The sequence below is a fragment of the Myotis yumanensis genome, unplaced genomic scaffold (assembly GCF_028538775.1).
Source record: "Myotis yumanensis isolate MYYU_CA2020_CCGP unplaced genomic scaffold, mMyoYum1.0.hap1 SCAF_9, whole genome shotgun sequence".
Lineage (NCBI taxonomy): Eukaryota > Metazoa > Chordata > Mammalia > Chiroptera > Vespertilionidae > Myotis > Myotis yumanensis.
The window spans coordinates 54,718,595-55,751,180 of NW_027223760.1; the positions used below are offsets into that span (position 1 = coordinate 54,718,595).

General features: G+C 37.0%; 2 protein-coding genes and 1 pseudogene across 12 annotated transcripts; all 3 read right to left on the bottom strand.

Annotated features, from left to right (window-relative positions):
• Nucleotides 1–160,089: 160,089 nt before the first annotated feature.
• Nucleotides 160,090–246,691, bottom strand: ETV1 (ETS variant transcription factor 1). Of its 8 annotated transcripts, none has more exons than XM_070424366.1 (13): nucleotides 246,285–246,690; nucleotides 245,713–245,844; nucleotides 244,836–244,923; nucleotides 243,405–243,452; nucleotides 234,196–234,249; nucleotides 203,150–203,279; nucleotides 200,364–200,552; nucleotides 195,572–195,819; nucleotides 178,173–178,241; nucleotides 176,284–176,352; nucleotides 172,865–173,034; nucleotides 167,917–168,018; nucleotides 160,090–162,778 (listed from the first exon to the last, which is right to left on the bottom strand). In XM_070424366.1, the coding sequence occupies exons 2-13, from the start codon at nucleotides 245,755–245,757 to the stop codon at nucleotides 162,557–162,559; spliced, it is 1,434 nt and encodes a 477-aa protein (XP_070280467.1). In that variant the 5' UTR covers nucleotides 245,758–245,844; nucleotides 246,285–246,690; the 3' UTR covers nucleotides 160,090–162,556. The 8 variants fall into 8 exon arrangements, with proteins under 8 accessions (XP_070280467.1, XP_070280466.1, XP_070280468.1 ...); XM_070424365.1 differs by having other exon boundaries at nucleotides 245,713–245,871; XM_070424367.1 differs by lacking the exon at nucleotides 246,285–246,690 and adding an exon at nucleotides 245,989–246,007 and having other exon boundaries at nucleotides 245,713–245,871.
• Nucleotides 246,692–332,400: 85,709 nt separating this feature from the next.
• DGKB (diacylglycerol kinase beta) lies at nucleotides 332,401–858,970 on the bottom strand. 4 transcript variants are annotated; one of them, XM_070424374.1, is made up of 26 exons: nucleotides 858,852–858,970; nucleotides 797,902–798,141; nucleotides 746,686–746,762; nucleotides 742,977–742,997; nucleotides 731,025–731,178; nucleotides 723,841–723,981; nucleotides 711,929–711,978; nucleotides 707,470–707,544; nucleotides 703,872–703,991; nucleotides 694,148–694,265; nucleotides 691,600–691,688; nucleotides 691,393–691,509; nucleotides 683,724–683,822; nucleotides 661,810–661,842; nucleotides 653,700–653,813; nucleotides 644,782–644,855; nucleotides 641,438–641,512; nucleotides 632,379–632,464; nucleotides 627,301–627,390; nucleotides 625,974–626,134; nucleotides 563,959–564,023; nucleotides 476,085–476,175; nucleotides 467,563–467,758; nucleotides 361,992–362,112; nucleotides 361,017–361,077; nucleotides 332,401–336,185 (listed from the first exon to the last, which is right to left on the bottom strand). In XM_070424374.1, the coding sequence occupies exons 2-26, from the start codon at nucleotides 797,969–797,971 to the stop codon at nucleotides 336,078–336,080; spliced, it is 2,406 nt and encodes an 801-aa protein (XP_070280475.1). In that variant the 5' UTR covers nucleotides 797,972–798,141; nucleotides 858,852–858,970; the 3' UTR covers nucleotides 332,401–336,077. The 4 variants fall into 4 exon arrangements, with proteins under 4 accessions (XP_070280475.1, XP_070280476.1, XP_070280474.1 ...); XM_070424375.1 differs by lacking the exon at nucleotides 858,852–858,970 and adding an exon at nucleotides 858,782–858,844; XM_070424373.1 differs by lacking the exon at nucleotides 858,852–858,970 and adding an exon at nucleotides 858,347–858,481.
• On the bottom strand, nucleotides 387,242–433,189 carry LOC139016644 (NFATC2-interacting protein-like; annotated as a pseudogene).
• Nucleotides 858,971–1,032,586: the final 173,616 nt, after the last annotated feature.

Genomic DNA, 1,032,586 nt, shown 5'->3' on the forward strand with positions numbered 1-1,032,586 from the left:
AATGTCCAAAGCATGGGAAAAATAATAATGTTATTGAAATTAGGTTTGTTTCCTTACATTCTTTGTGAAGAGCGGTACTTCAGAAGGATATTTTGTGCTTAGGAAAATGATACCTTCCAGAGTGATTGTGCATAGATGTGGAAGTGCTTAAAACTGAAAAAATATGAGCTGTAGGAACAAGATTCATTTTGGATGTAAGTGTTCTATTCCCTATAATATTGGCAATCGTGTGTTAGCTGAGGTTCCCAAAAAAACTGAGCCTGAGGCAAAATTCACATGCTAACGTTTTATTAGGAAGTTGTAATCTCGGGAACATAAGGATGGGGGTAAAGGGCAATGAGGTAAGGCAACAACAAAAATACAGCCTTACGGAATTGACCACAGTTTCCACAAAAAAGAACAGTTGGTTGTTCCACCACAAAAAGAACAGTCTGGTGAGGTAGAGTGGAAAAGCTGTTTCTCAGAATATTCTGTTAGGGAGAGACTAGGGCAGTATGCAAGACACATTCCCATTACTGGTTTCTCATTGGTCAAAGTGATCACAAGGCTGTTAACCTCCCCCCAACACATGTGCGAGTGCGCACACACAGCACTACATTACCTAGCCTCTTTGTGCCATGAAATCAACATCCCCTGGCAACATCAGTGCCATTTTCTTTGCTGTGAGTCATAAAGGTGCAGGGTGAGCCAGCAGATGGCCATAAGACAATACCACTACGAGCCTACCTGAAGCCTGTGGTTTGATCCAATAGAAAAGCAGCAAGGCCATAGGCAAGGCACTCTGAGGTCACTACCCAGGAACCTGGAGCAGCTGCTGTATCAGGCCCCACAGACTGAGCAGGCAGGATACTGCCATCTATCACCTCTGTGGAGATAGTGATGCTGCAATGAACTTCTTAACAAAGATCAATACCTCCTCTCTATGGAGTGCCCAAAAGTGACTTATCCCAGGTGACCTTCCTAGAAGGCCATGAAAGAATTATTAAACATGGGAATAAAAAAATCTAGAGGGTGTTTGGGGAAAGACTTAAGAAAAAAATTCCTTTGACCATCCTACAAAATTACCTGTTGGCTTGCCACCCTCCACTGTCATCCGGCATTCCTAATCCTCTTTTCTTAGCTTCTCTTTTTCCATGACACTTACTACTTTTGATTGCACTATAATATTAAGCATAATTATTGTTTATTGCCTGTCTGCCCCACTATGCTGTAAAGTTCACAAGGGCATAGTATTTTGTCTGTTTTGTTCACTGAACAATATGAGAAATTAGAATGGTCCCTTTAACATAGCACACATTCAATAAGCATTTACTAATGAATGAATTAATGGGGAGAAGAAAAATGTTATATTAAACTCAGATATTTTCTACTGAAAATTGAAGAAAACCCTATCTAGAAGCTTATGTAAAATGGGGACTCGTTTGCTTACAGGACTGAAAAATCCAAATTAGGTCTTATTTCATGTACAGCTTTGAGAAGAACTTGAAAAGCTGCCACAGGGCTCTGTTTTCTCCAGAGTTTTAATCTCCCCTCTTCTCTATTTTTCATGGTCCTGAGATGGTGACAGTAGCCCCTCACAACTTCCCAGATCCAACTCTGCTGTGAAAGAGAAAATGCTTTTTCCATAATGCTCCAAAGCCCTAGGATTAGCTGTGACTGAGCTCAATCCAGTCCCTTGGGGCCAGAGCAGTGTAGTGGGTCTACTGGCAGAGGCCTTGGCCACATGCCCCGAATGGCAGCATCACCAGAAATGCATTGTTAAGAGTGGTGCATTAGAGACTTGTATATTTCAAATGTTTTAAATAAAATCATGATGAGAACCTAACAATATAGGAAAGGCCTCTCTAGTTAAACTACAAATTATTTGAGAGATTGAGCAGAAATACCAGATAGGTGTGGAAATAGGGAAGCCTCAACCAGCCTCAATATCCCCTACCCTGAAGTCTCACATTTAATCCATAGTGTCATCTCATATATGTGTCTATAAAAGCATTATGCAAAAGAAATTGTGGAAGTGCCTAGGACTAGCAATTATAAAGAAAAAAAAAGATAAAGAAAAATTCTATCCAGCTCAGTATTCTAAGTATAAAAATAAGAAAAAATTGTTTACTTTCCAAAGTATAAATATATACTTTTAAATATGCAGACTAATATTTATTGCCATCAACCTATAAACCTTTTTATCATTTGTTAATCGAGTGTTCATTAAAAAAAAACCTCTAATTTTAAAATATGTTAAATTCTTACTAAAAAAATATAAATGATGAATGAGATAAACTTTCCCCAATTCATATGAAGTTCATTTACTATATTTACCTTTTCCTAATAAGAAGCCTTAAACTATTTTTAAAATAAATCAAGATTAAACAAATAGCATGCATAATACTTCATTTTCTGGTATGATTCCCAATTTTTTTTAAGATTTTGCATGCATATTTGGAATTTCACCTTATGGTGTTCTATTTTAAGGCTACATAACCAGGAACAGATTATTTCTAATTATAGAGAATAGCTTTATTATCTTTATTTTAGTTTTAAAACTATCATTCAAATTAGAATTATAAATCAATTTACTTATTCTAAAGTAATATATGTCAACTAAATAGTTTTTCCTCTATAATTATCACATTATAATCATTCAAATGAGTATTAATTATTTTGGCATTATCTCCCACAGTGAATTCTTTTTTTTTTAAGAAGTGAAATCATCTTTATTTACAATGTTATCATGTACACAAAAAATTCAAATGCATTTAATATAACTATTAGAACTAATAAAAGGAATAAGCCAGTTCACAAGAAACAGGGTCAGTGTACAAAAAAAATTATACTTCTAAGTCACTGTGTTAAAAAACATTTGTTTTAAAAATTATATTTTTCTAGTTTCAAAATTAAGTGACATAAAATATGTGGTCATATATTATTTCTTTTTTTAATATATTTTATTGATTTTTTTACAGAGAGGAAGGGAGAGGGATAGAGAGCTAGAAAAATCGATGAGAGAGAAACATTGATCAGCTGCCTTCTGCACACTCCCTACTGGGGATGTGCCCACAACCAAGGTACATGCCCTTGACCAGAATCGAACCTGGGACCCTTCAGTCCACAGGCTGACGCTCTATCCCCTGAGCCAAACTGGTTAGGGCATATTAATTATTTAAAGAAGTAAAAGCATTCACTTTCTTCTTGGACTAACTTACTTGAGAACCAAATTTTTAAAAAAATTGTTTCAATTGAAGAATACAGAAAGGTATATACATTATAAGTATTTATCTCAGTGAATTTTCACCAAGGGAATATAGCTGAACAACTAGAACCTTGATCAAGAAATAGAATATCACCAGCACCCAGGAAGATGCCTCATGTCTCTTCCAGGTCATTACCCCCACCCCCACCCCCACTCCGAGTTGGTGATCACTATCTTGACTTTTAACACGATTTATTAGTTTGCCTATTTATTTTTACTATTCTTTACTATACACAAATAAATTTACATAATAGGTACTCCTTTGTTTCTGGCTTTTTTCAATAAAGATTACCTTTGTGTTATTTACTGTGTAGTATTCCACCATATGCATACACCACAATGTATTCATTTTACTGTTGGTGAACTTGTTAATTGTTCTCAGCTTTTGGATATAGCAATAGTTCTGTTGGTTATATAGTTAGGGCTGTGTATGCTTGGTTTTACAAACACTATGGGTTGTGTCATAAAGTTGTGAATTCTTGGTTTTCCAAGTGGCTGTACCAGTTTAAACTCCATTTAGCAATATATGAGAGTCTTGATTACGCCATACCCTCACCATGAATTATTGATATTTTCCTGGCTTCTAAGTTTTATCCATTCTGCTACATTTAAAGTTGTGGATAATCATGGTGAATTTGGTTTTGTTTTGTTTTATTGGAGAACTACTTTTTTTTTCATTTAAAACACAGAATACAGTACATCAAGGCAAACATTTGCATGTCCTATAAAAACCAAGAATCTGAAATTACATAATAATTATGGAAAAAGTGTTCTGAATAGGGTGATGATATAACTTATCATTCAAATAGTGATAGTAGATAATAAACTAAGATAGTCCCTGACATTTATTACCTATATCCTCAAACTATATCTTTTCTTAGAATACCTTACAACAAAGTTATTGCCATGAATTTGGGAAATGTTAATATGTAAATCAACCTTGAAGATTAATGAAATTTCCTTAGAGAACATAGCAGTTAATTTTAGAATTGGCAGTGCTGCTTCTTGGATCAATATCAATATTGTTTTCAAAACCAATTGATCTGTATTTTTCAAATAAATGTACTTCAATTTTGACTGTAATGTGCATATCCCTGATGACAAATGAAATTCAGCATCTTTTCATGTTGATTGGTCATTTGGATATTCTTTTATGGAATGATAGTTCAAGTCTTTTAAATTTGAACAGGCAAAATCTAATGCATTTACACCTATTTCATTGATTTATAGGGGTTCTTTATGTTTTATCTGTATGCATTATCAACTATACGCATCACAAATCCCCCCCGCCTTGTAGTATGTTGTTTCACTCTTCTAGTAGTATTTTGGTAAACAAAGGTTGCTATTTTATTATAGGCCAATTTATCATTGTTTTTCTTTGTGGTTCACCCTGTTTCTGATCTCAAACATCTGTCCATATTCAAATGTCAGATATCTTTTTTTTCTCCTAAAACCCTTATTGTTTGACCTTTTTACTTTATATTTTCATCTAAAATTGATTTTTGTTTATGGTATGGGGTAGAACTTAGGGTTCCTTTTTTTGGTATGTGCTTATCCAATTCACACAGCAGCATTTCTTAAACAGACCATTTTTACTCTCTATTTTTTCTTATCTCAATTAAGAGATATTTAAAGTTTAGATCCATTTCTGTTTCATTAATTTAGTTGTCTAATTTTACGCTATTCTCCATTTTCTTCATTATTACAGTTCCATATAAACTTTTATAGCTGACAGTACATAGTCTCCACTTTTCTTTGTTTTCATGAGTTTATTAGTGCTTTTTATTTACAGAACTACCTCCTACCAAACTGAGCCACACTGGCCAGGGCTCAGTTCTAAAGTTTAAAATTACCTTGATCACTTGAAAACAAAAACCTTAATCACCATGACAATGTGAAGGAAAAAAAACTGGATAAAATCTTTGTCAGGATTGTATTGAAGCTAGCAATTTGTTTATATATAAAGTACATGTTGACAATATTGAACTGGCAATCCATGAAAATGATATTTTGTGACATTTATTTGTATCATCTTTAATTTCCCTCAATATGTTTTTTAGATCTCTTGTAAATATTCTACTAAATTTTATTAGAGGTATTTAGTATCTTTGTGATTATTATAAACGCTATTTTAAAATTTTATATTCTACCCATTTGTGAACTGGAAGATAAAATGTTTTATATGTATCTGCTAAATGAGCATTTAATTTTCAAAATTTGTATATAGGATCTTTTGAACTTCTTACTTACAAAGTCACATTCATCTGTGAAGAATGGTGATTGTACTTGTTCCTCCCCGTCCCTTTTCATGGTTTTTCTTGCCCAGGAGTAGCTGTGATCCCCAGTGCAACGCTGAATACAAGAAGCAGGACAGGCCATCTTCATCTTGTCTCCAGTTTTAGTAGACGTTTGTTTGTTGTTTTTCAAAATGTCAGTATTAACTATGGTGTTTTCTGTAGAAATTTTGTAGATATGTATTTTTCAGATTAAAATGTTTCCCTTCTTATCCTGGTTAGCTAAGAATTTTCATCATAAATGGGAGCTTTATCAAATGATGTTGTTTATATTAACTGTATGCTTTTTCCCCTTTGTTCTTCAAGCATAATAAGTTAGACTGATTTTTTCAGATGTTAAACCTGCCTGACATTTCTAAAACAGAGTGCTGTACCACACTTTTTATCAATTACTGGACTCAAATAGTTATTTTGGAGGAGGGCACCGTGAGAGAAATTGGCAAGCACGGCATTTCCCATCGCAAGCTAATTTAATATTAAGTGCATATTTCTTAAACATTTCTTGGGTTCTATAAGAAGACTATCAGTCAACTGGTTTGCTTCTGTGATAAAAATGCTCTCTTAAAGGAATAAAAAGGCCTTTTAGCAACCCCCTAGTTACTCTCGCAAGCATAACAAGGTTATAAACATGGAAACACTCCTGTTACTCGGGCAATAATAGTTATTTAGACTCTTAGATACACTTCTACTTTCCTCTGCAGATGGTTTAACTAAGTGCATTAAAATATTGAGGCATAATAGCAGGTAGAATTGTGTAAGGTTATTTTGCAAAACATTTGGTATACAACATTTTTAAAAGCTAATTATAAAGAGGAAGAGCTCTGAAAGTGAAAACTTTATAGAGAAGATTGATATACAATTTTTCACTAGAAATTGTTTAAAATGTTCTTGTGACTTAAGAAGAAACACCAGAACAAATGTCAAAGGCAAATTACACACTGGAGTATTTCCAGCATCTGTAACAGAGGAGAGGTAAATATTACTCCTAAGGAATAAACAACTTTACAGATACATTTAAATTAATCATACAAGTAGAAAAATGAACAGCTGAAATAAATCAGTAAGACACAACATATGAAATTAAATAGCCGATATATGTATGAAATATATTTTTCACAATCAAAGGAATATAAGCCAAGGAAAAGAAACACCACTTTTCAGCTATCATATTGCAAAAATTGTCACACAGTTGACAAGTAGAAAACAGAAATTAACATGTTCAATTGCTTTGTTCAAATGCTTCTGATAGAGATATAAACTATGAGGACATTTTTTGATTCATGCTGGAAGTTTGAATAGAAAACCTTAAAATTCTAATGCATTTACCGATACCCAGTAATTTTACTTAAACTGATAAAAGCAAATCTCTTTTAAACTTATAAAGAATGGCTTGAAACAATGATGCTTCCATAGCAGAATTATATGTATTAAGGTGGATAAACTACAAATGCTTATTATCACATTAAAAAATAAGATATCTGCCCTGACCCGTTTGGCTCAGTGGATAGAGCATCGGCCTGTGGACTGAAGGGTCCCAGGTTCAATTCCAATAAAGGGCATATACCTTGGTTGAGGGCACATCCCCAGTAGGGGGTGTGCAGGAGGCAGCTGATTGATGTTTCTCTCTCATCGATGTTTCTAACTCTCTATCCCTCTCCCTTCCTCTCTGTAAAAAATCAATAAAATATATATTTTTTAAAAATGAATAAAAAATAAGATATCATTTTCATTTTCTATTGCTGGGTAACAAATACCACAATTTTATCCGCTTAAAACAGCATCCAGTTTTAGCTCAGTTCTGTAAGTCGGAAGTCTGGCATGGCATAACTGGATTCTCGGCTTAAGGTTATCACAATTCTGATACCAATGTGTTTGCTGGAGGTTCTGGGGAAATATCTACTTCCAAACATATTTTTATTCATAGCCAAGTTCAGTTCCATGTGACAGCTGTAGAGTTCTCTGTTGCCTGTTGTCTATCAGCTAGAGAGTGGGGGACATTCTCAGCTCCTCTAAGGCACCGCCTCCACACTCTAGCCCACAATGGTCTCTCAGATCCGCCTCATGCTTTCCATTTCTGACTTCTACCTCTGACCTCTAGATTCAGAGAGATTTAAAGGGCTGAGAAGATGATGGTAAACTTACTAAAGATCAACTGATATAGGATCTTAATTATATCTGCAAATCCCTTCACAGCAATAGATGAATTGGGATTTGATTGAACCTAAGAGGTACATATACCAACGGCAGAAATTTTGATAACTACCCTAGAATTCTGCCTACCAGATCCAAGACAGAATGTTTTGGACCCCCATTTAACTATAAACGAAGGAATTCCACCTACATACATACTTTCTGTAAAGGCAGACTTAACATTGTTTACATATGTGTATATGAGATGATTTTAGATGTGATTTCAATATTCACCTTCTAATTATCAGCTTAGAAGTTTTTATAAAACATTCTTTTTTTTAAAGAAGTAAACATTTTTTAAATCTTTATTGTTAAAAGTATTCCATATATCCCTCTTTTCCCCCCAGTGACTCCTCCTCCACCCCCACCCCCACCCCACCTCCTCCCACCCCAGGCCTTCACCATCCTATTGTCTGTGTCCATGGGTTATGCATATATGCATACAAGGTCTTTGGTTAATCTCTTCCCTCTGAGATTCCACAATCTGTTCCATGCTTCTATATCTCTGGATCTATTTTTTTCATTAGATTCCACATATGAGTGAGATCATCTGATACTTGTCTTTCTCAAGTATTTCACTTAGCATAATACTAAAAAAAGAAACATTTTTGAGCATGTCTAGAAATTCATTTTTACACAAATAAGAGAATCTTTTTTGAACAAATTATTTATCAAATGGTGTTACCAATGTTATGCTTCCAAACCAGAGATTATATTGACAGGATCAGAGCAAGCTTATGGAGAGGCACAAAAATACACTTAGAAATTTTGCAGTGACTTTGAGCAGTTAAAATCCCATTTTGATGCATGCTCAATTGAGAATTAAAAGTTCAAATATTGCTTTGCATAGGAAATTAGCAATTAAGTACCCATATAATTAACTTGCACCTGCCAATTGATGCACCAATTAAGTTGGCAGATACCTTAAAAGAAATTTCTTGAAAATAAAGTTTCTGATAGTTTTTGACAATAATTTGTTGTAGATGTTTAAAGGTATAGAAATAACAGAAATCTACCTGTGGAGAGGATTATATAGTTTTTATCCTTCATTTTGTTAATATAGTCTATCACAGTGATTGATTTGCAGATATTAAAACTTCATTGCACCCATGAAATAAATCCCACTTGACCATTGTGTATGATCCTTTCAGTGTATTGTTTAATTCAGTTTGCTACCATTTTGTAGAGGATTTTTGCCTTTGTGTTCATCAGGAATATTGGCCTATAATTTTCTTTTCCTGTAGCATTTTGTCTAATTTTGGCAACAAGGTAATGCTAGCCTCACAGAATGAGTGTGGAAGTTCCATTCTCTTTTTGGAAGAGTTTGAGAAGGAATGGTATTAACTCTTCTGTGAATGTTTTGTAGAAACACTGGCTTCTTCAGAAATTATCTTTGGTTTTCTAATACCTAGGTTAGTGCAGATGGGGGAATGTGTGTGTTTGACTTATCCTTCTTAGCATTCTCTGTGCTGTGGATTGGTGTCTTAACATTAATTCTGAAAAATTTTCCGTTTTTATTGTATGATTTCCTTTCTCTTATCCATCTGCATTCTCTTTACATGTGTGTTATACCTTTTTGTAGTTACCTAACAGTCTTTGGATATTCTGTTCTCTTTGCTTTTCAAATTCTGGAGACTTTTATTGATTTATCTTCAAATTCAGAAAATTGTTAGCCATGTCCTCTATTGCTAAGCCCATCAAAGGCATTCTTTGTGTCTTTTACAGAGTCTGTTACAGAGTTTTTGATCTCCAGTATTTCTTTATGGTTCTTTCTTAGGATTTTCATCTCTCTGCTTAAATTGCCCATCTGTTCTTGCATGCTATCTACTTTATTCATTAGAGACCTAAGCACAGTAATCATAGTTGTTTTAAATTATTCATCTTATAATTCCAACATCCCTTCCATGTCTGGTTCTCACACTTGCTCTGTCTCTTCCAATTTTGTTTTTTTGCCTTTTGGTACGCCTTGTAATTTTCACATGATAGCCAGACGTGATGTAATGGGTAACAGGAATTGCTATAAACAGGCCTTTACTAATGTTTTGGTAAGGTGTGGAGGGAAGGGCAACATGCTCTAGTTCTAAGATTAGTGAGTAGTGTTTTAGTGATCCTATGCCACTGGATGTGAACGTCACAAGAATTTCTCAATCATTTTCTGCCACCTTAGGTGGGACAGGACAGCACAAATGGGTTGCAGTTGGGTATCTCCCTTCTTCCAGGTATATTAAAGACTGAAAATACTCCATCAACTTAGGCTGATGAACCGGTTTCTCCTTGTCAAAAGGGGTCCTCTGGTGTATTTGAAAATGGTTCTTTTTCCCTTTCCCCTGCTGGAAGCGTGAGAGGATTTATCTTTTATATTTACTGTGAAAATCAGTTTGAGTTCCTGGAGATAAATCTCACAATAATATGAAGCTCCCCACCCCCCCCCCCCCCCCATGATTGCATCCCCCTAAAGTTTTTAACTCTCAAACTTGTCTGCACCGAGAATCTTACAATTCCTCAACTACGTTCAAGTTTTCTTACACTGGCACTGGTTCCATGAAAAGTTTCCACTGGTAAGTCGCTGTTCTGTAAGCCACAACTCCTAGAATTTGTCTGTCTCTCTAATCTTGGGAACTGCAACTTATCCTGTGTCCTCCCCTCTCTTATGGATCCAAGAAGTAGTTGATTTTTCAGCCTGTTTACTTTTTTACTTGCTAGGATGATTGAGTCCCACATCTCTTACGTGTGGAACCAAAAGCTGGAAGTCCTGATGCTTATTTAGAATTTTACAACTTTCAAAGCTTCAGTGCAATAGACTTCACACTGGTTTCCCATCCCACCTCCATAATCTTTCAGGAAACTGTTTAAAAGACACCTGACAATATTTCTTCCTAGTTTAAAATATCTTCATTCTTCATTGCCCTCAAATGACGTCCAATACATTTATGATGGCATAAAAGAGCCTTCAAAACTTAATTGCAGATGATATAATCTTCCACCATAAAACTCTTTTCTATGCACATTATAATCCAAGTTCTCTGAAAGAACTGTGAATTTTAATATCTCCGGCTGTTTTATATGCCTAAAAATCTCATCCCATTTTTCATTGTTAACATCTTCCCAACTTAAAAGACCCCAGTGGAATATTTCTCCTCAGATCAGTTTTCTGTAATCCCATAGCCCTTTGTAAGCATCTGCGCCAAGAGATACTTTTCGTGTATTATTCTCTCCCTATGTGTCTATCTGTTCCACTAGGGCTTGAGTGTTTTAAGGTGAGTCATTTTGTTTTCACATCTTTTGTATCACTACTCAAACATGCTTAATGAATGGATGATGCACGATTTAGACTTTGAAGTTTAAGAGGGAACACGACTTGGTTTCTCATCCATACAACTCCATGAAGTGAAAGGGCAGAGGCTACCCGAGTGTGTGTCAAGTAGCTGCCTAGGAGAAGCCTTGTGAAACACTGATAACTTGCATGCTCCTGATTTGGGAAGTAATGACAGGAGGGATAATGATTGGCCTTGGATTATGACTTTCTAAATATCCAGGCATTCTTTGGTTTTAAGGGAAGCAAATACTCTTTGGAAGTAGAATTTCCTACTGAATTATTGGAGCTAGCCATGACGACCAATACCATTTGAAAATAAATACAAGAATAACAGTTCTCAAGTATTCTTGGAGCAGGAGATACTCTGATAGGCCATCTGTCTTTACCTATTTGCCATCAAAACTGTAAGACAACTCTAATGGAAATCCTTCTCTGTCCACCCTGGGCTGAGTTAAGTGATCTTGAGTCACTATGTAATTATGATATTTCATTCACATTGCTATCACTACACTTACTACTTTGTATTACATAATTATTGTTTATATGTTGTGAAATTCTCAAATGCGGCTGTGTCTAGTCATCATTTATTCCTAGTTTCTAACACAGCTTCCGGCAAATTATCAGGTGTTAGATGAAAGCATCAATTAATTGGTATTATAAAATCTACTAAGTTATTTGAAACTTTATGAAAAATGTGTTATATCCTGTTCCCAAGTTCAGGATTTTAAAAAATAGAATTCCCAAATGTAAGAGTTAAAATTTCTATCTTCAGCCTATACAGGTATATTATTTATTGTCCCCATGCATTGGCTAAGAGTGCTTAAAGAAGGTAAGATATTCTGTTATTATGAAAGAAAATATTCAAAATGACAATGTATCAAATGCATAGAGGAAAACAAATAACTCTCTTCAAAAGTTGAGAAAAGTCACCAGCCCAAAAATATTTTCACAATATGTTGCATTTTTGAATATTTGGTGCGCAGTTTAGTTTATATTTTAATTTCTAAGTTTTCTTTAGTTTATATTTTAATTTCTAAGTTTTGTGTTTTTTGCTTTTTACTGTGTTCTTCAACAACTATAATAATCTTTGGAGTTGTTCATATACCACATTTTGATTCTATAAAAAACCTTTGTTATGACAAAGAGGCTAAAATTACATTTGGAGAAAAAGAATCTTATAATAGATAAGCAGTTTTCTATGAAAGACTAGAAATACTTCTTTTTATAACTTCAGTTTCTCTGAAAGTGACTATAGATTTGATACCAATATTTTTCAGACAGACCCAATAAAATAATGAAAGAAGTTCTTGTATAATCCTGTTGAAAGCGTTATCCACTCCCCAAAATTGAGTCCTTTCTGCCTGCGTACACTGGCCTCAATAAATGCATGAGCAGGAGTTTGCAGTGGAGGAAGGAAATAATTTATTACAGGATTGGCGGCAATCCAGAGAATGGGTGAGCTAATGCGCTACAAGACCAGACTCCCTGATGGTGTGTAGGTTACATATACAGAGCATGGTTAGTGGTTCTGGGTCCTGGAAGGAGCTGATTGGTTAGAGGTGAGCTAAGGGTGATACATCATTTATTTAGGTCTTTAGGATAGCTCTGAGGTTTTTTTCTTATGTCCTTCTGATTGATTTCAGGGAAAAGTAGCCAAGAGGTCATTCCACCTTCGGAGATGAAACCTAACTTAGGTCAAGATGTTTTTAGCCCTCCAGAGGTCCAGCCTTCCGACCATTAGTCAGGTCTGGGCTAGTGTGTGTTGCTGCCTCAGGTGTTTCTGATTATCCAGGGGAGAGTCTAGGTCTATGAATGTAGAGAGAGGAGGGAAAAAAAAATGACTTCTAAAGCTGTAGTCACGAATTAAATCAACATCGTGAGGACCTTCCGTTTCAAAAGGTACTAAAAAGGTAGGGATCTACAACCCAAAGATATGAGTGTAGGACCACAGAAATAGTGTGTGCTGTACTATTGATATAAAAAATGTGGGTGTTTTGAGTCCAAGTTCTTGTCTCGGGAAAATCGAAGAATGAAGTCACGGACAAAATGAGTAACGGAATCCCAAGTTTATTGGGGAAGCCAGTCGTGGAAAAGGTGCAGCTAGACGCCTTCCAGGAGCAGGCCGGTGTCTAGCGCTCTCTTTCCATGCTACAGTCAGGAGTAGTTCAGCCTCCAAGCTAATTACAGTCTACTAGTCCATGTGTGGAGGCCCACGAGCCTAGTGGGCGCTAGGGGTTGGGCTCCCCTGCAACAGTAACGTCAGGTATCCACTGTGCGCAGCTGGGGGGGGGGGGGGGGGGGGGGGGGGGCTAGGAGGCAAAGTGGAAGCCCGCATGCTTTTAATGTAGAGGGTGGAAACAGCCTTGCTAGCTCCTGATTGGTTATCTGCACACTGTGTGTCTTAGCAATAGCCATACATTTTAAAGTGCGCCGCTCTTCCTTCCCTGCCCAGTTGGGGTGTCTCAGTAACTCCGGCTAGTTGGGTTACTTCCTTTCCTGTGGCCCCACCCCTATTTACCTAGCTTCTTGGGTCTCACTGTGAAAATAAGATTTCATTGTTCTTGGTAGTTTACGACCGGGATATACAGAATAATAGGCAGCCTTCTTTCAGACATCTGAAAGAGGCGTTGTTCCTCTTAGGGCATTTTTGAGCTCCCTGATAACCATGACAGTAAATTTGTGCTTATGAGATACATAGACCAGTTCTCACCCGCCCTTTTCCCCTCAGGCTATTATCTAGGAGAAAAGGGGAGGGGCTTATTTCCTCTTTGAGGTTTAGTGCTCTGTGCTCTATTTCAGTCAACCCCCCTCCAGATGTAGTTACACCCATGCTTTATAGAACAGTGAAGGCTCAACTTGGCTATTTTTATAGCAAAAAGGATTTGGGTTCAGAATTTTAAAAATTTGAGCTGGATTACTTTCAGGCAGTTGGAATAAAAGCTACTGTATTGTTAGCAAGTTGAACTAAAATTCTTGAACTATTTCTTTAATAGACATACTATAATGGTGAAATGAATAACATAAGAAAAAAAGTTAGATTCTTGTTATGGTTGATAAGAAGGCGTGTGTGACTAACTTGGAACTTAGAGCAAAAATACAATTCCTGCAGGAGAGCCCTCTAGAAATGGAGCCGAGAGGTCTGCACGCCTTGAGAGGTATTTGGTTTGCTTTCTGTAGGACCCAGTAATCACTTGTGACTCTGGTTTACTCTGACATGAATTTGGAAGCTGCCACTCTCGGTCTTAAAGTAGATGTGAAGTACAGAGATGAATGGTTCCTTTAGTACTGAGTGGTTCTAAAGATATCTTTGTACAGGATAAACTTATCAGAGTGGCAAGTAATAAATGAGAGTTATTAAAAATTAGGAATCTTTTACTTAACCCTAATTGATGGCTCTCAGAAGAGGATTCGTAACTTTTTTGCAAGTTGCTCTTTCCTTTCTTCAGTGTCTAAAGACTTAAAATGGCAGAGCGTTTGGAGGGGGTTTTGTAAAGTTAATTAATGTTAATTGGGTCATGAATTACTTTAAGGAGTCTGTTGAGTGATGGACCCAGTGAAGGGGGTCGATACCATTTAATGTTCAAGAGGGGATAATGCTGGTCTTTGGCACCGTTTTCCGAACATTAGGGCCGTGCACGAGCTTGTCAGGAACAGCACTAAAGATCAGTTGCTCATGGCAATTAAAACAATTGAAAATGACCTTGCATTACATTATACATGATGCAATACTGCTCCCCGTATGAACAAACTTTCATTCCATTAGTGATTTTCAATTTTATACAAAGCACTGCAATTTATTTTTCTTAGTTACCTTACTATGGCTGTCTATGTACTTCTAACAGGATATTATTAATATTTATCCTATTATCTCATACAACATTTTATGGTTAAAGCACTTTGCAATCTTAACTAATTAATCTTCATATCCTGCCTTAAAGGATGGTAAATACCCTTTTAGAGTTAGGGAAACTGAGTTGGGAATAGTTAGGAACTGGCCATCAAGAAAATAATCTGAGGGTAAGGGGAGGGGTGGGATGAGTAATAGTGTCAACAATAAATTTAGAAAATAAGCTGATAAATTCCAGAGTCTTGGTTTAAGACTCCCCACCCCCCTGGCACTAAAATTAATAACTTTGGTCCTGAAGGTCATACTCTGAAATCTGGATAACTCTCCCTACACCCCCATAAGAACGGTAAGTGGAATTATTTTTAAATGAGAACACAAAGTTTAGTGATTTTTTAAAAAATGTTAAAGCTATTTAGTTAGCGAAATGAGTGAACTAAATTTTACTGAAAGCACATGAAAAAGTGTGCATATTTTTTAAAAAGATGTTTCAGAGGAAAGGATAATATAAACATGACTAAATGGGTAGTGATGTCAGGTACTTTACAAATATGATCAACCTATTGTAAATAGGTTGGCATTTTGTTATTCACACAAATTTACTGATAAAACACAGTTTTGAGTAATTTGCTGATGAGCATATAGTTAAAAAAAGACAAGACCAAAATCTGACTCCTCAGTTTTTACACTAGAAAAAGAGCTAGTAATTAAGTAAATAGAAATGGATCTCCAGTTAACAAATCCCATCCTTGATCAACAATAATCTAGTCATTCTAATCCACTAAAATGCTAGCCACATTACTGAAGCCCTCTCTAGATGCCCTGAATTCAGTCCACAAGAGTGATTATCTCCGGACAGCAACACATCAAAACATAAAACCACTGAGTGAGTCTAGTAAAGTAGTGCTCCAATAACTATTAGAGTCTTGGACTACTATTGAAATCCTGAAGAAGCATGCTCGTGACACTTATGTGTTTACACTTTTATGATAAATTCAAGAAAAATTAAAATATTTAAATGTATTTTTAGCTTGGGCTAATTAAGGCAGAGATCCAAATGTTAGAATCAAGCCCATATACTTTCTGTGGGAAAATATACGTGTATAATTATATCTGTGCCCATTTAAGTGTTAAGAGGAATTAATGAGTCTGATATGAATGGCAGATATGCAACTATGTTTTGGATTTGCATTGACTCTTTCTAGTTTTAGGCTTGGGTAGCAAATACGTGCCATTGCATTCTAAAAGCTGTGATAAAATATCCCAGAGTACTACACAGATGAGTCCTGTTTAAAAAAAAAAAAAAAAAAAAAGTGCATTGCTGTCTTAGAGTAACCATGTGAAGAGGTGATTTTTGGCTTAGTTTACTTCTTTAGAGAGTAGTCAATGTTTACAAATGTGATGGCCTAAGATACTTATAATTGAACCTGAACTATTAAATCTAACACACCATATTATACCTCCTACTAGTGAGGATGGGTTTGGACATTGTTTTCCTTAGACACTCTTGACTTGCATGAAAAGACAAGTACTAGAGCCATAGCTGTCATCTAGCATGTATACAATGCAAATGGTCTTTAAGCCTTTTGACAACAGCAAATATCTAGCTAGCTAAAGAAAAAGAAGATAAATCCCAACAAGTTAGTTTTTTCCCAAAATCTTCCAGTTAATATTAAATATTATTCTCATATTTGTTATCATTACCTCCTTATTCAAATTTATTTTGTAATTCATGTTCAAAACCCAATGGTGTCTAATATATGGATTTATATTTGATATCCTAGAGTGTACTAAAATAGTAATTTTCTACTATGAGATGTTGTTTCTGTAAAGCCCTGCTTCCTTACAGAGAGAAACAAGTAACTTTTAAGATTACACCACAGAACATGCAAATTACTCAAAACAGAATGGAGCTCGTCTTCTGAGGGAATTTGGAGCTGCCCATTTGTTCCTTCAGTAATACCTAGTAATGCACAAACAGCTCTGTATTAGATTATTTGTCAATGTTATTTTATGAAGAAATTTAATAAAATTTACTACTCTGCAATCCATTGAGCACTTCCTAACTTAATTGTCATATTCTGCATTTCCTGAGATTTACAATTAAAATTGTGATGAGCCAGACATACAAACTATTCCTAGTGTGACAAGACAGGCTATTTGTATTTTACCAAAATTATCTGAAATATATGGTTTACCAAAAAATTGGTTCCACTTATCCATAAGTACTTATATGTGATGTAAGTCTGAATATTTTTTTCAGCCCAATTTTCTCTTAATGTCCACCACCACCAAAAAAACAAAAAACCATAGTTCAATTTACTATTTATGCCCATGCCAGATCCAGTTAATAAAAAATAATGGCTCTGACATTTTATGTTTTCCAAGGATGATCAAATAAGGAATAGTTTCCAGACCAGAATAAACATTTATTTTCATTAAGACATGTTTAGTCTTCCTTATGTTATTGTCACCAATATTACTTCCTAAATTTTAAGACTGCATAATGCAATGTATTAACTTACAATATTTTGTGCCATTGTTTTTTTAAGCCTAAGTTTAATCGGTACAAAGACCAATAATAATATATTACCAGTATGATTCCAATTTTGTGTGGTAATTGTGTGCTTTGAAAATAGGCAGCAGTATAGAACTAAAAATCAAGTAGTTTTACTATATAATTTTGAAAACAAATTATCTTTAAATACTATATCAACTTCCAATGGCTAGTACTGTAAACTAAGAAATTTGAGAGAGGCCAATTGCAAGTAACACTCAAAGTTCCATTTTAGAAATAATTTGACTAGTTTTGGACTTGCTTAGAGAAATTTAGGACACATTTGAATATCTTTATGCGAATATTCTTTGCTTATTTGACTTGAAAACTTAAACTCTTTGAGAGTCAGCATCCTAAATATAAAATAGAATCAGTAAAATAGTACTGATGAGGAAAAACAAGCACATACACGGTGGGGCAAAATTAATGAACAATAATACCAGAACAAACTGTTTCTGTTTCATGTACTCACAACTGTAAACCTACTTTTGCCCCACCCTGTAGATAATATATAAGAAGGTGCTTTGTCAACAACACAAACACATAAATGTTAAGACATTTAACTTGAAATATACAAAGGGCTTATGAAACTCCATGGTACAGGACTATACATTTATATATTTCAATTGTAAAACAAAAAATTTTTTAAAGAAATCTTAGGAGAAATTAATCTCTCCTACCCCCAAAAAAGGAGCAGAAACCACAGAATCTTAATAAGAAAAAGATATATGAAGAGTGAGGTGGCATCAAGATGTAAATGAGAAATAGAACAGTGTATTCATGGAGCCAGAGACACCAAACTTACCCAAGATCAGGTCCAGGATGGAAAATTGCAACCTCAAGGACAGGTGTGAAGGTGTTCTCTTATATTGAAGAGGTTGTGTTCAGCAGAATATTCATGAGGAAAGATTAAAAAATTCAGGTGGAATAAGAGATGTTGTTTTGCTTTTATCTCTAATGTACTCCCTCTATCCTTCATAATTGCCATGAGAATTTGAGAGGGGGAACGTTCTAATGGATGCTTCTTGTTTCTCATGCCTCAGAGTTAGAGAACCATGTCCATAGAGAGAGGAAAAGAAGCAATATGGGACTTAAGCAGATGTTTACTCTAGGCTTATATTAGTCTGTTCTGGCTGCCATAATAAAATACCACAGGCTGGGTATCTTAAACAACAGAAACATATTTTCTCACAGTTCTGGAGGCTAGAAGTCCAATGTTAAGGTGTCCTTAGGTTTGGTTTCTGATGAGACCACTCTCCCTGAACTGTAGAAGGCTACCTGTCCTTGTTTCCTCATCTGGCCTTTGTGTGCTCACAGAAATAAAGATCTCTGGTGTCCTTGTATGAACACCAATCCTACTGGATTAGGGCCTCACCTTTAGGTGCTCATTTAACCTTAATTACCGCCCCCCCAAAGGACCTATTTTCAAATACAGTCTCATTGAAGGTTGGTGCTTCAGCATATGAATTTTTGGGGAACACAGTTCATTCCATAACAAGACTTGAGATTATCAAGGTCTAATGAATTGGTAAGCAATGATTGATGAAAGTTGTTCTCATCCAACATCTAGGATAGTGGTTACCAAATAGCATTGAATCAGTAGTAAAAATACGTCTATGTAAAGAAAGCAATTCAAAATAAGATGTTTAACTAGCATTTCTTCCGTGGTTTGTCTTTGACTTTCCCACCTGTCCTCTACATAGCTATAAGTTACCTTCCTAAAATTTAAGTCAGACCTTTTAACACCTCTCTTGAAAAACCTTCAATGACTCCCACTACTTAATGAGTAAAATCTTTTAATTATTCATTCAGCTCCCAAAAGCCCAGATCCAACATGTATTTTCAGTCTCATCAAGTTCTCTATTCTTTAGACACAGAGGATTATTCAGTGCTACTTGGACTGTTCTTGCTTTTTAATGACACTATGCCAGTGCTAACTCAGCCCAAAACGCCCTCTCTTCTCCAGCTCACTTCTAAATTCTAGAATCTAGAGCTTCAGCAAAGCCTTCTCTGATCTTAGTGAAAAGAAATCAATCCCAAAACTCTTTCAGTATAAGTTAGTTGTTATATGTCTTTTTCCCAAAATACTCGAGGCTTGTTAGAACAGAGAATGTTTTATTCATATTTTAACCAGCATAGTTTTTAAAAATCTTACATACCTATCATATAAAAAGTGAGTAATTGCTCAATAAATGAAGCGATGGTGAGGAATTGGGGACGCTATGCAGAATATTTATTACAAATGTCTAGTAAGTAGAGAAAGGTAAAAAATAGAAAAGATTCTTAAGAAATACATGAGTTGGCAGTTCCTCTTCATTTTGCAAAAAGAAGCTAAGGAGCTATTAACATGTTTCCTATGACCATCTATATGAAATTACCCCATCAATGAAGGACAACCACACTGTAATTCACTAGGCATTACAAAATACAGCCTACCTGAAAAGGGTGCATAGATCCATTTTCCTTTTACAACCAGAACAACCACAAAAGAAGTAGATATAAGGGCAAAACACTTAAAATATTGCCTAACTTCATTGACCACATAAAGTAAAAATCTCTATACCTCTCTTTATAACCCAGGGAAGAGGGTAAAGTATTCCTTGGACAAAGTCTGTTGTCATAAAAAAAAAAGTCTTGTTCAGAGTTCACACGGAGTATCTTTTCATAAGAAATTATACAGCAGCACAATTAAAATGAAATACTAATTGTAACAAGAAAAGATGGTGGCTGCAGCATATAATTCAACCTTAATAGATTTTCTAATGCCTTTCTTTATATCAAAGGGGAGTAGCCCTTTAGCCAATAAAGTAAATTTTCTGATCACCAAATGGGTACTTTATCCTCATTCGGGCTGATATTGCAGCAACATCATGAATTTCTCAGACAGCTTTGTGAATCAGCAGAGTATTTCAGAGGAGAGCATTGACTGCTAAAAGCAAAGTCGTTATTTTTAAACAGCCTTTAAACTAGTAGATGAAACACTTCATTTGGGGGCAAGGATGTATTTGCTCTGGCAACCTGGAAGAGCAGAGAGGGCTGAACCATTTGGGAAGTAATAGAATAATGTTACTATATCAGCCAGACCTCACATTATACAGTTTTGTAGGTCAAACTTTTTTGACTTTGTCTTTTTAATATCCCTGTCTATAATTCTTATTTCCAAGGAGCTTAAACATTAATATTCCATGAACTATCACCCTATACTTCCAAATAATCTTTATAAAGGCATTAACCAACTTGCTCATATTAAACTTTGAGATCTAGAAAAGAACTGATTTTCTTTCTATTTAAATAACCTCAAAGAAAGAAAATTGTTGCAAAAAAAAAAAATCTGTGTCCTAACACATCCATTCAAAGAATGTTCTGAATGCTACCTTTTCCCAGGCTGTGTTAGATGCTTGGAATACTGAAGCAATTAGACCCCTTTCCTGGCTCCTAGTACTACTGAGAAGAATGGCTCATACAACAATATACAGTGTTCAAAGGCCAAGGGAACTGAACTTAAGATATCCCCACACCTCTCTCTCTCTTTGTATCAGTGCAGTCATGAGTGTTTTTTATTATCTTCAGGGGGTAAAATTCAGATTTATGTCTGCCTCATAGCTTCTTTCTTTACACAGCAAACATTATATTTTAATTATTTAGACATAAAAGGTATGATACTTTCTAAATAACCTGGTATCAAAATGCATTTTCAGAGGCCACTTTTGAATCCTTCACAAGCACACACTACTCTAGTTCTTTTGACCAAACTTTTCCTCTATAACTGTTTCTTTCGTTTCCAAAAGTAAGCCTACTTTTCATTAATTTATGATACACAACAGCTATTACATTTCAAAAAAGAGACCGCTGTCCACCCTCCGTTTTTACTACCTCATATGCCATCCTTAGTGAAATTCTCATTCTCTCAGTGCCCTAGCCTGCACTGTTTCATGAGCATCTGCTAAAGTTATCCTTTCTTAGTCTTCCCAACAGAGGCCCTCAGTCATACCAGCAAATCTAGAGAAGGAGCCATGGCCACAAAAAGCTTGATAATTTTAGGTAACCATTTTATATCTATACTCTACTACTCCCTAGGCTCTAAATTATAACATATTAGATCATAAAATTATTGCACTCGTTTTCTCAGGTTATATAGATCTGAATAAACCTCACTTAAATAAGTAGTTCCTTTCATATTAGTGATCCCTTCCCTAGATCATCATGGCGACAAATGAAAAGCATGTGATGAAAACATACCATCAATAGATTTCAAACTTCTATTGCAAATCATTAATAATAGTGTATTGTTTTCAAGAAACCACAAATGATTGAGTAAAAACAAATATGAGACTATTCCACAGATGTCCTTCCTTTGACACACAGCGTTCTCATGAGTTTTAAACAGTTAGTTTTAACTTCTAATTCTCCCTGGAATTTTACATCTGAGGTTGTTCATAGTCTTAAATTGCTTAATAGAGATTTACTTTAATTCAACCTTTGGATATATTTTATTTTCCACTTTTTTATTGATGTAAAATATCTTCATTGGTTGCTCTTTATTCATCAAGCAATAGCTTTAAAATGTATTGCATATAGAATATACATAGGATATTTATTTTTAAAAACCTAATGCTGAAATTGTGTGGTAAGGGAAAACATTTCTTACAGAGAATTTTTCTATGTTACGAGCAAGTACATTAACTGATTAATTGCTATGGCTATGTGTATCCTTCAGTCTTTTTTTTTTCTTTTTTTTTTACAGAGAGGAAGGGAGAGGGCTAGAGAGTTAGAAACATCGATGAGAGAGAAACATCGATCAGCTGCCTCCTGTACACCCCTCACTGGGGATGTGCCCGCAGCCAAGGTGCATGCCCTTAACCAGACTCGAACCTGGGACCCTTGAGTCCGCAGGCCAACGCTCTATCTACTGAGCCAAACCGGTCAGGGCTATCCTTCAGTCTTTATGTGTGTATTCTTGTGTCTTTTCTCTCACATGTTTATGTATGTATCCAGTATAAATAGTTTAAACCATAGATTTCCTATGGCCACAGAGAAATCTGCCTTTAAATCATTATTCTGTGCTTTTACTGTTGCCAACCTTTTAAACTAATATAAATAAAAAGGGCTTATACTAGAATATTTATTCTGAAAATAGGTTTCTCAATTTAATTTTATTCATAATTTTCAAATCTAGGTATCATTTGTATCATTATTTATATATTTTCAACTCACATTTTATCCTTAAATACATTTAGTCTTATCCACACAATAATAAATTGCAATCACTTTGATATTATACATGTACACACACACATATCCTGTTAAGCAATAAAATTATTACCATAAATATGTGCCATTTAAGCCAAGGATCAACAATATTTTTTCTATAAAGAGCCAGGAAACAAATTATTTAGGTTTTGCAGGACATAGAATCTGGGTCTCAACTACTCTGCTGTTCCAGTGCACCAGCAGCCATAGACAACAAAGGGGCATGGTTGGGTTCCAATAGATATGTGCATGTATGCACATACTTTTTTGTTTCATCTGATGAAAAAACTATGGACTAAAAATAAGATAGAGAATGTATTCCTAGTCATTAAAACAGCATTTATATATTTTAATGTCATATTTGATAAAGAGTAGACCTTCAGTTGTAAAATATTACTAGAAGCAAGTGGTCAGAAAATAGAGTATTGGAAATAATAATAATATTTATTATCTAGAAATGCCAAAAACTCTAAAAATTAAATAGGGCAAATGGATTACATTATTTTTTTTAAAAAAGTGAAAAAATTTAAAATAACAATGATAAAGACATTTCCAAATGAGGAAGATATACTATAATTATTAAATACTCATAATATTAAGTATATCAATACTTATACATATAATGTACTTTCTAGTTTTAAAAATATAGTTATATGTAATCACTATAAGACTATTTCAGGACTAATGAACAGAGTATCTTTTTTTTAAGTGAGCAATATATTCACTTGCTGGGCAGCACAATTAGAGATAGTTTTTCTTACTTATTTTTAATATATTATGTGCCAAAATATTGGACAACCTGGATAAAATGGATAAATTCTGAGAAACATACAATCCTTCAAGTCTAAACATGGAAGAAACAGAAAACCTCAAAAGACCAATCACTAGCAAAATAAATTAATTAATTAAGTAAGTAAAGCAGTAATCAAAAACCTCCCAAGAAACAAAAGTCCTGGGAAAAGATAGACAAGAATATCAAGAGGCATTAAAGGGACACTAGCTGAGCTAAGCCGTAAGTGCACCATGAGAATATGCACTACCAAACCAGGATCTCCCTACCAGTGTTAACATCCCTAGTGCCACTAGTGCTAAGCCTACATGTCTCTCCACTCCATGGCCAGTTCTTATGTGTGCTTTTAAATGCTACTGTAAGAGCCAGCAAGCTCTGATAGGAAGTTAGCTCATACACAGGCCATGAGAATGGAATTCCTGCTGTTTGCAGCATGGATAGACTTTGAGGACATTGTGCTAAGTGAAATAAGTTAGACAAAGACATACTATATAATATCACTTAAATGTAGAATCTAAAAAAGCCAAGTTTGCAAAAACAGAGAATGATGGCTACAAGGAGTGTGAGGGAATTGGGGATATATTGCAACCAGTGAAAAACTAGTTTGGGAAACCTAATGCACAGTATAGTGATCATAGACAATACGGTATTGCAAACTTCACACCTACTAAGAGGAAGATCTAAATTGTACCCAGCACAAAAAGAAATAATTATGTGACACGATAGTGATAATCATATTGAAATATTAGAAATGTCTGAAATCAGCAGGTTGTACACTTTAAATTTATAATATGTTATATTTCAATTATTTTAAAATTTGTATTAGTTTTAACATTAGACAAAACTATATAGCATAAAGTTATTTAATTTTGTATAATCATAAATCAAAAGGAAAGATTTACTGAGCACCTAAGACTATTTACCTCTAGCCATTTGGCATGGATGCATTATTATGTTCTTCAACTTAGCATGAATATAGAGCATTTGATGGTAGAATCAATATATTATAGAAGGCTACCCCTAGAGCACAATCTCAGTATAATCTGACACACATACACACACAAAGAAGTGAACTCTCATAAGCACCTGAACACAGCACACAAAGAGTCAAGAATACACAGCCATCAAATAAATAAATACAATTGCTATTAATACAAAAAATAGTTGATAGTTTAATAGTTTCTTTAATACCAGATACTTTCTATAGATCCCCTATAATGAGCCTTTATTTCTATTATATATTCAAAGTTTTGATTTGAAATTACTTCTATATTAAGCTATTTAAGATGATTGAATATCATTCCTACAATGTTAATAGTTAATGAACTCATAATTTCTCATTTAGAAACTTTAAAATATGGAATTATTTTATTAACGGAGAAATTAATATAAGTAGAAAGAAGAAAAAATGAGAAAATATTCTTTTAAGTTTATAAAATAAATCTTTCCATCATTTGGATAGTGGCTCACTTTTTCCTACCTATCATTGAATGAAGAAGTTGAACCAACTTTAAATATATATATTTGTATTTATTTCAGAGAGGAAGGGTAAGAGAGAGAGAGAGATAGAAATATCAATGATGAGAGAGAATCATTGATTGACTGCCTCTTGTATGCTCCCTACTGGGGATGAAGCCTACAACCAGGGCAGGTGCCCTGACCAGGAATCAAACCATGACCTCCTGGTTCATAGGTCAACCACTGAGCCACACTGGCCGAACTGAACCAACTTTTTGTTATAAATTTAACTCAAGTTGAATTTAGTTTGACTGAAGGACTATAAATATAACAAAAGTATTGTATTTGACTTTCAATTATGAAGTATGTCTTTACCAACTAACCAGATATGAAGCTGGTAAATGTATTACAATCAGCTCTCTGGAAAGACAGGGAACCCTCAGTTGCAGTTTTGCTCATTTCCATGGTATAAATACTCCCATTATGGCCTATGTATTGTACAAAATATTGGCAAGAGATGCTCACAGTCAGATCCAATAAAAGTCAGCTCTGCTATTTACCAAACTACTGGCCAGTGACACACACACACAACAACAACAACAACAACAACAACAACAACTTTAAAAAGCTTAAGTTTTTAAGGAAGAAAAACTTAAAAATCAACTTTTGTATACATAAAAAATATTTGACATCAGAATAATTGTATAATGCTTTTCATAGAATTCAGGTCTTAACATAATGAAAATATATTAGATTACTCTAAAAGGCAATTTATATTCTCTAAAACCAAGTATCACAGTAGCTTTCAATTTACATATTTCCTCCCTTTCCTTTCTTGTAGGCTCAAGTTATTTATAACTTCAAAAGTTCTTTACATTAAATATATTCTAGTTCCCATTTAACCTGCTTGCTTTTGCTTTGATGTTGCTTAGTTGATTAAAAGCATTTAGAATCTCAAATGCTATGAAATCTGATTAGTAGTGTCATATTTCTTAAGCTTATTTTGTCAACACTTTGCACATTGAATTTTGATCAAGTAATAGATAACATTATCTTGTTTGCAAATCTGTCTATGATAATTGTCATAAAAATATAGCTCTAGTTTAAATTAATAATTGATCTAGCAACTGAAGAAATAGCAAATCATTTTACCTAATTATATCCTTTCCAAAGAGCTGATGTGGAGAAATTAAAATATGCTGCTTCATACTGTAGGAAATAATAAGGTACTTTAAACTTCACCAATTGATTTGTTACTAGATGGGTAGATTGGGGGAAGGTAGGTTTAAAGTAAAAATTCTAAGCAAGAGATCTGTTGTCACTAGGTTACTGCAGCTTAAGATTGGTTACCTCTGTCAAATCCATGTTTCCCTTCAAAAATAAATAAAATTGTAAATAATTTGACAGTTAATATTATTAAAATTACCTAAATTGGTTTGTTCCACAAGACAGCCCAAGGCACTGCCAGTAAAAATGCACTCTCCGAATCACAATCTCAATTGTGTGCCTATGAAAATGTTAATTAAGAACTGAGAAGAATTTCAAAGATGTGCCTCTTTGAAACTTTCTTCTAGACAACAGGCTTCTAAGTCCAAGGTGGAGAAGGGCCTTTTTTCAAATAAGTTTCTGTCTCTTTTGTCTAATAGAATGAACTGTATTTTGATACTAAGGCAGCCCACAAAGCTTCTACAAGGGACAATTACAATTCAGAATTAAAAGACAATTTTGAGACCCCCCAACTGCCAGCAAGCCGGACACAGCCTGAGAAAGCTACTCCCATGTGGGTGCCCTGAGGAGTGGTGAGAGTATTTTGCATGTAGGATAAATTTAAATAATTTGTAGCTAGACTTAAGATGGCCAAATACTTTTCATGGCTGATCCCATCAACATGTGGAGTTCACTCCCCTTCCCTCTTGAATCTGGGTTGGTCCTGTGACAGCTTAACAAACAGAATGCAGTGACAGTGCCCCAGTCACAGACGTACTCTTGAAGAGAATTTACAGCATCTATTTCCTCCCTCTAGGATTTCTCATTCTTGGAACACTTCCTGGAACTCAGCCACAATGCTATACAAAGCCCAAACCACATGCACAGGACACATGTTGATGTCTCAATTGACAGTCTCAGATGAACTCGCAGCCACTAGCCAGGACCAAATGCCAGCCATGTGAACAGGCTATCTTGGCTGTCCACCACATCTGAGCCACAGGTGATGCAGCCAAAGATGATATCATATAAAGTAAGAAAGCCAGGCATCCTAGCCCAGTCAACACCAAGACTGAGAAATAATAACAAAATAGTTGTTGTTTTAAGCCACTAAATTTTGGAATTGTTTGTTATGCAACAGTAAATAACTGAAGTAGGAGTCTTACCAGTGTTGGGTGGTAATGAGACTGTATAAGAATGAATGAGACTTAATAGGCAAGTTCGTGACATAAAAGAATAGAGGCTTAGAAAAGAATCCTGAGAACTCCAAAATTGCTAGACAGAGGAACAGAAACCAGTAACAAAGTCTGTGAAATAGGTTCATAAAGGTAGAAGGAAATCAGTGACCTGTAAGCCAATGCAAGGGAGTAGGGCCATGAAGGTGAGTGCTAATGAGCGATCAAATAAGATACAGCTGATAATTGCTTGCTACATTTAATGACAGGGAAGTCAAAGGTCACCTTAGCAAAAATAGATTTGCATACTGACAAAAGAAGCCAGATTGGTAGAGGTAGTTGAAGAATGGACAGTAACAGAGTGTAGATTCAATTGAAGAGTCAGAAAAGATGACAGGAAGAAGCTGGTATGTGTGACAGAGAAAGAGAGAGAGAGAGATTTAAAAGCTTTTTCCTTCTCACCAGCATTAAAAGTAATTTAAAAGTATCAAAGTTAGGGGAAGAGAAAAATGTAAGTGAGTAATATTTTACTCTTTCCAGAAAGGATCCTCAAACCACAAAACATCCATTTAGGCACTATCTATGTCCATTGTCTATACACACAGTAACCTCAAAGTAACATTTGCTACAGAGCAGTCTTTGTAATAATTTAGCTGTATCATGAATCCAGAGGAAATTATTCATTGATATATCAGAATGACCTTGCTAAAATGCCTGGAATAGAATCTATGGTGGAAATTTAATCTTAAGATTTTATAGCTCAAAAACTATCTTTTTAAATTCTAGGCAAATTCTTTCTTCTAATGTCAACAGTGACATTTTATCCCTTGCGGAGACCATTCCTTATTTTGGGAAGAACTGCTGGAGCACTATTCAGAAGCTAAAAAAAAAATAGCTACTTACAGGTATGAGAAAGAGTTTACAAAAGATTTGCTTGACAGGCTTCTGAAGTAGATTGTGGGTAAAGTTAGATATTGCTCTTCCCAAATGTACGTCTGTTGGTCCGTGAATTTACACACATACAGAAGAGTCTACTGGGAGGAAGCCGATAACAGTACCATGGTTCTTTCTCTAGGTATTTCAAACAGTGGCAGCATGACTGATAGCTGCTGTGCTATATTCAACTAAGATCAAAAAGTTGCAAAGAAAAAAATGGCACTGGAAGAGCTAAATGGAACAGAAGATTCTAGACTACTGACTTGGGACCCACACTAAATTAGGGCACCGAGAGAACTATCTGAGTACAGCACGCAGCTTGGTGCAATAAGACTCCTGACCCATACTCATACCTGGTACTGTGGGGATGGAGGTTTGGAAAAGTACTATGTTACACTAAAGACCTGTAAGTCATTCTTTGGGATGAAGGCAGTTTTCCTAGAAAAATCCCGAAAGGAAAAAGATTCATTCTCTCATGCTCCTCAAAATTCTTTGCAGCCTGAGAGTCATGATGCCTGAACTTGGGTGAGTCAGGCCACCAGCCAACTTTTATTTGTTTATCCCTCCCCTGTTCTGCCTGCCTAAGTTCCACTTCCCTTGGTCAGATTTTTTTATTTTTTATTTTTTGCCAACTTATTTTCTGCTTTATTCTTTAAAAAAAAATAGCAAAACAGGATTTTCATCAGACCACAAAGAATTCTGCTTTATATTATTCTTTAAAAAAAATAGCAAAACAGGATTTTTATCAGACCACAAAGAATTAGATAAGTAAAATTCTCTGACTAGTTAACAAGAGCATCTATAAATTAAAAGCATAATATAGCTAATTAGATTGGACAGCCGAACAACCTTCTGGACGAAGCTGTGGTGGTGGGGGCCAAGGCAGAGGTGGTTAGGGGCAAAGAGGCAGGCAGGCGAGCAGTTAGGACCCAGCGGTCCCAGATTGAAGAATCAGGCCTATACAGGCTGTCAGACATCCCCTGAGGGGTCCTGGGTTGTGAGGGGGTGCAGGCTGGGCCAGGGGATGCCCTCCCTCCCTGCTCCCCTCTACCGCCCTCCCCATGCATGAACTTCATGGACTGGGCCTCTAGTAGAAGATAATTTGTGTCCTTTCTTTTTTTTTAAACCCTCACTCAAGGATATGTTTTTATTGATTTTTTTTTTTTTTAGAAGAGAGAAACATCTATCGGTTGCCTCCCATATGTGCCTTGACCAGGATGGAACCCACAACCTAGGTATGTGCTCTGATTGGAAATCAAACCTGCAATCTTTTGGTCTATCAGACAACTTAAACCAACTGAGCCACCAGGCCAGCACAATAATTTGTTTCTAAAATAATCTTATGAGCCCTAGCCAGTTTTGCTCAGTGGATAGAGTGTCAGCCTGCGGACTGAAGAGTTCCAGGTTCAATTCTGGCCAAGGGCACATGCCCGGGTTTTGGGCTCGATCCCCAGTGGAGGGCGTGCAGGAGGCAGCCAATCAATGATTCTCTCTCATCATTGATGTTTCTATCTCTCTCTACCTCTTCCTTCCTCTCTGAAATCAATAAAGAAATATATATATAAATAAATAAATAAAATAAAATAATCTTATGAGGCAAAAGCACAAACCAGAGCAAAATTATTCTTAATGCATAAGCAATACCTTCTACCCGCTTCAACTGAAGAAAAGTAAGCAAAGGGAACATGGGCAGAGTAATTCTTTCAAGCAATAAAATAAAATTAATTTATAGCCCAGGTAGAGCAAATCAGCACATTTTCATAAGCTCAATGAATCTCCAAAATTTGCTTTTGTGATGGCTCAACTGCTGCCAAGTATCACACTCCCTAAGTATCATCGGTATTTTGACAATAATTAAGTGCTTGCAAAGTTAAATGTGTGCATCAAAAATATGTACAACATAGCTATACTTGAACAGTTTTCACTGGGCTAACTAATTTTTGATTTGTGTCCTACTTATTAACGTGAATCAGACACAATAAACAAAAATGCACCAAATCACCAATAATGAGGAAAAAAAACTTCAAACTATATTAACCAAATGCCCTCAAATTAAAATGAATCCAATCAATTTCCAAATTGTAGAAGATGTATAATCAGTCATTCTCAACTGGGAGGTGTTTTTCTCCCCATGGAACACTTGGCAGTATCTGAAAACATTGTCACAACCAGAATGGTAGAGACAAGGAATTATTCTAAAACACCCTCCAATAAATAGGCCCACCCCCTCAAAAAAATTATTGGCTCAAACATCAATGCCAGATTTAGGAATCTTGAGTTAGAATTATCATAAAGTTCATAGCATAGACATGTAGACAGAAATGTATCTTCCAGTCCATTATGGTTTTCAGGGGATGGAGAGAATTACTATTGTCATATCTGAAAACCATACCAGGTCATTAAGGATTTAAGGGAAAAGACAGTGCCCAAGGCACTGACCTCTTTGTACAACTGGATCTTTTAGGCATGCCTTGAAATACTGATAAATTCTCTGGTATCCTCAGTTTACAATGAGCTTTCTAGAATTATAAGCATGTACCTTGCTCATGCAAATGAAAAGCAAGACATTAAGGTACTTTGAAACACACTGACTCCAGATTTCTCTTTAGGAGTCCAATATTACAACGATTGGTTAACGGTCTAAAGAATTAATAAGGGAGATTACAGTAAAAGACATACCATTTCAATTAATTCAGTTAAACATTATTAATGGTACCCACTTCCATTAATTTTATTTTTCCAACCATTTGGACTTAGATGCTAGTCTTCAGAGGCAACAAAGAAGGAGAAAAGGATATAGAAATTCTTCACATTGATTCTGTGGCAATGATCTCAAAAAGCCTAGTGGGAACAAGCAATTTAAGGAGGTAAGGAAGCAAATTGACTCCATGGGAACTTTATTAGGTAAGAGGCAGAGAGGCTTAAAAAAATGGCTCAGTCTCTGAAGAGAAGGAAAAGCTTCCCTGGCAACATCTTTTGCTTTCCAAGCATTTCATTTAAAGGAAATGTCATGCTGAAATCTTGGAGACAAAGTCTGTAACCTATATGTTTTATCATTTGTTGACAACTACCTTAAGTATGAAATAATAGGCTAAGGGTTAATCGATACTGGGCTTTAGCAAGGTGTAACTGGATTACAAAATTCAATTTTCTTTATAATTATAAATTTTAATTCTACAGTGGATAGAGTAATCATTTTGGAATTTATGAAACCCTCCATTAATAGAGATACATTTATTCTTGTCAAAGTCCTATTATTTCAATGTCAAATTAAAGTAAAAATACTCCAGAATGTCTACCGCATTGTTCTTCTAACACCATTAAATTAAAATAACTTGAATTAATTTACCCAATCAGGTCTAGTAGCACATTCCTAATTTAGAGAGGGGAGGGTAATAGATTTTTAAATTAGGATGATGATTGACCCAAAAGTTCCTTTTCTAAAGGGGATTTTTTTTTTAAATTAAATCTTTATTGTTCAGATTATTACAGTTGTTCCTCTTTTTCCCTCATAGCTCCCCTCCACCCGGTTTCCACCCCACCCTCTGCCCTTACCCCCCCCCCCTCCCCCCACACACTGTCCTCATCCATAGGTGTACGATTTTAGAACACTACTTTCTTAAGTTGCAAAATGGAGGGAAAATAGTTCCTAAGAAGTTTGGAACACACTGCTTATGATAACTCAGAGATTCACAGTCCATATTAGAAGAATAAAGCCCTTGAGAAACCTAATTAACAGTTTGCAGCAAGCGGACAAATATTTGTTCAATTATCCAGTGTGGTCTGTAACACCAGTTAATATACGTCAGCATTAATATCCTGAGTAAAATTTGGGAAATAGATGTCTGTGTCATGGATAATAGTGTTGGATGTATTAGTTATCCATTGCTATGTAACAAACTTTATTATATCCTGATTTCCATGGGTAAGAAGTCAAGGACAACTTAGGTAGGTACTATCCAGGGTCTCATACAGTTGTACTCGGGGGTTGGGTCATGTCTGAAAATCAGGATAATCTTTCAAGGTTATGAGGTTTTTTAAATAACTCATTTCCTTAGAGCTGTAGGGCTCACAGTGGCTTTTTCTGGGCTAGCAGAAGTCATAGGATATCTGCTGCTTCAAGTCTCTGATCTGAGTCCCTCCTAAAAGGGTTACCTAATTAGATCAGGCCTAACAAGAATCATCTCCTTTCTGATTAACTTAAAACTACTGCTTAGGAAGCTTAATTGTATCTGCAAAATCCCTTCACCTTTGCCATAACACATAATCTCATAATTCCCTGGAATGAGGTCCCTTACATTAACAGGTCCCACCCATACTCAAGGGGAGAGGAGGTGGGAATCACTGGGCCACCTGGTGATTCAATCTACCACTTGGGGGAACTTTAAGGAAAGCAACAAACATAGTAGGGAGCTTAAAAGAGAGGACAAGAAATTATAAAATGGTCTTGGACTCACAATTAGTTATGTACCAAAGACCCTTCCATAGCCAGTGTCCCAATCTACACTAACAAAAGAGAAACATGGTAATTGGCGTACGACCGCTACCCTTTTCATTGGCTAATCAGTGAGTATATGCAAATTAACTGTCAGCCAAGATGGCGGCCGGCAGCCAGGCAGCTGGAAGCGAACATGAGGCTTGCTTGCTCCAGTGACTGCAGACTCCAACGTTCCCCACCTGACTTGCCGGCCTCTGAGCCGGCAGTTTGAAACTTTGTAACAAATATAGAAGATAAACAAAACCCCAGAAACCAGCTTTCAGATCTCAGAGCTGGAGTTATACATTGTTTCGATTATAGAATGCTCAGCAGCGGAAGCCTCAGAGCTAGAGCCAGAGCTAAAGCTGGCCCAGAATAAAATTAAATAAAGAGAAAAAATAGGAGCGGTTGGGAGCTTCAGTCAACAACCACCAGCCTGAAAGCAGCCCTCAGCCCCTCACCCAGACTGGCCAGGCACCCCAGTGGGGACCCCCACCCTGATCCAGGACACCCTTCAGGGCAAACCAGCCGGCCCCCAGGCCTCTATCCTATATAGTAAAAGGGTAATATGCCTCTCAGCACCAGGATCAGCGGAGCCACGAGGCCTCCTGGCACCAGATCAGCGTGACAGGGGGCAGCGCCCAAACCCCCTGATCGCCCTGCAGCTCTGTGAGTGACAGGGGGTGGGGCCACAACCTCCCTATCCGCCCTGCTCTGTTCGTGACAGGGGAAGGTGCCCCAACCCCCTGATCAGCCCTGCTCTGTGCCTGATAGGGGGGAGCTCCCCAATCCCCTGATCGCCTTGCGGCTCTGTGTTTGATAGGGTGCGGCGTCTCAACCCCCTGATTGGCCCTGCTCTGTGTGTGATAGGGTGCGGCGCCCCAAACCACCCCCCCCACAGGCCATGCCTCTGTGTGTGACAGGGTGGAGCCATAACCTCCCCATCGGCCCTGCCCTGAGTGTGACAGTGGCTGCGCCCCAACCCCCTGATCGGCCCTGCTCTGTGTGTGACAGGGGGCGGTGCCCTAACTCCCCTATTGGCCCTACTCTGTGTGTGACAGGGGGGAGCTCCCCAACCCCCTGATGGGCCCTGCTCTGTGCATGACAGGGGGCAGCGCCCAATCCCCTGATGGGCCCTGCTCTGTGCGTGACAGGGGGTGGCGCTGCAACCTCCCCATCGACCCTGCCTTGAGTGTGACAGGGGGCGGTGCCCCAATCCCCCAATCGGCCCTGCCCTGAGTGTGACTGAGGGTGGCATCACAACCTCCTGATCCGCCCTGCTCTGTGCATGACAGGGGGCGGCGCCCCACTCCCCAATCAGCCCTGCTCTGAGCCCGACCAGGGGCTGCACCTAGGGATTGAGCGTGCCCTCTGCCACCCAGGAGCAGGCCTAAGCCAGCAGGTCATTATCTCCCGAGGAGTCCCAGACTGCGAGAGGGCACAGGCCGGGCTGTGGGACCCCCTCCCCCGCCCCCCGAGTGCACAAATTTTTGTGCACCGGGCCTCTAGTCTACACTAATAAAAGAGAAACATGGTAATTAGCATACGACCGCTACCCTTTTCATTGGCTAATCAGTGAGTATATGCAAATTAACTGTCAGCCAAGATGGCGGCAGGCAGCCAGGCAGCTGAGAACAGGATGCTTGGTTGCTCCAGCAATAGAGGAAACCAAGGTTCCCGCCTGCAGCTGCGGGGCTCTGAGCTCCTGAAGCAACAGCTCCAAAAGATACAATGTTTCAATTATAGAAGCTAAAAGATGACGGTTAATCTGCATACTCAGGCTCCAAGCGGTAGAGCGAAGCCAAACAGCCCTGAAGCCACAGAGCAGAGAAGCCTCACTGCCCAGGGATCAGCAGAGCCGAGAGGCCTCCTGGCCTGGGATCAGCGGAGCCTGATGGAAGCCCTGTGTGTTTATGCACCCTGGGGGTTCAGAGGTCCTGTCCTAGGCAGAGGCCTATGGCGAAATTTTCGACTCTGAGAAGCAGTCTATGGGCTGGAAGGCGGCTCCTCTGACCTCAGTGCTGGAGAAGACCATTAAGCAGAAAACTAAAGAAACAGATTTTACATCATTTCCCAGGTGGAGAACAGTTGTCATGTAAGCCCCTGACCAGTGCCCAGCCTCTCCTCTGTCAGTCTATCTCACTCTTAGGTACCATGTTCTTTGTTCTGTCTTAACTGCAACTCATTTTTAAACTAGATTGCTTTTAAAAGAAGACTAAATAAAGTTTCCCTTAAGTTATTTAGGTGGTGCTGGGGCTGCTGGGGCTGCTGGGGCTGCTGGGGGCCTGATAGAAGACATAAACACGCAACGGGGGGCCTGTACCCAGCAGCCCCAAGGCCCGCCACCTTGGTGCTGGGGCTGCTGGGGGTATCAGAGACACAAACCCGCAGGCCCGGCACCCAGCAGACCCAAGGCCTTCGTGGCAGCACTAAGGAGCAGCAAGCCAAGCAGTAGGAAGCAGCAAGCAGGTGGGCAGTAACAAGGGAGGGGTCCCAGACTGTAAGAGGGCACATGCTGGGCTAAGGGACCCCCCACCCATTATTTCTAGTAGAAATAATAATGATGTCAAAGACTGTCTTTTAAGTGAAGCAACCTGAAATATGCAAAGTAGTTAAGACCAATGGAAAACAGACCATGTGTGTTCTCTTGTAACTATTGCTAAAACTTTTAAATCAGGCCTGAATAGAAGAAAATAGCATATTGGAAAACTCGAGAAGGTGACAGAAAATATTTGCTATCATTTTATTCTACACAAAGAAGGAAAAATATATTGTAGCAAGGCTATTTTGTAATTAAACAAACTATCATTCTTTTCTTAAGAAGTGGAAATTAGATAAATAGGTAGTTCATAATATAACTAAAAAGCTCAATAGAATTTTTTAGAAATTCTAGTGACTTGAATCTAGATTTTAAAAGTCATATTTTATCAAACTTACCTTCATTAATGGCTGTAAGGTTTTTCTGATTATAATCACCATTTAGACTATTTTACTATCTTGGCATTTATGAAATAATTGTTTTAAAATAATCTGTCTAACCTTTACATTATATTCAAACTTAAGAGGAAGAAAGGGATCAGTAGAAAAAGGAGGTAAAATAATTTTTATCATAATTAACTCTCTTAAATAAATTTACAATTTAAATTCAGAAACACAAACCATAGAAAATAACATAGACCTAAGTCTATTACTGCCTTTGTTGTTTTATTAAATCATGCATAATATACTTTTTAAATGAAAGTAAAGTCTCATTCCTGTATTTACAATCATGGTTTTTAGCCTATTGATTTAAAAAATACTGTGCTTCTCTTCTCAACAGGAAATATGAGATCACTGATAAAGCTTAAGCCCATATGTCTTGATAGAGCACTATTCTTTGTACCGGTTATACTCTGTACTTATTGCATATTTTTAATTATTTATATTTCAGAGGAAAGGGTTAGCTAGCTGATTTACGTACTAGTTGTAAATCCCAGTCCGCAAAACTAGCTGTACAGAAGACAACTGAAGCTTACTTGTGGATATTACAGGTGGTTCTAAAATTAGGGTAATCATGTAATTCTGAAGAATCACAGTGAAAAACAAAACAAAACAAAATTTTCTTTTGGAGAAATAAATTAAGAAAAAAGAGATCCAAGTTCAAATCCCCCTGGACTAGGACATACATCAAGGAGAAAGATATAATTTCATATAGAGCCAGTTCTCTATTAGAAAGGGGATGTGGGCTCTGGGAAGCATGCACTTAATTCTGACTTATGCACACCACATTGTTGTCCATAGAATTGTACAAATCACCCCGTGAAAAAGGTTAATCAAATGTGTAGCGTGACTTAGGATAGAATGCCTGGGATGGCTGACCAATTCGATGCATATGTCCTGGTGGGGATCCATAATGTCTCAATTCTTAATTATCTAGTCTTTTGTGCATTAAAAAAATGGCCAATAAAATGTCAGCCGAGAAACACACTGTTCATTCCTTTCAGGTTTATTTTAAACCTATTGCACTTAGGCTAGAGCTAAATCAATTTTTCATGAATATCTACCCCGGTAGATTGCACCTCTAGCCAGTTCAGATCCCCAGAGAATTTTAAAAAAGAGATTTATCAAGTAACAAGTAACACCTCAGGAAAAAGAAACAGGGTTTTTAATTGCTTTATGCGCTCCATAATTGAAGGCAGGCACCTTCTTGAGGCACTGGCTGCCAGGCGGAGTGAGACTCCAGTTGGCCCTGCCTAATTAATCCTGTGATACAAACCTTCTGGCTTCAATTTTCACATTTCTGTCTCTTTTTAGAGGTGATAATAAAACTAAAAATTTATGTTGGTTACTGTATGACTATAACTGTGCCAGCAGAACACAAATAAAACCATATGGGCTAAAGAGACCTTGTCTCCACATTCCTGGTTTCCCTGTGGTCGGAGGCACAGGGGCAAGCTTTGTGCAAACAAGAAAAGGTAGGGAAAATTCAGTGGCGGGTGGAAGTACAGGTCAACTCCTTCCTGCCAGTTTACTCTGTTAAGATGACTCATTGAAGTATATGCTTTTTTATTGAGAAAAAAATTCTCAAAATAGAATTGTACGCTCTGAAAGTTCAACAGCTCAGTGACTACAAATCACAAAACTGCAGTAGAGCTTTTAATGAAAGACAAATTGGGCAGCTTAGCCTTTTAAAAAAGCTGTCAGAGTGACAAGTGTGGGGTCTTGTACCTTAATAGCTTACATATGAAAACTGGTGTAAAATATCCTTCAATACATTTTCTGTGATACAAGCAATGTCGTGAGGCATAAGCATCCCACATCAAGAGCTAACTCCATTGTTGACACAGGTCAAAATTACCTCGCTTGTATGAAGAACCTTGATTTGTAATGGGATATTATTTTTAAATGTCCTGTGGGATGATACTTATATAAAGAGGTGGTATATTAAAGATGTCGTATCAATAATACATAGTTAGTCCCAGGGAAAATTTTATAAGCACAAAAGCATATGGATTTGTCCTTAAATTAATGAAATATGATATTTATATTGCTTAAGTCATAGTATGAAAACGCTAAAGTTGTTCTATTATATGATATTTTGAGCCGTTTTTTTTTTCTACAGAATATTTATTCTTCCATCTTGAAATACCAGTAGCATGGTATTTTGAAAAACTGGAGTAAAAAACTGAAAGGTACATCAGATCATGCTGTTCATTTATACTTCACACATTTTTTGGGAGAGCAATTTTTCCTGTGCTATGTCACTCTCTTTAACTTTATCCCTTTTAAATCTACATTTATTTTTAATAAAATTTCCACTATTATTGCTGAATTTTTAAAAATATGGGAGCTATCTGGTGGTCAGCAATTATATTTTTTTCTTAAAAATAAAAACAATTTTGTGTCTATTGCAAAATAAAATGTTCTATTTTAAAATTTGGCAGGTATTTTTCTTTCTTTTTGAGCAGAAGCATCTTAATACAGGCACTAATTCTCCACTCCCATACACCTAGTTAAATAGATACTAACTTTTAAAATACTATTTTCACTAGATAAACCACCCAATTTTTATAAAAATCAAATGGTCTATTCTTTTCATGTATTTACAGAGAGGTGCTTTAAATTTTGTAGATCTAGACAAATACAAATATGTTCGTAAAAAGCTTTATAACATGTGGACTTTCATACTTTATAAACAATTGAATTGTGTATAATATTCTTCATATTATAGAATATTCTTCATAAAGGGGAAGCTTTGGGAACCTGGTTCAGGATTCCATACATATAAACAGATATGAACAATTTTAAAAAGGAAAAGTTGCAATGTAAAAACTATAAAGGTTCAAAGTATGGCCAGTGATATCAAAGACATCACAACAGAGCTGACATTAATAGCAGTTGTTGAAATTCTACAAGGCTTTTTCATACAGATTTGAAATAAGCTGTTCAACCTTTTAATGTTGAATATATAAATGCATGCACATATATATTATATAAGTATACATGTACACACATATTATAAAATGAGGCCATATACTAATATATGACAATTTTACTCTGATTTCTACTTTATGATTTCTACCTTATAATTAAAATATAGAGGTCTTTTTGTTAACCATTGTTGGTTAATTGTTTTTACTATTAAAACGAACTGAGTATTTACTATATGGCAGCTTTTGACTAAAAGCTTTTTATATGATCTTATTGAATCAATGTAAATTCCTACTTCAGTGGCACTATTATTCTCACATTTAACTAGTGAGTCATATGGGGCTCACAGAAGTAATGAAACCTCAGTAAACGTGAGTGGCCTTGGCTTAACCTCAATTCTAACTCCAAACTCTATACTTTTATCATTCAAAATTAAAATGACAGCTACACACCTAATTACTTGTAGTTTTCCTATGTTTTCAACAAAACTATGTCTCCAATCAACTTTGAATCAGCAGGTAAGGTACGAACCTCATAAGCCAATTCTGTTACTTATCTACCAAGTGATGTGGGAAGTAAATTAGTATGAAAAGTCAAAGGATGGCTGTGAACTGTCACCTGCTGTTTTAGTTCATCAGGCACTCTTTCTTCTTCCTCCTGGGGAACCAACTCATCCAATTCCTTCCAGGCTCAACTCTCCCCTTGTCCCACCTCTGGATTTGGGGGGAGGGTGTCAACCCTAGTAGTCAGGGGATTAGGCATGTAACCCAGGCCTGGACACAGAGACACATCCAGGAGAGGGTAGGGAGTTCAAGCCAGTACAAACAGAGGCATTCCCTGGAAAATTCTACCTTTGGCCTGGGTGTAAGGATGAGTGCTCTTTCCTGTCAGACCCCCAAACTGAGATAATATAGTATAGGCATGAACTTGTACTCAGCCTGGGCCCCTTGCCAGTCCCCTGATGCACACGCATTCCTCAATACTTGGAGGAATAGAAGAGAAGAAGGGCAACACAGGAGGAAATACAGAAGAAGGAGAAAAGCAGAAAGCCTAGAGACAAAAGCTGTTTGTCTATTCTGAAGAGGGCTAGGGCTAGGGGTAAGGGTTAGGGTTAGAATTTAGGGTTAGGGTTAGGGTCAGAAGTTAGGGTTAGGGAAAGGGTTAGGTTTAGAATTTAGGGTTAGGGTTAGGGTTAGAATTTAGGGTTAGGGTTAGAATTTAGGGTTAGGGTTAGGGTTAGAAGTTAGGGTTAGGGTTAGGGTTAGGGTTAGAAATTTAGGGTTAGGGTTAGGGTTAGGATTTTAGGTTAGGGTTAGGGTTAGAATTTAGGGTTAGCGTTAGGGTTAGGGTTAGGGTTAGGGTTAGAAGTTAGGGTTAGGTTTAGGTTTAGAATTTAGGGTTAGGGTTAGGGTTAGAATTTAGGGTTAGGGTTAGGGTTAGAATTTTGGGTTAGGGTTAGGGTTAGTGTTAGGATTTAGGTTTAGGGTTAGGGTTAGGGTTAGAATTTAGTGTTACAGTTAGGATTAGGGTAAGAATTTCGAGTTAGGGTTAGGGTTAGGGTTACAATATAGGCTTAGGATTAGGGTTAGGGATAGGGTTAGGGTTATAATTTAGGGTTAGGGTTAGGGTTAGAATTTAGGGTTAGGGTTAGAATTAAGGGTTAGGGTTAGGGTTAGAAGTTAGGGTTAGGTTTAGGGTTAGAATTTAGGGTTAGGGTTAGAATTTAGGGTTAGGGTTAGGCTTAAGGTTTGTGTTATGGTTATAATTTAGGGTTAGGGTTAGGGTTAGGGTTAGAATTTAGGGTTAGGGTTAGGGTTAGAATTTTGGGTTAGGGTTAGGGTTAGTGTTAGGATTTAGGTTTAGGGTTAGGGTTAGGGTTAGAATTTAGTGTTACAGTTAGGATTAGGGTAAGAATTTCGAGTTAGGGTTAGGGTTAGGGTTACAATATAGGCTTAGGATTAGGGTTAGGGATAGGGTTAGGGTTATAATTTAGGGTTAGGGTTAGGGTTAGGTTTAGGGTTAGGGTTAGAATTTAGGGTTAGGGTTAGGGTTAGAATTTAGAATTTACGGTTAGGATTAGGGTTAGGGTTAGAATTTAGGGTTAGGGTTAGGGTTAGTGTTAGGGTTAGAGTTATAATTTAGGGTTAGGGTTAGGGTTACGGTTGGGGTTAAGGTTAGGCTTAGGGTTTGTGTTAGGCTTATAATTTAGGATTAGGGTTACGGTTAGGGTTAGAATTTAGCGTTATGGTTAGGGTTAGAGTTAGCGTTAGGGTTAGAAGTTAGGGTTAGGGATAGGTTAGGGTTAGGGTTAGGGCTATTGTTAGGGTTAGGGTTAGGGTTAGAGTTAGGGTTATAATTTAGGGTTAGGGTTAGGGTTAGGATTAGGGTTAGGGTTGGAATTTAGGGTTAGTGTTAGGGTTAGGATTAGGGTTAGAATTTAGTGTCAGGGTTAGGGTTCGGATTAGGGTATGGTAGGGTTTGAATTTAGTGTTAGAATTTAGTTTTAGGGTTAGGGTTAGGGTTTGAATTTAGGGTTAGGGTTAGGGTTAGGGTTGGGGTTAGGGTTATAATTTAGGGTTAGGGTTAGGGGTAGGGTTAGGGTTAAAATTTAGGGTTAGGGTTAGGGTTAGGGTTACAATATAGGGTTAGGGTTAGGCTTAGGGTTTGTGTTAGGGTTATAATTTAGGGTTAGGGTTAGGGTTAGGGTTAGAATTTAGTGTTAGGGATAGAGTTAGGGTTATGGTTAGGGTTAGGGTTAGGGTTAGAATTTAGGGTTACGGTTAGGGTTAGGGTTATAATTTAGAGTTAGGGTTAGGGTTAGGGTTAGGGTTAGAATTTAGGGCTAGTGTTATGGTTAGGTTTATGGTTAAAATTATGGTTAGGGTTAGGCTTAGGGTTAGGGTTAGAATTTAGGGTTAGGTTTTGGAGTGGCATGGTAAAAGTTTAGAACAATTGGCTTTTACACTTTGCTTGTTGCAGTGAGGTCAATAGTAAGCCACTTCTGTTTGTTGAGGCCAGGGCTTTCCCTGCTTAAAGTTTCCCTCCCTAGGGGGTATTAAATTTTTATCAACATCAGTCTTGAAGCAGCATTCACTTACCCGATGCTTTCCTCTCCTGCATCTTGTCCAGGTTGCTTCTTTCCACTCCCTGTAGCCTTTTGACTTCCATTTCTTGCATTACTTCTTTAGCAAAATGCTCTAGTTTAGCACAGTTGACATCCCCCTTTCCTATTCTGCTGACCAGTGTGCAACATCTCCTTTAATGTGGCAGCTAATACCATTCCCCGAATGTAGGCTCATCCAGTATCAGCACAAACACGGATAAAATGCTTCCATCTCCAGGTGAGAGACAAGCCTCTGGGACAATATTAAGCCTCTGGCAACCTTCCAGTATTAGTTCCCCTGCCACATACACTTATTTCAATTTGCTAATTTAAATCAGTCTGAAATAAGTTTTATTGTCTATCTTTATTTGTCCTAGGGTGTGGACAGTAAATGACACTAATTGGATTTCTGCTATCAGTCTTTTTGAGTATATAGACATAAGCTTTGGTTAGGGAGGCAAAATGCAAATTATTTACTTTTAAGTGTCCTTGGTTTAGGGAAGATAATATTTACTAAATGGCTCCTAACTGTTTGGCATTTTTTTTTTTAGATGGTTGCAAACTGCTCTTACATGTGAGCCACGAAATTGGAAAATTGACTCTGTAGGTCTTCGCATACACTTAATAAAAACTTTCCTAGGATTCCTAAGTATATGGAATAAATTTGTCATTTCTCCCATAGAGATTTTTAGATAAGGTTTTAACTAACATCCTTTAAAAGTCATTTATGGTCTTGAGGCAATTCTTTCGTATTTCTACCTTTTGAGGCCTAATACGTTGATTTTTAAGTACAGTTCCTAGGTATTTGAAGGGCATTGCCCATTGTATTTTTTCCTAGAGCAATCTCTAAGTCACATTTAGAGAGTTTCTTTTAAAACCTTTTACTTTCTTTTAAACATAACATTCAACTTGGCTGCTTTTCAGAAAAACTAAGAGAGAAACATGCTGGCCAATACTGCAATACATACATCTCAAAGAAAAGTAACTTTTTCTTTATAGTGTGTCATTAATGGTGAGATTTAATGCCCAAATAATAACTTTTGGTTTACTTTGTAAAAGTAGTGGAAGAGATTTTAAAATTTCTCCTTTTTAAATTTCCTTTTAAACAGTATTCTTTTGCAAATTTTACTGTGGACTTTGTTAGAACCAATTGCTTATATGTATTTAAACAGAACACAGTTATTAATTTTTATTTGATAAAGCTTTCTATGTGATTTTGAGTATATTAGATCAGCCTAATTTAGTTTAAAATATTTCTTTTAAGAGGAGAGAATAAGTTCTTGAATCATTCCAGGGCCCTTGAAACGTCCCAAAGCTATCTCTCAGTTAAAGTCTTGAAATTTAACTTGAAAAGACTATCAAATATACATAACCCAAGGATTATTGTTGTAAATGTTTCCCTCCACATCCTGCGTGGTTCAGGGTTCAGGGCCTGGAAGAGGAGCCGCACACAAATGAAAGAGAAAAGACACGAGATAATTTGGAAATACTGGGGGACCAGGCGGGCAAGTCCAACTCAGGGAGAAGGACTTCCACTGGTGCTCAGGCCTCCCTGAGCTTTTATAGTCAGAGGTAAACAAGGTAGTGGTTACCATAGTTACACAGTTCTTGTGAGTTTCACTTGTTTTGACCATAGTTACACTTCCTGCACTTTCCTGAGCCCATTAGCTTCCCAGATAAGATCTGGGGAGTGTTATAAGGTCAAGCCTAATTATGCTAAGAGGACTGTGCCCTCTAAGCTGGGACTTGTTTGTGACTTTGCCAACAGGTCAGTCGAGGCTTAACCCTATGTCAGTTCCCCACATCTCAGCCAGAGTTGGGCATCACTCGAGTAATATTATTACTCACGTTATTCATGATCAATAATGCAATTGTAAAACCGGATGTAAACATGTACATTGGTGTTGCATAGCAAAGATACATAGTGAAAACATCCAAGATACATTGTTCCAATAATGATATTAATATAAAAAGGTTAAGAATTGCACTATAAAGAGATTAATCTTTACTCATGACATTTTATTTTTACTCGAGTGACAAAATGCCCAATTCTGGAAATGGCCTCGTTTTTGTCAATATGTGCCTCGGGTAAGCTTCCCATGTTGTTCAGGTGCATTTGGCAAACAGACGCACTTGATCGCATGTTTGTTAGGAGACAGGAGTGAGAGAGTTAGAAAAAAAAGATATACAGTGCAACAGTGCTCAATGAGACATTCTGCGTGTTGGATAACTGATTACAGCACCATGCATTTGTTGGTTATACATACTATCTTTGAATTGTTTTGCACCAGGAGTCAGTGCAACAACACTGCAAAAAGTTAATAGGTAAGAAACCTATCAACCTTTTATAAAAAATACCGTGATTTATATTTATTTATTTTTGCAGCCTTGTGATGGAAAATCAAAAAAAAAAAAATAAAGAAGCAAGATTGAATGATAAAGGAAGTGGAAGTAGCAGTAGCCGACTCTTTCAAGACATATGGACCAAGATGTACGGGATTGTCGACAGAAACAACAGATCATTGTGCATACTGTGTAATGAAACGGTAGTAAGCAGAACGTGAAATGTAAAGAGACATTTTGAAACTAATCATCGTCAGCTCTTGAAAAAAAGTATCAATGAAAGGAAGGAATACATTTCTAGGCAGCTACACCTCTATAAAAGTCAATCAAATTCCATCATTAAATTTGTAAGAAGCTCTACAAATTTAACATCAGCAAGTTACTGTATTGCTCACTCCATAGCTCAACATGGAAAAGCCCTCAGTGACAGAGAATTTATTAAGGAAACATTTCTAAGATATGCACCAGCTCTATTTCACGATATGAAAAATAAAGATGATATTATTAAAAGAATTTCTGAGTTACCACTCAGTAAAAATGCTATCAAAGACAGAATAATAGATCTTAACAAAAATGTACAACATCAATTAAAAAAAAGACTTAAATAGTTGTAAATATTTTTCGATTTCTCTTGCTAAAACTACTGATATCACATCAAATGCTCGGTTGGCCATTATTGCTAGATATTCTGATGGTCTCACAATGAGAGAAGAGTTGATAAAGTTAGAATAAGTGCCAATAAGTACATCAGGAAACAAAATATGTAAGGTTGTTACAAAAACATTCAGTGACCTAAACATTGATATCTCTAAAATTGTGTCAGTCACGACAGATGGGGCACCAAATACGGTGGGAAAAAATGTGGGATTCCTGAAATTGTTTATGGAAGCTATTAGACATCCACTTGTACCTTTTCATTGCATTATCCATCAGGAGGTGTTGTGTGCCAGATCGGGATTCTCAGAATTGAATGATTTAATGTCAGTTGGAACAAAAATTGTGAATTTTATAGCTTCTCGACCCCTTCACAAGTGAGAATTTTCTGCACTTTTACAGGAAGTTGATTCAACCTACAGTGGACTACTGATGTTCAATAATGTGAGATGGCTGAGTCGAGGTAAAGTACTTGAGCGATTTGTGGAGTGCTTTGAAGAAATTACTGTATTTATTGAGAAGAAGGATCTGGCAAACTTTTCTCAGATCAATGATCATAAGTGGGTCAGCAATTTGATGTTTTTTACAGATCTCTCTGTTCATATGAATGAACTGAACTTAAAATTACAAGGTTTTGGCAAAAGTATTGACATTATGTTTGGATACATCAAATCTTTTGAAAGTAGACTTAAAATTTTCAAGCGAGATATTGAAACTAAAACTTATAAGTATTTTCCTCAGATAAAAAAGTATTTCGAGAAGGCCACTACAACGAGTGAATGGAGTTCCTACTTATGTACCAGAATATAGTAAACTCATTATTTGAGCAGTTCAGCAAAAGATTCAACCAGTTTAGAAGCCTAGAAAAGACCATTAAAATAATTAGGTATCCGGATATAGTTGTTTACAATACTTTGGAATTAAAGGATTTCCAATGGATGCAAATTGATGATTTAGAAATGCAACTTGCAGATTTTCAAGGTAGCATTTGGACTCATGTGTTTGTCAACTTAAGGTCGAAACTTGAAAATCTGAAACAAAATCGTTTGAATAATGAAGAAGAGTGCAACTACGAACAAGAAATTTTGAGTGCTTGGAACAGAGTACCTGACACTTTTTAGCGACATAAAAAATCTAGCAATGGCTTTGCTAACAATTTTTTCATCAACATATTTTTGTGAGACTTTGTTCTCAGCATTAAATAATATTAAAACGAACAAACGAAACCGGATAACAGATGAAGTTAGTGGCATTTGCTTGGCCTTGAAGTGCACCAAGTATGAACCTGCAATCGAAGAATTAGCATACAAACATCAGCACCAAAAAAGTCACTAATTTCTAGTTTTCGTACCATTTGATTATCATTGTTTTTATTATTTTTTCCTAAATGTACATTGTTTTTCTGTTTTTGTTCATTTTATACATATTTTTGGTTGATTTTTCTTTGTTAAATGGCATTTAAATATATAAAATAAATATCAAAAATATAAATTTTTTTACTATGGTTGCAAATATAAAAAAATTATGAATATTTCTATATGTGACATGACACCAGAGTTAAGTTAGGGTTTTTCAAAATTTTGACATGCCGAGTTCAAAAGGTTCGCCATCACTGCCCTAAACACTTACCCTAACACTAACCTTAACCCTAACACTAAACTCTTACACTAAACCTAACCCTAAACCCTAACCCTAACCCTTAACCCAAACCATAAGCCTAAAACATAACCCTAACAGTAAAACCAAACCATATCCTTAAACCCTAACACTAACCCTAAGCCTTTACCCTAACCCTAAACCATGACCCTAACCCTAACTCTAACCCTAACCCAACCCTAACCCCCAAACCCTAAATCTAACCCTAATCCTAAACTCTAAACCTAACCCTAACCCTAAACCCTTACCCTAACCCTAACCTTAAACTTAACCCTAAACCCTAACCCTAATCCTAAACCCTAAACCTAAACCAGCAGTCAGACAACCCCTGAGGGGTCCCAGATTGGAGAGGGTGCATGCCTGGCTGAGGGACACACACCCCCTCCCCCTGCCATGCATGGATTTTGTGCTCCAGGCCTCTAGTTGTACAATAATAATCTAATATTAGATTCTGGATGGCAGAAAACAGGGATAACCACTGTTTAGCCAATAGTGTCTTCTGAGTGTGATTTAAAATAAACAATTTCCCCAGGAAAAGAGCCAATGGGCCTGCATATGGCAGGGAAGTGTGACACAAAGCAGCAGACTGGCTGTAGCAAACACATGAAAGAGCCAATTTCCAAACGCTCAACAGTTTTAAGCCCTACAAGCATCTCATTTTTGTTTTTATCTCACCCTTACATGTGTAAAACCAGACTCAAAGTTTGCTCACTTAAAACCACACACATAGATGTACACAGCCCTTCCGGATTTTCACATGACCAAATTAAAAGTCATTCTTAGAATTCTACCTTCATAGTCTACTAAAAAGTGACAGATGTACTGGAAAGAATGGTAAAGTTGGATAAAGTGTAAACAAACAGCTATTGTGACTAGACGAAATAAGGATGAAATAAGCTAAAAATCATATGCTTTCAACTTTAGCTTAGTATCTCAGCTTTGCCATTTATCAGTTATGTTGGTTGATTAGTGTTTCTAAATGTCCATTTTCTTTTCAATACAAGAGAGGAATATCAAAGTCAATTTCAATAATGGAAACAAGCTATGAAAAGAACCTAAAAATAGATGCTCAATAAATTGAAGGTTATAGCTATTATTTTTATTATTATTATTGATTTTTACAGAGAGGAAGGGAGAGGGATAGATAGTTAGAAACATTGATGAGAGAGAAACATCGATCAGCTGCCTCCTGCACACTCCCCACTGGGGATGTGCCCGCAACCAAGGTACATGCCTTTGACAGGAATCGAACCCAGGACCCTTGAGTCCGCAGACTGATGCTCTATCCACTGAGCTGCCGGGAGCCGATCCATCCTTGCTGCTTGACACAGTCGCTGGCTGGAGACTTGGTGACCATGGGACTACAACTGAGGTAGCAGATACCTGGTAGGGGTGGCTGTAGAGTCCCAGGTGTTATCTGAGGGCACCCTAGGTGGAGGTGAGGCTGGGCTCCCAGTTACAACAGCTCTCCCCTTCAAAGAGGCAAGGCCTCTGAGGAAGATCCAGCCTCCCGGGACTGTTTGCAATGGTAGCGGAGGCTACCTAGTTGGGCGAGTCTGGTTAGCCTGCCCCTGAAGGTCTTGTGGGATCTAACTCACACACGCAAACACACACACCCCACACGACCACACACTCTTTTGTTCCCTCACTCACGCTCTCTCCCTCACTGCCACCTTCTTCCTGCCTCTGTAGTTGGGTCTGGGATGTTATTGACCCATTTGTGGATGGAGTTTCCTCTCCGGGTGTCTGGTTATGTGGCTCGCTCTCCAGCACATTGGCCAGACAGGATAAAATTTACCTCGACAAGACATGACACAAAGGGAACAAAGCAGGAATGTACTCACAACACCAATAACCCCAATATAAGTGACCACCTGAGAAAAGAGAATTAGGGGAGAGAAAAGAGAGCACAAATGATATTGAAGAGAGAAAAAAAGATGAGAAAAGAAAAAGGAGAATATATATATGGAGAAAACACCACAGAAGCAATAGATAAACCAAAAAAATACAAACACCAAACACCCAGCAAAGAAGGTGGGGACAGAATCTGTAGAGGCTGAGCTTATGTATAGAAAATAAGGTTAAAAATTGGATGAATATGGGGAGGACCTCAATTCAGTATGGAGGAAGTAGAAAGGGGATGAGTGGATAAGAATAAAGAGAACAAGAAGAAAATAATAATAATAATAGTAATAAAAAATTTACCAAAAAAAATTGATTCAAAAATGCTATAAAAAAAGAAAATAGCAAATAAAAATAAAATAGAATGATAGAAAAATAATGCAAAAAGAAATAGAAAATAAAGCAATGAACAAAAAAAAGAAGAAAGAGATAAGAAAATAATAAAAAAAAAAATGAAAAAGTGAAGTGTCATTCCTTTGGCTGGCTTAAGATCCCAGTCTTCGGTATTGTCTGTGGTTTCTCAGTTTCCTGTTGCTGGGACTGAAGGCCTCTCTTCAGGCCAGACACTGTGGACTCTCAGGGACTATTCAGATTTTTTTTAATCCTTTGTACCATTCAGGGTGGAATCTGGGTGTGGCTTTATTGGTTGCCTAGAGACTGGAGGGAGGGGCTATCTCTTCAGGAGAAGATGGCTGCCCAGGTATGGGCTCAGGTATGACTCAGTGCCAGACTCGCTGTCACTTCTCCTGGATCCCCTCCTCTCTCCAGACTCCACAAGTCCGCACCTTCTCTCACACCTCAGCACAGGTGTCTGTATCCAAAAGGTCCTATGAACTAGGTTCAGTGAAGAAAAGCACAGGCCACAGAGAAGGGAAAGGCTGCATGTGTGTGCTCCTCTCCTGCTGGCACTGCGCGGTCTGGTCAGCCCTTCAGGCTTTCCCCTCTGGGCTCAGTCTTTCGTGATTGTGGACCCAGATCTAGAATCCCCTGCCTCCAGCAGTCCTGCGGACCTTCCATAGTCAGATGCTGTGTCTGTCCCCAGGGACATGGCTTGGTGCTGTGAGGATTCCCTCTGACCCTCTGGGCTCAGAGGTCTGACACACTCTCTTGCCACGATCCTTGATTTTACCTTTCTCCAGGGTTCCTCTGCCCTTCCCAGCTGCAAATTGTCTCACCAGCTGAGTCTCCTTCGCCAATTCAGGTTGGATGTTATTCGTTTCAGCAGCTCATTCTATTTGCTCCGGGTCAAGACTCGGGACACATCTGTCTATTCCGCCGCCGTTTTGTCTCCCCCGACTGTGATTTTAAAAGTGTTCATGAAAAATTCCTTGAAGTCCTTTATTAGAGAAGCCCTACCTTAGTTTATTGAAATCAGTACCAGCTACTCCCAAACTTACTGTTGTTTTGTGGGGGTTTTTTGTTTGTTTTTTTCCCACTTGCGGTAGATTTCGCTTAGTTCAGGCTTTGAAAAAAAAATGAGTTATGAAGGTATCCAAAGCTATTCTTGCCTACAGGAAGTTGTGAAAGACATGCATAAATTATCGGAGGTAGAATAATAGTTTACTTCTTTGCCCTCATTACGTCTCACTCTTTCCCAGCAAAGATAGAGGAAACCAAAGTCATATGACATCTGAACTCTGTCCAAACTTCAGTTGTATTTCAAAATTTCAGGTTAGAATGAATAATACATTAATGCTATACAACTTTTATTGTGCTCACTTTAAAATTTATATTAAGTAGATTGCTACATTATGGTAATGTACTAAATTACCTAAAGCAAAGTAATACAATGATTAACTGACTATAAACATTGGTTTATGGTCAGATTATAAAGTATTACAATGATTAACATTATGCATTTTCATAACAGAAAATTGCAGCATGAAATATCTGTGGATTGACTCAGTGCCATTAGGAATAATAAAACAGTGGTATAACTCAGTCTCAAGTTACATCTTGAGAGTAAACTTAGTTTTAAATCTCCTGTCAAGTGGTTGAGAAATTCATTAATTTAAAATGCCCAAGGCTTGCCAAACACAAGGTAGAGAATGCAAGTATTCATCCAAATTTATGATATTAAGAAAAGTAGTGCTTTACAGCTTTTAAAAGTCTTGATCTCCAATACTTGGCTACTTGAAATAGGTTACAATGTTTACAAAAATACACTCCTTGCTTTAGAAAAACCTAGTCCATCAGTCCTACAACAATGTGACAGATCAATTCTTTGTGGAAAAGCAGCCCCAACACAGAGATAAAGACCTGGAGAAATCATGGGTCTTTCTCTTCCAAGGAAAAAGGTTGGGAAGCAGTTAGGCACCAATCCAAAGATTTGGACATCAGGGAGGAAGTCTATAGAAAAATCACAGTGATGGACTAATGCTATAGAATACTGTTGCAACACTGTCTCTGCTTGTTCTCATGTTGCTACATAACTGCTGTATAATCTTAGATAAATCACCTTAATTTCATCATCTGTAAAATGTGCATATCTCTCAGTCATTGAATGGATTACATAAAAGTTGCAGTGAGTAGCCAACAATAGACAGTCAAGAAATCAGAGTTATTTTATTAACATTATAATTATTACTAGTTCTTCACAAGTTGATTATTATTATATTCTAATGATCAGGAATAATCCCAACAGGAAAAGAAGGCAAAATTGGGAAGGCTGGTGCAATCAAAGATTCTCTCTCATCGTTGATGTTTCTCTCTCTCTCTCCCTCTCCTTTCCTCTCTATTATTAAATATATATATATTTTTAAAAGAATACTGGCTGATGAAAACTGGCCAGTTTAAGAATAGAAGCTTGGGAAGTTAGATTAAAACCTAAAATACATATGTTGACCAATATATATATGTCATTGTGGAAGTCAGAGGCTCTGCAATATATCTGCCTAGTCCTTGGAGAGGATGTGAAACATTTTGACTCTTTTCTGAAACATAACTTTCATTATAAATACCGTTTCTTCAATGGTTCATATCCAGCAGACTTCAATGTTTGTCCATTTTCCCTAGATAATGAACAATTTCACACTCAGGGTCATATATTCCATAATCCTAGCTCCCAGCACAGTTATAGACTTATAATCAATGCTCAATAAAAATACTAGTTTGAATTAACAAGTAAATTAATGATTGACCCAGGAAAAATAAACATTTTCAAAATAATAAATTTTAATGTTGGTCTATATTTAATTAATATTTTAACTTCCATTGGCATCCATATTTCCATTTAGCTGCTCATTTGAAAACCACTTTCCTGCTGTCTATGATCTCACATATTAAAGCAAATATTAACTAAACAGTACAATCACCAATTTCCATGCTGTATTTCTGAGTATTATTAGACTTTTCAACATGGCCACTCTAACACAATGTTCTAGAAAATAATATAAGTAAAACTCATTGGCTCTAACTGCCTTCAAAAATATGCCAATGTAATGTTCTGGGTTTGGGTACATTGTGTGACAGGAAAAATTACACTGAAGTCATTTTATATCCAGAGATAAAAAGAAAATTTTAATGTTCCTTTAAAAAAAATAAAGCTATACAAGGAAAATGTTTAGAATTTTTTAGTTCCATGCCTCTCTACATGTTATCTCAATGCCTCTTGCTGACCTTAATTTTGTTCCATTTTTCTTACCCTAAAAACAACGGTAGAGAACATATTTTTATACCATTATTAGTATGTAAACTTATACTAATGCAAAACTCTCTCAAAATCTGGTTTGTAACCTATTTTTTATTATTGGTCTGGAAAGAGATAAGTACAGACATTTTAATCACCCACACCACACTTGCAATGAGCAATGTGTCCAGGCTTCTGTGACTCTTTCCTCTCTCCCTACATTATGCTTGTTCTGATTATATTTATGGAAATGCAATGTTATGTCTCTTGAATCTAATAATACAAAAATTGAGACTCATATTGCATATATATATATAATGTATTTTATGTTTATTTTCTAAGTAATTCATCTGTATTGCATTTCATAAAAGTGTCAGTCTATGACAGATTGAGGAAAAAAAAAAGAAGAAAATAGTCCTCTACCACAGATTGTTTGAGAAGTACTGTCCTAGAATATTATGAATATTATGGCCTTTTCTTCATGTTACATATTTCCTTTTTTAAAAATCTATTTGAAACTTATTAATTTTCTATGCTGATTTTATCTCCTCTCGGTGCTGCATCCCACTTGTTATTTATGGGGTTGCAAAGTAGATATTACTTTAACAAAGCATAAAGTTATCAAAACTGAGTTTAATAACTATAACAAAAGTCTGAATATTGAAGAAGTTACAATGAAGAGCACAAAAATCAGCACAAATCTCTCTAAAGATACCATTAAAATTCCAATATAAAATGGGATTGTACATTATATATGACATAACTAAATTAAATAAAACTCATCTGTCAAATAGAAATAGACCATAAGAAAATAAGTAAATATGTCAATTTAGGCAAGAATGTAGATTTTTTTTCTCTCTGGTAGTATGCACATGTCATCTCTGCATATTACCTTAATGTGAAAAAATTTCAGTTCTTTATCCTAACCAATTTACCAAGGTTCAGCTCTCGAAAAAATGAGACAATCAGCAAATATGTATCCCTTTCTCCCAGAGAAGGCACAAATTCTGTGGTTGAAGTCATAAGACTTCAAAAGACTCTGGTGTCATCAAAATAAAATAAGCATACTATCCTATCCTATATAATAAAAGGCTAATATGCAATCGACTGAACAGCAGAATGAACAGTTGCTCTGATGTACACAGACCACCAGGGGGCAGACACTCAATGCAGGAGCTGCCCCTGGTGGTCAGTGAGCTCCCAAAGGGGGAGCGCCACTCAGCCAGGAGCAAGGCTCACGGCTGGCGAGCTCAGCGGCCGTGGCAGGAGCCTCTCCTGCCTCCACAGAAGCACTAAGGATGTTAGAATGATGGCTTAGGCCCACTCCCCACAGACATCCTCTGAGGGCTCCCAAACTGTGAGAGGTCACAGGCCGGGCTGAGGGATACCCCCCACTCCGAGTGCACAAATTCCGTGCACCAGACCTCTAGTCTATATAATAAAAGCCTAAGAGACTATTATGGCAGAACGACCAGAATGACCAGTCACTATGATGTGCACTGACCACTGAGGGCAGACACTCAACACAGGAGCTGTCCCTAGGTGGTCAGTGCACTCCAATAGGGAGAGCACCACTCATCCAGAAGCTGGGCTCACGGCTGGTGAGTGCAACAGAGGTGGTGGGAGCCTCTCCCACTGCTGCAAGAGTGCTAAGGAGCAGCAAGATGAGCAGTAAGGAGCAGCGAGCAGGCGGGTGGTAAGGAACTAGGGGTCTCACACTGCAAGGGGGATGTCTGCCTGCCAGCTTAGGCCCACTCCCCGAGGGTGTGCAGAGATCCCCCCAACCTCTAATAGTGGCATGAAACTGTTTAGTTGTAATATATATATATATATATATATATATATATATATATAAATACACACACACACTAGAAGCCCGGTGCACAAAAGTTTGTGCACTCGGGGGGGAGGGGGGTTTCCCTCAGCCCAGCCTGTGCCCTCTCGCAGTCTGGGACCCCTCAGGGGATGACCACCTGCTGGCTTAGGCCCGCTCCCCGGGGGATTGGGCCTAAGATGGCAATCAGACATCCCTCTGGCAGCCCAGCAGCCCTCGGGTGATGTCCACTTGCCAGCGGGGAGCAGGCCTAAACTGCAGTCGGACATCCTTAGTGCTGCTGAGGAGGCAGGAGAGGCTCCCATCACCACCGCTGTACTGGCAGCCATCACCCTGGCTTGTGGCTGAGCAGACCTTCTCTCATGTGAGAGCACCCTGACCACCAGAGGGCAGCTCCTGCATTGAGTGTCTGCCCCCTGGTGGTCAGTGTGTGTCATAGTGACCAGTCATTCCCAGTCTCTCTGCTGTTAGGGTCAATTTGCATATTATCACTTTAACTATATAGGATATATATATATATATCCTATATAGTAAAAGTGGTAATATGCAAACTGACCATCATGCCCTCACAAAATGGCCACCACAAGATGACTGGCAGGGGATGGCATTTGGGGGGGACCAGGCCATCAGGGGAGGGCAGTTTGGGTGACCAGGCCTGCAGGGAAGGACAGTGTGAGTGACCATGCCTTCAGGTGAGGGCAGTTGGGGGTGACCAGGCTGGCAGGGGTGGGCAGTTGGGGGCAACTGGGCTGGCAGGGGAGCAGTTAGATGTCAATCAGGCTTGCAGGGGAGTGTTAGGGGGTGATCAGGCTGGCAGGCAGAAGCAGTTAGGGGCAATCAGGCAGGCAGGCGAGAGGTTGGGAGCCACCAGTTCCAGATTGTGAGAGGGATGTCCCAGATTGGAGAAGGTGCAGGCTAGGCTGAGGGATACCCTCCAGTGCATGAATTTCATGCACCAGGCCTCTGATAGACACACACACACACACACACACACACACACACACACACTGAGTGGCCAGGTTATTATGACCACCTGAAATTTGTAGGCAAATTAGCTATAATTTCGTGCTGAAGTTGCTAGAGGGACAGACAATTATAAATAGGGAAGCAGGTTGTTTACCACGACAGTAGAAGTGATTTTTTCTGATAATATGGGTAAACAATGTGATTTAACAGCATTTGAATGTGGGATATATTTGAACGTGAGTGGCCAGATTATTATGACCACCCCATCAGTACTTGGTTGGGCTACCTTTTGCCTTCAATACTGCGGTGATTCTTCTCGGCAGTGACTCCATGAGATGTTGAAAGATGATGCTATGAATTTGACACCATGCCTGATGAATAGCACTGTCCAGTTCTGTGAAATTTGATGGTTGTGGAACCAGCTGCCCAATGGCTCTTTTAACTTTGTCCCGCAAATGCTCAGTTGGATTGAGATCTGGTGATTGTGGGGGCCACCGAAGCATGATAAAGCCTCCCTCATGTTCTTGAAACCACTTCTGCACAACATGAGCACCGTGGCATGGCGCATTGTCTTGTTGGAAGAAGCCATCTCCATTGGGATACGCCATCAACGTGATAGGATGAACCTTATCTAAGATACTTAGGTATGTTGTGCTATTCAGACGTTGTTCCACACGAATTAAAGGCCCCAAATCATGCCAGGAAAACATGCCCCAAACTATAACACTGCCCCCACTAGCTTGAAGGGTTGTACTCATGCATGTGGGGTGCATGCTTTCATGCTGTTTCCACCAAATTCTTACTCTGCCATCTGCATGATGCAACTGGAAACGTGATTCATCAGACCACATGACTTTTTTCCAGTGCTCGACTGTTCAATCCTTGTGTTCCTGTGTAAATTGGAGATATTTTACCTTGGTAACTGCAGACAGCAAAGGTGTTTGAACAGGCCTTCGGCTTCCATATCCCATACGATGCAGTGTATGGTTAATTGGCTACAAACATCAGGTGGTCATAATAATTTGGTCACTCACATTCAAATCTATCCCACGTTCAAAGGCTGTTAAATTGTGTTGTTTACCCATATCTTAAGGAAAAAAATCACTTCTACTGTCGTGGTAAACAACCTTCTTCCCTATTTATAATGGTCTGGCCCTCTAGCAACTTCAGCACGAAATTATAGCTAATTTGCCTACAGACATCAGGTGGTCATAATAATCTGGCCACTCAGTGTGTATGTGTGTCTGTGTGTGTGTATCCTATATAATAAAAGAGAAACATGTAAATTGACCATCTCTTTGCTATGCTCATCAGCCAATCAGGGTGAATATGCAAATTAACCCAACTAAGATGGCGGGTTAATTTGCGTACACAGGCACCAAGCAGAGAGCAGAAGTGGGAGAGCTGGCAGCTTCGGGGGATGTGGCTCCCTTGGTCACTCCCTTAGGGGGATGTGGCTCCCTCAGTCACTGAGCGGAGAGCAGAGCAGGAGAACTGGAGGCTTGGGAGGCTGTGGCTTTCTCGGTTGCTCCCAGCATGGGGAGCACCAGGCATTCTGGGAATACTAGTTCTGATGGCAACCCCAGGACTGGAAGCTGAAGCCCAGAGAACGAGAATGCTGGGAATTGTAGTTCTGGTGGCAGATGGATCTCCTAGACCAGTGATGGAGAACCTTTTGAGCTCGGATTGTCAGCATTTTGAAAATCCCTAACATAACTCTGGTGCCGTGTCACATATAGAAATTTTTTGATATTTGCAACCATAGTAAAACAAAGATTTATATTTTTGATATTTATTTTATATATTTAAATGCCATTTAAAAAAGAAAAATCAACCAAAAAAATGAGTTCGCATGTCACCTCTGACACGCGTGTCATAGGTTCGCCATCACTGTCCTAGACACTAGAGCAGTGGTTCTCAACCTGTGGGTCATGACCCCTTTGGCGGTCGAACGACCCTTTCACAGGGGTCGCCTAAGACCATCCTGCATATCAGATATTTACATTACGATTCATAACAGTAGCAACATTACAGTTATGAAATAGTAACGAAAATAATTTTATGGTTGGGTCACAACATGAGGAACTGTATTTAAAGGGCCAGAGGTTGAGACTCACTTCACTAGAGCAAAGTGATCCTGGAGCAAGTTACTGTTGCAGTGGGGGATGGAGGGAAAGCAAAGATGAGAGACATAAGTAAAATATCCTAAAACTTCCAGGAAATTTCCACCAATGAAGCAAAGAAAAAAAAATGCCTCTACTATTCTGTGAGCAACAAACCAAATTGGGTTGGGGGTCTCAGACAATTCATTCATATGATTGCAAAGACAGACAGAAACTCCTGGATTGGAGAGGGCTCCCCTGAGGGCTCCCAGATTGGAGAGGGTTCAGGTCAGGCTGAGGGGACCCTCCCACCCCACCCCTGTGCACAAATCTTCATGCACCGGGCCTCTAGAGTGAGTGAGTGTGTGTGTGTGTGTGTGTGTGTGTGTGTGTGTAGTATATATATATACACTAGAGGCCCAGTACATGAAATTCGTGCATGGTCGGGGGGAGGGTGTGTCCCTCAGCCCAGCCTGAACCCTCTCCAATCTGGGACATCACTCTCACAATCCAGGACTGTTGGCTCCCAACCGCTCGCCTGCCTGCCTGCCTGATTGCCCCTAACCGCTTCTTTCTTCCAGCCTGGTCACCCCTTAACCACTCCCCTATCAGCCTGATCGATGCCCAACTGCTCCCCTGCCAACCCGATTGCCCCTAATTGCCCTCCCCTGCAGGCCTGGTCACTCCTAACTTCCCTCCCCTGCCAGCCTGGTCACCTCCAACTGCCCTCCCCTGCAGGCCTGGTCCCCCCAACTGTCCTCCCCTGCAGGCCTGATCACCCTCAACTGCCCTCCCTTGCAGTCCTGGTCCCTCCCAACTGCCCTCCCCTGCTGGCCATCTTTGATCACATGGGGTTTCCATCTTGTGTGTTGGAGTGATGGTCAATTTGCATATTACCTCTTTATTATATAGGATACACACACACACACACACACACTAAAGGCCCAGTTTCATGCCACTATTAGGTGTGTGGACTTTGGGGGGAAAAAGCAAGTTACATAGATTTTAAATGTTGTTTTAAACCAGTGAGTGTGTATAAATTTATTGAAGTTGGGATGGTAACATAATTACCCAGATCTTGACAAAATTATCTGGGTCAGGAATTTTCAGCATTGAGTTTAAACCCATGAATCTAATACCAAACAACTTAAATAATTTTGTCCATTTTTTTAAACCAAGGAATTTTTTTCATGTCATCAAAATCAGGGAAAAAAACACCAAAAAACCTAATTTTTGCAAAGCTTAAAATGAGCTAACTCTGTCTCAAGCATTTAGTATTTCTGAATTTATTTTTTACAAATCACATTCTATTTTTTAAAACCTTTGTAGAAAATTTTATTTTTAAAAAGCCCCAACTTTTTTTTTCTGAATAAGTTGAGCTGCTAATCAGTGGTATCTTCATTGACATATTACTCTCCATGTAGTTGTTTATAACTTAATGAAATAACATTTGAACAATAAATAATATATCAAATGCTTCTCTTCTGATACCACAAACCTTAAAGTATACCACCTTGGAAAGTCCAAGTGAGATTTAAGGTGACTCCCAGATATTTTAATGCCATGATATAAATGAATGGCTTCAGCAAATATTCTTATGTTACATTTGTCCTTACAGGCATTTTTTCAACAGTTGATGAGTCCTAACCAGAGCTGATATTAAAATCATGCTCTGGAGTAACATAATTTCAACCTGTCAACTGGTTCAGATTCTTAAGATAAAATAAGAATTTTATTTAAGGCAATAAAATTTACTGCAAAAACCAAAACTTTGCAGAAATTATATGATATTCACTCTAAGTCTTGTGTCAGGATGCCTTTAGCATAAAGGGTCTGCATTACCCCTTCCTTTTCTGTCTGCTCCAGTCCTTACCCACAATCCATGGATGGGCTTCCCATCAGGTAGGTGTCTCAGTATTTTCACTCCTATGATGCTTGTCTCAACAAACAAAGGAAAGCATTTGAGAGTTTTTTTTATTTTAATGAACAGATAACAAATATGAACCGTTATTCAGCAAGTATGTTGTAATTTCAATACCAACCAATAAAGAATCATATGATTTCACGCATATGTGGGATACAAAACTGAAAGGAACAAACAAGAATAACAAACAAGAACTCAGACCCTGACAAGAGTATGGTGGTTACCAGAGGGAAGGGGGATGGGTGGGAGGAAAGGATAAAGATGGTCAACTATAGGGTGACGGAAGAAGATTTGACTTTGAGTGGTGGGCATACAATGCAATATACCAGCAGTCGGACATCCCCCGAGGGGTCCCAGATTGGAGAGGGTGCAGGCTGGACTGAGGGACACCCCCCCTCCCCCCAGTGCACAAATTCATTATATGATGTATTATATAAATGTACACTTCAAACCTATATAATCTTATTCACCAACATCACCCCAATAAATTTAATTTTTGGAAAAAGAATTTACATATGTCTCTTGCTGCTGTGGGTTAGCTCATTTTTAAAAGAGGTGTCTCTACTGCTTTAGATATTATTTGCTAAAGTATTGCTTGTACAGTATTGCTGGTTGGTTGGTTGGTTGGTTAGTTGTTTTTAGTAGTGCTACTGGGAAGGTAACTGAGATTTCTTATTTTCAGAACTTCCTACCTCTTTAAAGCCTCTGGGTATTTTGGTCCCATCAGGACTCAAATTATAGTGGGAAATGGGGGGACAAAAAGAAAAAGGGGGGTGGGTGGGTGAGTGAGCTCCATCTACTTTATCATAGTTATCCCATACCTTTCTCTGGAATTTGACTCCTGTTTGAACTTAGAGCAATTAAAATGCAATCCTGCCCCAACTCTCAGCCCAAGCCAAATGCTTTATATTTTTCTATTACAGGAATGTTTGTCTCTTAAGCCAACATTCCAGCTACTGTTTGTCCCTAAGCTAGACAGGCTCTTCATTTACCCAGTTGTTTAGATGAAGCGGAGATAACAGAATGGAGTCCTGACCTCTCACTACCCACCCCCATCCTGCGCATATGCCCTCACACATTCACACACACACACACACACACACACACGTACGGCAGTCCGTAGAGCACCTCTGTGAAACTTCAGGACTTTGTGCAGCACAGTGTGAAAACCACGAGTCTAGAATGGTCTTGCAGAGTTCTTCTAGGCCCTAAATCCTTGGATTCTGTATAACCCAATATTATTGTTTTCTTTGGGTAACACACGTCCTTCCTCAGTTATTTAGGATTTTAGTATGGTCCCTCATATTCAATTATATGAGGGGTTACATTAGGGACCGAGTTTTTAATACATTCACCATGATTTGGGGGCACAACACAGAACAGATTATGATACTAGATCGATAATCCATCAAAAATGCCAAAATGTTTTTACCTCCCTAGGGATGGGGTAATAAAAGATTATAGTAATAGGTGAATATAGGTAAGCTGCAGGAAAGGAAGTTTAAAGGCATTTATCTGCTGAATATACTAGCAAACCTCCACATTCTTTTAGATTAAGATGAAGGCACACACACACCACCACTGATGTACACAGGGCCTGCTACCTCAGTGTAGAGCTAGTGAACACTTAGCTCTAATCCTGTAACTGGAAGGACAGCGTATTTGTCTGGAGCTGATACTGCCCTCTGGCTGCCAATTTGAATTAAATCCTTACAGAAACAGGTCTATCGTTTGTGAAGCACTTAGGAACTAAAATTCTCTTTGCTGAAATTCTGAGAGTCAGTCCTTACATTTGAGTCATGAAGTCAATCCTCCCTCATACTCTCCTAACAGTATAGCACTGCTAAAGGCCTCATATTAGGTCTCTCTGTTTTGAGTATTCAGTGTTTCCAATGAGAGGAAGTTGGGTGATTTCTTTAAATCGCGTTCCCTAAAAATAAAATAAGCTTCATAGAGAAATCACAATGAGACAAATTCTCTTACCAGCCTCTCTGAGATGGCTTTCACATGTTTTTGCATAATGAAAGGGCTAATATAACATAACAAATCCTAAACTGTTTTCACAAGGAGTGGAAAAAAGATGTGTAAAAGTATGCTCTGTCTTGCTTCCTTCTGTTCACAATGTATCTAAATAAAACAAATGGTGTGCTTGCTCTTTCTGTCTGTTTCCCAATCTGTTTGGATAGTAGCCACCGTTCCACAGCCAACCATAATATCTGACACTTCCTGACATCATGAAAGCCACCATCTGTCTGTCACCAAAGCCCTGTACATTTTAAAGACTACTGGCTTGCTCCTTTAATGAGGCTTCATGTTGAATGCACTGATCAGTTTAGAGGGAATACAGGGAATAACCGACACAAGGAATCTGTATAAAATCACATTTCATTACATTCAGTCGGAAAACACAAAATGAAATATTCAGGTCCCTCTGCAGGCAGAGAAAAAAGAACTTCGTTTAGTTTCAATTGTGTTTCATTTCCGATTTGCCTGTGAAAGTTTAGACAGGGTTGAATACCAAGAATAAACCTAAACTAAAACCTAAGCTTTAAATCCAATATTTTCAGTCTTGTAAAATTAAACAGTTAGACATGACTTTGCAGTGTGTATATTTGAGCTCTGGAAAAAGAAGAAAACCCATCCTTGCTTTTCCAAGGCTTGGGAAAATCATGCCATTTAAAATGGAATCAACTTCTTCTCTAACACCTGAGCGATTGTCCAGGAAATAAAAGGAGGCTCTGTATGTCTTCACTTGCAAATGTCACAGGTGAACACAAACAACTGAGCGCTGGCAACGTCAAGTCCCTCTTTGTTTTATTAAGCTATTGTACCTCTATTACATGTGCAACAAGGGAATACGTTAACAAGGGAGACCGAGCAAGAATATTTTCCAGGATGATATTAAGTTCTTGCAGAAAAAGTAAAGCTTTCCAGGAAGAAGACAGAATAATGTTTCACATACAAATTTCATTACTACACTGCACTGTTGGGTTTATACGATATGTTGATTTTCTACCAATCTCCTTTTTTTCTCCTCTTATCCCAATATTATCACCATGCTGTTCTTTTAACAATCTTATAAATCCAAGTTTTGTGAAGTCATGTAATTTTCTCTAGCAGGCAAAAGAAAAAAAGTAGATAGATGGATAAATAAATACATAGGCGATAGTTATTTGTATATATGTATATGTAAACATATAAAAACAGAGACAGGGACAGACAAAAAGAGAAAGAGAATATGCCAGTACTGTCTTGAACAATCTAAATTTTAATTTTAAACTGGGAAAGCTACTTGTAGAGTTCTATATGGGAGTTGAAGTTTCATGTCTCCAGAAAATATCTTAGTAAAATAAAATTTAAGTGCTTACTCTATGCCAGGTACAAGGTCAAGAAATTCCTAAGTTTGATTCCATTTGATTCTGTGTGTTGCGCACTATTATCCCATTTTATTGAAGACAAAGTTGAGGCTTAGAGAGGGTAGCTAACTCACCCAAGATCCCACAGCTAATAAGTGCTAGTTCTAAGATACAAATCAAGGTGGCTTGATTCAAAGTCTGTGCTCTCTCCTACCATCATCCTACATTACCTCTTAGTTAGACTGCATACCCTGATGTGTTTCAGGTGTGAGATGATAAATCTTGGGGCAGTCAGTGGTGGGAGGGGTGCAGAAAAAAGTGTATATCAGAATCTCTTCATCCACACGAGTGACAACCTTTAAAAGCCTCACTGTGAATGACCAAACACTTTTTCCTGCAAGGATGCTGATGCTCTGGAAAGGCAAGTGACTCTCAGGCAAGTTGTGGGCCTTAAAAGAAAAGATCTCATTGTGCTTTGCCCACACTGAATATATAGAAAGATCCCCGAGTTCATTACAAAGCAGCCTCGTTGCTATTCTTCGCCTGTCCCACTCTACATCCGTGTTTTCAGATGGAAAGTGAAGAATGAATTATCCACTTGAAGTAATAGTGAGGGACGCAGAGTCATTCACTTGAGTAGATAGCCTGTCATAACACTAGACTTACTCCACTCAAACAGGGACTTACAACCAACAGATGCTCAGGGGAACGATATTCAACGTTATTCAAGGCCCTTCCCAACTTGTCCTGGATACAGCCATGTTCTGAACAAACTCGGAATAAACCATGTGTCGTCATATCACTGCATCGTTTTCTTTTTGCTTCTCACCTTTCCTCTTAAAAAAATAAAAGTGAAAATATCCAGCCTTGAGCTGAAGCAGCAAAACAAACAGATAGTCCATTCATTGTGTGTGCGTACTGAGTAGTGTGGTAGTGCTGGGACTCTCTATACCATTTAGCTTTACCCTTCAGTTTAATAACATGTCATTCCCTCTCATTTGTTACATACGAACACATATTTATTTCATGTCACACTTCCCTGTGCTAGGGAATTCAGATTCGTATTTCACAACCTGGAGATGGGGCATTGTAGCTTTTAGAATAGAAATAACACATAAGGTAAAAATGAAAGCAGGTTGCTTAAGTAAAAAGTGAATAATTATCCCAATCAGCTGTCTGGATTTGGAAAGGACTTTTCCATGTTGATTAAAACCTCTTAATTTGTTGTGTGCTTCTGCGAAAGAGCAGGGTATGGGACCAGAATGCTATTGTCTGCTGAAAGTATCTGGTCCACCCTGAATAGATACGGTCACCTCAATACATCTTAATCTTTCAAATGTGAGAAAAACAGCTCTTCATAATGAAGAACATGTTTACTTTAAAAAGATTCAGGGTGTTATGAAAGGTTGTGTTTGATATTTTAAAAGGGTGGAAAAGTTCCAGGGACTACAATATGTAGACCTATAATAATTTTTAAATCCCATGAGAAAACAGAAAGAGACAAAGAGACAGAGGTGGGACAGGTTTGTTCATTGTTCCTCCTTCATAACCTGTGAAAGGCCTTCTATGGTGGGAATCAGTAAATTTAAAAAAGTATTCTCCTCTCCATACAAAGGCCCTCACTCTTTAAATCTCATCTTAATTTTTTTCTACATTTTTATTATGTTTTGATTCATATTAATTATAGCCTACAAATAGGAGAATTAGATTAAGAGATTCTCATTTATATATGTGATACCATAAACTGACCTTCTTTATAGCCTTTTTAAAAATATTCATATAATGGATGATCTCTAAGTAAAATCTCTCCTGTAAGCAATGAATCTCTTCTGACACTGAATTACTATGAAATTATTACTCATGATACATGAGATTTTTCAAATACTTGTTTCATAATTTTTTAAAACTTGAAAAGTAGAATTATTTGTTAACCTTTTGATGAAAACAATATTACAATTCACATTGTAGTGATTACTGTGAATTTTTGGTTTTGCAACTTTTTTGATGGTATTAATATGACTCAATGATAAAATAAAAACTTTGATTTTTCCACCGAGACATCCCAGAAGGATCCTTGCACCTAATATTCCTGTTTGGAGGAAGCCACTGGAAAAAACATCTGTCATCAACCCACCAGGGTGGGTTCTTTTCCAGTAAGATGTACAAATGCCATTTATTGGGTATGCAGGCAATTATAACAGTGCCTACAGTGTAATTGTGGGCTAGAAAGAGAAAGAAAGAAAACAGCATTCATAATTTATAAATAATATTCAACATAAATAGCCCCAAAGATATTTGTAGAAATACCTAGAGTATAGGGAGTTGTGTTGTAGGATGTTTGTCTTTCATTAGTAATGCAAATTTATCAAGCCAAGTTATATGAAAAAAAAAAGCCTACATTAAGTAAGAATGTTTATACAATTTAAAAATAAAACCCAAGCTTTGATATAGTATGTTTTAGGCTTCTTTATTTATTAACCACATGCAGCAAATTGCAACACAGCTATTTTGTAACAAAATTATAGATGCTGATGTTGCTGCCTTCATATAACCAAATACACATAACATTAAAGGCAAAAGGTGAAAAAAGGTATAAAACACTGACATTTATATTACTATTACCATTTGATTTAATTAAATAGAAATAATTATCATTGTTAAGAAGAGGATTTAGATTTATTAATATATTAAAATATCAAATGGCAAGGGAAATACTTGTGAATATTAAGTGAAAAGCAAAATGCTATACCTGAAATTTTTAAAAGAATATACAATAAAAGGAAAGACTAGATTATAAAGCAGAATACAAAATAAATATTCAAAAATTGGTTGCATATTGATACACCAATAATAAACTCAGAGAGCAAACTAAGAAAATAATCCTATTCACAACTGCATCAAAAAATAAATAAAATACTTAGGAATAAATTTAACCAAGGAGGTAAAAGATCTGTACTTAGAAGACGGGAAGACCCTGAAGAAAGAAACTGAAGATACAAATAAATGGAAGCATGTACCATGCTCATGGATAGGAAGAAATAACATCATTAAAATGTCCATACTTTCCAAAGCAATCTATAGATTGAGCACAATTCCTATTAAAATAGCAATGGTGTATTTCACAGAACTAGAAGACATAATCAAAAATTTAAATGGAACCACAAAGGATCCTCAATAGCCACAGCAATCTTGAGAAAGAAAAAATTAGAGGTTTCATGCTACCTGATATCAAACTCTACTAGAAGGCCATAGTAATCAAAACAGCATGGCCCTGGCATAAAAGCATACATATAGATCAATAGAACAGACTAGAGAACTCAGAAATAAATCCACACTTACTTTGTTAATAATCAATCACAAAGGAAGCAATAATATACAGTGGGGTAAAAACAGTCTATTCAGTAAATGGTGTTGAGAAAATTGGAAAGATACATATAAAATAAAGAAAAAAGAAACCAGACCACCTTCTTACACCATATATAAGAATAAACTCAAATAGATTAAAGACTTAAATGTAAGACTTGAAACTATAAAAGTCCTAGAAGAAAACAGGTAGTTAAATCTCTGACATTTTTCTTAGCAGTATTTTTTCTGGTATATCTCCTTGGGCAAGGGAAACAAAATAAAAAATAAACAAATGGGACAATATCAAGCTAAAAAAAATGCACATCAAAGGAAACTAGCAATAAAATGAAGAGACAATCTACTGAATGGGAGAGATATTCACCAACGATACATCTGATTAGGGGTTAATATGCAAAATTTATAAAAAACTCATACAACTCAACACCCCCCCCCCCAAAACACACACACACACACACACACACACACACACACACACCCAATTTAAAAATGGGCAGAGAACCTGAAGAGGCACTTCTCTAAAGAGGACATACAGGTAGACAATGGACATACAAAAAAATGCTTACTGCCACTAATCATCAGAGAAATGCAAATTAAAAGCACACTGAGATATCACCTCAAACAAGGCTATCATCAATAAACCCACAAACAAGTGTTGGAGAGGATGAGGAGAAAAGGAAATCCTTGTGCATTACTGGTGGGAATGCAGATTGATGTAGCCACTATGGAAAAGAATAAAGACTAAAATCTTAGTAGTGTTTATTTATGAATGAAGAGTCAATATTAAATGTCTGTATTATTCTTTCTAGATTGTATATTGCCCAAATTGCCTACTGTATACCTACACATGTATTTACTTATATACCCACAATATACATGTATACATATATACATACATACAGGGTGGTGCAAAAGTAGGTTTACAGCTGTGAGTACACAAAACACAGTTTATTCTTGTATTTTCTATATGAACTGTAAACCTATTTTTTTCTCCACTGAGTGTGTGTGTGTGTATACATATATATACATATATATCTTTCATAAAAAATTTACTTACTATTTTATTTTCACAGGGGACCTTTATCATATCAGACTTAGGCTACTGGTCAGCAATGTCAAGTTAATTTCTTGACTATTGTCCTTTCTTCCAAACTTGATTTCACTCAAAATTACTTTTCTTTATTTGCAAAGTTTTCTTTCTTTGGTTGAAAAGATGCTTGTTATGAAGATAAGTAAAACCAGCGTTTTGCATCAAGTAGGGGCATTGCTGATGTCAAGATACCAATTTCAGGTTTATTATTCCCCAATTCATTTCATCCTTTCTCATTTTCACATTAAGGTCTACTTGCCCATGGAATGACTAATTACTACTTGTAATTTAAGTCTGCTTTGTATTTTTGTGTTTATTTTTTAATAAAATGTAAAGTTTTGTTGTTGTTTTTATAGCCAAAGCAATTATGAAGTTAACATTGTGTGGTTTTACAGAGAAGTAACTACATTTCATCTCATAGCTTAGTTCTGTTATGCAAAGCCTCCTTGACTTTTTTCACTCTTATTTTAATGCTCTTTATCCAGTGCTATACATAATCAACAGTTTAAAAAAAACAAAACACAAATTTTCAAAGGCATTAGGGCGTTATGGTGTCCCAAAATAAAATAATTCTAAAAGATACAAGAACAATCAAATTATTCTTTTGATCCTCCCTTACTAACCTTATCCTATATAATCCTATATAATAAAAGGATAATATGCAAATCGACCAAATGGTCGAAGGACCTATCGCTATGATGCACACTAACCACCAGGGGGCAGGCGCTCAATGCAGGAGCTGCCCCCTGGTGGTAGGTGCACTCTCTGAGCCGGGCTCACAGCTGGCGTGCGCAGTGGCAGTGGTGGGAGCCTCTCCCGCCTCCGCGGCAGCTCTAAGGATGTCCAACTGACGGCTTTGGCCCTCTCCCCCATAGGGAGCAGGCCTAAGCCGTCAGTCAGACATCCCACAAGGGCTCCTGGACTGTGAGAGGGTATAGGCCAGGCTGAGGGACCCTCTCCTCTGGGTGCACAAATTTCGTGCACTGGGCCCTCTAGTGTTATTATAAGTTTTATAAACTTTTGAATTGACTTCACAACTTTCTTACCAATGAGTTTCTAAGAATAACTAAATACCTTTCCCATAGAAATCTCTTGTTATTTTAACCCCAACAACTCAATAACTTTTTACTTCTACAAAATAAATAATATTTAATGACATAATGATGATATTTACAAAATATGGTATGTTAATTATAGAATATTATTTGGAACTTCTATTTCACTTTAGTTCTAAAAAATTTAATATAGGAACTGGCATACTTTTTTTTAAAAAAGAATTCAACTCAAACATAGTCAAATATTAAACATATAAATATGTGCATGAATACATATATGTAATTTTGAAATTGATTTTTTTTAATCTTCTATCAAGTAGATTGGATATCAATGTTTTTCTATACATGTATATGCAACAGGTATTTGTGTTTTCAATATGTAGCTATTATTCTTAGAGATAAAAAATATTATTGTAGTGCTATAACTGAAAACGCTGCATAAGTGTCTACAATGTTTTATATTACTTTATCTAATCTATGTAAGCAGCAAAATACAAAAAGAAGCTTCCTACCCAAATTTTACATCTCCCATGTTTTTTTCTTCCTTCCTCTAATATTGTTTCATTTTACAAATCAAAACAATGCAATGTGGACATCTGCATGCAGACACTCTCATTTGCAAGAAACTACATTTACAAAAACAAAACACCAGGAAATGTGAGAGGGAACAGAGCTGCCACCCAGAATCCTGTAGCTAAGCAACTGGATGTCTTCTTTTCAGTAACCACATTATCCAACCACCCCCTGTGGGCTCCAGAGCTCCACAGGATTTCCATCACTTTGCTCTAACTTAAGCCACTTCTGGGCTTTTTCACCTCAATCAATGCTATCCTGTCAAGCTTATGAGATAGGGATTTCCATCCCAGATTGGTCACAACAGTCCAATTGGATGTTCTACTCTGACACACTGTCCCTCGGAATACTTGTTAAAACTGATAAAAATAACACGAATAACAAACATGATTATCCATGAAAGAACAGCTGCACTGAATAGGGATTATTTACACATAAGATGAGTTACTATTAGTTCTAAATCTCAATGAATTGTTTCCACACACAAATTTCTCAATGTCAAAAATAAAAAAGAATTTTTTTTTCTCCCCCAAATTATATATTAGTGACAGAACTGCCTGTCATGACCCCACAAGTGGAACTATTCTCTAGGAGAAAACACTGTGAGCTAAGCTCCCTGGATTTTTTTTTATTATTATTATTCTGGAAAATACCTTTAGAAATGTATACACATGCCAGACACCTAGGACTTCTGGAACCTGACAAACCACGTTTTTAAAAAAAAAATTTTTTTAAAGGAACAATGCCATCTTAACAGATGGGTGTTAGTGTAGGCATGCCAGGGAATCAAATGTACATCACATTCCACTACAAGGGGGAGAATCTCATCCAGAACTGTCCGTCTGTGCCACTGGCTGAAGGAATATTCCACTTCAACTCCACCTCTGAGCCAGATTACTTAAAACAATAACTTCTCAAGCCACAAAAATGTTTTTTCGTTGTTGTTGTTGTTTTGACTTTTGAGTGTAAGAATTCACACTGCACAGAGGTACATATGACAGGAGCCATTGCAAGGAAATCTTAAGCCCCAAAACTATTATGGTTCATTTAATTTTTTTTGACTGATTGGCTTACCTCAACAGAAAAATTATTTTGTGGAAGCCAGCATATAATTTTTGTTAAGTAGCACCCCAGAGATTCTTTCTGACTTAAGAATTGTTTTGAAATAGTTTCCCCTTTTGGAACCTATGAAAAGCTATCTTAAGTTGTGAATTACGACCTAGCAGAGCTGTATTCATGGTCATAATTGAACATATGGTTGAGGATTATCCTCTGGTTCAAGGATGTTCACCAACTGTAGTATTAAATAAAGGTGCTATCCACAGATTCTCTAGCTTTGACCAGAGTATGAGAGACATTCCTACTGAAAGTTTCAGGGGGATTACTTGGTAAAGTATATGACTGTCTAACCACTATGCAGTACACCTGAAATCAATATAAAATAATATTGAATGTAAATGGTGATTTAAAAAAATGATTTTCAATTGCTATAAATTTTATTGTATATTTAAAAAAACACAAACAAACCCAGACCCCTGAACTGTCTTGGACGCCTTAAAAAATTCATTTTCCCATTAATGTTATCCTTCCATTGTATCAGCAAATATTTTATTTTAAAAGGCTATTCAGTCTTTTATTTCTGCATTTTCAAAGTATTGTACAATTCTGCCTGTCAATTTGAAGATAATACTGTCATGTTCAACCATCTTTTATAAATAAAAGCCTGAAACAAAAAAAGAAGACATTCCTGAAAGCATGAAAATTTTGAGCCGTTATAATTTAGGTGCCTTGTCTCCCTTGAATTTATGACTTTGTAACACCTACCAAAGCTATCTTGCATTGATATCATACTAAATCACTCATGTGTGACGGGTTTAATGCTGATCATGCCGCAAAAAATACAGGTTTGGTTGTGTTTGACAATAGGAGCTAGTATCAATTACAGAGACAATATTTCTTAATTAGGCCTAAAAATAATTTCATTTTAAAATTTGTACTGCTCATATAGATATTTTTGTCCCTACAAGTCATATTATGCCAGTTACTAGGATGTTAAATTTTACTAGATATGAAATGTGACTATTTTCAATAAATTATTTTAAGAGGTCATTAATTAACATACATTTCATAATCACTGTTAAGATAAACACATTTTTTAATTTAAGTATAGTAAATTAAAGCCTTTTGGAGACACGAGGTCACAGAATACCAAGGAGCACTGTAATTTTATATCCATAATCACTTCACACAGCCTTAATGTGACTTCTTTTTTCATTTTTTAATTTTTTCACTTCTGCTAGGTTTTATACCTTTGTTAATAAAGAACAATATTCCTTATTATAAACATAGCAACAAAGTTCAAGTAAAACAAATTCACCAGGTAGCAGTAATATAGTGCTCTCTTGAAACCATTATAACAAATATACTTGGTACATGTTGTAATACTACATTTACAAGTTCAAGGCAAAATGATATTCAAAATTAAGATACATGGAGATTCTTTGGTTTTTAAATTAAGAGCAAATCAGAGAATGTTGATGAAGCTCCCAAAACTATTACCTTTCTCATCAACCTAATTATCAATTAAATATATTGAAGAATTTTTTAGAGTGACATATTAAGTTGTATAAACTATATAAAGGTATTATTCTTTTTTTTTAGATACACATATCCCAACTAAATTTCTTTTACAACATGAACCATAAAAGTCACCTTGTGATTAATAGCTATAAAACAAGGCATAAGTTTTTCACCATTTTCCAAATATATTACTCCTTTTGGTAAACTACTATTAAAAAAAAATGCAGCTGTCACAAACACAAAGCTATCTCCCATTGGCTATGAGAATTATCTAAATGTTACTTGCTTTCATTTGCTCTTTTCATTTGCAAATGTGCCAAGTTGACTAGCCTTTCTACTGAAATAAAGACTACCTTAGCCAAAGTAGAAATTGGACAGATTCTCAGTTTTGTCTGCAAACATGAAGAGCAAAAAATACACTAATGGAAGCAGCATGATTCTTCATTATGGACCCCTCCAGGTCTTGAAAATCATCCAAGGAGCTATCTCATCAACAGTTGAAAATCTTCCAAGGATCCCTTCTCGCACACCCTTTTTAAGTGGTGAGTTCTGATCAAAGATTTTCTCCATTGAAAGAGGCTTCTGGAATGATTTCCATTTCTGGATCTTGTGCAAGTTCTAAGCACAGAAAAAGAGGGGGTTCAATATACCACATTTTATTTGTTAAGGATGGAATACCTCCAAGGAAGAAGTGACCTATCACCATGATTTCCAAGGACATGTCTTCTCTATCGTTTGGTGGTGGAAATTGTCCAGTGGAGTCTGTCTTTGCTTCTAAATGTATATCTCCCTTCAGTACCAAGGAAGAACTCTTTCAGTCAAGAATTTTCTCATAGTTACATACACATCACAGACATTTGCCTTTTTTACTACTAAAATATTTCCAACTAAGAGCCTGCCAGTTATGAAAATTTTTGCTAATGAAAACTCATTTTCAACCATATTGTTTTTATATTGAAGTAGTATTCATGTTTCAAGTACTCTAATTTTAAATATATAATGAAAATATATAGCATTTATCCATGTATAGCTGATTATCAGTAATCCATTATAATCTTTATATTTGTTTAAAAGTTTTATTTAACATCTTTCTATTCTAAATTATGTATATATCAACAAATACAATTGGAAGACAAAATGGAAATTATCAGATTTTATTACCAAATAAGAAGCTGATTTTTAAAAATATATTTTTATTGATTTCAGAGAGGAAGGGAGAGGGAGAGAGATAGAAACATCAATGATGAAAGAGAATCATTGATTGGCTGCCTTCTGCATGCCCCCTACTGGGGATTGAGCCTGCAACCCAGGCATGTGCCCTTGACCAGAATCGAACCCCAGACCCTTCAGCCCACAGGCCAAAGCTCTGTCCACTTAGCCACTTGGGATATAATTTCTGGGTACAAAAAGGGGATATTTGCAGGTGTTGGAAGATAAAAGTCAGGCTCCAGGAAAACCCAAAAGTGATACTGGTGACAATGTCAGAATACAAATACTCAAAGAGAAAGAAAAGGCATGACTGCTTTCTTCAGGTTAATTCCAGAACCACAGTGTGCCTTTTGATTCAATGACCCTTTGCAGTGCTACCTCTAATGTGCACATGTTCTTTCTGTCACCAACTCTTCCTATGTGAAGGTGTCAAGGTAACAAGTTTTGAACAGGGCTTTAAGGCACTCTTCTGGATACAGGTAAATTTACTTTTGTCATCTAATAATTTTTTTGATGGAGTCTTTAGGGTTTTCTATGTACAGTATCATGTCACCTGCAAATAATGAGTTTTGTGTCTTTTCCAATTTGAATACCTTTTATTTCTTCTTCTTGTCTAATTGCTATGGCTAGCACTTCCATTAGTATGTTGAACAGGAAGGTGAAAGTGGGCATCCCTGTCTTATTCCTGTTCTTAGGTGAAATGGTTTTAGTTTTTTCCCATTGAGTATGATGTTGGCTGTAGGTTTGTCATATAAGGCTTTTATTATGTTAAGTTATGATCCCTCTATTCCCACTTTGCTGAGGGTTTTTATCAAGCAATGTAGCAGGATACAAAATTAACACCCAGAAATCTATGGAATTTTTATACACTAATAGTGAATTTACAGAAAGAGAGATTTGAGAAACAAACCCATTTACCATTGCAACAAAAAAATTAAGATACCTAGGGATAAACTTAACTAAGGAAGTAAAAGACCCGTATTCAGAAAACTACAGGACACTGAAAAAAGAAATAGAGGAAGACATAAACAGATGGAAGAACATAATGGGCTCATGGACTGGTAGAATCAACATCATTAAAATGTCCATACTACTCAAAGCAATCTATAGATTCAATGCACCCCCCATTAAAATACCAACAGCATATTTCACAAACCTAGAACGAACTCTCCAAAAATTCATCTGGAATTAAAAAAGACCCCGAATAGCTGCAGCAATCCTGAGAAAGAAGAACAAAGTAGGAGGGATCTCAATATCAGATATCAAGCTGTATTACAAAGCCACTGTTCTCAAAACTGCCTGGTACTGGCACAAGAACAGACATATAGACCAATGGAATAAAATAGAGAATCCAGAAATCGACCCAAACCACTATGCTTAATTAATATTTGACAAAGGAGGCAAGAACATACAATGGAGTCAAGACAGTCTCTTCAATAAATGGTGTTGGGAAAATTGGACAGATACATGCAAAAAAATGAAACTAGACCACCAACTTACACCATACACAAAAATAAACTCGCCGAAACCGGTTTGGCTCAGTGGATAGAGCGTCGGTCTGCGGACTGAAAGGTCCCAGGTTAGATTCCGGTCAAGGGCATGTACCTGGGTTGCGGGCACATCCCCAGTAGGAGATGTGCAGGAGGCAGTTGATCGATGTTTCTCTCTCATCGATGTTTCTAACTCTCTATCTCTCTCCCTTCCTCTCTGTAAAAAATCAATAATATATATTTTTTTAAAAAAATAATCTCAAAATGGATAAAGGACTTAAATATAAGACAGGAAACCATAAAAAATACTAGAGGAATCCACAGGCAGCAAAATCTCAGACATATGCCGAAGCGATTTCTTCATTAATACTGCTCCTAGGGCAATGGAAACTAAGAAGAAAATAAACAAATGGGACTCCATCAAAATAAAAAGCTTCTGCACAGCAAAATAAACCATCAACAAAACAACAAGAAAGCCCACTGCATGGGAGAACATATTTGCCAATATTATCTCTGATAAGGGTTTAATCTCCAACATTAACAGGGAACTCATACAACTTAACAAAAGAAAGATTAACAACCCAATCAAAAAATGGACATTGGACCTAAATACATACTTTTCGAAAGAGGACATACAGAAGGCCAAGAGACATATGAAAACATGCTCAAAGTCACTAATTATATGAGAGATGCAAATCAAAACGACAATGCAGTACCATCTCACACCTGTCAGAATGGCTTTCAACAAATCAACAAAAGACATGTGCTGGAGAGGACGCGGAGAAAAAGGAACCCTCGTGCACTGCTGGTGAGAATGCAGACTACTGCAGCCACTGTGGAGAACAATATGGAGTTTCCTCAAAAAAACTAAAAATGGCCCTGACCGGTTTTGCTCAGTGGATAGAGCATCGGCCTGCAGACTCAAAGGTCCCAGGTTCGATTCTGGTCAAGGGCATGTACCTTGGTTGCAGGCCCATCCCCAGTAGGGACTATGCAGGAAGCAGCTGCTCGATGTTTCTCTCTCATCCATGATTCTAACTATCCCTGGTGGTCAGCACACCTCATAGTGAGCGATCGAACTCCTGGTCTTCCGGTCAAACTCCCTAGGGGACAATTTGCATATTAGTCTTTTATTATATAGGACTAGAGGCCCGGTACACAAAAATCTGTGCATTGGCCGGGGGGGGGGGGGGGGGGGGGCGGTGTCCCTCAGCCCCACTTGTGCCCTCTCACAGTCTGGGAACCCCTCAGGAGATAACGACCTGCTGGCTTAGGCCCACTCCCAGGTGGCGGAGGGCAGGCCCAATCCCTAGGTGCCTGCCCTGCAGCTCCTGGTCGGGTTCAGAGCAGGGCCGATTGGGGAGTTGGGGCGCCGGCCCCTGTCATGCACAGAGCAGGGCGGATCAGGAGATTGTGATGCCACCCTCAGTCATGCTCAGGGTAGGGCCGATTGGGGGGTTGGGGAGCTCCCCCCTGTCACGCACAGGGCAGGGCAGATCGGGAGGTTGCGATGCCACCCTCAGTCATGCTCAGGGTAGGGCCGATTGGGGGGTTGGGGCGCCGCCCGCTGTCACACTCAAGGCAGAGTCAATGGGGAGGTTGGGGCGCCGCCCCCTGTAACTCACAGAGCAGGGCCGATCAGTGGGTTGGGGCACTCCCCCATCACACTCAGGGCAGGGCCAATGGGGAGGTTGTGGCTCCACCCCGTCACACACAGAGCAGGGCCCATGGCGGGGTTGGGGCACCACACCCTGTCACACACAGAGCAGGGACGATCAGGGGGTTGGGGTGCTCCCCCTTATCAGGCACAGAGCAGGGCCAATCAGAGGGTTGGGGCACCTTCCCCTTTCACGAACAGAGCAGGGCAGATAGGGAGGTTGTGGCCCCGCCCCCGTCACACACAGAGCCGCAGGGCGATCAGGGGGTTTGGGCGCTGCCCCGTTACGCTGCTCCAGGGGCCAGGAGGCCTCGTGGCTCCGCTGATCCCAGTGCTAGGAGGCCTCGCAGCTCCGCTGATCCCGGTGCTGGGAGGCATATTACCTTTTACTATATAGGATAGAGGCCTGGTGCATGGGGGGGGGGGGGGGGGGGGTGCGGCTGGTTTGCCCTGAAGGGTGTTCTGGATCAGGGTGGGGGTCCCGCTTGGGTGCCTGGTCAGCCTGGGTGAGGGGATGATGGCTGTTTGCAGCTGGTCACACCCCCTTCAGGGTGGGGGTCCCCACTGGGGTGCCTGGCCAGTCTGGGTGAGGGGCTAAGGGCCGTTTTCAGGCTGGCGGGTGACTGAAGCTCCCAACCTCTCCTTTTTTCTTTTTTTTTATTCTGGGATTTATTTACCTTCTATGGCTGTCACTGGAGCTGAGAGCCGGCTTTAGTTGTGAGAGCTCGGCTGCTGAAAGCAGGTTTCTGGGCTTTGTTTACCTTCTGTATTTAAAACTTTGTTGCGACTCCAGCTCTGAGATCCCGGCTGACTGAAAGCAGGTTTCTGGGGATTGTTTGCCTTCTATATTTGTTACAATGTTTCTTAGAGAGCAGCTCAGAGCCCAGCAGCGGCAGGTGGGGAACCTTGGCTTCCTGCATCACTGGAGCAAGCAAGCCTCCTGTTCGCGTCAGTTGCCTGGCTGTCGGCCGCCATCTTGGTTGGCAGTTAATTTGCATATCTCCCTGATTAGCCAATGGCAAGGGTAGCGAAGTTACAGCTAATTACCATGTTTCCCTTTTATTAGATAGGATTCTACAAATTGAGCCATAAATTAAGACACTGTGGTAAAGTAAATTGCCCAGCATTACACATCTATTACCTTGTGATGCTAGGATTCAATACAGACATTTTGACTCCAGAACACATGAAAGTTAAATACATCATTATAATTTTACTCAATATACAATAGAAATTTGTTGACTAATACACTTATATTTGAAATAATCTACAAAAATATAACAAACAGAAAACATTATGTACACATTCAGAGAGACAATGAGAGAAAACAAAAATGTTAGAAATTAGCAGATGTTGACACTAATTTTGAGTCAAAGCCAATGTTATATTTTTTTTCCAATTACTCAACTGTTTGTGCTTATCTCACATCCCTGCAAAGCAACTACCATAGGTAGCACTGTGAAAGGTGTTATCCAAATGCATAACACTCTCAGTGTTTACTTAAGTATTTGATTCCATAATTACAATCTCCCCTGTTAATATTTCACCTTTAGTGTTCTTTATAGGGGTGAATTTATTGCTTGAGTACTTCTGAAGCTTGTTAGAAAAATATATATTACATGTACATTAAAGTGTTTTCCACTGTGCATACTGTTTCAGAAACATCCAATGCTGTATATGCCAAAATGGAACACACCTGGGATTTGTTGACAGTTCATTTTGTTCAGGTAACTGCAATCGTATAAGTGGTCTATTTAATATTCTTGTTGATAGACTCTGTAAGGCTAAAATATGTTTCATTTATAACATGTTTAAATGAATGAATATGATCTTTGTGTATTTTCTAATGGAATCAACCAAACAAGTACAAATAAAGGAGCAAAGACAATAAATGTTTTAATGTTTGCAATTGAGTGATAAAATAATCCACTATTATTAAAATAAAGTACAAAGAAAAATATTTTTTATCTCTAATATTTGTGTTGGTGACTTAATGATTAACCCCAAATTTCTGAATACATAAGCGGTATTTACTCTTGGGTTTTTCTTTTCTTTTGTTTCTAAGTTTCCTAGTAATCTACACATAGGCAACAGTCAATTGGAAAATATTTAATAGTCAAAGAGAGTTGCCAGAATTGAGCTAACTAGAGCATGGTAGATGGATTGAGTCATGTACCTGGTCTGTGGAGTCCAACTTTCATAGTAGAGATTATCTAAAATAAAGTCTTTAGAGCATTCTTGCTAGTGATAGTATAAGACATGACTCTGATAAACCTTTGGAATCATATTTTTGGCCTTGGAGATACACAATTATAACAAATTGAGCAAGTTACCTAATTTTTAAAATCCTCAGGATTTCAATTTTATCTTTTTTAGTTTTCTCATCTATATAATGGCAATAAACTTGAAGGGTGGGTATAACAACTAAATGACATCAAACATATTAAACATGTAGCACATATCTTAGAAATTAGAACATATTATAGTGAAGACCTCAAACCTGTCTTCCACTGTTTGAGCCTAAATTCTAGCTGCAACCTGAAGACTCTATAGAACTTAAACCAGTGCTAAGATTGACACTCAAGATGTCATGACTTCTTCACATTCTATTCATTATCAAAAATCCTATTCAACTTAGATTATTATCCTTTCCCTGCTCTCTCTCCATCTCTTCCTTTCCTCTCCCTTCCCAGAACAAAATATATAAGCCTTATCCCTCCTGAAATAGTACAACTTTGACAGTTGTGCCTCATTAGCAGAAGTTGTGCAATTTTAATCTCTTCCATTTAGTTCTAACTAACCAGATGTTTTATTTGCCGTCATCACTGGACAGATCAACTGAAAACAAGAAATGCAATCCAAACTTATTGCCCAAGGGTCATCGTGTGACTTTCAATTAGCAAGGTTAGCAATGGGAAAAGTAATGCTAGGTTATAAATGGTTAACTATGGAATACTAGTTGACAATGTAGTTTTAAAACAAATCTTTCCAAAATCTATTCACTTTAGCTTCAGATTTCATTGTTCAAAGCCAATTATTTCCACAGACAACCTTATAAAAGAAAAGAGCAACATAATCTATTTACTTAGAGAAGTTAAATGATGCACGTACCATCTCGGTTACACAGCACACAACAGTGACTGACATCAGCCCTTAAATCACACGTGGCTCTCACTCTGACTGCAGAGAGGTCTATTCTTTTTTATATCAATTTACATCAGATAATGCCCCTCAGTTTTCAACTAACACTGAAAAATAAACACTCTCTGGTTAAACAAGAAAAAAATCAAATCAAAATTTCCAAGTTAGCCAATCACCAAAGCAAGAGTTAGTCCACAAATGTACAGTAGTACATGTGTTTACAGAAAACAAGGCGTAAAATAGTGGCTTCTGGATTTTTCCATTACTTTCCCTCCTTCCTTCATACTCAGTGACAAAAGTTTAAGTTTTTTACTCAGTTTACAGGTACAAATCCCATCTCTATTACTTAATAAAGTTTTAGTCTTTGACAAAATACATTTCTCAGTACCTGCAATTCTTCACCTATAAAATGGAAATGACAATTATAGCAATATCTTGAGAGACTTGTTGAGATAATTAAATGAGATAATACACTTAAAGCTCTTTAAACAATGATTAGGATACAATGAGTGCTTAATAGATGGCAGTTATTAATACTCTCAATAACATTATCCTAAAAACTTCATGCAGTCACCATGGAGACATTTCTAGCTGATAAGAGTAAGAGGAGAATAATTTATTAAATCACCTAATTATTAGACTCTCCTTACATAGAGCCAGATTTTAGGTTTGTAGCCTGAAGTTGCAACAGAAGGTCAGGAATCAAACATGTGACTCAGAAAGATCCCTCTGGCAGTAAACTACGAACTGAAATAAGCCCAGATGTGAGATTATGGCAATAACGGTTCTCAACCTGTGGATCGCGACCCCTTTGGCGGTCGAACGACCCTTTCACAGGGGTCACCTAAGACCATCCTGCATATCAGATATTTACATTACTATTCATAACAGTAGCAACATTACAGTTATGAAGTAGCAACGAAAATAATTTTATGGTTGGGTCACAACATGAGGAAATGTATTTAAAGGGCCAGAAGGTTGAGAACCATTGGAAGGAAAAATTTGTTGATGATCTTAGATCCAGGCAATGGCAGCTTCTGTGCAAAGAATGGGAGACACATGAGATGTTTAAAAGAGACAGAAAATATAAAAGTATATCACTGAAGCAATATGGGTGGTATCAAATAAATCAGACCATATCAAGTTCTATTTTTTACTTTCTAGAACAGGGCTGCATCTTACTTTTTATGGTATGTACTTCAGATATAACAATTATTACCAACTCAAATTTTATCTTGGTTCTCTCATTTTAAAAATAATTTTAATGTCTCACTGTCAAAGATAGAATGTTTACAGTTGGTAAAATATTATTAGCTTCATTAGTATATCAGCTAACCTATCCACATATTAATTAATATATTTGTGTTAATTGATAATTTTCATGTCTCACAACCAAGGTGCAAACTGGCATCATCTGACCTTCACAAGGCACATATGACACCAGTGATGCTTTTTTTTCCTTCTTACCAAGTTTGCAACTGCTAAAATTAATTGCACCCCAGGGCTGTTATATTATGCATGGATTGTCACCCAAATAAATGACAATTTTTGAGAAGGAGTGAAAGGACAGGGATTTAGATATGTTCTCAGTGAATGATGCCAGCTACATGACAACTGACATGATACCAAATACAAGACCACTAACTAATTAAGGCTATCAAACAAGTCCATACATTTTTGACATTGGCTTTTGAATTTTCTTTCAGTAAATAGGGGAAAAACCCTTTCAGTATAGTTTTCACTAGATTTCTGAAACTAGGATTTATCATTTAATAAATCATAAAGCATGGTAATTTTTTCTGTGTCCATTTTTAACATGAAATGAAATAGCAACAATATGCTTATATGTTCTTTTTCCTATCTTGGAACTCAAAAGGAGCTAAGAAAGTCATGTTTACAATAAACAGGTAGAACTTTTGTATGAGTCAAGGTTAAGTTGCTAGACTGTTTTATCTATAAGATGTTTAATGTAAGTTTCCTGGTAACCAAAAAGCAAAAGCCTAAAGTTGATTCACAAAAGATAAAGACCGGGGAATTAGAACATACTACTACAGAAAGTCACCAATTCACAAGGGCAATGGGGGAAAAGAGAAGACACAATGGAAATACAAAATAGCCAGAAAGCAATCATAAAATGTTATTAGAAAGTCCTTACATATCAATAACTACTCTAAGTGTATAGATTGAATTCACTAATCAAAAAGCACAGGGTGGCCCAGCCTTTTTTTTTTTTTTTTTTTTTTTTTGCTCAATGGTTGCACCCGATCCCCAGTAGGGGGCGTTCAGGAGACAGCCGATCCATGTTGCTGTTTCTCTCTCATCAATGTTTCTCGTTCTCTCTCCCTCTCCCTTCCTCTCTCTAAAAGCAATAAAAACCTTTTCTTCTTCTTCTTCCTTCTTCTTCCTTCTTCTTCCTTCTTCTTCCTTCTTCTTCCTTCTTCTTCCTTCTTCCTCCTCCTCCTCCTCCTCCTCCTCCTCCTCCACCGGGTTACTGGTTGAATTTAAAAGCGACTCAACTAGATGCTGCCTACAAGGGACTCAAGCTTTAAAAATGCACAGACTCAAATTGAGGAATGAAATAAAAAAGATATTTAATGCAAGTGAAACCCAAAAAAGCAGAGGTAGCTATACTTGTATCAGACAAAATAGAGTTTAAGAGCAAAATGGTAACGAGAAATAAGGGGGTCATTATATATGACTAGAGCCCAGTGCATGGATGGGGTTCCTCAGCCTGGCCTGTGCCCTCTCGAAACCGGCAGTGTCGAAGCGGCAGGAGGCCAGGAAGGAGCCCCAGCGGGGCGGGCGCAGCTCTGCTGCTGCTCATTCTGGCCCCACTGCACCTGCCACCACCATCGCTGCGCTCGCCAGCCTTTGAGCCTGGCTTCTGGTTGAAGGACACTCCCACTGTGGGAGAGCACTGACCATCAGGGGGCAGCTCCTGCATTGAGTGTCTGTCCCCTGGTGGTCAGTGCACATCATAGTGACTGGTTATTCCGGTCGTAACAGTAGCTTAGGCTTTTATATATATAGATAAGTGAGTCAATTTATCAAGTAATATAACAAACATAAGTATATATGCACTCAACATTGTAACACTAGCTATATTAAGCAAATATTAACAGTTCTGAGGGAGAGATAGAAAACAATGCAATAACAGGGGACTTAAGTAATCTACTTTCAGCAATGGATACACATCCAGACCAAAAATCAATAAGGAAACACAGGACTTAAACTACACATTAGATCAGATGGACTTCACAGGCATTTACAGAAAATTCTATCCAACAGTAGCAGAACACACATTCTTCATAAGTGCACAGGGAACATTCTCCAGGATAGACCATATGATAGGTCACAACATAATTCTTAGCAAATGAAATCATACCAAGTACCATTTCTAACCATAATAGTATGAAACAAATCAACAAGAGAAAGCTGTAAAACTTACAAGCTTGTAAAAACTAAAAAACATATTGCAAAAAAGCGAAAAGATCAAAGAAGAAATCAAAAAAAGGGAGAAACTTGTCTCAAAACTAATGAAAATGGAAACACAACACATGAAAACCTATGGGATGCTACAACAAGCAGTTCTAACAAAAGTTTATGGCAATAAATGCTTGCTTTAAGAAACAAGAAAGATCCCAAATAACCTAACTTTGCATCTCAAAGAGCTTGGTAAATAAGAACAAACTAAGCCCAAAGTGAGTAAAAGGAAGGAAAAAACAATGACCAAACTGGAAAGGAATATAATAGATACCAGAAATATAAACAAAAAAATCAACAGAACTAAGAGCTGGTGTTTTGAAAAGATACACAAAATTAACAAAATGAAAACCACAATAAAATATCTATCACTTCTCACCTGTTAGAATGGCTATCATCAAAAACACAAAAGATAATAAATGCTGGCAAGGGTGTGGAAAAAATGGAACGCTCTTGGTGGGAATGTAAATTGGCTCAGTCACTATGGAAAACAGCATGGAGGTTCCTCAAGAAATTAATAATAGATCTACCATATGATCCAACAATCCCACTTCTGAGTATATATACAAAGAAAATGGAAACAGGATAATAAAAATGATCTGTATTCCATGTTCATTGCAGCATTATTCACAATAGCCAAAATATGAAAACAATCTAAGTGTCTGGCAATGGATGAATGGGTAAAGAAGATGGGGTATACACACACACACACACAGAGAGAGAGAGAGAGAGAGAGAGAGAGAGAGAGAGAGAGAGAGAATATCATTCAGTCATGAGGAAGGAAGGACATGGTGAACCTTGAAGACATTATGTGTGAGAGAAGTCAAACAAAAACAAAAACATATAATGACATCATTTTCAGAATTTAAAAAATGTCGAACACACACAAATAGAAAGGCAAATGGTGGTTACCAGGGGCTAAGCTGGGAAAATTAGGGAGATGTTTAGGGAACATCTGGAAATCTAATGCATCGCATATTGATTATAGTCAATAATACTGTTATAAATTTCAAAGTTGCTAAGAGACTAGATCTTAATTGCTCTAAGAAAAAAACAAGAATTATGTGGGAATCATATTGCAATAGATAAATGTATCAAATCAACACACCCTACATCTTAAGTTTACTATTATATTTAAATCATATCTCAATAAAAAAGTATTATTCTGGATTTTATTGGAGAGCAATCATGCCTACCTCTAGGATTAAATTTCATGATTAGGGAGATCAAATCTAATTTGTACTTTCACTTATTAAAAATTGGGTGTTTTTTTTCTGAATCAATGCCATACTTCTTAAAATAGAGACGTATGCCCTGGCTGGTGTGGCTCAGTTGGTTGGAGCCTCCTCCCCTACAGGGGAAAGTCGTAGGTTTGATTAGTGATCAGGGCACAAATCTAGGTTTCAGGTTCAATTCCTGGTCAGGATGTATACAAGAGCCAACAGACTGATATATCCGTCACATCGATGTTTCTCCCTCTCTGTCCATCTCCCACCCACTCTTCTTACCTCCCTCCCTAAAATCAATTTTTAAAATGGAGCTCTATGATTATTCAATACAATGCAATTGATATATTCTTAGTGGAATGCTAGTTCATTTCCCAGGCCAAGCTCCTTAAATTAGGAGTGGAGGATGACAGGGCATAAAGAGAAGAGCAAAAGATAGAAAAGGAATAAAAAGGATAAAGACTGCCAGGGAAGCCGTGAACACCTTAAAACAGAGACCTGATTAACAACAGTTGTCTACCAATGATGTGGAAGCAATGCTGCTGTTGATGGTTGGATACATGCCTTGTCCTCCTAATAGAAATCCCTGTTTGGTGCCTTCGCATCCAGCTCACTGTAGAAAACAGCCATCCTGCTCCAGACTAGACTATCTGCCGAGCTGACCCACAAAACGAGAAATAATAAATGTCTATTGTACGCCACTGAGTTTGGGGATGCCTGGTGAGAACTGATACATGACATTCATCCACTGAGATTGTTAAATTGATTCAGCAGCCAGGTTTTCTTTGGCTGAAAAATAGGACCAATAACACAACTAACACAGCAGAGTGCCACCGCCCCTTGGTTGAGAAATACTGGCCTTGATGACAGGAGATCCAATTCTGTAGCTGAAGGTGCTGTTGGTAGAATTTAATGTCAGTGGCATTAAAACTATTTTGTGGGTGCCCTGGTTTTTAGAAACAGCTTCAAAGGCTGTGTTGAAAGAAAGGCCAACATTCTGCTCTGCTTCTACTGGCCTACATGTGTTAAATATAGCTCTTTCCTTTCAGGAAAACTTTCATTTCAAAAAGAGGCCCACCTGAAAATAAAGTTTTATAAAGACGGGAATATCATTAATTTTGTCCAACTGCATTAAGTATTTTTAAGCCAAGACCCAGAGAAGTAGGGTGGTTTGTTTAAGTTCGTGTGAGTGAAAGTCAGAGGAGGAATCCAAACTCCCTTCTCTAGCACCGGCCCCGGGGCTTTGCCTCCGACAACATCCTGAGACTTGACTTGGAGGTCGACAATGGCTTCTGAAACTCCAAAGCGCTAGCACTCCATGAACCAAGTGACTAAGCATCTGCAGTTTGATATTTTTTTCACTTAATCAAGTATTTATTAAGCAACCATCATTGTCACCCACAAGTAGGTCCTATTCTGTGCATGTACCGTTTTAAAGGAGGAAGCCAATCTAAATGTATAAAATAGTAGGACTGAGGTAGCATTTTTACCAATCTCTAAGTCTCAATTACCACTCTGTGTTTAGTAAGGTAAGCAAAAATCCATTCCTCCTCCTCTTCCTTTTTAAAAAATATTCAGTACTTTCTGCATATTTTATACATATCTTTTAATATTGAGTGTTTGGTTTTTTAAATATTTTTTATTGATTTCAGAGAGGAAGGCAGAGGCAGAGAGAGATAGAAACATCAATGATGTGAGAGGATCATTGATTGGCTGCCTCCTGCACACCCCACACTGGGGATTGAGCCCGCAACCCTCATGTGCCCTGACTAGGAATCGAACCTGTGACCTCCTGGTTCATAGGTCGATGCTCAACCACTGAGCCATGCCAGCCGGGCAAGTGTTTGTTTTTAATGTCATCAAATAGAAAGAGTGGGAACTTTACCCCAATACTAAGCCATCATTTTATTGAATTGCCCACACACGAGCGTACAATTTGAGTATTGTAAATGAGCTCTATTAATTTTGCAAACGGAGAGCAAGTCAATAGTGCTTGCTCACAAGGTCAAGGCTAATGAGTGCACTTTATTTTTCCTTTCTACTCTGCAGTAAGCAATGAACTCTCAGATGAAATAGGTTCAAAGATAACTATTGAATAGATGGTAAAATGATATATCAAAACGAAAACCCCTTTTTCTTTGATAAGGAGCCTCCTGTGTCATGGCAAAGTCCATTATCTGGTTTGCCAAAGGTGAATCTTTATCAAACAGCCTTCATTAAAAGTGAATGTGCAACCTTTTTACTCACCCTTCTATTTCAAATGTTGATCTCATCCAGAAACTCCCTCACAGATACACTCCCAAATTTTGTTTAACCAAATACGTGGGTATTCTGTGACCCAGTCAGGTTGACATGAAATTAATCATCACAATTAGATTAATCAAGTTAAAGATAGGGAGATGTATGTGTTCTTACTTTTTTGAAATTTCCACTTTTCCATTGATTCAACAAACATTTGTTGAACACCTCTAGTTACCAGGTACTGTTCTGCATAATAGAGACAGAAGAGTAAACATAAACAAGACTTCTGCTGTCGATGGGGCTTACATCCTAGCTAGGAGCAGATGACACATGCCCCTAAACATCTGTAGTGCAGATAATTAAATAGGCAGATTAGCAGAGCATGACAGGTGGATCCCAAATTGAATGCATGGCCAGGGAAGCTCCTCTAAGAAGCTGACATTTGGGCTGAGATCTGAGTGACAAGAAATGGATGTATGTGTTCCTCATATGACATTCTCCATGTCCAGAGTATCCTGAGGACTTTCAAGCTCTGGGATATTGGCTTAAAAGTTCTGAAACTGTAAAATGTCCAAAGTGATTTATCAACTTTGCTCCAAGTTGACTTTTATCAAATTATTACTCTAAATAGTAGTAATTTTTATGTATATATCAGTAACATCGGATTAAGTAATTTATCAATTTTATCCATCAAGTTTACATCACTTTGGTTCTCAGCTTTCTTTTACATCCCAGACACATAGAATCTAAAAAGGCACAACTATTTTTCTAAAGAATTTTTCAAAAAGTGTATAGGATCAAGTTATAAAGCAAACCACTAGCTTTGTATGAGTATATGTTTACCTGGGAATGGTGGGACACCATGGGGAAATTGATGATGTATGAATGAAAAAACATGAAAATAAATCCAAATTGTGCAACTTAAAAAAAAAGTGAACATGCCCATTTCCCTACACAGGGTAAATGAATATGCACACGAATAACAACTTTACACATAAGTAACCACACTGATCAGTTCAAAAAGACATTTTGAAAAGGCTTACCAGAAACCATCAAAGATAGAGCAAACCTTTAAGAGTCATACCCTTAAGCCCCTTGGCTACTTCAGAACTGTTAATAAGGAACTTGCTACATGTTAGATAAATATGGACAGTATGCTTCTCTCTGGTACCCATAGAGACATCTTCACACATTTCAAACGCAATACAATTGATGCAAACCTTTCTTTATATCACAAGTAAGAATTGATCTCATTCCTGAATTGGAAAAAGATGTAGAAAATTCCTTAGATTCAGCTTCAGCTACAATTTTGGAGCTCAAATGCCACTTTTACTACATTTGGACATTTAAGCCTGAGCAGGCTGATAAGGCAAAAATGACTATCACCTCCTTTCCACAGATAAGTAGAGCAACCTTACAGATACTACCTGTAGTTGCTAGAGTAATGCCTCCCATCCCCCCAAAAGAGATATCCACGTCCTACTCATTAAAACCTGTGGCGGAGGGGAGTTAAGATGGCAGATAGAATTAAAGTTGCTAATCAACTGACCTTAAAATAGGTAAATTATCCTGAGTTAATTAAAGTGGGTCCAATGTAATCACAGGGTTCTTAACAGAGGAAGGGGGAGGCAGAAGATGTGAGTCAGAGGGAGATTAGAAGATGTGGAGACGCTGGCCTTGAAGATGGAGGAAGACAAGTCAAGGTGAATAGCGGCCTTTAGAGACTGTAAAGGGCCATATTCTCTTCTAAAACCTCCAGAAAGGAACACAGCCCTGCCAACACCTTGATTTTAGATGCCATATGTGTGGTATTTCCAACCCACAGAATGATCAGAAAATAAGTCTGTGATGTTATAAGACACTACATTGGGGTTAATTTGTGACAGCAGAAATAGAAAGTCATGTACCACCATAACCGAGTGACAAGTTCCACATCCCCAAGTGCTCCTGATATGATGCGCTGAGGAGGGCATCCCAACATCACTGTGATATTCTACCCAAAACTTATCCCCGCAGTGTAATCATGAGAAGACAACAGATGCATCCAAATGAAGGAGCAATACTTAAGTAGTACTCAAGGGCATGAAAAATAAGAAGCTGCCACCAACCCGAGGACAGTGCAAATAAATGCATTGTTGTGTGTTTGACCGGGTCTTGGAACAGAAAAAGAAAATTAATCAGTGGGGAAACTGATTAAACATGAATAAAGTCTCTAGTCTAGTGCAGTGGTCAGCAAACTTCGGCCCCTTGAGTGTGGCTCTTCCACAAAATACCACGTGCGGGCGCGCATGTTACAGTGCGATTGAAACTTCGTGGCCACACTCAAGGGGCCAAAGAGCTGCATGTGGCTCACGAGCCGCGGTTTGCTGACTACGGGTCTAGTGTATAGTACTGTGGCAATGTCGATTTCTGAGTTTTGGCAAATGTACCATGCTTATGTTAACATTGGGATAAGCCGGGTGAAGAGGCGCTGAAAACTCTGTTCTAATTATTCAGTAAATAAAAAAATTATTCCAAAAAAAGTTTATTAAAATGTATAATTATTCATATATGTTATGTACTTATGTATGAGTACATATATTTCAATCATAAATGTTTATATACCATATAACATATGGATATGTAGTATATTATATATATCATGTGTATTATCTATATATATAAAAGCTTAAGTGGCTGGTTCAACTGACCATTAGCTATGACGCACACTGACCACCAGGGGACAGACACTCGGACTGGTAGGTTAGTTTGCTGCTGGGGTCCAGCCAATTGAGACTGGGTGAGATAGACTGGACATGTCCTGGAGCCCTGCCATAGTCCCTCCCAGGCCCCTGATCGTGCACCAGTGCGAGGGACCCCACTAGTGCATGAATCCGTGCACTGGGCCTCTAGTATTATATAATATATACCATATATATTACATAAATAACATAAACACATGGCTGAGGAGTCAAGAACCCACATCTATTTCTATGTTCTATTTCCTCCCCAGTTTATTGTTCAGTCCTTAATGTCATAATCTGCCCAGATTGACCTTGCCTGATCTATCCATACCAACAATTCAATTAAAGACAAGATTATCTAGAATAAAGAATAAGGTACATTACTTGCTTAAAACTACCAAGTGAACGTTTCTTAATCTTAGAAGTTTGTGGATTAAGTAACACTTTATAACTACTTCTCTTTTTCTCAAATTCAGTTTTTTTCCTGCTTAGTCACATCTGTCCTTATGGAATTCTATTCTAAATCAGGAATAATCTGCCTACAATAGTTTCTGGTGTTGCTATTGACCTCAAACTCTAAGGGTTCTGGAGCAAGTGCTGTTATTAAAACAGCTTATCAGATCATATAAGGTTAAATGATTATAGTAAGTGATCATAATTATCATATGAGTTATGAGTTATAACTATAATAATTAACATTCATTGAACTTGCCATGATCTAGGCACTATTCTCAGCCTTTTCCATGTATGTATCTTATTTAATCCACAAAATAACCTCGTGATGTGAGAACAACCATCTTTACTCATTTCCCAAAGAAAAAACTTGAGACAGGGAAGCCAAGCACTTGTTACATGGACAGTAAGAGGTGGAGGAGACTAAACCTCATCAGTCTGATTCCAGGATTTAGTACCTGACCACAATTATAAAGCATTTGGATCAAAAGTATGATTCGGTACCACTTTATTTAAAACGATACGAATAGTCAACATTTACTAGGAAATTATCTCATTTAAACCTCACAACCATCCCTATGAGGTCTGTACTGTCACAGATCAGGATCCCTGGTCAGTTCTGAGATAGAGATTAGAATGCAGGAAGTGTATCGGGAAATGCGCCCAGGGCTGACGCCTATAGGGAAGAGCAAGAAGTGTGATTGGGCAGATAGAAGCAGGAGTTGGGCTGCTGTGCAGCCACAACTCGGGTGCCAGCCATTTTCCCAGGGAGCTCAGGAGCCGAGATGGCCCTGCAGAGTTGTACAAATTGGGGCAAATGAAGCCAAGTGTTTATAGCTCCTCAGCAACCAATCACTGGATGTGAGCTGCCCCTGGGAAGGTGAGGCTTGAGTGAGGATAACCTCCAGAAGGGTTTCAGCTGTGGGTCGTCAGCTCCAACACCCCTCAGCAGCTGGAGAAGAAACAATTCAGTCCTGAAGTGTAGGTGGAGTGCTAGGTGGATTCTGGGTGATGTGCCAGGTATTAACAGATGAAAAAAGTGGGAAATAAATAAAAATGAGGTATGACTCTAAATCTGCTGGACTCTGGTATGAGCACTAACCTGAGTGCTGTGCTGCCTGGAGGTATGTAAGAATTACTGGGGACCAAAGAAAAGGTTAGCCAGAGTGTGGTGGGAACAATACATCAAGACAACTACAGAAGCAGCTACCTAATTCTGTCCAGGATCTCACAGGGCAAGGTCAAGTGCTCCTTGAGAAGTGACAGAAAAAGCAGAATACATACATTTTTATTTTAGTTTTGTCCCTGGAAAGGGACCCAGCCCAGAGAGTCTGCCTCAGGCCGGCCTGTAGTATGTGGGTTCTTGACTTCATGCGGGAAAGATTTCACAAGATGAGTCCAAGTGATTTTGATTGTGTTTATTAAAGTTGGGGACACTGAAGGGCTCGGGTAGAAGTATCAGGAGAGAGCCTAGGCAGTGCTCAGCTTTGGCTCCCTAGAAATGTTATAGGAAAGTGAGCCAAGACAGGCTGCTGTTAGCTCACTGGGAAGCCAGAGAAAAGGGGGACTCAGAGACAGGCTCAGGGGTACACCCAGGACAAGCAGCTGATGACCGCTGCTCCCTTAATTTGCAAGTCTCATGGGGACCCTTAGAGATTAGGAAAAAGAAAGTAAAAAGTTCATACCTGAGAAAAGGCATGGGTGTGCTCCAAAGACAGTCCCTGCTGGCATCCTTTGTCTCTTCTGTTGGGCAGAACCTCAGGGGAGCGTTTCAGCAGAATACTCATCCGTTTTCCAGGTGTGTTTTTAATATGCTGATGGCATCAAAATGAGCAGAGAGAGTTTGGGATTATTATCTGGTCAACTTTACCATTTTATTTTTATCTTGGGTCTGTCTGGTTCTAATCAATTTCTGTTGTTTGTTCCCCTGACTTCACACCCTTAGGTGTGGCTGGCACAAATGGCATTAACTGGGCCTCTTTCCTCTGCCTCCCTGACCAGGCGATTTAAGATATGTGTTCTCTGGTGAGGGAGGAGAGGTATAAACCACTTGCTCTCAAGGGCCCTTGGTTAGGGAAGATGGGGTCTTGCAATTTATTAGCTGACTCTAAGTTGTTCAGATTATCTTGTCTCAGTTTCCACTGGCCCAGGAGTTTTCCTCGTGTCTTACTATCCTGCCTCAGTTATAGCAAATTAATTATCTTTTAAAAATGAAGATACAATATATCTTTCTTAAAATAACAAGAAATTAAAATATTTTTTTAAAGTTTGCATTTAAAAAAACGTGAAAGATTAAAAACGGAAGCTCAGTTCAGAAGCATTAGTCGCATAAGAATAGAACTCCCAGGCCAGTAACCTCCGACTTTCTGGTAGATTAAGCTTTCTTCAACTTGAACTCACATTCCTGTAATTAACTCTGCCCATGGAGGGCAAGGGAATAGAATTCTGTGTGGAAACATTTTTGTGAAAATTGATATGCAATACATCTTTATATATTTACTCTAGCTGAAATTATTTAACATTCAACTATCATAAATAATCCCAGAATGTGTTTTCCTTTTTTTCTGGTAAATTGAACAGCAATGGAATGAACTGTAAAGCTCTTCCCACCCCCCCCGCCCCCCAGAATTACAGAAATTGTCTTATCATGTCTTTGAAAGGCTCTAATTTCCAATACATCAAAGGGTGAATCAAATTCTTCCCATTCTGTATCTAAAAATGTGAGCTACTTGGGAAGATCTGAAGGGAGGTAATCCCAAAAAAGGGTTATGTGGGAGTATGAAGAAGAGAATTAATCTCCAACATTTACAGGGAACTCATACAACTTAACAAAAGGAAGATAAACAACCCAATCAAAAAAATGGGCAATGGACCTAAATAGATACTTTTCGAAAGAGGACATAAGGAAGGCCAAGAGACATATGAAAACATGCCCAAAGTCACTAATCATTCGAGAGATGCAAATCAAAACAACAATGCAGTGCCATCTCACACCTGTCAGAATGGCTATCATCAACAAATCAGCAAACAACAAGTGCAAGTGAGGATGCAGAGAAAAAGGAACCCTCGTGCACTGCTGGTGGGAATGCAGACTGGTGCAGCCACTGTGGAGAACAGTATGGAGTTTCCTCAAAAAACTAGAAATGGAACTCCCATTTGACCCTGTGATCCCACTTCTAGGAGTATACCCCAAGAAACTAGAAACACCAATCAGAAAGGATATATGTACCCCTATGTTCATAGCAGCACAATTTACAATAGCTAAGATTTGGAAACAGCCTAAGTGCCCATCAGCAGATGAGTGGATTAAAAAACTATAGTACATCTACACAATGGAATACTAAGCTGCTATAAAAAGGAAGGAACTCCTCCCATTTGCAACAGCATGGATGGAACTGGATAGCATTATGCTAAGCGAAATAAGTCAGAGAAAGAAATATCACACGAACTCACTCATTTGTGGAATATAATGAACAACATAAACTGATGAACAAAAACAGATCCAGAGACAGAGAAGCATCGATCAGGCTGTCAAACCTCAGAGGGAAGGTAGGGGAATGTGGGGGTAAGGGGGAGAGATCAACCAAAGGACGTGTATGCATGCATATAAGCCTAACCAATGGACATAGGCACCAGGGGGATAAGGGCATGAGTCGGGGGGGGGGGGGGGGGCAATGAGAGGGAAAGAGAGGAAGGGGGATAAGGACACATATGTAATACCTTAATCAATAAAGAAAAAAAAGAAAACAAAAAAGAAAAGAGAGAGAAGTAGAAGGAGGTAGAGAAAGAGGAGGCAGAGATGGAGATTGAGATTACACTGTAGGAACATTAAATAGCTATAAGGTGATTAGAAATGAAGATTTTAGAAACTTTGTATTCCAGTGCTATTTCTAATTCCTACATCTCTGCAAAGCTGCTAACAAATCCCACTCTCCCAATAGTTATAATTTCATCTTATCTTTAAAAATAAGCACGAGAAACTGTCAAATGCCATCTTCTTTCCAAAATCAAGCTATATGTCTATAGTAGAGCATTCCCCAGATTTTCTAGTCCAGTAAACACTGCCTAAAAAGGAATGACTCTGGTCTGGCATTAATTCCTAGAAAATTTATCCTATGACCACTGCATTCTTTTCTAAAGATTCACGAAGTGACTATTTAATAATGCATTTGAGAACTTGACCAGGGGATGATGTCATGCTTGCACATCAACCCTAGTTTGGAATTATCCCATTCTTTGATATTTCAATCTTTGACACCAGGTTGTTAATGACTTCCCATTGGTAAACAATCCCAATGGCAAAGGCCATAAAAACTATTTCTGCATGAATTTTTCACTGTTTTGCAATATGAAGATTATTTTCTTAGTATGAAAAGGTATTTTCAAAACAGCAGAACTCCCATCCACATAAAACATTGGGTGCTTCCAAGTCAGGGAATTAAGTCCTGCTGCTTTCTTTTTGTCACCCACGGATTTCACAGACCTTCCAATGGAGTGCTACCCCTACTGCACAAATGTAATGAATGTACTCGTTCAACAAATGGTTACTGGGAAAAAAGTTCTTACTTGATTACTATGTACTAAATACCGAGCTGAACACTGAGGAGACAAAAGAGGCAAAATCTGAGCCAACGAATTTTAATCTATTGAAAGAAGTTTTCTAAGAAATTGTAAATCCATAGGTTAGAACCAAAGTATAATGTTCATTATTAACAGTAACACAAAGGATCACATATTCCACTACAGGACTTCTCAGAGCCTTGAATATGCTAATATCCAAATTTACATGGCCAGGGATTCCCCTTTTGCCCTTGAGAACTCTGTTATCACTGAGCTACTCAAAAAGAAATTCTAAGGCAAGCAATGAATAGGTGCAAGAGTAAACAATGCAGATCATATGCACAAGAGAACCAACATAAGGATCTTACAGGAAAAAGAGAAATTTATCTTTATTCTAATGTGAGTAACTTCAGAATATATTCTCTCTCTCTCTCTCTCTCTCTCTCTCTCTATATATATATATATATATATTGATTCCCAAATTTAAGAATCCTGTATACAAAACTGAATGGAGAATTTTCGCATCACTCAGATTTTTTCTTTTAGTACATTATTTTAAACTCTTCAAATAAAACCCAATTCTATCCCCTAAACAAGGATTCTCAACCTCTAGTCTAGAGAGCACTTATATAGAAACTCTTAGAATGTTCATTAAAAATGACACATTTCTTTTTTTAATATATTTTTATTGATTTCAGAGAGGGAGAGAGGGAGAGACTGAAACATCAATGATGAGAGAGAATCATTGATCGGCTGCCTCTTGCATGCCCCCTATTGGTGATCAAGTCAGAAACCCTGCCATGTGCCCTGACCAGGGATTGAACTGTGACCTCCTGGTTCATTGGTCCACGCTCAACCATTGAGTCGCAATGGCCAGGCAAAAAAAATGTAAATTTCTTAACATTCAATCAGAATCTCTGGTAGTGATATCCATAAAACTGCATATTTTTAACAATTCTTCTAGTGATTCATATGCACAACAAAATAGGAGAGGCACTGAACTAGAGTCCAATCAGTCCTACACGTGTTCCCTTATTTTAAGAAACATTTTCCTATGGTGCATTATTTTGAATTTCCCGGGCAATGGGATAAAATGGTACTAGAACTAATAGGAATTCACAGGTGACTGAGAAGCACTATTGTGTCAAATGTGGCAACCTTATTAAAATTCAAACCTTGTAATGGGGGGGCGGAGATAAGCAATAACAAAGATGGCTAGTTTGGGATTAATTTCCATCTCATTATTGCAAATTGGAAGAGCTAAGAAGTCAGAGGAAGGAAGATAATGAGCTTGAACATAATGAGATAATATATTTCTAAGCATCTTTAATACATATTTATTCCTTAAGAAGTTAAAAATTAGTTTCTGGAATGCAAAGAAGATTCTGGGAAAATGGCATCCTGAACTTAAATTCCTGGATCCCTTGTCCTTCTCTCAGCTCCTTGTTAAAGAGACTTAACTGTGGAGAGCAGCTACAGTATTTGGACAGGTTCAAGCCTCGGACTAATGAGAGGGCACAGTCCTCTTATGGCCACGTACAAGTCCCAGCTTGGAAGGCAGAGCCCTCCTAGCACAATTATAGCCAACAGCTATAGTTGTAAGCTTGAACCTATGGTCGGAACACGTGGTCCCACGTGTCTGAGTGATAGGGGCTTGATAGAGTTCAGGTGCATGTAATTGAGTAGGATTGAAACCCATGAGAATGTTATAAACATCTTGACCACACCCTTACTTTGCCTTGTGGAATCTGGCTATAAAATAAAGACACGGCTTATAGTCCATGGCGCTATCTCTCCATCAGAGAGGGCAGCGTCCCACTCAGACCCAGCTTTATTCTCCACTTTTCTAAATCCTTCACCACCCCCACTCAGGGTCACCCTTGGGCATGCCAGCGTGGCACACTTAACAAATTAATCTGGATGGTAAAAGCACAGTTAGGTATTTCACTGTTGATAATGTCCAAGGAGAACCATTGTTATCAACAAAACTTAGGGTTAAGGCTACTGAGATGTTAGGTGGCAGACACTGGTAGACTCTGTTTTAGGGGTTGGGAAACAGATATCTACTCTGATTTCTTTTGAGGGTGGCCCATTTAATCAATTAAAATAAATCCAGAAGACAGTATACTCACAAACTGAGTCACCTGTGGCCCATTGATCAAAATGGGCCATTTCTCTTTTGCTTGGTGCTAAACAGACCTAAACAAAGAACATCTCCCGGTTTCCCAGGAGAATACTCGCAGTTTTCTGCCTTCCCACCTGCAGAAAGTTCCCAGGATTGCCACAAAGAAGTCAGCAGATCTGTGTGTTGCGTGCTGAGGTTTCTTATACCTCAGGGGCAGGAAATTAAAAATTACAAATCACCAATGTAAACACCATAAAGACATTGACTATAAGAAAAAAAGTGAAGTTACCCAAAAGAAAACATAGTCAAGGGACGTGAAAAAAACAATACAGAAACACCCACTTAATAAAACCTCTAGCATGTGCGTACAGACATGTACAGAAATATGCATTTCATTACTACCAAAAAATGAAAGTAACCCATTTTTTAAATTATTGCTTATTCATGTAGTTAATATGGAATGAAACTGAATTAAATAGAAACATGAATCAATATGGATAAATCTCAACAACCTAATATTACATGAGAAAAAGCAAAGATGGATTATAAATGCACTATGATGCTATGTTCATAATTTTATAAACCATATAATACCATACAGGGTGGGGCAAAAGTAGGTTTACAGTTGTTCATATGGAAAATACAGTAATTAATAATAATACAAGAATAAACTGTTTTTGCATAGTCTCAAGTGTAAAACCACATTGGCCCCACCTTATATTTATGCATTTAAATAGAGAAAATCTGCATAGAAATAACAAACAACAAATTGAGTATTATGATTATCTCTGAAAAAGGAGCCAAGAAAATATGACCAGAGAACTTAGTGATTTCAGAGACTCACTACTGAAGCTCTAATGTTTTATTTTTACAAAACAAACCATAATAGGGGGTAAGGGAAAGAAAATAAGGAAAAATTATGATTTCAGTAATGTGTTCAAAGATGTTTATTATATAAAAATTTTTTTCTATATGCTTAACATGTATTATTTCATTCAAGGAGAATATAAGAGACCTTAGTTTAGCAGAGTAACAACTCAAACTTTCAATTAGGAAGAAACTCACCAAATCTCCATTTTGATAAATGAAAAAGTCCCATCTAGATCAGCTAATGAAATAACTGTACGCTAAAGCTAAAGACAAAATTTACAAGCTTTGAGACAGAAAGAACACACTAAAGCAAAGATAGACTAGAAACAGATTTCTAAACTTTGACCCTGGACAGCAAAATATATCATTTATAACCTGTTTTGAGGAAAAGAAGTGTTGATTTCAAAATTCTACTCTTGGCAAAGATATAATTATTATCTGAAAGCCAAAGACTTCTGGCTTCCTGTTCCACAAATAGAGAGCTTGAAAGATGCCAGTCCATCCTAATAATAAGTGAAAAGTTGAACAAACTGAAAAAGCAACACCCTTGCTTGGATGCGTCAGAGTGGGGAGGTCCCATGGCAAAAGTCTGACCCAAGAATCGAGAGGAGAAACCAATACTGGGCGTCCTGGCTCCTGGAGCAGAGAGATGCACCAGCAGAAACCACACAAGAATCCCAGCAGGCGGGGAGGTGGGGGCAATGACACTGAGTTAAAAACTCTGGGGGGGCCCTAACCGGTTTGGCTCAGTGGATAGAGCGTCGGCCTTCGGACTCAAGGTTCTCAGGTTCGATTCCGGTCAAGGGCATGTACCTTGGTTGCGGGCACATCCCCAGTAGGGGGAGTGCAGGAGGCAGCTGATCAATGTTTCTCTGTCATCGATGTTTCTAACTCTCTATCCCTCTCCCTTCCTCTCTGTAAAAAAATCAATAAAATATATTTTAAATAAAAAAAAAACGAAACAAAAAAAAAAAAACTCTGGGGGGACACATTCAGAGGGGGCCCCACAATATTGTGAAATGTACCTCCAGCACTGACCAGATCCCCACAGCAGAGAGGGGAGAAAATGCTCCTCCAGCGTCTGGCCAGGGCGGTGGGGGAAACCACCTTTAAATAGGTTGTTTTCTTAACAAGGCCTGAGCACAGGGGGAACGAGTTCACCGGAGCCTACAGCCGCCTCCCGGTGCAGGCACAATCAGAGCCTGCCTGAGCTGGGGGAGGGAACACCAACCCCAGCCCCTTAGCCTTCCAGGCGGGAGAAGGAAAACACCCAGCTCCAGACCTCTCTCGCTGAGGAAAAGGGCAAAAGGAAAAGAGCTGAGAAGCGCTGATGAAGTTCGCAGCTGAGGCACAGGGGCTCACTGAGAGTTTGACTCAGTGGGTAGAGCCTTGGCCTGCAGACTGGAGGGTTCCTGGTTCAATTCTGGTCAAGGGCCGCGTATTTTTTTCTCTCCCTCTCCTTTCCACTTTCTCTCTCAAAAAAAAAATTAATGGAAAAATATCCTCGGGTGAGGATTATATTTAAAAAATTAAATAGAGTGATACCTAATGATATGACTAGATGTGGGTAAACAAAATTCAGTAACAGTGATATACACTGAGTGGCCAGATTATTATGACCACCTGATGTCTGTAGGCAAATTAGCTATAATTTCGCGCTGAAGTTGCTAGAGGGCTAGACCATTATAAATAGGGAAGCAGGTTGTTTACCACGACAGTAGAAGTGATTTTTTCCTGAAGATATAGTTAAACAGCGCAATTTAACAGCCTTTGAACGTGGGATATATATTATTATGAGTGGCCAGATTATTATGACCACCTGACGTTTGTAGGCAAATTAGCCGTACACTGTATCATATGGGATATGGAAGCCGAAGGCCTGTTCGAACACCTTTGCTGTCTGCAGTTACCAAGATAAAACGTCTCCAATTCGCACAGGAACACAAGCATTGAACAGTCAAGCATTGGAAAAAAGTCATGTGGTCCAATGAATCACGTTTCCAGTTGCATCATGCAAATGGCAGAGTGAGAATTTGGTGGAAACAGCATGAAAGTATGCACCCCACATGCATGAGTATAATCCTTCAAGCTGGTGGGGCAGTGCTATGGTTTGGGGCATGTTTTCCTGACATGATCTGGGCCCTTTAATACGTGTGGAACAATATCTGAATAGCACAACATACCTAAGTATCGTTGCTGATCAGGTTCATCCTATCATGTTGATGGCGTATCCCAATGGAGATGGCTTCTTCCAACAAGACAATGTGCCATGACTCGGTGCTCATATTGTGCAGGAGTGGTTTCAACACATCGAACAGACTGTCAAACTACAGTGGGAAGGCAGGGGAGAGTTTGGGGTTGGTGGGTAAGAGATCAACTGAAAAACTTGTATGCATGCATATAAGCATAACCAATGGACACAAGACACTGGGGGTTATGGGAGGCTAGGGGAAGGTCAAGGGGAGAAAAAAAAGGAGACATATATAATACTCTTTGTAATACTTCAAGCAATAAAACAATTAAAAAAAAGAACATGAGGGAGACTTTACCTTGCTTAGATGGCCCCCACAATCACCAGATCTCAATCAAATTGAGCATTTGTGTTGCCGAACCGGTTTGGCTCAGTGGATAGAGCGTCGGCCTGCGGACTGAAAGGTCCCAGGTTCGATTCCGGTCAAGGGCATGTACCTGGGTTACCGGCACATCCCCAGTAGGAGATGTGCAAGAGGCAGCTGATCGATGTTTCTCTCTCATCGATGTTTCTAACTCTCTATCTCTCTCCCTTCCTCTCTGTAAAAAATCAATAAAATATATTTTTAAAAAAAAATTGAGCATTTGTGGGACGAAGTTAAAAGAGCCATCAGGCAGCTGGTTCCACAACCATCAAATCTCACAAAACTGGACAGTGCTATTCATCAGGCATGGTGACAGATTCCTCGCTTCACCTTTCAACATCTCGTGGAGTCAATGCCAAGAAGAATTGCCACAGTATTGAAGACAAAAGGTGGCCCAACGAAGTACTGATTGGGTGGTCATAATAATCTGGCCACTCAGTATATATATATATATATATATATATATATATATATATTCAAAGTTATATGGTTGGAAATTATAATAAAAGTATTAAGTAATGATTCTCAAAATATAAAATTACTAAATTCAGAAATAAATATTCCAAACTACTAAACTTCAGGAACTGGGGCAGTAAATGCATTGCAAACATCTTCCTTTGTAGAGATTTGGGAACTCAGTCATGGGAACTGTTCTGTACAGGTTTAGTAATTATTTAATGTTGCTTTGATGGTAGATATACAGAGTGAGGCAAAAGTAGTTACCTGTATGGAAAATAATACAATAGTTAATGAATAATAATATAAGAACAAACTTGTGTTTCACAGAGTCATAACTCTAAACCTACTTTTGCCCCAACCTGTATGTGTAGATAGGTGGTTACAATGGGAACGTAAGCAGTAACAGAATGAGAAATGCAATAATATTTTTAATTTAAAGTAGACAGCAAAAGAGAAAGAAACAAATCAACGTAAGAAAACACTTTAGAACTGGACAAAAAAGAAAGCAAAACACAGTCAATAATTGACAAAAATATATCGGAAATAGCATTAAGCACAATACGTAATGGATTGAACATATACGAAGGCAAATTGTATCCGATTGAATAAAATAATGAACTCTAGCGACATGCCATTTGCAAGTGATTCGTGGAAAACCACGTTATTAAAGACAATTTGAAAACAAAGAAATGAACAAATCATAGAATTACAAACAAAAAGAGGCAGAGTGATTATTAACATCAGGTAGTGTGCAATTCAAGGGGAAAAGAAGGAAAAGGGATTAATGATACCTAAAACTTACTGCACACTTGCTATTTAAATTGAATAGCATGGCCCAGCTGGCATAACTCAGTGGTTGAGCTTCAACCTATAAACCAGGAGGTCACAGTTCCATTCCAATCAAGGCATGCAGGAGACAACCGATCAATGATTCTCTCTCATCATTGAAGTTTGTATCTCTCCTCAATTCCTCTCTGAAATCAATAAAAATATATTAAAAAAAAAAAAAGATAAATTGAATAACATAAAATTGTCATTTTAGGTAAAAAAATAGTCATATATTTGCAATATCAAAAGTGTCAACATATATAACTATTAAAAGTCTTTACAAAGTAAATCAAACACATGACTATATTATAATTCTAGTAAAGCAAAGATTATTCAACAGTGGGAAATGTTTGACATTATAAAAAAAACAAAAGAAATTTGTAAAATTATATTAATAGATGCCAAAACACATTTACTGAAATTCATCAACCATTTATAACAAAACTTTCAAGAAAAGCAGAACTGGGGGGTGAGAGAGGGGAGACACTAAGCTACAGAAAATATTTATACAATTTAATATCAAATATTTGTTAAACTATGAAATAATAAAGACAGACCAAAGAAAATTAGAAATATATGAGATTACCACTATCACCATATTCATTCAAATTTCTTTAACTAGATAAAATAGGAACAATTTTTTAAAAGCAGCATAAATATACAAAATTGAGACAAAACAATATTTTTATTGCCTGATTTTATGATTGGTTTGGTAAAAGAAAATCAAAAAGTTTCTTCTGAAAATTTAAAAACTTAATAAAGAGAGAATTGCACTGAAGCTGAATAAATTTGCAAATATTAAAGTCACCTTAATGTAAAGGTTACTTCTAATCCTATTAATCTATGGCTGTTAATGGTTTTCTATCTCAATCAAAATTGTAAAATCCTTAAGACAAAATTGAATGATGAGTACAATACATATAGAAACCTCTATAATATTTCATAAAAAAATTGTGTGGGATCATGCAAAATAATTAAAATATGTTCTTTTCTAATTATTTCACAAATTTAATGCAGTTCTAATAAAAATTCTTAGAGAATTTGGTGGGGAGAATAGATTCTAAAAATTGATTTTAAGTTTCTTATAAATAAGTATATCAGTAAAAGTTGATTTTAAAGTGTTAAAAAAATGAGGAGTTATTAACTCTACATATAGTTAAGATTAGTATATCTCTATTCAAAGCTGTGTGAAATTGACCCAAGAATAAATAGCTAAATTAGTAAATGAACTAGAGAGTCTAGAAATAGATTTAATTGTACTTGGGAGGTTAATAAGTTCTAAATGTGGCATTTTAAATGAATAAGAAAAAGATCTTTAATTTGCTATATTGTTCTTGTGCAGTAGCTATCCACCCCAATATAAACCAAATAGATCACTGCTTCACAATATTCAGTAACATATTCTAGATGAAATAAAGTTGTAGGTGCTCCCCAAAAAAACAGTTTGTTTAAAAATAAAGAAATTTAGGAAAATATTCTTGTAAACTGTTACCAGGCCAGAAACTCAAAACTAGAAAAGGGAAAAATTACATATTTGACAACTTTTTAAAAAAAATTGTATTTAAAAAAGATATAATTATTAAAAGAGAGACTGGGAGAAAATTATGGCAACATGTGAAAACAAAAAACTTAATCTTCATAATAAGATGAAGAGAAGACAACCCAACAGAAAAATAAACACAGGATATGAGCAGACATTTTTAGAAGAAACATGGCAAATGGCCAATAAATCTGAAAGAATGCTTACTGTAGTCATCAGGGAAATGCAGTGAGATACCATTTTGCACACATCAAATCTGTAGACATAGAAAGAAAACACTCAATAGACCACCTGTGAAAGTAGGCACTCCTTCAGTGGGTAAGATTCTAAACCTCCACAACTTTTTGAAATCTAAGTTAAAAAGACATACACTTTAAACAAGCAAATCTCCTTTTGAGGATTTACCACACAGGTACAAATGTACAAGTTTATAAGTGATTTTCAGTTGTATTTAGAGTAATGCTATATATTTACAGTATATTTTTATGTATTCCATATCCCTTCCCACTTGGAAAAAAAATAGAGACACAAACGGGACAGTCATCTAATGATGAACAGCTGACCACATTCTGATACATTTTAAAGACTATCAGAAAGCTATTAAAGGGGAGGAAAATGTCTCTACTATCGTAGGGTCCCTGACTAGCCCCAATATTTAAATTGACTTAACATGGAGAAACAGGAGAAAAGCATGCCATTTCTTAAAATTTGTACATGTACTAGTTCATGGGAGCCTTCACAAAATAAGGAAGAGCCAAAGATGTGACCAGTACATAAAGCTTTATACCTTTAGATAAAGAAACAATAAATTTGTGAATTGACAAGACTAAGGGGTTTGGGCTAGGGGTAGTAAGTGGAATATAAAGATTCGTTTAATAAAATTTGCTTTTGCAAATATCTTGGCCCCACATTTCCCATCTTTGGGGATAAGACTAACTCCCTTCCTCCTGATTTGGAGAGAGTACCTTTCACATGAAGTTTTACCTTCTGTTTTCAGGAAGAAAAACACACCACTTTCATAATAACTACTTTCATGTTGGTTATTTATTAATTCTAAATAACCAATATGTCAAAATGACTTAATTGGGGTGGAAGATTTTGGGTTCTTTCATTATTTAAAAAAAATTATGGAGGTTCATGTGCATTGATAAGAAGCTATATTTGGATTTAAGTGGTAAAGGATTGCAGTATAATTTTTACCCAATGATTACATTAAAAATAAAAGAGAGGAAACAAATAAATTTGAATATTTGTTTGTGAAAGTTCATTTAAGCTTAAATCAAAATGTGAAAAAACTCACACAGCAGTATCATTGTTTTCCTAGGATATAGCAGGGGTGTCAAAGAGAATTGAGGCAAAGGGCGTGTCTTGGGTTTTTCCTTCTAATACAGGGGTGGGCAAACTTTTTGACTCGAGGGCCACAATGGGTTCTTAAACTGGACCGGAGGGCCGGAACAAAAGCATGGATGGAGTGTTTGTGTGAACTAATATAAATTCAAAGTAAACATCATTACATAAAAGGGTACGGTCTTTTTTTTTTTTTTAGTTTTATTCATTTCAAACGGGCTGGATCCGGCCCGCGGGCCATAGTTTGCCCACGGCTCTTCTAATACATCCTTTGTGTAGGTATCCGGGGTGATTGTTCTACTGACTAATCTGCCTTTATGCATAAACAGAGGCCTGGTGCACGGATTTGTACACTGGTGGGGTCCCTCAGCCTGGCCTGTAGGGATTGGACCAAAACCAGCTTTCCAACATCCTCTGAGGGGTGCTGGATTGTGAGAGGGTTCAGGCCAGACCAAGGGACCCCACCAGTGCATGATCGGGACCGCGGGAGGGCTCCAGGGCATGTTGGGCCCATCTCGCCCAGTCCCAAACAGGACCCCAGAAACATGCTAACCTAACGTCGTAGCATCTATCCCCTGGTGGTCAGTGCATGTCATAGCAACTGGTCCAATGGTTGAACAAACAGTCAGACACTTAGCATATTGGGCTTTTATTATATAGGATTCTTTTTACCTCCATATTCCTGCTTTCTCCCACATGGAATGCTTCCCTCTTTCCTATCAACATACAGAAATGCAGTATATTCACAAGGACTGGCTCACATTTCTCTCTCACTTAAAGCTTGTTCTGACTAAGTCAGAATATATTTCCTCCTGTTAGCAAATTATTGTTCTATTTCTGCATCATCAATGCCAGTTTTGTCTCTTAATCAGGATGCAAGTTGCCAGGGATCAGGCCCTGTTTTCTTTCTTTTGTGTCTCTCTAAACACATAGCACATGCACAGTGTCTAAGAAGAACCTTGAATCAATTGAATGATGTAAACCATGACAATTTATTTGACAGAACAATGTAAAAAAAAGTTATAACCCAAAGCAAACATGTCTTTTTTATTTTTAATAATTTGTGCAATATTGCAAAACAGCCCAATTTTAAATAAAAAGCAATAGACTATTCATTATTTACTCAATACATTTGAAAGTATCACAGTAAAATGGATTTTTATATATTTAAATCATATTTTCTGCCCCAGAGGTACTAGTTCAAACTGTCTAAAATTCAAGTGTTTCAAGAAGGCTCTTCCTTTATATTTGAAGACACCTAACAACTAGCCATTGTGTTTCAATTGTAATAAATGATACACGATGGGGAAATGTAGGAATTCAAGAAATGCCATGGAAGAAAGAAAACAAGGGAAATTTTTCATTAAGAGACTCTATGCTAAATGTTTCTTATATTTTAGATATTCCCAGGAGTGCTAGAGGGGAGAATTAGCCATCAGCGATATTCCATGAACATGATGACCTGGGAAATTCATATCAGAGCATATTGACATGAATGTTATATAACAGTTCTGAAAATTTTTCCAGATGGATTTATGTATTTGAGAACAGATGTTTCTTCTTCTTAATTTTTTTCTTGTCAGCATTGAAAAACTGACTTTGAAATTTTAGATCAATTTATAGATTTCCCACAACGTTAATTCACTTTCTATAATGTCCTATTTGAAGTAAAAATAATCTTTATTTTTATGGCAATGGAAAAAAATCCTTTTGGAAAATAAAATTGGATAGTCAGTATATTAAGGGAGATAGTTAAATAGTACATTTTTCTTAGGGACAATCTGTTTTGTTTGATTTCTTAGAGAAAAAAAGAAAAGAGTCAATTAGTAAAAATTATATTGTAAAACCAGTGCTAATTTAAAATTCTTTTTGATATCAAAAGAACTAAAAATTTTAAATAAATACATAAAAGTAATTATTTCTTTTTTTCAAAAAAATTGTTTTTAGCTCTAGCCAGGTTGCTCAGTTGGTTGGAGCATTGTCCCATACACCAAAAGGTTATAGGTTTGATTCTCAGTCAGGGAACATACCTAGGTTGTGGATTGGATCCCTGTTGCAGAGCATAAGGAAGACATAACCAATCGATGTTTCTCTCTCCCCTGCTCTCTAAAATCAATCTTTAAAAAAGTAATATATCCTTAGATGAGGGTAAAAAAAGTGTTTTTTATTTTTTCATCAAGTTTCTAGAACTCTTCTAATATAGCTATGCTTAAATTATTTTTAGAATCATTTTTCATAACTGTGCCTCTGAACTTAGGTTTAATGGTTCAAAGATTGTGATAATTACAACTAACAATTTTTTTAATAAATACAATATTTGAAAACAAACACGAGTGAAAAAGAAAAAAAGGAAATGATGTAGAAAATCAATGCAAATGAAATTGTACCACAAAGTGGAAAACACCCAAATTGAATTACAAAACATGGATAGGACAAATCCATGGTTTTACTGGTTCTAGTGAAGAGTATACATATACTAGAGGCCCGATGCATGAAATTCATGCAAGAGTAGGTCTTCCTTCTGCCCTAACCAGTTTGACTCAGTGGATAGAGTGTCGGCCTGTGGACTGAAAGGTCCCAGATTCAATTCTGGTCAAGGGCACATCCCCAGTAGAAGGTGTGCAGGAAGCAGCTGATCAATGTTTCTCTCACATCAATGTTTTTAACTCTCTATCCCTCTCTCTTCCTCTCTGTAAAAAATCAATAACATATATTTTTTTTAAAAAAAGAATAGACCTTCCTTCTCCTGGCTGCCGGCACCAGCTTCCCTCTGGCACCCGGGACCTGGGCTTCCCTCGAAGCCCTGGCTTGATCTGGAAGGTCATCCGGAAGGACATCTGGTCTAATTAGCATATTATGCTTTTATTGTTATACTAGAGGCCTGGTGCACAAAAATTTGTGCACTCGGGGGAGGGGGGTCCCTCAGCCCGGCCTGTGCCCTCTGGCAGTCCGGAACCCCTCGGGGGGGATAACCACCTGCTGGCTTAGGCCCCTTCCCAAGGGGGTTGGGTCTAAGTTGGCAGTAAAACATCCCTCCGGCAGCCCGGGATGCCCATTTGCCAGTGGGGAGCAGGCCTAAGCTGCAGTCAGACATCCTTAGCACTGCTGAGGAGGTGGGAGAGGCTCCCACGACCACCACTGTGCTGGCAGTCGTCAGCCTGGCTTGTGGCTGAGCAGAGCTCCCCCTGTGGGAGCGCACTGATCACCAGGGGAAAGCTCCTGCATTGAGCATCTGCCCCCTGGTGGTCAGTGTGTGTCATAATGACCAGTCATTCCCAGTCATTCTATTGTTAGGGTCAATTTGCATATTACCCTTTTATTATATAGGATATATCAACACAAGTGAGCATTTTACTTAAGTAAGGGTTTTCCTAATAAAGTACTAGATGTACAGCACAACCTGTAGTAAGTAAGTTTTGTTCCTTTTCTACAATAGGCCTTCTCCTTCTTTACTTAGTATTATGTTAATTAAAACTTAGGTTTGACACTTTCTGTGGCTCATTTTTAGATATAAAATTCTATAACTATATTCACTATGTTTTACTCCCAAAAGGGAAATCAATTTTGTTGATTATTCCTCATTTTTCATAAGATAAATACCATTATAACCATCAATCACTTATTGCTTATATATTTTTTCAAATATACATTTTTTTTTTTTTAGAGAGGAAGGGAGATGGAGAGAGAGATAGAAATATTAATGATGAGAAAGAATCATTGACTGGCTGCCTCTGCCATGCCCCACCCCGGGGACTGGGGATTGAGCCCACAAACCCGGCACATGCTCTGATTGGGAATCAAATCGTGACCTCCTGGTTCATAGGTAGATGCTCAAACACTGAGCCATGCCAGTCAGGAAAGGATATTTATAAGATTTTCATTCATTTAATGATCACTCAAATCACATTTTAGTTAACAAATTTTAAAAGTTAAAGATAAATCAATTGTAGCTTTTAGAATTTTTATAATAAATATAATTAATTTTCCTTAATACTTCTATTTTCCTATTTACTTTTTTTCTTTTAGCAATATATATTTAATTATGCAAAGGTAGTTCCAAATGATACCAGGAAGGTGGAAATCTATGCCAGTTCTAACCACCATTTAATATTTAAAATCCAGGAATTCATGAGACCATGTTCTTCCTGATTAAACAGCTTCCACCTTTGGCTGCTAATTGATCGCAATGTAAGCAAGAGCAGAGTAAAGATCAATTATCACACTGTGGTACCCATAACATAAGACTAACTGCAATTAGGAGCCTTAAAACCCAGATTCAGTCAGTGTATGTTTTCCTTCTCTTCAATGACTAAGGACAAAATCTTTCTACTCAAACCATGTTTAATTAGCCTAAAAAAGTGACTTACAAGAGGCGAGGCATATAGCCTTTAGAATCTAAAACTTACTTTATTTTATTGCTAAATTCCTTGATCCTTTAGAAACTTTAGTTCTCTTTTTAATGGCATAATCAAACCCATAACCAACCTTGGAGATATATTAGAGAGAAGATATTTCTCAAATAAATTGTTCTTACTATGTACCAGATTGTGACCTCTGATAACTATTCCCTCAATCAAAGCCCAATAATTCAATCTAGTGAGCAATTATACTGTTAAAATAAACTTTACCAGGGGAACCCTAAAGTGTGGCACAGGAACTCTAATTTACCCAAAAGAAAAGATATATAATGCTCCTGTCACAGCTCTTTATTTTTACTTCAGAAAATGTCCTTACTGAAATGTATTTCTTTATATTAAGACTAGAGGCCCAATGCACAAAATTCATGCAAGGACCTTGGCCCTGGCCTCCGCTCACAGCCGGGGTCCTCTGCCACCTCTGCCTTGGCCCCCACCTGCTGCGGCTTTGTCCAGAAGGAAGGATGTCTGGAAGGATACCTGGTCTAATTAGCATATTACCTTTTTATTATTATAGAAAGGTCTAACTCAAATTCTCACCTTTACATATAGATAAACACAGAGAACATTACAATTTAATTATATCCAAAGTTTGTGTCAAATCTAAGAATTTATTATAATAAGCACTAAAGTACTTTATGAAAAGTTTAATAGAGATAGATGCTCACATGCATTTTTTAATTTAAAAGAGTAAGCATTAAAAAAAATTTTTTCCCATACCCTTTGTAATACTTTAAGCAATAAAAAAATCAATAAATAAAATTAGAAAAAAAAATAAAAAATAAAAATAAAAAATAAAATTATATATATAAAAAAAATTTTTTTAATGGAAAAAATATAAAAGTTGACCCTGGCCAGGTGATCAGTTGGTTAAAGTGTCATTCCAATATGCCATGCTTGAGGGTTCCATCCCTGATCAAGGCACATACAAAAATCAACCAATGAAAGTATAAATAAGTGGAACAACAAATAGATGTTTATCTCTCTCCCTTTCTCTCTTTCTCTCTAAAATATTTTTTTTAACTTTAAAGAAAACAGAAATGACCTAGGCAAGATAAACTTTTCATAGAAATAAACATGTTTCTGGTGGCCTATTACTCCCATTTTCCAAATTGTAGAAATATAAAATATTACACACACTTCCAGGTCTGCAGACCAAGCTTAGGTTATGGATTGATAAGGAGAAAGGGCAAGTGTCTTGAGTTTAGCCAAAGCAGAGGCATTGGTCATATGTAATGATACAGGAAGGAAAGGAGTAGTCAAAATAGGAGGGAAATGTATTATTCAGTATGTCCATGCAGGTGGGTACAGCGGTCAAAAGATCAAAGAGTGAACATCTGACATCTGATTCTATTTCCTTCTTGGAGTGGGCATTCCTATGCCTAAAAGTATTCCACATGGCAGACACTGGTCAGAAATCTTCAGTTCAACCTTGCCCCTTTCTGAGGCAGGGTAATGATAAATAGATTCATTTAGCATTCATCCAACAATTATTTAATGAACATTCATTGCCTATGTGCCTGGTACTCTGTGGGGTACAATGTATACAATGAAGGGCAAAGCACTTTTGATTCCTGCCTTCAAGAATATAATGATCTATACCAGTCTGCTATCTTGTATTATTTTCTTTAGCTACACTGTACTACCCAGGTACAGTACTAACTGTACTGCTGGTACAGATAGAGGGTCAATTAATCTTAACCCAAGTTAATGATTTGGCTGGATGCAATGAATAGGCAAAGGTGCAAGAGAGTTAGGTCACTGGTGACAGAGTTATTGAAATAGAATAGAATGCAAACTGGACCAAGAGGTAATAAAGAAAGGATGGGGTTACAAGTTTGGACAGAGTGAGGCATTAACAGACTCGAGCTACTGACTGGGAAGCATAGAGAGTTTTCTTACCTGCTGTGTAGAGTTAGTTCAGTTGTTGTAATTGTGAAATTATCCAAATTAAATAAATCAAATTTAACAACAATAAATCCATGGAAGAATACATAAAGGAAATTAAAGATACTTTTACACAGGAGGAAAAGTCTGGTTATCCACTATCAGTGTAGACTTGGTTCAACAATGTAATGCAATGGTACTCAAAGCAAATTCGTCCCTGAGAAGGTGGGCCGAAAAGTACTGTGTGCTAATTAGGTATCAGTTAGCCAATGTGCTCATCATTAGCACTATGCTGTACATTCCTCATTGCAACACTAAAACAGATTTTTAAAAAATTGGAAAACCACTAGAGACATACCAAAAAACAGTCAAAGTTCATCTTGAACTGTGCCAGGGGATGAATTGTGAGGCCATGGTGAACTCACTGTTTGATCTGCAGGATAAGTGCTTCAGTTCTTCATTTTTTAATGTTATACACACAGACTTTTGGGTCTTGTGTACATTTTGAAGTCCTTGAATTCCACCACTCTCAAATAAATGGAAACAAGAGTGGAATCAGAAAGAGAAATCTGCAGTGCATTCCCTGGAATTGATTGGAATAGCCTGACAGGCTGCCCCAATTGGCGATGTTGGATGTTGGCGTAATGAAAAAGGCAGCTGTGTAGACCAGGGTACAGATCAAAGGTTAGAATGCCTATTTTTATTTTAATGTTGTGAAAAATTCCCTGGTCCAAGAACCACAGAGATTTTTGACATAAAGGCTCCATAGAGAGAAGTCAAAGGCCTTCAGTTCAGAAATCCCTTGGAAGAATCACATATTAGTGAATGGGTGGAAATGAAAGGGCTCAGATTTTTCTTTTAAATTATGTAAAATTGCAACATGAATTTTGGAAGTCTAAAAATACCCTTAATGCAAGCAGAACAGATTTTAAAAGTTTCCATACTAAACTTTTACCTCTGAAAATAAACAACATGCTGTATATAGCAACAGTGGGTTGTTGTTCTGTGTTTCTTAGAAGTGATTATAAATGTATCCAGACTACATTTAGGGTTCCAGAAGCAGAGTTGATCTATTGCTGGGTTTAGAGTGCCTCTACATTAATTCTAGTTACGAACAAATAAAGTAGAAAAATATGGTAAGGCTGTGACCTGTGCTACTAAAAAAAATCTTGCTTTACAAAAGGGGACAGAGCTGCACTAACCACTTCATGTCCCTTTTCCCTAATATGACATCACATCTTCTCTTCCCACTGCCTTTTGCCTCAAAATATATGTTCAATGGGGAAAAAAGGAGACATAATACTTTCAACAATAAAGATTTAAATATATAATCTTCTTAAAGCCAAAAAATGCTGTAAAATTATTTCTGATGACCAGACACCTAATTATTTAAATCCACCCTATGATAACCTCCTGCAATTATATAAGCCCCCATAGTCCAATACCCTTTTCTGGCTGTTGAGCTTGTATTGAATTATATTACCATATAGGCTGGGGTCAACACTGGCAGGAAGAACCTCCAGCAACTGAACACAATAGAACTTTCCAGAGCTTTTGAGGGGGGTGGCCAAATGTTGAGAGACTTCACCTGAGTAGCTTTCTGTCTCATTTATTTTTATAGGTTCCTCACTTTTAGCAGAATTTGGCAGGGGGAGGGGGAGGGGTGATTTAGATTCCAAGTGAGAGTCAGTTCTCAAAAATATCTGTTAAAATGTAAAACAGTGCAGGAAGGGCAATGAATTCTTTTAAATAGTTTCTAAAAATGTCCTTTATTTTTTCTGTAATCTATGAGTTATTTAGGGAAGTCATCATAACATTTTGAGGGTATCCACATACTAATGGGGGTGGACCTTTCATGCATTAGAGTCATATGTCTTAGCAACTTGAGTATATACTATGCCTTTAAACTGACATGTGTATTATAAAAGCAATTTGCTTTTAATTTGAATACATTACTACCAAAGCAATGTATAGTTAAGAGTTTTATCTATAGTTAATTATTTAGCTCAGGGCTTAAAGCTGTGTGGTAAATGGGTTTCTCATTTTCTTAACAGAAGGTTGGTTCAGGCTTTTAAACGCTATCACAAGTTGGCAGCCGGGAGATCTCTAGTTGCCTCCATTCTTTCAATTTGTTCTGTGCTACCTGCTATCAGCTTCAATATCCAGGTTTGCCAGCTGCTCTCAAGTATTCTGGGTAGCATCATGCAACGCAGCTATTATCTACAATTACACACCATTCCCAACCACTTAAATCTCACATTACCCCTGAACAACAGAGGCAAATAGGTTCAAACCTACCCCACTCTGTGAGCGTACCAATGTGTCAAATGACTTTAATAAAGGTTTATGTCAAATTGATTAGGTAATTGTGAGAAAGATAATATGTGACCCTGTCTAAAATCAGAATGTCTCTCTCTCACTGTGTGAATTTGAATATTCTACTGAAAATGAGGGTAGCTGTTGCTCTCTGTTACTCCTGTTTTCCAGGCCTGGAACAGATGGTGCACCACCTGACTCAGAATAGTCTAATGTAAGATTCATTGTGCTTCACAGGAAATCAAAGATCAAGCAACATTACAGAAGGTGACGCAGCACCTCAGCAACCAATAGCCCAGTATGATACAGTCAAGTGGAGAAGGGAAGGGAGGAGGGCAAGAAATTAAGAGAAAAAAAGAAAATAGACAAAGAAAAAAAAAGAGAGAGAGTGCAATCAGTACACCTACTTGGAAAATAAAACCTCGGCCCTTGAAGGCTAATATTTGAAAATATTATCAACCTCTATCATCAACATTTAGCCCAAGACAGCAAAAGCTGTCTCACCAAAGGATTTTAGTTATCTGATTGTTGTCAACACTAAAAGATTGTTCTGAGGTCCTTTAAGAAATGTCTTAAATTCAAATCACCTTTAAGGAATAATAGTGGAGGATGACAGTGAAATGTGCATTAAATTTGTAACTTTATCAAAGCTATGGGACAGAATAATTTGGATTACGTGGGCTAAGGGCTCCTCCCTGCTTTTTTGTTGTTGTTGTTTTGTTAATTTTCATCTGAGGATATTTTTCCATTAATTTTTAGGGAAAGTGGAAGAGAGAGGGAAAGACAGAGAGAAACATCACTGTGAGAGAAACACAGATTGGTTGCCTCCTGCAGGAGCCATTACCAGGGCCTGGGCCGGGAAGGAGCCTGCAACCAACGTACGTGCCCTGGTCCGGAATCGAACGTGGGACCCTTTGGTCTGCAGGCCAATGCTCTATCCACTGAACCAAACCAGCTAGGGCCTCACTGCTCTTAAAAAAAGATAATAAGCACAGTAGTGCAAGCATCTGCAAAGCCCTCATCACTTAACCTAGAAATGGAGATGGCAAACTACAACCTGTGCACCAAATTTGGCCCACTACCTGTTTTCTCTAAATAAAGTTTTACTGGAACATAGCAATTCTCATTTATCTCTTTATTGTCCATGATATTGCACATCAGCAGAGATTAAGTAGTTACGACAGAAAACTTACAGTCCACAAAGCCTGAATTATCTACCATCTGACTCTGGACAGAGGTTTGCTCAGCCCTGGCCTGGAACATCTTTTCTTCTTATAATCTGCACATGAACACAAATTGTCTCCAAAGCCAAGCAGCCCATGAAAACTCCTATAACAAGAGTATCATATATACTTGACTCACTTTCTTTATCTTTTAGAAAGAAAGTAGTTCCCATGAGAATAAATCCTTTGTCACTTGGCAGTGATATTGTTTCTCAGGCTTTTCCACCCACCCCCACCAGGCGTTCAAGTCCACATTAGCAGAAAGGAAAGGTTGTAAAGGTGGATTCTTCATGCCTCAATGTCAGCTTCTGCCTTCCTCATTATATATATATATATATATATATATATATATATATATATATATATGGGAGAGAGAGAGATATGATGCCTTATGGCAACTATATGCTAATTTGTAGCCTCCCTACCCTTAGGCTGCTAAAGCTTGTTGAATAATTTTTCCTGTGAAGCTGTCACAACAACAAAAAAGTTTTAGTTTTTAGACAAATACCACTGAGCATGTATTCCTAACCTTGTTATCTCTGTAACTGGTTGTCACACAGACTCTCCCCCAGAGACAGAGTGGCATTAAAGTGCAGTCAAGACATTTACAAATAAATTACAGCCTGAAAAAAAATCATAATAAGTGAAACAGCATTTCATCCACAAAGAGCACACTTGAAAATTTGTTTTCAAAGTCAATTTGCTATTTCCACCCTACATTAGCCTAATACAATGCACACAAGGCACGGTCGGTGGTGTTCCAGCACAGGCTCTCCAAAAAATAAGCCTTAAAAGATTTCCAAATATCTGAGAAACTGCATTACTGGTCAAGATAATGGCATTTTTACAACAAATGAAACATAGCAGCTGAAATGCACAAGGGCATGAGGTTGGGCATGAACAATCTGGTTCCAATACAATCCCATCATCTGCCACTCCAGGCATCATTCAACGCTTTACCTATTTTATGTTTTAAATCAGTATTAGCTAGAAGGATGACCATGAGACACAGGGATGCCTTTTTTTGCCATCTTTCTCCCATATTGCATTGATAATGAGAATACCACCTTCTAGGCTGACAACCATTCTTCCCCCCAAACCCAAGTCATTTTCTCCTAGAACCGTGGTTGGCAAACTGCGGCTCGCAAGCCACATATGGCTCTTTGGCCCCTTGAGTGTGGCTCTTCCTAAGCCTTAGGAGTACCCTAATTAAGTTAATAACAATGTACCTACCTATATAGTTTAAGTTTAAAAAATTTGGCTCTCAAAAGAAATTTCAGTCGTTGTACTGTTGCTATTTGGCTCTGTTGACTAATGAGTTTGCCGACCACTGTCCTAGAAGAATAAAATAGTGATGAACAGGTAGGTAACTAGTTGGAGTTACTGAGGACAATTTTGTTTTACAGAAAACCTAATACACATGAGGGGGAAAAAGTTTTAAAAATAATTAATTGAATCACTTGCAGTACATGTATTTCACTCTGCCAATTCAGCATTTACTCATATTAGGTAGTAAGAACATCAAACAGCATTGCAGAAATGGCGAATCTCCCTGTTTCTCTCTTTGAGCCTTTCAGCAGGTCCAGTAAATCTAAGTGAGTCACTATACTGTCTTTGTGAAATGAAGACGGGTACTAAAGGAGTTTTCTTGCCAGTAAGGATCACCCTGTCATGGATGATCACTTTAATAACATGCTCCATAACATAAATACACACATAAATACAAAAAAATGCATTCGTTCGTGTATCAAATATTTCATAATAAAATAGGGGGAAAGGAAAATTTTAACAGTTTTTAAAAGGCAATGATTTGACTCTTTTAACTCACTGACCTAATTACAATGGCAGAAACAAATCTGAGACAATTTCTTCAGCATCACTATCCTTGCTGAAATGGGCACAGAATCTAAAAAGATGTTTGCTTTTCTTCTTAAAAGAATCATAATCTATACATTGTTCGTTCTATAAGACCCAAGACCTTTAAGGATATAATCCAAAGAACAAACTTTTTAATAAGTTAAGTCAAAGCTCAAATGCCCCATCAATATTGTCCTCTATAGTAAGAAGATAAACTGCTGAACCTATCAATGTAATTAGGGACAAATGAAAAGTCACCAGTGTCTCTGTATACACTACCTCAATGACACATTCATAGCTTCATTTCAAGATTAAGCCTACTAAATGGCTCTTGCTTTTCCCAGCAAAACTAAGGAACCAACTGTTGAGATTACAGCTTTTAGCAACAAATTCATCTTTGATTCCTTAAATTTAAACAAATGTATATATTTAATTTGTATCTTTTGGAATTTTATACAAATATTTTCTATTTATTCAAATAATAGCACAGAAAGCTAACTTATGATGCTATAAAGAGAAACTAATTATCAAAGGTTGGAAAAAATTATTCCAAGGAGAGAAGAGAGTTCAGTCTCTCTTTCAAAGCCCCACATGAAATAAATCAATGCAGGAATACTAATGTCACATTGACCTGAAAAATATTAGTATTAGTAGTTCTAATATCATGTCGGTATGTTTTTGGATTGTCTATGACTTAGATCAACAAAACGAAGTGGAGTAATTCATTCAGCAAATATTTACTGAATACTTGCTCTGTCCTGTGGGGAACAGGAGATAGTTTGCAATAAAAAGCTTCTGGAAGAAAGGGGCACCTAAGTGAGTTTTCAGAATTAGCAAGGTCAAGGGTAGAAAAGAAGAGGGTCTTCTCAATAGTAAGAGCAAAGACACAGAGCAGAGGGACTAACTGGTGTCTACAAAAATGCAAGCAGTGTGGCTTTGCTAAATAAAAAAGGGCAAAACAGTGGGTAGCTAGAGGTGTGACTGGAGGTATAGGCAAGGACTAAAGGAGAGAGCTTTTGTCCTCAATTAAGAAGCTTCGGCTGTAGCTCTTAAATTATAAGAAGAAACTGAAAGTCTTTAAGCAGAGAGTCTTATATTTTTTAATCTGCATTTCTGAAGGATCATCTAGTAGCTGGGATGAAGATGGATTTGATTGGTATAAGAATGGTGAAATGAGACCAATTAAGAATCTAATAAAGAGAAAGCAGCCAGATTAAAGATAATGAGGGTGTGGACCCAGGGGATGGCCATAGGGATGGATTAGAGAGGACAGATTGAGATTTTAAAAATCAGCAGTGCTCTATAATTAATTATATATAAATGGTGGGTAAAGGGAAGGAGTAAGTTACAAATTTCTATCCAAGTAACCTGACAGATCTAGAAAGTATAGGATGCCCTGACCAGTTTGGCTCAGTGGATAAAGCGTCAGCCTGCGGACTCAAGGGTCCCAGGTTTGATTCCGGTCAAGGGCATGTACTTTGGTTTTGGGCACATCCTCAGTGGGGAGTGTGCAGGAGGCAGCTGATCAATGTTTCTCTCTCGTCGATGTTTCTAACTCTCTGTCTCCCTTCCTCTCTGTAAAAAATCAATAAAATATATTTTTTAAAAAAGAAAGTATAGGATGAGGAGAGAAATTTGGTACAGGGAGGCAAATTTACTTTCTGACATATTACAAGTCAGTTTTCTAAGAGGCAATCACTTAGAGGTGCCCAGTAGGCTATGGGATATGTAAGTCTAGGGGGAGGTTTGAACTTCAGTTTGGGAGATGAATCTATGTGAGTAGATGAGATACTCCAACAAGCATGAGAAACTGAGGTGAAAGAGGAGATGAATAAGAAGACAAAGAAGCAGCAGTTAGAAAGATAGAGAAAACCCAGGATAAATGCCGAATCACAAAAGCCAAACAAATAGGCAATAGAAACATCATAATGGCAAAAATAACAGATAGGATCAAAACATAAACAGTAGGAAAGGCTTCAGTTAATAAGTAGGAATAATTAGAAGTCATATCATAGTGGATCAATGATTAAACAGGAGGTAAACATGGAGCACTACTATGATTAGGCAAATTCTCAGATATCAGTAAAAAGAAAATAACCCCAACATCATTTTTAGTTATTTTTGTCAGAGACCATGGTCTGTGTGATACCTCTGCTAACAGGTATTATGTTGTACTTTTCCCAAACCTCTGACTCTATGCTTAATGCATCGTTGGGTACAAGAAAAGGAATTTTGGATGACAGAGAGATAACAACATTAGGAGGGAGATAATCTTGCTACTTAGAAGAGATGGCATCTAAGACAATGGGAGTAAAAAGGAAAACTGAGCAAGGTAGATCAGGGCTTGGAGGGTGGTTAATGTCCACATTATTATTCTCGAGTCCTTTGGAAACACCCCTCCATGAGGACATTCTCATAAAGGGCCAGTTTCTGTTCATCCTCCACATTAGCAGGAAGTGCTTATTTCTAAACTAGGTCAAGGCCAGCACACTGCTTGCATTGGGGACATGTGGCATTCTGAATGAAAAGGGCAACAGTTATCAAGCCACATTATGTTCTAAACAAAAATGTCCTCTAAAATGTGACCGTACATTATGAGTCACCATACATTCTCCCATTTCTATATTTTATCAAAGAATAATAGAAGACAATAATAGTTTAAAATCTAATTCGTAGGCAAAAATAGCTTCTTTCTAAAAGAACCAATTTCACAAAGCCACTGATGAAGTTCAGATGATTCAATCACCAACTCAAACCTTACTGTGAAACTCATACTTTTCCCCTCACTTTGCCCAGAATAGATTACTACTGCAAAGCAATTTGCACTTTGCAATTTTAAAGTGAGCCGAAAGGACTAGACTTGCCAGAAGGCACTTGCGCGATTGTCACAGGCAGATTGTTTATTCTACCTAGAAGTTTATTATTATTTTCATAGTATTCTGCAAAGATCAAGCAAAAGTGCTAACAGGCTCTGGTAGGTTTTTTAAAAGGTGGCATTTAAAGTATTAGAAAGCAATAAACCATCAAGTTGCTTGGAAGATCATACACATAGATAGTTCATGTATCAGCAGGAAATACACTTAATTGTCATTCATTCCAGAACCCTGTGGCCCAGCCCACAGAACAATCTGCAGGGATTTTCTTAAACTTTTCCCCAGATTTTTGGGAGAGCCGTGCAAGTGATTCAGTGCTGAGCTGTGGTAAACCAATAACATCTGAAACAGGAATCAATATTGACACTAGAAATCATGATTCTGTCCTTTTTCAACTTCAAATAAATTGGTAAGGATAGGAAAAGTTCACTAATGAAAACAGCAGTCTCAGAACTCAAGAAAGAGAAAAAACAGGAGCTTCTTTCTTCATGACACATAATGAGACAAAATCAAGTTCATGTTTCTCACTAGAAAATAAAATTGCTCAAACTAGGAACCTGAGAAGCATCTATATTAGTTTCCCGCGGCTGCTGTAACAAAGTACCACAAACTGGGTTGTTTAAGCCACCCAGAAATTTATTCTGTCACAGCCCTGGAGCTAGAAGTCTAAAATCAAAGTGTTAGAAGGGCTGGCTCCTATTGAAGGCATGTGGAAAAATCTACTCCAGGCCTCTCTGCCAGCTTTAGGTGGTTTGTTGCCAGTCTTTGGTTGTCCATTGGCTTGTAGACAAATCACCTTGCTCTCTGCCTTCACGTTCACATGGCGTTCTCCCTGCGTGCATGTGTCCAAATTTGTCCTTTTCATAAGGACACCAATCATATTGGATTAGATGTCCACCCTACTCCCGTCTGACCTCATTTTAACTATTTCCAAGCAAGAGCACATTCTTAGGTTACTGCAGTTAGGATTTCAACAGATTAATTTGGAAGGGGTACAATTCAACTCATAACAGCATCCTAGATGTCTCTATCCTCCCACATATGATTGTCTCAATGTACAGTTCACCCACCTTCAGTCTTTCGCAGAGAAGATTAACTCATTTTTCTCCAGCTCTGCTGTTGCCCTTGTTGTATTGTATTTCATCCTCATCGAACTGCGATTCCATTAAGGCAGGGCCCCTGGCCACGATTCTCCTCCATAGATGCACAGTGACTATTGTGCGCTGGCTTGCTCTTAAAATAATATATTTAATGAGTTTCAAGTGAAAGACTTGTCATTGATTTTTTAAAATTTATTTCTCATTAGATTTCCTGGTTTTTAAACTTACTCCCCACTTCAACCCGTTCCCTTCACTGCTAACAGAAACATCTTTGAAATCGTTTTACCATGCTCCAAAATTTTCAATGGTTCCTCATGATTTACAAGATCAAAATCGAAACTCCATAGCGGCACATGAGGAATTTAATCCTTGCTTCAGTTTACCCCTTCAGTCTTATTTCCTCAAATTCCTCTTCTACCCCTTATCCAATAAAAGCAACAATTGTAGCTCTTTGAAAACCATATACTCTCTTAGGCCTCCAAGGAGAAAATTTGTAAATCATCTTTGCCTAGAATATGTTCCTGATCCCATCGGCTCAAAAACAACCTCCTGTGTGAATTCTTCATCACACCTTCTAGTATACCTATATGTACATTTATGTTAGAATGATTTATGTATTGTCCACTTAAATACTTTAGTGTCTTACTTTCCACAACACTCTGAATTCCTTTTGCTTCTTGAGGACCAGATACAAGGCATTGTTTTCATCACTGTATTCTTAACATATAACACAGGGTAAGGGCAGGCACTGAATAAACATTTGCAGAAAAAATAAACACAAATGCTTAGCAGAAAACCTCTATGTGTCCAGTGTTCATTTATAGAGCTTACGTGGGACCCTTTTGTTGGAAATAGGATATGAAAGTGATTGTAGCTCTTCCAAATCAGGAGCCAGAGTCAATAGAACACACGCTTCACCAATGACCTCAATGTTAGCATTCTACCTGCCATACCCAGCCAGGCAAGCCAGCAAAGGGAGAGCAGCTTAGAAGTCCCCTTTGTTCCTAATACTTTGCAAATGTTTCCTGAGACTGAGGCAGGGGAAAAAGCTCAATATTTGGCTTATAATCTAGGAATGTCGAATAGAGACCATGACTCAAAAAAATAATATGGAGATGTGGGCTATATTCGCTTTTTCTTTCTTAAGCCAGATTAATTGAGTCAGTAATTACTGATTCTTGACTTGAATAATAAAACCAAATTAAAACTACTAAAATTAGCAATAGAGAGGAAAGTTTTCAGTGTGTGTGTGTGTAGAAGTAGTCTGATCATGGGCCATAGAAGTTTTTCTGTTTCGTACCAATCTTCAGATGTAGACGTTTGAGTTTACTAAGGAATACAGTGGACTTCCTTACATGTAAAGGAAGCAATGACATTAGCAAAACATTTCAAGGGGGTGGAGAATCTGGAGGTGTGTAGCTATGAAGCACAGGAAATTGCTACCATGGACGTTTAGCCTTCTATTTCTAGCTTGTGTCATTCAGGCATCATTTAATTATGGGAACTGGTGGATTAATTTTTCATACTTCTCTGTGGTATATACAAGATGATATGGTAGCCATTGCAAATGAAAAGATGCCTTCCCTCCTCAAGAAGATCACAACCTATTGAGGAAGGCATATCTTCAAATAAATAATTATGACCAAACATGAAAAACTTTTGCAGAAAGTATATTGTAATCTCAGAACAAGAAGTAAGTGATGTTATCTCCACTGTACATACAAAAAATCAGAATTCCATGAACATCCCTTATTTCTGCACTGTATCACTGGCCACCTTCCACAGTGTCGGAGAGAAGGGACTGGGCAGAGTAAACAGGTGCTGCTTCTGTCTGATATTGATCCAGCTGCTTGATCAGTGAATAGTGGACAGTGGGAGACTGAAGAGCAGAAGGAAGACAAAAGCCCACTTATCTCAGTCCTTCTCTCACTGACCTGCATGACTTCTTCAGCAGTGACTATGTCTCCCCCGCAGCTCCACACAGGCCATGTAATCCTGCCATGTTTTCTAAATTCCACATTTCCTGGCCCTCCTGCTGGTACTGTTCTCTGGTTAAGGAAAATATTTGGCTTCTTAGCTCATCCATCAGCTATGTAAATTATTCTGTATATTTAATTTTCTTTTTAAAAAATACTGTGTGATTTCTACTTGTTTCTGCACTCAGATCGATGTTTCTCTCTCCTTCCCCCTTCCTCTCTCTCTCTCTCTCTCTTTCAACAACAACAAAAAATCAATAAAATGCATCATGATTTCTACTTTTCTGTTGAACTTTGGTTGATATACATAAAACAAAACAAACGAAAATCAGAATGGAAAATGTGTACTTCTTTCTTCAAGTCTGGGATCTTCTATGTACAAAGAATTGAATAGTCAAAAAGGTTACTAATAATTATCTTATTTCACACTTATATACTTTAGGATCAGCTTTTGATACCAAATTACTAATATAGTTTGTGAAAAATCAATGCCAGAAAATTTGAGTATTTAAAAAATATGGGATGGTACAAATCAGTAAAAAAAATGGGATTCAAAGGCTATGTGCAAAATGTAGCACAATATCACCACAGAAATAAACAACAATCTAGTCTTCATTAATAAAAAATGCTAAAAATTTACCTGCTAATTTCAAATTTTGCTATAACTTTGATATTAATAATAATCACCAAGTTACCCTAAGAAGAGGTACTGAATTATCTTTATTATCCCAATTTAATAACAATAATAGAAATAATATGCAACAAAAGTATAATACTAAGATCAACAATAAAAAATAATGACTAAAACCCACTTATGTCATTAACAATAGCAGTACAAAACAAATATTTATGAGTTACTTTTTATGCTAAACATTTACCTTTAAACAGTCGGCAAACGCATCACTCTTTGTGCCTCAGTTTTCTCATAGGGAAACTGAAGGATTTGGATGAGACTAGTTTGGCTCAACCATCGATTGGTTCACAGGTCTAACAGGTTGCTATCATTAAATATGATATTGATCTCTATTGCAATTCTTATTACTTTAATAAAAATACAATAATTATTTGAGAAATGTTTTCTTTAAAAAGAAGTAGTTTAAGACCCTCCATGTGTCCTCAAGTGAGCATATTTGGTGCTCAGTGGAGGTCAGATGAGCTGGCTCATGATTCAGTCACTTAATTTCTTACTCAGTTGGTAATCCTAGCTGGTACATTGGTTTTAAACAGCACATTGCTTTTAAAAATCCTCAAATATTGTTTAATTTATGTCCATAATTGACTATTTGTTAAAGGTAGGAAGCACAAGGAACACTGATGTGAAATGCAATAGGAAACTAGGATCATAATGATATAATTCTGCAAGTTTTGTTCAATTTTTTCTTCATCAGATCAAAATTTGTGTGCATGTTTGGTACTTCAAAAATCAATTGTAAAAGCATAAACTAATCTAATGATATTAAAATATGGCTTATAATTATGGGAAATAAAGATTACACTGCATACAACATGTTATTTAGACTTTTCAAAGAACAGCTTGAAACTCCTCTCTTATAATCCAGTTAGAAACAAAAAGTAAAAGATATTTTAAAAGTCAATTATTTTGTAAAGTAAATAATTCTACATATATGATCACAGCTATATTTTTTTCATATTATAACATGCATTTTAAATATATTTTTATATTTATTCACAAAACCAAATGTGATACATTATTAAATTTTTAAATTTATTTTTCAACAAATGATGATGTTTAAAATGAAATTTAAATTAAAAACATTTACTTTTACTAAAAAGATTAAAATTTATTTTTTAAATATTATTTCTCCTCTTAAGAGTATATTAAAATATTTTATATTGTGGGGTAATGTATGAATCCAAAACTGTGTGTGTGTGTGTGTGTGTGTGTGTGTGTGTGTGTGTAAACAGAAAAAATAAGAACCTTATGATTTCATTCATATGTGGGATATAAAACTGAAAGCAACAAATGAACAGACAAGAAAAACAAACAAACCAAAACCTTATAGACACAGAGAACACTATGATGGTTACTAGAGGGAAGGGGGTAGGAGGGTATTAAAGGGTAAAGGGGATGAAATATATTGTGATAGAAGATGATTTGACTTTGGGTGGTGGGCACACAATGCAATATACAGATCATGTATCATAGAAATGTACAATTGAAATCAATATAATCTTATTAACCAATGTCACCCCAATAGATTTAATGAAAAGAAAAGAACATACATTTTTCAAATTAAAAAAATAAATAAAATAATTCATTTGTAAAGGAACCAACCATTGAAAATCCCTGCTTCTCCTTTTTTTTTCTCTCACTGTGCTGCCTTTCTGGGCTGTGTGATCAAGTTTTATACAGCCTGACACAGTCTTATGAAAACATTCATGTCATCCAACTTTTTTTTACAGAAACTTATTTTTTTCACATTCAGAAGATAAGAAGGATTTTTGTTTGAGATATTTGAGAATCTGGTACTTGTTATTTACGATGGCCATTTGCTCATTTTCACTTTCATTTCTAATTGTGCAGAGACCAAAGGAAACTGAGCCCTAATCCTTAATCACAATGGACTGAACTAGAGGATGGTCTATATCAGAGGTTCTCAACCTGTGGGTCGTGACCCCTTTGGGGGTCAAACGACCCTTTCACAGGGGTTGCCGAAGACCATCGGAAAACACATATATAATTACATATTGTTTTTGTGATTAATCACTATGCTTTAATTATGTTCAATTTGTAACAATGAAATTGGGGGTCACCACAACATGAGGAACTGTATTAAAGGGTCACGGCATTAGGAAGATTGAGAACCACTGGTCTATATAGAAAGATGTTAAATGTTCTTGACTTGAATGTTTATATGGAATTCATTTACATGAAAAAAAAAGGAGATAATTCTCACAAGCAACATGCTCACTCTTTGGATTTCAATCATTGTGTGTTAATTAGAGGAAAAATATCAATAAATATATAATCGAAAATTTTCTGCTTGCTAATACCATTCATCTATTCATCCTGAAAAAAATTAAAATGAAATTTTCTAATATTGTGCTTCTAATGCTGATGACCCTTGTACCTTGAGATCACAGTTTAAATCATGACTCTAATGTAAAATTGTCACCCTTAGAGTTGAGTGGAGATTTGCTCTGTCACCTTCTTGGAGAATGACAGGAAAGCAGCTGTGTACCAGAAATATTACCCATGTAGTTGAGACAGTAGTTTGGTTTTACATTTTTGCATTTAACATGTTTTACATGTAATAATCATTACAGCATCTAATCTGCAGCCTTTATTTTTTAGTAAATGGAAATTAGGGCAATATGTGCTTCAAGAGATGGCTGGAGATGTCTGTGTTATCCCCAAAATTATGTATTGAAGTCTAATCCCCAGGGTGATGGTAGTTGGAGCGGAGTTGCTAGGAAGTTATTAGGTTTTGATGAGGTCATAAGGGTGGAACCCAAATGATGGGATCAGTGGCTTTCTGAGAAGAGGATGAAACCAGAGCTCTCTCTCTCAGCCATGTGAGAACACAACCAGAAGGCATCCAACAGAATCAAGGACCAGGGTTCTTTCCAGAACCTGGCCATCTGGCACTCGGATATTGGACTTCTCAGCCTCCAAAACTGTGAAAAAAATATATATGTTGGTTATGCCATACAATCTATGGTATTTTGTTATAGCAGCCCAAACAAAGACAGGCTACATAGAGATGAATTATTCTTTGAAAACGGGTCTCTGCTCAAAACATATTAACATTCTTCTGATGAATCTTAGTGAGATTTCAAAATGTATAAAAATACTGACACTGTATAAGGGTATAGGACCTTCTTGTTATGCAAATACCAAGAAGAGAGCATCCATTCCACTAATGAGGAAGTGACATCAAAGTATCTGGGAGAAATAAAATGCAGTTAATGCTGATGCTATATTGAACCGCTTCTAAAACTTGCAGGTCCCAGAGTCATCATGAGTATATATAGTACCACTCTACTGATTTACAGAATTTATTGTATTTGTTACATCCTATATTCGTCATAAAGAGGATCTTTTGTAGTAATTATTTGATTAGTTCAATACTAAGTAATCCACATATAGCTATACTTGGAAATAATAGATCAGGCAAATACTGTAATATAGGCAATATTTTTGTAGAGATATAATTCTTTGGATATTTGAAATCCCTACATTCCTTCAATCTTTATACTTTAGCTTTACCTAACATTTAATGTATACCTATTTATCCTAAACTAGACAAAGCCATGAATTGATGTTTATATAAACATCATTTAATTTATTCTTCATAACACTCATAGAGCAGGAACCATAACAATTTTTTTTCAGAAAGCTTAATACTTAGGAGGAAAGCGATAAACGTTCTCTGAAGTTCTAGCCTTATGTTGTTCTTACTGCTGGAAATTTTCTAGAAAGGAGTGTATTTTCCCAAGTGTTCCCTCTGATTTTCCAGATATAACTCGAATCACTTTGTTTGAGTACTTATATCCATTCCTGAACCATTTGCTGTTGGAGAGGATACACTCTTCCCTAGATGAGCCTAGGCTAGGTCTTTTACTCCTGCTTCGAACTGGAGGAGGGGAGGGGATTGCCAGTCTACATAAACTCCATGGGCTAAGAAGAGGAAAGGGGTTTTCCCCACAGAGATTCTGGGCAGCAGACAGAAATAAAAATATGTCTTCATTATGTTCTGCTCCTTGATTGTCAACATCTATGCATGTTACTATCCTAAAATAAACACTCAAAGTTATCTGGCCCTCCCTGATACAACTACCCCATATATGACCAAGAGAGTCTCACTCTATCCCACCAGGAGAAAACTCAAAATTGTCCAGTTATTACATTCTGATATCTCATGAACAAACCATGAAAATGATTAATTTAACCACCCCCAGCCTAATCAATATACCATGGTGGAAGGTAAATAGGGTATCTTTGTTAACAACCATCTTGGAAGGGGAAATGAGGAAACCATAATTACAAGTCCAAAGTGTAGGCTATAACTTGGGCATGGGAGAGCAATGATTCTTTGTCCTGACAATGAATAAGTTGCTCAATTAATTGGGTTTCTCAAAATTCTGTTCCCTGGTAAAATCTCCCGTGACCTAGGTTTTTCTTGACCAAATATAAGCTGTTTATTGGAGAAAGATTTTCTTTTTGGAGGTTGGACTAGATCCTATTGAGCTTTGTTTAAATACAGAGCAATAACATGCTTTGCTTGTCAGTTTTGGGATTTTTTTCACAATATAATCTCGTTAACTTCTTAACTCTTTAATTGCTTATTTTCAAATTCCTTATAAGTGCTATTTATTTAAGCTTATTCAATAGGATCAATCACACATGCTAAGTCTATATAGTGCATTACATATAAGAACACATAAATATTTCTAGCCACAAATATTTAATCTTGTTCAAATACTGTTTAGTTTTTCTATCTATACTAATATCAATATTGCCTAATCCAAGTTGCTAAATGTTACTTTTTAAAATGTGAGATCTATGAATAGAAAGTGTTACTTCTCATTATACTTTGTATAAAATGTAAGATTTATGAATGGAAAGTATTACTTTCCACTATACTTTGTGCTATCAGCTGATTATATCCATAAGTTCAGCTATTTTTATTATCATATTATTTCTCTCCATTCTTGCTCTTTCATTGTCACCAATAAAACATGCTCTTCAATATGTCTTAGAAAAACTGCTGTTTTTGAAATATTAACACTACTGATTTTTTTTTAAAGAAATAAATCAGCAAATTTGAATTGACATCTCCTTAGTAACTGGAAGGAAGCTCCAAGGTTCCTAAAAGATGGCATTCCTCATCAAAACTAACTTCTAGAATGAGCCTGTTGAAAACAATAGTGAGAAAAGAAACAAAATGTCTAAGAACAAGAATTCATCTACAGGGACTAGCTTTTTAAAAATAAGAATAAAAAGCTGTAAAGACCAGCTGGTGTGGCTCAATGGTTGAGCATCATTGACACATGAACCAAGAGGTCACTAGTTCGATTCCTGGTCAGGGCACAGGCCTGGGTTGAGGACTTGATCCTCAGCATGGGGCGTGCATGAGGCAGCTGATCTGATTTTCTCTCTCATCAGTGTTTCTATCTCTCTATCCCTCTCCTTTCCCCTCTCTCTAATATCAATAAAAACACATTTTTAAAAAGAAAAGCTTTTAAAAGTCTAATATGCCAAGAAGTTTACCCCTTAGAAGGATAATTTAAACATCTTTTCTATTTAAAAGTAGGCCATGTTCATGAAGTGATTAACTTGTACTTCTAAACCCTATTATGTCTTTCCCTGGCCTTCGTTTTTCTTTATTGTCTCATTCTTCATCCTGGACTTGTAAACATTCTACAATGAGCTTTAAAACTTCATTTTTGGCATCAAAGCACAATGTTCTCTCCTATACCTGAAACTGTTGTCTTTGTGAGAAGGTGCTGAGGGAGAGCTCAGCCCAGAAAAAGACAGAACAACCTCAAGCTGGCCAGAGACCCTGACTCCCACAGAGCCACTGGGGTGTACAGTCAGACAGGGGACTCTACTGTGGTTTCCCAACAGCAGGATGTTATTTATAAGGTTTTCAACTTAATCTGTTTATCGCATATATGATTTTTCACGTATTAGTCAATGAAACGTCAGCTGTATGATCATATTGCCTCCCTTAAGCTCCCACTCCATTCTACTTGCTCTGGCTTTTCTCACTGAAATTCCCTGTTTACAGGGACACAAAGAGCTGTTTTAAATAGGAAGCCAACATTCGGGTGCCAGACAGCATGCTGGTGCCACATAGCACGCATTCCGTAGTGAAACTGCAAACCAAGACCTTTCTGTACTAAATGGCACCGTATCTCCCATCCTACTTCATTAGAGTAGATTTCCTTCACGGTGCCAGCTGCTTTTCTGGCACCAGACATGAAGACTCGGGCTAAATGATCCCACTCAAACTACTGCCGGTGCCCTGGTGCCAGACGCGCCGCTCCGACCTGCCTTCCACCAGGCTATGTTGGAAGGCACATCTCCTCCAGGCCTGGATTTTTTCTAGATTTCCCTGGATTTTGTACTTTTGCATCCTTTTTGTGGGCGCCGGGTTAGATAAACGTGATGATTGCTGTTTTGATTGCTGTTACTCACCAAAGTATTTCACAGCTCTTCATGCAGAGACTTGCTGCCTTTTCTTCCCGACTTTCCCCATAATGAGAATGCTATTGTTCAAAGAATCACAAAGAAATAGGGAATTCATAGTTTCCATTCAAGGTGAGATCAAAGTCGTCGTGTTGCAGGGAATCTAGCTCTTTGCAAGGGCGTAGCTCTATGAATGATTTTGAACCAGTCTTCAGTGTAAATTACGGGTATACTGAGGTTACTTGAACTGTTTTGAGAGTATCTTATAACCCATTTCCCACAGGTGGAAGTATTTCATCATGTTCACTTTTTTAAATTTCAGCGTTATTGATGTATAATTGACAAATAATAGTAATGTTTACTTCTTTACCCAACTTAAAAATGTAATCCCTTCACTGTTCCACAATGGTAAGATAATGGCAAAGAGTAAATAAGAATGACCATTCATCACCAAAGTTGGACACAGGAAAGAGTACAGGCTCCATGATGGCAAAAGAGGGAGAAAAGACCACACTACATCTAAAAACCAGTCATCACCTAAAAACTCTTTATTTTGAGATAGAAAATTAAAATTAAAATGACTTAAGCAAAAAAAAAAAAAAGAATCCACTGATTTATATACGTGGATTTATATACGTGGAGAGGTAGTGGACAGAGCTCAAGGAGATCATTAAGACACTTCCTTTTCCCTATTGCTGCCCCAACTTCCTTCGTGTCCTTATTCAAAGACCATCTAAATCACTGCCACAGTTCCCTTCCCAAACCCATTGCCACATATCATACCATCCAGAAAGACAGAAAGAGGTGCAGCCAACCCATCCTCAGTCACTAATCAACATCCATCATGTTTTGTTGGCCCAGATCACCTATTCCTAACCCAGTTTCATTGACACATGGATATCTCTGGAAGCTAGACTTAAAACAGAGCTCTCTGAAACCATCAGCGTGGCAGAAGGGAGGACATTTTCATGATGGGATCAATAAGAGCACAGGTATAGGTAGGATGCAAAAGAGAGGCCTCCACCCCACTCCAATTCTTTGCTCCTCTATCAGTGGAGAATTATGGGAGGGGAACATGAGACAATTGCAAGCTTAATACTTCTAGCAACTACTAACAACACATCTTCTTCCCTAGAATCCTTTTCAGGGCTGCTTTGTGGGAATGTGTTTGACCTAAAGACTATGCAAATCCTACTTTTAGCAGTGAGCTCTCTCAGAACTGAGGAAACTGAGCTTCTGTTCCATACTCAGAGCATTTTTGAAATGGAATCACAAATTATCTTTAAATATTTTGTTACCTTTAATGTACACAAGATCTCTTAAACAAGTTGACAAACACAAAATTCCCTATTTGAGGAACTATCTTGAGCCAAGACATATAAAAAGAAATTTATCTACATATATATACACACATATATGCACTCACACATACATATACACTCATATCCACATATATGCATGTATCTACACTAATAAAAGACAAGCATGCAAATTGACCATACCTTCACTACACCTTAAGCCATGCCCACCAGCCAATCAGAGCGACTATATGCAAATTAACCCAACCAAGATGGCGACCAGCAGCCACGGAGCTGGAGCGAGCAGGAGGCTTGGGTTGCCCCTGGCAATGGAGGAAGCCAAGCTTTCCACCCGCCCTGGCCAGCTCTGAGCTCCACTCAAGGCTACAAAGTTTCAATTATAGAAGGTAAATAAATCCCAGAATTTAAAAAAATGAAAAAAAGGAGAGGATGGGAGCTTCTGTCGCTAGGGGGCTTGGCCAGCCTGAAAACAGCCCTCAGCCCCTCACCCAGGCTGGCCAGGCACCCCAGTGGGGACCCCTACCCTGAAGGGGGTGTGACCAGCTGCAAACACCCATCAGCCCCTCACCCAGGCTGGCCAGGCACCCCAGTGGGACCCCCACCCTGATCCAGGACACCCTTCAGGGCAAACCAGCCACCCCCCACCCGTGCACCAGACCTCTATCCTATATAATAAAAGGGTAATATGCAAATTGACCCTAACAGCAGAACAATTGGGAATGACTGGTCACTATGACACACACTGACCACCAGGGGGCAGACGTTCAATGCAGGAGCTGCTCCCTGGTGGTCAGTGCGCTCCCACAGGGGGAGCTCTGCTCAGCCACAAGCCAGGCTGATGGCTGCTAGCACAGCGGTGGTGGCGGGAGCCTCTCCTGCCTCCTCAGCAGCACTAAGGATGTCCGACTGCAGCTTAGGTCTGCTCCCTGCTGGTAAGTGGACATCCCCCAAGGGCTGCCGGGCTGCCAGAGGGATGTCTGACTGCCAGCTTGGGCCCGACATCCCAGGGAGCGGGCCTAAGCCAGCAGGTGGACATCCCCCGAGGGGTCCCAGACTGCAAAAGGGCATAAGGCTGGGCTGAGGGACCCCCCTTCCCCGAGTGCACATATTTTTGTGCGTCTGGCCTCTAGTAAGTAGATAAATGCAGATATGAGTATATATGTGACAATGCATATGTAAAATCACATATGTGTGTATATAGATATATACATGCATACCTATACACTTTATTCATTAGCTACATTTGTCTTTATTTATAAAGAAATAAATCTTAAAAGTCTCCTTTAACTATTGTGACTCTCAATAAATTATTGTTTCAGTGCAAGTATCCATCAGAGATTATCAACTGAATGTGCCCCACAAAAATGGCCTGTTTGATGCCTATCTAGGCAAGTCAGCCTTTCTCTTTGATCAAAGGCCACAACTCCCTGCCTTCCACCTGGCCCAATTCACAATTTACTGTTAATCCAGCTGCTACAGATGTTAGCCTTTATCCATTAGAGTTGGGATCAAGATGTGGTCACAGCCTGTCTTAACATGGGTATCAAAGTTAGATTAATAGTCAGGCACCTCCTTGGTAAGCAAGAAAAAAGAAATAGGATTGAGTGTTCAGGCCAAAATGAGGAAATTCAAAACTAACAGATATTTTTGTTGTCACCCTACTTTTTTAAGTGCTCTTATAATGACAGACTTTTTTATTTTTAACAGATATGGTCAAATAAAATTGAGTATGTGATAGCTTTAGCCATGCTAAGACAGTCACTCAATAACCCAGTCATGGAAATTTGTTGTTAGGTGTTTCTTGTCACGGATTATTACTTTAGATCAGTTATTTCTATAGCTGAATGATCTCAGTTGTTTCATGATTATTGTGTCTAATTTCATTCTCAGAGGGAAACTTTAATTCCAAGAGCCCAGATTACCTAGCTGTTACCTCCAAGGTACTCACTACAATTTTCACTATGGGTGTTAAAGTCAAGATTTAAAATATTGGTTCAGTATCACGACATGATATTAAATTGATACTGAATTCTTTTCACTCTGTTAAACATTTTCCTAGTTTTTTTTCTCTCTGTAGGGTCATGTTTACTCTTCAGATGAAGTATGATAACATTTTTAGAATTTCCATGCATCATACTGTGTCTGACAGCCTTGGCATTAAAACAATCAGCATTGGGTACATGCAGCATTTGAATACTGCCTCACTTGCAATGCTACATTCAGGGGTATGACAAAGTGCAAAAATCTATATACCTTTATCAGTTAAATGATGGCATGAAGTTTTGTGGGCCAAAAAGGACTGAACTACATTTCTTCATGACACTTTCTTATTCAACTTTTTATTCTCAGTACCTAGGACAATGTTTGGCACATACAAAGGGTTTGATAAATACTTTTGAATTAATTAATCAACCACAAAGGTTGGAAAACAAGCTCAAAGAAAATATATTTTTCTGCTAAGTTACTTAACATGCAGGGAGATTTCTTATAGAATATCTTACCCAAGATGAAGATACAGATCCCAGCAAAACAATGAAGTAACAACTGTTTCCTCTATTTGAACTGATACTTCCAAATTATTATTTAATGACTAATACTACTTTTCAAAATTCACAGTAGAAATACTTGTTTTCTATAATTTGTCCTAAAACAAAGTTAAATATTTTTTGTTTAAGGAATCCACATTGTTAGGATAAGCTTTTTGTGAACTTAGCCACTAAAATATTTTTCTTCTTATAGACTATCTTCTTAAGAGAAGGGAGCTCAGTGATGAAAGTAAAACATATTTCTGAAAATAGAGATTGACATTGAAATGTCCCAAGATTTACCCATGCAGTTATTAAGTTCTTTAGATTTCTTTTGCTGTGGCATACATGTGGGAGATGACATTTTACTCTACAAACTTTAAGCATACTCTTAAATACATGGGGAAATTAAAATCAAAGCTAATAATATTAGCTATTACATGATTCGATTATCTAGGATTTTGGTCCATACACCTGTTTCAACTCAAAGAGATTATAAAAATCCAGTAAATCTTTTTTCAGGGTAATGAAAGTTAGTTGAACAATAATTGGATCAGAGCAACATGACAAAATAGATGGCAGGCCAACACCAATACCACCTGTAACTTTCCTGGGTGTAAGCAATGCAACTTTATTTTACTTCTAATAATACAACTTTATTTTACTTCTAATTCCAGCTTGAATCAAAGCATCTACTACCCCAAGCATCAATGCTCTTCAATATCTAATTTCACAGTTTTCTTAACACGTATCTCATGTTATTTATTATAGTCAGAGGAATCCCAACACCTTTGACTATCCTTGTTACCTTTTAAATGGCTTCTCTGGCAAACCATCAATCACAAATCATGAAACATTTTAACTCAAGGAAGATCAGTTAAGAAAGAAAACAAGGCTTGTATAGCCTAATTGGAAACATGACTCACATCAATAAGTGATAAATGCTTGTTCTGAGGAAGAATAGTCCCCCCCTCAGATCTGTCTGTAATGTACAATATGGACAAGATTCTCTAATCACCTTCTAACTTGAGGCCATAAAGATATTGATAAAAACAATCCAAAGTTTTGTAAAGATAAAAGTTTCAAAAACTCAATTTCAGGTTCAGAAGATTGCTTATGTTACCTAACAAGTGAGAATATGTATTTTGTTTATGATTCATTACCTGGTTAAAATTAGAGCTCAAAAACAACTTGAAAAAATTGCTCCATCAATATACGCAAATGTTTTAGTTATGTTACCAAAGCCTTGATAAATTGGCTTTATCCTGCATGTCATGGGCTAGAAATTTTCAATAATCTCTTATTTGATATCTAAACTATTCATGTAAGTTTTATTAATGATATTATAAAATGTCTAATTCAAATTTTTAAAATATTACATATAATATTTTTGTATCTTGTGGAGGAGGTATTAAATATGTCCAAGTAAACATTCTCAAAATAGAAAAAGGCATATCGTTTCTTTTATAAAATTTTAATTTAAAGAACATAGATGAGCTCACTTATTCCATGAGGTCACTTGCACTACCACAACCACAGTAACCAGGTGATGTTCATTTCACTTTCCAGGTAATTTATTATAACTGCAGCACTGTCACAGGGATGGTTCACACAAATGATTTAACTTAGGTAAATACCATTTTCCAGTAATGATAGGACAAAACAAACTTTGGAAGCGTTTATGAACAGTAACATCTTATTCTCAGTACACATTTGCCCACTGATCTCTGTTGTTTGCAAATGAATTAACGATGGGTTGGAAAATCATTAGAGCCATCTGCTTTGAGGGTAAGGAAGAACTGCTGCGATCATGTTAATATAGGAGGAGAGGCTAGGTATTATTTTGGCATGCTTTCAGCATCATTTACTCTAAATTTCACATACAATATAAAAAAATTACCAGGATTAGCCATTCTTAGTGAGGCTCCTTATAAATCCATTTACTGAGAAACCACTTTTTTTCATAAATGTTGAACATGGGAAATATCTTTTCTCCCCCTATTAAAATCAATCATTATGGTTACCAAAAGGCTTGACTTTCCATATATTTTAATCCCTCAAGTAAGCACTGATGAAAGGAATCAAAATCAGATTAACAAATTAGTTCCTCTGGTTGTTTTGAGTCAATGGATTCAAAAGGTACTTTTGTTCAATGTATTTGCTTGTGCAAACAACTTATATGAATGTTACTTTCGATGCTACCAACATTTGAATACATTTCACTTGCTTGAAAAGCATCTATCTATCTTTACTTTCCTATGGATATTTGATTCAGGAAGATGTTTGTAATGTAACTTTGAGTATTTGCTTGTGTTTGTCAGGTCTATAAACACAATGGGAATCACATGTCCATACACACATATAAATTAAACCCATTATTGTGTATGTGACTCTCAAGGAAACATGTATTTTTCAAAAGAAAGAAGAAAGTAAGAACAAAGGTGGGGTTAGAGAGAGGGAAGGAAGGAGGGAAAGAGAAAAAGTTCACTGATGTTTATCCCAGATGGAAATCTTGCAATAACCACCAAGTTTAAATCATGTTTGATGCATAATATTAAGATACATGCTTTATCTTAAGAATCTTTTTTCTTCTCTTAGGGTGGCAGTGGTAGAGAGATGACTGTAAAGGAGGACCTGCCCATTTTTAAGTGCACTTAAATTCAGTAGACATTCAATAACTAAATATATGTTGAACAAATGATGGATGGATGGATAGATGGAAGGATACATCAAATGGTATACTATCTAAAGCACAATTAAAAGTTAGAGGGAATTGTTTATTGCTTGCCATAAAAAAAAGTTAGAGGGAAAAATCTGCCTATGTACTAAGAAGCAGTTCTCTTCAACATAGAAGAGCATCTTTTCCCATCTGTGTCTGCATTAAGAAGGGGACAAATAAATATATGGCCATAATTCATCAGATTTGCGGATTCAAGACTGAATCTGTGGGGTGAGAAATACTCTGAATATATCTTCATCATAACTTCATTTAGAATTGTCTTTTTCAGTAGGATATAAAAACTGGTAAACAGGTAAATTACACAAGTTTCTCATGATCCTAAAAGTAGATAACAAAATAGCAGATATACTTGATTAAGAGAGTGAATATTAAAGCATCTACCCTTAAAACTTAGGTTTTTTTATTCAAATTGTAATTTCACAATCTGGTAACTGACTATTTTTTTCTCTTTTTACATTATTGAGAAAGCCAGCATTACACTACAGTGGAGGTTTAAGTCAGTGAAGCCAAGGGCTGGCCATAGACTGGTAGTAACTGTCTGGCTTCTTCCTCTCACTGGACAAACAATGACAGTGAGAGCAAGAGAGGAGGCCCAAGATGGGAGCCACTGTCTTTTCACAACCTAATTTTGGAAGTAACACCCCATTACTTCTGGGATATTCATTAGAAGCTAGACACTAGGTCCTGCCCATACTCAAAGGAAGGAAATAACTCAAGGGAGTATCAGGAGATGAAGATTACTGGGGGCCATTTTAGAAGCTGGCTACCCTAGCTCCTTAAATCATAGTCAGCCCCTTCATTGGTTCATTCCAAGGTAACACTCATTTTAAAATTGGAATCATTTATTTTAAATCCAAACCTGATGCCAATTAACCTAACTAGAGATAAGCCATCCCTTCATCTTTTTCCTAGATCTTAGAAAAAGATCTTATCCTATTCACCCTATAGGATTATTGAAAATATGAACTATGATAAGGAATAAATCATCGGCTAGAGCAACTATGATATATAGTAGCACTTACTTGGCTATCTTCCCTCCCGCTACATTATTGCTCAATATTAATTTCTAAGCCTCTATTCTGGATCCTATTTCTACAAGTTCTTTCAACCCCTCTGTGAATGAATGGTGATAAAGAAACCAATGACTACTAGTACTACTTGGTGCCAAGGACTTTAGTCATGCTAAGACACCAGAAATTTTATCCACCATTGTTTGTGTATCATAAATGAAGTTTTCAATGCAGTGAAAATAAGTGAATAGCCCTATTACTGTTATTTAAATTTTTTTTTTACTTCCTGAAAGTATCTCAGGGATTACCCCCATCACCCTAAGGACTCTACAGACAATGCTTAGCAAATAGCCAATCTAAGTGTTGTGTCTGCAAACCTCATGCCCCTATTTTTACACTCACTGTCCTCCCCCATTTGAACAGTTATGATGGTGGAGTTGCCAGAATGGTGAGAAAAGCAATACAGAGTTGCCTAATTACAGTAGATAGAGGTAAAGGTTAGTAAAGAGAAATAAAGATCCAGAAAGATTAAACATTATTTGTTTAATCAAAGGTGTAGACAAAAAAAAAAAGGTGCTTAATGAATCTAACAAATGTAACCGCACAGGGAGATCCGTTCATAAATTCCTAACTGGGCAGGTCATGGTAGCTAATCAGGCCCCACATATATAATTTCTTTAGTAAAAGGTTTATCTTTACCATAAGCAAGGCCTGTCTATTGTTTCTGTGCATCTAGGTTAGCAGGCCTATGAAACCCTATTTTTAAGAGTAATCACCTGCCCTGGCTGGTATGTCTCAGGTGGTTGGAATTTTAGCCCAAACAAAGGGTTGCAGTTTTGATCATCAATCTGGGTACTTATGAGAGCCAACCAATTAATGTGATGTTTCTCTCTCTCTCTCTCCAACAATAAGTAAATAAATACATAAATAAATAAGTGAGTAAAACAAAGGCTATATAAGAAGAGATAAAGAAGCACCCAGCAATATCCATTTCTGGGTATTTATCTGAAGAAACCCAAAACACTAATTCAAAAAGGCATGCATCACTTAGTTCATTGCAACATTATTTACAAAAGCCAAGATATGGAAGCAACCTAAGTGTCCATCAATATATAAATGGATAAAGAAAAAGTGATACATATACACAATGGAATATTACTCGGCCATAAAGAAAGAATTCTTGCCATCTGCAACAACATGGATAGACCTAGAGTAGCAGTTCTCAACCTGTGGCTTGCAACCCCTTTGGAGGTCAAACAACCCTTTCACAGGGATCGCCTGTAAAAACACATATATAATTACATATTGTTTTTGTGATTAATCACTATGTTTTAATTATGTTCAATTTGTAACAATGAAAATACATCTTGCATATCAGATATTTACATTATGATTCATAACAGTGGCAAAATTACAGTTATGAAGTAGCAATGAAAATAATTTTATGATTGGGGGTCACCACAACATGAGGAACTGTATTAAAGGGTTGCGGCATTAGGAAGGTTGAGAACCACTGACCTAGAGGATATGTTAAGTGAAATAAGTCACACAGAGAAAAGACAAGTACGATATGATTTCATGTATGTGGGGAATCTAAAATATATTTTTAAAAAAACAAACAAAACAGAAACAAACTCAAAGATACATTTTGATGGTCCACAAATGGGAAGGAAGTTGCGGGGATATGCAAAAAATGGGAATTAATTAGTCGTGGGGATGTAAAGTACAGCATAGAAAATATAGTCAATAATATTGTGATCATTATACATGGTGTCAGAAAACTAGATTTGTTGGGGTGATCACTCTGTAAGTTATACAAATGTCTAATCATCCTATATAATAATAGCCTAATATGCTAAATGTCCAGTCAACAGGTTGACCATTCAACCAATCAAAGCATAATATGCTAATGATATGCTAAGGTCGCTCAACCACCCACTATGACGTGCACTGACCACCAGGGGGTAGACGCTCCGACCAGTTGATTAGCTTGCTGCTGGGGTCTGCCTGATCAGGACTGAGCAAGACAGGGCAGAAGTGCTCTGGAGCCCTCCCGCAGCCCCTCCTCAGCTGGCCAACCTCCCATGTCCCTCCCCGGCCAGCTGGCCCTGATCAGCCCTGATTGGGACTGGGCAAGATGGGCTGAAATGCCCTGGAGCCCTCCTGTGGTCCCTCTTGCAATCCTTCCCCAGCCACCAGCCCTGATTGGCCCCAATCAGGACTGGGAAAGATGGTGCTGACTGGCCCAGATTGCCAGCCAGGCGGAAGAACCCCACCCATGCACAAATTTTGTGCACCAGGCCTCTAGTACTATATAATAAAACCCTAATATGCAAATAGACCAAACAGTGGAATAACCAGTCACTATGATGCGCACTACCAGGGGGCAGACACTCAACACAGGAGCTGCCCCTGGTAGTCAGTGTGCTCCCTCAGGGGGAGCACTGCTCAGCCAGAAGCCGGGCTCACAGCTGGTGAGCACAGCTGGTGAGAGCCTCTCCCACCTCCACAGCAGTGCTAAGGACTCCTCGGGGGATGTCCGACTGCCGGCTTTGTAAGAGGGTGCAGGCCGGGCTGAGGGACCCCCCCATCCAGTGCACAAATATTGTGCACTGGGCCTCTAGTTATGTTATACACTTGAAACTAATATAATATTGTATGTCAACTACAACTGAATAATAAAATCATTCCAAATGTATAAAAAAACCTATAAAACTGTCACTCTCCAGAGCATTTGAGATCTTGCTTCCCAGCACTTGTCCTCAGTTTGACTCAAATAAACTTCTACAGGTTTGGGTGTTACTTAATTGACACAGGATGCAAAAGCAAACAAACAAAAAACAAAACCTTGTGAAAAAATCAAAGTCAGGAAGCAATGTTCAGTGGCATTTGACATTGACTCTTGCCAATCTTAAACACATACAACACATATACACACACTCACGCACACACAAATACACACTAACATACTCTCACACATATTCAAGCATCTCTAATATTCCTCAGGATATTTAACTGAGGCTTTGTGTGTCACAACCACACCTGGTCTCTACTGACATTTCCTATGGGGAATTCCTATGTGCAAGATGATCCATGGAGTATGGGTAGAAAAAGATAAAACATAGATTTATACCTGAATTTTCTCAATAATGAGAAGGTTAATAAAGCACCTATTGTATAGGGTTGCTTCCAAGCATATATAAGTTAATTCACAAAAAGCACTAAGAATTACTTGGGAGAAAGTCCCTTGGTCAAAAAATGATAGCACTTATTGTTGTAACCGTTATTGTTGTTGTTGATTTTTTATTGAATTTACTGGGGTGACATTGATTATTAAAATTATTTGGGATTCAGGGGTATAATTTTATAATACATCATCTGTATACTGTATTGTGTGTTCAGCATCCCAAGTGAAATCTCCTTCCATCATCATTTATCCCTCCTTTACTCTCTTCTAATTCCCTTCAGCCCTCTTTCCCTCTGGTAACCACCATACTGTTGTCTGTCTATGAGGGTTTTTTTTTTGTTTGTGTTTTGCTTACTCCCTTCACCAGTTTCACATAAGCTGAGCTATACCTATTTACAGAATGGGACAATAGTGATAACGACAAAAGTACATATATTTGGATGTTCATATTCCAAAATATTTACTGATGGGTTTCACAATAAAATTTTTGGAGATTATTGACATACAGAAAGAAGACCAAACAAAATCTCACCTCTATCCAAAATGTGCCTAAATTCAGCCAACTTGACAAGGTGTTACATGAGAACAAAGCATACACACACAAATCTAAAGGGCAAATCTACCTACTGTATTTGGTATGTACTTACATTATATTTTTGTCTTCTATAGTATATAGGTATGTGTATCCTATCTAATAAAAGAGAAACATGGTAATTAGCCGTACATCCGTTACCCTTCCCATTGGCTAATCAGGGCGATATGCAAATTAACTGCCAGCCAAGATGGCAGCCGGCAGCCATGCACTGAAGCAAACAAGGAGGCTTGCTTGCTCCAGTGACAATGGACTCCAACGTTCCCCGCCTGACTTGCCGGCCTCTCAGTTGCAACTCTAAGCAACTATGTTGAAAATATAGAAGCTAAACAAAACCCCAGAAACCTGCGTTAGTCAGCCGGGCATCAGCCAGCCGGACAGCAACATTGTATCAAATACAGAAGGTAAACAAAGACCAGAAACCTGCTTTCAGTAGCCGAGGCCTCAGAGCTAAAGCTGGCCCAGAATAAAAAAAGAAAAAAGAAAAAAAGGAGTGGTTGGGAGCTTCAGTCACCCACCAGCCTGAAAATGGCCCTCAGCCCCTCAGCCAGACTGGCCAGGCACCCCAGTGGGGACCCCTACCCTGATCCAGGACACCCTTCAGGGCAAACCAGCTGGCCCCCACCCGTGCACCAGGCCTCTATTCTATATAGTAAAAGGGTAATATGCCTCCCAGCACCGGGATCAGCGTGACAGGGGACAGAGCTCAAACCCCCTGATTGCCCTGCGGCTCTGTGTGTGACAGGGTGCACCGCCCTAACCCCCTGATCGGCCCTGCTCTGTGTGTGACAGGGGGGCGGTGCCCCAACTCCCCTATCGGCCCTATTCTGTGAGTGACAGGGGGGAGCTCCCCAACCCCCTGATCGGCCCTGCTCTGTGTGTGACAGGATACAGAGCCCCAACCCCCCTGATCGTCCCTGCTCTGTGCGTGACAGGGGGTGATGCCGAAACTTCCCTATCGACCCTGCCTTGAGTGTGACAGGGGGCGGTGCCCCAACCCCCCAATTGGCTCTACCCTGAGCGTGACTAGGGGTGGCATCACAAACTCCCGATCCGCCCTGCTCTGTGCATGACAGGGGGCAGCTCCCCAACTCCCCAATCGGCCCTGCTCTGAGCCCGACCAGGGGCTGCACCTAGGGATTGGGCCTGCCCTCTGCCACCCGGGAGCAGGCCTAAGCCAGCAGCTCATTATCTCCTGAGGGGTCCCAGACTGCAAGAGGGCACAAGTGGGGCTGAGGGACTCCCCCTCCCCCCTGAGTGCACAAATTTGTGCACCGGGCCTCTAGTATTATATATATTTATTTACTCTCTTTAGTTTTATTTATTTATTTAGTTAGTTAGTTAGTTAGTTAGTTAGATGTTACTCCCAGATCTTAGATTATTAAAATCTGGTCAGAGATTGATTTCCTAATACCCATCTTCCTGGAGATAAAGACCTTGCTTTTCCTTCACTTCTGCCTGACTTTGATGTCTAAGCAAGATGCTCAAACTGCTAACCTGGCTAAGGATCCTAGGAAGGTCACATGGTGGTGGTGGGGGTGGGGTATAGATATACTTTACAGTCATAGGAAAACCTCAGTTTGTATGTTGGCTCTACTACTTGGGAAAATTTGTCCTTCCTTTATTTCACTATTTTAAAAGGAAATTATAGCCCTGGCCAGTGTGTCTCAGTTGGTTGGAACATCATCCAATACACATGAAAGATTGTGGGTTTGATTCCCAGGCACATATCTAGGTTGCAGGTTTGATCCTCAGTTGGGGCAAGTATGAGAGGCAACTGATTGATGTTTCTCACATCAATGTTTTTCATCTCTCTCTCTCCCCCCTTCCTCTCTCTAAAGTCAATTTAAAAATATCTCTGAGTAATGGTTGAAAAAAAAGAAAGAAAATTATAAAGTTTAACCCATAGCTTGCTTTAAATTTTCTTTTTTCTTTTAAGAATTTAACATCCCAGGCACACTACCTGGCATAGGTTAGTTTCCTTATACACTGGAGATATCAGACACCCTGAAATACAATCACTCTCTCCTAAAATGGAACTTTTAAATTGTTTTTCATGTTAAATGATTACCTCATGTCTTTAATATAGTGATCTCCTTGATGACAGACTCAACCTCTTCCTCCTCTTTATTATTTTTCAATGCTAACCCTGGGACAGAGCTTGCTGAATCAATATTTGTTCCTTGAATTGAACTGAGCTGGGTGGTAAGATTTTCCTCCCGTTTTGGTTATTTTCAACGTGTGCTAATGTAAGTTGGAGTCTGGATGATCCATTCCCTCAAATATACAGTACATGTGCCCTTGCTCAGCCTGCCAGGCTGTGATCACCAGCCAATTTTCAGTTGCAAGACCACATTTTTTTTTTATTCTGGGAAGTTATAAAAATAACAATTCTGCCATCACTTTCTAATTCACAGAGTGACTTGAGTCCCTGCTTTCTAATTCTTTTCATTCTCCTTTATAGGGCTGCCAGGAGCCTTGGCCTTTGCTGGCCTCACACACTTAATCAGAGTAACCAATGCTGATGATTTTTACAGGGAATTAAGTTTGATTTGTTTTGAAACATTTATTTATTCCATATGGCATTTGAAGTGACTGAATTATTTTTGGTGTTGGAATGAGGTTGCATGAACTAGATTAGAATGTTCTAAAAAGAAAAAGAAAAGGGGGGGAAAAAACACACAACCCCAAAGCCCAGGAATTTTGTAGAAAACATCCTCTGTAAAAGAAATTAACATACTATACAGGGATCAGATCAGGGATGTGGCAAAATCACAAAGGTAATTTGGCACAACCTAAATCCCCAACATCAAATCTCAGGCCGAGGCCTGGTCCCACAGTACAGAGAGCACTGTGGACAGGCCCTGGGAGCACCCTGCCGGTCCCTGCTGCTGTCCTCTGCAATGCCAGTGGCCCTGGCAGTGACGCTCTCTTAGCTCTGAGGGTGAGGGGCGAGAGCCAAGTAGCCCAGTCCAGTCAGTGCAGTGTCTTCGTTCTTACGCAGCTTCAGGAGAGTCAGGGGTCCAGGCCTAAGCCCCAGCATTGTGCACAGCGACTGATGGTTGGGTCGGACTTCGGGATGTGACCTAATTTTGTCCAATCAGCAAAGCCTGGTATTTTTATTCAATGCTCGGGTAAAGATAAACACTATTATTACAGATCCTGAGGTTAGAAGACGGGCATCCCAACGCTCCTGCAGCCATTGTCCTACCAGGACCCGACCAACTTAGAAAAATGAAAGAAGCAGGGTCCGAGCCTGATCTTCAAGCACTGCCTAGAGTTCACTAACCTGGATGGGGACCAAAATAGTGTCTTTGTTGTTCAAGCCAATGTGACTTGACTTCTTTGTTTGCGTTTCCAAAACAATAAACAATCCTGACGTCCAAGTAGAGATGCAGACTAATCCATGCATAGTTCGTAAGTCCTTGTGCTGGGGTTCTTCTGCCGGGGGCCAGGAAAACATGGTGTGTTATTTTACACATTCCCAACTGAGGGAGGCAAGACTGCCCTTCAGCCCGTCGCCGTGCTCCAGGGGAAAGGCTGTGCTGGGAAGACCACCGTTCCTAATGTATGCTACAGGGTGATGCTAACAAGCATTTTAAACCAGTTACGTGCATCACTGCTGTTTCCCTTGGTTTGCAGTTAGAGGTGTGAGTCATGCTTCCTGTTAAACCCAAGGACAGTGCCTCTGTTTGAGGTTTTATTATTTGGTAACAAAATGGAAAGCACACTGGGGCTGTGTCAGTGAGCTGGAAGCAATCAACATTGACTGGGCTTACGCACATGAAAAATGCAAATATGTTCATTTGCAGGGCTATGGGTTGGTGGCTAGACTCAAACAGTTTACACCCCCAGGAAAAAGGAAGTTAAACCACAGGCTTAATCCTTGACTAAATCTTGAGGCATTTCGAACCACAAATTAGAAAATTAAAACCAAAATGTGTTCTGCCATTCCAAAGCTGAAGAGCTAAGCTCTTGCTTTAGAGGCTGGTAAACCCCACCACCTTGGCCCATTTCACTGGATTCTTACCCATGGGTTTACTTTATGGTCTACTGCCGGCCTCTGTAACACAGAGCTATGGAACCATCACTCTCAGCTACGGTACCAGAGGCTGGGTTGCAAGTAGGCCTGAGAGGTCACCAAAAGCTTCCAGTGAGACTCGCTGAATTTCTAAGGTCAGGTACAGGAGGTCTCAGGGCTATCTTGAAAAAAAAGTACTTTAACCCGAGCAATTGGATTTCCAGAGCTGAGGAGTTCCTAAAATGCATATTAAAAACCCTCTAGAGCAGAGTTTGGGGGACTTTTTCTGTAAAAGACCAGATAATACGTATTTTCAGCTTTAGGAGCTTAATGGTCTCCATCACAACTCTTTGACTTTGCCACTGCAATGCAAAAGAAGCCAGGAATGATATGTACACACAGGGGCATGGGTGTGTGCCAGTTAAAGCTTATTTCCAAAAACAGGAGTCAGTCAGATTTGGCCGACAGGATGTAGTTGACTGACCCCGACTCCTTTAACTGCTGTGGCAAATGATTTGTTCAGTCACGAAAACCTGGCATTTAAACCACACCACCTCTGTCCTCTACGCTTAACCCCTGTAAAACTGCTAGATGTTACTAATCAGCACTGATTTGTTTCACTTAGTGACTTAGTCCCTTTTGCTAGAATCAGATGCTCGATGTGAATTTTCCACAGTAAATTTTTGCACCTCCTCGGTTGCACCTGTTCATCGCCTGCATGCTGCTGGCCTACATTTCCCTCGTCTTTTCCTCCACCTGCACTGGCCCATCTCCTTTTCCCCTTTACTTCTAAGCTAACTTCTACTTATGTTTCTGCACTTAACAGTTTTTCTTTAAATCCATGACTTTATTTTTCCATTTATGTCTCTTCTCCCTGTATAAAGACACCATGTAAATTCCATAAAGACGAAATGATTAGAGAATTAGCACCGAGTGGGGGCAGCTTAAGAGTTCAATGTTATTCAAAAGTTTGTGTTAATATAGCCTTAAGGCTGAGAAAGAAATACATGATGAAACAAACAAAAAATAATCTAAAGTGAAAGTAAACTCATCACATTCCTTAAAGAGACTCTACTACAGCTGAAAGGGACATGACTGTCTCCACCACATTCTAAAACAAAAACACTGAAATCAAGAAATTTAGAGAAATTTATTGAGCTGGTAACAGAGTTTATCGAGGAGCTGACTCTTCAACCCAAGTCTTCTAATTCACCATCTAGGCTTCGTTCTAGTTACATAAGACCTGAAGAGGTGAAGAGAGAAAAAGCACTTCTGAAATGTTCCTCCTTGCACTGATCTAACCTATTGCATCATTATTCCTGGTTCCAGTTCCTCAGGGAGAGTGACTGAGGCTCCTTCCCTCACCTACAAAGATAAAGGTCAAAGTTGGTTACATCTTTTTTTTCTTAAGACTTGCTACTTTCTATTTATTTTCTTTTTGTCAACCCTCAGTTGAGGATATTATTCCATTGATTTTTAGAGAGAGTGGAAGGAAGAGGAAGAGTCAGAAAGAGAGAGAAACATCGTTTGGCTGCCTCCTACAAACACCCCGACCAGGGTCAGCATCAAGTCTGCAACCGAGGTTCATCCCCTTGTCCAGAATTGAACCTGGGGCCTTTCCGTCTGCGAGCCGACACTCTATCTACTGAACCAAACCGGCTAGACCAGAGTTGGTTGTATCTTTAAAGAAAGTTCAGTTTGAAATCCTCATTGCAAATCAAGCATCCATCTCTCCTTTCTTGATGACTTCCACCTGCAATTCCAGGGCATGGGAGATCTGTCCTTCATCACTATCAGTATTCCTATCCATGAGGTGAAGTTTTATAAAAGCACAATTCTGAAATGGCCGCTCTCCTGCTCACTCAAAATGCGTTCAGAGGCTCCTCACTGTTTCCTCACACTGCAATACCTTCTTAATCTTTGAGTTTTGTTTTGCTTTTTCCTTCACCTAAAACCAACCAAAACAACAATCTCTTTGTCTCATCACTACTATTCTTGTCAAACCGCTAGTATTAGTTTGCCAGGACTGTCAGAACAAAGTACCACAGACTGGGTGGCTTAAATGTCTTCTCACAGTTTTGGAGGCTAGAAGTCCGAAATCAAGGTTAGCAAATTTGCATAAGTCTATAGACATACCTCATAGGCATTGTGGGTTGGGTTCCAGACCACTGTAATACAGGGAGTATCCTAATAAAGCAAGTCACCATGTGGGAGGTGCTGCCTTTAATTTGTAAGAAACGCAACACCTTGAAGCGGCAAGAAAGCAAAGCGCAATAAAATGAGGTAGGCCTGTATTTGGACAGTTTGCTTGCTGCTGGGGGCTGCGAGGGACAATCGGTTTGACAATCTCTCTCCTGGATCCTGGTGGTTTGCTGGCAATTGTTAGCATTCCTTGGCTGTGGAGCATAAATCCAATTTTCACATGGAGTTCTCCCTGTGTCTCCCGTGTCCCAATTCTCCCTTTTTATAAAGTCACCAATCATATTAAACCAGGGCCCACCCGATTGACCTCATCTTAACTTGGCTACATCCGCAAAAACCCTTTTTCCAAATAAGGTCACATTGTGAGGTAACTGGGGACTTTAACCTATGAATTGGAAGAGGAGACCCAATTAAACCCTTAACAACCCCAGTTATGTTTCCAGGCCTTAAGCAAAACTATCTACTAAACATTTTCCTACTTCCGGGCTGAGTCCCTTAGTGACAATTCCGTCCCCCTACTTTATGGCAAATTTCTTAATTTCTTGAAATCAGGGATTGTTTTTTTCTCAACTTGCTACTTTATCCCCAAAATCTGTCATGCTGCATGACCTAAAATAGAACTTCCCCCCCCCAAAAAAAAATGTTTGCTGAACTGAGGAGATGGTTTGTACCCATAGGGTGACAGGAATGTGTCTGTAGTTGGGAGCCAAGCAAAGGTTTTACATCTTCTACCACACATTTACCCCGGTGCTGAGACAGCACAGCATTGTGGGTAAGAAGATGGACTCAGTTCAAATACCGACTTTGTCCCCTTTGTTTGTATGTAACCTAATAGTGTTAACATTTTGCAAATTTCCCTCAGATTTCCACATTTCGAAAACATGACCTATATTCCATACCTTGAAAGATTTGACTGAAAGTCAAGAGCATACGTGCAAACCTCCTAAACAGTGGCAGCTAATAATACTGCTGTGTAGGCCGCCTGCAAGCTTAAAGTGCTGACACATTTTAAAGACTGCAAGCAGTTTTTAAAGAATTTAAAGAATGTAGCATGACTATAGTTCACATACACTCATCGGAACACTTTTTGAGCCAGATTCATGAAGAGGAAAAAAAAAAAAGTGCCACTTTGTACAATATTAAGGAAACAGTGGTCACTACTAGTCAAGGAGAACAGACAGTAATTGTGCCGAATAAAGCTATAGATCCTACCTTTGACTTTTCTTCACACCACACAACCAGAAGAGCCATTTTCAAATATCAAGGGCAATACAAACAGAGTTCTTCTCATCACTCACTCTTCAAAGCAGTGACCTTTACTTTGGGCTAGTTTCTTTGGCAAGGAAGTCTGGCACGAAGCTGCTACAGTAACCTTAAAGAGCAGAAATCTATTCTTGTAACTACGCTCCTTAATGGCAGTTTAACAAAAAACACCTAACGTCAGGCTCCGTGGTCAAAATACTTAAGATAACTCACCTGAGACCCTCAGGCAGCCTATTTATCAAAACAAGTTAAAGTCACCTTCTGAGTAATTGCTCTGGAGGTCTTTGAACACAGCACACAGGCACATTTTCTGTGGGTTGAGCAATTGATCACTAAGTTCTAGGAACAGGTGCATCTTGCTGCTAGGGCCCTGAAACATGACAGCCCGGAGAAAGGCTGTTAAAATCACTTTGCTAACAAAGAAAAATCAATTGTTCTCCACAAGGAGGTGTCTGTCGGCACAATCGATGTACAATAGTACAGTGCTGGGCGGTAAAGAATGTGAACAGATTTAAGCTTTTGATTAGGTGAAAGGTATAAAGGGTAGCTGTTTTTCGTCTCCCCGATGGACTAAGACAGATAAATGCTGCAAGTGCCATTCCGTTTTTCTTCAGTTGATCCGCTTGGTAAGAAGACAGTTTTGGGGATTTTTTTTTCTGTCTTTTTAGTGCATTTTTTAAAAAATTTTTTTACTTGTTTTTAGTACATAGTATTTGGGAGAGCATCAGAGTCAGTGAGAGATATACCCAAGTCTGAGACAAATCCAAGAGTAAAGATGGAGAGACAAATGGGAACAGTGACACTCTCAATTCCATTGCCAAAAGCTCTAGTTAAAAAAGGACATATTTGTGATTTTTTTTCTGCTAAATGTAAGAGATAGATGAGTTGAGGTGTCAGTAAGGTTTTGGTACTTTTTGTGCATTTTTTTCTACCAACAAATTAAAGATCATTTATCAACAGTAGAAAATGGCATTTTCAACCTCCGTGTATTTTCATAAAGCTTTACCCAGGTGCCAACAATCTTTGAAGCAGGTACAAAACTCAAAATAAAACTCAATTCAGGCTTTTCAGATGGTGGAAGCATATTCACAATAACAAAAGAACTTTATTCTGAGAACATGAAGTGCTTTTTACTCAAAGGGATGCGACAGTTGAATAGTGCAGACAAAACCCATGGAACGATTGTCAGGAACTTTTTATACTTAGAGTGTGTATATGTTAACAGATTTGAAATTTAATGTCAAAAATGTTAAATGGTCTTGATTTTATAAAATCAGCAACATAGTTCAGTATTTTCATAAAAAATTATATGCACTGATTGAGCCTAAAACAAAAATGTTGTCATTTAGCTAGTGTTGGGAATTATGCATTATAGAGGGTAATTTTTGTTCAACATTTATCAGCTTATAAGTATCGTACACTAAAACTTTCAACCTCACGAGTTTGAGTTTAAGCAGGTTAACTCTTGTTTATCTCTCTGGGAGGCTGTTTAGCCCTAGAGAAGTCAAGTAGATGGCCAGACAGAAAACCACGTGGTTCTCAGTCTGTGAATCCAAAGTCAAGACCTGGAAGTTTGACAGGTAGTGTTAGGAAATGAGGCCAAAATGGAAAGACAGCAGAGAGCTGTGGCCTCAAACACCAGGAGCGGCCTGTGGGAGTATGTGCTCCAACAGCCACATGGATCACTGCTGCCAACTTTCAGCCGGAATGAACCCAGTGGTAGGCAAACTGCGGCTCTCGAGCCACATGCGGCTCTTTGGCCCCTTGAGTGTGGCTCTTCCTAAGCCTTAGGAGTACCCTAATTAAGTTAATAACAATGTACCTACCTATATAGTTTACGTTTGAAAAATTTGGCTCTCAAAAGAAATTTCAATCGTTGTACTGTTGCTATTTGGCTCTGTTGACTAATGAGTTTGCTGACCACTGATTACTAGACAGAGCTATGAAGTATCCCTGAGCTGCATCTCCAGAGGAAAGCTGGATTCATCCCGGAGCAGATACTCCCATTGTTCACATTCAAACATCCTCAGTTGTTTCAATGTCTTTAACCAGGTTTCCAAACTTGGAAATTTAGGTTCCTCTTTTCTTCCCATGCCCATTCTGACCCTATACTTACTGTGCCTGTGCACCATAACAGACTATTTACCTTCTGTCTCCTTTGTCTTGTTGCCTGCTGTTACTTTCTTCTCCTTCCTTCTCTGTGTTGCCTCCATGAGATCAAAGGAGGGTGTCCCCTCCTTTCTCCTGCTGTCCAATAGCCACGCCACTGTGTTTATCCCCTTCTGATACCAATAGTTATGCCCAGCAAGTACTTTGGAATTCTATGATTCTATGGACATGAGATGTTATTCATCCTAAGAATTTTTTTTCTTTATAAGTAGAAAGAAGACAATGCCCTCAAATCTTTATCAATATTCCTAAGTTCAGAGTATGTTCACCTCTTCCTATAGCTAGAAAGAAGTCAACTATGCTAATATTTAATAAACCACCCTGAACTTCCAGTCACTTACCTTAACTGAAAAAAGTTCATTGATTTGTTTTTGCATGGTTACCTTTTGCTCAGGAATATGGCTTTGTTATTTTCTCTAAAATGACCTTGGTGTGATTTTTCTGCCGGTTGATTAAACTTCAGCAAAAGTTAAAACAATGGCACAAAAGCATATCCTGTGACCCAGCACTTTCACTTCTAACTATGTAGCAATAATAAGACAAATTCTGTAAGATAAAACTACAAAGATAAATCTAGCTGAAATTTATAATAATGCAAAACAAACAACTAGAAGCAACTAAATGTCTAAATTGGGAAAGTAAGTTTTGCATTAGGTTGTTTGTTTTACCACTGTCCTTTGGTTGGATAGCTAGAGCTGAAGTGATGGGTTAAAGAGGAGGAATATAAACTGTATACACTACTGAGACAGTCTGGTCCTTCCACTGAGAGTGGTAAGGTCCTGAGTGGAATCTCTGTGGCAAGCACAGAAGCTGAATTAGGGAAGCTCTGAATCTGACAGTCAAGTGGTCATGAGGAAGCTAGTCTTAAAAATGTATAGTTTTATGGAAAGGTCTTAAATATATAAGACACTGTATCAAGACTGACAATATTCTCTCTTCCTCTCACCTGCCCGTCCTTATTATTGGCCTCAAGTTGTCTACCAAATTTATATGCAAGGGTCATCTATTATTTTATCTATAAAGATGTCTCCATATCCACATTCAAACATGATTAACTGCTCTTATAACTGTACTCAGCTATGTGTCAGATATTCATAATACAAAATTTCACAGGCTGAATTATAGTCAGTGATCTGTGTCTTTCTTGCATACTAGCCTAAGCTCCTTAAGAGCAGGGACGGTATCTTCCTTATTTTTGTCATCTCCAGAGGTAGTTCAATAAATATTGAAGTAATTAAGAATCACACATTTTATAAACACAAAAACACAAAGATCTCAGTAACAGTAATAGGGAAGTCAGTGAGACAAGTTCTAGTGCTGTAATTTTGACCCTCTCTTCTCCAGACAACTCTATATGGCCAGATGCAAAGCAGTTATGTTCCATGTTTTCCTAATGTTTTTATTCTGAATGTCAGCGTAGTGATCATAACTTCCATTAAGTGGTACCATTTCCACTTTGGGAAACTTTGTGATGAATTTCAATATGCTGTTCCTTGAAATTCAAAAAGACTATTAAATGACAAAGTGAGTTTATTTATTCATATTAAATGCCGCTCCCTGCAGAAAGGTTACACATGCCCACTCTCTGAAACTTGAGTGGCAGATTGCATTCTGAGCCAATGACAATGAACAGAAGCAACAGAAACAGCTCCAAGAGCCAGCAGACAGATACCATGTCCTTTTTCCCTATGTCATTATGACCATCAGCGTTCTGGCTTGAGAGTGTACCATCAGAACAGAGTCTGAAGCAGGAGTGTAGCTGACTCATGGCAGATATGTAGAGAGATAAATAAACTTTTTTGTAAGCCACTTAGTATAATCTTGTGTATCCTGATACAAGGCTCTCGTGACATGGGACTGTTGAACAAGCATAGGTGTCTTAGAATTCCCAAGCTGGTGTGACAATTAGCCTGATTATGGAAACCTTAACTATTGAGCTGATTTTGATGAGTATGTTTACAATTTCTCCACCCCCCGTACCGCCCCCCCCCCCCCCCCGCCCCAAGCTTATCTTGAGATAGGGGATGCCCTTAGGAGCACTTAGAAAAGTGTGTATGGTATTATACATCCTGGAAGATGTGCTGGCATGTAGTGTCTGGGGGCTACAGATGCTATACAAGCACAGAGAGTCTTGTTCAAGAATCATCCGGCCTACATGCCCGCTGCTCTGGTGGAGAGACACTGGACCACAGCAACCACTTGAAAACAGGTGGGTTAATTATATCTCAAAAAAAAAAAAAGAAAAAGAGGAAGAAGAGAGAAAAAGAGAGATGGAGAACGTGCAGATTCAATAGTTATATTTATAATGAACATATGAAAAGTATATATTGGGATTTGAATTTTTATTCAAATAAGTTATTGAATCAGTCAGTTTGTCAAGATTATTCTTGGAAAGTACTTGTTCAGAAAGCCATCACATTTCTAATTTTAAGGCATATTTTTGAGTCAATTCTTTAATCAAAGGGTGAAATTTGAAGACTCATTCTCAGATGTATACTCTCCCCCTCCCAGGATGTTAATTTTTACTGTGGGTATAAATTCATTCATTCTCAGTTTTTCCAGTTAAGTGTTTTTCCTGCACTTTAGAAAATATTATCTGTTGCTTCTTACCTTAACAGGTGTTACACATCTGCAGACTAACTTTATAGTCTCTTTCCCTTTTAATAATACTTTGATCTTTCTTCATGAGCTGAACCTGCCACTTCATAATCATTCCTTGTTGCTATGCTCTGATTTCTCTCTGTATCTTTTCATTTTTCTAGAAAAGGATGTTTCCAAAGAGAATTATCTCAAGTCTTCCAGAAGGGACATAATCAGTATATTCTGAAATTAATAAATCGTTTTCAACTCATCTAATAGATTAAACATCCTGTTAGGTCTCTTGGGTGATAGCTGACATTGCAAACTCATATACGAGTTGTGGTTTTCTGCCACTGTCACCTTGTTGCATCCTATGGCGTGACTGCTGAATGCTTTTCTCCTTTCCAAGTTACTCTCGTGCTTTTCATTCCAGATATGCATTTCTCAGTTGTGCCAGCGTTCTATCATTTTACTGGCCTCCCTAATTTTAGCAGAACCTCACAATTTAGTGTTAACTGTGAAATTTGTCATAATGCTTCTACCCTTTCCTATTTATTGAATTAGGTATATTTAACTTGCCCCTTGAGGACAGTGTCTAACATGAAGTCCACACACTGTAGTAGAATTCAAGTTTCCTAAACATGAAAAAGTCAGGCCACCAAGAGAGCTTGTGCTACTTTCTTCAGGAATCGCTAGCATAAGGCCAGGTAGATTGGGGCACTTAAAGAATTGGCTTGTTATCTGACACAGAAAAAGACCAAATAACAGCAGCATGACAGACTCTTAGAGCATTAAATGAATTAAATGATGCAGTGGCAGAAGTAACTATTTGCAAAATCATCAAAAATGTTTGAGGCCAAATCTATTTTCTTCTTCCTCTAAATCTGAATGGACTGTATAGAATGTCTGAAATCATGGGATGCATTCTGAATCCTTTATTCCATTTATTTTATCAAGTCTGAGAAAGCTGTGTGAATGTTAATATGTGCTGAATAAATCCTGTGATCACTGTAGCACCTTATAATGATGTGTTCCCAAGCTGCCATATCACGGTTGATTATTACTTCTTTTTCTTTGCAATCCTTCATTTAATTTCCATTCCTCACCCTGGTGTTAATATTCCTGACGATTTGAATTCATTTTAGAGTTCATGAGATGCTGTATCAAATGTTTTGCTAAAATCCAAATGTATTACATCTCCCACATTGCATTCATCCACTAATCTTGTAATTCAATAAAAAAAGCAATCAGATTTGTTTGGCATGATTTGTTCTGTGTAAACCCATGCTGCTTATTGCTCAATGGTGCTTAAAAGATAAGTAGTGCTCAATGCAAATTTCCTCATCTAACTTCTCATTTAAGCTCAGAAAAGTCTATAATGTTTTTGTTCATAGATTTTCTTCTGGCGCATAGCTAGCTTCTGGTCCTAAAAACCAGAGAACAGAAAGAACACACTAGTTTTTTTTTTTTTTTTATGATAACATTTTTCTCTTTCTGCTTTTGTATTACTTGTTTTTCCCATTTATTACCCATACATTTTTAAATTTAGATTTTCATTAAATTTATTATGGGTTTAATCCCTTTATTCCTATTTTCCTAGTTAATTGATGGAGAGACAAGAAGACTATGAGAATAAAATTTATTTCAAACATCACTATTGAGAATATAGGGCAATTCCTTCTCCACATTAGTTATCTATATATATAAAAGCCTAATATGCAAAGTATCCCCTTGGGAGTTCGACCGACCAGGAGTTCGATAGCTTGCTATGACATGTGCTGACCACCAAGGGGCAGCACAGAATGAAGGCCCCGGCCGGCAGCCAGCAGCCGGCAGTTGCTAGGGACCCTACCCATGCACAAATTTCATGCACTTGGCCTCTAGTATAATATAATAAAGAAATAGTTATAATTTACCTCTTACATCTGAATCTCTCATGTAACAGATGAGACATCTCATTTTAATAGGTTCTTTCACTTTCATATGATCATAATATAAACTCCTCACCCCAAACATATATGTAGAGTGTCTTAACTGCAGCACCTCAGAATGAGACCTTATTTGGAGAAAGGATCTTTACCGAGGTAAGTTAACACGAGGTCATTAGAGTGAGCCCTAATCCAATGAGTCTGGTGTTATCCTGAAAAGAGAAATTGGATACAGAGGCAGATACAGTGGGAAGAGGATATAAAAAGATAAGAGGAAAAGAAGGCTAACAATAAACTAAGGAGAGAGGCCTGGAATCAATCCAGCTCTTAGAAGGTACCAGCCCTGTCAACACCTTGATTTTGGACTTCTAGTCTCCAAATTTGAGATAATAAATTCTGCTGTTCAACCACCATGTTCAACTTCATGAGGACATATCTAAAGTTCATAAACCTTAAAGTCTAGCCACTTCAGCCTCATAAAAACCCAGATAGATGCCTATGTCCTTTATAAGTGTCCACCATTCCTTGGGTGATAAAATATGATACAGGAATATATAAAATAAAATGTATGAAAAATATTGTGGGCCACCACAGATGTAGAGGAGGCAGGAACGGCTAATTGTATGAGGTCTAGAAAATTTTCCCTCTCAAGGATATCTGTCCTGAAGGGAAGTTTTGATGTTTCCATTTGGAAAAGCTATCATTCGAGGCAAACTGAGGAGAGCATTTTAACCAGGTTTTCTTATCTAGGGTGCAGGTAAAGAATGAATTTATTTTTCAAACATTGAGAGTAAAATTGGGCACAGTTAATAATATGCAGAGACAAAATAGGTGAATTGGCTAAGGCTATCCCATGCAAACTGGAATACTTAGGCAAGTATAAACGTATGAGCTTCCTGCTGTAAGAGGCACAACAATAGACTGTTGAGAGGGATGGGTCGAGAACTGGAATAACTCAGAAGTATCCTGTAACGTCTATTGCCCTATTTGAACACCATTAGGAGGTTTGCAACAGAGGTGCAGTTGTTAGGGTGTGTACCAAGGGTAGCTATAGCATCTACAAAATGGGGCCCCTTTGGCTTTGAAAGTCTTCTAACCAGTTGGTTATTGTTGCTTGGAACCATCAAACACTAATACAATGTTCCTTTCATAATACAGTGAGGAATCCCAGTATGTATACTAGTACATACATAGCAAGTGGGTGTTTGATAAATGTTTTCACTCAAGATGCTCAGAATCAAGGCAGTCTAGGAGTTACTGACTGGGTAGTCTGCCATGCCTTGATTTTTAGCTAAATTTTTAACATCCTCCTGTATGTATTATGGGCCACATAGACATATGCTTCACTTTATAGTACATGGTTGAAGTGAAACAATCATCATATTTGAATAAAAGTATCCCTGCTTTCCACTGTCACTAGCATTCTTAAGGCTACATGTTTACCATATTTCTTTTGCATAGAGTCTATGTACTATATGATAAAATATTGCAGCTTAATAAATATACCACATTATATAGTTCTCTAAGTATGTGTTAAATTCACAATGGCTAGTCTACCTATTGGGAGGGAGAATAATTAAATGCAGAACATATATAATCAACTGATTTTAAAGCAGTATTTAATAACAATTTGTAGAAGACTCATATATGGGGATTTTAAAAGGTTAAATCAGTGAATTTCCCAACATAAAACAAATGAATAATCCAAAGTCTATCTACTATGAATGACTTAATAAATCTATGTGGAGTGTATTTCTTCTTTGGGAATCTAAGTTATCATAATATTTATTTTCATATTTTTCCTTGTTTTAGTTTTAGAAACACTGCCTCAGGGTTTCTACATAATCACAATTTTTGGTGAAAATAAACAGTAAATTCTGGTGAAGTCTGTTTTTCAATTGATTCTATTTCCTAATATTCTTGATACTGAATTTCAGAGGTAAGCATGTGAAATAATTAAAATGACAATTTTATGGGTTATTTGTAACATTTCCTATTTACACCTGCAAAACCAGCTCCTCTTGAGGCAAACATGTAAAAAGCCAACAAATAAATTTGGAATGTATCACATTTGGGCCTGGTATTTCTATCTAAAAAAAATTAAGTAATAGAAACTTACTTCTTCAGATGCTGCCTTTTTAATAACAAATCATAATTTACTCTGTAAAATGATTCTTACAAAAGGCACCTTAATCTATATGTGATTAAGTACCATCTTTCAAGGAACAAACTTTGAAAGGAACCTATAAGAGACTTGAAAAGTCACAAAAAATATTTGGTTTATTTTAATCTAGCAAGTTCTTAGACTAAACATATGGGAGGGGGTGGTGGAGAGTTGCCCGATTTATCTTGATAGACTAATTTCACATTAATTAAATACTTTTATTAAAACTAGCATGTTTCTGTTTGGGAATTTTTGCCATAAACATATCTGAAATTACCACCGTGTTAAAGAATTTAAGCATAGCTTCAGTATGCTTGTGTCTTTATGGCACATTAACCAAATTCCTCAATTCAAACTAAAGAAACAGGAGTGCAAAAGATCAGTTCACTGTTTCATGAAGCTTGTTTTAAGGGGCTATTTTTATTTTTTAATACATTTAAATAACTGAGTTATTTTAAAAGCATCCAATAAGGTGGTTACCTAAATGAACTTTTTCCCCTGCAACAATCATTGGGGCTTTGTAGAAATAGTGCTTATACATAATGTTTATTTTTCTTAAATAAAATTGTTAAACTCCACTATAAAATTAAGGCCAACCATTAATAAAGAAACCACAAGTAATGTAAATTATTAGAAAGTATAGTTACCTTTTTTACATTTCTAATTCTAATATACTTCAGTATCTCCTGTAGTATTTTTAATAACACTTTAAGAATAAAAGAATCTAAATGTGTTAGAAGTAGTGGCCATAGTTGTACAACATTGTGAATATAATTAACTAGAGGCCTGGTGCATGAATTCGTGCACAGGTGGGGTCTGCTGGCCTGCCCCAATCGAGGCTGATCAGACTGGGCCAGCCAGGTGGGGGGCTGAGGGTGGTTAGCAGGGGTGGGGGGAACCGATCAGGGGCGGGGCTGGACAGAGGAAGGGGCTGCAGGCAGTTGGCTGGCCAGCCCCACTCCCTGGTTGAACTCTCAGTGGAATTCCCAGTTGAGGGGACAATTTGCATATATATTAGCCTTTTATTATATAGGATGCCACTGAACTATACACTTAAAATGACTTAAATGGCAAATTTTAAGTTATATATATTTTACTATATTTTAAAATAGAAAACATGTAAACAATTTTATTAGGAGTATTTTTAAGTATAAAGTAAAATATTTCTGTAGTGTTAAAAGGACAGAATTTTTCAGTTTCAAAATTAGTGCCACATGCATTATCATCTTTCTTCTGCCAATTAAATTTACATTAAACTTTCTATAGGACAAATAGTTTTACTGGCTATACAGGAAATTAAAACGATGTACAAGATGTCACGTTCCCTTTGCAGCAATGTGACAAGTTTTAAAAATTAAAATTTCATTATAAAATAGTTTCTAGGTTTTCAGTTCTACTTTCTACTTTGAAAATCTATTTGTTACTCCTTCCGAATCACATGACTTAGAATCTACTATGCTTTAAACATTTTCTTGGAAATCTATTCCAAGGGTAGTGTTTACAACTTTCCAAAGAATTTGATCAGGACATCTGTCTTTTGGGAAACCACTAAGTTATATCCCTCCCCAAGAGAAAAACAAAGTGGACTTCAATCCTTTTCACTTCTAGATTCTGAAATGCTCAAAGTAACTACATACACAGATACTTACTATGGTTTGACTTTGGTGTTAAGTAGCACTTCAGTTCTTTTTCAGATTTTTCTATAGACTATTCAAAAATGGTCAAAAAATAAATTTTAAGTAAGACTTTGTTTAAGCAAAATGTGAGTCATTGTTACATACATTTTAAGTCATTAAAAACCTACAATAAGAACGTAGCAAGGTCCAGGTTACACAAAAGAGTAAGGTTCATGAGTTTGCTGGTGATCACATGACATCAACACAATGACATTTTGGTGTTGCCATTTGCCTCAGCTTCTCAGACTAAGCCAGTTCAAGTGATGGGGGTGGAAGCATATGTCATGTTGGCTGGCACATGGGAGTTAGTGACATAATTTAGATAGTTCCTTCAACGAAATTTCTTCCTGACACAGTTACCAAAGAGATTCATTTTCTCAGAAAAGTTTAAAGGATTAGATCATAGAACTAAAACAAGTTTTATCAGGTGTCCTGGGACCTGTTACCAGAAAGAGAATAATACCTGGGAATTGATAGGATTAAAGACATTACTTAAGTGCCTTGATCGTAAATTAATTGATTAAGATCTTTTAGATAATTAGAAGCAAGTCAAAATCAGACTACATTTATCAGTTTTAAAATGTGCCACATTCCAGAGTGATCACGATAGTCCAATATTTTCCGTTTCTGGGCTTTTATTTTAGATTTAAGCTTTGAGCATATTTATTTTGCTATAATTACATAAACTTCATAGCATGTTTCTCAAACCATAAGTATAATTTTAATACATCCAAGTGAATTAAAAATCTTTTCCATGAAAACATAAATATATTTTTAGAATGGAAGTAAATAAGAATATTAGAGCCTATATGCCAAAAAGCCTACCTTACATATGAATTCATAAACCATAGCTATTGTAGGTATCTTTTTAATTGAACACTCTAAAATTATCAATATTTCTATAAAGGCATCACTACTCTCATCAAATTCTCTCTTCTTAAACTATATTCTTCCATAAACTGATTTTTTTTTGTAAATAAATATTTATTTTAAAAAAACTTAAAAAAAAAATCAAGTCCTAAATGCACCAATTGCATTGAGTAAACTGGGCCACATTTTCCAGTGTTAGGCGCCACACTGATACCTCATGGAAACTTAGCTATTATGCAATTCTTATCACAATTGCTCAGTGTGTCCATCTGCCTTCTTTAACTTCCTTCTATTATTTTTATCCAAATTCTATTTTCTTTACACCTCTGTTTTTCCCCTCCTTCAAATCAATCTGCAACTGGAAAATAGCTCACACTCACTTCTTATTTTTAAATTTTAGTTTTTCTCTTTTAAGATGCCAGGTAAGAAACATTCAAATGGTCTTCTCTGTAATGTTTTGTCATTATAAGCTCTGAAAATGCAAATAGACAATGACTCATTTTTGTAACTACTATGATCTAGCCAAATGGTATATTATTGAGTAATATATTTCTACCTTATCATATAATGATAAGTTGACTCATATTTCAGAATTGTTATCTTAGTAACAGAGATATTCTATAGTAGAGGCCTGGTGCATGGATCCGTGCACCATGGGGTCCCTCAGCATGGCCTGCAGGGATTGGACCCATACTGGCAGTCCAACGCTGCCTGCCGCAGCCGGTCGCACTCACCCAGGCCCAGCTGCGCCTGCTGCAGGCTGATGCCATCAGTTCCCACTGGGAAAGGCTCGCACCGCCTGTGTCTGGCGCCTGTTGGTCAGCTGAGCAGTGTTCCTGCTGTGGGAGCACAATGACCACTAGGGGGCAGCTTCTATGTTGAGCATCTACCAGTCACTGGTGGTCAGTGTGCAACATAGTGACTGGTCATTCGGTTTTTTAGGCTTTTATATATATATAGATATCAGTCAGACCTAATAGTTAGTTGCAGATATTATGATTGCATAGTAACAACTCAACCTAGCACCAAAATAAATTTATTTTTAAAAATACCTGGCTTGGACAACAGAATTGTGCTACTACACTGTAATTATCATGAAGGGGAATTAAATAATCTAAAAGCTTGCTTCAATTATCATTTACTTTGACAGAAGAGGTGAATTTTAATAAAGAAGGCTTTCAGTATTATTTATGCAGAGTAAAGTGAGACTATCTCAATGGTGATCAAAAATGTTCTTTAATAACTTCTAATCATAGCTCATTCAGTAAAACATATTTGTCCATCGCTAAGTCAATCAGTATTTTTACTATACAGTGTCTTCATCTGGGTGGTAAGCAACCCCCCTCCCCTCCATTTCCATGTTCTGATCACAGGAACCTGTGACTGATAACTGATCTGGCAGAAGGGACTTTGAAGAGGTGATTAAAGATTTTGAGATGGGGAGATGACCCAGGTTTATCTGGGTGGACCCTAAATGTAATCATCAGTGTCCTTATAAGAGGGAGGCAGAGCAAGATTTGTCTGTAGTAAAGGAGAAAGGAATATGGCCACAGAAGTAGAGATTGAAGTGATGGAGCCAGAAGCCAGGAAGGTCAGCCGTCTCTAAAAGTGGAAGATGCTAAGATGGAGTTCACCCCAGGAGCCTCCGGAAGAAACAAGCCAGGTGGACATCTTAATTTTAGCCCCTTTAGACTTATTTTTGACTTCTGATCTCCAGAATGATCATAGGATAAATTTGTCTTGCGGCCAATGAATTTGTGGTAATATGTTACAGCATCTATAGGAAACTAATACTGGCATACCTCAGAGATATTGCAGGTTCCATTCCAGACCACCGTAATAAAGCCAGTATCTCAATAAAGCGAGGTGTAATCTTTGTGCTGGTGGAGGGTCCTGCCTTCAGTTTGTAAGAAATGCAACACCTGTGAAGCACAACAAAGCGAAGCCCAATAAAACGAGGTGTGCCTGCACAATCTTTAAAAAGGTTTAATTAAATAATCTCTGAGGTCCTCTATGACTTGAGAAAACTGATCTGCACTGTCAGCCTTATGAATTTTTATTTTGAGCTTTTTTAATAGGCATAACTTAAGAAAAAATATTTTTCATTAACTATTTGGGACGTAACGTTCTTTGCTATAATTAGTCTGTTGGGTTTCAGCATGTCATCAACAAGAGGCAGCAAACACTAGGGGAGATATTTCTTTTATTTACTCTTACTAAGTTGAAGGAAAATGTTATATGACTGATTTTTATGTTTGAGTAGCCAATTCTGTTAGAAATTAAGAACACAAATCTTACAGAAATCAGCTGCCAGATTTATTAATCTATCTGAAAATAAAAATACAACCAAACAAAATTAGAATAAGAACAGAACTTAAAAATAAAACTTTAGATTCATTTCCCAAAAGTTCATAATGCAATGTTTTAAATCCTTCCATATTAGAAATATCCTTAATGTTGGCCAATTACTTATTTCATTCAGTGAGTCACTACCTTAAACAGCAAAATATATAGTTTGTCCTTAAATAGTATATAATTAAAACCAATTCTTCCATTGATTCCTTAAGATAACTCATAGCCCAATCCTCCCCACTGGCAAACTATAGAATTTTACAAAGAAAAAAATGAAAAATAAAAAGAGAAATTAAAAGAAACAATCCTTAATACAATTTTCATTTACATCATATTTTAAAGATCCATTTTCAATTTTTCCAAATATGTCAATTCTCTTTCCAATAAAACTTTAGCTGAGTATTTTAAAATCTGTTTTTATTAAATGGCGGGGGGGAGGGAGGTTTCTGATTTTTAAGGCATACTTATTAGCCCACAACGGGTCTAACGATATATAATGTATGTGTAGAATAATCATTGAAATCACAGGTTACATACATATGTTGAAATTAGAATTTTTTGTAGGATTAAATGTAAATAATATTGACTCAGAGATGTGTGGGAAAATGGGTAGCCAGGAGATGATCTTTCCCAATCTTTCCTGTGCTCGGCAAAATGCTTTCAGAGATTATTTTGGATTTGTGTGTAAGAATTTTTTTTAACATTTTGATATAGACTCTAAAAAGGTTGTTCCCCTGGGATATGGATGGATTGAACAAAATTTATGTTTCTTGATTGAATTGTTTAGCAAGCTATTCAGAGATGATATAAAACCATTTACTTATGGTTTTTTTCAAGGTGAATGGTACAACACCACCTGCTTTAAATATTTTCCCCAAATGCAAAAACAAAAACAAAACAAAAACCTTTGGAACTTTAAATCTTTAAATCTTCTTTCAAATAATCCAATCACATTTACACAAGTGTCCAAAACAAGAGGAGGGACAGATATCAGTGCCAGCACTATGTCATACAGCAACTTCCTCAGATACGTTTTGACAGTTTGTAAATCATATTCCATTTCACCAAAGTTACAAAAGTTTCCACAGTTTCCCTTAGCAAGCTGAAGCTTACTCTTCATTTGTCAATGTGCATAAAAGCTGCTTATAGCATAGCATGGCATAAGCTATTTTTTAAGCAATAAATGGTTTGAGTCATCTATTTTGTCCTGAAATGCTATCTGTAGTTAACTGCATTGCTTATAAATGGTCATAGTAAATTCAGCATGAAAGAGAATATTACAGAAAAGACAGCAGCAGAAGCATTAGCATTATCTAATATTTATATATGTTATCAACATAACACAGCAGTAAAAGGTTTAAATGCATATCAATGGGTACCATCTCTAAAAATTACTATAGTACCTATTTAGTGTACTGGATATTTTTCTTAAGGAGTGCCTGCCGTATCTAGAACAGCATAATAAGTGATTTAGTACAGTTAATTCTTACTGATTAAATAATGTTTTCATGTACTAAAATAAGTGAAAAGACAGATTTTTTTTTTTTTTTGCTTCATTGTGATCCCAGATTTAACATTTAAATGCAAGTCCCAAGGCCCGCGATGGATCATCATTTAACTGAAGTGGGCTTCAACATATTGGAACAACAGTATGATTTGTATCTAAATAGCAAGGTGGCACCAGATACACGTAATGCTACTGGCCTGGGACTCGGGTTGGAGCCAGAGTCCAAAATTGTTCCCCTCACTTACAGTCATGGTGATTGCTCAACTGCAGAGAGAATTACCCATATTATGGTCACCCTCTGGGTGTCCTCTATAAAGCAAAACAAAGCGAAACAACAGCAAACGCAATCTCTACACACCTTTCTACAAGAGGTGCAAATACAGTCATTTCTAACATGAAACTGCCATGTACAGTAGATTTGTTTGTACACCTTGCAGAGACTCCGAAATGATAGGGGAAGATGCCCAAGGCAAATAGTCTCCAAGTGGATATTTACACAATGCGAATTAACTGTACCATAGATACCCAGAGAAAATGAACATCCTCTTACGTTGTTATCAAAGGAACATGATGTAGTTTCATCAAACTTAAAACCTGTAGGACCCCCTCCCGAGCCTAAGTAAAAAGTAATTCCCCGCTCCCCCCGCCCATTCACCCTCTGTCTTCCTGTTACACAGAACAAGTGTTTAGATCACTCCCACCCACCCACAAATAAAGTGCGCAGTCCATGACAGACCATAGAATAATGCAACAGGAAAAGCCCCTTTTTGTGTATTATTATTTAAAAATAAAATACAAACAACAAAAATCGAACAAAGACTGGAGAGAATGCAGAGATTCTCTGCATCTTCCAAAGAGAGGGCCAGTGCGAGAAGGCCCTGCTGGACTGTCCCATGTGCTAGTTAGTACACATAGCCTTCGTTGTAGGGGTGGGGGTTGCAGCAGCCCCCTTCGGGCATGTAGGCCATGCTCTCGTCAAAGTGGGACAGGGGCACCGTGTCCTCCTCGTTGATGTGACGTTCCATGTCCGTCTTCAGCAGCGGGCGCTGGTTATCTGGGAAGGCCATGGAGAAGAGGGCTTCTGGATCACACACAAATTTGTAGACATATCTCTCGCCGGCCACCTGATGAGAACATGGAAGAGAAACACCCAACCTTATGTATGTGGTACCGAATATTAACCAGATTTACTGTGGTGACTGCACAATATTTACCAATATCGAATCTTTGTGTTGTATCCCTGAGACTAATATAATACTAAATGTCAATTATATCTCAATAAACACACACACACACACACACACACACACACATCTTCACTATCCCAGATGGAGGACAGGGAAGGAAAAGAAAGAAACATGGTTTCATACATACATCAGAATGGATGTATAACAAAAGGAAAAGCCACCAAGTATTCGTAGATACACATAAAAGACCAAAAAAAGTTTTTACTTGGAGGGATAAATTATAGTTCGATCAGAAGAAATGCAAAGCGTTGACCCTAAATAATATTTGCATTTATTCCGGATATAGCTAGAAAGCTGAGCTGGTTTTAATATAAAGGTAAGCTTATATTGTCATTTAGAGGTAAAAAAAAATCAGTGATTGCATGCAGGCATCTCACATTAAGGGTGTTTTTTCTGTTTTAAAAAGTAATATCTCTAATTGTAACTTAACTGGACCTTTAAGGTGCAATGTCTCCCTCTTAATACCACATTTGTGAAACTGCAGAGAAAGTAAACTTCCAAACCTAAGAAAAATGTGTTGTGTTCCTAATAAGACCAGACTAGTAATTCACTGATTCACAGGGTGAACTGTGGTGGGTTTTTTTGTTTGTTTGTTTGTTTTCTCCCTGCTGTGTATTCTCGTTGAAAAAGAAAAAAAAAAGACACATAGCCTTATTTAAATGAAAGATGGATCAGGAGGACAGCATTATCCTGGGTACATCACTTTAAAAAATGAAGGCGAGATGCATTAGACAGAAGTTAAGGATGTGTGTAAAGTGTCAGATTGAAGCAGGAGGTGTAAAAAAGTGAAAGGAATTTAAAATACACAATGCATAAGGAGGAAATGAGAGCAAGAAATGTGACAGCTGCTTGAAATAAAGGAGCAGCATAATTTGTCGGGAATGAAATGTCCCAAACTTAAATTCTGAAGAGTGATGCTTCTCTAGGAAATTATAAACAATTGAGTGAAACAAATATGGCCCTCCACCTCCTTCCGCTATTAATAAAGAATGCCAAGGTTCTCAAAACCGGGGTGATGGGTGGTGTAGAGATCAATACAGTTCATTACATGAACTTTAGTAGTAACTTTCTGTGTGTGTATCCAGAGTTCAGTAATTTTCAAAAGGTGAAAATTAATTGCCTCTGGGTTTCTATGCATCGGAAAGGCACTGATGGTTGCTTTGTGATCTGGGGAACGGTGAGTTCATGGTTTGTGAACTATCTATATGTTTGGAAATAAAGAACTAACTAAGCAGAGAGAAATGCTGTTCTGGACCCAGATTTAGAATAATTTTGCCCTGTTTTTTTGTCTTGTAAGGAAAAACTTTGCAGTGGTTCTCAACCTTCTGGCCCTTTAAATACAGTTCCTCATGTTGTGACTCAACCATAAAATTATTTTCGTTGCTACTTCATAACTGTAATGTTGCTTCTGTTAAGAATCGTAATGTAAATATGTGATATGCAGGATGGTGCTAGGTGACCCCTGTGAAAGGGTCGTTCGACCGCCAAAGGGGTCACGACCCACAGGTTGAGAACCACTGCTTTAGAGAGTTCTAATAATCTGAATATTCTTAGGTTTGAAAAGGGTCAATGCTCAATTTGTATGAATTTGGATACATTTCTTAAATGGCTCTCAGCTCCCCCTTTTTGGGTGTAAATGGAGGGAGTCAGTTGTATGTAAAATTAAGGTGGAGGTCTGTGGGACCCAGCAAGGCAAACTGAGGAGCCTGGCATAAATGCATTCACTTTAGTCCTTTATGAAAAGGAAATTACGTTCATAAAAGTGAAACTGTACAAATAAAATAGGCAATATCAGAAACAAAGCTAAGATACTAAGTCCTGTTGTTGTTGTTATTTTTGTTCAAAGAATTTTGAGTAAAAAAAAAAAAGTAAAATAAATGGCTTTCATATCTCCGAGTGTTTTGTCACCCCCTTTGTTTTGTTTGGGGCCGTGGAGAAAAAGGTCTCTGCTTTTGGCTACTAGAGCTCTTTTATCCAACCTGTTGCTATTGGTTATAATTAGAAATAACATAAATCAATGTGGGAAATTAAACTGTATAACATGCAATCAAGATTATAAAATCTGTTAAGGACTTTGCCTTGATTCACTACTCCTTCTAGTTTTCTTTTGAATACACATTTCTAGAGCTAGTACTATATTTATTAGACGACGTTAAGTGCGCAGAGCTTACAATAAGGGCTGATAACCAATGTAAGGAAATTATACTTTCCATTACTAGTAATACAATTACAATATGGAAATTGCTATACTTTAAGTGTACTCAAATTGTAATGCTGAGATAAATAAAACATGGATTTTGCAGGAGAGATCAATCAGAATTAAATAGAAAGTTCCTTTGTAACGGTGCTTTTTTTGGAAGACTAGATATTTAAATTATGTGTTAACTTAAAATTTCAGAAATAACACAGGGATCCTGGAGGAAAATTAAAAAGGATAGATTAAACCAAAAGAAATAATGATCTATCATTTATATCATCCAGAAGTAACCACTGTTAAAACATTTGTATATACTTTTCTAGGCATTTCTAAATGTTGAAATAGAAGTATATACATATACTCTCTGGGGTACAATCATCATTACTCCACTGTTTCTTATTTCTTTCATAACTACTGAAATAATCAGTTAATTTTTACCTGTTTACATCCACTTGGTTATTTTTATTTTCAAATCTTTCAAAACTATATGTCTATATGGGAAATATAGACATATAGTTTTAAGTTTAAACAAGTTTGGTCATATAAGAATTTTCCTATACATTGAAATACACAATTCTACATCATAGTTTTTTTTTTTTTAAAGAACAGCATAATTTTCCTCTGAATAACTATGCTAAAATGTGCTTACCCATTAGAATGGTACATATTTTAATACATCAAGAGGAGAAGGCAGGACATTCTAAAAAGTGGGAGCAAAAGTGGAGCAGTGAGGGAGTCACAAGGGTGAGAAGAGTGTCAAGTAGGATGGCTCAACACGTGTGAGGAAGAGTAAATTCAGAAGAACTGTAAAAAGCCTCAATTGTGCTGATTACAAGTACACATTGACTTTTGCATGCTTCATCATTAAATGCCCTGCCCTTCCTTACATTATACAATGACACCCCAAAAGGCCTGTCATACTTGCCACTTGCTATCTCATATTAGCTGATGAATAAAGAGTTGCAAATAATTTTCTCTGGCAACTACAGCCTAAAAGGGGGAAATGTGAGGAGCAATGTTTTTATCTGTATTTCAGCACCTATGCCAGTGTTTGATTACTTGATAGCATATCGCCCTTATTAATTTATTAAAATAAAATACGGGATATGGATAACTGGATGAATAAATATGAACATGGAAGTGCTTATAACAGCAATAAGCTTAAGTTTGAACACCGTTGAGAATATTTAAGACCAGGCACGACAGCCTGCCAAATACTGTGTCTAAAAGCTGAGGTGTGATGAGAGATCTTACAATACGTTTTGGCTCTCTGTGAATGCTCCCTTTAACAAGGGGCACAGGGATCAAGACACAAAACCCAGATATGCCCTGGATCACACTGGCTTCCGGGTGAGAGATGCATTCAGAGCTACATGTGTTGACAACTTTCATTGTGCCAGGTACAATGCCAGTGTCTCAGATCATTAATTTTCATTTAAAAACTGTGCTGAGTCTATGAGGTCAGAGTGCACCATTTAGTAGGAGAACCTAGCAAACCTAGATCATGACCGCGTTTTCTTTTACTGCTGAGCAACACTGCCCAGGGGAACTGCTAAGCACCTCTGTGCAGCCCACCACATGTGCAGGAACTGGGAAGATGGTGATGAAAATGAAAGGAATGCAATGTATCTGAAAGGATGTGGCTGTAAATGGGAGTGGTGAGTAAAAGGCAGGAATTAAAAATGAACTGAGGGTTGTGATCAAATAAAAGGAACAGGTAGTAAATGGTTATACATTCTGAAGGTGAGGTTCAGGGACAGAGGAAGCAATGGAGAATCTAATTCAGCCTTATCTTTTAAGGATCTTGGAAGTTTAACTTCTAAGCTGGCAAACTCTGGAGCCCTGACTTGCTTTTGTCCAGCAACTCCATGATGTTGTTCCTCTCTCTTCTAGTAAGTTTCATGCAGCAACTGGCCTAGCTTTTCTTGGCATAACTACGGTGACATAAACATATGCCACAATCTGTAATAAATAACTATGTTCATGTCCTCCCAAAGCATGCATAATAAAACTGCAATGTTCACAATGGATAAATTGTAAACTTAGTTCAGTCAAGACAATTAAATTGAATACACATGTGAGGCTGAAAATGTAATAATAGCAAATATCCAAATATTTTATCTTTATTTGCTCATGTATTCATTTCCTTCTTCAAAAATTTTATATCATGTTCTAAATGTAATTTATTTGTTTTATCTCATTCTTTTTTTTTAAAAAGCTACTTTCAAATATTAAGGGAAACTCATTTGAAATAAAATAAATTTAATTTCATTCTACCAATAAGTAAGATCAAATACTTATTTTTAATAAGTGGTTTAGGATGCTAAGCTGTCTGATAATGAAAGCAGGCGAGGTTTCAGGCAAGAAAAAAAATGTTTTCCAGAATGAGAACAAGAAATATCCTGAATGCTTTAAGAATCAGAATAAGGAATAAAAGTAAGAATTGGGTTAGTATTAGAATCTAAAAGCAAGGGGATTCAAATTTATATAATTCTTGAGACTATAGTTGAATATCAACAACTTTTCGGGATGTATACATGCAATATTAGTGTACAAGAAACAACCTTTTTACCAAACACAGTGAAATAGAAACTTCCAGAAAGTCTACTATTTTCTACATGATATTATTACATATTTGTCTATGATGCCCATAAATTTATACATAGAAAGTCTTATAATACCAAAACCAAGAACTACGCATATGTTAAAGTGAGTGAAAACCCTGCTTCAGCAATGCAATGTGTGGCTTTAAAAGTGTGACAATGCACATTTTATGTGCAACATTTCAATGAATCTTAATGTTCTATTAACTACTCACCTTTTGCATGATACCTTTCTCATAATAATAGCGGAGTGAACGGCTAAGTTTATCATAGTTCATAGCTGGCCTGTTTTTCTGAATGCCCCAACGTCGGGCCACCTGCCACCAAAACAGAATTACATTGTAGTGTTTAGGTATTAACTTATCAAAATATTTCACTAAAAACATAGCTAATTCATTAATTACTTCCAACCCCTCCAAAACACATACAAATGAAAGAGGCAAAAGCCACTGTCATCTGCATTTCCTGTGTCCTGGTTTGGTTTTTAAACCAGGCGTGCAGTAAGCCTGAGACATCACAATAGAATTCTTTGTCACCATTGTTTTGGATACAAAATTAAATGGAAATATGGGGATGTGTTTACAACTGGAATGAACAGGCTGCAATTCACTGAAATGAGGCAAGTTTCCCATTCTGAGAGACACTGTGGTTTTTTTCTTCTCCGTTTCCAGATAAACACTATAGATTAGGAGCAGCTTAGTGATCTCTTTGTGAAGGTGTCTTCTGAGGTTATGGTGCACCAAAGGAAAAAAGATATCCTGTGATCAAAAGATATCCTACTCTTTTAAAGAAAAAAGCCTGAACAAGTGGCACTGTGTGTGTGTAGCAGAGGAAACAGTATACAAATTAATAATCTGGACTGCAAATAATTTTTATTGCCTGAAGCAGCATCACAATAAAATTGTAGCCAGTTCTAACTGGGGAATTAAACATTCATTTAGAGAACAGTAATTGGATGCTCAAAATAAAAAGGAAGTGGAAAAGGTCAGCATGTATATCAGTTCACAAACAAAAATCTCTAAAGCAGAATGTCCACTTTGTTGTCCAGTGAAAAATCATCACAGCTCTTTATAATGTGGCCTTGGAGGAGCAACTTCTCCGGCAAAGACAGCCTCAAGTGGAGCTTTAAGAAAACCCCCTTCCTCAATGTGTAGGCATCCCCCACTGCACCCCCAACCTGGGCTAGCTAAAGCATTATGCAGAACAGTGCCGCCAAAGTCACGTTCTCATTAATTTCTAGTAATTTTTTACTAGTCTGGGCAGAAACTACAGCTGCCATTCATACTTCGCCAACCCCAAGAGAGTATTATGTAATGGGGACAGTGTTTTCTTTCGTGGCCATGAAATTCCAAGTTGTTGCCATGTCACATATACTAAAATGCAATACTTTCTAGAGAGATCGTTCTGTCTCTGCACTTCATTAGATTAACCGTACTCCAGGGTGTTCTGTTTTTTTCTTTTCTTTTCTTTTTAAAATACTGGTCCTTGCTAATTTCCCTCTCACCAATTTGTATTCGCTGAGGAAGATATGATGTAATCTAGTCGCATGCATCAGTATACTTTTCTTAAGGCACAGGACTGTGATGTAACAGGGACAGGACTATATATCCAAGCAGACAGTCACAGTGGCAGGTACATCTTAATTTTCCAAAGAGAAACTTCATATTGATGTAAATGTTCTGAGCAATAGTGGAATGGGAAGGTGGCAATAAGAAATTAAAGCAATACTTTCTAAACAGAATGTGTTTTAAGAACCTAACAATGGGCATCTGTACATTTTTAAAAGGCAAGGCAACTCAACTGCATGCAAACCTGGACGAGATGTGGAAATAAAGTACTAACATGTCGTTAAATTAAACTAAAATTTCTGGATATTTATTCATTTATAAATTATTCCTTTCTAGAACTCAGCAGGATGCACCTGGAAAGTAAAGTATTTGCAGCAACAAACTTTAAGATGATATTGTGGGAGAGAAAGATAATTTTGTTGTTGTTAATCCTCACCTGAGGATATTTCCCCCCCATTGGTTTTCAGAGAGTGGAAGGGAGGGAGAAACACACAGACAGAGAGAAATATCGATGTGAGAGAGACCCATCAATTGGTTGCCTGACTGGGTGGGGATCCGGGCAGGTATTCAGCCTGCAACTGAGGTATGTGTCCCTGACTAGAATCAAACCCAAGAGCCTTCATTCCAAGTGCTGACACTCTAACCACTGAGCAAAACCAGCTAGGGCAAAGATGACTATTTTTTTTAATGCTATAATCAGAGTTTAATTTTTAGGATACCAATTAAGTCTCAGCACTGTGGGTATTAGTAAACCACATTCATCATAGTGCTGAGGGAAATGGGACATATCAATATGCCTATGTGATACAGACAAGTTCTAGAAGCCTACTGTACAACACATTGACCAGAATCGAACCTGGGACCCTTCAGCCTGCAGGCTGATGCTCTATCCACTGAGCAACAGCAGCTAGGGTCAATATCATTTTAAACTGCAAGAAGAAATATAAAGAAATGGAACCCCTGAGTACTTCCAACAAGGATGGCTTCACAGCCACCTTTCATAAGTGTGCTGACACAGACTGCCCAAGATCTGCTGTGTAACAGAGGGAGGAGGGTGATCACAGGCCACACAGGCTGAACAAATTTCACAAACACTTTCCAAAGAAATTTAAACATAAACAGTAAAGTCATGGCCTGATGGAAGCAATTGCAAAAGTGAACAATATAGCAATCAGAAACGGGATGTTTCGTTCTGAACAAAGGCCTTAGGACACATTTAGTGCTTATTGCACAACTGCCATTCAGTTGCTTACTATTTGGACACGGCCTACTGGCTCTGAATTACCCAGCCCCTTTTGACTTTATGCATCTGCTACAAACAAGGAGTCTAAATGCCGGTTTGCTGTATGGAACACATGTAACTGTATTGCTTCCTTGTGTTTAAAAAAACACACAGAAATTCAGAGTTTAATGGAACTTGATGGTCTTCTGGTCAAGTCTTCTACTTAATTTAAAGCTGATTATCATAACAGTCAACAGCTGCTATATAAAGAAAGTAACACTTGCCTATGAAGTTTTACTTTCCTGAATAGATGAATAATTACTGACATAATTCAACAATTCTCCTAACTTAACAAATATATAGAAAGAAATTTAATAACCTGTTTCTCCTCAACTTTGTTTTAATTTCACATGGTGGGGAATAACTGATATAAATTCCTATTGAACATATTCAGTTGTAATATGAACCAACTCTTACAATTATTATTAACATCTTTCATGAGGTGGAGAACACATATTCCCATCAAGTTAATGGGCTTTCAGATTCCTTTAGGTTAAGTGTTCTCAGTCTCGGTTTGTTTCACATTTTTATAATTCTTATTATCATTTAAGCATGTCTACATAAAAACTAATTTCCTTTGACAAATTTAGCTTTAGACACATTACAAACTTCAAACACCCAAACATCTAGCCCATACTACATAATGGGCACTTTCACATTGTGATGTTGAGCCCTCTGTCTGAGTGTGTAGGGTGTGGGCAAAGATAATGTTGCCAAGCTAACACTCTAGTGTCACTACTTATGACTTGGAGTAGACTTAGTTGTGCTAACCAACTCCTCTGTTTCATACTTCTCTTAATACATATTTGAATCAGATAATCTCCTAAATCTTAATGTGTGAACTTATCTCCTGGCTAACAAGTTAGAGCATGTTATCTTATTATGACTGAGTACATGATATCCTAGCATAGAAATTTTAAGATCTATAGACGCATTAGTCTAGATTATAGATGTCCAGTCTATATGAAACTAATCACTTTAGGTGTAAAACCAGCTGGATATCTTACTGAATTTTTTTACCTTTCTGAGGTGTTCAACATACTATAGTCAAATGATCAGTCACAGATAGGTATGTTAGCTACAAGTCTTCTATTGCTTTCTTGGCTAATGTAAACCAAAGTCAGTTTTTTTAAAAAAATATATTTTTTTATTTATTTCAGAGAGGAAGAGAGAGAGAGATAGAAACATCAATGATGAGAATCATTGATCAGCTGCCTCCTGCACGCCCCCTACTGGGGAGAGCCTGCAACCCGGGCATGTGCCCTTGACCGGAATCAAACCCGGGACCCTTCAGTCTGCAGGCCGACGCTCTATCCACTGAGCAAAACTGGCTAGGGCCCAAAGTCAGTTTTAATGGTAGCAGAGCAAGCAACTTTAATAAGACAAACATTTCATAGAACAGTCACCTTTCCGTACCGGGTCCAAAATGCTATTGCTGAGTTACACTGTAGTAACAACAGTAACCTTCAGCCTAAATCTAGAGCTGGGAAGGAGGCGGGGGGAGGGGTGTGTGTGTGTGGAATTAACTGAGAAGTTCTTCAGGAAAATACTCCATTTGTATAGGGGTGGGGACCAGTGGGGAACAGTGACAGCTGAACAGTTAGTTGAATGTGTTTTGCATTTATTCATATTATCTCTATCCAGAGTCCTCGCATTTTGTTAATTTCTATGCATTATGGTGAGTTTTAAACTTCATCCCTAACTTCCAATGGAGTGTGCCCAGGCCCAGCTGACTTGAAACAAATGTCACCAACAATCAAAGGGAAATAATGTTCCTACCAGGCCTGTGTCTCCTAAGAAACATTTAAGAAGTGACAATGCCCCACTGTGGCCCTTGCGTATGGCTATCTCCCACTGCTGTTTTTCCTCCATCCCCTATTGCAGACACTTTGGTCTCTACATATTCCTCGCCAACACCCTTCACAACATCAAGACTGTACAAATCATAATTGCCAATTAGCAACAACAATTCCTCCTACTCAAAACTAGTTGAGCCTCACAGATATCCCCTCTCTGCCCTAAGACCATCCAACACTCCACACTTAGATGCTCCGTTAGAGATTCCTAAAACCCTGCGTCCACGAATAAACACTTATGCTAATGATGCTCTGGGTGATTTTCTTCACCATCCACATGCTAGGATGGTATTCACCTGGAACAGTCATGCAACATGTTTTATCTTAGATGTACACCTGCTTCCCCCCATACTTTATAATTTGGAAGGATTCCCTAAATTTTAAAAGTTTAAAAAACCTCAAATCTGGCATATCAATCACATATGTTTCTTTATATTATCAGATCTACTAAACCCACCTCTTCGGGCTCAATCAGTTTGAATTCCATGCCTCGCCCAGTCCAGGCAATGAAATGGGAATTGGAGGGGTCATCCAGAAGAGCTACCAAAAACTGCCAGAGCTGAAGGGATCCCCGCCGCTGGTACGTGGGTCCTTCCCGATACATTCCTGGTTCTTGCTTGATGTCTCCTAAATTAAAAGGAAATTAAGTGTCTATTATTAGCAATATGATATTTGCATACATTTACATTAAACCAGTGTTCAATGGTTAAACCACAGACACTTTATGGGTTTCTATGACATGTGTTACCATTAAATAGGGCTTTAAAATACTTAGGGGACTGAATGTAAACCACAAATCTATCCAAACTTACAGACAAATGTATATAACACATAAGGGTCAAAATAACTGCATATAGGTGTGGAATAAACGTATGGATGTCATTTACTTATAAAAAATGTGTATTGCTATTTTTTTCATTGATTTCTTTAAAAACCGTAGCATCTCATCACACTTCTTTGCTTTTATTGTTAATATCATTACTCACTGCTCTAAGCAACACTGAAGATGGAGGAATCAATTTTAAGCTTTGGGCTTTTTATTTGTAGAAATTAAATCCTGCAAAGTACAATTTATAAATATCTCATTGACCTGGACATGACGAACTTGCATATTTTAATGCAAACATGTCAAAGCAAATTTAATAGCATCTTAAACTCGAGTTAAGTAATCTGCACTTTATACAATTAGGCAAATCTCAGGGGCAATTAAGGGCAAGCTGGTTACCATCATAGCATCTTTCGTCCACCTCTTCCTACAGGCACTAACACTTTTGCAACTGGCAACAAATGAAAATTCTTTCTCATTTTTCTTTTTTACTTGCGTTTCACTCACTTAAATTTAGCTTGCTTCTCTTTTTGTAAAAGTCCAACTTAAAAATGTCTATACCAGAGCTTTCAGTAAATTTATATTTTTAAGCAAGAAAGGTTTGTTACGTTTATTTGGCAGTCATACACAGTGCAATAACCAATGAAGCAGATTACAGCAATAACAATGTTATTATTGAAATGCATCTGGTATAAGATCAGTTGTCTTGGTTTTAGCAAAAAAACAAAAACAAAGTAAAAACAAATAAAAAACTACTGATTATTTACTTCTATCTCCAGCCAACTGTCTTTAAAATATATAGAATAGGTCACACTGGAGGTTTAATGCCTAATGCCCCACGAGTATATCATTGTTAATGGACGAATTTCTCTTCTCCACTAAAGGAACAATTTAGACAGAATATATTCCAGCTGATCTACTCACACTAAGTGTGAATTATAAAACCGACCAAATCACAAGCTTTTAAAAAAAACTTTCCTTTGATCAGTAAACAGAGATACACCTCTTAAAATAATTACAGAAAGAACACCACTTTAAAAACCTAAACCAAAGTCAAATGGTTGTCAGTAGCTGCTAAAAATCATTATGTTGTCTCGGTCTAAGCTAGGAAATATAGGAGTGCCACTCTCTTCATATTGATTCCATGACAGTTTTATTTATCTTTTTTTTCCTTCTGAGATTTACAAATTGTTCACGGGGGCAACTGAGCAATTATGCAGACAGAGTGAAAAACTGTCAAATTTTATAATCTCTAGATTGCTTCTGCCTATAAATGTGACTGACTGTCCTGGCCTGGTACAATGAAAAATAAACAACCTCTTGTTATTCTTTCTTCTTGTTCTCTACTTCCTATAAAATGTAAGACTCTTACTATCTTCCAGAAAATATTTTCTACTATAAAATTGACTAATATTTAAAAGTCAAAGGGAATAATCAAGACAGACAGCTGCCCTGAACATTAGTCTGATATTGGCCTGTTGGATTATATCATAATCCTGTCCATAGTTTTGAGCTATTTTTCTTCCTTATATTCCCACACTGACTACCAATATTTCTTAAAATGTTAAGCTTGCTAATACTGAACAAAACTGTAAAGGTCATTCCAAGAAGGAAAGGATTCTCAAGGGAAAAAGTTGTATTTTAAGAATGGTGATGCTCTACTAAATGGTTAAAAATAACACAGATCATGCCTCTGAGACTCAATGCTTAAAACAAACACCTATCATAAAATAAAGCCAAAAAAGTGACCCCATTAGAGTTTTAACCCTGTGACCTTGAATGAACTTAACAATTTAAAGGAAGGCAAAGGAAACAGACCTTCTCAAGACTTGGCCTCCCATCCCTTCTGAGAGGCGTAAGAGTAGCAGAAACCTTGAGAACAGAGGAGTCTACAGGCAACTAATTAGAGATTGAGAAGCAATCTGAGCATGACTTTGCTGTTTAAATAATGACAATTAAAAACTTCTGAGAGCTACCAAGTCATTATGGCCACGATCCCCAAAGTTTGTGCAATCAGCTAATCAGAGGGCCCCTGCTCGTTTCCTGTTAAACAATCCAAGCAGGAAACATGGAGACCACTCTGAAGAACCACTAAGTCAATTAAGTGTTCAATTTTTACCCAAGCTTCCTCTGGATCAGTGGTTCTCAACCTTGGCTGCACATTAGAATCACCTGGGAATCTTTTTAAACTCCTGATTTCTGGGCCTCATCCTCCGGAAATTGTTTCTTTGTTACTAATGTTGTGGGCCCACCCCATAACAAAGAAACAGAATTTCTGGAGGATGAGGCCCAGAAATCAGGATTCTTAAAAGATTCCCTGGTGATTCTAATGTGCAGCCAAGGTTGAGAACCACTGCTCTAGATGCTGACTTCTGCCACACTTGTCAAGAAAAGAAGATTCTATCTAACTGGCCCTCCTTTCTAACACCTGGAACCTTCTCCTGGCAGCAGTGAATGATGTTAAAAAGGTAATGCTTTCCCAACTTCCTTTCAAGCAATTACAAAGTAATGCCACTAGTAATGAACATCTTCCCAGAAAAAAAAAAAAAAAAAAAAAAACACCAAAAAGGAAGGACTAGCAATCACTAACCAAATGGGCAGCAATGCTGGTCCCATGTTCCATAATGCATCTTTTCATGAACAATAAAAGGAAAGAGGCCGCATTAGTCATCTGTGCATCCACAGTAGCATGCTTTCTGTTCTGCTTTGTTAATTACGGGATCAGCTTTCAATAAATCTCCAACAACAAGCTGCATGTGCTCAGCAGGGCAATGGAAAGCCCCTCTTACTCTACGCAGAGCTTAGCAAGAAAGGCACTCTGGCTATAGCTCTAAGAATGAGATCTCTTATGGGACAAAAGAAAAAAGCCTCTTAATGGAGACAGGAAAGAGAACTTATAAAAGGTAAAAGTTTAGCAAGAATTGAGTGCATCATAAATGACGCGTTCAGAAAGGTTTACATAGGGATGTTGACTGTTTTCAAGAGAAGCTAGAGTGATCTCTAGACTCCCACTACAAAAAGCAAAACTTGAAGCACAATGAGAAACCTACCATCGAATTTCTCAGGGACAACACAGGTGTCATCATAAAACTGCCTGGGGCCCTTTTCAAACATACAGCCTGTGGGAGAAAATGAGACACATTTAATCATGATAGAAATGAAGCTCACAACCAATTTAAAATAGAACCATGAACACAGTAACTGAGGTGGAACATAACTGCCATTTTTCAGCTCTGTGACCTTGGGCACATTATTTAACTCACGGGCCTTAGTTTCCTCATCTATAAAATGAGAATAAGAAACCATCTGTCTTTTAGGTATTTTGGGAAGATTAAATGATTTAAAATATACAAGTTGAGACTAGTGTGTAACACACGGTGATATATGAGAATTAGCTATTGATGATATTACTAACCCAAGCATAGCGCTCCCATAAACACTGGGGAACCTAGGGTTTATAACCTATCATCTCCTTTCCCATTTTCTTCCGAATTTTGTTACTCAACGAGACGACAGGGAAATCAAAATAAGTTACTGATATTTGCTTTGCATTAATGCCCTAATGAACTAGTCCGAGAGTCTAGCCTAGATATTTCCTTCTGTGGAGAAATATCTAGGCCAGTCTCTTCATGTTTTCATCTTTAATAGCCAAGGTAGTTAAATAAAATTTTTTAAACTTTCCTTTTTTGCTGTAAGTCCACACACACACACACACAAAAAGTGCAAACTAAAGTGACAGCTTTTCACAATCATTTTGTCCTCCAAATAGTCTTAACTGTGGACCTTTATTTAATTGTTATATTTAATCACCAGGAAGAGATTTCACATAGTCATGGTTTTATTTCCAAAATGTATTAGTCTCTATTGTGGATACATAAGATTAACAACAGTAGCAACAATAATTTCATTGCATTTGTGAGGACTTTTGTTCTCAAATATTTTGGACTTACTAGCTCATTAAACTACCTTCTAAACACAGGAATTTACTTCTATTGATATAATTTATATTAAACAACCAATATTAGACCAAACCTAGCAGGATACACCTGCATCATGTCACTGAAAATACATATACTGTTACATCAAGAACCATGCACCTATTTCCATAAATATTTTAATGTGAATGATATCCAGATAAAATCATTTTTATTCTTTCTGTTGCCAATATCAAAGTCCTTTATTTTTTTTAAATATGTTTTATTGATTTTTTTACAGAGAGGAAGGGAGAGGGATAGAGAGTTAGAAACATCGATGAGAGAGAAACATCAATCAGCTGCCTCCTGCACACCCCCTACTGGGGATGTGCCCGCAACCAAGGTACATGCCCTTGACCGGAATCGAACCTGGGACCCTTCAGTCCACAGGCCGACGTTCTATCCACTGAGCCAAACCGGTTAGGGCTCAAAGTCCTTTAGATCAAAGCTTTTCCACCATGGTTACCATAAACACATCCACGATAAAAACTCCATCTCTAGTCCTCTTATGTGAATTTCTATTCTTAATAACTTGTCCAAAAATGTAAAATCCCAGATTTTTAAAAGTAAATACCGTATTTTATTTTTAAGAGATTAACTTAGGTCTGTAAAGCAAAACTGAAAATTCCTCGAAGATTCATTTCAGTAGAGAGCAGCAAGGCGGGGTAATCTATAAAGCACATGTTCTGTTTAAAAAGGATGTGGTTGTTGGCAAAAAAAGAACACAGAAATCCACGTTTCAGCTGTTTATGTGCACATGACTCATGTTAACAACCAAATGCAGGATATTTTGACCTGAAAAATCATTCTTTTACTTTAAAAAGATAAAGTTGAAAAGTAATGGTTTAGGGAACATCAGTTATTTTCCCTGTAAAACATCATGATTAATTAAGTGACTGCATCCTTGGGATGTCTGATGATTTTGACAGGTATTTGCCAGGAATTTCAGTAAATGGAAAACTTAACTTCTGTTCTGCTGGGATGAGCCAGGAAGCCTTCTTGCCTCATATAAATGGAGTGGCAGCTAGGCACTTCTGAAAGAGGAAACAACATCAGTCAGGGAGCAGTCTGGAGCTGAAACCTGCTGTTATTAGTGGACACAGTGCAGATAAGAAAGTAACAGGAATTGACACGAGTCTCCATGAGGGGAGCTTGTCAACACAGTTAACATTTCAGGCAGGCCACACACAAGAAATGGGAGAAGCACGTTGAACCAATTCCCTTGAACACATATGGGAATTCCGAGTTTTATCCACGTTAATCTTGCTAAAGGCTGGCTCTACCTGCAAGTCCCCACATGAATGTGATGGTGTCCCTGAATCAGTGCTGTGAATTAAAATAAGTGTCAGGCTCTTTATGGAATACATGTATATATCCCATGGCAGGCACAGCAAAAATCAACAAAAACTAATTCATAGCTTATTTCATGAACACTGGATAGAACTTACTATGACAAGATGAAAGTGCTACATCTCCTAAAGTTACTCCATCCCTTTAAGGTAACTGCTATTTTTTCTCCCCAGATAAAAGCATGACTGGCTTTTCATTTTGTTAAGCGCACAGGTCATATTCAAAACCAATGAGGCTATAAAACAGACATCCAAAAATTTCATAGCAAGCACTATTATTACCCAAAGAGTGAAGCCTTTACTATGCGACCAAGTTAACTCATCACCAAATTTGGTTAATGGTTAAACTTGAATCATACTGTGTATTTAATATGTTAAGTAGCTTAGACAGGGAGAAAAGGAAAGAAATGTGGATTATAAGACAGATTAAAATTCCAAGTCCTTCATTTACTACTAATTAAGCTACATACTTTAGACACACCATTTTGTGCTTGTATTTATATAAAATAAAGGGTTGGGTCAGATGTTATCTAAACTCTATTACAGTCCCAAGTTCTCTGATTCTGAATATAGAAGTTCACTTACATAACCAGAGGGGGATTCAGGTGAAACCAGTGAAGTTTAAACTGTAGGACCCTGTACTTTCAAATGTCTTCTGAGCCCTGAACCTAATGTTTGTCTATGCAGTTTCATTTTCTTTTCCTTTAAGAAGATTCACCAAAATTTTTAAGTTTTAGTTCCCACAAACCTGAGCCCAATGCTGCATATAATATGTATATATATATAGTTTTTATAAGAAGGTATAAATGTATGTGATCAAATTAATTCTATCTTCTGTATGCATTACTAAAGTGTTTTAAAACAACATATACAAAAGTAAATTTAGAAAATGCACACAAGTGTGCTATTTCATATAATAATATGTCCTCTTTTCTTCCACTTGCAGTAGGCACATCACCTAACAAGTAATAAAGAACATTTAAATGAATTGGAATCTAAGGAACATATCTCCTTTTAACTATCCATCTATAGACTTTCATGTGATAGATAAGTAGCACTACATGGCCCAAATGTTATCATTGGCCTGGAATGTTCCATTTTTAAAGTCTATCTGATTTATTTTTAAATCGTTGTGGTGATGAATGGTAACTAAAATACGAGGCATTTTTTTTTTTCACAGAAAAAAGTTTATTGTATATGGTCTCAGTAAAATATATTTTAATGGCAACCCATCATAGCAATCTATAATAATGAAAGCATAATATGCTAATTAGACTGGACAGCCTTCCGGAAGAAGTCATGGTGGCGGGGGCTGAGTCAGAGGCAGCCGCATGGCGGTGGGGGGCCGAGCCCCTGGCACGAATTTCGTGCATCGGGCCTCTAGTAACATATATAAGTATGTAGGAGTCAATAGCTTACAAGTTGAAAACAGCAAGAAACTCCTTATCAAACATCTTATTACACCATGCCTTCTTTATATAAAGTATTACATGATATACGATTCTGATCCTACAAAAGAGAGTTAACCTTGTTCCCTGCTATCAGATTTATAACAGGGTGGCGATGTAGTTGATCTTTGGGTTGCCAAATTCAGCAATACATTTTATTCCAACTTTTTAACCAATGGAGCCTGAATGTACTAGTAATTTTTAACATTATTTTGATTTATTGCCAGGTATAACGTCCCTCCAAGCAGCTGGGCCTGGAGGGGATGGTGTTAGAGACTCTGCCATCAGCTCAGCAGCTGCTTGGAGGCCAGCATTTTGTCCTACCAATGTTGACACCCGGCCACAAAATACTTTTACTGACGCTGCCCAGCTGGAGTGTGGTTGCTAAAACAGCTGGCTGGCTCTGGAGGCAGCGAGAGGAAAACATATAGGCCAACTCTATTACATATAAGTGCGTGACTAAATGCAGGCTTTCCCCCCACCCCAGCGGAGGAAAACAGAGTGAGAGAGGAAAAACACAAGCATTTCTAAGAAAACTACTATTCATAGTCAAAGGAACATCTTACGAAAGTGCTCTAAAATAATACAAAATAAGCATAATCCTTGAAAACTAGACACTTAACATCAAAGATAGTATTTGATAGAAAATTTCATAATACTCATGTATCTACTGAATTGGCTGCTTTCATTTTTTTAAAAAATTCTTTATTATTTAAAGTATTACATATGTCTTCTTTTCCCCCCATTGACCTGTTCCCACCCCCCAGCACATGCCCTCACCCCCCTACTGTCTGTGTCCATGGGTTATGCTCATATGCATGCATACAAGTCCTTTGGTTGATCTCTTACTCCCTCCTCCCTGCCTTTCCTCTGAGGTTGGACATCTGTTCCATGCTTCTTTCTTGATTCTGTTGTTATTATTCTGCAATATTTATTAATCTTTGATATTTAAAGTATTCTGACTTAAAATATAATAAATTAATGACATAATAAAGGTAATGCCAGGCCCTCTGTTACATTTCAAAAGACCCAACTTGTGATGTAATTTCTAAGGGGGAAAGAAAACAGCTCTGAATGGCAATTTAGAAAAAAAAATTCATATGAGAATATAATTGTGTTTTTGTCAGTCCTTAATACTATTTATTATACCCTAGAGTGAATAAAATTAGCATCTAGCTCTTAAAATTCAGACACTTGGCTAGCACTGTTTAAATCCAATCTATCTTTAAAATCGGTGTTCTTTATATGGTCCAGGGAAGCCTGAAAAAGCTAAGAGTAGTTTATTCCCCTAAAGTAACTAAAGTCATGTTATCCTAAAGTGATATCAGTTAATTTATGACTGTCAGAGTAGGTCAGACTCTAATCAAATTGTAGAAACATTTCCAAAGTGATTATTCAATCAAATGACTAACATGGTTAATTAGGAGCCATAAACATTGCTCTGAAGTTCATCAAAGTAATGACTTGCCCAGAAAAATTACTGCTAATTAAATTGCCTGCTGCTTTCATTTCTACCTTATCTAATAAAAAATCCAGCCAATGAAGTTTGGCATTACATTTTAACTTCTGCTAAATGCTCATCTAAGATCTCAACTAGCTAAGCGGTGACTTCAAAGGCAAATGTTTCGTGGCAGGAAGAGAGGCATTGCATATACATTCACTTGTGTTTTTCTATGAAATAAAAGTTACAAAATTCAGCAATAATAATGAGCTGTCGTTTAAGCTATGTACAAATGTTAAGATGACAGCATTTTTACACTGTCCTTGTCCATAGATTATACTTTTAAGATTGGTACAGCACAGTGATTACAAACATGTACCTTGTCACCTAATAGAACTGGTTTTGAATCTTAGTTCTGACATTTCAGGGTAGTATGACATTTTATTAGTTCTTTAGTATGTCTAACTCTCAACCTCTACATCTGTAAAATGGGAATAATAGTGCTATCACCAAAGGGTTGTTGGGAAGATCATATGGGGTAATTTTGGGGCAACATTTCACCCAATATCTGCAAAAGGTGAGGATTCAATATATAGTACTTATTACTAATAAAATAATCAATTTTTAAGTGAACCTCACAAGTATGTAAACTGAGTGAACTACAGTACCTGAAACTAGAATTATGTATCAAAACAGTTTATATCTTAATTTGCTATGCTTAAATCATATATCTATTGAAATAGTTGGTTTGTTGCTTATTAGTGTACTTATTCTGTAATAGTCTTCACAAATCTATCTAGTAACCTATGATATTTAAAATATATTGATTATAAATTCACTATAAATTTATTATTTATAAGGTTTAGGTGAGAATTCCCAATACATTTGAAAACTATTTAGAGGAACCTCGTTTGAACTTCTTTTTACAGTAATACCTCTTGATATCGGGTACTAAATAACTTTGGCTTTAAAGTTTTCAATTCAATATGTAAACTGAATTATGCAAATTTAACTTAAGACAAAGGATTTTTTTTTATTACTTAGAAACTTATGTATCAAAGAGCTCTACAACATGGCATTAGTACTGGGCCAAATCAGCTTGCAGAAACTAAATTGCCTGTAATTTGTCACTGATGAGTTCATGGTGATGAAAGCTGATCTAACATGCTGCAAACATTCAAAGCAGAAAAAACACTGCTGTCAGTTGAATGCACTCATCAGTGGAGGTGAAATCAAGAAGAACAGTAAACTAACACTCCAAATGGCCCGTTTTGATTATTCTGCATCTGTAGTGACTTTGTTAAAATTCTCTTTAAATTAAGATGTGCAGGTATGAAACGAAAAAGTTGTTTTCTCTGTCTCTTGACTTGCATTGTAAGGCTGTTTTGTGAACCATAATACTGCTCTGGGAAGCTGCCCCAAGTGTTTGGCCACAATGTGTAGTTTTGAATTCGCACACGTATTATTATTAGGTACTGTTCTGGTTCGCTTATTTGCTGTCCAGTAGTTCAGAATGAAGGATTCCCTTCAGGGCACGGTTTGCTTAAAGTTTCTAGGAGCAAATCAGGCCAGATCAGAGAGAAAATATTTGTCACAACCACCTGAGCTATGCCTGTAATCTGTTGAAATTTCTTATTATACAAACCTGGAAATACTCCAGATTGTAAACTCAGAAAAAGGGGGAAAAACACCTCTTTCATTTGATTTTTCTGCTTACATTCCTGTAGCAATAATCGGTGTGATAACTTAAGAGTAAGTCTGCTGTAAACTGTAACTGAAAAATAAAATTGTAAATAAATAAATAAATGAATGAATAAATAAAATTTAAAAAAAGAGTAAGTCTGTGAAAGTGAATGAGAACCCCCAGCAAAACAGGAATAAGTGTAATGTATTTTAATGAGATTTTGCTTTCATATGTGTGTGAAAAGCAAAGATAGATGGAGTATACACTTGACTAACTCTTTGAGGTGACAAAATCAATACCTAAACTTGTGTTTTGTACATTGGTGGTGGAGGAAAACTTTGCACATTAAATGCCCAGAGGCAAAATGTGTGTGTTGACATATACCTAAATTATCGGGTACTTGGTGAAAAATGAGTGTATGTGCATGTGTGCATGTGTGTGTGTATTTTGATGTATATATAGGAGTTTTAACAAGTTTTTCAAAAACATATCTATTACCTAAAGAAATATTAAGTTGCATCTAGAACTAATTAATGACACCAATCTCATTCAAGATGGGCATTATGGCATAATGTGCCAAAGTTTTATTTGTTAAACTTTATACTTCACAGTTTTGTTTTTCTCATTTCCTGGTAATCTCACAGCTTACTGTTCAAAATCCAAAGGTTTTCTAGAGTACATAAATAACATGAGCTTTATGAAGATAAGTTTCAATGAAACGCATTCGTAGACATTCTGGTATAGCAAGCATCCTTTTACTCTGCATTTCTACTTGCCACGGGAGTAGATTTCATGTAGCTAATCGAGAGGACTTTATTTTATAATGTTTCCTGAAAAGGATGCTAATGGGAGGTAATTTTCTATACCATATGATCCCTCTATTATAAAAATCCAACTAAAAGGAAATAACCCTACAAATAAGGCCCAGTATTACATGTCTGGTTTTGCTTGAGAAATAAAACAAGTGTGACACCAAAAATGTCTAATTTTATGAGGCCTATGTGTTGTCAGTCACAAACACATTATGTGAATATAATAGTTTATCTCACGGGCAGAAGCCAAAAAGTTGGAGTGGGCTGAAATCTCAAGAGAGTGATGAATATAGTATTACCTCATTCACACTTAGATGAGATGGTTCTCATTAGGATTTTCAGTAAACTGTGAATATAGATATGTAAAATCTGGAGAGATATCACTTCCACCACAGCTCACATGTACTGACTCTACCATTGATAGACCAGAGGACAGGAAGAGAACTACAATAGTCTATGTATGCCTCGCATAGCTTTTGCAAAATCTAAAAAAAGAAAAAGGAATGCATCTGCAATTCAGATGCTTTTAAAACTTCAAGATTACCTAACGTGAAATAAGTGTAGAATTTTATTTACAAAACTGCAAGTTTTTGTAAGGATCTGGGTTCTTATCCAAATAATGACCAGATTCAAGTAAGATTAGTTTATATGATCTAATAGGCTCACAGTTTTACAAGTTTGACATGCTTGTGAAGGTTTTATTAAGTTAGAGTTAAAAATAAAGTTGAAGTGGTAGGAAACATAAGCACAACTGTTATGCTGACTATTTATTAGATATTGGTGTACTCTGAGAATTAACATGAGTTTCAAATAAAATATAAGGAAAGATGCTATGAGCTGCCAAAATAGGCCACAAAAAAAAAAATTAAAGAGAAGGAAGTTTTAATGTTGAGCTTTAATACTAAATTGTTCACTTTCTAGAATCTACATGATTTGAGACAACTATATCATGGATTGCTCTGTCTTCTCACTCATCTCTCCTTGGATCATCACAATATTCTACTTGCTTCCTACATGAATAATACCAGCAAGAAGTTCAGTAGTAGTACAAGATCTTGTTTGCCTTGCACAATGATTGTTCTTACGTTAAGAATATGTCTCTTATTTTGCCTTATCTCCTTTAGTCCCCCACCCCCAAACGTGTTTGTAAATATTAGTTGTAAGAATGGCATCTTATTTAAGGACTAGCAATCTGAGGATATCTCTAGAAATCGAAATAAATCATAACAGAAATCCTTTATTATTGCCTCTATCCCTAACACTATATTAGTAACTTTACAAACATATTTAATCATATTTAAGTCATAGTTAATCCTTACAGAAACAGAAAAGTAGGAGAATTACTTGGCCCTTTTCATAAATAAGGACACTGAGGACAAAAGAGGTAACAAAACATGCCCACTATGACCCAGGAAACAGACGGCAGGCCCATTCTGTTATTGCCCAGTATAATATTGCCAGTGTCATTCAAAGTGGGTGGTTTTATTTTTTAATGCTAAGAATAACAAAAACATGTGGATAAGGCAGTATAATGGTGCCAGCCCACTGAATGGAGCATTCAGAGATACTTTCCCAAATTTGAGAGAACAAGAGAATAGTAAATAAATCACAATAATACATGCTTGTCAGTCTTTCGGTTTTGTTTTGTTTTTCACGTGTGTGTGTGTGTGTGTGTGTGTGTGTGTGTGTGTATAGTTTTCCAGAATTAGAAACATTTAACTGGAAAATTCACATACACGCAAACAACACATGATAAAAACAATATCTATTTAACAAAAATTGCTTGAAAAAGGTTTAAGTTTTTCATATGTAAGGTTAAAGTATGTTATTAAATAAAGTCTCCCTTTTTCTCTAAACTATTAAGTAGTTAACTCAAGTAGAGAAATAGTTTAAGTGTAGAAAATTCTATAACAATTTTCTAAATCTGAAATATATCCTTTTAAAAAATAAATAATATTTATCTCTCCACTCCTGTTCACATTCAACACACACACACACACACACACACACACACACACAGGAAAAGATCCAAATACGCACCCTTAAACTGTTTTATTTCATTTCAAATCTTACTTGCACATATGAAAACAGTTGTATGCGCATTTGATCCATGAGCAATAAACAGTTCTGGGCCTAAGCATCCGAGTCGTTTTCTTTAAAAAGAAACTAAAATTCTCACACTATAAAGTACACTCCCTTCCCCCTTCTAATTCCCTTTTTTTCAAGCCAGTACAACTCACAAGCAGATTAGCCCCCCTTCCCCCTTTCCTGCCTGTAAAATCCAAGTTAGACAAACACTGGGCGGCTGAAATGACATATTTGAATGGAATTCAGACCCACCAGTTCCTGTTTATGTTTCTGATTTGAGAATGTTGTCTTCTCATTCACTATACATTAGGAACCCTGCAAGGCCATAAATAGTGTCGGGTTACATGCAGGCAGGGCCAATGAGCATTAATCATTACTTCCAGTCAACTGGCAAAAGCAGCAGCTGACGGAACACTACACCCTTCAGCTCTGTATAAATGAACATTCCAGAGAAAGAGAGTGAGTGAGTGTGTGTTTCCTTTCAGTCTCCATTTTATGAATGAAACTCCAGGCTCTATAGAGTCCATTCATGTAAGAGAAATGCTTACAGGGCTCTGCCCCTAGGGATCAATCCGTCATGGGTAAAACTGATGTGATTGGTTTAAGACAGCCCTCAGCCTTCCATTACTGACTTAAATGCAGTCCCTGTCCATTTGACCTGTGTTAATGCATAAAGAGTAAATCCAGACCGTAGTCTCAATTCTCAAATCAAATCACTAGCCAATGCCACTTACTGTAACTGTAGATTTAGAGCATATTTAAGTATTTCTTAGAAAAAAAAACTGATATAGTAGACCAGAGTACTGTTTGGGGATATTTGCTATTTTAACTCAAAAAAAAAGAATAAGGAAAACCCGTCTGAGATAGGCTGAGCAAAAAAAAACAAAAGTTAAATTGTAAGGCCAATCCATGGCCTCTATTACCATAATAAAATCAATTAGGAATACATCACTATCACTTTTTACAATTGAAGCACCTAAAAATCAGAGATTAAGTGATCTGCTAGTCCACAATCACTGGCTGAGTAAAAGAAAATTATCTTTAGATGTTAGAGAAATAGATAAGATGTTAACATTTTCTGAAGGATCAATTCCTTTAAATTCCCAAGTGATCTTCCACTTGGCTTTCTTGAAGCAACAGTTGTAAAGTTAGAAGAGAGAAAAATGAGCTGCCATGTTTCAGGAGAAAATGTGTCCATAAGCAAATGACGCTTAGTAATTTAATGAAACGAGGCCAGGGCTCAGCACTTGAGAATGCTATATACCAGGTACAAAGAGCCACAGTTCACGGAAACATAACCATGACTGTCTCAGAAATTACTAATATCTAGAGTTTTGAGGAGTGAAAAATGCTATTTCTGAGCAATTATGAGAATGATTTGTGGAGAGTGATATAATAAGTGTTATCAGCCATCTGTAACTTGATCCTTGACTACAGAGGAAAGAAAAGACTTCTCTTCCAGTGACCTGAAGCCTTATGGGAAAACAGATGCAGTAAAAATCCCAGTGTATATCTCTGTCTACACTGTTTCTCATGGGATCTTTACCATGCCCACAGCAAAAGGAATGAAGAGAAACATGAAAAATGCCTGGGTTTTTGGTTTTAAACCTGTGAAGGATTGTCTACAATGGTGTTATGGCAATTTAACCTTTTCTTCCAGTTTCTAATATCTGGTAAATAAAATGGCAGAGCATAAAGTTACCATCATATTTTGCTTTTGTTCAAAGTTAAAACGTTTGACCCAGCCAGGTGGGGAGATGGTAAGGAATCCAAGACTCTAGTATCCAGAGAAGATATGGAACTGAGCAAGACCACTGAAGAGTGAACATATATTGGATTAGTAATTCCCAAATGCTATTCCTTTCTCAAGGCTTAAGAAAAACTTCAGTATTCTTTTAGGGGTTCCTTTTGTAAGGCAGTTCGAAGACATGTAGTAAAAAATGATAAGGCAGAATGTTTTCAAATATAATATTTCATATTTTTAAAATTATTATGTTCAATTATTGGGGCCTTCCATTTTGAAATGTATAAGCTGTTAGTTATTACAGACCTCACATTAAAAATAAATATCAGTAGCCTCTACTTCTACTCCCTTTGTTCCATCTGGCTTTAATTAGCATTTTTTAACAGTTGCCTTTTGTAATCACTGCATTCCTTGTGCTTCTTGAACAGTATTTTTGGTTGATTATGCATGTATAACTCAATTGTTCAGAAAGGATGTAAGAAAATATATTAGAAAATATATATAATTTACCTACAATATATCTCTTCATAAATTAATAAGTAGAAATCATTTTTAAACATAATATACCCCGATGACAGAATTTCTGAGCTATTACATAGTAATAGTAACTAACTATCATAATAGTTTAGAGATTAACTACTGGGTGATTTCAACCTTCTGAATTTTGTTGTATGTTTTAATTTTGTGCAAGCTGAGTCAGCTGCATGAGGCCCTAATAAATCATCCCCAAACACATAAAGCACTACTTATTCATATTCCTGTGTGGCTAATTCCTATGTGAATAATCATGTTCTTCTTGCTCTGTCATCCACTGATCACATCCTAAAACTTTCACTTTAAAACCATATTATAAACCCTATAAGGAGAATCCCAGGCAATGCTTACTAGAAGCAACATTAGAAATTACTTCCTGGCGCTCCCTACTATATGCCTAAGGTGAGGAACTTACAAAAAGTTCCTCTCTTGCCATTCTAGAAAGCCACGGCTATGTAACTCTCTTGACTAAAGTGCCAGCTTGGGCCTATGTGAGTACCGGATACAGTAGTGAAGAATAAATTAATTTAAAAATGGAGGATAGGAAAGGCCCATCTTATTCTTCCAATTGTAAAAATTTCTTCCTTTTCTTTTATATACTGCAGTCCCTCTTAAGCTTTCTGGTGAAAAAATGGACTTGCTGACAAATGTTTGAAAATGACTGCTCCAGTTTAAATTTTAAGCCATCAAACTTAAAGACTGAAGTCCCATAGAAGGCTCAGACAAACTCAAAGTTCATTTCATCACAGAATTTTAGGGCTGGATGCCATTAATTTGCCACTTTTCCTTCCAATTATTAATTCGGACTTTTCCAGAAGAACTATTGGGAAAAGTCACTTCCTTAACAATCTCACCTCTTATGCAGATTTTTTTTAAAAAAAAGAAATAGAATGTATTCTAAGCCTAAATATCATCTGAGGTCCTATATTTTCTTATCTCACATCAGTGAACACCTAACAGGATAAATTTGAGGAATACTAATGTGAAATATACACCTCCAGATTAGAAAAAGCATACCTCTGGTCATAATACAAACACTTGTATTTCCCTGAATAATGTAGAGCTTTTAAACCTCATAGAAACGTATTTAGTCCAAAAATTAGAGAAAAGGATCAATGATATATGTGGCTAATTATGGATTAAAGTGTTTATTTTGCACAATTACCTAGAAAGATACACTGTTGAACGTGCACTGAACTAAGAAGAAAACATTGGTTCTAATTTTGGCTGCTTCAGAAATCATCTGGGTAACTGACCAGTGACCTCGGATGAGCCTTGGACAGATGACAGGTTCAACTGGGACGTGGCGAAGGAATCTGAATGAGGTGATCTCCAAGAGCTCATAAGTGTAAATATTTATAATTCTATGAAACAGCTACTTGTGTCAATTTCCAAGTCTAAAATTGTGCTGACAACATTTGCCATCACATAAATGTTACAGGCCTTCAAATTGAAAGAAGACCTCATCAGTACCAGCAGGAGTGGCTCAGAAAGCACACTTTAAAAAAATACAAAAAACATTTTCTTCTGGAAAAATATGTCAACTTTTTTCCCCACACCCTCCACTTTATCCTCCTCCCCTAGAGCTCAAGCTACGTCCTTTCCTGTACCTTCTCATTTCAGCCACTTTCTTCATGTCCCTGAAAGTTCTCCTTCCTTATCTTCAACCCCAGCTCTTACATTATAACTCTAATCAGTTAGAAAGATGCCACCCCTTAAAAGTACTACCCTAGGCTAATAAAAGAATAAGAAATGAAACAAAAACCCAAACAATCAACTAAAACAACTCTAACAAAATGTTGTGATGAAATATCTAAAATATCTGTCTCAGTGGGTATTCGAACCAGCAAAGCCTCATAGATAAGCATGAAAATGGGAAAATAACTCTGATTCTATGAAAATGGGTACTGCATAAGCCACGCCAAATGAGGCACTCAGTATATATTCCACTATTTGGCTATAGAGGAAGAAAGAGAAAATCATGTATGATTCAGAAAAAACCAACCAACCAACCAACCGACCAACCAACCAACCAACCATAAGCTTGTATATTGCTTTGTGCAGCACCATTCAAATAGAGATTATGAGAAGGAAAACAATAATAGATGTAATCGGACTACTTAGAATTTAATATAATATAATCATGATTACATTGTACTGGTTCACCAAATTGGCCCTAAATATCAATTGCTTATCCCCTCAGTGTCTTCTGCTCCAAGCTTTTCTCTTTTCTCCTGAATAAAAATTTCTACTCTACTATTGTGCATTTTTTAGCTTAAATACTCTGCCGTTGAAATTGCGCTCCTGTAATTACAATTATAACTAATAGACCTTCCATTTCCCATGTCATAATTAATGTCAGGCTTTATTAGAAGTATAATCATGCAGCCTTTTCACTTGTAAAGCTTACTTTATATTCACAACATTTACGTTATTTTGAATTAAGCAATAAAGAGTTCTAGAGGCCTTCTGAAAAGATATCCTTTGATCACCTACCCTGAGTAAATTGACTATGAAACATTTTTTACATTGTTTGTAAATCACATAAAATATTTTCTAATGTGTATGTGTTCACCATCAGTAAGTGGACCAAGAAATCAATAGTTCAGGGATAAATACGTTAGATTTCCTATAAAGGTCATTTAATGTGTTCTCTGCAAGGACAGAAGAACTACTGACAACAAAACAAATATCTGGACATCATACTTATTGACTGTAATGTATGAAATATACAGATGTGTCAACTTACTTGCAGCAATTCCATAGCCAGTGGAATACTTTGATGCCCACTGATTAATTTTTCATCGGCTCTGGTTACACTGCTGCTACAGTTCTTTTTAGAGCATATCCAGAAGATAAACCCTTGCTAGTCAATGCTTCAAGCCAAACACAACTGTATCCTATTGGCAATGTTGCAATTAGAATTTAAAGGTGTTGTAGCTTAGCAATTGGAAATGTAACTTAGAGGGGAGAAAGTAACATAAATTAACTGCTTCTCAAATATTAAACAGATATTTTACCTGTAATTTACTAGGTGTATGGTCTACTTACAAGAGATACCCTAGGTATCTTTAAAATAGGATACTGTTATGGACTGAATTATTGTGTCCTCCACAATCCTATCTAATAAAAGAGAAACATGGTAATTAGCTGTACATCCGCTACCCTTCCTATTGGCTAATCAGTGAGATATGCAAATTAACTGCCAACCAAGATGGCGGCCGGCAGCCATGTACTGAAGCGAACAGGAGGCTTGCTTGCTTCAGTGATGGAGGAAGCCAGGTTCCCCACCTGCCTTGCCGGCCTCTCAGCTGCAACTCTAAGCAACTATGTTGCAAATATAGAAGCTAAACAAAACCCAAGAAACCTGCTTTATTCCGCCGGGCTTCAGCCAGCCGGACCGCAACATTGTTTCAAATACAGAAGGTAAACAAAGGCCAGAAACCTGCTTTCAGCAGCTGAGGCCTCAGAGCTGGAGCCAAGCCTCAGAGCTAAAGCTGGCCCAGAATAAAAAAAAGAAAAAAAGGAGCGGTTGGGAGCTTCAGTCATCCGCCAGCCTGAAAACGGCCCTCAGCCCCTCACCCAGACTGGCCAGGCACCCCAGTGGGGACCCCCACCCTGAAGGGGGTGTGACCAGCTGCAAACACCCATCATCCTCTCATCCAGGCTGACCAGGCACCCCAGTGGGGACCCCGACCCTGAAGGGGGTGTGACCAGCTGCAAACAGCCATCATCCCCTCATCCAGGCTGGCCAGGCACCCCAGTGGGGACCCCGACCCTGATCCAGGACACCCTTCAGGGCAAACCAGCCGGCCCCAACCCGTGCACCAGGCCTCTATCCTATATAGTAAAAGGGTGATATGCCTCCCAGCACCGGGATCAGCAGAGCAGCGAAGCCTCCCGGCACCAGGATCAGCGTGACAGGGGGCAGTGACCAAGACCCCTGATCGCCCTGCGGCTCTGTGTGTGACAGGGGGCGGGGCCACAACCTCCCTATCTGCCCTACTCTGTTCATGACAGGGGAAGGCGCCCCAACCCCCTAATCAGCCCTGCTCTGTGCCTGATAGGGGGGAGCTCCCCAAACCCCTGATCACCCTGCGGCTCTGTGTGTGACAAGGTGCGGCACCCCAACCCCCCCATGGGCCTGCTCTGTGTGTGATGGGGTAGAGCCATAACCTCCCTATTGGCTCTGCCGTGAGTGTGACAGTGGCGGCGCCCCAACCCCCTGATCAGCCCTGCTCTGTATGTGACGGGGGCGGTGCCCCAACTCCCCTATTGGTCCTACTCTGTGAGTGACAGGGGAGAGCTCCTCAACCCCCTGATCGGCTCTGCTCTGTGCATGACAGGGGGCAGCGCCCCAACCCCCTGATTGGCCCTGCTTTGTGCGTGACAGGGGGTGGTGCCGCAACCTCCCTATCGACCCTGCCTTGAGTGTGACAGGGGGCGGTGCCCCAACCCCCCAATCGGCCCTACCCTGAGTGTGACTAGGGGTGGCATTGCAACCTCCCGATCCGCCCTGCTCTGTGCATGACCAGGGGCTGCACCTAGGGATTGGGCCTGCCCTCTGCCACCCGGGAGCGGGCCTAAGCCAGCAAGTCGTTATCTCCCGAGGGGCCCCAGACTGTGAGAGGGCACAGGCCGGGCTGAGGGACCCCCTCTCTCCCCCGAGTGCACAAATTTTTGTGCATCGGGCCTCTAGTCCATTATAAAAGCCATAGTGCCCCATGGGTAGTATTTTGAGGTGTGGCCAACGGAAGGTAATTAGTTACATTAGCTCTTCAGGTAGGTGCCCATGGTGGGACTGGTGTTCTTACAAGAAGAGGAAGAGAGACCAGCGCTCACTCACTGTCTCTCTTCGCCATGTGAGGACACAGTGAGAAAGCGGCCATCTGCAAGCCAGGAAGAGGGCCCTCACCAGGAACCAAATCTGCTGGCATCTTGACCTTGCACTTCCCAGCCTGCAGAACTGTGAGAAATAGATGTCTGTTGTTTAAGCTTCCCAGTTGATGGCATTTTATTTAGTATAACAATCTGAGCTAAGGCATGGACTATGCTTTTTAGATTATAAGTGACTAAATCTGTGCTTTGAGAGTCAGACAGTGACTAACTCTGAAGTTCATATTATGTATGGCCCATAAGTAATGCAATTAAATCTTATAGTACCAGCTCCTATTTTTGCCCTCTTTGGATTATTTAAATTATTTCCTTGTTTGGTTCACATCTTCTCAACACCATGTTACATATACTATATATAACCTCCACAAAATCAAGAAAATTGTTTCAGTGTTAACCTTGCTAGGATTATACAAAAAAACAACAACACCACAATCTATAACACACAAAGAAACTTTTCAATGTTATGCTCTACAGTGCTTTTGAACCATTTATTTGAGCTATTTTATATGATTTCCAAGTAAAATTTCTGGAAACCATGGTGAATTCAAAAACTATGCAGCAAATTAAAATGTCATTTGGAATAAAGATAACATCAGTTAACAGGATTTGAAATTTACAGAGAAAAATGAATCCTATCTGTAATAAAGTCCATTGTATCGCAGAGTTCTTAATTATGGACATAAAGCATGGACAAATAAGAAAGGTTCTAAACTGAACACATTATGGTACATTTCGGGATATTCTCCAAATTATAAGGTCTGGGCAAGAATTCAAATAAAAGCCTTCCCACCATATGTTTAATTTTTTAAAATAACTGAACCAAATAAACTGATAAGTAATTAAGCGTATTTATCTCCTCTCATTCCTTGAAAATATATGGCCATTACAACCTGGAAAGCTAGGTTAAAACTGAAACTTGGGAAAATGTCTAAGATTAGCCCTAGAATAGGATGATTTGGAGCCAGCTTCCAGTCTTCAGACCCCCAACTCACCCCACTTCTTGCTTCTCTTCCTATTCCTCAAGCCCACATTTTGCAAAAAACACCATGGGGCCTCACATGTAAACATAAGGGCTAACCCAAGCTCCATCTTCATCCCCCTACAAACAGCTGTCTTTTGGCCACCTCCTTAGACTCAGGGCTACACACAGGAGCACTGTGCTCTGCTTTCAGAAAACTAGGCCTGGGAGGGCTGATGGGCAGAGAATTCATGGGTCTTAGGTAGCTGGTGCACTGCCGGGAAATGGAGGCATGGCCTCTGAGTGGGCAGTTCCTCTTGTTAAGTTTCTTTTTGAGTTTCTTGCTCAATGAGGAATGGTGGCCAGAGGCCAGGGGGAGATTCTCAGTTATAGGGCTCCTTCTTGCCAAGCTTTTAGGGTAGTTTATAACAAAGCAAGTGGTGTTATGCAAGTTGGAAACTCAAGACTCAGACACAATGTTCTTTCCTTGAACAGAACTGAGAAAAACTCAGCAATTATTCCTAGAGAAGCAATCGTTCCTTCATAAAGAACCTCCATAATTTAGCATCCTAACAAAAGAAAATTATTTTGTTTTCAAACATTTCCAAGTCCACAACCATCTAATGACCACGTTTCAATGTTAATAATATCTTGCAAATTCATATAAGCAAAGGCCTTTATTTTATACGTTTTTAAAAAAGTTCCTGGGATGTCTGAAAAGCAGATGTCCTGATTTCGAGGAGAAACTACACACAAATGAGTTAAGTAATTCTTCTAAAGTCTCAAGGTCAAATTTAGTGGTTAACATCTGCAAAAGATTTAAAAGCTCCTTATTTTTAGGAAAACCCCTTCCCTAGCTTGATATACTACTTTGTAGGGTCTTTCTGCTTCAGGAAGACTAAAGCTAAACTCTATGAGTAAATCAGAAATCTGTATTTCTGTATTCCTCTCCTAGCATGTAAGAATCTTTCATTCTGGACCCTTGGAATCTTGCCACCAATAAAGGAAAAAAAACAAACAAAAAGCTATAAGCAATAAGTGACCCAGTGCAAAACATTACTCTCGGTAAACACTGTTAACTAGATAGTGCTTTAGTAGCAAACAGAAAAGAAGCCCAGAATCCAGAAAAGAATTACAAGGTTACTTACTCTCTTGAGCTGAGAATGTGTCTAATTTTACAAATTGTACTCTTCTTCGTACTGGTTTCACATCTAGACACTATTTCAACCATCAGTTCATGACAAAATGGTTTGATAGCCCCATCCTTCACATATAAAGATTCAAAGAAGTGGTAAAATCAGGAAGATCCCACCCAGAATAGTCAGGAGCCACCCAGTCTGATGCCAACACTACTCCAAGGAGCAAGCCAGTGAAAATATGTCTTAAATGTAACGTAAAACATGGGCCTACCTGAATCATATGCGAAATCTCTGGGTTCCTGTTTAATCATCAGAGGTGGGGGGAAGCTTTGGCTGGGCGCGCCACCAACCATGGTGTTGTGTTCATACACTGGGTCGTGGTACTCCTGCTTAAAGCCTTGAGGTGGGAAGGGGATGTTGGGCTCAGACATCTGCCGTTGGTACATAGGACGTCCTTCCCTTGGCATTGTTGGCAAAGGAGGAAAGGAATTACAGGGTTCAGAAAGCTGGCGGCGAAACCTGGGAAATCAGAGAGCATGTTTCAAATAAAACAATAAGAAGAAATACTCTTTAAAATATTGCACAATTTTTTAACTGTATAATGAACATGATACCAACTGATCCAAGGCTTAGATGTTTAATAATTACTTCATTTCTCTTTCCTGGGTCAGTAGCACTGTGCTTTTTAATCTTAATATGTCAGGTGTTCCCCTTCTAATTAGTCACTAGCAGCATCATTTTGGTACAATACAATACGTTAAAGGTGTGCTTTGAGTAGGTCTAGGAGAACAGTGTATTACTTTGAGAAAATACATACCCTTAGAGTAAAAATACCCAATCCTAAATCAATTGGATCATTTACCAAATTTTCATATTAAGAGGGCCTCAAATAATTATATACTAGGGAAAAAACAGGAAAATTTTAAAGAATCTGATCTCAAACTACCTCCTCTACCTTTTAATTCTGTTACCTAACTAATCCACAAACAAACAAAAGCAACCAAATAAAAAGCTACCTACTGGGTTTCCTTCCTCCTCCCTCAGTTACTGAGGAAGCAAAAGAGGAATGACTGTCTTCTCAAGTGGGCAGGGCTCTTAAATCTTCAACTATGTCCTAAAGAACACTATATCTACTGGTAAATAAAACTAGACCATGTAGAGACTAAACCAAGCTTATTTTTAAAAGACCATCTCTTTACTATCAAACAGTAACACAACACATTGGCTTCTAATAACTTCTAATGAAATCTCAAGTTGATCAAGATAAGCATACAATATACAGCAGAGCTCCAAAGACAGAAATAGCGTGGTGCATTGCATAGTTTGAGGACCGGTTGTGCTGTTAGACCCTGAAGAAGTTTGGAGGTCTTAGAAGGAGGCTGAGAGTGAGTCTCCACTCCTTCCTGCTTGGTAAACTCTATAACGATTGGCTAATCTTGTGCTCGGTCAGTTCCGTGTATCTCATCCATAATATCATTGACCCACCACAAAGATGTGGATTAATTAAAGATTTAAAAGTGCTCTAAAAATGCCCAGGAGTGCTTAAAAATAACCTACCCAACATTACTATGAGCAAATAGAAGCCTATTAAATAACTCCCTTCTTCCCCCCTCACTCCACTAAAAGCATTTTAGAGACTTTAATTTGGAAAGTTAACATTTAATTTTGGTAACGTTAAATGAAAATAAGGTAAAAGCTAAAGAATTACAAAGCAGTTGCTTTAGCATTTCTAAGAAGCCTGAACCCTGGTAAGTACCAGAATCCCACCTACACCTACAGAAAATAAACTGAGAAACTCCGATATTGCAAAAACCATGAGGCTGACTGGCAATGCACTCATTTCCCTTTCCTTGCTTATTTCATTAGTCAAAAAAAAAAAGAAGAAAGAAAAGAAAAGAAACAGAAATTATCATTAAGAACTGTCAAGAAGTGAATCAGAAAATTGTAACTTGAAGTTAAAATAAGAACCCAGCTCACCCGGGAAGCCTTGAAAGGAAGTTAATAACACTTGTGCTAAAAGCTTTGTAAGGAATCAAGCCATTTATTTTTGGGAATGAACCTGATTCCCAGGTTCATTCCGAGGACCACGTCTTCTATCACACACATGCTTCATAGGGAGCTAGCTACCAGTTAGTGGTGCCTGGGGATGCAAAGGAGCCACATGCTAACTGACTAGCTCAGGGAAGGTCTGCATGCAGGTCGTGCAAACTCAGAGCCCTAAAGGGTGGCCTGGAAAGAAAACTTTTTAAACTAAAAGCAGTTTATGGTGGGTAGTCATGTCATAAGTCGGTATCTTCCCTGACAAAAGTCAATCTTTACCTTAACTAAGCCTGTCTATTGTCTTTTGCATATATGATAACATTCCTTGGGAATGTCAGGGTAACTCTCCTTTTCCAGACCCCTCAGGGCACAACCAATACACCAGGGCCAAGACCATAAATTATCTTTGTTTTATCATGTTCATTGTTGACTTAACTATTCTGTACCCATCTATGTAAAAGATGTATTGTCTATCATTTTACTTTTCATCCAATTCCACTCTCCCCCTCTGCGTTGCTTCCTCCCACCTCCCTGGTCTATCACCAGTGGATTTGACATAACTCACTTGCATCATCTTTTTTGATTGCAATGTAAAAAATAAGGTGTAAAACTGCCACTCTCCAAGCATGATCTCAGAGATTTCACTTCCTGGCAATTGTGGACAGTTTGGCTCAAACTCACAAAAACCCTTCACAGGTTCGAATGTTTCTTACGTTGACATGGCATTCTTATGAGCAGCTGACCTACTATAAAGAGAAGGTGACAAGAAGCTTCTGGAAGAGTGTTAACAGGTAAGGGCAACATGGTGAGGAACTCTTGGATAAAGGAAAACAGTCTATAACGGGTGGGAAAGAGCGAGAAGAGAGACCAGGCTCCTTCGCAGCGGGTTCAGAAAAAAGAGCCAAAGGGCTGACCTGAAGAGCCGAATGAGCCATGCAAAGAACGCGGGGGGCAGCCGAGAGTGAGGCGAGGTGCCCAGGCTGGAGGGGGCTATTTGGGGAAAGGATCTGTTCCCAGAGAAAAGTTGCCATTTATAACTGAGGGACTGTCATTTGTTGGCTCGAGCCCTCCAAGAAATCCTCCTCAGAAACATACGGCTTCAGAGATTTTCCTGGGATTGGCCAGCTGGTACTGTCCTCAAAACACGATGGGGGGCAGTGGGAAAAGACCCTGAGCTTCCCTCTGGTAGTTCCGGACCGGCTGTTCTCAGTCTCAGGTATTTGACTTCAAGTAGAGAAACTCAAATGGATTTGGCTAAAGCATTTCAAGTTAGGTCACCTGAAAACAGGCACACTGCTTGTTCACCAGTCACCTTCCATAGAAATAGCTTTTCTGCACAAAGAGCCAACTCTACAACCTAGAATTCTGGCACTCGTTTGGAGCGCGAGAGACTCAGGTATGAAGAATTCTGGGAAGACATCAGAAGTGGACAAAATACAACTGGCTTCTTTTTCCCTCTTAGCCCTGCACAATGTGCATCTGTTTAATGGCCCACCCTGCAGTGGGATTTCTTTCATCTGTATTTACGCAACTGTTTACACAGATGCACATACCACTGCGCTCTGACGAGGTCTCAAGTCTATCGGGTGAGAAGGCAAAGATCACCGGGAGCATTTGGTAACTAAAGCAAGAGAGGGCTGCGTGATGGAAACAAAGGTAGAAACGATGCGGCTTAGTTTCGCATTGGAAAGAATGCTTTCATCTTAGCCCTTCACACCAACAGAGTGTGACTGAATGTGAGACTGAGTTGGTTTAAATAACCTAGAAAAAGCAGATCTGAGTATTCCCTTCTTTTCAGCGCGTTGCACATCTGCTGATACAGAGGATGACTTTGGCTGAGTTATTTTCCTAATGGTGTCAGAGCCTTTTTGTCCTGGCTTATTATTACATTTTCAGAAATTCTGTAAGTCAATTGTTAAAGACAGCCATTATGAAGTAAATGATGTAAATTTATATTTTTTAAAAAATTACATTACAAACAAAAGCTATTAATTAATATTCAAACCTCATCACTCCCTAATTAAAAGTATTACTATTAATTTTGTTCTTGAGGTTATGACTAGAGTATCTATATAGTAGAAATACTATAAAATGGAGTGCTACTGCGCCTCTCTTTCCAATTCTACAGTCAAGGTTATCACATTGATAGCTTGCAGTCAGCCATGGGGGAATATTTGTATCAACTGCCTACAAATCAGGTCTTTTGGGTTTTCTCCCATAGAGCCTGTTGTTCAATATTTACTAGCATACCACTGGCTCTAAACAAGTACAAGGTAGAAGGGGAAGGAAAAATGAGGTACATAATCAACCTGTGTTTTAAGTTGTATTAAGACCTTTAAAAGTCTCCTAACATTTTATTCAAATGTAAATTGACTCATCTCTAGGAGCCAGGAATAATCTGCCATAGCATTCTTCCGAGTTCCATGCTCTGGTCCTTGCTTTCTCCTTTCTAAGTAATAATAATTTGACCTCTATCTCTTTAACTTTACATTCTCAGTGTCCAGGGTCTTGTGTCTACTGGCATTAAATATTCATAACATGGAAAGTATGGAAAATGATTTAATCAAATAAGTTCTGCTCTGCAAAACTGTGTACAGCTACGCTATCCAAACTAAGGTAAAGAACCTAATTCCATAAGCCACCTACTAAAATTAGTCTCCTAACTTTATAGAACAAGTACACACATATGCTCATAAAAAAAAAATGCCATGATCTGATTTAAAGTGTAAGTGAAGCAATTTAATTCAGGCAAAGCAAAGGGGAGGTGTTCAAATGTCAGTACATAGATTAATTTTCCATTTTAGCAACAAATTTAAATATTTATAAAAGGACTCTTTATAAGTGACCTTCTTCACAAATTATTTATAACTATAGAGAGGCAAGCTCTTTCTAAAAATATTTTGCCCAGATGCGCACAATTAATATGTTCACCCTAAATCTACTATAGGTCTTAGGAATTGGTAACAGAGGCTCTTCCACGAATACTAAAAACAATTTTGACAAAAACAGTGTTTGCAATATACCTGTGATCCATGGGGTATCTGCTGTCTTGCATGGACTGTGATGGAGGGAGGTGAGCTGGGAAGGCGTGGTCAGGTTTCGGAGTGTGAGTTGAGTTTGGAGATGCATGATGTAGTGGGGACACTGGAGTGCTGGATGGGGTCGGGGGGTTGGAGGGCCTCATTCCCACTTGTGGCTTCTGATCATAGGCACTACCCAAGGCATAAGAAAAAAAAAGAGAGAATATTTGTTTCTTTGGAGAAATTTTTAAAAAAATTCTAACCTAAGGAAACAACAAAACGTTTTAGGCGTAAGTCATAAAGGAGTTAGTATTTCATGTCTTTTGGTGTTTGTAATTCTAGAACATGTAATCTTCAAAACTGGAACACACTTTAACAGAAAACAGAATAAGTAATAAATTGGTAACAGCATACATATAAAATGTATATGTTTAATATATATACAAACAACTTAATATGAGGAAAAGCACTATCTATGAAAGCAGTGGCATAATTTCCATCTATTCTTGATATGTCTCTTGGAGCAAGTTTCATAGATCTTTTCTACTTCATTAAATTACCCTGATATTATAATTCTTCTATATTACATTAGATTTCAGAACAAGAACATCAGTTTAATAAGATGGAGACCATACCTGGCTTGACTTTATTTGTGGTAGAATTTTAAGAAGGCAATGCTTTGGCTTATTTTCATTTTTTATATAAAATAAATGATGCTTGCTATTAACTTCCTCATATGGGATAATAAAGATTAATGGAGCAAATTAAAATCTCTCTGATATATTTAAACTTTCTTAGAGTATAAAAACAAAATGACGTTCTTAGGAATAACATTCTATTGTCATAATCTAACTTCTAAACACTTGCAAAGGAATAAAATGAGTAAGCTTGTTTATGAATTTCAGTTGATTTTCCTATGTATGCCTTTAAAGGATATGATCTAACTAATGTTTGTTATCTAAAAAATATTTTACTAAAAACAAATTTTACTTATATTTCCAAATTAAGAAGATATTTCCAGGTTAAAATACTGTATTTCCTTGTAACAAAAAGAATTTATCAATACATATTTTTATTTTAAAACAAAAACATTTCTTTTAGCATTGATTTATGAAATAATTTGTTCTGTTGCTTCATCTATACAAGAGAATTACATCCAAATGTAAAAATACTTTTCAGAAGCGAAGTAGTATATGCTGTTTAAGTCTGTACATGCCTTAAAGTACAGCTAATGGTACTCATTATGTTCGGTTCTACTTGTTTTCTTTACCAATATTTCTAAATGGGAATCTACTTTTATAAAATGGTTCACCTAAATCTTTCCCATGTAAAAAGAAAAAATGATATATCCTTTGTTCTAGGATATTACTTTTCCCCCCATGAAATGTTATATTTACAGTTTGTATATAGAAGGAAGTACCAGAATTTAATCCATAGATCCCTGTGGGAATTATTGGTCCCCAGGAAGAACCTCAAAATAGTCAGGCAATTCCTCTACTGCTGATTTATGGATATTAGATATACCATATTAAGCAGTGGTTATTTCATAGACACACTTCTGATCAATGCTGAAATTCAATGACAATTCTATATCTTTTTGGCTCATTAATTAAACATTCTTCAATATGTTAAATAATTATTCTGTGATTACATAACACTCTTGAAAAAATATAAACACGAGAAACGCTATAAAATGAAACTTGGATCAATATTGTTTTATCTAAACTGAGTATGCTTTAATAGTTAGCTTCAACAGGACATCTTTTTTATAACAGCTTTGTAGTTTTAATTGAACTGGTTCATAATTTCAGGCTCTGGTAACTCTCCTAGAAAAGCAGATATAAAAGACAAGTTTGAGTGTGCAAGCATAAATAGTAATAGAATATGTAAGCATTGGTCAGCTGCTGAGCGATTACACAAATCTAAGTTTCTTGAATCTTATATATCCTGGTATAGAGTCTAAGTAGTAAACATATAAGAAAATGTAAGATCCATTTAGATCATAACGTATTATGAACTTGAATCAACCTAACTTATAAAACTGCAAATATTTATAATCATTTTTTTAAGTTTCCAGCCTAACTCCTTTTAAGAACCAAGTTTCTACTATAATTGAGAGTAATAATACTCAATACACAGAGCCAACTTCTTCCTTATGCAATTAGAGGCCAATATGAAAAGTAGCAGAATGCAATTTACTGTGAAGGGTTTTTAATGAACATGTATGTTATCAAATTTTCTAACAAATGAACAATGTACTTTTATTGCTCCACCCTTTATTATCAACAGAAGGAACAACTGGCTTTTTAATAGATAATAGCCTCTGCTAAGCCTTATAAAATTCTAACTTTATTACAATTGTCCATAAACACATCTTATAGATCATCTGCAAAGCCTGTCAGATAACTAATGTACTGCTGAGACATGCCAAATGTTTCTTTTTTTTTCTACAAACTCTATCTAAAGTGCATAATGCACTCATTCTAATAACAACTTTCAATAGCTGCTTAGGCCAAGTAAGACCCTCTTTTCCCACCCAGGATACATCACTGAGTAGGAAAAGCAACCAATAATGTGGATGAAAATTATTGCTTTAAAATTATTCTAAAAGTGTGTGACTGGATGGTAAATGTTTTTTTTGTTTGGCGTTCTTCTAAACACATTACCTAATTAGCTTGCTATATGCTGACGAGATGACTCATAAAAGTTGACTTGAGATTTTATATTAGGTTCTGGGCTTTTTGTTTCGCTAAGAACCACCATCCTATATGTACACCTGATTGCTTTACCTGACACTGTACAGGCACTTTTCTCCATAGCTGAATTTAAAGGGGTGTTCTTGACTGCAGGCTGAGCCGAGTTCTGAACATGGACTGTGGGGTTCTTTCTTGATTTTCAGTGGTAGGCCATGAAAAGCCACTAGAAAACAAAACAAAACAAAAATACAAAAATGAAATGCAGTTAAGAATTAAGTGTATTAACCTGCTCTACTTCTCTTGGTTAAAATGTCACTAACATTACATATTAACTGCCCTAGAAAAGAAAAATCACATTTCATTAATTTTACCGAAGAAGATTCTGGAGAATCTCTGTATCCTCCTTTTCTGTTTATTGTCTAACAAAATCCATGCTTGAACTCTCCTCACTTTAAGGGAATCACTTGTAATTTGCTTAGCTGATATTAATTTAAAAAGCTCTGCTTTCAGAAAGTATGTTTTGAAAACAGTTCAGGAAGGTTTCCAAGGATTAAAACAGAAAAAAAAAATAGGAAGGAATTAACTGAAGACTGGAACATAAAAAATACAAAAGAATTAACTGAAGACTGAAACATAATTTTAAGCATTATTGAAAGGAAAATAGCTCAAATCCATCATTAGTAATGGTTTAGTAGAATGGCAACTATGAGAAAGAAAATTTAGGTGCAGGTCCACTGGAAATGGGTGATAATTGGGGCAAAAATCTCCACATCTTTGAAGGGAATGCTCATCTGTAAAATAGAGATAAAGTGTCTGCCTATCTACTTACCAGAATTGTGAGGATGACATATGAAAAATATGTGACAGTTATTTGTCATTTGTAATCCACCATAAAACAATTATTCCCTATCACGTTTTCTCTTTCTTCATATGACAACATATGGCGATACTTATATTCATTGTTTTATACAAATACAAAGATCACATAAAATATGAAGGCTAGCAGACATGTATATTTGAAGGAAACCATAGCTTTAAAAACAATTCTTAACACTACATATTTTTTATTCTTTTATATGAAATATTAAAATTACCTATGAGAGATCCTGTCAGACAACTGAAGTTTTACTATACATGGAAAATTGGTAAAAAGAGAAAAAATAGACATGAGAACGGAAAGGGCACCTGTTACAGTGCTGGAAGTATTTTATATCTTGCTCTGTATGGTGCTTATTTGATAATATACATCTGCAAAATTACAATAAATGCATATCTCAACAAAAATCTTAAAAATGTGAGGGGAGTTAAGCAATGCTATACAAATGAAGCTATTTCAATGCACCTGGCTTCCTGTTTCAGCAGACACCTGAGAATGTGCTTCAATGAACAGGATAAATAATTCCTGATGAGGAAGGTGAGGAATGACAAGTTTGGGGCACCATCAGGAGTGGTTGCTAGCATGACAGTAGCCTCCTATCAAAATGCCCAATAGTATCAAACTAGAAGCATCTTGGTGATGATCATCCCACTGTCTTGTCTTGAGCTCTAGGGCTTTCAGAAGCTTTCAGGCACCTCCTGAATTGACTTTAGAAGAAAGGATATAAGGATTCCCCTCCCGCCCCCTCCCACCCCCCTCCGCCACCACCAAGTGCTCTCAGAGGCAAGTTGATACATACACTCAGAATCCCAAATCTGGCCAACAATCTAATTACCCAGGTAACACACACAAAAAACAAATAACGCAAAACAAAGATTTCCAGACTCCATATTATAGGTTGAATTGTATTCCCCTAAAAATTCATATACTGAAGTCCTAACCCTAGTACCTCACCTGTGCCCTTATTCGGTAGATAAATGAAGATGAGGTCATTAGGGTGAGATCTAATCCAATACGATCAATGTCCTTACAAGAAGGGGGAATTAGGATACAGACACACACACAGGAGGACACCATATGAAGATGAAGGCAGAGTTCAGAGATTGATGCTTCTCCAAGCCAAGGAATGCCAAGAGATTGCCAGCAAACCACCACAAGCTAGGAGAAAGGTCCAGAATAGACTCTCTCACAGCACCCAGGACCCTGCCCACACCTCCACCTCAGACTTCTCGCCTCTAGAACTCTGAAACAATACACGGGCGTTGTTTGAGCCACCCAGTTGATGGTAGTTTGTTATGGCAGCCCTAGCAAACTAATGTACCATTCCCAGAAGTTCTGATTCACCGAGGCTGGGATATATATCAGGCTTCTGTATGTTACAAAATTTCTAGGCGATTGTCATAACTGGGTTAATTTCAAACCCGCTGTGATACTCGACACCACCTGGATCCAGTGTGAGCGGCACTGAAATGGGTCCAGTACTTGAAAAGACTTAAACAAAAACAAAAACAATGTCTTCCTTTTCGTTAGATGCCAACACTCAAGAATTCTCACAGGTTCTCTCCTTCCGGAACTTGAGGGTTTCCCTACCCTCTGGATAACACATTCAATGTGTGTGGGCCTCTTAATCATTGTGGGCTCTTGGAACTGTGATTCTATTTTTCTAATCGTAAGCCAAAGAAGTAATCCAATGAATTTGAGTTGGCTAGGATTTTTTTTTTTAATTGCTGCGTGTGAGAAAAACAAAGAGAAGCCACCCTAAAGAACTTCAACATTTTACACAAGGACCACACGCTACTTTACTGTCCTCATTGTCACTTTCCTGCTCCCTGGAGAGTCTATATCACAAAAGTGACTTATTTATTCTTAAATAAGCGTAGTATAGAGACTCCCACGAAAGGCGGCCGAGCTGAGCGTGTGTTGGGTATTGCATCACGGGACTGAGAGCCTGAGCGTCTGCTAACAGGCAGTTTTCCAGCTCACTGGCACGGGCACAAGGCAAAGCAGCACATTCATTTTGTGCAATTTGCTTTACCTTCCCACATGGAGTTGGTGCATGTAAAAGGCTGTTAAGTACTAAATTATTCCTTATCAAATCACCATCATCTGGAGTCATGATCAACACTAATTAAATTAACTTGCGCTGAACACGGCTCCAGCCTGCTGCCGAGGCTGCTAGACATTTCATTTCGCTTACTGTACCGTCCGTGCTGGGTCTGGAACACAGAGCTCCCGGCATCTGCATTGTTTGTAGTCTTAATTAAAGTGAATCTTTCCTCCTTCAAGTGTATCAAATCAAGGGAGTTAACTCCTTCATTTCATTTATAAAGAAGTGACGGTTCAAAGGGATGTTCCATTACGTCTGGATCCCTGACTTCAGACTGTTCAGATCATTTATCTAGGCAGCCTTCCTCAGGCATCCCTCAAACATGTTTCCAAGCAAACTTGAATGACCCACAACTCCTCTGGCCAGTAAGATCTTTACGAGAAAGAAGCAGAAAGAGCACTGGAGAGCTGCCTCTTGCATTTCCCTTTGATGGCTGCTGGACCTTTAAAACCACATCTTAAGGCTGACTAGTGATGACTGTGTTCTCCTAATGGTTAAATCTAAGAGCGCCAGAATACCAGGGCTTTTAAAAATGCACTTCCAAAATAAACTTAACCACTTCTTAATTCAAAACATTTACTTGGGGTTATGGTATTCATCGCAAACTGTTTGTTAAATCAGTAACTGTTTCGGTTTTAGATTTGTGAACTATGAGGCATCATCTTGCTCCCATTTATTTCCGCTGACATTTTAGGACGGAGGCACAATCCTGTCCTCATTCCCCTGGAGCAGAGACATGCCCTGCGCTTTCCAAGCGCAATAATGCTGGTATAGGACCACATCTTTGGTTGCGGGTAGACAGATATTAAATCACATTTAAACACCTAAAAAGACAGATGAAGATCATGTATTTTTAAATTTGCACATAGCAAAATAATTTCCTAAACAAACATGGCGCAAGAGCATTTTTTCGTACCATTACCATTAGAATGAAAACAGACCATGTTTGTTATAGCTGACTGGTTCATGTTTAGCCCAAAGACTAAACAATGAAATCTATGAATCAAATTTTGGTTTATATTTCTTACTGTATTTTTTTTTTTTTTTTAGAGAGAGAGAGAGAGAGGAAGGGAGAGGGACAGAGAGAGAAACATCAATGATAGAGAAACATCATCGATTGGCTGCCTCCTACACGCCCCCTACTGGGAATCGAACCTGCAACCTGGGCATGGGCCCTGACGTGGAATCAACCCCATGACCTCTTGGTTCCTGGGGTCTATGCTCAACCACTAGGCAACACCGGCTCGGCTCAGTTTATATTTCTATAGTGAAGATGATGGATGTCTTGTAAATTTAAGGAAGATAGTATGTCTAACTATGGGTGTTGACTTAATGAATTGTGGTTGAGTTTGGAACTGTGATAGAAAGCAGTGGCTATAATGCTTTAAAAAGAAAAAAAAACCCTCAAATTTACATAGTATTATAACATTTTCAATCATCATTACCTATTGCATTTTATTCTCATCATTTAAAACAAGGATATTTATTTTCATCTCCTCATTTTGCAAATATCATTAAAGCATTAAGAAACTAAGCTTCATGTCAAACCAAAGACCTAGAACTTACAATAGGTTAAGAATTAAGAGCTCTGAGCTTTTGGCTGCAACTCTTGAACCCTTAGCATATAATTCAAATAAACAACCTTATGATTTATTTCTTGCATGAACACCACTATAACATTATATCAGAGGTTTCTTTATCCATCCTTTTCTTCATTAATCCATGCATTTGCTATGGCCCAGATACTGTGCCAGGTGCTAGAGGGGGCGGGGAGTGAATATGGAACTACAGAGAGAACATGTAAAGATATAGTCTTACCATCAAGAGCTCACAGAAGTTCAGAGTTTTACTTAGGTTTTTTTTAAAAAGAGGTTTCCTCTAATAAACATAGAGGCAAGTCTTCTTTAAGTTTGATTAATTTTTATGTATGAATGCATATTTCTGTATACACGACCTTAATAATACATCCTTGGCACCTGTATCTAAATGCAAACAACTTCGCAGAGCATTTGTTCTTGCTTTTAGGCATTCTGCCTTCTTTCAATTTGTCACTGTGACCAACAACATTTAAAAATTCACACCAGACAGATTCCACTGAAGGAAATTTGTGGCTATCCAGCATCTACAGCCTCCTCTGGACTCTGGTACCTAAATGTCACAAGTGAGGGCCCCTTTCTACATGTGGACAGTGAATGTAAATACAATGATAAGTTGTCTTAGGGCTGACCTTTCACTCTGCTTTCAACTCATCATAAAATTGAAATAGAGTAGCAATCTCTGTGAGTATAAAACAATTATCCAGGGATGAGAAACATACCACGTTTTTAATTGCCTCTCTAAACAGAACCAGGTCTCTGAATCAAATCTGTAGGTTTTGTATGTTTTTTAAAGTAAAACTAGCTAGGAATACAGAACCTTGCTGGCAGTCTCCTGATTTTGACGTTGAGATGTCTGGTCTGCTTAAAAATTCTGTTTTAGAATAGTCTACTGTACAAGGTTCTAGAACGGAGGTTGGCAAATTACAGCTCAGGGCCAAATCCGGCTTCCCACCCCTCTTGGTAAATGAAGTTTTATTGGAACACTGCCCACCCATTTGTTTGAGGATAGTCTTGGGGCTCTTTGAGTATCGATGGAGGATATGTGACAGAAACTCTGTGCCAGCAATGCCTAAAATACTTATTATCTGACCCTTTGCCCAAGAAACTTTGCTGATCCTTATAGGTTGTGGTCTAGAATGAAAAAGGAGGAAAAAAACACTGAAGTGGAGGCATGGTACAGTGACATCTGCTAGTGACAGGGCACAGCTACATTCACTAACAAAGGCCATTTAATTGTGCTTTATTAACTCTTTATTCTGACTCTCAAAAGCTAGTGTGTGGCCTTGTGTAGCCAGTTTACGAGGATATACACAAAAAAGATGATGAGAAACATACACAATATTGAGGCTCTAAAATATTACAAGTGTATGTGCTTTGAGGAATTTCGAGGCATGTACTTAGAACATGGTTATGTATAATGTGGAGAATTTTTTACACTTGTCTGCAAACTATAACTAAGAAAGTCAAAACAAATCATTCTGTGGACACTGAAGTGCTTATAAAAAATTTTTCTCTTGGCTAAAGCAGTGAATTTTTTTAAAAAAAATCTCTGTAAAAAGATATAAAAGTAAATGGTATACATAAATTAGATTATTTAAGACCAGATACAAGCATGGCATGAAAAATGCATGCAGCCTTCCATGTAAATATATGTTGTCAGGAATACACTCTCTAGATGAAAGGCACTCACTTTACGTTAATATCACTTCCATTTCAGGTGATAAATGGAGAGCCATGACCTCAATTAGTACTCAGTCAAATTCCAGAAGCAAAGGGGAAGGCTTGTTTACAAATAAGGACAATCGTGTCACATCCTCTTCCAAGACACACAAAAAGCAGCCCGCACGGCTGCTGCCTCTATCAGAGCCGCTCACAGGTCCTTTCCCAGTACATTTACCTCTTCCAAGCCTCCCCACCCCCGCTGCACACACACCACATGCACACACCCAACATCCATTACTAAAGGGCCTAATCTCAGCCATCAGCAGAGTGCCTTTATGGGGCCATTAAACCATTTCTCTTGTTTACAGTGCCTGAAGAAAGATGTGAATTATGTCTGTGACAAAACAAGCGATAACATTTCTAAACTGCTATCAAAATGCAAACTGAAACACATGGAAGGCCAGAGACCCTGATTCAAGTTTTCGCGATTTCCCATTATTTGAAGCATCTGGAAATACATTCGCCTATACTATTTCCGAGACAAATGTAGACCCTAGCACCGCAAGTCGATACTTATTTTTTTCCTTAAATAATATTATGCAAGTAGGGCATTTAGAATATAATCATGTTTTTAAGGGACTATTATCAGTTGGGATGAATACCATGCCTGGTTTGCCCTTTGATGTTATGCTGGCAACACATAATAGGCAGTCATCGCAAAGGCTGAGTAAGGGAGACTGAATTTTTGCATTGAAGAGGACATTAGAAATGAACAAGTTTTAGGGGCTGAGTTAGGTACTCAGAAACCTTTGTACTAAAGGAGTTAAAAGTGAAAGCCTGAAGGCTAAAAAGATAGAAAGGAAGAGCTACTTTTATCAGAAGGGAGTCATCGACCCACCCCTATACCTTGCTCCCGAAAGTAAACACTCAGCATCTGTAAGGAACTTCCTGGGCTGTTTAGAAACCAAAACCGAGTGTTGGAGAAATCATGCATTTCTCAGAAGAGGATACCATTTTTTTTTTTTTTTCTGATGCCAAATTCCTATCAGTAATAGCAGATGCACACTCTATACGGGGACTCCTGAACAGTCTTGCCAGGGGCATGCCTGAATGAAGGCGGCGGTGGGGAGGAGGGAGCTTGAAAAAGTCCCAGAGGTGAGCCCACGCGGCACAGCCCCATTCAGGACCAGGTGTCCCCAGACTGGGATGCCAGAGTGAAGGACACACTGAAATCAGAAGCCAGGACTCCTTACAGTCCACAGAGTCAAGCCTTCTGATTAAGTTACAGCCTCACAAGACAGTTATTTCTTAAAAGTACATGTAATAATTCAACTTTCTCTACACTGCAAAGGACCATGATGCCCCCTTAATAGGGCAGAATGGACCAGGAAGACAAAGGTTGGGCCTTTCTTCTCTTTAAAAATAGTGGTGATAACAACAGTTTGCCAATGTCTCTGATTGGTTCACAGTGTGGTTTGAAATTATTGGTTCAAATGGTTTTAATTAGTTATGATGATTTAACAATCAGCTCTGAAACACTTTTCTGGTTTTAAAAAATCTAAACTTCCGGTTTCTCTAGAAAAATGCAGCAGCACTGCGTCCATTTTCCAGACTGAAAAGCAAGGCAGCGGTTGGCTGAGCCCAGTCCATGATCAGCTACCTCTTTGGTCAGGGCCTGTGTTTTCCTGTTTGCCATAGCCTCCACCATCCCCAGTTCATGCCTCATTATCTCCTGCAATAAATTCACTTCTCTCGTGTATGTGCTTGGGATGAGTGTTAACTCCTCATCTAACACAGCTAAGAAATCATTAGGAGTGTGTTTCCACATGTGAACATGCATGTTTGCAGTAGGGGGTATGTACACGCACACACATACAATCTCTAGTCAGCAAAAATAAATGTTACCAAACTCACATTACACTGTGGTTCAGATACTCGAGTACTCATTCTTGGGCAACAAGGCATAGTGGCAAAGCTGGCAGGCACTTAGATCAGCCTGGTTTCTCATCTTTCTACTGCCACTCACCAGCTGTAAGACTGGGCGAGCCACTCAACCTCTCTCTGCGTTTCCGTTTCATCTATAAACTGAGGTTGATAACAGCTCCTGCCTCCTGAAAGGATTAAATGAGACACTATTGTGTGGTATGTAGTAAGTGCTCATAAATGTAGCTCTTGGTTACCACTCAAACCCAGAATCTTCAGGCTTTACAGCTAAAGAGAGCAGGTAGATCATCCAGAAAAGAGAGTAGACAAGAGCATGGATACCGAATCTTGACTCTGCTACTTGCTAGCTAAAGGACTTCTGGTAAACTAGGTCACTGCTGTGGTTTAGTTTTTCCCATGTAATATGAGGCTTATCACCCAGATCTTCCTCATGCGGTTTGTGTGAGAATTAAATAAGGTAATTCACATCAGAACTTAGAATAGTCCCTGGCACATGGTAAGTACTCAGTAAATGTTAGTTATTACCATTATTCATCCAACCACATCCTTTCACAAAAGGTAAACTGAGACTCAAGGAAGTAAAGTGACTTATGATAGTAGCAGGACTTCCAGCCATCAGACTGTTAGTTCACGCCTGTGTTTATTTCATCTTGCTCTCAATATATCTTTATGTCTGTTAACTACACATTAAGAGCAAAAAATTTACCCTAGCCTGTTTGGCTCAGGGAGAGAGCGTCGGCCTGCGGACTAAAGAGTCCCAGTTCAACACTGGTCAAGGGCATATACGTTGGTTGCAGACTCCTCTCCGGCCCAGGCCCTGGTCAGGGCTCTTGTAGGAGGCAACCAATCGATGTATTTCCCTCACATCAATATTTCTGTCTTTCCCTCTCTCTTCCACTCAGTCTAAAAATCAATAGAAAAATATCCTCAGGTGAGGATTAAAAAAAAATTACACAAGGAGAAAAATATGTAGGTAAACAGTGCTGTCTGGTAGAATGACCACTGGATTGGGAGTAAATTAACCTTTACCTAGTTCCTACCCCAGCCCTAACTAGCTGTGTGACCATGGGCAAGCAGTGCAACCTCTCTGGGCTACCATCCCTAATCTACCAAATGAAGGCATTAGACTAAGCAATCTTCCCTTGTAGCTCTAAAATGTAATGTCTGGATCTAAGTACCAGCCAACTTACTAGTATGTCAGAGAGGAGAAAAGTAGAAAGAGATAATATAAAAATTTATAGGGCATAACATTCTGAGGCCATACTGAGCTCTACACCTCTCAATAACAGCAGAGGGCATTACTGCATTCTAGCAAACAGTGGTCGCTGAAATTTACAATAATGAGCCTTAATCATCATGAAAAAGCAAAATTGGGTATAAGCTACTGTATTCAGGAAGGGAGGGTACCTAATGCACATTAGAAAGGTGTACATGCAATATGGTGAACATTTAAACACATTTGGTGCAATGAAGGTGTTCCAGGGACCACCTACTTCCCAGCTGATGGCAGAAAGTAATGTTCTAGCAATAAAACAAAAAGCAGAATGAAAGAGAGTTATTTCCTCATTTTAAAAGCATCACACAAACTCTTAATTGAAAAATAAAGAAACCAAGGACAGAACGTGTTGATTCATTCCTCTAAATTTTAAAGCCCCATCCTACTATCATAGTACTTCAGCATTTGTGGTACTAAACGATCTTCGTCTTCACAGTCTAATTGCTAGGAGAAAGTGCTCTGGGAGGAAACTGGTTCTTCCATCTGGAAAAGGTTAAGAACAGGGAAAGAAAGGCCTAATGTATGAACAATCCAAATCTAATCAGTTTTGCATTTTGCATTGGCTTCAAATCAGATCTTCCTACCCCTACTGGTCCAGTAGATGGAAAGCAGCACGACACTGTTTTTTTGGAAACGAATTCTGTACAGTGAGCCCAAACATACAGTACTTCATATCCAACTGGCAGGAATAAGCCCTGAACAAGCTGCAGCTATGTGGGAAACAGACCTAGTAAATCGAAATGAAGTTCTGAGTCAAGATGCCCACCCAAACCTACACCTTTCAAAAACTGCTCTACTTAATAAATTACCTACTTGTGACTTTTATGAATATGGAAAACACCTTTTCTGCAGAAGTTATTCCACTTCGCTTTAATATAAATAGACTTTGTAACTCTATAAAATTACAAAAATAAATATTGCTTCCCTGCCTAGTGATTCTGTTAATTTCTTTCAAATAATGGACAACACTTTTTGGAAAAGACTTCAAAGTAACTATTATTATTCCCAGCTGAGGAGGGGCTGGAAGATCCCATCACTATCTGGTGTTTCTCAGTCTAACTCGAAGAAGTTCTGAGGAATGCTATGATGGGGGGGCGGGGGGGGGGCACAGAATACTCAGACACCAAGGTGCTCAGTCCACGCTACTGTGTCACCGTGTAGACAGTCCTTTCCACAGTTGGAACATGCTAAAGGTGGGCTTCCCCTGCCTCCTCCAACTGTCTAGAACAAACCCAAGAGCTCTATCCTCTCTACACATCTGTATGGATCGCTAACAAATGGTTCAGAAAAATAAGTGGTAAAAATATTATTTGAAATCCCCTGACATAAGAAAAGAAGGCAGATAATAGACCACAGAGAAGAGTCAATGATATTTTGGTTATAAGCAGTAAACAATAAATGTGACCTTTAATTTTCCTTCTTTCTTGAATCTCAAACACAGGAGCTCCAACCTAAAGTTTTACATTAGTTACTCTATAGGCCATAGTAAGATTAAAAAATAAATAAGTAAAACATGAAACCAAGATAATATTTCATTGCCAAAGAAGAATGCCGCTTTGGAAAAATAATTACTAAAAGGACCAGCAGTTCCTATGATGTATAAATTTAGTCACCAAGAGCAAGTAGGCAAATACATAAGATTTTATGAAATAAAGTATAATCATTTTCTCCAGTATTTTTTAAAGCAATGAGCTTTAAAATAAGAAATGTAGATATTTAAGTTTATTTATTCCTGTGATCTTCAGAATTAGAGCAGTATAATTTGAAATTGAGACTGCAGCGCAATGCATTAGCATGATTTTGAAAAGTCTTTAAATAAGCCCAGACATAAGAGAATGATTGATACATGGCCTACAGAGTCAATACCACTTCCAAGACAACTAAAACTCCAAACCTACATACCACACTCACAAGTCTAACAAAACCCTATTGTTCCATTTCTTTAAATGTTTATGCTTTGCTTGTTTTAATATTTACCCCTGAATAGGATTGTTCAGTGTTGATTTAGTGAATCTGTACTGCTTGAAAAATTCTTATTTTCTTCAAATCAGCGAATCCTGACTTTTGATTCAACATGTCAACATACCTTTTTTTCTAGCCTGTATTTGAAAAGAGCCTATAATTTGCATGGTCTTAAATTGATCACTTTAGCACCAAAATGACACCTAAGATCATTAGGAAGCAACACCTGCACGGCTGGAGTCACCTGTAGCATTCCAGGTCACTCTACTGAAGACACGATTGAGCCAATCCAGACATTATTAGCATCTTGGCTCCTCGTTCAAAAAGAAGCCATTGGTAGACAATCAAAGTTGAAAATATGTTCTTAATACCAGAGCTAGAAAAGTTTGCCCCAAAAAAGAAAGCCAGCTGGCTAGGCAAAAAAAAAAAGAAAAAAGTGCCTTTCAGTAAATGCCAATAAAACTTTACATGCTGCCAAAATAACAAAGACAGAGTAATTACAAAGGAAACTTTGAAATTTTCCTGACAATAAACACCTTCTTAAAAAGAAATTATCTGTCACCTGGCCTCAATTGTTATAGCTGTTAAAACTAGCTAGGGTAAATGCTGCAGACACATTTTATTGAAACCAACTACTAATCTGACATAAAATTTTTATAATTTCTTCCCCAAAATAAATGTATAGATTTTTCTTTAAAAATGCCTTGTAATCTTTCATTTAATGTACTTTAGAGCAGTTTCCATGAGGAATTACTGCTCTAACAGAAAAACTTTTAGCCAAAGTATTTTGCTTGTCTTGAAAAATAGTCATCTAACTCTATTAGATTAAAAATCCCCTCAAAGGAAAAGGGACATGCATGAGATATAAAAGTAAGACAAAACAAAACAAAAAAACCCACTATGACTTGCGAGCCACATTTTTAATCCCAAAATAGACTTTGTGGAGAAAAAAAAAGTCATCGTTATTATGTGGAAACATTTTTAAAAGTGCACTATTCTTCATACAGCAGACAATATTGATGTTGGCCAAAATCTCTTATGAAAATCCACGAGCCTTTCTTAAAAAGTAAGAATCAGCCCTGACCGGTTTGGCTTGGTGGATAGAGCGTCGGCCTGCGGACTGAAGGGTCCCAGGTTCGATTCAGGTCAAGGGCACATCCCCAGTAGGGGGTGTGCAGGAGGCGGCTGATCGATGTTTCTCTCTCATCAATGTTTCTAACTCTCTATCCCTCTCCTTTCCTCACTGTAAAAAATCAATAAAATATATATTTTTTTTAAAAGTAAGAATCATAGCTAAGTAACAATGTTTGCTTCCTAAATTGTTACAATACCACCAACACACTGCCAGATACAAGCCAACCGTTCTGTCATTTCTTAACAATAAACACTGACTTAAAAACATCGATAGCACAAGAGTATCAGAATGATGAAGCATAAAAAGTCTCTTCTGACACAAGCCCAGCCTTCACCAATAAAACAAGAAGCAAACAAGCTGAACACTGACAACGAAAACCAGTCAAAAAGCCCTGGACAGGCTTAACCAAGGCCATGAAATAAACAGTCAAGAGATACCATGTCAGATACATTACAGAAGGAACTGATTTTCCTGTGTGTGTCCTAGGAAGCCAATGTAAATGATCAGTGTGTACATATCACATTTCCATAGCTAAAAGACACAATCCCAAGGAAACTTATTAGAACTAAGAGTTCTAGAATTATATTCGCATTTTTAAAGTAATTGTATAATTTCTTAACATATCCATGTTTAATAAATTATTTCCTTTATAAACCTTTTTTTTTTTTTAATGTGTACTCTGTTAGATTAAAATGTACTTTTTTCCTACAGGAACACATCTTCAATTTTTCATTGGCATAACAGTGGGAGTTATGAATAGCAAATGAACCAAGTCAGATTGCAGCGTTTCATAAGGAGTTGAAGAGATTATTCTTGTCTACCGTTACAACCTTTTACAACGAGCAGCTATTGAGAAGGACTTTAATCATGGAAGTACAACCTGTTAAATCTGACTTCTAGACCCTGCAGCCCGAATTGTTTTAAGACATTCAAACAAAGTTACAATTCTATCTGACCTAGTTGATATGATATAGGGATATATAATTGTCAGAATATCTGAAAAGAAAGAAAAATCAAGTATGATGCAAGTATTCATTAGTTATATACACTTGTAAACTCAGGCATTTTCTCCATTTTCATCTTAATTACAATATTCCAGAAGGGCTTCTTAAATGTGTAGAAAATTATCCTTAAATTTTAATTATGCATTACAGTTCTGATGAAACATCCTAGCTGCTAGTTCAAAGGATGTCTGTTTGTTTTTTTGTTTTGTTTTGTTTTGTTTTTTCCTACTCCAGAGCCTTCCTACTGCACTGTTCCACCAGGGCATCCTAGAAACTACATTACAGGGAAAAGCTCCATAGTAAGATCATTCTGCTCCTCCAGGAACCAGGCGGGCCCTGCCTGCTAGGAACCAAGACACTCACCAGTTACTAAATTTGGCTCCACAGCAATAGTGTCATGGCAACATTCCAATGTATATTTTTTTACTTCAACTTGCTAACTGCAAATAAGGGGAGATTAGATTACCACATTAAACATAAAATGTAGAGCACAACTAGATAGCAGTGTTGTACAGGTGTTATTGGAAATAGAAAATTGCAGCACAGAGGCAATAATATTTGAAGTTATATTTTTTTTTACGTCTATCTTAGGCAGAGCATTTCGTGGTAACATCAAAATACAAATCAAATCATACTAACTAATCATAACTAACCAATAAAAGTGTTTAATGAATTCTTTCCTTCCCCTTCCCAGGCCTTCCCAGCACTATTGTCTTTCCATGGGCTATGCATTTATGCATACAAGTCCATTGATTAATCTCTTCCTGCACACCCCCCACCTCCTTTCCTCTGAAATACGGCATTCCATTGCATGCTTCAATATCTCTGGATCTTTTTTGTTCTTCAGTTTATTTTGTTCATTAGATTCACATATAAGTGAGATCATGTGATACATTTACTTCTATGTCAATCTAAAGTATATATTTAAATTTAATCTCTTGAGACTCTTGGATGTTAACAGCATGTCCATATAAATGCACAGATATTACAATGGCTGTTATAAATTACAGATTATACAGGAATAATCATTTATCTATAACTTCGTGATCAAAGAGGCTGATACACAATGATGCCAAACAGCATTGTTTCAAGCCCCTTAATGGCTTACCAACACAACACACTGTAGGAAACTCGGCTGTAAAAAGGATTTCTTTTTCCTATTTCCATTTTATTTTATAGTCTAAAATATAATCTAATTCTTTAGAACACAGAGCTCTGCCAATGCATTACCTGTAACTCCAGGTGTAAGGTGACTACTAGGTGTGTCAAATACTGTAGCTAGCTGATCTATTCAGCAGCTTAGATTAGCACTTCAACAGACAAAGAAGATTTATACAGACCTCCTTTGTAACTGATAGTTCCAAGAAACTAGAAAAATGTGAAGATAAAAGAGTACTTTGCTCTCCTTCCATGTGTGCAAATAGAAAAGATAAGCTTTGTAGAAACACATGGATACCACCTGCAAAACAACTGTATGAGCACAAACATCATAGATCTGGTGTGATGATACTCCTTGCCCCTTTGAAGTTAATAGGAGCTTTGTAAATTGAGGGTGTGGATAGGGATAAACATTGTCAGATAAAGCTTGATTCTCCTTCCCTTACAATGCATACGCAAGTTCTTAGCCAGTGTACATTTCTTTGAATTGCCACATTAGATTCCACTGACATAATTATAATGTCTGATGGATATGCATTATTTAATGTCTGTTTTAAATATGGTTTAGTACAGTTTGGCTATGTGCTAAAATACCTTTACAAATAATATGCTATGACCTTTTGTTTTTTCTCTCTACTGTCTCTTCTTCAATAACATGCGATCTGATTTTTCACACTGAGCAATTTCTAGGCTGGGGCATTTATTCTTGGGAATAAACCCCAAATATATCTGTTTGACTTTTGCAGGGTCACAAAATTTGACTGATTTTAACCTTTCAAACTTCATCTCTAGCACTAGCCAATGCACACCTCTATCTCCAAACACTGCCTCTACCTGTGGACAGGAAATAAATCCTCATGCTCTCTTCAGAGGAATTAACAGCTGGTCTTCATCTCAAACCACACTGATCTTAAAGAGACAACCGAGTGTAGTTAACAGAGGTACTGACCATTAGGTACCAAGAAAGATTAAGTTCCACTTCTGTCATTACAGTACCTGTCACGTTGGCAAACCTGTTTTGCCCCGACCACCTTTCTTAGCACATAGCTCTACCTAAAACAGTGTAGAATCGTGGTTAAAGTGTAAAATCCAGATTCAGATCTGCAACTTGGTCACTGCATGACCAGAAACAATCCATTTAGCTGCTCCGTGTCTCAATTTTCTCATCTGACAAAGGGAGATAACAGTACCCACTACACAAGTTTGTTGCGAAGACTGGATACATAAAGGCATGAAGTGCTTAAAGGAGTGCTTAGCACCCTGTGAACACTATGCAAGTATCAGTTATTACTGTGCATTAAGGGTAGATCATCTCTAGGTTCATTTCATTTCTAATTATTTCATGAGCCGGGGTTTCTAGTTCCAGATTAGATTTCATTTTCTTCATGAGGCCATTCTCAACTATTCCAATCTATATTGACCTCTTAATTAAAAAAACAAAAAACAAAACCAACAACTATAAACTTTACTGTCTGTAACATTCATCTAAGTTGTAGTCATATAATATTTTTATTGTCAATATTATGAAAGTAATGGTGTTAATAATTACGGCCCTGGCTGATTTTATCCTTGTTCCACACCTATGACATCCTCATTATTGGGAGTCCCTTGTAAGCTGAAAAAATGGAAGTATTGGAAAATTAAGTGACTTACCAAGGTCACCCCCTAAAAAGCAGTAGATAGGGGCATGTGCCTAACTAGTGGAAGCTGTTCTCTGGGCTGCTATGCTAACTCCTCAATCTACTGTAGCTTAACTGTCCTCAGCATGGTCTCCCCTTCTCTTCCAAACTTCACAGTGTGCTTTTTGAAAACAGGGATGGTGGGTCTCTTTTTAAAAACAAAAAAAACAAAAACACACACATAATTTTATGCATGCAAACTTTATCCTATATAAATACTTAAATATTTGTCTATATTTATCTTGACATTATAACTATGCAAGTAATACAATTCCTAAAATAAAATGACTCTAAGCCATGAGTTTCCCCCGTAGCTGGCCGCCTCCCCCCCCACCCCCCCAACCCCATAGGCCTTGATCGCCGGCCAGGCCGAGGAACACCACCTGTGCATGAATTCGTGCACCGGGCCTCTAGTATTAAACAGATACTGACAATTTCTTACTTCTATAGAGCTACTGAGTTATTAAATACTAAACTGTGTGACAAAATCTTGACATAAAATATCTTATTTAATCGTTACATCAACCCATTTACTCTCTCCCTCTACTTGCAAGTATTAAAGACACTAGAGAATTAGTTCAAGATCACAAATATGGCAATTGGAGGAACTAAGATTTGAACTTACACATATTGGGCTCTAAAGCTGACATGTTGCCTTGTAATGTTATAGCTACTTTAAGATCTTTACTTCAGTGCTGAACAAGCCTCTGATGCTAGTAATACTAGTTTTATGGTGTTGTTGTTGTTTTAGGGACAATTAGAATCTACTTTTCTTAAATGTAGCATGCAGAGTCCAATTGTTGGGTTAAACATATCTGGTGTGGTAGAAGCTCAGGCACTGTCTAATAATTCATTCATTGGAGTAGTAGCTATTTTATAAGGATGATCTTAGGTCATTCACAATTTAAGCAGCCAATTACTTTTAAATGAGCTTCCAGAGTCCATCTCTAAAGCGGAATACAATTTCATTGCAAGTAGTGTTACAGCAAAGGTCCCATCGATTAATTTTTATTATTTAAATAAGAGATGAACATAAAATTAGCACCCTTCTACTATAGTTCTCATCTTGATTATTGCTATTTAGTGAAAATTTTTCTTCAGGCGGAGTGAACACTGTAATCATTATTGCTTTCCATTGTAAAGGTTGCATCTTAGTTAAAAAATCAACACGTTTCGCCTTTGAGTGAATACATCAGCTTCAAAATCAACAAAAACATTGAAGATGCAGGCAATTTTGCTAGAACCACAAATTCAGGTGTCCTTGATCAACCAGAATTCATAACCCGTAATCTTAAACATAAGATGTTAACTGATTCTGTAACCAGGCCTGTACTTCAACTTCCAAATATTTTCAGCTCAACTTTCTGTTCATGAATCCTTCTTGTCAAAAATGACAGTTGGTTTGAACAAATAACACTTCTGAGTGTCTTCTGACAGTATTACTAAGGACGTGCAACAAACTGCTTAGCGTTGTCAACAGTGAAAGGTCAAATTAGTCAAACTATTTTACTGTATGTGTAGAAACAGCCTATAAGTTGATACCTACAGATATAACTTCTGTGCATGGAAAAAAAATACACCACAGAAAGTTAAGGTGATCAAAATGAATGCATTTATTACACATTATATAAATTTATTTATTTTATACATTTCATGCATATTTGTGTACACATAGAATAAAAGTTTATATATAATGCTTTCTATGTGCCAGACATATATGTATATTTCATATAAATATACACAAGTTACCTTAATACTTAAATTGCTCTAGAGCAGCGATTTTCAACCTTTTCATCTCATGGCACATATAAACTAATTACTAAAATTCTGTGGCACACCAAAAAATATATATTTTGCAAATCTGACAAAAATAGGTATAATTTTGATTGATTTACAAAAAAATAATAGTAATTACCTACCCTTTTTGCTCCAAATTGACTTTAAAAAATCATGTGCCTATACTTGTATATAAGGACTTCTGGTACCAAGAATTAACCAATCAGACATAACCTTATTATGTGACATGACCAATAAGATGCAACTCTATTATATGACCCATATATTTCTGGTTCAAGACAGGGCATTCATACCACAAAGCTATTGTTATGTTGGCTGTTGTCATTTTTTTTATTTGACAATCTAAGGGAAAAGAAGTCATTGCCCCTGACTAAATAAACACCAGTTGAAAATCACTGCCCTAGAGGAAGGTAGCATTATTATTCCTGTCTTAAGCAAGAGGAAACCGAGGCACAATTACCTTAACTTGCTTATACACGGTTACACACCTAATAAACAACAGAAATTTGAATTCAGCTGTCCTTGTCCAATGACTTGCTCTTATGTACTACACTGACTATTCAGTCCCCCGAAAGAATCACATCATGTTTATATTATATGGCTTTAGTTTTTGCAGCATTAATACCACAAAATAGCATGGATATTTAAAAAGTAGCTTCAGTCAAAATGCCAAAGGCGATGTTCAATCAATCTCAGTATAATCTTAGCAAATGTTTCTGGTCAAATTATACAATGCCCAAAGCTAAAGGGTCCCAAACCAAAATTTAAAAATCTTCTCTTGAGAGCATTATTTTTTTTTACATAAACATTCAGGATTCCTGAAGCTCAAAGCATGAAGATTTTCATAGACTAATAGGGAACTTACAGGGCTTTCTACTCCAACCTTACTTTATATATGTGTTATTTTGAACAATATATTATAAATTAGAAAAATGTTAATAATAAATATTATTAAATAATAAATATTTTGATGTTTTCCATTTTTCCTTGATTTATTATCTATCTATATAAAAGCCTAGCGACCAGAACGGCAGAATGACCAGAATGACCAGAACAACCAGAACAACCAGTGGCTATGAATATGCACTACAGCAGCCAACCAGCCTGATCCTGGCCCTGATCGGCCCTCCTCCCCAACTGACCCGGCCCCCAATTGACCCCCCTGCCTCCATTGGGGGAGGGGCCCACCGGCCAACTGCCCATGGCCCTTGCCCCCTGCCAGCCCAGCCCAATGTGTCCCCATCGGGGCGAGCCGGCTGGACCCCACCAGTGTACGAACTCATGCACCAGGCCTCTAATATTCTATAAACATACAAACTTATGTATGTGTATAGGCAGGTGGCCAAAATACTTAAATGTTAGCCTTAACATGACCGATGGGCACATTTTGTTGCGATGTAAACAAGAGGAAATGTTACAAGCTGAATCTTGATTCTGCCATTCACTACCTGCCTGTGAAACTTTGAGAATCTCAATAAACCTATATGAGCCTTGACATCTCAGGGTCACTATGAGAAGTAAATGAGATGTGGGACGTGAAAATGAACTCTGAATTCCAAATTGCTAAACAAATATAAGGGATTAGTATTATCACGAATATTGTTTTTATCATCTAGTATAATGCCTGGAACTATGCATGCTTGTTAACTAAACTTATTTTTCATTATGGAAAAAAAAAATTCATTGTAGGCATTTAACCAAAAGAGCAAACTACGTTTTTCCAAAATAAAAATGCCCATCTTCCGAGTCTAAAACTATTATGCATTTTACTATAAAGTTAATATGAAAATAAGAGCAGTTTTTTTTCTGATTTCATAATCACAGCATTTGCGTTTATTTTTCACTAAGTTTACAATTATTGAAATTTTATATTAGGCATTTAGGAGGCATTTAATACCAGTCCTAACAAAAAAGGTTTTAAGTATTTCGAGAGAAAGGGATTTGCTGATGATTAGAAACTGACAAAAATGTTAAATGAGAAAACATTATTTTATAGAAAATAGAGACGAAGCCATTTGTATGTATGGATCTGCTTCTGTATACATCACACACATAAATTCCTACGACTACCTCTAAATGTACATTAGAGGCCAGGTCTATACATTCCATAAGCACATTATCCAAACCTTCAGAAACTGCCATTTAAAAGCTAAGGGCCTAAATTTCCACTTTGATCAATGGTACAGCTGTATCACAAGATGGGATGACTGAAGTTTATTGATTAGCTGATAACCTTCTAATGCACCAGCCTTTAATCTACAATAAAACGGTGAGTGGAAGTAGAGCTTTCAGAAAGGCAAACGGGGCTTGATTATCCTAGAAGAAAACAAGAACGTGGAGAGGCTCAGGAGAGCAATGACATCCAGTTACTTGGCTTCCCCTGCAGCCCCGTGAGTGGAGATAACTGTCACCTGACATTCCAGCCCCAGTGCCAAGGACTAGACTAGAGAGTCACATCCAATCAGCATAATGAGGCTGTTGTGTCCGGGAGGACGAAGGAAAACAACCTGGAACAGCAGTACAAGTTCATTTCGCAGCATGACTGCCATTTCAAAGGAAAAGCTAACGCTATTTAAGGGTTTACGTCAACATTATCCATACATCTTGATAGGAATGAGTTGCTTTTAACCACGGCCAGTGGCCTTGATAGCATCTGACAGAACTTTTGCTGACAACTCTGTGGCTGGAAGAAAATCTAAGAGCATCTTATGGTTAAGGACTAAAGTCAGTGTTGAAAAGTTCAGGGGGAAAAGCAGCCAAAGTGGGTATACATGTCTCTCTGGTCAACATGTAGCCAGAATTTTGCACTGATTTATAAAACTGGATCATACTTAATCTGAAAAGATGAAATCACGGTACACTAAGAATTACGTAGAGATACACTAAAATTGGTAAAGTAGATAAACAAAAGCCTGGCATAAAGATGTGTCAAACTGAACTTATTCCTTCACCCAGCAAATATGCATTTATGCTAGTGAGGTGGCAAGGTTTAAAAGCACTTCTTTAATGAGAATATGGTTGAAAAATTATTTCTTATTCTGGTGTTACAAATAGGGATTAGATAAAAGGTCACTAGTAAGTGCAATTATCAAGGTTCATATCATTCTTATTTGCTCGTTTCCCAACACACATACAATCTGCCCTAACCAGTTTGGCTCAGTGCATAGAGCGTCGGCCTGCGGACTGAAAGGTCCCAGGTTCGATTCCAGTCAAGGGCATGTACCTTGGTTGCAGGCACATCCCCAGCAGGAGGTGTGCAGGAGGCAGCTGATCGATGTTTCTCTCTCATCGATGTTTCTAACTCTCTATCCCTCTCCTTTCCTCTCCGTGAAAAATCCATAAAATATATTTTTTAAAAAAAAAAGTACATACAATCTTTCTTTGAAAATCAGAGAGCCCAGTAACCATTATGAATTTAACTTTTTCATTTTAAAAATAAAAGTTTTGGTGTTATTAATCTACAATGTCTCTTCAAACTGCAGCTTTGGGATTTCCATGAATACTTACTACTATTGAGGAATTCCATGATATTACTGCTTTAAATAGCAACTAGTACTCTACTAACTTCTGCTGCTACAACTATTACTGTCTTTATCACCCAAACAGATCTTCCCTCAGTGAGGAAAATGTGCCATGCCTGAAACATTTCTGAGGTCAAAGACTGCACATAAACAACATGCAAATATACAGTGTGGTCATAAATCTCTCAATCCCGGATAAGATAAAATAGTTGAGACAATGTAGCCTAGACGAGAGTTGGCATAGTTCCCAAGTTCTCCCCTTTTGCTTTTCTACAACTACTATCTTGAACAAGTCCACAAAACATCTCTTTTCAGACAAACACCTAGTCATCTGATTATGTTATGTCCTAGATTTCTCTCTATATAAATGGGAACAACACCAAGCTATCTCAGAGTAGTTGTATTAAATAGAGATTACCGAGACATGTACTGTGAATCTCAAATAATATTTATTAGAGAACCCTAATCTGATAACTGATACTAAGCTCTAATGTTACATAAATGCAAACAGTTTTCCATTACCCTTCGAAAAAAAATGAAACATGGGGAAATAAAAGCACATATGTGAATTAGATTTCAGACAACTTAAACCATGTGTGCATGAATAAGTGTTGTTATTTTTTAAAGATTCTAAAAACCCAATAAACTATTCATTCAATCCAATTCAATTCAATATTCACTGAATACCTACAACATGTGAATTATACAAGCATGAGTAGGACATGATCCATCCTCTACAAGCCAATTTGAATAGAATTAAAATTGAGATGTGTATAAAGCACTTATGGGCACACTAAGAATTATGTAAAATTAATTCTGACCAAAATAATCAAGGAGTAATAACATGGCTCACGAGCATTCCAGGTTTTTTTTGTTTGTTTGTTTGTTTGATTTGAATCCTCACCTGAGCATAGGTTTGTTGATGAGAGAGAGAGAGAGAGAGAGAGAGAGAGATCAATGTGAGAGAGAAACATGGATCAGTTGCCTCTCCTACGTGCCCTGACCAGGGACTGAACCTGCAACCTTTTAGTGTATGGATGACACTCCAACCAGCTGAGCTACCTAGCCAGGGTATTCCAGTTTTGTAAACAGAAATATAAATATAAGATTTCCCTGCAATAAGACATAAATAAAGGAACAATCACAAGTTAAGCCTCTCTTCCTGGATCTAAAAATCACTCCTAAGAGGACTGTAAAGCCAAAACGAGGAGTAATTGTGAAACCTCTGAATGATTTAACAATGTGCATCTATAGCGAAATGGACTTCTTTGCTAAGCCTTAGATTTAAATAACATTCGAATAAGATTGCATACAAAATGATTACACAAACTTATTTTTAAAGTTTAATCAGACATTAAACTCAATTATTGACAATTTATCCATGATAAATTGAGACTATGGTTGAGAAGGTAACATCGCCCTCAGCTAATGTCAAATGCTAGTAATTGTTGAGGAATAATTTATTAGATTTAAAAAAAACAACCACATTAAACCAACCATTTTTACTTAGTAAGACACAGCATAAGCTCTCATTAGGAGAAAATTCAATAACAGACAGAAGCAAATATGTCCTGTCCATATTAAGTACATGTTCAATGTTATAAAAGAAAAAATGGGAAAAGACTTATCTAAAAACTCCTAAAAACACTAAACATACAATCATGACATAAAGATTCAGTTTAGCTCAGATTTTTTCTTCTTTACATTTGATTTCATGAAATTTACATATTCTATGAAATGGTGTCCCCAAAAGGTACTTATTTTCATGACTGCTGTGGCTTTATTTGCAAAAACTAACAAATGTTGTGTTTGCTTTTTTTATTCATCACTATACGTAAGTGTATATATTAAAAATACTTGGTTCTGCAAATAATGTTCTACCTTCATCCCTTAGCAAATTTTCCAAAAAACACCGTTTGGCTATTAGACTAATGAGTCCAGTTACTGCATAACAACATGCTTATTTAATATTGAGTAAAGTTCAACCAAAGATGGCACAGATCACTTTTCTCAAAATAATTTGTTACTAATTATAGGCAGGGTGAGTGGAAAGTATTTGTTGACTTACTTCCTTTGAGCATGTTTCTGGAGTCAATTTGTAGGATTATTTGTTTTGCTAACGGCAACATTAAAGAGGGTAAAAAAAATAGGAAAGAATAAGCTAAAAACTTAGGTGAGATATATATCATTTTAGCTTTCAGCTTTAAATGGACCAACCAAGCCCAGCTTTGCAGGAAGGTTTAGTTTGGCTTTGTTGTTGTTTTGTTTGTTTTGGTGTTCACTTGGCAATTACATCTGAACTATCTATCTGAGGAAGAATGAGCTAGTAAAACCAAAAAATCTGACAGGCTCTACTAAAGCAGACTTCCTTAAAATTGATGTAATTTTCTAGCTGTAAGTATCTTGTCATTTATAATCATTTCTATTTCCCCATTATGTGTTTTTTTCTAAAGTCCACTTTTAAATTCGAGCGAGTATTCACCATAATTAGAGGTTATCCTTTTTGTGTGTTTTTTGTCAGAGTGTTGAAAAAGTGTCCTGGGAAATCATAATGAGTCTTGAGCCTGAGAGATGATTTCCTTGTCACCAATAAAGGAAGGATAACTGACATGCCCAAGGTATAGGCGTCAGACTTGGTTTCTTCTCTTTAAGTGATCGATTTCAGAGAGGTGGCCTAAAACAAAATTTCTTGCAAGATGTAGCTTTTCCCCCACTGAGTTTCTACTTTGATTTGAAAAATATGTCGCTTGTGAAACAAGCAAGTGCAACCTAAAATGTCTGTTTTGTTGAAAAGGTGGCCGCTGGACTCGGTGACAGGCCCAAGGCAGATGTGTACCAACCGCAGGAGAGCCAACTATCTGATGACAAGACTCCCTGCTGGATGCCCCTGGAATAGGGTGGGGCACCCAGGGCTTGAGTCTAACCCACATCGACAAGAGTCACAGTTTCCTAGGTGTCCTTCTAAACTCGAATTGATTCTGGCTGGGCAGAAGCAACAGGCTGCAGTGACCTTCTCATAGCTGCTTGTCAGAGAACACAAGCAGGAAAACAGTCTGTGCAAGTGGAAAATACAAATAACTCTAGCAGAGGCGCCCAAAACAGAGAAACTATGTTTATATGAACTTCATTTTTAATTCTCTGGTATATTTAAGTAGTAAAATGACAACGTATTACTTATAGAAAAATTTCAGAAAATCTATTGCATAATGAATTGTAAATAACAGCGTCCATCCTACCAATTCATTGCAAAAGAGTGACAGCGCCATCTTTATTCTACAAATGAGTACATAGCAGGCTAGGCAAAATGCCTAACCCTGTGCTCCACGGAAGGCCAGCATCAGAACCACCTCCCAGCGCCTTAGACATCCCGAGGCCAATTCCAGACCCGAAAAGTCAAACTCTCACAGGATCGGGAACGTGAAGCTGCATCCGAACAAGCCCCCCAGGTGTTCTTCATTCATACTCAAGTGTGAGTAAGAGTACAATGACACAGATGATTTCTTTCAGAAAAATCATGAAAACCTATCCAAAATGCATCCCTCTGAAAAGAGCAACAGACAACATCTAAAACTGACAAATCAAGAAGTTGTAGCTCAAACGTATTGTTTAGTATAAGAGATAAAAGGGAGAAAAAGTGGCTGTGTCTAGAGAACAGGGCTGTATGGATTGGAAATGATCTGTGTGTTTTCTGACTCTATGAATGTATTGCTTTAATAAATTATTTAAACTGCAGAAAAGAAAAAAAATACATACCAAGCATCAAACAAACCAAAAACCACCAAAACGATAATAAAAAGCATATAAAAAGACACAGAACCTTCAAGAGCTAACTGTTGCTTGAATCTCAGGTGTACTACCTCAGATGAGGAAGGCGGCAGACAGTTTATCCTTGAATAAATTTGTGTCTGACCACATTGACATGTCTAAATACGCCTCAATTTTTTTTAAAAAAACAAAGGAATCAAAACACAGTAACAAATTTATGTTCTCAAATCCCAGAAATGGACTTCCTCTTTCAATGTGTGCTCCACTTCTGGTAAATACAATCAGAGAACTAAAAGACCAAGTCTTTCTAGCCAGTCCTGTCTATAAATTTAATCAGGCGAGAAAGGTTTCCAAATCAGTATTGAAAAGTAAACTTTTGCAAGGTACTCAGATGTGCAGAGAGGAGCAGAGGGCAGGAAGGTGGGTTAGTAGAAAGTCAGAAAACTAAGAAACACATCAGAAATGGAACTTTTCTCTCTCGGGCAAGTACATGTTACCATAACAGAAATCGTTCAGTCAGGGTCCGCATAGACCTGTCTGATTTTCAGCTTTTGAAGGAGATTTGTAACAGTAACCTAACATATTTTCCCCCACTTCACTGCTAAAAAAAGACCCAAAATACGATTCTTTTGTAAAACTTAGTGCCTAATAAAATAAAGCATAGAAATAACATATATTTCCTTGGACAAAGTACCACCGGGTAATAGTGGCTTTAAACATTTGAGTCCCCACACCCCAATTTGTCTTGATTATTTTCAGATGGGTCACTAGGATTGCATTACAAAGTTCAGTTCAAGTACAGAAATTTGCAAACTTTTTAAATATTTAATTTCATAAACATATCAGAGCCAAGGTTATTACTCCTTTAATGACATTCTCATTGACTTGCATTCCCGTGTTCTATCTTGATTTTAAGAGAAAGGAGAAAAGTTACACGGATCTATCCTGCTGGGCATTTTGCAAAACCCTGGCTCTACCTCTGGGATGCACTGTGTGAATCATGGTAAACATTGAAAAGTATAAATGGGAATAAACTAGTTAGAAAAATCATAACACATAACTTTGTAATGAAGAAATGAGAGGTGGGAGATTGAAAAACAGTAGTGATATAATTAAATTTAAAGTATATCATTTAAAATATGAACTTATTGGTGTATCAAATTTAAAACAAGATTTAGAAAAAATCAGTTTGTATATAAATCTGTATCAACTTAGGAAAAACAATGCTCATGTTATGTTCTAAATACTTTTTAAATTCTCTTTTCTGAAGATATATAACTTTACTTCCTCTGGACTAAAGCATATCCTGAAGTAATTCTTTATTTTTCTGCAGAGTGTCTGAGTTCTGAAAAGATTTGTTTGTCAAGAAACTATTTGCCAGAGCCACTTAATTGTCTCTCTTAACCTTCACTCATATCCTAGGATACACTTATAGGGAGTTTTTTGTTTGCTTGTTTTCAAGTCTCTGTATGTGCTTTAAAAGTCCACGTCTTTCAAAGGTTAGCAAGCTACAGTATACATCCTTAAATTCTAGATTTCCAGTTGATATATTTTTTCAATAAAAATAAAGAATGCTTGGGAATGTTTTTAGAGGGTACCCAACTTTCGTGGCTTAATCTCACTTTCACAATTTCTGAATGCTCTATTCTCTACTTTGCTACACATACTTATCCATGTTAAAGTCAAATGGATGTTCTATAATCCAGTATTGAGCAGAATTTTGCAGTTCATTCTCCTAACCTACATTTTACCAAAGGGCTAAAGCAATAAAAGCCAAAACAGAAGCATTTTATTTGATTGAGGTATGTAAGGAAATCTGATTATTCAGGTTTGAAAAGATAGACCCATGGAATTTATAGACAGGCCACACAGGAGGGATGGAGTTACTTTCTATTCCTAGAGATAGGATCCCTCTGCCCCACTAAGCATTCCCAGACGAGAATTAAACATTTGTAAAGGGTATTTAGGAGACAATATAAGCTTTCAGTTCCAATATTTGATAACCTTCTCCATCCAGAAATCCTCCTTAGAATCTAATCCATATACCCTATTCTCTTTTTAGACCATTTCCCTCTTGTTCCGTCCGGAATGAAGACTGAAACTACTGGTCACCATCATCAGAACAATAGTCCTTTATGTCAGCAAAAACTTGAAATAAAACCTCCACTTTCTTTTCATTAAACTATTTCAGATTTCTTTTTACCTTTGTTTATAAGTTGCCGTTAAATTGAGGTGTTATATTCACAGTCCCAGAGCCTTATTTGTTAAACTGTAAATATCCACTAATTGAAGTAAAATAAAATTTCAGCATCCTGAAAATGTTTGGCTAAACATTCATGGCTTCAGCATATTTTTTCCGGAATGAGAATATATGTATATGTGTGTGTGTGTGTATATATACATATATATAGTGCTTTAAAGCAAGGTCATATGTTTCTACCTTAAGAAGGGAATTAGGACTTTGAAAATACCTCAGAGAAGCTGATCGTGACTATGATGACAATTTTACTTATCGTGCTTTTAGAACAAGCAAGGCATGACTACGACACACTACTGATCCTTAAGCGTTCACAGTCTTATTGAAGAAAAACAAGTATCTAAAATATTATAATATAACAAACACAAGAGACGAGATGTTAGAGTCTAATTCAGCAGGGTAAGGATGGCAAAGAAGAGATCAAGAAAGATTTCAATGAGATGAAGTCTACACTGAGTCGGGAGTAGGAGTAGGCGGCTCACCAGACTGCAAAGCAAAAGTAAAAACTGCTACAGCAAAATGAGCATGTGCAAAGGCAAAGAGGCATCAAAGAGCTCACTGTGCGGAACTGAGAGATTGGAAGGGCTCAAGCTCAGAGAATGGGGAGGGACAGGGTGCTGGGATGGCAGGGGTTAAACTGAAACAGTCAGTAGTCCAGGGCTCAGGTTATGGAAGGATGTTCTGGACAGCTCAAGCATTAGGACTTTGCACTGAAGGAAGTTGCAGGGGGGAAGTAACAAGGTCAGGTGGCTGTGTGTTGATGCCTCTGCAGGGAGTGGACTGAATGGAGGGGAAACTGAAGGCAAGGATGCCAAGCAAATGGCTGGTTCACCAGTTCCTCTGAGGCAGAATGTGGGTGTGAACTAAGGAAGTAAATAGGGATGAACAAAGCCACGAAATCAAGATAATTTTAAAAGGTAGAATTGGCAACTTGGTAAGCAATTTGAAGTTAATGGTAAAGAACTGGGAGGACTGGGGATAAATCAAACGTTTTTTTCACTTGGGTGATGATGCCATCAACTTAGAAAGGCAAGAGGAGTAGGAGAGAAAGGCAAGAGGAGTAGGAGAGAAAAACAATGATGTCAGCACTGGTCTTACTGAACGTCAACTGTCTGTGGGCCACCACACTGAAGACCGGGGTTGCTGTGTAAATGCTATTTAATGCCGACAATCAGCTGAGGGCTGAGGGGGTGAGTCCAGAGGGGCCGCATTTTTCTAATTGCATAAGGACCCAGTGGTGTGTGAGGGAAGAAGTCCAGCAGACAGGGCCGAGGGGAGACCCCAGCTAGAATCACAACGTTGGAGATCTAGCTATACAGAACTGCACTGGCCACCACAGTAGCCAATAGCTACATGTCTATATAAAGTCACAATAATTAAATTTAAAAATCCATTTCGTTAGCCACAGTTATGTGCTCAGTGACCAATGTGATCAGCGGCTCCTATATCAAATGTACATACAGATTTTCCCTTCATCACGGAACGTTCTATGGGATCGTGTTGCCTTAACACATGGAAGATAAGAGGAAAGGTTTGGGGACAGGACCTCAGGAAAGAGAAAGTGAGGAAGATGAGTGGAGCGAGAGGGAGGATTCAAAGGCGTATAAAGACAAAGGGAGAATCATACCACTGTGACCAAGAGAAGATACTTCAAGGAGACGAATAGTGAAGAATAAGAAAAACTAAAAAGAGATCAATTAAGAAAAGGAGCAAAAAAATGACGTTAGGGTAGCTATTTTACCCTGGCATTTGGCATAGTGTGTTGGAATCATTACCAATTTTTCAGATGTGAAATGACTCAATGAGAGGAATTCTCCCACTCAGATGACACGTTTAGCTTTTAGAAAAAAAAAAAACTCAGAAGCCCAGAGGAAGGGAAATGTTGGAAATATGACCATTCTCTTCCCTCACTTTAATGAAGGGGAGGCTTTCCTTGCTTAGCCATCATCCAGCTATCATCCTTCTGGGAGTTTCTAAGAGTCTCTAATTAAGGTCTACAACATTGCCGTATAGGTTTCTTGAAATAGAATATCTAATAATTATACTCAGACATCAAGCAACACAATTCTCTTTTCATATCAAAAAACCATGCTGATAGAACAGCAGTTACCAGGGGCTGTGGGCAGACTTTTCTTTGGGAAGCTATTTTTTTTAGTAAGTACGGAGCTTCCTTATGGGATGGTGAGAAAGTTCTGGAGATGGGCAGTGTTGATGTTTGCACAGCAATGGGAGTGCCGCTGAACTGCACACTTAACGATGGTTAAAATGGCAAATTTTCTGTTACATAGATTTTACCACCACAGGAGAGAGATTTTTAGTGAAGCTGGACCAAAACGTAATATGGGAGAGAATCTGGAAGAAACCTCTTACAACTCTTGACCCATGGGACAGTGAAGATACCAAACATAAAAGCTGAAAACAATGCTCGCAAACCCCTGTTACTTGGAGTAACGTGGGGATTGGCGTTAGATTTGTGATATTAGGTGGGAAAACATGGGTTTGTAGGTTGTAAGGTATTAAGCATACGTGGTTGCTGTGGATGACACAGCCTCCCGTGGAAATGTCAATGGTCTGGAAAAATGAAAGTTGGAGCTTTAAAGGGTGCTAACAAAATAACAATGTATTAGGTCAGTTTCCTCAGCAAGATGGCATTTATACCCCTTTCTTTACTATTTGCACCTCAGGTCAAGGCAAAGCATAAATATCAGAGGTAAATCCCAAGGCAACCATGTTTGCACAGGCGAAATGCTCACTCTGCAGTCATAGGAGGGAGAAGAACCGAGAATCACTCGCCACGCAGCCTCTGACAGTCCGGCCTTGCAGCAAGACTCCCGGAAAGAAACACTGAAGGGATCCTAACACAAACTATCAGGTGCTCCCATTTCTGTTACTGCAACCAGGGACAGACTGTGAGGCTAAAAATTCAATCCAAGCAGGTCAAAGTTCATGAGTGCAAAAACTACAATAAGCCAATGAATGTTTGGCCCAGAATTTTTATAAGTTATATAATAATCGTCTCATGGATTTTCACTACTGACTGTCTTCCATCAGCATCCAGACTTGTCTTGGTGAAGATATTGAAAGACTGGAAGTAAACACTTGCATGTCCTGGGTCTCCCCATTCCTTCACCCAGGATATTTACCAAACATAGAGAACAGGACCATCTTTTAATCCAATCAGTTTTCCTGAGCTACTATTCGGAGCTCTGCACAAATCACACGGGGGATTCTGCTGATGCCACAACGTGACAAATCACATCACCTCGGGACTGCAAGCTAAAAAGGCATTGACACAATGCAAGAACAGACACTGGAAGTGGAAACAAACCAAAGAGAAAGAATGGAAGAAGGAAGGAAGACAGAGAAAAATTTAAGAGACGAGTCAAACTATACTTACAACTTTCAGCCTGATAGTCTGGCACAAACTGCTCATCATTGTCAGGTACCTGAGCTGAAGGGAAAAAAGAAAATTAAAAAAAATAATTAAGAGAAAAACTGCCAAGACTTAAGGAATGTCAAGTAAGATCTTCCATGCCAGATATTTTTAGGCTGGGATAAAATTTATGATTATTTGCCAATTAGCTTCTATTTAAAGTGGCATTGGCAGCAATACTTGAGAGGGGAAATTTCAGCAGCATCATTGTTGTCAACCAGAAAACATGTATGTCAGAAATATAATGGTGGCAGTCCCTCTGAATTTCACCTGCCAGATGGAAATAAAAGAGACATGCAAAGTAAAGGAAGCCATAGGATTTCTATTAGCTGCAGTGTTTCTTTATGCAAGTAAGAGATATGCTTTTGGAGTAAAGTGTATTTCAATTTACCCACTGTCAGTGCTTAAGCAGCCCATTTGAAGTAACCACATAATTCTTTCAAATAATGTGCAGTTATTACATCTCTCAGGGATTCTGCTTTCTAGAAATCGTCTGATTTTGGTAAGTTCCATCTATTGCAAATTAGACTACCATAATTGAAAATGTTTGCCCTAAATGTGGCCAAAATATGCAACAAAGTTTCTTAAATTATTGTCATCTATCTTGGCCCTATATTATAAAATGTTACAATTCAATGACTGTGGTCATAATAATGCAAATAAACTCCATCTTTTCATGCAAAATATTTTCCTGGTTACTAGTTAGTATTAACAAAAAGAACATCATTATTTCATCAGTCTTAATGTCAAACAACTTCCCTATTTTTAGTAAGGGAAAAATTACCGAATAGCAAGGACTTTATGCATTCGGCAACAATTAAAACACAAGTAAACTTTTTCAGTTCTATAATATTTTCATCATGGCTGATTGAGACATAAAAATAGGCTGCTCCAAATTGACAGAATATTACAAAAACAAGTTTTCACATGCACACTAATGTGCACACTCACACATATGTAACTGCCTAAAATAGAAGTTAGGTTTCTTTTAATTTGGTAAAAATGTAATGAACTATCATCCTAATTAACATTAGTTGTGATCTGATTAGCTAGTATTACTTTACTAATATTATGTAATACTGAACCTTTTTACCCAATCAAGTCATATTTAAACAGATGTCAAATGATTTTTTTAAAAAAAAGAGCCTATTCTGTATGGGGGAATGCTTACTAAAATAATCAGTCTGTTGAAAAAGTTTTGTGTTGGTAATTCAATTAAGTTAAGAAAAATTAAACATAAAAAATAAATTCTATATTTAAAAAGTCTAATAAAAGAGGCTTACAACATACATATAATTAAAGGCTCTTTTTACCAGCTTATTCAATAATATTTTTAAAAACAGAATTATTTGGTTAAATAAAATTTATATTATTAAGAACAGAACCAATGGTAATTTTGCCTATTATCAAAATATATGGAGTCTGACACCCATTTTATAACAACTTTCTTCTGGACACCAATATTTAAACTTATTAAAAACAAACCCCATTCTCTACTACAAAATGAAACCAAACAAATTAAGAGCATTTTCCAGATTATAACTGATGCCTATTTCTTCAGTCTATATTTGAAGAAGGGTATTCTCTTCATATTCCACTAATATCTGACACCTAACTAACAAAAGTCGTACAAACTTCAAATCACAGTTCTATGACTTGCTAGCAATGTAAACTGTGTAACATTATTTAACCTGAGTGAACTCCATTTTACTCACCAGTTTCATAGCGATAATAGAGATTTCTGGTGAGGATTAAATGAAGTAGTCTAAATAAAATGCCAGACAATGCCAGATACTCAAGAAATGCTGTTTTCATCTTTCCACCACCCAATCATTTTTTTTCATTTCACTCACAATAAAACTGCTTCAATCATTACAATACAGATTTAATATCTTGACTTCTAATGAATTATATTAGACATGGAAAAAATTAACAGCTGAAATTTGTACATTGGCATTCTCTTAGCTACATTTTTCTTGCATTGTAGGAAGTTTGGGTTTTCTTATAGACTTACAAATTATAACTAGAAGAGTACCCTTTAAAATAAGTCTCCACACTAAAAAATTACAAGAATGTTTTTAATATCTATTTAATAACTAACAGCAGGTAGACAGAATCAAATCCTACATATTTTTCCAATCATATCCACATGTTTTGGTTTTCCTTCTAAATTAACAGCTAAATAGACATAACTATTGAGATGCAAAAATTATCAACCACAACAATTATTATGCTTTTAAAAAGCCTACACTTACAAGAATTTAATAAAAATGTAGTATCGCTTTACAGGAATACTAGTTAAAAAGTATATTTGCAACTGAATATGCTGGTATGAATGTCCTAAAGGCCAGACTTTTTTTTTTTTTACTATGATAAGACAAAGTTGCAACTCCATGATATGTATCACTTCAAGAAAGGCACAAAAATCTCTGATGAATGTGAGTTGTGTGATGGGAAATGTATGCAAAGAAAAAGGCAAAACTTTAGGAGCAGAAGAAACTAGAAGTATACAGAAAATAGCTGCATACTAGTAATTTGTAAAAAGAATAAAACTTGCTATTTCTGTTCTAACTTTTTAACATACTGAATAAATACTTCACACTTATGCTTGAACATATTACAGAATTTTAACAAAAAACATATGACTCACATATTTCACAGAAGCTAATCTTCAGAAACTGAATGGACCCAATGAAACAGCAGGCTACTTAAATAGACAAAGGCTTAAGTCTACCTCTAATATGAAGTTAGAGTAAAAGGAAAGCAGTTAACGAAAAACACAAGTTGGATCTGGACAAGGAAAATATGACAAAGTATTGCCACACTCGTAGAATACATTTCCTTTCTTCCCCTCAATTCACGGGAATTCGGTGAAGCAGCAAACTATAGCTGCCTAAAAATTCGTGACAAGTCATACTAACTCCAAAGTGGAAAGTTAACAACAGAGGCCAACCTAAAAAATTTTTTTAAGAAGGGGTATTTTTTCCCAACTATCTATTATAACTATGCTTGGAATAATCACCTTCGAGGAATGAAAATGTTTCCACACACTCAGTAATTAAAGAGGAAGGGGCAGAGTAGGACATAAGGGGAAAGTATATACCCAAAGACCAATAAAAGGCTTTCAAGAAAATTGAGCATGTGGATTTTATTGGTAATAGCTGCAGCGGCTCTATCAGATCATTGCACGTTAATAGACAAGTTGCCATCAAGTCTCAGGACTTCTCCTTTCAAAGGAGAGTATCTGCACCCTCAGCTATTCGCTTTACCTCGATTATTATCCAAAGGTGCGTTTCTCTCTCTCTCTCTCTCTCTCTCTCTCTCTCTCTCTCTCTCTCTCCTACATAGCAACACATATCATGCTAAAGAAACTGATGAAAACAGTCATGATGCCACAGAATCACTAACCCTAATGCTTAATTTTAATATATTTTCTTAACATTTCCCGGGGAGGATGGGGGGCAGGGCAGTTTTTAGTTTGCCTTTATTTTATGCATATTTTAACCTTGCAAATGGAATAATAATCATTACTTAAGAAAAGGTGAGCATTTACATATTTTCCAAGGTTGGCTGCAGGCAAGGAAAAAAAAGGCCACACCTTTTGCTGACAAACTAGGAGCCTGTAGGGTTTCTCTTAAAGCGAGAGAGAAAAGTGGAAACACTACAAATGAAATAAATGTCAAGTATCAAAGGGGTTAATATTTAATTAAAACCAGTTCTATCCACTGTAACAATGACCTGGAGCCAAACAAGGCGGAAGATGTATGAGTCATTCTTTCTGCCCGTGAATGAGACAGCTGATCTCCTCAGCAATTCCTCCAGACAAGCAGGCAGAGCTGGAGTTCTGCCTCCATTCACAAAAACACAGTCCAGCATGAGCCATGCGGCCCAACCACAATCTTTTCATGTCACACCCTTCTTCGGGGCGAAAGCTAGTCAACTTGAACTTGCAGTATAAACACTGTTTTCTAGCTCTGTCTCCAATACAGTGCAGATCCAGGAAGGTACACGTTTAAAGAAATGACAAGTTTAAAACATGAATCCCATAGATTTATTCTCCCTACTTCATAGGGAACTTGCCACAGATACGTAAATGTACAAAACTAAAAAGCAAGGAAGGAAAGAGGCAAAGGAAAAAAAGGACGAAAGGAGGGAAGGAGAGAGAAAAACCATTTTGAAAAATGCCTCTTTTTTTTTTTTTTTTTTTTTTTTTGCCTGTTATTCAAAGTTTCTCTATCCTAAGATTTTAACAGAGTGCTGCTAACTTTGTAGCGTTTCACTTTGAACAAAGGGTTAAAAACAACTTTCTCCAAAGAAAGTGAAATTCTAAGTAAAAGCAAAACAACAAGAAAATCAGCCTTCGCACAGTGGTATTCTGTTAAATGCTAAAATGAAGCTTCAGGCCATGGAATAAAATAATCATGAGGCCACTAAGCCTGGCTTTACACCACATCCGCTTTTAACATTAAAATGATTGCACCAGTGTATAAGCATTAATTAATGCAGAAGTATAAACATATTCAAACAGATAAATAAAGGGGCTACTTCCCCAGGATAGAAACATCATTCATACTTGCTAAAGACATTCTGTATGTTCTAAAAGAAAGAAAACAGTAAGTTTTAGTTGTCTTTAGTCTAAAATTAGCTTCAATTTCTAACTCTAAATTGACCTGTAGTGACTTAAAAACTTAAGGAGAGCTCAGAGCTGTTTCTTGCCAAATATTTTCTCTACAGAGGTCTGATGGTGATGATGATGGTGATGATGATGATGGTGATGATTTTCTCAACTACAAGTTTATACACAGGTCAAATGGAATCAAGTCATATTATAAACTCTAAGAAATTACACATTTTCAGTAACTGAACTGGAAAAGCTTAGCTATATTTCATAAACATTTACTACAGCCCTCTGGAAAACTATATTATGCTACAACATATCCAAATTCTACTCTTGAAAAACATTATTTTGCAAGTAGACCTTAGATGAAAGGTATTTATTTAATTCCAAAGAATACTTAAAAATATAATCCATTACTCTACCTGCTCTACCTGCTCTCTTTTAATCAAGTACAAAAGATAAATCTTTCTTTCACATTTTAGAGAATTTCCTGGTACAATGCAAAGAGGAGTGGTAGCCCTCCTAAAAACAAACAAAACAAAAAAAACTCTTGTTCAATTATAATAAATAATATAGACTTCCATGCTTTAATGCTTAAATTCTCAATTCCTTTTTTTTTGTAAACCTCATAAAAATAATGCCATTTTAAAGCTTTTACTTCTTACTGCCTCACCTGAAAACAAAAAATATTCAAGAGCACATCCAATTTGTTCCATTTTAAAAAGTTACAGTATAATTTTTTAAAAATGAAAATGAGTATATTATGATGGAATATTATTGCATGACAATATGTATAACATATTATTTAAGAAACTTCGTAATAAATGTCTCTACTTTTAAGTCAACCTGATTATTTGAAGGTCAAGTAGTAATCAAAAGAAAAGAAAGAAAAAGAAAACAGCCTTATCTGCATGATGTAAGGACCTCTGGTGTAGAAAGGTTGTTCTTGAAGATAAAACTCTGACTCAAGTGTGGGGGCAGTATGAAACCTGACTTACTACAATACCACTGGAAAACATTTTACCCTGATGGCAGCGAATCACTGTTGACTTTTTTCCTTAATATTACTGATGAAAGGGAATCTCAAGAACATCTAACAGCAAAAGTAACATTCAAAAGTTGCTATGTATTTACATTTAATATGCATGAAGTGTATGACGTCTTTCTGGTGTGCTAGTAGGTAAGCTTTAATAACAAACTTTAGAGGAATGCAACCCTTTTAAAACTCAGTTTTACATCCTTCTCTTTCTGTCAACCCCTCACTCCCCCCCGCCCCCCCCCCCCACACACAAAAGGGTCCATTTAACTATGAATTTCTAGGACACCATTCACTGAAGCACCACTTAAAGCAGGTTGTTAAGAATAAGACATGACCATGATGTTGACAGGATTGATATTTGAACTCATTATTTCATGGGATCAAATAATTGAAATTGCCTTTCTGTCAGTAGCAATCTAATTCAAAAGACAAAGAATCAATAAAGAATTGTACATAGTTACAATTACAATATAAAGTAGCTATAGCAAAATTTAAAAGTAGGCACATTCTTTTTTTAACTGTTACTGTGTCACTGGAAACACTGCCTTTTCAGTTTTTTTCAGAGTGAAATGTGATTATTTTAAATCGTGGGATATATGTTAAAAGTCTTTCAACTGTAGTGTTAACTGCAGTGTTAGTACTTTGAAAGTGATACTAATATAAAGTTATAGTCTTCACAAAAATATTTTTGATCTCTGGAAATGAATTTATTTGAGAATGGAATTCTATTTTTAGAGATAACTTTAGTGAATTGAAAACAACTGGTTCCAACCCCACCCTCAAATAGTCCTGCCTTATCCCAATTTCTCCTTAGACATAAAACACATTTCTTACTCCATAATAATTTACCTATGACTAAGCCATATGTTGCACTTTGAGTCTAATTTAGAAAATTCTTACAGGGAAAAACAAACATGTTAGGATATATCATCTTCCAAGTATTTTGGGGCTTTGATAATTTCTTGACATGATTTTCATATGACACATGACAACTAACTTGACTCTCAGGTCCAATAAGATTTTTGGACCTGTTTAACTTCCCAGTGGGATTCTAACTCATGGAAGAAACTGGTTAATTGCCAATGATCTTTTTTAAAAGGGTCAAGATGCTTTAAAATTCCATGGTCAGTTTCTTGGCTACAAAGCATTATAAAAAGAAATATGTAAATGGTTCATGTCAGCCAATTTGGCAATGTTTTAATTTCTGGATGTCCAGAGGGACATAAATGGACAAATCCAGCTATGAAAAAACTAGTGTAATTTTGAGAATCTCTTCTTAGCTAATATTTTTCAAGATGCCAATAAATCAAGTTAAAATGTTAATGCAAATGTAATTTTATATATGTAATTGTATATATATATATTTGTTAAAAATAAAAATATGCAGTCTACTAACGAATAGTGTTAAAAAAATATATCTCCTCACTATTGTATTCAATAAATCAGATTAACCACTTTTTTGCTTATATCATGATAGTGTAAATTAATGTGAACTACTTTGAAAAAACTGTACCCATAGTTTGTTAATAGAAGCCCACCTTGGTATTCAATACAACAGTCTGAGGACTAATTCCTGAACTTCCTTAACCTTATGAATTCTTTTCTAAGTAAAAGTCCATGTTCCTCCAAATACATGAGTCATTTTCTAGGTTTATTTTATATAAAGCTATATCTTCAGATTCGATTTACAGGTATGTGAATAACTGAGTAAGAATAGTCAGTGAAAAGATAAACTCAGATAAATTATGCAAATTACTTATTGAGTGACAAACAAACAAAACAAGTTGAAAGGAAAAAACTGTACTGAAACTGATTATAAAATGGTAGGAGTCTGTCACAGATTCCACATTTTAAAATTCCAGGAACAGAGTTGCTATGCACGCACATTCAAAATCAGCCAGCAAGTGCACTGACTTGGAATCAATGAGACTTAAACATCTTAAAGAACAAACCTACCTTCCCGGACAATTTAAATGGATATTTTTAATTATTTTGGATAAGTGAATAAATTCCTTCATAAATATAATGGTCTTGCAAGCTTCAACTTTGCAAACTAACAGTAAAAAGTTAATATAAGAACCTCTGTGCAATCTTTTCTTTAAAAAGTTACATTGAAATATATGGCTTATGTTGCAATAATAAGTAGTCTATTGCAATAAGTTTCATTTACAGAGACAAGCAGAATGACCTTTAAATATAACTAAAACTCTTATCAATACTTACCTTTCATTAATATACAAATACAATCACCCTTTTGGATGGGCTACCAGGAAAGCTATTTAACTTAAAAGGTTAAAAAATATAGCAAAAAGCTCTTTGGAGAACTAGAATATCAGCAAAACAAAGAAACTTATTTTACATGCTAACAGCAACTTGATCAACTGAAAGCAAGACCACTGATAAAACACAGCAGTCAGCCCCAAATAGCAACAGAAAGACTCGGCTTCCACTTAAAGAGACCCTCTCTCTTCTTTTAACCATCCTAAAAATCTGTTCCAAAAAGTGCATGTATCCCATATAATGTAAAGACAGAAAAAAAATTTAAAAAACACAATTATACACAATACTTAAGAACTATAATTGTCTTTGTTTCCCACCAAATAGATCACAGGATAAACTTAGTATTTCACAAAGCCAAAAGAAAAATTTCAAATTATGAATACCAGCAAAAAATCCCTCAACATTAGGCATTTCTCAAGTTGTATCAAGCTGTACTGAAGCACTATCTCACTGTTCCTATAAAGTTTACACAATAAAAGGTACAACAGATTGCAACAAAGATTTTTAGCAAAAAGTAATAAAAAATAAAAGTCATGCCTTTAAAGGGCCCCTTGCTATCTTAAATAAATCCTCATAAAAGTAACAGAACAACAAAGGTCAATTTCAACAAACATCACATAACAGTAACAAATAGAAAACAGTTTAAAATTCCTCAAAGCCACAAAGATTTATTTTAAAGCCATAGATTTCCTCAGTATTGGATACACACCTATCGTTCTGTGTTGTGAACAAGGTGGGAAGAAGACACTTGCACTTAAATCCTGAAGCATCCCGTCCTGATGAACCCAGAGAAACTAATTTCTGCCATCAGAAAAGTCCTCCACCAGAACACCAAATAATGACATGCGCTGCTCTAAAGGAAACAGCTAGCCGGGTTCTGGCTCTAGGAGGTCTCTGGAGGTACAAGAATATAAACCTGATCAATTGCAATTAAAATCTGAACAGAGGCTGAGAACTTGAAGTCTTGGTGCATTAGTTCTTGCCAAAAGCAGATGTGATTGTGAGCTGGAAGCAATTTCTCCTGGTAATTTGTGATGACACTGGGTAGTGCAGCCCCAGATTCCCCAAAGACAAACTCATCAGAGGCTCTAATGTATGCATGACACATGAGGTGGCTCTTTTAGAGCTCAATTAATTGGGCTGAACATTAAGACAGCAAGTTCAGGTCTCCCCCCCCCCACCTTCTAGAGGTGCATTCCCCCTCCTTTGAAAGCATTTTCTTTATTTTTTACTTACCTTCTGCAAGCCATGTTTCCTGTAATTGACTTAGGTCTTGAAAGAGTTCTAAAAAAAAAGTCAAAGAAATAAACAAAAGATTTGCAAACCTTTAGGTTTCATTAAATGGAAATGTTTGTCATAAAACTTTCATATATCAACTTAATTTGGGGAGGGGGTCAATAAAAAAATATAATTCATAACTTACAGATCTCAATAATCCTGCTCATTTTGGTGGTTATTAAGCAATACTTCTTTAAAAAATTCTTCTGGTCAACTACATAATAAAGTCAGTACCTCCCCCCCCCCCTTTTTTTTTTAACAAAAAGCTTAAAAAGCTCAGTAACACCAAATAGCATATATACAATAGGATTAAAAAAAAAGCTTAGGTAAAGGTATGGCCACAGAAACCTTTTCTAAATATATTCAACTTTTGTAAAATAGGGATAAGTTTAGAAAGACTGAAAAGTATTGTATTTATATCTTCTGAATTTTATATCAGAGATATCACAACACATGGTATAAATCTCAAAGTACTGTATGTTTTCAGGTTCAATGCCTCCAAGAAAAAAGGAACAACTTTTAAATGCAAGTGTTTAGAGGAAAGTTTCTCTATTAATAGGTTTACAAAAGTCAAAGAAAGATAATTCCCTGGCACCTGTTTATTATCAAGTCCAAAATTTTGTATTCTGTCACAGTGGGGAGAGAGGTGTCCTATAAGTATGAGGATTTGAGGACGTTTCAGAATTCAATATACTTTATCTAAATGGCCAACTGAATTTTTTAAATTAAATCTAAGCATATTAAGTCTATTATTAATGCTCCCATATGGCTGGAATAATTTATAATCGATTGACTTCCTATGAACAGTTCATAAAAAGAATCTGGAACCTAATTTTCCAAATAAGTATTATAATTATTAATTAGGCCTTAATTATAATTCAGTGAACACTTTAAGACCTATAGAACAAGATATAGGACCTCACAATGGAGTCATCAAAATCATCCATGAAAAGTTTTATAACTTGATATGGTTTTCGTCTAAAGGGGATGGAAAAAATTAAATAATCATCTACATTGTTTAACTTCTAGTGAAGAAAGTAGAAATGAAGCACTTTGCATAGTTGCTTAATTTGTCCCACTGGGTTGGATTTTTAAAATTGTTGCCCTAGTGTGTGGGCTACTGATATGCCATATGAACAAGAGTTTTTAAACATAAAAGGTTGCCTCTGTTAACTTTTTATTTTCTTCTTTCATTCGTTTGTGACAGGGCCACAAAATATCCTCCAGTGCAAACTGTCACACTATGTTAAATGCTCAAAGTAAAAGTCTTAGTTAAATACAGTAATTTGAATTTTTGTTATTTTTAAGCTAAGAATGAACTGCTGCTCTTCTTTATGAGGGTAGGGAATATAGGTAAAGAGAGGGATTCACCCCCAAATCAAACCTCACCTTCTGAATCATGAGCCAGATCTCTGTTAATGAATTTTCTTTTCCTGACATTGGTTGGTTTCTCGTTACAAGTTCTCCCACGCTGATTCTACAAAGGGAAAGACAACATCCTTTAAAAGAAGGTAAACCTCAAAAGTCACACACAAAAATACACATGCATACATACATTTGTGAGGATCCTCTCTCTACGTAAAAAAAGTAAAGCCTATGGTATCAATTCTAATATTCATTTTCTACATTCATTTCACAGTGAAAGGTTATGCTGAAAATTCGACAGCCAGGAAGAGTAGCTTCCCAGTGCCGATCCTAGCATACTATTTGCTAGTCATATATTCATGGTATCTCAGCATCAAAACAACATGAAGCAGTTATATTTAAAGACGATTTTAGGCTGGATCAAAGCTAGATTAAAATACAATGGATTTTATTCTGATACTCCCCACTGGAAACCAAAGAAGAAGAAGAAGAAGAGTGGAGAAATAAAAAATATCAGAGAAAATGAGAGGGGGGAGGAGAAACAAAAACACCCCATGTAAACAAAAAGTGTCAGCATTTGTCTCAACTTCATTCTTTTCAATGTGGCAGACAAACCCAGCCAAAAACTTTGAGTGCAGCAGCTGCTGCTGCGCTCCATCTCCTCTTCCACTCATCTTGAGCCCTTTTATCAGAAAAGGAGGTCTTAAAAACAAAACTATGCCTTATCCAAATCACTGAAAGGTAAGCTCATTTTGACGACTGGGCTTCGAGAAGCAGAGTCGCCCTACAGTGGCAACAAAGCAGATAAAGTATCTGCAATCCCAACCTCCTTACCCCCTCCTTCTCCCCCCCCCCCCCCCCATCAAGTTTATAAACAGCAACTCTCGAACTGATCACTCACATTGGTGACCATGTAAGGCACTTGCTGGTCATAAAATCCATCCATTCTGCTGCTCTTCGCAAATCTCAGCCCAGTGTTTTATATTTTGAGCATTTAGCTGCAGATTTCCTCGGGATCTGGACGTCTATCAACCTAGAGGGGAACAAGATGGCTTTTAGGCTAAAAGAAAAAAAAAAAAAAAAAAAACCATGAATGAAGCTCTTGAATTTGCATAGCTAATTACCCTCCGACTGTCCCATTCACAAAAATAACCCTCGGTACACCAGCCTCCTTCACCTGGATCAAAAAAGAGCCTAGAGAGTTCACAATGTACATATTTTCGGCTGTAGCAAAAATCCGAACTAGAGGAGATGTATTTATTTACACTCTCGCTGTTTCCCTTCGCGGTCGGTTGCACCCCGGGCAGCTCTGATTCGCAAACGTGTGCAAAACTAGCAATGGCGATCAACGAGACTAGCTTTGCACCTAACGGGACTAAAGAGACGGAGACACCTCTTTCATAAGGATAGTTTTTGCAACCCACAACCATGCAATTATCTGGAGAGAGAGAAAAAGTTGCTGGAAAGACCCACCTGAAGGCCACGCTGGGCGAACTGCGGCAAAAAATTCCCTCCAAATTTAATAAAAACATTAATTATTGCCCAGCACTTCCCCTTGGAAGCCGAAAGCGCCTCTGACAGAGCTCAATTCGGTGGTTTTTCCTCTACTTCTCCTCCAGGGGCCTCCAAGCCAAACTGATGGATCGCTGCCTCCCATTGGCTCCGCGTCTCTTTCACAAGATCAGATTTCGGGCTGTCAATCAGGCGGCTGGCTGCCCCTTCTCGGGGATCTCCCGCGCCCCTCTGCCCGGGCGGGTGCTCGGAGGGCTGGCGCAGGGTCCACAGCCTGGAAACGCCACACAGGAAACCGGCCGCCTTCCTAACCCGCTGCTTATTGTTCAGGCGCCCGGGGAATGAATCCATGTGTACCCGGTCGCCGGTTCTCCTTACGGGTGTGTTAGGTCCATTCTTGGGCTGATTTCCTAAAGCACGTTTTATTCGGTTCAGGTAGATTCCTTGAAGCGTGATCCACTAAACCCTTGCCTCCTTAAACTCCCCCCCCCCACACACACACCCCTCCCCAATATCGCCAGCCTCCTACCCCCCACTTTTAACCCGATAGGGAGCCCACTAGCTCTATAGCTTCGTTCCCGCTAAGTTTTTGGCCCAAATTCTTTTGCCGTGTTTTTTGTGTTTTGTTTTTTTTTTTTAACACCCACCACCATAATTATGGTTTATCAAAAACAGTTTTTAACGGCCTTGCTCAAGTAAGACAAGATCCACCTCCTTCATGGGACAGTAAAATAAAGAATCTATGGGGTCAGTGCCTGAGGAAAGCAGAGAAATTGCTTGTTAGGAGGGGAATTGGGAGGACGACGGGGCAATCTAGGTGAGAAAGAGTATAAAAGTCAGCTTTATCCCAAGTGCACACTGGGACAAGGTGCTTCCAGTCCACCTTGCAGGTGGGGCGGAGCAGGGAGGGGTGTGTGGGCTCAGATATCCTAGGGACCCGCACATTTCCTGAGCTTTTGTTATGTATACACGGAGACAGAGGGTGTCACTTACTGTACTTGATGCTTCCACTTCCTCTTCTGCTTTTACACAGCCACAGCCCAGAGTTGGGGAGCGAGCGAAGAGGATGCTCGAGTTTCAAGGACAATGACTGAGGCTTTAAAAAGTGAGGGCTGCAGCTCTGAAACCACTTACCCTGACCCTCCTGTGGGGCTTGGAGCTGTAGGGTCACTTAAGAAGCCTCGGCCCAACAGGATATGGGAGGCCGCGGGGATGGGACCAGGGACCCCGAAGTGCTGAAACTCACTGGTGATCCTTATGGCGACCAGAGCTAGAGACCAAAGGATCCGAGCTAGAGACCAAAGGACGCTTCCGGCAGCTGTTGCTTCAGTTCTCAATTTCTATTTGGAAGTTTCCTTCCTTAAATGGAACGGTATGGAGACGCATTAAACGGGAGTGTGAGCACACAAGACTCCACAGCAACCAGAAGGAGAAAGATCAATGTTTAAATTTTTTTTTCTTAAATAAGTTTTAGAAAAACGTATTACTAGAGAAATCATTGTAGACAGCAAGGACCTAAGTGCAGTCTCTGAAACTCGTAAATCAGAGTAGCTGGTGCTAACGCGCACCTACAAGCATTTTGAGCGGGAACTGCACTTTAACCCCAGCCAGGGAGGCTGCAGGGCGCAGCCCGGACCTGGAGGCTGGGATAGTGAGGCTCCTGGGGACTTTCTGGGGGTGCAATCAGGCGGAGAGCCAATAGCAAGGGTGTCCCGCCGCCCAGCACTCCGGGGATAACCCAGCCTCTGTAATCTGAGCAACAGTTTCCAAAGACCTTCTCTGCAGCTGGAGCCTGACAGGTATCCAGGGTAACCGGGAAGGGGCGGAGCTTAGGCTCAGCCAGCGCTCCCCCCAACCCTGGGGTCCTCGCCTCAGCCAATTACACGCCGTTTGTTCCCAACCCATTGTTGTTTATTGCTGACCCCGCAGCGCTCCGCTAAGAGATTGGCCACTTTAAGGAAGGAGGCGGAGCCTCCCCCGCCCCTGCAGCCCCCTTTCAGCTCCATTCACAAAATTCCGGCCTCTCCTGGTCACGTGGTTGGGGGAGTGGCGGGCAGGGGAAATGACACAACAAAGGCCCAAGTTTCCCAAACCACAAAACTTTTTTTCTGACTTGCAACCTTTTCTCCGTCCTGTCCCAGAACAAATTCTAGAAGATGAGAAAAAGGAGCCTTAGGTCTGGGAGCAACAAGAAAGGGAAGAAAATCGAAATTAAAGGAAGGGTCACAAAAGGGGGATAATTCCAGGGTGCACTGCATACGAGAAAAGCTGCGAAAGGAGCAAGGAAGAGAATTAAGGAGAGCGGGGCGAAAGCCTTAAGAACAAACCAGTTAACTTCTAATTCATGCTTTTGGACGCGCAAACAATAGATTGGGTTTCTATTTTTCTCATTTAATGTTTTCTAGTCTTCAGTTCTACCTTTGATTTATCCCACAGGTCCTTGTTAACTTTTCAAAGCTTTTAGGAATAGTGCAGGTTCGCTGGCTGACAGTTTTAGTTTCCATTTCCCAAACCCACACACACACAGGCCTCAGAACACTCCTCCTCCCCACCAACTGGCAAACCGCAGCAGTGCACCAAACCTCCGATTTACTACGTATTGCAGGGGCTCCATATTCCCCTTTGGATCCACTCAGCCTTTAACTATTTGATCTTAACAGTAATAGAAAATTATGTTATATGAATTACCAGACAGCCAGTCTCACTGCAGCTCAGTTTTGTTCAAACAGCGTGAAATTTTGAGACAAATGCGCCCTTCTAGCAAGTAAACTATTGGACTAAGCCCTCCTCTCTCTTCCACTTTCTCTTCTGTCTTCTATTTTTGTCCTGTTTGTACCGTGATACATACTGAGACACTAACTTTTAGTTTGGTTGTTGCTTATCTTCTATGCTTGGCACTGGGAAAACCAATAGATCTAGAGAGGATGGGCTGAAAATTCATTTTTCAGAAAACGTTGCCATTGTGAAAAAATCTCTACAGAAGAGGCTGTCTGTCCACTCAGAGGGACATCAAAAGTTGTACAAAGTTTCCACTACTTTTGAAAGTGAGTCCCTAAAAAAGCAGCTTAGTAAATGCCAGTTCATCTTGAATGGAAAATTTCTTTTTGGCAGGATTTCAGGCCTAGAATGGCAGAGCAGAGGCCAAGAGGCTTTGACATTTATTTACTTGTATTTTGAAATCCCATTTGGGTTTTGAAATAAGAGCTCTTGAGAGAAAGGTTCCCCCCACCCTCCAAAAAAATCATTTCTGAGTTTGGAAAGTTTTAACTTTGCATATAAAGCTATTTAACTCTTTATAGTTCCTTTGCTGTTATGCAATAAAGTAAAATAAAATTCATTAGTGGCTTTTCTGCAGTTAATTTGTATTGAAACACTATATTAAAAATGTATGTGTCAAACCGATCAAATTTCTAAAAGCTGCAAAAAAAGGGGAAGAAACCTAAAGTTAAAGTAGTATTATTTGTTTAAATGGTTAATATGATTAAAATTTAATAAAATTCATTCAGATTGGATTAATTATTAAGTAAAGTAGTAACTTTTATAATCTATATATTTTAAAAATACTATGGAAAGCAAATTGCTAATGGCCTAGTTTGCACTGAACTACATCAAATAGATAAGGAAAAGGTAGACTATTAAATAGCCAAATGGGTAAAGGAAATGAACAGGTGAATATAACTCCAAAGGAGAAGTTAGAGGCCTGCCAGAATGGTAAGGAATAATTAATGGTTTCAGGGAGTTCCCTTTGGGAAGAGAAGCAGAGATTTGAGAGGAGGATAGAGCTTAAGAAAAAGGTAAGGATACCAAGGAAACTGACACTATGCCGGTATTGGCTCCCACTTTCAAGCCTGCCATTGTCAGCTGGGGAACACCCACAAATTCCCAAGGAGAGGAAATGCAAACATGTGATTAAAAAAAGAAAAAAAATTCTTAACTGCACTAGAAGTCAAGATATACGTTAAAAAAAATAAAGAAAGAACATTTTTATAGCATCGGGTTGGAAAAACATTTTTAATACCCAGGATTGCCAGTGCTGTGATAAGGGCACTCAGAAACTGCTGGTTAGAATGTGACTTTCTGCTACTTTTTAAAGTAAGTTTACAATATCAGCTTGATTTCTTGACCATGATTAAAACAATTTCCTAACATTCCAACTAGATGGGAATTAATTCCTGGTCCCCAGTACCTATCCTGCTCAGGCAGGGGACTGACACTGGTGATCAGCTGGCTTGATGCCTGACACAACCAGCCAATTTATCTTGCAGTTAAAATCTCCCTACTAAGTTCAAAAAATTACCAGAGGGAATGGGGTGGAAGGCAGTAAAGGGTAAAGAGAGCCAAATATATGGTGACAGAAGATGATTTGACTTTGGGTAGTAGGCACACATGTGATAGACCGACCATGAATCATATACATCCACATAAACTTACATAATCTTATTAACCAATGTCAGCCCAATAAATTTAATTTAAAAATTTTTAAAAAATAAGTAAATAAAGGTAAAAAGGAAAAAAAAGTCTAGCATAGCCATTCAAGGAGAAGAGAAAATGGTGTTTGAGGAGAATGCCCAACAGATAAATTAGTCTCAAGAAAGTGAAGCAGAATAATGGTCCAAAACAGCAGTTTCTGAAAAGGGGGCAAAAAAAATGGCCTCACATCCATCACTTCTGTAAGAGCCAGAGCATCTTCCCTGAATGAGGGTCACCAAAGCTACTTAAGTCAGTTTCTTGGTATTTGAAGAAAAATATGTCTTTGAACTTTGTAATAGTGATTTCACTTCTTTGTGATCTTCCTGAGGTCCCTTTTATATTTAAAATGTTCCTTTTGTCCCGGAATTTCTTCTCAACTTTAAAAATAACCATTTGACTACAAGCATTTCATGTGAGCACATCAAAGAAAGCTACAAATCTTTGTATCTGCATGACACATCCTAAATAAAACTCAGGTTTTCATTCTTGGTTCCCTTTTGTAATCTAAATTAAAATTACTCCCTGTTTCTATTGTATTAAATAATATTAATGATGATTGGTTTGTCAAATATATTCGGGAGCAACATAGTCTGACCAGAAAATAAATTATTTATGAATGAGTTTTAACCTTTGTTATGAAAGCATTGTATCTCACACTCCTGACTAGAAAGCCATTCCGGAAGACCTCCATTGCTACAGATATGTGTAGGGCTGAGACCTAAAATAATCTTTGCATTTAGAGTTAAAGATATCCTTTCCTATTTATACACCCATATTCTCACACCCACTCCTACTGAAATCTACTCAGAATTCTTAAAATAATAAGCATTATCGTTAAAATAGAGGAAAAGGCCATGACATTCATTATAAATAGCTTGTTATTTGAATCATTTATGAGGTAATGGGAGATATCAGTGCTTAGATTCTGGATAACTTCATCTTACAGCAGGAAGAGGCATCAATAGTTCATCTACTTTGTTATCAATGCCTTAACTACTCTTCTTATTTTCTACCACATGGAGCCATACTTAATAAGACTTGTCAATTCTTAATTAAGCTTTCAATATCTAACCATTGATCAAGAATACTCTAGATCATTGTTTCTCAAACTATCTGCAGTGAACAATGTAATGGAACAGCTTAAATCATTCCACATGTATTATCTCACTGCTTCAGTTAATCAAGCATCTAGGAGCACCCTGGCCAGTTTCTCTCAGTGGTTAGTGTGTTGGCCTGCAGACCAAAGGAGCATGGGTTAGATTCCAGGTCAAAGGCATATACCTCAGTTGAGGGTTCCATCTCCCTCCGGTTGGGGTTCATGCAGGAGGCAACCAAGTGGTGTGTCTCTCTAAAAACCAAATATTTTTGCAGCCCAGCCAATATAATGGTATGTCAGAAACATTTTAGTAAAATTTCGTAACTGAATTTTTACAATAGCCTGTTTTACATAATTATTAATAACGAGCTACAACGTTCGCTAATGACTGATTACTATAATCGTGTTGCATTCATTTCCCTTACCCGCAGTACACACAGGCACACCATTTCTCTCCACTAATACCAGCAGCGAATATTTCAGCAGCCAATTGCCACGTCATTCATCTTGGACTGACTTGTTTGGGGTGCGCAACAGGAAATATTTTGCTTTCAGAAAACAGGAAAAATAAGTTTATTTGTGTTATGCTTATTAATCTGTGCGGTTATTCAGTGTCTGGTAAGTTAATGTTCAAGAAAAAAATAGTAATTTTTATTAAAATGTTCTACTATTTTATGTTAATGGTTACTCATTTATTTCAGCTCTTTGTATTCAGCATGTCTCTATCTAAATAAACCTACGTTTCTATTAAAATTGAAGCTTTCTTTTGCAGCCCACATGAACTTAAAGCTTGTGTATTTGGCCGTGTTAGCCTTTGAGTTTGACATGCTTGCTCGCCGTGGTCGGCAAACTGCGGCTCAAGAGCCACATGTGGCTCTTTGGCCCCTTGAGTGTGGCTCTTCCTAAGCCTTAGGAGTACCCTAATTAAGTTAACAACAATGTACCTACCTATATAGTTTAAGTTTAAAAAATTTGGCTCTCAAAAGAAATTTCAATCGTTGTACTGTTGATATTTGGCTCTGTTGACTAATGAGTTTGCCGACCACTGCTAGAGCAGTGGTTCTCAACCTTCTTAATGCCGAGACCCTTTAATACAGTTCCTCATGTTGTAGTGACCCCCAACCATAAAAGTATTTTCTTTGCTACTTCATAACTGGAATTTTGCTACTGTTATGAATCGTAATGTAAATATCTGATATGCAGGATGTATTTTCATTGTTACAAATTGAACATAATTAAAGCATAGTGATTAATCACAAAAACAATATGTAATTATATGTGTGTTTTCCGATGGTCTTAGGCGACCCCTGTGAAAGGGTCATTCAACCCCCAAAGGGGTCTCGACCCACAGGTTAAGAACCGCTGCTCTAGAGGTTTTACTCAAGCTGCAAGCGAGAGCTGCAGTCATCCGGAGCTGGAAAATCTCCCTTGGGGCCCACTCATATGGTGGTTGGCTATCTCAGTTCCTTGTGGTCACTGGTCATAGTGCCTTATTTTTTACCATATGGTTTCTCCAAAGGGCTTTCCAGTGCATATAATCCAAAGGGACAGAGCCCAAGATGGAGGCCACAGTCTCTTATAATCTAACCCCAGAAGTGGCAAACCATCAATTCCACCATATACTATTGTTCCCAAAGACCAATATAATGTGTTAGAAAAAGATGTGAATACAAGGAGGCTGGGATCAGTAAGTCCATTTTAGAGACTGAATATAAGAATTTTTTAAATGTCCATCACAGATTGCACCGATTTGCCATTCTAATTTATGCAAAATGGCTCCCACAATTCAACCTAAGGCTTCAGGAGAACAGAGACTATATCAGTGGTTGTATCCCCATCACCTAGCTGAATGATAACCATTGAAGGAATTAGTTAATGTACCCAATATTTAAAGCTGCTATAAAGAAAGTGTTATGAACTGAGTGTGCTCTCCCCGCCCCCAGCCCCACCAAATTCATATGTTGAAGCCCTACTCTCCAATGTGATGGTATTGAGAGATGACACCTTTGGGAAGTCATTAGGGTTAATTTAGGGTCCTGAGGGTGGGGCTCTCATGATAGGTTTTGTGGCCTTACAAGAAGAAGAAGGAGGAGGAGGAAGAGGAGCAGAAAGAAAAGGAAGAAGAGGAGGAGGAGGAGGAGGAGGAGGAGGAGGAGGAGGAGGAGGAGAAGGGATCTTCCTCCACACCCACCCCTCCTCTGTCTCTCTGTCTCCTTCTCCTCTCTCTCTCCATCATGAATGCCATGTGAACACACAGGGAAAAGCCAGGGTGGGAAGAGAGCTCTCACCAGAACATGGCCTTGCTGGCACCCCGATCTTGAATTTCCAATCTTCCACACGAATATATTTCAGTTGTATAAGTCGCCCAGTCTGTGATATTTTGTTATGGCAGCCAAAGCAGACTAAGACACAAAGAAAATCCAGAACTTTAAGTTAAAAAACCATTTAGGGATTTAACACTTCAGGATTGCTATGTGTTTAGTAATAACTAAACTAAATTCCTTATGTCGAAATTTAAATTATTTTCTCATATTAAATTATCAATTCCTCATTCATCATCAAAGTGTACCAGGCATTGTGTTATGTTAGGGGCACACAAATAATACAGTACCCCCTACAAAATGAAAAGCATAAACTACAAGTAGAGATATAATCACAGTAAAACACCCTGTTAGAAGGGCCTTCCATGACCATCCCCTAACTCTCTCTCTCTAGCATATTAATTGGTTTTATTTTCATCATAGTGTTAACATAAAAACATTCAAACCTGTAAAGAATTTTTGTGAGTTTATTTGAGCCAATCTGTCAACAATTGCTGGGAAGTAGAATTTCAATGGATTGGGATAATGCTCAGGAGAATGGCAGTTACATCTATATTTATACATTGCAATCAAAGGAAGGGACATCTGTGGGCTACATGAAATCCATTGGTGATATACCAGAGGGGCGGGGGAAAGCAAAGTCAGAGGGGGACGGGGGTTGGAATGACCCCTGGGATTGTATAAAAAGCAAAATGATAGACACATACTTAGGTGGGTGCAGGAACAATTAACATGATAACAATGAAGGAATTTGTGGTATCTGTCCTGGCACCCAGGCATATTAAGGTGTGCCCCAAGGGGTCCAGAAAAAGGGAAGTTACAAGTTACTCAGACATTTCAAGGGTATGTTATTATAGATGCAAAAAGACAGATAGGCTCAGTTAAGGTAAAGGTTCACCTTGTCAGTGAAGATACCAGTCTAGGATGTAACTACCCCCCATAACTGCGTTTAGTTAAAGCTTAATTTCAGCCCATCCTTCGTGGTTACTTTAGGTCTCAGAGTTTGCAAGACCATCATGCAGGCCTTCTCTGAGCTTGTCAGGTTACCAGTGGTCGGCAAACTTATTAGTCAACAGAGCCAAATATCAAAAGTACAACGATTAAAATTTATTTTGAGAGTCAAATTTTTTAAATTTAAACTATATAGGTAGGTACATTGTTATTAACTTAATTAGGGTACTCCTAAGGCTTAGGAAGAGCCACACTCAAGGGGCCAAAGAGCTGCATGTGGCTCTTGAGCTGCAGTTTGCCAACCATGGGTAGCCTGTGGCCCCTTTTCTCCACAATAGGTTTTAACTTGTTTAAACTTTTCTTGTTTACATATATGCCCCTGGTTTTTTATCATTTCCTGACCCTTTCTTCCTCCTCTTACCCCACTATAAACATAAGCTCTAGGAATATAGAGTTGATCCTGGTGGTCTTATTCATTATTTAATTTACAAGCCTACATAGAACTGAACTTGGCTCCAACTAAGCATTCACCAATTACACATAGAATGAATACAGTTAACTAAAGGTATGTTCATGGCAAGATGGAACCTATTGTCCTAACCAGTTTGGCTCAGTGGATAGAGCGTTGGTCTTCAGACTGAAAGGTCCCAGGTTTGATTCTGGTCAAGGGTATGTCCCTTGGTTGCGGGCACATCCCCTGTAGGAGGTGGGCAGGAAGCAGTTGATTGATGTGTCTCTCTCATCAGTGTTTCTAACACTCTCTTCCTCTCTGTAAAAAAATCAATAAAATATATTTTTTTAAAAAAAGATGGAACCTATTACTCTTTTCAATAAATCCTGTCTCAGACTATCCTGAAGTTCCACTTTTTCATTTATGCTTTCATTGAAGGTCTTGCCTTTCAACTGTTTTGATCAAATTTTTTTTTTTGTTCCTCCACTGAATTCTCTTCTCCCAGCTTTATAAGCCGTGGAGCTACAACATGAGCACAGTATTCTTGTACCTGTTCAGTGGTCCTGCTTTTATCCTTTACATTATCTAATTTAGTTTGGAACTAAGTGATGTCGATGGGAGTTTTGCATGAACGAGGACTGCAAACACATCTGTTCAAATTAAATGAAAATTAAAGAGACACTTTCAAGGACATTTGCTCTAAAAATTGATCTGCTTTGCAATTAGACTCATGTAAAGTTATTTTTCAGTAGCCATGGAAATCGCAGGTAGCCCACAATCCCAAGATGAGTAAAATAGATCATTTCTTCAGAATTTATTAAAAACTTGAATGGAAAAAAAAATTTAATTAGATTTTTAAAAATATTTAACTATTTACTTGTAAAATGCAGAGGGGAGGGACGGCTGAGAAAAAAAAAAATCATTTATTGAGTTTTCTGTGCCAAGCTGTGCACTGGGCCCTTAAGCAGCCTGGATGCTCTGATTTGGATCTTTAGAACAACATTGCAGCAGCAGTCCTGGTGTGGGGGAAACGGATACTCAAGAAAGGGGAAGTATTCACCTTCACCCAAAGTCAGAGAGCCAGTGAGTGGAGGAACAGCCAAGAACCTCACTGCATTTGACTCCACTTCTCCGCAACACCATGAATAATTGCTAATCGCTCAAGTCTGATTTTAAGCACTTTCTGATGTGTAGTCTGAACAACTGTGGTTGCATAATAATAAACAACAGCAACAATAGTTTCCCAAAGTTAGTCCTGATGGAAGGACATGAATACTAAGAGGTGTTATCCTGGAAAAGAAATAGAAAATGTTACCAGGGTAGGCTTAAAAGTTTGAGAAATGCTGAGTCGAACTGAACACAATAAAATCAATTTAAAACAAAACAAAAAAAATAACTGTTGGCCGTTATCAGAGGCTCTCATGTGCTAATGTTCCCTAACAATTAAATCGAGGTGGAGGTGGTTTAGTGCCTCCTAGAGATGGGGATAATGAGAGGGTTGCTGAGAGAGTACACTAAATTTTCCAATAATATTTGATCATCTAACATTTTTCCCCCCCGGTAGAGTATTTTGTAGTAGTAAAACTCTATGGATTATAGGTTGTGAAATACTTTTGAAAATTATTAGAGCAAAATCAAAACAGCAATTTGAAGCAGTTTATTACTAGGGCTGCTAATTATACTGATTCAATATTACCATGTGGACATAAAAGATGTTCTTCCCTAAGAAAAGGTTGTAGTAAGGACAGTAGAAAATGCTATCAATTAATATTATCTGAAGTCATAGTTGGAGGGGCCCACCCCCTGCCTTTTCCCCATCTCCATTTCTGTTTTTCTTCTGTGCTATCCTAAGTCTATCAAGCAACTATCTATAGCCTTGATGAGCTCACCTAGGAAAATGGGGAAATTGTTTCATTGTTTCTCACTTAAACATGGCAGATGGATCACGAGAATTTCCCTGTTTTCATATTACACAGTGTTTTACAAAGTATCATACTTTAAAAAGATATTAGCTTGTAAAAACATGTAATAAATAACTTCAAAATGCAATGGGTATTTAATTTTAAGGCATGCCTTTAACATTTATGTAAAACGTTTTTTGTACTCATTCAATAGAAACTCATCTGGCCACTGGGTACAGCTAGCAATAAAACTACTCGTCCGCAGTGTGTTAAAATACCAGGGAATGTCCTTTATAGAGATTTGATGTGTGTTTTCTTTTATTTATTGGTTTTTAGAGAGAAAGGGAAGGAAAGGAGAGAAGGAGAGAGAGAGAAACATTGATTGTTACACTTATTTATTCATTCATTGGTTGATTCTTGCTTGTGCCTGACCAGAGATTGACCCACAACCTTGGTGAATTAGGACAACACTGCAATCAACTGCCATCTTCCCTCCCCAAGATTTGATAGTTCTGGAGTAGCTCCTCAGATTTTGAAATGATAAAATTAAAAAAACAACAACCACCTATTTAAGCTAATAGCTCTTTATCTTGCCAGACAAGAACACAAAAACAACAACAAAGGCAGGGTGCAGTAGGTGTGGTTGTCAGGGGGGATATAATGAGAAGACCACATATAGGGGAGTCATATGCCTATGAATTGCCTACCCCCTCCCTTCTTGGTTCAGGATGACAAATGTACCTCATTTTGCCGCGCTGTCTTTGGAATGTTCATGCTTATGTGAATTCCCTGTGCTTACCTATTAAAATTTGATTTTCTCCTGTAAATATGCTGTATGTTGTTTGAATAATTCGACCCTAAGAACTAAAGTCATAGGGAAAAATTTCTTAGCCCCCAAAAGTTTTTCACCTTCACATATTCCCTTCTATTCCCCCACACTTTGGAGAAAAAAAGAGGTGGAATGTATACCTATACTTGGTATTTGTAATCTCATTCTAATGGTTGGTTTTATTCACAAAAAGTTCCTAGTTTAATGAAGCAGCCTATCTCTAATGGAAGAATAACAAAGAAGTGTTTGGTAAAGTGAATACAACATACGGAATTTAGTAAGTGGCTGCTAATATTATAAGCAGGTGGGTTATATAATATTACAAAATATTTGCTTTCCAACTGAAGTTCTATAAATGGTCTTAATTTGGGGTCTATTAAGGAAAGAGTTGAGAGTTTAAAAACATGGTTACTTTAGGGTGTGTGCATACATATAAATATAAAAACATTTTTTAAATATAGAGGGGGGAGAGAAAAACATGTATGACATTATTTGTTCATATAAGATTTCCTTACAGTTTGACTGCTTAGCTTATTTTATACTAGGGGCCTGGTGCACGAAATTTGTGCATGCAGGGGGGTGGGGGGGGTGTCTCTCAGCCCGACCTGCACCCTCTCCAATTTGGGAGCCCTCAGGGGAGCCCTCTCCAATCTGGGAGTTTCTGTCTGTCTTTGCAATCATATGAGCAAATTGTCTGAGAACACCCAACCCAGTTTGGTTGGTGCTCACAGAATAATAGAAGTCTTTTTTTCTTCTTTGCTCCATTGGTGGAAATTTCCTAGAAGATACAGGATATCTTCCTTTTAATTTTTCTTCGACACTCTGACTTTACTTATGTCTCTCACCTTTGCTTTCCCCCATCCCCCACCTGCAACAGTAACTTGCTCCAGGCTCACTTTGCTCTAGTGTCTAGGAGATCCCACAATGCGTCTGCCACCAGAACTACGATTCCCAGCATTCCTGGTGTTCCCCATGCTCTGGGCTTCCACTTCTGGTCCAGGGGCTGCCACCTGAACTACGATTCCCAGAATTCCTGGTGCTCCCCATGCTCTTGGTTTCTGCTTCTGGTACAGGGGCTACAGAAACCAAAAGGACTGGGAACTTCAGCTGCCCCCAGGCCAGGCTGATAGGACCCGATACTCTACTGACCACAGAGAGCTGTCTGACCAATGGCTGATTCTGGCTGATTCTGTGGGGGTGGGACTTCCTCCTCCCTGCTGTCAGTCTCCACAGCAGCAATGAGGAAGCTGGGGTAACTGAGGGAGCCAAGCCCCTCAAGCTGCCTGCTCTCTACCCGCTCTCCAACTCTGCTCTCCATCTGGTGGCTTGGGGGGCTTGGCTCACTCGGTTGCTGGGAGCGGTCGAGGGATCCAAGCCTCCCAAGCCACCTTCTTTCTGTCCGCCCCATCCCACCCCATCCCTGGCTGCTTGGTGCCTGCATGCATGTGTGCTGCCCACAGGCCCGCCATCTTTGTTGGGTTAATTTGCATACTCACTCCTGATTGGCTGTGGGTGTCACAGAGGGACAGTCAATTTACATATTTGTCTATTATTTGTCTAGATGGTTAAGAAAACCAAAGATATGATTTCTTTGGTGATTACATGTAAAAATTTCATAGATATTTCATAAGACAGGCTATATCCACACCTTACTGTATTATCTATTTTGTGTCTATTATTTCTTTAGAAGTGGGCATGAACTTGCTATATTGGTTAAATATTCTTGCCCTTAAGTAAGTACAAAATACAGAGAGACATTTTACTGAGATAATGAATTTATCTGATTTTACCTATTTTCATCAAATGAAAGATAATTGGCTTCAGATTCTTTATGTTCTAGACTTAACATTACTACTTCATGACTTTGTGCAAGTCAGTTAATGATATTCCTGCTTCAGTTTTCTTAAATATAAAATGGAATTATTACCTTTCTCTTTCATTTCTGCCCTTAAATCCTGAGACAAAGTCCAAGTAATCCAACTTCAAATGAATGCCTTTAATTTAGTCCCATTAAAATATTGCTAACAATTCCTAATGATGAAGGCTATTGTACAAAACATTTCTATGCATGCTGAAATTGTACAGTTACTGAACTGATTTCCAGCAAACATTCCAGATCTTTAAATTCAAAAGCATGCTGGCACTTTGATATTCTGGTTAGCAGTGAGCACATGTCTAACAGATGTCTCTAAAAAAGGGATCTTCTTTAAGAAAATCATAAATAAGACAAACATACATTCCCTGTGTTCAGTGAATGAATACAATATATAGACTAAAGGATGATGCTTATTTCAAAGACACTGCCATTGTGTGAAACACTTTCAGATCTCATCCTTTGTAGCTGGCATCAATGCTGGCAGCATATTCTTATTGAATAATTTTAATATAAGGGAGTCTTTGTGGATTTTCTTTGAAACAAACCATTTGGAGAGCATCCTGTGAATAAAACAAGGTAGTTAATGTTGCCTTTGTTCAAATATTGGTGTAAGTTTAATGTAGTAGTACTGAACTTACTTTGTTGTGTAATTCAAATGGACTCTGAAGACAATAAGAACAGGAAACCATTATAGTAACTTCTCCATCATCTAAGTATATGAATGACAATAAATATGGCAGTTCATAGGATATTTGACTAGAGCCCAGGGAAATAAAGTATTTGCAAAATCCTATATAATAAAACCCTAATTTGCAAATAGACTAAACGGCAGAATGAACGGTCGCTATGATGCGCACTGACCACCAGGGGGCAGACACTCAATGCAGGAGCTTCCCCTGGTTGGGGCAGCTTCTGTGTTGAGCATCTGCCCCCTGCCAAGAGGGAGGTGACTGGCAGTGGCGGCGGGGGGGGGGGGGGGGGGGGAGGGCGGGGGGAGGGAAGAGTCAGAGCTGACCAGTGGGCAGCACCAGGCCACCAGCCAAGGCGGGTTCCAGTGGGGACCCCCCAATCACCCGGCCCACTGGTCGCCCCACAGATGGCCCTGATCGCCAGCCAGGCCTAGGGACCCTACCCTATATATTGGGAACAGTCTCTTTGATTTAAAAATTAAAACCTGGCAAGGCTACTCTAACACTGAAAAAACAGGATGATTCAGCAATGACATGCATGGACTCTGGTTTGCACATTTTGTGGTCAGCCCTGATTCTGACACGTATAACTGTGTGACAAAATCAATTACTTAACTTCTCTCTGCTTCAGTTTTTCCACCCATAAGATGGGGAAAATGGTACTACTGCCTCAGAAGGATCATGTTATGTACTACTTTTTATAATCAGGGCAAAAAAATGTAGCTGCCCATACAACAGCAAGAAGCCACCTGTATGAAAATTATGGTCACTGGTGCATGCAGTGTCCCAGATTGCGAGAGGGATGTCCGACTGCCAGTTTAGGCCCGACGTTCCCCAAGGAGCCCCGGATTGTGAGAGGACACAGGCTGGGCTGAGGGACACCTCCCCCCTCCCACCCCCGGGTGCATGAATTTTGTGCACCAGGCCTCTAGTTATGAATTCAAGTTGGCTGAAACTTTGGAATCTCTTATTACAACCTTTTAAATTTATAAATGATACCATTGAGTTAAGCAATTTAACCCAGTGCACAGAATGGAGAAGGTCAGAAATTGGGACTCGAGTCAGGATGCTTAACACACAGTACAATGTTTTCCCATCACTATATCATAAATGGTGACAAGTTCACTGGGCTGTCTTTTGAAATAACTAAGCTTTATAGAGGCAAATCTCTGGAATGTGTAGTGATGTACAGAAATAAGTGGTAAAGAATGCTGTACTTTGTTTTAAATTTAGGTTTTATCCCTTGTGTTTATAAAAGCAAATCTGAGAGCTTTAATTTTTTTTGTGCATTGAAAAATTCTGAGAATTTTTATCTACAATGATGCATTCTAACATACTGCACACTATTTTAACTGTATTGCAACATATACATACATTTGACATACATACTTTGAACTACACAAAAATGTTTATAGAAGAAAATAATTCTAACTTAATTGTTCAAAATTCTGTTCATAGTTCATTTGCAGAAGAATTTTTATTGCTCAATACTTGCTGCCATTATAATTGTCTGTTCCTAAACACACAAGCAAGAAATGTCACATTATCTTTCTTGTCATCAAATTCAACTAGACCTAACTAAAAGCCTCTTCTTGCTTGGCTGATTAAGAAATTCAACTTCAGTCATTTTGGCACCATTCATCTGCCTCTCTAGGACCACACAGGAAGCCAGAAGTTTTATGGGATGACTGGGAAATGGGGGAAGCCTCAGTTCTTCAGCCAAGTATGATGCTGATGCTATGCTATGCCCACTAAACCTAAACCAATCTTCTTGAAGATAGGTAGTGCCAGTCAAAGGGATCTTTGTCAAGTCTTCCTAGATCATCCTTCCTAGAAGAGCCATGGACTCAACCATCCTCCCCCAGGTTCTTTCTTACTCTTGGGGGTTCAGTGAGGACTAAAGCATGGATTCCTGCTAATCATGGGTCCAGCCAGCCCTTCATCCCCTCCCTACTTAAGACAACCTCCTCTCTCTACTTCAAGGCTTCTGCATCCCTGCATCTTCCCACACTCCTCTGCCTTTCTCTTCAGCCTCCAGCATAACCCCTGAATAAATGGGGGCTTTTATAAAAAACAAAATCTAGGAAGAGATTTTATCTGTAGGTAACAAAAGGAATACAAATTCTGACTACTTTTTGGACTGAGGAAAGGAATGAGATAGAGATGGCAAAAGTAAGTAGCTCTTGTTTTTCTAATTCTTTCATAGCAATGAAAACAAAACATAAATTAACATCTCAATAAATATCCTGACCCATGCTCTATTACTTGAGACTGTCATCAATTTACTCTGTATTTTCATCATTATGAATACTGGTATATAAAAATAATGACTAAGTACAATCCTTTATTACTATAATATCCTATTATCAGAGGGGACCTGGAAACTGATGCAGTACCATTCTTCATTCTGTAGGATGTTAAATTTAAATACTTTTCCTTGTAAATAGGAATGAATAATTCTAAGAAAAGCCAACGATTTTTAAAGCACTAATATCACCAAAGTTGACAACAGTCTCAGAGTAATTTGTACATAGCTCTTGTATGATACAGATCTGAACCCTAGTTAAAATCAATCAATAAAACATTGAGTAATTATATGAACAACTTATTTTCATTGCAAATCATTTTAAATTAGAACATTCTTCCCACCTCTCCACTCCACCTAATAGAGACGGCAGAAAATCAAAATGTTAAGACAGGAATAAATGACTATTGGTGTTTCTTCTTGAATGACATAATGATAGCTTTGGTGGCCCATTTCCCTATGGGATCTCTCTTACCTCTGCTCCACCCATGGCAACTGCAGGCAAATAACATACTTCATGGGTCACCCACTTCAGGACTTCTGGGAAAAAGAGAGAGAACCAGTGGTTATTAGGCTGTATTTTATAAAAGAAAAACAAAGTCACAAAGTGGGCTAAGGATTTTGATAGCCAGGACAAACAGATATAAAACAGCAGAGATCATTCAAGAGGGAATCATTCAATCACTACAATAATACACTTTAACATACTCTTCATTTTGAATTTTCAGACCTGAGCTCTTATATGACCTTTTTACAACAGTTACTAGTTGCATATTCATTTTCAAGAAAGAAAGAAAAACAAAGAAATAGTTAAGCTCTAAATTTTGCTTTTTATTTTGAGCTTCCTAAAATGGTTCCATCTTGTATATAAGGGGATTGAAAGGAATTTAAGGGTTTGACCCTTCTAGTGTTATTAACAATAAGTAGAGCTAAATGTCTAGTTATAGATTTTATTAAGTATCATGGTGAGTAGTCGCTCTATCCACTGAGCCTAACCAGCTAGGGCAGTAGTGAACTTTTTGAAATAAGATTGCATAATGTAGCCTAACACAGTGTTCTTATATAATATTTTGCATAGACTATGACAGTTCCTGGCAAACACTGAGAGAGGCAAAGATTTGGTAAATTAATAAACATTGAATATTCTGCTTAATAATGCCATTTTCACATGGAAGTCAATTTAAATACATGTGTTCCAGAAAGTTTTCATTAAGGAGCTTTTTTCAGAAACTGATTTTGGGCAACAGGCATCAGAGTCAACCATTGATATTGTTAAAAGTTCAGATCTTCTGCAATTTTCTTATGAATTTTATTACAGCAGATTAAGCAGATTAAATGTTATACATTTTCATTCTTCTGTGTGGTTCAAATAGAAAACAAAATCCAAATCATTTAATATTTTTAAACATAGTTTTACTCATTAAAATTACTAGCATGGGTAAAATCATTGTAATTTCTTACACTAGTAGAACATGAGTATTAAAGAGTAATTAGCATAGATCACTCATAAACATTTTGTTAAATCTGAAGATAAAATTGAATATATATTTTTCCAGTTTTATAATGATGATATAGAAACTAAAATTCTACATTGGTTAATTTACACTTATTTTCTTACAAGTTGTACTTGTTATAAGAAATATCTATAATTATATCTTTATAAATTAATTATTCTGACATATGTTCATATTTCAAATATAAATGTAAACATAATAAAAACTAATTATAGTCACATATTGTAGGTAGATCATTGTTCTCAATTCTTTACATTTTTTTTACACATTTATGCACTTTGCCATGTGACTTTGAAGTCCCCCTATTAGAAGCATTGATATTGGGCCTGGCCAATAGAATGTGAGCAGAAATGATAGTGACAGTCAGTTTATTTCTTGAGGTCCAGTGACATACCAAGAGGAAAAAAACAACAACAACTCCCCAGTTAGCTGCTGCCCCTATTAGTTTGGCCCCAGAAAGAAAACACATGAAGAAAACCTGAATCCAACTGTGTTGCTAAGCCCAGCTGGCCCAAAGCAGTACTGAACATAGTTCAGCTGAAGCACAAAGACAGTCTCCTAAGCATGAAGATCAATGCTTCTTGTTTTATGCCAGTGGAACTATGTGGTTGTTAATTATACAAGAGTGTTGAGGCAATAGAATAAAGTTATATAAGTTTATACAATATGCTTATCCAAATGTGAGGAATAAACACACTTAATTCATAATGAAATAAATGTATAAATCATTTGGACAGAGAATTAGTCCAGCATACTTCTGGACCTATGTCATCCTTAACAGTATGATTTGGGCAAGTCATTGTGATTCTCAGATTGCCCAACTGTAGGGCTAATGTTGGATGGGGTGGTTTCTAAGATCCAAATACATTCCATAAAGTAAGAAGAGCTTTGAATTCCAAGAACAATTACAAGGACCAAAAGAGAAATAGTTCATAAGTTGAGTGTCTCTAAAAACCATTATTGCAACTTACATGTTACTATCATTTATTCACGTAGGGGTTACTATAAAATAATAATCTTGAGTCCAGATTTTATGCCAGGCACTATAAGGGACGAAGATGAGATGGTATTTTGTAGGAAATGAAAAATCTAGTAGGGGTCATAACACAAAAAGAAAAATCTAAGTGTTGTAAAAATGTGACTAAGGGCTTTAAGAAGGTAATCTCTTCCAGCTGGAGAGATTAGGAAAAGCTCTTGGGAGGAAGTGGCCTTCAAACTGGATCGTGGAAGAAACGTAAAGTCATTTGTTGACTAAAGGAAGGACATTGAAGCAGGGCAGAGCTAGTTATTTGAAATGGTGAATTTTGCTCTTTCAGGGGAGTTTACTGTGTCAGGGACAGAATGGAGATAAGGCTAGAAAGAGTTAGGGGCCTATTTTTGAACATAGGTTACTATGTTCAGGAACTTAGAATTTATTATTATGTAGAGAATGATTAAAAACTAAAAAAAAAAAAAAAAAATGAAAACAAGAGTATATAATGAGCTTTAGAAAGATCCAACAGGTAATCCTCAAGGGAGAAAAGAGATAGAGAAGATTCAAAGAAAGCTGGAGGCAGTTTTGAAGGGTCCTGAGCTAAGTAGGGTGGGAGAGGGCATGGCTACTTTAAATACAAACCCCAGCAGAGTGCATTCATTTTGAGCATACTGATAAGATAAAATGATGGAGTGAAGACTGATTTAACTGCCAGATGATAAGAAAGTAGCCTTTTTAAAAAGCGAAATTTAAGTATTTAAGGAATGTTCTGAAATTTTCAATGTATATAAACATCACCTAAAGTTCTAGTGAGATATACAGATTTCTCAGCTTCAACCCTAGAGAACTTGAAACAGTTGGTGCTGAGAGAGACCCAGAATTTGTGTTTTAGTAAGTGCCTCAGTGATCTTGATACAGGTGGCTGGCAAATCATTCTTTGACACTGGTTGAAAAATATTTTTTAGATTACAATTATTGTTAGCTTTAGTTTAGGATAAGAGTTAGGGTGAGCTTTAGTTTTAGGGATAGGGTTTGGGTTGAAGTTACAGTTAGGGTTAGGGTTGGAAAACAGCAACAATATAAGGAAATATTTATTGGCCACTTCCCATGTGAGAAACTTGGCTAAAGGCATGCATACAGTATCCTTTTTCAAACCCATCATAAGCTTAAAATATTGCTATTAATATTATTTTCCAACTTACAGAAAACCAAGAATTAGAGGGGTTCCACAGCACTTTGAAAATCATAGAGCCAGTGAGTGATGAATTCAGAATATAAATGAAAGACCATCTTATTTTAGAACTCATATTGGAGAAGTTGATGATATTAAAGGTTTTTGCTTTTGTCTTTATTCCTTTACTTTCCCTTTTCAAAACTTTCATTGAATTGGGACCAGTGCCACATTTAACAAGATTGTCTGATTAAATTTACACCAGTAAAAAATTTCATTCCTAAGTAGAGAAAGACCAGCTGGAACATAATCAGTCATCACAGTGGGGTGCCCTAGATATGAAGATGCCCATCCTACCAAGAATAATACATATGCACATAGCCGTAATTTTAAAATAAATATAGAAAATTTCTACAGCATGTGTTATTATAACCATTTAAGTAGACTCACAAGAACTTTAAATTGGGACAATATCATTGCCTTGAATATTTTCCCGTCTTAAACTGACATTTCAAAATAAAATTTATGATCTTAAAGGTTAAGCATTAATTGTCTAAAGGACTAGTCTATAATAAAACATGAAGATCATATTTAACTTTATTCTTCTTAACTATCTTTTAGTTCAAGCTATTTTATTTTTTATATTGAAGGACTAGTCACTTATTTACATTTCCTATGACAATGGAAGCAGTGGTAGCTTATGTTGCTTCAAGAAAAGGAAATGAGTCAAATATGTTATGGGCCATATTCAAAGTCCAATTATCCCAGCACAGATATTAATCCTCCCCACTTTGAGAAACAGGCCTAAAGAGGGAACAATTAATAGGTTTTCTTCTCTCCTAAAACTTAAGGACAAATGCACAAAAACAACTTCTAGAGTTGGAACAGCAATTATAGGTCATGAGTGGTAATTTTTCAGTTTTAAACTCTGTTCATTGTTATTTGTTCTTGAAGATGTTGACTGAGCAAGAGGTGATGGTATTATGCTGTCACTTTAAACTGATAGCAGAGTTTTTATTTGCTTTTTTTAATCAGTGACATTCTTTCACATAATGACTTTTCTCCTTTGCTCCTAGAAGATGATAATGTTAGAAAAAGTTCCTTTTAATTTCAGAGTTCATAGTCAAAGTCAATTTACAAAGCTTTAATTATTATTTTCGAGGCCTTTATGAAGTGGCTTTTATTTCAAGTTTATTCAGAACTGACTGCATCCAAGACACTATGCTAAACTATATGCAGGGCACCAGTAGGTACTGATTTCTCTGCTTTTCTTTCCTTATGAATACACCTTGCTGTATATCTTCTTATGTCCTCAAGGAACTTATTACCCGTTAAAGGAAAAATATAAAAACCTACTCAGTACCATTAGCAGAAAGTTGGATGTATGATAAAGAATATATACTTCGCCGAAACCGGTTTGGCTCAGTGGATAGAGTGTCAGCCTGCAGACTGAAGGGTCCCGGGTTCGATTCTGGTCAGGGGCATGTACCTTGGTTGCGGGCACATCCCCAGTAGGAGGTGTGCAGGAGGCAGCTGATCGATGTTTCTCTTTCATCTATGTTTCTGACTCTCTCTCTCCCATCCTCTCTATAAAAAATCAATAAAATATATTTTTAAAAAAATAAAAAAAATAATATATACTTCAAATGAGAGTTGCATAATTTCTATAATTCCCTTGAAAGAATCATTTATCACAGATGCTAGGCACTTGGCCCTGAGAGGAGATGCATCAGATAACCCTTTAAGGTCACATTTCACATATGTCCTCTGGTCTCCACTTCAGAATAAACTTTTTGACTGCTTGATAGAGTGGAGAGAGCCAGGGAGTTGTCTATAGAAATGGGGGACCGAAGAGTGTGCAACAATTATTTATTTAGGATATGGTTATTTATTGGGACACCAAAGAGAATCAACTGAAACTATTTAAAGCCAATGTATAAATACAAAATGTATAAACAAAATAAATCCATCTAAATCAATAATAATCTTGCATTTAATAAAAATACTTTGAGAATATCCCACTCCTAATAAAAATAAAAAATAAAATATGCAGTAATAAACTTTAAAAAATGGACAGAACTTGTATAAAAAAACTATAGAAAATTAGTATCTTTTTATATAACTAGTTTGCATAAATGGAGAGATAACAGATGTGAATACTCAATATTGCAAGGATGTCGATTCATTCCAAGTAAATCTATAAATTTAGCACAATTCCACTCAATATCCCAATTAGATTTTTCTTATAAGAATATGTCCAAATTTTGTGTGTGAAGAAGAGCATTTGAGGTAAAATTTAAAACGCATTTTATATTATTAATTAATACATCACCATATGAACACACACAACCTAACATATATAGTAACTCAATTTACTGAAGTATTACTTGAAGTAGAAGAAAATATAATAAAATATTTGGTATTGAGATAATTGACTAATCATTTAGAAAAGCATATATCAATAGTTCCCAATCTCATGCCTTATACAAAATAAATATAGATTAAATAAAATCAAATCAATATATAACAACTATTTTTTTCTATTAATAAAATTTGACAAAAAAATAGAAGAGATGGCAAATATGAATTGGTTGAAAATTTTGAGTAAGGACTTTAGTGACATGTATCAAAAACTTTAAATCACACACAGAAACTAATAATTCAATTTTTAAGAATTTACGTCAAGGTAAGAATGATAGGTGTTATATATGTAAATGGATGCCCAGTGTGGTGTCATTAGGAGGTGAGGTCTTTGTGAGGTGCTTAGGTGATGAGGGTGGAGCCCTCATAAATGGGATTATTGCTCTTATAAAAGAGAGCCTAAGAGTCCCAAAGCCCCTTCCGCCAGGTGAGGATACAAGAAGAAGCAAGCAGTCTGCAACTCTAAACCAGTCACAGGAACCTGACTATGCTGGCACCCTGACTTTGACTTCCAGATTCCAGAACTCTGTGCAATACATTTTTTCTGTTTATAACCAGTCTATGCTATTTTTAAAAAAACAATTTCTTTTGGGGAAAGAGAGGGAGAGGGACAGGGATATATATATATATATATATATATATATATATATATATATATATATATATATAAATTTATTGTTCCACTTATTCATTGGTTCGTTCTTGCATATTCCCTGACCGGGGATTGAACCCAAAACCTTGACGTATTGGGGTGATGCTCTAACCAACTGAGCGACTCAGCCAGGACCCAGTCTTTGCTATTTTGTTAGAGCAGCCTGAAAGAATTAAAACTCTTCTTGCTTATGTCATGATTCCCCTACAACCATTCCCCATGCGGCAAGAGTAATCCTTTTAAAATGTTAAGTCATAACTCCTCTCCCTGAAATTTTCTAATAGCCTTCCATCTCATCTAGAAAGAAGAACCGTAATCATAATGACCTAGAAGATCTCAAATGTTTTCATATCAACTTCCCAGGAATCCCTTAGCCTAAATTCAGTAGCATGTTTAGTCTTGTTGCTGAGAGTGAGGTATGTAACATATTACCATTAATGTACAGGATTGTGCATGATGAAGAATGTCTGAGGAGTCAAATAGAGTTGACTTTGTGAACAAAAGCATTCTAGTTTCAATTTCATCAGTAGATAGAAGTGCATCTCAACTATCCTAGATCTTGTTCATTACTTAAGACAAGAATGTTGTGGTGGCTGCAATGGACAGAATGATCAGAAGAGAAATGCTATGTAAAGAGTCAAAGTAGAAATTCAGATAGAAAACAAAACACTTTTAAGGCTAGACATAAAAAGAAAACAACAACAACAAGAAAAAAAACTACTGTAAAAGTTAACTAAATTGAGCTTCACCTGAACTTAAAGGGAAAGCTATAGACAACTAGGAAAATGTTTATAAATGAAGTGAAATGGTACATTTATGGGTAAAATGTACCATTAATATGAAAGCAAGGCCAGAAATACGGCCCTAAATTGTGACTGTAAATCAATATACACAATCAATCTGTTTTGATGGAACAGTGATATAAGTAAAGAAATTCTAAAGGACAAAAATAGTATAAAAAGAAGTCCATTTTAAAAAAATAGTTGCTTTTGCACTCCCAGATCTTTCACTTTCATTAGACATTTCTTCCTAAGGTTGGCTATGTTAGCATGCACTCCTTCACACAAAGAGCAGTTCACTTTATAGACACCTTGTAACAAATGATCCATTTCAGCTCAGGGAACAATGATAGGGTCTTCAAGAACAGCACTAATTTTTCTGACCATTATACAGGCGTTGGCAAAGGTATGTTTACAGTTGTTCATATGGAAAAATATACAATACAAGAATAAATAGTGATGCAAGAATAAACTCTGTTTTTTTTAACTCACAACTGCAAACCTACTTTTGCCAACCCCTGTATCATACACAGATAAGTGGATTTTTTAAAAAAACTACTGACTACTATGTTTATTTAGAGTATTTTTCATTAATATACTGTCTCCCACATTTAAGCTCATTTAATGTAAAAATCATCTTTTCTACTTAAATATCAAGATAAAATTTGAGTGTTATAATTACTAATATAAGTCATCAAACACTAAGAAAGAATATTTAAAAAAAAAAGTAATTTTACCATATTATTGAAAGGTCCAGACCTTTTAAAATTCTTATTATGTAAAACTTATACTCTAAGTTAGATTACTAAGGCAAACATTCCCAATTGCTATATAGTGCATAAATAGTAAGGTTTTTAATATTATATATTAATAGGAAGGAAATCATGGCTTTGATTAAATGTATTTAATACTTACTAATCATATCTGGAGTTCTCTTTACCTAACATTGTTTACCTGACATTTAAAAATTAAATAGGAAGAAATGCATCTAAACCTATGCTACACATTCGAAATGGTTAGTTTATATTTGGTATAAAAGGGATAAAATTTATAGTCCTGAGTGACAATTTTATGTAACAAGGCATGAGAATGTAAAATTCCATTCAAATTCCTTTCTTATCACTATTCATGAAAACGGCATTTCTCAGCTGGGAAAGCTAACAGTGATATTACATGGTGACATTATTTCAGAAGAGTTGTCTACGATGCAGAATATCTAATTTTTTCACACATGAGCAAGGACTATGCAAAATTTAGCATTTAATTTGCATTCTATACGCAATATTTTAAAGGGCAAGATTAGGTATTTTTTGAAATATTATAATAACCTCAACTTAATCTAAAACCAAAAATTTTATATTTATATACCTCTTTGATCCCAAGTGTTTCCAAATAGTTCCACCCCCCCCCAAAAAAAGAGTATATTTTGATATACTAAGATACAAATGCTATTATTGCTGCTTTAGTAAAAAGGAAACTGGAGCATGAAATTGCATAAATGATTTTCCTAAGGCAACCCAAATAAAGTAGAGAAGTAGAGAAATCATAACATAGCCACAGATTCAGTATTCCTCATTTTAGTGCTTGACACTGTTCTTTTGAATATTAAAACTAGTGGAACAGCCTAATAATAGTATGTGCAAGGGACCAAACTGTTAACTGCACTGTTTTCACAACCTTATAGAATCACAGTCCATGCAAGACCATGCAATTTAATCACCTGTCTTTATGGACAAGGAAACTTAAATCTAGAGGGATTGTGACTTGCCCACGGCCATAGAGTGTATTAATAGCAAGATGACTCAAATTGAGGTGTCCTTTAGTCCCTGCAGAGTGTTGTGTCCACAATGATTAAAGTGAATGAAGATAATCAGGTTGCCAGATACTTTGATTCTTTATGTAAGTAGATTAATGATATAACAAGTTTAGCCCATGTATGAATTTTGACTTTAATATGTTTCAAATATGACCTGTAAATAAGGCATTGTTTTTACTTGCCTTTTATACTTAACAGGCAACATAATCTTTTTTACTTAATTCAGAAATAAAGATAAAATGTTTGCTACTCTTCACATATGATTCTCCGCTTATTTATTTTTAACGAAATAGCCATTAACTCTTATATCTCTGCAGCTTAGCCATCTAAAGCAGATGTCAGTGAACATTTTATGTAAAAGACCAGGTAGTACCTGTATATTAATAGGAAGAAAATCTGGCTTTGATTAAATGTACATGTAACTCCACAATTCCAGTGTAACTAACAGTGTTTGTAGCACCCAAGCAGCCACAGACAATAAGTGAGTGAATGGAAGTGTCTGTGTTCCAATAAAACTTTGTTTACAAAAACAGGTAATTGACACATGGTCTCTCATTTGTTGATCTTGATCTAAATCACAGTGACTGCAGATGAAGGCCCAAGATAATGACATACTGTGGCATTTCAGTTCATGAATATTTCAGTTTTGTAATAAAAATCAAAGTTTTAGTTTTTCTAAGTGATATCTATAGACCTGCTGAGTGGCCATATCTCTTTAAAAATAAAACTTATCTCAACCTTTCTCAGACTTCTTTCTTGCTTTTTAAAAAATGTTGTCTTGCCCTAACTGGTTTGGCTCAGTGGATAGAGCGTCGGCCTGCGGACTCAAGGCTCCCAGGTTCGATTCTGGTCAAGGGCATGTACCTTGGTTGCGGGCACATACCCAGTGGGGAGTGTGCAGGAGGCAGCTGATCAATGTTTCTCTCTCATCGATGTTTCTAACTCTTTGTCCTTCTCCCTTCCTCTCTGTAAAAAATCAATAAAATATATTTTAAAAAAATGTTGTCTTAGTGTTATCATTGGCATCATTCTTTTTTAGGAAAGAAAATTGAAGAATTAGACAATATATCCAGTTTAAAGAGCATGCACGTTATATGCTTTCTTAATGTAAACACAAATACTTCCATAACTTTGACCCCCACATCCATTTGTCTCATTGCTTATTTTTGTCTCTTGAGAATCCCGCTGATATGCCAATAAAGGAATTTAAAAAGGTATAAACCCACAAGATTGCGAGAAAACTGGAGAAGAGAAATCGATGGGCTAGAATTCTTAGCCCATGTTTGGAGGATAGGAAGCAGGAGTGGAGGTAACCCACTAGATTAGTGGAGGAGACTAAGTGTTTATGTATCTGCTGAAGATGGCACAGATACCGATCCAAACTGCAAACTGTAAAATCCGGGGGAGACTCAGCTCTTGAAGTTAATAAGGAAGTTAAGATGTGAGGCATGGGAGTGAAGATAGGAATATTGATTTAAAGTCTGCACAAAAAATGTGTAGCTGTCTCCTCCCCATCCAGGATTTCCAACTCTCTAACAGCCCTGCATCCCTTCAATGCCTCCATAATCAGTACGACCGGAAGTTTACTCTAAAGAAACTGTGCTAGAGAAGTTCAGGGCTTGGGGTCACCCAGTCCGATGGGGAGCTGGAGAGAGGAATGAATGGAAAGCAAGACCAAGTTCCAGTCAGCACACTAGGCTTTGTCTCCTACCTTGCTCCCAGAACACCAGCCATAAAGCCATGAGAGATTTCTCTTTGAGAATCCAACAGTCCTGGAGAAAAAATAGAAAACACAGAAACACTATGTACTGATGGATGAGGCTCCCAATTAGTCAACTTAAGCACTCAGACTTCTTTCTCCCTGCCTCTACTCGCCAAACTAACTACCATTTGTTTGGGATGTGGCAGAAGGGATCTGTGTACAGAATGACTGAAGGCTACATGGCCTTTTCTGTTTCTTCTAGTGCTGGACCCCCAGGAATCTTTACAATTTGTAGGAAGTGTAAGAGAGCAATTGGGACTAGATATTGTATTTGAGAGTAGCCTGTGAAGAAATGACTCAACCTCAGTAAGTTTATGAACAGGGAGAAGAGTAAAAGAGAGGAGCAACAGAACCCAGGGAGACACGGAAACCCCAGGGGAGGAAAAAGAAGCAGTGCCAAGGAAAGAAAACAAGTATCAGAATCATTGATTTACGTAGTATGTCGCCTCCGCATTTATCTCCACATGTACAATTTTGTATTGTATTCAGAATATCTTTTTCATCTTATGCCTCTCTGATACATGTCTTTTTCATCTGAAATTCCTATTTGTAAAGTTATTACTTGGTTTCAGAGTTATTCAGGCTCAGATGGCTCCCATCCCTCAGAGTTTTCAATTTGTAACAGCAACCTAACTAGTATATCTTTCCTGGGAGAATAAATTATTGTAGCTGTGGGTTTAAAATCTATGGTTACCTTCCAACCTCCTGCATTTTTAACTGAGTTTATATATCTGACTCTTCAGAGAGAAATATGAGTAAACAACCAGGAGAAGTTTGCATTACCTAATTCAATTGCACATTAGTGGCAGGATAAAGATGAACTCAAGGCCCCATAAGCAAGGTAGACAATTTCCTGGAGACTATTGTGTCTCCTGCTTTTCTATTTAGCTTTTACCTGGGACCAACTCGAGTATAATAATGGTGACAGTTACTAATAGAGAGATATCCCATTTTTATAAAATGTGGATACCCTACTAATATAGTAACAATGTTTGTATTATAAATTTAGTAGATGGAAGACCACAAAAAGAATAAAAACAAAACTACCAATAGAAGATGAATTGTAAGGAAGCATTTTTCAAATGGAATCATGAAGCCTGCAGGTAAATCAGGTTAATGTAAAAAAGATGACTTTAGTATAAGAAACATTATGAGCAAACAACTTCTGAATGGGGTGCCTACTACAATCAGATTATTCCTTGGATATTGTGTCACTTAACTGAGGTGGGTTGAGCAAGGAGGAGGGAACTGCTGGGGCTTGGGAAGAATGCTTGGCTTAGTCCCATGTGTCACTTTAGCTTTACTGGAGACGAGGCCATGACATAGTGTGCATGCCTGCCTGCCTGCCTGCCTTGGTTTCCCTACATAGAAATCACCTACTTGACACAACTGGCAATTATTTCCTTGAGAAAGTTCTAATAATGCAGAAATATGTCATAATATATCCAATACTAATATTTTTCTATATTCTCCAACCTGGACACTGTCTAATGTATTTACAGTCTTCTGAATTCTATGGCAATCTTTTGTGACAAGGTAACCCATTCAGTGCTCTTTTCCATGAACTTTTTAAGTGAATCTGTAAGATAAGAATTTATATATAGATTAATCAGATTTTATTTGTATATTACATATTATTTTTTTTAAATATATTTTATTGATTTTTACAGAGAGGAAGGGAGAGGGATAGAGAGTTAGAAACATCGATGAGCGAGAAACATCGATCAGCTGCCTCCTGCACACCCCCCACTGGGGAAGTGCCCGCAACCAAGGTACATGCCCTTGACTGGAATCGAACCCGGGACCCTTCAGTCTGCAGGCCGACGCTCTATCCACTGAGCCAAACCGGTCAGGGCTTACATATTATTTTTGTATAAAAATTGATGTAGATATGTAAGCATTTGGCTATATAATCACACACACACACACACACACACACACACATTTCTAATTTATTTTTCTACTTTAGGAGGTTTTGGAAAATCATTTCCTTCCTGGCTGCTTTTGCCTTTGGCATTTGCCTCAGTAGCCAATAGTCAAAATGCCCAGCAATTTTTTCATGTTAACAATACAGACAAAATATTAGAATTAAAGTAAGATGATGATATTTCAATAACTCCCCCTGCCGATGTATGCATTTTTTCCAACACTTGAGCAAGCCATGCTTGAATACTTATGCATATTTTTCAGAATCAGCAAGCATACTTCTCACTTATTTGAGAAGCCACTAATTATTATTTTTGTTTGTCCATGTTTTAATGTATCATTACTTAAGGTGAACAACTATTCACCTTCCAAATTTTAGAAAAATATATCAAGTGAAAAGTAAAAATTCCCTACATTCTTCTTCTAACTCCAAGCATTAAAGACAATCAGTTAACTATTTCATGTCTACCATAATTTCCAACCCCCACCACTGTTTTCTACCCCTCCCATTAACTGGCATTATTCAATATATTTTGAGTTTGATAACTTTATATCACTGACATTATTCCAGATCAACATAAATAAACGATTCTATCTCATTATTTTTAATATTTAATAGCTTACAAAAGATTCCCCTATTTTATTTATTTATTGATAGACTTGTATACTTTTAATATTATTAATAGAACTTACTTGTGTTTATTATTTTCATCCTTTATGATATCCCTGGTTATGTCTTGTTTCCAAATTGTTTTTTTTTTCTTTTTTATTCAGCTTTTATAATTTATTCTTTTTTAATCTTCCTTATTGGAAGATTATATGTTTCATTAGTTTTTTCCCAAAGGATAAAACTAATGAAATATATAAAAGAAATAGTTTTTTGTTGAGCCTCCTTTGCACCTCTTGCTTTTATTTCAATAAGTTCTGCTTGTATCTTAGTATGGTATTTCTGCTTTGTTACTTAGTTTTTATCTGCTTTTTAAATAAATTTATTCCTGGTATATTTTATAATAAAGTTTTTAAAAAATTTTTATCAATAAATTTTATGATTTCTGAATTGTGTGTTTTTTAAAGGAAGCTGTTTCACACACCCAAGGTAATAAAAGTTTCATCAAATATTTTCTTCCACTACTTTTATCATTTATCTGTTGTTGCTACTCATGTATTAAATCACTTGGCATTGACTTTTGTTATGGTGTGTGTTATTTTTTTTTTCTAAATTGTTAGTGAATTGTCCCAACATGTGATAGTAAATGTTTTCAATCCTCTTTTGAAAACCATATATTAAATTCCCACCTCTATCTGGATTTATTTCTGGATCCTTTTCCCATTCCACCCAGCTAGTTATCAATTTGTCTTATGATACTACACTGTTTTAATTACAGTAGCTTTATAGATTTTAATATTTTATAACACAAGTCTCTTCCCATTATTCTTGTCATTTTACTACAATTTTCTTAGCTATATTCACACACTTACTTTTTGATGAGTTTTATTTCTTTTAAGATTTGATAAAATGTGCATATATTCAACATTTACAAAAGGAAAAACAAAGAAAAGTAAGTTTCTTTGTAAACTGCTCCCCCAGCTCCTTAAACATCTGACAACTCCTTTTATCAGAGACATTCTATGCCATAACAAAACAAATATATTTTCCTTTTATTCTCATGAAATAATATCATTTATTATGTGCTTTGCCTTATTTCACTTGCTATCTTGGGCATTTTGTCAACATCAGACATAAGGAGTTATACCTGATGAACTTTAGAAATAATATGGCAAATTTTCAACAAAGTCTATATCATTGAAAATTCAAACATATGACCAAATGCCATTTTCAAATGTTGTTTCTAGCAACTTAAGTCATCACATTGTATTGAGGATATGCTCATTTTAAAATACCTTTTCCCCCATAAACTTGGGCAAAGTTCTTATTTCCTCTCAGCTTCAGTTCCTCACCTTTAAAGGCAGTTTTGAATGAAATAACTGAGATCACTTTTAGTTCTTTAAAAAGTCTACTATTTTATTATATTCTCAAAGTAATTATATTTTTTGAATTGATTTTTAGTGAGAGAGGAAAATAAAAAGAAAGGGAGAGAGAGAAGGGGGAGAAAGAGAAACATATACGTGATAGAGAAACACGTCAATTGCCTCCTGCAAATACTCTCAGTTGTGATCAAACCCACAACCTGGGTATGTGCCCTGACCAGGAATCAAACCTGCCACCTTTGTGTGTGCAGGATTTTGCTCCAACCAACTAAGCCACCCGGCCAGGGCCCAAAGTAATTCTTTCTTGTTAACCCAAACATGAAAGACAATGTATTGGAAGGATCAGGTAATATAGCTTTGACTTCCTAGAAGAAGTGAGTAATTGATACTTAAAAAATTTTGTGATTATGGAAGCTTCAGTGGCCTCAGCCCTAGCCAGCCATGAGTGCTCTACAAAGTATTGCCATTAATATGATTCAAGCCTCTAAACTTCCCTTTTCCACGTCTCAGGCTTCAAAATCCTATGTTTTGGACTGACTTGACTTGAATCTCCAGCCACCTCTGGAACAAGGTAGCAAGATATATAGTATAGCTCCCATTGCTGAAGTACTTCACTGTGAAGTAAGACACCATTGTCATGACCTTAGCAGCTATACCAAGAGGTGTTTATTCATCCAATATGAAGGGTACTCTGAGTATAATTCAGCATACTGAGCATATTCCAATTGTATTACATTAGGGAAGAAAGTACTGGACACAGTTATTAAGAAAACATGTCGATTTCACAAAGGGAATTTGGTAAACTAAATTTGCAGATATATATATATATTTATATATATACAGAAGTCTTGATTTTTTTTTTTAATTTATCTCTTTCTTGTTTTGCTGTGGGATTACTGCCAAATGTACGTTTGATTCCTTAAAAGGATATTGGAGTAAGTAGTATTGATTTCACTAGGAACTCAAAACATATAATTTCTAAGATAACACACTTATGTTTGTTATACAACTATTTATTTAATGGATATGGCATTGGGATTGAAAATCATGGCAATGTTCTTTATGTATGAATGCGGACTAGTAATGTTGACCTATGAAAAGAGAGACTGTGAGGATTGAAGTAATGTATTTAGAGGAATTTAGGAATAAAAAAATGTTAAAAATCTGACATTGTAAAAATTTATTCATGGTCTAGCTTTTTGTTAATAGTTTTACCAGATAATTACTAGGCTGTGAGCTCCCTATGGACATGCATTGAATGCTATCACTTGTTATCCATGAGAAATTGTGGCAAATGATCAAAGCCTGTGTATTTGACAGAAGGAAAGTGTCTTAGGGCCCGGGGGGGGGGGGGGGCGGGGGGGGGGGAGAGAAATGGAATTACAATACAAAATATACTTACAACGAGACTAATAAAACCATAATTGTAAAGGTGACCTGGCATAGAACCCGACCAGGAATGCACACACAGAGGAAACAGTTGGGAATATGGATGTCAGAGCCGGGCTGACCCAGATAACAGGCACTTGGAGAAAGACTTGACTAGCCCTCAAACTCCACAACCCAGGCCCTCTCTGTCTTTCTCTTGTTCTTGTGCCAGCCTGTCACTCTCCTCTGATTCTTTGAGACCATGTAGAGCCTACAACAGGCCAAAGAATATTTCTTTTTCATGGCCTTGAATCTTTAAATCATATTCGGTTGATATTTGACATACTTGTCGACAGCCTAAATGGATTTTTTAATAGTGTAGCTTAGATAAATCTTTCTTCTGTTGTAGGGCAGCCAAAAATGTTTTTATGGCTAACTCTAGCTTAATAAGCAGCCAGAGTTTTAAAAAACTGCAACCATTTAATTTTTAATATGGATTGGTTCCTTTTGGTAATTAAAAACAAACATTTTGTAAAACTGCCAACACGTTAATCAAAATTATATAGGGTTATGTGCGTCAGGCACTTAAACATGTTTTAAACCTTTCTGAGACAGAATCATGAAGTAAAATTAAAACAGACTGGAACAATGTTCTTTATGGCTTATGTCTGGTATAGACCAAAGGTCATAAATAAAGTTCAGCTAGGGCCATATTAAATTTCAGTAGATTCTAAGGTTTACTTGGTAATACATGATCTAAATGTGTGTGTGTGTGTGTGTATGTGTGTGTGTGTATGTGTGTGACTATACTAACACGTAGTACCAAGAAATAAAAGGCGTATGTATCACCTTGGTTATGTAGGCCTCAAAGTTTTTGCCACTGGTCAAGTTTGGTCAATAATGATTGAAATCTTTTGTGCTTTTCACATTAGTAACAACACTAATATGCTGCTCTTCAGTCAGGATAATAATGTAGCTAGACCTTTCTTGGCAACTTAGAGAGAAAATGTCTATCTTTTATCCAGAGAGCAAATAAAAGAGCCCAAAAGGTGAAATTTCTTTCTTTTATGCCTAGATGGGTATGTTGTTAGTAAGCCCCCAGACAAAGGGTTATCTCTCATTTCAAGGCCCTTGAAGTGGTTATACTTTGCACAGTTCCCTGCAGTATGCTGGCATTTCATTCAGTTCTATTATTTTTGTAAAGCCTGGGATATTCCAGAATTTCTTTTACCATCTTAGCCATTATATTTGTAAAACAAAAATTAAATACTAGTTATCTTATATTGGTTTGTAATAAAAAAATCAATATATTGACATTTAATATTAAACATATATTTTACCCTTTTAATACTAACTTATTAATTTTCCAACATCAACTTCTAATACATAAATATACAGGATGTCCCAAGAAATGTATACACACCTTAACAGGTGATAGCTCAATTTTGAAAATCAAATGTATTTTATTAAATACTGTCTTTATAATTATTCTAAGTGTGTATACTTTTGGACACCATGTGTTTGTGTGTGTGTTATTAAGCCACCCCGGTAGCTCTTTGTTTAATTAGAATCTTAGAGTGTAAGGACATTAAGAATGATCACACATTGTACAGAACTACTGAAGATTCCAAACAGCCAAAGCAATCTTGAGAAAGAAGTAAAAGCAGGAGGCATCACACTTTCTGATTTCAAAGTATATTTAAAGATATAGTAATCAAAATAGGATGCTCTTATCATAAAACAGACAGGTAATCAATAGAACAGAATATAGGGCCCAGAAAGAAATCTACACTTATATGGCCAGTTGATTTTCCACAAAAGAACCCAGGATATACAATGGGGAAAGAATAGTCTCTTCAGTAAATAGTGTTGGGAAAACTAGATAGCCAAATGGAAAAGAATAAAACTGGATCCTCATCTTACTCCAAAACAAAAATAAACTCAAAATGTTTGACTAAAGACTTGAACATAAAGCCTAAAACTGTAAAACTCCTAGAAGAAAACTGCAGATAAGCTCCTTGATGTTGGTCTGGGAATGATTCTCTGAATTTGACACCTAAATCAAAGGCAACCCAAAGGAAAAATAAACAAGTGGTACTATATCAAATTAAATACTTTCTGTACAGCAAAGGAAACTGTGATAGTCATTTTCAGAAAAAAAAAAAATAGTCAATGTCAAAAAAACCAAACAACTCAATTACAAAAATAGACAAAGGGCCTGAATAGATCTTTGTCTGAAGAAGATATGAAAAGGCTCAACAGGTACATGAAAAGGTGGTCTACATCACTAATCATCAGGGAAATGCCAGTCAAAACCACAATGAGATATCACCTCACACCTGTCATAATGGCTTCATCCATAAATTAACAAACATGTTAGAGAAGATATAGAAAAAAAAGGAACCCTGGTACACTGTTGGTGGGGATGTAAACTAGTACAGCCACTATAGAAAACAGTGTAGAGGTTCCTCAAGATATTAAAAATAAGAACTATTATATGATCTAGCAATCTCACTTCTGGATATATATCCACAGAAATTACAATCACTATCTTAAAGAAATGTTTCTACTCCATGTTTATTTCAGGCAAGATATGGAAACAACCCAAGTTTCCGTCCACAGATCAATGGGTAAAGAAAATGTGATATATTATTCAGCCTTTAAAAAAGAAGGAAAGAAAAGATAAAATAAATAACAAAGAAGGAAAGCCTACCATTTGCAACAACATGAATGAAACAGGTTATTATGCTAAGTAAAAAAGCCAGCCAGAGAAAGACAATACTGTATGGTATCATTTATATTTGGAATCTTTAAAAAAAAAAAAAGTCACACTTATAGAAACAGAGAGTAGAATGATGATTGCCAGGGGATGGGGTGTAGAGAAATAAGGAGAGGCTCATAAAAACTTTTAAGATGAATTAGACAAGAGGATCTAATATATAATATGGGGATTATAGTTGATAACACTTTACTGTATAACTGAAATTTGCTAAAAGCTTAAGACTTCTCCTACATTAAAAGGAAAGTTAACCATGTCAGGTGATGTGTTAATTTGTTGGTGGAAACCCTTTCACAATGTATATAAATAGCAAATCACCATGTTGTGCATGAAATATACAATGATTTTGTCAATTGTACCCACATAAAGCTGAAAAAAAAGAAGAATGAGACAATTCTGACTACGTCAATCTCATGCTTTCAAAAGTTTAAGCGGAGAATGTAATAAAGTTCTTGATTCTGAACTTAATTTTCCTCAATAAGTAAAAACTAGTTTAATAATATTACATGACGATCACCCAGGAAATAATGAACTCAGTGAAGTTAGTTTAGCAAACTGAACTGAAAAGGACATTCCCTCTGCTCAAAGACAATGCAGTGTCATTCATTTTGAGAGAAGAAATCCGTTCCAAGTGTTAATAGTTTGGCCCACATAACACTTAGAAGTTTAAAGCACTTTGAAATGTGAAAGTGTATGTGGAGATGGACTTGGTCTGAAACTTGAACTACCGTATAGATCTGTCTGCTTCCTCCGATTGTTAGTTTTTCCATGTATTTTTGCAGGGGTATGAAGGTGAAGATCACTAGACTCTCATTTTCTTTATGTTGATGGAGCCACTGAAAGCCCCAAACTACCACAAAGCCAGGAAATGCAGAGTGTGGTCACTTTCCACAACCTATTATGAAACAGAATTGCTTAGTATTCTTGCGTTATGAGAGGTTTCAGTTATTGATCCAGAGCAGAGATCATCAACAGCGAATGTGGCTGTCTTTCCCCCCTTTATTCTCTATAAAGAATCAGCCTGATATTGTAGCCAACCACAAACTTCTCGCCCCCCCTAAAGATTAGTGTACATGCATTATGAAAAGCAACAATTAATGTGTTTTTTATTATTGTATATTATTAATGTGTAGTTTATTTTGGTGATGAGAGTCTAAAATTACTTTTGAAAAAATGGTTTCCTGTAGCTCTGTGTTTGGAAAATAAAAGTAGCAACATAAAGAAATGCTTCAGCTAAAATAGAATGTACTGAGTTTTTGGCCTTTAGAGTAGAAGGCTAAAATGACTTACATTTTGCCTATTAATGCAGCTTTCCAAGTAAAAATTATGTCCTGTATCAACTACTAGATGATAAACCTGTCGAAGTCAGGATCTACGTTTCTTAGCTCCCCACAGCCCAACACAGTGAATAAATTCAACCCCATCATGTTGTGTTCAGTGTCATCATCAGCATCACCATCATCATCATTACCATGTCAATAACATTTATACAGCTACCATTTATTGATCACCTACTACCTTGCCAGTAGCTGAGAAAGGTACATGCCATATATTATCTCATTTAATATTCTCAAGACCTGTGCCAAATAGATATTCACCTATTTAAAGATAATAAAATGGCTGCTGAAAGAGAAGAGCAGATTATTAAAGTTCCCACAGTTGGTGGGAGAGGGGAATTAAACACATCTCTTTGTGTCTGCAGTTAGAGCCTCGATGATAATGTAAATGTTCTTTTGTAAAGCTTTTCTAATTTGTAGCTGCTATACATTCCAGGATCTCATCTATGTTCGGAGTTATCCAAAATGCCCTTACACTTTTCTGTGGGAACTCTGTTATCCTATTATATGTTTAGTGATTAGATTAGTAATACTGATCTCTCTCTCTTTTCCTCCCTTTCTCCTTTCACCTCTTCACACCCTCTCCCCTTCTCCACTCCTCTCTCTTAATCTCCTGGCTCTCCTGGTGATTTAAGGTTAGGTGAAATGAAATTACTACTTTTTCAATACTATGTAAAATTAAACTTTCAAAAATAAATGTTCATGAATTGGATGATTTATGCATTAGCTATTTTTATAATTTCCAGAACAAAATAAGGGCTCCCTTAGAAACCATCGGGGCAACCCTGACTTCCTTTCAGTCTCAACTATGAACTAAAGCTGCTCTGTCATTGTTTTCTCAGAAAATGCTCCTTTTATTCCCCACACTAAATCATTGTTCACTTTATATATTGGAGTAGTACCATGCCCTTAATCTTTTGTAGCAGTTATTATTAATTTTTTGAAAACTAGTTTCTATGACTCTCCATTACTCTGTAAATGTCATGAAGGTATTACAACTTCAACTTTTATGTTCACTACTGTGTCCCTGGTGACTAGTTCAATGCCTGGTAGGTAAGTATTATTCTAAAAATTGAATAAATGGATGAACAAATGACCGTACGTGCACTGTCCCTCACTTCTTTCAACCTTCATTCTCTTTGGACTCTGTATAATTTGAGCAATTGAAATCACATTGAACAATCTCATAGATTTCAAAGTCTGTGTGAACTTGTAGGAGAAAAAAAATCTTTATTTTCATCAGCCTCCAACTGAAATTAAGTATTTTCTTCTTTTAAAAGCTATCTTTATTGTCAAAAGTATTACAGATGCCCCCTCCTCCCTTCCTTTTGACCCGTCCACCTTGTACCCCTCCCTCCAGCATTTTCTTTAATTAGGAATATAGGCAACAGTAGTGGTAGCACTACCAATAATTTAATCACAAGAAGAAATCAGAGACATTTTAAAATCACATTACAGTTGTTGGTAACATCACAGACTATTGTTAACATTTATTGCTGCTTTGATAGTTATTTTACATATTGCTAGGTCCTGTTATTTAATGTGTTACTAGAGTCACACCATTGAATAACTGCATTTTGACATAATTGGTTATATTTATAAGACTATCTGTTTTGTTTTGTGCATTTTAAAATATCATTCTGAAAACTTAATCAACTACCAAAAAGGACCGTGGCACAAAAAAAGAAGAAGAATCTCTCATAGGTTGATATTTTGTATTAAATTAGTATTATATGCTAAGATCTGTCTATTAAACCAATTAAAGGACAAAATGAAGATAACTATTAGAATAACCATTTTCTTAAAATCATAAAAATGTGTACTGCAGTCAATATAAAAAAGCAATATTGCTAAGGATATAAATTAAACTTAGAAATTTATATATTACAAAATGGTGAAAGGGTCACTCTCTCTCAATAAGGTATACCAATATAATCCCGAAAACTGAACCTGCACCAAAAAGGAAAACTTTATGACTTCTCTCAAGCAATTTCTGTATGAATATTTCCCTTCCAGAGAACAGCAAGCATTCTATTCACTTGACATAGGCCTTAAAGTTACATGTGTAAAAATTATCTAATGGATGATTAGATATTTTTGTATGTTTAACATCAATGCCTATAAGATTTGTACATGTTTGTTAAAACATTTTCTGGACAATATTGCCCTTGTTACAGGTTTTCTTTTATAAATTAAAAAAGGTTTAATTTTAACACTGGATGTGGAGCACTATAAATAGGATTTCTATCAATCTCTATTTTTAGGGCCATCTCTACTTCTAGAAAGAGATAACTCAGATTTTTTCATTTTCCTTTTTAATTTCTGAAGAATTATTATGTTATTGTTTCTTTTCCTGAGTTTTGCTTTTTAAAGTGGAGGTAAAATGTGCTTTATGTTACCATTTTATTTATTTATTTATTTATTTATTTATTTATTTATTTATTTTAACCTTGCCTTTTAAAAAGCTCTCTAGGCAGTGAGAAATCACCAGATTGGTTCTGAAGATGAAAAGAAAGCATATTGACAAGCAAATATAAGCCCCAACATCAATAACAGAAGTGATTGATAGGTCAAGTAGTTACTAAGCTAATTAAAAAAACACACATACTGACTTAAAAATAGGGTTAATAAATATTATTTATTTTAGAAAAGTCATACTGTGTTACTAAGTGATTGCTTATTAGTTATTATTTGTACATGAATGTGACCCCAAGGTCCTCATTTCTTGTTTTCTACATTGATCTTTCTTGAACTTGTGGGGTGGAATGAGGGCTGAGGAGAACTGATGATGAGATATTTTAAAAGGTCTCTTGGCTCTTACTTGAAAAGTTTAGGAAACAGTGGACAGCATCTCTTTTAACCTTAATTGATATACCAAAATAGGTATTATGATAACCTTTCATCTCTCCCTAGGGATTTTTAAGAAGTACCTTTTATGGGAGGTCAAACTTGAAATAAATATTCCCTTTTAAATAATAGGGTAAATATATTTAGAAATTATACAACGAAAGTCACATGTTTTAAATAACCATCTAGACTATATTTATTTCTCCACTTTGGTAAACAACACATGAACTATAATATGATAAAATTCATAGAGTTCACCAATATGGGTTACTATCTATGCAAAGTGAAAAAAGATGTCACTTTTTGAAGTGTTAGTAGTTAACTCTTTTTCACTATATCTCTTATTACCAAATAGAAAGAAGTCTTAATGTTGAATGCTACCCAGTATTCCAAAAATAACTGATTTACAACTTAAAGAATTCTTTTAGAACTTTTTTAGTTGGTCCTTCAATCTAAGAGAAAAGCATATTTAAACAGTAAAGTTACAAAACAGAAAGATTAGACCTTGACTGCAAAAATAGTTAGTCTTTCTCCATTTTTTATGATCACAAAGTCTTTTCTCTATCTCACCTAAGTGGAAATTTAACTTCTTGTTCATTAACTTGTTAATCATTCTCTGTTTGAGGACACCTGGCAAATTCTAACACAAATAAGACTGGAACTGTACCTTTTGCGTTTCTTACTTCCTCTTAAACACTTCAAGGTAAAAATACTAGGCATCTGTATAGTTCTTTAGCAAATTTAAGCTCTGCTTCCTACACTTTTTTATTCAACCCTTACTAAAGTGTAGGATTAGTTATAGTGCTATCTTAGAGGTAGCTTGCTTCAGCTTCTATTACATTTTCAGAAATAAGTTGAATAAAATGAAATATTAAGTAATATAAATGTATCAATACATAAATTGTATTAGATGCAAAGGTACTCAAGACTCATCCTTTTCTAATTACTTTACCATAAATTCTATCACTCTTTCTCTCTCCACTAAGTAGCTAATATTGCCCTAAATTTACTAAGGAGAAATGAAACCTTAAAGAATGGAGGAAATAAATGACTTAGTTATCATGGTAGGGACTAGAATGGGGCCTCTAACTCATATCTACTCTCTCTTTTTTTGTCAGATACATAGTCAACACACATTGAGTACCTACAATGTGAAAGCCATCATAACTGGAAATTTACAGTCAAAACCTAACACCTTCATCTCCATCCTCACTCTCAGCTGATGACTTTGCTCTCTATTCCACAAAGAAAACAGAAACTCTCAGAACTTTCTCAAGCTCCCTCAACTATACTGGATCATCTTTTTCACATCTGCCCCTCATCTTAGGCAATTTATTAGTATCTGTTAGTGTAGATTGTTCTTCTTTGAAACCCTTTCTTCTCTGGGATTCCAGGATATCACCGTGGGCTAGTTTTCCTCACCAACTTTCTGATGCCTCATCTCATTTACTTTCCTTCTCATCTCACTGGCCTCTAAATAGGGGATCCCATCATGTCTCATGGCTCTATAATCTTTCCATCTGTCTATTTATTTGTCTTTCTGACAATCTCTCACATGTATATATCACCATCCCAGAAATTTCCAGATCTCAGTCTCTCTTTCTCTGACCTGCTTGAAATTTCTGCTTAGAATTCTAATAAGCATCTCAAATTCAACATGTCTTAAGCTTAAAACTGAGCCTTTACCTAATCCTACATCAGCTCCTCCCACAGTCTTCCCATTTCATGCCCCAAATATGAATTCCTGACTTTTACTCACTCCCCAAATTCATCTAAAAGCAAATTTTTTCATGGAAAATTATTTTAATAAATTTTAAAATTTATTATTTTAAAAATGCATAATTTGATTGTTTCTCCACACCACCAGTGCCACCACCCTAGTCTAAAGCAATCATTCACTTTCTACTTCCAATACAGTAATAGCGTCTTAACTCATCTTCCTTCTCTTCCTTTAGGCACTTGTAGTCTGTTACCAACATTGTAACCAGAGTGATCCTAATAAAACTTGTTGTAACATGACACTTCTTTGCTCAGAACCTCTCAATGGCAACCCATCTCATTTAGAAAAGAAGCCAAAATCTGTGCTATGCCTTGAAAAGGCTCATCCTGCTCTGTACCTCCTCATCTCACCTTGGCTCTCTGACCTCCTATCCCAATCTTTCACCTTGTTCTTTAAACATACCTGTTCTTCTTTCCCAACAGTGGGCCTCTGTGTTTGTTTTCCCCTCTACCTAGAATTTTCCAAGTATGCTTATCGTAATGCTCTTATTTTCCTAAAGTCTTAATTCAAAAGCAACCGTGTCCCTGTGACCTTCCCTGGCCATCTTACAAAAAATTCAACCCTCCTTTCCCCCTTCATTATTTCATATCGCTTTAATTTTTTCAATTCCCTTTTCTTTTTAGTATTACTATTGTATAGGTATGTTTAATGTATTCATCTTCTTTATGGCATCTCTATTAGATAAGTTTCAGGAGACCAGAAACTTGTTTTTGTTCAGCATCCTATCCTACGACCTAGAAGGGTGCCCAATGCATAGCCATTGCTAAATAAGTATTTGCTGAATAAAAGATTAAATGACAAGGTAAAAATATGGAAATTGGAACACTGAACCATCTAGTTAGTCTGATATTGGTATAAGGAAAGGAAATCTAGCCACGCTTCTCCAAGTTATGAGGAAGTGATTATGAATACATACACCTAGGAGAGCAGGAATTTTGAGGTTTATTACCAGGTAATTCCAGGTCAGTTAATTATAATTTTGTTTGGAAAGAAATTGCTTTTTTTCTAACCAAGAACAAAAATTCCAAACTTATACCAAAGTAAAGAGTAATATCATAAATCATTGTGTTTCTAATATTCACTTCAACAATGATCAACACATGTCCCAACTTGTTTCACCATAGTCCCACTTACTTTCCTTTCAGTGCCCAGGTTATACTGAAGCAAATCCCAATCAATATATATTTTAACCTGTAAATATTTTAGCAAGTATATCTGATTCTGGGGTGCTGTATTTTATCTTGTGTTTTATATTTTGTTTCTGTTGTACTTTCAGTGTTGGTTGTGTAGGGTCATCCTTTGGCTCTCTGTCCTGCTTGTGGCCCAGAACATATAATCCCTCAGTCACCTTGTAACCATGGTCCTCTCTCCTAGAATACCACCTCCACACTCTGTGTGCCTGCCCACCAACCTGTGCTCTGGACAGTTGTCTCCTACAGCCAACCCCATGAACACTGAGCATTCCAGAACTTGCAGTAGTACTCTGACCCTCTGTACACCTGCCCAGGTGTTTGTGCACCTGTAAGGTTTATTTCCATGGGCCCTCTTTACATGTACACCACAAGCTCCAGTTCTCCAGTGAAAGCCCCAGCCCTGTACATACTCGCTTAGGAACTTGGCTAGCTGTAACCTTAATTCCTGCTTAGCTAGCCACTGTAGACTAGCTCTGACCTAAGTAGCCAAGCAAAGTTATTGGGGGACGCAACCACACCTTTCCTAACAAGGTCTAAAGCCCACCTTGGAATCCCCCTTCCAGCCATGTCTTTCATTGCATACTTTCCCTCAGCCTTGAGTAATCTGTAAAGTTCTCTTCACATCCTTATGATTGATCTCTTATCATAATTTAATAATTTTATACTAAAATTTTCCTGTTCAAATTGATGTCACTTCTTTGTCCTAATAGAACTTGGATGGTTATAAACTATTTATAATAAATTCCATTTCTCTGGGACTAACTTGAATAAATTTATTCTTGTGAGCACAAGATCTGGATTCAAACAGCGAGGACACACCAAGTGATTTTTCTCTCCATTTGAGATTTAGATGTTTCTGCCCTTGTCCTTTGACTTCCATGAATTTTCATGAAACTGACCTCAAGGTTTAGATCTGACTGCCCATGCCAAGGTGCAGTACACTTAGGTCAGTTTTGATGGACACAAGGTTTGACATATTTGTCAATAGCACCAGGAATAGTTTCCATACTATAATATTTAATAACCACAGGAGAAGGGCAAACCAATATAATTAAGGTTAAGGGTATGTGGAATAACCAACTCAGAAAAGCTTAATGTGTCCCTATTTCTATTTTAACTCTATTCAAGTTCATGAATCAATGAGCCAGAGCAAAGATATATAAAAAGAGTAGATATCCTAAGTTTCCCCAAATGGATTGTTAGTCATTCAGGTTAATTTTTCCTTTGAGAAAGCATGTAATTTTCCCGATATACCCATATGCTTTGGGGCTGCTAGTCAATACTCTCCTTTAAGAAAAAAAAATCACAAAATATCTTCAATGGTTATTTAATGATTGCTTTCATTAAGATATGTGCCCAACAGATTTCTGGAAGATTAGATTTATCGATGTTGGTCCAGTTTGGTACAGAAAACTAAAAAAAAAAAAAAAGGACAATAGAAATGAGGCTACTATAATATCTCAACCCATTCTGTATTTAAATGTGTTAGCCATTAATTACATCACTATTAGGCTACAAATTGGCTATACAATCTCCATGTGTGTTTTTTGATAAGCATTGATATAAAAATATTGAGTAGAATTAGAAAAAAAAGGTAATGAATAGAATGCAATAGATTTCTGGAATTTTAATATAAGTATTTTTTTAATTGTCTATATTAACAAGAGGGGATTAAAAGTAGTCTGATGATCAATAATTATGCTTAATGCTGGAGAAAGCAAAGTACAATGATTTTCAGTATAGCTGACTCTTTAATTACAGATACACCATCTTATAGAAAATGAAAAGAAGCATTCTGCTTAGGAAAGCTGATTAAACATTAGTGTGCAATCAATATGGTATTTTCAGATCATCAAAAATTAGTAACTAAATATTAACCTCTCAAAGAAAATTATGGCTAGGTCATGACACATCAGAGAGGGTCACTGAAAGAGGGCATAAAAAATATCCTCCTGAATTATTTATTGTTGTAGTTGAAAATTATAAGATTAAAAAATAAATTCCACATTGAAAACAAAAGAAAATCAAATTTAATTTTGTGCACACAAGAACCCCACATACATGAGAGGCTCAGAGAAAGAAAAGGGGCTTGAGGTACATAAGACATCCTGAGCTAGGGATGAGCAAGGTGCCTTGGGGGTGGGGAGCATCGAGCAGATATTTAGTAAATAGATTGAAAGAATTTCTCTCTGATAATCTCTTATGGGCAAGGCCCCTGATTGAAGTTCTTCCAGGTAGTTTAAAAGGAGGGGCAGAAGTTTCTCTTGAGCCTGAAGCTAAAATTGCCTTTAGCTCAAAGTTATCCACAGACCACTGAGGCACATCTTGGGGTGGCTCATTTCCACAGGGGGAAGGGAAACCAGCAAAGTGTTTAAGAACCGTAATCTTAAGTTATGGATTGATACTTGAAGGATTCCAAATGCCTGGCCAGTTTACATTTTGGGATATTTGCTGACTTGGGTGGGGTGGGCACCTGGGACTGGGCTGGAAGCATTGTCAAGGTAGAGTGAAATAGTCTGTGGCTTTGTGGTACTTAACGTTCTGCTAGGGACTGCTTCAAAGTCATGGTCATCTCTGAATCAAGACATATGTCATATTTTAGGTCTCAAGGGTTTGAAGGTTAAAAAGCTAAGCTGAAAACCTATTAATGGTGGAAATTAATCCCCAGAGTGTTCAGGGCTAAAAAAGCAGAGATCTGCCAGGCTCTCAATCAAAACCCAGATGAAGGTGTGGCTGAAACACAAGCTTACCCAGACTCACTTTAAAAAAAATTATATATATTGAATTCAGAGAAGAAGGGAGAGGGAGATAGAAACATCAATGATGAGAATCATTGAATGGCTGCCTCTTGCACGCCCCACACGGGGGACCGAGCCCACAACCCAGGCAGGTGCACTCGACTGGAATTGAACCTGGGAACCTTCAGTCCACAGGCTGATACTCTATCCACTCTATCCACTGAGCCAAACCAGCTAGGGCCAGATTCACTTTTTTTTTAATACTTTTTTTTTAAATCCTTACCAGAGGATATTTTTCCATTGATCTTTAGAGAGAGTGAAAGGGAGGATTGGGGGGGGGGGGGAGTTGAAGAGAAAGAGAAGTGGAGAGAGAGAGCGAGAAACATCAATGTGTCTGACACATGGACTGGTTGCCTCCCACATGTGTCCCCACTGAGGATGGGGAGTGAACTCACAACCGATGTACATGGCCTTAACTGGGAATCGAACCTCAACCTTATGGTCCACTGGCTGATGCTCTAACCACTGAACAACTGGCCAGGGCTCAACATTCTTTGCTTACTAGAGTGGTTTCTGAATAGAAATCTAAGGTAATTCATGTCATGTACCTATACAGGTAAGCAATATTTTTCTTTCTGTCTTCTTTCAAGATTTTCTTTTTCCCCCCTCTTCATTAAGGTATTACATGTGTATCCTTATCCCCCCATTGGCCCCCACCCCCACTCATGCCCTCACCCTCCTGGTGTCTGTGTCCATTGGTTAGGCTTATATGCATGTATACAAGTACTTTGGTTGATCTCACCCCCTTACCCCCATTCTTTCAAGATTTTCTGTTTGTCCTTGGTTTCCACAGTGTGAATATGATATGATTAAATTTTCTTTTTCATTTACACTTGACTTCCCAGTTGTAATAAGAAGGATGGTGTCAATTTTATTTTCATTTTTTTTTGAAGGTAGTACATGCTATTTATTTTTACAAAGACTTTAGAACTTCCTTCTTATCTTTATACTTTTTTAACCTTAACAGTAAGTATGTATATAAATACATAAATATATTTTTCTTATATTCCAATTTTGTCTTTGATATTTCCATTTTATGTTGAGACTTAAGTCTTTCTTCAGCCCATGAAATATTATTTAGTCTTTCACTCTCAATCCTTTCTTTCTTCCGTTAAAAAATTTCTTCCTTTGTATTCTTCCTCTTGCCATCGTCTGGGGATAAGATGCTGGAGTTTCTGAAAAGATTAGGTCTTTCAACTTGACAACTATAATTTTTTGGGGGGGCCTTTACTCTAAAAATATCTTTGCCTTTACCTTCAATAGTAATGATTTGTTCTTCATCTACTTATTCTATGATTTCACTCGAGTAAATTTTTACATTGGCATTGATATTGTAACTCTCCTTTATTTATACATTGATTCTTTTCTTTATCCCATCTTTTCTTTTTAATTTTATAGTTCCAGTAACTTCTCAAATGACTATGAAAATATAATCCTTGAATTTTTATTTCTCAAATTAGATCTGAACTTATGAGCTTAATTGTTTTATTTAGGCATCTTGTTCCTTCTCTTTCCTGTTGCTGATGTTTCATAAAAATAATCTTAATCATCTATATATTTTTGCATAAGCAACACATGGAATACCTTGACTTTCAAAAATGGAATGTCTAGGAGTGATTAAGCATGCTAAAACAAGAACTCTCCCTACCATTTCTAAACTCCATTTTCTTATAGTTTTTTTAATTTTCAAGCAATAATCCTTTACTAGAGAGATTCCACAACAATTCCAGGCTAATATAATACCACCTGCAAAACTCCAGCTTGACTTTTGAAAACTTCAGCAAATGCCCCAGAAAATAATCTGCTTAGCCTAATTTAGATCACATGCCATTTTCGAAGAATTACCAAGGAAATACATGTTAATTATAACACATTTCAATCTTAAATCAAACATACTTTTTAAAAATAGACCTCACACTCTTATTTCAAATTATAAGATATATTTTTTCACAGTTTTGGGTTGTATGATGTCAATCATTTCTTTCCAATGAGATTTAAAAACAATTCTTTTAAAATTGCTGTCACTCTTTCTCATGTAACTAAAGACTTTAGAATTCTGCCTTTTGAAATATTATAAAGTTATAAGGAAGCTTTTAATCTTATTAGAATAAACATCAAGAGGTGACACAGCTATCTTGGTGAACACAGATAAAAGGGCACCACCCTGTGAAAATACGGGGTGATAGTGTTTATTTACATCTTCTAAATCTGAGTTCATTTTTGAACATATATGAAACATTAGAGCAAATATAGAATGAATGAAATTGTAAGAAATAGTTATTTTTTTTTACTACAATTGGTTTGTAAGCTCACATTTATCATAGGGATTAGTTTGAGACCTATACATTTAAAAAAATTACTTATGACCACAAAGAAAAGCTATTTTGCATGATCTAATCCACATACTACCAAATTTATAAATTACCCAAAGTTCAAGACACCAATACAGTTATAGATTAAATTGTATTGATAGAGCATGGGAGGACTAGCCTACTGGCAAGAGAAATATTTTCAGTACAAAGACATCACTACTAACCAGTGAGAAGGAGAAGAAAGAACCTTGAAGATCAGCATGAATCTGGGACAATTGTGTAAGAATTTGGAGAGAAGACCTGTAACTTAGAGATAAAAGAAAAAGAGCCTGTTTTAGAAAAGGATCAAAGCCCTAACAACAGAGAGAAAAAATGCAAAAGAAAAATTGTTGGAGGTGATCATAGGAATAAGCTCTCTTTTTTGGGGAATGAATTTAGCTGAAATTTTGTTGCATCATTTTAAAAAAGACTTTGAATACATCACTGAAGTGTTTCTTCAGAGACTCTCACAGCTAAAAGTTCCTTAGTTGCAAGAGGCAGAAGTAAGGGTTTTGTTATGTAATGTGCCACGCTTGATTTAGAACACTTTGCAGGCCTTGAGATGTCTATTGTGCATATACACAGGCTAGAAAAGGTCCACAGAAACACACACTGTCATCAAATAATACTAAGTCAGTTTCCACCTGTGAGATTCTGAGGTGCGGGATAGAAGATGGAAATAGTAAGGTTACAGGATACTCTTAATATGACTGATTTAACACACGGCTTTTGATGATTTCTGAGACATGTTGTACACCTACATTACACAGCAATATGGAGTTTTGCTAGTTGTGATACGGAGCGACTCACAGCACAGTGCTCGAGGGTAGGAATGGGCTTTAGGGAGTGAGATGACCACCGAGCATTCACATTTCACTGTGGCTTTGTGTTCTGTCTCACATTTATAGCAGATAAAATCCTAGCAAAGTGCTACAAAACTATGTTTCTTTCTAAAAAATGGCTTTGGAAAGAAATCCAGCTGCTAGTGGTAGAGAGTCATTAAAAGTATTAACGTTTTTATCCAGAAATTACACTTTGGATAAATTAAAAATGGATTGTCAAATTATATGTTGGCTTGGAAATTTGAAGTTGTCAAGCCCACCATGAGTTCTATGTGAAGACAAGAAAAAGTGATTTGTGAATCTGATTCAGCAAATGTTCTAAATAGTCCAAAATTTGTTCTTATTGTGAAAGATAAAACTTTAGTAAAATCTGCAAAAGCAATTAACTTGTAGAATGAAACATGTAACGTTAGAAGGAAATGTGCTTTTGGAGGCATTTATCGTAATGGCTGCATAAATAAACCAAAGTCCCATATTATAGATGCATTAAAAGACTGAAGGTGTCATTGGCATTTTTCAGTTATACTTTATTGCATTTGAAAGAACAAAATATGTGCTTACAGCTGTATTCTTGAATTTGAGAAGTTCTCAGAAAAATACTTTACCACAATATAAAGGCTCTACTATAGTTCACTTAGAATTCTCAGGAAGGTTTCCTGATGTAATAGAAATAGAAAAATGATTAGAATCTAACAAATCTGGAATCTAGCCTTGATTTTAGAACCAGATAGATGTGTGATTTTGTTCAGGGCATTTGATCTTTCCAGTGTTTGGGTCCTTTCTCTTTTAACTTCAGGGGGTGAGGGGTAGATTAATAAATCCAGGTGTGCCCCTTCTAACTCTAAGCTGCCCTGTTTCCTCTGATGTTCTTTGTCCACAAGAAATATCAATATCCCAAAGTGCCTGCAGATAATTATACGTCACTTCAGCTGCTCCTACTTTATATGTTGGCAGCACTACAATTCAAAAGACTTTCTGCCATGAGATGAGTAAGAGATTGGGATCCATCTACTCTTTGAGCAGACTGGCTTCTCTCCGCCACATGTCCTCGGAGTGAGTGAGATGTCACTGCCAAGCCAAACCTGATGACACTGTGGATTTGCACATTAGGCTAAACTATAGAAAAAGTTAAATGCTATTACAACTGTCTATGGTTTCACGTACCCTTCAATTAAATATTCACTGATCTGGCTGTGCCATTTATACACATTTTCGCATTCAAGTATTTCTGTAGCTTTTCCTCCTCGTCGTTTTATCTGTGAGAATAACACTTGTGGCATTTTATCTGTGAAGAAATGTAAGAAGGGGGAAATGATGGGTTTGTTCATACAAAAATCACTTATGTGCTGTATTCACCTGTGACTTTTGTTAGAATTAAAGAAGAGTAAGGCATCCAAAGCTCGTGTGAACTCTGTGTCTCCAGCTAAAATCATGAGAGAGTGGTTAAGATGAAGTTCCATTATAAATTTCATTTTATTTTATTTTATTTTTAAATATATTTTATTGATTTTTTACAGAGAGGAAGGGAGAGATAGAGAGTTAGAAACATCGATGAGAGAGAAACATCTATCAGCTGCCTCCTGCACATCTCCCACTGGGGATATGCCCGCAACCCAGGTACATGCCCTTGACCGGAATCGAACCTGGGACCTTTCAGTCTGCAGGCCGACGCTCTATTCACTGAGCCAAACCGGTTTTGGCATAAATTTCATTTTAAAAGGCAGACATGTTTATCATACTTCTTGATAGATGAGATGTTAATTACTGAAATAGGCCGGGGTTTTCAGTCAGGCTTCAAGGTGTATTCAGTTCTGCCTCACTCTATGAGCTTGGCCTGCCTCCATTGAATGGACCCTTCAGCTCTTTGCCCTCTGCTCTCTCTCTCTCTCTCTCTCTCTCTCTCTCTCTCTCTCTGTAGTCCGTGTGGCACATATACATCCTAGCAGTCATCCATCACTTTTTAATGCAATCTACTTCTTACATGTCTGCAAATATGATAGATCAGTCTTTGAGGACAGACTTGTTCACTTTTTCTACATTAGATACTAGAAGCTACCAAACACATAGTAGGTAACTTAATAAATGCTTGTTGAATAAATGTGTGAGTTATGTTCCCCAGATTCTACTTGTATGCTCTGAAATTTCTTTGCCAGAAGTTTTGCAATAGGCCATGGTGGAACTCTGCTCAATAAATTAATTGCCAAATTTTAAAAGTTGTCATTTCGAAAATTAGAGAAAAAGATTTTCTTCTAGCTAATGTTTATTCCAGTTAATATTTAGACAGAGCTTAATTCATGCCACGCTCTGTCCTAAATTCCTTACAGACTAATTTAATCCTTACTCAACAATATGTGAAAGATATTATTATTATTCCCATTTTACAGGTGAAGAAACAGAGGCACAGATTGCTAAGTAAGTCCATCAAAGTCCTACAGACACTGGCAGAGCCAGGATTCAAAGCCAAGCAGGATTGAGGCAATGCTCATCTTAACTATTATATTATTGTTCCTTGGAACCATAATTTAAAGACACACACAAAAAAGCTGATTTAATTAATTAGGATTGCACGATATCATCCAGAGGAATCTTTAATCAGCTGTACTAGTAAAAATATTCTCTCTGGTCTTATTTTTATAATTTTTAAAAGTAATTAGCTCTGTAAGATAAATGTAAAGGATTGCCCCATTTAAAAAGGTGATGGGTTTAAAAAAACTTTTTTGACACTGACTTTGTTTACTAAGTCTGAGTAAGTGTGCTACTCGGCTCTCCAACACAGATCTATTGCAGCTAAATTTGTTGAGAGACAATAAGCAACTCAAGGAAACTTTACAAATTCTCATATGGCTGACCAGTGTAAATTTTGATTTCTACATTGCCTCACTGACCTCCCAAAACTGTATGATAATGTACGCATGTATCTCTGTATGTAAAGTATAATGATGCAGATTTTTGTGGTACTGGAATTGAAAATAACCTGGAGTCTGATTATCTTTTCTTTTCTTTTTAAGAGAGAGGGAAGAAGAGGGAGAGAAGCCTCAGCTGCCTCCTGCATGCTCCCCACTGGGTATTGAGCCCAAAACCCTGGCATGTGCCCTGACTGGGAATCAAACTTGCAACCTCTCAGTGCATGGGATGACGCTCAACTAACTGAGCCACACCAGCCAGGGATGGACGGTCTTAATTGAGAGCTAGTATCTGGGCTTCCCTGTGACACACACAAGCAGATTGCCGCACTGCGACTCAGCAGTGGGATAAATATATTATAGGGAGAAAGGCAAAAAGTAGATGTACTTGGCATCAGGTTCTTCATTGTAAAACACATTTTGAATGTGCTGTGTCCAGAAGTCTTACGGTACTGAACAAATAATGAATATGCATTTGTGTTGTAATTTTTGTTTGGGAAGGAAAAGTAGTGTAAATAAAGCTGGAAGACTTGAGAGAGACATTTCCTAAATTGTCAGAGGATTTCTGATTTCTTCGACTTCTCTTTGGTAAATTCTGATTATTGTTAACCAGTTCATGAGGGCTTGACTGAATCAATAGTAGTTTAAAGCCAAATTCCTTCTGGTTAATAAGTTCTATTTTCTTTACTTTGAGTGGTACTTTTGTTGTAGTTTTTGAAAAAATATAATCACTTAAGGTGTGTTTATTATATTATAATGATTGTGTTTTATTAGGAAATGAAAATTTATATTACTAACCCAGAAAGTTTTATACTAATTTTTCAAAGACACTACATTCTATATAGAAGCTGTGTGAGGACCGTCTGTGGTATATTATCGTAGTTTATAAATGATTGGTGAGTATTTAGAATATACTTCAAACATTTGAACTAATATCTGTACTACAAATGCCATTTGCAGAGGTTAATATATTAGTTTTTAAGCTAGTATAACTAAACATACTATCTAATAGTACTGTTATTTCATTTACTATACTGATACAAACAATACGCACCCCTATGTTCATAGCAGCACAATTTACCATAACTAAGATTTGGAAACAGCCTAAGTGCCCATCAGCAGATGAGTGGATTAAAAAACTGTGATACATCTACATGATGGAATACTACACTACTGTAAAAAGAACAATTCTTACCATTTGCAACAGCATGGATGGAACTGGAGAGCATTATGCTAAATGAAATAAGCCAGTCAGAGAAAGATAAATATCACATGATCTCACTCATTTGTGGAATATAATGAACAACATAAACTGATGAACAAAAACAGATCCAGAGACAGAGAAGCATCGATCAGACCGTCAAACCTCAGAGGGAAGTTAGGGGAGGGTGGAGGGAAGGGGGAGAGACCAACCGAAGGACTTGTATGCATGCATATAAGCCTAACCAATGGACACAGACACCAAGTGGGTGAGGGCATGAGCGGGGGTGGGGTGGGGTGGGGAGGGCAATGCGGGGATAAGGACACATATGTAATACCTTAATCAATAAAGAAAAAAAAAATGGGCAAAAGAAGATAAAAAAACAGTATTTTAAAAATAGATTATGCACTCAGTAGTGAAATTAAGGTATACCTGAGTATACTAGAACGACTTACCGAAAAAAAAAAATCTAGTAGGGTTTTATTTCAGAAATTTCTACGTAATTACCGAAGTAGGCAATACTTGTGTCTCATGTCGTACAAACTGACACTTTTGAATCTTCTTTCCTATTTAGCTGTCATCGTCTTTTCACCCTACTGATTTCTCTCTCCTTCTTGCAGTATGACTCTTATTACACAAGTCTCTTATTTCTCTGGCTGCTTCTTCTGTCATTTTTGCCTTCCCCTTCCACATAAATCATAAGTATGATGTTCTTCTATATCTATAGCCCACACATCTCTCCCAAACTTCTTTGCAGATATTTAACTCCACATCTCCACCCACATTTGAGTGACTAATTTATCCTTTCCTCCTTCAAAAACAAAAACAGACCATAATATCTATGCTCCTTAGGCAATGTTCCCTATATGTGATGATTATACCAATAGCCATTCCATTGCTTAAATCAGAAATAAGAAAGTCATACTTTTTTTGTTCTTACCTCTTACAACCAATCACCAATAATTCTATATTCTATCTTTTAAATATTTCACATCTGTCTTATTTTAAAAACTTTCCTCCGTGTTCTCTACTCATGCTAGGAGCAGCTTAAAGAATCCAGGAGAATACTAAGAGTATTACTTTCATACAATCCTATAATTGTACCATACTTTCTATCTCTAATAACCCCATTCACACAAGATGTCGGATCTTCCAGGTTATTCATTATAATTCTAGCCCATATCCATATGACTGTAGGCGTCTACTAATCTGACCATAGCACCCACACACCCTTCCTTACAAACCCTCCCACAGCAACTGCTAGATCACATACTCTATTATCAGAAAAATCCCCAGTATTTTACCTGTTCTTGGAATATTCTCTCATCCTTCCCCTAAATGAAACCCAGATAACTAAAGAAGTAACTTTTTCCTTTTCTTAACGTCAGGTTGTTTCATTTATCACTCATCACTGTGTATAGATATATTACTTAGAATTTCTTACTTAACATGATTTCTTACAATCCATTTACTTCAAACCACATTTTTTAGATTCATTTCTGTGAATAAATTACGTTATTATTCTCATTCAGGCTGTCATCTAACAATCTTTGTTTTCAGGCAGCTCATTCACTGATGGCTAGAATTTACAGCTAATATTTTTGTTCCCTAGTCATGTCATTTTCTTTATTACTTTGATATGTACAAATTCTGCCCCCTGTCCTTTCAGATTTCTCCTTTTTAATGACCTTTTTATCATTCTATTACTGCCATTCTTATGATAATATACATAAGACCTGTTATCACCAAAATCTTTTAAAATAGAGATTTAAAGCAATTCTCCCTGAGATAAACAACTTTATTTTTATACCTTTTCTATCAAATATTTTTATGGCTGCATATACCCGACTTCACTGAGATCCCTTTGTGCTAACTCCAATACCCATCTCAATATTCATCTGCTTCCTAGATCACTCCCCAGATCAGCCTTGTTTCTCTGGACCATAAATAACATTTCTCTTTTGAAAATATTTTCAGTTAGTTGCTTAACTCTCCCTCTATTTTACTCACTTAGGAAAATAGTAGGGCTGGGTAAACCCTACCATCTCTCTTTTCTGTGTCTAAACTAAGCTGCAGAGTAACTATGGAGGAAATAACCCAACTGAGTCAAAGAGTTTTTGCTCTAGATTTTTGATCAGTACATTGACATTATTAATTTTAAAATTTTTTATTTGCACTCAGTGTGGCCCAACAATCATATTACATTTCCAATAGGCCGGTTTCCACACTACCTGAAATCATTTTAAGCAGTTGTCTTGAATGCAGAAACTGCTTAGCTTCTCTCCAAATAGTTTCCTGTTTCAGCTGGACTTACAAAAGCTGATTGTATTTCCCAGCTTCTTTTGCAGTTAGATCCAGACAAATTCCTGAGTTCTGCCCAATCAAATGTAGGCAAAAGTTATATCTGTCACTTTCATACCTACCCCATAAAAAAAAATCTACACACAATCCTCCTCTTCCTTGGTCTTCTGGTTGAATAGAAAACCACTAGGAGGACCCAGAAAATGGTAAAGCCACCAGTTGGAAAGAACGTGGCTCATGAGTGACTATAAGATGGTAACTTTCTCCTCCTCTGCCTATGAGTTCCGTTCTCAATGGATTGGATGAAGCCCATCCACATTGGTGAAGGTAGATCTTACTTACTCAATCTATTGATTCAAGTGCACTCTCACAGATGCACGCAGACATAATGTTTTACCAGAACCTGGATAGATCTTAGCCTAGTCAAGTTGACAGGTAAAATTAATCATCACAGGGTGTGATGAGATCCATGCTTTTTCCCTTTACTCTGCTATAGAGTCCTATACTTTTACTGTTCCCAGTTTACTGATCTAGGTTATGATTGCCTGTTTGACTACTACTTGTAAGTTTTATTGTGGGTTTTACTATATAAAGAGACAACAGATAGGTTTTATAAGGAATTTCTCAGATGCATGTCCTTCCTACCTTCTCCATGTAATCACAATCCTGAATTTTTTTGATTTTCATTATGGTTATTGCATATACTATTACATATGTATCTGAATATAATTGTATAATTACATACATACTCTGTCTTTCTCTCTCATGTATATGTATATATACCTATGTGTATATATACACACACACACATACATACATATGCATATATATATACACACTTTTTTTTTTTATCCTTAGAAGACAAAACTCAGTTGGTTTCTCTACTTGAAGTCTCCAAAGTTTTGAGATTGTTTTCTTGTACAAATAAAATCCATGCCATCCTCAGGAAGTTTTTTACAGTATATTAAGCATCATATATATATATATATATATATATATATATATATATATATATATAACCTAATAATAGACAAACATGGTAATTGACCATACCTTCGCTACACCTCCCATTGGCTAATCAGCGAGATATTCAAATTAACTGCTAACAAAGATGGCGGCCGGCAGCTACGGAGCTGGAGCGAGTAGGAGGCTTGCTTGCTCCAGTGATGGAGGAAGCCAAGGTTCCCCGCCTGCCGCAGCCTGCTCTAAGCTACACTCAAAGCAACAAAGTTTCAATTATAGAAGGTAAATAAACCCCAGATACCTGCTTTCAGCAGGCTGTGGCCACGGAGCTGGAGTAAGCAGGAGGCTTGCTTGCTCCAGTGATGAAGGAAGCCAGCCTGCCACCGGCTCTGAGCTCCACTCAAAAAGCAACAAAGTTTCAATTATAGAAGGTAAATAAGCCCCAGACACCTGCTTTCAGCTGGCTGTGGCCACGGAGCTGGAGAGAGCAGGAGGCTTGCTTTCCCTTGCAATGGAAGAATATAGGAGGTAAATAAACCCCAGATACCTGCTTCCAGTCACCATTGCCATGGAGCTGGAGCGAATAAAAAAAAAAAAAAAAAAAAGGAAAGACTGGGAGCTTGTCGCCAGGGGGCTTGGTCAGTCTGAAAAGAGCCATCACCTCCTCACCCAGGCTGGCCAGGCACCCCAGCAGGACCCCCACCCTGATCCAGGACACCCTTCGGGGCAAACCAGCCGGCCCCCAACCCGTGCACCAGGCCTCTATTCTATATAATAAAAAGGTAATATGCAAATTGACCCTAACAGCAGAATGAGTGGGAATGACTGGTCACTATGACACACACTGACCACCAGGGGGCAGATGCTAAATGCAGGAGCTTCCCCCTGGTGGTCACTGCACTCCCACAGGGGGAGCTCTGCTCAGCCACAAGCCAAGCTGATGGTTGCCAGTACAGCGGTGGTGGTGGGAGCCTCTCCTGCCTCCTCAGCAGCACTAAGGATGTCTGACTGCAGCTTAGGCCTGCTCCCCGCTGGCAAGTGGATATTCCCCGAGGGCTGCCGGGCTGCCAGAGGGATGTCTGACTGCCAGCTTGGGCCCGATCCCCCAGGGATCGGGCCTAAGCCAGCAGGTGGACATCCTCCAAGGGGTCCCAGACTGCGAGAGGGCATAGGCCGATCTGAGGGACCCCCCCTCCCCCAGTGCACAAATTTTTGTGCACTGGGCCTCTAGTATATATATATATATATATATATATATATATATATATATATATATATTTAATTTCTGTTTTTTTGTTAATCCTCACCTGAGGATATTTTACCATTGATCTTTTTAGAGAGAGTAGAAGGAGGGAGGGAAAGAAACATCCATGTGAGAGAGAAACACATTGATTGGTTGCCTCCTGCACATACCCTGATCAGGACCCAGGCAGAGGAGGAGCCTGCAACCTAGATACATGCCCTTGATCGGAATCAATCCCAGACCCTTTGGTATGCAGGCTGATGCTCTATCCACTGAGCAAAACCGGCCAGGGCTATATATTTAATGGGCATTTGATCCTCAACACTCAGGAGCATGAAGTACCATATTATTAAGATTTAACTTCAAGTTAAGGTTGACTGATATTCCCAACCATGAGAAGTTTGGATCTCTCTGTTGCTCTACTGCAGACTCTTTGACGTTTACAAGGTGCGTGGAACACAGGAGGGTTTCCTCCTTAAACCATGGTAAATCCCATCATACTGTCTTTCCTTGCAATACACAGGCACTGAACACCCTCTCTTCCTATTGCTCACATGCTCTGGTGCCTCTGAGAGGTTCAGACTAAACCTCTCTCAGAGCAGGCATCGCCATAGAAAAACATTTCTGTTCTTGTCAAGGGCTCGCGTTTAGGAGCTAGGGTTCATGGGCATCACACCTCCACCTCCCCCTCCCCTCAGGCCTGCTGAGAATAAACAGGAGCTGTATGTCACCAATGAAGGAACTACACCATCCCACAAACCCTCATCCCTTCTAGGCTCAGGTAAGAATAAGAGTGCTGCCTTTCAGGCCCACCACCTATGTGAGTCTAGTAGCATCTGTATACATCTCTCCACTTTCTACACACACATAAGTTATATATGTTTAACCTAAATGAAGGAGAATTGCTGTCACAGAAGTTAAATATTTCCTCAGTGGGTCCTAGAAAGACAAAACCATTGACCCCCCTTAAGAAAGAGCATAAAATAAAGACAAAAACACACCTTTCATTCCTTCCATCTCTTTCTGTGGTGAGATCAACAGCTGAAGGAGGCGTCTATGTAAACATGATAGTCTTACCAGAATCCCTCTTGTATTTCTCCCTAGTTTTGTGCTATTGACCAGTCCACCTTTGTGTCTCTCCGTGCCAATGTTCCATGGCAGTATATTTCTGCAAGTGCTCAGACCTGTCACCTATATTTCTATGGTTCCAGCTGCTCTGGACACTATTGGATTAGTGACACCATCCACTCCTTCATCGTGTACTCTGCTAAAAATTCTCCTGGCTTTTACCCTTGGGAAGTATAAGATCCTCTCTCCTTGTCTGCCTGTGTCTTTACTTTGAATTTTTTTCTTTGCTCTCTTCTATCCTCTTCTTCTACTCAGAAAAAAGAAAAAAAAAGGGAGGAATAGTATGGTGTGACCTGCCTTTTAGATGAAAGAAAGTAGCTTTCAGGTTGACTTTGACCCTAAGTCTCCTTTCACACTTCTTGAATTGCCATATCAAAAAGCATCTCTGTTCTCCACTCTACTTTAAATGGTACAAACTTTCCAGCATAACTATTTTCTGCTCACTTTGCTGTCGGCTACATCAGTAGGTCCTAGCGTCCTTCCATATTCTGCAAAATCTTGAAAAAAATTTAATTAGAAATTTACAATCATCAAGAAAAGCTTCCATTTTTATTATCTGGCCCTGTTCTCTTTGTGAAAAACAAATGAAAAACAATGTTTTCGGTTAGCGATGGACTCAGCTCTTAGTCTGACAAAACTCAGGTAGGGCTTCTCTGGTCTTTATTGTATCATCTATTCTTAGGTTTTTCATTGTTCTATGTTAGAGAAAGGTCTGAGGAGGGAAAAAGCAATGGCATTTAGATCCTGGTGTTTTAGAAATTATCTAAAAATTGAAAATTGTTTTTATGCTAGAATAATTTTCTGGGTGCCTAAATTATCATTTAATTCTCGCATTATTTTCTTCTGAAGAATTTTTATACTATCTAAAATCTGCCTTCTGGCAAATGCTTAATATTAAACTCAGTGATAGTTTCCTATCAATAGTTTGTTCTAGCCCTCTGCTCCAAGAGACTACAACTCTTTTATTCTTTAGAAACATTTGAGTGAACCTCTGCAATTTCTTCACGACCCTCTTAAAATCTAGATTCATAAAAAGGAGGATGAGTCTAAAAATCAATTATCTGTGGTAATTTACTTTCCATAAGTCACAAAATTATTACATTAAACCATCTAATATGATGATGTACTATGCTGTAACAAAGTTTGCACTGCTTTCATGCTTACAGGCCATTCTTATTTTTATAAATTGCATAGAATAAATACAGACAAATATGTTGCTTTTCAGCAATTGGAATTCTTAAACATTCCACTTAAAATGTTTCCCAATGCAAATTGGGATGATAATATCTACTTTATAATTAAACCATGGGGAAATGACTCAGCTGTCTGGATGTACACTACACATAGACATTCCAGGGTAATATCTTTCTGTTACTTCTTATTCTATTAGCATTATTTTTGAAGTTTCTGATCTTCACTGTCAAAGTTCTCTTGAAACCAGTCTTTGATCCATGTGCACTAAAATTCAGGAGGAAAGTGCAGCTGATCTTGGCTAAATATTTCAGCTTTCTAATCACATTTACAAGAATTCAAGTATAAAATATGTTAATAATACATATTGTAATTATAAAGAATGACTGTATTATATACTTCTTTAAATAGCTAGGCTATTATATTCTCTGAGCTTCTGAAGTAATATTTTTTTCTTTGCTCTGTTTTGTTACATAAAGAGAATGACTCTCTCAATATCCGCTTCTGCCCACTATATAATTTTACCCCCTTATCTAAAAAAATCTGACATGACATCATCTCTTTGCATAAGATAAAAATGTGTCCCATTGTTACAGAGAGGTTCAAGAAGCTAGCCACACTGTATAAGATTTTGGTTTTTATTGCATAACAAATGCCACAACCTGTATTGACAGCACAGTCCCATCTCTGCCCTGCAGAAGGAAAATGAGAGAACTGGAACTCGCTGTGCTAACTGCTGAGATCACCATCATACATTATTAATTAAAATAAATAAGAAATAAAAGAAAAAAATGACTTTTGCTCCTGCTGTTTGAAAGGTCTATAGTGCATTATCTAGTTACCAATTCAATTTCTTTTACCACATCATGCATCCAGGCTTAAACTATGTGGCTGAGAAAGTTCTCTCGATGCCCTTGTCACTTGACGTTTTCATAAATTCCCCCCACCCATTACCCTTCTTGTATTCACTGGAAACTCACTTCCCTGAACCTTATGGGCATGATCACAAAACTTAGAATAAAAGTAAAGCTGCTGTCATGGATGGGTTATTTCAAAAGAACTGAAAATACTGTGAGTGAATCTGTCACTTGGAAAACTTAGACTGAATTCTACATTTTGGTAGGTGACCTAGGCAGAAATATCTGGGCTGTATGAAATATTAAGACTGTATCTACTAGATTTCAAAGCAGATAACTGAGAGGGTCAATTGATCAAAAGAGCAGATTTTTTAAAGGAAGAGGAGGAGGATTAAGAGGGAGACAGAAAGAAGGAAGGAAGGAAGGAAGGAAGGAAGGAAGGAAGGAAGGCAGGCTAATTATGTTTTAGTGAATTTACCAGCTAGTATACTAAAATAGTCTTTTAAGTAAAAAAAAATAGGAAAATCATAATCTCCTATGTATATTTGGTGATTTAAAAATATTTCTGCAAACTCACTGACATTCTTTTCTTTAAAAGGAGGAGCCAAATTTCCTGCCGTTGACTGTTAGCTGGACTTGTGAACCATTTTTAATAAACAAAATGTGGCGAAAATCAAGGATAGGCCAGACAAAGGATACCTGGCCCTACCTCTTTTATATCCCTTTTAGTAGAAGCCAGTTGCCATAATATGATTACACTCAAGGAGCCCTGTGAAAGGTTCATGTGGGGAGCTGAGGCCTTTTGACAACAGGCGACATCATCATGCCTGCCATGTAAGTGAGCCACCTTGGAATGAAAAAATTCAGCTCCAGCCCAGAATTCAGATGACCAGGTTTGACCAATATCTGACTGTAACATCATGAAAAACCTCAAGCCAGAATTGCTCATTCAAGCTGTTCCTGAATTCATGACCCATCATAGAAACTCTAAGAAATTAAAAATATGTATTGACCTTTTGGGACAAAGTTTTGGAGTAACCAGAAACGGACACTACAAGAAAAGAAAACTACAGGATAATATAGTTGATGAACATAGATGCAAAAATCCTCAACAAAGTATTAAACTGAATTCAACACTACATCAAAAGGATCATACACCACAACCAAGTGGGATTTATTTCATGGATGCCAGCGTGGGTCAACATCCACAAATCAATCAGTGTGATACACCATATTAATAAAATGAAGGCTAGAAAGCATATATAATGATCTAAATAGATACAGAAAAAGCACTTTACAAAATCTGGCATTATTTCATGATAAAAACTCTTAACAAATAGGGAGGGAATAGAGGGAACGTACCTCCCCATATTAAAGGCTATATGTGACAAGGCTGCGGCTAACATCATACTCAATGGTAAAAGCTGAAACCTTTTCCTCTAAGAAACAAGGCAATGACCACTCTCAACATGTTTATTCAACATAGCACTGAAAGTCCTAGCAACAGCAATGACCATTAATGCTTAGTCATGATAACATTTTTATTCTTGAGCATCTACACTTTGAGTTAACAATAGAGATAAATTTCTATTTTATATGTATTCTATTACAAACTTGGTTCTTCTCTTTCTCTGCTTAAATTGCAAAAGAAAGACTGTAATTGAAACAAATAGGAGTTAATATGAAAGATGGCTTTTGTATACGGTGGAGTAAGCAGTCTCAAGAATAGTGCTTTTTTTTTTTTTTTTTTAATCTTTATTGTTCAGATTATTACATTTGTTCCTCTTTTTTCCCCCCATAACTCCCCTCCTTCCAGCTCCCACCCCACCCTCCACCCTCACTCCCCACCCACTGTCCTCATCCATAGGTGCATGATTTTTGTCCAGTCACTTCCCGCATCTCCCCACACCCCTTTTCCCCCCAAGAATAGTTAGTCCATTCCCTTTCTATGTCCCTGATTCTATTATAATCACCAGTTCATTCTGTACATCAGGTTATTTATTCACTTGATTCTTAGATTCATTTGTTGATAGATGCATATTTGTTGTTCATAATTTGTATCTTTACCTTTTTCTTCTTCTTCCTCTTCTTAAAGGATACCTTTCAGCATTTCATATAATACTGGTTTGGCGGTGGTGAACTCCTTTAGCTTTTCCTTATCTGTGAAGCTCTTTATCTGACCTTCAATTCTGAATGATAGCTTTGCTGGATAAAGTAATCTTGGTTGTAGGTTCTTGGTATTCAGCACTTTGAATATTTCTTGCCATTCCCTTCTGGCCTGCAAAGTTTCTGTTGAGAAATCAGCTGACAGTCGTATGGGTATTCCCTTGTAGGTAATTGAGTCTCTTTCTCTTGCTGCTTTTAAGATTTTCTCTTTGTCTTTTGCTCTTGGCATTTTAATGATGATGATATGTCTTGGTGTGGTCCTCTTTGGATTCCTTTTGTTTGGGGTTCTCTGCGCTTCTTGGACCTGTAAGTCCATTTCTTTCTCCAGATGGGGGAAGTTTTCTGCCATTATTTCTTGAAATAGGTTTTCAATATCTTGCTGTCTCTCATCTTCTGGCACTCCAATAATTCTGATATTAGACCGCTTAAAGCTGTCCCAGAGGCTCCTTACACTATCTTCACACTTTCGGATTCTTTTTTCATTTTGCTTTTCCAATTGGGTGTTTTTTGTCGAATCTTTGGTTTGATTCTTGAGCTCCTCTGGTCTGCTATTGAGTATAATATTCTTTATTTCAGTCCGTGTATGCTTACTTTCTAATTTCTTTATCGTAGCATCAAGGGTCTCATTAGTTTTCGTGAGGCTCTGCACAAATTTATGGCAAGCCCTCAAAATTGCGATTCTTAGCTCCATATCCTCCATTTCTGTCATGTTTTTTTTGTCTCCGCATCTTTTATGCTTTCTTGGTGCACCCCCTTGTGGTCTCTGTGCCAGTCTTGTTCTAGCCAAGCCTTAATTGTTGTAGTTAACACTAGAGGGATTTGACCACCAGGCCGACTGGCTGTAGGAATCAGCTGTGCGGAAAACGTCTGTCTTCTGGGGAGGCGCTAATCCAGCCTTTGCCTGAGGCGATCGGCAAATGGCTGTGCGCAGGGCTTGGGCAGGCAGGATCAACAGGGCTGGGGGAGGGAGCCGCTATGGCCGCTCTCAGTCCGTCCCCAGGGGTTCTGCCTCTCTGTCCCAGCAACCGCTGCAAACCTCGGAGGGGCCGTAGCCAGACAGTCCCGCTTCTCCCGTTTGAGTCTGGGTCCCTAGAGACTCGCCCGGATCTGTAGCCCAGAGTCTGAGACTCACTCCTGATTGAAAACGACAACCGCGCCCTCAGCCGCCAGCCCGCTTTGCGCGTGCACCACCTCACCACCACACCACCGTACCTTTAAATTTTCCACACTACGCCTCCTCTGAGCGTCGGAATGCTGTTGTTTTTGCTTCTAGTTGAAGAGTCTCTCCTCAGCCAGCCTTCCTGTGGTTCTGGTTGATGTCCGTTCCGACTTTTAGTTGTATTTTTGAAGTGGTTGTTTACGGCGGCAATCTCCGGTGTTTACCTATGCCGCCATCTTCGATCTCCTCTGCTTTTTTTTTTTTTTTTTTTTTAAACAAAATTATTCATTCAACAGACATTAATTAAAGGACATCTCTGTGCCAGGTACTGGGGATCTAGCAGTGAATACAATGGACATTATGGAGTTTACAGAGAAGTTAATCTATATTAGTAGTTAATTTAAGAAGAACTTGGAGTGATGAAGCATGTTCACATTGTAGCAAGCAGAGAGGCCCTCTGCACTTAATCTCTTAGCCTGTGCTACTCAAAGTTCTTGTTCATGAGGAGGTCCATGAGTGTGCCTGAATGCAAATCAACACTGCTGCCTTCTTTGAAAAAACTCAGCTTCAATTCTTCAGGAAGCTTGGCCAGATCAGTGTAAGAGTAGAATAGAAAGAAGACAGAATCTCTCAACTCACATAATAATAAAACATCTATTTCTGGCACTCCAAGAGTAGTAATGGTTGCATCATTCTCATTAATTTAACATTAGATAGTCAGCAAGCATTACCTCATCATATAGGTTCAGTTGCTATAGAATTATCAGTTCAACTGTGTTCTAATCAATTTAAATGTATTTTTTTGAGCAGAAACAATGGTGAAACCCAAGTAATTTGTAGATGTATAATGTAATTTTAAGGTTGGAGAAAAAAAGCCACATGATTAATTTAATATGATTGATTAGGCTAAATTTCATTACTCTCAGGGAGTTAGTTTTGTTCTTGTTAACAAATATGAATAAAATTAGTAAAACAATTTGATCAACATTGAACAATAAAAACACAAAATCATATAAAGTTAAAAATAACCTAGCCCAGCATTTAACACAATAATGTCCCCTTCAATTTGAATAGCAGGTGGTCATCGATCAGCACTCAGCAAACTTTTTTTTCTGTAAGGAGCCCAATAGTAAATGTTTTAGATCTGAGGGCCACACACTCTTCCACAAGTACTTAAATTTGCTTTTGTAGTGTGAAGACAGCCATACACAATACCTAAATTAATGAGCATGTCTTTGTTCCAACATAACTTTATTTATAAAAACAGGCAGCTACCTGGTGTTTACCCATGAGCCATAATAAGTGTTCTGACCTCCGATTTAGACTATGGATCAGATACAGCAATCCAGACCTACTGTGAACAAGACAGTAGTTTTCTTTGATTAGTACTGAAGCCATGTTTTCAAAGGATGAAATGCATTAAACAGGTTCTTGGAAACACAACCACCTTAGACTTTGTTTCAAAATCAGTCTGCTTTGAAACAATAGTGTTTGCTATACACGTCCAAATGCACTTGAGTCCAACTCATATTTGGCTCGAATGCCTTCTATGCTTGGTATCTCAGTATTTCGCAAGGTAACTCATTAACTGATTGACTATATTTAAAGTAGAGGCCTGGTGCACGAAATTGGTGCACGAAATTTCGTGTGTCCCTCAGCCCGGCCTGCACCCTCTTTAATCCGGGACATCCCTCTCGTAATCCAGGACCACTGGTTCTTAACCACTCAATGCCTGCCTGCCTAACGCCCCCAACTGCCCTCCCCTGCTGGCCTAGTCACCCCCAACAGCCCTCCTTTGCAGTCCTGGTTGCCCCCAACTGCCCTCCCCTGCAGGCCTGGTCACCCTTAACTGCCCTCCCCTGCCAGCCCAATTGCCCCTAATTGCCTCTGCCTCAGCCCCCACCATTATGGCTTTGCCTGGAAGGAAGTCGAACGTCCGGAAGATGGCCGGTTGAGCCTGTCTAATTAGCGTATTACCCTTTTATTAGTATAGATGAATTAATCACCACATTCTCTATTTATATTACCTTATCACATGTTAATTTTATAGGTATTAAAGTACATAATACAGTATTGTTAATTATAATCACCATTCTGTACATTAGATCCCCAGAATTTACTGATCTTATAACTAGAAGTTTGTACCCTTTGGCCAACAAGAGCTAAAACTGGTTAAAACAGCCAGTGCCCTCTTTTAGGGTCCTCATCTATTTTTGACTTAAATTCAGGCTGGCAAATGAGTTTGTCAGATGCTACTGGGACTCCTCTGGAATACAAATGAAGTAAGATTCATTCATCTGTAACACATATAACTGACAGAAGATTACTTTTCAGGATATGTAAAAATAATGTCTACAGATCCATAAAAAAGAACTAACAATCAGATTGACTATAAGATTTTAATGATGATGACTATAAAATTCACAGAAGAGGAAATCTGCATGGTCAATAAACCTTAGTGAGAAGGCAAGCCCTGTGACACTGATGTGGGCATACATAGTCACTTACGGCAACATTTCACGTTCATCTTATTTCTCACTTCCTAGGTATTTGTGTGTAAGAACCTCATACTAAGATTTGTGTTCCTGACAATCTTTTGAGTTATTTCTATAATAGTTACTCTGTGTTTTTCTTTCTTCTGTGTCTTTTTTTCCCCTGTGAATTTTTACTCCAGCCATCAACTTTTAATTTTTTTCTAATTACATATACAATTTCTAATTTCTCATTTCTGTATTTTCCTTCTAACCCTCCATTTTTCCCCAACAAAAAAGTCTGAAAGCATCAACAGTGCCCACATCCCAATGTTTAATCATTAAGAGATGTAAGATGTTCTTTTCTGAAAACATTCCGGCCTTCAGGATTGTGGAAATACAATAAATATTTTTCAAAATCAAATATACACTATATACATTTTATCTTCACATGATATTACAAAAGGAGATAGCAGCAAGTGTACACAGGGATAGAGAACACTTTCCTACTACCTATCCTTGGCCTCTTGAGGACCCTTCATCCGTGGGTATTTTACGAAGTTCTCTAATTAATGAGAATCTTTCACCGCTACCATAACCTAGGAGTCAAGCTTCTCACTTGGATTCCCCTTCTTCCTAAGGTTGAGATGGCTGTTTTCACAAATTACTAGTTGGATCTTACTCAGTGCCAGGTATTGTCCTCAGCTCTTTACATTAATATTTTATTTCTTATAATGTAAGAACTATTATGATTCTCATTTCATAGATTTAACAAAACCACGGGTACTAAGAATTTAGAAGTCCAGTGTCAAACTGTTAGTAAGTGGAGGAGCTGGGGTTCAAAAGAGAAGTAAGTGTGAGGAGGTACCAAAGAAATGAAATCCTTTATTCATCTTACTCTTCCCACCCACAGCCCTCTAGCCATGAGTCCCATCAGGTGGACTACAGAGCCGTCCTCCGGAGGGCATGGTGTGGACAATAGGAGAATTTGGCCACAGAGGACAAGTCCATAAATGTTATCACTTATTTTTTAACCTTTTGGTTCTATTAATACATTCTCTTCAATTACAGAGTCTTCAGATTTCCAAGGAGGGAAAGCCTTAGGTTTCTTGAGAATGGAATCTGTTGGATTCTGTATATTTCCTGAGGTGTTTCAACAAACAGCGAGCTTCTGTTTGATACCAGTGTGAAAACATTCATGTATGCTCCCAGAATCGTGCGCACCTAATCATCTCAAACATTACTCAGAGCCTGTGCCAGGGAGGCGGTCCTATGAGACTGCCTCACGTAGGATGCACTTTGGAAGGGGAGAGGTATTTTACCAACTTTGTTTTTTTCATTTCGTTCACTCTCCTGACGAACTTGCTTTTCCGAATGTTCTCTAAGGACAGGAGAAATTAATAGTAATGAGCTCATTGGGAAAGAAATGGGCTCCTGATCATTCTGGCTGTGTTCACTCCGCTGCAACGGCTCCTGCTTGTTTTATTTTAAGGGATTCTGCTTAGGCAAGGATGCTGAGTGCAGTAAGGAGGTGTTCACTAAAATAAACTTATTGAATTTTGGTGAGTCTCTGGGACAAAAAAGGAAAGACAATTGCCTATAAAACTCGGAACTGTTATCTTTTGGCAAAGATCAGTAGGTGTAGGCAGCCTCTAAGTAATAAACATGTGCGCTTCTAACTTCACTTGTACACCTGCCAAGTCTCCCCAGCAGCTGTCTTCCTTACAGCCATCTGAGTGCTAACAGAACAAGTCCCAATTTCCCAAACAACATGCACCATAAGTAAAATTTTAAAAGGTTTTTATGTCATCAGCTGGAAGGTTTCTGACGGTATGTATAGTAAATTTGAGGGTGTAAAGTTTGTGGAGATTTTTATTCCTTTTGTTTTACATAAACACTATGGTTTCAAAGGAGAGCAGGTTTAATCAATGAGAATAAAAATGGCAACAGCTTTTCTCATGTAATGGAGTATCTGTTATTAGTAACACTATCTTGATCTAACAGTCTAAGAAAATGATCCAATCATATCACAGGTTCCTATTTTTGATGCACACAGCTCTGAGTACCTGCTTCCTTGTTTTCTTGTAGGGAAAAGTTGAGGAACATGGAAGGCAGAAAATATTCCGTTTCTTGTGGGGATTCTTCAAGGTGATGATCCTAGGCTCACGTTGGACTAGCTCAGGGGTATGCTTAGCCAATGGAAGCATTAAAAGGTAGAACGTGGAAAGATCCTTACTGGGGAGGCAATCCTACCGGTTGTCATCCTGGATCCTATCCTAACTCCATTTCTTTGTGTATTTCACTTTACCTCTGAGTTTGCCCATTTGAAATATGGATGACGGCCAGCATCTATTGCATACAGTTATTAGAACTGTTAATATAGTTAATATAGTTAGATAATACAGTCTGTGCAAAGTGCTTAGCATATCACCTGACACATATTGCTAAATGAAGGAATTAATCAGCTCACTCATGTGAAAACTGAAGAAATTTTTTCTTCAATTGATTCTCAGTGTTTGAAAATTAGGACTCATATGAGTAGGTCTTAACAAAAGGACTGAGAAAGTGTCCTTAAAAGGGACTTGGTAGGAAATCTGGCCATGTTGCTTAGTGAGGTGTGATTCTTACTTATCATAGAAGGAAAGCTCTAGCCCAGGGGTCCTCAAACTACGGCCTGCGGGCCACATGCAAATACAAATATTGTATTTGTTCCTGTTTTGTTTTTTTACTTCAAAATAAGATATGTGCAGTGTGCATAGGAATTTCTTCATAATTTTTTTTTTAAAACTATAGTCCGGCCCTCCAACGGTCTGAGGGACAGTAAGCTGGCCCCCTGTTTAAAAAGTTTGAGGACCCCTGCCTAGCCTCTCAAGAAGGAAATGAGGTAGATGGATCCATGTGTGTGTGTGTGTGTGTGTGTGTGTGTGTGTGTGTATATGTGGTATAGTGTGGTGTAGTGTAGTGTAGTGTTTGAATCTGGCATTTGACTGGGGGAAAGGGAATACAAAATTATGCAAAGGTATAACAGCCAGAAACTCTAAAGCCCTAAGTCCTACTTCATAATGTATAGTCCAGCAAAGTTGGGAACAACAGTTAGAAAATGATTCTCAGTCTGTTGTTCACTGATGTCACATGACATATTGGGGTTAAGTTGTATGTGAATTAAACAAAACTTGTTTTTCTACCAGAAGAGTAAGTAAAACAGTCCCTCCTATTTTTTATTTTTAAAGTTGCATGAGCTTTTGGATTTTGAAGTTACCTGATAGACTAGAAAAAGTATGGACTTCTAATGCAGCCAAGTTCAAATTTAGCTCTCATATTGCTAAGGAGTTTTAGTCAAGTCACTGGCTTTGAATTGAGTTTCCAAGCTTAGACAATGGGGTGGGAGGTTGGGGGTTAATATATCCCTGAGAGGATTCTTATGAGAATCAAAGTGAACAATATATGAAATACCTATGACAGTGCTTGCCTTATTCCAGGTGTTTGAGATATGTCTTTCTCCCTTTAATAACAGAGTTATCAATGTTAACTAGGGAGATGTGGCAGCCAAAACATTTATGGAACCGAACAAGACATTTCATGTAGCCCTGACCAGTGTCACCCAAGCACCTGAAGATTGCAGGTTCAATTCCAGATCAAAGGCACCGACCTGGGTTGCAGGTTTCATCCCAGGCCTGGTAGGGGCAACTGCGGGAGGCAACCAACCAATGTGTCACTCTTACATCAATGTTTCTCTCTGTCTCTTCCCCTCCCTCCCTTTCACTCTCTCTAAATACACTTTAGATTCATTTATCTAATTAAATTATTCAGATTACCTATAATTTCCTCTTAAGATTTCTCTTCATGATCCTTCTATATTTTTCACAAATCTTATTCATTTAGCTTTAGAACAACTTACTTTCCTTTTCTCTTAAAAAATGCATCTCCATACCTCATGCCTTCTATTACCAAAACCATATACTTTCTTTCCAATTAGTTAGAATTTTTAACTTTTTAAAAAACCTTAAATTTTAGGTGGCAAGTAAGTACTTAATATTTTTTCAAATTAGCAATACACTCACATTTTAAGAAATATATTTCAGATAAAATACAAGACATATTCATTAACAGATTCAAATCTATTCTCTAGATTCTCTGTATTAGGAAGCCCAAAGTAGACAAACTCAGATTAATTAATATTTCAGTATCATGTTACTTCAAAATACCTAGATATTTAATAATTTTACTATTTAACCCAGCAAACTCCAAAGTTTTAAATGACCAAAGACTTTGGAAAACTATGTTTAGGCATATATAATTATCACTGAAAAGCTTTATCAGAAATCCTTCATTTTAGTTATATTTATTTTGCCTAAACAATTTCAAGATTTTAAAGCCAATTATCATTACCCAAGGCATTCTCTTGACAAATTCTGTAACAGATATAACTCACCGACCTTCCGTGGCTTTAATGTGAAAGTACTATTTTCTTTTCTTTTTCCTTACAAAAACGGGAGTGGCCCCCACTGCTATTTCTGCAGCCTGCTGGAGGGCACTTCTGCAGATCCGGTCCTCCAGGATAAAGTTTTGGGGACTTAAAAGGTTTTATTTCCCATATTTTTCTTTCTGAGTAGACTATAACAATGTGAAATCTTGCATATAAGAGATCTTAAAAACAGAAACGACAACAACAAATCCTACAGTATGTAAATGAGTACTCTCAAAAGGAGGGACTGGGAAGTTATCCTTAGACTCTTACCTCACACTAACCCAGCACAGCAAATGACCTTTGGCTCTGAGTGGCACAAAACTCACACAGCAGAGACAGAGGATTCTGTGTTCATGAATCGGTGAAGAGCAAGTCTCCAAACGATAGAAAGCAAGCAAAGAACATCGGTGACCAAAGGTACATTACGGGCAGACAAGAACTTCACTAGCTAAGAGTTCCCAGTGGCTGATGCCTTGACAGGAAGAGCGGGAAGGGTCCCCAAGATTAAGAAAGTTTGGCAGCTGCTGGGAAGTTCCTGCAATCCCTGCCACAGGTTCAGCCTGCCACAAGCAGCTGGGCCCCCAGCAAAGTGGGATGTGCCCCATCTTTAAATAAATTAAACCAGACAACAAAGAGACACAAGACAACGATCAACAGAGACACCCTTACATACAATATTTACAGCTGCACACCAACTCCAGACAAGAACTTCACAGCAAGCTCCTTGTCTGTCCAGCCACAGACACCACAGAATGCCCTGCATAAAAACACCCACCGAAGCAGGGCAAGGCCTCACATCCCAGAGTGGATCAGACTAAGGGCTCGGAGACCAGGCCAAGGACCACTGGAGGTCTCTTGCCATCCGGAGCTGATCAGGCTCGCCCAGAGGAGAGGCAGTAAAATGCCTCCCACGCCATACACAGTACATGGTTCCTTATGAAGAAGCCCAGACAAAAGCAGCACATGCTTCTCGTGCCATACAAACATGCTTGGTTCCTCCTCCTGTGGTACAAAAATGCTTGATTCAACTTAGGTCTCAGGTGAGACGACGGGGATTGCTGAGGCTGCAGCTGGGACTCAAAAAAGGAAAATTCCTGGCAGCGCTGCAAATAAGAATCCAGGCCTCAGTTCCAGGAACCCCCAGTGCAGACAGCAAGTGGAATCCTTGGTACTCACCTCAGGAGAGTCCCTCACTTATTTCGTGGCGGCCAGAATATGTGACTGAACAATCAATGGGTCCATGCTGCCTGTCACGACTTGAGCCAGTTAAGCAGAGACAAGGATTGAATAATATATGAGAATTTATTTCAATACTCCACAATCAATTCTTATTGGAATTTGATTTATTTTTCTACCACCTGACAAAATAAGGCTTAGACTTGGCATACCCATTATAAGAAGACTTTTGTTTAAAATTAGAGGGCAAGAGGACTGGTCTCAGATTTTGGTTGTATGAAGGAAACATGAACAAATGAAATAAATGTGATTTGGAGCTTTCTAGCACCTAATGGCCTAGTTCACTCTAAATAAGTTATGGCACAAAAACAGACACTTGGTAAATAACAGGAAAGGGATAGAAATCAAATGCAGATTGTGGTATTTGCTCACTCTAATATTGAGTTAGCAAAACTCACACCTGGTGACTATTTGTTCTGAATTACTTCCCAAAGAATAGTTATATTTTTGATGGAAAAAGTAAATCAGGTCATTAACAAATGTCTAAAAAAATTTCACAAGGAAAACAAAAATAATCTTTCTGATCTGATGTTAAACCCAATTGTAGAACGCTGCCAAGAATCTGAAAATCTTTTTTCTTAGAACTGATGAATATTTGATAAATAGCCAGTCTTATTTCAGTGTAAGTTAATATAATGTGTTTGTAAAATGAAATATACTACTACCAGATCAGTAAATAATACAGGAAATTTGGAAATCTATGTATGTATATAAATTATTAAATATCTAAGTAAATAAATATATATGCATATGTGTATATGTATGTATATATACATATAAATTTGAGAAAGCTACTGACACACACAAAAAAGAAAAGAAAATCAAACACTGTGTAAACTGCCATGAATTACAGTCCATCTATTCCAAACCAAATTGGAGTTACAGAAAATTTGAACTCCTGAAATACCTCTTTCATTTAATGCATGTCAATCTCCTTTATGATATGCAAATATTCTTATTTTTAGGCATTTTCTTGTAGTATTCAAGGGATTCTCTTTTCTTTTTATTTACATTGATCTCTACTCCTGGATTGAACCTCAGACACCATGAGCTTGAATCCCAAGGATCTGGGCAGCGTCCTTTTTCATGGAAGGAAACGGTCATAGATGATGATTCATTCTATTGCATTCAGCAGTGAACCCTTTCATTGACATCCACTCCATTTGCTTTATTTGCTATGTAACTGACAGATTTACTTTGTATAAAGGATGAAGTCATAAAAATTTTTTTCCCTAGGATTTTCCTTAATGTTTCACTATGCATACTTTCCTAAAAATTTAGTATTCATTATTTATACATCTCAAGTTCATGGCAAACTCCCTTTAAATATAAATACCACATCATTCATTTCAGTTTCCAAGTGGTAGAATCCAAAAATAATAGTAACTAGAGCATAAGTTCACCTTTTACTTCTTTTCTCATTCATCATAGCACATTTATTGTTACCGCTTTTCCTTCTCTCATTATTTTCTTTTTCTCAGGATTTTGGAATTGGGTCAGGTTGACCAGAAACCCAGTGAGCTTTCTGCTACCTAAGTGCTCAAAGAAAGCATTTGGTAAAAACAAAATCTATAACAAAATTATAATAATCTATATAAAAAATTATAATGTATATAAAAAATCTAGTTACAAATATTTTGTTTAATCATTATCAATTTCTTGATCCCAAGACAATAAGATCTGTTTCAATGGAAGACATTAGGCATTTTTGATAGAATGCAACCATTTATAATTGGCATTGGCAAGGAAACCCTGGAAGAAGATGAGAAACACTGAAGGAAGCTAAGCTTTGTTGAATTTTCACTTTGACCAAGGTCAGAGCAGTATATATCTACTGGTTTAAAAGGTACTTGATCAGGCAGGTTGTATGTACATGTGCGTTCTCCAAGAAAGGCTGCAGCAAGTAGACACACACATTATGGAATGTGTAGGGGAGATGCTGAGAAGGACAGAAAACCTGCAAAAGTACCTCCTGTGACCTCCTCATGCCTTATTTTCTGAGGTTGTTGCTCTTCCTCACTGGTCACAGGTAATAAGAATAATGCCACTGGCATAAGAGTGGGAGATTGCACAGAAACCTCAACCCCTTGAGATTTAAAGGTAAAGGGACCAGGGTAGAAGAGATGTTTTTATGAAGATCTACTGACAGGGCAAGGAAACCTGGCTCCTAAAAATAAATACCATTGAGAGAAAGTAGAGTCTACCAGTAGTTCACAACCTGTGGGTCGCGACTCCTTTGGGGGTCGAACGACCCTTTCACACGGGTTGCCTAAGACCATCGGAAAACACATATCTAATTACATATTGTTTTTGTGATTAATCACTATGCTTTAATTATGCTCAATTTGTAACAATGAAATTGGGGGTCACCACAACATGAGGAACTGTATTAAAGGGTCGCGGCATTAGGAAGGTTGAGAACCATTGGGCTAGTGTTTAGACTTAAGACATAGGTCTAAGCCAGTGATGGCGAACCTATGACATGCGTGTCAGAGGTGACATGCGAACTCATTTTTTGGGTTGATTTTTCTTTGTTAAATGGCATTTAAATATATAAAATAATATCAAAAATATAAGTCTTTGTTTTACTATGGTTGCAAATATAAAAAAATTTCTATATGTGACACGGCACCAAAGTTAGGGTTTTTCAAAATGCTGACACGCTGAGCTCAAAAGATTCGCCATCACTGGTCTAAGCAGTAATGAAGGAAGGTTGTGGTGAGCACAGCATTCACCTGAAGGAGAAAACCCATCCCAAATACAGCATACTGTTATATTTTTTTGGGGGCGGGGAAGGGAATGACAAAACACTGTGTGTGAAGAAAGAGAAATATAACTTTAGAACCTATGTTTCGGGTGCGGTTAACACTACAGCATCCACAGGAGTCTGAACCAGCATAGGCATTACCACTAGCTTGTTGACAACTTTTAATGATGTCATCACGTGGCCACATCATACAATGGCACAGCTGTATGTGTCAAGATTAATTTTGCTGCCAGGTGTGTTCTGGAAATATCAGAGAGGATGTTTGTAAAGTCTATGATTGTCTAACCACTGTGCTGTGAACCTAAAACTAATACAAAATATTGAATGTAAACTATAATTAAAATTTTTTAAAGATGTATATACTTCAAAACACACAAAAAGATTAATTTTGGTCTCTTTCTGCACCTTCCCCCTACATCCCGCTTCTTCTCATACTACAGTGTCCTGGTGATTGATTCCTGCATCAGAAGATATCAGTTAGTTTCTGTGCCAACAGCAACTGTGAAATCATGAGCAATCAATTGTAAAAATAAATATGTGACTATATTTGAATCATGAGTTGATGGAGAAGGTCAAAGATTAAACACATACCCATTTTCTTCCCCATCTGCCATAAGACTCTGTTAGTCCACTGAGAGCACACTAGCAAGTAGTCCAGACACTGTGAGCAGAAGAAAAGAGTAGGACCATATAGAGCATAGGCAATGATGTAATAGAAAATGTGTATCTTTCTGTCATTTCTATGCAAAACCAAAGGTTGAAAAAGAGTCTTGTGATGGCTTTTTACTATAATTTAAATTCCACGTGAAGTTGGTAGAAAAAAGCTAGAAGTGAGTGAATATATTCAAAACATATGAGATATTTTACTCTTTAAGTAAACGAAGGAGCTCTGTATTATTGCTAAAATTGCTCAAATCCATCTATATATATAAAAGCCAAGCAATCCAAATGCTGGAATGCTGGAACAACCAATTGGGGGCAGGACCAGCCAACCTCCCATGGCCCCTCCCCCTAGCTGGTCTAGCCCTGATCGGCCCCCATTGGGGCGGCTGGCTGGACCCCACCTGTGCACAAATTTGTGCACTAGGCCTCTAGTTTTTAAATAAGTAAACTTGTTTTTCTATTAAAATAAAGTATTATCCTTCTTATCTAAAATTAAATTGTAATACAACTTTAGCCACTTTTTCAGATCACTGTGGCTAGATAACATTATACCTGGCTATACTGTTTCTTAACCAAGGTTTCTAAACCAAAAGACCTTGAAGGAACCTGAGAGCCTTAACTTTTAAAATACTATTTCAATAGTGAATATGTGTGTACATGATTAGGTTTCTTATTATTTTTAAATATTTTGATTTGAACTTTGAATTACCTACATGATTTGCAGTTTTGCATTTTACTCAAGGCATGTATTATTATAATTCTAGAAAACTTGCTAACTCCTGTTAACCCCACTCCTCAATTATCTCTATTATCATCAGGCATTGTTTCTTTAGGAGAAGCAAAGTAATTTTAATATTTGCCTAATAAAACACAATTATGGAAATTCCCTCTAAAATTAAATGTTCTCTAAAACCAAATATTGTGGAAATAACTATTCTATCATACATATGCTTTTTATTGGATAATTCAGATTTGATGATAATTTTTTTATTTTAATCTCATAGTATTATTTTTATTTATTTATTTTTTACCAGTTTGAACTACTTATGGAGCAGGCATGGTGCTGGAGTATCTGGGTGGTCTAATTCTAGTTGACTGTGAGAATGTGGATAAAGAGCTTAAGCTACGCAGGCATAATTTTTCAAAATATATATTTAATGAGGAGTTCTTTAAAGCTCTAATAAATATTTATTCAAAGTGTTACTGGACTAATTTAGAGAAATTAAAAACAACATAGAAAATAAATAATACTTTTGTTCAGATATAAAGATACCAGAGAATGAGGATCATCTTCAGATATTTGAAATATATATTTCCAAGATATAGAAAAGGAATACATAACTTAAAAATTAAAATGGGATATTGTAATTAAATGTTCCCATTTGAAAAAGTCAAATTTGTAATAGCTCTAAAATGAAAGGGAAATTCCAATATTTTAAAAATAGTTACAAAATCAGAGGTTATTATGCTTTTCAAAAAAATAAATTAAAAACCACATGAATGAGAAACAAATGAAAGATTGAGCTCTAGGAAGGAGCATTGCTATTATTTTCTATTTTCAAATTTCATTGGTCTTTTTCTAAATTTGACAGGGAGGGTTAGTTAAGCACTTATAAACTAGGAGAATAAAATCAACATATGATCAAAGACCTAAGAATTCACAAATTTAAACTTATAATTTCACTCTTATAAAAAGCTAATATTATGTGTTTGGCAGCAAATATAAAAGGTATTTGAAATCAAAGGATCAATTAGAAACTGTAATTGGTGCATTTATTAAGCAGGAAAACATTTTTAACTAAGGGTCACCATCCTTCAGCAACATGAATAAATAGGAACCTCTACTTTGCCTTTGTGTTTTCTTATATGAAAATAAAATAATATATAAATTAACAATCAAATGAGCAGTTTAAATAATATTTTAAATTCCTTTCCATAATATATATTGTAATGCCTTAAAATTAATACAGGCTATATGTTACTCTTCTATCCTTCAAAAAGTTTATTTTGCCAAATTGTATGTGATGTGTCATGTGTGATGTGAATAAATGAGAGACAAAAATTGTATTTTTCTCTAACACATGTCTAAGATAGAATACACATGCTAAGAAGAAAACATATCTATGATGTAAAAAACTTTAAAAGAAATGTCAGATATTAGAACTACATATATTAAAGTAATGTAAAATATCACAAGCCAAAATCCAACTAATTCTTCATGGATGTGAAAATAGTACTCACAGCATGTAATTACTAGAGAGCACAGACAAAATTACAAATATGTACACATATTTTGAAAATATTTCTTAGCCCATCTGCAGAGCTTTATAGATGCTAAGTGCTTCAATGCCTATTTTATCCCTTATTATTTACATCAAACTTTAATGACTGGATAAAGTGAAACAACCTTTGAATGAACAAGTTCTCCACTAACCAATGTGATATTAAAAGCCATGTATTTTTGAAGATTGCAAAGATATTAGAGGGTAAAGGAAATAGGAGGGCTGTGGCCTTGGAATTCCTTGAAGTGCTCTGAGTTGTTCTGTAAGTCTTCAAGGTCAATATCATTCAATACCTTTCTTTACTGATGTGGTGGATAAGGCCCACGCAGCATCATCACACAGCTAACTTGATGCTGGACTGTGGTTTGGATAAAATATTGTTGGTGTGTGTTTCTATTATTCTTGTCCTTTCTTCTCTCACTCAAAATAGCAAAATTTTAATGCAAGAGAGTAAAGGCATTATCACAAAAGTTTTGAAGCCATTCACATTTACACAAAAAATTAATATTTTACCTTATTCAGTCTTTGATCATTTTTAGAATGTATTAAGATTAATAGTAAATTAGTAATATATTTGCATTTTAGAAAAATTTCTTATATCATGTGGTAGGATCAACTGAAATCAGTACAAACTGAGAGCAGATAGATCATTTAAGTTATTATTGGAAAAGTTCAAATGAGAGAGAAAAAAACAAATATTAGAAAATAGCAGTGGGGACAGAAGTAGAAGATGAATGAAAAATACAGTGGGGCCTTGACTTACGAGTGTCCCGACTAACGAGTTTTTCGAGATACGAGCTGTCTCTCGGCCGATTTTTTGCTTTGAGTTGCAAGCTAAAATTCGGGTTACAAGCCAGCTTCAGATACCCCACCACTAGTTGGTGCAGTGAATGTCACAGTGATTTGACATACGAGTAATTTGAGTTACAAGCTCTGTCACGGAACGAATTAAACTCGTAAGTCAAGGCCCCACTGTATATGAAATAAATTGAATGGAAAAGTGGTGGTGACCCATCTATATATATAAAAGCTTAAGCGACTGGAACGACTGGTCATTATGATGCGCACTGACCACCAGGGGGCAGATGCTCAACACAGGAGCTGCCCCCTGGTGGTCAGTGCACTCCCACAACTAACCTCTCCCCGCTGGCCGACCTCCTGCAGTCCCTTCCCCCAGATTTGGGCCAGGCCCTGGCCTGGGACAGGGAACCGGGGGTGGTGGCGGATGCGGCCCATTTCCCAGGGGGGCCAAGGGCCGGCTCCCTCCTCAGGGCTGGTGGCCAACCTCTTGCGCCCCGTCCCTCCACCCAGCTAGCAGGCCCTGATTGGCCCTGATCGCCGGCCAGGCCTAGGGATCCTACCTGTGCACAAATTTCGTGCACCGGGCCTCTAGTTTTCTATAAAAGACTGGGTTATGCCTCATTACATGAAAAGCAGATAACAGACAAGAGAGCAGGTTGTCATGTGAGAATGTGAATGAGTGGAGTTTCAGGCACATAGGACCCATGATGCAGATAGATACCAGTGGGCAGTTAGACACAGGTCTGCAGCTTAGAAATGAGATCAAGGCTGTTGGTAAAGATTGGAGTGTGGGGCAATGCTTTTTCCAAAGCACCTTCCAATGTGCCGATTGCATAAACCTGGGAGCTTGGGCAAACATTTTGTGAGCTACGGCAAATCTGAGGTTTCACTTTAATGTTTGAGTACTTTTACGTAGACATATATATGGATTTGTGTTGGATTTTACATAAAATGTATTTTTTCCAAATTGTAGATAAATATGGGGATCCAAGAAGATATTCTGACTGTTACCTAACCCAACCCCCCATTAAGAGACACACATGCAGTGGGTAGTGAAAAGTATTTTGTAGAAGGTAAGCCTCTATGCAATCCCTAGTATTTAGCTCTGCAACCCTGAGATTATTCTCAGCTCCACTATTAACGAAGGCATCAACATATAATATAAATAAGCCATCTACCACTTTTAATCCATTTCCTTTTAGTACATGGTAGTAAAAGTTCTGAGTAAGTCAATGAAATTTGATAAAGAAAATTAAGAAGAGAGCAAAGAATAAAAAAAATTCCAGACCTAATACTATAATATGAAAGTGATTTCTTCTGCTGTAAAAAGGCTTGACTGTAAGCTTCCCAAGTATAGAATAGCCCCATGAATGTCTTGGATTGTAAGTTTCAGATATTCCCTTTAAATGGCTTACAGAGATGGTTTAATGATGACATCAGCTAGAATAATACCCACCTGAGGACAATGGACTTTGCTTTATTCATGGATGTTTTCTGAGCTCCTAAGCATTTAACAAACACGTACTAAATTTGTTAAAGGAATCAATAAGAGATAAACAACATTTTTGTCCCTTCAGTGTTCTGGCACAATCTCAATTGAAATAATTCACAATAACTATTATTTCTAACCAGGGGAATGGAGGATGATAAGGCAGTAGTGCACTTTATCATTGTCAGACTGTCTTTTACAGAGGAAAAAGTTTCTCAATGAAAGATGGTGAGAACTTCGGGCCCACTGGCTGGATGAAATTTATAGAAGTGCTCTTGCTTGTTTGTTAGACACAGTACTTTAAAGTTAAAAGACTTCATATGAAAATCTTAGTTTGCCACTTCTCTTGAGGAGTGGAAGAAATGACATATCAGTAACTTTCTCATGTAGCAGCACGTGGTTTGCCCTGGGTAGTCACAGACCTCTACACACCAGGTAGGCGTGAGTTAGCTAGTCCAAACATAGTTCTCACCATCATCTAATCGTCATTTATGATGTTTACCCTGTGGGTTATCCTTGTTAAAAAAAACAAAACAAAACACACACACCACCAAAAACTAACATTAAATAAAAAGTAGCAAATGACATCATAAGGAAGACTTTATTGAAGGAGGGACTATTGTGATAAATTATAGGGACCACCACAGTGGAATTTTGCAGTAGGGGAGAAAGGTTGGGCTCAACTTAAATACAGCTAAAGAGCAGGAGAGTGGTCAGTGGATGAAAAATTACTAAGAGGAAACCATCGGGGCAAGAGGGGATTCTTGCTGAAGGCAGATCCGGGGAATCAGACATCACCTGGGCGGTGGTGGAAGGTGAGAAGTCAGATTAGATACTGAGGGTGATCAGATATGCAGAGTGGGGGGGGAGTTCTGGCTAACCTGATTGAGCAGGATTCTTGCTAAAAATGTAACAATGCAGAGAGAAACACGAAGTCCAAAATGAAGGCTTATTTGATAAACAGTTCAGAGGAGACTGAGTAGAGTGTAGTTGAGGAGAGAATCTTTGTCACTAAACTGTACCAAACAAACCACTGAATCGATTAATTTCTCCCGTGTGTGTGAAAGACAATGGAGTCTCTGGTAGCAACATAAACTCGGTTACAAGAGTGAAGGCTCTAGAATAGGAAAAGGACTCAAGTTATAGGCAGACATGCTCATTTTTCATGTGACTGGCAACCTTCCTTGGACTCGGGAAATTCTGATCTGAAAACCAAAAAGTCTTTACACTCTAAAGTATCTCCGAAGTACTTTGATTTTCCCTTTCAAGCACCTAGTAATTGAAACATAAACCAGTTTAAATCCATTTGCATTTTCAAAGCACACTCTGGTTCAAGAACTTCAAATTGGGATAGCGAACCAAAGGCAGGCAGGGCTCTGACCCAGCAGGTATGGGCCTCTTCATTAGCTTCCTCTGTTCAGCTATTGCTCCAGCTCAGCTAAACTTATAAAGCAAATGTGTGGGGAAATGTGGGCAGATATAAATAAAATTAACTTAAGAGGCGTATTCAAAACCTCTCCTGCACTGTCACCTTTTATTATTCTCTTAACCCTACAGGCCAAAATAGAAAGTGTTTCAAGAAAGGAAAACAAGCATTATTATTTTGCAAATTTCCAAATAACTAAAACCAGGATTAAATATATCACTTGAAAAATGTTATTGAGATCATTGTCTCCCATGAAATAGGTTTTATCATAACAAACGCTTCTATTTTTTTTTCTTTTTAAAGTGATATCAATCAAAAATGAATGAACTAGGAAATAACCTCTCCCCCTTCCCCCATCAATTTATCAACATTAGGGTGAGGATATGTATACTGGATTTGAGGAATCCACATGCTTTTTAATGAAGATTAAGCAATTCAAATGCATTAAGGTTTAAAGAGAGGACTTTTGGTCTATTTTTTAATCCTCACCCAAGGATATTTTCCATTAATTTTTAGAGAGAGTAGAAGAGGTAGGAAAAGACAGATAGTGATGTGAGAGAAACACATTGGTTGGTTGCCTCCTGGGAGCCCAACCAGGGCCTGGGCCTGGGAGGAGCCTCCAAGCTTTGGTCTGCAGGCTAATGCTCTATCCACTGAGCCAAACTGGCTAGGGCCTTTTGCTCTATTTTAAAAGGCATCTAAGTGCAGCCACAGGTCCGAATGTGGATATTCCACCTTCCTACCCACCTATATTTGCTTCCTATTCCTGCCTGAACAAATTACCACTCATTTAGTCACTTAAAACAACAGAAATTTCTTATAGTGCCATGGGTCAGGAGTCCACAATGGGTCTCAGTGGGCTAAAACCAAAATGGTGTGTTCCTGCTGGAGACAATGTTCCCTTACCTTTCACAATATCCAGAGGCCCCGAGTCTGTGGCCTGTGGCCTCCCTTCCACCATCTTCCGAGGCAGCAGCAAAGCACTTCCACACTCCCTCCGACTCTGACCACCTGTTCCGCCTCCCTCCTTCATTTTAAAGACCCTTGAGATGACATTGGGCCCACCTGGATAACCCAGGCTACTTGTTTAAAGCCCCCTAATTAGCATCCTTAATCTATCAGCAGTCTTAATTCCCTGCTGCCAGGTAACACAAACTACTTACAGGTGTCAAAGTTTAGTGTGTACAGCTTTGGGGGGGCAGGCGTTATTCTACCTACCATCTCACCAGCATTCCTTAGAGATTAGAAGACACGTGACCACGTATCCACTACCCCCAGTCCCTTTGGAAATGTAGACCCTGTGCTGGACCGACCATAGCCTTGAGTTGAGTTTTAAACAACATTTCTGTGCCTCAGTTTTATCGTGAGTGAATTGAGCATGGCCTTGTTAATTATAGGACTCAAATGAGTTATTCATTTATGTATAGAACTAGAGGCCCAGTGCACAAAATTTGTGCACTGTGTGTGTGTGTGTGTGTGTGTGTCTGTGTCCCTCAGCCCAGCCTGCACCCTCTCCAATCTGGGATGCCTCAAGGGATGTCCTACTGGGATCAGGCCTAAACAGCCAGTCAGACATCCGTCTCACAATCCAGGACTGCTGGCTCCCAACTGCTCACCTGCCTGCCTGCCTGATTGCCCCTAACCACTCTCTTGCCAACCTGATCACCCCTAACTGCCCTCCCCTGCCAGCCTGGTCACCTCTAACTGTCCTCCCCTGCAGGCTTTGTCACCCCCAACTGCCCTCCCCTGCTGGCCCAGTCATCCCTAACTTCCCTCCCTTGCCAGCCTGGTTGCCCCTAAATGCCCTCCCTTGCTCGCCTGGTCACCCCCAACTGCCCTCCCTGCTGGCCCAGTCACCCCTAACTGCCCTCTCTTACCAGCCTGGTCACCCCTAAATGCCCTCCCCTGCTAGCCTGGTCGCCCCCAACTGCCCTTCCCTGCAGGCCTGGTTGCCCCTAACTGTCCTCCCCTGCAGGCCTGGTCGCACCCAACTGCCCTCCCCTGCAGGCCATCTTGTGGTGGCCATCTTTGACCACATGGGGGTGGCCATCTTGTGTGTTGGAGTTATGGTCAATTTGCATATTACTCTTATTAGGTAGGATTGTGTATGAAACAGAGCAAGCACCATATAAGCATTGGTTCCTGCTTTTATTAATAAAATTAACATTGTTAATGGCTGTGATGGAGCAGGTTTTGCTCGGTTTTAACAAACTCGTTCACTTAAATGGAGTGGCAATTCATAGGAGAGTGGCAAGTATGCCTTAATTGCATACTGCTCCATGGGCCTTCTCTGTCCCCTGCAGCCTCTGTTCCATACCTTGTTGACTGTGCTTACACCACCTGTGCTTATACCGCCTGTGCTTATACCACAAGAAGCAAGCTATGGAATGCCTCTCATTATTGCCCACACACACCTGCTTTTCCAGCCCCTTTCCTTCTTTCTTGTAGACTAAAATCCATGAAGTCCATAGATTCTGCAGTGTCGACCATGGTCCCTGAGAGGGCAACACTAGGGGAGTGTTTGCTGGCAGGGTGGGATCTACTGACCCCTCTACTGGTGTCTGGCCAGAGGTTAGAAGGGTAGGTGCCAGTGTGTGAGAGCCATGGAGGTGTAATGCTGGTAGACACTAGCTCTACTCCCAGTGGTTCTCCTCCAGGGGCTGCCAGACCCGGATGGTATACTAGGAACAAGGGGAGCTCCTTGTGGTTGCACGCCCTGTGGTTGGGTAGCTGTAGGACTGTCAAAAGTAATGATTATTACAACAGGCTTTAGGATCTGACAGCCAGGAGCACCAATCAGTGCTATAGGTCCTGAGGTTCTCTAAAGAGAGAAGGGTCAGAATGGATGCCAGAGGTAGTATGTGTATTCAGTGCAGAATTTGAGTGCTGACAATGAAATTTGGATAATGTTGATTCGAGTTTGAGGTGTGGTGGGTGGGATAGAGAGAAAAGCACAGAGAATATAATGTGGAAATTAGTAGACTTCATTCTTTTTATGACTGATTAATATTCCATTGTATATATGTACCACCATTTTTTTTAAAAGATCATTTGTGACAGCATGGATGGATCTAGAGGGTATTATACTCAGTGAAATAAGTCAGTCAAAGACAAATACCATATGATTTCACTTATATGTGGAAGCTAAAAAACAAAATATGCTCTATACCTGAAACTAATGTAAAATTATATTGAAAGTAAACTGTAATTAAAAATTAGTTAATAAAATTCCAAGAATACCTGTGAATTGTTTATTCTTTCCTCTCTTCCAGAATGAGAACTTAATTCTTATAGTCAATCCTAAGTTTGGTGTTTGCCTTATTTCTCACTCACGCCCTCCCTCATTACATCTTTTCTCTGCCCCTCTCTCCTTCTCTTCTCTTGCTTTTTTCCCCTAATAATTTTAAGAACCACCACCAAAATATCTAATTTGTAAATTGTCTAACCTTTTATGAGATGAAGCAATGAAACATCCAGGACTTGATTTCTCTCTCCATGTCCTCACCTTCTTTTATTCAGGAATTCCTTCATTCTACTTCTCCATGTAAAATTCTAGCTACCCTGAAAAGCCATTTGCAGATTTATAATTTTTAGAGGCATTTATGAATTCCTCCCACCAAAGTATCTTTGGTCATTTGAATATGTATCACATTTTGCTTACCGTGGTTCTTGCCTTACTCCATCATGTAATATGGCCATTCTTTTACTTAACTCTTCTAATACTTAGAAAGACTTTTAGAAAAGAGATACCTCACTTGAAAAAAATTCCTTAATTGCTGCAGCCTCTTCATAAAATATCTTGTACCTATCAGTGCCCATGAGATATTTGTTGAAGTCTGTTACACAAAATAAAATTAGAAATTGTTTTAATCCAGAAAATTTTACCTAAGTCCTCACAGACCCCCTGATGTAGTCATTCAATCCCCATCCTGGAATCTCTGAAATTGCTAGAATAATGTTCATAGCAGCAACTTGGGCCAAAGTACCACAAAGTAGAATGATCTGGCTCTTAACAACACAGACTTCAGCCCCCAAATACTCATACTCCTTCCTCCCCAACAAAAAGCAGGGTTTCCGGCTGGCCTGGTGGATATTCTTTAAATGCTTGAAAAGTTTATATATGGACAGAATATGACCAAAATGGCAGTAAGGAATGACACTTATATGAGCAGTTAACATTTTTATTTCAAAAACAGAATACTATATATAACACTTTCTGAGAAAATAAGGTATTATAATTAAATGAATAGCACATTCTTAAACACAATAAGGATGTACAGAATCCTTCCAATGTGAGTTTATCCAAAGTTTATTTAAATAGAATGCAATTTAACTGGGGGATTTAAGAAGTGATTGCTGCCTTTCACAAAATAAAAGCTCTTTTGCAGATTTCTGTTTGCTTTGTTTATTTAAACTTTACATTTCAATATATAAGGGCTCAATCTTTTTAAATTTAGAATATATGTACTGGATTTGAATAAGTATTTGGGGCTATATGTACCATGAAAATTACATTTTTCTTTTTGTAAGTAATAAGCAGCGGAACTAACTTTGACACAAAAAATGAATGGAGCCATTTAAAAGTTTTGTCTCATTCAAGTACAATATAGTCCAAGATTAAAAACAGATTCTTTCTTGAAAATTGCAATTGCTTCCCATCCCACTAAAGAAAGGGGAAAACTAACAAGATACAGAACCATAAACATGATTTATTAATTCTCATTGGATTTCAATTTCTGCCTATGGTAGGGGTCGCTAAACATCTGAGCCTTTTGCTTTATTCTGGTTATAGTCACGATAACCTGTTTAAAAAATAAAATTTTTAAATGTTATTTTTTCTCTTCCCACCCTATATCTTCTTCCTCCATAATAAGCTGACATGCACTTTTTGAATCAAATACACATGATATATATATCTAAGTAGAAAAATACATCCTTTAAAATTTCTGGCTCGACATAGAGACCTCATTCCCATTAGAAGCATGGCCATTCAGGTTTATTTTGGAATCTCTTTCTCTGTTTATCAGCTAACTGTATGACAATGCTTCGCAAAGTGCATATCTCTTTTTCCCTTTTCCTTCAACCCTTATAAACTCAGGGTTTACTTAAGAGCTTCATCCACTTAAAACTTTATACCACTATGTCTACCCAACAACTCAAACAGTCACCCACACACACAAGAAAAAAATGTATCTTGTAAAGCTAACATTCATTATTCAATATTTTAATATACCATAGAACTTTCTGTTTAGAAATATTCTTTAAGTAAACATTCTTCCCTTGAAGCTTTCATAAAAATGGGAAGAATATTTTAAAACCATCAAAGTGGGCTTTTATAAACTGCTTCCCACAGCCCAGGAGTAGTGTACTTGAGGGGCAAGCAAATGAGTACCTTTAGAAAATGAGTTTCGAAATGATAAATTTGATCGCTATTTGAATATCTATTATTGATACCAGTGCTTCCCATTGACTGAAAATGTAACTACTAGTAACAGTGATTATAGTTGTGTAGCTACATTGAAGTAAATCTGCATCCCATTATTTCAATTATTGAAGTCTTATGGGCCGGTTGTTTGATTTATCTCATCCCACTGTCTTTTCAACAGCTTTCCACTGCACAGATTGTTAAGAATGATTCACAAAGTGTTGCTGCCTTCAACTATATACTCTAAAACGTGGCCAGGAAATAATTGCATGTTGTACTGAACATAAAATAATTTGTGGCTTCAGAATATGTATTTGACACAAAGCTTGCCTGACCATTGTACACAATTTTCTCAGTTTATGTGAAAATATTTATTACCTGCAACCGTAGATACTACACACAAAATGTGTGTGTTATGTAACATTGTATCAGTAATGCATTTTTTACTGTTTTGAAATTTCTTTTGGTGTAATTTACTGTTCTGCCAAATACCATTTAAAAATATATGTACTTGGGAAAGGGATTTCTGTGCTACATTTGCAATTGTAATAATAATTTTCCTGGGAATGCTAAATTATGTATTAATTTTATTCAAAAGCTTTTATTTTCAAAGCAATTAAACTTATTGTTGATTGATATTTACCACCTAATGTTCCTGGGACACAAAAAAGAATATGTTTTATACATAATCTTCCATCACAACACAGTGCTTGAGACTAGCTATTTCATACAACAGCATTCACATGAGTTTTCAAACCAAAGAACGAAAAATTATAGCAATTTTACTTGAAATCCATAAATCCATGCACAGGATTGTGTTCAACAGAATCACTAAATGCTATTTGTTATGCAAAGATGAATGAATCAATAAAAAAACAGAACTGATAAATCATTAGTACTTTAATGCCGAGCGTTGAGAGAAACTAATAAATCATGCATTTCAAGCACTTGTTTTTCTTATGGCATGTTTGAAAACATAACACATGCAAAGATGAGACGCAGGTCAATATGAATGAACAACACTGAACTGCTCAGAATAGCATTTCACTTTATATCATAGGTTAAATGAAACACTAAGAAAGTACTATTCCAGAATTTCCTTAGACACTCAGAAAATCCGACAATGCCATGAGTATATTAAACAACAATCTAGACCGTTATTTCCAAACACACATTTAAAACGTCATAGAGATGGGTGTGGAGTAGGTGAGGAGGCTAAAGGCATGCATGTTTTCTTCAGTGAGCTCAATATTATTACAGGTATCAATTTATATTAGAAAGAAACTGATACAACCATATATTTTCTCAAATGGACTTCACTGATCCATGAAAAATTACAGACACTTATACTTACAAAGGACCCAAAAAAGCAAGAAATCAGCTTTTTGTATATAACTTCTGTTAAGTTAATAATATTGAGCTTTGATTATGTTGTATGTCCCACTGTCTCTGAACGGTGAGAATTTTAATTATAATTAATGGGTAATTCACTCTCTTCCACAGTTTTACTCATCACAAAATTAATCATAAGAACCATAAATTTTCTCCACAATTAATTATTAAAACATTTCTCTCAGGCATCGTTTTGTGAATCTTTGGTGGGAAACACAGCTTGTTAGGCACATAGTTTAAAACACCTATTTGGTTACTGATGTGGTTATGAATAATCTCCTAGATTCACATGCAGAAAGGAATAAGGCTTGTCATATTACCACACTTTACTGCCAAGTAATATGTTTTCACTTATTTCTGGAATAAAAAACAAAATTAAACAAAATAAAAAACCACTTTCTCTTTTCAGCACAAGAAAATTTTATGCCTGACATTTTAAATTCCACTCAGAAGCATTAAAAGTTAAAGAAAAAATAGATACAGCAGGTATCATATACCACTATTTAATAAAATCCTTCAATGAAAAGTTTCTTCTCAAGTCATAGGTCAAAGACTATTGGTACACTGATTCTAAAAGGGAAAAACTAGAGCAATCTGCAACTTTGATCAGTGTAGCTTTACTGATCAGTACTTATTGATAACCGAAATCACACTGAGAGTCACATTTTCTATGATATTTCCTTTTTTATGTTTAAACGTGTTTTTGTTGTTGTTGTTTTTTTAAAATCACAGATTAAGAAATAGAACTTGAGGAGGAATGGATGGTAGACATAAAAATCTATGGGAATGCATGCAACAAAAATATGCAGTATCACTTCACGTAAACTTCTGCTTTCTTCATGCAATGATGCCCATAAAAACTGAGACAAATTTTCTAATAGATGAATTTTACATGAACTCAGTAACAGAAACCGTTAAACCAATTCCATGAGTTTGCATGAGTAGGAGACTTGAAAGGATTCGAAGATTTCCAGCATAAGTTTTCCATGGCCCCATTATGATAATTAGATCTCTAAGAATGAAACGACACAGGGATTACTCCTTGCTTCGGTTTCTTGTTCTCTGGACGAGGGAGCAGAACAACCCAGTTTTTGGAGGAGGGCCCATCAGCATTGGGGCTTGGTTCTTGTGTGTAATTTTTATCTAGGAAAAAAGAAAGAAAGAAAGAGAGTAAACTCCAGATATCATATCATAGTATTCTCAGTTTCTGAGAATCTGAAACGAATTACTAAAACACCACAAGTATAAAAATGTAGTTTCTGAGTTTCTATTATTTTAAAAAATATTTCTAAGAGAGATTAAGCTATGCATTTGAACCATATTCCAATGCTCAAGGTATAAACAAAACATTAAAGTTAACTGAGAATTCCTTTTAATTATCACCTTACTTCTAACCTCGCTTGTAATGATAATCCCAAATCCCTTGTTTAGGTTACATGATTATCTAGTATAATTTATTAACCACTAGTTATGTATCATTTATTTAAGGCAGAAAAGGATGCATGATTATAGTGTTCGGAGTCCCAACTATAGCCAAACATCAAGATGCACTTGGTATCAAGGCAAGCTTTATTTATCTTACTAATCAGATTGTTTCTCTCTTTCAACACGAACTGCAAGGCTTAATTTCCAAACAATCATTAGAACTGAAAGTCACAGGCTAACATGCATAAAAGGTCAGGAATGATGAACTACTTTTCTAATTTGTTAATTAATTGGTAATAGAATAAAATCAAATATTGAAAAGCCTGCTTAAAACACTTTGCGGAACTGTTCTAAAGCTGCTCGTTTTGATTTCTTTGATATAAAACTACGAATCACCTTAAATGAGACAAGCTTAAAGTAGATTATGTCTGCAATTTTCTCTAATTCAAGTCTAAATTAGAGAAGACATTTTGTGAATATACGCTATGCTCAAAGCTAATTGAAAGCAATTATCAAAGTGGCATTTTGTCTGTGACTTTAAGATACATTGGGAGATAATAAATGATTATCATTATGTAATAAAAAGGTCACATCTTGCCTTTGGGCTAGTGATGCTAAGAGTTTTTCAAAAGCAATCTGAGACATTTTCTTTAGAGAACTGTGACTCATACAAGAGCCATCGCTTATTAAATATCAGTTGTCACACCTGCACAGCACCTACATCAGAGATGAGTATTTCTTTCAAAAAGAAACACCACCTCATTAAAAGCTGCAAAAATATATCTCCTAAAGTGCATACCTGACATTTTCAAGTTAAAATGAATATCCTTCACTTGTCATTCACTAATAGCGATGAAATAAAAAAAAAAAATGTATGTCACGTGGACAGGATCATTAAAATCAGCACAGGGGCTTTTGGGAAATAGAGATTTACTTCACAGTCTCCAAAGACAGAAATATGTCAAAACCCTGGAAAAATGAACAACTTTATTTAACTCTGTTGGAATCAGGTTATTCTGGGAAGATTCAATGTTCTTCTCTTCACTGTAAAAATAAATTGCACCTGTTAAAGGCCACCAGGCTAACCCAGCCCCGAACTCTCTGGATATACAATTTTACTTTATTTTTATCTTATGAACTGGGAAGTTGATAACCATATAGTTAAAATGTAAGAGTGCACTTATATATGTAGGTTCCAAGAGATCTCTATCAGATTTTCTCTTAATTATTCAGCTTTGGATTACCATATGCATTGATTTCATTTTATTTAAAATGTTTTTATTTGTTTGTTTATATATTTTTTTGAGCGAGAGGAAGGGAGAGGAAGAGAGAGATAGAAACAGTGATAGAGAGAAACATCAGTTGGCTGCCTCCTGCACACCCGCTACTGGGGATCAAGCTCGCAGCCCGAGCATGTGCCCTGATTGGGAATTGAACCAGGGACCTCTTGGTTCATGGGTTGATGCTCAACCACTGAGCAACATTGGCTGGGCATGCTACTGATTTTAAACTCCTCTGAATCTTAGCTTTATACAGTATCTAATACTACATCATTCATTCATTTACTCATTTCACAAAGTTGTTTGAGCCCCTACTATGCTTCAGGGACTTAAAAAAAATACACAATACACATTCTCTGCCCTCAAGAAGTTACAGTCAAGTAGGAAAGAGAAATTTAACAAGCACAGCAATAATGATATAGATGCTGAAATAGGAGGCTAAGCAATTTCTTAATGTTGAACTTGAACATGAATCTTTTTTACACAAAAATGTCATGTTTTAGATAAGTTCCTTGGGAAGAAGTTGTCACGTATTACTTCTATAATAACCTTCGCTTCCAATAGAACATTAGCAGTTAAAGTAAGAAGGTATACCTTCTGATTCACAGTTGCTGTCCTAAATCCTTTTGAGGGTACAATGGTATTAGGACATGTTGGAAACAAGATCATTATTATCAATGGAAGAAATATACCGTCGTAGTCAAAGCATAGCCAAAATACCACAAATGATTGTATGCAAGGTTTTGTTTTGTTTTTAGGTATTTGAATTTTGTTTGATTATGGCTATCTTTACATTGGCAAGCCTTTTGAAAGGAATCATAAGGTGTTCTGCCTTCAAAAATAGCACAGTATCTCATTCAGTGCTCTTGACACAGTGGGACACAGTCCATGTTACTGATGAATAGGGAGTTCTAGTTTTTGTTTCTAAGCAGGAGAGCACCAGTCCTATTTTTAAAATTATCTATAACCTGTCCTCTTTGTTGTTGAATCAATCCTATGGTCAAAGTGCACAACCCTTTCTTTTTATTTCTGTAAAAAATTAAATTTCCACCCTTTATGTCTGTTATTTATGGAAATGAGAAACAATTGGTTGTTGCTTAGGGGAGTAACATGGAGGAAACTAGCATCCGTGAAGTGTCTATTATGTATCCGGGCTCTTTGCATATGATACTGCATTGCAAAACTACATGTCTTTTCTATTTGGGCAGAAGGAAACACCACTCCATTAAGGTGACAATCATTCCAGTCCAGGTGAACTGTTGCTGTGGTAATCACAGAGCGTCCAGGTGTAGGCTTCAGAAAACTGTAGGGACTTATGTGCAACTTCAGGTTGGGGGAAAACCTAGTTAAGGGGGCCTCAGCAAGCTGGAAGAATGACTCGGATGCCTGTTTTGTATATATTCCATACTTTCCATACTCTTGTTTGTTTTGTTTTGTTTTGTTTTGGTTTTGTTGTTTTTTTTGTGTTTTTTTTGTTTGTTTGTTTGTTTTTTGGGAACGTGCTATCTACTAGAAAAGCAACAGGTAAGGAGCAGATTCCAAAGACTTCAGAATGTATTGTTTCAGCAATCTGAAGACCTGAACCGATCATCAGGCTACCTTTGAGCACTTCGTTCTTTTAAGATTCAGGTAGTTACTTCTTAGTTGTTCCTCAATACACCAGATATTTATTGGGCACCAGCTATGAGCAAGGCATTTTGCAACTTGATTTTGATGATTGAGTTTGGAAGAGAATCTGAGATGATAAATGAGAGAGAACTGCAGGCAAACATGAGCAACGGTGATGGGGCGCCTAGAAGCTGAGTGACTGCGTGGAGGTAGAAAAGCATTGCTGAGAAGAGCCAAGGCAAATATTGTCAGTAACAGAATGGTGTCCTCATATCAAACAACTCTCCATCGCTACATGTCACCCACTCCCTTGAAAAGCTACAGCGGCAGAAGAGAGTCACTTCTGTCCCACGACTCTTTCTAATTCCATCTTCTTACGTCTAATTAAGATGAGCACATCAAAAACTGTAAACATGCAAACATTTAATTTCAGTTTTATAATTAGTCAATATGAAATAAAGGCGTATAAGCATAAACCAGATCAAGAAGCAGTTTTCCCGTTTCTATTATATTGTCAGGGTTGCATACTTTGATGGTTCCACCTCATAATTATAATGTTAATAATAATGACATGAATAAAAATAACAAGCTTTGGCTCTGACTGTGGGCTGACCATTATGCTACTAGTAAGTGTTTTACACCTGTTATCCAGAGGCTGCCTGTTTCAGCCATTTCTCTGAGTGGCTCTCAGCAAAAGTCTACTCCCATAAAAGTATTCTTACCAGAGTGTAGAAGTGAAGTATCATTTCATAAAATAGATTGAAGAGAGGATTTATGTCTGGCACCAGACAGTGTCTATTCCCATCAGGCATGTAGGTGGTCTCCAAAGACCTTCTTTAGCTCAAATAAAATCGAGGGAAGAGAAGTGGGCCTTCCCTGATTCATATTCCAGGCAGGTTTGGCTCAACTCATTTTCTTTTTAAAAAATGTATCTTTATTGCTGAAAGTATTACAGATGTCCCCTTTGTTTGGGTGTTTTTTTCCTCATTGACCCCCTCTACCTTGCACCGACCCCTCCCAAGCCTTCACCACACTATTGTCTGTGTCCATGGGCTATGCATATATGCATAGAAGTTCCCCGGTTAATCACTGGTATTCCCTTTCCTAGCCCCCTGTTTCCCAGCATTGAATATTCCCACCACCCTTTATTGTTAAGGGCAGCGTGTCTCTCCCTCAGGTTATCAGAGGGAGAGACACAGCTCAATGTCCGGTCCCTAGAGACCACCTCTACCCACCTAAGGGCCTAGCAAAGCATTCTGATAAGATTAAAATAGAGGGCGGAGCTATTCTCTCTTCAGGGAGTTCTACCAGCTTCCAAAAGAATAATTTTCCCATTTTTAAATTTTTATTTCATCTAATTTTATTCTCCCAACAACTCTGGGAGGTAGGTGTCAACATCTTTAATTTTCAATATAAGACAGAACGTACACAGGTTCTGTAACCTGCCATCACACAGCACAAGTTGGTAAGTTCTAGAAGAGGCCCGAGAGCTGACTCAGATCTCCTTGTTTCCCACCCAGGTGCCAGTTATTGTCCTGGAGAACAGTCACCCTCTTTTCTGCCAATCAAACTTCTGTCTGGCCCAGCTCAAGTCACACATTACTGTGAAATTTCAAAGCTCGAGGATACAAAGAAGATTCTAAATGCCCTCGAAAAGGAAAAACAGGTCATTTACAGAAAAAATAAAAATCAGCGTGGCACCAGGCTTCTCAAAAACATTAGAGCTAAAAGAATATGGAGAAACACCTTCAAACCCCAGAGGCAAAGTTAATTTTATCCCAGACTTCTATACTTAGTCAGTGTATTGATTAGATGCAAGGGTACAATGAAGGCATTTTCAGTCAGAAAAGGATCTAGAGAGTTTACCTTTTCTATGCCCTTTAAAACACGTCTGGGGGTATTCTCCAGCAAAACAAATGAGTGAGCTAAGAAAGAGATTCAAAAACCACAGGGCCACACTGAAACACCAAAGGCTGGTGAGGCTGTAGAGCAACAGTCCTACACACTGCTGGTAGAAATGCCAAATGACACACACAGCCACTTTGGAAGACAGTTTGGACCAATGGCTATAACATGTGCAATGAACGCTACAATGTGCTACAGAGATTTTCTCAGGGTGCAATGGGAGCACAAAGCATGACATTCAGATCACGGTGGAAGGACAGGGCAGAATTAAACCTGATTTTTAGCGACATCACTCTGGAAGCATAGATGAGGGGCTGGGTGCCATGCCAGAGGCAGGAGAGCAGATGGAAAGCTAATAAAACCCAGAAAAGCCTGCAGTGGACTTCAGTTATGGCGGTGGAAGAGTGGAGAGTTCCTAGGGAGGCATAATTTACAGGACATGGTCCTACTTGATGGGCTCTGTGGAGTATGGGAAAAGGAAACAGTTCTGGTATGCTTTTCATGCTTTCAGCTTTATTTGTGATGTGTGTGTTAATAATCTTACTAGAAAGAGATGCATTTTTGGCAGGGGTAGGAGCCAGGAAGGCGGTGAACGCAGTGTTGAGAGTGACTCAGTGCTGGTGAAGGAGCTGTTCAGTCTAGGTCTGGTGTTCGTTCAGAAGGGAGAACAAGTCTTGAGGCAGGTTTAGGTGTGTGATGAGCTTATAATGATATCCACTGAGAAGAGACTACTGGGCAGTGTGGCAAATCCACCTCTCAGAGGTTAGACTGAAACCGAGGAAACAGGCATTTTAGGGGGAAGTGGGGAATGATGTCCTGTGAAGGAATCTAAGCACCAGGAGCCCGAGAGGTGGGAGAAAAGCTAGAAGGAAGCACCAGCATATAAACCTTGCAAATCAGTCCTCACTGTGGCTATGCCTCTTCTATTAATGAGGCTGAAACCATCAAATTGCATGTGTACAAGTTAGATGTGCCTCAATTTGCCACAATGTTTGGCAGAAAAGTGATTAAGTTACTGAATTTCTTACACCATTTCTAAATATAGGAATCATTATATCTGAGAGACATATATTACAGGATGGTTAAGTAGTTGCTCATGTAATTCAGAGGTTGCCAAGCATTTTCTGTAAATGGTAGATATTTGGGCTTTCTGGGCCAGAGGGTCTCTGTAACTACTCAACTTTGCCACTGTGGCAGGAAGTATCCACAGACTATATATAAGTGACTGGGAGTGGCTGTGCTCTAGTACAACTATGGATGGCATCTACAATTTGAATTTTAGCATTCTTATTTTGACATTTTCAGCCACTTAAAATGTAAAAATAAATTCTTAACTCTTTGGTTATACACAAACAGGCAGCTGTTCAGATTTGGCCCAAAGAACATAACTTGCTGATCCCTGATGTAATTACAGTCAAATACTGAAAATTACATCTGAAATTATTAGGCATATGGCGGAAGCAATACATTTTAATTTAAAATTACAACCTAGTAGGTCAGTAGTTAAAAAATGGGTGAAAGTGCGAGTAATTTCATTTGCTATGCTGAGTGCCACCATTCAGAATTCATTCGGTGAAAATTCTGAATTGGAATATATACTAGCTTCCCCAGTTTTGGTAATGACTGCATCAACTGATCAAATTTGGCTTAAAGGCATAATCTCTTTATTGCTTTGCACCAGGGTGGGCTTAATAATATTGTAGTTCTTAGAAAGCACCTCAGCAGGTAGCATTTTTCTTTTTAAATATTCTCCCTGAATCTAGCCAATATTTTTTCCCTTGCTTCATCTCTCTTTAAGAGTTCATTATCACCGGATTTATTCAGCTACCTTAAAAATGAATGGGATTTTCAGAGCAAAATAAATGCCATAAAATATCTGTGGGAGAGCTTAATTTAGCAATTATCTGGAACATTAACAGTTACCTAGCTTGATTCTGGAATAAGATTATCTCCTTCCAATAATGGAAACCATTTTGAATTCATGCGTGTAGCTGAGCCATATGACAGTGGGAATAAAGAGCATGCTAAATTTTTCAGGTCCACAACTGCCAAAAAGCAAAGCAATGAAACATAACAATTTTCTAAAACTTCGGTGCCAGCTTCTTTATGATTCCAGCCATTATTTTCTGAAATGATAGTAATTTCCAAGTTTAATGTTATAGACTTTGATCTAACATCAAATCCAGAAAAATCGTTGAGAAGAATTTACGATAAATGTTTAAAATATGGGTTTGAGAGGTTTACTTGCTGATGAAATTCACAGGAATTTTAAATATGAATCGTAATGAGAAAAGAGAAACTTTTCCCTAAAAGTGAAGGGCTATTTGGCCACATTGCAGAGGAAATACTAGTATTCATACCTGGATCTGAAATCTCTTTAAAGATAAAAATTTGGTTCTCCCTTCCAAAATATTTTATGTTGTAAGTTGGTTGCTAGGGAAGGTCAACATTTTTTAAAAACTACTTTTTTATAATGCCCATGTCTCTGCAGAAAAATTTAACCCACAACTTTAACCCAGGCATTGTTTTTCTTTTCCTAGGCCTTCCCAAAAAACAAAACAAAACAAACAAACAAACAAAAACACAAAAAACAAAACAAAAACAAAACACATACACACACAAAAACAAACAAAAAAACAAATCCAAAATACCACAAAGAAATTCTCATCCTTGACTATAACTGGAGAATATTCACAATATTTACTACTTGCAATTCTACTTTTCTTACTGAATGATATTACAGACATTTTTTGCTTTATGGGGTTAAGGTCATGAACTTGAGAGATGAGGCAAGGGTTTGAGTGCCAGCTTGGCCATTGGACAAAGTAGCTCGCATTTTTGAGCCTCACTCTCTATTTACTAAAGGAAGATAACAATGCACCTACTTTATAGGACTACTGCAAGTACCAAATGAGACTATGTATGTTGCCTACTATTTTTAGTGGAATTATGTTTAGTCCAGTGGAGAGCACATTTTGCTCACCCCTCTCCTAGCTGAGACAACCAGGATTTCAGGATTCCTTGGGTGACATTGGGAGATGGCTTATTACGGCCATCTGCCTTCTCTCTGAGGAGGCCAGAAGCACCTGGTAGCATTCCAGCCACAGGCCTGGTTCCACCTCTACCCAAATAAAACAGTAGAAAATAGACCCATATGCGATATTTACTAACTCACAGAAAGAATGAGTTTTTAAAAGCAATGGAGACCAATAAGCACATACTGACATATTATGAAAAGAAAGTTCCTTAATGAGCCAATTGCTAGACTCAGCTATACCCTTGGCTGTTTGGAACAGCATATCACTGATCTTAAAGATATTCTATCAATGTTAAAGTATTTAATGGTAATCCAGTAAACATTTTACATGCTATCCATAAAAAATTGCCATCACATAGTGTAGTCATGATTGACTTTCGTAACAATATGCCTAAGACATCGATCAGGGAACATAATTTAGTTGGGTTAAATTAGAAGGGAGAAAAAAATAACCTACATATTATCCAGATTCTCCTCTTCCAAAGAATTGTTCCATCACTTATTCAATTGTTCAAGTTAGAAATCTGGATCATCCTTGGCACATCCTCCTTACCTCACATAAACAATCTAGCAATTTTATCCTTCAAATATTTTCCGTATCTCTTGTTTTTGATTTTTTTTTTGTCTTTCTACTACTACCATTCTAAAGCCTCAACAAATTTACAAAAATCCTAAACCTTCAACTCATTTGAATTTAAGATCATTCTTGCCAGCTAGGGAAATGTAATCTATTCACATCAAATCATTGACTGTGCATTGTGTTTATTCATTAAAGTGATCATTCAGTGGAAATACATTTTAAAAATATATTAAATAGTAAAAGTGATGGGTTCTAAAAGAAAAAAAAGGAGACTCCTAAATGGTTTAATCCATTCCCCACCAGGAATGATTTTATCATCATGCAAATCTGATCACATCACCCTCCCTCCTTCTTAAACTCTCTTTAGTCCCATATGCCTCTTAAACTAAAGCTAAAAATCCTTCTGTGAGCTTCCAGGCCCTGCAGCTCTGATACCCACTAAATCACCTGCCTTACCCCACTCCTCCTGTCCTTCTGGTCCATATCTATCACGTCAGCTTTCAGATCCTTGTGCACACCATGCCCCTCCCCTCCTCATGTCGTTCCCTTTGCATAGGACAGTCTTCCCTCCCTTGGGTTCTCAGGTCTGTTTTGAGTTCCTTTGAAAGTATTCTTAGACTTCCTTTGAGGTAGTCAAATTCCTGTATCACACCCTTTCATGGTACCACAGAACCATATTACCACAGTGCCACAGTGTCTCAGTACCATGAACATATGTTCACAGAACTTATATCATTACTGGAATTTTATATTTGTGTGACTCTGGGGAATGTATATCTTCACCGAGTTCAGAGGGCACAACTGTTTTTGCTTTGTTTCCATCTAGCACTGTAAGGCAAAATGTCAGCACCTTTGTCGAGCAGGAATTCAGTAAGTTTTTGTTGAAGGAATGACGACATGAATCTGGCATTCTTGACTTAACTTGGATAACGCAGTTGTATTCTATTCTTAATTTTTACCTATGGACTTAAAAATCATGTCAAATGATATTTATTTTGTTCACCCCATGGAACTATCATGTGGATAAAACAATGTGATATGTAAAATTCTTCAAACTTTTTGTCTCCTCAAATGAAATATGTGCAAATATGTTCCGGATATTCCAGGAAATAAAAACAATGAATGACTAAATTCTATTCAGTGTATTTTTATTAATAGTTTTTTAATTCAAAATTTTATTTGAAGTTGGTAACTCACCCTGGGAATCTCTCTATGAAAACACCGAACCCTGTTCTCTGCTGGTGGGTAAGAACGCTTATTCTTTAAGACTTTCAACAACCCAGGTTGTTGCCCTTTGAGGAAAAGCTTAGAATGTGTCAGCCATATTTTCTTATTTTAATCCACAAAATCGGATGAAATGACAAACTAGATAAAGTATGACCACAAGGCAAATGTGGAAAGAAAGTCAGGCTCAGGTCTTGTCATTCTATAGTTTTCATCCCAGGAGAGAGGACTCTAACTGCTCTGGAAGGAAAGACATCAAATCTACTGCTATTAGTCTGATGGGGCCCATAGACTAGGAGACCACCCATTCTAGAGCAATATATTCCTTTTTGAACTAGGTATACATATTTTTTAAATTGCTCTTTTAGAAAGCTAATGACACAATTCTGTTAAGTGCATACAATTTTAGCACATTTAGAATGTGTGACAGTCCTGGATCAAATCAATATAAATGCATAAAATATTACATACTTGGTATACTTTTCATTTCAATTTTTGCCCTTTTGTATTTTGGGACATTCTGTTCAGTTTGGGTTAGGAGTCCCTATCAAAGAATACTAAGATGAGACACACTATTATATTTTAGCTGACATGAGACAAACTTTTCTAAATTAAAACTAATGACTAAATTATTTTGATTTTCAAAATGGATAAAAGAACAATTTAGATTGAATTTGCGGTATTTAAATAGAATGTATTAAAGAAAAGAATGATACAAAGGTAAGTCTATCTGAAAACATAACAAGTTTGGATTAACTTTTTTCAATATAGTATGTTAAAAAGATTTTAAAAACGTTTTTTTTTGTGTGCAAAATGCAATCAAATTTAATCAGTTTGGCATTAATTAAGCTCTAATAATGTACTTCAGTGTTTTTCCTAAGTAGTGTGATCCGTTTCCCCATCATCCAGGTCGATTTGTGCACATTATGGTGTCATCATAATTTTAAAACATACTGAGAAAATGACAGAGCTGCAGAATTAAAGTAAATGATTAATGGTATTTTTTTTTCATGTTTTGTACTAATAGGTATTACTGAGCCTTTAAATTAATAGAGCTGTCAAGCTCACGGGTGTTACAGATCCAGCAATGAACCAAAATGGAAATTATATATTCCACAGACACCTAAAGATGACACTTCGGAATATTTTAAATTTTAATTAGTAGGTGCAATTGTTTTGTTCCCCACAACCAGTGCAAATTAATTGGAAATTAGTCACAACCAATCCCTTTTGTAACAGTCTGAAATGAAAGAGATTGGTGCTTTATACCTTAACATACTTGTTTGGGGGCCAGAAAGCACACATGCAGTAAATTGCATTGTCAATTACAAAACAACAACTGTTGTGAAATTAGGAAAAATTATGCACAGGTAAACAAAACTAATTAATGCATAAGTAACTGGGGAACACACGAAATAATGTCCAACTAAACACTAAAGTGCCAGTCTTTGAAAAAAAATGATGGCTTTAGAAATGCAAATTTATGCACAGCATTTACCAATAAAGTCTTAGGTAAAAGGATGCTTTTAGTTTATGTTTTATTTAACTGCTTTTGGAGTCTCACTACCACTCACACTTTAAAAAATATACCCATCAGAACAGCAGTCTGCTTATTCAAATATGTGTCAAGATGGCAAAAGACTGTTAATTTTCTATTCCTCAAATATCAAGATAAGACTCATTGAATAACAAATGATGGTATTTTCTTCTTTAAGATATATCCTTATTCTTTATTTAAATAGTAGGCAAAACGCAATTTCTACGCACATCAGGAAAATATTTATTATCTACACAAAGCATTTTCCAACTGAATAATTTTTGGTTACTCTTTGTCTTTCATCACTAAAAATACAAATGTTCCTTTGCTGGAACATTGGTATGGCTTAAGATTACTTGAAAATGGTATGCCTACAAAGGTAGCAAGTGCCAAGTTAAAATAGCTGTGTAACTTCTAATGAGAAAATAATATTCGCATCAAATTTTCAAAACAAGACCAATTTCCAGGAAATCAGCCAAGTGTATTCAATATTATTTCATACTATTTAAAGGTAATCGATTTAATGAAAGGATCTTGGGAAATTCAAGAGATAGATACACCTGCAGATAACTTTCACAGCACTGCTATTTCCTTTGCATAGTAATTTTCCTAAGCTGTTTTTCCCTCCCTCTTCATGAAAATGCCATAAAACGTGGCTTTTATGGAGTGAAAAATATTTTAACTTCAGACTATATTGAATGTTTACAAAAGTGCTAAAGATGTTGACTATGTCACAAAAAGCTGATATACGGAAGTTTTAATAAATTGGTTGAGATTTTATAACAGTTGTAAGGCTGTGTAATTTCTAATCTGTTTTCAATTCCCCGGTCTGTGATCAGTTAATTTAGGTAATAAGTATAGGAATGCCCACCTATCACATACATAAGCAAATTCCAACTATTTTCTTACTTCTCAAATTCACACTATTCTCCCCATAAATCTTTCCATGGACTATTTATGTTTAGGTTTGGGTAGCTTCTTGTCAGGAAACATAGTTCTCTTCACAATTTCCCTTTAAGAGTGTATCGTATCTTTAGTAATCAAGAGAGATATAAACATATATACTATGAAAAAAATCCATCTGACACCTTTGCAGTTTCTAACATAATATTATGTGAAATGTTCATTTAAATGATATACCTGAGTTGAAAGGATTCTCATGGTAGTTAACTCTATAAGTGTGTTGAAAGGGGCATTAAAACAATCTCAGTTTATTTTGATTCTCAACTGTAAGTGCCCTATACTGGGTGTGCTCTGGTTAGATCTGCTAAAGTGCCAAGAGGTCTCATTGGCCTGGCTACTTGTTTTACATTTTTGCTCCTGTACTTAATACTGTGCATCACAGAAAGCTTCAGTCATTGTATTTTGCCCTCTGAACTTTTATCTGTAAGAAAACAAGCTTAATGGAGAGATGGCATGTTTGGGAGTAGAAAAACAAGTTAGGACCAGTTAAAGTCTTATAACTTTTTTGCTTCATGACCTTGGACATTCATTTAAAGTCACTGCCACAGTCTAAAAGCCTCCCCTATGACTATGTACCTCACTTGCAAAGTCTTAAAATATGTTTGCTTATAGACAAAGTAATCCAAAAAACAAACTCATGTGGTCATCCGTGTCATTACTGGTCTAGAGAAATAGCTGAAACTTAACATTATCCTCATAGGTGAGCAGAAAAGCTATGCCTTTTTGGTTAATTATTTTCATTCAAACAAAAAGGTAAATGTTGTCTCAACTGCTTAAATGAAGGACACAAGAATGGGGAAAAAATTTAAAGAAGTTATCTCAAAATGTATAAGATGTAAGATTCAAGGTTTAGGGCAGTGGTCGGCAAACTGTGGCTCGAGAGCCACATGCGGCTCTTTGGCCCCTTGAGTGTGGCCATGAAGTTTCAATCGCACTGTACATGCACGTGGTATTTTGTGGAAGAGCCACACTCAAGGGGCCGCAGTTTGCCAACCACTGGTTTAGGCCATTTCTAAGACTTATTTAGTACTAGAGGCCCGGTGAACGAAAATTTGTGCACTCGGATGGGGAGGGTCCCTCAGCCCCGCTGGCACCCTCTCTCAGTCTGGGACCCCTCAGGGGATGTCCACCTGCTGGCTTAGGCGCACTCCCCAGGGGATTTGGCCTAAGCTGGCAGTCAGACATCCCTCTGGCAGCCCCGGAGCCCTCGGGGGATGTCTGACTGTGGGGCATGGGCCTAAGTCATGAGCCAGACATCCTTAGTGCTGCTGAGCAGGTGGGAGAGGCTCCCACCACTGCTGGTGCACTTGCAGCTGTCAGCCCGGCTTGTGGCTGAGCAGAGCTCCCCCTGTGGGAGTGCACTGACCACCAGGGGGCAGCTCCTGCATTAAGCGTCTGCCCCCTGGTGGTCAGTTTGTGTCATAGCAACAAGTTGTTCCAGTTGTTCCACTCTTAGGGTCAATTTGCATATTGCCCTTTTATTACATAGGATTTTTAAAAAATATATTTTATTGATTTTTTACAGAAAAGAAGGGAGAGGGATAGAGAGTTAGAAATATCGATGAGAGAGAAACATCGATCAGCTGCCTCCTGCACACTCCCCACTGGGGATGTGCCCACAACCAAGGTACATGCCTTTGACCAGAATCAAACCTGGGACCCTTCAGTCCTCAGGCTGATGCTCTATCCACTGAGCCAAACTGGCCAGGGCTATTATATAGGATTTTTGTAAGAGATATGAAAATGCGGACTATACAGTGAAGTCTCGAAGTTGGCAGATAAGCAATTCTGGCTAAAAACATGCCAACTCAATGGGGACAATTCAGACAGATCTCAAAATAGCCACACACAACAAAACTGAGGATAGTGGTGATGTTTTCAGTTCTGGTTGAAAAGAAGTAAGTGCATTCCACCTGGTCCTTCACACTGAAAGCAACCACAAAGCCTGCACATGGAGCAGCTAGGATGCTGAAAAGAGATGCAGGCAGACTGGGGAAGGAAACCAGTCCAAGAAGTACCACTGAACCAGTGATGCATTTCATAGGTTTCTCCCATCTCGTATTTCCTAGCCTGACTTAAATGCAGCCCAAACCTGGAACTGCACACCAAGTACAGAGAGTTCTACAAAAAGCCTGGTCTTTCTGTTTCAAGGGGTAGAAAATTATAGCCCCAAAGGTCAGAGAGAGTGGGAACATATCTTGTCCTATTTAGTCTACCAATCTCTCCCATCAGAGTCCCCTGCAATTCCTTAGTAGTAGGTTCCTCCAATTACAATGAAGGAAAGCCTTTCTCTCTGATCAGTGCAACTATGGTCCCAAAAGCATGGGTGAATGGCTGATAATTTTTCTTTCTCTATCTGCTTTCTAGATGGCCCTGGAGGCAGGTGCTATATCAGGAAGTACAGGGAAACTAAGGCCTTAGATTTCTAGCCAACAGAGCAATATGAAAGCCTTGGGAGGCAAACAAATAAACAAACAACAACAACAAAACACACACAAAAATACTTCCAGGAGATTCTGGAGTGAAGGGAGACATAAGAAAGCTATCTCTAAAGTTGTATATGATCTCCTCAGTATATCTCTGAGCCTGATATGCATAGGTTTGACCTTGAGAAGCAAACTAAAAATTTAGAGAACTGAATTAGGGGTTAGCCCACAACCCAGGTTCCAGACAGGTCTATGGATCATGTATATGTAAGATAAATCTGATAAACATTGCAAAGACTTTGGAAACTGAACTGATATCAGAACCACAACTCACAGGAAGCAGATCAGAATTTGTGGTCTGAACCCGACTGGGTCAATTACCTGCTGAAAGAACAGCAACAAGAAGAAATCAACATTCCCTACAAGAATTAAAAAGCACCCAGAGTAAATGTGATATTTAATATATTCAGGATATAATCTAAAATGTCTCCGCATGTGCTGATCCAGGAAAATCTCAAACACTCCTAAGGGGAAAGATAGCCACTGATGTGACCCCTGAGATGACACACGTGTTGAAATTATCAGACAAGGATTTTACAACAGCAATGATAACCAAGCTCCAAAAAATATGGCAGACCCTCTTGAAAGAAAAGATAGAGACCATTGGCTGAGAAATAGAGGATTTAAAAATGGAACCAATGAAATATTTTACAACTAAAAAATACAATGAAAATTTTAAAAAAGGACTGGCCCAGCCTATGTGGCTCAGTGGTTGAGCATCGATCTGTGAACCAGGAGGTCATGGTTCATTTCCCGGTCAGGGCACATGCCCGGGTTGTGAGCTCAATCCTCCATGTGGAGCGTGCATGAGGCAGCCAATGAATGATTCTCTCTCATCACTGATGTTTATATATCTCTCTCCCTCTCCCTTCCTCTCTAAAGTCAATAATATTGATATATTAAAGGACTGGATGAGCTCAAGAACAGAATGGAAATGACAGAGAAAAAAAGTCAGTGAACTTGAATATAGATGAAGATATTATCCAATTTGAACAATAGAAAGAGAAAAGAGGGGAAAATTAATAAAGACTCAGATCTATGAGATAATACTCAAAATATCTAAAATATCATCAGAGTTTTAAAAGGAATGGAGAATGAGTGTAATGCTTAAATAAACAGTTGAAGAAATAATGTATGGAAACTTCACAATTTGGCAAAACATAAACCAACATATTCATGAAGCTCAGAGAAACTAAAACAAAATAAGCTCAAAGAAATTCATGCCAAGACTCATCAAAATCAAGTGACTGAGCACTAAAGACAAAGAGAAAATCTTGAAAGCAGCCTGAGAAAAGTGATGCATTACATATTGTGGAGCAAAGATTCAAATGACTGGATTTCTCATCAGAAACCACATTATGTAAGACACTATGCAAGGTATGAAGGGGAATTAAGGATGACTCTTAAGATGCTTACAATGAAGTTAGAAGAGCTGGATGCATACATGCATAGCCAAAACACAGGGCCATGCGTTGGGATGCCATTAAGACAATATCAACAGAGAGTTACAGGAGTACAAAGGACCAGGCAAATATTTCAGACAGATGGAGAGTTAAAAAGACTTCATGAGGAAATTGCTGCTAAGCTTAGCATTGAAGGAAGGGATTTCATTTTATTTTTAGTATATATGTATTTATATCCCATAGTCTTTCAGAAAGATTTTGAAGTCACTTACAATATATATAGGGTGTGAAATGAGTTTTGAGTCCTAGCCAGTTTGGCTCAGTGGCTAGAGAGTCATCTGAAGGGTCCTGGGTTCAATTCCAGTCAAGGGTACTTACTTCAGTTATAGGCTCCTCACTGGCCCAGGCCCTGGTTGGGGCTCCTGCAGGAGGCAACCAGTTGATGTGTTTTTCTCACATCAATATTTCTCTCTGTCTTTCCCTCTCTCTTCCACTCTCTCTAAAAACCAATGGACGGTTTGGCTCAGTGGATAGAATGTCAGCCTGTGGACTGAAGGGTCCCAGGTTTGATTCCAGGCAAAGGCATGTACCTTGGTTGCGGGCACATCCCCAGTAGGGGGTGTGCAAGAGGCCGCTGATCGATGTTTCTCTCTCATCGATGTTTCTAACTCTCTATCCCTCTACCTTCCTCTCTGTAAAAAAATCAATAAAATATATTTAGAAAAATGGAAAAATACCTTCTGGTGAGGATTTAAAAATAAATAACATCAGGGAGTAAGATAATCATAGTTGTGTTACTCATAAATAATTCTGGCAGTAGTGTGATGGATGGCTTTGGGAAGCAAAAAATAATGTATTAAAGAGGAAAATAAATGTCTTTTGGCCACCTGTATATCTTTTTTGGAGAAGTGTCTATTCATATCTTCTGATCATCACTAATCATCAGAGAAACCACAATGATATACTATTTCACACTTGTCAGAATTACTATCATCAATAAATCAATAAACGACAAGTGTTGGCAAGGATGAGAAGGAAAGGGAACCCTCGGGCACTGTTGGGGAAATGCAGATTGGTGCAGCCACTATGGAAAACAGTGAGGAGGTTCATAAAAAAATTAAATAATGGAAGTGCCTTATGACCCAGCATTTCCTCTTCCGGAATATATCTAATGAAACCTAAAACACTAATTCGAAAAAGTATATGCATTCCCAAGATATGGAAGCAACCCAAGTGCTCATCAATAGATGAGTGGATAAAAAAGCTGTACTAAAAGGAACACTACTTGGCCATTAAAAAGAATGAAACCTTACCTTTTATGACAACGTGGATGGACCTAGAGGGTATTATGCTAAGTGAAATATGTCAGGCAGAGAAAGACAAATACCATATTATTCCTCTTAGTATGGAATCTAAAACACAAAGCAAAACAAACAAAAAAAGAAACAGACTTATAAATAAGAGAACAGACTGTCAGTTGACAGAAAGGAGGGGGGTTCAGGGACTAGATGAAAATGGTGAAGGGATTAATAAGTATAAATTGGTAGTTAACAGAATTGTCACAGATGTAAGTGATAGCATAGGGAATATAATGAATAATATTGTAATAATTATGTATGGGGCCAGGTGGGTACTGGAGAGTATATGATTTTCTAACCACTACACTGTACATCTGAAACTAATGCAGAATAATATTTAATGTAAACTGTAGTTAAAAATAAAAACTAAAAAAGTTGCTCCCTTATAATACCTTGCTATAGAAATCAATCAACCTTTCCCTTTTTGACATGTCTATACCTCCAAAAAAAGAGTAATATATAAATACACTTAAAAATAAATTATGTTATAAAAGTTGTAATTAATCACTAACATTAGAGGTACAATAGAAGCCCTGAGGAGTGACTGAATGAGGCAGTAACGCATTATAATTAAGAGAAAGGCATTAGAGCCCCTGTCTGCTCTAGCTCTGAGTGGCCTTGCCAAGTTGCTACATTTACCTGGCTTCAGTTTTTAGTTATTTATTTTAAAAAATGTATGATATGTGGATTATAATAACTTCACTGACCTCTTAGGGCTGGTTGTTGTAAGGATTCAATAAATAATGAATATGAATACACAGTACAGAAACTGGTACATGGTAAACCCTCAATAAACAATCGGCATTATTACCATGGTTTCCTCCAAACATCTCCAGGACATACCAATGTCTTGAAAATTCAACCAGCCTTCATTTAGATAACACTAAATATCTGGGACTGAAAATATTTAATTTTTTTTCATTTTCTGTGTCAATGGCATGAGATTAATTTGTAATTAGCAAATGATTAAATATTAACTTACACTTTAAATTTATGATTACTTAAAATACAATAACAACAAACACATGTCAACATTTAATAGGACTCAGAACACTATTCCTCTTCATAAAGAATTTGCATTTCAAAGTTGTGCTGGAAATCCTCTTTGCAAAAACAATTGTCAAAATGAAGTTAACTCTAGATAATGACAGTGTCTTTGGGCAATGAGAAAAAGATCCGGTCTTCACAGGAGAGGGTACAAGCAAAGGTGAGGCAAGTAGCCAGTGTCTGAGTCCAGAGGATGCTAGTGCCAAGGAAGTAACCTGGCATTCAAGTCAGAAAATAACATGTTAGAGAATGGCCCACACAGTGGAAATGGGTATAGCAGGAGACAGGTACTCTCAGGGCAGGGAATGATCAAGTCTCTGCCATTGAAATACCAGGGATCAAGCATAAGGCAGCAAGACAGCCAGTACCAGGCATTGGCTCAGTACCAGGTCAGACCACAGTTGCATGTTCAAGGTATTTAATGTTGGAAGCTAAGAATGGGCAAACAGATTCAGGGTCCTGAAAGGAATTGTACCAAGGAAGTTATAAAAAAGGCAAAGCTCATGTATATGCTTTCCAGAAGTTGCCTTGACATCAGTTATATGTAATATAGTTAGCTATTTGATATGGCTATGAAGTACCCAGGCTGAACTATTGGACTAATTGAGGTCAGGAAGGAGGTGGAAGAGTGGAGAAAATGATGCTCAGTTATGGAGGGAGGGGCGCATGAAATGAGTCTCAAAAGATAAGTTGTGTTACTCAACTAGAGAATAAAGTTTATTTGGAGAAGAGGAAAGTGCATGACGAAATGCAAAAGAAGTAAGAGAATGTATTGGTGAAACAGGAATTATATTGGTGTTTTGAGTTATATTTTATCAGATTGAAAAAGTAAATGATTTTCAGTAGAAGGGTGTCATGGTGCAATTAGTATTTTATGTGATCATTCTGGCAGAAAAGTGAAAGATGAATTTAGATTAAAAATTGAGATAGGGAAGGTTGATGTGGTTATTGTTAGGAATGAGAAAGAAGTAAAATGGGAATGAGGGAGAAATAAAATCCAGAATAGTGGTATTTGGGATGAAAAAAACGAAAAGGTTTCAGAAATATGTCATATCACTAGGTAGGCATGGTCATTGAATGTGAGGCTATGGAGAAGAATACTGACTCTGAGATTTTTAGCTTAGGGAACATTGTATACCTAAAGGTAGCTAATTCAATATGGTAAAGGGAGGAGCAGAAGTTTGGGGGGAGGAGGTACAGGGAGGTAGGTGATGAGTCCAGTTTGGTTATACTGAACTTGAGGTTTAGTGTGGTCATTCTCACTTAACAAAACTTTACCAGGCACCCATCACTTGTAATATTGGGGGTGAAAGGGCCGCATATGCATTTGCTAAATAAAATCTGACCTTGTTTATGACCTCTTATATCTTACTGTCACCCGCTCTTCCCAAAGCTGCTCTTTCCACCCCCCGGCCATGAAAGAAACATATTGACAACAGAGTCAGTATGTTGATGTACTCAGGAGAAAGGATTGTGAAGGAAGAAGAGAGAGAGGGGAAAATAGTTAGGCTCTGGAGTCCAGCCTAAAGAAAGGCTCTTGAATTATTTCAGTATGTAGTCTTCTAGAATTACATGGCCAAAATTTATTGTCTGTTAACTCAATAACTACTAGAAAAACAATATACACCAGAATACTTAACACATTTCTTGGCTACTTTAATGTAAAATAATTTAAAAGATCATAAAAATTATGCTAAGCAAAATAAACCAGTCAGATAAAGACAACTAGCACATGATCTCACTCATTTGTGGAATCTAATGAACAAAATAGATCTAGAGACATAGACACATGGAACAGACTATCAAATCTCAGAGGGAAGATGGAGGTGGGTGGGTGGGTGGGTGGGTGGAAAGAGACCAACCAAAGAACTTGTATGCATAACCCATGGTCATAGACAATAGTGCGGTGAAGGTCTGGGGTGGGGGGCTGGGGCAGGCTAAAAGGGGTCAATGGGGAAAAGGAGGTGACATATATAATACTTTCAACAATAAAGATTAAAAAATACAAAGTATCTATTTGAAGAGTTAATTTTAAGTTTTTTGATTTTTGCTTTTTCTGATATTTGAACTCAGGATTTATGAAATTTGTAAGTAAATATTACCTCAAATTTTTTAAGGTACTTTTTTATTGTGATAAAATATAAGTAACACAATTTTCTATTTTAACTATAAGCACACAGATCAATGGCATAAAGTACATTCACATTGCTGGACAAACATCACTGCCATCAATCTCCAAAACTTAGGATACTTTGATTTTTTAAGGTATTAATTGTTATAAAAATCAAGACCCATTTATCACCTGTCTTTCCATTTTACATACTCCATTTAAAGAAAAATGGAATTTCTGCTGTGCTCTAAAATTATATCTAGAGCAATTCCTGCATAAATTGAAGATCAGCTTACGGATATTTAAATTCGGCAAAGAATTTTAACATTCTACCAATTCTTATGTTCTATAAGAAAAATACTGTCTTATTGAATCGAAGCAAAGAACACTTTCTATTTAAACCATGCCAATGTTATGAATGCTAAACATTCTCATCAGTTGAAGTGAAATTTAAAGTTCAGAACTCCATGTGGTTCTAGGAAAAGTAGAGTATGCCAGAATGTGAAATAACAATAATAAGCCATAGTCTAATATACTTCTTGGCCCTCTGTAGACTGTAATAAATGTTTTATATGAATAAAAGTATTTATAAGGAGAGAAAATTAAATACGTTATACAAAATGTATTATTAATTCAACAATTGTATAGATCATGATAATTAATAGGTGAAATGAATGTCCAATTACTAATTGAAAGGAAACAACAAATGTATTACAAGTACTCGTGTGAAATAAGCTTAAGTTATTCTAAAACATTAATTAGATTTTAATAGACATAGACTTTTAAAAGCTGGAGCAAAGCAGGTGGTTTCCAAAGGTCACCCTGGAGGGACTGTGTCCTGAGGATGGACTGGGGCCTTTCCAGGTTGAGAGCCACAGGGGGGAGTAGCTGCAGCGAGTGCAGACAGTGGAGCCAGGCCACCTGTGTTTCAGTCTCTACTTTGCCATTTGTTATCTGCGTGGAACAAGGCAAACTATTTAACCTTAGTCTGCCTCAATTGCTTTATCCATAAAATGAAACCAATCATAAGTTTTGTGAGCATTAAGTGTGTCAATACAGTCCAAGTGTCTAAAACTGTACATAGAACAAATTAAAAACTTAATAATTATTATATATTATTATTGCCATTGATCCTGCATGATTTAAAACAGCACAAAAGCTAAATTTCCCTTCTCCCTGAGAAGAGTCCAAAGTCATACAGAGTACTAATGGAAGGTGTTTCTTTTCATGGTCTTTTATTTATTCTCTTGTTACTCAGGCTGATGAAAAGTGACCTTTTATGCAAGACAAGAATAATGCTATTACCACCACCACTACCATCCTGTATTACAAACACCATCGCCTCGAGCATTGCAACCACCATCACCGTTGTCACTGACAGCATCTTCCTAGCTCTTCATGACCACCCTCGTTGCCACCACCACCATCATGATTGTCACAACTGTCATCATCACCATAACCAAAGTTTCTCCACAATTTCCATCATCACAATCATGAGCACTGTTACTCCAACGCCATAATCCTAACCATCGCCACCATTGCCACTACCACTACCACCACCACCATTGCCACCATCACTGCCACCAACACCACCACCACCATCACCACCATTGCCACTACCATTACCATCGCCACCACCACCACCACCACCATTGCCACTACCACTACCACCACCATCACCACCACCACCACCACCACCACCACCACCATCACCACCATTGCCACTACCACTACCACCACCACCACTACCATCACCACCACCACCATCACCACCACCACCACTCTACCACTCGCAACAGCACCAACACCTTTAACCTCCATATGAGTATAAATGTAAACTTAAAAATGTCATTGGTAAATGAACAATAACAGACAAGATCTAAGTGTATATATGCTGGTAAAGGGAGAGGAACAGGAAGTTCAGAGGGAGGGAGGGAAGGAGGGAGAGAGAGAGAGAGAAAGAGAGAGAGGAAGAGAGAGAGAGAAAGTGCAAGAGAAAGAGAGAGAGAAACATTAATGTGAGAGTTACATAGATTGGTTGCCTCCCATACGCCCAGACCAGGGATGGAACCCACAACCTAGGCATGTGCCCTGACTGGGAATTGACCCTGTTACCTTCTGGAATATGGGACTATGCTCAAACCGACTGAGCCACACCAGCAGCCAGGGCAGGAACAGGAAAATTTTAAAAGGGTGTTTGGTCCCATGTACAGAGATAGTAAAAGGCATAAGAAGTAGCCAGTCTAGAGTAATTTTTCATATGTTTGTTTTACACCATTATTACAGAACTAATGTATTTCACAAACTTGGGGTTCAAGTAGCTAAAAGGAATATATTAGGAATAAACAAAGAGTCATATGTATGTGCTGTAAACAAAGACTGAGCCAATAATTTCCAAGTAAAACCACTAGAGAGGTATGATTAAAACTTTCCTCTTTTATGCTAAGTTATATTGTTTGGAATCTGTAGCTAAAATTGTTCAAACTAGTGGTTAAGAGAACAGGCTTTAATCAAAAGAAACCTGGATTTGAGTTCCATATCTGCTTCATATCTGACCTTGAGTAGATTATTTAACCTTCCAAAGCATCAGTTTTCTCCATCTGAAAAGTGGTGATAACCATTATTTAGAGTTTGTGTAAATATTTAATAAATACTAATATAATGTACTATGTCAATTATTCCTCAATTAAAAAAAAAACATGCACTACCAGCACTTAGCAAAATGCTAATACTAACCTAATATTAAGACCTCCCTGATCACTCTCTAAACAGGGTTGCACCCAATCTTAAGGCAAGAGTGAACATCGATTCATTTCTTTCTCTCATCCCTTATCCCTCACCCCAAGGGAACTCATTAGCAAATTCTTTCTGCTTCAGTTCCAGGAGGTAGCTCAAATCCATCCACTTCCCTGCCACTATCCTTGCTCAGCCCCAGACTACTTTGATAGATCCTGTCTCCCAGCTGCAAGTCAGAACAATCTATTCTCCACGTAGCAGCTAAGGTGAACTTTAAACATATCAATCAGATGATGCTCAAAGCCTCATGAGTTTCCTATTATACTTACAATCAGATGCTAACACTTTACCATCATTTTTCTACCTGACCTGACCCCTGTCCATCTTTTACTTTACCTCTCACCACTTGCCTCCTACTTCTAGAAGCTTTGGTCATACCATCCTCCTTACCGTTTCTTTAACACACTGAGCTTCGACTCTTCTTTCAAAGAAGCCTCCCAGATCCACCCATACAGTAGTATTCTCCATACTTTACCCAGTTCCTCTTCATTATTTTGCCTTGTTTTTTCATAACTCTTGTAATCTGAAGTTATGTTATATGTCTATTTACATTTATTCAATCTCATATTATCAGAAGTAAGTTCCTTGAAGACAATTAAATTATTGATCATGGTCTATTCTGTTTCATTATTTCAATGTTCTGTAATTGATCATGATTATGTTCTTAGGGCCAACAGCAGTGCCTAACATGTTTTTGAAATGTAACAAAATGTTCACTATTCAGATGTAAATAGAAATTTTGGGGGGTATAAATGTCTGACTTAACTAATATCTCATTATGGAAAAAAGTATAGGGGGAGTTTTTCTATAGAGAAGGGAGCCCTCAAATCCCCAAATGGAGGCAAAAGAACAGATGGGAGACTTTTGTCTGAAGGTCTCATATATAATTTCCTCATAAGCTAATCTGAAGTACGTTTAAGAAAGGTACAAGAAAGTTTATCGATTTTGTTTAGTCTCAGAGTATATAATTGATCTGTGGGGTTTAAAGGTTATACCTAGGCTAACACAAACATTCCAAAGCTAAATCACTGTAAAGGGAATATAATGCTTAAAACCTGAATGCAATTGCTTTACCACATAACTAAGAAAATAAATGGTACGTCTTAGATATTATGATTATTTAGTTGTAGACATATGTGATTAGTTAGTTATAGGAGGATATAATACCTAGTAAGCAGAAATGAAAGTGACTAGAATTTCAAGTACTCTACTCACTGTGCATGGGGTCTGCATCCATGGCTCCCCATCGATCTGCATTGGCAAAGACTTGCTAGTCCTGGAAGAAAATATTTCCTTTTAAGTATACTACTGAAATACCTTACCTAACAGACTACATATGTAAGACATAAGCGAATGAGACAGGAAATGCAAATATGGTAACAGCTGGGCTCTAAAGGTATCTATTTTAAAAGGGACTTAAACTCTTGCTTATTAATGAATATCTTAAAGGTTCCTTGATAGGGATGTTGCGCTTTCTGGTAAATGTGGTGATATAAACAAAAACTCTGATGCAAAAAAAAAAAAATAGGGTATATATTTAATGGAAAAATCAGAATTTCTACAGCCAGAAGTTCCTTGTTTTCATTGCAAACCTGGAATAAAAGTGTTTGTCATCTCAGACTTTCCAGCATAAACACTTTCATGTAAAGAACACCACTTATTTCTGTGCTGTAATCCATGCTTTTACCTTAGTATCCAATACACCTTTTTTTATAGGTAAAAATTTTGGGGAAAAAAGTTTATTGACAAGGTTCAAATTTAATTCATATATAAAATCTTATTAATTCACAATAATTAATTATTTAATTGTATAGAAAAATGTGTGCACTTTAGTCCATGAAAGAATTTACATTAACAATGCTTCAACAGTGTTTTCATTGGGTAATTTGCCCAGCAGATACCTCGATGCTTTAGTAAACTAAACTGAGCTTCAGTACACTAAACTGAGTGCAACCCAGGTTGGAGGGGATAAAATGTGTATGTTAGAATTGTATCCATGGTCTCAATAAAAGATTATTGAACTTGATAAGTAATAGCTAAGCAATTTTCATTATGTTGAAATATATCAGTATTAACTATTGATAACTTGAGATACAAATAAGACAAATGTTATCAGAGTCCTGCATACTTTTAATTAGTTTATAGTGATGCCAGGTCAACCCCCATTTCCAATTAGAGAGCTAGAACTACCTGATGACCACAGAGGAGCACTGCGCCAGCCGCCGCCCAGCACTCTTCAGTCCTGTGTATATTTGCCCCATCTCCATGGCTCCTTCCAAGCCAACCACCTCCAGCAGCTGATCACTCAGATCTGAAAGGAAACAGAAGCCTTGTAAGTAAGAGTGCACAGGCATGTGTGTACAATGTAATGACATTAGATATGGAGCTGGAAAATAAAAGCTACTTCACAAAGAAAGCTTCCCTGTCTTGGATACTGTAAGTAATGAAAAGATGGCCTATTTAAGACATTCTCAGTTTAACTAAACCTTGAGGTGCTGTGGGAAAAGATTTGCTGTCAGCTTATTCTAAAACAAAATGGGAAGAAGGGATCGCGAGCCAAATAATGCCAAAAAATATACCAGTCGTTTTTAACATCAACAAACTTAATGTTATTCCACATGTATATGTGGAACATTATACATCCCACATCAGACACTTGGCAGCAAACACACATTTCAGCACTATAAATAAAGTATGAGGATATGCTGTCAAATATGATTTTGTTAACTTACTCCAACAAAAGACCTAAGAGATCATGCAATTACAGTTCTCATTTTAGACAAAAGAAGACTGAGTCTCTAAATCACTGAGAGACTTGTCCAGAGTCATAGGTAACTCTGTGCAGAAGCTCAAGAAACAACATTAATTTCTTGCAATGCTTTCCTGATAATAGGGATATGCTGCAGAAGTAGACTAGATAATTAGCACAGTGCAATCATTTTGTTTAACAGAAGACAGCAGAGAGAGTCCAATGGTAATAGGCATTGCTTGTTGAGTGTTTACAAAGTGCCTGCCACTGGACTAACCTCTTTCTATATATCATCTCATTTATTCTGCCTGAAAACCACTTTAAGGCAAATATGATTATCCTCATTTTTAGACAGAGAAACTGAAAATTAGAGAACTAATTTATTCATATCCACATACCTAGGAAGTGACAAAGCCAAAGTTTAAACCCAACTACATTTTGTTGCATAACCGCTATGTTATATTTGACAAATCAGCCATATCAAAAAGACTTTAAAAATTACAGAAATGTTTCTTACATAGGAAGAGAGGTTTTTTCTTACATAGGAAGAGAGGTTGGGAGGGACTTTAAAAATATGTATATTTTTATTGTTTTCAGAGAGGAAGGGAGAGGGAGAGAGAGTTAGGAACATCAATGATGAGAGAGAATCATTGATTGCCTGCCTCCTACATGCCCTCAACTGGGGATCGAGCCCAAAGCCAGGGCATGTGCCCTGACCAGGAATCGAACTGTGACTTCCTGGTTCATAGGTCCATGCTCAACCATTGAGCCACACTGGCCAGGTGGGAGGCGCTTTTTACTCAGCCAGAAAACAAAAAGTGCACTCACTTCAGTAGAATCCTGTAGAACTAGCTCTGACACATAACCTAGCAGCTTTCCTATTAAGCAAAGAATGCTTGAACCTTTGATTTGGGGGTGAAACTCTAGGTGCATATATATGGTCCTTTTATTTTAATACTAGAGGCTCAGTGCACGGATTCGCAACCTGGGACCCCTTGGGTGATGTTGGAGAGCCGGTTTCGGCCTGATCCCCGCAGGCCAGGCCGAGGGACCCTACTGGTGCACAAATATGGGCACTGGGCCTCTAGTATGCATATAAGATCTTTGGTTAATCTCTTCCCACCTTCCCCGCTTCCCTTTGAGATTCATTAGTCTGTTCCATGTTTCCATGCCTGTGTGTTGAGCATCTGCCCCCGGTGGTCAGTCTGTGTCATAGCTACTGGCTGGTTGGCCCGTCGCTTAGGCTTTTATAGATATAGATTCTCATGAGTTTTCAAGTGTAAATAGTTTAATATTGTTTTAGTAGCAGACAATGCTGGAGGTTGTATCAGATTGGGAGGTATGATGATTATAAAAGGTAATCATGTAATAGCTGGTCATAGCTAAAGTTCTATTTGAAGAAAAACAAGCAAATGTGTTTCATATGGACTCCACTTTGTATGGAAAACCTTTATTCTCTGCTAATAAATCAATTTGAGCATGCAGTTCAGAGATGTAGATGATACATTTCCAGTACAGTTCAAGTGTGTGGCAAATAACACTTTGAAATCCCCAAGTTTGTTAGGCTTGTGATCACTGGCAAATTTAATAACCTTTGAAACAGGAAGTGTGACAAAGTATTTCTTAAGTGAACTGATAAAAAAACACTATATTTTCAAACTTGAAGCTATAGCTGCAGCATGTTTTTATTCTCAAAATAAAAACAACCTCCCAGCCACAAAGTCAAATGTTAACAAGTCATAATAATTTAGAACATTCACCTTGCTGTTCTAAACCCTAGTTAGACTTATTTTTCATGAAACTTACTCTGTTTCTAGTTTAAACTTATGTCGCCAAGAACAGATGGACAAGGAATGGAAACATATTCTTTCAGCTGTAGCCTGCACTAAAATGTGGTTGGCTCTATCGCCTGGGTGTTATACACATTTCTTAGATATGTCAACCAGAAAACTACACTGTGGCAAGCACTAAAACCCCAGATGTGTGTCTGGTATATTTATAAAACAACCACTACCACAACAAGACTGAAATTCATATTTAGTATTATACATTTTGCACTGCCTGGTTCGTAAACAGGTGCAATTTTATACCAATTTTTGTAATGATCTGGTTAATAGGAACTATGCTACAAGAATTGAAACACTTTCTCACAAGATTTAATCTGTGAGCCCTAACTTTTCCATGAATCACAGGGATTTTCTACACCCACGCCATACTGCCACTGTCTACCACTCTCCTTCTCATTTTCCCTTCTTTAAATTTGTCTTTGTTTTTATCCCAGAAAAAAAATGCCCTGATACTCAATTTTACCATTAATCATCATTAATGAAGCTTTTTCTAATAGATTTAGATTGGGAAGGTATGATAATTATATAAGTTAATAATGTAATAGCTGGTCATAGCTAAAGTTCTATTTGAAGAGAAACAAGCAAATCTGTTTCATATGGACACTTTCAAATTTCATGTTCTTGCTAACACAAAAAACTGAGTAGAAATACTGGAAAATTTACAAACTCTGGTAAAGGTAAATTAATACATATTCCTTTTAATTAGGTGTACACAAAAATAAAATAAAAAAGAAACACTAAATTTGTGCTGCACAAATTTGCTTCCATAACACACTGACATTATTTGACACAATAGTCTGCAATGTCTGTGTACAACTGATGCCTCTTACACAGTGTCTTTGAGATCAGGGTCCTGATTGATTTCAGACTAAGATAGTTTCTGTCTTATATAACCCTGAACTGTTCCTATATGTGGTAACATCTAAAAATATAAAAGACTTGTTGCTTCCCATTCTAGTTAAAATTTCTTTTAAGTGCAAGACCCCTTGGGATGTCATAACCAACCAGACGAACGTACTTAATTGGTTTGCTACCTGGCTATTGATTTCATACTTAACAGTAGGAGTAGCAAACTACAGCCTACGAATAAAATCTGGCTCAACACCTATTTCTATATGGCTTGTGAACTAAAAATGGTTTTTACATGTTTACAAAGGGGAAAAAATTTTTAAAGATTAATATATTGTGACATCTGAGGATTACATCAAATTCCAAATTCAGTGTTCATAAGTTAGTTTTTATTGGAACTCAGCTATACTCATTCACTTAGGTGTTGTCTATGTTTGCTTTCACACTATAATAGCAGAGTAGTTGCAACAGAGACCAAATGGCCCTGCAAAGCCTGAAACATTGATTACCTGGATCTTTAGAGAAAAGTTGTCAAAGTCTGCTTAAGAGAAACATGAACTCTTCCAAGTCAATGAGGTTTTCACTTTAGTACTGCCACTACGACTATTAAGTGGCATTAAGGTGGCCAGGAAGTCCAAATTCCTCAGTGTATGTCTCTCGGCATAGAATAGCTGTTCTCAACCATGGAGTCTTCTCACCACACGCATATGCCGTGAGGTTTCTCACTATTAGTTTGTTATTAATCATGAAATACCCAAGTTTCCATAAACTTTGTGACAAAAGAAATTAGAGCAGCTTCACATTTAATATTCAGCTCAGTCATTGCATCTGGTTAGCTCTCTTGAGTGTGCAAAGAAGTAGAGTCATAGGTAGGAAGGCAGAAGTTGCATCCAGACCTGAACATCTAGGTAAGAGTCAGCTGCATCTGTGCACTACCTACCAAATATTGAGAAATCCAACATCTCGATATTCTGAAGTATTTGTCTACCTCTCTGAAGACACTGCTTTTGTTCAGGGAAAATAGTGCATTTCTGAAAGAGTTAACATGTCTTTCCCAATGGCTCCATGGGGTAACAGAGGCAAGAGAATCTGCCAAATTTGATATTTTCATATTTAAAATATGAATGTCTAGAATAAGTGCTTCTGAAGGAAGAAACTTCAGGAAATAACCCAAGTTAGATCATATTAGAGCAAGAGTCTCAACACAGTATCAGTGACTCTGAATGCAGGAAAACACAATTTTTTAAAATATAGTTTTATTGATTTCAGAGAGGAAGGGAGAGGAAGGGAGAAATAGAAACATCAATGATGAGAGAGAATTATTGATTGGCTGCCTCCTGCCCGCACCACACTGGGGATTGAGCTTGCAACCTGGGCATGTGCCCTGACCAGTAATCTAACATTGACCTCCTGGTCCATAAGTCCATGCTCAACCACTGAGCCATGCTGCCAGGAAAACAAAATTTTATTCATACCAACATGTAATTGAAGATAAGCACTTCTTTCAAGTACAAATTTAGGGAAGAAACCATCATTGTAGTAAAAATACCCATGTTTTTCTCACTGACAGATATCACAGATATTTCCTTATCACAGCGATTTTCAACCTTTTTCATCTCATGGCACATATAAACTAATTACTGAAATTCTGCAGCACATAAAAATATATATTTGCTGATTTGACAAAAAATAGGTATTATTTATATTGATTTACGAAAAAAGAAAAATAGTAATTACCTACCTTTTTTTTTTTTTGCTCCAAAGTGACTTTAAAAAAACAACAACACACAAACAAACTTAGGTGCCTATACTAGTATACAAGGATTTCTGGTACCAAGAATTAACCAATCAGACACAACCTTATTATGTGACGTGACCAATAAGATGCAACTCTATTATATGACCTACATATTTATAGTTCACAGGGCATCCACACAGAAAGGCTATTGTTGTGTTGGCTACTGTCATTTTCTTCATTTGACAATCAAGGGGAAAGAGTAAGTGGCCCTGACTAAAGAGTCAGGTATTGCATGCTTTGAAAGTTCTTGCTGTAGTTGTGGTAGTGTTTCCAAATGCAATTTTTACTAATTATTACTTTTAAACCTTAACACTTATTGATGCTCTGTTAATTTTTTTTTTGCCTTACATTTCAGAAGTTTATTTTATCTTATTTTTGCAATTTGCAAATTGTCCTCCCAAGGCCACGTGGACCACCAACATCTCTTTTTTTTTTTAAATTTTGTTTTATTGCTTAAAATATTACAAAGAGTAGTACATATGTCTCCTTTTTTCCCCCCTTGACCTTCCCCCGGCCTCCCCTACCCCCCCGTGTCTTGTGTCCATTGGTTATGCTTATATGCATGCATACAAGTCCTTCGGTTGATCTCTTACCCACCCACGCCCCCCAACCCTCCCCGGCCTGTTAAATTTTTAAGTTAATTTATTAATAAAGAAGCTCATATATTACTAAATCAAAATTTTAACAGCATTTCAATACAATTGGTTTTTTAACCAGTAAAACTGTTAGTCTGTGTATATTTTTATGAATTTTAAAATATTGCTCCCCGAAGTGTCTGTAGATTTTGCCAGATTTGCAAAAGAGGACTTTAGCACAAAAATGTTAAGAAACCCTACCTTAGAGTTGAATTTGCCTTTGACATTGTAAATCTTTCTTGAATGTTGTTCGTGCCGCATTACTTTGTATACACAGATAATCGGAGATATGAATGTAAAAATCTGAAAGTCAGGCGTAAGGGATAGATTCGAGAGCACAGGAGCAGCACAGCTAATAAGCGGGTAGTATTTATTCAGAGCTTAATCTCATTGTTTTGACAGTTATGCCCTGTTAATATGTCTCATTATGTAATTGGTTCAGACTGCCATATGTGAGGGAACAGAAGAGGATGCTTTACAAACACAGCCCGCCTGTGGGCTGAAGCATTTCAGCATTGCATGGAATAGAGTGTGCACTGAACTGAGAGGTAGGGGGCAGGGCAGGACATGCTCCTTTGCGCCTGGTGTCCAGCAACATGCCACGACACTGTGGGAGGCTGTGTCCTGGAGTCCACTCTTTGACTCAGGGGGACACTTTGTAATAACTATACATTGCTAATTACCTAGCAATTCATCTAGTCCTTAGTTGGCAGCATGAGACCGAGCTAGCTATGGAGCTGTACCTTCAAGTGTGGGTAGACTGTCTGCCTTCCAGTGCTGTTTCACTTATCTAGCGACCTTGGAAACACGCTTAAGGATCTAGAATAAACTTTTAAGAAGCCAAGGTATATATGAAATCCACCCACCAAAGTGAATGCTTCTAGGATTCTTCCTTAACATGTCCATTTATTGCCCTTGATTTAGAGGATTTCCCACAAACATCAATAGCTGTCTGTTTTCCTGGACTTCCATAAACTAGAAAAGGGAGTGAGTGGAGAGAGCTAAAGCAAAATTTTATTAATATGGAATCTATGTTTCACAGTACATGTATGCAAATATTAATACAGACTCTTAATACCTTAAGTAACATATTATGCAATTATAGGTATCTCAAGAAAATGGGAAGGGTATATATATATATATATATATATATATATATATATACCTTGTAAATGCCTGATATATATACTTACAGGTATTTTTACATTTAAGGCTCATTACAATCATTTAAGCCTGGTATTAATCTCCTCTTTTTATTAACGAGAAGACTATGTTACTTATCCAAGTCTTGACATATAGTTGAAAATCTGGTTTTCCAACTAGGTATGCTTGACTCCAAATTCTGTGCAACTATATATACAGACAATAACAAGAACTAACCAATTAAATGTTATCAGTGATGAAAGAGAAAAGAACACTACAAAGAAATGTATATACAACACCTTGAAATGATAGCACTAATTATCCTACCACCAAATAGTTTCAGATGTCACCAAATTAAAATATAGTATAAAACTCTCTTTTACAATGTCTACTGAGATCATGTATGAATTATACTCTGAAGAATCTCTATAAGACGGCTATGAAAAGCAAAATACTTTTTGGAAAAATTTCCATCCCAAATGGTCTGGAACAAAAATGGATTAACTAGAGTTATTTGGAAAATGTAGCAGTGCGAAATATCCCACTTCCTGTTGAAATCTAAAAGATAAGGGGTTAAGGTACATACACAGAATATATATATATATATATATATATATATATATATATATATATATATCAGAATCACATGCCTGCCTTTAAAAATAACTTTTAAAGAATGGATTTGATCATCTCTTTTAAAGCCATCTGGTTTATGAAAACAACCAGCTAGTTCATTCTAAAAATTCTGAACTTCCTTAAATGAATCCAAAAAAACATAAAGACCAGAAATGACAGTATGGCATACTGTCAGCAACCTCCCTCATTGTGACCAAAGTGATTCAGGGCCTTCAAGTCACTTTGTTACCGTGTGCTTGCAGAGTGAGCGTCATCCTGGGAACACACAGCCCCAGGAGCAGGAGCATTTCATTCACAAGGCTCAGCGAGAACCAGCTTAAAGACCCCTGCAGCCACGACTGCTGCACCTGGCAGTGCGTGTGAAGGTAAATGCAAGCAGAGTTGACGAGCACAGGCTAGCAGTGAATCTGAACACTGCCACTTCTGGATGCTTGAGTCCGTTTGTTCTCGTTAGCTTTGTGGAGGGACTGAAGGCTGTCGCTTGTTTTCTGTGTGAATGAGCTATCAGTGTGTGTAGGGATGTTTTCACAAATCAAGCCATTCCTGTCCTCTTCCAAAAACCAAACTATTTCCCTCATCTCCTCATATCACAGTTACTAAACAAAACAAGTGCTCATGAACGATGGCCATGTCAGCAAATCCTGAATAGCTGCTGAAAGGGCACCCTGCACCCCAACACTGATGCCTGCTAAGAGGGTGAAGTGCCCATGGAGATCAGCTACCCTTATTCTTCAAAGAATTAAGTAGCTTCAACAATAAAATACAACGACGCCTAAATTAAACTAGGCAGTTTATTAGGGAGCAGTGCCATATTACTTTATGTATGACTAGGTAGTCTTTACATTCAGTTTTCAGAAACACTGTGACAATTAGTTTAAAATACAGTATAAAACTATGTTTTTTTATATAATGACCCATTTTACTGTCCCCTTATTTTGGTTTCAATGAAATATGAAACACACTTGTGAAAAAACAATAACATTGTTTTTGGTAATGGATTTAAACTCATGGTAATGTATTTAAACCCATTTATAAACATAATGCTAAAAATTAAAGGACAACATAATGATAAAGAATAGTGATTTACACTAAAAATTTCCTTGTTTAACAGATCTGGTTTTTATATCCCGTTTGTCCTGGTAACATAAATATTGTGTTCCTAGCAAGAGATGGAGCATTTCTAGATTGGGGTTACTGTGCTTTCTCAGACCTCTTGCATAAAAACACACTGCTGGTGGGAAGTCAGTCTCTCTCTCCCGGCAGTATGTCTTCAGAAAAGAGGCTACATGACTAAATCGAGTTAAATTCCCAGTAACCTTCATTTAGAACTTTTTGGTATCAGTAAAATCTAGAGTTATATCCCGAAACCTGGTGTCTTGCCAGAGAACCCTTGAAAACCTGCTGAGTTCAAGGCTTTTGCACAGCAGGAATGCTGACTTCCGGTTAGGACAGTGTGTGGGTTTAAGGAGTTTGCCATAACGAAGGACTGAGGACCCCCATGAACAGAAAACAGGACACGAGAACAGAACTGAGACAGGAATGATTATTGTCTCAAGCACCAAGGACACAATTTCATTATTGCTTCATCGTTAAAAGATGAGCGGTTTGTGAATGAATCATCAATGCCTCTAGGAAAAAATTATTCAAGTTGAAGAAGGCTCTGCTTAATGTGTTTTTCCATTTTTTCCCCCAGCTAATAATACATTGTAGACAGATGGACCGTCATACCTAATAGGCTAATGCTAACAAGTTAGTACAGCTTAATATACACCTGGATGCTTCTATTTTGCGTGTCCCCTGCCTTTTTTGCCTTTCTTTTGCGGTAAGATAATTTTATTTTATGACTTTATGGCCACAGAAAAAGAATTATATTACATTTTGGATTACTAAATTGAATTAATGTTGACATAAGTAGTTTTATTTGGATGGGATTTTAAATTAATCCCATTTGTAAATACTTATAAGAAATACAATATCCTTTGTCATGCCAATTACAAAGTTAGCAGACAAACCCATTCAACACATGAAATCACTTAGAGGAGAGAACTTGCAACCTACGGCTGTAGCGGAGATTTTCAGTATCTATTCACCTCATGGTGCTTATTAATCATGTACTGACAAGTTTCCAAAGAGCTTGGATTTTTTTTTTTTAAATAAAGAATAAGCCCTTGTATATAGACATGTTGAGGGATTCAGATAAGCACAAAAGGTCTCTGTGAAAGTTTTCCTTTACATTTTGAAAAGCATGTCATTTTATCTTTATAAAAGAACTGCCCTGATATTAATCCAGCTTTTAGAAAATACAGAAACATTCATGAATGACAGTAATGTGAAAAGTAGGAATAGGACATTCAAAGCGCCTTCGTCCCTAACAACCCTGGTGAACACGTGAAGTTCAATGCAAACTTTCAGATTTCCAACACCGAGAAACCAAGCATTTATCTTCCCTTTCAAGAAGTTGCTTTGGGGATTGGGGGAGCCAAAACCTCTTTTATAGCACAAACTTTACTAATATAGCTCATTCTTCTCCTACCTCCTCTTAGAAGAGATCTATCCTTTTCAAAGCTAGTTTATAATACTTCCACATTGATACTCTTGGTACAAAGAAAAATTATTCTATTTAGCCGTATTCTTTTAAAATTTATTTGTTTAAAAGGGCTTCACTGTATTGGACTTGTAGCCCTTCATACAACAGAACAAAAGCAGTTCTATGAAAGAAGTCTAAACTTGGACAAACCGTAAAAAAAAAAAAAAAAAGCAAAGTTCCTCTCTGTTTTTATCAAATTTGATTGCTGCAGCTGTTCCCAGTTTCTGTATTTTAAAAATAGCCTTATTCAGTGCCTTGTTGGCTAAAGGCCAGAGTGCCATTAGAACATGCTGTACGGAAAACCTCTATTCAGTTACAGATACAGAAATATACTTAAGATCAGTGGGGGTCATCTGCAGCAAACAGTTGTAAAGGAAAATAGAATTTTAATGTGTTTGGACCGATCGCCACTTTTACCAGACAGTTTAAAGTTCCTGTGCAGAGCCTTCCTATTAACTTTTCTCTCTTAGGTGAAAATGCAGAATGGCTATCAATTTCTTTGGAAAAATATTGTTAGAAAGGTTTGTTTCTCCAATAGCAGTGGTTTAACGGAGATAACACATTTCAAAGAATACCTACCAGTGGTTTCTGTTAGACAAGTTCACAGGTATACATCCATCCACTGAGCAAATGAAATCACATATTCTATCTGATATGGGACACCTAACTAAGGTCATCAGATGTGAAATAGACCAATGTGCCCAGGGAAAATGAGTTGAAGGACTCATTTTGGTCCCTATATAGACTTTGAAATGTCCAACTCAGCTATACAACTGCTATTTGAGAAACACTGATAAATTCATACCTTTGGACTTGACATGTGTGGGTATAGGTCAAATAATTAAATTTTTCTAGTACAGTCTCAGAGTTGTACTCGACATCAGTTCTTTCCTTTTTCCTTGACACAGGGTTATAATGAGCATTTGGGACTAAACGGATTTACAAAGAAATGCTAATTTGAGTTGCAAGTTGAAAAAAAGCCTGTTTTGCATGGATCATCAATAAAAAGAAAAGGAATCTGAAGCCAGGAAATGCGAACAGTGAGGAAGAATCAGAAAGCAGGGGCCTAGGGAAACCCTAGGTGAGAAGAGTTTGGCTTATGGACACTTGCATTGTTGTTAAGAAGTGAAGCATCTGAGATTTTACCTTTCTTGAAAGCTAACAAGGCAGCCTCCACAGTTTTGGGGAGGTTGGCAGAAGACATGAATCTCTGGAGTCGGAGATCCGAGATTTTATTACCCACAGCATTTATGTCAGTCCGACAAACCCCAGTTTCCGTAGGATGAAGCAAAGAGCATTTCTACCATGGAATTCAAGGGGACTAGTAGGTCAGGACTCTGTAGGCTTCTTGAGACAGGATTGGGCTCCTTGTGAAGTAAAGACAGAAATAAGACCCCGATAGGTCTTCTTTCCACAAGGAAATGGGATGAAGAGAAGATGCCCAGGTGTCCTAGGCCCAAGGTGTAGTAGAACCGAAAGTTCAGTGGGACTGAATTGGTAAGAGAAACAAAACTGCTCTAGAACCAGGGCTGGTGGCAGCACACTGCAAGGAGGTTTCTTTTTTAAAAATTAGGCTGTTAAATTAATACAATTAGTTTACTAGGTTATTACTTAACAATTTTGGAAATAATAGTGAAAATCTCTCCTCGCTCTCTCTCTCTCTCTCTCTCTCTCCCTTCCTCTTTTCTAAACATATCCTCTAGTGAGGATTAAGAAACAGTGATGTAGTATAATTAGTGCTACAATAGACATCTATTCAAAATATATATTGCCAAAAATGGAAAGTGCATAATTCTATGAATGACAGTTGGGGGGTGGGGACTTGGGGTGGGAAGAATTTAGGGAAAGTCTTTCTGTAACTGATGATATTGAAGGCAAATTAGGTAATGAGGACTCAGTCATAAAGGGCCTTATAAACCTTGTTTAGGAGTTTGGATTTTCCCTGTAGTTGACAAGATGGGGCAGGGAGGTTGTGGTGGGAGAGGCAGTTAAGATTTCTAAGCTTAAGTAGAGAAGTGATTAGATTGCATTTTAAAAAGAACATTTATCGAGTAGTGTGGAAGATGGATTATAAGGAAATGAGTTTAGAAGGAGGGTGATCAATTAGAGAAGCACAGAAATAATCTAGTGAGAAATGACAAGGAGTTAAAGTAATGCAGTGACCATGTGCGTAAAAGGAAGAGTTGTTTAAGAGGTAGAACTAATGGGATCATGACCTGGGGGGTGGGGAGTGTTAGAAGGCACAATGATGCCCAGAGTTAGACTTGGGAAAAAAGCTGATGGCAATGCCACCAATATAAGCAAAATAGAGGGAAAAACAAGTGAAGAGGCAGAGAACATGGGGCATTTGGTGTAGGATATATTGATATGTGCTCATTCACAGAGCATGTTGAAAGTCCACATAGTGAATAACTTGGAGAAACCTTACCTATGGATACGAATATTACTTTCAAATTAATGTACAATGTTTGTGGGTAAGAAACTTATGTCATGTTGCTTTGATGTTTGTTTTGTTTTTAGATTCCCAAATGCACTACCTGGCACAGAACAGATAATCAATAAGTATATGTTGAATTAGTAATAATGCACTATATTAAGTACACTTGAAATATTCCTGATAGCCTTATATAATTGTCTCAGAAAGAAAGACAGACTCACCTTTGAATTTGTTTTACAATGAGTAATAGCTGGGGGGGTGGGGGGAGAAAGGCTCATTATTTCAGAGGAAACTTCTTGAAGTGACAAAGGTATTCCTTTCATTAAACGTAAGCATTGGCCCTTGCCGGGTTTGCTCAGTGGTTAGAAGGTTGGCCCTTGGACTGAAGGGTCACAGGTTTGATTCCAGTCAAGGACATAGTCCTTGGTTGCAGGCTTGATACCCGGCCATTGTCCCATCATGGTCAGGGTGCATGTGGGAGGCAACCAATCAATGTGTCTCTCTCACATGGATGTTCCTTTCTCTCTGTCTCCTCCCATCCCTTCTACTTTCTCTAAAAATCAATGAGGAAAAATATATTTGTGTGAGGACTAACAACAAAGTAAACATTAATAGATTATCTTTTATATAAGAATTATCCTATATAATAAAGAGCTAATATGCTAATTAGACTGAACAGCAGAACGACCATCCAGATGACCTTCCAGATAAAGCTGGGGCTGCGAGGAGCTGTGAGGGCCGAGCCCCTTGCATGAATTTCGTGCATCAGGCCTCTAGTTTTTTATATTTTTCTGGCACTATTTACTCATAGTACTTAAGAACTATGCTTAAGCCATTATTAAATGGCTTTTTAAAAAACTTGCATCTCAAAGCGTACTTTCCTGATACAATTTTACAGATGGGGATAAGAAGTCAGACAAGATAATTTTTGTGTCCACAGTTATCCAGCGAGTGTCTAGAGCTTTATTCTCACAATAGCACCATTCCTCCCTGCATTGCAAGGACACTGATGGAAAGATTCGTAGATAATTGTCATTAAACAATAATATCTCGCCAAGGTGGTTTTCAAAGGCAAATGATGTTGTTTAGTCATTTTGTTTGTTGGAAACTCCTTTGTCATAATTAATTCTTCTCAATCTCATAATAATTTAAGAATATTGATAACTTCATTGTTTTTACTGAGTGATCTAAAGATTGAAATCAATTCACCACATTCGTTTATATCTTTTAAATAGCATAAACAAGTTTGAAGTATGTAGCAATATAATATAGCTGCCTGCTTAAGTGCTTTGTTTTCAAATGTTTCCAAAGGTGATTAAAATCTGATAGCATTTTTAAAATTTAAAAGTTTTTTCTTTAAATCAGAAATAGCCAGGTGCTCTGTGTCATTGTAAAATGCTAATTGTATCATAACACTGTTAGTTGTTAGAAGTATTTTATGAATTTTAAATCCTATTAAATGATGATTTACTTTTTCCAGATAAGTCACCATGCAAGAGGCACTTACTTATTACACATGTTTTTCAGCATATGTTGCAAGTTTATTTTAATGCTGAAGAGGCATATTATGATCAAAGCCGAATTCTGCCCAATTTAAACTGTTCCAAGCTATTTTCATACATTCACTCATGTAATACTGTAAGATTTACATTAAAATGAACACTCCTCTACAATTAAGTGATTCAGTCAACATTAAAAAAAAAAGGTGCAAATGTGTGCACCATGAAAAAAAAAATCAACAGATGTGCGAATAATCTCTGCATGGGGGCCAGTATCAGAAAGAATAGTAGCCGGGGGGGGGGGGGGGGGGGGGGGGGATCAACTTTTATTCTTCCTATACTCTAACGTCTTTCTGTACCCATGTTAAAGAAAATATACAAAACAATCATAAGATTTTCCCTGGTGATGATAATGGATTAGCCAATAATAAATTAGAGTAAGAAACAAAAAAGTAAACTATAAAATCAACAAGAGCCCTTAGAGATGGATGGATATATAGCTTGATTTTGCCTCATTCTTGTAGTTCTCAATTTGAATAATGAAAATATACCAAGGGCAGCAAATGTTCTCCCATGTTTACAGAAGGTTTCTATTTACAAGCCAGAATATTTAGCATAAAAGCACTTACATGGAAATTAGTCAACTAGGATCCAACAATGACAAGAAAAGCTTCTTTTCCTCATGGTCCCTGAGCCTGCAGGCCAAAGCATGGCGTGGCACAGGTCGTATGCGTAACACGTAACTCTTGGGTCACTATTCACATCTAAGTGAAGCAAATGGCATCTCCTCAAATTTTACACAGCACATACTGTACAAACATATACATGGGGGCCTAGAAAACACCACTAGGTTATTTAGTTGAAAAACATGAGATCAAAACGCTTCACACACCGTCATTTCTATTTCTATGAGGCATATATTATGACTATGGTGGTAGGCCAAAGAAAAACTTAATGTATCAATGGGCAATCTGAAATCTATACTAATAAAAGGGTAATATGCTATTTAGATGGGGAGACCTTCTGGACAAAGCCATGGTGGTGAGGCCAAGGCAGAGGAAGTTAGGGGTGATCAGGCTGGCAGGGGAGGGGAGTTGGGGGCAATCAGGCTGGCAGGGGGGAAGTTAGGGGTGATTAGGCCAGTGGGGGGGCAGTTGGGGGCAAGCAGACCAGTGGGAGGCACTTCGGGGAGAGCACGCCAGCAGGGGTGCACTTGGGGGCAAGCCAGCTGGCGGGGGGTGGCAGTTGGGGGCGATCAGGCTGGCAGGGGGGCAGTTAGGGGTGATCAGGCCGGAAGGGGGGGCAGTTGGGGGCAATCAGGCTGGTATGCAAAGTGGTTAGGGGCGATCAGGCAGGCAGGCAGGTGAGCATTTAGGAGCCACCAGTCATAAATTGTGAGAGGGATCAGGCCTAAACTGGCAGTTAGACATCCCCTGAGGGGTCCCAGATTGCAGAGGGTGCAGGCCAGGCTGAGGGACACCCCCCGCCCCACATGAATTTCATGCACCAGGCCACTAGTATTTAGATAATCGGTAACTTCTGATAAAATAACACTAACAACAGGCATTTCAGTGTTGTTCCTATTCCCTCCTTCCCAGGGATCAGCAGGATATTTGTGCTCCTGTCATTTTACCTGAGCTTCCCTGCGCCATCACATGAGTGGGGAAATGGTGCTCATTGGCATGCATACTTCTAAATAGGAGGAAAATGAGTTAATGTCATTGTACCTAAATATTAACCATTAATGAACATTTCTAGAAGCTGTTGACATATATTAAGCCCCATACTTTAAAATGAGGACAGTACTTTGTTTAGAAAAGCCAACATGCTCTGCGATAGTAGATGGAATTTTAACACGTGGACACTTGTATACTGTGGTCTAATATATGCATTCATGTTAAACTCTGAGATGGACCCAAAGCTTTAGTTGTTTTGATATAGCCTATGCCTTCTACACATTTCTATAAGTATCCTTGGTGAACCCAACCTTCTAAGTGTGTTTATATATGTGTCTATCTAGATAAATATGAGTGAGAAAATGATTAGCCTAAGCTCTCTGGTTAAGTCACTGACCATCCTTCAATCCTTACATGAGATCACTGCTCCCTCCCTCCTCTTTAAATTGAGAAATGGAAAACTTCTGAGAAAACATAGAGTTTATGATTTGGTGAGGAGTTCATATTACCAACATTATCTCACAAAGAATCTTCATCAGCTCTTTTCCCATGAGAACTAAAAGATTCAAGTTCTTAGTCAACTGGCTGAAAAGAAGTTAGAGTGTTTGGGAACACTGTGAAACAGCCAAGACTCCTATTGTAACAACACAACAATAATTATTTTCCACACAAGAAAGAATATTGAATGCAGGGTCATGGGTATGGGATTGAAACATGTGCTCAAGTGGATTAACTCAAGGAGAGAAAAAAGTATTACTATGAATATTTTCTGTTCTTTTTTTTTTTTTAATATATTTTATTGATTTTTCACAGAGAGGAAGGGAGAGAGACAGAGAGTCAGAAACATCGATGAGAGAGAAACATCAATCAGCCGCCTCCTGCACACCCCCCACCGGGGATGTGCCCGCAACCCAGGCACACACCCTCGACCGGAATCGAACCTGGGACCCTTCAGTCCGCAGGCCGACGCTCCATCCACTGAGCCAAACCGGTTTCGGCTATTTTCTGTTCTTTATCTCAGTTATTTTCATGCAATTCTTTAAAATAAGGGGATATGCTTTTATTTAGAGAAACTTGAAGCATTTGAATAAGCTGTGTGTGTGTGTGTGTGTGTGTGTGCATGTGGTGTGTACCAGCCAAATCATTAGGTGTTCAAAAATATTTTTATCTCCTGTTAATCAACTTTATTCTGCCTCCATGTTCCCAATACTCCAGCTTATCAGCAAATTAGATCTCAGCTATGTTACAGGCTGACTTCCTTTCTAAAGATTGTATAAGACCCAGGAAAATTTGAAAACAGCCTCTCATTCTTAGTGTGCCATTGCTACTGTTATTCTTGTTATATAAGCTTGCATTCTGATACTATGCACTTGTGGGACTGAGGAAACTTGTCAAGATTTGTCCTATGGTCTGGCCAATGTGGCCCAGTGGTTGAGCATCAACCTATGAAGCAGGAGGTCATGGTTCAATTCCAGGTCAGGGCACATGCTGGGGTTGCATGCTCAATCTCCACTGGGGAGCTTGCAGGAAGCAGCCAATCAATGATAATCTCTCATCACTGATGTTTCTGTGTCTCTCTCTGAAATCAATAAAAATATATTTTAAAAAAAGATTTGCCCTGGGGCTGCTACCAGCTCTTCTGCCATCTGAGGGTCTTACCAACAGGACTCTTCCACGGAGACAGTTGTGGTTGTCCGCTGTTCTGGGAACCCAGCCATAGCAGACCTTTCCCCTGCCACCCCAGCAGAAACTCTTCTTTTTCTGACCTGACCCCTATATAAGCTTCACTTTCTTTGGAACATCTCATATCATCACTCCAGAGAGCAAAAGTCACAAATTGTTGGCCAGAGGGCTGAATCTGGTCCACAGAACAATTTGGCTCACACCATATTTTATTATAGAGATACAGACAGATCGATGGATGGATAAATGTAAGCAAGAACATCTATAGACTTTGAATAGATCATTTCTGATATGTAATACTAACCAGGTGATAATTTACTAATGCACATGTTCAAAAGAAAAAAAAAATGTATCCTAACTATAAGCTCTCAAGTTCTTAAAGAGTTCCTGTTACTGAGATAAATCAGAAAGACGTGTCCTCAGAGAAATTCCCGTCTAATAAAGAGAGGAGGTGGTGTGTGGAATCAACAGAGGCCAATATTAACTCACCAACTGAAAAAAAGGGGGTAGAAGTTATAACTGGGGTAAATAAAAGGTGCTAGGTCATTTGTAGGAAGGGAAATTAAACCAACTTTATGGAAAATTTTCTGAGTATGTCATGTGTCAGCAACAACCTGAGGAATCTGTCTCAGCCAGGTGAACAGGCAGCCATGGTGGTTTCAGGCAGAGAAACAGTATGTGCAAAGGCACAACAAAAAAAGGGATAAATCCTGATGCTTACACTGACTTAGGAGTTGTTCGAAATGGCTGTCGTATGGATTTTCAGGGGGTAAGGAAAGGGCAGAGTAGGCTCAAAAAAAGTAAACAAGTGCATGAATATATAATTTTATAAAACATGAAAGAGTTTAGACTTACCTGAAGGGCTGTTTCCCCTCCCCCCACAATTGAAATCTTTTATTGTGGACAACATAATCAGATTTTTGGTGTTGAGAAATCACATGACCCTTATGAAATCTAGTTTCTTTATCTATAAAGCAGAAATAATGTAACATTTCGCTTTTTTTTCTTTGGAGTATTGTGAAGATCAAATAATAGATATTAAAGTTAAGCAAACTCTAAGACACAAGGAAACTTTATATTGGATAAAATTCATTTAATGTTTCAACTACTCTTATAGGTGAGTGATCAGGATCTCTGATAAGTAAATCAATTTTATTATATAAGGCAATAGTAGCAAAATACAACATATACCAGTTACTAGCAAATATTCAATTAAGAGAAAGATAAATATGATATAGAAAACAAGTGTTAGTGTAAAAATATGAAATGGAGGCTATAGGTGTTGAAAATAACTTTCAGTTAACCTTTTTTAAAAAATTGTATTATTTATCTTTTTGGGTGTTAAAGACACATGTCATGTTTTCTTGCGGCCCAGTACGTTTGAAGCCACCTTCCTATGTTTCAGGAATATAAATTCTGCCTTTAGCAGAAGGCAGAACTCACTCCTCCTGCCCGCCTTGGGGTCAGCATGTGATCTATCAGAATATGGTCCATCAGTGTGTGACCTATCAGAGGGTGATCCACCAGCATGTGACTAGGCTTCACCAATCAGGTGCACCAATGTGAGACTTCAGTTTGGAAAGCTTCAGTTTGGAGACTTCAGCTTGAAAAAGAAGGTGACAGACAGAGACAATTCTTGCCAGGACAGCATGAAGACATTCTATTCTCTAGAGATGTAGTGTCAGGGGTTCTAGGGGTAGCATCCTGTGTCCAGTTTCCCTACAGTAGGTTCTATACTCATGCACAGAAGCAATGGCGGTCAAGTTGCCTGTGGAAAAGTCAGGTGATGGACTTTGCATGACTCCTGCCTTCATAGATTTTAAGCCTGATTCTTTATCCTTTGGAGAGACGCTAAGGCTACTAATATCATTAAGCAAACTACTTTTTTTCTTATACCATGAGGCTGGATCCTGTTGTTTGCAACTAAAATTTCTGACTGATAAATGTGTCAAAATAAAACTATGCTTTTTATCCTGAGAGGGCAACCTTTTTAGTTCCATTCTTTACTGTACTTGGGAAGTAGGGCATTTAAACAGTGACGGTGAGAGAGTAAATGTAGAACAAAAGAGGAGAAATAAATGGCTCCGATACTATATCCTCAAAGAAAAGTAAAATCGACTTTTAAAAATTAACAACCCCAAAACATAAATATGACTTATCAACATAATCGATCCTTAAGTTTTGTTTGTAAATTTCTGTTTTACTCCACGATACTCTCAGCAAACTTTTGTTGCAATAAAATATACAGGCTTATGATAGGAGTCTGGGTCCAGATAGTTGCTCCTTAAGTTATCAATTGTGTAACCTTGAAAAAATAATCTTTGTGAGCACCTGTCCCTTCCTCTATACAATGAAATACAAATGCCTAGTGAGAGAATATATTCAACACATCATAGTACTTAGCACAGGGCAGGAACTCAATAGTTGCTGCTAATATAATAAACAGTAAAAACTTTCTGCCTGGTTGGTGTGGTGTGGGTGTTGAGCATGGACCCATGAACCAGGAGGTCACAGTTAGACTACTAGTCAGGGCACATGTCCAGGTTGCGGGCTTGATCCCCAGTAGGGGACGTGCAGGAGGCAGCCATTCAATGATTTTCTCATATTATTGATGTTTCTATCCTTCTTCCCCTCTCCTTTCCTGTCTCTGAAATCAATAAAAAAAAACAACAAAAAAAAAACAGAAAAAAAAACAAACAAACAAAGAAGCATTCTGTTGAACTAGAAATAGAAAGTATTCTAAGAATGAGAAGTGGAATAGTGGGTACCAATATGCTGGATTCTTGAGCTGTGGCAGGAGTGCAGTATTAGAAGGCCTTAAAAACTCAAAAAGAACAAAGACTAGTCTAGGATAAAATATATTCTATTTAATCCTCACATTTGAAGTAGGAGGCAGGAAGGGTTAATGAGGGTTCAAGTTCTACTTCAATAGCCCCCATCCATTTTCTTGGATGCCAGCAATTGTACATGTTCTCCTTCTCTCTTTCTTCAAAGTTATGGACTAATGTTTCTTCGTGTCTGTATATATACCTATACTTGTATTTGTTTATTTATTCAGCAACAGAGTCAAAAATGAAAATAGTTGCATTAATTTTAGGTTATTTAAAGAAACTGCCTTTTCTTGGCTTCTTTATTTTTCTGTGTTCTTGCTTTATGTCTTTACTTTCAGAATATAGGAGTACATACTAGGTAGCCTCTGCAGTTAGCTTTCCTCTTTAACTATTCAATGAACACACTGCTAGTGTTTGTTCAGCCCTATCCTGGTGCTGGAAGAGTTGTCAGAAATCAACAAAAGGACATTCACAGCCTCCTGGATATTTCTTCGCTTATCCTCTTTGCTTGTTCTTTCTTCCTTTTGGATTCTATTCTTCCCCTAATTAGCTGGCTTCATGGTAGTCTCTAATTCTATACAATGAATTACTAAATTTCTGGACTAATATTGATATAATGGCACACATTGTTTCTCTTTTCTCTATGGGATGCATGTATAAATCTCCAACAGAATACAATTGTGGCTATCTGCAGAGTGGGAAATAAGCAGGACATTGAGTTTAAACCTGGGAAACTATTACTACTGATGAGAAAAAAGAACTTTACAAACCATCACCACTCATCAATTTTTAAAATGTAGCTCATGTTTAAACATTTATTTGTTTCAAATGAATAATGAAAGGCAGTTCTATCTCCCCCAAACAAAAATTAAGTAGCACTGAAATTCCTTTTCATAGAGAGATGTATTTCAAAATTAGTATTTGGAAAGATACAGGCACTGCTTGCAACGATAAAAACAAGATGGAAACATTTTGATGCCCTTTCCCCACTTCAGTAGGACAGCCACTACACAAGGCTATTCTCTAGAGTAATGATCTTGCCTCCCTAGCAAGGCTTTTTCATCCCAGATGCAGGAGGTCATACCCAGTCTACAGCTGCACAGAGCTCCACTCCTATTAATTTAAAATGGGGTTTCAGAGGTTCACACACAGGGAAATCTGCTCCTTAAGAGGTAAGCTCTACCAAAATCCTATTTGGAGAATATAGCTTTGCGAAAAATAATCTACTTATATAACCCATCTTCTTCACTAATAAAAAAAATAAAGAAAAGCTCAGAACAGAAGTTAATAAAATATATTTTGCTCAACATAGTTCAGGTTATCTCCATGTATCAGGAACAGTATTTTTTAAATCTGGTATTGTTGTTTTTATCATCATCATCATCATTTTGTTAAGCTATCTGGCAGACACAAAAGGTTATTCACCCTGTAGCTGTGTCGTTTTTTAGAAAAATGTTGAGCATTCATTGAAGAGAATGAAAGAAATCTGGTTGAAGATGCAGGTGCACTAATAAATGGGTGATCTTTGGATTACAGTATTTATGTGTACGATGGCAAAGCTAAACAGAAACCTAAATGTTGTACAGACGAAGTGGTACAACAAGAACATCTGTGTTGGGGGGATTGAACTGGCATGGCTAACACCTCCAGTGCCAGGTGCAAAGGAAATTTCAATACAGCTTGAGTAATCTTGACTGCTAGCATCTGCCTGCATCAGATTATCTCCTATGTTGCTAGTCCACCACTATCCATTAGAATATTTATATGATACATCTGGTGATGCAATGGCCAAACAAGAGACAGCAATGCCTCCATTACTGGGGGCAAATGCCTGACTCTTTTACTCAATACAAAGGCAAATAGGAATTCTTTTCAAGCCCAGGGCAGCCAGCCAACTCTATGAGACCGAGTAGCAGATAGCACTCTAGCAAGATGGCTGCTTTGTCCTTTCCAATTAGATCCATACCCATGTGCATAATCTGGAGGAGGCGAACTCTTCAGTTTAAATTCTTTCTATAAATTTCATTGCCAGAAAAATCACTAATTTTTAATGTGTTTCAAGAATCGTCACAGAGTTCCAATGTGAATTGGCTTGATCTAAAGTCTCAACATACATCTGATTTTCAGAATCAATCAGTGCAGTAGGTGAGGATGGTGGAGATCTCCATCCTAATTCTATGCAATGAATTACTAAATTACTGGACTAATATTGATATAATTAATGTATTTAACCCTCACATTTGAAGTAGGAGGCAGGAAGGGTTACTCTCCATAACATGAAGCTTCACAGATCACTTCCCTTTCTTCTCATCTCCCTTGCCCTCCACAAATGACAATGCCACCCGGTGCAGAGAAACTAGAAGTCACCCACTTCAATATCCCACCATCTGGGAAGCTACACAAACCAGCACCGGTCCTTTTCCCTTTGCTTCTGCTTCCTGATACAATAGATCGGAGGGCTCTTTATCTTTATAAAGCAAGCCCATCTCCTCCTGCTTTACTAGTATAGCCTCACATTTTCTTGAGGTTTCATGCCCTCTTCCTCTCCATTGGATCCTTGCCATCCAAATTTCACTAATAAAAAAATAAAGATTTTTTTTTAATTAAAGAGAATCAGGATTCTCTCCTTAAAAGAAAGCCTTGACAGATGCTGTGTTCTCTTACAATGGACACCTTCACCATTGTCCTCTTTCAACAAAACATCTTTTGTTCATCTCTGATACCACTGTCAGTCCAACAGAACTGGAAATAGCTTCCTAAACGGTCATCCCGCATCTACTCAGGCTCTCTCAAATGCTGATCTGATCACATCATTCCCTGTTTAAACATACGCAGTATTTCTGATTATCCCTGGGAGAAAACGCCAAATCCTTCACAGGATCTACATGGCTGCATTATCTCGTCCCTGCTCACCTCTCCATCTCTATCTGTTGCTGTTCTTTTCTTCATTCCCTACAGTAAACATCGCCTTTCACTTTTTTGACTATGTCATACTCTTCTTTTAGGGATGTTTATTCATTTATAAACACAAATTCCATGTGTCATTTCAAATTCTTGTTTTCAAAGAAATTCATTATGATTTAATGTTTTGAAAATAATTTTTGAAAAATCCATATGTTTTGATTGTACATTTCAACACAAATAAAAGAAAAAGTATAGTAAGAAAATATATGGCAATGTTACACAGCAGTTATGGGATGCATACATATTTCTCATTACAGTTACTTTAATTTTCCATATTTTCCCCTTTTCTGCAAGAAACATTTTATGTTTTTAGTTAGAATTGTTTTTCTAAGAAAGTTGCCTTTTTGTCTCTATTATGTTCTCCTCTATCACATAATTATAACAAAACATACAATGAAGTTTCAAATGTAGGGCCTGATACTACCTACAGGAAGGTAGGCAATTTTGAAAACACCAAGAGAAGATTAAGTACATGAACTGCTTCTTTGTCCTCACCTAAACCAACTTCAAATCAGTAAAAACTAAGAAAATATGTCACTGAGCTGAGAGGAAATTTAGTTGACTGTTTCACAGGTTTTAGTCACACAGTACTGTCTAGACTTCCATTTGTCTCCCTCCTTCTCCCCACCTTTTGCTCCTCCTCACACTCTACACTTAATTAGCACTAGCTGTATGCCAGGATGTCGCTAGGAGAATTGAACGAGTTCATGGTGACATGAAGGAGTTGATCTACCCTCATCATAAATGCAAATGATAAGACAAAACATGAGGCAATGGTAGCATTTGAGTAGAGTCTTGAAAATGTGAACAATTGCTTGGTGATTGAGGGAACAGTGAGTTGAATTTTTTGAATCAGGGAAAACAAGAAGAATATTGAAAGTTAGGGCAAATATAAACAATTCCACAAGAAAGGAATCTACTGTAGCTATGCATGTGTGACAAGATGGTTAACGACAACCTGGGAGAAAATTAGTTTTTCAGCCTCATTTTTCTCAAGGGTAATACAATGAAACTATATTAAAAGCACCTCACAAAGTGAAGGCCCCACGATAAACACAGATATCAGTCATTCTCCCTCTCCCACCTCTTATATGCACATACCCTTTCTCTCAAATTTCAGAAGAGTCTATGCATGCAGATGAGTGCAGAATAAAAATAAAGACAGTAACAACAAAGTAATAATCACTAATACTTTCAACTTTCAATAAGTGCAGTTGGTACACAGGTGTTTTATCTCTAATCCTCAACAGTCCCATACGATGGCTACTAGTGTTATTTCCATTTTATTTTATTTTATATTATTTATTTATTTATTTATTTATTTATTACATAAGAAGGATATTCACACGTACAGCACTGCGTTTTACAAGGACACACTCATATTCAAAGACTTGTAATCCCATCGTAGAGTGGATGCGTATGGGAGAGGGTGGCGTGGAGGGGAGAGAAGCCATGAAACCGGGGCCTTGATGGACTAGGACCTGAGATCCAAAAGGCCTCCTGTGCTCAGTTGTGCCCTCCACAATGTGCGCCTCCGGACGGGGCTCTACAGGCCCTGGGTGAGGGGGCCTCCAAGGCCGAGAGCCTTCAATGAGCGGCCCCATCTGCCTAAGCGTAAGCTCCTGCCTGCGTGAGCTCGATCATTTCTTTTCCTGCGTCCGTGCCTCCAGAAGACCTCACCCCCTATCCCCCAAAAGGCCACGGCTGTCCTAGATGGGGCGTCAACCCCAGGGCTGGAATCCCATTCTCAACCCCCATTTATTCCCACTCCCCCTTCAAACATGAGCAGTTCAGTGAAGGCAAGGGTGATGGTGGAAGTGAAAGGTGGGGGTGGGGAATGGCCCAGGGGGTCGCAGAGCTCAGCACACCATGTGAATGGAGCCACAGTCCACCCCCGGCAGCCATGACAAACACAACTAACCAGGGCACTAACAGTTTGAAGCTAAAGTGAGCGGGAGAGGGTCAAATACCATGCCTTGATTTGGCTTCAGCTTGAAGATAAGTTCCACCTCAGCTTTGGCTAGCCCTTCGGGGCCAAAGGGGACAGCTGTTCTCCACGTCCGGTAGTGGGGGTCCCATGAGGGTCTCCCAACAGAGAGTGGGGTTTCAGCTCCAGACCTCAATGAGGTCCCCGGATTCCATGCCCAGATCAGCCGGCAGCTCCTTGCCCGAAAGCTGTGTCCCGTCAAAGAAGAAGGAGAGCTTGAGGCCGGACAGTCCCATGGCCTCGGTGTAGTGGGACATGAGGGTCTTGGGGGAGAATCCCGGGACAGCGGGCCTTGCAGCGCCCGGTGCTCCTCCTTCCCCTGCAGGCGCAGCTGGAGCCTGGGAGGCTTCTGCCTCCCCGGGGGCGCTCGCCAGCACCACGCAGCCAATGATGCAGCCGCTCCAAGCTGCAGGGTCCTGGGGGTGGCAGAGGGGACAGCTCTGTCTCTCCAAAGAGCAAGAGGATCCTGCCTGGGGACACCCCGAGAAGGGTGGCCATGGGGCCCACCACACCCTGTAGGGCTCCGACATTGGGACGGGCAATCTGATGGGGCCAGCACGGCGCCAGACTGGGAGCTGGAGGAGCTGAGGGCTCCTGGGAGAATGGGCCCCTCCGCAAGGGCCGCCTCCTCATCTCGGCTCAGGTGGCCTGGCTCTGGCGCTGCTTGGGACTCGGGCAGGAACGAAGGTGCTGGAGGCGCGTGCTCACCTTCCTGACCTTCTGGATGGAGAGAGCCCATGTGTTTTCTCCTCTCGGTCCCTGGCAGAGGCGAGGGCTAAGGAGAGGTGTCCTGAGACAGAGACACCGCCTTGCTCCTCAGCTGCTGCTTCCAGGGAGGGCCTGGGCCGGGCGGTCCCCAGCGTGGGCGCTGCCAGAGTCCCCGTGTCCCCTCTGCCCCAGCCCCCGGGGGCAGAGTTTCAGGAGGGGCAGGTGATCTGGGATGAGCTGGCGGCTGCTCTTGACCTTCTCGGGGTGCACCCGCCGGTGCCTCCCCTGGGCCTGGCAAGGGTCAGAGGGGCTCCAGCCTCGGTGCGTCCGCCCCGTGGCTGTCACTGTCGCTGTCGTCCTGGTTGGGGGGGTGGGGGGAGGCGACCCGCAAGGGGGACTCCGGGAGCGGGACTTGGACCCGGTCCGCTGAGCCCTCCTAGATTTCCTCATCGCTGTCGCTGACCAAGTCCACAAGCACCGACTCCACTGAGCGCCGGGCTGGACAGCAATGGGCGCCAGGTCTCCACGGCACTGACCCCACCACTGAAGTCCTATTATTTCCATCTTAAAGATGAAGACACTGAGACACAGAGTTAACTGGCCTAATTCATTGTGAAGCTAGAATTTGCAAGCAACCATTATGATTTAGGATTTGAGTTCTCATCTAATAAGATTATGTAAGATTATGACAAAGTTACTTCTTTTTTAAAAAAAATGTATTTTTATTGATTTCAGAGAGGAAGAGGAGGAGAGAGAGAGAGAGAGGAGAGGGAATCATGGACTGGCTGCCTCCTGCACACCCCCTACTGGGATGGAGCCCGCAACGCGGGCATGTGCCCTTGGCCGGGAATGAAACCTGGGACCCTTCAGTACGCAGGCCGGTGCTCTATCCACTGAGCCAAACCGGCTAGGGTGACAATGTTACTTCGTTGTTCACTGAAATCATATGTATATGAAAAGACTCAAAAGGCACGCACCTTATTCACAAAAGTCACACATTTTTACATGTATTTGTTTATATGATGTAAAGTTTGGGTCCTTTTATACGTGTCCCACTGTGTACATATGGTCTGTATACTATTTCTTTAAGCAAATTGATTTGCAGATTCACTGACAAATAGTTACCAAGCTCTTACAATGTGTCACTAGGACTTTAAAGGGTTGAGCAAGTAGATACCATTCTCACCTTCTTGGGGTTTAGTGGCTAATGAGGATAACTGGTTTAAAACAAAAATTAAGATACAAAACTGCAAATTATAATGAAATCTATGAAAGAAAAGAAAAATATGTTATGATGAAAAAGAATAAAAAGAGCTAATTTATATATGTATAATTTATATATATATAAAATTTATATATGTATAATAATATATATATATTATTTTTCCCTCCCTATATATATATATATATCCCACGTTCAAAGGTTGTTAAATCGCGTTGTTTACCCATATCTTCAGAAAAAAATCACTTCTACTGTCGTGGTAAACAACCTGCTTCCCTATTTATAATGGTCTGGCCCTCTAGCAACTTCAGCGCGAAATTATAGCTAATTTGCCTACAAAGGTCAGGTGGTCATAATAATGTGGATATATATATATATATATATATATATATATATATATATATAATCTTTTAAAATTCGTCAGAAACTAGAAGTAAGGAATGTGTGTTTTTTAAAATATAAATTTAATGGGTAACCCTACCCAGTTTGGCTCAGAGTGTCGGCCTGCGGACCAAAGGGTCCTGGGTTTGATTCTGGTCACGGTCACGTAACTCAGTTGCAGGCTCCCTGGCCCGGGCCCTGGTTGGGGCTCCTGCAGGAGGCAACCAATCAATGTGTTTTCTCACATTGATATTTCTCTATGTTTTTCCCTCTTCCACTCTCTCTAAAAACCAATGGGAAAGTATCCCCAGGTGAGGATTAAAAAAAAATAATAAAAATGGTAAAATATGGGTGAGTATTATTTAAATATCAGCCATGCCTAAATTTGTTTTGGTTTTCTTTCTTCTTCTTCTTATTTATTTATTTATTTTACTTATTAAAGCCACACTAGTATATTGCTGTCATGAGTAATAAATTTGGTGTAAAATAGTATTACAAACCCAAACTATAGAATAAAAAATGTGCCTTTGACAGCAAGTTATGCTCCTCTCAAGGCAGCTGAATCTCCACCCCTCTCCCTTTATTCCACTTCCTTTTTCCTCCCTTCATTCATGAGATCCAGGTGTGACAAGTCCATTGTATAGCCCCCCTCCACCCCATCCTGCCCCTACTTTTGTAATGAGTCCCTTTGTAAATAAATGCTTCTCAAGTTACCCTAACTTGAGGGTTTAATCTGTTTCCTATTAGGACTTTTATTTAAATGTTAAATTTCTTTTGGCTTTGAAATAAACTAAGTTTTTTTTAGTAGGATAGATTCATGTAAACACAGATACACCCACCAGACATAGCTTTGTGTTCATGATACTGCAGTCTTCAAAAAGAATTTGAGCAAAAAATTATTTGCTCAATAATATGAAGTATTCTAATATTAATCTGTTCAAAATAGAGAACAGAAAAAGAAATGTACTGGTTTACTCAGAGGAAATGGAGAAGGAATTTTAAATCTTTTCCAAATAGATAATAAATTTGAGCTGTAGCCTAACTTGGCCATGACACTTGAAGTTATATTTACAAGGGCATGGTTTAAAACAGAGTTATAAATCTTGATCAAGATTACTCTATGTGGCTCAACATAAAAACATCTTGAAAAGGCACTTAATAGTTAAATAAAAATATCACTCTAATAAAAAAATAATAAAAACCACAATTGTATTTGCTCAACTTCATAGGTGAATTTGTTGGTGGTCTGAAGACCTTGCCAACAAAAGCTCTTTTTTTATGCTGTGAATTGTCCAAAGGCCAAATGCTAATGGGAATTAAGACCTCATCTGCTTTGGAAGTGGCTCTTGCCCATAATGAATAAGAGATGGCTGGAAGGAAGATAAGGGAAAGCTAATCATACTTTTGTCCATTTATGGACTTTCTAGACTAAAATATTATATTATAATGTATGAGGAAGAAGCTAACCCACCATTCCTGGGACAAAGATTTTTTTATAGCTTTATAAAAATATGATTCATATGCCATATATTTCACCCATTTAAAGTGTACCACTCAAGGTTTTTCAGTATATTCATAGACATGTACACCATCACCACAGTAAATTTCAGAACATTTTCTTTCCCTCCATAAGATACTTGATATCCTTTATTTATTTATTTATTTTTTAAAAAATACATTTTATTGATTTTTTTACAGAGAAGAAGGGAGAGGGATAGAGAGTTAGAAACATTAATGAGAGAGATCGACCAGCTGCTTCCTGCACGCCCCCCAGTGGGGATGTGCTCGCAACCAAGGTACATGCCCCTGACCGGAATTGAACCCGGGACCCTTGAGTCCACAGGCCGACACTCTATCCACGGAGCCAAATCGGTTTGGCTTGATATCCTTTAGATATTGTGCTCTCATTAGTCCTCAATCCTCTAATCCTCCAGTCCTACTGTCTTCATAGCAACTACTCATCTACTTCTCATACCTATAAATTTACCTATTCTGGATATTTCATATGAATAGAATTATATAATACTAGAGGCCTGGTGCATAAAAATCGTGCACTTGGGTGGGGGCATCCCTCAGCCCAGCCTGAGCCTTTGCGCAGTCTGGGAGCCCTTGGGGGATGTCCAACTGATGGCTCCGGCCACCACCACTGCACTCGCCAGCTGTGAGCCCAGCTGCACTCCCCCTGTGGGAGTGCACTGACCACCAGGGGGCAGCTCCTGGGTTGAGCATCTGCCCCCTGGTGGTCAGTGCGCATCATAGTGACCGGTCATTCTGCCGTTCAGTTGATTTGCATATTAGCCTTTTATTACATAGGATGTGGCCTTTTGTGACTTGCTTCTTTCACCTAAGGTAATGCTTTTAGGGTTCATCCATGTTGTAGCATGTTATTAATACTTTATTCTTTTTGATGGCTTAATCATATTCATTGTATAAACATACTATATTTTGTTTGTCTATTCACCCATTTATGGAAATTTTGGTTCACACCATTTGATTATTATAAATGATGTTTCTATAAACATTAATGTACAAGTCTTTGTGTTGACATGTGTTTCCATTTCCCTTGGACATTTACCTAGGTGTGGAATTGCTGGGTCATATGCAAACTCTATGCTTAACCGTTTGAGAAACTGCCAGACTGTTTTCCAAAGACATAGTACCATTTTCCAGTCCAACCAGAAGGGCGTAAGGGTTAGGATTTTTCTATATTCTCATCAACACTTACCTGGCTTTTTGATTCTAACTATCCTAGTGGGTGTGGAGTGGCATTTGCATTTTCTTGATGAGTAATGATTTCAAGTACCTCTGCATGTGCTTAATGGCTATTTGTATTTTTTCCTTGGAGTAATATCCTTTTAGAAATTTGCCCATTGTTGAATTGAGTTATTTATCTTTCTGTTATTGAGATGTAAGAGTTCTTTATATATTGTAGATATGAGTCCCTTATCAGATATATGATTCACAATTATTTCCTCTCATCTGTGTGCTGTTTCTTCATTTTCTTGATATGTCTGCTGAAGCACATTTTTAATTTTGATGAAGTCCAATTTATACACACACACACACACACACACACACACACACACGCACACTAGAGGCCTAGTGCATGAAATTTGTGCATGGGGGCAGGAGGGGGTGTCCTTCAGCCAGCCTGCACCCTCTCGCAATCCAGGACTGCTGGCTCCTAACTGCTTACGTGCCTGCCTGATTGCCCCTAACCCCTCTGCCTGCCTTCCTGATTGCCCCTAACCACCTCTGCCTGCTTGCCTGATGTCCCTAACTGCTCTCTTGCTGGCCTGACTGTTCCTAACCGCTCTCCCCTGCTGGCCTGATCGCCCCTAACCGCTCTCCCCTGCCTACCTGATCGCCTATAACCTCTCTCCCCTGCTGGTCTGATCGCCCCTAACTGCCTCTTCCTCGACCCCCGCCACCATGGCGTGGTCCAGAAGGGCGTCCGGTCTATCCAGTCTAATTAGCATACTTCACTTTTATTAGTATAGATACTTGTGTCTCATGTTATTGATGCCATATATAAAAATCCAGCACTGAATTGAGTAATCAAGATTCACTTCTAGCCCGAGCTGGTTTGGCTCAGTAGATAGAGTGTCAGCCTGCAGACCTAGGCTGAAGAGTCCCAGTTTGATTCTGGTCAAGGGCATGTACCTCACAGTTGGTTGGGGCACCTGCAGGAGGCAACCAATCAATGTGGTTATACAATTAATTTTTATGTTAATCTTTCATTTGATAAGCATGATGAATGCATTGATCAGTTATAATACTAATTTAAGGGATTCCTTAAGATTCCTATATACAAGATTATGCTATATGAGAATAGAGAGATTTTTACCTCCTTTCCAATTTGAGTGACTTTTATTTATTTTTGTTTTTTAATTGTCCTAGCAGAAACATCCAGTACAATATTGAATAACACCTATATTACTTAAAGGGTTATACTCTATTTTATAGATTAGATGCAATCAAGGCCACAGAACCCAAAAAACATTTTATACAGACATTAAAAAGACAGTGAGCCTGGCTGGCATCACTCAGTGGTTGAGCATTGACTTATGTGCCAGGAGGTCAAGGTTCAATTCCTTGTCAGGGCATATGCAGTGTGGGACGTGCAGGAAGCAGTCAATCAATGATTCTCTCTCATCATTGATGTATCTATCTCTCCCTCCCTCTCCCTTCCTCTTTAAAATCAATAAAAATATATTTTTAAAAATGTAAAAAAAAACAGTGAACAGTATATTGTGATGAATTAGTTTGGATCAGATTAGCTAATGACATGTAATCTAAAAGGAGGAATGGATAGAAATGAAGACAATAAAAATGAGTGGACTAACTAAGAGTATAAATTTTTGCATTTCTAAAATACAAAGGCCGAAATTTATTCTATAAAGTCAGCCAGATTTATGCATATGCAATGTGCTATTGGTATATAAAGGGAATTTATGTTTTATATTAGCAGACGAATTCAGGTTATTCAATCTCATAATTAGTGTCTGTAAAATGAATTATAAAAAGATTATTCTTTTTCATAGTTAATCGAATTTTAATTTATTTTTCCCTCCCTATAAGTCATTGATTTTTTAGTTCCTAGACTCGTTACTAAGTTTCAGTTTGAAATATCTGAATGTCAAATTATTACCTGGCTATAGGGTTCCAAAGATTGAGAAAATGTCTAATCACATCATAAATAAGCTTTCAGAATTCCAATAAGGTATAAGAGAAATGAAATAAGAAAAATAAATCCACATCCACAGACAGAAACATATCAAAATTATTACAAATGGTTGCATTTCAGAGAAAAATACTATTACAAATATGTAACCCCTAGTTACTCATTTTTCCCCAGATTCTTAGATTGAAAGCCAGATTCCTTCATCATTTCTGACCTGATATGAAACACCATCTGGCATGTACATGTTAAGAGGATTACATAGCAAAATAGATATTTTCTCTCTTTCTGACTTTAAGACTTTTCAAAGCATGCACGTTATTTATGTTTAAAATGTGGATTATAACCAAACTGAGAAAGAGAAAGGATGGTTTTTAGTATTTATTTTTTAAATTAAGGAAATTATACATTTAACTATTTTTACTGGCATTCTGTAGTTTCTGTGTTAAATTTTAGCCTCAGGACTATTCCTTGAAGAAAGATTTTAAAGAGACTTTATAAAGGAAATGTTTTCATAATTGAAAGGGCCGGCGGGGCACGTGGCCCCGCAGGCATCCGGCAGGGAAGATGACGGGCAGCCATGGCCGAGGCAGCGCCTGACCAGATAGGCGCAGGCCCGCGGACGCCCAGAAGGACCCGGGCCGCCCTCCTCGGCCTCCGAGTCACTTTCGGGCTAAGCAGCGGGCGACCCAAGGGCCAGGTGGGGTGGTGGGCGGCCCGCCTCCCGGTGACGCCCATGGCGGCAGGCCTTGCATGGGAGCCGAGTGGCTGGCTTCCCATCCATTAAGGGACCTCCATTTTGTATGGAACCATGTGCTCAGCGAAGGCTCCTTCCCCCTCGGAAGGAGCCTCTGCTAGCCACACCCACCATTTCTCTGGACTAACCAATGGTAATCAAGGGAAGTGCATGCCATCGCTATGACCACATCCTGTGTAATGGGTCACCAGCTCGCACCTGGCCAATCGGCGGGGGGGCACAGCCCCCTCTCCCGCCCCTACTCCAACCCTCTATGAAACCCCTGGTTCGAGCAGACTGCTCTCTCTTTGCCACCTGCTGCTGCGTCAGTAAGGAAGGTAGAGGAGCTAAGCCCGGGCTTAAAATAAAAGACTCTTTGCTTTTGCATCGGATTGGATGGCTCCCTGGTGGCTTCTTGGGAATCTTGAAATCTGGGCATAACAATAATTAGGATATATGCACATGTCAACCTGAATTGCATAGTTCACCAAATCTATGTTGTCCAAATTTTCCAGATAACTAGCAAATATTTATCAATATTCAGTATAAGTTGTTTTACTACATGAAATACTACATGAAATGAATCATATATGAAAAATATAATATGGTATTGGTATCAAAGTCTATGATCACTTTTTTTTCACATTTACTGGTTTATTATAAAGGATACAGCTGAAGAAGTACATAGGAGGAGGTCTGGAGGGGTCTCCCATCCTGTGGAGTTGGGGGACAGTACCCTCCTACTACATGGATCTGTTCACCAATCAGAAACTCTCTGAATCTTATTGTTTTGAGGTTTTTATGGAAGTTTCATTACATATACACAGTTGTTTAATTGGCCATTGGTGATTAGACTCAAGTCCCTGGTTCCTCTCCCTCACCGAAGATTAGAGGATGGGGCTGAAAGTTCCAAGCTTTTAATCAGACACTTGGTCTTTATGGAGATCAGCCCCCTGAAGCTATTTAGGGGCACCCAGCCATCAGTCCTCTCATTACCATACAAAAGACACTCATCACTCCAGAGATTCCAAGGGTTATTATAGGAGCAATGTGCTAAGAACTGGGGACAAAGACCAAATATTTTTTTATCATATCACAACCACCATCAGGAAATTACAAGGAAAGTGTTACATGATTAGGAGAAAAGGAAGATCAGATGCATTTTTTCAGATCTCATATTGTGATATCACAGCATAACTTAATGTGGAAGAACTTGGATTCTGGAATCTGGATTTGACTTTTGGGGAAAGTCTCATAGCCATTCCCCTGCCTCTTTATTGGTATCTTCAATCACAAAATAGAACAATGTCAATCCTCCTGGAAAGAGTGTGAATTAACTCAGATCTCTCACAGGACAGGGACTTCTTGCTGTACAGTGTTGTTTTGTTTGCTTGTCTGTTTAGTACTTTATAGAACTTAATTATGTTGCCTTTCTACCCCCTGCACGCCAGAAAGCACAATAAGATGAGGAGATTACTGCTTGAAACCTGCAATCCCATTATCTGTCAGCCTATAAAAGATAGAAAGTGTCACTAGTGTATCCAGAAAGTCAGTTTTCAGTAGCCATAGGTGACAATAATTACATTTCTTTACTAGGACTCTTTTTTTTTAAATTGTTTTATTGCTTAAAGTATTACAAAGAGTATTATATATGTCTCCTTTTTTTTCCTCCCCTTGACCTTCTCCTAGCCTCCCGTACCCCCCAATGTCTTGTGTCCATTGGTTATGCTTATATGCATGCATACAAGTCCTTTGGTTGATCTCTTACCCACCCCCGAAACCCTCCCCAGCCTTCCTGCTGTAGTTTGACAGTCTGTTCGAGGCTGCTCTGACTCTGTATCTATTTTTGTTCAAAAGTTTATAAAGGTCTTAATTATCCATAAATGAGTGAGATCATGTGGTATTTTTCTTTCATTGACTGGCTTATTTCACTTAGCATAATGCTTTCCAGTTCCATCTATGCTGTTGCAATGGTAAGAATTCCTTCTTTTTTACAGCAGCATAGTATTCCATTGTGTAGATGTAACACATTTTCTAATCCATTCATCTACTGATGGGCACTTAGGCTGTTTCCAGATCTTAGCTATGGTAAATTGTGCTGCTATGAACACAGGGGTGCATATATCCTTTCTGATTGTTGTTTCTGGTTTCTTGGGATATATTCCTAGAAGTGGGATCACTGAGTCAAATGGGAGTTCCATTTTTAACTTTTTGAGGAAACTCCATATTGTCTTCCATAGTGGCTGCACAAGTCTGCATTCCCACCAGCAGTGCATGAGTGTTCCTTTTTCTCCACATCCTCTCCAGCACTTGTTGTTTGTTGATTTGTTGATGATAGCCATTCTGACAGGTGTGAGATGGTACCTCATTGTTGTTTTGATTTGCATTTCTCCGATGATTAGTGACTTTGAGCATGTTTTCATATGTCTCTTGGCTTTCTGAATGCCCTCTTTTGAAAAGTGTCTATTTAGGTCCTTTGCCCATTTTTGGATTGGATTGTTTATCTTCCTTTTGTTAAGTTGTATGAGTTCCCTATAAATGTTGGAGATTAGGCCCTTATCAGATATAATGTTGGCAAATATGTTCTCCCATGCAGTGGACTTTCTTGTTGTTTTGTTGATGGTTTCTTTTGCTGCGCAGAAGCTTTTTATTTTGATGTAGTCCCATTTGTTTATTTTCTCTTTAGTTTCCAATGCTCTAGGAGCTGTATGGGTGAAGAAATTGCTTCGGCATATGTCTGAGAGTTTGTTGCCTTTGGATTCCTCTAGTATTTTTATGGTTTCCTGTCTTACATTTAAGTCCTTTATCCATTTTGAGTTTATTTTTGTGTATGGTGTAAGTTGGTGGTCTAGTTTCATTGTTTTGCATGTATCTGTCCAATTTTCCCAATACCATTTATTGAAGAGACTGTCTTGACTCCATTGTATGTTCTTGCCTCCTTTGTCAAATACTAATTGAGCATATTGGTATGATCACTTTTTTAGATAAGGAGTTTCTGCTGTTTTTTAATACTTATTTAGAATTATAGCTAATAGGCCATGTGGTTAAAATTTTTTTTTCATTTTATATATAAGAAAGTTGAGGTAAAAAAAAGGTTATATAACATATCTATGGACCTATAGCTAGTTATTGAGAAGTCCAGGGTTAGACTGCAGGTTGCCAAAGTCTTGATCCATTCTACTTTGGAACCTACTGTGCTTCTTTCATAATCCGATGAACTTCTCTCTAGAAAAATCTCACTTTGGAGAGTTTGTCCACTACACTGGACACTGAAACTAGATTAACATTTTGGAAAGTTCCTTTTTGTTAAATTTTTACTCAAACGATCATAGTGGCTAAGTGTTTGAGTTTCAAAATACTCCCAAATGTGCAAGTTATAGAGAAATCTGTGAGCAAATAGCCCGACAAAATTAGCCGATGCAATTAAAAAGAATAAACCATCATAAATAAAACCAAAAAGCATTGTCTAAGGTCAATTACCAGGAAATAAGAATCAACTAAATTTCCATTTCCAATATGGAATTACTAAGGCTCATTGGGTTCTATATTGACAAAATTATACAAGAAGGGAGGGAGAGAAATAAGGAGGTACAGAAGAGGAAAAGAATAAGTGAACTTGTTTATTGATCAAATCCTTTACACTGAAATATATGAAAAAAGAAAATGTGCAAATACTAAAAGTATGGGACAAAGATATATAATTATATATACATTTCACATATATCTATGTTACATTTACCTATCATTCCATTAAAACAAAAAGAAAAAGCACAGCAGGAAAAATAATAAGACACTTAAAACTTGAAGTTCTGTTAAAGTTTGATCTGCTCTCTTTCATCTCTTGCACACAAAGTCACATCTGTCTCCAGAATTCTGGATGACTATGTGTGCCACTGGAAAATATGAAATAAAACCGTTTAGCAAAGGTCATTTGTTGTTGTTAGGTTGTGCCTGCCAAAAATATGATCAATTAAGCATTTATTAAGCCAGTGTTTATGCTGAACTAGCTACTGAACAGAGTGGTTTAACCCCTCTTATTCTTTAGGCTCAGAGAACTCGATTTCAGCATCATAGAGAATTTCTGGCTTTGAAGACAAAGGTTATTATGTCATTAGCTTCTGTGGCTCATTAATTCCAGTGAAGACAGGATTCTTTGTAATTTATTTTAATTTTACAACTGATGCTATTTGCCTTATAGACCACAGAATAGAAACAGCTGCAATGCATGCTATTGATTATTTCCTCAATTTGAAGGAAATAGAAGTTGATAACACTGAAGGACAAAGATTAAGTCGCTGCTGGACATACTCTCACATAGAGGCCACTTCCCATTGTAATCTTCTGAAGTGGATGGTCCGTTGTGATAGGGAGTTCTACCTCATTATTGTTTTTGTAAAAACAAAGACTCTATTTGGAAAAGACACTGAGTAGTCCAAAAACATCTACAGGGTCACGTTGATAGGACAAGAAAGAAAGGAACAGTTGAAATATTTAAAATAATGACTGAGAATTTTCCTAAATTAATATTAGACATCAAACCACAAATCCAGGAACCTCAGAGAACATCGAGAAGAATAAGAGCCAAAAACAATATGCCCAGGTATTTTCATATTACAGAAAATCAAAGACAAAGAAAAAATGTGAAAGAAGGCAGAAGAAAAGAACATCTTACCTATAGAGTAACTAAGGTTTAAGTATTACATCCAACTTTTTTCTCAGAAGCCATGCTAGCAAAAAGATACTGGATACAACATTTAAAGTGTTGAGAGAAGAAACCCACTAACCTAGAATTTTGTACCCTGCAAAGTTACCATTCAAAAGTGAAGGGGAACTAAGGATTTATTTGGACAAATAAAAATGGAAAGAATTTGTTGCCAATACAACTGCCTTGCAAGACATATCTTTAAAAAAGTATTTATAGAGAAGGAAAATAATATGTCAGAAACTTAGAACTACATAAAGAAAAACCACTGAAGAAGGAATAAAGGAAAGTGACAGCAAACTTTTAGTTTTCTAATTCTTACTTGATCTAAAAGATAATAGTTTATTCAAAATAATAATAGGAATACTGTATTTAATTATGTATGCTTAAGAATATATCATATACACACAGTTACACTACCTGTGAGTCATTTGACAGTGCACTTTTAGCAAGCACTAAATATTACATTTTAAAAGAAGTCTAACTAATACACTAAGAAATGAGAGAAAATGTAAAATGCTCAATTAAAACCACAAAAGGCAGAAAGAGTAGAAGACAAAAATAGGAACATAGATCAACCAAAGAGCTTATATGCATGTATGTATAACCTATGGAGACAGACAATAGTGTGGTGAAGGCCTGGGGTGGGTTAGAAGGGAAAATGGGGGGGGGGGGGTGGACAGTGGGGGACATATGCAATACTTTCAACAATAAAGATTAAAAAAATAGGAACAAAGAATAAGAGCAAGTAGAAAACAGTAATGACTATGGTAGATGTTAACCTAAATATCATTAATCACTTTAAATGTCAAGGATCTAAATGCACTAATTAAAACACAAAGAACACTAGCTGGCTTGGCTCAGTGGATAGAGTGTCGACCTGCAAAAGGTCCCGGGTTCAATTCCTGGTCAAGGGCATGTACCTCAGTTGCAGACTCCTCTCCAGCCCAGGGTCTGGTTGGGACACATGCATGAGGCAACCAATAGATGTGTTTCTCTCACATCGACATTTCTCTCTGTCTTCCACTCTATAAATCATTGGAAATATCCTCAGATGAGAATTAAACAAAAAATAAAACAGATTGTCAGAGTGAATAAAAAAACCACAACGCAACTATATGTTGTCTATAAGAAATCCACTTTAAATATGAAGACACATTTAGATTACTAGTAAATGGATAGAGAAAAATATACTATCCAAACACTAATCAAAAGAGTAGCTATATTGAAATCAGAGTAGACTTCAAAACAAGAAAAGTTTTCAGGGATAAAGTGCATCACACAATGATAAAGGGATCAATTTCCCATGAAGACATAATGAATTGTAATGTGTGTGCATGTAACAACAGAGCATCAAACTACACGAGGCAAAAACTGATGGAAACTGCATGCAGAAATAGATGAATCCACTATCATAGTTGAAAACTTTAATCTCTCTCTCCCAGAAGTGAGCAGATCCAGTGAGCAGAAATTCAGCAAAAATATAGTTAAACTGAACAATTTCATTAATCAACTGGATATAATTGGCATCTCTAGAGGACTTCATTGAGCAATAGGATAATCCATATTTTCCTCAAGCTTACATACAATATTCACCAAGATGAAAATTTGGTGCAATAAAACACAGCTTAAAAAAATCTTAATAATATAATTTCTGCTCTCAGGTCCCAATGAAATTAAACCAAAAACCACTAACAGAAAGACAAGTGATATGTTCCAAAATAAATGAAAATTAAAAACTACACTTCTAAATAACATGTGGGACTAAGAAAAACTAAACTGAAAGGAAATCACAACTTATAATTTGTGGAATTCAGCAAAAGTTATATTTAGTTAGAGATTTATAGCATCAAAAGCATGAATTACAAAAGAAAGATGTAAAAATCAATAATATGAGTTTCCACCTTAACCAACTAGGAAAAGAAGAGCAAGTTAAATCAAAGTAAGTCAAAGAAAATAAATAATAAAAATTAGAGCAGAAATCAATGAAATTAAAAACAGCAAATCAAATAAAGAAAAATCAATGAAACCAAAAGCTGGTTCTTTGAAAAGATCAATAAAATCAATAAACCTCTAGTCAGGCTAACAAAGGGAAAAAGAGAGAGGTTACACATTACTAATATGAGTGAATGAAAGAGTGTACATCACTGCAGGTGGCATATAAATTGAAAGAATACTATCAACAAGTCTGTGTCCACACATTTGATGAAATAAACCAATTCTTGAAAAACAGAACACTTAAATCTACCAAAAATTTAAGAGAGAAGTTTTACTAATTCTCTACAATTTCTTTCAAAGGATAGAAGCAGAGGGAATACTTCCTCACTCATTTGATGAGAACAAGATTACTCTAATACCCAAACTAGACAAAGACATTAAAATAAGACTATGGACCACTATCTCTCATAAACTCTGGTGAACAAATCCTCAACAAAGTATAAGCAAATTGAATAAAACAAAAAACACCTATGGAAAGAATTATACACCATGACCAAGTGGGATTTATCTAACTTATGCAATACTGGTTTAACATCCGAAAATCAACAATATACTCCATCACATCAACATACAAATAAATGTCACATGATGATATTAATAGATGCAGAAAAATAATATTATGAAACTCAACACCTACTCTTGATAAAAATTCTCAGTAAACTAGGAATAGAGGAAAATTTTCGCACCTTGATGAAGACAATGTACAAAAACCTATAGCTAATATCATACTTAATGGTGAGAAACCCACAACTTTCCCACTAAGATTAGGTACAAGGCAAGGATGTCTTCTCACCACTCCTTATCAACATCATACTGAAAGTGGAGACAATAGTTTTGTTAGAGGAGAAGGGTTAGAGGGGAGCGGGGGATGAATAGATGGAGCACATGGTATTTTGGGGGCCATGAAAATACTTTGTATGGTGCTATAATGGAGGACATATGTCACTATACATTTGTTGAAACACATAGAATACACAATACCAAGACAAAACTTAATGTAGCCCTAGCTGGTTTGGCTCAGTGGATAGAGCGTTGCCTGCGGACTGAAGGGTCCCAGGTTCGATTCTGGTCAAGGACACATGCCCAGGTTGCGGGCTCGATCCCCAGTGCGGGGCATGCAGGAGGCAGCTGATCAATGATTCTCTCTCATCATTGATGTTTCTATCTCTCCCTTCCTCTCTGAAATCAATAAAAATATATTTTAAAAATACTTAATGTAAACTATGGACTTTGGGTAATTATGCTGTGTCAGTGTAAGTTCATCACTTATATCAGATGTACCAATCTGGTGGGGGATATTGATAATGGGAGAGGTTCTGCATGTGTGTTGGTCTCAGGGGACATGGAAAATTTCTGTATCTCCTCCTCACTTTTGTTGTAAACATAACACTGCACTAATAATATTTAAAAAAATAAGGTAATAGACCAAGAGCCAGGACAAAACAAATGTTTAACACAAGACTGCTTAGAAACAGGAGGATTAGATTAAAGTGCTATAAAAAAGTACTCCTCTTTAATCCCTCACTTGGCAAATTCACACTATTCAAAGTTATTTCATATGACTTATTTTATTAGAAAATGTGACTTCCCATAAATTGGTGAATGCATTTTTGCTTAAAACAGTAATGTCAATATAATACTTCTTATGGTCTAGACACTGAGTGTATTTTTGGGGAAAAAGTCATTTCACTGGGAGAAAAAGAAATCTTGTCTGAAAAAAAAAAGTATGTATTTTCAAAAGCTGTTCTGATGAAAAGTCATTATAGGAGAATTATTATGTGAGGTAATCTGTAAAGTCAAAAATCCTTCATAAAAGAAAAAGGATTGGAAATTAATGACATCAAGATAAGATGGGGCAATAACTAAACTACGTCCAGTGAAAAAATGGCATAACCAGAGAATTACTGTAACATTAACAACTTTGCCACATTTTATTAAAGCAATACAGGTTCAAAAGTATTTAAATATGTTACATTTCAGATTAAACTCGCTAGATCAGCAGATTACCCTCATGAGTTTTATCTCTTTTTATTCTCTTTGCTGTTTACTTTCCTATTCTCACACATGCTATTTTATCTGTCTGGAAAACTGCCCTCTTCCTATATTCTTCTAAGATCAAATACCTCAGTGCAGTCTTTCTTCCTCTACTACCAGATGAGTTATGTCCCTGACATCTAGGTCTGTTATACATTTCTTCACAGCAGTTAACTAATTGCTATATAATTATTTGTATCTTCATCTGTAATAATAAAAGTATAATATGCTAATTAGACCAGAGGTCCTTCCGGATGTCCTTCTGGGATGAAGCCAGGGCTGCAGCCACGGGATTGAGGCAGCCTTGAGGTAGCCGCTGCGGTTGCAAGGGAGGGATCCAGGCAGCCGTGGCTGCGAAGGCCTACTCTTGCACGAATTTCATGCATCAGGCCTCTAGTTATTACTATAATCCTTCTGGAGGTTAAGTGTGGAGTCTGTTGGTCATTTTTAGTTGACAAACTGGATAAAGCAAGAATCTACTTTTAAATGACTATTCAGATGATGCTGTATTTTTTCATAATATTCTTTAAAGTTATTCAATATTAAAGTAATCTATTAACACATTGAAGAACTGACTATATCAGCAATTCATGAAAGATCTGTAAAAAATAGGCTATTGTAAAATTAAATTTTAGGTGTTTGTGTGTAGATTTCTGTAAATATGTATGTTGGTATGGAATAGAAGGTAATTTTCTTCTATCCAGGGAAAACATTGCTTAGAACAAACTACTGTCTTATATTCCCTCCTAATGCCTGAAGTTTCACTATATGGTGATTGTAATTAAAGATAATTATGTTCATAATTTTCAAAGAGAAAAAAGAAAAGTCTAGTGATGTCCAATTTTGACATTTCTAAGAAAAACATAGTGTTGGCAGCATATCAATAATATTATTCAAATATCCCAAACTTATCAAGTATGTCTAACAATGTTCAATTTGGCCTATGCCCCAACCTAAGGATTTGAGAGAAATTGATGAGTTTTATTGAAATGTTTTGCTAGGACTTCTGAAAATTCCTAGGGATGCTTTCATGGCACACAATTCTGCCTGGTGCTTATCACCTGCAGACCACATTCTTCTACTGGTCCACCCCAGCCAGCTCAGGATCACTTCAGATTGTGTACTCCTGCATCTTTCTGCTTTTCTGTTAATTCCCCTCCCATATGACAAAATTAAATATTTAAGAGAATGGAAATAAATGAAGAAAAATAAAAGGTTAAAGTGGATATAAGGTGTCCCTCCTCTAGAAGCCATAGCCAACACTCTTCATCCTCAGTCCTTCAATGCTTTGGTGTTTCCGAAACCATGTGTCTTCTGTAGACAAATGACTTCTCAAAATTCCCTCCCTTCAAGGTGCAGAGAAAGTTTGAGAGAAAGAGAAAACAACAACAATTTAATCCTCTTTGGGTATCCAGGGTTGACTTATTTTTACTTGAACTTGGATGATTGGCAGTGAGATCATGCATTTTCTTCCAGAGAAAACTCCTATTCCATTATATAGAGTGATCCAGACCCTGGAGACAAAGGCAAGGGCATCTTTAAAGCAGACCAAATGCTTCTTCTCAGTATCTGTGTGAGTCAGTCTTACCCTACCTGGCATTAACATGCACCAAGAGAGAACCTCCTCAAAACTCTAATTTGAAAAGCAAGCAACTAACTTCTTCAAGGGCATAGTCCAGCCAAGGAAGCACTCAAAATACATAACTAAATAGAACAGTTAATATTTAAGGTACATTCTCTGATTATTTCATGAGTTCAAGGTTTATCTCAAAGCCAGGAAGAGGTACTTGTAAGACTAAAAAGTGCTCACTAAAGGACAACTCCCAGAATGATGGGTGTGCCTGCTTTAAGGACAAATTCCAGGCTCCACCTTAGAAGCAAACATTCTTTACAAGCCCTAGGGTGTCAGTTTCTAAGCTCCAACATTTTTAAGATCTAGACCACATCCAGAGCAACAGGACTAATCGGCTGGCCACTTTAAAATAGCATTTTGTCTTGGTTGCACAAAGACCACTCACGCTTGTTATCCATGCTTGATATTTTGCCTGTATGGTTGCAAAAAGGAGAAATCATTTCTTGAGGTGTCTTGGCTACAGTGGAAGACAGAGGGAAACACATGAAGCCCTTGAGACACTGCAAACTTATGTATCCAAAGAGGCTTGCCTTAAGCTATGTGCAGGAAAGAGAAAAGAAAAGGCACATGGAAAGGAAGTAGTGGGGACATGATATTTTTCAGACAATTCTCCACACTAGTCTGGTTAGCTGAGGACAAGTGGGACCATCTGAAGGGGCTGAGTGAAAAGAAATGTAAAAGTCTCTCTGTCTTTCTTTTTCTTTGTAATTCCTAGCTTAGCCAAGGGAGGATGTTCCTATTTTGTAAAGCCCGAATTTATGCCAATGCCCTTTTTTCTTTCCCCTTGAGTCTCAGAATTTTCTTTTTGATGTCCCTTTGAGCCGCAGGCCTCATTTTTCATTGCTCTGAGTGGCAAACTTAGTGAGATAAAAGCTCTTACTTGCTCCTTTTGTTTTCTTAGCTATGAGAGGGTGTGATTAGAGAAAGTCCTCCCCCATCAAAGGTCCCTACAGCTCAGTAATGACTACTCTCTTAGTCAGAGGTGCTGTGATTAATTTCCTGCTGTAATAAAGTAGGAATGCATTTGTATCTATTGAAATGAATACTCTATACACCTGTATAAACTTAAAGATGATGATGATCTAAGAATATGACATATAAGCTATGCAGAGGTGAGGGGGAAGGGCAGATAGTCCTGAGGAAAATGATCTAAATGTCAAGAATTTGGAACTAGAGAAGGGAGAGTGAGTAGGGCACATCCACAGGTAGAGATGGAGAGGAAAGTGCCGATCCCTCTCCATGTTCTGCCCACTCATACCCCCAGGAAGGGAAAGAAAACCGAAAAGAAGGCTCTTTCAACTCCCCAGATCACAACGGAACTCAACTGTGATCCTTCGGTTGAGAAGTGCACCTATTTTGGGTTCAACACAAGAAACTCAAAATGCTAGAAAGCATGGCATCTTCATGATACTCCTTGCTAGGCAAGTAGCAATCATTTTTTTTTTTTTCAAAATATATTTTATTGATTTTTTACAGAGATGAAGGGAGAGAGATAGAGAGTCAGAAACATCGATAAGAGAGAAACATCGATCAGCTGCCTCCTGCACATCTCCTACTGGGGATGTGCCCGCAACCCAGGTACATGCCCTTGACCGGAATCGAACCTGGGACCTTTCAGTCCACAGGCCGACGCTCAATCCACTGAGCCAAACCGGTTTTGGCGAGTAGCAATCATTTTACTAAGAGTTTGTCCTTCTGTCTCTCCTTGGGATGAAACTGTCCAACGTGAAGAAAAAGTCAGGAGTCTTGTGATGGAACTGGAAATTCCACACACTACATACACATTAATTAAAGAAAATAAGGACCTCCACCTCACCTCACAAATACCTTTACATACGCCCTTGTCATGCTAACTGATTGGCTAATGAAGGATTAGGCATTAACTACAAATTTAAAAGGAAAAAGCATGGCTGGTGTGGCTCAGTGGTTGAGCATGGACCTATGAACCAGGAAGTCATGGTTTGATTCCCGGTCTGGGCACATGCTCAGGTTGCGGGCTGGATCCCCAATGAGGGTCGTGGAGGAGGCAGCAGATCACTGCAGGAGGCAGCTGTTCAATGATTCTCTCTCATCATTGATGTTTCTATGTCTCTCTACCTTTCCTCTCTAAAATCAATAAAAAAATATTAAAAATAAAAATAAAAGGAAAAAGAAATTTTATATACTAGTTACCAAAAGTAAGTGGGATTTATGAATATTGCAAATACACATATACATTGTTTTGGTTCTTAAAGTTCTTGTCCCTACCTTAGCAATATCTCCTCTATACAATATCCCTCTTCTGAAAAACATGAACCACACAATATTAAGAGAAATACTTATTACAAATATTGTTTTCAGTGACTTAAGTGCTCCAAATGCCAAGTTAATTGTTAGGAAAAATGATGATCTTTTTGAAAATAGTATCATGTGAATGGATTGTTTATGCAAACATAGATTTAATCATCTGAATTCAAACAATAAAAATCAGTCCAAAGAATACTCATAATATATCATCCTAAACAGTTTTTATCCAATCTATGCCCTTGAAGAGTTGCTTCTTATTAATACTTTTCCATTAACAACAATAAAATTCCAAGGGATTTAGAAAAGGTGATAGAGCGGGTGTATTACCAATCGTATATCATTGCAGTATTCACTTTAAAGCAAAGTAATCCTTTTCTGTTTCTGCCCCAACATTTCATAATTATGTCATTTTACAAGAATTGTGTAATTTACATAACCACCTAAATTGTCATAATTACTAGAAAGTGCTGAAAAAGCATACGTTAGGCGTTTCAGATTCATTTCTGCTCTGTTTTAAACTCATTTGAAATGCTTTTTGCATAAAAATTCTTTTGGTCAACAAAAAAGTAACTTTGATTTTGAAGGAACCCTCTTTCCTCCCGCTCAGACTGACTTTTCCTCCAGGAAGCTTCTCCCAGGTGGATGCTGAGGTTCTCCTGGGTACTGGTGGGCCACCAGGTAAACAAGTCCCCCCTCTTCACTTTACAGGAGAGGAAACTGAGACCCACAGAGGTCAACGACTGGATCTGAGGCCATCTCCACAGAGTCAAGGGGAGAACTCCCTTTTTTGACTTGCATGTTTTGTTCATTGTCCCATACCTTTATCTACTGCATTTAGAAAGAGGAAACAGGAAAGAAGAAAGAATGGAATGGTCTCTCCACAGTTTTCTCAGCATGCCATTTCCATTATAATTATCTTAACCATCTGTTTTACTTGGAACAGGCAAGAGAATTTGATATTAAGAAACTAAACTGTTATTCTGTACAACGGAGAAGGGCTTCAGAAATCAGGATTGGGAACTTATTTTATATCAATTTTATTAGGATTTCATCAGCATCAGTGAATTTGAATGCTAATATATGGTCATTATTTTGGAAAATAATACTGTCTTGTAATTTTATGACCATAAATCATTGCAGCATACTATAAATGAAATTGTTAAAAGCGTGATCAGAAAACATGTGAATTAAAGAACAACTAGAGTTAAGTGTATTTGAAAATGCCAAACAATTTTCTTTAACTCTACTTCCATTTCTCTTCTAAAAAGCTAATCTACCTTGCATACTTAAAAGACAATATATTAATGTTTAGCTTTCTGTAGCTAATTTGGCTGTTATGTGAAGCTATAAAATTTTGTGGCAATGTAAATGATATGCATGAATAGCAAACCCCATTTCTGCAGTGTTTACCTCTTGCATGTGCACCCATATACTATATGGTCACACACTGCAGACAACACACACACACAATTTATGATACTAATAATTCAGGCTAGATTTTGAAATGACATTTAAAAATGAGTTTATTCACTTATTTGGTAATTTTTGTAAAAAATTTTAATCCTGATTTAAATATATAATTTAAAGAGTGGTGTATGTATTTTGCAGCTGTAGACTTTTCAAATTATAATTATAATTTGAAAGAACCAATAATACTTCATATTCATAATTTAAAATGAATTATAATTGTTTAACTTGAACCAAGCATGAGAAGAAGTAATTATCAACAGAAAAATCAAATTATCACTTCTCAAATAAGCCTGAACAATTTTCCTAGGAAAACTGAAGAGAGTATCCAACTCAATTAAAGAAAAAGAGAAATAATATAATTATTATTTCTGCCAAAATTTTTGGAAAATATTAGCAAAGCCAAGAGGAACCAGCGATCCTTTCAATAAATAATTTATTCCCAAACTTAGAATTTATCATAATGACACTGAAGAAAAAAGGAAAAAGAAATTAAATAATATACATATTCAGAATTTAATATTAAGTCCTTTTTTCCCCTTTTGGCCTCTTTTAATTTTTTTCTTTCTTAAGTCTTATTGTAATATTTACTCAAAATTTTTCTTAAATTTTTGGCAGTGTGGTAGAAGACCAATAAACCAATCTGGAGCATTTACTAAACCCAGTAATAAATTTAGAGTATGAGAAACATCTTTCAGAGATTTTTTCCCGTTTATACTTTTCTTGTAAACAAGGTTCATTTTAAAGTCACAGGTAATACCCTGCAGCTCAGCATTACATTTGCCTAATGCTCTTTATATTAATCACTCATAATAACCAGTTACTCTGTTAAGTAAATATATATACAGAATAGTCACATATATTACTTAGTGTATAAATATAAAATGAAATTGAAATGGACTCCACAGAAATGAACAGAACAACATAGCTATGAATGGTATGCTCAATTTATTCATACATTACTTCTCCCTCCTTCTTCCCTCCCTCCCTTTCTAAAATTGTTTTATTACTTTCTGGTTTATGTATTGCTTCCCCCACACCTTTCAAGAAGCTGGCTGTGAAATTGCTAATAAATGAGGCGTTTATTCTTTAATGTAGTATGCTCAACCTATTAATGTGACAGTGTAGCCACCAAATAGCCAATAGTATGAGAAAATATTGACTTTAATAAGTGTAATAAATATATATACTTTATTTTTTCCTAATACTTGACAATTATTCAAGATAATTTTAATGCCATTTGAATATTAATTCATAGAACATTTATGCAACTTATCCAAGCCCTAGCCAGTTTGGCTCAGTGGATAGAGCATTGGCCCATGGACTAAAGGGTCCTAGGTTCGATTCCCATCAAGGGCATGTACCTGGGTTGCAGTCTCAATCCCCTGCCCTGGTATGGGTGCATGTGGGAGGCAACCAATTGATGTGTCACTCTCATAACAATATTTTTCTGTCTCTGTGTCTCTCCCCCTCCTTTCCACTCTCTCTAAAAATCAATGGGAAAATATCCTCAGCTGAGGATTAAAAAAACAATAACAAAGCCAAGATGTTTTCAATAAGAATCAGAAATGAGTCTGATAGCAACAAAATTGTTTCTGTGGAGGAATAAATCATACAATAATCTGAGATATGAAAATATGCATTACTAATTTGGCAACAAATATTAAAAATTATCATTTTAAATTTACCTACTTAAGATGATATAAACAATAAGTTTTTTTCTTTCCACCTATATATTATAATCTTTGCAGTGCTCAGTGAATGTTATTCATTCAATACTAATTTGAACATAAAACATAATAATTCTGTAGTCTCCAGTACAATTTATAATTATTGAAAGCACTTTTATTACTATATATGTCACTGAAACCTGAGTCATTTTCATGTTAACACATTTAAAAAATTTTTTTTTAGCAGTTTCCATGTGAGGCCCTATTCTTTTTTTTTCCCCTCTAAAAAAATTGATTTCAGAGAGGGAGGAATGGGGGAGGAGAGAGAGAGAGAGAAAAAGAGAGAGGGAGAGGAGAGGAGAGGAGAGGAGAGGAGAGGAGAGGAGAGGAGGAGAGGGGAGGGGAGGCGAGGGAAGGGAAGGGAAGGGAAGGAAACATTGACCAAGAATCGAACCTGAGACCCTCTGGTGCAGACAACGCTCTAACTAACTGAGCCACACTGGCCAGGGCAATGTTAACACATTTTGAACATGTCTATTAAGTTGGTTGTAGTCTCTCTATATAGAACCATACAATAAAGATCTGTCAGAAGTTGGTGAAAGTAACATGTTTTTCTTAAACCCATGAACTTCCTTTTATAAAAAGTAAGAAGTAATGAAAAGTTATTTTTTTTTGCCTTGCTTTCCACTAATCCCAGGGCTAAATATTTGACTCTACTAAAATATTCTGTTTTTAAAGTATATTTTCTGATTTAATAAGAATGAAACTCATGAATGCTTATAGCAAATACTCATTCTCAAAATAGTACAGGACAGAGGGTTAAAGCTTTTATCTTCTGTGGGGAACAGAGAAGTAGAGATGAAATTTCTAGGCAGGGAAGTTTCTGGCAGTATTCTTTATGTTGGATGTCTGTGGGGTAGTGGGTCCTCCCCTAGCTTCTCAGCCCAATTTCCCTGGATCAGGCTGGTGGGCAGGAATATTCTTGGCATCTTTGCTACTGGCCCAGAAGTGCCAGTGCATTACAAGACCTGTGCCAACCCTACTGATTTTAAACCGGGCTAGACCACTGTCCCCACCTGCCAAACCCAACTGAGTTATAAGAAGACGAGGATGGTGTACCCACACCTGTGAATCTTCCATATGTGTGGCTATACAGAAGCACCCAAAGTCATTTAACTTTACATTAATATCACTCTGAATTTTTGAAATTAGATTCATCACATCATGGTGCAAGCTTACAGAATTTTTCCTTATTCTCAACTCTACTGTTTTAACTGTTCACTTTGATCTCTTTATTCCTACTTAAAAGATTTTAAATTGTATTACACCTGTGTCTTTTATTGTAAAGCTTGAAAATCTTATATTAACAGTTATAGTCTAAATTCAGGTATTATGAGGACTCTAAAACTCAAACTAATCAACTAGTCAAAGATCTTATTGTAGATGAAAAAGAGAAAAATCTATGTTAACTGCACATGATATTCAGTAAATGATAAACATATCTATTACTCAGAATAAAATCAGAATTGTACAGATTTATGAAAAATTAAATAAAGAATAGGTGAATTCAGTTAACCAATTCAGGTAATTCATAGTAAGAACATAATCCAAGTAGCAGTTTTGCACTATTTGAAGAAAGTATTAGTTGATATGCTACATTTTTTATGTATATACACATGGTAATCAATTTCCAGATGCCTGTTGAAGTATCATAGGAGTACAGCTTATAAAAGTTAGCATGCTTTGCTTAAGGTCTTAACATTTTTTAATTTCTTTTTTTTTTAACTGTCAAAAGGAGATAGACACATAAAGCAATGATTATATTATAGTGAAGAGAGATTTTGTCATGTCAGCAATAGAGCATCTTCCAAGGGAGATGAATGCCCACTCCCAATGCCTAACTTTGTAACTGCTTCTGCTGTTTGTTTCCTCTCATTCATTTTGCATCCGTGTTAGGCTTGCATCTGTTTATGTGCTTGTCTATTATTCATCTACAGGATAACTGCTCAGCAGTCGTTACTTCCTTTCATATCTTTTCTGCATCTTTTGTTTCCATGCGTTGTTTTGACAATAAAACCAAGAAAAGGGTACAAAGCTTATAAAAAAGTGCAGTTGGAACATCATGTTTTTATAGCTCTAGGAACATTAGTGCTGATTTTGAAAAGTTTTAAAAAATGTTAAAATGTATTCGGCAAAGTTTAAAGCTCAAAGGTAAGATATATTTGAAAATTTGAGAAAGCGGAATTTAAAAAGTGTTTCCTAAAACAGCTCACTACTGTTTGACTGCCTTGTGCAGTTTTCTGTAGACTGTACCTTTTAATACCAAAGTCTCAAGCAACACAGTCACAGTAATTCCTTACATTTATATAGCACTTCATAATTTTATTATGGGTTTACTCATTCATTATGTCCTATGATCTTTCTAGGTAGATAATTAGCATCATCATTTTATGAATTTAAAAAAAAGAGTAACTATGTTAAATGATGTGCTAAGGTCAAAAGGTCAATGAGTCTGTGAGCCTAGACTAGAATCTACATTTACCTGACACCCACCCTGCTTGGTGTGGGCCAGAAGAATCTTCATAATATATAGCTGCCTCAGACATCCTGTGTGAGGAAAGGGTAAAACAGAATTTGGACTCTTAGATTATACAAGCACTAGTGACCTGGTGCACGGATTCATGCACATTGAAAGGAAATTAATTAGAAGGTGGCTGGCAGAGCAGGACTGGGTGAGACAGGCTGGACATGCCCTGGAGCCAACCTCCCACTGTCCCTCCCTAGCTGGTTGCACCTGGGGTGGAGCCGTGGCTCAAAAGGTGTCTGTGGAATGAGCAGGGTCCCTCCGGCAGGTGGGATCCCTCGGCCTGGCCTGTGGGAATTGGGCTGAAACCAGTTCTCTGACATCCCCGAGGGGTCCTGGAGTGTGAGAGGGCACTCTGCAAAGTTGCTGTCACACAGGGTGTGGAACACAAATGCAAGTGTGCAGTAAACCAGATTTAGGGCTGACAGGGCCCCTGCAACAACATAGCACATGGCCGAGGTGGAATCGCGCAGCCCTGTGAGGAATCTGGCTCTCTCCTCTCTGGTTTCGGGGTGGTTCACCCGAGAACCATCCCTGCCAAGTCACTGCAGCTCAGCAGTTCCTGCATTGAGCGTCTTCCACCTGGTGGTCAGTGCGTATCATAGAGACTGGACGGAGGGAGGGACACTTAGCAAATTAGCCTTTTATATATATAGATTACCCTAAGTGTGATTTTAAATTATTTTTGTGTTTTCAAATCCATTAAGTCTCTACTTGTAATTAAGGTCCATTACCATAGAACACAAAAAAATCTATCTTCTGTACAATAGAGCTCATGGGTTCTCTGAAGTCCTTCCATTCACTCCAGAATGAAAACTTCTATTCTGTATGATTAATTTGGTTTCCTCAAGCTATATTGTTTCTAAATATGTGATTCAACATGCTAGGTTGGGCTCCAAGTGTAATTCTTAGGTTATTTTTGGCAAAAAAAACCCAAAAAACAAAAAACCCTAAATGTACATACAGCTAATTCTAAGAATCAAAAGCAGGACACTTGTATAAGCTTATGTATTCAGAATATGCTTATACTTGTTTCTTTGTGAAATCTTCATATATTTACATAAGATACTTTGTACATTATTAGGAATAATTGCACTTTCCTTAGACATTTGTTAAGTTTTGCAATGTCTTCATAACTATGAAAAATATAAACCAAAGGCAACTGCAATGTAATTCATTAAAATGTAAGGCCCATTAATCATGAAAAAGTAAAATTCCTTAAGTTGTGATAAGCACAATAAAAGAAGCAATCAAAATCATAATGAAGTCCTGCACTATTTAGGCTTGGTTAAGTTGAAATTGACATGCAGGGCAGGGATTTTTATCTGAATAACAAAACTATTCCAGTTTTGGAAGCCTAAGGAACTTCTCAGATTTAAAGCTGCACTAATTCTGTCATTAAATGTACTTGAGCCTATTAAGATAGGTTACGATTCCCAAAATAAGGCTGAGTTGGGGTCATTGTTGATGAGACCATCCCTCTAGCTGGTCTGATTTTTTTGGTACTGAAGATTAGTTGGTATATATAGGGGATTAATATGGGATTGGAGTATAGAGATATATGTATTTTGTCATAGTAATATTTACAGACACTAGGGAACTCATTTTGGGTCTAAATGTAGACAAGTAGTTATAATTAAAAAATAATTTGTTCCTGTAACCTTACCAGCCATCATACATAAGTTTCGTTTAAAACATTAATGGAGAGGAAAAAGTAAAGAAATGTAGAAGATACTACAGCAGTGGTCACCTTTGTCCTATAGCCTCCCTCTCTAACTACATATTGACAATATAGTGCCAATAACTAGAAAATATGTTTCTCCTAAAGTGATTTTATTATGAACTCTCCTTGTTAGGTTATCTTAACAGCCTCTATCCCATAGTTGTGAAAGAATAACAAAGCTATCCTCCAAAACCTATGTTCCACTTAAAAGAAAATGTATTTGGTCATTATAAAAAATACTTGTGAAAAAAACAAATAATTTCCACAAGCCATTTGTATTGTACCCAAAATAATCAAGAAGTAATCATGTTGGGAACTCATACAATGTAACAGAAGGAAGATAATACAATAAAAAATTGGACATTGGACCTAAATAGACACTTTTTGAAATAGGACATACAGAAGGCCAAGAGACATATGAAAACATGCTCAAAGTCACTAATCATCTGAGAGATGCAAATCAAAACAAGAATGAGGTACCATCTCACACCTGTCAGAATGGCTATTATCAACAAATCAACAAATGACAAGTGCTGGCGAGGATGTGGAGAAAAAGGAACCCTCCTGGCACTGCTGGTGGGAATGCAGACTGGTGCAGCCACTGTGGAGAACAGTATGACGTACCTCAAAAAACTAAAAGTGGAACTTCTATTTGACCCAGTAATCCCACTTCTAGGAATATTTCCCAAGAAACAGAAACACCAATCAGAAAGGATATATGCACCCCTATGTTCATAGCACCACAATTTACAATAGCCAAGATTTGGAAACAGCCTAAGTGCCCATCAGCAGATGAGTGGATTAGAAAACTGTGGTACATCTACACAATGGAATACTATACTGTGGTAAAAAAGAAGGAATTCTTACCATCTGTAACAGCATGGATGGAACTGGAGAGCACTATCCTAAGCGAAATAAGCAGGTCGGAGAAAGATAAATATCACATGACCTCACTCATTTGTGGAATATAATGAATAACATAAACTGAGGAACAAAAATAGAACCAGAGTCATAGAAGCATAGAACAGATTGTCCAGCTTATGAAGGAAGGCAGGGGGGTGAAGGGGTAAGAGAACAACCGAGGACTTATATGCATGCATATGAGCATAACCAATGGACACAGACAGGGTGGGGATGAGGGCATGTGCTGGGGGATGGGGGCGGCCAGGGAGAGGTCAATGGGGGAAAAAGGAGACTTATATGATATATTACATAATAAAGAATTTAAATTAAAAAAATAAAAATGGGGAAGTTTCATGTACAAATCCAAATTTCCATCTCCTATTGAAAAACCAGAATTTCTAAAAAAAAAAAAAAAAAAAGGAAAGAGAAGTAATCATGCTGAAACGATTGCTTAATTATTTTAAAATGTATTATCTTTGGAGTGCTTAAGCTATCGTTAAGAGATAAATGGCAAAATGATTTTATTTTGGCCCAGGACATCCAGGATTCTCCTAAGAAACCTACATTCCTGCTTCCTTGTCATTCTCAGAGCTGTCACTGTGGCATAAAATGACTCAGAGGGAAAAATAAACTCTCTCCCTCTTTCAATCTCCTCAACCAGAAATGTCAGAAAGCGCCCCTTACCTTTTGTTCCCTCCTCAAAGGAAGATACTTGGGGAAAGCACCTAGCTCCTGCCATTTGGCTCTCCTATGTACTCAGCAATGAAGAGAGAAAAGCTCCCAGCCAGAAGCTGCCTCCCTGCTGTGTCTCGTTCCTCATTGTCTTTCAGTCACAGAGTAATCAACTCTTAAGAAGCCCAGTGACTTCTTCAGTAAATGGTTACAGTTTAAAAGGATTAACAGAAGGTACTATTAAAACATTTTAATAAGCCACAGGGGTCTCCGAAAGTTTGTATATGTGCTTCTTATTGAATCTGCAGAATCTGAGTTAGCCACTTCACACACCTTTGTGGGAGGGTCTTCCCATGTCTCTTTTAGTTGTTATGGTCATAGATATGGACTTAATGTCTATGTGACCTTTGTCCTCCTCTTTTTGTTGTTGTTGTTAATCCTCACTGGAGGATATTTTCCCATTATATTTTTCCATTGATCTTTTAGAGAGAGTGGAAGAGAGAGGGAAAGACAGAGAGGAACATTGATGTGAGAGAAACACATAGATTGGTTGCCTCCTGCATGTGCCCTGACCATGGTCCAGACTGGGGAGGAGCCTACAACCAAGGTACATGCAGTTGACCGGAATTGAACCTGGGACCCTTTGGTCTTCAGACCGACGCTCTATCCATTGAGCCAAACCGGCTAGGGCACCTGTGTCCTCTTTTTTTTACTCTCAGTCATAAATGCCTACTAGTGGCTAGACCTCAGGCACCACCAAGAAATGGTCCCAAGTGACTTAATTGTTCTAACATAGACTAAGTCTTGCAGAACATTAATTAAATGCATGCTGCATTCTTCTTTTAACCTAACACCATGGGAATCTAATTAAAGTAAGTGCTCATTATTATTATTAAAAATTATATTAATAACTTCTATACATAATGTATACAGTATAAAAGTATAATATACAATTATAACAATATCATAAAACAATGTAAAATATAATATAATAAAAACAATTGGTAGCTTTTCATTTAGTAGTTCAAACACATGATTTCTCCTATCTAATATTTTTACGTTAGCATTTTCTTCTATGGAGATTCATAATTCTATAAAGATTATCAAAATTCTGCATACATTGATCATGTGAAGAAGGATCCAACATAATACTAATGTAATAAAATTAAATATGTGGTTGTTATGTTACTAAACCCAACTCACATGGCTTTCGAAAAATGATATAAGTAATATCCTATTGCACTTATACATGTCTTAAATTTGTTATTAAGAAATAAACTGACAAAAGGCTTTTAAAATTTTAATTAAATCTGAAAATGTTTTGTTTTAACTAGTTGACTTTTACCTAAGAGTAGGAAAGCAAAGTAAAATGAATGACTAAAAGTGATTTGCCTGAATTCCAGGGAATGTTTAAATACATCATGGGCACATGTATGTACACCTAAGAACAGAAAAGAGAAGAATGCTAGAGATATAATTTGCCAAGTGCAGTGGAAAATATTATAAACAAATGAACAATTTTACACTTATAAAATCACTGCAAATTAAAGGTTAAATAATAAAGCATAAACAAAACTCCTTGCAATAAATTATTTTTAGAAGCAATGAATATAAAATAACTACTTGGGATAATAGGGAAAATTGCATTAGGTTACTGACCTGCAGTAATTCATATATTTCAACACATCTATATAACCAGGCTAATGGGAAGCAAATCAACATTTTTAATCCATGTTTATTACACAAATGATGACCCTAAATTCAAAATACTAAGCAGATTTCATCTGATGCCCTCAGTCCCTGACCTGCCTGCAGGCTGACATAATTTTCCTTCACAGAAACCAGTCTCCGGGGGCTCCCAGTCTTGATCTCATCCAGTGTCGGATGAGTTGTCTTTGAATTACGGGAGCAGGGCATATGCTCGGACGGATAAATCAGCCGACAGAAAGGCCTACCAGGGCAAAGAAGCAGGAGGGCACCTGTCCTCGCATTGTCCTGGAAGTGACCTCTGAAGTGACTTTCCTTGAGGTAAGAGGTAATTCTGTCTGTTTTGGCTTAGCTTCTATCACTCACAGTGAAGGTCACAAAATCGTGACAGCTTTCTGTGCTTGAGGATCAGATTTCTGTTTGTCTGAGAGGGAGCGGAGAGCAGTGGGCCTGCTTGTCTTAGGAATCTAGGTCAGGACTCATCCAAGTAATGCTACCCAGGCCTTTCAAAGCAACTTCTTACATTGTGGAAATACCTTGAGAAAATCCTGACGGTCGTTCATGAATTATATTACAACCCGAAGGGAGAAAAAGTTATGCTGTCCTTTCTGTGACTCCAGTTTTTCATAAGGTAAGTCATAACATCTGATTAGTGACCTCAGAGAAAGGTCAGAGTTCTTCAATTCAACTATATCCTTTATAACTTTCAAGTCAATCATCACTGAAGATGATGTTAGTGCTTCTAAATTCAATAGAAGTGTCAGCAGCAGTAAATATACAAGGAGAAAATCCAAATATATGGGAGTTTAACACATGAAGCTTTCTGGGTATCCCTGAGATACTGCAAATAATTTGGAGTTCATGCAAATCAGAAGCTTTTGCACATTCCTTAAGAGAGGTGGGCAGCATGAAAATTAGAGATTGGAAGAGGGTATGACAATGGGAGAGAATTACAGTAACAGAATAATAGTTTATTTTATTTACTTTTTAAAATATATTTTTATTTATCTCAGAGGAAGGGTGAGGGAGAGAGAAATAGAAACACCAATGATGAAAGAGATCACTAATTGGCTGCCTCCTACTGGGGATTGAGCCTGGGACCTGGGTGTGTGCCCTGACCAGGAATTGAATCATGACCTCCTGGTTCATAGGTCAATGCTTAACCACTGAGCCATGCTGGCCAGGCAAATAATCTTTCTTTTAAAAATTTTTTATAGACATGCAATGTAAATAAATGAGAAGGGCCATAAGCAAGAGCATTAAGCCTCTTTTTAGAAGATTTACATTTTATGAGACAAAAAAAGAAAGAAAAAATAAAATGGAAAAGGAAAGACAAAGAAAAATTTGCTTATTGCTCTAAGTTTATATAATAATGTTTCTGAAATTATACCCAGTGCTGACGAAAGTGTGGGAAACAGCACTGGCGCTTAAAGTGTTGAGGAAAGTCTGGAAGCCTGTTGCCGGTGTGAATGGCACTGAACTTCTAGCTTCCTTAAGAGGCAGGCAAATCAAAGGTGAATAAGTAATAAAAATTGGTGGTGAGAAAAAATCAGTGCTGAGACATTTTAAAATTCCTAGAACCAGATGGATGCTAATATATTAGTTTTCAATATTAACTAACTCAAATATCCTAATTTTTATCTTTAAAAGTCAAGGTCATATGCTGAAACCACCAACGTTTGGTCCATCTGAGACACTATTCGAAATACAGGAACTGCACTTTTAGACCCCAGTAAGACATTTCCGTTTCCAAAACAAATGTATCAAGGAATGTCTTTTGAAGCATTGGGATATCAAAGCACACTGCTTTTCAAATATTTTATTCACAGATAAAATGTCCAAGTTGGATTATTTCCTTAGCATGCTTTATCTGATAAGTAAAACCTCTCTTCTTAATATTATCACTATTCTCTCAATAAAGTTGTTTCTACAGTCACCTTTGACTGTAGCCTCTTCCTCAAATTAGTCTACGATATTGATAACTCTTCCTTTACAATAATTCTCACTCTTTTTATTTTTATAGCCCTTGCTATAATTTGAAACTAAACATGGACCCATGATACCCAAATTTCATAAGGTAATATGGGAGTTGTTTGTGTGTGTGTGTGTGTGTGTGTGTGTGAGAGAGAGAGAGAGAAAGAGAATGTGTGTTGTTTGTGTGTGGGGAAGGTTTACCTACAAAAGAGTTATGTCTGGGAAAATGAGAAAGATCAGGGAAGACATAAAGAGAAGATAGAACTTGACCCAGGCTTTGAATTATAAGAAGAATGTTTAAAAGTTAGAGGAGAGGGGAGTAAAAATGAATTTTCCCACCATCATTGTTTTTGTTAACAGTTTTATAAAAATTCATTATTTTTATAATTCCTTCCAGCACAAATTCACTAAATATCAGCCACCTTTTTATATATATATATATATATATATATATATATATATATATATATATATATATATTTATTGATTTCAGAGAGGGAGAGGCAGAGAGAGAAATATCAATGATAAGAATCATTGATTGGCTGCCTCCTGCACGCCCTCTAATGGGGATCGAGCCTGCAACCTGGGCATGTGCCCTTGACTGGAATTGAACCTTGGACCCTTTAGTCCGCAGGCTGAGGCTCTATCCACTGAGCCAGACCAGCTAGGGCAATATCATACTCTTATCATACCACAACTCTTATTGTTTTTACTTTCTGTATCTCATTTGTGGAAAGAGAGACATATACAGAGTGATTTTTGAATGGAAGGAGGAATACAATTCATGGAGATTTCATAGAGGACTGAGTAAGCAGAAACATAGAAATCATTACATGCTTAATTACATTACACTCTGTTGGGAAAACGACCCAGGGACTGAAAAAAAAAGAGTTGAGTTAGCCAGGTAAGGAAAGGAAAAGGGAAATCCTAGAGGTAGGTGCTGGCCAAGGGGTGAGGAGCCTGTCCAAGTGGCTTCTAACATTCAAACACTGTGGTTTTCATGCACCTTCAGCTATTTTGACTAAGGGACAAGTTTACCAACAAAAATTATAATAATTTTACCCTCCATTTAACATGTCTTCATGAAGAAAATGTGCTGGCTAGATCAACATGAAAGCAGATTTACTTGACAATTATATCTTACGGCAAGTAAGAACTGACATTCTGATTATAAATGGGCTTTCTACAGAGAAAGACTTCGTAAGGGACAATTAGCTGGTTTGTCTGCAATGTTTATGAAGGTTACAATCAAGCCCAGGGCTCTATAGATCACATTCCTTGACTTTTTGTATATCAGTGTATAATTAAAAATGAAACCTAAATATAATGGCTAATATTTACTGGGTGGTGATTATTTGCCAGCTGCTGCTCTAAGTGCTGCTTCACATGTAATCTCGACAATCACTTTATGCTATGCATTAAAAAATTAATCCCATCTTATGGGTGAGGAGACTGAGGAATGGAAATATCAAGTACCTTGTTTAATATCACACAGTTAGAAAAGGGAGGAGCCCGGAACCAGAAGCTGATCATCTAGGCTCTGCAGCCACATTCTTAACCAACGTGCCATAGTGCCTGTCAGATTGTGTTGAAAATGCATACATCCATCCGCATGGTAAGAATGGCATATGGTTCTCTAAAACCCATACAACAAATTATAATTCTAAAGAGTGCACCCAGTAGCTTTTGAAATCAAGTTCTGTGTCTTATTATTTTTTAGCTTAGTCCCTGGGAATAGCACAGAGATTAGTTCCCTGAGCTGAGTTCTGGGTCTATTTCCTCCTCTGGGTCCCCAGCTGTGCAGCCCCAATCATCCAGCACTGGATTTTTCTAACATTTCCTTGAGGGCTCTTCCTACCACCTATTCTTAATAATTGATTATTAACCACTGAAATGGCTCCAGCTCCCTGTTTCTCTGTCCTTAATGTTCTTATTTCTGAAGTCTCTTTGGCAACCAATTTTTTTTGTCTCCTGTGTGATTAGAGTTTTGAATACTGTTATGAGGATGAAAATTTTAAATACGTCAATAAAGCATTTTTCTGCTTGAAATTGGAAATTTAAATGACTCCTCTCTTCTTTGTTCTTCTCTCAGAAATATGTACCTACTCCGTGGATGCAATCTCATTCTGGTACTCATGACTCAACTTCTCTCACTCTCTGCCTTTCCTTCTTCCCTCCCCTCCCTCTCAAAGAAAAGATCCACTTGGGTAAATTAGCTCCTGAAGTGGACACGTCCTTGTGTTCGGCTGCTTCCACAGCCCACTGGTCTTTCAAACACACAGTGTACAGATGTGTGCCTTGGGTTTAAATGCTAATGCTCGTCCCATATAAATTATGATCAATTTAATAGGATCACATGAAAAAAAAAGGTATTTTATACTCAGAAAACAAAGTGTGGCTGCTAAACTGATGAGGATTATGGGTAAAAAGTTCTTGAATTATGGACTAGCCAGTATAACTATTAAACACTTCTCTAACAATAAGCTATTTAGACTCAATAACATGTGGGTTTCACTTTCATTTATGTAAACTCATGAAGAAGGAGGAGGAGGAGGAGGAGGAGGAGGAGGAAATGAACAATCTCAACTACTACTGCATTTTATAGATGCAATATCTGAAATACAGAGAGAAGGAATAACTTTTCTGAGGCTACGGAACTAACAAGGAGCAGAACCATGATATGAACTAAAAACATGATGCTTGCCTTGTACTATCATGCTGAGTCCCAGATGAGATCTCAGGTTCTTTTCACTAGGACTTCTTAACACTCTTGTGCTTCTCTATATTCTCTCTCTCAATAGTACATATATTTCAATTATTAGTATTTTAAGCTACTTTTAGATATTTAAACACTTTTTCTAAATGTCAAAATTTGTGTCTCTTTCTTTGCTTCCATGGCTTTTTTTCCAGGGCAAATACAACAGCATGTTATCAAGTTTATCCTAAAAATAAATAACAAATTAAAAATAAAACTCAACTGAGTCCTCCCCTTTTTTTAACCCTATCTCAAACCCGTTAGACCTCTTGAAGATTTCTTCCTTCCCTGGGTATTCAGAGATACCGATGATCTCCCTAGTGTGATCAATGTTCTTTAGCACTGAGCATGGTGAATGATAGGGCTTCTCTCTTCTACTTGGTAAGGCAGCCAATAAAAGCTGGAGGAAGTCTCACATTCAATTTTATTGCATTAACCTAACATGAAAAATTCTCAGTTTTTTTAAAGCAAAGAATGAGTTATGGCAGGAAAGAGTGTTACAAAAAAACAACAGACAAATATGGAGGTCAATGTGATGAAGTCTAAGTGTGGTATCAACCCTATTAAGTTAAGCCTTCTCTCAAAACTATTTCTCCCTTGCCTGACCAAGAATGATTTGCAATCAACAAACTTGAAAAGCCTTATTGAGAGATAGATGTAAATGTTGCAAGAAAAATGAGAACATTCCCATATTAAGCTTTGGAAAAAAGAAAATAAATTACTTAGAAGTGTTTTAATGATTAAAATATTTTAATATTAATCACCCACCTATTGCTACTACACATAATGCAATCAGCAGAGACAATATGTGGATACTCTTATGATGATAAAGACCAAGCCACAGAATTCAATTAAAGACATTTCACTCTACTCAAAGTGTCTCCCTTGGCCCCTAATTAAGTGGGAAGAAAGAAAAAAGTATAAAGACTTCTTGAAAAAGTTTTAAAGAACTCTAAACAGAAAGCGCATATAGAGGTTACTAGGAGATCTTTATGCTGTTGCAGGTGAGAGTGCAAAGCAAGACTAACATAATGAAAGCCCTTGCCAAAGACTTGCACACACACAAAGAAAGGCTATGGGTACCTATTCCCATCAATTACCTCTCTCTCCCCATGATTCCTGTAGTTTGTGAACAAAGCCTTTCATCTTTATTGTACTGTCCTTCCAGTTTTTTTGTCTTCTCTTCCTTTCACACCTAAGCTTTTCTGTCACATTGATGTTTCTGTCTGTCTTTCTCTCTCTCTTCCACTCTCTCTAAAAAAAAAAAAATCAATGGAAAAATATTGTCAGGTGAGGATTAAATTTTTTTTAAGTGGGAGAGTGAAGTGATCGGCTGTATGTATTTTAAAGATTACTCTATTTTTTGTGGTGATATTGGCTGGAATATGGTCAAAGTGGAAGTTGGGAGACAAATTGCAGGTTATTACAGTAGATCATTTGGGAGAGAATGATAGTCTCATTAGGATATTCATGGTAGAGATAAAGAAAGGGTAAACCAATATAAAATATACCTTGAAGGTAATATGTGTTTTCATGACAAACATTAAGAAAAAAGAGTGAGTGAAGGATGACCAAGGGTCAGGAGCAAACAGCTTCTATCTGATTTCTCTATATGTACCTCTTCTAATTAAATAATGAGAATGACTCATTCGGTCTAGGCTTTAAGGTATCTGAGCCCTAACAGTACTCAGGATTTCCACATTTAACAAAAACATAGATATGATATTTTTAGTTAACTTAGTACTCAGATTTTCAAATGAGGTCAATACACAATAATGAAATTCTTTATCTGGAAGTGTCTCTGAGGAGGATAAACAAATGAACCAAAGGGCTATGTTGAGTAAAGTAGGCAAACATAATAGTAAAAATCTTTCTTTTAACTGTGAAAAGGCTAAATATAAATCCTGTTCACCATTCACTTTTTTTGGTAAACCAATAGGATTTTGTGATACCATTTGTTCAATATATTAGCCTTTAATGGGCCAGGCACTTGGTTTTTAATGGGCACACAGAATAAGACCTTGTGTGTGTTAGGAGCAGGAAGAACTGTGCTTGGGGAAAGTCCTTTGGATGAGAAATGAAATACAGATTCTTTCTGTTGGTGCATTAAGATTTTTTTGCACAGTCAAGAATGAATAATAGTCTGACTATTACAAATACATTTTGGATTCGCTGCCTGGAGGAATAACTAAAGATACATTTTCAAAGACTACAGATAAAATTGACAGACAGCTGAAATTAGGGTGAAATACAACAGGACCTTCTCTGTCGCTTTGTCCTATAGCTCCTTGCATCACCCAAGAACATTTAATCAGTTCAAATTTGCCTGAATGGAAGAGAACAAAAATTGCTGGAGGGTGAAAGGGATGGGAGGGAACAAGCCAGGCATGGCAACTGCAGCTGTAGCTCTCCAGTGGCAACAAGTGTTATGGAAATACCCACACACACAATCAAGTCTATGTGCAGCAGGGACTTGGTCTTTGGTGCAAAGAGGAACAAACTTTTCACAGTTGATTTAATTTGCCCATGTTACAAAGTGGAATAATGACTTTGGAAGGAAATTTAAAAAATCCATAGCTCTAGGGTAAGTGTGTTGCCTCAAATAGGGCCTGCTCCTTAAAAAAAAAAAAAAATCTCATGAAAATCTGCAGTTTTAAAATTACTAAGTTACTATTGGGAGACATTTATTTTAAACCAATGTAATTTAGATTCTTAAAGCCTGGTTCATGTCCTGCTCTAATTTGTAATGTCTATGTCTGATGTATTTGTCTATGAAACATGTTCAATAGGTTTAATGCAACTAACCTATAGCACAACATTTTTTAAAAAAAACTCTACACAATTCCCTGTTGAACGTGGTTTTAAAAAATCACTCTGATACCTCTTTTTTTTTTTACCTGGATTCACTAATATGCACTGACTGTTTCTGTCCTACATAATGATTTTTTTTTTCTTTTTGTAGAAAGACAAGAGTTAAACACAAACTTAAAAGAGATAAGTATAACTATGTCCAATAATATTTGACATCTAAGGGCCATTGTATATATTTACCCATAAGAATTATTCTTTAAAAAAATGCAACACTGGCAATGTAACAAGGTCTATTAAATTAACGTCAATGAGAATTTTTGCATTTCAAAATATAATAGATGTTCCTCCAGTGAAGTGAGTATATTTAAAATGTTCGCTGTCATTGGAGTTGTCTTATAATTATGGGCTATAAGGGATTGCCAGTGGCTAGATATGGATTCCTCTTTTTTCCTAAGTAACAGGAAAATGTCTCATAGTGTCACTGAAATTAAATTACAGAAATTTTTCATTGCATTTCCTCTCATTTCTCTTTTCACCTTTGATCTAATGTTAAATGGCATTTCTTAATTTTACAAGCATCTTATTATGTAAAATAAACATAATTCAAATTGTTAAGCTCTTCTGTCTTCTAGGTTTTTAATTATGCACGTCCTGACTTCAAAACTTTATTGCAGATTAAAAACATATTAAAATGTGTGTGCACACGTGTGTGTGTGTGTGTGTGTGTGTGCACGCACACACACACACCTTAAATTTGCTTAGGAAATAAATTCATCAAAATAAATAATTCATGTTGGGATGGACTGAAATCTAGTCTTTTAGGAGGTGCCAACAGATGGTTTACATTTATAGAATGCACACTTGCTGACTTCCAAACAGAAATTAAAATTCATAAAGTGTATCATTAGTACTCCTATAAGCAGCATTATGTTTCTGATATGAATTTGGATTTTCCCAGGTGAACAGTTTTCTATCATAATTTGACTAAGAAAACAAGTGAGACAAATTGCTCTCCAGTTACTATTCTGTGTTAGCAAGTTTAAAATTAAACACTGCTGATGGTCACCCAGAAACAAAAGCCAATGGGCTCAGTGCTAGATGAGCTTTGTGTTGATGTTCAAGCTTTTATAAGATTTCTTAGACATTTGCCAGCATTAGTCCAATAGGCATTGTCATAACGAATAAAATAAGGCAGCTTGCCTAACTTATAGTTCTTATGACATCAGTTAGGTTAGGAATACTCAACCAATATAATTAAGAGTAAGACTTCAGCTTATTAAAGGTCAGCTAACTAAGCCATTTTTAGTTAATTTTAGCAAATCTTTGGCTGAAGCGTGGCTACTTAATACCATGAAATTACAGTAACATTTCATTTTTAGTGAACCTTGCTACTAACTAAAATGTTAACATTCAACTCGGGTAAGGTTATGATTAAAACTTGCTTTAAGCCCACAAAAAGAGATAAGTTATTGCTCATTAAGATTTTGTCTACACAGTAGAAAGGGTAATATTGTCAATTAGATCCTTAATGCAATCAGAAAGTCAAGAAAACCATTTTCAAAAATAAGCCCAGGACCTTACTCACTGAATGTTGGTAGTGGGTTACTTGATTAAATTAGCCAATAAATGGCAAAGCCTCTTCAGAATGGCTGTATTTCTAAATGTAGGCTTTAAGAAAATTAACTAAATGAACTGGTCAATTGCTTGATGCCCTTAATCATGTCTTAACTGCCTTAAATTATACAGGCAATTGTTTTCCTTGTCTTCTTCTATGTTTGCTAAAATAATGTAGACAAACATTACAATGGCAGAAATTTGTCATTTCGGCAAAAAAGTCAAATATAAATATTTTGGTATCATAAAAATAAAACAACCAGTGCTTAGGTTGGATTTGTTGCTTTTCAAGCAATAGTTTTAATAACATGTGGATAGTTCTTCCACATTTGTATGCATAAATACTAAGTGCTGGCATGAATCATTCCAGGGCAAACATAACATTCTCCGTCTGTAAACTTTAAATACCATACACCCTGTGGTGAAGGATGAGGGATAAAAGTTTTGTACATATCTGTGCAAGAATATATAGAGTTAAGTGGATACTTTTGCCTTTTCAGTGATTAACTTGATGTGCTAAATTAGGGGTGAAAAGAAACATTATATTTTGATTCAACAACTCAAAATTTCCCTTCCCATCATGAGATGGTTTAGGCCATACTCCTCTCACCACACAAGAACTCCGAGGGGTTCTTGCACGAATTGTGTTAGAATGACTGAGCATTATGGCAAGAGATTCGTTAACTGTCTTAACAAGCACATTTTAAAATAGATAAGACTATACTTTGTTTTTCTCCCCTGCTATTCAGCAGATGGTGGTAAATTAGACTCAATTAATTATTGATAAAATAAGCTTAAATGTTTTCTACATACCTGAGTAAACTGTGAGTGAGTTTGCAACCCTACAAAACAAATAGTGTTATGACTATTACGTTCTTTATTGTGTGATATCCTAAATTACATCCAGGTGAAGGAGGAAAAACAACTTTTTAGTTCATACACATTTTGTAAGAAATTTCTCTGAAATAGCCAATACCACACATTCTCGAGTTGGCCGTGATTTCTACATTAAATAAACCCAAAGATAGCCCTAGCTGGTTTGGCTCGGTGAATAGGGCATTGGCCTGCGCACCAAAGTGTCCTGGGTTCCATTCTGGTCAAGGGCACGTACCTTGGTTTCAGGCCCTGGCCGGGGCTCCTGCAGGAAGCAACCAATCGATGTGTGTTTCCTCTCACATCGATGTTTCTCTCTCTGTCTTTCCCTCTCTCTTCCACTCTCCCTAAAAACCAATGGAAAAATATCCTAAGAGTGAGGATTAACAATAAATATATAAATAAACAAACAAACAAACAAATAAATAAATAAATACAAAAGAAACCCAAAGGTAAAGGAAAACACCTGCTTCTAGGGACCTCAGTCACCTGATTAAGGGGCATCTAGAAATGCCCCATTGCTTTGTTTCTAGGCAGGGATCCTAAAGGGATGCTCCTAAGTCCTGATCATAATTAAGGATCTCACTCAGAGTATAGGCTCAACTTTCATGAGTGATAGAGAACATCAATAAGTAGCACTTAAACCTTAAGAAGGCCAAGTAGCTACTGAGTTGGCACTTTTTGGAACCCTGAGTCGCCAAGAATTATGGCTATTCTCCTGGAGTGATGTTTAGAGAGGTCATGTGGAGTACCAGAGTCTGAGACTACATGGAAAGATAGGCCACACCGTCCACATGTCCCTGTGAGTGAGCCATCTTGGGTGTGTCAGTCCGTTTGGGCACCCAGATGCTCACAGCCCCAGCTAACATCGCTAGGAGCAGAAAACTGCCATGCTGAGCCCAGTACATTCACACAATCATGAGAGAGAATGGTCATTGTTCTTTTAAGCCAGTAAAGTTTGGAATGGTTTTTTTCATTCAGCAATAAGTAACTTAACACCAAAACTTTACCAGAAGTAAGGTTTGGCTGTAACATAAACCCAAAACACGTGGCGTTAGCATTGTGATGGAGGCTGGGCAGGATCTAGACTTTGAGGCGACAGTGAAAACTGGGAAAGGCTTCCTTTTTCAGTTTTTACCCTCTGCTTAGATTTCTGCAAGAGCCTATTGATCTTCCTGTTTCCAATTCATTTTTTCTAAGTCAGACAGAGATCATTTTAAAATTGAATCTGGTCAAGTCAGATTTTTTAAAAAAAACCTTCAAAGACACTCTACTAAGCATTGATTTTTTTTTTTTAAGTTTTCATACTCGGGGCTTTGTGATCTGGTTTGTGCTTACTTGTCTGGTCCTAATAATTAACATACACTTTTGGCTTCAGGAGTATTTCTCTATGTTTAGAATGCTAACCTTTCTGCTGCATTCTCTTTTCAACTTTTTTTTTTTTTTTGCTTAGTAAGATCAGTTCAGATGATCACTTCAACCTCCATACTCTTCTACTACCCTCCACAATACCATACTAATTGCTCCAACTAATGTATTTTTTCTAATCTCCTGACATTTTCATATTCTTTTCCTTTTATTATGCCTTCTACATCCTTTTTGGGCCAAGCTAATTCCCAAATGTCCTTTTTTAAAAAAAATTATTTTATTGTTTAAAGTATTAAAAATAGTAGTACATATTCTCCTTTTTTCCCCCCCATTGACCTTCCCCTGGCCTCCCCTACCCCCCAGTGTCTTGTGTCCATTGGTTATGCTTATATTCATGCATACAAGTCCTTCTATTGATCTCTGCACTACTTTTAAAAAATCTCTCCCCACTTTTTCAAGACTGAGGTACCCCTTCCTTGTACCAGAAACTTTATTTTTCCAATTGTGTTATGTCTATCTCTCCCCTTAAATTCTCAGTATGTTAAAGACAGGAGAAATAGCTATTTCTCTTTATTGTCAGGGTTGAGAATAGCGCCTTGCACACAGTAGGCTCTTTATAATTTTATTCTGAATTAATAAATTACTAAAAAATAAATAAATGATTGGGCCAAGTACTTTTGTACTTTTCCCCAAATACAATTTTCATCCAGAAAAAGTAAAATTACATAGAACCATCTCCCAGTGTGTGGTATTTATGTGAATTTTAGTTTGCTTCTTGCTTTTATTGTGAGAATACATAGAAATGGTGGTAAAATAGAGCAGATTGGGTTGTTGTTGAAGTACCCTCTTGCCCTTAGTCCAGACTAAATAGATAAATGCTATTAAGTATATGTTAGTACTACATAAAAGGCAACCTTTTCTATAGTGGTCTATTCTCTGTGCTCGGTAAATTGTTATTTTTAAAAGGCAAATAGCTACTAGTGTACAGAGAGGCCATCAAGCTCTTAGAGACAGTTTTAAAGAACTGTTTTTAGTTTGTATGCCTTCAAATTGCGCCTAAATAACACAGTTATTTTTGACTGATTGATTCTAAGAATTTTGCTATTACAGCCAAACTATGGCATTTTGCATCATATATTTTTAGCATTTTTAAAGAATGAAATGCTTTTCTATTTTTTAAAATGATTTTTCATTTTGAGTTTCAGCCAAATATCTCAAAAATCCATAGCTCCTAGAACTCAGAGAAAATTAGCAAGGCCCAATAAAATATATGTGGCTCGCTGCTGCAGCTGTATATTTTGAAGAAAGCTTATATATCGACTAATTCTTAGAAGAGCATCCATAAATTGCCATCTTTGAAAAATGTTTGTAGCTATAAAGGCTAGAGATGATGTCATTTGCTGCTACAGGTAAAGAAGCTTTTGTGTGTATGACCTTTTAAGTATTTCTATTGAGATTCTAAATACCAATGTACCAAAATATATCCACCATTATTTACCCAACAAAGCTCAACATAAAATGAAAATGTTTCACTGTATCAATTTATATCCTTATATATTTTTACCCTCTGATTATTTTAATGGTTCAGTTGCTTTTCAATACACAAAGAAATATATATTGGTTTAACTAAATGAACAATGTTGCTTATTTTAATAAAACCTAGTATTTTAAATTATTATTGTCTAATAAATTTCCTTGATCTTGATCATCACTGGCATTAAAATACATTAATACCAAGCAAGATGATGGGCTTCAGTATAACCCTTTTTTTAAAAAAATTTACTCGTCATGTGAACATTACCTTATATTTTGAAACCAATTTCATTTGAAATATAGATGATAAATAACTTAGTTTCCCTCTAGAGATGCCTGTGATATAAGAGACACATTTGTGTATAAGTGTGTGTCTTTGTGTGTCTTCCAGGGTGGCAAATGAAAGATTCCACAAATTCTTTGATGCTTTTTCAATCAAATCTTAGAAAGTTCTATCTTAACCAGAAGACAATGGAAGTGATAATGTGCCAATTTCTGAGCCAGCCCTTAGGAGAGACTAGCAGCTTCCACTTCCTGGCTCATGGATCTACATGGAGAAGTGGATGGATCCAGACCACACCAGCGTTCCAGGCCTCCATGCGAAGGTGTCAAGCTGAACACCACCAAGTGACCCCAGTCGTGCCACATGGAGCAGAAGAACTACTCACCAAATACTGACCCATAGAACCATGAGTTGCAATCATTGTTTGCGGTTTTAAGCCACTATGTTTTGTGTGATTTGTTATATAACGGATAACCAGAATATAGATAAATAGACTCTCTGGGCTGACACTCACGTTGTGATTCACTTTCATCAAACTATTTCAGAACCATCCTAGTAACTAGGCTACAACAGGACAAGTATCTAAATATCAGAAAGTGACTCACAAGGTATATGGAAATATTGATACTACTCAGTCTGAGGGGAAAATAATCAGGGTTGGCAGCCACATATCACCTGATTTTTATATTTGTTTTGGAGATAAGGCAAGTCTGTTAGCTTCTAGACCACTGATCTAACCACTTAACAGCATTGACTTTTCGATTTTAAACATCTATCTTAAACATTAAAATAACTCTCTCTCTCTCTCTCTCTCTCTCTCTCTCTCTGTACTTACTTTGCATCACCAGATTATAAAATGCTTTAAAAACATTTTATAAAGATTCTGGGAAACAAGCAGTAAATTCACCCACCACCCACAGGCAGCTGCTTTTGGGTAGAAATTAAACTACAACAGCAATAAATAAATAAAACAAAAATGGAATGAAAAACAACATATGCATTTCAGTATCCATATATATGTACATAAATACTCAGATACTTCAAACATATTCACTTAGAATTCAGCACAAAAAATTCTCAGAATAACAATGTAAAGCACATAAGAAATTCTTCTTCTATTTCATTTCTTATAAAATTTAAAATTGAAACTAGTACAATTTCAAAAATGAATTAAATATATTAGAGGATGCAGTACATTTGGGGATTCCTAGGATTATTAATCAGTTTTGAAGAAAGTTAATTTTGCTTCTCCTTTAAGAAAAGTATGTTAATCTTTGTTAGTTATATAATTTAATCCATTTAACCCCTACAAAGCATTCATACATGGAACATTTTGAGAATATTATTTTATGTTTCAATTCTGGTAAGAAAGGGGTTATTGAAAAATAATTTGAATATTAGAACATTGGGAAATAACTTTCACTTTGACAGTGTCACTGTAGGAGTAAGGGCAGTGCATTAGTGATCTATTATGGGTTAGAAACTACCTTCAAACTCAGCAGCTTGAAACAGCAAACATATGTGATATCACAGTTTCAGTAGGTGAGGAATTTGGGAGCAGCTTAACAGGATGAATCTGGTCTAGAGTCTCTCAGGAGGCTGCAGCTAAGTTGTCACTAAGCATCTGAAGGCTTACCTGGGGCTGAAGGGCTTTTGTGATGGCTCACTCACATGGCTATTGGCTGGATGCCTCAGCTTCTCACTGGTGTTAGCAAAGGCCTTAGTTTCTTGCTCTGCAGATTTCAACATAGGGCTACTTGAGTGCGCTCAAGAGAGTGAGGGATCAGAGAAATAAGAGGATATTGCAAGGCCTTTTATGACCTACTAGAGGCCTGGTACACGAATTAGTACACAGGTGGGGTCTCTGGGTGGCCTGCAGGGATCGGACCAAAACCTGAAGTCCAATGCCATCTGCAGCTCCTACCTGCTGCTCTTGCTCATCGCAGCCCTGCTGTGCCTGGCCCGGGCTCAAGCCCAATCAGTCCCACAGCTGTGCTCACCAGCCATGGGCCCTGCATCTGGTGCCCTCCCAAGGGGAGTGGCCTGCGGGATCTGGCTGAAACTAGCTCTCTGACATCCCCGAGGGGTCCCAGATTGCAAGAGGGCACAGGCCAGGCTGAAGGACCCCACCGGTGCATGATCAGGCCGGGGAGGGACCACAGGCTCCAGGGCATGTCTGGCCTATCTTGCTGAGTCCCAATTGGTCAGACCCCAGCAGCAAGCTAACTTACCAGTCGGAGCATCTGCCCCCTGGTGGTCAGTGCACATCATAGCGAGCGGTTGAGCTGCCTTAGCATATCATTAGTATGTTATGCTTTGATTGGTTGTTCAGTTGTTCTGCCATTCAGTGTATTTGCATATTACCCTTTTATTATATAGGATTCTCTGCAATCGCATTCCATCATTTTCACTTTATTTTATCCATTAAAAGTGAGTCCATCACACACTCTACAGGAGGGAAACTGGGCTCCACCTCTAAATGAAAGCAATATCAAAGAATTCCTGGACATATTTTAAAATGACCAATGGCTGGCTCACTCACCAACAATCCACTTCACTGGTTTATTTGGTCCTAAATTAGAGGTGATAATCTAACTAGCACACATTTCGCACCTGTGGGCCATAGAGTATATCTCTGAAGACTATATTTTTTTAGGGCTTTCTTTGAATTCATCATTTCTCCAACACCACCTCTGAGTCTCACAAAAATCAAAGACATCTTCTCAAAAATGCAACGTCATATTCTGGCAGTATACGAGCATCCAGGTTAAAGTGCTAGCCACAGTAGGTTGGAGGAAACAGTTCAAGGCTGCCAACAACCAGCTCTGGATTGAAGTTCCTGGATTTAGAAAGCTCCTATTTTGATGCACTCCATTTGTCTTCTTTATTTTATTTGTGAGGGGAATTTAGTTTTCACTCCTGAGAAATAACATGATTTGAATCCAAAATAAATCTTAAAATCAACTACATAGATAGTACTTTACAGCATTTCTTTAAATAGGTGGCAACTATTGAATTATCTGTACTAAAAACATAACACTACATAAGATGGAGAATTAATAGGCAGGCATTGTGGAAAGGTGGAAATATACTGACTGACCTCTCTGAATCAGGGGTCATAGGTTCCCATGCCTTTCACTACGTTTATTATAAGGCTTCTATTGTTGTTACAAGAGAAGGCTATTCCCCTCTTTACCTCCTGGGAAGGGGGTTTCATTTTCAAGATGCCTGCAGATAGTAGTGGAAACAGAAAAGTAAAGTTATCAATAGTGACCTGGCTCTAGTTTCAGAATACACACGCTTCTTTCTCACAGACTGCATACTCTGTCATGTGTTTCCACATTTTACTGCACTGATGCTACATATGTCTCCCCTAACCAGGTTCCTCTGCCACTCACAGTGTCTACTCATCACAACTTTTGCTGGCATTGACTTATTGGAGCTTCTCCCACCCTCTGTACAACAGCCTTTTGGCCTCTAAGTCACTGGTCAGCCTATGTTCTATCACATGTAATTTGGGTGGGGGTGGGGTCCCGCCCATCCCTTAACTGAGCAGCTCTGGCTGAGGCAGACAGGGGCACAGAGATCACAAAATACTGCCAGTTCAGGAAGGGCTGTGGCACATTTGTTCCTCTCTGAAGGGGGTTGTTGGGAGTAGAGGAATTCTGAGTCCTTGCCTGAGTAGTACAATGTTAAATAAACAGGTGACTAAAAGGAACAAAATATTTTAGTCCTATGTCTTCCACTGATTTCCTATATGACCTGGAGAAAATATTTTTATATGTACATTTTCTTAGCTGTCTGTCAAAGAGAAATTCATTTTGTTAATTTACTAAATAGACATATTAAAAGAATCTTTCTGGGAAACCATGTGTTAGAACTTGTGGGCTCTTGAAAGATGCTTAAGAAGTTTCTTTACTTTCAAAAGCTTTTAGTGATTAACAGGAGGTATGAAGCATATGGGCAAGTAAGTAAAATATGAGTGATTTTAAAAAGCAGGGAGAGTTTAGACATATAGCTTTGGGGTTCAGATTAGAATTAAGCATATCAGAGATAATATCTTCCTTAATTACCTTATAAAAATGATAATATGTTAACTGATATAATCTGGGTACAAACTTTAAAGGGAAAAGCTTATAGAAACAAGTTTTGAAAAGAATAGAGTCCTGTAGGAACACAGGCTCTCTTACAAGTAAGCAATAACTTAGGAATTGATGACTGATCAATTTTTTTTAAAGCTGCCACAAATTATTTAAAAATATTTTATGAGACTCAGACCTTTGTTCAAAAAAGTCTGTGGCCAAATTTAAATTCATTTTCTTTAATATTTAATAGACATCAAAAGGTTGATTCAAAGAGAGATAATATGTGAAACAGAATATGCTGTGGTCCAAGATATATTGCTTTCTGTTTTTCTGTTCTTGTGCAAGCCTTTTAATTTCTAAGACTTTAGTCTTCTTTGAAAAAGGAAGTCATCACAAGATGACTAAACCAAAGAATTTGAAGATCCTTGTAGCTCTGTGATTCTATTGAGTCTGGTCCAATTAGTCACACAGTTACCTGCCATTACAGAGGCTGTGGTATATACACATTTTAGCACCAAACCACAATTTAATAACAGGGTGCAGAAGCCGCAAGCCTCCTATTCTGTTCCATTACTAATTTATCAGGGGCTAAAAGCAACCGAATTGAGGATCCCAGGCAGACAATGGTGCCTTTGATGGGCAAGGGGAGCATCATTTAAAGGGAAAACATTACCATCCTAAAATAATGGCAGAGCACAGGGCCTGCATGCTTTGAAAGAGAGCACTGCAGACAAGGTATTCGTGCTCAAAGGCCCCAAACACAAATGCTTTAGTTGGGACTTTTAAGGGAAAAAAGAAAATAGCTCCCAATAAATTGGTTCCACCAGATCCTTTTGTGTGTGTGCTGGTGCTTAGGGAATTTGATGTTGTTGTTGGTGGTGGTGGTAGTGCTGGTGGTGGTGATGGTGGGCATGGTGGTGGGGGGGTGGTAGTGGTGGAGGTGCTGGAGGTGGTGGTGGTGGTAGTGCTGGTGGAGGTGGTGGTGGTGGTGGGTATGGTGGTGGTGGGGTGGTGGTGGTGGTGGAGGTGGTGGTGGTGGTGGTGGTAGTGCTGGTGGTGGTGATGGTGGGCATGGTGGTGGGGGGGTGGTAGTGGTGGAGGTGCTGGAGGTGGTGGTGGTGGTAGTGCTGGTGGAGGTGGTGGTGCTGGTGGAGGTGGTGGTGGTGGTGGGTATGGTGGTGGTGGGGTGGTGGTGGTGGTGGAGGTGGTGGTGGTGGTGGTGGTAGTGCTGGTGGAGGTGATGGTGGGCATGGTGGTGGTGAGGTGGTAGTGGTGGTGGTGGTGCTGGTGCTGGTGGTGGTGATGGTGGGCATGGTGGTGGAGGTGGTGGTAGTGGAGGTGGTGGAGGTGGTGGTGGTGGTAGTGCTGGTGGAGGTGATGGTGGGCATGGTGGGGGGGGGTGGTAGTGCTGGTGGTAGTACAGGTAATGGTGGGCATGGTGGTGGTGGTAGTGGTGGTGGTGGAGGTGGTGGAGGTGGTGGTAGTGCTGGTGGAGGTGGTGGTGGTGCTGGTGGAGGTGACGGTGAAGGCAAACTATGATTTTCCAGAATCTAACAATATTATGCTTTTTATTTAGAACAAAATCCCAACATTTTGCTAATAAGCTAAAGAAAGCAAAAGAGACATCCTTATGCTCTTGCCAATTTTAGTTATTGAAAGATCGTGATACCACCATCTTTGTTCAGGGTGTTAGCAATATAGTTACATATATTTTTTGCCCTCTATTTTCCTTGATATTCAGATTTAAAACAAGTAAATATGCATACAGTACATATGTGATTTAATTTAATCTAACTTGAAGGGCAACAATGAGACTAAAAACCAAATAACTTGCTAATTAATCATGCCATCTACATATTATCTCTCATAACGACACATGATATTATGTTTTATTTGGAGAATTAAATAAATTAATGATTGCTAACTTAAAGAAATAGGGAAGACAGAGGTGAAAGCAATGTTTCAGTGTCCCAATCAGGTTGACAAGGCATTTGTGCACAGGTTCTCAGCACTTAAGATGTTTAATTGTGAAAAAGTTCTATTTAAATGCCAGGGATAACTATTACCATGCACTTATACATAAATTATAAGTTGGAAGAAAAATATCATATGATAAAAAATGAGTGTGTTTCCTAATTAACTTTAGATGACCATAACTATGAAAGAACTTTAAAGATTTAGATCAGAAAAACATATTTCCCCATCATTTTTCTATTGAGACCTTTGTCTTTGAATCAGCTTTGTACACAATTATTTGATGATGGCATTATCTGCCATATCAATAGAACCTCCTTAACTTTGTTGTCATTCTATTTTTGTTGTTTAAACCAGATGTCATCCATGACTGAAAACATTTTCTCTATGCCCATTATTGTCTCCATATAATAAAATAAATTCTAGAAGGACCAGGAAATGTTTGTAGTGCTCATTGTGGAGTTCTAACTATTTAACTGTTTCACTTATCTTGCAGGAATGGCTATTGCTCTAGCATCCTTAAATGAAAGACATACCATTCCAACTGCAAATCCCTTCTGAAAAATCAAAGTTTTAAAAGGCAAAGAAGGATATAAAGTTTGTAGCTATAATATTGAGAATAAGGAGCCTATTTTGGGGGGCAGATGGAACAGTTGAATGAAAGGAGGTTTCTGATAATAGTGAGGCTATCTGGCACAGCAGAACCAGAATATGCAATAATGTAACCCAATATGATTGTCTTAGTATTAGTTTTAAATTCACAGAAAGGATCATGGTTTTTCTCAATAAAACATGTGATGATGTGTTTGGCAATCTCATTATTTTTTTTTAAATTTCACCCAAGGATATTTTTTTCCATTGATTTTTAGATATAGTGGAAGGGAGAGGGAGAGACAGAGAGAAACACCAATGTGAGAGAGACACATTGATTGGGTGCCTCCCACATGGCCCTGACCAGTTTTGGGAGCCTGCAACTGAGGTATATGCCCTTGACTGAAATCGAACCCAGGACCCTTCAGTCCACAGGCCAATGCTCTATCCACTGAGCCAAACCAGCTAGGGCTGGCAATCTCATTATGGATGTGACAATAGAGTAAGGACATGAAACTGATGTCACATGTAGTTTATGGATTTGGGTTGATTACTTTATACTCATAGCCAATATGTTCGTATCAAGCACTGTGGGTTCTCTGGTTTATCATATTATTGCAATGAAAACAAGGCTGGAGTGCTGTGTTATGGATGATTTAGGATCTCAATGTTCTGGTTAGCATAGCTTAATGGTGTATCTTCATGCGGTATGGCTTGGAGAACAGATTTTAATTGAATGCAACTCTGCATACAAATGCTGAGTATAGCTCCACTGGCTAAGAGCATTTCTCATGGTTTGAAAAGACATGCTGTAAAACAGACATGCTATCACTCAGTAGTTACTAGTAAGTGGTTTTAATTTAATTTTCTTTCTCTCATCTATTCATATTGAGGAAAGTATATGCGTGTACAAAAATATATCTGCATATTAGCAATATCTCATTGCACCCACAGATAGTCAGTGTTAGCATCTAGAATTAATTACTTTAAAATGTTACTGCCCAGTGATGTGGCTCAGTGGTTGAGCATTGACCTTAAGAACCAGGAGGTCACTGTTCAATTCCCGGTCAGGGCACATGCGCAGGTTACAGGCACAAGTCCCAGTGTGGGGTGTGTAGGAGGCAGCAAATCAATGATTCTCTCTCATCACTGATGTTTCTATCTCTCTCTCCCTCTCCCTTCTTCTCTGAAATTAATAAAAATATATTTTAATTTTTTTTACTTAAGAATGATCTTCAAAGAGATTCAAATTATTGGATGCATAGTTGTACTTTAATGTTTTATGGAAGAATGCCCTAGACTTGAGCAGCCATACCCTTCTTGATGGGCTTGAGCAATGTACTTTGGAGGTGGGCTTAGGTTAACATGAGAGTAGCGAGACTTTTATCTTCACTCCAGGAATTGAGGTAGAAGGTAACTAACTACCTATGCGGTCACTGACTGCCTGCTTGCTCAGTAGCTCCCCAAACAATGTCATAGCCCCTTGCTTTACATTCTTTCTTTGGATTTGGGCACCATATGCAGGAGGTTCCTACATAAAGTTCATATTGTCACCATGCTAACATGTGAAGCTTTATTGTTTCTTAAGTTTTCCCAGTTTCTTAAAAATATATATATATATATTTTATTTCAGAGCAGAAGGGAGAGGGAGAAAGAGATAGAAACATCAATGATCAGAGAGAATCATTGATCAGCTGCCTCCTGCACACCCCCTGCTGAGGATTGAGCCCACAACTTGGGCATGTGCCCTGACCAGGAATCGAACCATGACCTCCTGGTTCATAGGTCTATGCTCAACCACTGAGCCACTCCAGCCAGGCCTGCCTTTTTTTCTTTAAACAACTTTTATTGATTTGAGAGAGGAAGGTGGGGAGGACAGGGCGGGGGGGTGGGGGAGAGAGAAAGAGAGAGAGAGAGAGAGAGAGAGAGATCTAGATTTTGAAAAGTGAAATAATAATGAGAAAGTATTATGTGAGCACTAATGTCTTGCATAAGAGGATATGAGAGCAACCAAAATTTGGAATCGGATTTCAGAATCTCTTAGTCTTTAAAAGTAGGGGGAAGATATCTGATTTGGGAATTGGGTAAATGTTCATATAATGAAAAGCTTGCTTACAATGGACTTAGTCACTGATATGTTTCATTGCCTTAAATTCTCATTTTTGTAGTCCTTTAAGCATGTTTTAAAACACTTTGTTTTTTTCAGATCTTTCTGGATAGGAAATATTTATGATTTAACTGAACATTAAATGTCAGAGATTCCAGACTGTGTTTCAATAACTGAAGTTATAAATACATAAGTATATGATATCATAGCATTTTAGTTATTATTCTAATTATAAAATATGTGCCAAGAACCAAAGATAATGTCTGAAAAATGCTTCAATAAGCAAAATGGCATCAACGGCATAAAATTTTCTTTACCTGCAACCAACATATTAGACACTTATAGATATATATTACTTTCCCCACAGGTAAATCTTCACATATAAAGTGATACATACACATATGGACATTAACAAAAATGTGGGTTTGTTTTTTTTTTGTATATGTGTGGAGGTGGGGAAGAGTAGGACCATGTGATCTCTACCATCTCTTACAACATTGAAATTATGAGGTAACTATGATTTAACATATATTACATTTGTCCACTAAAAAACAGATTTGTTAATTTTTTACTATGGTGGGATGTATTTCCCAGAACCTACAGAGTCTAAAATTCCAATGTGGCTTAGAATGCTAATTAGCTTTTGAGTGTGCTGAATATGTGACAAAATAAAAAAGGAATCAATCAGTTTTAAGGTTATATTGGCTTCTCTCTCATGTGTCATTCTAAGATGTTTTACAGGTTTATTGCGTTCTACATTTTAGCATTTATCTTCCGTTAAGGTCAGTTTTAACTCAAAGAAGTAGGGTTTGTAGTGTCACTTTTTTCTATATCCAGAATTTTTAATGGAAACTTACAGAAACTTCAGTCATTCTAAATCCCTGCCACCATGGTTGGAATTCATTACATACATAATTAAAATGTGCTGAATCCATACTCATTCATTTACCTATCTCTGTTGCATGCCTTACATAATGGGAAAATAAATGGATTCACTGTTAACACGTGGTGAATGTCCATAGTTAATGTGGTATTAATGTTCAACAAGAATGGATTGGCAACTGCTAGACTTCATTTAAAGTTTTTAAGTGAAACATCTTTTAAAGCTAGGAGGTGTAGTAGTGAGATTGGCTCAGAGGAATGGGAATGTATAGATTTCTGAACACATGGGCCCTGACATAGAACCTTCTAGAAGTTGGGGTCAAAATGTTGTTTCATATTTCATTAATATACTTAGGTCTGAAGGCACCTTAATAATTTTAATTTAACAGAAGCTGCTGTGTAGTATATCTGAAATGTGATAATTTTACGCATAGTTTTATCCCATGGCATTGCCCCATATCCACATTGGTCCAATTAGGATACACTGGAGCATGCAATGGGAAGGAAATGGCCGAGACAGCTCGGGCTATGCTACTTCAGGGATAATAGGTTTCTTTGCAAGAAGTTTTCTTAAGATTCTTATAATTCTTATATTATTAGGATAAAAAATAGAAGACATAGAGCCATGAAGACCATGTTTGTTGGAGCCAAAAAATGATGTTTGAGAGCACATAAAAATCTTACCTTGAACTTCCTGAACTGGCTGGGGAGAAATTGAGGGTGTTGGAATTCTGGACATTTTGTAAATGAGGCCTATCTTTGAGTTTTTACTGTTTTGGCCCTAGACTGCTATGACCTGAGAGGAAAAGATGATGATCTATTTATTTTGTAGTCATTTTTAGTGCCATGCCTATCGTTCATTTCGTACACTGAGTTCATATACTGAATTCAAATTCCTAATTTGAAAAGTAAATACCAGCAATTCATAATTAGGCCTAACTACTAAAATAATATCCTTGCACTGATTGCAAGGATATATTTTAGTAGTTAGGCTTAATTGATAATTGCTGCCATTTACTTCTGACCAATTAGATATTCTCAGGAATAAAGCACCCCTTGCACTTTTTAAAAATATATATATTTTATTGATTTTTTTACAGAGAGGAAGGGAGAGGGATAGAGAGTTAGAAACATTGATGAGAGAGAAACATCGATCAGCTGCCTCCTGCACATCTCCTACTGGGGATGTGCCTGCAACCAAGGTACATGCCCTTGACCAGAATCAAACCTGGGACCCCCTCAGTCCGCAGGCTAACGCTTTATCCACTGAGCCAAACCAGATAGGGCACCCCTTGCACTTTTAGTTGTTACCCAACTCCTATTTTCTCCCTTGCAACTTCTTTCCTGCTTTCCTGATTCCCTTACACCACCCACCTTATTCACACCCTTCTTCCTACTCTCCTTTGCCTTCATCCTTTTGTCCTTGTAGAGTAGCCAAGGAAGCCATTGCTTGCTAGTCAGACTCCATGGGCATTTCCCTCAATGTTTTCATTGTTTACATGAGAACAGGCAATGTATAGCAAATAGACCAGCTGGAATCTCCCCACAGACAGACGCATCCAGACAGGAGGCTTCTCGATGTGTTGTGGGGGGTCAGTCTGGTTCTGCTACCAGAAAGAACAGCCCACACCCATATGCACTGTTGCTCCTGAATGCAAGGCTTGCGATAGCACCCACATGGGCTGGGCCTCAGCCAACACGGAGGCCTTAGCACATACACTGATACAGAAGGATGTGGCAGCAGCAGAGTTTTGGAATATTGTTTGTAGCATGCTGTTCTTTGGCATAGTTTTTTCAGAATCTAAGAACAGATTTATCCTAATTTTCCCAAGACACATTGTTTATTATAGAATCTGGCTTTTTACATGATGATAGATTTGAAGGCAACTGATACATTTAATAGGAAACTCAATATTTATTGCAGATATTTTGGAAATTGTTTTTGAAATGTTGCAACCGAGACTCATGTTTTAAAAAAGCACCTAATTTTTAGAGTTGTTTTTTAGTGGTGGGAGAGGAACATTAGGAATGAGACAAATACAGTGATCCTTGACTAACTGAAGAAATGCATTGAAGATTTGCAATAAAGGTAAAATGATTAAAATCTGAAGCAAGTATATTTGAAAAACATTCACAAACATAGGAAGTTTGTGAACAAAAATAACATATCTATGTAAATATGCATTTATATTACACACCATACTAAAATCCTGTTGCAATTTGATAGGACAATGTAGTGAGAGCAACATATCTTTAGTGTCTTCTAAGCAAGTGCCTTGATGAAAGACAAGTAGGAACTGGCAACTCTAATACAATTGTTATCAAGAAAAGTACAGCTGTTTTTTTTTTCTCTCCTTTATGTTTGTTACTCTAAGTTGGTCAACCTGAAATATAAACTCATTAATGGACACTAAAGAAATGTACAAAATCAAATGGTATATCCCAGGTGTCGGCAAACTGCGGCTCGCGAGCCACATGCGGCTCTTTGGGCCCTTGAGTGTGGTTCTTCCACAAGATATCGACTTCTGCGCATGGGCCACGAAGTTTCAATCGCACTGTACATGCGCACCTGCACGTGGTATTTTGTGGAAGAGCCACACTCAAGGGGCCAAAGAGCCACATGTGGCTCGCAAGCTGCAGTTTGCCGACCACTGGTATATCCCCATTTAAGCATATGTAGTACTTTCATAAATTTGGCATACATCTCCACCAACGTGGAACCATCAGCACGGAAGTTTCAGAACTACCTCTTCCTGTGTCATGCTCACAGGCAGAAAAGGGAGGGAGGCCCTAGCCCAGTGATGGCGAACCTTTAGAGCTCGGTGTGTCAGCATTTTGAAAAACCCTAACTTAACTCTGGTGCTGTGTCACATATAGGAATTTTTTGATATTTGCAACCATAGTAAAACAAAGATGTATATTTTTGATATTTATTTTACATATTTAAATGCCATTTAACAAAGAAAAATCAACCAAAAAAATGAGTTCGAGTGTCACCTCTGACACATGTGTCATAGGTTCACCATCACTGCCTAGCCTGACCTCAAAGCCCAACATTGGCTCTGGATGCAAAGCTGATGCCTTATTCCAAGCACCTCTGATTTTCAAACCATCGCATTCCAAGAGTTTTGGAAAACAGAAGAGTAAAAATTACATCTCTTATCCCTCTCTGTGAAAGACATAAACTTGAACTCTAGAGACTGACTGATTGAAAGTTAATTCGTCACTCTTTTGTAATTTGAACATCTAGTATAAAGGTGACTCCTTAGACTTTACTCCTTCCTATAAACTATGGTCAAGAACGGCTTGGTTATCTTATTTCACAAGGAAGGCAACATTTAGGTGGCTTACAAACATAAAGTTTCATTCTTTATTCATGCTACATGTCCAGAATAAGTTGTAAGTTGGCTGCCTGTTTCCTTCCATCTATCTGAAACATTGCTAGTTGCTGTGAAAGCGGCGAAAAAGGAACACACCAACTACAGACTGGCTTAAAGGAGATGCCAACTATTTCTGCTCGCATGCTATTGGCCGAAGAGAGTCTCATGCCACACTGCAGGTTAACAGGTTAGAAGAGAAAATGCAACCCCTTCTCCTATCATTGAAAGTCTTCGTGAAAAATAGAGTTTGCTACAGAGAGTATCAGCCAACATAATTTTCAGGAGTAAGGTAGAGTAACTGTCTGCTACTGTGGACTGAAATAGTATTAGACTAATAGGCACTTGGATGGACTGTGACTTTATGGTCAAGCAAAATGACCATAAATAATAGGCCCACTGGGGCATGCCTTATCTATTCAATAGAAAGTACCAAAATATTATGCTACCTAAAAGCAGACAAATGCTGTTCATTATTAAGCATAGAGTTTATAAACATTAAGCAATTTCTTAACTTGTAAACTTAAGAAAGTGCTTTATTACTGTCCCAGATAGAGAAAACATTTCATTTGTTTCAAGTAACCACAACCTTAAAGTGAAATGGGTCCTAAAATGTCTTCTCAGATTATGTCCCTTTCCTCTGTATTTCTAAATTTGGTTTTGTTCAGGAATCTTCAATCCTCCTCGGAGTGAATTCTCCAATCAGTCTTATAAGGAATCTGTAGTTCTAAGGACCTGAAGATATAGGCCTAATTGTATTGATAAGAAAAATTTTCAATGCAATCACTTTCATGGGACTCAGCAAAAACCCCAATTTCAAAATTTTATCCTCAGAAACTTTATATAGATTTTTAAATAGGAAATATCAGGAATACATCCTGGCAAACTATTCAATGTAAACTAAACATCTTGCCATTACTAGAGAAAATCACAAACCCAATAAGTAGACAACAAATATCTTGTCATCCTAAACATTTTGCTTCTCCAAGCAGTAGACCATAATGTCATTGAGACAACAATGCAAACATGAGTCAAGAGCTTTTCTCAGGAGTTTCAGATACAGTAACTTCTAGAAACTGTTAGCATATGCTATCTACCTCCTTTTCAATTTCTTCGCAAATGAGCAGCCTCTCTGAGGGACAAATGCTCTCTTTTGAAGTTCGAATGTTACATGTATCCGTGCCATGGAAGGCAGTGGGAATTACAACAACTTATTTGTTCTGTTTGTGGAAAGTCATTTCGTGCTAATATTTTTGGTTTTAAAGACATAATTGTAAATGTGTTTTGGGAAGATACTAATTATAAGGTTTAAATCAAGAGTCCTTATCTATGGTGGATATGACATGACTCATTTACCTGGTCTTTTCTCCTGGATGTGGTGGGGCTGTCTTCCTTCCAGTATTTTCAGGGCATTCAAGTTGCGAGAAGAGTCAGAGCAATACTCCTGTTCTGTATCAGCTGAAGTCTATTTGTTCATATTCTAATATCCGGGTTGACTAGAGGTCAAACTTGGTTATTTTTTAAAAATAAGTTGCCACAAAATAAAAGGGATATTGCAGCAGTGCTTTGGAAGCCCTGAATAGGAAACCAGTTTTTAGACCGATCTACACCATCCCCTCTTGGGGAGTATCAGTCTTTAAGCCGGCAGGTGAGAGTGCATTTTATTAAATGGCTCATTCTAATTCAGGCCCTGGGTGGACTGACTTAAGGCTGGATAGTGCTGCCATCCCAGGAAGAACATGGAAACCCTCTGCACTCAGAGAGTGCCTCCGCGTACCTGCTATCCTATTCAAATCATGCAATGAGAGGCTTCTGGTTGAGAAATCACGTCTGTCTGAGGTTCTGGTTTCGACGGTGGCTACCACTTTATTAAAGAAAGAACACCATAAACACACAGAGCTTTGGTTGCTACTGGTTTCACCTTAAGCCATCTCTACGTGACGCAAAATGCCTGACCAAAAGGAGTCAGCCAACGTTCGGGGCTTTTTCTGTATGGCCAAATCCAAGTCTGGGAAAACTCAAGTGACTGTGTGTAAAGTAATCTTAGGATGAGAGAAAGAAACGAAACAAAACTTCTGGAGACATTTATTGAAATGTCCTCTGAGTATATGTTTAAAATAATTGTCTTTAAACTTTGATTAGCTATTTCCATTTTACTGAATACACACAATATTGGTTTAATAATACATTATGCTTAGCAAAATAGCAATTATTGAATAATCTGGAAGTAAAGCTTCTTTTATAAATTCTCTTACATAAAAAACCTCAGAAATTATGTCAAGAAAAAAACAGTTTACCTCAGTTTGCAGGTGCACACTATAAATATCTTAGTGCCTAACTTATATTTGTACCTGCCAAGATAAAGGCAAAACTGTGTGATCTTCCCATGGTTTCTGTGCTTCTTTACATTTTGAGTCACTCATTGTTTCCTTTCTTTCTAGGATAGGAAATAATATTTTATATCTGTAGTTGATTTATTCTCCATAGGTATGCCATTTATTGGTTTGTTTGTTTTTTAAATTTCCATGTGAAATGTGTCCAACAAGGAAACTTGTAAAACAGAACAGAAAAAAAGAAAACAGATAAATCATCTGTCATGTTACCACCCAAAATAGCTAATGGCAACATATGGCTTGGCCTTCCGGTATTTTGTTCTATATCGATTCCTCATCTCTTCCTGGGCTCCCTTCTCTTTTCTATCTGCATGCTTGTACTAGGTGACATCCTCCGGGCATGCCTACAACCCACCCTCCACAGAGCAGACGGAGTTTACTTTAGCAAACTCTTCCGTTTGAAACCACCCGTGCCTCCCTACTGCACTCAGAATGCATTTCGAAGCCCTTATGCGGTTCTTGCTGCATCTTTACAACGTGCCTGTCTGACTCTGTATAGTCTGGGTTTCCTATTCTCCTTCCCTTTACTTGCTTCCTGTTGCTGAAACAAATTAGTGCAACCTTCGTGACTTACAACACAATTTTTTTTTTTTTAAATCATGCAGTTCTAGAGGGCGAAAGTCCAAGATGGGTCTCATTGAGCTGAAATCAAAGCGTTGGCAGGCTGTGCGTCTCTTGGGAGGCTCTGGGGGAGAACCACTCCCTCGCCTTTTCCAGTTTCTAGACACCATCTGCATTGTTTGGCTCGTGGTCCCCTTCAGAGCCAGCAATGTTGGGTTGAGTCTTTTTCAGGCTGTCATCTCTCTGGTGTTTCCTCTCCTACCTCCCTCTTCCAATTTCAAGGACCCTTGGGATTACATTGGGCCCATCCAGGTAACAGAGGTTAATCTCTAAGTCAGTTGATCAGCAACCTTAATGTTACTTCCAAGCTTAATTCTCCTTTGCTACCTCACAACATATTCACAGATTCCAAAGATTAGGATGTGCACAACCTAGGTAGAGAAGGCATTATTCTGTTTATTACACTCCCAAGCTTCCGATCCTTAATATCTCCTCTTTTTTTTTTTTTTTTTTTTTTTTTTTTTTTACCTGAGTTCTGGGCTAGGAGACCTGCAATTTCAGTTATTTTTTTTTTTTTTTCTGGATGAGGTTTTCTGGGATATTTTATTTTCAATTCTCTCTTAAAGCTAGCCTATTCTAACTTCTCAGTAAAGAAGTATTGCAATCTCCAATGCTCCCTCTATCTTGATGTTATTTTTCTATAATACGAACTAATTTTCATAACTGTATTTCATATCTATGCAATGATAGTGGAGGGTTGGCTGTGAAAGTGGAGTACTGGAGGAAAGGTAGGTAGCAGCGGATAGAAAAAGTAAAGGCTTGTTTTATAACAGTTCTAGGCTGGCCACGATATACCGTTTCGAGGGAGAAAAGTAACCCTAACCCTAACCCTTGACAGGGACTCAAACCTGGCACCCTTCAGGTCCTTGGGCACACTCTAACCACTGGGAATACCAGCCAGGGCTGTTTCCTTATTCTTGAACCTCAAATTAATTTTAGCTTTCTCAGAAACCCATTCCTTGGCCATTCATTCTAAATTGAAAATCACCCACCAATTGTTCTACATCACCTTGTTTATTTTCTTCATATTAGAATGTACTATATGATGAAATTATAAGTTTTCTTATATATCTTTTTTTATCTTTTACTTAATGTAAAATCTTTGGTATAATTTTAGGTATACTTTTGGCCTTTATTCTCTGCACTGAATGAATCACTGGCCAAGAAAAATTATTTCAGAAGGAACTTTGTACAAATTCTAAAGATTATATACTATGGATGGTAGAAGAAGCCCAAGATCTAATTATGTAAAGTGGTTATTATAACTATGCCACTAGGCAAGAAGAATGTTTATTTACTCCAGCTATCTGGAATTATCTCTGATCGATTTTTATATACATCCAGTGCCATTTTTAAAAGACTGTTTTCTTAAACACCTAAGGAAAGTACTTCTTCAGGAGACATTAGTAAAAAAGAAAAGGAAATGCCTTCCTTTAGGTAGTGATGGCAAAGTTGTAGGTTTTTCTTTTAATTACAAAGTTTATTTGCAATTTAATATAATGTAATGACAAACAGTACTGCATTTTTTTTTGAATTCCCTATGTTCTTTAAGAAAATTTGCTTTGGTCATTATGACTATTTTTTTTTTTCTCTAAGTTAAGCCTTTTATTTTAGGAAGAATGTTTTTTTTTTTTTTTAAATATATTTTATTGATCCCTTACAGAGAGGAAGGGAGAGAGATAGAGAGTCAGAAACATCGATGAGAGAGAAACATCGACCAGCCGCACCTGCACATCTCCCACTGGGGATGTGCCCGCAACCCAGGCACATGCCCTTAGACCGGAATCGAACCTGGGACCTTTTAGTCCGCAGGCCGACGCTCTATCCACTGAGCCAAACCGGTTTCGGCAGGAAGAATGTTTTACATAAAAACATATTCACCCTTCTAGAATAATACATGAATATTAGCCCTGAATTGAGAAACTATGTTTTCTTACTGATTAATGAATTTTCTGACACTGTGTCTATTTCTACTTCATTACATAAAATAACTTACCTGCCATACCTACTATAGGAACACTGGTTTACTTTCACACTTAATTTTTCCTTCTTTGCTCTTTGATGTTTCTTTGCTCAGACCAAACCTGGTCTTGCTCCAGCTGCACTGTGCTTGTGTTAAGTTCAAATACAGCCACGGCATCAGGGCGGCACTCTCCATTAACTCACAAGCATCAAAGAAAGTCAGCCAGAACAGGGACAGAAATTCCAAAGGTCAATTACCACTTACGCTGGAGCACTAGCTGCAGGTAAACACTCAGTCATTTCTTTAGTTATCAAGTGCAGTGCGGCCCAGGAGCCTTCACTGTGCAGGTGACCTCGTGCTTGCTGCAGAATGCTCATGCATCTTGCCTGAGATTTTCATGCGCCTTTTTGCCACCATGAAAGTCACTGAGGAAGGAAACATCTATCATGATTAGCGGGGGGCAGCTATCACATACTCAGATAATCTAATGCTTTAATGAAACCCTGGATTATCAATTAGAAAATGGGCTTCTTCACTCTCTTCTATTTTTTAAAAATAAATTTTTATTGATTTAAGAGAAGAAGGAAGTGGAGAGAGATGGAAACATCAATGATGAGAGAGAATCACTGATTGGCTGCCTTCTCCATGCCCCACACTGGGGATTGAGCCCGCACCTGAGCACGCGCTTTGACCAGGAATCGAACCATGACCTCCTGGTTCATAGGTCGATGTTCAACCACTGACTCACACCGGCCGGGCTCTTTTCTATTTTTTTATGTTATCTATCTGCTGGTCTACACAGCTTCCTCTTGTAGAACTAACATCAACAACACAACACTTCATACACACATGCACTGCACGCAAAGAAGGAGATTATAAATTTTTTTTGAGAAATAACCAATTAACCTGCAATTCTCCATGTTAAAGGTAAGGTTTATGTATTTCCTTTCAGTTAAAGTGACTACCTTTCAGACAAATTATCTTTTTATTTTTTTTTTGAGACCTGCCTAGGCTGTCAGTGTTCTACATTTAGCATCATTACACTCAGTTAATGTAAGACAGCTTACCTTTGTAGAGTGATGTTTATAGATTGTTTTATTGTACCACTAAGAGCATTTTGATTTCTGCCATATTCCCAGATTTTCTTGTCATAATATACAACATTCCACAGTTCCACTTTGTGCTAAGCCTCATAGCATTCACTTACATCCACTTTTCTGCCTCAGAAGGCCAGGTAATGAAATGAGCTTCAGAAAAAGAAATTGCTGGATTAGTTAGTTTTTTGTTTTATTTCCTTTCCCCTTTAAAAAAAAAAAAATTACATTAGAACCCAACCAAGTAGATTGCTTGCTGTTCAATTGCTAGCCAAAGCTCAGTTCCCAGACATCGGCCCTGGCAAATATTCATTGTCAGTTCAGTGTGTAGTAGTAGGGCTTACAGTGCATAAATGTCATTAAAAAGAAATTTTTAAGCTGAAAAATAAAATACTTTTTTAGTCTTATCTGAATTTTTATGAAAATTTTTTTAGAATTTCCAACTTCTTGATAAAGCAGTTATTTGTCCATTTATGATGTAGTAGTCCTATTTAAAGCTTATGATATTTACTAAGGAATTTACACGATTAATGTTTATTAGTTTTGGTAATTAGGGTAAAAACAGAAGAATTAAAGGAGGAATTAATAATGCTACATTTAATTTATAAGAAATAGATGTTAATGTTGCAAGAATTAGGCTAGGGTTTTAAACACTGATTTTTTATTTGTTTGTGTGTGTGTGGTGGTGGTGGTATTTTTTATCCTCAACCAAGGATATGTTTATTGATTTTTAGAGAGAGAGGTAGGGGGAGAGAGAGGGAGAGAATATCTATGTGAAGGAGAAATATCAATCCATTGCTTCCTATACCTGCCCTGACTGCAGGTTAAATCAGCCACCTGGGTATGTTTCCAGACGTGGGAATCGCACCTGGAAGGCTTTGGTGTATGGGATGATGTTCCAACCAATTGAGCCATCGGCCAGAGCAAACACTAATTGTTCTTAATTCCTGTAACTCCACATCATAAACATGCTCAGATATTATTAATATCAATAAAATTGATACAGGTAGGATATTAGCTCATAAATGACTATTTTATCTTCATCTCAGGGTTTCAGCAAGTGACGTGAACGTTTTTCAGAATTTGGGGATAGCTCAGTTGATAGAGTAGAGAACTGAAGGGAAATGTTCCCTGATCTTTTGGCTCCATGCATCAAAACTAGGCCTATGCTCTTCCTTTCTACAGTCAACATGTATTTTGGAAACTACATTGGCTTTGAATAGAAGTGAATTGTTACTCTCATTTTCCTATATACCCACTTTTTGAGTTTTAGCACTGTTTTGAAAGCTGAGTCAGTTTCATCAACTATAAAAGGTCGATTTTTATGAAGATCAGCATTCAGATATCTCTGTGATGGGCCCAAAGTTTCTCTTCAGCCTCATGTCTTTCCAGTCCTCCCCCATTTTTTTTCACAAATAATCATTTGGCTACTACTGTGTGCCAGGACCCCAGCTTAATCTTGGGAATAAAGGAGGAAGCAAAATAGATATGTTTCCTGACCTCATGGTGTTCACAGTTCGGTAGAAGATAAAAAAACAAAAGCCATGTAATAAGGCACTTAAAGAGTCAATTCCACTGTAATTTTATACCGAGATGCCTTTGACTCTTCAAATGTGCCCTGTTATTCTACCAGAAACCTGGAAAAATATGACTATTTTTCTCCCTCTTTGCGTACTTCACTCATTCTCATTCTTTGAGTCTCAGCTAAATACCATGTGTTTTTTAACTTCCCTAATATCTTCAACAAGATTTGGTACTCTTAGTATGTATTTCTGTAGCAATAGTACTTTCCCATCATAGCACTGTCCAGATTTTATTTTATTTTTTAAATATATTTTTATTGATTTTTTTACAGAGAGGAAGGGAGAGAGATAGAGAGTCAGAAACATCGATGAGAGAGAAACATCGATCAGCCGCCTCCTGCACATCTCCTACCGGGGATGTGCCCGCAACCCAGGTACATGCCCTTGACCGGGATCGAACCTGGGACCTTTCAGTCTGCAGGCCGACGCTCTATCCACTGAGCCAAACCGGTTCCGGCCAGATTTTATTATAAATACTGGATTAACTTATTTTTCACTTTCTTTCTATTAAATCTACAACATTGCCTGGTCCATAGTATTAGTACAATAATATTGTGGAAAATGGATAAAGAACTGAGTAATATGCTTAATTCTATATTAGGGTTATAATAAAATTGAATACTTAAAAACTATTAACATTATCTCAAACTATACCTCTCTCTAATATATAAAACAGGAGAATTTTAATAATATAAAAATGCTTATTGTCATTTAATATTTTCAGACTTTAATTAATTAAAGTCTTCCATAGAAAGGATGTGGTGTTATAAGTTTTCATCCAAGAAATTTAATTCTAGTTTTAACATATTTCTAATGTATGACTGGGCATATTAATTGAATAGTGAAATACCAGTAAAAGGTTAAAGATTAGAGGATGTTCTTTTTTTTAAATTTATTTTTATTTATTTATTTATTTATTTTTTAAATATATTTTATTGATTTTTTTACAGAGAGGAAGGGAGAGAGATAGAGAGTTAGAAACATCAACGAGAGAGAAACATCGATCAGCTGCCTCCTGCACATCTCCTACTGGGGATGTGCCCGCAACCCAGGTACATGCCCTTGACCGGAATCGAACCTGGGACCCTTCAGTCCGCAGGCCGACGCTCTATCCACTGAGCCAAACCGGTTTCGGCTAGAGGATGTTCTAAATGAATGAGGAGCAGTTGGCTGCTATATATACATATAAGAAAAGAACAGCTGGAACTTTCTTGGAATTAAAGAAATGTACCCATATGTGCACAAATAAAATACAAATATTTACTATGTACAGTACCGAATGCCAACTTACTAGTATAAATGAGCTAATCTGTGGAGGAAAATTCAATATCAGTAGTTATATAACAGTAATGTTAAAAGATGTAAAGCAAGTAATTGTTTCACTAATACATTGGTAACAAACTATAGCCACTGTGCTCTTCCCTGAAGGTCATATTGCATGAATGACTTTGGTTTTCTTTTTCTTTAAATCATAATATCTTACTCAAAATTTTATGTAAGATGATATCTTTTTTCCAAATCACTCAAATATTTCCATGTTGACATCCATAAATTATATGGAAATTTTCTTAATTTCAGCTCATATGCATCAATAATTTTAATGATTCTACTGGCTTAGGCATTCAGGAAAAATATCAGAAAGAATTTCTTTAAATAAAATGTTTTGAAATAGCACATTTTCCTGATTTGAAGTGTAATATAAACTAATTTTGACAAATTTCAGTTAAAAAGATGTAAAGCATGATCTATTATCTAATTTTTTGAAATAATCACTTTTTAAATACCTCATATACATGTATATACAAAAATATAATAATAATTCTACTTAAGTAATTTTATCCCAGGCTTTCTTCCTGTTTATTCCACATCATAAACATTCTCAGATATTATTAAAATTCAATTATATTGCTATATATAAACATATTAAACAATATGTTGTACACTTCAAACTTATACAGTGTTATATATTAATTATTTCTTAATACATAAATAAAATAAAATCATAAATGTAAATAAAGCAAAACAATATTTCAACCCATAATTTTTAATGGCTATGTCATGATTAACCCAATAATTCCCCTAAATTTGGACATTTACATAATTTCTCATTATGCAATAAATACAGTGTGCAGAAAAAGTTGGTTTACAGTTGTTTGTATGGAAAATAATATAATGATTAATAAATAATAATACAAGTTGACTCTGTGTTTCATGTACTCACAACTGTAAGCCTACTTTTGCCCCAAGCTGTATGTTTAGATATAAAGCATTTCTATATTTATGAACTTATAATAGATTAATTTAACAATGATTACTAAATTAAAAGACAAACTTTTTTCTTACATAATATTTCTAATATTATTATACTATTTAATTGTATAAAAATATATATTCAAAAGGAGAGTCAAATTTTCTTTTAGCCACAGGTATCTTTGACAAATCTTATATCTTATAGCCACAGAAAAAGTAATATTGAGGTATAAACATACTTATGATGTTGAATGATGAGGTTAGGATATAAAATTAGTTACAAGACCACATAGATTAAACAATAGTTAATAATCTGATAGGTAGCCTTAGCCAGTTTTATTCAGTGGCTAGAGCATTGGCCCACAGACTGAAGGGTTGCAGGTTCGATTTTGGTCAAAGGCAAGTATCTCAGTTGCAGGCTCAATCCCTGGCCCAGTCGGGGCAAGAAGCAACCAACTGATATGTCTCTCTTCTCTCTCACTTTGATCTCTCTCTCGCGCGCTCTCTCTCTCTTTCTCTCTCTCTCTCTCTCTCTCTCTTCCCCCTCCCTCCCTTCCACTCTGTCTAAACATCAATGGAAAAGATATCAGCTAATGTGGCAGGGTCTGTCTTCTCATTTGGAGGAGGAATAGTGAGGAAATTTGAAGAATGCAATATTCTCAAAGGATGGCATGTAGTAAAGAAAAAGAAAGGAAGACAGAAAGGGAGGAAGTTCATTCTTCCTTTACCTATTTCCATCTTTTCCCCTTGGGATAATGGGATAATGATTTTTAGTTTAGTGAACACTTTTTTTTTCTTACACTCTCGTCTGCTATTAAAATACCCTTCCTTCCTGCTAAAGCAATGCTTTGCTTTCCTAGTATTCTGACTGGGAATTTCAGAATAATATGTGTTCAAGGGATGCTTTCCTTCCATGCAGTATTCTGCCACCTGCATGCCCATTATCCTTTTCCCCTGAATGAAGTCAATGTATATGCACACAGACTCAGACACAAACTGCCCCTACATATACATGGCCGAGGTGTTTGTCTTACATGCTAGAAATACCCCAACTTATTAAAGTCTACTAGAGAGGTTTCAAATGTCAGACTTGTTTTTTGTTTTTTTTTTTAGTTGAAATCAACTTAATGGCTAGATTAATGCATTCATTTCATTTTTGTTTGTTTATAATTTTTAGAGAACTGGATATTTTCCTTGACAAGCAAAGGAAGCTCAATTCCATTATCTGCTGTAACCAGCACATTCATTCCCTCAAGGATAAAAACACTGTTATAGTTCCTTGTTAATTACTAACTTCTGCATGAAATTTGAATAAAAAGTGATATTTGCAATTGTAACATAAAAAATATTCAGAAATCAAACTGCAAAATGAAAACAAAAGAAAAAGCAATGAAAATCCAAAATAGCCCATCTTAAAACAATTAAAACAAATACCGTAAAGTAGCCCTTTAAAGAAATACATTTCATTAATAAAAAGAACAGACGATATATTCACGAAGAATTTAAAAATAATGCCTAACTACAAAAATGTAAAAAATCTCCAACTCAGAATAGCACAGTTAGATACTTTTAAAATGAGACATGCAGATTAATTCTCTTTTTATCTGAGTTCTTCAAATCCTAGACACATTTAAAATTCCTATTTAAATTTGATGTAATTACTGCCTTTTAAAAATCAAATAGCATCTTCCATAATTTGTTTTGTTAATCCTCATCAGAGGACATGCTTATTTGAAAGAGAGAGAGAGAGAGAGAGAGAGAAAGAAAGAGAGAGAGAGCGAGATATTATTCGGTTGCCTTCCTGTACGTGCCCCCACCAGGGATTAAATCTGCAACATAGGCATGTGCCCTGATCAGGAATCGAACCCACAACATTTTGTTGTATAGAATGACACTCCAACCAACTGAGGCACTCTGGCCAGAGCATCTGTCATAATTTCATACTGGGTAAAAGATGTGTAGACTCCTTGCTTTCACTAGGTTCACTAGATATCCTGTTACTTCACTCTTAGTGAGCTGGCCAGGGTGATGTAAGAAAAGGCTACAATATAAGGACTCTTAGGGAAGAAACTTTTTATCGTCAAGTATAGAAAGCTTGGCAAAAGCATCAGTGATTAGTCCATTATTTCATTATTGCTCAATTACTCACAAGAGAGATATAAGGCATAAGGTATTACTTGCATGTGACCTTGGATAGCTTATTACACAGTACCAACTGTTCAAATATACAGTGACGTGTCTTGGACCTGTTTTCTTCAAAGTCACGTTTTTATGCACATGACTTTTTAAATGTTGAAATACATTTACTCACAAACTCCATGAACCTTCCTTACAGTAAATATAAAACTGAAATGTTCTTTGATATTGGTTGATTTTCTCTTATTATTTTTCTAACAAGATACTCTGAAAATGTGGATGCCACACTCAGTGAGAAAATATGCTTTATATAATTTTTTGGATAGAGAAGTACATTTTCTCAAGCATCAATAGGGAAAGATGTCAATATGCTAATGGCTTTAACTATCAGAAGAGACATGAATTTAAATCATTATGCATAAAAAAATTCTTACTTGGTTATTCAATATATTTTGAAAATATTGTTATGTTTGTTTCATTCACTAAAATTAAATTCTACAAATAGCAGCTGATTCTTTCATTTAATTAGAATCAAATGACTAGTTTCGGTATTAATGGTTAGATTTGACATGTTTAAAAAGTGTAGAAGGGACTTAATAGACCTGTCTTCCATCCTAAAATGAACAACTCTTCAGGGAAATGAAATTGTTCAAAGACACATTTTCTTTCTGCGAATCTGTGAAATATAATATAATTATTCTCTTTTAATGAATTTCTCCACGAGGAACAATCTTTCAGAGCTTGAACAGGTAAAATATAATGATAATTGGAGCAGCTTTGTAAATAAAAGGATGAAGGAGATTGCTAACATGTCCCATATTATGGGATAATTAGAATAACAGTGTGGCATTCATCAGGCATTTAAACTTTCTCAAAAAAGCTCCCTAGGGCTTATTTAAATTAGTCATATTTATCCATGGAGATTTTCAGTCTTATTTCAAATGACTGTCACCTATAACATTCAGGCCTCAACCTTTAGCTTATTCCGATTAACAGTTGTACTTTACAACAGCCAATAGACACTACCTAAGACAAAACAAAACAAAAATCCCTGAGTTTGTAAATCCACTGTTTATCAAAAGAAGAGCAATAAAAATGTTTTTATTAAGCCAGGAAAATAATTATTCAATGTGGAGGAAATGATGAACTTTAAAAACAGAGTTGGCTGGATACTGTCCAAGAAGCTACCACTTATTTGTTAACTAGCTCTCTCTCTCTCTCTCTTTCTCTCTCTCTCTCTCTCTCTCTCTCTCTCTCTCTCATATATATACAGTGTATACAGTGGGGCCTTGACTTATGAGTTTAATTCATTCCGAGACCGAGCTCATTAAGGAGCTCGCTAAGGAGCTCGTTAACTCAAATTACTCTATCAACTCAATGCAAAAAATCGGCCGAGAGACAGCTGGTGTCCCAAAAAACTCGTTAGTCGGGACACTCGTAAGTCAAGGCCCCACTGTATGTAACATTCATGGCAATGGAACTACAGTCTTTAGTTGCCTTGGTTAACTCAAATTCATACAGCTCAAAGATAATTTACTAGATCACGGGATTTGGCTCTTTCAATAAACAGGTCTCCTTGCTCTCTACTGGACCCCCTGTCACTCTCTGGTAGTTAGACAAATGTGTGCAAAGAGAACCAGTTACCAGTTTGTAGTGGTTTCTTTGCATGTATTAAGGTAACCAGCAGAAAACAAAAACAAAACACACCTAAAAAGTAGATATAGAATAAAAGTTTAATGTCTCTCCTGGTAGGACATGAAATCTCTAAATGCCATTCCACAAGATGGTACAATTGAAGTTTAATTCTCAGTGAAATTATAGTGTTTCTTTTGTATTATTTCCTATCTTGAGGAAAGGAAAACAGCTTTTAGTACCAACAGAAAAATAAAAAATAAAACCATGACCTATGCTTAACAACTTATGTAGTTATTTCATGTCTTTTTAAAAAAAATATATTTTATTGATTTTAGAGAGGAAGGAAGAGGGAGAGAGAGAGATAGAAACATCAATGATAAGGGAGAATCATTGATCAGCTGCCTCCTGCATGCTCCACACTGGGTATTGAGCCTGAAACCTGGGCATGTGCCTTTGACCAGAATTGAACCCGGGACTCTTCAGTCTGCAGGCCAACGCTCTATCCACTGGGCCAAACCAGCTAGGGCGATTTCAAGTCTTTTTAATAGTTCTTTAATGTTTACTATTTTTTTAAAATCCTCCCTAATTTTTTTGTCACATGTTCTGATTTTAGGAGGAGACAGAAGAAAACTGGGTAGACAAGGGAGGGACCATGAGAAGAAGAAGTAGAACCTGGCAACCCAGGTAGGCAGAAGCTGCTAAGGCAATCCATAAAATATATGGAAGTTGCTAAAACAGGAAACTTGCAAATAACTAATCAAAGGCAAGGAGGCATATAAATCAATCCCAAGAATGTGGATGAGGCAAAATTCTTTGAAAGGACCAATCATGAGCTTACAAGGCTGTACCTCCCCCTTCCTCCCCCCAGACAAAAAGAGCATGCTCCCTCTCCTTATTCTCTTCTCTCTCTAGTGTGCAGTGGGTTCCTGATGCTCCTGTGGCAGGGGAACACATCCCTGAGCTCACATGGCTTATGGCCATGTGGGCCTACACACATAGACTAACAGACTTGAATTAGCTTGGATGCGAAACACCCGGCCATAACATGGACACCATCCTGCTCCTGGAACCTCAGCTGCACCCTTTATTCTCAATAAACTTTGCTCCTGCTAATCATTTTTGTCTGCAGATCCATTCTTTGGTTTTTTGAGACAATGAACTTGGACTCAATACCACCACATTTTGGTTTAAGTAGGACAAATTATTTTAAGTTCCCTGGGACACATCTCTTACATGAGCTTCAAAACATTACACTCAAATGGCAAGGTTATGATAGGGTTTTATATTTAGGACACTTCTATGCATAGTCTCATATTTGGAAACTTTATGTGACAACTATTTGAAAGCATGCTTTATGGGTGTTATTTAATTAGTTGAAGCTTGTATAATCAGCCAATATTTATTTAACTTAAAAATACATTTTATATTTTCACCACTGCATAAGTTAAATTTACTTAAAATTATAATGCAGCCTTGGTCTGGGTAGATGATCTACCATTATTTTCAACAGACTCAGGATTGAATATTATGTCAAAGAAACAAATTATAAGATGGTTATTTTATCACTGATAGTGGACATCAACATTGTAGAGAAAATGACCTGTTAAAGCATTTATATTTTTCATCCTTCCCTGATGTTACAACTAAAATCAATAGTAGAAATATAGAAGTTCTCAAAACAGCCTTGTGAAAATAAGAGGGTATTTGCTTCAGATGTCAGAGAAGATAATAGCTGAGCCTTAATTTAAAACCTCAAGTAAACAAATTTCTTTTCTTCTTCCCTTGCAACTATTAAATTGATTGCCAAATCATATATTTTTCAATCTGTGACTGCTACTAAAAACTCATTTTTCTCAATCTTTCCCACATTCACTGGGTGAAAGCAAGTTGCTCCTTGTTCTGCCATTCCTACCTACCTGTTCTTCAGATTTTCCCTGCTTTTCTAATTTCAATTTGTTTTTAAGAATAAGCCCTTAGCTCTTGGTGCTTTTTCTCAGTGGTTAGAGCATCAGCCCACAGACTGAAGAGTCACAGGTTCAGTTACTGGTCAAGGGCATGTACCTAGGTTGCAGGCTCAATCCCTGGTACCGGTCAGGGTGCATGTGGGAGGCAATCAATTGATGTGTCTTTCTCCCATCAATGTTTCTCTCTCCTTCTCCTCCCTCCCTTCCATTCTCTCTCTCTCTCTCTCTAAAAATCATATGGAAAAATATCCTTGGGTGTGGATAAAAAAAAGTATAAGCCCTTAATAACAACAATCTCATTTATGATATTAGAGAATACTATTTTCTTGTTTAAATGAATACTTATATGCTATATTACATCCAAAATAATTTTGTGGCCTTACTAATTTTACTATAAGTTTTCTACCATTATTCTGCATGTCAGATTTTGAAAATTTGACTGCTGACCATGGGAACAAGGAAAAATAATGCTAGCTACAAAAATGTATTTTATATAGCTCCAGAAGGAATATAAAAATATTCCAAAGATCATTTAGTGTTTTAATTGTTCTTAAAATATTAATTTATTCAATTTATGCTTTCTCCTTTCCAAATTTCTAGGAGGCTAGCAGTTTCTATGAAGTTTTTATAGTGTCATGACAAATAAATTTCATAAATGCTTCTCCATAATATACATGCTTTTATAGGATAGCTAGGCCAAAGATAAGAACACATGGTCTTATATTTTGAAATATAGTTCTAATGTTATATACAGGAAATATGTCTTATATTCTCTAATTTTGTTTTATTACTGTTTATAAACTTTAGAAGCATGACTTTTATTTTTAAAAAAGTCACAACATTAAGACATCCGGGGTAATGATGCAATCTTTAATTGGGAACACATTTTTACATTTTGATAGCTTTTATTAAGTTTGTGCTATTGTATGTGTTACGTACTGCTGGAAAACTTCAAGGGAGGTGGTTTAAAAACATACAATTAGGAACTCATTTTGAGACATCTCCTTAAAGGCTACTAGCTAGCAAATGTTTGGATCTATCTCTTTTCAACCAATTATCACGATATTAGTATGTCCATCTATTTTTGTGAAATGCAACATCTCAAGTGCCATGATCTTTTTTCAACAATTTTACTACCCAGGCAAAATAATGCAGCATGAAATCCTTTTCTTGTTTCTAAACTTAATTGATTTAATCACTGACTATAAATGCTTGGAAATTATTCTGCTTGCCAAACACATCATCTACAGTTCTAACATGTTGCAGTTATATTTAGATAACTTAAAACACTGCCATCTAAATTACCCTAAATCATCCATAGAAATGTGCAGAAAAATTGATAATGGATGACAAATGCCCATTGCCATCAAATTTCAGAAAAGTATAACTTTTCCAAGGTATAGAAAGTGTTGGGGTCTAGCTATTTCAATGCTCCTTATGCAGTCATCCAGGCAATACGACATACAGCGCCCATACATCAATCTCAGCTCCTCCAGAACGCATCATCCCCATTTTAAAGATGAAGACATCAGAGCCAATAACCTTATTTATCTTCTGAGGCAAAAAAAAAAAATTCAAGTTTTGCCAAGCGTTCATGGACATCAACTCATTTATTCTCTTTGATAAATTTGTTTTAAACTGACCTCTTTCTCCCTACTTCTTCAGAGGTTTCAAAATAATATATTAATAAAGTCATTTGATGAAGAGAGATTCCTTGACAGCCAATCAGATACACAGTCTCGCTTCTCTGGGCCCTAGGAAGAATCAGGGTTTTAGTCTTCTCTAGCACCGTGCACAGACAGCAAATAAGGCAGGGTGGGGGCGTGTACAGTGTAAAGTACATGGAAGAGCTTATTCTTGGGAAACTGGTACATAGTACATTTTACACAAGATGATGAAGAATAAAAATATTGTTTATACTAAGTATTCAAAACTGGGGCTGTGCAAATTATACAAAGTGGTGGGAGCTGAAGTATTTGCCTGGTGCAATTTGCCACACTGTAGTATTTTTTGTTCTACCTTCAATTTTTGCCGTGCCCATGTACCTCCAATATTACTGCTTAGTTTTGGTTTTTACTTAAGTAAATTTATTTTAAAAATTAAATTTATATTACAATTATGCTTTTAAAAGTATCCCTTACTATAAAGAGAAAACACCTGTAATAGTAAACTTTTACACTTTAAAATATTCATCTGTAACTGCTTAAACCATCTCCAATTTCCATCAGTTGAATGCATGCTACACTTTGGGAAATTCTGTCCAAATAAGAGAATTAACATTGGTAAATGGGAATTAAATTATTGAAAGTTTCATAGAGACATCGTATGTTAATTAGTTTTAATAATATACCTGGCTAACTGTATCCATAGGTGGGGTAGATAGTCACCCAGTTAATGAGGATTTAAGCAGGAAATCCAGCTGCTCCCGAAAGTACCTCCCATTAGCTTCTGGCAAATGTTTGAAACTATGGCTTAAATATAATTACTTTTGCTCAGTGGTTTTCAAGTTTTTTTAAAGCAATCAACCTCTTTTTTTTTTAAAGGAGCAATTTTTTAGAAACCAGTAAATAAAAGAGAAACTTAGAATGTTAATTGTAAAAATACATTGTAAATGCTTAAATTGTTACCACTTTAATGCAGCAAATCTATGAAAATAACGAAGTTATTTCATGAAGACAGTTGCAGTGTCACAGGCATCCTATTTTTCATTGATTTCTGTATTTTGTTTTGGGTGTGTCATGTTGGGAATATCCTGACCCTGACAAATAAGTAACTGTAAATGGTACACATTTTGTACATCTCACTTGGCTATCTTGTATCATTCTGATTTCAGTGCTGGAGAGTGGAATAGCTGGGCTTATCATCTTCAGAATTGAAACCATTTGAATAACTAAAAACTGCTCACATTACCTGAGAGACCCTCACTGTCCGGTTAAAAAATACTTCCAAAAGGTGTCTTTTTAATACCTTTTTTAAAAAAACGTTTTCAGTACAAGTGTATGATATGATGTTACTTGCTCTCTGGTTCAGATGTTCACTTGAAGTTTCAATTGGTCAAATTTATTTCATTCTGAATGCTTAGCTGAAATGTGTTTCAATTTCATTGCTGGCTCTTTATTTGCAGTGGTGAACATGTTTATATCACAAATCTGTGATAAAATGCACTTGATATACAAACTAGTATAAGACTTATTATTTTGGGGAGTGAGCTTACTAGTGCAATTTCTTTATAAGCAAAAATTTTCCAAACAGTGGTGACCATTTAATTTTAAAATATTAGCATGGTCACCTGTTTTCATGTCCATTGATTGTTATGCTGTTTGTTGACTATGTCAAACAAAAGTACCTGAGCTTTTGGGCCTTTTAATTCTATTTAATTAACATGTGCTATGGTGGCAATGTACCCATTTGTATAATTATCCTCATTCAATATGCAAAGATATATTTTTAGATGACTATTGCAGAGCTACAGATTCTCCAGTTAATGTGACTGTTATTGATTACTAATTTACATCTGTTTATGTATATACATATGAACATATATATATATACATATACATATATATATATACATACATGTATACATGTGGATATGTAAATCTATCTACTGTTATTGATAAATTGAGAAGAAGAGGAGGAAGAGATGCAGAAGAAGAGGAAGTTGTTTTTTGTCTGATAACACAATTTAAAGATTTGAAAGTCATTAATATGAAAAAATTATTTTATAGAAACACTTTAGGGTGTTTTTATTATAGTTTTTATTGTTTCAAAATATGGCGATAATGAATTTGAACCGCTGAAGAATTTTAGAGCACCTCTGAAGAATTGGAGTTATAACTCAGTTTGAAAAATAATGGTTTAGCTGAAGGCCTTTATTTCTTTTAAAATGCAAATATCTCTACTTTCATGCAATCAGTCATTTATACATTAATGTGCATAAATTTATTAGACATCTTGCTGATGCTTAGAATTAATTCAGAAGAGGGGGCAACAAAGATGAACTCAGTAACTGATACAAATGGGAATGATTGACTCTTAAGGCTCAGAGCACTGGAGATGTACCCGCCTACCTCACAGCTTTGCTCAAATACCTGCTGTCTATATATTATACACTCGTTTATATTTCAAAAAAGAAAGAAGAGAGAGAGAAAAAACCAATAAAAGAAAAACCCACTAAGGAAATGTTCACTGAATTAGATGAGTGTGAGTGTGAATCTGATTCAGAATTGCATCCAACTGTTATAGAATATTTTTCTGGAACAACAATGTAATTAAATGAATTACTTATAATTTTCATCAACTTGAATGAAAACAACCCCAAAATTTCCAACCAGTGAATTTCTTAACTGAAGATACTCTAATCTTATACTGTGAGTGCCCTCAAATATTGCAAGCAAATATTGTGCAGGACTTCCAGATCATGTACAGCACAATATAAATGAGAATTTAATGCTCAAAACCTAATCCTGTACCTTTGGTCTATGACACTTTTTTAAATTTAATCTTTATTTTTGAAAGTATTACAAATGTTTCTTTACCACCCCCCTGCCCCCTCCATGGACCCCTTCTAGTCTGCACCCTCTTCCCCAGGCCTTCTCCTCACTATTGTCTGTGTCCATGGGTTATGCATATTCATATAAATTCATTGGTTCATCTCTTTCCACCCGCCCAACCACCCACCCCCACCTTTCCTCTGAGATTGGACAGTCTGTTCCATGCTTCTATGTCTCTGGATCTATTTTGTTCATCAGTTTATTTTGTTCTTTAGTTTCCACATGTGAGTGAGGTCATGTGATGCTTCTCTTAATCTGACTGGCTTATTTTTGCTTAGCATAATATTCTCCAGGTCCCTCTATGCTACCTCAAAGGGTAACAGATAATTCGTTTTTTTATAGCTACATAGTATTCCACAGTGTAAATGTACCACAGCTTTTTTATCCACTCATCTACTGGTGGCCATTTGGGCTTTTTCCAGTTCTTAGCTATCATAAACAGAGGTGCTATATACATAGGGGTGCATGTATTCTTTCTGATTGGTGTTTTGGGCTTCTTAGGATATATTCCTAGAAGTAGGATCACTGGTTATGACAAATTTTTTAATTAAAAAGAAAACTTGAAAACTTTTTTCTTAATATATTAGTATATCCTTCTACTAAATAAAATAATTTACCTTTATTACCAAAAATCTAATTCTGCATAATTCCCCAAGTCCACCACCCACATCAGCAAAAGCTTTCTAAGATTTATGGAAACAAGAATCCATTACAATATAGTAAACATTTATTTTAAACTTTAGTGTTTTATGGAAGCATATCAGGAAAATTGTTAGTTAATATTTTGAGAAAATGCTCCTGATAAAGAAGTTACACTATTCAATTTTTCACTTTCTTACTAATATAGTAAAATACATTAATTTGAATCTGGGTTAAAGAAATATGTTGAACTAGAATTATATTTTCCACATTTCATTCTAAAGTCTATATCTGCAATCATTTTGTGTCTATTTAAAAACATATTTAGATTTAAAATGCTCATTGACCCTCACATTAATATCATTGCTGTTTTTGTGAAACTGAAAACACAATGAAATGATTGAATAATATACCATTTAGGAAAGGGATTCATAAAGATATTTTAAGTATTAAATTTCACTCCTCACTATCAAGCATAACATTTAATAATTAATAAAATAAATTTGAAATTAAAACATCAAAGCTTGAAGATACTTAAAAAGAAGAGTTATTTTCCACTATTCTGTTGCAAAATATATAAAAATAAAACATTTTCTTGGGAAATTTAATTAAAAGCAAAAAGTAATTAATATATACTAGTCTACTTTTTACATTTAGCTGATAAAGTCATTTTTATCAGTGAAATTATACTTATTTTGAAATAAAACTAAACCCTGTAAGCATAGATTAGTAAGAGGGGGAACAAAAAAATTGAGCCAATTTAGTTACAAACATTCTTCTGTTATTGTTCACCCAATGAGCTTCAAAAATTCTAATTTCTACTGTTTTTCTCAATTTTGTACTGAGAATAAGTATCCCTAAATCATAAACCTTATAAATTTCCATTTTCTCCTTTCCCAAGTTTATGAAAATTAGGTCCTGATTGTTTTACACAGCAAGAAGGTAAAATGGGAAGAGATTCCTATAGTTATGAGCACTGATAGTCCATGAGAATAGTTCTTGCTGATATCTGTGCTTTATTCCAAATGTGTATTATTGAGAAAAGCATACAGAGAAGAAGAGTGAGGCCAATAAACAGTATGTCTGCAGTAGCTCCATAGAGGGTGTACACACTTGCCTTGGTAAAAAATACCTATGAGTCTTAAGAGTTTTAACAGCTCAGTGGGTGAACGTAGTTGGCAGATGAGCATTGAGAATCAATTCAGATATATAACTGTAATATCTACAGGCAAAGGACATGGTAAGTATTGGTATGTAGTGACCAACTATAAAAATAACCCTGAAAATTATATATATATAATTATATATATATAATTAATTATATATATAATTTATTTTATTTTATTTATTTTATTAATTATATATATAATTTATATATATACATTTATTTTATTTATTAAAAAATATACTCATTATTTTATTGGGTTCATAATAACCCTATAACAACTTCACATTTTGTCTTTGCACTGGGCTGAGCCAATATGTTTTCTTAGACATCTGAACGTCATTAATAGAATTAGGTAGATTCTAAAAGGTAAAGAAATAGTATGGATAATACACATAAATTATTTGGACATGATAAATTAGTAGAATGCTACCAATTTATCTTTGCTTATAAAATCTATAAACAGGAGTTAGTTGTCAAGTCCCAATGTGATTTTTATTACAATGTCCTTGAAAATTCTGATCCACAACTATTCTATCCTATTTTGTTCATCCTTTGCCCCCCTGTTCGCCAGGTTTCCTAATTGTTGTTATTAAATTTCTGAAATAATATCAGATAATTGAAATTTATTGTGGGATATTTAAACATGCAATTATATATGGTACTTAGAACAAGAGCTTAATATAAGGTACTTCAATATCACAGCCTGACTGAGCAAAGCCACGAATAAAAAATCTTGCAGCACAACCTTAGAAAGGCTTTAACCAGCCCTTGTTAGAGCAACTGGAACACCCTGAGCAAGACCATCACATTCCAGAATTTAATGTACAATATACACTATATTATTATACTCTAAATATCCAGATGTATTTGTTGTCTATAAGATGTTATATACCCAAAGGAGAATAAAGGAGTAAAAAAGAAAAATACAGTCAGTGTACACATGATTGTAGAATCTATTATGATATAATGTAATTACACATGCATATCTGATTATGAAAAAAACAACTTATAAATATATAGACAATAGTGATGGGATATTCTTTAATTTTAATGTAGCCTCTAAAATCAGATTAAAATAAATTTAGCAAATAATGTGAGAAAACTTACCTTGACTTGCAAACTTCAACTCTTTGGCATCTGTGAGTGTGGTCCTTTTGTCAGATCCTTTCTTCTCTATCCGACGATGGCTTCTTCTTTTCTTAGACTCTCCCCAAAGATTGGATCCTCCATGCATGCTTGGTATATTCAAGATAGCAATTCCTTCCAGAGAGATGTTTATTAAATCTATCTGAACTCCATCACACTGATCAGTAAAAAGAAAAGAACAGAAAGATATTTTGTCTTTCTTTCCTTGATTTCTCCTTTTGTATTTCTTTATCTTTTAATAAGAACTTTAAAATCCATAACTTTGTCATTTCTAAATAAGCTTTTCAAGAACACTTCAATAGTTACCCTAAATGTCAATATAAAATATAAAACAGATAATAACATTAACCTGTTATTCAGACTCTTTAAAAATGATCAAATTGAATCATCAGTTTCTTTTTGTTTATAGAAAACCTTTGGGAAAGAGACACGTTAGTATCTGCATGTATAACAAGTTATAAATTTCCAATGTGTTACAAAAAGCTATATTCTGGGAAGTTTGATAAAATTTTAGGTGGAAATTTTAATGATTGCCTCCTTCTTTGAACACACTTCAAGGCACTATTAAGAGAAAGTGAATAAGAACAGACTTTTGAAAAAAGAAAAGTACAAAACAGAATTTGCAAGAGCTCTGAATTATATTAAAGTGGCCAATGATGGTTTTTTGTTTTTCTTTCTAGATTAAGTTCCAAATACAGTGTTAAAGGCAATGAGACACATAATTGTCTAAATGAATATGGAGGACTAGGCAGGCTGAGTGAGGGAAATGCCAAGAGTAGCAGTAAATGTAATCACTAACCCATCATTACTTTATAGCTGCTGTAACAATGAATTAAAAAATAAAAACCATTAATTAGGCAGGTTTTTTTTCTGTTTGTCTGAAAAATACAAAACTTGCTAACAGACACAATGGTAAATTTTAAAATATTTTGAATTCTCTCTTCATTTCCACCGATGGACATGTGTAGAGAATGACAGGCTATACTGTATTTTTGGAGTCACTCATTTCTTTTGAGTTTTCTAAAATGGTAATAATCCTATATAATAAAAGGCTAATATGCAAATTGATCAAACTGTGGAACGACAAGTCACTATAATGCACACTGACCACCAGTTCAATGCAGAAGCTGCCCCCTGGTGGTCAGTGTGGGAGGGCTGCTCAGCTATATGCCTGGCTCTTGGCTGGTGAGTGCAGCGGCGGTAGTGGTGGGAGCCTCTTCCACCTCCGAGGCAGCACTAAGGATGTCCAACTGCCAACTTAGGCTCGATCCCCATGAAAAGCGGGCCTAAGCTGTCAGTCAGACATGCCCTGAGGGCTCCCGAACTGGGAGAGGGTGCAGGCTAGGCTGAGGGACCTCCCCCAACCCCCAAGTGCATGATTTTTGTGCACCAGGCCTCTAGTCACAAATAAAACCCAGACATTGTTCTCGCATGTTCAATTATGAGTCAATATGAGACGAGAGATATAAATACATAAGCTCAGTTTACAAAAAACTTTGTTGGGAATATGTATTTCAGAACTTGAAGGATATCTGCAGTGGGATTGTTTTATGTACCATGTCAAAGTCTAGGAAAAAGACATTGAGAGTAATCATCATTTTCTTTCTCATGGCAATCATGATTTCTGAACCTAGAAGAGCTAATGCTATGTTAACACGATAAAAACAAAAACTAAACAAATAGAAAATCTTTATCTTTTTCCACTTCTGCCTCATCATACTGAACCTCATACTGCATCTTAGTCACTAAAATGTAAACACTGTGAAATAAAGCATCACATCTTGAGCCTACTTGGCAGGGCTAGGAACAAATTCTAGAGAAGGTGCCAAGTTTTCATTCAAATTGCTTCAATGAGGGTGAAACCAAGGTCTGGATGATGTCTTCTCCTCCCCCCCACCCCTCACCCCAGAAACAAGTGATTTTTTTTCTTCCTTTTCATGTATTAAATTAAGATGATTTCTTTTTACTAAAGAATTCTACTCATGTGTATACTCACTTACTGCTATATATTCTAGATAAACAGATATTAATTTCATAATTAAAAGTAATCTTGTGTAAATACCCTGCAGGCCTCAATGAATCAAACACATACTGTGTGTCAGGCCTCCCACTGTCTTCAAGTGGAATGTACTGGCTGGATAATTAGATAGTACATATTTTTTAACCTTATTTGCATGCATATTATATCTTTTGCACACTGACAAGCAGCAGTAACAACAAAAGTCAGATTACCACAGGGAATTCCCACAAAGAAGTCTTCATTCCTTATAATTTGCAGCCTAAATTAAAATAATTTGATCTTTGACAAGGATGAAATGTCAAGCAGAAGGGGGTCCCCTACAAGCCATGGCCTGTGGCTTCTGAAATCTGCCTAATTTATGTCAGTCACTTCTTAATACATATTTAAGTATTACACGAAAAAGATGATAAATATGCAATCTGACACCTTTGGTATTTCCCTGCTGTTAATTTATAAAGGTCTGGTTTCCCCCAAACCGACTAAAATCACTTAAATAACAGAAGAATTGAAAAATAAACTGAAGTTGGGGCCTGGCTTCCATTTTCACTCAATATTGAACACAGCAGGTAGGACACTAAGACAATTATGTGACTAGGCCTTAGAACCCCACTGTGACAAGTTACTTTCAGAATTACTGAAGAAGTCTTCCTTTGTTCTTATGCCTAAAAGAAAAGCACATTGGCAAATAGGCTTAAAAATAATGAACTGGGGAAGCTACATGTGACAATTGAAAAATATCAGTATATACCATTATTCATGTTTTCAATCTCCAGCGTCTGGTCACATGTAGTTTTAAGGAAACAGAGTAAGTAGCTCTTTAACAAAGTTAAAAAAAAAATCATTGAGTCCCAGTAAAGGACTTATGAAGAACACTGAGGTTCCCATGAGAGGAGGACAGTGTACTTACAAAAATTGCTATTTATTAATGATTTGTTTCCACTAGTTCTTGACCCCAGACTACCTTCCTCTGTTTGCTTTAACATTTTGTTCATTAGTCAGGAAACTTTCAGTGCTCATTCTGATGGAGACCAGGAATTGTCTGGTGTGCACCAGCGGAGTGCATGGAAATAAAAGCTGAGGTGAGAGCTATGAAATATAAACAAGTTATAATATTGTGTCAGATAATATTTTCATCCGTTTCAAAGATTTATGATTTTCAAAAAGGTAGCTACAGAGGAAAAGAATGTAAAAGCTTAAAAGCTAACAGCCTCGGTTAGTCAATAAATCCTGAATATTTTTATTATGTAGAGAAAAGGTCGTTAGCATATAGTACTATATAGTACTATGGGAGCTATTTGCAAAGTGCAAAGCTGGGATGCCATTGTCTACCCTTTTCGGTTTTAAAGGGAAGATCTTATTCCATAGAAATTTACCTAAAAGAAAAGAAGATGTTTTAAAAAATTTTTTTCGCAATGCATTTGAATCCTGGTTTACTAATATACCCTGCACCATACTATACAAAGGTGTTAAGGAAAAGCTTTTATATGTGAATTTAGTGATTTAGATTCAATTAATTTGACAAGAAAATTCAAAACATGTGAGCTGCAAATGTAGATAATAAATTTGATAAGATAAAATTAATGATAAACTGTAAATATTTTTTTTCATACTGAGTCTAATTTTATGCTGAGGTCAGATAAAAATCATTCATATTTTGCTCAATAAAACATAAGACCCTTAGGTGCCTTTCCCAAATAATGTAATACAAACTTTGCTTTTAATATATTAAAATTTTAAAACTTTTAATTTTTCATTTATCTTTGGTAACAAAGTTAGAAGATAACTGATATTCTGAAAATTAAAAATTTCAACTTCGTTAATCTCTCTCTCACCATACACATTATACGTCATCAGTTTATACACATATACACACATATTAGTATGTATAAAATCTACAATTTATTTGTTTCCTTAGATTTAAAACCTTTGGCAGCAACACAATTCTTATTTCTCTTAAATTATTAAAGAAAATGTTCATCTGTTCAATTCTGCAATGGAAACATAAAATCTCTTTAACTCATAGGATTTTGAGGGAGACTAAATCAAATAATGTGTTTGCATTGCTTAGCACCAAGCATGAGGTTTAATTAATAATAGATAAAACTTAGCTATCTATAATAATAAAAGCCTAATATGCTAATAAGACTGGACAGCCAACCTTAAGGACGTCATTCCAGATGTCCTTCTGGACGAAGCTACGGTGGCAGGGGCCAAGGCAGAGGTGGTTAGGGATGATCAGGCAGGCAGGTGAGCAGTTAGGGGTGATCAGGCAGGCATGCAGAGTGGTTGGGGGCAATCAGGCAGGCAGGCAGGCGAGTAGTTAGGGGTGATTAGGCAGGCAGGCAAGTGGTTAAGGGTGATCAGGCAGGCAGACAGAGGTGGTTAGGGGTGATCAGGCAAGCAAGCGAGCAGTTAGGAGTGATCAGGCAGGCAGGCGAACAGTTAGGGGCACCAGGCAGGCAGGCAGAGTGGATAGGGGCGATCAGGCAGGCAGGCAGGCAGGCAAGCAGGGGAAATCAGGCAGGCAGGCAGGAGAGGGGTTAGGGGCAATAAGGCAAGCAAGCAGAGTGGTTAGGGGTGATCAGGCAGGCAGGCAGGCAGGTGAACAGTTAGGAGCCAGCATCCCGGATTGCGAGAGGGATGTCTGACTGCCAGTTTAGGTCTGATCCCTGAGTGATCTCTGTGCAATCGGGCCTAAATTGGCAGTCCAACATCCCCCAAGAGATCTCAAATGCGAGAGGGTGCAGGCCGGGCTGAGGGAAACCCCCCCCCCCCCACCCCGTGCATGAATTTCATGCACCAGGCCTCTAGTATCATTATAAACTAGTATCTCATGATATTCATATTATTATAAATATTCAACCCTTTTGGAAAAAGCTTCCTGTATGAAAGAGAAATGTGAAATGAAGGGTCGTGAGGTCAATGTGTTTTGAAGAGGATGCTTATAAAATATATATACCCATTACATGAGGCACTCTTGTACTAGAGTGGTTTTAGTCTCTGGTATATATTTTCAAACCATAGTTGGTATAATTTTAGGCCAAATAGGAAGCAACAGGAAACAGAATCGAATTTCCAAATTGCTGTTTTTGTTATATTTAATTATGAAGTAACCTTGAGGGTAGAAAGGAATATTCTACTAATATGATAGACTGGATTCATTAAAAAGTAGAGAAGCAGATTTTATATTGCCATTCATATACACACGCACACACACACACGCACAAACCCCACATTTTAGAATTAAGATGAATACATAAAATTATAACAGTATTTTAAGATTTGCAAAAATAGAATGGAAAGTGCATGGCTCTGGTTCTGATTTATAAATGTTACTGTAGTGGTTTCCAGAACAAGCCAGTCAATGCAGAGATGGTAAGTCAGACGTGGAGGGCATGTAGAAACACAGCCTAAGATAAATAATTTAGTTCTATTGCCCATATTTTTGGGGGGAACATTCTAAATAGTTATTCTATAAGATGTCAATGTTTTCCACATTGATTTTCATTCAAATATCTTTTTCTATATGATACAACCTTTTTCTTGAACATTTTCTATTCTGTGACACACAAATACATAATTATGTGAATATATGCTACTGAAGAACCCCTTGTTTGTTTCCAAGTTTTGGTAATTATTAATTAAGCTTTTATAAATTTCCATGTACAGGTTTGTGCACGGACATATGTTTTCAATTCCTTTTGGTTTTCAACTCTAATGAGCATAATTGATGGATCATATGGTAAGAGTATATTTAGTTTTGTAAGAAAGTGCCAAACTGTTTTCCAAAGTAGCTCTGTCATTTTGCATTCCCACCTGCAATGAACGAGACTTCCTCTTTCTCCACATCCACACCTGCATTTGATGTTTTCAGGCTTCTAATAGGCGGGTAGTGGTAGGTCATTGTTTTAATTTTCATTGGAGTATCGTTTCTTTGCCTTTTGTGGATATTTTTTGGTGAAATGTCTGTTAAAATCTCCATCCCATTTTTCAATGGGATTATTTACTTTCTTAATGTTGAGTTTTAAGAGTTCTTTGTATATTTTGGATCAGAGTCCTTTATCAGATATGTCCTTTGCAAATATTTTCTCTCCATTGGTGGCTTGCTTCCTCATTTTCTTGACATTGTCTTTCACAGAGCAGTTTTTAATTTCAACAAAGTCCAGTTCATCAATTGTTTCCTCGTATCTTTGGAATGTATCTAAAAAGGCATCACCATATCCAAGGCCATCTAAGTTTTTTTCCTACATTATCTTCTGAAAGTCTTATAAGTTTGCATTTTACATTTAGGACTTTTGATCTATTTTGAGTTAATTTTTGTTAAGAGTGAAGGTCAGAGGGAAGGTAGGGGAAGATAGGGGTAAGGGGGAAAGATCAACCAAAAGACTTATATGCATGCATATAAGCCTAACCAATGGGCACAGACAACAGGAGGTGAGGGCATGAGTGGAGGGAAGGGAGCAATGGGGTGATAAGGACACATATGTAATACCTTAATCAATAAGGAAAAAAATTTAAAAAAATATAAATCAGTATCCCTTTAAAAAAAAGAGTGAAAATCTATGTCTAGATTTTTTTTTTTTTTTTTTTTTTTTTTGCTTGTGGATGCCCAGTTGTTTTAGAACAATTTGTTTAAAAGCCCTTATTTTCCTATTATATTATATTCCCTCCTTTGTCAAAGATCAGTATTTATGGAGGTCTGTCTCTGGGATCTCGAGCCTGTTCCATTGATTTATTGGTCTATTCCTTCACCAATATCACGCTGTTTTAAGTACAGTAGCTTACACTAAGTCTTGAAGTTAGGTAGTGTCAGTCTCCATTTCTGTTCTTTTTCAATTTGTTCTGGGTCTTTAACTCTCTATATAAACTTTAGAATCAGTTGTCAATATTACAAAATAATGCTGGGGTGTTGATTGGGATTGTAGTGAATATAGAAATTAAATTGGAAAAACTGACAACTTGAGTTTTCCTACACATAAACAAGGAGTATCTCTCCTAGATCATTTTTTTTTTCAATCTGTGTTCAGTAGTAAGATAAGTCAAGGAAAGGTAGAGCATGTACCCTACATTCAACAAGAAGACATACTTATAATTTTTTTTTCATTTTTGCCTTCTTCTACAGATTTTATTTGAACATTCTGAGGGCAAGACATGTTCAATATCCACTAAATAATGGATTTTTAAAAATAACATTTCAGGAGGGGAAGGGAGATTTAGGTATTACTAATAAATATATGTGCATATGCACATATACAACAGTATAAATATATAACACTATATATATATATAATCTTTATGAACAATAATCACAGAAGGTTGATGTTGGGCCCAAACCCTCCACCTTTTTGTGATTATATTCCTTTCAGGGTTATCATTTAATTCAGTAATGAAGGACATTTTCCATTTTGTGACCATCAATTCTCCGAATACTTCACTATACTCATCAATATAATGAAATTAAAGGCCAAAAAAGTTACATTCTGAAATAATACCTGAAATTTGCTGTTTTTTCCTTTAACAGTAAATTAGAAAGGTAGGATAATAAGGAACCAAGCTGGCCATTATGATTCTATGTGGTCCATAACTACGTTTGTTTACCAAACTTACTACCTGAGTATATGCCACTAATGATTTAGGCCTTAGAAGACAAGTTATGCATTTATTTTTTTATTCACATTTCTCAATTGATATCAGCTAATCATTAAATGTTCTTGCTTCATAATTCTGTTCCTATGGTTTGTCTTCAACACTTATCAAAAGTTAGCTGTTCCTTTTTCTTTAACCCCTAAAATCTCTCAATAAAACTAAGTCAATTTCTATTGTAACCCATTCCCAGAACTTTTATTTCTAGTGTCTATATATTTTGGTAGACCTATTTGTTACAAATCTTTTTCAAATATATCTTTCCTTGCTATCTTTGCTCTCTGTCTTGGCTTTTCCACTTGCTATAAATGTAACGGGGAAACGGCAACCCCAGGAACTGAGAAAATCTAGCTAATGAATGGAATGGAATGGAAAAGTAGACTTTTTAACCCGCATTCATGAAAGTAAGTACAATTTTCGTGAACTGTGTTTTAAAGGTTATAAGATACTGAGACCTGAAAATAATAAGTTTTTTTTAATGTATCTTGCAACTTTTCTCTTCTCTTCAAGTACTTTCTTTCATCTTACTTTTTTTTTTGTATCCACACTATGTTCAGTAACTTCTCCATTGGTTTCTAAAGTTGTGTTCTAACTCCCCTTTTATATTGTATTAAAATAACTCATACTCAAACTTAACTTTATACTAATATTTCAGATAGTACTAGATTCCCAATGACTGACAGAAGTGAAATTTTAGAATCATGGATAAAGCTATATGGATTGCTCAAAACATAATTCCTTCCATGGACTACCAAAAACATATTAATAACCAAACTCAGGCCATTTCATAGTATTATACAAGAGAATTCGTTTTTCTTACTTCTATTTCCACAGATTCATGTAGCTTCTTGCAGGTTGCTGAGAAAGTTTCAGATGTTCCAAACTCAAAATACCAAAATTTGTTCTTCATTCTGAAAAAGAAAAGAACAAGCCATTTGCGCAATTATGAATAACAGAAAGGAATCTTTATATGAGGTAGCCCTGTCTTGTGTTATAAGTGTTAGAAGAGGTTTGAGGACATGTATCACCCATACTGTAATAGATGGCCACATAATTTTCAAAGCTTAAATGTTGGTGTCAAATTGTATGATTGTCCCTGAGGGAATTACAAGAATGTATTGATCTGACAGATTCAAGTATATCTTTGACTTTTCTATATATTAGTTGCTCAGATTTTAATATATTATTTTAGTGCTTATTATTCTTAGCTTGTTCGTGGATGACTTCATTTTAGACCAGCCACTCATAAAGAGAAAAATGTCTTGGCTTTTCATGGGGGAAAAAAGAAACTAAGTAAAAATGTTGAGATTTTTCTAGATGGCTATGTATTCAAAAATTGACATAATTGGATAGCATATTAAAATGGTAATTATCTATAATGATAAAATTTATATTGGAAGATTAACCATTCATTATTTCATTAAGACAGTGTCCTCTTTTATACGAACAGTAGTGGGAAATTATGATACAGCATAGAAGAGCTAAAGATACATTTTATCAATATAACAAAGTTTCAAAGAAAATATAGTTTAAAACATTTCAGTAATTAATATGGAAGTAAGATATTCAAAATGTATTTTCTCCCATGACCCATTGAGTATATCTTTATTTCTTTGTGACAGTTAATTCAATTTATGATCATTTAATATAATTTTACAAAAGTTGACTAGATTTTTATGTTACCAAGTATTGGATTCAAAAATTTAATCTCATGACAAAATGCAGTTTTTAATCATACATATCCTAATGAGGTATGAATATTAGAAGAAAATAGGTAAAATGAGATACATGCTTTCACACATAGAAACAAACAGAAAGAAATTATGTTATAATATTTAAGTATGCCCCTCCCATTAAATTATTCTTTTTGGCATAAATATTGCTATGTACTTTACACATTACCATGTAAAACATTTCAACAATTAAAAATACCTTTGGCAAGGACCTTACTACTTAATTAAATACTATTTTATTTATGGAAAGTGACATAAAACCTAATACAGTGCTTATTATTATGCTATATTGAATATAGATCTCTGATATGACATCACAAATTATGAAAGTAATCTCATCCATATAGATGTAGTACTCAAATTTAGCCTCATACAAAGTTCTATTAATTTAATAAAACACTTCATTAGCTCTTGTATTAATCACATATTCAGACCAATAATGAAGACCAATATAGGTTTCAGTGGATTTTAACACTAGGAATCCTTATTCTTTTCTAGAGAATATTTTTTTTGGAGGGAGGTGGGGTTATGGCCTGATTTCATATATCTGAGTTACATAAAAATAGATGTTGGTAGTTAGATAGAACTGGAATAAACATTTAACACCAAGATCTGTGTGCCTGGACCCACATGCAAATTTATATGAAAATTAATTCAAATACATACTTTATAGTTGCACTTCTACAAATTTGTACAATGGCTAAAGTTATGTAAAACTAAAAATATTTTCCTAATGAGCCATCATTCTAATGAAAATTATATCACTCAGTATATTGAGAGGAAAAGAGTGGTCTGTATGAGGTGGTCTCATGACAACCTTAGAATAATAATTAGTAGACGTTTCATGACTGTTTAGAACAGTTTTCTACATTCCGTAAGTTTTCTAACAACATTTTTTATATGGCAGTTTTACCCAGACCTTTCTGGATTCATTTATTCATACATTCATTCATTTAACAAATGTTTAGTGAGAACATTCACCTCCATATGCTACTGTGTTTAGCGTTATAGATACAAATATAAATGCAATTTTTTTAGTCTACAAGGAGTTCAGAATGTTGTAAGATTATGGGCATATAAGATAATTTAAAATTTAATCTCCATGTGACATATGAGCAACATACTGTGAGAAAATACTTCAATAAACCAGCTACTTTTACCTCAGGGAGGCCAGAGTTTTAGAAGAGAAGGTGACAATTTAATAGCTAAGTAAAAGAAGGCCAACAGGGGGAAGAGGTGACAAGTTCTGAGCATTTTCAGAGCATGCGGACTGCAAGCTAACAAGGGTGTGCTTCAGAAACATGTAGGCCAAGTTAAGGTGTTTGGGCTTGAAATTTTTAAGAATATATTTTGATTGATTTCAGAGAGGAAGGGAGAGGGAGAGAAAGAGATAGAAATATCAATGATGAGAGAGAATCACTGATAGGCTGCCTCCTGCATGCCCCCCCACCCCCAATGGGGATCAAGCCCGCAACCCGGGGAATGTGCCTTTGACTGGAATCGAACCTGGGACCTTTCAGTCCGCAGGCGGAAGCTCTATCCACTGAGCCAAACCGGCTAGGGCTGGGCTTGAAATTATTGATTAACAGGATGCTCACAGAAGTCCATTGGCAGAGGAGTCGCGTGGCCAGCTTTGTTATATGGGCAAATCAGTCTAGCAGAAATGAATAAGTGGGCTGGAATGTTGGAATGCTGGCATTGCGGACAGAAACATGGTTGCTGGAATAGTACACATGTACTATAATTAAAGGTCTAAACCAAGTTGCAAGGGAAATAGAGAAGAGGGGATCATACCAAGAAAAATAAATGAAATGGAATCGATAGGAACTGGTGATTTTAGCTTAGACTGATTTCTGCCAGACCTAGGTTATCTCTGGAAGCACGTGGAACTGCAGAGCACCACCCAACAAAAGGGCGGTGAGCTTATATTTCGACGTGTTCTGTGACCTAATGTATATTGTATTGCAGCTTGAAAATTAAATATAAATACATGAAGCTTCTGATAGCAGATAAATGATCACTCCTTATTTGTTTTCCATTCTGTCCATCAACGTTCCTTATAGCTTAATTGGGATGATGAGGAGCTTATATCAGCTCACCAACATACACCTTCGTAAACACAAGAAACAGACATTCTGAGAATTTACATTCAGTTTTTATTCACCGTATGAGTTAGCATTACTGCTCATGTGCAAAAGCTGCTTTAAATTCTCCATTATTACAACCATTTTATGCTTCACTTAGATAAATATATGGAGGTAATAAAAAGCACATAGAATCAGATTCCACATGACAAATTAAAAGCTGTTAAATTTTATTTTTTTTTCCAGCCCAACTGGTCTTTGTGTTGTAGAAATGCAACAAAACCCCACCACATTTAAGCATGTATGCTATTTATTTTTACGGCTCACATTAGAAAATGGCAGAAATAATTCAAACTCAAATTTGTTAGAGAAAACATAAAGCTTTGGACTTTAAAAATAAGAAAACTGGACATTTAACCCACTGTGAAATGTTCAAACCAAAGTCTTATTTACTGCATTCACAGACAGAATTTGTGTTTGCAAGCATGATGAGAAACAGCCTACCAAAAAGAGTTATTTATACTATTATAATTTAATTCATCAATATATTAAAACCTATTTCAGTTAATTTAATTGTAAGTCTATAGGTTTCAGGCTAATATTTAAAGTGCTTGCCTACCAGAAGTTCAGGTAAAAATGAATAAATTAACTCAAATTTGCCAGGCATTTTCGTAAACAGGGGAATAAAGGAACTATTGGAACTTCCTACTCAAGTAAAAAAGCATTCTTGTCATAATGAAAGTTAACTAATATTTAGTTCTCCAAGTTCTAAACTTTCAAAGAAGTAATTTAATTTCTAGCAAAGTATTTTTCTTAGAGTTTTTCTTCCTGGTTTGCATGGGGTTGTGCTGGTTTGTTTTGTTTTGGCTTTTGTCTGCTAAGTAATTTTAATGCAGCAGACATAAAACAAAACAAACAAAACATGAATTGGTAGTGCATTTCCCAAAAAGAACCTAATTAGTTATGAAGCTCATTTCTAACAAACAGGGGTGAAATTGCTTCATTTATCTTACAGTACAAAGCCCAAAAGTCATAAACACAGAAATCTTTATTTCAGTGAAATTACTTTTTTAAAAAAATATATATTTTATTGATTTTTCACAGAGAGGAAGGGAGAGGGACAGAGAGCCAGAAACATCAATGAGAGAGAAACATCCATCAGCTGCCTCCTGCACCACCCCCACTGGTGATGTGCCCGCAACCAAGATACATGCCCTTGACTGGAATCGAACCCGGGACCCTTGAGTCCGCAGGCCACCGCTCTATCTACTGAGTCAAAACGGTTCTGGCTGTGAAATTACTCTTAAAGGTCAATTTTCTCATAGGTGTTTTTCTTCTATTATTTTATATATATAGTGACAATATAGGAAGGCCATTTAATATGGATAGTAAAAAATCTTCTATTAGGTTCCTAAATCCATTTTCAAGAATTCTTAACTTAGCGATTCTATCTACACTGTATGGATAACATGCTCATTAAATAAAGTCCTTTTCAATCTTTGCTTTTGAAACAAAAGCAAAAAAATAATGTCCTAAGTAGATTAGTTACAATGGATTTAAATGATTTTTTTTTTTACTCATTAAGGATGTTTCAAAAACCTCATCTTTTTAAAAAATATATATATATATTCTTATTGGTTTCAGAGATGAAGGGAGAGAGAGAAACATCAATGATGAGGGAGACTCATTGATCAGCTGCCTCCTGCACGCCCCACACTGGGGATCAAGCCTGCAACACGGATATGTGCCCTTGACAGGAATCAAACCCATGACCCTAAAGTTGGCAGGCTGACGCTCTATCCACTGAACAAAACTGGCTATGGTCCTTATCTTTTTTCATTAGCTTTCTTTCACATCTGCCCTATTCTGAAAGCATTTCAACCGCCATTTCAAATCTGGTATTAAAAATCATTTTCTCATGGAGAATAATGTTCCTAACAATTCAAGAACTTAATTTTAATAATAAAATATAGTTTGAAAATTTGATGGAATACCCTTGAAACATAGCCAGAGTTCTAAACTTAGCTAATAATATTGGTGATGAGAGAGATGGTACTGTTGACTTACATGGGGTAAGTCGGTGATTTTCAACAGGTGTGCCACAAGAATTTTTAAAATATGCAATACCTGTCTATTTAGTTGGAAGCATTAAACCCTTTTCCTTAGACTATCAAATAAAAAAAGGACAACAGCCAACACAACCATAGCTGTCCAGCATAAATGAGTCGAAATTATATCTAGTTTTTGTCAGATCGGCAAAAAATATATTTTTGGTGTGCCGCAGATTTTTAGTAATTAGTTTATGTGTGCAATGACACGAGAAAAGGTTGAAAGTAGCTGGGGTGTTTAAAGTGGTACATTTATGTCATAGGATCCATCCAGTTTGATTTGCTTTTCATTGCCAAGAGACATTACACTAAACCTTAATTACAGGGTTACTCATGTATCCCTAAACGTAGTGAGGCATTACTTTTAAAAAACATACCGCAAATCAAATGGAAGGCCTGGGTGGGACCTGATTCCACCAGTGGATGAGCTGAGCCTGAAATCTGTAGCTCAAAGCAGCAGCATCCCGGGGTCTCGGAATGTTGGCAGGGCAGCAGGGCCTTGGCATTGCCACACCCAGAGGTTAGTACAGGAGTGAAGGTGGGGGCACTTGTGCTTTACATTTTGGTCGCCTCTTGAAGTCTCCTTTAAAGTAAATACCATGTGTATGGACTATAGGAATAGGTATTTAAAAAATGTATTTTTTTTTGTTGCTTTCAGAGAGTAAGGGAGAGGGAGAGAGAAAAACATCAATGATGAGAGAGAACCATTGATCGGCTGCTTCCTGCACACCCCACACTGGGGATCGAGCCCGCAACCTGAGCATGTGTCCTGACCAGGAATTGAATCATGACCTCCTGGTTCATAGGTCAATGCTCAACCACTGAGCAACGCCGGCTGGGCAGAATAGGCATTGTTAAAGAATAAGCCCCACACCTAACTCGAATGCAATCAGCAATTCGATACTGATTGGTAACTATAAATTGTCCAATAAATTGTTATGAAAAAGATTGTTCAAGTTTGAGTATTGGAATAAATAGGAAGTTTTACTACAATTTATAAAAATTATAGCATAAAGCATTTAAGTATATAAAATTATGTATTTGCTTGTAGAAATCAGAAACTACAATTTCATGACAATTACTATCCCTATGAACATTCTAGATGCAGAAGTAACCCAAATTCTATATCATATTTTTAAAAAGAACTACATTTTACTGAAACCCTCAAACCCATGTTTTATTTTAAAATAGCTATTTATACTTCTCTCATAGCAAGAGAATTATGTTAATATTATTTCATAAGAAAGAAACATGGCTCTAATTACTATAGTGGGGACATTTTATAAAAGAACACACATTTTTCATGTCTCCAAACAATAAGATATAATTTTTTAATGACATATAAAAATGCCTGTATCTAATGCTCATTCATAAGATATGCTTGTTAAGTCCCAGGAGGCAATGAAACAAGTCAGAGAAACTTCAGACAGAATCACATAATACTCTGTCTTAGTTTGTGAAAAAAGATGGATATTCTAAAAATACAATTTTTAACCTGAATTGCTTTTACAAGAGCAAAGAAAGTTTCTCCTATGTAAGTATATGAAAAGATGCTCCCAAAGTCAAATATTTTAGTACATTTTTTTCAAATATTTTCCAATTCTCTTTTAAAAAGTAAATAAATATGTGGCTCTATGAGTGATTTTTTTGCCTATAAAAACTTTGTAGCATAATACAAATGAATTATTTTTTCTAAATGTTTCTTTCTCTGCTTGTTATTGCACACTAGAAATAATTAGGAGAGTTGAAATGGAAAGTATAAAAGCAGTAGTGATACCACATTGCAGTGTCCATGCTAAAGAAGAATATACATACTAAGCACCCAAAGAGCAATAATAAATTACTAATGACAGCAAATGCAAAACTAAACCTACAAAATAGCTAAACAATGTCTAAGCATGTTTAGAACTCAATAGCTTTAAATAATAATTAGATATTTACTATTTAAATAACTTATAATAATTAAAGTTTCCCTAAGAAAACTATCAGGAAGATTAATTGAAGTTTGTGATAGCAACCATTGCTATTGTTACTGAGCATGGCCACAGGTAAACTCAATGAGATTTAGTTTACAAGTCACACTCCCAATATCACATGGTCTAAGACTGTACATAATGAACTGAGTAGCAGGATTTCCTAAAGCAGAAACTTGGTCATGGTTTCCAAAGACTCTACGTAACAGTTTCTCAACCTATCCTCATTCCTTTTCTTTAATTGCATAGTTGCCAAGCAATATGGGGGTTAATTTGACTTTCCATGGATTTTGAGATTATGAATATGATGTTTTGAATTCTGAAATTGTTTTAATCCCTGAAAAGGAAACACCACCACCTTCTCTCTATTTTTTTTAATTTATCTGTATTGTTGACAGTATTAGAGTTTGTTTGTTTTTTTCCCATTGACCCCACACCCACCCCTCCCAAGGCTTCACCACTCTATAGTCTGTGTCCAGGGGCTATGCATATATGCATACAAGGCCCCCAGTTAATCACAACCCCCCCTTCCCCTCTGAAATAAGTGGTATATAATTTGTATTATTTGGTAAACTTAAGCAAGTGAATTAAGAGCTTGATCATTTGGGGTGCCATAATACAATTATGTTTTTGCATTTACCAAAATGAGGATAGATTGGACTATGACTACATACTCAAGATACTGCCCACTAGGAGGCCTGCTGGAAAGCCAAAATAGGCTTTGTAGATAGCAGGGACAACTAGCTGAATAACACAGATTTAATATGTTGAGCTAGACAGTAAAAGAATTGCTTGCCATACTCCCTCTCTATTACTTACCAATTGAATTTCTTTATCTTCCTCCCCTCCCCTCCCCTCCCCTCCCCTCCCCTCCCCTCCCCTCCCCTCCCCTCCCCTCCCCTCCCCTTCCTTCCTTCCTTCCTTCCTTCCTTCCTTCCTTCCTTCCTTCCTTCCTATCCTATTTATTTGCTTTTACTGAATGTACAATGCTAATCAACTATTTAAACACCAAAGATAAGACTATAAAGTTGTTTTTTTAATGTTAATATAGTTCAATAGGTATATAAGGAGCACCTATTTAATTTCAGGGAAGTTAACTAAATGCAGGAGTTTCACTAAATTTAATGCTAAAGAAAAATCCTGATTTTCTGTCCTGACTCATGGACAACTGCTTACAACTAAAATATAAATTGACTGGTAACTCTGTCCAGCGAATATGAGGAGTCAACAATATAAATAACATCTGAAATCACTAAACAAAGCAGTTTCAAAATACAACCTAAGTTCAACATATTAAAAAAAAAAAAGATTACACAAATATTTTTGAAAAACATTTACTTTTAGCACTGAAAGTGTCAATTTTTCAGTTACTATCTTTAGTGCCATAGAATAATTTTAAATCAATAATTATGTACCATTAGAACAAATCATACCTTGCTATGTCTCCTAACCAATTTTAGATGCTATATTTTATAAAACTTGTAAAAATAAAGGAAAAACTGACATCTCTATAGTTCCTTCATACATCATTTCCCTTACCTATATTCTGTGAAGACAATCATGCTTCACAACTTAAAAAAAAAAAAAGGTTTTACTAAAACTTGCTTATATTCTCTGAAAATTAGTTAGGTGTTTTACCTTTTGTTTTTCTTCACACATCAGCAATCCGTTTCTGCTTCTGTAACAAGAAGCAAAACTTTGCATTTTCAAAATGCTGTTCACCTTAAAACTTCTCTCACACTAGAACTAAAAATGGGGCAATTCTGCTTTTTCCAGTGCTATAGGGGAGTGGCTTTACTAACACATTCATTATCTGGTATAAAAATGATACGGATGGGAATCAGACTACTTGAGTTATATTGAAAATATTGATATTTTAATCAAATTGAAGAATTATATAGTCTAACACATGAATCAGTAAATCCATTATTATTTAGATTGCATTTTTTGGCACTGATATATATCTTGAGGGACGCAGATGACTCCCTGGAATATCATGATCTGTTTTTGTTTCCAGCCAAGATGCTGTAATTTATATAAAATATTCAGGCTGACTTGTGTATAAACTAATTGACAGATGCAGGCATTATCATTTGGGGTTATTCATTGTGCTGGTGCATTCAAGTACATGGAAGATAATTCAAAGATGGATGGTAAAAGAAATATTTCCTCTCCAGTATTATTACTGCTTTATTTTTACAATACGCCTAGCTCATATGCTATTTTCTCATGTTTGAAATTATGCCCATATAAGCAGATAATACATGGAGATGAATTCCAGTTGGAAAGACTTTTATAAGATAAAACTACTTTCAATTTGCATCACCATCAACAAACCACCACTTTTTTTCTATGTTAAAATAGTTAGCAACATGTTTCATTGGTTTCCAGAATTTAAATAAGTCATCTGTATTTTTCATTGTGAAAGAACAAAGTGATCTGCTTGTCCACAAAATAATACTACAATCTCAACCTAGCTACAGTATCAAAGTCACCACATCCTGAATATTAATAAAAGTTTATAGTCACTTATTTAGGTTAATGACTTATAGATTTTTCCCATTCTGAACAGATTATAGAGATTGGAGAGAGTAAATCATTCTCATTTTGTATCTATCAATACAAAAACAAAATCTCTCAAGGGCTCTTTTTCAGTGAGTGGTCAAATTTTCATAAAATACTCATAAGATTATTCCTACTTACATAATATGTTTTTGTGTCATTTAATCTTGCCAGAGTTCATTATTATGGATTCATGGAATCACATATGTGAGCAAGAACTCTACTTCCCATTCAGCTAGTTCCCTAACCATTTAGAACTTAATCATTTGAGACAGATGAAAACAAAAAGCAATATGAAAGAGAAAGACCAAAGAAAGAAATGTCTTTCTTTCTCCTATTCATTCACAAATATTTATTGAATCCTTTTATGTGTCAGGCTGTGTTCTAGTTGCTGAAAATTCATCAGTTTCTGCTCTCATGTTGCGGAGTCATTATTTCTCTAAATATAAGATTAGAGAATCTATTCTCTACAATTAAAGAATAATCTATATATATAAAAGCCTAAGTTACCGTTAAGACCAGTCAACCGAATGACTGGTCGACCGGTCACTACGATGCGCACTAACCACCAGGGGGAGATGCCCAATGCAGGAGCTGCCCCCTGGTGGTCAGTGCACTCCCACAGTCAACCTCCTGCGGCCAGCCAACCTGCAACAGTCCCTCCCCTCGGCCAGCCCCAATCGGCCCTGATCAGGAGTGGGAGAGACAGCCCTATCAGCCCCAATTGCTGGCCAGGCTTGAGGAACCCCACCTGTGCATGAATTTGTGCACCAGGCTTCTAGTTTTATTCATAATTAATTAAAGTATTATTGATCACAAGGGTAGATTTTTTAATGGGCACCGATTTTTCCCAATCCTATATGCATGGCCCTGTGTAGTGGGACTATGGCAATTCTCCCTTCCAGAGGTAAATTCCTTTCTGCACCCCATAAATCTGGACTAGCCTTGGTGACCTGGTTTGGCTAACAGCGTGTGGCAGAGGTGATGTTGTACAAGTTCCAGAGTCTAGGCCTCAGGAGGCTTGTAAATGCCACTTTCCCACACTTGGAGCATTGTCCTGGAGCTCCATATTGTTATGAAGCCCAGAATGGAGATGACATTAAGAGGAAGATCCAGTATCCTAGCTGAGCCCAGCCCTCACCTCATCCACCAGCTTCCTGTAGCTGAAGAGCTGTCTGGCCAGTACACAAAAATATGAGAAATAATAAATTGAGGTTATTTTAAGCTATTAACTTTTGGTTTTGATGTACTATGGGTAAATGGGTAAAACATACAGAATATTTATGATATTTGTCACACTGTGCTAAGCACAGCATATACAAAAGTCAGCAAAAATTCTATAAGCTCTGCCTATAATCTCTGCCCTACAGTATAGTAGGAAAGGTAATAATTCCTCAAATGCTCACACTAACATTGTGAAAGTGCTACGTTAATAAGGGAAGGAAGGAAAATAAAAATATTTCATGAGAGGTTATAATTACTAGAAAGAAAGCCCTTTATGGCACAGGTGACTGTAAGCACAAAGGCTTCTGTTATTCAAAACAACTGAGAATAGGCAAAAGACCCAGAGTAGAGAAATTGTTAGCTCATTGCAAGATTGTGATGGTAGATTAGGGCCAACTATTTAGCTTCATAGCAAATCTGTCCTGTGATGAATGCTGTTAGTAGCAGTGCTGATAAAGAATTTGTATTTCTTTGTGTGTGTGTTTTATCTTTTTGATGCAATTATTTGGTGCACGTGCATCAGGAAATGACAGCAATAGATGTTCCTAAGAGATCAGCAGAGCAGGGTTTGAATTTCATTGTTAAAACTCCTTGCATATTCAAACCCTCAGAGTTGAAGCTAAGTAACCTAAATAAACGTAATAATGGAAATGAATTAGAGAGAAAAGAACTCTGGTAATTGTGGTGGTATTTGTCTTTCAATTGAACAATTAGACTTTGACATAGAAGAAAAGGAATATGATAGGGCAATTAACTGTAGTAATAACCAAACAAATCAACAAGTTTCTATTGTACACAGGCTGACTCTACTGTGTGGGCAACTTTATTAGTCAGTATAATGTAAAGAAAGAGTGTACAAAAATCTGAATGGGCTATGACATTTCTCATTCCCTTTTATTGTTCGAGTAAAAGAAAAGATCAAGTAAAAGAATAAGTCAATTATTTCCAATCAGATAAAACTAGTGAAATATTTCTGTTGGAAACAAAGTCTTGCTTTCCTCTGAGCTCAAAAAATCTAGACACAGCAATGAACAATCCTAGAGTTCCCTTGTCTACTAGACTCACATAATATTGCCCAGAAGTACTGGAAAGTGACAGAATGAGGAGGTATTCGGGGTGGGGGAGGATTATTGTTTTAAACAATAACCTCTTAAAGCAAGGCAAGAAAAAAAGAAAAAGAAAAATTTGAAAAATTTTTTTTTTGTTATATTCAATCACCACAATAGAGTAATTTTCTCTCATCATCCATAAATCTATCATCTTGCTAATACTTTGGTAAAGTCGTTTCATTGTAGCACATAATATATATTAATAAGCTACTAGACTTTTTCTAATAATCTACTTTCCTTTCCACTTTAGATTTAACAATCACATAATAATCACTGTTCTGCTTGGGAATGAATCATATGCAATAGTAAGGAAATAGCTAAGAGGGAGATGCAGCCCATGAGAGATTTAATCATAGGAAATGGCTGACTTTTTATTTCCAATAACCATCTGCCCTCGTGGTAAATCAGGTGCTAATGAAGCTCAGACCCAGACTGCACAGGAGCATAAATCTCAAGAACCAAAAGTTGTGGAGCAACAGACTTCAGAAAAACAGAGTTTTCTAAGGAAATGCACCGAGATTATCATATAGAAGGTCACCATCTGCACATGTGTCACAAAAATGAATACATTTGGTAGTCCTAATGCCACTGGCTGTAACCTTTCTTGGGAAATTCAGCACTTGAAATATTCTGATCTTCTATGATTTCCTCCTAGACAGTCAACATCTTGAGGGCAGGGGCTCTTCATGCCATTTTAATCACCTACATTGTGCCTTCAATTTATAAGTACTCAATATTTAGAGAATAACTGATTGGAATAACATTTTAATTGTGGCCCTAGCTGATTTGGCTCAGTGGATAGAGTATCGGCCTGCAGACTGAAGGGTCCTGGCTTCGATTCCAGTCAAGGACATATCTAGGTTTCAGGCTCGATCCCTGCCCCTGGTTGGGGCACATGCGGGAGGCAACCAATCGATGTCTCTCTCTCTCATATCGATGTTTCTCTCTGTCTTTCCCTCTCTCTTCCAGTCTCTCTAACAAATCAATGGAAAAATACCCTCAGGTGAGGATTAACAACAATTAAAAAAATTTAATTGTAGAACCCCACTTTTCAATCAGGAAAGTACTGTAGAAATTTTTCTTATTCTTTTTTCCAGCAGACAAGGCAGCTGAGTCTAAATTGTGTGGGATTTGTGCCAGACATGAGATTAGACTCAAGTCTTCTGAGAATCAATCAATATGACTATGTCTTCTAAGACTTTTGTATCTATCATCATATCATCCTAATACTTAATTTTGTATTTCACCGAATCATTATTGGGATGATACCCACAGTATGAATCAGGACATTTTCTTATCTCATTAAAAAGTAGAAGGACAAGGGACCACCCAGAACCTACAGTATAATTAAATTCTGCATCACAAAAAAAGGATTCAAGGTTGAGGACTTGACAAAATATTGACTCTTTTCTACATGGTAGTGTAAAACATAGACCCATATCTCCATAATAATTAATTATTATATTTTAACCATTTGCAAATAATACGGTACAAAAACAAGGTCCTAGAATCACAGGTAAAGATGACATGAGAGATTTCTATTAATACTTGACTCAACCTGAATTCCCCAGTACCCAGCTTAACTTGGCTTCATCATTCTCCACATTCTACAATATAAGCAGAAATCTTATTGCAGCACAAAAAGTCTTCTCTCTAGGTCTTGTAAAAATAAATTTAGAAATCTATATGCTAGAGGCAATTAGTCTGTAAACAGATATGTGAATTACATAAGGCGATACTTAGAGCAGTGGTTCTTAATTTTCTGTGTGCCTGGAATACATTGAGAATATTATGAGAGTCATGAACCATCTTTCCTGAAATATACACATAATGCACATGTAAAGGATGATGCCTAAAATTTCAGGAGTTTTACACTTTTCTTGAAAACTATTCATAGTGCCCAGAACTATGGTCAACAAAAATCCTAGGTGGTATGCATCATAAAGGACAGATTTTGAATGTAAATTATTTTTTATTCAAAGCTATTTGGTACCAGCATTTATTGTTTTAAATTACAAATATATTTTTCAAACTCTTTCCATATATTTACATGAAACCCATGTGAAATAGTTTGCACCTAAAATAGATAAGACAGACATGTGGTATTACTTAATATATATTTGAGAACATGGTATGTCAAGGTGTAGTTGTGTACTCTTATGCCCTTCTAATAAGAATTCACAAAATTAGAGTTGATTACATTTTATGAGTGGATTTTTAATCCTCAGTCCATACTCCACCTCTGGCAAATTTACATTGCTATATCCTAAACACAGTAGCATTTGACTTATTAGCACCTAACTTACTGTTAGAGGGAGAAGGATGTGTGTAGAGATATGGATATATATGTATATATATCCTGTAATATATTTTCACCTTTACTATCGTTTCTTTCATTTATCTTAATACGGAGCAAAAAATTGACCGATGTTTTTTCCACAATGCAAATTATTATTCCTGAAGCCAACCCCTTATCTATGCACAATTCCACAAGTAACATGGATTTCAAAGATATTTTATAATATCTAATATTGTTATTAGGTATATTTTAAAATAAAGAATTATTATTAAAGATAGGTACTAGTAAAAGCTAAATAGGAGATTTGAACTTAAATTTTTCTTCAAAGATTTCCTCTAGAACTGTGGTTCTCAACCTTCTGGCCCTTTAAATACAGTTCCTCATGTTGTGACCCTACCATAAAATTATTTTTGTTGCTACTTCATAGCTGTAATGTTACTACTGTTATGAATCGTAATGTAAACATCTGATATGCAGGATGGTCTTAGGCGACCCCTGTGAAAGGGTCGTTCGACCGCCAAAGGGGTCTCGACCCACAGGTTGAGAACCGCTGCTCTAGAAAGACATGCACTTTCATAATGGTATCCCTCATTATGTTAAAAACAAAATGTGTGGGGGGCTGTCCTGTGCATCGTCGGATGATCAGAAGCATCTCTGGTCTCTCCTTTCCATATGCCAATAGCACTGTCCGGGGCGGCAACCAAAATGTCTCCGGGCATGGCCAGTGTCCTCTCAAGAGGGGACAAATGGTCCACGTGTTGCCTTAGAAACTTTACGTGATAGACTCCCTCTGCCTAAAAGTTTCTTTTTCTCGTTCTTCTCCTAGAAAATCCTTATTCACCTTTAGCCCCGGATGACCAAAACTAAGTCAGTTCTTCTAGTTATAAAGCCTCCCAAACTTTCCTTTCCTTTGTGACTAAACAGGTTTTTAAACATCTCCCCTTCCTCTTGCCACACACCAAGGCAAGAAGAACAAAATCAGACCATTGGTAATATCAGTGAAGGCTGAGGAAGAGTCTTCCATGCAGTGTAACAGTGTTCATTTTCTTCTAAATAGGCAATAGGCTGAATCCAAAACCTTCTCTGACATTTCCTTTGAGAGTAGAACACATGAAGCTGAGTGATAACAATGAGCTAACACTTAATGAAGATATGCTAGGCGCCTTGCATAAATGACACATCCAATCCTCACAATGAATTTGCTACTGATATTACCTTAATTTACAAAAGACAAAAATGAGACAGAGAGAATTATGAGTTCAAGTTCCTTTCATTGTTGAGTTTTCAATCAGGCCAAGCACAGGCCTCTCTCCACTCTTAATACTTGCCATTCAGCCAAACCGGTTTGGCTCAGTGGATAGAGCGTCGGCCTGCGGACTGAAGGGTCCCAGGTTCGATTCCGGTCAAGGGCATGTACCTTGGTTGCGGGCACATCCCCAATAGGAGGTGTGCAGGAGGCAGCTGGTCGATGTTTCTCTCTCATCGATGTTTCTAACTCTCTATCCCTCTCCCTTCCTCTCTGTAAAAAAATCAATAAAATATATATTTAAAAAAAAAAATACTTGCCATTCTTTCTGCCTAGAATTTCCGGGTCTCTGTTCAAACGCCACCTTTGTCTGACCTTCCATGCCTTCCATTTCTTCTGTACAACTTCCTGCCTTCTGTCATACTGATGTTTTACTTGCCAATTGTCTCCCCCCAAGACTATAAGTTCCTTGAGGACAATGATTTTATTTCATGGCTATATCCCTAGTGCCAATAACAGGCCTCACATTTTCTAAGTTCTCTGTAAACATTTGTTATATAAATGACTATATTTCCAACTTCAACATGAGGGTCTTAGTATTTGAACCAGATCAGAGCACATAGAGACCTGGTTTGATATCTTGACTCAACGTTGTTTCAAGAATTACTTCATTTTAATTTTCTACAGATGAGGATACCAGCTGTACACATGTTATACAGAGATCCAACATATGAGAGACTAGAAGAGCAAGGCTCCATTGAAGGTAGCCGGTGAACCCCCACCTGGCACGTGCAAAAGGCTGGTCTAAGTAGGCACAGAACATCCACGGTAACTGTGGCTGAAATCAGAGGCGGGTGAAAGGCTTCTTCCAAGACAACGGCTGTAAGCTGCCATAGTAACCTTTTATATTTCCCAAAGCTCTCCTTAATTTCATGAGTAACTTAATCCATCATGTAATATTTTCAATCATTCCTGTCACAAAGATTATGAAAACATGCATGCTCTCATCACACAAATAACTTTACATGAGATGAAAATTTTACCAAACCCCATTCAAAAAAATTTAACAAAGTTACTAACTATGCCATTTTTCATTTGAAATTAAATCATAGAATAATTTTCTCTCTCTCCCTAAACCCATTAAAAGTCTGGTACTTTATAGCAGAGATGACATTGAATGATTCACACATTAATGAAACCCTGGTTATAATGTTCTAAACTTTAGGGGAGAGAATTATAAAAGCCTTATAAAACATGTACCCCCACCTCCTTGCCCTGTTACTTCAGAAGCACCTGTGTTGCTTAAATTTAAACACTAAACCTATATAAAGCCATTTTATGAACACTTTTGTGCTAAATAATTTTCTAAGGCAGGGGTCCTCAAACTACGGCCGCACGGGCCACATGCAAATACAAATATTGTATTTGATCCCATTTTGTTTTTTTACTTCAAAATAAGATATGTGCAGTGTGCATAGGAATTTGTTCATAGTTTTTTTTTAAATTATAGCCCGGCCCTCCAACGGTCTGAGGGACAGTGAACTGGCCCCCTGTTTAAAAAGTTTGAGGACCCCTGTTCTAAGGTGAGTAAGAAGTACTCCGATATTTCCAGGCAATCAGATTGGTGGAAGAATGACAAAACATTCAAATTGTCACGTTCCTGGAAGCACAAGTGGGCTCTCTGTAAATGAGCAAACTGGAAGAGACATGTTGCAGATGGTGACTTTGGGGCTCCTTCCTGGCCTTTGGAACTAAGCTGATATTTAGGAAGCATAAGTTTTGCAGATTCAAGTAGTGATGTTACAGCACCCGGGTTACAGGATAGGGGATCTAAACCATGAGAATCCTACTTTGTTGTGTCATGGTAGTCTGAGGTCTGTCCCAGTGGATTTATCTTCTGACCCATTGTGCAGAATTGTTTCCAGATTGGGCTGTTTCAAAAGTAAAAGAGATAGAAGTAGGGCCGAGTAGCCAGCCAGCCAAATGTACCTTTTATAAATCTATCTCTACACTGGTAGAGAACTCTAACAATGGTTTCATTAATTTGGCAATCACTCAATGCCATATCTGTTATAATGTACTAAGCTCTTAAGAGAGAAAGAAAAAAAGAAAATTGTTTTATTCCCATGATTTAATTTAAAATGAAAAATTGCACTGATGGTAGTCTTGTTAAACTTTTTGATTTGCTTTATGAGTTAAAGTATAGACTTTCTTTTCTCGAAGGCCATGCTTTTGTCTTCTATTTTAAACCTCCAAGTGAACATTCTTATTTTTCTAGGACAGGTATGAAAGCACTTCGTTCATTTTAGTAAAAACTGGCAATATGTACTTAAAACTTGGTAACAAATGCAGCCCCAGAAGATGTGTATTAAAAGAGTGTATAGCAAAACAATACACTAGCCAGGACTCCATGCTACTTATCCAACAAAGCCTCCTGTCTCCCATCATTAACCCTGTATCTTTAAAAATATATATATATATTTTTTAAAATATATTTTATTGATTTTTTACAGAGAGGAAGGGAGAGGGATAGAGAGTTAGAAACATCAATGAGAGAGAAACATCGATCAGCTGCCCCCTGCAAACCTCCACTGGGGATGTGCCCACAACCAAGGCACATGCCCCTGACTGGAATCGAACTCGGGACCCTTGAGTCCGCAGGCTGACGCTCTATCCACTGAGCCAAAACGGCCAGGGCTCAAAAAAATATTTTTATTGATTTCAGAGGGGAAGGGAGAGGGAGAAAGAGATAGAAACTTCAATGATGAAAGAGAATAATTGATCGGCTGCCTCCAGCACACCCTACACTGGGGAATGAGCCCATAACCAGGGCATATAGCCAGACAGGAAATCAAATCAAGACCTCCTGGTTCATAGGTCAATGCTAGACCACTGAGACATGCTGGCTGGCCCAGTAACCACGTATCTTGCATTGGCTGGGTCTTTCTCCTGGATCCCTGCAATCTTCCAGGGATTCTTGATAGTTACAGTTCCCAGCTCCCCAGAGAGCAGCATTGGGGTGGACATGGTACTGTGCTCCCCATGGCTTTGTGCAGAATTGTTCACAGCCAGGGGCTGGGATTTTCCCTCTGAAGTGGCTTTCTAGGCCCCTTCCTCAGAGTGCTCCTAAAGTATTTGAAGGCCTAAAGCATTTGTGTAATTCACGAAGGGTTTTTGTAGAATGGGAATTTCTTGGATCTACCAGCCTTCTAAGTGCTTCCTATGATTCTGCAGTGTAGTTGAAGAATCCCACAGGTACTCAGTTATACATTCTTTAGACAGTTGAGACTTTTCCCAGGATGGCCCATCCCACATGGTGCATATTACATGGCTGCACAGGATAAAGGCTTCCACTGAAAGCAAAAACGAACAGAAGACAAAGGAATTTGGTTCTAGGCTCATGAGGGCCCTTTTCCGACCTACTAATTTTGAAGCTGGCCTCTTAATGCACACTGATTCTCTTTGGGAATTCAGTCATTTCTAGGGGCAGAGAAGATGGCATTCTAAGCCATTTGCCCATATAGCCAGTCAAAAATATAGTACTGTTAATTTCTTAGTTTTGAAAGTTCACTTCTCAGCATCATGTATCATGATTATGTAAGATGCTCACTTTAGGGGAAACTGTGCAAAAGGTATGTAGAAATTTTCTATATCATTTATGCAACCTTTCTGTAAATTTAAAATTAATCCAAACTATAAATTTTATTTAAAAATTAGTAGTAGAGGGGAATCTCTACTAATTCAAAGAGTCAAATATACCCTAGAGAATGATATAATCAGTCTTTATAAATAACAGAAATTTATCTAATAAGTATCCTGGATACATTGACTATTTTCACTAGAGACTACCATCAAATGCCTCAACCAATTTTTAAAAATTTTATTGAATTTAATGGGGTGGCATTGGTAATAAAATTATATAGGTTTCAATTGTACAATTTGATAATACATTATCTATGTATTGTATGGTGTGTTCATCACCCCAAGTCAAGTCTCCTTCCATCACTATTTATCACTCACTTCTACCTTCCCCCAGGCTCAACCCATGTTTTCTGTACAAAACACTCACAGATTTAAGTGAGTTCATGTGATAGGATATATACTGAAACTTTAATAGCTCAAAGGGACCAAAAATATGCATTATTTTAAATAAATTATGTTCTTGAAACCATCTAACTATTTTCTTATGAACCCTCCCCCTGCCCTTTTACTAGGTGATTAAGCAAACAGAATTAAGAAGGGAAGAAAACAATCTATGTTTGCTCTTATTTTTGCAAAATACTTACACATTTTAGTGAAGTAGGAAAGTGGTTATTAGCAAAACTGACTTGGAAGGATAGAACATTTTGATTAAAAATCATGTAAGTCATAAATGAGATTTGGGAAAATGTCAGCTGAGGAAAAATTATTTTTTTTTTAGTTTTTATGAACATTCTTTATTGAGAGCACTGCATACAATTATGCCACATATACATTTTAAGATTTTTCCCATTACAGTAGATCTCTTAATTTTCTAATTTTCTTATTTGTAAATGGAATTCATTTATCTGGGTTCATTTTCTTATCTCATTATGCTGAAGTCAGCAAGCCTTTGTTTTGAAACCTTCCTTAAATAAGAGCACCCATTTCTTTCATCATCTGTAACTATGTACAAAATCAGTTCTATTGAACCAACTTTCCTGTTCACACACTCCTGCTATGAGAAATTCTATGATGAAATCCATCTTAAGGTGCCCCAAAGATATCATGGAGTTATCCTCCCCCGCCCTCCTGCCACACACACTTTCTGTTTCTTGCCTGTACTTGAGAAATTGGATGATTCAGAAAAAGAGGAAAGAGGGTGGGGGGAGACAGGATTGATGTCAAGTGTCTGGCTACTTGAGGACTTCAGTTGGCTTTCAACAACTGCTGTTAATACAATAGTTCCCCTTTTAATTTTTGCCCAAATAGAGCCATGTAGACTTCTAGAGCTTGAGCAGTCCTCCTTCCTGATGGCAGGATGTGCTCCAGGCCCAAGGGCTGGCCAAGGGGCTGCAATGTGCAGGAGTGATGTGCAGACTGGGGGCTCCTGTAGGTGACAGTGAAACTCCCCACAATGCATGATGGAGCTGAGGTGGGAAAATCAGTTGCTGAGGAAAGTCCATTGCTGAGAGCAGGGCCAGAGGCTAATTTCTTCTGTGCTGTCATCCCAGGATGAGAAATTCTAGTTAGAACTTGGCCTTCTATGTTGTTGTGCCAGAGTGATCATATTTAACATCAATAAGCAAGTTGGATAGATTGATCTAAAACTTTTAAGTATTTATCTATATGGTATGTGGACCTCCATTTGTACTTTTGCTCCAGGAACTGAAAACCTCAGGTGCAACCCTGTGGATAATAACTTCAGTGGCTAGACTTTATTGAGTGGCTTCTATGTCAGATGCTATTTAAAAAGCTTTGCATGTGCCTGGCCAGAGGGGCTCAGTTGGCTGAGTGTCGTCCTGTGCATGGAAAGGTTGTGGTTCAATCCCAGCCAGGACACATATAGAAGCAACTAATCGCTCTCTCTCTCTCTCTCTCTCTCTCTCTCTCTCTTCCTCCCTTCCTCCTTTCCTCCTTCCTTCCCTCCCTGACCTGTGGTGAAGATTAAAAAATTAATAAAATAAATAAAAAGCCTTTGAGGTAGGAAACATTCATATAAACGTTTTAGAGATGAGAACATGGAAATGAAAGGACTAGAAAGAGTGATCTTACTAACAGATTCTCTTTCAGTCACATGCAGTTTTCAGGAACGCTTCTTTGGCATCCAGGAAGTAGGCATCCGCCCCTTCCTGGCTTTAGCAATGGCCTAGTCACAAACCTTTTCCTAAATTGCACTCGTCTCAGCAAAATGGTGACGGTGTTTGCCACAGTTTCTGTTTCCATCTGTGCTAAAGTGAAACAGCACCCAAACTTTGCAATCCTTAGCTTTGGTTATTAATATTACCAACTCTTAGAATTCCTGAGGTATGCATTTCACATGGGTTCAAATTCAACTATCTTTTTCGCCATCTTAGTTTTACAAGGCAACTCAGTCTTTTTTTTTTTTATTTATTTTTTATTTTTCGCTTAAAGTATTACAAAGGGTATTACATAAGTGTCCTTTTTTCCCCCCCGCCCTTGACAAACCCCTACCCTCCCTTACCCCCCAGTGTCTTATGTCCATTAGTTATGCTTATATGCATGCATACAAGTCCTTCGGAGGGGAGTAAGAGATCAAGGCAACTCAGTCTTAAGGCTGCAAATAGTTTTCATCTCCGATTTCACCACCCATAGGCTGGGCAGCAGCTGCCTTAATGGTTCTGCTAAGAACATGGGTTACATGTGGGTGCAGTAGGAAAGAGCAGCTTAGAAAAGGGAGTGGGAGTGTGACTTCTATTAATGTTTTATCCACAATTAATAGAGCACTTGCACAGATACTCAAAAAGTAGCATTTTTGTCCACCGCAGTGTTATTCAATGAGGCACGTACAATGTATAGAGGGGAACATGCCTCTGTTGATTCAAATATTACTTTCCTTTTGCATTTCTCCTCATCTATTCCCAGTGAACCTTTTAGTGCATGCACTCATGTACACACATACACATATATCCAAGTTTATGAAACTTAAAGTATATGTGGCCTTATAAAAGGAAAAGGCTTGATTCTACTCTCAAGAGTAATCTCTATACATCCCACTGACAGGAATGGCAAGTTAAGAAAACTTACTAAGGTAGTATTTAAAGGAGAATAGGACCTCTCAGGAAAACAAACATTTCAGTGGAGTCTTTACAATATGACGGACCAAAAAGCTTATGAGTTTTTTTATTGCTAGTAACTTCCCCCTGTAGCTATAGATCAAGAAGGAATAACAGAAGGTGCTGGGCATGAACATGAAGACTTGGCTAGTATGTCTCTGAGTCTGTGAACGGCCAGCGGTGGTGACTCCCAGCTGGGTGGACTGTGCAGTAGCCACATGGGCAGTGACAGTGGAAAACAGGGGGAGGAAGAGCCACGAGGGATCCTTTAGGACAATGTGCTGCTGGTCTGGCAAGAAACTGAATAATCTCTTTCCTGTTCTGATTGCCATTTTGGTAATATTTCCATAGTTCTGAGCAAGAACTTCCTTCCCCTCTTCTTTTAGAGTGGACTGAAAAGCAAGATCTGGGGTACAAACAAGATTCAACAGGAACGTTTCCCTCCAGTAATAGTTTCTACTTATATTGGCTTCACTCACTCTCAGGGAACATCTGAGGAGAACACAGGGTCTCATTGCTTGTCTCCCACTTTTTTCCTTTTGGGACTGATGTCTTGATTATTTATCTGAGGTATTCCAGTTGCCGAAGCAATACTTAGGAAGTCAGGGTTTCAGATGATCATCAAATGAGTATTATTATTATCTTTTTCAAACATATGACTAATCTAATCAATTGTCATTCGATTTTACAGCACATACCATGAGATCCAAAACCACCTTAGCCAAAAGAAGATAGGAGTTTATTCATGTGTCATTGAGAAGCCACCAGGAGGTATGCAGTCCTGTGTGTTGGCTTCTCAGTGTCACCAGGGATCCATGTTCTGCTCTGCCCACCTCACTGGGTGGTTTCTATGCTCATAGGTCAAAAGGGCTCTCGTTGTTCCAGCCCTCATATCAATGTCAAGGCCAGCAGAATGAAGAAGCAAAGGTGAGCAAAGGAGGCTCTTTCTTGCGTCAACTTTTTAAAGCATTTTTTTTTCTGAATATCTCACACACCATTTCTGTATTTGTTTCATAACTTACCCACACAGCCACATTGGAATGGAAATCTTAAGAATCTGGGACAGGTGGTCTTTTAGCTGAATCCATTATCACCCTGAATTAAACCTGGAATTCAAAATCTAAGGAAGAAGGGGACCCTGGCTATGGAATGGTGTCATTTGCCATAGTCTGTTGGTACAGGACATTTTAATTGGCATTCATACTGGTGTTTTAATAAAGCGTATAGCTTGTTTAGAAGAACCAAGATTGACTACACTTTGTGGCTGCCTTCGGTCCTCATTAATCAAGGACTAAGAGGCTTTTAAAGATGAGGCATGCACTGCCTACCATTTCTGTAACAACCCACTTAGTCATTTCCCCTTTAATTTCAGGCAAAAGATACCGAAATGTTAACAAATCTGTGATGAATAGGCCAAGCTGATTCATTCATCTATGTAAACAAACTTTTAGATAAGAGACAGTGCCAATTCTGGATATTAATATGGTTTAAGGATTACTTAAATGTACATCAAATACACGAAATAACTTCTTAGAGAGCACCTCTCCTTTTTTTTAGACCTAAAATTAACAGACAGTCTGTAAGACAAGTGCTGGCAAAAATCATGCACGGGACAGCTGCCCGTTATAAAGAACTATCTGGCCTGAAATGTCAATAGTACTAACCTTGAGAAAACCTCTGGCAAGTGAGAACTCCTCAGGCCTGAAGAGTTGGTTGGCAACAACCAATCACTTTTCTCGAAAGGAAAGTGTCTTCTATCTCAGCAGTAGAAGCTTTGCCATATTCCCTGATTATTTTTTCTCTCTCAATGAAACTATGATTTTCACCTGCACTATGTAGTAGCTCAAAGTTTCCCACTAACCACTTAACATGGACTGACACAATATTTCACAGATATGTGTCCATGCTCAATGCAAGCTCCTAAGTTCTATTCTGAAAGAGAAAAGGATCCCATGGCCAAAAGAACTGGGGGAAGGGCACATCATATCACCAGCCTTGAGGTTCATTGTGGACAGGGTATGAATGGTTCTGAGAAGTCTGGGGTGAAGAAGCCTGTGAACTCTGGGCATGAGGATCCTTCCTGTGGAGGCCGCTGGTTTTAAACAGAGTAATAGAGACAACGCAGCAGAGCAGAGAAGCGAAGCTAAAGCCAGAATATTCTACACAGATGACTTATTCCTTGCAGAAGCGAAGCTAAAGCCAGAATATTCTACACAGATGACTTATTCCTTGCATGATCATCAGTGGGAAAAAGGAAAGGATTCCTAAGTAAAGAAGTGTGGAGATGGTTGGATAGAGTTAAATTAGTTTATTCATAGCAACGGTTTTTGAACCACTATTTGTGTGACAGTCATAGATCTCTTCTCAGAATAATGCTATTTTAATAGGTAAACATAAATGGATAGGGTTTCAAGGGGAAATGAATTTTATTGAAGTGTAATTATCAAAATATAAAAATAAATGTCTTCCATATTAATGCAAGTATTAAATAATAAGTAGTATGTCTAATAACTACCCTAATTTTCAAATACAGGTATACTCCCAAAAATGTATACACACTTTAGTAGCTGATAACTCACATTTGAAAATGAAATGTATTTTAATAAATATTGCCTTTACAATTATTCAAAGTGTGTGTATACATTTTTGGTACACCCTATAGCAATGAATATGAACAATATTTCATAACATGAAGCGTGACTTCTGTTGAGTACAAAGTTTCGGTTACTGCTAATATTATTGGAGCTTGTCTTCACTCAAACTGAAGGAAGTAAGTTCAGAGAGCCTTTAACATGTTGAATGTGAATTTCCAAGAGGGTTGTAGGACTTAATCTGAACTTGTTTGAATATGGGAACTATTAATTTATTGCAGAACCACAGTCCCACATGGCATGTGGGAAATTCTGCTCTGCACTCACTCTTCGGGCCTGGGAGCTTCGAATGTCATGGCGCGGTACTGCACTTGTAGTCACTGTTTTAAGCTAGCATTTTCCAATCCAGTTCAGCGCCATGATAACAGCTGTTGTTTTCTTCACTGATCTATTTCACTCAGAAATGATTAAAAAAAAAAAAACTTCTTCGAGCTTCATACTTGTTCTGAACAAGTATCTCCATTTAAATTCCCAGGATGAAAGGAAAAATGAGTTGTCTCACACCTCTATACTTAGGGAATATAGGCTGATTGTGACTTTTGCCCAAACACATGACTTTGTATCAAATAGTACCCCCTTATAATTAACTAACCTCATTCATCAAGATAGAGCTGTGGTTATACATAATTTTTTTTTCACAAGAACCATGACATAGCCATGTACCAGTAGCTGAAATAGTTGCACATTTTTAGTGAAAAGCAAGAGATAAGTGAGAAACAAAGTGGAAATTGTCAGCTCATAAATTATCGCTGCCCTTGGTCTACAGTAATTACAGCAAAGCTGGAGCTCGCTGTCCCTCCGGTGAGCTCCAGCAAACATGGTCTCTCACGCTTATCACACATACGTGTACAGCTTCTCTCCCAGGAGGCGTGGCCTCTTCTAAATGAGCAAATATTTTGATGGGAAAAGTAAAGGATAAAAGAGGGGGAAGTAAACAAAAAAGATGATTAACATTAATTTTTCATGTTTTATTTTTAAAAGGCCTATCTAATAGGGCCCTTTATTCTTTGGTTCCTCCAAGGATAATTAACAGACATAACAGAAGCAGTCAGGGAGCTAAATTTTATACCGTAAAAGTAAAATACTTGAAAGACTCGTGCAAACGCTTCTCAACTACAAACTAAAATGACTGATCATCATGGCTTTTTTTTCCTTCTTTACATTTTGTCCTCTCAAAAAAAAAAAAAAAAATCACATGAGCGAGGTGCTTTAAAGTATTATTTCCATTTTACAGGTTAGTATTGTCAGTTGAGAAGTGTCATGTCTAAGTTCCCTCTACTAGGAACCAGTGGTATCACAATATGAAGGAAGATTCTCTTTCGAGGATTATGTAAAATGCTCCTGGAATGTTAAGGGAAGTGATATGCAGTTCTGATTTTATAAAAAATATTAAACACATTTACATAAATACCTGAGAAAAAATTAAAAAAAAACTAAAAGAAAAAATACTACAAAGAAAACAGTGCTTATTGTAGGCTGAAGGCTTTATGGGTTATCATTGTACTATTTAAAATTTGATATATTATTGAAATTTTCTGCAATACTTAACTGTGGTGTTATTGTCAGGAAGAAAAATACTAGAAAAGAAATATGACTGTATATCTTTCAAAATTTTAAGAATAAGGAGGTTTGATGAATGCAAAGGTTAAACATTGATTATATTTGAAATTATACTTTAAAAATATTTTTAGTAAAGTAAAGAAAAAAAAAAGAGTATTGACCACTTTCTTTAACAGCACCATTTCAGAAACTTTACAAGACGTGGATGTGGTGATGACAACTGAGGAAAGAGCACAGAGATGAAATCAGAAGCTTCTTGAGCTCCCTTCTCCCTCTCCTGCCAACACAGAATAGAGAGCTTTTATACAGAATTTCAAGTGCTATCCTTTACCCCTTTGTTAACTTGCTCTAAACATGAAGCGAGCACTCTTGGAAAGATCATTTAAAACACTAACTGCCCTTTCATTACAGCCTTCTCACACCTTATCTGCTTGAACACTAAATCACAAGTCATTTTTGTTGTTGTGATTATTGAAGCATATCTTTCAATATTATCACTATTTTAAGAGTTGATGTCTTTTTAAAAGTCAGACTAACGTGGTGGCAAAGGGGGTGAGCCCTCTTTTTTGTGTCTGTTTCATTCCTTTGTTGGAGTTCCACAATTTCTCTGTATGGGATTGAGGATTCATGGAAAATTGCCACTTGTGTGATAAATTACTGTTTTCACCCATCAAACATCGAAAACGCGCCATATGAGCCTTGCACACCATTATGTTGTCCCATCTAAGACCCTTCGAAAGTCAGCAGGGTGCATCTGGCTGAAGTTCAGTCAGGCGATTAAATTTATTCAAGCTTGGTGAACTTGAGAGCTTTCAAAAGGAGAGGAGCTGAAGGGGTGAGATTATAGTCCTGACGGGGCCCTGGAAAGGTGTCTGACATCTGACTGCTCGAGTGAGGCATGATACTTATTCCCATTGATTTGCAACAAAGTCTTTCTCAATAAGTATTTCCACTTAACATTTCCTCTCAGGGAACCTGTGCAGTTGAAGATATTTACGAGTTGCTTTCAGCTTAAAAATAAATCACCTCTAATTCCTCTAAGCGAAATCAATCAAAAACCTGTAAAAAATGGACTGGTTGTTTGGTCGATTCTGGCAGAAAAGTAAACAGCACTTCAGCTTCCCTCTGCCATTAAGGCCTAAATGGCCTAGAAAGTAAATCAATATCTCCAGTCAGCCTTCTGGCTATTGTTTAGCCAGTAGATATGGATTTGCTCTGGCTTACTGCACTCCTTCGGGACCAACCTGCAATCCTCTGAGAGGAATAATAAGTTCGTTATCTAGTTCAGCTCTCTGTTGTACATTTAAATGGACCACATCCATCAGCGGCCCTTGTTAAAGTTAAAGGATGAGGGCATCCCATTCAAGCCCCTTCATAGTGAAACACTTCCAAACATTGTGAGGGGGCCATTCTAACTCAAAGTTGTGCTGATTGCCAAGTGGCCTACGAACTCTACATGGGGGTACAAGCCGTAATTTAAGTGTGAGGAGGCATACATCACTGCTCTTTCAAGATAGGAAATGCTATTACCCATTTCTGAATAAAGTGTGATCTTCATAAAGCTACATGCTACCGAATCTTTCTTTATTCCTACTAATCCTTCTCAGATATTTCTATTTAAATACAGGTGTGATTCCAAGCAGTAAAAGCCAGTCTCCAGTGCTGCTCCAAACCAAAATGCCTCCCTGTCTCCTTGTCAGCAAGTAGAAATCTCTCATACTCTTATTAATTTTACTATAATAATTTGCTATCATAACTTGATGATAAAGTTCTTGAGACTCTGGAAGAGAATCTTGGGAAAAAGATAATTCCTTGAAGGAATTAGTTTTCATTTGCCTTCTCAACTGATGAACAGATATTCTCTTTTAAGCGCCATGTTTCCAGGCTTAATATGAAGAGATTATAATGAAGGAATTATTTATCTTTGAACTATTTTATACACTTTATTCTTATGTCATTTTATTGATTTTCTGATAAAAACCACAAAGAGATGAATTGTGATCATTTGAAACATCAAAATTTAGATATTTATAGTGCACAAGACATTTCTTCAACAAAATGGCGACAGATAGAATAAATTTGGGGTTATTTTTCATGCATCCAAGAGTCACAGGTCTTATTATAACTTGGCCTATCTTTCATTCAGATATTTTTAAAAAATATATTTTAACTGATTTCAGAGAGAAAGGGAGAGGAAGAGATAGAAACATCAATGATGCCTCCTGCATGCCTCATACTGGGAATAGAGCCCTCAGTGTGGGTATGTGCCCTGACTGGGAATTGAACTGTGACATCCTGGCTCATAAGTCGAAACTCAACCACTGAGTCACACCAGCCAGGCTCATTCAGAGATTTTTTTTTCATACTTTTATTTAAGTAAAATTATCACATCAGACTTGGAAAGGATGAATAGAATTGAGTAGAATACCACAACAGAATTTAGAAGGTGGAATCTATATGCAAAATATATTAACAAGAAAGAACATGATTTAATTGACTGATATTGATTTAGAGTAGGTGAAATGACTTGTTCTGTGGAGAGATTTTTGCTGTGTCATTCTTTAATGACTTAACTCTTCAATTTCTGGAAAGTATATTTCAGCTTCAAAAAATTCGATATTAAGTTAGAGAACATTTAAATTCTTTAGAACTTTTTCACAGGGAAAAATTAAAGAAAAGTCAACATAAATCCAGTACTCATTTTGACAATGTATTATCTCTACTTGCTAATTAAAGGCATTTTTGATTAAAATAATTAATTTAGTAAAAATATCATATTAATTCATTTTTAAGAATTCAATTAAAATTAATTATGTGTAAATGCATAATTTTATATATTTTATTTTGCTGCATTTGGAGTAAGTCTATGAGTCAGACCTCGGCATTTGCAAGCCAAGCCAACTATCTCTACCCTAGATTTTTCATATTCTTCATCCTACCTGAGGGGTGAGGTTCTACTAGAATAGGAGAAGGTAACTTAAAAGGTATTATAACAGGCCGGCACGCATGGCTCAGTGGTTGAGCATCTACCTATGAACAAGGAGGTCACTGATTCCTGGTCAGGGCACATGCCCAGGTGGTGGGCTCGACCCCCAGTGTGGGCGTGCAGGAGGCAGGCAATGAATTATTTTAGTTTTTGTCTTTCAAAAATGATATATGGACACTTGAAATTCATATTTCTAATTCTTTAGTAATGATTGCAAAATGCTAACTATATTCTCATAACATTGGATGAGTAATATATACTATTCTTAGACTCTATTAATCAGAAACTTGAGAATCACACAGAAATAACTGAATTTATTTATAAAAACTGAGTTGATTTTTATCTTTGATTATACTTGAATATCTTTGTTAAAAGTAAGTTTTACTTAAATTGTTTGAAAATTTACATAAGAGCAATAATTCTTAGTACATATGTAATTTAAATTCATGAATTTTCCAAAAGAATATTTTTTTGAATAGCCTAAGAGGACAACAAATAGTACCTGACCATTTCTCATTTGTCAAGAAACTTTTATCTTATGCATTTGATATTGTCTGATTTGGAAATTTTAATCTATGCAAAATTTCTGCTTTTTATTTGCTTCATAATGAAAAACACTAATTTATATCGAGAATACTATTATATCAATAGAGTTGATTTTGCCACTCAAAACCCTTAGGACAATAAGATTATAGCCTTTACCTGTGAATTGTCACTACTAGATAACATTGCTAAAAGCAGTTAGCAAGAGTCTAGTTTACTTTGCTATCCAGTTTAGATCATGATATCATCATCTAAGAAAATCATTCATCACATATTTCTGTATCCTAATAATTACCCATGAATGGAACATAGTGTGCATGAATGTATAAATAAATTAATGAGTATATGAATGTATACAACTATAAATGAAAACTATTTCTTTTTTTTCTGTAGAAGCTTAAACCATTATCAATGGCTCTCTCAGGTCTCACCAGGGCATTGAGAAGCATCATCAGAGTGAAGTTGTGAGTAAAGCAGATTTGGTGCTGTTGTCTACACTCGAGGAGTGGAGAGTGGTGGCAAATAAATGATTTTGGTCAAATCCTAGTGAAAGTTCCAAATCCTTTTGGCAAAATGGATCTGATACACAATTACAATGAATAAAACAAGCATTCGAGGGGTTTTGATCAGTCACATTTAATGGACTAGAGAAACTATTCTATACAACCAAATAACTATCCTAATATTCTCCCACACTGGAGATAAAACTTCTACAAAAATAGCTCTGGCCAGGCCAGTGTGGCTCAGTGGTTGAGCGTCGACCTATTGACTAGGAGGACACAGTTTGATTCCTGGTCAGGGCATATGCCCAGATTGCGGTCTCGCCTCCTGTTTCTGTGCAGGAGGCAGCCAAGCAATTATTCTCTCTCATCTTTGATGTTTCTATCTCTCTCTCCTTCTCCCTTCTTCTCTGAAATTAATAAAAATGTATTAAAAAAAAGAAAATAGCTCAATCCTAGGTCAAAGTATGTTAGGAAAATGATAGGCAAACAATGGCTTACAGGGCCAAACATGCCTGTTTATGTAGATGCTGCACATTTACAACTCATTTCATGATAAGGAACACCAACTGGGAACCCAATTCAGCAAAATGACAACTCTCTCAAAACAGAAATCCATTCTTCTTATTAGTAAACTTTTATTACAAAACTAAGCACTGAATTCATATTATATATTTAATGTAATCAATGAAATGTATGCAAATGTGTTTTCTTAGTATATAATAATTTATATAATATCCTTAATTTTGCATCTTGTTCTGCAAATCTAAATATTTACTATTTGGTCTCTCTAGATAGTTTGCTCCTCCCTCCCCCCTCAACCCCCACTACCCTTTCATAGGATATTGCATTAATTTCTAAAGATTATAAAAATACAAAAGCTCTACATTGCTTATTTAGCTGATACAACATTTTTGGGCCTTTATCTTCTTCCCTTTACCATTTATTCCACTATCTTATTGGCCCACCAGTTGCTTATGGAGCAGCCAAGGACAATGTTTTTATAGTTTCCAATGAAATACTTGTTTTTAAGTCAGGACAAGAAACTCAGTTCTAAACTATTTAGTTTAGAACTGATTTTTAATACAAAGATGATGAACACCACTCTTTAGAGCATATAACTAAGAACAATATGAGTCAGATGACAGGCAAAAAGAGAAAAGAGACTGTAGACACAGATGTATGCTAAATAAATAAAAAAAGTAAGTACTTATAAGTTCAGTTCTTTTTATCTTAAATAGAAAAAAATTGACCTTTTTAAATTTAATTCATAGTAGTATCTAGAAATCAGTGATGGCAAAGAAGATCAATTAGGTCATTTAGTCCCTTTCCAAGGTTCCAATTTTCTCATTCAGCATAATAACTTTGCCCTGTCCAAATTTAAGTGACTGAAGAGATGGGTTTCCACAACTTAACTTGGGAGATATTTCTAAATCAAATTCATCTGTACCAAAGCATCATTAAAGACTTTGCTATTAGAATTATACTAAATTGTTCCCTGCTTAATTGCACCTCATTTGTCCTTTATCCCCCTTGGCTAGCCAAAGCAAACTTTTTTTTTCCTTTGACTAGATTTATCTTAGACCAGCTAGTCCACATATATTATTGATAAAGAATATATCATTAATGGCTTCTGTTTATTGGCTGTGCTGCTGCTTAAACATTTGTTTTCCTTTGCTAAGACTACTGTAGAAAGAAGACTCATTTGTAATAAATATGACCACATTTATAGAAAGTTTCCTTATATTCTGCAAGGATTCCAGGGGCTTATGTACAACCCTCTCTAGCTTCATTTATCAACACATTGAACCATTAACATCCATATAACTTGCTGTAATATGTACACTTTCTCACTGCTGACCATTTCCCCATCAATGCTCATATTTTGATTTTCTGAAACCTCAATCACATTAAGCTTTACTTTTTCTGCAATAAAACATGGCTCCCATGCCCCTCATTGATTAAATCTAGCTCCAGAAATTCTGAGGATGCTAGTTTCAACAGCATATTGTTCTCTTCTTCCTGCCCAATTGATGGATATCCTGTAACACAATCTTGAATCCCAAAATGAGCTGATTAAAGAAGTATTAAGAAAAATCCATATATATGACTAAGTCAATCCATCAGTGTTTTGCTCAGTAGAGTCAACTTTTTCTGCGTGTAGAAAATACCACTGCCAGGAGATAGTAATGAACTACGACCTCTGAAAGTGTTGCCACAGGAACTAACAAGGAGGAAACGTTTGCTATTAGAGCAAATAGACTCCTAATCAACATATTATCGATCCTTCATTTTTGTCAAGGTCATTTTGTGCTTTAAAAAATGATCCTACAGTAAGACTTTAATAGGAAAAGTGGACTAATTTGATTTAAAGAGTAAATGCTATTAATTATGAAAGACAGTCAATAAAATGCTTGTTCTTCCAAACATAAAGGCAAATTTTACAGTGTCTTTGATTTATGGTAATGACTACAATGATAAAATATTTTCACTATTATCTCTTACTATCATCCCAACTTTTGCTCTTGCCTTGCTCACACATCAGAAAAATTCTTAAAATAACCTTTGTCATTTAAAGTAAATTTTGGCACAAAATATTTCTTTTTAGTTTTACTATGTTTTTAATTTTCAGTACATAAAAATATCTTTACATTATTTTGGGAAAAAAATGTAAGAAAACAAAAAAAATCCATTTTATACAGAAAGATCTAGGTAAAAATATTAAAATAGCTTATTAGAAATTATTTCCATTCAAATAATATATAGTAATGAGATTTAAAAAATAATTTTAGCATTCTGAAATCCAGATAAGTGAAAACATTTTAGAGAATCACCATGTCTAAATAATATCCTACCATATGTACAAATATACACAAACACCAAATATTTCCAATTCTGGAACCTATTAAAGTCATTTTTATGTTCAATTAATTTATCATTTACATTAATTTAAAAGGAAAAAAAACATACATTATTTAATTTATAATAAAATATTTTTAAAACGATGGCCTGTTTTTATTTTAAAACCTGTATTGTTGAAAATATTACATATGTTCCCTTGTTTTCCCCATTGACCCCTTCTAGACTGCCCTCATAATAAAATAGCAGTTAACATAAGTAAAATCCTCGAACTCATATGCATAACCTATTGAATTCCTAGTTTCTCTAAGAAAGAAAGGTATTTTCCCCTTATAAAATGACTTCAGCATAAGCAATGCAGGCTACTCCATATATCACTTCAATAACATAAAATTTCTTGGTTATAAAATATGCATTTGAAGAACTGCCTTCAATATAAGTTTTACCAGTGTGAGTCATCAATATGTGAACTAAAGTTTGCTCTTCCTGACTGCAATTATGTGACCATGTCACTGGAGAATGGCAGAGTAGGTCAGCCTTACATGTCTGGGAAAATGCTATTTTCTTATTTTTATGAAAAAGTAAGTTAGGAAATAATATATTTTAAATATAGTAAGTAACTGTATATAAATGCCAAGTCTCAAAGTTTAGTTTGTTGACAAATTGTTAACTGAGAATACCCAAATATTATTTTAAATTTTACTGAAGATTTATTTATTTTGAAAACAATAACAATTAGTGGCAAGGTGAAAACACAGTATATCTTATAGGAAACAAGGGACACAGTATAGCTTCGCATGGTTATTAAATGATCAAAACCTTACATGAAATGGACATTTTAGGCCACGAATCTAAATTATGAAATGATTATTTTCTAGAAAAATAAAGCATGGTGGCTTATCATAAGAATCCCATCAATTACAGATTTGTAGGCATTATTAGTTAAAACTGACATACTGGAATTTATATGCCAAGATGATATCCAAGCTCAAACCAAAGCAGGAGGAACCCCAGCTCTTTGTGGCTATGGACCAAAGGCTATTATGAACTTTTGTTTCCTTTTTTAAAAATATATTTTTATTGATTTCAGAGAGGAAGGAAGAGGGAGAGAAAGAAACATCAATGCTAAGAAAGAATCATTGATCAGCTGCCTCCTGCCCACCCTACATTGGGGATCGAGCCTGCAACCCGGGCATATCCCCTGACTGGGAATCTAACCGTGACATCCTGGTTCATAGGTGGACGCTCAACCACAGAGCCACACCGGCCAGGCAATGAACTTTTATTTCTTGATGGGGCTTCCTCACATAGCATAATATTCAACAACCTTGGATGACATGTAGCTCAAAGCAGAAAGCATATTTAAAAAGAATCAGCATTTTATTTAAAAAATGCAATAAGCACTGTGTTTTGGAGTGCTTCTGGTTGTATTTCATACTACAAGGTGACGATATGCTCCAATCCACACCCAGTTCTCCCATAGCTAAAGCTGCCTTGCTATGCAAATACCTACTAAGTGGCTTGAGTAATGAAACTCTAAAGACCAGGGCCAGAAGGAAAACATACAGATTGTTTACTGAATAAAAGACCCAGAATATGTCGTCCTATTCTTCACATCTGACTGATTCAGAGGAGAGAGAATTCCCAACTCTAAAATGGGTTGAAAGGTCACCTACTAATGAACTTACATGCCTTATTTCAAAAATTATGTCATGTGGAAATATTGAGGGGATAAAATGCAGGGTGGGAGAAAGGTAGGGTTACAGTTGTGAGTACATGAAACACAGAGTTTACTCTTGTATTATTTATTGATTATTGTATTATTTTCCATATGAATAACTGTATAACCCTGCTTTTGCTCCACCTTGTATTCTGGAAACGGAAGTTTTCAAATTTTCTGAGATAGTTCTTTAACTTACTCACACACACTGAGACATGGACATCTCTATAAGAGATATGTTTTCCTGCAATCTTTACATAGGTAGACATGACATGACTTAAACTTTCTTGATGATAAGAAGACTGCGTTGTTACCATTAACAGTTGTGCTGCAGTATACAAAGATCTGGCGTTATAAATGTCATTTTTATTGGTACAGAACTAAATAGTGGCTAGGAACTGTCAGGGCACTGAGCTGTGGATGTTTGCTGCCCTTAGACTGTTTAACCATAGTGGTTGGCCTACTTTTAACACTACGGTGTCGGGTGAATTTCCCGCCAAAATATAAGATGGCGGTTCGCATACGCAGGTAGGTATCTTTGTGAACGGCAAACAAACAAATATTTGGTAATACGCAGTTACAATCGGCCCGAGTTTACACGTTTCCCGCACTCCACCGCAAATCTATATGAACGGAGTTAAGACGGCTCCCGCGGAGTACGCGCAATTCACGCGAGCCGACTTAACTCGTTTCCCCCACTCCAAGTGTTAACATGCAAACTCTTTGTGGGTCTAGTTATCAGTGCATATTTATCTTTCCCCTTTCCATTAGCCAGTCATCAGAACTATTCTATGAGTGTACCTTCAGGTTCTATAGTGTGGTTAGTTGGCTCTTTGCTTCTTTTCTCCTTTTAAGGTAGTGACAATCACCTCTGTTTACATTTACACAGGTTTTGGAGACCAGAACCCCTGTGTCCTTCTACCAGCAAAGCTGCTTTTCATATTGTGCCTCTTCATTATTCATTGTCTTTAGCTTTGCAGTCTCATTCACCACTTCTGTCACTACTGTTGACCTGCATCATCACCATGGACCAATGGGCCCTTCTTTGCTGTGTAGCTCTTTTCATTATATACTTTCACATTTGTTTGGCTATGTTTTGTTAACTGTAGCTTCTTGTATGTATCTTAGCTTTCATATGACAAAAGGGGCTTGTTGCCCAGCCAGTGTTGCTCAGTGTTTGAGCATCGACCCATGAACTAGGAGGTCACCATTCAATTCCCTGTCAGGGCACATGCGTGGGTTGCGGGCTTGATCTCCAGTAGGGGGTGTGCAGGAGGCAGCCCAATCAATGATTCTCGCTCATCACTGGTGTTTCTATCTCTCTCCTCCTCTCCTCTCCTCTCCTCTCCTCTCCTCTCCTCTCCTCTCCTCTCCTCTCCTCTCCTCTCCTCTCCCTCATCTTTCCTCTCCTCTCCTCTCCTCTTCTTTCCTCTCCTCTCTGTGAAACCAATAAACATACATTTCTTTTTTAAAAAGGGAGGTTGTTCTTATCAGCTAAACAGAATTTATTATTTGGCTGCTTCCTTATATAAAATGTAATCTTTGGGTCTTCCCTTCTCTTAGATACATTATTGTTCCTGGGTGCCCTAAAATTAGCCTTTGTGTTCCAGAAATTGTGACCCTTCTTTTGTGTCTATATTCCTTCAAGATGATTAGGGGGGCAAGAAGTCTGATTTCAGATAGCCAGAATTTTATTGCAATGGCTGGACACAGTACTGATATAAACATTGGATTCACTTCAAAGAATGCTTTATGCATTGGAGAAAATGTGACATAGGCACCATAAACGCTCACCTACTGCAGCTACCTAAATATCTACTTTGATCTCATTCTCTTGAATGATTTTGATCAATGATAATGACCGGTTGAAAAGATTAAAGATGGGAAAAATAAAGAAATGCCAAGTTCTATAGTACCCATTGTAAAACATTATGCTAAACCACATTTACCAATAAGTAAATAGTCTCCTACGTTTCCTATGACCCGAGGACTTTAAAAATGTCCTTGTGAATACAGAATGAGTAATTAGGAAAATAGAAAGAAATACCTTATCATGGGCATCAGTAAAATTGCTGTAAGGTACTAAAGGCATAATTCATTCAGGTGGCTGAGCAGCTGACAGTCAATGCTTTGCACACAAATTCCTATGATGACTTCAAAAAATTCACACTGTCATTTTGAAAATAAACAGTGAGGCAAAGCTACAAACACTTTTATGGGGGGAAAGAACCAACTGGCATGTGTGAAGGCAAAATCTTAAACTCTGTTTTTATTAGCGTTTTGTTCTTTGCAAATGAGAAAATCATCTAGAGCAGGAAAGGACTTAGCATTAATTTCTCTCTGGTGGGTTAGAATGAGGGTGTAGCCAGAATAGTGGTTAGAAACACATCATGGGGATGGAACCAGAGTGAAGAGTGGCTGACATTTATTACCTGGAGTCATCTATGAAGTAATGTGAGCTCAGCTTCTAACTCTTACTCTCTGATAGAAAAAACAGAGGAACAAAAGTGAAGCAAAGTATTGGTCTGCGGAAGACCATGATTTTGAAAGTCATTAGGTTTCCAAGTTGGTTGTCAGTGGTGGGCCCAGTCTGATGGCAGAGAAGAAGGCCAAGGGGCTACTTGAGCACAACTTGAGCAAGTCATCTTGAGATGAAATAGGCCTACAAATCCTACACATTGGGAATGCTACTCACATTTACACCTGGCGAACACAAGGAAAGGTATGGTGAAATGAAAAAGAAATTTAGACTCAAGAGATACAAGTCTATGAGTTTTCTCTGAAATTTATAAAACATCAAATCTGAATAAACCATTTAACTTCCTTATACCTCATTTTCTCACTGGCAAAATGGATGTTCCACTATTATTATCACAGTTACTACTCCTTAAATAAAAGTGGACTCAAACTTTTGAGAATATATTGAGACTATATTTTAAAACACTTTAGTACATAATATAATATACTAGTACCTATTATTTTATTAAAAAGAATACTTTAATATCAACAACCTTTTTGGATATGGAACTAATTTTGAAAAAATAAAATTACCATCTAAACCCAAGTATTCAGTTCTTCAGTTATTATCTATACCTCAATTTAGTGCCATAAACTTAAATACTATGAGGCAAAAGTATTTAATTTATCTGATATTAAATTCAGAATAATTATATTTTATTATCAATATAAGATTAATACCTTAAATTCTGAAAGAATTCCATAATAGAAACAAAGATGACATTCTGAATCCATATTGAAGCACCTTACAATATTTAGCTAATTTAATAACTAAGTACTAAGGTTTGAAAGAAAAAGTAAATTGATTACCATGTATAGTGATTATCCTATATATTTACTTCCATTAAAAAAGTGAGGTTTAATTTTGGCCCAGGAAAAAGAAAACTTAGAGTTATCATGCTTTAATTGAGTCAGACTATGGGATGAAATCCAAATTATGTTTCTAGAATGGCAAAAAAAAGTGTGCTTCAACAGGGTGTTCTTTGAAAAGGCCTTTCTCTTGAAGTTCTAATAAAGAGACAGAACAGGGAACAGACTATTTTGAAGCCTTTGAATCTAATAAAATGAATTTTTAAAAAACTGCCAGATTTTTTCCCTTTTGATAAGAGAGATACATGAAGACAATATTAACAAAAAATTTTGGGTTATAATGAAAACCAACATGAATTCTGGCAAGAAAAATAGAATTTATTTTCAAAGTATCTTAAGGGGAATTGTACATAAGTATTTAACAGACTATCAAAAAACATTTGTACACTAAAGTATGTGTAAAAATAGTTTTCTAAGAATCTGTTTTAAAGTGCCATATAAATCTCTTCAATTAAATTGCAAATTCTGAGATGAAAATCCCTTTATGGTCTCCCTTATAGTCGGGACCATGATTTTACTTTCTTCTGACTGGAAGGAATACCAAACAATTCATATTTAGTAAATAATAAAAATAACCCACACATTTACTTGCATTATGTTTAACAATTTGTAACTCTCAGAGAGGTTAAGCAGTGATTCCTTAGATAAATCACCCAAATAATTCAATCAGAATTAGAATATTTCAGGCATCTTCTGCTATTTCTACACTGGCCAAGTACAAGCATATACTCTGGCATTTGGACAAATCCTGGTGCCTGTACAGAAAGCACCATATTCTCTGGAGATCTGGCAAGTAACAGACTTCATCTTGCCAGTGTAGAAATAGCATGAGAGCAAGACTAATTGCTGGAAAGCCTGTTCAGAAAGATTTGTCATTCAGGAGGGTAAAAATAATCTCACTTTTCAGAGTACATTCAAACTTTTTTTTTTATTTTCCAGTATTTAATAGAGATCAAAACATTTCCATTTCCACAAGTGAATGCATTTTATGTAATACAGCTATTTCCTTTGATTGGAGTTCAAGCAGGGAAGCTAAAATGAAAAAAAAAAAATCTGTCTAGACGTACCATGCTTGTCCCTTGTGTAAGATGAAATTTATTAAACTGAAATGTGACTTAAGGAAGTATTCATGTGTTCCATAAATATCTTATTGAAAAGTAGCAATGCCAAGAGGGAGAGACCTCTTAGATATGCACTTGACAATGCAGTAGAGAAGGAGCGATTATACTCTAATGTTGAGTCTAGAGATTTTGGAGCAGAGGGAGAGTTTCAGGGAACCTATGTGCCAAGGTATGCTATCAGCTTCCTAGCTCAATTCACTGCCCTATGGTAGATGTGATGTCTTTTACATGCAAAAATTACCATCAAAATGGCTGCTTATAGCAGTAGCAGCCAGCAAACCTCATGACTTCATAACCTGATTCTGCCAGTGACAGCATCTCTAATAAAATCCATTACCTCTGATTATTTTAATTTGGGGCTCAAAGAGTGTTCTCGCCTACAGTTATTATCACAACAAAAAATGTCTTCCACATGGCCACAGTCTTATCTAACCAAAGTCCAGATTAAGCCAGTATCTTCGCTGTCAATTATTAACGGTAATGTGAACATAGTTGTGGGATTTCCGGCATCTAGTTTCCTTATCTATCATCCCACGAGCCTCCAAAAGCATATCTGTCATTTTTAACACAAGACAGCCAACATAACCACAGTAAATAAAAGAGAAACATGTGATGATGTTAAGCCATGTGCACTGTTTGGCTTTCATTCAGTTCACTGTAGCTGAAAGAATAACTGTGAGGCTCCATATCCCATTAGCACAGTGTTAATTATTGTCATTGTCTCATCAGCGGTTTGTTTATGACAGCTCTGGCTGACAGGAGTAGTGGGATGTTCTGTCAAGGCCATCACCTGATGAGATTTTTATTGGCAAAGATCTTTCTTTCCTTTACTCAACTGTGTTAGGGGAATCAGTGCTTCATTAACTCCAAACATAATCACTTTTATTAGGTTGGTTTTTAAATGTTTCACATGATAGATATAGCAGTCCCTTTCGAGCAGTATAGCTAACTAAATCACTCTCTAAAAATGAGAGAGACTCTTCAATGTTTCTTAGCTCGAACGAATTCCTCTCAATGACAGTGAAAGGGAAACAATGCCCTACCAGGGAGGACTTTTTAATACTGAGAAGATTTTTAATTCCCTTTTGTATGTCACCTGTGAATTAACAGTGATTCCACTTGGGAAAAATCTATGTCGAGAAAAAAAGACACAACACAAAAATGTGTACATACGTACACACACACTCACATACTATTTAACTAATATGAACCTCTGCTCTTCTAAGTTATGGGGAAAAGTATCTCAGTGGAAGGAGCACTTCAGATTTTTTGGCAAGAACTGATAACGATGGCTATCTCTTTAATTCTCTCATTTTCTATCTAGACATTGATTACATAAGAGAAGTAGTTCTATTTCATTCCTTGCATGGTTTTAATGCTTATTTTTCAAAAGAGAAAAAAAAGACATTATCATTCTTACCATCAAAATTGGTATACTTTACCTACTTCTATGAAGTGAAAATATTTCAAGTTGAAGTTACTTATAATTTCAAATTCATAGGATAACTGTAATTTAATGATAAAGATGACATGACATGACACTGCTACCATCCTCAAATAACGGCTAATTTTAACTCTAACTAACGTAGTTTTTTCTTACTGACCACTAATAAAATTCTTTATGATACTTGATGTGGACTTCATCTAAAATGTAAGATTTATAAGTTTTTAATCATTCTGTCTCCTCATTTGTGTTATTGGAGTTCAATTTGATACCTTCTTGACTTGCAATACAGTTGTGAGAATATGAAATTTCTGACTATGACAGTGTGTGATACAGTTATTATCCATAGCACAGACCTAGGCCATAAGTAGGTAAGGTAAATGTGATGGTTAATTTGATGTGTCAAGTTGGCTATAGTGCCTACTCAAACATCACCCTACATGCTGCTCTGATGTAATTTTTAGATGTGATTAACATTTAAATCAGTAAACTCTGAATAAAGCAGATAGCCCTCCATAAAGTGGGTGGGCCTCATCCAATCAGTTGACGGTCTTTAAAAAAAGAGACGTAAGTCCCTGTAGAGGAAGGAATTCTGCTCTCCAGGTTGAAACACAGAAATCCTGCCTTGAGTTTCCGGCCCTTGGACTCATAACTGCAGCAATAACTGTAATCTTCCAGCTTGCCCTGTGGATTTCAGTTGTGCTGGCCCTCAGTTCCTTAAAATAAATCTCTCATCTCTCCAAACAAACAAATATATGTGTATATATGTGTGTCTATACATATGTATTATACACAAACATATACACACATATATATGTATATATATGTGTGTCTATATATACGTATTATACACACATATATACACATATATATGTATATATATATTTATTTATAGCACATATAATGGATATATATGTTTTACATATACTTATATAATATGTACTTTGTGATACATATTTTTTACATATATATTATATACATCTATTCTTTTGGTTCTTTTTCTCTGAAGCACACTAATACAGTAAATGATTTTAGGAAGAAATTATATAAATTCACATACCCTTCTCATAAACTGAATTCAGAATCTCTCCCTTCATAACCAAATGCCTGACATTCTGGAATTAGGTCTCTCATTGTGTCGTAATTATTTGCAGCTCCTAGAGAGCAGTAAGTTTCTGCCAATTGATACCACCTCCTCCTTCCTCTAGCCTCATGCAAGCATGAAAGTAATTAATTCTCATGCTTACTTCAGTTTGGTTTGGCTTTGGCACAGCATGCATTCCCTAGCAAACCATAATTGATTCTGAATAATTGATCAGTGACGAACATTCAATTTTCTTTATCTTCTCTTCCTCTCATTCTCTTATGATATATGTTTTCATTGGGGAACCATTTTCCACTTAAAAAAAAAGCCCGAAATGCAAGGCCTTTTAGTGATCAAATCAATGTATGCTGCTTTCTGCCAATTCACATAAACTCCAATGACACTCCTTTTGGAGAACTCTTAGAGAATGCTAATTAGTGTCCCACAGTATCCATTAGGTTTCAATAAGGAAGTAAACTTCTCATGTAAAGACCTCGGAAACTATTTACATACGACTGCTATGCCATCTATCTAACCACCACTCTGACTTGCTCTTTTCAAATATCCTTTGATAAGGATTGTTATCGAACCTATATGACTAAATCCTATATGAATCACGGAATCTGGCAGAACAAAGACACTTCAAATCAGGACTTGCGATAGTCACCTAACCTTTGTAATTTGTCTAATAGCTCACAAGTCCCAGGAACTACATCCTCTACTGAAGAAGTCAGAACACACTTCAGGAAATACAGTTGTGAAGAAAAACTATGGTGCTTTTTGACAAAGTAAGCATATCCTTCTCCCAGGGTCTAGTGGTCAGTTACTCAGATGAAGTTTTGGAATATGAAGGCGTAACAGTTAAAGTAACCATGATTGGGACGTCCCAGAGCTTGGCATTAAATACGCTCCAGGTGTCAGAAGCATTCAGGGACAGGTTTATCATCACAGGTTTTTATCTTGGGATGAGTAGGTATAGCAACAAAGAACATTTTAAAATCAATAAGCAAACAATTATATATTTATTTACTACCATGTACCCAGTATGGCTTACTTACAATGGGGAATATGAAGGACTATAGGACAAAGCATTTATTTTCACAGGGTATATTAGAGTGAAATTGACCACATTATTTATGTTACTAAGCTTGTGGGTAAACAGGAAATGCTTGAATAATTTATTATAGTGAGGTGAGGGCAAAATACCTTTGGGAGATGCATCCAATAACCTTCCAGATTCATGAAACAATTGCCATTTCTAACATTTTATAATCCTATTTTTCTAGTTCACTGATTTTGTTTTTTAATCCTCACCCAAGGATATTTTTTCATTGATTTTTACAGAGAGTAGAAGAGAGAGGGAAAGACAGAGAGAAATATCCATGTGAGAAAAACACATCGATAGGTTGCCTCCTGCATGCGCCCTGACCAGGGCCCAGGCCGGGGAGGACCCTGAAATCGAGGTATATGCCCTTCACCAGAATCAAACCCATAGGTTCGCAGGCTGATGCCCTTATCCACTAAGCAAACTGGCTAGGGCTCACTGATTTTTTTTATTTCTTTATTTTTGACAATTATAACAATAATCATTAGATTTTAACAAAGCACTGTGATACCACAATTAACAAAATCACTATCCTAATGCAAATCTCTTATTCTTCCATCCATTTTTCTGACCTATTTATCACACCAAGCTTGTTTACATCAATAATATATATATATACCCTTTAAAAAAAATAACCTTTCAGCAGAAGCTTTTAACATATTTTAAAATTTAGAATATAGTTATATATTTTTATAAAGTCTGGTTCTGGGTAACTTTCTATTCATTTTGCTCCAAATTCGTATCATGTATACATTCATTCTATTTCCAAACCTTTTGCTATTCCTATCTCTAAGACATTTTTATTCAGCAAGACACATTTAAAATAGATTTCATCAGCATTCACTTATATAATAAACCATATTTATAATTTATATTTCCAAGCACATTTCTTTCAAGAATTATTTAACCTTTACTCATCATTAAAATGTTTTCAAAATTCAAATCTTGAATATGTAAAAGCTTAAGGCCCTGAATTATTTGGTTATGCAAAAGTAAAAATGACTACAACATGAAAAGTATATACACAAGTGCACAAACATGCCCCATTAAATATTAAAATAAAACTGACAAAAATTGGAAAAAATTTTCAATATATAATGTGCACAGTTAATGTCCTTAATATGGAAAGAGCTCTGATGACTAAATTATATTAAAAATTATGTAAGTAAAAGATGATAAAATGATTAAAACTAGACAACTCACAGAAAAATACAAATCTACTATAACCTATGTTCAAACATATAATAACATATTAATATGAGTTTCTATATCTTTAGTTGGCAAAACATTTTCCTTACTAACAATAATGATGATGATAATGATAGTGAAGATATTGGCATAGATATGGAAGTACAGAAGTATAGATTAATATAAAATACCAAGAGGGCATTTGACAATAAACATTAATAAATTTAAAACAAGTATAGTCTATTATTAACAAGTTTTATTATAGTCAGACAGTCTAGCACTAAAATTGTTGGCCTTCTGTGGTTGAGCATCAACCTATGAACTAGGAAGTCATGGTTGGATTCCAGGTTGGGGCATATCCCCAGGTTGCAGGCTCAATCCCCAGTGTGGGGTTTGCAGGAGGCAGCCAGTCAACATTTCTCTCTCATAATTGATGTTTTTATCTTTTTCTCCCTCTCCCTTCCTCTCTGAAATCAATAAAAAATAAATATTAAAAAAGGAAAATAAATAAAATTGTTGGTGAGATACTTGCTTATTTTATAATCTCAGTAATTTATTTTGTGCTGTGACTATTAGCTTACCTTTCTGTATAATGAGGATCATAATAACCATTTTACAGAGTGATTGTATACTTGTAGATTTAGCACATTTTCTGACAAATTATAATTGCTCTTCAAATAAAAACTACTAGTATCTCATCATTCTTCTCTACCTCCTTATTTGCCTCTGGCATGAATTATATATAAGCAAAGCTTAATATAAAAAAATGTTAACCAAGGTATATCTCTAACAGGAAAGAGGGCACTGATTTAACTCATCTTGTCACATTAAATATAGTGGAATAATATGTAGCCATTTAAGCACTGGTATAGAAAAAAGTAATAAAATTATTTAGTAAAAATAGTCAGGTCATATTGATATAAAAAGAAAATCGATGGTAACAATGTATGTGTTTGATTATCACAAACAGTTTATATATATGTATAGGGAGTATGTGCAAGCGCAGGTATTCATGTGTATAAGTCATGAGTGAGAATGATATGATGTGTATGCATGTGTAATGATGTCTATGCATGAGTAAACAGAAAGACCAGAAGTCTATAAATATTCATTTATTCCAAAATATATAATGAATTTCTTCTATCAAGCAGATACCATTCTAACTTCTGGTGACAAAACTCTCAGAAAAGACAAACACAAAACACAAACTTCTATAGAGAACAGTATTTGGAGAAAGAGATATTATTAGAATAATCTTGCAAATAGATTTGAAATTGCAACTAGAATAATGCTACACAGGGAAGATGCATGGGAAAGCATGCAATCGAGGCATTGACTTCTAAAAGGAAGTTTGGTCAGACTTTCCTACTAAAGCACAATTGAATTGAAATCTGCAGGAAGAGTAGAAGATACATGGAAAAAAAAATAGAGGGAAGATAGATAGCTCAGTGAGGCTGGAGAGTCAGGTGGGTGACAGATCCCACAGGGTTTGTAAGGCACTCTTAAGGAGATTTAAGGAGGTAGTCATATAGGTGAAATGATAAGAGATCTGTTTGAAAAACATCACTCTGGCCACAGACTGAAGGTGAGCAAAAGTCGATGAAGAGAACTGTGAAGCTTTTTGAGAAAAGCAAGTTGAGAGATTCCAGGAGCATAGATCAGGAAGAAGTTGGGAGAAATGGAATGAGGTGATGATTCTAGGAGCTACTTAAGAGACAAAACTGAAATGACATAGTAATGGATTGGATATAGAGAGTACAATGTGGGATAATATCTAACTCATGTGGTTATGAGAATTAAAAAACAATAAGTTCATGACACAGACAATAGGGTGGTGAAGGCCTGAGGCAGGGGTGGGGGGGGGGTGGGGGCAGGATAGAAGAGGTCAATACTTTCAACAATAAAGATTTTAAAAATAAAAAAAATAAAATAACCACAACAATAAGTCATTTAAATACTCGGTACAGGACTAGACACAGGAGGGAAATGACAGAAGGAAAGAGCCAATGAGGTGGTCTAGAGACAGTATCTTGCATAATGAGATGGATAATGTTGCCATTCATGAGATGGGAAATGTTGGAACAGCATCAAGTTTGAAAAGGAAAATAATAAATCCAGTTTTGCATGTCCTGACCTTGTAATACCTTCAAAATATGAAAGAGGGGATGTCAATCAGGTAGTTGGAAAAATTAGCCTGGATTTGAGAAGAGTTATGAAAATTTAGGATTTACATAAGGAATCAAAAAAGTTTACAGTAAAAGGGCCTTTTAATAAATCTTAAGCTATTCCAGATAAAGAAGAATAATGCTGAAGGGAAGGATAGAGAAAGAGTGGCCAGATATATGGTATTATAGAAGCTATGTGAAAAAAAAATCATTTTAAGAAGTATCCAACTATTAAGGAATTCTGCAGGGCATTTATGGTAGATGTGGTTAAAAGGAGTGAGATAAAGATTACTGGTACCCACATCAAGAATCATCGATGCGTAGACAAGATTGGATCAGACTTGATTAGTGAAAATAGAAAAAAATTAAAAAAACTTCAGTAGTTTGTCTACAAAGAAGAAGGTCAATGAAGGGTATTAAGTAAAAGGGTATGAGTGAAGCAAATGAAAGTAGAATTTGTTTGGAGAGATTTGAGCACATTAATAGTAAAGACTTACTCTTAGAACTTAAAAGGCTACATCTACATTAAGCCTTATATTCAATATTTTTAAAAAGTCTACTGTTTATTTTCAAAAGTATTCATACTGTTTTTCATAGATTGTACTTATTTTACGTTTGCAGGGTGACAATCTTTCACAGGTAATTCAAGAAAAAGAAAGTAAATAGATTCTAGTAAAGGTTGGGAAGTTTCCATATGTAGCAATAACATCATGAAATGCATTGCAGATGAAAAGGGGCTGTCATAAATCTAACTGAAAGTAACATCACAGGGTAATTTGATCATACATTCCTAACTGCCAGGCTAAAGTGGCATATCACTTCTTTAGTCTCTCTTTGCCTTAAGCAAATCATGTCCATTGTTTCTGTGCATCTACCTTAACACACTTTTGAAATGCCCTTTCTTCAGACCCCTCAGAAGCAGAACCACCCCCAAGAGAGCACATAATCTTGATAAATCCTCTAATCCAATCCCCACCTCCCCACCTTGTTGCTTTCTCCTACTTTCAGGTAATATTCCTTACTTTATCTCCTTAATTCCCAAATGCATGAAACGCGCACACACACGCACCACCACCACCACCACCACCACCACCACCACCGCAAACTGTCATTCTGGGAAACATTATTTTTTCCAGTCTGTTGAGATCTTACTTTCAGGTGGATCCTCTGTTTGCTTAAATAAACTCAAATTAACTCATAAAAATTATCTACAGGTTTGGGCATTTCTTACATCACTAAGATGAATTAGTGACTAATGTGTAGAGCTTGGAAAGTGAAAATTTATTGGAAGAGAATGGGAGACGACAGGTCAGAGATAACAATTAAAAATAAGAGAGATTTTAAAAAAATGAGAGAGATGAAAAGAATCCCATGATATGAAGGAGGCCATTGAATGACTATGAGACACAAATTGTTCTGGCAACGGGAAGGTTGAAAACCTCTTCCCTAGAAGTCAGGTACAGGGTTTGCCCTTGTCTTTGCCAGTTACAAAGAGGAGTAACTTAAATAATTTAATGAATCCAGACCTTACTTTCTTAACTTGTGTAATTAAATAATTTCTCTATATTATTTACAAGTGTCTTTCAACACTAATTTTCTTATTTCTATTAACAATATACACTGAGTGGCCAGATTATTATGACACCTGATGTTTGTAGGCAAATTAGCTATAATTTCGAGCTGAGGTTGCTAGAGGAACAGACCATTATAAATAGGGAAGCAAGTTTTTTACCACGACAGTAGAAGTAATTTTTTTTCTGAAGATATGGGTAAACAATGCAATTTAATAGCCTTTGAACATGGGATATATTAGAATGTGAGTGGCCAAATTATTATGACCACCTGATGTTTGTTGGCAAATTAGCCATACACTGTATCATATGGGATATGGAAGCCGACACCTTTGCTGTCTGCAGTTACCAAGATAAAATGTCTAAAATTCGCACAGGAACACAAGGATTGGACAGTCGAGCATTGGAAAAAAGTCATGTGGTCCGATGCATCACGTTTCCAGTTGCATCATGCAGATGGCAGAGTGAGAATTTGGCGGAAACAGCATGAAAGCATGCACCCCACATGCATGAGTACAACCCTTAAGCTGGTGGGGGCAGTGTTATGGTTTGGGGCATGTTTTCCTGGCATGATTTGGGCCCTTTAATTCATGTGGAACAACTTCTGAATAGCACAACATACTTAAGTATCGTTGCTGATAAAATTCATCCTATTATGTTGATGGCTTATCCCAATGGAGATGGCTTCTTCCAACAAGACAATGTGCCATGCCACGGTGCTCGTATTGTGCAGGAGTGGTTTCAAGAACATGAGGGAGACTTTACCTTGCTTAGGTGGCCCCCACAATCACCAGATCTCAATCTAATTGAGCATTTGTGGGATGAAGTTAAAAGAGTCATCAGGCAGCTGGTTCCACAACCATCAAATCTCACAGAACTGGACAGTACTATTCATCAGGCATGGTGTCAGATTCCTCGCATCACCTTTCAACATCTCGTGGAGTCAATGCCAAGAAGAATTGCCACAGTACTGAAGGCAAAAGGTGGCCCAACGAAGTACTGATGGGGTGGTCATAATAATCTGGCCACTCAGCGTATGTGGATATATATATATATATATATATATATATATATATATATATATATATATATCTCCCACATTCAAAGGCTGTTAAATCGTGTTGTTTACCCATATCTTCAGAAAAAAATCACTTCTACTGATTATATATATCTGTGTATGCGTGTATATATATATGCATATATATATATATATAAAATTTGATGTAACCTTAAGCATCTGTATAGTATAATATTATCAGAATGTTTCTGTAAGTCCTGATGTAAATGGGGATAAAAGCTCTGCACATTCCTTGACTTAATTCTAAATAGGTTGGCAGTGGTGTGAAATGACATTCTCCAGCCTGAGGGATGTGTGAAGGGCACTTAACATTCTGACAAGCTGAGTCATTTGACATTATTCCCTGTGTAACTTATCCATTAAAATCCTAATACCTCGTGCACATAATTTTTTAACAACTACATAAAATTTAAATATACTGAATAAGGCAGCTAGCTAGTCATTTTGAGATGTTTTGATATGAACTATGTTTAAACCAAAAAATACCTATAATAGAGTATTAGTAGAGAATAAATGTAAAAGTTAAAATGTTTGTCTAGAAGTAAACATTTACAATAAGCATTTAAATTAATGAATATATAACATGTTTTATATATATATATATATATATATATACATATGTATATGTATATATATATAGAGAGTGGTTACATGTTAACATATATATTCCTTTTTGGAATTTGCATTTTCTATTGAATATTAAAAGTGGTTTGTCTTTATGCATCAAATCAATGTTTAACTAAGTCAATTGATACTCAGGTGGCTTACAAATATGGCTTTGCTTTGATTTGATGCATAAAGCTGCTAAATGAAAATAAAGCCTCTAAAAATGATTTCATTGGGGAAATTAAATATTATTAATCTATATTAAAGATACATTTAGCTAGCAATATTTTCATTGTGCTATGGCTGAAAACTATATTTTGGATTGTGTGAGAAATCCTTTTCTCACTGATCTTCATTCTTTAAAGAAAATCTGCAGGAGATTTTCAGATTTGTTTCAATTCATTTGCCAATAAAAGTTGTAGAAAATTATAGAAATTCTGGGTAAAAGGTCACTCTGGTTACTATAAAATCAGTGAACTAACTTTTGGGGTTGCTATCCTGTAGCTGAAAAAAGGGTTCTATGGAAAGTAACCTCACACAGTGATCTTATCATAAATTCATAAATGGACAGGTCATGGTGGGTTGTCATGGCCCATGCATATAACTTCTATAGCAAAATGTTTATCTTTGTCCATTTTTCTTGTTCCTCTAGGTTCACATACCTTGGAAATGCAGGGTAATCCTCTTCATCAGACCTCTGGGAGGCATAACCTCACTCCAGATAGCACATAATCTTGTTAACTGTCCTGTAATCCATTCCCTGCCTTTCTCCCACTTTCATTTAGTCATCTTCCTTCACCTCCTTAATTCCAAAAATGCATAAAATAAACTGCAAACTGTCCCTCTAGGAAGCATTTTCACTCAAGAGAGATCTTGTTTCCAGGAGTACCCTTTGTCTGGCTCAAAGAAGTTTTTGTGAAAATTTTCTACAGGTTTGGATGTTCTTATAAATGGGATTGATATTGATACAAATCCCATTTATCTCAATATAGCTTTCAGAATCTGTTCTCCCCCCACCCCATACTTCTGAACTGGAAAATGAATCATCACCATAGATTTGAATGTGAAAGTGACTGCACTGTCCTTAATCTTCTACCCCATTCATGACATAAACTCAAAAGCCTCAGTTTACCCATAAATTCTTGAAAGCATTGACTCTGCATTCAGTTTCATTTACCTTAAACTTCAAATTTAAGTTATAATTATACATGACTAAGATGCTATTTTAATTCAACTATTAACTAAATTTTTATATAGCTGATGAGAAATAAACAAATTGCTCATAGGTTACAAATATATGCTCATTTAATTTTCGACATAAATTCTTAGAATTCATTTGTTCAGTTATTGAAAAGTCCGAGAGAATTTTGGAAAAATTCATGCAACTCCAAAGAATAAAGACTTTGATGCTCAAAAGATTTTAAATAGTAAAGTCTTGTATCTGTCATTTACCAAAGAACGTCAGGTAGATAAAAGGATGGATCATGATAATTATAAAAGGAACATATCTCACAGAATTGTGCTCAGGCTTAAACAAAATTATTTTCAAAGTACTTGGTAAACTGCATAGTAAATTACCAGTTGTTATTATTCATTTTTTCCAGTCAAGGTAAAAAGTAGATAATATTTATTCTAACATAAACTATTGAAATGTCTTGAGTCAAAAAAGGGAACATTTTGCCTCTCAACCTTTATCAATGGAAAACATTGCACTCAATCTAAAAAGATAATTTCCACAGATATTTTATTGAGTAGAATACATTTTACAAGCTCTAAAATAAGAATATGGCAGTAATGGAAAACAATATTTAGTATCAACATTGAATAGGCACAAAGAGCAATCCTGTAATTAGACATATTTAGACATGTAGCTAAAGAAAATACACTTCTGGGAGAAACTCTAACTGCTGTTACTATTTTCAAACAAATATGGAACTAAAAAGTACCTAATTCAGTGCTGATATTTAACGTCTCACCATGTTTCCATTATAAACTCTTCTTTTAGGAGTTTATAACTGGACCATAAAATTCACTTCAAGTACTCCTTAGCATCCAAAAAAAGCTATTACAGCCTCCTGGGAAAATAATAGGCATATTTATAGAATGCATATATAGAAATATTGATATATTGCGTTTAACTATTTTTAAAAATGCACTTGTGAAAACTGACCTCCTTTATCAATTTGCTGAATCATATTATATTCTTCAGTTCCATTAACGTAAAAGGAAAAAATAAAATTAAATTCAGTGACCTTTCAATTGTTTCTAAATATGATTAATCTAGTGTCAACTAAAGTATCACTATATTTCAGAATTTGTTTACTGGCATCCAAAGAAATTGAGAAGGGCCAATTCTCTTAATGGGAATGAACTCATCTTTATATTTCTGAAGTTTGTTCCCTGTTGTGTGTGAGTGTGTTGTTATTGCTGAAAATTGCTATTGCAAAAATTGTGTGCAATCTGCTATTATATTAAAGAAAGTAAGAGACTTAAGAAATACATGAGTTGTTTGGGTGATATCTTTAGAATCAGAAAAGCATGAAATCCATGAAAATTTATTTTATTCAGGTAAAAGATCATCCAATTTTTCCAGTTCTGCACATACAGCACGCCGAGGAAACACAAAGAACTCCCAGACTATATTTATTACAAATATCAAAGAACCCTCTGAAAAAGAAAATGCCTTTGTTGTATTTTATTTGATGGTTTAATCTTAAGATTCTATTTCTCTCACAGGATATTTTAAATTGTAACTGCTAAAAAGTTCTCCCCATTAAGATAGTTTAGGTGCTTAATCATGTGGTGTTTGTGAGTAAGTGTTGATCATTAAAAGTGTTATAGATATGCCCTGGCTGGTTTGACTCAGTGGTAAAAGCCAACCAATCCACATGTGTGAGGCAACCAATTGATGTGTCTCTCTCACATTGATATTTCTCTCTCTTTCTTACTCCCCTCCACAGTCCCTTATACTTTATTTGAAAATCAATGGAAAAAAAATATCCTCGAGTGAGGATTTAAAAAATCTATATGTTATATAGATATAACATATTCTATAAGATATAATAAAAATAATAATAATTTAGTAATAACAATACAAGAAGTACTAATAGCAAGTGCCCTTTATAGACTACTTATTTAACTACTTTCTATATCTCTAGTAAGGTGTATTTATTTGTATTATCTCATTAAATTCCCCAAATAACTATGAGATCAATGCTTACTTTGATGGAAAAATTAGGCCCTAAAAAACAAAATGGCTCTAGCCAGTTTGGCTCAGTGGATACAGTGTCAGCCTGCAGACCAAAGGGTCCTGGGTTCGATTCTGGTCAAGGGCATACACCTCAGTTGCAGGCTCCTCTCCAGCCTGGAACTTGGTCGGGGCTTGTGCAGGAGGCAACCAATGGATGTTTTTCTCTCTGTCTTTTCTTCTCTAAAAAAAATCAATGGGAAAATACCCTCAGGTGAGGATTAAAAAAGAAAAGATTGATAAAATATTATACAGCTACCCAATTGGTAGTGCTGGGACTCAAATTTTATTCTGAGGATAAAGCTATGTTTCATAATCATGTCCTACCTAACTTCCTACTCTAGAAGAACACCATTATGATCTGGTAACTAAATGTTCTTACAAAAGGAACAGTAAAGCTGACCCAATTAATAGATGGCAAGATAGCCAGATAACTAGACATTAAATAAAATAATAGAATAATTCCAGGTGTGTGTGTTTTTTAAGTAAGACTATATTTACCATGATAGACACTAGACTTAAACCTACTACATACCTTGATATTCTAGGCAGAAATGTAAGATAAAAAAATGCTTATCTTTAAAATAATTGTCAAAAAGAATAATGATGTTTACCTTTTGAAATAAGCAATGGAATATTAATTACACAAAAAATAATAAAATTATCTGACATTTAGTAAGTTTTAAATGGCTTCATAACTCTTACCAGTATACTTTTAGTCTTTAACAAATTGGTGTTCAAATATCATCTGGTCCATAATTAGTATATAAAAGCTAATGAACCTAGTTATGCATAAATTTTTTATATAACTGTGTAATTGCTCCTTAGTAGTTCATAAAATTGATTTGGAAATATTTTGAAAGGCTTAGCAATTTCTTTGCTTCTTTAAATTCATGAGACTGTGATTCCATATAAAGTTTGACTAAAATTCAGAAAGAAGAAATAAAAAAAATGAAGTTAAGTGAAATCATTGACATTTCACACAATGATGATTATATTAAGACCACTGACATCCATTTAACATTTATAACTGTTTCAATCTTGGATTTTGGTACATGGAAATGAGTAGAAAATAAAACTCTTGATCTCCTCTTCATTAATGTGCCTCTCCGATAATTGTCTCCTCTTTATAAATGGTATCTCTGCTCTTTTAGTTGCTCGGGCCCAAATTTTAAATGTATTACTCATTTCACTTCCATATCCCATCCCCTTCACTCAGCACCACCCCCTTAGTCCGACCAATGTCACTCCCTGCCTGAACTTAGGCAACAGTCTCCTAACCAGTCTTGCACTTAAATCCTTATTTGCAAGTCAATCTTCCACACAGAGATCAGTTGTCCCTATACAACTTGCCAAACCGAAACATCCAGTAAAACCTAATCCTCATCACTGTCTGGTTATGAGGCCACACATGGCCTGGGCCTCTGTCTGATCTTTTCTCCTCACTCCCTATCCTTATTTTTCCTTCTGCTCATTCTGCTCCTACCAGATTGTCTCCTTGTCTTGAATAAACCAAGCCTGGATTTGTTCCTGGGCCTTCATGCCAGCTCTTCTCCCTCCTCAAATACACTCTTCCTCCAGGTTTCTGCAAGTCACACTCTGTCCTTTCCTAAGTCTCTGCTCAACTGTCATTTAGCAAAAAGTCTTCTCTGACCACCCTTCAATGTACTCTGTTAATGTATAATGTATGCTATCTCATAATCTTCAAAACAATTCTAAGAAATAGGTTTTATTTTTCTTGTTTGTACTGAAGGATGGAGAACTTAAATAACTTATTAAAACTCACAATGGATGAAAGACTTAAATATAAGACCCAAAACTCCTAGAAGAAAACATAGGCAGCAAATTTTTGACATTGATCTTACTAATTAATCAGAGAAATGCAAATTAAAACCACAATGAGATTTTACCTGTGAGAATGGCTATCATAAATAAATCAGCAAAAAACAAGCACTGGCAAGGATGTGGAGAAAAGGGAACCCTCATTTACTTGTTAGTGGGATTACAAATTGGTGCAACTACTATAGAAAACTGTACAGATATTCCTCAAAAAATTAAAAATGGAACTGCCTTATGACCCAGTGATCTCTCTTCTGGGAATTTATCTGAAGAAAACCAAAACACTAAATCAAAAAGATATATGCATCTCCATGTTCATTTCAGCATTATTTATAATAGCTGAGATATTGAAGCAACCTAAATATCCACCAATAGATGACTGGATAAAAAAAAAATTGGTACATACATACATATAATGGACTATTAGCCATAAAAAAAAAATGAAATCTTACAGAGAAAGACAAATACCACATGATTTTACTTACATGTGGAATACTGGAATACTAAAAAACATACACACAAAATAAATGAACAAACAAAACAGAAATTGATTCATAGATACAAAGAACAAACTGGTAGTTGACCAATGGGAGGAGGTTAGGGCGTGGTGGTGAATATGGTGAAGGTATTAAGAAGTACAAATGACCAGTTATAAAATAGCTACAGGGAAATGAGTACAGCAAAGGGGATATCTTCTATAATAATAAAAGCATAATATGCTAATTAACCGAACAGACGAACAACCTTCCGGATGTCTTTCCAGACGAAGCCGGGACTGTGAGGGCCTAGGCAAGCCACCGCGGCTGCGAGGGCCAAGCCCCTTGCACAAATTTCATGCATCAGGCCTCTAGTAGTCAATAATATTGTAGTAACTATATATGGTGCTAGATGGGTACTAGACTTATCAGGGGGATCACTTTATAAGTTACTAGTATATGAATGTATAACCACTATGCTATATACCTGAAACTAACACAATTGAATGTCAATTGTAATGAAACAATAAAAAAAAGAAAGCCTTGCGTCATAATAGTTAACGGAGCTGAGAGGGAAATAATGTCTTTGCAAACTCACTGAACTAAAACATCTTTAACCTTACCCCATGATCTCTCAGCCCTACCTCAGATTTAAATGATTCCTTTTTTTTTTTTAATCCTCACTGAAGGATATTTTTCCATTGATTTTTAGAGAGAGTGGAAGAGAGAAAGACAGAGAGAAACATGGATGTGAAAGAAACACATCGATTGGTTGCCTCCTGCACACCCCAGACAGGGGCCTGGGCCAGGGAGGAGCCTGCAGCCAAGGCACATGCCCTTGACCGGAATAGAACCTGGGACCCTTCAGTATGGAGGCCAACGCTCTATACACTGAATCAAACTGGCTAGGGCTTAAATGATTTCTTGATAATGAAGTATTCTACTTATCTTGCTAAAATTATGAGTAAAGAGAAACTATTAAACCGGTTATAGATTCTCATGAAAGTTACTATAGAGCCTTGAGATTAACTTCATTTACATTTACTAAGGACAGTCATAACCCTATCTCCATTTACTTCATCATTGGTGTATTAATAAGTGAAAATGTAACTGTTATTTTTTAAGTGATTTAAAATAAGTCTACCTGCAGATGTAAGAATACAAACCCTGAAATATTATTTTTTTTACATCACTAAATTGTATTATTTAAGAGTTTTTCCAACTTAAAGGATTTAAGCCATTTCCTTGTTTTCTATATTTTTACTTTATTTTTCTAAATTAATATGTTCAAGTTTCAATTAACTTGTATTTGTTTCCTCTTTAATGCAATTGTACAATATTTTATTTCTATTTGATTGTTCAGTTTGAATAACTCACATTTCTCCAATTTGAAAATTGAAATTGACCATAATGTTCATACAAATGGTAAACCAATGGTAATATAAATGGATGACCACTTTGTTGTTTCTAATGATAAAGATGTCATTGTAAATTATGCTATTATGCATATTTATGTGAATCTTGATGTCCTAGATCCAATTCTTCTCAAATAAAGATTAAGTGCATCTACATAAGACAAAGGGGCTTAGTATTCTGGTTTCTCAAAAGCATTTTATCTGAATGTTCTTGAAGTCTCTCTATGAAAACTTTACTGATTTGCTTATGATTTCAAGTAAAATTTTAAGATAAACTAAATAAGTAATTATAGTAATTGCATTTTATGTATTAAATATATTTTACCTTTATTGCTTTATACTCTATTTTTATACACTTCAAATCCACATAATATAGCATGAAATGGTTTTCTGTTGGTCATTTCATTGAAATCTGTCTTTGAACATATTTGACTTTATAAAACTATATATTCAAGTCTAATTGATTTCTGGAAAAATTTCTTGAAATATATATGTATATTATTATTATTACTATTTTGTATTTGTGCAATTGTCTTCTTCCAAAACATCAATTTGTATAGGATGATTCATTTGTTCAACTGGACATCATCAATAATAGTCAATACTTAATACTTAATGCTATTATGCACTATTCTAAGCTCTATGCTTTATAACTTGTTCTGCCTCACACAAATAATTTGTCTCTGTAAGCTTATTGTTCCACTTATATTTCATTTCAATTGCTTTGCTTACTTTATCAGTTCTGTTCTCTGCATGCTTTACTCTTTCCCAGTGCCTTTTGTACTGCTCTCATTTTGACTGTTATCCTAGATAACAAAAGGCTAATATGCAAATAGACCTAATGGCAGAACAACTGAACACCAGAACAACCGGTTGCTATGACATGTGCTGACCACCAGGGGGGCGCATGCAGAACATGGTGGGCATCGGCAGCAGGTGGCTGAGTGTGGAACATGGCAGGCGTCGGCCGTGGTGATGGGATGGTGCAGCAGGTGAGCAGAGGCACCAGTCGCTGTCATCGGGGCGAGCCTCTGGTGGTTACTGAAAATTCTTTGCTCCCACACACCGCAGTCTCACCTGGCACTCACACCTGCTGCAGGCGCTGGAGCCGCTGCTCGCACCTGCTGCCAGCACCCAGTGCCAGCCCCAAACGCTCAGAGCCGTCAGTGAGTGCAAGCGGTGGCTGCCAGCCCCGATTGCCCCTCACTGCTTCTCCAACCCCCCTGCTTCTGAGGGGCTGGCAGCCACCTCTCACACCTGCTGCCAGCATCAAAGCCGCCGCTCGCACCCTCTGCCGGTGCCGGCACCACTCACACCCGCAGTCGGTGCCAGAATCACCAATCTCATCCGCTGCCACCGCCCGGTGCCAGTCCTGATCGTGCAAGCGGGGCCTTCACAGTCAGCATGTGGGAGTTCAGAGGAGGGGGGAGCGGGGCCGTGGTGGGAGGGGCCAGGCAGGGGCATGGAGGATGGGCCAAGTCCCACATCTGTGCCCACCGCAGCCTCAAGGCCCACAGTTTCTTTGAAGGTGAACAAATTTGTGCACTGGGCCCCTAGTTTTATATTTATCCTCCACATCTCTTTTAATCTCTCTCTCTCTCTCTCTCTCTCTCTCTCTCTCTCTCTTTGTTGTTAATCCTCACCAGAGGATATTTTTCCATTGATTTTTTTAGGGAGAGTGGAAGAGAGAGGGAAAGACAGAGAGAAACATTGATGTGAGAGAAACACATTGATTGGTTGCCTCCTGTGTGCATCCCGATCAGGGCCTGGACCAGAGGAGCCTGCAACCAAGGTACACGCGCTTGACTGGAATGGAACCTGGGACCTTTGGTCTGCAGGCCAATGCTCTACTATCCACTGAGCCAAACCAGCTAGGGCTAGTCTCTCTCTTTTGGTTCAGGTTGTATCTTGTCTCCTACATTCTGAGGTATTGGGCTTTTGCTTTAATCTCTTGCACTTAGGTTTTGGGAGGCACCTGGGGAAGAGGGTGGTTCATGATAAGACAGTTGTGATTACTTTCTGCTCATGGAAATGTTTTTCTGGTGGTTTTCTCAGCCTCCTGCTTTTTCTTTTTCTTTTTCTACCTTTTGTCTCCCTGTATCACTTTACAGAGTCGCACTCATTAATTTTCTTCATTATTCCTCTTAAATGAAATTAAGTACATTTTAGACCATGTTGGTGAGTTTGGAATGCTAGGGCAAGAGAGTTGAGAATTTTCCCGATTTAGAGAATGCTTGTTATGACAGTATTAGATGTTTGTGTGAATGTGTGCACCTACTTAATGTTTGTTTATTACACTGTTAACCCCTCCTCTAATCTTCACAGTTACCGATTCAGCTTAAGAAAAGATCTGAGAGAAAAGGAAATTGAACGCTGTAGTCAGATGCTTTCATTGAATTTCCACCAGGGCAGTTATCTGGAGAAGAAAAAAATTCCATTTTGAGGGAGGAAACAAAAATTTTTGTATTATTGGTAATACAATACTCAATTATAAATGTTTGGGGATGTCTTTGGTCCTTGTAGTCACCTGAAAGATATATCTTAAAGAGTCTGGTCTTCATTTCACCCATTATACTTTCTGATGGGTTCTAGAGTACATATAAAAATTTATTTGTGGGAAATTCCCACAAGCCTACAAGGTATGGTGCATTGGACCCACAACCAATCAACTGAGCCACACCTGCCAGGGGTATACTTATTTCTATCATAAAATTCATCCAAGATAGTCTAGCCTTAGGTCAAATTCCAGGAGCCTGGGGTCTTTGTTTTAATGAAAGAGTTTGCAGTATTATACAGTATTATATTATTAAAAATACTGAAACTCCCCAAAAGCTAGCCTCATACTTGAAAATAGTTTAATTAACCTCAATAAAATTATATAAGTGAACTGTTAAAAACTATGTCATTGTGAAAAAGTTTTCATAGTATTTACTAATTAAGATAACTATTTTCACATTCTTAATGAACTTAACTTAATTGGCATTTGGGCTCTCCTTTCTCTTTTTTTTGGTTTCCTTTTTGCTTATTTATATATTTTTGCAGTAAAGAGTTGCAACCTCAGCAAACCATAAATTTTATTTTTAATACACAAAACATTATTCTGGAAAACAAGACTTAATGATTTATGGAGATGCATTTCATTTGCAAATATATATAAAAAAGCTGGAACAATGACAATGACAACAGGAAAAAAAACACACCTTTATTACAGACCCAGAAAAAGTGATTGTAATTAAAAATTAAGCCAGAGTTGACTAACTCAGTGACCAATTCTATCAGAATAGAGATTGAATTTTTACATTATTCAGTAATGCAGAATTTTCATAAAATGACTTTAATAATTATAAAACTACTAGGGGCCTGGTGCATGAAATTCATGCATGGGGTGGGGGGGAGGTGGGTCCCTCAGCCTAACCTGGACCCTCTCCAATCTGGGAGCCATCAAGGAATGTCCTACTGACAGCTTAGGCCTGCTCCCTGTGGTTCTCTGCTCTCTGTGTACCTGCCCGCTTGATGCCACTGCAGGCCCTGGTGTCTGCTCTCTGTGGGGTCCCTGCGGGGGACAGCTTGCCCCTCGCTGCCATGGCCAGGAAAAACCAGGGTTCTGCTGTCTGCTCGCTCACTGCGGGGCACTGCTTGCCCCTTGAACCCATGGCCAGGGGCAAGCAGGGCCGTGCTGTCTGCTCGCTCCCTGTGAGGGACGTTCCCGCCCCACCCCTGGTCGCTTGCCCGTGCCGGCTCAGAGTGCCTGGGTCCCAGGGATGTTCCCACACCACCCCCGGCTGCTTGGCACCTGCGAGCGTAGGCCCAGAGTAGTTGGGGGCGTTCTGGGACCCTGGCCGCTCTGGGCCTACGCGTGGGCCTACAAGCTCAGAGTAGCCTGGGTCCCGAGGATGCCCGTCCCTGGGACCCAGGCTGCTTGGCACCAGCATGCATGCAAGCAGCCGCCCTGCCCCTAGCCGCTCAGCACCTGCACATGAAAATTAACCCACTATCTTTGCCGGGTTACTTTGCATACTCACTCCTGATTGGCTGGTGGGCATCATGGAGGGATGGTCAATTTGCATCTTTCTCTTTTATTAGTATAGATTCATGCTTTCATATTTATTTTGAGTTCCCTACTCATTTATTGATTAGTTTATTAGCTACTTGGTTAGAAAAATAAAATTAGTCTAAGCTGAAGAGCAGTACTGAGTCTATGGAAAATAAGCTCCACTTTTGAAAATATGCTAAACATATATTTTAAAGTTTCTCATTACAGATTATTAACTTACCAAATGCTATTGCATGGGCCAGCTTTATTTTTCTAATTTACTGCTTTGATTGCATTCCTCCTAAAGGTTTTCAACTAAGATAATTGTATTAATTTTCATCTTTAAAGAGAACTGTCTTTAAGGTAATTTCCAGAGAGTTCAGAAAATATTTTCAATCTTGCCATGAGATTTTAAAAAATTAATTTCCCACTGACTCTCTAACACCCCAAATTAGTATTTCCCCCTCAGTATAGGAAAGATGAAATTATTTAAAAAATTTGTTGAAAGATTACAAAATGACAAAAACCAGTAATACAACATAGTTTCCACACAAGATTCCCCCCCCCCCCCCCCCCCCCCGCACAAGTATCTACCTAAATCTAACAGAAACCTGGGGATACTAGGGCAAATTAATACCAGCTTGACAAAGTGCTGATCCAATGTCGGTGTAACAGGAGAATAGCCAGGATTAAGGAAACGGAGCTCAGCCTCAGCCTTGTTAGCAGGTTGTGTCCTGCCACTGCTTCTTAGTGAGGCTGATGGAGTCATATTAGTAGGTCAAGAGAGCAAGACCAGTCATTAAAAAAACAACAGTCAGAATAGAAAACAAGTGACATTTGAAGGAGGACTCGGTAAAGAAACATGAAAAAACATTTGTTATATTTATATACTCATGTTCTAAAAAGAAAGGAAATGCAGACTCTCTTATTAAAGGGGTATTGTCAAGCCAGACTTTCATTATGTGTTTCAGAACAATTTACTGCCCAAACCCTCTATATAGTTAACATAATAATTTAGGTAAAAACAGAGAAAAGTGCAATGAATCTTGCTTCCTGGAGTGACGGAGGTTGGAGCATGGGTGAGATTTCAATGAACTACACTTATGAGTGGCCATGAATTATAGATGACAGTATAGTTAGATGCATTATTTTGTCTCAAATTAGAGCTGACATTGTGAAGCAAAATGTCCTTCTCACAATGTTAGTAAGTGTTGGCAGCAAGAAAAGGTTCCCGTTCAGCAATATATTTCTTAAAGAAACAGACGATTACATACCACCTAATTATCTTCTCCATACCTTTTGAAAGGTTAACACTTCCCTATTTTAAAATTCAAGGAATAAGAAAAACATATATAGTGACTGAATATACTCTCTAACCTTTAGCAATTTCTAAGATTTCTTTAACATTTGAAGTACTATAATAATGGGGAAAGCCTTATTATTATTAAATTTTTAAGCCATGCTCATTCCAAGGCAAGAGTGCCTTATATTCCATTGGAAATAGCCAGATAAAACATCTCTAATTAAAGTGTGTTTAAGGAAAACAAACAAGCATGAAAGGGTTGTAGTCTTCTTAAAGGTTTGCCTTTATTACAAATACTTACATCCAAACTGCACCTTTACATTTTTTCTTCACATTCATTCCTTATATACGCCAATGTATTGTCAAAATTCTATTTCATTAGAGAAGAAAATGAGATATTTTATGACATTTGTGAATGTTTGTCTAAGAAATTCAATATGAAAGGAATACAATATTTTCATTTCTTTTTTGTTGTTGCTTTTTGTTAATCCTCACCCAAGGATAGTTTTTCTATTGATTTTTAGAGAGTGTAAAGGAGGGAGGGATGGGGAGTGAGAAGTAAACACTGATGTTGAGAAAAACATCAACTGGTTGCCTCCTGCACACACCCCGACTGAGGCTGAGAAGAACCTGCAACCCAGGTATGTGCCCTTGACCAGAAATTAAACCCAAGACACTTGGTGCCCCAGCTGATGTTTTAACCACTGAGCAACAACTGCCAGGGCTTATTTCTTTTTAAATAATATTAAAAGATTTTACTTTTAAAATATATATTTTTATTGATTTGAGAGAGAGAGGAAGGGGGGAGACAAAGAGAGAGAGAAACATCACTGTGAGAGAGAAAAGTCAATGGGTTGCCTTCCATAGGTGTACTGACCAGGATCACACCCACAACCCAGTATGTGCCTTAAACAGGAATTGAACCTGAACCGCCAACGCCTTGGTGCACAGGATGATGCTCAACCAGCTGAGCCACTCCAGCCAGGCACGAAAAAGATTTTAGATATGCAAAGATGAATTAAAAAATACAAGAAAATACCTCAGTTCCAGTCTGGCTGGTGCGGGTCAATGGTTGAGCATGGATTCGTGCACCAAGAGGTTACTGGTTCGATTCCTGGTCAGGGCACATGCCTGGGTTGTGGGCTCAAACCCCAGTAGGGTTCATGCAGAAGGTAGCCAACCAATGTTTCTCTTTCATGAATGTTTCTATCTCTCTCTCCCTCTCGTTTCCTCTCTCTAAAAATCAATAAAATAAATATTAAATGACCTCTGTTCCATTCACATATTGAAGAAATACAATTTAAGTGCATTTCCCATGACATCCTCTTCATTCACTATGCAATCATCACAGATAACCCTTTCTTCAGTTTGACATTTATCATTTCCATTTATTTATGCTTTCTATATAAATGTATATATCTCTAAAACATAAAAATTTTGCATGTTTTAACTTCATAAAATAGACATGTATTCTGTACTTTGCTCTTTTAAAATATAACATTTAGATTTCTGAGTTATATTCAGGTTAACAGATTTAACTCAAATTCCTTCATTATTGCTGAGTGATATTCCATTGATTGAATTTGCTGCTACAGCTTATTTATTGATCCATTGTTGATGGCATTGTAGGTTGATTCTAATTTATTTTCTAAGTATAAACAATGCAAAGTGTTTATACACGTATCATGACACACATATGTGACAATTTCTCTAAAATACATACCTAGGAATAAAAGTGCTGGGTCTCAGCATATGGAAATTATTAAATTTAGACCATTGTTAAGTTACTTTCAAAATGTTTCTATTATGATATACATGACTGGCCCAATGCATGTCAACACTTGGTATTGTCAAACTTTTAATTTTTCTGATAAATTTGAAATAATAGCTTTTTAAAATTTGCTTTTTCCTATTTCAAACCAGTTGACTAGCTTTTCTTGTGTTTTTTGAGCATCCTTTTTTTCCTCTTTATATCATAGAAGCCCTTTTCATATTTTAAATAATAATTCTTTGTCAATTATAAACATTACACTTTTCTTCTCCCTGGAGGCAGTTTATCTTTTGTTTTGCTGTTTGGTGTACAGAAAATTCCAATTTTTACAAAATCATACTTTTAAAACTTTAAAAAAATGTTTTTAAATTGTGTTACATTTACATATTCAATGCAGTAGCAGTAAGAATTATTTTGTGTATGTGTATGGTATAAAATAGAGATCCAATTTAAATTTTTTTTTCCAAATAGATAACTAATGTCACAATACAAGGTTTTGGTGTTGTTAAGTCTCACCTTAAGACTTTTTTCCATTGCATTTCAGAGAGAGAATAGAAAGGAGGGAGGGAGGGGAGGAGGGAAGAAGAGACAGAGAGAGACAGGCATCAAAGGAAAAAAAGGAGACATATGTACTACTCTTTGTAATACTTTAAGCAATAAAACAAAATTTTTAAAAAAGGGGTCAAAGGGATGCCTCTCACATGTGCTCGGACCTGGGGTGGGGGAGAACAAGCAATCCCGTTATGTACCCTTGATGGGGGAATCAAACCCACGACCCTTCGGTGCGCTCTAACCACCAAGTCCCACCAGCCAGGGCTCACAATACAATTGTAATAATGGTATTTTCCTGTACTTGCATTCATACCGCATTCAACATTATCATGCCATTATAATATTGATATTTTTAAGGTATACTCTCATACTTTCTTTTGATTATGACTAAACATTTGCCATCCCAGACCATACATTTTAAAGATAAGTTTCTCTACTTCCTTTAAAAAAGTACTATTTTAAAATTATGAATGGAATTAAAAATTGAGGAGAACTGATACATTTATGATACTTAGTCTTCTTATAAATAGGATTTTGCTCTCCACTTATTTAATTTTACTTTAATGTTTTCTGTAAATGCATTATTTTTGTCCTTGAAGGTCTTGTACAACTTTGTTAAATACATTCCAATGTAATTTGTATTTTCTGACATATTTGTAAATAGGACCAACTTTGTCTTTTCAATTACGTTTTATAACTACATATTAAATATCAGATGGCTCATATTATTTCTAATAACTTCAATGTAGACTATTTAGTGTTTTCCATGTAATCATGGTAATGACATATAAATGCAATCTGGTTACTTCCTTCCCAATCATTATGAATTTTAATTTAGTTTATTTCATTACATTTCATGTTTTTGAATTACTAATTTGGTGATAACTTCCAGTACAGTATTCTACAAAAATGATGATTGTGAGCATTGTAATATCATTCCCGAATAAAACCAAACAATACAAAACAAAACCTTCCCATTTTCATTATTACATATCAGGTTTGTTAGAGTTGGTTTTGTTTGTGTGTTTGTTTGTTTGTTTAATAGTCAAACTTTGTCTTTCATTCCTAGAATACTGGGACCTTCTTTATTGTCTTCTCTTTCTGATATGCTGTAGTTTTACTAAGATGAATTTGGAAGTTTTGTTGGTTTACTTATTTTTGTGTTGTTATCCAGCATAGGATTTATTACAATTCCTGAATTCAGAATTTATGTTCTTTTTTAATTCATAAAAAAATTTTATGTACTGTCATTTGCATTATTAGCTCTTGCATGCACCTTCTTTTTATTATTATTTACTATGTAATGCAATCACTGCTTCTCACCTTAACATTTCTTTTCCCCTCATTTTAAAATCTCCTTTCCTCATGTGTTGCTCCATCTTCCACTTCACTAACAGTTTTCAGCTGTGTACTAATATGGCTCAGTGGTTGAGTGTCAACCTATGAACCAGGAGGTCAGAGTTCAATTCCCAGTCAGGGGAACACGCCCGGGTTGCTGGCTTGGCTCCCAGTAGGAGGTGCACAGGAGGCAACCTATCAATGATTCTCTCTCATCATTGATGTTTCTATCTCCCTCTGCCTCTTCCTTCCTCTCTGAAATCAATAAAAATATACTTATTTTTTTTTTATTTGAAAGGTTGATATACAGAACCACATATCCTAAGAATTTAAATATTAAAACATAATATTGTTTTAGGCACTTGGTCAGACATGAGCAGAGCAAGGGTGCTGGGCCAGGTACAGAAGGTCACCAGGGCAGAACACCTGGACACCTAATAACCAGAAAGAACTGGTGGAGCAGATATTGAGATATTCCATCCAAGGCCTTGTCCCTATGGCCTCTCTCCACCCTAGAATGCCTCTGGTTATGCAGGTGGGATTCTCCTGGCTTTGCTCCTCTGGCATGTGGTTAGTCATGTGGTAGAGCCCCACTCATAGAGGAGAACAAGGAGGGGGTGCTGGAAGAAAGCCCCATCTAACTTCCATGCAAGGACAGAAGGCGACAGGACAGGCCCTGATAGGCTAGCTTGAAGAAGAAGGCAGTTCCTCCTCCTCCGAGGGTTTAAAAGGAACCCTAGCCCACGCCCCAGGGCTGCTGTTTGAGCAGCAGCTCGACATTACTTTGAGTGTGCTTTCTCTTTGCTTGCTCAAAATAAATCTTCTCTAGAGAGTTTGGGTCTTGGCTCTGAATTCTTTCCTCAGCCAGAACTCAAGTACCAACGTTGCTGAACCCAGGTTTGGTCTGATCCCAACAGACAGATACCTGGTGCCATTCCCACCACCTACAACAATATCATAGAAAATAAAATCAACTACCAACGGTTGTTCAAAATGTCAATCTCTGAATGATTCCTTAAGTTCATAGTATCATACAAGGTACATTGAATTTTCACAAGAGGGTTATTTGTACGGAACTGTTCAAAGATAAATGAGCATTTCAATGTATTATGGCCAAATTAACAACAGAAATTGATTAAACGTTCACATGAAAAATTTCTGAGGGCAAATTTTAGCAGATGACTATTGTGCAGAGACATTTAATGGAAAAGTAAGTTGAGGAAAAGGCCCACTTTTACTCACAACTCTGTTTAAAGTCAAAACAACTCTTTAAATACTTTTAAAACATTTCAGAGAAAACAGCTATAAAAATTTGAACTAACCTTTTCCCTAGCTTGTTTTTTTATGTTGTTGTTGTTGTTGTTGTTGTGTGTGTGTGTGTGTGTGTGTGTGTGTTTTAATTTTCACTGTTTCTTTTCTTTGTGGTTTCTTATCATGTGTACCTTCAAGTATATGACACACACCTTCTAAAATGACAAACACTGAAGGGAAGTAAAGGAATAGAGCCTCGGGTCTCCTTATTTTCTTCATTTCCACTATTTTGGATCTATCTTTTCAGATTGCCCAATGTCCTTTGCATTATTATGTGAAAAGTAAACCCAGCAATCATTATCAAGCATAATTTGACCAATGCTGAGAAAAAATCCAAACAGAAATATACCACAAAGTTTATACAAGTCTTTAGTCTAATTTGTCAACTATATGTCTTTTCAGTTTTACAAATGATTTTTAAATGTTTTGCTAGGACACAGAAAATTTAGAAATGTAGTTTAATAAGTAGAACTAACAAAAGGAAGATAATCGAGAAAAGGTATTAACAATGGAGCCCAAAATGAAGCTAAAATGCATAACATGAGCTTTGGTTTTAATGATCAGTAATTATAAGATTAATTGAACCAGTTCTACTCTTAACAGGTAGAAACTGTTTACAAGGATCATAAAGAAAAAAATGTTATATACTAAAGTGTCCCTAGTCTCATACATATATTAACACTGCCACACGTTTCATGTTTCTTATAAACAGGGCATCTATTAGAATGCTCTTTATTTTTTCTACAACTATGATGTTTCCCAAAACAAGTCCTTTGGTACTGCATTCTGTGAAACAACTATTTTTACTGCAGGATTTTCCTAGATTCAAAGTTCTACCAGAAAAGGATGTCTATACTGCATTGTTCCAGGGCATTTTTTTACTTCTAAGTTAAATTTCAATCAATGTAATTTGTAACACGACGAAAAGCCATGTTTCATTGACTTCCTCAGCATTTTATTCTCTCTTTCTTACATATAACAATCCAAATGTTCTTCAAACACTTCTTACAATTGCCTCTTTAGTCAGTGTATAGTGTCTCCCCATACTTCATGAAAGAATTCCCTTTGAAGTCAATTTGCACTCTAAAAGGCATGGAGAAAATCCTGTTATTAGTAGGCCCAAGAGCCATGCAAACGTTTTGTGCTTTGAAAAGCAGCTACTTAACTGATGTATTTTTCCAACACAATGTGTTCTTTTCTAGGATAGTTATTTGCACATCCTTAAATACCCTTCTAAGATCCTTATTAAACCTTTCTGAGAACTTCGGTAAATGGGTTAACTTAATATTTTTTTTATCAATTACTCCATTAACACCTAAAGAGTGGTAGAATAGGATAAACAAGTTTAGTTTTCTTTAACAGAAACTTGCCTTCTTCGCTTTTACATACTCTATGCTGTACTTTGCACATGGCATACAGCCAGAAACGGAGTGTTATTATGATTAACAATTTAAAAAATAGTTCATGATCAAATCTTGAATAATATATATTCAACAAAATATAATAAAACATCCATTCTATGCTATATGTTCTGAGAGCTCTCTAAATTTTTTTTCATATCCAGCTCACCATTTGCTCAGTTTGTATCTAAAGACCTGTTTAAAGTACAGAGTCCAGGGTTCTGGGCAAGTGTTTTGTCCATGGAAACATAGAAGCTCATTAAAACCAGCTGATAAATTTGGCCTCATTAATATCATGCTCTATTCCAATACCTTCCAAAATGTGGATCATGAATAGGGTAATCAATATATTATGATGGATCTATAAATTCACATATGTAGGAAAATAACAAAATTTTTTTTTGTATTTACATACCATGATAATTTTTAAAGGCATTGGTTTTTGAAATACATCATAAAATTATCTTACTTGTTTTAAAGCATTGGTATATTTATGTGACTTTGTATCATTTTATATTTTTTCCGTCACTGGGTACTAAAGGTACAACTACCAACCCGTCCAGATCTCAGGCTTGAACAATTGAGAACCCTCCTTTTACATACCAAGAGACCTATGCTACTAGCCACACAATGGCGAGCTCCACTCCAACCACCTTTATCATAGCACATCTGGTTACTGGGCAATTATAGCTCATCAGCTGTTTATAAGCTCCTATACATATTAGAACATATCTTTAATTTTGGCCATCTCAGGAAGCATCAATTCTATGCTTCCGTTTAGAATTATAGACTAGTTATCTGATTTTTAGAGGGCTCTCGGCCAATGTGAAACTACCTAAAACCTGACAGAGTGACAATGAAATGTCAAGAACTGTAGACCCTTCAATCTCTTGAAATAAATACCTTTGTTGAAAACACCAGTTGATGCATGCATTCATTTATCTGCTCATGAACCATATACTTATTAAGCTCCTTTTTGTGTGCAAAGACATATGTGGACTGCTGGTAACATGCTCTCTAAGAATTGAGCAATTTAGTTGGAGAGATTTTATGAAGGTTACAGAATTTTAAAAACATAATGTTGTTATGCAAGTGGCTTAGGCTATTAGTGTTGGAGGAATTTAAAAGGGAAGATATGTAGGAGGAGGGCGAAAAAAAAGAAAAAATTGTGTGGAAGGTGGAATTAAAGGAGTTGTGCATGATCGAATATATAACTTGGCAGTGGAGATGAGTGTGGTAGTGAAATGTTGATCAGCATCCTAGTTTGAGGGAAGCTAGAGGTAAAAGATGCAAGCAAGAAAGGACAAAAGAGATGGAATACTGGTTGAGTAGAATGCTTGCCTCTGGAAACAAGGTTGGGTAAAACTTGAACGTGGGAGGCAGATGGTGGAGAAGACCTTGAGTGCCTGACCAAGAATTCTGACCTTTCTGTTATGCAATGAGGAGATGTAAAGTTTCTGCAGCATGATCATGACCTTTATCCAACACTATTGTATACCTGCAATGTACCCAGTATTGTTGAAATATTTTGGAAATAATAACGAATTTACTTTTCATCACAGGTTTCTAACACAGGTAGAAACCATAATAGTATGATTTCTCCTAACCCAGGGAATTTTATTTTCCAAGTATTTTATATTTGGAGAGCTAAGCAACTTAGAAGATAAGTTGCCCAAGGTCACAACTAGAAAGTGGCAGGACTGGGATTCCAAGGTGGGAAGTCTGTTTCCAGATTCCGTGTTCTTACACATGACACTATAAAGTGAATTAACAAAACTAATTTTTAAGAAAAATAAATCTGAAAGCAACATATAATGTGCTCAAAGAACTGGGAAGACTGAGAAAGGAATTCAATTTTGAGAATTTTCATCAGTATGAACATGAGGTAATGCTATCTATAGCTCTAAGAAATGGATGGATGGGGATAGATTCAAGAGTCCTTATGAATTAAAAACTGAATATAATGATCACATAATAAGTTAAACCATGTCATTTCCACAGAATCTATGCCTGCCAAATATATATAGAAAATATTAGAGGCTAATAATATCTTTAAATGCTTGATAAAATCAGTTCTTTCAAAAACACAGATTCAAAAGCAGTTTTAGTAAGACTTCTCCTAATTAGGAAATTATTATTTTTTGTTGGCAAGCAATAGCAAAGTGTTAAAAGTGAAAATATTAACCATGTTGGCTCCGTTCTATTTTGTACAGTGTTAACTTTCTATTTGTATAACTTTGCATTTTACTGATTCCTTACAGACGAAATTGTGCCTTTGTGAATCGTCTGGAAGCTTTCTGAGATATAAATTCCAGGTTATTTTGAAGTTATGACTGTTTGTATCATTCGCCCACTCAAGACATCACACATTCTTCCAACCACCCCCTCCACTTGGAACAGGCACTCAATTAATATACGCCAGGCAGGCCACCTTGCTCTTCTCCTTCAAAAACTCCTAAAAAACCATCTGCTCTGGGAGGCGTTCCAGCTACAATAACCACCTACTACTTTCAATTGCCTGTAATATCTACATCTACTTTCTTGAGCCTTGATGACATATTTTACCATAAAAAAAAACCCTAAGACAAGATATCTTCTAAATATCTTGCACTGGCATTTAACCTCTCCTCAAACATCGACATTCCTTTAAGGTAACAACATATTCTTGCAAGCTTTTCTTTCATGACAGATTAGGGAAATACCAGCTTCAAAAGAGTCAGAGAATTAACATTTAATTTGTGCATGACTCTTGGATCAAAATGTTTAGCCAACCCAGTTAGTTATTCTGGTTTGGGTTTTGTGCCAAACTCACATGGGAGAATGTTCAATGAAACTATCTAATTGGATAGTTTATGAACTTACTATAGTATGCAAAGCAAACAATGTAGTGAATTGCTTTCAAATTAGTGGAGTTGTGATTTTTAAAGTTCATTATAGATTATTTTCTACATAACAACAACAACTAATTCCGATCTTGTGATATTTTCGACAAACTGTTCCAGGGAGTAAAAAAAAATTAAAAAATGATAAGAACACATTGTATCATTATGTAAAATAGATATAACAGAAACTATTTTTGAAATATTAAATCCATGCATTGGTATGCTGGTTAATACCGAAATCCTGAATGCTTCTGACTCCTGTACTAATTTTGTCAACAACATGCATATCTTCTTTGGGATGGCTTTATCCAGGTAATAAGATGAAGACACACATGTTTAACTTTTGCAAAAGTCAGGCCTTGCTGAAAGATATAGGCCGTTCTTTATTTCCACAACAGGGATGTATAGATCCAGTGACAGGTACCAGAAGACTAAGGAGTAGAAGAACTAATACTCAGAAGCTAAGGACATTCAGAGGGGCTTTATGTCAAATTAGAAGGGCATGGCCCTGCAGTTGGTGGGTGGGGTGGCAAGATGAAAACCAAAATGTTGGAAATAAAAAAGACAAAAGGTTAGATATATGTTGGCCCCTTATTCTTTAGGCCAACCAACCCCTTTGAATGGAAAAGAAAAATATCCACATAGGGCAGGGCAAAGAATCCCAGGAGTAGCCTTGGGAGACCCTACCTGTGACTGGGAAGAACAATGGTGTTTTCACAATTCTGCGCCCTGTCTGGCATGGGGGCAGCACAGTAGCAATGGCTGAAGAAGGTGTTCAGTCAAGCGGAGTTTCAGGGTCACACAGATTTTATTAGAGTGAAATAAAAAGAACCTTAAGATTGTGAGATTCTCTCCACAATGTGGAATCAAAAGTGCTAAGAAGATGAAATCGGAGGAGGCACAGGTTCAGGAAAAGTAGACGGTGAGCATGGGACATGGAGAATATAGGTAACTACACTGTCCACATTCATCAAAACCAGGTATCGGTCACATGCCCGGAGTGGTGGATACCAGTGGAAGATGCCCAGTGACCTCCTACATTCTGCTACACTTGATAGAGACACAGGCTGCCTGAGGGACAGCAGAGACAGTCTTCTCTATGTCCACAGGAAATGTAACATGCCCTTTATGCCCAAAATTGCTCTGTGAAGGGGGAAGAAAGGACAAAACCAGTGCCTAGAGAAAGACAGGGGAGGAAAAACTGGGTAGTTACATGAAAGAGAAAAAGTGTTAACTCAGAAAAGTGAAGTATTTTGATAAAACCAAATGCTTATTACATCAGGGAGAAGGGTGACTCAAACAAGATGAGATCAATCAGAGAAATTAAACAAAGGCATTCTTTTGCGCAGTTAGTATTAATGTGGTTATTGAAGAGATTAGTAACTTTTAGATAATAATGGAAGATTAACTTAACTACCCTTAGCATTAACCCTATCCCACAAACTTCTAGATACAAACAGAAAGGCCTCCATTAAAAAGAACAAAATTAGTCGAAAATACATATAATTTAAAGTATATAAAATGCCCTACTGTTTGGTAGGCACTTGGTAAGCAATGAAGATACAAAGATGAATAAAGCAAGATTCTTATCTTTAAAAATATAATACTATGATGTTATTTCTAACAATATTCTTAATCTAAAACCTTTCAAGACAATTCCTACTTATTTTTTGAATGCTTTTTGTAGTCACTGAACAAGTTTGTTTTGAAATTTTTATTTGGCTTTATTTGGAAAGGTACACCTGTTTTTCGACTGTTTAGAAAATATTAATTATCACCATCAATATGCTTGCAATATTTCCTGCCAAAAATAAAAGAGCACGCATGGCATACATCTCTGAGCTTAAACATCTCAAGATCAAATAAAATACAGAAATGCATATGAAAGCAAATTTTAAACTGTAAGTCGCTATGCACATGTATTTTATTATTTAAACAATGAGGGTAAAAAATCTTAGAACACAAAAACAACAAGGTAATTACCTATGAAATGTTAACAAATTTATTCTCATATGGTACCAAACTATTCAACTATATATTTTAAAACAATATTTATTTTGAAATTAAGCAAAAAACCTATGACCTTAGAATTCAAAGTTTGTCCTCTAGTACGAAAGCACTTATGTTTCATTTCATCTGTCAAGGCCCCAAATAAATACTTATATAGCATCTTACATTTGGATAACTATTGTTTGCAAGTCATTTTATAACAAAATTTCTTGCCTGAAATTATCAGATACGATTCCATTAGTCTAAACAGATATATTTACATGAAGGTAAATTTAAATCAGTGCCCTATAAGGACAAAAAAATGGGGGATTAAATGAGACTGACCAAATTCACACTATGCACTGAAAAACATTGGCAATATATCTAAACGAAATAGCTAATCTATGCATGAGCATGGAAATGGCAATAGCAAGGGCTTACTTAGTAGTAGTGATTACTACTCAGGCCACGTTGAGTTTTACGTGTATTAACTCTAAAGGGTAGGAACTATTGCTGTACTTTTTTACAGAGGAGGCAACTCAGGAACAGAGGGGACCGATCTGCTGGCCAAGGGTCACCCAGTTGGTAATCAAAAGAGCCTGGAACTGGATTTAGGTTGTAAGGTTCCAGAATGTGTGCTTGTCACCACTCCAGCCATTTCAAAGATCAAATAATATGGCTCTGCCAGGTCTTGCTTTTCCCACCAAACAGGTAAGGAGAGCTGACGTAGATATAGCACAGTCTACTCCGAAGTCTCACGTATTGTCTTAGTTCACTCTCTGAGCAGCGCATATGGATTTGAACGAGAATGAAGGACATTTTGCAGATAATCTGTTCCTCCACAATTGCTTAAAATTCACACACTACTGAAGATTAGGAGGCCACTTAAATTCCTCCTCCTCTGTATTTCTCCAGTGTCTCTCTTGCATAGGACCTTCTATTTCAGAATTTGAGGTTTCCAACCATTTCATGTGCTCTGAAATATATCCACACTTTTTTGACCACTCTTTCTCAGTTTTTATTCTGTTGTGGGGGAAGAGGGGTAAACTTTTCCTGTGAAGGCCAGATAGTAAATACTTTAGGGCACAGGCAAGTCTGAGGGATGCCCCCCACCCCCCTGCTCCAGTACACAAATTTTGTGCACCAGGCATCTAGTTTCTTAATAAGGACCAGGAAAACTTGCTTGTATCATCTGATAGTGAACTTAAAAACCACACAAAAAAACTTTAATGTGAGTTTTACTACTTGCTTAAGTGGAACATTCTGAATGACATTAAAATGCATTTCACTGGTATGGAATTATGAACATTTGTCAAAATTGTTTTGTACAAAACTCCCTAGGTTTTCACAGCTGTATAAAAGCTCCTCAAAGAAATAACTGCAGAATGAATAACTGATGTAGCATTTTTGCATATTATCAACAAAAATCTTTTTTTTTTTATTTTGCCCGTGTCCTGCCATTACTTCATTTATGTCATAACTCAGTGTTTAACATGTGCAAAGAAAGTACATGACATTCGCAGTACATTTAATGGTCTTCAATAAGGTTTTATGGTTTCTATATTTCTCTAGAGATTACCTTTCCACAGGAACGAATTTTATGTTTTCTAACTAAAACCCACCCTTTCATGCTGTGCACTCAAAGCTACACCAAACATTCTCCACTCTATTAAAAGTAATTGAGTCTGAACATAAAGGTATTTTAAATGAATGTGCACTGAACACTCTCCCACTTGGTTCAGGAAATAGATTCAGGGAAGTGTTTAATACTCTGCAGACTTTGAGAAGAGGAAATTACCTCTGGTTATTTAAAGCTAGAGAGGATTGGGCTCTAGAACTTTAAGACAACATGCTACTGTCAACTCCAAGGCAGGGAAAGAGTCTTTAAAAAAAAGTCTGAGTGTCTTGTTTTAATAAATTGTGTTTTCACTGTTGAAAATTCAAACATCATATAGTATTTAAGCACTTAGGATGTGATATCTAGTTAATTTCTGTGTAATATAATGCTAAAATTGAAATATAATCACTTCTAGTATCTAATAATTTGAGCTCTCAACAACATTCGAAATTGAGAGCATTAATATACATGCACAAAATGATTCTATGTGACTTTTGAAAGATTAAATTGTACAGAGGAAAAATTAAATCAGGATATGAATGAGTTCTATTTTATTAAGTAGATGTTCTACAAAGCCTAATACCATTGCTTTACTTAAAAAGTTAATCACTTCTTATATGATTTTTCCAATTGGTAACGTTCCAGAGAGTCATGCTAGCTAAAAATTAACATCCTATATTAGCTGTATTTGCCTAAAAGTTCACAGAGAAAAATATTTTACAACTTTTTATTGTTCCAATTTTATATAAGGGATTACATTTATTTTAAGTATCTACAAAAGTGACATGATTATTTTATTCTAATCTGAAACCTAATTATCACCTTCTTATGTACGACAAGGGGCAACTTTAGAGGCAAAATTAATGTATCCCACCAGTGGGGCAGTTTGTCACTCTATTAAATAATCATCTTGGCAAACAAGATTGTTATAAGCTGCATAGAATGAAGAAAAGAGAAGGGGCCCTCTCATACTATAACCCATTAAAATGAACTTCCCACAGGTTTTAAGCTGTTTACTACACTTCCACTGTGTTAGATCATAAAGTAGGAAGGACAGCATTAACTTCTCTTTAAAACATAAGAAGTAAATATGTTTCAGATCATCTTTTAAATGTAAACAGATTTCAGACACTACACAGATATATATTTCATTGTACACAAGCTTTAAAAAAAGTATGTTGCATGTTATAGTAACAAGAAATCCTGGTATACTAGTAAAGAGTATATGTAAAAGATCTTTCATTATTAAAAAAAAACTACCTAAAATATGCAGTTGCCAATAATTTCTACACATTGAAGAGCTTAAATGTGCTTTAACAATCAATGTTTTCCTTATTTGATTATCTACAGAAGAAATACAAGAAAAATTATAAAAATATTATAAAACATAAGATTTGCTAGAATGCTTTTAAAAGAAATATAGTATTACTTGCATATAAAATTATATTTTTGCAATATCATTAAATATTTCTAAACCAAAGAGGTATGTGGAAAAAAATTCTCATAAACAAAATAATCTATGTATTAAGCTGGAATAATGCTATTCCTAAATTTAATTACCTAAGGTTTTTTAAATAAGAATTTCTTTTTAGAATGCACTCAGTTCCAATTAGAAAATTGTTTAAGGAACTTTGGCATTTATTTAGCTAGTAATGCTATAATTAAGAAAGAGTATCAACACTTTGACTTTCAGTTTGACTGAAGTAAAATCCCTTGCATATCAGTTTAAAACTGGTCTTGTTCATTAAATATAATCAAATTAGCAGGATAAGGAACACAGATGGCCTTTGACCTCTACCACAGATAGATCAGATTTTGGCATTTTCTAACTGATTCTCAAGTCTGCTGGCTGGCATTTAAATACAACTCAAATTATACTTCACTAAAAGAGATGCATACTTTCACAAGAGAAGGACGGGCTACTGGTATAAATATTTAAGTTTGGCTTTAACACAACACTCAGCAAAAATATTACTTTGCCAGTGAGCTTATTAAGAAAGGACTGTTTCTTGTTCATAAGGTTTGCTGCAATGATTGAGTGAATGAGGGCCAGCGCCCTCTGCTGGCTGATTCTCTTTCTTCCTTTTTTTTTTTTTTTTTTTTTTTTTTTAGTACAATACTTAAGAGAATTTTTTAAAGCTTTGCCTAGAAGGTGCATGCCCTGGCTTCTTTCTTTTTTTATATAAGAATTTGGATTTTAAACTGAATTCTAGGCATTCAACAAAATGAGATTTTCTGTGAGAATAATGATAAAGTTATATTTTTAATTTGCTTATCCTAAAAACTAAAGAAACAATTTAATGTTATGCCTAAATTATAAATAAATGCTTCTGATAAAATAGCTTAAATAAATAAAATAATTTACATAAATGACTGACAAAACTAGCAATTAATAATTACATAATTACATGTTAGTATAATTCTAAAAATATAACTCGCCAGTGATTTTAAGTCAGTCTCCTCAAAAGTCGTAACTACAATTTATTATATCAAGCATATTTCAAATAACCAAATGCAGTCAAATGACTCAGTTATCATGACTTTGGATTTACCAGTTAAAAGATGATGGAGCAAGAATGGTGTCTTTATTGTAATGATTCCTCATCTCCATCCAAGACATCCCACCTAATTCCAGGCCAGTAAATAATTTATTGCCTGTGAAATTAACCTGGATATCCCACAGATGTCTCACATTCAACAAGCAAAGAACCAACTAATACCCACCACCTCTTCTTCCTACATAAACCTCTTGCTTAGTAAAGTCACCATTCTGCCTTCATCCACACATTCACTCATCATTTCCTTTACATCCATATTCATACCCATATGAGTTACCAAGTTTGGTAACAGTAAACCAATTTTTCCTTCTACAAATCCATTTCCTTAGTCTTATGTCTTTGTTTAAAGCCCTATAATTGTTTCATATTACCTTAAGGATAAAGTCCAAGTTTCCAATGGGACTACCAATGTTTTTGTAATCTGAGTAAAATGAACAAATCCTCTTAGATCTTATATTTCAAACTTTTATCTATCTACATATATGGAACTATTTATCCTCCCATCACAGGACAATAAGTTTTATGTTACTTTAACCCACCACATGATATTGAAGCCCTTATTCATATAGAACCATGTCCAAATATTGTTTTCTACAAAGCCTTCCAAACACCACTACTCCATCACCACCACAGAATTATTTTCTCATTTTCATTTGGATGTATGATACTTTGATTCCTGCATTCATCTCACAGAACTGTATATTTGCATGTATCTTTTCCCAAATAAGCCATAAACTCGGTATCAAATTCACCTTCTACTCTCAACAAAAAAATATTTTCTGGCTAGTAAATAAGAACACTGGACATAGGTAGGAGACGAATATCTTTGGGGGACGATGCTGTGAGCAGTACACTTGGGTATGAGAAGAATACCATTGGAGGGGATGTCTTCTCTCCTTCTTAACTCAGTCAAATATAGACACATCCTCCTGGCAGCACTTTGCACTCAATTTTGCACTTAACTTCAGTGATAGTCTTTACCACATTTAATTTTGGTTTTTCTTTCCCACTCACCTGCAGGCATTTCAAGGGCAGGGAGGATATTTAATTATTAACTTTATTTATTTTGCAAGCACTTTCATATTATAGACGTGTAATAAATATTTCTTGTGTCACACATTAAAAAAAATAGAATGAAATAATGTTAAGGGCATTTGTGTTAAAGTTGTGGAATGTTGTTTTTTTTGGTTTATTTTAGTAAAATTAATAAAAATATGTAAATATTTAATTCTTTACTGAATAAATGATGTGCGGGTATTCTTGTAATATGAGGACATTGTAAGAATGACTGATGATTAATAGAAGTAGAACATATTGTAAGGTATAAAAATGTCAAATCACTGTATTGTACACCTGAAAATAATTTATTATCATATGCCAACTATACTTAATTAAAAATTTTTTTAAAAGATTATGAATAAAAACAGAGTGGCAGAACATAGAGAAATATTTTCTGGAAATATCCTTAAAAGGTTATTTTATTATAAATAATTTATAATAAAAGGCACAGTTTATTTCTGACTGTACACACATAGAGACACACACACACATGACTTAAAAGAATGAGCTTTGGTTCTGCTACTATGAGTTCTTATGTGGATGGTATCCAACTCTGTACAATGAAAATAGCAGTAGTTACAGAGTAAACTTACTTTGAAGATGAAAAATAAACACACACATCGTGTGATAAAAACAACTTAATGGCTTGGAAGAGTCGGTCCTAAATAAATAGTAGCCTTTCTAATCATTGTATGTTGTGATATCCTTCCCATTAAACTTGGTATTATTCAATGTTGAAACTCCTGTTGAAACTCCTCCCTTTGAAAAGTGGTGTCTATGGCCTCTGCATTTGAATCTGAGGGAGCGTCTGAGCACTTCAATCACAAAGACACAGTGAACGTGAAACCATGCACTGCCAAAACTAAGTCAAGTAAAGGACAAACAGTTCCTGTTTTCTTGGGGTACTCTTGTTTGGAGGACTCAGCTACCATTTCAGAAATCTGGTAATCCCGGGCCACCACAGTGATTAAGCCCAGATCACCTGGAGAAATCGTGTGCACGTGCTTGTGATGGTTAGTTTTATGTGTCAACTAGAGTAGCTACGGGGTGCCCAGATTAACGTTATTTCTGGGTTTGTCTTTGAGCTTGTTTTTGGATGATATCAGCACTTGACTTGGTGGGCTCAGTAAAGCAGATTATCCTTTCCAATGTGAACCTAACTGGTTCAGTTCCTCTAATGAATCGTGACCAATACAGTGCTCCAAGGAAGGTCTCACCCAACAACCAGGATCAGACAGCAGGCCTGAGAGTAACCATGCCTCCAGCTGATTCCATCCCCTACCTGTCAAATCTCTCCCGACCATTGAGTCTTCCCAGTTGAAGGCCCAGACATGAGAAAGCAGTGACTAGCCATCCTGCTCTGCCCTGTTTGAGTCACTGGCCCACAGAAGCTATGCACATAATAAAGTGGCTGTTTTATACTGCAACACTTTCGAGTAGTTTGCTGTGTAGTAATAGCATACAGAAGAGATTCTGACATGTGGAATGGAGTGCTGTGATACCGAAAACTAGAAAATATGTGACGTTTGCTTTGGAACTGAAGGGACAGGAGGGCACTGGCAAACCTATGGAAACTGTTAGTGGGGTCTTAGACAATATGGGGACAATGTTACTGGAAAGGGGAGGAAATTGAACCCTTATCCTTTTGATGGCTAACAGTTTATAACTGGGATACCTTGGCAAATCTTAGCAAATTTTGATGTTTTATAAGTGCTTGCCAAATGAAATCTTTTTAAAAAGCCATAAAGTACCCTGACTGGTTTGGCTCAGTGGATAGAGCATTGGCCTGTGGACTCAAGGGTCCCAGGTTCGATTCCGGTCAAGGGCATGTACCTCAGTAGTGGGCACATCCCCGGTGGGGGGTGTGCAGGAGGTAGCTGATCGATGTTTCTCTCTCATCAATGTTTCTAACTCTCTATCCTTCTCCCTTCCTCTCTGTAAAAAAAAAAAAAAATCAATACAATATATTTTTTTAAAAGCCATAAAGTTATGGCATTTCTGGCATTTGTTTATTTATTTATTTATTTATTTATTTATTTATTTATTTATTTAGCTAAGCCTTAAGTTGCAAGGGAAGATTTCTGAGAAATTAGAATAAAAATTTCACATAAATCAAGATTTTTGTAATTTCTAACTCTCCTGAGAATCTTTACCTAATAAGGAAATATTTTCTTCATATTTTAGAGCTGGTTCATATTAGCACATATATATAGAGGAATTGGGTTGCTTAAGTCAAATTTTCTATGTTGTGAAAACACTGCACATGGAGAAACATAAAACATAAAATACAATCTTAAAAATGTTACCTATGAGAGAATACCATTTTTTTCTCTTAAAAAATATTTGTGAGGAAACCCATTCTTAAAAAAAAAGCCAATCAGCCATTCAAGGTTAATATTTTAGAATTACTTATATTCAGTAAGAAAAGAATGCTCAACATAGCCTTATATGAACATGTATTCCAAAAGGAAAGGCATTAGCTACTAATGCTTGGGTGGAGCAAGAAACAATGGAGAGCATCTAATTAGTTCCAATTAGCCATGCCAGGGGATTACCTTCTAGGTAAAATTACCTTATAATGATGTGATTAACCCCTTTGGAAAAAATTCAAGATAGAGTAAATTGGTACTTGATATGTCCTATAAAGAAAAGGTATTAACAGGGTCCTCAAAATTATTCCCAGGGATAATTTCTACCAAGAATCAATTGATTTTATTCAAGAAGAACAAAAAACACTTTTATTATATTACTGACAGTGTGAAGTCTTAAAGCATCTGGCTATTATACATTAGGTATTTAAACTTCATATGAAATTAACTAACTTATATGGCACTAACTTTATCCTAAAAAATATAGCAACCAAAACCTAATCAATTCCAAATTCTACCCTATAGATTATCTCAGAACATCAAAGGGGAAAAAAAATGTTTGTCATTGACATTGATCAATGTCACAGACTCATTCCCCAAAGTCAGCTGTCCATTGTCTAATTAGTTTAGTGGATCCCTTCAGTCCCCAGAACACAACTGGTTCTTGTTATAGTGAGAGAGACTAATGCTGCTCAAGGGAGAGGCCTGAACACAAAGGAAACAAGAGCTTCAATGTTTTTCACAGAAAATGCTTGGCAAATTAGGGGGAGGGCTTTTAGAAACGGTAGTTTTTACTGCTGGCTAAGTTCATCTCTGGTTTTTCCTTTAAAATGGATTCTTTATATGAATTAGTCAAAATTACATGAATTCATATGTAACATAATATATATTATACATATGTATTTGCTCTCAAATATTTCCTGAAAGTCTTCATGTAGATATAGAATCTGTAGTAAAAAAATAGCATTTTTTTTTCTTAAGATGTTTTGTTAGTTTATTACTCTTCCCCGTGGTAAAATACTCTATCTTGGATTCTTCGGTTGTGATTCTGTGGAAATCTCTGATTAACTAATGTTACCTCATAAATCTTGCTTCTTAATCTGCTATCCTAGGAAGTGAGTGTGTGCATGTGTGTGTATGTGTTTCTATGTGTATAAAGTCTTTGCATAAAACACAGGCAAATTCATGTAAAGCAAAAACACAAATCCTAGGAATAGAAAGGCAAAAGCAAGGAGGAAAATTGTATTGAGAAGATTTGCATAGAATGATCCTAATAAAATATAAGTATCTTGCAAATAGAAACTAGAAATAAAAGTTTCTTCTTCAGCTACCTCAGAGAATATATAAGCAACCCTTCCTTCGACATACATCTTTAAGAGCTCAATGGTCACCTTAACTTGGGAGCCCAGGAAATGTCCTTCACTAGGTACTGCTGCAACATAGCCTTTTCTTCTAGTTTATATTTATCTACAGAACCTATTACTAGCTAAGCTTAAATTAATTTTATTCATATCCCTTAGGTTTCAAAAGATTCTATTCTAGCTAGATGCCCATTATATAAAAGGGGCTCTTATTAAATGTCTATAGAATAAATAGTCAACCAAATGAATAGCAGATAATCAATATTTCACCCAAACTTTAGGACCTTGATTAGAAGACAAAGAAATCACTCAATAATAAATAATTTAGGAGATAAACGTAGCAAATATATATTGAGTGTTAAATATGTTCCATGTGCTATGTAGATACTAAAATCCCAGAAAGAGCCCCATTCCATGATCTCATAAGGCCTACTGTCAGAAAATCAAGAATCATTTCACAGAATCAGTACAATTTTAAAGCATATCACACTTTCTAAATTCATGTATGCTATTTATTCCTTGGGTAATTTGGAAAGCACTAGTTCTTTTAAAAATTAAAGTTTATTAATATAATAGTACCAAATGATCAGTCTACTACATTTCTTCTCTTCACACACTTGGGAGGCAATACCCCCTGACATATCTGATAACAAACCACTATGTTGATTGAGTTGCATTGCCTTACTTAAATTCACACACATATTTCAGCTTTTCAGTTGTATGCTTCTTAATAAAAAGCAGCAATTAGTACAGAAGGGAAGTACATACTTCTGAACCATGGTGGGGGTGGGTGGCAGTGGGGCTAAGAAAATGAATCTTGTCTCATTCAGGGAGTTACAGACCATATATTTTAAAATAAACTGTGGAATTAATAAAATAGCATCTTTGTGGAGTATTGCAGGCCATTAGTGTTTACTAGCAAATGTTCTTAAGAATTTGGTAGAGGACTGAATAAAGAAGTGGTACATACACGCAATGGAATACAACTCAGCCATACAAAAGGATGAAATGCTACCATTTGCGACAATATGGATGAACCTTCAGAATATTATGCTAAGTGAAATAAATCAGGCAGACAAAGCTAAGAACCATATGATTTCACTCATATGTGGGATATAAAATTGGAACTTGTGAACACAAGCAGCATTGTGGTGGCTGCCAGAGGGAAGGGGGTGGAGGGGCTGGGTGAAGGGGGCCTAATATATTGTGACAGAGATGATTTGACTTTGGGTGGTGGGCACCCAGTGAGATAGATAGATCTTATAACATACAAGTCCACACCTAAAACCTATATGATCCTATTAACCAATGTCACCCCAATAAATTTAATTAAAAAAGAATTTGAACTGGTTCCTTGACAACAAGCTATGACCACAATATTAAAACTTTTTTGTTAGACCACCAATACTTTTTCTATAGCTAGTTCCATTGTGCGTCTTACTTGTAAGTCTTTGTCAAGGTGGCATGTTTTACTTATGAAATATCCCAAAAAATATTATAAGCCTTTATATTTATCATTTTAATGGATACATATTTTAATGGGCACATAATTGTTAATATCAATATTTATCAAAAGCAGGAATTAAATTGCTCTACCTAAGTAGAACCAGGAGAGATGTAATGTATGTGAATTATAAGAATGTAAGTATAATGGTACATAGTAATAGTCAAATTATAGAAATAATTTAAATACCAATATTATGTACTAAATGGTTTTAAATAGATGCATAAATTCTTTAATGATTGTTTTGTTTTGAGTCTAAGAGGATGTAAACATTTATTTAAATTTAGTTTGATTGAAGAATATCTTAAAGTTTAGAAAGTTACACAGCATACTTCCTTTTAACAATACCTTAGATTTACACAGAAATTTTTAAAAGAATACGAGATAAAGCTCTCGACCAGCACTTTCTTAAGCACCGGAAAAATCATTATCTTTCCCAGTTCTTTCCATTTCTGTCATAAGAAGCATAGAGAGCAGAACTATATATTTTGGTAATTAATTTCCTTAAGATAATGTTAGAAACATCATGTTCTTTGAAATATAAATGAATTTCAAGGTGAGCATGCTAGAGGATAATATTAATGGCATATGATTTATTGTAACAAGAGATCTGATCTGAAACGCCATTATTAGGAGTACTTAAAAGAGTCCATTTGCAAATTCCTGAAAATATGAAAGAGTGCTATGGCTGAACCTGTCTCAATGCTGAAATCTGAAAATCTGTCCTTGTAAGAAAGAAACTGCTCTGTACTATAACTGGCATGCCTTCATCATAGAAATTTAGAAAATTTTCATATCCAAAATATGCTGCATTACAGTTTAGGAATTATCTAATGCTTCTAATTCTAAATGAAGACAACTTACAAAAGTGTGGATCAAAATGCATATGCCTAACTAACTTGGTAATATATGTAGTTTTAGAGCTGATTGTAATTTTAATATATTGTTAGCCAATAGTACATTGAGCACCTACTATATCCCTGGCATTCTTTGAACACACATTAGACACATGTGACCTACATCAATCTAGAAGGCATTTTCTATGTTACTATTGTTCCAAATGAAATATTCCCTTTAAATTATATAAGGAAGATTTGCCCATATGTCAAATTTACAAATAAGTTGCAACAAGATGTAGTTTTACATTTTATAAGCACATCACATCAGACTGTACAAATATATGGTTGGAAATGACATCTAACCACATATTGGGCAGTGAGAATGTCATAAAGTAGTATTGCAATTGATAATAAAAAATTAAGTGAATACATGTGAATAATATGTTTTTATCATTAGAAGAATGAAAATTATTATAGGGAATAAAATTCATTAGCCTCTGACATGAGGGAAGATCAGAAATATTGGCATTCTTATATATTTGCTGTCAAAATTTTAGGTTTCACATATATATATTGATACACCTCTCTATACTTTTAATTCTACTTTCTCCCTCCTCCCTACCCCATCTCTCTCTGTTTTTGTCTCTATCTCTGCTGAATAGCTTTTATGCAAAATTGCCTTACACATCATTTAACTTTTATTCCCATGTGTATTCCTTAAAGCTGTTAATGGGCTATTAAATTGTGAAAATCCTGAAGATGTACACTGCATGCTGCATTTTCCAAACAGCATTTATTTTGCTTGAAACCTATTTTAATGTATGAATATTGACACATGAACACTTTATAGGATGGCACTGGATAAGCATAGGCAAGTCGATTCGATCATATGGTTTTATGTACATCAATAAATACGTTCATTTAGAGAACATTCAAGTTTTATTACTAAATGCTAAAATCTACTATATTTTCATCTCTTTTATGAAATAAAATTAAATCTTATAAAATAAAAATATTCTAGAACTGAATCTTATAGGTGAAAATGTGCAATTAGATTACTTTCTACTTGAACTTATAATATGCATGGCACAAATTCAAACAGTACACAAAAACAGAGAATAAACTCTCAATCTCCGCCCAACGACTTGGTTCCCTTTTCCAGAAGTAACCGGTGTTAAACGTTTTCTATTGATTCCTCTAAAGACATTATGTAAACATGCACACATGTACACTTTTTACATTTTCTTAGAAACAAAACTTATAGCTATCTGAGCTAGGAGAGAAAAAGCAAACCCTAACTCCATGATTTATGATTGGTAGTATAAGAAAGAACTCAAGGCAAAACATAAAATAGCTATTAGAAATAAGTTGTTGCTTTTTTTTTTAAATCCTCACCTGAGGACATGCCTTTATTGATTTGAGAGAGAGAGAGAGAGAGAGAGAGAGAGAAAGAGAAATATTGATGTGAGAGTTAAACATCGATTGGTTGCCTTCCCCACATACCCTAACCATGAACAGAAGCTGAAACCTACGCATGTGCCCTGACCATGAATAGTACCCACAAATTTTGGTAGACAGCACAATGCTCTAACCAACTGAGCTCCAGCAGCCAGGGCAGAAATAAGTTTCTATATGTTTTTCTAAAACATTTAAATAGATAAGTTTAATAAAAAATTAGAAAGGATCTCACTAATCATGAAACTAATTACTACGATGGTTCTCATATACAGTAATACACTGAAGTCTAGAGTTAAAAAAATCTAAACTAATTTTGACATTTTAACAATATTTTTTATGAACCTACATGTAAGAAAATTATGTCAATATACTGGTGACATTAAAATAAATATAAGGATTTTCAGAGGCAGTTGTCTAATAATTGGTCTTGTATGCATGCATATAAGCATAAGTGATGGATGTGGAGAACAGAAGGTGAGGGTGAGGGCAGGATTGGGGGGATGAGGGGACATTGGGGGGATAAGAACACATTTGTAATATCTTAACCAATAAAGGGGAAAAAAATATCTGAAGGGCTACTATATGAAAGAAAGGACAAACTTATCCTGAACTCTTCCAGGGACCAAAGCTAAGAATAATGAGTAGAAATTTTAGAAAAAAGTTTCTTTGGACTTAATAAAACAAAAAAATATTATAGCAGTTTAAAATTTTAATTCGTTGCCTCATGAAATAAAAAGCCTTCCATAAAAAACAAATAAAAATAAATAAAAAATAAAATTCATGACACAATATCAACCAAACCAAATACAGAGACCATAGAGTCCTTGGCTCTGAACATTAATATATGTGACTCTGATTATGAATTTGTAACTTCATGAAATGAACAGTAGAAATGGGTATAACTGAAGCCAAAGATAATTCACTTCCTCTGCCCCATTTTTCCGGGAGAGTAGCAATAGCCATATTTCCTTCTAGAAATGAGAGGATGCCAAGCCAAAGCTTTTCCTATTTCCTTGAATATCAGAAAAAGTGTCGATGTCTACATGTTAGAGAGGAAAATATCACATATCATATAGTGGCTAGACTAATTTTGGTCATCAAAGTTCTTCCACTTGAAGGAAAAGTTTTTAAAGGCCTGGGGTAGTGGGTGGGGGGGAGGAGTGGACTGGAAGGGGTCAATGGGGGAAAATAGGGGACATGATTTAAACAATAAAGATTTAAAAAAAAGAATAAGGTACTTCATTAGCATTGATATTTCTCTGGTTCACTTTCCACTTAGTTGAGGCCAATATTGGACACACAATATAAGGATTAGAGTCCCACCATGATATTTATGTAACACACAGTTACGCAGCATTATCAAATCAGAGGCCCATGTTTTTCCTTTGGGACTTGGGAGGATCAAACCTTCCTATCAGCGATGTAAAGACTTCAGTACATCTTAAGAAAATATTATCTTCACCTTATACTCAAAATCTTTCTTTTCAGCTCATGACAATGGACTATAGATGAACACGTTGCATTTCCCATTATGACCACATTAAAACCTAAGGGGAAAGTTTGAACTCATTTACACATTGGTCTTTATGCTTACACACCAAGCCTTATTCAGTTATTATATGTGAAATATTTTACACCATATGGTGATCCATTTTATGACATAATTTATTAACAGCAACCATAACTATAAATTTTTTCATTTGTATCTTACCTACTGTTGAATTTCTCTGGGTGTTTTTCTCTCATGATGTGGAATCTGTGTGCAATGGAGGCATCCTAAGGAGAGAAACAGAAAAGAAGAGCAGGACATTTTAGGATCCTATTGTCTTATGGAAACAAAGATAAAAACGTTCATGAATAATATTTTGTTTTGGATTTTTTTGTTTGTTAATCCTCACCGGCAGATATTTTCCCATTGATTTTTAGAGAGAGTGGGAGGGAGGGGGAGAGACACAGAGAGAGAAACATCAATGTGACAGAGACACATGGTTTGGTTGCCTCCCGCGTGCACCCGGCCCTGGAGCCTGCAACCAAGGTACATGACCTTGACTGGAATCAAACCTAGGACTCTTCAGTCCATGGGCCAAAGCTCTATCCTTGGAGTCAATCTGCAGTGATGGTGAACCTTTTGAGCTCAGGGTGTCAGCATTTTGAAAAACCCTAACTTAACTCTGGTGCCGTGTAACATATAGAAATTTTTTGATATTTGCAACCATAGTAAAACAAAGACTTATATTTTTTATATTTATTTTATATATTTAAATGCCATTTAACAAAGAAAAATCAACGAAAAAAATGAGTTCATGTGTCACCTCTGACACGCATGTCATAGGTTCGCTATCACTAGGCTAGGGGATGAATAACATTTTTAAATTAACTGCTTCTTAACAATAGCATTGCCAAGAAGATGTTGTGAAATTAGGCAAAAATATGTAATTTACATTTCTGTACAAGACTGATTTATGTCACCATTTCACCATTGGTCACTTGTCATATTTACTTCTAGGAATCGATTTCTACTTCACTTATATATCCCCTTTAATAACTGGCTATGGCCTCATGCTCCAAGTATGTTTAAGATAGAGCATATGAACATAAATGTTAAAAATTAGTTGAAAATATTGTTATTCCAGAGCCGGAAGGATGGCCTAAGTGAAGAAATGATGAGGTAGAAAAGCTCTTAGTCCTTTGAAAGTAATTATGATAAAGAGATAGTATGAGGATGCCTATCTAGTCAAGGCAAATATACTACATGACTTCAAAGTTTGCTAAGAGTATTTTGGATGTGTCATTATTAGTTTTTTGTTCCACAAGCAACTTTCTGACATATATATCTTACCTTGCTCAAGAAAAATCAACAAATAGAAAAATTTCATTTTGGAGAATTGGTGACAAGTGTAACTAGGCTCTAAGACCCCAAATTCATGAGTGCTGAATTCTAATAGATGTTTCTTCCTTTTAGGAAGTCCATTCAGAGTTTCTTTATTTTTTTTTAATTTTGAAAAATCAGAGTTTCTATGAGACAGAATTGCACTGAGTGTGAGAGATTGGTGGATTACTGTGATTCAAGCTTTTCAAGTACAAACCATTCTTGCTGACTTTTAACAGTAGTCCCTCTTATTCCAAAGGAGATATTTTCCCATTCTTCATCTACACATGATTAATCACTTCAATGAGAAACTAATATATTTAGCAGCCATCTCAATAGAAACGGGGCTATTGTTGTGATTAACTGTTAATTCTGTTTCATAGTGGAGATAAAAAAGAAAAACCAAACACAAAGGCAGTAAAGAAGTTATGTATTTGAGAGAATTTTGAAAACACTAATCAAGGACTAAAAGTCTAATGAATGAAATGAAAAGGCTAATGTGCTTATTCATGCATAACAAAGCACGAGGCACAACAAGAGAGGGACCAATGCCCACTGCAGATGGCAGAGCATTGCTTTTCCCTACAAGATAGAGCCATGACAGAAATGCAATCTTTTATGTAAACTTTAGCGTCTAAAAGTTATTGAGTAATTGAATTAATCCACAAGTGAAAAGAATACAAAGGTATGGATAAGTACAAATAAAAGTTACCAAAATAACCCTCTATTTTTTGATGTTCTAAGATATAACTTTGTTATGTATACATGGTCAACTTCCTGGTTTGCTATGAAGCAGGAAAATCAAGATGGTTCACTATTATTGGTCCAATAGTATGAAATTATAGAAAAAATCTTGGCTTGGCTATTTATGATATGTTATGCAACATTATCATTCATTGATTTTAAAAAATAATTTATTTTGACTTTAACACTAATCTGGTCCAAAATCAATTTAGAATACCTCATAATTAAAAGGATACATCCAGCAGAACAATAAAACAAAAGCAAAGGAATATGAATCAAGTACCAAGAATGAATGATCAATATTGGTTATCCATAGGGAGACTATCATTGAATTTACTTCTGTTTGAATTATTTGTTTCTGCAAATTTAGAGAACTCAGACTTTTAAAAATAGATTGTATAGCATAATTTGCTTTATAAGCATATATTTTTTTCAATAACAAAGCTCTTCCTTTGCAAAGGAAGATAAACAGGGATGGAGGGCGGGGGGTGGGGGGAGAGAAGAGTATCAAAAAAAGACCATTTAAGTAGACTGGACTATAACTGAGCAAACTCCTAAAAACCCACTATTAAATAGCCAAGATAAACCTAATCTTAGCTCTACCTCCAACATACTTAGGCAATGGGTCATGCAGTAAATAGAGGGAAAATGAAAGACGACTGAGGAACACTGGCATGCCTTTTCCTTGTATTGAATGGGTTCCACCACAAAAAGAGAGCTGGCATTGCTGACTCCAGAATGGATAATGAACAATGACAGCAGGTGTTCATTTGGATAAGAATTCAGACCAAATTCTCATGGGGGCCTGTCCCTTTGGCATAATCCCAAGAGGCTTGAAAGAGAACTGCCAAATGCTATAAACTTATCCAGCAGCCATGTTTTGGATTCTCCAAAAAGAGAACAAATAAGAAAAAGCTAAAATAGTGTCGTTGCTTTCTTTCATATAAAGTTTGCTCATTCTGTCTCCATGTACTGCAATTCTTAGGAAACAAATTAAATTAGCATCTCTTACACACCCTAAAATGGACAAACTGTGAATTCAGACAGAGTTCACTTCCAAGACTGGTGACTTTGAGCAAATTGTGAGTCACAGCTTTGTTATCTTTACAAGGGAATGAATACTGGTACCGCTTTATAGTATTGTAGTGGATATTATTCTGTATAGCAAATGGAATAGTGTTCCTAATGTGATGGAAACTTTAGATCCTACTAAGAATCATATGAGAAAACATAATTAAGTAGGAAAATACATCTTTTTAAAAGATAGGACAAGCTATTAAAAATATTCCAATACTTCCAAAATTTATGTATCAAGTCATATGTAATCCAAATACCAAAAGATTTGGCCAGGTACTTAAAGAAACTTGAATAAAAAACGATATTAAAAATGTATAAAAAACAAATAAAAATGATATTTATTTATCTAAAACTATTAAACTTCTAAATAACCATTAAATTTTTTAAAAAGAGTAAAATAATTAAGGAAGGTGTCTCCAGTTCAATAAGATATGAAAATGTGTTATAAAACTAGAATAATTAAAATAGTTTGTCCTTATGTCTTTCATCAAAGAGGGAATATAAATGACATACGCCAATAGTATTTTCTGTGATCTATTTAGGTTTTCTGTCTGTACATAAATTAAGATAGTAATTTTCATTTATTAATCTGTAGTGGGCTCAAGCCCTCTATTTTAGTTGGCCAATAGTGGGGCATATTAGACATTCTCATTCTTTCACACATATGTAGGTGGCCTCATATGCCAGACACACACACGAAGCTAACCAAAGGAACTTTCCAACATCCTGCTGTCATCAAACCTAACATGTTACTGTTTCCAAACATACCATCTCTTCTGTTATAATAGAAGTTTCCTTCCTCCATCCTAACCCAATTCCCTGGGCTTGTGCTGGGATCCTATCCCTTCTCAGTCTCTTAGAAACCACAATTCATCAAGAATTTATATCCTTCGTCTTCTGTACTTCATCCTCTCCCTCTCTATGGGCTCTTTTCCCTTAACATTCAAATTGCTTAGGTATTAATAATGTAAACAAAAATCCCTTAACCTCTTGTGCCTGCAAATTCTGGCACCCAGACTTCTTAAAGATCCTGACTAGAATGTCTGATTTCACTTCCTTTGTCTTCCTAACACACTGCAGTGGGCCTTTCTATTTCACTACTTAAAATTACTGACTGTGACTTCTAACTTTGCCTCTACTACTATCGTAATGCTGTGTGTAGTGTAACTAATCACTCTATTATAAATTATATCCTTGACCTCTTGGCAATTTTTACCCAATTTCTTTTCATTTCTTCCTTTATTACTTCCTCCCTTTTCTCCTTTCTCCCTTTCTCAATGTTCTCTTACCTTGACTCGAATCAGAACAGTTCCTGGTTTTCCTCCTACTTTCCAGTTCAGTCTATCTCACTTTACTTGGCCAGCTACTCCTCTTCTACCTGTCTCTTCAGTAACGGTCTTCCTTGAGATTCTGCTCTCGCATGCTTTTTTTTTCTAACTCTACACAACGGAGAGAAAAGGCCTGTAATCATGTTAGGGAGTTGATACTAGATTCTAAAAATAAGAAATCATGGAAATGGTTTAAACAGGGCATCATATTTGCAGTTTGGAGCAGTCACTTGGATACTGTATAGATGATTTATTTGGTGGGCTCAATATTGAGGAAACATAAAATAACTGCTGAATTAGACCAGTAGTAGTATGTATTTATGGAGAAGAAGGTACTCATTCATGAGGTAGTTAATAGATAAATACTGGCCTTAATGATTGATTGAGCATTGATTGAGTGCTAAGAGGAAAGGAAAGGATCAGAAATGACCTGCTGGTGTGTTTGGTTTGGGTAAATGGATTGATATTGTGCCTCCTGCTGTGATAGAAAAATGAATAGGAAGTTCAGCAGAGATGACAAGGTCTTCTTTGGTCACATTGAAGCTTTTTACCTAACTTTTTGTTGAAATTTAAAATCTAGTTTTAAAAAGTGCACACAAAGATTATATGGACACAACTGTGTTACCCACATTCAGATTTAAAAATTAGCGCATTTGATGATCTGTTAAATACAGTCTCTATAATGAGAAGCTGAGTTTTAGTCCTTTAACACTTCCTATGTGGTCTTGACTTTGACTCAAAGATTATTAATGAACAGTATACACAGCCTGGTTGGCATGGCTCAATGGCTGAGCGTCGACCTATGAACCAGGAGGTCACGGCACATGATCAGGTTGCGGGCTCCATCTCCAGTGTGGGGTGTGCAGGAGGCAGCCGATCAATGATTTGTTCTCATCATTGGCATTTCTATCTCCCTCTCCCTCTCCTTTCCTCTCTGAAATCAATGAAACATATATTTTTAAAAAAGTAGAAACACACATACACAAAGAATAGCAGCTGCTCTCAAATAATATGGTAAAATATGTCTGTTGACTACAGTTATTGCCTATGTCTTTGAAAGGCTGAATGGCTAAAAGCCTGCTTAAAATTACTTATGGAATCCATGAACTTACATGATTATAATTATGTGATGTTGTGTGTCAATAACTTTCAAATAAGTAAGCCAGTAGTGGAATAGATTGATGGTTAAAGAGAATATTAGGGGACACTGTGTTAACCAGAAAATATTAAGAATATTAGAATCTCAAATAAAAACTTATATGATATGTTGCTATAATATGAACAAAGTCATTTCTTTCCAGAACTTATCTTCCCTTTCAAAATAGCCAATAATAATCAATATTTAGATACAAATTTTAAATTAAATATATGAACACATTTATGTAATGTTTATGATGATGAGTAATTTTTATTTTGGTACTTCAATAGTCCAATGTTAGTTTTTATTTTATCTGATATAGGTTAAATAAACAACCAGTTAATTTTTCATAGGGAAACTACCAAAGAAACTAGCAATATGGAATAAAATAGTTCTTATTCTAATAAGGACTATTTCTCTGTCACTTGCTAGAAGTAGGATCCTATGAAAACTGTTTCCCCTGTCTGAGGTTATGGTAAGAAATAAGGAAGGAAATAGTTTCATAAATAAGTCAAACTAATACCTACAATATAGAGGATATTCAATATCAGTGATGATTATTTCCTTTTCATTATATTTGGATATGCTAACGTAAAACTTGTCTCTGGAAATTTATTATAAGTGTCAGATTTCTGATTTTATGTTATGAGATTTTTAAAATACTTACATGTATTATCTTTTAAACATAACAGTGAAAAACAGTCTTCACTAGCAAGTTGCATATGAGTTTAAAAAAAACACTTCCTAATTTTTCTTCAGTAATTTTGTTCATGAAAATTTGATACAATTGTTGGTTTTATCCTTGGATTTTCCTTATCTTTCCAGCAATTTTTAAAATAAGTATTTAAAAATATGCTATATATTTCTCTGAAGACCTTTGTTGAGTGATACTGGGGCCTATTTCATTGACAGTTTTGATGAGAGACCAAAGTTATTAAAAACTTCACAGCATGAGCCCAGCTGGTGTGGCTCAAGCAGTTGAACATCGACGTAGGAACCAAGAGGTCACTGGTTCGATTCCTAGTCAGGGCACATGCCTGGGTTACAGTTCCCAATAGGGGACATGCAGGAGGCAGCCATAGATGTTGACACTTCTCTCTCATGGATGTTTCTATCTATCTCTCCCTTATTCTCTCTCTAAAAAGTCAATAAAAACATATTTTAAAAAATATAAAAAAAATTTACAGCATGAGAAAATGATCCCAAATCACTAAACACCAAAGCCTTTCACAGGATTGTTCTCTTGACCCCTGGAACATTCAGCACTGCCCACCATTTTCTCCAAACTCAGTCTTAAATTTGCCCTATCTTTGCTTACACTCTCCCTTTAAAAGAAAAATGATTTGAGAGAGGAAGAGGGAGAGAGAAAGAGAGAGAGACAGATGGTAGGGAAACATTGACCAGCCGCCTCCCACACATCCCCTACTGGGGATCCAGCCCAAAACCTTGGCATATGCCCTGATCAGGAATGGATTCTTTGACCCTTAGGTACACAGGATGGTGCTCAACCAACTGAGCCACATAGGCCAGGGCTGATTACATTCTCTTTTCAAGTTTTCAACTATTCTGATAAAATCTAATTCAATATCTTCAGCCTTGACTGCTCTCTTCATATTCAGTTTGATGTGTCCAAACCCATGTTTTATATTGCCATGAACGCAATATGATGAAAATTCAAATTCAACATTATCTTTTCCCCCAAAGTGGATCCTTTTCTCAAAACCGTTATTTGCATCAGTGATGCCATTGTCCAACTCCTACCTCCTCAGGTTCAGAATTCAGGTTATTTATGATTTTTCCCTTTTTTCCTACATTTAGTCAATAACCACCCTGTCAATCTACTTGTTATCCATTTCTATTGTCCTTGTCTTAGTCCAGAATTGATCACATCTCAATCTAAACTACTACAGGGATGCACCAAATGGTTTTTCCTTAGAATAATACAACACAATAATAGAACCCATCCTAAGTACTATTACTTATTTAAATGTAATAATTACTGGTGCCATCAAAGTTCCAAATTAGAGCTTAGCTATTAAGCCCTTCCATCTCTGACCACTCTACCATTCAAAACCTATTTATCTATAAGACTCTATTCAGATATTTGCACATATTTAGATCTACTTGATTTATTTCTACTCCCACAATTCATCTGTTTCTAATTAACAAATATTTTAATCCCCTATGCCATTATAAAGTAATTTCACAAACACAAAACTGTTGTGAATACCTCATGTTATTACTGATTCTGTACACTTAAGACATGTGTCACCTCAAAAAGTAAGACGTCAAGCAACTTAAGTCATTTTGGTATTTCACATTCAATAGTAAGAAAAATCACAATAATATTACATATTTATGATACCTGGAAATAAGATAGCTAAACTTGAAGAGTTAAAATAATAAAAATATTTTAATTATACTATTTGTATATTGCAACAAATAATAATAACCACAGTCAAATTCTGCAAAAGGTAAAACTATTCAATGTTATATAGACTTAACCATTGCCAATACATCTATTTTGAATGTTAATCAATGCACACTCTGATAGAGACATAATTGCCTATGTTGCTATTTCTGATAAAATAGTTTTATATACATGTTTTTAGCAAACTGGTTCTATGATTAGGGAAATATAAATTTTCAATTATGTTTATTTAAGTAAATTATGGGTAAAAAATGGAGTTTCATGTTCCCATTGCTATTTGCAACCTTAAAAGAAGAGACAGTAACTCTTGCTAATCCATGGGTATGAATAGTATAATGTCTTCTAGGATTTAGTACTTACCATAAAAAATTATCCCATATAAAATTATTACTATTCACTCTAAGAAGAGAAAAAATAATCATCACATAAATACATGTCATGGCTATGTACACATCAGAGCAATTAAAGAGAACTGTGATCTTAATCAAATGCCAAATCCAACATAAGACCTAATATAGGTACATAGCTGCTCAAAAATTCTATATTATTTTGGCACCAACATATTGGTTTCAAGCTTTTAAGGGCTGTGAAGATTTAAAATGTAGGAAAATGTTACTTTATAATATAAAATTATAAAGTCCCTTTGCTTAGAGCAGCTGTATAACTAAGGTGTGTTGTCTTATGGAAGTTTTCCTTAAAAGAGTATATTTTTATATTACATTAATTTAGAGTTTTAGCCCATTTACCACTCTATATATTAACTAGAGGCCCAGCGCATGAATTTGTGCACAGGTGGGGTCCCTTGGCCTTGGGCAGCAATCAGAGCCAATTGGAGCTGTCTCACCCAGTCCTGATCGGGGCTAATGGGGGCCGGCCAGCTGGGGAGGGACTGTGGGAGGGCTCCAGAGTGTCCGGCCCATCTTATCCAGTCCCAATCAGCCAGACCCCAGCAGCAAGCTAACCTACCAGTCAGAGTGTCTGCCCCCTGGTGGTCAGTGCACGTCATAGTGACTGGTCAAGCAGTCAACCAAAGGTCGAGAGATCGGTCAGACACTTAGCATATTAGGCTTTTATATATACCGATATAATATTTTCATTTATTTAGTGTTTTATAAAATGACCAAATTTTATTTTATAAATATATTTTTACTGATTTCAGAGAGGAAAGGAGAAGGAGAGAGAGAGATAGAAACATGATTGATGATAGAGAATCATTGATCAGCTGCCTCCTGCATGCCCACAACCCAGACTTATGCCCTGACTTGGAATTGAACCATGACCTCCTGGTTCAAAAGTCAATGCTCAACCACTGAGCTATGCTGGCTGGGCTAAAATGACCAAATTTTAGATGCCTAACTCCAATGTGTCAACAGCTTGAGATGATCTATATTTAATACTTTTAATGGATTTTTTTGGTTTTAATTGAGGAGCCCACTACCCAAAAAGGATTTTTTTAAGAAGTACTCAGTTTTGCAAATCTAAGAGTATAAATTTAATCTAAACTTTAGTTCATATCTCTTTTTCAAATAAGTGACATTTATAAAAATGGTTTTCACTTACGAATTACAAGCACATAAATTATTCTCACAAACAAAATATTATGTGCCACCTTGGAGCGAAATGTTTTGCTAGGCAAAACATCACTGACTGTCTGACATCAAATATGCAAAGTGAATAAAAGGATGAAAGCGCCCATGATATTCAAAATTATACATTTGTAAAGTACTACTTTGCTTCCATGGTTTAGTTAAATCATTTTATGTATGTCAAATTATAAGCCACTCTTTTGCTCTCATGTGAAATGAAAATACAGACACTAAATCACTATGTAGTGCTACCAGTGTTTGCAAGCTTAGTGGATGTGGGTGTTAGGGCTTCATGATATAGCCATCCTACTGGTTAAAAAAAAAAAAGCTCTTGAGAAAGGCAAAGGTATTAAGGCAGGGGTGGGCAAACTTTTTGACTAGAGGGCCACAATGGGTTCTTAAACTGGACCAGAGGGCCGGAACAAAAGCATGGATGGAGTGTTTGTGTGAACTAATATAAATTCAAAGTAAACATCATTACATAAAAGGGTATGATTTTTTTTTTTTTTTTTTTTTTAGTTTTATTCATTTCAAACGGGCCGGATCTGGCCCGCGGGCTGTAGTTTGCCCACGGCTGTATTAAGGGGTCCTTTATGTCAGATTTGATAGTATTATTGATTTCTATCACAATCAAATTATTTACTTTTGTCGTTTAAATGAAAAGACCAGATATATATATATATTTTTTATATTTCAGGTTGATGCATGAGTCTTTAAAAGTAGTTGTCACTAATTAGTGACACCATACAATCAGAGACAAATCCTTTCTGATACACACAATGGAAAAGAATTTAATAAACGAATACCTAAGAATCTATAATACCTTTACACAAAGAGAACTATAATAATGGTCAACAAATGGCTTTTTAAAACTGCACCATTTGTCACTAAATACACTGCCATTACAATAAGAAACCTTTTGTGCTTTAAAAGGGTATGTTTCTCTCAGTAAAATATTTATGCTTTTAGCAATTACCAGACTATATAGCTCATGCACAACAATTTCACTGTTATTGCATAAAATTGTAAATTATTTCTTTTAAATTATTAATGCAATAGAAAAGAAAGAATTTTTTTCAGGCTAAAGTCTTTTGAAAGGACAGCAAAATAGATGAAACAAAACCAAGATGACAATTTCAGCATTTAAAACCTACACATGATAATTCAAACAAATGTTATGACATTTAAGATAATGAAACCCTTCATTTATTCTACTATCTGGTATGAGTTTTATTTCACATATAAGGAGTCAGAACAGATGTCCAAATATTATAATGCCAAAAGAAAGTTAGGACATATCTTGATTAATACCCTAGGAGCAGCCTGTAGTGTCTCTTTAAAACTGGCACACAGTACCTTAAAACAACTATTCAAAATCTGTTCTAGGAAATATAGCTAAATAAAGCATCCCCAAGACAAAAAGAAAACAATAAAACTCAGTATAACCCTTTTAGCAATGTAAGTTGCATATTATTGACAGACCATTCATTGCAATCAGCAAATGATTAATTGCAAATTTGTTGCTAAGTTGACAAAAAGAAAAAAAAGGCAAGCTTCAGGCTACTGTTAAAGAGGAAAAACTTATGTTAAAAATGACTGGAGACTTTCTGTAGTGAATTAATGCTAATCAATATGCTTGTTGACTACACATTGGAATAATGACTTCCTTAAATAGCAGAGGTCCCCATTATTGTAGACATTCAAATTAATATTTAACCTACTGACTTGCACTTTAAAAATTTATGGAAGCAGGATTTTCCCCCTTACCTTAAGGAAAAGAAAATAGTGCATGTTTTATCAAACATGAGCATGAGATCTGGTTTTCAATTTCAAATGTAGGTTGCAGGATAATGCCCATATGGTCAAACTTATAGTCACTGCCTGAAGCAATTTGCTCTTGGAGTTTTAAAGATAAACCTCAGTGACATATTAAAAATATAAAAGGTGATAAGACAGTAAGATGGATGGGAATTGGTTTCTTAATTACAAGTGGCTATTTCTTTGCAAACAGCAACTTTTCAGATTCTTTTACTCTGATCAGAGCAATTTGAGTAAAAAAAAAAAGTGCTGTGGTATGTATTACAATGCTTTGTTCAAAATGAACATTTTCATCAAAGTAGTTTTCAAAGCCATTTTTTAAAATATTTTTAAAATTTATTTCAAAAAGGGAGAAGGAGCCAAAGCCGGTTTGGCTCAGTGGATAGAGCATCGGCCTGCGGACTGAAAGGTCCCAGGTTCGATTCCGGTCAAGGGCATGTACCTGGGTTGCGGGCGCATCCCCAGTGGGGGATGTGCAGGAGGCAGCTGATCGATGTTTCTCTGTCATCGATGTTTCTAACTCTCTGTCTCTCTCCCTTCCTCTCTGTAAATAATCAATAAAATATATTTTTTAAAAAAAAGGGAGAAGGAGAGAGAGAGAGAGAAACATCAATGATGAGAAAGAATAATTGATCGGCTGCCTCCTGCATGCCCTACACTGGAGATCGAGTCCACAATCCGGGTATTTGCCCTGACCAGGAATTGAACTGTGACCTCCTGGTTCATAGGTCGTCACTTAAACATTGAGCCATGCCGGCCAGGCTTCAGTCATTTCTTGAATATATATTTATTGAGCACCTACTATGTGTCAAACATTGTGCTAGATTCCAAGTTGACTAAATTAAATCTTAGTTCTGTGCTTAGGAAAATCAAATATTTATAAATCTCTTCTGCCCTGTCTTATTTTCTTTAAAGCTTAATGGGGATGTATCAGTGGTGAAGAAGCAGGAACCATACGCTGTAGTTCTTGAAAACAGCAGAAACAATATCTTTGCAGAAAACAGAAAGGAGATTATCCTTCAGCTATTATAGTAACTTAATTACTACTAAAATTATGTTGGTAATTATGTGGTCCCATTTTTTGGCAACATATCAAAAAATCAATATACCTAATAGTAATATATCTCTAAAAATATGTGAGGGTACTTCAAGGTGTAGATTGTATAAGGTGGGAGAGTGGTAAGAAGAGTGAGCATGTTTAGGTTTTCAACACAAATCCTCCAAACTGACACTGCATTATACTTGTGGGAAAACTACACCAAATTCTGCACTCCATTCTCCACATCACAGTGAATATCTTCCATGGTCAAATATACGCTCCTGGGATCTTCAACAGGGCACGGAACGGAATGTGTCATAGTCCTCAGTACACATCCAGTCAAATGACCCAGTGCTAGAAGACAAGAATTGAAACTTGGCTGGATCACCCGGAAGAACAGTAACTTACTGAAGTTACTGAAAGACTGGATATTACTCTACATAGAGTTGAGCAAACTGAGGTGCAACAATGTTAGGTAGATTGTACAATACTGCAAAACCAATGTATGGTTTCAGCTTATATTCAAATCCAGTTCAATTGCCTGTCTCTGCTCCAGGAGATGGCTGGGTATCTTATATATGCAATATCACCAACATGGAAAGAAATGCCATCTATCACCCAGTGCCACTTAAGTAAGGATGACAGATATCCTAATACTACTAAAACCACAGTAAGAGTTTTGTTGTGCATTTAAATTTATTAATAAAACCATACATTTAATATGTCTTTACTTAGTTTAGATTTTTATGCCCCACTTGCATTGATTACATTCTTATACTTTTAAAATATATGAAGAAGTGATCATGATTTATTCTCTCTGAAGGCTTTAAATCCAGTTTAGGACTATGTTCCATTTCAAAAGGTATATAATTTATATCTCCTCCTCCTTAATTTGTTAAAAATATATTTTAAAGCAAATAAACGTTACCTTAGTGAAGCAAATTTGCCACCTTACATATTCTCCTTAATCACTTTTGTTGAAGATGCTTACCTTGCTTAATTTAAATCTCATTAAAATACATTCACAAACTTAAGTGCTCCGTTTTCAAAAATTGCTCCCCTAAGGATACATTGATATAACCAACTTAATTAGCACACAATATTATAAACTCATAGCAATAGAAATTTAAAAGAAACAGTATATGTAACAAGCTATGGAATTTTTTTAAAAATTGAACTTTTTTTAGGATAGTCGAGCTTAGAGATTCAGACTTAAATAACTTGTCTAAATGTTCGACCAGGAGTCAAAGTCTTCCCAATGAAAATGCAGGCATCGTTCTTATTTTAAGATAAATCATATAAATACAGGTCTATAGGAAGTATTCCCAGGGAATTGCCATTTTTGCTTCAAAATGTGTACTATTCTGTCAGTGAGACCTAGAATTCATTCATAAGCACTTGTCAGCTTTTTGCCAGAAAGGACGAATAGGACTCAACTAATTCAGACTGCACAATAAGAAAATATTCATTAAAACAGTATGAAAATGTCAGAACTGCTAATCACTTCATACAGTAATATGCTAGTTTACTTACCTTAAAGTTACTAATTGTTGCAATATGGGAAATAAATAATAATTGCTAGGAAAAAGGAGGACTCACTTAGAAATGGAGCTAGAAGAGGAAGAAAAGACATTGGGTTTAAACATGGGGTAAAGGTTTTAATTTGATTTGATTGACACTGGAGTACTCATCCCAAGCTCTTGAAGGGAGGGAAGAAAATGGAATTTCTTAGATAGGCCTCATTGTAAAAAGAGCTTACATTATTACTACATAAAAAAAAGCTTTTACATGGATTTCTGAAATGGTAACATGTAGCAAATAATGCCTCAATCTAGTTATACTTAAACTTATTTGCTGTTCTTATTGCTGGTTTTTGAGCAGAATTATAACTTACTTTATTCTGGGATGGCCTATAGAAATTGTTTGAGGCAGAGACTTAGCTTTGGTGGGAAGCAAGTTTTTATTTCATTTAAAAATATATATGGATTCATTTTTCAGTATGTTTTACACGTTTGAAACTTTCAAAAGGAGGTTTGAAGCTACCATAATCTATATAGAAATCATTTTTATTGACTATCAATGTCACTTCCAAAGGACCCATTTTGGTGTGACTCTTCTATCTTATGATTCAAGTCTTTTTGAATATCAAAAGTGAAAATGAAGGCATCCTTGAATTAGGGATAGACAAACGTAATCACCAAACCATAAATTTAGACTCTCATAGATCATCTTGTTTGAAAAGTCCTTTTACAAGCAAGCAAATGAGAGAAACACCATGTATGGGATGATTTGTAAGGAGTTAATGAGTGGGGGCAGAGCTGTGTCTCTTAATTCTTGGTGTACGCTCTTTACACCACATAATATAACTTTAATACCAAGCAATAAAGAAATGCCTCTGGAAAGTGAATGGCAGCAGTTGGCCTAGTGTAGTCAGATATAGGCTGGAATAATTATATATTTTTCCACCTACTGAACACAAAAAGCTTAAGAACAGTCAGACCATGGCTCACCCAAGAATTTTCTCTCTGGCAGTGACAATGAGAGGAGGACAATTTCTTCTCCCAAGGTTAACCTCAAAGGTTAGAAAGCTGAATTAGGAGTATAACTCAACAGTTTACCTTTGTAGAGGTATTATTCATAAATTTGTTGTGGATATTGAATATTTAATACATCTTTCTGTTTCCCAATTGTATGCGATCCATAAAAATATTCTTAAGTATTTCTGACTTTTTATTTGGTGTAAATCAATATTAATTTCTAGGAATCAAACAGTGAACCTTATTCTTGCTTTTCATTTAATTAACGTATTTGCCCTTCATAATTTTATTGACCTAGTCAGTGGTCGGCAAACTGCGGCTTGCAAGCCACATGGGGCTCTTTGGCCCCTTGAGTGTGGCTCTTCCACAAAATACCGACTTCTGCGCATGGGCCACAAAGTTTCAATCGCACTGTACATTCACGCCCGCACATGGTATTTTGTGGAAGAGCCACATTCAAGGGGCCAAAGAGCTGCATGTGGCTCGCAAGCCGCAGTTTGCCGACCACTGACTAGACTACATTTTACTTTAAGTTTTATTTTTAAAATAAAAATGTTCATAAAGCCTTAGTCAGTTTGGCTCAGTGGATAGAATGTTGGCCTGCAGACTGAAGGATCCAAGGTTTGATTTTGGTCGAGGGCATGTACCTTGGTTGCAGGTTCCTCCCTGGCCTGGGCCCTGGTCAGGGCTCGTGCAGGAGGCAACCAAGTGATGTGTTTCTCTCACACTGATATTTCTCTCTGTCTTTACCTCGTTCTTCCACTCTCCCTAAAAACCAATGGAAAAATATCCTCGGTGAGGATTAAAAAAATGTTCAAAAATTTTTCATATTTTTATTGACCAGTCTTTCAAGTGAAATTATTTGATCTTTCTCTGCACTTAAAAAGTGCTCATTTTTTTTACTATTAATTAATTTATCATTAAATCCATAATATATGTTTGGTACTGAAGTCAGGGCTTGGGATAAAATAATGGACATTACTAAAAGTTCCTTGCTTTCCTGTTGATATCAAAACCTTCCTAAATTGAAATTATAAAAGTATAAGTAGTAACTCTAATAGCATTTGTAATGCATTTTACACTTTGTAAAATCTCACTTCCACCCTTTTAATTTCACTATCATTATTAACAATAATAAAAATAAAGTGTAAATGATATATACTGCTCCTAAACTTAAGCTACCTGGCGGTATTGTAAGCATGGTGACCGGAAGAGTTGTTTTGGGGACTACATTGTTCCATTTTGTTACATGAAAGATAGAAATGGTACCTAATGAACTCATGATACCATCCTACATTTTTTAAAAATTCCTAGGCAAAATGTTGAAAAGTATCACTTATATCTCCTAGTTGCTCATAAAAAAATGAGAGAGAGAAATAAGGAAGGAACTTAAGTTTACAAGCAAAACTTAGAAAGAATATTAATGAGCCAGGACTTGATGTGTTTGTCATCCTCAGTCCATCCTATTAAAATTCTCAAGAAATGACTTCAGGGAGAAGATAAAATCCAGGCACCACCAATGGCTCAAGACCACAAGGTTATAACTAAGATTCTTTATTAAAAATTAAAAAATATTTAACGTCCCACCTCGTAGGACTTCTAAGGCTCTTAAGTATATGTTTTATAGACTCTTTCAGTTAATAGAGTATTTAAGGATCTTAAGGACATCAGCATCTAAGGCAACCCAAGTTAGAGAAAAGTCTATGCAAGGAGATATACAGGGATGGCTTTTGTCCAATTAAGTGGATTTGTAATTTGGCACATAGCAAGCACACAGTTTTCAAAGAAACTCTTCTAGTTGGGCTGAAAGGAAGAGAAACAATTCAAAATGACAAGATGTTGTTGAAGCCCCAGCCTACTTTGGGAAGGTAGGAGGCTGAGAAAACTGCTTAACAGAAAACATGCACTATCTTTTTTTTTCCTGGAAAATACATAGAGACTCAGATAGCAGAACTAAGAACTCAGAGAATCATCTCCATAGATGAACCCCGTACCTCTAGACAAGAAACTGGCAATATGTGCTCTGCTGGATTTCAGAATCGCCATGAAACCCCGACTGCTATGTATTTTGGATTTCTCAGCTTTTTGAAAGGGAGTGTCTATGCTGTTATCCTATGCCGTTTTATGTTTGGTGTGTGCATGGGAGGTAGATAACTTGTCTCTTTGGTTTTCAGGTCTCTATCTCAAGATGAATCATGCTCAAGGAGCTGTACCTGAGGAAGTACACATACAAACCTCATCTACTAGGTATACCTGGACCTGATTGAAATAAGTTCTGGACTTTGAGCTGATGCCATAGTTGGGTAAGACTCCTGGGAGTCTTGAGCGATTGTGAGGATATTTTGCATATGGGATGCCATAAATCTGGGAGAGGAGCAACAGGTTGGATGCTGTATGTTGTCTCAGCAGTGGCTGTCATTGACACTACCCTTATCTGATTATGCATGTCATACCCCAGGGGAAGATAGAGTATTTCAATCTCCTTGAATCTGGATTTCACTAAAAGACTGAAATGAAAATGATATTCAAGGCCTGGAAAATTCCACCCGGGGCTCTTGGAAAGCTTGCATTTGAAATGTTTGCGTTGGCGGTGGGGGGGTGGGTGGGGGGTGTGTGTGTGGACCAGCCTCCTTGTAAGAATCCCAACTAACTTGAGACCTTCATGCTGTGAGAATAGAGAGAGCTTCTTTCACATCCTGGAGGGAAAAAGAAAAGACAAGCAGAACTAAGGTACCAGTCATGTGATTGAAGAAACTATTTTGGAGTTAGATCCTTCAGGCCCAGCTGCCAGAACTAATGTCACTGAATCAGAGATAAATCACCCACTGATCACTCTCCAAATTCCTGCCCTTCAAAACCATGAGCAAAATAAAACGGTTGTTTTAAGTCATTACATTTTGAAGTGCTTTGTTATACAGCAATAGATAACTCTTTTTTATGAACAATATATATTTATTGATTGACTTTAGAGAGAGAGGAAGGGAGAGAAAAAGAAACACTCATTTGTTGTTCTACTTATTTCTGCGTTCATTGGCTGACTTGTGTATGTGCTCTAACCAACTGAGCCATCTGGCCAGGGCCAATAGATAACTCTTACTAGTGAGTAAGCCAAACACACCTATACTCTCATTTCAGTATTCATTTTTAATTCTCAGATACTTTTGATAATAGTTATTTTTTGGTACTAAAATGCAATTTATAAAAAATGGGGTCTTAAATAGAGTTGACAGAATTGTAAGGATCACAAATTTTGATATTAAATTGACAAATTAGATTTAGGTTATCTGGGTTTTATAATTCCAGTTAAAATGTCCCATCACAGTGCATCCCAACTGCAAAATCCCTCTTGCCACTTGCACTAACCATTCAAAACTCAGCACAATCCCTACCATCTTTGGAAAAACTCACGCAGTATTCTGACTCTCAGACTTCCTTCCTCCTTCACCTAAGAGTACTACCCTCAGCGTGAACTCTTTCCAATCTTCCCTTCAAGAATCATTTTACTTATAGAAAACATTTGAGAAGCCTCGCTCTGCCCTTCCTTGACTTTTTACTTTCACTCCAATAATTATGTTTTTGTCTTTTTCCCCTCCTGTGATCATATGCCTCTCCAGGACCTAATTTATGTAAGTGACTATACAAGGTGGGACAAAGGTAGGCTTACAGTTGTTGTATGGAAAGTAATATAATAATTAATAAACAATAATACAAAAATAAACTGTTTCATGTACTCACAACTGTAAACCTAATTTTACCCAGTCTGTGTGTAGTTGTGAGTCTTTGCTTTAGAAATGTCTGCATGCCTGTACCTCTACCTTTTTTATTACTCAATTTCTCAAAAACAAAACAAAACAAAACTTCTTATGTATTTCAATATCTGTATAAGACCTATTGTTGAGGCTTCCTAATATTAATTGTTCTAATAAAGCGACATGTTTGGTAAGACACGCTTCTTAAAATTCTTTCCCAAAATTCACTCCATATTTGTGACTATCTTCTACAGTAACTGATCAATCCTTCTCTATTACACTATCCTGAGAAGGAGATTGGGGTTTTTAACTGCTTTCTCTCTCCTATAACAATGTATGAATGATGTACATAATCTGAATTTCCACAATTTGAAACTTATATCATAAACTATATTTGACTCAACTTTTTAAAAAATATGTTTTTATAGATTTCAGAGAGAGATAGAAATATCGATGAGAATCATCAATCAGCCTCCTCCTACACACCACCTACTGGGGATCAAGCCTGCAATCCAGGCATGCGCCCTGACTGGGAATCGAACCATCATGACCTCCTGGTTCATGGGACGATGCTCAACCAACTGAGCCTCACCAGCAGGCTTGACTCATCTTTATGTAAAAAAGTGTTAACCATTTTATTAGATTGCGAATACACTCAAGGCAAAAATTAGATTTCAACCTAATGGTAAAGCTGCCCAATGCTCTTGTTATATGAAAGCGGTTTTCAAAGGTTAGTATTAATAAGATTAACTCAGACTTATTTAGTGGGTCTGGAATAGGGCAAAAATCTGTATTCCAGTTGCCTCTGGGGCAGATGGCGAGAAACTATACTATAAGATATTACTTTATGCAACAAGGATGAGATTCAAGACAATTTTCTAGTGGTAATACAAGGTGGTGAGAGAGTAGAGGGCCAACTCCAGTTAGAAACCTTTATAGAAGTGCAGAGGTGAGCCAACACAGGCCTGACCTCCACAGGCACTGGGGGAAAAAGGAGGGGACAGATGGAAGGTTAGCTCTTAAGTTCTGAAAACTGTTTTCTATTAAAGCTGCCTTAAAAAAATGAAAATGCACTGTTGTAAGCACTAAAACAAACACAACCAAAAAGATGTTTTCTTAACTGGGAAATTATGATGCGCAGTTATGTTTGGTATCTAAATGCAAATTTTGTATGAAGGCTGCATTTATGGAAGAACCGAAAACAACCATAATATACTATATCATAGTAGAAACACAACAAACTAGCTGTACTTGGCATAGTAATGATAAGCCCTTTAAATTAAATCTTTATGCAGATTCTATTTTATACTCCAAACTTTTCATGGAGCCTTGTGTAATTCTGATGTGTAAACCAACAAATAGATATGCTCTGTGTATTGAGTAGCCTGTTTGGGTACCAGCTGGCTTGGCTGCATGCCTTTCTAATGGTAATGAAGTCACACAGCTGCTAGGACAATCAGCTGGAGTTCAGATTATCACTTGCTAAATGGATATCCATTGACTAGCTTCTTATCCGGACTCATTAAAGTTCAGTATTGACAAATGAAGAGTGCTAGAGGTTTATAGCTAAGAGGCATCTAGAAATGAACTTGTTGCCTTTTTCCCCCCTCATAGCTTTTCCTTGTGATTCACAGACCATCATTCATCTATTTGAGATGTGTGATTACTAATGCACTGTAAAATTTTAAGCACTCTTCCATTTACCGTTTTTAAAGTGAGTGAATGTTCTAAAGCAAGTAATCACATACATCAATTAAGTTGCAGTATATAAAAACCAAAAAATATTGTGTGTTGTTTTTTTTAAATATATTCTTATTGATTTCAGAGAGGAAGGAAGAGGAAGAGAGAGATATAAACATCAATGATGAGAGAGAATCACTAATTGGCTGCTTCCTGCACGCCCAACACTGGGGATCAAGCCTGCAACCCAGGCATGTGCCCTGACCTGAATCAAACTGCCTGTTTCAGAGGTTGACACTCAACCACTGAACCACACTGGCCAGGGTGTTGTTTTTCTTTAACCCAAATAGAAAAAGACATAATACCCACAAAAATGTACAGTTGATTTGAGATTTTTACGTTGCAGACTCTTACTTGCAGGTATTTAGTGTATAATTTTTAAGATTTGACTCCTCAAAACAAATATGTCACTGCAAACTAAATTATTTCTCTCAGCCTAACAAATTAGGTAAAGTGTGATCAAGATAACTTAGTTAATTCTATCAACACTGACATGTTAAAACTTTTCCAATTCCTCACGATAACAGAGAGTGACTCAACACATTACTCTCCAGAGGTCAGAAGCAGAGAACAAACCTTCACGTTATGGCAAAGCTGCCCCATTGCTCTTCCTCTACCCCATGCTGCAGTTAGGGCACAGAGCTCAGATAAAAGGCCCCATTTTCTTCCATTCATATCCTACTCATTCCATGTAATTAATTCTTTTTTTCATTTTGTTTCAAGATCGCCTAGCCTTATTTCCCAAACTCATCCAAATCTTCCCTCATCTCAAAAACTACCTTCTACTTGTCCCAAGTTTACTGCCTTGTGAAGATTTTTAAAATGTTTAGTCCATGTTATCCAATTTTGCCTCCAAAAATCCATTTAAAATTGCCTCCTACCCATATGTGTGTATAATTATTTGCCTTAGACTTTGATGAAAGTAGACTCACCTCTAGAAACAAAAAACACACTTTAGCCGACTTTCCTCAAGATGCAGAAGTAGAAAGTGCTGTGGCAGAATGAATGTGAATGACCCTCAAATACCCAGGTTATTTGCTTCTTCACAGTGTTCTTGTGTAAATTATCTGCCCTCTCTCTTGATCTTCAGTGCACATATTTAATTTCCAGGTCTCTTTACTGCAGATTCTAAATACAGACCCATATTGTTTCTCTACTAGATATGCCCAGATATTTCTGTAGGTCATTCCTAATATTTTTAAGTGTAAATGCTACAAAGCAGAACTTATTGCATTATTAAATGTATATTCTCTAGCTCACAGTGTATGCTACACTATGACTAACCACATTTCCTGGTAACTCCGAATAAAGCTTTTGGCAGAATCTTCTTATTAGAAAAGAACAAAATTCCAGGCCTCCTACAAACCAATAAATGTAAACTCACCCACATGAAGGATACTGTTCTGACTCCAGAGAGCATGCTCAGAGCAAGTCCAGACTTTCGCGTAAAGTACATTTTTGGGGGAGGCAAAATGGTACACTCCTACAAAGTAGTCAAAAACTACTTCTTAATCATTACTTCGTCCTAAATGGAATAATTGAATTGTTTAGCTTCAAATCATTTATACAAAAAAAAAAAAAAAAGGTAGACAGTATACCCTCAAATTGCACAGAATTGCACCAGGAGTCAGAAGATCTAGCTAACTCTGGGAATATTTGAGAGTCATTTAATCTCTTTTTTGATAAGTAAAATAGGAGATTTGTTTTCATTCATTCATTTATCCATTCACAAAATGAAGGTGCACTGTACATGGTGTAGGTCCTGGGACTCAGAATTAGAAAGCCATATGCATACTTCAGAAGTGATCATACCTAGATTCCCTAGGGTCCCCGGCAATCCAAGACTCTATACATTGGTAAATAGGATATCATTACTCCCTTGAATTTTCCATACAAAACAAAAAATTTTACTGTGGACTTTCTCTGCTATAGCAGAGGCCTCTGCTAATCCCTGATACTCTGTGCAATGCTCTATTTCCCAGCAGGTGGACCACTGACTAGCTCTGGCCAGTAGATTGGAAGTGGAGGTATAGGAGATAGGAATAATAGGTGTCACTTCCAGCCATGACCAGTTATGTGTCCAATATATAACTTTTTTGCTCTCTTTCCACCTATAGGCTGGATGATGCCAAGGTGACACTTTACTTACAAAATGGCAGAGTTACTAGCTGCAAGTGCCTGGTTCCTGGGTTACTTAAAAGACATCTATCTATGTGACCCATGGACAAGATATAACTTCTTCTGTGGTAAACCATACCGTTCTGGAGGCTTATTTGTTGTTGCAGCATAACCTAGCATAGTGTGCTTAATTCAGCAACTATGTAAATCTCACTCACTGGCATAAAAAATTAAGATCAAGATATTTTTCAATGCTTTTCATAACAACTACAAATCATAATTCCATTTTTCTTGAAAGATATTAAAATGCTAAGAAATAGGCTTACTCTTAAAGTTTAACTTAAGCATTCCCTGACCCTCAAAATTTAAGAGTAGCATTTAAGCTCTGAAATTTTCTCCAAGGAATATCGCCAACTTTAATGAACTACTTAACTCCCTGGAGCATACTATCAGGAATGCTCCTGAAATATTAAATATGCCATGTAAAAACCTTGGTCTCTCAATCAAAATTTTGTTGAGTAAACCACATATGATTTAATGTTAAGTATGTGAAGCCATTTGGTATGTGAGGATGTTTTCATTTTGTACTTTGCAGAGGTTTCACAGTATTCTTATTTTTCTTGCCATTTGGGAGTGTCTGCGGATTCCATGTCTTTCTTCACCCTTTCTCCTCAGATATCCACAGAAGGTCTTATGCTGAACCAATGTGGCGTCCCCTGAAGCAGGTTTCCTCTTTAAAATGCTACATTTTGCAGCATCCTATGTTCCATCCATCGGCATTCCATTATGTTGGCACAGGTCTGACCAACTTGCAAGCAGGCATAATGCCAAACACACAGATGGCATGAGGGAAAGAGCCAAAAAAAACATGTGAATCAACTGTGGGTATTGATGGCAGAGTTCCCAGACATGGAGGTCCAAACACTTGTCCATCCTGAGCTTATAGTACATACTTATAGATACACAGATTTGTCAACAACAATCTAGCACTGACAGATTAATTAAAAAAAACCCCTCAAAGCCACCTTTGGAGGATAACTACAGTGTAATGATTCTACAAAACCTGGTGTTCAGTCTTTAGTCTTTACCTAGGTGACTCTTCAAAAGAAAAGCAGGCAGCACATCTAAAAAAAAATTATTTCTAATAAAATAGTTCTGAATAAAGGAGAAAAGTGTTTCTTGGGTTTATTCATATATACTGCACGATAAAAACAGAAGACAAATGTCAATAAAGTATGCACTAGGATCAAAGGTTGTTTTGTACACGAGGCTTAGAATTGTGGCTCTATTAAATATTCATCTTTGACTCTTCTGCTTGTGTGATAAAAAATATATTGTTTTATAAACTAATAAAATTTAGTATCAGGATTAGGCCTGTGAGCACATAAAATGGACAGTACAAGATTTGAGGATCTTTATTTTATTTTTTTTAAATATTTTTTTATTGATTTCAGAAAGAGGAAGGAAGAGGAAGAGAGAGATAGAAACATCAATGATAAGAGAGAATTATTGATTGGTAGCCTCCTGCCCCTCCCCCCACTGGGGATAGAGCCAGCAACCCTAGCATGTGCCCTTACTGAGAGTGGAGCTATGACTTTCTGGTTCATAGGTCCATGCTCAACCATTGAGCCAAACCAGCCAGACAGATTGGAGGATTTTTAAATGGAACATCCATTTAAAGAACCCCTTACCTGCTATTTTGTCAGTTTGCCTAAAATGTCTTAAATCATTGCCACTTAATTAGATTAAGCTATTGTATCTCCTGAAGGTTTCTAATAAAAGTAAAGAATTTCATTAGGGATAGAACAAGAAATAGATTTTGAATTATTGGGAAGTATGAGGTGGAATTACTGCAGCAAATGCCCTGTGGATCTATTGGGAAAGACGCCCCAGAATCTTTTGCCATACTCATAAGTTGACTAAGAACAATTCCTATTAAATTGGTTTTAGAAAGAGTATCTATTAGAAAAGTTGACCGTAAACTTTTCAAGGATGAAAATATTTGGAGGGTTAATTTGGGACCTAGATAATCTATTTAATATGTTCAAAGTGACTTAGTGAGTCTTACATTTAACCCAGGTTTCCTGACCCCAAATCCAGTGCTATTGTTATTATCTGAGCTTCAGCCACTTCACAGAGTTGAACTAGTTCATTTACATAACTTTTATAGTTTAAGATGTGAGTAGCAATATCCCATGCCATTTTTCAAGGCAGCATTTAGTATAGAATTACTGATATGTAAACTGGGGATTTCAATCTAGCATGGAGAAAATAACTAGCCCTTTATAAGTGGGTAGTTAAATCCTGTTACATTTCCTTAATTTACTTAAAGTCCATATGTGTATCTCGTTTACTGAAGGCTGAATGAGTACTTCCTAAACAACACATTCATGTTTGCAGAAAATCAAACACAGTCACAGAAACTGGTGTTTCAGAAGTTCATTGTATCCCCATTTTCTTACAATGTTTGGCTTTACTTGATAATCAAGGAGGATTTTAATAAGTAACATATATTCAAAGACTACTCAGAGAGTAAAGTTTTCTCTATCATAACTGTTTTTCTTGAAACATACTAAAATGTTAAAAAAATAGGCTTCCTTTTACAGTTTAACTTGAACATAAGATAGGATTAGAGTTGCCTTGGCTAGCTTGAAACTTCTTTCTAAAATCTCATCCTGAAAACCCAATCTACCCTTTATTTTTAATTTGTCTTAAACTATTCATATATTTAGCTTAGGTATTAGTGGCTGGCTTCAAGCCGTTCCCAAAACAAAGAAGCTAGTATAGGACAATATGGTTTTCTCAAAATATAATTAACATAAAAACTCAGTTTCATCATTTTTCCCTACAAAATGTAATTAAGAAGCTGTCTGTTAATATACTATAGAACTAAATTATAACATCATCAGTTTTGAAACACCATAATACAAATTTCCCTGACAGCAAAAGTTCACACACCGAAACCTGAAACAACTTATTTGAACTAAACAAAGAAATTCTGCTTTGTGGCAATTCACATATTCTCTTTTCCATTCCCTCCTTCATTCAATCATATGGTGGTTATTCATTCACCAAGTAATTGTTGAGCATTTACTACAATTCAAGAACCAGGGTAGATACAAATGCGAAATGACATGTAGTCAAAAGAAAATTCCTTTGGTACAAGATTCAGAATTCAAAAGACTATATCACTTCGGCAATGAATACATGAAAAGAGATGAGGTTTTCATTCAAGGTAGAAAATGACATCTATTATAAAAGTGCTATTATTAATAATAGCTCTTTAATATTTAATAGAGCAAAGTGATTAAGACAGAATCCATACTTTATTATTCTATCTTCTACATCTATTAAGTACGTTTGACCACATTTGGGGGTATCACATATAATTAAAAATAAAACTAAAAAGTTTTGTTTTAAAAAAGTCCATATGGAACATAATATATGGTTGTGTCTATTTAAAGCAATTATATTTATGTCAACAGCTTGTTCTGCTTTTATCAAATGCAAACTTGTTGTGTAATTACCACGTTCTTACCAAAAAAATTTTTTAAATGAATTAGATATGTTAACACAATGAGGGGAGGATATTTGAGAGTTTATTCACTTGACTCAAAGACAGTTGAACTTGGTCCAGTTCTGGAAGCTAGCAAGACTCAGCAAATTACTACTTATATTCATAGTATGCAAATAATTTTATTAAAATAATATTTTTCATTGCATATACCGAAGTTTAAGCACTATAATTGAGAGCCAATGTTATATTTTTAGTGTTTTCAAAATTTTATATTGAAATATAATTTAAATAATAGTGACCCTTGAATAACATGGGTTTGAATTGTGTAGGTCCACTTATACAGCGATTTTTTCCCATAAGCAATGTAAATTTATTTTCTCTTGCTAATGATTATCTTAATAACATTTTGTTTTCTCCAGCTTACTTTATTGTAAGAACACAGTGTCTAATACATATAACATACAAAAGTTACACAACTGTCTAAGTTATCAGTAAGGCTTCTAGTCAACAGTAGGCTATTAGTAGTTACATTTTTCAGGAGTCAAAAGTTATACATGGGCCGGAACCGGTTTGGCTCTGTGGATAGAGCGTCGGCCTGCAGACTGAAAGGTCCCAGGTTCGATTCTGGTCAAGGGCATGTACCTAGGTTGCGGGCACATCCCCAGTAGAAGATGTGCAGGAGGCAGCTGATCGATGTTTCTCTCTCATCCATGTTTCTAACTCTCTATCTCACTCCCTTCCTCTCTGTAAAAAATCAATAAAATATATTTTTTTTAAAAAAGTTACACATGGATTTTTGACTGCAGAGGAAGGTTTGCCTCCCCTAACTTTCAGATTGTTCAAGAGTAAACTGTATATTTTACTAGACTGTACATGATTTATAGGTAGAACTATTTGTTACTCATCTTTATATACTCCAAGGATCTAGCATAATGTTTTATTAAGTGAAAGGATAATAGAATGCAATTAAAATGATGAGCATTTGGATGGTTTTCAAAATATAAAAATGTTCTATGTAGATAATATGTTATCCTGGTTGTTAGTGGTTAAAATGTTCCACCTGCTATTTTGTACCTAAATTTACTAGTGTTGCTTTTGGTCTTCAGATATTTCTAGGCAGTTAATTACCAGAAAAGTAATCTGAATCTCTTTTTAAAGATCTTTCTTTTTAATGCAAATTAAAATTTTTAAATCCATGAGACATATGATAAGTGTTAAACATGCATAAAATGCCAATGAAATTTCTACTAATTAACTTGAGAACTAATTATATTTGTAGTACTGTTTAAAATACAAGGCTATCATAGTTCTGGCCAATGAAATTCTTTCTATATCTTTCTAAATTATAATGTAAATAATAAATCAAACTTCAATTTTTTTGATTCCAGAGAGGAAGGTAGAGGGAGAGAGAGATACAAACATCAATAATGAGAAAGAATCATTGATTGGTTGCCTCCTGCAAGCCCCTTACTGGGGATTGAGCCCAAAACCCGGGCATGTGTCCTTGACCAGAATCAAACCTGGGACTCTTCAGTCTGCAGGTCGACTCTCTATCCACTGAGCCAAACTGGCTAGAGCAAATTTCAATTTTCTTATGAATAATACAGGTAATTGCCCCTTCATGTACAAAGAAATGAGTAAAAGTTGTATTCCAAAATTTTAAAATTTTAGTTCACAACCAACAAATGAAAACATATGAGGGCCATACTCACATCTAGAGTAAATTTTAAGAAGCAGAATATTAACTTAATTTTCTTAAAAGCTACATACAAGCAGAACACTGCACTTATTTTAAAAAAATATGTGGGTACTTCAAACTATTATTTGCACTCCATAACATTTGATTATAACTTAAAAAATATTTTATTTAATTATGTGAATATAAAATATATTATGGAATGGTGATCTAATAATAAAACAATTGATTAAATATTTCTGTTATTAGTCAAGCAGATGCTCATCAGAATCACAGATATAATCTAACATGTATTTTTACTCTTACCCTCTATCAAATATAGAAAAGAAATTAATGTTCTCAATTTTTACCAAACTTTATAAGAAAGGTACTATTAATTTCCCATTTTAAAGATAAATAACCTGTGGTTAGTGATTTCATGATTCCCCAGTCAGCACTGGGGCATTCCCTCGACAATGAACACTTGGAGTGCGGGTGAATTTCCCGCCAAAATATAAGATGGCTCTGTCTTTTGGTTTTGTTCCATCCACCAAAAGGGTGGATTACAAACAAATATTTGGTAATACGCAGTTACAATCGGCCCGAGTTTACACGTTTCCCGCACTCCACCGCAAATCTATATGAACCGAGTTAAGACGGCTCCCGCGGAGTACGCGCAATTCACGCGAGCCGACTTAACTCGTTTCCCGCACTCCAAGTGTGAATATTTACTATCTAACAATTTCCATGTTTGGAGCACTAGAAAAGTCAGTTAACAAATATTAAAATGAAATAAAAATAAAATTGGAAACACTTATCGTGACATAAATGTATGGTTTTATTTTTTCTGTTCCCTTAGCAATTGCAGAAACATTACTCAAGATCTTTGAGTAAACTGATGAGAGCAGAATCTGGGATTATTTGCCAGAAAAAAGAGTGTAATCAGTGATGGCAATGTCCAGGGTCCCATAGTAAGGAAAGAAGTTGTTAGTTGTGAGATGGATTGTTTCTTGGGTGTTCCTGACAGGCAGTCTAAACACTTTCTCCCCTATAATTATGAACAAATCAGAAACTGATTCAAACAATCTAACATGTTTAATAATTAAAATTTAGTAAACGATCTTTTCATTAACTATTAACTTGCACAGCAACTGGTTTCAAAAGAATTTAAACTTTTCATCCAAAACGGAATGAATCATAAAGAGGAAAGCAAATCAATAAATTTCCCATTTCAAGTGTCTAATATCAAAGAATCCACACAGCATTGCTACAATATGGTCAATATATTCAACCCTATACCTTTTATTCTAGAAATAAAAACATTATCATTAAATTACTTGAATCCCCTTGGCGATTTTTCCTAAAGCTACTTGGATTTTAAATAAATGACACTTTTACTATAGAGATATAAGACTACTCATTCCAAATTGCTAGCTGAGAAGTTAAGATTTTTTATAAAAAGAAAACAATTGTTTCACAACACAAATAAGCACGATAATCTATCACTCCAGGAATGACTAAACTATTGTTGGAATTCCAAGCACATGAAAAAGAAAAGTAAATTAAAAATAAATACATAATTGGAACAAAGTCATTGAACTAATTAAAATATGGCTATAAAATCAAACTGTGCACACTCTTTCACAGAACTATTATATAATACTATTTTAAACATACTTTCTTGCATATTTGAAGAATTCAATGTACTTTCCAAAACCTGCAATTTACATTCAAATAGTTTGGGGTTACATTGAAGATTAAGAATAAGCAAATCATTAGATTCCACATATGAGTGAGATCATGGGTTACTTGTCTTTCTCTGACTGGCTTATTTTGCTTAGCATAAACTGATGAGTAAAATAGATCCAGAGACATATAAGCAAGGAAAAGACTGATGAATCTCAGAGGGAAGGCAGGGGTGGGTGGGGAGAGATAAAACAAAGAACTTATATGCATAACCCATGGACAGACAATACTGTGGTGAAGGTCTGGGGGTTGGGGGGCAAGGTTAATGAGGGAAAAAGAGGGCATCTGTAATACTTTTAACAATAAAGATAAAAATTTTTAAAAAGAGTAAGCAAATCAGATCCAGAGGACCATATAAGGCAGTGAGATGAATGAAGAAATCTCTGTGGGACAGAGGCACACTGAAGAGCCCATGGTCTCTCCAGGGTCACCCTCAGGCTGCTCCAGCTCAGTACAGCCATGTAAAGAAGACAAGAAGAATAGAATCTCATTTTGTGATTTTTCAAGACAAGTGTGAACTTCAGAATTTTATATATACTACTTCTATTTATATATTTGCCTATTTGCTATTTAAAAATATTTTTAAGTATTTGGCTTGTGGGAACTTAATAGAAGTGAGCTTTTGCTCAAAATGAAAACCATGCTACTATAGACATTTGAAGGTGTTTGGCTCACAAATCTTAGCATGTACCAGAATCCACTAGAAGCCTCATTAAAATACAGATTGCTATTTTGAACTACTTGCCCAGCATTTCCTTTTTTTTAAAAAAATATTTTTTATTAGTTTCCGAGAGGTAGGGAGAGGGAGTTGGAGAGCAAGATAGAAACATCAATGATGAGAGACAGTCATCGATCAGTTGCCTCCTGCATGCCCCACATTGGGGATCAAGCCCACAACCCAGGCATGTGCCCTGACCAGGAATTGAACTGTGACCTCCTGGTTCATAGGTCGAAACTCAACCACTGAGCCATGCCACGCTGGCCAGGCCCAGTATTTCTAATGTAGTAGATCTGGGGTGAGGTCTTAGAATTTGCATTTCCAACAAATTCCCAGGTAATGCTGCTGCTTATGCTCCAATGACCTACATATGAGGTCTTGTTTTAATGAAAAGAAACAAATCATGAGCCTCTACTAGCTTCTTAAACATTACTAAAGTATAATATACGTACAAATATTTGCATGTACACACATTTTTTATTTCTCTTGAGTCTATTTCCAGGTGTGGAATTAGCTTTCTAAGAAACTACCAAACTGTTATCTACAGTGACTGTTTCACTTTACTTCCCAGAAATTAACAAGGTTTCTAGGTTTTTCACATCCTCTCCATCACTTAGTGTTATCTGGCTGGTGATTTATTATAGCATTCCTAGTGGGAACATGGTGCTATCTCATAATTTTAATTTACATTTCCCTAGTGATTAATAATGTTGTGTTCTTCATGTTTTTATTAACATTTTACAAGTATTTTCTTTGGTGAACTTTGGTTCCAGTCATTTGCCCATGTTTAAAATTCAGCTGTTTTTTTTTTTATAGTATTCTTGATTAATAAGAATTCTTTATGTAATCTAAAAAAAAGTCATTTACCAGATATATGATTTGCAAATATTTTCTCCACTCTAGCTTATTATTTTTCATTTCCTAAGGACATCTTCTAAATGATAGACATTTTAAATGTTATTGGATTCCAATTTATCAATTTTTAATTTATGGGTCATGCATTTACTATTATGTCTAACTAAGCACATTTTCATCTTATCAAAGAACAAATCCTTGGTTGATTTTCTCTATTACTTTTCTATTTTATATTTCATTGATTTATGCTCTAATATTTAGGATTTGATTCCTTCTGTTTGCTTTGAATTTAGTTTGCTGGTCTCTTTCTGGTTAAAAGTTAAGCTGCCAGCCAATGTGGCTCAGTTGGTTGAGGGCTTTTCTGTGCACCGAAAGGTTGCTGGTTCGGTTGTTCGATTCCCCATCAGTGCACATGCCTGGGTTTTGGGGTCATTCCCCAGTGGGGTTGCATATGACAGGTAATCAATTGATGTTCGCTCTTTCTCTCTTCCCATTCTTCTTTCTAAGCAAGTCCTCAGCTGAGTTGATTAAGAAAAAAACAACTTGTTATTTATTTCTTCTTTTTTCTAATACAGGCATTCAGATACAATTGTTACATACAAAAATCTATGCAAATAATTACATCATAAGATAGCAAATTGCTGTTGAATTGTAGTAGGAAGAGCTTAAGTTTTGGAGTTAGACACTTCAGTGTTGCAATCCCAGATCAACTACTTGTTAGCTGTGTGACTTAGCCTCTCTCTGTTTTAGATTCCTCATCTCATTAATGAGGACTCCAATATCTTCTATACTGCGTTGCTGTAATAAGTAAATGACATACTATTTTATTACAGTATGTGATATAGACTAGTATTATTAATAAGTACTCATCTTTCTGCTTTCCCTAGTTCTGGATGGAGGCATGCAGGCATACAAACTAAAATGATTGTTCTGTACCTCCTCAAATGGCTACTCTAGACATGTTTAATATCAATTTAATGAGAGCTGATAAACTGATTATCAAATAAATTTCTGTATTTTATATTTATTGTTTTATATATCCAAAACATAAGTAATATTTCATATTCTAAAAGTTTCTCAGAAGTTACTATAACAGTTTAAATTTAAACTTCAAAAAATTCAATATTCCTGGAAAATAGCATTTATTGCCAGTGAATTGGTTATACTTCCTTTCTCTGAGTTTAAGTAGCTGCTCCCAGTCTTGATTGAATTCAGGAAGCGGGAGCAGCAAAAGCAACACACTTTCCCCAGATCTGAGCCAGGCTACTGAACTATCCACCCCTTGTCACTTATGGAATCCCCAAACCCTATCTACTTTTTCCAAAATAAAATTCATTTATTAAACTCTATTTTATTTATTATGTTTTAATCCTCACCCGAGGATATTTTCCCATTGATTTTTTTTAGAGAGAGCGAAAGAGAAAGGAAAGACTGAGAGAAATATAGATGTGAGCGAAATACATTCATTGGTTGCCTCCTGCTCACACCCCTGCCAGTGCCAGGCTGGGGAGGAGCCTGCAACTGAGGCATGTGCCCTTGATCAGAATCAAACCCGGGATCCTCCATTCCACAGGCCGATGCTCTATCAACTGAACCAAACAATCTAGGACTGTTAAACTCTAAATGATCCCAATTTAAATGTGCTGTTTCTTATTGAAATTGTGAAAATATTAATGAATTGTTGTTAATTTTGTTGATATGATCAAAGCATGGTAGCTGTATCTATAAATAAAAACCTAAGCAACCAAATGACTGGTTGACCGGTTGCTATGACGCACACTGACCACCAGGGGGCAGATGCTCAATGCAAGAGCTGCACTCTGGTGGTCAGTGCACTCCCACAGCCAACCTCCCATGGCCAGCCAACCTCCCACAGCCAGCCAACCTCCTGCGGTCCCTCCCCCACGCTGGCCACCCCGATCGCCGGCAGGCTGAGGGACCCCAACCATGCACAAATTCATGCACAGGGCCTTTAGCAATAAATAAAAAGCATTTAGCAGTTAGAGATACATACTATAATATTTATTGGTAAAATGAATATTGGCAAGATGTTGATAAGTATTCAAGCTGCTTGATAATTAACTCACCTTCTTTATACCCTTCTCTCCATTTCATGGTATGGTTGAAGGTTTCCATAGTAAAAAGTTAATTTTTTTACTATTGCTATTTTGTATTACTAAGTTATTTTTAATTATAATATCTGGCTTGGTGGCTCTGCCATGAATACAAATAGAACAACCATTTCTAAGACAAAAAGGTAAGTATTTCCTCTGTTGTCCATTCTGTAGCCCTAACCTTGGTAACATTCTCCCATTCCAGTTAAAAACTTATTTATGTATAATCCAATGTTCATCTTCATTTGCTCCAGGGTAGCTCTAAGGTGCCTATGTGACCATAGTCCCAGATGAAAAAGAAGACATTCTGAATGGTATAAGTTAGACTCTTTTGGAAACAAGAAAGAGTGTTCTGGAAATTATACTCTTTTGCTACATTTATACCATGTCCTGAAAAGTGTTATCAAGTTGTCTCCATTAAGCAGCAGAGGAAAAATCATTCTGCCCAACAAGGAATCCTCTCTCATTCAGCTAATGATTGGGTACATGTCCTTGGTAGGTCACGAAGTGACTTGGTCTAGTGACCTTTAAATTAGAGTCATAACATTGCTGGTAGTAGGCAAGATGTAAAGATCCAATTGCTGTTAAGGATGTAGAGAAACTGACAATTCAAAAGAAATAATCAGTAGGCAGAGTAAAATTGTTATTATATGTACAATAGAAAAATCCTATATACTAAAAGGTAATATGCAAATTGACCCTAACAGCAGAACGACTGTGAATGACTGGTCACTATGACACACACTGACCACCAGGGGCAGACACTCAATGCAGGAGCTGCCCCCTGGTGGTCAGTGCTCTCACACATGGGGAGCTATGCTCAGCCACAAGCCAGGCTGATGGCTGCCAGCACAGCGGTGGTGGCGGGAGCCTCTCCCGCCTCCTCAGCAGCGCTAAGGATGTCCGACTGCAGTTTAGGCCTGCTCCCCGCTGGCAAGTGGACATCCCCCGAGGGCTCCTGGGTTGCCAGAGGGATGTCTGACTGCCAGCTTAGGCCCAATCCCCTGGGGAGTGAGCCTAATCCAGCAGGTGGACATCCCCTGAGGGGTCCCAAGCTGGAGAGGGCACAGGCCTGGATGAGGGACCCCCCTGAGTGCACAAATTTTTGTGCACTGGGCCTCTAGTATTTTATATTACTTAATAATCTAACTATTATGTTCAACATGTTTTCTAGGGCTCATTAACCTGTATTAACAGCATCACAACAATTAGGCCCACAGTTAAGTTATGAAATAAAGGAACGATATTTAAAGAAAAAATAGTATTAAAAAGAAAAAATTTTAAAAGTGTTGTCATTAAGAATAATGACCTAATGTGGATTTTTATTTATGCTGAAAATTATGTGTCCACTCCCCAAAATGTTAGGCAGCCTAAATTTTATTTTATGTCTTATGTAATACTAGAGGCCTGGTGCATAAATTCATGCATGGGTGGGGTCCCTTGGCCTGGCTGGCAATCGGGGCCAATCAGGGATGGGGGGGGGGGCGGGGCAGCTGGCCAGGGGAGGTTGGCTGTGGGAGCGAACAGACCACCAGGGGGCAGCTCCAGTGTTAAGCGTATGCCCCCCAGTGGTCAGTGCACATCACAGCAACTGGTCAACCAGTCTCAGTCATTTGGTCGCTTAGACTTTTATATATATAGATAGAGTATTTTCAAACAAAATTATTTGTAAAATTTTTTGCTTCATTTGTGTATGTTTTAAATAAATTTGAGGCAAAACAAACATTCTGTTAAAACTCCATATTATTTTCTTATAAACTATTAAAGTCAATGTATGCTCATTCCTTTAAAGCAGGGTTTTTCAACCTCATTACTATGGAATTTGGGATGGGCAATTTGGTGGAGGGCTGTACTGTGTATTATAGGATATTTACCAGATCTCTGGTCTCTACTTAATAGAAGTCAGTAATACCATCCCTACCATATTGTGACAATCAAACCTATCCCCAAACATTGCCAGATGTCACTCACTGGAGAGGCAAACTTACCCCTTTTGTGAACCAGAGCTGTAAAGTCAGTTTTCTTTTGACTCCCAAATCACTCCCAAAGGATCATAACTTAAACAATGGGAAGAGCCAAACAAAAATAAATTAGGAACTTGAGGGAAGCATTGTTATTAGAAATAGCTTTTAAATTAAAAACATTTCTAAACTGAATAACTTCAAGTCATGTGTGATGAATGTGAGGATTTTCAAGAGCACCACAATGAGCTGCTGTTTAAAGACTCAAGTTGCAAATAAAGGTCAGGCAAATGGTAGGATGGTAAGCAATGTATTTTTCATCAAAGTGCTTTGAACTTTTTTCATGTGGACTAATTCATCATGGAAAAGAACAAATTTTAAACCTTCATACATATGGACCAAAATTGGGCAGATGTAAATGCACACAAACACGCACTTTGAGTAAATACTATTTTTTACTTAATTAACAGTTTACCTATTTTTCCCAACCTCCTTTTATTTTTAGATCATAGGGTAAAGTTAAGTATGGTTGCTTAAAGAGCTATAGACCTTACTCTATGTGCTTACAAAGCCTATCTAATAATATACAGAATGGGGCAAAAGTAGGTTTATGGTTGTTCAATAAACAGATTCGCATACTCACAACTGTAAACCTACTTTTGCTCTGCCCTGTATTTAATTCATTTATTTAGTTTTCAAGGACCTTTATCTTGTTCCAAATGTTGTCAGCTTTTATGTGGCAAGATGGTCTTGAACTACCTTGAACTTGCTAGCATATCTTAGCATTGATGGCTGGGTTGATTTATTTCATCTCTACAACTGCATAGGAAGCTCATTTGCTTTGCATCGTCCACTGTATACAGAAAAGCATTGGGGATAGAATAAAACCTGAATAAATATTTGAAGGCTTAAATGGAGGGATTTTTTTCTGCTGTTTTGTGGTTATCTTATCTTTTAGCATCTCCATCACAGATAAGCCGAAATTTAAAAATTAGAAAAGTAAACAGGTAAATTGCTAGTAGACTAGTAACTATGCAAGTTTTGGCACTAAAGAAGGTACTGAGAGAATTAAAGTTAAAATCAATTTCAACTCAAAATTTTTCCAAATATTCCTTTATATGTTTAACTATATCTAAATCATTTTTAAGTGTCAAAGAAAGTGTAGGACAATATTACCATAAGGTGTTATACATTTCATTGTTAAGATATGTATTTTCCATGTTAACACAGATAATGCTAGCTTCTTTTAATAAAATTTGATTGTAGTAAAAAATAAGACATTATAGAATTAAATGAATTACATACTTTGGTAGGAAAATACAACCATGTACTAGTATTTTTAAAGAAACATTTCTTTAAACTCTCAGCGGAAAATTATCAATTCCTGCCATGCAGCAACTCAATAAAAAGAAAATGTGCTAAGTATGATCTTTTGCTGAGATGCCAGGTGCTGGCACTTAAAACTTCTTGCTATATGGAAGTGAGATGGAAATTTTTAGTTTGTGAACCTTGCACTATGTAATTTAAAATGGTAGAGAGAGAGAGAGAGAGAGAGAGAGAGAGAGAGAGAGAGGAAGAGAGAAGCATCTTTGGATAAAGTGAAAAGAAATATACTGGTGAAAATGACTTGACTTGACAAACTTCAAAAAACTTCAAAAATCAGCATAAACTCTGCATTTTCGCTTTCTGTACATATTTTGTATCAGCCATGCCAAAAAATCATCCAAAGCAGTCACCACCACTTTCCTGTGCCAGGCCTCTGCACTGCATTGCTCTCACCTTTACAAAATGCTCTCCTCTCAGGCAGATTTTCCCCAATCCAGCCTGCGGTGACCTTTCTGTGCCTGAGTCAGAAATCCCTAAACATAGGGGATGAAATCACTGACAGGGTCTTACATACGGTGGTGTGAATGCGCCATGATAATTGCTCTGTAATTACATGGTAATCACTGGCCATTTGAGTACATTTAAGAACAGGGTGAGCACTATGCAATCAAAGACTAATTATCTGATTATTTCTGTCTTTTAAACGGCAGGCTTACAAGATACATGGTGATTAGTCACTGAACTGCATGGTAACTTGGAGGATAATTATGAAGTATAAGGTAGAAATTGTATTTGTATTGTGATTCTCCTGAACAGTAATTGCAGAGTAGTATGTTGTAATACACATTTTATAAAGGGATAACAGAAAAAAATCATCAATATATTATATTCATAGAGCCTAAATACATTAACCAAAATATTAGACAACTCAAAATAATTAATGGGGATATATATTTGCAAGACATGTCATCAGCATTTGCTATTGTTCACCTAGAAAACACGTAAGTGCTACTGTATCTCTTCACAGTCTTGTGTAATTTTCCCTGCAATACTTCTTAAAAAAAATGTGATAGGGTGAGTAATCAAGGCAGAGTAACTGAGAAATGGAATTAATACTCAAAGATCAAAAGATGTGGAGTTCAGAAATTGATCAACTGCACTGGAATTTAGTGGCTGAATCCAGACCAAGAGTATAGCTTACCTCCATTGCTAACTAGTGCATACCAAGTTGGAGCCACTCACACAACTTCACTATCTTTCTCCTGAAATTACTAAGTGACGTGAGAACTGCCCGAGTAACTATTTACAATGATACTGAAACACACTAACAACATTTACTTAAATTATTTTCAAAGCTTCTACTACTTTAAGTTTGAAAAGGGAACAATTAAATATCCTCCCCTAAAAATTTATCTGATATAGTGTGAGTGTAGAAACAAATACAGACATTGTAGATTGGTGAGGATGAGAAGGAGGAAATAGAGGAAATATGGTTTATACATGTTTGTTATAAAAGGTGAAGATCAACTATTTTGTTGATCAGTGGTGCTGAAAATTAATAATCTGTGAAGTCTACTTAGGTAACTATTTTTCCTTTGGTAACATGAGTGAAAACACCAATAACATGAGCACTGAAATAAAGATAATATTGATCCCATCACAAAATAATTATAGTAAGAGTTTCTATGTAATGTTGGCATGGAGCTCTCCCTGAAAGATAACCTTAAGTGAAAACATTCCTTGCCTATGGGAAAAGGGTGATTTGACAGCACTTAAAGAAATTATAAAACTATCATAGTTGAATGTGGTTACTTTCAAAATATTTGTTATATTTTTCAACATAACCTTAATGTAGGCGTTTTTAGTGTTTGTCTACTTTCTCCCACAGTTCCATGAAACACAGTATACCTTTAAGTATTTTTGCCTGGTTTATTTTGATTAAGCATTGATTTATATTGTCTTGTCTTCTATGTTCCTTCTCCAAGGAATTCTACACAACAATAAATTGCAATCTGAAGTACTTTCAAATATTGTCTTGTACAATTAGCTAGATACAAAAGCATACTCAAGTGAAATGCTATTAGTAGTCACTTACGAACTTGTTAATCTTTTGACCTGAGCCGCTACTCATAAAGTAAAATCCAAAATGCACTGGAGTAGATTTATTTGATCAGCATTGATTAATTCATGTATCATTACTGAACTATTTCCTTTGATTGAGATCTCATTAAAGGTTTCTACCTTATATAAAAATGTCAATATTCCTTCTAAGACAGGAATGCCATTTTATTAAGGCTATATTTTCTATCATAGTAACTAAAAATTATTTACAATTGCTTTTCCAAAAATGAACCTTTACATTTTTATTTTTTTAAGATAAATGACTATACACTGTTTATATGAAGCATTAAAAATTGGAGGTAATAAGCAAAGATCATGGGTTGAATAATGCCTTTGGTCAACCCAAGGAAACGAGTTAGCAAGTAATTAACATTGCTTGCCATTTGGTATATACAATAACTCATCTCAAGTTGCTTCCTCCATTGATCACTTCTCAGCTGATATAGCCTACAGTTTGAATTCCTTTATAGAGGGGTGAAAGTTGAAAAGTAGATGGCATATATAAAACATGAAAAGATGCTTTAACTGAGTTTAGCATACAATATTGGGTGCTCCAAGCAAACATAGATGAGATCAAGCTATCCATTATATTAAGTTCTTAAGGATAAATACGCCTTCATACAAGATATAGCAAAATGACTTCTTAACAATCTCACCATGAATCATTTATGTAATTTACCATTAGACTAAATCTCGCCTTTGTCTTCCTTTGCCCATACTAATTCACTGTTCTTGCATAGCATGACATTTCTCATAAAATAAAGAAGTAAGCAGAACATTTCACAAGTGGGTACAAACCAAGTTTCTTAGTTCATTTTTATCTGGGTTGTTTTCTCTATAAAGTAACTTAAGAAAATATAGAGTATAGTTAAATTATCTAAATCCAAAGCAAAATATATAAAAAGCTGTTATACAATATGGAATAAAAAAGAAAGTGATTTTAGTCTGTTTAATCACATTACTAAATATTGTCACAAATATTTTACAATTATCTCTACATGTCTATATAGGCAAATGCATAGGAAGGCTTGTCCCTGAAAGACTAAATGCTTTTTTTCTAAGACTGTGAACAAGGAAGGTACACCTGCTCCCTGGTAACTAACCAGGGGCATCAGGCAAGGACATGAAAATGATGGGAAAGAGATTTGGTGGCTGCCTGATGTTGAAAGCAGGAGCAGGGACTGACTGTAAAGAGCATGAGGGAAATTTTGAGATGTCAGGAATGGTTTAAAAATGTTCTAGTGCAATGGTGCCAGGGCTGACCAGCAGACCCTGAGCAACGGATGAATGATTACTCTAACACACGTGTCTGTGAAAGAGAGGGCTAAGGCACCACTTGGCTATGGCCGCCAAGTAGCTCTGTTCACCTGCCTCCTTTGGATTTTATTGTCATAACAGCTTGAACTAAAATTAACCTCTAGATACAATCAGCAGGGTAAGAATCCTTGAGAAAGTATATGCTTCTACAAGGTCGGGTCTTTAAACACTAAACACAGAGATTCTAGCAAAACACCCGGGGGATCAGACTTGTTTGGAAAAGTCAAGGCAGGGGCTGCCACCTTCGGCAAGGCCCCCTGAGAGGCGCCCTGACCTTTCAGAGAATCCTCCTTACAGACATTCCAAGTCCCGTGCTTCCCCACACAATGGTTGCATAATTTACAAATTTACTAAATAGTGAACGGTATCCTTATGATGGAAAAATTCTCTGGTATGTAAATTCTGAATCCTAAAACAGGTTTAAAAAGATTGCTAAGATATGAACCTCCAGCAAGTTACTGACAACTTTTCTCTGCAAGAATTTTTAAATGTTTCATTTCAAATACTCATGCAAATGCATATTTTTATTGACAGCCATGGTAATTCAGTAATAAAAAAACATAATCCTAGAGTTACTATCCAGCTCCTCAAGCAGCACATGAAGAAGGGTTATACTTAGTACATGTCCTTTGCTCACCTTCATATTATTGATTTGTTTCAATACTTAATTTAGTTAGATGCAGAGGTGTATATTTGACCACTAACCAAATAGTCATAGTATGTGGATTGTCTTTCAGGGGTAACCACTTCCGGGTGTAATACTCGGGCTCCTTCTTTACTAATTTCAACATACCTTTCTCATTCTCCATAATAAATTGCAAAATAATTTTGATAATCTCCTATAGCAGGAATTTTTATGTGATAAACAGAGCAATAGCATTAAGCCTGTTTTCCTCATTTATGGACCACCCATTTGTGGACTTGTATCACATCAGTGATTTTACTTAAACAAAATGTTTGTTAGCATGCACAGACCTTGTATTTGCTTCCCCAAGATATAAGCTAATGCTAATATGTCAGAATCAACAGTATCCTATATAATAAAAGCGTAATATGAAATCAACTGAATGGTGGAACTCCTGGTCAGCGGAGGGTGGGGCTGGCGAGCAGGAGGCACCAGGAGAGCCAAGGTGTGTGCCAGCAGGCAGAGGGACAGGATGGAGATCAGGGGGTGGTGGCCACCAGTAGTGGCAGAGGGGCGATGGGGGGCAGGGCCAGCCGCTTGCCGGCCAGCGCTGTCCCCTGATTGGCCCACCCAGTCACCTCCTGCCCTATCACAGAGGGAGGCCACCAGCAGTAGCAGTGGCAGCCAGCAAGAGGAGGCAGGGCTGGCTGCTCACCAGCGGGCGCCATCCCCTGATTGACCTGCCTGGTTGCCACTGGCAGAGCGAGGCCAGACTGCAGCTTAGGCCCATCAGTCCGACATCCCATGAAGGCTCCTGGGCTGTGAGAGAGCAAACGCTGGGCTGAGGGACAACCCCCCACCCCCACCTCCGCCCCAAGTGCATGAATTTTCATGCACTAGGCCTCTAGTCATTTGATAAAGGAATATTTTCATAGGTCATTTTGGGGGGTTAATATTTATTATAACTTTGCAGTTGTTATAACACTCTCAGAGACCATGTGATATATTTACTATGAAAATGTAACTTTAATGTTGCCTTTGAAGTGCTGGCCTCTTCCCTGCCCTTGGCAAAAATAATAGTAATCGATTTTATTAACAGCACAGTTCTAAAATAACTCAATTGGCTTACCAGAGAAGTTATTGTACTTTGTTTGAAAATTAAGCGAACGTTCATGCCCCAAGTTGGCAGAGATATCTAACCTAAAAAGCTCTAGGGTAAAGTAAAAAAAATCATCAATCCAATAAAACCTAATTTTAAAAGATTGTTATCTTCATAATTCCTTTCATATCATTTTGTTTTTCCTGCCTGAGCAGTCATCATACTTATTTATCCACTACTCTGAGGATATATAGTTTAACCTTCTGCACTTATAGCATGATTCACAAATTGGGTTACAAATTCATGATTTTATCATTCTATTCACATTCTAATAGTTTATTTCAAGGCTTTGGTTCACTTCTAATAAATTTTGAATAAAATTCAACATAATATTAACAATAGCTAATGCATATTTAAAACACACAAGCAATAAATGGAAAAATGTGAACATATTGAGAGGAAATTTAGCCTGTTTCTGTACATGTTTTGAGACAAATTATAAACATTGTCTTTTTAGCATGGATATAATCTTTAAAAGGCAAGGATTATTAATAATATAATAGAGTATCTATGAAAATAGTAATTAATCTTATTTTAAAATTTGTGCAATATATGGGAACAAAACTACTTCATTGTAGTTTCATCTAAAGTCACCAGACAGTTTGTTGACATTTGACAAACTATAAAGATCCACCTGTGACCAATGGTTTACACCTTGAGAAATGCTGTATTGAAAGTGTTATTCCCTTTTTTACAAAGAAAATTTTCCCTGATGCCCTCATATGAAAAGTGATGTCCTGTTCAAATACCTGTGGGATTCCTTCACTCCTGGGAGCAGAGAACAACTCAATTAATGATGGTAATTTTCAAAATGAAAATGAAAATCATTCACAAACGTAGGTGAGTTATGCTGCCACTTCACCTGTGAGGACAGCAAAGTACTACTAACCAGGATGAAAAGATCTGGCAATGCGTTAGATCTACTCTCAATTTTCATCAACACACCCTCTCTTCCGAGTTGCAGACCTCAATTTCCAACTTGACATCAGGAAGTCACAATTTTCAACTTGACATCAGGAAGTCTGAGAAATTTTCTGAAATCGTAACCTTTTTAGTAGATATGTCAACCTCAGCACAAATCTATTACCAAATTATCTTAATTGTTCTGTCCTTAGCAAAGTTCAATTTCTAATATTACCATCCTAACAATCCTGCCACATTTCATTATATCTACCTTATACCCTGGAACCATGCTACCTTTTGAGGCTGTTGTCACCCTTCCTGCCTCCATTTTTAAATACCTTTTCTTGGCTGCAGTCAGATTATTCTCACTAAAACACCATTCCTTTCAAAGGATCAACTGTTTCTCCAAAATCTTCCAATGGTTCCTTGGAGACTACATCTTAACCTCCAAACTTCTTAAACTTTTCAAGGTGCACCACACTGGTGTTCTCAAGCTCTCTCAGGGTCACCTGCTTCTCCCGGACAAGAACCTCTGTGGAGCCACAGTGCTCACTCTTCTCCAACATAGTTTGTCCTATCTGGATTCTCTATTTCATAATTTGTTCACATCATTCTTCATCCTTTCTTATCCAGAAAACACTTGCATATGCTATTTTCCTACCTAGTTCCTTTGCTTCTTAAATGACGCTGGAGGAAAAGATTTTCCGTATAATTTTACCAGTCTTGCATTTCGCTTTCCACTATTTTGCCTGGTCATCTGAACCAACTTGTAGCTGCCTCTCTCTTGAAGAGGCAAACGATCCAGACATTCAAATGTGGATATAACACGCCTGCCTGCCAGTGGTCCAAGTACACAATGTGAGGGTTCTCGGTTGGGAATATTATGAATGGGAATATCTTCCAAAGATGTTAACCATGCCTCCCTTCTCACAGCCAAACACCAGCTCAATTATCATTGTGGCAAGAGGACTTCCGGGTACTTTGGTGCACAAAAAAAATACCTTATCTCTACTGCCATACTGCTCCCAAATCTATGTTTATGGAGACTCTAGAGAGTTGTGTTTATAGCTGAATTTGCTAAATGACTGTTAAAATAGTAAATAAATCCATTGGGACTACTTAAGAATTTTGAGATATAAAGTTATTGGTACAGTTTCACACTATGGGCTGAAACACATTACTAATCTATGTCATGTCTTATTGTCTTAAAAATGTGAGAAATTAAAATAATTTTCTATATACACAAAGCTGGACAAATTTCCATTTTATCAATGGCAAAGTGTGTAAAAATATATTTACAATGTTATAACTAATTATAATGCAGTTGGATGACCTGCTCAAAGTATGAAATAAAACCCTGCATTTTGATATCGCCCTTCCCCTCATCAGTTAAATAAACATGGGAAAATTAACCCCCATGAACCTGTTCCTCATCAGTGGAATGAGACAAGAATAGTAATGACCGATTCACAATGTGAGATAATAAGATGAAATAATATTTTTAAAGCAGCCAGAACAAAGTAGCTCTCACATGTAGTAGAATCTCAATAAATAATAGCTCATTGCATGGCCATGAATTTAAATTCAAGACACTGCTAGCTCAGAAGGTTCTGATTGGTTATAAAAATTTGAGAAGAAGAACGACAAATCCTTTCTGGACTTCTGCATATTCCTCAGGGATTTCAAAGGAACAAAAAGGAAAATTTTAAATTATTGGATATCATGTACATTAAAAATAATTTTATTTTGACAAAGAAAAATATATTAGCTAAAGCTTTTTTTGTGTATCATTAAAGATATTATACTGCTTTTGGGGTGTATTTTCATTTATCTATAATCCAGTGTTTAATAAAAACATTTCAAATTATCTCGAAATAATTAAACTATTCCTTTATTTACAGTTATAACACACCATCATGTATGTAAAAATCACACATGTTTAGGGAGTTTCAGCAGAACATCAGAAGAAAGCCTTGCGATGGTGCAATTTATAATAATAAAAGAAAGATTTCTCACTAGTTAGTTCCTTAAAACTAAATTAGATGCAATCACTGAGAATACTAATTGACTAAAGTCATATAAAAATTACACAATATAATGATTTTGTCTTTGTAAATGTTTAGTTGGTGGGAATATAAATTATTATATTTATATTCCAGACACGATGGAAAATAAAATGGAGATTCCTAAAGAAATTAAAAATAGAACTACTATAGGATTAAGCAATATCACTTTTGAGTATATATTCAAAATCTGGATCTTGAAGAGATATCTGCACTCCCACAATCATTGCAGCTTTAAAAGGCAAGATAAGAAACAACCTAAATATTCATCTATGGATGAGTGGATAAAGAAGATAAGGCATATATGTATACCATGGGATATTACTAAACCATGAGAAATAAGGACACCCTGCTGTTGGTAACAACATGGATGGACCTTGGTGGTGTAATGCTAACTAAAACATGTAAAAGGAAGACAAAGTATTATATGATACTAGAGGCCTGGTACACGGATTTATGCACCAGTGGGGTCCCTTGGCCTGGCCTGCAGATTGGGCTGAAATCGGCTCTCCAACATCCCTGAGGGGTCCCAGATTGTGAGAGGGTGCAGGCCAGGCCGAGGGACCCCACTGTTGCATGATCAGGGCCTGGGAGGGACACAGGAGGTTGGTCAGCCAGGGAGGAACTGTGGGAGAGCTCCAGGGAGTGTCGGGCCAATCTCGCTCAATACTGATCAGTTGGACCCCAGCAGCAAGCTAACCTACTGGTTGGAGCATCTGCCCCCTAGTGGTCAGTGCATGTTATAGTGACTGGTTGACTGCCCCCTGGTGATCAGTGCATGCCACAGCAAGCAGTTGAGCGGCCTTAGCATATCATTAACATATTATGCTTTGATTGGTTGAATAGATGACCAGACGATTGGACACTTAGCATATTAGGCTTTTATTATATAGGATCACTTATATTAGAATCTAAAAGTGCTCAACTTATAGAAATAGAGACTAGAACGGTCATTACCAGGGGCTGGTGTGAAAAATGGGGAGACATTTGTCAAAGAGAGCAAACTTCTAGTGATAAGATAAATAAATTGGGATCTAATATGGCACATAGTGTTTATAGTTAATGCTGCATTATATACTTGAAAGTTGCTTAAGGTGTAGATCTCAAATTATATCACCACAATAAAGAAATAGTAATTATATGACATGTGCAGGTATTAGCTAATGCTATGGTGATTGTTTTTTGCAATATATAAGAGTATCAAATCAAAGTGTACCCAAGTGTATCAAATTAAGGTGTACTCTGTACGCCTTAAACTTATAAAGTGTTATATGTCAATTGTACCTTAATAAAGCTGGAAACCTTTCTGTGGTTTTTTTATTTGTAAATGTTTTGTAGGATAGCAGTGGACTTCATCACACTTGAAGGTATTTACCATATAGAACAAAGTGAATCATTCTAAAATACAGAATCATTAAAATAATGGAAAACCTGAATAACAGGAATTTTAAAATTGTTAACATATTTAGAGATTCACTCATTTTTGTATAGGTAAATGTCAATAACATGTTTATTCCCATGGGTCTCTAACATTACTAACATGTCTGTCAAAATTTGGTGTCTAAAGGAAAAGAATTCAGGTTATTATATTTCAAAGAGTATATAAATTAAAAAGGGGATTTATTATATTGATTACATGGATAATCAAAAGTACCAGAGCCCGAATAGTAATGATTAAAACTTCCCATTCTGTTTTTTGACAGGAAAATGCTTCTAGTACAGGGTGTTTAATTCCTTAGTAGTGCTGTTTTCTTTTACTGAAATTCATTTTTGCTTTTCAGGCCCATCACACTGTTTTCCCCCTGTAAGTCAGTTCTTTCTCTTTCTCCGTTTCTAGGCTTGCTACCAAATGTCAATTTTCCCCCTCATTCACTCCCACTTGTATTTCTACAGTCAGATGCTTCTTCATGTCAATGCCAAAATATATTTTTTTAACTCAGCTTTTGAAAATTCTCCCATTTCCTTTATACATGCTACTATTTCATCCTGTCTAAAACCATCATTTCCACCTGAAGCTAACTGCTAAAAGTTTTATCTGTCAGATTTAAAAAAAAAATTGTTGTTTACTTTTTCTACTTCTCTCTATGCTCAAGGCTAAGATAGTCATTAGGGCTGTTTCACTATTTTTCAATTCTCCACTTTTTGGGACTGGCAGAAATTAGGACTGGCCATGTGATTTGCTTTATTAATGAAAAAAAGTGAAACAAATTCATATATGTCACTATCAGTCCAATGCCTTGAAGAGTCAGTGGGTGATTCACTATCTCTTTTCTGCTGCCAAAGCAGCCATCAACTTTCTAAGTTGAGATAACAACCTCCAGCTGGTTCTATGAATGAGGATGACATGGATCAGAGAATTCTGGCAACACATGCTGGACACAGAGCTTGAATGAAACATAAAACTGTTTCTAAAGAGACTTGTGGTGTTTTTATCACATTGTAACAGAAATTGCTACTTTTCAGAAAGTGCTGTTATTATTTAAAAAACAAGAAAATATAGGACATTGGCTTAGCAGTTAGGCACAGGATGGTGCACAGTGAAGAAACTCTTATCAGAAGTAATAGGAAAGCCCTAGCTGGTTTGGCTCAGTGGATAGAAGGTTGGCCTGCGGACTGAATGGTCCCAGGTTCGATTCTGGTCAAGGGCACATGCCTGGGTTGCAGGCTCAATCCCCAGTGCGAGGTGTGCAGGAGGCAGCCAATCAATGATTCTCTCTCATCATTGATATTTCTATCTTTCTCTCCCTCTGCCTTCCTCTCTGAAATCAATAAAAAATATAACAAAAAAAGAAGTAATAGGAAAGAAGGTAATGAGCCATGGCTTACCATGACAAAACAAGAGTATCGATCATGTGCTTAAATATCTTAAGCTCCAGGAGAACATAGACTTTAAATGTAAGCAATGTGCACTGGCTGCCAACGGTGGTATTACAAGAAAGAGGTGAGCCCAGAAAAGAATTAGAGACTTTGCAATAAGGAATAAAAGAATAGAGAGAGAATTCATTAGGACCGGAAGAGGAAATGTCTCCTCATCCCATACGGTACAAGATAAAACCGAGACAGCTGAAGAGAACAAATGTAGGTTAAAAACTCAACTTTTGTAAGGAACAAAAGTGAAGTCATACCTATTCGTAAAAACTTTGAAGTTATTAAACTGCCTCTGGGCAAGGATGTGATTCAAGTTATGGCCTTCAGTCTCATTGCTGGAACCTCTGAAAGATTAAGATGCGCTGAGAAAGAGTTAGGCTAATGTGTGCGGCACAGAGAAATTCTTTTCAATTGCAAAAGATGGCTCAGGGGGAAAAATTAAGGGTCTCCCAGTGAGTATATATAATTAAACTATTCTAGAGTAAAAGGAATTACAGATGTAGGTATTGGACCATGTTGCTGACTGGAATACAATGTTGGGTTTTGGCCAGGTGAATTCCAGACAGTTCTAACCAAAGCACATTTTATTTCTGTGCTGAGTTTTATTTGATTTCCTACTTCCCTAGAATACTCTTGAATCTTATAGAAAAGCGCCAGAGTTAGCATATAATAAGCTCTTTACTGGTTAACTAATATCTATATTGATCACTGAATGTCTGAACTTATTACAGATTCAGTGTTCAATATGGAATGATCTGGTTATGGGTTTGAAAGGTAAAAAAAATCCCTTACTCTATTTCCTTCAGTTTTTCTTACTAACAGACACTCAATGTAGGTTGAATGGTTTGCATTAATATTTATTATATACACCTCCACAATCATAGCAATTGAAAATAAACCCGTTGGAACCAGTGCCAGCAAGAACTAATCTAATCACAATAAAATAAAACTTTATATTCAATTATTCATTTCTGTACATTCAGTGTAAAGAATACACATACACTTCTGCCTTTCAAACAGAAACGTTGAGTGTAATACAATAAAATGTATGACAATTACATTATGATAATATGACTAAAATATTAACATGAATTGTTAATCATTACTTAGCAAATTACAACTTTACTATGGAGAAAATAATACCTTACATATATAATGATCATATTACACTTGGACTAATACGGTGGTAAGTTAATTACACACTACACAGCTAATTCAGTTTCATTTACCTAAGGAGCTGTTCTGACCCCATTGCAGATTAATTACATCTTCAGGAATACACTCTCATTTATCACTGTCACTTGCAGTGTTAGAGCTCTTAGCAAAAGTATAGGGCTTTTTTTATGTTAAAAAAAATTCCTTAGCTGTGATACATTTTACAAGTTTAGTCATTAAGGATGCATGACAGCTAAGCCCAGGTAAGATTAAATTAGCTATGGAACATTAGGAAAGTTCATGTCCCAAAAATTAAATGACTGTAAGGAAATCAAAATTCTGTTAAAATCATTCAAATCAGACAAAAGCCTCTCTCCTATGTTATATAGCATTTTTAGAAGATCCCATGTTTTGAAATACATGTATAGAGAATGTGTTGCACGTTATGAATTCCTTTGTGCACATCAGGCAGTTTTTTAATAATCCGATAAACTAAAACTGTAAGAAATACTCAAAAGAATAACATACTGAAATACACATACAGATTTGTTTAAATTATGATGGGGATTTTATCCTATTTGCTTTCCTCTGACAATGAGAATGTCCTTAAATATGAGCAAGATAAAGAAACACAGAGTTCAGCTGTAGCTTGGGAGAGAGTGGAACATGTATTCATTCATAGCTAACTGATCATTTAATATTGACCCAGAATGGCTGTGTGCTAATGCATGTGCAAAAAGTAAGGATACTTGAATAACTTACATTCCTGATCTCAAGGAGCTCAGATTCCATGAAAAGAAAAAGAAACAGATGATTACAAAAACAACATGGGAATGTGATTAATGCTAACTAAAGATGTGTGGAAAAGGAGTGGAAAACCCAATCTGATAGCTCAGGAAAGACATGTGGATATAATGAGGGCTTGACATGATGACCCAAATATAGTCAGGAGCTAATCTAATTGCTTGAAAATGAGGAAAGTGTGGGCATATTAGGGGATATTAAAAGAGGGGGGCGAAGGTAGCCAGTTCCATCCAGACAGAGTTGATGGCATCAGCAAAGCCAACAGAATCAACAAAGACATTTTGAAAACTACAGGCACTGCCCAAAAGGGACTAGAGGCTGAAGAGGAGAGAGGACCAGTACAAGATAAGGGAGAGTGGAATTCATCTGTTTGCAATAGCAGCCACGAGAAGCATGGTGGGCTAGGTGGAGCATTGGTCCCAGCAACAGAGAGAGCAATGGGGAGACAGTGTAACAGAGGTGGTAAGAGTCTAAATCAGTTAGGGGCTGGAAAAATATTTAGAGAGATTAAAATCAACAGAGTTCATTGGTTAGTTGTGTTGGTTTATGAAAATCCAGGAAGAAACCTGGATGTGTGAAATAGAAAATGCTGCCATCTGCATAGAAAATAATTGAAACCATGAGAAGAAATGAAACAACCCTGGAAGCTGTGCAGAGAAAAGAGCAAAACAGAAAACACAATTCTGATGATCATCAGTGATCAAAGGGCAGAGGAACTTAGAGGCCATGAAAGGTGACACAGATCCCGCAACACAATCAGAGAAGTATCAGATTCGAGAGGGTATGGGGCTGAGGTGGCCCAAGAAAGTAAGAAAAGAACTTCAAGGAAAAAAGAAGAATGTGAAGGTTAAGTGCAGAAAAAACTGAGAAAGATATTGCTACTGGACTTGTAAGTTTTGAAATCAAAGGTGAAAATAGCCAGAAAAGTTTTATAAAAGCTTCTGCACAGTAAAAGAAACCACCAGCAAAACAACAAGAGAGCCCACTGCATGGGAGAACAGATTTGCCAATGTTATATCCAATAAGGGTTTAATCTCCAAAACTTATAGGGAACTCATACAATTTAACAAAAGGAAGATAAATAATCCAATAAAAAAAAATGGGCAAAGGACCTAAATAGGCACTTTTCTAAAGAGGACATACAGAAAGCCAAGAAACATGAAAACATGCTCAAAGTAACTAATTCGAGAGATGCAAATCAAAACAACAATGAGGTACCATCTCACACCTGTCAGAATGGCTATCAATAAATCAACAAACGACAAGTGCTGGCGAGGATGCGGAGAAAAAGGAACCCTCGTGCACTGCTGGTGGGAATGCAGACTGGTGCAGCCACTGTGGAGAACAGTATGTCGTTTCCTCAAAAAAACTAAAAATGGAACTCCCATTGGACCCAGTGATCCCATTTCTAGGAATATATCCCCAGAAACTAGAAATACCAATCAGAAAGGATATATGCACCCCTATGTTCATAGCAGCACAATTTACAATAGATAAGATTTGGAAACAACCTAAGTGCCCATCAGCATATGAGTGGATTAAAAAAACTGTGGCACATCTACACAATGGAATACTATGCTGCTGTAAAAAGGAAGGAATTATTACCATTTGTAACAGCATGGATGGAACTGGAGAGCATTATGCTAGGCAAAATAAGCCAGTTGGAAAAAATACATATACCATGATCTCACTCATTTATGGAATATTCTGAACAACATAAACTGATAAAGGCCGGGGTGGGGGGAGGGGTAAGAGATTAACCAAAGGACTTGCATGCATGCATATGGGCATAACCCATTGTCACAAACAGTAGGGGGCTGAGGGCATGTGGTGGTGGTGGGGAATGGCCAGGGAGAGGTCAATAGGGGGAAAAGGAGACATATGTAATAGTTTAAACAATAAATAAGTTAAATTAAAAGAAAGTGGTATGGGAGAGAGTAAATAGCAGAGCCAATCTGTATTGGTTCTGGTATTGGATGAAGTAGTGGCAACAAAAATAATTGTTTTAGACTTCCAAATTACCTAGGAGTAAAGATTTCCTTTATTATAATTGATGTTTTATACATTTTCTTCTTTCCCCAAGTATTTTGTAGACTTATTTTAAATATCATGACTCACTGCATTTTATCTTCTTTAGAGCACAGAACTGTTTGTCAATAATCAAAACGCATTGTTTCTTGGGTGATGAAGAAAGTGCAGAAAAATAACTTGTAAAAATATTTAAGTTTGAATATTTTTCAAAAACTAAACATTTATCTGGCTGAGAAAAAAACAATTAAAAATATAGCAATCAGTTTCTTAGTGAAAGAGCAATTTTTGCAATCTTACTGATAAAATATAAATAAAATCTTGTTTTAGCCTTCTGATACACTGTTCTAGTTAAGATTTCAGTTTTGGCACTGAAATAAAATTATAATATGCATGATTGGTTTTTATATGTTGGGTATATTTTGAAATTTTCCAGTTCTATTTGATGCTTAATGAATATATTTTTCATAATTCATTACAAAATATGTTACTCATTTTTCAAAAGAGTATGTGACTTAGTTAATAAAAGAGAAATATGCCGAAACCGGTTTGGCTCAGGGGATAGAGCGTCAGCCTGCGGACTGGGGGGTCCCGGGTTCGATTCCGGTCAAGGGCATGTACCTGGGTTGCGGGCACATCCCCAGTGGGAGATGTGCAGGAGGCGGCTGATCGATGTTTCTCTCCCATCGATGTTTCTAACTCTCTGTCTCTCTCCCTTCCTCTCTGTAAAAAAATCAATAAAATATATTAAAAAAAAAATTAAAAAAAAATAAAAGAGAAATATTATATAATTGTAAGAAAATGATTTGAATTAAATTTCTAATAAAATTTTGTAAGTAAAATAAACTGATTTGAGATAATTGTCAAGTATATGAGATTAGTGGTCTTTTTATGATTGACAATTTACTCAAATTATGCAAATCTTTCTTGAGATAAATAATCATTTCAGGAGCAAATGTCCTATGAAAGAGTATCCTCCAACAAAAAAATATGAAGTTGACTTTCCAACATTTTATACCCGTATAGCATTAATGTCACTATAAATTTCTTCTTGTCATAAAATAAGAAAAAAAAATATGTTTTAAAACAATGTCCTCCTATGATGAAAATTATAGTTTTCATTTGATTAACTGCTTTAGTTTCTCAAATATAGAATCACAGATCCTCATTTAGAATCACATAAAAAGTATTGTTGTCAATGTAACAACAGAATTGCCTTTAGACCAATAGAATTTGGCCAAAATAAACTTAAGTAAAAAACGGTGATAATTTAAAATTATATTTATAATAAATAGTTAGATGCAGTAATTAAACCAAAGAAAAGGAGATTTTGATCATGTTGAGAGCCCAATTTTGTTGACTTCAAGGTCAAGGGGATGGGGGGGGACCCCTCTATATTCTTAATCAGTCTGGGATCCAAAAGGGACATTTGTAGAACTTTCAACAATAAAGATAACTTTTTTGAAAAGATATCTCCTTTGCATTTTCAGTAAAGGTATAAAAGAATATGTAAGAAAAGGCTGATGACCAAAGGAATTCTTATTGGTAACTATTCCACTAACTTGAAATTTATGGTTATGAGAATTAAGTAGTCATATTTTTCCTACACTGGCGGAATAAGAGGCTCTTAGTGACTGACGAAGGCTGAAGGCTATTAAATCATAACCATGCAAATATCTATTTGATAGGACATTTGGGCGGTAATATATATGGTGCACTAAAAGTCCACTTGTCTTTGTCAGATTTCTTCCAGACTTGGAGAGTAATGCTACAGTGAGCAAAGACTTATGTCCAATTTCAGAAGTACTCACGTGGATAAGGTTTTCATTTTCATATTGGCTTTCGCTTTTTACACAGCGTGTGATGCTAATTTGTTTCTGGATATGTTCTACAAAAACTGGAGGACCTTTCCAGAAGCCTTTGAAATTCTTATTGCCTTACTTGTTTCTGCTCACAGTGCTGACTTCTGTGTTGAAGAGTGTCCAAATTGGAACTTACTGGGATGATTAACAGCTGCTACAAAATCAATACTCTATAGAGAGAAAACAGAATTGGGCTAAGATGGTCTTACATGAGCACTATTCTGTGGCTGAATATCTTTCGATGTCAGCAAGCCAAATATAATTTATGTTGGTGGGAGCATTTCCATGAATATAATCCATGGGATTTTCAGATTGGGCCTCAAAGATCTAGGGGGTGGAGAAGATAATTCATAGGTGTTAATTATGCATAGTTATGCATATTCTCAGTTGTAAGGATAACTGTTCCACTTAGTGAGAAATGGGTTTGCTTAAATCTTTCATTATTTTAACATTTTTTATGCTTGAAACACTAAGTCATACTATTATTGTTACTGCAATCTGCCTCAAAAAGAGTTTTAAAATTTTTTCTCCACAAATTAAATTGAAAGGTAATATAGATGTTTGTGTATTTGGTTTTTATACTCTAATGCGCAATTATAGAACACTAAGGTAGTTGCTGACATATGGCCTAAAAATCCATTATATCTATTTTTACAGGGCTACATACTCTTTACAATAACATGCTTTACAATAACGTGTTATAACAACTTTACAATAACGAGATAAATATGCTAACAGTTTAAAAGGAAATAAATTAATTCCCTGAATCATTACCTATTTGTCCTTCTTCCAACTACATTCAAGAGAAGATGCATGTGGTAATGTTTTACCTCCTATATATTGGAATTCACATTTCTTTTTGGCACAGTGTTCATCTTTGTATCTACTATAATGCTTATCCCAGGAATTTGAGGAGGCACTCAATAAGTATTTGTGGAATCAACTAATAAGCAACTCCTTTGTAGCTAAAATACTAATCAGCATGAGGGCACCAAATGACCATAGTAACTCGGTATTTTAGAATTTTTCACTAATATAACTACAGCATAAACCATAAGGAAAAGTTAAGAGACCTTAGTCAACAACACCATTTATAAATCCCAGGAAATGGCCCACAGAAGGAATATTTTGCAGAACCTGCTCAACTGAATCCTCCACTAGGAATATCTCTGGGTAGCAACAGTCCTCCCTCCCTGAAACTACATGCAATACACTTATGATAGTAATATGGCACATGTTGCTTCAATGAATATATCACAGGAAAGGAAAAAAATAATGTTATAGGGACTTAAATAATTTTTCCTTGTGTGTGAGCAGCTGCCATTAATTTGAACTACACCCTTTCACACTGAGTATGTAAACACTCATCCTTTCTGTGCTGTTAGAAAAAGTGAATGCTTTTGAACAGGGAGTTAACATGGAGTATGGAGTCTAGTATAGTCCCCAGATGTATGCACTTCCTATCAGCATTTTATCCAGATATTGACTCTCCAGCTCAAAGCCACAGGACAAAAACAGGACCAGGTAGGATCAGTATTGTAATGGATTAGGGAAGTCACTGCTATCAACAAATGCAGAAATCTGGAAAATAATACTGAGGGCCTTGAGGCCTTTAGAATACAGAAAGTCTAATCCCCACAGGGGAGATAGCTGAAGAGAATGTGGAGTTTTAAGAAGCAAATGGAAAAAACAACATGTGAAATAGAGGCTATACCGTGGTCTTGAATAGGCAGCTCAGCACAGCTGAATTCATTATGCAAAATGTATCAAATAACGTAGGGAAAAAAAAGATTTCTCATCCAGCAGTGAAATAAAGACTCTATGCAACATGCATTGTCATTTCGCAGTACAGTAGTCCCCCCCTTATCCATGAGGGACATGTTCCAAGACCCCCAGTGGATGCTTGAAACCATGTATAATACCAAACTCTACACCCACACACACTGTTTTTTTTCTATACATATATACATTTATGACTTCATCACTACCCTTTTACTTTGGGGCCATTATTAAGTAAAATAAGGGTTACTTGGGCTCCAGCAATGCAGTGGCAGTCGGTCTGATAACCCAGGCAGCCACTAATATTTGGCACTGCAGGTTGATTTAAGTTTTATTTTAGTTGATGCCATGTTTACCTTATATGTGATCATATCACATTCAAATAGTGATCATATATCTTTTCAATATTTATATGGCTTATTAAACTTTTTTTTTAATTACCTCACTTTGTAAAAGTATTAACTGAAATTGGTGACATAAAAATCCCCGTATTCTTCCTCATTTTATGTGGAATGTCTCTCCTATGCCAGTATTATTCTGATATTAACTACTGATTTGTTTTTTAAATGGTGTACATATGTTTATTACATTTTAATCATAAAAACAGAAAACCTGGTTTTCATTTAAATTAAACAATTATGCTAACATTGCCCCATTTTGATGTTCTTGAAATAAACTCTACTTGGTCAATAGGTTTTAGTACTTAAATATATTATTTTAACTTATTTGCTAATTTTGTTGTTTGCAGCAGTTCATTTATATTCATGTGCGTATTTTCTTTTTTGGGAGATGTTTATGAGGCATTCATATTGAGGTTTACTGGCAATGTAAAGTGAATGGGATTTTGCATTTTAATTTATATTCTGGGATATTTTTTTGTAAACATAAGAATTACTTGTGCTGAGAAAGACAATTTGAAATGGCAACAGTTTTAGTAGTTCTTTTACTACAGTTTTACTTTTTCTCTTTTGTTATATGCTTAGAACAGTGGTTCTAAAACTATGAACCCAGAAAAGCAATATTGGTATCACCTGGGAGCTCTTTAGAACATTAAATAGCTGGATCCCGTCTCAGACGATGGAAATAGAAAACCTGGGGATGAGAATCATGAATCTGCATCATAACAAGCCCTCAGGTGATTGTGACATAGGCTTACGTTTGAGAACTGCTAGCTTAGATTGGCTACTCCTTTCTCTTGAACAAATTTTAGCTATGTATTCAAACAAAAAAAATTCTATTTCATCTACATGATAAAGCTTATTGGCATAAAGATGCAAGTGATATACATATTTAATCATTTAAATATTTTCCATAGCTGTGGCTATATCTTCAAACTTATTGCCTGTGTATTTATTTCCATCAAAAATATTCTTGGAAAGTGATGTCAGCAAGATAATGAAATAGGAGTTTTCATCCATAATCCCCTCCAGACAACATGAATTCTGACAGCCCCTCACCCATGAGAGTACCTTTGTGGTAGTCGGAGTCCAGTAGAGAAGTCCCAACATACGGCTGGAGCAACAAAAAATATCCGAGCATAGATGCATTGAAGAGAGTAAGAGAGCGCTTTCACTTTGCATGGGGCACCCCTTCCCCAAGGTGGCACAGCTCAGTGCCCAGAGAGACCCCCTCAGCCAGAGATTTCTGCAACCTGAGAGGGTGAGAGTATCCTGAGGGAGCGATCACGTTCCCAAACCTTGCAGGACTGGCCTAAGAGGCGGCTATTTCTAGCCTTGGCCAGAATGCTGCAGGTGGGGCCCATACAGCTCAATGGTTAGGAGAGACTGGGAGCGGGTTGGAGAGGCCAGGACTCTCAGCCCTAAAGGCCTGGAACTCTCTGAAGGGAAGTGCATTGTCCAGATCCCTCCACAGACCCATGAGGAGGCCCATCCACAAGCTGCTTGGCACGCCTCAACTAGGACCCTGCCTCAACTGGCCCAAGAGGACCCCAATGATTTGAGCGCCTCATCCCACTCCCACACCAGGGCAGGCTCCCGGTGCCTGCCCCATGTGTGTCCTCCTGAGTGGGCGAGCATGTGCAGCCAGCTGGCTCCACTCGGGGGGATTGTAGGGAGGCCCCAACATTTAAGCATTTCAGGCACCGCCTTAGGCAAAACACACGGGAGACAATCAGCATCCAGCCAGGTTTTGCAGGATCTAGAGAAGGAATACAGATGATTCCTTTTATTTCATTGTTTTTTGGGTTTACTGATCGGGGTAGACCAGTGGTTCTCAACCTTGGCTGCACATTAGAATCACCTGGGAATCTTTTTAAAATCCTGATTTCTGGGCCTCCTCCTCTGGAAATTCTGTTTCTTTGTTACTAATGTTGTGGCCCCACCCCATAACAAAGAAACAGAATTTCCAGAGGAGGAGGCCCAGAAATCAGGATTTTAAAAAGATTCCCAGGTGATTCTAATGTGCAGCCAAGGTTGAGAACCACTGGGGTAGAGGAATACAAGTTGCTAAGTAGAAGGTGGCCTTGCTGAGTAAAGACAAAGCTTGAAATCTCTGTAAGGTTTATTGCAATGACTGTGACCTTGAGTGCTGAGCCTGTGTCCTACTGAGGCACAGGCAACAATTTCAGAGAAATATGCTCTTCACATGTTACTCAGTGAAGGAGGCGCCAAGATAAATGAAATAGGACCCAAAATCTACCTTATTTCATTAGTTTTGTTCTACCTCAAAGCCATAAATATATTCTACTACATATTATTTTATTAGGTCCTAAACTTTGCATTTTAAATTTAGTACTTAAATATATCTAGTAATTGCCTATGTAATGTAGAGAGAGTTCTAACACAATTTTCTCCTCCTAAGAAGCTAGTTTTTAAACACAATTAGTTAGCAATTTGTCATTTCTCTAATGAGTTCTGCTACTCCTATTCTGAGTTTCAATATGTGTCCCTCTACTTTTCCACTGACTCTTTCATTTATCCTTTCATAGTACCTTCTATAATAATAAAAGGGTAATATGCTACTTAGACTGGACATCTTCTGGATGTCATTCCGGATGTCATTCCGGACGTCTTTCCTGACTAAACCAGGGCCCAAGGGATGCCAGCCCTCGGCCCAAGGGAAGCCAGCCTGGGTCCCGGGTGCCTGCGGGTGGCCGGAGGAGGGAAGCAGCCTGAGTCCTGGGTACCGGAGGGAAGCCGGTGCTGGTAGCTGGGGGAAGGAAGGCCTACTCTTGCAAGAATTTTTGTGCATTGAGCCTCTAGTTCTATTATAATAATCCAATCTACTGGTAGCATGTCTAATTTGGTAAAACAATTCTTATTTTTCTTTATTAAAGTCAATGTACCTATTTTGTCATATATCTTTTGGAATAAGTTTTTCATAAAATTAATATCTAATCTTGATTAATTATAGATTGCATGTATACATTAATTTGCACATTAAGCTAGCCCACCTTAAAATAAAGAGGCTCAATGTATTCTGATATTTTATGTCTTTCTAGAAATTTTTAACATTTTCTATATGTAAGTCTTGTGTATTCTTTATTAATTCCTATATACTTTTAACTTTTGTTGTTTTTTCAATTCATTGCTGATATAATGGAATAGCATTGAATATTTAAGCTGATATTACATTTCTCAACTTTGGTACACTCCCATATTTAGTCCTCATATACTTTCAGTTGAGATATTACTTTTTTATGTTTATGGGTTTGTTTTCTTATTTTTGTATTTCACTCTTTATTGTTTAATTGCAATTCTCTGTGCAATATTTTTATAAAATTAATTTTGCACAACATCTGATTAACTCTTTTCAATGATCCAGTTTTGAGTTTCACTGAGATTCTCAGTTTTTTGTTGTTGTTATTGTTATTCTCTGCTATATTTCCTGTTTTATTTTTATTATACCTTTGCTTTACACTTCTTTGGGTTTTTCGCTGTTTCTCCTTCAGTTTTTCATTTAATTTTTCTCTTTATTGATGTCAGGGGATCTTAACCTCAGCACTTTTGACAATTTGAGCTGTAATATTCTCTCTTGTGTATTTTTGGGACTTTCCCTATGAACCCGGATTACATAGCAGCTCCCCTAGTTTCTATCCATTAATTGTCAGAAGCAATCCCCTCTCAGTCATGACAATCAAATGTGTGTCCAAATATTGCCAAATGTCTCTTGTGGTGGTGGAGAAATTATCCTATTTTGAGCACCACAACAGAAATTCCTAAATTAACCAAAGGCATATAACAAATTACTCAGCGAAGCTCACTTCATTTGGAGTGCAAGCAAAAAATATTCCATGGCCCAAAGAGTGATCTAGAACAGTAAAGACTTCGGTATCAAATGAACAAGAAGACCAGTGTCAGAGCTCAACTATGTTTGAAAAACTAATTAGGGCAAGCCACTAACCAGCCAAATAGCCAGAAATTCAGCAGGAGATCTTAGAATGAGACAGCCCTAATGGGCCTTGATAAATTTCCACAAATCCCTGGCTGTCTAAAAGACCATATGCAAGGGTGGCTGCATTAATGTTCATGGAAGACCAAAGAGGGCCCTTTTATTTACATTTATTTGGCTAAATGAGAGACGGTGTATATTAAAAGAAGAGACAAAAGAAGGGCGAGGAGATATTAAAAGCTGAATCAAATTAATAAGTGCCTGGAGTTTTTTCGTGCTTCCCAAGAACACACAGATCCAATGGCAAAGGGATAAAAACTCACTGGCTCTACGTTTTTCAATACAAACTCTGGTTAATCATGCTGACACAGGAGTGATTTCTAGGAAGCCAGAATTAAAATAAGAGCAAAAATTAAACAACAATAGCAACAACACACAAAACACGGAGGCATCCATATCCATCACCATAGGAAGAAAGTTGCTACATAATTAGTGCAGGCAAGTCATTAAATAAACTCAGGAACAACTAGAACCTCTATGGAAGGATCCAGTTCCAGAGTTGCACAATATCCTATATAAAATAAAATCTCTCGTTTCCAGCAAAACCTGTCAGACATGCAGAGGAATAGCAGCATGACATGTACTTTGGAAAAAATAAAACAATGTCACTGATGGGGCCAAAATGTTATCAAATACTCTAATAGTGTCCATATATTGGGCTTACCAGACAAAGACTTCAAAACAGCTATTATAAACATGTCATAAGAACTAAAGTAAACCGCATTTAAAAAACAAAGGAAAACATCACAAAGGTGACCTCAAATATAAAATATTTCCTGGAGATAAAAAAATTATAAGAAGAGAATCAAATGGAAGTTCTGGAGTTAAAAAGTACTGTAGCAAAAACAAAAAAATTCACTAAAAGGACTCAAAAGAATGGTATTATTCATAATATACAAAGACTGGAAACACTTCACATGTTCATCAACTGGTAAGTGTATAAGCCATATGTGAAATACCCATACAGTGGGATACTGCCCAGCAACAAAAAGGAAAACAGTATTCATGCAGTTCATACTGGCAAACCTCAAAAACATGACATGAAAGATGCCAGATGCAAAAGGCTATATTGTATAATTTCTTCTATATAACATATCCATGTAAGGCAAATCTTAGAGGCAGAAGGAATATTTATTGCTTGGAGCTGGGGAAAGGAAACAGAATTGACTGCAAATAAGCATAGAAATTCTTGTTTTAATGATAAAAATGCTCTAAAAACTGATAGACTTATTAAAATAATTAAAAGGTTTACTTAAAGTGAGTAAACCTTATTACTTTCAATAAGTTAAAAATTTTTATATTGGTATCAAATATAAAGCTGTTAAAATATTTTTATATTAATATCAAATATAAGTAGGAGGACTTTTATGGATCAAGATGCATTACATTTTTCTCACAAGTATGAAGAATCATTTATAATATTAGTAATGCTTGCATATTTAGCCTTTATTAATCATCATTTGAGGCTTTTAAATACATCATCATTATTTATAACTGAGATGGAAAAAAAACATTATGATACAGATAAATGAATGATACACAGAATATAAATATTTGCTAAAGCCCTGGGTGGTGTTGCTCAGTGGTTAAGTGTCAACCTATGAACCAGGAGGTCTCGGTTCAATTCCTGGTCAGTTCACATACCCAGGTTGCTGGCTGGATCCGCAGTAGGGGATTCTCTCTCATCTTTGATGTTTCTATCTCTCCCTCTCCCTTCTTCTCTGAAATCTATAAAAATACTAAATATATATTTAATATATATTTGCTAAAGAACTCTTATCCAAATGGCTTTACTCTTAATTCAATAGACTCAACCAATGCTTTGTATAGTCTACTAGTAGAGTGTGTATGTGTGTTCACATGCTCATGCACATGCCTATGTCATAAGATAATATTGCATAACATATTAAATGAAATGGAATGCTGTAGACAATATACATTTTAGAATTCATAATTATTTGAAATCACTGTTACATTCCTTAAGAATTAAAATTTTAATAACTCAAATGCCAAATGATATTTTACTTTCAGTTTAAGGTTTTCAAGTAATTAAATAAAAAGTTAATCTCTTAACTTATTAAACACTTGACAATAGTAGAAACATTTTTTTTTTTTAGATTTCAGACCTAACAATAAATGAAACATAATGTCTTTAGTAGGTTATGGTATTATAATGCAGACCTGAAAATAAGATGCAACTTGATGAATTGTTTTCATATTTTCACTAAATATATTCTAAAACAGAACTAAAACTTATATCTAAACCCTTGTCATAAACCACTCTAACCTACATTTTACTAACACAAATGGTCAAACCAATTACAAAATAATAGTTTCTTTTCTTTAGCACATGAAACATTTATCTATTGCTATACTCTAACTTTAAATAAATTCATAATCTTTATTATTGCCCATTAGAAGAGGTGTTTTGCTGACACTAAGATAAAATAAATTCTTTATAATCAGTAAAACCTTCATAATGTAAGGTTTACATACAGTGATTATCCAGGATTGGTACAAAAAATAGCATTTAATGGAAAACTTACCACGCCAATGGAAAAGTAGTTATTGATGATACTGTAAGGCACTGGGTCTCCTTTCTCATCTTTGTCATTAGGTATGACCTCAAACATCCACCTGTCTAGCATGATTTCTGTGCTGTTCTCAATGTCTTTTAGGATTTTCATCAGATTTTCACCTTCATAACCTATTTGAAAACATTATATTGAGGAAAAAATTCAAAAGCTGTATTTATGCGTTTGAGTATGTATCGTTCATAAGCTAAATACAATTCTTCTCAAATTTTGCTGTAAATCAGAGTTACTTCGGGAGTTTGTTTAAAAAGAAAATCATCTGTCTAGGTCCCACCCCCAGAGATTTCTATTCAGCATATTTGGGGTGAGGAAAGGTCACTATATTTTTAACAAGATCCCCATGGGTTTCTGATTCCTGCTGTCTTAGTAGACACTTTTCAAACATCTCTGTGTTTAAGATGCTAAACTTAGTATTCAATTCTTGCTGCTTTAGCAAAATCTGGTTTACTTTGGTATCATCAGTTAATTATAGCCTATTCATGACACTTGAAAACATTTTAAGACTTCACCTTGAAATATTCTCCCCTTATTCACACTGTTCCACACGTATTATTTCACTTAGAGTTCCGGAAATATGTCAAGTGGCTTTATATTTCTCTGGTCCTTTGACCTTGATGGTCCTTTGCCTAAAAGGTCCATTCCCAGGTCTATATGGTTCTGTCATTATCCCTCCATGACAATTCTCCCTATGTCATCTTGTCAGTGCAGGGATGAGTCCTTTCATTATGTTGGTTATCTGTTTACATATGACATGACGCGCCACTAGAATTTAAGACCCTTTTGAATACAGCCTTTATTTTCTATTCTTGACCCTGAATCCCAGTACAGAACCCACTGCCTGCTGTAAAGTGGGTTTCAAAATATATGTTCCTTCCTGGACTAGTCATTCATTAGCCTTTAGATGTTTTTCTTTGTTTGTCCTTTTAGCACACAACTCAGAAATTAAAAATCTGTATATTACTTTAGAGTTAATTCATGCCTATCTTGTTTCTTACATTAGAAACCCCCACGCCACAGAGGTCAGGAAGTCTGCATGCCCACTGAAGTCTAGAAATAGTATCACATTAAAGCCCAACACTTACAGTCTAACTCTTGGTCCACTATTTGTTTTTCTACTCCAGACGATTGCTCAAAATCATATACTACATATCTGACATATATTTGGTAAAATCACATGGCAGTTGTCACGCAATCAAGAAAGGCTGGCTATGGAATGGGGCGTGTTCTGTACTATATTTCTGTTTTACTAAGATTTTCATTGTTGTTAAGGCTGTTTTACCTCCTCCCCATCGCAGGCATCTTGCTAGATCATTACCGGTCCCGAGGGGCAGAATGGCAACTGGAGGATGCTTGGCTACATTAGCTTTTTCTGTGGAATGGGAAAAGTAAAACAAATTAAAATGTTGATCACAGATAGAACAACAGTAAAAAAGATAGGTTGGCATGAAATGAAAGCATTTCACTAGGTACTTATAAGCAGAGAAAGTTATATTTTATAGACTTATACAGTTATAAATTATGATTAATCTCTATGAATTTGTAGCAATTTATAAAACACACAAAAATAACATTATCCACAAAGTGACAGGAATTTTCAAGTCTAATGCATGAGGAAAGCTTTGTAAATATCCTAATCCAGTTAAAAATTGTGGTTTAAGTTGAGTTTAACTCCATTGAAATAAGTTAGATGAAAACAAATGCCATATGATTTCACTTAAATATGGAATATAAAGAACAAAATAAATAAACAAATTAAACAGAAACAGATTCATAGATACAGAGAACAAACTGATAGTTGCCAAATAGGAGGAGGTTGGGGGACTAGGTTGAAAAGGTTATTAAAAAGTACAGATTGGTAGCTATAAATAAACTCGGGAATGTAAAATATAGCTTAGGAAACACAGTCAATAATATTGTAATATATATGTATTGTGCCAGGAGGGCACTAGACTTACTAGGGTGATCACTTCATAAATTATATGAATGCGTAACCACTATGCTATACACCTAAAACAAATGTGAAATAGTATTGAATGTCAACTATAATTGAAAAAGGTAATAAAATATTTCAATTTTTAAAAAAAATTCTCAGGTATGCATATATAGTGTAGGAATATACATGCGGGGTGCCACCAGAGTAGAGGGATAGGGTCCTATATAAAGTCCTTTTGCAACATCAATTCAATGTACATTTTACTTTAAGGAATAAAATATTTTGAAAACAGTTGAATTATAAAAGCTAGTAAAGTGCCAGCAATGCCCATGTGGTGCCCACCCATGGGGCTGCTTTGTGGCAGAGTAAACAACATAGGAGCATCATAAACCTTGAGATCTCTGCCAGTGAAAGTCCATATATATATTGTCTGAATCATCATATGCTTTGAATGAATCTCACAATCACATACTACTTTACTTTTTCTCTCTTCTCAGCCACTCAAAGTCAGCACACAGTGTGTAAGAATAGGGAGGAAATAGATTATTTAGGGATGCACCACAGTTTATAGCTAAAGCTTAGATTTTGAGGGTTAAAACAAACCAATAATATACTACTCTTTTCACTCTACAATTCTTACAAGTTCTCAAAAACTATTCGAGCACCTCTTTAATTTTTACAATTACTGAATCCTGGCTTTCTCCATAAATATGATGTGTTAATACTAGTTACTGCTTTTTTAAAACTGTTACTAGATTAAAGTTGTTAGATGCTTACCAAATGTGTACTGACAACTTGTATTCATTTTTAATTTAAGTATTTCCACATGTATAAAAAGGTAGAACAGTCTCACCTGCACTGATTTATAAAAGTTTGCTTCGATTCATACATATAGTTACATTCATTTGAATCAATTCTTTCCTTTGGGTGAAAGGACCTATCTACACTAACAAAAGAAAAGATGCTAATTGACTATACTTCGCTATGCCCTAAGCCACGCCCACCAGCCAATCAGAGTGACTATATGCAAATTAATGTAACCACGATGACGGCTGGCAGCCATGGAGCTGCAGCAAGCAGGAGGCTTGGTTGCCCGGGTGATGGAGGAAGCCAAGCTTCCCGCCTGCCCTGGCCGGCTGTGGCCTCTGCTCATGGCAACAAAGTTTCAATTATAAAAGATAAATAAATCCCAGATACCTGCTTCCAGTCAGCCTCCACTGGGAGCTTGGGTAGCTGGGGGTTGTGGCCAGCCTGAAAACGGTCCTCAGCCCCTCACCCAGACTGGCCAAGCACCCCAGCAGGACCCCCCACCCTGAAGGAGCTGTGGCCAGCCTATAAACGGCCCTCAGCCCCTCATCCAGGATGGCCAGGCACCCCAGTGGGGACCCCCATACTGAAGGGGCTGTGGCCAGCCTGCAAACAGCCATCAGTCCCTCACACAGGCTGGCCAGGCACTCCTATATGAAAAAAAAGGGTAATATGCAAATTGACCCTAACAGCAGAAGGACTGGGAATGACTGGTCACCATGACACACACTGACCACCAGGGGGCAGATGCTCAATGCAGGAGCTGACCCCTGGTGGTCAGTGTGCTCCCACAGGGGGAGCTCTGCTCAGCCACAAGCCAGGCTGATGGCTGCCAGTACAGCGGTGGTGGTGGGAGCCTCTCCCGCCTCCTCAGCAGCGCTAAGGATGTCCGACTGCAGCTTAGGCCTGCTCCGCGCTGACAAGTGGACATCCCCCAAGGGCTCCCGGGCTGCCAGAAGGATGTCTGACTGCCAGCTTAGGCCCAATCCCTCAGGGAGTGGGCCAAAGCCAGCAGGTGTTCATCCCCTGAGGGGTCCCAGACTAGGAGAGGGCACAGGCCGGGCTGAGGGACCCCCCCCCCCCCACCAGTGCACAAATTTTTGTGCACCGGGCCTCTAGTTTTTAATAAAAGAATCGGTCATGCAGTAACTGAAATGCAAAATATGAAGTGAATATTTGTATTAAATTTATCTTCCCATAAAGGCCAGTTCATGATCTATTTTACTGAGCAGTAATCAGTTCTGACAGCTGACTGTCTATCCAAAATACATATTTTTTTCTGAATATAGCAAGCTTTTCTCAATCATGTATCTCATTTGTTTGCTTATGAAAATCAAGCTTTTTAAATTTGAAAAGGGATACAATCTATAATAATAAAAGCGTAATATGCTAATTAGACCAAAAGTCCTTCCAGAAGTCTTTCCTTCCAGACAAAGCTGCAGCATGGGGGGGCTGAGGCAAAGGTGGCAGAGGCCCCAGGACACAGAGGCAGCAGGCGGGGGCCGGGGCCAAGGCCCTTGCGTGAATTTCGTGCCTTGGGCCTCTAGAATAAAATGTTTGAAGTGTGGGTTCTATCCCAGTTCTGTCAGTTCACAGTTAAAAGACTTTGCTCAATGTTTTAACTTTATTGCTTATTAGATAGTACATGATAAATTAAAAGTAGCTATTTTTTAGATAATAACTAGTGGCCCAGTGCATGGATTTGTGCACATTGAAAAAAAATTAATTAGAAGAAATATTTTAATATCGCTATTCACCATTTCTCTATAATAGAAGTGTCAGAGATGAAAGAAAATTAGTAAAATGTATCTGAAAATAAGATATAAATTAACAATAGAAACATAATATAAGAACAACAGATATTATATAAAAACACAAAAGGTGATATAAAAACAACATTGACAAAAACAAAGACTGATAAATTGATTAAACTTATTCTAATATTGCTCTGTACACCACATTAAGAGTAAAAACACTTTCAGAGTGCTTGGCTAATTTCCCTTGTGATGAAGTATTTACAGCTTTAACTTTAACATCATACCCTCTTTGAACTCAAGAGAAAACAACATGTAACTGAGCATGTCTAAAAATGGGTTCAGGTAGGAGTATGCCTACTCTGTCTAGAGTTTGTCCTGGTGATTTATTAATAGTCATCGCAAATGCTGACATCATGGGAAACTGTCTTCAAATTAATTTAAATGGGAGGCACAAAAACAACCAAATTCACGATCAACAATGACAGATGGAAACATACACTTGTAATTGGCTCCATCGAGTTTCATATGTATCATGCATGCGCTAGTCTACGTTTACTTTTAAATTGCCAGTGTGCATCATATATACCAGCTGGTCAGTCAGTCAGGCAGTTGGACAGACGTACGATCGGTCACTTAGCCTTTTATTTAGATAGACTAGGGGCTCAGTGCATGAATTTGTGCACCTTGAAAGAAACTGTGGGCCACAAGGCTGTGGTGGGCACAGGCGTGGGTCTCGGCCCATGCTCCGCGCCTCTTCCTGCCCCTCCCACTATGGCCCCTGGCCCCCTGTCTGCCGGCAGCCCCACTCCACCGCCGCCACTCCCACGTGCTGACAGCACCGGCCCTGCTCGCACCCGCTGACAGTGCGGAGCAATTGGGGCCTGATGGCATGGAGCGACTGGGGCCAGTGTCAGCAGCGGGTGGGAGCAGGTTCGGCACTGTCAGCAGGTGTGAGCGGCAGGCACTGGCTCCAAGTAATTGGGACTGGTGCTGGGCACCGGCAGTGGGTGCAAGCAGTGGCTCCAGCGCCAGCAGTAGGTGTGAGCGGGGCCATCACTAGCAGCAGTTGCAAGAGGCAGCTGCCAGCTCCGATCACCCCTCAGGAGTAGGGGGAGGTGGAGAAACCCTGCTGATGGCACCAAACGACCCAGGCCTGTGCTGGGCACTGGCAGTGGGTGCAAGCAGGGCCAGTGCTGGCAGCAGGTGCGAGTGCCAGGTGGGACCAAAGCATGGGAGCAAAGAATTTTCATTAACTACCAGAGGCTGGCCCTAATGACAGCAACCGGCGATCCGCCTTGGTCTGGCGCCCCTACTCACCTGCTTCACCATCCCACCATGACCGACACCTGCCATGTTCTGCGTGCGCCCCCTGGTGGTCAGCGCACATCATAGTGACCAGTTGTTTGGTTGTTCTGCCATTCAGTTTATTTGCATATTAGGGTTTTATATAGAGAGATGATGGATGATGAATGTGTACAGAGGGTAAGGTTTTGAGTTTTTATGTTTATACCAAATAAGTACATCTATTTGACATAGACTTGATAAAAAATGCTAAAATCCTCTTTGGCTCCCTTTCTAGGACAAAGGAACAAATGGAGCCTCATTTAAAAAATAACTCTGAAGGTTTAGTCAATTTCATGAGAAATGGATTAGAAAGGGAATATTTCCATATACTTGTAAGTTATTCTGTCAATTAAAATTTTATAATATAGTATAATAAATTAAACCAGTAAATAGTATGCAATTATATCTCTGCAGCATCCAAACATATCAATGCATTGATAAAATAAATCAATAAAATACACAGAACTTAAGGTTACCACTCTCACCCCAGCCACATTAAATATGGGTCTTCATTACCTATGCAGTCCAAGATCCACCCCACGGTTCCATCTCCGCCGCAGGCTAACACTCTGAAGTCAGAAACATCACGGAAAAAGTTCAACCTGAAAAATAAGCATGTCATTGCACATGATTGATATTTGAAAACTAGGACTTTTGTGCCCTTAGAATTTCATCTCATAAAAGTATTTTTATTTTTTGAAAACTGTAAAATCTCAATTATTTTATTGAAAAATATTAAATTATTATCTAGAATACAATTCTAAAAGTATTAACAGGTCTTAATTTAAATATAATTTGATTACATATACTAGATTTTATAATATATATTCTTTTTAAATTAACTCTAAAGTTTAAAAAATTAGAAATGACAATTTTTATTAAGATACCTCCCAGATGTGATCTGCAGTTTACATAATCCAAAATAACATATACTACAGTATTTCATGTCATAATATTTATTAACCAAAAATTCTCTTGAATAATTACATAAATGTGACTAATTTGTCAGTGAATATGTCTCTGAGAAGATTCTGTCTTCTCCATTACTAGGAGACACTCAACAGGCTGCTTTTGAGGTTCTAGCCAACTATTTCAGTGTTTCCTTCTGACTTACAATCTGCAAATAGGAGGCAAGTGTCTTCTTTTCTTTTTTTTTATTTTTATTATTTTACAGATGCCTCCCATTCCACCCACCCCAACTTTTGCCACCCTCCATCCTGCCCCTGTGTAAGCATTCACCACATTATTGTCTGTGTCTTTGGGCTATGCATATATGAATGCATATATATTCTTTGGCTGATCTTAACCTGGCCTACCATGTTTGGTTTCCAGAAACACTCAAGCCTAATTGCTGGGTCAGCTATAATAAATGCCACTGCTTCTGCTGCTACTGCATGAAGCATGCCATTAACGCAACCTGCTTTGGGGGAGTTAACGAGGGCAAGTAATGCAGCCAGTTATTTAATCATATATGTCATTTTCTTGCAATAAGAGAATTGAAACAGGACATAAATATTTGGAATGTGTCTCTGTACTTCCCTTGTCCCAGAGATAACCACTTTTTAGAATAGAATAGAATAGAATAGAATAGAATAGAATAGAATAGAATAGAATATTTATGTGTATTTATTTACATATAAATGCACATATAAATCATATTATATGCATATTTTAACATGAATGGGATTAACCTATATGTCTTGTTAATTTATTTGTGTGCATTTTTTTTCCTTAAAAAATTCCAAAACATCTTTCGGTGTCAGTACACAGTGTTGCCTCATGATTAATAATAAGAGAATATATTATGTAGGTAGTACATTCCGTGACTTAAATCATCTTTCTTTATGTGCTTTTAAACTACCTCTTTCTACTGTTTCACTATTACAAAGAAAGTAAGTATTGTAGCTAACATTTTAAGCACATTTATATGAAAATGTGAATGTTTTGAAGGCTATTCTTCTAGAAAGGGAAAGTTCATATGAACCTCTAAATGGCTCCCATTATAGATGTAAGTGTCCATCTCTTGTAAGTCAGAAACATGGCATATAAACAAGTTTGTGACATTTCTGTAATAACAGCAAAAGAGAAGATCATTCTAATGACTGTAAAATCACACATCCCTCTTTACTAATGGGTTGAGTATATTTTTGTAGGTTTAATAGATGTGACTTATTCAGTGAACTTCATCTTCAAAGTCTTGTGCCTTTTCCATTGAGTTCTCATTCATCATCCTACTATTTAGACTTAAATTAGGATCAATAAAAACATTTTTACAGTAATACAAATAATGCATAAAAAGAAATCTATAAAAATTAAATATTTGATAAGAACCATGAATATTTAGAACATAAAATTTTCATGTATTTCCTTATTTATTATACTGTAAAAATTTACCTTTTGTTAGATATGTTGCAGTATTTTCTTCCAGTCTATTACCAATTGGTTTTCTTGTATTACATAATATGTATTTTGTGTAATATAAACACCTATATTATGTATAATATACATACCTATATTATAATATAAACAGAAATTGCCCACCCCAAAGGTGGAACATTTTGGTAATTTACATATAGCTCTATGCTCATTTCCTATAGCACCCCACCTTCTCATTCACAAATATGAGCACTATTCATAAATATGGCTTATCATGTGCATGCCATGAACAACATATTGTTTGCATTTTGATTTATCTACTAAGCATTGTTAATAAAATTTATTTAGGTGGAAGATCTCTCCATATGCAGTTCAAATTATTTGATTTCTACTGCTAAATGCAGTTTCTGTGAATATGCTTTTTTAAAAGTGGTTAGTTTTATGTTCTTATAAAAAACTGCATTATTGGACATGCCTTCTACTGGTCATGGGCAATGGGTTCCTTCAAATAGAATTAACATATATGCAACTTTTGTTTCCAAGAGAAGTTGTACCAGTGCATATGTTCATTAGCAACATAAAGATTAGACAGAGCCTATATTCTCTAACACTTATATTACTAGAGGCCCAGTGCACAAAATTCATGTATGGGGTGGGGGAGAGGTCCTCAGCCCAGCCTGCACCCTCTCGCAATCTGGGACCCCTCGGGGGATGTCCAAGGGCCAATTTAGACCACTGGCTCCTAACCACTCATCTAACTGCCCACCTGATCCCCCCTAACCACTCTGCCTGCCTGCCTGATCACCCCTAACCACCTCACCTCTGTGTGCCTGCCTGATCACCCCTAACCCCTCTGCCTGCCTGATGCCTCTAACTGCTCCTCTGTTGCCTGAACTCTCCTAACTGCTCTCCCCTGCTGGCCTGATTGCCCCTAACTGCTCTCCCCTGTCAGCCTGATTGCTCGTAACTGCCTCTGCCTGCCAGCCTGATCACCCTAACTGCCTCTGCCAGTCTGCCTGATGCCCCTAACTGCTCTCCCCTGCTGGCCTGATCACCCCTAACTGCTCTCCCCTGCCGGCCTGATTGCCCCTATAACTGCTCTCCCTTGCCAGCCTGATCGCCCTTAATCGCTCTGCCTGCCTGCCTGATCACCTTTAACACCTCTGCCTTGGCCTCCACCACGGTGGCTTTGTCCAGAAGGAAATGAGGTCTATCTGGTCTAATTAGCATATTACCCTTTTATTAGTATAGATAGTATTCCATTGTATATATGTACCACAGCTTTTTAATCCATTCATCTGCTGAATGGCTATCATCAACAAATCAACAAACAACAAGTTTTGGTAAGAATGTGGAGAAAAGGGAATGCAAACTAGTATAGCCACTGTTGAAAACAGTTTGGAGGTTCCTCAAAAAATTAAAAACAGAAAATTTGACCCAGTGATCCCACTTCTAGGAATATATCCCAAGAAACCAGAAATACCCATCAGAAAGAATATATACACCCCTATGTTTATAGCAGCGCAATTTACAATAGCTAAGATTTGGAAACAGCCTAAGTGTCAATGATGATATTTTAAAATTAATTTTAATGTTTTTGTTGCTGGTGTATACAAATATATTTGACTTTTATATTTTTTAATCTTTATTTAATCTGTTAAACAGGCACATTATTCCTGTTTTGTATATTGCCTGTACTTTGTTTATAAATTCATTTGGATTTCTATGTAAACAACAGTTTCATATGCTAATAACAATGGTCCTATTAGTGATCTCTAATTGTTATAATTTTTATTTCTATCCTTGTATTGTGTTGTCTGGAGCACCAATATATTATTGAATTGGTGTATTCATAGGTAACCACCATATCTTGTTCCTGAATTTAAAGGGGATACTTCCAGGATTTCCCTGTCAGGGTGATATTTGCTGTAGGGATTTTCTTTTTCATCTTTGAATGACTCATTTTATAAGGTTAATAAAGCTTTCTTCTATTCTTGCTTTGGAACTTTTATTATGAATTACTGTGGATTTTTTCTGCATATTTTGAGATGGATGATCCCATTTAATCAGTAAAATTATATATTTCTGCATTCTCATTATTCTTTCATGTACTAAATTGGGTATTGTTTATTAATAATTTTATAGGGAATTGGAGCTGGTTTTGATAATTTGCTTAGAAGTTTTGCATCTAATTTTATGAATATAATAGACCATTTTTGTTCTTGATACCATCTCTAATTTTTATCACAATTATATCTCATGAACTAAATTGCAGTGTATGCCTTCATTTTCTACTTTTGGAAGCATTTTTAGAATTTTGAAAGTTCCATAAAATAAGTAGCACTTGTATATTGACTATTCTGGTGAGTCTTTGATTTCCTTTTTTGTTTTTTTAAATATGAAGATCTTAATTGTATAATATCTTTAATAATTATTGAACAAAATTTTGTTTCTAATTTTCCTAAATCATTTTTGCAAGTTAAATTTCAGTATGAATTTATCAGTCTCCTTTAATAATTACTGAAAAATATCATATTTTCTAATTCTTCCTAAACCAGTCATATTTCTGCATCAATTTGTCTATCTCCTAAGTTTTCAAATATTCTGTCATTGAAGCCTATAAAAACTTTCAAAATATGCCAGTGACTGAGAAGTTTACCATAGGGCTCATTGTTTCTGGTGAAAGCCTAACTGTCCATTTGACTCACCATTGTTCTTCTATTCCATGATGATGTGTCATCTCTTATTCATTCTTGTTTTCTTTAAAAATTGTCATCATTGGTTCTTCAGCAGCATCCTACCCCCAAACATAAATCCCATGTGACTGTCAGACCAGCTTACTCTTGGTAAATTGATTGCTAAATGGGTTGGAAAATTGATCTCTCTATCTCACCCTCTTAATCCACTCAATGTTTTCTCTACATTCATTCATTCCTTAGGTTTTTTTTTTTAATTCATTAAATAGTAGCCTTGGAGAATTATTTACTCATTCTGAGCATGTTTTTTTTTAGCTATAAAATGAAATTAACATCTCCTTCATTCGACTGTTAAAGATATAAACAAAACGTATATGCAAATAAATTACACTGTACTATTCACAGATAAAAGGATAGGGCAAAAGTAGGTTTACGGTTGTGAGTGCATGCAACAGTTTATTTTTGTATCATTTATTAAGTATTATATTATTTTCCATATGAACAACTATAAACCTACTTTCACCCTACTCTGTATTACTAATGTAATTATTTTTTCCTTTATTGACGTAGTATATATGTTTGCTACTCCTCCATTTTCCTAACTCCCCCACATAAAAATTATATCTAATACTTTTTTGGCATGTCTACACTCAGGGAGTTCTTCCCGGCTGGGCCTATTAAAAAAAATACACAGAATACTCACTGCCAGTTCTCACTAAGTTCACCTTCTCTATGACATAACATATATTTCATTAGTTTAATTTGCCTTCCTCTACTAAAACATAAGCGCAGGAGGGCAGAAAGAGTCACTTTTGCTCAATGTGCTTTGAGAATGCTAAAACTTGTTAGGGGCATCTGGTAGTTGTTTGAATAAATATACACTGAATATACATTACCCTTGCTGTTATTGTTAAGAAGCTATCTTTACCCATTTTACTTAGTTGTTGCATAAATATTCTATTTTAGTGTGGACTACACTATAAACTATTATTCTTTCTAATTAAATTATAGGAATGGGTTACTACATCATCATTCTTAAAGGATTCTGAAATAATAATCTACTATCAGTTTACCTATTTTGGCTCATTGTCATTGAACTGCCTGTCACATTGGACAAAGATAGAAATTGCTAAAGATCGCCAATTTAAAGGAGGTTGTGGAAAATCAGCATTCTACACTGCTGCTAGGATTGTAATTTAGGACATACTTTTTGTATAGCACTTCGGCAGAACTTTATATAATTAAAAATTTGTCAAATTTGAAAATATTGTCAAACAATTTTACCTATATCAGCCTATTCAATGAATATATTTGAATATACTTTTTTAAAAACATACCTAATTTGATAGATATTAACTTAACATGGTTTACAGTAATTTAAAAGTATAGGCATTCTAAATGTTTATCAATAATACAATGCTTAGCCTGGCCAGCATGGCTCGATGGTTGAGTGTACACCTATGAACCAGGAGTTCACATTTCAATTCCCGGTGGGGGCACATGCATGATGAACCGGTTGCAACTCGATCCCCAGTAATGGTGGCAGCCAATTGGTGACTCTCTTTCATCATTGGTGTTTCTATGTCTCTCTCTCTCTCCCTTTCTCACTAAATTCAATAAAAATATACTTAAAAAGTAATAATAGAATGCCTAACAAAAATATAGAATATTGTGTAGCTTTAAAAAATAATGTAACTGGTATTTAGCATAAGCTTTTGAATATAATAAAAGAACTATTCCACCTGGGCTCAGTGACTGAGCATCAACCTATGAACCAGGAGGTTGTGATTTGATTCCTGGTCAAGGCACATGCCTAGGTTGTGGGCTTCATCCCCAGTGAAAGAGTGTGCAGGAGGCAGCAGATCAACGATTCTCTCTCATCACTGATGTTTCTCTCTCTCTTCCTCTCCCTTCCACTATGAAAATAATAAAACTATTTAAAAAGAACTACTCCAAGTAATATTAAAAAATCTATCTTGACAACATATATGTCTAATATGAATGTATTATATATGAATATATTATATGTGAATACATTACATACATACATTACATTTTATGAAAAAGTTCTGGGAGTATACATACAAACAATTCACAGTAGTAATCCCTAAGGAGTGGTAGTGCCTCTAGGTTACTTTCTAAATAATATTTATTGTAGTATGGGTTTTTACAAGTACATATATTACTTTATTTTTTTCAATCTATAATAATAAAAGCATAATATGCTAATTAGACCAGACGCCCTTCTGCACAACCGTCCAGATGAAGCCAGGACTATTAGGGAAGCCCGGGTCCCAGCTGTCTGCCAGCGGCCAGAGGGAAGCCAGGGTCCCGGGTGCCAGAGGCAAGCCGGTGCTGGCAGCCAGGGGAAGGAAGGCCTACTCTTGCACAAATTTCATGCATCGGGACTCTAGTATTAAAATAAAGTGGAGGATAATAGGATGCCTAAAATTAAAAGAGTGAAAGGGAACATGTAGTATATATTTAGAGTAAGTAAAAAATAAAATGAGTAATCGAAGCTAAAAGCAATGTTATGGCAATATATTTACATAGAGCTAAAAAGTGGTCATGTTGCCCGGCCAGTGTTGCTCAGTGTTTGAGCGCCAACCTATAAATCAGGAGGTCACGGTTCGATTCCCAGTCAGGGCACATCCATGGGTTGTGGGCTTAATCCGCAGTAGGGGGCCTGCAGGAGGCAGCTGATCAATGATTCTCTCTCATTATTGATGTTTCTATCTTTACCTTCTTCTCAGAAATCAATATATACATACATATACTTAAAAAAATGGTCATGTTAATTCCTACAAGTAGTATTGATAATAAATAACGTGAATTGAGGACATATTATGTGATACTCACATTTTTTAAAAATATATTTTATTGATTTTTTACAGAGAGGAAGGGAGAGGGATAGAGAGTTAGAAACATCGATGAGAGAGAAGCATCGATCAGCTGCCTCCTGCACACCCCTCACTGGGGATGTGCCTGCAACCAAGGTACATGCCCTTGACCAGAATCGAACCTGGGACCCTTCAGTCCGCAGGCCGACGCTCCATCCAGTGAGCCAAACTAGCTAGGACGATACTCACATTTTATAGGCATCATCCAATTTAACTTCAGAACTATCCTATAAGGCAGCTACTATTTTTCTCTTACAACCAAGATAATAAAGACACGGAGAGTTTAAGTTATAAGGCTCGTGATTAGCAGAGTCAGTAGGCATCACATTCAACTATGAAACACAGGGCAAATCCTGGATGTATGCAGTCTAGGTGGAGTGACAGAGATCTTGGAACGACTACATTTTTGATTGCACAATTTCTTAATTCCGCAGAATAAGACCTACTTCCTTTAAGTTCAGAGACTATTGATAAAGGAGAAAAATAGCCATCCTGCCTGAGCTTATTTGTTAATATCAAGACTTTAACTTTTGTTTGTTGTTATCTAGATAAGGACTTCCTGTGTGTGGCTCACCTACCCAATCATCTGATCATGATCCTTGGACTCTGGAGTCTGGAGCTTGACAATGGCAGTGTTCTGAACTAAATGCTCCTGGTGAACCTTTTAAAGCAAGTCCCTTCCGCAGATCACTGCTCTGCATTTGAACAGGGGCCCTGGTCAGTAGCAGGGAGTGCAAGAAGGAGATAAGTGTAATTGTGGGAACCTGTGCTAATGATCGCATTGCACCAATATTTATTTAACAGACACATTAGTACACATTTTACTCTGAGCACTTTAAACAGTACAATTTCAATATTTGATTTCTAGTTTGTGAGAATAACGGCGGAGACGTATTTCAATCATTCTACCTGTTTGTAAAAAAGAAGCTTGTGTAAGGTTATACAGAGCTTCTCTCCCCTCGTCGGGTCTAATGTTTACTTTCAGGGTGAAAGAGAGAAAGCAGGTCAGTGGAAGATGATGGCATTAATTAGTTAACGAGGCCAAATTAAGGACAATTTATTTCAGTGCATATTTGTGACATCAAAAGTATATGATTTCTGTTGTGAAAATGATTTTATTTTTCTATATCTTACCTATTAACAACAAAATATCTAGTAAGAGATGATACTCATTAGATTTTGAAAGTGCTAAGTTAATAAAATCATATTATGATTTTGTTTCTTTGTTAACTAGCCTTTTCTTCATTCTTTAGATTTATATGCTATATTTTCTAGGGGAGTAGTTTTTCAAACAGATGGTTTAGAAGTTGAAGCACCCAGCTAGTGTGTGTGTATGCATTTGTATGTGAAATTATTATTATTAGCACTAGTATTAATATTACCTCACAATATTTAGAAGGGAGGAAAATATATTTGAAGCAGGCTATTTTGAAAACCAGCATCTGCATTGCTTTCTTTTATGTAGTTGATATTCTATGTTGTTGTTATTTTTGATACAGTGATCTAGCTGCTGTATTCAAATAACATTATTTTTAGGTATGTCAGGCGTATTTAATTTATTTATTAAATGAGTCAATGGTTATGACATTATCCTTGAACTTACCCTGGCATTGGTCCATTTCCAGCAAGACTGTAAACCTGACGAGGATTTAGTAGATATTGGAATTTTCTGTAAATTCTATACAGATAAAAAATATGGAAGAAAAAAAATTAGTGGTACATCAACATTTTAAATAAATAGCACCTCTCAATGTTATAATTACATATATGGGTATAATTATATACATTTGATAAATTTTGTGTTAATACTATTAAAAATATAAAAGCTTAATAGAAACTAGTGGTTCTTTTAGGAAAAGCAGCTTAGTAGTCATTTATAAAGCAATCTATACATATAAAAAGCCAGCAACTGGAACACCATAAAGATCACAACGACCGGTCGCTATGACGCCCCCTGCAGCCAGCGAACCTGCCTAATCGGGTGGTGGGGCCGGCTGGCCAACCTCCCATGGCCCCTCCCTCCAGACGTCCCCACCCCTAATTGGCCACTCCCACCCCAATGGGGGGCAGAGTGGCTGGCCAACCAACCCGCTGCCCTTTCCCCTGGCTGGCCCGGCCCCCAATCGGCCTGCCCCACCCCGATCAGCCCGCAGCCTCTCCCCCTGGCTGGCCCCACCCTTGATAGCCCCCGCCTATCCTAATTAGGGGTTGGGGCCAGCTGGCCAACCAACTGCAGCCCCACCCCCAGCCAGCTTCACCCCCCGATCAGCCCCCACACCCCATTCGGGGACAGGGCAGACTGAAACACAGCCCATACCCCCTCCCAACAGTGGACCCATCCACAATAGGCCCCCCCAACCCCAATCAGGGGTGGAACCCCTGGCCAATTGCCCACAGCCCCTCCCCCCAGCCGTCCCAGCCCTGATGGGCTCCAAACAGGGTGGGCCAGCCGGCCAACCTCCTGCCATCTCCTCCTCCCAACAGACCCAGGCCCGATCTGCCCTGATTGGGCCACTAGTATAGTTTATAAATAGAAATAATGATATTTGTATTCTATATAGTCATTTAGAACATTATTCTCTGTTTAAATATTATTTAGCTAATTAAATTTTAAATAAATATTTTGAAATTATCAGTAGACAATTACTTAGTTTCTCTTAACAGATCCCTATGAAAGTTATAGGATACTGAGCCAACTTAACAGAGTTGAACACTATCTATTCCATTTATAAAATCAGATTATGCATGTGTATGTATGCAAGCAAAGAAAGTGACCACAACTGCCTAATTATTTTACATAAACAACCATTCAGGTCTTAAAATTGATAAACATTTCAATAGCACATATTAAAAAATTCATTTTTTTCTGAAAGAAATCAACCTTTTTACAACAAATGCAACAGAAATGTTTCTAAGCACATATATTGCCCATATGCTTGGAAGTCTTAGACAAAAAAAAGAGAGAAAATTTAGTGTTTTTACATTAATTTGATATTCATGTACAATATTACTATATACAAGGGTGGGGGAAAGTGGGTTTACAGTTGTTCATATGGAGAATAATACAATAATTAATAAATAATAATAATAATAATACAAGAAAAAAAACTCTGATTTGCATACTCACACTATAAACCTACTTTTGCCAACCCATGTATTTTTACAAACACATTCCTATAATGTTTGCTAGCAGAAACTCTCTAAATTCACTATGTAATGTCTGCTTTATCCCCACTCCCCAACTCCCAAATCTGCTAGAACCCTAACATTCTAAATATTGATTAATCAGATCATCTAGTTTCTCAAGAAAGATCTTAGAGTCATTCTCCTTTTTCCCAGCACCTGAACCTGGTTGTGGACAATCCTATACCTAAGTAATATTTATAATAATAAAAGTGTAATATGCTAATTAGACTGGACATCCTTCCAGGTGACCTTCCAGACAAAGCTGGGGCTGCAAGGGAAGCCTGGGTCCCTGGTGCCTGCCGGCAGCTGGAGGGAAGCCCGGGTCCTGGGTGCCAGAGGGAAGCCGGTGCCAGCAGCTGGGGGAAGGACGGCCTACTCTTGCACGAATTTTGTGCATCGGGCCTCTAGTCTATCAGACTTGGCTGGGCCATCTCATGCTTTAATTCAGGCTTTCACTGAACAGGCTCTCACCTGTTCTATAAAAGTCATGCCTCGCTAGCCCTCTTCTATATTGCTATTTAAGTACAGTTATGTTATTTCCAAGATGAAAGGTTAGAGTGAATTTATTCACAATATAAAATGTTTTATTATATTTGGAATAGTTTATGTCTCATCTTATCTCTCCTCTCCCTTAATTTTTAACCTCAATGACTATCTCCTGGTTCCTTGAAAAATGCCACGCCATTTCACAAATCTTTCTTCTTTTACTGGCAAACATTTACTTATATAAAAACCAATTCAAAAGCTAGTTCTTTTCCAAAAACTTATCAGTCTTAAGAAATAGTCATTTCACCTCTGAACTTTCCTAGCACCTTTATTAGAAACATTTTCAGTTTAGCATTTATCATGTGGCATTGAAATGTATCTGAATATTGATAAAAGGAAAAAAAACTTTTAAACAGAAATAGTATCTTGTTGATTAAAAAGTGAAGAATATTCTTCATTTCATTGAAATACAGCTGGAAGTTAAATAGTAGGAAAGAAATTGCTTTACAAAATTTTGGTTCGTGGAAATATTTCAACTTCATTATTTGGTAACCTCAAAGGTAATTTCTGTTTTATTATCATAATATTTGTGTTAATGTTTTTAATATTATTGCTCCTTATTTGGTTGAGAGTAGTAAAAACTTCTAGAAATTATTAAGGCAGATACAACCACATATTTGTTTATAACTATCCTTTTTAGAAGGATATAAGATTTGTTTCCCAATGTGGTGATTTTCAAATTTTTATTAAATATTATGAATTAATTATTACTTCCATTCAAAAATGACATTTTTGTGTTGTTGGCCCAAATACTGAGATACCTGATATGCAGCTCATCATTACTCATATTAAATGTGTTTCCCGTATGTGTTTCCTTGGGAAATATGGCATCATGTTCTACTAAATGCACACACGGGAAATCTTTATACTCTTTGTCTAGAAGCTGTGTTCAATTGTGTTCCTCAGTACTGGGTAATGGCTTACTGAAATCACCTATTGCCAATCAAGGGTTAGGGGTGATAGGTATGGTAGAGAAAATTCAGATATCTGAGCTATGATAAAAATGTTTATAAAAGGGCATTATTATTTTCAAATTCCAAGTGTAAAATTAAGGAGAGGTCATACCAACATACTACAGATAGATGCTAGCATTACTTGTTTCACATCAAAATTAGTCAACCATGAGAAATAATGCTTTTAAATATTGTACACCACAATTTTAATTAATCTATTTACATAGATATGACATAGAAATATGACTTAAAAAAAACATACCGTTCTCCTTGCTTCCCACCACTTTTGGGGTTTACAAAAACTAAAAGCGGGTGAGTGCCAGGAACAGGAGTAATCTAGGAGAAAAAAAAATTATATAGACAAATTACTGTTAGTTCTACATCATGGAATACCAATTAGCAAATTAAAAATGTGGCTCTTTCATTCTTAACTGTGGATACCTAGATACACCGATCTATTTAGTTAGTCAGTTAATCACTGTGCTTTCGATACATACATATCAATAGGAATGCTCACTCCACAAAGAGTGGTAGGATCTAGATAGGTAGGTAGGTACAGGACAGAAAGAAAAGCAGCTCTGAGAAGGGAATAAGTGTGAACAACTATGAGATGAAAACAAAGGTGCAATTTGTGGGACAATGAGTAAACCAGCAAGAATACAGTAGAGTATACTGGGGAAAATCTATATATATAAAAGCCTAAGCTACTGGCCGACCGTTTGACCGGTAGCTATGACACACACTGACCACCAGGGGGCAGATGCTCAATTCACAGTCATGGAAACATGGAACAGACTGGTGACTCTCAGAGGGAATGGGGGAGGGGAGGGAAGGAAGAAATTAACTAAAGATCTTACAGGCATCATAGAGGCCCGGTACACGGATCCCTCGGCCTGGCGTGCAGGTATCAGGCCAAAACAGCAGTCCGATATCCTCCAAGGAGTCCTGGATTGTCAGAGGGCACAGGCCAGGCCGAGGGACCCCACCAGTGCATGAATCCTTGCACTGGGCCTCTAGTATTAGAATAAAAATAATCATATTATAGTGTGCCCTCCTTTTATGGAAGACCTGCACTTTGGGGCATGTGTGGAATCCATCTTCCCAACCATTTGTGAATAAGATGGTTTGAGGCTCCTATCAGCCTAAAAGTCCCATTTCACATAATGTTTCCGCAGAGCTTTGTTTTCCTGCTTGGAGGCTACAGGTGCAGGTATTCTGGACTATTTGGTAATCTGGAGTCCGTTAAATTGGCCATGTCCCTACAGTATGCCCTGCACTGCTTTCTTCACTCTCATTTCTCAGTGGAACAGAAAAAGGGCCTGTCCTACTGGATTTTATGTTCTAGTGGAGAAACAGACAATAAACAAACAGACAGACAAGCATATTTAGGAGTGAAATATCCCACGAAGAGAAATAATGCAGGTAAGGTGATAGCACTTTATTGGTGGTGGGGGGGTAACATTATTTTTGATGCTATGGTAAAGGAGAACTCTTGTATTTTACATGACTTCAATGTTAAGAAGCCCCTACCAATATAGCTCCCATTTAAATACAGTTTGTCAAAACAGTATTTTAATAATAAACATTTGCAACTAATGGAATCCTCTACATATTAAGATGAAAAGTTTTAGGTCATTTACATTTTCAAAATAGATACAAAGTGTCCTTTGTTTTTATTTCTACCCTAGAAAGTATCCTTAAATATTTAATATGACAAAACAACCATGGTATGTCCTTCCTTCCTGTTGGATTAAACAATCTAAGATGAAAAATTCTGCCAACACATTTCGCTCCCATTCTTAAGTGAAATGGAGTTTTTTCTAATGACCACGGGCAAGGTAAAAATGTTACAATCTTCACATTGCTGTATGAGAAGGCTGTGTAAGATATTCATAGTTGCTCTACTGTTATCAAACTAGTTTTCATTACAATTTATTCTGTTTCTGTTTTATTTTCCTTTGAAAAGAGGACAAGGCTTTTTGTTCCTGAGTTGTTTCTAAGTCAGTAAGAAGATGAGATGAATGAGCTGGATCTGTAGTAACTGGATCTGTAGATCCAGTTTGTCTCCCTGAGCTACTAGTAAATGCGCTTATTCAATTAACAAATAGAAGTGCCTGCAGGTCAAGCCATGGTGCTACTAGAATGTCACACATACCTTTCTTCTCTGACTAAAAGCCAAAATAATGAAAAACTGAACACACCTTTATTTCTCCTCCTGTTATAAAATCAGATGCCACTCCTAAAGTTTACACAGGCAAAATAGCAATGCTACCAGATGTGGGTTTTAGTTGATTTCTGCATTTAATCTGAATTCTCACTCCTTATTTTTAAGTAGAGGTGAGAAACTCAAGGTAAAGAAACAAATTTTGAGAAAATCATTAAATCTAAACCCAAATACACATTGCGATGATCCTCCACAAACTCCACATTCAGCTTACCATTATAAGAGACTACTAGAGGCCCAGTGTATGACATTCCTGCACTGGGGAGGAGGGATAGGGGGGCTCAGTCCAGCCTGTGCCCTCTCACAGTCCTGGACCCTTCAGGCCTAAACCGGCAGGTGGACATCCCCCGAGGTGTCCTTAGTGCTGCTGTGGAGGTGGGAGAGGCTCCTGCCACCACTGCTGCGCTCACCAGTCATGAGCCCGGCTTCTGGCTGAGCAGCACTCCCTGTGTGGGAGTGCACTGACCACCAAGGGGCAGCTCCTGCATTGAGCATCTGCCCTCTGGTGGTCAGTGCATATCATAGCGACCAGTCATTGCACTATTCAGTTGATTTGCATATTAGGATTTTATTATATAAGGATATTAAATTCACACTGGGTTGAATATTTGGAATGTATTTGAAAATATGTTTCAGAAAACCTTTCAAAAATATTTATTTATTGAAATATGTAAATTAAATATGTAAATCATTATTTTTTATCAAATAAGTATCACACTAGAATAAATTACAATATGAGATAACCTCAAAATACAAAAAATAATTATCTCATTTTTATGAGTGGATAAATGGATAAATAGATCAAGTAGTTCATAATTCAGATAAAGAAAACATTTGAAAGAATGGTGCTACTCTACAAGATACAATAGTCAAATACCCAAAATGGAAATATAGGAATAATAAAACCAATAACAACCTTTTCCTTATATATCCCCTTATAAGAAATTAGGTTTCAACATAAAACTATATCAAGATAAAACATCACAAACTTAAGGTATTTATTTGTAAGTTCTCAGGCACTGTGGAATACTCCCCTTTTGATAATGATGTAAACAGATAAAACACCTGATCTAATGTAACCTGTATTTAAGAAGTGATAGGTGATTAAAATATCAGCACCATTAAGACTGGTATTAAGGGATCATTTAATGGTGTTATACTAGAAATGTCAAGGTTCCAGGCAGATATGGCATCTCTTTAAATGCTCATTGAGAAAGCTTTAAAATTCTGTAAACTTTGTGACAATAAAAAAATGCCAATCCAGCAGAGTGAATTTAGGCACCAGTAGACCAAAGGCAGCGTTCTTAGGTTGGAGACCCAAAGAGCTCCAGTATTATTGAGCCATTTTCAATTCTGACAAGTTAAAAATAAACAACTACTGTGTTCATTAATAATTCTATATAATAAAAGGCTAATAAGCAAATGGACCAGACAACAACCGAACAACCAAGCAACTGGTCCCTATGACATGTGCTGACCACCAGGGGGCGTGCACAGACCATAATGAGCATCCGCCATGGCATGATGGTAGAGCAGGTAAGCAGGGATGCCAGACCAAGGTGGGGCATCGGTCGCTGTCTTCGGGGCGAGCCTCTGGTGGTTAATGAAAATTCTTTGCTCCTGCATGCCATGGTCCCACACGGCACTCACACCTGCTACCAGTGCCAGCCCAGCTTGCACCTGCAGCCGGCCCTGGAGCTGCCACTCGCACCCACTGCTGGCACCGGACGCCAGTCCTGATAGCCCCTGAGGGCTTCTCCACCTTCCCCTGCTCCTGAGGGTTGATCGGGGCAGCAGCCACTGCTCACACCCGCTGCTGGCACCAACCCCAATCGCTCCGTACCATCAGCGGGTGCGAGCAGGGCCAGTGACATCAGCCAGCGTGTGGGAGCAGTGGTGATGGGAGGAGGGCTGCTGGCAGACAGGGACAGGGGACCAGGGGCCACAGCTGGAGGGGCCGGGCAGGGCCGAGACCTGCCCTTGTGCCTACCGCAGCCTCTTGGCCCCTAGTCCTGAAATAAGAATTAGTATCTTAGTAGCAGAGTATCTGCTATTGCTATTTAGTTCTTATATTCCTCTTCATCCTTAATAAAAGAATACTGGGCAAAAGGTAAATTTGTAAGGTCACCCCCTCTAATCACAGCTTTCATCTATAAACCAAGAGAAGAGGCCTCAGAATGTACATGCCAGCACCTTGACCTTTAACTTTCCAGCTTCTTGCCAGCACCTTGACCTTTAACTTTCCAGCCTCTAGAACTGTGAGAAGTAAATGCCTGTTGTTTAAGCCACCCAGCCTATGGCATTCTGTTATAGCAGCCCGAGCTGACCAGTACAGAAGTGTCCTATGGAAACTCGATATATGCTCTTTACAAAGGAAGAGTGAGAGCTTCTAGCCACCTTTCTCAGGATGCCAGCATGGAATTTGATATCATGAGGACCAGCAGCCATCACTGAGAAGGAGGTGACCTTGAAGATATCATAGGTGGAGGTTGGAAATGACAGAACCAGACCTGGTGAAAATGTGGAGCTGCCTTATTAGCCCTGCTTCTAAAGGTCCTACTTCTGGACTTCATTCACAGGAGAGAGAAAAAAAAAATTATTTTGTCTGCACCACTGTTATATTTTGTTTATTCCTTCTCTACCCCCCCCCCTTAATTTCTGCAGAACCTAACTGTAATTTATGTGAAAATAAACAAGATCCAAAGGAGAAAAGACCTGCATACAGATGGAACCAGGCAGAGAAACTTCATCCTTCATCAAATTTGTAATTATTTCTAGTCCCTGAGAGAATAACAAGAGAAACTTGATTTCAGAGGGTATGGATAGCCTCTGTATTTCATGTTATCTTATTCTCATTATCTTATTTTCTCATTATTAAATGTTGGCACTTTTCAGTTAATCCTTCTGTAATGTAAAATAATAGTCTGAGAGATAAGGGGAAACATAGGTATTATTAGATGTGATATTTCAATTAGTATAATCAATATATTTGATTCCAGATCTTGTTTTCCAGAGCTGTCTAAATCAGTTAAGAACTAACTTCTAGAATTCAGTCTAAGGGTGGTCATTTGTATTGTGATGCAAATCTTATATACTTAAAGGAATTTAAGTAGACTAAAGAAATACAGTTTTCTTAGTTTTTGAAAGTGAGTATATCTGATTTCCATGAATTATGTTTTATGGAAATATCTTACAATAATCTTTTTATGTTTTGTTTTATATTTTGAAACAATTTCAAATTTGCAGAAAATTTGCAAACATGGTAGGAACTTTTTTCATGAACAATTACAGAGTATGTTGCCCAAATGATTTTTCATCACTTTTGCTTACTTTAGGATTGCCAACAAACAACAACATTTTCTTACATAAATATAATACAACTTCAAAATCAAGATAATAACATGATTCTAGACTAGCTTCTTTTGTTATAAAAGCCGTTACTGAGACAATTGGTGAAACTTGAATGGAATTAGGATTAGACAACACTAATATGTCAGGTTTATATTCAACTTTACCAATTCTTTTTTGAACTAACTACATTTTATATACGCTTTAACATAAAAAAGTTGATTTTTTATATTCTAACAATAATTCATTTTTCCTTTCAAAAAATTATGTTTCATGTGTTTAACTTTTTTTCTCTGTATTGAATTTTTTTTGGTGACATTGGTTAATGAAATTATACAAGTTTCAGGAGCACAATTTTACAACACATTATTTGTGGTCTATGTCCATGAGTGTTTTCTCTTTTTTGCTCAATAATTGTGAAATAAGATGTACAACTCAGTTATTTTGAAAACTGATTTATTGCCATCTTAAAATATCACATTTGTTTTGTTAAATATTTTGGTAGAATAAGAGGGTGAAAACAAAATATGAATATATTAAAAATTGGTTATCCTAAAACTATTTGATCTTGGAAGTAAATATTTATATAGCATTTGAAATAATTTTAAGTGGAAGATTATATAAAACATATGAAAGGTGAGTTACTCTGTCTAAAGTTTAAAAAAATTACCCTGAACTCTCAGTCTCACAGTACCTACCACTGGACTTGAGGCATCCTACAGAATCTGATGCTTCTCAAAACAGTTTTTAAGAAACATTAGGATTGGGTAATGCAGAGGAATCTAGAAAATACTAATAACAGGAAAAAGTATTCAAGGAATATTTTAGAGCATGTGTGGTACTTAAAATCTTGAAGAATAATTATAAATTAGGTGTGAAAAGAATTCACAAGGAAACATTTTATACTAGATTATTCTCTATAGAGAATAGAACTAATCAGATAAAGTCATATTCACTCACATAGAGAGGCAATTTCATACAGTAAATATTAAAGGACATGGCTTTAGGAGCAGGCTGACTTGGAATCCCAGGTCAACCACTGCTCTCTATATAATCTCCTTCCCTTAGTGATCTCATTTCAAATGATGGCTTTAAGTTCCATCAAAATGCCTTTCACTTCCAAATTCATATCTGTCTTCTGTCCTAAATTGTAGATTCACAAATCTGTCTGCCTACTTGACACCTCCATTTAGATGTCTAACGGCATCAGAAATTTCTCTCCAAACCTTACTCACGGAGATCCTTCTCCATCTTTTCAATTGCACGAGTCAATCATTTTTGAGGTGTCCCTGAAGTCTCACTTCTAATCTAGCCATCTTACATAAAATTATAGACAACCCCAACCCTCTGTCCTGGCACTCCTTACCCTTTTTCTCTCCATTGTCCCGTATCACTTATAAACGAGTGCATTATATGTATGGAGACAGGGACTCACTTTAAAAGTTGTTGTAATGCTCAAATTATCTTGGCCAGAGAGGGAGTTAAAATGACAATGAGGGACTGATTATGAAATAATCAACAGGCTTGAGCCCAAAGCGGGAAAAAGACAATGGACACACACACACACACACACACACACACACACACACACCAATCAAAGAAAGGGAATTAATTGTTATACATACACCATATAGTTGTGTATAGTGCATAGGTGTTGTACAGTTTAGTCTTGTGCTGATTTTAAGAAGGAGATACTGCAAATAAGAAAGAGTAGGAAGAGGGAGAAGCAATTGTGGTGGGGACAACACTGGTTTACTTTTAGGTATCTCAGTATAAAGTTCCTTTCTTCGTCTTGTGTTAAGAATATTACAAACTACATTTTTTTTGTCTTCAAGTGATCCTTTTTTGAAAAGTTTTCTCAAAGAATAATTAGGGACAAGGTACCTTTTGTTTAATACACTTTAAACAATTGTTCTGTTTTTCTACTTATTGGTTCACATGGGAATAGTCACCTGTATCTTCACAGCTCCTGCATGCTAAGAAGTTGCAGTTTCACTTAAACTTGATCATATGCACTAAAAGTAAACCTCTTGTGCGGGTGATGACAAAGACAGAGTGCCTAACCACCTCTATTTGAAGTCCCCTAGGACTCGGGTTAATTAATGAGACTCATCCTAAGGTTATACATGATCTATTACTTCCTCTAATTAGAAATAATAATCCTGATCATTATGCTGGTTAGCTGGAAAGAAGTAAGATGAATGTGCTTAACTATGATTAATAGTCTTCTTTAAGCAGTGTAGATCTCTTCTGTCACTGAGTTATATGCAAACTGGAAAGCAACTCAATATTTTTAATGATATAATTTTTTTAAACTCACAAAAAGTAATTTTCTTGTACATCTATTTACCTTTTCTGATAAACAAATATTTTATTACTTTAAAATTGATTACCACACGAAAATGAATTATTTTTACCATTTTGCATGAAATAGTTATCCAAGATTTAAGTATTTTACCTTTTTAAATGTTATCCCCCAAATTCTGTTAATACCTATGTGTATTATGTTTTACTACATTCTACTGATGTGAAACAGTCTATTTTACTTAATTATGAACTAATACTCTCAAATTCAAAACATTATAATGATGATAGCATTAAGTTATATTTATTTGCCACTGTTTTATGAGGGCCGATGTCTATACTTTGCTTCTTGACAACTTTCCCTGATATTTTTATATGCCACAGAAAGCGTGAAAAGTTATTGTCTGGCTAGTGGGATGAAACTCATAGACATAAAACGTTAATCGCCTACTGTATTTAATGTGACTTATTTAGTTGGAATAAGATTGAATATTTACAATAATTTTGAATAAAAAATGCAACTTATACTGACATGTCAGTGTAAAGCTTCTAAAATACTGCACACACATTTAATTTTAGTTTAAAGCCTGGGTAAAGCATGGTCTGATTATTCAAATCTTAGGAAACTGAGAGGAAAAAAGGTGTCATTCTAGTACATGTATGATTTTTATTTAAATCCGCAAAAGTAAATGGAAGAAAAAGGTGGTCAGGAATTTAGTATTTATATGCCTGTTAAAAGGCTGTAGCCAACAAGACGGGGCACCTTAGAGTTAAAACACATAATAAATTCAGATGATCCTCATTCAAAACTCAGTTTTACCAATGACTAACTGTGAGGCCCTGAACATAATTTGACTTCTGAACACCAATATGCTCATTTCAAAAGTATTAAATAATTATGATATTTATCATATTATTATTGAGGAAAATTAAGAATAACATTTATCTTATATGTTATAAAGCAAATTCACTTACTACACCTAAAATATTACTATAGTGCCTAGCATAAACTGTTTAAAAAACAATGTATATTTTCCTTTCCTGTTGAGACATGCCTAGCCAAGTGTGAAACATACTTAGATGAACATAACATCATAAATGATTAATCTGACCAGAATGTCACTCTGTTAATCAGCTATAAAACTGATGTGTTGATAAATTAATAAAGATTTTTCAGAAGACATCTTCAGAGCTATTTTGCACATTAAATAAATGCGTTAATACCTTGACATATGCCCCTCTAAGAAGAGCACAGCAGTAACAAATATGAAAGATACTAAAATTTATACTTTAAAAAATCATACCTGCAGGCCTTGTCCATCCACAGTGACCGAGTTGGCTCTTTGCATTTTGTTCTTGTCAGTCACTTTGTTTGGCTGCTGACCAACCTTTTCCTTTTTCACTGTTGCTTGTCTTTCCTGTAATAAAAAAAAAACTATTTAAAAAATGTTGAATCATTTTACTAGAAGGGGCAACATATAGATTTTCATGGTTACAAATTTGGGCCCAAATTACTAGTGACTAATACAAAAGCAGTTACTTTCAACTGGCTCAATATACTAGTAAATGAGAGATGCATGATCAAAACATCAGTTAAAGAAAGAATGTGAAAGAAAACCAAATTGTATTATCTCTATGGGCCCACTTGTGACTATCAATAGTTATTCAGGAACACTAAAGCTGATTTTTTCATAAACAATGATAAAGATATAAATAATATAGGGTTATGAATTAAATATTCAGTAACAAGCTCTAAACATAATGCTTATAAATAAAGGCAACATTGAAAATGAATTCATGATAGACTTTTAAGCTACTATGAAGTTACTATCAAGAATGGCATAAAACTCGTATTCCATCCCATTGAATCTCTTTGTTCACCATAATAAAAAAAGTTTGTTGTAGTTATCTGCTTCTCTTTCTATTTCCTCTCCTCTTATTCTCTTTTCAACTCACCTCAATAAGTGCTATCATCATTAATTTACAAATCAGCTTATAGCAAAATTATCAATGGCCTTCTCATCACCATACCTGTTTATCAATCTTCATCTTCTCAACCTTTAAGCAGCAATGGACAGAGCTATCATCTTTCCTATTAAAAGCTTGTCTCACTGGGCTTCCAGGTCATCTCTCTCTTAGCTCTCTTCGTACTTCACCCACTGTGCCCTCATAGTCTCTTTTGCTGGTTCCTCCTTCAGCGTGGCAGTCCTTAACACTTAACCTCATCTACACTCACTCCCTAGGTTAGCCTCATTGAATCCAAGGCTTTCGATTTCAATTCTATCGTGAAGACTTCCAAATTTGTTTTTCCTGTTCAGATTTCTCTCTTGAACCTTAACACCTACACACAAATGCCCTTTCTATTTGTCCACATGGATGTCTAAAATCCATGTCAATCCCCAAACGGTCCGAAAGTATATATTTTTAAAAATTTTCTGTCTAGCCCCCTGAAAATAAGTCACCACCTCCATCATTATAGGAGTTAAGCCATCATTACGCTATTTGCCTATTGTAATCATAACCGAATGGATCAATTCAATTTCAACTTTGCCTCCATACAATCAATTCTCTATACAACAGCCACACTCATCCCTTCCACTCCAGCTACACTCACTTCAGTGTGCCTTGGCCACAAGATCATGCTCTTAATTCAGGGCTCTTGCAATCATTTTGCACTGTACTAGAAAGCTCTTATTTGTGTATTTGTTGAACTTGCTCCTCAATTACTTTGGGTTTCTTGTCAAATGTCAGATATGGTTCTCTATTCCCTTTAGCCTCCTTGTGAGTGTCATTTAATACAACCTGAAATGTTATCAATTTCATTCATTTAATTCCGGTCTTCCTCTGCTTGATAAAAGCTTCATGAGAGAAAGGACTTCGTGTGTTTCACTTTTCTACAATAGAGCCTAGATCAGTACCTGCCAAAAGTCAGGATAAATGGGAAAAATACATGAATTTTAACATCAAAACAAAAATAAATTAAGTGCGTTAAGCATGATATTGAGAAAGATACTTCGGCCATGTCTAGGCTCAAAAAAAAAATTGTCCTGATCAATTAGTAATGTTTTCCATGTGTGCCTAAATGATTGAATGCCACTTTCTTATCACTTATTCAGATATATATTTCCTAGTTTCTGTATTTATTTTTAGAGTACTATTTCAGTTCTGTAATTTAGGAAAATGTTTGTAAGTGGACTTAAAGGTAAAACTTTTAAAAATGTACCAGGGACAGAAGACTTAGAAAACTTTTTGAACCAAAATAAATGCTAATCAGGATAGATCATTTACTTTGCAATTTCATGGTGCACAGACACTACATATATATTTTTGTGTGTGGCTGAAAATGTATGTTACAATAGGATGCTTGAAATTCAAATTCTTTGGAAAATGATGTACTTATATATAAGCATAATTTCTGGCAAAAATATTGACATTATAAAGATTGATCATGCTTTATAAGATTATAAATTACAATTTTGTCAATAAATAGTCAAGAGTATAATGCATAGAAAGAGTTAATTATAGGATGAAGTTTGGACTAAAAAAGCCTGAGATGAATCCCATTAATGCTACTTAAATATTGTGCAACCTTAGAGAACTTATTCTTCCTATTTCTCAGAGTGTGTAAGGATTAGTAGAAAATGTATAACGTCCTAATGCTCTGCCTGTATTATGAATAATGTAAAATGAGCATGGTTCTGCCTTTAATGTGTTCATCAATATTACCATTATGCAAAGTGTTTGTTATATTTCCAAATGTGTGTGTATACATGTGTGCACATGCGCACGCGCGCGCACACACACACACACACATGTGTATATATATATGTGTGTGTATATATATATATACATATATATATAGTTACATTAGCATCAGTTTATGTAAGTTAAGCTCAATGTTTATATTTGAAAATCTACAGGTTATGCTAAAAGTTCAAAAATGGAATACTATGAGTAAATATGGGAATAGCTTCTTCCCAGGTTCTTACATACAGGTTAATAAAACACGATAACAAATACTATATAAATATCTATAATTTAAAAGATATACTTAAGTATCTTATATTCTAGCATACCTTTATAACTTATATTTTGCCATATAACCCAGCAATTGTCATTTAATTTCTAAAGTACTTAGGTTATGGGAATTAAATATAATTTGAGTTGGCTTGTCTCATTGGAAGTAGATATTTGTGACCCTGCTATTTATATATGTAGTTCTGGAAAGTTAAGACATGTAAGTCTGTAAAGAGCTACCGTACCATCTATTAGCATTATTTTATCCTTGGCTATGCATAGAGTTAGGGGAATTTCTTCGTGGTAAGAATCTCCAACTAGCACATAGCAGTTGATTAAGTGGCTTGATGTCTCTCCAGGGCATCATCCCACTGAGTAAACTGTGGCTAAGACTAAACAAATGCTTTGTTGCAACAATTATAAAATACAGGGTGGGGCAAAAGCAGGTTTATAGTTGTTTCCAAAGAAATTAATGCAAAAATAAATAATACCAGAATAAACTCTGTTTCATATACTCACAACTGTAAACCTACTTTTGCTCCCACAATGTATATGAACAAATTTTAAAAAACCTAAATTAAATTTCAATCAATAAAATTTCATTTTTGCGATCTACAATTACAAGAAAGAGAAATATAACAAGTTTAAAAAATTTTCAGTGTGTCATCTAGACCAGTGGTCGGCAAACTCATTAGTCAACAGAGCCAAATATCAACAATACAACGATTGAAATTTTTTTTGAGAGCCAAATTTTTTAAACTATATAGGTAGGTACATTGTTATTAACTTAATTAGGGTACTCCTAAGGCTTAGGAAGAGCCACACTCAAGGGGCCAAAGAGCTGCAGTTTGCCGACCACCGATCTAGACAATACTAAAGTGGTAAACATTTGTTTACTCACATACATACTCAGAAAACCAAGTGGTTTCTTTGTTTGGGGAAAAATGCTTACTGCATTGAATTTGTGGAATTAATCAAGCTGAAAATTTTACAACAGAAGAGACTCAGAACCATTTAATTTTCCCCAGGGCTTTCTTTTTATTATACTTATTTATTTTATGTTTATTTCCAAATTTTGTAGAACTCTCTCTGAGATATTCGGTATATTTTATTTAAGCAGCATAAACTAACAGGAGGGTAGTTGGATACTTTTCATATTTCCACTGAGAAAATATTTACTTCTGTCTTATTTTATATGAGGGGCAGGAAAGGGTGGGGAAAGGCATGTTTCAAAATCTGTTGTCCACAAACATCTCACTGGTCTGTTTTGAGGGTTAGTTAACCCTGGCTCTCAGAGCTCTATTGGGATATCTGAGTTACACCCACTGTTGCAGTTATTAAAAACTGTCAGGAAGAGCTCACGAACATTATTGTGCATCATTGTTCAGAATAAAATAGCTCTCTGATAACAGAGGGCAGTGTTCATCACTCCACCTTCAGGATTTTGTTTTCAGTTTTGGGGCCTTAAATAACAAAATAAATTGGTTATAATTAAGACAAATTTTGTTGTGCCAGATAAATTATCCCAGATATAAAAAGAGCTGGACAATTATTGCTGTAATCGATAGAAGTTATTCAAACACTGAAAAGAGCCACTCTAACCCCCAAAATATGAAGGAATATAGAATGTATAACTACATATAAAACACAGCTATTGATATTTCAGCATTTTCAAATATCAATCATTTGTGTTTGCTATGTAGGCGTTATAAATACAAAATTCAATGTTTTGTGATCCTTGGACTCTACAAGTAGCACAAGAGATCTTAACTGGGGAATTTATTGTATTAGAACTCCGAAGAATAATCACCATAATGCACGCAGAAGAAAAGCTACAAAGACCATTCACAGAGAACAGAAGGATGAAACAAATGAGATTTTTTTAAAAAAGACCTCACTTTAAATATGTGCTCTAAAAAAATCTTTGTCTGTCTCATGCTGATTCTCAGATGTTTTTCGGATTTGTTCATGGCCGAAAACTGCTTTCACAAAAGGGATGTTTACCACTATCAGCCTGCTGGGATCGATCATTCACAAGCTGCAAGCAGCAAATGATGATTACCTGGAGCACAGGGTTTTCTTCTTTTTGTCCAATCTCAGCATGAGCGACAGGCAGCAGCAAAGCACCTCCATTGGTACAAAGCCACAGAGAAGGGGAGGGGCTGCTTGGCTGCCAACAGCCTCCTTCAAAGAAATCCTGCAACTCACTTTCTCTGCTGTTGCACCACTTGACTGAATGGAGACTCAGCCCTTTCGGCCACTAGAGCTGGGCCGCAAGAATTTCCCAGAAACTCTAGAATTTTCACCCAAGGTGACCCTTGGGTAGTCATAATATAAAAATCTCCCCAAAACAGAAGTGTCACCATGTCATTGGGACTTATAAGGGTTATGATCTCCAAGAAACCAGCTTACTGACAGTGGCCAAGCTGTACCTTTGATTACTGTGACCCTTCTGTGGGATTTGAACATTTCTCTGCCCAGAGAAACGATTTCATTTGGAAAATGGCAAATTCTCTGAATCCTGGGGCAAGTTATTTACTTTCTCTAACTCACCATTTAACACATCTATAAAATGAAAAGTTACATGTGATGATAAACTGAGAAAATGTGAAGTACTGGCATAAAATTGGCAGTCGATACATGGCAGTCATTTTTCAAATATAAAACATAGTGTTATATGTCATCAGTAAGTTTAAAACAGGTATGCTGCTTGGGCCATAATAGATAAAAATGGGCTCTGTGAAGGCCGATGCCAAAATCATGTAATTTGGGCTGCTTACTGACAAATGGTAGTGCCATTATAAAACGAAGTGTGTGTATGTGCCTGAAATTCACTCACACTCATTCCCTTTGTAACCATACTAATGGAAGCCACAGTAAGCCGAAGGTTAAAAGCAAGGGGGCAGGACTCTTCTCTCTGTACACTCATCATCTCTATCAGTTGAGTTAAATGGTCAACATAGTCATTCCTGAGTATTAACCAATCTGTTTATTTCAGCTCCAAGTAGATGTTATCTTGTCATTGTAACTGTATAACTTAATTATTACTCAAGCCATTGAATTGTGTGTATAAAATGGGTTGGTCTATGAAAATAACTCGTATGCTTTGAAAAGACAGACTAAGGAGGGGTGTGTGTGTGTGTGTGTGTGTGTATGTGTGTGTATTAGTCAAGTTGGGTTTGGGCACAATGACTGTGAAAGCATGGAGAATTACTAATCAACATTAAGGTTGTTATTTACTACAAATTGATCCACAGATATCCTTGACTTTTTGTTATACTCTAAAACAAGTGAAAGAAATTGAAAACAATTGCTTTCATTAATATTTGAATATCTTTAAACAAAATAGGAGCACTTTTGTTTTACTTTAGAAAAGAAAGACTCATGACACAGACAGTAGCATGGTGATGCTAGAGGGAGAGCGGGAACAGGGAGATAGAAAAGGGTAAAGGAGGGATGCATGGTGATGGAAGGAGACTTGATTTAGAGTGATAAACACACAACCCAATATACAGATGATGTATTATAGAATTGTACACCTGAAACCTATATAATTTTATTAACTAATAAATTCAATAAAAATTTTAATTGATAATTGAAACTTATGGGTGTGAAGACTGTGATAAATGCAAGAAAAACCATGCCATTTTCCAAACAGTGGCTATGCCCTCATAGGTTGTCAAAAGTGTAGCCAATGAATATTTATTTACATATTATAAGTAAAATGTTAAAGGTATGTATATATCTTTCTGTATAAACTTTAAACACATTTTCAGTTAACCTATAAGCAATTAAGCAATTGTTCCTGATAGTACATTAGGCTTTCTCTCTCTCTCTCTCTCTCTTTATTTCTGTGAAAATATGTTAAAAGAAAAAGAAAGCCATGTGTGAAGATTTTTAAAAACTTTATAGCAGAAAACTTTTTAAACAATTTTTTTAAAAGCCTATTATGAAAACAGCAATTCTGGTTCATTTATTCAAACTATATTATATACATTATATGGTTGAATGAGAGGCTTTGGAAATTAACAAATCTAAAGAAAAAACTTTAAATTTTAAATACAGTGCCTATGTTCACTTGATAGGCTACAATAGGGGCAAAAGCAAACTCTAGGACCTAAACAGATAAAATTAATTCTTTTATGCTTAAATAATTAGACCACAAGATACATTTTTCTAATACCTTTGTTACTTGAGTATGTAGTTTAACATATCTCTTTTATAACAATTATCATAATGGTATCAACTAACTTAAACAACTTAAAGCAGTTTCATATTTCCTGTAGATCAGAAACATATTTCAAGCATATCTCCAAGTATATTTTCAAGTAATATCTCTAGTTAGAAAATGAGATTTTTTAAAGTCTCCATGAGGACATCTCCACCTTTCAGAATACTTTTTAGGGAGGAGTAAAAAGAGTTTATTACATTTTTGTGTGCAATTATGTTATTTTCTAAATAAATTCATACTCTAATATGTTATCCTCACATGCAATAACTAATACTTTCCTAAGAAGCGGATGGAAACTGTAATTGTATGGAAACAATACCATTCGAGCATATCCTTCAGAGATAGTAACAACTGAACAGGATTTTGTCACAGAACACGTGGCGGCTTTGCTGCATTAATGCAAAGGCAAAGCTAGCACTTCACTGAAAATAAATGTGGCAATGCCTGCACTTATTTTCAAAACAAGTCATTTATTCTGTGACTATATTTTATTAGCATGGCTTTCCATGCGATGTCACATGCTAAATAATTCATGCAGGTGTACTGTTTTAAAGGGATGAGCACGTCTTTTTCCCCCCTTTTTTCTTTTGATCAACCCCTCCACCCCAACCCCCCACCCAAAAAAAAGGAGAGAGAACTCAAAGATATAGACAACAGTGTAGTGGAGGGGGCAGGGAGAAGAAGGCATTGAGGGAATGAATGGTGTTGCCAAAAACTAAATAAAATAATTTTACAAAATAAAGGGATGGGCACTGCAAATGAACAAGTTTCTCAACACGTTATCATTGAAATCTGTGTTTTAATGGCTCGGAGGATTTGCATTAGGTTTTCTGCAAGGTATTTATGTTTTAATTGGACAAATAAGAATCCCGCTACTTTTATACCTTGGTCAAAATTCTTTGCAACATGACCTTTCTTTTTCTCTGTATACTATACTTTGTTTCACATAACTACTTGCTTATCTAATGTTTGTCACAAATGTAGATTGAAAATGCTTCCTGTCTATCCCATCATGAAAATCTAAAGACCCCTGAGGATATGAGAAAAAAATGAAATATATAAATTAATATTAATAGGTCACTGACACAAGCCACAATCTTTTTAACAATACAAGGTGTATGAAAGACCTCTAACTGCAAGTGTGAAAACCTTTTTTGCTTACTCACCTCAGGGACTGAAACTCCTGACGTGGGCAGATTCTGTTGAAAAGAGAAATTCATATTAAAGCTGGAACAAAAGTCAAACTGAAAACAAACATCAATGACGGTTCTTATACAGCTATTCTCCTGTGGAAAAAAAAATAATAAACATGAAATATATTTGTTGTCATAATCTGTCTGATTATATTCATTCACTAAATAAATTATCTTTTCACAAAATAAGGAATGCTCTAATACAGAGTCAGATTGTAGAATCACTTATCCCAAATAGAATTTCATCCGCTCAAAGTAGACTGACCAACATCGTTGGCCAGCTTCACCAACTTCTCTGCAACAACACTGATGTATTTTAGAATAAGAACTCATCTCTGGTTCCATTATCTTTTATAAACAATCCCAACTCATTCTTGAAGTTGCCTGTTTACCCAGACCCCTTTTCCATTTTCCACTCCAACTCTCATTCCTTCCTAAAAATACTCAGCGTCTTTTTTATGTAGATATAGTTTATGCTGTTGTTTTGATTTTGTAATTCTCTGGAAGTAAGAAAATATTATTAATCAGTAAAAACAAAAATATAATCAGTAAAATAAGAAGCAAGATTTTTCTTGAGAGTAATTTTTTTTAATGAGGTTGAATACACGGAAGCTAGTTTTCATGAGAGTGTATCCTCAATGACCACCACCCCTCCTTTTCTGAATCACATTGGAAAGGTTTGCTTCTGGCAAGAAACAGACCAAAGGTTACTGAATTCCAAAAGCATGTGTCCTATGGGACTTAGAACAAAATTGGAAGAATAGACACTCATAATATGAGATAAAGGTTTCCAATAGTGCGTGTGGTGGGGGGTGGGGTGGGAGAGTAGGAAACTTGGATTAGAAGCTAGGAGTTCTGCCCGGCTGTGATGGCTCAGTGGTTGAGCATCAATCTATGAACCAGAAGGTCACGGTTTGATTCCTGGTCAGGACACAAGCCCGGGTTGCTGGCTCGATCCCCACCCAGTGTGGGGCATTCAGGAGGCAGTTGCTTGATTCTTTCTCATCATTGATGTTTCTATTCTCTCTCTACCTCTCCCTTTCTCTCTAAAATCAATAAAAAATATATTTATTTTTAAAAAGCCAAGTGACCCTAAAAAAGAGGGAGTGGAGAGTATATTCCATTTTCCTCCCCAGGACCAACAAGCTATGTGAGGAGGACTTTGAATAGAGCCCCAAAATAGATCTGAAAAATCTCAGTACACAGTTATCAGTTGATATTCTTACCAGATAGAGCTTCAGAGCAACAGCAAGAACCAAAAGAATAAATAGGTATCTCTGATGTAAATGAGGCCTTACAGGGCTTCACAGCTGCTCAGTATATGGATGGATTAGAAGGATCCAATGCACCCAAAAGTGGAACAGAAGGAGAAAGGGTCTAGGACCGTCCTAGAGAACATTAAGGTGTCCAGGAATACAAAAGAAGGATCAACTGGAGGACAAACTTGGTTTAACTATTCCATTAACAAGAGAACCCTGTGGATGTGACTGTTGTTATTTCTCAAAAGTTTTGAAAGAACTTTCATTGAAAGCTTTCTGATTTGAGTAATATTCTTGACTTAAGGAGTCCAAGTCCATCTACATACACATCGGGCAATGGGTGGTGGGGAAAATATTTGTCCTAGTTTCAACTTGTCAGCCTGCTACTCTCCTTTCTCAGCTTTTGGTTGAAGCTTAGATCTGAATAAACACTTTTAAGACATGAATGCATACTCCCATCTCTATTATAATATATAAATGTTTGTTGTCCTTCAAATCCACATTAATTGCCTTAGCCTATGAGTCCTTACCTATCCAATGCCATGGACCAGGAAGAGTCCTGGAGACTCTCAAGCAACCAAACTAAGACACCCATCAAGTGACCTTCAGGGCGTAAGTCACAGATGCATGCCACCTTGGGAAGAGTCTATATTAACTATACATATGTCTGCACAGAACAAGGCAAGGAAAAAGCACGGGAAAAGATTATAGTTGTCAAATAACCACCAAGTGCAATGCAAGAATTTCAAATAGACTTTATCCACCCACCTCTATTACCAACCCTCCCCCCCAAAAAACTATGAAAGACATTTTAAAGATAAAGCAAAGACTATGCCATGTTGGATGATAAAATTTTCATTTTAAGGCATCACCACCCTCCCAAAATACACCAAAGGATGAAATTGAGCCCTAGTTGCCACTTTCCCAGCACTTGTGTAGAGAATTGGCAATTTACAGATATTCATGTGAGCAGGCTTCTTCCTTCTAGAGCAGTGGTTCTCAACCTTCTGGCCTTTTAAATACAGTTCCTCATGTTGTGAGCCAACCATTAAATTATTTTTGTTGCTACTTCATAACTGTAATGTTGCTACTGTTATGAATCGTAATGTAAATATCTGATATGCAGGATGGTCTTAGGTGACCCCTGTGAAAGGGACGTTCGACCGCCAAAGGGGTCGCGACCCACAGGTTGAGAACCGCTGTTCTAGAGCAATGGGAATGTGGGTTATCTACTGAGAGCAAATGAGGCTGGCAGAGAGAGGAGAGAGATGAAGAAAGTAGTAAAATAGTAAAGAGTTTGTCACTACTTCTCTGAGAATGGGAAAGCAGTTGGCTAAGGATGAGTAACAAGATCAAGCAAAACTGAGGGCTCAGCCTGGCTAGAAGTCAAAAATAAGTCAGACAGAAAGCCACCAGCTTTGAGAAGTTTCTTTAGCAACACTCAGACTCTGTTTGACAGCAACACTAGAAATCCACTCCAAGAATAAGGGTGATGAAACTCTATTTGAGCTCACTTGCAATTACGATCTATGCGCAATGGGTATATATTAAATTACATGCCCACCACTCTCTTCTCCCTGAGTTACAGTAAGAAAACCATGATATCTAGGTAAATTGAAAAAGAAGCAACTTGTTAGAAAACTAATTCAGCTATTATATTACTTCATTTTTATTCTTCTGTATATGATTTTTAAATATCAAGATGAGCAGAGTAAATGTTTTAGTTTTTTTAAAATTACCATGAGTGTATAATTCTAAATGTAATATATTTTTAATCAGAATTAATACAGGAACTGTATGTTTGTATTTAATCAAATGTGAGGTGTGACTAGAGAGGAATGTGATTGATTTTATTTAATCAGTATCATTTTAATATTAAATAGAATACACAGTACAGATAATTAGTTTAAAAGATGCATTTGCCTTCAGGGCACTTGTTAAGTTCAACCTAATATCCAAGAATTTTTAAAAATCCTATTATTCTAAAGTATTGAGATATCTCTTGTCTTCATATTTTCTAACATGTAATCATTTTAAATTGACAATTTAATCCAAATTGTCACAGGACAAAGAAAAATCTTTGCTGGAGAGATTATTAAGCTTTGACTTAGTTAAAAATATAATAAGAGAATAGTTCTCACATTAAAAGGGTCATCAGTTATTTCAAGACTAAAGTAAAATTAACAGAATTATATCTCATACCTTTATAAGAATGTTCCTATTTTTAACAAATTTGCTTTCAGGTTTTTTATTTCATTTAATTCTTCCACTAAACTGATATTTACTCCATTTCTCAGAATAGGAAACTAAGAATGAGAAAGATTAGATGACTAACCTCAGAAGACAAAGTTAGTGACAGAATCCAAACAGAGTGCTTTTTAAATCCCAGGCTTTATTTAATTCAAACAACAGCAGGTTCAACAACAATAAAAATGCTTAAGTCTGTTTGTGAGGCTTCCTCCTGAACAGATCCATCATTTCCCTTGTATTCCTGTGTCTCTATTTTTTAAGTGATTTGGAAAGTAAATAATTTAAAAAGTGTAGAACACAGCAAAGCATGCAGTAACCACAATGTCTCTCTGTAATGCCTGAAAGAATTAGCTTGATATCAATATGGAATAATTGAAGAGAATAACTTCAGTACAGTGGTATGTTAAATAGGCCAAAAAAACAACAACACCCTATTTTCAATAGTTTCTTTTTCTTACATACAATCAGGTACCTCTGGCATCAAAGAAGAGAGAGACAGGGAGAATAACAGGTTCGGGAAAAGAACAACCGCCTTCTTACAATGGGATACTCCTCAGCCTCAGGCCAAATTGTTCTTTGCTCGCAGATGATAATAAAATGTATCAAGGACGATGCTGAGATATAGAAACCAAACACGTTTTTTATTTCTATGAACTTTACTTCCACATCCCAGCTTTGCAAGTTGTTTAACCTTTTCTGATTTTGCAGATCCGGAAGTGTGTTCACTCACACATATGCATACAACACAAATTTTAAAAACAAGTGAAATCAAAATAATTGTACTACCACTGTCACTGTCTTTATTAACATCTTTAATCAATGATTATTTCAGTGTATGGCATACAGCTCACTTAGAAAAATTACAAAATGTTTTACTTTTCCAGTGGCACTTTGACATATCTAATCAAGTATAACCAACAAAAATAAAATATTTTAGAAAATACACATGTTATAATCTTATCGAGGAGCCCTTGCCTAACCACTTCTTGCTGGAGCCCAGTTTTTAAGCTCGCACCCACTTAAATTGAATGGTAAAAAGATTTGTGCCTGAGATGACTTTACTACCCTTGTACTCGCTCAGAAAAATATTCTATTCTTACTTCTGTAAATGTGGCGATTTGTGCGTGTTTGCAGAGTTTGGGTCAGGGGATGTGGAAGAGGAGGGAGAGCGAGGCTCCCTCCTGACCGGCTCCCTCAGGACGTGTGCAGGGCTGTGTCCAGAAGGGAGCACACAGAGCCTGCAGGGAGGTGCACCCGGGCGACGGACATTGGGAAACTTTAGGGGCAGCAAATGTTTTCAGTGAAAATGTTAAAACTGTCTCTTTATGGAGCTATCCAAATGATTCCAAACAGAGATTTCTACATATAAAAGCCATCAGCCAGAGTCACTAAAATCCTCTCTGTTACTCTGTACTGTTTTACCTACTGAATAGCTAGTGAAATTAAGCCATTAGAAATGTTATCCTAACATCATCAGAAGCCAAGATGATTGAAAAAAGCTTCTTCAATTTGCTTTTTTTTTTTTTAGCTCTGCTCCGGGATAGGAATGTGTGTGTATTTACATAGTTCTAAATAATTTCACAAAGAAGACTTACCCTGTGTGCCCCACTCTCTGATATATTCTATTCTCCCCTCTCTTCACTTCTAATCTACTTTTACTCCATTGTTTTTCTTCCCATTCTTCTTTGAAATATGGTCTAGGTCCCCTAAATGTATTTTACCCAATTGTTGGGGACTGCGGCATAAATATTAGAAATAGGTTTAGAACATGGGATTTGGGGTAAGGCAGATATCGCTTCAGTCACTTGCATGTTATGTGACTTTAGGTAAATTTCTTAATCTCTGTAAATTTCACTTTCATCAAGTGTACAGTGAGTATCATAACTATACCAACCTTGGGATTAAAAGGATGCCTGGCATATTTAAATTCTTAATAACATGGTAACTTACTAACTGTAGAACCAAAATGATCCCCTTAGTTCCACTGGGTGCTTAGAGCTCAGCCAGAAAACACTGATTGCACTTTCTTCATCTGGAACTATTTTTATTGCTAAGGAGGAGATGGGAACCAACAGACGTATATTTTCAAATGAACTATCTGTGCTACGGCGATCAGAATAGAGTGGAAGAAGGGAAGATGCAAGAGGGGAGAGAAGAGACAGAAGAGAGAAAGCAATGGAGAAGAAGGGAGAGGGAGGCTTAGAAGAAAAGAAGGAATAGAAAATCCTCCATTGTTCTCCATCCTGAAGACTCTTTCCAAGATCTGAGCAAAGAGAACGATGGCATTGAGCAAGGGAGGGATGGAGCTGATGTTTAGTACGCGGCTTCAGTTTGATGTTTGATGCCTTGCAAATTTCTTAAACATCAGATTCAAACTTTTTCAAAGCACATTTCAAAGTGAAATGCACATGCTTACTGGCTTATTCTTTTCTAATTAGTCTTTAGCACTCATAGTTTACATACAGATGATTAATAGATGTCTATTTATGAGTTATGCATATGTACATTTGAATGTATTTGTGAATGTTTGAGACAGAGGTCTGAGTGGAGTCAGTGGTTTGAAATTTTTTTTAAAATCACCCTGGAAAAAAAACCTAGTATAATAGATTGATACCTCCTGAATTTTAATTTCATAAAATTAATCAACAATACTTCCTGGTAGGGATATTCTTGCACTCAAGAAGTACATGAACCCATTCTAGAAATGTATTGTTGTATCCTTAGTGTGCTGCTGCTTTCCAAAATCACTGTAGGTAATGAGATAATATTGATACTAATATTTAGAATTAAATCATTAGGCTGCTAAATTTTCATTTTCATCAATCTTGGAAAAGACCTTAAATTAAAAAAAAACAAATAAGTGAAAATGAAATTTGTTCTCATCCTTTGTCCCTCTAAATATCCACTGATCGCACACCGAAGCACTTTCTAACCAGGTTAAAGTCCAATTCTGTACTCACATTAGGCTAAGATTCAATTGACTTAAAATTTTACACTAACCGCCAGTCAACCTTATCATGAACTTTCATTATGTGCATGTAATTAATTGGGTCCAACAAACAATATCAGGACTGTGTTATAGACTCTTTTCCCCTGACCATATAATTAGAATATAATTACCCACAGGATATCAGAATGATGCAAAACCTTTCCTCTAAATGCGCCCTCATTAGGAAACAAGTCTCAATGTACATTTATTCAATCATGTGAATTAATTAAAATGTTACTGAAATAAAGGAGGGCAGCAATAAAAAGTATCTGATGTTTATTAAGAGACTACCACTTGAGATCGCCAGGCACAGTTTATATTTAAACCCATTAAACCCATGTAAGAATTTGACCATGTAATGTTATGCACATCCAATATACGTGAAAATCTGGGTGAATGAATTATTGTGTGTCACTGTGTTTTAAAGGAACATAGTACTTTAAATGTATGCAAAACGTAAAGAATCTGCAGAGGATTTTAGAGGCCCCATTATTTCCTGATGAATCCGAAAGGATGTTTTCATGACACAGCAGTGGGCAGAAATCACTTTTAACTCAAAGCACCCAGGGAAATACTTGTTCATCCCACACCTTCCTATTGCAAATCTGACATATGTATTCTGCTATGAGTCAGGAGACAATGGTCTGAACAGCCTAGACTTACCAAAGCTCTAATCATTGTTGTTGTTTAAATAAAGAAAAAGAGTCTCAATTACTTAAGGTAGCTCAAGTTATTTCAATAGCATATTTTCTTTAAGCAGACATTCATATGTACCTAATAATATGTTCTTATAAGAGGATGAATAATATACCACACATTCTTATTATCTAAAACATGAAAGAATGATAAATGTAGAAAGAAGCTGAGGAATATACGATGTATATCCCACAAGAAGCTGCTGATTCATACAGAAACATTCTTCCTTAAAACTATTTATCTTGGTTTCTCTAGTGCCTGCAATATTGTCATATGCAGTAAAATTTATATATTAAATTAATCAATAAATAACTCTAAAACAAAGGAATACACACAGCATTTTTAAGAATATCATAAATAGTAGAAAAACTTAAAAAGGTGTATGTAATATTTCAAATAAGATACTCAGACATTTTCTATATTATCAGATAATTCTTTAGAGAATTTTAGCTTTGTATATAGGTTTTATAAAACTTATTTCTGGTAATTACAATTTGACATTAATCTTACAAATATACATGTACCACTTTAAAATGGAAATTTCAAATGAGCACCAAGATAAATGAGGCTACGTACAAATTGCAGCTTTTAATATGCCATTTTAAGAGCAAACTAACCAATTTTTAAACTGTTGCTTTTTTAAATAAATTTTTTACTCCATAATATATTTTTATATGTTTGAAATATGTGTTATATTTACAAAATAGTGTAAAGTTTCATTCAGATATTGGACTGCTCTTGGTAGAAACCAAAAATGAAAGAAATAATGGACGCACTCTTGCTAAGTAATAAGGGAGATGTTCTCACACAGGCTGGCTTAATTTTTAGCATAAATGCTTCAGTCGAATTTTGTAACAAAGATGTGCAGTTAACAGTCGATTACTAAAAAAGCTGTGACTTAAGTAACATTAACTAAAGTAACATTAACTAAAGTAACATAAACTAATTGTAATTGCCACACAAAAATAACAAACAAACCCTACAATAAACTCCTACTAATAGAATATGAACAATGTTAAAGTTCCATTTAATAATGAACACTGATGTTCATGTTTGGAACTAAACTAGGAGTGAATTTGATGATATTTTGACATGGACTGCTGTATTGTTTAAGCTATACTTTTAAAAAATAACATTTAAATATAATTTGATAACCAGAGGAAAATTCTTTGATCCTATTCAGAATTCTGAAATGTTCCCTGTAAGGTCTCTACTACTTTACTTGGAATATTAGGCATTTCACAGTACCATCTATTGGATATTTTATATAACTACAACAGTGTAACCATCACTAGGTTTTTTAAATTTTAGTAATGACTACAAAATACTTCAAGTGCCACTTCAGAAATTAGGCACAATGCTAACTGGACACCCACTAATGCTACCTCATCATCATCTACTTTAAATCTAAAGTTTATTAGCTTATAACAATAAAATTCAATTATCATAGGATATTGATGATTTTTTAAAATAAGCTTCTGTCACTTGTTCATTGTAATTTTTATTTGATATTTGTCACTGTCTGATGTATTTCTTTTCAACAGGAAAAAGTGATAATGGATGAGATTCAAAAGAGCTGACTGAATGTTATTCATTAATTCAGTAAACATTGCTGAGCATCTATTCTGTGTCCAATTGAATTAGATACTAGAGACAAAGATTAAATGATTTTAGTGTGAGTGTCAGGAACGATGATGGTGCTATGGACTGAGCATAGGGAACTGTTGTACAAGAAATGATGTCTCATGTATGGACCAGAGGCTTCCGTGGGACATCTAAGGGGAAATTGACCACATGAAGCAGAATATTTGGGTTTAGAAGGGTGAGGGAGAACACACAGAATGGACATATTTCAAAGTGGTAGTTGTAGTCACAGAACTGGATGAGACCCCTTACAGAGAGCATAACATTAAGAGGCAGATAAAGATCACATCCATATACAAGTTCAGAAAATAACATTACACCCGAGAACAAACAGCTCCTTCTCTGGTATGGGTTCTAGGGCACACACACAACTAAGGATGAAAAATGAGAAGTTCAAGTGCTGGACTCGAATCATGAGTTCTACCAAATATAAGCATGTTGGATTACGCTGTGTTTGAGTTTTTCCTTTGTAAATCAGCATGTCAATAGTGTATTATTACAGGTCATGAGAAATGCCATGGGAGGACAAAAATGAGTTCTGAGAGAATCAGAAAATGCTAGAAGGAAAGAAATTAAGAGAAATATAGTCATTAGAAGACTCAAGGATATTGGAGAAATGGTAACCAAAGAAAAATATTTGAACATTCTTTTTGTGGTTGGGATGAAATCAAAGTAATGTAATAATGAATAGAACACTAGGTGGTATGCTGTATTCCTTCAGGATTTGGGTTTCCTTTGACAAATAAAGCTGAATTGATTAAAGCTCCCATAAATATTAGCAACCAAATTTGAAATGATAAGTTTTATCATCAAATTGAATAGCAAAGGGTAAGCTTGGAGGTCTCAACAGAACTAAACCATCCTATTCCATATGAAGGGGACATATAGGTTTAACTAAGGAACAGACAGAGTCAACAATCATTGCATATATTGTATACGTGAAGTTGATGTATAGGCAGACCTCAATTTATTGTGCTTTGCTTAATTATGCTTCACAGGTGTTATGTTTTTCACAAATGGAAGACCCTCCACCAGCAAAAAAATTATGCTTTATTGTGATACTTGCTTTATTACAATAATATGGAACCCGAGACCACAATAAGTCCAAGATATACCAGTAACTCGCTTTATTTCAGAGTTCTGGAACCAAACCTGCAATATCTCTGAGGTATGACTGTATGGACCAAAAGTTATATGTGAATCTATGTTGCTTTGGTTCTAAGTGAAGTTGAGAATAGACAAGTTATCTATATATATAAGCATAAGTGACTGTCTCACCGTCCAACCGGTAGCTATGATGCGCACTGATCACCAGGGAGCAGGTGCACAACGCTCTGGCATGGAAACATGGAACAGACTAATGAATCTCAGAGGGAAGGGGAGAGGGGGGAGGGCTGGAAGAGATTAACCAATGATCTTATATGCATACTAGAGGCCCGTTTCGGGTCCCTTGGCCTGGCCTGTGGGGAATCAGGTCAAAACCGGCAGTCCAACATCCCCCGAGGGGTCCTGGATTGCGAGAGGGCACAGGCCAGGCCAAGGGACCCCACTGGTGCACAAATCCATGCACCAGGCCTCTAGTATCTAATAAAACTAAGGAAGCATGTATATGAATATTTTATGATCACCACCACCATTTCATTAAAACCAACATGTTACCTTTGCAAGGTGAAATTTATCCTTAAATATCTAGTGATGAAAAGATTCAAATTTTTATTGCACTTAAAATTTAAAGTTAGAAGATGGAAATGATATAAAGCATTTATTTCCACTGAAATTCAATTAGACCTGTATATCTGACCTGCCCTAACCTTGATCTTCCTATAGAGGGCATAAGTAGAAACACCAACCTAGAGGTTCAAATATTTGGGAGCTTTTATGCCAGTTTGTGGCAATTTAATCTAACTAATATTTAATGAGAATGGCCAATTTTTCATATCTTTGACAACAGTATTTTCTAAAAAGGTTAGGAAAAGTGTATCTCATTCTTTTAATTTGCATTTCTTGATTATTCATAAGATTTACATTTTTAAAATATTTTTTAATTTTTTGTATTACATTTACAAAATGGTTTTCTTTATTATGCCTAAGTTTACCTGGATTTATACATTTTGATATTTACAGTTTTTTAAAGAAATTTTGATTTTTCAAATCTGTCAACATTTTCTTTTATCTTTCCCATTTCAGGAAAGGTAAAAGGGCCTTCTACAAGGCAAAAATTAAATATTTAACCCATGAATGATTTGTTTTGGATAGGTATAAAGTAGAAATTATATTACTTTAGTTTCCATCTGATTATACAGTAATCTCAACACCACTGATCCCTACCATTCCCTGCCAGATTGGATACGCAATCTATATCATATACATTATTACATAGAGTTCAATATGGTTTAAACTTTAGACCTTCTATCAGTTCTGTATATCTTCTAGAGACACTATTGCATTATTTTGATCACTGTATCTTGAATAAACAAATGCTTGAGATTTGTTAAAACAGGTCTTTCCTTATTACTCTTCTGTCTCAGAATTATAATGTATTTGTGTAACATTTATTCTTCCTAGAAAACTTTGGAATCATGTTGACAAGCACAAAATATTGCATGGAAATTACATTAAGTAATTTGTAAATTTGAAGAAATGTACGTTCTTTGTAGTTAAATTTGATTTTCTTCAGTATAATTGACCTCATAACTTAGTTTTAATTTTTTGTTTAGGGATAGTATGATCTCTTTCCACTTTGGTCTGATTCTTTTTTGTACTATGGATTGTTTTCATCCTCTCCTGAAAATTATTGATTCAGTTCGCCTCCATGTTGATTTTCCCCCCTATGCAGATACTGAGATATTTTAGTTTCTGATAGGCATTATTTTTTCTCTACATATTTTTTGACCTTTGGGTTTTCCCTTTTAAGTCAGTATATTATAAAATAGGTGCTTTCCTCAGTATTCTTGATTATGTAAAACAATTGCTAGTAACCTTTGCCTCTGCTCAATGCAATAAATCTTTATTCATGACACGCCCCTAACTTTTAACTACTATGCTTGTTTCTTGTCTTGTTGCAAAATTATTACTATTTTACTTTGGCAGCAGGCAGACTTATTTATACTAATATGCACTTTGGCCATAAGCCATCAGTCTGCATTGATAGTTGTTGCCAAAAGGCAAAACCAAAGGAAACAAACACTACTGCATCGAGTTCAGCATTATTGTTGAGGTGTAGTTCCCTACCAACACCATTTCACGTGGAAGAAATTAATCTCTGATCTCAATTACAACAGTAACAATAAAAGTGTTTTCTCTAAGTGAATGGTTTATTTTTATGCCTATATTTCCTCCTTTTTCTAAGGTTCCTAAGAAACTCAGGGACAAATTTGCAAACCACCTCAATCAACTTTGTAGATTACTGTGACATGAATTTCTAAGTCTAACTTAATTTTGGCAAAACAGTATGTTTCCTATTATTGCTTACTGCATATTTACATAAACTGCCTTGAATATTGTTGGTAATAAGTTGTAGGATAATTTAATTCATTAAAACATGAACCCATATCCTCACTTTTGAATCAGGCGCATTATATTCTTTGTTTTGTTTGAATCTATCTCACCGATTTTACATTTTGAATATTTTAGTCCTTCTTAAGGCAATGTTCATTCTTTGGCTACAGATTTTAGATTTTCATGAGATTTTAAAGTAATTGAACTTCCCATTATGTCATATCAGCTTTTGGTTTCTGATATTCTATAAATCAGAACAAAACCAAAGAGGCAAAAGTTGGTTTCCCTAAAATATATTATAACTTGTTCTAGATACAACTATATTTTAGGCATACACTATCATAGAAATGTATAGGAATGTTTTAGAAAATTAACTAAAAATAGTATTTTAGTCCTAAAAATAGAAATCTACCATATTCATTTAGGTAAACACAAATAGAATTAGCCATAATAGATTAACTTTTTCTCTAGAATAGACTGTTTATTAGTATATGCATTCTACATAATAGGTGAACATAAAGATGGGTTCTTCAGAAAACAATAAAAGGAATCTAACTAAAACAATGCAACATAAATGGTTCATCTCACAATGTATGATAGAATCAACACTTAGTTTTGATGGATCATTTTCCCATTTCTTATACTATGTGCCTTTAACGTATATGTGCATGAATGCTGTGTGCAACCAAACTAAGTATACACATTTTATAAACATTAAAGCTCTCCAGTGCTTAAGGTGTTCCTTATTAGAATTTAAAGCAGAAAACAGCCAAACTGGTTTGGCTCAGTGGATAGAGTGTCGGCCTGCGGACTCAAGGGTCCTGGGTTCGATTCCGGTCAAGGGCATGTACCCTGGTTGCGGGCACATCCCCAGTGGGGGGCGTGCAGGAGGCAGCTGATCAATCTCTCTCATCGATGTTTCTAACTCTCTATCCCTCTCCCTTCTTCTCTGTAAAAAATCAATAAAATATATTTTTAAAAAAATAAAGCAGAAAACAATTGGCCAAAAAAAGGAACATACAGAATTTAATTTTATACATTAAAAAAATTAAAAAATACTTAAAAGCTGCTATCCTTTACAAACAATGCCATGAAGTTGAGTCTGAGTTAGATTTCCAAAATATAAAAAAATGACATTCCTTTTTGCCTATCATTACTGTGATGACAATTATGAATTGATCTATAATGAATATTAATTAAATGAATATTAAGAAATGACATTGATGAAACATTTATTGAGCACTGCCAATGTGCTGTGTCCCACTCTTTAGACAAAAGAGAAAATTGCAAAGGCACAAACCCATGGTACATTACATAAAGAATCTCAAGAAAATTGATGACTTCAGTAACTGTGGTTAAAGGTTAAAGAGGTAAATGGAAAAGAATGGGGAAGCAGCTGAAAGGGTGTTAATGAAAACTAAAGTTCAGTGCAGCAAGTCTCCTCCTTATCCAACTGTTCACACCTTCCCATCAGACTCGACACTTCTAAATATGTAACTAGGAGAGGCAATAAGGTTACAGAGAATCCAAAATCCAAATTTCAGAGGCACAGGGAATTCAAATATCTCCTTCCCTCCTTTAATTGTACGATGTTTAGTTTTGAATTAGTCACTTGTTGCTGTTTAGAGATAAGTGGCCAAACAGAAAGAACCCATAATACTTGGACTATTAGAAAGAAACACACACTAAACATTGCTGAGTTGCAATGACTTGGTGAAACACATGTTCTAAGGAAAGCTTTAACAAACTTTATGCTATTTAAGACCCAACCACCATACCTACAACGCATACTTCTGTGGAATTCTTATCATCGTGGAAGTGCAAGCAAGATCGGAAGAAGAGAATATAGACATATGGTTCTCCGAGGGTGTTATACATAGAGATAAGGAGACTGCTGCTTCAGCAACACAAGTTGGCCGAGTTTACAGTCACAATGAAGAAAGAAGAGAAGCAGAACTGGAACCATTTGAATCAAATCTAAAGAATACGTTTAAAATGTATATTTTCCAAATAGTTTTGTTTTCCTTTGTCTGAGCTAATGAGCTTTGTTATTTATCTTGTTGGCAATCTTAAAGGTTAATTTTAAGTAAATTAGGATATTATAACAGAAGAAAATATTCCAGGAGGCGCACACCACTATCTGTCCAAAGGACATGATGATAAACATATTCTTTGTTTTATGTCATATCACTTCCTGTCAATGAATATTACTTTTACTATATATTCTGATATTGTATGTTTAAAAGTAAGATAAAATAATTACCTAAAGTTAATTTTTAAATGTTTAAAGAATCAATAGTTTATTCTAAAATGAATTTTTGGTTTTAGCAAGCAATCACACTCACTACGTTCCTGATTTGAAAATGTGTTTGCAGTTCTGGAAGAACTAAACTGACATCTGATTCACCTGCAGAACAAAATAATACAGTGTAGGAAAAATGATACTTTGGAATATTAATTAGAGAGTAACCAGGAGTAGCCACTCTTCATAAAGATGTTCACAAAAATGTTATTTACAATAACAAAATAAATAAGTGAAGCATGCTAGATATACTGTTTCAACTAAATATGATATTTTCACATGAGACAATAAACAGCCAATAATAGTGATGTTCTGTAGTATACAGAAATAAATATTCAATGATATAAGTTTAAGTGTAAAAATAGGAAGTCACATGATATATTAAGTTTAATTACAAAATGTACACCTAAAAATCAAGAGGAAAACTTCAATAGTTGTTCTATTTATATATAATTAATCATTCTTATATAACTGGTTACAGATTTTTAAATGTTTTCTCATTTTACATTGTATTTATAACTTTTACTCATAATAATATTACTTAACAGTAATTATAAAAAATGACTAAGTAATTAACTCCTTAAAGTACAGAATAGGGAATATTGTAATAATTTTGTATGGTGCCAAGTGGATACTAGATTTATTGGGGTGATCATTACATAAATTATATAAATGTCTAACTACTGTACAGTACACATAAAATATAATATTGAATGTCAACTGTAATTGAAAAAAATTAAAATAAGTAATTAACACCTTATTGAAATAATAAGAACTTAGGTTTTAAATAATAATGTACACTAATCCTTTTATGTATAGAGAAAACTAAATTAAATCATGGTGTGTTAAGTTGTTAGAGCATTGGCCTGTGAACTGAAGTGTCCTGGGTTCAACTCCCGGTCAAGGGTATGTACCTGAGTTACAGGTTTGATCCCTGACCCCGTCGGGACGCGTGCAAGAGGCAATAAATGTGACTCTCTCCCATTGATGTTTCTCTGTCTCTTCTTCCCTCTTACTGTCCCTGCATCACTCCCTTTCGTCTCTCTATAAATAAATGGAAAAAAATAACCTGGGGTGAGGATGAAGAAAACAACAAACAAAAAGACATTTATGATAATCTGCTTCATATTACTGTTCAAACATAAAGTTTAAAATGCTATTCCTCATGAGACATCTCAAATCCTCTTTTGTTAATAGAGACACAAAAAATTGACTACTTTCTTCAAACTGAAGGATCATTATAAAAACATGTATACTCCTAGAGACCCAGTTTGCCTGATCATAAAATATATATAACTTGGCAAGGATGTAAGATAAAACCATCATTCTATAGAAGTCTACGAATCAAGGGGACTTTATCTAGCCTTTTCACTGATTTTTGTGACCTAACCAATTTACATGCTATCAAAAATAACTTTATATTACTAAATGAGGCCATTATAGTGAAGGAAGATTTATGGATAAGATAGTGATAAAGTTATAGATTAAGACATAGAAGTAAAGAATATTTATACCAACAACATAGTCTACTGTGGGTATAAATTTCACTCTATGCTTTCTACAGATAGAGGATAAAATGTGACAGTAATAAGACTCATAGGTCCAAAAAATAATAAACCATGATACACAGCCAACAGGGATTTGTTAGGTAATGAAGGATCTCTAACAATATATCCTTTTTTTGTCAATAGATTGCCTCATGAGATTAATAAAAACAACAACCTTTTAATGCAGGTTAATAACATAAAGGTGAGCAAATTTAATGAAAGCAAATTTGTAAGGGACCAAAACAAATTGAGCCAAATATGTCTTATGTTGAGGTAAAATTTAGAACATAACGAGTGAGTGGACTGCACACTAGTCAGGCCATGTTCCCAATGGAATTATTACAGTTTTTTTTTTGTATTGATCTTCGAATGGGATTAGACAGCAGAGGTTTCTGAATGTGATCTAGAAAAAGAACCAAGAATGCCTTTTTTAATGAAGTCCATGAAACAAAGAACATCTGTTTTGGCAATCAGTTGGTAAGGATTCATAGTCTTTTATAGAAATTAAGTGGCTTATTAAGAACCTAACTGAATACATTGAAATCACTTTTTATTTGTTTGGAGGAGGGATGAGGGAAGACCTTCAGGAAATCTACCTTTGTACACAGTGCTGAATGCGCTTTCACATAGCAGTAATCCAACTGTGCTTGTAATCAATTTTGCTGAAAGTGTTTCCAAAGAAAGCATTATAAGTACCCGCACACATAAAAAAGTCATAAAAATCTTGATAAAATTCCGACACTACATAAATTTTAAGCAAAGTAGTTTTATGACAGTATCCTCAAAATATGCTAGATGCCAAGTGCAAACCCAGAAAACAGTGATTATATCTGATGTATGGAATCACTGATGATTACATTTTTATTTCCATTTCAGAGTAGTTGGTTTTAGTCCATTTTTATGGCAATAGGCACCATCAAGAGCAATTGTCTGTGGAAGCCATTTGTAGTGCATGCTTATAAAAGCATGTCATCGGTGCAGAAAAGATGCTTACCTTAATAATTTCCATAACAGGAGAATGCACATATATGGTTAATAACAAGTATTAAAGTTAATAACAAGTATTAGGGAGAAATTGAAAGGCTGAGAAGGGTATTACAGAAATGTTGAAAATATGATGTCTTAAAACCTGAGAAGATGTCCTAAAATATCACAAGACAGCTTGACCTGGAAATATATCATTAAGATGCCTCAATTATGAGTTAGGGGTATATAGTGAGTTTATATCGCTCATTCAATAACCAATTCCTGACCACAGAGCCAAAGCAAAGGAAAAAAACAAACAAACAAACACCGCAACAAAACTAGATAGCTTAAGTCTTCATTCTATATTTTCTAGAATGTGACAGATATATTTATTGCCATTTGCAATAACTGAGTCTGAACCTCACCTGCTTTTCTTAGAGAACATTAGCATGACAAACTAATAATTTTTAAGAAAGAAATTGTTACTAAAGAATAAAAAACAAAACAAGTTGTATTATTTGTGAGTACTAATAATGTTCTTTAAACAAAAGATTAAAAATTTACAGCAGTGATGGGGTATGAATCATTCCTGGAATATTAATGAGAGTTTACAAACTGAAGAGCCTCTGAGGCCATCACTCAAGAGAAGATTAAGCAATTTTGTGGACAGAACAACTTTATTAATTTGTCTAATTTATTAGTATTTAAACTGTTAATGGGTTTAATGGTTAATGTAATTATTCCATGATAAGAAAGAAAACTTTGATTTCTACTTTACCAGGTGGGGAAATTTTAAAGCAACGTTTAGGCTGATTAATTAACATATACAAAATCCCAAAGGTTTTATAGAGCAGGTGTACTTAGAGAATTATAAGTAGTTCAAACTATTCTTGATATCTAGTATGTAAGGTGATATGTAAGGATTGGGTGGGTTGCTCTAGTTCGAGCTTTGTTTACCATTCCGGAGAGTTTGGATTTCAAACAAGGAATCACTGAAAATGTTTACTTTAATACAGCTAAGCAGAAAAATATTTTGTTGCATTTTTGAAAGTGGGTACAGGAAGCAGAATGGAGGGTCCATGGAAAGGAGGCAATTAGGAAGCATGCTACTAGGACAATCCAGGGGAGCAGTTTGTGAGGGTGACCTTTTAGGTGTCACGGTTGGGCTGAAGGAAAGAAAAGGATTAACAACATTAATATGGGCCACCTAATGATGAATTTGATATTCAGGATGAGGCAGCATTAATGATGAGCCTTAGGTTTCTGGCTTGGGAAAATAGGGGTTTTAAGATTCTATTCACAGAGATGAGACATATAGGAGAAAGTCCCTTTAGGAATTAGAGAAAGGGTGGGAATGATCAGCTCAGTGCACAAGTTCTAGAGTGGCACTTCCTGGGTTCCAATCCTGAATTGCTACTGCATAGCCATGTGACACGGGAAATGCACTTAACCTCTGTGTCTCAGTTTCCTCATATGTAAAATGAGAATAGTCATAATATTAATCTTATGATATCACTGTGAGGATTAAATTAATTCATATATAATATTACTGATAGCTGCAACACCTTCATAATGTCAATTGCCACCTCACCCACTCTCATAACCTGACACCAACAACCTTGATTCCAATAATCTTTGGTTCAATTGTAATCCACAGTTTATTATTCCTAATATTCATTACCATACCTCACTCTTCTGCTCTAATTCCCTCCTCTCCCAGCTTATATTTCTTGGTCAGTCCTTATAATCACTCTCATGCATACCCTCAACTCCCTGGCTACACTCTCCTTCTATTAGATTTGATGAAACATAGTCTCTCTAAGGCTGTATTATGCCTATTCTACTCCTGGAACTGGAATGTGGATGGAGAAATGTGACTGAATATGACCATAAATATACTCAACCAAGCTTACTGGTCTTGTTCTAAATTTATAATCATTAACAAGTTACTTCCCCTCAACCAATGATATTTCCTTGATACATTAAGCTGCCATTCTCCTAGGTGAATGTTGTGTACCTTCTTCCTAATTCAGAAACTTTTCATCTCTCATGGCCATCTTTGCTCTAAGCAATGACCCAGTCCCTATTCTCTCTGAGAAAACTGTAATGTCATATATTTTTCCCATTGTTGCTTCTTCAACACAGAGGTAAGTTATTCTTTTTAAATGTAACTCAAAATCTTCTATTAGCTTCCAACTTCATTCTGAGTAAATACCAATAATCTTACCATGACCTAAACTACTCTACAGTAGATAAAAATCTGACATCTTTGACCTCCTCTTCTACTATTCTTTCCACTGCTCGCTCAGGCCCCAATCTCCTTGATGCCCTTCAGATATTTCAGGTTTCTCTTACCTCTGTGTCTTTCCAAGTCTTTCCTTGGAGAGCTCTCTGTCTCTGAAGTTCTCTCCCCACAGAGCCATATGGGTGACCCCCTCACATTCCTCAACTCTTCACTCAACTATCTCCTTGCTGAACTCTTTCTTGACAACCTTTTTTTTTTTTATCATAGCCCCAGCATTTCTTCTCCCCTTCTCCTGCTTTAATTTTCTTCTTTACATTTAAAATACAATCAGTATTTTAATATAACTAGGTACTAAATAATTTATTTATTGCATTGTTTATTTTCAATTTCACCCCATTGGAATGAAAACTCTATGAAGGTAAATGTTTTATTTAACCTTTTACTATTTCCCCCATCTATAATACTTTTGGCACATAATAGACACTCAATAAATACATGTTTAATGAATGAATAAAAGTTTGGTACAGTAGCTGGTATAGTACATGTGCTCAGTAAATAAGTTATTTTGATTACGTTAAGTAAAAATAATACATTGGGCACATAAAACATCATGGCCCTATAGGTTTCAGGTATGAGATTCAGAAAAGGAGGATGAACTAAATATAAATTAAGTGGGTAATGAAACAAATAAACAGGACCCCACTGGGAAGAAGTTAGGGGTGGAAAGCTTGTGACATGCAAGGGCAGAGCACAGAAATGCACCAATATAGGGCAGGTTGAGGTCATGAAAGCCAGAAAAGGTACTAAAATGCAGCATCCAGAGAAACACAAGAAGGAGCAGGAGAGTGTTGTATAAATGAAAGTCAGTGAAAGGTAGAATTTAAAGATGTAACCGTCAATAGTGCCCAATACTTCAGAGGAGAGAGTACCAAGAAAATGATAAAACAGCAAATAATCATACATATCATGATTAAAACTGCAGTAAGATTCTGTGCCTAAAAATAAATCTTCAGAATCAACTGAACAAAAAGCAATAAAAGGGTTTGCAAGATTAATAGAAGAATATTCACAGGACACACATTCTTTACCTTTAATTCTCTCAAAGAAAGAAAGGACAGAGTAACAGAAAGAGTCTATCTCATGTTCGGCTTTATGTGACCAGAAGTTGGTGTTAAGTGGGCCAAAGAAGTAGTCCTCCTCTGGCTCACACAATAGAACTCACAAAGGCAGCTGGGTGACAGGATGACATAATATATTAGTTTTCAGAGATAAATTCTGAGACCAAGAATGCATCTAAACTAGCAAATTACTCCACTTTTTAAAGAGCAAAAATGTAGGAAAACTCTACAAGTCTTTTCTCTTTAAGAAAATACTATAAAAGTATACAAACAACACCCACATTCATCTAAAATAAAAACTATTTTTACACGGCTCTCATTAATTTTAATTAATCTTTTTTACTACAGGATGTCTAATAAATTTTACATGAAGAAAGGAAAGTTAGAATTAGTTATTGCTAGTCTCAGCAATGTGGAGGTATTTTCCTTTGCTTTATATTTGCAGTTTGAGAAAATGACAAGTTTTTAGTAATTTTTTTAAAGGACATTTAAAATACAACCAGTATTTTACAGATAATTACAAAATGAATCATAAGTGGGTACAAATTGAGTAATTTGATTAATTTCTAAGTTGACCTTTAGAAAAGTATTTGTCTAACGTTTCTTAGTTGTATTTTTATTATATCCAACTGAAGTTGCAGCTACTTAATTTTCATGTGATTTTAAAAAATGAAAACTGCATTGTAGATATAAAATCATTTGTTTTGTAAAATAACTGTTTCGCTTCAGAAACAATTTGGGTTTTGATTTGTATTATGAACATTCTCATTGACTATTTGCTTCTCTTTCTATCAAGGCTTGTTCTTTTCAGAGTTCCTTTATCTTCCTTATCCATTTTTCACTTGTAAATTTAATGCATTAAGTAGTTACTTTTCTGGTAGTTCAATGTATTGTTCACTAATAAAAAATAAAATACTCCTGATGGCAATGCATAGCTTTCTTCAAGGTATGTATCCTCATGCTAGGTAGCCTCTGACCCAGATGAGAGACCTCCACATTGCAGATATATAATGTGCATCCCCAGCAAAATTGTCCATAAGAATAAATTCATTATTCTGGGAAGCTGGATCTATAAACCATGTAAAATGTAGAGGAGTTCTGCCTATACAATTTCTGGTAAGTACAGCATGACTCAGTGTTAAAAGCTGAGTCAGCTTCAGGTAGACACACCTCACTAAAATGTTTATTGCGCCATGAAGGAGAAAGGAAATACAGCGGGAAAAGGTATCTTCTCTAAAGCAATAAGTGTTTTATATCCGTAAAGTTCTGCCTTGATCAATGGACAATTAGCTCTGGAAGCGTTTAGCGGTAAGGTCTCCGAGTCAGTCATAGCAACCCCAAGTTATAGCAACATGATGAGAAGCGAAACTCACCAGTACCACTGGACAGATTGTTGTGGGTGGTAGAATATGGTCCTTCAAAGGCCCGCAGTCACATTCAGGTTTTAGATGAGAAGCACATTTATTATGCAGCTGGGAAAGGAGAGAGAGGACACTCTCACATTTTGCATGACAACAGCAAACATAGGACAGATTGTATTTCAACTCAAAAACAGTAAATACTTTAAAGGTACCTTAAAAGAATTATAAGAACAAACAAGCAGGGTCATAATCAGATGCATATTACATTTGCCCTTATATATCTACTGTAAATAAACCATGCAGCAACTTTTACAACACAGCCTATATATTTCCTAATTCTCAGAAATGTTTATATTAAAAATGTGCTTTAGGTTTTATACCAAAAGAAACCTGATTTCTTCGACAAACACACATTATTGTCCATTAAAGTTCTTCCTTAGCATAATCTTGCAACCACTGTGCACTGTAGATGCTTTTTTTTTTTTTTGTGACCCTCCTGTTTTCTCAAAGTCATTCCAAAGTGCACAGCTCAGTATGGGGCATAATTGATCCCATCATTAGTTTTAACTTTGTAATTCAATATGTAAATGTAACCAGAGATTCATCTCAGTAGGAGCAGGATATAAATATAAGAAGATGATTATCATTATAAAAATGTACCTTTATACTGTATTTATCAGCTCTACATCAATCTAGTGCATAATCATACAATGTATTACTTACTTTTCAACATATATAAACCTAAACATATACTTGAATCGATGTTGGCCATACATTTAAATTGAGATGTTATAACATAGTACATTAAATAGTGATTATGTTAAAAAATTGAGGTGGTAGGTTTTATTGGAATCATACAGATTTGCTAAAGTAACAGTTGTTTACTTAAATGCTTATAGGGACTTCTCCTGCCCCATTCCATATCAATTTAATGTGAAATATAATTTTAAAAATTATACATGTTAAAAATGATTTAAAAAATAAATAATATCTCTTATTTAAAACAAAAAAAAGGAACTATGTACATCTTGTTGCAGTTTTGACTCAAAAGCTCCCCCTTTTAAGTCTCGGTTAAATTAAATTTTACAATAAACTTACCTCTGTAACAGTTACTTGGCAACCAAGGATAGGAGTGTACAGAGTGCTGATTTACTGTGGGTGATGGCACTCTATGGAAGGGGGTATTTCTACTGTCCTTCAACCTAGAAAGTCTTCTATGCTAACTCCCTGCCTTGGATTTGGAGTTAAGGCTACTTGTACTATAGCCATGCACATGTGGCTGCATTATCTGAAATAAAAGCACCTTTACACATTCATCCATAATTAGCAGCTCTGCTTGTCAGCAGCATGTTAACTTCTTATAAAAAAAAGTGGCTTAATCTAATCAGGAACTGCTGATCTTTGTCAAGAGGCAGGAGATGTTGAAAATAAAGAAGCAGTTGAAGCCACAGGAAAAAAAAAACAGAGCTAATTAAATGAACACTGATTTGGGAAATGCATATTTTCTTCAAAATAAAATTAGTGACTAGCTTAAATGTATTATTAACTTATTGTACTTAATCAATTTTCTTAGACTAAATCGTGGCCCTGGAATTTGGGATTTAGAGATAATGGATTACCAAGTGTTATGCGTTGAATTAGACCCCCCCCCCAGATTAGATATGTTGAAATCCTCACTCCGGGTAGCTATGAATGTGTTTAAGTTCAGATGAAGTTACACTGGAATAGTTTGAGCCCTAATCCAATGACTGGTATCCTTATAGAAAAAGAGAAATCTGGACACAGAGAGACAGACATGGAGGGAAGAAGGCCATGTGTGACAACAGAGATCAGGATTTGGTGATGAAGCTGAAAGTTGAGGAATAACAAGGATTGCCATCAACCACCAAAACTAGTAAGAAAGAGGCAAGGAAGAGTTCTACCCTACAGCCTTCAGAGGGAGCATGGTCCAGTTGACATCTGATTTGGATTTCTAGCCTCCAGAACAATGAGAGAGTGAGGCTACATCACGCATTTTGTAATATTTTGGTATGGTAGTCTTAGGAAACAAGCATGCCAATCAGTGTGAAAACTGAACCAAAACCAAGGACAGACTATGTGTCTTCAGGCTCTTAAGTACCAGGGTTTCCCAGAGAAAAAGCTTTAGCTTTCTGAACCTGTACAACCTCTCTAAAACTGAGAATGCAGACTCTAAGAAGCCCTTATAAATAGCAGGATCCAAGATAAAAATTCTTGTGTGCACAGGATGAGAAAGTACTTGATTTTTAATCTTGGCTGCAGTTTCCAGTGACTCTGAAGGACAGAGGGGCAGGGCCTTTTGAACATCTTGCCAGCATTGACCACACATGACCTGTTATAACAGGATTTTTGTGTTTTTAATTTCCTTAACTGGTTAGATTTACTGAAGATAGAATTTAGTTCAAAGAGCCTATCTTTATAACTACAAGATGGCAAAATAGAATAACATCAAGAAATCAGAGGTACGTACTTAAAGGAGGTGTTAAAATGGGTTTATAACTTCAAAAATTTATCTGAACTTACTTGCATAGCTGATGTATATTTGAATATTGCAAGATTTTTTTAAAAACTGAATTTAAGTCACATATGTAAAATATACATTTATAGTAGGAAGAGTAGTATATCAGTCATTAAATTTAACTTAGAGAGGACCTTCTCTAAATTAAGCATTCCATCAAGAACTTTGGGTGGATTAGGGAAATAGCGTGTATATTGGACCAGAGCTGGATCAGATGGCAGTCTAGCAGTGTAGACAATGTCAGCATGCAGACATACAACCACTGGAGAGCATCCAGCCTTTCCTTTTGGTGTGGATTAAAAGTACAGAAAGTATTCAGAAAAAAAGAAATAGTATGTCAAGGAAATGTTTAAGAAAGTTATGGAATTTAATATGTTCTTGAGATGTAGTAAACATTTAAAATGTGTCCACTGAAGGGATTAGAGTAAGCACAATATCAGGTAGCAGGGGAGCATGGCCTTCCCAAGGGACTGTCCACCAATATGGGGAGCTACATAAGGGCACATAGAAGGGAACAGTATATACGCCATGTGCCTTAGCTTAGGGTCTGATATTTGAGGAACTGGAAAGCAGGCCAGGAGAGGAGGTGAGGGTTGCATTTATTATCACAGGACTATCAGAGGTTGCTGAAGGTGGCATATGATAATAAACTAGTATTTTCAGAAAATGATTCTGGAGGTGATAAGTAGCCTGCATTATAGGAAAAGTACCTTCTGTTAAGGAGATAAGCCAAGAGATTCAGATCTAATCTAGTTAAGAGGTGCTAAGAGCTTGCACTTGGGCTGTGAATGATGGAGACAAAAACTGAAATCTGAGAATGAGAGAGAGAGAGAGAGAGAGAGAGAGAGAGAGAGAGAGAGAGAGAGAGGTATTTTAAGGAGAAAATTTCAAGTCTCAGTGATGGGTTGGCTATAGGAGATAAAGGTGAACAACAAGAATAAAATAAGTAGACTTCTAACTCTATTTCCAATTACTAGAAGCATGATGATACCAAGTCTGATAGAGTTAGAATAGTTGCTATCAGCTTCACCTAAGATTTTGTGAGAATCAGTATCACATGGTCCTGGATGTTTTCAGAACTGCAACTGCTGTTCCAACTTTGACTGGGCAGCCACCAATCCCTCCAGAGGGGAGAGAGAAATGGCATGAGTAATATTCATGGAGTGTCTTCTGAGAGCCAGGAGTTGGGTTTTGTGACCCTACATAATATGTTACCTAGGTTTCACTATGATAATAATTGTCAATTACTGAGCACCTACTATGTATGAGGTTCTGTCCTAAACACATCTACTTATTGAATTATTATTAATAATCCTACAATACAGATATCATTAACTCTATTTTACAAATTAGGAAATGACCCAATACCTGGCCCAAGATTACACAGCTACTATCTTATTAGTTGGAGAATGACCATTTTAATAATCTAATCAATCTGACTTCTAAGACTGGAGCCATGTCCAAAGGTAATATATAAAAGGAAGTAATAGCATTTGGAGAAGCCTGAAATGAAGTCAACTTCTAGTCTCTGTTTCTCTCTGGACTCTATTCCTCCTGGACTTCATTCAGATAGGCTTTCTAAAAGCTCCACATCAATGGTGCCATATTCCATCAATGCCACAACTTCTGCTAACTCTTTTCTACATGAATAGCACTTTCTGGGATGTATATGAAGACTTAAGAAAGAAGATTCCGTTTGTTTAAAGGCAATCAGTAGTCGTCGGTGAGCATCGGTCAAGAACAAATCAACTTGACACTAAAATCTGCACACCATGGTTAAAGAAGAAAGTATGAATTATACTAAATATATAAATGGTCTTAGTAAATTATTCTGTTTAACCGAAACACAAAATCAATATATTAATTAGTTTTTATAATTGCTTAAAATAAAAAATCCAAATGTACTCAGAGGCTAGAGTTACTTTTGATAAGGTTATATATTTTTCTGAATATATGAGAACTCTCTTATTTTTTGTGTGATTCTTGTTTCACAACCCAAATACCCATGGGACCCTGGAGACCATGGTTTACAGCAAATAAGCTTGAGGTGGGCCGGAAGCCTCAGGATGGAAACAACTCAGGCTGTAAGAGGACAGCCATTTTTTCTGACTCTGCCTTAACTCATGGTTGGCTTATTTTCTGAGTAGAACTGAGGGATATAAAGACATTTACAGTTTAGACCAAGCATGTCAAACTCACGGCCCACGGTCTGCATGCGGCCCACAATGAATATTTTTGCAGCCCAGGCAATATAACAGTATGTAAGAAATGTTTTAATAGAAATTTTATAACTTAATTTTTATAATATCCTGTTATACATAATTATTAATAATGAACTACAATGTTTGCTAATGACTGATTACTATCATCGTGTTGCACATTTCCCTTATGTGCAGATGCACTATTTCTCTCCACTAATACCAGCAGCGAATATTTTAGCAGCTGATTGCCACATCATTAGTCTTGGACTGACTTGTTTGGTGTGTGCAACAGGAAATATTTTGCTTTCAGAGAACAAGGAAAATTGGTTTATTTGCATTACGCTTATTAACCTGTGCAGTTATTCAGTGTCTGGTAAGTTAATGTTCAAGAAAAAATATTAATTTTTATTAAAATGTTCTATTATTTTATGTTAATGATTACTCATTTATTCCAGCCCTTTGTATTCAGCATATCTCCATCAAAATAAACCTATGTTTCTATGAAAATTGAAGCTTTTGTTTTTTGCGGCCCACATAGACTTAAACCTTGTTTATTTGGCCCCTGTTAGCCTTTGAGTTTCACATGCTTGGTTTAGACTGTGTTCTGCCATAGTGAACAAATAGAATTATCTTCATGTACACATTGATCTTTAGTTAAAATGTTAGGGCCTGTTGTCTGAACTTATTTAAACATAAAAATCCATAGATTTTTAAAAAGTAAAGCTTATTCAGAAGTGGAACTCTTCTGTCTTGTAAAAAAGAAGGACCTAATTTCTTGCAAGGCTGGGGCCAGGATCAAGACCAAATATAAATGTCCAACTGGTAAATGGTTGAGCTAGAAATGTAGATTTTGGAGTCATTGATGAAAGAAATTACTAACACAAAAGAAATAAAATGAGAAAAACAAAATGGAATACAAAACGAAAATAATTTCAAAATGCCATATCAGTAGGGAACCACTAGTAATGGGAACTTTGTGGAGAGTGATTCCCATAGAATGGAAAGGGTGGTAGACATACTTCATAAAGATTAAATGCAGATGGGAGGAGAGGTGTCAAATAAAGAAAATTCTGAAAGCTCTAAAGCTTTGCTATTAGGAGAGGTAGCAATGCATATTTTTAGTGTTCAAGCTGAGTACACATTTAAAACACATTTTTTTTCGGGAAAAGAAAAAGAATAAACCTAAGACAAGACATTTGAAACCTATGAAGAATGAGAAAATAACTTGAAATAAAAAGAAGAAATAAATTCTAATATTCTCTAGTTTCAGTTTCTGTTAAAAATGTAACTAGGAAAAAAGTAACTAGTGAAAGATGCAGTATATAGAAAAAATAAGAGGAGCAGGCTCCTACAAAATCTATATATTTCATAGAGGTACAAGAAAAAAATAACCATTTTTAATATGCATAAATTTTTAAAAAAATAAAAATCCTGGTTTTCTTAAAACTGAGGACTCAGCATATTTGAGTAATTCTTTTTAAAAAATATATATTTTATTGATTTTTTACAGAGAGGAAGGGAGAGGGATAGAGAGTTAGAAACATCGATGAGAGAGAAACATTGATCAGCTGCCTCTTGCACACCTCCCACTGGGGATGTGCCCACAACCAAGGTACATACCCTTGGCCGGAATCGAAACTGGGACCCTTCAGTCCGCAGGCTGATGCTCTATCCACTGAGCAAAACCGGCTAGGGCTGAATAATTCTTATGTGTAATTTAAATCATTGTTGGACACCCTATTATAATAACTAAACACTTCAAAAATAAAACTGTTTTTCATAATCGAGGAAGTTTCAAATGTAAATACAATTTAATATCTGAAAACCATTGAAGAAAATGTGTTCACTTTAGAAAGTATTTAATTTTATTTTTGAAAAGCAAGTCACAGTTTGTTTCATTATCCTATGTGTATGTGTGTGTTTAAGAAAAATTTTTAAATGGGGTGGAGGGAGTGAAGGATACTACAAAGAAACTCATTTGCTTAACTGAGAGCTCCTACCTGTTTCATTCCCACAAAAGCAAGAACAATTTGTCCTACAACAAGAGAACTCAAACACTAGCTAGAAGCAAAACAAAACAAAACCAATTGGCAAAAAAAACACACACCCAGTCCTATAAATAAATTTTTATTATGTTGTCAAAAATGGCTATTCTTGAAAATGTCCATTCTAATTATTCCCCAGAAAATAAAGATGAAACACTAGTGGTACCACCTAACAACTGCATTTATTCCAGAGGTTATTTGAAGTGGGCTTTAACAATTATGCAAACCAGGTGAAGTCCTAAAGTTTTCCAGGAAAGACCAATTTGCCTCTTCTTTTTCTATTGTCAATACCATAAATGAAGTTACCTCTACATCTCTTATCTTTCATTTTATGATTGAACTAAGGGAACAACGTAACAACATGTTGTAAAGAAGGGATAAGTGAATTCTGAGAAGCATCAATAACTAAATATGAACCCACTTGCCTCTCTACTTAGCCATGTGGTCAAGGTCAATTTGCTTAGCTTTCCTTGACCTTAGTATCTTTACTATATAATTAAGCTTTGCACCACATTGTTCACTCTTCTACCCTTTTCAAGTCCAGAGATTATGAGATTAAAATGAATTTACATATGTAAAACAGAAAACTCAACCAAAATAGGGTTGTGGAGGGGAGAGGAGATGAACTCTATCCAATCAGGATCCCATGCTCATTGCCCACACCTGGCTGTGGCTCCAAGTTGCAAAGTGTGTGAGAGTATTGCCTCTGAGGTTGTCACTAGCTCTAAAATTCTGGATTCTATGAGGACAAATCTGACTCCAACCTTCTCCCTTTGGGAGCCAGATGACATAATGCTTAGTCTGAATTCAGAGTGCTCTCCCAGGGTTGGACTCGGAGAGTTTGGATACAGCCTTCAAAGTGAATGGATTCTAGAGATTTGCTTTCCAATGTTACTCACTGTGATATGACACCAAACACAATGCAGTCCTGTCAGGCCCTGGTAACATTTGACAGTTTTATGGCACTTATCACACTTGGTTGGGCAGTTGCCTTCAACCCAATAATGGTGCATGACCTAGAACAGAACAAGAAAGTGATGGTAAGAGGAGACTTCTATGAACTATGAAAGACCACCCTCAGGAAGCCAGCCCGGCCACACACTTACATCAGTGTTCTTCTTGGACTTCACATAGGTCTTGATGCAAGAAGGAGGCGCTCTAGCCACACAGCGCTCATGCACTGTGTACTTACAAACTGCAAGGAAATATGGACACACATTCAGAGCTCACCCTGGTCCTGGTTGCCGTTTCACAGGGAAAGAATGACATTAACAGAATCTCATTTCATATCCACTGCTCCCTAATCAATCCAATCAGCCACATCAAGGAAAAGTCCAAGTCGACTGTTTTTACCATGGAATACAAAAGACCAATTAGCACAGGAAATATTATGCATGTGAAAAACCAAGACTCCTCTATCATGGCATAGCAGGAAATGCTTAATGAAATCAGAACTCCCTCAAATTTTTCACAATAACTTCCAGATGACAAAAAAAAAATATATTAAAGGCAAATTGATGACTGCCAAATGTCTTGGTGTCATTTGCTAGAAAAAGAGATCTATATTTTACGAAGTATAGGCATGAGAGCAGCTGGCAGTCATGAGAATACAAGTCCATGAGTTTATGCTATTTGGTCTATTGATTTATCTAAACCTTAAATGGCTGATTAGTCTATTTCCAGACAATAGATTTCATCATACAAAGCCAGGCCTTTAGAGACAGTCCATCCCTCCTCGTTTGTCCTCATGGCATTGTTTGTCCAAAAGGAACAGCCTTCGTGAGGCAGCTTGTTATAAAAACACACAAATGCAAAGAAAATTTATATTTATAAGCCAATATGCATCTATACACATAAAACATATCTACATATCTATGTAAATTGTGACATAAGACCAAGACATATATTTCATTGACATCTTCAAACTATTTCATGGCTTGGTTATGAAAATAACTTAGGACTATATACAGATATTCTTTTAATAACAGAACAATTTAGAGTTCTAGATGTATTAATGTATGGAATAAAAATTAAATAGAAAACAACCATGTAGCCCTCTTAACAAAACAAACAAAAACTACCCACTGCATAAAATTTAAACAAAAAAAGTCTAATCCACAAAATATTTATAAAGTAAAACTTTTCCATTTTATCCACATTTGCAACACTGAGGAAGAAAACACACGTTCTCTCTTTTTTTTAGAGGGCTACATGGTTGTCTTTTATTTAATTTTTATTCCATACATTTATTCCATACAACTAGTTGCAGTAGGCAGGTTTGTCCATTTGTCTTCTATATGGACAATTATATGAAGACTACTGCATTTACCACACTAATCACTTAAAATTTGTGAGCAAAAATTCTCACCTTAACACCTCTCACCTTATTTGAAAGTTATTGTGTTTCCTATGCTCCCATCAATGAAATCTACCATGAGAAATAATTTTCCTTACAAATACTAGAACTTTAAAACAAAGTACTTCCCCTGTACATGGAGAATGTTCTAGTGAAATGAGCCTTTCAAGTGGAACCACCATTTAGAAGCTGAAGTCAACACCTAACGATTTCATGTAACTTATTAAAATCCTTAAACAAGAAAACACTTAAATGTGGCCCTGAAACATGTTTTTTAATGAGCTAACACATCTGAGAGAAAGTCAATTCTCAAATATACTACCAAAGAAACTACTTGCTAAAAATAATACCCGAAATGACATATTGTATGAAAGCCAAGTAAGAGATTAGATTTAATATAAATACACAAAAACGGCATGTGTTTAATAAACTTGACAGTTCCATAACCGACAAGGGTGTAGATGGACAAATCACCTGACCAAGACAACTTCACACTTAGGTGAGGAGGACACAATATACCCTCTGTTTTAAAAGAGGCATCAGGGGATGTAAAAGTTTCTCAGACATACATGGTGCAGATTTAAAAACTCTTAGGTGACTTACAAATTAATTTTAAAGTAAACTATTAGAAAATTCTATTGGGCATGACTCACTTAATAGAATACAATGAAAATTGCAAAAATAAATGCACTGAACTGAAAATAACACCCACAACTCGTGAACTGGCAAGGCTTTGGGTTCCAATAAACATTTAATCACATAGAAATTTTCCTCACAATAGCATTAAAAATAATGTGCCTATGTTGTAAGATTAGTGCATATTTCTTGTGATTTCTTAATTTGAATGCAAAGTGAGTCAATTAATTTACCTGTTTTTTAAAGGCCTGAAGGAGGTGACTCCTGAGAAATCAGTGTAAATAAGGTGGCTAACTTAGAAAGAAAAGAAACAAAAAGAAGAGAAAAGAAAAGGATACATCTGAAATAGATATAAATAGGAGAAACTCTTGGAAATTTTTATAACAATCTCAGTAGAAATGGAAACAATGAATAAATTAAACTCCAGTGAAAAGAAAATGGCTAATGAACTGGAAAATCTCCTTAGCTTTTTTCTAAAACTGAAGAAAGTTAAAAAGAGAGTGGCTTCCACATTCAGAAGTATACCACAGGGAAGTATAAATCATAGTTACAGGCAGGGTCAGGATCATTCCCTAAGTCTCCATCTACAAGTGGGACATTTCCATAAATCTCCCCCTCTCCTGGCTGGAGGTGATGACGTGCAGGCAGAACAGCATACTCACAGGAGCAGCAGAGGCCCTGCTTGCCCACCCCGATCAGCATGTTCAGGCAGAGGTTGCAGTAGGCAGGTTTGTTAAAGTGCTTGAGCCTCCACACATGCTGGCCATCATCTTTCACGTTCTGCACGGGACGTAAGAGAAACAGATTGCACTTAATGAAATAAACAGTGGAATATGCAACTGCCAATAACATTCAGAGCTGGACTGAAGCACTTGAAGACAATCTGTTATTTCATCCCTGACTTTCTCCAAGGTCGCCACAGAGTCTAGAAAACCACATGTGAGCTGGTGGAATGAGACCCTGCTAACAAATCTCGGATGCTATAGCAACCCACATGTCTTTGTCTAATGTCAGCGGTTCAACGGCATGTCCCAAACTGTCATGATGACCTACCAAACGGAGGGACGTGTCTGCCTCGACTTTGAATACCTTCTCCTTAGTACAATCCCATAAACAGATACATGAATAAACAAAGAGAGAAGAGTGAAAGCGCCTCACAGCTGACAGCCTGGAAAGAAAATGTTAACCCTTGCTTAGTAGTCGGAATAGGCAAATTTTATGTCGGTGGTTAGATCTTGTCAGAAGGCTGAAGAATGGGGTAAGGAGTAACACTTAAAGGTCAGTTTTTTGTGCTAGTCTAAGGCTATTCTAAGGAATTCCCTATATGTTATAGTTTATATTAATATATTTTTGTATGTCTCCAAGAGTAAAATTTTTTAAAATTAACTTTTTAAAGACCTAAATTACATAATCATGATTTCCTCTTTTTTTTAATGAAATATGAATAATTGCAATCTCATAGGAAGGTAGTAAAATATTAAAACTGTATTACTGTATTTACTTACAATAATCACTATGGTTATTTGCCACAATAAAGCCTTAAATTTATATTAATTCACATTTTAGCAAAACAACTGCAATTATTATTTATTCTTCTAAGTAAAACACTATATAATATCATAATAGCCACTTCACTTAATAGGTATTTAATCACATCTGCATTGTTCAAGATTAAAGTAACATGAAATGATGATGCTTATGAATGTCCTGAACTCCTTATGAGAAGTTTACATGTCTAAGTAAAGTTATTACATATCATTACTTTTGTTAACATTACTTTCTCATTAATATCTAGTCTTTATGTATCACCCACCCAATTGTATCAAATTCCACTAATTTCAGATATCATGTATTGGTATTATGTCAAAACCTTTATAGGTCATAAATGGCCAAGTTATAGCAAATGAATATTAACAAATAAATTAACCTAACAAATTTTTGAGCACTTACTCTGTGCTGGGGCACATACTCTCTAACAGTGGAATAATATAAACCTGCCCAGACCATCTCGTTTCTCTTGATTAAAATATATTAATTATGTTTCCTAGCCACTTTTTTTTTATTTCCAGTGAAGAGATACACCACCAAATTTACTGAACCAGATTAGATCCATAATAATTAGTTCTTACATTAGAACCAGAAATGTCAAATTTGCATCAGAATATGAAACATTAGAGGAACTGCTTCCTGGGAGGTGGTGCTCCATGGGCCTCTGAAATGCCTGTACATTTTGTAAGCACAAGAACTGTCTTTTTTTCCCAGACTATCTTTTCAAAGGTGTGTGAGTAACAAACAGCTTTAAACAATGGAGTTGTGTGTCACCTCCAGAGGAGAGGGTGGGTTAAAATAAAATTAAAAGCTCATCCATCTCAGCAAAGTTTAAGCAGGTTTATTTCCTGCACAATATAAAAAACTTAGTTTCCCTAAGCCGTGGTTCCACGCTCTGATGGTCTGCGGGGGAATTAGTTGGGCCGGACTCTATCACCCTTCTGTGATTCTTGGGTCCAGAGGACTGGCTCAGGCCTGAAGCTCCTGCTTGCTTCGCTGTGAGCTAAACATCCTTAGTCTCTGACCCAGGAGTTTCATGTCCTCTGTTACCATCCAGAATGACACTGGAAAGCTTACTTGTTCCCTTGTAAGGAGGCTAAACCTTTCAGAACCCTCCCAGTTCTTGACAATGCTGATTCACGGTTCCAACAAAGAAGACGCGAGCTCTCAACAGAAGCACTTATGCAGAAGGTGTCACGGAGGAGGCTTCAGAAAACATAAGTGTTTTAATTTTCTTCCAAAACATATGAAATGGGCTCAGTAGCAATTTCTGGACCCAGCTCTGGTTTGCTTGAGTCATAAGATTTCTAGTATGTTTATCATATATGAACAGAATGCTTTATATAACTGTTCAACTTTGCTATATTTTCCAAACTGTTTATGTTTTTAAATTTCTGTTCCTTCTAATAAGAATAAAACACCCTGATGTGAAAAGTTTAAGTATGAGGTTGTTAATTTTTCAAAAACATATTGGTAAAGCTAATGGTTTAATGTTTAAAAAACATTTTAAGTGAAAAGAAGAAAGGAAAAATCCAATTTTCATATGCACTGCTGTTCTTATCATCCTTGTCTTTTTATTTTTAAATGATTGTCCATTACATGGGAATTAGCCTCATCCTGCTGAAGAGCACATATGGACTAAGTTAGCTGGCATTTTCCTTATCAAAAATAAACAAGTCTGAGCGTGGGTGTTCTGTCAATCAGAACACTTAGCCATGTTACAGGCTGCACGTGATGTACAAATCCATTACCCAGACATAAAATGCTTTACCAAAAAACAAATTAAATAGCTTTATAGCTCTTAGCCGGATATATTGCCAAAATATGCAAAAGATGAAATATGTATGTGACTTCAAGAGGAGAAATTGAAACTAGGAGCCAACTGCTTCTCAGCAGTGCAAATTACACTCCAACTCTGTATTTTCATGTCTTGTCTTGTTTGTCTTATTAAGATTATAAACTTGTGGGGGGGGGGAGAATCTGTCCCTTGATATATTCTATCAGCCAGTTGAGCATGTTCCTATTAGTACTTCTGTTGCAAATAAATATTTATTTTCATAGAAAGGAATTACTTTTGTAAGAAAGAAAAGGGGAGGAAACGTGGAAGGCTTGATTCCTGGCCTCCTCTGAAAACGTGGATAAGCCATTTCACCCTTCTTGCCTTCCTCTCTACTAAAATGAAAGTACCCACTCTCCTCTCCCAGGCCATGGTGTGGGCTTTCATGATACAACACCTGTGAAGGCAATTTAGCTCCTCAGAAGCTTGGTGTTATATCAACGGCAAATATGATCAATGTTATTGGCCTGAGCTTTGTAACATTCTAATGTTTCAGCCAAAAGTTTTCAGAAGTATGTCTGTAGGTTTACCATACTTTATTTCATAAAAGTCTTGTTCTTATAGAAATGCCTTTCTAATGTTTATAAAATACTGTACTTTATAAAGAAGCAGCTCAGTGATGTGGTTGTGACAGAGACATGCTCGATCAAAGGGAGGCAAGTTCATAAGAAGCGCCAGGTCTTCCTCTCTTTTTCATCCCCTGGAAGTCAAACAGAGGTTTCAAAGGAAAAATGCCCTTTGGGACTTTTGAAATGTTTTTCATTATCAACAGTAATGTCTAAAGTTTTTGTTATTTTCCCTGAATACATACATTCAAGATCACATATAGTGTTCAGCTATACCAGGACTATTATAAATAACTAGAGGCCCGGTGCACAAAAATTTGTGCACTCAGGGGGGCGGGGAGGGTCCCTCAGCCCGGCCTGGGACCCCTCAGGGGATTACCACCTGCTTGCTTAGGCCTGCTCCCCGGGGGATTGGGCCTAAGATGGCAATCAGACATCCCTCTGACTGCCTGGCAGCCCTCGGGGGATGTCTACTTGCCAGCGGGGAGCAGGCCTAAACTGCAGTCGGACATCCTTAGCACTGCTGAGGAGGCAGGAGAGGCTCCCACAACCACTGCTGTACTGGCAGCCATCAGCCTGGCTTGTGGCTGAGCAGAGCTCCTCCCATGTGAGAGCGCGCTGACCACCAGAGAACAGCTCCTGCATTGAGCATCTGCCCCCTGGTGGTCAGTGTGTGTCATAGTGACCAGTCATTCCCAGTCTTTCTGCTGTTAGGGTCAGTTTGCATATCACCCTTTTACTATATAGGATAGAGGCCTGGTGCACAGGTGGGGGCCGGCTGGTTTGCCCTGAAGGGTGTCCCGGATCAGAGTGGGGGTCCCACTTGGGTGCCTGACCAGCCTGGGTGAGGGGCTGATGGCTGTTTTCAGCTGGTCACACCCCCTACAGGGTGGGGGTCCCGCTTGGGTGCCTGGCCAGCCTGGATGAGGGGATGATGGCTGTTTGCAGCTGGTCACATCCCCTTCAGGGTGGGGGTCCCCACTGGGGTGCCTGGCCAGTCTGAGTGAGGGGTTGAGGGCTGTTTTCAGGCTGGTGGGTGACTGAAACTCCCAACCTCTCCTTTTTTATCTTTTTTTTTTTTTTATTCTGGGATTGATTTACCTTCTATGGCTGTCACTGGAACTGAGAGCTGGCTTTAGCTCTGAGGCTCTGCTCCAGCTCTGAGGCCCAGCTGGCTGAAAGCAGGTTTCTGGGGTTTGTTTAGCTTCTATAATTGAAACACTGTTGCAGCTCCAGCTCTGAGGCCCGGCTGGTTGAAAGCAGGTTTCTGGGGTTTGTTTAGCTTCTATAATTGCAACATTGTTTCTTAGAGTGCAGCTCAGAGGCCGGCAGTGGCAGGCGGGGAACCTTGGCTTCCTCCATCATTGAAGCAAGCAAGCCTCCTGTTCGCTTCAGCTGCCTGGCTGCAGGCCGCCATCTTGGTTGGCAGTTAATTTGCATATCGCCCTGATTAGCCAATGGGAAGCATGTTGGAGGTACGGTTAATTATCATGTTTGTCTATTATTAGCTAGGATAACAGGTTTTCAAAAGACCTGCAAGAGAAATTCCACCGATGTTCCCGCAGAAATGCCCCTACTCCCCACACCTAGCCAGGTATCGTTTCAACTGACTTCAGGTATAACATAGAGAAGAGCTAACATTGAAAATTAATTCTAACTCATTAAATAATAAGTGCTATTAAATTACCTCACGTTTCTAGAAATATGAAAGAAACTTCTGTTTTAGATTAAATGATGAGCTCTATCAGGCCTGAGCAAAGGGAATGCAGGGAAAGGTTTTAAAATTCTGCCTGGAGTTGCAATCAGCTCCTTATCTCCAGATCACACTTCCTGAAGACAGGCTCAGACCCTGCCATCCTTGGGGTTCCAATGCAAACTCAACAGTGAGAACATCACCGTCATTCTCCTTGAATGACCTAATCTGGAATCTCAAGAACTGTTGAATTTATCCAGTTTCACAGCTTTCTAGATTGAGCCATGTAGGAACAAAACGACAACTCAAACAAATTAAATTTTACCAAATAAAGCAGTGGTTCTCAACCTTCTGGCCCTATAAATACAGTTCCTCATGTTGTGACCCCAACCATAAAATTATTTTCGTTGTTACTTCATAACTGTAATTTTGCTACTGTTATGAATCATAATGTAAATATCTGATATGCAGGATGGTCTTAGGCGACCCCTGTGAAAAGGTCATTCGACCCCCAAAGGGGTCGCGACCCACAGGTTGAGAACCGCTGAAATAAAGTGTGGAAGGTTAGTTTTCTGAACACAGCTTAATCTATGAATACACCATCTCTTCCTCTCCATTGTACTCAAAACTTTTCTCAGGGATCTCACTTCATCATCAATCAGGAGGCAAACCAAAGGATTCCTTTTACTTTATTGAGTCAGGCCAAGAAAAAAAGTGTCCTAAAGCAGTCCAATCAATGGCAAAGTATTAACTACCTATAGGGATTAAAGAGCAGGATTCTGTGAGCACATATAGCGAAATCATTATATATATATATATATATATATATATATATATATATATATATATATAATGTTAAAATCATACAGGTCAGATGTGAGTACAAAAATTCAAGATTAAGAACTCAAGGTAGCCCTAACCATTTTGGCTCAGTAGATAGAGCGTCGGCCTGTGGACTGAAGGGTCCCAGGTTTGATTCTGGTCAAGGGCATGTACCTTGGTAGCGGGCACATCCCCAGTAGGGGGCATGCAGGAGGCAGCTGATCGATGTTTCTCTCTCATCGATGTTTCGAACTCTCTATCCCTCTCCCTTCCTCTCTGTAAAAAAACCAATAAAATATACTAACAAAAAAAACAAAAGAACTCAAGGTAGCAGTGTTACAAGCAAAGCTCCAATTTAAATGTGTATTTCTACTTATATAATAATATAAATTTAGGAATTTTCCTTGAAAAATCTAGTAAAGATCTAAGATTGCAGATTTCAGGAATTTATGCATTATTAATTATCTTGTTTTTCCAGGAAAAGGAATGTCTGTACTGAAAGAATATTAGAAGGAAAGGGATATCCTTGACTAACTTCTTTGTATGTCCAGAAAGGATGACAGGCAGGCAAAAAAAAAAAAAAAAAAAAAAAATGACCTAGTTAATAACAGAGCCAGGGTGGAGACCGATTTGATGATGTTCATGGTTTCTGTGCACTTTTTTCATTAGTTCCCATGGCTTGCTGGGGTTTTCTAATTGAGATAAATAAAAAGTACTACATTTCTTTCTCCTAAGTGACTAAAAACAAAATTTAAAATCTTTATGTTTGAAGACTGGTACAGCCATTATGGAAAACAGTGTAGAGTTTCCTCCAAAAATTAAAAATAGAACTGCCATTTGACTCAGTGATCCCACTCCTAGGAATATATTCTAAGACGCCCGAAACACCAAGCAGAAAGACTCTATGTACCCCATGTTCATAGCAGTGTTATTTACAATAGCTAAGCTCTGGAAACAGCCCAAGTGCCCATCAGTAGATGAGTTGATAAAAAAGCTGTGGTACATTTACACTATGGAATAGTATGCAGCTTTAAAAAACGAGCTCTTATACTTTGAGACAATATGAAGGGACCTGGAGAGTATTATGCTAAGCAAAATGAGCCAGTCAGAGAAAGACAAGTATCACATGATCTCACTCATATGCAGAATTTAATGAACAAAATAAACTGACAAACAAAATAGATCCAGAAGCATAGAAGCATGAGACAGACTGACGATTCTCAGAGAGAAAGTGGGTGGTGGAGTGGAAAGAGATTAACCAAATAGCTTATAATGCCTATATGCATAACCCTTGGACACAGATAATAATGCAATGAAGACCTGGGGAGGGGGTGGGAGGAAGGAGGAGAGGGATGGGGGGAAAGACGGGCACTTATAATACTTTTAACAACAAAGATAAATTTTTAAAATTTAAAAGAAAAGAAAATCTTTATGTTTGTAACATGACAGATTAATGATAGAATAAATCAAGGGTTAGCAAACTATGGCCCTTGGGTCAAAACTAGCCATCAACCTGTTTTTGAAAGTAGTTCACTAAACCAGTCATGTTGTTTCATTTATGGAGTGTCAGTGCTTGCTTTTGCTCTAAACTGTACAGTTGAGTAGACGCAACCTACGCCCCACAAAGCCTAAATTATGAACTAACTGCCCCTTTGTAACGTTTGCCAAACACTGGAGCAGAGTTTCTTACAAAATACTGTCTTGTCGTTGTTTTTAAATTAATTCAAAATTGAGATATTTTTGAACAAGACATACTAGAGAAAGAATAAGTCTCAGGTATAAATTTTTAATGTAATCAAAATCACATATGCCATGCAAACTCTCTATTTTCCATCAGATCTAAGAGACTGGACCATTTCATGGGGAATATCATAAAGTTTGAGGAACTTCTTCTAAGAGAAAAGAAATGACTGTTACTCTCAATCATTTGATATAGGCATGTTCTGATAAACAGTATGTTTGGCCCAGCTATGATTTAAAATAGAGTAGCTTTTAAAATTTGGTTAATGGAGAAAAATAAATGACAAAAAAAATCACAGCTGCTCTGCCTTATATTAGAAGTGAGGATTGCTCTCCCAGGGCAATATTCGTGTCTGTGTAATTTGGCTAGGACACCACAGTCACTTTCAAATACACTGTGGGACTTCACATGCAATGTCAATTAGAATCTACTCCCTGAACTCATAATTGACAACAGACACGGCTATATAGGACAACATAACAAGACTGGCCCCACACTAAGTGGCTGAGTTCAACCCAAAGCTTGAGAGTTCCAATTTGATAAGCAAAAGTGTACAGGGGCGGGGGAGGGAGAGGGATGGCCTAGAGGGAAATGACACCATGAATCAAATTCTCTACAGGTAATAACATAACACATTAACTGCCTGCAGAAAAGGAAATAAATCTCAATTCCAAAAAAAAAAAAAAAAAAAAAAGCCCTCCTTACTGTGCCATTCCTGCTTTGTAAGAACACCATGCCTTGGGATTAAAAAGCAGTCCCTAACAAATAGATGCTCTGTGTTGCAATCATAATTACATAGCTTATGAATTTTTATTGAATAAAAATTTAAAGGATTGCTGGCTTGTTGTTTTTTAAAAAAACTAGAGGAGAAAGGATGTTCTTAGAATTGTTCAGTTCACGGGAAAATCTAATCTCAGTGGTTGAACATAAATTTTAAACTATGTAGCCCTGCCACCCAGTGGCCATTACTGGGATTACAGCTTTGAGCACATTTGATTACTTTGAAACCCTAAATTGCTTTCTCCTATTAAGCTCCCAAAACAGGTCTTTTGACTAAAAATAAAAAATATCAATTTAATAACATGATTATAAAGTAAATTATGTATCACCACTATCCTGATGAACATTTATTGCAAATAAATTTACTGCTATACTAGAAACTGATGAGGTATTGTATACTTGTTTAAAATACTTTCAGGTAAATCCATATAGATTGTGGACTATATTTAACCACGCTATTTTCATAACTGCACAAATACCTATATTTATGAATCAAATTATAACGAGTGGTTTTCAAAGAAAAACATCATTTCAAAATCTTTCTTGATAATTAAAATATAGATGACTTAGTCTTCATTTATGTACTTTCCTATCCAACCCACCAACTACCAAATGGTTTACGTACTCATTCCTTCATCTTCTCTCATTCGCTCATACTAGAATTTTCATCAAAGTTTAGAATAAGCAAAACTTTAGCTTTAAAAATAAAGAAATTCCCTCCAGGGAACCATTACCATTAGAACTTCATGACTAGTCACTTGACAGCTATACACTAAAACTTAAACTGTTAACATTTTGTCGAATTTTTTGTTTTCTCCCAATAGTCTTATTTCATATTTTTTGATCATTTTTATTCCCCTAAACCAGTGTTTAATTACTACTGGAGGCATGATATGAGAAAACTTTTGACAGGCTTGGAACAAAAACCTGGCTGATCTGCTCATATGTAAGAAAAAAAGTGTGTGTGTGTGCGCGTGTGTGCGCACGCACGCGCACAAGCATGTATCCTCTTGATCACCTTGACATATAATTATCTCCTGCAAGTATGATTTATTAACTAAGTAGATTATCCTCCTGGGGAGGGGGAGGGGATGTATGGTGTGGGATGAAGAACCACAGAATGCAGTAATATCGGGGTTTCTTGCGAGATAGTCAATAACGTTTGTGAACCAGATTACACTTTAAACAGAGGAAAAAAAGAGAAGTTAAGCATTATGACAAGTATTCTCCACAGGAGTTACTGTTCAATTGCACTGGGGCATATGTATTGGAAGGTCCAGGCACCTCCTACATGCTCAGTGGTAAAAAATAAATAAAAAATAGCCAGATCACTTCATTACCAAATTATGCAAGAACTCCAGACTTGGCACCAAGGCACCCGCTCTGCGAACATGCTTACGTTTTCCAAGCCTAGGAGCACAAGGAGTGGGATTGTGGTCATTCCTCCTTGGATCCATTCCTCCAAAGAAACGGTCCCATCATGATCGTAGTCAATTTCTTCCATCATTTCATGAAGGATCTGAAGCAGAGTAGAGGAAAACCTTGCAATAAATCGATAAAATACATTTCAGATGATACAACAAAACGCTACATCGGACTGCTCATAACTGTGACTAGCAGTTTAGCGGAGAGTTGAGATATGGTAACTATCTAGGCAATGTTTTACAATATTAATCCTATTACTGAGAATATAGTGGCTTTGTTATGATTTCCAGAACCTGACTACTTTCACTGATCAACTTTTAAAAAGAATTGCTCAACTTTTTAATATGCCATCACTGAATGGTACAGCTAAAACAAGACGGTATCTTTAATTTAAAAGTAAAAATGAAATTGCTTTCTCTCAATTACTTTTTAAATTCAAATATATGCTAGATAATGTCTGAACAAATTAACTTCATGGCAAAGAGCTGAAAGTATTCTTTGCTAAGTGATAAAAGGTGGGGAAATGAAGTTGCATCTAATTGCCTATCAGATCTGAATAGAGCCAAGAAGTTAAACAATCAAGTCATTTTTTATTAGATTTTTTTCTAAAGATGACTGGTACAAAGTGTCCCAAAATGCTCTCCGCAGTCTGTATCAGTAATAACCTTGGTTGTGTAACAGTAATAACAGTATTAGATTCAAAGTTTGTTACAAGGATTAAATACAAGTATCTTCAAAGAGCATCTAGCATAAATATTAAGTGTGATATAGCATTATTAGTGTAATATTTGCAGAAATTATATGTGAGCACCAAATATTACCACTGGCTCTGGGTACTCAAAGTATTTCTCATCTAAGATGTCTTCCTGCAGAAAGTACATGGAAATCAGATTATTTTCATTCAGAATGAACTAATAGTTATTGGGGAAAAAACTTTTTTTGGAATAAAATGATGGTGAACTAATTATCTCATTATTCTCAAAATGAAACTCAGCAGAAAGTATTTAACATTTGGCAAATGGCATAAGATCTTGTTAAAATGCCCTGTCCCGCCCTGGACGGTGTTGCTCAGTGGGGAGAAAGTCCACCTGAGCTTGATTCTCTGTCAAGGGCATTACCTGGGTTGCAGGTTCAATCCCCAGGCCACATTCAGGAGGCAAACAATCATTGTGTCTCTCACATCAATGTTTCTCTCTGTCTCTCTGTCTTCCCTCCCCCCATCCCCCGCACTGTCTCTCTAAAAGTCAATAGAAAAAAAATATCCTTGGGTTAGAATTAAAATATATATATATATAGATAGATAGATAGATAGATATATAGATATATAGATACATAGATATATATATATATATATCCTGCCTCTGGAAGGCACTCTTGTGAACTAGGAGAAATGAATAAATGAGAAGAGAACTAAAATACGGAGCATTTGATTCACATGCCTAACGCTTTCATTTTCTACCTAATACACTGAATGCTAAAATCAGGGTTAAGTTTTGTTTTTTCCATTCCTTCCAAAGACATCTCAGTCTTCCCTACTACCTGCCATAGACCGCAGATGTTTATTTTTCTTTATTCATATACACACACTTATCAGGGGTCTGACAATGTGCACAGGAGCGCACACCTTTAAAATGGGGAGAGCAGAAAAAATAAAATAAAAATAAAATGGGGAGAGCTGTTAAGTCATCACAGAGGATGAGGCAGCACCTTGACTTTCTACTATTTGTACCAGCCAGAGAAATGACAGATTATCTAGGTGTGCCACAAAAGACAAATAATGCTATATAGCTTATTAACTGTATTTTCCTGTAGGTATTTATCATGTCAGAGTGCCTAGGCACCAACTGTTTCCTTCCTTAGAACATCTACGTTCCCCTTTTCTCAAATCCGTGCCTCTCCCCAGAATTATTTTGTTTGGAGGTGGTGGAGCCCACTTCTGCTTTGAAAACTGATAGAAAATAACCCCCCTTCCCTCTACCACCCCAGCGTGACCAGAGGCTTGACTGATAGATAAATCATGTTCACAGGTGTGAAGGCAAGTGGGATGGGGAAAGTTGTGTTAGATTAACATAACCACAAAGGACAACCGAATGCCCAAGTCCCTAGGGTCAGTGTAAGTAGTGTTAAGATGAATCAAGCAGAATTCTTAGAATTAGATACATGTTACCGTAAACTTCAGTCTTCCATATACAAACTACAACATTGTTATGTCTCTGAATTCACTGTGCAGGGAATGTGCATTTCCACATCCCCAAAGAGAAAAACATCAGTTGAGTTAAAACTTGAGAAGCCGTGTGCAGCAAGAATGGTGCCCTCCTTGGTACATGACATTGCACGTGACCTTGGTGTACTTCACTGGCAGGAGTTTGCAAAGCAAGGAAATGCTATCTCGGCTCTCACATCCTATCCTCATGCTATTATCATGCCATTAACTGCATGAATGTGAATAGAGTTTGAAGAATAGGCCTTTTGAATTCAAATAAACTGTAAGTCATTTAAATACAATTGGTTTGTACTTGCTTAAATCGTGTACATGTTGCTTAACTTAGTTGGTTTCAAAAATAAACGAAAAATCAGTAACACTTATTAACTCTCCCCAAAATATTACTTTTGGCTAAAGGCAGTTTCTAATTAAGTATGTTTTAATATACATTTGAATTATGTTGTAACTTTGGTATAAACCTATTAAAAATAATAAGTTTTTTATATGCTATAAGCATTGATACTATTTCTTTAAATGATTTGATTAAAATCCTAGCTCTGACTGAAGAGCTTTGTACAAGTAACTTTAACATTTTGGAATCTCAATTTCTTCATCTGTGCAATGAATAAAATATTAGTATCTTCTTCAGAGGGTTGCAAGCATTAAATAACACATATACAAAAGATAGTACAATACGCTGTGCACAGTAAGTTATCACCACCGTCATCTTCTTTTTTTAATTTTTTAAAAGATTTTTAATTGATTTTTACAGAGAGAGGGAGGGAGAGGAGAGATAGAGGGTGAAACATCCACGTGAGAGTGAAACAGTGACAGGCTGCCTCCTGCATGCCTCCTATTGGGAACAGAGCCTGCAACCCGGGCACGTGCCCTGCCTGGGAATCGAACCAGGAATCAAACCAGCAACGCCCTGGTGCACAGGATGATGCCTATCAACTGAGCCACAGCAGCCAGGGCCATCATCTCAATCACCATCCTTTTCATCCTCTTTTATAACAACTACTTTACCAATTTCCACATATCAATTCTGGCTGTTTGGTGGCATGGCATGACAGTGGCAGTGTCTGCCAGCATCTTCTATTTATCTACACATCTGTAAGACCACCATTCACATTAATTTCCACAAGGAAAAAAAGTTAAGAGGTTCAGAACATATACCCTCTTTTTTCAGGATCCACTTTGACTACTAATTAGAAATTATATCTTAGAGTGACCAAGAAAAATCAAATGACAGTAATGTATCAGGGTTCCAAAAAGAGAGAGAGAGAGAGAGAGAGAGAGAGAGAGAGAGAGAGAGAGAGAAAGGCACCTTCTAGAATTTAGCCAACAGTTAAATCATTCGTATACCTACTGGATTAAGTTCAGTGACGTCCCATTCAAGGTACTCTGCCACATGCATCATCTGGCTGATGATGTTTTCTAGTTCCTGGAACAGAGAGAGAGGGACAAAGAGAAAGGGAGTAAGAATGCAAAGACTTACTAAATTCGTTAACTTTGACGTAGGGCAGTGGTCAGCAAACTGAGGCTCGCGAGCCACATGCGGCTCTTTGGCCCCTTGAGTGTGGCCACAAAGTTTCAATCGCACTGTACGTGCGCGCCCGCACGTGGTATTTTGTGGAAGAGCCGCACTCAAGGGGCCGCAGTTTGCCGACCACTGACTTAGGGGAATTACTGGTTCAACCTGTTCCTCAAAAACTAAGAGTCATATAATAAATTATATAAATATTTTAAAGGTCTGATTATACATAAAAGAGATCTTAAATATAAACTCATTTTGTACTTTGTCTAGAAATCTTCACCAGGAGAGGGCACAATTATACAAAGAAAGAGTTTCTGCCAGTAAAAAAAAAAAAAAAAAAAAAAAAATTAACAGAAACACTCTATGGGCAGGAGCATCTGAGGAAAGTAGGAGCGTGCATATTTCCACAAGATGTGACTTTTAAATCAGCGAGTAACCTGATCTTTTGGCTTGAAAGCAGGTGTGGAAGGAAGTGTGTGAGGCAAAGGAGAGGTTTATTTTTATTCTGAGAAACTGAGAATGCATACTGACTGCTCTAGCCATTTATTAGAATAATTTGCTCTATTAGAAGAGTCTTCAGGGTCAAGATTGGGAGGCTAAGTATGTGTAGAGTTTATTTTATGAGGGGATAGAATTTTAGTTTGAATTTTCACATTATTCTTCTCAAATGTCCACTCTTTGAAGAACTGCTAGTAAATACATATGGCTTTGCTAAAAAAATTAAAACATTTTATACCCATTTATTTAATGTTTTAATTTATTCTTATCTCCAGAAAAGATTAAAGGTACATTATAATGCTAGTAATTCTTAATGTATTCAATGACATAATTAAAAGTGGTGTTATATAGTCTGACAATGTAAACTATAAGTATAAAAGAACAATGCTTAAAGTATATTAATCAAAGATCGTTCTACTGAAATTTCTGATCTAATGTATGCAGTTAATATTCATAGAATCAGGACAGAAATATGGTAGAGAGGTTTTCCTTTGGAGGGCCATGAATCCCTCTGATAAAAGCTATACTCTCACCAGAAAAGATGTAATCATGAAAATGCTATTTATGTAACAAAGGTCACCCCAGAAACAATACAAATATACATGTGTTTATTTACTACAGATAAAAATATTTGAAACACACATCCCTTGGAATTAGAGGCTATGATTTTGTATGTGTTACTATCTTTCACTTAAAACATTTTTTTGTTTATGTATGCCTGAATGGTTTGGAATGGTTAAAATCGCTGGACATGTTTTTAAGAATGGAAACTATTTGTGGTGGACTATTATGTAGGTTTGTGGCATTAGCTAAGTCATTTAACCTCTCTTAGACTCAGTTTCTTTCTTTTTTTTAATCTTCAACCAAGGATATTTTCGCATTGCTTTTTAGAGAGAGTGGAAGAGAGAGGGAAAGACAGAGAGAAATATCAATGTGATAGAAACACATCGAGTGTTTGTCTCTTGCATGAGCCCCAACCAGGGCCCGGGCTGGGGAGGGGCCTGAAACCAAGGGACTTGCCCTTGACGGAATCGAACCCAGGACCTTTTGATCTTCAGGCTGATACTCTATCTACTGAGCCAAAATAGCTAGGGCTAGACTCAGTTTCCTAATCAGTAAAAACATTATTGCTGTAATTCTAATCTTACCTATTTATAGAATTGCTACAAAAATTAAACATGCTATTACATTAAATGTACTTGTCTTGTCTGACATATTGCAAGTGATCAATAAACATTAACTAGTATTAGTTAGACATAGTAGTCATTTTTCAAAGTGTCAATTTTCCTCTGTTTTGCCTTCAATATGCAAACTGCTATACCTATAATTTCTAAGGAAAATTTCATCAGAAGATGCAATTTCATACTAATATTGAAGGAAATATACCAGGGCAGTAAATGTTGTGGAGGAAACCATAGAAATTAAAACCATATTTTTAGCCGAGACTGGTTTGGCTCAGCGAATAGAGCGTCGGCCTGCGGACTGAAAGGTCCCAGGTTCGATTCCGGTCAAGGGCATGTACCTGGGTTGCGGGCACATCCCCAGTAGGCGATGTGCAGGAGGCAGCTGATCGATGTTTCTAACTATCTCTCTCCCTTCCTCTCTGTGAAAAATCAATAAAATATATTTTTTAAAAAAGAAAGAAATTAAAACCATATTTTTTAATTACAAAAGAAACAAACAAACAAAAAACACTAGTTTTATCAAAAACAAATTAAATAACTCATTGTTTAATATTGTAAATATAGCCACAATTATTGCTGGTAATTTGCTATATTTTAAAAAAAATGGCAGAGATCAAAAAAAGTATTTGATTAATTTTTTAAATCAGCTGCCAACCCATGGCTAAAAGCCTACTGAAGAAACATTCTTATAACTTAATTAAAAAGAAACATTAAATAAAACAGAGCAGCAGTAAAAATGTAATTTGCGTTAGTGTAATTAGAAGTGCTACAATAAGCATATTGAAATATCTATAAAAAATATCTAAACTCTTAGCTGTGAAATGCCACCAGAAAATGAGCAAATGCATCATGTAGCTTAATATTCCCAAATAGAAAAATGAACACCACTAGGCACATAACAGTAGGAGCATTTAAAAATATAGAGACACTTCAACATAAGCTATCCTGCAGTCATAACATCAATTCAGATTGGTGTTCATTTCCTAGAGTAGAACACGATATTTTTATCGCTCTCAGGAGAAACTAATGGACCATTGTCCTACTGAGTGTTACAGAAGTATGTTTCCAACTTCACTGCTTTGGGTGTAAAAAAGCCTGTTTGAACCGTGGCGTAGGGAGGACCCCAGATGATGAGAGATACTCATTATCTGAAATATTGTCTATTTTCATTGGTATTAATTATATCAAATTTTTTGTCTTTCAAAGTGCCTGTGTACCCATGGAGGGACCTAGAGAATATTATGCTAAACAAAATAAGCCAGTCAGAGAAAGATAGCTATCACATGCTCTCACTTATCTGTGGAAGCTAATGAACAAAATTAATTGACAAAATAGGTCCAGAGACATGGAAGCATGAAACACTAATGAATCTCAAAGGGAAAGAGGGACTGGGGGGGGGGAGGGAGAAGATGGCAGGAAGAGATTAACCGAAGAACTTATATGCATATTTGCATAACCCATGTTCACAGACAATAGTGTGGTGAAGGCTAGGGGAGGGGACAGAAGGGGCAGTGGTGGGAGGAGGGGGTCAATGGGAGTAGGGAACATTTATAATACTTTCAACAATAAAGATAATTTTTTTTAAAAGTTCCATAGTCTGACATTCTTTTATTAATATTCTTATATTTCTTTATATAACAGGAAATAATGCAATATATAAAATGTTAATAGCAAATATAAAATATATTATTGGATGGAACCTGAGATAGATAAACAGATGAGTCCCTGACTTGAGCAGTAGAACTGAGCCTAACTTCTCTTTTGGAAACTATTAATAATTTGCATGTATTAAGTGTAAAATAAACACTTAATTATTTCTTTCAGTTAAATCATACCTAGATGGTATTTTTCTTCTATTGCTTTTATATCTAAACTACAGAGTATGCAAGTTTCATTTAAAATTGAATGAGACATTTAAAAAAGGGAAGTTGGTCAAAGCAATTTGTAAATACATTTAGCTATTTCAAAAGCATAAATGATTAAGAATACTTTTAAAAAATAGGAAAATAGCCCGGCCAGTGTGGCTCATTGCTTGAGCACTGACCTATGAACTAGGAGGTCACAGTTCCATTCCCAGCCTGGGTGGTGGGCTCCATCCCTAGTAGGGGGCATGCCTGAGGCAGCTGATCAGTGATTCTCTCTTATCATTGATGTTTTTATCTCTCTCCTTCTCCCTTCCTCTCTGAAATCAATAAAAACACATTTTAAATAAAATAAAAAGTAGAAAAATAATAAAGTGATTAAATTGACTTTATAATTCCTTTAAATTCTACTTGTATTCTCAATACTTTCACTAGTGTCAAATCTCACTTTTTTCTTCCTAGATCAATGAGCCATAACTTTCTCATGTTTTATTCAAATAAGTTAGTCTTTTTTAAATCTTTTGGTGCATAACATTTATGTAGTAAAATTATTCAATAGATAAATTGTGATCCTAAGTTTTCTCAGACCACTCTTTTTCAAAAGTCACATGATAAAAATACTGTGCAAGTGCATGAAAATTATATTAAGCATGTCTTCTGTGGTAACAGCTATAAATTCATTCATTGCATTTTTTTCTGAACCAACTACTTTAAAATTTTCACAGAATATTTGAAGAAAAACATTACCGAGCTGTCCAAGAAGCCATTCCCGTCCGTGTCATAGAGGCGGAACATAACTAGAAATAAAAGAGATGTTGAAAAATAAGATTATAGGTGAGTAAGATCAATGTTATTATAAGGCATATTCTTCAAAACTTTATTTTCTATTGAACGCAAATACTAAATCCCTCCCTTATTCAAAGCAATTAATCAGTGAGATCATTTCTCAACTGAAATTGAAAATGAATTAGTCAATTAAAAATACTATCTATCAGATATAAATTCTATCAATGTTTGTTATATATTTAGAAAATACTATTGTTTGTTCAAATTCTTTATTACAAGGTCACTAACTGGAAACTCAAAAGTAACAAAAGAGAAGGAATTTAGACATTCAGAGTCTGGATATTAAAATATAACTGACTCAGAGGATTGGAAATCAATTATAATTTGGGATCTACCATCCACTATTATGTGAACTTATATGGGCTTCTCAAACACTGTTTTCCTCTCTGCAAAAAAGAACACTCACCCAGTCATAAGACACACATTTGCTGTGAAATGATGCACACAAATGCCTATCAAAACCCAGAGGTCACTACACAAATATAAGCCATTATTTTGATTGATCCCCAAGCAATATGGGAAAGCAAGGAATGTTGCAAAATCAGAAAATGTTTCTGAAGGAGGATGACAATAGATAAAATGCATTATTATCATGGCTATAACATTGTGTTTAAGTCTGAGATAGAGTTTTTAGAGTAGCCACTCTTTGAACTGGTCAAGTAAAGAGATGGTGTGTTGGCTTTGAGGCAGTGAACTCAGGAAAGCAGGGTGGCAGAGTCCGTGACTGGCCTCAGGAGTCCCTTGTATAACTCACACGCCACCAGGAGCCCACAGAAGTGGCTGCAGGTGCCGTAATGAGATCAACAAAGAAAATGACACAGCTGAAAAAATAGACAAGTGGAAGTGAAGGTTTGTGTTGGGTTTGCATAATTTCCTGTGGAATCTTGATGTCTGAGGTCTATAGTATCGAATGAAGACATTGATCACTAGGAAGCATAGTTACACAATGATCTTGATCATATATTTGTAACTAATTTTCATTTTTGTATTTAAAGTCATTATTATGTCTCACAAATTCTAAGATATGAGCATTTATCAAATGCAAACTAGTCTGCATATCACTAAAAGGAAAAAATGCTGCCAATCTATCATGCAAGCAGTCTTTAAAGATGTTAAAATGCAAGGGAAACATGTGTACCTATTGAATTACTGAAAATAGTAAGCTAGCTAAAAGACGTAAATGTCTTTTAGCCATTTGTGCAAACCATGATGATTATTCTCTCTCATCTATACTAATAATAGGGTAATATGCTAATTAGACCAGGAGACCTTCCGGGAGACCGAATGTCCTTCCAACAAAGCCATAGTGGTGGGGCTGAGGCAGAGGTGGTTAGGGGCAAGCAGGCCGGGGCGGGGGGGGGGGGGGGGGGGGGGGAGGGAGGGCAGTTGGGGGTGATCAGGCCAGCAGACAGAGTGGTTAGGGGCAATCAGGCAGGCAGGCAGTTGAGTGGTTAGGAGCCAGCACTCCCAGATTGCGAGAGGGATGTCCAACTGCCGTTTTAGGCCCAATTCCTAAACTGGCAGTCAGATATCCCCTGAGGGGTCCCAGGTTGGAGAGTGTGCAAGCTGGGCTGAGGGGACCTCCTCCTCGTGCACAAATTTAATGCACCAGGCTACTAGTATATTCAATAAGTGAGAATAAAATTCAAGAGGGAAAAAAACACTTATCACCACAAGGCTACTAAGCATTTCAAGATTTTCTAGTACAGCAGAAAATGGTAAAAATATATCTTTGTGAATGGCAAGATTTCACACACCACTCAGAGAATGGGTTAACTACCAGGAACAAGTCCAGGACTTGGAAAAGCCTGACTATATTTTAGAATGAAAGACACTTGTAACTCTGCTAAACTATTGGTAAATGACTGCTAAACCAGTTCATACAGTTCAGATATATGGAAACCCTATGCCTGTTGACAAACCTTGTTGGAAACATGAGCTCAAAGACATACACACAAATGGGAGAAATGTGCTGGTCACCATCATTCATTTCCAGCAGCATCTGAACCTTCCTGCTATGTCCTGAGAGTCACATCTTACAAAGCACCATCACAGCTGAAATGCCAGGCACCTTTTCTTTGCTAGCTTGACTTGAAGGTAGACTGTACACATGACCCAGGCTCTACCAATCAAAGCACAAGCCAAAATGATCAATTAGATGCTAGTAACCCAAGAAAAAGGAGCTGCTCAGAATCTATTCTGGTTTGGGGGTCAGCAGCAGCAGTAACAGACACTGAGGAGAGAGCATCAGGGTCCTGGATGGGTCAGAGGTGCTGGCATTGAAATGTGCACTGTCCGAGCTCAGAGAGGCAGCAATGGATTTCCCTCCAGTCCAGTTTATACTTCATATGGTCACTGTTCCTAAAGAAGTTGCACCCTAATCTAGTTTTCTGCCTCTCCTAATGATTCAGTGTGTTCCTCAGTATCATTTAAAAAATGAGAACCTGCTTTATTAAACATAAACTTAATTTAAAACTATTCTGTTTCTCTAGCTCCCTCTGTGATACTATGAATTAAAAATTTGTTTTTAAAATAAACACATTATTATTGCCCAGCTGATGTGGCTCATTGGTTGAGTGCTGGCCTATGAACCAGGAGGTCAAGGTTCAATTCCTGGTCAGGGCACATTTCTGGGTTGGGGGCTAAATCCCCAATAGGGAGCATGCAAGAGGCAGCCAGTCAATGAATCTCTCATTGATGTTTCTATCTCTCTATCCCTTCCCCTTCTTCTCTATAAAATCAATAAAAATATATTTTAAAAATAGACACATTATTGAAGTATTATAGATTAAATATAACATTTAATAAATAATCTAAGTGAATACACCAATGTTACTAATTATTCAAGTCAAGGAATAGAAGTATTATTAACACAGCAGAAATCCTCTTATGCTCCCCCATCTTTATTTCTTCTCCCCTTTACAAAGTTAACCACTATCTTGGACTTTTATGTGCATTCTTTTGATTTCAGCATCACTTACTGAATATCATGCCACTGATGTTCATCTGTATTGCTGTGTATAGCATTAACTCATTCATTTTCTTTTCTATCTATTTATCCAATGTATAAAAGCATCACCGTTTTTTTTTCACTCTAAACTTAAGATATATTTAAGTTGTCCCAGTTTGCTATTTCTAATAAGGCTACTTCAAAAAATTCTGCTAGAAATTTTCTCTTAAATGGTGCTTGTGCTTAGATGAATATTTGCCAGTTAGTTACAAACCAGTAAAAGATTTGCCTGGGTCTTAGGATTTGCAAATATTTACTTTTAGTAGCATCGCCAAACATTTCAAAAGTGATCTGACCAAACTAGATTTTAAACAGCAGTCAATAAGGGTTTGAGTTGCTCCATATCCTCACAGCACTGGGTGTTGCCACTCTAACCTAAGCCATTCTGATGAAGGTATAGTGCGTGGTATGCACTGAGGTTTCCATTTCCATTTCCCTGATTACTAGTGATATTGAGTTAATTTTCTTTCATTTAGTTTCCAGAAAAGCTGGAACTTTCTTAGGATATGCCATACTCTAATCATTCCAGTTCTAGCCTGCCTGGTGGCAATTACATGAGAGATTTATAGTGAGAACTGCCCAATTAAGCTTTTTCCAGACACAAAAAATGAGAGATAATAAACTGAATTCTGTTGTCTTAAACCATTAAGCTTTGGTGGTAATATGTTGCAGTAGAAAAAGGAAGTGTATGGACATTCAATTATGCAAGTACTCTTACTGGAAATCTAATCTTTACTTGCGCTGCAGTGCCAACATTGTCATAATCAATGTAACCCTGTAAGTTTGGGTCAATTTCCAAATTCCCTATTTTGTTCCATTGACTTGTCTATCATTGCATCAATATCGCACTGTCTTAGTTACTGAAGCTTTTAAAAAATACCTTGATGTGCAATCAAACATATCCTCTAACTTTGTTCAACTTCAGCTTTGTTTCAGAAATTCACGTGTTGATTTTAAACTTTATATCAACTAAAAAAAGACTAAGAATGCCCAAAACAACCTTAAAAAGGAAAAATGAATTTGGAAGATTTACATTACCTGACTTAAGAGTCGCTAAAAACCAAGGATAATCAAGAGAGTGAAGTCTAGCTAAAGGAGAGACAAATAAAATAATGGGAGAGTCAGTGGAAGAGGATATAGTGGGGATAAATGGTGATAAAAAATTAAATAATGGAAGAAAATAGAGTCCAGCTATAGAACCACACACATATGGTGAACAAAATACCAAAACAGTTCAATGAGATAAAAAAGGTGTTTTGTTTTTTTTAAAAAAATGACAGTGGAACAACTAGACAGATATCTGTATATTTAAAAAAGAACCTTACACTTTAAAAAAATGAACTCTAATTTTAACATTAAAGCTAAACTATAAAGCTTCTAGAAAATACCTTCACAACCTTGATCATCCATCATGAACCATCAATGACAAATAAAAATAATAGGTAAATTAAGCTTCATGAAAATTAGAACTCTGTTCATCAAAAAAAAAAAAAAAAAAATAGAAAATAAATAAGCCAGCCACCAACTTGAAAAGTTTTCAGAGCACACACATATACTGACAAAGAATTTGTTTCCAGAATATATGAACAAATCCTAAAGTTCAGTAATAAAATGAATTCATTGAGAAAGAGGCAAAAAATTGAGCAGATACTTCAAAAAAGGAAGATGTATGAATGGCCAATCAAAACACACTGCTCAGTATCATCAATCTTAAAGAAAATGAAATGTGAAGCCACAATTAGAAACAACCATATACCTATTAAAAAGAATCTGGAACTCAAGTTTTTCCCCTAAGTCCAGTCTACCAAAACTACTCAGCCCCTTAGCCTCATAGTTATAATTTTAAGAGTTTATAATTTAAAAACAGTGACAAAAACCAGTCTCCCCTCTCCCAGAAATTTAATCCACAAACACAACTTGTCTTGATAATTCCCCGAAAGTTTCAGATCAAACATAAATAAATAAAAACCTGTCTCCAAATTTTCTAGTTGTTTCCAGTAGGAAACTTAGTCTAAAAACACTTAGTTCACTACTGTCTGAATTTCTAAACACATTAATAGTAGTTAATGGCATTCTAGGAATTTTAATTCATGAAGGAAGTTGGAGAACTTTTGTTTTAGTTAATAATAATAGCAATAATGAAAATAGCATACATATACTGAGCATTGAGTATCATATACTCTAAAGCTCACCAGGTCTAAATCAAGGATAAATGTTTTCTCTGCTTCTGGATAAGAAAGAAAAATTTAGGATTTTAATTTTCAGAAATAAGTCTTCTTTATTGTAGTGTAGTCATGCAAAATATCAAGTATTGAACACACATGTTAAACTTGGCTTTTTTTGGAAGTGCCACTCGAGTTAGGTATTAACGAGACATAAATCTACAAGCACACACAAAAAATGTGAGAAGAGAACCACCAAATTGTAGATGCTCTGAAATACATGGAAAGTGCCTTAGAAATAATTAAGCTGGTAATGCAGAGGAGGTAAAGACTTGCACAGAGAAGGTAATGAGTTGGACAGGTAGTTAATAATCTTCATGGAAAGAAGTTAGACTCTCAAATATATACCCCTGAGGGTATGACAGCTCTGTCCCCGCAGAAGACTGGATCTTTGAGCTCTAAATCAATCCAACCACAGGAATGCTGAGTAACTTAGGAATTCTAATGTTCGGGTACTATTCCAAAGGCAGGGTAATTATGTGACAGTCTCTATATTGGATCTGAGAGCATAAGTCCCCTTCCTCATGTCCAATGAGTCAGACTTAAACCTCAACCACCCCCATCCACCTACCCACCACCACCAAGGAGTCCTTTCAAAACAAAATAATTTGCAAAAAACATTATAAAAAAGAGGAAAGTTTTAATACACAGAATAAGAATAGAAGCACATAGAATTATGCTGAGAACAAAATTGCTTCTCTGTGAAGTTAAAAGTATATTAGAAAAAGTGAATGGAAGAGTCATCATAGATGGAGATGTCCCCGATATTGAAGGAAAGACATGAGAAAAGAAATTGGAAAATAGGGAAATACAGGAAAAATAATAATTCAGAGTTCTGTCATGGAGTTTAAACATCCCAAAATAGTGATTCCAAAGGACTGAATAAGTAAAATCAAGCAGGAGGTAAGTAGCAAAGAAAAGATTAAAGAACAGATGAACAACTTCCAAAACAAAAATTTATGGTGAAGGATTGGGGAATTAATTAGCTATACACAAATAGAGAAACTCATTAGATAAGGGAAAAGTCAATTATTAAAACTATGGAAAATAAAAATTGATTTGATAATCATATAGAACCTTTCCCTTTTAAAATAATATTGATAAAATTAATACCTACCATCAAATATTGTAAAATTATTCCTTTGTAATATTTAAAAGTAAATTTAGGCCCAGAGTCAAGTGAATCATTGAATGAATATATCTTATTTTTAAAACTAACATAATAAGGATATAGATTTTTAGGTGCAAAAATGATTGAAGCCCAATATTAAAATTATTCTGTCAGCGTGATAGCTTTCAAAGGTGGGCACCTATTACAAAGTTACAAGCTACTTTTTAACCCACTTTTTTTTCTATTTTTATGCTCATGTAATTGTACTTTATATAGAAACAATTATGTGCTCACACATGAATTTGGTCTAAAGATCAGAGCAAAGACATATTATGCCATATAAGGGCAATTCTTTAGCTCTAGAATTTTCCTTCTTCCAGGAAAGAAAGCAGGGTTTTATCTAGCTTTTCCTTGAATATCATTTCAGTATACTCTGCTTTTTTGTACTTTGCATTGTTATTGATATGAAAATACAAACATCAAATTTGTTATTAAATATTAGAAAGTATGTATTTTTAAAAGGATTTAAACTTGAATTTCTTTAATTCATTTACTTTTTTTTTGTTTTTTTTTTACCATTTTATATATTTCAAGACCTGTTTTCTAAACCTTAAGGGCAGAGGTGAAAAAATTAGCTGTTTGGAGTATCTGAAGTAATGGAGTAATATTTTTTTCCACAAGAGAAACAATAATAAAAACAATGCAACAAATCTTTTCAGGATAAAAAGAGCACTTACAACTAGGTCAGAAATCATGAGTTTTAGTCGCAACTAGATAAACTGTTGGTATAATGAATGCCTAGTCTCTGGGCTTTGTTCATTGACACTATAGAAAAGTTGGCTGCAAGATCATAACAGTCTCTTGTCAAACTACAGCAGGAAGGCTGGGGAGGGTGGGGGGGGGGGGGTGGGGAGGGGAAGAGATCAACCAAAGAACTTGTATGCATGCATATAAGCATAACCAATGGACATAAGACACTGGGGGGTAGGGGAGGCCAGGGGATTGTCAAGGGTGGGGGAAAAAAGGAGAACTATGTAATACTCTTTGTAATAATTTAAGCAATAAAAAAATATATTTAAAAAAAAAAAGATCATAACAGTCTCCTCAATGTTAAATTTCAGTGATTCTGAGATTAATATACACATAGTGCATATTAACATGCAGGTTAGTCTTCATCATCTGTATATCAATTATTGAATTTCTGGTTATTTTCCTATTAGTTTCTCTTTAGTGATATCTTTTCAGTAAATGTAAGCTAACTTACATTCTAGTTAAGTAATGAATATATATATATATATACATATACATATACATATACATATACATATATATATATATATATATCCCCATATATATAAAAGGCTAATATGCAAAGTGTCCCCTTGGGAGTTCGATCACTCGCTATGACATGCACTGACCACCAGGGGGCGGCACGGAATGAAGAAAGGCCCTGGCCTCAGTCAGCAGCCAGGGGAAGGAGACCCCGGCCAGCAGCCAGAAGGCCCCAATCGGTCCTGATTGTTGGCCAGACCTAGGGACCCTACCCATGCACTAATTTCATGCCCTGGGCCTCTAGTAATGTATAAACACTAACCAAAAAATGATTACCATGTATTTAAAAGTTACAGTATAAATGAATTTAGTATTATACCTTTCACAAGCACCCATTTAACTTAGATACAATTCCATTAAACTATTATTTTCTGAGCATTGATCTGTTGAAACATATGCATGCACATGCAAACATACACACGCAAGTGGTAGGTACTAAGGTGGGAAGTTCCACAAAGTGCAAGGGCACGAAGAAAGAGCACAATAAATCCAATTAGAAAATGGAAAGAGGACTCATGATATGAGCAAGGCCTAGATCTGATATACATTGGGAATGAACACCCCCAACAAATGCACATTATAAGGTGGAAAAGTTCAGGGTTTGTCTGATGACTAAAAAGTAAGTCCAATGACTGGGATATCATTTGTGGATGTGCGGGCAAGTCAAAGCCAAATGCAAGACTGGCAAAGTAGGTTGTGGTCAAATTGTGTAGCCCAATCAGTTTATGGATGCCAAGTTAAGGGTTAGTTTTGTGTATTGTTCAGTAGGGAGCTATAAAAGGACATTTATAAATTCCGAGTCAGAACAGAAAGAGGAAAGACTAGGTCTAGATGCTGACAGATTTTAGGTGACATGAGAGGAGGTTATAAGAATTTAAATATTTTATGTGGGAAGATGATTAAATAGGTGGGAAAAACAAAGCACCTGGGTTAACCTTTAACTAAAAGAAATTGATGAACACAGGAACACTGGAGAACAGTTGAGGTGAATCCAATAGAATCATATTTAGGTAATGTGACAGCTCTGCCACCCCAGTATATGAGCAAATATATTGGGTGCCAGAAATTAAGTATGAAACAATGATTGACATCATGGGTTATGAGGTCAGTCTATCTGGGATGAGAGGCCAAAAACCCACAGGTAAATTTAGGAGAAAGTGAAATAGTTTAGGGGAAAAAATTGTGAACTTACTTTTATTTTACTTCACAAAAAATTATGTAAACTAAAAAGTGTGAAGGAATTTATGTGAGCAATTTTCATTTAAAGATGATTTTTACTATTGATTTTTTAGAAAGAAGGAGAAACATCAACGTGAGAGTGAAACATCAATTGACTGCCCCCTGCACACACTCTACCAGGAACTGAGCTGGAAATCTAGGCATGAGCCTTAACTGGGAACAGAACTGGAAACCTTTTGGTGCCAGAGACGATGCCCAACCAAATAAACCACACGGGCTAGGGAAATATTAGTTCATTTAATCCTTATAGCAAACATGAGAGACATTATTATGATCCAAATTCTACAGTTTGGAAAAAGGAGGCATAAAGAGGTTTTTTAAAATGTGTCCGGGTCACAGACAGTAAGTTTTGAATGCATTTAAAATTAGGAAAATCAAAATCCAAAATAAGCATGCAGCTGCAAAAGTTAACTATTTTAGGTGCTTCATCATATCTATGTATGTGATAATTTTAAGTATTTTTTTCTTTTCTTTTCTCTAGCTTACATTGTGTTTAATAAGTCATAAATAACTATTTGGGGAATAAGTATCTATTAAATTAATAACCATTACATTTCTCTAAAGTCTTCCTGAAATTTTTTTTCAAAATTCTATAACTATAAATAGAATAAGTGACTATTAGAAAATTATAAATTTGCAATTGTAGAAGGATAAAAATGTATGGTACTACACAGCACTAAGAAAGTGGGTGAGAAGAATGAATTCTGACTTAATTGATGTAGGAAGGGGGCAAGCATTGGTCCTTAAAAACAAATGCAAGCTCCAGGTGATGAAGGACCAGGTTAAGGTCTTCCAAATCAGAGGGAAGTAGAGAAGAGATCTAGCGCATCGGTGTACCTTAATGTGCTTCTGAACTTGCAATTCTTTAACTTTGAAGATTCTGATGAAAATCACAACAATAGTGCCAGGCCATACCAACTCTGCCTATGAGTCTGAAAAATGTTTAAAAAGAAAGGCCAATACAACTCAATCTGGTGTAAGCTTAAAAAAGGGGCTGGAAAATACAAAGAACAGAGAGAAAGGGGTGGGTAACACTGAAGAGAGGTAAGTGGAAGGTCAGGTTTGACGTGATTCATCAAGTGTTTTTGAATGATTTGTGGGTCAACTTCTGTCTGTCATTGTGGACAAAGACTGTTGACTCATAGACTCAAATTGAGAACTTAAAAGCATGCCTCAGAGGAATTCTACCTTAGTCTTTTTTTAAAAAAGACTTCCAGTTGACCTAAAAATAATTAAACTGCAGCACAAAGACCGTATTTGGGGAGGCATGATGGTGCCTTTATTCAGTCTCGAAAGTGGGGTTAAATGGCTTTGTATTTTTAAAACCATCACTAACATGGTCCTCATAACACCTGCGCAAACTTTTTCTCTGGCTGTAACTTCAATAGAAACCCACTGAACATTAATATTTATTTTGGAAGAAGAGAGGTTTCTGTAAGTTCTTAAGAATACAAATAAATCTTGAAATGCAAATGTTAAACATTTAGGAATAAGAAATATTTATTTAAAGAATAATGTTAATATAGCTTATTCATAAGCAGAAGTGACTCAAATAATCATATTATTGTAAATTAATTACTAGTAAGAGAAATAATATCAATAACTTACTATTAAATTTAATTAAACATACTGTATTTCTTAATCATAATTCTGAGACATCGCAATGTTCTATATTGCATTGGCTTTGGAAATGTCAAAATTAGGATTCATTATCTTCGCTCTCATTTCAGTAGCAAAAGTTTTTAATTCCTTTTCATAATATCCAATATAATCAAGTGAATTAGATTATTGAACAAACCACCAGCTCTATATTTAGCAAGAGCTTTGGGGACATAATAGATTTACTAAATAAATGATCGCCTAAGCTTAGAGTTAATGTTTAAAAATGTGTTCTTGCATTGCAATGAGTAGAATTTGCCACCAGAGAGAGCTCAAACACTATCTTTTATTAGAGAGCAATTATTTCCTTTCAATTAGAGAGAAATCCTCTGTCTCAGTGGTTCTCAACCTTTCTAATGCCACAACCCTTTAATACAGTTCCTTAGGTTGTGGTGACCCCCAACCATAAAATTATTTTCGTTGCTAATTCATAACTGTAATTTTGCTACTGTTATGAATCGTCATGTAAATATCTGGTATGCAGGATGTATTTTCATTGTTACAAACTGAACATAATTAAAGCATAGTGATTCATCACAAAAACAATATGTAATTATATATGTGTTTTCTGATGGTCTTAGGCGACCCCTGTGAAAGGGTCGTTCGACCCCCAAAGGGGTCGCGACCCACAGGTTGAGAACCGCTGCTCTATCTGAATTACCTGCTACTTTGTAGATGAAATAAACAGTCACTATTGTTTAATTATCAATAATATACAGAGTCAGCTTCCATGAATGAAGCTCTCACGTTTGGCATTTGAGAAATCATTTGTTCCTAGCAAAGAAAGCGTTGGGGCTAAAGCTTTTAAGAAAGATTTCTCAGGGAGACAGCTCTAGCTGCATGTCTGCTGTGAATGACCCCTCACACTGACCAGTAGGAAGACCTCTTCATATACTAGAAATAAATGCGTTGTTTTCTTTTTCAAAACAACCTCAGTAGACACTTTCCAATATCATCTTGGTATCAAAATGAGCAACATTCATAATAAAAAAAAGTCATTCAATAGACAAACAAGATCAAGGAATACTCAGTAATAAATGAAACTTGATAAATAACCTAAAATTGATCAATTATCACTATACTTTGATTTTCAATTAAAGGGATTTTTATTATTCATCAACATCACTGTACTTAACCAAAATTTATATAGCCACAGTCTCTGCAATTTGTAGTTGATCAGTATTCAGCCCCTTTCCCTATACCCCAACGGCGACAAGTAAACTAATGAAGAAACACATACACTCGAGTTTATCCTCAGGTCTTCCTCTTTCCAGGAGAGACAGGTAACAGACAATGTCCTTCAGATGGATTACTTCTGGGGAACACGTGTTTGCAGGTGAAGTGCGAGGAGGGGTGATGGCACCTTTATTCATTCTCAGGCCTGAAAAAAATATATATATTTGTTTTTATATTCTTAAAAATATTCACAGCGCTCTGAAACAAAAAAGCAACCAAGAAGATATGGGGTTAGAGCATGGACCAGGTAGAGAGCTATACATTTCCACGCATAGGGTAACCATTCTCTCTGGAACTCCAGACATATTCTGTGACTGCTGTAAACAATGGAGTTGCTTGGGATTTGGGGACGCAGAGACCATACTAGCTGCCTAATGGAGGGTTTTAAAGACAGGACCCTATTTTCTAGGGGGAGATGGTGGACAGATTTGAATGTACCAGGAAAAATGTTCCTATTCCAGATCTCTGCTTTAGTCAGTGATAGCTATAAATCAGCTGGGAAGATACATAAAATTGGTTGTTTAAAAAAACAAAATAAGAAAAAAATGTCGTTCTGTCACAATATGATTTATTATCATCAGGAATCATTCATTCATAGAAGTATTTATGGCAAATATTTGCCAGCACCACGAAGAAGGCATCCTTTTTGCCACTGAGGAATCTGCCCATAAGAGAGAAAAGGAACATAAAAATTTGGATAAACCTGACAAATACTCCATTAGAGAGGCAATAACATGACTGTAGTTTGATTTTTAAAGGCCCATACTTAATTTCTGAAACCCATTCACCATGCCTATTCCAAGACCAGGGTGGAGAACTGTAATGCCTGTTCACAACAGATGATGATTGCAGATTACCTGGTTGGTGATCATCAAACTGAAACTCATTCACAATAAATGGTTAGTTCCATCCTACACAGAAGCCTCTGAAACCAGATCACATGGACGGGAGGAAACCCCAATCACCCTTTGAGGTACATTTGGCAACATAACAGGTGTTTGGGTGAGATGACTAATGGGCTAAAGAGCTACTGTGTTCCTAGCCAACCAGGAGTTATTGCAATAGAGGGAATAATCCCAACCAAAGATAGTTCTACAAGCCAGCCCTCCCTTAGTGCAGGTCCCCCTGATCACATCTCTCTCTGTTCTAGTTCCTTTGATGTGTGACTTTGACTCAATACCTAGCATCTCCTCCAGCCATCTCAAGATGGCCAGAATATAATTTAATGCATTTATAAATTAGTTTTATCATCTGCAATGCTATTACTAATAAAAGGTACCATTTATCGAGTGATTAATATATGGCAGGAACCATGCTGAGGGCTTTACCATGTATCATCTCACTTAATTCTCACATAAACCCTGTGAGGTTGATTGTATTACTCCCATGTTACAGATTAGAAACAAGCTTACAGTGACTATTTTCCCAGAGTTACATAGCTAGCAAATCTATCCTCTTTTTTTCTACATGAATGGTTTACAGACTATTGTTGGTTCAATACCAATAGTAAGAAGAAGAAGAAAAATATTACATCTCAATCCAGGATGATCCTTTATACACACACACACACACACACACACACACACACACACTTCATTAATTGGTAGGTTTCACAACTGGCCTAATATTTTCCTTTCTGTATTATCCTATTCTCTTTTCTCCTATTCCATTTCATACTTAAAATTTTATCAAAAGACCCTCTAAGTTGAAGTCATTATCCACTAATGTGCCCCCGACCCACAGTTTGAAAAATACTGCTTTATCTTTCCTTCATTTTCTTTACCAAAGTCTTACTTATGTCAGAAACATATCTATGCTCCACATTAATTCTACTTGTTTATAGTTACTGAAATATATATGTACACTTAATAAATTGATTTTCCTCCCTAACAGAAGTATCACTGTATACCTAATGCAAACGAACACAGATATTTTATAAGCCAAAAAAAAGGCAAAGAATTGAAGACAATATTAAGTTTTAAAAATATTACCTTACTTACTATTTCTAATTGACTAACTAAAACTTCTCCAGCTGCAGGAATAAGCAATTTCAAACTAGTATAAAAGACATTTTGGCGCTGACAGTTGACAGGACCATAACTTCCAGCCTCGGAGAACAGAGTCCTTGAATTATGGTCGGCTAAATCATGACCTAACTCATCCTGCCTGATGAGCTAATCCTCTCTTCTTAGCTTCCCCTTATGGTACTGAAATGATTTAATCAGCCTGATCTAAACCTTTTATACAAAAACTCAGAACAAAACAAGAAAGCATAAAAAGAATATGTGACATTCAATTGAAAGAATGCCACACTTATTATACATTTCACTTATGTAGAACACCTTATGATCATTTGTCTGAACTTATAAAACTAAGGTACATGGTATACCATTATCAGCTTTCATAATACTGAATATAAACAATTAGAGAATGTGAAACATTCAGAAAGAATAATAAAAGCAACCTGAATAATCCAGTCCAATATATTCAAAACAATTTAATAATTAAAGGGGAAATTATGGGGCTTTTCCTTTACTGACAGCAATTTTATCATAAATGGGTACTTGAAGTTGTGGGGTTTTCTCTGGTTATGTAAAAGGTTTTCAGGGTTTCACAATGGAATATATATTGGAGTAAAATAATTTGTGAATAAATACTACTACTAATAATAATTTGGGACTATAGGAGCATAAGAAATGCACTATATTAATGTCAATATTAATAAATGCTAATTAGCTAATATAAATTCTTTTCTATTTCTACAGCATTTTTATGTAGGTATGTAAGCTATATAGACTCTATAGAATCATTATTATCAACAGTAAAAGTACATCAACATTAATAAATGTATAAATCCATTTTAAGTGCTAGCTGTGTGCTAAGAACCTTCCTACCTCATAGTCACATAGCCTTGACTCTGTCCACTATGTATTTCTAAGGTCTTTGCCCTTTTTAGCATTGTGGAAACTGAAGTAGCTTATTATACACAATGGACCTATAAAGCCACCCACAGTAAAAAAAATGTACACACAGAAATACATACACAATTTTTAATATCCTCAAGACAGCCCTGATAAGACTAATAGTTTCTTCTCAGCACAACTAATGAAGTGTGTCTTTTGGCAAGAACATTCACTAAAGTCATTTGGCAAAAGAAATTTTCCCAAAGGTTCAAGTACCTCATTTTCTTTGGGCAATTTTCTGTTCTTAATTTGATTAACTTTCTTAAGGACAAAAAGAAATTGGTTCTACTTTTCTCCATAAAAGAAGTTCTTGGTGTTGTCATGCTCTGGTTTTATGGCTAAACTCCGCTATTGATATTGTAGCTCAATAGCACAAATCCAGTGTCCTTTGCCACCTGGAATGGACAATGAGAGGGGACCAAAGAAAAAGTACCTTTACTTTTTATTATTGGTATTATTCTCAACCCTAAATATCTTCTGGATAGAGTACAGTTCTGGGTTGAGTAGGGAATAATTGAGCCTATTTTTTTTTGTATGACGTAAAAAAAAAGTCATCTGTTGAGAATGAGGGGAAATATTTGAGTAAAACTAAAAAGCTTTGAAAACTTTAACCTAATTGATCTAGCAAAAAATATCATGAATAGATCCATTTTACAACTGATGTTTTTAAAAACTGAAGAGGTGTTAAGGCCATGTTAATGCAGAATCAGTAGTGGCAACAATCAGAAAAATTATGAGATTTCCCTCTGGTGATTGTCAAGGTTCAAGTTGTAGGAATCGAAATATGAGATTACCATAATGATTCCTAGTTGAAGATTTAGAAGCCACTTTCAGAAAAACAAAGGGTCCAAATGATTGAAAAATTCTGTAAAGAGAATAGTTCAAGTGATAGATTTTAGGGATGACATGAAGATCTGAAGCTGGTCATTGGTGAGGGATGAGGGACCTGGCATTTACAATGAAGTAGAAGAGACTATGACAAAGTTGGAAAGTGAGTGCACCAAGAACGCCTTCAAAAATGAAAAGTCCAACATGGGAACAGTGGAAATAATCATCTTACATTTAAATAGGTGATTAAAAGCAGTCACATTGCAACTAGATGTTCCCTAAGAAAATAAATCATTCACTACACAAAATGCCAGATGAATCATTAGGTGTTAAAGTTCAATAAAACAAAACTGCACACACAACCTCTATACCCATTTGCAATTAAGTAAAGATATGTCGTTATATAATAACTATTTTTTATTTTACCCTATCTTCTATAGTTGATTATTGTCCATTAACAAGAACAACATTGTTTTCCTTTTTTAATTTTTTTCTTTTCATTGAGAAGTCCTTATCGTTCAGTTGATATATAGTCAAGAATAGCTACCATATTCCTGATGGTATTGTGGTAATAAAATATTGAGAATTCTAAGCAGGGATACACAAAGTAGATTATAGCACCTCTCATCTCAAAAATAATTTGTGATGTTTTTAACCACAAATACATCTTGGGTAGATAACATATTATTGCAAAACAAAGTTCTAGAAATAAAAATATATTTATTTTTTAGTTTTAGATTCAAGGATAACCAGGCCTTGAAAATTTTAATATCTTGTGTTCTTTATTTCCCCAAAAAAATGTATCAAAGTCTGACAATTATATAGGGTTTAAAACAGTCCCACAAAGAACACTGCACTCTTATGTTTCGAAAGGGCGAGGCCTGCTTTGAAAAGGAATCACCGTTTATTTTTGCTGCATGAGGGGTACACAGTCTCTCTTTTAATTCCTTTCAAGCAGGTCCTTACAGAATATGTGAATGCCCCAAATGAAGTACCAGCTATTATTCCTTTGTTTCCATTTTGAGACCTGACTTGATTTCTATTCCTTTTAAATTTGGCATCTTCTATGTAGTACTTATTGCATGATTTTTTTAAAAAAGAGGTTTTGAGATTTGAATGTCTGCAACATGACCTAAGTAATTTATGTTCTCTATCCTATCTGACAGTTACTCAGACAGAAAAAATTAAACATGTTCCCGCTTCTCCTTTCTCAAAACCAAGAACAGTGTTGCTTCATGTAAGTTAAATAAGGAAAATGTTATTATTGTACTGTGCCTAAGGTAGGTGAAATCCATATGAAGCATGGAATGGAGAAATGGGAAGTATTAATTTTGAGATCAAAGTAAGCAATTGTCCCATTTTAAAATGTTCAGCCTGGAATACTCGTAAGCTCCGGCTCCATACCTTAAGGACAGACCAAATGAACTGATTCCTAGAAAAACAGCATTGTGAGTCCTCCTCTCAACTCATAATAGAAGGGGAATTATTTTAGGGACTAAAAATATTTGATGGGTAGTTGAAGGTTAGGATATACATTAATGTTTATATATGTTAAAGGGACCATAATATATCACTTGGAAGGTATATGCTTGTTTTTACAGAGCTTGGACCAAAAATGCTCTAGGAAAAACATATTACTTTGTTAACAGAAGGGGACACAGCACAACATAAGGCTTAATAGTGTGGACTCTGTGTCAAGTTGCCCAAGTTTTCTTTATGGCCGAATCACCTATTTCCTAATTATAGGTGTGTGTTTTGTTGTGTTTTTTTTTTTTTTTTTTTTTATCTGAGTGTCAATTATTAAACTTGTCCTCTTTACTCACATGTCCATATGCTACTTGGTGGTACTTGGGCTGGAACTCCCTGGACCAGTGGCTTCCTTGGGACTCCCTGGGCCCCTTTCAGGGGATGTGTAAGGTCAAAACAATTTCAATAGTGATTCTGAGATGGCATTTGCTGTTTTCACTCTCATTCTCTCATGAGGATACTGTGGTATTTCCAAGAGGCTACATAAGATAGATATGGCAACAGAGATGCAAGTATGGTTACCGGTATTTAGCTTCCAGCTGGGAAGCCAAATGTTAAAGGCAATGCACCAATGTAAAATATGCCACTTCTCCATATTTTTAAGTCTTTTTATAACCATATGTAATTTTTATTAGCATGTGATGGGCTACTCATAGTTATTTTTAAAGCGTCTCATCTTTAATGTGGTAACAGCAAAAGGTGTCACCCACATAACATAGGTCCTTTAGAGTCCTCAATAATTTTTAAGGACCCAAAAGAGACATAAAATCAATGAGCGTGAGAAAAGCAGCAGTAGACCACATTTCTCCATTGCCAGTGAGAAACCAGCTGGGTTCACAGGGCGCACTACAGAGAGTAGGAAGCAGGAAGGAGAAGGGGCAGCTCCGGCTGGTCTACCTGCACTTCCGGTGAGATGGCTCCAGCATGTCACTCGTACAGCGTGCGGTTCCATTAGCCATGGGCTCTAGTCTCTGCTTATTCCCACTCCACCAAAAGCACAGTGAGCTCTCTCTACAGACCTGCACAGACCATCATGACGCTCCTAAGGGGTCTGACACCCAGGGCTACAGCTCCTCCTTGAGCTCCTGAGCTATCAAAGCCAGCGAGGACCTATCCTCTCCACAGAAGTGCATCCAGCTCAGAGGGCCTTCCTTCCAGCTTCTGGGATGTGATTACTCCAACCTCGGGGCAGCGTGAGGTTCTACCACCGCCTCACCTCAGGGTTCCTCCTTGCTCTCTCAAACCTTCAATACTGTTTAGCCAGTTTCCTACTTCACATTCTCTAGAGTTACACAGTGAGATTTGGGTTTTCCCAACTGGATGGAGAATGAGATAATTAGCAAATGGTATTATTGTATTAGATATCTTTAAAAAGCTATACATAATGAAAGAATCATCTCTATGGTGACAAAAATTTAAGTATCTAAGAGAAAAATCAACTCTTCTCTGAAATTACAAATATAACAATGTAAAAGTATACTGGTAATCTGCATACTTTTAAATTAAATATTATGATTTCTACACAACTGGCTTGTGACTTCCTTTATGTATAAAACATCTAAAAGAGAATTTTTCCACATTTGATGAATTATCTCTTAAAATTACTACCTAGACATACACTGTTATGATACTGAATGATAAGTGATGGATAATGATAAAGTATATTTTTCTAATGGACAGTTATTATCATTTTGGAAACATTTTAAATATTGTGCACAATATTACAATGAGAGTATAAACCCTACAATGAAGGTAATTTTTAAGCAAATCATCTCTTCTGTTATGGAGAACTTTGATACTCATTTTTCTCTTCAAGTTTTATTGTTTTTTTTACTGTATATACATTTTTCAAGTAAAGAATTACACTTACCACCTGAAAGGAGAGCAGGCTTACTTTTGACCATGGGGCTGGCATGAGGAAACCTGTTGCTAAATGACATGAAAAGGTGTGCTGTGAAGTCATCGGGAAGTTCAGCCTCCAGGAATGTCTTCATAAATAGCTTGAAACCTTCAAAATCTATTGTCTGAAAAAAATTAAATATATATTTTCAGTCAGCCAATGTCAGGATTTTATGCTTTGTTCAAGATCATTAATAATAGAAATGACCTTATTTCAGAACTATGTCGGGCAGTCCTGGCTAACATGGGGATTAAGCGGATATGACTTACCTGCAGCAGTGTAGCAGGAAAAGGGGGAGCTGTCCAGCAGACATATTCACAGTTTCTGTATGACCTTAAAAATCGACTTCGAATCTTAGTTTCCTGCTCTGTAAACTGGGATTAATAGTCCCAGTTCCACAGAGCTGTTGCAATGATTAAATCAGGCCACTAAAGTGAACGTACCAATGCAGATTCATGAGTACTTCAAAGGAATGTCTCATCTCCTAGTCATGTCTCTAATGGCGAATATTGTTTTTAACAATTAGAAAAAGTGGTTAACCTTATAATTGCACCCTAACACCAAAACCACTAGATACAAAATTCCAAAGAGAAATTCTAAAACTCTCTCTGCAGACTTTCAAAGTAGCCTATTTCAAGGTCCTTGCCCGCCCTTACTCACTGCAGGGCTATCAAAAAGTACACATTTCTTAGAGACAATCATTACTGCATTGAGAGGCTCTGGGTCCACTTGGGGAAATAGTGATGGAAGCCACTTTCCATTATCAAATTAATAAGAGAACGTTACAGGAGCTACCCAGAGAGCTGGCTTTCTCCAAGCAGAGGGCAGTGGGCCAAGGTCTGACTCCTGCCTGGGAAATTGAGGGCAAAGGTAAGTAAATGGTACTATATTAGGCTCAGCCAGCAATCCCATGACTGCGGGCACAGGGATGAATAACTGTTTCCTCTGAAAGAGAGGTAGCCAACATGGAACAGAAGAGCAGTGAAGCTGTGCTGGGTCCTGTCCAGTAGGCCATTTGGAGAGACAAGGAGACCTACAAAGAACCTGGACTCAAGCCATGTCTATCAGATCAAGAGAGTGCAAGGACTATAGGCCTCATAGGAAGCCCTTGAAGGGTATTTTTTCATTACTCAGTTTAATGTGACTGAAATGAATCTAAAAATAGGGGCAAAAATAAAATTTGGCAGACTGATGTTCATAATTTTACTCCAAATCCTGGAAGATGAGAATAAAAGTAATTCCTTAAACTGATATTTTGGATAGAAAAAAGGCTATTTTTCCTATGTAATAATATTAAGGTAAGGTCATAGAGAATAACCAATTTTATTATTATACTAGAGGCCCAGTGCACAAAATTTGTGCACAAGGGGGGAGGGAATGTGTTTCTCAGTCCAGCCTGCACCCTCTCCAATCTGGGACCCCTTGAGGGATGTCCAACTGCCCTCTCACAATCCGGGACTGCTGGCTCCCTACCGCTTGCCTGCCTGCCTGCCTGATTGCCCCTAACCGCTTCTGCCTGCCAGCCAGATCACCCTCTAACCACTCCCCTGCCAGCCTGATTGACACCTAACTGTTCCCCTGCCAGCCTGATTGCCCCTAAATGCCCTCCCCTGCTGGCCTGGTCGCCCCTAACTGCCCTCCCCTGGCAGCCCGGTTGCCCCTAACTGCACTCCCCTGTGGGCCTGGTTGCCCCTAACTGCCCTCCCCTGCAGGCCCGGTCACCCCTAACTGCCCTCCCCTAACTGCACTCCCCTACGGGCCCAGTTGTCCCTAACTGCCTCCCCTGCAGGTCTGGTAGTCCCCAACTGCCCTCCCCTGCAGGCCTGGTCATCCTCAACTATCCTCCCCTGCAGGCCTGGTTGCCCTTAACTGTCCTCCCCTGCTGGCCCAGTCATCCCTAACTTCCTTCCTTTGCTAGCCTGGTCGCCCCTAACTGCCCACCCCTGCAGGCCTGATCGCCCCCAACTGCCCTCCCTTTCAGGCGTGGTCCCTCCCAACTGCCCTCCCCTGCTGGCCTGATTGCCTCCAACTGCCTTCCCCTGCCGGCCATCTTTGACCATATGGGGGCAGCCATCTTGTGTGTTGGAGTGATGGTCAATTTGCATATTACATCTTTTATTATATAGGATTCATTTGAATAAGCCTAAAATGGAATATGGCATGCAGGGATATCATTAGAGAAAGGTCACTTTTTGTTGATTAGATCATGTGCAAATGTAGTATATATACTATGTATGTTTTTGTCCCTAATATAATCTCAAACCAGTAAAAAACAAAAAAAAAAAAACAAAGTCCAAAACTTCACTTTGTTTACTAATGGTTCTAAGACATTAATGTGAACTTGTAGTTTAGTTTAGTCTATTTTGCTTATTCATTCTCAAAAGGGCACTTCAGACATGTATATTTGTGGCAGGAAAAAGACTTGATTTTTGTCCGTTTTTAATAAATCACCCCTACCACAAATTTGTGTAAATTCCACTAGTAGACTGACCACATAACTAAAAACTATGAATCATATAGCAGGCTCAAGTAACAGAAGGATTTTTTAAAAAGCAATTTGCCATAATGAATAAGGCCAACATTTTAACATACACAGATGAAGCCAACGGCCAGACCACTGTGTATAAATACATTCTCTTGGGTGGGGGCCCCTATTTCTACTAACAGGGATTCTGAGAGGTGGCCTATGGAAAGAGGATTAATCCACTTCCCATTGGATGAGAGGCAACCCTCACCATGTATGAAGACCCATGGAAAACAAAGAGTTCATTTTATTGCAAAATTAAAGAAAGTTTGTGTGAGCAACATATTCCTAGGCATGGTGGTTAGAAGTAATGATGTTTACAGTTGCTCTTCCTTCTGCATCCTAAGCCTTTTGTGGTCAGTAATGTGTTGAAGTCAGACTACCTGTATCAACTCTGCTGATGGTGGGTCATGGACGGCACCTCTCATAGTAAGCAAAACATTACTTCTCAGGCCTTTGATTTTTTCAGGTATTAGGAAAGCTTTCTGAACTCTCTCAAGTGTTGCAGCTCCGCCTTGCTCAGCAAGCAAAAAATAGCTCCTTAATTTTATTCTCTGACAGCGTTGAGCCTTAATTTTCTGCATATAATGTCAACCATTCAGGGTTGTTGCCTAAATGTAATAAATCAATATAAATTCATGCAAAGGGTATTTATTCACCCTAGGGCACATAGTATGTAAAAAAATTAAATTAAATTAAAAAATAGAAGGAAGCATTGGTTTATAGTAAGATGGATTTTTTATTGTCTTAATTTGCCCTCCTCTTTATTTTTCAAAAAAACTGGAAAATTTACTATATCTATCTTCCCACATCAAACCTGCAAGTATTTATATCTTAGACATTTTACCAAAACTATTCCATATCAGATAGTGTTGGCAAATTACTGCTTTCAGAAAGCAATAATTTAAAAACAGATTATCTTACTTTAAAAAGTAAAAGCCTATTACAGAAATAATAATGGAACATAAATTTCCTCATTTCTTAAATGATTTCTATGAGATGATGCCATCCTATTTATTACTCAAGTTTTACTCCTAATGTAAATTTCTTTCTTCAAAATCTTTACAGTGTCAGAGGGGGCAAATTTCCTTCTTACATTTCCTATCATTACATACAACTACCAATGTTGCAAAGCCAAAACTTCTTTAAAGCAAAAAAAAAATATTAACTGCTTTGGTATTTCCTGGTTCACCCATCTTCTTTTTACTTTATTAGTAAAAGATTTTCAAATCTCTCCTAAAATTTTATGTCATCCAAGATGTCAAACATTTCTGTATGTGGATAGATACTCCTCAATCTATACATTTTCTTTACCTTATGATTTGGCAGAACATTCCCAAATTTAGGTATTGTGTATTATAAGGCTGACAGATAGCAGGATTAGAATTTGTTGTTGAAGACTGTGACCTTTATACAGAACGAGATCATTTAAGTGCCTATCAATGGAAACACTAATGAAAAAAAAAAGTTGGGACACACTTAATTGAATTGGATGTAAGCTCAGAAACACACACATCAAACAATGTTTAAAATTTTGAATGGCTTTTTTAGTTTTTCCCCTAAGGAGCATCCACAGACTCTTTAGGGAGATGATATAGAGAATCTGTAAAGAATGCAGGCTGAGGAAGCAGCGCAGATGTTGCTGCCAAATTGGCACGCATTTAAAACACATTTCTATCTGCCTTTCGTTATTGTATCTGACCATCTGGGTCCTTTGTTTTTAAATCCCTGTTAATACAAAAGAAATAACACTACTACTCATCCAAGCAGATTCAAAGTGGATGAAAATAAATGTTGTCATTCTATCGTTACTTTAATTTATCCTGGCAGTTTCAGGATGGAGAGTCTGTCATATTCAGCAAGTGTTCACTGTGCACCCACTTTGCACTGGATTCTGCTCTAGGTGTTGGGTTAATGATGTTACTAGAATATGTAAAAATCCTTCCATCAAGGGCTTATCTTCTAATGAATGGAATAAGGAAAGAACAAAATATATCAGCTAAAGGTACAATGTCTGATGGTACTGCATTCCGTTTGTTATAGAAAAAATATAGATGACAAAGGTTTCTATATTTGGGAAGGGAGTACTTACAGTTTTAAATCTGATGATCAGAAAATGAGAAGTTGTTCTTTGAATAAAGATTTAAAGGCAATAAAGGAGAGAGCTTTGCATGTATTTGAAGAAAGAACATTCCAGATTGACAAAACAGTACAAATGCCCTAAGGCAGCAGTTCTCAACCCGTGGGTCGAGACCCCTTTGGCGGTTGAAGGACCCTTTCACAGGGGTCGCCTAAGACCATCCTGCGTATCAGATATTTACATAACAGTAGCAACATTATAGTTATGAAGTAGCAACGAAAATAATTTTATGGTTGGGTCACAACATGAGGAACTGTATTTAAAGGGCCAGAAGGTTGAGAACCACTGCCCTAACGTATAAAAGTGCTCCTGCTGAAAGGAATTTCTACAGGAACCAGTGAGGAGGAGCAGGAGACTGGATAAGGGGTGGGGGAGCACTAGAATAGTAGGAGATAAGGTTAAAGTATGATCTTTGGTGGTGAGTGACCTGGCCTAATCAAGCAAGATCTCAGACCACCATGCCCAGCCAGCATGGCTCAGTGGTCTATCTATGAACCAGAAGATCATGGTTCAATTCCTCGACAGGATACATGCCTGGGTTGCAGGAGGCAGCCGATCAATGTTTCTCTCTTTCTCTCTCTCTCTTTGTCTCTCTCTGAATTCAATAAAAATATATTAATAAAAAAAGATATCAACCTTATGGCTTCAAGGTAGAGGGAGAGGAATAGTTATTAGAGCATTTATAGCAGGAAATCACATGATCTGACATACTTATTGATTAGTTGTGCATACAAGTTTGCTAGGAAATGTGAAAATTGAATATGGACTAATTTTTGTCTGAAATAAAGGAGTGTTATTATAGTCATATGATCCTGTTAATTAATAAATGATCTTTAAAAGATAAAAATGAACCATTTAACTATCTCTTTAACTCATTTTTCAACATGTATTGTATACCATCCTATGTTAGCTACTGGGAAAAGAACTCTAATCAAACAAGGTAGACAATAACTTAACTTAGCCAGAGGTTTGCTTTCACCATTTCCACATCAATATAATTAACTAATTATGTTAAATAAATAAAAATAATGTAGTCCTGGCCAGTGAGGTTCAGTTGGTTGGGCATACTCCCATGTACCGAAAGGCTGCTGGTTCAATTCCAGGTCAGGGCACATGCCCGGGTTGCTGGCAAGATTCCCTTGTAGGGGGAAGTCAATCAATGTTTTGCTCTCACATTAATGTTTCTCTCTCTCCTTCTCCCTTCCCTCTCTAAAAATCAATTTTAAAAAATTATGTAAAGGCCACTGAGCCAAAGTGTATATATAAATTAACATATAGCATGGCTAACTTCCTGAGATTTCAAATTCACATTTTTAATATTAAAATACTTTCAGAAAAAAAGTACATATTAGATGTCTCACTTCTTATGCTTATCTGTACTATAGTGGGTTATTCATTACTTGAAATATCAGAGAGCTGCTTAATAGTCCTCTAAAACTGCCATGGAGGAACTTCCTTTATAAAGAAAGAGTGAAAAGTGTGGACACCTGGAATTTTTTAAAATTAGTTTTGGCAAATGAAAACTTTTTTATCACCTCCGAGGCACATAATCAATGAATTGTAGCTTTACTTAAGACTAACAACTATTAAGGCTCAGTAGAAAGAAAATTAGAAATGTATTTTATTGTAAAGGATTACAAGTAGCAATAAAAACAAACAACGCTATTCCAGGTTATTTTCGTGGGTAATTACAAAATGCAATTAAAGAATTAGACGAATTTCAGCAGAATGTTTTTAATCCTGCTTTTTGTATAACTTGTAATTAAGGGTCTGTATCCAACTAAGTTGTATTCAACTAAGTTTTGTGCTTCAGTTGGGATCCATTTTAACGAAGTGTGACACTGTCTTATCTACTGTTCAGGGTTGTCAATAGGACGGGTGTGAGTTGTTAGCGGAGCACACACACACACACATACTCTCAAGGTGTTTTCTCCTCAAAAAATAAAGCCCAGTAGGAATTTCTTGAACAACTATGAATGTATAACGTTAGTTGTTAACGACTGCTTACTTGTATATTCACCTTTAAAGAAAATGTCAAGATGGGAGTGCTCTGAATGAAGATACGTGTGCAGGCACATTGACAAGCTTATCTTCTTTCCTGCTGGACTACAAGATCTGACAACTTTGTATCTCATAATGTCTTTTATATTGTAGAGCCCCGTAATATATATAGTTGAGGTATGGACACTGCAATTGCAAAAATAACACAATTTCATTCGCCTGTCTCTTTTGAGGCAGTCTAGCAAGGAAAAATTTTTATTTAGATGGGGAAAGAATTTATAAGATAGAGTAAATATAAAAAATGTTTCACAGCAGGAATATATTCTTTTACTTAATAAATCTCAAATAACATGATTTTAAAGTGTAATAGTGTATAGATCTATATTTAATATTGAAGCAGATTAAAACAAAATCAATAAAACTACTGATAAAATAATCAAGACTTTGATGAAATGATTTAAAATATATGCTATCCCATAGATTCTATTCTTTTTAATCTATCTAGGCCCAAATCTCCCAAGGTCAGTAGTGTGAGAAACATCAAGTTGAGAAGGATTAGAAGACCAGGGAATAGCCCATGTGGAAGGGTGAGAGACTGAGATTTTACAAGGAGGACAGGAAACCCACTCGTTACCTTAAAGGCTTATGAATTCCCTGAATTGAAGCATTCTGTCAGCAATCTGTAAAATAGATTTATTAGTTTTACCCTCCCTGCTAGCAAAGATTATCTTGACCACTTGTATTTCTCCCAAAGGACCAAACACAACATCTAGTGTATGTTATACATGCATTTGGGATATTAGCTTCTTTTTGTCCCAAATGCTTTGCTCACTTTCTGTACGTGTATCTCTCATAGGCGATTGTTCTATGCCAAACTCCTCCTTAGAGCTTCATCTCTCCTTATCATCTTTATAGTCTGCGATACACTCCACTCCCACTATCCATAATAAGAAGATGAGATTAGACATTTGATTAAAATGTCCCATGCATGTAATGGAAACAATATCTAAATGTCACTGTTCTAGGAACTATGCTAAATTTGTTATGTGTATACTATACTTTAGTCCTCACAGTAACCCAGTAAATAGATGCTATTATCACTCCTATATAACTGAGGCTGAGAAAGTTAAATAAATCGCCAAGGCCTAAAAACTATTAGTACCAAGGACATAAATATTTCTAACTTCAAAATCCACTATGTGATAGTTGACCAAAGGACAATTTTATGGACAGATTTTCCAATATTCACACATAATACAAGATACTTTGCCACTTGTTTATCTCTATCAAATGCATTGACCAAACTATCACCATTTTGGAATAAAAAATTATATAAAATAAAAGTAATGATCACTTCATAAGGTATATAAATATCTAATCACTATGTTGTACACCTGATATAGTATGTCAACAATAATTGGGAGATAAATATACAAATAAAAGCTTTAGACAAAATAATAAATAAAATGATATTATTATCTACTTGTTTACACAATCTTGAGCTAACTATAACTCTTTTCCTATCCTTTGACATTCTAAGCATAACCTATTACTTTTGACCACATATCAAAAATGTGTTCTAAATCGGCTCCAGCCTCCATTATAATCCTACTGCTATCCCAGTTTTCATCACTTAATTATACTGCTTCAATAACTCATACCTGGTCTACTCTTCTACTCAAATCTACTGTTCACATTGTTTTTGTGCGTATTTTTCTAGATGGGAATGGTAGCATGATCTAATATTCTAATTTGCTTTACCTATTAAAAACCTGAAGACTTCTTTCTACCCAAATCTCTACTTTTATTTTCCCTAGTATATTTTATATTTCTACTCAAAAGAGCTATTTGTAATGATGAAAATGCACAAACGAAAACAACAGACAAATCTAAAAATAAACTTTAGGTGTGACACATATCTAAAGTGTTTGTTGTACTTCTCCGTGGAAAAATGCAAAAAAAGATCACCTGAAAATCCCAGTATCACTTTTGTTCTCTAAACTGGATTTTAACTCCTATATAAATTATTTAATAAATGTTATAAAATAACAATATGCATAGTGTTTTTTTAAATATATTTTATTGATTTTTTTACAGAGAGGAAGGGAGAGGGATAGAGAGTTAGAAACATCGATGAGAGAGAAACATCGATCAGCTGCCTCCTGAACACTCCCTACTGGGGGTGTGCCCGCAACCAAGGTACATGCCCTTGACCAGAATTGAACCTGGGACCCTTCAGTCCGCAAGCTGATGCTCTATCCACTGAGCCAAATTGGTTAGGGCTGCATAGTGTGTTTAAATTCCACATTTCTAAGTAGGCTGTTATTAAAACTATAGAGTTATTAATTTATTTTCCAAATTACTTAAGCTTGTTTTTAGAACTCATTTTTAGAGAAAACAATTGAAAGCAATTAATAGTATGTTAAATACTTATTTTTAAATTTCTGCATGTTTAGTATAGAAGTTTAAGGGAGAAATAGATTAATTGTAATCAGGTTTTCATTATCTAGCCACATGAAGCAGTCAAATTCAGTTAAGCTTTTAATTTAGCACAAAATGTAGCAGATGATCCATTCTCAAAAATCTAAATGTTTCCATGGATATAAGATAGTGCATTTTTTATAAATGTTGAGATTTGATTCTCAGTGCAATTATTAGAAACCTGTAATAAACTATTCAAATTAATTTGTTTATTTATAACATAAGAAATTATTCTCATGGTTTTATGTAAATATCTTTTCAAATTATTGGGCATAATTTCATTCTAAACTACCATTATATTCTGAATATCAAGATTTAAAATTAAGGTCACATATTGAAATGAAAGATACTATATATCTCAACAATGATTAGTGCATAGTCAAAATCAGATTAATACAGAATTCTAGTAGGTATTTTATTATTGAATTTGTTGGCGTGTTTTCAAAACTGGCTGTAATTTTGATAAGAAGAGGAAGATGACTGAAATTGTGTTGATAGCAATAGAAAAGAAAAACAGAAACATTCCTTAACATGTTATTGCCATTCCTTGCTAACTGTCCTGGCATTTCTGCAGTTGTGGTATGTGGAGCAAACACAACAGACACAATAGCTCTTCTACAAGGACATCATTCTGGATTGTGGTCTGGCTTGGCAGGCAAAGCACATCACATGTCATGTATTCCTCTCATCCCTCACAGTAGAAAGACATTAGAGTAGGAAAAGGCATCGAGTTATATTTTTTCACTTTATAGATGAGAAAAATGAAACTAAGAAAAATCAAGGTTATAGGATTGGTTGGGGTGTATCTCAAATATTCTTACTTTCACCTTTCATACATACTCTAGAACTTTTGTTATGAGATCCAATTGATCACTAAAATGTGACCAAGAGCCACTGCCTCTAAATATCAATGGAACAGCTGTATGTCAGACATGAAGCTAATTATTTCACATAGAATTTAACCCTTTTAACAAATCAATAAGGCAGACACTCTTCTTTTTATAAGTAAACACACTGAAGCTAGGAGAGATTAAATAACTTGTTCAAGACCTGCTAATATGTGGCAGATGTGGAATTTGAACTCAGTTCAGTTGAACTCCTAAAACCACAATTTCTGTTATACTTTCCAGATGCTTTCTTTAATGGGAAAGGTTGCTTTGGTCCTGGAAGGACAATTATAGCTTACAATAAAAGGGTGTTTATATCACTGCTAATAATTGTATCAGTGTCAATATCCTTGTTAAAGACATTTAAAATATCACAGTAGGCAGCAGCAGTACAAAATGTAGGTTCTGAATTCCCAGATTACTTATGAAGGGATTGAAGCCACTTACTTGTCTGAATGTAAAGGGTATATATAGTAACAAAACTATAGTACACAATAGCAAGTGCAAAGATAAGGGAAGCTCGGGGAGCTATGAAAACATAACTCAGCCTTGGGCCAAGGATCATCTACTGACAGGAAATATAAAGAGAAAACCCTACACCAGGATACTGACAAAGAACACATACAGAGCAACAAATACACATGCCCTCATTCTATATTTCTCTTTGGCTACCCCGAGTTTCTCCTATTATTTATATTCTGCAACTGGAATTACCTGCCTAAGTAACTGTACACAGAACAAAGCCTGAGCAGGGGGGGTCGGGGCGAGAAACTCACTCTGTTGACGCCAATAAGAGGCAGAACTAACTCTGACACCAGTTTTCATGCAGCTTCTAGTGGGCGTGCAAGTTGTGCAGAAAGGTGTGTTTGTTGACGGGGTGCTCAACAAATCCCTATAATAGCTAAAGCCTGCTTCAGAAAGCACCTATTTACTCTGAGGAGTTGCCTCTGACTACCATAAAGCCCATAGAGTCCGTCTTTGGAGGAGCTGGTAGGTTTCCACAAAGTTCAGGGATGACGTTCAGGAAAGGCCCTCCTCTGAGAGAGGCTAGTAAAAGGCATTATAGTCAATGAGTTGCCATTTCAGTTGTGCCTTATTCTAGGAGACTAACATGTGGGACCTCTATCTAAGTCAGGCAAGAACATTCTGATGTAATCAGTTGGACTGTAATATGTTCGGGATGAAATCATAGTGTCATTTAAACCATAGGGAACCTTGTGAATAAGAAGCTGCCAGTACCTTTCTAATACTGTCCAAGGAGACAATATTATGGTTTTAGACAACACCATATATTCCTAGTATGATAGAAAAATCCATTTCGAGAACCTAAAAATTGTGTTGTGATTCTCTGTACCCAAATAAACTATGGACCTAAGACTTGTTTGCAAAATGGATTTTACTTGGAGAGAATGGTGAGAGTAACATGTAGGTTACTCTTTTCCCCAGAAGAGCAAAATTCAATATTTTAGTTATATTTCCCTCTCAGATTCTAACAGTACTAGTGACCAAATTTGAAAAATCCTTGTTGTATTTAAATACAATTTTAAACCTCCCATTAATAAATTAATTAAGGCTTTCATAAGTAAATTATTCTACCAGAGCCTGATTATGTTCAGTGAAATTAGAAAATTAAATTCAAATATTGTAAAATTAAAGCCCACACACAGGATTTTCAGATTCCATAATTAATGTATCAGTCCCTCCATGACTTTGATTTGAACAAATATCAGTAAAATTATAACATCCCAAGTATTATAGGTAAACTTGTATATCCTGTAAGTATTGTTGGTTATAGAAGTATAGCTCAGTGGTAAGGATCTGAGATCCTTATTCATAGCTCACACCAGAGAAAAGAAAGACAGATTTGAATAGAAAAGAAAATGTCTTACTTGGTTAAGAATGTCTTGTTTCTGTGCATGCAGGGAAAGAAAGAATACATGTATTAATGTAAGATCATTTATATTCATTATTTCGTTATCACTGATCATTTAAAAGAAAGATTGATTTTAAAACATGCCCTAGATCCATGGGCCACAAAATGTGCCTTCAAAGCAGCAGCATCAGAGCCAACTGGGAAACTGATAGAAATACCAATTTTTAAACCCCACCCCAGGGACACAGAAACCAAGGGGAGGACTGAGGGGACTGGCAAAAATCTGTGTCTTATAAGACACCTCCAGGTGATTCTGATGCAAGCGAAAGTTTGAGAATCACGAACTGGATCTAGCTTTGATGTAATAAGCAAGCAGTTCTAATTGGCATGCGATAAATACAATGAATAACACACACAGTATAATTAAAACCTTCTGGAGAAGATTATGAAAATAACAGCATGTGTAAAGATATATTAATGAGTACTTAGTTCCCTACTCATAATGTTTCCTTCTAGTAGAATAACATGCCTAGCCTCTTTCCATGTCTTTAAAGATAAATGACTTTTCATTTATAGGCCACTACTTCATGTCTTCCCATCATTTTATTTTTTTAATATATTTTTATTGATTTCTGAGAGAAAGGGAAAGCGGGGGGGAGGGGGAGGGAGAGAAAGAAACAGAGAAACATCAATGATGAGAGAGAGTCCTTGATTGGCTGCCTCCTGCATGCTTCCTATTGGGGATCTAGCCCACAACCTGATCATGTGCCCTTGACTGGAATCAAACCCAGGACCCTTCAGTCCACAGGCCGATGCTCTATCCACTGAGCCAAACTGGCTAGGGCTCTTTCCATCATTTTAGATGTCAATGGAACAATTTGAAATGGAATTTGAAATCCAGGCCAAATTTAGATAGATGATAGATATAGATAGAGAGATGATAGATAGATAGATAGATAGATAGATAGATAGATAGATAGATAGATGCATCCAATGCCAAATTCTAACCCCACCCCTGAACACAGATCTCTCAAGTTTTATGGCCTAATTATTGTAGTGAAGAGTAAAGGGCACCATTCTTAAATTGAGTTTCTAGATAATTAGGTTTTATTATGATTAATGTCATGAACTTAGCTTAGCTAGTTAACTTTTGGGAATTAATTTTACTTTTCTTAAAACAAGTTTCTTTATTTAAAAATTCTAAAATCATATTTGGAAATCTCAAAACTTTGAACTCCTATGCTTACAGAATCTTTAAAGCAATTGTTTAGACTTCATGTTTTATCATTCTTTTTTTTTAATTTTGTCAAAGAATGATCATCAAATGATCTTTAAAAGATTGGAATTAAAAATAAATCAATCATCCATATATTATACTTACTATATCTTCTATATTAAAATAGATTTAAACAGGTCATATTTTCATTAGATTATTAAGTTTTTAGATACAGTTCTTTTTATTAATTCAGTAATATAAGTGAACAATAATAAACATAAAAACTCTAACATAAGCAGCTTTACTTTTAAGGGAAGAAGTAATTTTAGAAATACTTATGTAGTTCTCTCTTTGTAAATACATTTTATGTAGATGACATGACTATGTTCATGTTAGAAAACAAAAGATTAGTTACTTATACTAATGGCAGATTAATAACTTTTATAATTTTTCTTCTATAATTGACCATTAAGTATCATCTATGCCAAGCAATTCTGTTCAACTTGTCCAGTCAATATGTGAACTGACAGTATGCATTCTTCATGAATTCTTTCATATGGTTAGAATGACCTTTTATAAACTGGACTGAGTCATATTCTGAAGAGAACCTAAGGCCTTAAATATTTTTTATGCAACATTGAATATTCCTAATTACTTCCTATTGGCTCTTGTGAAATACATATTAGTGTTTCAAAATCATATAAACTTAAAAGAAATTTTCTCCTGAAGGGAAAATGCATACTAGCATTAACATTAGAAAGTGATTCCACTCTTAAATTAGAATTACTTTTGGATCATAATGAGATCTAACTTTTATATTTTTCAAATGTTCATTATTTTAATAACACATTTTAAGAACAGATCAATGCATTATGGAGAGGTGTTGCATTACTGAAAAGGCTGACATCACATGTGTGTCCAATACTGAACCTAGCAATTACCTCAATAAATCCAGTGTACAGTGACTGATAATCCTCATTTAATATATATTATCAGTAAGATAAGTCTTGAGAATCCTTTAAATAAGAAATCACTGAAGTAAAAAAACTACTATGTGAACATCACATTTCAGTTGAATTTAGAGCCAGCAGCTATGTTTAGCGATAAAAAGCAGTTTCATATCTCTATATAGATTAGGTAACATGCATGTTTTTAAGTATAGTTGGTAATGTCAATATTAATGACATTTTTGGGTCTTATAGTTTTGCAGTAAAGCTGACATGTTTAACTTTCCCACTTTGCATTCTTGGTCTTTGGGATCTTCAATTTGACAAATTTATCTGCCAACACTTTTCTCTCTATAGCATCTTGGAAAATAAAATGTGAGGAAATGTAGGTCAGATATCTGCTTCTTTTCTGATAATAGGAAAATGGGAACAGCTTTAAATTGCCTAATTTTCCCCATACTTTGTAGGCACTAAATGTCAACTTTATTTTTCAAAAGAAAATAACTCATAAATTAAAGATTTTTAAAGGATTTAGACAGCATAAAATGTGGCATGAAAATAGCTAATTACTAGAAGTCAATAGAAAATTATAAAACAATATGAAAGCTTTAAGGTTGGAATTTAGACATTGGGTTTTGACTAACATTAAGTTCTATAAAAATCCCAGAGAAGTACAATGTTGAAAGACAGCCAGGAGCTCTGCTCCTCTAAACATTCAAAACCACAATGACAATAACAAAAGACAAACCACATTTTAATCAGCAAAATAAATCCATCTAGATGGCTAGATAACACATAACATTTCAGGCAAAAGGGTCCTTTGCAAAAGGCAGTGTGTTTTAACTGCCATAAACCCTACTATGACTTGATGAAGCTGTAAAAGCACTCACAGACCTGATGATCAAATATTTAAAATGTAACACCTCTCAGCTGGCATTAAATGGAAGGTTATCTAACCATTAATTAGGAAGGGAAAGGAATTCATTCAACCATGGTGTTCAAAAGCAATCAACAGGACATTAAGTTTTTATAAGGAAAGAATTTCAGGGACTGGTAATAGGTAAAAGCAAGATAGGGGGAAGGAAGTCCCCTCTTTTTGTCCCCGCTGGCTCTTTAAAGTATTAGATTAGTTATATCAATCAAAAATCTTTCTCCAGTTAAGGGAATAATTCCCTGAAAAGAGTAACCCCCTGCTCTACACTAGTGTTCATCTGGGGTTTAATCGTCTAGATCATAGAGAGTCAGACACCCTTTCGGTCCTCTTCTATCTAATACTGTTTCCTGACTTCCAGAAAAAGGACCTAAAAACTATTTTGTAGATTATCTATATCTTTCAAGGACAGACTATAAAAATGTTATTTACACTTGCAAAATATTTTTGTATTAAAAAGATAGTAAGTACAACATTTAATGTATCTCCCAGGGTACATTTCATTATAAATTTCACTTTCTTTATGTTATGGTATATGGTATACAGCATATGTATTTTTAAGAACTATTCATTAAGATATTCTTCCTCCATGCGCTTAAATGAAACCAAAAAAAGAAAAAAGAAGTTTTACCCCTTCCGGATTATACTTTGCAAGCACACCATTACCATGGAATTCTTCAAGAACATCTTTTAATTTCTTTGTAGAATCTATAAGAAACAGAAAATACAAACATTGTTTATACATGCCTACTGTGGTTATGAAACCCCATCCAGAAACAAAGACCTCTTAAAATATAAGCACCGATAAATTAAAACTTAAAGTGAACGTGTAAAATGTTCTTTACCATTTTTGAAAGACTATTTAATTGAAAAAGGAAATCACAAATAAAGGAAGGAACAAAAAAAGTTAGTTTTGCCCAAGTGTAATACCCAAGAATGGTACCACTGCCTATGAAGTATATAAACTGATGAGCAAATAAATAAGTAGGCAGTATGTTTTCTCCTTTATCTTGGTAATATAACATCTAAATGAATGAAATTAGTTTTAAAAATAGAAAACGTAAGTATTTGTTAAACTTTATAATTTACACAGTACATTTTTCATATATTACTACATTAACTAAATAATAACCCTGGTGAATAAACAAGAAAGATAAAATGTGTAGTTAAGCCTCAGTGGTGAATCCATTCAGAGGCAAGCTACAGATTTTAGCATTTTGCAGGTCTTTTCAGAGAAAATTTTCTAAATATACATAAAGCTCAACATTAAAGCTTATTTTAATTCAATTATTAAACAAAGTTTAGATACATTACCACATTTTTCCTATTTTTAAAATAAATTTTAGGACTTTAATCATATTTATAAATATTTCATTTTGTGGACATAGCACTTTTTGTTTATCCATTCATTAGCTGCTATAAATGAGTTATTTCCAAAATTTGGCTATTATGAATAGTGCTGCTCTGAACATTCAAGCATACATATTTCCATGCCAATGTTTCAATTCTCTTGGGTATATACCTAAGAGGAAAATTGCTGTGTCATATGGTTAACTCAATGTTTAACATTCTGAGGAATTGCCAAAAACAAATTTTTCACAGGACTATACTATTTTACATTCCTACTGGCAGTGCATGAGGATTTCAATTTCTCAGTAATTTTGTGGACACATTCTTTTCTACTTTTTTATTATGGCCACCCTAATGGATATAATGGTTTTGATTTATATTCAATTAGTGCTTGAAGCCTATAAAGCTTCCTATACATTTTTTCAGTATATATTTTGCTAGCACTTCCAATACTGTGCTCATAGTTGATACATTATAGCAAGTTCCTTACTAGATTATAGGTTGCCCTTGGGAAGAATACGCACATTTTAATTTTTGTACTTGTATTCAGACTTATTACAAAGCTGAAGCAATAGAATTGTAATAAATATTGGGGTTGATCAGAGCTACTCCTACACTACAACAAATTACAGTTGTAGCTTCACCATATACTTTAGCAGAAACTTACACTACTTCAGAGACTAAGTGGTATATTAAAAAGAGACAAGAAGCTGATTCCCAAATTCTTCTTTGTGGATACTTTTAAGTTAGCAAAATACCTTTTACTTCCTCTTATTTATAGATGTAGACCATTCTGTAGATACCTACAGAGATATACACAAATACGGATGAATAAATTCTGGGATAACACATCCCAAGAGACTATGCTTATTTTAACCAATCCCTTAGCCCCATAATAAAATAAAAGGGGGGAAAAATTTTGTTTTGTTTTTATACATAGGCCTTCCTCTACTGCCTGAAAATGGGCTTTTCAGATTTCTATAGAGGTAAAAAAAAAAAACACACATCCACTAATCATTTTTAAATGCCTAGAGAAGACAACAACTCTTAAAATTATTCATGTCATTTTTTTAGTGTTTTATTGGTTATTTACATTGGAATATTCTTAGTGAGGTAACTACCTGGAATAAAATAATAAATTAAGAGCCAACATCTGTGACTGCTGGTTCCAGGAACTGGGGCTCAAGTCTGATCTTGGTCTGAGACCATTTAAAGAGCTCTCATTCATATTCAGATGAACCGCCATCAACTCACCTTGCTCCTTTTCCAATCTCAAGTTCCATTTTTAATATTTTGACATCTCTAATGTACCCACAATCCAATAACTACCTCACAATATAGTTCAGAAATGGGAACACTATCTTTTTCTTCTATTTCTGTTGCAATAAATTTTCTGGGGCCTAATCTCTCTAAGACTGAGGTCTTGACTTGCCCAACCAATATTCTATAGATGGGGATTTGGGTATAGAACACCAGGGAGTCCCACAAAACCTGTCTGGGCCCAATAACCTTTAAACAGAACCCCGTACATGAACTGTCTACATATCTGCTTAGATTTCCAAATTCCCCTGACTGTGAAAATCTTTTTGCTATGTTCTGCGGACCTTCACAGGAGAGTACACATTTACTTTGTAATTCAGCTGCTTTTCTGGATTCTTCCTATTAGCTATCACCATACACATTCTTATCTTTTTTACTATGTCAATTCTAAATCATGTCTGTTTAAAACAACAATGGTGCAGTGGAGAGGAGAAAAGATGCAAGACTAAATGTGACCTACCCTCTGGAACAAGATAGATACTAAGGAAATGACGCCTAGATGGAGAGATAATAGGTGAGTTAAAAGATAAAGTCTCAGTCATATTTCAGCTAATATTGGAGCCTCAAGTACAAGAGCACAGTGACAGATTCTGGGCTGAGCAAGGCTGAGAAATCCGGGCAAACAGCCAGGCAGGCAGCTGTAAGCTGGAGATCAATTCACACTTAATACATATCTGCAAGAGAACAAAGGTCTGGCATCCAAGAAGATTGACAACTGAAGTGCAGGGCAGCCAGGTTCAAACAGCTAATTTAATATTTGGGACAAAGGATCAGTACAGATGCTCAGCGCAAAATATTTGATCTCCTAGAAAGCAAAGAAGGGTCGCAACTTTAGGCAATTCTGAAACACGGGGTTAATTCCAGAGGCACTGATGTTTGGCTTGGCTAATAGGGCAGAGGACTCAGAGAAGAACACTGGATGCCAATATTTGCCCTTTGACTAGTATGTTAGTCCTACCAGGAAGTAGTTTAATATTGACAACCACAACAGAGAGAATGGGATCATTTTAGATGGTCTTTTCCATTACCATCCGTATCATCTAAGTACTAAAGTGATACAGAGCCTAGCAGTGGGAGTAATTTTGTTCAGGAAACACCTTTTTATATGTTGGGACTTATGAAATGTAGTATATGGGGACACATAGTAGTAGTATAAATTTCCTTATGGCTTGTCTTCCTAGCACCTGCTCTAGTGCAGGAGTTGCTCCTCTGTGAATCCTCTCATGTTCGGCTGACTCACATAATATACAATAGCAGAAGAGTGAAATTGGTACATTTTAGGAATTCACAATTGAAAATGTTCTGCTTTTTAACATGGTTTTCAAAGAAAATTTAATTCCCTTTACATAATTCTAAGATAAAAATAAATCAATAAGTGCATTTGGCACTGTTTAGAAATTAGAAGCATCAAACTAATGGGTCCTAAAAAAAGCTACATGAAAAATGAGGCACATTTAGTTTACCTCATGCCCTTTTAGGTGTCTGATGCATCTTGAATGAGCTGCCTTTGTGATTTGAATGCCTCTCTGCATGCACTTGTCAGATTAATCACAAACGCCCTGTGGAGTAATAGAAAGATTTAAAGCCAGATAGATTTGGATTTGAATCCTGCTCTAGAGTTTTGGCCCAATGTCCTTGGGCATATTTTTAACTTCTTTGTGGCTCAGTTTTCTAATACTTAAAAATGTAATAATGATATGGACCATGCAACTGTGTCTTGCAAAGTGCCTGGTGACCAACAAATTCCTGTTCAGTTGTTCCATCCTACACATGACTTCAAACATCTGATCATCATTCAAGTTTCCTGTTTTTTTGTGGATGAAGGCATAAGCCCATCCTCTTGGTATCATAGGTGTATCAGATTCTGATCCAAACCTACCTACCAGTAATTATTTTATATGCCTTCCTTATTTTTCTAAATTCATTAATTGTTGTTACGATTACAGATGTTCCGCATATTCCCAGTCTTTGCCCTACTGCTCTGATTCTTAAAAGGATGCACAAAGAAATTGAGAGTGAATAAGCAATTTTTTTCCCTGCTACATTTTCCTATGTGTGTTTTTGTGTGTATAAATATTTATATTCCTGGTTGTTGCTCAAGGGGCATTTTGGGAAAAGTACTGATTAGAGCATTTTATTCAAAAATTTATTTACCCTGACTTCATGTCACAAGTGTAAAAAAATAGTAATTTGGAAATCCAGAAGATCTGAAAATTGATATTGTTATTAATGCAATTCCCCAGGTGATATAACAGATGTTCTACTTAAATTATAGTCAGCAGCCTAAAAGAAACACCTACAGCACTACTGAATAAAATATTTGGAGAACTAGTCACCAAGAGACAGAAGTTCATATCTACTTGTGGGAGAATTACAACAGAAGTAGAGAGAGATTGAAAAGAAAATATAAATATATTGTTAAAAATATCAAGAGTTGCATTGTAGCAGTTTATATGCTAATTAAAATTAGACACCTGGACTTTTAAACATCCTAAAAAAGAACATTCCAATGTTAAAGGTTCGACTCCAGATCAGGGCACATGCCAAGGTTGCTGGCTCAATCCCCAGTGTGGGGTGTGTAGGAGGCAGCTGATTCTGTTTCATCATTGATGTTTCTCTCGCTCCCTCTCCCTTCCTCTCTCTCAAATAAAAACATATTGAAGAAATAATAATAATAATAATAATAATAATAATAATAATAGAAAGCAATTATACATAAGAGTAGAATTCAGGAGAGGATCTGGGTTAAAGAACAAAATTTGAGTGTTATTTACAACTTCACTCTCCATGTGATATCATAGAACTGTATGATAGAAATATGTGATATCACACAGAACTATATGATATCACATGGAGCGTGATCTTAGAAAAGATACCAAGGACTGAGACCTGGAGCACTCAGAGGTTTAGATGCCAGGAAAAGAAGAGGGATCTGCAAGGAGACAAGGAATGCATATTGAGTAAAATAATAAGGAAACCAGCACAAGCAATGTGTCATGGAAACCAAGTGTCATATAATATCAAGTAAGATGAGGAGCAGAACCTCATCATTGGATTTAGCAAAAAGAACGTCATTCACGTCCCTGTTTAGAATCATATCAATTTAGTAGTTAAGGCAAAATCCCAAGCAGTGTGCATTAAGAGGAAAATAAGATAGAAGAAATGAATGCAGCAAATATAGGCAACTCATTTTAAAAGACTGGCTCCAAGAGAAGCAAAAAGTTGAGCAGTAGCTGGATGGCAAGAAAGGAACTTAAGTTGTTTTTGTTTTGTTTTTTAAGAGAAAAGAAAACAGCATGCTGATAGAAATGATCCAGTGGAAAAGGAAAATTAAAAATGCAGGGAAAACTATAAAATGGTTAATGTTTAGCAGGTAAGAAAAAAGGCAATCTGATTCACAGCAGAAGGCCTGGCTTCGCATGGGGGCATGGACAGTTCACCTAAATGGGAAGGCAGAGAAGTATGTGGGTTCCTATGCTGGAGGGAGGTAGATGTCCAGTTTGTGCTTATCAAGTTCTGTTGTGATGACGTTTGTTTTAGTAGGTGAAGGAGGAGTAAAACCATCAGCTGAGAAAAGAAATGAGGGGATGATTTGAGGAGATTTGAGGAAAAGTACTAAGAGGTGTTGAAAATTCTCCAGGAGCTAACAAAGGTGAATGGACAATGGAAAAAGTTAAAATTCACCTGGATTATGGTTTCTCCACCCACATGTGAGAGAGTGAGAGGGCAAGAAAGTGAAGGAAGAAAGCGAGAAGATGGTTTAATGACTTCTAGGGGATTGCATTTGAGTTGCCCATGATTACCTCTATTCACGAAGACTGTGTGCTCTGCCAGTCATCCTCTTCAGCGTGAGAGAGAACAATTGCTGGCAGCTATTGTGACTTTGAGAGCTTTATGCCTTCTACTCAAACACCCACCTTCTCTGTACCTGCCACAAACGGATGTGGCACGGAGAGATTTTTAATTCAGTTTGCTTTTTATGTGTGTTTCCCATGAGTTAACAGTACTTCTATGAGTATTATCTTCTTTTTTTGTCCTTCTCCTTCACTTTTCTCTTTATTCTGTTAAGTGGCTAATTACGCTTGGACATATTTAATTCTGGCTAATAACCATCTTTTCAGCCTTCTTTCTTGTCCAGGGACTGAAAAAATAGAGAGCCCGAGTAGTTCAGCTCTATATGGAGCCATCATTATTAGTGGTGTAAAAAGGGTATTTCTCTGGCGAAATAATGGAAGTCCCATGTCCCCACTTCACCTCCTCTGCTCCTCCCTTACCGTCTGATGAGGCTGTAACATCCCCAGCAGGAACTCACTTGATTCATTTTGGAGAGGTTGAAAAATCACAGTGAGATAATTCTGGAGACTTTCTGAGCCTTGATGACTCTCCAACTTTTATGGTTGGAGTTACATATTTATTTCCTATTCCTTTGGCTTTAAGATTGCTCATTTATCCTTTGTATTTTTCTATCTTTTAAAAAGTAATTTTAGGACATTTACTAGATTTTAACAATTTATATTTATTCTATTTCCCCAGAAAGACAAGCTAGAATTTAAAATATATATAATTTCAAGAAATGATTATTTCATGCAGTCCTGTTCAAATAGTTTCTTCACAAGTACCAGGTGGAATCTCCAAATGAATGAACCCATTTCTAACTCAATATTCAGATTTTTGAGTTGGGGAGTGCTGCTTAACTACTATTCACTATTTGTGGTTACCCTATTGCTATCGGTAAATGGGGCTAATAAAAATATCTTCTTGCTTCTGCTGGGATTAGTATCTGGCATATATATTTTAATTATCAATTTTAATTTTTTGTTATGGGAAATGTACTTTCATAGCTAACAGAATTAAGTGCAATCATATGCATTTCAATCAAAATATTTAATGAAATGCAACTCTGAGTTATAATTTTGAATCTGTACCTTATTAAAAAATTTTAAACCCACACTAGTTCAGCAAATGAAAGCTTCATTTCATTTATTTTTAAAGTTCTTATGTGGGTTGCAAAACACTTACTGAAAAACTAGACATTCTGACAACAATAGTGTATTCTCTAGTCGCATTGCTTAAAACATCCTATTTTAAGACAATACAAAATACCCGAACTTTACTATTAGTCATTGACCATAAAATTCTTGCTTCTGTACATTGACCAAGAAACATAATATTTGGCAATCTGGGAAAACAAAATTCTATGTATTTTGTTGGCATACGTATTTTTTACATGTAATATGCTCATATATGAATTTTAAAGAACATAAAACCCCAAAATATTGTCCCCTGAGTTTTTACATGTAATATGCTCATATATGAATTTTAAAGAACATAAAACCCCAAAATATTGTCCCCTGAGTTTTAGCTCAGGAAAATGTGCCATATTTATTTTGTGGTTTGATGTATCTGCTCATCTTTTTTGTTTTTGTTGTTAATCCTCACTGAGGATATTTTTCCATTGATTTTTACAGAGAATGGAAGAGAGGGGGAGAGACAGAGACAGAGAGAAACATCGGTGTGAGAGAGACTGCAACCGAGGTACATGCCTTTGACCGGAATTAAACCCAGGATCCTTTAGTCTGTGGGCTGATGTTCTACTCACTGAGCCAAAAGGGTAGGGCTCTACTCACCTTTACCATGCCTCTGGAGACTGAAAAAGCTTCAATGTGAAAAGAAGGGATACAACTGTATATGGAATTAGAAGTATTTGAGAGATTTGCTTCCAGACCAGGCTCTTAGATGATCTATAGGCTAGTTCTGTCATACTATTGATAGTATTATAAATACTATGAATAGTAGCAGAAGGCCCCTCCATTTTCTTCCTCTAATACTGGGGAGATTAGAAGAGACAATATCTAAGGACTCTTCCAGCCACACCATTCTATGATTCAATGTTGAGCATATCCTAGAACAGGAGTGGGCAAGCCCTGGCACGTGTGCCAAACATGGCACACCAGTAACTTTTGCTGGCACATGAAACCTTCTCTTATAATCTTCCATTTACAATTTTTTTCTAAACATCGACTTTTTTATTTTTCATAAATTTGGTTTAGGTGCATCTTAGATAAATAAATGATTTTACATAACAAGTTATCTTAAAGACCATAGACATGGCTGACTTTGAAATGCAGTTGACTGAATTTCAGAGTAGCTCAATTTGGAAGCAGAAATTTATTGACCTTAGAGTTGACTTGGAAAACATTGGAAAAAAGCGATTAGGAGTACCAGAGAGAAGTGTCGAAAACAAACTATTGAGGACTTGGAATGACATTCCAAAAAATTTTTTCTGTTTAAAAAACTTTGCAACAGCATTACTCTCCATGTTTTCATCCACATATGCTTGTGAATCTTTGTTCTCAGTGATGAATTTTGTTAAGTCTCATAATAGGAGTAGCCTGATGGATGAAAGTAGTAGCTCGTACATATCTCTGAAGGTCACGAAATATAAACCTGATGTAAAACCTCTGTCATCAGTGATGCAGCAGCAAAAGTCCCACTGATAATATCAAATGGTGTCATAAAGTTTTCTGTCGGACTATCAGTGTACATGTATACATTAAAAAATAAATGTATTTTTCATCATCACATACTGTGTTTTTGTCATTCAAATGAATTTTATTACTTCTTCAAGGTTCACATACGTACACCTTAAGAGATATCAAGTAGGTGTAACATGTTCTCAAAAAATTAGGGTTGGCACGCAGAAGAATTTTGAGTCAGAGATTTTGCTGGTTTTGGCACGCACTCACAAAAAGGTTGCCCATCCCTGCCCTAGAAGGATACTCAGTTCCACACCCCCTAAATAGTTACCTTCATTGATGTTTCTAGCTCTCTCTCACTCTCCCTTCCTCTCTGAAATCAATAAAATATATATATATATTTTAAAACTACCTTGTCTCTCTTTTGTTTTTGTTTTGTTTAAGGGTCTTTTAACATTATTCACACTTCAAGTTTCTGCTTAGAAAGAAAGGTGATTTGTATCTAATATTTTACACAGCAGTATCATTGAGTACTGCACACATGTGCACTAATAAGCTCATAAAGTGCTAGATAATTAGGTGTTAAATGATTAAATAATTGGCGCTTTAGTGCTTTGTATTATGTAAAAGTCTCTGTTGAGTTTTCTATAGGTGTTTTAGTATTTATTATTACTTGGGAAAATTTGGATGGGTGTTTTCATTGGCTGGAAATGCATTATTATTTTCCCTGTTAAAGGATCATTTAGTATTTAAAAAATCAATAGTCAACACATTTTCAATAATGGACAGGTAAGGAGACATCGATATGTTATACTTATTGAGCAGAAATAGAATATATAGGGAGTGAATTCAGTCAAAGTAACTGAAGAACAAAGGAGGTAACACAAGAGATCACAAGAGTGAGAAAAGACAACAGCAATGAAATTTAACCAAGCAGATCAGAGGGCCCAAATAATCCTGAACAATACAGTCCCCAACGGCAGCTGCTCAGAATAAGGGGTCTCATCCTCGGGTTTACAAGTTTTTAAATGTAAAGTAATCCATAATGAGGGGCACAGAAACATATAAACAAACTACCTCCCCCCAGTTCTAGAAAGGATTATGGGAGGGCTTTAGCAGTGGACAAAAATGAGATCACCAGGAATGGAAAGAAACCATAAATAGAAATGATTATATCGGTCTACCTCTGCGAGAAATTTTTTATATTGCAACCTGTCAAACATCATGATAAAAAACATGTCTAATATTAGACAGTTACATTTTTATGAACGCATATTGCCTCACAAGTTTTTTTTTGTGGTGTCTACTGCAAAGGGGGGAGGGGGAAACAGACAATAAGCTCATTATTCTGATGGTGTGACATTTGTAAATTGGCTTGAATTACTGGAATGTGTGACAGCCAGCTGCCTTGTTTGTTTTTTGGCTCTTACTTGCATTAGTGTTATTTGCTCTCACCTACAGAACTGGGAGGAGTACAAGGACGCATTAAAATTCTGTCTGAATAATTGGGCATGGAAGTTTTAATAGCCATGGAGAAATCACCTGGAGGTTGTTTTGTGATAGAAAGACCGGAAAAAGACTGGGGAAAGTTTATTCTCCAAAGTTAAAACTGGTCTGGAGAAAAGCCATTTAAATGAAGAGAATTCCAAGAAATTAAACTTCTGATTAATACCTAGCAAGAGCTTTGCCTAAAGCAAATTATTCAAACACATGCAAAATTATAGATGACTGTAAGTTGTTCCACTTAAAATCTGAAATTACAGAAAATCTGGGAAGAGGCAGTGTAAATGAAAATATCAAAGACCATATATTATCATCATTGTATTTTGTTAAAGGTTTTGCTTAAATGTTACTCTGAATGAGGTTATCGATTGAAGACATTTTAACAACTGGCCTTTTGCAAATGTTATTTAAGTCTTAATCAGATTATAATTGGATATCAATCATCCTTTTCTTCAATTAAAAAATCTATATAGTCAAATGCAATAGTCTTCTTCAAATTATATGATTTTTAATTAAATTCCAAATTAATTAAAGACAGATGGCCAGCTAAGTAAAATTGACATTAAATTTATCCAAATTTATGAGATTTTCCAAAAGTAATTTGTTATTGTCTTAGAATTCTCTAATTTCTCTCTTCCTTTTCCCAGGCCTTCTTTCCATCACAGATTGCTTTACAGGCCTGGGATCACACTATCTACAGTGACATCATGTTAAGTGGCATGTATCCGTTGACTGTTAAGATGGATGTAATTTTAATATTTAAAGGCAAGATCACTGTATTCTTTATGATTATATAGTTAATAATGCCTATTTTAAAAAGGAAACCAGAAAACACTTACAATAAAAGGATACAATCATCGATAATTTCTCTACCTGTAAATGACTAGTATTATTACTGTAGAGATATCCTTCTGGAATATTTTCAGTATGTGTCTAGAAATACATATTTACAAAACTAGGATTAAAACTATAAAAATGGGATAAAAGATTGCATAGCACTTTACAGCTGCTTTTCCATTATTACATTTTAATTCTTTTTACGTTAATAAACATATATCCTACCATCACTAATATTGGTCCAATCATGTGTTCTTGTGTCGCTGAACCATAATTTCATTTACCAGTCTCTTATATTTGACTTAAACTACTGTTAAATTTATAGTAATATTAAATGTATAATAATCTACACTAATAAAAGACAAACATGCAAATTGACCATACCTTCGCTATGCCTTAAGCCACACCCACCAGCCAATCAGAGCAACTATATGCAAATTAACCCAACCAAGATGGCGCCAAGCAGCCACAGAGCTGGAGCAAGCAGGAGGCTTGGTTGCCCCAATGATGGAGGAAGCCAAGCTTTCTGCCTGCCACGCTAGCTCTGAGCTCCACTTAAAACAACAAAGTTTCAATTATAGAAGGTAAATAAACCCCAGATACCACAGAGCTGGAGCGAGCAGGAGGCTTGGGTTGCCCCTGGTGAAGGAGGAAGCCAAGCTTCCCTCCCGCCTGCCCTGGTCATCTCTGAGCTCCTCTCAAGGCTACAAAGTTTCAATTATAGAAGGTAAATGAATCCCAGAATAAAAAATAAAAAATAAAAAAAGGAGAGGCTGGTAGCTTCCGTCACTGGGGGTGCTTGGCCAGCCTGAAAATGGCCCTCAGCCCCTCACTCAGACTGGCCAGGCACCCCAGTGGGGACCCCCCACCCTAAAGGGGGTGTGGCCAGCCTGGAAACAGCCATCAGCTCCTCACACAGGCTGGCCAAACTTCCATGGGGTGAGGGTACCCACTGGGGGGGGGCCTTGACCAGCCTGCAAAGAGCCATCAGCTCCTCACCCAGGTTGGCCAGGCACCCTGTGGGGACCCCCAACCTGAAGGGGGTGTGACCAGCCTGCAAACACTTATTAGCCCCTCACCAAGGCTGGCCAGGCACTCCAGCGGGACCCCCACCCTGATCCAGGACACCCTTCAGGGCAAAACAGCCGGCCCCCACCCATGCACCAGGCTTCCATCCTATATAATAAAAGGGTAATATGCAAATTGACCCTAACAGCAGAACGACTGGGAATCACTGGTCACTATGACACACATTGACCACCAGGGGGCAGATGCTCAATGCAGGAGCTGCCCCCTGGTGGTCAGTGCGCTCCCACAGGGGGAGCGCTGCTCAGCCACAAGCCAGGCTGATGGCTGCCAGCACAGTGGTGGTGGTGGGAGCCTCTCCCGCCTCCTCAGCAGCGCTAAGGTTGTCCGACTGCAGCTTAGGCCTGCTCCCCGCTGGCAAGTGGACAATCCCCCGGGGAGTGGGCCTAAGCCAGCAGGTGGACATCCTTGGAGGGGTCCCAGATTGCGAGAGGGCACAGGCCAGGCTGAGGGACATCCCCCACCCCCAAGTGCACAAATTTTTGTGCACCGGGCCTCTAGTTATATATATATTTGGAACCTATTTGATTCTGTTATTAGGATAAACTCCTAAAGGCAGCATAAATGGGTTCAAAATTTTATACTTTTTAAAGGTTTTTTTGCATCATGCTAAATTTTTCTTCAGCAATTTTGAACTAATTTAGTTTGTCATAACAGCCTGTAAGTGGGAAGTGTCTATTATTATGTATATAATCTGAACGTAATTCAAATGTAATGTAAATCAACTTACAGTCTAGCCACAATAATCATATGCCAAAGTAAAATACCACACTAATCCAGATTTTATATCCCTATGAATAAATTAGTAGATAGGTATTACTTGTAAATTCTGTCTTGCTAGCACTGTAATAATTACTGAACACCATGCTCTTAAAGATTATCAAGACAAAGTGACTGAAGTAGAAATGTGCTCTGAAATGTAAAGAGCACAGGATTCAGAGGGCAAAGGTGTTCCTTGGATGCTTATCTGTAGATACAGATAATAACTTGGTCAATTTCTCAGCCTTTTCCAGTTGTAAAACTTTCTATTTATGCTATCCTGCAAGCTCCATTAAGCTAATAACCATGACTTCTTTTCTTAGTTGTTTTCTGTAGCACCTAGCATAAAATACTTGGCATAAAATTGACATTTTTATGTCATACGAAGATCATATTACAATCTATTTTTAAATGTATGCTAGCTGCTTATTAATTACATATCATTGCATTGTATAAAAATAAAGAATCCATTTCCAGTATTAATAACTCTATAACTTTTGGCAGATGGAACCATTCTTAAAGTTGCCTGTTGTGTTTAGAAAGTAATGAGAAAAAAGTTGATGTCGCCTGCAACATTCACAAGCACAAAATATTCAGTCAACTAAGAGAGCTGTGGTTTCTTATTGCTTGCCTTCAGCTAAGCGAGGTGAAGGAGCTGACTCTTACCATTCATTCGTATACAGAAGACTCTGCAATTTAAAATGTATATGCGAGTTCATCTTTGTAACTTTTAAATAAAATATTAATTACTTGCTAGAAAGAAGAAAACGTGGTTTTGTTTTTATTCCAGGTGCTTAAATTAACAAAGGGAAATTTTGAAAGATTTGTCATCTTTAAGAGAAATAGCTGCACTCTGTTAACATTATTTATTTTTTAATTATGAAAGTAATGCAATTAAATCATCATTTATGAGTAATATGGTTAGCCCTGGATGGTGTGTGTGAATCAGTGGTCAGAGCATTGGCATGCGCACCAAAGGGTCTTGGGTTTGATTCCTAGCACATACGGGTGGGTGCATGAGGCAACCAATGGATGTCTCTCACAGAGATGATACTCTATCCCCCTCTCCTTTCTTCCTTCCACTTTATATATATATATATATATATATATATATATATATATATATATATATATATATCAATGGGAAAAATATCCTTGGGTGAGGATTACTAACAACAACAAAAAAGAGTAATATGGTTAAAATAACTATTAATATATCCAATCAATACCAAAGGAAATTAAAATTTTAAAAAAGTAAAGCCTTTCACAAACCTCAGAAATAACAATTTTAGCCATTTCTATTATGTGTAGCCATTTATTTCTCATCAACATAACTATTTATATTACCTAACATAGAAGAAAAAATGTTACATATATACCTTCCACCAACATACACAGGTATTAAAAGTTATACTGGTTATATTGCTAGTTTTATTTCTTCTGATTGACATTTTAGAACTAAATTTTTCATTAAAAACTTTATTTACTGACCCTTTGATTTTAGAGTGTTGGTTATCTGGTTATCTGTTCTCTATGGAGATGGGAATATTGTTTAACTACATTCACTTCACTATCCTTTTCCTAACTTTTCTTGACTATACCTTTAACTTGTACATTTTTACTCTGCAATGGAGATTCTGCTTCTATCAATAATGTTATAGCTGGGCATATGACAACTTAGATGTAAATAAGGGCCGTGGAATGAAAGGAAGTTAATTCCATATTGTGATACTGTTTTGAATTTCAGTTTCCATGTGTTCACTGCTAATGGATACAAATACAATTGACATTGAGATGCTTATTTATATATCCTGACAACATTATATACTCCATTAATAATTCAAAGAGGGTTTTTATTTTTGTAGATTCCTGGGGATTTTTAATATAGACAATTACGTTATCTGCAAATAGTGACATTTCTGATATCTATGCTTTTTATTTCATTTTCTTCCTCTATTGCACAGTCTAGAAATTCAAACTACTGATACATGCAACAATGATGCATTCAAAAGCAGAATGCTAAGTAAAAGGAACTAGAAAATAGAAAATAGTCACACAAATTTTTTTTTTAAAAAATCACTTATTCATTCCACTTTTATGTCATTCTTGAAGACATAAAACATTATGTAATAACAAAAATCAACAGTGCTTGCCAGCTGTTGGTTAGATAGGAATGAATTGCCTTAAAATAGGCTAAAGGGCTCTTTGGTATGATGAAAAATAAAAATTTTAAAACATTTAAAATAATGCTTTGCTATGTGTTTAAAGCACTTTGCAGGTGACTTCATCCATTATCTCATTTAATTACCATATGTGTTCTTCTATGTAGCTTATCCTATCCTTGTGATTTTAACTTAATGAGACTGAGAACCCATTTTTCCCAAAGCCTCATGGGAAAATTAGTAAAGGCAGAAAAGTAGCAATTGGGCTGACTAATCTAGAGGATTTTTGTATATCTCTTGCTATAGTCCTTATACTGCTATACTATGCTATGCTGTGCTATGCTTTGCTGTGCAAATGTATGCTTTTTAAAACTTTACCCCTCAGTAGGGTAGGCATTAATATAAGTAAAATAAATCCAACAGTGTGTTTTAAAACAATACCTTTCCTAGTGTGGTTATGAGAATAAGAGGGAGACAGGATAACACTGTGGGGTCGAATAAGTGCAAACCAGTCTTGAAGAGAGACAACGGAAGTACAGTTAAGGAAGCATATTCAGTGTTGTTTTGCTAATATTCATAAATATATTGGAAATAAATAGAAAAACTATTTGTTGCATCTTGAAAATTAAGTCTTTGCTTTTCTAAAAGGTTCACTAGAAGTTATTTTCAGCTTTAACATAAAACATCTAATTGTTACCATCAGAAATGAAATATGAGCACATCTGTCTTCTTACTGGCAATTCCTTTGCCAAATGTTTCAAAGCAATAAAAAATGGACAGTAAAATGAATCACAGATCAGAGGGCAGTGTGCCAGATGGAACTGTCTAAAGAATATTCTGACAGTTTTCAATACTGCATTACTTAAAATAGCCAGCTAGGTGCGTGGGGTTGTTATTACTGTTCCAAGAAGGAATAGGTTTGATTGCAAAGGCAGGAAGCCTTGACAGAATCCTGGCTGATAGTTGTACTGTCATTTACCTTGCTTCAGACCTATCACTTGCCTTGCCTTCCCACAGCAAAATGTCTTAACAGTCACCAAATATGAGAAATGAGGAAGTACTGTGGCTTATTCACTCCACTCTAATCCCCAAATCCAATTAGCATTCAGCCTTGTCATGTAGAGACCCATCTAATGCTTTTTCAGCTACATGCAGTTCTGCGGCTCTGATTAAAAACAGTGGGTGGCCTTGATCACTTAAAACGCTTCTTATAAAATCATTGGGAGCCTAGCAGTGAAAGAGAATGAGACCCAACAGGAAGATAGAAACTATGTAATAGTCCAAAAGAAAAACAAATTGACAAATGCCAAGATAGGCATTTTCATCTTAAAGCATCCATTCACAAGATTAGGTGAAGAAGGTGGAAGTCGGGTCATACTTACATTCTCCCAATATTAATTTGAACAATACAATATTGAGAAGAAAGGAAACATAGTTATTGTGCCTACTCTATGCCACATAGTCTTCATATTTATATTAATCCTGTAATTCATCCTAATAATGATCTTCTGAGGTACATGTTAATTTCCCCACTTTACAAAGGAGGTAAATGAAGTTCAGTGACGCTAAACAACTTACCCATGTTTGTGGATCCAGTAAGTATCAAAGAAAACTTCAAATCCACATCTCTTTGATCCTAGTGGCCAACCTATATTTGGGATTTTTTTTTTGCCTCTAAAATCTATCATTACATAATTCTATTTTCTAATCAACTAACCTTCTAGATTCTCAATAACCCCCGTTTCTTTTAATCACCCTGCTATGCCTTTGAAATTATCTATTTTAAATGACTTTATCTACATAAATGTATATAAATATGAGACAAATTTGATAACTGCCTGTATTGAAAGAAGGGGACTGCCCAATTAATAAAATAAATAAATTTAGCTTTGGGAGTGGATGACAAAGGGCTATTAGAGAAGAAATTGCATTAGTTAATAAAGAATACAATATAGCTGTTAAGAAAGAATGAGAAAGGTCTCTAGTTACTACTATGAAAATAAGTTCCAGGATTTAAGTAAAAAAGCAGAGTATAAGAGAATATATTTAGAGATATTTTATTTAATAAGAAAGAATAATAATATATATTAAATTTTGCTTGCATTTGCAAAGAGACACTGAAAAATTAAATAAGAAACTAATAAAAATAATTACCAATAGAGAACCAGAGATAAGGAACGAAGTTTAGTTTCCTCATTGTTACAGATCTGAGATTTTAGAGATCATTGCCATTGTTTGGGGATTTAACTTAACCTAATCAAAATAATTAAAAAGAAAATGTTAAGGACATACTTGGATACTTAGAAGAGTTGGGTCAGTAGTTGAGAAGGAGTATCTAGAGAGGTTTCTAGCATGGGGTCTCAATAATTTACTGTTCCATTCAACTAATGTGGTCAGAAGTATTAGGTGAAATCTCAGATGGGATAAATTTGGACGTAGGTCAAACAATGCTGAATTTAAACATTAGTTCTCTTGTTCACTAGCTATTTATCTCTGCAGGTTATTTAACATCTCTGACTTTCTATTGAGTTATTTGCAATAATTATGGTATCAATATCAAAAGATGTAATAAAAATTAAATAAAGGAATGAATGTAAGGTTGTTGGCACCTAGAAAGTATTTCATTAGAGTTATGAATTGTACTTCTTGGAACCACCCAAAGGACTTGTACTAGGAAAGTCTCAATTCAAGTAGTTGGACAATAATAGGCAGAACTAAATGAAGGGTTTTATATGTTTTAGGCAAAAATCAACCTTTTTTTCTGATGTTCCTATAAATAAAAACACTGGTAGCTTGAGAAGTCTTAGTACTTACAATAAAATTAGGCTGGTGAACTCAAGCCAAAGATAAATACTCACCCAAACAAATAAACAAACAAAATCTGTTAAGCAAATTTTAAAAATTACTTTTTTAAGTATAACATTAGAAGACCTTTGGTTTCTTTAATACAGTTATACCCCGACTTTTTGCAAATGGCTATAAGGAAAATGCACAATATCTATACTATTAGCATTAATCACTTCTTACCTTTGCTAGTTAAATACTTTCAATTCAATCTACTAGAGAAATTTTCCCCATGGGAATATAATACTGATCTTTCAAAAAGAAATCCTATAATAAATAAGTTCCACAGTAAGCTAAATTTCTTTATCAATTAAGAAGATACAAGTTATTTTTTTTTTATGCAATTGTAAATGGGATTGTTTTCTCCTATTCCCTGATAGTTCATTAGTGGTGTATAAAAATACTCCCAGTTTCTGGATATTTATTTTGCATCCTGCTACTTTACTGAATTTAACTGCAATTGAAAAAAATTTTTTTCATTTAAAAAACAGAAAATATCCAGTCATCAGCCTTTGAATTTGTAAGTAGAGGATTCAATTAACATCAACATCCAGTCAAAATGGAAGTTCTCACCTATCATGAATACAATCAATAATAACTTTTATGACATTCAAATGTACCCTACATTATTTTTATTTTTATGCAAACTTTGAAAAATGGAAATATATCAGAATTTCAGTGTTATAGGACATGAACATCTAGCAGTATTACAAATGGTGATTATGTTGATGTTTCATGTTTTATTTTTTTATGCATCTCACTATTATTAATTAAAAACAAACTAAATAAAGAATAAAAAGAATATACAAATTAAATCTCAAGAAAAAAAGTTATTTCAGCAGTAGCACTAACATTCTAATAAAGGAGAAATGAAAAAGCAGGTTTGTGAAAATAAATAGTCATAAAAAGTCATGTGATACAAAATCACCAATTGAAATTCTTAAAAAAAAAAAAAAGATTGCACATACCAACCATACTTGATATAATATATATTTTAGAGGCAAGAGGAAAGTTAAAACATAGATAATAAGAGCTAAAAAAGCTTTCTTGAATATGTACAGGAAAAAGATACATTAGTTATTCTACATAAATATTATGGCTAATAACTACTAAACATTTATTAGTTATTGTACATAAATAGTATTAAGAAAAGTAATGATAGTCATTTGGCAAAGGGCTATTGGAAATATATTCTATAAGAAATGTGACAGGAAACTTCTTAGATTCAGAAGAGAGAACTCTTAGAATGGGATTCTCCTCCTCATCTTGCCTTATTGGGACCGGGCATTCCCCCACTACCAACCCAAGGAAACATTCTTATCTTTTCTCCCAACACCTCTCACTTGTGATGCTCAAATGCGACATTTTCCTCTTTCTGTTTCCTAGATCCATTGACCTACTTTGCCTTCTCCGTCTGGGTTTCTGAACCTCATTAGAATATTCAGCTTTCAGAAATTAGGGAAGATTAAATGCTTTTTAAAATCACTCAAATATTTTGTGTACCTAGTGCTTAAGAGTTTTTAGGAAAATGATTCATGCTACTTGCCAAGAAGCAGAGAGATGTACAGTTTTTACAAAAAGTGTATGTATAATCTGATCTTCAATGAAAAAAATCGATAATATTAACTGTCTCCATGAGAAATTCGTGTATTATATCTAATGTTACAATTACAGTCAAAGTCTGGGATCTCGCCACTAAATTATTGTCCTTTTAAATCATGAGTGTGCTATTGTATTACAAATTAATGACGATTAAGATCATTTTCATCATTTCTAGACTTGATTTAATTTTCAATTTACAAAGTCACTGCCCCCACAGTCACTGCGATCAGTTTAAAAGAGCAATCAATTCTATAATACTTTTTTGCCTTCCTCGATTGTAATTAATTTTACAAATGGAATTATTGTTCTGCAAATGTTCCCGCCAATAAGTAGAAATGTGGGGGCTATAGTATTTAAATTGATAGACCCATTAAAATCTAGCCAGTTCTATGTTAATACAGTTAATACTATATAGTTGGCTTCTCTTTGCCTATTTGTGAAGATTTTGCAAAATATTATTTTTAGTTTCTATGAATTTCCCTGAATATTTAAAAATCTTCACTTAACAGTCTTAATATATTTTGTATAAAACATTGTTGAAATTTTACCAAATTATGATGTATGAGATTATCATTCTATTAGAATAATCCTTCTATGAACCTGGGTATATAAATATCGATTTGAGTCATAGGTTTTCACTTTTATTTACTGTCCTGAGTTTCAGGACCACTTATCTTTCCTATTTTTAATTTCCATTAAAATAGCAGCAGAATATTCTTTCACTTTAAAGTGAAATAAAATAAAATATTTCCCTTTTGTCCTCATATACGCAGTCTTGATTCCTATAATAGGACAGAACAATTTACTCCCTAAACACTTGGAATTTTTGTTTTCCACCCCTTATTTCCTAGTTTTTATTCCACTATATTCCTCTAAGGTCATCATTCTCTAAAACTAAATTATTTCACAAGTGGAAATATTAACATACTAAATTCTGAAAACTAAAAATATCTGTAGAACAGTCCTAGCTACAGGTCTCTGGGTTCCAGATAAATGATCCCAGTTTCACATTTTTATTAGAATTTATCTTGTCACATATTTCAACCTTTCAATCCTTGACACTGTATTAGTTCTTCTCTCAGCTCCCACATGTGAACTATTCTTGGTATTAAAAACTCATTTTTAAAGCAATATGATTTCAACAACTAAAATACCAGGTATGCTCACTCAGGTTAAATTTAGCCAAGTGAAATTGCACCTTAGCAATTTTGCAGCATCAGTAAGTGCTTCCCCTATCTCTAGTTCCTTTTCATTCCCAATCCACCATCACATTCAACTGTAATTTTTCCCTCTGGTAAGTATGGTTCTGAGGACCCCTGATCCAAACCAAAGAGAATAATCAACATAGTGATGTACCAAATATGATCTAAAAATAAGTAAACCTCGTGAAATCTTGAGAACTGATACTCCCAGCAAAAGTCAATTGTTCTCTAACTTTTTCAATCCATGTTTAGTGTTCAAAGACTTGAGAAGCATATGATGGTTTTATTAATAACCAGAACTAGTCCAAGGACCTTCACTGTCTGAATTTCTAAAACATTCTGCATTCCTTACTTCCAACTATTTCCTTTAGCAAGTCTCAGTAGGGAAGGAAGGGAAATGCAGGTGAGCAATAGTACATAATGGAGCATGTAATGTTCGCTTCAAAGGCAACAGAGGAACTACTGTCATTTTAGTATACCCATTAGACATATCCCCCCAACTTTCCCCAACTAGGATTGCCTTTGGGAATATCAAGCTATCACAGAAATAAACAATAATGAGAGAGAGCTGACATGGGGAAAATATAGACATTTATGCACTGTAGTCACATGGAGTCAGGATTTCTGTTATTGTGACTGAAATTACTAGCTACAGTAAGAATTTCTTCAAGTAGTATTTTTTTATTAATACAAAGCTAAGTGGTTTTTGAGATCACAAAATCTCATATAAGTACTTGGGTCCTGGTCTCTATTATACTCATTTATTAATGGGAAAGCGGATGGATTTGACATTTTTGAGTCATTTTCCACTACATATTTAACTAACCTTACTTCACTTTCTTCTGAAAATTGGTTCTGAACAGCTAAATTCTGAAACTAGAACAAATTTTATTTTTTAAATTTTATTGATTTTTTTTTTTTTTTTTTTTTTTTTTTTTTTTTTTTTTTTTTAGAGAGAGGCAAGGAAAGGGAGAAAAATATTGATGAGCCACCTCCTGCACATGCTCCACAGGAATAGAACCCGCAACCTGGGCATGTGCCTTGACCAGGAATCTGACTGTAGACCGCTTGGTGCACTGGACTATGCCCAACTAATTGAGCCACACCAGCCAGGGCTAAAACAAATTTTCTTAACTTTAAAGATTACCTACTTAGGTACCTGTTCTCTTCATCACTCAAATTTAAAAATATTATAAAAGTAATGTAGGTGTTTTTTTTAATTATTATTAATTCTGTTTAATTAACCTATTTGGTCAGTAGACTTAGTTCTACTTTGCTCAGACAGGCTTATTCTAATTATCCCATCTAAAAAATAGGGAATATACTAATTGACCCTCATGCTGTCACAAAGATGGTGGCACCCACAGCCAATAAGGAGGGAATATACTAATTGACTGTCCTGCCCTCAAATATGGTGGCACCCATAGCCAATAAGGAGAGAATATGCTAATTGACTGCCCCACCCTCAAAGATGGTGTGCCCACAGCCACAAGACAGCGACACCCAGTGCCCTCAGCCCCGCCGGGGCAGCAGGCTCCGCACACCTGCCTCCGGAGTCCCCAGTCCCTTCAGCCCCCAGCCTCCCAAGGCTGGCCCAAGGCACAGGCAAGCCTCAGATAGCAGCTGCCCAGCCAATGACCAAGGCGCAGGCAAGCCTCAGATGTTGGCTGCCCAGCCACCCAGGGCTGCCCGAGGCTCTGGTAACCAGAGCCGGCCGAGGCTTGCACTGCCGGCAGTGGCAGCAGCAGCAGCAGCAGCAGAGGTGAGATGGGGGCTTCGCCTTCTCCTGATCGCTGGGTCACCTCCCGCCCCTGAGGGCTCCTGGACTGTGAGAGGGGGCTGGCCGGGCTGAGGGACCCCCCTCCAGTGCATGAATTTTCATGCACCGGGCCTCTAGTAATTAATGTTTATGATCAATTCCTTCTGCTCTCTTTTTCTGTCATTTCAATTACAGTATTTTATAGCTTCACTAATCTTCATATTTTTATATTTTCTTTCATATTTGATTATTTTCCTATTTTATACATTATTATAACTACAACATTATGAATGAAATATGAACTTCAAATGAATACAGAGAGGTATAAACAGAAAATGAAAGAATTAGGAAAGGAGGTAAAATTTTTGTTTTATTTTCCTTGATTGCTGCTCTGTTGTTTCCTTGTTTCCTCTTGATTATAGCTGCCTAGCTGACTAGGGCTGCTGGTTGTCACTATTCACCATGGCATAGGCATTGAATGCCAGCAGTCTCATGTGCAAGTATGAAATCTACATTCAGGGCCTCATTGCACATTCCTCTGACACTGGCCACCTTTTATTGAATCCATTTTAACGTAGGAAATTCACATGTCCTTGCTGTGCCAAAAGAAGAGGTATAGGTTGCCCATGTCGGCCACTCATTTTCCAGCTGCTCATTTCTCAAGATCCTTTTTCTTTTGCTTAGGTAGGTATATCACACATTACCAAGCCCACTGCCTAAGCTGAGATCCCATCAGAGAGAAACATGTCTTGTTTTCTTCTACCAGCCATCCTCACCTCTAGGATCGGTTCTGTTGGAGACCCAATATCCTGGAGTTAGTGTTTGGGGATGATGAACTTCAACCAAAAGAACGACTCACCAGGCAGGTTCACGCTGCCCCTTCCTTTCCTTTGTTATTTCCCTATATGATTGATAGCACAGAAAGAGGTGATGAGATCCAGACCATACACAATCATGAAAAGAAAGGAAATTGTTGAGAACATATTGTGAAAGACAATCCCCTGGACCTAACTAGTTGGGCATCAGGGAATGAATAAAAATATAATCTCAAGTTAAACCTATGGAGGAAGATGCAGATTTTAAGTATCATAGGCCTATGCTGCAGGCTGTTATAATATACTTTTATTGTAAATAGAGAGAGAATAGCCATAAAGTCCCTCTGCATGCGTATTAGAAGTTATCAATACATTCCTTTTTGTTGTTCATCAGAATGTCACCTTGCCCCCATTTTTCTATGAGCTCTTACCCATGTTGATAGTTGGAGGTTACTGAAACAATCATTGATTATTGTTTTCAGTCTCTAGTTGTTGTTAGGCAGAGGAATTATGGCCACTTGTTAGAATAGCAAGTGAATAAAAAACATGGACTATGGAATCAGACCCAAGCAAGTTCCATTCCTGACTGCACCTCTCTAAGTCTTGATTTTATTGGTCTAAAATATAGAAAATAATACTATCTCATAAGTTATGCAAAGATTAATTGGGACAATTTAAACAAAGGACACAGCACAGTGCTTTGCATATGGATAAATACCCATTATTATTTTTAGGAGGAGAGCTACGTTTTCTAACATTGCTTTTACTGTAATAGCAAAAACAAACAAACAAGCACACAAAACAACAACAAAAACACTGAGCCAACAAATGCAGATATTACCAATGACCTCCTTTAGGTTCCCAACATATTTATACAAATGTCATTCGGGGATGAACTTCTGGTAAGAAGTCTGACCTTATGGTCTATGATGCTGATGGGACACACAAAACACAGTTCACGGATTATTGATAGTTTTCTTTGGGTAGATGTTCCCTTTGGTAATATGTTTGTCTTTTTATCTTCCTCATTTCAAATCCCTGCTAAAGTTCAGAGCCAGCTCCAGTTTTTGAGACTTCAGGAAATAACTTAGGGCTAAGAGTATCTTAGAAGTTCATCTTCAATTCACTTTAATTTGATTATAATCTCTCTCCGGGATCTTGACCTTCACTTCTGATGATATTGATTTATGGCTGCATCTGCCACACACAAATGTGACTAAATGCCATTTGGGTATTTAAAGTTATTTGTCCCACAGAGAATGCATCTCATAATCCAATAAATGTTGCAAGATTTAATTTGTCAATCATAATAGATGTCTAGTTATACCAGAAGAAGAGTTAAATTACAAAAGCCCAGGTTCAAAAAGTGGCCTTAGTCTGAAAAGAATAAAATCTTGTCAGGTATTATAATGAGAAAGAAAAATTAAACAACCAAATAGAAATAAAAATACAAAAGCTTCTAAGGATTTAACCACAATAAAAATGATTATGGAGAGGATAAATAGTAATAAAAAGAAATTGAGTAGACATGGATTTTGATTTGCAGAGTTTTTTTTATTATTTTTCTTTTTTGAGGTAGCTAACTTCTGTTTCTGCAGTAATTTAGCCATTTTTAGAATTTGAATCAGTTATACATTTTAATTAACATACATTTTCCTTCTTACCAAGGAAATGTATGTTTTCATCTAAAATAAGTGCAAATGACACAATGTTTAGATTACATTGTCAAAACCAATGGTCTACTTAGTGTCTACTCCCATATCCCTGCCATAGATATTGACAATAATGATACAGTGCAAAGTAAGGTCTATTTTTAATCACTTTTCAGTGAAATATAACAATATATATTTGTACATGTGCATGTAGCAGCACACAAATTATGGCATGATGCTGATAGCAAGAATCATTTCTGGTAACAACAACAAAAATCAGTAGGCATCTCATGTATCTGCCAAGCCTAATTATGAATTTCTACTATGTGCTAATATAAGAGGGAGCAACTCAGAAATCACCTGGGAAAAACTCCAGGTATTCTCATGGGTATACAAATCGTGACTTCTGCTAGGGAACTGTGATAATACCAATGTTCCCGAAGATTAGAACATGAATTCCTAAGAGCCTTAAACCTCCTTAGGCTCATTGAAAGGGGGCCCTTAACGACTAAACACATTTGTCTCAAAAATATCAAGGGTAATTAGGCCATTGTCACAATCCTCCTACAAGGGACTATTGAAAGTAGTTGAAAGGTATTTTCCAGAAATATAAATAAAATGGCTAAGTCATAGGTGGTCCGATTTCAATTCTTTATTAATTCAAATACTTAATTCTACCCCCTCTAATGCATGCTGTTCTAGAATCTCGAACCAGCAGGCTATGATGAGAATTCCAACCTGCCCACACAAAGGAAGAGTAATAAACAGGAAGGCAGGGTGGCCTGCTATGTTCCCCAGCCTCACGGAGAAACTGCCCATTAGACTCCTGTAGGTTCCTCTTTTCCTCTGCCTGATTGTCATCTTGCCAATATCACAAAACTGGGTGAGGCTCTACGTAGAGGACATGAAGAAAGGAATTATAAAATAGCTGTCACATAAGGGAAACAGATACAGAGGCAATGGCTCTTTGGAGAAGAGAAAGAACTAAGGGAAACAAATGCCTCTGGTCAATTTTTTCTTTTAAATATATTTTATTGACTTTACAGAGAGGAAGGGAGAGGGATAGAGAGTTAGAAACATCGATGAGAGAGAAACATTGATCAGCTGCCTCCTGCACACCCCCTTCTGGGGATGTATCTGCAACCAAGGCACATGCCGTTGACCAGAATCGAACCTGGGACCTTTCAGTCCACAGGCCAACGCTCTATCCACTGAGCCAAACCGGTTAGGGTAGGTCAAATTATTTTATGAATCAAGAACTTTTAGTTGTCAAATGGAAGTTCCCATTTTGCAAGTGAGAAGGGAATAATGACAAAGACAATGACATCGATTTTGTTGAAACGATATTTGGACTACTGTATGATCAAAATGTATGTATTAGAGATGTTTGAGTGAAAGAGAAAATAACTAGAGAGGGTGGTATTTTAAGGAAAGGCAAGAGACAAAAGATTAGACAAGTGCCTACTACAAAATAGGCATAGGTCTGCAATTTGAAAATGAATATAAATGAGCAAATACTTAATTATTCATTAAAAGACTGATTACATTTAACTATTAAGCTATTTGCTCTTTCCCTTATGCTACAACTCTGTCCACCTTTCTCTTTTTCTTGGTTTCCATTAACCTATGCCCCATCATTTCCAGATGCCAAGGATTCATTCACTTTCCTTATTCAACTTATTTTCCCCAATGCCTTCCATTTGTATAATACATACAGAGTATCTCTAAGTATCATACTGGAGGATAAATGGACATAGAGTCCCTGCCTTCAAGTTATATGTATTCCATTTACATAAATCAATTGTATTATTGACCAGTAACAACAAGCGGACATAATAACAATTACTAGCATTTTGTTCCTATGACACATATACTGTATTTACCCACATTTTACAGATGAGAACACTGAGGACCAGAAATGAAGTAAGTTGCACAAAGTTGCATAAATTTGGTAGAGTTGAAATTCAAACCTAGGCATTTTAATTCTAAGTCCATGTTCTTAGCCACAAGAGTTTTGTAACTTTCGAGAGTTATAGAAGTACATGAACTAAACACAATACGTTAAGTCATAAAAGTAATGAAGAGTCAAATGAACTGTATAACCAATAAATGTAATAAATTCTGAAAAGTTGGAGATAAGTCAAAATATACAGAGAGGTCTTTATAACATCCTTCCTCCTCACCCCATATTATATTTTGGGATCTTGTGCATAAGAGAGACTCATAAAAAAAGAGAAGGTAGAAAAAATAAAGGTAGATATTACCAAAGGTTTGTTTTTTTAACTCTTTCAATACAATACCTAATGACAGCTCATTGTAGAAATTACCTAGTAATGTTCAATCATCAATCATCCAATGATTCTCTATGCTTAAGGCATTCTTGGTCACCTTTTATATAAATAATAAAGACTAGATCATCAACAAAAAAAACTTCTAAACCCATTTCTATTTACATTTTTCAAAACACCATCTAGAAAATCCTACTCCTTTACTATAATAATTTGTAGGTAATCGTATTTTATATGACACTGGGAGATAGTAGTATTTTGTGGGGGAGCAGGCTTTTGTCACCCTACAGTATGTCTTTGGCATGAGGATTATAGCTAAAAAACAAGACTCAGGATGAACTTTTTACATCTCTCTTAACTGCCTAAAAGAATTTACACAAAGAGCCTGCTCCAGAAAAAGCACTATTACTAGAGATATATATACAAGGAATATGTGCCAGATGTGGTAGGAGGGTTTCAGAAGGGCTTGGGGATCAAAGTCCTGTGTACCCTTGTCACCGCATGGCATAGCAAACATTGTTTATCAAACACTTGTTTTTCATGTGAATTACCTTCCTCCCCTTTAAAGTCCCAGACTCCTATCCCTTCTCCTTAATTCAGAATGGCATGTAAGACCCAATTGCCTGAATGCATGTGGACCACATATTCTTATTGAGCCCTTGTATATACAAAGTTAAATTTGTTTTATTGCTTGTTAATCTGCTTTATGTTCATTTGATTATTAGACAGAAGAACGTAAAAGGGTAGAGAAAAGTCTTCCTCCCTGACACTAATTGCTTTTCAAACTGCTTATGTCATACTTCATTTCAACTTATAGTTAACTATTTCTATAATCTAGTTCAATAAGTGCTAAAATCCTGGAAAAACACAACATTGGCAACGGTGTTCTATAGTGCCTCATATTTTAACACTTGCAAAGATTCCCATGGGTTGGGCATTTCAAATCATTTAAAAAATGTTTTTTAACTTTACATATAATCAAAAAATGGTGTTTTATCACTTATGGATTCCAATTAACTAAAATATTATATTAAATAAGCTTGTTGAAAATTCAAATTATTTCAATTTACCAAAGATAAGTACAAAAAAGAAGTAAATGTTCTTAATAAACTTACAGTTGGTCATTGGATGGATAGTTGGAAATGTATTGTATATGAAATGCTATGCATAATAGTGTTCCTTCCTTTATCTGACTTTTCTGTTGGGTTTAATTCAAGAAACTATAACAAAGTTAATTAAAAATTATCAGAAATTTATCTCAGAACTAGAACTTGGTAAAGTCTGAAGCAAAGTTTGGCTCTGTAGTTAAATCAAGCTAGAACTGGAGTTCTACATTAGGTCCACTGCATATTTTTTGACCCAACTTCCATACTTACAATCTCAGACCAGACGTTTTAGAAACATCTCAAGATTTATAGTAAGTATGCTAAGCTATCTATCCTCTCTGTGAACCTGCTCAACCGGATCCCAGAAAGGTTTATACCTCTGCCCTATAGTTACTTATTTAGAGATTTTTAAAAAAGTCTTTTCACATCTAAGTCCATACCAATGACTAGGAAGAATGAAATCTTGAAGTCAGAAAAGTTTATTTTCCTATCAAAACCTCTTTGAACATCCTACTGTGACCCTTTCTCTAATAGATTAAAGCTATTTCCCCTATTTATCATAAATTCCACTGATTCATTAGGTCCATATTTCCTGAGTGCCCATTTTGTGTTAAATGCTATGTTTACAAGTTGAATATGTATCTGTAAAGAAAGTAACCTTCAGGAACTAGAAATTATCTATACTAATAAAAGAGTAATATGCTAATAAGAGTGGGAGACCAGACAGCTTCCGACTGACTTCCTTCCAGATAAAGCCATGGTGGTGGGGGCCGAGGCAGAGGCAGTTAGGGGCCATGAACTGGCCGGGGAGGGCAGTTGGGGGCCATCAGGCTGGCTGGGGAGGGCAGTTGGGGGCCATCAGGCTGGCTGGGGAGCAGTTAGGCAGCAATCAAGCCAGTAGGCAGGCAAGCAGTTAGGAGCCAGCAGTCCCGGATTATGAGAGGGATGTCCGACTGCCGGGGTCCCGGGTTGGAGAGGGTGCATGCCAGTCTGAGGGACCCCTCCGCTGTACGAATTTCATGCACCAGGCCTCTAGTAAAAGTAATAAATAACAAAGACATAAATCCAAACCATGTTCATTGTGATACAGGACATGCCAAGGGGATAGAGGTAGATAATATCAGGAAGGAAGAACTCAAGTGACCAGAAGATGCCTCATAGATTGGTTAGTATTTGGACTGAAATCTAAAAAGATGAAAAGGAAACTTCCTGTGGGAAAAATATAAAGCAAAATATATCCAGAAAAAGGTAACAGAATATGATAATACTAGTGTAGCTAAATATAGTGTGCAAAAGAAAGTACTGCCAGATAATTTAGTATAGTTCATCAAAGGCTACCCACATATGTCTTAGAAAGAATGGTAGGCAATCTGGATCCCACTTTACAATTAGATATCATTTCATGGTTTTATGCAAGTTAGCGACATAGTTGCATTAATGTTTTCCAAAATTTCCTCCAGCTTCTCTGTGGAGACTCTGTGTGTGTGTGTGTGTGTGTGTGTGTGTGCGCGTGTGCGGTGGGGAGGGGATGGGATTTGCAGGAGACCAAGAAGAAGGATACTCTGGTAATCCAGGAGAGAAACACTGGTGACAGGGTTCACGGTGGAAGCAGCATAAATTAAGGGAAATGGAGAAATAATTTTGGAGAGCTGGCTTGCTGACAGTATGTTGAGAGGAAAAGTTGAGCATCAAGTTTAAGTCTTAACCTTTCTTCCAAAGTTATGAAATGGTGATATCACAAATTTAAAATGCAATAACCTAAGGGAGGAACAGAATTATGTTTTATTTCTTGTTTTATTTTGATGAAGAAGGGAGTCAAGAATTCAGATGTGAAATGTCAATGTGACATCCAATTGAAGATGTCAACTAGACAGCTGCATATTTAGAGCTGAAGTGGAGAAGATTGGGTTAGAAATATACCTTTGAAAGTCATTGTTACATACAAGGCATTTAAAGCTTTGGAACAATGAAAGTTGGGTTTTAGAAGGGAACATAATCCAGAATCCAGACAACTTTTAGAGGACAGTTTTAGAAGAATCTACAAAGGAGAATGAGACAAATAGTCCAGAAATTGGCTGAGAGAGAGGAAATTATGGATCTGCAAAGAAGAGACATGAGTTTTTAGGAAGGAAAATTGGTTATCTAATTCAATTAATTTAAAGAGTTCACATAAAATAAACAATTAATATTGATCATGAAAACCATTAATGGCTTTCCCAAATTGCTGAGAGCAGAAGCCAGGCAGATAAATGGAACAATGGAGATGTTTAGTCAACTTTTTACGGAATAAGTAATTCTAGCCCTAACGGGTTTGGCTCAGTAGATAGAGTGTCAGCCTGTGGACTCAAGGGTCCCAGGTTCTGGCAGGACTAAGGCGAACCAGGCTGAAGAGTGGAAGAGCCGAAGGACCATCACTACTGCAAATTTTTTCTTTTTCTTTTTCTTTTTAATTTTTTCACCTTTTTACTAAGAAACCAATTTTTTTTTTCTCTTTTTCTTCTTTTTCCATCACCTGATTTTACCCTTTCAATTACCACATTTTTGTTTTTGACCAGTATCGTTGCTCCTACCATTTTGCCATTTTTTGAAGTGCCATTTTATTTTCTCTTTATTTTCTTTTGGGATTAGTGTTCTCCATTCTATTTTCATCGTTCCTTTAGCATTAATTTTCCCTATCTCAATTCCACCTCTTTGCCAAAACCCTCTTCCTTACTTTTCCCCTTTTGGTGTCCTGTTTCTCTTACCCTATTTAAGGGTAAGACTTTGGTCCAGACTTTCCCAATTCCCTCTTTTTACCTCCTGTCTAATTCCACCCTACTTATATATCCTACTTCCAATCTACTGCTCTAAATCCTTATACACCTATTCTTTATCCTTCTTCACTTTCCAACCATTTTTTTTTCTCTCTTATCTTTCTATTGTTTTCTTGATTGTCGAATATATTGGGCTTTTTTTTTTTTTTTTTTTTTTTTTTAATTTGTTTGTTTGTTTTGTTTTGTGTTTTTTCTTCTTTTTTAGGACTGGTTGTGAGGTTGTTTTTCTTTTTCTTTTTCTTTTTCTTTTTTTTTTCTGCTGGTTTTTCCCTTCCCTCCCCCACCCCACCCCAGTTATTTTTGTGCTTCTGTTTTCCCTTACCCCTCTGGATATTATTGGTGGTTTGTAGTTTGCATTCATCTCCAGGGATCTGTTGCTGGAATTTGTTGAGATTAGTGGCAGTTCTATTGGAGTTTGCTCCTCATACGGGGAGTCTCTTCCCCACTTCTACTTCATTCTCTTTTTTCGCTCTCTTTTTTTCCCCCCTCTTTTTTCCCAATTCTATTTTTGCACTCCTTTTTTGTTTGTTTTTTTCTTATTTTTCTTTTCTGTTCTCTCTTTTATCTTCTTCTCTTCTTTCTCCCTTATCCCCTAATTCTCTTAATTCGGGTGGTCACCTTTATTTGGAGTTATTAATATTGTGAATATACTTGTGTTCAGTGCCTGGTACGTTGTGCCTTGCTCTGTTGTATTTTGTGCCTTTAAATCAACGCAGCAGATCCAAGCAACAGCAGCCCCCTGATCACCGCAGCCTCCTGATCACCACAGCCTCCTGATCACCACACCCTCTGTCTGTGGAACAGCAACTGTACGTGAAGCCTCCCCCCACCAGCCAGAAGAGCCAACACAGCTGTGAACAACACCCACCAGAGGAGCTGCTGCCAACTGGAAAGCAGCTGCTACCGCAACCGTCTGAGCAGCAACCACAACCCAAGGAGCCCCTGCCACCCAGGGAGCAGCCACTGAACACCTCAACATCTACATATGTCAGCGAGATCAAACATGGGTAGGCAAAGAAACCCCCAAAGGAAAGAAAAGGAGGACTCGCCAGAAAAGCAGCTAAGTGAGACAGAGATATGCAACATGACGGAAAAAGAATTCAGAATAAGGTTCCTAGAGTACATGCACCACATGTTCAAGAAGCAAGAAGAAACAGATGAAAAACTCAACTACTTATGCAAGAAGCTAGAAGAAACAGATGAAAAAATCAACAACTTAAGTAAGTCCCAAGAAGAAATGAAGAGTGACATAGCTTCAATAAAAAACTCCATTGAAAGTATCAACAGTAGACTGGGAGAAGCAGAGGACCGAATTAGTGAATTAGAAGACAAGGAAGCAAAACACACTCAAACTGTACGGCAAATGGAGAAAAAAATTAAAAGACAGGAGGAGAGCCTAAGGGAGCTTTGGGACAACATGAAACGAAACAACATACGAATAATAGGGGTGCCAGAACAACAGAAAGATGAACATGGATTAGAAAACCTATTCGAAGAAATAATATCAGAAAACTTCCCTGAGGTGGGGAAGAAAAAAGTCACACAAGCCCAGAGAGTCCCAAACAAGGTGAACCCGAAAAGACCCACACCAAGACACATCATAATTACCATGGCAAATGTTCAGGATAAAGAGAGAATCTTACAGGCTGCAAGAGAGAGACGGAAAGTAACATACAAGGGATCTCCCATTAGATTATCAAATGATTTCTCAACAGAAACATATCAGGCCAGAAAAGAATGGACGGAAATCTACAAAGTGATGCAAAGCAAAGGACTGAATCCAAGAATACTCTATCCAGCAAGGCTATCATTCAAAATTGAAGGGGAAATAAGAAGCTTCACAGACAAAAAAGGGCTAAGGGAGTTTATCACCACCAAGCCAGCCATGCAAGAAATGCTAAAGGGACTGGTGTAAAAAGAAGAAATATCAAGCTCAGAAAGAAAACAGCCACACACACACACACAAAAAGAAATGGCTACAAACAAATACCTTTCAATAATAACTTTAAATGTAAATGGACTAAATGCTCCAACCAAAAGACATCGAGTGGCTGAATGGATAAAAAAACATGACCCATACATCTGCTGTCTACAAGAGACCCACCTCATTAGAAGGGACTCACACAGACTGAAAGTGAAGGGATGGAAAATTATCTTTCACGCAAATGGAAAGGAAAAGAAAGCTGGGGTAGCAATACTTATATCTGACAAAGTACATCTCAAAGTGAAGGCCATAACCAGAGATAAGGAAGGCCACTTCATAATACTAAAGGGATCAATACAACAAGAAGATATAACCCTGGTAAACATATATGCACCCAATGCAGGAGCACCCACATACATAAGAAAACTTCTGGAAGAAATCAGGGGAGAGATCGACAACAATACAATCATAGTAGGGGACTTTAATACACCACTGACATCACTGGATAAATCCGCTAGACAAAAACTCAGCAAAGAAACAGCAATCCTAAATGACTCACTAGATCAGATGGACTTAATTGACATCTTCAGAACACTTCACCCCACAGCTGCGGAATATACATTCCTCTCAGGTGCTCATGGGACATATTCAAAAATAGACCACATATTGGGTCACAAGCAAAGTCTCCACAAATTCAAGAAGATTGAAATCATAAAAAGCTTCTTCACAGACCACGATGGCATAATGTTAGAAATAAACTACAATAAAAACAACCCAAAATACTCAAACACTTGGAAGCTGAATAGCATGTTATTAAATATTGATTGGGTTACCGATGACATCAAAGAAGAAATTAAAAACATCCTGGACACTAATGACAATGAAAACACAACAATCCAAAACCTCTGGGACACAATGAAAGCAGTCCTGAGAGGGAAGTTTATAGCTCTACAGGCCTATCTCAAAAAACAAGAAAAAATGGTAGTCAATCATCTAACTCTACAACTCAAAGAATTAGAAAGAGAGCAACAAGAAAACCCCAGAGTGAGCAGAAGGAAGGAGATAATAAAGATTAGAGCAGAAATCAATGAAATAGAGACCAAAAAAACAATACAGAAAATCAATGAAACCAAGAGCTGGTTCTTTGAAAGGATAAACAAGATTGACAAACCCCTAGCCAGGCTCACCAAGAAGCAAAGAGAGAGGTCCCAAATAAACCAAATCAGAAATGATAGAGGCGAAATAACAACAGACCCCACAGAAATACAAATGATTGTTAAACAATACTACGAGCAACTCTACTCCAACAAACTGGACAACCTGGAGGAAATGGACAAATTCCTAGAAAAATACAACATTCCAAAACTCAATCAGGAAGAATCTAAAAACCTCAATAGGCCAATAACTATGGAAGAAATTGAAGCAGTCATCAGAAAGCTTCCAGCAAACAAAAGCCCAGGGCCAGACGGCTTCACAGGGGAGTTCTACCAAACATTCAAGGAAGAACTAAAACCTACCCTCCTCAGACTACTACAAAAAATTCAAGAGGAAGGAACGCTTCCAAGCTCATTCTATGAAGCCAGCATCACCCTAATACCAAAACCAGGTAAAGACATCACAATGAAAGAGAATTACAGGCCAATATCCCTCATGAACATAGATGCCAAAATCCTCAACAAAATCTTAGCAAATCGGATCCAGCAGTACATCAGAAGGATCATACACCATGACCAAGTAGGATTCATCCCAGAGATGCAAGGATGGTACAACATCCGTAAATCAATAAATGTGATACATCACATAAACAAATTGAAAGAAAAAAACCACATGGTCATATCAATTGATGCAGAAAAAGCATTCGACAAAATCCAACACCCATTTTTGATAAAAACTCTCAGAAAGGTGGGAATAGAAGGATCATACCTCAACATAATAAAAGCCATATATGACAGGCCCACAGCCAACATCATACTCAATGGACAAAAACTAACACCATTTCCCCTAAGAACAGGAACAAGACAGGGATGCCCACTCTCACCACTCCTGTTCAACATAGTACTGGAAGTATTAGCCATTGCAATTAGGCAAGAAGAAGGAATAAAAGGCATCCAAATTGGAAAAGAGGAAGTAAAACTGTCCTTATTTGCAGATGACATGATATTATACATACAAAACCCTAGAGACTCCATCAAAAAGCTACTAGACTTAATACATGAATTTGGCAATGTAGCAGGATACAAAATTAACCCCAAGAAATCTGAGGCATTTCTATACACCAACAGTGAACTTTCAGAAAGGGAGATCAGAAAAACAATCCCATTTACCATCGCACCAAAAAAATTAAGATACCTAGGAATAAACTTAACTAAAGAGGTTAAAGACCTCTACTCAGAAAACTACAGGACGTTGAAAAAAGAGATAGAGGAAGACATAAACAGATGGAAGAACATACCATGTTCTTGGATTGGTAGAATCAACATCATTAAAATGTCCATACTACCCAAAGCAATCTATACATTCAACGCACTTCCCATTAAAATACCAATGGCCTTCTTCAAAGATCTAGAACGAACTCTCCAAAAATTCATCTGGAATAAAAAAAGACCCCGAATAGCTGCAACGATCCTGAGAAAGAACAAAGTAGGTGGGATCTCAATGCCAGATATCAAGCTGTATTACAAAGCCACTGTTCTCAAAACTGCCTGGTACTGGCACAAGAACAGACATATAGATCAGTGGAATAGAATAGAGAGTCCAGAAATTAGCCCGAACCAATATGCTCAATTAATTTTTGACAAAGGAGGCATGAACATACAATGGAGCCAAGATAGTCTCTTCAATAAATGGTGTTGGGAAAATTGGACAGACATATGCAAGAAAATGAAACTAGACCACCAACTTACACCATACACAAGAATAAACTCAAAATGGATAAAGGACTTAAATGTACGACAGGAAACCATAAAAATTCTAGAAGAATACAAAGGCAACAAAATCTCAGACATATGCCAAAACAATTTCTTCACTGATACAGCTCCTAGGGCAGTTGAAACTAAAGAGAAACTGAACAAATGGGACTACATCAAAATAAAAAGCTTCTGCACAGCAAAAGAAACCATCAACAAAACAACAAGAAAACCCACCTCGTGGGAAAACATATTTGCCAACGTCATATCTGATAAGGGCTTAATCTCCAAAATTTATAGGGAACTCATACAACTTAACAAAAAGAAGATAAACAATCCAATCAAAAAATGGGCAAAGGATCTAAATAGACACCTTTCAAAAGAGGACATTCAGAAAGCCAAGAGACATATGAAAACATGCTCAAAGTCACTAATCATCCGAGAGATGCAAATCAAAACAACAATGAGGTACCATCTCACACCTGTCAGAATGGCCATCATCAACAAATCAACAAACGACAAGTGCTGGAGAGGATGTGGAGAAAAAGGAACACTTGTGCACTGCTGGTGGGAATGCAGACTGGTGCAGCCACTATGGAAGGCAGTATGGAGGTTCCTCAAAAAATTGGAAATGGAACTCCCATTTGACCCTGTGATCCCACTACTAGGAATATATCCCAAGAAACCAGAAACACCAATCAGAAAGGATATATGCACCCAGATGTTCATAGCAGCACAATTCACCATAGCTAAGATCTGGAAACAGCCTAAGTGCCCATCAGTAGATGAATGGATTAGAAAACTGTGGTACATCTACACGATGGAATACTATGCTGCTGTTAAAAAGAAGGAACTCCTACCATTTGCAACATCATGGATGGAACTGGAGAGCATTATGCTAAGTGAAACAAGCCAGTCAATGAAGGAAAAATACCACATGATCTCACTCATTCATGGATAATAAAGACCATTACAAACTTTTGAACAATAATAGATACAGAGGCAGAGCTGCCTCAAACTGATTGTCAAACTGCAGTGGGAAGGCCAGAGAGAGTTGGGGGGCAGGAGGGAGGGGAGTAAGAGATCAACCGAAGGACTTGTATGCATGCATATAAGCATAACTAATGGACATAAGACACTGGGGGGTAAGGGAGGGTAGTGGTTTGTCAAGGGCGGGGGGGGGGGGGGGAAAGGATACTTATGTAATACCCTTTGTAATACTTTAAGAGGAAAATAAAAAAAAAAAAAAAAAAAAAATCACTAAACCATTAAAGAATGTACTTGTAGAGACTAAACCTAGAATACATTTAAAATGTATTCACCAGAATAAATATACAGTCCTCAAATTCTGTTTTTCTGCATTATGCAAAATGTTTTAAAATAAATTACATGATCTGGGAATGAAATCACTCAAACCAACTGTATAGTTATTAGAAAGTCAGTGATATAACTAAGAATTAAAAATGTTTGGCTAATAAAAAAAAAAAAAAAAAAAAAAAAAAAAAAGGGTCCCAGGTTCGATTCTGGTCAAGGGCATGTACCTGGGTTGTGGGCACATCCCCAGTAGGGAGTGTGCAGGAGGCAGCTGAGGGATGTTTCTCTCTCATCAATGTTTCTAACTATCCCTCTCCCTTCCTCTCTGTAAAAAATCAATAAAATATATTTTAAAAAGAGAATAAGTAATTCTAAAGAACATTTGTAGGTGGAGAGAGATTTGTAGAAGAGGAAAAACTATTTTCCCTATACTTTTCTAGGTTTTTTGGCTGTGACTTCTTATAATAAAAAACAGATTATCACAGAAAAACAAACAGAAGTTCAGTAATATGTACAGGGTGGGACAAAAGTAGGATTACAGTGTTCATATGGAACATCATACAATAATTAATAAATAATACAAAAACAAACTCTGGCCCAGACGGTGTTGCTCAGTGGTTGAGCGTCCACCCATGAACCAACAGGTCACTAGTTTGATTCCCAGTCAGGGCAAATTTCCAGGTTTGGGGCTCACTTTTAATAAAAATGGTGAGTTGAACACTATTGAAATATCACTAAAATAACAGGAAAATAATGTTAGGTTTTTAAGGAACAAAATCTCAACTAAATCAATATTTAAAAAAAAAGAATAAACTCGCCCCAACTGGTTTGGCTCAATGGATAGAGCATCAGCCTGTAGACTGAAGAGTCTGAGGTTCAATTCTGGTCAAGGACACATGCCTCGGTTGCAGGCTCGATCCCCAGTAGGGGCATGCAGGAAGCAACCGAATAATGATTCTCTTTCATTACTGATGTTTCTATCTTTCTCTCCCTCTCCCTTTCTCTCTGAAATCAATAAAAATATATTTAAATAAATAAATAAACTCTGTGTTTCATGTACCCACAACTGTCAATCTACTTTTACCCCATCTGGTATACTTCCTGTATACATGAGAGACGCTCAGGAAAACTGAGTAACTGCCAAATGACCAAGCCACCACCTTAAATACCATTTCCAGATAAAGACAAAGGAAAGATGCTGGGGGGTTGGGGCAGCCTAGTTCTAGGGGTTTACCAGGAAAGGCACAGTAAAGAAGGGTCTGGTTATTACACAGATGTCCTTATTAGAGGCCTTTCCCATTGCTAAGAGATTCTAGAGATTTGGTCATCCTCCTCTTTCTGGTACAGAGATGGAGACACCCTTACATGGAGATTTTCCTTAAAAATGTGTTTCCTGCACAGTTTTTTTAAAATAACCAGCTCAAGATGACCCTTATGCCAAAAGGCATATTTTGCGGTGGCAAATTCTGCTCCCCTTGAGAGTAACGAAGAATTATGATGGTGAAGGGCTACAGAATGAGGGCAGTCCTTGAGAGCAATGGACAAGGGAGCTAGTGGCTTATGAAACCGAGGGTCCTTATGACTTTGATTAAATTTAGCTTTGAATCCTAGATCTAGAAATCGTATTCCTCTCTCCCTCCTCTCTCTCTCTCTCTCCCTCCTCTCTCTCTCTCCCTCTCTCTCTCCCCTTCACAGACCTAGCCTCACCCCTGGATAATCAGCCATCCCCAAGGCAGCAGAAGACATTACCCCAGACCTGACTAATGGTCACAGATCTGGACCTCTGGCAGGCGCAAGGTAACATCTTGACCTAAATTATATTTCAGCTCCTGATCCCTAAGGTAGAACAATCCTCTAGCTACTTTTCCATGAACCCAGACAGAGGGATGTTAGAGCAGACCTCAGAGCTGTCCTCAAGACTTAAAGATCTGATCTATTAGCCTTACCTCATCTCTAACCAATCAGCTCCGAACACAACCCTGAACCCCTAACCCACAGTGGCTTGTGATTTTGCTCTATATAATCTGTAACCTCCATACCATCAGAGAGTCACGTCTTCAGATCACTAGCTCCCTGCACTCTGGTTAGGCAATTCAATATTAAACTTTGTTTTTTCTAAACTGCAAACTCCTGTTGGTGCACTTCCTTTGGCAAGTTAGCACAGGCACATGGACCCAAATATTAGGGCCTTGGTAACACTTATGAAGGGATAAGTATAAACTCCGAGATAACAGATAAAAGTGTTAGATTCTTCCACAGCTGTTCTAACAAGCACAAAACTACAAAATAAAGCCTAGAAGTTTTCATTATGAACATAGCTCTATTTCTAGAAAGATTTTTGTTTTATCTCATAAATTAGAATATTTTCAAATATAATGCTAAGTACAGTTGGATAATGTAATCTAGCTTTCAGCTGAATTCACCAAGGATTTTAGTAAGTTTATATATTTGTGCAAATTTCCCCTATGCATGTATTAAATTAGATTTTTTCCTGTTAAAGTCTTTTGTTATTTTAATTATTTGACCAGCCAAAGGAACTAAGGGGGAAAATTTTTCCCTCCCAGACAATAAAGGAAATGGAGGGCTGGAGGGAGAAAAATTGGAGAAGTAGAATGAAGAGGAAAAAAAAGATGAAGAAATAGAGAAAGGAGAAGATGAATAAAACTTATTTATTTTGGAGAAGGAAACTAGTAGCAAAATATTGTTATTACTTAAGTTTATTTATAGTTTCCATTTTTAAAGTTACTAAATTGACCTAGTCCTCATCAGTCAAGATCATAATACAAAGCACCTATTTGCTGTCTATGTCAATATAGATAAAGCATGGGTACCTAGAAAAATCTGACTTATGATAAACTTTTAAGCTGTTTATACGTGTTAGATATTACATTTTCCATCCCAGGTATGTTCTGAGTGATAATAAGTATCAGAATGCAAACATTTGGCTTGCTTTCAAAGTCTACCACTTTGCATACTCTAAAATAGAGCCACATTGTGCCCTCATGGGATGAAGCCATGAATAATAGCTGAATCTGACTACCCAGGACTCCAAAATAATGGTCTTGCCAGCTGTGACCTTCCTGAATTCAGACAGGATACAGCCAAGACACTGCAAAGAGCTACAAAAAGCAAACAAAAGGGAAACAGGAGAAGAAAGGGCATAGGAAAAATGAACAAATGTTTTGCCCCATACTTTGTATCATAGGCATGTCTTTGATCAGGGACTCATAGTATTACATTCTTTGTAAAACATGGACTGTACTTGGGCACACTTTGAAAGACTATATGGAGAAATTGCATGGGGACAGTTAGAGAAGCATTACCTAGGATTTTCGACCTGTGGAATGGCCACACCTAAAGGCAAACATACCATAGAAAGTTCAAGAAGCTCCCACACTGGCATTCAAAGTGACAGTAGAGAGGTGTAGAGCATTTTGAGAGTCCGTGACAACATGGGGACATCTTGGACTCTGCAGTAGACCTGCTAAAGGAACATAAGTTTTGAGAATGCTGTTTCTATTCTGATGCTATTTCTACAGGACCAAGCTGTATTATGTGGGATTTTCAAGGTGATCCCTCAGAGAAATTCCGTGCAGATAATACTGGGTAAAGAAACCTGCCATTTAATGACTTATTCCTATTTATTATACAATGTTTATAAAGAAAATTGGGGATCGTTTATGGAGAAAAAAAAAGACACATGAAGGATATTGTATAAGTTCCAAAGAAAGATAATTTGAACTATTTATTGAAGAAGTCATAGTTATACAACAAAAATGGAGCTCTAAAATACACATGAAATATGAGATTAGAAAGCCGTCTTATAGAAGAGAATCTGGAAAATTGGCAGTATCTCTGTGCGATTAGTAGTTTAGAAAGCAAATCTCCATTAGGCTAGGAAATGCCAAGATATAGATGATAAGACCTAGACCACGTAGATAAGAGAAGTTAAAATAGATGCAATTTTCTGATGTACTAGAAAGTTTGTAGAAAGGACACCACAAAGGAGGTGTCCTTTTCTTGTCCTTAGGAAAAGAAAGCCAGTTGAGACTCTAACAAGATTTGTTGGGAGCAATTAAGGCCCAGTGCCAAGCTCTGCCAGCCATCAGTCTCCCCAAGATAGCTGAGTATCCATGAGGTTTTTATTCATTCAGGGAGGATCAGTCAGAATTTATGGAGAACCAGGAAAAAAATCAGAAATAGTTAAAGAGGCAGAGATCATATATCAACTGAGAAGACACATCTGATTGAAAGATGAGATGGTGACCACTTTAGATGGTTGGAATGAGAACTTCCAGTCCTCACCTTCATGAGTAAAGGTGGTGTCATGGGCAAGATATGGGATACCGCGAGTCTGCAGCAAAAGCTGGATAATAATGAAAGCAATAATTCACTTGTGTATGGCGGTTTGCAGTTTACAAAGCATTTCCACACATATTATTTTATTTGAGTCTTACAACAATCTTGTGAGATAGGCCTTATTATTTTCTTAATTACACAGTTGATAAAATTAAAGTTTAGAAGGTTATATGACTTGCTAAAGTCAAAACTAATATACTAAGAAGATAAACATTAGAGATCAATTTAAGACAATTGAATAAAAGCAAAACAAAAATCAATATTTGGCCGTAAGCTCAGAAACTTTTATCGCAAGTTATTTCCCCATATGAACCATAATAAACATGTCTTTCTCTACCATGTGAAAAAACAAAATCCCTCTTTTTAGCCTATATATATATAAATATAATTTAGCCATGGGAAAGAAGGACATCCTGATATTTGTAACAACCTGATTAGACCTTGAATACATTAGACTAAGTCAGAAAAGAGAAACAAATATTGTAAAATCTCACCTATATGTAGAAACTACAAGAAAAATCTTACAGACACAGAGAACAGATTGGTGGTTGCCCAAGGTTCAAGGGGGAGCAGATAGGAAGAGGGGTGAAATGGATAAAGGTGGTTGAAAGGTACAACCTTCCAGTTATAAGATAAATAAGTTTTGGGGATGTAAAGTACAGCATGGTGACTATAGTTAACAATATTATAGTATATATTTGAAATTTCCTAAGAGATTATACCATAAAAGTTCTTATCACAAAAATATGTATATAATAACTATGTGACAATGGATAGTAACTAAATTCACAAAACATCAAATTGTTGGACATCTAAAAATAATACAATGTGATGTCAATTATACCTTAATGTAAATATAGTCTTACATATATTACATTCAGAGAATGTATTTCATTGCTTTATCATCATTTACCACCTTATTTGTCTCTCTCATTAGACTAAGTTCTTTGATTAAAAGCATTATGATATTCATTTTCATATTACCCAGGGCCAATCAATACCTAAGAGTAAAAGATACTAAATATTGTTAGCAAAGTAATTATCAATGAGTAAAATTAAGGTCCTTTAGTATGCATACTTGTGGTGGTGAGGGGGGAACTTCCAGCTAAAATAGGGGGAAGGGAGGGCAACTAAAGGAACATCCACTGAATAACAACCTTTAACCTAAAACTGAGTTAAGAAAATAATTTAATATGTATGAATATAGTGGGAACTTATGTTATAACTTGTCATACCAATATTAGTGATGGAAACAAGAGTTATTATTTATAAACAGGGAGGGAGTATTTTCCTCATTTTATAGCTGAAGAAACAGAAGCTTAAAGAGGCTGTGTTGACTTGCCTGATGTTCCAAGGTAACTGACAGGTTATATTTTACTTGTGTGATACTGGCCACATTAGTAGTTTTCACCAAATATTTTATTTCTCCCTTGACACTGAGCTGACAGAAGGAATGCATTTCTCGACTCCATTGAAGTTAGATGTGGTCATGTGGCTCGCTAAGGCCAAAGAAATGTAAGCATATCATTCATTGCCGGGAGAAGCCTTAAGAGCCAACACCCAATTCTCACTGCCACAGCATCTGCCAATTTTTAAAGTTGATGACTGCTCCATTTGACTGGGACTTGATGGAGGACAAAGTGAAATAAACCCTTTACCAACTCAGATTTGGAAATGTAACATGATCAAGAAATACACGTCTGTTTTGTTAAGCCACTGAGATTTTATGAGTGTTTCAGCCATAGCCTTAATTTGGCTCACTTTAACTAATACTTCACAGAAGTCCTAACTTAAAGTTAGTTTGACCATAAATCTTAATGAAACTGTTTTTTGTCAAGTTCCAAGAGTTGAAAAAAATAGATGTTTAAAAACATTGAAAATTAGGTCTTTTGCCCTAGCCAGTTTGGCTCAGTGGATAGAGTGCCAGCCTACAGTCTGAAGAATCTTGGATTTGATTCTGGCCAAGGGCACATACCTTGATACCTGGTTGCAGGCTCAATATCTGGCCCTAGTCTGAGTGCGTGTGGGAGGCAACCAATCAACAATGATGTTACTCTCTCTGTCTCTCCCTCTACCTTCCATTCTCTTTATTAAAAAAAAAAGGAAAAAAATCAATGGGAAAATATCCTTGGGTGAGGATTAATATAAAAAGAAAAAGAAAATTGGGTCTTTGTAAGATGAAAAAATAATGAAAATTTAGACATTCATAATTATTATTTTACTATTGTAAGATTTAGATATTGAAAAATTTAAGACATATGGATCCAGAGAAACCACCAATGGGATATTCAGTCCTGAAGCGGTACAACAAATAGGAACCAGAGCCAGAGAAGAGGCAAAAGAGATTATGCAGCCAACATACATTCCAGAAATAAAATCTGGGTCAGAGCCAGGAACTGCTTAGTTAATCAGTGTGAATCAGAAGAATCAGGGTCGGAAATGAGAGACACATATTACCTAAAATAGAGTCGCAGATCCCAATTTCAGACCAAGTGTCAGGGCAAAGTCAACACATTTCGAATAAGTAGTATAAATGGGTAGGCCTAAATCAAAGGGAAAAAGTCCTCATTTGCTATTAAACTACCTCAGTCACCACCATTCATGAGCCTCATCATAGCAATAACATATTGAGTCCTGGGCACTTTACCTGCATCTTCACATTTAATCATCATTGCATCCTAGGACATACATGAGGAAACTAAGGTGGACACCACAACACTAGCACTCAAACCCAGTTTTCTCTGACCAAATAATGTGCTCCCAGCTACCTTGCCAAATAACCCCGGGCCATTTATTTTTATAAGTTGTACAAAGAGAGTACTTTTCAGTAAGTGGCTTGGCCTCCCAAAATAGAGCCAATGAATCACAGGGTAAGGGTCACAAATAAAAGCTAATCCCTGCAAGACAAATGAGAAAGAGGGCTAGCAAGTGATCTAAATATGCTTAACAAGAAATTGAAGACCCGTACATGGGAGGTGGTCAAGTCTCTCACCTTCCACTGTCCTATCCCATCTGGTTTGAATCAAGCACAAAACATATCTCAATAGACACCATAGATCATCATGCTGGAAGGTGGAATTTGTCGGGAGAATAAGGCTGCTTAAAATGGAAAAGAACTTAACCATATTTTTTATTACAACTGCTTCATGACTTTTTTTTCCTCATCTCTCTTTCCCCTCCCATGTTTTCATAAAGGAAGAGTGAGGGAAGTTCCAAGTGCCGAAGGAATGAGTGTGGGTAGAATGCAGGAATATGCTTCTACTGTAGGCAGAGCATCACTGAGGTTAAACAGAATCAAGTCCAATCTCCCAGGACAAGTGACCAGAAAGACATTTTGGGGCCAAAACATAACTAACAGCTTTGCTTCTTTACTTTGCCTTGTATGCAAAAACCCCTTTGAGTGATGGCTGTGGCTGATGGAGAGGTAAGGAGCTGATTCCCAAATTCCAGATTTCACTATTTTGAAAGAATGATTAATAATAACCTATTTCTTAATACATTGATGTTCATTAAGAAACATAAATGAGTTACCACTGTTTTGATCTTTGTTATAACTTATCTGGCCATGGCAACGGGCCAGGTGACCTGCCTGGAGGAGGTTTGCTTCCCTCTAAAGTTTATTGTGAGTAATAAATAAATAAATAAACAAACTGGTGGATATTGTTTACAGTATGGTGCTACAACTCCAGGGTTTATTAGGAGGATGATTACTGTCTCATTAAACCCTACAACCACACGTTGAGGTGGGATTCTACTCTTCCCAGTGCGAAAGCTGAGGCACAGGCAGCTCATGCCACATTTTCAAGGTCATACCACGAATAGGTAGAAGGCGGGGCTGCTGTACAACGCTGTCAAATAGTAGTTTGCTCACAAAGCCTGTGCTCTTTCCACTAAGCCAGGCTGCATGCTTCTCTCCAGTGGGGGAAAAAAAATTATACAATAGGTCCAAAATTAGGCACATCATCAGTCCTTATTGAAAAGAACAAGTTCATCATAATTTTGCAACTCTCTACATAATGCCAGCTGCTATAAACAGTATGAAATGTATGAACATTTGAAAGTATTCCCTCCATAATAACACAGTATTTTTTTAAAAAAAAAATTTACAGGCTGTGCAACACGCTTTATATATAGCAAATAAAAAGCATATCCTAAGTGGCAATATGTGGGCAGATAATGGATCACTTGAAAATACCGTGTAGATTTCACATAGGAAATAGTGTTATCCATGAAGAGATTTGGAGTTTCTTTACCCTTCCCTGTGCCATGAAACCACAGCAGGAAGCACTGACAAACTAATAATGTGAAAGGCTCAATTCTCTGCATGGCAGGAGTGAGAGCTATCTTATCACTACAGTTTGGATGACTTTATAGACAGAGTGGAGATGAAAATTATACTCCTCTCCCACATATCAATGGAAATCTTTCCCATGGAGTGACTCAGCTTGAAGCCCTAAACAGGCGCATGCTCTCAGCATGCTGTAGGCAGCAACAGCGGGCTTCACATTAGCTGCCTTCAGCATTTGTGGGGACAACACACAAATGAGGCTGCCAATAGCACCAGAAGCTTCTACCTTGTGGGAAGAATCTAGTCTTGTAACAGAAAATAAGACACTGACTCAATGCTCCAAAACGTGACACTTTTCTACATGATCACCAGCAGTGTGTTCAAACTCACTCCCTCTCTATTAAAATAATAACGCTATATCATTAACAACGTGCCAGGCAATGTTCTTATTACTTGGCATATATTAACTCCTTCAATGTAATACATACAATACTTGATAATTATTTATTGTCTCCCCCATTTCACAAGTGCAAAAAAATGGGATACACAGATGTTAAGAAACTTTCCCAAAGTCAGAAATCTAAATTATGGTGGGACCAGGATTTGAACCCAAGCTGCCTGATGTGCTAGCGTCCTAACCAGGAATGCTGTGCCTATATCAATCACTCTATTTACCCCAATTAATCATGAGAAAAGCCAAGAAGTTGAGAAATCAGTTATAGTTGCAGAGTATAATAGACTATGTTAATTATATGTTAAATAAATATGGTAAAGCCCTACCCTCAATGTGAAGGGTCTGTGGGAGATAATTGGGAATAGAGAGGTCATGAGGGTAGAGTTCTGATGAATTAATCGGGTTAGTGCCCTTTAAGAGTTCCTGGAGAGCTTGCTGCACCTCTCTTGCTCCTTCCACCATGTAGGGTTACAATGGGAAGTTGACATTCTGCAACCCAAAAGAGGGCCCTTGTTAGTACCCAACCATGCTGGCACCCTGATCTCGAACGTCCAGCCTCCAGAACTGTGAGATATAAATTTTTGTTGTTTATAAGTCACCCAGCCTATGGTTGCTTTGTTATAGCAGCCCAGATGGGGAATATTGTGCCAATTGTAGAGAATCCAAAATCAGATGACTTGAGAAAATGTCTAAGTTAAACTTAAATAATTTGGTTTTGCTGGGGTAGGTGTTCCATGAACTTACTCAACGTGACCTAGATTTCCACAGCCCAACCCCATTCCCCAAAAGCATATACAATACTTGTTTGATACATACCACATATAATCCTAGTATTTTGCAAGTTAAAACTGAAATCAATAACCTGTTTTTTTAATTTAATCATCTAATACATCTAAATTGCTTCTTATTGAAAGGTACAAAAAATTAACATCCAGAAAGCATATCCAACATACCATATATATATATAATGTCACTTTGCCAGGATTGTATTGCAACATGAAAAATGATTCTTAAATGCTGCTGATAAACAGATCACATGCACTGAATAGCATGGAAAATATACTACTTTTATAATATTCAGGATAAGTGTGTGTCCTATTATATTTTGACAATGGAAATTTATGACATGAGGATACATTCTAATCATGATAGTCTTTGCTTCTTAATTATATAGGAAAATTCATGGAGTAGCAATCTTCAATCCTTTCCATCTCTTGGTACATATAAATTAATAACTAAAATTCTGTGGCATATCAAAAAATATATTTGTTGCCAATCTGACAAAAAAAATAGGTATACTTTTGACTCATTCACACCAGACAGCTATTGTTATGTTGGCTGTTATCATTTTTTAAAATTTGACCATCTAAGGGAAAAGAGGTCAGTGACCCTGACTGAATAATCAGGTATTGCATGTTTTAAAAATTCTTGCAGCATGTCAGTATGCCTGCCAGGACACACCAATTGAAAATCACTGTCATGAGGATTAAATCTAACATTTCTCATGTTGTCTTGGTTATTTCAAAAAGAATAGCAAGTCTAATAATCATGGAGTCAGCACTATTTGTTTCATTCAGTTAACCCATTAATTTATCTTCTCATACAATCCATTTTAATAATGTCCTTACATTTATCATGTTACTTCTTACTACCAATTTATTGAATGCTCATTAATCTTTGTCTCCATATGTTAGAACTTTTACATTTATGACAATTTTTATTACTTGTCTTAGGCATTGACAAAATTGATTACTAAATCAAGCATTCTTATGATATAATTAGCCAATAAAAGTAGCAGCCTGTAATATATTTGAAACTTTATTAAATTCTGCTTAACAATTCAAATGGAATTTGGAATATCCAATTAGTAGTCATTATAAATGATATTTTAGCTGTATGGCAATAATTTGCCTATTTTATATTAAAGCTTCCTATAAAGCCTTTTTCCTGTAAGTACCCGAACACTGGAAAATATATTTTAATAATCAAGCCAAATTCAACAAACCTAAATCAAATTAATCTTTTTCTTTACTTGGAGGATTATGTTACCAAAATCCCCCATCCATCTCTAGCTCTCAGTTCTCATATTTTATTATTTCCTAAGCTTCCTCTGTTAGTTCCCATCTGACTCTCAACTTTTCTGGTCATCATTCATCATTCATTCATATTATTTAGTCTATTCCAATAGCCTACTGGCCTGATTCTAGTCTCTTTCCATTACCACGTACCATTCTCATAGTTGCCTGATTAAGCTTTCTGAAGCACAGTATTGTTGGTGTGACCTATCTTCAAAAATCCACAATTAATTCTTACTGCCCAACTCGAGTTTAGCATTGTGTATGGTGATTCTGTGTCATTTTTCCAACCTTAATTCCACTTACTCCCTTAATCTGTGGTGTGGCTAAATGTGGCCACCATCACTCGTCCTCAAATATATGCTGAATATCCCTTTATATCATTTGCTTCTTCATTTTACTGAAACCTATAGTTCAAGATTCATCTCAAATTGTACTTTCTTCCATGAAGATTTCCCTTTCCCCAATTTAAATTGAATACTTAAGCCCTACAGAACCCAAAAACTGGTTCGTGGCACTTACAATGTTCTGCCTAGAAATAAGCGTCCATTAGTTCTTAGCCTTCAATCCTTCATTAGTTGTTAGCATTCCTTGAAGGAAGGGTCCGTATCACTTTGTATTTGCATTTCCTGCAACTGCAACATCAAACAGAATACTACCGCTAAGGAAGACACGAGGAAATGCAGGGTGTCCTCCAAAAATGCATACACACTGTGAATGATTATAAAGTAAATGTTTATTAATATAGTTCATTTTCAAAATTTAAAATAATCTACAGAAATGAATAATTGTTTTTGTAAATGCCTGGTTTCAAATGAATGAATTTTCTAGTTCAGGCACTGCTGATAACATGAAGCAATGGAATTGCAAACATCAAGAATCATTTTGTACCATAAACTTTATCTTTTATATATCTCCATTTTAAAGGCCTAGTAGCACTTTAGGATAAATTTTCTTTGTTCAAAGCTTAGTCTGGCTTCACCCATTATTTAAAATCAGTTAAACCAGAAAAAGAGTGAAAACTGAGTTATCAGCTGTTAAAGTGTGTATACATTTTGGGGGATACCCTATAATTACTTGATTCTTGGATATAGTGCAAAGAGCATATAGAAATTGGAAACAATAGGTAAATCATTGTAGTTGATTCACTAATTATTATGTATAAGGATATAAACAATAATGTAGCCATCCTGGACCAAATATTCTTTATGTGATCAATGAATGAACTGTGCTTTCAGCAGCTTGAAACAGTTTTTGAGTATGAGGACCATACACTGATGTCAACATTTTATGACACTGCCCCCTTCCATGTGATAGTTTTATTTTTATTATTATTTGACGAAAAAATGCACATGTTCTTATGGATTTGTGACTTCCTGGCAAATACCCAGCAACACTCTTTCACCCTCACCCAGAATACTACAACCCTCAAGTTAAGAAAGCTCTAGAAAACCTGTGAGGTTGGACTTTTCAGAAAGGATGCATGAAGTGTTTATCAATGTTCCTGACTTATAATATGTACCTTATACATGTTATTATTCACTGTTATCATCACATTTATTTATTACTAGAGGCCTGGTGCACACAATTCGTGCACGGGGGGGTGGGGGGAGTTCCTTCAGCCTGGCCTACACCCTCTCCAATCTGGGACTGCTGGCTCCTAACCGCTCCCCTGACTCCCTGCCTGATCGCCCCTAACCACCTCTGCCTGCCTGCCTAATGCTCCCAACTGCTCCCCTGCTGTCTTGATCACTCTTAACCACCTCTGCCTGGGCCCCTGCCACTGTGGCTTTGTCAGGAAGGACATCCAGATGATGTCTGGTCTAATTAGCATAGTACCCTTTTATTAGTATAGATTCTAAATCCCTCTTCTGCATTTAAACATTTTCTCTACCTCTCCTTCATAATATTCAAGTTGGTCCTAAAACTTATCTCCTACATGCCATACCTTCTCTCTGCTTTTGCCTCACCAGCTGCTTCGGATTTTGCCTCTCTCACTATTATGTGCTATTGATTCTTTTTCCCATTCCATTTCTTGCATTTTGTTCTCTCAGTACCTTGTTATTTCCTTCACTCTCACCATTTTTATTATATTCTCTATGGATTATTTTTTCTCTACTCATCATCTTCCAAACCTTTTAGTACCTCCTACGTATTATTTGCTTCCTTTTTTTTCCTTCAATACCTTGACCCAGTTGCTATGCGTATATATAGCTGACACTCATTTCGTGAAAGAGACATATTCCTGAAAATCTATGGTAAAAACACACTTCTTGTAAACAAAATCGTTGTGTATGTATGAATAAACTTAATATTTAGCAATACCCCATTATGAAGCAAATTACCATGGCCTATCTCTTCTATAATTACACACACTAACAAGTTATCCTAAGGTCCTGACAGCTCTTCTTTTTTACAACCTCTAAAGCCAACTCCACAAAGTATCTCTGACTCCAAATTCCCAGTACTTTTTGAAATATTAGGCTGAAAAATAGGGGAGGGGGTGGAAATTCTGCATTTCCCCTTCCTCCTGATCCCTGACTCAGGTCCTATTGACTCAAATATGCACCATTTTTCCCCCTTTTACTTTATTATTACTGTCTTTCTGCTCTTCCTGTTGTCATTCTTCTTGGTTCAAGCCTTGCCAGTCTCCACTCTCCCAGGGTGTCTCATCCTTTGCTTTACTTCTATTACAGATGGAGTGTTTCTAAATTTAGCTTTGTATCTAGCATCCTAGCTCCTTTTCTTCCAGAGTTGATGTTTGATTCAAGCTTACCTTTTCCTTTGTCTCATGCTTAAAAGGTAGCCTCCAGTTGACCTACTTGCAAACACAAAAGACATACCTACATCTATCCTGATGCTGATTATAATCTGTAATCCATTCCTACAAATCGATCATATCTTCTTTAGCACAAATGCCAAATAACATGATATTGCCAATATGATTACTTACACTCAGCATATTTCTGAAGTTGAGAAAATTCTGAGGGGCTCAGGTGGGCCCACTTCTCCTGGTTGGTCATGGTGGTGGTGAGGTGAGAAATTCTTTATTCAGGTGTTTGGCAGAATCCTATGCTTCAAATTTTCCTCCAGGCATGTTTCATGATAAAATACCTCAAGCTTTCAAAATATGGGATATGTCAACAGGAAACCACTGTAGGTGTGTTTGTCGTTTCAATAATGCATTAAAACACTGCAGAAAGAGAAACAGAAAGATCAAGAGATTAGCAATACTGCACAAAGGAAAACATTGACAAGTTATAGAATGTTAAGGATTTTTAGTTCCTAAATAATGTATTTTAAAGTTATCTATTTTGCATAATATTCCATTTTTAATTCCTTACTCATTCTTTTTTTAAAATAAATTTTTCTTTATTTCAGAGAGGAGAGGAGCAAGAGATGGAAACATCAATGATGAGAGAGAATCATTGATCGGTTGCTTCCTGCACACCCCCTACTGGGATCAAACCCAAAATCTGGGCATAGGCCCTGACCAGTAATGGAACTGTGACCTCCTAGTTCATAGGTCGATGCTCAACCACTGAGCCACTGCAGCCGGGTTCAGTCACTCTTTAATGGCATTTACTTACATTTCCCAATGCAACTTCATAGAGATAAATATGATTAAGACTACAAGATGTAAAAAAATTAAGTCTAGATTCAGAAAAGGTTTTTTGGCTTAACTTTATAAACTCTACATTTGAAGAGTTGACAAGGATGTCATTTTTATCAATCTGAATTTATCAATTTTTAATATCTAAACAAACAGTGTAAAACAATTCCAGTCCTAAGTTCTTAAAAGAGGCTACATAGCCCTATAGTTCCCTGCACAGACACTTTACTGGTGTACAAAATTTCCAACAATGGTTTGGAATGGCACTCAGTAGCTGCACAAATATTCACAATCATGCAAATCACTTTAGGTGAATCATGTAAATTAGTTTTTTTCTAGCAGTAAAATAAAGAGAAGAATTTTGCCCTGGCCAGTTGGTTGCTCAGTTGGTTGAGCATAGCCCCATGCACTACAAAGCCACTGGTTCAATTCCTGGACAATGCACAGCCCGGGAGCCCTCAGGGGATGCCCTCAGGTGGTGGGAGAGAAGGAGGTAGCTGATAGATGTTTTTCTCTCCCTCTCCCTTCCTCTCTCTTTAAAATCAAATAAAAACACTAAAAAAGAATAATTTTAATTTTATAAATATTTTAATCCCAATGAAATTTACCAAATTAAAGCAAATTCCAAATGTCTCACAGATTTGATAGTGACAGTAGATGATACTATTGGGAATCATGCTTAAAAATAAATCCCTAGATTGTCACAGAGCTATATGCAGTGCTACATCAATAAAAATAAAGTGAAAAAAACCATGAGGTTTCAATATTGTATCAGAGACAATAATCAACTGCTCAGCAATCAACCACACTGGCAGTATGGTTGTTATAGAAAACTAGAATCCCAGTGCACAAAAATTCGTGCACTGGGACGGCGGGGGGGGGGGGGGGGGGAGGGGGGGGGTCCCTCAGCCTGGCCTGTGCCTTTCACAGTCCAGGACTCCTCGGGGGATGTCCAGATGATGGCTTAGGCCTGCTCCCTGGGGAATCGGGCCTAAGCTGGCAGTCAGACATCCCTCTGGCAGCCCAGGAGCCCTCAGGTGATGTCCAACTAAGCCGCATCAGACATCCTTAGCACTGCCGAGGAGGCAGGAGAGGCTCCCACCACCACCACTGCACTCGCAGCCATCAGCCCAGCTTGTGACCGAGCAGAGCTCCCCCTGTGGGAGCACACTGACCACCAAGGGGCAGCTCCTGTGTTGAGCGTCTGCCCCCTGGTGGTCAGTGCATGTCATAGTGACTTGTTCTGCCATTAGGGTCAATTTGCACATTACCCTTTTATTATATAGGATGAAGTCTTTAAAAACAATTACTTAGTAGCTGATGCAATTTTATGATTAGAAGCAAGTTTATACAGATGGCATTCCTTAAAGCCAATGGCACCTTTATTTGGCCTTAGTCCCTAACCTTTTTCTATATCTCCTTAATGTTTTCCATTATCAACCCCAGAACCGCACTGTCATATCCTGTCATCTTTGCCTTAGAAAACTGGTCTCGTAGGTCTCATATGTTCAGGGTTTCTGCGCTCAGTTTTATAAGGTGATAGTTTTCTATTTAATTGGAAAGAAATGAAGATACAGCTGTGTTCACAGAAGCCAAAGTGCTAGATCTCTTTTTCCTCCCAGGGGATGCTCTTGCATCACAAGCATGACTCCGGGAAGCCACACAAACTCACAGGAATGGAAACATGTGATGGACATTTCTTTGTGTGTTCTGCCTATTTTCTTCCTGCTGATTTCATCCTGCACATTGATTTCATCCTAATTATTTGCTTCTGTCTAGTTACATGCAGTTTGTGGGGCTATAAAACAAGGTGTCCTGTTCTCTCCATCCAGAGAGAGAGAGATGATTCAGTCACATTTGGCACATTAGACTTTGCCTCATGGGGCTTTCAATGTTGAGTGGAATGACTCAAGGACAGAGTGAAAATACTTGGGCCTACATAATTACAGCAATAATCAGATACTTGTCCCTGTCTGAGACTAACTCGCCCGCTATCTTGTCACTTCTGGAAGGAAGCGGTATTATTTTAATAAGTGATTAAATGGCCCAAAAAAGAGTTTCTGCTTCCGACAACACAAACAACTTATGATAATGACTCTTCATTTCTTTATTCAAAATGTTTAGTCAGCTCCTCAGTATGCCTGAAAACATTCTAGGCATTAGGAATACAACAAAGATCAAAATACATAAAAGATAAAAAATAATGCTAATGTCAACAATGTCAGCTTTATTAAGATTTTACAGTGTACACAGCACAATCCTAACAGAATTTGCATGTTAGATCACTGAATCTTCACGAAATGACTCTGGGAGGCACTAATTCTCCCATTGTGACAAATGAGGACACTGATGGGAATCTGTGATGGAAATCTGGTAGTTATTACAGAAACTTCTACAAGCCCATCCAATATTCAGTCTTTCTTGCTTCCTTGGTAACAGAACCCTAATTTTATGGAATGAAAATATATCCATTCATACAACTACATTCCTCTGGTTCATTGCATGGAAAAGTGGCTAATAAGATGTAAGCAGATATTGGGTGAGGTTCTATTTGAGGTAACAGCTGGTGAGTGCCCTTTTAAGATTTCCTCTTCTGCCAACTTCCTACCTGGAATGTGGACATGTTGGCAGCAAAATGAGCAGCTTATTGTACTACTGAGGTAACTTTTAGAAAGAACACCATTTACTAAGAATGGTCACATTCCATAAAGTAGACCAGGGGAAGGCACACAGCTGACTGCAGAAATTTGGCCAACAACCAATTTTGTAAATAAAGTTTTATTGGACACAGATGCACCTATTAGAGAATCCAGCAAGAGGCCAGTTTTTGAAGGGAGATTAATGTAACATAAAAAGGTTTGGGCTTTACCATGAAGGTAGTAAGGAACAATGAAAAGTACTATAAAAAAGGCCAGATGGTTGATCACTTTGGGAAAATGTCAATGTCTTCATTTACTTTCTTGGCTTCTTTCTCACTTATCTTGTTGTGGTAGCTTCCTAACTGCCCCCCTCAGCTCCCTCTGTTCCTTTACAAGGCCTAGTCCTTGAAGTCCAGGAGCAATCATAATAAACTAAGTCTGAAAAAACACCAACAATAAGTTAATTAAATAACTAATTAGTTAATTATAGCTTTCCACCGACTCTAGAATTTATTACATTTTTCAGTTAATTAAGTATAAGAAACTCAAATTTAAAATGACTAATTATATAAATAATTCATATTTTTACAGGAATGCTGTTTCTCAGCAGAGTCTTACCTGGTCAGTCAATTTAAAATTGAACACGTATTTATACCATCTTTCCATTATGCTTTTACTTGTTTGAATATGACACCTTATCATTAAATATGTAACTTATTTATAGCATTTAACATTTGTCTCCTCATTCAGGAATTATGGGCAGCATGAGTGATTTTGAGTCCTGATCCACAAAAGGACAAAGCAACTAAAAATATTTATTGGTTTTTTTCCCTGGATAATCATCTAAATGTATTTAGTATATTCTGTATCACCATCCTCTTGTGTGTGCTAAGATATGTCTGAAGAGGGCAGATTTTTGTCTGTAATCTTCATTGCTATTTCCTAAGTGCTTAGAAAAGTAGTTGGTATATAGTAGTTGGTCAATAACTATTTGTAGAATAAATTCACTTATATGCTTTTTTCATAAACAAAAACTTGGGTAGGAGAGTTAGAAGGAGCCTCTGAAATTGAGAACGAGAAAATGGTGCATAAAAAAGGGGGACCGGGACAGAAATCCCTATGGGTTTTACTTTCTTTTTTTTTTATATATATATTTTATTGATTTTTTACAGAGAGGAAGGGAGAGAGATAGAGAGTTAGAAACATCGATGAGAGAGAAACATCGACCAGCTGCCTCCTGCACATCTCCCACTGGGGATGTGCCCGCAACCCAGGTACATGCCCTTGACCGGAATCGAACCTGGGACCTCTCAGTCTGCAGGCCGACGCTCTATCCACTGAGCCAAACCGGTTTCGGCAAGGGTTTTACTTTCCTTAGAGGTCACACCCCTTTTCTTAAACTAAATGGACATAAACAAAAGAAGATGTACTTGGGGATAAAAACTTCCATAGCTGCAAACAAAAAGGCTTTATTTCACATGGTTTGTAAGGTATTTTCTTTGTTGTTAAATATTACTAACTCCATATAAACAAACATCATTCCCAAGGAATGCCATAATTAAGATGTAAGTTAACCAATTTATAAAAAGAACAAATTATACATGATCATCAGAGCTATATTTTTATATTTTAAGTAAACTTTTTATTGATTTCAGAGAGGGAGTGGGAGAGATAGAACCATCAATGATGAGAGAGAATTAGCTGCCTCCTTCACCTCCTACCCCCTTACTGGGAATTAAGCCCAAACCTGGGCATGTGCCCTCACAGGGAATAGAACTGTGACCTCTCAGTTCATAGGTCGAAGCTCAACCACTGACCCACACTGGCCAGGCAGGACTATCTTTTTATATATGAAAATATTTTTCAATATCTAACAAAATTACTTAGTTTTCTTTTCTCTAGCATGATCTTTTCAACTTAGGTCTTCATTTTCACTATCAAGAACAGCTTCTCTGAATTGATCTAATCATCCAGTTTTGCATCTAAACAAAAGGTGTGTTTTTTTAAATATATTTTATTGATTTTTTTTTTTTTTTTTTTTTACAGAGAGGAAGGGAGAAGGATAGAGAGTTAGAAACATTATGAGAGAGAAACATCAATCAGCTGCCTCCTGCACACTCCCAACTGGGGATGTGCCCGCAACGAAGGTACATGCCCTTGACCAGAATCGAACCTAGGACCCTTTGGTCTGCAGGCTGATGCTCTATCCACTGAGCCAAACCGGTTAGGGCTATTTTATTGATATTTTACAGAGAAGAAGGGAGAGAGATAGAGAGTTAGAAACATCAATGAGAGAGAAACATCGATCAGCTGCCTCCTGCACACCTCCTACTGGGGATGTGCCCACAACCAAGGTACATGCCCTTGACCGGAATCGAACCTGGGACCTTTCAGTCCGCAGGCTGACACTCTATCCACTGAGCCAAACCAGTTAGGGCTTAACAAAAGGTTTTAAGATAGTAAAAGGCACCCCTGAAGGACTCTTTGGATTTTAATTTGGCTTAATTTTAAGACCAACAAGCTTAGAATACAACCTGTCTTTCTCATCCTACTCCTAGTGAAAGTCTTCAGCCTCTCACAATTCTGGGAGTTCCAACTCTCATTATGTGATGCAACATGTAGCAGATGATAGATAGATAGATGACAGATGATAGATAGATAGATAGATGATAGACAGATAGATAGATAGATAGATAGATAGATAGATAGATAGATAGAAAATAGATAGATATAGGTATAGATCAGGGGTGGGCAAACTTTTTGACTCGAGGGCCACAATGGGTTCTTAAACTGGACAGGAGGGCCAGAACAAAAGCTTGGATGGAGTGTTTGTGTGAACTAATATAAATTCAAAGTAAACATCATTACATAAAAGGGTACGGTCTTTTTTTTTTAGTTTTATTCATTTCAAAGGGGCCGGATCCGGCCCACAGGCCGTAGTTTGCCCATGACTGGTATAGATGATAAAGATAGAGATAGATAGAGATAGATAGAGATAGAGATAGAGATAGAGATAGAGATAGAGATAGAGATAGAGATAGATAGAGATAGAGATAGAGATAAAGATAGAGATAGATAGAGATAATGAGTAGGGAAGAAGGTTTTCCCAGACAAATCTTTTAAACTAGTTGAACTGGCATATCAGAAGTCTGTGTATAGAGAAATGTGGCATGTGTAATATTAAATCAAGAGGTATAGCTATTCTTTATGACTCAGAAAGAGATGGGAACAATGATAGCATTTCCTATAGCCTCTGCCTCTTTGTAAATGTCTAGAAAGAGAATGGCAATGTTCAGCTTGGATTCCCTTTGGTGCATTCACAGACCCCCATTGCTCCCAAAGGTGCTTTCGTTAGGCACATAAATGAATAGCAGAAAGGATCCACTGCTGGAAAGCAGCCTGATTCTGGCATTCTCACCTAATCATTGTATGTGCTACTTATGTTGGAGCAGTTGGAGAAGGCTGTTTGGCCTATTGTACCTTGGCTAAAGCACATTCACCAGAACTACGGAAGGAAATCAATCTCCTCATGAAGAAGCCACAGGCGATGTCTAAATAAACAAATCTGATGGATTGAAAGCATGTTTGTTAGTCACATTAAGTGTAGATTTCTAAAAATATTATTAAAAGTAAGCATTGTTATAGCTGAAAATCACTGAATAAAGCTAATACACATTAAGGTACACTGAAGACTCAGTGTCTATTAATTCAAGTAGTTTGAGGACTGAAAATATTTACTGAGTCTCAAGGGTAATGAACCTCAACATATAAAGTTAAGTAATGAGAAAATCTTAGGAGTGAAAAAGGATGAGGGCCAAAATATCAATCATAGAACTTCTGAAAGAAAAGTAGGATAAACTTAAATGAGATATTGATGCCATCACTTGATTTATAATTGCTTGTTCATTTATCCATGAAAAGAAGTCTAAATTAAAACCCAATGGCATGCTAGGCACTCTGCCAGATGCTAGGGATACAGTTGTAAGTAAAACAGATATGGTCTTTGAGCTCTTACATCTTGTTTAAGCAGCTCTTACATTAAGCAAACCACCTACACAAATAAGTAATTGTGAACTCTGATAAGTTACATGGGACAAAAAGGCAATGGAATCCTATGAGAGAGAATAATAGGAACACTAATATATATTAAGAGATTCAGAACATAAACCGTAGAGAACATTTTATTTAAACTAAATGATGAAAGTTGAGTAACAGCTGTAAACTAAAGTGAGAAGAAAAACATTCTGAGCAGAAGCTTATAAGTGAGAGAGAAAAGGAAAAAGAAGAAACTAGAAATAGAAGATCTGCAAAGAAGGCAAATGTGACTGGAATCTGGTGAGCAAGAGGGAAAGTGCCACAAGATCAAGCTGGAAAAACAGATAAAAGCTACATCATGAGGACATGTGAGAATTTATCGTAAGTAAGTTCTGAAGCCATGGAAGTATTCTGAGCAGCAGATATACATGATCCATACTTCCATTTTAGAAGTCTGTTCTGATCAATGGATTAGAGGACAAGAATGAAAGTGGGAGGACAAAGAGGCTGTTTCCGTATTGGATGACACTGGCAGTGACTTTAACTGGGGAAACGGTAGTAATAATAAAGGTTAAGAGGCCAAACTCAAGATATAGTTTTGAGGCAGGATTTGATAATAAATAGGATATATGGTATGCAGGATGAAATGACCAAGAATGACTCCTAGATGCTGAGCAAAATAAGCCAGTCAAAGAAAGACAAGTATCACATGATCTCACTCATAAGTAGAATCTAATAAACAAAATAGATCCAAAAATATAGAAGCATGAAACAGATTGCTGAATCTCAGAGGCGGGGGCTGGAGGGGGCAGGAAGAGATTAACCGAAGAACTTATTTGCATATATGCATAACCCATGGACACAGACAATAGTGCAGGGAAGGCCTGGCAAGAGGTGGGGGGCGGGTATAAGAGGTCAATGGGGGGAAAATGGGGACATCTGTTGAATACTTCCAACAATAAAGATTAAAATTAAAAGAATGACATATAGTTTTGGCTTGAGCACAGGGTACAGAAAGGTGGAGTTTCGAGAATTCTAAATCCTGAATTAGTACCATGTTTGAGAATAAGACAAAAAACAACAGTTTTGTTTTGGGATGTGTTAAATCTGAGAAGACATCTAAACTGGAAGGACTAGTAGCTAGTGAGACAAGCCAAGGGCTAAAAAAAGAGAGCAAGAGGTATGAAATTGTGACTTGTCTGATATAGATGATATGTGAAGATGCAGGAAGGCATAAATGTCCCTCGTGTGGCAGCTGTGTAGCTGTATTGTTAACCTCTGCCTTCCAGAAAGAACTTATATTTAGCAGCAAACAGTGCAGTTACAGCCCACAGTCTCCTCTTACAGCCTTCAGAATCCAATCAGCTTTTGAACCAAGGTCACAGTCAGGGGGCAATGACTAAAGATGATGAATGTACTAAAGCCATGACATTTTGGTACAATGGAGGGACTTCTTTAATAACCCAGATTTGCTCCAGAACTCCCCACTGCACGGGCTGAGACTTTGTCAGATCTGTATTCTGAACTGAAGCTATTCACGACCAATCCTGCATGCCCCACCTCCTTTCTTTTCTTGGGTATCATGTTTGAAGACTCTTTCTGCCCCAAGGGCTTTACTTCCTTTTAATCTTTCACAGGAATAATTTCCTTATAAGCCTTTGTATCCATAACTCCATCTCAGTATTTGTTTCCTGGTGAAGAATCCACTTAAAATGGGTAATGTGAATTTAATAAAATTATCATTTAGGAAGTGTGCACAGGGCTTAGGAAAGCTAATAGCAGCTGATGCAGTATTCTGCTCTAGCAAAACTTGGGATTTTATTGACTCTAAGCCTGAAAAGAATAGGGCTGTTGCAGCTAAGAAAACCCTGAGTAGCTATCTATACAGGATCATCTGATACAGCCACAGACGGAGATAGCAGGACACACCCCTCTTTCAATTGACTGAGCTGGTAGGAGGCGGGGAAATGACTTCCCTGACCTTGTCCTCCTCCAACTCTCTAGTCTCCCCCAGCGCCTCACATTGATCAAACCCAGTCAGAAGCCAGAGGGCAAAGAAGCCATTGGTGCAGAGTCTGTAAAATAGCCTCACGAGGCACAGAACAAAATGGGAAGAAGATGGAGTCTGAAAGGGCTGGGGAGTATGGTGTTGACGCCCCTGTTGAATAACCTGGTTATTATTTAACAGGAAAGGCGTGAAAGGAGAGACCAAATAATAAAGGCATGCCACTCACACAGCTTTGCCCCAAAGCTGCATTTAACATTCTCCAAGTCGTTCCCGCAGATGGATGGGAGAAGGGACCGGGAAGAGACATGCCCAGTGAGGTCCCAGAGACCTGGGAAGGTGCCTTCCTATCTACCCCTCAATCACACCTGAAAGCCAGGCAGTGGCCAAGGTGGGTGTGGTCTCTGCAAGCTCCCTAAGCCTGAATAAACTTCCCAACAACAGAAGTTCCAGCTGCACCTTTTCCAGGACAGGCTTAGGGGGCAGGGGGCTGTGGAACCCAAGAAATGTAACTCAACACAAATAAAATTTTCTACCCCATCCTCCCAGGGGGGCTTCTGAAAATGCCCCCAGAACCTCTTCCTCTCCTCCCGCCGCCAAACGACAGGGGAGTTTCACCCTCCAGCATCAGCGTGAGAAAGTGGGCCCAGGACAAAGCTCCACGGGCTTCCCATATTTAGGGATTCAAAGTAGAAAAAGAACCCTCCAAAGCAACCAAACAAAAAATCCTAAAATATTGGATCAAAGAGACAACAGAAGAGGAAGAAAAAAAATCCTTCAAGGAGATGTTAGAAAAGCACTTTTCAAGAGTTGCTGAGCACTTAAATAAGACGAAGATGGAAACATGCAATATCCACATGATGGGCTCTGGCGACCTGAGCATAACAATTTCTCTGAGGCTGAGCAAGTGACATTGGAGTGGGCTGCATAATAGAATTGAGTTTGGGAAGACTGTGAATGTTACCAACTCTTTGAGAAGTGTGATTTTGAAGAGCAGTTAACAGCCAAAAGTAGCTACATGGAGATGAATGTGGAATCAAGAAATTTTTGTTGTTGTTTGTAGGAATCACTGAAACACATTTTAAAATTGAAGAGAAGGGTTTATAGTGAGAATGGTTCAAGTGTCTGAAGAGAAAAAATCTGATGGGTGTTTCAAAGTCCTTAAAAAGGACTTCAAAAAGTTTCCAAGAGCAGGATGAGGTAAGTTCCAGAAAATATGTGAGGGCCAAGATTGATCTTAACAATGAGTACAGATGCAAGCAGTTTTGTAGATTTGGTACTCAGAAAATGTAACTTTTCTGGTTGATGACTTCTGGTTTCTCGATGATATATAAATCTCAGTGATTAGTTGAGAGTGTACTTCGGCAATGATGGGGGAAGAGAAAAATAACGGGGAAGATATGAAAAAAATATATACAGATGTGGTAAAGTGAGCTCACTAAAAGCAGGTAGTAAGAACAGCAGAGTTAAAAGCCAATGGGATAGTACTATCTATTCATTTAGAACTCTAACAGCCTAATTTTAAATTATTGATTTATAGACTAAGGCATCAAGTGGACATTATTCATTTTCTTATCCTACCACTTTTGAATCAGATAGATTGGAAGTCAACAAATCTTCTGAAGAATATTTATGTGGGTGGCTTAATATAAGATTCATAACTATGTTATTTTTGGACCCCACTGACACATTAAAAATCTAAAATAATAAATTGAAGGGAAATCTTTGGTGACACAAAACAGGGATGTATATCAAGTTTCACATTGTCTACATTTTGGAGTCATAGTTTTGAACTTGAATTATTTCATTCTTAAGTCAATTTTCAATTTTCTTTCTTTTCACATATAGATTTAAGGAGAACAACTCTTTTTTATTTCTTTTTTATTGATTTCGAGAGGAAGGGAGAGGGAGAGCTAGAAACATCAATGATAAAAGAGAATCATTGATTGGCTGCCTCCTGCATGCCCCACACTGGGGATCGAACCCACAACCCGGGCACGTGCCCTGACCGGGAATCAAATCGTGACCTCCTGGCTCACAGGTCAACACTCAACCACTGAACCACGCTGGCTGGGCAGGAGAACAACTCTTATAATAGAGATTGGAGAGTTGGGTGAAATTGGTGATCATGTATGGGGGTAGAACCTTTATCAATATGAAATAATAAATGTAAAAGTACTCTGGTAGCTTTTACTTTTCAAGAATGACCACAATAACTCACATCCCATATGCCCTTCTAGAAGACTGCTAACCCCATTTATAACAGATTGTATCTCCTCCCCTTGTATTTGTGAATTGCTTTATGATGGCCTTAACCAAAAGATTATAGCAGAAGTGATGCTATGTGACTTCTGTCATTAGATTCCCAAAATATCACACTTTAGTTTTGCTTTTTTTCTTGGGACATTTGCTCTAATTAGCACATTCTAAAAAAGCCCAGTCTAGCCCATGTAAAAGCCCACTCAGAGACACCATGCACAGGTACACCAGCCAACAGCCCAGATGAAGTCCCAGTCAACAGCCAGTGTCAACACCCAAATATGTGACTAAAGAAGCCTTCAAATGATTCCAGCCCAAGGTGTCTTCCCAGGTGAGACACCAGATAGAGTGAAACAGATAAGCCAATTCATTATGTCCATTGTAAAGCCTGACCCACTGAATCCATAAGCACAACAAAATGGTTGTTTAACAGAACTAAGAATTTGGTGTTTTGTTATGCAATAGTAACCACAACAATTGACTTAGGACAATATTGAACACATAAAAAGTACCAAAAATATTATTATGTTAATATTATTATTACTAGAGGCCCGATGCACGAAAATTCATGCAAGAGTAGGCCTTCCTTTCCCCAGCTACCGGCACCAGCTTCCCTCCAGCACCCGGGGCCCAGGCTTCCCTCCTCCGGCCGCCATCAGGTACCCGGGACCTGGGCTGGCTTCCCGCCAGCCCTAGCTTTGTCAGGAAGGACTCCTGGAATGATGTCCGATCTAATTTGCATATTACCCTTTTATTATTATAGATATTTTTTGCATATAATGAATAAAGTGTGGTGTGTGTGTGTGTGTGTGTGTGTGTGTGTATTTAACTCTTCAATTACCATTCTTACATTTTATGGTCAAGTTAATATTGTTATCAATTTTCCATTTCCCTCTCAAGTGAGGAATAAAGTCTTTGGGAGTTGAGTATAAATATTTAACTTAAGTTTTCATCTAACTTTGAACTTTAAAGCACTGTTTTGCTAAAAGACTAAGAATTATGGAATAAAAAATAAGAACCTAGCAGAATGAAATAGAAAAAGAAAAAGATCTTGAACCTAAAAAAAAAAAAATCATTTTGCGAGTCTTTTTTTTTTCTTTTTTGGTTGTTGTACTGACAGAAAACAAGGCCTATTTCCATTTATGTCTTTTATAAATATTTTCCAAATACAAATATAAGCCCAACTAAAGAGGAGAAAACAAAAAAAAGAATAAAGGTTAACCACTTACTTCCACCCTCAAGAAGGAATACTGATTAAGGAAAAAGCAACTAGATGATTTTTTCCAATCTATCTGACCTGGGACTTTTTCAATAGAAATAGATATTTCCTAGAATGTTGACTACTCTATGTTGATAAATTTCTCTTTGCTTTTTTCCATGCCTAGCTTAAGAAAGCAAAAATTCACTAAAAATAATTATCAAACCATCAACCCCTCTCCAGAACAGTCTCTGATAAAATACATTCAGGCTTTATATTGAATTAAGAACACATGTGCTTATACTTTTCTTCTATTAATTAAAAAATAATAAATCCAGCCCCATGTACTTCCTGGAAATTGATGATTGCTGGGGAGGAACTAATATCATCCAAACCTTTAATCCCCAGAAAATAATCAACTCTAATGCTGTTATTCAACTTCAAGTTGGAGTACAAAACAGCCGAAGGGGAATCATTATTGAAGTACGCTGGGGACCTTTTCACCAAATCAAATTTGATGTCTGTTCTGAGAAACAAGTATTGCTTGCAGTAAATCCGCAGTAGAAAAACAGAGAGCTGTATTTAATTTACAGACACAGAGGTAGATGTCAGCAATAAAACAATACATATTTTGGCCATATCTAGTTTTGTTTTCCTCTAAGAAAACTCTTTCTTAAACTTTCCATGTACACCATGGTTCAGCAAAAGCAGTGTTAAAAAACAATTATTTTCTTTTTCATTTCTCTTTTGTTGTTAATATTTGTATATAAAATGTTGTTAATATTTGTATATAAAATGTTACCCTTCCCTGCTTGATAAAACATTAAACTTTTAATTACAAAGGGTTCAGATTAGTAATGTTTTAACCATAAACTGTAGAAGTAAAAAGGTGGAACTTCTGGAATATAATCATTTTCTTTCAAATGTATCTTACAAATGATGATTAGTTTAAATTTCCCTTGATATTCTGCAATCGAAATATACATTGGCTCCATCCCTCAGGTCATTGTCTAACTGTAACACCTTTATGATAATCTCCCCACCCTCTTTATTCCATTTTGGCACTTTAATCAAGGTTCTCTCTCCAAAAGCACATCCACATAGTGACTCCCACATTGGACATCCTTTAATAGTTCTCTTCATTACCTATGGATAATGCCCAATTTTCATAAACCTAGGTGATTCAACCAGAAATTTTAAATTAGCTAAAAGGGTGGCATTTTAGTAAGGTAACTTGGGAGCCATATTCTAAAACTGTCACTTTGAATAATATTTAACTTCTTCATATCCTATTCATACCTTGGGCAAAATGACAGTACAAATGATCTCAGGAAGACTATTATGTAAGGCTCCTAGTGCTCATCACATCCTCTATGTTTATTACCGACAATAACTAAACTGAAATAAGGATGGTGTCATATGTTTTTTGTTCATTTGTTTGTTTATTCTTAACCTGTAGAACTATCTACACTAATAAAAGAGAAACATGGTAATTAGCGTACGACCGCTACCCTTTTCATTGGCTAATCAGTGAGTATATGCAAATTAACTGTCAGCCAAGATGGCGGCCGGCAGCCAGGCAGCTGGAAGCAAACATGAGGCTTGCTTGCTTCAGTGACTACAGACTCCAACGTTCCCCGCCTCACTTTCCGGCCTCTCAGTTGCAACTCTAAGCAACTATGTACTATGTTGCAAATAAGAAGCTAAACAAAAGCCCAGAAACCGGCTTTCAGTCAGCCGGGCTTTAGCAACATTGTATCGATGTTTTCAGCGGCGAGGCCTCAGAGCTAAAGCTGGCCCAGAATAAAAAAAAGAAAAAGAAAACAAGGAGCGGTTGGGAGCTCCAGTCACTTGCCACCCGGAAAACAGCCCTCAGCCCCTCACCCAGACTGGCCAGGCACCCCAGTGGGGACCCCCACCCTGATCCAGGACACCCTTCAGGGCAAACCAGCTGGTTCCCACCCGTGCACCGGGCCTCTATCCTATATAGTAAAAGGGTAATATGCCTCCCAGCACCGGGATCAACGTGACAGGGAGCAGCGCCCAAACCCCCTGATCACCCTGCGGCTCTGTGTGTGACAGGGGGTGGGGCCACAACCTCCCTATCTGCCCTGCTCTGTGCCTGATAGGGGGGAGCTCCCCAATCCCCTGATTGCCCTGCAGCTCTGTGTGTGACAGGGTGCAGCGCACCAACCCCCTGATCAGCCCTGCTCTGTGCCTGATAGGGGGGAGCTCCCCAATCCCCTGATTGCCCTGCAGCTCTGTGTTTGACAGGTTGCAGCGCACCAACCCCCTGATCAGCCCTGCTCTGTGCCTGATAGGGGGGAGCTCCCCAATCCCCTGATCAGCCCTGCTCTGTGTGTGACAGGGTGCGGCACCCCAACCGCCCCCCCCCCCCCCCACGGGTCCTGCTCTGTGTGTGACAGGGTAGAGCCATAACCTCTCCATTGGTCCTGCCTCGAGTGTGACAGTGGCGGCGCCCCAACCCCCTGATCGGCCCTGCTCTGTGGGTGATAGAGGGTGGCGCCCCAACCCCCCTCCACGGGCCTTGCTCTCTGTGTGACAGGGTAGAGCCATAACCTCCCCATTGGCCCTGCCCTGAGTGTGACAGGGTGCAGCGCCCCAACCCCCTGATCCGCCCTGCTCTGTGTGTGAGAGGGGGCGGTGCCCCAACTCCCCTATCGGCCCTACTCTGTGAATGACAGCGGGGAGCTCCTCAACCCCCTGATCAGCCCTGCTCGGTGCGTGACAGGGTACGGAGCCCCAACACCCCTGATGGTCCCTGCTCTGTGCGTGACAGGGGGTGGCGCCACAACCTCCCCATCGACCCTGCCTTGAGTGTGACAGGAGGCGGTGCCCCAACCCCCCAATCGGCCCTATCCTGAGCGTGACTGAGGGTGGCATTGCAACCTCCCGATCCGCCCTGCTCTGTGCATGATGGGGCGGCGCCACAACTCCCCAATCGGCCCTGCTCTGAGCCTGACCAGGGGCTGCACTTAGGGATTGGGCCTGCCCTCTGCCACCCGGGAGCAGGCCTAAGCCAGCAGGTCGTTATCTCCCGAGGGGTCCCAGACTGTGAGAGGGCACAGGCCGGGCTGGGGGACCCCCCCCACCCCCGCCCCGAGTGCACAAATTTTTGTGCACCGGGCCTCTAGTCTACATATATAAAAGGCTAATGTGCTAAGTGTCCAACCTTCCAGGTAATGACGTCAAGTAGCAACGCCCAGCTTCCTCTCCCTAGCAACTAGCCTCCTTGAAGTTTCTTCAGCCCAGGAACACGACTTGCTTTATAGTCAGGTGCAAACATTTCACACTGTAACCAAATGTCTGTAAAGCATTTTCATGTGCCTCATTTGATCCTCACAGAAGTTCTGGAGTAGGTAGATAGGAGACTCATTGGAATTCTATTTTCTTTTCATTAGCCAGAAAATGGAGATTTAGAAAGCTTAGAAACTTGACCCAACTGAAAAGAAGTAAGAAATGGTGGACCTTGAAAATAACTTCAGATTTTCTCACTGTGCAGAATATAGTCAAACACTGCTGCAGTTAAATATTTTACCCTTTGTTCTCCCCTGCATGATCTAATTGTAGATCACGCTTTGTGTTGACATTTACTGCTGTGTTGCTGACAATTACCTGAAAGAGAAGTTGGGGTGCTTCACTGGGCTGGAAAAAGTTTAGCTGAGGGCGGGTCTAATTAATCAAGTTTATTCTATATCTATAAAAGGCTAAGTTGACTCGAACATGCATTATACATATAAAGCTCTCACTGGCGCCAATCACACACCTGTGTTTCCATATGTCATTGTCAATCATGAATTTGGTTGATACATCTATTATGAAGGGCAAATAGTGATATTAAAATATTTCTTATAATTAATTTCCTTTCAATGTGCACGAATTCATGCACCAGGTCACTAGTATCAATATAATTACAAAAGAACAAATTAACTAATGAAATTAGTCTACTGTGCATGTTATTTGGCCTAAAGAAAAAAATACATTAAAAGTTTTTATAACATGTTATTAAAAGTTTTTATAACAAAAGAAAGATCTTAAAATATTGAATAAAATTCAATGAATAATTGCTGGGTGGAAGCATGATGAGGTACAATACATTGAAGAGAGCCTGCAGAACATCTTTTAAAAACCAGAAATGCTGACAAACTGAACCATATGACAAAGGTTTTAATGTAGGTTGCTAAAAAAAATGTATTGAAATTAAATTACTCATTTTGAAAAGGATCCAGGGGGTGAAATGTGGTTGTAGTATTATAAATCAGGTCTATCTCAAAAAAGATTGGCAAGCAGCAGTAGCTGTTTGGAGTAACACCTCTGACACCCCTGGTTAGAGTGGCCTATGTTTAGCAGCCCTTGGAAATCCAGGGAGAACCTGCATCACCAGTGAGATCTGCTTTCAACTAACAGATTCCTTCTTCAAGGTTCTTTCAGAGGGAGTGTAACCAGACAATCAATGGGTCCATGTTGCCTGTCACTACTTAACCAGAGACAGGGTTGAATCATAGGAGTGTTTATTCCAATACTGCCTGGACTACGGGAGAGCAGCAGGTCATCCACAAAAATCTGCCCTGCCCCTCCCCATAAGCCAGCTGCTTATATTGGGTAGAAGGACAAAGCGTACATGGGGAAGTAGACAAAAGGATATGCCAAATGGGAAGTTAACAGGTAATGTAGGCTGGAGATTTGCAAAGGCCTGTGGGTATACAAAGGCTGGGGGTCTTCAAAGGGCTGTAGGCCCTGGTTTCTGCAACTAGGTTGCTAATCCTTCCATGATAATAGGCAGCTCCCTGATGGGGAGGGTGGGCTGCATTTCCAGGTGAGCTCCCAGGTTCCATACAACTCTCAGCCAGGTTAGAATGTGCCTTCTTTAATCATAACAAAACAATCACAGTTAATAGAGCACAATTAATATTTCTTACAATTATAGCTGGTCCCCAAAATTCTATTTCTGCCCCTATCAAGAGGATACATATTCCTTCCACTTAGGTATTTAATTTTACTCTAGAGATTTTTGTTACAAATGTGTGTCTATGACATATTGGAAAAGGAACAGGAACTAAAAATTTGATTATGTAAATCTGTATTTCCATTGACCAACAGACATACCTGACTCCCAACACAAACACATGTACATGCCCACACACACATATATATACAGACTCATATCCACACAAACACATACATGTCCACATTCTGCTTTCCTAGTATATAAGTTATTAAACTCCTTAAGTAAAGCCTCAGATATTTAACTAGAATTTTTTTAAAATACAATGTTTGTGGAAAGCTCAGATTCTTTCCATATTTAATTTGTTGTTCTCTTTTTTGTTTCTAAATATTAACACCCTATTTCATATTAAGTATGACTTTTGATGTAACTTCCTTTCTTTTTATTGAAGAGCAGCTCATATGTACTTTAAAAAAAATTTGTATCCTAAAAATAAGGCATAAATAATAAAAATATAAAATTTAATGTAAAATATGCTTAAGTTAATATATAAAATATAACTTTCATAATAATACTAATAGTATTTGCTGTCAATATACTAACTTTGATAACATATATGAATATTAGCAATTAACGTTTTCCTAAGCTTATAATGCACTTGACTCTTTGTGAGGTTTTTTGTTTTTGGATGGTGGGGTTTTATATAGATACTAGAGGCCCAGTGCACAAAAATTTGTGCACTCGGGGAGGGGGGGGGGGAGAGGGGGTCCCTCAGCCCTGCCTGTGCCCTCTCGCAGTCTGGGACCCCTCAGTAGATAATGACCTGCTGGCTTAGGCCTGCTCCTGGGTGGCAGAGGGCAGGCCCAATCCCTAGGTGCAGCCCCTGGTCAGGCTCAGAGCAGGGCTGATTGGGGAGTTGGGGTGCCGCCCCCTGTCATGCACAGAGCAGGGCGGATGGGGAGGTTGCGGCGCCACCCCCTGCCACACACAGAGCAGGGCCGATCAGGGGGTTGGGGCGCTGCCCCCTGTCACACACAGAGCAGGGACCATCAGGGGGGTTGGGGCTCCGTACCCTGTCACACACAGAGCAGGGCCGATCAGGGGGTTGGGGCGCTGCCCCCTGTCACACACAGAGCAGGGACCATCAGGGGGGTTGGGGCTCCGTACCCTGTCACACACAGAGCAGGGCCGATCAGGGGGTTGGGGCGCTGCCCCCTGTCACACACAGAGCAGGGCCAATCAGGGGGTTGAGGAGCTCCCCCGTCACATACAGAGCAGGGCCCATGGGGGGGGGGGGGGGCGCGTAGTTGAGGCGCCACACCCTGTCACACTCAGGGCAGGGCCGATGGGGAGGTATGGCTCTACCCCGTCTCACATAGAGCAGGGCCCGTGGGGGGGTTGGGGCGCCACCACTGTCACACACAGAGCCGCAGGGCAATCAGGGGGTTGGGGCGCCGCCCTCTATCACCCACAGAGCAGGGCTGATCAGGGGGTTGGGGCACTGCCCCCTGTCACACACAGAGCAGGGCCCATGGGGGGGGGGGGGTTGGGGCGCCGCCCTCTATCACCCACAGAGCCGCAGGGCTGATCAGGGGGTTGGGGCGCTGCCCTCTGTCACACACAGAGTCGCAGGGCAATCAGGGGGTTTGGGCGCTGCCCCCTGTCACGCTGATCCCGGTGCCGGGAGGCCTCGCAGCTCTGCTGATCCTGCCCGGCAGGGTCACAGATCCGGGTCCCAGACCGCAGACAGCCTTGCCTGCTGCCGCCTGCCTTCAGTATGCAAATTAGCCGCCATCTTGTTGCTTCAGGGTGGGGGTCCCCACTGGGGTGCCTGGCCAGTCTGGGTGAGGGGCTGAGGGCTGTTTTCAGGCTGGCGGGCAACTGAAGCTCCAAACCTCTCCTTTTTTTCTTTTTTTTTTTTTTATTCTGGCATTTATTTACCTTCCATGGCTGTCACTGGAGCTGAGAGCCGGCTTTCTCTCTCTGAGGCTCGGCTGAAAGCAGGTTTCTGGCCTTTGTTTTCTGTATTCGAAACAATGTTGCGACTCCAGCTCTGAGATCCCGGCTGACTGACAGGAGGTTTCTGGGGTTTTGTTTATCTTCTATAAATGTTACTATGTTTCCAACTGAAGCTCAGAGGCCAGCGGTGAACGTTGGAGTCCACAGCAAGCAAGCCTCCTGTTAGCTTCCAGCTGCCTGGCTGCCGGCCGCCATCTTGGCTGACAGTTAATTTGCATAAGGATATGCTGATTAGCCAATGGGAAGGGTAGCGGTCGTACGCTAATTACCATGTTTCTCTTTTATTAGTGTAGACTAGAGGCCTGTTGCAAGAAAAGATTCATGCAATAGGCTTTCCCTTCCCCTGGCTGCCAGCACCGGTTTTCCTCCAGCACCCGGGACCCAGGCCTTCACTCCAGCCGGAGCCGCCTTCAAAGCCCTCGCTGCTCCGGCTGGCGCTACTTTCAGTCTTTGCTCCACTGCTTCGCGCCATATGCAAATTAACCGCCATCTTTGTTGGTGGTTAATTTGCATATCGTGCTGATTAGCCAATGGGAGACATAGCGAAGGTACGATCAATTACCCTGTTTGTCTATTATTAGATAGGATATATATATTATTGATTTTAGAGGAGAAGGGAGAGGGAGAGGGAGAGATAGAAACATCAATGATGAGAAAAAATCATTGATCAGTTGCCTCCTCACACTGCCCATTGGGGATTGAACCCACAACCTGGACATGTGCCCTGACTACAAACTGAATGGTGACCTCTGGGTTTATGAGTGATGCTCAACCACTGAGCCATGGTGGCCAGGCGCACTTGACTCTTTGAAGCACTTATTTCTATTAGTTGTAATGATACAAATAATGCCTTAATCAAATATAAAATCTGATAGAATTCAAGGTACTTATTATAAGAGGACTCATAAGTGAACAACTTTCAATTTATAAACTTTTCCCTATTAGCCTGTAGAAGCTTATTTCTGAGAGCTGAAAAATCCCAGATTAAAAATTCCAGATTTGAAAACTAATCAGTGGAACATAAAGATCCCAAACTATCCTTTAAAAAAGATTCTCATAGAAATACAAATATAAAGTTTATGTTAATTGATCTTTTTCCAATTGGTAAACACATTGTTTTCAGTCACACAAACTCATGTCTTTTAAATTCCAGATGTTAACACTGTGTTTATTATTTCTATGCTCCTTTTATTCTTTTACTGCATGTCATGTATACATATCTATATATATAAAAGCCAAGCGACTGGAATGACCAGAATGCTCGGAACAACTGGTCACTATGACGTGCACTGTGGCTGGCCAACCAGCTGGATTGGAGCTGGGGCCAGCCAGCCAACCTCCTGCGGCCCCTCCCCCCAGCCGGCCCTCCCCAATCAGCCTCGAACAGGGCAGGCCAGCCGGACCCCACCTGTGCACAAATTCGTGCACCAGATCCTCTAGTGTATATATAATGAACACTTTATAGCATCTTTTCATATTTTTTAAAACTCTATGTAAGTTGTCTTAGACTGCCTATCTTTTTCTGCAGCTTGCATTTTTCACCCAGTTTTTTCAGATGTATAGATATTAGCATATGTGGCTCTGATTCATTCATTATTACTGCTAAGGAGTAAAAGTATTCATCTCATAAAATACCAAATTTTTTCATCTCTATTCATAGGTTTTACATAATTTTTCATTATTAAAAATAATAATGCCATAAACATTTCTGCATATGTCTGCTGGGCACAGATCTATCTATACATGGAATTGCTGGATTTGAGAATACATATGTTTTACTATATGCTGCCAAATTCTTTTTCACAGTGGACTTATTTTAGTCAGCTTCTCAAATTTTTGCCCATAAGATGAGTGTGGGAGACACACTCTAGGGTGCAATTCAATGAGTCACACACCTTGAATTCCTATAGAGCCTACGACTAGCATCTAATCAATAGACTACACTCATGATCACTTCCTTGATTAGGTTAAATTAGATTACAGGGCAAAGATAAAGGGATTTGCCAATAATGAGAGTCCCTAATCAGCTGACTTTAATTTCATCAAAAGGAAGATCATCCTGAATGAACTTGATCTAGTCAGGTGATCTAGCCTTTTAGAAAGAAGTTTAGTGATGTTGAGCATTTTTTCATCTCTCTTGGCCATTTGTGTATCCTCTTTGGAGAATTATCTACTCAGGTCCTCTGCCCATTTTTTAATTGGATTACTTGTCTTCCTTTTGTTGAATTGTATGAGTACTTTATATATTTTGGAAATTGACCCCTTATCAGATATATCACTGACAAATATGTTCTCCATATAGCGCATTCCCTTGGAGACAGTGTGGAGGGACCTGAACAGTGTGCTAAGTGAAATAAACCAGTCAGAGAAAGACAAGTATCACATGATCTCACTTATATGTGTCATCTAATGAATAAAATAAACAGACAAACAAAATAGATCCAGAGACATGGAAGCATGCAACAGACTAACTATTCTCAGAAGGAAAGAGGGGGGAGGGAGTGCAGGAAGAGATTAACCAAAGAACTTATATGCTTAACCCATGGACATAGGTAATAGTGTAGTGCAAACTTTGGGGTGGGGATGTTGGGTACAGGGTGGAGGAGTTCAATGGGGGGGGAGAGGAGAGGACATTTGTAATATTTTCAACAATAATGATAATTTTTTAAAGTTAGAAATCAGAGACTTAAAACCCCTCTCTCAATTTCTTTCTTTCTCTCTCTCTCTCTCTCTCTCTCTCTCTCTCTCTCTCTCTTTCTCTCTCTCTCCCTAAAAAGCAAGCGTGCATTAATTATATAGCCTCAGGGAAATGAATTCTGCCAACAACTTGAGAGAGCTCAAAATTAAATAGATCCTTCCCCAGTCAATTCCTAGTCAAACCTCCACATGAGAACACAGCCCAGCAGACACCTTGATTTCAGCCTTGTGAAAGTTTGAGCAGAGAATTTAGCTACGCTGAGCAAGATTCCTGATCTACAGAAACTAAGAGATAATATATGAATGCTCTTTGAAGCTGCAAAATTTGTGTTTTGTTAAAAGTTTATTAAAGTGGTATTGAAAACTATTCCAATAGTTATAGCACATTATTTTTGTTTAAATTTGCATATTTCCTATTCTATGTCACTGAGCTCCTTTTCATGTGTCCTTTCGGCATTCAAATATCCTTTTCAATATACTGCCCATTTATTTCCTTGTACTATGTTCCTAGGATTGCTTTTCTTTCACATATGTAAGCCTTTTCATATATAAATCTATTGTTTTAAGCATATTTCAGTTGATGATGGTATTTTTCTCAGGATTTTAAATTTTACCATGTTTAAATATACCAATTTTTATTTTATAGCTTATTATACATTTATAAGAGTACATCCAATTCTAAATATCTCAACGAAAGTCTAAAAAACATAAATATCCAAAATAAAAGAATCTTCTGCTATATGGATAATTTCTTAGTTGACCTGTGACCTTTTAGAATTCATACTCAAAGGATACTACTAGTTCTAAGTTATAATTACAGTTCATATGTACTCAGTCACCTCTCACCATATTTTTCAATGTAATGAAAAGGAATATTCACGATTCTGGTGAATAATGAGTATCTGAAAGTAAAGCTGGTTTCCAATATTAGCCTACAGCATTTTAAAAACATACCCAGGATTCATGCTTTAAAATTTATCTTTTGTTTTCAAATGCTGCTTCACGGGAAATAGCCAGTAATTCGGTATGCTTATGGTCTTGAGTCTCATTGCCACCACCAGATTGTTCACAGCAGATCTCTGTTTAAAAATGACTACAGTTAAAAAAATTTTGAAGACCAACAGTAATATACATCCAAGAACTGGCATATGATTATACTCTCCTCATATTCATTTTAGAATCTGAATGCACTTCTGAGAAAAATAAAAATATGTATAGAGACAGGAAAATGTAAAAGCAATGGAAGACAGATATAAAATGAAACAATAAAGTCTACATTATATTAAGATCCTGCCATGTAGAGCAAGATCTGTTCAATGAGGTGGCACCTTCCAAGGGAGCATAATTACTTGGCCAGCAAAACATGCATTACCGTTAGGTGGCAGAACACCTTGAGGAAGATTAAGCTGTCACGGTGTCAAATGGCAACAGATAGAGGAAGAATGGGAAAGAGAAAAAAGCACTGTAATGACAGAAAGCCAAGAGATATGGATAGGAATCTTAGTAATTGACCAAGATATAGAGAAAGAGTAGATGAGCAAGGCAGCTGATAAAAACTAGCCAAGGTAGTTAAGGTACCGATATTCAAATCAAACAGTCATCAATGACCGGGAATGTCACTGTCATAGGTTCTGGGAAAAAAAAAAAAGACATGATTAGTCAGTGGCCCAGGATCTTAAAGATCTCAGAGCCTATTTGGAAGTGCAGAGGTGGAAGTGTGATTCTGACTGAGAAGATAGGGAAAACTAAACAGGGAAGGTGTACATATCATTCAAAGGTTTTGTGTGTTTTTTTCAGCAATCAAGAAATGATTCAGGCAGAGAGTATGGTTTGTGAGTGGATGTCACGGAACAGAAACCAAATTCTGGGCAAAAAGAGGATGGTATCTGGACAAGAGATCTGAATGTCAGGGGAAGAGGAAGAAAAGGGGAGACAGGGTCAGAGTCCAGTCTCCTCTGAGTCTTGGTAATGAAATTTGAATCCTTGATCACATGTGAAAATATAACATATTGTTACTGACTTCATTAAATATATATTGACTTAGAATCAGAAACAGGCTATAGAAGTGAGCCAGAAAGGAGACAGGAAAGCTTGACCTCAACGGGTGATCCAAGAGAGCTGAAATATAGGGGACTACTTCTTTTAATTATGCAAGAATGGAGAGTTACCTAGTAGAATAGAATGGTAGGAAAGACATGTTCAGGGTCTTTTTGTCTTTCTCTTTTTGTTTTTAATTGTTTTAAAAGTTCAAAAATGTCCTCCATTTTTCTCCATTGAAGATTACTGCTATATTCTCTTTTAAAAAAATGTTTCTATTGATTTCAGAGAGAGGGGGAAGGAGAGAGAGAAACATCAGATGAGAGAAAATTATTGATCAGCTGCCTCCTGCATGCCCCCTACTGGGGATGGACCCCAAAACCCAGGCAAGTGCCCTGACAGGGAATAGGACCATGAATTCCTGGTTCATGGGTCGATGCTCAATCACTGAGCCACACCAGCTGGGCATTGATACATTCTCTTGAAGCAAGAATTACTTTGGTCCTTTAACTATAGAATTTCCATGACGTTTAATAAATATTTTCCTTTCTTGCCTCACTTCCTTTTCTGACTAAATGCAATCACCTGGAATGCATAAATGCATATTTCACAATAGTTACATTAGACTAATCCCACCTATGTTATACACTATATACAATTAAAAGGAATAAGCCCTAGCCAGTTTGGCTCAGTGGATAGAGCATTGGTCTGCAGACTGAAATGTCTCAGGTTTGATTGCAGACAAGGGCTTGTACCTTGGTTGCAGGTAAAATCCCAGGCCCTGGTTGGGGCTTGTGTAGGAGGCAACCAATCCATGTGTCTCTCTCACAAGGATGTCTCTCGCTCTGTCCTTCTCCCTTCTACTCTCTCTAAAAATCAATGGGAAAATACCCTCAAGTGAGGATTAAAAAAAAAAGGGGGGGGGGGGGAATAAACACAGGATGGAATCCAGGGCAGAGTTCTAGGTTGAATTCAAAGGCATGAAGTCATAATATATACATATATGGATGACATAACTACACAAAGAGAGGTGTTGGGTGAAAAGAGGGTCAAGGATTGAGCTAAACTGGAATGAGGTGGAAGAGATTGGGAGGAGGCATAGTATAGCTCAGAATAATTTGAAATGAAGTCATAAAAAGTGAAATCTAAAGAGAGCACTGAAAATAACTATAATTTTCATGAGTTGCAGTAGAAAACTAAGGCATTCCTGGTGACATAAATTGTAAAAGCAAAAGCAAAGAGACGAATACAATTATACAGACAGTGACGGGAGGGGTTGAGAGGTGGTGATGGACACAGGTTATTTCCCAGACTGAAGAGTCCTATCTTAGAGGGGCATAGACTTTGAAATGTTTTATTAGGATCAATATTTAGCAATTAGTTTTGGATAATCTGTTATCAAGATGCACGCTGACACTTTTTAGATATTGACATGCATAGAATTAAGTGGATTATATTTTATAATGCTGGTGACTATTTCATAGGTCATTTAATTATCTGAATATTGCAGTCCTGTTTCTTAATACATTCACATATATTTCAGATAATACTCATTTTCTAATTAAACTGTTTTTCTGGAATGTCATACATTTTGTGTTTCAAGTGCTTTAAGAACTAATTTCTTAATGCATAATATATTAAGTCCTACATTTTTATTTATTTACATGTTTTAAAATAATAAATTGTTGAAATGTTTATTTCCTTTTACTGAGATGACAATTGTTAAATTACCCTTTAAATTTAAAAACTGACTTTGGTGTTTATTAAAATTGAAGAACTCATTTTTTAAACTCATTTGCTTAACAGTGTTTGTGAAAAACACAAATAAAGCTCTAAATATGTATAAATTATTAAAAGCAAATTTAATTTATTTCTATATATATTAAATTAATCATGTTTTCTCCTTTCCTTCTAAAAGAAATGAAACTAACTTAGGCTGTTTACTCCTTTGAGAACTGTCTTTATAAATATTACTACCAAAGTGAAAGAAATAGTACCTTGGGATGCGTGAAAGACAACTAGCATTGATTCCTTGACTGAGGTCTAATTCTGAGATGTCTGCCAAACAATCAAAACAGCTGTCCACTCAGACATCCTTAACAGGATACAAAGGTATATCAATAAAGAATACAGCACCCTAACCGGTTTGGCTCAGTGAATAGAGCATCAGCCTGCGGACTGAAGAGTCCCAGGTTTGATTCCGGTTAAGGGCATGTATCTTGGCTGTGGGCACATCCCCAGTAGGAGGTGTGCAGGAGGCAGCTGATCGATGTTTCTCTCCCATTGATGTTTCTAACTCTCTATCCCTCTCCCTTCCTCTCTGTAAAAAATCAATAAAATATATATTTTTTAAGAAAAATAAAGAAAGAATACAGCAATGTTCTTGAGGTATTTCCTCTTGGGTTTATAGCTGATTTCAAATTGTGTGCAAAGTAATATAGTAACAAAAATATGAGATCTGGAATCAGACAGACCTGGATTGAATTCCACCTTTAATCGTAATTAATAGCTTTGTTTCTCCCATTCATCATTAACATGTAATCTCTATGTAACTGGGCTTTGTTGTGGTTCTGATCAGACCAAGACCGTCCCTGGAGTCAGTCTTTTATTGACAATAACGTGAATTACAGCCCTGGCTGGTGTGGCTCAGGTGGTTGAGAGCTGTCCTATGGACCAAAGGATTCCTGGTTTGATTCCTGGTCAGGGCACATGTCTGGTTGCTGTCTCAATCACTGATAGGGGGCATGCAGGAGGCAGCAGATGGATGTTCCACTCTCACATAAACGTTTCTCTCTCCCTCTCACTTCCTCCTCCCTAAAAATCAATGCAAGTATATAGTATATTTTTAAATAATGTGGCTTATATGGAGGTGGTGTGGTAAAAACACAGGAAGAGATATCGCACACATTTTTCAAAGCAAAACGTTTCCTTAATCATCCCCATGACTGCTCCCCTCTCCAACTGTCCCTCACACTCTCCTCTCTCCCCTCTTCTATGGGGTCTCACTTCAGAAGCCTGTGCACAGGAGTTCAGGCTCTGCTCCCCATCTCATGCCTTCTCACCTTTTCCCCTTTGACCTCCTCACTATTTTACCTTTAATGAACAATTTATCTTCCAACTTCTCTAATTTTCTGTTTTCTAGTCTCCCTCTTTAGAAGTGAGAAAATTGTGAATTTTCTCTCACAAATATAAAAAAAGCAGTACTGACTTCAAGGGACTGTTGTGAAGTTAAGTGCCTAAGCACCTAGCATTATCTCCGTTATATATTTAAGCACTCACTTAATATCAGTAAATTGTTAGCGCCTTGCGTCCTTGCATAAATGCAAATTCCAAATTCCTCAGGGAAGAAGACATAAAACAGCTCCATGAAGACTTCTGGGGGGAAAATCCTCACTGTTGTCTTAGAGGTAAAGATAGAACATTTCTATCAAACTGCAAGGACAATCCCTCCAGATATTATAGTCTAAACACTGCCAGGATCCTTCTTAACCACCTTAAAAATTCTATGCTGGGATGATGATCTCTAAGATAACCAAGGCCATAGACATGGGCAACGGCATTTTGCCAAGGAGATTATTATATACAGAGAAAAAAGTCATGTTACTCATCAAAATGAGTAATGAGCAACTAAAAACAACCTACTAGTATGTAAATCTTGGGAAATGAAATTCAATTAAGAATTGAGCACTGCCCGGCCAGCATGGCTCAGTGGTTGAGTGTTGACCTATGAACTAGGAGGTCACAGTTTGATTTCTGATCATGCACATGCCTGGGTTGGGGGCTTGACCCCCAGTATGGAGCATCCAGGAGGCAGCTGATCAATGACTCTTTCTCATCATTGATGTTTCTTCCTCTCTCTCTCTCTCTCTCTCTCTCTCTCTCCCTCCCTCCCTTCCTCCCTCACTCCATCCCTCCCTCCCTCCTCTCTGAAATCAATAAAAAATATTTTAAAAAGAATTTAGCACTGGCTTGGCCAGTGTGGCTCAGTTGGTCCGGCATTGTCCCATGCACTAAAAGATTGCAGGTTCGATTCCCAGTCAGGGCACATGCCTGGGTTGCAGGCTCCATTCCTGGGAGGGGGTTTGCAGAATTCAGCCAATTGATTTTTTTTTTCTCTCTCTCCCTCCCCCTTCATCTCCCTCTTTAAAAAAATTAATAAAAATATTTTTTAGAATAAAAAACATTAGCACTGGTGTCTACTTCACATTGGGCTCCACCATGGAAACTTTGAGACTATCATGTTTTGACAGGATTAAACATTTAAGATTAACTGGGTCCATAATTTGCTATGCATTTTAAAGCTGAACGGTTTCCTTGTCTTCCTTTTCTCCCTGTCTCTCTTTTTTTTTTTTACTAACGCATTTTCTTACAGCTTTGTAATTGAGCACACACTCCGCCAAAGAGGGAATATTCTTTCTATTTTTAGAAAACTGTTCAAGCTGCCAGGCTGCATTATTAATGCATTTCCTTAAATAAATAAATTCATGTCCAACAATTAAACACATTGTTTTCCAAAAAAGTATGATCTATCTTAACCTAAAGATTTTCCAAAAGTTTATTCTTATTGAATTATATAAAAGTAGTTTATTAACAGAGAAAAATAGATTGTAAGCATTTACTGTGCATGGGTATTTTTCTGTTCTACACCTAGCTTATCTCTTGAAACAATTTCATGCACTATATACTCATATTTTTTAATTAATTCTGATGTGTATTAACAAATATTTGCTCATTATCTAGTTGGCCTGAACAGATCGTGACACAGTAATAAACAAACAAGAGTTACCCACTTGGGTTAATGCTATACCGGAAGATAATTTATGATTTGAAAGATATTAAATAATGTTTAATATTCTAACACAATTTTTTAATTGCACTGTTTCTTGATTATGTTTCTACCTCTCTCATTATTATATAATTTTCTTTATCAATAATTTTCTTTTATTTAACACCTTGACCCAGAGTTATGTTTTGGGTATGTTTTTCCTGAGTTATTTCACTCACATCTTCAGATTCCACTGCTACCCATGTGAAAAAGCCCTAAACCTTCTCTCAGCCCATAATTTTCAGCTGACATCCAAGCTCTCAGAGTCATATTAACTAGGGATTTTCATTTAGATACCCTACTGATTGATACCGTAAATGAAGTATTCTCTCTACATCTTTGTTTAACCTTCCTTGTAGCTTCCAATAACCTGCATCATAGGTGTAAAAGCAATTCTGTTTTGACATTAAATAAACAAGTAAAATGAAATAGACACATGAACTAATGAGTTAATTCTTTAAAAAATACCTTGACCTTCTGATCAGGATATTTTCCATACTATCTCTGAAAAACTGTTTCCCATTTTCTCTAATTGTGGAAAGTCTAGCAAAGACCAGTTTAAGTCTGGCTTTCTTGAGATAATTTGTCTGTATCTACCATGGTCCGCCCTACTCTGACTTACTATCACTATGGTCAGTCCTATATAGCTTATCACTTATTTATAAAATGTTTGTTGTTATCTGCTTTTGGTAATGTTAATATGCCTAGGTGTTTGGTATGCTAACATTACCTAGACTGAGAAGGACTAGGACTCTTGCTTCTTATAAAACATGCGTACCACAGTCCTGAAAAAAATTTTTATAACATACAGATCACTGTTCCATAATATCATTAACAAGCATTTAGTGAGACTTGACTAAATGACACTGTTTAGATTTTATAAAAATGTCAGCATATTCATGATGTTGTTGTCGATATAGGTGGACATAAAGATGGATGGCATGAGACAAGCATTAGCTGATCATTATCCAATGAATTTTACTGTCTACCCATTTAGTTTTAGGACTTTTAACAACCTTTAGAAGTTTGACATGTAAGCATTCTCCGAGTCTAATGCTTTTTGCTGAAACTTCAATCATCGATATGGCACTTTGCCCAAAACAAAGCTATGGTCCAGAAGGACTGGGATTCTCAAGAACATTAACCTCTCTACGTTTTTTGTGAAGAAAAGGGCAAAACGGTGATTCATTGGATCTAAAAATAAAGATGAGTTTATAAACGAAGAGAAATGGCACATCATAAGTCACTTCTGCAGTTTCATATAAGCGCCTATGATATAACAATCTGCTCATATTAGTCATTATATGAATATGCTGCCTGTAAAGTGCACCTACTATTTGCCAATGAACTGCTGGTTCTAAGTTAGAAAATGATAGAACGAGGATCACAATATATGACATACACATGTCAAATGTATACCTGCTACTACAAGCCCTCCCCTCCCCAATACTCAAGCAGCCAGTCTTAAATGAATGATTAAAATAGAATCCATCTCTACCCAACATTAGAGGCAAATACTACCAGTGGGGTAATGTTGGTATATGTAACGAAACCTACTTTTCACCTGCTCTAGATTCACGGAATTTATAGAAAGTAGCTGGACATAGTGTTTCTCTTATATTGTATTGCACTCCAAATGCCTAGCATAGTTCCTGATTTAAGATATGTACTAGCTAGATTGCACCAATTAACTTCTTATGTATCATATATAATATATATATATATATATATGAACATGCTTTTCAATTACATGTACATGAATATGAACAACTTAGAGTTAATTTTGAGCTCTACTATTTCTAAACAAAGTTACCCTTACAGTCCAAAATTATAATTTCATTATTACTAAAGATTTCTGATTTGAGTGAAAATGATGTAAAAGTCATTTAGTTTCTTAAAAGAAATGTAATCAGTAGAATTCAGTAATGGCATTATATATGTGTTTTATAAGTAATTTGTTTCTAAATTACTACATAGATAGTAAAAATATTGAATAGTTTTATTAATCAACATATTTAAAAAATAGACTGTCGTTACTAAGCATGAGATGAAAATATACAGTAGTATAGAAGACAATTTTTTAAAAATCTGTATTGTTGTAAGTATTACATACGTCCTCTTTTTCCCCCATTGACCCTTTCTAGCCCACCCCTGCACCTTGCCCCCCGCCCCAGACCTTCACCACACTATTGACTGTGCATAAGTTATGAATAGATGCATACAAGTTCTTTGGTTGATCTCTCCCCACCCACCTCTGCCTTCCCTGAGGATATATTTTCCATCAACTTTTAGACAGAATGGAAAGGAGGGGAAGAGACACAGAGAGAAACATTGATGTGAGAGAGACACATCAGTTGGTTGCCTCCCCCATGCGCCCAGACCAGGGTGGGAATTGAACCTGCTATCGAGGTCTAGGTATGTGCCCTTGACTAGAATCAAACCCAGGACCCTTCAGTCCAAGGGCTGACACTCCAACCACTGAGCCAAACCAGGTAGGGTTATAGCAGTAATTTTAAAAGATTTTTAGTAACAGCATTCTTTCCTTGAATAAAATCCTGTAGTACAGCCAATGTATCAAACAGGGGTTGAATTTCTCTAGTTGAAGATGAAGATGTACCCAGCTATCCTGTAGTACCACTTAAACACACACACACACATGCGCGCACTCACACACACACACACACGCACATACACACACACACACACGTCCTCGAGGAACCTGTTTTGAAAATGCTCGGAAAAGCAGGACCGGAGTTCTTCTATCTCACACTCTTTAGTTGCTTCACCTACTTCTCATTAATCACAATTTTTTTTTTTTTATCACAATCATGATCGTTTCAGGAGACTTGCCTGTAATAGAATGTAATGTTTGTGGAGACAAGTGAGCTGATATTGTTACACTGGGAAGAGCATATATTTCCACATTTCCAATTAAATACATTAAGGTAAAGAATATAAACATATTATTTTCATTTATTTATATTAATAGATCAGATAAGCTTAATGTATGAGAATCCCAATGTTTTAACTACAAACTCTCACTATAAGGCTATAATGAGAAAAATACTACACTATTTTATAGTACTACTAATAACATAATACTATTGAGACAACCAAGATGGTGGCATAGGTAAACACCTGAATTTGCTGCCATGCACAACCACATTAAAAATACAACTAAATGACAAAACAAATATCATCCAGAACCACAGGAAGGCTGGCTGAGTGGAAATTCTACAACTAGAAGGAAAGAGAAAAGTGCATTGAGTCCAGTAAAAGGTGCAGAGGTGTGGAAGTGCAGAGGTACGGAGGCAAGCGCTAAAGGGGCTGGCAGCTGGGTACGCTGTTTTCTTTTTCAATCGAGGGGGAGATAGAAGCTCCTGACTGCTCTGAACTCCAGTTCCGGGTGAGTCTCTGGGGACCCAGACTCATACGGGGAGAAACTGGACTGTCTGGCAATGGGCCGGAACATGAGGGTGGCTTTCTCTCAGAGGTGCTTGCAGCGGTCACTGTTCTTGCATGGGGCCGCGAGACACAGACCCCAGGACCGCTCTGAGGCAGAGCAGACTGGCAGCCATCGTGGTTTGCTCCACCCTGGTGATTCCCTGAGACTCCGCCCCACCCAATTTACAGCCCCACCCAAGCTGTGCTCAGAGGCTTTTGCATATGAATGGCATGGCCTTTCTCCACCTAAAAACCTGGGCAGTCTCAATGAGCACCAAATCCCCACTGAAGCAAGTCCTGCCCCATAAGGGTGTCTCCAGCACAGACACAACTGCTCCTCACAGCCAATTGGCCTGGAGGTCAATTCCTCCCAGTGATACCAACAGCAATCAAGGCTTAACTACAACATGACTGTGCACACAGCCCACAAAGGAGTGCACCAAGAGTGTCCACCTCAGGTAATTGGGGAGGCTGACCCACTGGGGCCTATAGGACACCTAGCACACAAAGCCACTCTATCAACACAGAGAAGCAGCCAAAATGCAGAGACAAAGAAATAGGTCACAAATGAAAGAAATGGAGGAAAGCAAACTAATGGACATAGAGTTCAAAACCATGGTTAGAAGGTTACTCAAGAATCTTCTAGAAACCTCCAAGAAATATAGTGAGACCCTCAAGGATATGAAAAAGGACCAATTAGAAATTAAGCATACACTGACTGAAATAAAGAATATTATACAGAGATCCAACAGCAGACTAGAGGATCCCAAGAATCAAGTCAAAGATTTGAAATACAAAGAAGCAAAAACACCCAACCGGAAAAGCAAAAGGAAAAAAAAAATCCAAAAATATGAAGATAGTGCAAGGAGCCTCTGGGACAACTTCAAGCATACCAACATCCGAATTATAGGGGTGCCAGAAGAAGAGAGAGGGCAAGATATTGAAAACCTATTTGAAAACATAATGTCAGAAAACTCCCCCTACCTTGTGAAAGAAATAGACTTACCAAGTCCAGGGAGCACAGAGAATCCCAAATAAAAGGAATCCAAAGAGGACCACACCAAGACACATCATAATTAAAATGTCAAGGACAAAAGACAAAGAGAGAATATTAAAAGCAGCAAGAGAAAAATAGTTAGTTACCTACAAGGGAGTACCCATACGACTGTCAGCTGATTTTTCAACAGAAACTATGCAGGCCAGAAGGGAGTGGCAAGAAATATTCAAAGTGATGAATAGCAAGAACCTACAACCAAGATTACTCTACCCAGCAAAGCTATCATTTAGAATTGAAGGTCAGATAAAGAGCTTCACAGATAAGAAAAAACTAAAGGAGTTCATCACCGCCAAACCAGTATTATATGAAATGCTGAAGGGTATTCTTTAAGAAGAGGAAGAAGAAGAAAAAGGTAAAGATAAAAATGATGAACAACAAATACATATCTATCAACAAGTGAATCTAAAAATCAAGTGAATAAAACATCTGACGAACAGAATAAACTGGTGAATAGAATAGAATCAGGGGCATAGAAAGGGAGTGGACTGACAGTTCTCAGGGGAAAGGGGTGTGGGGGATGCAGTAAGAGACTGGGCAAAAATCGTACACCTATGGACGAGGACAGTGGGGGGGGTAAGGGCAGAGGGTGGGGTGGGAAATGGGTGGAGGGGAGTTATGGGTGAAAAAAGAGGAACAACTGTAATAATCTGAACAATATAGATTTATTTTAAAAAATACTATTAATATGGAATACTAAATTTTAATATATATTATTGTCTACAAACATGATAAAAATGGGGGAATACTGCCACACACACACAAAAAATATTAAAATTATCTGAAATATTGCTTTTTTTGGTTGTGCTATAACAACTGAAAAAAAAGTAAAAATTGCAACAAAATCCATTATACCCTGAACTTCAAGGCATTATTCAAAAATCAATCCCCCCACATAGATTTATTATTAGATACAATATAAAGTGTTTAGAACACACAGTCTCCTGCATGTAAATTTTCAAGTTGTTTCGCCAAAATAAGTAGGAGGGAAAATAGCTTTGCAATATCTTCCCTTTCCAAACTCTTTTTCATCTTGTTAGATTAAGGAAAAAAACAGATTTTTCTTCTGTGTTAGCAAATACCAATTTTCCAAAAAGGAGTTTGGTGTGCTATTAAGAAGTTAAGCAGATGTGATATAGAGTTAAGATGACTTCCTCTGAAAGTTATGGACACCATACAAAGAATAAGATAATTTCACAACAGTTTGATTAACATTATATAAAAAAAGTGTTTATGAAGAAATGAAGCTGTTCTCTACAAGCCTGGGATAAAATAAGTTTCATTCTTCTAAAGTTATTTGCCATCTAGGACTTCCTATTCTTTTAAACCGTCCTTACTTGTTTTTATTATAAGTTGCAAAAAATTTCATCTCAATATAACTTAATTGCCTTTCTGGACTTATTTTTTTCTGTACAACTTATAGTTGAACTGAATTATATAATTTTCTATATTGTCAGTTCATAATTTATATCCGTCTTCTCAACCAGCTTATATACTTTGTACATTTTTAGTCTTCTGTGCCTAGCACTATTGTATGTAATTCATTCAGTATAAGTATTTGTAATCAATTGAATCAAATCCTAAATAAAAATTTAACTCACATTTCAAACTCATGCACCAAATTTTATTTTGAGGAAAGAAAAATTAACCAATGTCTGAGATTTCAGTATCTCCATGCTTTTTATGTGCTAAGCACTGTGCTTAGTGTCGGACAGATAATTATGAAGACATTAATATTTTTAGACTTGCATGTAAAAAAGAAAAAATGATTTATATGACCATGGTTAATTAAGAGGTGTGTTTTTTTCCCTCACATACCAATGCTGGGATGCTAGGGGAAGTTTCATAAATATGTACACACTTTGCTACTGCAGTCTCTGAAAATTCACATATGTGATTTACCCTCTACAGTATTATTGCTGAAATTCTGCCAAATTTTTTAGCTCATTCTTAACTGAAATAATTTTTTGGAAAATTCCGCTCTGGGCATTTGCTGACATTGCATTTCTAGCACCTTTGTGCACAGCTCGTGCTGGTTCGCATCTGTCACTGGTTTATAACTTATGTAGAACTTCTTTTGTTTTGAAATGTTCTCCAGAAAACCAAGCTAGTGATAGATGTTTCATAAATGTTTTACTAAGGTAACTTTCAATTTTAAACTTTTCCCAGAACATAATTAACTCTCCATAGTGCAGAGTTTTACAAACTATAGGCCCTTGAAGCTTTTGATGTGGCTTAAAAATCATATATAGGGGAATTAAATAAAACCCCTTGCTCTGAGGAACTGATTATCATTCCATGACTTTTTGTACCTCTAGACCAGTGGTTCTCAACCTTGGCTGCACATTAGAAACACCTGGGAATCTTTTTAAAATCCTGATTTCTGGGCCTCATCCTCTGGAAATTCTGTTTCTCTGTTATGGGGTGGGGCCACAACATTAGTAACAAAGAAACAGAATTTCCGGAGGATGAGGCCCAGAAATCAGGATTTTAAAAAGATTCCCAAGTGATTCTAATGTGCAGCCAAGGTTGAGAACCACTGCTCTAGACCCTAGTTTATATGGGTATGTGTTCAAAAAAGAATTCCTATTTGTGGTGATTCGTACAGAAGAGTAAAAATAGCTTTTCTGTTTCGTCTAACTTGGTGATTTTAAGCTTGCCCACTAAAGTTGGCGGGGGAGGGGGGTGCTGCAAAGGCCAATAATATTTTATCAGTGAATTATGCACACATATAAATAGAGTGTCAACGAAAGTATTTTGTCTGACCTGTACACATACAAGTCTATAAATTAAGCTAAACAGAAATAAGTCAGGCCAATAACTCAGAAGTTAACACGCCTACCTGTTCCATTTTATCTGCATTCATAAATGGTAATGTAGAGTAAAAAGGTTACCAATGGCTTTCTTTCTTTTTCAATTGCTCTAATGACCTGTATTGAAGCTTTAAGACTGTCAGCAACTAGGGTCGGTATATGACTATACACTTTACTGTTTAATTTTTAAGTTGGTGAAAAATCTATATAAACTACATTTTATTAGGTATAAAAAATCAGATAGATATTTATTACTAATATCATGTGACCCATTAAAATATCTTACAAACTAACTGCTTTTCGCCTATGAAATTAATTATGTATCTTGCATGCTATTTAAAAACCACCACCAAAATAAATGCTATAGTATTATTTCATTTATTTTAGTGCTCAAAAATCCATGCTTTTATTTTATAATAATAAATTATATACTCATGGCCTCATATTACCAGACAGAGCTAAATGTCATACTGATTTCTATTTATTTTATTAAAGAAGTAAAGCAAGGGTTCAAGGTTCAAAGTAATGTAACTCTTTCTAAATAATGACATACAAAAGTGATCTATATTAATGTATTTCAAGATATTCATGGCCTGAGGTAAAGGACATCCTATGTAGACGCCTGATTTGTCTATGTTAGCTAACCAAATGTATCTAATGAAACAATTTAACATGGTAAACTTGCACTGTTTGCATTCAGTAACTGCAGTCAGAGCTCGTGAAAAAGATAAACTGTTTCTATCATTTCAGATGAGTTTGTTCCCTAAATATAAGACATTTTAACTCCTCTTCCAAGTTATTTGGATATTTCATACTTTGTCTTGTCAGAACCTCTTAAATTAATACTTGTATTCTATCCAAATATTTATGTCTTTAGAAGGTTCTAATCCAAGTGGCCAAAACTTTTTTTTTTTTTACTATCTGAAATGACATAGGGCTATAAGGTCCAAAGAATATGCCTATGACCCTAAATATTTATGTTAGTAAACAACCTTGTAAAACTCCTTTTATCCAACAAAAATGTCCATAGTTACAGCTCCTGTAGCTGGACAGAAAACTAAAAAAGGGCACTCACCCATCTCCATGGTAAATTAAACCTATGTTAAAATAACCCTGCCATATAAAATGTTTGTATGACAAGCTGAAATTCTTTTTAAGTGAAATAATCCAGAAACTCTCAATGTAAGTAATAAATGACCATTGTATGTGCGACCCTTGTTTCTTTTCATAATAAGATGGTAGATTTTAAAAAAATACATTTGATAAATATTTGTTTAGTTCACCTTGTCCAGCATACTCAAAACATCCTCATATTAGAAATTCTGAGTCTCATAAGATGGCACCGAAAGGTTGTCGTTCCATCACCAGCCAGGGTGAATGTGGGAGGCAACCGATCGATGTTTCTCTCTCATAATGATGTTTCTCTTTCTATCTAAAATCAATAAAAACGTATTTAAAAAAATAAAAATCCTCACACAATTGATACAAATAAACTACTTTCCTCAGAATCCTTATAAGAATTTATAATGGAGAACATAATTGCTAATGAAGGATCAAAGTGACATTTCAACTGAATCAGCCAAACAGAGTATAGGAAAGCTGGTTCCAGCCAGGGGGTATGGGAGGGAGTGGGGAGATTTTAAGGTAAGAAAGAACTGCATTTTTTTTCCAAAATAAACAAAAAAATTGGATATTGTTTCTAGGTGCAGCTAAGAAATGCTGGAATTGCTCAAGATCACGTTGGGGAAAAGTGAATGACAAAGAGACTTACGGATTGGGGTAAAAGGTTTGGATTGTATTCTACATTTGGATTTGGAGTATGGGGGTAGAATTATAACATGAAATAACAATTTAAATTTATATGTATAGTAATAAAAATTCATGTTCTTTTAAACAAAATGTTAGTGTCCAAATTAACAATGTCTTTGCCCTAGCTGGTTTGGCTCAGTGGATAGAGCATCAGCCTGTGGACTGAAGGGTCCCAGGTTCGATTCGGGACAAGGGCACATGCCCTGTGCGGGTTGTAGGCTCCATCCCCAGTAGGGGGCATGCAGGAGACAGCTGATCAATGATTCTCTCTCACCACTGATGTTTCTATTTCTCTCTCCCTCTCCCTTTCTCTCTGAAATGAAAAAAAAATATATTTAAAGAAAAACAATGTCCTTAGGAGCCTCATACTAATCTCATAACCTTAATCTAACCACTGATAAAACTTTGTGTATAACTTTGCTTATATAAGCCATCATAAATAGAGAATATTGCTTTGCCATTAGTTTTTATTTCTTTAAAGGTATGATCACATGTTACACATTCTATAACATACTATTCTTATTGTAAAAACAGAATGAACAGACAGGCAACTATAACTCATTCTTTATGATAGCCAAAGAGCATTACACAGTAGGGAAGTATAATTTACTCAACCTCATGCATACTGATGTTTATTTGATCTTATTTCCAATTTTATACTAAAATAAATAATGCTCCAATGAAAAATCTAGCTGTATGTTTTTATATTCTAGTATCTTTACTGTATTGAATAAATAACTAATCATGGAGCTATTAGGTCCAGAATGATGGGAAATTTGAATTTTCACAAGTTATAGCAAAATGCTTTCCAAATATTCTACAGCACTTTCAGAATTGCTGATTGTTTAGAAGACAATTTTTTACACCCTTGTCAGCCTGGGTATTATTAAATGTTCTCAAATGTTCTTCCTATCCGGTGGGTGAAATCTGGATTATATTGGTAGTGGTGGTGGTGCTGTGGTCATCATTTCATTTCTATGACAACTGTTGAGATTTGCCATATTTTCACAGGCTTGGCCACTAGGATCACTTCTCATTGTTCTTATCCTGTTGAGTTATTTCTATGGCTCTGTCACTCTCTTTTATTTATTTTTTTAATACATCTTGAACATCAGAGAAATTAACCTTTTGCGTATTATAAGAATAAAGAATATTTTCTCCCAACAAATGACTCATTCTTGGTTTTAATTAAGATACTTTTTCCATAAAGGTGTTTTAAATTTCGATATAATAAAACTGTCCTGAGAATATTCTGGCAATTTTCTAGAGATTATACAAGGAGGTCGGAGCATATGCAGAAAAATTCATGTCAAATCATGTGGCTGCAATTTGCGAACAGGCAGAAGGATTACTTGGTGTCATTTTTCAGTCCCGTTGCTGGGTGTTGCTTTTTTCGGGTTATGTATCTTTGTTTCACTTCCTGTCTACTACTGATCAGGATATACTGCAACTAAGAGTAAAGGTGAACTTGTAGAACTGATGAAAATGACAGTGCTTCTTCTGGGAGAAACTTTTAAATAATTTTTGTCCAAAATAAACTCAACGACCTGCTCTACTATCACCCAAATCTTCTGTTGTATGACTTGAACCACTGTTGTGTGTTTTGGTCAATTGATGTCTTCATTCCTTTAACACCCTCCCGGAGACGCAGCTGCTCCTGCTTCCGCAAGCCCCTGCATGGAAAGAGTGCACACACCCAGGTTTGCCAGATCTGGTTTCTCAAAGGATGGCCGAAAGGCAGACCTGCTGCTTTGCAAACGTCAGAAACTCCATGTTTTTAGAAGCTTCAGGTTTGGATCTCGCAGGTTAGAAGTCAGGCTGCGGTTTTACCTGAAGGATGAGAACAACCAAGAGAGGAAACGAGGGGTCTGCCAGAAATATTCACCTGGGCAGGCTGCGTGGGTGTGTGCAGCTCGTGAGCATTTCCTGGAGCCAGAGACACACGATTTGTGCCTTTCCTCTCAGATACCAGGGTAAGAAGAGAAATAGACATACAGCGTATTTACATCGTGCTCAATATCTGTCCTCCCCAAATATGAAGGCTTTTTGCTCCCCTCTAGCAGCTGGCACATTACTAATCTTTAGTTATATGAATATTAATGGGTGCTAGTGAACAGCAAACTAGAACACAAAACATGCAGATATATGCAATATTTAATTAATTCAAACTTTCTAGTTTCTATAAAAAGTATTTAAGATGGAAGAATACATAAACACATATACAAAGAGAGAGAAATGCTGAGTAGGGATAGGGATAAACATAGGGATAAACACAGGGATAGACACAGACACAGACACAGACATAATCTACCAGGTTTTTACTGGGACTCCACACTCCAAACCCTATGGTTTTATATTAACCACTGTGGCCATTCATATTTTTTGAAGGAATTGTGAAGAGAGTCACTTTTTGGAAAGCTCTTAGACCAGTGGTTCTCAACCTTGGCTGCACATGTTATGGGGTGGGGCCACAACATTAGTAACAAAGAAACAGAATTTCCGGAGGATGAGGCCCAGAAATCAGGATTTTAAAAAGATTCCCAGGTGATTCTAATGTGCAGCCAAGGTTGAGAACCACTGTCTTAGACAGAAAGGGAACCTGAACCTACAGGTTTAATTAACATTTGGCTCACACGGGTAGATTCAGTCGCTCTGCAATCAAACCTAATTGTGATAGCTAAGTAGCCACTCATACAAGCTTTACTTGCATGAAGAAGATATAAATGTATTTTCTTTTCACTCTTCTAAACCCACATACACGGAACAAACAAATGAATCAGTAGAATAACACTACCAACTAATAAACAGACACTCCCATCACGATTCTGCATCTACCACAATTAGAGCAAGCTTATTGATGTCATTAAAGAAAACAACATGGAAACTTGCATTTATGACAAAATTTCCTTCTTGGCCAGAAAACAACAAATGTTTTCTTAAAGGACCAAATAACAATTTTAAACTCTGTGGACCAAAGGTCTCTGTTGAAACAACTGTTGTTGTGCAAAAGCAGCCTTAAGCAGCATGTAAACAAATAAATTCGGCCACATTCCATTAACAGCTGCTTTACAAAAACAGGTAGACCTCTACTTTAGACACACCTAGGGGAATATTTTTAACTTAATTATTTCTCTGATATCATGACATCTATTTCAGAAACAGAATGAAATAGACCATTTAACAATCATGTTTTCCTAAGTACTATACTACCACAGGGAGGAAATGTTCATCTTCGAATGGTCATAGACTTCAGATTATTCTCTATGCCTAAGCAGCCCATAAGCTATAAATAAAATGGACAGAAGGCCATGTCATATTGACCTTCTCCCTTACCTTAGAAAGTTTTCACACGGGTTTTTTGAAGATTTGTGCTTTTCCTGCTCTGCCTCCCAAATGTGGAGATAAATATGTTCTCTGACAGCCGGCGTTTTCTGAGTCAGCACGCACTTTATCACTGCCCCTCAAGCACATTTTCCAAAACCTGACAGAAACCTCCCTGAAACCTTCAGAGGGGAAAAGTAAATCCTCATCTCAGGCTGCGCAAATTGCCACCAAGTACAGCCATGAATAAAAGAAGGATCCATCCTGATTCATGCTTTGGGAACATCCTAAAACACAGCAGCTCGTGCTCTGGAGGCCATTGCTCGGCAGAACTCGGACCACAGGAAATTAGACAGGAAACAGAAAAGATACTAAGCACTCTTTTTTATGCCAGTTTTTAAAAAGAAGCCAATTATTGAAGATCGCTAAGTGAAATAGTATTAAACTGGTACTTGGCTTCCTCTCCTAAAACTGCTTCCTTCAATTATACGCACCTGGGGGAGGGAGGAGTGATGACTTTGGAACATAAAGGCAGGGCCTCATTGCCAGAAGGACTTAGTTCTATGCACTTAGCGATCCTGAGAGGGCGGGAAAACACATTAGCCCTGATTGGTTTAGATTCCTGGCTTCTAAGCTCCTGTCTTTAAGGAAAAGGGTCTGGTACAGGTAACTTGATGGGGAGTAGAGCCCAAACTAGTCTGTGTGGGAAGGAAAATATCTACAGGTAACTAAAGGGATTGCCTACTTGATTGCAATCATTTGTTCACAAATATTGGAGCTGTGGATGTTATGCAAATGAATTTCCCATCCTCAAGGACCACCATGTAGTAAACTTAAGAAAGCGCCAAACGCATCCTTATATAAACAGCTGACAAGATATGTTAAAAACTATACAAATGTATGTATGTCATCAAGACATAATGTTGTTCACATATCCCCATCTCCCTTAAAAATAAATCAAATTATATCCAATGTTCTAAGGCTAAAGACAATACAGACTTGTGACAACCGACTTCTCTTTAAACTCATACGCACCCACTTCAAACATTCAGTCCTCAAATTTGCCTTACTATAAAGTTTTTATGAGCTGTTCAACCTTTGCTTCTTTATTATCTCCTTAAACCAACTCATTCTTCAGACCTCAGTTCCTGATCACGTTCTCATAAAGCCTTTTTTGACAAAGTCAACTAATTCTGTTATATTTGAAACATTCATTTCAGGTGCAATTTCCAATTTATTTGTATTGTTATTTGAATTGTTTTCTCTCCACTTCAACACCAACAAGTCATAATTTAATCTGCTCCAGTCTGACATTTGCTCCACCACTTCACTGAAACTGCCCTTTTCAAGCTCAAGGAAGACTTATCTTTCCCAATCCTATAGGCAATCTGAAGTCATCCTTCTAGTCCTTCTCAGTTGCAATTCACAAAACTGAACAGCCTGTTCTTCTTGAAGCGCTTTGTACTTGGCATCCAGGGAAATACGTTCTCCTGCTGCTCCTTCTCACTTAACTTTGCCGGTTCCTGCACCTTTTCTGCATCCCGTGAACTATTGGTTTACCCCAACACTCAGCACTGAACCTTCTTTATCTGCACCTCACCCTTAGGTGGTCTCTCCTGCTTCAGTGTATACACAACTCCCCCATCTTTGTTTCCAACTACTTTCCTTAAATTTGGCCTCATGTAATCAATGGCCTACTTAACGGCTCCTCTTGGATATCTTAAAGACATTTAAAATGTGGAGGAGGGGAAGAGATCAACCAATGAACTCATATGTGTATCTGCGTAACCCAAGGATACAGACAGTGTCCTTGGTAGTGATGGCTTGCGGGGTTGGGAGTGGAGAAGGCAATGAGGGAAAAAAGGGGACATGTGTAATACTTTTAACAATAAAAATTTATTAAAAAATAATAAATAAATCTAAAATCATACATTATTTAAAATAGCACCCACTCTCTATTACTCTTCTCTTACCCTGGCTTACTTTTCTTAATTGCACTCAACTGTAAAATTATATATTTAATTGTTACTTTGTATCTGCTCCAAGATACTGTAACTTTTCAATGTACTATTTTTACATTGTATTTCTGATGTTTAGAACAGAACCTGGCATCAAGGAGGTGCCCAAAATATATTTATTAATTAAACAATAGAATCCTAATACCAATCACTCTCAAGAAACTGGAAACTCACTGAGGACAGAAGCTACTTCTGTGCTTGATTAGCATTGTTTTTTGAGTGCCTGTCATATGGTAGTCATTGAATGCTTTTTAACTGCTTGAATAAAAATAATATTGTAACAGCACAGTTTTACCAATGGTAGAATTCCAACCATGAGTGAAGCTATCAAAAGGAAAATGCTCATAAGTAGATGATGATGACAAAAGGTAAATGCATTTGATAATTTGGACACTGATATAGCTTTTAAGGCCAATTTAAGTTTAGGTACATAATGATGGCAAATTATAATTGACTAAAGAATCAGTGGGAGACACAGTGACAGAGGTCTAAAGCATAAGCATGATTTCGTAGATATTATTCCCAACACCTGGTTTCCTTTCATTCTCTATGCCTTGTTGAAGTTTCCTGCACCATTATGTCAACTTGGACTCCCATGCCTCTCTGCCCTGCACCGAAAGACTCCTCTTCACTAACGGTGCCCTCGATCGGAAAGCACTGGCCTTCTTCTTGTTCATCTTTGTGTGAATGAAGCGCTAGAAATCTGAAAGTCATGAGGACAGGTCCTTGCTTAGAGTGCAGATCGTTGCTCTGAAGTTTCAAAGTTGTCTACTTGGAGGTAATGGTTGGGTCCTCTTATTTAAATATTGAAATTGGGAAGTATAAGTAAATTAGGGCTGGTAACTGTGATGTCTCCTTACCTGTCAGAATTTTTCTAAGCTTAATGATTTTTAAAACATTAATAAGACAATATAGCTTGTACCCTAGTGGGTCTGATAAGGATAAAAAGGAACACCATGCCGCAGAAAGTGTGATTCAGTGGTTGAGCGTTGAGCTATGATTGACAGGGGTGGGCAAACTTTTTGACTAGAGGGCCACAATGGGTTCATAAACTGGACTGGAGGGCCGGAGCAAAAGCATGGATGGAGTGTTTGTGTGAACTAATATAAATTCAAAGTAAACATCATTACATAAAAGGGTACGGTCTTTTTTTTTTTTTTTTAGTTTTATTCCTTTCAAACAGGCCGGATCTGGCCCGCGGGCCGTAGTTTGCCCACGGCTGATTTAGGAGGTAGCCATTTGATTCCCTGTCAGGGCACATGCCCAGGTTGCAGGCTTGATCCCAGCAGGGGTGTGCAGGAGGCTTCCAATCCATGATCAATGCTTCTCTCTCACCAAGGTTTCTATCTCTCTCTCCCTCTCTCTAAATATCAATTTAAAAAAAAACACCATTTTTTAATTTTTTTAAGAAGGAACACCATGGAATTGCAAAAGCCAGGAAGTGTTGATGTTATTCAGGAAGTGGCAAGAAATCTATGAGCCAGCCCAATAAAGATCTTTTTTCTAAACTGGTCACAACAACAACAACAAAAACTACTTTGGGTTCTAGCATTGGCAAGAATTGGGACTGTGACTCAGCTACGGTTGGCTTTCTCTTTGATTTACAATTATACCAGCAAATAATCCTTGCAAAGAATAAACACAGAATTAAGAATGCAATTGAGTAGATGCTCCCTGAGGCTTTGTTTTATTCCACACAAGGGCTGAGCCAAAATTCAGAAATACCCGAGTCCCATGCGGAGGGAGAAATCCTCCCAATCAGCATACAGGGAAGGACGTGGAATTTTAGTCCTTAATAACCATCTGGGTGGGGCCATGCCAGCACTAAAGGGCCAGCCCTCTTGTTTTAGTGACATTCTTGCTGCTCCAAAGACATCTACTTCTATATTTCTTGTGCTTCATCAGGCCAATCAAATTTCCGGTGCAGCCGGCTTGACAATGGCCTACCACACACATCATTTGGAAAATTGCCCCCAGCAGATGGGAGAGGAAGCTCATCTCACAAGTACTCAGTTTAAGAAAAAGAACTGAATATCTTCTAACAGAGAATAAACAGTCCTTAGGTAGTAAAATAAAAGGGGGGGATCAATATTTTGCTCATCGTATACAAAAGAGCAAGTCCACAGAAATCAATTAATTGTTTGTACTTAAGCTCTTGGCAATCTAAAGTAGATAGTGAATGAAAAAGATTCCTAAAAAAGTATCATAAAATCCCACCCCCAACCTACAAAAGCAAAAACTATATAAAACAGAGGGAACCTTGACCTCTTTCTCAAAACTGAAAATTCGTTTTTTAATATCTTTTATTGCTTGACCTGGAATAAATATCATATAGAAATACAGCAATTTCTTTCAGTGCAGTCTAAAAACAATAACATTGCAATGTATGTAATCAAACATACATGCATTAAAAATATATCTGCTTATCAAAATTTAATCATAAAATCTAATAGTCTCCTAGCCTGAAAGTTTTCTCTCTCCATAATTTTCATTTCTTTGTGGAGCTATACTTTTAAAATCTGACAAATAAAATTAATGAGGCCACAGATTATACTGTGTTGTGAGCAAAATGACAGAGTATCCATTTTATTTTCAGGTCACAGTTAACCTTATTTATATTGCTTAGGTGAAATCACATAGAAACAAATCCCAGAAATTAAAAAGGTATTCCAGGGGAAACGTCCCTCTGTGAAGTCTGAAGCTACTCATAAGTTTAAAAAGCACACTGGCCAAGTAGACTACTGTACCACCACGGATGAATCTACTTGAAGGTAATGTCTTATATGTCATATTTTCCCTCTAAGAAATGCCTTCATTTATCTTATTAGTTGATTTGTGCTTATATGGAAAGAATGGAGGGAGGATAAGGTTATGGAAAAGCAAAAATCTAAACGCCTGACCAACTACTGTTGAATTGCACCGGAAATCATGAGTAAAACACCTCCTATAAGCATTTTTTCACATCTCTTTTGATAAGTACTTGATGTGGTTAAGAAAAATATTTCTGGTGTCACTGGCACATCATCATTTAAATGAGACTGAGAAGGTGACACAGCACTGGGAAAATAGACTAGGTTATTTTCTATTCTCTCCACTGTGTTACCTCTTGGCCTTCTGTTTACCTCCTATAAGCCCTCAAAGTCTACAGGCTTGTTCTTGTCCAATACAAACCATAACCCTGATCCTTCTACTTCTTTATATCCATCTTTAAAACTGAATGCCAGTAATCAATTAATGGAATGGGTCAGAAATAAAACAAATACCTAAATCTAACTTAAGCTGCTAATATTGGAGAAATAAAGTTCCAATTATTACACTTGGTCAAACCAAGAATAATCTCATTCTCTAAAAACAGAATAACATGATTGACTATTATCTCCAGAATAAGCACATACAGTTATTACTGTTATACACCAAGGGGAAAACATATACTAAAAGACAGGAGCTTGTTCAGAATCAGTATAAACTATATTGAAAATGGACAGAGAGGAGGTAAGAATAATGTATTAGAATGAAGGAGGTATTCACTTACCTCTCTAACAGAGTAGATTTAAAGATTAAAAAAAAACATTTTTGACCCAGGAAGACATTCGATGAGACAATTCATCACCTCCCAATCACAAAAAGAGCCATTTTCAAATTTCACTTATTTATTTAGTATTTTTTAGATACTTGTTTTGTACACTGAGAAAATAAAAACTGGAGACACAATGAAGTGCAAGTAAGATGAGAAAGAAATGCTGACGGAAAGGGAATTTGAAGCAGCTTCATGTCAGAGAAACATTAGATTGGAAGAGAAAAGAGTGACAATAGACATTCTTGAAGAGATAGAGGGGGCCGTGTTGTGAAGCATTGTCTAAAAGCATAGGTACACAGAAGGTGGGGAGTGATGGAGAATAGGGTTGAGGCAATTTTGGATATTAATACTTTTTTTTAATCCTTACCCAAGGATATGTCTAGAGACTGGAAGGGAGAAATGGAGGGAGGGAAAGGAAGAGAGGGAGAGAGAGAAGGAAAGAGAGCGAGAGGGAGAGAGCGCACAGGATCAGACCAGCAACCTAGGCATGTGCTTACAAGGAATCAAACCTGTAACCGTTTGGTGTATGGAACAACAAAGGACACTCTAACCAACTGAGCTATCTGACTGGGGCTAATATTAATAATTTTAAAATTAAAACCCAAATTTAATTTAAATTATTATGCCAATACCAAAAATAAAAATAAATGATACAAACAGGAAGAGGTTAAACATACCAAGTTTTTCGTTTCTTCAGCAAATATGAAGCATAGGTGGCAGGGCTTTATAAGGAAGCTACTTGTGGAGAATGGAAAGGGGAAGAAAACGCGGGCACTTAGAATCATCAGGGTCAGAATGAGACAGGAGATCACAAATGTATGATGACACCCATTTTCATGGTTTTGTGATTTTCAATAGCATTTGGTACTCCAAGCAAATGAGCAAAGCCAGATTGCTCAATTGAGAAAGGGTAAGGATTTTCTTAGATGTAAAATGGAAGGAAAAGAGTACAGAGAAATGAAGATTTGGGCAAAAAAGGTATTTAAGTTTTATCCTAGTTCTTCTTGCCTGGATAGTAAAGAGAGAGGGTGAATGAAAAAAATCATGGAAGAAAACAAGGTGTGTCAAGGTACTGGAGACTGATGGGAGGTAGAGAGATCAAGGTGATTGATTGTTGATTGGTAATTTATGATTTTAAAGATGAGATGTTCCAGAAAATACCAAGATTCAGAACGGAATTTATTGCCTAACATGGAAGTGGAATTTCTGTAGGGTATTAATTGACTTGTCAACTTATACCAGTGATGGCGAACCTTTTGAGCTCAGCATGTCAGCATTTTGAAAAACCCTAACTTAACTCTAGTGGGTGTCACATATAGAAATTTTTTGATATTTGCAACCATAGTAAAACAAAGACTTATATTTTTGATATTTATTTTATATATTTAAATGCCATTTAACAAAGAAAAATCAACCAAAAAAATGAGTCCACGTGTCACCTCTGACACGCGTGTCATAGGTTCGCCATCACTGACCTATACACTTAACCAATAATAATGATGACAGCATATATTGATAAAGGAAAATTGTCATCCAAATTTCTAAATCTGAAGGAGTAATAAGATGGCAGATGATACTGAGGGGGTAGGTGATGATATTATAAAATTCAAAGAAAATTAAATCAATAACTCTTGAATGAACTCTATGTTTTCTATGTCACATCCCAAGCAGCTGAATGGAGTCACACATTGAGGTAAATTGTTTTCACTATAAATTTGTAATGCCCCCCCAATAATGCTCAAATCCTAGCAGATACATCTGGCTCATAACCTCTCCAAACTTGTCCAAACTTTAAACTTTCTTCACTTTATTCAAATTTTACCAAAAAAAAACTAAATTCCAGAAATATCCTCAATTTAGCACTAACTACCAAACCCACACAGCTATCTAGATTGCTCCTTTCTCTCTTCATTCTCTTTTTTATAGAGGATGTTACTTCTGATCAAAATCAACCCATACCTCCTATGTCTTTGATCCTATTCAATTCCATGTTCTGAAGTATCTGTTAAGTGTCTCTTTTCTGTATTTTTAATCACATCAACTACTCGGGCAATTTAAACACATTAAAAAACTCCCATCTCAGAAAAGTAAAAGCTCCTCCAAACTTCTTTCATTCTCCAGAAACAGCTGTACAGTCTTTTAAACCTTCTGTCTTCATTTCTCCTCCACACATTTGCATCCAGGTTCCACCCCAATCACTACAGCAGAGCATTCTTAGCTCAGATCACCAATGATCTCCTTGTGGTGAAATCCAATGGATATTTTTCATTCCTCATCTCAATCTCTCAGCATAATCCAGCAGTGAGGATTACTTTGTTTTTCTTATGTTTTCCCCCCTGGTCTTCGGAATACCACACATTTCTGTTACTGTTTCCTCCTTTGAGACAATTTATTTTCATTCTTTACAGTCCATATACTCCAATATACTCTAAAAATATTAGATTTCACCAAGATGTTTTCCTAAAATTATCTTCTCTCTCACTTTATATTCTTTTCCTACTTCAAAGGAATCAAGTACTATCTGTACCACCATGGATTTATCTCTTTCCCATTTGCTGCTCTCATCTTTTTATTCATGTAGCCATTTGTTTATTCAAGAGTTATGCTTGTATGAATGAAAGGAGTACTGGCTTTTATAATAGGGTACAAAAAATAATTACCTCTACACATCTTTGTAAGTTAGTTTATTGTCTTTATATTTTTATATTCCTTTCCCTCAAGATCCAGCTCAAATTCTAAATTATCTGTAATTAATTTCTTAATCTCTTACTCTCCTATAGCATCCTACAATGTACCTACTTCTATTGCTGCATGTAGCCCATGGTGTTAAATTTCCACATCCATGTATTTCCTCCAACCCCCTAATTTAGGACTAGAACCTGGCAATATCACACATTCTAGTCAACATTTTCTTCCCAGAACCTATTCAGATATACCATAGGTGCTCAAAAAATTTTAAATGAATTAACTGAATGCTGAAAGGCCCCCAAATTGTATTGTAGGGTTTTCAAAGAAAAAGTACTAGTCGTTCCCAGGAGGAGGAATTCTGTGATTAAATAAGATCAGGGAAGTTTGTGCTAAATCCCACTCCTGGAGATTCCAACACACACTTGCATCTGAGGAACTATAAGAAGTCCTTAAAATAGAAAACTATTTAACTTTGTTTAATGTTTAGATAAGAAAAGCTTTCTTTCCCTTGTCTTTTTTTAACACGGATATTAGCATTCCTCAAACAATGTTTCCATATGTCTTAACACAGTTTGGATTTTAACTCATGAGGATCAGCAAAACAGATGTTAAAGACCAGAGAGCATGCACATTCTCTCCATCCCAGATGTTCCCAGTGGTAGGTTATAGCTGCTAATTCCTTCAACATGGCTTTCTTTAACACTTACTGGAGAAGAAATTTTGATCAATAGAGAACTACCATATTATTTATATACTAGAGGCCTGGTGCACAAATTTGTGCATGGGTGGGTTCCACCTGGCCCGCCCCGATTGGCCGCGATCGGGGTCCGGCCGGCCAGGGGAAGGGTTCGTGGGAGGTTGGCTGGCTGGGGTAGGGGCTGTGGGAGGTTGGCTGGCCAGCCCCGCCCCCAATCGGGCCAGTTGGCTGGCCACAGTGAGTGTCATAGCGACCAGTCGTTTTGGTCATTCCAGCTACTTGGCTTTTATCTATATAGATACATCAAACAATACCCTTATTGATTCTTTTTTTACTATTATTGTTTCTTTTTTACTAATTTCAAGAATTAAAGAACATTGCCTAACCATAAAGAATAGCAGTATTATCACAGCTACATTGAAACCATTGGTCTCATTTTTTTTAAAGTGCTCTTAGAAAGATCATGTAGTTGCAAAAACACCAAATGCACCACCAAGCTGTTGTGCAGGTGGCCTGAATGAAACTCAAAAACCTCACCGCTTCACTTTCACACTGTTTTACAGTAGCATGTAGAGTGCATTCAAAACCAGGGACCCAAAACAGAACAATAGTCCTCCCTGAATGGCTTTCATGCTATGCTTTCTTCCATGTGTGACAGCAAGAGGACCTCTATTTGGCAAACAGAAATTTCTGACATGTGGCGTGGCAAGTAACATTACGGAACAATAAAGCACCCACCCTGGTAATCAGAGCTCTTATTAAGAACAACAGGATAGCAAAGTGACTCATCAGCCTGTGTGCTCTTTCTGGAGTCTAGTAATTTGGGGCAAGTGTGGGTAAGTTACAAGTTGTTTATGCGCTGCCCAAAATGACAGGCAAGAGAAGTTACTAAGCAACATTAAGTACTTGCATTTTTCTAATCTTTAAAGCTGCCACAAGCTGAATAATCTTATAATGTAAAGGTAAAGGAAAGAAGAATGTGGGAGGCATGTTTTTGACTGAATGAAAATGTTTTGCTCAGTAATTCTAAAATTCTGATTCACTCTGAGTTCAATTGTCTTGATTTTAAGGATTAGTTCTCATGTATAATCCCCTTCTCACCATCAACACCAGAAACTTTATTATAGATAATAATAATAATAATGCATAACAGGAGGGTGGTAGGGTTCCACAGTGATTTCAGCTTTTTCTTTCATAGCACTTATTATAACCAAATAAATTAGGTACTTGCCTTTTTTTTTTGGAGTATGTGCTTCTATGTTTCTCTTTCATTGAAGTCCCTTCAGTACTGTGGGTACTTGTCTGTTATTTTACTCTTCCTTCCCTGGGCCTGGCACAGAGTAACCCATCAATGTCTGAAGGATGGGATAGGATATGGGGTCATGGTGTTCACAATTCTGTTTCTTAAGGTGATAGTGTTTAATAACTCCGTCTACTTATATAAACCTCAGACTCCCCAGAAGTAGCAGAGTGTTGCTTACAATCTCTAAAATACTTGCTGTGAAAGGCAGGCATGCCAGAATTCCCTAGCCCTAACTTCTTCTCATTAAGGACCCAGCAAAGGGATTCCTTGGTCAAAAGCCCAGAAAGAAACATTTCCTAACATTCTGTCTCAGCAAAACAAGTTGCTGAATAAAGTACAAACTCATCTTTTCAGCCTGAAGTTCTGTTTTCAGGTCAAGGCTCCTGCAATGCTTTTCCACAGCACCTCTATTTCTCCCTCCCTTCCAGCTCAGTTATTTCAAAAGGAGTCGATTGAAGTAGTCATAGAGTTCCTCCCATAAGAGGTCACATTTCCCCAGTGTGCTCAGGTACAAATAGCAGAGTAGTCAATATAGATAAAAACAGAATATCATTTTGTACTATTAAGTGGATAATAACTGTGACTGTTTTAAAAATGTCAGAGGAAGAAAATGAAAGAACTTTCATTATGGTTTTAGGAAAGGGGAAGGGAATGAATTTCTGAGGGCTCCTTGGGCGCCAGCAACTCTCTGGAGGGTGTCTACATGTGTTATCTAATTTATCTTCATTAAAAGTTATCATTCTTTTGTAGTTCAATAAAAACCTTTTGGGGAAAATAAAGAAGATCTTATATAAGTAGGGTGTTTATTACAACATTTAATAGGTTTTATGAGTCTCATAAATATTTATTAATTATAAAACTAAAATTAAATCTGCTTTTAGATTTAGATTCTATTTAGAATATCTTCTTTGCTATTGATACTTTCCTTTTTACTTGAGACAAAATCCCCAGTAAATAGAAAATAATAAATTGAAAGTATTTTTAAAATATGTTTTTATTACATTCATGGAGAGGAAGGGAGGGAGAGAGAGAGAGAGAGAGAGAGAGAGAGAGAAACATCAATGTGAGAGTGAAACAGGGGTGGGCTGCCTCCTGCAAGCCCCCTACTGTGGGATCAAGCCCACAATTGGGGCATGTGCGACCAGAAATTGAACCAGCAACCTTTTGGTGCATGGGACAATGCTCAACCAACTGAACCACACTGGCCAAGGCAAACTGTAAAGATTTTTGAGTATTCATGTGCTTTCTGTTCAAAGCCTCTTATATGCTATTAAATCATGTAATTCTGCAAACTGGATATCATTTTCATTATCCCTGTTTTACAAAGAGAAATGTAAAGCATAAAATTTAAGTTACTTGTTCAAGGTCATCCAAGTAGTAAATATGTAAGGTCAGGCAATTTGAATGCAAAGAATAAGTTTTAACCCCTATATTACAGTGCCTAAGAAGGGAATGATGAAATTCAAATGAGCATCTTTGCATATTGAGAAATATCTCCACATCTTAATCCACAATTCCACCATCATGAATAATCAAACATTATATAAGCCAAGACCCTTTAAAATAAAATAAATTCTATTTTAAAAGAAGGCCCAGCTACCTCATTCTGAGATTACTATGTTTAAAGAACTCCAAAGAGATTTTAAATAGTTATAACACTTCTAATCCCATCTGTTATTTCATTGGTTTAAAATTGAATACTTGCTACTTGTGGATTAGAAAGAGAATAGAGGTGATTGATCCAAGATGAAACTTTTAATAAAAAGATATTATATTTGGAAAACCAAATATATGTGATGTCCGTTCAGTTAACATGGTTATAATAATCAAATATTAAATGAAAGAAATTTACACAATCATTAATAAGTAAAATCCAAATTATCCCATAAACTGAAACTGCTTCTTTGGGGGAAGGGAAGTAAGGAGTGATTTTCCTACCACTACCCATTTCTACATTTTTCTTTAGTGGTATCCAGTTTCTAATGTCTGCTCACAGATATGACTCAATATTTGTCAGCTACATCTGAATCAAAATCTTCTCAAGATTCTTTCTCAAAGGAAACAAGGGCTTAAAAAACAATTTTTAAAAAGCACCATTTTACAACTTCACTCTACTGTCCCACAAGAGGAAAACATCTTTCATAAACCACTTATTCTAATATTTGTTCCTCCCACCAAAGATACATTAGTGCCAGAAATTAGTTATCATTAAAACTTTCAATAAAGTGACCTAGAAATAAATATGCCAACTGTCATATTCCCAAATACTGTGCCCTATATTTTAAATATTCAATATTATCCAGCAGGGATGGGGAACATCCAGCCCATGGGCAGTATAAGGCCAGCGAAATCATTTGGCCTGGCCCTGCCAGGGCATTAGCAGGGAGTTAATTAAATGTTTGAGCAAATATAGCAGGCTAATTTTTAAGTTGATAATTACATAATTATATATGGCCTGTGAATGATGTTATAAATATCCAAATGGCCCTTGGCAGAAAAAAAAACACACAAAAAAAGTTTCCCACCCCTATTATAAAGGATGGTAACTGTCTTTTGAGTAATTTTATACTAATTATAAGTTCAACTAATTAAAATATACTATCTGCCTCAGACCTTGGAAATGCATTTAAAAGACCATTCTATAACGTTTGGGGGCTAAAGATTGTGGTAGTGGAACTACCTATCTCTTCAGGGAATTGAACTAGAGCTTTGAATTCAGTTTATAAAACAAGTGTTTACTGTCCAGCCTGTGTGGCTCAGTGGTTCAGTGTCCACGCATACACCAAGAGGTATGCCATTCAATTCCCAGTCAGGGCATATGCCTGGGTTGTGGGCTCAATCCCCAGTACAGGGCATACAGGAGGCAGCCAACTGATGTTTCTATCTCTCCCTCTCTCTTCTCTCTCTAAAATCAATAAAAACATATTTAAAAGAAATAAAAAGAAGTGTTAACTGATCTCCAATATTGTATTAGAAACTATGCTCTGCACTAATGTTCCAAAGATAAAGTTTAGTTCCCTTCCCCAAATGTAGAAACTAGAGTATTCCATCCCTCTGTGGCATACTCACAAGAAAAGCCTACACAAGTTTCAGTGGAACCACAGAGGGCAGTTGGGCCAGTGGTAAATCCCAAATAGGATCTCAGAAGGTCATGAAGCTTAAGGGATAAAGACACATCAGGTAAAACACTAATGAAGTGAGGGCAGAGGAATTTGGGAGTCAAGAAAGAAAATAAAGAGATAGCTGTAAGCAGAGACAAAAGAGGTGAACAAACTGGAGTGACTCGGTAGTTAAGTGTCAATCTAGGCACCAGGAGGCCATGGGTTCAATTCCCAGTCAGGGCATATGCCTGGGCTTAGCGTTCAGTCCCACAGCAGCGGGGCATAAAGGAGGCAGGCAAACAATAAAATATTGGTTGATGTTGATGTTTCTCTCTCATCAATGTTTTTATCTCTCTCTCTCTCTCTCTCTCTCTCTCTAAAAATCAATAAAACATTTTTTAAAGGTGAACAAAAAACATGAACTGTAGAGGGTTATAACAAACCAGTGATAGTTAACAGTGAGTGGACTTTGAACCTTTTGGTTAAAAGCATGGGTTCTAGAGCCAGACTTCTGATTCACGCCCCAACTTTATTCCTACTCATTTCTAACTGTAAGTCATTTAACCCTGTTTCCTCTTTTGTAAAACAGGAATAAGGATGATAAGTGTATTTTCAAGATTGAATGTACAAGATGCTTATACAAGCAGTGTACTAAGTACTTAATAAAAGTTCCTGTCATTATTTTTAAACGAGAAGAGCACTCTGGCCGGTGAGGCTCGGTTGGTTGGGCGTTGTCCTGTGCACCACAAGGTTGCCAGTTCAATTCCAGGTCAGGGCACATGCCAGGGTTGCAGGCTCCATCCCCAGTAGGGGGTGTGCAGGAGGAAGGCAATAGATATTTTACTCTCACATCAATGTTTCTTTCTCTCCCTCTCCCTCTCTCTAAAAAAAATCAATAAAAATATTTTTTTTAAAAGAAGAGAGCTGAAGACCCACATTCAAAAATCATCTCTATTCCATCTCTATTCCTAACTTTAACCTGTAATGTCATAATAATGTGATTGTATTTTCAAATATATATATATATATATATATATATATATATATATATATGTGTGTGTGTGTTGTGTGTGTGTGTGTGTGTGTGTGTGTGTGTGTGGCAATAGTTCAGTAGCACCAACTTTCCTTATGAAGCATATATATACATTCATACTCTGATTTGGGATGTAACAGCTTTTGTGCTCTTTGGTATGTACTGATTGGCATATTGCCAATACCAAACAACTGAGTCAAAGACATCTTGTTTCAAACTTACAATATAGATTCTCTGTGAAAAAGTAAATCCTTCATTTCAAATTGTTGACTCAGATAACACTTTAAAAAGAATTGCAGCTGTTTAAATTTAGTGTGCTGAGAAAGACCAATCTTAAAAATATTATTTGGCTTTATGCCCATTACTTTTTTTTAAATCTTATTCCTTGTTAGTGCCTGTCTTCTATGATAAAAAGACAAGTGACAGTAATCATATTATTGTCCTTAACACTTCAAATTTTTACCTAAATGAACCATTTTGTTTTTATCCCCATCAGTTAAAGATGTCTTTTTTTTTTTTAACTGGCAAATTTTCTAAAGTGATTATGCAAGAACCAGTGATATTTTCATACACTGTTCTACCTCTTCAGTCATCATCTGGCCTTTCTCCCCTACTTTCCTTTGAATCATTATTTTCACTCTTAAGAAAAAATACGTAAAGATCATCTGAAGACAAGACTAATCTAATTTCCATAATCAGACCTTACAACTATTTAAAGAGATGTTTAAGTCTATGCTACATCTGTGACATTAAAAATCACACACAGCCCAAAGAGTTTGCTTTTAGGACTCCCACAGGACACAGAATCTAGACAAGATCTCACACCAGCCACCCGCCCTGTGATCCCTTTTTTCCCTTCATCCCTCTTGGTGTTCGGAACTTCCAACTCCTCTTCTCCCATACTAACTCCCATCATCTTTCTTGGCAAAGATGTCCCAGCTTTATTTCCACAGTTCATGAAGCCAGAGCAAAGCACTAAAATTGGAATGGTTGAGTATGCCAAGTTTTCGGGTCAATTTAGGTTCTAATTTAGGTAGATCTAATCTTGGGTATCAATAGAGCAGGGAATTCTGCCCAGACTGGTATGATTTCTCAAACACTCTCAACAATAAACTCCCTGAACTTGATCTATAACAAAATGAGGTGGCAAAGTGTTAGCCTAGTCACACGTAGGGGCTAATCCCAGCCCACCATTGACTAGACATGTTGCTTTAGACCAGTGATGGCGAACCTATGACATGCGTGTCAGAGGTGACACGCGAACTCATTTTTTTGGTTGATTTTTCTTTGTTAAATGGCATTTAAATATATAAAATAAATATCAAAAATATAAGTCTTTGTTTTACTACGGTTGCAAATATCAAAAAATTTCTATATGTGACACGGCACCAGAGTTAAGTTAGGGTTTTTCAAAATGCTGACATGCTGAGCTCAAAAGGTTCGCCATCACTGCTTTAGGCAGTTTGCTTATTCCTCTGGGGTTGAGTTTCTTATGAATGAGAGAGAAAGGCATCTCCGTTATCCCATATAGACAAGACATTCAAAGTGTTTAACCCAGTTCCAGCCAAATAACTTGGCACTAGTCATGCATTGGGTGGCAAATCATACATGCAAATAACCCCAGAAGCTATCAAGGAGTTGAATTTACTTCATAATTAATACCTAAGAGTGAGCAGGTGCAGGGGATTCTCACTTGAGGTAAGATTTTGTGTTGGTGCTTTGCAAGAGAGAGAGAAAATGCCAGAGATGGGAAAGGGGCAATTGGAAGTGGCTTCTTTAAAATTTTTGCCTGGAGCTTACTCCAGGCAAGTGCTCCTAGGCTAAGAGGTATTACTTTTATTTATTTTTTATTGTTTTATTGCTTAAAGTATTACAAAAAGTATTACATATGTCTCCTTTTTATCCCCCCGCCCTTGACAATCCCCTGGCTTTCCCTACCCCCAGTGTCTTATGTCCATTGGTTATGCTTATATGCATGCATACAAGTCCTTCGGTTGATCTCTTACCCCCCTATTACTTTTAAAAGGATACTGCAAAGTAGCATGCCTACATAAGTGCAGTTCTGTTTCTGAAGTCAGCCAGGAGGAGAAGCATTTAGATAGGATATTCTTACAATGTCATTCCAAGTGTCTATGTCAGCATCATCGTCATTATTAGTAGGCAGAATTAGATTGAGGGACCAGAAATTATCTCAGTCTGGCTAGTCTGGCTACAAGTACATATTCCTTCTTTCAGTGGTGTGCAAGGAAAACCAGGAGTCATAAAATATTTGTCCAATTCAGACACTACCCCAGCAAACCTTACCAGTGGTTTAAACCTTAAAATAATTGTTCCATTTCCAAAATGGGTTTGAAAATCTTCTCAGACATAACATGAGGTTTGCCTACCATTAAAACAACCAAAATATGAAGCAATGTAAGTCCCAAAACTCAAACTCCACCTACCTAAGTCTCTATCTTAAAGAAGTTCTGATAAATTCCTATTCAAACCAAATTCCTGTCAATTCCAATCATGCTCTCAACATGATTTTTCTTCTCTTTAGCTAAATACTCAAAGTGCAGGTAAATGACCTGTTCTAGGGTATCAAGGGACAGCCTACAACTTGCTCCAACTATATTCTTTGAGTTTTTATGTAGATATTTCCTTTTCTTTTTTATTGCTGTCTAAAAGTTTTAGCTGTCCTCATACATGAACTGTCATAACAAATATATTCCCTGAAATATATATTTACTCAGTGACTTGCAAATTCATTTGTTGAGTTTTTGCACTGAGAAATTATGTGTTTATGTGGGATGAATTGCCTCTAACAAATTGGATATTTCAACAATGGCGGAAATATTATATCTGGAGATACCCGACACGGGTAGGCAAAGTAATGCATTACATTCAGGATATATTATTTTTATTAAAATAATGAAAATTAGGTAGGTTAGAGAAAAAGGTAACACAATTTAAAACAAAAATAATAGGATAAGAGTGATTCTTAGTTTCCTCTTTTCTATTGACGGAGAATTTCAGAAGCACATACTTTGCATTTCACAATAGTTATTTCATAAGTTTTGATACCCCTTTATCCTATAGAAGTTTTGGTAGCGTGTTTAAGTATCCAGCTTAAAACTCTGCGTACTAGTTTGGATAACCTGTTTTTCTTTTTTTCATAATCCTTCTTGGAGAAGACTATAATAATACAGTAATTTCTTCAATGATCTTACAACTCACTCTAACAGTTTTCTATAATATAGCCTTTCTGCTTGAGGAATTCTTTTAATTTTTCTTCATTATTAAAATCTGTTCAGTGTAAAAAAGGACTGATTAGATACTCCAAGTTTTTTAAATTCATTATTTATGGTTTTCCTGACAGAAAAGACCTTTAGTGTTTTGCTGGCATTCACATTTGCTTTACAACGGGCTGGCCCTGGCTGACCTATTTTTACCTTCTTTTAGAAGAGTTGGTTATCTGCAGCTGGGGCAACCAGTTGAGGTTGTTTTTTAGAAGTTTTTAAAGCCTTGTTTCTTTTCTTTGTTTTTTGCCAGTGCACACAATGCTGCTTAGTTCTAAGAATAAAGTCATCAGTTAAAACCGCCACTTTGAAGTCACAAGGAAGGGACCCTTTAGCAAGGAGAGGAAATCAGTGCAGTGGTGAGAAATCAGGGGAGCCCTGCGCGGTCCACCCACCCAGGAGTATTTGCGTGTTTATCATATCATCAGTGTCGCCCAGGCTGTTGCCTAGCAGTTATCTGGAGACCTACTTCACGTTTCATTCTGATTCAATAAAGTAAATCTAAGACTTTGGGGTTTTGTTTGCTGGCTTCTTTCTTTCACAGATGAGGAATCAGTCCGCAAGGAAACTTCTCACAATTAGCACAGCCATCTGAGAGTCAAGGCCGGCCGGCCTCTTCGCCAGTTTCCTTTGGAAAAGCAACTTGCACCCATGAGTAACTTTCCGGAGACCACTCTGGCCAGGCCATCCACAGCGCAATGCCCGTTTCGTGGCCTCAGATCACAATGGACAGGGGGCTCTCTGCCTGACCACCAACCAGGGCATCGGTCTGCAAATACCTGAGTACCCGATGGCAGCACAACGAGGGCCAGCGTCGGGCAGGCAAACCCAGGTGCCATCTCCCGGGGAAGCCAAAGCCCTGCTTTTCTAACTTTCCTGGCCATTTCTTCTCGGCTTCCCTTCCCCCACCCCGCCTACCCAGAAGCCACTCCAACTGCTACCCTACCCACGTCGAGTGGAACTTACTGCAGCGCGATGCAGGCGAAGGCTGGGCGCATCTCGGCGGTGGGAGCCGCGGCTGCTCCGGGAGGAGCGGGGACTAGCCAGCTCCCGGGATCCTTCCCATTGACATGCCCGGCTCAGCACCAGCTCCCTCGCCGCTCCACGTCCCCGGAGGAGTGGCGCTTCAAGAACTCCGCTCGCAGCATCTCCTCCTCCCTCCCTCCCCCTCCCAGATCACACGCCCGTGCTAACTAGTGCCGGAGGAGATGGAAATCCACTCCCAGCCCCGCAGCGCAGGCTGCCCGCAGCTGCCAGCCCCCGAAAATTTGCAACTCAAAAGCAGCGGAGCCTGAAAGTCATCTTGGACATCCCCCTCACCCCCGCCTCCTTCCCCACCTCTCACTCCTCCCACTTCCCTCTGCTCCCGGCCACCTCCAGTCTCCCACTCGAGCTAGTTACCCGGAGGATGGCTGTATGATCCACACCAACAAGCATCGCAGGGAAACGGCATTTGTCAGGGATGAAATACCTGTTGTCCGTGACTCATGCTGTTCTCGCGTCGCTTTGAGTCCTTGATTTACATCCAGACGCTCCGATATTGGAAATCTGGGGGGTGAGTGTGTGTGTGTGTGTGTGTGTGTGTGTGTGTGTGTGTTGAGGGGGAGGCAGTCTGCGTGGCTGCCACAGCCCTGCCTCGCTCTGGCTGCCGCTGCTACTATTGCCGTGCAGCTCAGAGAATAATGAGCCAGGGAGGCATGCTTTAGAGCTGTTGAACTGCGGGACCCCTTGCAAGACGAGGCAGGAGACTGTGCAGGTAGGAGTGGCTATTGTTGGGACATGAAGCTCCATTCAGTGCAATTACTGCCATTCAGGATACGTTTCCCCTCGGACGGGAAACCTGAGACTTGTCTCCTCTCTCTAACTCTAGTCCTTGATGGCTCATTGTTCATCAATCATCTGCTTCACCCACTTCCAGTGACTGTAATAGCGGCGCACTCTCTTTCCACAGTCGGACGTGGTAACCTGAGAGCAGGTGACTAGAGGATCTGTGAAAAGAAAAAAGTAAAGAAAGGGGGAAGCACTGGATATTAAAAGGGAAATTGTATGTATGTGTAACCAATCGGGGTATAGATAAAATGATCATTTTGAGTCCCGTGTGTAAAATAATGCATTGAGTTAATAAAATTAGAAAGGTAAATAAGTATGCCTATTGCACAGAATGTGTGCAAAACTAGTTATTAAAAAGTGCATTTACCAGCTTAAATATAGGGTGTCTTCATATATATAACACCACTGTGGTATATTTCAGTGCAATCATCTTTCTGTCAGCTATCAATTCTAGTGAAAACTACTGGTCACTGTTGTCTAGGACTCGCTTTCTCTCCTTATTGGTTGCTCATTCTCTGCCCTGATTTATCTCCAGTATATTCTCACATAAGATGATATTCAGTAGAACCTAAAAGTTAAAGTAATTCTCAAAACCCCCAAAGACTAGAATACTTCTTAATGACGAATTTAATTTGCTCTAGCAATAGTTTTATTCATGCTATTTTCTTATTCTGTAATAGATTGGATAACCATGAATAATTCCTCCTAAACACACACACACACACACACACACACACACACACCCCTTTTAATTGAATAGAACTATTATTTCACTTTCAGCATTCAGTTGTCGGAGCTAAAAAGAAACTTAAAATTCCTTTTGACTTTATTTGCAATGCATGACTTTCATTATTTCTGTCTTGCTCTGAGCAATTTTCATTTGTGCCATATATTTTCCCAGTTGTTAGGGTTTGTGAAATCAGGGTTAAATTGGACAGATGTTAATGCAGAGAGACCACAGCCCCTGGAAAGATCACAGGGAACCCAGGAGAAGGAAAAGAACTCAGAAAGAGTAATGCATCTTCTCCTGACCTGTTTACATTAGAAAACCACTGCCTTTAGCTAAAGAAAGGCCAGTTAATGTGCAAAGCATTTATCAGTTACCCAATAAATATCAATTTACCAAAATCAACCTAACTATAATTATGACAGAAAACACACAGGCTAATATTTTGCTTTAAAAATCATACAATAGCCCTAGCCAGTTTGGCTGAGTGGATAGAGCATTGGCCTGCAGACTGAAAGGTCCCAGGTTTGATTCCGGTCAAGGGCACGTACTTTGGTTGCAGGCACCTCTACAGTGGGAGGTGTGCAGGAGGCAGCTGATCGATGTTTCTCTCTCATCGATGTTTCTAACTCTCTATCCCTCTCCCTTCCTTTCTGTGGAAAATCAATAAAATATATTTTTTTAAAAATAAAAATCATACAATATATAATACAGTTGAAAAATTATCCAGACATTTTTAAATGTCAAAATCCTAATAAAACATGATGCCAAATAGCCACATATGTTTACCTCTCCATTTTTTTGGTCTGTTAAATAGCTATTATAAAACACACTATTAATATCACTAAAAATCTGAAAAGTAAGCCCGGCCAGTGTTGCTCAGTGGTTGAGCATTGACCCATTAACCAAGAGGTCACTGGTCTGATTCCCAGTCAGGGCACATGCACAGGGTTGCGAGCTTGATCCCCAGTAGGGAATGTGTTGATCAATTATGTTTTATAAATGTTTCTATCTCTCTATCCCTCTCCCCTCCTCTCTCTCTAAAAATGAATTAAAACATATTTTTTTAAAAAAAATCTGAAGAGTAACTGCACATTTTCATACTTATGTACAATACAATGTAAGGAAATAGGTAAAAGTAGTCTTGACCACTTAGAAATACATTCGATATAGAAGGTCAACTTAATCCATAGGTAATGTGATTTGAAGCTTATCGTGCCCCTCAAACTCATCCATTACTAAAATTACCAAAACCTGAAAATTCCATAGTTTAGCATTTTTGTTGTTTGTTTTGCTTTTACTTTTATTTTAAAATTCAAATATATTTAGAAAGAGCATTTATAATTTAAACATTCTTGAGAGAGGTTATTAGATATCTTTATTACATATGAAAAAAGACACTAACCTATCAGTCTATGTTAAAAAGGAAGAAACAGGAAGTACTGAAGGAGTTGGTAATGGACATTGAATATAAATTTACTTGGCTTTTGAAAATTGCTTATAGCATTACTGAGATTTAAGAGCACACATCCTTTTTAAACAAAATCACCACACAATTCCCATTTGGTAATGGGGGAAGAAAATTTTTAGTCAGGGACTGACCCTTAATCTCTGACTCTTCTAATTCAAGATTTTCTATTTTGTGGGAAAGTTTACAAATTGTTGCTTTATAGTCCTGTGCTCATTTCTCTAAGATGCCTCTCTGCCACATCACTGGATTTTCAAAACCTATGGGGATCTTTGTATAATTAATCCATGTCAAACAAAAGTGGTAAAAAAAAAAAAAAAAAAGAACTTACTCTATAAATTCCCATTGATCAACAAAATCAATTTATGGGACTATAGAAAGAAATGACATCTTAATTTTCAATTAACGCTTTTTTTCATTAAAACATTAATTCCCTGCCCTGACCAGTGTGGTTCAGTTGGTTGGAGCATTGTAACCTGCACCAAAGGGTCATGGGTTCCATTCCCAGCCAGGGCACATACCTGGGATGCAGGTTTGGTCTCCATTTGGAGTGTGTGTGAAAGGCAGCGGATTGATATTTCTCCCTCACATTGATGTTTCTCTCTCTCTCTCTCTCTCTCTCTCTCTCTCCCTCTCTTCCTTCTTCTCTCTCTAAAAACAATCAATAAACATAAAAAATTAAATATGCATTCTCTAACTAAATTATGTTTTTTAATGATACTTGTTTACTGAGAAAGAACCAAAACGACTGTAAGCTTTGTGATGGTAAAAGCCATGTTCGTTTAGTTTGCTCATGTAATTCTAGCATCCATCAAAGTTTATAGATTGTGGTAGGTGCACAGTCAGTAGTTTTTAAATAAAAGAGTGAATGAGTAAATGAATTAATCTCCGAATGCAGAACATTGGAAAGATAAGTGAGCTGGAAATAAGGATGTTTAAATTCCTCCAGTCCACTCTGCTAGTAAATAACTCTGGCACTTCAGAGAAATGACTCACTTCTTGTGGTCTCAAAGTATCCTTTCAGAACTATCAGAGACTCCACAAAACTTTGTAATAAATTTCTGTCCCAATACTCCAAAATGGTTTTCTACTATAAAAACCCAATCAATAAAATTCCTTAGAATCTCATTTCCTGAGCATTTTGCAAACCAATAGCATCAGGATGTATTAATCACTAAGAAATGAATGGTTTATGCCACTTATTTCCAAATCTGCACCTAGTTTAGTGGGTACTGGACTAGATGCTTAAAGAAACTTGTTACACAGTTATTTATGTGTATACTAGAGGCCTGGTGCACGAAATTCATGCACAGGTGTGGTTCATAGGCCTGGCCAGTGATAGAAGCGTGAGCATCTGGCATGGAAGGGCAGGTTCCAGCTGACCTCTGGGCCATGGGCAGCATCTGGGCCCCCGGGCCCCTGCAAAGCCCCCCTCCACCTGAGTCATCGGGCCCCGCCCAGCTCACTCAGACATTATGAAAATCTTCACCAACTTTGACTAAGTAATGAGAGGAAAGCACTTCCCAACTTAAGCAGACTGTCATATGAGAGCTTATTCACTAATTCCCCATTGATGACTCTGTGGATATAGACTGGGAGGTTAGGAGAGATCCAGAAAAGACATGACTTTATGTCACTACCTTTAAAAAGAGTAATAATTACAAAATCCTGCATTTGAATAGGCTGGTCAATGATTCTCTCTCATCATTGATGTTTCTCTCTCTCCCTCTCCCTTCCTCTCTGAAATCAATGAAAATATTTTTAAATGTCTTCAATAAATTTTTAGATAATTAAGTAAAGGAGGGTCTGCCATTTGTAACAACATGAATAAACTTGGAGGGTGTTGTGCTAAGTGAAATAAGTCAGACAGAGAAAGACAAATACAGCATGTTATCACTTATATGTGGAATTTAAAACAAAAAGAGTGTAGAAAAGAGGCTGATAAAGAGTACAAAATTTCAGGTATAAGATGCATACTTCTGAGGATCTAATGTTAACAGGGTAGTACAGTTGATAATACTCTATTGTATAATTTAATTATGAAAGAGCATAAAACTTAAATATTATAAATAAACAAATAAATAAAAGTGATGGATGTGTTAACTAGATGATAGAATTATATGTGTGTGTGTGTGTGTGTGTGTATATATATATATATAATATAAAGTTACCACAATGTATACTTTAAATATCTCACAATTGTACATGTTAAGTATACCTCAATGAAGATTAAATTTACAAAATTAAAGTAACTTTTCTGCTGTCGTCCTGGTGGAGTTGAGAATGCAAGCCCCATTGCTGTCAGAGTCAGGTGATCTGGGTTTATGTCCCCCAGGTGGCAGCTCTAAAAGCTGGGGCACCATTTGTGTGTACAAGCTCCTTCCAGAGAGATGCTGGTGACCTGGTTTTACCATGGTGGCGGGCTGTAGGGAGAAGCCGGCAGAAGTGCCCTCTGGCTCCCCCTGGACCGTGGAAGACAACAGCCAGTTCCTAGATATATGAAAATTAGAAGCCCGACTCTCAGGCAGCAGCTTGTAAAGTATGTAATCAAATCCCTTCCGAGGAAAGGCAGGGAGATGGGCATTTTGCCTGCTTCCTCTGTGCTGAGCCCGGGGGCGGGGAGAGGAAGGGAGGGAGGGATATTTGTGGCTGGTGCGCCTGTGCTCATTAAGAACTGCTTGTTTTCTATACTCCTGTAGGTCCTGTGGACACCCGCCCCTTTGGCTCTCAGAGCTAAGTGTTTGGGGAGCCCATCCTTGACTGGGCACTAGACACGTGTGTCAAACCTTTCACTCCTGAGGAAAAAGCTGGAAGTTACAGGTGCCCTTCTAATTGTATGGCTCTGTGCCAAGGTAGGGTTTATGAGAAAGGCATGTCCAGGCTTTTCCTAAATGCTGAGATGTGGATATTAGTATTTTCTCATCTGCCCAATATGTGGAATTCACTCAGCTGGTTTCTGGATTTCTCTCAGCTCTGTATGCAGCTGAACATTTGGTATATCCATGAGAGGAGGGAAGTTCAAAAACCTGCTCTGTCACCATTTGATCTCTCTCAAAGTGAGAATAACAATAGCGCCTAGCCCATAGAGTGATTTAGAGAATTAAAAAATTGGCACATTAAAGCACACAGTAGAGTTCTGCATGTGTGTGTACACATGGATGCCTATGCACACACATGTGGATTAGCAGTTTTTATGACTATTACCTCTCTTCTTCATTGGAGTAAAAATTTCTTAAGGTTAATGTTTAAGTACATGACTTTCCATTTTCTTTTTTAAACTGAATGATGTTGGCAGATGCTGCATGATTCACTTAAGGGCAGCAAGCATATTGCTGACCCAAGAGATGATTTTTAAAATCAGGGAGAATTAGCCTGCTACTTCAGAGAAGGTCACTGGAATTGAAAAGAGGTCTTACTACACAGTGAGTGATAAATAACATGAATTACAGAAAAAGCCATTCAGTCAAACTTTCTTAAGCACCCATAATTGAAGTCCTAAGCTGCACACATGCTTAAAGAAGCATAGAAAATGCAGCAAAACAAAATTTTAAGCACAAAATAGAAAGCGTATAAAAAAGAAACAGTAGTTTTGAAATGCAATTTTTATGTGGGAAATTAGCAACCCTAATATAGCCTTGTAATTTATTTGGCTGTCTCTATGATGAATGAGGATCACAGCATAATTGATTTAACAATGGCCATCCACACAGTGTTCCTGAAATGGCCGTATTTTATATTGTATGACCTCACTTTCTTAGACCACCAGTGTTTTTTTAAAATATAAAACATACATATTCTGCCATGGTATTTTCTCTTTTTTTCCCTAAGAAATCAGACAGGTAAATTTAACTAATTCTTTTTCTGTGCCTTCTCTAAACCTAGAATGACATCCAATCACTCTCTCTAATACCCTGAAAGCCATTTATGCATTTATCTCTTTATTGGACTTAGTTGGCAAATTGTAACTATATTTGCAAAGATCCTTGCAAAACAAAAGGCACTAAAATTTTGTTCAATTGATTGATATGGAGTTGTGACAATCATATTAAATGCTATTTTTTGAAAGAGAACAGGTAGTCTTTATCTAACAACTAAATATTTAAAACAACATGCTATGAATTTCAAGCCAATAGATACTTTAGCTTTAAGCTATCCAACTGGTTAAAAATGGTTTACATTGCCCTAACCTCTTTGGCTCAGTGGATAGAGCATCAACCTGCGGACTCTAAGGGTCCCAGGTTCGATTCCGGTCAAGGGCATGTACCTTGGTTGCGGGCACATCCCCAGTAGGGAGTGTGCAGGAGGCAGCTGATTGATGTTTCTAACTCTCTATCCCTTTCCCTTCCGCTCTGTAAAAAAAATCAATAAAATATACTTTTTAAAAAACCGTTTATGTTGTCTACAGTTTAGAAAATACTGTCAAAAATGCAGTGTTATTGTATTTTATTTTTAAAATTTATTTCTGTAAATTGAATAGCTTTCTATTGTATCTTAGTCTTAAATAAAATTTGTATTAAATTGAAACTGGCTGGTGTTGCGCAGTGGTTGAGCATTGACCCATTCCAAGAGGTTGTTGGTTCAATTCCCAGTCAGGGCACATGCCTGGGTTTGGGGATTGATCCCTAGAGGGGAATGTGCATCTTTCTCTCAGCATTGTTTCTGTCTCTCTCTATCTCTCTTCCTTCCTCTCTCTCTTTAAAAGCAATAAAAACATATTGCAATATTTTTAAAAATTGAAACTTAGATTTCAATAACTTCTAGAATGACAGGTAATCTAAAGGGAAGAGTCCGTATTAAAATTTGTAACAGTAATTATATCCACCTGCACTATGGATTAAAATATATATGTACATATACATATTTTTATATTTTATAAATACAGAAATTGGTTTTGGGTAAATTTGACAAAACATTTTATTGAAATGACATATGCTATATGATTGTGGAAATTTGATAACAAGATTCAAGATCTTTATCTGCACTGTTCTAAAATCAGCCATCTGGGTGGTTGTGCTGCGCCAGCATAGCCAAGGGTTGGGTGAGCCTGAGGAGGGGCGGTGAAGGATTAAAGAAAAGACAGACAAGAGAATACAGCTGGGGCTTGGCGGATCTCCTGTGCCTGGATAAGGACACAGAAAGACCCAGCCTGCAAGCTGAGGCTTTATTTTATAGTGAGATCAAAACAAGGGTAGTGGTCAACATGTTTATAATGTTCTTGTGAGTTTCACTTGTTTTGGCAGCACTTGCTGCACCTCCCACAGCCCATTAGCTACCTAGGACAGAACTAGGGAGGGCTATAAGGTTAAGCTTAATTATGCTAAGAGGGCTCTGCCCTCCAAGCTGGGACTTGTTTGTGGCTCTGCCACAGGTCAGTCCAAGGCTTAACCCTAGAGCCATTCCCTACAGGTGGTATTTGTCCTTGAAGTTAGTTTGAAAAACTGAGGATGCATTCTTCAATTAACCTCCTCAGTATATACTGGCTGAGAAATAAATATAAATACAGGAGAGGGCTAAAGTAGGTTTTCAGTTGTTTGTATGGAAAATAATACAATACTTAATGAATAATAATGCAAGAATAGACTTTCATGTACTCACAACTGTAAGCCTACTTTTGCGCACCTCTATATTATAATAAAACATGTTTGCTTGCCAAAACCGGTTTGGCTCAGTGGATAGAGCGTCTGCCTGCGGACTCAAGGGTCCCGGGTTCGATTCCGGTCAAGGGCATGTACCTGGGTTGCGGGCACATCCCCAGTGGGAGATGTGCAGGAGGCAGCTGGTCGATGTTTCTCTCTCATCGATGTTTCTAACTCTCTATCTCTCTCCCTTCCTCTCTGTAAAAAATCAATAAAATATATTTTTTTTAAAAAAAAACATGTTTGCTAAGACATTTTTGACTGAAAAATACTGTGATGAAGGCCTGGGGAGGGGCAGGAGCATGATGGAGTCGATCAAAGGGGGAAAAGGAGGAAATCTAAAATACTTTCAACAATAAAGATAAATTTTAAAAGGAAGAAAATACGAATGAATGGAAAGATATTTCATGCTCAGGGATTGGAAGAATTTATATTCTTACAATGTCCATACTACTCAAGGCAATATACAGATTCAATTTAATCACTATTAGAATTCCAATGACATTTTTTTTCATAGAAATAGAACAAACAATCCTAAAATTTATCTGAAATCACAAAAGACCAAAGTAGTCTTGTGAATAAAGAACCACACTACCTGATTTCAAACTAGAGTAATCCAAACAGCACGGTATTGGCACAACAACAGACATATAATCCAATGGAACAGAAGAGAGTCCAGAAATACACCCACCATATGTGGTCAGTTAATTCACAACGAAGGAGCCAAGAATACACAATGAGAAAGATGGCCTCTTCAATAAGCGGTGCTGGAAAACTAAATAGCTACATGTAAAAAAATAAACTGGACCAGTATTCTATAACATACAGAAAAATCAACTCAAAATTAATTAAAGACTTATATGTAAGATCTGAAAACCTAAAACTCCAAGGAGAAAACATAGGTAGTAAGATCCTTGACATGGGTCTTGGTGACAATTTTGGGATTTAACTCCAAAAACAAAATGAAAAAAGTAAAATAAACAAGAGAAGCTATATCAAACTCAACAGCTTCTGCACAGCAAAGAAATCTATCAATAAAACTGAAAGCAAGCCCTAGCCGGTTTGGCTCAGTAGATAGAGCATCGTCCTGTGGACTGAAAGTTTCTGGGTTTGACTCTGGTCAAGGGCATGTACCTGGGTTGCAGGCTCCTTCCTAGCCCAGGCCCTGGTCGGGATGCATGTAGGAGGCAACAAATCTATGTGTTTCTCTGACACCGATGTTTCTCTCTGTCTTTCTTCTCTCTTCCACTCTCTCTAAAATATCAACGGAAAAATATCCTCAGGTGAGCATTAAACAAAAAACAAAACAAAAAAAGCAGCCATCTGTGGCATGGCTGGTGTGGCTCAGTGGTTGAGCATGAACCTATGAAACAGGAGGTCCCAGTTTGATTCCCAGTCAGGGCACATGCCTAGGTTGTAGGCTTGATCTCCCGTAGTGGGTGTGCAGGAGGCAGCACATCAATGATTCTCGTCATTGATGTTTCTATTTCTCTATCTCTTTCCCTTTTTCTTTGAAATCAATATAAAAATATTTTTTAAATAAATTGAAAGGCAACTTACAGGATGGAAGATAATATTTGCAAGTTATATATCTTTTAATATGCAAAGTATATAAGAAACTCATATAACTCAAAAGGAAACAAACAAAAATATCCTATTACAAAAAGGGCAAAAAAAATGTGAGTAGACATTTTTCCAAGTAAGGCATACAAAAAGCCAACAGTTACATGAAAAGGTGCTCAACATCACTATTCTCAGGGAAATTCAAACCAAAATTACAATTAGATATCACCTCACACCTATTAGAATGACTATTCTAAAAGACAAGAAATAATTTTTTGCAGGATGTGGAGAAAATTGAAGCTTTGTGCACTGTGGGTTGGAATGTAAACTGGTTCAATCATTATGGAAAACAGTATAGATATCACTTAAAAATAGAACTTCCATATAATTCAGCATTTTCACTTCTGGTTATTTATCCAAAGAAAATGAAAACTCTAATTTGAAAAGATAAATGCACCCACATGTTTACTGCAGCATTATTTACAATAGCCAAGACATGGAAACAACCTAAGTGTTCATCAATGAATAAATGAATGAAGAAAGTGTTGTGCATATATACAATGGAATATTATTCAATCATTAAAAAAAGAAAGAAATCCTGCCATTTACGGCAACATGGATGGATCGTGAGGACATTGAGTTAAATAAATCAAACTGACAAAGACAAATGTTGCATGATCTCACTTATATGTGGAATATAAAAACAAAACAGAAAGACAAGAAAAAAAATCCAAGCTCATAGACACACAGAACAGATTGGTAAGTGCTAGAGGCAGGAGTTTCGGGGTGGGTGAAATGGGTAAAGGGGAGTCAAAAGGTACAAATTTCCATCTTTATGTATAAAGAGCCAGGGGCCGTCACATCCAAAACAACCGAACAGATGACTGAACAGGCTGCATGGGGTGACCAGGCCGGCAGGGGGGTTAGTGAGGGACAACCAAATGACTGAGCAGCCGGCTGTGTGGGGCAACCAGCCCGGCAGGGGGTGCAGTTGGCGGCAACCAAGCTGCCCGGGGGGGGGGGGGGGGGGGAGCAGTGAGGGGTGACCAGGCCAGCAGGGGGGCCATGAGGGGTGATTAAGCTGGCAGGACGGGGCAGTTGGGAATGACCAGGTCAGCAGGGGGAACAGGTAAGGGTGATCAGGTCAGCAGGCAGAGGCAGTTAGGGGTGACCAGGCTGGCAGGGGGGCCAGTTAGGGGTGATCAGGCAGGCAGGTGAGCAGTTAGGAGCCAGCAGTCCTAGATTGCGAGACATGAGATTGCAGGTCCCGGATTGGAGAGGGTGCAGGCTGGGCTGAGGGGACCCCCACCCCCGTGCATGAATTTTGTGCACCAGGCCTCTAGTTTATATATAAAATAAAGTTCTGAGGATATAATGTAAAGCATGTGACTATAGTTAATAATACAGTATTGTATATTTAACAGTTGCTAAGAGCATAGTAGCTCTTAAAAGTTCTTATCACAAAAAAAGCTTTTCTAATTATGTATGGTGGTAGATGTGGTGATCATTTTGCAATATATATAAATATCAATTCATTATGTTGAACACATGAAACTAATATCATGCCATATGTCAATTATGCCTTAATATTTTTTTCAGTTCTTTGCATTCTTAAAAAAAAATGTTTATACAAAAAAGCTCATTCTAAGCCTCAATTAAATGTTTCTTTAAAAATACACTATTTTGTGATGGTTTTCTATTGTGTGATTTCCTTGCATACAGCTTAAAGAGTTTGAGGGTGAAAAAGCCATGGTTTTGTATGTGACCTGCACAGTCCCGCAAAGCTATGTCCATTAAAACCAATTCATTTCATCTGAGAGTGAATAATTTCTTTTCTTTATATTGTAACCATATTTTTAAATGTCAGATTCTCAAAACACTCAGCACAAAGGAAAATTCCTGAAAGAGGTGCAATGTTGCCTCCCTCTAATACTTTTATATGCTTTTTTGTAGCCTGTTCATTCTTATCTATACCTATATTATGTGTACATCACATTATTGTGACTCAGCTTTGTAGCTCTTTTTAGAATATCCTGAAGAGGAACTTTAATAATTTGTAAATAGAAAGAAAAATAGTTCTCATTAGAGATTTTTTAAGATACTTATAAATATACCTAGCCTAATATTTAAAACTAAGGTTTCTTGGCCAGTATGAAAAAAAATAAACTTGCAAATGGACTTCATTACATATCAGCTTGCAAATTAAAAATAAATCGTATAATTAAAACAATGACTGAATAAGTTTTTTTAAAAATCACTGATTTTTTTTTTCTTCCGTTGATATGACCTGAATTCAGAAGCCATTATTGCCCTGAATGATTTATCTAAAAATGGCTTTTGAGGTTGAATAGTTCCATGAAACACTGGTGCATAAGCACTTTTACGTCAATAGAAATTGACGTCAAAACTGTTAGGGAAAAATTATCACCCATTGTGATAATCCTAAAAAGCTGTGACATCCTAAAACTTTATACAAACAAAATGTGTATTATTTTTAAAAGAACAACTAATGCCTAAGTAAGCATTTTTTTTCTTGGAAAGATTCATTCCAAAATATTTTTTAAAAGCTTGGAAGAGCATATACCTTTTTTTAGTCTGCCAAAACATGTTCATTTTTATTAAGAACAAACACTTTTATGTTAGGCATTAATCTCTAAGATTATATATATATATATATATATATATATACCTCATTTCATTATCAAAAGTATCTTATTAAAGAAAATAGTAAAGAAATAGTTTACTATTTTCTTTACAATAAATATCTTGCAGGAAAATAAAAAATACGTATTAATTAGATACTGTTGTTACATCCAATTTTCTTTTTTAAAAATATATTTTTATTGATTTTAGAGAGGAAGGGAGAGGGATAAAAACATCAATGATAAGAATCAATGATCGGCTGCCCCCTACACGCCCCCTACTGGGGATCAAGCCCATTGAGCCCACAACCTGGGCATGTGCCCTTGATTGGAATCTAACCTGGGACCCTTCAGTCAGCAGGCTGACGCTCTATCCACTGAGACAAACTAGCTAGGGCTCTAATTTTCTAATGAAGAGAAAGAAGTACAGAGAACTTAATTTATGCCAGGACCAAAACCTGTGATGATTGGCAAGAGCACTGGATTTTTAGAAGCTGGCTCCAGATGACATATTCATAACAACTCTGCTACATTGCCTCTCTACTTTCAACAGATAAATATCACGTAAGATCTAAAAATAGAATGCTTAAGTCAACATAGAGATAATTGATTAATCTGTGTATAGGATATAAATTATACTTAAAATGTCAATAACTTATATTAATGGAGATAGAATTCTTGACAATTTAATATCTTCATTAAACTACAAATTCAAGATTCCTTATATTTTTAATGTTATAATCTATTTTAACTATAGGCATAGTTATTATAACTTATAGTTTGTATTGAATTCCTTATGTCAAGGTAAAAATTAATTAGTAGAGTCATTAATTTATGCATCTTAATAAATTATGTTAATTTTACAATGTGTAGATGTAGTGAAACTTGCTATATGGTTATATTTAGTTTTTCTGTGGCTCTCCCTCATTACACCATAAACTCAATGAGGGAAGAGCTCTATCTTATTTGCTTTTGTAGCTTTAGTCCTTTGAAAAACACTTGGAATAAGAAACATTACCAAAATTATCACAGCATCAATAAATGTGTTTGTGTAAGGATCTGTCCAAATGCTGAAAATACTTCAAACAGTTGATCTTGAATTATGTATACTTTATAGTCTGATGTTGAAGTATTTAAGTATATTTTCCTTTCATAGGGCTTAGAATAATTACTGATTATATAGTGTATTTATCATTTATTTGCTTAATATTAGTCAATCTCACTAACTTGTAAATTCTATGATATGCAGGAGTTTGAACATTTCTTCACCAGTATCACTCTAATACTTAGTCCAATGCCTGGCAGATGGCCACCTAGTTTTAATGATGTATTAAGAACCAACATCTAAATAAAATTAATAAATTCAGGAAGATTTAGTAAATCTTTGTGTTTTTTTCCCCTCAAGAAACATACCAGCTTTTTCAAGTCTAAATCATCTGAGAAGGATATGTATGTTCACCTGAGGCTATCATGAGAGTCTTAAGCTACAGGGTAAGCATTTGAGTTATGTGACCCAGAATTGTAACAACTGTGTGTTGTATTTAACCTAAGATAGAAGATTAAAAATGTAAAATATAAAGGAGACTAATTAATTCAATTAATGGACTATTCTCTGCTAAGCATTTTCTGACCTTTTATATATATATATACACACAAAAATATGTTGAAATATTGTTTAACAATAAAAAAGTATATAGAAGCCAGGGAAAAACAAGACCACCAGGCTAAGATGTTGGACTAAGTTCAAAACACATCTGAGTACTGCTTGTTTTGAATTTGTTTTAGTTTCTGTTTACTCCTACTCAGTGTCCAGTTTCCCATTTTCTGGTTCAAAAAAATATATATATGGTTTTTATTGGATACAATTTTGCTGGAATATAAATAAAGGCACCTGAACCCAGGGCCAAGTGGATTAAGTTAGGCCAACTAGACTCTTTCCCAAGAAACTTGAGCTTCCTAGACCATGTGAAGCTATTGGAATTGATACATCTCAGTAAAACATCCTCAAATGTTTCTATCTGGATCTTCAAATTGGCCTCTTTTAACCTTTCTAAGCTTGGTCCTGTTGTGGTTTATTTTGGTCTATGAACTACTTTATATTTATTGAATGATATTATCTTGTATCAAGAAGTCAGAATCTGTTTAACTTGCCTTCAACAGGAATATCAGCAACTAGATCAAGCAATGATGAAACGTTCAGAGATTGCATCAGCTGAATGAGTTCATCGGGGGATTGGCTAGGTGATTCGTCTGGTGATAATGAGTAAGATGTATTAGAATAGATGAGAAGGCAGAACCATTTTAATGGAGTTAAAATGAAAATTATTTAGAGTTATATAGATTCAACCACAAAATTCACCATTTTCTATTTCTCTAGCTGCAACTGGACTAAGTAGATGCCAAGGTCAAAGCTAAATTGGAGTGGAAAACTGATGAGTGGTCTGTTTTATTACCACTGTCATTCCCATGATTTTAATGGTTGCTCCAGGCTCTATTTCTCTTGTAGGGTGCTGAATGTCTCACACATATGATTGCTTCACAGATATCTACTTCTTCCTTATCTACAAACCATTTCTCCTGTTTCCTTGTACAGGAAACTGCTCCCTTCAAGTTGCCCCTTCTTTTTTTAAAAATATATTTTATTGATTTTTTACAGAGAGGGATAGAGAGTTAGAAACATCGAAGAGAAAGAAACATCGATCAGCTGCCTCCTGCACACCCCCTACTGGGGATGTGCCCACAACCAAGGTACATGCCCTTGACCGGAATCCAACCTGGGACCCTTCAGTCCACAGGCCAACGCTCTATCCACTGAGCCAAACCAGTCAGGGCAAGTTGCCCCTTCTTGATTTATATCACTGACGCTTATTTAGTTTGTCAAAGGTCATTACTCTAATTTCTTTAATACACTATTTCAGACTCCCTGGTGCTCTTTGAAATTCCCACTTTTCTCAACCTTCTATTTTCTGGAAGAAATTATATAAAATTTGTGTTAATGCTTCTTTAAATATATCGTAACATTCTCTGGGGAAACTTCCTGGCCTAGAGTTTACTTTTTCAGAATCTTTTAAGTCACATATTCAATCTCTTTAATAGACTACTTAGATTATCTATTTCTTCTTGGCTGAATTTTAATAATTTGTATTGCTCAACGAAGTAGTCTGTTTGTTCTAGGAAATAGGTTATCAAATATATGTGTACAAAGTAGTTAATATTATCTCTGTATACTTTGAATGGTTGCAGTACTTACAGTATTATCTCTTGTTTTGTCCCTAATATTGATGATTTGTTTGTTCTGTGTGTTTTTTCCTTTAAAGGGTCTTGCTAAAGTTTTAATAAATGTACTGTCTTTTTTTTTTTACAAACCAGCTCTTTGCTGCATTGACTTTATTTTTATCTATATTCTTTTCATTTATTTCTGCTCTTATCCTTATCACTACTTCTGCTTGGTTTGGAGTATTTGCTCTTTATGATTTCTTAAGTACAACTTACATGAGTAATTTTTGAGTATTTTTATCTTTTAATGTAAACATTTGGCACTATAAATTTCCCTCTCAGCACTGCTTTCACTGTTCACACATATTTTGATATATTGAATTTTCATTTGGTTTCACGTACTTTTTAAAAAAATTCTTTTATGACTTTAGCTCATGAGATACTTAAAAGTTGTTCAATATCCAAATGCTCAGGGAATTTTCTGGTTTTCTTTCTGTTTTTCTATTTCTATACTGATTCCATTATAATCAGAAAACATCCATTTAATATAGGTAATTGGTTACTCAGATAGTTAAAAGGCTAAAGCAAAAATTGAATCTACAAGAAGCAGTTATGGCCATTAAGGCTTGAGAAACAAAGGACTGGAGGTGTTACCAGAAACTAGAAATTCAGCACAGCCACTGTGCTGACTAACAACGGGCTTCCAAATGCTGTGTAAGGAACAGGCTGGGGACCGGGGGAGTTGGGGAAAGAGGAGGTGAGGGAGGGTGGTGGGAACTTTATGGGTAATTCTTGGTCCACCTTAGAAAGTGGCCTTGGAGCTGCTGCTGTCTGCTGATGCTGAAAAGATGCTGACAGATGCTGAAGGCAGAGAGTTCCTTCCCCTCTCCTCTGATCTTTCAATCACACAGCATTGCTTCCCAGACAGTAAAGAAATTATAAAAATTAAGTTTATACACTCCCATCCCCAATATCTCAGAGCATATTACAAATTGGTAGCCTAGCACTTATCTAAAGCACTTATGATAATCCTTTGCTTCCAGATTAATTGACCACTGAAGTATCACTGCTTCTTCTCTATCACCTGAACAAACTTAAACTTGCAGTTAAGCACATTGTATTATATTATATTATAACAATTTTAGATCCCCAGAGTATACTTCCTCTTCTGTCTCAATTGCTGGAAATTGCATCTATCAATCCTTCAGTTTCTCTGTTAAATTTGATTTGCCTTTAAAGGTTTTTTTCTTATCCCCTGAGTTAATTTTTTATTCTTAGCATCATATTTGGCATATAGTCTATGAAAACTTTGTGTGTTACATCAATGAAGTGCATTTTCCATCTACATTTGTATCTCTCTCAGGGACACTATATTCTGCCCTTTTCTTTCAGGGGTGGGGAACCTTTTTTCTGCCAAGGGCCATTTGGATATTTATAACATCATTCTCAGACCATCAAAAGTATCACTTAAAAATTAGCCTGCTAAACTAGTATTTGGTCAAACATTTAGTTAACTCACCCCTAATCCCTTGCAGGCCAGACCAAATTATTTCACAGGCCTTATACTGCCCTCAGGCTTGATGTGCCTCACCCCTGCTTTAAATAATGTTTGACTTATTACATCATGTTACACATATTGCACAAAGTAGAAATAATGTCTTACTCTTATCTTCAGTTCACAGTACTCTTCAATTGATGGAATTTCCAAAACTGATGTATAGAAAGATAGAAACACTATCAAGTTCTTATGAATACACAAACTTTAATTTTAGGAAGGAGAAAGTTTAACTATCTCCTTTAGAACACAAATTTATTTAGTTTTTTCACTTTATGCTTTGCCCCTCCTTAATGATGATTAATATTTAAAATATAAAACAAACCTAATTTCCAACAGCCCCGGAAGTTTTTCTACTAGATTGAGGCTTGAAAATTACAAGGCATTACTTTACTATCTTTTCCTTTATCAATTATGGCACATAAGTCCAGTCTACCTAACAATGTGACGTCTCAAATGTTCTTCTATGGAACCCACCCCATGGCTCTCTAGAAAAAGGATATGCCATCAGTAGTAATTTTCATAATATAGCAAGGACACAATGCCCTTTCGGAATACCATTTCATTGCTTAAATGTCCTCAGATAAAAGTGAGCATTGAACTACCTGTCAGCTCCGATTGGATAAACAAGCTTTCAGTGCTTCTATCTCATGAATAATTTCAACTTCCATTTAACCAAAAGAAAAACAATTTAAATTATGTTTACCATTTGACCTCACTTTCATTCAAAATCACTATTTTAATAAATTCCCCACAGGACAGGAAAATCACTTTTTAAAATTTTAATGATAAACATTATTTATTTGCATGCCAATATTCAAAAGCAGTGTTTGTAATAAGAATATAAGTTATGTTATATATAAAAGCAAGCAATTATCTGATAATCTACTAGACCAGTGGTCAGCAAACTCATTAGTCAACAGAGCCAAATATCAACAGTACAACAATTGAAATTTCTTTTGAGAGCCAAATTTTTTAAACTTAAACTATATAGGTAGGTACATTGTTATTAACTTAATTAGGGTACTCCTAAGGCTTAGGAAGAGCCACACTCAAGGGGCCAAAGAGTCGTATGTGGCTCGCGAGCCACAGTTTGCCAACCACGGTACTAGACCATCAATCCTTTGAATGCAAGAGTGCTTGGCATGCTATAACCTATCAACCTATGATCCCACTGAACTAAAACTTTCTTTTCATTTATTATTTTTTCAGTTATCATTGTGAGATTAAGCTATTACTTTTTTAATATGCCGATTCAGAACCCCAAAGTAGAGAATAAATCCTATATAATAAAAGGCTAATATGCAAATTGACCAAAAGGTAGAACGACCAGTCGCTATGATGCGCACTGACCACCAGAGGGCAGACGCTCAATGCAGGAGCTGCCCCCTGATGGTCAGTGCGCTCCCACAAGGGGAGCGCCTCACAGCCAGAAACCCTGAGCCAGGCTCACAGCTGGAGAGTGCAGCAGCAGCAGCAGGAGCCTCTCCCACCTCTGCGGCAGCACTAAGGATGTCCAACTGCTGGATATCTGACTGCCAGCTTAGGCCCACTCCCCCAGCAGTCAGACATCCCCTGAGGGCTCCCAGACTGTGAGAGGGCGCAGGCCAGGCTGAGGGACCTCCCCACCCCAGTGCACAAGTTTCATGCACTGGGCCTCTAGTAAGAAATAAGAAACCATTAAATGTTAAAGAACAAACAACAGTGAATATTTTTTTATATATTCCACCATAAATTACTTCTTTTTATATCTCTAAAATATATTCTGCCTAATGTAATAGATTTTATGCAAAAAATAATATGCAAGGATGGGTATATTTCAGAATGAATGCTCATTTAAGCAGATGAAAAACAGACAAAGCCAAATAATTACAATAAGGAATGTCTGCTTCAATCCATCACTCCCTTAACCTGATTTAAAACTCCATGTGGTATATTGATCGGTGCTTGACATCTACCCAGCTTTTTTTAATTCAATGATTTTTATCGGTGGCTGAAGCAAACAAAAGTAAACCCACATAACTGAATTACTTTGCAGTCATAATTTTACCTACAGCCTAATGTCACACTTGAAGTCCTGTGGTTTTAGAAGTGTGTTACTAAGACTGACACAAACCTTACTGCCAATTTGAGTATTGAACAAGGAAGCATCCATGTGTCTGCTTCATTCTGAGCATGTCAGTTGACAAATCAGTGGTGACCAGGTCCTGTCTCTTTGTGGGTTTTAATGAGCCTGCAAATGAGATACCAATTTAAAGTGGCTTCAGCAGCCTTATCAATCTATGAATACTCCATGTTTTATATAGGGAATCTCCAAAAAGGAAGACGTTTATTGTGAAGATGTGTAAGAGAGGTGGGTCTGTCACACTGATTTCTTTTTATGCAGAAGAAAAATAATTTCCTCTTACAGCAACAGCAGGTTGATCTCTAGATTTTGAATAGATCATGAAAGTTTCGCCAAGACTCAATAACACACCTCTAGCATCAGAATGTTTTCTAAAAACATCCCACCAGACAATTCCTGAGGAAGAAATGTTTATATAAAAATAACATAATAAAACTATTACATTTTTTAAAATTCTCACCCGAGAATATTTTTCAATTGATTTTTAGAGAGAGAAAGACAGAAAGAAATACAGTGGGGCCTTGACTTACAAGTTTAATTTATTTCCATGACGGAGCTCGTAACTCAAATTACTCGTATGTCAAATCATAAAGTGAACCAGTGAGACACGTGATGCTGGGCTGATGTCCTGGCGTTCACTGTGACATTCGCTGCGCCAACTAGTGGTGGGGTATCTGAAGCTGGCTTGTAACCCAAATTTTAGCTCGCAACTCAAAGCAAAAAATTGGCCGAGAGACGGCTCGTATCTCGAATTAGTCGGGACACTCATAAGTCAAGGCCCCACTGTATCATTATGAGAGGAACACATCGATTGGTTGCCTCCTGCATGTGCCCTGACCAGGGCTCAGACTGGGGAGGAGCCTGCAACTGAGGTATGTACCCTTGACTGGAACCAAACCGGGGACCTTTCGGTCTGCGGGCCAATGCTCTATCCACTGAGCCAAACCAGCTAGGGTGAAACTATTACATTTTTTATTAAAAGCATTCAAATAAATCTTTCCATTGGTTATTTGCAGGTAGAATATATTAATCATGAATAACAACAGTAATTCCATATGAAAATAGAAAATGAGCAAATCAGTAAATATAGAATGGTTGCTATTTGTATAGTGCTCATTACAGGATGTATAATGTATATTAGATGCAGACCTTTTTTTCTTTACTATAATACCTTAAACAGGCTAATGTACTGTGAATGTGTAGGAAGAAAAACAGCATGCATTCACTCCTCTCTTCTTCCTCTTGTTCTCCTCCCCTCCCTTTCTGCTCTCTTCTCTCCTTCTCCATTTTGCTTTTTCTGTCTGTGTGTATGTCTCTCAAAAAAAATCTCATGAACTCACATTCAACAGGAAACTACTTCTCAAAACAAGCCATCCCAAAACAAAGAACCTTGTTAAAATATAGATTCTGACTCAGTAGGGTCTGAGGACTCACTTCAAAGACATGCCCTGGCAATGCTTCCACTGTTGGTCTCTGTCAACCACAGTTTGAGAAACAAGATGAACAATAGATAGGACCTCGGTTGAGAAATGAGAACCTAAGCAGAAGTTAACTGGTAGTTAATCCGGGAATGTTGACTGGAAAACTGAGAAGAGTGATTTTTCAGAGCCATGAGCTTGAGTGATGAGGAGCATCTCCAAATATTTAACATGATTAATAAGAAGAAAGGTGCTATTATTAGAAGAAATAGAGATTTAAGTATTATCAGTAGATTTGACCAAGAAAAAAAGTTCCATTTGGCATGATTGAGACACCAGCATGACAGTATGTGAAGATCTCTACCCAATAGTTAGAAATAAAGTTTGTAGTAGGGAAGAGAAATCAAAATTATACTTCTAAATTTAACTAGTGTCTAAACAGTGGCACACAATGAAAATACATATTTAAAGAATAGAGTTTAGAGAACACTCATATTATTGAGGTGGGAAATAAAAGAAATGTCATAGAAAAGAGAGAGCGAAGAAACCATCAGAGGTAGGAGGATAACCAGATAATGCCTGAAAAGTGAGAGAGAAAAGAGTATTAAGGCAGGGGCTGTGAGAAAATACAGAGAACTCGAGAGTATAAGAAACAAGGAAATATATAAAAGGGTTTTATTTGTTCCTTTAAAACTTTTTTTTAAGGCAACTTCTGGAATGTTCAGGATCAGACCCCAAAGTGTAAATAAGAAATAGGGAAGAGTAAATGAACATAGCAGGTATAATTTTCTTGGTAAAAAGTAACAGGAAGAAAAAGATTGACTGAGCAGGTAACAAAGCTGAAAGAAAGATTCTTTTTGTTTTGCTTTGCCTGCAACAGACAAGCCTGAAGGTGTTGTCTGAGGCAGGTGAGGTCACTAGATAGGGAGACACTGACTGTACAAACAAGAATGAAGAAAACGGATATAGACCAGTCCCTGTGAAGATTGGCTAAATTAGTTCAAAATTACACGTGTAAGATTTACACTTGGGTGAAGAGGAACCCTTATTTCAGGAGCAGAATGGAAAGGAGGATAAGGGTACAGACAGTCTTGGGAAGCTCCTAAATGGTCCAGTAGGAGGGACTAGCACCCTGCCTTGTTTTCAGTCCTGTGGTGAGAAAGTTCAACTTTGATTCTCATTTTCTCCTCCCGTTTTTTGTTTTTGTTTCTAACTTAAGTTGGACAAAATTGATTTTGCAACTAAAGAACCTGAACTAATGTAGTATTAAGTACTGGACATAACAATTTGACTTATCAGTTGGAGGCTTCCTAAAGCAACCAAAGAGACATTTAATGTAGAGAAAGTTACTTTTACTCATTCTTTCTGGGAAGATAACGTCAAGCCCCCAGGTGCAGTTGAATGTTCTTCTTGCATTATCTTCTGGCATAGTGTAGGCATACCTTACGTCACAGTAAATTAAGATTATATGGTCACCTCCTCACCAGATTTTAAATTCTTTAAAGATAAAGAATTTAATTTCTTAAAAGATAAAGAAGTTAATGTCTTAATTATATTTCTAATTCGTGCATTTGATTCTGTGCCAATCATCAAGTAGTGGCTCACTAAATATGTCTTTTTCCACAGTGTACTAGTAAAACGGATAGTAACAAATCAGACCTTTCTTTCTGAGTGTTGTAAAGAACCAGTCTCAATATTAAAACCATCACTTGCACTTATTTTTGATAACATATAAATATTTAATAGCTTGTGAAACATCCAAAAATCCTGTATATTGCTTTATTCTTAACCTTGGTAGTAAGAAATTTTTCCTCCATTCAAAATCTTTTGCATGCAATGCTCAGGTTGCAGGGAAATCTAACAAAACTGAGACCCCTGGGAGAGTGGCAAAACTGACATTTCTTGGGCTGGTAAAAAGGATACGGTTATTAAAGAAAGGCAACAGACATGGTTTAAGTATTTTCTAAAATTGGGGACAAGGTTCATTAATGAGAGCAAATAGAATGGCCAGTCTCCCATGTTAGTTTGCAAAAAATGATAACCTACTCAATTTTGTCGTTTAACTAGTTTTAGGCAGTTTAGTTTTAGTTTGATGAAATAGAACTTTACTTTTATGTAAGTTCACACTGGTGACAGTTAAATACCCCTTATAATGCCTTTCTGCTTACGCATTATTAGAACAACTTTTGATCTCATTCATTGTTTTTCATCTCAAATCAGCTTGACCTAACTTTTTCCTTAGATTACTGAATATCATGGTAACAATATGATTACATTTACATGATTAGACTTACATTATTCTATGTTTACCATTCTTTACATGGTAAGTTTTTCTACATTTTCACATTTTTATTATACCAGGTAATATATTTTCTCTGCCTTTGTAGTGTATTCACTATCAATGCTAGACATTTGAAGTATGCTAACAACAGAGCTGAGTTGAAAGAGAAAGATGTAAAATGAAAAAGCCAGCCAGCAATGAAGAGTGACTTGAGCAACTAACTTTATTTTTTATTTTTTTTTATTTTTCGCTTAAAGTATTACAAAGGGTATTACATAAGTGTCCTTTCCCCCCCACCCCCCCCGCCCTTGACAAGCCCCTGCCCTCCCTTACCCCCCAGTGTCTTATGTCCATTAGTTATGGTTGTATGGGTGCATACAAGTTCTTCGGTTGATCTCTTACTCCCCTCCCTCCTGTCCCCCAACCCTCCCTGGCCTTCCCACTGCAGTCCGACTATCAGTTAGAGGCAGCTCTGCCACTGTATTTATTATTGTTCAAAAGTTTGTAATGGTCTTAATTATCCATGAATGAGTGAGATCATGTGGTATTTTTCCTTCATTGACTGGCTTGTTTCACTTAGCATAATGCTCTCCAGTTCCATCCATGCTGTTGCAAATGATAGGAGTTCCTTCTTTCTAACAGCAGCATAGTATTCCATCGTGTAGATGTACCACCGTTTTCTAATCCATTCATCTACTGATGGGCACTTAGGCTGTTTCCAGATCTTAGCTATGGTGAATTGTGCTGCTATGAACATCTGGGTACATATATCCTTTCTAATTGGTGTTTCTGGTTTCTTGGGATATATTCCTAGAAGTGGGATCACAGGGTCAAATGGGAGTTCCATTTCCAATTTTTTGAGGAACCTCCATACTGCCTTCCATAGTGGCTGCACCAGTCTGCATTCCCACCAGCAGTGCACAAGTGTTCCTTTTTCTCCACATCCTCTCCAGCACTTGTCGTTTGTTGATTTGTTGATGATGGCCATTCTGACAGGTGTGAGATGGTACCTCATTGTTGTTTTGATTTGCATCTCTCGGATGATTAGTGACTTTGAGCATGTTTTCATATGTCTCTTGGCTTTCTGAATGTCCTCTTTTGAAAGGTGTCTATTTAGATCCTTTGCCCATTTTTTGATTGGATTGTTTATCTTCTTTTTTGTTAAGTTGTATGAGTTCCCTATAAATTTTGGAGATTAAGCCCTTATCAGATATGACGTTGGCAAATATGTTTTCCCACGAGGTGGGTTTTCTTGTTGTTTTGTTGATGGTTTCTTTTGCTGTGCAGAAGCTTTTTATTTTGATGTAGTCCCATTTGTTCAGTTTCTCTTTAGTTTCAACTGCCCTAGGAGCTGTATCAGTGAAGAAATTGTTTTGGCATATGTCTGAGATTTTGTTGCCTTTGTATTCTTCTAGAATTTTTATGGTTTCCTGTCGTACATTTAAGTCCTTTATCCATTTTGAGTTTATTCTTGTGTATGGTGTAAGTTGGTGGTCTAGTTTCATTTTCTTGCATATATCTGTCCAATTTTCCCAACACCATTTATTGAAGAGACTATCTTGGCTCCATTGTATGTTCATGCCTCCTTTGTCAAATACATAAATATTTGGGGGAGAATTTTAAATAAGTACTTTTACAGCAAGATTGAATAGTCATTTGCCTGGACTGATTTTTACATTTTTTAATTATTTCAACTAACTTTATCTTTTTATATTGATTATAAAATTGTCACATATGCCAAAAATATGCATTTGAGATTTGTCTTCCCAAATCACATAAATTTATTTTTTGGATAAAGGTTCTCCTTCTGGAAATTTTTTTTTAAATTTTTAAGTTACTTATTTCCAAATGAAAGTATTTAAATTCCCGAAATGCCAAAAAAAGCTATTGATTTTTAATAGAATTAAAATAAAAATCATCTTCATGTTTACGAATATAGTGTAATATTACAAGTGAATTCAAATCCTGACTGAATGGAATGTTTATTGGAAGGAGGATCTGCTATGGAAAGATGCTCCCCTTTGAAAGGAAGGAGGCAATTATGCACATTCACACTTATAAAAATCTAACTGGATTTCATAGCCAGCATAATATTGGCAAATCAGCTACAGCAGCTGGATGATCATAATCACATGTACATTGGATATAAATTTATAACTCCTAATCTTTGTTGCCTCTTTTATAATAGTATTATATGCTTATGTATGAGGTGGTACAAAAGTAGGTTTACATTTGTGAGTATGGGAAAAACAGAGTTTATGCTTGTATTATTATTTTATTATTTTCCATAAGAACAGCTATAAATCTACTTTTGCCCCACACTGTACTTAATCTAATCTATTGTTTCATTTGTAAAATGGGAAGATGATTAATACCAGCTTTATATCATTGTTGCAGATATTTAATAAAATAATGTATATAAGATGTCGGGTCAGTACTGACACACACTGAGCAATAAATACGACATTTGTTGTTTATTTACCCTTTCCTCTATTGTTTTGGTGGCCCCTCTTCCCAGCTCAACATATATATGAAAACGTACATGCAAACACACAAGTACTCAAACAGGCACATATGTTAATATACAATTACATGCAAAGAATGTTCTAGAACACTATGGACATTCTGCATGTTATTTTCAACTCTTCAGAAGACACAAAAATCTCAAATAGTTTAAAAAATGTGCTGCCCATTTTCTAAAGGCTGTGAAGGGGCTTCTAAATATATCTTTAACAATAATATTTAAGAGATAAAACAGAATATAGAATAAATAAGAACCCCTTAGACATACACTATTAAGCATTTGAGATGGACTGATTACAATAAGTGAGCAAATAATCAGGCTGCAATTGTAAGTAAATATTTCATTTGCATTGTCGTTATTGTCAGATAAAATAAAATGTATAAAAAATTCATAGAGACAAAGACAATGTTTTTCTGAAGTATATAAATATTTCTCTTCAAGACACATTCATCAGGGACCACATTTTGCCAAGATCACAACTTACCATTTAAAATCTAACATAACCCATGTTATTCAATGAAGACTAGAGATGTCAGTAAATTCTATTTCAGTTTAGGTATATATCTTTAGATGGTAAGATGAGATTCCAGATATTTTATTTTATTGTAGCATATTAATTGATTTTAATAATTTCCTAGACTGTTTATTTCAAGGAACATATGTCTGAAGTAAGGCTTATAGAAGAGAATATATTTATTATTGAATTATCAAAGTGTCTCTAAGTTTCTTTGTTATGGTAAGATTCATGATTTAAATACTAGATGTAAGGATGACAGAGCTATGTATTTTCATGAAAAATTTTAAGATGAATTACTTATTCTTGCTCAAAGCAAAGGTCAGCTATCTTCAATAGGGCATAGACAGTAGGAATGATTACAAATAGAACTAATATTGTCATAAAAATTGCATCTTTCAAGCTCTTGCAAAAAGTAATTGAAACAGAACTCCATCTAATGAAAAATAATCTTAGTTTGAAATTGTATGGTGCTGGTCTTGAGGAGAAACTGCATTATCCATAAAGTATTCAATGTGTGAGTTTAGATACAACTATATTATTATGGAATTCAGCTACTTAAAATTAGCTCAAAAACTGAAGAAGAAATAAATTATTTTGAAAAATATTAATTTAAATCTTACCCTGAAGCTTACAGATTTATGGATTATGTAAATGGCTTTCATGGAGAGTATTCACTCTAGACATTTTTCTGTTATAGTATAACTAGAGGCCCGGTGCACAAATTCGTGTATGGGTGGGGCCCAGCCAGCCCTGTCCATTTCGGGGGGGGGGGCAATTAGGAGTGGAGCCGGCCAGGGGGGAGGGGTCATGGGAGGCCGGCTGGCTGACCCCTCCCCCCGCAAGTGCGCATCATAGCAACAAGTCATTCTGGTCGTTCCGGTCACTTAGGGTTTTATATATAAATAGATGTTGTTCTTAAAAGGAAGAAAACATATATTATTAAAGTTAATAAAATCTCAGTTTTATAAGGGAAAAATCATGTTTTTATACATCAATTAGTTTCTTTCCTGAATTCTAATGCTCTATATTATATTTTTAAAAAGAAGAAAAAACACACTCCACAGTCAAAGTCAGACTAAGACAATAAGTCAAGTTAAATGACTATTTCTCGATGGTTATTTTATAGACATATTTTGTGGTCAGGAAATGCGAAAGCACAATAGCTGGAAGAAACTATCTACATTGTTTTTATTGTTATGAAATGAGGGAAATGAATCTCAGACTCGGGTTTATATTTATAGATATTTTGATAATACAGAGACATTTTTGGCCAGTTTTTGTTGAAAAGAAGTTGGAGTTGCAATGCATGCTTCTGAGATAAGAAAGCACATGTGTATGCCGAAACCGGTTTGGCTCAGTGGATAGAGCGTCGGCCTGCGGACTGAAGGGTCCCGGGTTCGATTCCGGTCAAGGGCATGTACCTGGGTTGCGGGCACATCCCCAGTGGGAGATGTGCAGGAGGCAGCTGGTCGATGTTTCTCTCTCATCGATGTTTCTGACTCTCTATCTCTCTCCCTTCCTCTCTGTAAAAAATCAATAAAATATATTTAAAAAAAAAAAAAAAAGAAAGCACATGTGTATGTATTGCTAATGCATTTTCACAGTCGAGTGCTTTTCAGTGATTTGCTGAGGGCAGTTTGTACCAGTTCACAAGAGCTGGTTGTTGGAGTTTCAAGAATCTTGCGATCTACTTGTTCAAAACAGCTATCATAAAAATTAACTTGTAGTTAAATAAGATACAATAAAAATAATATGGATAAAAACTTGAAATTCATCATCTCTTCATTGTTTTGCTACTTTTTATTATTATTAAGTCAAATTTGCTCTTTCCTTGCCCCCGCAACTCATTCTTTTCTTGATTCAGTGTCATCTGATTTCTCTTTAGCAGTGGAAGGCTGTCCCTCATTCTCCTGACAGACAAATGTGTCCATCGAAGGTCAGTTTATTATTGCAACAGGCGTTTTCTGAGAGCTGATTAATTCAAGTTTATTACCAATGGCATCTTAATTATATTTCATGGTATTATTTAATACATTTAATAGCATTAGGTGTTTTATTATACCAAAGCTTTACATATGTCTCACACAGAATCACATTTGGACCTCGTAAGAACGCTTCATGCTAATGCAACATCATTGTGCAGATGGTAGGTTTGAGAAATACAGAGGCTAACCCACTATTATAAAATCAGTAAATAGCAGATTCAAGAATCCAGAATCATTGGGTCCCACTTAACCACAATGGCATGTATTAGAATGAGCTAATAAAAGAGGAAGTTTGTGACATTTGTGCAGAGATATGGTGGGCAGTAACTACTGATAAGAGATTTTGAAATCAGGATAAACAGTTTAGATAATGTTGTTTTGGAGTTGATTATTTTTGAAAATGGGAAACTCATGTTCAGATTTATTTTTTTAATATGGTTTTATTGATTTTTTAGAGAGAGAGGAAGGGAGAAGGACTGAGAGATAGAAATTTCCATGAGAGAGAAACATCGACTGCCTTCTGCACACCCCCTACTGGGGATTGAGCCTGCAACAGGGGCATGTGCCCTGATCAGAAATCAAACAGGTGACTTCTTGGTTCCTGGGTCAATGCTCAACCACTGTGCCACACCGGCCGGGCTCAAATTTACATTTAGGAAAACAATTTAAAAGCTATTGTTGATAAAATCCTCTTTTTGAGGCCAAACTCACAGAACATTTTTTTCTGTGACACACATAACCAATGGTATCGATTAATTTTTCTGGAAATTCCATTCTAGTGATTCTAAACCCAGGGTGATTCCTTCTCCTTTCCTTCCCTCTCCCCCTGAGATATTTGGAAATGTTTGGAGATGGTTTTGATTATGACTGAGTGGAGGCTGCTATTGGTGTCTCATGTGGGCAGGCCAGGACTGCTGCTAAACACCCTCAAGTGCACGGGACAGACCCCTACAGCCAATACATTTCCAGTTCAAAAGTGTTAATCATGCTAAGCTTAGAAAACCTGAAGTAAATCTTCCTCTTACTTTGCATAGACAATAAATTCATCTAAAGGTAACATTGGAAGTATAAACTTTAGGAAGAATGAGAATAATCTATTTTTTCAGATGACATGGATATGTACTAAAATTGATATACACACATGATTTGAACAGCTTCTACATCAAACCTCAAAAGTGAAAATAACCTAAAATGTTCAGAATAGGAAAATGAAAAAAAAATATTGTCTAATCACATAATGGATACTATGCATCAATACAAATTAATGAACTATAACTAAATGAAATAATAGGGCTAAATCCTCACAAATAATGTTGAAAAAGATACAATAATGTCTGTATTAAATAGTTCAATGTATAAAGGATAGTGAGAGTATTCTGCTAAGTGAAATAAGTCAGATGAAAAAGAGCATAAAGCATATGCTTTCACTTATATGTGAGATATAAAACAAAAAGCAACAAAGGATTAAACAAACTCAGAGACACAGACAACAGTATGGTGGTTATAAGAGAGCAGGGATGTGGCGGGGGGGGAGGTTAAATGGTGATGGAAGGAGACAACTTTGGATGGTGAGCACACAATGAAATATACACTTAATGTATGATAGAGTTGTATACTTAAAACAAATATAATGTTATTAACCAATGTCACCCCAATAAATATAATTTTAAAAACAAGAAAATTTCATGTATACTGTTAGAAGTCAGGAGTCTGAAGAAGGGGAGAATAGGAAGTACTTCCAGAAAATTGGTAACATCCTAGTTCTTGAACTTGGTTCTAGTTATGTGTGTATTCAATTTGCTGTAAGAATGTTTTGATCTGTACAATTAAGAGTTGCCCACTTTTTTCTTTGCATGTTATCAATTAAACAATTACTTACAAAACTCAAGATGGATCTGGCTACAAATAAATATACTGCAATCAGATCTTTCATGAATACCCATGATTGTTATTAATTATAGTGGTTGTGCTCATACACTCACACACAAACACAAGTATGTACATCCCCAAAGGGACTAAATTTGAACACATTCCACTAATCCTCATCTGCAAATAACAAGCATTTTAGACATAGATGAGGATAAATGAGAAAATAAGACAGTGTCAAATATTAGTAATCCAATTACTAAAATTCATTGTACTTTCATTCTTAGTCTTTGATCACTTATCAGTATCATGAACATATTAGGCAAATTACAGTGGATTAGTTATAACTTTTTTCCTGAAGTTTTCCACATCCACAACTATCTAAAATAAAAACATGTAATTTCAAGGGGAAACACCTTACTATTAATATTACTGTGGCACTGTGGAATTAAATACTTTTCTTTAGATATAGCAACATGAAGACGGAAAATCATCTAATATAAGCTTGTGCTTTTAATAGATAAAATGTCATTAATATATAAGTACTCTTACTCTTCTAATTTTGGTTTGTTGTGAATGTATATACTGTCTATGATTAATATTTTTCTTGCTAAGTTTTCTATACTTTTACCCACTTGATTTTGTAATTTAATTCCATGTAGAGTCTACAGTATTTGTGTTTTTTGTGTTTTTTTTATGATCTGTTTAATACCTCCAGTAATTTTTTAAATATATTTTTATTGATTTCAGAGAGGAAGGGAGAGGGAAAGAGAGACAGAAACATCAAGAAGCATTGATGAGAGAGAAGCATTGATTAGCTGCCTCCTGGAGGCCCCCTACTGGGGATAGAGCCTACAACCCGGGCATGTGCCCTTGACTGAATCAAACCTGGGACCTTTCAGTCCTCAGGCTGACGCTCTATCCACCTAGTCAAACCAGCTAGGGCTCCAGTAATTTTTAAGCTTGACTTTTGACACAGAGTTTTAAGAAGTAAAAACAAAAAAATCATGGACCAATTATTGCAGATAGAAATCAATGAACACTCCATTTTTTTAACTTTTATTTAGGCCACTGCCCCTTGCTCTCACTGTGGCTTCTTAATATATTTCCTTGCAACCTGATCATAGCAATCTTTGGTTCAAGCTAACCACCCTCTCCTTCCAACACATGCACGTACTGCAAGTCAAACCAAATCTACATTTACACAGCACTATGTACACAGTTCCCCAGTACCTCAATAACAGTACCCTCACCCCCACTTCAAAACTGTACACATACACACAAACACGCATATCAGACCCTCATGCTTCTGAATGTCTAGCACCCAAAGGGATCTATGTCATTATATAAATGGGGAAACTGAGACGTCTCAGGAGACTTGAATTGCCCACAATCACATAGCCATTGAGTAATCAAAAAATAAATATCACTTCGTCTTCTGAAAGTCTATCTTCCTTTTTCAATATTAATTGCTGTTGTATCTACACTACTTGGCAAGATTCGTCTAACATTTAAATCAAGTTCTTTAAAGTTAACCTATTTTTATTATACCTGATGGATAGTATAACTATCAGTCATCCATCTTCTATCATCAGATAGAAATAATTTAAAAAAATATTTCAAAATAAATAAGTTGTTTATAACAACCAGGAAATAATAAGCTACAATCTAAGAAAATATTTAAGGGGCATTATATTTATAAAGAGATTAGGTCACATAGCTAGGTTGTGGTTAAGACAAGGATTAAAAGACGGGTGGGAAATCTAAAAAAGGAATTAACATCTGTTGTATACAATGTCAAGGACTTCTAGTAGGAAAGAGAAATTCTAATTTTTCTGATGAGTCACCTTCTATTTGACTAAGCATCTTTATAATGTTTCAGTTTATGTTTAAACCTAAAAAGTATAAGGTCTGTTTAGGTATCTAAGAGCCTAGCAACAAGATTGTTTTAAGCCATTTGTTAGCTTGCTTGTAAAACAAACTCCTTTATATAGAAAAGAAAAAACAAAACTGCCCTGTTATAAATCTTTTAATTTATGTTTCTGGCATTCCACTTGTTTCTGGAGATTGTTCAAATGTAAATTTTTACTTAATAGTATTTATTCTTACATCCTTAACTTTTTGAATCATATAGAAATTGTTTATATATTTAGCTGGAATTCTTACATTAAAGTAAGAAGATGATAGTGAGCACACTGGAGTCAAAGCAGTGTGTACTGAATCATACCCATAGAAGAAAAACACTCTTGGAGGTTTATATATGTGAAGAGCTTTAAAAACAAGGAAAGCTGAAAATGTGTATATGTAAGTGTTAATTTATATCATATATATTTTTTATTGTGCGTGTTCAAAGAGAAGTTTGGGAAAAACAAATGTGGAAAGAGTTACACTAACTTTCATACAGCAGTATGTACTCTGTAGAGACTATGTACTCAGCTCCCCAGAATCTTTTTTTTTTTGTCCAAATATGTTATTTTTTCCCATATCAATGGGTTCAATAATCCCTCTCAACCCATTCTCACTAATCTACTGTTTTCATTGAAGAACTTCTATTCATATTAATTCTTCCTTTTCCCCATTCAGTGGTTCTACATAAAACCAATGTATTATAAGGATTCAAAGACAAAAAATACCACCTCACACAGAACCACTCAAGTCAAAATAATAAAGGCTGAAAAGCCATCTGCTCAACCAACACACCTGGAGAAAGACTTTAAATAGGCAGCTCATTCCCGGCTGGCGTGGCTCAGTGGTTGAGCATCGACCTATGAACCAGGAGGTCACGGTTTAATTCCTGGTCAGGGCACTTGCCCAGGTTACAGGCTCTATCCCCAGTGTGAGACGTGCAGGAGGCAGCTGGTCAATGTTGCTCTCTCATCATTGATGTTTCTATCTCTCTCTCCCTCTCCCTTCCTCTCTGAAATCAATAAAAAAATATATATATTTAAAAAATTAAAAAAAAACACACAAGTAGGCAACTCAAGAGCAATAGCATATTATCACGAACCTAAGAATAATATATTGGCAGTTGTGTTTTTCTTACCTAAAGAACTTGTCAACAGAAGAAAAAAAATTTATGGGGCCTAGAAAATTAGATTAAGGAGCAAAAATGTATCAGGGCGCTTGAAATAAATCAAAACGGAGATTACATATGCTAATCTTATCACTTCCTGTCTTCACTGTTTCCTTTTTCTTATCTGGACCAAAAGATCATTTACTTTAAATTTGTTTATTATGAAAATTCTTAACAATACCCCCCCTTGTTTCGACCGAAATTTTCTTGTAAACTTTCACCAAACTAAGCAGTACGGTGTTTAAAATGGTGGTTTGGGAGACCAACACTCTGGAGGTCTCCTCTCCCTGCTAAAATATATTAAGTCTCTGTATTACCTACCACACACAACCAAGTTTAACACTCTCCTGGGTTTACTAGAATGTAAAGGAAATTTCTGGATCGTAAAACAACAACAAATATGTAGTTCCAATTTTAGCAGAGATAAGAGGCAAGGAAAATATAAAACATAAAATGTTCTACCTTAAAGTGTCAGCAAGGAGAGATCAGTATACTAATCGTAGCTCCTACTGGAATCTGAAGAAGCTGAAGATAAAACTCGCACACTGACTTGGGGTGCGGTGCAGGGATCAGGATGTTAAGAAGCTCCTCCCGGTGAATCTGATGTGCAGTGAAGGCTGAGATCCACTGATTAGAGCCATGGCCCCGGCACCTGCAGCATCAGCATCACTTGGAACTTGTTAGAGATGTAAATGCCAGGCCTCCACACCAGCCCTACCAAATAAAAGGCACTGTGGGAGCGGACCAGCAATGTGTGATTTACCACGCCCTCCAGATGACTTTAATTCTGCTCTTATTTGGAAAACACTTTATGAGGGGATCAATAAAAGCTTTTCTAACGTTTTATCTATTTGGGGGCCTCTGGAGTTACAAGTTCTGGGGTTGGCAGGACTTAATAAAGATGAGAGCAGGTCCACCTTTTCACTGGAAGATAAAGTTAATCTTCTGAACCAAGAACAGAAAAGCCAGTCCCCAAAAATTTCACTTTGTGGAGTCATGCTCGCTTGTCTGGAAGGACACTCAAGGTCACTCAAAGAGGCATCGAAATCTCTCCAGTCTCAAGTGATTCAGTCCAAAAGCATCTTAAAGTCATCTCAGAAGAATGTAGAATGTCAGAAGAAAAAAGTTAATTACATTCCTGTAAATGTTCAGATTCAGTAACACTGCTTGTCCAATAAGACATTAATGAAGGAACGAAGGCAGGGGCTCAAGGAACAGAAAGAAATGCTGGAAAACTTCAACAAGCAATGGAAACAGGAGAGCACTCCTAAAGAGAGCCAGTTAGAACCTCTGACTCAAACTGTGCTAAAAGGATAAACTTACAGATTATAAAATGACATACATGATCACAAATATGTAGGTAATCACCATGTGTTTATCGATAAAATAATATACATGGGACACATATCTGAAGGGTGGGCACATCCTAATTGACTTTAGACCATCAGAGTTTATTTAGAAAGAACTATTAGACGTTACATCAAGAGGCAAGTATGAGATGTTTGCGTGCTGGAGGTACAGCACCTGCAATGGACAAAAAATGATCATTTTTAAGAGAGATGTTAAAACTAGGGCTGGCAAAGCTCAAGTGATAATAAGATGTATCAAAATATGAAAAAATTCAAAGTATGCTAAGACCAATCTACCCAGTTTCTTAAAGTTAACTTTTTAAAAAACAATTTCTTTGAATAGAGACTGACAGACTACCTAAAATGCCTTTGGTGGGTGGACGAGAAGAGATAAACCAAAGAACTTAAATACTTATTAGAGGCCTGGTGCACAAAATTCGTGCACTGGTGGGGGGGGGTGGGGCGATGTTCCTCAGCCCAGCCTGCACCCTCTCCAATCTGGGAGCCCTCGGGGGATGTCCGACTGCCGGTTTAGGCCCAATCCCTATGTAGGACACTTGACACTTTTGAAGAATTTTGAATACATTATTTTATGCAGCAAGATCTTCCCAAGACCAGAATGAGTCCTTTCCCCTACACTTAGTCTGATGTCCATATAGTAAAGGATCCACCAAATTATTGAAAGACTGAGTACTCCTAACCAGCACACTTATATGTTATGATTTAATTAAACTTTTGCTCAATATTTGGCAAAGATTTTAGGGAGCCTTTATAAAATTCAAAATCTTCTGTAGACTAGTAATATTATAGGGGCCATATTTTTAGGGGATGCAAATGAGCTAATTCTATTTATCCAAAAATTAATATATATTCCATCTGTTCCAAAGAGGCTACATGAATAAGTCCACTTCTCAGCCTTTAAGGAGCTCTTAGCTTGTAGCTGCATTCCTGAGTCTGTACAACAAATATAATAACATCACGGAACAATGAAAATAAAAATATGTGGGCCCTTCGAGATGAAAAAAGTAAATATACCCCTGGGTGCAACAGATCAAATGTAGAAACTCAGGAAGTATCAGCATTAAAGTGAATTTTTGGTTGTGTCTGAAGAGCGAGAATTCTCTTAGGTGAAAGAGGGAGAAAAGGCATTTCATAAAACATATATAGAAAGGCAAATGAGCAGTTAACATGAAGTTAAACATTCTTGTACCTCCTGTCCCCCTTCTTCTGTCTTCCCTCCTCTGGCCCAGCCTCCATAATCCTTCACTAAGGAATCAAGTCTCTAACCTGAGACCTCTTCTCAGTCACATTCTAACCTTTTTCAGCAGCTGCAAAAGGCTCAGATCTGAGTGTGAGTCCTTTTAGTTTTCTAGTTCCATGTTTGAAATTTTAAATTTCTAAGTTTACTGTCTTATTGAGTACTTTGCTTCATTTTTCTTCACAAAGAGGCACAAAAACATTTAAATAATCATAGCCTGGCCCAAAAAGGAATCCTCAGACAGAGGTTGAAAATTCCTGAATTTTTTATTTCTTACTATATTATTTTGGGAGTTTTCTGGAATGTTCCAAGGAGAAAGGTTTAGAATGCTGCTTTGGTCCACTTAAGGTGTTATTTATTCTGTGCAACCCAGGTCTTGGGAAAAAATAAATAATGTTGTATAGTACTGGAGACAGTTTCTTATACAAACAACTAGAATACAAAATAAAATATTTTTAAAATGATCTTTGGGGAATGAGAGCGCATAAGAAGAAATAAATGGGGAGATTAATTCCAGTTAAGAAAAATTGAGACTCTATAGAAAAGTATCTAAGAAGATGGGAGGAGGTATGAATGTACTTCATGAGACTGGTTTTTATCCACCTAACAATGATCTTGAAATTCTTTCCTTGTATTACATTTTAACATATATTGGACTTTCTTTTTTCTTCTTTCTTATTATTATTTAATCCTCATCTGAGGATATTTTTCCACTGATTTTTAGAAAGAGTAGAAGCAAGAGGGAAAGACAGAGAGAAATATCAATGTGAGAGAAACACATAGATTGGTTGCCTCCTGCATGACCAGAGCCTAGGCCAGGGAGGAGTCTGCAACCAAGGTACATGTCCTTGACCGGAATCGAACCCGGGACCCTTTTCGGTCCACAGGCTGATGCTCTATCCACTGAGCCAAACTGGCTGGTCATATATATTGGACTTTCAATGCTTTTTTTTTTTTTTTTTTACAAAAGACTGTCATAATTTATTACCATGCCTATTTCTATATATTACAAATTTTTGATACCTACACCAAAATATTATATATAAAATGCCTGAATTATATAATTTGACAGTAAAGCAAATAGTCTCATTTATAGAGTTATAAATGAATTGTATAGGTAAATACTAGCATATAATGAAATTTCAAAATTTAGTTCCTCTGCATAGCATTGTGAAAGCAAAAACTTTATATGTATTGCTTTAAAATATTTTTATCAGAAATATAGCTTTGGCAGAAAGTAATTATTTGATAAACACTTGTGTTTGTGTAGAATCTGTCATATTGTAAGTGTATAATTTAAATTCATTGATTTGAAACCCTTATACAAATTCTAAATTGTTCTTACATTATTCAAACAATTTTGGCAGCATCAGTTCACAAGAGTTAAATCAATCAATATCCAGTCACCTGGCACCTAGATCAGCATCTGCACAGGAGGTGATAGGCATGAGTTTCCCCTCCGTATGCAAAGTTCTCCACACGTAACTAAGAAAGCCTCCAGGAGTTCTTACAGTGTCGTGAGAATGAGGCCAGTTGAGGGAAGTGTACATGTGACCAGGTCGTTTAGTTTAAATACATAAAGAGAGTAAGTGGCAGGTCCTGACAATGTAAAAGTAAATTAGGTGGTTTCCTAAATTAATAAGCACCCCTTGTTGAAAGGTAAGTAGAGGCACATGGAAGTTTCCAAGGGATTATTTGAGCATGCACTGATACGGATCGGGCACAGCCAGACCAAAGGTGGTTAGGACCGCTTCACTGACAGGAGCTAGAGGGAAGGTTTTTAGAGAAGTTGTGGAAGCAAAGCAAGAAAATTATTTGATTGGCTATAGGTTAATAAATTGCTTCCTGGCCCAGTCAGTGTAGAGCAGTGGTTCATGGACAATCCATGAACCCAGAGATCACTGGCTCGATACCCCCCTGGGTTGCGGGCTCGATCCCCTAGGGGGCGTGCAGGAGGCAGCCAGATGATGTTTCCATCTCTCTAGCCCAGTGGTTCTCAACCTTCTAAATGCCGGGACCCTTTAATACAGTTCCTCATGTTGTGGTGACCCCCAACCATAAAGTTATTTTCATTGCTACTTCATAACTGTAATTTTGCTACTGTTATGAATCATAATGTAAATATCTGATATGCAGGATGTATTTTCATTGTTACAAATTGAACATAATTAAAGCATAGCTATTAATTACAAAAACAATATGCAATTATATATGTGTTTTCCGATGGTCTTCGGCAACCCCTGTGAAAGGGTCGTTCGACCCCCAAAGGGGTCGCGACCCACAGGTTGAGAACCGTTACTCTAGCCCTAATCCCTTCCTCTCTCTCTAAAAATCAATAAAAACAATTTTTTTAAAAAATTGCCTTCTCACCCAGCCCCCAGCACCCGTCCTTCTGACAGCTGACAGTCTGTTCTCTGTATCCATAAGTCTGTCTTCACTTTGTTAGTTGGTTTTGTTTATGAGATTTCACATATAAGTGAAATCATATGGTACTAAGTCTTTCTCTGGCTTATTTCACTTAGCATAAAGGTGAAGGGATTAAGCAAAGAAAAAAAAAAGACTCATGGACACAGACAACAGGATAGTGATTGCCAGAGAGAAGGGTGAAGGGAGAAAGAAGAGGATAAAGGGGGGACATATGGTGAAGGAAGACTTGACTTGGGTAGTAAACACACAATACAATTCAGGTGATGTATCGTAAAATGTAAACTGTAATTTAAAAGAATAAATAGTAAGGAAAAGAGGGAGCGAGTATAAGCTTCAGGGACCTCTAATGTTGTTCATCTGAAAAAAAATATAATATTGTATGTCAACTGTAATTGGAAAAAAATTAACTTTTTTTATAGAATGTTAAGCCAAAAAACCAATTTTCTTCCTATATGAAAAAGATGTCCCAAATCTATTATTTCTCTTTTTTAAAGTAACCTACATTTTTATTACTTTAAGGCAGCAATTTTCAACTTCTGTGCCGCAAGAATTTTTAAAACATGCAATCCCTGACTATTTAGTTGGAGCACTGACCTCTTTTCCCATGGATTATAAAAAACAAACAAAAAAACAATAGCCAACACAACAATAGCTGTCCAGTGTGAATGAATCAAAATTATGCCTATTTTTATTGTCAGATCGGCAAAACATTTTAGTAATTATTGTGTATGCCAGTGATACTATTGTAATAACCTGGTTATAATTTAACAGGAAAGGGGTGAAAGGGGGTGTGTGTGGCTAAATGGCATAGGCATTTATACAGCTTTGCCAAAAAGCTGCCTTTAAGTCTCTAAGCCAGTGGTTCTCAACCTTCTGGCCCTTTAAATACAGTTCCTCATGTTGTGACCCAACCATAAAATTATTTTCGTTGCTACTTCATAACTGTAATGTTGCTACTGTTATGAATCATAATGTAAATATCTGATATGCAGGATGGTCTTAGGTGACCCCTGTGAAAGGGTCATTCGACCGCCAAAGGGGTCGTGACCCACAGGTTGAGAACCGCTGCAAGCACTCAAAACCTGAATATGTCAGTTTCTAAAGGAGCCACTCTCTCTCCCTGCCAGTGTGGCTCCCTGGTTGAACACTGACCTATGAGCCCCAGTCAGGGTATATGCCAGGGTTTTGGGCTCCATCCCCAGGGCAGTGCGTGAGGCAGCTGATCAGTGATTTTCTCTCATTATTGATGTTTCTATACTTCTCTCCCTTTCCCTTCCTTTCTCTGAAATAAAAATAAAATAAAATAAAATAAAAAACAACAACAACACATAAAGGAGCCACTTTCTCTTGGCTCCAGGGGGCCTGGCTCCTGTGACTGCTGTTGCAGGGCCCCTGCCCTGTGCCCACATAGCTCAGGGCCATGTGGGGCTCCAGGCTCGGAAAATGCACTTAATCTGACCTGAGCGCTGAACCACCTGCGGCTGCAACACGGAGGGGAAGCTCTGGCCACTGCCTTGTTTCTGGCTTTGCTGAGCTCCCAGCTGCTCCTTTTCCAGGACTGGCTAAGGGGCCGGGGGCTTTGGAACCCGAGAAATGTAACTCCACACCAATAGAGTCTTCCACATCCCATCCGCCCTTGGGAGCATCTAAAATGCTGGTCAGCAGTGCCCCAAAACAGCAGGGGAGGTTAATCTTCTGGCATCCCCATGAGATGAATAAAGTTGAAAATTGCTACTTTAAGGGTTTCGATCTCTTCGTGTTTGTATAATAGCTTCACAAGAGTTCCATGCATAGCTTTGGCCATCTTGTTATTTTTTTTTTTAATGTGAGACTATTTTTGACAAATAACTGCTATATAAAAATTTTGACCTGAAAAGTAAAAAAAAAAAAAAAAAAAAGCAGGCAAAAATAAATATTTTTACAAATTTTTGTAGAAATAGCCCAAATGTGTAGTAAGGCTCTCCCACTTGAGAAATGGGGACAAAGCTGAAGACCCAGACTGGTTTTGCTACTGAATAATGTACAAAATAATAGTAAACCCAGTTGAGGTCAAAGGTTGTGAGCCCACTACTTGTACCTGCCTACTCCCCATCAGGGGAAAGTTGATAACCACAGTGTAGGGCAGGGCTTTCAAGGAGATTCCTGCCATCCGCTGGGCACACAGCTGGATGTTGTAGCCACAGGGATACTGTGCTGTGGCCTCGCCCTTCACAGGAGCTTCTCTTGAGAAGTACCTTTTAGGTGGGTTAAAATTCTAGGCATAGGAAATGTCCCAGGTCATGCCTGAAAAAATAATCTAGATTCTTATGTCAGAAGCCAAAAAAGAACCTAACCACATGCTTTCAAAGTTTCATTCTGAATATTGTTTCTGGAATTCATCTCTGTCACTTGGTTGAAATATCCCTGATGTTGATTTGGGATTTTGATGGGGATTGCATTGAGTTATAGAACAATAGCAGGGATGGGGGTGAGGTTGGATGAAACCTGACGTCTTTACAGATGTGTCTTGACTTTTAGGAATACTGCACATTTCCACGTGCTCAGAGTTTTATATTTTTAGTAAAATATTGTAAATTTATTTGTAGAATCAGTGCATATTTATTGATAGGTTTATTCCTAGGTATTTATAATTTTTCAGTTACATTTTTCTAATTGGTGATAGCTACTTTATCTAAGAGCCATTGATTTTGACAAACTGATTTTATTATACCTGGCTCATGACTCTCATTTGCCAGTTCAGTAGAGAATTTTGCTTTAAAAATAATTTTCATCCTTTCAGGGCATTTTTATGAGGAAGAGGAATTATATTCTTTTATTCACTCAATCTGCATTCATAATCCATTTTCTTGAATTTAATATTTTTCATTTGGGGGAGGAAACTAATTTGGGTATTCATGGCTCTACAGTTCACTAAGGACAGCATAACTCATTTGTAACCTAGTAACCACGTTTGTCACTGAATTACATTTTGCCTTGCTAGCTAAGTAACTGCTCCAGTGTGTCACCCTGAAAGAGGTTACTGGAAATCTCAGTAATTTAAACAGTTTAGGTCTGCAGAGGTGAATGTAATTCTTCCACAATCATTGCTCTGAGGAGAAATGAAAAACTCTATAATATAAAATTAGATTTTATTACTGAAAGTAAAAAACAAAAACATAGTACTTTCCTCTAGTAGTTTCCCTTTATATTAAATCAATTTACCCAAAAGATTTTCTCTCACTTCAATGACAATAACTATATGCACAGGAATATCTACATCTACATCCATATCCATATCCATATCCATATCCATATCCATATCCATATCTATATATATTTACATATATTTATTATATGCCTAAAATATATCTATATTTTTCTTTAAGCAGAATGGTTTGATGTCTAATCCAGAGTGAAACTATTTTCCTACATGGCTTCTCCACCAAGTTGTTATGTTTTTCTGTATTTTCAAAGTGAAAACAAATTTCATCATCAGCTATTTGTGACCAGAGGGATGAGTCATACACAAGTTAGAAAACTAGTTCAGGGTGTTATTTAGAGGCTAATTTATCTTCTAAATTACAAATATGTGCTAATTAAGATTGCCTCTTAACTTTGATCTGTTATTCTTACAGATTTTGAAGATCAATTTGTGAAAGAATTTGATTCAAGTACTGAGGTGTAGTGAATACATTTGGTTCACTTGCTGGAATATTGTGCTGCCTCAACATAGTGCTTGAAAGAATATATAACAGTTTGAAATATTGTGATGTAGTAAAAGAAAATAATAATAAAACCCAAATTTTTATGTACTGCTTTATTACAAAAAAAGAATATTTGTCTTTAAAAAATTATAAAATGATATGAAAAATATTAGCAGTACTTGCATTTAGATACTGAAACTACAGGTAGTCCTCTGATTGTATTTCTTTTTGTGTTTTACATGATTTACCTAATAACTGTATTATTTTAAACTAGAGGCCTGGTGCACGAAATTCATGCACTGGGGGGGGGGTTTCCCTCAGCCCATCCTGCCCCCTCTCACAGTCTGGGAGCCCTCAGGGGATGTCCTACTGATGGCTTAGGCCTGCTCCTTGCAGGCCTAAGCCATCAGTAGACCTCCCTCTGCAGGAGGCAACCTGGCTGATCAGGGGAAGGCACCGCCCCCATCACCCCGCTGCTGCTGCCACTGCCAGCTGCCTCAGCTGCCAAGGTGTTTTCATCAACATGGACTCCAGTCCCTTCACCACAAAAAAATGACAACTTTCTTTAGGCATTTTTAAGATGTCTCCTTCATAGGATATGACATTTCTTTCTTTCTTTTTTTTTTTTCCTCACCTGAGGATATTTTTCCATTGATTTTTAGAGAGTGTGGAAGAGAGAGGGAAAGACAGAGAGAAACATCAATGTGAGAGGGACACTCTGATTGGTTGCCTCCTGCATGAGCCTTGACCTAGGCCCTGGCCAGGGAGGAGCCTGCAACCTAGGTACATGCCCTGACCAGAATCAAACCTGGACCCTGTGGTCGACAGGCCGAGGCTCTATCCACTGAGTCAAACCAGCTAGGGCAGGATATGACATTTCTTAGCCCCTCCAGCAGCGGACCTTTATTTTTTTTCCTCCAGGAAAAAGGTAGAAAAACCCTAAATCACCTTTTTGAATTCTTATTAGGCAAGTTACCAAGAACACTACGAGTAGCGTACGGGGAGCTTAGCCAATGAGCGGTCAGAAAAGGTGTTTCCTCTGCAGCTCACGCTCAGGGGCAGGACTGCTGGCAAAGGCCTGCCCTTGGCCATAGGCAGGCCCTATCTCTCTCCCTCTCCCTCTCCCTCTCCTTCTCCCTCTCCCTTTCCCTCTCCTTCTCCCTCCCTTTCTCCTTCTCCCTCTCCCTCTCCCTCTGGTCCACTCTCTCTAAAAAGCAGTGAAAAAATATCCTCTGGTCAGTATTAAAAAACAAAACAAAACAAAACAAAATACAGAATAACAGGCCTCCTTGGAGATACTGAATATGTAGGCCTGAAAGAAAGAATTCTTGCCTCTGTGAAGATCCCTACATGAATTCTATTAACAATATTTGGAAAATTAGCCTAAGCCACACCAATGATTCAAGTTTGTGCTTTTCTGTTTTCCAGGAAAGAATCAAATGATCTTTGTTTTATTGTGTCAAAACAAAATTTTGCATGTGTTAAATACATAATTCTTATTCAAATACATAATAGCAGATGCAAAAGTTCTGTTTAACTCAGTGAAGGGACTGGCAAAATGATAATGCTGTTCAAAGGAGATTACCAAAGATGAAAGCCTGAAGTAAAACTGCTAAATTAGATACAATCTGGCTAATGTCCTATAGGACAATAAAACCATCACTTTTTGAATTGGCTTGTCTTCTAGACAGAAATTAGTTACATCTTTAAAAGCCTAAAAATTCTTTTCATCTTCTCACTTTGCTGACCATTATATGTAACTTTCCAGGGCTGTAAAATGTCAAAATATATGGAACTTATTTAATTGTAAATAGTGAGTCAGAGTTATGTGTTTCATAGAAAAGGAAATGATCATTCTGTGAGCCTCTAATGGCCCAATTATACTGAAACGATTTGCTGTCAACGTTTTACGCAGGGCCTGCGCTTGGCCGCAGAGGCTACGGGCAGGCCAGCCCTTTCCTCTCAGGGCTTGCGATTGGCCACAGAGGCTGCGGGTGGGCTCGCCTTCTCCTCTCTCAGCCTGTGCTTGGCTGCAGAGGCTGTGGGCCGGCCCCCCTGTTCCTGTCTATGTCTGCTCCAGCGGGCCTGCTTCGTGTCTGCTCTGGCTCCAGGGGGCCTGCCTGAGCCTCATCGTGGCGGCTCGAGCCAGCCCCCCTATCCCTGTCCATGTCCACTCCGGCCCCAATGTCTCTGTCTCCGTCTCCGCTCCCGGCCTCAACTGTGGGGGCAACCTCCTCCAGTCTGGTCATGACCCATTATGGCATCCCGGCCTAATTTGAAAATTACCTCTTTATATATATAGATTAAAATATATTTCAAAAGAGATCAACCGAAGGACTTGTATGCATGCATATAAGCATAAGCATAACCAATGAACACAAGACACTGGCTGGTAGGGGAGGCCGAGGAATGTCAAGGGGGAAAAAAAAAGGAGACATATGTAATACTCTTTGTAATACTTTAAGCAATAAAACAAAATTTTAAAAAAATAAAATAAAAGTATTGTCGATAAAAATATGCCATGGTAAAGGAAAACAAAAATAAAAATAATGTAAATATAAACTTTTTTATATTATAATTTGAGAAAATTTATTCTACAAATATCATTTTGTATCACAAAGTTAGAGCAAATCCAGCCAAGGAGTGACAATGACAATGGTGGTTTTCCTCTCAAATTTCATTTGATATTGTCAATGTCACCTAACAGATCATCTGTTTATCCATTCTAAAGTTGATGTGAATATACTATATACATAGTGCTGTGAATTCATTTATCTTCTCCATGATTTTACAAGTTACACTACCAAGTACTTATCTTGCTGTCAAATCAAGTCAAATATAAGTCATTGGTACATTTCTCATTACCCAGAAAGGCTCAGGGCAAACACCAGAGAACACGATATACCATTTTAAGGATTTCCTACATCTTGTGATTCCCCAAACCCCTTTGCACATTGTGGCTATCTCAATCTTGGAGGTAGTAGCTATAGGAGTTGGACGAGGCACAGCCACTTTCCAAACAGCAGTGCAGAGTGGAGGTCTCCAAAGATTGCACAGCTTATTATAATGTGTTCTAGTTCAGAAATTTTTCCTAGGTTCTTTCTTTACTTCATTCTTCTCTGACATGCATCCAGTTGTATTCTTTTTCTATTTCCCTTTATTACAATACTAGAGACCCAGTGCACAAAAATTTGTGCACTCGGAGGGGGGAGAGGGGGGTCCCCCAGCCCGGCCTGTGCCCTCTCGCAGTCTGGGACCCCTCGGGAGATAACGACCTGCTGGCTTAGGCCTGCTCCCGGGTGGCAGAGGGCACGCCCAATCCCTAGGTGCAGCCCCTGGTCAGGCTCAGAGCAGGGCCGATTGGAGGGTTGGGGCACCGCCCCCTGTCACACTCAAGGCAGGGTCGATGGGGAGGTTGCGGCGCCACCCCCTGTCACGCACAGAGCAGGGCCGATCAGGGGGTTGGGGCGCTGCCCCCTGTCACTCACAGAGCAGGGCCCATCAGGGGGGTGGGGCTCCATACCCTGTCACACACAGAGCAGGGTTGATCAGGGGGTTGGGGAGCTCCCCCCTGTCACACACAGAGCAGGGTCGATCAGGGGGTTGGGGAGCTCCCCCCTGTCATGCACAGAGTAGGGCCGATAGGGGAGTTGGGGCACCGCCCCCTGTCACACACAGAGCAGGGTGGATCAGGGGGCTGGGGCACTGCACCCTGTCACACTCAGGGCAGGGCCAATGGGGAGGTTATGGCTCTACCCTGTCACACAGAGAGCAAGGCCCGTGGAGGGGGGTTGGGGCGCCACCCTCTATCACCCACAGAGCAGGGCCGATCAGGGGGTTGGGGTGCCGCCACTGTCACACTCAGGGCAGGACCGATGGAGAGGTTATGGCTCTACCCTGTCACAAACAGAGCAGGGCCCGTGGGGGGCGGGAGGTTGGGGCGCTGCACCCTGTCACACACAGAGCAGGGCTGATCAGGGGGTTGGCGCGCTGCACCCTGTCAAACACAGAGCCGCAGGGCGATCAGGGGATTGGGGAGCTCCCCCCTATCAGGCACAGAGCAGGGCTGATCAGGGGGTTGGGGCGCCTTCCCCTGTCAAGAACAGAGCAGGGCAGATAGGGAGGTTGTGGCCCCACCCCCTGTCACATACAGAGCAGGGCCAGTGGGGGTGGGGGTGGGGCGCCGCACCCTGTCACACACAGAGCCGCAGGGTGATCAGGGGGTTGGGGCGCCTTCCCCTGTCATGAACAGAGCAGGGCAGATAGGGAGTTTGTGGCCCCACCCCTGTCACACACAGAGCCACAGGGCGATCAGGGAGTTTGGGCGCTGTCCCCTATCACACTGATCCCGGTGCCGGGAGGCATATTACCCTTTTACTATATAGGATAAAGGCCTGGTGCACGGGTGGGGGCCGGCTGGTTTGCCCTGAAGGGTGTCCTGGATCAGGGTGGGGGTCCCACTTGGGTGCCTGGCCAGTCTGGCTGAGGGGTTGAGGGCCGTTTTCAGGCTGGCAGGTCACTGAAGCTCCCAACTGTTCCTTTTTTTCTTTTCTTTTTTTTCTATTCTGGGCCAGCTTTAGCTCTGAGGCCTCGCTGCTGAAAGCAGGTTTCTGGCCTTTACCTTCTGTATTTGATACAATGTTGCGGTCCGGCTGGCTGAAGCCCGGCTGACTGAAAGCCGGTTTCTAGGGTTTTGTTTAGCTTCTATATATGCAACATAGTTGCTTAGAGTTGCAGCTGAGAGGTCGGCAAGTCAGGCGGGGAACGTTGGAGTCCGCAGTCACTGGAGCAAGCAAGCCTCCCTGTTTGCTTCTGTGCATGGCTGCAGGCCGCCATCTTGGCTGACAGTTAATTTTCATAAGGATATGCTGATTAGCCAATGGGAAGGGTAGCGGTCGTACGCTAATTACCATGTTTCTCTTTTATTAGTGTAGATTAGAGGCCTAATGCATGAAATTCGTGCAAGAGTAGGCATTCCTTCCCAAGGCTGACGGCATGGCTTCCCTCTGGCACCCACACCCGGGCTTCTCTCACAGTCCCAGCTTTGTCTGGAAGGACGTCCTTTTGGAAGCCTAATTAGCATATTATGCTTTTATTATTATAGATTTTGAAAATGGCCTTGTGTTTGTTTGCTTTGTTTTAGAGATTGGTATGAATGAAGGTTAGCTTTTTATTCTATTCTATTTTATTTTACATAATAAAGTTTTATTGAATAGAACTTTGGCTTCATTTCCCTATCTCTCTTCCATTTTCCACTCAAGCACTCCCTTTTTCCACTTAAGCAATACCTTTCTCATTTAAAAACACCCATTATAGAATGTTAGTCATGGTCCTCTCAATGAATTGTTTACCAAGTTAATTAAAGTGCTGTAAATTAGCTTTATGAATGTCAAATGTGGCAGTCATGGTGAGGCACCATGAAGATGCAAGGATAGATTCCCTGCCAAGCTCTGAAGAACGAGGTTGGAGGACAGCTTCCAGCACTAACTCTTTCTAGTTCATCACAGTTTCTGAGCCCAGGTCACTCTTTGGATGCAGCAGACAACTGTATAAACTGTGGTACCAACTCAGGTCATTTTTGCTTAACACAGGACTCATCTAACAAGCAAGCTGCCTTTCAGACCTCTCTGTTGGGCTGGCAGATTTATCAAATCCAAAACATGGTCTGAAAGTTCCTCCTGCACAATCTTGCTTCTTCCACCCACCTACCCACCCACCCCCACACAATTTTTTATACAGATGTTACTCCACAATAAACCTTTGCATTCCTTCTGAACTTCCATCTCAGCATCTGCTTCTCAGAGGATCCAAATTTCATACTTCATATAAATTTCATATATACTTTCAATGCTTTCATACAAATATAGTGGGGCCTTGACTTACAAGTTTAATTCGTTCTGAGACCAAGCTTGTTAAGGAGCTTGTTAACTCAAATTACTCTGTCAACTCAATGTAAAAAATCGGCCGAGAGACAGCTGGTATCTCAAAAAACTCATTAGTCGGGACACTCGTAAGTCAAGGCCCCACTGTATTATCATTGACTAAACCAAATTATTACGGGCTAAGTAATTATAATGTCTATCTACTGGTAATATAGTATTTTAGTGGGATAATATATTTGTGAATTCTTATAACCATAATCTCACCAACCAATAGCCAGAACTGTGTTTTAAAAATTGTCAATATAAACTATTTGACATAAGTCTATAATCTTCAATAATCATCAGTTAAATTTATTATTGAGTATATGGTGGTTCATTTTTATAAGGCACTTTCAAACCCTGAAATTTGAAAAATAAATTATACACACATTTTCTAATTTCTCCTATTTATTTAATTTCAGAAGTATAAAAATCAGTTTTCAACTTGAGAATAACCCTTTATTGACATTCTTTATTTCAGCTGCAGAATTTTAGAGAACATTACACGTTTACCTTGAAATAACAACTGAAGCAATAGCAGCAACAAAAGAATGAAATTGCCTTTTTCAAAGATGAAAATCACATTAACATTTTATGTTTTGAACAAAACTTATTCTAGAAGAGAGAGTACATGTTTATATTAAAACACACACAAGTATTTCATCATAATTCTGGCAAATCAAGATTGTGTCTGTTGTTTACTCATTTAAAATATAATAAAGTATCTCTCTGTGCTTCTTCAGAACACTCAATGTTTATAGAATTCTTTAGAAGTAGATGTGTGCGTGTGGACACATAAAACAAGACAGTACACTCAAAACAAGGCTAACAAATGTTCCTAAAATGTTTTCAAGTGATATTTTTCATTTTTCAGCTTCCATTTTATCATTTTCATCAAACATATGAATCTCATAGCTGCTAAGTATAAGCTATTAGATAATTTAGTATGCTATTGGTTGCAAGAGATAGAAACACAATCAAGACATTGACCTTATCTATCAATATCTCTATCTATCTATCTATCTATCTATCTATCTATCTATTCTAATGAAAGACAAAGATGATAATTGACTGTACCTTTGTTATGCCCCAAGCCACGCCCACCAGCCAATAAGAGTGACTATATGCAAATTAACCCAACCAAGATGGCAGCTGGCAGCCACGGAGCTGGAGCAAGCAGGAGGCTTGGTTGCGCAGGTGATGGAGGAAGCCAAGCTTCCCGCCTGCCCTGAGCCGGCTATGGCCTCCACTCATGGCAACAAAGTTTCAATTATACAAAACAAATAAATCCCAGATACCTGCTTCCAGCCAGCCTCCACTGGGAGCTTGGGTGGCTGGGGGCCATGGCCAGCCTGCAAACAGCCATCACCCAGGCTGGCCACAGCCTCATGGGGTGAGGGTCCCTGCTGGGGGACTTAGCCAGCCTGTGAACAGCCATCAGCCCCTCACCCAGGCTGGCCAGGCACTCCTATATAATAAAAGGGTAATATGCAAATTGACCATAACAGCAGAAAAACTGGGAATGACTGGTCACTATGACACACACTGACCACTAGGGGGCAGATGCTCAATGCAGGAGCTGCCCCCTGGTGGTCAGTGCACTCCCACAGGGGGAGCTCTGCTCAGCCACAAGCCAGGCTGATGGCTGCCAGTATAGCAGTGGTGGTGGGAGCCTCTCCTGCCTCCTCAGCAGTGCTAAGGATGTCCGACTGCAGCTTAGGCCTGCTCCCCGCTGGCAAATGGACATCCCCCGAGGGTTGCCGGGCGGCCAGAGGGATGTCTGACTGCCAGCTTAGGCCCAATCCCCCAGGGAGCGGGCCTAAGCCAGCAGGTGTTTATCCCCTGAGGGGTCCCAGACTGCGAGAGAGCACAGGCTGGGCTGAGGGACACCCCCCCGGGTGCACAAATTTTTGTGCACCGGGCCTCTAGTATATATATATAAGCCTAATATGCAAAGTGTCCCCTTGGGAGTTTGACCAACGGGGAGTTTGATTGCTCACTATGATGTGTGCTGACCACCAGGGTGTGGCACAGAACATATACCATTTAGTTATAAATTCAAGATTACTAAACTTACATACATTCATTAGTAAATTTGTAATTTGGTTTAATACATAAAACAATGAAATAGAGCTCAGTGATTATAGCATAGTAATATACCAACTATACCCTGTTAAATTTACATAGGCCTAATATCAAAAGAATAAAACATTATGAAAACCATTCTTATCAGTTCTAAAATCATATATTTGACTTTTTAATGCTCTTCATTATTTGGCAGTACTTCTACATGCTGAAAACCATTTCCAGCTCACACATATAAGGCACACTCCAAAGTGGGCATTTTTTCTCCCTTTTTAATACTCTATTTTCTTCTTAACTCCATACTTTTAATTATATTTTCTCCCACCTTGATATGCCTTTTATTCCTTTGTCAAGAAAGTATACCCTCCCACATTCTTAGGGCCAGGCTCAAGTATTTCTCGTCCATGGTGATTTTACTATAATAGCCCATTCTAATCATTCCCTTCTTTTATTTCCTATGAGTGAATGAATAAGACACAATTTAGCTTTTAAATTTCTCTCCTTAATTAGACACATAGTTCCTTACCGGAAGGACTAAGCTCCAAAAGGCTTTTTTATATCTCACATGGCACAGCGCTAATGACATGGTAAAGGTTGGTAAATAACAGCTTTTTAGTGATTCATGCTGGTAATATCAGAATGGATAGGCATCATTTTCTCATTCAAGGAAAAGTCCTAATTAGGTAAAAATGGTAAAAGTTTTTAAGGGGATATTCAATCAATGTTGTTTACTGCCTGAGCTTGCACTGATTCTATTAGAACAGACTGACCAGATGAGAGAGCTAGCTGGATTTTTTTTCCTTGGCCCCATTCCACAATAACCTCAGGCAGTCTAATTAATGTTTGAGTTTCTCTTTTTGTCAACTCAAGTACAGAGATGTTGTAAAGACAAATAACAAAACTGGAAAAGGAAATACTTCCACCATTTGCATACTAAGAAAATATTGCTAAAACATTCCATATAAAATCTACATTACAGAAAGTTAAAGAAAATGATGGAAGATGCTTAATATAGAAAATTCTTTAAAATTTAATCTTACAAGGTAATATGCATAAATCATATGTTTTACAATAGATTCTGACACATTTTATTCATTCTACATATAATGCAAACCTTTGCAATGAGTCAGCTATTTGAAATGAACCAATTTAGTGATATGCCTGATAGCAGTTGTTAGTTTATTTAAATTACTTTATTAACATTAACATTTATTTTCAGACAGAAACAGCTGGTTAGCTGCAGAATTGATTTATCGTGTTTGCATGTCTGGTTAGCTGTATCAAGCTAAATGCAGTATTACTGTTTTCACAGTGAAAAGTAAATATATGGTAATAAACTACCCACATGTAGCTCTCTTTAAGGTAACAGGTGAAATTAAAATCACAGGTGATCAAGAGAGGTGATCTTGACCTAGCTGGTTTTGCTCAGTGGATAGAGCATAAGCCTGCTGACAGGAGGGTCTGAGTTTGATTTTGGTCAAGGGCACATACCTCCTACATGGGTTGCAGGATCCTCTCTGGCCTACACCCTGGTCAGGGCGCGAGCAGGAGGGAACCAATCGATGGTCTCTCACATCCATATTTCTCTCTGTCTTTTCCTCTCTTCCACTCTCTAATAAATCAATGGAAAAAATATCCCAGGGTGAGGCTTAAAAAGAGAGAGAGAGAGAGAGAGAGAGAGAGAGAGAGAGAGATGATCTCTTTCTTTTTTCCTTTTTCTTTTATGCCTTGAATAATTTACCCAATAATCAAATATCGGACTTGAAGGGGACTTGAGTATCATCTACTCCTTCCTACCATCCATGGCATGTATTCTTCCTATAACCTAAGTGAGAGACAGTTAATACTTTGTTAAGATAACACAATAAAAGTAATTGTAATTCCTGTCAAATACAAATGTGCCTGCTGGATAATAAAGAGGAATGATTGTAGGTACCCTCTGACTGTAGGAAACTTAGAGTTATTTGGAAGTGAAACTTTAAGGGATCAATTGGTCATTGTGTGCAGTTATATGAGATGGGCCTAATTAATCCCAATGAGTCCTAAATTATGAATTCATTCATGCTTTCATTTGTTAAACAAAAAATTTTAATTTCAGCAAAGATCAGCTTCTGTCGATTATTATTATTATTATTTACTATCAACACCACCATTCCTAGATGTCAGGCAACTCCCAGGTCTGGGAACAACACAGAAATTCTATTCCTCATAAAGCTTAAAATTCATGAAAGGGAGACTGACAATGTAGTAAATAAACAACAAAAAAATCCACGTTTTCAAGTACGAATGCTGTGAAGCAATAAATCAAGGTAATAGAAATATGCGAAGTCTGGAGGTAGAAACTAGCTTGGCAAACAAAGTAAAAATAATGCTACAACATTCAATAAATATTACTTGAATGAATAAATGAAAAAATGGTTGACACAAGGGAAATAGGAAATGAATGAATGAATGACTCAAAGAAGAAAGACAAATAGGATAGAAACCTACCTACACATGTCCACCCTGTCATCAATCACAAAGAGAAAGCAGGTACAATTGCCCCTCGGGGCTCCATGCCCATTCCCCAGAGTCGCACAATTACCTTGTTGTGACACGCCCACCCCTGATGAGCTATGCTTCCATTTTATCTTGATTTGAGAACACATGTGTCCTATTCCTTAGACTCTTTTATTCAAACGATAGTCCTGGACTCTGAGGAAACGACTTCTAGATGGCAGTTTGGAGTGCCCGGGTGTGGAAATGGCTTAGACCACAGTTTGGAGTGCAGGTCAATTGCATATACTAGGATGGCAAGGAAAACCTAGGGCAACAGTTGGTGAGAGGAGGGAGGATAGAGGTGTCCCAGGGCTCTTGAACCATTTTTTTTTAAATTTTTTACTTATTTTATTGATTTTTAGAGAGAGTTAGGGAGGGGGAGGGAGAGAGAGAGAGAGAGAGAGAGATGAGAGATGAGAGAGATCGATCAGCTGTCTCCAACCAGGGTCAGAACCCCCAACCTGGATATATACCCTTACTGGAATTGAACCCTCTAACCAGGGGTGTGTTTAGGGCTCTTGAACCATTTTTTTGTGAAGCCCTAAAGTGCAATTTCAAATGCAAATCTGAATGAAAAATAATTAGCATTTTCTTCCTTATCCAAAGGAGTTAGACAAGGCAAACTATTGTATAATGATGAAAAGCCAAACACATGCTGCTAAAAAAATGATTTCGATTGTTGGCATTAATTTATCAGTTGAATAGCATCTGCACGTGTGATTTTATTTATTTATTTATTTATTTGAGGGGAGACCGGAGCTTCTCCGTGGCCCTGGGTCAATTTGATTTTAGTGGACTTAGCCTGGAAGAGCCCAGCCAAGGCCAAAGAGCCAAATCTAGTCCCATAGGCCTGACATTAGTTCTGAAGAGCCGAGACTAGCTTCTAAGACCGCAACCTAGACCCCAATAGCCAAGGCCCCAACCTAGACCCCAATAACCAAGACCAGTCCCTAAGGTTGAGCCTAGTCCAAAAGAGCTGAGCCCTGACGGGAACATCTGAAGCCAGTCCTGAAGAGGTTAGCGTAGCCCTAGCCAGATTGGCTCAGTGTTGACCTGGGGACTTCCCCCCTGGGCCCTGAGGCAACCATACGATGTGTTTCTCTCACATTGATGTTTCTCTCTGCCTTTCCTACTCTCTTCCACTCTCTCTAAAATCAATGGAAAAATATCCTCATGTGAGGATTAAAAAGCAAAGAAACAAATAAAAAAGAAAACAACAACAAAGAACATAGCATAGCCCGTTTTTTTTCTTTTTTTCATTTTTTTCTTTTTTGCTGCTTCTATTCAATTCAAAATGTGTTCTGACAGATGGTGATAGCAAGTAAATAAGACTTGTGTATTTCAAAGGCTGGGGAATGCCTGGGCTCATGAAGAGGAAAATAATCATAAATAAACATATTTCAAGGTGTTTCTCTGTTTACTAAGCTCTGAGTTAGTAGAAGAAAAATCCCCATTTATATTACTTCCTTTGTTACTTCTGATTAATTCCAACAAAAGGCTTGTTGTGAGAAAACTCTGGCTCTCAGATAGCTCTTTGTGGGCACTAAATATAGTACTTTTGGCTTAAGATTTGTAAATGAATAACAATAATTAGCATATTTTCTATATCCTAACTCCAGAATCAACTGAATTAAAACATATATTTGTGAAAATAATTAGATTAACTCAGGAAAAAGCAAGGAAAAAATAGGTACATTAACATTAAGCTTATGGAATGCAATCCTAATTGTGGAAAAATTCCTGGCTGAATGAAAGCCTTTTATTTTTATTTGTTAAAATCACAGCAATGCCTAAACTTGCTTATAAAAGAACACTGAATATAATTCTAAGGCAAATCAAGATGATATTGCTTTAGCAAAATAATGACAGGCTACTTTGCCTTGGTATCGCTGTGTGACAAAATATGGTGTCTGGATTCTCTGTCATTCTTTCACAAATGCCATTTTTACCATGCATTGCAAATAAACTAAGGTTTGATACATATAAAAAGTTTCTGTTTTAGCTTTACTATCTGGAATAAATCAGAGTCTGTGTATATTCTGTACATAATTTAGAAAACAAGTGGTTTACTTAAAAATAGCATGATCAGAATATGTACATCTGCATTCTAATACAGAAAGTGATACAACAAAATATAGATTGTGTATTAAGTTAAACCTGTCACTTCTCACAGAAACCTCAGGCTGCTTATCGATGAATAAGCTTGTGGTTTTTTGGAGTTTTTTGGAATTATTTTTCCCAATAGTTTTACATAGGTAGTTGACTGGCACAGAAAACATACTTGAGTTTTTAATCAGATAATAAACTTGGAATGGTCACCCTTCACCAAGAATATTCCTGCTTTTTTTTCCCCCCAGTATCTCTAACACTAAATGATTTAGTACAAAAAAATAGCCTTTCAATTATGTTCATCAATAATTTGGTAATTAAGAAGTTATAAGGAAACACAGTAACCATCTCTATAATGACCTCCCATATTTATACATGATGTCTAAGAGTTAGATTGGATCAAAATGAAAAGCAGACTTTTAAAATCAAGACTGTTTATACCTTTGTTTTTCTTAAGTCAACCAAGTCTTATAAGCAAGCAATGCCTCTAAATAGTTTCAGATTTGGCCCAGATGAAATAAAAAGGCAAACATTACTGGGAAAACTGCCATTTGTCAAATCTTCCATGTCGTATCATGTGGTGATATAGTTCTCTAAACAGAAAATATCAGAATGCTGATATTTTACTCTACTGTACAAACTAAAATAAGTATAAAATTGAGCACAAATGATCCAAAACTACTGACAGTAGTGTATTTCTGGATGAATGGCACTTGTGATGTCTAATATTTTCTTCCTAAGGTTCTAGCATTCTTTCATTTATTCAATAGGACATCCCTGGGTGGGCGGGGGGGGGGGGGGGGGCAGGTACGGGCAAAGGGGACATAGAACACCTGAGAGTCAAGTTATTTTTTTTTATTATTTTTTTAAAAAATATATTTCATTGATTTTTCACAGAGAGGAAGGGAGAGGGATAGAGAGTTAGAAACATCGATGAGAGAGAAACATCGAACAGCTGCCTCTTGCATACCCCCAACTGGGGATGTGCCTGCAACCAAGGCACATGCCCTTGGCCGGAATCGAACCCAGGATCCCCGAGTCCGCAGGCCGACGCTCTAGCCAAACCAGTCAGGGCAGAGTCAAGTTATTTTTAAAGTTAACAAAAATTTTGAATTCTTGTTTAATTAAAAATGGAACAGTAGAGGGTGACTCACTTCTCTCATCGTAAGCTGAAATTTAAAAATTATATAATCTTAATAATATAAAGACATTCAAATATTGCTTCACATGAAAACCTTCAAATAGATTCCAAAGCTCACCGATTTAGACTGTTTACTGATATCACTGCATTGTGCTGTTTTAAATGCAAAATATAAACAAATAGGTAAAGAGTTCATTTATTACAGCAAATCATTCATGTTCTAATAAAACAATTGCTTCCTTTCTGACTGAAAGTTAAAGTACACATTCTTCAAATTTTCAAATCTTACCTTTAGAAAAACATTAGCATGAATTGTTTCTTCATCCAACTGTGATTCAACCCTAACCATTAATGTACTGTTTTATGTAAGAAAGGAGATGTGTTAATATATGCTACATCTTATTCAGAAATATAGATGACAATTCCTTATACTAGGTAGCTTGGAGTGACTAGTTCTTGTCATAATGTTGTCATAGTGATAGTGACATCAATGTAATTCATCGTAATCAGTGCAGCGATGAGAAAAATATCAGTGTTTATTCTTAGTGCATTTTACATCTCAAAATGCTGTGAAACATACTATTTAATATATTACAAGTAAATAGGTTTTACTTAAGTCAAACACTCAAACTGTAATGGATGGATCTACATCTGTGAAATATAGATAAAGACACAAGTGTCTGAATAGATGATGGGAGATACTGGTGAACATTGCCAGGAGATCATGATTAACCGGTTGCTAAGGAAAATTCTGCTCTCAAGTGCCTTTGCCAAATGCAAAAGCTCCTCAAATCATGAGCTCAGTTTAATTATTTTGCTAAATCCTTTTTAATTTTTTTTTTGGACTCCAAGAGTGATATGGCAGTGATAGTCCTGGATTCTGGATTCCATCCCTCACAATCTTGGCAAAACACTTCCAGTCATCACCTTTCATGCCAACTGATGCTCACTTAGTGGTAGAGTTACCTCTTACCCCAATGCCGGGCAGGTTGCCATCACAATAAACAAATAGAACAACCTTGGTTGAACCTCTCAGAGATGGAGTGGAGCCCCGTTTTTAGGTCACCAACATATTAAAAATAAAAATAATATCTACAAAAAAGGGTTAAGTTTTGTATATTTAAAATGTATTTTGAACTGAGGCAGGAAGAAGTTAAGTAACTTGCTGAAGGTCTCATTATCTAGAGAGAATGATCTGATTTCAGAATCTGTGCCTTTAGCCACTAGCAAATACAACAAATGATAGCAATCAATCTAAAGTGGTTTATAATTTGATGTTTTGTCCTTTTTTGGTGGTAGTGGCCTCAACAAATGTCACATAAATAAACCGAAACCAAAAGTGACAGTGGAAAATATATATGTTCATATAAATAGAGTATTTTAGCTCCAAACTATTATACAATATAATTGAGATTTTCACACAAAATTACTGGATTTATTTTTAAAATAGTAATCCATAATGAATATTGACCAGTAAGGTATCCCATGGCAAAATCTAGGAAAAAATTTCTCCCTCCTTGAAAATGAAAACCTCATGCACTGTTGGTCAGAATGCAGTTGGTGCAGCCACTATGAAAAACAGTTTGGAGGTTACTAAAAAAATTAAAAATGAAACTGCTTTTTGACCCAGCAATTTCACTTCTTAGTATATAGCTGAAGAAAACAAAACCACCAATTTGAAAGAGTGTATGCACTCCTATGTTCATTGCAGCATTATTTACAATAGCCAAGCTATGGAAGCAACCAAAATGTCCATCAACAGATGTGGATAAAAAAAGATGTGTACATTTATACAATGGACTAGAGGCCTGGTGCACGAATTCATGCGGGAGAGGGGAAACCATGGGAGGTTGGCTGCCGGCCCCAAAGAGGGAGCCAGCCTTTGGACCCCCTGGGAAAGGGGCCGTGTCTCCTGCCACCCACACTTGGTTCCCTGTCCCAGCCTGGGCCCGAAGACCTCGGGGGTCGGGAGAGGAGGCGATGGTCACCGGGCCAGGTGCGAAAGGAACAAACATTGGCTGCCGCTGCCACCACCATTAGTGCTCGGCTACCATGCAGTTCCTTGCCTCCCCTCTCCTCCTTTCCTCGCGCTGCACTGCCACTGCAGCGGGTGGGCAGCCCCTGGGGAAGGGGGAGGGCAGGAGTGAGACAAACCCTTGTGTCGAGGGCTGACTTTCAATAGATCGCAGAGAGGGAGCTGCTCTGCTACATAGGAAACCCTGACCCAGAACCAGGTTTCTACAAGTGGTTTAGCAGCAGGGGCTGATGGAGGCTGGCCTGCTGGGAGGAGGGGCCATGGGAGGTTGGCTGTGGGAGCACACTGAACACCAGAGGGCAGCTCCTGCGTTGAGTGTCTGCCCCCTGGTGGTCAGTGCACATCATAGTGACTGGTCGACTGGTTGTTCTGGTCATTCCGTTGTAACGGTCGCTTAGGCTTTTATATATAGATAGATTATTACATGGCCACACAAAAATGAAATCTTACCATTTGCAACAAGATGGATGGACCTAGAAGGTATTATACTAAATGAAGTAAATCAGACAAAGATAAATACCATATGATTTTGCTTACAAGTGAAATCTAAAGAGCAACATAAACAAAAACAAAATAGAAACAAACTCATAGATACAGAGATCAGACTGGTGGTTGCAGAGCAAAGGGCTTTTGGGGAACGGGGTGAAAAAGGTGAAGGGATTGAGAAGTACATAATAGTCATGGTGATGTAAAGTACAGCATAGGGAATTTAGTCAATCTGTATGATGCAAGTGGGTACTAGAAATATTGGGGAAACACTCTGTAACATATATGGTTCTCTAACCATATGTTGTACACTTGAAACTAATACAAAATAATATGAATGTAAACTCTAATTGGAAAAAAAATTTAAAAAGAAAAGAAAATTACTCCCTCTCCCAATCTGGGAGGCACGTCTCCGTAACGGATTGTACAGCCTCATTTAGAGACAGCCTTAATGCCCTCATGAGTGCTATTTCTAAGAGCCTAGCATTGGGTATTCTAAGTGACATATGTGTCTAGATTACTGTTACTAAGGTCTGGAACTTCAAAGGGGACAAGCAGTGCCCTGATGAGGCCTTATACGATGACCTTAGTATATGTAGACCTTGGTTAATATTTTAGGTATCTGTGAGATAAGAGGTTCACAGAGTTCATTACCCTGAATAGAGAGGACAACTCTTAGGCATTGACACAAGAATTTGTAAAAAATGTATCCATGGGGTAACTTGCAGCCTGGGGCATCTAGTGCTAAGATGACTGTCTGAAGATCTCCTGCCACTTGGGCCCTGTCCTTTGTAGGGACATGCCAGTGAGGGGATAGAGAGCAGCACCTCTCCACTGAGCTCCATCGCTTAGGATGGCAGCAATGCCATTCATGCAGTCAACCATTTTCCACTTCTTGTTCATTCAGTTGATTCCAAGGGACTCCCCAGATAGCTAGGGTGTCTGGGAGAAGGGCAAACTTACCCAACATTTGGCATCTGGCAAAAGACTAAGACAAGAGAGGCCCTACTATTCTCTGGGTGAAATAGGCCAGATGACCCAGGTTTGGCTCCATCTTGTATCAGAAAGGTCTCAGTACCTAACCGGTTTGGCTCAATGGATAGAACATCAGCCTGTGGACTGAAAGGTCCCGGTTTGATTTCAGTCAAGGGCATGTACCTTGGTTGCAGGCACATCCCCAGTAGGGAGTATGCAGGAGGCAGCTAATCGATGTTTCTAACTCTCTATACCTCTCTCTTCCTCTCTGTAAAAAAATCAATAAAATATAAAGAAAGGTCTCAGTAGAGGTGCTGAGCTTGGGGGCACTGCATTTACTAGTATGAGCCAAGGCCTAATGGGCAACGAGGTATAGGGGACCATGGGCCCAGGGGCCTGTGAGAACTACTATTCATAGGCAAGGCCTGGGCCAGTAATTTTTGCTCTGATGGTGTGCAACCCAGATTCAAGGCCAGTTCCTAACATCAGAAACCCAAAGGCAATGTAAGGCCATCTGAGGTGTCCAGCGGCTCCCAGAGGCATGGACGAGACTATAAAGCCTATACAGTGAAGCAGTCTCAGTGGAAATGGGAATACCTGTCAATTTCTTCCCCCTTAAATCAGTGATTATAATAAAGAGAAATGTGCTTCTGAGAGAAAATAACCGAGCTTGTCATTCTGTAGTCCTTTAAACAGTACAACCTGACAGTCAGTTGAGAGTAAATATTGCAACTGTTGAGATGACTAGCATTCAGTAACTCTGTTTTTAGGCAAAGAGAAGTTGGTATTTCCTTTTAGAAGGAATGTATCTGCTAAGATGAGAGGACAAACTCTATTTTTTTTTCATGAGATGGTCTTATTTTCTTCCTGTCAGGATCACAAAGAACCACATGACTCGTGACAGCTTTCATTGCAAACCTTTGCCACAGCCAGCACGTTCACATATAAATGGGTGATTTTCCTCCTGAAAAGAGAGAATATGGCTCTGAAAACTAAGCACGTTTGTGTAGCTTATCAGTCTTCTCTTGAACATTGACACATACCTCTTTCGGGGGCAAGAGTTTTCATATATTGCTTCCTTTCATTTTTGCCTTTGAATGTTTCCCAGGATACTTCACATATTTCCTTTTTATGGGATTTTCTCACAAGATTTTGCTACCAGGGAACATCTCTTTTGATATAGACGGCCCTCCTGGACCCTCCTAGAACTTTCAGACTGCTGGGTGAAGTAAAGTGTCTTCTCCATCATTCCAGGTTTCACTGTAATTCATTTTCTTTTTTGCTGGCACTGATGGATTTTCAGCTGCTGATGTTTTCACAGGTCCTCTTACAACCTTCAAAACTGCATCCATATTGTGTTCGCTATCATGTTTTCATTCAAAGTGTTTCTTTAAGTTTGGTTTTGTGTGGAGTTTTTAAAAAGGATTTTAAATGGATTTTAAGAGGAAGGGAGAGGGAGAAACATGGATGTGAGAGCAAAACACTGATCAGCTGCTTCCTGTACACCCCCCCATGGAAGATCAAGCGCACAAACCAGGCATGTGCCCTGACGGGGAATCCAACTGGTAACCTTTTGGTGCATGGGATGCCACCCAACCAACTAAGCCACACTAGCCTGGGCTTTGAGTTGAATTTGTAATCACAGCCACTAGCTGCACAATCGAACGTCATTTTTCTAGTGTGGATCAGGAGGTGGTTTCTCAGGTAGTAGTAGTACCCTCTGATAAAAAGACTTTGTCACACTCTTCTCCATGACAAACAAATGATCTCTCCTCCATGTGCTTGTACAGGTGAATATCAGCCTTCCAGGCCTTGTTGTAATTGGCGCTGCAGTCTTGTAAGGGCCACTTGTGGTGACCGGGTATAAGCAACCACGGTTCTGCCATTGTAGACCATTCTGGACGACCCTCATGCACGATTCAGGTGTACTTTCTGCCCATTTCAATTTGGATAGACTTTAGAGCCTTTTGCTGGAGGGGTCTTCACGTAAGGTGGGGTTTTTAAAAATAGATATATTTTTTATTGATTTTTTTTTTTTAGAGAAAGAGGAAAGGAGAGGGATAGAGAGATAGAAACATTGATGAACTGCGCTCTGATTATATGCTCCCTACTGGGGATTGAGCCTGCAACCCGGGCATGTGCCCTGACTGGGAATCGAATCATGACCTCCTGGTTCATAGGTTGATGCTCACCCAATGAGCCACACCACTTTTAAGTAGCAGCAACAGGGAGGTTAAGTTGAATCTGGAAATGAGAAATCTGTTGCCTCCTGAATGCAAAAAGACTTAAAAGAACTTAGACTTTAATCCCCTAAAGGTGTGTTAAACAAAAGTCCTGGGAGGAGGATGCCATCATTGTAATGTCACATATCTGTGCTAATGGAGAAAGGTCAACTCCACTAAGATAGGGTGGGGAGATTAGCCAAGGAACTTATTTGCATATATGCATAATCTATGGACACAGGCAATAATGCGGCAGGCCTGAGGTGGGCTGCAGGTTGGAGGGGCAGGGTAGAGACACAAAAGGCAATGAGCACCCTTTTAATCTTTTTGCTATAAAAATTATGTTTGTTATAAAAGTTATTTTAGTACATTTGGATTTTCAACTGGATTAAATTAGAAACCTTTTAAAAAATATTTAATACATAATTTTTCTTTAATTTTCTACCCCATATCTAGTTATTTTTCCCTTTCCTCACATTACCCCCTACCCTCCCAACCCCTACTGGTTTTGGGCTTCAGCCACCTAAAGCTGAATTTTAGTTTCTGTCTTTGTCTGTAACTCCTTGCAAACCTTCTAGGTGGTTACAGGAAAGGAGGGTAAAAGGGGCCCGGTAGCCTGCCTGGCAGGCAGCCCGTTCTACTGGATTCCAGGTCACCTCTAAAGGGTTGGGGTTTGCACCTGAGAGCTATAGCAGACTCTCCTTGGCCCAGTGCAGTGAGCCCATTGTCAGAAGTATCAATATCTTCACGTTATGTTGGGGCACTTCCTAAGGCTCAAGCACACTGGCTAGGGAGCTAGCATTATTTAAGTAATTGAGTAACTGGCAGGTGTTCTGAAGGGGGTTTCTGGGATAAGATATTAGTTTCCTTGCCCCAGAGGCTCCCTTTGGATTATACATTAGGTATGTAATCTCCAAGGGTACACACACCCATGAAGTTCCTGAGGGCATAGGGAATATAAAGTTCCCTGGCAACATCAACAGGTATGCAGCAAAGACAGGTAGCTGGTATCCCATCAGAGCCCAAGCAACTTCCTGCACAGCAGTCTTCTGACACACATAGATAAACTAGAGTTCTGTACCAAATAATATTAAAGAAATACCAACGTCCAAGAAGTGACAAGCCCCAGAACAGGAAGCACACTGGAACCCTTGACTCCGGAAACACAGCTCAGGCGGCCTACCATTCCACCTGGCCTGGTATCTGGCCCCCTGGTTTGGGCCACTTTGCACTGTTTGTTTAGAATATTCTGAGAAACGTAGCAACCACAAGCAGATACAGCAGCAGGCTGCAAGACTAAAGCACCAGCTCAAGTTTCCTTCCCAAACCACCCTCGCAGTGGTCTGGAACCAATTAGTAAACCAAGAGCAGTCTCCCAAGAAGTTATCCAAGAGTCAGTAGTTATGGTCACAGCACCAATCTATATATATAAAAGCCTAATATGCTAAGTACCTGACCATTTGAACAGTTGCTATGACACGCACTGACTACCGGGGGCAGACGCTTGGACCAGTAGGTTAGCTTGCTGCTGGGTTCCAGCTGATCGGGACTGGGCAAGATGGGTTGGACACACCCTGGAGCCCTCCCGCTGTCCCTCCCTGGCCCCAATCATGCACCAGTTGGGTCCCTGGGCCTGGCCTGTGCCCTCTCATAATCTGGGGCCCCTTGGGAGATGTCGGAGAGCCGGTTTCAGCCTGATCCCCGCAGGCTAGGCTGAGGGACCCCACTGGTGCACAAATCCATGCACCAGACCTCTAGTTGTTTTATAAGGCTTTAAAAAATTTTTTGAGGGTAGAATGCAACATGCTTTCATGAAGATGAAAGGTTGAATTTTCTGTTGCTTACAGCTATGATGGAGAGATGGGGGATAGGAAGGGCCACACAGGAAATTGCACCCAGGAACCAGTGGGTAAGAACAAACTAGCTTAGCTGAAGGGGGCAGCCATGTAGGTAGTTATGGCCAGCAGTGTGGGTTAGTTAAATTTTGCAGCTTTCTGAGGATTAATTAATTTGAATAATTAGCATAGGGGTTATACCTAGTTCTCTGGTACTTGAGCCTTTAGGTTGGTGCATAATAGCCTGGGTGTAAGAGCCTGACAGGGAAAGTAACTTTTCAGAGCAACTTGGCTGGGTTTAGCAAGGTGGGTACAATACTCATGGCAAAGCAGCCAGACGATAAGGGTGAACGCACAGCATTGGATAAACACCAGGTCACTTCACAATTTATAGGCACCTAGAGATCTCATTAAAAAATAATGGTTAGTGATGTAGAAATGCCTACTTTTTTTTTCACCCCTTGGCACATAAACTGAATGTTAATTTATGCACTCAATTTTCTTAACAATGTTTTTTATAAACATGAGGCATTCATTCGCTTCAAGAGTGTTTTTTTTTCAGAATTTTCTAAAATTCCAATGAAATACAGACAAATGATGTCAACTTTTTTAAACCCCCCCGTATGAATGTTCTTTTTGAAGCCTTGAGAGAGTAACTGGATTTCACCAAGTTCTATATTTGTTATAGACCTACTGACCAGGGAATTTCTAACACAGGTTAATTAAGCAGGGTTAGGCAAAAATCAAATCTCAGAGTTTTCCTATTCTTTGCCAATATTAAAACAATTAAGAGAAACACTAATAAATGTAACTTTTAGGACTTATTAGCATCCAAATTAAGATACCGACCCCATGTAACATCAACATGCTATTGCAATGATTTTATGTAAATTTATGCAAAGTGACTTCAAATAGGTCTTCAATACTGCTCAGCAATCCATCTGTGTTACTCTAGAAACATCCTCTCTCAGTTTTCCCATTGGTTACTTCAATTTCCCCCTGTTTTCCTATATGGTACTATCTTTGCTGTTACATTAGAGGCAGTTTTTTTCATTTCCTATCCATGGTCGCTCCTCCAATCTGTGTGATTGGACCCCATGATACTTTCTCAGGAACACCACCCACTTCATATTCCTGAAAATTCAACCACACCTTCTCAGCTAGATCTTTTTCATCAACATGTAATCGTGCCTAGGACTTTATCCCATGTTATCCTTCACTTAGGGCCTTATCTTTTCACCATGCCACAATCAATCTTTCTTAGAAACTATATTTTGCTCTCTTCATTCTCTCACCTTGTGTGCACTTACTAATATACTCTATGCCAACACAACTTATGTACCATTATTTTATGGAATGATCCTTTCTAACAAAATGGCCTCCATTTTGCCAAATCTAGGGGACAATTTTAGCACTCATTTCAGTGATTTAGTAGTATCTAAAACTTAACTGTTTACTCTTTCTTGAATTACCCTCTTACCTCATCTTCCATCATACAATCCTTTATATAATACCAAAAATTAAAGTACCTGACTGAAAGCAACATCAATAGGAATGAGAGAGAAGAGAGAGAGAGAGAACACATCACCAATAAACGGGACTGTGGGAAGATAATTATGTAATTGTTTCAGAGACTAGCATTTGTCCCCCAAATCCCTTCTCCTTTCTTTTGTAGTAACTGGGCATATTATGATTCAGTTGCATTACATTTTTCAGCCTTCCTTGCGATTGGCTGTGGCCACGTGTTGAAATTCCCTCAAAAGGTATGTGAGAAGCACTATAATCTTCTTATGAAACTTCCCACATGCCCTGCTCTGTGCTCTTTCCCCTTCCATGTTGGGCACATTGAGGTTGGCAGGGATACAGTCACCTTGGGTCTTTGAATGACACACATCTCACTGGCATACACACACATCTCTCTGGATTGTTAAATTGTCCCATAGACTTCAAACTTTCGGGTGCATTAGAAATATCTGGAAGGTTTATTTAAACACAGACTTCTGGCCCTAAGTACCAAAGTTTCTGATTCAGTAGATCTAGAATGCAGCTCAAGAATCTTCTTTTCTCATGGCTCCTGTGCTTAGGAAGAGCTGCCCTAGATAACTACATAGAAAGAAATAAACACCTTTTTAAAAATTTTTCAGCCATTATGTTTTGAATCTATTATTAAAGCACTCTACCCTCCCCTACCTAATTCAGAAATGATGTGAAAACGTGGTCAAAATTATGTTATTTTCATGCTGGTATGACCAACTAATTTGACACAAAATTCAACAAAACCTTGTGAGTATATTGAATGATTGCAAAATGAGTTAAACTGTTTAAATTCTTCAGTTTGTCATCTTTCTGTAGATTGTCCTATTTCCCCTACAACTGACCTCAAGCTCCCAGGGCACAGTATCCTGTCCAAAGATATTCAAATGTGTGAATAATTAGAGAATTAAGGCTTAGAGTAGATGAAATAGGAGACAAAAAATGGAGGGGGGGAGGCGGGGAAGCACTTCATGAAGAAACATGATTATGGATTTTGAAAATAAAAAATAGAAAAATAAAATTTTGCTGCATAGTTCATCTTGTATTTTGGGGTGGGGGTGGGGATGGAGTGAAGAAAGGAAGGAAAGGGGAGGAGTGTGTGCTGGTTGGAACCAGAGTACAAATTACAAATGCTGTTCAGAGTATGAATTCATTGGAGAGGAGTCAGAAGAGATAGTCCCTGATTCAAATTCTGTAACTCATTAGATGAGAAACCTTGGACAACTGACTTCAACCATGAAGGGGATGACCTAAATGCGATCCAGGATCCCAGCCAGATTTAACAATCTGTGACTCTGGTCCTGACCTGCTAATTTTATAACAGAGCAAAGGAAAAAATCTTTATTGCCTTGTAATGGCACATGCACAGGAGGCTCAAAACATTTTTATGAACATATACAAGTATGCATTTTTATGAAGTTTAACTAGAGTAGAGACTTCCAGCTTTAAGCTTGACATATTTTAGTTTATACGCCTTGAATATTTTATTGAATACAATTTAAGGCATAAAATGGGAAATGGAAAAATGCTATTTCTTAGCAATTTCCAAGTAGTACAGGATAAAAAGAGTTTTCACTCTTTTAAAGCCAATTTTGTGTGACAGCTTTACTAATATTTAGTGTTTCATGTGTCTCGGGTTTAAGAGATGCTTTTATTTAATTGTCTTCTAAATGTCCTTGGGCCATTTAATGACTGAACACAGGTTTTACTTTTCCCATTACTATTCTTCATCCATTTCCTATAACCAGGATTCAGTTATCTAAATTGATAGTCTCTTTATTGGTTGACATTTAAGACACCTTGAATTTTTCAAGAGACAATTTAGACAAAGTAATTATCTCCAGCATTTCTCCTCTCCTTTGATTTGAATCATAAACCTTAAAGGCCACACAAATATTGTCTCTAGGCTATCAGAGACACCCTAAATTTGCTCCTGTCACTGTATTTTTAAAATATCTTATCTTCTGAATTACCTATTCCAAGAGAACAAAAAGGAAAGATTTCCATGTAAGAACAAACTGTGGCAAGTTAGGCAAACCAGAAATTAAAAGAATACATTGAAAAACACCCACCAAAAACATCTAAAGATAATCTGTTTTTGTAAGGCAGGGAAAGAATTGATGGATGACTAGTAAAATGAATGCATTATAAAAAGTATAATAAAGGCACATTCACTGAAAATAAAAGACACGAGAGACTAAGTTCTAATGTTAGGGTGATGTCTAAGGAAATTGGGAGCTGAAATGCTGTATATGTAGACTACTTGACAGTAATGTGGGAGATCTGATTGCAAGTCCCAGCTGTTCCATCCACAGCTCACCAGGTCAACTGGTTTGTTGAGTGAAGTTTGACAAAGATGTTTTCTGAAAGTCCCTTAGTTTTTCACCAACTATTCCTTTTAAATTTCCTTTCGGATCAACCTTCCCTGAACCCCTGATAGCACATTATGCAAATCTCATAATTTCCAAGTCACTTCTGTTTCCTTTTTAGTCATTATGACTCACTGTCAGTTATTCAAAAGTTCACTCCAGTCTAAATCAGAGCTTCAGTCTCTCATTCCATTAGAAACTTCTTTCTTCTCTATAACTCAAGGCTGACCCATGGCTCTTGTGAGAAAGGGCATTTTGACTCTCCCCCCCCCCCTCCCCGCCCCCTCCACTTTCCCTCAACTTTCTCTTCTTTCTTTTCCTGCTTCCTCTTAGAGTCAGGAGAGAAAGGTGGAAGAGGAACAAAAGCATCTCTTCCCTCCTATTTTTGCCACCTGGCCTTTGCTGTCTTTACTCAACAGCATTTGTATTCATAACCGATAGCTCTCTTAGAGCATATGTGTAAATTTTTTCAGCGGGCTAGTGAAAAGCTTCATAATGTAAATACCGAAACATGGGTGTTAGGCTCTGGGAACGCTCCTCTAGGTCAGCTTCCCTGTTTATGGGGCACAATCAAGAAGACTTAGGCTGGGCTACTCTATTCTGCATCTATTGGCCCATGAATCCAATGATGGGAGGACAAGCCACATCCCCACCTTGGGTCTCTCCACAGCAGTAGAAGACTCCAGGCTAAGCCTTCATGGACATGAATACCTCAATCCTGTAGGGACTCTGTTAAGCACTGTCCTGTGCTCTGCTCCACAGGAAGCTGCAAAATGACATTGGAAGTTCTGTAGCTCATCGGGTTCAGGCACAGTGTGAGACGGAGTCTGCCTCTCTACTGCCAGGCTCTTCTAATGCTTTCCTTGGACCACTTTCCTTGGGAGGGAAAGAACCTCCATGTCTCAGTACTGTCTTCTGGACTCAGTGCAACCACCCAGGGGAATCCTCTATTTCCATTCACTCCTCTAGACCTTGTCTAGGCTGAATGGGGTGTGATTGAGGCAGGTAAAAAGACCTTCCCTACCATCTCCTATTAAGTACTATAATAGTTACTGACAACGACTGGACACTCTTTAGAATATGGGAACTATTTCTGCCTAGGATAAGCTCTGGGGCATTGGCTGAGACTATAGGACAAGAACATTTAACTTTCTGTTACAGCGGTGTTGTCACATTGAACAAGTTGCCTGCGCTCCCCGCCTGGGGTGCTGCACTGACTTCCTATTGGTGCTAGAGCAATTGACCACAAACTTGGTGGCTTCAAACAATGCAAATGCATTCCCTCAGCTCTGGTGCCTCAAATCAGTTTCACGCGGCTGAAGTCACGGTGCTGACAGGACAGGCTCCTTCTAGAACAGCGGTTCTCAACCTGTGGGTCGCGCCCCCTGAAAATACATCCTGCATATCAGATATTTACATTATGATTCATAACAGTAGCAAAATTACAGTCATGAAGTAGCAACGAAAATAGTTTTATGGTTGGGGGTCACCACAACATGAGGAACTGTATTAAAGGGTAGCGGCATTAGGAAGGTTGAGAGGCTCCAGGGGATTACCCATTTCCTTGACCTTTCTAGCTTCCAGAGGCCACTGGCAAGCATGGGCTCAGACCTCTTGCTCACATCACTTCAAACTCTTGTTTCCAACCTCACATCTGCTTCCTGTCTGATCTCCTGCCCTGGCTTATAAGATCCCATGTGATAGAAAATTCCTCTAAAATAGTCAGGTTCTGATCTAGCAACGGAACTCGGAGCAGCATATTTGCCCACGGTTCACAGCCTTATATGGTGGTTGCAGCTGCCTGCTTTAGTTCTGCTGTTTTACTTGTTGGGGTTAGTTCTCCTGTTTTCCATAAAAGATCTGAAACAGGCCTTAACTGCTCTGGTGACCAAGGTAAGCTTGAGATAGCAGTTGATTTAAGCCCTTTGCTTTAATTATTAGTTGGCTAAGATTACCTGCTTTTTTCCATACAGACACTTCCAGTGAAAGGCTAGCTTCTGCTAAGACAAGCATTCTTGGCCAGTAGTCATATATTAAACATGAAAAAAAACAGCATCTTATAATTATAAATTGTGAATTTAAATAAAAAGTGCATTTTTTGGTTTTTATTTCCCAAAAGAAAAGAACCCCTGTGACTACACAGGCCCACAGGGACAACTCAGGATATCCCAATATCTCAAAACCCTCAGCGAGATCATATTGAGTCTCTTTTTATTATCGGGTGACATTCACAATCTAGAGATAAAAATGTGAATATTGGGGGGGCAACCAATATTTAGTGTAATATAGTTGCTTTAAGTATTAAACTAGATAATATACATAAAAAACCCTACCACAATGTCTGGCACATATTAACCTTCGGCATATGTTCTTTTCCTTCCTCCTGCTTCCTCATTCTATTTACAAGGTTGTGTGACTTTGATTAAGGTACTGATCACTAAAGGGACTTTGTTGCCTCATCTGTTCAACGACATATGCTTATAAAACTCCCTCTAGGGATATAATGATAAAAAAGGCTGACGTAATCCTTAAATTCACATTCTATTCAAGGGAGCATACAATAAAATAGATACATCTATCTATCTATCTATCTATCTATCTATCTATCTATTTAGATCTCTATCTACATACCTTTGAATGATATTAATTAGTGCCATAAAACAATTTAGTCAGAGAAGAAGAGAGAATGGTCTCAGAGGGCAGAATCACACATGGGTCACTGTCTCTGTTTAGCACCTGTCAAATGTCACGTCCATAGAAATAACTTGATTAGTCACATGATCTAAAAGAGTGGCCTTGCATCATTTTCTCTTTTTTCTTGAATTAAAATTTTATGGCATTAATTATGAACTCATAATTATTTATTTTACTTACTATTTTATTGTCTGCTCCCTCTAATACAATATAAACTTCAGGAAAATATGCCTAGAAGAGTCTGACCAGAGTAAGAGCTCAATTAATGTTCCTTGAGTGAATTAAGGGGCTATGCAAATTTCATTAAATGCTACTCATAAAATTTTATATATCAATTTTAAGAAACAGTGGCAGATACATAGCTGTTGTATATCTAACTGGTAAAAAATATATAAATAAATTATTGAATCTATGCAGGGTGGAGCAAAAGTAGGTTACAGTTATGAATACATGAAACAGTTTATTTTTGTATTATTCTTTGTTAATTATTGTATTATTTTCTACATAACCACCTTGTATGTCATCTTCCCAAGTGTTGTAATGAAACTCTATAAATTTATGTGACTATTTATCAGAAATAATTGTTTTACAATATCTATGCCAAAAGGTAAACTGAAGTAGACTTCAATCTATAAAATGTGAGTAGATAATCTGTATATATGTAATTTCTTTAAAAGACCTAATACACATAACTTGGAAAAATGTTGAAAATGTTTCTCTCACCCTAACCGGTTTGGCTCAGTGGATAGAGCGTCTGCCTGCGGACTGAAAGGTCCCAGGTTCGTTTCCTGTCAAGGGCATGTACCTTGGTTGTGGGCACATCCCCAGTAGGAGGTGTGCAGGAGGCAGCTGATCGATGTTTCTCTCTCATCGATGTTTCTAATTCTCTATCCCTCTCCCTTCCTCTCTGTAAAAACCCAATAAAAATATATTTAAAAAAATGTTTCTCTCATAATTATTTTCTGAAAATCAAATAACTATAGAATATATGCAGGAGAGAGAGTAATTTACCATAGATAGGATTGGAAGTATATGGTGTTACAGACATGTAAGTAGATGTATAAGAATTATGAAAATATGAAAGCATATTCATTTTAGTTAGACTGCATATTTTAATCTCTGGCATTTTTATATCCAATTAATATACATCATTCATAAAACATGTTTATTCAAATGGAAGCAAATAACAGCCTTTACATTTTAAAAGTATTCTAATTGTGATTCAACTCTATTTATACTGGTTTTAATTGAAACTTTAACTTGGCATCATGTTTACAAACCAGCAACTCTTAATTTATGGTTTTCAATATGTTGGCATTTAAACTGATGTCCTTGTTAATGAATTGTTGATTGAAAATAAAAACACATGGTACTTATCTGTTAGTTCAATTAGTCACCATATATATAATATTTTTTGCTCAGTAGCGGGATTCTGGATTTGGAAATATCTTTTTTTAAATTGTCTTTATTGATTAAGTTATTACATATGTGTCCTTATCTCTCCCTTGCCCCCCTAGTTCCCCTTACCCCCCACTCATGCCCTCACCCCTTTGGTGTCTGTGTCCATTGATTATGCTTATATGCATGCATACAAGTCCTTTGGTTGACCTCTTACCCCTCCCCCATTTCCCTCTGAGGTTGGACAGTCTGTTCAATGCTTCTATGTCTCTGGATCTATTTTTGTTCATCAGTTTATGTTGTTCATTATATTCCACAAATGAGTGAGATCATGTGATATTTATCTTTCTCTGGCTGACATAATTAGCTTTGCATAATGCTCTCCAGGCCCATCCATGTTGTTGCAAATGGGAGGAGTTCCTTCCTTTTTACAGCAGCATAGGATTCCACTGTGTAGATGTACCACAGTTTTCTAATCCACTCATCAGCTGATGGGCACTTAGGCTGTTTCCAAATCTTAGCTATGGTGAATTGTGCTGCTATGAACATAGGGGTGCATATATCCTTTCTGATTGGTGTTTTTGATTTCTTGTGATATAGTCCTAGAAATGGGATTACTTGGTCAAATTGGAATTTCATTTTTAATTTTTTGAGGAAACTCCATACTGTTCTCCACAGTGGCTGCACCAGTCTGCATTCCCACCAGCAGTGCACGAGGGTTCCTTTTTCTCTATATCCTTGTCAGCACTTGTCATTTGTTGATTTGTTGATGATAGCCATTCTGACAGGTGTGAGATGGTTGGAAATATCTTTAAGTAAATAATATTCAACAGAAAAAAGTGCTGCTTGTTTTAAAAATTATCTCATCAAGTATCCAATTTATTATCAAAACTGAGGTTGGTATACATTATCTAAGTAAAATTCAAATATTTTTTCTAAAATAAATATTTCCAGACCTACAAAAACTAAAACAGAGTTCATGTATTATTTAAATGATCTCAGAGAGTACCATTTGTTTCAACTTTTTTTTTTAAGAGAAGGAGATTTTATTTATTTATTTATTTATTAATATATTTTATTGATTTTTTACAGAGAGGAAGGGAGAGAGATAGAGAGTTAGAAACATCGATGAGAGAGAAACATCGACCAGCTGCCTCCTGCACATCTCCCACTGGGGATGTGCCTGCAACCCAGGTACATGCCCTTGACCGGAATCGAACCTGGGACCCTTCAGTCCGCAGGCCGACGCTCTATCCACTGAGCCAAACCGGTTTCGGCATGTTTCAACTTTTTGTGTTATAACTCAACTTGACTGTTTTTGGGAGGATTGGTGAATTTGAGCACTTCAAATTGTTTACAAACTATATTTTTCCATGATAAGAACTGGTGGATGTGAGTACTCCAAATTGTTCACAAACTACATTTTCCTATGTTCAGCAAAAAAATATAGAGGGCATCAGGATTGGTGATCCTCAGTGAGTATAGCCTTGCAAGCATCCTAGCTCCTTACGGTTGATGTGCTCAAAAGGTGGTGAGCAGACTGCCTATGCAGGGAGATGCCCTGTCCAGTTGTGACAAGCAGTGAGTGGAGGCTCCCCTTACTGCTCACTCTCCTATGGCAAATTAAATATGACCACAAATGCTTTTGTACTCTTCACAGCAAGAGCTGGGAACGCCTGCCCTCCCCTTTAAGTTGGGTTGGCCTATGACAACTTTGACCAACAGAATCTGGAACAAGTGAGCCTATTCCAGTTTTGTGCTTAGTTTTATGAGTTCAGACAGCTTCTATGTTGGTCTTCGGGAGCCCTGAGCTTCCTCATAAGTAGTCCTACTATCTTGCTAGACATATCATATGGTGAGGCCTTGAGACTACATGTGTATATGAAAGTATCTCTACTAAAAATCCATAACCAATCAGCATAGTACCATTTGCTCAGCTCCTCTCAGCCTACTGATCTAAAGTGATACTCTTTTTGTATAACCCATTTTATAACAACTACATTAAGTAGCCTATAAAATTCTGTCATAATCTCCTATAACAAGCTAAAAAACCTTGACATTATATTACTACAGGTGTACTCCTGGAAGCCTTCTGTCAATAGGCTTCAAAACTAACTAAACATGTAATCTTGGCCTAGTTATTTAATAGTCATGAATATCATTTCTCTTTTATTGCATAAACCTGTATATATCTATATCTATATCTATATATTTATATATTAGTAAGTATTAGTAAATAGTGGATATTTATTTTATTAATATTTTAAGCTATTATATATATATATATATATTACCTATTAGAATTGGCAGTGCTCCTGATATAACTGCTAGTTTACTTCTTTTAAACTTAATGTTTTTTGTAGCCCATGTCTGGAAATATAAATCTGAATGAATAGTCAGACATGGATGAATAAGGATGACTAATGCTAATTTGGATTACAAAATCTATTTTGATTAGAACATTTTATGAACATTCAGAGTCCGGTAGCTTTTGAAAACTATAAGTAAAAACTGGATTCAATGACCTTTAAATTTTTTCTGTCCTTATTAAATCATGCGTCTAGAAATGAAAAAGTCAGTGTCTTGTATCCTTGCTGTGGTCAGAATTTGATCAAGAATGTGAGACAGGAAGAAGAGGAAAGCATTAGAAGAATTTTGAGACAATAAGCAAAATATTTCAATAAAATTATGGTAAAGTAATGAGAAAATGCAGAGCTTTCCTAATTTCCTGTGACAGTACACGCCGTTTCAGGTTATAATTAATTAGGGAGGAGGAGGATGCCAAGGTCAGGTTCCCTAGGAGGCAGATTCTGAGACTGACATTTGAGGGCACAAGGCTTGTTGGGGTAAGGCTCTCTAGAGCAACACCTGAGGAGGTGATTTAAGGAAGCAAGAAAGGGCAGTGGGAGAAGACTGAACTGCAATGGGGTTAACACTGAGGACTGAGCTTACCCGTTGGGGAGCTCTGGAGTTGGGGTTGCCCTTCAGAGGTTTCCCAACGTGAGTCAAGGGGCCTTGGCCTCTGTACCCTTTCATGCTTCAACCAGTTTGTGGAAAAAGAGCTCCCTTTGGTAAAAGGTAATTCTTGGGATGGCCTTGGCTGTGAGCCAGGCAACACTACCAGCCTCTGTGGAACTCGTGCCTTGGTCCGAAGCGGGGATCTGGGATCTAGGCAGTGGGTCTCAGCATCCACTACAGTGAGTTCAGAACGTTATCCACGTTTGTGTGCTAAGGACAAACTATGCCCTGTTTAATCTTTGAAGAAATAAACCAAGGAAATACTACTTAAGATTTATTTAGGAAAGGGAGTCTATATCATTAAACCCAATATTAAGACTGTCTTAAAATAATTACCTCCTTCCCTTTTGTGCATATAGATTTTTGTACTGTGGTTTGATGGCTATTTTTACCTCATTTCTGGCTGCACTGACTCTGAAATGTTAAACCAGGCTTATGTGTGGTGGAGATGAATGTCTTCAGTACTAAATTGCCCATCCTTTTGTTCCTGCTCCATATTTTATTTTTTGGTTCCTACTAATTGTTTTGTCAATGGCATAACAGTTTAGTTCTAATTTTGCTCTTTTTCTTACTCAAAATTGGTGGGAAGCTGCATGAGATAAATGGTACACCAAGTGCAGCATAGCTATTAAATTATTTGCATGGAATGTTCAACTGCTTTTGCATGGAAGACAAGAATAGCTTTAGAGGTGTTTGTGTGAGACACACATCACTTACCAATTTATGAGCTGAAACGTACCCCAAATGCATCTGGCTTATATAGGAGACTGCTACCACTTGATTGCTTTATTTAAATGGTGCTTGCTATAACATAATGTAAAACAACTATTTATGATATTTTTACCTGTTTTTGTTTTTCCCTCAGTCAATTTCTGAATGCCACTAAATGCTGATCTACATTGGCCTATTTCCTACTGCAGTTCCCAGATCAGGAAAGGCTAAGTCTAGTCCTTTGTAAAGCAAACATGGGGCTTAACAAATTATTTTCTGATGTGGATCGTATGAGCAGGTACCAAATTCTTTTCTAATAAGAAATGCTAGTTAATAATGTACTCCATCATAGTTAGCTATTTTTTTCATATTTTAGCATTAGTTTTTGTGAAATCATCTGGAAGTTTTGGGACCTTGTATGGGAAATACTAAGTAGGTAAAGATAAAATGCTTCCCTACAAATGCTTCAAGTATATATTTTTAAATAAAACACTTTTCTCAGCAAGGCACTTGAACTAGGATGTTCTTAGAGACAGAGGGAGTAAAATATGAGGCTAATGTTCAGCCAAAAATGATGGCTTTTTCTGTCCGAGATGAGTGATGGGCACTTAGTATATAACCTATGCTTCACTCCACACTGGGCACTGCCATTATTTATTCTGCCCAACGGAGTCTTTAAATTGACTGTGGAAAGTTAAAAGACCATTTTAACTTATCTGTGAGGATAGAATTTGGGTTAACACTGTTCATTTTCCATTCTCTATTAAGACTCTAAAATCTCAGTGGGCATTTTATTTCATTATCTCATTGAGCCTAACAATCCTGAGGAGTCAGTCGATGGCACCATTGTCACACCTTTAGGGAAGCTCTGAAGGTAATACAATGCTAGAAATAGGGAAAATGTGCTCATAAGTTATTTGTGCTGTTGCGGGTGTGTAAAACTCTCACTCTAAAATGCACTATTCCTTGCTTACCCTAATTTAGCTAAGCAGATAAACACTTTTTCTTTTCTGTCTCTGTTTTGAGTGTGTTAGTCTGATTTGCCAGTACCAAAGTATATTAAAAAAAATGAAAATGAACTGACAGATTTTTAGGACTTTTATCACCTGATATATTTGATGAATAAAATGAGGTGATGATTAAAATTTTAAAGTTAATTTAAAGCTATTTATCTTTCTATTCTTTTAAGTGTGTGTGTATAATAAGTCTACAACAAATATGATTGCTATTGTTAAGACTAAGAATTAGTGTTTTAGACTTTAGTATGATGGAATACACTTTTAGAATTTAGAATGATAGTAAGATGCACAATTTCACAAGAGCCTTAATATTATTTCAAGAGAGACCCATTCATAGGCTCCATTTTATATGTGAGGTCTCAACTCTGACAATTAAACAAGTTACTTGAATCCACAATAGATGCCAGAGCTTAAGCTTTTGATTCCAAATCAAATTACTCTAAACCATGACACCTCTTTTTATTGAAACGCACAAGTCCACTGATCTAGTTGAAAGATCCTTTGTCTACACAAAACTAATTCAAAATTACAGTGCTAGGCAAGGCTACTAACAGTTAAAGAAGGAAAATGGCAAGTAGTACTCAATAATTGGTTGTAAACATATGAGGCGTGACATTTGTTTTGGAATTGCATTTCTAAACATTCTTAGGCAATACCACACCCTAGTTTCTTTTAAGTTAGTACATTTGACACATAGAGGATAGATATGAAACAGACCATAAGCTAAGTTCGTAGGCCTAGGGACTTTGCAGTTCTAGCCCCAACACATAAAACAGTGCCTGGCAGATAGGAGGCCTAGTACATGTCTATTGGGCACATGAGAGTTAATAGCATTTAAATAGCCCACCTATAGAATGATTTTTACAGAATCTCAGTTCCTTACCAAGTGAAATACACTATTTGGAAATGACTCACTGAGAGCTAATTTTGACCACACAATACATCCTTTGTGTGAAAAATAAATAAGTAAATATTTGATTGATTTTAAAATATATGAATTGAATTAATGGATGATGCAAACTGGGGAATCTGCCAATTATCTACTTATTTGGTATGATAGTTTCTTTTACTTTTACTCAGACATACTGAGGAAAACTAGTACTTTAGATTTTAATTCATGTTTCTTCTTGATGGTTAATATAAGGCTAAAAAGGGCAACAAGAGAATCTTTTCCTTGGGGGAAGCAAAAATTGCAATTCATTCAAACTTATGAAAACACAGTATGGATATTTCCTTAGTTTAAACACATATCTCTGTGGTTCTTTACTTAGAGCTTTAGAAATTTCTACAATTTATGGAAAGGTAATGCTTTAAAATAATCCTGCTTTGTTTCTGAAATAAAATGATTCTCGAGTTCATTTTGACAGAAAGCCATTTGATAATCTTATGTGTGACATTTTTATAATTATTCTCAATTATATATGAAAAGTGAGCTGTTTGCCTTATGAGAGAGGAACTTTTCCTCCACCCTCTAGGTTCTTCTGGCTGGTCTAATAATTAAGTCGGCATGAGACAGATTAGAAAGAGAAAATAACCAAATTTAATTGCATATGTATGTATGGGAAACCCACATACATGAGAAAGTCAGAGACACCCCCCCCCCCCCATGCACAAGAGGTTCTGTGACAGAAAGAGAAAAGCAGGTATATATGGCATCTTGAACCAAGTGGAGGTTTCAGATGTCATTCACAAGGCAATAAGAACAAATATTCAGTAATTAGAAGTTTGCCCTGTCCTATAGATAGATCATACAAGGTTATCTCGGGTAATAACTCTTATTATAGGCAAGTCCAACAATTTAGGTTCTTCTAGGTAGTTAAGGGAGAGGCAGACATTTCTCCTGAACCCTGAGGTTTTGATTGTCTTCAGCCCACATCTTGGTGAGCTCTGTTCTGAACCCCTTCCGCCTCATCAGATAATAGACAAAAAGAATTATAGAACTTTGAGTCTGAAATGGACCTCAGATAATCTAATAAAGCCACTTTCTTATACATAAGAAAGAGAATGAGTTCCAGAAAGATGATAGGACTTGCCCAAGGTAACCAAGTTAGATACTAACAGAGCCAAAATTAGAAGGCAGAAGTCTGCCCCCTATTTCAGTAGATGACTCAATCACTATAGAAACATGGCCCTTACAAATTATACCTTTTCTCTATATTTTCTCTATATTTAACCTATTTCCACTTCAGTGTTCTTGGAGGATTTATTTGTTAATTCAACAAATGTTACACGAATCTCTAGCGAGTATTAGGCATTATTCTAGGTCAGTGATGGTCATGTGTGTCAGAGGTGACACCCGAACTCATTTTTTGGTTGATTTTTCTTTGTTAAATGGCATTTAAATACATAAAATAAATATCAAAAATATACATCTTTGTTTTACTATGGTTGCAAATATTAAAAATTTCTATATGTGACACGGCACCAGAGTTAAGTTAGGGTTTTTCAAAATGCTGACATGCTGAGCTCAAAAGGTTCGCCATCACTGTTCTAGGTGCTAAGGATACATCAGAAAACAAAATGACAAAAATCCATGACCATAGCACTACCTATCTTACAACAAATGAGCTCTAAGGACAGGTTTAAATGTGCAAAGGCATATTTAGAGCACATAGTGAATTGCCTCGGTTCCATCTTTCCATCTGTGAACACTCATGTCAAGGTGAAAAGAAAGGCATTTTTCTTGCCAGCTGATGGTCACAAATAGGAATAAAATATCCCCAAAACAGACACAGGCTAAATCCTGTATAGAGTGCGAACCTACAACAAGAAAATCTTCACTGCAAAGCCTAGGACCTAGGTCCTCCTCACCCTTCTGGTCCATTTTTGCCTTTCTCCACCCCAGACACCTGTGAATCAGGCGCTTAACATCAACTCCAAGGGCAGAGACAGTAAGAGAGAAGGAGCTGGGGGTGGTTGGAAAGGAGGAGGCAGGAGAGGAGGAGGCAGCCCATGTTGCCTTGGCAATACAAAGGATAAAGTCAAGGGGGAGGGATTGATATGCTGATGATAATTGCATTTGCTAATTACATCTATTGTGCTGACCTGCCTGCTTCCCCAGTTCATCATTCTGAGTCTTTCTCCCTGTTCCTGAAGCTTCCCTCAGCACTGTGTCCCCTCCTGGTCTAATTTTATCCCCTGTTCCAGTCCCCAGGCTCAGTTATGGAGTGCTACTTTGCCAAGGCACCGGGGAAGGCTCTGTTGTAACTGGCTATGTAAGGACTTAGAAATCCCATAGGAAAATCGTTCCCTGCTGGAGATTGCTGGAATATTGGTTTGCTGCTCAACCATAGCATAGATTTACAACTAAAAATAAGCAGCTGAAAAGCCAGAGAAAATAAATTTGAAAGAAACTTCCCACAGTAAAAATGCAGGCTGCAAATGATTCACAGAAGGAAAAAAATAAAAATACTGAGCCGTTCCCTCTGGAATCTAATGTTCCTTCCATTGGAAATGTGCCTGGACTTAGGGCTTTGAGATTTGTTTCCTTGCTCCCCCTGGTGGGAGTTTGATTTAATTACAACAAGAGTCTGAGAGGTTAAGCACATTGGAATGCAAAGGTACCAATGTGAATAATGCTTCCCTATATCCCCCATCACTGACATGAAGTATTAGCTTCCATCACTTCTTGCATGTGGAAAAAATTTAACAGAGACATTACACAGCATGTAGTTTCAAAAGCTATGTGGACACATTCATAAATCATGCAACATATTTAAATATTTCAGAAGTAATACAAATGAGATCTATGCTCAAGTTAGGTTGCTCACATAATGCCTTTTGTTTCAGTCTTATTCATCTTTCCCTTTTATCTCTTTACAAGCAGGGCCTAAGAAATGGAAAAGTCTGTCTTCAGTCTAATTTTCTCTTATTTTATGCCCCTTGCTTTTTTAAAAATAGGTTTTTTTATTGATTGCAGAGATGAAGGGAGAGAGAAAGATCTAGAGTCATAAACATCAATGATGAGAGAGAATCATTGACCAGCTGCCTCCTGCACACCCCCACTGGCAATCAAGCCTACAACCCAGGCATTGCCCTGACCAGGAATCGAACTGTAACTTCCTGGGACATAGGTCGAGGCTCAACCATTGAGCCACACCTGACGGACTATACCCTTGATTTAAATATTTGTCCCCTAGGTTGCTCCATATCTACTAATTTTCTAAGAGTAAGATTTCTATTTTGTTTCAACTCTTGCATTTTAACAACAGACCTCTTCTGAATTCTCGCCTGGTATTTCTGTATTTCTCAAGCACTGATGCACTTCACTGCTCAGAGCTCAAATTGGATCCTGAAAAGCAATAAAAGGCAGGTCAGGCTGTCTCTTGCTTGCTCAGTGTCGATCATTCTGTTTTGCATTTTGGTCACAAAGCAGGGCCGATTTATCTGAGTGGGAAATATTTTCTATGGAAGAGTTTAGTCACTGTGCACATCACATAAACATTCCTTGCAAAAGAGCAGGCCCTGCAACATCCCTAGTCTTTGGCCTCCCATCCGTGGTTTTTGTTTTTGTTTTTCCCTTTAGAAGCATTTGAAATTCCTTGCAATCAGCATGGCTGATAATGGGAAAGGGAGAAAGGGGAAGGCTTTGGCTGGAATCCCTCATGATCATGATGGATTAGTTATAAATATATCTGAAACCTATAATGGCTCTGCGATGCTGACACAATATTAATTATTTTGTCTTTGTGTCGTGTCACAAACACACCAATTCAGGGTGATTCATTGTGCTAGAACTGTGAAGGGAAGCAGAATTTCTCACCCCAAAATACCCGCTTCGGCATAAGGATCATTTTAGATTGATTATTTTTAAAAAGTGCGGACATAGAGAAAGCTCTGAGAACTGAGTGAAGGTCATCCTTCTGTAAGAGACGTTTACACTTGCAAGGCAAGTCTCCATTTGTCAGGGTGTCTTCCTCTTTGTTCCGGGAAGAGGAAGATGGCTAAGTTTCTAGAAACTTATCTACGGAGAAGGCAAGGGTTTGAATCTGTATAACTTTACCTTCCTTTGCTGTGCTTTTCCTGGTAACCTCCAGAAACTGGCCTCTCTCACCTACAGCATCCTTTGTCTTTATCTGAAGATGGCAGTTAAAGTGGTAGCTTGGGGAATTTTGGGGAGTTCCCCAGTTTTCCTGGTTCTCTCCCATGTATATAATAACATGTATTAATATATGTTATTAAATTTCTGTTTGCTTTTCTCCCACTAACCTGTCTTTTATTACCGGGGATAGGGAGGGTGGGTGGGGTGTGTATCTCAGTCAAGAACCTAGAAGGGTAGAGGGAAAATTAATTTTCCTCCCCTATAATTGCAAAGCATTTTTCATTCCATCGCAACACGGGACTGAAAATGCCTGGCTGCCATGTTTGTTAGTTTTCTTACTGAAACAGAATTGGAGGGGGATGTGAGGGTCCTTCATCTTTTTCGTGTCTGGGAAGTGGATGAGATGTCTTCCAGGCATCTCTGTGTGTGAGTGATGCAAGAACAGCCTCCTGGGAGAGAGATGTGTCGGAACCACATCAAAGTGTCAGTTATCAGAAGAGGAAAGTAATTCTGAGGAAAACACGGAAGAGCCATTGCATTTTCATCTCACTTAGACGCTCGTGGATTGCCGCCTGAATCCCAAGAGAGCGAGCTATGCATTTTGAAAGTATAAAGCATTGAATAATCAAACAAACTCTTCTCTAAGATATCTAAGAGCACTGGAATCTACGATGTCATTACTGTTTGGAGGTGTAATTCAGAGGAGAGCAAGGCGCCTTTTCCCTTCTTCTGGAGATAACTCAGCAGAGAAGATCCACACAGAGCATTGTATGGCCCTCAACACTTCCCGAGCCCCAGGAGCTCATGGTGGCAGAGACTGGCAGTGGCACCGACAGGTAACAAATGTTTGCCAACGAACATTTATTTAGTCTCAACTCTGCTCAGGAAGTTTCTAAGAAGCTGTAATGTTGAAGTAAATGAAGCCTGGTCCTTATAGACAGTAAACAAATAATAAAAAGGAAACAGGTTCGTTACAATTGGCATAAGGGATATACATTTCACACATGTCTGAACCAAATAGGGAGAAAATAGGTAGTTCAAAGCCTCTATTTTATTTGTATCCAGCCTGCAGCATTCACTTTATTTATGTGTTCCCTGTGAGACACTTACAGGCATTCGAGCTTACACCCCCCTCATATAAATCAGACTTCACAGCATAGAAGAGAATGGGAATGTAGACACAGGGAAACAGAGAGCCCCACACAGAGTTCAAAGTCCTAACACTTACAAATGATGTGCATTTTCCTGAGGTGTATTTCATTGTGCTGAATGGTCAGATCCTATCAAGAAGGGAGCCAGCAGAAGATGAGAAGGGGGAGGTAGAGAAACAGACTTCAGGACAACAAGGCAAAGAAAGGCAGAGAAATATTAATGTTGGAATTTGCCCAGAATGGATGGAAAAGGATGAGATTACACACACACACACACACACACACACACACACACAACTGTGTCTCAATATCTACTTCATAATATTGAAGGACAGACACAGTAAGGTTTTTGTCATGGTAACAAGGTTCATTGTAGAACTCTTGCTATTATAGTTGTGATCACTAATAAGAAAACTCATGACAGTTTTAGAAAAATGAATTCTCCTTTTTTCTGACATAATGAAGAATTGTGGTGTTCTGATTAGTCAACTATTCTAAGGAATACAGTGGCCCTATTACACACATTAATATCTCATATATACCACAAATGTATTTCCATACTTTAAACTTACAAAAAAGCTGCCTAGTCTTTTGCAGAGGAGGGAGCTGCCTCCACTGTACCCATGTTTTAAAATATTTTTATCACCAGGGTGCCTTAGGCATTAAACTTCTATTATTCCTCAGACTAAGAGTAGCACAGCCAAGATAAAGTATAAATATTCTATCTTGACATTCCCACACTTTCAACATCTGAGGGTGGTTATACAACTATCAATTTTCAATGTAACAGAAGCTGAATGGTCAGATCCTATCAAGAAGGGAGCCAGCAGAAGATGAGAAGCAAGTGCAAATGTCAAATAAATGGATATTTCTAGATGATAAAATAGCAGGTATTAGCTGCCTTTGCATGTAATGTTTTGTGTATATTTGTGCATCATGTAAGAAGCTGTAAATGTTCACTTATTAAGTGCATTTCAGAAAAATAAACATAAAGCAGTAAAAGATCATGGGTCAGATATGGTTCAAAACCCTGCTGACCTATCCACTACCTTATTGTGGGGGAGGAAGAAATTTTCCTCTACCCTTTTAGGTTTTTCATTGGTTTAATTATCAAATGGACATGAAACAACATACAAGAGAGAATAGCCACATTTAGTTACATATGTATGTATGGAAACCCCACATACATGAAAGAGTCAGAAACCCCACATACATGAGCAAAGTATAAGATAAGGTACCTTGTGGCTTCAAAGGGAATGAAGGTCATTTACAGCACAATAAGAAGAGGAGTTCAATAATTAGACATTTGCCTTGCCCTATAGATAGGTCAGAAAAAGGTATCTTTTGTAATGACCCTTGTTATGGGTTAGGCATCAACTTTAAATTCTTCAAGAATAAGGTAAACATTTCTTGTGAGTCTTTATTGCCTTTGGCTCAAAATAATTCACCTGCCAGAGTGGCACATCCTGGGGGGCCTGTTCCGAATCCCTTCACTACCAAGGATAGAATCTATTTTTCCTCCCCTTTGCCCCTGTGGAGACCTTATGAGTACTTTGACCAATAGAATACAAAGGAGATGATGCTGTGCCAATTCTGCTGATTAGGCTTGATGGCTCCTCCTCTCTTGGTAGCCAGGCACCATTTAAGAAGAGTGACTACCCTGAGGTTGTCATGATGTGTGTGAGAAGTCAATGGCACATGCAGATGCCCTAAAGGATGTGATGCCACATGGAGAGAGAGAGAGAGAGAGAGAGAGAGAGAGAGAGAGAGAGGAGCCCAGGAGCATCAAACACCAGACCTGTGAGAGAAGAGCCATATTGGAAGTGAATCCTCTGGTCCCAGCTGCCCAGCTGACACCACAGTGGATCAGAGACACATCTCCCAGCTGAGAAATTTCAAATTCCTGATGCACAAAACTGTGTGCAAAGGTTTTAGCCACTAATTTGGGATTGTTTGCTATGCATTAATTGATCATGAAAATACTATTCAATAGAGTTGTTTGAAAAAGAAAGCAAAATAAGATATGTGAATTTATTGGGGTGAGATTATTTAATAATTATATAGATTTCAGGTATACGATTCTACAGTACTTCATCTGTATATTGTACTGTGTGTTCACCACGCCAAGTCAAATATCCTTCCATCATCATTTATCTCCCCTTTTACCCTTTCTCCCCACCCCCCACCACTTCCCATCCCTCTGTCAATCACCATACTGGTGTCTGTGTGCATGAGTCTTTTTTTTCTCTTTGCTTAACCCCTTCACCTTTCTCACCCATCCCCAACCCCTATAAATTCAACGAAAAAAGTATTTAAAAAAAAAAAAGAAATGCAAAGTGTTCTTGTTAACACTGACTGCACTATTACTTGATAAATGTAGTATTCTGTTAGAATACCATACAAAAGACTATATTTAAAACAAACTTCTCCTTTCAAAAAAAGATATGCTACAAAATTAATACCTCGTGCGCTCTGGATAAATTGTAATAAAAATAGTAGTGTAAAAGTTGAAACAAGTAGAGTCATTTCAAAATGGATTCAGAGTGACCATACCAGAGGAACTATCTTGCACGTCTTGCTCCTTGAATCTTCGGAATGTTTGAATTAAGCAAAACAACCTTTGGACTGGGCCAAACCAAGAATGTTTTATAAACATGATGTACAAAGCCAGCAGTATGACAGATATCCTATCCACAAGGACTGATGATTGTGGATTCCATCTGAAGACAGTAACCAATCATTTATAGCTAAAGAGTAATTCGGTTTTACAGCATCAATAGAAATTCTTTCACCCTGGCTGGTGTGGCTCAGTTGGTTGGAGCATTGTGCAGTACACCAAAGGTCTGTGGGTTCTATTCCCAGTTAGGGAACATACCCAGCTTGCGGGTTCAATTCTGGTTGGGGCCTGTGCAGGAGGTAACCCACCTGTTTCATCCTCACATTGATGTTTCTCTCTCTCTCTCAAATCAATGAAGGCATGTCCTCAGGTAAGGATTTTTTTAAAAAAAAGAAATTCTTTCTTTTTATGTAATTACTAGAGGCCCGGCACATGAAATTTGTGTGCGAGTATGGTCCCTAGGCTTGGCCTGCAATCAGGGCCATCTTCCCTGGCTGCCCGCAGCCAGCCCCGCCCGCACCCTGGTTCCCTGTTCACCATCGGGGGATTGGAGCCTGACAGCTGGGGAAAGGGTTCGAGAGGTCGGCCATTCCCACCTGCTCGCTGGCCGCGTCCCCACTGTGGGTTGCCCTCTGTGTGTGGGGTGATTGGCAGGGCGGGGCCTTGGCCTGGCGCCACCTGCGTCCCCCGCCACCATTCGGTTCCCCATTTGCCATCGGGCAATCGGAGCCTGCCAGCTGGTGAAAGAGACCCAGAAGTAGTCAGTGAGCCTCATTGTGACTGGTCAAGCAGTCGTTCTGGTTGTTCTGCTGTTAGGATCAACTTGCATATTACCCTTTTATTATATAGGATAGGATAGAGGCCTGGTGCACGGGTGGGGGCCGGCCAACCTGCCCTGATGGGAGCCCTGGATTGGGGTGGGAGTCCCCGCTGGGGGGCGGGGCCAGCTGGGGCGAGGGGCCGCAGGCAGTTTGCAGGCCAGCCACACCCCCGATCAGGGTGGGGAATCCCTGCAGGGGGGTGGGGCTGGTTGGGGTGAGGGGCCTGGTCATCTTGGTCTCTGGTCGTTCCACCGTTTCGGTTGCTGGGCTTTTATAATATAGGGTTCTTTCCCTAGTATCATAAAAACCTTCACTCTGTAATTGGAACACTACTTGGGTGCCTGCCTGAATCTATGCTCTCTGAGTTGCAGTTCTTTGACCCCACATAAATGCTTATTGCTTCATTTCAGCTTTTTAATTTTAGGTTAACAGTAGCAAACAATCATTTGCAGAGTTCACAACAGTTTAAAAAGAATTAGAACATTTAATCCTTTAAATTTCTCTATGAAGCAAAATTATTACCTTCATTTAAAAAAAATATATACTTTTTCTGAGAGGAAGGGAGAGGGAGAGCGAGATAGAAACATCAAAGATGAGAGAGAATCATTAATTGGCTGCCTCCGGCACACCCCACACTGGAGATTGAGCCCACAACCTGGGCATGTGCCCTGGCCAGGAATGAAACTGTGACCTGGTTAATAAGTTGACACTTAACTGCTGAGCCATGCCAGTCAGGCATTACCTTCATTTTATAAGTGAGAGTTTAGAGAACCTGAGAAGATAAATGATGGGCCCAAGGTACCATGTGATTGTGGTAGAAATAACACCTGTTATTCCAATTCTAAGCCAGATACCCACCCACAGGTGTCCTCTAGAAAAACAATTTTCCAGGCAGTGAGTGGAATACAGGATTGTCATCACTAAGTGAAAAGCAGCTAACCATCTTAGTTTTTGTCCCTTTTTTCAATTGAATTTATTGGGGTGACGTTGGTTAGTAAAAGTATATAGGTTTCAGCTGTACAATTCTATAATACATCATCTGTATATAGTACCGTGTGTTCACCACACCATATCTCTTTTCTTTTACACAGTATCTCATTTTATAATGAAGGAAAGGATTTCTAAGGAACATCCCTATGATTAATTTGTAAATCCCATAAACTAGCATCTATTTCGATAATAAAGAGAGGGTAAATCAAGGACAATTTCTTCTTTGGAGTAAAGCACTTTTTGTACAAGAAATGTGATTTAAACACAGTCAAGTTTCCAACTAGGACCAATGATGCCTACATTAAAGTAAGAGTAAATGGATTTATAAACATGTACGTGTTAACATGTACATCTATATCCATTAAAGTGTTTTAGGAACAAATTACAATTTTTCACATTGTGAATTTATTAAACTGTGGCATTCAATCTGATTCTATAAGTTCTTGAAAATTTGCTTAACCATCATTTGAGACGTAAATAAAATGGGGGTGGGCAGAGGCTCTCCTCCACTGCTGTATACTGTGCATACTCATCAGTGGCATCTGTCAGGCTTTACGATAGCTATGACTTACGTCATTACTGAATAATAGCAACCACTTCCCAGCTTCCCTCTAGTTCAGCGGTTCTCAACCTGTGGGTCGCGACCCCTTTGGCGGTCAAACGACCCTTTCACAGGGGTCGCCTAAGACCATCCTGCATATCAGATATTTACATTAAGATTCATAACAGTAGCAACATTACAGTTATGAAGTAGCAACGAAAATGATTTTATGGTTGGACCACAACATGAGGAACTGTATTTAAAGGGCCAGAAGGTTGAGAACCACTGCTCTAGTTGCACACTTCCCCTCAGATGCCAAATGACAGCAGCATCCACCTGGGATAGCCCATACCCTTTGTCAACGCACTTGCTCTCATTCCTGGGGAGGGTGGCACCGAGAGAGAATCATGTAGAAATATACGTACACATTTATAAACTATGTACATTAAGATTTCTAGTTCATGCATAAGGGCTGTACACTTACTAGCCAAACTTCTCTAAAATAATATTTCAGGAAAGAACGGATATTGCAAATCATCACACGAGTTTTATTTTTTTAAATCATCTTTATGTGACTGAAAGAAGTAGGTATTGTTGCTTTCAATTGCCAAAAGGAAGTGTCACCATTTCTTGGCATGAAATATCATGCAATTAGGGAAAGGAGATAAAAGGAGGAGAAATTTAGTGTTAGTGTCCCCTAAAATAATCTTAATTTGAAAAGACTGCAATGCTTTTTTCTACATAAGTTATAGTTACTTGATCATTTTATTTAACTAAACAAAATTATAATTTTACAACCTTTAATCTAAAAAGGGCTAATATAACTCATATGTTGTTTTTGAAATTATTATATTTCACCCAATACTTATAAAATTATATTACCTTTTTTAACAATGTATTTTTCTTCTCTGAGAAAGCTTTCTTTATCTCCCCCCGCCCCCACCCACCATTCTCCCTTTTCAAACCATGCACATGCACATCTGAATGAGAACGGAGATATTTCAGCATACCTTGGCTCTCTGACTCCTTTCTTATCTTTTTTTTTTTTTTTTAATCCTCACCTGAGGATATTTTTCCATTGCTTTTTAGAGAGCATGGGAGAGGGAAAGATAGACAAACACATCAATGTGAGAGAAACACATCCTTTGGTTGCCTCTGCAACCAAGGTATATGACTTTGACCGGAATCGAACCTGGGACCCTGCGGTCTGCAGGCCAACGCTCTATCCACTGAGCAAAACTGGCTAGGCTCCTTTCTTATCCTTTGATGCCTTTTCTGTTCTTCCAGTTTCTAGTTCTTTAAATCTCAAATCCCAAGGTTTGATGCTGTTTGTGAGCTCAGTCTCTAGAGCTCTAATGGGAATACAGGCATATCTTGTTTCATTGCGCTTTGCTTACCTGCACTTCGCAGATAATTGTGTTTTTTACAAATTGAAGGTTTGTGGCAACTCTGTGTCAAGAGAGTCTATTGGCGCTATTTTCCCAACAGCATTTGCTCATTCTGTTATGGTGATCTGTGATGGGTAGTTTTTGATGTTAGTATTGTAATTGTTTTGAGACACCACAAACACACCCATACAAGACTGCAAATGTAATCGATTAATGTTGTGTGTGTCCTGACTGCTCCACCTACTGGTGTAATTCCCATCTTTCTCCTTCTGGAGCCTTCCTATTCCCTGAGACACAACAATATTGTAATTAGGCCAATTAATAAACCTATATTACCCTCTAAATGTCCAAGTGAAAGGAAGAATCTCATGTCTATTTATTTATTTGTATTTTCTTTCTTTTTTTAAAATTCTAACTCAATGATATTTTTCCATTGATTTTCAGAGAGAGTGGAAGAGAAACAAAAAGACAGGCAGAAACATTTATGTGAGAGAAACACATCTATTGGTTGCCTCCTGCGTGCGCCCTGACCATGGCCTGGGCTGGGGAGGAGCTTATAGCCGAGGTACATGCCCTTGACCAGAATCATACCCGGGACCCTTCGGTCAGCAGGCTGGCGCTCTATCCACTGAGACAAACCGGCTAGGGCCTCATGACTCTCACTTTAAATCAAAAGGCAGAAATGATTAAGCTTATTGAGGAAGGCATGTATAAAGCCAAGAAAGGCCAAAAGCTAGGCCTCTTGCACCAGTTAGCCAAGTAGTGAATGCCAAGGAAGAGCTCTTGAGGGAAATTAAAGGTGCTACTCCAGTGAACACATAAATAATAAGAAAGGTGAAATAGCCTTGTTGCTGATATGGAGAAAGTTTTAGTGGTCTGGATAGAAGATCAAAACAGTCATAACATTTCCTTAAGCCAGAACCTAGTCCAGAGCAAGGCTCTCATTCTCTTCAATTCAATGAAGGCTCAGAGAGGCAAGGGAGTTGCAGAAGTTAAGTGTGATGCTAGCAGACATTGGTTCATGATGTTTAAGGAAAAAGCCATCTCCATAACAATAAAAGTTCATGGTGAAGCAGCAAGTGCTGATGTAGAAACTGCAACAAATTGTCAGGAAGATGTAGATAAGATAACTAAGGAAGGTGGCTACACTAAACAACAGACTTTTAATGTAGACAAACATCCTTCTACTGGAAGAAGATGTCACCTAGGACTTTCATAGCTACCTAGGAGAAGTCAATACTTGGCTTCAAAGCTTTGTAGGACAGGCTGGCTCTCTAGTTAACGGTTAATGCAGCTGGTGTCTTTAAGTTGAAGTCAATGCTCATTTATTACTTCCAAAACTTAGTGCCTTTAAGAATTCTACAGCTATTTTTTCCATATTCTATAAATGGAACAACAAAGCCTGGATGCCAGCATATCTATTTACAAGCCCATAACTGAGACCTACTCTTCATAAAAAAGATTCTTTAAAGAATATTACTGTTCATTGACAATTTACCTAGCCACACAGGCTCCATGTGAGATGTAAATGAAATTAATGTTGCTTTCATGCTTGCTAAATCCACATCCATTCTACAGACCATGGATCAAGGAGTAATTTCAAATTTCAAGTCTCATTATTTAGGAAATCCATCTTTGAAGGCGATAGCTCCCAGAGATAGTGATTACTCTATTGGATCTGGGCAAAGCAAGTGGAAAATATTCTGGAAAGGTTCCCCCATTCTAGATGCCATTAAAAACATTTGTGATTCATGGGAAGAGGACAAATATTAACATTAAAAAAGAGTTTATAAGAAGCTGATTTCAACCCTCATGGATGACTTTGAGGGTTCAAGACTTCAGTAACTGTAGATATGGTAGAAATAGAGAATTAGAATCAGAAGTAGAACCTGAAGATGGGTAAAATGCTATCACACAGCATTGTACATTACAGAGAAATCATGTGTCAAAGAGTCAATTGATGCTAGAAACGTAATTGTTGTTTTTCTTTTAAGAAATTGACACAGTCGGCCTGGTACGTTGTGCCTTGCTCTGTTGTATTTTGTGCCTTTAAATCAACGCAGCAGATCCAAGCAACAGCAGCCCCCTGATCACCGCAGCCTCCTGATCACCACAGCCTCCTGATCACCACACCCTCTGTCTGTGGAACAGCAGCTGTACGTGAAGCCTCCCCCCACCAGCCAGAAGAGCCAACACAGCTGTGAACAACACCCACCAGAGGAGCTGCTGCCAACTGGAAAGCAGCTGCTACCGCAACCGTCTGAGCAGCAACCACAACCCAAGGAGCCCCTGCCACCCAGGGAGCAGCCACTGAACATCTCAACATCTACATATGTCAGCGAGATCAAACATGGGTAGGCAAAGAAACCCCCAAAGGAAAGAAAAGGAGGACTCGCCAGAAAAGCAGCTAAGTGAGACAGAGATATGCAACATGACGGAAAAAGAATTCAGAATAAGGTTCCTAGAGTACATGCACCAGATGTTCAAGAAGCAAGAAGAAACAGATGAAAAACTCAACTACTTATGCAAGAAGCTAGAAGAAACAGATGAAAAAATCAACAACTTAAGTAAGTCCCAAGAAGAAATGAAGAGTGACATAGCTTCAATAAAAAACTCCATTGAAAGTATCAACAGTAGACTGGGAGAAGCGGAGGACCGAATTAGTGAATTAGAAGACAAGGAAGCAAAACACACTCAAACTGTACGGCAAATGGAGAAAAAAATTAAAAGACAGGAGGAGAGCCTAAGGGAGCTTTGGGACAACATGAAACGAAACAACATACGAATAATAGGGGTGCCAGAACAACAGAAAGATGAACATGGATTAGAAAACCTATTCGAAGAAATAATATCAGAAAACTTCCCTGAGGTGGGGAAGAAAAAAGTCACACAAGCCCAGAGAGTCCCAAACAAGGTGAACCCGAAAAGACCCACACCAAGACACATCATAATTACCATGGCAAATGTTCAGGATAAAGAGAGAATCTTACAGGCTGCAAGAGAGAGACAGAAAGTAACATACAAGGGATCTCCCATTAGATTATCAAATGATTTCTCAACAGAAACACATCAGGCCAGAAAAGAATGGACGGAAATCTACAAAGTGATGCAAAGCAAAGGACTGAATCCAAGAATACTCTATCCAGCAAGGCTATCATTCAAAATTGAAGGGGAAATAAGAAGCTTCACAGACAAAAAAGGGCTAAGGGAGTTTATCACCACCAAGCCAGCCATGCAAGAAATGCTAAAGGGACTGGTGTAAAAAGAAGAAATATCAAGCTCAGAAAGAAAACAGCCACACACACACACAAAAAAAGAAATGGCTACAAACAAGTACCTCTCAATAATAACTTTAAATGTAAATGGACTAAATGCTCCAACCAAAAGACATCGAGTGGCTGAATGGATAAAAAAACATGACCCATACATCTGCTGTCTACAAGAGACCCACCTCATTAGAAGGGACTCACACAGACTGAAAGTGAAGGGATGGAAAAATATCTTTCACGCAAATGGAAAGGAAAAGAAAGCTGGGGTAGCAATACTTATATCTGACAAAATACATCTCAAAGTGAAGGCCATAACCAGAGATAAGGAAGGCCACTTCATAATACTAAAGGGATCAATACAACAAGAAGATATAACCCTGGTAAACATATATGCACCCAATGCAGGAGCACCCACATACATAAGAAAACTTCTGGAAGATATCAGGGGAGAGATCGACAACAATACAATCATAGTAGGGGACTTTAATACACCACTGACATCACTGGATAAGTCCGCTAGACAAAAACTCAGCAAAGAAACAGCAATCCTAAATGACTCACTAGATCAGATGGACTTAATTGACATCTTCAGAACACTTCACCCCACAGCTGCGGAATATACATTCCTCTCAGGTGCTCATGGGACATATTCAAAAATAGACCACATATTGGGTCACAAGCAAAGTCTCCACAAATTCAAGAAGATTGAAATCATAAAAAGCTTCTTTGCAGACCACGATGGCATAATGTTAGAAATAAACTACAATAAAAACAACCCAAAATACTCAAACACTTGGAAGCTGAATAGCATGTTATTAAATATTGATTGGGTTACCGATGACATCAAAGAAGAAATCAAAAACATCCTGGACACTAATGACAATGAAAACACAACAATCCAAAACCTCTGGGACACAATGAAAGCAGTCCTGAGAGGAAAGTTTATAGCTCTACAGGCCTATCTCAAAAAACAAGAAAAAATGGTAGTCAATCATCTAACTCTACAACTCAAAGAATTAGAAAGAGAGCAACAAGAAAACCCCAGAGTGAGCAGAAGGAAGGAGATAATAAAGATTAGAGCAGAAATCAATGAAATAGAGACCAAAAAAACAATACAGAAAATCAATGAAACCAAGAGCTGGTTCTTTGAAAGGATAAACAAGATTGACAAACCCCTAGCCAGGCTCACCAAGAAGCAAAGAGAGAGGTCCCAAATAAACCAAATCAGAAATGATAGAGGCGAAATAACAACAGACCCCACAGAAATACAAATGATTGTTAAACAATACTACGGGCAACTCTACTCCAACAAACTAGACAACCTGGAGGAAATGGACAAATTCCTAGAAAAATACAACATTCCAAAACTCAATCAGGAAGAATCTAAAAACCTCAATAGGCCAATAACTATGGAAGAAATTGAAGCAGTCATCAGAAAGCTTCCAGCAAACAAAAGCCCAGGGCCAGACGGCTTCACAGGGGAGTTCTACCAAACATTCAAGGAAGAACTAAAACCTACCCTCCTCAGACTACTACAAAAAATTCAAGAGGAAGGAACGCTTCCAAGCTCATTCTATGAAGCCAGCATCACCCTAATACCAAAACCAGGTAAAGACATCACAATGAAAGAGAATTACAGGCCAATATCCCTCATGAACATAGATGCCAAAATCCTCAACAAAATCTTAGCAAATCGGATCCAGCAGTACATCAGAAGGATCATACACCATGACCAAGTAGGATTTATCCCAGAGATGCAAGGATGGTACAACATCCGTAAATCAATAAATGTGATACATCACATAAACAAATTGAAAGAAAAAAACCACATGGTCATATCAATTGATGCAGAAAAAGCATTCGACAAAATCCAACACCCATTTTTGATAAAAACTCTCAGAAAGGTGGGAATAGAAGGATCATACCTCAACATAATAAAAGCCATATATGACAGACCCACAGCCAACATCATACTCAATGGACAAAAACTAACACCATTTCCCCTAAGAACAGGAACAAGACAGGGATGCCCACTCTCACCACTCCTGTTCAACATAGTACTGGAAGTATTAGCCATTGCAATTAGGCAAGAAGAAGAAATAAAAGGCATCCAAATTGGAAAAGAGGAAGTAAAACTGTCCTTATTTGCAGATGACATGATATTATACATACAAAACCCTAGAGACTCCATCAAAAAGCTACTAGACTTAATACATGAATTTGGCAATGTAGCAGGATACAAAATTAACCCCAAGAAATCTGAGGCATTTCTATACACCAATAGTGAACTTTCAGAAAGGGAGATCAGAAAAACAATCCCATTTACCATCGCACCAAAACAATTAAGATACCTAGGAATAAACTTAACTAAAGAGGTTAAAGACCTCTACTCAGAAAACTACAGGACGTTGAAAAAAGAGATAGAGGAAGACATAAACAGATGGAAGAACATACCATGTTCTTGGATTGGTAGAATCAACATCATTAAAATGTCCATACTTCCCAAAGCAATCTATACATTCAACGCACTTCCCATTAAAATACCAATGGCCTTCTTCAAAGATCTAGAACGAACTCTCCAAAAATTCATCTGGAATAAAAAAAGACCCCGAATAGCTGCAACGATCCTGAGAAAGAACAAAGTAGGTGGGATCTCAATGCCAGATATCAAGCTGTATTACAAAGCCACTGTTCTCAAAACTGCCTGGTACTGGCACAAGAACAGACATATAGATCAGTGGAATAGAATAGAGAGTCCAGAAATTAGCCCGAACCAATATGCTCAATTAATTTTTGACAAAGGAGGCATGAACATACAATGGAGCCAAGATAGTCTCTTCAATAAATGGTGTTGGGAAAATTGGACAGACATATGCAAGAAAATGAAACTAGACCACCAACTTACACCATACACAAGAATAAACTCAAAATGGATAAAGGACTTAAATGTACGACAGGAAACCATAAAAATTCTAGAAGAATACAAAGGCAACAAAATCTCAGACATATGCCAAAACAATTTCTTCACTGATACAGCTCCTAGGGCAGTTGAAACTAAAGAGAAAATGAACAAATGGGACTACATCAAAATAAAAAGCTTCTGCACAGCAAAAGAAACCATCAACAAAACAACAAGAAAACCCACCTCGTGGGAAAACATATTTGCCAACGTCATATCTGATAAGGGCTTAATCTCCAAAATTTATAGGGAACTCATACAACTTAACAAAAAGAAGATAAACAATCCAATCAAAAAATGGGCAAAGGATCTAAATAGACACCTTTCAAAAGAGGACATTCAGAAAGCCAAGAGACATATGAAAACATGCTCAAAGTCACTAATCATCCGAGAGATGCAAATCAAAACAACAATGAGGTACCATCTCACACCTGTCAGAATGGCCATCATCAACAAATCAACAAACGACAAGTGCTGGAGAGGATGTGGAGAAAAAGGAACACTTGTGCACTGCTGGTGGGAATGCAGACTGGTGCAGCCACTATGGAAGGCAGTGTGGAGGTTCCTCAAAAAATTGGAAATGGAACTCCCATTTGACCCTGTGATCCCACTTCTAGGAATATATCCCAAGAACCCAGAAACACCAATCAGAAAGGATATATGCACCCAGATGTTCATAGCAGCACAATTCACCATAGCTAAGATCTGGAAACAGCCTAAGTGCCCATCAGTGGATGAATGGATTAGAAAACTGTGGTACATCTACACGATGGAATACTATGCTGCTGTTAAAAAGAAGGAACTCCTACCATTTGCAACATCATGGATGAAACTGGAGAGCATTATGCTAAGTGAAACAAGCCAGTCAATGAAGGAAAAATACCACATGATCTCACTCATTCATGGATAATAAAGACCATTACAAACTTTTGAACAATAATAGATACAGAGGCAGAGCTGCCTCAAACTGATTGTCAAACTGCAGTGGGAAGGCCAGAGAGAGTTGGGGGGCAGGAGGGAGGGGAGTAAGAGATCAACCGAAGGACTTGTATGCACCCATATAACCATAACTAATGGACATAAGACACTGGGGGGTAAGGGGGGGGTAGGGGTTTGTCAAGGGTGGGGGGGAAAAAAGGACACTTATGTAATACCCTTTGTAATACTTTAAGCGAAAATGAAAAAAAAAGAAAATAAAAAAAAAATAAATAAGATAGCACGGCTCTATTATACAGCAAAAAAAAAAAAAAAAAAAAAAAAAAAAAAAAAAAAAAAAAAAAAAAAAAAAAAAAAAGAAAGAAATTGACACAGTCAACACAAGCTCCAGCAACGACCACCCTGGTCAGTTGGCAGCTATCAAAAATCAAGCCAAGATCTTCCACCAGCAAAAAGACTATGACTTACTGAAGCTCAGATGATGGTTGGCAATAAAGTACTGTCTAGCAAGAAAATATTTTAAAATTAAGATATGTACATTTTTAGACATACTGCTATTGCACACTTAATAAGCTACAGTGTAGCATAAACATAACTTGTATATGCACTGGGGAACCAAAAAATATTCATGTGACTAGCTTTATTGAGATATTCGCTTAATTGTGGCAGTCTCAACTGAACCTGCAATATCGCCAAGGTATGCATGCATAGGTGCTTTTTAAAATAGCCTATGTGAAAGGCATTTTTTTTGTCCATCTATATCTATGTTTATATCTATATCTATATCTATGTCTATGTCTATGTCTATGTCTATGTCTATATCTATACCTATACCTATATCTATCTATATCTCTAAACTAAGTTTCTTATGCCCAAAATGCCCAACCTCACATTAGCAGCACTTTCCTTAAAACAAATGAGGACTGAAAGAGTGAAAATGATTTTATTTGTATTCCTATTCCTCTCATTGGTATAGTGGAACACTAGAGGACAAAGCCCCTAAACCCAACTTATTTACCCACAGAAAAAGCAAGGTGAATCCTGGTTATAGAAATGGAGTAAATACATTTTCTATTTGGGGATTAAACATAAAAAAGAGAAGTAATTCTAAGTCAAATAACTAGTGCAATTATTTTTCTATTGTTTGTAGGTATACTGGTTATGAGAGTTACCTTTTCTTGTGTGTACTTTGCTATGATTTTGTTCAAAAGAGAATACAAGTGGGTCCATAGCTATGGAGGAGCATCAATACCTGGCTTCTAATGGAATCCATATATATTACATTAGAGCATCACTTGGCATCCTGTCTCTTGCTCAACTAAGGACCAGCTATGATCACTGAGGCTGTATCAGTAAGTAGCAAGCCTGGCTGGGCACGAGAGTCCCCTCAGGATCATTTAACATTTACTGATGCCTGAGGCCCTAGAACAGTTAAAGCAGAAATGTGTGTGGTGAGATCTGAACTTCAGTCTAGTGGACAAGCTTCCCGGATCATTCAGGGCTAGATCTGCTGAAACATTCTGATTTCATTATTAGAAAATAATTATTGCCATGGCTACACATTCAATATATAAAACCCTGTATTTGTCCTTTGGCTGCTGTAGTGAATAGTCTACAGTTCTGTAAGAATTATAAACCAACAAAGCCATGGTGCAAAGATAGTCCTTTGGAGGTTATTAAGCTATGAAACCTAAGTCCAGATTGCAGCCGGCAGTCTGTTTCAAACCCCGTATGGAGATGCCAGAGGTGAAGCAGCCGTGAGGAACAGCCCTAACCTCATATTGGTGAGCACAGCAATCACAATGAATAGAATGCAATAGAAACAGGAAGCTTTGTCAATAAATAGATCCTATTTTCAGATAAATCACCGTCACATTTGAGGATGATAAATTGGCCTATGGAATTATTAAGTGTAGCCAGACCATGGATATAGAGGTCTTGGAATATGTAAAGAGCTAAGCAAGAGAACAGGAAGAGGGAGACTGGGGTTCCATTATAATGATTTCCCCACTTAACAATTACCTAAGTCTATTTTTATATTCTGAATAACAAGTCTTTAATCACCAGGAGTTAGGACTAAGGATCTGTGATTTACCAGGTTATGGATACTTAAACTGTTCACCTTTTGACCTGATTATGTCTCTAAAATTAGTGTCTCAGCTCAGGAAGAAAAATATAGCCTTATATAAAAATGTCGTCAAACTTAAGATACTTAATTTGCCTATCTCAAATTTTCTAGCAAGTATATTATTGGTTCCATTAAGAATCAACCACAAAAAAATATTTTTTGCACCTTGTTAAAAATGTTCTAAATGCCATGGAACAATTTATTCTTCTATTTTTGGTTCAGTTAATGAGCTTTCTCAAAGGAAATGACTACAATGAATTAAAATAAATCAAGTAAAATGTCTTTTCTGAGTCAAATTAACCATAATCTGTTACAGTTTGAATAAATTTGTGCGAACTTTAATAGTTCATATAAACTAAAATGCAAAAACCAATTCTCCCTGTAATTTCCTATGAATTTATTACTACTTGCAGTCCCAATTGCTACAGTGGTTGAATTATATATATATCGAGATGTAGTCAAGAATATTTTTCTTTAGAAACCAGGACAGTTGGTGCCTCGTTTTGGTTGGGCTATAATCCATTTTATGACTTCTGGTAAATCAAGAAACTGCCACCCTTTAAATTTCTCCATCTTTTTAAAAAAGTTGTCCTTCCGAGGAGTTTTGTGAGACTAGTAAACGCTAATGAAATGGAAACACAGAGCACTGCAAAATGTATAAAGCAATGTGTGTTCAGCAGCTGCCTCCTTTTGGTACAGGGTAGACATACACTTTGTGAAAGTTAACACGTAGGGATAAAGATGTATTAATCCCTTCATGTGTGAATTATCAGTGTTAGATAGATACACAATATTAGTCAAAAGCTAATTGTTATGGCTGTGACTAGAGATGAAAGTTAAGGGAGGTGAGTGACTCTTGTAAAGTGGTAGCATCTGGCTTCACAATGAGGAAACAGATGAAAAAATAATGATGATGTCCCTGTTGTCCAGCAGTAAACACAGTAGTTGACAGAATGAGAAAGACCCACCAGCAAGGTCAGGGTCATAGTGATTCTAGAGAGGGCATGAAGATGGTTACTGAAATGGAACAGCAATAAAGGTTGTTTCCAAGGACAACATTTGCCTTCTTCCCAGTTGTGGAGGATCAACCCTATGCTATTGTTTTCTACCCTGACTGGCGTAACTAATGGATTACAAACAATATGTAATGATGCCAAATAAGCAATTAGAACAGATTTTCTTCACTCATTTGGGAAATTATGTTTAGACTCTGGACTACGTTTTCTCCATTTATTTGAGAAAGACTTAAGAAATTAAACTTCACTAAGAGAGGAAAATTACATTTCTTATTTCAAAACTATTTATTGATACCATGCATTAAATTGGCATGTACAATCCAATTTTTATTTAACATTTTTCATCTATATATTTCTAGCTATATACCTATGTATTCTTCTATTAGGACATATGATAGGGATGTCTGAAATTGTGCTAACCTGATTTTTAATAGTTTTTACTTGCATATGTGATAAGAAGTGTTTTTTTTTTTTTTTTTTTTACTTTTGTGGTATATTTTTAAAAATCAATAAGCATGCATTATTTTTAGAAAGTTAAATTCATTTTGAAAATGCTATTTAAGTATAGACATAACAGTTATAGTGGAAATTATTAAAGACCTACTAATGTGTGGTAACTTTGCTCACTTTAGCCATAGTGAGAAAAAATTGGAAAATCAGATGTTATCACTGGCAATAATACATGGTCTCTGTCATGACAGTCCACATATGTGTAAGCAAATTACTTTTGGTGACAGTGTTAGAAATTTTGAATGGAACATTCACAAAGAAGAACGTGGTTGGGGAACAAATTCAAGGTAGCAGAACGAATTCAGTAACTGCTTTTTAAAAGCTAAACTTTTTTTTCATTATTTCAGTTGGTACTAATGATAACTGGCATTATTATCATTACAGTATCCAATTGCTAAAGCTATGTTTTTTTCTAGTTTTTGCAAATCACTCTGCCTGAAGATGTTTAAGTTGCACAAAGATCAAACTGTAAGGTACTTGAGAATAGATATCATGTCACTTTCAACTTTATGTTCTCTCTTAATAAAGAACTGTGTGTGGTACTTTAAAGCATAGTAGTAGAACAATAAACATTTGACGAGTGAAAAAAGAAATGAATGAATGAATGAGAGAAGCATGGCTCCTGCTTCTTTGAGTTTCTAGTAGGAAGGGGAAAATCAACAATGGACTCTATTGACCTCTCATGTGATAGTGATCTTTGAATCAGAGAAACCTAGACAGAATTTTGTTATTAAATAATACACAGTTTCTATATTCCAGTGTTTGCCAGCTTACTAAGGGCTTGAATCTCTTTTGTGCTTGTGTAGGATTGTTGTGAAGATAAAATGAAATTGAGGCATAAGTCCCAAAAAACTCCTGGCACAAAAATGAGCAGATGGAATCTTTTTTCCCCCAACATATTTTATTGATATCAGAGAGGAAGGGAGAGCGAGAGAGAGAGATAGAAACATCAGTGATGAGAGGGAATCATTGATTGGCTTCCTCCTGTATGTCCCACACTGGGGATGGAGCCCCAACCCAGGTATGTGCCCTGACTGGGAATCAAACTGTGACCTCCTGGTTCATAGGTTGATGCTCAACCACTGAGCCATGCCAGCCGGGCAGCAGATGGAATCTTTTGTGTTTTGTATTTCTGTGAAGACAGAGGAATAAAGAATGACTACATGATCTGGTTTGTGAAACAAGATGAATGTGAACAGCATGACAATACATGGGCTATAGAAAGATTCAAGTCTGAATATAGAGATGGGTAAGGGAAGGAATGACAGACAGACAGTGAGTCCAGATGAGTTAAATTTAACATGCCTCTGAGATTTCTGAATGGTCTCCTCAGGAGATAACGTTTTAAATGTATATATATGTTTGTATTGATCTTTTAGAGAGAGAGGAAGGGAGAGGGAGAAAGAAAAAGAAATATCTACCAGCTGCCTTCTGCATGCTTCCTACTGGGGATTGAGCCTGCACCTCTCAGTGCACGGAACAATACTCAAGCAGCCGAGCCACATGGGCCAGGGCCAGGAGGTAACTCTTTATTAAAGATGAAGATTCAAGGATCATTTGCTTGATTATTACTGTAATCTTAAAATTGATATGCTCAGCTAAGAAAAGATTTAACTTTATTAACTTTTTCTGTTATTCATCCACTTGATAGACAGGGAAAGTATCTATCTCTGGAATATTTTCACCTATGACTGACATAGCCAGGGAAACATAACAATAAGAAAATGCAGAATGGCAAATGAATCAAGATCTTACAGAATATGATGCGGCGTTTAACAATACATGCTTAGAGAAAAGTAGGATATTACAGTTGACTGTTAAGAAAGGTCGACATGTCCACATATTTCAGTAATTCTTTGCTAATTTAGTAGATTGCTTTGCATGTGTTGGTGAGGTAACTCAATTAAACCTTAGAAGGAAAGCTATAGTGTTTAAAATAAATGGAGATAAGAGTGTCAAATATGTGTCCAAAATACAAAATGTGAGGGGAAATATTAGGAAGAGTAGAGAAAAAAAATTAAGAAGATTAAGTTTGATATGAAGATTCCAGGGATAGTTTGAATATATCAACTTAGATTTCATTGAAGTATTTTAGAACTATATTTTAGAACTGATATATAATTATATGCAGAAATCTCAATACATCTTAATTTACCTTCTCAATTTTTACTTTAAGAGGATAAAGTCTAAATGATGTAAAAATCTAACTTACATCTCCTCTTTCCCTTATGTCATCTCTTTTCAGTCTGAATATTCTACACATTTTTTATATCTTCAAATTTTTCTCATCAGTTTCTGAAACTCTACCAGATAAAGCACTGAGGTTTCCCAAAAAATTTCTAGGCAAAATAAAAAAATAAAATAAAATAAAACAATATACCCAATATAAAATAACACTCTCATTTTTCCTGCTAGCCACTCTAAGACTGCTCGGTCATTTTCCTTCCTATGGATGACTGAATTTCAAATGTAACTATTACATTTTTTTAATTAAAAAAATTATTTCTTTTTTTAAATTAAATCTTTATTGTTCAGATTATTACAGTTGTTCCTCTTTTTTCCCCCCATAGCTCCCCTCCACTCGGTTCCCACCCCACCCTCTGCCCTTACCCCCAACCCCTCACTGTCCTCATTTATAGGTGTACGATTTTTGCCCAGTCTCTTCCCACACTCCCCACACCCCTTTCCCCCCTGAGAATAGTCAGTCCACTCCCTTCTATGCCCCTGATTCTATTATATTCACCAGTTTATTCTGTTCATCAGATTATTTATTCACTTGATTTTTAGATTCACTTGTTGATAGATGAATAGCAAGAACCTACAACCAAGATTACTTTACCCAGCAAAGCTATCATTCAGAATTGAAGGTCAGATAAAGAGCTTCACAGATAAGAAAAAGCTAAAGGAGTTCATCACCACCAAACCAGTATTATATGAAATGCTGAAAGATATCCTTTAAGAAGAGGAAGAAGAAGAAAAGGTAAAGATACAAATTATGAACAACAAATACACATCTATCAACAAGTGAATTTAAATTTTTTAATATGTTTGGAGAGAGAGGAAGGAAGAGGGAGAAAGAAAAAAAATCTATGATAAAGCAAAACACTGATCAGCTGCCACCTGCACTCCCCCTACTGGGAATCAAGCCGGGAATCCAGGCATGTGTCCTGATCAGGAATTGAACTGACAACCTCTTCTTGATGCAAGGGAAGATGCTCAACCAATTGGGCCACACCAGTCAGAGCTTAACTATTGAATTTTAAACTGTATATAAGCTCATTAGAGAAAATTCAATAAACTAAGAAAAATTGATAAAAATATAAGTACATTTTAAGACAGATGAAAATAGAGAAACTTTAAAAAACTCAATTCACAATTTTATCTAGTTACCAACTCAGGAAAATTATTCTGACTTTAAATATATATAACAGTGAAGACAGAAGAATAAAATATATATATTTTCCAATCAACTAAAAATTATTTTTAAACTATATCAGCCTTTACTGAGCAGTGATTTTTCAAAGGACCTCACTTACTTCTGGGGATACTATAAGTAGTTTTAGAAATAGAGCACGAGGTGTCATAAACCTGACTGGAAAAACAAACCTATTAAAGGACGGCTCATAGGGAGGAATAGAGAACTAAGTATATAGTTAGGAAAATCATGAGTTAGTCCTATGGTGAACAGGATAGAAGTAGAGGGAGGGACAGAGGGAAGGAAGGAGTCATGTGTACCTTTTAGTCAGATTCTAGAAGATCATCATCTACCAAAGTGAGCACGGAATTGTTTTTAGTTTTATCATAACTCACCTAATAATATATGTCTTCTTGAAAAATGTGTACATATATTCCTATTATTCTCAAAAATATTCTGGAGATTTTTAAGATATCTACAACAGTAGGTACAGAAAATAGTATCAATGAATCATCAAAACTCTGGAGATCTTTGTATGTGAAAAGAACTCGTGTGTGTGTGTGTGTGTGTGTGCGCAGCAACAATGATTTCACGAGTAAGGGAGGATGTTGTGGATAAATCCATGACATACCAATTACCAAAGATCACTTCAGGTTTATCTTCTAGGCCATGAAGACTTTGGTCAATGATGAGCAATGGATCTCTTAATGTTAATTTGAGAAGCCTGGCTTGTGCTATGAGCCACAGCCATTTCAGAGGTCCATCCATTAGGATCAAGCAAACCTTGATTGTGTTGTGTAAGAGTTATCCTTATGTAATTCCATATTACAAATGATTTTCCAACACTGAAGGTTATTGAAAGCACCACCTTTTGCAAAAATGTTGTCTTTTGTGTGGAGTATTTATGTTATGTATAAAAACCAGACTCACTTCAACTCCTCCTAGACTAGAGGCATAGGACACAGTAATTGGGGAGATTAGTAAAGAAGATAATGAACTCATCTATAAAGAATTCACTGGGAACATGTAAGAAGAACAGTTTTAAAGTTGACATTGAGCACACTGTTGAGTTTTATAAAAAAAAAAAACACACAACTTGTGGTAGGTGGAGGAAACGTAAGGGAAATCATTAAAACTAAACAAAATTCACTTTCATAGAGTAAACCCAGAAGTACAGAAAGTGTCACAGATTGGAAGCTTACCAGTTAGAAGAAAATCAATTACATATTAGAGGTTATTAATAGGATATTTAGAGAAACAAAAGCAAGTTCCAGATTGAAACCCTGAATTACATTTGCTCAGGCAGGTCAACTGGAAAGTAATGAAGGTCATGCAATTAACTAAAGCAGAGACGAGCATGATTTCTGTACCCTTTTCCTTCCCTTTTCCAAGAATGATAAATTTTGGGGATGAGCAATTTGAATACTGAGATATAATGTTCCTAATTAGACAATCAGAATACTCTTTTTAGAATCAGCCACAGAGAAGTAAGCATGTTTGTTGATCTGTGTGTATATTTTACAGTGATATCAGAGAAGGCAAAATAATTGCACAAAATATTTGGAGCTAAAACACCTCACAGACAGTTATTAGCAGAATTTTTTTACCTGATATTGCAAACATTTGAAACCTGTCTTAAAGTCCCATGTTATAATTTTATGCTTTGTAAACAATAATTTGATTATAGTTTGGCTTTTCTAGATTTTTTCAGTGAAAGAATGCATGTAGGTGCATAGTCCCTGAATAGCAGCCTTTCAAATGTTTAATGTAAACCAGTAAATCATTGTTTTTGTTATAAACATCGGAGTCTGCGAACTTAGTTAATTGAATTCCATCTGTGAGAGATGTAGCACAACTTGATACTCAATGTCAGTTTCTGCAGCTATGTGGTTGAAGGCTAGACTATGAAATGAGCTGATTTCTCCAAGGTGAAGGCCAATTTGTAGGAGCCTGTCATGCCATGCCAAGTCGCCCATTGTGAAACATCTTTGAAATGTTCTCATAATTATTAATGTAAATAATTATGAGAATCTTCTAGAACATAAGTTCTATGAATGCAGGCAACATTGCTTTATTCAGTAATATATCTCAAGTACCCAGAACAGTGCCAAACATAGAATAAGCACTCAATAAATGTGATGTAAAAATGTACTCTCTTTTAATGAAATCGTTGCTCTATGTAGCTTAGCATACATTTTTAGATAAATTTATATTACTGTAGGTCATTTGAGATTATGGATTTATTTTCTTTGTACCTTGAATAAGTCCTAAGGATTCTGAAGGGTAAAGAAAAACACCAGTTCCTCTACTCTAGCACTTATGATAAGTAACATAGATTGACTGCTGTTAAAATAACACAGTAAACATTTCAATTTGCCTAAAATTATCTAGTTTACTATGAACTGTTTAGGTTTTTCATTGGTAATTTTATCCATACTAGATTCTGTTAAAGAAACTGAAATATTCACATGTTTAATATACAATTTTCTCTAGGGAGGAATTTGGCAAGTGTTGAGAGATTTCATGGGTGAAATTATAATTTTCAATATAAATGGAAAAGTTAGTACAACCAATTCTATACTTATGTGTGCATGCAGAAAAAGGCTTAGCTCTTATAAAGTTGGAAAAGCTGGCTTACAGTTTTCTGTTTTTCTTACAGTTATCTAATGTTTTTTAATTCTACCATGTAATAATATGATTTCAGGTATTCCACTCTAACGTATTTGAGATTAAGTAAAAAAATGTTTATATTAGTCACATTCTAAATGGATTCTTAGAGTGTCTTTAAGTGTGATTTTTTTTAATTTAAAGAAGACTGAGCCACTTTCAATGTGAGATACTCCAAAAATAAGTGAGTAAGGGATAGAGTCAAAAGTGGTGGAGGTGCCTGGCCAGTGTGCCTCAGTTGCTGAACATCGACCTATGAACCAAGAGGCCAGGGTTCAATTCCTGGTCAGGGCACATGCCTGGGTTCCATGCTTGATCCCCAGTAGGAAGCATGAAGGAGGCTACCAATAAATATTCTCTCTCATCATTGATGTTTCTATCTCTCTCTCTTCTTCTCTGAAATCAATAAAAATACACTTTTTAAAGAAGTGGTGGAGATTGTTAAAGCATAGGGGTAGGTTGACACAGTGATGGCTTCTGATAGGCCAGCATGCTTCCCCCCGCCCCCCACACTTCTTCTGGTAACAGACCTTGGCCTTGAACACAGAGTGAGCAGGACACACAGGCATAGTCCACAATAACGCCCAGGCCATGACCCCACCTGGCCAACCAGTCCCCTTCTCTGGAATATTTATATGGGTATTGGAGGAGTAGAGGGGAATTTATTCCTGCTTTGGATGTTAATCTACATAAAATAAACTTGAAACTTGCAGCAGCCATTATCCCAAGCTACAAGGTAGAAGTTTATCAATGGCAGGAAGCAACACAAGAAGAAAAACTGTACTGAGAAATACAGAAAATTAAGAACAGGGCAGGTTTCAATGGAACTGGTTAAAGGGACACATTAACATAGTCTGCAGTGAGGTCTCTCATCGGTTGATTAGTGGGCTTCGGCTGCCATAACAAAATATCATCGAGGTGGCTTACACAACAAAAGTTTTTATCTCACAGTTCTAGAAACTGGTGAACTCAAGGTGCTGGCAGGTTCAGTGCCTGATGAAAGCCCTCTGCCAGGCCTGCAGACAGGTATGTCTGGCTATGCTCTCCTCTGACCTTCCTAATCCTCTTTGTATAAGGCCACCGATCCTATAAATTAAGACGCCATGTATATCTTTTAACTTTAATTACCTCCAAGTAGCCCCATCTCAAATACTATCACATGGGGGGTTAGGATTTTGACACATGTATTTTAGGGGACATAGGTCAATCTATACTAGTAGCAATCAGGAAGTGAAATTCATTTCTTCACTCTTGATTCCTCTCTTCCACATTAGTGCCATTATGCTGCTCCACTCTATTTAATTGACTCTTACTCATTTCCAGCTCAGCTAATCATCATTTCATGGGAACTTTCCCCGACCTTTAGGATAAGGTGAAACTCTTATATATTTCACAGCACCATATGCTTTTCCTTCAGAGAACTTTCATAATTGTTGGGTTATTTGTACAAGTATTTGCTCCATGTCTGTGTTCCTATTTTGACTCCAATATACTTGGGACCAGTGATATCTGCAGTATTATCATAGTGCCAGGTGCCTTGTAGGTAGTAAATAGAAATTTCTTAAATAAATAAAAGGATAAAATATAAATATGAGAGTAATCTGATTATAAAAAAAGACCAAGTATTTTTCAAACAGAGGTAACAGCATAAACAAAGACTCTATGTTAGAATCCTTTCTCAATAAAGGGGCAACTTAAAAGAAAACTGGTAAGTAGAAGAGGGAGTGTGAGAAGGGTGAGAAGCTTGGAAAATATCTGATTCTGTAAATGCTTATGCTTGATGTTAAGAAATTTTATCTTTTTTTCCCCCTTTCTTTATTGATTAAGGTATTACATATGTGCCCTTACCCCCTCATTGCCCTGCCTCTCGCTCATGCCCTCACCCCCCTGGTGTCTGTGTCCATTGGTTAGGCTTATATGCTGCACACAAGTCCTTTGGTTGATCTATCCCTCTTACCCCCACCCTCCCCTACCTTCCCTCTGAGAGGTTTGAGCATCTGATCAATGCTTCTGTGTCTCTGGATCTGTTTTTGTTCTTTTTTCCTAAGATAAATAAACAAATATTAAATTTTGTCTGTTTTTTTTCCTACAAGAAGTGAGCAAATATCAAAGAATTGCAAACAGGAAAACATGTGATTGTTTTGCACATTATGAGAATTTCTCTGGCTCCTCTATGTAAAATGATTGTTCGAGAGCAATGTGGATATAGGTAGAACAAATGGAGGCCTTATGAGAATCTAGCAAGGAGATGAGTGGAGATGAACTCAAGTAGTGAAATGGAGAAGGAGAAACAACAATATTAAAAGGTGTTTGAAGGAGGACATGTACCATAGTTTAAACTTACCTATAGTAATACAGTCCAATATTTTTATTATAACTGGCTAATGCTCCCTTTTTGCAAACAATATATAAATGTTTCATGTATGTCAAAACTCGTAATATATGCTGTTATGGTTAAGATTATTTAGAGCCAAGAAAATAGAAATGAGGAATAGTGGTAATAAATGACTGGGAAGTCAATGATTTGCTATTAAAATCCTTCAGGAATTCAACTTTATGGAGACTTTGCAACCAGCTAAGAAAGAAACCAATTCATAAAAATGCATAAATGCATTTCATAATGTTCAGGATATACTCACTCATATTTGGCTGTTTTAATAATAAAGTACATAGATTAAATCTCTAGGTACACAAATTTGAGGTACTTTATTGAATACTTTGTTTTATATAAGCTTTTTGTAAAGTATGAGAATTAATTCTATTAAACATGAAAAAGAAATTCAGTGTAAAGCTTATAAAAGCTCTCATAGTCAGAAAACATTAGTTAAGTTTTGAAGAACATGGGCTATTTTTCTCTTTCTTTTTTTCTTCCATTGACTTTTAGTCAATAGTTGGGTGTCAAGTATTTGCGCATTATTCTAAAATTAATTTGAGCAGTGTTAAAACACTGATAGAAACCACTGCATAGTATTGAAATATCTAGGTCAAAATGGGTAGTTGACTACTCAGGTTTTTCTCTCCTCCTTTTGAAAAACTTACCAAAATACCAAAAACAATAAATAAATAAGATATTCCTGGGCTAATGACCTCAAAGGATTGAAAGGACTTAGCAAACAAGAAGCCTAAGGAGTTCATGGAATTGAGTAAACTAAACTGGTCCAATACAATTGTGAAGATTAAGATAGTTGAAGGTAGTTTCAGAATATACAAAAGTTAAGCAAAGGAAAAAACTTGTGTATAAAAAATCTTAGAAGGTTTGACAGAAGTAAATTTTATTGACCTTGGAAAGAATCTGACTATAAATAGTGAATCTGAAAGGAAGCAAAGAAATATGTTAAAAAGTTGGCATAATTTTAGTATTGATGCATTTATCAATACTATATTTTAAAGTGAACTTATAATATTTAGTGACACATATTACATTAATATAAAACTGAATTTGGTTAGCCATTAAAGGGATAATTGAATTCACAAGGGGTATTAAGATGGTATGCCCAAACAACCAAGTTTTTATGACACGTCAGAATAACTGAACAATTTTCTGTGCTTTGTATTGACTTCATTATGTCCTTGAGTTTTAAACATCAAAAAGATATTACATATCTGAAGGATCTGAGGTTGCATCTTTCATATATATTTAAAATATTATATTGACACACTGATTAATTGTTCTTAGGCACTCAGGATCCCATTTTAATCAAATGAACAAACCTTTCCAGCTAATCATTTTTATTTTGCTCTCCCCCAAATCTGATGCTAAATTTTGTGGGGGAAAAATTTGCATGTCTTTGACCTCAAAAATGAAAGCTTTGAGATCTTAGAGGGTGTGTGCAAAATCACAAAGGCTTGTTCTTTCACCTTATCAAATGAGGAACATGAGAAAAAAATCAGATTCACTTGATCTGCTCCATATTTCTTGACTGCTAACAATATTATGAAAGATTCATGGAGAGATATTTCAAACCAGAGAATGATTGTATACAAGTAAATTGTGAATAATATAAATATTTCGAGATTCTACAATCTACAAAATGGATTTTTTGGCCCTGATGATTTGTCAGTGCCCTGGCTGTTCTTAAGATGTCCTCAGAGGCAACACTGATAAAATTATTGTGAAAGAGTTATTCATTATACCCCAATGAAGAACTTTGCTCTTCTCCAAACTAATATCATTGGTTCTGTAATAAATTACAGAGCCATCCAGTCTCATCTACAGATGTTTTCTGCTTTTACCACAGGCTTGCCTCAAGGATCTGTAACAAGCTACAGAGTAAATTTCTGTCTTCAACAAAGAAAGGTGTGCCCACAGTCTCATGGAAATTAACACACCAGGTACTTTTAACTATTTTTATGTCAAGAAATAGACTCTCAGTCATAAGCTTTCGGGCTTAAAGCTGACATCATTTAGGCAACTGTCAGACTATACAGGAAGACTCAAACAGGACATCTAGATTTTTGCTTGTTGTTTAATCTAGAAGCAGAAAACTTCATAAATGTAGACTGTTGACATAAGACTCAGTAAGATAATTAATCCCATTTTTAAACACAAATGATGTATCTGAGTTATTTTGCCTAGAAAATGAAAAAAATGATTTGAAAAATTGTAAAAATTAATGATTAATTTCAGTAGAGTAGAGTGGATCAAGATCAGGGTTGACAAACTACAGCCTATATTTGTAAATGAAGTTTTATTGGAACCCGCCGTGCCCATTCCCTCTGGTGTTATCTGACTGCTAGGTGGGCAGAGCTGAGTAGTTGTGCCAGAGACTCTCTGAAATGCTAAAGCCTAAAATATTTAACACCTAGCCCTTTGCAGAAATGTTTGATAACTCTTGATCAAGATATTTAATAATTTTTTTTATGCAGCAGTTAAAAGTCCCAGAAAGAGATAACAAAGATATATATGAAGAAGACAAATTTATCAGACCTTAAGGATATGGATTTTCAGAATGTAAGGGCTCACTCACTGATTATTTACATAACATGAGAAAACAAACAACAACAACAAAAACACACAAAAAAGAACCCAAAACACCAAAGCAAGCCAGGCATGATTACACCTACAATAAGACCCTAAAAACTGCCAAAGAAGATTATATGCAACATTTGCTTCATATTTCTTCAGAGCAACCTAGGAAACTAAAAGCTATAAAATAATTCCAGCTTACAATTCTATCTACTCAATGTGAAGTTAAGTCATGCGTAGGTGTAGATGGTCTTTAAGTGTTTTACTCCTGATCTCTTAGGGAATACACTCCACAAAAATTAGGGAATAAACATCAAAAAGAAATACATGATGTCAAGATAAAGAGGATCTAACAGAGAAGAGAGAGGAAGAAAATTCCCAGAATAATGAAAAAAAAAAGAGGTAATTTTCCAATGCCATAACATGCAGTAGGCTTTGTAGATAAATGGGTCAGAGGGAACAGGCGGCAGAAAGGTCTAGAAGGAACTTACCAAGAGAAAAATAATGAAAATTATAGGTGTATATAAAGTAATGGACCATATTGAAAATAATTTTACAGTTCTATTGGAGTGTTTGGGTGCTGAGTTAGCAATAAGTATAGAGGGGAAAAAAAGAATTGAAGAGAATGAGGTAACTCCAGAATAAAGAAAAACTCATATGAGAAATGAAGTGTTAGTGTCTTTGGTTTAGAAATGAAGTGTTAGAGTTCTGACAATGGCTCAACTGAGAGCAATATTTGAAAAACCATATTAATGTCAACATCAAAATTTGACTTAGCCAGGAAGTTGGATATTAGCATTTTAGGAAAATGGCTATGAAGTGGAGTCCCAAAGGAAAGAAGAACTTTATGACCTAAATCTTCCTCTTCTGTAATGAAAGTTGATAACTTAAAAAGTTAATGTCTAACAGTGAAAAGTAAAAAATACCTCTATGAAATACCTTAGTTAGAAATGTGGAGACATTTAGAATAAGAGAAAAATGGAGGGTAAAAGGAAAGTAGTAATTGGTGTGTCAAATAAAGGGCATTTTAATTACCAGCTATGTAGTACTAGTAGATATTTAAAAACAAAATACAATTTGTCTCTTATATCTCAATAAAACTAAAGGAAAATTAAAATAAAACAAAATAAAAACAAAGTATTGCTTGAAATGCAGGTTTTATATTTAAAAGGCCTATGTACTAACCGTTCTTGGCAGCTTACTAATTGTAACTATAGGTGAGTAAATAAATATTCCTCTATGTTGCTCAGTTGTGTGTTTTGTTTTGTTTTGTTTTTTGCCTTCTTGATATAGAGATAATGAAAGTAACTGCATAAGAGAGGCATAACAGAGGGTCAGTAAACTAATACATTTAAGGCATGTATTTTAAAAACATATTACTTTGATAAAATAGCAATTGCCATTTTAAAAAGTAATATGGACTATAAATGAGAAAATGGCCTTTCTGTAGCAATACATTTACAAAAGAATAATCTGTATTAGTGATATATGTATACAAAGTGTCAGTAAACTGAGAGAAGTTTTGAAAAATCCTGTAGATGAAATTAGTCCATATAAAATTGTCATTAATTATAATAATAAAATACATGTTTTTGTGCTGCTGAATCAGACTATTTTATTGGAGATAAATGCATACAGCTATTTATGAAGATAAAATAATTGTCATTAAATTTAACAGACATTTAGAAGACCACGGCTCTTAGATATTCTCCTTTAGGGAGAAAATAAACTTATAAAAGGTCGAGGTGCTGTAAACATCAGTATTTTGGATAATCTTTAGAAATCTTTCTGAGGACATAGTTTTTCCAATTTAGCCTCTTAAATATACATTATAATTTATTTATTTGTTGTATCATTATATTTGCAATTGTCTATTTATAGCCTTTTGAAGCTATCAAACTGCAATTTCCATTGCACCATTAGTATTTATGAACACTTATTGGTTATTCAAACGCTAATATTTCTTATGAAATGGGGAGGGAGGCTCTCTGATAATTGCTTTAAAAATGTGTATATTTGCCCAAAATTGGTCCAGAGATACACACTAAAAAGTGTGTGAAATAGTCCTGAACTCTAAGGAAAGTGAAATAGTTCATAGACCTCTTCCTTCTCCCGCCAAATGAAATAATTACTATGAATGGAGACTGACCTCATGGTAACCATTAACTTCCATTGTAAACTGAGGAACTTAACTACCCAATGTGTGACATCAGTGGAATTTATAGTCTCAAAGTAATTTGCCTAAATACAGCCACAAGAAAGCCAGTTATACTTATGAAAACACCCTGACATAATGGATAAAATGTCTGGAGCAACATGTAATCTGCTTTGCTGTTTCAACCTCGCCCTCATCACTACTATATGCACACTTGGTTAGTTAATAACTCCACCCTAGTTCAACTGCAAAAGCTTCCCACTTTTCTGAAAGATCGGATTATTTTAAGATTTTCTAGAAAAAGCAACAACAGTGATATAAAATTTACCACATTTTCTATACAGGTGACCCATTAAGAGGGCCTACTTACATGATATCTTAAAAGAATTTCCAAAGGTTTATCTTTTAAAATACTTCAGTGAAGAGAGGCACGTTGTAGGAATAATTTAGTAGTTCCCTACCAGAAAAAAAGAAAGTGAATAACTGAACATAAAACCAGCTTTGTTGGGGACACGTGGCAGAAGTGTACATTACCGGAAATTGCTAGGGTGGACAAGGTAAGGTTGGTGGTCATGATTGGTGGGGCAAAGATGGGGCAACAGAGGCACCACAAGGGTGGAGAGGTGCATATCATAGTGGTTTCAAGCCCAGTCTGGAGCCCAGTCTGAATAGATTTGAATCCCAACTCTGTCACTGACTAGCTGTGTACTGGACAATTGATTTGCCCATGTGCACCTTGGCTTCATCATCTGTGTAAGAGACAATGACAGTACTCCTCTGTAGGATTATAGTGAAGATTAACTGGTCTCCAGTTTTGTGTTTAGGATAGTTTCTGATAATATCATGAGCAATAGTGGTGCTTTTATTAGGCAAAGCACTGAGAGAGAGCTTTCAGATGGGCAACCAAAGATATAAATTTCTTGCCCCTCAGTTTGGCCCACGTCTGTCTGATTATTTTCTTTATCCCAGACTTGCTGCACTATGGCCTTTTAGAGATGATTTCACATCTGCGGGAAATACTTCATGTGAAAATTCAAGCAGAGGGCTGACCTCCCTCAAAGGAGGATTAGCTGGTAAATGATTGCCAAGCACTTGGAACACATGAAGAGGTCCAAAACCATTGCTTGCTAATTCTCCTCATCCTGAGAAGGGCCAGCTGATGACAATTCTCAGCTGAAGTGTCTCCTGTCATATAAATACTCAATTCCAAAGTTGTTGTGAAATTTCCAATTTGTAAATGGCCAGAGGACACACTAAGGAGACATTCATTGAAGAGCCGCATGTTCTGCACCTGGCATAGGATCAGTGGCTGCTCAAGGAAATGTTATTTCCGGCAGGAGGTTTTCAGTTTGGTTTATTTTTCCACATTTTCACATCTGAGTAGTTAAGGGAGCTTCACATAGCAATCTTCCTGTCATATATAAGAAGATCATATGCTGAAAGACAATATTATCTGAGAAAATCTGCTAGATTGAGGCTAGGGACATAAAACAGATATTTGGTGTGTTGTGTAAGGTCTGCAGATGACATTACATTCACAATTTTTATTGCGTAGTAATCCTCTAGGAAAGATACTTAATGGTCCCAAAGGCATCCTTAGCAAAGTGCACCATGAAATCTAAAAGGAAACAGTTTCTGTGGAATTGTGAATTGCACAGGAGTACCATCTAGAGATAAATATTCATAAGTCATTAACAAATTCCAGATCAGTTCATGATTATTCATCACTTGAGCACATGTACTTGATTTTATATAAATTATTCATCAGCTTTGTTTATGAACATCTTTAACTGATTAATGGCAAATCTTGATGAATATTCCTGAATTGCTCAACCTGAAGCATAGATCATAATGAATGAAGTCATGTATTGCTTTTCAGGAGTGTGAGATGAATAGCTGATACAGGAAGAAAAATAAGAAATTGCAATGGTTTTTGCAAATACGTCTGGCTTAGAAATCGGAGGGTTTAACTTTTATTAGTAACACATTGACAATCAACATCCACTCTTTAAGCTATGAGTCTTGGCTTCAGAGTCAGAAAAGGTGATGCAAGACGATGCCAGGAAACACGCCTCAAGCAATTCAGACAGTTTCTCTGGCCAAACTTTCTGAAACCAGACCCCTTGAATAGGCTGATCATACAGTTAAGTAGCTTCTTAAAATATGGTACTTAATTCTAATTTACCCAATAATATGCTTTTCATTTTATTTTATTGTGGTACCATTTAATATGAGATCTATCCTCAACATATTTTTAAGTGTATAAAACAGTATTGCTAACTCTAGGCATGATAGTGTACAGTAGATCTCTAGAATTTGTTCATCTTGTATTACTAAAATGCTATACCTTGATAAGAAGCTCCCAATTTCCTCTTCCTTTCTGCACCTAGCAACCACCATCTTTACTTTTCTGAGTTTTACTACATTAGATACCACTTTGCATATGATATACAGAATTACTCAAAAGTTGCCATGTTGCCATGAATTTTTTCTTAGATTCTCTGGGGTCATATCCAGATAGGGCATACTTAATTTCTCTTTCTGGATTGCTAGACATTGTTGCAGCCTAATCTCTCTTAAATAACTGTTTTGCTCAAATCCTTTACAAAAATAGAGCTATATCTAAAACTGAGTTGGAGTCTAGGATTATGGTGAGAACTGCAATGTTCGTGGGACTCAAGAATACTGCCTTAAATTCTACAGATTTTTGTAGATCTGGATGATAATAAAATTCTACATTTTAATGGAAAGTTATTATTTATTGAATTTGAATATGACTGAATAAAGATTCTTCCATCTTGAAAATAGTTTGAGGGGAAAAAATTTTTAGCAAAAAAGGTAACCTATTTTTTAAAAAGCTATAGAAAATTCTTACCAAAACAAACAAACAAACAAACTTAGTTTGTTGAAGAGAAGGTAATCTCAGTTATTACTTTTATGAGTTCTTTAAATAATTATTATGTTTTTTTATATATTTGAAAAATGTTTTATTTAAAACCATGATCTTCTCAGTTTTATGACTCACAAGCTAGGTCAGTGGTTCTCAACCTTGGCTGCACATTAGAATCACCTGGGAATCTTTTTAAAATCCTGATTTCAGGATGAGGCCCATAAATCAGGATTTTAAAAAGATTCCCAGGTGATTCTAATGTGCAGCCAAGGTTGAGAACCACTGACCTAGGTGCTATTAGGGTAAAAAAAAAAAAACCCACAAAAAAGCAAACTCATGGTGGATCTATTATCAACAATATGAACACAATTTGGGAGGTTTATGAACATTATTGAGTGGAGGTCTTATTATATGACTTATGTTGTCAACATTTTATCAATTTTGTCTTTTTAAATTTTTTTGATCATCCATTCAGAGAAAGTGACATTTTAACCAATATGGGACAACAGTGAGTGAGCCTATGCAGATCTGGGTAAAGAGCTACCTAGGGAGAGGCAAAAGTAAAGCTAAGATTGCATATTGGAGCATGCTGGGTATATTCTAGGAAGAGCAAGAAGGCAATTGTTGCTGGAAAAATGAAAGCAGTTAGGAAGGACCAGATCATGTAGTGCCCCAAGGTCTTGGTAAGGATATTGCTATAGTTTGAGGCAAATATCTCTCTTCACTATAATTTAATCTGATTAATGGTGACTTCCAGCATTATGAGATGCATATATATATATATATATATATATATAATAAAAGAGAAACATGCAAATTGACTATACCTCCTCTACACCTACCAGCCACGCCCACCAGCCACCCCAGCCACGCCCACCAGCCAATCAGGAGCAAAAATGCAAATTAACCCAACTAAGATGGCGGTTAATTTGCATACTAGGCACCAGTGGCCTGGGTCCGGGAAACATCATAGGGCTCCCAGGTCACTCCAAGGTAGGCCCCATGTGGGTCCTGAGCAGCCTAGGAAGGGCCTGAGCCAAGGGGCTCCTGGGCAGGGCCTGAGCCTGCAATCAGAGCTGAGGGGGCCCCTGCCAGGTCTAAGGCTCGGCCAGAGGCTTGAGGCCTGGGCAGGGGTGGAGCCGGCGATTGGAGCGGCATGGGGGTCCCCTGCTCAGGTCTAACACCCCAGCCAGAAGCCTGAGGCCTGGGCAGGGGCGAAGCCTGCCATCGGAGCAGCCTGGGGGTCCCCTGCCTAGGCCTAAGACCCCAGCCAGAGGTCTTAGGCCTGGGCAGGGGCCGAGCTGGGGATAGGTGTGAACTACAGAGGCAACACCTTTTCTGACCACTCATTGGCTAAGCTCCCTATATGCCACTGGTAATATTCTTAGTAACTTGGGTAATAAGAATCCAAGAAGGTGATGTAGGGTTTTCCACCTCACTCCTGGAGAAAAAAAACAAAGGTCTGCTGCTGGAGGGGCTAAGAAAAAATATCATATCCTGCCCTAGCCGGTTTGGCTCAGTAGATAATGCCTTGGCCTGCCTACCACAGGGTCTGGGTTCAATTCTGACCAAGGGCATGTACCTAGGTTGCAGGCTCCTCCCTGGCCGGGGCCCAGGTCAGGGCTCATGCAGGAGGCAACCAATCTAAGTGTTCCTCTCACTTTGATGTTTCTCTCTGTCTTTCCCTTTCTCTTCCACATTCTCTAAAATTCAATGGAAACATATCCTCAGGTGAGGATAAAAAATAAAATAAATGTCATATCCTATGAAAGACACATCTTAAAAATGTCTAAAGAAAATTGTCATTTTTCATGGTGAAGGAACTGGAGTCCGTGTTGATGAAAACACTTTGGTGGCTGTGGTGACTGGCAGTGGCTGCAACAGTGGGGTGATGGGGCTGGCGCCTTCCCCTGATCAGCTTGGTCGCCTCCCACAAAGGAAGGCCAGACTGCGGCTCTGGCCTGCTCCCCTAGGGGAGCAGGGAGTTGGCCTAAGCCTTCAGTAGGACATCCCCTGAGGGCTCCCAGTATGTGAGAGGGGGCAGGCTGGGCTGAGGGACCACCTCCCTCCAGTGCACGAATTTCGTGCACGGGGTCCCTAATATATATATATATATATATATATATATATATATATATATATATACACTAAATCACCAGTTCCAAGAAAAATCAATCATGTACAGTTATTATATTATCATGTTATATTTTCAAACCATTCTTCTATATACTATATAGAATCTAGTAGATTTGAAAGATACTTATCTAAATTATTACCAGAATAATAACAAAATAACAATTTCAGAATCTCAATTTTAAAGCAAATATAGTTAATATTATTTTAATGGGCATTATTTAGTAGATACATCTTATTTAAATGACACTATAAGTAATATAATTACCTACTATCAAAAAGTAAGGGTAAAACAATAATTACACATTTATTTTCTTCTTTCTACTACTATAGCACCATGGACAGTGACTCAGCAACACCAATAGATAAACCCAATCTGCAGGTTAATCTGGAAAATGCTTAAATACTACAGGTTTTATCAAGAAGGGTCAACTACATAACAAGGATTTGAGACATGGATTAAAATTATATGTTTGATCCAGTTTCTATGCTTCTATAAAAAGCAGTACAATGGAAAGAAAATTGGACTAGGAATAAAGGGAAGTGTGAAAGGCCACCTTCAGTAAAACAATTAGCATTGTAGTCTTTGTAAAATGGTGTGTTGGAAAGAAACTGGGGGAAAGTTATCTAAGGTATTTTCTTGCTCAAAATTATGAATAATATTACCTAAAAGTTGTCCTATGTACTTAGATGAATGCAATCCTAATTCACATACCTGTGCCATTGATATGGTTTCAATACTCTCAAAAACCTCTCAGATATAATGTCTGACATAAATGTTTCAATTTTTTGAATCCCAAGTACCAAGTATGATGCAAGTAAGAGAAAAACTCAACAAAAATAACTAGGAAATAGAAATTTAAGATTGTATATAAGAAGAAACTCAGAGGCAGAATGATTAATTTAGTGAATAAATTATATCATGCTGATTCATTCTAATTATAATTTTTCTCTGCTTACATGAATGTTGAATAATTCTCTTATGCCAAATTTTCAGGTGTTAGAAAAGAATCCAACAAAGAGAAGACCTTGATTTTGCTTCTACTTTTCTGTGTTATCAGTGAGAAAGTGGCCTTTTCCAGAATGCCCCTGACAGATTTTCTTTTATGTTTGTTGGGCCAGAATTCAATTACATGTTTATACTTGTACCATCTATTATTGTGAAATTTGAATTACAATCATAAATGGCTTAGCTGATTGAACTTCTCTTTAGTATATCCAATGCCTGAGCAGAACTGGAGTTCTGTTAACAACAAAGCGGGAGAAGGAGAGAGAGAGAGGAAGAGAGAGAGGAATAGTTGTCAGGTCTACCTTATCTGTTTTAAAAATAAACATCGTGCCCTAGCCGGTTTGGCTCAGTGGATGGGGCATCGGCCTGCGGACTGAGGGGTCCCAGGTTCGATTCCGGTCAAGGGCATGTGCCTTGGTTGCGGGCACATCCCCAGTGGGGGGTGTGTAGGAGGCAGCTGGGTGTGCAGGAGGCAGCTGATCGATGTTTCTCTCTTGTCGATGTTTCTGACTCTCTGTCCCTCTCCCTTCCTCTCTGTAAAAATCAATAAAATATATTTTTTTAAAAAAGAGAAAAAAAAAAGAAACATCGTTTCTACCCCATTCTGCATTCTTCTCTCTATGCAAGTTGACAATGACAGACATGTGTATCTGTCACTTGGGAAAATTACCACCTCTTAATAGGAAGATTCTTCATAGCTGGCTTTTAAAAACTCTTTGGAGTTTTATCAGTTATGATCATCACTATTATATGACTTTAAATTAATAAATATTATCATCTTATGAATGCATCTTATTATAACTTTACTTCAAATGATAGTTTGTTGACAACAAGTATCTGATCCCCTTTTTACACATTCATCCCATCAAATTTATCCCATAAGCTTATAATAAAGCCTAACATTTCCAGTCATTATCATTTCCAATTAGATGCTAAATTGTATCCAAAATATATTTACTAAATTATCTTTTACCAGATGTGATGTAAAATTTCCTTACCTAAAATGAGATTCTCTCTTTAAAATTCCATATTACTATTTCCCTCCAATCCTAATACCCCTGATATCTACATTTTAATTTTCTTTAAAGCTAATAACCCTAAATCCTATTATATAAGAATGATATGCAATTTACTTATAATATTAATATAATTATTCACTTAAAATCTTCTTCAAATCATCCTATGATAGTATGCCTTGGTTTTCTTTGCCGGGTAAACCATTAGCACCTGGGTCATTTAAAACTTTTCAAGTAACACACAAAATGTGAAATCACTTTCCCAAGCCCTAAGTCAATGAGAAGATATTATGCATTATTATCCTTACTTTACCAATGACACATTATGCAGACAGGTCAACCGGTTTGCCACACCAAACCTGGAGACTGGGAACAAGGTCATTATGAGTCTAATAAGCAACTCTATTCTTAATTCTCATAGTCACAAAAATATGATTAATGAAACAAATGTAGGCTTGTTACCTGATTATTATCCCCTCTGGGGATGACATAATTCTGTCTGTCTCTTTACAAATATATTCCATGTGTGAAGTTGATCCCATGCTCTGAAAAACACACCAGGAAGGCATTAAAGTCTCTTTGCTCCAGAGAAAAAAAAATCATAGGATTTGTGCAAGCACTGAAAATGGAAATTTATGTTTTTAAATGCCACATGACATTTTAGAGAGGCCTCTGATTTTTCCATGGCAACATCATAATTGTCCTGTGAGGGAGATGAGGAATGGGAAAAGTGGTTAGTAACTGATTCTTCAAAAGACAATGCGTCTTGGAACTGAAAATGGTTTACTCCAATATTAATTTTGTGACAATAAATTTTGGGTTTATTTAGTTAAACATAAATGATACAAAAGGTGGTACTTAGTCCCACAAGCATTGAGTTGAGTTTCATCCTTGGTGTCAAAGCCTAAAGTAATGAATAATTGCTATGAGAATGCTGCTCAAAATATCTTCACATAATGCATTTAATATGTTAGTTACAATTGCAGAAAATGTGGCAGAAGATAGAAAAGAGTAATGAAAAGTTTCTGAAGACCCTCTAGATCAGTAGGTCTGCATTTTCTTTTTATTTATACTGCTTAATGCATTATCGTGATTGAATTTTAGAGAAGCTCAATTGCCTCATAAGAGGTAAACTGGCCACAGACAGCAGCATCCTTAATAGAACTTAGTGCTGGAAAACGGTGATATGCACTGGTGGAATGATGTGCCTGGTGGATTATTCTCTCTTGCAACCATTTCTGAGGCTCAAGGGACAGGTAGTCTTGCTTCGTGAACTCTGTACTTATAAAAGAACTGCCCATAAATCTTTCTGTATGTAAACAATGATTTATTAAAATTCTGAAAAATAAATTCCTCACTAAAACAATGAATAAAGTATTTTACAATGAACAAAGTATTATGAATTGTATAAGTAAGCAGAAATAAATTATTTTCTAGAAAATATTTACAGAAAAATTTTAATATGGATTTAAGTGAATAGGTAGGTTTCCACAATGTATTAAATGCCACCAGTCCACAGATTCACAGTCATACGAAAAGGCAACTTAAGTTCAACAAAATCTGTCAAAATTTCATAGCAGTTGTTCTTCTGAATTTGATTTAGAAAATCACTGGGTGGATACTGTCAGAATATCAAATGGGTTTATTGATGTATACAAGTGGGAAGAGAAAATCTAAAAGAAAAGTAACAATTCAAAATGGAAAAATAAATAAATAATGGAACATAACCCCTATGAATGAAATATAAAAAATAAGTGTAATATGAAACATAATGTAACCTTTTTAAACATTACTATTTTTCTTTAGGCACATTACTGACCTGTCTTTTTTTCTCTCAATATTTTCTTTAGTAGATGTAGGGTTTTGAAGAGTTCAATAATTAATATACTCAGTTGATTAAATTTGCATTAATCAATTTATGTACTTCACTTTTAGATCTATTAAATTGCAATCTGATTTTTCTCTCACCAAAAGATACATGGGAGAATAGATTACCAAACAAAAGCTGAGATACATATACCTTCAAAATACACATCATGTTAATATTTTGGTTTCTAAATTTAAATGTATATAAATTTGTCATGAGATTTTTAGTTGAAATAACTATTACAAATGGAAAAGAAAACACAATAAATGAGAATCAATTGGTATAAATGTTCAAAATAATGAAAATTTAAGAATTGTTGACTCTAATGTGAAATGAGAAATACTTGAACTATTTCAGATTTATTGTTCTAAGAAAGTATATGGAAAAACTTTTTTAAAAAATATATTTTATTGATTTTTTACAAGGAGGAAGGAAGAGGGATAGAGAGTTAGAAACATCGATCAGCTGCCTCCTGCACACCTCCTACTGGGGATGTGCCCGCAACCAAGGTACATGCCCTTGACTGGAATCGAACCTGGGACCCTTCAGTCCACAGGCTGAGGCTCTATCCACTGAGCCAAACCAGTCAGGGCTGGAAAAACTTTTACACATTCATTTTGTTTTCAGATCTTTGGAATTTTCAAAATTTATTTTTCATATCATACTGTGAAGATATAATTACAACATAAATGTCTGTGTGCATTTTTACATTTATGACAAAATCACAGTGTAGTTTTTACTTTACACTTTTATTATAATTGAATAAAACTAGAATATTAACTAGAAATAATAAATACTATTTTGAGGACACTCTATGACAGACTATATCAGGTACTTCACCTACAGTGGAAGTCACAACAACCCAAAGATGTAAATTGATGCTCAACCACTGAGCCACACTGGCCAGGCATTCATAACAATCTCTAACATCCTGAGTAAAGTGGCGGACAATGAATTTCCTATCTTAAAAATGAACAAATTGAATTAATGAGGATATTTGGGTTGTGTATTTTCTAGAAACTAACTGACCCTAATGCGTTAGGGAAAAATTCAAAGCTTAAGAATATTTCAAACAAAGATAGATTATATCCCAACCAGATTTGGTGACAGAACTACTGACCAATTACCAGTTCCTAAACTAAAACATAGTTCTTACTTAGCACTTTCGATGCTAACATGCTCCCACCTCCCCACCAACGTAAATACAAGCATATGCCCAGTACCTGAGAAAATTAGAAAGAATACATAATTCATATCTCTCATAATAGATAAAAATGTCAATGATTAGCTATTTTCCATAGCTGTGTCTAAACAAAGCAAGCAAAGGAAGCATCAGGTAATTGAGGGAATTAGTTTTTAAAAGTTGACAAAAGTTAGATCACAATATTTTTGTCAACTTTTAAAAATAATAGCATTGATTCTCCACTCCCATGTACTAGTTAAATACTGATCGCTAGGAATGTTGATGTCATTGTCAACTCTATCTTAATAAGCTCTCTGCTAAAACACAAGATTACACATTGTATAAACTTTCACTTTAATTTGCATTTTTACTTATATTCATAGCTGTGGAACAAGTTTGCCACACTGGCCTCAGATTTCTTCACACCAATATCCGATATAATGAAAAATTTCTATGAGAATAACTATTAAGACAATTAAAAAGAGTATTGTCAATAAGGAGAATAATAAGTATTATTCTCTTCTAGAAATACCCTCACAGACGTACAGAACTGATTAAGACAACTAAATATATTAAACATCAGGATAATTTGTGTTTCCTAAGTAGACCACACAACACTTGGAATAGAAAAAAATATTAAAGGATGTAATAATATACCATTTTATTTCAATGAAGGAAGAATTAAATTAGTATACTGATAAGGCATACCTGTTAGATATCATAGTGAAAGAGTTAAGGAGAAATTAACCACACTGTATCAGAGAAACAAAAATATTAATAAATTTATTGTGTTAGAAATGAGTAAAATAAAGAGTCAGAATGGCATATATCTACAATATTATAAGAAGGTAAAATAATGATGTAAAAATCACAATTCTGAGAGGAAATAAAACGCAAGACAAAAAAAAATAACCCTACCAAAGCTTCGGTTGTTTTCATAGAAGAATTTAGGAGGCGCATACTTCTAATGAAATGAATCACTGATAACAAAAGTGAAAAATTACATAAATAGGGAGATTGTACACTTAGAAGAACAAAATCATGAACCAATCAACAATGTTATAAAAACAATGAGTCTCAAACAAGAAAGAGAATACAATAATGAAATAAATAAATTGGGTAGAAAAAGGATTTAAAAACTACTGATAATACCAAATACTGGGAAAAGAACTGATTAAGACAACTAAATATATTAAATATCAGGATAATTTGTGTTTCCTAAGTAGACCACACAACACTTGGAATAGAAAAAAATATTAAAGGATGTAATAATATACCATTTTATTTCAATGAAGGAAGAATTAAATTAGTATACTGATAAGGCATACCTGTTACTAAAAAACTTGATTGAATTATTCTAGAAAAAAATCCACTCTGAGATCTACCCCGGTTAAGATGTTATATTTTCAAGATAAGGAAATAATTGATCAGGGTACCATGTGCAAAAGTAAGAGGGAGAGAGGCTTGGGAGGAGAACAAAACCACACTGGCCTCAGATTTCTTCACACCAATATCCGATATGATGAAAAATTTCTATGAGAAGAACTATTAAGACAACTAAAAAGAGTATTGTCAATAAGGGGAATAATAAGTATTATTCCCTTCTAGAAATACCCTCACAGACGTACAATTCTACTATGGAAAATAGCTAATCATTGACATTTTTATCTATTATGTCATTATAAATTCCTACTGCATTGGAATATGATAGGTATTGAATACAGATTTTTTTTTTTACTAATTAGTGAGAACTGTAATGTACTTAAATGTGTTTGTAATTGCAATAGCTTTCCTACTGATTTTTATATTTTTTCATTTTAGAGTTGCTTTTACAGCCTCTGTAATTAACACAGGTTTATTTTCAATGCTTTTGTATGATTCTGGTAAATTTTCACTGTAGTACTTATGTGAAATATTGTGTTGAATGTATGTTTAAGTGTCAGTATTTCTCAATTGATTATAAACTCTTCCAGGACCAGGGAGTGTTATTTTTCCCACCGTTATACCAGTCGTTTTTTGTTTTTTTTTTTCTCCACAGGTCCCCATTTAAAAGACATGTACTAGTTAAATACTGATCGTTAGGAGTGTTGATGTCATTGTCAACTCTATCTTAATAAGCTCTCTGCTAAAACACAAGATTACACATTGTATAAACTTTCACTTTAATTTGCAGTTTTACTTATATTTATAGGAAATGGGAGTGGAGAATCAATGCTATTATTTTTAAAAGTTGACAAAAATATTGTGTTCTAACTTTTGTCAACTTTTAAAAACTAATTCCCTCAATTACCTGATGCTTCCTTTGCTTGCTTTGTTTAGACACAGCTAAATTACATATAAATGAGATGGACAGTCATGGAAATATTTAGAACATGTGGTTTTGTTTGCTTTTTCAAAGAAATTACTGACATTCAGAATTGGTTGTAATGTAAACACAATTAGAGAAGCTATTACTATTTAATTATTATTTTTTCAGTCAAGCAGGAGATCCTCAGATATTAATGATGGAGGCTGCTATTTCTGATACTCCCTCTGGGAACTCTCACCAAATAAGATGTGCTCAGTATGCCTTTAATCTATGCACAACAACAGCAGTGAAAGATATATGAATCTAAGACATCTCCATAAACAAATCAATGAGCTGGAGGCCTCAAACAAATTTGTATAGATCTTGTTCTAGCAACACATTTTCCTGGCTGTGCTTTTAAGTACTTCATTAGCTGTCCATTTAGAATAAGACTTTCTCTTTTCCGCCTCCAGGGGGTTGACCTTGTGTGCTCTCTGGTGACAGAATGTCATTATCAAGTTTGCAGGGATGCACAAATCTTTATCCACACTGCCAAAAAGACACAATTCCTGAGAGAACAAGAAGCCATCCAAGTAAAACTTCAGAATTAGTGGTTTTCCTGTGGAAGCTTTTAATCTTAAACTAGAGGCCTGGTGCACAAAAATTTGTGCACTCCAGGGAGGTCCCTCAGCCGAGCCTGCACCCTCTCACAGTCTGGGACTCCTTGGGGGATGTCCACCAGTCAGCTTAGGCCCGCTCCATGGGGGATAAGCTGGCCAGGCAGCCCTTGGGGGATGTCTGACTGATGGCTTAGGCCCACTCCCTCCAGAGAGTGGGCCTAAGCTGCAGTCGGACATCCTTAGCACTGCCAAGGAGGCAGGAGAAGCTCCCGCCACCACCACTGCACTTGCAGCCTGGCTTGTGGCTGAGCAGAGGTCCCCCTGTGGGAACACACTGACCACCAGGGGGCAGCTCCTGCATTGAACGTCTGCCCTCTGGTGGTCATTGTGTGTCATAGCAACCAGTTGTTCCTGGTCATTCTGCCATTAGGGTCAATTTGCATATTACCCTTTTATTATATAGGATTATCAATTTCCCTAAATTTTATATATATATATATATATATATATATATATATATATATATATATATTAAGTGATTTGTAGAGAGAGAGGAAGGGAGAGGGAAAGAGAAACATCAATGTGAGAGTGAAACATTCATTGACTGTATTCTGCATGCCCCCTACCAGGGATCAAGACTGCAACCTGGGTATGTGCCCTGACCTGGAATTGGATTAGCAATCTTTTGGTGCATGGATGACACCCAACTAATTTAGTCACACTGGCCAGGGGAGTCTCCCTAAATTTTTTTTTTTCTCCCTAAATTTTTAACATGCAGGAAAGAATGACAGATAAAGTGTTGACTTTTTTCTTTTATAGCTTAATCATCATAAATTCTAATAAGATAATTTTAAATAATTTATAAATAATTTGTTAATTTATAATAAAGTAACATGTATTACAAGGAAAATTGTATGTTTTTCAAAGGTTGTTCTCAGTGTTTTTCTTCTTTAACATGAAAGTTATGCCATGAAAAAAGCAATAGAACAGTAATTACCAGACCAGATAGATGCTCTCAGATAAAAGTTAGTAAAGATGTAAAAATTACAGATGGTTTGCCCTAACTGGTTTGGCTCAGTGGATTGAGCGTCAGCCTGCGGACTGAAGGGTCCCGGGTTCAAATCCGGTTGAGGGCATGTACCTGGTTGCAGACACATCCCCAGTAGGGGGTGCGTAGGAGGCAGCTGATCGATATTTCTCTCTCATCGATGTTTCTAACTCTCTATCCCTTTCCCTTCCTCTCTGTGAAAAATCAATAAAATATATATTTTTTAAAAATTACAGATGCTTTGTAATACTTTAAGCAATAAAACAATTAAAAAAATTACAGATGGCAGAATTATTATAATGCATCAGTACAAGAGCAGAGATAAGCATCCAAATTAATGGAGAAGAGACAGGGATTTTATTGCAGTTTGAATTGTGGAATAAATAGACATTATTGTCATTATACTGAAAAAAGTTTTCTTCAAAATATGTATTCTTCAAAGACATGTCTTTATGATTTGGATTAAATTTATTTTCTTAACTTAGCAGGTACTCAAAAAGCAATGTTAAGTTTCTTCAGTTTACTTTTAAAATAATTCAAGTCACCAATAGAATAAGACAAAATCATGAGGCATTGAAGAAAAGGAAGAACAGAAAACCCCCAAACTATGTTGTCTCATTAAGCGTATCTGCAAAATACTTTTCTTTGCTATACAGTCTCTCTTGAGAAAATGTGTAGTTTGGCTCTCTCTCTAGGCCAGGTATGGGAACCTTTTTTCTGCCAACGGCCATTTGGATCTATGTAAAATAATTTGTGGGCCATACCAAATTATCAACTTAAAAATTAGCCTGCTATATGTGGTCAAACATTTAATTAACTCATCCCTAATGCCTCGGCAGGGCCAGACCAAATGATTTCTCCGGCCTTATATATTCCTGGGGCCAGACATTCCCCACCCCTGCTCTAGGCAGATAACTCCAAATATATTTTAGCTTAAATCTTATTAGACTGTCCTTCCCCAAACCAATATTGTTCTAGAAAATCTGGTATCTTTAATAAATGGGACTGTCATTGTCCTATTTACCTAAGATAGAATGTTGGATCCTTGAGCACAAGCATTGCAGTACAGAGACAGTTGATCTAAGTAACTAATGAGCAGGCAGCAGATAGAGCATGGGATGATTCATACCCTGGGTGACACAGAGCAGGATAGTGTGAGGTCCAATCATCTCAGAATGGGGTGCAATTTAGAACTTCTGAATTATTCATTTCTGTAATTTTCCATTTAATATTTTTGGACCTCAAATGACCATGGGTAACTGAAATCTCAGAAAGTAAAATTAAGGAATAAGGTGTGGGGGCGACAGCTGTATCTCTATAATTTTGAACAAGTTACTCAAACATTTTAAGGATTAATTTCTCCTCTTTTTCAAATAAAGATAAAAATAGGCCTAACCTTATAGGGCTATCATAAGACTAATGTGATATAATTTATGTAATAAACTTTCCACAGTACATGTCAATTAGTAAAGTGCTCAAAAATGTTACCTATAATCATCATCACCATCCTTATCAGCATCACTATCATCAAGACCATCATCATCATCATAATCATCATTTTGAATCTATTCCTACCTCTCTATGCACAGTTTCCCAGTCTTAATTTGGATCTTCAGCTCATGACCCTTGGCTGATATGATATATTCATAACTGTCATCCTATTTTCAAAATTATCAGTCTTTCAAAGAAGTGTTTTAAAATAAAAAAAACCTGATTGTGTCTCTCTCTTCCTTAAAATATATCTATTGCAAATCCATATACCTGAATATACAAATTTTGATGATTTGATCATTTACTGCACCTGGTTCATCTCACAGAATCCATCTATTAAGAAACCATCTTCCAGGTGTTTCGGAAGTACAAGCATTGCCTGACACAGCATTCCATCCAGCCACAACCCTGTCTTCACTGGGAGATTATCTGCTGTCCTTTCCTCTGCAGGGGGCGGGGGGCGGGGGGCGAGGGAAGGGGGGCTCTCCAGGATCCCATGTCTAGATGTGTGTGTCCATGCTTCCAAAGCACTTTTTTCATACCCCTCTCATTCACCCTATTGTCTGTCCTGTAGCTATTTGTCCATCTTCCTAAGTGCACCTTCATAGATGCAGAAACTATCCATTATACATGTGCTTGTATACCAGTCCCTGCACAGCTGAAACATACATAGATGGGAAATAAATGCCACTTGTTTTTCAGCCTTCCTTTTGTAGAGTATCCTTGCTGTACTGAATCTTATCATCTCCAACAAACTAGGCCAACTTGTTACAAAAATCTACAGATACAATTTTCTCAGTGATTTACACACCCAATCCCAATTCCTTCTGACTGCTACTAACTAAAAGGCAACAGCTTCCATTTATTTATTTCTATTTTCTCCATCTCCTAGTGTACCTCTATATTACTTTGGAATTGATTTTCCAAAGGCAGAGGGGGAACTCATTTATCCTCTCAAATTCAGATTCACCTATCAGTGTTTTTTCCCTGCTTTCTTAATACACATTTCTATTTAATTTTTCAGTGTGCTTGCACACACATTCTTCCAAACTCCCTCCTCTCTTTTTTGAACCTCTCTCTCCCTCTTTCTTAAATATATGCCATTTTTTATTACTTCAGCAGTTTGCAATGCTCTCATCCAATTGAAGGGGAGAAGAGTTTGCAACCCCAAAATATGCCTCTTTGGGATGATGATTATTTAAGCTGTTTTTTAAAAATGTTTTTATTGATTTCAGAAAGAGGAAAGGAGAGGGAGAGGGATAGAAACATCAATGATGAGAGAGCATAACTGGTTGCTGCCTTCTGCATACCCCTTCCTGGGGTTCTAGCCCGCAACCTAGGCATGTGCCCTGACCAAGCAAGAATCTAACTGTGACCTCCAGGTTCATGAGCTGATGCTCAATCACTGAGCCCCATTGGCGGGGATATCCACATTTTTATGTAAAGAAGAAATTCTTTAGGAGGAATTACAATCTTAGTTATGTAAATTACTTACTATTCAATTCTCACTCTAATAGAGAAGCTATATTCTCCAGAGAGCAATTTCTGATTTGATTGAGAGTTTCCACTATTGATTACATAAAACTAATCATGTTTGCTAACATAACATAACCTGGTCTGCTATAGTTTTCATTCCTAACAAAAAAATATGTTATAAATCATTGATTTGGACTTGTTTAAAAGATCATTTGAATAATATATTTTAATGTCCTTGGTGTAGGTACTTCACTAATGACATTTTTTTTTTTTTTAGTTATGAGACCAGAGAGATAATAAGTGGACTTTTCTTTTGTTAGCCATTGATCATCTCTGCTAAAGGAAGCACAGCTCAACATTACTAGATACATAAACATTTTCTTAAGCTATTGGCTTTCAACTATGGCTGCCCATGAAAGCTTTAAAAACTATATACAGAAGCCTACACCACCACCACCACGCACCCCTCATGTTTTTGTTTAGTGGTCTAAGAAAGAGCCTAGGTGTCAATATTTTTTAAAAACTTACAAATGATTCTGTTACAGATTCAACATTGGAAAACACTGAGTTAAAGAAATGGATACAAGCAGAAAAATGAATGATATGAATGTCTCTCTAAGAATGATTCTTCTCACTTACTCTTAGAGAAATGAATAGTGAAAAGCCATTCAAGATACAGGGATGAAATATAAATAAGATAGCTATAGCTATCATATAGATATAGATGTAGATGTAGATATAGATATGTAGATATAGATATAGATATAGATAGATCTATTTACACTTAGATATATTGCACTTTGTGAATTGAATGTATCCCCTTTGGGGAGCAATATGTATCCCTGACTTGTATGGACATCAATAAGTATAGAGATGTTTACATTCATATATTTTAATTGCAAATGATTAAAATATAAGAATATAACCTGTAAATTGGTTTGTGATTGGTTATTAAATTAAGATAAATTAGGCCATCTGCCCATTTAAATGTGCCATCTGCCCATTTAAATATGTGGCTATAAATAAAATTTAAATTTTTTTATAATAAGTTATTCCTGGGATTGAAATGCATTGGTAGTTAAGTTCCCTCTACCATATATAGTAAAATTCAACCCAGTGAGCTAATATAAAAGATTACATTAGAAATGGATACTTGTTGACTCATATAGGCAAAATAACTTTCTGAAATTGAATACTTCTAATTTCTACAATTAACCTTACCATCTTTTTACTACCCTTCACTCTCTGATGTCAATTTCCTTTCCTTACCCCAAAACACTTTCTTGCATACACCCTTGTTTCCTTGAACCTCTCTTTATCAAACTTGCTTGGCTGATTATAAACAATTTCTTTACCCCTGAACCCTTGCAGCTGAGTGTGGTTGGAGGAAGACACACAACATATTGACTAGTGCCACTTCTAACATAAGACCGTGAACCTCAAATGGGCTCTTCATGCTTCCCTGCAATCATACTTTACTTCCAAAGACAAATAGTCCATCATTTCTTTCCTTAGTTTCCAACACTATTTTCTCCCAGCCTTAATCTCAGATAACTATTTTGTGTCCTACAGAGAAAATTGAAACAATCAGAAAAGCACTTCCACACGTTCCCATCACCACATCTACGAATACACCAGCATCTGCTCCCACATTCTCTGCCTTACTGCCTGTTACCATAGATGAATAATAATGAGACAAGGCTGAATGTTGACATAATGCTTAAAAGAACATCCCAGACACTATTTCAGTCCTGTTGAACTGGAGAAATAAGTCAATTGACCCATCTTTTAAATAGATCTTTGATGAGTTCATTTAGGTCACATAAAACTTGTGACATGAATAGCAGTAAAATTAAGTAATTTGTCACAGTAAAGAGAATGTACCCTTTGCTAGGACACTTTTCTTACTAAGAATAGCAATTTAAATTTTTCAATAGCTTTTCTACTAAATGTGCACCTGAGTCCATCTCAAATATCCTTGCCTCAAATCAGTGATTTATAGTATAATCTGGATGTTTTAAAAAGCTCAGAGTTTTCACTATATTTGTGATGAAGACAGTTAGTTGAGCTGGTTAGCCACCAGCAAGCAAAGGAAAATTCTGGTAGCTGTTTTTTGGTTTGTTGGTTGGTTTGTTTTGGTTTGCCTATTATTGCCTGTAAGTATATGTGTGACTTCAGACATGGTATTTAACCTTAGAATCTCATTTTTCCTATCTAAAAGTGGAGATAATATAATAACTAACTTTTAAAATTATTTTAAACATTAAAGAAAATATCTATAAATCACCAAATATACTGCTTGGTATTTAATAGGCATTATCTATATATATAAAAGCCTAAGCAACCAAACAATTGGTCCACCAGTTGCTATGACACACACTGAACACCAAGGGGCAGATGCTCAAAGCAGGAGCTGCCCCCTGGTGGTCAGTGTGCTCCCACAGCCAACCTCCCACAGTCCCTCCCCCCAGCCGGCTGCCCCCTAACCCCCAATTGGCCCCAATCGCCAGCCAGGCCAAGGGACCCCACCCATGCACAAATTCATGCACCGGGCCTCTAGTAATAGTATATTAGTAATGAACCTATGCTTGTAACTAGGTTTAGGCATTCAGTGAAGGTATATATTCTGTACTAATGAAAACCTGGGAACCGGCACGCATAGTCTCCTTCTGCTGAGACACAAACAGAGTAATGGGAATTACACTTAGTTTGAAATGAGAAGACTTGGGTTCTGATTTAGGCATTATCACTTACAGCATATTTCCATAAAAAATGTTTAAATTCTTTGAGTCGGTTTCCCATATGAAGCCAATAGTAATATGCCTTAGTAACATTGTAAATATAAGAGATGTTTGTAAACCACATACCTGTGAAGAAGAAATTTAAATGAACCATAGAGCAAGCCTATTGGCTAAGTATAAAGTCTATTCAATTCTTGTAATAGCCTCTTATTGTGATCTATTGCTGCTTGTAATCATAAGAAATGAAAGAATGTAGGTCTGCTTGGTACCATATAAAAATAAAATTCAAGTGATCAAATCTAAAAAAAGACAAAACATAATTATCTTCTAAGTCTCATATTTTCCCAAGACATTTTTTTTCATAATGTGGCACTGTTATGGCCCTTTGTGCTGAAATAACAAACATTTTCTCAACTTTATTATGACTAAAATGTAAATAAATACCCTCAAAACTCTACCTCCAGCATATGCAACAGGGTCTCCAGGATCTTTTCACACTGAGACAAAGTTTATTGGAAGAAACTGAAAGAACTATGTTGTAAATAAGTTACTGAATGGAAACTAAATCTCTCAAGACTGAATGGTAATCCACTTGTGCTGGTCTAGAGACAGAAATCCAATCACTCCAAAATGAAATCACTAAAGTAAACCTGAAGGCTCAATCTAGAATTATTCATAAGAATGGTTTGTTTTAATACCCATAATTTGATTTGATATTTGTATTTCTTTTCTTCTATTTTAATCAATATTAATATTAAAGTCAATATTAATGAAATACAACTTATTTTTTCCTATAGAATTCTTTTTTTAAAAAAATCTGATGTTCTGTGGTTATTTTTTAAAAAATAAAAATTTGTCTACTCATTATCTTAATTTTTTATTCTTAAAAATGCAGTGAAGAGTATATTTGGTTTTCTCAGCTTGGAGGCTTTCAAGGGAGGGAGACAGAACAGGGAAGCTGGCAGACTTTGGCCAAGTTAACCATTTTACCATGATTGCTTCTTGGGTATTGTTTGACTTCCTGGACTGGATGTTTGGTTTCCCAAGATGGCTGTTACAGAAGTATGGGTTTGAGTTCTGTTCTATTTTTAAAAATATTGCCTGGCCATTGTTCAGTTGTATAACTGGCCTCTCAGTTTACACGTAAATCCATTTTATTTCTACTACATACTTTATCATATAATTTTATACATGATATGAAGAAATGAGCAAAATATCAGAAAATATGTGTTTGCCATCACTTAAATAAAGTAATCCCTTGTTGTGAAGAATAGGGAAAAGCAATCCTTTCCAACCAATTGAAGATTTCCTACTGAGGTGACTTATAATCACTGATGTGCTATTAGTGTTTTAAAGGAAAAGTCTATACTATAAAAAGAAAAGTCCTTTTAAAGTGTATTATTTGAGGAGACCACTCCTCAGAGGAATATGAACAGACTATGAGTGGCTCACAACCGGGGGCAGGATGAAGTGTTTTCCCTCAGGGGTATAGAATTGCATGTCCACCCAATTGCATTATGGGTGGTTTTGCCCTTCTTCGGAAGCATCTGGTAGAAGCTGCTTCCCAGACAGGATATTGAACAAGAATTCTGTACTGGTCTGACAATAACCACAGGCAGGTCCTGCAAATATTCATTTAGTGATAGTGTTTGAGCTTAACTCAATATAGCCTTGTTGTCGCTTGTCAGATAAATCAAAGGCACATAGTGTGTATTGAACGCCTGATAGTATCTAAGTGTATCAGTCATGCTTGAGTAATCCCAAAGGTTTAATTTAAAGAGAGAATTGAAAAACCTGCATTGTATAAATGTTGGGGGTATGAGACACATGTTCTAGAAGTAGGAAGTCATAAAATGCTACATTCAATTCCCCCTTTTTCAATTTTAATGTTATTTTATTTGGTATATGAATTAAATTAGAAATATAGTTTTATTTTAAATAGCATAACAATATGTTTAATTTGGTCTCTGATCACTGGAGTTTGTTTAGGGCACTGGTTCCCATATTTATGATAATTATACTTCAGAAACTGTTAATAATTATTTTCTTTTTTTCCCCCTCATGTTTAAAATCAGATTGCTTTTATACTCATGAATACACTGCTTTTATTTTTTTTCTTTGTACGGTCAAATCTTTTTTTTTTTTAAAATTGTTGTTTTGTTTTCCTCTCCTACAACTAAAAATAATATTCTAGAATAATGAAACATTTTCATGAATGCTGATATATTTTCCACGTCCTTTCTCTACTCCTTTCTCCCCACCCTTCAAAAAAATGCCTAGGTCTGGAAATCATCAAAAAATGTTCTAATATGAAAAAAATGAGTACTTTAATTGTTGTGAGGTGTGGTCAAGAAGACTATTGCACAAGGACTGAACACAAAAGGAATACCTGAGAGCAAGGGAACAGATTAGAATACTAATATTCCACTTATGTAAACCTATGTAATTATTAGAATAAACATATTTGGCCATTGGTTTTATGGTAAAGGAAATTTGGTGTCTGAAGCATTGCTTAAAGAATAGAGATATAAAAAATACAGTGTTAAAATGATAAAATCACTTTAATCTCAATGAAATGATATCTGGCATATGTGTGTGTTATAACTTCATACATATATTTCTCAGGTGTGAGCAATGAGTGAGCTAAGCTTTTTAATTCGTATCTTGAGTATCATATCTGTTGTATTGTTTAAAAAATTAACCTCCTTGAACATAGATGGCTTAGGAAAAATAATTTTAAAACATTCAAATAATTTATTAAGCTTTTAAAAGCTCTTAAACTACTTAATGCCAATAGTTATAACATTGTTTCAATTTTTTTCTTATAATTTTATGTAGATGGATGAAACCACTTTGTAAAAAAGGAGGCAACTTCTGAAAGTCATATTGAAGGAAAAGATTCCCACAGTCTATTGAGAGTCTTGGCTTAAACATTAGTTCCATCAATAAATGGAGACTCATTTTTCTGTAGATTGTATCTATCATTGATGAATAAAACTTTATGTGCCCTTGACCAGAATCAAACCTTGGACCCTTCAGTCCCCGGACCGATGCTCTATCCACTGAACCAAACTGGCTAGGGCAAAACAGTAGATATTTTTATATGAAAACTTACATTCTTTAGCCCTAAAGATTATTCTTCTATTTTGATTTGTGATCTTTCCCTTTCCATATCCTCTGTTTTCTGTCATTTAAATGGTTAATAGTTTGGTGTTGTACTTTTTGTACTAAAGAGAATTTTGACAAGAAAATAATTTCTGTGGGATTTTGGGAGTGTTTTGAATGAAGCAGACTTGATATGTGTCTTGAAACAGGTAGTATAAGGAGTGAACAAGAAAAATAACATTTTATTATCCATAAATGAACATTATAAACTGATGAACAAAAATAGATAAGAGGCAGAGAAGCATTGAACAGACTGTCAAACAACAGCGGGAAGGCCGGAGAGGGTTTGGGGGGGGGGGGCCGGGGGGGGGGGAGGTAAGAGATCAACTGAAGGACTTGTATGCATGTATATAAGCATAACCAATGGATGCAAGACACTGGGAGGGGGGTGAGGGCATGTGCAGGGGGGTAGGGGAGGCTGGGGGAAGGTCAATTGGGGCGGGGGGGGGGGGGAAGGAGACATATGTACTACTATTTGTAATACTTTAAACAATAATAATAATAATAAAAAGGAACATTTGAGAACAAGGGGACAGATTATATAAAATGTAGCGGTGAGGGTAGACATGTAAAATGAAATGCAGACCAGCATGCAAATCAGAGAAGATTAAAGATAGTGGACAGATTCATTTTTTTTAAAATATATATTTTTATTGATTTCAGAGAGGAAGGGAGAGGGAGAGAGCTATAGAAACAGCAAGGATGAGAGAGAATCATTGATCAGCTGCCTCCTGCATTCCCCCTACTGGGGATCCAGCCTGCAACCCTGGGCATGTGCCCTGACTGGGAATGGAACCGTGACCTCCTGGTTCATAGGTCAGTTCTCAACCACTGAGTCACACTGGCCGGGCAACAGATACATTTTTGAGGGAATGGTTTTATAGGAGGCAATTAATAGGAAAAATGGGTCAAAAGAACCATTATGATAATACTGAGGAGCTCTTTGAGTTTAATACCCAGAAAATGTTTTAAGATGTGGAAGGGGAGGCCAGTGAATATTTTTAATGGGAAATGACATGATTGAAAGTATTTTTAAAAGAACAATCTGATTGTACTGAGAAACAGAGATAGCAGAGAGAGGAGTTAAGAGGCAGTGAAACAATACAGAAGGCTAACTTGAAAAAATGCTTTCTGAAAACCAGTCTCCTTATCACTTCTGATTTCTGAACCCTCTCCTGTCCTTTGCTCAAGTTATACCCTGGCCCTCTAAGGCTCTTATCCTACCCACCAATGTTATCTTACCCCCACTTCAAATCTAGCTCAAATATCAACTTCTCCATTTGCTACCTCTGATTATGACACTCTCAGAATGACCCTCTCTCTTCTGATCATATTTCTATTTTTTAGTATATCTGTTCTTGGTACCTTCATCTTGCATAATTGTTACTTATTTCAGATCCTGTTAATACTCTAGTACTCTAGATAGCCCATAGAGATAGGGAAGTCTGTTTTATTCATGGATATGCTCAGAAAAAGCCTGTGAAATTTGAGTTAGATAGTAATGGCAAGGTACATGTAACCTGTTTGATGACTTTACTTACTCTTGGATGATTTAAGCAAAGAGTAAAAGACACAGCAAGTAATTAGATTCTACTGCACCATCTGGACAAGATAAATCATAATTATGATATCCTAAATATTGTGTACATTCTGTGGCAATGAGCTGTTGGTTCAGTATTCATCAAGCTTACCTGTACAAAATAAAATTCTAATTACATATGTGAGAAATATTGCCTAGGCAAAAACTCAGAGACATAAGTTAACCTGAAAGCATTGAAAACATCTGGGTGTCTGGGTGACACAATACAGAACATACAACCAAGACTTAGTTAAGCAGAGAGGGGAAGAAAAAGTTTGTCCAAATACCAGTGTTACAATACCTGTCTTTTCACAAATAATGTACAAGCTTGAGATGGTAAAATATCAATTAATTCCAAAGAAGGTGATCAACAGAAAATGAAAACTTTTTCATAAAGATAAATGTCCATGAAGTCATAATTAATAAATTAAATGTAGCAAAAGAGCTAATTCTATAAACAAAATTCTTAAAAATCATAAATCCCCTTTTAAATTAAGTATTTACAATGTTATTAGGTTATATTTGAAACACAAATATTATATACAGTGTCCCCAAAATGTATACACACTTTGCATGATTATAAAGCTAATGTTTATTAACATACATTTCATTTTCAAAGTGAAGTGAGTTATCAACTGTTAAAGTGTGTATATATTTTTGGGAACACCCTATATATCCTATATAATAAAAGCCCAGCGACCAAAGCAGAACAACGAGAACAAGCGATCAACCAGTCCCTATGATGTGCACTGACCACCAGGAGGCAGATGCTCAATGCAGGAGCTGCCCCCTGGTGGTCAGTGTGCTACCACAGTGGGAGTGCTGCTTGGCTGACCAAAATGAGTGGCTGCTCCCGCTGTGAACCCTGGGCTGATGAGCAGGAACCCCGGCTGCAATTGTCACCTCCTTGCCCCAGCCTCCTCCTCCTCGCTCCCTACTGCCAGGCTCGCAGAGCTGACCCTGGAGGCTGGGAGGTGGGTTCGTGGCTGCTGCAGGACTGAGGCCTACTCCACTGCCTTTCAGTGTCCCTGGGCCCAACCCCAACCGGGTCCCCTGGAGAGGCGAGTGCTCTGGCTCCACAGAACATGTCAGACCAGGGAGCAGCTGATCAGAGGGCAGGTTCACAGCTGCTCAGCTGACTGGGATGAGCAGTGCTCCCACAGCGGGCCAATCCCCACAGGCCATGTCCCCACCAGTGCAAGAATCCCATGCACCGGGCCTCTAGTATATAAATAAAATCACATATGACAATTATCTATATATATAAAAAGCCAGCAACTGGAATGCCATAATGACCAGAATGACCAGTCACTATGATGCCCATGAGGCCAGCAAACAGCCCAATCTGGGAGTGATGCTGGCCAGCCAACCTTCTGGCCTCTCCCCCCAGCCAGCCCCGCCCCTGATTGCCCCCCACCCCAATTGAGGGTGGGGCATCCAGCCAACCACCCCATAGCCCTTCCCCCCAGCTGGTCCTGCCCCTGATTGCCCCCCACCCCAATAGGGGGGTGGGGCTGGCTGGCCAACCTCCTGCAGCCCCTCCCCCTGGCTGGCCCCACCCTCAATAGGCCCCCCCAGTCTGATCAGGGGTAGGGCTGACTGGCCCACCACCCATGGCCCCTTCCCCAGGCTGCTGGCCCCTGATCATCGCCCTCCCAACCCCTTTTGGGGGTGGGGCTGGCCAGCCCACCACCCACAGCCCCTCCCCATGGTCAGCCTCGCCCCCAGTCACCCCACCCACCCCAATGAGGGGCGGGGCCCGCCGGCCAATCACCCATGGCCCCTCCCCCCAGCCAGCCCAGTCCTGATCGGGCCCCACTTGGGGTGGGCCAGCTGGCAAACCACTGGCCATCTCCTCCTCCCAATAGGCCCAGCCTTGATCCACCCTGATTGGGGTCAGGCCGGCTGAACCCCACCCATGCATGAATTTGTGCACTGGGTCTCTAGTAAAGGTTAATAATAAAATAAGACACACCTCCAAAATTTACCACCCAAATTAAAATCTAGAGCACTTCTAAGCCCCCTTACTTATATCTGTGTCTTCCCATCTTCTCCAACTAAAGAGCCACTATCTGCAATGTTATATTTATCATTCCCTTGCCAGTATTTTTATCTTTATCATATATAATATGCAACTCTAGGTAACATGTACTTTTTTACTTTGTTTCTGAGTTCTCTAAAATGGTATGATACTGTATGTTGTCATCACAACTTATTTTTTCAACTCACAATTGTTTCTAAATTTCATACAAAATGGTATCTGTTGTTCATTTATTCTCACTGCTTAAAATATTTATTCTTCTGAAAATTGCTTCCAACTTTTTATTCTTGATAGCACTGTTATGAATATTCTCGTCCCCTGGTGCTCATGAATAAGAATCTCTTGGGGTGCCCTAACCAGTTTGGCTCAGTGGTTAGAGCGTCAGCCTGCGGACTGAAGGGTCCCAGGTTCGATTCTGGTCAAGGGCATGTACCTTGGCTGCGGGCACATCCCCAGTGGGGGGCGTGCAGGATGCAGCTGATCGATGTTTCTCTCTCATTGATGTTTCTAACTCTCTGTCCCTCTCCCTTCCTCTCTGTAAAAAATAAAATATATTTTTTTAAAAAAGAATCTTTTTGGGTGAGGGAATGGGTGCAGATTATATATGGACTTTTAGGATCATTTGGTATATGGTTATTTAACACTACGGTGTCGGGTGAATTTCCCGCCAAAATATAAGATGGCGCGGGCAATTATTTAGGTTTCCCGCGCAAAATCAGAGTTAGTTTAAAATGCCTATATCTTTTGAAGTATGGGTTCGATTGAAATGAAATTTTCGGTTTCTTGTGTAAAAAATGAAAATTTATTCAATCACAGACATTTTTTTATCTATTCAGTACATAAATAATTCGATATATATAAACTAAATACGAAAAACCCAAAAAATACTTATTACCTAAAAATATACACATATTTTTAAAGTTTAAAATAAAATTTTCATAATAAATCAAAACAAATAGAAATTAATAGTTTTTTAGCGTATGATATTTTTCAAAACACGCCCCTTTATGTAGAGGTATATTGCAAAATTTGCACATGTAGCGTGTCTCACTGCGCAATTTATGAACGGAACATACGCGACACCTTCTCAAAATGTTTTTCTTTTTTCCACTTCCGACAATTGCCTGTAACGTATGCTTTCTCATGTCCATCGATAGCCTGCATGGTGGATCAGATGTAGGTGGTTTAGCCCGCATTCCAGAAGTAGACGGTACTGGTTGAAGGTCTGGAACAATGTCCATGTCCTCTGGAATATCATCCGTCAACCAGTGGATAGCTGTTTGTTTCAAAAACATTTTAAAACCCATTTTTCTTTGCCTCACTGATTTGTAAACTGCATAAGAATTAAATAATGCGCAATTTATCATATACATTGCCAACCTTTTTGTCCATTTGACCGTCCTCCGCAATATCGAATAATATGAAAGGTATTGGTCGGCCCAGTCAACACCTTTCATATGTTTATTGTAGTCAATGAGTGCATTCGGTTTGACAATTTTCTTTTTTGATGTTCTGTCAATATTCTGACTTTCTTCCATCTCCGCAGAATGAATCGAAGAAATCAGGTATACAGGCTTTTTTGATTGCCACACTTGTAACAATATATCATTTTTCCTTATAAATTTTGTTTCACCTTTTTTCAAAGAAATTGTTTGAAAATCTTTAGGTATACCTCGATTTTTCCGGATTGTTCCACATATTCTGAATTTGTTTTTCATAAGTGCTTCACAATTTGCGACGCTATTATAATAATTGTCCATATATATATGGTACCACGAATCAGTGTATGGAGACACTACTGTTTGTATCATTTCCAATAATCGCTTTCCTTCGCCGCAATAAATTTCCATGTTACAGATATATCCTGTATCACTTTCGCACAACAAACGAACCAATATTCCATATTTAACGATCTTGCCAGCATTATATACCCTAAAGAATAATCTTCCCCTCCAAGGTACGATCCCTTCATCTAGTGATAATTGCTGATGAGGTTTGTAAATATTTATAAATTTAGGCACAAAATAATCTAGTACTGGTCTCACTTTGCAAAGTCTATCTGATTCATTTACGATATCCGCATTATTATTGAAGTGCCAAGCTTTCCATATCTGTCGGAACCTGTCTCTCGTCATCGTTTTACCAAAATATGGCGTCTCCGTCCATGGCTCCGTGGTCCAATAGTCATCTCTTCTATCTTTGCGCACCTGTCCCATGAGAACAATTAACCCTAAAAACTTCTTCATCTCTTGAGGGGTTATATCTTTCCACTTTAGGCTTTCTTTTGAAAGTTTGAAATTATTCCTATTTTGATTATAATACCTGTTTGACTCCTCTACAAGAAATTCAAAAAAATCATCTCCGATAAATAATTTCACGGCATCTTCTATATTATTTATAACAGCATCTGTGTTTAATCCTTGATGCCCTAAAAAATCTTCTAAGACCGGTGGATTATCAACATGCGACCATTCTTCTCTCCCGCCTTCTATATCTGACTCTGAGTCAGAGCTGGAGCTCGAAATTCTTCGTCGCCTCAATGTCCTGGGACGCACCATTACTTCATCATCACTAGAATCTTCATCACTTGTACTCGCATTTTCAAGATCGCTATCACAAGAATAATTGGACAACTTGTCTGCACAAAACTCATCATCACTATAGTCTGAATGCTGCGACATTCTAGGTTAAAGCAAATAAAAATAATACTAACTGAAAATAGCGGTACTCCGATAGATATCTGATATAAAAAAATAATTATTATGCGAACACTTTGCGGAACGATTTTATTTTATTTGGTTAAAAAATTCTATATGAATGTCTTTATCACAATATATTTAAATATTTAAACACATAATAATATTCACAAAACTCAAAACTAAAGTCGTCCGGACACAAGAAGTATTTCTCAATAACTATTCTCTTTGCATGGTGAGATATCCAGGGTATCGGTTATAAAATGAGAAAACAATACATTGGTACCCTAACGGTATTGTACTCGACCAGCGCCATAAAGTGTTCTCTACTTACAAGGGATTTTTATGATACCTATTACCCCAATGGGTATGAAACGGTTCGCATACGCAGGTAGGTATCTTTGTGAACGGCAAACAAACAAATATTTGGTAATACGCAGTTACAATCGGCCCGAGTTTACACGTTTCCCGCACTCCACCGCAAATCTATATGAACCGAGTTAAGACGGCTCCCTCGGAGTACGCGCAATTCACGCGAGCCGACTTAACTCGTTTCCCGCAATCCAAGTGTTAATCTCACAAGATTGTGCCAAATTGATTCCAAAATTCTCATTTAATCCTCACAACAACTCATAAAATGGGTACTATTCTTATCTCCATTTTATAAACAGCTAAGGAGTTTACATAGGTAGGATTGAAACCTCAATCCCACTGTAAATTGTGTTGCCTCTAGTCATTGATTAGGCTCCCAAAATCTTGTTTCCTAGTTCCTCTAAGTTGCCAAGCTAGAAATACCAGTTAGCATTAGATATCTTTATTTCTTCTGACAGTCTTCTCCAAGGATTTAGAATCCTCCTATTATTGAACCTCAAATTGTTGAATGAAAATTTCACTATCTCTTGAGAGACTTCTCTAAACCAATTTCTAATCACAGTCAGCCATTCCATAGAATGCCTTAAAGTCATGCTCTGTAATTCGGCTTCAATGACTTGTTGCTATTGCTCTAAACTTGTATGTGACATGCTGAGGGGTAGCATGTGCTACTCGGTTTGTCTGCCCCAATGGTTTGCCTATGTTTTATTTCTGTCTTGTCTCCATTCCTTCCCTTTATGGTACATAGGGCATGACCCACTGGATGTCAAGCTATGACTAACTTAGCATGTAAACTATAGTAAACTGAGTGGTGCTTAAAGAGTAAAAGGCATTTTGGTCAATCAGTCAATATTTATACTATACTAGAGGCCCGGTGCATGAAGTTCATGCACAGGGGTGGGGGGGTGGGGGCATTGGTCCCTCAGTCTGGCCTGCACCCTCTCCAACCCAGGACCCCTCAGGGGCCTAAACCGGCAGTCGGACATCCCTCTAGCAATCTGGGACCACTGGCTCCTAACCGCTTGCCTGTCTGCCTGCCTGATCGCCCCTAACCACCACTGCCCTGCTGGGTGGGTCCTGGGTGCGGGTATCTGGCTCCCTCATCCCTCCTGTCAGTCTGGGGTGCGCCATGGGACCCAGAGTCAAGTCCCCGCCCACCCACACGCACCTCGAATTCACACGAGACCCAGACCTGGCCAGCCTCCCCTCCATTGGGCGAGACCCAGACTGGGCCGGCCCCACCCCCATCAAGCCCCACTGGTGCATCACGTCCCTGGCCAGTGCAGGGTGGGGATGCAGCCTCCTGCTGATGGGTTGTTACAGCATGAGGGCATGGTGACCATTTGCATATTAGCCTTTTATTATTATAGATAAGTACTTGGTCTTTGGTGCCAAATGTACAATCAGAAGTAACTGATAAGTATACTTCCACTTACTAGTACTAAAGTAAGGCGTACAGAAGAAGTTGGCATGGAAATTTTTACCTAAAAGTTTTGTGAATCATATACAGAAAGAGTTCTTGACAGTGTACAATAGCTTGCTCATTAAAACTTTATGCTTTCTTAGAATGGACGGAATGATGGGACAATTTTGATGGAGAACACTATCCCAGGACAATTCATTTTGCAAATGATCAAACAGGGTAGAATATACAGGAATTAAAAAGCAAGAAGATTCCACATTTTTAAAACTGATAAGTATGAATTATAAATTAACCATTATAGTAAGAACTTTTATAATATAAACAAATTATGATAAAATATATATTGAAATCACTAACCTAGTGAATAATCTTACATTTTTATTACTTAGCCTGTATAAAAAGATAAGTATCAGTGTTCAATTTTAATATCTTATTTACAAATATTTCTCTTTCACATGCATAATCTGTTGTCAGACTCAGAAAAAGGTAACTGTATACTGCATTTTTTAAAGTTGGGAAACTTTAGCTAAAATTTGTGTGACTAGGCAGATGAGTTTGTTACAAATATAAAGTCAAACATTTTGTTAAGATAATCCAAAGGAACTAGAATCTGTTTGACATTCTAAATAGTATTCTACACTATATCTTTGACTTATAAGGAACAATTATTTTTAATTACTTAAATGACATTAGAAAATAGTACTTTATCCCAGTTAATTCTGATACATTTTATAATTTTTGAAGTATATGCACAGCCTTGTCAGGTTAGAGCCACAAAAAAAATACTTTCACATTTTTTAGCAACTGATTCTTTAAATCTGTAAGGTTAGCATTTTCTTATTGTAATTCAACGGTCACTTGTTTCCGAACAGAAGAAAGAATGTAAATAATTTATACATAAAACAGGAAACTTAACATAAGGCTCAAATATTGCAATCCCAAATGAATTACTAAAAGAAAGAAAGATATAATAGGTTATTTAGTGTTTAAATATCATGTACCTCTTTGGCCATAATTTAATCTCAGAGCTACAGCTAGCTACCAGGGAGAATGGAAAATGTAGACTTGATTCTGGTTGGCTATGCGACCAGTTAAAAATAAGGAACACAGAATGGAAAAATATCTACTGGGAGAAACCTACTAGCTTCTGCTACAGTCAGATTTGCATAAGCTTTAAAAGTCTAGCCCCTGAAAATTATAATGGTTAAAAGAATACAAACATAAAATATTTTCTTGATTTAGACTTGTACTAGACTGAGCATTATTATTTTGAATTTTAAGCAATATGTAATTTGCTTGTCATAGCATCAAATTCAGGTGTCAATTTGGGAATCTTTTCCTACCTTGTAAAAGGGAGGCCCCAGTTAAAGCAAGACAGCTAACTTTTGTTTGTTTGCTACAGCAAAGTCTCAAAAAAGTCACAGAAGCCCTCATGAGTCTTGTTCAGTGGTAAAGTGTGTGATGACTCAGTTACTAAAAGGGTTAGTACTAATATTACTTTTATTAGCATTCATATTTTAGATTTAATTACATTTTACAACTTTGCTCATTATTCATTCTAACATTTCAGTCCCTTTTCTAGAATGGTTTTTCTTTCACCCAAAATGCATACTTTTAGAATTTCCACTAAGAAATGTTTCTTAGTGGTAAATATCACATGTGAAATGTATCTTGCCTTTGTTTTTGATAGAAAGTTTTGTAGTTATAGAGTTCTCGGCTGACAGTTACTTTCTCACAGCACATTGCAAAGATTATTCCCCATGATTTCCACTGGCTTTCAAATACCAGGGAGAAGATTCAGACCTCCTGAAAGTAACAACCATTAGATGGCTGTTACAAAGTCAGCCATCTAATGGTTGTTACTTTCAGGAGGTCTGAATCTTCTCCCTGGTATTAAATTCTTTTCTCTTTTTTTGTATTAAATTCTTAAGGCTGCAAATAACAATATTATGTAATGCAGAATTAGAACTGTTTTCATAGTTATATTATGCCACTGATTCGAACTGTGGTCTGCAGTATCAAGAATAATAGTAATGAACATTGACTTAATACTTACCGTGAGCTTGATGCTGTGGTAAAAACACCACACCTAGATGATCTCATTAGGGTTTCACAATAATCTTAGGAGGCAGATATTCTTTTTATCTCTGTTTTCCAAGGCTCCTGAAGGTTAAATAACCTCCGCTACATTGCAGAGCTCGTGAGTGGAGGATAGGAGAGAAAAACTGGAGTTACGGAAAGCAGCGTAAAGCTGGTTCAGGTGAAAATGATGGAGCATTGAAGATAGAAGGTGAGGCCACTAGTAGCCGCCTCAGCTCACCTGGAACTACATTTCCCAGAATCCTTTTACTCCCAGGTTAGTTTTAGGGGAAGGCGAGATTAGCAGGAGGTGTGGGTGGTGGGAGTGAGGAAATAGTGTTTACTTTTCAAAGGTGATCCAGTTAGTTCTGGAGACAATCTGACGCAGAGGATACTTTAAAAGGCTGCGGGTGCATTCAAGCTTGCCCCAGTAGATGTAGAGGCAAAGGCCCCACTGAGACTTCTCCTGCTCGCCTGTCTTCCCTGTCCTACTCTATCAGCTGGACAAGCCGGCCTTCCCCAACTGCCCTGCCCGCTGACATCTTTCCATCCACACCCAGACCCTTTCCAAGCCTTATTTCTCAGGGCCATTCACAATTGTGTACATCTAACCCTCTAATACAGCAAGTCCTCACTTGACATCTTCCACAGGTCCTAGGAAATTGCGACTTTAAGCAAAATGACATATAACAAAACAATTTTACTCTAGGCTAATTGGTATAAACGAGAGATAGGTTCCTTCAGCATATTTCTGGTCACACACACACACACACACAAATCACCAAACTTCTAAATAAAGACCCGAGTCCTAGCTGGTTTGGCTCAGTGGATAGAGCATCTGCCTGCAGACTGAGGGGTCCACCACTGGTCAAGGGCTCAATCCCCAGGGGGCATGCAGGAGGCAGCCAATCAATGATTCTCTCTCATCATTGATGTTTCTATCTCTCTCTCTCCCTCTGCCTTCGTCTCTGAAATAATTATGTTTTAAAAAAAGAAATCTAAAACACTTCTAATATTAAACACTGAAATAAATGTGATCTATACATGCATTTAAGAAAGATATATAAAAAAAACTAAGAATGATTTTTCAACAAGCTGATTCCACTTCAGGTTGGGGGTGGAGGTAGCTCAGGGTACAGGGTGAGAACTCACCCCAGACTGGACAACCTTCCCCTGTAGAACTCACTCACTCAGACTGGGACCATTTAGATGCATTAATTCCCGTCACAAGCACATGTTTGTGATGTGGGAGGAAATTGGGAGTCCCTGGAGAAAACCCACACAGACATGGGGAGAATGTGCAATGAATTGATTTTCTTTATCATCCTTGATACAAGGCATATATATATTGAACTGAAGGATGTTATTCAAGGATCAGTTGCACAGGAGTGGGCAAAAGTAGGTTTACAGTAGTTCATATCTACACTAATAAAAGAGAAACATGGTAATTGGCGTACGACCGCTATCCTTCCCATTGGCTAATCAGTGAGTATATACAAAGTAACTGTCAGCCAAGATGGCGGCCGGCAGCCAGGCAGCTGATGCGAACAGGGAGGCTTGCATCCTTCAGTGACAGAGGACTCCAACGTTCCCCACCTGCCTCTGAGCTTCAGTTGGAAACATAGTAACATTTATAGAAGATAAACAAAACCCCAGAAACCTCCTGTCAGTCAGCCGGGATCTCAGAGCTGGAGTCGCAACATTGTTTCGAATACAGAAAACAAAGGCCAGAAACCTGCTTTCAGCCGAGCCTCAGAGAGAAAGCCGGCTCTCAGCTCCAGTGACAGCCATAGAAGGTAAATAAATGCCAGAATAAAAAAAAAAAGAAGAAAAGGAGAGGTTTGGAGCTTCAGTCGCCCGCCAGCCTGAAAACGGCCCTCAGCCCCTCACCCAGACTGGCCAGGCACCCCAGTGGGGACCCCCACCCTGAAGCAACAAGATGGCGGCTAATTTGCATACTGAAGGCAGGCGGCAGCAGGCAAGGCTGTCTGCGGTCTGGGACCCGGATCTGTGACCCTGCCGGGCGGGATCAGCGGAGCCTCGAGGCTTCCCGGCACCGGGATCAGCGTGACAGGGGGCAGCGCCCAAACCCCCTGATCGCTCTGCAGCTCTGTGTGTGACAGGGGGAAGCGCCCCAACCCCCCCCCCCCCCCCCCACGGGCCCTGCTCTATGTGAGACGGGGTAGAGCCATACCTCCCCATCGGCCCTGCTCTGAGTGTGACAGTGGCGGCGCCCCAACCTCCTGATCGGCCCTGCTCTGTGTGTGACAGGGTGTGGCGCCCCAACTCCCCCTCCCCCCACGGACCCTGCTCTGTGTGTGACAGGGGGTGGTGCCCCAACTCCCCTATTGGCCCTGCTCTGTGCGTGACAGGGGGGAGCTCCTCAACCCCCTGATCGGCCCTGCTCTGTGCGTGACAGGGGGGAGCTCCCCAAACCCCTGATGGGCCCTGCTCTGTGCGTGACAGGGGGGAGCTTCCCAAACCCCTGATTGACCCTGCTCTGTGCATGACAAGGGTAGCTCCCCAACCCCCTGATCGGCCCTGCTCTGTGCGTGGCAGGGTGTGGCGCCACAACCTCCCCATCGACCCTGCCTTGAGTATGACAGGGAGCGGTGCCCCAACCCCCCAATCGGCCCTACCCTGAGCGTGACTAGGGGTGGCATCGCAACCTCCCCATCCGCCCTGCTCTGTGCATGACAGGGGGCGGCACCCCAGCTCCCCAATCGGCCCTGCTCTGAGCCCGACCAGGCGCTGCACCTAGGGATTGGGCCTGCCCTCTGCCACCCGGGAGCAGGCCTAAGCCAGCAGGTCATTATCTCCCGAGGGGTCCCAGACTGCGAGAGGGCACAGGCCAGGCTGAGGGAGCCCCCTCTCCCCCCCCCCCCCCCGAGTGCACAAATTTTTGTGCACCGGGCCTCTAGTGGAATATAATAATCTATACTAATAAAAGGGTAATATGCAAATTGGTCGCAACACCCTCACAGTCACAATCAGACATGCTAGTCATGTCCAGAATGCAAATTGACCATCACTCCAACACATGAGATGGCCGCCCCCATGTGGCCACAAGATGGCCTGCAGGGGAGGACAATTGTGGGCGAAGTTAGGGGTGACCAGGCTAGCAGGGGAGGGCAGTTGGGGACGACCAAACCTGCAGGGGAGGGCAGTTAGAGATGACAGGGCTGGCAGGGGAGGGCAGTTGGGGGTGACCAGGCCTGCAGGGGAGGGCAGTTGGGGGCAACTGGGCTGGCAGGGGAACAGTTAGGCGTCAATCAGGCTGGCAGGGGAGTGGTTAGGGGGTGATCAGGCTGGCAGACAGAAGCAGTTAGGGGCAATCAGGCAGGCAGGCAGGCGAGTGGTTAGGAGCCAGCAGTCCTAGATTGTGAAAGGGATGTCCAACTGCCTGTTTAGGCCCGATCCCATAGGCCAGTCGGACATCCCTCGAGGGGTCTCAGATTGGAGAGGGTGCAGGTTGGGCTGAGGGACACCCCCTCCCCCAGGGCATAAATTTCGTGCACCAGGCCTCTAGTACAAGAATAAACTCACAACTGTAAATCTACATCTGCCCACTCCTATATATTCCTTATTTCATAATGCTCATCATGATCCCATATCTCTAATCAATTCCTGACTGAATCCAGAGAGTGTATAGCATTTAAAAATTGCTCAAGAGCAATATTTCAAAAACTTTCTTGTGTGTGCTCATTGGAATACAGATTCTGGCCCCTGTCTTAGAGATTCTGGTTTAATAAACCCTCCTTAGTAATTATTTTCATTAGAGAAGTTTGAAAAGCACTGCTAGAGCATATGCACGTGTGAGGACTTCAAGGAAGCTCTGTGATCACATCATTAGAGGATAAACAACAGAAAATAACCTTCAGATGAAGACAACACGTTTTTGGGCAAAACACTTTTAAAACATATAACATCAACAAAACCTACCCCTAAAAAACACAACAGATATTTCACCCTATGCCTTTATGCTTATAACACATATGATATTTCAAGATTTGAAATATTATTCTTACAATAGCAATAATGCTGTAGGAAGTAGTTCTATATCAATGAATGTTTTATAAAAACAAAGAAAACTTACGATAAACTGCGTCCACTCATAGGCAGAATTTCCCAGGCTGCTGGGCTCATAGAGCTCTAGCATAAAATTGATTTGCCTTTATTTGTTTCCTGTCTCTGAATTAAATTTTAATTTCCTCTATGGAGAGAATAAATTGTATAACGTATTCTAGGACTTAGGACTTTATCAATGGGACTCCTTAGAAACACTAAAGATGAAAATCAAGAAGAGAAGTAAATACCTATTATTTGTCCCTGAAAACTAAAACAAATTCTGAGCAAAGGCAACTATTCAAGGCTATTGTTGCCATTTTTTTGTGTAAAGCTATATTAAGCAATTTATATGTATATGTATATGTCATCTCTATTATTACATGGCTTCTAGATTATATTTCCTTTGTACTTGATTCCCAATAACACCTATGTATTACCCTAAAATAGAAGTCCCTCAAAAATAGCTAACATTTTGTACTTAATGAAAGAGAAAAATTTGAGATCGATTATAAAAATATATTTCTTGTTATTTGTTGTGGAGGCTGGGAAATGGGATAAAATTTTATGATGAGTTAAAGTTTGCAAACTTGGTTGAAATAAACTTTTCAAAATATCTTAAGGCTTAACTTTGAAAAAAAAATCTTTAAGCTTTAAAGAAGGCCTGGGAGACATAGTAGGGATTGATTGCTTTGTTTTCAATTCTTCTGTTGAGATTCCCCTTCTTCTGTTTCTTCTCACATGCACTCCCATGGCACATTTCCAGGACCTGAACAGAACAGAGGGTTAGTACATTTTCCTAAGCTCATTATCAGCTAGAATACATGTTAAAGAGAGAAAAAAACCTTTTTGCTTTTCCTATAGAAAATAGGAACCAGATAGGAAGTAAAAATGCTTTAAAGGAGTGAACACAAATAAAACTGGAACCTGACATCAACCTGAGAGGTGTCTCTATCTCTCTATCCTAAGAGGCAGAGAATGTTGTATTACTGAACAATGGGGCAGGTTTTCTTTTCGGAGGTTTTCCAGTTTCCCCTAACTTTAGGTTTTTCATGGTACAAATTATATTACTTTTTTAATTTGTAAATTTGCAGAAAAAAAGGTTGCAAAGTGTACTATAAATTAAACGTTCTACATGATGTTCAGAATACATAAAAAAGAACTCAATAGAGGCAAAAGAGTGTATGTCCAACTACCATTCAGTTGGTTATCCTGGTGTGAACTTTGTAGATGTAAGAAACTTAACCTTTCAGTGCAGGTTGAGGGGGCCATGTTCAACCAACTGAGCCACAGTGGCCACGGTACAGAGTTGAGAACATTTTTCATAGGATTCTTAAGTGTTAGAGACAGAGGCCACTTGGATTCTTTCCTGATTCCTGGGGGGAAATGACAATAAAGCTTTCCTAGTATTTGAATTAGACCTGCTCTTATCCCTCATGTCTTTCTCATCATTATTTCCCAAGATGTTCTTAATAAGGAAGACAAGAAAATAAATGAAGTCAGTGAATTAAAATGTAGAGAACAAGTTGACAATTGTATGTAAGTGCAATTTCAACATTTATTTTATAAGCATTATGAATTACTAGTTATTGCCTTCAAAGTTTTTAATCACTTCAAAGTGACAAAAAATGGAATGCCTTTTTACTTTTCTTAAAAAGGTTGCTTTTATTGTATATAGAAAACAATTTTGGACATAGTTCCCAACATCACAACAATCTTCCTGAGATTTCCATTTTTTACACCAAGAACCTCATGAGGAAGGGTTCTAGGAAGGTGTTTTTATACAGGTTCTGCACTCTCTGTGACAATTGGTTATGCCAGGGGTGGATATTTGATTCAATTTTAGCTCAATTCCCTCTAATAAAATGGAAATTGAGATCCACAGAAGTTTTACACCAGTTCTATGTAGGTTGTTGGTACTGAGGTGATAAAATTTAGTAGCTATGTGTAGGAAAACAAAAGTTGAACTAGAAGAAAAACAATGTAGGGGATATAAAAGAGCAGTTGTAATGAGCTATTTAGCCTGGGGTGGGGGGAAGAAAAAGAAATCAAATAATGATTCCCTAGATTCTCTAGTTTCCTCACTTCCATCCTGAATTCTCAGTCTATTTTTTACTTTTTTACTACATAAGATAGTTCTGTACCCTCAAAATAAATCTCCTCCTTTTTGCATAAACCTATTCTAAACATGTTTCTATAGTTATAAAGCCAAAATATCTTTAAGATAATCTTTCCAAAATTATCAATTGCAAATACTGGCCACAAAAGTATTTTAATTTCCTTAAACATTTTAATACCCATTGAGTAGCAAATATTTTTTTTCTGATTAATTTATCCATGATACCAAATTGAGCTTTATTCACAGGCATGAATAACAAACCATATGTCCACAGATATGATTTATGTTCATGCTGCCTGCACACATTTCTATAACAATCAATCAAATAACAAATTAATAAGAAAAATTAAAGGAGTATGTTATCAGACATTAGAAAATATGTCATTGGACAGCCCCCTGAGTCAGAGGGAGAGGGCTGTTCCCTCTTCAGTTCTTGTCAGTCTAATAAGAAATATTTCAACATTGTAGCAAGGCAAACAAATGTATTAAAAATACACTTGGCATAAAGCATAAGCAGGCAACTCAATTGGTCTGAGTGCCTGCCCTGTGGGAGTCCAAGGAGTTTTATACCCTCCTTCCTATAGATTTCAAGGTTCCTTTGTTAAATATCTTGGGTAGAAGATTATATTTCAAAGTCCACTTTTCATAGTTGTGGCTTATCTTGGGATGTTTGTACATATACCTAGTCATCTTGTTAGGCAAATCCTAAGACAGTTGACTTCTTCGTTCAGTCGGTGAGATAAAACTCTCTCTTCTTACCCCCTCCCCCCTCCTCACTCCTCCTCTTCCCTTTCTGGTATTCTCTGGTTAGGGAGGAGAGGTATTAACCATTTCCTCTCAAGGGTCCTTGGTTGGGGAAGATAAGGTTTTGCTGCAAGTAGGCTACAAGCTGCCCAAACTGTTTGGCCTTAATGAATTTTCTTGTCTCAGTTTCCCTATTCTACCTGCCCAGGACTTTCCCTAGCTTCATACTATCCTGCTACAGAGTACAAAATGTTTTTTAAAACGCTGAATTTGGTGCTGTGGGAGATGCAAAGAGAAAATAATGCAATTTACACAAAACATCATTTCTCAATAACAAACTATCTCCGATATGTGAAAAGTAGTGATCTATTCAGTACATTTTTTAAAAGGTTCAAAGAAAGATGAGACTAAGCATACAAATTACTCTAATTTTTTGGAAGAGTCACATCAGACAATAATCATCCTTCCGAGAATTCATTATGTAGTTTTTGGACTTGGAAACAATTCCAAATGGTTTGAATAGACTTTTCACAATTATTCCTCCTTATATAAGGCCAGATAACTGCGTGGTATGTCAGTAAGTAATTTTAGTTATAAGTAACATAAACCAGAGTTGACTGAATTAAGCAGAATTTTTCAGAGGGTATTAAATAATACATAGCCTCATGAGAAGCACTGAAAAACTAAGATTAGAGATGATAGAGCAATGAATAATGCTCAAAATTGGAGAACTGATCTAGTAGGAACACTGCCTTCACCCCCAGGGAATACAAACTGTAGCTCCCACAGCCCAAACAGGCTTCTGTTTTACATGCTGTCAATACAGTCAGCACTGCAGCTCAGGAGCCACAGTTCCCATGCACCTACGCCTGCCACTCTTTCAGAGAGGATTCTGGAGCTCTTGCTTCTTTGCATGATTAGTCTGCAGCACTCAAAGGACTGGGAACAAAGAGATTTAGAGATTTTGCATTCTTCCTTGGATTCCTCTTGCCCCGCCCATTCTCCCGTTTCTGGACATTAAAGAAGCCTGAATTCTGGACTCTCTTTTTTTAAAACAAAACAAAACAAAATAAACACAACATTTTTTTAATGTTGATAGTATTACAGATATTTCCCAATCCCCCCACTTTGTCCCTCCTCCTCCCAGGCCATCCCTACTCCCCCGCCCCCGCCACCCCCCACCCCACCCCAGTCCTCACTTAAGATGGATTTGACAAGATGTAGATGAGTGCCTCTGTGGCAAATGGGCCATTATTTATGGACATTGAAATTTGAATCTCATGTAATTTTCTTGTGTTACAAAATATTATTTTTGTTTTGACTTTCCCCCCAACCATTTAGAAAGCCCATTCTTCTCTCTTCAGATGCAGCAAAAATTCAGCAGTCTGGAATGGCTTCTAGGCTGCCATCTTTTGCTGACCCCTGTATTAGGTTCAAAAGAAGGCCAATGTGTTAAGGTGGGGGCTCTTTTTGACCTGTGATGTTTTCTTTTTTGAAGAGGGGCATCTGTCAAAGTTATATTTTTGGCCTTTTGTTCCACCCCTTATTCCTTTTTGTGGATGTAGATTTACCAGACTGGTGGATCACACTATCATTTGTATTTCTCAAATGGACAGAACTAAGCTATTGAAAGTCTTAAATCGAAGGCAGATTGTGGGTAATTGGTGTGTATTGTTACCACTGCACTTAGCCAGTGGGAATCAATAACTTAGGGAGGCGTGTCCATTTGCATACTTACTTTCCCCCAGGAGGTTTATAACAGACTGTTTTAGTCTTCTCTGGGAAGCCCAGTGTCCAGGTAATTTACTCTATTTCCAGTTCTGAGTGGATCCTGATTAGACCTAACCCATCATTTCCAACTCCTCCAACAGTGACTGGTTCAAGAAACTTGGCTTGAGGTCAGTGAGCATTTGTAATATTCAATGGCTAACATTACTAGTTAGCGAAGGGCACAGTGACGTGATTTGATTCCAATCATTTTCCAAGGTCGCAGGAGGTGTTTTCCCTGGCTTGCACTGGATATGAATGAGAAAGCACGCTGCCATGTGGTTAACGCTGGCATCTAGGTTGTGACCACGAGGGAAGCCAGCCTGAGGACAGATCTGTCATGCTGAGGGCACAGAGCCCATAGAGAAAGTGAAGTGCTTCCAGAGTTCAGATTCCTAAGGTGGAGAATCCACCTTTCCACCTCTTGTGAGAAAATACATTTCTATATTGTGTAAGATTTCTAAAGCTTCTAGCTAAACAGAGCTACTTAAAAGAGGACATAGGGATGAATCTACATTTGTTTATTTTTTTCATTGTATGAGTAATACATGATTAACATAGAAAAATACAGATAAATAAAAGAAAAAAAACCCTCACTATCAAAGGATTACCAACTTAGCATATTATAATGTCATTCTAAGTGTCTCACTAGGTATACACACACACACATAAATAATTTCCATTAACAAAGATACAATGTTCATTTTTATTTTTTTTAACATTTTGAATGCTTCAAACAGTTTCAGATTTATAGAAAAGCTATACAGACTTTTACCACATACCCCATACCCAGTTTATTACATTAGTATGGCATGTTTTTCACAATTAATAAACCAATGTTGATATATTTGAATTCAATGAAGTCCACACTGAATTTGTATTTGTAAAAATAAAAAGTATTTTTATTTGGTTTTGTTTTTTTTAGAGGGAGACGAAGGAAGGAGAAAGAGATAGAAACATCAGTGAGAGAGAAACATCAATGTCCATTGGCTCCTCTTACACACCCCCTGCTGGGGATCAAGCCCACAACCCAGGCATGTGTCCTGATCAGGAATTGAACTTTCAACTTCTTGATGCATGAGTCCATGATCAGCCATTGAGCCATACCAGCCGTGCTTTCCTTAGTTATTTTACCTAACATCCTTTCTCTGTTCCTCATCCAGAGTACTATATTCTTTGCAGCTGTCAAATACCCTTAGGCCCCTCTTGGCAGTGATAATTTCTGGGACTTCCCTTGTTTTTGAAGATCTTGGTGGTTTTGAAGAGTGCTGGTCAGGTATTTTGAAGAATGTCACTATAGTTTGTTGGACTGATCTTGTTTCTCATGAATAGACTGGGGTTATGAATTTTGGTAGGAAGATCACCCAGGTAAAGTGCCATTTTCCTCACATCATATCAAGGCTATATACCATCAACATGACTTATCACTAATGATGTTGACCTTGTTCACCTGCTGAAATAATGTTTGCCAGGGCAAAGTATAAAAATTTTACCCCTTTCCTTACTGTACTCTTTGGAAAGAAGTCACTATGCACAGCCTACATGTAAGTTAGAGGGAGTTAAGTTCCACCTTCTTGAGGGCAGAATATTTAGAAAAATTATTTATAATTCTTCTGCACAAGGGATTTTTTTATTTTCCCTATTTAGTGATGTGTATTTAACCTCCACTTTTTTCATGAAACAATTATGTTTTTTTCATGTAAATAATGAAAAGTTTTACATCATTTAATTAGCTGCCTCTATATGCATATAATAATTTATTTTAGCCAATTTCCTATTAATTAACATTAACATTTCATTCCTTTTAACTATTATAAATATGGAAAATACATTGAGAAAATTGAGACATTCATGGGAAGTGTCATCGCACAGTTCTGAGCTGACTTTAAAGAATGTCCAAAACTGTGACAAGATGGACTATTTCAGAGGTGCAGACACACCCCGATATCTAAATAACCATCACTATGGAAAAGGAGTAGAGGCCACATTTGGGACAAGTATTGAAGGGGTGGGATAATTTCAAAATCATAACTACATCTCAACAGGCAGTGACAAGTGCACTTCTTTTGGGTTCCCACACAGAGACCAGCACCAGAGAGCTCTATTCTTCACAGCAAGACTTGGAGGCATGGAAGCTCCAGATTAAATTTGATAGTTAATTGTTAGTCACCAAGAAGTTATAAATTATAGTCTTCACTGTAACCCTTAGGATATCTCAGCCTTGGGAATGAGGAATAAAAACGTGTTCATGGCTACACTTTGGGCCCAGCAGAGGTGGGGAGCTGTCCACAGTGGATATACCCCAGATATCAACAAGTGAACCTCAGTAAGTGAGGATCACTGGGTAGGGATGTATGGCTTAAGCATTTCCATTCATTTCTTGCAGAGGCATCTGTTGGCTTAGGTGGAAGACAGTACTTATTTAGTTAACTCTAATCCCACACAGAGTGCCAGAAGTGGGGATGCAAGAGTAATTCTTAGGCCTCAGAAAAGTGAGGTAAATTCATTGATTGTACCCGGCTTGACTAAAACATCTGGACCTAAAGAAAACCTGACATTTGACTTAGTTGGAATTGAGAGTAACATTTTTGACAGGATGCACCCCTAAGACTTTCACTGGTGGTTGAACAGATTTTCTTTTGAAAGTTACAGTGAGGGAGATTCAGGCGAGTTCCACAATCCTCAGTCCCGGTGAGTAGGGATGGCCTGTGAGGGCTCTGCAAGCTCAGAATTTCTGTGCCTCCACAGACTAGAGAGAAGCATGATGCTTACCAAGAATCCAGAATGGGTAGAAAGGCACTGACAGGTGAGGTACTGGGGAAGAGGATAGTGCTTTGTTGCCTTCCCTCCTTTGCATTCAGACCCAAACAATACCAAGTAAAACTTTTATACCTGAAACATCTTATCACCACAATTGATAGACACAAATAATTTTGCTAAGAGGCCAATCTTAAAGAGAAGGGTTTTTGAAATAATTATATTCTACTAGAGGCCCGATGCATGAAATTCGTGCAAGAGTAGGCCTTTGCAGCCACGGTGGCTGCCTGGATCTCTCCCTCTCAGCCTTGGTGGCTGCCTCGATCCCACAGCTGCAGTCCTGGCTTCAGTCCTGTCTCCTGTCTAATGAGCATATTACGCTTTTATTATTGTAGTTTATATCGGCTTAAGAGGTAAACTCTTTATAGCTTCTCTTTTCATATGTATTTTTAAACTGAATTCATTTTTCTCTTTAGTTCTATTGAATAAAGATTTTTGTATTGCTCCAGAAAGGCTAAATGCATGCGAAGTAGTTCATTCAAAGAATAACTCTGTATAGATTTTTTAAAACAATAATAAAAAAGCATGACATATCTCATTTTATAGGAAGAAAAATGTCATCTATTTTATGTAATAACTGTATCATCTTTTGCCTTTTGTGTTGTTTTGACTCTAAAAAATTATAAAGCCATATGGATTTCTTACACCAATATGAGTATGATCTATCCTCTATAACACAGTTGAAATTATTGGTCAGCTATATCTCTGACCAGCCGATTATCACCCCAAGATTCAAAATAAAACAATGAATAGAGAAGGCAAAGAAATGTGATTATAACAATAAAAATATATAACTGAAATACAAAATAGATAAATGTAAAAAGTAACATATTGTAGTACTTATGATTACAGATCCATGACCATGAAAAACTAGTATGGCTATTTAAAAACATGGGATAAGGAATGCAAAGGGAGTTGGGAGTTTAAGTTTTCAAAATTCTTTATTTTGTCTAGCAAAGAGCCAATAGATGCATTATAAATTTGAAAATGCAGTTTAAGGAAAATTATGTTTTTATTGATATTTCTTTTATATTATCTTCATATTCTTTTTTCTTATATTTAATGGTGTCTATCTTTAGCAATTAATATCTTTAGAGTAAAGAAACATTTATTTAAAGCTCAGTGATTCCTTTGGCTTTATTTCAACTTCCCTTAATTTTGTAAATTTCATGTTAATTTAAACACATTTAGAATTTTAAAATAACATGAAGAGTATGATCTCATTTTATTTTTCTTACTTATACGGTGTTTATTAGATAAGAGAAGTCTGAAATGATTTAAAATATTGAGGACAAGTGTTCATTGATAGTAGCATTTGGGGGATTATTACTTTTTAAATTTTTGTACTTTTATGTATTTCTTGAACTTCTAAAATTAATATTTCTTCCCAAATACATAGATGCATAGGTAGGTATATACATATGCCACACCTTTTGTGTTCTTTAAAGTCTAGTAAAATAGTTTTTACCTGGGAGGAGTGGTGTTAGGGAGGGTAAAGAGAAATTGTCATTTTTTTCTCTATATATACTATTTGTATTTGCACTATAATCATGTAATGCTTCTGTAATTTTAAATGTCTAATTTTTAATCAAGGAAAAAGAGGAGTTAAATTTAAAAAATACTTTTCTCCATTGTATACTTATTTCTTCCATTGGTAAGAACTCAAAGTAAATGGGATATTTGGAAAGGGCTGTAACCCAGCCCAATGTAGAGAAAATGTGTACTTTACAGCCCATTTCATGAAACAAGGACCTTACCTCGGAACTGTGTGTTCTGTGCCCCCATGGAAATGTCTGAGAGTTCTGTATTCACAAGACACCCATGCAGGCTTAGTACCTCCACATCTGCCGAATTTGAAGAAAGACTTAGCAGTTACATAGGAAGAATACATGTTTTACTGGGCATACATATCTTGCCCAAAATATTGTTAAAAAAATATTTACAGATAGAATTAAAGTATTTCAGAAAACATTCTTTTCTTTATGTTATGGATTCATAATTATAGAAAAATTTTCAGAGAGCCTGTAAAAGGACATTTGAACTAAAATCAAACTTCACTCTTTTATTTCACTATTTAATGTTCAATTATTAATTTGAATCACAAGCACATTAGAGTGCATGAGTTTTAAATGGCTTATAGTCATATTTTCAATTATAACTACTAGTTTTAAAAGGTCTGTGATATTGAAAACCCACATAAGTGTGTTTTCAGGCCAACAGAGGATGGTATCATTAGGATGATTAATCTATTATACTCTCTTCACTTTTAATTTTAATTAGTGTTTTAAATTAATTAGTTTTTTATTTTATTTAAAAAAGCAAACACATGTATTCTTCTGTTTTCCAATAGATGTCAGTATTAAAAAAGAAAAGAGCTAGTTGTTTAATGTAACTCTCAACCACACGGAAAATATTATTTCCCTTATTTCTGGCTTCATGTACTCAGAATTTCTAAGGCTGGTCTAAGCAGTCAATCCAACAAGGGACAGTTGTTTTAAAAAACATAATGGTTATTATTTTCTGGTCAATAATTCATGTTATTAGTATACATAGGGATTATTGTGCTTGGAGTCGAAAAATAAAGAAACTATTGTTTTTTAGATAATCCCTACTTCTTCTATCTCTTTGAGGCTCTTTATTCTCTGTGTCTTCTCTATATAAGATCTATTCTCTTCTCTTTGGTTGTCATTTCCCAATGTTAATTCACAAATGATTTTATATTTAAAAGAGTTTACATATTTTCACATAACATTTTAATCATTGAAACATAATTTAAAAATAATGACATGACTAGTCCTTATCAACCATTCCATTTTCACTATCAAAGAACTTTAATTTACCTTAAATGAAATAGCTACACTAATAAAAGACAAACATGCAAATTGACTTTACCTTCACTATGCCTTAAGCCACGCCCACCACCCAATCAGAGCGACTATATGCAGATTAACCCAACCAAGATAGTGGCCGGTAGCCACGGAGTTGAAGCAAGCAGGAGGTTTGGTTGCTGGAGGAAGCCAAGCTTCCCGGCCGGCTCTGAGCGCCACTCAAAGCAACAGAGTTTCAATTATAGAAGGTAAATTAACCCCAGATATCTGCTTTCAGCCGACCATGGCCACAGAGCTGGAGCGAGCAGGGGGCTTCCCTCCCGCCTGCCCTGGCCTGCTCTGAGCTCCTCTCAAGGCAACAAAGTTTCAATTATAGAAGGTAAGTAAATCCCAGAATAAAAAAAGAAAGTAAAAAAGGAGAGGCTGGGAGCTTCCATCGCCTGGGGAATTGGCCAGCCTGAAAACGGCCATCAGCCCCTCACCCAGACTGGCCAGGCACCCAGTGGGGACCCACCATCCTAAAGGGGTGTGGCAAGCCTGAAAACAGCCATCAGCCCCTCACTTAGGCTGGCCAAACCTCCATGGGGTGAGGGTACCCACTGGGGGGGGGGGAGGCTTGACCAGTCTGCAAACAGCCATCAGCTCCTCACCCAGGCTGGCCAGGCACCCCAGTGGAGACCCCCACCCTGAAGGGGGTGTGACCAGACTGAAAACACCCATCAGCCCTCACCCAGGCTAGCCAGGCACCCTAGCAGGAACCCCACCCTGATCTGGGACACCCTTCAGGGCAAACCAGCCGGCCCCCACCCATGCACCAGGCCTCTATCCTATATAGTAAAAGGGTAATATGCAAACTGACCCTAAAGCAGAAAGACTGGGAATGACTGGTCACTATGACACACACTGACCACTAGGGGGCAGACGCTCAATGCAGGAGCTGCCCCCTGGTAGTTAGTGTGCTCCCATAGGTGGAGCTCTGCTCAGCCACAAGCCAGGCTGATGGCTGCCAGTACAGTGGTGGTGGTAGGAGCCTCTCCCACCTCCTCAGCAGGGCTAAGGATGTCTGACTGCAGCTTAGGTCTGCTCCCCGCTGGCAAGTGGACATCACCCGAGGGCTCCTGGGCTGCCAGAGGGATGTCTGACTGCCAGCTTAGGCCCAATCCCCCAGGGAACGGGCCTAAACCAGCAGGTGGTCATCCCCCAAGGGGTCCCAGACTGCGAGAGGGCACAGGCCAGGCTGAGGGACCCCCCCGAGTGCACAAATTTTTGTGTGCCAGGCCTCTACTTATATTTAGAATAAGTGTTAGTTACCAGAGTTTTTAAATTAATTCATAACAACTTACAGAACTCAAGACTGGAGATAATTGAATATTTAGTAACAAATGGGAAGGATATCTACTCTGAAATTTGTATTTTCGTATGTTGTCAGCATGAATTGAGTCCCAGCAGATTTTAGCATAAAAGTATGGAGGTCACAGAGCAGATCCATTAGTGCTTTATGGATCTTCCGAACTAAGATCACAAGGAAGCAATAATGTCATCATATACAAAGTGATGACATTGGGAGGAATGGCTCACAGCATCATGTTATGCCTGCCATTTTCTTTCATTACACCACATTAATCTAAATTGGCCGTCATTTACTTTTATACTTCAGTATTCATACCTACTTAATTTGTCAAGAGAGAAATGAAAAAATAAAAGTTATACATTTTCTTAATCCTCAGCTAAGGATATGTTCTTATTTATTTTTAGAGAGAGAAACATCAATTGTTTGTCTCTCACACACAGCCCAACTGGGGATTGAACCCGCAACCTAGGTATGTGCCCTGACTGGGAACGGAACCTGCAAGCTTTTTGTGTATGGGAGGACATTCCAACCACTGAGCAATCTGGCCAGGGCTCATACATTTCTTATATACATTTCCTTTTTATGTTGAAGCATCAAAAAGAAGTCCATTGTTTTGTTTCTTCAGGCTTTGTGCTTCTTCCTTTCTCTGGCTTTGTGCTTCTTCCTTTCTCTGCATGATGATGACTAAAAAGCAGATGGACTAAGAGACAAACCACATGCAAGTTACTGATCAGCACCAGACTCAATTTTGCCCTTCAGCAAGTAACCATTCCAATTTTTCAGGACTAGAACTGAATATGTGAAACGTTTCTTATTAGTGATCAGAAAAAGATACTTTTCAGACTATGGGAGTGTAGACAACACGTGTTGCTATTCACATTCTTCTGTAATAAGAAAAAACAGAATATGAGAGCAGTTTTAATGTTACTGAAATTATAGGCTCTGATAAAATCTGCAGGATGCTATGCATTCATAAAAATGTAGGCATTTTTATCTGACCTTTTCACTAAGAGTCCAAAGGATATGTTCTTATTATTTGTCACTCATTAACAACATGACCAAGACAAGTCACTTAATCTTTTGCAACTGGATATCTCATATTTGCCTGGCCAGTTAGCTATATTGTTAAGGTATTTATAAAAACTTTTCTTATACACCAACATATAATTTAAATCTAACGTTCTTAAAATTAGAGGAGAAAAACAATGATGTAAAACCAGTTTTGTTGGCTATAGATTACTTTTTCCAATTAAGAAATCCATCTACTCACAAAAACCTTAGAGAATAAGGGTATAATGCTATTAATGAGGTGAGGTCTACATATCTGAAACATGTCAAAAATAAACAAATTTTAAAAGTTAATATCTCAGTAATGAAAGAAAGAAGGTGTTCTTTGTATTTTGTTTAAAAAAACCTCTTCACCGGGTCTTTATTTTTCTTTAAATTAAGTGCGTTAATTTTTATGGAAAATATTCAGATTGTTGTTTTTTTAAAATCAAAGAGCATGGAAGAACTTATACAACTTAACAAAAGGAAGATAAACAACCTACTCAAAAAATGTTCAACGGACCTAAATAGATAGTTTCGAAAGAGGACATACAGAAAGCCAAGAGACATATGAAAACATGCTTAAAGTCACTAATCATCCGAGAGATGCAAATCAAAACAACAATGACAATGTGGTACCATCTCACACCTGTCAGAATGGCTATCATCAACCAATCAACAAACGACAAGTGCTGGCAAGAATGTGGGGAAAAAGGAATCCTCGTGCACTGCTGGTGGGAATGCAGACTGGTGCAGCCACTGTGGAGAACAGTATGGAGTTTCCTCAAAAACTTAAAAATGGAACTCCCATTTGACCCAGTGGTCCCACTTCTAGGAATATATCCCAAGAAACTAGAAACACCAATCAGAAAGGATTATATACACCCCCATGTTCATAGCAGTACAATTTACAATCGCTAAGATTTGGAAACAGCCTAAGTGCCCATCAGCAGATGAGTAGATTAGAAAACGGTGGTACATCTACACAATGGAATACTACACTGTGGTAAAAAAGAAGGAATTCTTACTATTTGCAACAGCATGGATGGAACTGGAGAGCATTATGCTAAGCAAAATAAGTCAGGCATAGAATGATAAATATCACATGATCTCACTCATTTGTGGAATATAATGAACAACATAAACTGATGAACAAAAACACATCCGAGACAGAGAAGCATCGATCAGTTGCTCAAACCTCAGAGGGAAGGTAGGCGAGGGTGGTGGTAAGGGGGAGAGATCAATTAAAGGACTTGTATGCATGCATATAAGCCTAACCAATGGACACAGACACCGGGGGGGTGAGGACATGAGCGGGGTTGGGGGTGCAATGGGGGGATAAGGACAAATATGTAATACCTTAATCAATAAAGAAAAAATATTTTAAAAAAAGAAAATGCCAACAATTGAATTAATATTCCTGCTCCTAGAGATGGAAGCCATATGCAGGTTTTGCTTGCCTGGGTCCTTGGATGAGTTCAGTGAAAAGTATCTACTTACTCGTAACCACCCCTAATGTCACATGAGAATTAAATAAATTTCTATGTTGACACTTTAAAAAAAAAGCATGGAATAATAATGGATAAAATGATAGATTTTATGTGTATTTTAGCATAATAAAAATTAATCATATTTGAAAATAGATGTCTTTAGTCTACCTTTTTATTAATCATGATGGCATATGTTAGAAATTGAGAGTTTCTCCTTTGTCTGCATACTCTATCCCTTTTATATATTTTCCTGTTCCTTCCTGACTTCAGAGAACATAAAATTTCTCATACAAAAAACCCAAACAGTTGAACAAAGATCCAAGTGAATGCATCTTGTGGTGCCCATTCATTCTTCAAGGTGTAAGAGAACAACAGACCAGGGGTTTGAAGTTTGCAAGTGTTTAGTTTTTTATTACTTGTCATGATATTTAATGCCTCAATTTCTCATATGTAAAATGTTAATTTCATGCACAGATGCATCAATATCCTTGAAAATTAGACTGCTTTATCAATACCATTCTCACTTTTATTTATCTAGATTTTTGTTCTTGGCTTTCAGCTCAGTGAGAGATGAGGTAAGCTTGGCTCTCTATCAGTGTCGCCCATTTAACCAACATATGACATTTGGCAAACTGCCTACCTCTCAGAGACTGTTTCCTCAACTACAAATGAAATAATAACTACTTGATAGGGTCAGTGTGAAGATTCAATGAGTTAATGCACCAACACAATAAATTGATCATCTATATAGCATCTATGAGATATTTGGGGGCCAAGTGGCAGTTAGATCAGAGTGAATTAGGCCTTTTGGCATCAAAAAGTTGTAGTTAAATGAAAAACTGCATAAAACCAATTCTCTTTAATGCCATGATGGGCTCAACAAAGACAATATAGGGATGTTAATAATTTTATTAAGCTCATCAAATTGGATAACTGTCCCTCTTGCAAGTATAGTTTTCTATAATGTGATTGTTACTGTTAAGCACATTTTAATTAGACAGAAAAGGGTGTTATAATACCTTCCAGGGAAACAGTCTTCAGCTTAATCTCCCCATCTTTGCCTTATCTTATACTTCATCTGTATCTCAAATACCAGGATACTCATTTAAATTCAAATTTCTAAAAAGCTTTAAAAGAAATAAAATGTTTTCTCACTTTGGAGAAAAACAGAGAGGGGGAAAGGGAGAGGGAGAGAGAGAAAGGTGGGAAAAAGGGAGGGAAAGGGGGGGAAGAAAGATTAAGGGAGTCATGAGAGCTACAAATGAACTGTTTTATTGTGTGAGTGCATTTTCTATTATGTAATACTGGCATTAATAATAAAAGAAAACTATTCTTTTAAACTTCCTCTAGAATATAAATAAAAAATATTTCTATAAGATTAAAAGTCATGAAAGTATTTCTTTTATGTTCATATTACAACCTACTTTATCATCTTTCAAAATGCTTCAAAGAGGTCATGGACTTATTTACTGTTATTTTTCAGTGAACCATTTTGGTTGAATATTGGTTTTTAACTAATTTTATCAGGCTCTCTTCCAGAACAATAAATAGAAATGAAAAGGCATAAAATATTTCAATTAGAAAATCTGAGCTCTTCAGTTTACCTTCTAGTTTTATGGTATTTTGTAGTTCTATTAAGTAAGTAGTTCTTTCATGCAAGACAGCAGAGCTTCTGCCTTCTGACTGCCAGTCTATGTCCCAAGGAGGCTGCCCTTCTCCTGTATCCAGGTATGAACCATGAGGGGTGGAAGCAGAAGACTTGCCTGAAACGTCATCTGAGTCAGGGCTAGCACTTTTTTTTTAAAGATTAGAGCCCCAAAGGCTAGCTCACTAAGGCTCTGAACCAAAGGCGAATAGCAAAACCCACCATCTATAAAGAATACGTGTTTTGTTTTCTATGAGAATAAGGTTAATAGAATTTTAGTAACACTGCACTGGAGACATTAAGTTGACCCAGAATTAACATTAATTATGCAGCTTACAACAGTGTGTTTTATGGCTTTTTCCTGCCCAACCTTCCAAGGACAGCCCCATCCAACATGATTTTCCAAATGCTGTATACTGGATTTCATTGTCTCGGACATAAGCTATGTGGTGGGCAGGATGGCCAGTCGTGTGCTGTTTACTAAAACCAACCAACCCCTTAAGCTCATCCATGAGCATTTACAGGTGTATCAATAGTCTTGTCATTCTCAATACCTTGGCCATGATAGTTGGAGAGTCTTCCTTTTATTGGAAAAGTCAATTCTAAGGCTGGTATTATTTTCCTAATATTCTGTTGGTGATGTGCCACTTGGTAAAATTTGCTTCATGAGTTCCAGAAAGCATTTGGCTCCCAACAACACAAAGGACCATTGCAAGCATTTTTGGTCAGTTTTGATTGAATGCAGATTGCAGGATTGTTTTGCTAGACCACATTATCCTTTCAAATGTTTCTTCAGTAGTTGCATATTACTTTCTAATGGTAATAATTTGCATTTAAGAGCCCTTTTTGTCCCTGATGTTTTACAATGAGTCCACTCAGAATTCACCCCTATCTTCACTGTGCTTCTCTTTGGTTTGAGAGGGCGCCTGTGGTTCCTGGGCTCTTGCACGGCCACCTTAATAAGCTGCAAAGGACGAGAAAGAAGAATCCTAGGAAAACCACCCAGCATAGGTTCTATAGAGGGTGATGTGCAAAGTAGATGCTAACGTTCTCCATGCTCACAGAAAATAAAAAATTGAAGGGCATGCTCTGAGCTCTATTTTGTCACCATTTTTAAAAATCGTTTTTCCCAAGCACGCGATGGTTCTTAGATTTCTTATACAACATTAAAGGTAACCTGAAGGTTAGGCAATTCAGTTGGATGCTCGGGACTAACTAGCTCCCAGTTTTCTTTTATTGTCTGCCGCCTCCGCCCCCACATGCTTCTTTCTCACTCCACTTCTGGTGGTCCATGGAGTACTCTGCAGATGTTTCTCCCACACAGTGGAAACATTCCCTAATGTGTCTGTACACTTCCAGGCTCTGCTCATATGGGAAAAGAAAAAATTGGAGAGAAATAATGATTTCTGGATTGGTCTTATTTCCTTTCGTGCCTTTCAAAAATGCTGAAACAAAAAAGAAAACAACTCTAGACCTATTCACCTTTCCCACACTACTAGCTATAGAAGATGACTTATAAAGTGATATTTTACTTTAAAAAAAGTCAGTAAATAAATAATATTCTCATGCCATCTTCCAGAAGTCTCAAGATAGCTATTCTATATTAGAAAACTATATAATTTTGCTTAAATTTTATTGTTTTCAAAATAAGAGTTATCGATTACTGCATACTTGGAAAATTAGAGTATCTGTGGTTATTCTACATGAAGCATATAGATTATAGATTGCTTCCTGTAATTTTAAAATAATTTTCATAATGAGATACTCTTCCTTGTTTGCACAGTGAAATGTAGGGCCAGTATGCTGAAAACTCAGGACTCAAAGATACCTGAAGAAAACCTGCTTTCATTTCATCTACTCTCCCTCCATTCTCTGCACAGCCAACTTTTTTTTTTTTTTTTTGCCCTTGAATGACATCTTGGGCAGCATGCATAATTTACTGAGTACTCTTTGACAATATAACTACTGTAGTCACCTTAGTCATAACAATATTCTCAGTTCAAAAATTTATATGACAATGTCAATGTTTAACAAACAACTCTGCATTTCATTAGAGTTCCTCCCTGTCCAGTGCCTCCCTCCCAATTTGGCTAGCTATAGAGGAGAAGCGTGAAGTGAATATGTGAGCACGGGTGTTGTATAAAAGGGGCTCAGTGTTGGTTTCTCTTTACTTTGTCACATGATCTCTCAATCCTGAAGCCCAGAGCTTAGTCATGGTTGAAGCAGAGAAGAAACAGGAAAGAGCATTCCTGGCCACTATTGATTTCATCCTGTTGTCCTTATGCCATGGAGATGTTTAAGGCTAACTACCCACTAGAATCTCTCAGGTAATTTCCTGACAAAGTTGATGCCATCATCTCTGCTGCTTCCGGATCCACCTTCACCCAGCATCTGGCTGTACATCTCCAGCATCTCTCAACTGATACGTTGTCTCCCCTGGGGTCTTATGTTGGTTCTCACACTCACCCACCTCCTCCTAGTCCATGAGAAAACTTGCAGATGAAATCCACTGCTATGAATGTGGTTTCTTCCCCAGTGCAGCCACTTGACCAGACAGGTGTGGGGGTCAGACAGAAGTCCACTGGGGCATGCCACAGACTTAGAGGATGACCACTAAGATCTTTATTGGACTCTTTGAAGCTCTACTTACCAAGTTGGAGGGAAATGGAAGGAAGCACACGGATTGTTCTCTTATGAAAGGAAGGGCAGATGGAATCTTCACATCAACAAGCTCTCTCCAGAAATTCTCTCTCCCATCCTCATCTTCTAAACTCAAATCTTCTTCTAATATTGTATGAGGAATCAAGAATCTTACCATTAACTTTCAACAATGTAGGTCCTTCATGCTTTTCTATAATCTCACTTTAGAATTTAGGATTAGAATTGGGGATTCAGTCAAAACTGACACCAAAAGAATGTTGGTTCTTCCTTGAGTTACATATATGGTCTTAAATACCTAGGGAGTTCATTAATTCTTTCACATAACTAATATTTATTGAGTACTTCCTGTATGTCAGTCATTATTTGAGAAGCTGGGGAAATAGCACTATAATATAACAACTCATTCCAGCTCTTATAGACAGTTAGTAGAGAAAACAAAATAAAAAAGAAAAATAATTAAAAATACTATAATCTTCATGTCATTCTCTGTCTGTGTGTGTCTGCCCAAACTTTCCCATTTTATAAGGACACCAGTCATATTGGGTTAGGGTCTATGCTACTTCAATATAAACTCACATCTGTAGCGACCCTGTTTCCAAATAAGGTTACACTCTTAGGTATGGGGCAGGGGGACTAGGACTTGAATGTATCAATTTTGGGAGGACACAATTCAACCAGTAATCAAACATCTGAAGAAAAACATTCCAGTCAGAGGAACCAGTGAGTACAAAGGTGAGAAATCCAATGTGTCCAGAGAGAAGTGGATGAGGGGTGGGCCTGGAGGAGATGAATTCAGAGAGGAAAATGAACAGGCAAGATTATGTAGGATCTTAGATGGCATAGTGAGGGGGTTGGTTTTTACTCTGAGTGAGGTGAATAGCCACTAGAGGATCTTAAGAAGAGGAACGATGCAGTTTGGCATATTTTCACAGAATTATTCTGGTTGCATACTGAATATAGACCAGTTACAAGTTAGAAACAGTGAGACATATTAGGAGGTATACTATTAAGAAGAAACCAAAGTAGTTTAGGTGGAAGAGATGTGATAAGCAATTAAGTTCTGAATACATTTTGAGGGTCATTCAGTACATATCGCTGCAGGTATATTTGGTGAAGTATGAAAGACAAAGAGGATCCCTTGACAATTCTGAGGTTTCTAGTCTGAGCAGCTAGACGTGCTCTCAATCAAGATGCAAATGATGGGAAAGAAGCAGGATTAGGGCATAGTAGAAGCACAGTTTTCAACACCTGAAGGATGCCATTTCACTGTCTAATTTGAGATATAGTATAGCATAGTTACAGGGGATAACTATGTAAATCTGGAACCAGAATGCTCAGGTTCAAATCCCGGTAGTGCCATTACTGGTTGTATAACCTTGTGTAAATTGTTTAATTACTCTCATTCAGTTTTCCTAGCTGAAAAGTGAGAATAATAGTATCCACTTCATAAGTTGTTGTGAGGATTAAATATACCAATAAATGTAAAATACAAAGAATACTGTCTGGCACATATAAGTGCTGTTTTATTGCTACAATTGATGAGGCAAGGTCAATAAAATAGAAGTCTGTAATTAAGGGGAGAATTATGGTCCAAAGATATACTAGTACATTTGGAGATTCCAGCCTAAAGATGGTATTAGTACTATGGGATTAAATGATGACATCTAGAGTGTGAGTGTAGAAAATTAAGAATGTTCAAAGATTGAGTTCCAACTCTGAGTACTGATAGGATTAGGGATTGGGGAGATGAGAAAAACCCAACAAGAGGGGCCCATGAGTTCAGAGGAAAACTAGGTGAGTTGCCCTATAAACTGAGGAAAGAAAGTATTTTAAGGAGGACAGTGTGGTAACAGTGTCAAATGCTTCTGAGAGGTTAAGTTAGGTAATGGTCATGAGCATGGTCATTAGACTTAACAACATTATGATGACTTTGGTAAGAGCAATTTCAGCAGAGCAGTGAGTGGTAAAAACCCAACTAAAGTGTGCCCAGTGGAGAATGGAAGGAGATAGAATAGAAACAATGATTAGAGATGAATCTTTGAAAGAAATTTAAGGTAGAGCAATAGAGATAAATAGGGCTGCTGGAAGTAAAGGAGAAATGAAATAAAAGCTTTTTTATATTTGGGGGAAAATAGCAGCAATTTTGTATGTCGACAGGAATGACCCAGCAGACTGAGGAAAACTGAGAATTACTGAAGCTATATCTCAGTAGGCTAGGGTGGATGGGAACTGGGATATAAGCACAGAGGTTAGCCCTATTTAGGAGCAGGAACAGCTCATTAATAGGGACAGGTTTGGATGACAGTATTAGGTGAAGTGTTCTTCAATGTTTTTATTTATTTGTTTGCAATGAAATGAGGAACTATATCAAGACTAAAGACATGTTGAAAATTTGAGGAACTTGAAACAGTTATTGAGGAGTGTAGAAGAGTGAACAGGACTGGGAAGTATCATATGATTGCTGGACAGAATTAACAGCTCACTTGAGGTGTGTAATCATGAGTCTGTGAGCACAGTTTCATGGTTGTCTGCTTTTCCCCACTCACATTCGGCTACAGAAAGGAGTGCACACATAGAGGAAACCAAAAGTTGGATTTAATCCCTTTTCTGACTTAATAAAAGCAAATGATTGTCCATGAAGTTCAAACATCTAAAAAAATGAATACATGAGGAAGAGAAATACAATGGGAAGGTGGTGGGAAAGTGTCAGTGGGACAGATGGTGGTGGTGGAGAACCACAGATCCTGAGCTGAAACAGGATGCATAGTAAGACACTAGGATGTTTGAAGCTGAGACTACGGCCGAATTGCAGTCATTAGTATTCACAACATAACTTATGTAAGTGGATAACACAAACACTGGGACAAGAAAACCAAGGAACTGAGATGCCAGGATACTAGAAGATCATTTATGTGGATGTTGAATTGCTGAGTATTATGGCAGAGAAGTACTGGAGAAAACTGCAGTGAGCCACCAGGCAGTCTCCAAGGAATTCGGAGAGTGGGAAGAACTGCCATGGGGAATGTGGCCTGTATTATTAAAGTTTTTTGCAAATAGGGGTTTACAAGATCTCCTAAAAGAGAAAAGAAGTCAACTAATTTTGACATTTCTTTAGGATTCATTTTTCTATTTCTAATGATGTATGAAAATGAGTTCTCATTTTACAAAATTTTCAAAGCCTCTATTCCATTAGAAAGCTAAATGGAAACTCAACTTTGTGCTGTAACCAGTGCCTGCTGAATTTTTCAGTCAATAAGATGTTAAGTGGCAACCTCTCTATCAGCAGCATCTGTTACACTTCCATGCCTTCACACCACTCTGGGGTCTCTTGTGGAGACAGAATTGTGGCCGGGTATTTCAATGATCAAAATACTCAAATAAAGCTAATTTTTATATTTGATCTTTGCCTCTCATATATTCCAGTACAGAGAGGTAAGGATAGAGAAAACTATTTTTATTTATTTTTTTAAGTTGATGGGTTATATTTCTGAAAAAAGAAAAACCCCACAAAACACTATATTAGTCCCTTAAATAAACACTGTTTATCATTCACATTTAATACATTTAATACATTTAAAACCTGCATGTTTTCCTGATAAAATAAGCAATTTATTTTTGTGTTCTGGGATGTTCCCTGCTGTTGCACAGAGCAGACCACACTCACATGTATCTGATGACCTGAATTTCCTGAATTTCTCATAAGATGTCCGAGGGCAGTGAACAGCTATTTGTTTTTCATTCCAGAGGAAATATTCATTAAGGAACTACCTGAGATTTTTCACTCCAAAAGAGTGAAAAGAAGGCTAAAGAAGTAATTTATCAACTAGTAAATCAAAATGTGGCAGCCATAATAAGCACCCAAGAGGTAAGGTAGACCATGTTTCATATCAAGTTGCTTTAACTTAACTGTAGTATAAAAGATGAGGAAGGGAGATGAAAGGGAAGAAATACAATAAAATACAGAAAGCTAAGAAAAGATCATAGGTATTAAAAAGGGAAGCATGTCTGAGAAATAAGAGTTAGATTTTGTAAATTTTTCTAGGATTCTTAAATGGACGACAATTTTATTTTTTGTACTATACCTTAATAGTTCCCTATCTTCTTTCCAAGGTTGCCCCATTGACTTGATTCTAATGAACATACTCTGAAATAAAAGCTCATTAATATGTTATTGATCCAAGTCAAAATTTGTTCATAGTAGTAAAACAAATGTAGTTATACTAGTTTAAAGTGTAGAAATAATTTGGGTAAACTGCTCATTGGAAGGTCAGAGTTACAAGGGACCACAGACATGATCTGGTCCAGTGCTCACATTTGTTTGATGAAGGACCTGAGACAAAACATGACCAGACAGAGTTTTGAGGCTTGTGTTCTTATTAAATCAGAATTTTGATGTTCCTACCAGGAATTTTCAAAAAGATTCACAGATAATGCATAAAGACAGGCATAAAGACAAAGTCTGCTTTTTTCTGTTTTCTGTAATGTAAATATGTAAGTTAGCATTTTGGATGTATTGCAGCTAAAAAATAAAGGGAGAACACACTAAAGAATGAATTTATAATTTCTGGATAGTGTGGTATTTGGAATAGTAGGAAATTCTGACTAAAGAGATGTTAGAGTTGTGGAATTCCAAAAAGAAGACACAACCCACCAGAGAAAATCACCAATGCTTTCTTCTTTTGCTAATAACTTTTTCTAATTGAGTCTTTGGGGAGGGAGAATTTTAATTTGTTATGCTATGGAGGACAGCAAACTGGAATGAGAACTGAAAGAAAAACCTAACAACAGATAGAACATTTTCTGTTAAATTTCCTTTCATAGGGGAACGGTTAGAATGGAGCCCAGCCTACTTGTTAGCGCTGCCGAAAGACATGACATCAATAATGTTTTAAGCCTCTGAAAGCCAACTAGCCTCTCTGTTTTCAATTTCTCCTTGGGAACCTGAAAGCTACAAATATGAAAAAAATAGAGCAGAGGGCATAAAAAGGGAGCTCATTTTCTAACCACTATTGATCTCCCGGAGAAGTCACATGACTGTCCACCATAACCTACTCTACTTTAAAGAATTCCACCCAATGGTTCTATTGATAATAATGTTTGAATTATTATCAGTAAAATGACATTGAGAACCTCTGATAATAATGCGAGCTGGTAATGTTAAATTTAACAAGGGTTCATATACTTAGGTGCTTAATTGAACTTCAGATACATAATTACAGATCCACACATTGCTAAATATCATGATGAGATGGTTAGATTACATTTAAGAAAAATAATCAGAAAGAACAAGATGAAGGGGAAGTAAATGACATAAAAAATAGAGCTAAAGTAATGGGCAATTCTAACAAATCAAATCAAGTACAGAAATGAGTTCCTTCAGACATGTGGCAATTCTATAAATAAACCTAGGGCCTTAGAAAGATTAGAAGTGCCATTCTCATTCACCTAATGAACTAATCCATCCTATAACAAAAGTATTTATTCTTTGAATTTTATTTTGTACCTTGAAACACCAAATTAAATAGGAAGTACTTTGAACTTAAACTCCAGAACTTATAATTTTAAGGATTTGCCTTGGATATCTGACATCATGGAATGAAGAAACATTATGAACTTTGATGTGGAATGTCAGAGGTTTTAAATTTTCTTTTAGATTTTGCATTATAGGCCTGAGAAAGTTTTTAAATCTCTTCCAACCTCAGAATTCTCTTCTGTAAAATGGAATTAACATCACTGAATCCCCTGGATTTTAGA

Excerpts from the sequence above, each read along its gene's own strand:
- ETV1 (XM_070424364.1), bottom strand. The coding sequence starts at position 245,485 with ATGAGTGGAAGAGGAGATGGAGCGCAGCAGCAGCTGCTGCACTCAAAG. Across the intron at positions 178,242-195,571 it reads AGATTTCGCATATGATTCAG|AAGTGCCTAGCTGCCACTCC; the intron begins GTAGGCCCATGT and ends TTCCTCTTTCAG. Across the intron at positions 168,019-172,864 it reads AACTGATTGAGCCCGAAGAG|GTGGCCCGACGTTGGGGCAT; the intron begins GTGGGTTTAGTA and ends TTTTGGTGGCAG.
- DGKB (XM_070424374.1), bottom strand. The coding sequence starts at position 797,971 with ATGACCAACCAGGAGAAGTGGGCCCACCTGAGCCCCTCAGAATTTTCT. Across the intron at positions 653,814-661,809 it reads CAGGAGTTTCAGTCCCTGAG|GAAAGACAAGCAACAGTGAA; the intron begins GTGAGTAAGCAA and ends TTTTTATTACAG. Across the intron at positions 626,135-627,300 it reads ATGCCTGCGATGGGGAGGAG|GTTATGAAGGTGAAAATCTG; the intron begins GTAAAACAGCCT and ends GTTTTCAAATAG.